Below are 1,153,433 nucleotides of genomic sequence, written 5' to 3'. Positions count from 1 at the left end.
TTCTGTGGGCAATGTGTCCTGACCTGCGAGTCTCCTCAGTTGATGTTGGGTTAGTATAGACCCTTGCTCGGTCTTGAGTGCTCATTGCCTGGGCCTTTTGGGGTGGCCCAGGGATCTGCCTGGTAACAGGCTCTCCAGGTGACCCCGGTGCATGCACGGTTGAGAAGCGCTGCTCTGTTGCCTGCTCTGTGAGTCTGGAGTGGACACAGCCCCCTGGACCCATGGCCTCTAAGGACTCAGCCCCTGTGTGGGGAGCAAATTCATTACCTAGTGAAGGATTTCACTTTCATTTCTCTTTCGTCAGATGATGTCACACGGACATACATTCTCCTGAAATTGAAGAACGATCCAAATAAACAAAAACCCTGCTTAGATATTTTATTGTGTAAATCTGATTTATCTCTAAAGAAAAAATTATAGCCAAACTGCATTGCTGGAACTCTGCCTGCCTAAGCCGTCCATTATCCTATGGACAAGGAACAGACTTTTCTCTCTTCCTAGCAACGTCTTGGAGAAAAAAAGGGAAGAAATGCTTAGAGAGGCTCTATAGCAACCTAGTGGGGGAATCCCAGTTAGATTGAGCATAGAAACAAATTCATGAATGACCAAATAAATGAGGAATGAATAGGTGCTTGAAAAAGCAACCGCATTATGGTTTTCCCTTTGGGGGCCAGTGAGATACATGTTTCAATTATTGGGTTGCTCCTCAAAGTTAAGGTTTCTCAACCTTGGAAAACGTGGCATTTGGGACCCATATTATTTGTGCTGGGGGCTGTCCTGTGCATGGTAGGATGTTTACCAGCATCCCTGGCCTCTACCCACTGGATGCCAGTAACAACGTCCATTCCCCGTCCTTAGAACCAAAAATGGTTCCAGACATTGCCCAAGGTCCCCTGGGGGGTGCAAAATGGCCCCAGGTTGAGAACCGCTACTGTAAATGGATCTAAACCTCCTGTTGATATTTCTTAAATGCTTCTTAAATTTAATAGGAATGTTGCTTGTTCTCAGTGAGCCTGGCACATTGACGGTGACAGGGAAAGCCTTCAGTAATCTGAATTTAATGGGCGCTGCATACAACAGCTGAGGGCTGACCTCTGTGAGCCCATTAGAAAAGTGTTGCTTGCATTTTAAAGAGCAAGCAAAGGCAGGACTCTGGAATCGGGGAGGGCTTTTCCTGTTCACTGGCCTGCAAACATTCTACGTTTACAGGCCTTCCTGGGAGACCTGGGAAGGCCGGCAAAGCAGCATTGAGGGTTGGGCGGTCTTAATCCATCGGTTTTGCCTGTTGGTTTAAAGGGATACACTAAGTTTAACTGTAGCTAGACCTTTGTTAAGACCACAAACTCAGCCAAGTACGTCTGACATTTGTGGAAGATGACAAAGCCTGTGCTCTCCGTCATTCCAGCTTTCTTTTTAGGGCCTTGTTTTGGTGTTCTTTGTAAGACAGGGGTTGTGAAATCAGTCCGGTGACTTAAGTAGAGGCCGAGGGCTCACCGTCGGTTGCATGATCTGAAAATAAGGCCAGGGTGGTATTCCTGCTACATTGGTGGCCCTTCATTGAGACTCGGCTCTCATTGCTCTGCGTAAATGAAGGACGGTGTCTGACGTGTGAGCCCTTCACCTGGAAAAGGGCAACAAAAACTGCAGCAGGTGTTAGATACATTCTGCAGAATGTGAGCCTTTGTCTTGACTTGCAGAAGGACTGGACACACTGCTGAGTGGCAGGGAGTCACCCAGGTCAGGACAGCCACATGCTCACATTCGTTAAAGAGCCTACTGTGTGCGAGGAGTGTGCATCTGCTTCTCCCTCTGCTCTTCCGAACAATCCTGGAATGTAGCCCTCTCCACTTGGCGGGAAATGACACTCAAACACAGCTCGCCTGGCTGGTAGTGAGGAGAGTTAGCATTCAAACCCAAGTTGCTTATTGTGAAACTCTGAGATTTTCACAGCACTCTGCTCCCAGAAATGGGAAAATAGTAGTCTGATTCCCTGGCATCAAGAGTGTTGTTTTTCTTTCTTGAGCTTTTTTCTTTTCTAATGAGGTAGAATACGCATAAATTAAAAACTTACCATTTTAATCATTACAAAGTGAACAGTTCAGTGGCATTTAGTACATTCATGGGATTATGCAATCATCACCTCTAATTCCAGAGCATTTTCATCACTTAAAAATGAAACCCTGTCCCCATTAGGCCTTCACTCTGCATCACCTCCCACCCCAGGCCCTGGCAAGTACTAATCTACTTTCTATCTCAATAGATTTACCTGTTGTGGATATTTCATATAAATGGACTCATACAGTATGTGCATTTTTTGTTACTGGCTTCTTTCACTTACCACAATGCTTTCGAGGTTCAGTCATGTCGTAGTGTGTATCAGTACTTCATTCCTTTTTATGGCCAACTAACATTCTTTTGTGTGAATGGACTACATTTTGTTTATCTGTTCATCTCTTTGTAAATCTTTTGGTTGTTTCCATCTGTTGTGAATAATTCTGCAGTGAACATTTGTGTACAAGTATCTGCTGGAGTCACTGTTTCTTTAAAAATTTTTATTGGGGTATAGTTGATTTACAATGTTGTGTTTGTTTCAGGTGTACAGCAAAGTGTATCAGTTATACATATACATATATCCACTCTTTTTTAGATTCTTTTCCCATATAGGTCATTACAGAGTATTAAGTAGAGTTCCCTGTGCTATACAGTAGGTCCTTATTAGTTATTTATTTTATATATAGTAGTGTGTGTATGTCAATCCCAATCTCCCAATTTATCCCTCCCCCCCTTTTCCCTCAGTAACCGTAAATTTGTTTTCTACATCTGTGACTCTATTTCTGTTTTGTAAATAAGTTCATTTGTACCATTTTTTAAAGATTCCACATATAAGTGATATCATATGATATTTGTCTTTCTCTGTCTGACTTATTTCACTAAGTATAATTTCTAGGTCCATCCATGTTGCTGCAAATAGTATTATTTCATTCCTTTTTTTATGGCTGAGTAATATTGCATTGTATATATGTACCACATCTTCTTTATCCTTTCCTCTGTTGATGGACATTTAGGTTGCTTCCATGTCTGGCTATTGTAAACAGTGCTGCAATGAACATTGTGGTGCATGTGTCCTTTCAGATTATGGTTTTCTCTGGATATATGCCCACGAGTGGGATTGCTGGATCATTTGGTAGTTCTATTTTTAATTTTTAAGGAATCTCCATTCTGTTCTCTATAGTAATTGTACCAGTTTACATTCCCACAAACAGTGTAGGAGGACTCCCTTTTCTCCACATCCTCTCCAGCATTTATTGTTTGTAGACATTTTGATTATGGCCATTCTGACCGGTGTGAGGTGAAACCTCATAGTAGTTTTGATTTGCATTTCTCTGATAACTAATGATGTTGAGCATCTTTTCAGGTGCTTTTTGGCCATCTGTATGTCTTCTTTGGAAAAATGTCTGTTTAGATCTTCTGCCCATTTTTTGATTGGGTTGTTTGTTTTTTTTACATAGAGCTACATGAGCAGTTTGTATATTTTGGAGATTAATCCCTTGTCGGTCGCTTCATTTGCACATATTTTCTCCCATTCTGTAGGTTGTCTTTTCGATTTGTTTATACTTTCCTTTGCTGTGCAGAAGCTTTTAAGTTTAATTAGGTCCCATTTGTTTATTTTTGTTTTCATTTTCATTAGTCTAGAGGGTGGATCAAAAAAGATATTGCTTCGATTAATGTAAAAGAGTGTTTTGCCTATGTTTTCCTCTAGGAGTTTTATGTCATCCGGCCTTACATTTAGGTCTTTGATCCATTTCGAGTTTATTTTTGTGTATGGTGTTAGAGAGTGTTCTAATTTCATTCTTTTACACGTAGCTGTCCAGTTTTCCCAGCACCACTGTCTTTTCTCCATTATATATTCTTGCCTTCTTTGTTATAGATTAGTTGACCATACGTGCATGAGTTCATTTCTGGGCTTTCTATCCTGTTCCATTGATCTATATTTCTGTTTTTGTGCCAGTGCCATATTGTTTTGATTACTGTAGCCTTGTAATATAGTCTGAAGTCAGGGAGTCTCATTCTTCCAGCTCTGTTTTTCTTTCTCAGGATTGCTTTTGCTATTTGGGGTCTTTTTTGTTTCCATATAAAATTTAGAATTTTTTTGTTCTAGTTCTATGAAAAATGCTATTGGTAATTTGATAGGGATTGCACTGAATCTGTAGATTGCCTTGGGTAGTATAGTCATTTTGATAATATTGATTCTTCTAATCCAAGAACATGGTATATCCTTCCATCTGTTTGTGTCATCTCTGATTTCTTTCATCAACATCTTATAGTTTTCAGAGTAGAGGTCTTTTGTCTCCTTAGGTAGGTTTATTCCTAGGTATTTTGTTCTTTTTGATGTGGTGGTAAATGGGATTGTTTTCTTGATTTCTCTTTCCGATCTTTTGTTGTTAGTGTATAGAAATGCAAGAGATTTCTGTGTATTAATTTTGTATCCTGCAACTTTACCACATTCACTGATGAGCTCTAGTAGTTTTCTGGTAGTATCTTTAGGATTTTCTATATATAGTATCATGTCATCTGTAAACAGTGAGAGTTTTACTTCTTCTTTTCCAATTTAGATTCCTTTTATTTCTTTTTCTTCTCTGATTGCTGTGGCTAGCATTTCCTAAACTATGTTGAATATACGTGGTGACAGTGGACATCCGTGCCTTGTTTATGGAATCACTGTTTTCAGCATTTTTGGGTGTACACCTAGGAGCAGAGTTGCTGGGTCACATGATAACTCTTTGTGGCCTGTGCTTCACTCTTTTTTTTTTTTTTTTTTAAAGAAATTCACGTTCTTTTATTTATTTATTTATTTATTTATGACTGTGTTGAGTCTTCGTTTCTGTGCGAGAGCTTTCTCTAGTTGCGGCAAGTGGGGACCACTCTTCATCACGGTGCGCGGGCCTCTCACCATCGCGGCCTCTCTTGTTGCGGAGCACAGGCTCCAGACGCGCAGGCTCAGTAATTGTGGCTCACGGGCCCAGTTGCTCCGTGGCATGTGGGATCTTCCCAGACCAGGGCTCGAACCCGTGTCCCCTGCATTGGCAGGCAGATTCTCAACCACTGCGCCACCAGGGAAGCCCTGTGCTTCACTCTTAAATGTCCTTTCTTCCTATTGCCAAGTGCTTTGGGTTTTCGCTTACTATTCACGCAGCAGCCACTCAACAGACATTTATAAAGCTCCTACCATTTCCCACTGAGCATTTGTACAGCGAATCAAGAAGTTCCATCTGCTGCCCTCCGGCTGCTTACAGTTGAATCAGGGCAACATGAAGCTACCAGGTATTTACAGCACAGGTTGCTAAGTACCACAGTTGGGGTGCCTTGGGAACACAGAGGAAAGGGACCTAGCAGTTATGATAAGTAACCTTTATTAAACGCCTACTGTGAGCTAGGCTCTGAGTGAGGGAAAGATGGAATCATGGAATGAATCCTCCAACCACCACATGAAAGGCTGCAGCAGACACTCAGCCCCCTCCTGTATCCCTTCCACCTACTTGTCTGACAGCCAGCTGCCACCATCTGCATCTCTATGCTCTTTTTCTCTCTCTCTCTGTTTGTGTTTTTTTTTTTTTTTTTTGAACCAGATAGACCGAAGGCCATTCTGGACATCCTCTAGGTAGGAGGCAATGGGGAATTAACACCTAGAGGAACAGTCATCAACCAGTGATTTTCAGGGATTTGCGTTAAATACCTCAGTCTCTCATTCCTGGGGGCAGGTTGGGGGGTTGGGAAGAGGGTGGTAGGGCGAGGGGGAAATTGGGGTAGTTCTGAAGGAGCTGTTGCACCATTTACCAGAGCTTCCCTGAGGGATTAAGTGTCAGGAGCCCAGGTGGTGGGTGGCTTAATGGTACAGCTTGTGCTTGCTTTTCCCTTCCTGTATCTCTTCCCCACCCCCATGGATGTCCTCTGGACCTCCCAAATAACTCTTGCATGTGAATCCTTGTTTTAGGGTCTGCTTCTGAGAAACTCCAAACTAGACAGGTCTATGCCCTTATTACCCTCTTTCAGGATACGAGTTTGGGAAACTTGCCTAAGGCCAAAAGCTAGTAAGTGGCAGCATGGGTCCCAATCAAGGCAGCCTGCTTCCTGTCCCATCTCCTAACAGCCAGGCTGCCATGATGCCGAGACGTCACTCTGATTGCTGCCGTAACAAACTACCACGAACTTAGTGGCCTAAAACCACGGAAACGTCTTATCTTACAGTTCTGGAGTCACAAGTCCAGAACTGGTCTCACTGGGTGTGAAGGTTAATTTTCTGTGTCAACTTCACTGGCCACGGGGTGTCCGGATGTTACTTCTGGGTGTGCCTGGGAGGGCGTTTCCTAATGAGATTAGCCTTTGAACTGGTGAACTCAGTCACGCAGATGGCTTTCCCCAGGGTGGGTGGATATCATGAATAGGTTGAGGGCCTGAATGGAACAAAAAGTGTGGGAGGGAGGGGTTCATCCCTTTTTTTTCCTGCCTCACTGTGTGAGCTGGGATGTCTCATCTCACCTTTGCCTGCCCTCAGACTGGGATTTACACCATCGGCTCCCCTGGTTCTCAGGCCTTTGGACTCAGAGCAAGTTGTAGCACTGGCTCTCCTGGGTCTCCAGTTTGCAGGTTGCAGATCGTGGGGTTTCTCAGCCTCCAGAATCATGTCAGCCAGTCCGTCATTGTAAATCTCCCACCGGTCCTGTTTCTCTGAGGACCCTCACTACTACACTAAGCTAAAATCGAGGTGTCATTGGGGCTGTTTCTTCTGGATCATTCTCTACTGGAGAATCTGTTTCCTTGCCTTTTCCAGCTTCGAGAGGCCGCTCGTATTCCTTGGCTTGTGGCCCCTTCCTCCATCCTCAAAGCCAGCAGTGGCTGGCTGAATCTTTCTCATGCTACATCTCTCTGATACTCCTTTTCTGGAGTCAGATCTCCCTTCTGCCGCCCTCCTATAAGGACACTTGCGGTGACATTGGGCCCACCTAGGTGATCCCTGCTCCTCTCCCCATCTCTGGGTTCTTAACTCGGTCACATCTGCAGAGTTCCTTTTGCTGTGTCACATAACATATTCACAGGATCTGGAGATCATGATATGCATCTTTTGGGGGTCCCTTATTCAGCCAACCACAGTAACGTCCTCTGAGCCCTGAACAGAATACAGATCCCTACCTTGGAGTAAAAAAACCAAACCAAAGCTCCAGGTGCTTCTGTCTTGGCCAGCTCTAGCTCTGCATTCCACCTGAGGTAGTGTTCTCTGAGAGCTTTCTTCATTTCCTAAACGAGCCACTGCTCTTGGTCCCCACCCTCTGTAACCCCAGAAAGATGGTGTCTGTAACCCTGATTGTCACGAAGCTGCTCCTGGTCATTTGTATGCATGGAGTTTGGTGACACTGAATCACAGCCCGCTTCTCTTCAGGCAGAATGTACGTTGAATGGTGTACATATCAAGTATGAATTGAAAAGAGCTATTTTATGTTATACAATACAGGAAAATAGATTCTTTGTCTTGGAGCACAAAACAGTGGCTCTTGGTTACAGGTATTGAGGCACTTTGCTAAACATTGCATCTCCTATTTTGTGGTACTAAATTTGATAAATGTATTTCCAAAGGGATTTATTTATATGTTAATTCATCAAGGCATAAAATGGAAAGGGAAAGAGTCCAGCGTATACCCAGGAATTCCAGATTTGCATTTACTTTGTAACAGCCCCCCTTGAAAGCTATTTAAAAAGTAAAATAGGAGATTTTTTTTTAAATGGCACTGCATCGCAAAGAAGATGAGATAAGAAATGGATGACAAGCAATGGGGGAAAGGAGCTTTTTGTGTCTGTGGTTAGTTGAAGTAAATGGAGTGTTCAAAATAAAAAGCAAAAACAGCAAGCAAGGGAAGTGTCAAATCTTTGCTTTGATTCTCTCAGAAAAACTTCAAACGGACGAAAATTCGACAGGGAATGTCTTTCACATGTGTAAAATACAGGTCTCCCAAGACAATCCTTGGAAAGAATTTAGTTACCAGACACCTGTGGAGAGCTGCAACTAGCGTATTAATGAAGCAGTAAAAGGGGAAGCCAGACCTTGCACGTGAAGAAGGAAATGTGGATGAGGAAGAATGCCTGGTTATTGTCAGACCGTGAAAAATTAATCACAATCACGAGGGTGTTTGGGTTGCCAGTCCTTCACTTTTTTCTGCAATTACTGGAAAACTCAGAACACGCTGAATCATGGGCTCATAGATGGAGTTCTGTGTTCTCAGCAGAAGGATTGGAATCTGTTAGAGACTGTTGGGATTTGCCGTTACATCTTCTTAGCTACTCTCTGGGGCACCTGTGGAAGAAAGATAACAAACTTGGTTGATGAATAGCTGACATTTTCATTTCAGCTGGGGGAAAAAACCCACCATGCCAGGCCCTGCTCTAGTTTTGCATTACTCAGGCATTCTCTGTCAATATCTGACTCTCTCCGAAGGATAGTTAGAACCTTTTGTTCACCTCATGTCCATTGTGGTGTCGCCTCCTTTCAGATACGTCAGGCTCCTCTGTGGCTTTGCCTTCCGTCCTGGGCCCGGGCTGGCCTGTGAGGTTTTCTGTCTGCGTTTCCTACACCCATCCATGCTGCGCTTTTCCTCACTCCTCGAAACCCTCCTGCTCCCTCCCACCTCCACCATTTTCTCTTTTGTACTCACACAAGCGTGCAGTGTCTTTATTTCACTTTGCTGTAGCCAGGTTCACATCTACCCGCCAGCCCCAGCGCTCAGTGGAAAAGTCTCAGTGAGTTTGGGAAAGTGTGGGTATCTAACCGCGTTGCCCAGACAGGCGCGTGGCAGTGTCACTCAGATGCGTGCTGTGATGATCCACTACGTCCGGGTGCCAGTCATGACAGAGACCGCTCAGGGGCGCCTCCTTCATGCAGGCACAGAGCCCCTGGCCTCCGAGGAATTCCAGTCTTGGTGGTGGAGACGGGCAAACAACCCGGCAGTTGAGTAACGTGCATAACGTAATGCTGGGAGGCAGCGAGGGCTACGGGGAAAAGGAGCTCTGGTGAGTGCAGATTTAATCCTGTGACCCGGGAAGGCCTCACTGACAGGGTGACTTTTGAGCAAAGACTTGAAAAATTGACTTCATGTGTGGCATCCTGGCATCACAGGACCACTTGAAAAAGAAAATCTGAGCATGGGTGTCACCAGACCACACAGGACGCCATGATTTGAATTCTCAACCCGTAAAAGCAGAGACCTTCATTTCTTAATACTCGTGCCAACCCTTTTCCACAGCAGAGCCCACAGCGGGTGCCAGAGGGTGCGTGTCTCTGAGTGTGTCCACCGCCCCTCCCCACGGGCCCCAGCTCTCCACGGGGCACTGCATTCTAACTGCCGTCTCCCTGGATGCCAGCATCTGTCCTGGCTCTGGAGGTGCTCACAGACGCTTACTCAGGACTTTGTTTTCAATGTCCTTGTCATTTTTGAGTCCCTGGGGGATGTCTTTACTGCTTTTGTTTCCCGAGTAAAACTAAACATTGAAAAGAATGTGGGTTATATTTTATGTGGCATTTTTACACGCTCTGTCGTGACAACATCTCAAGTTTAGTTTCCATATTGTCAGAGACAGAAGTTAAGACTTACCTGTGTTGTTGGAAAAAATCGTGGGCTGCACTGCATGACCTTCGAGGCTGTCTTGACACAACATTGTGAGCCAGGAGCCTAGACTGTCTCCCCGAGGAGATTCAGTCTCCTGAAAGTATGCCCCTGTACTAGGAGATGCTCTTAATAATTTCATCTAGTGTGGCCGATTTTCCCTAAATGAATTGGTGAAATTAGCTTGTGCTCAAAACTTGCCTTAGAAAATGTGTATTTTTGGATAATGGCCTTTTCATTGCATTTGCTTGCCTGGGTAAGCCAGGCTGTCTGAAAACAGCCGAGTCTAATGATGATATGGTCAAGGTTGCGATCACACTAAGAAAAAGGAAAGCTTTTTCATTTCAGGCGAATATTTGTTGAAAAGTTATTCAATGTTTGCAGATCTCTGCTGAGGGAAAAATACCACTTAAACCCTAAAACCCCAATCATCTAATCACAATATAAAGCTTTTAAAGAATGCTCTGCTCTTTGGAATAGACCACTGGGATTAAAATGACCTTAAGGCATAAACTCATTTTAGCAGGAGTGCGCCTTTTATCATTCCTCTGACATGTGGGTGGAGGTCACCGGCAGCTCAGCCAGACTCTCAAATTAACTTTACTTCTAAATCTCATGACAATATGACAGAAGAAGGGGCCCTCTTTACTTTTCTGAATGTTGTTTAAATTGATCATTGTGGGCTAAATTCTTAACACCAGACAATGTCTCTTTTGAGGAGTTTCTTGCTCCTGGAAGTCAGCCACTTGCTGCCAAGAACTCCAACACTTTTTTGGCTTCATGGGAGAAGGAATGCCATTTGCTGCAGAGTTTTTTGTAACTGCCGGGAATTGAAGAATAAATGTAAGGGCCGAGAAGAGGGGGCCTAGTAAACCTCAGCTTCGGTGATTCATGTTCAATTTTAATTTAAACCAAAGCAGAGTTTCCATCACCGGGTATTTCTCAGCGTTTTGCAGAGAAACGTTACTAAGCACACATGAAGCATGTCCTGTTTTCAGAATAACTGAGGCATTGTACGCCTCCGTTCTCTCTTTGTTCTTATTTCACGTGGAAAGACACGGATCCTCAGAGCACCGCCTCTCGTCACCAGCGTGTTTGGGTTCAGAAGCAAGAATGGGACAGTTACATGAGCACATAATGCCCTGTCCCTCTTGGCCAAATGTGAGTCTGAGCACACATGAATTTGCAGTTATTCTCCTGAACCCCAGTGCCCTCCAACTCTCCCCTCCCCCTCGGGCTTTCTGATACATATTTTACAATAGAGCAATTGAACATCTAGAACAAAGCCTCACAGTCGTTTTTTTAAATTTATTTATTTTATTTTTGGCTGCGTTGGGTCTTCGTTGCTGCGCATGGGCTTTCTCTAGTTGTGGCAAGCGGGGGCTACTCTACGTTGCGGTGCGCGGGCTTCTCATTGTGGTGGCTTCTCTTTGTTTCAGAGCACAGGCTCTAGACGTGCGGGCTTCAGTAGTTGTGGCGCACGGGCTCAGTAGTTGTGGCTTGTGTGCTCTAGAGTGCAGGCTCAGTAGTTGTGGCGCGTGGGCTTAGTTGCTCCGCGGCATGTGGGATCCTCCCGGACCAGGGCTCAAACCCGTGTCCCCTGCATTGGCAGGTGGATTCTTAACCACTGCGCCACTAGGGAAACCCCCTCACAGTTGTTTATAATTGTTTTTCATCCCTAAATTGCTAGTATTTAGGCCTGCCACACATAGCGTTCTCCAGTACGTTAGTTCTCACGGAATTTTAATTCAACCGAGAAGATAGCTTGCTAGCTACATAGCCATGCAGAGCTTCGAATGCGGAGTTGGTCAGCCAGGATGTGGAGTGGGAATCCAGGCCAGAGCGTGGATTCTCGCGGCAGAACCGTCTGTGCTGCAGTCACAGCTCTTTCCTTTACTGGCGTGGAGCTTTCTGTGCCTTGATTTCTTTGTCTTTAAAGTGTAGATAATCAAAGTACCCGCTTTATAAGTTTGTTCTGGGGAGCAAATGAATCAACGTCTATGAACTCCCTAGAACAGCCCCTGGCATAAGGCAAGCAATGTATATGTGTTTATTAAATTAAGTGACTCCAGAGGCAGGCTGCATCTCCTTCACTCCAAAAGTTTTGGTTGAGGCGGCTCAGATTGCCTGTGTGTGAGTGTGTGTGTGTGTGTGTGTGTGTGTGTGTGTGTGTGTTATACCCTATGTACATCAACCTTTGTTATTATATCTTAGAGAAAAGCAAAAATGAATTGTTTTTCTGATTTCTGAGATTAAATACAAAATTTACTACTACTGAAAAGATAAACTCTCTTGGTGACGTTAGTAATAGTTATTATTACACTAAATGTTATAGATTACTTATGTTCCAGACACTGTTCAGTGAAATTGGCACATAGTAATGTATCTAATTATCAAGCAGATCTTGTGAAGTGGGTTATATTGATTCTGTTTATTGATGGGGAGGCTGTAATGAGCCATTATGAACTCTTCTTATAAGTATAGAAATATACAAACCAACTGTCTGTAGCTTGTCACTTATTAATTGGGAATTAGTGATATGAAGGGATTCACTGAAGATATCTCCTGCATTTATAAACAGTTGTTTTTCTGTTTTGTTTTTTTTTACCGGTAGATATCATGTGAGGAATCACCAAACTTTGCAAATGATTTCTGTAAATTTAAAGCTCTGTAGAATTATGTTGTCCGACTGTGAATAAATATGCCTTTTACACTTTTCCTTCGTTGTTTACAGTTGTGGTGTATCGTATTGCACTGCACTGTATTTTCTTCTGCCACTTCACTTGGAAGACTGTGCCATGGAAAATCCCACTTTAGGGTGGTCGTATTGAAGTCCTGGAAGGTGATGGAGGCTCTTAGTTCATCATCATTTTTTTTGTCCAGGCTTGGATGAGACTGGGCTGGGTGGAGGTGTGAGGGATTTTTAATTTTTTGAAAATGAGTTGAAATGGCCTCGGATTCTTTGCAACTCCTTTATCAAGAGGTAGGGTGTCTTTTGCCACCCCTTCAAGTCTGAGGTAGTTTCCTTTTGACTAGCAGAATGAGACATTGTGAACCTTCCAGCCAAGACCTCCAGACATTCTGCAGCTTCCACTCTTACACTCTTAGAATCCTGAGACCACCCTTTCTGAGGAGTCTCGGCATGAGAAACCACGTGGAGAGGGAGGCCAGCCATCCCCACCATCCCAGCATCTCCACGAAAGCTTCAGACGGTTGAGTAAGGCCCTCAGGACATTCAGCTCATAACTGCTGCTGCTGCATGAATGAGCTTGGGCAAGACCAGCAGAAGTACCCAGTCACCCCCACAGTCAAGTACTATATCATTGTTGCTTTAGGACACCGAGATTGGGGACGTTTGTTATGCAGCCGCAGCTGACTGACCCAGTGGTCTTGGGATGTACCCACTTCTGAGGCACAGCTCCTCTAATCTTCTCTGAAAAGGCTCTGCCCTGCCAGAGGTCAGCTCTGCTTGCGAGGCCCTAGCAGCCCTGACGTTCGTAAGAGTTTCTAAGACATTGCTCAGAGCTCCAAGAGATTGAAAGGTCACTGCTTCTGAGTTATTTTTGGCCAGATATATATGCTGAAAGGAATGGGATCTCGAAAAAATGAATCTCAGTAGAATTTCATTCTTTCCATTTAAAAGAAAGCCATGAGTCATTGAAGAGCAAGTTCTGTATTTCTTTTCCTTTGTAAAAATCTTGTGATACCCTAAAATCACATTTTCAATCATCTGTTAGAATGACCAGTTATTACATCTTTCCTGTTCTTGCCTTTGTAACTTTTCCACGAAGAAAGAAAAAACAGGAAATTAGAGGGCTTTTTTCCTGGCTTACTATGTTGGGGCAATTTAGTAAAAAAATTATAAGTATATGAGTATTACTGAACTTACACATTAGAGCCAACCAATTACATTTACATTACCAAATACAACCAATTACATAAGGGTATGAATGAAGGGAATACAAAGTAAAATCAACATGACCTGCCCCCTCAAGATTACTGGTTGAGGACACTTCCCTTCACTTTTGAAGAAAATGCTGAAGCAGAAGAAGAGGATTTTAAAAATTCAAATGCTTTAAACAATGGGAAATAGTTATTCTATGCAGGCTTTGCCTGGGGGCATGAAAACCAAGCAGCTGTTTTAACTTAAGAATATTTCAATGATATTTGAAAGAAGGCAGGTAGAAACATTCAAATATATTCAAATTATCCAGTTCAGATATTTTTCAATCAACCAACCACCAAATAGAATTTCATTCACCTGTTAGTTGAGCTTTGATTAGTGGGCATATTTGGTTACCTGTGCTCTTCTGGAAGGATCTAGGGTGTTTAGCTATTTAGGGGTATTAGAAATACTCTCCTGGGTATTTGTGTGGTGTAAGACAGAATTGCATCTCTTAGAAATGCACTGTCAATTGCATGTTAATGTTTAACACAAATATTGGTGGTTCAAATATTGATGGTACTTTCTTTGCTCCCCTGTAACTATGCAATCCATATTTTGCAAACCAAAAGTTGACTTTTCGGAACGTAAGAATCAGGAGTTATTTATAAGATTTCCAGTGTTATAAAAATTAAAATGCATTTCGCTGTACATTTCATAAGCTGCTTTTATGGAAAGGAATAGAATTCTGTTTGTATACAATATATGCATTGAGAAAAACTTGGCACAAGGCACATAAAACTGTTACCAGGGAGTGTTATAAAATTAGGTGGGGAGAGAGGAGAATGTTGGCTTCTTCTTCTTTTTTTTTTCTTGGTATTATTATCTTTTTTTCCATGAGCATACTTTTGCAGTTTGGGAAAAAAAATCTAATAACCATATTTTTAAAGTTATGTGAATTTGAGACCCAGAAAATAATAGTAAGAAGTAAGACTCAAACTTCGAGTCACTCTTCATATTATGAAGAGAAGCTGGGGGCTCAGTTTTATGTTTCATTCTGATTATAATATTCACCAGACAGTCTACTTTTCTGCTGGTTTCCTGCCCAGAAATAGATGGGGCTATACAGCTTCTCATCTCTGTGGCTCTCTCCTAGCTTATCTTTCTTAAGCCCCATTGCCACATTGATTCCCTAGAGTTGTAAATTTTCAAAGTGGTAATTACACATATTTTCCAAAATTAGGAATCAAAGCAAGACCTGCATTTTTTAAGAAAAAAAATCGAAGAATATTTACTTAAGTAGATACCCTCTAGGTGAATTTACAGTTTGACATCAGGTGAATTAACATTCACTAAATTACATAAATAAGGTTTAGTGTTTTAATCAAATAAAATGTTACCATAGTGCTAACTTGTCCTGTATTTAATATCACATGAACCAGTATTGGCTGAAATATCATCAGTAATAAATGGTGAAATCAGCTGTGATTGCATGGGTAAGAAGAGACGACAATCCAACGTTCAGTGAATGTTCCCTATATTACTGGTACTTGCGTACATGGTGAGAGGAACTAAGACCTTCCTCTTCTTTTATCAGAAGAGATAACTTGGAATCAAGAGTATTGTCAAAATTATATTCCTGGGACAAATATGCCTTCTTGGATAAGAGAACAAGCCACGCTTTGGATAGCAAATTAATAAATGGGCGAGGGAGGTGAGCATGCTGTCGGTATTAATCAGGGAGGAGCTGACCCAGGAGATTGTTGGAGGAGAAGGCCCCACATTCTCCTCTGCCCACATTTGGTGCCACAGCGGAGCCTTGCAAAGCCTGCAGAGAAACCTTGGAGGCACCCACTAAAGCCAAGCTTGAGACACAAAATTGACCCAAAGCTGAGAGTGCCTTTTCATGGAAGAGAGCTAGCAGTTCTCTAGGAGGGCTGAAGGCTTAATCATGCTCAAAAGAGAAAGACTGGGAGGACTGAGGTTATAGAAAGAAGGTGGGAGAGAGAGAGAGTCTCCAAACGGGTCACTCTCAAAATTCGAAAGCTTTGCTTTCCAACCTTGGGTAATACATTGGAATCTGCTTATGCAGGTAGAGTCACAAGCCCCACTCATGTTGCTTGGTGATGCTTACCTAATGCTTTAGTAAAGACTGCCTAAATCTCCATTGTAATTCAGCTTAGGATAACTGAGGCAGATTCCAGAATAAAAATTTATTACATTGCTTGAAGAACCTTTTCTAAGTATATGCTGCTATGGGTTCCACTTACGTAATACAGTGTTCATAGCGTTATCTGGAGTTGTGGGATCTCAGTGGTCCTGCTTCTTCACCTCTTCCCTTTTTCCTGTGGAATACAAACTTCATATGATGACGCTTTGAAAGGTCTAACCTCACACCTCTGACTTCCTTCATACCAAGAGCTCTTACTTCCTTTCTGATTCCCATTGCCTTGGCCATACACTTTATTCAGACATAAATTGGGATTGCTTAAGGCCGCAAGTAACAAAAACAGGGCAACTAGCAACAGCTTAAACACAAAAAGCTTTCATTTCCTCACAAAGCAGTAAGTCTAGAGGTAGGATGTTTAAAGCTGCGGCAGTGGCTCAAAGATGCCATCAGGGACCCATGGTCCTTTTATGCTTTTGCTGTGCCGTTCTGTGCCTGTGGATCTCAGTCTCACGGTCAGAACACGGACCCTGTTCCTACAATATCACGTTTACATTCAAGCAGAGGAGCAGGAAGCCAAGATCCTGTCAAGTTTCATCTTTTGATTCACACGTGGATTCCTGACTCAGGGACTTTTCCCTGTATCTCATTATCCAGAACTGTGTTGCATCCCACCTTCTTCCCTACCTTCTTCAGCTACAAGGGAGGTTATGACAATGCGTACTGTTAGTTCAAAGTATTGCTGGTCTATGTAAATATGGGATTCTGTCAGTAAGAAAAAAAAAAAGGCTAATAGATATTGGGAAAATAATAAGTAGTGCATGCCAGAGCTCCAAACAGCAATAAAGAGATGGTTCCCATTGCAAAAAGGAGTTGCAGAGGTGAACCCCAGTTCACCTGGCTCCAAGCAGCCAACACCAATATCTTGGAAATGTTCTCTGGCCACAAATTCTTATCCTCTCATCTCTCTCCGCCCCCTTCTCCAGCTTTTCTTCTCTTCATTAAAATGTTGATGTTTCCCAGTCTTCCGCCTTGAGCCCTCTCCTCGTATTACTGTCATATGTTCCTCTTGGAAGCTATTGTACAAATTGCACCCGATTAAATACAAAGTCGGGACCAAGGGATGCAGATCAGAACTAAGGAGGTCTGTGAGTTTCTGTCAGTGGGGAGAGGTTCAGTTCATGAGCTGAGAAGCAGCTTTGAATAAAATGACCAGTACTGGAATTGCAAAGAAATGCCAAAATGCAATCACGGACATGCAAACGTTTCTCCTGGAAGGGAGAGGTAGTAAGTGGGATTTGGGGACCATAAGAAGGAGAGAAGGAGGAGGACATTTTCCAGACTGGGTTCACACCTTGCCTGGGGCTTCTTGAATTGCCCTTCTTCCAGGGGATGTGTTAAAAGAGCTGCTGGACCTTTATCAAATTCCATGTGATGATAGTGTTCAAGCCTATTTTCCACCTCTAGTCCTCTTCTGAGTCCTTTCCTAATTGCCTCTGGTCATATATATCCACCTGGATGTCCCATGTCCCACTCAAGATCAGTGTGCCCCGAAGGTGATATGACCTGTCCCCATCAAGTTCCTTCCCACGTGCATCTCCTCCAGCATTTTATAACTCAGTGAGTTATGACAGTCTCCAGTCGCCTAATTGAGGAGCTTGAGTCTTTGGGCTCCTCCTTCCTGAATTCACGCCTCCATTTGGTCCTCAAGCGCCCTCAATTCAGTCTTTAAATCTCTCAGATCTTCCTGCCTCGTACTCTGCACTGCTCTTGCCTAGACTCTCCTCGTTATCATTTCGTTCCCCAGGTGGTCTCCGTACTGTCAGCATCTCCTCATTCTGTCATCCTCCACACTGAGCTGTGGGTCGTAAAACACAGGTCCCGGCAAACCACGCCACGAGTATAAACTTTTGGTGAGTCTTTACGTCCTTGTCCCACCCTTGGCTTTCCAGCTCCTGCCCTGTATCCTCCTCCGTGTGTTGTGTGCTATACCTGCCTACCTGCGCTGGACTCATCGTGGTGCCCAGGGCACATCCTCAGCTCCCGTACCTCGTGCTTTGATGAGTCTGCCCTTTCAGCCGGGAATATCCAGCCCCGTTTTTTTTTTTTGAGATTGGAGTTTGTTTATTTATTTATTTATTTATTTATTTTTGGCTGTGTTGGGTCTTCGTTTCTGTGCGAGGGCTTTCTCTAGTTGCGGCAAGTGGGGGACCACTCTTCATCGCGGTGCACGGGCCTCTCACTGTCGCGGCCTCTCTTGTTGCGGAGCACAGGCTCCAGACGCGCAGGCTCAGTAGTTGTGGCTCACGGACCTAGTTGCTCCGCGGCATGTGGGATCTTCCCAGACCAGGGCTCGAACCCGCGTCCCCTGCATTGGCAGGCAGATTCTCAACCACTGCGCCACCAGGGAAGCCCCATCCCCATTTTTTTTAAAACCCAGAAGACTATATGCCCAACTCAAATGTCACTTTGCCTTTAACTTTCTGATATCTTCCTCAGCCTCTGGTGAAACCAAAACTTGTTTTCTTATTCTTCTATGAGTAGCATTTATCATATTTCATTTTAATTGGTTGCTCATGTATTTGTCTCTCCATTAGGCTGTGAGTGCTCAGACAGCAGGGATGCTCTTTTATTCTTTTATCTGCAGCAGTTAGCACAGTGCCTTGTGATATTCAATAACTGTGTTGAATTGAATTATAGATCATCTTCTTGAGGTTAATGGAGAGTTAACTTGATAAAATGTCATTCATCTAAGGAGACTGCATGCCCTATATTTATAATGTGCATTAAAAGCTAATGTTTTCACTTAAAAAAATCTTGAACAAACCTTTAGATAAAAATAGTCTGATAGTGCTTTCTCTACAATAATACTTGTAACTCGCCCAGCCTCTGTAGGTTTTGCCACAGTAAATATCACTAATATAAATAAATGTTAACTAGCTCCAGCTCCAGGGAATCCCACTTGTAGACTTCAGCTGGGAGAATAATGTACGGAATTCTCAAGGAGCAGTCTTTTCAAACCACCTCTCCCACCATCTTCCTTGAATCTTTGCTGCAATTGTGCGTAAAACTGGCACAAATGGCGTTTGACTTATTGGATGTGACTTGTGAACATTTTTTATTTCGATTGCTTGTGAACACCTGTTCACCATCTTTTTCTTTAGGAATCCTTATAATTTCTTTACTAAAAATGCTATTCTCTGCAAGTAGATTCTGTGTGTTCTCTGAAAAATTTATGTAGGTTATCTAATAGTGTTATAACTTAAGTGGGTCCAAATGAAGCTTAAACACCTTTACTTACAGCATTCATTGAATTAGATTCTTGGACACAGAGGCCCAGGCTCTAGAATCCAACTGGCCTTGATTAAACAATGTTAATCCAAATTAGGATTGTCAGAAAGCCTTAGGACATGTCTTCTTTTGCTAGGTGGTTAGAGAGTCCACAGTCAGTAACCTCCGGTGTAGTTCGACTTCCTTTAGAAATTGGATGCCGAGTTTCTCCTTGATTTTTCTAACTCTTATTTAATAGGGTCATCTCTCAGATGTATAAGAGCTTTTAATAACAAAGATAAGGGGATTGTTTGATTTCTCTGTGATAGATTTAATGTACAACTAAATAAAATTATACATAATTCAAACAGGCAGCATAAATAACAAAGTTATATTGAAAATTACAATCCTACTTACATATTTTGGTCGTGGGTGATTTTATTTCTGCATTCTCAATGAGCAACATAAATTCTAAATTGCACTATTTTCTACACACATGCCATTACTTTATTTACTTATGTGTTTATTTATTTGGTTGCATTGGGTCTTAGTTGTGGCAGGTGGGCTCCTTAGTTGTGGCTCGAGGTCTCCTTAGCTGTGACATGTGAACTCTTAGTTGCAGCATGTATGTGGGATCTAGTTCCCTGACCAGGGATTGAACCCGGGGCCCCTGCATTGGGAGCATGGAGTCTTATCCACTGTGCCACCAGGGAAGTCCCTGCCATTAGTTTTTAATCGATATGAGCCATCCAAATTATTATTGCTACAGTGACTCACTAAAGTCCTAATAATTGTAAATGTCAGTGTTATTTTTTTGTTTATGAAGTTTTCTTGCATTGAAAATATATGTCTTGGGCTTCCCTGGTGGCACAGTGGTTAAGAATCCACCTGCCAATGCAGGGGACACGGGTTCGAGCCCTGGTCTGGGAAGATCCCACATCCCGCGGAGCAACTAAGCCCGTGCACCACAACTACTGAGCCTGCGCTCTAGAGCCCGTGAGCCACAACTGCTGAGCCTGCGCACCTGGAGCCCGTGCTCCGCAACAAGAGAAACCACTGCAATAAGAAGCCCACGCACCACAACAAAGACCCAACGCAGCCAAAAAAAAAACCAAAGAAAAAAAAAATATATATATGTCTTGGTCCTTCTATAAAAGTAGGCTTTTTGTAAAATCAACCACTACAATGTGTAAAGAACACATTTAAAGAAAAACAGTACCCAATATGGATTCCATTGAGATGGAAAACTGCATTAACACCCAGAGAACAGGTTCTGCTGAAGCCAGCAGCCTGTGGAGCGGTGAAGGGCACAGTTCCCCAAGGAGATGGTGGAGGGAAGGCAGGTGAGCTTTGGAAAGGGGATGGTCCTTCACATAAGCCAAATCAAAATAAAAACCCCTCTGTCCACTTATCATTAAGGTGAACGAAATCAGAAGGGTGGGCTTCTCCTTGGTTTTAGGGCCAGCTCCAGGGGGAAGTTACAAAGGGGAAGCTTGTCTTGGCTGCCTGCCCATTCTTTCTCTCTACAACTCCATGCCTATCTGAATCCTGCTGGTTTCTGATCAGCACCTACCTTGAGCTCCTTCCCAGAAGCACTGACCTTTTAAAGGGGAACTTTAAATTTTTTATTTTTTAATGAAGAATAAAAGGAGGGCTTCCCTGGTGGCGCAGTGGTTGAGAATCTGCCTGCTAATGCAGGGGACACGGGTTCGAGCCCTGGTCTGGGAAGATCCCACATGCCACGGAGCAGCTGGGCCCGTGAGCCACAATTGCTGAGCCTGCGCGTCTGGAGCCTGTGCCCCGCGACGGGAGGGGCCGCGATAGAGAAAGGCCCGCGCACCGCGATGAAGAGCGGTCCCCGCACCGCGATGAAGAGTGGCCCCCGCTTGCCGCAACTGGAGAAAGCCCTCGCACGAACCGAAGACCCAACACAGCCAAAAAAATAAATAAATAAATAAATAAATAAATAAATAAATAAGAAAATCCTTAAAAAAAAAAAAAAAAAAAAGGAAATGACTCTACAATGGTGGAAAGACAAGGGGCGATTTTCACCTCCGTAGTCATCTCCTCAAATCTGCTCTCCAAGATCATCATAAAGCTTATGTGGCTCAAATATTTGATATTCCTATACACTTTAGTCTCCAGGAAGATCTAAATGGTGGGGGGAGCTTGACATTTTCACAGTCACCTAGACCGTTAGTGAAATTTTCAGCCACATGATTTCTCATTCTCCTGACAGAACATCAGTTATTTGATTTCAAGGAATTACAAAATGGGTTTGTCTTATTTGTGTGTTTTTTCTGGGGAAAGCAAGCTTTCCTGGTTGCTTAGATCCTCAGTGTGTCACATCGAAGGGCCTTGCCTTGTCCTTTGATTATATATTTTTGAATTTTCTTTCATTTGTACTGACAGTATCATACTTTACTCAAGCCCTGAGCCTGAAAAATAGTGATGGTTAAGAAATATCTCCACGCTCTGTGTTCTGGAAAATCACTGACTGTAAGGAACCAATCCCTGTGTTACTCACATAGGATTCACAGGTGTCCCCCTTGTTCACCTAGGACTCACCGATGGCCCCCACCCCATGCTTCCCCTGTTTACCTAGGACAAGGCCAGACACAGTCCTTCCAAATTCCCATTCTTTGCCTCTGAAATGATTAGCCAAACTGCTTGTCCCCACTGATCAGTTGGGACAAAATACACATTGGTATGGTCTGAATGTTGGTGTCCCCCTCCCCAAGTTAATGTATAGCAATCCTGACCCCTAAAGGTGATGATATTAGGAGGTGGGGGCCTTTGGGAAGTGATGAGGTCATGAAGGTAGAGGCTTCTTGAATGGGATTAGTGCTCTTATAAAAGAGACCCCAGAGAGCTGCCTCACCCCTTCCACCCTGTGAGGATGCCAGCTGTGAACCAGGAAGAGGGCTCTTACCTGACCATGCTGACACCTTGATCTCAGACTTCCAGCCTCCAGAACTGTGAGAGCTAAATTTCCATTGTTTATGAGCTACCCAAGTCTCTGGTATTTTTTCCCAGCTTTACTGAGATGTAACTGACATGTAACATTGTAAGTTACATTGTAAGTTTAAGACTAAGACACTTGTGAACCAAACTTGGGTTCAGCTTCTCTCCTTCCTCCAGGTCCCACCCTCAGCCTGAGCCTGCAGGCAGCCCCTCCTGAGGACAGGCTGACCTCCAGGTAAACCATTCTCTGATCTACTGTCCAGTCAGGCCACCCTTTCATCCACTTCACCACACCTGCTTCTTTCCAGCCCGGCTCACTCCTTCTTGTAATAGAAACCCCCTTGCTCCCTAACCTTTGAGGCACGGCAGTCCTCAAGGGCAGAGTGTTTTCCTTCCTGCACTAGGCACTCTCCCCGAAGGCAACAGTCCCTCTCCTCCCTCCCTTGCAATAATCCTTTCTAAGAAAGTCTCTCCTTCCTAAGTCCAGATTTGTTTATTTGACAGTATCCTTTAAAAACGACAACACCTGAATCACTATTTGTGGCTTCTTGAATTCATGCCTCACTGTACAGAGGAAAATGGTACCCGACAGGAAGGAGAGATGATGAAAATCTTCATGATGAAGATGTGATGTGCTCTCACCAGCAGAAAGTTTCCATTCAAATTAGTTCTGAAAGCCTAGGGAAATAGCTGAGAAGAACTATATAAAAATAAGCAGATGAAGCATAGAAAACTGTAAGTGGAATAATGTACCCCTCTTGTTTCTGTATGATTTAAGAGTTTGAAAAAGACCCTCTTAAAACAGTAACGTGAATCATGTATGCTCAGATTTCATTGCGGTCAAATCTTCCAGTAAGTGAATCTTATGGGCACTGTGACTTGGGACTCTCCAGCCTCCTAAACGATGATGTAGAACTCTCTCTATGGGACTCATGAATGCTGTGTTAGGCTTGAATGGAAAGGGGGAAAAGTTCTCATTGACCATACTAAATCCCGTGAACTTTGCCTTTGGGGGTAGGTTTGATTTATTGAGCTTATTATTTTCTTAAGCCAAAAGAGTTTTCCTGAATATCCAACCCCTGTCATTACCCCTGTCAGTGGTAATTATGTCCAGATTAAGCCCTTTGGCATAGAAAATTTCCCCTTTGTTACCTGGGTTTTGCTATGCAAATGGGTTGTAAATGAATGGATGCAGCTGATAATGAAAAATCTCAGGAATCCCCAAGTATCTGGGAAAGTGACCTATTTTTTTTTAATTGAAGTACAGCTGATGTACAACATTATATAAGTTACAGGTGTACAGTAGAGTGAGTCACAATTTTTAAAGGTTATACTTCATTTATAGTTATTATAAAATATTCATTATATTCCCCATGCTGTATAATTTATCCTTGTAGCTTATTTTATACCTAATAGTTTGTACCTCTTAATCCCCTACACCTATATTGCCCCTTCCCCCTCCCATCTCCCCACTGGCAACCACTAGGTTGTTCTCTGAATCTGTGATTCTGCTTCTTTTTTGTTCATTAGTTTGCTGTGATTTTTAGATTCCACATATGAGTCATATCATACAGTATTTGTCTTTTTTTGTCTGACTTATTTCACTTAGCATAATACCCTCCAAGTCCATCCATGTTGCTGCAAATGGCATTATTTCGTTATTTTTTATGGCCAAGTAGTATTCCATTGTGTTTATATACCACACCTTTTTTATCCATTCCTCTGTTGATGGACACTTAGGGTGCTTCTGTATCTTGACTATTGTAAATAATGCTGGTATGAACATTGGGGTGCATGTATCTTTTCGAATTAATGTTTTGTTTTGTTTTGTTTTTGATATATACCCAGGAGCGGAATTGCTGAGTCATAGGGTAGTTCTATTTTTAGTTTTTTGAGAAACCTTCATACTGTTTTCCACAGTGGCTGCACCAATTTACATTCCCAGCAACAGTGTACGAGGGTTCAAAAGGGACCTGTTTTTAAGGAAAGACAGTGTGCAGAGTGAAATACATACGTGTATGTGTGCATTATACTGTGTATATACACACACATGCACACTTACACCGTTCCATGACAAACTCCCACCCCAGCTGCACTGGCTATTCACCATCCTGGCTGCGAAGGCTCCATCAAAAATCCTTCTGATTTGTGAAAGCCTTAGATAGGTTACAGGAGTTTTATCTGGTGATGGACTGGACTGCCTGCTGACCTCCCTCCCTCCCTCCCTGCCCTGTGCTCCTGTCCTCCCTCCCTCCCTCCCTGCCCTGTGCTCCTGTCCTCCCTCCCTGCCCTGTGCTCCTGTCCTCCTGTCCTCCCTCCCTGCCCTGTGCTCCTGTCCTCCCTCCCTCCCTCCCTCCCCTGTGCTCCTGTCCTCCCTCCCTCCCTCCCTCCCCTGTGCTCCTGTCCTCCCTCCCTCCCTCCCTCCCCTGTGCTCCTGTCCTCCCTCCCTCCCTCCCTGCCCTGTGCTCCTGTCCTCCCTCCCTCCCTCCCTCCCCTGTGCCCCTGTCCTCCCTCCCTCCCTCCCTCCCCTGTGCCCCTGTCCTCCCTCCCTCCCTCCCTCCCCTGTGCTCCTGTCCTCCTTCCCTCTCTCCCTCCCTGCCCTGTGCTCCCTCCCTCCCTCCCCTGTGTCCCTGTCCTGTGCTCCTGTCCTCCTTCCCTCCCTCCTTTCCTCTTTCCCTCCAGAACACCCAGTCATTCAGTCTGTATGGGCTTGTTGTCACTTTCGTGGGGGGTTATATACCTGTTGTTGATGATGCCCCATTTGTACCTCAAACTCTGATCTCTTCGGAGCCCTAAACTAATTCATTCCAGTGTACTGACTTTGCCTCTCTGGTCAGACTGTTAACAGGCATCCCAGACTTCAGACCTCCAGAATGAGCTCTTGGTTTCTCCTCGAGTCCCGCTCCACGCCCTGTCTGGCCCATCTCACTCCCTGACGCCTACGTGCTTCCTGTTGCTCAGGCCCCGGACTTTGAATCATCCTGGACTCCTCTTTCCCTCTCATTCCTGACATCCATCCCACCAACAAATTCCGTGAGCTCTTCCCTCAAAATGTGTCCCAAACCATCCCCCTTGTCATCACCTCCACTTCTCCCACCCTCCTTTAAGTCACTGCCCACATCTAAGTAGTCCTCTTGCTGTCGGACTTGTCTCTGTAGAATGGCCAGAGTATCTTTTTTTTTTAAATAACAAAAACCCTTTTTATTTTAGAATAAAAAAGTTTAGAAAAATTGCAGATACCACAGAGAGTTCCCATATATCCTTTGCCCAACTTTCCCTAATGTTAACATCTTTCATGACAGTACTTTTGTCAAAACTAAGAAATTAACATGGATACAATACCGTTAGCAATTTTAGAGACTGTATTTGGACGTCCCAGGTTTTTCCACGAATGAACTTCCTGTGTCCCAGGATCCTATCCAGGATCCCGTATTGCATTTAGTCATCATGTCTCCTACTCTCCTCTGAGCTGTGACCATTTCGTGTTCTTTCCTTGTCTTTCATGACAGTTTCAAGGAGAGCTGGTCAGGTATTCCGTGGAAAGACCCTCCATTTGGATTTGTCTGTTGTTTTCTCACAGTTAGGTTGGGTTTTGGGACTTGGGCAGGAACATCACAGAGGCGAAGGGCCCTCCGCACCGTAACAAGGATATGTGGTATTCACTCAGCATTCTGTGATGCTGACCTTGACCGGCTTGGCTCAGGGGCTGTCTGTGGAGTCCTCCCCTGTCAAGTTCTCCTTTTTCTCTTTGTATATGGGGTGATTCTTTCAGAGCATAAGTTAGTTCACGTCCACCCTTTCCTCAACATGTTCTAACAGCTTCCCTGTCGTTCCTACGCTGACCTGCAAGGCTTTCCACGGTGGCCCCTGCTTCCGCTCTGATTGCCCCTCCCATGATTCCCCCACCCTCCCCTCCCACCTCTCAGCTGCAGTGGCTCCTTGCTGGTCCTGCAGCAGGCTCTGTCTTGGAGCCTCTGTCTGGGCGCTCTTCCTGCTACCCCTGTATCTCCAGGACCCACTGCCTTATTCCCCTTCAGTTCCCTGCACTGCGTCCTCCATCTGTATAAAACCTCTCACCCACTCGGTACTCTCTATCTCCCTTTCTCTCAGCCATTGTGTTTTCTCCACCAACATCCATGCTTTTTGAGAGCAGCATATCAGATTCCGCTGCCTGCACAGTTTACAGCCTTTACTGCTGGTCCGGCCACATAGGAGGCACTCAAACGTTTACAGTGAAATGAATGAATAAGTGATGGAAAGTGGATGGCTAGAAATCTCTGTATTTAGTTTTCCATGCTTGTTGGGAAAATGTGGCATTTTCTGCTCTGGTGGTGTTCAAAAGAGAAATGTTCCAATTGCAAACTATGAAACCAAAAGGGAGCTCCCTTTTAACCAGACGTTCAAGTCTTCATGCCAAAGTTTAGAATTATAGTAAGCTACATATGATATTTACCTGGTTTTAAATATCATAATATTGAATCAGTTAGTTAAAAAATTGAGAATTTCCTAAGACACTAAATAAGGCAGTTCTTTAATCAGGTATTTCTGTGCACAAACACCTCAGAGAATTAACCTTGTATGAGGTTAAGGAATTTGGGGCACATTTGTAAGTGGCACTTGTAGTCCTCAAACGGTTAACTTGTTTCACTCAGGTAAACCCTCAGTATCCCAAGGAGTAGTGTCCTTGTTCTGGGATTAAGCAATGATGTGTCTCTGTCAGTGTTCATTACCCGATAGAACAATGGGAATTCTCACTGCGGAGCATCTATTTAAACAAAAGAAAACTGGTAGGGGCACTTTTAAGTAGTATATTTTCGTATGCTCATCTAAATTCCTGGGGTTTTCCCCTCCAATCCTTTGGCTCTCTGGTCAGCGAGGTTCACGGCCACCTCTCCTCAGGATGAATTTCGGCGATCTGGAGATACTTGCTTTTATTTTTGCTATAAAGAACCAGTTTGTTTATCGTCTCTCTTTTTATTTATGAACAAATATTTGGAGGAGGACGATGGTACACCAAGCAAATACTATATCGTACGGTGTTGATGGGCTGAAAGAATATTCTGAAGACAGGAAGCAAGAGAAAGGCAGAAGCTACATATAAAATGCTTTATGACTTACTTTCCCCATCATTTGTGTTGAGTTGGTTCATATAATGATTGCAGATCATCCCCCAAATGAGATCAGTACAGGCACTCTGCAAAATTTCAAATAAAGAATTCCAGAACTAACAGTGAATATTTTTATTTATTATCCTAGTGAAGGTAAATAGAAACCTTGTTATTGGAAATGTCACTCCTGCTAATGATATGTTTGGAAAACATAAATAATAACTATAGACACTCCTTATTTCCCCTTGTTACTGCACATTTCAATTTTATTTTACCAATTTTGAAACTCAGTATTACCATATTTACAATTTCAGGGTCATTTGGGGAAACGGAAGAGAGAAATTTTCTTACCATCTGTGATAATAAGAGCTTACTCAGGTTCAGCAATGCCATTACATAATATTCTTTAAACAACAGTGAGCAAATTCCTTACTAACTAATCCAGGTCTGTTTTTGCATTTTTTTCCCCTAGCGTTTTTCTCTTTTTCAGAAACTGCAACCCACATTTCTGTTCAAGAGATTTCTATGTTTTTTCTTATGAATAATATAGAACCACTGTTGTTAATAAGATTTCAGATAAAACAGTAAGAAATGCATTCTCAGGTTACTAGACAATTCATTATTTTTTAAAAAGGCAAACATGAGATTACTTGGGTAGAGCTTGAGGTCACAATTCTTTAGGAAAAACAAGAAATTTTTAATAATATGTGAACACTGTTCATTGTGAAGAGTGGTATTGTCCCTTCGGCAATGCAGATGATGTCGCATTTATTTTTTAGCAACCAGAGCTCCCCACTAGTAAGCAGCAGTGACCGCTCCAGTTTCCCCCAAATCCTTCCGCTGCTGAGTTGAATTATGATTGCCGACAGGACCTTGAATGGTCCAGAATCTCATTTATGAAATGGTATCTGAAGGGTACCCAGCAAAAAGATTTAATGCAATTTTTACATTTTGTCATTTTGCTTTAGAGCATTTTAAAAGAAACACAGTGTTACAGATATGGTTCTGTAGCCATCATTCCTCCCCTCCCTCCCTCCCAGAGTCGGTCAGTGCCATTTAAATTATCTTTCTTAGGTTTTTACAGCATGTGGATTGCTCTGAATTTCTAAAAATTCATACAAATGGTCTATTTTATCAAAGACTTTCCAACTTGTTTGTTTTTTTTTCATGCAACATAGTGTTTCCAAGTTTACCCATGTTTACACAAGTAGCTCTGGTTTCTTTGTTTTAATTGTCATGAGCTATTTCACTTTATGAAAGCATCATAATGTGTCAGTTTCCCTATTGCTAGATCTTAGATTGTTTTGCTTGATGTGTTGTTTGCTGTAATAAGCAATGACAGTAAACATCTATGTCCCTCCCTCCTTGTGGGCGCCTGGGAGAACTGCTCTAGGGCACGTGACTAGAAGAAGAAGAATTGCTGGTTCTGGATTATACCCATCTTGGACTTTATTCGATTTTGCAGAATTGCCTCTAAAGGGGTCGTACCAATGCTCCTTTCCACCCAGCAAGCGTTCGGGTTCCCATTTCCTCATATTCTTGCTTGTATCACACTTGTCATGTCTTTGCCAGTCTGATATGTGTGAAATCACACCTCGTTCATTTATTTATTTACCTATTTAGTAAGCTTGCTTCTTTATCTTGGAAGTTCCAGATCTGGGCAGTTCCAGGCATCTTTCTATTCTGAGTTTTTGTTATAGCTTATGTAAGTGATATGCTCAAATAGAGAAAATGAGGTGTGGTTGGGTATTTCTCTTCTTGGTATGATTGAATCTTCCCTTCTCGGATTGCACGTACAAGGCAGGATTCAGGGAGGCAGCACGTGCTATAAATGATGGCGACAAGCCTTCCCCAGTAGACTGATAACTCCACGTGATAGAGACTTCCCCTTGCCAGGGACATGGAAGCTGTCCTGGATGAATGGATGTATGGTGGGCGTGAGGGTCCTGGAGGAACACCATGGTATTGCTATTGGCAGTGGCATCCAAAGGCCATTATGTAATTCCCTTACTTTTGTCGGTAGCCTCAGAGAGTACACCGCAACTCCCTACTCCGGCTGCTGTTCGTGGAAGGGGTCCTCTCTTCTCCTGTTAAACACTGTCAGTTTACATGGTTGCTGGCCCAGGGGCTCTGCTACTTCTTCGACTTCATCTCCTGTCTCCTCTAAGCCCCAAATTGTACCCCAGCCATGCTGGTCTTCTTCTTACATCTTCATGATGCCAGGCCATTATTACCACAGGGCCTTTGCACCTGCTACTCCTGCTACTGTCTCTGGAAGACTTCGCTTCCTAGGTCTTAACATGACTGACTCTTTTTAAACCATTCATTTTTCTCAGTTCAAGTGTCACCTCCTTGGAGAATCTGTCCATGACCATTTGTCTATCTATTGATATTTATCCCCTTCTTTATCACACTCCCTGGTTTTATTTTCTTCAGAGTACCTATCACTATATGAAATCACCCTTTTCACGTGTTTTTTGTTTGTTTGTTTTGTCTGTCTGCCCTATTAGAATTTAAATTCCAAGTGAGCAATGCACTAGTCTGCATGGCAAGATCCCCATGCCTGAAGCATTGTTGGTTCTCATTCCATATTTATGAAGGGAATGAATGGTGTCTATTTTAGGGGAGAATATAAAATTCTTCCCACTTTATCCAATACACATTCGAGAATCCACCCTGCGCTAGCCTCTGAGCAAGATTTTGAAGATATGAAGATACACAAGACACCTTTCATGCCTTCAAGAAACTCACAGTCTGGAAATGTAACATGCTTAGGGACATTAAATAAAACAACAGTCATTGTCTCAGCTTTAGGGTAAAGCTACTACGGGCTCAGTCCTCAAGGGGAGAAGAGTGATTTACCAAAAGATGATTCCTGCTATCTTGGTTTGCAACTTAGTTTGGACATCCAAAATTAGATAGAAAAAAAAAAAAAATGGAAGGAAAACAAACTCAAGTGGGAAATAAAAACCCTAGAGGATAAAATATAGTGAAATGGCTACTCAAAGAATGAGGTAGAAGAAATAACAAACATTGGTGAGGATGTGGAAAAAGGGGAACCCTTGTGCACTGTTGGTGGGAATGTAAATTGGTGCAGCCACTATGGAAAATGGTATGGAGGTTCCTCAAAGAATTAAAAATAGAGCTACCATATGATCCAGCAATCCCACTCCCAGGTATATATCCAAAGAAATTGAAATCAGCATCTTGAAGAGACATCTGTACCCCCATGTTCGTTGCAGCATTACTCACAATAACTAAGCTATGGAAACAACCTAAGTGTCTGCCATGGGTGAAAGGATAAGGAAGGGGTGTGTGTGTGTGTGTGTGTGTGTGTGTGTAAATGTTCAGCCGTGAGAAAGAAGGAAATCCTGCCATTTGCAACAACTTGCATTACGCTAAGTAAAATAAGCCAGAGAAAGACAAGCACTGTATGATCTCACTTATATGTGGAATCTAAAAAGACAAACACAGAAAAAACAGAGTAGAGTGGTGGCTGCCAGGGGCTGGGGGTGGGAGAAATGGGGAGATGTTCGTCAAAGGATACAGACTTGCAGTTAGAAGATTAACAAGTTTGGGGACCTAACTAATGTACAGCATGGTGATTGTAAGCTAATAGTACTGTACCATATACTTGAATGTTGCTAAGAGAATAATAGATCCTGAGTGTTCCCAGAACAAAAAAGAAATGCTAACTATATGAAGGGCTGGAGATGGTAGCTAATACTATGGCAGTAATCACCTTGCAATTTGTAAATGTATCAAATCAACACATTGTACATTGTAAACTTACATGGTGTTGTGTGTCAATTATATCTCAGTAACAATAAATACATGCTGAGATTATAGCCAGTGGGGTGACAGAGAGCAAGGCTCTGCTACTACCATTTATTTTCTTCATGTGTACATTTATTCACTCAACAAAGACCGAATGGCTGAGAATGATAAAAAATGAGGCGCAAGATTGGCTGTAATTAGGGGCTCTGGGGCAGGGTCGGGCAGGGTGAGAGGGGAGGTCACCACTGGAGTCTGCCCCTCTCCTCCCAGCCCTGGAAGTCCCTCCCCACATGGTGATACAGTCTGCCTTTAGTTTCCCCGTAAGAATAGGAAAAGGCATCAGTGAGTGTCCAGTGAGATCAAGAACAAGAAGCAGCTTACAGACGACCACAGGGTCATCAAGATGACAACAGAAGGTCACAGTTGCCGAGCAAGACCCCAGATTCACAGCCAGGGAAAGCCCACATTCCTTCAAGTTAGACATCTGTCCAACCGGCTGCTGGAAAAATAGGAAGCGGTGCCTACAAACATAGGCTGTGTTTTTGGACAAAACCTGGAAATTACGTCTCATTCTTAAAGTTTGTTTTTGTGGGGGGAGATGGGTTGGAGGTGGAGCAGGTGTTTTTATATGAGTGCCAAGTGGACCTGGGTGATGGTGTAATTTAAGGTCATTAGTAATCAAGCTTATTGGAAAATAACGAAATAAGATGCCATTTGGGACATTAATAATTATTACACGTCATTAGCAGCATTGGCTGAACAAAGGAGACTCGTGGTGCCTTCCGTGCTGATAGAGAAAGGTATTTACTTCCCTAAAACCAAGGGCTGCACTAACATTGCTGCCCTGTGCAGACACAAGACGTAATCGCTGGCTTGAAAAGAAACCCTGCAGCTTGGCCATTGGTGGGAAGTCTACACTGACTTGAACATCATTCAGTAAATGCAAAACAGATTCAAGCTCCAGGGCTGCTGAAGGAGCCGCCTGGTCTCTCAATCACAGAGCCGCCTCTGCACCTTAAGACATCCTCTTTCAATCCTTCCAACTGACATCTGGCTGGAAGTGTGCCTCTGAGCCTCTCGCAGGCCCCAGAAAAACGCCTCATTGTGCAGGGACGTGACCCGAAAGGAGAAACGAAGTTGGTGGAGCTGTTGAAGATAAGTACTCATCTAAGAAGCACAGAACCCAAATGATTGACTTTTAACTAAGGCATGTGACCGATGAGCACTTGAGGTGAAAGCTTTGCACCCTTTGCTCCTGGAGCTGTCACCATTCAGCAGCAACACAATCGCATGCTGATCGGCCAGGTCCTCGGGTCCGGTTCTTACTACAAAGCATTGTGTGCAGAAGCTCCTCAGCCCAAATTCGGGGAAGGCTGCTCCCTCCTGCAATGCTCGGACAGCCCCTACTACACAAACTGATCTGGCCTGAGTGCCCGTGGCGCCGAGGTTTCCAGCCTGCTCTGTCTGAGCAGGCAGATGCCAGCAACGCACTCTCCAACAGTCGGCTTACCACCGTGCGCCACCGTCAGTATGCGGGCAACACCTAAGACCACTTAGCTGCCTGAACTTGTACTAAGTAAACATGACCACTATTTCACACGTTGACACTGCAGTATAAAACTGGCACTGCGTTGCGTGCTGCCGTGCAAAGAACTCACTTCAACAACACCTGCCTCCTGCTCTTTGGGAGTCAGCCGCCGGAGCGTGTTTGCAGCCACTGTGGGTATAGGCAAGTTAATAAGCGCACGGTCCCAGAGTCGAGATACGCTTTATTTATCTTCACCAGCAAGACCTAGGGTGCCTGTCCTTTCAGCCAGATCATGTGTAAACCTTACGTTATCAGGGTTCTCCTCTTGATTTTGTCCAGTGCATTTATTTCTCCAGCATGGACCTGTAACTTTCTGTGCTGATTTCCTCCCAGTAAATGTTGAATGAGGGTCAGGAACTTTGCAACAGGTAGGGAATAAAAGAGGGTGTGAGATGGACGGAGCACCTACTCTTCTGGGGAAAAGGTGATTCTCATTCAGGGTTGGGATGAGGGTCTGCAGACTTCAAGAGCCTTTTTATTAAGGAGGCATAAAGAGATGGTATTTAGACAGAAACCAGGGTTATATCTGAGTGATAACCGTGCCACAAGTAAACGTAGCCCACAGTAGAAGAGCTCTGTAGGAAAGGTGACGCATGTGGCTGACGGGGTCTCCCATCCCAGAATGTCTGGAGGCCCAGCGGTTAGGACGTAAGAAGGGGGCTGCCCACCCAGCAGGGAGCAGGGCAGCGCCACCCCACTTCTGGGCAGCAGAAGCCAAGGCAGCCCAGAGGGAGACTGGGTTCTCAGTATCGGGTTCCTTAGCAACCTGGAGGTTCCTGAAGTAAAGAACCTGGCAAATCAGCAGTGCTTCATCATTGATGAATTTAATTTAATTTTTAATTGAAGTATAGCTCAATTAAAAATTAAATTAAACCTCAGTCCAGATAACATCCTGAACATTATATAGTTTGTTGTGCAGCAGTAGCAAACAAATACAGACGTGAGGCTAATGGAATCCGGCACAGGGAGATGTGGTGGAACGGGGGAAGGGAAGAGAAGTGGGTTTGTGTTATCTCTCATCCGAGGTATTCCACACCCATTCTGCTGTGGTTGACTAGGTAGGCTGGGAAACTCCCAGCCCCACTTCCCTTTCAGGGCGATCCATGCATTGTCACCACAGAACCGAGGGTGGGCCCTTCCTAGACGGGTGTGACACGGCTCTCAGCTCGCTCCTGGCGTCACCAGGGCACACGTTTCTCCTGATATTCAGGGACACACTTCATTCATTAAAGTCACTGGGTCCTGGAGAATGAGGACATCCTAGTGAATCAGAACAAGACTTGGTTTTGGGTATATTGGAGTGGAGGTCTGGCTGCTTCCTTCAGTGTGATCTTGGGCAAATTCATCACAGTGAGCCTCAGTGCACTCGTTCATAAACTGGGGCTGCTAATGGATATTGTATGTGTTTGCTCAGAGAATATACTGAGTGATGAAGGTAAAACCCGTTGTCCTGGGCCAGACACATAGGAGGCCCTGAGTAAAGGGAGGTTCTGAAACCCCCCAAAATCCAGTAGTTGATGGGTTAGTTTGCCATAATAAAGCACCACGGACTGGGTAGTTTAAACAGAAATGTATTTCTCACAGTTCTGGAGGCTGGAAATCTGAGATCAAGATGTTGGCAAGGTTGGTTCCTCCTGAGGCCTCTCTCCTTGGCATGTAGATGGCCATCTCCTCCCTGTGTCCTCACAGGGTCGTCCATCGTGTCTGTGTCCTAATCTCTTCTTAAAAGAGCGCCAGTCTTATTTGATTACGGTCTGCTCTACTGACCCCATTTTAACTTAATTACCTCTTTAAAGCCCTGAGGTCCTGGGAGTTAGGACTTCAACTTATGAATTTGAGAGGGACACAATTCAGCTCATAAAAATATATGTAAATGCTTTCTTTATAAAAAAAAGAATATGGGATGGTCAATAAGACAATGATGATAAAAGACCTTCAAAAAGTTTAGGGAACTAAATTAATATAGATGATGATATTTATATAGATCTGAACTGAACATTTTTTCCCCCATGATACTTTCTTCACTCTTCCCTTTGAAGCCTTGAAGCACATTCACAGACCACAAGACACAAAAATTAATTTGCTAATTTTAAAGCCAGGCTAACAATTTCTACTCTTAATTTTTGGTATCTTTGCTATAAATGGATGCAGAGTGGCCCCATGTACCCATCTGTCAATCATAACAGAGTTAAAAACGTGGGACACATCCCCTGTTATCCGAAAGCATGCGATAGAGATAGATTTGCAGTGACGTGGAAGAAGCAGTCTAGCGCTCCACTTTGCAATCCTATCAGTCCTTGGCATGATTCTTACACAATGACCTAGCAGTTGGTCTGACATAAAAGCTACGCTTTGGGGCTTCCCTGGAGGCGCAGTGGATAAGAATCCGCCTGTCAATGCAGGGGACACGGGTTTGAGCCCTGGTCCGGGGAGATCCCACATGCCGCGGAGCAGGTAAGCCCGTGTGCCACAACTACTGAGCCTGTGCTCTAGAGCCCACGAGCCACAACTACTGAGCCTGTGCTCTAGAGCCCACGAGCCACGACTACTGAGCCTGTGCTCTAGAGCCCATCAGCCACAACTACTGAAGCCCGTGCGCCTAGAGCCAATGCTCTGCAACATGAGAAGCCACCGCAATGAGAAGCCCGCGCACTGCAATGAAGAGTAGCCCCTGCTCGCCACAACTAGAGAAAGCCTGCACACAGCAACAAAGACCCAACGCAGCCAAAAATAAATAAATAAATAAATTAAAGTTAAAAAACATTTTTTTTTAAGTTAAAAAAAAAACTGCGTTATGGAAGGATGCCTTCTCACGTTGAAAACCTGATAGATATGTGGCCTTTACGTTCAACCTTATTGTGTATTGTGGGGCAGTCACAGATGAAAAAGGGCCCAACGTGGTTTTTGTTTGTTTGCTTTTTAAAGCCTTTCCTCGGTGTTGGAAAGAAGGAGAGGAAACCCCCCCCCCCCCCGTGTTGTTCGTGGCTAGGAGAAGGCACGGCGCTCCCCTCTAACCTTGCTAAACTGTTGCCAGTCGGTGCCTCACTTGCTGGCAGTGGGAGCTGAAATGTCCACGATTACGCACTTCCATGGGGACCCTTCCCTTCACGGCTGCCGGAGCGTCCCTCACACCCACGCCCAGGGCTGAGGCTGGTGCTGGTGTGCTCCGCTGTGCCCTGTGGGCCGGGCGCGAGCTGGGCGGCAGGGTCCCCCCCACAGGGTCTCCCCCAGCAGGGTCTCCCGTAGCCCGGCTGGATTCCAGTTGGGGTGCGCACCTGCTTGCGCTCCTTTCCACAGGCAGGACCTCGCGGGATACACACGGAGCCTCAGCCGGAATGGGTTTTGTTCCAGCAAGACTCAGGAGCGGAGGCTCGCGCCTGGGCCCCTTCTGCTCTGCAAGGCCATCCTTACCACGTCTGACCCCACCTGCAATGCTCTGCCAGGTCTCCTCTCCATCTGGAAAGTGTGCAGGATCATTTCATTGTCTCTTATTTATTTTTCACAAGGGGATTCCTTCCTTTGGTTGAGCATCTGCCACTTATGTTCGCCACGATAGTCACTTTGTACGCGGTGGTTTGAGGATGGCGTGGGTTATATGCACATTTCTGGAGACGTCAATAGCTTTTCGTCATCCTTTCCCCAGTTGTTGCCGTTGACGTCTCACATTTGAGCAACATTTGGGCGTGTGTCCTAGTGAAAGCTGCTTCTTCGCTTGTTTACCTTTTGATCTGACCAGTATTGGTTAGATGTAAGTGTCCAGACGTACGCAGGTCTGGGCGGTTTCTAAGGCAGAATTAAGTAATGCGAAGTCCCTGCCTTCTGGGAGAGGCCACCTGAACAAGACTGAAACAGTTAACAGTTGGGGAACGAGCCAGGTGAAGGGCGTGTGAACCACATCACACCCCAGGGCCCAGCTCACCTCTCTGAAGAACGGGTGACTCTTCTCACTTTCCAGATGAGCAAACGGAGGCTCAGAGTTAATAAAGCAATCTCCCTGTCACGCCCAGAGGGACAGCAGAGCAGGCACACAAACCCAGGTTCACCTGACCCTGCGTTGCATGTACTTTCTATTAAAACTGCCCCAGGGAGGAGAGAACTTGTAGAAAATAACACGCTTGCTCTTTAGTTATTTAGACCCGTGGGCCACCATCTTGCTTTTCTACCCACAGGCTCTCTTTCTTTCTCATCACCACCCACATACTAACTCACCACTCCTTCCAGACATTGCCAAATGTTCCCAGGGCAGAAAAATCACCCCCTTCCCCACCTGAGGAGCCCTGGCTTGTGGGTATCGTGGGTAACTAGAAAAATGGAGTAAATACTGCTCCTTGCGGTTTTTCTTCCAAGTCTGGTCTGCAGATCACTTGTGGTAGGCAGAATAATGCCCAGTCTCTCCCCACAAAAGATGTCCACACCCTAATCCCGGGAACCTGTGGATATATTGCTTTACAGGGCGCGAGGGACTTTGCAGATGCGGTTAAGCTTAGGGACCTTGAGATGAAGACACAATCCTGGATTATCTAGGGTGGGTCCGACGTCATCACAAGGATCCGTACAGGAGGAGGAAAGCAGAAGAGAGATCTGGCGACAGAAAAGGAGTGTAAGAGGGTTGCTGGGTGAGAGAGACAACCTTTCCTAGCTGAGGCAGGATATGTATATGTCTCCTGTATCTATGGAAGCAAGGTCAGAGAGCTGCAGCGTTGCCTGCTCTGGAGACGGAGGGAGAGAACCATCAGCTAGGGCATACCAGAGCCTCTAAAATCTAGTTGAAAAGCAAAGAAACACATTCTCGCCTAGGGTCTCCAGAAGGAACACTGCCCTGCCCACACCTTGAATTTAGCTCCGTGAGGCTCTTGTCAGACTTCTGACCTCCGGAACCATGGAAGAATGAATTCATGTTTTAAACCATCCCGTTTGTGGTAATTGGTGATAGCACTGGCACTAAACCAACACACCAGCTGCATCAGAATTACAAATGCAGATTCCTAGTGCTCAGAACCTTCTGGAGGTGGAGCTTGGGCATCTGCATTTTCAACCAGCACATAGCAGGTGACTTTTGACATCTTAAAACCTCAGAACCGTTGAGTAAGTGTGTCTAAAAATCATCCTCCACTTCTTAAGGAGAAAAGATTTCTAAAAAAACTTTCTAAAAATGGTCAGCAAGTTTCCCCTAAAATTAAAAATAAAGGATAAATTTTTCATACGATGTTTGAACCAGAATTGGGTTTGGTGCAGTGGATTTGGCTGTTTTTCAAAAAGAGCTGCCATTTGTTTTTGTCTTGGAGGTCATCTGATTACAGGCTGGGTCCAGGGCAGTGTGTCCGATGGGACTTCCAGATTGGAAACTCTTGGTGTTAGTTAAACCCTGCTTCTGAACACATTCAGACGAGTGCGTCTGCCTCCCCAGGGCCCCTGCCGTCATGGAGATATGAACACCAGAGTGGACTTCAGGGTAGATGTTTGCGGGAGAAGCGCCGAGTTTCCTGGAATTGATCTGTCAGTCTTGACGGAGGGTCAGACAGGCTGTGCGCTCCCAGCGTTATCGTCTCTTTTCAAGACACACCTCCGCACCGACGTGGTTACTAGACAGGGGTGTGCAGGTGACATTTTGTTCTGACCCCTGCTTCGAGTAGGAATCACCGCCTGGGAGGTTCTGCACCTGTCTTGCCAGATGATACATGACTTCCTTCTTATTTGTGAGGCAGAATCACAGTCATCCCTGATATTTTATTAGATTTAATGAGGGAGAAAGGCCTTATCGAGAAGCTCCGGATTGGGGCAGGGTGGAGGTTATTTCAGTGCAGGTGTGGGCTAAAAGATCGCAGGAATGATGGAGTTCAGGCTCTCTCCCATCTTGTCTCTGTGTGTAGGTGTGGCAGGGCTTTCATTTTCAAAATAAGGATTTTTTTTCCATACATTTATATCCCTAAAAATAGTAGTATAAAACTGACTCCTTCACCAGAAATGCAGCTTAACAAGATGTTTCTGAAACTACTTTAGTTTCAAAGGAATGATGATGTGTCTGTGGTCACATTGCTGCATTGACAACAGTTGTGTATCAGCCGGGCGCCAGGCATTGGATCATTACCCTCCCTAAGTGCCACGGATTTTGTTTTAAAGCTCTGTGAATGGTTTCACTGGAAGTTCTTGCAGGTTTACTATCTATTTATTAAAATTACATAATAATGGATATGTTGGTCAAGGGTTTTAACCTTTTATTTTTTGTTGTTGAGTAAAAGCACAAAACTCACATGGAGAGCCTCAAAAACTCAATACAGGATTACCATATGACCCAGCAATGCTAAGTTCTTATCCCACAGAGTTGAAAACTGGGACTCAGATATTGTATATTAATGATGTTCATAACAGCATCATTCACAATAGCCAAAACGTGGATTTAACCCAAATGTCCATCAGTAGACAAATGGATAAGATGGGATACATACATAGAATGGAATATAGTCAGTCTCAGAAGTTCTGACACGTGCTGTAATGCGGACGAACCTCGAGGACATTACGTTCAGTGAATAAGCCAGACACATGAGGGCAACTGCCGTATGACTCCACTTCTGCGAAGTACTTTGCGTTGTCAAATTCACGGAGGCAGAAAGTAGAAGGGTGGTTACCAGGGGCTGGGGGAGGAGGGTTGCGGAGTTAGTGTTTAATGGGCACAGAGTTTCAGTTTGGAAAGATGAAAAAGTTCTAGAGGTGGATGGGGGGGATGGTTGCAAAATAGTGTGAATGAATATTGCCGCTGAACTGTACGCTTAAAAATGGTTAACGTGGCATATTTTACATGTATCTTAGCACAGTAAACAACACCAGAACCCTGAAAGGGAAGAAGACCGTCCATGCTTATCATGAAAGGGCTGCACTTCATCATAGGACCCTTATCTGTAAAATGGACCTAGTTACACTGTCTCCGTGGAGAAATGACAGGTGTGACCCAAATGTTGCCGTCTTGGCACGTGCTAAAGCTGCATGGCCTTGCTGCTGCAGCACCAAAGCACAGAAGGCAGAAGCCTCAGGGTCTGACTGAGGGTGTGGACCAGATCTTAGGCGCTCCCCCAGTCATTGTGGGGACTCTCCATTGTGCTGTAAATGTCAGACTCGCAGAGCATAGGTAGGGCAGCAAAGAGTAGAAAGTGCAGCTGGGCACAGACGGAACCCACACAGATAGTCACGTGAAGTGGGTCCAGCCCGTCCTCCTTTCCAGGGCAGCCGTGTGCGCATCCTGAGGTGGGCTGCCTCGGAGCTGCGAGGAGCCCCGCCCCCATGCTGCTCTCCGGCTGCGCCGACCGTACCCACTCACGTCCGCACCAGCACAGCCCCGAGCCCCAGCCCACCGGCCGACCTGGCACCTCCCACGGATTGGGCCTTGGGCCGGAGGCATTTCCTTTTCCTCTGCGTTCCAACGCTCGCTCTTCCTCGTCTGACTCTTCCGTCTCCTCGCTAATGAGCGTGCGAGATCCCAGTTTACCACGGCTCTCTTCTCTCCTGATACCGCCTACGTTTGATGAAACAATCCTGATTATTCCTATACCCTCTTGAGTGTCAAGATCCAAATTTTACGTTTCATCTGTATGTGTCTTTCAAAGCTCCTTATCGTTGAACTGAATTGACCTCATTGAACCTCTTTTTTAAAAACGGCTGTGTTCAGGACATCTGTCTCCCCACCTTGGGCTCCTTAATCAGAAGTACCAGAATTTTAAAAAAGCACCCATTGTAGGGGGTTATGGTGGTGGTGGACTTACCATGGAAGGAGGAAGTTTGTTAGGCCCTGAATGCACAGCCTGGTATCTCTTTGAACTTTTCCATATCCTTTCACTAACGTAGGCAAACACCTTTCTGCTTTGCATCTTACCAAACCAATGGCTTCTTAGGGCCATTTATCATTGGCTATTTTTCCTGAGTACCTCTGGGTTTTATTCCTGAAATTATTCCCTTCTGGGTTACATTTTATCATGTGGCTCACTTTCAGAGCCCTATTAGATGACTCTGCGTTTTATGTTCCTTCATATTTTTTACTAACTTAATAAATTAGCATCAGCAAGTTTTACTATCCCTCGAATTACCTTTTCCCTAAGGTCGTTTTAGTAAATTCATTGTGCACCATGAGTTTCGGTAACATGCCCCTGTAGGGAGTCATTGCTGCAGAAACTCTGTGTGCTTTCTTGTCATTTCTAGAGTTGAGTTCTTCCAACTGTTTACCATGAAGGCCTCCATTTTTCCCAGGCTGGCGACCCAGTTTGTGAATCATCTAATTTTCTTCCTTCTATCAGCCTTTCAAAAATTGTTTTCGTGTTTACACTCGTCTATAAAGGAAAGGGCGAAATGAAGGGGAACAAATGAAAACAGTATCTGGGCTGGGACACGGGTGAGGAGAGCAAGGCACTTATCTAAAGCACAAAATTTATCCCCCCGCCCCCAAAAAACCCTTAATCATCACGATACGTAACACTATAAGGCAGTATTTTCAGACATCAAGTTGGTAAACTATGGCCCATGGGTTGGCCACCTGTGTTTTTGTAAATAACATTTTATCACAGAAAGGATTAGGGGATTCTAGTTTACAATTTGGGAGCTTTTGTGTTCATTTAAATTTTTTAAATATTGCATTACAGTATCAATTTTCTTGATGACTTGAGTGCTTGGAGCTGCCTTACATTTTGTACTGGAGGCCAGTTACTTTCCTCACGTAGTCCTAACCTTGCAATAAATGTTGCCCGTCAGAAACCAGAAGAAAATAATGGTCAGTGATGTTAAAAAGGAAAAATAGACAGAGAGCAGCTTTTGAAGGGTTTGTGAAATTTACTTTGACCGGTTATTCACAGAGCTAAACTTGGTGTGAGGGGGTATGGGCCAACTAGGAGGAGTACGGGGTTTATTTTTGGTGATGAAGTGCTTTCCAATTGATTGTGCTGATGGCTGCACAACTCTGTGAATGTGCTAAAAACCACTGAATTATACTCTTTCAGTGAGTGACATTTATGGATATGTGAATTACGTCTTAATAAAGCTGTCACAAACAGCAAAACAGGAAAAGATAAAACAAATACGTGCAAATAAAATCATGTTGACATTCTTGCAAAGGCTGCTCGATGCACTTTGAATAAATTCTACTTGTGTTTAAAACATTAAATAAACAAACTCACCACTCTGCCACCCCTCCGCTCACCTGATTTACCTGGTCAGCCCAGGTTGGCCGAACCCTGAGATGGTTTGCGGCTCTAGGCTGCTTTGGGACTTGCAGGAGAAGTGGAGGCGTGGCTGGAAGCCTCTCGCCAGCCTCTTCCCAAGGGCTGTCATACCAGTGACTGGCGATGGAACCTCCCCAAAGCACATTTGGCCTGGAAGGGGCCTTGATGGTGCATTGGGTCCGTTTGCAGACGATAAGACCACAGGTCTAGGAGGCCCAGAGTCATGCAGCTGAGTCAGGCAACCTGCTGGTCAAGCTAAAATGGAGTTACGTAGTGTTGCACTTCACTTGGTCACATCTACCAAGACAGTAAGGCTGGGGAAAAGGATCTGAGGGGATCAAACACTTGTGAAGTCACACTCAGTGACAGGACTATTTTAGTACTTTCCTTTTGTTATCCCAGCTTCATCCTAGGTTAAATCTATAGTAATCCTCTCACACTCGTAAAGAAAGTCTATCTGAGCTGAACTGATTTGAATGGATGATTAACAACATTTACAGTGTATTTTAAGATTCTGAAAGATAATTTTTTTGTGTGGTGAAAAATGTGGAAATATTTTCTTTTTTATTATTTTTAGCATGGATGATTATCATACTAGGACTCTAGAAATAGCAGGGTTTTCAGGGGGGCTTCAGAAAATCTTTGGACGTTAACAGTTTCTTAAGAAATTTTAAGAAAAAAAATCAGTGATGATTTATTTTGATTGCATATTCACTTCCTTGATTTTAGGATAATACAGAATTACTCCTTTTCCTTTAAAGTCAGTATTCTTTTTGAGGGGTTTACTTGCCTTGAATTTTTGAGTCACTTGAGTAATATGCTGAGTTTGAATCAATATCCTTTCTAAAGTTGATGATGATGGTAATGATGATGTTGTAGGTATTTGTCGAGTATTTTCTGTGTGCAGACCAGGGTTTCTCAACCTTGACGTCAGTGAAGTCATTTGGGCCTGGATAATTCTCTGTTGGAGGGGCCGTCCTGTGCATTGTAGGATGTTTAGCAGCGTCCGTGGTCTCTACCCATCAGCTGCCGATAGGACCTCCCTCAGTTGTGACGACTGAAAATATCTCTAGGCGGTGCCAAGGTCCTTGAAGATGGGCTTGCCCTGGTTGAGAGCCCCTGGTGTGGGCTCTGTCCTAAATGCTTTAGCACCAACATCTCATTAACTTAGGTGAACCATGTGAAGAAAGAACCATGGTCATCCCCATTTTTAAAAGTAGGTGACAGTGTTAGAGCCTGAAGGGCTTGCTCAAGAAGGTCGCTCAGCCAGTACGTGTGGGAGCTTCACTGGCTGGATGTTACTTCCCAGTATGGAAAAATAATAAGTGCAATGATTAGAAAACCTCTGTAGTGCATAAAGGATTGGCAGTTTTGTATAAAGTAAAATATACCCTTACTATACAACACAGCAATACCAGTCCTTGGTATCTACCCTAGAGAAGCGAAAACTTACATTTCCATAAAATTCTCTAGCCGAATGTTCATAGAAGCTTTATTTGTGTTAGTCAAAAGCTAGAAACAACCCAAATATCCTTTAACAGGTAAATGGATTAAAAAAAAAAAAGCTATTTGGATATGATTGTTTACTACTCAGCGATAAAATGAAACAAACTATTGATATGTGAAACAATTTAGATGAATTTTAAAGATATAATCCTGCATGAGGGAGAAAGCCAGTTTCAAAGAATTACATGCTGTATGATTCCATTTATTTGACATTCTCAGAAAGACAAACTATAGTGATGGAGAACAGATCAGTGGTTGCCAGGGGTTAGGGATTGGGGGTGACTATGAAGGGACATCAGGACAGAGTTGTCTGTCTTGGGTAGCTACTAAAAATTACAGCCAAACTTAACACTTTGTTTGAGTGACTTTTTCTTAGGCCGTGCACATGCATTTTAGTTTATTTTTTTCACTTCTAGAGCTGTCTCTATTTTGGATTTATGATGTTCTATTACAGGGGTCAGCAAATAACCACAAATGGGCCACATTTGGCCCACCATCTGTTTTTTTGTTTTTGTTTTTTTAATAAATTTATTTATTTATTTATGGCCGCGTCGTGTCTTCGTTGCTGTGCGTGGGCTTTCTTTTAGTTTCAGCGAGCGGGGGCCACTCTTTGTTGTGGCGCGCGGGCTTCTCATCGTGGTGGCCTCTCTTGTTGCGGAGCACGGGCTCTAGGTGCATGGGCTTCAGTAGTTGTGGCTCGCGGGCTGTAGAGTGCAGGCTCAGTAGTTGTGGCGCACGGGCTTAGTTGCTCCGCGGCATGTGGGATCTTCCTGGACCAGGGCTCGAACCCGTGTCCCCTGCATTGGCAGGCAGATTCTTAACCGCTGCACCACCAGGGAAGCCCCCATATGTTTTTTTAACTAAAATCTTATTAGAATATGGCCTCACCCATTTACTGACATATCATCTATGGTTTCTTTTATGTTACAATAGCAGAGGAAAATATTTACTATTAAGCCCTTAAGAGAAGAAGTTTGCTGACCCACTGTCTATAGTATTACCTAAACTGAAAAATTGGCCTTTGTATGGTTTCAATGTAATAAAAATTTATACACTTGAATTATCTAACTAAAGGGATACTTTAAAATAATAGTATGATTTTACACTAAGTTCCATACCTTGTACGCTCTGCCCCCGCAAATCATCCGAGTGTCCCCTCTTTCCTTTTCTTCAAGTGCGTAATTTTCTTTCACGTGGGCTTTACCTTCTTGTTACCACGCATTTTATTTGCAACAACATAACTTGCAACTATCACTACAGAGAGGTGAGCGAAAGCATAACTCAGTGTAATCTAAATATGATCTCCAACATATTTTACCTCTCTTCTAGCTATCCACAAATTGGCAAGAGAATCTTGCGTGTGAAAAGGAACTACTTTTATTTTATCATTCTCCTGTCCTCTGGTTACTGTTTGGGACAGCTTTTCATTATTTGGTGACTGGATCAAAAGCTTGGTAGTAGGAGGAAGAAAAACAGAGTAAGCCAGTGACATGTGTGGTTTATAAACCAGATCATCTCCCTTCAGTACACGAAACTAGAGGTCCTTGGAATTTGAAATATCTTTCTTAATATTCTTCTGAAAGGCCAGTGAGAGCAGCGTTATTTACTTGCATTTAGTCTTGGTATCTCTTTTTTATTTGTCTCCATGGTTTCCAGAGTTATAATATTGCCAGTGTTTATGATGTATTAGCTTGCTTACAAATACCAATTCTTTCTCTATAACCTTTTTTCGTCAGTGTAGTTTAGAAAATTAACAGAGGTCAGCCCTGCCTTGTTTTGATGGCCTTAATGTACTGATAGAGTATGACCGTGCTGTTTCCCAGAGCCAATTATGAATCACTTTCAAGCCAACTTGAAGCATCTAAATGGAAGCATTTTTCACTTCTGTTATTTCACACGGTATTGGAGCACTGTGTTTCCTGTGGTCCTTTCCCACGTCCATTCATCTCCTCTTTGTTTGAAAATAAAAGGCAAAAGTTATCAATTCCCTTAGACGTAAAGCATGTCTTACATGCTTAGACGCTTCCCTTAGACGTAAAGCATGTCATACATAGAGTGTAGACTTTAAGAATTAGATACACTGCCACTTTATAACCACAGGCATATTAGCAACTAGGAAAATATCACACACTGGACATCCACCTCCACGTCCACGAGACTTGGCAACAAGTTCTTTGAATGGATTGTCCCAGTTAATACAGCTCTTTGGGTTCAAGAGCTACATTTCAGAGAAGAGATGATTGGCTCAGAGGAGAGCCGTGACTTGTGCAGGGTTGACTGCCCTTTGTCTTTTCACTCTTCCCCCCTCTAGCTGGACCTTAGGGAGGTCAACTCCCATGGTAGGAAACTTGCTGCTAAGTGGCCCTTCGTGACGAAGCAGAAGGAACAAGTATGAGGGGTGTGAGTTTTAGCACCTGTGGTCTTTTCCAGTGGCCTTTCTGATATAAGGTGGTTTCCACCAAAAATACTTGAAAAGTGGGCCTCCAGTGACCTTCTGAGTGAGGACCAAGGTTGTTATTATTATTCAACAAAGGTTTATTGACACTATGTGAACCCTATATTGTCTTTGGCACTGAGAGGGGTTCAAAAAGGCATAGTCTTGTCATATAGAAACTTTGTCCAATTTGGGAGGCAAAATTAATCCCTCTGGATCTGTTAAACAAGAGAGTCTCTCTCTAGTTTGCACACTTAAGAACTAGCATCTATTCCTCTCCATGCCCTGTGTCTGGAGCTCGGAATACAATGGTGAGCTCGTCTCCATGGGGCTTATATTCTAGCAGAAGGGTAGTCAGTAAACAATTAGACATATAGACAAGAAACCTCAGACTGATAAATGTGTTGAAGGGAATAAACGCTGTGACAGAATCGCTAGTGGGGACTGTGCAGTTTAGATGGGATGTCTCAGAAAGGAGGTCTTTCTGAATGTGTCATTTAAGATGGAATCTTGAGGGAGCTTGTCTTCCAGATGATCACCATCAATTTTCCTGTCCCTGTGTATGCATGGCATCTCCCCGTTAAGAGAAGGTGTCTCTACCCCTGTCCCCTTGAATGTGGGCTGGCCTGTGGCCCTTTGATCAGTAGAATACAGCAGAAGGGACATTTAAGGACTTCTGAGACTTGGTTAAAAGACTCTCTGCAGCTCCTACCTGGAGCTCTGGTTTTCCTTCCTCTGTAAGGCACTCGTGTAGGAAATTTGACTGTTCTGAGGCTAACATGTTATAAAGAAGCCCCAGGTAGCCACAAGGAGAGAGAGAGAGAGAGAGATGCTGGTCAGCCCCAGGTATTTCAGCCATCTCAGTCCAGGCACTAGGCACGCAAGTAAAGGAGCCATTGCAGCCCTAATAGATACTACATGGAGAAGAACCAAGAGCCCGTACCTGTGACCCCAGCTGAAGCCCCAGATATCACAGAACAGAGACAGGATGTGTCCTCTGACCTCTGCTTGAATTCCTGACACATAGAGTCATGCAAAAAATACAGTAGTTGCTGTTTTAAGCTACTAAGTTTTGGAAGGTTTCTTACACGGCAGTAGCAAACCGGAAGAAATCTGCATGTGAGACAGCGCCAGCCACTGAATGTGTAGTGATACCTTGTACTAGACTTTAGATATAGACTATGCATGTGACTGTTGCCTTTGAAAAGCTCATGTCCTAATGGTGGAAATAGATGGCAAATACACAATTACAATAGGGAATAGAGAATAGTACATGGTATGATAGGTAATTACCAAGGAGAGGCACCTAATTTAGCTAAAAGAAAGGGATGCCCTATCTGTGAGCAAGAACTGATCCAGAAGAGAACAATGGTGATGACAGAGAGAACTGAAAAATGTAAAAACGTATGTCGTCAGTCCATGGTACAAATGGGAATTCGCAAAACAGAAATACAAATATTTGTGATGTGTGTTAGTCCGAGTGTCCTGAGAAGTAGACATCAAGGCAGCATTAAACTCCCAAGGGTCTTATTAGGGAAGATACCTGTGTGAAAGGAAGTTAGGAAGGAGCTGGAGAAGGCTGGAAGAGGGCTCTGACCACAGTAAAGTCTGACCTGAAATGAAGGAGAGAGAAGCTTGGGTAGAAGAATCCTGGACAGCCATGAGCTCTCAGGAAGGTTCAGCTGAGCCAGGGGAGTCCTGGAGCCAACACAGGCGTCTCATGTCTCCCAGAAATGGATCTGGGTTAGAGTTTCCATCATGCTTAATCGGTGGCGGGGAGCAGCCCGTGGGACCTCGCTGCGAACGCAGTGATAGATTCTAGAGCTGAAGCTCTCTGTCAGTCAGTTACACCCAGGCAGTGGGCGGTCGGCAGGGTGCGCGAAGTACCTCTGGCTTCTCCAGGAGGCGGCTGGTGTGGGGAAGGGGCGGTGTGAAGTACTGCCCACAAGATTTCAGCTTTAGAAAGATCAGCTTGCAACTGTGGGGAAGGTAGATTGGAAGGAGTAAAGTCTGGAGGTCATGGAAATCAACAGAGTGGTTATTTGCAATAATTTGATGAAGGTATGAAAAGAATCTTCTTTGTATGTGGCTGAAGTGAGTGATTCAACAGACATGTCCAAGGCAAACTTAGGTGACTTGTGATCAGCTTAATGAGAGCAGGGGATGAAGAGAAAGGGTGAACAATGGTGGTCCTTTGTAGCTAATGACAAATAAGGGACTGTGGAGTCTAGCAGGGACGCCTGTAGGGGCAGGGGCTGGAGACGTGATTGTTGGGTTTTATGGAGACGCTAAGGAAAGGGGCTTCAGGTGGAGACACCCAGAAGGTTGTTGACATATAGTTTGGGGTTCAGAGGTGATGGAGGTCAAGATCTGGAGGCAGGGACAAACGGGAGCAGAGGAGATGAGCCAGGGACAGTACTTCTGGGCGACAGGCCCCTGCAAGACTCTGCATAGAGTTGTAATTTGGATTTGAATCGGAAGAAAGCAACAGAGTACAAGTTGAGCCAAGAGAGGTTTTCCAGACAAGGGCTAATAAAGTCCATGAGAAAGCTGGAGAGGCGAGACGGATGATGACTGTACAGAACCCCCTGCATTTAGCAGCCAGGGGGTTAGGGGTCCCCGACAGGAGCATCTGCTGTTACTCGAGCAGCGGTCATGTGCAAAAGCAAATTTTGGATAAACAGCAACTTGCCTTAAAATAAGGTGCTTTCAGGACACGGAAGCAACCTAAGTGTCCATCGACAGATGAATGGATAAAGAAGGTGTGGCACATATATACACTGGAATATTACTCAGCCATAAAAAGAAACGAAATGGAGTTATTTGTAGTGAGGTGGATGGATGTAGAGTCTGTCATACAGAGTGAAGTAGTCAAAAAGAGAAAAACAAATACCGTATGCTAACACATATATATGGAATCTAAAAAAAAAAAATGGTTCTGAAGAACCTAGGGGCAGGACAGGAATAAAGACGCAGACATAGAGAATGGACTTGAGGACACGGGGAGGGGGAAGGGTAAGCTGGGACGAAGTGAGAGAGTGGCATGGACATATATACACTACCCAATGTCAAATAGATAGCTAGTGGGAAGCAGCCGCATAGCACAGGGAGGTCAGCTCGGTGCTTTGTGACCACCTAGAGGGGTGGGATAGGGAGGGTGGGAGGGAGACGCATGAGGGAGGAGATATGGGAACATATGTATATGTATAACTGATTCACTTTGTTATACAGCAGAAACTAACACAGCATTGTAAAGCAATTATACTCCAATAAAGATGTTAAAAAAAAATAAGGTGCTTTATTTCTAGTGTTAGTTTTTCCAAGATCTTTTCATTTATTATGTCTTTTAATTTTTCTCTCTACAACATCCCTGTCACTGGTATTATTATTTCCCTTTGATAAATGAGCAAAGGAAGATGCGGAGTAGCTGCACGGTGGTCAGAGAGAGGTTTACTAGGGAACCAAGCTGCAAAGCCTCAAGCTTGATTCCCTTGCCTTGGGAGGAGGGTCATTGCGAAACAGGTCTCCCCGTTTACGCTCTGAGAGCCTGCCCTGCTCAGGATGCCTGCGGTCCTTCCCCATCATTGGAGCTAGAAACGGGTTTTAAATCTGCCCTGAGGCTGTGCTTCTCTGTACCATTTAATTACCTTAAGGTGACTCCGTTATGCACCTTACGTAGATGGGCTAGCTTCTGCCATGCGTGCAGCGGAGATCATTTTGTAGAATTCTTTCTCTTTGCCCGAATTGTCCAAAAGTGAAAGGAGTCACTGAACTTTGAGAAGCTTCCATCTCTCATTACAGCTATTAAATCAAAGCCTCCCGTGAATGGAGAAACACAGTGGAAAATTTAAAAATATGCCATTTGCATCTGCTCAACAGGAAAAACCCACAGTAGCTTAGATAATCTGCTCCTTCTTTGTGCAAACACATTGGATAATGGTGCATTTCGCTGGCCATTTGCACATACTGTTACCCAGTTTGTGTCTGCTCCTGCCTTTTCTCCGGTGCATCAACATGTGTCTGTCTGTCTTTGATGCACCTGTATTATAAACACATCCACTGGGCTCTTTGAGAAATTTAGCCCAAGGTAGAGTTTGGGTTGTTTTATTCATTTTTCCCCCCATGCCTAAAACATGCAGTTATTTTACGTCCTAATTATCTTCATGACCATATGGACAGTTAAGGTGGAGTGGATTCTCGGCCTAGTTATAGTGGGTCTGGAAATCCAGTTTGGATGGAAAGAAGAACAAATTTAGTAACTGAAGTCAAATACACTCCTGGAGGTCTCACATTCAAACAAAAGGCTGAAGAATATCCAAATTTTGCAGAGGTGACCAACCCAGGACAGCGACCACAGCCTATAGACAGGTGGTGTCATAGCCAGCGCCCGACGTTAGCTCACTCTCAGGAGGACACGTGTGCAGTGGCTGGTGAGAAGAGACGCGCAACAACCTGAAGGCAGTAACCTTCTGAGAATGCTCCTGTCACCTGCAGAGCTGGGCCTGGGAAGAAGTGTGACAGCAGTCACTTATCTTTGTTTTGGACCCTTCCATCTTCATTTCTGACCTATTTCTTTTTCATCGTTCTTCCCTTGTAAGAGCCAATCCTTGCTTGGTCTTCCCTATTTCTTTTTGTCCCAGGAAAACCATCTGATAAACAGCATGTGCAGATAACAGTACATTATCTTTCCCATGGCAATTGGCATTTGGAGACTCTGATGCTCAGTGAAAAATAACTTATTTCTCTCCGTGGAATTTCTGGTTTGTAGTGATGAAGAATGACCTCAGATTCTGCCCTTGAAGGTAAATAGATCATACTCCCCAGAGGCACTCTTGCTTTGGCAGGGCAAGTCAGTAATCAGAATGCAATGCTTTGTGATTGAATGCCTATTTCAACCGAAGCAAGAAATGAGTTTAGAATCACAAGGAAGTATCATTCCCTGCTTTTAAGGAGAACTGGAGGAATAAGGTTTCAATACAGATAGATACATATCAAGGAGAAGGTGATAAATGTCGTTGGGAGGAATTGTAAAGAATCCTGGGGGTTGGCATATCAGAGAAGCCTACATGGAGGAGGCAGCATTAGAGATGGGTGAGGGGGTGGGTAAACTCTTAACACGTAGAAATTGTGTCCTCCACACACAGGGAGAAGCACAGACCTCTGCACAAGGACCCAAAGTGCAAATTCTGGAGTAGAGACAGCAACAGGCATTTAAGGGGAGATTAAGGGGGTGGGGGGAGAAGCAGGGCTAGGGAGACCACAACTTTACAGCATTCAGTGGAGAGAGGACATTCACACATCACTGGGTTTGCAAGGTAACAGCCTGTAACTACGGCCAGAAACTCAGCTGCAAATGGCTAAATCCTCTACCAAAGCTATAATATGTTTATGTTAAGGGATTTTAAAAGGTTAATATTGTTTACGTGGGCACAGGGAATAGCACATTGACTATGAATTAAATAACGTTGGTAGTATTGGAAGAGAAAAACACTTGAAAACGTTCAATACTTACTGCTGTAAAACCCACTCATTTGGAATTTTTAATGCCATCCCTGGCTGGTCTGGAATTTACCTCTCCCCTGCTGATGGAGATGTATGTAATGAGCGAGTTAATTGTGTTAGCAGAGCTTCTCAAGCATCTTAAACCAGGGCGGGGTAGCTAATATTTGCAGACAAACATTAAGTAGGTGCTAGGGGATTTTGTCTATTCATGAGCATAGGTGCTGTTTGGCAGTGGTATCTCATGGTTTTTGCTATTATTTTAGTTGAGGGTGACTAGATAGCCACAAAAGCAAGAGTAAATAGATGGAGATCTAAATTCCCTGACTGTATGGTATTCAGATGAGCACAGAGAAGGCTGATTGCTTACCCTTCAGGCAAGAAAGTCACATGTTCGGCGGGCTTCAGGGAAAAGCCGAACAAGTCAGGCGTGTTTCCAGATGCCTCACAGAAACAAGGCTGCAGCGGCCTGCCGCTCTGGGGCCGCTGCTGACACCCGTGCCCCCGGGTGCGTTTGTGCCGATCGTTCACTTTCTGCGCTCAGGGAAGAGAGGCCAAACCAAGTCACAGCCTTTCACCTCATCCCCACTTGTCCTGTCATGGTCCCCAAGGTGAGGGGGCCTCCTGTGTTTGCCCAGTGGCCTCGCCAGAACCGGCTTCTCCCTGTCACCATTCAGGTCCTGCCATGAACCTGGGGCACCAGCCCAGATGCTCCCATGTTCAAAAGGTGCCCTCTTCCTGCCAGCAGAACCCCCTCACTTTGGCTAGGGGCTCCAAAGAAAAGGACTTTTTGATGTTATCTCTATGCTGTTGTGGACTCTTTGATGTGTGTGCAAACTAGCCAACGGCTCTGATACCAGGGATCCTTGGAAAGGTTGCCGTTTGTCAAGGCAGATGGGGAAAGAGAGAAGTTCTCTATACCCTCCTCCCAGGGCCCTGGGTCCTACTTGCCTTAGGTTGGCTTAATTAAGTTATACTCGGTAAAACAGAGATCTGCAATTTCCACTTAGAGGAAGCCAATGAGAATTGCACTGAGAAAATGCAAATCAGTGTTGCATTAAAGCTTTTACTATTTTCTTATCTTATTCGCCAACGCCTTATCTCCCTTCCCTGCTGATACCATCATTGTTTCAACTAGTCTTTGCCCCTTTAGATGGAAACCTCATAATAAAATATTTGAAAGCAACTTCCTTCTGTGGCTTAGGGCTCGGAATGCTTATATGAACGTTAACACAAATCTGTACTCCTGTGGGTTATTTGATAAGTCATCGCAAATTTAGTACTGAAAAATATCTATTACAATTTATTTTGAGAATCTATTGTTTTCCTTGAGATATTCGGATGTCTATGTGATGATGCCTTTATTTCCCTCTTACCCACCCTTTTGAAAAAGCAAAGAACCTCAACACATTTGAGTCTGAGGGAGAAAAGAAATTTTTGCCTGGAATTGAGTCTCCGTTTCTCCCTGTTTTATGCCACGCGTCTTTTCAGGTGCTGGTTATGTAAGGACTGTTCTGCATTATATCATCCTCCCTAATGCCTTTTTAAATGACAGTTTGCGTTTTGAAGAGTTTTCCAAAGGTTAATTGGTGAAGACCTGAGGGGGTGGGGCAGCTTTCTCCTAGAACTCATCTCATTTATTGTGTAATGGCCTCGCCTAATGTGTTTGAGGTAAGAGCGATGATTTTGCCTCCTTGAGGTTCCATTTCCTACAGAGGCTCTCTGGGCCCTTCCTGCCCATGAGGAGGCGGATGCTGTAATCAGTTCAAACCTTTCTGCGATCACATCAGACCCCTCCCTCCCGCTCTGAGCCCTGTGCTGACTTTCTGAGTGGAGAATGTGTGAAAAAAGTTTTCACAGAGTGCTTATATTTTAAATGTGCTTTTCTGTAATCATGTGTTCAGAGTTCCACTGAGATGAAATGGCCTTTTTCTTAAGTGCTGGTAAAATTTCTAATTTGTTCCAGAGCCACGTAATATTCAAAAAGGCTAAGACCTTTTTTTAAGCTGGAAGTCTTCTTGGATTTGCGTCACCCTCTGTAGGAAAGTATAGGGGAAAAATCATAAACAGTCAACCTCCGTAGGCTGGTGTAGAACAGCATGGAAGGCTGAGGGGAGCTAATCCCACCTAGGAGATTGCTGATGGGTGTGCAGAGAAAGACAACAGCATGGCCATGCACCAAAAAAAGACAGTGTCTCAGTGAATCAAATGTTTGTTGTCAAACGTACAGTCTCATGGGAATAGCTTTGTGCTTAGACCATAAATGCTCAGGAATAGCAAGGCTATTCGGAATGAAGAGAAGCCAGTCGGCTCCAAGAAATACTAATTGGGGGCTAATTATGTGCAAGTCTCGGGTCTAGGCACAGCCAACTCAACTATTCCGAAGGCAGAAGAGGTTTCAGCCCTTAAAAGATTTACATGTTATTATGAGTGATACTGATAATAAGCAAGCTATAACAATACCCTCTGGAATGTGCCAGTGGGGTAAGCCCTGGGTGTCTTAGGATCAAGTGGAAGAGAAATTAAGCCAGTTATTGGTAGTTGTGATTAGGAGGAGGAGTGAGGTCTAAGCAAGGCAAAAGCAAAGAAATGTTTAATCTGTGATCTGAAAGAGGAACAAGAGGCAGGCAGGTAGAGGGGTGTTCTATAAGAACACCGTCTCCCTGTAGCTTACCACATCATCTTTTTATTTATTTTTATTTTTTATTAAAATTTTTTTTTGGCTGCATTAGGTCTTCATTGCTACGCGTGGGCTTTCTCTAGTTGCAGTGAGCGGGGGCTACTCTTTGTTGTGGTGCACGGGCTTCTCATTGCAGTGGCTTCTCTTGTTGGGGAGCACGGGCTCTAGGCGCATGGGCTTCAGTAGTTGTGGCACGTGGGCTCAGTAGTTGTGGCTTGCGGGCTTAGATGCTCTGCGGCATGTGGGATCTTCCCGGACCAGGGCTTGAACCCGTGTCCCCTGCATTCGCAGGCGGATTCTTAACCACTGTGCCACCAGGGACGCCCAATCTTTTTAAAATGTAATTATGTCATTTATTTTTTCTCAATATATTTTTTTTCCTTTTTAATTGAAGTATGGTTGGTTTACAATGTTATTTTAGTTTCAGGTGTATAGCAAGGTGACTCTTTTTTTTTTTAAATAAATTTATTTATTTTTAATTTTTGGCTGCATTGGGTCTTTGTTGCTGAGCACAGGCTTTCTCTAGTTGAGGCGAGCGGGGGCTACTCTTTGTTGTGGTGCACAGGCTTCTCATTGCGGTGGTTCTCTTGTTGTAGAGCACAGGCTCTAGGCGCGCGGGCTTCAGTAGTTGTGGCTCGCGGGCTCAGTAGCTGTGGCACGTGGGCTCAGTAGTTGTGGCTCGCGGGCTCAGTAGCTGTGGCACGTGGGCTCAGTAGTTGTGGCACATGGGCTTAGTTGCTCTGTGGCACATGGGATCTTCCCGGACCAGGGCTTGAACCCGTGTCCCTTGCATTGGCAGGCGGACTCCCAACCACTGTGCCACCAGGGAAGCCCAAGGTGACTCATTTATACATACATATATCTGTTCTTTTTCATATTCTTTTCCATTTGCATTATTACAAGATATTGAATATAGCTCCCTGTGCTATACAGTAGGTCCTTGTTGTTTATCTGTTTTGTATTTAGTAGTGTGTATCTTTTAATCCCAAACTCCTAATTTATCCCTCCCCGCTTCCCCTTCAGTAACCATAAGTTTGTTTTCTCTGTCTCTAAGTCTATTTCTGTCACATTGTCTTTTAACCTCAACCTATGTGGCAAGTTGTTTTTGTAGAAACCATGACTTCACGATGCCCATTGATGCTGTCAGTCAATTACAAAACTTCTTTCATACCAAAAAAAAAAAAAAAGATCAGAATGTTCTTCTTCTGGGTCTTATAGATGAATTTCCTTTTCTCCAAAATATATTTTTCAAAATATATTTTCATGGAAGTTATCACTCTTTTCCATTCTTCATTATCACAGAAAGAAGGCAGACATATCCATATTTGGTATTCATCAGCAGATGTGGCTTGTGAATTTCCTGTCACAGTATTCATGGATCCAGGTTCACTTTGACATGTTAGGAGCTTAGGTGAGATTCTCCTCCCTACTCCAGTGAAGAGACTGACCACTGCCTGAGGCTATGACTTTTAGCCAACTGTGGGTTTAGAGGGGCTGAAGGACACAGATATAGCCTCAAGACCAATGATTGGACCAAGTCATCCAGTCATTCAGGGACAAGATCTGTTCTAGCTGAATTTCTCTTTCACAAAGCAGAGACTCTGAAATGCCATCATTGTATCTCGTCTGGTTAGGGTTTGGGGTGTGTATATTAGTCATTACACTCCAGAGAAACTTAACCAACAGTTAAAGTTGTGTGTGTGTGTATAGAGAGAGAGAGAGAGAAAGAGACAGAGACACAGATAGAGAGAAAGAGGGAGAGAGAGAGATTTATTATAAGGAATTGGCTCCCATGATTACACAGGCTGGCAAGTCCCTAATCCCCAGGTAGTCCAGCAGGTGGAGATCCAGAGAAGAGCTGATGCTGGCTTTAAGTCTGAAGGTTGTCTGCTGGCAGAATTCCTCCTTGCTCAAGGGGGGCCAGTCCTTCTGTTCTGTGCAGGCCTTCAACTGATTGGATGAGGCCCACACACATTATGGAGGGCAGTCTGCTTTTTTCAAAGTCCACCAATGAAAACGTTAATCTCATCCAAAAACATCCTCACTAAAACGTACAGAGAAGTGTTTGACTAAATGTCTGGGTACCATGGTCCAGTCAAGTTGATGCATAAAATTAACCATCATAGGGGGATTGAGAGTTCAACCAGCCATGAAATCATTGCACACAAGGCATAAACCTGGAGGGAACGGGGAGAAAGGGAAACAGGGAAGGAGAAAGGAATAGAAAGGAGAAAATACAGAAGTCAACACTGTAAATGAGCCACAATCCAAAATTCCAAAACCTGTGTAGAAACCCATTATAAGAATTGATTACAATCAATAAAGTCAACATATAAAAAAATTAATTAACTTGAAAAGAATATTCTAGAACAGTCTGAGTTTAAAATTTATTTAAGATGCTTAAGTGAGTAAACAACATCCTTTCTAAAAGGACAGGAAAGTTATCAAGATAGGCAGAAATAAATATAAAAAGTTAGAAAATCACAGAAAAATTGAGCAATTATCAGTATTAAAAAAAAACCCCAAATCCTGTTTTGGAGATAAACTCTTACTACACATACTCAAAGAGAAATTGGTAATTAGATGTTGTTACAACATTAGAACAAATAGGATAGCAGGAAAAATATATTTTAAAAGAAATATAAAAATATAAAAGAGTAGCTGTGAGATTTTTTTTAGTGACCTTTTAAAAAAATATATTCATTTATTTATTTGGTTGCACCATGTCTTAATTGCGGCAGGCGGGCTCCTTAGTTGCAGCTCGCTGGCTTCTTAGTTGTACTATGTGAACTCTTAGTTGCAGCATGCATGTGGGATCTAGTTTCCTGACCAGGGATTGAACCCGGGCCCCCTGCACTGGGAGTGTGGAATCTTATCCACTGCACCACCAGGGAAGTCCTGTAGCTGTGAGATTTGAGGACCAGATTGAGATGCTTTAATATTATTTTATTAGGAGTTTCTTAAGCGACAAATGGCTGGAGAATGGATAGAGTTAGATGAAGTAATATTCAAAATTATTCAGAATTAAAATCTTCACATGAAAAATGCCCTCTATGAACTGAAAAGGTGAATAAACATAAGTCTGTTCCATGACATATAATAGTTAGTTGTAAGCCATTGAGAATGAAGAGAGATTCTTAAGGTACCACAGTAAAACCTACAAGGGAATGACAATTCAGCTAACAGTGGACTTATCTTGTGCAGTTATCCAGGTTAGAAGGAAAGCACTTGCCATCTTCACATTCAAGAGTAAGCATCAGGGGACCTCCCTGGTGGCACAGTGGTTAAGAATCTACCTGCTAATGCAGGGGACACGGGTTCGAGCCCTGGTCCAGGAAGATCCCACATGCTGCAGAGCAACTAAGCCCGTGCACCACAACTACTGAGCCTGTGCTCTAGAGCCCGTGAGCCACAACTACTGAGCCCGCATTGCCACATCTACTGAAGCCCGCGTGCCTAGAGCCCATGCTCCACAACAAGAGAAGCCACCGCAATGAGAGGCCCGCGCACCGCAGCGAAGAGTAGTAGCCCCCGCTGGCCGCAACTAGGGAAAGCCCACACACAGCAACGAAGACCCAATGCAGCCAAAAAAAAAAGAGTAAGCATCAAAGACAGGCATTTTTTCACAGGCAAACTTTATATGCAGAGACTCTAGAGCTACCATTTTAAGAACTATTCAAGGATGTTCTTCAATAAGAAGATAAGTGAGAAGGTAAGAGAGAAGAGTTGGGGTTCATGAAACAGTGTGTACAGAAATGGATGGAATAATACCAACTAATTTAATTAAATGCTAAATGTAAAAATAGCATTGTGCATTGAAAATAAAAGCTCTGGCAACAGTAGCAAGATAGTAATGAAGTGTTTTGATGAAGCATTCAATTACTGAGTAACTTAAGATTTTATTAGACAAATTAGTGTATAGTATATGTAATGAAAATAACCACTATAAATATAAAATAAGATAAATAACCGAAATTGAGAAGAAATAAAAGGAAATGAAGTTAAAGTAAAAAAATAAGTGGAAGGAGAGAGAAAAGAAAAGAAAGGAAAAGGATGGCAATATAGAAAATACAATATAAAATGGTGGGAATAAGTCCCAGTATATCAGTAATTATCATCAGTATAAATGGATATACCTACTAAAAATCCAGCTATATAAAGATGACACAGCTAAACAAAATCAAGGAGAATACTAATAAAAAGAAAATTTAGAAATACTAATATCCCACATTATAGAATTTAATATATAGATTGTTTCAGTAAAATAAGATGGTATATAATAAACGCAAAAGGGCAAATCTACCAGAAAGATATAACAATATGAAATTGTATGCACCTTGAGCTCCAGAAAGAAAAGTGACAGAATTACTAAGAGAAATGAACACATTCATCTGCAGTTTAAGATTCTAACATGCTTTTGTCAGAAACTGATAGATCAAGATAACAGAATATTAGAAAGTAGATAGAAGGTTTAAGTAATGACATTAAGAAGTCTGGTATAATATAAATGCAAAAACTTGTACCCCAAATATAGAGAATGACCACAAGGCAATACATTGGAAATTAGTAATAAAAAACTAGTTAGTAAAACCCCATGCATTTAGGAATTTAAAAATGTAGTCCTGAATAACTCGTAGGTTGCAGGAGAAGTAACAATGGCAATTAAAAAATGCTTAGAACCATAACAACACTAATGATATTGTAAATCAATCGTATGCTACCAGTATCTTGGAAAAAAACAAAAAAATCAATACCTTTCCGTACGCGTTCACCCCATTTCCCTAATAAATCAAGACCATATCCATTTACAAAACTTTGCTATAAAGCTTTGTTGGAAGCATTTTAAATTAATGGCAGCTATTTGATATTATTGATTCTAATCAAGGTTCTCATTACCAACAAATGTATAAATCACTGCTTGTCCAAGCTTAACACAAAGGGAATATTTTTGCACATAATTTTAGAATAAGTCATGAATGAAAGTGTAAGATCATTTGGAAGCTATCGTAAGCAGCTCCAGTGTCAGGGAAGTGTTCATGCCAGCCCACAGCAAAAGAGAGTACTTGATAATAAGATTCATCATATCAGAGACGCAGGGAAGGCTCCAAGACAGCCTTACTGAGGTAGGGAGAACATTCCAACCACCACTAGAGGCGAAGCAGTGGAGAGCATGGTGGCCACTTCCATATGCGTTTGTATATTTGTTGCCTGTGACAGCGTTCAGCAAGCAAGCACTTTCTGTAAAGGGCCAGACAGTAAACGTTTTAGGGTTTGTGGGTCAGGTGGCCTGAACCCTGACACCTGCAGTGTGAAAGCAGCCATAGACAGTTTACCAGCAAGTGGATGTACTTGTGTTCCAATGAAACTTTATTTACAAAAACAATGGTGGGCCAGATTTGGCTTGAGAGTAGTGGTTGGCTGGCCCCTGAAACAGAGGACCAGAATGGAAAACTTGAATTGGGAGACAGTTGTTTTATCTTGGTTAGTGTTTGTGTTATCTGGAGAATGCACAAGTTTTGCATTCTTTCTTTACTTGTTTTTGTCCTAAAATATACTTTGTAGAACTATATTACATTTATTCAAATAAAATCTTAACAGCTATCCAGGTTACTCTTGCATTTACTCTGAGATTATCTATGTGCCACTGTCATCAGCTTTGGGTTTCTTTTCTCCTCAGCAGTGCTTATGATACAGTGGAAGTTGTAAAAATATTTGTATCCACAGTTATTATTTCTAGAACTTGATAAATAATTGGCTATACTTTACCAGTTGTTCTTAACTGGCAGTTTATGGAAAATTATTATATACTAAACCACCAAAATAAATGATTGGTGGATAGATGGATAGATAGATAAATAGATATTTAGGTGGAAAAAAATAAAGTAAGTTTTCCCTTAGCCATTTGAATATATACACACCTAATTTCAAGAAAGAATATTTAAGCTTACTTTTAATTTTTTTCTGAAATGCATATTTGAATTGTATATTACCCATATATGTGAAAAACTGCTTCCTCATGAAAAAGTGTTATAATGTCTGAGTTTTAAGTTTGATTATAAGCCACACAAGTAATTTCTAACAGTAAAATAGAGAGTAGGCCATGAAACCCATCTTTGAATTTCCATAAGCTTTTTCTTCCTTTACACTGCCATCCTGCTAGCTTGATATCCTAAGCAGTTTCCTTTCCCTGAATCAATGGCTAAATAATGGCAGTGTGATAACAGGAATATATCACTGTGATAAACACCTAGTTTTTATAGATCATCTATATTGTCCTTGTGTGTGTAAAGGAAAATTCATTTATTTAAATGTCATGAAAGACTGCTTTGATTAATGTTACTAGTGGCTAGGAATGAGATTCTGTTCCCTGAGATAAAAGAAGGACGTGTGATGTTAAACAGTATTCAGTAGAAACTGAAAAGGGGGAAGAACATTTAGTTTTTCTTCTCATTTAGATATTTATGTTATGGTAACTGTCACAGTCAAGAGAAAAATAATTTTGCATCTGAAGAAGGGGAAAATAACAACTCATAAATATATCCCACATCATTAAAACATATTTATAAGAATCTATTATATCATCTGTTAATGAAGAATGTAATTTATAGAAATATTTCAATCTCTTAGTTTTCACAAGGCACCTACAGTTAATAATTTTTTAAGTAGCGAGTTTCTTATGAAACGTCAAGAACAACCATAGACAGCTATGGAAGCAGAAGGGAAGGCTGGAAGAGAGGGTATAACACCCCATAAAAAAACCCACAGAGCTACCTGGGGTGACTGAAGGCTGTTGGAAGTGGAATTGCATCTCTCTTGGGAGTGACAGGTGGGAGGTTGCTTCATTAAGCTAGAACCAGGGTGCCCAAGGGGCAGTGAGAGAATTGGCAGAAAGAATTAATTTCTGCTCTTACCTCTCTCCCTGATATTGCTTTGTGTGTGTGTGTGTGTGTGTGTGTGTGTGTGTGTGTGTGTGTGTGTGTGTGTAGTCCATTTCAATAACCAGGCCACTGATACTCCTGGGGTGGGCGATCATACCAGGGCAGCACAGCATCCCCACTGTGGTGAAGAATTGATGAAAGGGGTCTCCCTGGGTCTGACCTACCCTCCTTGGGCATCTTCTCTTCAGCCCATGCCCCTTCTAAACCCCCAGCAGTGGTGAACCCCTCAACCACCAGAGACAAGATTTAGACAAGAGTCTTAGAGAAGACCCTGGGCAGAGGATTGTCTGATATTGTTGAGGGAAAAGAAGTGGCCACAGTGCTTCTGAGCTGCCAGGGGCTTTCTGCCTTAGGACGCAGCCACTCGCCAGCACACAGAGCAGCTGGGATTCCTAGCTCAGAGTTTATCAGCCTCGGCAATAGTGACATTTGGGGTCAGATTTGTGTTTGTTGTGAGGCTTGGGGGGCATCCTGTGCATTACTGAGCAGCATCCCTGGCCTCTACTCTCCTTTCACCCAGTTGTAACAACCGGAAGTAGCTCCAGACATTGCCACGTGTCTCCTGGGAGGCGACAGCGCCTCCAGGTGAGAGCTCTGACTTGGACTAGCACACACTCCTAGACTGAAATGACTAGAGGCTCAAAGAGTACAACCTGTAAAGAGGAAGCAAGTGGAAAAACATACCCACTGAAGCAGAATTACAGAGAGAGATGGCCCCAGAATGTAAACATAATGACTGTACTCAGTGAGATAATGAAAGAGGGTAGCAATATAAAGCACATAAGGAAAAGTCACACAAATGAACCAAGTAGAAATATGTAGTATGGAAAACACTATAGTTAAAGAATACAGGCATTGGACTGAGTAGCAGGATGAATGCAGCTGAAGAGCACATGGGTGAGCTGCAAGATAAGTTTCAAGACTCTCTCATGAAACATTAGAGAAGGCTAAAGAGAAGGGAATTACAATAGAAATGCCAGGAGCATGGTGAATACAAATACAGTCAGCAAGAAACAGAGGAGACCCAGAAAGTGTGAGTAAAAAATGGAGAGGAAGCATTGTTTGAAAAAAATAATGAGAATCCTCCATTATTAAAAAAATAAAAAGATGAGAGATCTTTGATGGAAATGGCTGCGACAGTTCCTAACATGATAAACAAGAAAAACCACACATGTAGGCGTATTAAGAGGGAAAAACTTCAAGTGGCAAAGCAAAGGGTATTCAAGAAGTTCCAAGGAGAAAACAGTAGACTTCCCAAGAACACGACTCAAACTGACAACGCAATTCTCAACATCAGCCCTAACTCTAAGAAGTCAGTCATGACTGAATGTTTGTGTCCCTGCAAGTTTCATATGTTGAAGCCCTAACCCTCTGTGTGATGGTATTTGGGAGGTAATCAGGTCACAAGAGTGGAGCCCTCATGATGGGATTAGTGCCCTTATAGGCAGAGACGTCAGAGAGCTTGCTCTCTCAATCTCTGACTGTACTCACGGAGGAAAGGCCATGGGAGGACACAGCGGGAAGGCAGCCATCTACAAGCTAGGAAGAGAGCTCTCACCAGGAACTGAATTGCCTGGTACCTTGATCTGGGACTTCTGCCCTCCAGAACCGCAAGGACATAAATTTCTGTTGTTTAAGCCACCTCGTCTATGGTATTTTGTTACGGCACCTTGAGCAGACTAATACAGTCAGAGTAATATTTTAGAATAACTTCGAATGTAAAAACTCTATATCTAATCAAACTGTCAGTTAAATGTGAGAGTGTGATAATATTTTCAGGCGTGCTAGTTTTCAAAAGATTTTCTAGACAAAAATCCAGTTTGAAAATAGTCTGAGAGGAGTTGCTCAACTCTAGGAAAAGGCTGTAAGAAATATAGGTGAAGGGAGGTAACACCTGTTAGGTACATTTATTGTTGTCTAATAAGACCAGGATAAGAAAAGAAAAAGGCAAACAAGATCTTAACCCAGAACTAAAATTCTAGACAGTTGCAAATAGTGAGAGACAGTGGGGAGATTAAAGGGATATGAGAACTTGCTTAAACATGTATCCTATTGGGGAAAGATCTACATACTAATAAGTTTAAGAAATCAGTAGTGAATATGGATCTTAAGAAAGAGTGATCATGAGCAGAAGAAAAATAGAAAGTGTTACATTTACATCAGCCGGGGGAGAAAAAAAAATTCATCTATCAAGAGAAAGCAGAAAAGGACAATAGAAACAAAGATAAAATATAGCAAGTGGAGATGTGACATAAGATGGTAGAAACAAATCAATATAAAGATTTAGAAATCCTATACTCATCAATTAAAAGTTGGAGGCTACAAAATAAGATTCAGTCATTTGTTGCCCAGAAGAGTCATGCTTAAAAGATAGAGAAAACATGAAAATAAGGGATGTCCATTATAAACCAATGAATGATGGGGTAACAAAATAGGACAAAACAGATTTTAAGACATACCATAAAGGACAAAGAGGTTTACTAGATTGTATAAGAAACAATACTATAAGAATTCCAAATCATTGTGAACATATATTATGGAGAAATAGATCTACCAACAATTGTAGTTTGTGATTCGTCTAAGAAATAGTTTGATGAAGCGGCCAAAAAATACCATTATAAAGATCTGAGTGATATAACTAAGAAGCTTGAAATATTATAGTTAGTTAAAACTCTACAACCAGAAAACAGTATATATTATTTTTGCAAACTCACAGAGCATATACCCAAATAGTGCAATCCTTAAACTTACCATTTCTTTTATTCTTCCTTTGCTATGGAACAGGTAGGTCATTTGCAGATGAAACAATTATCTACGTACAAAAAGCAATAGAATAAATAGACAGACCATTATAATTAGAATGAGTTCAACAAGGTTGCTGGAAACGAGATAAACTTAGAAAAATTGAAAGCAATTCTCTACACCAGCAGCTTGAGTATATAATCAAACATAAGATACCATTCACAATAGCAATAAAAACAATCAAGTATCTTTATGCGCAATGGCTATGGAGAAAAATGTGAAGTTCTCCTAAAGGAAATAGAAGAAATCTGAATATGTGAGGAGACATTTCTTTCTTGTGATGATACAATTTGAGTATTATGAAGGTGTCAATTCTCCTAATTAATCTGTAAATTCAATATTGCTGTTGGATTTCTCTAGAAACATGATGAACCTAATCTAAAATTTTTATTGAAGAACTTGATTTTTTTGTCATTTCCATGGAAATGACAAAAGTCTGATAAAAAATACTAAAGGGGGAAGACTTGCCCTAACAGACATTAAGGCATACACAAAAGCTATTGTAATCAGAACAGCACAGTTTTGATTATGGGCAAAAACATAGACAACTGGGGTACCATAGAAAGACCCATATGAGAACAATATAAAAATATGCAGTGTTTAATCACCTTCAGTATCAAAAGATCCAAATTTGTACTCTGAGTATTTACCCCAACAAATTCTCACAACAGGTCTTCTGGGAGCCACGTACGAGAAGGTTCATCCTGGTGTTGTGGGTACTGGCCAGGAACCGCAGACGTCCCTGGGGCTGTGTAGAATGCAGAGGGTGCACACGGAGGAGCACGGTCCTACAGTCAGAAGCCAAGCACTGTGTGTGTACACTGCGTCACACACAGATCCAAACAGTACAGTGCTGAGTGAAAACAAGTACGAAACAGAACGTAATCTATTACACAAAACAACTGTGCTCATCGTACAACAGCACATACCAAAAAATACATCCTGTAGACGTGTATCTGTAGCTGAAAACAGTGATGCGCGTTTTACACACACAGGTTTGACAGATGTCCATTAGGAAGGCTATTTCTGTGGGGACAGGAGAGCAGTGTGGACCAAGGAGAACAGGCATATGTACACGGGGGGTAAACACACGTGTGCATTTATGCCTAACACCCTCAACCATGAGGGAGTTCCCTTCTGCAGGCAAATAATGATCATGTGCCGTGGTCTGCAAGAAGACAAAAAGGTAGTGATCTCGGTCGTCCAGCATTCAGTTCATTTAAAAATCTTGTGACAAAAACTGGGTTCAGACTGCACGGGGAAAACATCTCCGTATGTTTGACATAGCTGGAAGGCCCTGGCAAACGTAACCTTCCGTCAGTGTATCCTAGGGGAGGTTTCTGCAGAAGAGCATCCTTAGTGTTATATAATCAGAGGAGATGGCTGGGAAGAGTTTGTTTATCTCCCCAAAGAATTGCAATTCCAGAGGAGCAGAAAAGATTGCCAATTTCATTACTATTCACTCTCTGTGCCCCTCCTCGGCAGAGAAGACGACTTGCAAAGGTCTCCTTGGGCTGGTAAACTCATCCTGCATGTGGACCAAGAGCGTCGCCTACCTTTCTTTCCTGGAAAATGCATTTACAGTTTGAACAGCTGGCTCAACGGTGCAAAGAAAGCACCTCCTGGCTTAGCTTAGACAGGGGGTGGCTGAAGCAGAGAACTCCAGGAAAAAGCAATTCTCTCCACACTGTATGAACAAAAGCTGGAGAGGTGAAAAAACGCCAAGGTTTGGAGGAAGTCCAGGCTTTCTCTGGCTTCTTGAAACTCCTTCACAATCCTAGGGGAAAACCGTGTATTAATAACACGAGGGCTTGCCAGTGTCCTAAGGTTAAACTCATATTTTCAAGGGACATTAATTATAGGATCAAACACATAAGCATTAAACTTAGCCATGAAAATTACTTTTCCCTTCCCAGTTGCACAGAAAGGTCGACTCTGGCCACAGAAATCAAAGGCAGTGAAATGTGAGCACATTTTATAAGGAAACTTTGGAGATGCCCTGAAGGGAGTACTCAACTGAGAGAATAAAGACCAACTGTCTTTGGAAATAGAATTATCCCCCTCATTTCATTTCAGAAATGAGGTCTGAAAATTATAAATAAAGCCAGCGCTGCGTATGCTGGCTACTGTACTCAGTCTCCCTTTTGTTGCTGTATCTCTTGAGCCCTGCTTGGGCTTATTGACGGCCTGGCATCCTGGTGTGTGGGCCCTCAGCATACCCTGGATGGTGTCTGGATACCCCGTTCCCCAGGACCAACCAAGACCCTCTTCTCAAGGCTTCAGTGGGATCCTCAGGGCCGCAAAGCAGAAGGGGCTTTGGTTTTATCTGAAAGGAACACTGGAGTTCTGAACATTATTTCATGTAACGAAAATACCCTGCTGTTAAAACATTAGCAATCATAGATTATCAGATTACTTTTTCAGAGTATGGAATATCTGGCGTGGTTAACGGAGGATGTTGGTTTAAACCGCTTGCCCTCCATCCAGTGTGAGCTCATTCGCATCCTTGAATAAGTCATTTAGCAGCTCTGAGGCTCAATGTCCTCATCTTAAAATACCAGCAGTGACATCCACCACTTCTCAAAGATGTAAGACCCTTGGAGGTGGTGTCTCAGGTGGTTAGCAATGGGAGCGGTCCCTCCAGGGTGCAGGACCAAAGCAATGTCTCTAGAAGGGAAGGTTATGAGCAGCCTGGAATGCCACGGGCAGGAGTTTCAGAGAACTAAATGCAATGATGAAACAGACTAAACGTCTGCCTTCTGTCTGTTATCACCATGCGCTAGCAGTTCTGTACAAGGTCAATGATAAACTATTCCACCTCTCGGGGTGGGTACCACCCACTCCAAGCCCCCACCCTCACAATCACTGCTGGGAAGTTTAATGCTCTCTACACACCTAAGAGGATTCCTTGTTATTAGGCGCTTGTGGAGAAAGGGTTTAACCCAATGGAGTGGCGAATAAGTATATCTTGTAGGAGTTTTCTGATCACTCCACATTCTTGCTGCCCACTCATATGTTATTTGAGGTCAGCTCACTTCAGTTCTCTGAGGTGATGACCACATAGCAAAATCAACAGTCATCCTTCAGGTCCTCTCATTCTTTGCCTGCAAGAAATATTCTATCCTCAACAATATGATATAATTGCTTACGTAACCATTAACATTAATTAAAGCCGAATCATTGCCTTGGAACATGGATTTGCATGTTGATTTTTCCTTATAGAAGCTTGCCATCAATCTTTATTTTAGCTCTTGGCTATTTTGTTTGTGTCCTTGGAGATGAAATGAAATATTTCCAGTTGGGGGAGAGACAACAATACCCCTTAAGTTTATTTGTAATTTGAAAAATAATTTTAATTAACATAGGGAGAAGTTAGCCAGTGAAAGAAAAATCTATAAATTCAAAGAAGTATTTATTTGTAGCAGGAGATAGACTGCTGTCAATTTTTGTTTTGGATTTATTTAAGTGGTCTCTTTTGGTGAGAGGATAGGGAGTTCTGATTTATAAAAACCTTATATATAAGCACTGATATCCATAACAAATGGACAATTTGACCTTTTTAGAGGTCAAATTTGCACATGAACATTCCCACCTATTGATATTCAGTGTTTGAGTTTTCAGTAGACATATTTTGTGTTAAACTTACATTAAGAACCTTCAAAATCATTTGTCTTGCTACACACATTCTACATTGGGTTTTATCTACATGTGAGCAGAATAAAACACAGTGGAAAAATCCTAACAGACTCTCCTTTTGTTCCATTTCCAATGAGAACAATTATTCCGTAGACTCACAGTTAGAACTGCTCTGACATTATCAGCTGCTCAGCTGGGAGAGCTCACCCTGCAAGGGCAAGCTGCTTTGATAACAGGAAGAAGGCATCTCGTAAGTTTAGAAAGAGAAACAGACACGTGTCCCCCCGTTCCTTAATGGGGGATAATTTGGACGAGGAAAACGCTGAGTGCTAAGTGCTGTGTGTGGTGGAGGGCACCTTGGAAGGAAAGATTAAGTAGTTATGTCTCATTAGCGTTAAGTCAAGTAGTAGGAGGTAGAATTTGGGGCTTCTAAATGATCACTGTAACTCGTGCTGAAGTCATTTAGGTTCCAAGAACAGTGGTTAGCAATGGGAGCGGTCCCTCCGGGGTGCAAGACCAAACTAATGTCTGTAGAAGAGAAGGAAGAACGGTAGTGTGGATTTGCATCCTGCCCTGTGCTGTTGCATGGGGCTTCCATTCTGGAGTTACCTTTGCGCCCAGTGATGTTTACATTGTTTGGGAGGGAGGGGGCGATTTAAAACACTGCCTTCAAGTAACCCGGATGTGCGTGGTCCTGTTTGGACAGACTGTCTGGAACGGTGATGAGAGCCATATGGGTGGGCTGTGAGCAGAGACCCTTCAACCGTTTCCGTTTTCAAGGTTGTGGTACTCAAGAGTCTCTTTAGCAGTGAGCAGAGAAGGAAAACAGGCATTCTTGCAGAGTTCATGATTTACTTGAAGATTTGCCTGAGTTTTCTGTTTAGGATTCGGACTGTTTTGACCAAGAGTATTTGTCATGTGGAGTTAAAACCCACTTAGTTGGAAGCAGTGGGTGCTTTTCTCAGTGAGAGCAGGTCCTGAGGTCTGTGGGTGTCTCGTTTAACTAGAGACTCACCTCATGAAGTGTTGATGGCTCCTTCACGGGGGCAGTCAGAAGGCAGAAAAGGCCTTTTCGGGCAGGGTATTTCCCTTGAGTCGGGGGTGGGATGTGTGTGCCTGAGTTTGCCAGCCTTGGCAATTTAAGGTGGTGTGAGCGGGGTCCACCAGCTGGCGGAAGGTGTTTCTCAGAGGTGGGCACTGTTCAGGAACCCTTCCGGTGGCACTAAACACTTCTGGGGAAAGGAAGGTGGCATGGACACAGAATTGAAGGCTCTGATGTCTTTAGAAGAGCTTGTTCATCTATTGAAAATCTGCCCAGACTAAGAGTTGGAGGACGGCATTGGCGTGTTTTTTTTTTTTTTTAATTTTATTTATTTATTTATTTATTTATTTATGGCTGTGTTGGGTCTTCGTTTCTGTGCGAGGGCTTTCTCTAGTTGCGGCAAGCGGGGGCCACTCTTCATCGCGGTGCGCGGGCCTCTCACTGTCGTGGCCTCTCTTGTTGCGGAGCACAGGCTCCAGACGCGCAGGCTCAGTAATTGTGGCTCACGGGCCTAGTCGCTTAGCGGCATGTGGGATCCTCCCAGACCAGGGCTCAAACCCGTGTCCCCTGCATTGGCAGGCAGATTCTCAACCACTGCCCCACCGGGGAAGCCCTGGCGTGTTTTTATATCCACCTGTCTTTCCCCAGCAATGTCCTGTAGCCACTTGTCGTCCTGTTTCCAAGTCCATCTACTCCCCAGAGCATCTCTGTGACTGTGCTGCTCGGCACAGTGATTACCCAGCAGGTGGCTTTCCTAGAAGATGCCTCCTTGCTCAGCCTTGAGGAGAGGGCTGTGGCGTAAATACCCCTCCTGAGAGCTTTCATGCCTTCTGACTTGGATGAGTGACACTAAAGAGACCAGCACAGCTGGGGGGAATCAACACCAGAAACAAAACAAAATGATTCTAACGATATCTCCTAGCTCCCTTCATGCCTCTGATTTAAACATTTTTATTTTCTGGTTTTCCAACTTCATTTTTATTAATCGTGTTTTATTGAACACACACACATGTACATACTTAAATAAATAAAATAAAATTCCAAAGTAATCTATAGCCACCATCCCCAGAAATTGCTAGCAGCCTTATGAGCGCTTTCTGAAATTATAAATGTATGACCAGGCAGAAACGAATGTATATGCACGCCGCTCATGCAAACAGGGCATGTTACACACACCCTGCCGTGAGCAGCCTCCGTTTGTGAATATTCTGGTTGTGTAATGAGGCAGGATGACGCGTGTCCCCTTAGAAATAACCTGAGACGGAGGGCGACGAGGTCCACTCCCCTTTCCTGCCGTCCATCTCACAGAACTAGCCAACTGTGTCTTCAGCCATGCCTATTAATAGTTGCCAATCTGGACTTGTGAAAATAAAGTTCTCTTCTTAAGGGGCATTTCTTGAATCAGAAGTAGACTATCATTTTATGATTGTAAGTCGTTGTTTCTTTTACGTGATCTGGCTGTTTGTATCCTTTGCTCATTTCTTTTAATTGAGTTGTTGACTTTTTAAAATGGATTTGAAATCTTTATAGATTAAGGGAATTAGTCTCTTTTCTTTTGTGTGTGTTACATATATTTTGTCTGTTTCCTCATTAAGCAGGATAACTGACTTTGAGATACACACAGTCACTTTTGACATCTTAGAGATGGGCACATATATTTCTTCCTTAAAGAGAGTCTTCATGGTGAATGGATGTTGAATTTCCTCCAATGCCTTTTCAAATTCCTATAAAAAATGGCCTTTTGTAAAAAATGGTTAATGATTCAGTAGCTCTCCTTAAGCGACTGCTTTCTTGGGGATGATGCTTTAGTCAATGAAATTGCTTCTGATTTCTGCTATATTTTGCTTGTGGTTTTTGCTTGCGTTAATAAGTATGATTGCTTTTTTCTTTATTTTACACACATGCCAAATTGGTTAGAATTTTGTATCAGTATTAATTCTGGGGACTTCCCTGGTGGTCCAGTGGTTAAGAATCCACCTTCCAGTGCAGGGAACGTGGGGTCGATCCCTGGTCGAGGAACTAAGATCCCACATGCCGTGGGGCAGCTAAGCCCGTATGCCGCAACTACTGAGCCTGTGCGCCACAACTAGAGAGAAGCCCTCGATCCACAACAAAGAGCCCGCGTGCCGCAACTAAGACCTGACACAGCCAAAAATAAAATAGATAAATAAATATTTTTTTAAAATATCAATTCAGATGTTACAAAGTTAAGAAAATTTTTATCTTGCTATACTGTCTCAATTTAATTAGTTTAATAGTCATATTTAAACAGTAGAGTTTCATAGAATAAACTCACAACTTACCTTTAAATTTATTCCTCAATTTACTAGGTTTGTTCTTTCCCTTCCCCTGGATGAAATGTCTGGCAAGACCAAAAGCTTTTCTGTTTATTCTTGGGTAGTACTAGTAGCAATACAGTATTTATATTAATTATTAGTGTGTGGATAATACCATTAGTAATAGTAATTATTAATTAGTAAGTTAATACTTAGTTTTAAGTAATTAATTAAATAGTATTAATGTTAATATTAAAACTACTACTGTACTCAAATCCCTGTGTATTTCCATTTCAGCAATCCTGTGGCTTCTTTGTATTCTGTGCTCCTCTCCTCTCTTGCACTGTTACAACCTTTCTACTCTATATTTTTCCATTAATGTCAAGGGTTACATAATCATTCTGCCTTCCCACTACAGAAACAAGAAAACATCTTTTCTATTTTTAATTCTTCCCCTCACCACAAGTCACTTCATATGCTTCACTATCATTATTTGGAATTTTATTTTATGCTTCCTCTATTTTAAGAATACTTTAATAACATTTAGTATACTTCTCAATGGTATTATTATTAATCATTTAATTTTAATTGTAAATTTTCCCAGTTTAATTGTGCACTTCTATTTCTTCTCCCTCTATTATCAGGTCCATATTCTTTGCATTACAGGTTTTTGCTTGATTTTCTTTTCTCTGGAGAAGACACATGGTTGGATTGAGTCCTTGGATAATCATAGGATTTTTTTTTTTCTTCTCTTTCATTCCCACCATAAAAAGATAGATTACCCAAGTGGAGAAAGATTTTAGAGTTAGGATGAGACCTTAAAAATAAACCAAAAACATAACTATAAAGACTGACCCTCACAAATCAAATAAACTTCTCTTAGCAACAAAAAGATACTCCCATCAACCTGGCTTGAGGAGCACTTAAAAGCAAAAACAATCCTTGCTGACAAGACCACACATTTTCAGACAGGAAGAATTGTTTCAACTTTATGATATGTTTTAGATGTCATTAAATCTTAAATTTTAGCAAATCATGATAGGGATGATGCAGCTAAACCTTAAACTGGTTCTTCACTCAAATATAAGAATGTAACCTTATGACATAATCTTTTCTTTGGATTTCAGCATTTAAAAATTTTTGAGTGGCTTGCCAACTTTAAAAAATGAGAATATTTCACATTTTAAAAAATCCAGATTTTTCAGCTTTTCTTGAAAAACTGGAAAAGCCGGTACTACTGGTGTTGCATATGCACTGAGTATCATCTTGCTGGCGCTAAGTAAACACCCACTGCGATGATCTTTGAATTTCTGCCCAGGTGTTTCTTTATATTCTGCACAGCCAGTAAGCATTGGAGCCCATGATGCCTGATTCTGCGTGATAGAGATGGCTGCGCCTCATGCGGCTGAGAGGGGAAACGCAAAGTGGAGTGCAGACATCACTCCTTCGTGACTTCTGCTTTGAAAGGCCCTACTGCCCCCCACCCCGCCCCATTTTTCTCTTTCTTGTTTTCCTTTGTATTGTAAACACATAGCTATTTTAACACTTCTCCAAATGCACGCTGATTTTTTTTTATTACCAACACCGCAGTTAATGAACATTTCTTTCTCCCAGTTGTTCAGATAAAAACCACGGAGTGAGTCAATCTTGAGTGGCCTCGTTGACGTTTAAGCAGACTCGAAGGAGCCTGCCGAGGGTACCTGCAGGGTGTCGGAAGGAGGGGATAGTTGGGCTGCGCCCTCGGGCAGGGCTTGTGTTGGAGAAATGACAGGGCCTCCAGTATATGTAGCTGGTCTTGAGTGACAAATAACCTCAAAGCCAAGGAGGTTTGTTGACTGAGTCACACTGTGATGCTATTTTCCTCTAATCATATTTGTTGCATTTCTTTCCATTATTATTTCTCTAATACCCCTTAGGGGCCACTTTTCATTGCATTCTAGGACTTCTCTCCAGTAAAAGTCTTCTTCTATGGTGGAAAAAAATAATGTCCTGTCCTGAAGGCATTCATCTCAACATGGTTTTTTTTGTTTTTGTTTTTATTTTCCCCAGTATGAAATTTTTGATGTTCAATCAGGTCTGGGTGGTGCACAATGGTTGTTCATATTCAGGATACCTTTTTTACCTTTCCCAGTGTGGATTATTCATATCTTAGATGGTGTGATTAACAAATGGAGGCTTTTCCACATACAGTATATTGACAAGACATTTTCCCCTTTATTTGGATCTGGAAAAAGCAGGAGCTCCTGTCCCTCAGAGGTGTGTGATCTTGGGGAAGATTCCTAATTTTTCTATGCCACAGGTTCCCTCATTTGCATTGCAGATAATAGTAGTTGCAACTCAGCATTGTTTGGGGGATTACATGAGCTCTAACATACATGAAAATGGTTAGAACAGTAGCTGGCACATAACAAACTGTACGTAAGTGTTTATTGTTGTAATAGTAATGATAATAATAGTTTAATAATAATAAAATAGTAATTAAATATCAATAAAAATTACAACACGTTCCAGTGGAAGCTACTTCCAGATTTGTTAAGACTCCTGGAATATTTTTCCTAGGGAAGATGTATTTCTGAGGTGTTATGCTGCTTGATCTTTCCCACATTTTTTCAAAATTGCCCCTATGTTGACAGCCTTCTCTGAAATGGAACTTCACAGTACCAAGGATTTGTGTCTTTTCTTTGTCATCCTCTGGAATGTGGCTTTTTATTTATTTTTTAATAAATAAATAAATATATTTATTTAGTTATGGCTGCGTTGGGTGTTTGTTGCTGTGCATGGGCTTTCTCTAGTTGTGGCGAGCAGGGGCTACTCTTCATTGTGGTGTGCAGGCTTCTCATTGTGGTGGCTTCTCTTGTTGTGGAGCACGGGCACTAGGTACGTGGGCTTCAGTAGTTGTGGCGCACGGGCTTAGTTGCTCCACGACATGTGAGATCTTCCTGGCCCAGGGCTCGAACCCATGTCCCCTGCATTGGCAGGCAGATTCTCAACCACTGCGCCACCAGGGAAACCCTGGAATGTGTCTTTAGGAATGTCTGTCCCGGAGACAATTCTTAGATCTTAGGCCTCATCTAAGTGTGGGCCAGGTCTGTCTTCACTGTTTAGAGCTTCTCCCTTTGCCCAGCAAAGCTTGCATTCAGGTTGGACTAATGAGTCTACATGAATCTCTCAATCTCTTCGAGCAGGTTCAGCCACTGCATGTTTCCTGGAAGAAGTCTGCCCTTGGGGCAAGACTCTGAAGAACCTCACAGAGCTTTCTTTCTCTTCCTTTGTCTTGGGAGAGGGCTGGGTCCTGGTAACATAGAGGCCCTTGATAAAGCAATGACCGTCTGTTCGACCACAGCAAATGTATGGCTCAGGTGCGCCTTGCCCCCGTGTCCCGTAACCAGAAGCAGAACCCCACTGTGGTGCTGGACCCCAGGCCAACCGGCTCACTTACTGATCACACAGTTACAAAGGCAAAATGAAAGGAACAGAGTCTACGATAAAAGAAGAGAACATGGTACACTTTCCCAATCTTTGCTGTCATCCCCTGACTGTGTTTTTAGTGCAACCTATCTATAATCTCGTGTGATTTTTATTTCTGCAGTGATTTTATATTTCTCATTCATTTCTTTCCCAGCCTCCGAGTGCCCATTTTTCATCTCCATTTCTGTTCTGGCCTTTCTTATAGTCCTTGCTCCTCTTCCATGCTCCTTTCCTCAGAGAATCCATATGTAATTGCATTTAATTGACTCCATTTAGTGTGTTAATTCATTTTTTATTTTCTTGCCGTAGATTTGTGTGGGTTCCATGTGGATGACTGTCTTATCCAAAAAAGGAGGGAATTTCCTTATTTTATGCTGGTTCTCTGGGGAAATGTTACGAGGAAAGGGGAAGGGAGAGCCAGGGTGGGGCAGCTGGGCTTTCGAGTTGATTCCTCAGAACATTCCTCTCCAACACTCTCCCTGAAGCTTGGCTTCTCGTTTGCAACCCCCAAGTCACAGGCAATGTACTGTCTGTTTGTCTTCAGCCCATCCGGGGCTGTCGAGCTGCTTGCACTCTTTCTCCTCCACCCTCCCTCACAGCAGCCTGCTTCCCGCACGTGCGGGATGCTTGCATATGTTCTCACTCATCTCTGTGTCCCTTGCGACTCTGTGGTGTACGACATCTCTTTATAAACGATCTAAAAAGCGTATTCAAATTACTAAAAGGTGAAATAGAGAGGTCAAAACAATGAGAGGTAGATACACATTCAAGCAGCCACCTGAACTGAGGTGTTAAACAGTCTCATTCTCTTCCCTCAAGCTTTGCCACGTGGTTCGATTCAGCTAACTATTCCTTGGTACTCACACAAAAGGAAAGAACAAGACTCTTTCCTTGGTAGGGACACAACTAGCCCTGGTAGGTATAGTGGACAACATAAAAAATCACTTCTTTCATTGACCTTTCACTTCAGGTCCCAAGTTGACCTGGTTTCAAGTTTGGCTGTTCCTCCCTAGGGTAAGTATGGCTGCCAGCATGTGACTGAAAATTCTAAAACCTCTCGGTAGCAGGGCCTTGGGTGGCAGGCATATTGTTGAGGGTGAAAATGGAGAAAACAGGAGAAAATTGAGGACATATTTGCAGGTAGAAGCAGCAGAACCTTTAAGAAATGTGGCTTTCCTGTTACCAAACTCAGGTTCAGCTGCTCATTGCTCAGAAATCCAGTACTGAGAGATGAGTGTTGGGCAAAAGCCAAGATAGCTTTACTGAGGAAGCCAACAGTCCTGGGGAGAGGATGGACTCCTGTCTTAAAGAGCCAAGTCCCCAGGTTTTGCTCGGAGATTTATAGGGAAAAGAGGAAGGGGCTTCGTGCTGGGGAGAGAGCAGCCATCTATTTTCAGAGGTGATTGTGTTGGTCATGCAATTCCAAGCAGCCATCAAGTCTTTCTTGCCGCTAGAACACCAAGTCATAAATCTCTCACAAGCAAGTCCTAAGAAGCAAGAAACAAGGAACAAAAGCAAAGAGCAGAGGGTCCCCAGCTACAGTCTCACTGCCTCAGTCACATTCCCTAGAACTGTACAGACTTTGGGAGTTAGAAGCACTCTGATTGTGGGAAGTGCTCATGTTTGGCATGACTCTGGTATAACAGGAAAGACATATTAGAAATGATTTCTCCCCTTATAGTTAAAGGGTAAGAGGGATGCCTGAATGGGAAAAGTGGTCCCCAAATTCAGAATCACCACTGAAGTCATTAGTTAAGGCTTCCCCATGTGTCACAATGCTGGGGGTTACTAATACACAGTAAGCTTGACTTACTGGGATCTCCTGTTTCCCCACAGTGCTAGAAAAAGCAGTGAGATGCAGTGAGATACAAGGTAGTCGCAGAGAGATGGGGAAATGTCAGTGGTCTGGAAAATCCACAAATTTGTAAATAGTCTATGGATAATTGTACAGTGCCTTGATCTGTGATATGCTTTGGAAGCAATAAAGCAGTATGAAGATGCAGATTATTATTAGCGGCTGTATAGTTAATAACATTTTACTGTTTAAAGTAGGTGGTTCTGAAATGCATCCTTGCTTATATAGAGAGTTGACCCATGTCAAAATGACTTGCAGGAACGTGTAATTGTAGCTCTCAATCAATTACACTTATACTGACAACCCAAGATATTTATAGCCAGCAGACAGCTGGTTGGAATATTCTGGAGCCCCTCTACACAGGCTCTCTCTCCTTTTCCTGTCATCTGAACTCATAGCTCTGGCCCCACCTTTCACCTGGCTTGTTCCTAGGGTCTTTTAGTTTAAGCCTCACCTGTAAAGTTACTCTTTTTCCAGAAATAGAGCAGGGAAGAAAAAGGAGAGGAGGGTGAAGCAATTTTGAGGCCAAGGTGAAATGACTTAACACAAAGCATTGCTTCTTTATCTGTCCAACAATGTGCTCAACAGCAAACGAAAGTAAATCTCCAGGGGCTTCCCTGGCGGCCCAGTGGTTAAGAATCTGACTGCCAATGCAGGGGACATGGGTTCGAGCCCGGGTCTGGGATGATCCCACATGCCACGGAGCAACTAAGCCCGTGCACCAGAACTACTGAGCCTGTGCTCTAGAGCCCGCGAGCCACAACTACTGAGCCTGTGTGCCACAACTACTGAAGCCCGTACGCCTAAAGCCCGTGCTCCGCAGCAAGAGAAGCCACTGGAATGAGAAGCCTGCACACCACAGCAAAGAGTAGCCCCCGCTCGCCGCAACTAGAGAAAGCCCGTGCGCAGCAACGAAGACCCAACGCAGCCAAAAATAAATTAATTAATTAATTAATTTAAAAAACAACAGTAAATCTCCAAGTTTGGGGGGTAGGGATGTGGGTTGCTGTACCCATTGATGAAAACACTCTGATATATTCAATCACATGTTCAAAGTGTTGGTATTCTTCAGGTTTTCTTCTGATTTAAAAAATTCATGCATACCTCTTCTATGTCATAGTATTTTTACTGGAAAATAATATTTTATCTTACTGTTCATCAGGAAATTTCTTGCCTGTCTCTCGGTTACTGGTTGAAATACGATTACACTGAGTTTATAGATATTGGGAAACTGGGCTAAAATGAAGAGGGTGCCGCTCATGTCAGGTGTAACGTAAGGACAATTTTCTTGTCTGTCTTGGTGTCACAGTATCTCTAGAAAGGAATGTCATATAAATATGATATACAAATGCTAATACTGGTTTACTGCTTTACCACTCCTCAGGGTAATCTCTAAGGAAAGAGGTGCAAATTTCCTGAAATGCCTGGAGGACACTTTGTAATATTTTTAGGTCACATTGGAGAAGTTTTTGATCAGTGTATTTGCTGAGAAATCAAGTCACTTATGCCATACACTGAAAGGACCAACTGGCTAGTCCCTTGTACTTAGAGATATGCTCTTTAAAATCTTTTCCAGCAGAGAGAGTGATGGGTTTTTTTAAACCAACAGAATAATTTAAAAAATACTAAGTCTCAAAAGGTGCAGAATGAATGTTGAAAAACGCATGTCAAGTTATCTTATTTGTTACTGCAAGTGGTTGAAATTGGAGGGTAGTATGGGGAGGTCATTAATTTCTTCTGTAAAAATGTCTGATTGGTTCCATAATCCCAGGATTAATGGTCTTCATTCAAATTTCAAACTTTGTTATTTCAGTTTCCAGATCTTTCCATCTCTGCTTGTCTTAAATTCCCCAGATCTGAAGGTCATGTCATCATATTATTTCACCAACTTCCAATCATCTCTGCTATCATTCCACAAGTCCTGGGTCATCCATGCCAATTTCTGGATGGCTTTAGCTCCTGGTTCACTGTCATTTTCTTTAACATAATTTTGTTTTAATTCTTGGTCATTTAAAAAATATATATACACATATATATATGACTTTCCCATAACTTTTCTTTCTTTAATGACTGTGGCCTCTACCCTAACTTAGCCACTCACGCCATTATTTCTTAATACCAGTAACTGTACACTTTCATAATCACAATTTCATGAGTCAAGCTGTCCTACCACCACCTTCCATTTTGCCAGCATATGCCTTGTAGTCATAAATTCCAGCCAGTGTTTCTGTGGCTTCACTGGGAATTCCAACCCATTAGTCCGACCATCTTTGACTGTCCTTCAACTCCCTGAGTCTTCTCTGCCCTCCGTAACCATCTTCAAATCCATGTCAATCATTACCTCTGCATATATCCTACACTCCTTTCTACTTGCTTGGCCAAATGACAATGCTGATGAAATGAAAACCTCTACCTACGCCACATCAACATGCAGCTGAACATGGATGGAGAAAAACTGCTTTCTGGTCTCCTTCTACATCCATGACTCAAAGAATTGCCCTTGATGCTGTCAAAACATCATGTTGTAATTCCCTACGCTAGTTTATGGTTTTACTTCCTACATGGCTATTTCCCACCTTCTATCTCTTGCTTTCTAAACTCTGACATTTCTTTCTCCCATGTTCATGCATAGCTTATGGGCTTGCTTCTGACTTCACTAAGGAAGTTAAAACTATCAGAAAATGAATCCCACAGACTCCCACTAGCACACCTACCCACACACCAGCATCTGCACTGCTCCCACCCGCTGCCAGAACCTTCCCTCTAATTAGGGTGAATGATCCATGATCACATCTTATGCCAACTCCTTCATTCATTCACTAGATCCTACACTCCACTGACTCAAGGACGTTGTCCCAGCATTTGCTTCCCCTGCCTCTCTCTTATAAATTATCCTTTCTTTCTCCCTGCTGGATCAGACCCATAAGAAACCTTGCTGTTATTTCTCCTAACTAAAACCAAAGTCCTTCTCTTGCCTTGCTCAACTGCTGGCAACTCATTTCAACTTTTAATTTTTTGTTTCTAATATAGAGAAATATTGTTATATACAAATATAGTTTGTATATTAATATTGTCTCCTGCAACCTTGCTAAACTCATGTTTTATTTCTACTAGCTTTTTAATAGATTATTTAGGATTTTCCACACATATTGTTATGTCATCCGTGATTAGAGAAAATTTTCTTTCTTTCTTTAAAAATATGTGTGCTTTTAATTTTTATTTAGTTGCTGTAGTATACTGGCTAAGACTTCAAGTACAGTGTTTAATAGGAGTGTTAAGAGAACATGTCCTTGTCTTGCTCCCTATTTTGGGGAGAAAGAATTCAGTCTTTCACTAATTTAGTAGTTCAGTAGATGTCCTTTATAAGTTTAGGAAGCTTCCTATTATTCCTAGTTTTCTGAGACGTATTATAAATAGATGATAAATTTTGTCAAATGCTTTTTCTGCATCTATTGAAATGATTATATGGCTGTTTTTTTTTTAGTAGGTTGATATGGCAATTTTTGTATGTTAAACTAGCATTGTATAATTGGTATTCTTTCTTTCAAAACTATTTTATAGAATTCACCAGTGAAGCCATTTGAGTCTGGAACTTTTTGTCAGAAGGTTTTTTTTTTTAACTAAGAATTCAATTTCTTAATTAGATATAGGACTACTTTGGTTTTCTATTTCTCCTTAAATAATCTTTGACTATTTGGACAAAGAACTTGTCCATTTCATTGAAGTGGCTGAATTTATGGCTATAAAATGTTAATATTTTTTAAAAAGTATCTTTTAAACATCTCTAGGCTCTCTAATGTTTTTTTCCTCTCTTTACTTTGTGATATTGATAATTTGTATTTTTTTCTCTCTCCTGTCTCTCTCTGTCTCTCTCTTTCATGATATTTCTGGTTAGGAATTTATCAATCAGTTTTTCATTTTCAAAGAGAAAGTTTCTGATTTTATTGATTTTCTGTTTTCTGTTTTATTGATTTCTGCTATTTATTTTCTTTCCTTTTTCCTGTTAACTTGAGTTTATTTTTGTTTCTTTTCTTAGTTTCCTATGGTGGAAGCTTAGATCAGAGAGCAGCAAACTACAGCCCATGGGCCAAATATGGCCCAGTGCTTGCTTCTGTAAATAAAGTTTTATTGCAATCCAGTCATGGTCATTCCTTTTAAGTATTGTCTATAGTTGCTTTTGTGATACAATAGCAAAGTTGAGTTGTTGCAGCAGAGACCATATGACCCACAAAGCCTAAAATATTTACTTTCTGGCCTTTTAGAGAAAAAGTTTGCCAACCTCTGGCTTAAATCATTGATTAGTGACTATTTTTTTTTTTTATACATATGTGTTTAAGGCCATAAAGCCCCTCTAAGCACTACTGTATGTGCTTCCTATGAGTTTGTCAATATGGTGTGTTTTCAGTGAGTTGTTTAATTTCCAGATATTTGCTGTGTTTATGTTGATTTCTGAGTTAATTCCATTTTGGACAAAGAACACACTCAGCAATATTGTGATGTTTCTAAACCCCGTGGCACTTGTTTTGTGGCCCATCATACGATGTGTCTTGGTTGACATTTTCTTCCAGTGGGTCCTCTGTCTCCATCATGGCACGTTCACTTAGATCTCTGCCCTGTGCTGCTTCTTTCCACTTCTACTTTTTTGGCCTGGGCCTTGTGGATCTTCCCTGGGCCTCTGCGAACTGAGAATCCGCCGAGTGTTTGGGAAGATAGAGGGCCCACTCTCTGTGTTTGCCTTGCTTCTAGGGACACTATTCATTTCCAGCTGCTCTTCAGGACTTGGGCTCTGGACGCTGACCCTTCTGGCTTTCTGGGCTTTGCCCAAGTTGTGCATGTTTAGAGAATGTTCTTGTTTAAGAAGATCATTAATTTGGCATATTTTCACTCCCTGTTGCTCTGATGTTTCACCAGGTCTCTCTGCACCTCTGTGGTTAAGCAGTCTGTCTGCTAGTGATTTAGGCAGGGTATGTTCTGAATTTGGATTTTAATCCGTCGAAGGCTCTCATGCTCCAGGATTTCCCATTTGATTTCCAGCTGCCCTCCCAGCCTTTACCCAACAAGGCCATGTGGATGGGGCAAGAAGCCACAACCTAGCAGTTCTTACTCTTATAGCTGCAGGTGTTTGAGGTTAAACTCCCCTCCAGTCTGTCTCTTTTTAGAAGCTTTCAAGTGTATTTGTAAAAAAATTTAGCCAAGTGCATGGGATCACTTCACTCCACTGATATTACTAAAAGCCTATTACTGAATGAATGATTTTTAAGTAAACTTTTTATTGAATTAAAACACACAGACAAGTACACATATGATTATACAGCTGACTGAAATTTTCCTGGAATTAACACCTGTCTGTAACCACTACTCATATAAAAAGTAGAAAATTATCGGCACTTTAGAAGCCCCCGTGGGAACCTTTCCAATGACTAACCCCTTCTCCCCAAAGGTAACCATTCTGCTGACTTCAAATGCTATCGTTTACCTTTTTTTTTTTTTTTTGCATTTTCTATAAATGGAATGATATAATAGGAGCCTTTTGGTCTCTGACTTCTTTTGTTCAGAGTTAGGTTTGTGGAATATGTGCTGTTCTGTGTAGATAGATGCACTTTATATATTTTCATTGCTTGATAGCATTACCTTGTGTGAATATAACCTAAGTTACTTTTTCTCCATCCTGCTGTTGACAGGCAGTAGTTGGGTTGACCGTCTGTGGACGAGTTGTCTCCAGTTTGAGGCTGTTACAAGGATCGGTACTGTGACCATTCTTTTATATGATGCCTCCTGGCGTTCATAGTCACATCGTGCTGCATGTGATCCTAGGAGTGGAGTGGCTGGGTCGTGGGACGTGTACATGTCCAGCTGTGATGGACATTGTGAGACAGTTTTCCAAAGTGGTTGTGCTCTCTCCTCCTTCCAGCAACGTAGGAAGGTTCCGTATGATCCATTTTCAATTGTATTGGCTCGGGGACGGTTTCATGTCGCTGCTGCTCAGGGTTTTCTTAGTGAGATGGTACCCTCATTTCCATCTCCCCAACCAAACCCACATTTAACAGCATTTAAGTACAGCCAGCCATCTGGATGGACAGCTACTGCCTAGGACCCCCTGTGACCTACTTTTCTTTAAGACAGGAGACTTATTTCTGGGAACCCCAGACATAAGTCCATGACTCTCAGAATCTCTCTAGATGACAGACTGTTACGAATTTCCCTTATTATCTTATGTTTTATTTCAATTTGGGGATTCAAGCTTTCTATTTTAATCCTTGTAGAGAACAAAAACTTAACTTTGTTTGCTTCCAAATAGTGTATGGACCAGGGTACTAATCATAAAACCCAGAAGTTTTGATACTTGTTTCATATAGATTTCTCCATGAGGTTTTTTTCCTTTTTACTCAACTATTTTCATTATCACAGTTGTAGCCGGACTCTGAAATAATTTATGGCAACAAGTAATTCTTTATGTGGTGCACAGATGTGTACCACTCACATCTGCTAGTAGGCAGAATTCTAGGGTGGTCCCAAGATTTCTGCCCTTTGGTGTATGTACACACCTTGTACGATTCCACACCTTGAGGGTGAGGAGGGCTCATGAATGTGATGGGAGACCCCTTCTGTGATTAGGTTACCGGTCGCTGACCTTGAGTCAATTGAAGGGTGATTGATTTTACCACATGGGCCTGACCTAATCAGGTGAGCCCTTAGAAGGAACTGAGCTTTTCCTGAAGTCAGAGATATTGGGAGTGTGAGAAGGATTCTGGAGGGGCCTCCTAGCTAAGACCTGTGAGCAGCCTTGAGGAGCTGACAGCCAGGAAGAAAATCAGGACCTCGGTCACACAGACACAAGGAAATGGATTCTTCCAACAGCCAGTAAGCTTGAAAGAGGGGCCCCAGCTTTTGGATAAAGATACAGCTGCTGACACCTTAATTTCAGCCTGTGAAACCGAGTGCAGAGAAAATCACCACCCTTCCCCTTAATGCCTGATGCGAATCTATGAACTAGTGAAAGGGAGTTGTTTTAAGTTGCTAAGACTATGGGAACTTGTAACACAGCAAGAGAACACTAATGGGCCTCTCACAAAAATACTGAGTCACAGGGTAAAAAACCGTTTTATGCAAAAATGAGGTAGAATTCTGTTGACACTTCCCCCAAATCACATGTTTTATCTAGAAAGTCACTGAAATAATTTGATTCTACTGTGGGGCTGCTCTTGGCTCTCAGGGATCTAAACTCAGAGCTGACTCCCCAGTAAGGGAGGCTACCGCGTTCTCTCACTCACGTGTGACGGACACTGCACTTCTTCTTGCTCAAGAGTCTTTCTGAGAACACAGATGCAGACTTGCCTTCCCAAAACTTTGGGTGAGTTTGGTGCTTCAGGCAGACCCTTGCCTATTCCGTGGCTGCTGCCACCCTTTGGTGGAGCGCACTTCCCCGGGCAGGTCATGACTGGACTCCAGTAGTTCGGCCGTGAAGGAGGAATGCTGGCCTCATGGCGTCACGGGTCAGCTGGGTCTGAAGCCAGTTCCAAGAATGAGGAGGAGGAGCACAAGTGGAGTGACGGCGGAGGGCCTCGAGGGAGCACGGCGACGGAAAATAGGCACCTGCGTATGTAAACCCTGGTAGGCTTTTTAAAAGTGCAGCTGGCTCTTTCTCTGTCACAGTCCGGGACCATGCTTATGCCAAAAAAAAAGGCAGAATTAGAGTCGTGGTTATGGCGCACAGATACAAGGCAAAGTGCAAACAGATCCTCTGTGTTGGGGATTTGAAATCATGTACGTTTTTGTTTAGTTACTGTTGAAACTTAGCTCTGGGACTTTTCGCCTCTGTGAAACATGAATGTGGTAGGAGATCAAAGTAAACACGCAAGTGGAAATAAGGTCTGTTTCTACCACTGGTGAGGAACTCTGAGCCCAAGGGGGCTGCATTTAAAAAAAAAAATTGTCCAGCAGTAAATTTTTTTTATTGAATTAGTTGACGTTTTTTTTTCAGCTAAAAAAGTAGCATTTTAAGCGTGCTAGCCACGACTTGCTGCAGCTGAGTATGTTTCCGTCCAGACCGGCCACCTGATTTCTCTGCCCTGCCTCTCGTCTCGGTGACACCACAGCTGAGCATCAGGGACTTCTATCATTGGGTTGATGCTGTTTCTTTCTCCCACACATGTGGCCGGGTCTCTTGACATACAGGAGTGTGACTTGTGCTGTAGGCGTTCGGGCAGGGGCGGGGCAGGTCAGCCAGCCCTCATCTGCAGGCACAAGGGGCAAACTGAGGCCCGTCCTCCACCCCCTCTGTGAGTTCTTTGTTTCCTCTCTGATTCCGTACCCTTTTCCTTCCTTGCATGTTCCCATTTGTCCTTAAGAATAGGTATCAGAGCACTTAAGACCTCCCGATGATGCCCGTTTTTCACGGATTCTGTATTTGTGAATTCGCCGACTTGCTAAAATGTGTTTTTAACCCTAAATCCACACTTGCAGCACTTTCACTGCGGGTTGTTCAGTGATGTGGGCAGAGCAGAGGTCAGCGCGAGTTGCCTGATGCGTATGTTCCCAGCCGAGGTGGAACAGGGCGACGCTCTGCCTTCTTGCTTCGGCTCTCACGCTGGAAACTAGGGTCCTTTTTGCTGTCTATTTAGTGCCACAGGTTTTTTGTTTTGTTTTTGTTTTTGGTAATGTTGCCATTTCACATGGCCCCCAAGCCCAGTGCTGAAGTGCTGTCTCATGTTCCCACATAGGTGCAAGAATACCACCATGTGCCGCAGGGAGAAAATACAAGTGTGAGTCAAGCTTCCTTCAGGTGCGAGCTACAGCGCTGTTGACCCTGAGTTCAGGATTAATGAAGGTTTCCTCCTTAGGAGCGTGGTTAGTATTTGCTAATTCAGCGTTTGCCGCAGCTTTACGGAGCACAGCTCTGGTGAGTTCAGAGATGAGCTGCATCGTGGTGGTTGCCTAGCCTCTCCGTCAGTGGCAGGGTCGGTCCCCACCTGCTCAGACCAAGTGCTCTCGTGTCAGTCTTGGCTTCTCTGTCTGTCTCTTTCACACTCCACGTCGAGTTGTGATACAGTTCTGTAGGCTCTACCATTAAAATATATTACGCCTGAATGTAACTGCTTCTCACCATCTCCGCTGCACCCACCTGTCGCCGTGGCCTGGATGACTGCAGAAGCCTCATACCTGACCTGCTTGCTTCTGCCCCTCATCCACAGCTGCCAGAATCCTGCTCCTAAAACATCAAATGGCTCCTCTACTCAAAGTACAAACAGAAATCCAGAAGAACGTATGCCGTCTGACGTCATCCTTGACTGCTATTTCCTGCTTCTCTCTGTCTGTCTCTGTTTCTCTGTCTCCCTCTGCTGCAGCCACTGGCCTCCTTGCTACTCCCCAAACACACCCCCAGCAAGGTTGTGGTGAACAGTTGAACAAACACCATTTTCCCCAGCTGGGCTCAGTGAAAGAGCTCAGGGAAGTGTGTGCCCCCCTTGAGGGGAGGGGGCTCTGTCTTCCCCACTCCTTCCTGCCCACCACCCATTCGCGTGCCTTCCGTGGTGCGTGGTGAAGCAGAATGAATACTTGTTTCCACTTGCTTTTGCGTGGCATTTCCAGGAGGAAGGAAGACATGGTTTGAAGGCAGAGAAATAGTCAACTTCATTTCCGATGGCTGGGAGGAGTCTGCAGTGTTTTAGGTGAGGGATCTAAAGTTTCTCGCTCACCTACATTTGTCCACCTTTATGGAGCCCTTATGACGTGATGGGCTCTAAGTGCGGGGCATGGTGTGGGTTCCTTTGTTTAATCCTAATCGCAGCCTTTTGGGAATGAACTGTACTATCCTCATTTCACATGCTCGGATGAGGCTTAGAGCCTGCCCACCTTCTGGGACCCAAGGGTATCCCTTGCATTCTTGGAGTTTGTAGCCATGCTGTGCTCTGGTGAAAGTGCTTTCTTATCCTGGGATGTTTTTTGGTAGGAATAAAGGACAAATTATAAAATAGTAGGATAAAGACATGGTAGTACACATTATTATTTCTGATTGTTAATCCACATGTCATCTATTTAATATATGTCCTAAGAAGCTTTATTCTTCTAAGTTACAGTACTTGGATTAATTCAATATGATCCTTGTTGTCATTTCTATAAACATTAGGCAACAGTCGCATGGTTGAGAAAAGAATGCCACATTATCCCTTTCTTCTTATGAGAAGCTCACATTTCACATACAGCACATTTTCTAGGAACATAAATGACATTTATTCCCTCTTTTGAACATTTATTTCAGAGGCAAATAGGAACTTTAAATTAATAAAAGAACATCATTGAAAGCCGGAGGAAACAATTATTTTCTTGGGGTGATTCATTAGCAGAACAGGAACACCTTCTCAAAAACATTCTTAAACTTTTTGTCTAATTATTTTGCCCATATTTTAGGCAGATATGTCATGCTGTTCTGAAGAAAAGAGGTGCGTGCATAAAAAAGGAACGTCCTGAGCCTTCGTTTGCTCCCTGTAGCTCTACTAATCCCTACTTCTTTGGACCGTATCGTCAGGACTTGTTTCAAACAAGGACCTTGTCAGCAGTGAATCTGCACTTCTCAGTGGTCAACAAACCAAACATTTTCCCGTGAAGGCTTATCTTCAAATAGAGATCCTAATTTTCTTGTATTTGGCACCCCACGTAGATGGGTATGAAACCGCGCTGTCCTGTACGCTCGCGCAGTTCCCATGCATTTTGTTGCGTAATAAACCATCCCCCAAACTTAGTGACTTCACACAACAGCATTTTGCTGTTCTCATGATTCTGCACGTCGGCTGGGCTGGGAGAGCTGGTCCCGCTGCGCGTGATGCTGGCTGGGGCTGCACGTCTCTCGCCACCCGACTGAGCTGCGACGTCCACGGTGGCTCCCGCGTGTGGCCTCCAGTTGCCGCTGTTGGCCGGGGCCGCAGCTTGGGCGGTCGTCGGAGGGCCCCGGGTCTCCTCCACAAGCCCTTTGCATGCGTCTTGGGCTTCTCGTAGCATGGTGGCTGGAATACAAGGAGCAGGGAGATCTTAGGCCTGGGCTTGGAATTCCCAGAGCATCGCTTGTTCATTATTATTAATTTATAGACGTAATGTTTAGAACAGTTTTAGGCTCGCAGCAAAATTGACTGGAAAGTACAGAGAACAAAGACCCCTGTGCCCCGTACACACACAGCCGCCTCCACCAGCTACACGTCCCACCAAAGTGGTGCATTTGTTACAATCCAGGAACCTACCTGGTCACGTCGTTATTGCCCAAAGTCCATAGTTTCCACTAGGGTTCACTCTTGGTGTGGTCATTCTGTAGATTCTGACAAAGAGCACCACGCGTTTTTTTGCCAAAGCTGGTTCAGAGACCAGCCCACAATCAAGGCAAGGGAAATAAGGTCCATCTGTTGATGTACGGAGCAGATGTACATCCAGGAAGAGGAGATATTTGGGGGCTATCTTTGGAGCCTCTTTCCCACAGCGACTGAAACAGACAGACCTTGTGCCTTATGGCTTGCGTAGCTCAGGTCAGCATTTCTCACACCTAAGTGTATGTACAGAACGCCTGAGGACCTTCCTGAACTACAGATCCGTTTAGCGGGTCTGGGAGGGCCTGCTAAGATAGGGCTGGAGAGTCTGCGTGTGTGCCAGGCTCCCAGTGGTGCTATGCTGTTAGCCAGTGAAGCGTGCGGCCAGAGTGACGGACTCTGGAAGGTTCGCAGCCTTCCTGGGTGCCACGTGCCTCATTCTCTCCTGACTTACCAGCTTTGTTCTCCTGCTTTCTCTACTTTTTTTAAAATTTATTTACTTTATTTTTTTGGCTGCGTTGGGTCTTAGCTGTGGCACGTGGGGTCTTCGTTGAGGCGCGTGGGATCTTTCCTTGCGGCGTGGGCTTCTCTCTAGTTGTGGTGCTCAGGCTTCTCTCCAGTTGTGGCGTGCAGGTTTTTTCTCTCTCCAGTTGTGGCACACGGGCTCCAGGTCGCATGGGCTGTGTAGTTTGCGGCATGCAGGCTCTCTCGTTGAGGTGCACGAGCTCAGTAGTTATGGCGTGTGGGTTTAGTTGCCCCCAGCATATGGGATCTTGGTTCCGCAACCAGGGAGCGAACCCGCGTCCCCTGCATTGGAAGGCGGATTCTTTACCACTGGACCTTTACCACTGGGAAGTCCCTGTTTTCTCTACTTTTGACGCTGGTAGGCAATGTAGATGTGGAAGAGCCTTAAATCCAACTTCAGGGTCACCCTCCCACACAACATTTTGCTGACCACCCAATTCTCTATTCATTGTCCTAATTCATTTTAACCCACTTGGGGCTTGCAGTGCCCACTTGGCATGTATTATAAAACCCTGACATTTTCATTTTATTTTTCCCATGTTTATGTTTCTGGCTAACCGATAAGTCTTTTGGTTGATAGGGATGGTGACACACTTACTTAGATTATGGCCCAACAAGATTCAGCCCAGCAACCGCAATGATAATTATACCCACCACATCAGGGATGCTTAGGATGTTCTAGACCTTGATAAGTTGTTGTGTTTTTATTTTTATTTTTGCACAACAAGGCTTTGTGGTATTGTGATTATTGAGCAACTTCCTGCAGTGATTATTGCAACCCTTGTGATTATTGTTTCCAAATCACAGAGGAGGAAGCTGAGAAGTTAGCCCGGGGTGGTAAGACCAGCTGCACTGGAAGCCAGGTGTGTCTGACTCATTGACCTGTGCCCTCAGCCACTGTGCTTTTTGGCTTCTGGACATTTCTGGAGCAGATCTATTGAATCATCCATTGTCTTTTGATCCTTTTCAGGAATGGTGTATTGGGTAAGTTTCAGGGATAGTTAGGTCCTTATAGGGGCACTTAGGTACTTACAGAGTAATATCCAGCCCCTGGTGATAGCCCATCCTTCCGTTGCCATCCCTTCAGCCAGTGAGAGTGTTTTTACTTTAAAGGATCTCATACTTTTATGACCAGGTAATGAAAACTGAAGGGAAGTAGCGTGTCCTTCACTTCCCACATGTCAAAGTTTACATTGTGGAAATAATACTAGCTAAGCTAGAGTAGCTGCATCATCAGAAGGAATCCACATCTGTGTGTATTGCTTTTCAGATTCCCCATGACAGTTGTTTCCTGATAACGCATATTTGATCTGCTACCTCCTTCACCAATGTGTCAGTTTCTCAGTGCAGATCTTCCCCGGTTAGCCTCTCGTAAAACCGAAGAAAACTGTTAACAAGACAAGCAAACTCTGCTGAAGATACATTTCATATAAAATAAATACTGTTGCCTGTAAAAAAACAATTTTAATGGGGCTCTTTCTTGGAAGGAAAGAGAGTTATTTTCTAAGTAAGGAAAAAAAATAGCTCCAGTTGTCAGCTCGTGGTTTGATGGATTATTGCTTCTCTTGTTATCTGTTTGGTTGGTATCTGCACACGCTCATGGCTGTCCTTGCAGTGAAGAAAGGAAGAACCGCCAGCGTTATTAAAAGTGAAAATGGAAATCTAGTCCATTTAAATTTAGATGCTGTATCAGATTATTTTCTGTGCGTTCATTTTCACTCTTAGGACAAGAACTCTTATGTCCTGAAGAACAATTTCTGAAAGACTGCCATGATAGGCACTTACACTTGGAGTCATTGACTTTGATGTATTGTAGAAGATTTTTATATACAAACATGACTAATGATATTTAAAGCCTGTTTGTGGCTAGACTGCAGATCTTCCTCTCAGTGGTGCTGCCTGCGGGGTCATTGAGTGTCCCATCCCCACCCGCTGCCACATTTTGGATTTCTATGCCATTGCTAAAAGTCGTCCAAAATCGTACTTTATTTTAAAGACCGGCTTTATAAGGCTCACGTGAATGTATGGCAGAATCAATAGAACCCTAACCATCCGTAATGGGAGAGATTTCCTGCCTTAGAGAGTCAGGAACTGAAGCATAAGTTGCTTTTAGGGGCTCTTTGCAATAAACGATGTTCAACCCTTTAAGCAGAAGCAGAGAAAGGAGGTGCAGCTTGTCATGACAGCTGTGTTTACTTCTTCCATGGAGGGAGGGACTTGGGAGGCAGACAGTTCCCCACGAGGACTGCAGGAAGTTGCTCTGGCTTCCAGGGGACCTCAGAGACTTCTAGACCTTTCCACTGACCTGCACAAGAAAGCTTCAGGGGCCAGAGCTTTCCTTACATGAGGATAGAAGTTGTGGGGAGAAGAACTGGCTGAACAAGTAATTCCTTGAAGAACGTTAGCTTTCATCTGTCAGAGCAATCTTTAGAAAACTTTCTTATTCTCTGCTGTTTTGTTTGGACCAAACTGTTACTGGATTATCTTTAGAGCTGCCCCATAATTCTGCATTTTCTGGCTCCCTAAAATGAGTGTGTTTCCTTTTCTTTTAAAATCTCAAGTCTTTACACACACTGCCATGTCATTTTCTTTCTTATCTGTACTTCAGAGTAAGTCACAGTTATTTCACAAACAGATGAAAAAAAAAAAAATGTTCCCCAAACAGTATGATCTCTACCCAGACACCCCTTGTCTGGGCTTGTGTTTCAGAAAGGAAATAGGACGGTACATCACTGTGATCCGGCATCCTAGAGAAGAAGACATCCGAACCTTTTTTCTGTTATTACTCAGCATCTTCAGCATTTTATATGTCAGTGAGCCCTTCTTGCATTCTTATTAGTGTCAAATTGCAATGCTGCGTCTTTGCCCTCGTAACCTTCCCATCTGGTGGTTTAGGAGAAGTGCAGCTTGCTTGTGACAGCGCTGTAACCATCAGTGAATATGCTTGGTCACCTTTGAGGGAGGCTGATGGTCTGGTGTAAACTTGCCCCTAATTATAAAAGCACCGAGTCTGTGGGAGAGTGTTGCTACAGGCCGCTTAGGCATGTTGGAAAAAAACGTGTGTGTCATGTGACAGTAGACGGCTCATGCTCTCTGTCTGTTTAGTGGGAGTGTGGATGGGCTGGCATCTCCTTGTAGCAGGCAAAGAGTTAGAGCAGCGAATGGCAAACTATTTCTCTCAAGGGCTACATACTAAATATCCTAGGCTTTGTGGGTTATGTTGTCTCTGTCACATCTGCTCAGTCCTGCCATTTCTATTAAGATAATAGTGACTTTTTTTTGCTCTAAAAAGATATATTTTTATTATGAAAATAATAAAGCAAGGCAAAAAAGTATACATTAAAAAAAATCACTCCAATGCCCACCATCCAGAAATCATTGTGGTCAACACTTGATCACTGTTAACAGGCATCTCTTAAGAAACATTCAGATTGAAAGAGCCATAAACTGTTACTAAATGATAGATAGCTAGGGGAAAAGTACATTACAAATGGCGTCAAACTTATACATGTTATTTTTAAGAACAAATATTTTATTAAGTTTTACTTAAATTTAACCAAAAACAGTAAGTGGAAATAAAAGAGAAGGAATTGTTAAATGTTAAATGAATATTCCTTTTTCAAAAGGTACTTCATTTCTTAGAAGAGTTATACCCAACTCATAAACTATGATGAAGGAGCATAAAATGTAAAAAGTTGGTTTTGTAAAAAAGATGCTTTTTAAAAAAAAATTTATTTTAGGGCTTCCCTGGTGGCGCAGTGGTTGAGAATCTGCCTGCTTATGCAGGGGACATGGATTCGAGCCCTGGTCTGGGAAGATCCCACATGCTACAGAGCAACTAGGCCCGTGGGCCACAAATACTGAGCCTGTGCGTCTGGAGCCTGTGCTCCGCAACAAGAGAGGCCACGATAGTGAGAGGCCCGCGCACCACAATGAAGAGTGGCCCCCGCTTGCCACAACTAGAGGAAGCCCTCGCACAGAAACGAAGACCCAACACAGCCAAAAAATAAATAAATAAATAAATAATAATTAAAGGTGCTAATAATTTTAAAAAAATTTTTATTTTAAAAAATTTATTTTATTTTATTTTATTTTTGGCTGCGTTGGGTCTTTGTTGCGGTGTGCGGGCTTCTCATTGCAGTGGCTTCTCTTTTTTTTTTTTAGATTCCATATATATGTGTTAGCATACAGTATTTGTTTTTCTCTTTCTGACTTACTTCACTCTGTATGACAGTCTCTAGCTCCATCTACCTCACTACAAATAACTCAATTTCATTTCTTTTTATGGCTGAGTAATATTCCATTGTATATATGTGCCACATCTTCTTTTTTTTTTAATTTAATTTTATTTATTTTTTTATACAGCAGGTTCTTATTAGTCATCCATTTTATACACATCAGTTTATCCATGTCAATCCCAATCGCCCAATTCAGCACACCACCCCCCCCGCCCCCCACTTTCCCCCCTTGGTGTCCATACGTTTGTGCTCTACATCTGTGTCTCAATTTCTGCCCTGCCAACTGGTTCATCTCTACCATTTTCTAGGTTCCCCATATATCTGTTAATATATGATACTTGTTTTTCTCTTTCAGACTTACTTGACTCTGTATGACAGTCTCTAGTTGCATCCACGTCTCTACAAATGACCCAATTTCATTCCTTTTTATGGCTGAGTAATATTCCATTGTATATATGTACCACTTCTTCTTTATCCATTCGTCTGTCGATGGACATTTAGGTTGCTTCCATGACCTGGCTATTGTAAATAGTGCTGCAATGAACATTGGTGTGCATGAGTCTTTTTGAATTATGGTTTTCTCTGGGTATATGCCCAGAAGTGGGATTGCTGGGTCATATGGTAATTCTGTTTTTAGTTGTTTAAGGTACCTCCATACTGTTCTCCATACTGGCTGTATCAATTTAGATTCCCACCAACAGTGCAAGAGGGTTCCCTTTTCTCCACACCCTCTCCAGCATTTGTTGTTTGTAGATTTTCTGATGCTGCCCATTCTAACTGGTGTGAGGTGACCACTTAGTATGATATTTAGAAACATAAGCTGCTGATAATAAAATGCATCTAGAACATGGCTACAGAATATTTTATGTATATATTCTTTGAAAAAAATTCAGTCTTCAACTTTGGGGCAATAAAGTGGTTCATTTATTTCCCTAAAATAAGCAATGTTATGGCAGCTATTTTTCATAAACTTTGAATAGTTGTGTGAAGTGTTTCAACAGAAGATCCTAGAATCAGAATTTCTCTTTCATTAGTTATGCTTTTTAACAGTAACATGAGTTTATTTTTTAATATACAGAAGTACAGTGAAAAGAGGAAATGATTCCTAATCATTTACATTATGTGTAATGTGATCTATCCTGGAGAGTGTTCTGTGTTCACTGGACAAGAAAGTGTAATCTGCTGTTTTTGGATGGAATGTCCTATAAATATCAATTAAATCTATCTTGTCTATTGTGTCATTTAAAGCTTGTGTTTCCTTATTAATTTTCTGTTTGGATGATCTGTCCATTGGTGTAAGTGAGGTGTTAAAGTCCCCCACTATTATTGTGTTACTGTCGATTTCCTCTTTTACAGCTGTTAGCAGGTGCATTATGTATTGAGGTGCTCCTATGTTGGGTGCATATATATTTATAATTGTTATGTCTTCTTCTTGGGTTGATCCCTTGATCATTATGTAGTGTCCTTCCTTGTCTCTTGTAATATTCTTTATTTTAAAGTCTATTTTTTCTGATATGAGTATTGCTACTCCAGCTTTCTCTTGATTTCCATTTGCATGGAATATCTTTTTCCATCCCCTCACTTTCAGTCTGTATGTGTCCCTAGGTCTGAAGTGGGTCTCTTGTAGACAGCATATATATATGGGTCTTGTTTTTTATCCATTCAGCAAGCCTGTGTCTTTTGGTTGGAGCATTTAATACATTCACGTTTAAGGTGATTATCGATATGTATGTTCCTATGACCATTTTCGTAATTGTTTTGCGTTTGTTTTTGTAGGTCCTTTTCTTCTCTTGTGTTTCCCACTTAGAGAAGTTCCTTTAGCATTTGTTGTAGAGCTGGTTTGGTGGTGCTGAATTCTTTCAGCTTTTGCTTGTCTGTAAAGCTTTTGATTTCTCTGTTAAATCTAAATGAGATCCTTGCTGGGTAGAGTAATCTTGGTTGTAGGTTCTTCCCTTTCATCACTTTAAGTATATCATGCCACTCCCTTCTGGCTTGTAGAGTTTCTGCTGAGAAATCAGCTGTTAACCTTATGGGATTTCCCTTGTATGTTATTTGTCATTTTTCCCTTGTTGCTTTCAATAATTTTTCTTTGTCTTTAATTTTTGCCACTTTGATTACCATGTGTCTCGGCGTGTTTCTCCTTGGGTTTATCCTGTATGGGACTCTCTGCGCTTCCTGGACTTGGGTGGCTATTTCCTTTCCCGTGTTAGGGAATTGTTCGACTATAATCTCTTCAAGTATTTTCTCTGGTCCTTTCTCTCTCTCTTCTCCTTCTGGGACCCCTACAACGAGAACGTTGTTGCGTTTAATGTTGTCCCAGATGTCTCCTAGGCTGTCTGCATTTCTTTTCATTCTTTTTTCTTTATTCTGTTCTGCAGCAGTGAATTCCACCATTCTGTCTTCCAGGTCACTTATCTGTTCTTCTGCCTCAGTTATTCTGCTATTGATTCCTTCTAGTGTAGTTTTCATTTCAGTTATTGTATTGTTCATCTCTGTTTGTTTGTTCTTTAATTCTTCTAGGTCTTTGTGAAACATTTCTTGCATCTTCTCAGTCTTTGCCTCCATTCTTTTTCTGAGGTCCTGGATCATCTTCACTATCATTATTCTAAATTCTTTTTCTGGAAAGGTTGCCTGTCTCCACTTCATTTAGTTGTTTTTCTGGAGTTTTATCTTGTTCCTTCATGTGGTACATAGCCCTCTGCCTTTTCATCTTGTCTATCTTTCTGTGAATGTGGTTTTTGTTCCACAGGCTGCAGGACTGTAGTTCTTCTTGCTTCTGCTGTCTGCCCTCTGATGGATGAGTCTATCTAGTGGCTTCTCTTGTTGCGGAGCATGGGCTCTAGGCACGTGGGGTTCAGTAGTTGTGGCACGGGGGCTCAGTTGTTGTGGCTTGCAGGCTCTAGAGCGTAGGCTTAGTAGCTCAGTAGTTGTGGTGCACGGGCTTAGTTGCTCCGCAGCATGTGGGATCTTCCCGGACCAAGGCTCGAACCTGTGTCCCCTGCATTGGCAGGTGGATTCTTAGCCACTGTGCCACCAGGGAAGCCCAGAAAGATGCTGTTTTTTAACTACATGTTTTAACTTTAGCCATTATCTATTCTCTCTTTGTTATGAAAATGAGGCTTTTTATTAAAATACAATTTCCTCTTTGTATCTTTCCCAATGACCTTTGATTTTTTTTGTATTGTAATAATTTTTTTCTTTGTATGTAACCATAATTTTATTCCTGAATCTAAAATTATTTGATTCTTCACCTCAGTCTGCTGATCACTGTTTCTCCATTCCTGAGTTATTCTCATTGGTCTTTTCTTGCCTGGAAGTTGTCACCCACCCAGGAACGTTTTGAAGACAAGTCTGTGTGTGCTGCATTCTTTCAGCATTTCCATGCTGCAGAATGTCCATCTGTGGCATTTATAATTGAAAGGCAGCAGAGCCAGCCATGAACTTTGAGGAGGACACTTCCTTACCTTCAGCATTCTGTAGTCATTGCCTGGTGATCTTCTGGCATCCAGTGTTGCAATTGGGAAATCTGAGATCAAATTGAGGCTTTCCCCTTTTACGTACCTCTACCTTTTCCCACCTGCATTCCCACATGTTTCTTTGTTTTTGGCAGTGGTGAATTTCATGATGTCTTCCTGCTGATAATTCCTCAGCAAATTTCTTGGGATATGGTGTCCTCTTTATCACACGTTCAAGTGTTTATTGCAGAATGAAATGTCATTTATTATAACTCTGAATTGATTTGCGTGCATTTGCTCTCTCATCTTCTGCAGGAATATCAGGTATGCTATGCTGGACGCCTGTCGTGTGGTGCTCATCAAACCATCTTCATACTTCTTTTATATCACTGTTCTCTTCTGTTTGCTATATTTCATGGGCTCACCTCTAGACCTTGTGCTTCTGAATTTGCTCTCTGTTACAGGCACGTGATCCAGTTGTTCTTTTCACTTACGTTGTATTTTTTCTTCTTTCCCATTTTTTTCCTAGGCTCCATTGGCTAGGTTTTTAAAATTTTCCTTTTGTTGTTTTATAATTTGATAATAATCTCATATCTCTTGTGTATAATTTGTTTGAGACTCTGGAGAAATATTTGTCTGAAATCTGTGGTTTTTCTCTTTTTGGGGAGATAAGTTTGGTCATACATGCACTTGTGTTGTTGGTGATCTCTTTTCTCTCTTCCTCACTCCCTTCCTCTGTGTGCAGAAGACACAGGGCCCTCCTTTCACACTGTTGTACCTTGTTGAATGGGACCTGCTCGTCGCTCCAGACACTGGGACGAGGCCCCGAGGGCGAGGAGGAATGGAGGCTGTGCACGGCCTCCGCTTGGAATCCGTGGTCCTGAGCACGCTCTTGCCAAATTGGTCACTTCTGTGCCCTGGGACTATGTCTCCCTTTGCAAAATTCAGGCAGTTTGGTGAGTTCCCAGCAAAGCCCTCAGGAGCGTAGTTACTGGTACGGTCACCAGTGTCTTGTGGCCTCCTCTCCATTTCCCCTGAGCGTCATCTCTGACAGGCTTCCTCGCTGGACAGCTGCGTCGCAGACCATACGAAGTGCCTGTCACGATAGCAACTCCTCTTCCTCCTCATCTGGCTGCTAGGTTAGGTCTCCAGAACAGGGATTTGCGACCTCGCACTGTAGACATTTGGGGCTGATCGTTCTCTGTTGCGGTGGGGAGGTGTCCTGGGCGCTGTAGGAGGTTTAGCAGCACCCCTGCCTTCACCCCACTAACTAGGTGCCAGTAGCACGTCCCCAACTGGGACGACCCAAGAACGTCTTCACTTACTGCCCCGAGTCCGCTGGTGGGGAATTGCCCCCACTGAGAACCACTGATTAAAAGGAGCATTTTCTTCTCGCCCCACCCCCTGCCAAATTTGGGTCTCAGGTCTCTAATCAAAGACATTTTGGGGGGACCTTTCAGGATACTGGCAATTAACGTGGGGAAACATGTATCCTCTTAGGAGTCCAGTGTCACACTCTCTGCCCTGGTCCAGACTTCACAATCCTTGTCAAGTTTGTTCTATTTGTGGTAGTTTCATTGATGAAATATTTCAAATTATTGATTGTTTATATTTTGTTGTTTTTGGTGGGATTCTGAGGCAGGGAAGAGATGGAAAATGGTCTCACTGGATCTCTTTAGCCAGAAGTCTCTTGCTTTTCTTTCAAAACACAACCCTGAACTGCTTCTATTAGTTTTTCTTGTTCAAAGAGACAGAATGAGACATTCAGTTCCAAATTATCATTTTTGCCTACTACACAGTTTTTCACAGTGAATGAAGAGAGTAAATGGAAGTAAAATGCGTCTGATAAATTGTATTTTAAAACATTGATTATCTCAATAATGGAGTGATCCATTTTTGTTCTGGACAAGACAGAAATGCAGTGCTATAGAATTGAAACATAATTGGTCTATTGTGATAGTGTAAAATGTATTTTTTTAAAAAATTCATCAGCCTCTTTACTCAACCCTAATAACCCTTATTACCAAAGGGTTATTACAGAAGTATGAGGCGTCATCATAGTATTAAATTGATGCTAGACCTGAATCTAAGTGATAGTGTATGATATTCTGCAGATGGAAAAGCTGTCCTTTAATTTGAGGTGTTTTTTCTTTCCACTGAAAGCAACAGTTACTAAGCATCTATATGGTTTTAGATTCTATAAGGAATAGTCTTTTTTCACAGGGGGCTTAGCAGGGCTTCATCCTATAGATACATTGTAAAAAGATTACAGTTTTCAGTTCCACGGAACTGAAGATCAACTTCAAATATGGAAAACATATACCTCTACTTTGCCTTAATCTCGGACTATATTTTATAAAGCCCTTAATTTTAGAATCATGTTTGCTGTTATTTTATGCTCTTAGTATAGAAAGTCTACATTGTGTATTCAGTGGGTCCCCATGGCTTCCCATGATGGGTTATATGTGTTATTGTGTTGAGCATGCATACCTGCATCTCAGTTTGTTCGGAAGTTGTGGGAAAATACAATGGCTATCACCATTGCACTCCTTTGGCTTGGAGAGCAGAAATTGCAGAAAAGTTTGATGTCAGCTTAAGTACGTTTCTGTATTTGTGGACAGAGCTCTATTAAAAAGGTTCAGGGTGACCAATTTATGAATGGAGAAATGATTATTTTGCATTTTGGTAGATCTTGGATGTAGTGTTGGGCACTGAATAACTTTCCAAGGTAAATTCAATCTGGTATTTTCACTTCTATATGTTCACAGTTAAATCAGTACTTGTGTAGGCTTTATATCCATCATGACACAGAAATATGATGAGAGGATAAGCAAATGTGACTGGAGTTTGTTGTGTCAGTAATGTTTCTTATAATAAAATAAAAATATTGGGAATTCCCTGGTCGTCCAGTTAGTTGGACTCTGTGCTTTCACTGTAGGGGGCCCAGGTTCGATCCCTGGTGAGGGAACTAAGATCCCGCAAGCTGCGCAGCTTGGCCAAAAGAAAATAAAAACTTAAATAGGCCGCTTTTGAATAATGTCATAATTCTTATTTTGTAGGTAACTAGAGTTAAGTTTGGGTATCAAATAATAATACAAATCCAAGTTAATGGATTGTACCTAGAGACTTTTTATCATTTGTAATGTCCTCCTAATCATATACGAAAAGCCATTTAAAGAACAACTCAAATTCCATGTTGGCCTGAGTGCCTTCCTTGGTCAGTCTATGTGAAGGCACACTTTTGTCTATTATCTGAGTATACATTTTATATCTTTGCCTGATAAACTCTTAGAGACACACGCACACATAAGCATAAGTGTGTGAGTGTGTGTGTGTGCCTGTGAGTGTACCTCACATATTTTAAATACAGTGTCTGGTATGTAGTAGTTGAATAAATGTGAGATGAGTGAATAGAAGTATAAATAAAGAACCATCAAGTGGCATTTTGTCAACCTCAGGCATACTTAGCTGCCAGTCTTATTCCAATCCCTTTCACAGGCACTGAATTTTAAAAGGGCTGAGTCTACCATTAGATGCATTATACAACATATCCCAGAGTTTAAAACAATTACATAGTTGCTGAATGCTGAATTCAAGCAGAATTGTTGAGGAGAGGTACAGATTGATTGACCTCAGTTAGGAAAAACTGCCTGAAATAGGTCAATCATATAGAAGTTGAGCTGCAACACAGCGGTCCCAAACCTTTCTGGCACCAAGGACTGATTTCGTGGAAGACAGTTTTTCCATGGATGGGCGGGGAGGGAGATGGTTTCAGGATGATTCAAGCGCATTAAATTTATTGTTCACATTCTTTCTATTATTATTACATTGTAATATATAATGAAATAATTATACAACTCGCCATAATGCTGACAGGAGGTGGAGCTCAGGCGGTAATGCGAGCAGTGGGGAGCACGCTGTAAACACAGATGAAGCTTCACTCGCCCGCCGCTCACCTTTTGCTGCGCGGCCTGGTTCCTGACAGGCCTCCGACCGGTACCAGTCCGTGGCCCAGGGGCTGGGGATCCCTGCTGTAACAGGTACTGAAGTTTGGGCATCCATTCGAGAAGGTTTGAAATAAATATAAATGTTTTTAAAGTCCCCCCTATTTTAAGGCCAGTTACAACCTAACAATATATAGTTTCTAGACCTAGAAAATGATCCGCAATCTTCTGATTCTTATATATCATAGACAAACTCACTTCAAGTGACTTGTATGCGTGGCTCTGTCTTTGCATAAACCTATAAAAGACACCATTTTGAATGCACCAATAGGGCTTGAAGCCTGTAGCCCAGGACATGAATTCTGTGTGCGCTTTGGGTACGTGCACGCAAGAAGGTGCATGAGTGGCTGTGTGCAGAGGAACCTAAGAGAACGTTGCAGTGCCTAGTGCCTCAGTCACAGCTACGTGTGATCTGCTCAGTGGAGCCTCAGCTAAGGAAACTCCCTGTCTGGCGAGGGGGATTCATAGGAAGGGGGCTCTTAGAGTCAGTCCCCACAGAGACAGGTGGGGGGCACACACGCGTTTGCTGAGAAGCCTGGAGGCTCCCAGCACTCGTCAAAGAGAGGTCAGGAGACCAAGAGGTGGAGGAGAGAGAGGGATGGAGGACAGGCCACAGGGAGTGCAAGCAAGGGTACGCTGCCCACTCTGGTCCAGTGCACACTTGCTTGAGGGTTTGGTTCATTTAATGACGGGAAGAAAGGACTGTGGAACTTGGCAGTTGTTCTGTGGTTGAATGGGGATTCTACAGGCGGTGTTCACACTATTGGCCACATCTCAGCATTTAAGCCAGGTTCTGCACTCACTGTGGGTTTTTTGAAAGGCCCAGGTGGAGATGAATTGAGGCCCCAAGCCAACAGCCCCACCTAAAAATTTCCCAGTAAATAGCCAGCACCAGCTTGCCTGCCCAGGAGAGTATCTTCCATCCGCTTGTTGAGCTGCCCTAGCTGGTACTACTGGGAAGGGAGATGAGTCATTGCCACCTAACCCTGCCCAAATAAATGAGTGTTGCTGTTTTAAGCCACTTGATGTTTGGGGATGGTTGTTACGCAGCAATAAAATACTAGAACACTGCTCAACAGATATCTCTTGGGTGAGTGACGAGGGAAATTGACATTGTTAAAACTCTGGAATTAGGACAGTGAGATGACTTTGAATTATTTGAAGCATTTGAACAAACACTTAGAAAATGGAGAGACACTGGTAAAATGTTTTTTGAAGAAAGGAGAGGCAAAGACTGACAAGAAAAAGATGCACTGGTAACACAGTTAACAGGCCAGCAGTTTTGTGAGAGCTGTATAAAGAGCTTTGACTAACTGTAATTTGATGTTTCTAATTTCATCATTAAGTCTTTCCCTTTATCATGTTTACCCACTTTAGAGAGACAGGCTCATTAGAATGCAAGTTCATCTTGGTTAGGGGTATTTTGCTTTGCTGTTGGCAGCTGTACTCTGAGAATTTGAACAGTGCTGGGCACATAATAGGTACACAATAAATATTTGTTGCATGAATGAACAAATTACAATTGGCTGAAGTCCCACCTGAGGAAATGCATGCATTAGTCTAGGTTACTTGGATTTGTTTGGTACATGTGTTTTGAAAAGTCAAGCTACTGAGAGTAGGCAAACTTACGAGTCCCAGGATATAATCCAAGATGTTTCCCATTCACTTAAAATTTTTTTTACACTTTCCATGAGGAATGTTCTGTGCCCCAAATCCCACGTTTGTGAGAAAGTGGTTGGAAAATATATCTTGATTACTCAGAGACTTCAAGACATCTCCAGAAATACAATAGATACTTTTGGTTGACTTCCTTCATTCTTTGTTTCCCTTTGTAGTCACGGTGCTAATAAGCAGCAAAAAGGTAAATAGCAGGAGTGGCAGTTGCATAATTCAGTAGGGTAATCAGCTGGTGAGTTGTCAAGAGCAACAATATAAGTGCGAAAAGCAATAATAGCATTTGTTTTGGTTATGCAATAGGCATTGTATTTTCATCATCCAAAAGGCAGGAACAGCTGTTGGAGTTGCGGTAGAAGAAGACTGAGACCATGGAAGGAAGGACCCATCTCTGTCTATAATACTTCCCTTTGAAGGTTTGGATTCAGCAGTGCCAGCATCCGGATTGTTCCTTTGCAAACAGTAACAATCTTGTGGTGTGACTCAGGGAACTGGCACATGGCATACAACCAAATCAGTCACATGCTAATTTTGAAAATGAAATGTTAGTTCGCATTTACTAAAACATACCTTTTCAACTTTAAGGCTTGGGAATAAGTCAATATTTGGCATGTCCTGAAACCAACAGGTCAGATTATGAGAACAGAAATGAACAAGACCCAAGATAGACATACAGATACTTACATGTAAACGTACAGTTATTTAAAGCACCCCATATACATAATGTAGTTCCTGAAATGTGGCCTCTGATCTCATTTCACATTGCTTGTGTTGGACTCAAAGATAAAGTGGATTTGTGGTTTATTTGATGTGAAACTTGTGGCTGTTTACATCCCGCACAAGGATGCTATTTGCTCTCCTATGTCCTGAAAATTTAAAATATAATATAAATATTACGTGGGGATTATGTTGTTTGTTCTCGGTTTTATTGAGAGAGAAGCCTTAAAATAAGACTTGGCAAATTTTTTCTGTAAAGGACCAGATAGTAAATATTTTCAGCCTTGTGGGTCACATATACTCTGTTGTATACACATATACTCTGCTCAGCAGTGCTGAGGTAGATCAAAGCCGCCATATGTAAATGTACTCTGGCTGTGTTACAATAAAACTTTGTTTGTAATAACAGGTGCAGGCTGGTCCTGAGTGACTTAACATATTGCCTTCAACTGATTCACACTATGGTGTGAAGAATTACAGAGGCAATCCTGAGGTCAGGCTTTGACAAGGAAGGGAGGGAAAGTACAACTGAGAAAGAGTGTGAGGGGCTTCCTGAAGTTGCAAAATAAATGCAGGAAGCAGTAGTAAAAGTGTGGACTCCCTAAGAGAGTGAGCCCAGTGACCTGAAATTATTTATACCATCAGTGAAAATCTGAGTATATTATAGCTGTCTGAGCGATATTCCAGTAACGTTGAAAGGATCCACTTGTTTGGTTTAGATTCTGTCTTAAATATTTGACAAATTAAATATTTTAAGAACCAGAAGAAATAGAAATAACTTGCAGTACTGATAATTTTTATGTACTTTGATTCTCGAAATATTTGGAGCCTATTTCATATTCCATGAGGAATTTTAATTTAAAAAACAAGGAGACTGTTTTCTTCAGTAGGTTTGAATGGGTCAAGAACCTCAACCCGGGGCACAGGAAATGGGTATTTGTTTAGTAACACACATGTGTGGAAGAATAGGGTAATGAATATTTTTGTGCATAATTCTTAGAACCATTTTCATCTGAATATTGTAATTGATAGCTGCTAATCTATAACGTGTTAAAGGAACCAAGGCAAATTTAATATGTGTATTCTCCTAAGACTGTAACAATATATCACAAGCTGTGTGGCTAAAACAGCGGAAGTTTGTTGTCTCATGGTTTTGGGGGCCGGAAGTTCAAGATCAAGGTGTCAGCAGTGTTGGTTTCTTCTGAGAGCCGTTGGGGATAGTCTGTTTCATGCCTCACTCCTAGTCTCTGGTAGCCTCAGCTGTACCTTGGCTTGTGGGTGGCATTCTCCCTATGTCTTTACTTCGTCTGCCTTCTCTGCCTGTCTGTCTGTGTGTTCAAATTTCCCCTTTTGTAAAGGTACCAGTCACATTGGATTAAGGCTCACCCTGATGACTGCATCATAACTCAGTCCGGTGAAAGCCCCTGTTTCCAAATGAGGGTACATTCACGTGAGGGTTAGGACTTCAACATCTTTTAGGGAGATATCATTCAACCCATAACAAACTCATATGGGGAAACTTCACTTCAGCTTTGAAACTATATTCATTATTGCAGAAATGGTTGTAAAAACAAGAGAAAATTTATGGTCAATTATGATTCTGGTGCTAAATCAGCTTCAGCATTCATCTTAGCAATTAAAATTGCAGTTCTGAAAAAGCTGAGATCTTTATGTTGAATACTTTCCATTTACGTTTTAAGTGTCCTTTTGCAAGTAAAAATTATATCCGACTTTCAGAGGAATGTGCGTATTTTAGAGCTAGCCCCTTTCTTCACTTAATTGTCTCTGCGTGGAAAACACCTTAAATATTTTTAGAGATTTTAAAAAATCAGCTCACTTTTTTGCTTCTTGGGACGGAGAATAAATGGTTAAAAATCTATAAAAAGCCATCAAAGCACCATGCTCTTATGCCCAAATCAGGTCACACTGGCTGTCCAATGATCTAAAATGCTGCCCAGGATATTTGAAGCTGGGGTTGTCCCTGAATGTGAAGAACGAGTGACATTTTGATCTCAAGTCTCCAACTTCCGTCTTTCAAGCCCAGGATCTGTGCAGCAGGGAAGTACACTCACCAACGATGGGAGACACTACGAAGTCACATGACAAAGGATGGGGCTGCTGAGGGGGTGAAACGTCAGGAACAGAAGTTAACCAACACAATGGTCATTGAATTGTATTCCTTGGTTAGCACATCATGGAATGATAGGGAGGAGGGACAGAGCTTTAGAAGAAGCATAAGAAGCTGGCTGTCTTGCTCTTTGGGGAAAGGCGGGCACATAGAAAGGCATTCCAACATGATGTCACGCCGTGGACCGCTCTATAGGTCTAGAAATGCAGTCGAACCTAGAGACTTAGCTGTACCGCAGACATCTCCACTGGCTTCTTGAGTGTTCATCCTAGTGAACTTTCAGTGACACGATGATATCCCAGAATATGGCCAACCAACTGGCATTGCAAATAAACTCATCAATACGAACCCCACAACTTTTTGATTTGGGCAGTCTCTGAAGATAAAATTACAGCAGGGTTCTAGGGGAGCAGGTGTATGGAAGAAATGTGGAGGACTGAAAGAAAAATGTAAGGATTCAGGGCCAAAATAAGTCTTTAGGAAAGCTGATGTAAGTAAGCTAACTACATGGAATTTCAGTTTACTTTAGTAAAGGTTTATGGATCACCAAGAATCTATCAATATGTGCTTAGTGGGTGGTTGTTAAGCTTCTTAATCAGGAAAGAGACATGTTTCATGTTGAAAAAACTATTTTCCCTTCAGACTGTAAGCTCCTTGGAGGGATTATGTGACTCAGCTTTATTGTACCTCCAGTAGTAGACAGAATTTGTGAAATATGAAGTTTGATCGGTACAAGAAGATGTGAATTAGAGTCACTGAGAACTGGACCCACACATTTATCTTCACAAGCCCCACCATATTAGTTTCCTGTTGCTACTGTGACAGTCTAATAGAAACTGCGTGACTTAAAATGACGGAAATATATTATCGTTCTAGAGCTCAGAGTCCAGAGTAGGTCACACTGGGTTAAAATCAAGTGTCTGAGAGGCTTTATTCGTTCCGGAGGTTCTAGGGGAGAATCTGTTTTCTTGCCTTCTCCAGGTTTTAGAGGCCACCCACATTCCTTGGTTTGTGGTCCATTCCTCCATCTGCAAAGCCAGTAGTATAACATCGTCAAATTTCTCTCTTTCTCCAACCTCTGCTTCCATCTTCACACCTCCTTCTCCCACTCTTATAAGGGTCCCGTCTTATAAGGAACCTTGTGATTATATAGGGTGCACCTGGATAATCCAGGATCATCTCCCAATTGCAGACCCTTAACTAAGTCACATCTTCAATGTCCGTTTTGCCATGTAAGGTAATATATTCACAGATTCCGGGGATTAGGAAGCAGACCTGTTTGGGGGGACCATTCTGCTTATCACACCCGCAAAGTGCTTCTGATGGTTTGGTCTCAATACCCTCTTGTGTCCCTTGCAAGCACTACAATTCTAGCATCATTAAACTGACAAGGCAAACCAGAGATAGGTATACGTCTTGGGGGTTTAGGGGAGTGCTACAGACATTTTTTGAGGAAGTTAAATTGATAACGCGGAAAATCTGAGAAACTTTCTAGATAGTCTTTGCTGGAGCAGCACGAACTTCCTAATATTGGAAAAATCCTTGTCTCTTCTTCTGCATGTTTCACTTGCTGTAGCTTCTCTGACATCTGAAGACTAAAGAGTTGGATTCAGATCTCCCCAACATCATAAACAAAGCTGTGACTGCCCTAGAACCCCTACAAGGCCTGAGAAGAAACAGAGTGACCGACGACTTCTAATTTGTTGTTCAACTTTCATCACATTCCTTAGTCTTTCTGGGCCTTATCTGCCTTACATGTAAGAATATGATGCTCTGATAAATGACTTTAAGTTTTCTTACAGTGGCAAGATTTTTGTATTATTAATCAGGGTCCTCCAGAGAAACAGAATCAATAGGATGTGTATACTTTCGGAAAGAGATTGATTATAAGGAGTTGGCTCATGTGATTGTGGAACCTCGCCGGTCCCAAGATTTGCAGGGTGTGTCAGCAAGCTGGAGGCTCAGGAAGGCTGATAGTTTAGTTCTAGTGTGTGTCCCAAAGCCTGAGACCCAGGAAGAGCCAGTGTTTCCGTTCAAGTCCGAAGGCGGGAGAAAAGTTGGTATCCCGATCTGAAGGCTGTCAGGCTACCAACATTCTTACCTGTGGGTAGTCAGCCTTTTTGTCCCAGTCAGGTCTTCAGCTGATTGGATGAGGCCCATCTGCATTATGGAGGACAATCTGCTTTCCTCAGTCTACCAGTATGTTAGCCTCATCCAAAAACTGCCTCACAGACCCACCCAGAATAATGTTTGACCAAATATCTGGGCACTCGATGGCCCAGTCAAGTTGACATAAAATTAACTATCAGCATTTTAAACTGAGGTTTCTGAATAGCCTTTGAACTCAATCCAGTTCAGTCTTCCAGCTGTGACCCATGCATAAATGTACATGCCTGGCCTCTCTAGGGATGGAGGTGGATCAGCTTTTGAGTTGTACAAGAATTTACTTGGAAAATACTGACATCACGTTCAGCACTGACCAGGGATGGTAGGAAAATTCCCACCATGGAAGGACAATTCTTAGGGCTTAAAATTAGAGGCTCCAATTCAATTTGACTATCTTACAATTTATTGCTTGAACGCCGAATACATAAAATTAGAACATTGCAGGCACTGGCAGGGTGATGCTTTTTCTGTTTATTTCATTTCCAGCCAGTGCCCAATTTGCCCTATCTACCTTTTCATGCAGCTGCTCGATCTCCCTTCATAAAAGTAAGCAGAGCCTTTCTTTGTGTTTGTCACAGCAGGGTGTCACTCATGATTTAGGCCGCTGCTCATGGGATCCCAGTTCCACTGCTGGCTGCTCATGCTCGCTCTGTGGACGTCACACAAGTATGTAAATAACTGATTAATGCAAGTCCACACGTCAGATACAGGAAGGAAAAGAGGGCTCGAAGGAAAAGAATGAAGCAGGAGGCGGGAGGAGAATAAAGAAAAGGATAAAAACACCAGACAAAGCAGCCACCAAATTGAAGAAGACTGGGAAAGAGAAGACATCTAACGTCTCAATAGGAGGGAGAAACAAAACGTAGGCAGGCAGGTAAAAGTGGAAAAGTACCAAAGAAAAATTAAAAAAAAAAAAAAAAAAGGAAGAGAAAGACAAGGCAAAATGAAATGAGTAAAAATAGAATGGTAATTTCTTTTCACAAGGTAGTCCAGAGAGTCTGGAAAAACAGCCCTGCTTTTCTCTCTGTAACCTGATAACCCCCTATATAATATTTCCACTCTCCTGACTCTCCTGCCTACATTTCAACATGATAAGGAGGCCTTCAGGGCAATGAAAGACTGAAACAAATGACGCGATCCCGCAGTCGCCCCAAAGTTAATACTTGTACAATTATTTCGAAACAAGGAGCAAAATAGCAGCCGGGGAGAAATACTGATGGGGGATTCCAGTTATCCCCTGCATTAATGTGTATGTGACGGAAGTGATGAGCTCACTGAGACAAAACAAGTTTTATGTGAGGCCTCTACTTCAGTGATGCGTTTTGTTGTGTGTGTCAAGCGTCTGTTGAGTGCCCGGGCGTGGAATGTGTGTGGGGTTGTGAAACAGAAAGCTCAGGTTTTGCCCTCAGGTAACATACAGCTTTTAGAGGAGAAAGCGTAGAGGTTTGGCAGGTGGTACTTTTTGATGAAAGGAGTGGGAAAGAAAGTTTGGCAATGACAGTGGTTTGCGTTACTTGTATTAATGCTGGAATTAAGGTGGTAGTGCCCAGAGGTCCCTGGCCAGTCCAAAACAGGACAGCTTTATCACTGACCCTTGAATGTGGATTGATTCCCTGCCAAGTTTTTTGGACAGGGTTGCTTGCTTTGCTGCCAATAGAAAGGACAGAGGCTTTTTAGGGACAACGCATTCATTCCTCATCCCGTTTCCCCAAGAGTAGCAAGAGACGCACTTGGAGTGATCTGGTGCCTTTAAGCCACTGTTTTCTGATTGATATCGCACACCATGGGGAACACCTAATTGGAATTCAAAGGATGTCTAAGGACTCATTAGATAGATCTTTGCACATTCCTGTTCTATTCCACAGGGACTGTGTTTTTCAGTCTTGTGTTTCTATACTGCTCATGCTGCCCTGAAGTAAGAACATTCTCCAGACAGTCAGAAAAAACCCTCTATTTTACTTAAAAAGCAATTTTTAAAAGTACTGTCCTCTGCAAAACATATCGAATGTTGTGGTTTTTTAAACTATATTTTGGTCTATTCTCTGACAGTTCTCATCACAGCTGGGTCTCCTTTGGTTACTTTAATTACTCAGTGAGTAAGTAAAGGTCATTTCATTTCAATCACATTTATTAATCACCCACATTTTCTCTTCATTAACATTTTTTCTATTTACATGAAGCTGGGCTCCTAAGTGATTCTGTCAGAGCGATTAAGATGTTAATGTCAGGTCTGGCTGCAGTAAAGTGAGTTCTCAACGAAGGCAGTGGAGGTTTATTTATTTCCCCTAAATTGTGTTTGTTTTCATTTGGTGAGTATTAATGATGGTGCCCAGGAACAACCCTAGGTCTAATGGAACACAAATTACCGGCTACCAGTGGGAAATTAATCTCTTTCCCCTTTGGAAGGGGTACTGCGGAGATGTGCTTCCTGGTTTCACCAAACAGGGTTTTTCTTGATGATTCTGTACGTTGTCAGTACCGGCTCATCTAAACAGCCTTGATCCTGTAAAAGGTATAAAGACTGTGTTTGTATCCATTAGGATCTGCCACCCCAACTTCACCACACTAAATGTGTTTCTTTAATATGTAGATATACCCAAAATGTATCAGTTAAAAGGAGTTGAAACAACATTTTGGGTCATCTACTTGCAGGCTAGTAACTATGCAGTTACTAGACACACACACAGACACACACACATGCAGTGGTAGGCGCACACACACACACACACACACACACACACACGCAGTGGTAGGCGGCTTCTAAAATGGCCTCTAGGATCCCCGTCTCTTGCTATTGTAAAAGAAAAATTGCACTGGACTTCTTTTTAAAGTGGCAAGAAAGATTTTATTCAAGACTATTGCAATAGGGGAGAGAAATTGAACTCAACTCTTCTGACACAAAAATTGAGAGAGATTTTAAGTCCTGGGGAAAACTAGTTGAAAAGTATTGGAAGATGTTGAGGGAGGTTGGTCAACGTGGTGAGGCCATCTGTGTTTGCTAATTGGTAGGAGAGGAGTTAGGCTCCTGCCCTCCTACAGAGACTGGGAAATAAGGGCCCTATCTTCCTTGATGATTACATTTCAAAAGGAGGGCTCCCAGGTGCTTGAGAAAGACTTCCCTGGGTGGTAAAACTGGCAAGAGGCTGGAAGAAGTTGCACACCTCAAAGGGCCAGAGAAAGAGTTTGCAATTCCAGTTTTCTTAAGTGAGTGCTCTGAGAAAAGGGAGGTCAGGGGCCCCGAGTCAGGAAGCAATCTCTCTAAAGTTTCGACAAGCTGAAGGGAGCGTTTTGGTCTTTTGGATCAGTATTTGCATCCTTGTGTAATCCCTTCCTCTTGAGTGTTGTCCAGATCTAGTAACTTGCTGCTAACAAGTAGAATAGACCAAAAGTGATGAACGTCACTTCAAGATTAGGCTGTAAACGACTGTGACTTCTGTCTTGCCTGCATGCTCTTTCTCTTGAGTGTGGCTCTTCTTGCTAGCTTGCTCTGAGGAACCTCATTGCCACATTGTGAGCTGCCCTGTGGAGAAGCCCATGTAGTAAGGAAATAAGGGCATCCTTGGTTCAACAGCCAGTGAGGAGCTACACGCTGCAGACAACCAGCCGAGTGCGGTTGGGAGCACGTCTACCCTCAGCTGAGCCTGAAGGTGATCACACCTCTTGCAAGCACTGCCGTTAGCACCTCACATAGAATCTGTGAGATACTAAATGTTTGTCACCTCCAGCCCTAAGTTTTGTGGTATTTGTTATGTAGCAGTAGATGATTAACACACACAGAACACACACACATGCACAGTATCTACCTGTCAAATCATAAATACTACATACATTAAATACTGTGTGTTTATGTATGTATGTTCATGTGTAAGAAAGGCACCTAGGGCCAACATTCTCTAGCGGAAGGTGTAAAATCATTCATGAGAGGTAGAGTTCATAGGACTCCCAGATGGATTGAATATGAAGAAAACGGCTAAATCGAGGAAGGCTTGTGAGCTGCTTGAGCAGTGGGGAGAATGGATAATAGTGATATTTATAGAAGTAGGGAAAAAGTAGGGTAAGTATGTATTTTGGGACTTTTAAGTGAATATGTTAAATAGGGAGTTGAATAATCAACGTAGACATCAGGACAACATTCCAGAGTTGGACGTAGAAGTTTGAGTATCATTTTACAGGTGATCTTTAAGCCATCTGAGGTAAACTTGTAGCAAGAGAATTTAGAAAGAGAAAAGAAGAGGCCTGATAATTGAATCCTGGACTAGCCAACACTTAAAAGGTTGATATAGAAAGAGAACAGTAAAAAATAAAACGGAAGAAATTGCAAAGAGTTGGTTATAATGCACCTGTTAATTTAGGGGGAAAGTGCTGTAGGTACACAAGGAGAAAATTGAGGAACATTCTCTAATGTTAAAACAAAGATAAAAACAACAAAAAACCCACAGTGAGTGCAGAACCTGGCTTAAATGCTGAGATGTGGCCAATAGTGTGGACACCGCCTGTAGAATCCCCATTCCACCACAGAACAACTGCCAAGTTCCACAGTCCGTTCTTCCCATCATTAAATGAACCAAACCCTCAAGCAAGTGTGCACTGGACCAGAGTGGGCACCATACCCTTGCTTGTACTCCCTGTAGCCCGTCCTCCATCCCTCTCTCCCCTCCACCTCTTGGTCTCCTGACCTCTCTTTGACGAGTGCTGGGAGCCTCCAGGCTTCTCAGCAAACGCGTGTGTGCCCCCCACCTGTCTCTGTGGGGACTGACTCTTAAGAGCCCCCTTCCTATGAATCCCCCTCGCCAGACAGGGAGTTTCCTTAGCTGAGGCTCCACTGAGCAGATCACACGTAGCTGTGACTGAGGCACTAGGCACTGCAACGTTCTCTTAGGTTCCTCTGCACACAGCCACTCATGCACCTTCTTGCGTGCACGTACCCAAAGCGCACACAGAATTCATGTCCTGGGCTACAGGCTTCAAGCCCTATTGGTGCATTCAATATGGTGTCTTTTATAGGTTTATGCAAAGACAGAGCCACGCATACAAGTCACTTGAAGTGAGTTTGACTATGATGTATAAGAATCACAAGATCGCGGATCATTTTCTAGGTCTAGAAACTGTATATTGTTAGGTTGTAACTGGCCTTAAAATAGGGGGAAATTTAAAAACATTTATATTTATTTCAAACCTTCTCGAATGGATGCCCAAACTTCAGTACCTGTTACAGTTCAACTTCTGTGTGATTTACCTGTTTCAGGTGGTTTTTCCTAACGAGGTCAGTTTGTTCCTCTTCTCAACTCTGCTTGAATTCAACACCTATGTAATTGTTTTAAACTCTGGGATACATCATGTAATGTGTCATTTTACCTGTCTGTGGGTTGACTCAGCCCTTTTAAAATTCAGTGCCTTTAAGAAGCATCTTGACTAAAACCCACAGCTAAACATGCTTGTGGCTGATAAAATGTCAAATGACAGTTCTTATTTATGCACTTTTATTCACTCACTTAAATAGACAGAATGCAATAGTGTTCTACTACACCAGAAGTAACCAAATTAGTAAACATAAAAGGAAAATGATCTCATTCATTGTAGCAACAAACTCTATAAATTGCCTAGGAATATACCAAACAAAAGAGCTGTGAACTCTGCCTAGAGAAAAATTACGAAATAATGCTAAACACTGTAGATAGACCCAGTAAGTGGAATAACATAAGTTGTTTGATGCGTAGACTTTATAATAATGATATTGATTCTCCAGAAAGAGGTGAATAAGTACAAAGAGCATTTAATAAAAATCCTAATAAGTTTGTTTTGTTTGGTTGGTATTCGGCAAACATGGTTAAGTTTATGAATAATAGCAATCTTCCCAGAATAACCAGAATAATACTGAAAATTCTGAAAAATAAGAACATAATGAGGGGTTCTTTCATAATTTGAAATCAAGATTTTTGCAAAGTGCTGTAATAAAATCATGGATGTCTGGGTCCAGAAACTGACCCATAAATATATGCCCTTTCATAGATTTGAATTCAATAAACAGTGCAGAGACAATTGGCCTTCTATCTAGGAAAAATTTTAAAAATTGGATCGCTATCTCACAGCATAGATGGAGACAGATTAAAACCTAAAGATGAAAAACAGAGCTTTGAAACTCTTTGAAAGAAAATGGTTAATATCTTTATAATTTTAGGGTAAGAAGCAACATTTTAAAGCCATATTCAAAAACCAAAACTCATAAACAAAAGATTGCTAAATATGTTTTTATCAAAATCTAAAATGTTTTCATGACATATCACCATAAATTTGAAACTTAAAGGCACACAGGAAAACAGATGATGGTATCTGCTATCTACATAGCTATTCATCTATCTGTGTATCTATCCATCCATTCGTCCATCCATCTATCTATCTCTACCGTGTATCTATATCAGACCAAGGGATTATTGTTTAGGATATAGTAATCCAACAAGTCAATTGGAAAAAAGATCAGAGGAAAAATAAAGACCTTGCAGGGAAAATTCACCGAAGTATGTAAATCAGCAATAACAACAATCAAGTGGAATAGCAATAACAACTTGAAAAGATGCTCAAGATCAGTGGTCTTGGGGAAAGTGCAAATTGAAATAAAAATAAGAGACATTTTCAAATCCATCAGAGTGGCAAAATCTCTGAATCTGACAACAGTGTATTAGCAAGGCCGGTACGTGGGAGCAGTTTGCAAACACCTAGGGAAGTGGCGCCAGTGCCCGCTCCGCGTCCCAGCAATTCCACTCCTAGGATGCACCCTAGAGAAGTTGACGGGTGCGGAAGGACACGGCCACGGGAGGGGGTATCTGAGAAGGTGATGGCATTTCAAAGCCGACTAGAGCCATCATCTTTGCCCTCGTGGTATCTGGCTTATGCAACCACTACAGGAGTCATCATCTTCTGCAGTTATTTGCCGAAACGCGTAACAAGAGGGTCAGCTTGGAGGTTGGGTCAAGGCTCACAGAGGACAGACGTCAGACACAAAAGTGAGGTGAGAAATCAAACAGCACAAGAGATCCATTCAAAGATTTTGACATTCTTCTTCAATATCAAGGATATGTAGAAAAGGGTTAGGAGTTAGACATTTTTTAAAAGCTCAGAGTCTTTGTCTTATAGTATTTAAAAGGGAACCTGTGAGGTAACAGGGCTTCCTGACTCTCAGCATGATTTTTTCCATGCTATGAGGCTTTCTCTACTGCACTCCAGCCTTTCACTTTCCACGCCTCGGCTGCTGTACAAACTCATGCCATAAAAACATGTTGCAGTGGTTGGCGGTTGGCCAAATAATAATCTTCCAATATTTGTCTACACGGAGAGAAGGCATGTATGCAGAAAGGATGTTTAAAAGTTAATTGCACAGCAGTCTGTTTTGCTCAACCACTGAATCTTCAGTAAAGTACCGGCTGCTGGCCTGGAGGTTTACGGTACTTATGGAATGATGTTCTCAATGATCTTCTCTCCAAAGTTGTTTTCTAGCTACGACCACGCCCATACATGTCATTGATACAAGTGTGTAAATCAAAAGTCAGCCTTCTGACGACGAAGCACAGCTGATCTCGGCTGAGAGGATGGTGTGAACTCCTTACACCTACATCATGGTGATTGTGTACGTGGACACGCACATCCCGCCTTTCCTGGCACGGTGCAGATTTATGCCTGCAGTCCCGGCGTAATTAATAATAACTTTCGCTTTTCCTATTAAAAGGCTCCAGGTCTGGATGATAAAATTATACAGTCATCTTTTAGAAATTAACAATGGCAACACTAGCTAACATTTATTGGCTACTTTCTCTTTGCCAAGTCCATTGCTGAGCAATTAACTCATTTAATCTTTTTTAATCCTATTAAATGGAACTTTACAGAAGGAGAAAATGAGACTTAAGCATGTAAAGTAACTTGTTGAAAGCCACAGATCCAATGTACATGCATAAGGAAAACAAATTTGTGACATATATCAGAGAATCAGTGCTTCACATATTTTCCAGTAACTGTCATCTCTGTTTTGATAGTACTCTTTAGAAAAGTTGGTATTGTTTTAGGATTCCTTTTACTATTCTCATAAATGCAGTTTTGGAGGGTCTGAATGAGAAAAATTTTTAAATATGCTTGAAATCCACCGCAGTCTTGGATCCCTGATGAGACAAAATAGAGCCCACAGCTGGAGCCAAGATCTCCGGTCTTGAATGACAGAGACATCTTGGAAGCCTCTGCCGGATGTGGTCCCACAGCACCGGGTTCAGGGACGTGTGTGGACCCAGGTGTGCTTGCCTGGGGAATCTGAGGGTAATAAGTGAGCGCTCTGTGCAAGCCAGAGGGCTGTGCTCTCCCGTGCTGTGCCCTGCGGTCATGTCGTGTGCTATCCAACCCCGTGATTAATGAAGTGCTGTTAGCTGGGGCGGGAAGCTATGTCATACACATCCAGACGGGCCAATATACAGGACTCCTTCAGTCTCGTGTATATGCAGGGAGCCCAGAGGTCCTCCTTCACTCAGTACTATCATCCACAGCTGTGCCCTGGCCGGACCCCCTCCCCCATCCTCACTCTCCACGGGGATCTGGAGGTCCTGAAGCACATTACTTGTGCTCCGGGCTCCACTGTGCAGCCTGGCCGCACTGACATCTTTATTCTTCTAAGGAAGTAACCCTGGTTTTATGCAGTCAAATCGGTTTCTGTTAAGACTTTCCTTCACCTGAAGTTGTCTTTTATCACTGCAGTGCTTGAGCAGTAAGATTATGCCCAGGAGCAGATGCTGTCCATGTGTGACTCAGCTCCCTGGGACCTTAACCATTTCACTGCACCAGTAACTTCCAGGACCACAGAAGGCTGATCTGCCTTTGTGTGCCACGGGCCCCAAAGTGCCGGGGAGTTAACACTCCCTGGGAAGCATCTTCCGCAGGTGGCAGATGCACGTTGTTATATAGTACCCCAGCCTCCTCACTCCTGGGGTGAGATAATTCCAGAACTGGCATATTGCCCCATTCTCCACGGTTTGCTGATGGGAGTAAGCTCCAGTTGCTACCCATGATAGCTTGCTTACCGGCGCCCCTTTCATGGGCTGCCTTCCCTTCCCTAGCTCACCTCTCCTCTCCCCAGCCAGAGTACCGGTCCCTCCAAACAGACCGCTTGTGCTTGAGCCTTTACCTCAGGATCTGTTTCTCTGAGAACCCCGCTTAAACAGGTCCAGCTCTGAAATCCTCTCCAAGCGCTCTGTTTCTTCATTAGCCCTTATCTCAATTGTGACTGTGTGGTTATTTGTGTACTGCATACCTGTCTCCCTGACTACGTGACAGGTGTCCGTGTGTGTGTCTGGTTCACGTGATGCTTGGCAGATGTAAATGCACAATAGGTACTTACTTGAAAAACAAATGAATTTAGTGAAATCTGTATCTGTGGCTTAAACAGCAAACAGGTCCTGAGAAATCTAGTCAGAAACAGAAGACGGTAAACCAAGGTAGATTGCATTCTTGGCAGGGGGTGGGGACAGGACAAAATAAGGTCTTTAGAATGGAGGCTTGAGGATGAAAGAGCAAATAAAAACCACTTCCAGACCCCTGCTTCTGAGTAGCATTATTCCATCCTTTTTTGCCTATGTTTTAAAAAATATTTATTTATTTGGCTGTGCCAGGTCTTAGTTGTGGCACACGGGATCTTTTAGTTGTGGCATGTGGGCTCTTAGGTGTGGCATGCGGGGTCTAGTTCCCTGACCAGGGATTGAACCTGGGCCCCCTGCATTGGGAGCGCAGAGTTGGAAGTCCTATTTTCATAGGACTTTTTTTGCCTATTTTCATCTGAAGATTTTCCATTGAATCTAAGCGTAATGCACTAAAACTCAAAGTAAGCCCATAGTTAGAAATAGTACTGCAAGGGCTCACTCAGGTGGCCACGTTAAAAATCCTGGTGTCATTGATTTTAAGAGCCTTAGAAATCTTCCAGAAAGTTTTAGGAAAAATCCAGACTGGTACGCTGGTACCCTGTCTTATTAAATATACTTGGACTCTGCAAACAAAAGGATGGACCTTGTTCTGAAAAATTACTTTAATAGACATTTTATTTAATCTTTGAGATATTTTAGCTAGCTTCCCTGAACCATGGCTGTTTTCTTAGCTTTTATTATTGCTGCTATTATTGTTATTATTATTAAAAGTCCAATTTATTTTCTGTATGCTTTCCTGTCAAATGGAGGAACCATAATTTACTTAGCAATACCTTTATTTTCTATGTTTACACTGTTTCTAATTTTCTACTATTATAAATAATATTCTGAGAAAAATCTCTGTGTGCAAGATTTTTCTATATTTTTGGCTTATCTCCTTAAAGAAAAATCCTCAAAAAGATTTACTCCCTCTTAGTACTTCTTTAACTCCAGTTCTGCTCTTCCAAAGCCATGATCTTCTAGAGGAGTCCCATGACGCTTGGATAATACTTATGTATTTCTTCACCAAACAAGTGTCTGTTCTGTTTGTCCTGCTTTGTCAGCTGATCAAGCCCTTGGTCGTCTTCACCTGGAATTTATCCACAGATCCAAATCCATGCCCTCGTTCCATTTTGCATTTGATAAATCGACCCAGATTCCAACTCTTGTCTGCCTTTTGCACTGATTTCACCTCATGCACAGGGTTTTACGTGGAGCCCTCAGCCTTACCTGCTCTGGTTTTCTGCTTCTCTACTGCTGTTTCATCTGCGTAATTGACAGCTCTCAGCTCTACACCTTGACCCCAGGCTCAGATCCAGCACTAGCATCACTTCCTTCCATGGAGGACCCAAATCTGTGGTTATACACGTGTCCTCAAACGAAGGAAGGCTTATTTGCAGACCATTAAAGACAATGGTGTGGTGTGTGAATTTCAATTTTTTTTAATAGAATACCTACTTTTAAAAAAAAAAAAATTGTGTCCCATTTAATTTTGTTGGAATTAATTGGGGAAACATAGGACAATAAAGTAGGATATATGATATTTAGGGGTCCACACTGAATTTTATATTGTATACTAGAAATTTGAATTATCTGTATTTTCTAGAATTTAAAATTGATGCCAGTTTTAATATTTTTCTAACTCTATTTACTCTGACAGTAGAAGGTGTAAAATAAACACGTAGCCATGGATTATATTTTATAAAGAAATGTTAGTCTTAATTGTTTAAAATATATATACTCAGAAAATTAATAATTTGCTTTTGAAGTGAATGCAGAGTGAGTGTGACAGATCATTATGAAGTCATTTAATAAGCCAAGATAATTATAAATCTCTTTTCCCAGGTACTATATAAACAAAGGTATTGTATTATGATAGCTGGTTGTCATGGCTACCAGATTTTTAATATGCTCTTAAATAACTTAGTTTAAGTATTTTGGGCAAGTTTATACAAGAGACACTTTTCACACCTAGTGAACATCATGACTAATTAGAGCTGGTAGAACTAAGGCCACAAACTAATCTGAAGCATAGGTTGTGCTTTAAAGTAAATATTTATTTCATAGCTATGAAGACAAGACTGTGTTGCTGGTGAAGCACGTAGGTGCTGGGTAGACCGCGGTGCTCATCTTGTCCCTCCTCACCGCTTACTTTATGTGGGTCAGAGGAAGAGTATGACAGTGCCTAAAAAGTCCCCAGAGGTGCGTCTGTTCAGTGACAGCATTGAACTCATGAAAACATCTGGATGTTCAACTTCAATATGTTTGTCACTGTAAGTTGAAAGAACCCAGGAGTACCAGCCCAGATATTCTGTATCTTTATTTATGTCTCCATCTATGACTGTGTGCATCTACACATAAACCGACTTCTGTATCCACATCTATTTCTAAAACCATCTTTTCCTTTATCTGTGTCTGTGGCTATGATGATAACTTTTCAAGTATATGTAATCTACATCTGTCCCTATACCTAAATCTAAAGTTGCATCTACATCTGTAACTACAGCTGTATGGACGTCTACATTCCTCTCTCTGGATGTATACTCTCAGCCGCCCCTACACTGTGTACATCCACATAAGTGTGTACAGCTCCACCTCCATGTACGTCTGCATCTATACCTACGCCGGTACCCACATCTAAGTCTACATCTTCACATCCTCATCCGTGTCCTGGATGAACTTGCCCTGAAGCTGTGAGGCTGGTCTCCGGGAATCATAATGCCGTAAACCGGTGCATTTGTCATGTTTCATGCATCCAGGCTCCCCAAGTCCGTCTACCTCGCCTTTCTCCCTCCCCACTTCCTGGCCTGCTGCCAATTCCAGGGCCTTGTTTTCTGCCCTGGAATTCAGGATCTCTTTCCATTCTTCCACAGAGAGAGCAGGAAATCCTTCCTTTCCCCAGTCAATATCACAATATGGATGGTCCCAACTTATGGTGATGTGAAAGCAATACACATTCAGTAGAATTCGTACTTTGAATTTTGAAGCTTTCCTGGGCTAGCGATACGGGGTATGATACTCTCTCAAGATGCTGGCAATGGTAGTGAGCTGGAGCTCCCCGTCAGGCATGCGATTACAAGGGTAGACAACCTCTACGCTTACTACCATTCTGTACCCAGACAGCCATTCTGTTTTATTGTTTTGTTTTGTTTTGTTTTGTTTTTTAACATCTTTATTGGAGTATAATTGCTTTACAATGGTGTGTTAGTTTCTGCTTTATAACAGAGTAAATCAGTTATACATATACATATGTTCCCATATCTCTTCCCTCTTGCATCTCCCTCCCTCCCACCCTCCCTATCCCACCCCTCTAGGTGGTCACAAAGCACAGAGCTGATCTCCCTGTGCTATGCGGTTGCTTCCCACTAGCTATCTATTTTACGTTTGGTAGTGTATATATGTCCATGCCACTGTCTCACTTTGTCACAGCTTACCCTTCCCCCTCCCCGTATCCTCAAGTCCATTCTCTAGTAGGTCTGTGTCTTTATTCCCGTCTTGCCTCTAGGTTCTTCATGACCTTTTTTTTTTTTTTCCTTAGATTCCATATATATGTGTTAGCATACGGTATTTGTTTTTCTCTTTCTGACTTACTTCACTCTGTATGACAGGCTCTAACTCCATCCACCTCACTACAAATAATTCAATTTCGTTTCTTTTTATGGCTGAGTAATATTCCATTATATATCTGTTTTTCACCTTCAGTACAGTTGTCAATAAATTGCGTGAGGTATTCAACCCTTTATTATAATGCAGACCCTGTGTTAGACGATTTTGCCCAACTGTAGGCTAATAATGTAAGTATTACATTACGTAATGTAAGAATAATGTAAGTATTCTGAGCACATATAAGGTGGGCTGGGCTAAGCTGTGGAGGGACATACCCCATTGTAAGTTGAGGAAGATGTGTTATGTCTCTAGGCCCACATCTCTGCTCACAGGGGCGGAAGTTGCCTATGTTAACATGCAGAATTGCTTAACTCCTTGTTACTCTGAACTTTGCCTTTTGAGAATATGATGAAGCTTTCTCTTTACATATCAAGACGACCCAATGAGATATTGATATTCCCACATGAAAGCTCGATCTTCCTCCAATAATGAGATCTGCCTCTCCTGCTAGAATAAAGGAAGACTGCTAAGAGCTATATATCCATTTCCACTTCTCAAGCTCACAGGAATATTGGGGTCTGGCTTCAGAAATAAATATATCATATTTTTCATTGCCCCTAGGAAAACTTATAATCAAGGTGTTATTTAATTTCAGTGCACCGTCAGGATGCATCCTGGGTGCCGCCAGGCAGGCCTTTCAGAAAGGAACTGTGGAGCCAGGGTCAGCTGGAAAAGGTGAAGTACCAGCTGCAGCCCTGCCCGCAGCTTCCTCCGGCTGCATCCGTCCAGTTGATGAGCTGACTGACCGGCCCTGGCCTCGACCCGCTGCCCGTCCTCCACTCTGGTCCTTCTAGCTCCTCTGCCCACTCTGAACCCTCTCTTTCCGACCTCCACTGAACCATCTGACACAAATCTTCTGTCTTCTTTCTTGCCTCTGCTTTATGCTGGTCTCTCATCCCCGTGCGTGTGACCCCAGCTTGGGCTCTGATCCCAATTCTAACTGCTGCTCGAAACGTCTTCATCATCTTTTTTTCCCGGCATGAAATCCTCCAAGGAATCCTCTCTTCTAGAAGTAGGCTCAGACTCCCAACAGGACCAGTTCTTCTTCATTGTCCTCTTACCACCTGGCCCATCGTCTGTTATAAGGAATTGGTGCACTAAATTGCAGAGAACTCACCCGGCGCTCAAGTCAGCTAGCCTAGACCCATCTAACTTCCCAGGCTCACTCATCTCCTTTACACAGCTGACAACCTGCTGATGGGGTCTGCTGGCCATTTCCTGGCCACACGTTGTCCCTGGCCTTTGTCTGCTTCCATGTGTGTCCGTCCTTGGACCTGGAATTGTGTCTTTCCTTGGCATCTGCTAAGGTCCAGCTGCAGTGCCCAGATGCCGTGATGCTGTGTCTCCCTCCCCCATACTCAGTGCTTTTCACGCTTCTCCCTGGCTCGTTGTACTCCTTATACAGCGCTTCCTCTCACGCTGCCTTGTGCTTTTGGTCGTTCGCCTTGCATCTTGTCTCTCCAGTAGGCAAGCAGCACTAACTTCTCTTGAGAACTACCTGGAAAAGCAAATTCTCAGTCCCACCCCAAACCTGCTGAGTCCAAAACGCTGAGGGTGGGGCCTGGTAACCTGCATTTTAACACACCCTGCCCATGATTCTGATGCACGACTCTCGTTTTGAAAGTGCTGACTAGACTAGATAAAGACTTTATTTTTCTCCTGACAGGGCAGTAATGCACTGCAGGTGATAGTTCTATACCAGGAGCAATATTATTAAGTGACTCCTTTTTTCCTTTTTGTTCTGTTCCTCATTTTTGGGCACAGCCTTTCCCGTGGCTCTCTGACGTCATCCCTCTTCCTGGCAGTGATGACAGTGTGGGTGCAGGTTCATTCTCTTATAGAAGAAATGAAAGGAGAAGCATCAAGGCAAGATTTGGTTTCTGATACCAAACATTGGATTTTCCAACCAGAAAGTAGCCTGTGAGCCACACGATAGCGCCAAGTAAGAACTACTAAATTCCTTATTTATACCTTAGTATTTCCGCAGCTGTGCTGGATGGGCCTAACCATTGAGTTTTATGCAAGGGAGAAAGATCCAGGAATGAGAAAAAAAGGGAGGAGGGTCATGGGTCTTATAGAAAGGAGCAAAACGAGTGAGACTGAGAAAACGAGTTGTATTAGTTTCCTGTCACTGCTATAACAAATCACCACACTTGGTGGCTTAAAGTGACAGAGATTTATCACCTACAATCCGGGAGATCAGAAGTGGGTCTTATGGGGCTAAAATCAATGCTGTGTCCCTTCGGGAGGGTCTAGGGGAGGATCCATTTCCTTGCCTGTGCTGACTAATACAGCTGCCCGCATTCCTTGGCTCTTGGCTCTATTCTTCCATCTTTAAAGTCAACAGGGTGGCATCTTCAAAGTTCCTTTCTTCTTTTGATCTCTGCTTTCATTCTCACTTCTCCTTCTCTCACCCTGTCAGTGCTTCCTCCCTCTCGTAAGGATCCTTGTGGTTACATTGGGCCCATGCAGACAATCCAGGATAATCTTCCCGTCTCGAGATCCTTAACTTCATCACATCTGCAAAGCTCCTTTTGCCACGTGAACTAACACTGTCACAGATTTCAGGGATTAGGATGCAGACACCTTTGGGAGGAGGCATTGTGCAGTAGTATCCCCGCTGTACTCCTCTATGAGAAGCGCGGTGGAGATGTGGCCAGAGAGCACACACAGTCACGCAGTGGCGGTGGGGCCCCTGGTCACGTGCACTCCCTGAGCTGGAGGTATGAGTGGTGTGTCCTTGGATACAATGCTGACTTTACACATGGAGGACAATACCTATACTGTGGGCTTTCCACTCCCTCATGCGTGGCACAGGGGAGAACCGACTGTGGCACAATGCTGTCTGCATGTTGTTAATGCAATCCCCTCATTAGCTTTTTAGTTTTTCTAATTGAGAAGCCGGAAAACACACACAGAGCTTAGTGTCATTCAAAACTGTGATGAGATAGAGAATCCCGAAGATGCTACCAGAAAACTACTAGAGCTAATCAATGAATTTGGTAAAGTAGCAGGATATAAAATTAATGCACAGAAATCTCTTGCATTCTTATACACTAATGATGAAAAATCTGAAGGAGAAATTAAGGAAACACTCCCATTTACCATTGCAACAAAAAAAATAAAATACCTATGAATAAACCTACCTAAGGAGACAAAAGACCTGTATGCAGAAAACTACAAGACACTGATGGAAGAAATTAGAGATGATACAGACAGATGGAGAGATATACCATGTTCTTGGATTGGAAGAATCAACATTGTGAAAATGACTATACTACCCAAAGCAATCTACAGATTCAGTGCAATCCCTAGCAAACTACCAATGGCATTTTTCACAGACTAGAACAAAAAATTTCATAATTTGTATGGAAACGCAAAAGACCCCAAATAGCCAAAGCAATCTTAGAAAGAAAAACGGAGCTGGAGGAATCAGGCTCCCCGACTTCAGACTATACTACAAAGCTACAGTAATCAAGACAGTATGGTACTGGCCCAAAAACAGAAATATAAATCAATGGAACAGGATAGAAAGCCCAGAGATAAACCCACACACATATGGTCAACTAATCTATGACAAAGGAGGCAAGAATATACATTGGAGAAAAGACAGCCTCTTCAATAAGTGGTGCTGGGACAACTGGACAGCTACATGTAAAAGAATGAAATTAGAACACTCCCTAGCACCATAAACAAAAATAAACTCAAAATGGATTAAAGACCTAAATGAAAGGCCAGACACTATAAAACTCTTAGAGGAAAACATAGGCAGAACACTCTCTGACATAAATCACAGCAAGGTCCTTTTTGACCCACCTCCTAGAGAAATGGAAATAAAAACAAGAATAAACAAATGGGACCTAATGAAACTTAAAAGCTTTTGCACGGCAAAGGAAACCATAAATGAGACGAAAAGACAACCCTCAGAATGGGAGAAAATATTTGTAAACGAAGCAGCTGACAAAGGATTAATCTCCAAAATATACGAGCAGCTCATGCAGCTCAATATCAAAAAAACAAACAACCCAATCCAAAAATGGGTAGAAAGACCTAAATAGACATTTCTCGAAAGAAGATATACAGATTGCCAGCAAACACATGAAAGAATGCTCAACATCACTAATCATTAGAGAAATGCAAATCAAAACCACAATGAGGTATCACCTCACACCGGTCAGGATGGCCATCATCAAAAAATCTACAAACAGTAAATGCTGGAGAGGATGTGGAGAAAAGGGAACCCTCTTGCACTGTTGGTGGGAATGTAAATTGATACAGCCACTATGGAGAACAGTATGGAGGTTCCTTAAAAAACTAAAAATAGAACTACCATACGACCCAGCAATCCTACTGCTGGGCATATACCCCGAGAAAACCATAATTCAAAAAGAGTCATGTACCACAATGTTCATTGCAGCTCTATTTACAATAGCCAGGACATGGAAGCAACCTAAGTGTCCATCGACAGATGAATGGATAAAGAAGATGTGGCACATGTATACAATGGGATATTACTCAGCCATAAAAAGAAACGAAATTGAGTTATTTGTAGTGAGATGGATGGACCTAGAGACTGTCATACAGAGTGAAGTAAGTCAGAAAGACAAAAACAAATACCGTATGCTAACACGTATATATGGAATCTAAAAAAAAAATGGTCCTGAAGAACCTAGGGGCAGGACAGGAATAAAGACGCAGACATAGAGAATGGACTTGAGAACACGGGGAGGGGGGAAGGGTAAGCTGGGACAAAGTGAGAGAGTGGCATGGACATATATACACTACTAAATGTAAAATAGGTAGCTCGTGGGAAGCAGCCGCATAGCACAGGGAGATCAGCTCAGTGCTTTGTGACCACCTAGAGGGGTGGGATAGGGAGGGTGGGAGGGAGACGCAAGAGGGAGGAGATATGGGGATATATGTATATGTATAGCTGATTCACTTCGTTATACAGCAGAAACTAACACACCCCTGTAAAGCAATTATACTCCAATAAAGATGTTAAAAAAAACAAAAGCAAAAACTGTGATGAGAGGGGCTTCCCTGGTGGTGCAGTGGTTAAGAATCCGCCTGCCAACGCAGGGACACGGGTTAGAGCCCTGGTCCGGGAAGATCGCACATGCCGTGGAGCAACAAAGCCCGTGCACCATAACTACTGAGCCTGCGCTCTAGAGCCCGCGAGCGACAACTACTGAGCCCGTGAGCCAAAACTACTGAAGCCTGCAAGCCTAGAGCCCGTAGTCTGCAACAAGACAAGCTACCGCAATGAGAAGCCCACGCACCACATTGAAGAGTAGCCCCCGCTCACCGCAGCTAGAGGAAGCCCGCACGCAGCAACGAAGACCCAACTCAGCCAAAAATAAAAAATTAAAAATAAAATTAAAAATAAAAAAATAAAATAAAATAAATGTATTTTAAAAAAAACTGTGATGCAAATCCAAAATCAGATGCGTTATTTGCCAATCTCTCTCAATCGAAGCACCATCAATCTCAGTGAAAGCATTTCTTTCTAAGTGACAGGAGAGATCAGATTTATGAAGTAACAGATTTGTTGTTGTTGTCCTTATGGAGGTGTGACTCCTGGTGAGTCCCACACATACCTGCCTGGTGTTGTGTGATATCTCAGCCGACTCTGCAGCTCTTGAGGAACCCAGCAGTGGGTGGGAGTAGAAGAGTTCATCTCTGTTGCTTGTCACACCGGTGGGCAGCTGACTTTTAACTCGTCTGCTGTAAAAATGTGAAAATTGTAAAGTGGGAGCCTGGAAATAACTCTGGAAGAAATTGCTACTGAGAACCTTGGGAACATCTTTCAGAAAACACTAACCTCAAAGTTATCTTTTCCAGGCTAGAGTCGTTGGATTATATAAGCTCCTTTACACCATGGTGCCAACAGAGCACTTTCAGAAGAGATTATGTAACTGGGTTCACAGGGCAAAGTAGAATCTTTGAAAATGTATTATTCAGAAGTATAAGACTTTCTAAAATTCCTCAATCTGCTTTAATTAGCATGGCGGTGTTTGGGGGAGACACCAAATGCTGGTTGATACTGTATGAAATTTGTGTGTTTGGTGTAGAACTAGGAGCATTTGTGGGAAGAATGAGCAAATAGGTCTTCCAAGGGATATTGCAGTGACAGAAGTCATTTAGAGCAGTTTGGAGTGGCTAGCAAGAGCTGGTGGTGGGTATACTTTGTCCGCCCGTCACATACACCTTCATCCTTCTCCATTCTGTCTGTAATCTAAGAGGAAGACCCAATGGACTACAGCTGTGGGCATCTGCCAGCTGGCTTCATGCTGCTTCTGGGAGGAGGTTGGTGGGAAGCGGGAGGCCAGCCTGGGGATGCAACTACCATGGGGTTCTGGTGACCGTGCCTAGCCATTGTCACTGCAAGTCTGGAAGTAGTAGCTGCTCGGCAGTGGTCCTACCCGCCGTGCTTCAACATTCCTCTCCAACATCTTTGAAAATAATCAGTTTATCAAACTCTCCTCAGTTTCATTTTTTTCTGCTGACATTTGTATACATTATTATTATATTCTTAGGTTATATGCTGTATAAAATCTGTAGGAAACACTGTGTACTCTATTCGTTTCAACTAATTTCTTTAAAAATTTCATTTATTTATTTATTTATTTATTTATGGCTGTGTTGGGTCTTCGTTTCTGTGCGAGGGCTTTCTCTAGTTGCAGCAAGCGGGGGCCACTCTTCATCGCGGTGCGCGGGCCTCTCACCGTCGCGGCCTCTCGTTGCGGAGCACAGGCTCTAGACGCGCAGGCTCAGCAGTTGTGGCTCACGGGCCCAGTTGCTCCGCGGCATGTGGGATCTTCCCAGACCAGGGCTCGAACCCATGTCCCCTGCATTGGCAGGCAGATTCTCAACCACTGCGCCACCAGGGAAGCCCTGAACTAATTTTTTTAAACAAACTCCTCAGGTGAAAGAGCTTTCAGATGAGAAATGAAGGCAGTGTTAACCTAAACTGGTGTTCCTCCAGATCCTTACAATCAATGCTCAGGCAAGTGGCTCCCACGGATAAGGGTCCCTGAGCAGGACCCAGATCCTGATGGAGAAAGTCCTGGCAGGTACCCGAGACACGGTGAAGAAAGGTGGTGAAATGCCCTGTTTCCTGCGTCAGAGAGGGTTAGTTTCAAACCCGGCCTCCCTCACCTTGCGTGTGCAGAGTTGAGCAGGCTTGCCCCCAGAAGTCCTTGTCTGTAAAGTGGAGATAAGGATGCATCCCTCTCAGGGTATTTGGGAGGAGGAAGGGATGAGATTAGAGGTACGTGTCATCATCATCACCATCACCTCCTAACACAATGATAGAACAATTTGACCTGCACTTCACTGGAGAAAGATGATCTAATCTTATTTTAGATCTGCATCAAAACCATCGCTTTGTATCAGTGTCACTGATACAAACTGAATTGCACACTGTAGGATTGTCACCTTAGAGCCATGCATCTCATTAGTTCTTTACGTTTTTTTTTTTTTAAAGAAAAAGTTAACCCTCTTATGTAGAACATCCTTTTGGCCAGGATGGCACAATATTTACCTTAGCCTGGAAATTTCTTACACTGCACTCTTTAGAGATTGTTCAAATCATTCCATTTCTGGAGTCACTCTTGTTAAAATTTTGGGCATGGCCAAATAGTTCTGCTTCTGGAAAGCGTCCTGGAAAATATTTTTTTTCCGTCTGAGCGCCAGCTAGCAACTCAAACCTGTCATTCTGGTGGAATTTAAAAAACCTTGTAGGCTGAGTAACATTGCTTGTCTTGTGCTTGGTTCCTAAGTAGAAGAACTCAGGGTTCTGTGTGTGTGTGCAGAGGAATTCTCATATGGGGCAGTGGGTTTGTAATGATGTGAAAAAACAAATCTTCACGGGTCCATCGTTAGTAGATTGACCAACTCATCTTGGTTTTTAAAACCCCCTCAGTCCCGGGCAAACCAGGACAGTTGGTCACCCTACCTATTGAAAACATTCAACACATTTTCAACTTTAGGTCTATGATACAATAGACACAGGAAGCCAGAAAAGCAAAGGATGTAGAGTTGGGTCCTTCCTCTATTCCAGCTCCACTATCTTCAGGGGGAACATTTTTCTAAGCATCAAGGGAATGGTGTGTTTTGCAATGTTACAAAATAGAGCATATATGCAGTCATTAAGTTTCATGAGTAGGCTATTTGCATTTCCCAAATTCTCACTTTGTATCAGGTTGACAAGTATGCAAATGGGGAAAAGGCAGGAAGAAATGTAAGTTGCTGATGAGTCTTCTTAGCATTTCCCTAATGGTAAGTCATGTACAGGGTGCGTGCTGTCTCCTTGCCGAATGTCATGCGGTTGAGGAGAATGGTGCCCTGTCAGGCATCCTTCAGGATCCTTTATAGTTTCCATTTGTCTATGTAGAGTTTCCTTAGGCTATTTAATAATGAGCTGCACAGTGACATCTAGTGTAGGAAGCAGAGAGAAATTCCAGAGAACACACATAAGCTGCTCACCATTTAATGCAGAGTCTGGAAGAATATAACGAATGCTGCCGAGAACAGGGCTCCCTTTCCTGAACTCCAATTCTCTGCCTTTTCTAAACTAACACCAGTGAACAACCTCATGGATATGTGCTCACCTAGGATGTCTGAGTCATAGCAAGGGAACAAATTAACCTGTCTCTGTGGGTGCTGTCAAAACTAAACCTGTTACAGTGGTCCCACAGCATTCCAGGGGAGGATTGGTTCCAAGACCCCTGGTGAAACCAAAATCCCAGGATGCAAGTCCATAATATAAAATGGCTTAGTGTTTGCGTACAACCTGCACAATCCTCTCATATACTTTACATCATCTCTAGATTACTTCTCACACCCAATACAATGTAAATACTGTGTAAATACTTGTAGATACAATGTAAATACTGTGTAAATAGTTACCAGCACGTGGCAAGCTCAAGTTTTGATTTTTGGAAATTTCTGGAATTTTTTAAAAAATAGTTTTGATCTGTAGTTGGTTGAATCCGAGGATGCAGAATCTGCAGCTACAGAGCGCTGAGTGTACATAGCCCAGATATTTTCTATCGTGGGGTTCTCTTTTAAAGAACAACTGTCTAGGGAGGTTGTCATATTAACCCACACATATAGTGTGTCTCTGATCCCCATACAAAGCAGTGATTCACCACTGAGCTTTGGATAGGAGCAGCTTCGTGTTCGGATGGCGCTGTTTGGTGGGGTTGACCCACGTGAGGGGCACAGCATGAAAAGAAAGGAGCGCTTGTGTACTGCGATGCAGAGGGGAGTAGGGAGCAGAAAGTGGAAGAGAGTAGTCATCACGACAAATTGCCAGCCTCGTCATGGTGATCTAGGGCAAGCAGAGCCCAGGATCATCTAGTACCAGTCAGCAGTAAGGGTATTTTGATCAACATAACAAAGAGAAACCATTTAATAAGTACCTACTTGCATGCAGCATTGCAAATGCAACATAGTTTTCCAGAGTTTTTATGAGTTAATGGGCAACAATTTATTTTTACAGCTCTCCTGCCTGACCTCTGTACTCAGCCCACTAGCCTTTCTGCCAGAGCTCAATCACACCAGGTGTGTTCCCATCTCAGGGCCTTTGCACTTGCTGTTCCCTCGGAGCTTTGGAGCTCCAAAGCATGGAGCTTTGGTCCCTCTGGTTTCACATGCCTGGAATCAGGTCGCTATCCTGGTCTCAGCTCAGATCATCCTCCAGAAAAGCCTCTGTAATCAGCCTGTTGTCATTTCCATACCATATTATACTAGCAGCCCTACTGAGCACAAAATAAAAGGAACACGAATAAAACCTAAAAATCGGAAAGAAAGAAAAACTGCCAGTATTTGCAGATGATATGATTAATTACACAGAGAATACTAAAGAATGTAAGAAAGTATCAGGATGAATAAGACACTTCAGCAGGTTGCCAAAAATAAGATCAAGGTACAGAAATCCCATTTGTGTGCATCAGCAGCAAAGGTTGTCATTTAACACACAGACACACGACACAAGAATCATCAGAGAACGGTATGCAAGGATTTTCATGTACGTCAGTAATGCAGGTAGAGAGAAACATAGGGTATTTTTATTAAAATTTTGGCTTAGGGTCTTTTAGGCATCACTTGTACTGTGCCTTCAAATCTGGAAGCATGTAAGTGAGGACTTAGGGTTTGAGAATTTTTGGAAACTAGTTTCTGCTTTTCTGCAGTCCATCTAGAGCCAGGTCAGACAAATGTAGTTCTCAGCCTCCTCAGAGCCTTTTTCCTCGTCCTTTTCTCCCCGAGGTTCCTGCCCTTCGAGGCTCAGGGTTAGGCAGGAATCTCAGGATCGGTTTCCCCGCCACCTTGGCCTCATCTCCTGGGTGCTGAGGACGTGAGCGCCAGGCCAGCAGGAAGCCGCAGTGCCCCACATGCTGTCTGGGGCACCGTAAGGGCCTCCAGTGCCCCTGCAGCACCCAGGTCACGCAGTCCTGTCGTGTCTGGCCTCACTTTAGCATTAGTGCATCAGTTATTCCAAAGATATTGTGAACATGCTTACCCAGAAAGTATAGTTGTTCTACACCAAAAGTGCTTTCTGGAAATGCAAGTCCCTTTTTTATTGTAAGTTGTACAGATTCACTTTATTTCACTAATACCTGCTTAATAAATATTCGATGAACGAACACACGGAGAGAGCATGACTTCAATCTGAGTTAAGCTAGTCATTGATCAATGATGATGTGTAGATACTTACACGACATTCGCCATGTTATCCTTGTAACACTGTATCCTTAAAAACCTGTGCCACTCACGTTTTCACGAGAAATCTAGCCTCGGTTGGCCAGTGTAGTGAACAGATGCTTAAGACAGCACTGCTGACCCCTGCTCCTGGTGTTCACATTCTTGTGGAATTCCTTCCCCATGAGTGTGGGTGGGACCTGTAACTTGCGTCTAACCAATAGAATACGGCAAGGTTGAGGGGAAGTTAGTTCCATGATTGCGTTACGTGGCACTCGGACCTCTCTCTCAGAACCGAATTCTGCCCGTGACAGCTTAGAAGCAGATCCCTCCCCACGCCAGGCTCAGTTGAGTCCCCAGCCCAAGTTTCCTCCCTGCCTGCAGACTCACGAGAAAACAGTGAGGTAATAACTGCTGTTGTAAGCTGCCAAATATGTGGACCTCTTGTTACGTAGCAGTAGGAAACTAATACAGTGAGTGGATTGGTTATAGAGGCTGTTCAAACACAACCCTTTTCTGTAGGCGAGGACATTTTTCCAATAAGATATTTGGGTAATTGATATTAAACTACAGTATTTTTGGGGTGACACCTAATGCTGTTCTAACTGAAGTAGAATTCCTGACCATGGAAACAGCCTGGGAAACTCCCACCACAGCCGTCTTTCTTAGCCATCCACAGAATCACAGGTCCTGAAGAGCTCCCCTGAGTTCATGTGTCTGATCTTAGATTAATACCTAAACCATTCCTCTTTGTCACTCCCTTCATGGCTTATCAGTACTGTCTGATGATGAGTTTCAGTCCTTGCAAGGCTACAGAGGAATTAATGGAGGCCGTTAGGAAAGGTTAAGGGGAAAGGCAGGTTAATCTGGTTAAAACTAAAGCTGAACACGAAGCAGAAAATCACTCCACTCCATCTCTCTTTCCTTCTCCCCTCCCCCTTCCCTCCCCCCTCCTCTCCTCTCCTCTCCCCTCCTCTCCTCTCCTCTCCTCTCCTCTCCTCTCCTCTCCTCTCCTCTCTCTCTTACTTAAACATTTATTGAGGTCCCTCTATGTGACAGGTATTAAGCACTAAGTTAGAGTATGACCTATGTCTAATATGTCTTATTTAATGAAAGACACAGAGGTCTTATTTATTAACGTATGTTTGCAAAAACTCACTTCCAAATCAGGAGTGGGAACAGATACATAGTCAAATAATTGTTACAATCAGATAGATGCCAACAAAATCATGTGCAAATACTAGAGAGCCAGGATTTGGCTGAATGTGTTTGGCAGTTTTTCTTCCTTTCATACCAGGACTCACAGGAGAAGAGAGTAGAAAAGAAAGATTCACAAATACTTCAGTTAGGAAAATGTGATGTATGGTGTCATGGGCTGGATGGTGTCTCCCCAGAAGATTTGTTGAAGTCCTAACCCTCCGGACCTATGGTTAGACTATGAAGTCCTAACCCTCCGGACCTATGCATGTGACCTTATTTAGAAACAGGCTCTTTGCAGATAAAATCGTGTTCGGATGAGGTCATCAGGGTGGACCCTAATCCAATGACTAGTGTTAAGTGAAGAGGGAAATGTGGGCAAGGAGACACATGGGGAGGATCCGTGTAACAACGAGGCAGAGATTGGAGCGATGCAGCTGCAAGTCAGGGAAGGCCAAGGACTGCCAGCTACCTCCAGAAACTAGGAAGAGGCAAGGGAGGATTCTTCCTTAGACACTTCAGATGGACAAGGCCCTGCTGACAAGTACATTTTCTACTTCTGGCCTCCAGAACTGTCCCGCAATCAGTTTCTCTTGTTCTAAGCTGCCCAGTTTGTGGTATTTTGTTATGGCAGCCCTAGGAAACCAACACACATTGTGAAAGCACATGGATCTGGCCCAGGATGAGGGAACGATTGGAAATATGCTGTATGAATCAGCAAAAACTCGCAGCCTGTAGAATGCAGGTGTCTGCCCTTTTTTAATCCAAGGCAATAGAGATTCTAAAGTCCGTGGGTGCATTGCTGGTGTTCAGCTGGCAGTATTTGGTAAGTACGGTTGGAAGCAAGTATTCACACAGCCCTTATCTTGAACTTGGTAATTGTTGTAAGCCAGAGACAGTGTAGCTTCTTGGAGAGAGGCACAGGCAAAGATAGATGCAGCCAGCAAATGGAAGACTCCCAAAGGGTTAATACGAATTATTGGGATTCACCGTGCATCCTAATGTGTGTTTGAAACACACACACACATACACACACACACACCCTAAAGCAAAAAGTAGCTCTTCTTTTACTTGGAGGTCTTCATGGTTCTGGAAAGATTGCTTTACTGCAGAAGTACACTCGGCGCCCCCCGCGGTGGGCGCCGGTTGACTCTGTGCCCGCCAGCTCCCCGTGTTCCCTGCAGCCCTCATAGTGCTCCTATCGGGAGCGCCACGGCTTTTCTCCCAGCGAGTGGAGGCCCGTTACACACCACACGGCATCCCTGCCGTGCCCCCAGCTCCCTCGTTACCTGCTCGCCTTCCTTCCCCAAGCCCTCTCCATTTTACCCTGTGACGAGTTCTCAGGTCCAGTCCCTTCTTTCCTCCTCGGCGCTGGTCACTCCCCTGGACGGCTGGCAGAAGCATCAAAGCTGGATGCACCTTTTGCCCGTGGCCCGCCAGCCTGGGTCGCCAGAGCAGCCAGAGTTCACTTCCAACAGCGGGGTGGCTTCTGCCACACCTCCAGGTCCCCACTGTATCCTCAGCACTCTTATCTGTGACTGCCCCCCCTTGCCCCGCACTTGTCTGGGGATGGGGTCCAGAACCCCTGCCCCAACTCTCAGGCCCAGTCCTGCGCACACCGCCTGCCTCCGCGTCCCTCCCGCTCCTCCTCGCTTGTCACCCAGGTGCTCCCTCGCGCTAATAGGCAGCTGCTCTGCTCTCATTCTTTTTTTTTTTTTTTTTTATTAATTAATTTTATTTATTTATTTATGGCTGTGTTGGGTCTTAGTTTCTGTGCGAGGGCTTTCTCTAGTTGCGGCAAGCGGGGGCCACTCTTCATCGCGGTGCGCAGGCCTCTCACTCTCGCGGCCTCTCTTGTTGCGGAGCACAGGCTCCAGACGCGCAGGCTCAGTAATTATGGCTCACGGGCCCAGCTGCTCTGTGGCATGTGGGATCTTCCCAGACCAGGGCTCGAACCCGTGTCCCCTGCATCGGCAGGCAGATTCTCAACCACTGCGCCACCAGGGAAGCCCTGCTCTCATTCTTGAGACGTCACCCAAATATCACCCCTTCTTGGGCAATGCCACGCCCCTTGGTCATATGCCCTCAGCGTGCCGGCACGTTTCATAACTTGCAAATGGTTCTTTGTTTCTGAGGTTCCTTGATGATAATGTCTGTCATCTGCCTGTGATGTCGGCTCCCTGATTCAGAGTCTATATTTGTTTCAGTTCACTCTTGAGTCTGCAGCATTAAGGGTAGTGTTTTCTTGCATCAATATGTGAAAGAATGCAATAAAGACAATGTATTTTTAAAAAATATTTATTATTTATTTGTTTTGGCTGTGCCAGTTCTTAGTTGCGGCATGCGGACTCTTAGTTGTGGCATGCATGCGAGATCTAGTTCCCCGACCAGGGATCCAACCCGAGCCTCCTGTATTGGGAGCACGGAGCCTTACCCACTGGACCACCAGGGAAGTCCCAAGGCAGTGTATTTTTTTTTTAAATAAATTTATTTATTTATTTTTGTCTGTGTTGGGTCTTTGTTTCTGTGCAGGGGCTTTCTCTACTTGTGGCGAGCGGGGGCCACTCTTCATCGCGGTGTGCGGGCCTCTCACTGTCATGGCCTCTCTTGTTGCGGAGCACAGGCTCCAGATGCGCAGGCTCAGTAGTTGTGGCTCACGGGCCTAGTTGCTCCACGGCATGTGGGATCTTCCCAGACCAGGGCTCGAACCCGTGTCCCCTGCATTGGCAGGCAGATTCTCAACCACTGCACCACGAGGGAAGCCGAAGGCAGTGTATTTTGAAAAATAATTGTGTTCTCAATACATGAACTTGTTTATAGCAGGATGGGGTTCTTCATTTTTTTGTTGTTTAGTGTTCTGGTTCATTTCTTTCTCTCAGTGATCATTTGGATGAAATGATCTTTTCCCTTTTCTCTGAAATTAACCAATAAACAATGAGTGCTCAAATCTGAATCTTCAGGGTACAAGAGGGAAATAAAGACACTTGGAAATTCACTTTACAGTAAAACTCATGTATGTTCACAGCAGGGGCATGTCAAATAGAAAAAGCTTGAATTACCCTCAGATAAATATCTAAAGTGTAAAATCCATTAAAATAATTTAAAGTCATGAAAGCCTCTACCACTATGTGATCATGGCTCCCAGCTGCATGGAAAATTTTTGTCAATAAAAGCAAAACTGATTGCAATTATGTCTTACACTTTGTCATGCTATTTCATTATCTGTAGTGATTCAGTTTACTGATCATCATTAATATTTATTGAACCTCTGTGATGCTTCAAGCTGTATATTTGCTTAGATGATAATAAGCTACTTTGTGTGTAAATTTAATAACCCATCATGTACAGTGCATTAATGAGTAGAGTGGCGTGGAAGACCCGTCCACACAGCAAACAGTGTCTGGGGCTGTTCTGTCCAATGTGGTCGCCACTCAAGAGCTATTTAAATTTAAATATAAGTTAATTAGAATTAAATTAAAAATTCAGTCATTCATATGCATTAAGCATATTTCAAGTGCTCAATAACCACAGGCGGTTAGTGGCTACCATACTGGACAGCACAGACAATTTTCCATGATCACAGAAAAGTTCTGTTAGACAGTACTAGTCTAGGGAGCTTTGTTAACTGTACCCTCAATACACATGGGTAGTGTGCTTTGGGTTTTGTTTGTTTGTTTTAAGTTAAACTAGATTAGCTGAAGTGTAGTATGCAGAGAAGAGCAGTCATAGTTTCCCAGGGATCTTTTCTGTTTCAGACTCATCTAGATGAGTGATCAGCAGACCATGCACATCAAATCTAGCCTGATTGCTGTTTTTGAAAATAGGGTTTTATTAGAACACAGCCACCCTCATTCATTTATGTATTATGTACATCTGCTTTTGCAAAGAGTGGCAGAGTTGAGTGGTTGTGATAGAGACCATATGGCTTGCAAAGCCAAAAATACTTACTGTCTGTCCCTTTTCAGAAAATGTTTGCCAACCCCTGGTCTAAATACTCGTGTCCCACTCTAAACAGAATCTTGTTGGATTGGCGACCCACTAGAGAGTGAGCAGCAGTGAGGCACCATTAATAGAGACACGTTTTCTCCATTCGCAATAGAGACACTTATTCTAGAGGAGAAGTGCTTTGAGATGCTAGTTGTCTTCAAATACTTTAGAGGCATCTTTCATCTAGAGGAGAGAAGAAGACCACAGGGTAGAATTTATGATGAGGAAGAATTACAGTCAACATGTTGGGGTAAGTTTCTAACACATGCACTCTTTGATGGGTAATGGGACAGTCTCTTTCACAGATTAGTTAGAGCCTCCTTACTACGAACGTTGAAGTCAAGTGGAGTAAACATCCGATGGGCATTTGTAGAGCAGATTCCAGCCCAAGTGAAGCTGGATGATGTAATGTCCCAGGTGCACCTTTCTGCTTCACAAATCCACTGAAGACCCTTTTGAAAACCCCTTTCCAAGAAAAATACCCTCCGCCGATAGCCACAGCACCTTTCATGAAATGAGTTCATGAACCTCTAACTATGCATCTCTTAACTCTGAAAGAATTCTTCCATTCTCAAATTCTATGAAATAAAAATATTTTCACTTGTTCAAAATCTACGTCTAAAAAGAATTCAAGACAACTCATACTTATCAATCCACTGTTACATGGTACAAAATTTGGACACACACATAAGCAATGTGCAAATGCCTTAAAAACATCGTCTTCTAGGAATGTTACACCAAAGACTGACAACATATGTCAAAAACCATAATGCTGACAACATTATCTTCTCATTTTCATGGGTATTTTAGCATTATATTTAAGGTAAAAGTTTAAATTTCTGAAAAATGGAATATATGTGAAATAACCACATTCATACAAACATTATCTTGCGTTGTAGCCATTAATTTCTGTTTAGGGTCATTCGAATGACTGACTGTACACTCAACTTCAAATCCTTTATCTCTTCCTATCTACCTTCTCACCAAGGGTATTATGGTGGATAATATTCAGTTTTCCTTTCATTGAAAAAATACTTTGGTTTCCTGTGTGACTGAGATTTAAACCCAGAAATTTTAAGAAAGCCAAATCAAGTACTGAGAAAATTCACAAATGAAGAATATCTTAATATTGTTATGTGTATTTATTATATATCCAAATCATGTTATATTATCAGAAATCATAATAACACCATTATGCTCTGCAATTACATGCTTCAGTGGCAACTTATCATGTGTTTACTGTAATTACACCATTTGACTAATTACAGCAATTATGCCACTTAGTGGCTGAATTCTTAGCTCTGAATTCCATTGATTGGGTGGACTTTCTTCATCATTCTATGAGCTTTTGTGCCCTGAATTTGGTGAATGTAGACTTGAATTTTGTGGTGCTAGATTTCTCTCAACTTCCAGTGATGATTTTAAGGTTTGGGGATGAATCTGTTGCTTACATTTTTTATTACAGTATCAAAATGTCTAAAGGAGAACAGATTGTTCCTTTCTGGCCCCAGGCACTAACGCTGTGCTGGGCTGTTGGATGAAATCCTCATCTTCAGAGCAGGAACTCACGTCTGTGTCATTCCTGGGAGCCAAATGGTTGGGTTGGACTGACAGGCTGCTTAACTGAAATGAGAAGTCAGTTTCATCACTTGGTAAAAATAGTCAGTCAGTTTGATTCTTTTTCATTCCACTGATCACTTGTTAAGCTAAACGGATTAAATAGATTTTTTTTTTTCTTGAGCCTTGTATAGCCAGAATCTAAAGGAGGGCGGTCAATCATTAACACATGCTGCACATAGAGGTTCAACTACAAATTCCATCCACAGATATAATCTAATGTCTGTTTCACACAAGGCACTTTACCAGCTTCTGAGGAAGGAACAAAAGCATTTAAGACAGACTTCCCATATTCAAAGACTGCCTATCTATCACATACTCTCCTCATGACCACTAGGATAATTTAGACTTCCAATGAAAGTCACATTAAAGATGTTTTACATTCCATGGTCAAGTTCAGTGTTATGTCCCTGTTCACCTTTGGGAAGAAGGGAAGTCATCATCGGTGTTGAGTCCGATCTTCAGTCCCTTTCTTCAGTCACAGCGGTGGCAGGGCAGGTTGAGTAGACCTGGCCAGTATTTCGAACACCTGGCTTTGCAATTTCAAAGCTCTTAGACTTTGGAAAATTCACTAAATGTCCAAACCTCAATTTTCTCAGATCCTATAAGGAAATTAAAAGTAGCTACTCCATAGGACTTTTGTGAAGTTTAAGTGAGAATATGAAAGCTTTTTGTCAATGATGTGATATGTGAATATATGGAACTTTAGCCTCACATGTTTCAAGGGGAAAATTGACTTTATGAAGGAACCCACACTTCTCTGCCTGAGTCAGAGTTCTTAGAGATGATGCCATTGGTTGCAATGACATAAATATCTGCACCTCTTTAGAGCCTTTCTCATCAGATGCGTATATTGAAATAAGCAAAAGCTTTGGAATTGAAGGCTATGTGGGGTTGAGTCTTTTTTGCAAAATTAGAATAACAAGGATTCAGATGATCACATAGGACTACTTGGAACTTGAAAGTAGATCTTAGAAAAAGTATCAAATATTTACCAGTAATCAAAATTTTATAAACAACCTGAGAACATAACAGAATGTCACCCCATATCAACTTTAGTATCTGATATTTAGGTTGCAGTATCTATTTCCAAGTTGTGCTGAATCATTAATTACTTATGGAGTGACTGAATATTATGATGAAAGAGAGAAACAAGAGTGGAATAGAGCACACACATTTGTCTTCTCTTTAATTTGATGGTGGGGTATCAATAATAAATAATAATTGACATTGATGGGTATTCATAAAATATTATTTCAGCATATTCGGAACAAAACTTATAATGTATTTCATTTGATTACTCTGTATTACTAATTCAAGAGTGGTAAAAATTATGAAACTGTGTCCTTCATATTTATTTGTTTCTTTTGGCTACTCTTGCCCTCTTAAGAGCTCATTTTTATTGGCTTGACCTTTTACTCGGCTATTATAAGCATCCAAAAATCCTTCCAGGGTTTCTGGGGGCAATTCAAAGTGGCTTTATCTTTAGATTATGATCATTCTTTTCTGACACATTTATAAATGATAATTCCCAAATGACAGTAATGATTGAAATAGGCCAGGTAATTTTATAAACAACAGAATTGTGAATTAACAAAAAGCAAACAATGAAATGTTATTTCCTCTAATATTTCAAGCAGGACTTACTCCTCCTGCTTAAGAAGTCATTTAAACAGTGTTTGTGTGACAAAATAGGAGGATTACATTTTGCTTTGTAAACGAATAGCCCGGGTCAAAGGTCAGTGTGGGCAGCCATTTTACAGAATGTCTACACTGGAAGGCACCTTAGCATTCACCTGCTCACTGCCTCCAGCACCATTTGGTTTTCCCTTCTTTAGGTGAGTCAGCACCTACCTACACACTTCCTCTGAACACCTCATGCAGTTGTGCTCTGTGGGTTGCCTTCCATTTAAGGGCTCGTTTCATCAGTCCCTAAAAGTGGCTCCCAGAGCTGGACTATATTTTAGATGTGGCTTGTCAGGCACAGAATATTATTACCTTTTTTTCCACCAAACACGATATCCCCATTGGTACAGCCTGAAATTGCATCCGCTGCTTTTGCACGACATATTATTGGTTCTTAGGGTGATGTATACATTTGTTCCTTGTTTTGCACAAAAGTGACAAAATATTTGGACATGTGAATTGCTCTTCATTACTTAGGGAACACAATAAGGGTGAATTATTTTCATCACAAATTAGGATCATTTTTTTTTTTTCTTTCAGTGAAATGTCCATTGTTTGTTTCTTTGATTAGGGATATAGAATACCAGGTGTTAAATTTAGTCAGTCCAGGATTTGATTCCTGGTTTATCCATCTAACTATCCAGCTAACTATGGGTAATTTACACACTTCCCATAACACATTTCTCATTGGAAAAATAGAGATAAATTAGTTTGTGTCTTAAAGGGTTGTCATAAGGATGAAAGTGACGATAGATGTAAAGTGCTTACCACAGCATGGAGAGCATAATAATTACTTAATACAAGTTGTAATTGCTTCTTTTTCAATTATTCTGGTGGCTTCCTTGAGAAAAATCAGTTCCTTTACACTGAATCTTTGTTCCTATCTTCTGTGTTTTTTTGTTTACTTTTTATTTCTGTTCTTTTTCTCTTAGTTCTTGGAGTATCTCTTGTTTGTTTTGTACGTCCTTGATTTGGGTTTTTCTCTATGTCAGTTTTGATCTTCTGCTATCCAGTGTGGGTTTTAATTCTGCCTTTGTCATTCTGGCTCCCTTGAAAGCCATGTGACCTGTATCACTCAGCTTACTCTCTGTCCCTGCTGGTTTTTGCATGTCATTCTCTTAGGCTTTTCGTTTTCCCTTGTTCTCTCCTTGTGGACTTCCTGCCTCTTTTTCACAGAAACCATGTCTTCTTTAGAGGCAACATCTTAACTCCTTTTTTTCCAGTTCCAATAATAAATACTTTTACAGAAGTTCCCATATTTGAAGGTTTTCTCTTAATTTTCTCTTTTCTTATTCTTGAGAAGCAGTTCACGTCCAACTTTGGTAACTGTCAACCGTACCAAAGAATGGAGTTCCTGAGTTTTAAGTACCCTGTTATGCAAAGGTCTGCACCACGGGTGAGCAAATTTGTTTTATAAGTAACCAGAGAGTAAATATTGTAGACTTTGTGTGCCACGTGGTCAACTCGGCCCTTGTTGTGCAAAAGCAGCCACAGACAATAAGTCAACATATGGGCATGGTGTGTTCCAATAAAACTTTATTTACAAAAGCAGGAGGCAGACCAGATGGGCTTGTAGCTTGCTGACCCCTGGCCTAGCCTGTCAGCACCAGGAGGGCAGGGACCATTGGCTCACTTCTGTGTCCATAGCACCCAGCATGGTGCCCAGCTCAGTAAATATTAGTTGACCAGCTACCGTTATTTTATTATGAGCTGCTGAAGGAGAGGATCATGTTCTCCCCTAACCCAGTTTCCATCATCCAACATGCCTTCACTAAGTGGGGATCTGCTGAAACGTTTTAGGGTGTGGTCTGCCTTTCTGTTTGTGGTTCACTCTTGCTGGACTGTGCTGGTTACTTTTACGTGTCCACTTGACTAGTATTTGGTGACAAAATGTATGTTCAAGCCCTAGTCTAGATGTTGCTGTGGAGGTATCTTTTAGATGTGATGAACATTGACAGTCATTTGACTTTAAAGCAGATCGCCCTCCCTAATGTTGTGCGGGTCTCATCCAGTCTGGTGGAGGCCTTAATAGCAAAGACGGAGATTTCTCAAAGAAGAAGGAATTTTGCCTCCAGATTGTGCAGACGTTCTGCCTGAGTTTCCAGCCTTCAGACCCAAGACTAGAGACTGCAACATCGGTACTTACCTGAATCTCCAGTCTGCCAGCTTACCCTACACGTTTCCAACTTCCCAGCCCTCACGGTTGTATATATGCATATCTTATTGGTTCTGTGTCTCTGGAGAGCCCCAGGTAATACATGCATTGATGGAGTGCATGAGAAAGTCTGGTTCCTCGCAGGCCCTGCCAAAGGCCTGTTCTTCTCGCCCCCTTCAATCAGCGAGGCCCACGCTACTAGACGTGCATGCGTTGTTGTGACTCTCCTGGCCCTGTGGCCTGCCCAGAGCTGCAGTCTGCAGTAAGCGTGAGCACACAGTAGCGTGGTGTGGATGGGGCAAGGGAGAGGAAGGGGACCCCTGCTTCAGCGCCGCCCACATTGTGCCAGCGGGCAGCCCCTGTACTTCGTCTTTTCTTCCCGTCTCCTTGCCCTTTCCTCATGCTTCCATCGGAAGGGCCAGGCTTTCCTCTAGGTACTGCTCCCAAGCAGAAAGGACTCCTGGGGTCCTGGAGGAGCACCCCAGTCAGTTGGTGGGCTGCACAAGCCCTGTCTTTCAGTCCCTCCACCATGCTTGGTTGAGCTGGTCGGGTTGGCTGTGCCCAGTGGTCCGACTTGTCTTCAACTCAGGAGAGAGGGCTGCGGATGCCACACTTGGGCGTCAGTCCTGGGCCATCTCTCCAAACCAGCTTTGGCCACGGAAGCATGAACTCGAGGGAATATTGAACACTGGCTTGGCCACTAAAGACAGTGTATTTTTGACTCCTGTTTGGAAATCAGTTCCTTTAGAGAATCCGAAAGGGAAAGAACATCTTCTAATGTTCATGGAAGCCTTCTACTATGTTCTCACCTGGAATCTTGTAAATACCTGTGTGCTTTTCTGTAGCAGCCCTTACTTATCGCTGTCAGTGTAGCACATTCTAACCAGAATGCTGCCTTAGAGCAAGAGATTGCATTGGGGTCCTCTTATGTACCATGTGTCTATCATAGTGAGTGGCTTGGGTGGTAGCCGTATAAGTAGTTGCTGAATGAATGCATGGATGGTTGGATAGATGGATAGTTCTACAAGGATCTTTCTCTCTAGTAGCATAGTAATCAAGGACATTTGCATTATTTGTTTAAAATCTAATCAGGAATTAGTGTGATTTAGTGTGACGCTAAAAAACAGGTAGTTGAATATACCCGTCATTCCCTTTATGAAACCTGGGGTGTCTGCCTGAAGTCTGGAATTTCACCCACTCTCTATCATCCTCAAACTATTTGATGGTACTTCTGTGCTCTTGTCTTCATGTCTTCCCAGTAGCCACGATATTGTTTGTCCAGGCGTGGACATAATTGATTTTAAGCAATTGAGCATTCTCTTACGCTCACTCATAGTAGACTTTGGTTTCCTGTAAATCATGTTTTCCTGCGTATCCACTCTGGAGACTTTTCAGCTACACACTCAAGACATAATACAGAACTCTAAAGCTCTCTCTCTGCTTCATTCACCGCTCTTTCATCTGCCCCAAGCACTAGGTCTATACTTCCTTTGCTCCACGTTTCCTTCAAATCTAGCTTTCAAAACAATTTTGGTTTGAGAATTTTTGCCAAACCTGTTAAATGATTCCTAGGATTTACCACCTGGTGTATTATTTGGAGTGAGAAGCAAAGAAATGAACATTGTGACAATGTGTGATACAGTTAAGATTCGGGGCATGAGGCAAAAATACCCTTTGTGTCTTCACCATTCCTAGTGATGTAGAGTCCCCACTACAGTTTTGTCTGCTGGAGAGAAGCACTGCATTAGTTATGGAAACAGTCAAGGGAAAGAAAGACCTCCCTCTATCAAAGTTCTCCCAAAGGCAACTTGAATAGGCAGCATTACCCTTCCAACAAGCTTCTGACTGGTGTTATTTACTGGAAAATGTATATTAAGACAGGTTTATCCAGAAGGCAATTACTCTTTAAATCACTTGTAAGAACTTAATTTTGGGGGGAGATATCTAGAAATTTACATGTGAATGGGTTTGACTTCATTAGCATTTCATAGGCTTGCCTCTTCTCAGGCGTGTGGAGTGAGAGAATTTTCCAGCTGAAGTGGAAATTCCACTCTCTGTATTTGCAGTTTGAATGAGCAATCTCCTTTACTGCCTCCAAATTCCTCTCATTCTTTGGCGCTCACTCTCAAAAAGTCATAGTCTGTGGGGTTTGCTAATGAGGTGAAAAAAAGTGCCTTTGCTACGAGGAAATCTGTGCTTTTCTCTAGAGGGAAGTTGTAGAGGCCATTCTTTGTTGGGTTCTAATACCCCATGTGGGGTGTGGGATGTCTAATTGTTAAACCCCAGGCAGCTCACAGAGGCACGACTTGCTCTTGCTCTTCTTGGCTGACAAAAAACCTGGATGGTGGAAGTGGCATTTTCAGGGTATAGATGAATTGAATCATATCATAAATTATCGTATTTGGTCCCATGTTTCCAGAGCAAGGGAATAAACTTTTATTGAACACTTGTTGGTTGAAAGGCCATGTGCAAGGTACTTTTAGATAAACTGAATCGTGATCTTCACAAATCTCCTCATGTTGTATGACTACCATTATATCTGGTGCAGAGAGAGTAAACTACTTTCCATGCAAGGTGAAAACATTAAATGGTATATCGGGATGCAAACCAGCTCTTATGATTCCACGTCCTGCCTTTTTGACCAGGCCTCTAGAGATTTTCAAATCTGTTTGGGGCGATGGAACCTACCTTTCCCAAAGGACAGGTGATTCCGTGAGTCTGTCATCGTGCACAAGGTCCAGTGAGGGACAGAGACCACAAGGCCATGGGAAATGACAGGATGTGGAAGCCAGAGTGGACAGCAGTGGTCCAGAACATCCTTAGTGTATCTCCTCGCTACTTGGGCTGGTCTAGCATCCAAGTGAACATGGAGGTGTCCACTTACGTGGGGAGAGTGGAAGTGACATTTATTCTGCAGAAAAGTAACTCTTCCAACCTCTTGTTCTGCTCAGACCACACCTTCTTTTCATTCAGAAAGCATTTCTCCTGCTCTATAGCATACTCAAGGTTATAAACTATTAATAACGTAGTTTAATTTTACCTGTTTAGTGATAGCTGAGGAATGCTGTTTGCAAGGTGGTGGATTTATTTTCTCTTGCTGCATGACCAATGACCACAAACTTAGTGGCTTACAGCAACACACATTACTATTTCCCAGTGTCCATGAGTCATGAATCCAGGCAGAGTTGAGGTGTGTCCTCTGCTTTGGTCTTAACCAGGTAGAAATCAAAGTGTGGGCTGGGCTACATTCCATTCTCATGCGCAGGGGCCTCTGCTAAGTTTGGAGGGCTGTTGACAGAATTGGTTTCCTTGCGGCTGTTGCTTGAAGTCTCTGTTTCCTTGCTGGCCATCTGCCAGGGCCGCTTTCAGATTTAAGAAGCTGCCTGCAGTTCCTTGCCATGTGGTCCCTGTGGGCACTTCACAGCATGGCTTTTGCTTTCTTCTTTGATTAGGACCGTATCTGCTGCTGCTGCTTGTCACTTTTTTCAGGCCAGCACAGATGATCTCCCTTTAGATTAACTCAAAGTTCATTGATTAGGGACCTAATCATTGGGGGGCTGTCCTTCATATTCACTGGTTCTGCCCATCGTCATGGGGAGGGGATGACATAGGATGCATACACCAGGGGGTGGGAATCTTGGGGTCCATATTATACTTCTGCCCATCACAGATTGAAAACAAGAGGACAAAAGGATACAGGTCTCTGATGGGGTAGGCCAGAGCTTTCACCTTGCTCACTTAGAAGTGGCTGCCTGGAGAAAGATTATGAGACTGTACCAAGGCTTCATGGGACATAGTGTAGCCAGGACTGAAGGGAATTGTTTTCAGGTCCACCCTTGCCTTTTGTGGTTGATCACAGCTCATATCAATCCGCGGACTGTGGCTGTAGAGGTACCACAGAGTTATTGCAAGAAGCATATGAAGCTATATATGCATTGAAAATGTGTAGATTGAATAAATAATCATTTTCACACTAAATTGGCTTACTAACTTTTCACACGTATTAGGTAGTATATCAGTCTCCTATGGCTGCTATGACAAATTACCACCAACTTGGTGGCTTAGAACAACATAAATGTATTACCTTCCAGTCCTGGGGATCAGAAGTCCAAAATGGTCCTTACTGGGCTAAAACCAAGGTGTCAGCAGGGCTGGTTCCTTGGTTCTAGGGCAGAGCCTTTTCTAGGTTCTAGAGGCTACCTGCATTCCTTGGCTCCTGGCGTCTTCCTCTGTCATCAGAGTGCATCACTTCAAACTCTGTTTCTGCCATCACTTTCTTTGTTTATTTATTTATTTATTTATTTATTTAATTTTTGCTGCCCCAGGTCTTAGTTGCAGCATGTGGGATCTTAAGTTGTGGCATGTGAACTCTTAGTTGCAGCATGTGGGATCTAGTTCCCTGACCAGGGATCAAACCTGGGCCCCCTGCATTGGGAACGTGCAGTCTTAGCCACTAGACCACCAGGGAAGTCCCACTTTCTCTTTCTGATTTTGGTTCTCTTGCCTCCATTATTGGCTCGACTCAGATAACCCAGGAAAATCTCCCTCACTTAACGTCAACTGATTATGGACTTTAATTACATCTGCAAAATACTGTCATTGCAACATGTAGATTAGTGTTTGATTGGATAACTGGGAATTGTAGCCTACTCCGCTGGCATATAAAACTGACCATCATAGATTGGGGTGAATAAAATACAAATGTATTTGAAAGCATTACTGACTTATTAAAAAAAAGTGTACTTCGTCAGTCATGACTCGCATGTATTGTCACAGGGAAGAGGGTCTTTTGAAGCTATACAGTTGTCTTCGGCTGCGAAGGATAGGAGCACAGGTTGATGAGGGAGGACATCTCTTAGGAAGGAGAACCTCCTGGGACCCTGCAAGGGAGCCTCAAGGCCCTGGGTACTCAGACACCCACACCAAAAAGCAGGTCGAAGAGAGAAGGAAAAACACAGATGACAGGATGCTGGGACAAATTTCACCTAACTCATAATTCCCTGGAAGTTAGTCTCTGCTTCTGTAGCCTTAACCTACTTTGCACAGATTCTTTTTGTTTGCTTTGGTCTTGGCCCAAAATGAAACGCGAGGCGGTCATCAGAAATTTAGTGCCATTAGCATTCAGTGTCTTCAGAAATTTACTGCCTAAAAATCACAGGGAGAACCATGAGAACAATGATTTGATTTTTTTCTCCCCTTCATCAAGCAATTAAATGTGATGAATATGTTATACACAGTGGTGAATGTTGGAATTAATAAGCTGAAATGTCAATGCATGACTATTTGTATACTTGACATCTAACAATTACATCATTTATCATTAAAAAGATCTTGCAGTCTTAAATAGAGAGCATTTATAATTAATTTTCTTGGCCTGGAAAGTCCAATTCATTCCACAGTCAAAAAGAGTCAGTGTTAATTTCTTTTCTGTCAGCCGTGGGCCACAAGTTAATGTATTAAAATCAGAACATTTACAAAAGCAGACTAATTAAATTATCTCCTCTACTGTAGTAGACAAATGCACGGTTCTTATGCTGATAATCAGTCACCACAATAAACTCCAACGAATTCTCCTTGAAAGTGAAATTCTTCCCAGTGGCAATTTTAAACTGTCAAATGGCTTGAGAAATTCAGTTTGCTAGAGTAATAAAGACTATTGACTTTTGCATATCATTATTGTTAATATACTTTAAATGAGGCTGATAGGGAACTCATTAAAACAGTATTTTTCAACAGATGAGCTTGAGTTATCAGCAGATGAATGAAGCAAAAATGAAATTATCTTAATTCTATAGAATGAGCACAGCTTTTAAAATGTTTGTGCTGATGGACTTTCTATAATAAATATAATTCAGCAAATAAGATATATCTTTTTTAAATTATTTATTTATTTATTTATTTTGGCTGCATTGGGTCTTTGTTGCTGTGCACGGGCTTTCTCTAGTTGCCGTGAGCGAGGGCTACTCTTCACTGTGGTGCGCAGGCGTCTTATCGCAGTGGCTTCTCTTGTTGCGGAGCACGGGCTCTAGGCGCACGGACTTCAGTAGTTGTGGCAAGTGGGCTCAGTAGTTGTGGCGCACAGGCTTAGTTGCTCCATGGCATGTGGGATCTTCCCGGACCAGGGATAGAACCCCTGTCCCCTGCATTAGCAGGTGGATTCTTAACCACTGTGCCACCAGGGAAGTCCCAAATAAGATATATATTTTTAAAGAGAAATGCAGGGCATCTCATGACAACTTTGCACTTGAGGGCAAGATCTGGATCACCAGGAGCGATAGAAGAAATGTGAGGATATCAGTTATGAATGTTCAGAAATATGGCAGAAGAAAATAAGTTGTCCAGAATAGTTGTTCAGAAAACATAAGCAAGAAAAAAATGACACAGGTGGTGTCTATGTGTTCTAAAAGTGTAAGAAAATCTTTGTGTGTTCTAAAAGTGTTAGGAAAAAAGTGAGTGTGTACACAGGCTGATTTTATGCATGACATGACAATAATGAGAATGACATAATGGCACAAATCTGTTTCGGGGTCCCCAGAAGAAAAGAGAAAAGAATGATGTTCTTTGATGTCTCTAGGTTAAGATTCAAAGACTATTATCTCATCTACTGTCTGGTAGAAAAGGAATTTTCCAGAGAATTTTGTGACTATACTAAAAACATTTCCTTAATAAGAATCACAGAGGCTCATCCAGGGAAGATGGCCTTCTTGATATGGCTAGTACTTCCCAAATTGCCTGGCATATGATAGGTGTTTGATATATATCGGTGACATAATTGTAATTTCTTCCATGATTCATTATTGATCAATGTCATATGGTAGGCCAGCCAAGTTTTCATATGATATCCTTCTTACTTTGCAACAGGTCTGTGAAATCGGCATTGTCATTAAAGTGTTACAGACGGGGTGGGTGACATTCAGAAATGTTCATGAGGGTCAAATAAGCTGGTACTTGGCAAAGCAAGGATTTGAGTCCATCCACTTTTCTTCAGTTCCAGACTTGACACCTCCCAGCTGTCAGCTATGCGTTATGCATGCAACAATGAGCAAGGCACAGCTTCCTACGTTCAAGGAGTTATTTAGCACAGAACGACTGGGAGGTAGCTTACTTTCTCTAGTCGATGAAGAATCTGTATATATCTGTAAGGAATAAGGAGGAGGAAAAGGAGGGGAAGGAGAAGGGGAAATTGAAGAAGGAGAGTTTGAATTAGAAGCAGAATCAGAATTAGAATTAGTAGTAGAAGAAGGGGGGGTGGGCATTAACTGATGGCAAGAGAGACCCGCCTACAACTTAGAATCAATATCTTACTTTTGGTGAAGATAAAGGGCCTAAAAGAAACTCATGAAGGAAGGTGTGCAATCTTTAGTACCTTTAAGATCTTTAATAAGACCTAAGGACTTTAATTCTCGTTGAGGATTTCCTGTATGCCAAAGACTTTACTTAAGTGTCAAATTTAATCCTCCTAATCCTGTAAGGCAACTCTCCTGATTTACATTTTACACAAGAAAAATAATTTGCACTCAGAAGAGGTGAGTTCACCCATTTAACAATGGACAGAGCCAAGGTTTGAACCCAGTGAAGATGCAGGCAGTGGAACTCCAAAGGAAGGGTTTTGGGGCCAGTTGGGATGAGTCTAGAGTTGGAGCTCCAGCTGTGGCCGTGGGTCTCTATGCACTCCCCGGGGTCGCGTCCTGAAGTGGGCGGAGGGTATGTCCAGAAGAGGTATAAGCCCTGGCATTGGTACTGGATGGGACCCCTTCATCGTCCCATTTCCAGTTTTGCCAACGGTGCCCAGTACCTGTGGCTCTTCCTCAGAGGCTCTGAAAGGCCTAGGAATTCCCCCCCTTCCCACCCAGAGGTGTTCAGGTGTCTTCATCTTAAAGGTACAGGGGAGGGGTAAGAGCACCTATTGTAAAGATGCTGGTCCTTCAGAGCAAGGACAAATGAAGAGTCAGAAAAAGGGCCTCTAAAAAGACAGCTTGGAGCATTTGGAAAATACACCACTGGGTACTCTTCGGGGAAGGCCCGAGTAACCAGACCTATTATTACTATTATTATTTTTTTTATGAGACTAAATAATTTATTGACTACCAGGGGAAACATAACTATTCAGCTGGATATGTAATATATGGTAATTTTTATACTATTTCATATAACCTGTAATATATATATATATACAGGAAAGAAAGATGGATTCTACATTAGAAATCACAGGTGATGTTAATAAAATGAGCACCTGAAGAAAAAGAAAGATCTTATCAATTAGAGAAAAAGGTAACTGTATTCAACACAGAGACACTTTTAAGGAGGGGAGTTCGTCATGGAGATGAGACCTAAGGTTCCAGCGACTAGTTCTTCAAGCTAGACAATAAAGAGAGAGAGAGGAAGCAAAAATAGGATACAATTTTCACAGCAGAGATTGGATAGAAACTGGAGCAGCATTACTCTGGGCACTCTGAATCCCTTCCCAGATGTGCTTTATTTTGCCCTTTGGCTCTCGAACCCTCCCCTCCTTTAACTGTTCCTTTCGATAAATTCCAGGTCCACATTCTCAACTCTAACACTCACTCACATGCCCCAGTGAATGACTGAGGCTTCCCCCTCCCGGTGGGGATTTTCATCTTTATGTTAGGGGAACTGTCAGGGTCAGACACTTCCTCTTCTCCTCATCCGCAAGTGAACCTCCTATCGTCATGGACTTCAGAATTGCAAATTAGCTCACAGGACTTACTTCCTCTCAGCTCCAGCTATCTACTCTATTAACCATCCAGCTGGCATAACACCCCTACTCCTGGATTCTAGCCTAGGCCACAGGAAGGTAACATCGTCAAGTGACCCATAAGTTCAGGGTCCCCATTCATACAAAATTCCATCACCATTCTTCCCTTCTTTTCTTCTTGCTGTCTTCCGTAAAAAAACTGTTGAGCATCTCCTAGGTATTAGGCACAGTAATTTAGAGATAAAGTTGTCTTTATCCTTAAAAAGGTATTAGTCAAGGTTTTCCAGAGAAACACAACTAATAGGATACATAGAGATATATACGAGGAGATTTATTATTATGGGAATTGGCTCACACAATTATAGCATCGGAGATATGCCACATGCAAGCTTGAGAACCAGGAAAGCTGGCAGTACAGTTCTGTCCACATCCAAAGGCCCAAGAACCAGGGAAGTCGTGCTGTAGCTCCCAGTCCAAGGCCAGAGGCCTAAGAACTGGGGAGGGACGCTGGTGTAAGTCCCCAAATCTGTATCTAAGGCCCTGGAAGCAGGAGCTCCGATGTCCGGGAGCAGGAGAATATAGATGTCCCAGCTCGGGAACAGAGAGAGAGAACTCATCCTTCCTCCACCTTTTTGTTCTGTTTGGACGTTAACTGAGCTGGTTGATGCCTGCCCATTGGTGAGAGAAAGCTTCCTTGTTTCCATTCTTTTCCTTCCAATAGACATGTGTCACTGAATTTGAAGTGGGTTTCTTATAAGCACAGTATGGCTGGGTCACATTTTTTAATCTACTTTTTACTGATATATTTAGATCAATTACATTTAAGATAATTATTGATAGGTTAACATTTAAGGTTGCCATTTATTATTTGTTTTCTATTTGTTTCCTCCAGTCTCATTTCTCTGGTTCTCTTTTCTTACCTTCCTGCATAATTCTGAACATATTTTAGGATTCCATCTGGATTTATTCATAGTGCTTTTAAGTGCATCTCTTTGTATATTTTTGGTAGTGCTTGTTCTGAGTACTGCTGTATCTACTTATCTATATATCTATCAATCTACGAATTATACCGTCTAATATAATAGCGTTTTACCACTTTGAGTGAAGTGTGGAAACCTCACTCTTATTTAAGTCTCTTTGTCTTCCCCATTTAGAAATATTATTGTCTTGAGAATCAGAAGGCGCTACAATTTTTGTTCCAGTCATCAAATATGTTTTTTTTTTAACATCTTTATTGGAGTATACTTGCTTTACAATGGTGTCCTAGTTTCTGCTTTATAACAAAGTGAATCAGCTATACATAAACATATATCCCCATATCTCCTCCCTCTTGCGGCTCCCTCCCTCCCACCCTCCCTATCCCACCCCACTAGGTGGTCACAAAGCACCAAGCTGATCTCCCTGTGTTATGCGGCTGCTTCCCACTAGCTAGCTATTTTACATTTGGTAGTGTATATATGTCCATGCCACTCTCTCACTTCATCCCAGCTTACCCTTTCCCCTCCCTGTGTCCTCAAGTCCATTCTCTACGACCAGACCTATTATTGGTGAGGGCAAACATTTTCCAGAACTCTGTCATTTATACTGCTCCACACTCTGTTAAACGACCCACATTCGGTTATTTAATATAAATGAGGTGACTTAGGATTGGGCTGCTTTCTGAAACCGACAGAAAAGGCTATTCCTCTTTGTTTTTTCTTATTTATGGGGGAAAAAAACATATATGGAAGCACCATCTGAACTCACATTATTCACAGGAGCCCTTTAGAATGTGTTCTTGAAACCATATTGCATAATCTAAAACCTGACTCACTTCAAGCTTTGCTTGCAGTAGAAGATAAAGCCCTTCCTTCATTTTCCTCACATTTTCCACCATGCAACTTATGCAGATTCTTGTAAAGCACACACGCTAAACAATTACACACACACACACACGCACGCACCTTGTAAGCCAGAATCCATTCAATGACTAGCTCAAAAATCTTTATTGATTGTGTGTCATCAGATGTGACTTTGGAGGAAGAAATTTAATAACTCAACCAGTATTGCTTAATCGTCTCAGAAAATGCAATTGTTTATTTATCTTCAGAAGAGTTTTCTTGCTTCAGAAGTTGCAATAATTGTTTACCTTATGCTTATTTTGACCTAGTATATGTTTGGCATATGTCAGTAGAGGGTATAGAATTCAGCCAAGTTTCTATATTTCTTAGAAAATCAAACTAAAATAAAACTTTACCAGCTTATAGTAACAGTTGATATTTCAAACTCAAGTTGAAGAGGATCTGGCTTTGAGAAAGAAGTGGTTCCTGGCAACTCTTGCTAAAATGAGTAGATAAATTATATACTTCATTTTATGCCAGAACCATAACCAGTGCATTTATACCAAAAAAACCAAAAAAGCTATTGTGCCAGTCTCAGATAATTATACACTTTAATTTTGAGAACTACTTCTTACCACAAAAAGGTCATTACTTTCAATAGACTTGGAGTTTTTTAGAATGTGTTACCTCTGTTTGAGGTCACACATATTATTTCTGTGTGTAAGGAAATTATTATGGAGTGAGCTGAGCAGTCATAAACCAAGCTGGGCCCTGAACGTTTAACAGCCTTGCACACAGAGGGAAGGAGACCAGTATTCATCGCCTTCTTAATTACATCTGCATTTCAAAGGGGAGACATTTATGGAGACCAGCATGTGAATGCATGTTGAAACATGCCTTAAGGGGAACAAGAGAGCTGATGTTTTTCTTTCCTTTTTTTTTTTCTTTCCTTTTTTTTTTTACGGCTGTGCCACGTGGCATGCAGGATCTTAGTTCCCCTACCAGGGATGGAACCCGCGCCCCCTGCAGTGGAAGTGCGGAGTCAACCTCTGGACTGCCAGGGAAGTCCCTGATGTTTTTCTTTAAAGTTTGATACTTCCTAAATAGCACCAACAAATAAATACTGTATTTCCTCAACTCAAAGATAAGGAAATATTTTATCTTCTTTCCCCATCTACATTTTTTGTTTCAGAAACCAAGACACATCTTAGCTTCAGTTCAATGTAGCAGGTTTCTTCTCCCTGAAAATCTTCAGTATTAGACTTTTGCTATGATATACAACTGATGGTGTCTTAGAATTAAAGGAGTACAAGGAATTTGTAAGCACCGTTGAGAATTCGGTATTAGTGGCCTACTGCTGCCATAAAAATTTATCACAAACTTAGTAGACGACACACATTTATTGTCTCACAGTCCTGTAGGTGAGAAGTTTGACATGGGCTCACTAAAATCAAAGTCTTGGCTGGGCTGAACTCTTTTTTTTTTTTTAATTAATTTTTATTGGAGTATAGTTGACTTACAATGTTGTGTTAGTGGCAGGGCTGAACTCTTAACTGAAGGGTCTGGGGGCTGTCCGCTTTCAAGCTGTTGGCAGAACTGAGTTCCATGCTGAGGTCCGAGGTCCCCATTCCCTGTTGGCTGTCAGGTTCTCAGCTCCTAGAGGCCCCTCTCTTTCCCTGCCTCACCGTCCCTTCCGTCTCACAGGCTAGTAATGGCAGGTTGTGTCCTTTTCATGCCTCATCTCTCTGACTTTGTTCTGCTGCTGCAGCTCTCTGAGCCCAGCAGGGAGAGGTTCTCTGCTTTGAAGGGCACCTATGATTCGTTGGAGCCCACCCGGATGATCCAGGGTACCGTCCCCCGTCAATGTCCTTTACGCATCTATAAGATCCCTTTTGCCATGCAGCGTAACATATTCCTAGGTTCCCAGGATTAGAGGACATGGGATTCCTTGGAGGCCATCCTTCTGCCTGTGACAAAGCATAATGTGTCCTGCGTGAATGGAAGTCTTCTTAAAGCCCCAAGGCAGACTGAGGGGCCCTGCAGAACAGGGACAGGGCCAGTGTGAATGCAAGGAGATGTTGGAGAGAGGCTTTCAGTCCTACAGCAGAGAGCACTGCTGACCCTTGCTGAAGCACACCGGTGAACACAACTTGTGTGTATGTCTCTGTAGAGTTTTCTGTATACTGAAGGGATGCGTGCCAATGACGCGAAAGAGCCGAATTCGGGTTACCTTACCTCTGGTGTTTCTGGGGTGCCGTTGACGGGTTTGGCTCCTGTTCACAGCGGAAGTGTCTGGCAGCAAAGCCCCTGAGCACGTTACTTCCTAACGTTCACTTCGTGGAGCAGCAAGAAAATAATAATGTTCTCGGGAAGACTGGACCGTATTTCCAGACAACTGAGCATTCCTTTATTACCTTTTCATGAAAGAATTGGCCTAAAAATGTAGCTCCTCTTGGGGTCAGTGGTGTGTCATACAGTTCTAAAATCTAATACTCTCTGCCGTTAATTTTGGAAAGAGTGCCATTATTTCCATTTTGTAGATGATACCGCTCCTTTAATGAGCTGTCTCGTTTGTCCTTCAGTATTGGCGCTGCAGATGACCCTACATGGGGAGGCATAATGACTTTAAAGGCCATGCTATGACTCCGTAAGAACCTCAGAAAATGGAAGATACAACGCCTGTTCCATAAGGGCAGGAATTGACCCATAGGGAAACTCGGCTTGTAAATTTCCTCGTACCTAGCTACATGACTGTGCGCTAGAAACAGGAAAGCGCTTTTATAACCCCAAATTGCAAACCGCATACGTTGTCTTACACAGGGCAGATTAGTAATATGAGTGAGTCAGATATCACCTCCTTAAGTAGAAGATTTCATATCAATGATTACCACACTTATAGGAAACATATATGTTTAGATGTGTTTAAACCCACTATTTCACCATTTAAGCTCAGTAATATTGAATACTGAGTCTCCATTTCTGCAAATGGCTATTTCAGAAGACAAGCTGTAATTTCCAGCTGAAGTAAGATTGGATAAGTGGCCAAAAGTAAGAATATTCTGCCTTCCAACAATTTCCCAATCTTGAGAGGCAGTAAAAGGGGATTTTATGGGACCAAAAATGATAGTATTTACATAATGCAGCTTAAAAAGTGCAACAATAGGCCTTTTTTCCCATGTGAAGAAATTTTAAGCAGAGACAATTATATTTCCGTAGATAACGTGACTTTTGACTCAGTAGCAGAATTGCATACCTAACAGGGGTGCAATGATAAAAATACCCAGCATCTGCTTTGGGGAAATATGACTCCTGAATTCTTCAGATGAAAGATAATCAATTCTGGCACCCATTTTATTGCATCTGAATATGTGATGCGTATCTCTCTGCATTTAAACTATCTCATGTCTGTGTGTTCTTTCTCTCTGCGGACGGTTTGAAATGCACTTTCCTTTCAACACTTTTCAAGCCCTGACTTCTCAGGGTGGTTGTTTCCTCTAATTTGCTCCCTGCCCCCTTCCCCAGGCAGGACCATCCTTTCCTTAGAGGAAACCGGGTTCAAGCCCTGGATCCTGCTGCCCTTTACTCTTCTTGGTTCGCGATTGGTGCTGACTGATGTCCCACAGATGTGGGTAATGAGACCTCTGTCAAGTGTGATTATTCTGAATGGGCTACGACACTGTGGCTTTGCCGTGTGCCCCCCCAATATTCTCCCCAAAAGACCTTTTTTTTTTTTTTTTTTTTTTTTACAAAACAAAACATTTTTATTTGGTCCATCAGAGCCTGAGTCTGGAAACACCCATGCAGAATCATCGTACAGGGATGGTACTGACAATTGATGAAATAGCCTCTGTGCCAGAAGAGCTGCCGTATGTACAGGGTAAAAATAATCACAGCTCAGAGTAAAAGGAGGACTATAAAGGAGGCCCAAAGGGGAGTCTAGTGCTTCTGGGTGCTTCTCCAGGTGTAAACCCACCCCCCCGCAAGCCCCATGGGAAGCGAGGGCCCACAGACTGGGCCACCCGCGGCCTGGGGGCTGCAGGGCAGCGAGGCCAGGCGGCCCGGGAAGCCGGGCTCAGTCATCCTCAGGCAGATGCAGAACTCAGGGCTGACCTGCCCCCACCCAGACTGTGGACCACAGGGAAGTCCATAGTTTAGTGCAAAACCTGGGCACGTCAGCCCGAGTTCGTCATGTGCACGAACCTCAGTGACGCGCTTGCACAGAAGGCTGGGGACCTGGGGTGGTGGAGCTAAGTGAGCACAGGGTTGGCGCTTACTGAGGCGGAGGGCGGGGGTGGAGGACGCTTACCGAGGTGGAGGGCGGGGAGAAGTGGTGCTCAGGAGGTGGGTGATAGGGTGGATGGTGGTGCTTGTTCCTGAGCTGTAACATCCTGGAGGGAGGAGCAAATCAGGAAGTAGATGGGAAACGCAATTGGGCTTCAAGGGTCTGTGGCATACTCACATGCAGCTTCCTAATATGTAGTTGGCTTTATGAGTCTGAAATGTAGCAGACAGGTCACATGAAAAGGCTGTTAACGTTGAGAGGGCAGCTGGGGAGACTGGCATAAACTGGGGGTTAGCATACTTTTTCTATAAAAGGCCAGAGAGTAAATATTTTAAGTTTTGTGCACCATAGGGTCTCTGTTGCAGCTCTTCAGCTCTGCTGCAGCAGCTCAAAAGCAGCCATAGGCCATATGCCAAACAGTGGGTGTGGCTGTGTTCCAATAAAACTTTATTTACAGAAATGAGTGGTGGGCCTGAGTTGGTCCTTTGGCTGCAGTTTACCAACTTCTGCTATAAATTGTGAATTGAAGACATGGAACAGGTCTCTGAGGAATATAAGTACTTACAACAGAGCTTCTGAAAGTATAAAAGTATAAAAGAATCTCCTGGGAGCTATTTCAAAGGCAGAGATTTCTCAGCCCCACACAAGTTTCACTTGCAGTAGAAATCCAACCTTGGATTTAAGGGTTGGACAGTGAAATGAGCATAATGAAAAAGGGGAGAGGGCAGCTTCCTGGAGCCTGGTGGAAGGGGCCGTGTACAGCACCCCTAAGAAATCAAGAGTAATTAGGACCACACTTCATCCATTGACCATAGCAACAAAAAGTTTGGGTTTAGTGGTGGGTGCAGAAGCCTGCCTATGGTGGGTGGAGAGGCATAGGGAAATGAAAACAGAAAATAGTGGCTCTAGACAGCTTTTTAATGAAGGGGAAAGTGAAGGTGGTTTTTAATTGGAAGAAGAGTTTCCAGGGAAATGTTTGTTTTAAGGTCGGAGAGACGTCATCACATTTAAAGGCTGATGGCAAGAATCCAGTGGAGAGAGGAGGTGAGGAACTCAGGAGAGAGAGGGCAGCTGACGATCAGAGCCAGGGTGCTGAAGATGCAGCTGTTGGGCGACCAGGGTTTCATGGGAATAAGCATATTTATAAAGAGAATAAAAGCGAAGTGTCAGTTGCAGGTAAATTTAGAGGCAAGAAGATAAAGTGATTGCAACTGACGGCCTCTTGGGTTTTCCTAAGCCAGGCCTTAGGTCATCTGCTGAAGGTGAGCAGGGAGGTCCCGCAGCTGGTAGGCTGGAGGAGATGAAGATCCGCTGCAGAAGGTGGGAGAGAGAAGCAGGTAGGAAAGAGGAAGAGTTGTGGGTGCGCTCTGCATCGGATTCAAGTCCAGGTCCTCCAACAAGCCTTCGTTATCCCCTCCTGGGTGGTTTTCACTTCCGTTCATTCAGTCTAAGGATACCCATGGTGTGCGCATTGCGTGCCGGGCTAGAGTGGAAGATGCAGCATCAGTGGAATGTCGTCCTTGCTCTCAGGGAGACATAGAAAATATTTGCAAACAAATCAATGGACAAAGGATTAATCTCCAAAATATATAAACAACTCATGTGCTCGATATTAAAAAGACAAAGAACCCAATCCAAAAATGTGCAGAAGACCTAAATAGACATTTCTCCAAAGAAGACATACAGATGGCCAAGAAGCACATGAAAAGCTGCTCAACATCACTAATTATTACAGAAATGCTAATCAAAACTGCAATGAGGTATCACCTCACACCAGTTAGAATGGGCATCACCAGAAGATCTACAAACAACAAATGCTGGAGAGTGTGTGGAGAAAAGGAACCCTCTTGCACTGTTGGTGGGAATGTAAATTGATACAGCCACTATGGAGAACAGTATGGAGGTTCCTTAAAAAACTAAAAATAGAATTACCATATGATCCAGCCATCCCACTACTGGGCATATACCCAGAGAAAACCACAATTCAAAAAGACACATGCACCCTAATGTTCATTGCAGCACTATTTCCAATAGCCAGGTCATGGAAGCAACCTAAATGCCCATCGACAGACGAATGGATACAGAAGATGTGGTACATGTATACAATGGAATATTACTCAGCCATAAAAAGGAACGAAATTGGGTCATTTGCTGAGACGTGGATGGACCTAGAGACTGTCATACAGAGTGAAGTAAGTCAGAAAGAGAAAAACAAATATTGTATATTAATGCATATATGTGGAACCTAGAAAATGGTAGAGATGAACCCATTTTCAGGGCAGAAGTTGAGACACAGGTGTGGAGAACAAACGTATGGACACCAAGTGGGGAAAGCTGCGGGGGGGAGGGTGGGGATGGTGGTGTGATGAATTGGGCGATTGCGATTGACATGGATACACTGACGTGTATAAAATTGATGACTAATAAGAAAAAAAAAATGAATGCCACTTCAGTGGAAAAAAAAAAAAAAAGACTTATGAAGGATGTTCATAAGTTAACTCCTAATAGCCTCAAAATGGAAAAGACCCAAATGTCCTTCAACAAGAGAACTTATAAAGACCTGGTATATTCACACAATGGAGAGCCACTCAGGCATAAGCACAAACCTCAGAGAAACTCAACAATGGGGCTGAATCTCAAAGTCATTTTGTGGAGTGCAGGAATCTGGACACAAAAGTTACGTAGTGTATGATCCCGTGTACATGGGGGTTGGAGAGAAGGCAGCAGTAACTAGTGGGTGATAGATGTCAGAACAAGGGCCAACCCTGGGTGGAGAGGATGGGGCAGTAACTGGGAGGGGCAGGAGGGAACTTTCTGATGGATCAAAGTGTTCTTTGTTTTGACCTGGGCGGGGGTTTATGGTCATTTACAAATGTAAAACTGATGGAGCCCTAGGCAATTAAGGTTTGTGTTTTACTGCATGAAAATTATTCCTCAATATATAAAATGCAGTGGGGAAAAAATGAAGGTTTGTCATGTAGATTCCACCTCCCCACAGGCAAGGATCAGTGCTAGACTAGTTTCTTTGGCCAGCTGAGCTCGTTAGAGAGAAACCTCAGCCATAGTCGTCTTCTTTCTGAAGCCTCCCTATTCTCCCTCTTGGGGAAAACTTAGGACGGTGATGTCAGAACCACCCCATTTGGTTTTCTTAGCCCTCTTGAGACACCACCCTTTCTAAAGCCTCGGAATGTTATCTGGAAAGTAGTAAGTATGTGGCTGTCCTGTGCCAAGTGATTTAAGTACATAAGCTCGAAGGATCAGAATGTCCCTGAACACTGGCGTGAGTGGTTCTATTTTCTCCATGAGCATTTTCTAAGGAAATATTTGCCCTGGATCACCCGGCTAAAGGGCAGTAGTGCCAGGATCTAGCGCATGAGGCTTTATCCCCAGTACCAGCGAGAGAGAGCATCCATTTCAACTCAAATAAAGACGTACATACCCCATATAACCGTTTGCTGGAATGATACATCCATGGTGTGAGGTAGGAAGGCAGGCGTGTGGAAACACTGCCAGAAAAGTAATTTACTTTATCCTGGTGTCTAGAGCAGGCATGCTCCAGACTGAGAATTTTCCTTTGTCCAGTTTTGGTCGTCAACTGTTTACATACAAACTGGTCAAATTAAAGGAAACCTCTAGAATCAGATGCATCAACCCTTCAACACTTGTTCTTCCCGTGTGGGTAAGTGTCCACTTTGATTATGACCAGTTGTAGCAACAGTCATTCTTTTTTTTTTTTTTAACTGTGGTAAAATAAAATAGGCCATTTTAGCCATTTTTAAGTGTACAATTCAAAGACGTTCATTATATTCACACAGTTGTGCAACCCATCACCACTGCTTCTAAAACTTTTCCACCGCCCCACACAGAAACTCTGACCCATTAAGCAATAACTGCCCACACCCGCTGTTCCGAGCCCCTGCTAACCTCTAATCTACTTTCTATCTCTATGAAGAGCAGCGCTCTTTCTTGACGTGATTTATGGGAGGTACTAATTTCTTGCAAGTAAAGGTTTACTTTATTTAATGCCCTTGGTTGAGGATGCTAAAATTAGGGTCTTGTTGTTCCCCTCTCTGTCGCCATAGACATTTGGACAAATAACTGAATCACTACGTCATAAAGCACTAACATTTCCAGGAGAGAAAATAACATCTTTTCTCATCTTAAAGGACTGTATTTATTTCGCCAGTAGAGAATGACTGGTAAAATGACTCTGTCAATTAATGTGTGTGTGTGTGTGTGTGTGTGTGTGTATTACAGGTATACATGGTAGAATGAATCATCTCTGATTTAGACATCTATCAGATTCTTCCATGTATAAAAATACATTAGAAGAACGATTTCTTTGCCAAATTCTAACATAATTATGGACAGTAAGTCACCCAGCAAGTCATGTGTCGTACACTATAAATAAGCAGTGTCCTCCATCCCGGAGCAAGTGTGCAGCCAGAAGGCCTCCTTGGCCTCACCTCACACAGCAAAAGAGCCAGGCATCAGCCTGTTATCTTCAGCGACTCCTGTCTTCACAAACAGTGGGGCATCTCGCAGAGAAGCGGAGATAAGATTTTTTTTTTTTTTTTCTAATGCTCACTTCTTAGAAGTCTGTAATCCATTCCCAGTATTTAAAGGTGGAACAATCTGACTGTTTTTACCTGAGACAGAGTTCTGAGGTCAGATTGAAAGCTAAGGGCAGTAATCTCATGACAAAGGAGGGAGCCTCATTGAAACAAATCTCTCTCTCTGCTTTCAAGATCTCATTCTTTAGACAATTTGCATTGTGTATTAATGATGCCGTTTTGGATTTTCTGTGCTCTTCTCATATCTGACTACGTGTTTTTATTGCAGATTCACAAAGGTGAGATTTGGCTGTGCTGTCTTGCCCCAGGGAGCAAGGAGATTAATATAACAAGGCAGTAATGTAGGGTTGATTTCTCTGTGTTCTCAGAGATCCTCTGTGTGATTTCTTTTTCACATTGTTATCACTGTCAGTTTCATCTTTTTATCAACAGACTCTTATCACAACCATTCTTTTGTGTAGAGTAGACAGCTGTCAACATTTTCCTATCTGTTAGTTTGAATAGGAAAAGGTCTAATATTCCAAAACTCTTTTCACCCTCTTGTACCCTTGGCTGATTTAAAACTTTTTATTATTGCGATCGAATGTGACTAGGTATTGCGTCAAATCTCAATTATGACTTTAAGTATCATTCTTCTTCCCCTAACCTCTGTCCTTCTTCCCAGTAGTGCCTCAGGGGGTTGCCTCAAATGCGGAACTGAATTTGCTGGGTTTAGTAGTTAATCAAAGCGATTGAATGTGAATTAAATTCAGGCCTCTAGAGACGAGAGTTTATTCACCCTTTGCCAAAGAATATTCACCCTTTGCCAAAGAATAGCCTCTTCTTTTAAGGACCAAAAAGCCTACTAAGTATTTCTTGGCCTTCTGATTGTGTGTGCAGGGTTACTCTTTGTGGAAATGAGTAAGATGTGAGTATAGGGATATATCAATATAATCCCCAAAGGGGAAACTTTACATTACAGAAGTGAGTTACGATGGACAGTATGTACACATTTTACAGGCCTTCAAAATGATTATCTTGTAGAGTCTGTACTCTTTATGCTTTCAGAGTATGGATTGGTTTTTAGAAAAGCCTTGAAAACTTCATGAAGGCATCTGTACCCTAAAGCTTGGTGTATAGGGGAGAAGAGAGAATTTGTTTCTTTGGGCATTTGGTGCTGCCTGCTACTCTTGTCCCAAAATGAAACATTATCTGGAGGACCATCAGTGAGGCAAGGATGTCTCTTGCTAGCAGTACCAGCTGGAATCAACCCGGTTTGGGAAGAATAGCATCACGTGTAATGAAAATGATACTTGTTCATTTCATAAAGGAAGGCTAAACTTGGGTCATCAGAATATTGTCCAATAGGGCTTGTGAAGCAATGGAAATATGACCCTTTCGTGAAGAAAAGAGTTTTCCAAGGCCCCTGTCCTTGACAACATCAGACAGATGGGAGTGACAGAAAGGAGCCTGAGTGGATGGAATTCTTGTGCTCTTCCTGTGGAATAGTACTGGGGTTAAAGCAGGATGGGAGCCAGGTGCTGGGAGCTGGCTGGAGCACGCCAGCCTCCGAGAGACCAGCCGAGAGCAGAGCCTAGTGTCAGCTGCACACGGTGGGCAGGTGCTATCAGAAGCTCGAGTGGATGGGTCTCAGGAGAAGAACAAGGTGAGTCACACTTCACACAACCGGAACCTGTCTGCAGTGCCATCATTGTCCAAGACGGGGCGTCCCAGGGTGCCCAGCTGTCATCTGCGTGCACCCAAGGGAAGTCGGGTAGATGGTGGCGATCTTCTCACCTCTGACCTTAGGGAGATAAAAAGAAAAGATGGGACTTGGTGCTGCTGATCGCTTTTCCTTTTTCACTTATCACACCGACTTAAGCAACCTCTCCTCCTCCGTGTTTTAATGCCTGGTATAAAATGTGCCCAAGCAATTTTAACCATGCTTATGTTTCAGATGAAGACTGAGTTGAACTAGGCTGTCTGTAATCATTCAAATTAGTCTGCATGCCATTGGGCAAAAAGGATATAAATGTTAGTTAAATGATTTAGTAAACATTTATGGACCACTAAATCACTGGACCAGAAGCTCTTTAAAAGCAAGGACTGTGTCTTGTTCACAGTGTATCCCTGGTACCCCCTGCATCAGGGCACAAGATTGCATAGGTTCATCAGGGGATGGTTCGTTGAGTGAATAACATGTTCTTGTTATGTATCTGACACAAAAACAAATAAATGAATGCTATTCTCAAGGAACTCCCGGTGTGGAGGGATAACCGACTTCCTACTAGTATCATATCTGTACTATAAAAGATTATGGTTTATAAATGACAAACAACAGAAATAGGGAGGAGGAAGGCATTAATTCTGCCTTTGGACAGGGGATCAAGGCGGTCCGTGATGCCCAGTTAGGAATGCGTTTGAAAGGTGAAGAGAGGTCCATCAACGAGAGGAGGGAGGAAGGAGGTGGCTTTCCAGGAAGAGCAAGGGTGTGGACGCCTGAGTGTGCGTGGCTTGCCCAGGGATCCATCAGGTGTCTGACATAGCTCAAGCCTAAGATTTGCAAAGGGGTGTGGCTCAATATGGAAGAAAATTGCAGGATATGATCAGATTTAAATTTTCCTATGGCTTCATCCTTTTTATTCAGTAGGAAGCCCTTATATCACATGATGGGAGAGCCTGGATTTAGTGAGCCCATTAGAGACTGTAGATGTCATTCAAACAAGACAGGACTAGTGTCTGTAGTAGAGTGTGGGGACTCTTTGGGGGACAAAGACGTTGTGTGGATAAACATGTTGGAGATAGAAAGGACCACAACCAGGGACTTCCCTGGTGGCGCAGTGGTTAAGAATCTGCCAGCCAATGTAGGGGACATGGGTTCGAGCCCTGGTCCGGGAAGATCCCACATGCAGCTAAGCCCATGCGCCACAGCTACTGAGTCTGAGCTCTAGAGCCCACGAGCCACAACTCCTGAGCCCGCACACCACAACTACTGAAGTCCGTGCTCCACAACAAGAGAAGCCACCGCAATGAGAAGCCCGTGCACCGCAACAAAGAGTAGCCCCTGCTCGCTGCAACTAGAGAAAACCTGCACATAGCAACGAAGACCCAACACAGCCAAAAATAAATAAATAAATAATAATTAAAAGAAAGAAAAAAAAAAAAAGAAAGAAAGAAAGGGCCACACCATGTAACCTGTGATTGATGGTGTGGGGCAGAGGAAGGGGTGCAAGCTGACAGAAGTTTCTCTCTTACTCCAGAATATTTTTGCCTTTCGTTTACCTGTGTATCTATACCACCCCCAGAAACCCAGGTTAATTATGGCGAGAAGAACAGGGCTTTGGGGTCACCAATAGCCAATGTTTGTATTCCTGCTTTGAGTGTTTTGAGAAAATACTATTTACAGTTTTGCCAAAATCTTAGCCCAATGCAATATTGTCCCATGAATGAATGGGAGGTTTTTTAATGTGCTGGAGAAGGGATCTTGCATAAAACAGAGCAAAAAAGAGTTCACATTTTTATTGCAGAATTAATTATAGAAGCCCTAGATAATTACTGACAGTCAAGGCACCTTTTCCTCTAGAAGATGGATACATTGTTGCTGTATCACACGACATGTAATTTATTTAATTCTAAAAAGAAACAAGATCTCAGTTGTCCTAAAGATTATAAGATTAGGTGTGGTTCTTGCTAGGAAGCCTAGAAGATGTGCGATAGGGTGCAATTTGGGGTACCCATGCAGCAGAAGAAAATATAACAAATAAAAAGTTCCAAAGTTTTCAGTAACATGAAGGCCATACTAAGACACAAGAAAACTATAAGAAAATAAAAAATAAAACATTTAATTTAGTAAAATCTAGAAAATGGTAGACTTATGAGAAGATCATAAAGGTGTTTCTCACAGGGTTAGGGATGGCTGATGTGTCAGCCATCTGAGGAAGCACATCAGATTTCTTGAAAAGGGAGATATAGGTACGCACATATCTGTGTGTGTGTGTGGTAGATATTTTTGTATATGTAATTAGTAAGTGCATATGCTAGCATTGTAATTTCTTTGATTTGGTTTTTGGAATTTTAAATAACATTAAAGAATAGAATGTCATCTTTTTATTTATTCACACAGGACATGTTTCCTTATATTTCTTTTTCCTTTAAAAAATGTATAAAATGGTGACTCTAGTTAATAACCCTGTATTATATCATTGAAGTTTCCTAAGAGAGTAGAACTCAGTTATTCTCACAAAAAAAGAAAGGAAGGAAGGAAGGAAAGGATAGGTGATGGATGTGTTTAATTTCATGGGGGAAATTCTTTCACAATGTGTGTGTGTGTGTATAAAATCATACTGTACACCTTTATTATCTTAGAATTTTGTCAGGGGGAAATTGGTATAAACTTCTATGGTTTAATTAGCACTGAAAATTAACACACAGTTTTGTTCTTTTGTCACATTAATGATCAGTTTTGTTCTTAAAGTCTTTATGGGTTACCAGGGTGTGAACACCAGGGACTGTTTTCTATGTAGCGGAATATTTGACTGCATGGTATTAAGAATTTAGAAACTGACTTTAAAATTCTAATAGCCTATCTAATTTAACTATGGAAAAGCATCATTATTATTAGTTATCTTATTCCAATGAAAAACATATATGCCAAAATATTTTTGGAGAAATTAAATTGCAATATCAGTTTTATCTTGAGCAATTACAATTAATGTGCTAAGTGCAGTGAAACGTGGTTTTTAGAACTTCTTAACTTATATGCTTAAGGAGATGTGGGATACTTTATAGGACACTTTTTCAGAAGAAATACTGAATTTCAAAAAGTTTGAAAATGTCATACAAATTGAGGGGGAAATCATACAACTTGATAGCCACATAAATTGACTTAAAAATACCACTTTATAAGGTGCAAATTTAATTTTTAGAAAACCAAAAGCAAAGTTATTACCTAATAAAAACATGAGAGAAATTTTACCTCACCCTTCTGAAGCATTGTCTGTAAAGCAAGTCTCTTAGTCTGGGCTGAACAAGGGTCTTCAGGGGGGTTTTGACCCCTTTCAATTACATACAAATTTTGTGTGCATGTTTTAGAACAAGGTCCATGCCTAGATGGAAGTTAAAGACTTTCTTCAGTATGTGTTTTCCTTCTGGCTGTGCCTCCCCATCACCTAGTACTGTGTTCAGAATACACTAGAATTCAGTGGTGCTGTTGTTGAATTACGGATGAATGTGTAAAACAGGAAATTATAGAAAGAGTGCAAACTTACAGCTGATGGAAGAGAATCAACTTATTAATTGAGGAAGGGATTTAGCAACAGGGAAGGTCATTAGGGGCCGGAGAATTTACAGGGAACCAGATAAAAAAGTAAAAGCAACAGGGTATTTTTGATACTGCACATATTGTAAGGTTACAGCTTGGTGAATTTTCACTGCTGTGAACACATGCAACCACCACTCAGATAAGCGAGCACAATATTCCCAGCCACATAGACCCTTTCTCACGCTCACTCCTGGTCACTAAGCATCTCCCTCTCCACAGCTAACCATACAATTGACTTGACATTGTAAATAACTTCTGTCTGTTTTGAACTTTACCTACATCATACGTCATACTGTATGTTCTCTTTGTGCCTGTCTTCCTTCATTCAGTGCTAAGTGTGTGGGATTCTTCCATGTACCTCCATGGAGCAATAGTCCCTTGATTCTTATTACTGTCTTGCAGTCTATTGTTGTAATTTTACCACTGTTCATTTATCCATTCTGCTGTTGGTACACGTTTCCCTTTTTTCCTCTATTACAAATGGCACTGCTCTGAGTATTTATTTATTTATTTATTATTTGTACATTCACAACAGTGTGCAACCATTCCCTCTATCAAGGTCTGTACAAGTTTCATCACCTGCAGATGCTCTAAGTGTCCTTCCTTGTGTGCGTTTTTGGTGGATGTATACATGCATTTCTGTTGTGTATGTACATATGAGTGTAATTTCTGGGTCACAGCTATATATTTGGGTTGGCCAAAAAGTTCGTTCGGGGGTTTCCATAAGATGCTATGGAAAACCCCGAACGAACTTTTTGGCCAACCCAATATGTATTTAAAAATAACGATCACGAGGGAGGAGATATGGGGATATATGGATATGTATAACTGATTCACTTTGTTATAAATCAGAAACTAACACACCATTGTAAAGCAATTATACTCCAATAAAGATGTTAAAAAATTTTTTTTAAATAAATAAAGATAATGATCACGAAACTGCCATGTAGCTTAGACATTGATATTTTACAGGATAACACTCTTTGGGTTTTAAAATACTATGGTTCATTGCAGACAGTTTGGACAGTTCAAAAGGTCATGAAGTAAAGAATAAAAATCATGCATAATGCTCACATCCAGAGACAGCCACTCTTAGTGAGTCAAGGTGTCCTGGCTAACCTTTTATGTGTGCATTTCACTGACTACTTTTAAACCATTTATTTTTACTCAATTGTGAATTTTATTTTATAGCTAGTCCTTTAGAAAATATTTTTAGTGGTTGAATAGTTATTCTATGCTACGTGTCTATCATGGTTTATTTTCCAATTTTTGGACTCATAGGTCATTTCTAACTTTCACTGTTTTAAAATACCAATGTTGTGGGTCATTGTGCATCCGTCTTTGTGGGTATATATCTCTATTTTCTTAGAATTACTTCCTAGAGGTGGAATTTCTGGGAATAAGGTATTATCAGTCTTAAGGTTTGGTATGTATTTCCACCCTGACCGTACAAGGGTATGCCAGTTTGTGTCTCATCTTAGCAGTGTGTGGAATGTATGAATCACCGTTTCTCCACATCTCAGCTATGCTGGTGGTCTAATGAAAATTCTTTGGCAATTTGATTAGCATAGGTCATACTGGAAATTATGTGTGTCCTAAAATACAACAGCCAGATTGTTTACACAGAAATGCATCAGTTTCTTGTAGTAGAGATGAAAATGGAAGTTTAAAAAATATTAGAATGGTTCAAAAGAAATACGCTGATCTATAGGCAGTGTAAATGTTTATCAGACTAGTGATATGTAGAATGTTCTAGAACTGTCTCCTGTGCCTCCATTCTCATATAAAACATTTACCAGCATTTTATTGTCGATACAAATATTCATGCTGTGCCTGCTGGGTATTATTTTAAAAACAGCACACCATCCTTGCCCTGTGTACAATGCAGTAGGGAAATCTTACTTTAAGTCCATCAAAGAGTTAAACAACGTTACAGGAAATAAGAGTTCAGGACAACAGTAGAAGCATTTTCATGAGGCATTTGATGATAATAATCACAGGCGTTTCAAAGATAGGTGGCAGTTACAGCAAAGAAGGTGAATTGGACAGATTTTCAGGGAAGGAGGGACTGAAGGTCCCTGGATTGTTCCAAGTGGGGGAGGCCTTCTAGGAGTTCTGAAAAGTGTGAACAAAATCCCCAAAGAGGAAAACTCAAGACATTTTTTTCAGCTTTACTGGGGTATAATTGACAAAATTCTAAGATAATAAAGGTGTACAGTATGATTTTATACACACACACACACACACACACACACACACACATTGTGAAAGAATTTGCCCCATGAAATTAAACACATCCATCACCTATCCTCCCTCCTTTCCTTCCTTCCTTCCTTTCTTTTTTTGTGAGAACAATTGAGTTCTACTCTCTTAGGAAACTTCAATGATATAATACAGGGTTATTAACTAGAGTCACCATTTTATACATTGGATCCTCAGATCTTATTCATCTTATAACTGAAAGTTTGGACATTTTGACCAACATTTCCCTGTGTCCCCAGCCCCAACCTTCTGTTTCTATGAGTTTGATTTTTTTTTTTAAGATTCCACATATAAGTGAGATGATGCCATATTTGTCTTCTCTGTCTGGCTTATTTCACGTAGCGTAACTCTAGATTCATCCACGTTGGCTCAAATGGTAGGATTTCCTTCTTTTTTATGGCTAAATAATTCAAAACATTTTGGAAGAGTGCAGTTAAATCTTTGGACGCAAGGATTGACTTCTTTGAAAATCTGGATTCCGGAGTTGAAGAGTGGGTTAGGAAAAGAGAGTCCATTGGCGCTGAGCGGCCAGAGACGGTGGTCTCAGTGCAGACTGGCTCATGGTCTTCTCCTGCGGGCCAGATCTTAGGTGATTGTGAGAAGTGGGATTTAAAGGAACAGAGAGACAGGACGCAGAGGGAAGGACACTTGTGAAGCCTAGTGTGGCCAGGTGATTGCTAGGCTAGATGCAGTGGACTGAGAATTGGTCACCTGAGAAGTTAATGTGCACAGATCAGGAGGAATGAGAACAACATGTAGACAGGAGCATGCAGGCACCTTTTACTGATTTAGCGATTTTGCCTTGTGCTTGCCGTCGTCATCTTATGATTGCCCCTGAAGTGGGCGAAGGTTTCCTGGTGAAGACAACAGAAGGGAGGTACTGTGCCGTATATTTATAGGTTTTTGCAAAATTGCCGGTGCACACCTGTTTAGGAAATTATGGTAGAGCAGCAAATACATTTGCATGTGTACAGCTGCTAAGGAAGTTATGAAAATGAATCAAAGTACAGGCTCCAGAGAATTCAAAATGCTACTTCTTTCCCTATTCTACTCTCCCCCAAAAGCTTTATTGATCATCTTTAGGACTCCAACTGTTTATTCTGAAATTTAATAAATGGAAGGAAAATATCACACATATATTCTGTCTTTTCTGAATGGATTTTACTTCAAGGTAACCAGATAGTCTATGATGGAAAGCCATTCTTTGTAGAGAATCACATTAATAAACAAAGGGGGGATAATAGAATTAGAACATCACGCTTTGCTACCCCTAATGATGTCATACATCAAGGCAGTGATCATCGGTGGCTGCTAAAATCTTTAGGTGAAAGGTTGATGGGAGCTTTCAAATGGTTCCATCAGGGTGACCCCTCCAGAACTCCATGTCAGTCTTATCCGTATTAGCAGTGCCTCCTGCTGGGATGCAATAAGCTCCACCAAGCTCCTCCTCCAATAAGCCTTCCCCCACCCCCACAAAAAAAATCAACCCTCAATCTAATCAAGTCTCCAGAGCTAAACAGCACTTTGTATAGAAATACATGTGATAAAGGAGCATGTAAAAAACCACCACAAGAACACAACGTGTAACATTCTAGATTGTGGGAAATCTTATAGGAATATTGACTCAGGTTCTGAACGATATAAGTGACATAGGAGAAGAATGCTGGGGAGCTGAAAGAAGTTTAGGTGACGTATCAGTCATAAGAATCCTGACGCAAACAGGTTAACTGCTGAAACTATCTTTCTGCAAAAAGTCAAAAAATAAATGATGATGGCTGGTATTAAATGATACTTAGGAATACTTTCATTTTGTTTGATGTGGTATTGTGGTTAAGTTTTTAAAACCCCGGATTAGAGATATCTGGTGAAGAAGTTATAGGTAAATGATGATATTTTGACTCAGAGGGTAGTCAACCATTCTGGTTTACCTAGGACCGGTTGGATTCCTGAGATACGGGACTTTCAGTGCTATGGGATGGTCCAGGGCAAATACGGACAGTGGGTCTTTCCATCTGAGGTTTGCTTTAAAAAGCTCCATTAAAGGAAAAATAGAGAGAGAGCGCTTTTGAAAAATGTTGATGGTGAAATTGAGCAATGGATACCTAGAGGTTTATGACTCCATTCTGTCTATTTGGGACTAGGTTTGAGAATTTCTGTTGTAATAAAAAATAAGATAGTAAAGATAATAATAAAATGATCTCTACTTTTAATAGTGTTTCTGAATGATAAGGGTATCTTTTCTCCATTTTATCATCATCTGGGGAATCAAGGAGTCAAAATAAGACGGAATCTCAGGGAATTTGTGGATATGGTGAAGGCCACTCAAAGTGTGTGTTATAGGGAGAACTTTTGGCAAAGATGCAAAGCTGGGGAGATTTCCTTCTATTTGGACCATATGTATTTCCACTGGACACGCCACGCCAATGATTTACTTACCGGCTAGATAATGGCAAACTCAGGAAATAATTTATTTACAAAGAACATTATTTATATATCAGAGACTGGGTGTGAGGTCTTGTTGGAAATACAGGGCCAATATACTCATATAGCATCTTTCTCCAAGTAGTGCTATCAACAGCAAGTTAATTCTGTGGTGCTGAATGTGAGGTCGACAGGAAACAGATATTTCTGAGAAATTGAATTGAATCTTTTGAGTTCAAATGGCAGTTTAATGGCATAAGGAAAAACTCGTGAAGGAAACAGAGACCCCTGTCACGTAATCTAATATTTGACAAGTTTTGCACAAACGTTTTGACAACTTTCAGGTCAATGTTTAACAGTGTTCCGATTATTCAACCTGAAAGAGGCAGCCAAATGCCAGGTTACCTGTATAATGTTAAAGAGATAAAATAAAACGGTGTCAGGAGATTACAGTCAGCCCCAAATATTTTCGCTTTTTAGTTGGGTACAAGTTGACGCTTATTTCTAAAAACCCTTTCGGCTTACGTCAATAAAGAGAATGTGAGAAAAAGCAAAGGCGGCTGAAAACAGCAGGGTCGGGCGGAGCAAGCCTGGAGGAGACCCACCGCCCGCCCCGGCCTCCGAGCTTCCGTGGGCACCGCGTGGGATGCCGTCCACACGCGAGTGCACACGTGCTCGTGCCGAGCCCTGCGCCCGGCCAGCGTGCTCGTGCGCGGAAATGCCCGACTGCACGAGTGGAAGCGACTGGCCGGGCCCCTGGTCTCTGCAGACCAAGCTTCCTGGAACCGGGTCATTCTACCTCGCAGGATGGCTGTGTGTGGTCACGTGCGTGTCACAGATGCGCATATGTCCATCCCCGAACCTAGACGTGAACTAGGACACCACATCCGTGTCCGGGGCAGGAAACCCCAAAACCTGACCGGCAGAACAAGGCGGCCGGGGAGAGAAGTGACTAGTTTTTTATTTGAAGCTGGCGTCAGCACCCTGTGGGAGGAAGTACTGGGATTCCAGTACTGGAAACAGCCAGCTTTGCTTTGTTTTACTGACTACAGATCCTTGAAAGTCTGATGACTGGGATAAAATACGACCTTTTGTCTGTGATGGCGTTCAGGTGAGAGCAGCTGGGATTTGGCTCCTGGGAGCTCTGCAGTAATAGAAAATATCATTTGTTTCAAAGGCTCGGGAAGCAGGCTGTGCCTTCTGGAAAGGCCGGTTTGGGGGTTCACATGTACACAGCGCCATCACCAGGGCAATCTGGGACATGCAGGATCCCCAGAGCTAGTGCCTGCAGTCGGGAAGAACCCTGCAGGGAGGAAACACCTAACCTGTTATTACCATCACCATCATCGTCATCATCATCATCATCATCATCATCATCATCATCGTCATCACCATCATCGTCATCATCATCATCGTCGTCGTCATCATCATCATCATCATCATCACCATCATCATCATCATCATCATCATCATCATCATCATCATCATTAGCAGCAGAAGCATCAGCCTCATCCGTAGGACCAGGAGAGATCCGTGTCTGCAGGCTCCATGCCAGAACTGCAAATAAATTGGGAGCTCCCAGTCTAAGGAGTTGCGCTCGAGAGAGCTGAGAGCATGCTCTGAGCAGAGTCAGGGGATGCAGGCTTGGAGTCAAAGTAGGAGGGAGAAGCCCAGAGGAGGCGACGGGTGGAAGCGGGCGATGGATGGGGCGCTTCCTCCGCGACGGCTGGGCTGGGCTGGGCTGGGCTGGGCTGGGCTTTGCCCCCGAGTTCCAGAGCAAGCCTCACATGCGAATGATAAGCCCCAACTCCCAGCAGTCTTCTCCACAACTTGTCTGCTCAGCTGGCCTTTGTGTTTCCTCTAAGGAGGAGAAAAAAATGTCCAAGGGCAGCGTGGAGGGTTAGCCAGTATTGTGGGAATTGCCAAAAGACAGAGGTTTGCTGAAATCGCAGAGATTCACCCTTTACTTGCCCTGTGACCTAAGTCACAACACTTGCTCTGTGTTTGTGTTGTCGAATGAGCACATTGGGATAAAATTTGCAAGTTTCGCAGAGTAAATGAGATACAAAAAGCACCAACATAAACGTGCTGAAGTAGTCTCTTTTAAATAGTTAATAATAATGTATAAAATCTAGTCTTGACGGGGAGAGATCCTGGGTGCAAATTGGCCCAAAAAAGGGTGTAATTGGCTTGATATTGCATTTGCTGGGGCAGCAAAGTGTAGAAAGGAGAGGCTCAGAAGCTAGAAGTCCCTGATTTCCCTTGGGGTCGGCCTTTTTATTGAAGAATTCATACGCTACATGCCCATTTTAAAGAGGATCCTAATAACAAGCAATAACTAATCAATGATTATTATTATTGTTTTAATGAGCACCTGCTATGTGATGTGTGGTCCATTCAGCAATTTCCCACTGACTCTCTCTTTCACTCTTGAGAACCAGGTGGGTGAAATTGTACCTCTTTTTAGAGAGAAAGGAATTGAATGAGGCACCAAGAGATTTTTTTCTTATTGCTGTAAAGTTCATTCAACTTGGAAGGAGCAGGCCATGAGGTCTCTGCCTGGCTTTATAGATAGAAACTTTTTCAGGTGAATTCTGACATCAAAAGAATGTATACAGTATTTTTTGCAATCAGTTATGGAATATGAAAAAAATATTGTGACCCTTTCTTAAGTGTGTGTCTAATTTTCGTGTAATATATAAATGACTACAAATAGTCGCCTATGTATTAGTCATCTATGTAATTATATTAGACTTGGGTAAAGTTACATGGTTTGTTACTTAAAGAAAAAAAAAACTTTAAATTAAGCCATAATTTGCTGATATCATATGCTAGTTTGGCAATTTCATTTTCTACTTTTTTCTTTATTTTTCCTTTTTACTCTCTGTCAGTATTAATATAGGTAACCTACCTATATGGTGTTGCCTTCATAAATTAACAAAAAAGATTGGTAATTGTGAAATACTTTTTAAGTGAACTCTGGGGAAAAATGTGTCACATATCTAAAGTATAAAGAGAATTCCCTGACTTAAACATCTGTACTTAATGGCAATACTGATTTTAAAGTCTCCCCACCTCACTTTTGTCACCGTAGAAACACCGACTCTTTTTCTACTTGAGTATGCATGGGAATTAAAGGATGAAATTACTGCCATCTTGTGTTGCATTTGTTAAATGTTATTCAACTGCCTTGGAGAAAAATTGAAATAAATCTTCACATTTCCAGCCCCTGGGTTTCACTAAGTAGGGAAAGCTCTTCTTCATCACAGGATGAGGATTATAAATATATTTTAAGTTCACTTAATGAATATTTAAATTTAAAATCCAACAAAGCACCTGCGTGATCATTTCTCTTCATACAGAAGAATCACTCTTTAAGTCGAACAATGCAGAATTTTTTTTTTTTGCCTTGATCTCATTACATCAAAATATTACTTAGTTATCTCAATAACTTTATTTAAGTGATAAAGTTACTTGTATTATTTAAAAGCTGTTAGGGTGAACGACTAGGACAGGCATACCTCATTTTATTGCACTTTATATCGCTTTATTGCACTGCAAGTTACTTTGAATTTTACAAATTGAAAATTTGGGTCAACCCTGTGTTGTCAGTTGATGGTTAGCACTTTTTAGCAATAAAGCACTTTAAGGTATGTACATTGTTTTTCTGGGTTTTTTGGTTTGTTTTTTTAAACATAATGCTATTGTACACTTGATAGACTACAATATAGTGTAAACATAACTTTCTTTAAATAGATCTTTATTGGAGTATAATTGCTTCACAATACTGTGTTAGTTTCTCTTGTACACCAAAGTGAATCAGCCATATGCATACATATGTCCCCAAATCCCTTCCCTCTTGAGCCTCCCTCCCACCCTCCCTATCCCACCCCTCTAGGTGGTCACAAAGCTCCGAGCTGATCTCCCTGTGCTATGCGGCTGCTTCCCACTAGCTATCTGTTTTGCATTCGGTAGTGTATATATGTAGATGCCACTTTCACTTTGCCCCGGCTTCCCCCTCCCACCTGTGTCCTCAAGTCCATTCTCTATGTCTACATCTTTATTCCTGCCCTGCAACTACATTCATCAGTACCTTTTTTTTTTTTTTTTTTTTTTTTTTTAGATTCCATATATATGTGTTAGCATATGGTATTTGATTTTCTCTTTCTGACTTACTTCACTCTGTATGACAGACTCTAGGTCCATCCATCTCACTACAAATAACTCAATTTTGTTTCTTTTTATGGGTGACTAATATTCCATTGTATATATGTGCCACATCTTTTTTATCCATTCATCTGTTGATGGGCACTTAGGTTGCTTCCATGTCCCGGCTATTGTAAATAGTGCTGCAGTGAACATTGTGGTACATGACTCTTTTTGAGTTATGGTGTTCTCAGGGTATATGACCAGGAGTGGGATTGCTGGGTCATATGGTAGTTCTATTTTTAGATTTTTAAGGAACCTCCATACTGTTTTCCATAGTGGTTGTATCAATTTACATTCCCACCAACAGTGCAGGAGGATTCCCTTTTCACCACACCCTTTCCAGCATTTATGGTTTCTAGATTTTTTGATAATGGCCATTCTGACTGGTGTGAGGTGATACCTCATTGTAGTTTTGATTTGCATTTCTCTAATAATTAGTGATGTTGAGCATCTTTTCATGTGCCTCTTGGCCATCTGTATGTCTTCCTTGGTGAAATGTCTATTTAGATCTTCTGCCCATTTTTTAATTGGATTGTTTGTTTTTTGGTATTGAGCTCCATGAGCTGCTTGTATATTTTGGAGATTAATCCTTTGTCTGTTGTTTCATTTGCAAATATTTTCTCCCATTCTGAGGGTTGTGTTTTTGTCTTGTTTATGGTTTCCTTTGCTGTGCAAAAGCTTTTAAGTTTAATTAAGTCCCATTTGTGTATTTTTGTTTTTATTTCCGTTACTCTAGGTGGTGGATCAAAAAAGATCTTGCTGTGGTTTACGTCAAACAGCGTTTTTCCTATGTTTTCCTCTAAGAGTTTTACAGTGTCCGGTCTTACATTTAGGTCTCTAATCCATTTTGAGTTTATTTTTGTGTATGGTGTTAGGGAGTGTTCTAATTTCATTCTTTTACATGTAGTTGTCCAGTTTTCCCAGCACCACTTACTGAAGTGGCTCTCTTTTCTCCATTGTATGTTCTTGCCTCCTTTATCGTAAATTAGGTGACCATATGTGCATGCGTTTATCTCTGTACCATTGATCTATATTTCTGTTTTTGTGCCAGTACCTTACTGTCTTGATTACTGTAGCTTTGTGGTATAGTTTGAAGTTGGGGAGCCTGATTCCTCCAACTCCATTTTTCTTTCTCAAGATTGCTTTGGCTATTTGGGGTCTTTTGTGTGTCCATATGAATTGTAAAATTTTTTGTTCTAATTCTGTGAAGAATGCCATTGATATTTTGATAGGGATTGCATTGAATCTGTAGATTGCTTTGGGTAGTATAGTCATTTTCAGAATATTGATTCTTCCAGTCTAAGAACATGGTATATCTCTCCATCTGTTTATGTCATCTCTGATTTCTTTCATCAGTGTTTTATAGTTTTCTGAGTACAGGTCTTTTGCCTCCTTAGGTAGGTTTATTCCTAGGTATTTTCTTCTTTTGGTTGCAATGGTAAATGGGAGTGTTTCCTTAACTTCTCTTTCTGATTTTTCGTTGTTAGTATATAGGAATGCAAGAGATTTCTGTGCATTAATTTTGTATCCTGCAACCTTAACAAATTCATTGATTAGCTCTAGTACTTTTCTGGTGGCATCTTTAGGATTTTCTATTTATAGTATTATGTCATCTGCAAACAGTGACAATTTTACTGCTTCTTTTCCAATTTGTATTCCTTTTATTTCTTTTTCTTCTCTGATTGCTGTGGCTAGGACTTCCAAAATTATGTTGAATAAGAGTGGCAAGAGTGGACATCCTTGTCTTGTTCCTGATCTTAGAGGAAATGCTTTCAGCTTTTCACCATTGAGAATGATGTTTGCTGTGGGTTTGTCATATATGGCCTTTATTATGTTGAAGTAGGTTCCCTCTATGCCCATTTTCTGGAGAGTTTTTATCATAAATGGGTGTTGAATTTTGTCAAAAGTTTTTTCTGCATCTATTGAGATGATCATATGGTTTTTATCCCTTAATGTGTTAATGTGGTGTATCACATTGATTAAGTTGCAAATATGAAGAATCCTTGCATCCCTGGGATAAGTCCCATTTGATCATGGTGTATGATCCTTTTTAATGTGTTGTTGGATTCTGTTTGCTAGTATTTTGTTCAGGATTTTTGCATCTATTTTCATCAGTGATATTGGTTTATAATTTTCTTTTTTTGTGACATCTTTGTCTGGTTTTGGTATCAGGGTGATGGTGGCTTTGTAGAATGAATTAGGGAGTGTTTCTCCCTCTGCAATTTTTTGGAAGAGTTTGAGAAGGATGGTGTTAGCTCTTCTCTAAATGTTTGATAGAATTCACCTGTGAAGCCATCTGGTCCTGGACTTCTGCTTGTTGGAAGATTTTTAATTACGGTTTCAATTTCATTACTTGTGATAGGTCTGTTTATATTTCCTGATACTTCCTGGTTCAGTTGGAAAATTGTATCTTTCCAAGAATTTGTCCATTTCTTCATGGTTGTCCATTTTATTGGCATATAGTTGTTTGTAGTAGTCTCTTATAACCTTTGTATTTCTGCAATGTCAGTTGTCATTTCTCCTTTTTCATTTCTAATTTTATTGATTTGTGTCCTCTCCTTTTTTTTCTTGATGAGTCTGGCTAAGGGTTTATCAATTTTGTTTATCTTCTCAAAGAACCAGCTTTTAGTTTTATTGATCTTTGCTATTGTTTTCTTTGTTTCTATTTCATTTATTTCTGCTCTGATTTTTATGATTTCTTTCCTTCTTCTGACTTTGGGTTTTCTTTGTTCTTCTTTCTCTAGTTGTTTTAAGTGTAGGGTTAGATTGTTTATTTGAGATTTTTATTGTTTCTTGAGGTGAGATTGAATTGCTATAAGCTTCTCTTTAGAATTGCTTTTGCTGCATCCCATAGATTTTGGGTCATCATGTTTTTGTTGTCATTTGTTTCTATGTATTTTTTTTATTTCTTCTTTGATTTCTTCAGTGATCTCTTGGTTATTTAGTAGTACACTGTTTAGCCTCCATGTATTTGTGTTTTTTATAGTTTTTTTCCTGTAATTGATTTCCAATCTCATAGCGTTGGGGTCAGAAAAGATGCTTGATACGATTTCAGTTTTCTTAAATTTTCTGAGGCTTGATTTGTGACCCAAAATGTGATCTATCCTGGAGAATGTTCCATATACACTTGAGAAGAAAGTGTATTCTGCCACTTTCGGGTGGAATGTTTTATAAATATCAATTAAATCTATCTGGTCTATTGTGTCATTTAAAGCTTGTGTTTCCTTATTTATTTTCTGTTTGGATGGTCTGTCCATTGGTGTAAGTGGCATGTTAAAAGTCCCCTACTATTATTGTGTTACTGTCGATTTCTCCTTTCATGGTTGTTAGCATTTGCTTTATGTATTGAGGTGCTCCTATGTTGGGTGCATAAACATTGATAATTGTTATATCTTCTTCTTGGTGTGATCCATTGATCATTATGTAGTGTCCTTTGTCTCTTGTAATAGTCTTTATTTTAAAGTCTATTTTATCAGATACAAGTATTGCTACTCCAGCTTTCTTTTAATTTCCATTTGCATGGAATATCTTTTTCCATCCCTTCACCTTCGGTCTGTATGTGTCCCTAGGTCTGAAGTGGGTCTCTTGTAGACAGCATATATAGGGATCTTGTTTTTGTTTCCGTTCAGCCAGTCTGTGTCTTTTGGTTAGGGCATTTAATCCATTTACATTCAAGGTTATTATCGATATGCTTGTTTCTGTTACCATTTTCTTAATTGTTTTGGGTTTGTTTTTGTGAGTCTTTTTCTTCTCTTGTGTTTCCTGCCTAGAGAAGTTTCTTTAGCATTTGTTGTAAAGCTGGTTTGGTGGTGCTGAATTCTCTTAGCTTTTGCTTGTCTGAAAAGCTTTTGATTTCTCCATTGAATCTGAATGAGATCCTTGCCGGTTAGAGTAATCTTGGTTGTAGGTTTTTCTCTTTCATCACTTTAAGTATATCCTGCCACTCCCTTCTGGCCTGCAGAGTTTCTGCTGAAAAATCAGCCGATAACCTTATGGGGATTCCTTTGTATGTTATTTTTTGTTTTCCCCTTGCTGCTTTTAATATTTTTTCTTTGAATTTAATTTTTTTTTTTTTTTAAAGGATTTTCTTATTTATTTATTTATTTATTTATTTATTTATTTATTTATTTATTTTTGGCTGTGTTGGGTCTTCGGTTCGTGCGAGGGCTTTCTCCAGTTGCGGCAAGCGGGGGCCACTCTTCATCGCGGTGCGGGGACCGCCCTTCATCGCGGTGCGCGGGCCTTTCTCTATCGCGGCCCCTCCCGTCGCGGGGCACAGGCTCCAGACGCGCAGGCTCAGCAATTGTGGCTCACGGGCCCAGCTGCTCCGTGGCATGTGGGATCTTCCCAGACCAGGGCTCGAACCCGTGTCCCCTGCATTAGCAGGCAGATTCTCAACCACTGCGCCACCAGGGAAGCCCTGAATTTAATTTTTGATAGTTTGACTAATATGTGTCTTGGTGTGTTTTTCCTAGGGTTTATTCTGTATGTGACTCTCTGTGCTTCCTGGACTTGGGTGACTATTTCCCATGTTAGGGAAGTTTTTTACTGTAATCTCTTCAAATATTTTCTCAGACCCTTTCTTTTTCTCTTCTTCTTCTGGGACCCCTATAATTTGAATGTTGGTGCGTTTAGTGTTGTCCCAGAGGTCTCTGAGATTGTCTTCATTTCTTTTCATTCTTTTTTCTTTATTCTGCCCCTTGGCAGTTATTTTCACCATTTTGTCTTCCAGCTCATTTATTCGTTCTTCGGCCTCAGTTATTCTGTTATTGATTCTTTCTAGTGTATTTTTCATTTCAGTTATTGTGTTTTTCATCTGTGTTTGTTTGTTCTTTAGTTCTTCTAGATCTCTGTTAAACATTTCTTGTATTTTCTCAGTCCGTGCCTCCATTCTATTTCTGAGATTGTGGATCATCTTTACTCTCATTACTCTGAATTCTTTTTCAGGTAGATTGCATATTTCCTCTTCATTTATTTGGTCTTGTAGGTTTTTACCTCGTTCCTTCATCTGTGACATAGTTTTTTGCTGTCTCATTTTTTTTTTTATGAGTGGGATTGTGTTCCTGTCTTATTGGTTGTTTGACCTGAGGCTTCCAACATTGGAGTTTGTTGGCTGTTGGGTAGAGCTGGGTCTTGATGCTGAGATGAAGACCTCCGTGAGACCTCACTCTGATGAATATTCCCTGGGGTCTGAGGTTCTCTGTTAGTCCAGTGGTTCCGACATGGAGGTCCCACTGCAGGAGCTTCAGCCCGACCCCCGGCTCATGAACCAAGATCCCACAAGCCGCTGGGGTGGCAAAAAAGAAGAGAGAGAGCAATAACAAAGTAAAAAATAAAATTAGACTAGGAAACTAACAGATATGTTAGAAAGAATATAAAAATAAAAATATAGATGAATCAACAACCGGAAGGTACATCAGTACCACAATAGTAAAACAAAGAGTAGGAGGGAAAAGAGAAAAAAAAGGAGGGGGGGGAAGGCCTTGGCTGTGGAGGGCGGGGCCTAAGCAAGGGCGAGGTTTGGGTGGTGGGCGGGGCCAATGCTCAGGACCCACAGGGCTGGAAAAGGCCCTGGGAGACTGTTGGGGGTGGGGCTTAGGCTCAAGGAACAGAAGGGGTCCAGGCGTGCCCCCCCACCCCTGGTCGCAGAGGGCAGGGACCTCACCTGGGAGCCCAGCAGGCTTCCTGGGCTCCAGTGGGTGGGGCAAACGCCCTCTGCTCCTCTCTTCCCAGAGGGCCCCTCCCACCTGCCTCTCCTGTTCTCCCCTCGGCCTCCTTCCTATGCCCCCAGGACCAGTGTTGCCAGGGGGATGGGGGGACATGGACGGCAGGGGACCGGCCTGGGAACTCAGCAGGCTCCCCAGCCCAAGTGGGCAGGGCGATCACCCTCCGCTCCTCTCCTGCCCCTCCTGGAGGGCCCCTCCCACCTGCCTCTCCTGTTCTCCCCTCGGCCTCCTTCCTGTGCCCCCAGGACCAGTGTTGCCAGGGGGATGGGGGGACATGGAGGGCAGGGGACCAGCCTGGGAACTCAGCAGGCTCCCCAGCCCAAGTGGGCAGGGCAATCACCCTCCGCTTCTCTTCTGCCCCTCCTGGAGGGCCCCTCCCGCCTGCCTTTCCTGATCTCCCCAGCTTCAGGGGCGCCGATCCTATCTGACCTCCACTTCTCCTCCCCCCTCAGTACCCCCCTATGTCATACTGGTTCACTTGGGGGTTCCTCCTGTCTCCTTGGGCATCAGGTTCCCCCACCGGCGGCCAGCAGGTGCCCTAGTTGTGGGGAGACGCTAACTCGGCATCTTTCCACACCACCGTCTTGACTCTGCCCCGTAAACATAACTTTTACAATACACTGGGAAACCAAAAAATTAGTTTGAGTTGCTTTATTGCAATATTAGCTTTATTGTGATGGTCTGGAACCAAACCTGCAATATCTCCAAGATATGCCTGTATATTTGGATTTGAAAATTTGCTGTTCAAAATGCTTTTGGGCTACAAGAGTAGAAAAGGCATGAGGACTTTGACTGGGAAGGGGTTTATCCCTGCTCATCTGTCTGGAGTCCCCTGTGCTTTTTGTGAATTGGATTGGCCATGTGTACAGCCATGGTCTTCAAACATTCTCACTTAAATACTCTCTAAAAGGATCTTGCCACCCTGCACAACTTCTAGCACACTTTGGTTACATCCAAAATTATACATCATCGTTTTAACTAGATAGAAAAAAAAAATTTCCAGCGTACTGTCAATATAGACAGCTTAACACAGAACTGTAAGATCACTCTTTTAAACATGTTCAATGTAATCTAATCACTACAGCAATTTGATACCTATTATACAAGTAATTAAAAACCCTGAAAAAGCACTTTTTTAACAGGATGAAATTTTACATCATTTGTTTTCTTCCTTAAATTTTAGTTTCCATTCTGATTTCTGCAGAGGATTTTATCTTAAAGTAATATTATATGATGCTCGAAATCTTTTACTGATAACTTGTTTTACTTACTGCTATGGTCCGAATGTTTGTGCCCCAGCCCACCACAGTTCATGTGTTGAAATGTTAACTTCCAATATGATGGTATTTAGAGATGGAACTTTGGGGGGGGTCATGTGGGTGGAACCCTTATAGATGAGACCCCAGAAAGCACCCTCCCTGCCCCCCCCCATGTGAGGGCTCAGCTATGAACCAGGAAGAGGGCCCTTGCCTGACCATTGTGGTGCTTTGATCTTCGACTTCCAGCCTCCAGAACTGTGAGAAATAAATTTCTGTTCTTTATAAGCCACCCAGTTTCTGGTATTTTGTTATAGAAGCCTGAACAGACTAAGACACTTACCTGAAACAATACTATAAATTATTTTAAATGTTACTTTAAAAAAATGTCTTGTAACCATAAGACTGAAGAGTTTAAAATTTTTTTCTCGTTTGTGTTGTCATTACATTTATTATTATTACATAGTTAATGAAAGCAACATAAACAGACATTGTTTAATTAAAGCATAAACATTCATAATTATTAAATAAAATTTCTTTAAGTGAATCTTTTAATGAGATAAGTAGAGGTTTTTTCCCCATTTTAAATTTATCTATAAATCCGTATATAAGCATTTCTCAACTTGGACACTGTTAACATTTGGGACTGGATACTTCCTTGGAGGCTAAGGAACCGTCCTGTGCATTGTGGGATTTTCAGCAGCATGTCTGGCCTCTTCCACTAGATGTCAGTGGTATCTACTCGGTTGTGTCATCCAAAAATGCCTACAGACACTGCCAAATCTCCCCTGGGGAGCAAACTTCCCCTCGCCTCCAAAATGTCCCTGCTGGCTATTACATCAGGTCATCCTTCAGTTTTGTGAAAACAAACACTTGGAAATAATGATCTTCCAAAGGATTTATTACCCATCACTAAGTTAATTTTTCTCAAATTATCATAATTAAACCAAAAATAGTTATGAGGACTTGTAAAATGATTATGAATTTTATATTTTTTCCCTTAGAGGTACTCTTTTTTTTTTTTTTTTTTTTTTTTAACAGATTATTTTAAAGGATTTTCTTTTTTATTTATTTATTTGTTTATTATTTTTGTCTGTATTGGGTCTTCGGTTCGTGCGAGGGCTTTCTCCAGTTGCGGCAAGCAGGGGCCACTCTTCATCGCGGTGCGGGGACCGCTCTTCATCGCGGTGCGCGGGCCTTTCTCTATCGCGGCCCCTCCCGTTGCGGGGCACAGGCTCCAGACGCGCAGGCTCAGCAATTGTGGCTCACGGGCCCAGTTGCTCCGTGGCATGTGGGATCTTCCCAGACCAGGGCTCGAACCCGTGTCCCCTGCATTAGCAGGCAGATTCTCAACCACTGCGCCACCAGGGAAGCCCTAGAGGTACTCTTTTAACCCAATGAACAGAGTTGAGAACAATCTAAATATTGTTGAATTACAATAAACCTTTCCCAACACTACATTTTTTGATAAAAGTGTGCCCTACATGTGCTTTTGTTAAAACCTTGGATCTATATATAAGCCTTTCTCAGTAAATGAGAAATTTCTACCATGAAACTAATAAGCAAATCAGCCTCTTTTTCGAAGTAATCAACCATATCAGACTTCTTTCCGTCAAAACATTCAGACAGAATAGTTCAAGTGAAATGAATGAGTTAATTTATGTTTCAAAGAACATCATAAGACCTACTGGGGAATAAATTACAGTAGACATTTGTAAGACTAATTATCAAAAGCAGGAGAGAGCTAATGAATTTATCCATTTTTATTGTAGGTTATATAAACAAGAATAAATCTATATCCTGTTACTCATTATTTAATTTGCAGTAAATGTAATGTGATATGTTGTATAAAATTGCAAGTTTTTATTAAGCAAGAGTTGTGATAAATGACATGATATTCTTTTGGTAAATATGTGTGCTGTTGATAGGCTTTTGGGAATAATTAAGAATCATCTATAAAAATTCAGATGTAACTATTAATTCTGTGAGACATCATGATCTTACTTTTCCTCTGTTTAATGAAAAAGAAAAGATAAACTAAAAATTAATTATCCCAGGAGCCTGTATGTTTTATGTCTCATTAATGAGAAATAAAATGTTAAACATTTTATATGATGAAATGAGGTGGGATTGACTATAATTTAAGTAAATACAGCATTGCTTTTTTTGGTAAAGTAGGTTTCCATTGTTATTGGATAACACACCAAATCCCAAAGAAAGCACATCAGATTTTTTTATTCTGAAGGTTTAAATCTAAAGTAATGTGAAGATTGGGTAGATCCTGACTCCCGTCAGTTGCATTTAATAAAATCAAGGTTACTAGCCTGTATCGACTCAGCTGCTTGAAGATGTTTTTCTTTCCAACTCATGACACACCACTTGCACTGGACTGTGTGTTGAGACTCTGAAAAGGATTGTTTGCATTGAGCTACATGGGAAAAATAACTTTTCTTATTCAACATTTTAAAATAATGTTCTTTATGCTTTGTTAGCAGCAAAGGATGTCTCTTGAAAGACAGCCTAAGATAATGGGATAGGTGAGATTGAGGTTGGTTAAGGAAAGCTGACATCAGTGTCACACTGCCCAGACTCTGCAGCATATCTCAGGCCTGGCCTCTCTCCTCAAACGGAAACAGAGTGTGTGAACAGAGCTTGGATTGTAATTCTACTCGCTTTCCTACTCAATGAGCATCTTAATTCACTTCCCAATTTCCAAAATGTGTTAAAATCTCCTCCCGCATTCTGTCTGTCATTATGAATTAATACATTGATTGACATACCATTATTGTGAGCTTTGAAAAGGAGAGAGAGAATATATGTTGTTAATCCACCATGGGTATGTAGACCTCTTAATTTTTCCAAAACTCCAAATTTAGACCTTATTTAACAATCTAGTTGATTTCATTAACAAGATAACTAACTCCTCCCCTTAACTATAATGGAGAGTTTGAGTTTTTGTAATATCACCAAACCAAATCCCTTGTTATTGTATTAGAGCAGATCGACAGCATTTAATAATTCTTGCAATTGCTGTTTCTTCCTCTGAGTAAAAAGCTTATCACTGGTGTAAGGAGCTCCTAACAAACTCTTTGTTTGCCCTAGGTCAGGGGATGGCAAACTAGAGGCAGTGGTTCAAAGCCACCCAGCCCCCTGTTTTTGTAAATAAAGTTTTATTGGGACACAGTTGCACACCTTCCTTTCTATACTGTCTGTAGCTGCATCTGAGCTACAGTGATGGAGTTGTGTAGTTGGGATAGAGACTGTAGATTTCTACATAGGGCATGTTATCCCGCTTGCTGGTGTTGGCTTGGTCTGTGCCAAGCTGTGTTAATTCTTTGTAGGAGATTTCAGATGCTGCAGTTACGGCTTTGGAGGATCTTTCTGACTCTAATATATGTACCATGCTTTATTCTCGCCATGCACATTAACATATGTCTGGCACATGTGAGCAAGTCTTTCATTTTGCAGCTGATCAAAGGTTTGCTTTGATCAAGGGATTTTCTATCCAAGTCTTCCTTGTTACAACCAATATGATTATTGACTTGTATCCTACTTGTATTTTCTTATTTATGTTATTTATATTTTTCATGAATGGAAAAAATATTAATTCACTCTCCTCTAATGCCCTTTTATGGACGTGCACAATTTGCATTTATGGCTAGCTTTACCAGATTTAGCAAATAAAAATAAAAGATGCCTAAAGCTGAATTTCATATAAAATTAATCAGATCATTTTTTAGGAGAAGTATGTGCCAAGAAAATGTAATTCAAACTTAATACGGCATCTTGGGTTATATCTAGTAACTCTATTTATGATTTAAATTTATAGTATGTGTGTTTTCTAGGGTGGTAGAGCTCTAGGGAATTACCCCAACGATGGCAAACAGACTTGAAATAAAGAACTGAAAACTCCACTTTTACAAATGCATGCCATTGTGGTGCTTGATGCCAGCCATTGAAGAAACAGATTTATGCAGACAGTAGTTGATTCCTTGTTGGAAAGGAATTATGCTGTAACGAAGATTGATTAAATATTATACACACTTAGGAAAAACAAGGGAAAAACCCATGTTCCACAGGTCGGAAATTAACACAGAGTCCGGCACTTCATAAATATGTGTCAAATCGTCTCTGGATGGTAGGTACAAATGGAAGCAAAAACGAGAGATTTGGGAGTGTGCCGAAATTGCCAGAAAGTAAAAACAACTTGCTGGGTCGCAGCTACAATGATTTCATGCACGCTTCTGCCAGCACAACTCCGTTCCGTATCTCACCAATGTTTTTTTAATCTCCTTCCTAAATCTGTGTTCTACACTGTTTTCTTATCAGCTCACTCTCCAAGAAATACTAAGGGAAAACACCCTCAGATTTTACCATGAAAGTATTTTAGAAAAGAGAGACAGTAAAGGAATGAGTGAACGCATGTGGCGTCGGCACATGCTGCTTGTTGCTCGTGAAGGGTGTGTTGGGGACTTCACGTCAAGGAGGAATCCTGCTCTGAGAAGAGCATCTAGATGCTGTCCTTACCGGAACCTGATATACTGAGACTGTAGGTTTCAAATGGATGTTAGTGAGCGCTGGTTTTGAATATATTTAACTTTTCATTCATTAATGGCAGCATCTGTAACGTCCCACTCGTAAACATAATCTTACATTCTATAAATCCGACTCTGAAATATTTTGCATGGGGCTCTTCTTAGCAACTTGACGTGACGTTTACATCTAAGTCTATTCCTTTGGTAAACATCTAGTTAACCTTGCAAGTACAAAGAAAATAAGAGTGTCCTTGACCTCCCCAGCCTTAGATGGTACCTGGTTTTGAACTTGCATTCCTTGAGAGCAAACTTCGGTTTTTAGGTAGTGGATATGACGTTGTGACAGAGGCCCTGATGGTGTTTACATGCCTCAGAGGAGCAATAGCTGACCATCACTCATTCTCCCTCCTTCCACACTCTCAGTCTCCCAGCTACCTGCTCTTCCGGCTTGTGGGGTATATTTGTCTTTCCTAAGTAGCATGAGACCCTCGCTTTTATACTGATCTTATTACCGTCACAAATGATAGGTTCTGGCTTTACTAAATGACCCTTTGAGTCAAAATAAATGATTATGGATATTTATAATTGCAGTTATACATGGAATCAGCTCAGTAATGGAGGACGGTGTGGGTTTCATTGATGCTCTGTTTTATTTATATCAGAATAATTTTATGCGCACAATAATATATCATATAGGATGCTCCAGAGGGTGATTTTAGGGAACTTTGGCTAAAAGCTCTCCCTAGGGTTTGCATACAGTTTTAATAATATTCAACTAAACACATAATCAGATGTTTCTCATATATTTTCAAAAGCCCCATATGGTGAGAAATGCCTGCCAGATTTCTCTGTTTTGATAAACAGAATGACATTTATTTAAATAGTTCTGAAAAATATCTTCTTTCTCTACTTTATACTCAGGAGAGTTAATGCAGCCCTTGTTTCAGGCAATACCATGCCACGTTGCCGGGACCTGTCCTACTGATGATTCTGATTTTCTCCCTCACATGTCATTCTGGAGAGACCCCAAGGACACTAGCCTTCAAAGATTTAAGGGTTTTAAACCAAGGATGGATGATGGCGAGTGTCTGACCTCAGTGAACGGGTTGGCACTGAGTTTTTAAAAAGTGATTTGTTGTTTGTTGCCTGTGAAACTCGGTATTCTCTAAAGAATTGTTGTTACTTTTACCGCATGACATTCAATATATTTACCATAAATTCCAATAATAGAAATGCAAGCAGAATGGCTGAAGCAAAGCAGATAGGAAAAGGAGTAAATACTTTGGACATTGTTATGTTACGTTGACATATTTCCTACTCTGCTTTGGACATTGTTATGTTACGTTGACATATTTTCTACTCTGGCTCTATGGGTCACTGAACCCCATTATTTAGATAGCAAGGAAATCTAATTGAACTGAAAGTCCCCTTCCTTGAAAAATGCACTGTTTTGTTTTGTTTGGCTTTTTCCCTGTCAACCTTCCCCATCTCTGAGGTTTGCTTTGACAGCTCGGAAGTTTGGGTTATATACAATAATACACACAAAGTAAGGAAATAATTAGGTTGTATGGTATATTTTCATCCAGAAAACCACAGCTTTAAAATATTCCCATTGTTTTCCCCTGTCCTTTGCTGCTTGCTGGCGGTTAACACGGCCTTGTGGGCAAGGGGATGGAGGCATGTGTGCTGTGCAGCGCTCTGCTTCTCCTGTCGTCCCGCCAAGGGAATCAGCGTGCGCTGGATTAAGTACAAGTGTGCGAGAGTCACATCCCAGTGCTATCAGTGAACTAGAAAAAGGGCCTTTGATTCCAAACACAACACTGAATAATTGGGAGAATTGTGTGTTGTAGCTGATTGTTGAGGGAAGTCTCCACATCATTTACTCTCTAAGAAATGTGGGCAAGACATACCATGGTATCAGAATATCCAGGATCTGGAAAATGTGGATTCATCCTGCAGAAGCCAAGGACAGTCTAGACAGTGAGCTCCGGCTGGCGCCCCACAAAACGTATTTCCATGGGAGTTTCCGAGCTGTTCAGAGGGTGTTCTCCATTCTTTTTGGCTTCACATTTGTGAAACTGGGTTCTCACAGCTTAGTCTCAGGATTCGACGTCCATGTTTTCTTTGTATTTATCTGTATCATTTCAATTTCTTTGAACGATAAAGTTTAAACAATGCTCCAATGAGTCCTTGTGAGAAGCTTCGTAATAATGATAATACTTATTTTATCTTACACCAATACTTATTTAGGCTTACACCCATCCATACTTTGCCACCTTTTTATAACTCTTAAAGATTATGGGTGAAGCTTTTCTTTTTCAATACTCAAAATGTCTCTTCAAAAATGTCATAGTGTGTTTTGATAGAAAGAGCCTACATTAGGTAGTCCTGGTAATTACTAAAATGAATGCTTAACTCACTGAGATGACTTCCACATTCATACAATGAAGCAAGTTTTGAAAATAGACCAAAAGGTATTTTCAGATAAATTCGGGCAAGTCCATCTGCTACTGGAGATTGAAAATTTCTATTTTAAAACTGCTGAATAAAATGCTATTTTTATTTGCGATTAGAGAGAGAAAAAAATGTTGATATTGCTTGCATTAGAGGAACTTTGGAGCCTAGAAATTTTTAATAGAAAAACTTGGTCTCTGACCCAACAACTTCACTGCTGAAGAATCAGAAACAGACATATATCTGGGATCAGGTGGGGTGAGCATTCTGCTTTTTTGCAGTGAACTGACAGAAAGGGCTTTCAGGGGATGTCTTAATCAGCCCTGTACCTGTCTGACAGGTGCATCACCATTGCTTGCAATCCCATCATTTGTTTCAGTTTCCCAACTGCTGGAAAACTGGAATACTGTTGGGGAGAAATGAATAATTCAGCTTAAATTTAAAGTAGCAATGTTGATTGTCTACATCTTGTAGAATTAGAAAAGTAATTTTGAGTAATTTCATAAGAAGAGAAGACCAAATCTGTAGAAAAGGGAGCCTTTATTGTAAAAACACAACTCTTAGAAACAAATGAAAAATAACAATGTGAAGTAAAAATTAAAGAAAAAGGTAGGAAATAATTCAGGTAATCTCTACATATTTTTTAATAATAGAACATCTGACTACCTTGCTGAATTCAAAATATCTGAATATGTTGCACAGAAAAATGTCCTGCAAGTCTTATGAAAATGAGTAGCCGAGTAGAACTTCCTGCTCACGGTCATTTCTGACTTTTCTTTGTAATAAATTTTTGTTTTATAACATGAATAGGAAACCCATTATTCATGTTGTCAAAGGCAATCAATTTTTTAAAAGTCTTCCCAATGCTGATGGGATATTGCATGGGGTTTTACTATTCTCTATCAAAAACTGGTTCTACTTTATGTCTGAAAACACTGCAACAGAGCTCCCACAGATACAAATGTGAAAGATGTATAATCAGGTAACACTCCTTGTATATTCCAATAAATCTTGGCAACAAAATATTTACGAGGAGAATTGCATTTTAAAACAAGCAAGCGCAAAGGAGAAATACATAAGAATACATGAATATTTTATTACCTCTTCAAATAGCCTTACTTGAAAAGACCATCACTCCATGGCATATGGACCCAGTTGATCCTGAAATAACCTTGAGTTGGGTGTGTCCCTTGACCATCAGCAAGCCAACTGTAAGGCAACGAGAAGGAAGACCCAGGTCACCTTGGGGTTCCTATGGGCAACTTAAATGGGAAGGATGAGCAGGGAACTAGCTGACCTTTTTTGTTTGTTTGTTTGTTTGTTTGTTTGTTTTAATTTATTATTTATTTCTATTATTTATTTTTCGCTTTGTTGGGTCTTCATGTCTGTGTGAGGGCTTTCTCTAGATGCGGCAAGCGGGGGCCACTCTTCATCGCGATGCGCGGGCCTCTCACCATCGCGGCCTCTCTTGTTGTGGAGCGCAGGCTCCAGACGCGCAGGCTCAGCAGTTGTGGCTCACGGGCCTAGTTGCTCCGCGGCACGTGGGATCTTCCCAGACCAGGGCTCGAACCCGTGTCCCCTGCATGGGCAGGCAGATTCTCAACCACTGCGCCACCAGGGAAGCCCCTAGCTGACGTTTATTGAAGAAGAAATGGCAAAGGTCTTCCACTTGGTACCTTTCAGTCATCATTGCTTGGAAACAAAGACAGATCGTGTACTTGTATGTAGGAAAATAAATCTAGTGTGTACTTCGTAAGAGAGCCAGGCAATTAACAAGTGGCGATGCCAGTCCCTAGAATCTGTATAGTCTTTGTGTTGGGCAGCATTTCGATAGAAGCCCAGTAAGTAACCCAGATCAGACAGAGGCAGGCAGATGGCTGGATGTCTCTATTCTATGCAAACCCATCACTCCTCAGCGAAACCCCTAGAAAACCCTCCGCACTGCCTTCCAGCGTATCGGAGTCTTTGCATCATTGCAGTACGTCGCCCTCCTGTTACTACTGATGCATGTTGCTAGTATTAAGGTCTGAAGATGATTTTGACTTTCTTTTCTTAATTTAAAATAGTAAGCATGTTCTGTAAATTAGTGGCCTCTTTTGCATGTGAACTTCTCTTGTACTAGCCCTTGAAGAGTAAGAACTTGAGAAGAATGACATTTCAGTCTCTTTGCAGCTAAAAGGATTTTAATCATATTCCTCGACATTTTCTTGGCTTGTACGTGGACTGTGTTCCAGAATGCAATGCACACAAGGACATTTATGTGTCATAGCATCTTTGACAAGTGAAATTACCCCATTAGACTATAAATAAAAACAGCTGTGCAATCTCAGACAAGTTACATAAACTGAAGATGTGTCAAATTTAAAAATGAAACAGCTATTATGGAATTAAACTCCTCCAGCTTTTAAATATCATTACAGACAACTTAATAATGCATTTCAGACTAACTGTGGCTTTTCAAAAATAAAATCAGAGGCTTCCAACTTTAATCTAGAAAATTGTTTTTGTTGGAGATCCTTCCCTATTGTTGTTATGAAACAAAAAACAAAATGAAAAATATAGATAAAAATTATCTATGAGTAAGGTTGTTAAATTGCATATTTGATTAGAGCTTTTTAAAAATAAATTTATTTATTTATTTATTTTTGGCTGCATTGGGTCTTCATTGCTGCGCGTGGGCTTTCTCTAGTTGCAGCAAGCGGGGGCTACTCTTCGTTGCAGTGCACGGGCTTCTCATTGCAGTGGCTTCTCTTGTTGTGGAGCACGGGCTCTAGGTGCGCAGGCTTCACTAGTTGTGGCGCACAGGCTCAGTAGTTGTGGCTCACGGGCTCTAGAGCACAGGCTCAGTAGTTGTGGTGTGCGGGCTTAGTTGCTCCGCGGCATGTGGGATCTTCCCGGACCAGGGCTTGAACCCGTGTCCCCTGCATAGGCAGGCGGATTCTTAACCACTGCGCCACCAGGGAAGCCCCGATTAGAGCTATTTTAAAGTAAAATCGGAAATCCAATGAGGCTGAGAATACATCTACTGAAAAAGCCAAGTTGAAAATGTTAAACAGCCTTTCATCATTTAAATAGAAGCCATTTATTATGTAGAGCTCTCTACTAGATGCTGTAAATATTTTATAAACGATGCATACCAGCCTAATCTACTGAGAGTTTAGCAATGCTCTCTTAAAAATCTGGGTGAATTGAGTCTCATTCAAATACAAAATAGAAGTAGAAATAAGTCACCAGAACGGTTTGAAAAACTGTATGTGGTGGAGGAAAGAGAAATCCGTTAACCTAGTACAGGAATCCTGCAAAATAATATATGGCCCCCTAAGAAAGACCAGAAGACTGCAGTCCGTGACCTCATCACTTCGTGGTACTTCAAGGTTAAATTAGTCAGTCCAGGCCCCTCTGTTTCACAGGAACTCCAGGTACTTTATTATCTTGCCCAAAGTTGCACAGCTAGTTAGAAGCAGACTCAAAACTGGTCTATTTGTTCTACACCTGATTGATTTTACTGTAATAGCAGAATATTTACATTTTAATATGAAGGTTTCCAAGGATTTGTATTGACCTACCTAAAAATGTTATAGTTGGATTCCTGAAGATGTCCCAAGTTGCCTTTTGAGGGTCATGTTCTTTGATTCTCTTTCTAGTTGCATTTTCTTTAACCAGTCGACCCCGTACACTGAGTAGTCCCAGGTATGATGGAAACAGTAAGCAGGACTGGTGGTTTTGGATGTTTCTGATGGGAGAGAAGTTACAGAAACTCTGGAGCATATGCAGAGAAAGGAGTTCTCATTTTGCCCCGAAGATTGCAACTCCTGATGCAACCCATATAAACATCAGAGCATTGCTTTGAGAGATTTTTCTGAGGCAGTGGGTGATGAGGCTGTTTGAAGCATGTTGTTCTCTGTTACTGACGCTGAAGATCATAAAAGTCGATCTCAGTCTCCTGTGCATTTCCTACACGACCAGTCCCCATGCAAATATCCCCCTGACCCTGTCTCGTTGAGCCCCATGTGTATCTTTGCTTGAATGTCCCTCAGCTCTGAGAAAATTGACCGGACCAAGTGTGGGCAAAATTCATGATTCACCTAGACAAGATGACAATGGTTGGGTTATGATAATAAATGATCCCTGCATTGCAATTGTATGTAGATTTCTATGCACAAAGGTAAAATTAAATCCAGCCACAATGTTAGGTACATACTTTGAGCCAAAAAATATAAAGTAAGCAAAGATTTTCCTTTTATTTTCATATAAAGGCTAAACAGTTGGGGTAATTATACTGATGGCATAAAATGCACATATCTAAGCCCTCAGATATTTGAGCTAGGGAATATACATAAGCAAGATTTAAGAAGTACTGTTGCATTGCTTCTCTTTGTAATTGTCTTGTCAAACACTCTAGGAATGCTTATAAGTTTCATCTTTATTATCCGGATTGATTTTAACCAAAGCCTTCAGGTAGATCAAATAGATGTAATTATTTATTCCTTTTTTTAATTTCAAATTTGCTGAGGGCTGTGGCAGCCACGGAAGACATACAGAGATGAAAGTCTTGTTTCTGTTTAGTGAAGTCTATTGAAACCAGGGATATGATATTTGATGTCTCTTAAACCATAAAAAGGTGACAAATACTCCATTTGAGCACTCTTTTGATGTCCTAAAAGCTAATGTGATCAGCCTCTCCTGTTAACTAGACAGACCATCTGGTTCTGGACAGAAGTCTCAGCAGGTGTAACCCGTTGGCACAGGCCAGACAGGTTAAGAGGGGTGATCGCTAACAGGGCTCCAGGATCAGCGATTCTAACCTTATACAAAGTTCAGGAGACTAGATCTAGTGAAGAATGTCTTCTTGAAAATGAAAACCTGCTGGGAAAGGCAACACAGCCCACTCTTAAGGGGAGAAGAAAGTAGTAGAACTACTTTAGCAACTACCAAGATGGAATCATCGTATAGCTTATTAGTAAGATGTTCACTCTTCTGGGCTTGGATTCATAGAAATGACATACTGATTAAACTACGGTGTTTAGTTTAGCACTAGGAGGAGGTTTTGTTGAAGAGAATGCATCAAGGATACGTAGCATCCTTTCTTTGTCTATTTCTCTCTCACCTCCGGGCCTTCCAGGAGCCAACATGATGGGAGAGGGGTGTCACGCTGAACCTGTAGTGAGCTGGAAGTATGGCCTTACCCATCTCTGTCATTATTTCAGGTCTAGTTAATTTCACTCGTGTAGCTCTTGCCTCTTCCTCAAAGTTGTGAAAATTGTGTTAACTGGGATTATGTTCCTTTGCAGCATCAGCCCTCACATCCCAATGGGTTGGTAATAGATGTTTGGAAAACCTCCTTTTGGCAGCTGAGGGAATTTTGCCCTATAAACGGTACCTCGGTCACTTGCTATCTAACCTCAACTCATTCTCTCTGCCCGTCTCCCAGTCAATCCTTTCCCTCTGCAGGGGCAATCAACAGTGTTTGGGAATCATGGTGTCCTCGGAGAATCCGGTGAAAGCTGTGGACTTTTGCCACAGAAAATATCCAGTCCACCCGAGACTTTGTCCTCAGGGTGTTCCTGACCTGTGACTGCCAATCAAGGATCCCGTGGAACACCCACCTGCTTGCCGCCCAGCCCTGTACATTTTGGCGTGGTCTGAGGCACACGAGGTGCTCCTCCATGGCCCACCATATCCTTGAGTTCTTTGGTCAAGCGAAGGTGGCTGCTGCTGGATGCCACGATCTCCTCTCATGGGTTTATGCTTCACATTATCATATTAATCTGAAATCGAACAGGAAAAAAATTCTGTTAATTTTTTTCACTAGGCATTTCTGTCTTTAAAAATTTTTTTTTACTGAGGAAACATGGATATATAACGTTATGTTTCATGTGTACAACATTATATTTCTACTTCTGTGTACCCTACAACATACTTACCACCCAAATTTAGTTTCCGTCCATCACCATACACTTGACCCCCTTTACCCATTTAACTCTCCCCCCACTCCTCCCCTTCTGGTAAACACCACGCTGTTCTTTGTATCTACATACTTGTTTCCGTCTGATGTGGTTTGTTCATTTATTCTGTTTGTTTGTTTATTAGTATTTTATATTCCACATGTGAGTACAATTGTATGGTATTTGTCTTTCTCTGTCTGACTTATTTCATTTAGCATAGTACCATCTAGGTCCATCCTTGTTGCTGTAAATGGCAAGATTTCATCTCTCTTTATGGCTGAGGAGTATTCCATTGTGTGTGTGTGTGTACATACCACATCTTCCTCATCCAGTCATCCATGGATGGGCATTTAGGTTGTTTCTGTATCTCACCTGTTGTGGATAATGTCATATGAATGTAGGGATGCATATGTCTTTCGGGTTAGTGCTTTCATATTGTTTGCATAAATACCCGGAAGTGGGATAGCTGGGTCATATGGTAGTTCTATTCTTAATTATTGGTCACTCAGCATTTCTTAAAGTGATAGGTCTGAAACCTGTTTTGAATGATGTTTACTAATAGCTGGATGCAGTGGCATTAAGTGGCCAAGACCTCCTAGGCTGAGGGAAGAAACTCCCAGAACGTTTGGGTGAGGAGCTCAGCAAACCCTCTCCCCGTAAAGCCTTGATAAAACTGGAAGAGACTGTCAAAAGTAACATTTCAGGTCTCTAAAATCCAACCAAAGGACATACAAGATCCCGCAAAGCATTTCCCCAAGAGTTCTCCCGCCAAAAAGTCGAGATCTCACATTGTCTTCCTGTTCTGCCCATTTTGCCAAGCCCAACCCTAGATTGAGACGACCATCTGCTCTTTCTGATCCAGCATCAGACAACCATGCCCTGCTGGGAAAAAAAGAAGTAACCAACCAGAGCACCCCAGTGGGTGCCGACGGGGCACTGCTGTGGATTCCAGTGCCACCTAGGCCCTTGGTACCACTTAGAGATGCTTCCACTTTCCCCTCACAGCTTCCTCCAACATCTTATCCAAGATGGTTATGCTGCATTTCTACGGCTCATGTGAGCACCCTTTCCTATTCTTGCTTTCCTGGATTCTCAGGTAACAAGTTTCCCTTTTATTCTAGAGGGGAAAAAAAGAAAAGATCAAGTCAGAGCTACGTGAAAGTGCCTGCTTATTTAGCCTCTTCTCTTTCTTGCCTGTCAAGGTCATCTCCTGCCCGAGCGCAGAGCCCTCTCCTCAGGATCCCCTCTGAGTTCTGTCTCTCCCAGGTTCTCCAGCTTCAGCGTTTCTATTTGCCCCTTTGCTTCAACTTGTGGAAACCTATAAAAATGTACAATTATCTCTTTCCTAGGGAAAAAGTGTTCCCATCACCTCACACCTGTCTCTACCTCTCTCATTATCCCTTCCTTTCATAGCCATATTTTTAGTGTGTGGTCAAACACACACAACATAAAATAACCATTTTAACCATTTGAAAATGGCATTCAACCTTTTTTTTTTTTTTAAGTGGAAGGTTCTCCTTTTAATTATTCTTTTTGGCATGATTTATTTCTGCTTTTTTATTTGTTTAAATTTTATGTTTATCGGGTTATTTTAGACATTTCAGTATTAAAATCTAAGCTTTTTTAAAAAAATTTTTATTGGAGTATAATTGATTTACAATGTTGTATTAATTTCAGGTTGTGTACAGCAAAGTGAATCAGTTATACATATACATATTATCCATTCTTTTTCAGAGTCTTTTCCCATATAGGCCATTACAGAGTATTGAGTAGAGTTCCCTGTGCTTTACAGTTATCTATTTTATATATAGTATTGTGTATATGTCAATCTCAATCTTCAACTGTTTTAAAGTGTAGGATTCTATGGCATTTAGTACATGCACAGTGTTTAGCAACCATCGCCGCTGTCAAGTTCCAGAACATTCTCAACACTCCAAAAGGAAGGAAGGTAGCCCTGTAATCATTAGTAGTCACTCTATCTCCCCGCCAACCCCTAGCAACCACCAATCTGCTTTCTGTCTCTATGGATTTTCTGATTCTGGGTGTTTTGTATAAATCCACAGCCACAGTTCTTGCAAAGATGATAAAAGCTACCAGCATCCACGAGTTCACTTTCCATGATCTTCTCATCCCGCTCTAACCTAAGCTTGCTCTTTTCCTGTGCTCTGCGCCCCGAACCTGCTCTCTCTAGGATCTCCGATGACAGTCTCGTTAGCCATTCAGTGGGTTGTCTTGTCTTTTTCCTTCTTCATACCTCTGAAACACCGGAAATGGATCACTGGCTTATTTGGGGCTTTTGCTGCAATCCATGTTTCTTTTTGCCAGCCAGGAATAAAAGATACCAACATCACTGTGGGAGCCACTCAGGACATCACATCCAGTGGTGGAGAATTGAAAACTATTGCAGCTCTGATGCCAGGTACCGAGACTGACTTCTCACCCCTGTGCTTATCCCATTGGACATTAGAAAACACCATCTTGGGTTCATTTGCGTTTTAGATTTTTCGTATACATTTTGATTTCATGTGTTAGGCCAAAGTGGTTTTTTTTTACATGCTACCATTGTCTCCTGAGTTTATATTTTCTACGTATGTGAATGGGTTTTGAGGGTTTACTGCATATGCATGTGTTGAATTGGCTGTCTATAGACTTTCAGGCTTTACCAAGAATGGTGAGGTCTCGTGAAGCCTGAGGAGAAAAACTAACCCTAAAGACGTAGGTCCTATTTTATCATGTACCTTTTTAAAAAAATTTTTTAACATCTTTACTGGAGTATAATTGCTTTACAATGTAGTGTTAGTTTCTGCTTTATAACAAAGTGAATCAGCTATACGTATACATATGCCCCCAAATCCCCTCCCTCTTGCGTCTCCCTCCCACGCTCCCTATCCCACCCCTCTAGGTGGTCACAAAGCACCGAGCTGGTCTCCCTGTGCTATGCGCTGCTTCCCACTAGCTATCTATTTTACATTTGGTAGTGTATATATGTCCATGCCACTCTCTCACTTCATCCCAGCTTACCCTTCCCCCTCCCCGTGTCCTCAAGTCCATTCTCTACATCTGCGTCTTTATTCCTGTCCTGCCCCTAGGTTCTTCAGAACCATTTTTTTTTTTTTTAGATTCCATACATATGTGTTAGCTTACGGTATTTGTTTTTCTCTTTCTGACTTACTTCACTCTGTATGACAGACTCTAGGTCCATCCACCTCACTACAAATAACTCAATTTCATTTCTTTTTATGGCTGAGTAATATCCCATTGTATATATGTGCCACATCTTCCTGATCCATTCAACTGTCGATGGACACTTAGGTTGCTTCCATGTCCTGGCTATTGTAAATAGAGCTGCAATGAAAATTGTGGTATTTGACTCTTTTTGAATTATGGTTTTCTCAGGGTATATGCCCAGTAGTGGGATTGCTAGGTCATATGGTAATTCTATTTTTAGTTTTTTAAGGAACCTCCATACTGTTCTCCATAGTGGCTGTATCAATTTACATTCTCACCAACAGTGCAAGAGGGTTCCCTTTTCTCCACACCCTCTCCAGCATTTATTGTTTGCAGATTTTTTGATGATGGCCATTCTGACCGGTGTGGGGTGATACCTCATTGCGGTTTTGAGTTGCATTTCCCTAATGATTAGTGATGTTGAGCATCCTATCATGTGTTTGCTGGCAATCAGTATATCTTCTTTGGAGAAATGTCTATTTAGATCTTCTGCCCATTTTTGGATTGGGTTGTTTGTTTTTTTGATATTGAGCTGCATGAGCTGCCTGTATATTTTGGAGATTAATCCTTTGTCAGTTGCTTCGTTTGCAAATATTTCTCCCATTCTGAGGGTTGTCTTTTCGTCTTGTTTATGGTTTACTTTGCTGTGCAAAAGCTTTGAAGTTTCATTAGGTCCCATTTGTTTATTTTTGTTTTTATTTCCATTTTTCTAGGAGGTGGGTCAAAAAGGATCTTGCCGTGATTTATTTCAGACAGTGTTCTGCCTATGTTTTCCTCTAAGACTTTGATAGTGTCTGGCCTTACATTTAGGTCTTTAATCCATTTTGAGTTTATTTTTGTGTATGGTGTTAGGGAGTGTTCTAATTTCATTCTTTTACATGTATCTGTCCAGTTTTCCCAGCACCACTTATTGAAGAGGCTGTCTTTTCTCCATTGTATATTCTTGCCTCCTTTATCAAAGATAAGGTGACCATATGTGCGTGGGTTTATCTCTGGGCTTTCTATCCTGTTCCATTGATCTATATTTCTGTTTTTGTGCCAGTACCATACTGTCTTGATTACTGTAGCTTTGTAGTATAGTCTGAAGTCAGGGAGCCTGATTCCTCCAGCTCCATTTTTCTTTCTGAAGATTGCTTTGACTATTCGGGGTCTTTTGTGTTTCCATACAAACTGTGAAATTTTTTGTTCTAGTTCTGTGAAAAATGCCATTGGTAGTTTGATAGGGATTGCATTGAATCTGTAGATTGCTTTGGGTAGTAGAGTCATTTTCACAATATTGATTCTTCCAATCCAAGAACATGGTATATCTCTCCATCTGTATCATCTTTAATTTCTTTCATCAGTGTCTTTCAGTTTTCTGCATACAGATCTTTTGTCTCTTTGGGTAGGTTTATTCCTCGGTATTTTATTCTTTTTGTTGCAGTGGTAAATGGAGTGTTTCCTTAATTTCTCTTTTAGATTTTTCATCATTAGTGTATAGGAATGCAAGAGATTTCTGTGCATTAATTTTGTATCCTGTTACTTTACCAAATTCATTGATTAGCTCTAGTAGTTTTCTGGTAGCATCTTTATGATTCTCTACGTATAGTATCATGTCATCTGCAAACAGTGACAGTTTTACTTCTTCTTTTCCGATTTGGATTCCTTTTATTTCTTTTTCTTCTCTGATTGCCGTGGCTAAAACTTCCAAAACTAAGATGAATAATAGTGGTGAGAGTGAGCAACCTTGTCTTGTTCCTGATCCTAGTGGAAATGGTTTCACTTTTTCACCATTGAGAACGATGTTGGCCGTGGGTTTGTCATATATGGCCTTTATTATGTTGAGGTAAGTTTCCTCTATGCCTACTTTCTGGAGGGTTTTTATCATAAATGGACGTTGAATTTTGTCCAAAGCTTTTTCTGCATCTATTGAGATTATCATATGGTTTTTCTCCTTCAATTTGTTAATATGGATATCATGTATCTTTTTAAAAATACAATTTAAAATATATTCTCTCTTCATTTAGAAAGCGTTTGTGGGGCCACTGCCTATGTACAGAGGAGGGAAAATATTTAAAACTGATTTTAAATGAAAAAATTCAATATGATAGTAATATGGAAAAATGGGGGTGGGGTGGGGAATGGATTCATTTTTGTTCTTAAAATTTTTTTTTCTATAATAAGAGAGATTGTCACTGCTGGTCTGAAGGCTAATGTCAGAAGTAATTAAGAGGCTTCCAGGGACGCTTTGGTCTTGCAAGAAGTTGACATTTACAGTTTTGGTGAAGGTCATCTTTTCCCTTCGGCCAGAAGACAACATAACATTAATTTTCCTGTATGATTAAATCAAACAAAGGGACAAGTAATCCCTATTGCTTAAAAATTATCCCCCAGTTTGGAAGAGTAATGGAGAAAACAAGAGAACATTATTTTTTAATGTCAGTGTATAATAAGGTGGTGATTTTTGTTCTCACAAGTCATTCTCTCAACACACTGAGCTTTGGTTTCCTAGTATCAAGGTAATCAGCTTATGCTAAAGTCAATAGACTAGGTTAAAAACATTTCTTAATTTTAACATGCTGGCTGCTGAAGTTGCCACTTCCTTTATGATTGGGGTTTTTGGAAGTACTCCTTATATGTGACATGAAATTCAGATTTTTAAAAAAAACTGTCTATGCTGTAAGGGACAAGTATTTTGATTGTTCAAGGGTTTTGGACCACACTGTAGTTTTAAAACTTCTTTCTTGTCATCAGATAGACTAGATGTCTTTTTTCTCACCTATTTAAACCGTATTTTAAGCTTCTGATTAATTCAGAATTAAGTAGTGATTGTCCATCACTTCTAAAGATGCAACTTCCTCCGTCCTTCATAAATGAAAGGGGTTGAGTTTTTGTTTGCTTGTTTGGTGTGTGTGTGTGTGTGTGTGTGAGAGAGGGAGAGAGAGTGCATTATTTATTTGTGACAACATGTGTGAAATGTCTTCTACCAGGGAAGCTCATTAAAGAATCATCACCCAGGGTTTTAATTGGGGCTGGTCACGTAGGCACCCTCGGCCTAGCTCGCACCAAAATTCCGGATTGTCAGGGGAGCAGGTGTTTATTATAAACCACATTGTTTGTGCAAACAATTTAGCGCAGTGAGCCATTCTTATCAGGAATGGCAACCACATTTCTGAGCTCCACGTTCCCAGCTGCCAGCCAAGGGCTGACCTTGCAAGTGGGATTTTCTCGGAGAGCCCTGTCAGGTCTGCTGTGTGAGACTCTTCTGCACCACCATCATGTCCCTCATGCCTGGCCCTGCTTACCCAGACCTCCAGGTCCATCCCCCATCCTGCGTCTCATTGACTCTTATGCTTCATCTGCGGGAACTGCTTGCCTTCCCTGTGGTCCTCCCTCTTCCCCGCCTCTTACTCCTTCTTCTGCTTGGGATGTAGTGGTGATGACGTACTCCTTGGTAAGCTAACCTAAAATACAGTGCAGTCACTGTAGACACACAAACATGGGCTGATGTAACAAAAGGCCTATGTTTTTGAACATTAATGTTTGGTCCATTGATGTTTTTGAACATGAATGTTTTGCATTTTATTTTGAAACAGGTATGTTTTTATACAGATTTTACTATTACTTCATTTTATAGATGATGCCATTAAGATTTCATTCTGAAGCTTGTCTTAAAATCTGTTTCATTTTCTTCTGATCGTGCTCTTAAAAGGATGAATTGAAATGTAGTTATATAATAACCAATTATTGCTAACCAATATTAAAGTTATATTTTTCTTCTGATTAATTAAGGAGATTTGCACTTCCTGAATGGCCACACTCTTTAGTTTTTTCCCACTTATAACGTGAAAATCAAACATTAGGTTATTTTTGCCACAGGAAGTCCTGTCTCTATGGAATATTCATCATTTCTCCTCAGTGCTGAATTTCAAAGTGTAGCAGAGTAACAGGTGTTGGTGATGATGTGAGGAGTTTAGGCTCCTCAAATACTGCTGGTAGGAATGTGAAATGGAGCGGCCACTTTGCAAAACACTGGCAGTTTCTCAGAAAGTTAAACATAGAATTTCCACGTGACTCAGAAATTTCACTGCTAGATAGATACCCAAGAGAACTGAAAGCATATGTTCCCCAAGAAACTTGAATATGAATGTTTGTAGCAGCATATTCATGCAAGACAAAATGTGGAAACAACCCAAATGCCCATCAACTGATGAGTAGAAAAACAGGATATGGTCTACTACAATGGAATAGTATTCAGCCATAAAAAGGAATGGAATACCGATTCACGCTGCAACATGAATGACCCTAGAAAACAAGAAGCTAAGTGAAAGAAGCAGCCATGAAATGCCACCTATTGTATCACTCAATTTATATTAAATATCCAGAATTGGCAAAAGAGACAGAAAGTAGATTTGTGGTTGCCAGGGGTTGAGAGGAGGGGGAAATAGGGAGTAACTGCTAACTGGTATGGGCTTCCTTTTTGGAGTCATGATGATATTCTGGAATTCAAGAGAAGTGATGGCTGCACAACCTGTGAATATAGTAAAATCCCTGAATTGTGCACTTTAGAATGGTGGATTTTATGGTATGTAAGTTACATCTCAATTTAAAAAATGAAAAAAATCATGAATTTCCATTTGAAGATAAAGAAAAAAATACTTTAAGTTTCTCTGAAAGAATTTTACAACAGAGGATCTAACGGAAATTTAAAGAGAAATGAGAACTGAGAACCAAGGTCAATCCTACTTAATTCAACGACAATTTTTTGAAGAATCATTTAATTCAGCAATCGGTGTTTACTTTGTCAGAGAGTCCCCAGTCACACCTAATAATGCATAATGATGTACAGCTAGTGATCCTGTTAAAGTAAATAGCTTTCTTCATGTCAGCCTTTGCTCTGCTTCCAATGTTTTGAAGTATTGCAGATTTTTTCACAGATGCATGAATAGTGTGAGGGAAAGACATATTGAGGGCCTTTGGAAAACCTCGTTTCTCCTACCACTCCATCATCAGTAAAAGTAAAAAATGTGTCTGATGATGTATACATAAAGCTCACGTCTTTCTCTCTCATTACAACTCCACTGAAGCGCTGTTAGGTTTTTCACCCTTGCTAGCTTTGGTAGCTTGTATTTGCGCTAAGAACAATTGGTCAAGAAGAGGAATTAGTTTAAGCAAGTCCACAGTTAATATTGCATTTCCAGTTTCCGGCTTTTCAAGTCTGATGATTTTGTTGGACCATGAGGTAGTTTCTCAGTTTTTTTGGCTACTTGGAGGAATGTAATCATACTTTCACAATTTTTCAATGTTGGTGCTTTTTTTTTTTTACTTGCAACTTATGCTTAAGATAATTTTATCTTTGTGCTGTGCTATGTGATAAGCTAAAATTGCAACAAACTACTTCACTGATAACAGGGGGTCAGTTGGAATACCTTCACTCTGTGAACAGAGGACTAGTGGAATAGATTAAATGTCCAAAAATGATGACAGTTTTTAAAAGATCCTTTTTTTTTTTGGTTTCTGTTTTGATTAAGATGTTATAAAATTAGTCATGCTCCTTTACAGGAAAGTAAGAATAAATATTTATTCACTTACTTAAGGACTATTACAAAGTAGGTACCATCTGTCAGACTCAGGGCCAAGGAGGATGAGTGAGCATACGAAGCAGCTCTCCAATCTGCCGGTGCACCAGAAGGGGCCTCCAGTGGGCAGCGGGTGTGTCCCACATCCCCGAAGCAGGTGACCATGGACTGGCCCTTACTTTCTTTCTACAGCTCAAAGGTCCAGCAGCTTCCCTTGAACCTAGAATGAACCCAGAAGTGAAGCCATGCACAGGTGCCAGGAGTAAAAATTGCCAAGACCTAGCAATTGTATATGGTCCATCTTTGTTACTTGTAATCCCATAAAATTATAAATCAATGACAAAATACCAGAAAATGTGAACTACTTGGGAATTGGAAATACTTCAAGAGAAGTCTGAATCAGAGCATCAATCAACATTTTAGGGAGAGGATTGGACCACAGTTCTGCCTCCCGTGAAACCTTTTGCCAATAAAAGACAACGTAAAAAATGATACTAAAATGACAAGAAATTCTAGAAGAGAAAAATCGGAGTTATGACATACAGTACAGTCTAGGGGGCCATTGCACATAGCTTTGGATTGCTTCATGTAAATAGCAAGAACAGAACTTTCATTTCCTGCTCTGTGTTGTTTACGAAGTTACTTGCATCCTTCTTAGGGGAGAGAAAGAGAGAACAGAAAACCATTCACCCACCATTGGTGGTGGAGGAAGGGGCGGTAACCTAACTAATTGGAATGTTCCACAGGGTCAGCCTTTCATGGCCAGGCGCTAAGCGTTTAAGGCTTATTATCTCAATTGATCCTTTTAATAGCCTGTAAATTAGGTATTATTAGTATCTCTGTTTTACAGACGTGAAAACAGGATAGAGAGCTAAGTGTCGATATTTTGCCTGGGAATGAATTGTGAGTATTTGGTAAAGATGGATGTAATTGATGTTTAATCATCATAACTGGTCTATTCTCTGTCTACACCACACTTTCTTTCATCTCCTGATTCATTGAAGACTTGGGTCAAAAATCACTTTGCACTTCACCTTTTCTAGAATGCATCATCTGTTGGTTCTGAAACAGAATTGTGACTGTCCTTATTCTGTTCTCTGTAGTGGTTCCACAGCTCTCAAACCACATATTATGGCGGTTATTTACTTAACTGGTACCCGGAAGTTTTATTGCCTTCGTAGTTTTATTCCTGGAACCTGGCGTACTCCCGGGCGTATAGAGGTGCTCAGTAAACGTTTGCTGAATGAATGATTGATCATTGAAGGAGTAAACTGGATAATGTTGAACAAACGTTAATTCTCCATTCTCTGTGTTTACATACATATTAGAATTAACTTCACCTAGTTAAAACTTTGTCTTGAAATTTATTCAAACTTCCCATTTTCTGTGAATTAACCAGAAATCCTCTGTCTTTAGATTTTCACTAGTTAACGAGTTAAATCTCTTTTGAATTACATCATTTGAAACTATCAAGTGGGACAAAATCTGACACTTCAGATAGTTCACGTCTCTTTAAGGAGCAAAGGTCGCCCAGCTGTCTGCTCCCCTGTCTCAGTACTCAGCCAACACTTGCCCTGATGTCTGTTAATGCACATTAAATCACATCTCCTTACCTGGCCTCCAAGTGTGCCTTATTCAACAGGTCACTTGGTTATTATTATCTTCTACCCAGGAACAAGATAAAATATGTGCCAGAGAAAGATGTCTTATAGAGATTCTTGAAATGGGCTAGTTATACATAAACGAATAAATTACCAGACCGAACGCTCCTACCTTTTCGAAAGAGAAGATTTGTTCTAGGGGTTGAGAGTGAAGAAAATCGATCCCTGTTGAACTGATAAATGTCCCTTCTAGATAGTTTATGTTGCCATTAAAGCATAAAGTTGCCATTTTTCTTTATCTGTCAGCTACTTAACTTCCTGCATGAGCTATTCAGGCTTTCTAAATCATACCTGTTGGTCTCTTGCCAAATGCTTGGCTGTTGGGTGCATATGGAATAAATTATACAATGAAAAACATCTCGATCTTTCCAGCTATTTGATCAAATGCACCTGTAAATCTTGAAATGCCTATAAAGAAATGTCTAACAAGCACCTTGGACACAAGATACAAAAATCTCACAGAGGACAATAGTAACTAAATTTCGGAAGGTTCACTGGACTTAGGAGATTTTGATAGTTAGGAAAAATCCCCAAACCAAGTCTTGAAATTCTAATAGATGGTAACCACTATTTATACACATTTACATTACTCTTCGTGTTTGGGAAACTGATGGGGAAATGGATAGTGGTATTTCCTTTTTAGGGTAGGAGGGGGTATTCCCTAATAATGGAAGGGGAGAAATACCCAGGAAAAAGGAGCACTTTTTCAAGGCACCTCTTTTGCCAACCATGGGAAAGGCTCCCATTTCTGAGCGGCGCTGTCCTGTGTTACTTGTTCTCCTGTCGTGGATACTTGTCAAGGCTGCCTGTTTTGTGAGAGCTGTATCCTCAGGCCCAGCATACTAGAAGAGTATTAAATATCATTGAATAAATGTGTGTCACTGCTAGTTCCTACCTTTGCACCTCTGCCAAGGTCATCCTTTCCTGCACCTGTCTCTCATCAATACCCCAGCACGGATTATCTGCATCCTTCAAGGGGAAGACTTTCTTTTTCTGGGGGACATTTTCTGAGCCTCCCTTGCAGCCTACCTGGGGGAAACTTCTCCATCTTTTTTTCTTTGTTCTACAATTTGCATGTTGGAAACCTTTACTAATGCCCTTGTTACACTGCGTTGCTGTGTTTCACAGTATTTGTTCCTTCCATTACATGTGTTGTTTGCATTCCCAGGGTCTAGCACATAGTTTTGTTCAATAAATAGCGAACGAACGAGTGAGGTGATGAGGGAGTGAATAAAGATAAGATGTCCCTTATTGCCTTTTCTCATTGAAATACGTCCTTGTTCTGTGGCCTCTTCCAAAGAAGTGCAAGTTCACTGAGCATAGGGTTGCCAGATTTAGCAAAACTAAACAAAGTCTTACCATGCGATCCAGCAGTTGTACTCCTTGGTATTTACCTAAATGAATTGCTAAGTTCTATTCGCTTGAAAACCTGCATGCAAATGTTTAAGCAGCTTTATTCATAATAGCCAGAACTTGGAAGCAAGCAAGATGTCCTTCAGTGGGTCAATGGATAAGCAAACTGTGGTCCATCCAGACAATGGAACATTATTCAGCAATGACAAGAAATGAGCTATGATGCCATGAAAAAACATGGAAGAACCTAAAATGTATATGGATACGTGAAAGAAGGCAAACTGAGAAAGTTATATACTACGTGATTCCAACTCTGTGACATTCTCGAAAAGACAAAACTACGGAGACAGTAAAAAGATCAGTGGTTGCCAGGGGTTAAGTGTGGGGAGGAATGAACAAGCGCAGCACGGTGGAGTTTTAGGGCAGTGAGACTACTTTATACGGTGCTGTAATGGTGGATACATGTCACTGTACGTTTGTCCAAACCCATAGAACACAGCACCCAGAGTGGACCCTCGTGTAGACTATGGACTTTGGGAGATGACAATGATGTGTCGGGCTTGCTTCGCTGATGGTAACAAGTGTGCCGTCTGGTGTGGGATGCTGATAAAGAGGGAGCTGGGCATGTGTTGGGGCGGGATCTATGCGTATGGAAACTCTCTACTTTTCCCTCAACTGTTAACTGAAAACAATTCTAAAAGGAAAAGTCTACCTCCAGAATGCAGGGAACCCAATTAAATGTGAATTTCGGATAACAAGACCTTTGTAGTGTAAGTATGTCCCATGCAGTGTGTGTGCATGGGCGCACGTGTATGTGTGCACCTGTGTGTGTGCACGTGTGCATGTGTGTGCGTGTGCATGCAAAGACCTTCGCATACTGCTAAGTGTTATTGTTTGTTTTAGTTGAGACATAGTTTACATACCATAACATCACCACTGTGAAGCATACAGTTTGGTGGTTTTTCGCGCATCTGCAAAGGGGTACGACCATCACCACTGTCTAATTCCAGAGTATTTTCAACACCGTGGAAAGAAATCCCACAGCCACTAGCAACTCATCCTCCTTCACGCCTCCTCCCGGCCATTGGCAGCCACTAGTCTTCTTCTGTCTCTGTGGATTGGGGACTGGTTGCTATTTAAGGCTCCCTTGAACTTGGGGATTCTGTTTCTGTGTCCCAGCTCACAGACACAAGCAGGCCTTTCGTGAGGGCAAGGAAGGCTCAGCAACTGGAGGTACTGTTACACTCACATTCTGAATACAAAGAGCTGACGAGGCACCGGTCCTTATTTATTTAGTTTTTAACATCTTTATTGGAGTATAATTGCTTTACAGTGGTGTGTTAGTTTCTGCTGTATAACAAAGTAAATCAGCTATACATATACATATAGCCCATATCCCCTCCCTCTTGCGTCTCCCTCCCACCCTCCCTATGAGGCACTGTCTTTAAATCTCACATTGATCTCATGGCACTCTCCGTCTGAATAACCCCTAAGTGTTTACTGCGCATAAACATGCACTGGTGAGTCTGTGACTTAAAGGAAAATCCTAAAGTCAAAAAGTGAAAACTACATTTTACTCATAGCCTCATTTGGTTCTACAGGAAATCTTAGTTTCTATTCTTTTCTGACTATTATGCAGTTACGGATTGGATAAAAGTATGCATTCCCTTCCTCTCTCCCTTCCTTCCTTTCTTTCTTTCCTTCTCTCTCTTTCTATCTTCCTTTCGGAACTTGTGTTCTGAAAAGAGGAACCAGGAAATTCAGACCGCGCTTGACATAGCGTGACTGGAGAAGATGTCCCTGGTCACAGTCGTGATAAAGACGGGGGTGGGTCCTCCTTGTTCTGTGAGGACATCGGGTGGCACACATACTTGTGCTTCTTGTCTTTGCTTTGGCAGAGCGTGCAAAGCCCGGCTACAGTCAATCACTGAAGCGCCCGAGACATTCGGGATCAGATATGTTTTACGATAGGAGCATATTTAGGCTGTGGTGGAGAAATCTGCTTTTTATTCCAAATATATCACATATGGGTTGTACTTAGCCAGAGGACAGTCATGTTATAATTAAAAATGAATCTGAGTTCTTATAGAATTCAAAACTAACAAGAGCCATGATTAAAAACACATGACAGTGACTGCTGAAAAAGCTAACACTTGTATTTATTTACTGTAAAGCTATCGTAAGAAAAGGGCTTATGTGGCAAAAGTAAAATACTCTGCAGCTAGATCCAAATACTTTCCCTAATGCTGTTCCTGCTCCTGGGTCTGTTCAGAGGGCTTTATGCATATTTGGAGTCGAGGAGAAGTTTCTATTCAGTACATGTGTAAGTCATGCACTCTATGACGAAATACAGCGTATTCTTGGCCTCTAAATTTCATGAACTCACTTTTTTTTCTTAAGGAACTATCTTTGAATTTGATATAATTGAGGACAGTTAGTAGAGTCACCTCATACACTTGGAGCGATATGAGGATCTCATGGCATCAACTGTTTTACCACATAAATGCCTAGTGAATGGTGCATACAAGTTCTGGGGCTGCACAAGGAGAATCCTGACCTGCAGACCTATGGGAAAAGTTGGCAAACCATCGAAAAACAGCACAAGGTACATGTGGCTATGTCACTGAGAGGGCATCCTACACAGTTGTGGCAAGCCACGACAGCCTGTGCTACGGAGCATGGGGACCCCAGCATGGGGCACCGGAGTCCATTAACAGAGGGTGCAAGCCAAGATGAAACCACCACGTGGTCCTGCCATCGCTAAGCACAGCCTGCAGCGTCTACTGTCTGCTGGTCGGGCTGGCCACTCCTCCATGGACGTGGCCAGTGGGGACACAAGGAGCCCAGACGGATGCAGGCAGGGAGCAGGGTCAGCATGGCATTGGCTCCCCAGGACTCTGGTGTCGCACGACAGCACAGAACTCAAGCACACAGAGGGCAGAGGCCTTGAGCTGTGGGTGGCTGAAACTAGGGACATGGAGCAGTGAGCCTCGGTGGGGGGAAGGGCTGGGAACGTGCCTCGTAGCAGCTGCTCCCCAGGCTTCTCTCCATCAGCTCCCAAAGGAATTGCAGGATCTTCCACCAAGACGTGGGTCGGAGTGTGGTCAGCCTTTGCATGGGCGGCCTGTGCAGCACACACGAGGTGCCAGGACACCACCGCGGAGGCGTTTCCTACAGAGAATTGCTCAGTGTCGGCGGGGGGCATCTGTGCCTCCACGGTCCTCAGCCCGGTCCCCTCGAATCTGTCAGAAGCCTGCAGTAGTAACTCCCCAAGGAATGTCTGCAGCCACGCTTGGCTACGGGGGTGTTTAAGATTGCGTGGGGCTATGTGCTGGCGAAACGGGGACCAGAACTCAGTGAATCTTCCTTATCTTTCTTGGCTACTCATTCAGGCCTGGCGATAACACCCTGGACGACAGGATAAAATAATTCCTCTGTCTTCTGTCCTCCCCCCACCCCCATCTCCTGTTCTGCGTCCTGCATCTATTTCAGGGTTTGTCCATGACACGTCAGTGCCCTGAAACGTGCGTGCAAGCCCATGGGGATGACCTCCCCCATACAGGTCTGAGTTTTCTCTCCGTCCTGAGTATCAGTCAATCACTGTGGCCTGTTCCAAGATGTCCAGAGACTGAGGAGAAGGCAATGACCACAGCTGTGTTTACTGGGGGTTTGGCCTGCCAGGTGCCCCGAGATCCACCAGAAAGCCTTCCTCTCGTGATTCCCATGCATCAGTACAAACGTTTGCCCTCAGCAATTTCATGCCGCAGACTCGAGGGATTTTTCTTCATTCAGACGCTCATGGGGTGTCAGAATTCTTGTGCTATCTTATACTGTAATGTGGAAAGCGCAGCGGATGATGAGGGCACGGAGATAAATTTAATGCGTCTCCTCATGTAATTAAGGCCTCATGACGAATGACTTTGCCGCATATGCCTGTGATTCTGCTGTACATCGGATTATAGCTCTCGTCTACAGTGGTGATTTATGGTGCATCTCTCCTGTGATGGTGGAGGAAACGTTACACCCGAGCTTATCTGCTAAACCTGCTGAGAGGCTAAGTCACTTGGTTTTAGTCCATGGTGAGTCATGAGTGTCTCACTGGCCACTGCCTTGCTTCACTTCCTCCTACCTGACTTCCAAGAAGGCGTTAAACACAAGGAAGGTAAATGTGTATTTCAAGGTCTACCAGGAAATCGGACACTACTCTGAGTATTTAAAACAGAAGGCACTGAATTCAGGAAGGTGATGGCAGGGGATGGAAGAACTAAACAGCCAACGTGGGATGGGAAGGCAAAGCAGAGCACAGCCTCCAAAAACAGTAAGCCCCCTCGGGATGGAATGCAGGACGGAAGCAATGATTTCCAAACCCAGGGCCAGCACCGCCTGCTGGAAACTGGAGGCCCTGGAATCTGTTAAAAGACACAGCAGCCCAGATGCACTGCCCATTGGGCAATCCCAGCTGGAAGCCTGCTCCCTGGAGAGCCTGGGGACCAGCCTGGGGTGACCAGCCCCAGTACCAGGAAGGAATGACAGTGCAATACACAGAATGTTTGTGCCCCCTCCCCCTGCCAAATTCTGCTGTTGAAATGCTGTTGCCCAACGTGATGGTATTAGGAGGTGGAGCCTTTGGGAGTGATGAGGTCATAGGGCGGAGCCCTCGTGAATGGATTAGCTCCCTCGTAAAAGAGACCCCAGAGAGCTCCCGCACCCCTCCACCACGTGAAGTTATATTGAGAACGCAGCTATCCATGACCTGAGACGTGGGCCCTCACCAGACACTGAATCTGCCTGCACTTGATATTGGACTTCTAGTCTCCAGACTGTGAGAAACAAATGCTTGTTGTTTACGCCTCCCAGGCGAGGGTATGTTTATATAGCAGCCCACACAGACAGGTACAAGAAATGGAGCAAATTGACAAAGACTTGGGCCTTCTTGAAGCTTATCTTTTAGGGAGACATGATAAACAATAAGCATTTTATATCATTCATAATTACACTGCACATTATTATTATAATTTCCATAATGATAATTTTACGCTGCATTATTTAGACTTTAAAAGGGTGGTGAGTGTCACAGGGGAAAACAAGTGCAGCAGAGGAAGGGGGTCAAGAGGACTGGGGTGGAGGCAGTGCCCAGCCTGAGACGTGAAGGGCAGGGTGTGCTGAACTGACAAGCTTGCCTCTGAGCAAAGACTGGACAGAGGCAAGTGTCGCTTATGTGAAATTCTTTCCCCTGGTGTATTTCAGGCAGAGGACACTGCAAGGACAAAGACCTCAAAAGAAAGCAGGCCAGAAATGTTCCAGAATCACAAAGAAAGAAAGAACGAAAGAGAGAGAGAGAGGGAGGGAGGGAGGAAGGAAGGAAGGAAAGAAGGAAGGGAGGAAGGGGGGAGAGAGGGAGGGAGGAAGGAAAGGGCAGTTTCAGAAGAGGTCAGAAAGGGAAGGGGGCAGCAGATCACACACCACGGGGAGAGGTATGGGCAGCTGTAAAGTAGAATCATCCCTTCAGTTTGGTCCAAAGGATGTAAATTATGTCAGCATAACAATAGGATCTGTGTATTATCAAGTAATATTTTATCTGTAAACCTGGACAACTCACCCAATATTCGATAAATATTGAGTTCTTGTTGTGTGTCAAGAGTGGCAATTTTGATAGAAAAAAAAAACTGCTTTCATGGAGATTCTATTCTAATTAAAGAGCAAACAATAAAATAAATAAATGTACAAATACAGAATACAATTTCAGGCAGAGGTAAGTGTTAGGAAGAAAAATGAAGCAGCGTCCAGTGAGTGATTGGGGGTTGAGAGTATATACGTGACTAGAGATGGAGAAATCAGAACTTGACAAAAACATATTTTTCTTGCCTTATTACAAGCCATTTTACAAATTTTTTTGGTTAAAGTGATGATAGGGAAATAAAAATCAACTTATGTACCATGTTTTATGTATTGAGAATTTTGAGGAAATCTGTCATTTCTTGTTTAATGATATTCAAAATGCAATTCTCATAAAGACTAGCGGTATTTCTGCTGGAATTTGTGGAATTATTTTCCTTGCGGCAAAGAATGCGGTGGTGACACTTGCACAGGTGCTGGAGGATGAAGGGCTGATTGGGTGTAAAAATGTCTTTGGCTCTGGGAAACATTTGCTCATCTTCTGAGGAAGGGACAAGCTTGAAGTACAGCAAGATATGCATTGGGGCTGGAGCGGACAGAACAAGGAGAGGACGCAAGAGGGAGCCCGGGCAAACCAGGAAGGGCTGGAGGACAGGAAAAGAGATTGGGTTTAATCTACAAGTGATGGGGAACCATGGGGGGTGGGGAGGAGGAGAGCTACTTCATCTACTTTGTGCTTTGAGGGCTCAGTCTGCTGACATTGGTCAGTAGTGGGAAGGGCAGGTGTGAAGGCGAAGACCCCCTCGACAGCTATTGAAGTAGTGAACTCAATATTACCCTCGACAGCTATCGAAGTAGTGAACAGAAAAGAGCAGTGTCAGAGGAGGTGCTAACAGAGGTCAGATGTGAAATAGGTGTGTCAGGGCTGTGTAACACGATATCGTTGGCAAGACTCGGGCAAGAGTGCACAGGCAGGAGGCAAGCCACGTGGTCCCATCACATTGAGAATGCCATTTGCCCAGCACTTGGCCTCTGCTTTATACTAGGGGTGGGCAGACTTCTTCCTTAAAGGTCAGGTAGTCCATCTTCTAAGCTTGGTGCATCATAAGGTTTCTGTTACAACTACTCACCTCGGTCCGTGTAGTGTGAAAGCAGCCATAGATAGTATGCAAATGAGTGGAAGTGGCTCATTTTTTGTTCCAATAAAACTTTATTTATAGAAACAGAAGGCAAGCAGGATTTGGCTCCTGGGCTCTAATTAGCTGGCCTTGTTTTAGAGTCTTGGGCCACCCGTAAAATTTCCTGACCTCTGCTCCGTGTAAGAGATTGTGGCCACGTACTCTGGCCGTCCGTGTGTCCAGGGACCCATGCTTCTGGACATTTTGAGCCGTTCAGTACCCACCACCACCACCCCCAACCTCTGACCTGTAGGTCCACTTAATCTCTGGACTACAATGAGTCTTTTGAGCAGTTCACTGAAATAATATCATTCTTCTTGGTGTTTACTTTTTACTTACAAATCTTTCACTTCTGTGTAAGATTTTAATGCTAGCCTTTAACTTCAGGTTATTACAGATGAAGCCATGGGTGCATTTATTCTGCCTCCCAATTACTTTCTTCCTTCTATTAAATCCTTTTCTGCATTTTTGGTGTCTGGAAGGATGGTCTATTACAAAACGTGTGGAATTTGGAGTACCTGGACCTGGGTTTGGATAACAGTTCCACACTTACTCACTGGGATTGGGCAATTGCTTAACTTCTGGGAACCTTCATTTCCTCATCTGAATACTCAAATAATATTTCCTTTGCAGCCTAGTTAATATTAAACGATAACCCTAAAATACCAAAGTACCAGACATTGAAACAACTTAGGATTTCTTTCTTATTTTTTTAATTAATTTTTATTGGAGTATAGTTGATTTACAATGTGGTGTTAGTTTCTGCACAGCAAAGTGAATCAGTTATACAGCAAAGTGAATCAGTTATACACATACATATATCCACCCTCTTTAAGATTATATTCCCATATCGGTCATTACAGAGTACTGAGTAGAGTTCCCTATGCTATACAGTAGGTCCTTATCAGTTATCTATTTTATATATAGTAGTGTGTATATGTCAATCCCAGTCTCCCAGTTTATCCCTCCCCCCCTTCTCACTTGGTAACCATAAGTTTGTTTTCTACATCTGTGATTCTATTTCTGTTTTGTAAATAGGTTCATTTGTACCATTTTTTTAGATGCCACATATTAGCAGTATCATATGATATTTGTCTTTGTCTGACTAACTTCACTCAGTATGACAATCTCTAGGTCCATCCATGTCACTGCAAATGGCATTATTTCATTCTTTTTTATGGCTGGGTAACATTCCATTGTATATATGTACCACATCTTCTTTATCCATTCCTCCATCGATGGACATTTAGGTTGCTTCCATGTCCTGGTTATTGTAAATAGTGCTGCAATGAACATTGTAGTACATGTATTTTTTCGAATTATGCTTTTCTCCGGATATATGCCCAGGAGTGGGATTGCTGGGTCATATGGTAGCTCTATTTTTAGTTTTTTAAGGAATCTCCATACCGTTCTCCATAGTGGCTGTACCAGTTTACATTCCCACCAACAGTGCAGGAGGGTTCCCTTTTCTCCACACCCTCTCTAGCATTTATTGTTTGTAGATTTTTTGATGATAGCCATTCTGACCAGTGTGAGGTGGTACCTAATTGTAGTTTTGATTTGCATTTCTCTAATAATTAGGGATATTGAGCATCTTTTCACGTGCTTTTTGGCCATCTGTATGCTTTGGAGAAATGCCTATTTAGATCTTCTGCCTATTTTTTGATTGGGTCGTGTTTTGGATATTGAGCTGCATGAACTGTTTGTATATTTTGGAGATTAATCCCTTGTTGGTTGCTTTGTTTGCAGATATTTTCTCCCATTCTGTTGGTTGTATTTTCATTTTATTTATGGTTTCCTTTGCTGTACAAAAGCTTTTAAGTTTCATTAGGTCCCATTTGTTTATTTTTGTTTTTATTTTCATTACTCTAGGAGGTGGGTCAAAAAAGATCTTGACACGATTTATGTCAGAGAGTGTCCTGCCTATGCTTTCCTCTAGGAGTTTAATAGTATCCAGTCTTAGGTCTTTAATCCATTTTGAGTTTACTTTTGTGTATGATGTTAGAGAATGTTCTAATTTCATTCTTTTACATGTAGCTGTCCAGTTTTCCAAGCATCACTTATTAAAGAGACTGTCTTTTCTCCATTGTATATTCTTGCCCCCTTTGTCATAGATTAGGTGACCATAGGTGTGTGGGTTTATCTCTGGACTTTCTATCCTGTACCATTGAGCTATATTTCTGTTTTTGTGCCAGTACCATACTGTTTTGCTGACTGTAGCTTTGTAGTATAGTCTGAGCCTGATTCCTCCACCTCTGATTTTCTTTCTCAAGATTGCTTTGGCTATTTGGGGTTTTTTGTGTTTCCATACAAATTATTTGTTCTAATTCTGTGAAAAATGCCATTGGTAATTTGATAGGGATTGCATTGAATCTGTAGATTACTTTGGGTAGGTTTTCTTTCTTAACACATATCAAGTCAAATAGAAGGTGCTGAACCCACTAGAAAATGCTAAGATTTGTGAAACCTCCAATTAATAGTTTACTGTTTTCTAATATTTTCATAAAGTTCCAGTGACCTCTTAATTTGACTGTTTATGAACATTATGCAAATAAAGCACATAAACTTTTAAGTATATATTTAGAAGAGATATTCAACTAATTGGTTATTCTTAGGGAATACAAGATGTAGAGCAGGAAAACCACATTTTCTAAATTTTTGTTAAAATGTCCTACCAATATACAGTGACAGAAATAGTGAATAGCTCTATAAGGGCAGAGATTTTTAATATAGCGAGATAGGTAACAGTCACAAAACGCAGAATGTTTTAAGCCATTTACCAGTGCTTCATAAATAGATATAAATACAGATCTCAGAGTTTGCATCTGTAAGCATCGACATTATAATAGCATCATAAAGAGTGCCACACATTTTCTTTTATTCATTCCTAGTACATCAACTTAATGTTCATGCTAGGCTTGGAAACCCAGCTAATAATCATCTACCAGCACCTTTATGTCCCAAGTTTCATTACATTATTTTGAACCAACAATTTCTTTTTCACTTAAATCTCACAGTTACTAGACTAGTCATTTAGCCTGAAAAATAAAAATCAATACAGTCAGTCAGTGTAATTGCAAAGTCTGGGAGGATGGTTCCATAATTGCTTTTAAACTATCTTCTAGAAATCTTGTGAGATTGGAAATAAATGATGGCCACACACATTTAGAATATAGAGAGAAAATGCAGCCAAGTTGTAACCAGGGTGGCAGTTGTAGTCATACTGACTACAAGTAGGGTTGAGGTGTGTTCGAGCACCATATTAGAAATCACGGCATCGGGTTAAGGTTTTTGAAGAGAATTACCCTCTTAATTCATTTTTATGGCTTTATTTTACAGAGATATTCATTCCATTTTTCATCCTATAAAGGATTTTAACATCATATGACAAATGTGGGTTCCTTTCTTATATTCTCTTCTGTCTTCATGGAAGGTACCAGGGTGTAGACAAATTCAGCTGGCCCAGAGAAGAAAGCAGGCAAGTAGTGCATGGCTTAAATGAGAATGACACTGAGTGTGTCCTGTGACGTCCCATGCTTGTGTGCACGGAATAAAGATTAGTGCATTTAAGCCTCACAACCAAGCTATGAGCAGGACACTGCCCCCTAGTTCACAGATTCAAGAACATCTATTTTTACACATGTTAACCTCTCTGAAATTGAGGTGGGGCTCCCAGCACAGTCACAGCGTCTCACGGTCACCGGTGGCCAGATGGCAGGTGGGAGACAGTCATCTTCACCTGAACTTTGTCATGGCCATCGTTCACTTCTGCTGGGATTTGTGAACTGTTGGTGCTACACACGCTGGTTCTCCATGCCCAGCAGATGACACTAACAGTGCGAGAAATCTCCAGCTCTCCCCTTTGAGGAGCGGCTCTCAGCGTGCTGCTGGGCTCCTGTCAGCGCTCAACACGGGATCCGCAGAGGTTTTGTGAGTCTCCCACCTGATAGCTGCGTTTCAGGGCGGGTCACCTCTGACTCAGTGACTAAGGACGTGGGAAGGGCCCAGCAAGCCGCCTCGCTTGCCCCGTGTGAACGGGGCATTCAGGGAGGCACCGCGGCTTCCCACCGTGGCTGCGACCCCTTGGCGGGAACCTCTCGCTCCCACTCTCATCACCTGAGGCAAAGCCCTTGGTTCCCAGAGTTTCCCCTAAGTGCCGGGCTCCGGTTCACCAGTGGCTTGGCTGAGATGAAACCCAGCAGTGTCCACCGGGCTGCAGTGGCTGTCCGCCCTCAGCACCAGCGAGGCAGGTCCAGAGGTGGACGGCACGCGAGGCCATTCTCACAGCGCTGAGCAACTCTCGACTGGGTGAACCCTGTTTTATTTTACTGGTCCTCCGGGGGTTGCCGTTTAGACCACTCCAGACCTGACAGCTGTGATTAAACCCCATGGTCACCAGCGCAGGTGACCCCAACCAGGGCCCCTTCTCTGCTGAGACTGATTGCAGTAAAGCTGCACCACCCAGATGGTCCTCAGTGCTACCTGGTGATGGGTGACCTTGGCCCTGCAGCTCCCCATCCGGGCTCTTCAAGGTGCCCTCCCCTGCTTGCTGTCAGAGCATTCATTGCTTTTGAACTTACTCAACACAGTGTCAGTAATGCTTGTCAGACACCTCAAGACCAAGTGCAATTTGCTGGCTGGTTACAAAATGATCCCAGCAGACCAGTAACAGCCTTCACTTGCCTTCAGGTAGCTGGGTAGGCAAGTTCAACATTTAAAAAAACCCTCATTCTTAGCATTCTTTGGAACTAGAAAAGTTGAATGGTTGAATACTTGTTGAAAAGAGAAGCTCATGCGATAAGGAAATGCAAACTGTGGGACTGAATATCATTGTTTAGAGTGGTGTAAACATCTCCACCTATGAATGAGTAACCTCCAGAGGGTGGAGACTTTATTTTGTCTATTATTGCGACACAGTGTCTGGAACAGTGCTTGAAACATAGTGAGAGGCTCAGAGAGTCACTGAATGAATGGATATTATTTAACTTGTTGCTGGACAAGTAAAATATAAAACTAATCATGTTAAAATCATGAGGCGGAGGGAGGAGAGCAAATGAGAAACAGAAACTGATTTAACTGTACCCCTCTCCTGCCAGGCGGAGGAAAGGAGAAGGAGAGCCCGTGAATGCGTGCTCTTGTGTCCCGGGGCTGCTTCTGGTCTCTGATTCAGGGCAAGAGGCCAGCCAAGTGCAGCCTGTGGGGATGGAGCTGTGGAGCCCGTAGCTGGAAGTGAGGCTGTGGAAGGGGGAGCTCGTTACAACCTTCCAGTAGTTAGGGAGAGGGAGAGAGAGAGAGGGAGAGGCTTTTATCTTCCCAAGAAGTTCCACTGAGGCAATTTGAAGAGGGAGTGGAGTGAAGGCGGGGTAGGGGTGGGGATCCAGAAGCGAAACCATACAAGAAACGGAAAGCTTTTATATGGTTCACTTCTAATTCAAAACATCCAGAACTTCATTTTGAAATATTGTGTCTCCTTTTTTTTCTTTTGCATGGTTATATATTGTTGTTTTCATTGAAGGACACATTTGTTTATTTGTTTCGTTTTTCCTAGAAGTACTGCTTGGATATCCTTGATGTAGGAATTAGTCACATTGGTGGTTCTCAACCTAGGAAAGGGAGCAAGATTGTCCCCCAGAGGCACGTGGCAGCGTCTGGAGACCCCTTCGGTTGTCACACTGGGGAGAGGGTGCTACCGGCATCCAGTGGGTGGAGGCCGGAGATGCCACTCACCATCCTACAGTGCCCAGGACAGACCTCGCAGCAGAGAAGGCTCCTGTTCAAAGTGTTAATAGTGCTGATGTTGAGAAATCATGAGTTTCCTACCATCTCCATCAAATTCTCATAGTTTTTCTCAAATCTCTCATTTGAATTCAGGGACAAAAATTCTTCTTGATTCTCAACTCTGGTGGCATGAAAATCACCTAAATGCCTTAAAAATTACTGATACCTAAGCCACCCCAGACCATTAAATGGAGATGTCTTGAGTGGGGGCCTTGAGTTGGGCATCTACATTTTTAAATTATTCATGGTCACAAGCATTGAGCAGCACTGATTTAAATGATGTAACACAGGAAATTAAAACCACCAGAGTTGATTTACCTTATCTGCGTTTAAAATATCTACAAATAAAATGATACAGCTCTCCAGCTTAAATGAGAATATAATAGCTACCGTTACTCCGTGGCTTCCTATGTGCTTGCTTATATTTTGTAAAAGGATTTTCTTTCCCTTAGATATGGAAAAATGTGCATTAAAAATGTTTCCAGTCTTGTAAAGATAGATCTGGAATAGGATAAAAATATTTACTTCTTTGTCTTGACATGTTGGTAGCAACGCTTAACTTCTAAGTCCATTTTTTTTTTAGTGAACATTTCAGTGACTTATTGGAGATGCAAAATAATAGTAATAATAATAAAAGTTATAGAGTATTTTATGCTATTAGTGTGCTAGGCTGCAAGTCCAAATATAAGACCATTATAATTTCTCTATAAATAAAAACTGGAAAATACAATACCTATGGATTGATAACTTTAAAATAACTTTTAGAATAATTGTGGTTTGCATTTAAACATTTTAGTTTTGGGTTGGATTATTAGTTTACTTACTTTCCTTTTAACTAAGTTTATGCTAGTGTGCAAGTGTTGTGTTTTTGTTTTTCTTTCTCTTCAATGCCCAAGACTTTTCCAGAGTTACTTATGAGGTTAGAAATAGAAGCAGACTTTCATGTATTTCCAAAGAAACAGAACCAATAGAAGATAGGTAGGTAGGTAGATAAACAGATAGACAAACAGATGATAGATAAATAGATTAGATACATGGATAACAGATAACTAGATGATACTGTAGATAGATAGATATGCTAGATAGATAGAGATAGCTAGCTAGGCAGATAGATAGATAGATAGATAGATAGATAGATAGAAGAGATAGAGATTTATTATAGGAATTGGCTCATGTGGTTATGGAGTCCAAGGAGTCCGACCATCTGTCATCTGCTATCTGGAAAACCAGGAAGGTCAGTGGTGCAATTAGGTCTCAGTACCAAGACCTGAGCATTCTGGGGCAAATGGCGTAGGTTCTGGTCTGAATCTGAAAGCCCAAGAACCAGGAATGTGGATGTGTGTGAGCAGAAGCAGGGGAAGAGCAGAGAGAGAGAAAACGCCCTTCCCCTGCCCTTCTGTTCTGATCAGGCCCTCAGTGGACTGCATGGTGGCCACCTGCATTGGTGAGGGCCATCTTTATTCAGTCTACTGATTCATGCGCTCATGTCTTCCAAAGACACCCTCTCAGACACACCCGGAAATAACATTTTGCCAGCCATCTGGGCATCGCTTAGCCTAGTCAAATGGACACGTGAAATTAACCATCACAGTTCCTTTATCACATTAATAAATGGTTTCCCACGAGCATGAAAAAGATCATGTTTGAAGAGAGTCTTTCCTAAAACTCACTCAAGTAATCAAAAAGATAGATAAGTCTAACAAACATGGAGACAACAGTTCAGTAATATCATAGTAACAGAAAACCCTCAAATGGCTGATAGAAAGATTTAGTTTAGGTTAGGTTATATCTGATATAGATATAATCAGGAACATATCTTTTCCTAATATTACATTACTTGAGACCTTCCCCAGATTACAGGTCTGGGTTTTCCAGACATCACCAATCCATGAGTCTAGGGGAGGCTTTATTATAGTAGGAACTATTCTCCTGGCTTGGGACGGTCTTTAATCCTTGTAGCTCTGCCCTTTGACATGTATCCATACTTGCTCCCTATGTGACCTCATTCAGCCCGTGGTTTTGAATATCATCTGTGTGATGATGAGCCTTAAAATTTTCTGTTAGGAGAGTGAAGAGCTGAGAAACAAGGCGTCCCCTGTCAGTGGGCAGGCAGGAGGTGCACAGGAGACCATGCCATGGGCGGTGGTTGTTTAAACCCCGCAGTTCTCATAGTCTCCCAGTGAGTCAGTTCCCTGTCTTGTACTTTTTACCTTCTCATTTTTCTCACAGTCACATATTGTCTTCCTAGGGACACGAAACAGTTCTACAAAGTCCGGAGCTATTGCATTCTCAAGGTCAACATTCTTCAGTCATTCGAATGCTACCTTTTTGTTCCTTATTATTCCCAAGAATAACTTTCGACTACTAAGACTTATTCTTCTCTGGCTTTGTACTCAGGAAAAAAAAGAATTGCTTTTTGACTCTTCTTTCAACAAGAATACATTTAATATTGCTCTAGAAGACCTGGGCCCTGAATTGCTGCTTAAATAAACATGTAGTATCTGGTACTGTTAATTTTACTTCACTATATATATATATATATATATATATATATATATATATATATATATATTTAAATTTATTTATTTATTTATTTATCTATTTATTTATGGCTGGATTGGATTTTTGTTGCTGTGCGCGCAAGCAGGAGCTACTCTTTGTTGCGGTGCGCGGGCTTCTCACTGCGGTGGCTTCTCTTGTTGTGGAGCACGGGCTCTAGGCGCGCAGGCTTCAGTAGTTGTGGCGTGTGGACTTCAGTAGTTGTGGCTCGCGGGCTCTAGAGCACAGGCTCAGTAGTTGTGGCACATGGGCTTAGTTGCTCTGCGGCATGTGGGATCTTCCCAGACCAGGGCTCAAACCCGTGTCCTCTGCATTGGCAGGCAGATTCTTAACCACTGTGCCACCAGGGAAGTCCCCCATTATATTTTTAAATTAAATTTCAGGAACATGGAGTTGGATGAATTATAATTCCTGGTCCAGACATTTTCACCATTTTCCAGCTATGGCCCCTTTTACGTATTCAACTAACTATTTAATTAGTTATTGTTAAGAGTGTAATGGACACCAGAAAATCCCATTACCAACAACAAAAGCCAGGTCTTTTACAATCAACCAACCCTCTTACTTTCTTCACCATAACCCTGCAATCTAGGTCAACTATCCCTGTTTCTTTCTTTTTAATGTAGATTTATTGCATTTGTCTGCTTACTAATTAATTTGATTCTACTTATCTTTAACTTTATGAAAAGGATATCCTGCCATACTAATCTCTTGGCAGTGTTTTTCACTGCCAAGTTGTTTTTAGTTTTTAAGGTTGATCTTTAACATGTACATCTCCGTAATTAATTTGTTTTGATAGCTGTATATGACTTCATTATGTGTATGCATCTGCTCTTCCAGTGATAGACATTTTGTTGGTTTCAAGGTCTTGCTCATTTGAGCTGTGCTATTATAAAAACTTGCTTGTCTGTGGTTTTTGCAATACACATGCAATAGCTTCTCTTGGGTTGCCCAGGGGTGTAATTGAGGGATCGTCAGCTGTGTGAGTGGTTGGCTGTTTACAGGTGATGTCTGGCCCTTTCCCCGAGTCATTGCATCAGTTTACAGCCCCACCAGCAATGAGTAAAAGCTTCTTGGAGCCACCTGCTCTCTGAGAGGTAGCGTGGTCGGACTTTCAGTTGCAGCCGAGAGAAAGGGTGTAGAATCACATGTGCTCTGGTCTTATTTTAGATATTTGTTTTCCTGATCATCAGTGATGCCAAACACGCCTTCATCTGTCTTTTAGAAATATGTGTTTCCTCATCTGCCCGTGCTTGTTCATAACTGTTGCTTATTTTTCTTTTAGTCTGTTTATGCTGTTTTTATTGATTTGTAGGAATTCACTCCCTGGTCTTCATTCGAATATTTTGTCAGTGGTGAAAATATTTTTCTTCCACTTTGTAATGAGTCTCTTTTCTTTCTTTAAGATGTTTTTGATGAACACTATGTCTTAATTTTTAATATAACTGAATATATCTTTTTTTAAAAAAAGTGAATGCATTGTGTGTTTTATTTAAGAAATGCTTCTCTACTCTCTAGTTCTGGATTTATCTTTGATCTAACCTCTGATTTGTTCTCTCATGTCAGATGATGGTTTGAGGACTTCCTCACTTCCCTGGGCCTAATTCAGGTTTTGCTGGAGGGTAAAGCTGAAGCTTTGAGCTGGAAGCTCTCTCACCTGGGACTGAGCTTCCGGCCCCAGTTCCACATCTCTGACTCTGGGGGCAAATGTTGGTGCTGCATCCCAGCCCTTGGCCGCCCCCTGCAGGCAGCTGTAACCAGGGTTGCTGCATTAAATCAGCCAAATTGCATGCTGGGAAGCAGAGAGAAGGGTGTGGCCTGATGAATTTCCATTTGTTTCAGGTCTCCATAATTTCAGATAATTCTTATGCGGTTCCTGAATCCCCACCTCATACTTTCAGAACCTCACATAGTTACAGGAATAAACTATTTCTGCGTCAAACGTGCTGAATTCAGAAACATCATGCTCCGTGAAAAAAAAGCCAGAGACAACACTTCATACTGTCGTTTATATGACGTTCTGGAAAAGAGAAAAACGGAAGGACAGAAATCAGATCACTGGTTGCCAGAGACTGGGAGCGAGGGCAGGAAATGGGTACAGTAGGGCATAAGAGAACTATTCGTGGTGCTGGGAATATTCTATATCACAGTCGTATTGGTGGTCACACAACTGCATACTTTGTTAAGGCAAATTACGTCTTAACAATCAAATTGCTCATTTAAAATTTACAAATTGTATTTTATGTAAGTTAATTCTGTTTTAGTAGATTCCCCTCCATAAAGCTGACGAAAAAGTAAAGAGTTAAATGAGGAAAGAATGTATAATTTAACTCCCCAACGATCAAATTTTATGCAGCAGGCAACTAAAGAGGTGTGTTTAAGATCAGGTAGAGTGTTTGACCAGGTGTAGAAAAACGGCTCTGGTGTTCACATCTGCTGTGCGAGTTCTTTTTGGATAACATCCGAGGTTTGACCGCTTGTCTTGGACACTCTGGAGAGGCAGATGGTTGTTGTACCTGGGTATTTGCTTTTCTCTTTAGCCTGTCATCATTTATATATTGTCAAATAAGCTGTTTTGAGAAATCCTTTCAGAAAGTGGACTTCGTTTTCATGTTCGGAAGCTAATGTTCATTTCAGAAGTCGTTTGAAAATCATCTTTACCTTTCCATCAGTGGGAACTGACTCTTCCAAACTAAAGATGTATTGCTCTAACACGGTGGTTCTCAGCTGGGGGTCACTGAGGGGACACACGGTGCTATCGGGAGACAGTTTTGTTAGATGATCGTGTGGGGGTGGCGTGTGGATACCACTGACATCTAGTGGGTGGAAGCCAGATCGGCTCCCCGTGGTAGAGGACGCTCCCCACGGCAAATTATCCCCAGATGTCAATAGCGCTGAGGTTGGAAACCCTGCTATAAAATTTGTACTAAAGGAGTGGTTAAAAACAAAAACAAAACGTATGTTATAAATCCCTTCGTTCATACTGTGAATGCTATATGTACCTTGCCTAGTTTGGGCACTTATTATTAACTGAAGGTCTGTACCTAATCTTTTCGCAGTATTACCTCAGAATAATCCTGGGAGGTAGTTTCTGTTACGACCTCTGTTTTGCAATGGGAAGATTCGGGAACGCAGGGAAGGGAAGGAATTTGCCTAGGGAGCACATCCCTCCTTGCTCCTGTTGAGATTTTAACACCAGGTTGATTCCGAACTGATATTTTTCACCCCTTCTAGTCTTCAAGCTACATCATTTCTCACACTCCCTTAGCATCTGAAGAGGCAAGTATGAAGTCATAACTTTATAATTTTTACAGTTACAGCTATAATTTCAGTTATTTGGCAAGGAGGGAAAAATCTCTATCTAGGGTAAAAAGTCTTTGGTATTAAATTAACATTGATTAACATTGAACATGTGCACCTAATTCTCTGAAAACAGGAAGGGGCTTAGATCACTTTCATTTCTTTCATTGTTCGTAATGCCAGGAAGCAGTAATTCACTCAGTGAGATCCTGCTAATGTGACAGAGTCAGCCAGATCTTAGTGATCCCAGACTCCACTTAACTCCTCTTACTATGTCTCAGTGACCCAGGTGCACGTCTGCCGGTACGGTTGCTCTCAACTGAACACTTTTCCTAGCACAGTCCTCACATATGAAGAACAGTATGAATATCAATATGTCGAACATAAATTTCTCCAGGATGACTGCGGTCTGTAATCATCCAAAAGGGTAGCTACTAATTATTTACAGGAGAAGAAAAAGAAACGGATTGAAAGTTCTTCTTGAGCTGAGAAGTTGTTGCACTGTCACCAAGGACTTTCTCTACATGATGCAACATCCAGAAGGACCGTAAGAAGAATGTTCCCACTAGGAATCCCACTTAAACACTAGGGGAACCCCATTTACCATCTTTGATATCCAATTCTTGTCCATCTGTGTCCCAGAGAAGCACAGATTGCTAAGAAAACAGAGCACACAGAGCAAAGTAGGCTTGGCATTCCTTGTCTGGAACTCAAAGTCAACCTGTTGTGTGAGAGGGCGTGTGAGCCTGTGAAGAGGGGTGGGCAGGAGGGCGTCCAGAAGCAACTGTATGGAGAGAGGAGGGAGGGGAATGACCTTTGATTTCTGATTCCTGGAAGCACCCAAAGGCAATCAGAGGGCAGAGTGTCCCCCAGCTGGTTCCTGTTAGCCACTATAGAAAACCCTGGAAGTAAACCCAAATGTTTTTGTTTTTTGTTTTGTTTTGGTGCTGGGGGACACTTTTTTTTTTAGCCCCTGCAGATTCAGAAGAGAAAAAGATTAATTCCGACCTTAGTTACATTCATCAGTCTATTATTCCCTTGGTCCCAGGGTATCACAATGCTTCCCTTAAATTCTTAAATGTGTTTATCTTAATCTCTTGACTGTTGGTTCATCTTGTGTAAAGTGGCCAGTGAGCGATGAAAGGCAGTTTCTGGGTCTTCTTTCTGTTTGCTAACACTGAAGATAAAGGCTGTCAACTTTATTTGCTTTAGTTTCCCCTGGTGTTGAATTTTATTCACCTAAGTCTCATATTTTAGGAAATCTTAACAAGCAAGCAATGCGTGAGCTGCAAAGGTGTTTGGAACGGGAGCTACTTCAAATATAATTCACGCGCAGGCTGCCTTTGTCGTTTAGTTTTGTAGTGAAGAGTTTGAGAAGTGCTTGAAAGCTGGGAAAAAATTCATTTGAAGACAGCTGTGCTCATTTCCCTAGTTTAGTTCAGTGTGACTGTAGTTAAGGAGGAAAGCTTTCCTGTGTTGAAGTCCACAGTGGAATTAGTCTAGTTGCTATTAATTGAGAACGTTGCATGATTATCCCAGTCAGATTTATGCCTTAAAGTTGACGTACTCAAATTAGGTTATCAGAGGATTCTGTCGACTGCCGTCACGTTTTATTTAGATGGCCAGCATGTGGCGCTGTTTCCTGCTAAAAGTTGCCTTTTTCATTTTCAGAAACTCCTCCGAACCTATGGTATTTACATGGCTCAGTGGAAATTTCCATGGGCTGAACAACATCAAAGAAGAACAACCCCACTTAAGTCTTTCAACAGAATAGAGCTTCAGTTTTCTGAGGAGCACCTGTGTAGGTTTCTTTTCATGTTTAGGAATGAAAATCAGAATAAAAGCATGATTATTTGAGCTTCCTTTTAAAAAGCCAAAAAAGTCTCATTTTACAAAATTTTAAATATGAATTTTACTGCACAATTTATTATTCATTTCCCGTGAATAGCAGGCCCTTCAGAAGTGAGAAATGAGGTTTTCAGTTAAAGTTATCTCATTTAAGATGTGGGATAAAATTATATAATTTACATTTCTTTCAACTCGCTTATGCTTCTCAAAATGTATGTTTGGGGGCAAACTGGTAATATTTTGGTCATGTCAAGAAGCTGAAATACACAAGTTACTTTTTATATTTTAGTGTCCCGCATTTGGCTGTTACATAGTATTTCTTTTACGGCTATTTATATGTTTTTCAGTATCTACAGCTTATATATAAAATCAAATGTGAGAACCCTGACTCTTTCTGGTTGCTCATGGTAGTGTTGCTAACATTAAAATTTGTGTAAAATCAGTTAATTGCCTGGTCTTTGGGACAAGTGTTCAATTCTACTGACATTGAGCATTCTTTGAAATCATCGGGTTCCAGTGTTCCTTGCATGGGCAGCAGCTGTTATGCTCAATAAGACGCTAAAATCAACAAAAGCCCTCAAATAAGCTAGTTAAAATTTCCTGGGGCTGCGAGGGTAAAAGTATTTACAGCTGGATATCACCATCACCATACAATTGATCCCTGAAACATAAAAATGCACACACTCCTATACATTTTTTAATAAGTATTTAAATTTTAGTAATTATTGCAGGGACAGAATAAAACTTTAGTGATGACTTAATCTAGAACAGGCTCTTAGCATGACTGCAGAACAGGTACCAAACAAATTTAACACTACTTGATGGATTGATGGTGACTTTGGGGGAGGGAAGGGAAAAAGGGCAAGGAGACAAATTCTTGAAGCGTAGTAGTAGCTTGAAATTGTGATATTTGACAATTCTTTGTATATTTTGCAGAAAAAAAGTTTAAAATTTTCATTAAAATATTCTTCAGCACACAAAAGTAATAGCAAACACATTTCTGATACTTCTTAGTAATATCTTAGTAAGCATCGAGGTAATTAAAAATAATACCTTTAAACCTGTGTATACTGCAACTGAATTTTTATAATCTTGCTGAAGAGGAACATGTCTTGTAAACTAAAATTATCTCCAAATAGGATATTTACATTGCAAGACGAAAAAAGCAAGCAGATAATTGCAAATGGATATGCACGTCCTTTTCCAAAAAGCTGAGTGTATATTCAGTGACCCAGTGCAAAATGCTATAATTTTCATTTGTAAATGATTAAATTGGCCATCAGGGAACAGATTGGTACAGCGCCATAGAGGTTCACCCCATTCTTACCTGAAATCATATTACAAAGGATGCAAATCTGATATTTAGACATGCAGTTCTTAACTGCATCCGAGCTCCCCATTTCACTTTTTTTTTTTTTTTCTTTTTTTTAAGAGCTCTCTCTATGTTCCCTGGATCATGCAGTTCAAAGCTGAGCAGACGAGAGTTAAGTCTGGAGGAGGGGGAAAGCCCAGTTGAAGAAGAGATCTGGAAGAGTCTGGCTACCAAATTCTGACAACTCCACATGCAGATGAAGAGGTGAGTATGGGCCAAGGCTCTAGCATGGCTCACTTCTTGGTTTTTCTCAAGATGTTAATTTTTAATTTTTTAAATTTAATTTTAATTTCTCTGATGTTAACTGCAGTTTCTGAGAGAAGATGCATGTTACTGCATCATCCAGTGAAAGCAATTAAAAGGAAACTGGGCACCATGTGTGAGTTCCCTGCCCTCACTTCACTGTCCCCTATAAACCAGTGACCATGGACCACACTAGGTTTAAAACTCATAAATGCCATCGAATTAAAGTACTGGTCTTCTCCAGCTTTAGAGCAAGCTCTCAATTTGCTTTTCCAAGAGGGGAATGCCAGAGAAAGATTGTGCTTGCTTCCTTCACAGTTTATCCTTATCGAATGCAGCTGAAAAGCCTTTAAAAAGACAAGCCGCTGGCCCCCAAAAATGATTCTAAGAGTGTCTTGGCTAAATGTTTTGGAAAAAATATATCAATATGATTATTAAGAAGTAGATAGGTATGTCCAATCTATATCAACACACATACCTAAAAAAGGTACTTTAAACAAAATGAAGTCATAGATGCTACTGAAATCAAAGCTTCCACTCCATTTTAAATGGGGCACATGTTTTCTAAATCAGTTCTCTCTCAAACCTGTCCGTGGCTCACTTGCTATAGGATCAGGAGGCTTTGTTTCGAAGCTGAGATTCCAGGGCTGCCTTACCTCAGATATGCTTACGTAGAATCTCTGAACGTGGAGTCTTGGAGTACACCTTTAACAAACCTCTCAGGGGCCTCTTATTCTCTGCTTAAGGAAAAAAAAAAAAAAGTATAAAAAAGGAGAAGAAACTGATAACCTAAATCAATTGCAAGGAAGAGCATAGCTAACTTTTTGGAAACTGGGAATGGGGGCCTTGTTTTGTGTTTCTTCTGTAACCTGACTGAGATGGACCACACATTCTGGTCCATCTGTGTTCATATACATAGAGATAAGAGTCAATTAAGGCCCTTTTCTACTCTCTTTAATAGATGGGTGTTTTGTCTATTTAAGTCCCACTGAAGTCAATATGAGGTTCATTTCCTCTCCAAATTCAGACCATGAGGTCCAACTTGGCTTTGAGGAAAGACATACTAAGCGTGTTCTTACTAAGGCACCTGGACGAGTCCCACCCATCCATTTACCTGTCATTCCTCCCATACCTACTTCTGGTTCCCCTCTCATGTGGTTGGTCTCCAGGAACGTAGGGTATGGCTTACCCAGTCATGTCAAAAGTTAGGGAGTTTCTGTGCCAATTCAAAGGGTCAGCTGTGTAATTGATTGCGCATATGTGAGCAGAATAAAATAGTAGATTTTGACTGTTATTCCGACTTTACCAAAATGCTTTCCTTTTCAAAGTTGCTTTAAACTGCAATTAAAATAAATAACGTGAAAAAAGCCAGCATAATCACAGAAGATGTCTGTGATAATTCTAAAAGAAGAAAGCAATATAACCGCAAGTATTATTTTAACATGTGCATAATAAAGCAGCCCTATATGTTTAATCCTAAGCTTTCTGTGCAACTCACTAGATGTTCTTTTGTGGTTTATCATAAAATGCATTTATTCATGGAAATGAATATGTTATGTAACCCATATAAGCAGAACACACGTCGCTTTTGAAAAAAATACAGTGATCCCTTTGAACATTTAAAAGCTGTTTTAAAAGCTCAGCACGCTTGTCCTTGTGATTTCACTTTCTAGAATATAAATTTCATGATATAACATGCAGAGTTATAAATCAAAGATACCATAAGAAAATACAGGCATGCATAATACCCTTGCCTTCATCAAGACCAGGTATTTGCTTAACTTTAAAACTCAGACACTGTGGGAAGGATCCACTGCAGCTTTTGGAAACGTTTTTAGTGATTCCTGAATGAAAGTGATAACATTCAGAAGACAATCCCTGTATTTAGATGTCTCTCCTCCGTTAGTTGACCTAAGGCTCAATGCACCTTCCTGCTTGCGGTCACCAGGGTTAGCTTCTTTGCTCTTAGTCAATACTGAGTATGTTTAACATTCTTTAAAAAGATTTCCATCCACAGTTCTGAGCATCTTTTAAACAAACATGAGTTCATGTGAGCTCATGTCTAAATTTTTTATGTTTCCGGCTCACGTGTAGCATTGTCATGCTAAAAGCTACAGGTGCCGCCGGCTATGTAATTCGTGGGACCTAGGGCGAAATGAAAATTCGGAGGACGGTGTTGAAAATTAACATCAAGGTTGTGACAGAAGAACATTAAACAAGGTATGGATCCTTCTAAGGTCACACACCCATCAGGCCAGCTCTGCCTACAGAACCTTTTGAACAAAACAACTCTGGTTTTTAAAACTCACTGGGAAACACGCTAAGCAATTAATTGTATTGGCCTTGCTGATTTAAACTATATGAAGAAATATACATGTAAGATGATGTAAAAGAAACGTGGGTATAATAGGATAACTGCAGATGGTTCTCGTTACCATTGAACAGGAACATCTCAAAATCTCAGAGTGGAAAATCTGCAGAATTTTAGGGGGACAGGATTGGAGGTTGGAAAAAGCCATGGGCTCTATGGGAAGAAGACTCCAGCTTTGCGCGGTATCTTTGAGCAGGTTGCGTGCATCTAGACGCTCCAGCTACGCTTAGTGGTGTATTTAGGGAGATACTGCGTTTTGGAATGTGCGAGTGCAGTTCTGTATGAGAATGTGGCAGTGTCAGTTCATGGGAGTATCGGTCAGTTGTCCCGCATCCGAGTGAGTGTGCATGAGTCTTTCGGACTCTGTTGCGTTCCATAAATATCCCCAAGTTTGGAGCACAGCCTTCCTCATGTCCCAGCCCTCAGTAGGCTCTCCTACCGGCAGGGGGCTGGAGCACAGTCACTTCCCAGTGGAGCTCAGGGCAGGACAGAGCTTTGTTAGGGGTGGTGTAGCATAGATGCTGCAGCGTCTCTTCCTCTGGTGGGGCCCTAGCTGGGGATGGAGAACGCGTGTGGTGAAAGAGCATTGGAAGAGAGTACAAGAGGGGACAGGGCAGTAATTTTGCTGCTAAAAAGGCCAAATCAAAAGACTTGGGGCAAAGACAAGGAGAAGAGTGTAGGAAAGGTTTGTCTTGAATAAGTCACTCAGGCTGGGCGGGTAGTGCTTACTAGAACAACACACACCTGAGGAAACTAGGGGTGTGGGTCTATGTAACAAATGTTCCTGGCTGCCCACTCACATCGGTTTCCACGGGATAATGGGAAGGAGGGAAGGAAAGGATTGGAGGAAGGTCTGAATGGAGGGAGGAAGAAGAGGGGGAAGAAGGAAGGAAGAGAGGAAGGGAATGAAGGAAAGAAAGAAGGAACGAGTGAGGGAGGAGGAGGGACGTGTCAGTCAAACGTCCCTGCCTGGCCGCTGTCTCGCCTTGTTACACCCATCACAGTTCTGTCACTTAGCTCTTTTCCGCTCCTCGGGAAAAGGGAAATTCAGGTAAGCGAAAGCGTGAGCGGAGCTGAGTTCAGGGTAGGAACCGGGGAGAAAGCCCACAACGTAGGGGCGCTCCGTCCTTCCTTAGCCTGTTCCCATGCCCTTGTGGGTCCCGAGGCCCTGCTGCCCGAGGCAGCGCCTCACATCCAGGCCCGGGCTTGCTCGCACCTGACGTTCACCTGGATGGCGAGGGGGAGGTGGGGCAGGAAGGAGCGCAAGCGGACCGTGGGGGAACCTGCGCGGGAGCGGACCACCTGGAGAGGGGCGCACGGCGGCGCTCGGCCGGCATCCCCCTGCGGTGGAGCTCCCGGCTCGCTGCCCCTCAGACCTGCCCACGGCCCTCCGCCCGCCCCCCGTCACTCACTTCCCTTCCAGCCAATGGCGCGGCCGCCTGTCACCCTCACCCCACCCCTGGAGGCAGAGCGGGGAGGGCCTTGGCAGGGAGGGCGCGGGGCCGGAGTTGAATGATTGAACTTTCCAGCGGAGTTGCGGCGGCTGCGAGGTTCCCGGCAGTGCGGCCCCGGCGCGGAGCTGGGAGCCTCGGCCAGCGCCCGGCGCCCGCGCCCCCGACCCGCAGCCATGGTGCCCGGGGCGCCCCTGACCCTCTGCCTCTGGCTGGCGGCCTCCGGGGGATGCCTGGCCGCCGGCTCCGGCGCGACGGCCGCCCGGCGGCTGGACGAGTCGCTGTCGGCCGGGAGCGTCCAGCGCGCCCGCTGCGCCTCCAGGTGCCTCAGCCTGCAGATCACGCGCATCTCCGCCTTCTTCCAGCACTTCCAGGTACGAACCGCTGCCCGCCCGGGTCCTCCCCGGCGCTGCGGGCCGCGGCGGGTGCGCACGGGGCGCGCGCCTCCCAGCCTCACCGCCCAAACTTCTCGCCCAGCTCAGCCGGCAGATCCGGCTTTCCCTCCGCCCGGATTTTACAATCTGGGTGCGCGAACCCTCTTTTCCAGCCCCCTTCCTGCTCCCGAAAGGGAAAAGAAGCCTGCGGCGTCTTTACCTGACTCCCTTCTTCCGAGGGGGAAACGAAAGGCGGTTTCTTTGGGAAGGGAGAGCAGTTTTGTGGCTTCCAAGGGTGGGAGTGTGGGTTTGTTAGTTGCCCGGGACTTCGGCGCGGGACTGCGGGCTGGTGGCGAGTCCCGCAAACTCCGGGGCGCTCCGGGCCCTCGGCGCGGCGGGCACAGCGAGCGAGGCCGGGAGGCGCGCACCGCTGCGCCCGGGGACCCGCGCGACGAGCCCCGGCCCCGCAGGTGCCCGCGGGCGGACACTTTTGTCTCTTTCGAGCTTTGCTTTCGCACTCGGCGGGCCGAGAGCTCGCGGCCCACCCTTCGAGCCCCGGGCGGGGCACTTGGGCCAAGTCGTGCGTTCCAGCGCGTTTGTGTTGGGGCTCGGGGAGGCGGTGGTGATGGTAGCTGTGCGCGCCCCGATTCGGAGCTCCAGAGCTTCTAGGTCTCGCCAACGAATGGCGTGGAGAGTAAGGGAAGGGATGCAGGGGATTCGGGACTTGGAGGCGCCGTGTTTGGATGCTCTGAGCGGACTCCCGGGGGCCAGTATCGCCCCCAGCCCTCATAGGTTCTGTCGGCTTGAGGGTAGGAGAGCTTGTGGGAGTGTGGGTGTTGGGTGTGTAGAAGGTTCAGAGAACGGCATGCTTGGTGCTGTGGATGGCCGGGATCCTGGGGCGGGGGGGAAGGGAGGGCGCCACAGAGGGGAGGACCCCCGCGGGACTTGCTCAGGGACACTGGCTGAGGGTGGGCGCACGGGAACCGCTCCCGGCCCCGACCGAGGCGCGTCTCACAGCTGCCTTCCCCAGCTGACCCGAGTGCGCGCACTCTGAAACCATTCACGCAGATAACCGAATTCCTCTCGTTTGCCGTGGTTCTCGCCCTCGCCTCTTCGTCTCTCTCCTTAGTTGCTCACCTGTTCCAAAGTTCCGACTTCTCGCCGCAGGGAAAACTGCGGAGGCCAGAAGGAGACCGGGGCTCCTGGGTGGGGTTCTAAGCCGAGCTCTCTGCCCTTGAGAAATAAACTGGGCGTCTCTTCCACTCGGGCGGGATAAATGGGCCTTCCCAGAGGCCCCGGGGACTAACCTGCGACGGGAGGCCATCGTAATGACCGTGGAGTTGGGGACGAATCTCCGAAGTCTGAAGCCATGTTCATTCTGGCTTGAGAACTCATGAAACCTGGCGCCGAATGGCACAAGGAGAAGTAAAAGTTGGGATCTTCAGAGAGTGTACCAGCTGGCGAAGTTTGCGTGCGCCTGAGTGCGTGCTTCTCTATGTTCTCAAAGAAGCGACATCCGGTGGGTGTCAGAGAACTCGGCGCGCTCTGCTGTCCTCGTGGGTCTTCAGGGAGAGGGAAAAGGGAGTGTGGTCTCGTGCGCTGAAATTACGCCGACATCCTGGAGAGGGCCCCTCCCCAGCCACCTGGTTTCCAAACCGCCGGCCCTGCGCTCACTCACTCTCCTGAGGAGATGCCGCGCTACTGTGTAAACGACAACAGAAAACAAAACAAAACGGCAGCCTGTTCCCAGGGAGAAAGAGTATCTTTTCTTTTTCTTCTTCCCTTCCTTTCTTTCTTCTTTCTTTATTTTAATTGAATTGTCAGTTGCTGTAACTTATTTGTTTTACAGTTTCAGCGGCTAAAGAAGCAGTTTAGATCAAGCCAATTCCTGTGAAAGGCTTTTCTTGTGGTCTCTTGGCATGATTCCCCTTCGGAAGAAAAACTGCTGACAGAATACACATTGCCAGACAATCCTGATTACATTTTAATTAGCTGGGTGAAATAAGCTGCAAATTACCCAGTTAGGACTTAATAACTGCTGTTTTTGCAATCAATTGCAAAGCCATTCTTGGAGGTTTAACCCTAACCTGGTAATGCCTATCTGATTTATCTAAATTGCAGGGATTAAGCGTTCTTAAGATTTGAGAAGACAGAAGCACACACTGCTTATAAAGCGTCAAGCTTCCCTGCCCCTCCCCCTTCTTAAATAATTGGAAGGATGTGGAGGGATCAGCCTGCGGGCAGCTCATTACGCTGCACGTGGGATGTATTAGCGGGCCGGAGAGGCTGGGCTGGCGGAAGGGGTCGGAAGAGCCCCTTCTCTCAGGGTCACCCCACCCACTTGCGCAAATAAACCGTAGCAGAAGGCTGTTTCTGGAGCAGGTGCCGGTTCCCAGCTTCTCCTGCTCAGTTCCCGGCCTCCTTTGAAGGGGCTGCCAGGGCCAGTGACCTGGGCTAGCAGGCCTGCAGAGGAGGCTGGGGTCCAAACGTCTCCGCCCCAATTCCGCACGCTCTCCAGTGCCTCCCAGCCTTGCAGCTCGAGGCTGGAGGTGGATGGGGCGCACGCGTGCCTCCACATGTGTGGGGCTGGATCGGCTTCACCTGTCACTCATGTGGCTGTCAACCTTGCCTGACGGCACAGGGGACTCAATACTGATGCCTGGAAGTGGGGGTGGTGATGGGGATACCGGAGCATCTGTATCCTGAACGATCTGCCCACGGTCCCCGACCTGAAGGAGCTTAGGATTTCATACTGCAAGGGAGACGGATTCTGAACTGAATCATTGATTTCCCCACTGAGGGCTGCCTCTCATTGTGGAAAGCAGTAACGGCTGGCATCTCACAGGTTATCAGTACCCGGCTCCACGATGCCGTGCGCAGGGCATTTGGCACGTTGCCATTTCAGGTTCACACGTATCATGCGTGCACGTGGCTAAAAGCCTGGCAACGGAGGCAGTTGGGAAGGGCGTCCTTTCCTCAGTGAATGCAGCTGTGGGGTAAGGAGCAGGGAGGTGGGCTCTGGAGCCGGGCAGATGGGCTCTGCGTCAGGCTTTGCCACTTGGCAGATATGTAGCTTGGGGAAGATCACCTTCCTGAACTTCCAGCCTCTCGTGTGCCCCGTAGGACACCTGCCCAGCAAGGTGGAGATCATAAAACCTGTTGGGGATAATGAAAGCGATGGTAATAAAGGGGTCACTGTTCTGGGGGTCTTACAAGTCTGTCTCATTTCATCCCCACAACCGTCATACAAAGAAGGTACCGTTGGTGTCCTCCTAGAACTGATAAGGACCCGAGATGCTGAGACGCTAATAGACGGGGGACCTGGGTTCCCAGCAAGGACAGCTACAGGTTTGGGGTTTGTTCTTATCTCTAGGATTTTATTGATTAGTGGTTTAACTTACTTCAGAACTGGCTGCCTTTTTCTCAGGCCCCAGCGCCAAATGGAAACATGCCGTCCATTATTCAGAGAGCAAGAAGTGTTGTCGAAGGAACTAAAATATAAAACTTGTTCTTTCTTCTGTGACCCTTCTCTCTTGGAATTTGCTATCCAATGCTGTTCTCGGTAAAGCATAATTTAAACATGAAGTCATTTCGCATGGATTTCACTGTTCACCTTTCTCTTGTGCAGTGCCAGCGTTACACGCAAACATCAGAGCATTTCACTTATATGTGGAATCACCAGCAGTGCACAGTTTTGATTTCCTGGTCCATCCCTGGAGGGAAAAGTGGGGACCAGACTCAGGAAGGTGGGAAGGAGGAAGCGAGGACCCCCAAAGTGCCCTGTGTAGGGTGTGCCCAGTGGGTGCCCCACAAGGGGATCTTGCAGGACGTGTGTAGACCGTCGTGGGTACCAAGGGTCTGGCGAGCGCATACGCCTGCTCGGGCACGGCACTTGCCCAGTGCCCTGTTCTGCCAGCTGTGGGACCAACGCATTGCACTTTGTTCTAGCTGGGTCCTCAGGAACCTGAGCCAGGGGTCTCCCCCTCCTACTGCTCAACCCGTAGCAGATGGTCAGCCCCCAGGTGTACTTAGATCTGCTTGCCAGATGCAGTTAGCTACCTGAATTAGGGACGGGCAATAGGCTTGTTCCCGTGGAGTCTTGGACTCTGGCTGGCCATCCACCAAACACAGTCTGATGGTCCCAGCATGGGACGGGGACAGCTACCACTGAATTCCGGGACACATCACCGCACGCATGCGCCGCCCTGACCCTCCCTGTGGTCACTCTCAGGTCCCTGCAGAGGGTAGGGTGTGACCGTGATTTGGGGGTGAGGAGGGGGAGGCTGGGAGGGTTGGGGTTCCGGTGGGCCAGGGAGTGGGCAGCCGAGAATCTTGCCTGGGGAGGAGGGGGCGGTGAGAGGCAGCAGCGTGCCTGCCGGCGCCTCCAGAACATGCTCCTGTAGCCCACCAGACTGCACACACGAAGCGCACACTCCAAGGTAAGATCATTGAGGATCTCTGTGTGGTGGTCTCGGCACATTACCCCTCAGGTGCACGGCCCCTTCTGAGCGTGGGCCACGTGCACTGGTCATTTGTCCCTGAAGCTGGCCCTGGTTTGGTGTGTATGTATGTATGTATGTATGTATGTATGTATGTATGTATTTATTTCTGTGTTGGGTCTTCGTTTCTGTGCGAGGGCTTTCTCCAGTTGCGGCAAGCGGGGGCCACTCTTCATCACGGTGCGCGGGCCTCTCACCATTGCGGCCTCTCTTGTTGCGGAGCACAGGCTCCAGACGCGCAGGCTCAGTAATTGTGGCGCACGGGCCTAGTTGCTCCACGGCATGTGGGATCTTCCCAGACCAGGGCTCGAACCCGTGTCCCCTGCATTGGCAGGCAGATTCTCAACCACTGCGCCACCAGGGAAGCCCTGGTTTGGGTTTTTTAACCCTTGGAAGAGGTAGGTTAAGCCCACTTGTCCTGGTGGTTCTTCATATTCTGTCCATCGTGTTCAAGGGTACAATGCTCACTTGGGAATAACCTGCTGTGCCCTTGTTTTCTCAACCTCACTGGAAGATTAAAGAAGAGGGAAAACAGAGACAATGTGCCTGAAATAAGCTGTGTCTCTTTGTGGGTGACTCTCATTTAACTTGAGAGTGGCCTCCTCTTCTGCGCTCGCTGGGACCTTCAGGGCGGAGACCCAGCCTGTCTCGCTAGGTTCTGCTCGTCACGGCAGTGATGGAGCTGAGTCTCAGCCTTACCGATAGAGTCCTTGCACTAAATATTAGCAGACCTGCAACCTGCTCTTTCTCTGCCCGAGTTTTCTCAAAGGAGGATCAGTAGAATGGGGCTTGAGGAAAAAGAGTAGCCCGCGTGTGATAAAATAGGAAGAGTGCGTCTATTTCTTTGCCAGATTTTGGGACCTGAAAATTTTGGGAAAAGTGGGTGGAATCTTGTTGGAAGATAAGTAGCAGGTTGCTGGCAGCCTTGGTCCTAGGGCTCTAGAATTTTATTAGTGTTAAGAGATTCCAGCTTAATGGGACATTATTCACTCTCCAAGCTACTGCTGATAGACTCGTTTAGGTAGCTGATTAGAGATCAGAGGCTTTTTTCTAGCAGTAATTGGAAGCTGTTTGTTTTGGCAAAAGAGAGAACTAAGCTGGTGATTAGCTCATTCTGCTTAGAGGACTAGCCTCTCCTCTCAGAAAAAGTAAACAAACAATTAGCGCATCAGAAACCTTTAGCAGCCACAAATCTGCCCCAGGCTCGCAGATTTTTGGAGGAGCGATTTTGTGGTGAATACACTCAGCTGTGGTGTGTCCGTTTGGCCTGCCGTGAGATTGAAGTTATATGCTAGAAAGTCTCTGGGAAGAGAGTCCATCCTCAAGTTTGACCTTTATATTTCTTGGTCTGGGTCACTGGATCTCTGGCTGTGTTTCTAAGAATTTCTGAATTTGACCCAAACTAAACATTAGGTTATTCATGGCAAATTTTCATGTTTTTAATACAGCATTTCTCCTTGAACCGTGATTTACAAGTGTATCTTATTGTGACTATTACAGAACATTAAGAAAACACATTAGAAAATACCGACTTATTTATTTCTTTGTGCACTGTACTATTAGAGGGGAAATATATTTATATTTATATATCTATATATGTTTATATATCGAGTATAGTATATATTTTTATATATTTCAATATATTATATTAATAAAATACATACATGTATGTATGTTTGGAGACCTACATTTAAAAGTTAAAGTTAATGTTGTTGGTTTAAGCATTCCCACCTTAATAGCCTCCTAACTTATCATTTTTTTACATTTTTTTGAAATAGATTGATCAGATTTCACTGTATAACCTACCTGGGTATGTTTCGGCAAATGGGCATAAAACTTTCAGGCTAGGTAAAGAAACTTATCAAAGTGTCAGTGGGCACTGCTTGTATTCACTCAGAAATGGAGAAGTTCCTACGTGTGACTTGCTATTGCCTTCCGGAAATCTGATTCTTACACGATTTTGAGGGTTGGGCTTGAGACAATGATCAGTGAAGCGTATGTGTATTATTGAGAGACATTTTTTATATGAACAATAGTACTGGGGAAAATAGCAAACGCCCTGTTGGAATGCTTTGTCAGATTACCCCATAACTCATACTGTTGGTGCAGTGTCTGAGCTCCAAGTCCTTTCGAGTGCTGAAGCCAGCCACCTTTCAACATTTCCACTCACCCTGCACTCCATATTTTGGAAGTATGTTGTCTGTCAACATATGGCCTTTATTAAGTATGACCTAGTTTTTCCTCTTCACATTAATCAAAGATATCCATAACTCCTTCAAACTTCAGATCAGCGTGAGGTCGCCCACATTACCACAGTAGACTGATAAAACTGACATTCTTGACATTTTAGTTATTTTTGTACCATCTATCTTAGGAGAATGTGTAATTTGTTTTGGATTCTCTGAATATTGGAAATGGGTCATAGACACCTATTCCTTCTCAGGAGACGCTGTTGGTGACTTTCTGTCCCTCACCCCACCAGCTCCCTGGCTCCTGGATCGGCAGCTAATAGCTTACAGCTGCTCCCCCAGAGAGACTAACCTTTAGCCCCTGGGCACCATCTTGCCAGCAGGGCAGTGTACCCTCCTTCCCTGATGAGGGCAGATCATAGCCATTGGCTCGCTGCTGGGAGATACAGGAGGCCAGCCCTCTGCTGGGATCAACTCCGGTGCAATTTATGTTCCAAAGCATTGCCGGGGGCCAGGCTTATCAGGGCTCTAGCCGAGATCACATCCCTACTCAGCTCCTCCTGCATCCTTCCCTCCCCTTCCACTGAGAGCTTCCCCCCTGATACATCACATTCACAGAAAGACCCCTTTCAGCCTCAGCTTCCAGGAAACCCAACCTCAGACACCTACCTTCAGATACCTCATCTGATTCAGCCCTTTTGTTTAGCAGATTAGACAGCTTGATGCTTATAGGAATGATTCATTCAAGCACATACAGATAATAGATAGTAGAAGTAAAGTTATAACCCAGCCTTCACAACTCTCAGCTCAGACTTTCCCCACTATCCCCTTTGTTGGTTTTTTATTGTTTATTTTTTTAACTTAATTTTTATTTTACATTGACGTATAGTTGATATACAGTGTTGTGTAGTTTCAGGTGTACAGCCAAGTGAATCAGTTATACATATACATATATCCATTCTTTTTCAGATTCTTTTCCCATATAGGTTATTACAGAACATTGAGTAGAGTTCCCTGTGCTCTACAGCAGGTCCTTGGTGATGATCTGTTTTATATACTGTATAGTAGTGTGTACATGTTAATCCCAAACTCCTAATTTTTCCCTCCCCCTCCTTTCCCCTTTGGTAACCATAAGTTTGTTTTCTATGTCTGTGAGTCTGTTTCTGTTTTGTAATCCACCATTCCCTTTAAAAAAAAAAAGTGAGAGTTTATACAAATTAAAAAAAGAATCCTTCTAGATGAGGAAGCACGTAAGAGTCGGTATGTCTTCTGTTATTTGAATTTAGTTTATCTCTCCCAATGATTTCAGTAAAAAGTTTCAAATCTTGATCCTAAGACATAAGCACAGCGTGCTCCTTCATTGGCTCTGTGAAAAAATATGTATAGTTGGCGCTCTGTGTGTTCTGGTTCTGCCGGTCAGCAGTTGGGTGAATCCGCCAATGAGGAACCCGCGGATACAGAGGACCGGCTATACTCTTATTATAGTACGGACCGGCTGTCCGTATTACATAACGGACTTGAGCATCTGCGGATTTGGTATCCACAGGGGTCCTGGAACCAATCCCCCACAGATCTCAAGGGACGACTGTACTGTTAAAGCCAGCTTGAAATAGTTGTCTGGTAGGTGGACAGTAGGTGGGGTGAGGGGACATCATTGACCTCAGTACCCCTGGCAGGTCTAAGAGGATGGCAAAGAGGGCCAGTTAGTTCAGATATTAACCAACTTTGCATTTACTCAGCAAGTGACCAGGCTGCCACATCCCCCAGGACCTAGAGTCCCCTCCATATCTTTAAAAGATTATGCACATGGTTTCAAAATAGTGAGCGGAGGCGTTTTCCCTGATGGTGATGGAGAAGGTTGGATAAAAGTGGTTACCCCTGATAGCCGATGAGTAAGGAAAGATTTATGGAAGCAGTGTTTATGACTCATTTTAATGTAAATCTCAGACTGTAGATGCTGGGTCTGTTTCTCCCTTAAAAAACAAACAAACCCCACAAAAAACGCCGCTTTAATCACTTCCACTTATTTCAGCTAATATCGATGGATTGCTGCAATTTCAAAGATGAGGTGGTAAAGTCCCTACTCCTGAGGGCTTTATAGTCTGGTAGGGGCTAAGACTTGTAAACAGACCACTGCAGTCCACAAGGGAGGGCTCAGGGAGAGTTACTTGTGTGAGATCTCAGGCTTGTTGCTATAGGGGACGCGTCCTAGGGGAGAGGACGCTTGAGCTGAGCCTCAAAAGCTGGGCTCTTCCAACGCAGAACAGCCAACGTGAGTAAACGCAGAGTCTCGCAGGAGTTTGCTCTGTCTGCTGGGGGCTCTCAGTGGCTCCTCACGGACGGGATGCGGCGTCAGCCCGCCCAGCCAGCAGCCAGGCATTGGGAGCTTGTTGGTAAGAGCTGGTACAAAGCTCAAGTGCTTTGTTCTGCAGGACGGGTTGGGAGCAGGTCATCACACTTAGGGGTGTCTTCCTGCTTCGTGCTGATGTGGTTGGACATCAGGCGACACTACCAGCTGCTCTCATGCTGCTGAGTTGACCTCTGTGGAGAGCCTCGCCAGCACCCCTAAGAAAGAGCCCCAGATGAGCATAAAAAGAGAGAAGGGGGCTGCTTCTCCCGTCTCCCTGCCGTCATGCTTTGGCTTACGGAAGGACCCCAGTTCCGAGTGGTGGGGCTGGATCCTAAGTAAGAAACTCTCCTGAATCACTGAGCCACAGGTTAGAAGGTACTTAGCGTTCATCGCATTTTTTGCTGTCTTGGTGCTGAGAAAGTAGTTTCACATAAAATATCTATTTGACCTTCACAGCAACTCTTTGAGGTCAGGAGTGTTATTTTATTTTTACAGATAAGACAACTGAAGGTTGTGAGCTATTGGGAAGTGAGATAACCAAGTCTTCGTAGCAGAAACTCAAGCCCTAATTGTCATGTTCCTAAATATTTATACTAAATGATCTGCTTCTCAGCATGTTGACAGTGAGAGAAGACAGAGTGAAAATATCAGCTGTAATATCATCGACAGTCACGGAGTTTTGGGGGGAAACGGACCTCCATGTCTCACTCTCTCCTTGCCTCTTGGAGGTACCACTGCATCACGAAGTGGCACAATTGTGGACGATTGAAAGGTTGCTGGTGTGATAGAAAAAACCATTAAAAATATCAGTCCATCAACGACATCCGCTGTGCATCTGTCTACCCCAATCCTTCTTCCAACCAATACGGATCTGTCACACACAGTTGTTTTTCAGGTAGCTTAGATTCTGGGGACCCAGCATAAGTGACACATGCTTCCTGCCCACAAAAGAATTATTTTCTACTAGAGAGAGAGAGAGAGAGAGAGAGGCAGACATTTACGCAAATAGTTGCAAAGAGTTGTTGAAGTGAAGAAAGTGTTATAATCATGAATCATCTTTTAAATCTTTATAGAGGATTGTTTAACACATTATCATAATTTCTTAGATGAAGATTTTTTTCCCCTTATAAGTTGATTTTGTTTAGGTCCACCCAAAATCCCACTTGTCTAGCAAAATAGCAGAGTAGTATTGTGATCCTTGCAGGAATGTTTCACGAACAGCTGAACTCCTTGATGCCGTGGAGGATGGGTTTGTTGTCTGGGAATAACAGAGGTCTCAGGGCTTCACCCTTGACCTTCATTCTTGGCTGCCATTGCTGTTTTGTACAGTGGTGGGACACATTTGGAATATTTGCAAGTGGTGTTCATGGCTTGTAGGTATGTGACAGCTACTTCCAAGAACTCAGTGTGTCTTATAAGTTTGCTTGCTTTCCTTTGGTCTTGGTTTTGGGAGTGTGTGTGTGTGTGTGTGTGTGTGTGTGTGTGTGTGTTTACATTTTATCATTCTTTCCATCATCTCTGTAAGATATAAAAGTTGGACAATAAGGAATTCTGAGAAAAGAATTTAGAAAATTCTCAAGGCTGCGCATGAAAAGAAAATGGTGATGAATTGGGGTTCTTTAATCCCCCAGAGTGCAAAAATCTATCCTCAGGGGAATCTGAGAAACAATGGCTCATCAAGAGGGAAGAAAAGCTCTTAATTCACATGCTATTTATCCTTTTGTCTTAAATTATAACTTTCGTCATTTAATAAGCTTTTCGGTCTCCAAGTGATTAATATCCTGCCAACTTGAGAAAATAACATTCTGTTAGAGTGATCTCAAAATATATAATTTTGTATTTCATATTACCTTCTTACTTTGAAAGATAAGGCAGATATGCCGTCACCACTGAAAACAGTCGAGTAATGTCTGGTGACCGCCATCTTCATTTTAGGGAAGTGCGTGTTCTTACTGGCGTGCATAGGATCTCAAATAACCTTCAGCGAACAAGAATGCATGTTTCCCCTCAATTCAGTATCTAATTATCACGGATGACTTTTTAAATTTTATAGCTAATTTCTGGTTATATCCAAAGAAGTGACAATTTTACAAGTCTGTAAGTGAAAACACAAAACAGAGGGTCCTTTTAAAGAAACAAGAAACATTAATTTTGCACAGTAATCCGTCACGTTATGAAAATGTTGTTAATCATACTGGTGCCGGGGACAAGAAAAATGATGGGAATTCATCCACTTAAGCAACTTAGAGCTCTTTTCTCCATATTCTGTTTGCAGTTTACACCTTTTTCAACCCACTTTAATATTCTAATGCATTAATAATTCTTATGTGTGAAACGCATCACAATGTTTTTGTTCTTCCTCTCTCCCTCCAATGCAAATAATGGTCTTGTCTGAGGACAAAGCAGGTGGATCACATTCTTGGGAGATTACTGACAGCTTCTCTAAAAGAAAGACTGAAACAGTTGAGAAATTCTAAATGCAGACACATATAAAGCTTTCAGGTTAAAGGTGATTTTACCTATTACTTATTGTGTCTCTGTTGAGTTCATATAAACGGTTCATCTGATGTACGTTTATCAACTCTTGTTTAATTCTCTGATAACGCATAATTGAGAGAGACAGCACTTTCTAGACTTAAATAAATGCCTCTATTCCTGTCTTTAAATGCCTACACTACTGGAATGAATAGCAATCTTTTGAAATTTATACTGTTGGTTATACTTTGTGGACTGGAAACAAAATTGACAAAGGCTTGCAATAGCGAGAGAGATTTTGAAGAGGATGCACGTCTTGTAGTGATATGTCACCCCAGCCGCTGGACAGGTTTCCAAGTGCTGTTATAACAACCCAAATATGGCAGGAATCCTGGCATCTCAGGATCATTAGCTTGCTTTCCAACGGATGAGCAGACCCCTTCAGAATGCAAATACCAAGACCATTTCCAGTCATGAGGGAATCATCACCACCACCACCATCATCATCACCATTATCATCATTATCACCATCACCATCATCACCATCATCATCACCATCATCACCGTCATCACCGTCATCACCACCACCATCACCATCATCATCACCACCACCATCACCATCACCATTATCATCATCACCATCACCACCATCACCATCATCACCACCACCACCATCACCATCATCACCATCACCACCATCACCATCATCATTATCACCATCACCACCATCACCATCATCACCACCATCACCATCATCACCACCATCACCACCACCATCACCATCATCATCACCACCACCATCACCATCACCGTTATCATCACCATCACCACCATCACCATCATCACCACCATCACCATCACCATTATCATCATTATCACCATCACCACCATCACCATCATCACCACCATCACCATCATCACCATCATCACCATCATCACCACCATCACCACCACCATCATCACCGTTATCATCATTATCACCATCACCATCATCACCACCATCATCATCACCACCATCATCATCATCATCACCATCACCATTATCATCACCATCACCATTATCATCATCATCACCACCATCATCATCACCATCATCACCGTTATCATCATTATCACCATCACCACCATCACCATCATCACCACCATCATCATCACCACCATCATCATCACCACCATCATCATCACCATCACCATTATCATCATCATCACCACCATCATCATCACCATCATCACCATCATCACCACCATCACCACCATCACCACCACCATCATCACCGTTATCATCATTATCACCATCACCACCATCACCATCATCACCACCACCATCATCATCATCATCACCATCACCATTATCATCATCATCACCACCATCATCATCACCATCACCATCATCATCATTATCATCACCATCATCACCATCACCATCACCATCATCACCATTATCATCATTATCACCATCACCACCATCACCATCATCATCACCACATTTGGAAATATGACACTGTTCCCTGAGAAATCTCTGTACAAACAATTCTGTTGAGATACTCAGATTTCCATGCCTATCCATCATGACAGGCTACTTATTTTTGCCCCTGCTTACTGATGTCTATCCTTCCCTTGATGGCCATTCCCCCAAGAAGAGGGTTTTGCTCACCATAGAGGAGAAACCTCGTGTGAAACAAGGCTCAGAAGACCACCCAGGCATCTGGGGTGGCCCGTTCTTGCCCAGCAGTCCTGCCATATGGATGATTCAAATAGAGGTAAAGTTACGAGCTGCAACATAGCATAACTTGGAGCTTGCTTTCTGGAGTGGAAGTGTGTTAACGATAAGGACGCCAAGCTTATGCAGAAGTTACTGATTACTTTCAGGAACGATGAGCAGAAAATAGGAGACCGGCCGCTGTTAAAATGCTTTGGTAACCGCAGTTCTTTTACATTTCTTCTGTGGCAAGGAAGTGCAGAGAAATCACCCAAGATGCAGTCCACGGTTAAAGATAGTCATTGGTTGAAGGTGAGCACTTTCTTGGCTTCTCATTTTCTCGTCCACGTTTTGGGCTATTACAGCCGTTTAGAACTAGAACTTTGCCTTTAACACCTACAACGTGTACCCCAGCTCCTTTCTTCCTCTTGTAGACATAGGTCGGCCCTCGGTAGAGGTTTGGCAAATATCCCTGGTGCATCTTTGACTAGAGATGCGCTTTCTCTCCCTCTCTGTCACCCCCTCCTCTCTCCCGCTCCTTCCTTTATTTTGACACTTGGCTGTGTACCATTTTGAAAGCAGCACAGCCAAACCCATTTGCTGATCATTCCAGAAATGGCCTACATCTGGGAAGTTATTCTCCCATTGGGCCAGAATCTAAAAGAAAGTAGGGAACATCTTTTGTTGTTGTTGTTTCCACATTTTTGTTTCCGGAATTATGAGGTAATGTCCTCACAGCTGCAAAGAAATAAAAAAATACTTCTGGACAGGATCTATTCACTTGTTAAGTATCACCAGAGAAAAACATATTTAGAGGTGAGACTCCATGAGAACAGACATCCATCTGTATTTTGATGTTTCTATTATACAGGGGCCATGGACTTGTATAGTATTTTAAACCTATTTTTTATTGGGCAAGATTGGCATACTCTAGTCCCATTTATTACTCCACAATTTTGACAAAAAAAAAAAAAAAAAAGGAAGTTTCTTCTTTTTTGAACAGCCGTATGAGATTAGGGCCAAAATGTTTTTTTCCATATATATGTCTGTATGTGTATGATCCAAGAGTGTCTCGTTCATGGTTTCTCAACCTTGGCACTGCTGACCTTTGGGGCCAGATTATCCTTTGTTATGGGGTCTGTGCTGTGCATTGTTGGATGTTTAGCAGTATCCCTGGTCTTTACCCACTAGAGACCAGTAGCGTCCCTCCCACCCCCGGTCACGGCAAACAAATATCTCCAGACGTTACAGTATGTGCCATAGGACAAAATCACCCTTGTTGAAAACCACGGGTCTCCTTCTCTCTCTTTTTACTTTACATCTGTCTCGGTCGATGTGTCTCTAGTTCAATATCTGTATTCAGATATGTATATCCATATCTAAATGTATATGTGTGTGTATGACTCTTCTATTACATATTCAGTTACCCTCTTTGAAAGAATAAACTCAGATACATGAGTCAATAAATTGATTGCAGTAACAATGTTCTTCTTCACGTATAACATGGGAGTTTGGAAAGGTGCTCATTTATGTCTCCATTTGAGAATCTGGGAAAGAATAAGGCACTTATTTCGAAAAAAATGCTTGTCTTCCATTCTATAGCAAACGTTCTCCTGAATGAAAACGACAGTATCTCTGTCTTTAGCAGTGATGATTCTGAAGGTATGTCATGGCATTTGTGGATGTGATAGCCTATAAGAAAATCAGGGTTTTTCAGCCATGACCAGTCTAATGTGTAAAGTTGGTCGTATTGCATCTTTTCCCTTAAATACCTGTTATGTTTTTAAAATTTGGTGAGCTGGTCCGAAAGTCTGATTCCCTTGGAACTTCTTTGCAAGTGAACTGTCTCTTCCTTTTAAAAAACTTTTGTCTCTGAGCATTCTTGCAGACCGCTTATGTGCCGTTTACCTAAGTGCCTCGCCCATAAAGTGGTGGCGATGGTAACACAGCTTCACTGGATCGTGCTATGATGCCACACAGTTCACTCGGAGCAGAACCTCACGTGTGCTTAGCTCTACAGAAGTATTGGCTGTTGTTGTTTAGATGCGCGAGGCACAGAGTGAGTGCTGGTGCTGAAGATCTTGGGACAGAAAAATGAGTAGCGTGCACCCCTCGATCCTTCCCAGGCTGGTCTAAGAGCAGTAAAAGGGAATTTCAACAACCTGATTTTTTTTTTTTAAAGCATTTTTCTTCAGCTGCACCTACTTTGTAATAGCACATGTCAGTTTTCATTTTTTATTATTATTTATTTTATTTTTTTTGGCTGTGTTGGGTCTTCGTTTCTGTGCGAGGGCTTTCTCTAGTTGTGGCAAGTGGAGGCCACTCTTCATCGCGGTGCGCGGGCTTCTCACTATCGCGGCCTCTCGTTGCGGAGCACAGGCTCCAGACGCGCAGGCTCAGTAGTTGTGGCTCACGGGCCCAGTTGCTCCGTGGCATGTGGGATCTTCCCAGACCAAGGCTCGAACCCGTGTCCCCTGCATTGGCAGGCAGATTCTCAACCACTGCGCCACCAGGGAAGCCCCAACAACAACCTGATTTTAAAGTGGGCCAAAGACCTCAACTGACACCACACCAAAGACAATATATAGATGGCAAATAAGCATATGAAAAGATGCTTCACATCACATGTCATCAGGGAAATGCAAATTAAAGCAACAAGATAGCACCACACACCCATTAGAATGGCCATAATCCGGAACACCGACAGCACCAAATGGTGCCGAGGGTGTGCAGCAACAGGGACTCTCCTTCGTTGCTGCTGGGAGTGCAAAATGGGACACTCACTTTGGAAGGTAAGCAGTTTCTTACAGAACAAAACTACCCTTACTCCTTGGTGTTTCTTCAAATGAGATGAAAACTTACGTACACAATGAAACTTGCACTTAGATGTATAGAGCAGCTTTATCCATAATTGCCAAAATTTGGAAGCAACCAAGATGTCGTTCAGTAAGTGAATGGATAAATAAACTGAGGTACATCCGGATTATGGAATATTACTCAGCACTAAACAGAAATGAGCTATCAAGCCGTGAAAAGACATGGAGGAACCTAAGATGCATATCACTGTGTGAAAGAGGCCCATCTGAAAAGGCTGCACAGTGTATGATTCCAACTGTATGTCATTCTGGAAAAAGCAAAACTATGGAGACAGTAAAAAGATCAGTGGTTGCCAGGGGTTGGGGCTGGGGGCTGGGTAGGAATGAATAGGTGGAGCCCAGAGGATTTTTTTTGGGTTGGGGGGGGAACCAACATTGTTTTCTTGTCAACAGAACTTGCCTGGGGAAGTAGGGGGCCCACTCTGCCCCCAGAGGGGCTATGGACCTTGGTTGTCCGGGGCCCGTGGGAGAGATGGGTCCACCCAGTGAGAACAGCTCTGGCCACCACCGGCACCTGGGTGGTCAGAGGCAGGGTCTGGGGGGCCAGCAGGGGGCATGGGAGCCCCCCGGGGACCTGGGTCTTGGCTCCCCCTGGCTCATCTGCAGGAAGCCAGTGAGGGCGATCAGCTCAGGCCCACTGAGCCAGGCGGTGGAACAGCCAGAGGATGGAGTGGGGAGGACCCAGGGGGACATGCCTGGGGGTGGGACCAGCAGCTTCAGAGAGCCCATCACCTGCTGAGGGGCCTGAGACAGGTACAGGGGGGAACGCACTGCCCACAGGGCAGCAGAGGGTCAGAAAGGAAGACATCTTCACAGCACATCACTGGGAACCCTGCATCCCTGGGCGGCTGCTCTCCACTCTAATGTCCAGCTAGACTGGCCCTGAGGCCTCTGCCTGAGGCTGCTTCGTACAGAGGCCAGAATGAGGGATGGCACAAGGTATGATACTATAGTTATGGACATGTCGTTATACATTTGCCCAAGCCCGTGGAATATACAGCCAAGGGTGAACTCTAATGAAAAATACAGATTCTGGGTGATAATGATGTTTCAGTGTAGGTTCATCAGTTGTAACCAATGTGCCGCTGATTGGGATGTTGATAATGGGGGAGGCTGTGTGTATGGGGGCATAGGGTGTACGGGAATCTCTGTGCCGTTCTTTTAATTTTGCTGTGAACCTAAACTGCTCTAAAAAATAAAAACTTTTTTAAAATCAATGTTTTAAAATTTAATTTTTTAATTTAAAAAACCCTTTGAAGTTTCTCGGAAAGTGCTTAGTTCTAGGTAGTGAATGAAATTCAGATCTCTCATATGCTCTTGTCACTTAAAGATTTTCTGTTCCCGTATGATGCATGGGAATCGCTTAAGTAGATTTTTAAATTGAAATTTGAAATCCAGGATAGGTATTGTGTAAGTAGAAAAGGCCATTGAATTCTAGGTCATCTATTCTATGAGGAAAACATAGCTGACTTCCCAGATGCTGGGTGCTTATAATTCTGCAGATAACACATTTTTCTTGAAATTGACTTTTTTTTTTTTTTTGCAAAGCAAGGTCTTTTCTTGGGGTTATTGAGCTTTCTCTTGTATCCCATTTAATTCATCATGTTTTCTCAAGTGATCTCTCATTAAAACATGCTATTTTTTTGAAGTCCATATTAAAATAACCCAGAATCATGATGAATGGACTAGAATATCATATAAGTCAGGGTATAATGGACTTTGAGGTGCTCTGTATTAGTTTGATTAATTATTCTGTACTCTCTAATGAATAGCATAAATTAGCACAATGAAGAAGCATATATCACAAGAAAACCATGTGACAAAAATCTGACTTAGTAAAGTCAATTAGAATGGGAAAACCATGTATCTCTAGTAATTCTTTTTTTCCTGCTTAGGTTTTCTCCACTACAAATGAAAGTCAACTAAACTACATACTGAGCCTTCCAGCCTATATGTGTGTATCAAGGTGGTAGACTTTGCTTTAGTATTAAAATAAGTGCTTCTAGGATTTACTGAGTGTATTCCAAAACGGGTTACTAAACTCTTGTGTAGGAATGCAAGTAGTTTTCATTTATAGGGCACTGTATGTTTTTTCAAGTAACATTTTTTCAATGGTTGTAGTGATAATAGCAATAGAATCCAGTTCATGTATCCAGTTCATGTTATCTGGCAACACATTGTCTCTGGTTACTATTAATGCTTCTGAGTAATTAGCTCGATAATTTAAAATTAATCCTTAGCCTCTGCTGGTCAACACGCCAGAAACCAGGCCATAATGAGTCTCTCGGGAACTGCTTATTATGAACCACGGATCACCCCTGTCAAGTTTCACAGCTGCCAAGCATCTATTTTGAAAAATAATAGGGGACTTGAGAGTGCCTTTAAAGACTGCTGCGATTTTTCTCCTCACCGTCGTCCCAATCAATACATAGCATCTTCCTCGAGTTGTTTCTTTTATGAAGATACCCAGAGACTGAGGTGAGGCCGAGACACAGTGGAGGCCAGCGTGGCCTGGACCTGCTGGGGATCATTGCCCTGGGTGATTCATGCTTCCCGAGGTAGTGTCGGCCTTCAGGCTCAGAAGCAGAAACGGACTTGAGTTGGTGGAAGATTACGCGCGTGCGCACACACAAACACACACACACACACACACAGACATCCAAAGATGAATTTATTACTTGATAAAGAGGATTGTATGTCTCAGTACCCAGGATGCTATGAGATAGCTGAAGAGCTGGATGAAGTACTCAGGACTCCACGTGGCAACATGGAGAGAGAGAAGGAAGCAACACTTGGAGTGGGATTCCATGAAGTCCTGCGTAGCAAAGTACGACCAACAGTCCTTCTCCCTTTGCAGCTGGTTCTCCAGCTTCAGCAAGCCTCGGAATCATTGGGTAGCCTTGTTTAACACAGCTCGCTGCACCCCACCCTCAGAGCTTTTGATTCCGTGGGTCTCGGGTCAGACTGGAGATGTGCATATCTGACAAGCTTCCAGCTGAGGCTGACATTACTGGTCCCGGGACCCCACTTTGAGAACCACTGATGTAGGGTTATTTATGCTCTGGGGCTTCTCTCTAGGGTCCTCCTCTGCTTGGTAAGTTGTGCCACGTTCTAACATGGAAACTTTACGTTCTCTGCCCCCTGACCTCAACACTCCTCTTCTGACCAACCTTCCTCCTTCGTTCAAAGTTATGTAACATTTATTAAGATTTAGCTTATTAAGTAGGAGTTGGTGGTGGCTTCCTCAGCAGGAATGTCACTGAGGGCACAGTTTCAAAACAGTCACTTGTCTAGGGAGAGGGTTGGAGTCTCCGCTGGCCGTCATCTCTTTTGAAACATGGGTCACGGCTTCAATCTGTTGATGGGGGAAGAAGCCCGTCACTGATTCCTCTGACCATATGTGTTCAGGAAATCTAGGTGTAGGGGGAAGACGCCTTAACAGAGACCTCAGAGAGCAAAAGTCATTAGCGGTCAAGGTTTGTTATGAAATGAATTCAAGAACATGACGTTGGGGGTCTGGACACAGGGTAGAAAGAGCACCATAAGAATGGACTGGTTCCCCTTGGGGGAGGGCCGATGCTGGGCATGGCCACATCATCTCCCTGTGACTGTGTGGTTGCTTATTTAAGAGGGCTGTTTTCACCACAGACTGGACTGCTCGATCCTAAAGAGTCTACTTTATGGTTAACAAGTGTCTCCTTATGATGCAAGCATATGCCTTAAGTACTTTATGTAAAACACGAGGGACCCGTCATCGTTGGCGAGATGGAGAGAAGATGGGACGTACAGAGACGCTGTGCTCTGACAGATGCTGGGAGGTGACAGGGAGGTCAAAGTGAGCGAATAAACCCCGACAGTGATTTTTTGAAGCAAGTGGAAAAACTGCATGAAAATATTAAGGCAGATTCTCAGTTGGGGTGGAGGTTGGGGTTTGGTTGAAACAACATAGCATTTCTTCCATGGCTTTGATTTAGTTTTAGTCACTGTTATGGGGTGAACTGTGTCCCCCACCCCCCAAATCCATATGCTGATGTCCTAACCCCCAGGACCTCAGAAAATGAGCTTAGGTGGAAATAAAGAGTTGTTGGAGATAGAATTGGTTAAGATGAGGTCATACTTGAGTAGGATGAACCCCTAATTCGATATGACTGGTGTCCTTATAAAAAGGGCAAATTTGGACACAGACACGCATAGATGTGAGGACACAGGTAGAAAACTATGTGACGATTGGATTTGCAAGGAGAACGGGCAGCTAACGTTTAAAAGACCCGCACTCCTTGATGGCTTTTGGGGGCGGGGTTTAGAGGCATCATTTGGGGCGAGGGTTGCAGGGTACATGCCTTTCTTCTGATTGGTTGGTGGTGAGGTAACAGGAATCTTAATCATCAACCTCTGGTTCCAACCAGACTGGGTCTTGTGCTCCGTATGTAGTCACCATTCTCCACCCGGGTGGGAGCCTTAGTTTCTGAAGAACAACTCAAAGATATGTGTCAGATGGTTATGTATGTTCCTTGAGGAGCAACTAGGACTCTGTTTTTTGCTGAACTATTGTTTAAGCTATCACTACTTTTTTGCTTAACTGCTTTTCCTATGTTTCTGCATTCCCTCACTTCCCTAATTAGTAACTACTTCAGTCTGCTCTTTAGAACTTAGGGAAGGCCTAGAAGACTAAAGCCTTTTTCTGTAAACAAGAAACAGGGTACATGGAGGGGCTTGTGTACCAGGGAGGACCCTGCAGGGTCCTGCTCAGTTTCAGTCCCCCCTTTTCTTTGCTACTCCTCGGCCCTGATGGGAACAGGGACAGGACAAGCAAGGGAATAAAGTTTTGGATAGAGCGGTTAATTTTATACTTGGCAGGGGAACTCGGTTTTAGGGGGACTCAGTTGGACCATAAAGCAAGGAACGTCTAAAAGTTAAGAGGAGGGCATGGACCAGATCCTCCCCTAGGGCCTTCAGAGAGGGTTTGGCCCTGCTGACACTTTGATTTCAGACCTCTAGCCTCCAGAGCTGTGAGATAATATGTTTCTGTTGTTGAAACCATCTAGTTTGTGGTACTTTATTACAAAAGCACTAGGAAGCTTATTGTCACTGTGTTTCATTTTGAGTTTTAAATACTAATAGGAAGGGGCTTCCCTGGTGGCGCAGTGGTTGAGAATCTGCCTGCCAATGCAGGGGACACGGGTTTGAGCTCTGGTCTGGGAAGATCCCACATGCCACGGAGCAACTGGGCCCGTGAGCCACAACTACTGAGCCTGTGCGTCTGGAGCCTGTGCTCCGCAACAAGAGAGGTCACCATAGTGAGAGGCCCGCGCACCGCGATGAAGAGTGGCCCCCACTTGCCGCAACTAGAGAAAGCCCTCGCACAGAAACGAAGACCCAACACAGCCAAAAATAAATAAATAAATAAATAAATAAAAAATTAAAAAAAAATACTAATAGGAATAGTGTGATACTGTGATTTATAAGAATATATGTTTGGTTGTTCAGGTGACCAGAATATTTCTCATATTATGTATTTGGTCTTCACCCACTGGTTCCTGACTCCCAACTCTTAAAATCCTTGCAATTTCCTGTAATAAGAGTGATGAAGGTATCTTTTGTTATGTTAATGAGAATGGGGTGACTTTTGGAGAGCTCCTGGGTAATCTAAAGAAGGGGGTTGGTTGCCGCCCCCTTCAGACATCCTGGGAGGGGAGGTGGGCTGGAGGTTGGATCAATCACCAATGGCCCATGATTTCAACATACCTATGTAATAAGCCCTCTGTAAGAACTCAGAAGGATGGGATTCAGAGAGGTTTTGGGTCGGTGACCACGTGGAGGTGCTGGGAGAGTGTTGAGCTTGGAGAGAGCACAGAAGCTCCGTGCCCCTTCCCCATGCCTTGCCCTGTGCGTCATTTCCATTTGGCTGTTCCTGAGTTATATCCTTTTATAATCAACCAGTAATCTAGGAAGTAAAATGTTCCTCTGGATTCTGTGGGCCGCTCTAGCAAATTAATCAAACCCAAGGAGGGGTCATGGGAACCTCTATAGCCAGTTGGTCACAAGTATAGGTGATAAGTTGGACTTGCAACTGGTGTTTAAAGCCAAGGAGGGATTGTTGGAACCTCCAATCTGTAGTTTGTTGGTCAGAAGCTCAGGTGATAGCCTGGGCCTGCTGTTGGCATCTGAAGGCGGGGGGCAGTCTAGTGGGACTGAGCCCTCATCCCGTGGGATCTGGCGCTGTCTCAGGATAGATAGTGTCCTAATTGAATCACCCTGTTGATGTGCAAGAATTGCTTGGGGGGGAAACCACCCTCCCCCTCGCAACACACATGTTGGAATTGGGTCCAGGAACCCCAAAGAAATAGTATTTGTTGTTATTAGATTTTAAATGTTCCCCCAAATGGGGTTATGAGTTATGAATTTAATTTAGTGCAGCTCTGCATTAAAGTACTGGTCTGATCTATGCTTTGCATGGACCTTGTGCCTTTGCGAAGACTCCAGGCAACCAAATGATATAGAAGTTCATAAGACTGACCTTGTTCCTAAGCAGTTGAAAGTCATTTTCTTTATCATTAAATCAAAACTTATTGAGTGCTCTTAGAATTCTGACTTCTCCACAGTTAATCAATCACATGAGCCAGGCAGGACTCTAGAACTCTCTGTGAATTTCTAAGTTATTAAGAGTCGCTCCTTGTGTGAAAAGCACTCCTATCGATGGATTTGCATCTTGCCATAGACAGCAGCCTTGACTTTAGATGATCCCAGGGGTCTTCATAAACATCTCTGTGACAATCTTTATAAAAGCACTCTTCTTCGCATTTTAGAAAAGAAGAAATGAATTTTTCCGAAAGCTCACAGTTTATGACGGGGAAGTGGCCTGGGGTGCTAAGTAGGGTCTTCTGACTCCACATGAGGTGTGCTTTCTATTAAAATATTTTGATTTGAATCAACAATGTGTTATATATTTTTAGACTTCCTGGGCTCCACTGTCTGCATCTCTAAAGAGAGGGCATTGTCTTGAATCTCCCTTAACTGTCCCAATTCTCATGATCTAGAATTTTCCTCAGAACCTGGTGTTGCCAGTATTGCTGATGGCTTTCATGTGTTACTCAAATCCATGATAATGAGTGACCCAAGTGGCGAGACAGTCCTAGGCATGGTCATTCTGAGGTTTAGTGCCATCACTGGACACTTATATCCTCCCTCCCCACCCATTCTGCACTTTCACTTCTCCTCAGACACTGGTGGGCATTTCTCAAAAAGTTCCCCATTTCATGTTCACTTGCAAGATGCAGGTTGTCTGCATCATTATCTTGGTTCTGCCCTTGAGTTTCCTGGGGTTGAGGAACATCTCTGTGGTCTTCCCTCTTAGGACTCAGACTGGATGGACCCTGTGTTGTGTCTTTCTCACGTGGTTTTGGCCTTTCTTTGTAGGCGTTGTAAATGTTTTGGAGAGTTATTAGAGGCGTTAGTTAATTAGAGGATAAAATATTAGCAGGTAGAAGGTCTGAAAGTTAATAACTTCTTACCCCTTTGCTCTTTAATGGTTTTGAGAGGTTTAGGTAGGAATTCAGGGATGGAAAAGTCGATGAGACAGGGTAACATGTTACTGGGACACTCTAACCTCTTTCCTTTGGAAAGTTCCTTGTATTGTAAGACGATGGCATGTCATTAATGACTTACATGTGTCTTGTTTTCAGCAGGAAGATGGATTAAATGACCCTCAAAGGTCTTCTCTGATTTGTAATTATATGGTAGCATCTGAGTTAGAATTCTACAGTTTACAAACGTTTTGAGTGGGTATTTGCAATCATGTTTTGGGTCCCTTTCCTTGTCCTGGTTGTACTTAGACAACAGGCTTGGTCCTAGTCGAATAGATCTTATGCTTTCACAGAGAGGGATTGACAGAAATCCCCACTGATGGAAATGCTTTGCACAGAAGGTGACTTTTAGTAATGTTGAAGGAGGTCTCAGAGAGCTCTGGGATCCCACATGGCTCATGTGATGAACGGTGGAGAACCCTCAATAAGTTTTGATATAATAAATTGGTTTTCAATTGCTTATGAATAATAGCAGCTTTTGTATACTACCCTTCCCAGGTAGAAAAAGATTGAATCCCTCTGTAGCTCAGAGATCTTGTGAAGTCATTGTTTTAGTGGCTGGCTACATCCCTTTAGATTCCGCTAAAATTTCTCCTAATTTTCTGTTTTGTTCATGTATAAAACATCCCACAATAAAAACACAACAGCAACAAGAGCGACAACAATTAAGGAAAGAAAAAACCTAAGAAGACTCCTAAACATTACTAGTCATTTAACATTGCCTAAGTATACTTTAGTGAGTTGTAAATATGTACCTCATCACTGTCTATCCAGAGAATGATAGTAAAAGATGCAATTAAGAGTTGTGTAAACTAATGTTTTTAAATTACTGTTCCACATTGCTCTTGCATTTTTTTCTCCTTTGATAATGGTTTGAACTCTTCACAGGAACTTTGATATGTCCTTTAAACAATATTTCCAGTTTCTTTCAATTGTTTGGTACACAGCCTCACACGAAAGTTGCTTTCGAAAGTGCAGATTAACATAGCTGCCAATAACAAGTGGAATCGTATTGGAAAAACAATATGTTCTTTGGTGAATGTGCTCAAGAGACCACAATTCTCTTAGTTTCAGGAAAAATGTATTAACCTGCAGTGAAATTGTGATGGCTCCTAAACTAGCTTGGTTGATTGAGGAGGATCTTGTTGGGACTTGAAATGAAAAGACGTGTCCTTGGGCTAAAACGCTGACCCCCTCACCAGCCTTTTCGTAGGGACCCACTTTCCTCTTCTGCACTGGAGGGGCTACACTTCCGTGCTGCTCTTACACCTTCCCACCATGGGGTTCATTTCTTCAACACCCTCATCTTCTTCGAGAAATACGCCTCATATCTGCTTGCTTTTGTGGAGACTTAGCTTCTTCCAGAAGCCCCTCCATTGGAGAAAGCGCATTCCCTCCTGCATTCCCCATAGACTTGATGTCTATGGCAAGATGCATACTTTTCTCGGGTTGTGTTATTCATGCAGCATATTCTGAGATTTTGAGATCTGAGCTCAGAACGTTCCTGGGTGGTGTTCTTAGGATCAGCCCTGGAGGGGAAGTGGACGGAGCCTGGAGCGGGAGGAGGAGTTGGGCTGAGGGCAGGAGCAACTGCAGCCACCGTGGGTCCCATCGCACGCTCTGGAGCTTAGGGTGCCTTGAAAGTTACCCTGAATGGGACAAGGTTGGTCCTTTGTTCCCCAGCATCAACCAGGCATTGGATATGGGCGTCTCCCTGAAGAAACATGGCCTTGGGTCAGCTCTCTTCAACCAAGTACAACTTCTGGGCAGGGAGAGAGGGAGTTTAGCTGTGAGCTGTCAGCTCTCAACACTCTCAAGAGCCAGGAATGTGTTCATTTCAGTCACATGGTTGGGATGTGGGGACATCTGGGTGGTCCATGGCAGTATTACCCACAGACAATTACTCTTATTTTGTAGAACAGAATTCTCCTACAGTTCCAACCGTTGGCACCCCTTGGCCCTCTCACCCACCAGAGCTCTTCTGTCTTATGCTTTTTAAACTCCACTTTTCCACGCTGAGCACAAACACCTTCCATTTTAGTGCTTTTATTTCCTTTGCACAAGTGCTCTGTCTCTTTCACCACAAGACCTTCATTCCGTAATCCCTCAAAGTTCAGATAGTCTATTGGCCTAGTGTTTACCACATGTGCCACATTGTAAGGAACGTTTGGGGCATCTGTTAATCTACAGGTTACAGGGTCACGTCTAGGTCTACTGAGTCAGTCCCTGAGAACCTTTATGTTTAACACATTTCCCAGGTGATTCTTGAACCAGGGAAGTTTGAAAGTACTGTTACATTGACCCTTCTTGTAATTTCCTGCTGAGTCCTGTCTAGGACCTGTGATGCATCATTTTAATCTTTCTTTTTTTTTCCCCAGTAGTTTGATTTTCTTGCCCTTTGGCTACTCTCTAGCTATAAAATTCTAACTCTAAATCTGTCAGGCTCTAATAGCTGCCTACTTGGATGTCAGTTCAGTGCTGGGTACTGCCAGAGAAGATCACACACCTGTATGGAGTGGTGTGACTGTAAATCCATAGTCTCAGCCGCAGGTAAACATCTGAACTGTCCGTCCATCCTCTGAGTGTACCTCGGGTCAACTCCAACTCTCATCTTCCTTCAGCAACGGGTGCACTTTTCACTTCTCTCCTTAAATTCCCTCCCCCATTACACTCACTTCTTGTGGAAAATTTCCTCAGTTCTGGTCTCATTGGGAAAAATGAAGGGCACGGGAAGCTCCTGCCTCCCAACTTCCCGTCAGGACAGATTCTGTACTCACATTCCATGTAGACAGCATTGGAACTGACACTGGGTTTACCTTTGGTGTTTGTGGTATGGGCAGACCTGCCTACATCCGCAGATCATACCCTGCTCCTTATCAGCACAGGCCCACTTTCTAGAAAATATGTACCAGTTTAGTAAATCCCTCACTAATTATTTCCTGGCTGCAGATTAGGGAAAACGGGAATAGTCCCCAAAAGAGTAATTATGAAGATACGTCAGTATGGAGGAGAAGGGATTTGTGGAGAGCTGACATACATCTGTATACAAGATTTCACGGGATCTAAGAAGCCATGGGCAGAACATCCATTTTTACATAACCCTAAGATTTTTAAAAAGTGATCGTAAATAATGACAGATGGTTTAATGATGGTCATTTATGAAGCATCATTTGGTCTCACTAATATCTTGTTGCTTTGTTAACAGCTTTCATCTGGTCCAGGAGATGTGGTGATTTCTTCTGCCTTCATTTGCATTTTTGCATGAGATTGTGAATCCTTTTGTTATGTATTAGTAAGAATGTGTAGCACAGATTCATCTACCTGTGACATACTCCTTCCTTAAATCCTATAAAGTATTAGTTATTAGTTACAAGAAAATATGAAAATGTGCAAGTTCAGTCTTTCCACCAATGAATATTTGCCGCACCTCTTTAGTCTTTGCATTTCTGAGCACAGAATGATTTTTCCTTTCAATGTCAAATCTTAGTCTAATTATTTCAATCACCTTTTTTAAAATTAGTTTTTATTGGAGCATAGTTGATTTACAATGTTGTGTTAGTTTCTGCTGTACAGCAAAGTGAATCAGTTATACATATGCATATATCCACTCTTTTTTAGATTCTTTTCCCATATAGATCATTACAGAGTATTGAGTAGAGTTCCCTGTGCTATACGGTAGATTCTTAGTAGTTATCTATTTTACATATAGCTGTGTGTATATGTCAATCCTAATCTCCCAATTTATCCCTCTCCCCTTCTTTCCACCTTGGTAACCGTAAGTTTGTTTTCTACATCTGTGACTCTATTACTGTTTTGTAAATAAGTTCACTTGTACCATTATTTTAGATTCCATGTATAAGCGATATCATATGGTAATTTGTCTTTTTCTGTCTGACTTCACTCAGTATGACAATCTCTAGGTCCATCCATGTCACTGCAAATGGCATTATTTAGTTCTTTGTTATGGCTGAGTAATATTCCACTGTATACATGTACCACATCTTCTTTATCCATTTATCTGTCAGTGGACATTTAGGTTGCTTCCATGTCTTGGCTATTGTAAATAGTGCTGCAGTGAACATTGGGGTGCATGCACCTTTTCAAATTATGGTTTTCTCCAGATATATGCCCAGGAGTGGGATTGCTGGATCATATGGTAGCTCTATTTTTAGTTTTGTAAGGAACCTTCATACTCTTCTCCATAGTGGCTGCACCAATTTACATTCCCACCAACAGTGTAGAAGGGTTCCCTTTTCTCCACACCCTCTCCAGCATTTACTGTTTGTAGATTTTTTGATGACTGGTGTGAGGTGATACCTCACTGTAGTTTTGATTTGCATTTCTCTAATAATTTGTGACGATGAGCATGTTTTCACGTGCTTTTTAGCCATCTGTATTTCTTCTTTGGAGAAATGTCTATTTAGCTCTTCTGCCCATTTTTGGATAGGGTTGTTTGTTTTTTTGATATGAGCTGCATGAGCTGTTTATGTATTTTGGAGATTAGTCCCTTGTCAGTTGCTTCATTTGCAAATATTTTCTCCCATTCTGAGGGTTGTTTCTGGTTTCCTTTGCTGTGCAAAAACTTTTAAGTTTAATGAGGTCCCATTTGTTTATTTTTGTTTTTATTTTCATTACTCTAGGAGGTGGATCAAAAAAGATCTTGACGCAATTTATGTCAGAGAGTGTTGTACCTATGTTTTCCTCTAAGAGTTTTATAGTATCTGGTCTTACATGTAGGTCTTTAATCCATTTTGAGTTTATTTTTGTGTATGGTGTTAGAGAATGTTCTAATTTCATTCTTTTTCATGTAGCTGTCCAGTTTTCCCAGCACCACTTATAGAAAAGGCTGTCTTTTCTCCATTGTGTATTCTTTCCTCCTTTATCAAAAAGTGACCATATGTGCATGGGTTTATCTCTGGGCTTTCTATCCTGTTCCATTGATCTATATTTCTGTTCTTGTGCCAGTACCATACTGTCTTGATCACTGTAGCTTTGTAGTATAGTCTGAAGTGAGAGAGCCTGATTCCTCCAGCTCCGTTTTTCTTTCTCAAGATTGCTGTGGCTATTCAGGGCCTTTTGTGTTTCCATGCAAATTGTAAAATTTTTTGTTCTAATTCTGTGAAAAATGCCTTTGGTAATTCGGTAGGTATTGCATTGAATCTGTAGATTGCTTTGGGTAGTAGAGTCATTTTCACAATGTTGATTCTTCCAGTCCAAGAACATGGTATATCTCTTCATCTGTTTGTGTCAGCTTTGATTTGTTTCATCAGTATCTTATAGTTTTCTGAGTACAGGTCTTTTGCCTCCTTAGGTAGGTTTATTCCTAGGTATTTTATTCTTTTTGATGTGATGGTAAATGGGATTGTTTCCTTAATTTCTCTTTCTGATCTTTCGAATTATAGTTTAAGTAGTAATTAAACCCAACATGTGTAGAACCAACAAGGTACACAACTCAGTGTAAATGGTGATAGCATGCACAACTGTGACCACCAAGTTCACATGTGTGGAGTGTTGACCTCTATGTCATGACTGCCACCTGGCCAACAGTTATGGTGCACATTCCTCACAGTTGGGGTAAGAAGCACCCCGACTTCAGAAACAATCAGATTTTATGTCTTCATGGTGTGTTATCTCAGGACTTTTCCTAAGGTTGTTGAAAGGGTGCGTTCTAGGTCCAAACAAGTGGATCCTGGTTATTAATCATGTTTCCAGAACTCATTGCCTCCTCGTGTCCACCAAACTTTCTTTCTGTGCTTTGTCTCTAATTACTGTGGAGTGCCCGTGTAGCTGGGATACTTAGATTTTAGTGGGGACCCCATATCCAAAGTTGGACGGGCTGGCCCGGTGGTTGCCATGGAGGCCGAGCTGAAGCTACATAACTGAGCATAGCCTCCTAGTGTCAGAAAGTGCCACCTCTTCATTCAGACACCCACCAAAGGGACTGCTGAGAGGCAGCCCATTGCCAGCTGATGGCAGTCCTCATGCCAGTGGCTTTAGTGTGGCTGGGTTATAATAATCTTAAAGAGTGCAGAAGATTTGCCTTCGCCTCTTGATGGCAAAAGCAAAATGTGCTTTTATATTAAATTTTAGAGAGGTTTTAACATCTCATGTTTATGCCCAAGGACTTAATATGCCACTTACCTCAGACTTTTGGGACCTCTTCTATCTTTCTTGCCTGTTTCATCCACTTCCTCCCCTACGGCTCCTTCTCTTCTTCCCAGTCTTGTCTTTCTCACCATCACTGAGACCCACACAAATGATCAAAACTAAAGTCAGGGACCCTTCAAAGTAAGGGTTGGAAACAGAAGTGGGTGTGGCCGACTCAAGCCACCCACCTGGGAGATAACCCTTCCAGCACTTCGAAGCAGATGGTCATTCCTACATGATGAACCCTTGTACCTCTGCCCTGCCAGCCTGGGCACTTTATTCCATAGGCGTTTACTTTCTAGACAAGCAGCTATGGCGACTGGGGAGAGATTCCTGGAATTGGGAGAATCCACACAATTTACAAGCGAAGTAAAAACTTGAGAGTGATGTCTGAGCATGCCTGCCTTTATAAGCTGCATTCATCCACCCTGTTTCTTGTCCCTGCTATGAAGCAGAGGCTGGGAAGAGAATGAAGTTTATACCGATGTTTCTTTATTTTTTATGTTTCCCAGGAACAGTGCTGTAGTTGTTTAATTTATATAGAGCTACTCTATTGCTCATGCTTCCCTTACTTTGTAATACGAGTCATTTACTAAATTTTAGTTATTACATTTAATGCTCCCTCTAAGCCTACCTAAGATTGGATTTCTTTCAGCACAAGTCATTTATTCAGTCTTGAAATCTTCCAGGGCTTTATGTGATTTTGTGGAGAATGCACAATTTACCAGAATTTTCTCCTGAAAATATAAATTTTATTACCAAACATGGTTCAGTGAATACATGTCCAAAATCATATCTGTGGCAAGAATGAATTCAGAGCTAGCACATCCTCTTGGAGGAGATTACAGTTGGAAGACTACTGCCTGAGGTGTGCTAACAGAAGCTAGTATCTCTGATTCTATGGTGGGTCCCAGCATTCTGTCAGAGACAGTAAGTAGTAAAAGTTGCGTCCTCATTTAGTGCTCTCCCACAGACAGAATTTGTAAGCATATTCCTTATTAAAATTCTTAGGAAAGTGTTAATGAAAGTAATGTTTTCCCATATGGCATCATCGAGCCCTTGCTGTTCTATACATTTTTCTTTAGATGACTTTATTTACATCTATAAAAAGATAATTAGCATGATTATTTCTTAAATAATTTGTACTTGATTCTGAATACAAGTTTTTGTTCAGATTTTCATATTCTCAGGCTGAATCTCTTGGACATTTACTCTACAGGAAACAGAATAATGCAGCCATTTCTTAAAAGCTCCACCCAGAGAAGATGAAAAATTTGTTCAGCTCCATCTATTTATTTCCTTCTTTTCAGTTCCTCATGATCTAATGATTAAGTTTAAATTTATTTGTATGACTCCCTATTCCATTCATTTACTTACTCCGTCAATAGTCATTAAGATCATGAGGGAGCCAGTGGTGAGGGGGAGATATAGACACATTCTGTCTTTAAGGAGGTCATAGGCAGGGGTGGGGTGGGGAGTGGTGGTGATGATCACTAAGGACAAACAACACGAATATGTTTATACTTGGCAACTGTGTAGAGTGCCTCGGAAGAGAAGTACAGGGAGGCACAGAGCATATGCAACAGGGGAGCTGTTGTAGTCAGGCAGTGGGGGTCAGGGAAGGCTTCCTGAAAGAAGTGGCACTTGCACTGACCTGAAGGATGCATTCGACTTGGGGAGGGGACAAGTTCTGGGTGGGAGGACAGCACTTACAGAGGTTCTCATTCCTGGACAAGCTTGCCAGGTGTGAAGAAGTGAAGCAAAGAATGTGACCGGGCCCTGCATTCCAGTGGTGGGGGCCAGAGGAGAGGGCTGGGTGTCTGGAGCGGTATGTTTGTATGGTTAAATACTGTTTTCCTATAGAATTCAGTTCACTGTGAGAGATTTGTAGAATCCAGAGGGAAATTTTTCAGGGGGAGTGGTTAATGAAAAGGCTGTTTATTTACTGAGGACGATCCGTAACATTTGAAGGAACTCCTACTCTAAACAACAAATGTAAACACATAGCTTTTTTTCCCTTTTCAGTAGACTTTGTTTTAGAGCTGTTTTAGGTTCACAGCAAAATTGAGCAGAAAATACAAAGAGTTCCTATGTACCCTCTGACCCTGTACATGCACAGCCTCTCCTGCTATCACCCTCCCTCCCTAGTGGTGCATTTGCTACATGGATGAACCTTCATCGACACGTCGTCATCACCCCAAGTCCATAGTTTACATCAGGGTTCGCTCTCGTACATTGTATGGGTTTGGACAAATGTATGATGTATCCACCATTACAGTAGCATACAGAGTGGGTTCAGTGCCCTAAAAATCCTCTCATGCTCTGCCTATTCATTCCTCCCTCCCCTCAACCTCTGACAACCACTGATCCGTTTACTGTCTCCATAGTTTTGCCTTTTCTAGAATGTCATAGAGTTGGAATCATACAATATTGTAGCCTTTTCAGATTGATTTCTTTCACTTAGCAATATGCATTTAAGTTTCCTGAGAAGTATTTTGAATGAATGTATAGTTGTGATGATCACTGGCAAAGATTCATTTTAAAAAATATTTTGAGCCATGGAAATGCTTAGTCTCAAGTTGTCTCCTGAACTCCTCTTTTAGCTGCTATTGAATATATGAGAAACTTTGTGAGTATATCGACAATACAAAGGAATAGCCTTATAACAATAAATGAAATCAACTATTTTATTTCTTAATTCCAAAGTAATAGGAAAATATTCTGGATTAAAATGAACTGCTAAATTTTAATCTATGCCTTCATTTTAAAAACCTTACATTTAACATGAAAAGAAAATCATCGATTGAGCCACAGCTAGTTGCTTGTGGTCTCATAGGGTTGGTTTGTAAAGTGTAGGTCTATTGCGGGTTTTGTGGAGTGGTTTCAACTCAAATGTTCTGTCCTGCTGTTGGGCAGTCACTCAGTGTTGAGTTTCCGCAACTGCACACTGCTTAGTCCTTGTGGCTGTTGCACACCATCACCTGCTTGTGCTAAAAAACAAGTGGGATCTGTTCTGATTCTCTTTTTTCTTTGCTGATGGTTGTATCTAGATAACTAGTTTTCATCTCTCTCTATCCTTCCCTTGAGGGCTGTCTTTGAGTGAAGTGTTTACTTGAAGCTTTTGAAGAATTATTTTTCTTTAAGGAAAAAATCAAAAGTCTAGAAATGGAGGGACTTTGAAAATATCATTGAAATAGTGTCTGGGTGCAGTTGATTGAACTTATATAGACTCTTTGAAAGTTGGATTGACTGGCATTCATGTTTGATCTAGTTAAACCAATAAAATACAGGATATAATCTTTATATAATTACAAAAGTCCCGCTGTCTGATCCTACCTGGAGGTTACAATGATGATTCTAGAGGCAAATGTCTTTCATGCCTAATGTACTTTGTCTCTTTATTTTGCTGGCTTTTAGCCAGAGGGAGACATTTTTATTTTTGTTGTCAATTGCCTTTACTGGTGAAGGCTATTGTAATCCAACTAAAATCTTCCCCCCAGGCGGGATGTTGAAATGTACTGGATTCTTGTCTTTTTGCATTGCTTTCCTGCTCAAAGAGCATTCCAGGTAAGCAACGTAGGTGGATGGTGCAATGTACGTGCACACCTGGCCCAAACACAGTGGCTGGAGTTACTCAGGGGTTTATAGACATCCTTGATGCCATTAGGCAGGGTTCTTAGAAGTTCTGTGTAGAGATAAATTGTATTGTATGGCCGATGCTGATTGATAAAGGCAAAAGCATAGGGCAGCTGCAAAACCTTGACATGGGGGGGGATTGTTTTAAGAAAAATAGGAAACCCAAAACCCAAAAAAGAAATAGGGTGGAAATGTATGTGTGTGTGTGTGTGTGTGTGTGTGTGTGTGTGTGTAGAAAATTTCTGCATAGAGAAAACTCCATGAATAAATTCAAAAGGCAAATGATGCACTGGAAACATTTTACAACACCTATTACAGACAAATTATTATTAAGTCTAATTGGTACTAATAGCTGCTACAATTGCTAAGAAAAGTGTAAACCATCCAAAATAGAAATGGTAAAATGCATAGACAGTTCACCGTAAAGGAAATACAAATGGCCAATCAAAGGCAATTAAAGCAATTGCCCTCTCATCACATTGGCAAACATTGGAAAATTGCTACCACCCAGGGAAAAAAACCATGATAATTCCCCCCCCGTCCCACCTCCTATCCCCCAAGCCTCACTAATAAGATGGAACCGGTTAGCATAGGATGAGTGTTATACACAGGAGCTGGGAGACTGTAAGTCCAGGATTCCTCCTCCACTCCTCAGAACACAAATAATGGCAAACAAAGTAACATCAATAATCACAGTAGCCTTTCTTTTTTTTTTTTTTTTTTTTTTACATCTAACTCTGTGCCAAATATTTTGCTGAATACTTTGCATGGATTACCTTTTTAATCTTCCCAAGCAAACTATGACATACTATCTTCAGTAATGAAAAAAGAAATGATTATAATCACAATAATCTTCCATGCCTGCTCGCCCTGTTGCCCTGAATATTTCTTTCTAATGACAGCTTTTCATTTTATGATTAATGGGAAAGTTTGCTTAAAATGAAAATGCTTTGGTTGAGGAAACGCATTGATATTAATTCCCAATAAAAGGTAGACAACAGATGGGCTTTGTGGCTATTGGGGTATACGAGCCAGTAGGACAGGGAACGCTGTGTTTCAGCATGGGGGGAGCTGCAGCAGAGTTTGCATTTGCTGGGCGGCTGAAGACAGTCTTTGCTGGATTCTTTTATTGTTGAGGTTGGACCATTTTATCTACAAAGGGAACAAAAGAATTCTAACCGAGGTGTACCATGACCAGAGCGTCTCACAGATCTAATCCTCTATTTTCTTTTAAACCCAATGACATTTGCTAAATAAAATATTTTATTTCCAGTAAGTCAAAATCCACTGTAGTCTGCTTTCTTCCTATTCAGCCAGCCTCCTCTCCTATTGTCTGCTCCAGCCCATTCATCCGATCTGCTATTCCCTGAGCTTACAGCGTTCAGGACTGTCTGGACCAATTCTACGCTCCTTCCAAGATTATAAACCCGGAGATTCCTTCACAGCCCACTGTAAATCTCACCCTGTGTCTCACTCAGCTTTCCTCACTGGGGCACTCACAGTTGAGTTTAACCACTGGCTTCAGGATGTCCATATTTTAGTTGCCGTCTTTGACTCCCAGTTTCTTAAGTAGAAAATGGGTAAATGAAACTTGTGTCGTCGTATATGGGATGATTATGTGGGGCTGAATATGTCCAACACCAGAGCAAGTGCCTGCTATACAGATGTGGCCAGTCATGTAATCATGATAATATTTATCAATAATAATCAGGTCAGTGGCATATTACCCCACTGGTAATATTTTTGTCAGCCACTAATTGGGGGCAGGCAGCAGTTGCCACGCCTACTTTTGCAGACCCAGTCACCTTTGCATGGCCTTTGATGGAGGCCACCTCTGTGAGAACCAGGAGCTGGTCCAGTTGCTAGTGTGAAACTTTGAAGCGCAGAGCAAACAGGAAGGCCGGTCTGCTGGACCACGCTCTAGTTGAGGAGCTAAGGCTTAGATCAAAGAAAACAGATCCTACAGCAGGAGAGGGTGTGATACATCTCTCAAGAGCAGTGCAGCAAATGCAGCAGAGGCAGACCTCCAGAGGTCCTGCCCGTCTGTCCAGGAAGAGGAAGACCTGGAGGGGAAGGAGGTGGAAGCTGGTCCGAGGTCAAGGTTCCCAGAGCAAGGAGCAGGACCCTCTGACCTGACACGAGGAGGCAGAAGGTCCTCAGACCTGGTGAAGGAGGTTGTCAGGATCTGGCCCTGACCTAGTCTCTTAGATTGGCGTCCATTCACTTCAGCCCTGAGTCTCTTTAGAAGGAACCCTACTGGTTCCCATCTCTGGGCTGTGAGCACAGAGCACTCAAGTTGGGGCCGGGATGTTCTCTGACAGACGTGGTCCTTGGAAGTCCCAGCAGGACCCAACCCCGCATGGACCAAAGACCCTTCCGGGAAAAGACAATGAGGGCGGACGTTCTCCAAAGTGCCTGGACCCTGCTGTCAGCTTTCCTGTGATAATATACTCCTCAACGTTTGGCCCCTGCTTTTTGTTGCAGTTGTCACCCTGTTTATGACCAACAGCTCAGTCTGCCTAACCCCGCTGTGAACTTTGAGTTTGTCACCAGGCCAAGGGCTCCTTTTCTGAAACACCAATTTGCCCATAATGCCCTCTTTCTTGCACCCTTTTTACTAACACGTCATTTCCAGTAATTAAACCATGTCCACTGTTTGTCCAGCTTTGGCCTCTGCCCAATCTAATTATTTCTCTGATGTCAGCCCTGCCAAAGATCATACTTAACCTCAGCCCAGGCTGTTCATGTACTGCTCCAGCTTCAGCCCTTGTTTGTCGGACTGATGAACATTGATACGTAGAGAGAGATGAGGGCCCCCTGAGGATGTGTGGACCTTAATAAGGGGATGAGTAGGTTGATACCAGATTATCTAAAATTGCAGGTATGTTCAGCAATTTGGGGGAGTTAAGACTGTAAAGGAGAAAGTTAGGGCCGTATGGTGCAGAGATTTAATAGCTAAAGCCTTACTGTGGGACTGAGATGTATAGCCGAGTGATGTTCAGATAGGAGAGGAAGATTTCTAATCCTGAACAGTTGAGATCTACCCAGTGGTTTTGGGAATCCTGTATTATTAAGATATATTATTGTGAATGGAAGAGCAAATATCCATACAATGGAAGGTGACAATGAAAAAGAATGAAGTATTGACATATATGACAACATGGATGAAGCAAAAATACTATATCGTTTAACATAATGTAAAACATTATGAAATGAAAGAAGCCAGACACAGAAGACTACGTATTGTATGTAAGTGTCCAGAGTAGGTAAATTTATAGAGAAAGAAAGTACGTTCGTAGTGGCCAGGACCTGTGTGGAAGGACTGCTGTTGGGTACTGCTTTCTGTCAGGGGTGATGAGAAAGTTCAGAAATTAGTGGTGATGGTCACACAGCCTTTCTTCTGAAAACCACTGAGTTATATGATTAACTTTTGTGTTTGTGAATTATATATCAATAAACGTGTAATAAGAGTATTTTTCAAAAGATATATTATTGGTTCAATGTTCTTTTAACTGCAAGCAAAGGTGATACTATTCTATTCATACCGATGTTCTTAAAATTATAAGTGTAGGCCGTCATACATAGGAAATGGACTACTTCATCTCATACCCAACCTTGAACTTCAAAGAACAAGAGGCCACAGCATCTTAATTTTTGGGTGACTGTTTCTGTTATCTGTTACAACCACCTCAGCCTAGAACAATCTGATGTAAATATCACAGTCCAACCATCACCAAAATTTTAGTCATGTGGAATGACAAGTTTCAAGCAGAAATTCAAATACTAGGGATAATAAATCATAGTCCTACAAAACTATATTCAAAAAGATACACACACCCCTATCTTCATAGCAGCACTATTTACAATAGCCAAGACATGGAAGCAACCTAAGTGTTCATCGACAGATGAATGGATAAGGAGGATGTGGTACATATATACAATGGAATAGTACTCGGCCATAAAAAAGAAGGAAACAATGCCATTTGCAGCAACATGGATGGACCTAGAGATTATGATACTAAGTGAAGTTAGTCAAAGACAAATACCACAGGATATCACTTACATGTAGAATCTAAAATGTGACACAAATGAACTTATCTACAACACAGAAATAGACTCACAGGCATAGAGAACACACTTGTCATTTCCAAGGGGGAGAGGGGTTGGGGACGGGAAGGATTGGGAGTTTGGGGTTAAGAGATGCAAACTATTGTATATAGAGAATGGATAAACAACAAGGGTCTTACTGTAGAGCACAGGGAACTATATTCAATACCCTGTGATAAACCATAATGGAAGAGAATATGAAAAAGAATGTATATATTTATATAACTGAATCACTTTGCTGGACAGCAGAAATTAACACAACATTGTAAATCAACTATACTTCAATAAAATAAATTTTAATGAACAAATAAATCCTAGTCCTAGTATTTGGTACATGTTGAGTAACTGTCAAGCTGTGCGAAGCGGATTGTGTCTCACTTAGTTATCCCACTGACCTCATGCAGGAGATATTGTCCTTATGCTTTACAGACAGATACACTGAGGGACAGACATAGTAAGTCCCTTGTCCAGAGTCACACATCCCAGTGAAAGGGAAAGAGGAGGTTTTTCCCATGGGATTTGACTTCCAGGCTCAAACACTTATTACTGAATTGGTTAAAATTGAAAGCCCCCAGGATGCCAACTTGTAAATTTACCACAGCTACTTACTATGGAAGAACCGTCTAGCGGTCATTTTCCTGTAGGTCTGTATTCCGTTGCTCAGCACACCCGAGAGATGGCTCAGACACTTTTCCTTTTGAAACACCTTGAAATCTTCATTATTTTATATGTACTTGTTTCATAAAGTCAAGGGCAAAAAATGATTTCCTATTTTAGGAAGAGAGACGTATATCAGGGTGGCAAAATTGGTCTTTCATTAATGCAAGTATTTTAAAATTATATTAATAGACACAGGTGTATGTAGATTTCAAATGGAAAATTATTTAATGAGTCAATATTTCTTTTTCTTTTTGCAGAACAACGGTTCCCTGGTTTGGTGCCAGAATCACAAGCAATGTTCTAAGGTACGTTCCCTACAACTGTATCAGTATTTTAAAAAACGTTTCATTTTGTAACAACTGTAGAGTCACAGGACGTTGCCAAGCTAGTACAGAGAAATCACATGTACTCTTCACTCATTTCCCACCAGTGGTTACCCTTTACGTATATGTAGAACAATATCACAAGCAGAAAATTGCCTTGGTACAAGGTATGTATATAGTTCTATGAGATTTTATCACATGTATGGATTTAGTTAGTGTAGCCACCACTGCAATCAAGATACATGTGTCAGCATTTCTGTATACTCCCTTATTTCTCTCTTTATTCTCTAATTATTTCAATCAAAAGTATTTTTAAGGAGAAAACATCTTCTGATTGCACGAGAAGATTTAATGCATTCTACTTACACCTAAGTTGTTTTGTATGCGTTTATTGTGTTTATGTGTGGGAATTGCTCGTTCACTAATCTGATTCTTTAAGCAGTCTCTTTTCTATCTTTGAGTATTTCTTGTTGCACACACATGCTCCAAAGCTATCATTATACTCATTCATATGTTTCATAGCATAGATTTCTTACCTCAGTCTCCAAACATCACCATCTTTAAATATATTTATATGTGTGTATAGAGAGTATATATGTATGTATATGCTTTAGCTCCAGTCTCAAAGTTGGTTTTATATTCAGATTATATAAGTGAATAAAGTTTAAACTTGCTATAAATACTGCAGCACTTTGGGATTGTAATAGTGTTTGATGAGATTTCTTTCATGGTTACGAGTATTAGACCGAAAATTGAAGCATTCCTTTATTTTACAACCAAAATTTCGTCTGAGCAATACACAATAATATGAAACAGCATATTTATGAAGAACGTTATTAGTTTGAAAGGTCTTTCAAACAAATTATCTCAAAGTAAATGATTGTAGAATAATGTTCCTAAACCTAAAACTTCACTATAATGATACATTCTGACATTCATGCATGCGTTGTGTCATTTAATCTGCATGAACGTTATTAAAAACAGAACAGAATTATTCTGTGAATGTGAAATAATTTGGTGAAACTAAACTTTGCTTAGTTCTGACTCTCTGGATCCTGGGCAGAAATGAAATGTCTGGTTTATGATCCTTTTACTCTTTTTATATAATATCATACATATTTGTTCTGATAAGGTATTTTCTGGTTATCTATTATATTAATTGTTCTTCAATTGGTGTTTTGGGTAATTTGTTTATGTCATCATTGCAGGAGAGGATATATGTGTGTGTGTGTATATATGTATATATATATGAATGTATGGCTATGAGGCTGACTAAATTTCATAAGTAGTGCTTTTGTCCAGTTTTGTTAGTTGGGTATTACTTGAATGATAATTTGTTGTATCAATATTATTTCTCATAAGCACCTCTTTTCTCCTTATGCCATCAAGAAATTAATTTTTTTTTACACACTTGAAATTTGAATGGGACACGTTCATTTAAACCGCTTTTAAAATATCCTAATTAAAGAACATTGCAGCCCTAGGGAATACAGATTGTTAAACCATATTTTGTAATTGAATGATCAAGGCTGACACGAGGGACTGAACTTGACAAGAAAAGAAATCAATTCCTTTTGCCTGAAAGCAAAAATGAATCAATAAGTCATAGATAACTTCAACAGAAACTTTGGAATATAGTACAAAGCCAACATAAATTTAAGGGTTGTCTTTAGTCTGAATCCTTGGGGATGAATCTTACATGTTAATCAAAGTTCATCTCTTTTGGATATTATCACCATGGGATACATTTGCAGATAATTACAGTTTGCACTTCTTCTGAGATTCGTGAAGCATTGTGTAGGCTTTTCCTTTGCTAATTTTTAGGTTAATGAGGTGAAGGGTGAGCGGTGATAACTCCATTTTACACATGGGGAAATTCAGGCACATACATATTGGATAATGTCCTGGAATCACTCAGCAAATCAGTAGAGGTGAACTAAAGTTTGGAATGCCATCTCCTAGGCTGTGTTGTATAGAGACCAACAACTTGAAAAACCGTTTTGAGCAAATATTGGGACAGAAGAGTAAAAACACCTCACCAAATCAAGAAGTAATGCTGATGATATAATTTTTCTGAATATATGTTAAAAGATAAAGTTTACATAATATTTTATAGAAAGTACACACTTTCTAATTAGTTCTGGTTGTGTTTGCAAAGCCCATCACCTTCAGGATCCCTCCAGAAGGTGAGTTCTTCTTCCCATCTAACTGCCTGCCTTGTCCAATCTGCCATCATCTCTTGCCTGGACCAATCCAGGAGCATCCTCTTGGGTCTCCCAGCTTCTACTCTACCCACGTGGCTGCTGGAAAGACCCTTTAAACATACAAGCTGAATCTTGCTGCTGTCTGCCTCACACCTTTTCATATCTTCCTACCTCACTCAGTCTAAAACATCGGCCCTGTCTTGTCTGCCTGTGCTCTCTCTCCAACTTTCTCCTCTGCTTTACCCCCATCAAGCCTGCTTTTCCCTCCACCAGAAGGCTCCTTCCGCAGTCACCCAGCTCACCGCACCCCATTCATGTCTCAGCACAAATGCCGCCTTCTCAGCCTTGCCCTCCCAGGTCACCTCCCACCCATTTACACACTTCCTCGGCCGTGTTGTACCCACACGACATTATATAGTTGCTCCTTTGTCTCTGAGAGTCTGTCTCCTTCACCAGAGAGTAAGCTCCGAGGGGCATCGGCTGAGTTCTCTTTGTTCATTGGGGTATTTTCAAGCCTAGAATGGTGTTTGGCACAGCGTAGTTGCTCACCAAATATTTGTGAATGAATCCATGAATGAAGTCCATAGGGAACATTTCCTTCCTCCCCCAAAGTACATCATTACTCTATTACCTTCAGGAAAAAGGTTATAATCCATTTTGTGTCCATGTAACTTAGCATGATTATTTATTATTAATTAGGAAAATCTTCCTCCTATAATGAAGCCAGTACTGTGAAGTCAGGGGTCTTTAGCATCATTTAGCTCCTAGATGATGTAGAGCAGTGACTTACTGTCCTGCACGGTTTGAGGCCAGTGGTTCTCAAGCTGGAGCGATTCTGCTCCCAAGGGGACATTTGGCAATGGCGGGAGACATTTTTGGTTGTCACTACTGGCATCTAGTGGGTGGAGGTCAGGAATGCTGACAAACTACAATGCACAGGACGCCCTCACAGTGAAGAAGCTCCAAGCTCAGTAGCGCCGAGGGAGGTTGAAAAACCCTGGTCTGTGCATTTTGTGGGTTATAAAGGAATTGAAGAACCACTCCTATTCTCAGCAGTTTTACTTTCTTATATGAAGGAGAATAAACATATAATTTACCGAGCATGTGGTATGCGCCAAGCACCTTTTCAGGGGCTCATTATATGTTAGGAATTCTAATGCTCATCATATACCATTTCTTTTTTTTAATAAATTTATTTATTTATTTATTTATTTTTGGCTGCGTTGGGTCTTCGTTGCTGCGCGTGGGCTTTCTCTAGTTGCGGTGAGCGGGGGCTACTCTTCGTTGCGGTGCACGGGCTTCTCATTGAGGTGGCTTCTCTTGTTGCGGAGCACAGGCTCTAGGCACGCGGGCTTCAGTAGTTGTGGCACGTGGGCTCAGTAGCTGTGGCTCGTGGGCTCTAGAACGCAGGCTCAGTAGTTGTGGCACACGGGCTTAGTTGCTCCATGGCATGTGGGATCTTCTGGGACCAGGGCTCAAACCCATGTCCCCTGCATGGGCAGGCGGATTCTTAACCACTGCACCACCAGGGAAGTCCACATCATATACAATTTCTGTAAAAGGCCAGATAGTAAATATTTCCATCTTTGTAGCCCATAAAGTCTCTGTGGCAACTACTCATGTGGCCACTGCAGCATGAAATCAGTGATAGATAGTACCTAAACAAAGGACAGTGGCTGTGTTCCAATAAAGCTTTATGTTTGGACACTGGAATTTGAATTTCATGTAATGTTCATGTCATGAAATTTTATTACCTTTCCCAACCATTAAAAAATGTAAGAACCATTCTTTGCCCGCTGGCTGTACACAAACAAGTGCCAGGCTGGGTTTGCCCATTTGCCAGACTTTGCCATTGCATTCACATATGCAAAAGCAGTCAAAAACAAAACAGTAAAGTTGCATTTGTCTCTCAATACAAAGACATATCTTGATGTATTCAAACTAAAAAATGGACAGTTTCTAGCCTCCTGTGTGGAACGTTGCTGGTCAGCTTGCGAGGATTTGTTGAATGAATGAAGGAATGGTAAACAACAGTAAGAAGACATCAAATCACAATTAACTTTTGAAAATTCAGTGTTAAAACGCGATTATTAGAGCCAGTAAAAATTGGGGAGCACTTCAAGAAGGGCAGAAAGATGGCTGGATGTCCCCTCTCTTGCACCCTTGCAGGTTATCTGCATTGTTCATCGTCTTTGAGCTATTTTCTTACTCTGTAAATGTAGAAAGCTGATAATAATGCAGATGAATCTTGTCCATGGAAATGCAAATGGTTGTGTGCAGTGTATTGCGATTGATGCTTCCCCCATCAATAGACCATTTTGCATCTAGCTGTACATCCATTCTAGCATTTGTTTTTGTGTGTGAATATATTTGTATTTCTTGGATTTCTCCTTTGAACCACATGTAACATATTACTGGTTCTTGCAGTGTTTCACGAGTTAAATCTTTGACACTTGTTCATTTGATATTTGCATGCCAGTCATGCATTTACTTTATAAAATAAGCATCCTTTGACCTTACGCTGCTCAGTTACCTTTCTATACATTGCATCTAAGAATGGCATTCTTGTTGACACCCACCCCTGTCTGGAGAGCAGGCGTGCTCGTCCTTCTCCTTTTGGGTGTTATAACTCACTCACTTGACTCTTGTTTCCCATTTGGTTGTGAGGATTTGAGTTGAAAAGCAGTAATTTAGGGCTCAATCTTGGTGTGGTGGCATGTTGCTTTGATCTCAGTGGGAGTTCGGTTCTTATAAGGGCTCTAACTCCAGATTCTTAGTGATTTTCCAGGTTTATTCAGAGCCAAATTTAGAGGTGAGGAAGATTGGTTTTGCTTGTACGAACATCTGGACAGTTTCATTTGACATCTGTGAAATTTATTGGATAAAGGTCAAACCCCAGAAACATGACTGAATGTGACTGTTGAAGGTTTTTGTGTTGTGTTAGATGCTTTCTATGATTTATGTGGTAATGACTGTAAATCCATAGAGCCCCAGGAAAATACATCTTAAGGAGGAAAACGAAAACTCAGGCACCCATGGAAACGCACTATGTCCAAACACCCAAAGAACCAAAGTTGAACAGTTTATTTTTTGTAATATTCTAGTATACAACAGTTTGAAATTTCAGTTGTTTTATATCCTTTAAAACATTTAAAGCCTATTGTACTACTTACTGATATTCATACAGTTTTCCCTGACTTTGCATAATCAACTTCAAGGACAAAGTTGATGTGTATTGAGCATCTCTTGTCCAACATATTGATACCTTTTGGGAGGTACCAATTATTTCATAGGCAAAGCCACCATTGACATTGATTGTCAAGAGAAGTTGTAGGTTTGCCACTGGAGGAGTAGAAAACTTCTCCAATGTTATAATTAATTCCCTCTATTTTGGATACCAATGTTATTATTTCCATAAGTAATGATCATGATAGTATTTCTAAGTAAATGGGATGTGATAATCTAGGAAGAGAAGAGAAATATTCTGTTTCCTTAAACCAGTGGAATTAAAATGTGTATGGAATGCATATGAAAAGAAATTGTGAGGTGTGTGAAAGTTTGGCTGGTGTTCTTTTGAAATACCAGTCTGTACATGCAGTATTGTACCAGCATGATGAATAAAAATTGTCAAATGCACATTTGTTAGACTATCCTATAACATCATGCCAGTAAATGGCATAATTTTAAGTACCCCAAAGACCATGATGTGCTTTTGTGCTTACCAAGAGATGAAGTCTCTCCTCCAGGAGACCTGAACTCTTGGATTTCCTGGTCTCCATGCAGCTGAAAAATCACATCGTCAGCAACCTTGAGTTAGGGGTCCATGTGTAGCTACATTCTCAAGTACTCCATCCAGTGTCACTGGTCACTGTAGGGGAACATTCAAGTCGGTATCGTCTCTGAGGTGAAGGCAGAAATGGAGAAAAAAGAAAGAACAAAGTGAGAGAATGTGGAACAACAGATAAAAACAAAAAGAACTTACAAATGGGGGAGCTAAATGAACACCTAGTTTCAAAACTTCATTTCTGAAGTGGTAAGTGCTGAGGTTTGTGAGAACCAGCGAAGGCTCCCAGCAGGGTCCCTGCTAGGGCTCAGGCAGGTGGATCGGTGAGTTGATGATTTTAACAATGAGAGATTTGCCATCTGTCACCGCCTCCTGGAATGCAAGCTCACAGCTCTAATTGGAGCCTTCAGCACGGAAGGCAGCCTGAACTGGTGTCACTGATTTGCTTTCCCTCACACTGTCATTCTTATGGTAAGTGTTTTCTGCCCTCACGCTGGGAACTTTTATCAAACATATTAGTGTGCTTTGGGGCGATCATTAGCCATCAGTAGCTGGAACATTCCAGGGTTTTTTTAGCCTGGAAACTAGCCTGTGTGCTGCAATAACTTGCAAAACTTGGCCAGGCTCATAGCACAATCAATATTTAGGGAAAAGAACAGGTTCTTATTTGGATTTAAATCCAACATGTGACATGTTAATAGCCCAACGTGTTTCTGATTTTCCATATCGGTTTTTAACGGATGTGAAAGACTTCCACCTGCTGTAAACTTCGAAGACATGTGGAGGGGAAAAAAACACCTCTGTGTAAGTCTTTATCCTCACCCCTTCCTCAGCTCTTCCTATTAATTTCTCCTTCCATCTGATGAAAGAAGATGCAAACGAAATCTCTTATTTGGTTCATGACTGAGGAAGGGTTCCTGAAAGCTGGCTTTAGAGAGGGAATGCATTTTGAACATATGAAACACATCTACGTCAGGATGCATCACATGGTGATTATGGTCTGACAGACGTTTTGAAGTTGTAATGTATTCATCAGAAGGCACACAGAGGAGCCTGGATGAGCTCCGATTGCTTGAAGTTGTTGGGTTTGAGCTGGCAACTGGCAAAGAGCACCAGTGTCGATTGAAGGATGGGAATGGTTATGTTTTAGAAAGAAGACAGACTTGGACTTCAATAAGCTGGGGAGGGCAGAATCTGTGGGCACTGAATACGTCATTGTGCTGAGTTGCCCTGCCTTCTCCAAGGAGAAGTAGTCTCCACTGAGGTGAAAACTCTCACTTGAATTTAGGAGGGGTCAGCATTTGCTTTTCTATGTTCAGGATTGTGACCCCATCCTGTAGGTAATCCTTGACATGAGGGTCAAGTTGTTCTACCTAATCATACACAGGAATTCCTCTTAGAAGCCTAATATGTGTTGGTACATGGTCCGTCTTGGAAACATTATTGCTCTATGTTTGTAAAAGAGCAGTTGTTATAGGGAAATAAATCTAGGTATTAATTTCAACTCTGTTTTTACTAGCTGACACTCTCTTTACTAGGAGATGCTCTTGTGTCTAATTTGCCTAAAGAAGGAATATAGGCTAATTATTTGAAAAATTAATTTTCCTTTCTCAAGATTTCTCACTTTTTATCTATTTGATGTGGAAGAACTTCCTTCATCCTATACATAATCACATTCAATTACCTTAGTATATTTGTTTTCTAATATTCGGGGTCATAGGACTTTCTGTAAGATTCATTGCTCAAAGCATGATGTTCTTTGGGTGATGTTGTTACTGAACCAAACTTGGGTCTGATCGCCCGTGCAGTAAACCCAATCTACTGACCCTGGGTTGTGGTGAAGGAAAGTGTAGTGTTGATTGCAAGGCCAAGAAAGGAGTATGGGCAACTCGTGCTCAAAAGACCCAAACTCCCTAATGGCTTTCAGGGAAACGTGTTTAATGACTCGGTGAGGAGAAGGGTTGCAGGTGCATGATCAGCTTGTGGACATAATTTTGATTGGTTGGTGGTGAGGTAACCTGGTGGTATTTTGGGAGTCAACGTCATCAACCTTCTGGTTCCAGCTGGTCTGGGATCAACGTGCTTGTGGTCAACATGCTTGTGGTCAACATGAAGTTAACTTCTTCCACCTGGTGGGGGTTTCAGTATCTCCAAAACAGCCCAAGGACATGGCTCAGAATGTTATCTATAGCCCTTGAGAAGGAAACAAACGTCCTTGATTTTGTTTAATGGCTAAACTATTATTATTTTGTCTTGCTTGACTGTTTTACTTTGTTTCTGCATTTTTCACTTCTCAGATTAAATTTGTTCTTTGGAACTCAGGGAAAGCCTAGGAGGCTAAAGTTTTTCTACAAACAAGAGGAATGCAGAGGACATGGGGGGATGGTCTGTCCTGGGAAGGTCCCATAGGGTGCTGCTTGGTTATAATATGAAGTGTGTGTGTGTGTGTGTGTGTGTGTGTGTGTGTGTGTGTGTGTGTGTATGTATGTTTAATGGCTAAGCTGGGCATTTATTCTAAACTCTTTTTCAGCCTAAAATTACCGTAGCTGTGCATGGGATCTACCAGTGAGTTTGTACCTTTTGTTTTCTTCTGGCTTGGAAGAGAAAATTTTTCCTAAGGGGGATCTTTATCACGTACTCCCTATATCTTCTTTGATGTGTGTCTAGGCAGAGTTAGGATGACGTTTTTATTCAAATAGTCATCCTCATTAGGATCTGTAATTTTTGCTGTGGATGTCAGAGCTAACAGCAGTTCTGCTGGCTGTGAAATGACAGTGACGTAGCAACAAGCCGCTGCTCTCCTGGTACTTGCCAAGAGCTAGAATATCAAACCTTTTGTATCCTTGCAGTACCAAAAGGCACCAGAGAGAAACAATATTTATACATGCCTGATAGATATGTAGTTTCCAGATGCTGTACAATCCATGCCTTCATTACAGGACTAACTATGTTCTTTCACAATCTCAAAATTGTCCTTTAACAAATGACATTTACTGAATCCCATGTTGCTGCAATGCAGCACGTGTAATATTCTCAGAAACTATCTCACAAACCCAGTCACCGAGGCCGCTCTGAGGAACTTGCCAAGGACATCGGTCTGTTATTCCATGCCATCTTTAGGAGAAAACTTGGGAAAGCATTCATTGTGTTCACTTTATCAGTACTAATTATGCGTCCCTTAGAAACTGGTAGATATTTTAGCCTGTGAACACTGTGTTTTCCCCTTAGAACTGACTGTTAGAAAGCTGAATGATAAACAAAATCACCTACTTTAACAAGGTTACTGAAATTTATCCTGTGTATATGGGAACTAGCTTTATCCCTGACTCCAGTTTTTGTTTTCCTTTATCTTGTTTTTATCACACACACGTTAAGATTTGTTTTCTAGCTGTATCCTATGGATCTTTGTAAATTGTCTTGAATCCTTTTAGGAGTGAGAAAGGCAACAGATAAATCCATAAATCCCTAAAATTACAAATAACTAGAGAAATGCCCCGTTGTGTCTGCACTTGCCTGGTGCGTTGTTTAGTTTCCTGAACCATTTTATCCACAGTTTCATGGTTCACTGAGGTGAGATGACAAGACATCTATATTCCTAGCAGAGCTCTTTCAGCTGGTGCTGACGACTAGGGCTTCACTCCTTGGAAAGGAGCGAAGGTGGCCACTTGTCAGTTAGGTAATGGCTGTGACTGGGCAAAAGAAAGAAGAAAATGCAGTTTAAGTTGTGAAACCAGGGGGTGCGTATGGACGTGTTCTGAGGGGGAATGAGGTAAGTGGAACAAAGGTGAAAAGCTTTTGTTTGTGAGCGCCTTTTCGAGCCAAAGGGGTTTGGCCCTGTCTTCACAGATCTTAAGTCATAAATAGCAGAGGTCAAAGAATAGTCTTTAAAACCACACAATAAAGAAAGAACTTCTCTCAACTGGGTCTTTTCAGAGCAGAGCTACCAATGTGGGTGAGTTCATTTTCCATTCGCATGGGGGAGGCAATGACTTAAAATGTGCACTTTGTAAAGATGGCTCTCCTCCCTCCCTCCCTCCCTTTCCCTTTTCTTTCTCTTTACTTACTTTTTCTCTCTCTCTCCCTTCCTCCCTCCCTTCCTCCCTCCCTCCCTCCCTCCCTCCCTTCCTCCCTTCCTTTTTTTTTTCCTTCTTTTCTTCTTTCTCTCTATTATAGTATCTATTAGAGTAGCAAATGTTGATGTCTATGAAGAACCTTCCCAATCTGCCTTAGGTTATGGGAACTCCTCTTGAAAATTTTAGGCACGGAATAATAGATGTGGATGAACTGGGCATTTCACCTTCTTTAGCTACAGCAGAAATCCCACTCAAGCTACAGCGTGTGCATCTCCATGTGCTTTTCCTCACGTCAGTAGCTCAGTTCACATAGATGTTGATGTATTTTCGTGTTGGAAGACAGGTCGCGGTAAGGTGGAGCTGAAGGGGAGACGTGTGCTGGTGGTTAGAAAACTGGGATCACATTGGCATTGCCTTATTAAACACCGGGCGTTTTAAGTAATTACAAGGGACTGATTCTGCGTCAAATTCCACATAGGGAATGAGAACCGTGGAAGCTGCCTGGGCCAGGACGGGCCTTGCGCTCTGCAAGCAGAGGTCACTAGATGTTCGGCCGCCTGCAGATGTGGCCGGTTCAGCCTTTCGTGGACGTTTCCCACGTGCCTTGATGGCAGCTTTGTGGAGAGGGGCCGGGGAGCTGCCCGCTCTTCCTCCGGACGGGATGCGGCTCTTCTGGAGTCCGCCTGCTGATGACGGTGGGGCTCTGGAGGGCTGCGCGCCTCCCGGTTCTCACAGCTGCAAGGATGAACTTGGGCGGTTGCAGATGAATGAGCTGCCTTTCCCAAGAGAAGCTGCATAATGGCTTCGGGACTATTAAGCTGTGAAGATTCATGCTCTGGCGTTTGCGAGTGTGTGTTCAGCATCTTTTCCTTGGGGAGCGAGGGGGGCATGTGCGTTTTTGGCTTTTTACATCCAACTGTATGCACATTTTCCCTTTTTGTATGAGGAAATAATGCCTGCACTAAGGGTAAACCCTCCCCTCCTCCTAAATCCTTCCACAAAAAGATACTTATTAAGGCTGGCATTCTGAAGAACTAAATGCTTCTTTAACTTTGCTTTATCTGCTTCAATGAGCACAGTGTACCGAGTCCGGGGAATTCACATTATGGCCGCGAGCCGCCCTCCCTATTCTCTGGGGCTCTTTGGGCACAGAAATAATCCTTTCCTAGAAGCTTTTGAGAAAGGAGCTGAACTATGCGGGCTAATCAACTGTAAATCTTGGCCATCCCCAAAGTATTGCGTGAAGTTGCATCGAAAAGTGTTCCGATCACCAAGAAGCCTAATTTCAAGACCTGGGGCAAATTTCCAGCAAACATGTTGATCTGCTGTGTTTTAAAACGCTGGAATGCTGCTCCTTCTCTGCTCCATCCTCTCCTTTTGTTGTCTGCATCCTGTGTATGTTTATTTCGTTTCTTTGTCATTGGGAGACAAAAAGACAATGAGACTCCTTAGAACTTTTGTTTTCCAACTGGTAATGGAGAATATTATAAGGAGAAGTGAACTCTGATGGAACGTTGAATTACAAACACTCGGAGGCTTTTCTATGTGACTTCTAAATCATTTTCTGCTCAGTCAGGGGACAGTATTGGGGAGGAAAAAATAACCTAGGTTGGGAGAGTCACATCTCCAGGCCTCTGTGAGCCACTGTGCTGGAATCCTCCGTGTTATCACAGTAGCTGTCGTTCTGCTGAGAGGTTGTGTCTTGCTCAGGACGAAGGCAAAGCTAGGTTGCCTGCATTCTCCTTGGACCTCTAAGATGGTATCAACAATGCATTTATAGTAGCATAAATCAAGCCTTAAGACACTTAATGTATAGAGGTGAAGGCTGTCTTTCTGAATCACCAAAATCTAATGGAAATGGGACAGTCGCATTTGCTCTCTGATATTTGGAAGGCAGAATGAGAACTTCATTTTTGGCCAATGAAATGTCACTTCTTTACTTGCCTCATTCTTCCTGATATTCCTCCATCTATACGTGCACAAACCACTGCCATTATTTCTATCCTGAGATATGGATTCAGCTCCATACTGATCATTTCTGATTTATGGTCCTTTAAAAACCCTTTAAGTTGCTGAGTCCTCACTGAGACACATTTCTTCTGCCCTTTGCATGAGAGGTGGTGAGCGTCATGTGGAGAGTCTGGTCTTTGGGTTCCAGGGCTGAGGGTGTGACTTACAAGCTCTGTGACCTGGACCAAGTTGCCTATTTGCCTTCTCCAAACCTGTCCCTCACCCTGGATTCTCTATAGTAATTAAAAACATGGATATTCACTCAATCACTCAACCTAAAAACTCACAATGCTCCTTAGTGCCATCCTCTCCTTTACCTTTATATACCTATCCTTCTGCAAAGTTCTTCAGTTTCATGCCTCAAGCTAATTTGCCATCCTTTCTGCTATAACTCACACGTGTATCGTCCTTGAAATATACTAGTCTCATGGCCTCTATTTTCTCCCTCTTTCTACTATTTTATGGCTCCCAACTTCTTAGAGCAATGCTTCTCAAACATTAGCATGCTTAAGCGTCTCCTGGTGAGCTTGCTCAAGTACAGATTACTGGGTCCCAGCTCCAAAGATTCTGCTTCAGTAGGTCTGGGCTGGGGTTTGAGATCCCATGTTTCTAAGAGACTTCCAGTGGATTCTGGTGTTGCTGGTCCAGGGTAGGTTCAGGTTTCTCACCATTAAGTCTGATGATTGCTGTAGGTACTTTTGTAGATAGTCTTTATCAAGTTGAGAAAGTTTCCCTCTATTCCTGGTTTACTGAAAGTCTTTATCATGAGTGAGTGTCAGATTTTATTAAATGATTTTCCTGCATCTATTAATAAAATCATGTGATTTTTCTTTTTTAGCCTCTTATCATTATGGATTACATTAATTGAGTTTTGAATGTTGAACCAGCATTGCATTCAATGCTGGGATAAATCCCTGTTGGTCATATGTTGTGAATTCTTTTTATACATTTTTGGATTTGGTTTGCTAATATTTTCTTGAGGCTTTCTGCATCTATGTTCATGAGAGAGAATTTTCTACAGCTTTCTTTTTTTTTTTTTTTTTTTTTTAAAGATTTTATTTATTTATTTTTTTTATTGATTAATTGATTGATTGATTGATTGCTATGTTGGGTCTTCGTTTCTGTGCTAGGGCTTTCTCCAGTTGTGGCAAGCGGGGGCCACTCTTCATCACGGTGCGCGGGCCTCTCACTACCGCGGCCTCTCCCGTTGCGGAGCACAGGCTCCAGACGCGCATGCTCAGTAATTGTGGCTCACGGGCCCAGCCGCTCCGCGGCATGTGGGATCTTCCCAGACCAGGGCTCGAACCCGTGTCCCCTGCATTAGCAGGCAGATTCTCAACCACTGCGCCACCAGGGAAGCCCTACAGCTTTCTTGTAATGTCTTTGTCTGGTTTGGGTATTAGGGTAATGTTGGCCTCATAGAATGAGTGAGGAATTACTCCCTCTGCTGCTATCCTCTGAAAGAGACTGTAGAGAATTAGTATAATTCCTTCCTTAAATGTTTGGTAGAATTCACCAGTGATCCCGTGTGGGCCTGGTGCTTTCTATTTTTGAAGGTTATTAATTATTGATTCAATGTCTTAACATAGATATAAGCATATTCAGATCATTGCTTCTTGTGTGAGTTTTGGCATGTTGTGTCTTTTAAGGAATTAGTCGATTTCATCTAGGTTATTGAATTTCGGAGCATAGAGTTGTTCATAGTATTCCTTTATTATACTCCAAATTTCCATGTGATCTGTAGTGATGTCCCCTCTTTCATTTCTGATATTAGTAATTTGTGTCCTCTCTCTTTTTCTTTGTTAACCTGACTGGAGGCTTAATGATTTTATTGATCTTTTTAAAGAAACAGCTTTTGTTTTTTGTTGATTTTCTTTATTGATTTCCTGTTTTTAATTTCATTTATTTCTGTTCTAATTCTTTTTTCTTCTCCTCACTTTGGATTTAATTTGTTCTTTTTTTTCTAGTTTTGTAAATCGGAAACTTAGATTATTGATTTTAGATCTTTCTTTTCTAATATAACAGTCAATGCTATATGTTTTTCTTTAAGTACTGATTCCCCTACATGCCACAGGTTTTGAAAAGTTGTGTTTTTATTTTCATTTAGTTCAAAATAATTTTGAATTACTTTTGAGATTTCTTCTTTGACCCATGTGTTATTTAGAAGTGTATTGTTTAATCTCCGTATGTTTGGGGGTTTTCCAGTGATCTTTCTGTTATTAATTTCTAGTTTTCATTCCATTGTGATCTGGGAGCAGACATTGTATGATATCTCTTCTTTTAAATTTGTTATAGTGTATTTTATGGCCCAGAATGTGGCCTGTCTTCATGAGTATTCCATATGAGCTTGAGAAAAATGTGTATTCTGCTGTTGTTGGATGAAGTAGTCTATAGATGTCAATTATATACAGTTGACTGTTGGTACTGTTGAGTTCAACCATATCTTAACTGATTTTCTGCCTGCTGGATCTGTACATTGCTGAGAGAGGGGTGTTGAAGTCTCCAGCTATGATAGTGATTGCATCTATTTCTCCTTGTGGTTCTATTTGATTTTGTCTCATGGAGTTTGTTAAGACTCGTTATGTCTTCTTGGAGAATTGACCCCTTTATCATTATGTAATATTCTTTTTTTTATCCCTGATAATTTTCTTTACTTTGAAGTCTGCTCTGTCTGAAATTAATATAGCTACTCATGCTTTCTTATGATTAGTATTAGCATACTTTTAGTCTATATGTGTCTATATTTAAGGCACACTTCTTATAGACAACGTATAGTTGGGTCTGGTTTTTTGATTCATTCTGACAATGTCTTTTAATGGGTACATTTAGACTATTGACATTCAAAGTGATTATTGATTTAGTTGGGTTAATATCTATCATATTTGATACTATTTTGTTTGTTGCTGTTGTTCTTCCTACTTTTTGTGTTTTTTTAAAATTGAAGTCTAGATGATTTACAGTGATTCAGGTGTATAGAAAAGTCATTCAGTTTTATAGATAGAGATAGAGATATTCTTTTTCAGATTCTTTTCTGTTGTAGGTTATTATAAGATATTGAGTATAGCTCCCTGTGCTATACAGTAGATCCTTGTTGTTTACCTGTTTTACATATACTAGCATGTATCTGTTAATCCCAAACTCCTAATTTATCCCTCCCACCCCTTCCCCTTTGGTAACCATAAGTTTGTTTTCTATGTCTGTGAATTTATTTCTGTTTTGTAAATTTGTATTATTGTTTTAGATTCTACAGATAAGTGGTATCTTGATATTTGTATACTCTGACTTCACTTAGTATGATAATCTCTAGGTCCATCCACGTTGCTGCAAAGCATTATTTCATTATTCTTTTATGACTAATATTCCACTGTGTATATATACCACATCTTCTTTATCCATTTATCTGCCAGTGGACACTTAGATTGCTTCCATGTCCTGGCTATTGTGAATAGTGCTGAAATGAACATTGAGGTGCACGTATCTTTTCAAATTATGGTTTTCTCCAGGTATATGCCCAGGAGTGGGATTGCTGGGTCATATGGTATTTCTATTTTTAGTTTTTTGAGGAACTTCCATACTGTTCTCCATAGTGGCTGTATCAATTTACATTCCCACCAACAGTGTAGGAGGGTTCCTTTTTCCCCACACCATCTCCAGCATTTGTTCTTTCTAGATTTTTTGATGACAGCCATTCTGACCAGTGTGAGGTGGTACCTAATTGTAATTTTGATTTGCATTTCTCTAATAATTAGGGATGTTGAGCATCTTTTCATGTGCCTGTTGGCCATGTGTATGTCTTCTTTGGAGAAGTGTCTATTTAGGTCTTCTGCCCATTTTTTGATTGGGTTTTATTTTCTTTTTATTGAGCTGTATAAGCTGTTTGTATATTTTGGAAATTAAGCCCTTGTCTGTCACATTGTTTGCAAATATTTTCTTCCATTCTGTGGGTTGCCTTTTCATTTTGTTTATAGTTTCCTTTGCTGGGCAAAAGCTTTTAAGTTTCATTAGGTCTCATTTGTTTATTTTTGCTTTTGCTTCCATTACTCTAGGAGAAGGATCCAAAAAAATATTGCTGTGATTTATGTCAAAGAGTGTTCTGCCTATGTTTTCCTCTAGGAGTTTTATAATATCCAATCTTAGATTTAGGCCTTTAATCCATTTTGAGTTTATTTTTGTATATGGTGTTAGAGAGCATTCTAATTTCATTCTTTTACATGTAGCTGTCCAGTTTTCCCAGCACCACTTATCGAAGAGACTGTCTTTTCTCTGTTGTATGTTCTTGCCTCCTTTGCCATAGATTAATTGACCATAGATGTGTGAGTTTATTTCTGGGCTCTCTATCCTGTTCCATTGATCTATGTGTCTGTTTTTGTGCCAGTACCATACTGTTTTGATGACTGTAGCTTTGTAGTATATTCTGAAGTCAGGGAGTGTGATTCCTCCAGCTTGATTCTTCTTTCTCAAGATTATTTTGGCTCTTCAGGGTCTTTTGTGTTTCCACACAAATTTTCAAATATTTTGTTCTTGTTCTGTAAAATATGCCATTGGTAATTTGATAGGAATTGCACTGAATCTGTAGATTGCCTTGGGTAATATGGTCATTTAAATAATATTGGTTCTTCCAATCCAAGAACATGGTGTATCTTTCCATCTGTTTGTGTCAACTTCACTTTCTTTCATCAGTGTCTTATAGTTTTTGGAGTATAGGTCTTTTGCCTCCTTAGGTAGGGTTATTCCTAGGTATTTTATTCTTTTTGATGCAGTGGTAAGTGGGATTATTTCCTTAATTTCTCTTTCTGATAGTTCATTGTTAATGTTCAGAAATGCAACAGATTTCTGTATATTAATTTTGTATCCTGCAGCTTTACCAAATTCATTGATGAGCTCTAGTAGTTTTCTGATGACGTCTTTAGGATTTTCCATGTAAAGTATCATGTCGTCTGCAAACTGTGACAACTTTCTTTCTTTCTTTCCAATTTGGATTCCTTTTATTTCTTTTTCTTCTCTGATTGCTGTGACTAAGACTTTCAAATCTATGTTGAATAAAAGCGGTGAGAGTGGGCATCCTTGTCTTGTTCCTAATCTTAGAGGAATTCTTTCAGTTTTTCACTATTGAGTATGATGTTAACTGTGGGTTTGTCATATATGGCCTTTATTATGTTGAGGTGTGTTCCCTCTATGCCCACTTTCTGGAGAGTTTTTATCATAAATGAATGGGGAATTTTATCAAATGCTTTTTCTGCATCTGTTGAGATGATCATATGGTTTTTATTCTTCAGTTGGTTAATGTAGTGTATCAAATTGCTTAATTTGTGGATATTGAAAAATCCTTGCATCCCTGGGATAAATCCCACTTGATCAAGGTGTAAGATCCTTTTAATGTATTGTTGGATTCAATTTGCAAGTATTTTGATGAGGATTTTTACATCTATATTCATCAGTGATATTGGCCTGTTATTTTCTTTTTGTGGTATCTTTTTCTGGTTGTGGTATCACAGTGTTAGTGGCCTCCTAAAATGAGTTCAGAAGTGTTCCTTCCTCTGCAATTTTTTGGAATACTTTGAGAAGTATTGTTGTTACCTCTTTTCTAAATGTTTGGTAGAATTTGCCTGTGAAGCCATGTGGTCCTGGACTTTTTTTTTGTTGGGAGTTTTTAAATTGATGATTCAATTTCAGTACTGGTAATTGGTCTGTTCATATTTTCTATTTCTTCCTGGTTTAGTCTTGGGAGATTGTACCTTTCTAAGAATTTGTCCATTTCTTCTAGGTTGTCCATTTTATTGGCATATAGTTGCTCATACTAGTCTTATGATCCCTTGTATTTTTATGGTGTCAGTTGTAACTTCTTTTTCATTTCTGATTTTATTGATTTGGGCCCTCTCCCTTGTTTTCTTGATGAGTCTGGCTAAAGCATTTTATGATTCTAGTTTCTCTCCTTTTTTAGCGTATTAGTTATACGTTTTTTCCTACTTTATTTAGTAGTTGTGTTAGAGTTTACAGTATACATATACAACTAATCCAAGTCCACTTTAAAATAGTCCTATACCACTTCACTGGTTGTGTGAGTACTTTACAATAACAAACTAATCCTAATTCCTTTCTCTTGGCCCCTCTATCATTGCTGTCATTCATTTTACTTATATATAAGTATACAGAAATATATATTATCTACAATTATATAATATATAAATATATATTTATGTATAAATATATACATTATATATACATATATATTTTATATATGTTATATAATAGATAAATGTATACATTATAAAATAAAATATGCACATATAAATATATATTTATAATGCATAATGTATATGTAAGCACACACAACTGAATAACTTGATGCTATTATTATTTTGAATAAACAGTTATGAATTAAGAATAAGATTAAAAAATTTAAAATTTTATCTTCACTTATTCCTTCTTTAATATGCTTTCTTGCTTGCTTTATGTAGATCTGAGTGTCTGATGTTATTTTTTTCTCTAAAGAACTTAACATTTCATGCAAGGCAGGTGTACTGGCAAAAAATTTTCTCGGTTTTGGTTTGTCTCAGAGTCTTTATATCTCTTTCACTTTTAAAGGATAATTTTACAGGTTAAAGAATTCTAGTTGGTGGGTTTTTTTCATCTCAACATTTTAAATATTTCTGTCCACTCTCCTTGCTTGCATGGTTTCTGAGGCAAAGTTGGATGTAATCCTTTGTTCCTCTGTAGGTAAAGTATATTTTTCTCCTCTTTGGCTTTTTTCAGGCTTTCTTTTTTTATCTTTGATTTTCTGTAATTTGAAAGTGATATGCTGAGGTGTAGGTTTTTGGCATTATTCCACTTGTTTATTGAGCTTGTGGATCTGAAATTTTGTGTCTGATGATTTTTTTCCTGAGCCGTGCACTTATCTACTCGTAATTCCATCAAAGGCATTCTTCATTTTTGTTACAGTTTTTGATAGCTAGCAGTTCTTTCTGGTTCTTTCTTAGGATTTCCACCTCTCTGCTTACATTGCCCATGTGTCCTGGCATACTGTCTCCTTTATCCATTAGCGTCCTTAGCATATTAGTCATAGTTGTTTTAAATTTCTGGTCTGATATTTCTAACATTCCTGCCATGTCTGCTTCTGATGCTCGCTTTTTCTCTTCAAATTGTGTTTTTTGCCTTTTGATATGGCTTGTAATTATCTCTTGAAGGCTGGATGTGATCTACCAGGTAAAAGGAACGGCTGTTAAATAGGCCTTCAGTTGCGTGGTGGTGAGGTGTGTGGGGAGTGGAAGCATCCTCAGTCTTATCCTTAGATGTCAGTCTTTTAGTGAGCCTGTGCCTCTGGACTGTGAACTTCACAGGTGTTTCTGAAATTTTTTCTCCTCCCTCAGGTGGGACAGAATGGCTAAAGCCAGCTGGCATTGGGTATTCCTTGTCCCCAGGTCAGGTAGGCTCTGATAATACCCTGGCCAGTTAAGGTCTGCTGAACTAGTTTCCCTGAAGCTGGCCCTCTTGGGAAGAACAGAGTGTTCCAGCATATTTCAGAAGGGTTCCTTTTGGAGTCCCTCTGGAGTTTTAACCCTCAGACTTGTCACCTGGAGCCTCCAGCAGTTGGTCAGTTAGATTTGAGGTTCCCCACCCCAGCACTGGTTCCCACGGTGGTTTCCAGCTGTGGATCTCTGCTCTGGGAAGCCGTGACTGCCTGTATTCGCCTGTCTGGCTCTCCAGTCTTGGGCGCACTGGTTTGTTCTGTGTCCTCCCTTGCCTTACGGGTCCAAGAGCAGTTGCTGATTTTTCAGTCTGTTCAGCTTTTTATTTGTTGTTAAGATGGAGTGGCAACTTCCATGTTCCTTATTACATGTGGACCTGAAAACCAGATGTGCCCGTTCCATATGTTTTTGCTGTGAAATTCTCCTTTTCCTCCAATGGCCAAATTTACTTCCTTTCTTTTGTGCAGGCTTTCCTGACCTTTATATTTCCTCAGCCCCAGGACCGATGACTCAGCCCCTCCTGTGGCCGACACGATGCCGTGTTCGTGTTCATTGTCTTGGAGTTTTTTGCTGCTGTGTGTTTGCATGTGGAACCCAAGATTCTTGAGGCTTGGAGCCTCGTGACCCTCACTTTATTATAGTTAGTTTATCCTTCTTTACTCCCTTTATATTGGTCCAGCTTTAATTACCTTATGTCTGTGTGCCTGGTCCAGCTTGCGGAGGGATAAGTAGGACGAGGGGGTGGGGTGTGGGTTGGATATACATTTCGTCATCTGATCAGAATTCTTCAGTTTTCTGTTCTCAGAATCACTTTCTGATCAGTATAATTCTTTCACGTCCTACATGTACATTAGTGGTAATTTGACATTTTTATTACTTCTAGATTCCTTCCGAAATGTGTTGACAGCAACTTTGGCTTGGTCTTCAGTCCTGATGTTAATATCTTTTCGCTTGGTTAAGATTTACAGTCTGCAAAAGTCTTCACATAAATTAATACCATTTGCTTGTCAAAGCATCTTTCTGAAAAGAGAAGGGAAAATATTAACTTTCTTTCTTGTGCAAGATACGGTGTAGTGAATAGCCCTCTCAGTGTCTCGTGGCTAATAGGGTGTGAGGACAGTGGAATGTACCCCAGTGGCCTTGGTGACTTTGAAGGAGGGGTAGGAGAGCCTGCATGGCAGGAGCCTGACTGCATGTGAGTTGAGGAAAATGTGGAAATGGAGAGATTTATTTCATGTTATAGTGCCTCCTCCTTTTGGTAGTGTGGCCATGAGGAAAAGAGAATAAAAACGGAAATCAGGGTTTTGAGAGGCAGGACAGTCTCTCAAACAATAGATTTAGCTATATTTTCTTGAATATGCATAAGTTAATATTCCTCCTCACATTTTACTAGTTTGTATGGATACTGATTTTCACTGCCTGCTTTATAATTGCTGGTTTCCTAGACTAGTGTAGAGGGAAGACACTTTCCCCTACCCTCTTAGGTTCCCCAGCTTGGTCTGTTGGCTAGACTTGACAGGTATGCTAGTTTTGAGGCAGGGGGTAAAGAAAACTGGCAGAATCTTGGGATGGCTCCTAAAACTTCTGCTCCAATGTGGTATTTGGCATTTCTCACAGCCCACTGGCCAAGCAAGACACAGCACCCATGGACAGAGAAGTGTGTGTAGTCATGGGCCATCCACTTCTAGGTGGGGCAGAGAACATTTGGGATCAGCGTACAATCTGCCTTACTAGGAAAATGACTTAGAATGATGAATTATTGGTTTTAATCATTAAACATTTTTGCAGGTCTGCAAATAATGGCAGTAACTGGAGATAATTTACCCCACTCATACTAAAATATCACACCTAAGCCATTGTTTATTTAGCTGTGTTGGAAGCAGTGTTCTCTCGCCCTAACATGGGCATGAAACTCCTCTGAGACAGGACTGGTTCATGCAACTCACCTGGATGAAATGGTATGATTTCTTTAATGTGTGAAATTTCAGGCAGTATTTATTTAATATGCACTATATGCATAATACTCTGCTACAAATAATTTTTCTATCAGCTAAAATTTTGAATTATTTTACATGTGATTCTGCGTAACATCTTGATGTCTTAATCGTGCTTTATTATCCCGGGGGTGCAGACCTTTGGGTCTGGCTTTGGCTGTATCTTTTCTCTTCTCCCCACTTTGTTTCCCAGTCAAGGAACCTTATAGAGATGCAAACAGCTAAGATTCTCATTTTAGATGAAAAATCATGGATTTGCCCACATGTATTTATTTGACGTTTTTAACTGTTTTTGCTATTACAGACCACAGATTACTAGTGCCATGTCACACAACATAGTGCAGTGCACCAGTGTGTCAAGATCCCGTCTGGGGACCTACTTACGTAGACCAGATTCCTCAAACTTGAGTGTGCATCACTTGGAGATCTTGTTCACATGTAGATTCAGATTCAGCGGGTCCGGGTGGGGCACAAGGGTCTGCATTTCCAGCAAGCTCTCAGGTGAAGCTGGTGCTGCTGGTCGGTGGACCACATTTTGAAGAGCAAGGGTCTAACCAGTGAACTGGAAATACGGCAGCCCTTCGGGGGTGGCGCCGTGTCTACAGTAACATTGCTCATTCGTGGCAAAGGTTATGACATGTAGTTGAGTGAACTTTCCATTTTACTATGTGTAACTGGGTTTCCTTTTCCTTCCCTTCCCCTCCCCTCCCTTCCCTTCCCCTCCCCTCCCTTCCCTTCCCTTCCCTTCCCTTCCCTTCCCTTCCCTTCCCTTCCCTTCCCTTCCCTTCCCCTCCCCTCCCCTCCCCTCCCCTCCCCTCTCCTCTCTTCCCCTCCCCTCCCCTCCCTTCCCTTCCCTTTTCCTTCCTTCCTTCCTTCCTTCCTTCTTCCCTCCCTCCCTCCCTCCCTTCCTTTCTTCTCCTAATGGAAATGATTCTGTTTCCCAAGGCATTAATTTATTTTATTTCACCACAAACTAAAATTAACCCAGACAAGCTGAGTTCCAGGAACTTTTATTGTCATTATTTAAAAAAGGAGATACTTGCCTACAATACGAGTTGTTAAAGTGTTTTTCTTCTTGTTAGCAGTCTGCTTGGTCACCAAGCAGAAAAGCCTCTTCGATGTGGCTGCAAGACAAAGGGGTGATGTTACGCCACAGGACGTGGGCACCCGGCAGGAGAAGGGCCACTTTAAGCGTCGTGTCCGCGGCAAGGAGTGTCCGCTAACGTTCTCTCCTTAGCACGCATTCCGCAGTTCAGCCACAGTGGAGGTGCGTGCCACGGGGCACACGTGCAGGACTGTTGGTTTCCTGTGAGTGGAGTGTGCTGTGAGGGGCGGCCAAGAGGTTTCTCCGCCGTTCTCTCCCATCTCAACGCCAAGGGGCCCGTTGGTGCAAAGTGTGTGTGTGTGTGTGTGTGTGTGTGTGCCTGTGTGTGTGAGCCTGTGTGTGTGTGCCTCTGTGTGTGTGTGTGTGTGTGTGAGCCTGGGTGCGTGTGTGTGTGTGTGCGTGCATGTGGGGGTGTGTGTGTGCCTGTGTGTGTGTGTGTGAGCCTGTGTGTGTGTGCCTCTGTGTGTGAGCCTGTGTGTGTGTGCCTCTGTGTGTGTGTGTGAGCCTGGGTGCGTGTGTGTGTGTGTGTGTGTGTGGGTATGTGCATGTGGGGGTGTGTGTGTGTGTGTGTGTGAGCCTGTGTGTGTGTGCCTGTATGTGTGTGTGCCTGTGTGTGTGCGCATGCCTGCCTCATATCTAGGAGTGCTGCATAACCAGGCCGTTCATCTTTTTTTTATTGTGATAAGATACACATAAGATTAAAAAGTTACTATTGTAATCACTTTTTTTTTAAATTTTTTATTTATTTATTTATTTATTTATTTTTGGCTGTGTTGGGTCTTCGTTTCTGTGCGAGGGCTTTCTCTAGTTGTGGCGAGCGGGGGCCACTGTTCATCGCGGTGCGCGGGCCTCTCACCGTCGCGGCCTCTCTTGTTGCGGAGCACAGGCTCCAGACGCGCAGGCTCAGTAGTTGTGGCTCACGGGCCCAGTTGCTCCGCGGCACGTGGGATCTTCCCAGACGAGGGCTCGAACCCGTGTCCCCTGCATTGGCAGGCAGATTCTCAACCACTGTGCCACCAGGGAAACCCCTGTAATCACTTTTAAGTGGCATTAAGCACATTCACATTGTTGTGCAACCATCAGTACTATCCATCTCTAGAACTTTTCCATCATCCCAAACCTGAAATTTGTACTCACGAAACACTTGACTCCCCATTTCTCCCTCCCCAGCTCCTGGCACCCACCCTTCTACTTTCTGTCTCTGTGAACTTGGCCCTTCTAAGAGCCTCATGTAAGTGGAATCGTGCAGTGTTTGTCATTTCGTGTCTGGCTCCTTTCACTTACCATTATGCACTTCTTTTAAAGCCAAGTTGTTACTTACTTGACCATTATTGTTATTTTTTATGCTAAATTGTCAAAACAAAGGTTGGTGGGACAGGTCATCATTCTATCTCTAGGACTCTTGAGTTGAATAAGTACTCATCAATCAATGGTTTCGAACTATTTGTCCTTTGGAAGAGCTCTTGAAACTAACAGATGCTTGACCCTTTTTGTTTTACAATTAAAGAGAGTTGTTTATTTTGCTCTCTTTTGGTAGCTGTTCACTTAGGGGGCATTTCCTCTCCAGATTATATGAGCCGTGGCGTCCGGGTTGCTCCCACAGTAAGTGGTGTGTTCCCACCGTGGACCTCTTTCATCTACTGCGGTGTTTATGTGCCTGTCTCCTTAGATGGGTGTCCCTGGAGCGGAGAGACAGTGCTGACAGCCTCTGGGGCTCTGTGAGCTCCTTGCTGGGCAGGGCAGTCTTTATTCTTTTCTGTATCTTCTAGCACCGCGAGCACCAAAATACCCTCGGTAAAGGGAAGTTGAAAGTTAGAGCACGTGAAATGGGCGAAATGTACGGGTTGGCACGTTCTGAAAGATGCTCTTTTCAGTTTTTGCAAGAACCCCAGGAAGTGGCTATTATTTTTCTCATTTTACAGTTCAGAAAGCTGGGCTCTGCTTGGAATAACGAGTTGTCCAAGGTTCCCGAAATTGGCCAGTTGTGGGCTAAATGGCAGGACTGTTTGTCTCTACAGCCCATGTTCTTTCTTTGTACTTTAACTGACTGTTCCTGACATCACAAACGTTGAGTGGATTCCCCCTCCAAGTATTTGGGAGGAAATATAACATGTTAATGTGTTTCACCACACTGAATATTCTTTCTTTCCAGAAGTACCCTTATATTTCTTGGGATGTAGAACTGGGAAGTGAGACATTTCAGCCTCCGGCTCTTGCTGTTCAATTGCCTTTGACATTCCAGAGAGGCGGACTGCTTTATGCGCCACTCCCTTTGAACTTGGACTCATTCTGGGGCCCTTGGTTGTTTGTGGATTCTCTGACCTGACACAGTTATCTCATGTCCATGGGGGAGTGTCTTCCCTCCTCCTTCGTCACTAAACTTTCCACGCATCCTGTGAACCTGTGTAACCCCCTTGAAAGGCCCCGGCGTCGGCTCGGGGTCCAGTGACGGAAATGAGGTGACCGCAGCGGGCTGAGGGACAGCTTGCCGGGTCGGGTCACTCCTGCTGCCCCAGAGCAGTCGCACCTGGTCCCACGTGGTGGAGGTGTTCGCAGAGAGGGCACAGAGAGCCAGCAGGCACAGCTTGGGGTGGTCACGGCTGTTAACCCCCTCTTTGCTTCCGGCCCCTGCTACTGATGGATCTCTGTTCATCTCATTATTCCCTCCCTGGGTGGCAGGTATGGATAAAAAACAAAAACAAAAAACCTGTGGTGGTTTTTTTGAAAATCTCCTTTTCCTATCAATTTTGTACCTTCTTACACATTGCTGGGTTAGGATTGCCGTCACTGCTCTGAGTTGAAGACGGCAAATAAATAATTATTATGCAAATAAAGTGAAAGCTTACATTGTTTTAATCCTTAGCCCTTTCAGGAAAAATAATTCTGAACGTCCCATCATATTTGTTGACTGTCAGTCTAGCTTTTTTTTTTTTTTTTTTTAAAGGATTTTTTTTTTTTTTTTTTTTTTTTTTTTTTTTTTTAATTTTATAGCTACTTTATTTATTTATTTATTTATTTTTGGCTGTGTTGGGTCTTCGGTTCGTGCGAGGGCTTTCTCTAGTTGCGGCAAGTGGGGGCCACTCTTCATCGCGGTGCGCGGGCCTTTCACTATCGCGGCCCCTCCCGTTGCGGGGCACAGGCTCCAGACGCGTTGCGGGGCACAGGCTCCAGACGCGCAGGCTCAGTAGTTGTGGCTCACGGGCCCAGCTGCTCCGTGGCATGTGGGATCTTCCCAGACCAGGGCTCGAACCCGTGTCCCCTGCATTAGCAGGCAGATTCTCAACCACTGCGCCACCAGGGAAGCCCCTAGCTTTTTTTAAAAAATAAAATATATTTATTTTTGGCTGCGTTGGGTCTTTGTTGCTGCGCGCGGGCTTTCTCTAGCTGCGGCGAGCGGGGGCTACTCTTCGTTGTGGTGCGCGGTCTTCTTATTGCGGCGGCTTCTCTTGTTGCAGAGCATGGGCTCTGGGCGTGCGGGCTTCAGTAGTTGTGGCACATGGGCTCAGTAATTGTGGCTCGCAGGCTCAGTAATTGTGGCTTGCAGGCTCAGTAATTGCAGCGCACGGGTTTAGTTGCTCCGCGGCGGCACGTGGGATCTTCCCGGACCAGGGCTCGAACCCGTGTCCCCTGCATTGGCAGGCGGATTCTTAACCACTGCGCCACCAGGGAAGCCCAGTCTAGCTTTTTATACTAATCTCAGGAGTTTTAAGACAGTGCTGTCCAAAATAGTAGCTGCTTCGTGCGTTTGCTATGTAAATTAATTTAAATTGAATGCAATTAAAAATTCAGTTCCAGTAGCCCCATGGTTCTCAACCAGGGATACATTTGCTGCCCCCAGGGGACATTTGGCAGTGTCTGGGGACATCTTTGGTTGTCACAGCTAGCAGGAGGAGGTGCTGCTGGCGTCTAGTGGGTAGAGCCCAGGGATGCGGTTCTAAACATCCCACAGTGCCCAGGACAGATCCCACCACAAAGACGTATCTGACGCAAAATGTCAGCAGTGCTCAGGTAGAGGAACTCCCCGTGAGCCACACTGCAAGGGCCCGGTGTGCACTTACGGCCGCAGGCTGCAGTGTGCGGCAGCCCAGGTAGAGAACGTTTCCAGCCCTCGCTGCGCACAGTCCTCCTGGACAGCGGCATCTGAGGTGAGAGGGAAGGCGTGACTAAGACTGAGGTGAGGACGGGAGAGAGCAGGGAAGTAATATGCTTATACAGTAGCTTTCTCTGGACAAGGTAGTGCAGCTTCTGTGTTCCTTTTCCAGTCTCTGTCTTAAGTCGTGGAGATCACGAGCCTCACTGAAGTCACACTGTCAGTAATGTTAATGCTCGTCCTCGTCGTGTAGAAATCCGTGACTGACCATTACTGTACCATCAACTGTCTCACTTAATTTTTGCAGAACTCTAAAACAGATAAGCTTTCCATTTTACAGATTTATAAAAATGAGAGAGCGATTTGACTGTCTTCATACGTGAGTGAACTAACATATTTTAAACAGAAAACTGGTTTGCTCATGCCCATGTCACAGGGGTGGAGCCCAGATCTTCTGGTTTGGGAGCCGGTGCCCTTTCCACTTTGTCACCGATGTGTCCTCTGAGAAAGTTTTTAAAGACTGCACTAGTCAATGTATAATGTTTGGAAATAGGCCAGCTCTCAAAACCCCCAATCATTTTTGCATCTCAGTTTTCCATGGTCAGTCTTGGAAGGGAAAGAAAGGTAGAAAGAAAATGTCGTTCTCTTCCCCTCACTGAACATTTATGAGACAGTTATGGATCTTCCTAAATTTATAGACCATGTTTTCATAAATACATTTTTACTGGAACATGTCAATTTAAGAAGAGAAGACATACCCCCCCCCCACCTCCTAAGTTCAGTGGAACTTATGGACGAATGATGCAACATTTTACAAAAAGTATCCAGTCATTTTTCATATTTGGAAAGATAATTTTCCCCAGATTAGCTGATGCAAATAAAGATAACATATGCATGCGCCTTAGTTTTCTTAGTTTCTTTCCAAAGGAAAAACAGTTATAGTTACGCTATTTCAACAAAATGAGCGATTTTGGAGAGGAAATCAAAGTGTATGATATTAAACCATATATAAGGGAACCCAATTCTCAACTTTGGCTGGTTTGCCATTTGAGTTAAATGAAAAACAAATCAGTCAAAACAGCAAGAAATATAAACTGGGACACCCAAGGAGAAACTCCTCTTAACCATTTCTAAACAAAATTGTTGATGTAGATATGCTTAATTTTAGAGACCAAAGACATGGGCTTCTTATATTTAGATATCTTGATGATTGCATTCTCCCAAAGGTTAAGACCCATGGCTGTTTTCAGCTCCACGTTCAGATAGAGACCGCCGTGGTCATTAATTTCTCGAGAGTTTACCTGACATCTGGGTGGACTCTCCCTGAACACCACCAGAGAGGACAGGACTTCTGGTGGCATGGTTACCATGCCTTTCTTTGAGGAGGTCCTTTGAGATCCTGCTTCTCTGCTTTGAAGGTTGAAGCCAGCATATGATCAGTTTATGTATCTATGTGTTACCACATGCTTTGGCCCAGAAACGATACCTAGGAAAATATGGAATACATTATGTTACAAAATACTTGGGAGATTCTCTCTGTTAACTTTTGTGCCCGTTCAGGGGTGCCAACTTTTGAAAGGAAATTTGTGCTAGTTGAGGGTGCTGAATTCATAGCTTTTGGATCTTGAGAAGCTCCTTTCTTGTATAGGATGTATGGTAGTCCATGCGTGCAAGACTCAATTTCTAGACTTCCTTCCATGGCCCACATACGCCTTTCAGATTGTATTTGGTAAGAGTAACTCTACAATCAAATAGGGGCTGAGGAAGTGGGAACTTGCTATTATGATACCCGGAGCTGATTGCATGGAGACGGCAGAGACGGCCAAGTCGGGAGGTCAAATGCACAGATACCACAGTTTGCCTGAGAAAATCTGTTTGGGATTCCTCTATTGCTCCTGGGATCACCCACATTTTAGAGGCAATTCAGGGATTTCTGTGTGTGGATTATGAATTTCACATGGATGAGGCACATGCATTTTAAATATTTATTTATTTATTTATTTATGGCTGTGTTGGGTCTTCATTTCTGTGCAAGGGCTTTCTCTAATTGTGGCAAGTGGGGACCACTCTTCATCGCAGTGCGCGGGCCTCTCACTCTCGCGGCCTCTCTTGTTGCGGAGCACAGGCTCCAGACGCGCAGGCTCAGTAATTGTGGCTCACGGGCCCAGCTGCTCCGCGGCATGTGGGATCCTCCCAGACCAGGGCTCGAACCCGTGTCCCCTGCATTGGCAGGCAGACTCTCAACCACTGCGCCACCAGGGAAGCCCCACATGCATTTTATTAGGAACTCCTCAGGCCTCGAGTTTTGTGCTCATCATTTGAGTCATCTGTGTCTTTAAGACCTTAGAAAGTAGATACAGCAATCCCATCACTCAATTAGTAACATGTGTTACTTTCTTTGAGTCTTGTTGATTTTATAAGTCTGACTTAACAGGATCACAGAAATGTTAACACAAACAGCAAAACAGACAAAGTAGGCATTTTTTTCATTTCTGAAAAGAATAAACAAGAGTAGTATTTTTGAAACCTAAATTAGCCGAGACCTTGAGGAAATGCTTTCTGTGCTTTTGCAACAGATACGCACGTGGATTCTGCGCCTCCCTTTTCTATCACATAAAAGTGAAGGGGCTTTGTAGAGTCTTCCCATGTTAAAAAAAAAAAAAAAAAATCCAGACCATGAGTTTCTTGGCGGAAAGTCAAGAAATAAGCCAAAAGGTCCTTACATTTGGTTTATGCGGCCCTTCTCGGGAGCTTGTGAAGTGTCCTTTCCTGTCGGCATTTGGCGCGCGGTGACAGGCTGGTTGACACCTTGGGCAGAGAGAGACAGTAGGCACCCTTGCAGTGCAGAGCTTTGGGTGGTGGAGGTGGCCCCTTGCTGAGGCCGGCCGGCCTGCAACGTCAAGGTCATCACAGTCTACTCCACTTTCCCTTCGCCCCTGCTGGTTGCGTTCTCCAAGCATGTGCACCTTTGGCCCCTCAATCTCACTTAAATGTTGACTGCAGTCAACCTGGACAATGAATTAAGCATCGTCTCTGTGGTGATTTGGGGAGAGGACCCAACACGATCATTTCAAAAACCTGAGTTAACTTTACCTGACATTTCAAGGCAGAACAGAGTTCATTGTCCATTTCTTGACGCTCGCAGAATACAGACATGGAGGAGGACCGTCTGGAAGTAGGAGTTGGTGTGTGTGCCGTAGGGGAGGCCCTCAGACCCGCCTTTAAGGTGACATCACTGCCCGTGCCGTCCTGGATCCAGAGGGCTGATGTGTCTGCAGGCTGCTCTGACTCTCTGTACAAACCAGGGTTCTGTTTTTGACAGCATTTGGGAAAACTCCCCGGCTCTGTCAGACAGAGAGTTTCCTTTTCCGTGAAGATTGTAGTAATGGTGAACAGAAACGCGTACGACTGCCAAGTTCCATGGTTCCGCACGTTTCTGAAGCACCGTCATGTCCTATGAAATCTCTTGTCAGTTTCCGAAAAAGAACAAAAAAAAGTCATTCCTGGGGGCATCAATGAACAGAGAAAAGAGCCAAATTCAGTGTTACACGCCAGTTTTAAAAATACATTAGATCAGTGGTAGGTAGTCGTGCATGAAGCATTAAGTAGCGTTTACCGAATTAATGCCAAAAGGTGAACAGATGTTGGTGGCACAGTAACAATTTTTAAATATGGGTTTTACCTTAAAATCATGTTACATCACCTTCATATTTTTATGTTAAAGGACATCTAAAGTAACAAATGATTTCAGTGTAAAAAAAAATAGCTGTCTTATTCCGTAATGTGCATAATAAAGTTGAATACTGCATCGATACTCCATTTTAGGTAATATTTATTTAGTTATGTGCTGCCGAGATAAAGTTCTAACTTCTTTGTTGGTTCTATGATTTTAGTAGATTTTATTTATTTTTATGTCCCCGGGAAGAATTAAGAAAATGTCCTTTCACTCTTGTTTTTTGCTTCCTGGAAGAAGACTCATCCTGTTGAGGTCCGTCGTGCTCTCCTGCTCTGTGAGATCAGCCACCCTCTGGGCGATGAGTTTTCCTGTTACAATCAGGATATGACTGGTGCTCAAGCTGAAGACCCCAAGATGATGAATTAACAGATTGGTTGGTCTGTCATGGGCCGGTTAAGGGCGAGGGTGTCTGGCTCTGAATTCTCATCCAGGGGACAAGAGATCAACCCCTGTGCCCAGCGCTCCCAGCTGCTGAGCTGCAGCAAAGCTTGTTAGCCGTGAATAACTCACATGCTGGGAGCAAGGGCACCCCTGGCCCTGGCGGAGATTATAAACTGACTCCCCACCACTTGACGGGGAACACTGTGGCGTGGGTCATTCCCACTGCTTCAGGCCAAGCCTAAACAGACCGTTCCTGGGACCTGGGCTGATAGATTTGGGGTTTATACGCACAGGTTAGGGCCTGAGCGGCAGGTGGATTCCGTGTACACTGATGCCCTCGGGCAGTGCACACGCAGCTACCACCGAGAACCGGACGCTCTCCTGCTGTAAACGTAGGTTTCTAAACTCTCCTTGGCACGGCGGGGTGGGTCCAAGTTTTAATTCTCTTTAATGTCAGGGGAGCCGTGTGGTACAAACAGGACTGTGTGTGTGTGTGTGTGTTCCGTGATTTCTCTGGGGAAGTGATTTTTTTGATCCAGTCAAGAAAATTGATTTCTATCATTGGAGTTTTTGAACGGTCTTCTGTACACACATAGTATATATACATATAATATATGCCATCATAATAGAAAGCATGTATAAATGTTGCTTTATTTGAGAGAAGGTTGGTTTTTATAAGCATGCCCAGGCATTTCCTAAGTCAGAGGATCACTCGTGGCTACTGATGGGTCTGGGCATTTGGTCAGGTTACATCCTGGCTCAGCACAGACGCTTCACAACCATGTTCCTTTTTTCTCTTTTGAAACCAGCAGGAAATTACTATTCAGAAGAGTAATTTAGCACTGTATCCTCCACCGGAAAGGAAATGTAATTTGCACCTTTCTACAAATATCCTCTTATCTGATTTGTACATGCCTTGACCCACTTTTCTGGAAAAAAAAAATACTTGAATGTTAAATATTTAAATTAAGGCATTTCCCCTCATAGAGATGAAAACATCTTTCCCTAAAGTAAATTATTTGACCCTTTATAAATGCCTCAGATGAAAAATGGAAATATTAGTAAGAAGCTAGTATTTAACCTCTCTCTTCTGGAAATGAGGTTCTCTCCTACACAACAGGTACCTTGATATCATGTAATGAATGACAAATATTTAATATTATGAAAAGGGCTTTTCCCCTTCCTACGGCAAAATGAGGGGGAGGATGGTAAATATTTACTAAATGAATGAATGAATTCAGGTATCTAACATATTTCTCATGTTTACTTTAAAATAATTCATGTATTCATTCATCCATTCACTTAAAAAACACTCATTTTAGCACATCATGGTGTGCTAATTCATTCATTTATTCATTCATCCATTCATTTAAAAAACACTCATTTTAGCACATAATAGTGTGCTAAGCCTTTTCTCTGCAGGGTGCTCTGCATATAGGTACAGACTCTGCCTTTATGGAGTAAAATCGGTATTATTAGCAAAGAAGGAAGTGAGGAGGGCAGCCATTTCAAAAATGGATAGACGTTTTATCAAGTGTTTTGGAAAAAATAGGGTACTAAGATGAGAAAGGTAGGAGATGTAACATACTGAAAAAGTTCTCTTGACGACGAAATTTCTTGGAAATTTTGAAGAGCAGGCAGAGTCAATGGCATGTACCAAGGCACTGGGGCAGGAAAGAACTCACTATCTTTGGGGGAGTTTAAGAAACTGTTACATGGCCACAGGAGTCCTGGTGAAGAAGGCTGGGGCCTGCGCTCTACAGGGCTTTGGAGGATCAAGTGTATCCTGTCTGAAAGTTCAAAGATAGAAGCCAATGAGGAGTCATAACTTGGGGGGGGGTGTGTGATGTGATACAAGTTATATTTGGGGGAGGTTCATAAGGCAGAGACTGGGAACTGGGGACCTGTTCTGAAGCACATGAACTGATTCAGGCAGAAGAGAGAGACTGTGGTGAAGGCAGGGTGAAGAGGATGGATGTGGGGAACATCCACTCAGAATTGGCCAGGCCTGGATATGAGGTCTGAGGGAGAGGGATGCCTGGGTTTCTTGGGGAACTGGGGAGAAGCATGGGCCAGTTACTGAGATGGAAGAGTCTGGAGGAGGGGCTGGGCTCTTCCTCTTGGGGAGGGGAGGGCCGTGTTGAAACTTCCTTTAGAACATGGTACATTGAAGCCTGTGAGATAAGGAAAGGCAGCTCTTAGACAGAGGTCTCTGAGGTCTCTGGCTCAGGAGCAGTCAGGACAAGAGATGTAAAGTTGAGTTGTCAGTGGTTGTGTGACGTTTACAGCGTCCTAGGAGAACCCCTTGGGTAATTCCACTCTCTGTGCCCGTGGAGAGTGTTTGTCACTGCTTCCCTCCGTGGTAATTTAATAAGCACAGTATGTTGGTGAGGATGGGCGGGGACTCAACCTTGGCGGACAGTTAGGGTGGTTCATCGGATGGGCGGGACCAGAGGCTGGGTCAGCATGAAGTCCACTTCCCGCTCTTCACACCTGCTGTGTGGCCACACCCGTTACCTTCCTCTCCTTGCCTTTTTCTTCCCCAAAATGAGAATAATGAAAGTTAAGTTTTACCTTGCAGGTTCATGTAGTTTCAACCACATAGGGAAATCTGGGTTTATGTAAGTTTTCTGACACATCACGGGTGCTGTGCTGATAGATGCTTTATAAACGCACATGGAGAAGGGAGTGATAAGCCCGAATGCGGGTGGCCGGTGGACCACTGCTGAAGCGGTTTCATTTCACAGGCAGTAGTGTCATTCCACAATGTACAGACAGGATGAATATCCTACTTTTAATGGAAGTAATGACATAGTTGCAATACCTATTTTAGAGGGCATTTCTGAATCCACAAAAAAAGGCAGGTGTTTACTCTCTTCTTTTCTTTCATTGATTTCCTATTTGACATGCTACCTTCACGTCACGTGCATGTTGATGAAAGATACTTAATAATATATGCAAGCTAGCATTTTTACCATTTATAGATGCTGGTAAAATAATTCAAACAATAGTTTCTTGTGTTTTTTCTTAAATTTCTGTGTAGAGTTCTAAATTGTGTTTTCTTTGTCATCTACCATGTCAACTCAGTCCATCCACCTACTTGGAGTGGCATTAATTTCAACATAGTTTTGGTACTTGTGTGATAGATTTCTTACTAGAGATATCGTCTTTGATGGAATGTTTGCATGTTTGCCATATGTCTGAGAACATTAAGAGATCGTGGATTTTTTAATGAATAAACTTCTGTTGGGTTTTTTTTTTTTAGCACTTCCACCCAAAAATTGAGTGGAAAATACATTGAGTTCCCATATATTCCTTTCCCTCTGCATGGTTTTCCCTACCATTAGCATCTTGCTTTAGTTTGGTACCTTTGTTACAGTTGATGAGCCAATATTGATATATTATTATTAACTAAAGTCCATAGGTTATATTAGGGTTCACTTTTTTAAAAAATATTTATTTATTTATTTATTTATTTCGGCTGTGCCGGGTCTTAGTTGTGGCACGTGGGATCTTTAGTTGCGGCTCGCAGGCTCTTAGTTGCGGCATGTGGACTCTTAGTTGTGGCGTGTGGGATCTAGTTCCCTATGCAGGGATCAAACCCAGGCCCCCTGCATCGGGAGCCCAGAGTCTCACCCACTGGACCACCACGGAAGTTCCAGGGTTCACACAATGTAACCAAGAGTGGGGTACGGCTGCTCACCCCTCAAAAGCCAATAAAGAGGCAAGGTTGATGGAAAGGAAAGTTTGCTTTATTTTGGATGCTGGCAACGGGGGAGGAGGGTGGACTTCTGTCCAAAAGCTGACTCCCCCCACCCCCCCGACAATCAGGGGGCAAGAGCTTTTATAGGCGGAGGGGAGGGGACAGCACGGTCAGCTCTGACCGTCATCTTGAAATTGGTCATCGGTGGTCTGACCAGCGTCATCTTGACTGTTTTAGGTACCGTTAGCCTTCAGTTCCAGGGTCGGTTTGTTCCCATTTCCTTAGGTCAGTTCTCGGAATTGTGGCAGCTTATATGTCATGGTTACAGTCTGGTCATCATGGAGTTAACTTCTTCTACCTGCTAGGGGTTTCAGTATTTACAAGACAGCTCACAAGATATGGCTCAGAATATGATCTATAGCCCTTGAGGAGGAACTCAAGGTCCTTGACTTTGCTTAATGACTAAACTATTGTTATTTGGTTTCGTTTGACTGTTTTCCTTTGCTTCTGCATTTTCTTCTCTCATTAAACTTATTCTTTGGCTAAAGCTTTTTCACAGACAAAAGGCAGGCTGAGGACATGGTGGGGAAGGGACCATAGGGTCCTGCTCCGTTTCATTAATGGTGTGCATTCTGTGGGTTCTGACAAACATATAATGCCATGTATGCACAAGTACAGTATCATACAGAATAGTTTCACTGCCCTAAAAGTCCCCTGTGCCTCACCTGTTCATCCCTCCCTCCCTCCCTCCCTCCTCTCCTGGGACCACCGATCTTTAACTGTCTTCTTAAGAGGCTTTGGAGTTTTACCCTCACTTCGCTTTTTTGTTAGTTTTCGTTATGGCCACAAGGAAAGGATTTGCTGTTACACCTTTGATGCTGAGGCCCTCCTACCTCAACCCAAAGCTTTCGGACCATAGTTGTTGATTCCAGCCATTGGGTTATGGGTAGGACAGGGGAAGGTTATGGCTCCCACAAAGTTGACGTAGCTTTCCTGGGTCAGCGCTGTTTTGGAAACTGGCTCCATGCACTTTGGTTTATACTATAATACTGATCCTGCTGCTGTGGACATAGAGGTTTTCATAGCTGCTGTTGTAATTGAATGGACCTTATGCGCTCCAGGCAGTTGGAAGCACTTTGCAGGTATTAACTCCTGCGGAACCCATTGCAAGCCTATGAAGTAGCTTCTCTTCCTTCCCTGATTCTACACGTGGAGCATCTGGAGGAGACAGGATTTGAACTCGGGACACCTGGCTCTACAGTCCATGCTCTGAGCCTCCACCCCCTCCTGCTCCTGCACAGCTGCAGTCTTGCCCTCCTGACCCAAGCGGAATTTGGGGGAGAGCCTACTTGAAAGAGAGTGGTCCTTTCTGGTCTTTGGCAGCTAAATTCCTTAAATTGCTTCCCCCTCCCCCAAAAGAAACCCTCCACATCCCTGATGATGTGTGATATCAAATAAACTTCACAGTGGAGTTAAGTGGGCAAGGACAGTGACCCATGATCCCCTGGGTCCCCTGCCTGCTGTGTAAAAGCCGGGTCCCACGGTCATGTTCATTTTCTGGAACTCTGATCTTCTAGTTGAGAACTGAAGGGTTTTCATGAGATGCTCTCCTGGGTTTGACCTCTAAGATTAAGTTCTAAAACTTGCATGAAATTAGGGAAGAATTTCATTTGTGCAATATCAGGAAGGCTTGAATCTCTTATAAAACAAATGTAAACTCATTTTTCTCTTCATTGTAGACTTGAATTTTCTTAGATATGTCCTAGAATTTTGAGGAAAAGTGTCAGCAACTCTGAGCGTCTGACGGGGTAGGGCTGGGTGAAAGAATATGGACAGAGTTTATAATTCCCATACAGTTCTACACTATTCAGCCCAAGGCTGTGGGTGATGGCTGGGGCTTCTGTTCTTTTCACGAGTCTGATTGACCTGGAGCAGGATGTATTTTCTCCCAGGTGGTTCCGCCTGTGGGCACTTGTTGTGCTTGTTCGGGGTGGGTAGCAGGAGGGCGGATTGCTGGCGTGGGTGATGCCGTCAGCTCTTGGGTATCCCTGGCCCTCATCCCAGGGCTCATAAGGAGAGTCGAATTTTCCAGTTATCAAGAAGTCTGGAGGCTGGGAGGAAATATGGAATTAAAGGGCACTTATCACAAGCGATGTAAATCTCCATGTTTTGGAGAGATGCCACTGTTTCATTTAGTACAAAACCAGTTTGTCTGTTTTTACTTCTCAGCCACTGCAGAATGTAGAGCATTTCCTCTCAAGGTTCTCACCATGTCATAGACACCAGCCCATGCACTCCTGAATTCCTAAATTCTTAAATTCCTCTGTAACCAACTATAATGATGCGTCAACACGTTAAAAGTTAAAACTTGAAAACATCACAATTTTGCAAATTTTCTGACTCCATTTTGTGTGTGTGTGTGTGTATAAATTTTCCTTTAGCTCACAGTAGCAGCATTATTTAATTTCTTGTTACAACACCTATGATATAGGAAAAGATAACCTAATACTGGTTTGGGAATCCCTGAATTGTTAATAGTGAACACTGAACACTATTTCCTGTTTCCTTCGACTCCCTGTATAAACATGTTAATCTTTAAAATTTGTGAAGTGTGAACAAGGAGATTCTTCATACTGGTACATATGTGACAGAGATTACACAATAAGCTGGAAATATGAGACCCCTTCCCTTCCCTCTTCTTTTTCTTTTCTCTTTTCTTTTCTTTTGTTCCCTTTGTGAAGTGTTTATGAGTTAGACTGAAAAAATGTCAGTATTATTAATTTCAAAGAATATCATCAAAAGTTGTTCACTTTGCCAGAGTGAGCATGGTAAATACTGCCACAGTTACCTGCTAGAATATTTTGAAGGTCAAATTAAGTGACTGCTTTATTTCCCAATAGTCACTTATTTCTCAATAGTCACTTAACCAAGGGGAGAATTTTTAAAATGTTTACATCATCTGGATCCCCAACATTTCAGCACCTGAAACATCTACATCCTTATCGAGTAGTTTTAAGAAGGAAAAAATTTGATATTTTAGACTTCAACAATTGTCTTAATGAGTGCATAGTATAAAAATGCTGCTTCCATGTTGAAGGCAATATACACCCCTTCAAAAACACGTAGAGAATGCGAATGGGGAGAAAAAAATGTCGCCCATAGTTCCACTACTCAGATATGAGCATTTGCTGGCATTTGCTTCCTGTATTTTTTTCTAGGACTAGGAAGCCCTTTGGTACCAGTGGAACCTTTTCGCTGGTGGTTCTGGCGCGTGGGGCTGGGACTAGCTCACGTCTCAAGCACAGCTCTGTCTGGGACAGCTCTGGGGACCACCGGGTTCCTCTTTCCTTCTGCGTTTATTAATTTGCATCCTTTTTTTAAAATATTTATTTATTTATTTATTTATTTATTTATTTTTGGCTGTGTTGGGTCTTCGTTTCTGTGCGAGGGCTTTCTCTAGTTGCAGCAAGTGGAGGCCAATCTTCATCGTGGTGCGCGGGCCTCTCACTATCACGGCCTCTCTTGTTGTGGAGCACGGGCTCCAGACGCGCAGGCTCAGTAATTGCATCCTGTCTTAAGGAAGAGTTTACTTTCATATTTGTGTTTGTGTTATCAGTGTGGACTCATGAATTTTTATTTACCTTGTGAAAGAAAACCAGAGCCTGAGCCCTGCAGGAGGGCCGGCTGAAGCGTGGATGTGCTCTTTCTCATGCCCTGGGAGGAGCGCTTTTAACGGTGATGAATGCCAGTTGTGTGTGCGATGGGACGGTCCCACACCATCAGGACCGCTTGCTGCACCGGGAGCCCAGGAACGGTGTGGTCTTTATTATTCTTACTATGGCAGCAGGCACTCTTGTTTAGCATCAGCTTTTTGAATTGTGGTCAGAGCCAATCGTTTATAAAAATCAAACAAGCAATAGAATTCCAAAAAGTCTACCATTCTGGGCTGAATCGTGTCTTCCCTCTCCCGCTTTATATGTTGAAGCCCTAAGCCCCAGAACCTCAGAATGTGAGTATTTGGAGATGGAGCCTTTAAAGAGGGCACTGAGGTCATTAGGGTGAGTCCTAGTGCAGTGGGACTGGTGTCCTTATAGGAAGAGGTGATTAGGGCACAGACACGGAGAGGGACGACCACGTGAGGACACAGGGAGAAGACAGCCGTCTACATGCCGAGGAGAGAGGCCTCGGGAGAGTCCCACCCTGGTGACACCTTGATGTCAAACTTGCAGCCTCTAGAACTGTGAGACAGTGAGTTTCTGTGGTTAAGCCCGCGATCTATGGTACTGTATCCTGATAGCCCCAGCAACCTATACATCTACCTAGATCCTTACACTTTCTTACCTGGTTGATCGGTCTATTGCTGTAACCGTTAACATATTATTTAGAACTGCCTTTAGTAGGTACTGCTGTATTTCTCTTGTCTCCTCTGCCCGCTGTTCAGCTTCCTGGTCTGCCCTGGCATGCATCACTGTCTGGGCCCCTGAAGTTCTTTCTGTTTTGATAAATGTACAGTGAGGCCCTACTGTTTACAAGGCACTCCCCATCTCCTCTAGAGTGTACACGCATCCGAAGTGTGAAGCACAGTGTGTATGCAACAAGATTGTGACATGCTGTGGGTTAAGGTAGACACATCTCCTTGTTTTCCACGGTGTTCTGGTGCGTGCCTTTTACCTGCAAATCAAGAGCAGAAGAGGTGGACATCCAGGGCGTGTAAGCTGAGTGCCTGTGAAGATATTTTCCAAACTGCCCTTCTTCAAGGAGATTGTGTCCTGTCTGCAGTTCTTCCCCTAGAGTTTCTTGGGATCCTTTCTAAAATGACAGTGCTCCTGAGACCAAGTTTTAAATCATTTCATACCATTATTCCCAGAATAAATTCCTTCATTCATAATATCAACAGATATCCATTGAACAATTACTAAATATCTTAGTCTCTGGGGATAAATCGGACAAGTCAGATCTTATGGGGGGAAAACAGAGGATAAAGAGGAAATGGTAACAGAACTTGAGAGGTGCTGTGAATGGACGGCTAGGGCAAATAAGACAAGGCCCCCAGGCCCCGGGACAACACTGGAGCTGAGCTGACTCCGGAGGATGAGTCGGCCAACTGGGAGGGTGGGGGGTCGAGGGCGTGTCTGTGTTCCCGGGAGGCGAACGGCCACTACAAGAAAGCCGGATGGACCAGGCTCACTGGAGGAAGTAGAGCTGACCAGGCCAGATGCAGGTGGGGCCTCCTGTGTCCCCACTGTGGCGCTGTGATCCCCTCACACCCACGGCTGCTTCTGCACGTGTATGTCACTCTGCCTGGGAGCCTGGACGGGGTGGGGGGGGGGGGGGACCCTGCCCTCAGCCACCTGAGGGACGGCCGGGAGGGCTGGGAGTTGCCGCCCTGAGAGCAGCCCCCAAGCCCTGACGCCGGGAGGTGGTGGGCAATAAGTACCTGGGTTTCCCTGTCACTGGGGTGGGAGAGCGGTCCGCAGTGGTCCCCAGGGCCGCGGAGCCCCAGGTGCTCAGAGCAGAAGCTCTGTGTGACTGCATTCTGGCTCCTGCCCTCGCCTGCCTCACTCCCCGGCCCCCCCCCCCGCTCTGTCCTAGGAGCGCGCTGACTGGGACTTCTCCAGGCCGGGAGGTGACAGGCACAGTCCTCCTGACTGTCACGTGTGTTCTCCTCGTCTGACACCAGCTATAAGTTCAAAGGTTCCGCAGACCACCCTTAGGTGGGAAAGTTCACAGAAAAGATGCAGAGTTCGATGGTTCATGTTTATTACAGGGAGAGGAGGCAAATGTGAACCAGTCAAAGGAAGAGACGCACAGGGCAGAGTCTGGGAGGGTTCCAAACAGAGCTTTTCCCTCCCGGCATCCCCGTGTGACACCACCCACTGAACATCGCCAAGCCTGAAGCTCACCTGTGCTTTGGTGCCCAGAGTGTTTTCTCGGGGCTTCATCACGTGGGCATGGTTGCTTGACTCACTGCCCACGTACCTCCATCTCCAGGTGCCCCCGCCGACCTCCCCAGAGGTCGGGCGTGTACCATGCGGCCCGCCATGCGTCAGTCATCTCATCAGTTAAACTCTCCATGAATAAGAAGGGGACTCCCACCACTCAGGAAATGCCAGGGGTTTAGAGGGAGGTCACCTCCCAGGAGCGAGAGGACCAAGGCCGGACCTCTCTGAGGGAGGCCACCTTCCTTAGCACACAGCTCCCTCAGCATGAATCTGGGGGAACCTGAGGCCGGAGCCTTAGGTCTCAGATTCTGGGGAGCGAGGGGCCTGCTTCCCACTTCTGCTGACTCCACTGCTGTTGCTGGACTGAGCTGAGTGACGCCGCCTCGGATAAAACCACCTTCTCTCCTTCACCCTGGCTGGGGAGCTTCCTACAAGCGATAAACTTGCTTTGTACCCGCCAGAGCCCCGTTTTGCTGATGCTATTTAAGGTACTTTACGAGATAAAAGAAAACAATTTTGAAGTCTCAGATTCTTTCCAAAGGTCAGATATCTGCTGATTTGAATTTGATGTAGGTTTGAGGAGGACCCTCTGTGTTCCAGGGCCCTGCGGTATTGTGGGGAGGAGTGATAAACTATTGATAGAACAGGGCTTGGCACGTTTTCTTTAAAGGGCCAGATAACAAGGATTTGGGGCTTTGTGGGGCCGAGTGCCCTCTTCCAGCTACTCAACGCTGCCTGCCTGGAAGCAGCTGTGGACAGCGTATCAGTGAATGGGAGTGTGTGTGCCAATCAAACCTGGGTTTTGGACATTGACGTTTGATTTTCATGTAATTGTCACATACTATGAAACTCTTATTCTTCTTTTGTTTTTTATCAACCGTTTAAAAATTTAAAAATCATGGTTAGATTGTGGGCTGTACAGAAACAGGAGTCAGGCTGGTTTGGCCTTAGCTGGCCAAACCCTGGACGACACACACAGCCCCTGATTTAAGGAGCTTATCGACGCTTCTAGGGAGGTAAACGGAGAGGTAAGTCATGTCAGCACTGTGTAGGGAGCACTGCGGTCGTGGGACAGAGATCCCAGGGCAGGCCCTCGGCTAAGTTGTGCTGTTGGACATAAGTTAAAGGCTTTTTACGGTCAGTTCTTAAAAATCTGCTACAGTTCCTATATTGGGTGAATTAAGTGGATATACAAAGCAAGAATCAAGGAATGTAAAATCTTGTTTGCTGAACATGGACTTCTTAAAAAATAATTAATTAATTTTTCACTGCGTTGTGTCTTCACTGCTGAGCATGGCCTTTCTCGGGCTGCGGTGAGCAGGGGCCACTCTTTGTTGCGGTGCGCGGGCTTCTCATTGCGGTGGCTTCTCCTGTTGCGGAGCACGGGCTCTAGGCATGCCGGGTTCAGTATTCACGGCATGCGGCCTCAGTAGTTGTGGCTCGTGGGCTCAGTAGTTGTGGCTCGTGGGCTCTAGAGCGCAGGCTCAGTAGTTGTGGTGCACGGGCTTCAGTAGTTGTGGCTCGCGGGCTCAGTAGTTGTGGCTCACGGGCTCTAGAGCGCAGGCTCAGTAGTTGTGGTGTGTGGGCTTAGTTGCTCCATGGCATGTGGGATCTTCCCGGACCAGGGCTCAAACCCGTGTCCCCTGCATTGGCAGGCGGATTCTTAAGCACTGCGCCACCAGGGAAGCCCCAGACTTTTTTTTTTAAGGCCACAGCACGGTGAATTTTTAGCAGAAGATCAGAAATATATTTTGTTGCTCTTGGGCAGATGGAGTAGAGACAGACCTTCACCAAGACCACAGTTTATTGTTTCTTTTATGGTGTTATATTTCCTACTAGCAGAGCACAGGTTTCTTTTTTTTGGGGGGGAGGGGTTTTGTATTCAATTTTATTGAATGCTCTTTGTAAATATCCAAATGCTAATACTGACGTCCTGTACCGGTAGACTCTGCCCTCCTGATGCAGACCGATGGGGAGAAAACACCAGGTCCCGTTTCAAGGGGGCATGGCTGGCAAAAGAGGTGTCAGCTCTGGGGCTGGACGGCTTGGCCTTGAAAGTTAGAGCAGGGACAGTGTCTGAGGCTGACGCTGAAATGCAGGGCCATTAATTTCATCCCACTCAGGGCCAGTGCCAAGGGATTTAGCTGAGAAGTCCCCTGCAAGCTACAGCCGTGTCTATTTTCGTCACCACCGAATCCTCGGCGCCTGGCTCCGTGCTTGGTACTCACTGCCGTTCAGCTGGAAACCAAAGACGTTGCTTCACATGTGGAGCCGCGTGTTAGTCTGGTTTATTCTTCACTCGCACATTGAACGTTTATTGAGTGCCAAAGACCGTGAGGGACTCTAGTGATTCTAGAATGAAAGGGTGGACACGTGCCACGTCCTCATGGGGGACCTTCTGGGGCAGAAGAGAAACAAGAAACACAAGAAGCAAATCTAAATACTGTGCTTGGCAAGGAGAGCAAGGGAGAAAACTGAAGGCAGATTAGGGGAAGGTGGAGTTTGGGGAAGGTATGTTTATTGTGCAAAAGGTTCCTGCTAAAGGCCTTTCGTATCTGCACACCTGGAGGAAGTGAGAGAGGACGTAGGTGTTTGGGAGGGATTTTGAAGGTGGAGCCACCAAGACCTGCGATGGTGGATGGATTGCAGCTGGGAGATGAGAGAGCAAGATGTCCAGGACGACTCCAGGGATGGAGGGGCGACGTCACCTGCTGGGGCGGACACCGCGCATTCACCATCTGGGCGCTTCCTTTCCACCCGGGAGAGCAACCCAGCAAAGGGATGGTGGGTTCACGTAGACTTGTTCACGCACAGCTCTACAATGAGCTTTGTTTCTCCTCTGTGCCTCAAAATCAGCAAACCCCAAACACGTCCAGTGACGAGGTGAGCACGTGACAAAAGTGCGAAGGAAAGCAGCAAATCTGAGGGTGAGGGATGTGAATTAAGTGCAACGAAGACGAGCTTCATTCACTCGGACGGAGGGCTGGCTCTGCTCACACGGTCGGCCGGACCCTGTGGAACGGAGGGTCCTGACTTGGCTCTGGGGAGATGCTACCCTGCGGTGACACAGGCTGTGAGAAGGGGCTCTGGGGGGGCACCCCCAGCGTCGCTCCTAGGAGGATACTGGAGCATGTGTTCTGTTGCCAGAATGCGCTGTTGCTGAACTTCAGCAGAACCTTCTGTTTAGTATTTGCATCGGCAGTCATTGTTCCCGCAGCCCGCTTCCTTACTTTTGACTTCTGCATGTGTGAACCATGTGGATGGCCACGGTCTCCTTTCCCTGCCGGGTCATCGAAAGCTGAGACCAGTATTTGTGACCTCTGCTCAGTGAGTGTTAAGGCCTTTGGAGGCTGTAATTTGGTATCAGATTATTGATTCCACATCATGACCTCGTTTCCTCTCATTTCTTCTCGTTAACTTCCAATTTAAGTCATTTTTCTATTTTTGTGAATATGTGTATCACTTAAAATTATTCCTAAGAACAGAACCCAAGGCCTCAATGTACCCCCGGCTGTTGCTGGTGACCTCCGCATTCTCTGTGTCTGTCGTCTGAAGTGCGTGTCCCCTGGGGAAGTTTCCACCTGACCCAGGACCTCTGAGCCCTTTACTCACTAATTACGATGGGAGCTTTAGGACAGTAATGCAGTTGCAGCTAAACTACTGGTTTGACAGGAGTTTATTTCACATAGGTAAAAATGGCAGCAATCTGCCGAGTTTTGTACGTGCCGTTTTCCACTCTGAAGTGTTTTATTGTGTGACCTTGTGGAAGCCAGTGCAGAAGTCTCAACTGGGGAAACTTTCTTGATTTAATATCATTTTAAATGGTTTTAGGTGCACCCGCTTTTAGTATCCCGCAAATCAGAGGCCTGTCCCTCAGACACACTCCTGTTCTAAATCAGATAAAAATGATGACACTTGGTCGCCTATTAGATGAGAACATCGTTCTGAAAAAGGTTTTCTCCTTAATCCCTCCCAAGTAATCTTCTTTTCCCCCTCCAGTTCCGTGACTTTGCTAATCTCTGGCTAATTTTATTTAACATTTTCTCCCCGGTTCTTCAAGGCCTTAACGTATTCTGTGCTCCTTTTCATGCAAAGGGTAGTATTGGAGGGGTCTGGGAGGCGATTTGCATTGGCTTGAAGACAGAGGGCATGAGAAGGCCGCCTGCTTTTGAGCAGGCTACGTGTTTTGCGGTTTGAGAGGTGGCGGGCCACCTTGGAGCATCTCTGAGTCCCTCGGGTAGGCTGGGAGGGACCTGCGTGCTTGGCCGCCCCGTGCCAGCAGCCCCGGCGTTCCCAGGGTACGCGGCACAGGGCTCTGTGTCCCGGCCAGGCCATTTCTTCCCAATCATCTGTCCAGTCTGGAGACACTGTGTGCTTTCTTTCAGGTGTCAGTGTGGATCAAAGCCACCCAAAGGACATTTGCATGAGAATCTGTGGAATGATTAATTAGCAATGGTCATTAGTAATTTTCCTTTTAAGGCTTTGAAATGTCTTTCATTGATAAACTAGTTCTGTTAAGCCTTGACTCCTTTTCACATAGTTTTCACTCAGTCCTCCCTCTGTGACTACAAATTGGATTTCCCCCCCTGTCTACACCTCTCCTGTTACTTGGATTTGGCAGTGTGGTTAAAAGGATAGCCTCCTGAGGGTGACAGCCTTCATCATCAGCCTGCACCTCTTTTTCCGACTGTATTTTATAGGAGGGTATCTTCCATCCTCTCTTGTTGGCTGTCTCTTTTGTGGTAATTCCTACAGTTGTTCTATTTACCCCATCTTCTGGTTCTCTCTGAATTGTAACAGTGCTGTTCTCTTTTTACAAATAGAGCTGATTTGACACTCTGATTCTCACGTGCCTTTTCCTGATGGTCCCGGGACCCTTGGGGATGTTCTCATAAAGGGCAGATGGAAAGTGCATCATCAGACAGGGTCATAGGCATATTCTGAAGCAACAATTTCACACCCAGGAGAGACCCTGGAGAACTCTGGAAAACATTGCAGTCCCCACAAGGGGATGGTGGCAGGTCCCCCAGGCAGCTATCATGGGCAGCAGATCAAACTAATACCAGCCAACCCTTTGCCAAAAATGAAGCCTGTCACCACCACACAATGGAGGTGTGTGGAATGGAAGCTTACATAGTTAAGAAAAACGAATGAAGATGTGTTAATTTTGCAGATTTTATATGTGGACACATAGCAAAGACTTCTTCCAGGGCCTTGGAGGGGGCTCATATGGAGTGAGGAACCATGAGCTTTCAACTTGGGGAGCACGCTGTGAAATTCACTTCGGCACCTGGGCAGGGAGGGCTCAGCACCTGCTGCCCCCGGAAGGTGCACCTCAGGAGTAGCTGGTGCTCGTGGGAGCTCCACTTGGTGCTGCTGAAACGTGGGATGACAATTCCTGTTGGTGAGAAATTTTAAATTATAGGACTTGGTCCTGTGAAGATTGGGGGCACTGGAATTTGATTGCTGTCTTCATTCATGGAGTACCTCCGGCTCATGCAAAGTATCCCTGAGGACAGAGACAAAAATCTCATCCTCGGGCTTCCCTGGTGGCGCAGTGGTTGCGAGTCTGCTGCTAATGCAGGGGACACGGGTTCGAGCCCTGGCCTGGGAGGATCCCACGTGCCGCGGAGCGGCTGGGCCCGTGAGCCACAACTGCTGAGCCTGCGCGTTTGGAGCCTGTGCTCCACAACGAGAGAGGCCCGCGCATCGCGATGAAGAGTGGCCCCCGCTTGCCACAACTGGAGAAAGCCCTCGCACAGAAACGAAGACGCAACACAGCCAAAATCAATCAATCAATCAATCAAACATACGCATCTGATTCAAGATCCTCATAAAAAAAAAAAAAAAAAAAAAAATCTCATCCTCGTGAGCGTAAGAAAAGACAGTGATGGGGCTATGGCAGAAAATATAGTGAAGGATGTGGTGGTAGCTATTCTCCGTGGCTCAGGGAGATGCTGTGACCACCGGGTGAGTGAGTGCCGGGGGCCTGATGGGGGGCTGGCGGGGAGGTGAGGAGATGGGTCTTCACGGCCTGGTTTTGTCATGAGACGATGTTAGTCACATATGTCAACTCCCTGGGCCATAACGTTCTCAGCAGAAAAATGGCATCCTTTCGACTCTTCTGGATCATTCTTAGGATTTATGAAGTCTTATATTTTGTTTTCTCGATCTCATGTCTGGTCTCAACAATTCCATCCCTACATACCTCTTACCATCAGAGATGTTGGGATCGTTTTGATTTTGCATTTTATGAGGTGTCTTGGAGTTAAGGACGAGCCCCTTTGTAAATACCTGGGGTACTAAGGGAATTCAGGTGTCATTCCTGGGAGAGACGTAGGCTAGAGCAGTGTAGCGTTTTTCTAGGGGATTTTCACATCTTTAAACCTTTCTCTATTGGAACCACTTTAATGGACGATCTGGTGAGAAAGGAATTGCTGGCTTGGGACACTGCCATTCCTTGTTTGGTTCTTTATTTTAAAGAAAGGAGCTCTAAGGCAATGTTCAGTCATGGGTTCAATTTTTATTTATTAAACATCTAGAGTGCACCTGGTTCTGTGCAGAGTTCTTTAGAATACCATATGTCCGTATGTCTATAAGTATATATTAAAACTGGCTATTAATTTTTTAAAATTTAATTAAATGAGCATATGTGTTAACATTGGCTTTTTACTAACATATCTGGACATTAAATTAATAAGTAAATAAGCATATATGTTAAAACTGACAGTTTAGTAACTGGTTCTCTTAGAGATTCATAAGAGTATTTTAAATACAGTATTGGTGCTTAATATGAGTAACAAATGTCTATGGTTCTTTAATTTTATGAAGTGACAATATATACTGAAAATATAGAGGATATAAAGTTAACATGTGTTAAAGATTTGTTGTTCTTCAACTTGGATTAGGTATAACAAAATGAGAAAAAATTGGCCCACCTTTGAATTACTTTGCTTCTTTTAGACTCCAGAATTATGGCCAATAGTAACTTAGTTTGAATGCTGATTGGATGCTTTCTTTTAGCATTTACTTGACCTGATTAAATTTGTTTCCTTTGCAATAAAATTAGCTTCATATAATGATTCAGTTTTAATATATCGTATTGGTCCACTTTATAAGAAACATATAAATTATTTTACACTCTGAAGATTAATCCGAGAAGCATTATTTTAATTGGCTCATCTAACAGTTTATAACATCACTACAATTTAATGAACTTCACCAGGTTTCGAATGCTTAGTGGAAATGGGAAGTTTTGATGATGTTTGTTGCCCTCAAGTAGATGGCTGAGTGGACCAGAGCAGAGCGACTAAATGAGGTACAATCAAAATGCGTGCATTTAAGGTGCTTCTTTGGCTAAAGAGAGTATAATGAGGGAATTTCAATAATGTAACGATTCATTTTTTCTCTCTGTCCCTCATCTTCCTGGAAATCTTAGGTCTTTTCTCAAGGTTGAACATAGTAACTCTATTTGCTTACTGCTTACAGCTAAGAGGGAAGGTATCGCTAAAAGAGCCTCTAGCTAGAAACATTCTGTTCACTGAAAAGCTAACAGATTTGACTTCTTTACATAAATATTCCAAAGTACCACAGAAATATTATTCAAAACAATGTTGATCTGCGGAGATACTTTTAAACTCTAAAGTTATTTTCAAGTGTTAGTTATAATTGTTATTTATTTTCCTTGTTCTTTTCTTTCACCCTTTGAATTGTTACAGTGAATTACTTCTCTTCTAACCTACTGGTTTTAACAATCTGGATTATATTGTTGAGAGAGCCACGTTGTGGAGATGAGTATTCCTATTCAGAATCAGTAGGGCGTGCTCTGAATGCTTTTCCCCTTAGTGCTGATGGTTTTAAACTTATTTATTCATATGCTCTTACCACATCCCATTGGTTCTCTACTGGGGGCTCGGCAATATTTTGAGATATTTTGGGTTCTCGTACTTGGGGCTGGAGGTGCTGCCGGCCTTTAGTGGGTAGAGGTCAACGATGTTGCTAACATCCTACAGTGCACACGGCTCAGCCTCCCCCAGCAAGGATATAAGGTCCCAAATGTCCAGAGTGCTAAGGCTGAGAAGCCCTGCCTGTTTCCACAAGGTGAACAGTACATTACTTAGCAGATGCCTGCTCAGAAGGTAGAAGAGAGTTTGCTTTGCATTTGACAGATTGTGCCATTTGAGGGTCCAGCCCTCAACCTCGGCTTCATTAGTAGCCTCCAAATGCCGCATGACGTATTCTCTTAAAATATGATTCTATCTTCAAGACTTTTCCTTTTTGTGGGGGGGGGGGTGAGGAGGGATAGCCTTTACTAATACTTGCAATCTACAAAAGATATAAAGCTTTTTATCATAGGCAAGTACGGATGCAAGATGGGTGTTGTGTTTTACATTTATGTTCATGCTGAGACATATGATGTCATTTCATTGTAGCCATTCTTAAAGCACTTCAGTATCCTGGCAGCAGTTTCCAAAATCATTAGACCCACAGAATTCAAATTTCACATGCCTGAACACGTCTTCCTTGATGGTCCCGCATCTATTACTCTTGTTCTTGAACTCTGCAGCTTTTCCTTTGCTCTTTGTTCCTATTTTGAAAAGTAGAGTCTATGATACACATATTTCATGCTACTGCTCTTCTTCCCCAGGTAAAGACTCCCATGAGGCTAAATGCCTAGATACAGCTAAGGATATTCTTGCCTCTTTTGAAAAAGTAAATTACGGGGAATTTTAAAACAGTCTTTTTCCAGAATCAGAGGGAATCTGTATATCTGCATATAGCCACCCTCCCTCCCCAGATCTTTTTGTGTAAGAAGAAAAGACATACGAAACTACATCAGGTAGACCCAACTTTCAGGCAATGTTTGAGTTCATGTTTCTTTGCTGAGAAGAGAAAGATAGGATGAATTCCAAAATAAATTGAAAAAACAAAAGAACATAACGATAACACATTAAAGGTGAGTGGAGAAATGTAATAAGAGGAAGCAACAGTAGAATCACAAAGTACACTGATCTACGTCTACCGCTGCATTAGGTCGGCAGGGTTATTGAATGTAGAATCTGAGGGTCCACACAAGAAGTCTTCCTTCAGGGAGGCCAGCAGTTGGAAATCTTAGTCAGTTTGTGCTTTGCCAGCCTCTGCAGAGAGCCCTTTGGGTCACCCTTCTGGGTCCGGCGGGCATGGACGTTTCTTCTCCTGCTGGACAGCTGGACACCACGTTGACCTCCCTCCGTCGACGGAAGGTTGCACACAGCGCCAGGGTACCTCTGCCTCATTGCACTTCTCCCCCAAGGAGCCTTGAATTGCATGTTGAAGAACATGCATTTGAAATTGGGTGCTTTTATGGTAAAAGCATTTCACTTCAAAATTACATATGGGAAGCCCATCCACTACAGTGTTGAGGCCAAAAGGTACACCACATAAGCCATTCCTTTCAACCTAAATCTTCAAAAGAAGCAGAACAGAACAATAATATAACTTAGAATGGGAGGGCCCGATTCATGAGTGCAATGGAGGGATTTTAGCTTAAAATTGTAGTCACCAGTATCTCGGGATGGTACGTCATCTTGCTACATTGATTAGAAAAGAGTCCAATGATTACAAGTTGCAAACACACCTCCTATTTTTTTTATTATAAGGACCTTTCCTGGATAACATATGCAATGTCAGGAATCCATAAAGGACTGCCAGTTCTCGCACTGGTATGTCTAGAATTTACTCTTCAAGAGGTCATTTCATTTTCAAGAGGTCTTTTTTTCCCCCAGGTGACAGACAAATAGAAAAAAGTGTTTTGACTGCACTATAAAACTTAAGATAATGTCATTGTTTTCTAGCATCTTCTAGATTTATTGCTTGTGGGTGGTTAAATATGTTGTGTGGAAAATAATTATTCCAAAATTAACATGGAAGTAGAAACATTGAAAGTTCTTCAGAAAGAGTCCTGTTTTTATGTGGCCAGGTCTTCTTCCGGTCTCAGAGTGATCTGAAGTAATTGTTGTCATTTGGATCGTGGTCCTCAAGTTCAGCCTGCATAAGCATCACCTGGAGTCCCTGTGGACACATCTTCCTGGGTGCTCCTTCAGACTGAATCCCAATCTTGGTGAGGTGCTGGGGAGGGGACCAAGCTCACAACTCTGAGAAAGACTCATCTATGTGCTCAGCCCACTGAATGGGATGGATGCGTCTGACAGCATCAATCTATTCAAAATGGGACAAAGATCACTAAATTTTTAACCTACGTGACTTTCATTTTCAATTATTGTTCAATAAAATTATATAGTGGTGGATTTATAAACATAATTTAAAAAATAGTAACATTATTGCGATATAATTCACATGCTATACAATTTACCTATTTAAATAATTCATTGGTTTTTCGTGTACTCGCAGAGTTGTGTAATCATCAGCACCATTACAGGATATTTTCAACACCACCCTCAGAAAACACCATAGGCATTAGCAGTCACTCCCATTTCCCTCTCATTTTCCCAGTCCTAGAGAACCACTCATCTATTTTCTGTCCCTGTGTAGATTGGGTCCTTCTGGACATTTCATATAAATGGAATCATATGCATATTCATAGTTTTCTCTATCTGGCTTCTCTCACCAAGTATAATGTTTTTAAGGTTCGTTTATGCTGTAGCATGTATCACAACAGTGGTTCATTACTTTTCATTGCCAAATAATATTCCATTGTACATTTTCATTTTGTTTATTCTTTCATCAGTTAATGTACATTAGGGTTGTTTCCACTTTTTGACTATCATGAAGAGTGCTGTTATGAACATTTGTGTACAAATTTTGGGTGGCACGGATGGAATTATTAAACCTATTGGACATATTTTATCCTGAAATTTTTGCATTAACTTTATTCTACAGTTGTCTGTTATAATATTAAGATAAACTCTTTTTCATTGTTTGTCCCCATAGTAAGTTCCTGACATAATAACACTCACACCTGACATTAAAACAATAACAAAACAAAACAAAACCAGAGTGGATGCCTTTCTGGAACACTAAACACTAACCTTAGATCAGCCTGTGGGGAAATTTGCTTAGTACTGTTGAGAAAAGATGAGGAGATTGCGTGCACACCCCCACATTCCCTCAGGGTGACATTCCCTTGAGCACACGGGCATAACTGGGGTCTACATTTGGTATTTGAGGTGATATCTTGTGGGCTTTAAGATATCCATGATGATTTCCAGTAAAATAGCGTGTGTATTTGTGTGTGTATGCCTGTGTGTGTTATTTGCTTTTCAGTCTTCTGATTTTCAGGTCTTGTACTTTCTCTTTATAATATTCTAATGGGTCAAAGAAGGATGACAGTTGTTAATGAGATTGATTTTCCAGTGACAGTGTCTTTCCTTTAAGAAGATTGATGGGATAATTGCATCTACCTTAGTGACAGTGGGGAAAAAGGATCACAAGACATAATAGTTTAATGAGAAGGTGAATATAAGGATCACTATTTTATTTCACTGACCGCTGTCCTGAAGCCTCTTTTTTTCTCTTTCCACACATCTGATTATTGATTATTCTCTCGTTTAGCAGCGATGAATTAGATAGTTGGCAATGTGTTGCTTTTATTTCTTTGCTCTGTGTGTGTGTGTGTGTGTGTGTACCTGGTTATGTTTATGACTCTTCAGAGTCATAAAATATATTATTTTTTTATTGCTTCCTCCCCTGTAAAATTCCTTACTCTTTGGGCATTCCATATGTCTGACTAACCCACTTATTTCCAATAGTTTTCTCATACTTTAAAAATGTTTATTTTTCTTCATATAAGCTGAGCTATTGAAGTATAGTCTTAAAGAACATCGGAGAAGGAAGTACAGTCCTGTTACAGTGAGAAAGCATTGCTCTGTTGATTATAACGACATTAGAAAACTCTGTTTTTTAACTACTGACTTGGGTCATAGTCAGTGATGGGGCCATCTCTACCCATTGGTTTCTTTCCGGAGTAGAAATTGTAGCTATAACTTATAGAAATAATCGATATGAATCATGTCCCGTAAAGCTTTTCTCACAGAGACTGTCTTTAGATAGAATGAGCTCTTTATTAGCCTCGAATAGCAAATATCTCTTAACAGTCCAACAGGGTTCCTGAATTGAGAAGAATTCATTTCAAAGTCCTATGTACGATTTTATTGCAAGCAGAAGAAAAAATAGCCCAAGAAACAGATCTTCAATATTCCCAGTACTATTTTTTGCAGGTTCTTTTTGCTAATTAAAAAAGTGTGGGCAAAAGGCTGTGCTTTGCTTTTTTTTCTCTTTAGAGCAACACGGGAGAGCCGAGTCTGCAAGACAGAGAAAGCTCCATGTCTCACGGCTTAATCGCATTGATTTGGTAGGGCTCTCAGTGCGGTGGGCAGCCCATTTACATGTGCCTGATTTCTGTCGAGCGGCAGGCGGGGATTTGCCCCTGCGAAGACGAAACCCCCTTTCTGCAGCGGCTTCCCTCCCTCCCCTCCCTCCCCCCTCCTCCCATTAGGAGACCTCGCTGAAGACAAACAGATGCCTGCTGCCAAAACGCAGGACTTAACCTGACCCTCCACGGCTCACAAAGGAGGGCTTTCAGGTCCCCCGGGAAACAGCCCCTGCATTTTATCAGGCCGTGAAATTCGGAGTGAAAAGCCCTTGCCTCTGGCTGCCTAGCCATGCGGGGCAGTGGTGAGGGTGTCGGGAGGGAGGGGGGGGGGGGAGGATGGACAAAGTACCCCCGCACAAAGGCGGCCTGCCCCCCCTTCTTTGATTGCTAGGTGGTCTGTAAGACTCCTGAGGAGCCGTCCACCCGGCCCGAGAGCATTTTGTTGTCACTGGGTCACTCTCGGGGGGGCGGGGGAGGGCTGGAGAGGAAGACTGGAGTCTTCTCTGCACGGGAAGGCCCCTGGCTTCTCCTCATTAGCAAACAGCAAGGGCCGCTTCGTGTCCAAAAAATGAAAGCTAGAAGAAGGAGAAACTCCTCACTTCATGGGAAGGACTTACCTTATCGGACAAGCCTGGAGTCTCTCGAAGTGTTTAGCAGACTCTGTTTCCTGCAGGCGCTGGAATGCTCTTTGCAGTGAAGTCTGTGTACGAGTCAGTCACATTTCCTACCTAAAGTTAATAATGGGGTACACGTTTCTAATGTTTTGTATCAACACGGAGAGACGTCGCGAGCGTGTTAAAGAAACAGGAGAAAAGCATTCCTCAGAGTGTAAAAGTGCGTTCATTAGGTGCCGTCAGGAATAGAGCAGAGTGGCTGGCCATCCGTCTTGTGGCTACACTACCATCAGTTAGCAGTGTCTTGGCTGATTGCACGTCTACTTTATTCTGCAGATTCCAGGTGTTTTAGGTCCCTCTCAGGAAAAAGCAAGTGGACAACACACTGAATGAACTGGGTAGAAAATAATAGAACCTGTGGAAGAAATACCCTTTACTTTTCCTCTTGCGTGTCCTTGGCCAGTTATCCTGCCACATTTAGTGGTCCTCAGTTATATTGAGCTGCCAACTCAGATTTATGGGGTTTGTACACCTTATCTAAAATTTCCAAAATAATCTCATGTGTGGGTGAGACTATTTTTAAGCTCCCCTAAGCTGGAAGAAAGCCGTCTTAATATACCAGCTATGTCATAAGTACCACATGTGTCTGTTATAATATAGGAGTGTCCTAATATAGACTGTTTTCAAGTGCATGGACTCTTACTTAGGAATTTTACCATTTCATAAAGCAGCTCTCTCCATGCTGTATTTATTAGGTAATTGAAGAATTGGTTCTATAAACGGCGCTGGATATTTGGAGAAACGGAAGCTAGATCATTTGTCTCTGATAAAGGGAACATAAATTTCTTTAATAACAGAGTCATTTTCTTTCCTCTGTTCTACACTTTGACATCATGTCTGCTATGCTTTTGGAAACACATTCAGCAATTACTCTAAGGACTGCTAAGATCCCAGCTTCCATTTGCCCAACAGCTGAAGTTTACTCTGAGTAGCCTGTGTGTTATAAATCATGTATGTTTCCCATCTCACAACCCAGCAGAAACTATTGGGATGGATCTACATTGCTGAAATTTACAGCTTTATTTTCATGCTTCTGAAGGTCACATTTGACAAGAACATCCCACTTGCTTTTGCTACGCATTCTTCTCCTACTCATTATTCTTTTTACGGCCTAGACATCCCTTCATGCAGAGAGCTTTGTCCAGCTCTATGCTAGGGTTACATTGTCCCCATCTGTGCTTCTCTCCATCCTTCTTCCATGGTATTGATCCCACGTGTTGCACTGGCTTGATTAATTTTGCCCTCCATCACACTTAAGATTGAAGCAGGCAGACTGTCTGTCTTATGTGCCCACGAACTTCCCGTGTCTCTCAGGGTGTCGGACACACAGATGTGGCTCAACAAATACTTATGCAGGGGTAAGGAGGTAACAAAATGAAGGCAGAGTTTATAAACTAACATGGGTGACACAGTAGACAGTGGGAGAAGCCGTGGGTACATTCTTTGCATTTTTTTTTTTTTTTTTTTTAATGAGGATCTTGAATCAGATGCGTATGTATGTTTGATTGATTGATTGATTTTGGCTGTGTTGGGTCTTCGTTTCTGTGTGAGGGCTTTCTCCAGTTGTGGCAAGCGGGGGCCACTCTTCATCGCGATGCGCGGGCCTCTCTCGTTGCGGAGCACAGGCTCCAGACGCGCAGGCTCAGCAGTTGTGGCTCACGGGCCCAGCCGCTCCGCGGCATGTGGGATCTTCCCAGGCCAGGGCTCGAACCCGTGTCCCCTGCATTAGCAGGCAGATTCTCAACCACTGCGCCACCAGGGAAGCCCTTTTCTTTGCATTTTTGATGGCGTAGGGGTTAAATCTGAATGCACATCTGTCGTCCTAGTTGCTTGTGTCAGCCAGTGTCAATGAAGAAAACAAACCACTCTAGGTACATAAACTAGAAGGAATTTAACACAGGGAATTAAATGCTTCTAAAATGATTGGAAGTGTTGAAGGAACGGGCTCTGCACTAAACCTCCAGAGGTGACTCCAGAGCGATACAGAGCCAACCCCCTTGCTTGTTCTGAGGTCTCTCTAGAACAATGACCTCAGATCTAGGAATCTCCCCCAGGGAAGTCTCTTCAGACATCCAGGAAGCTGAGGAGTGAAGACAGAAGAGAACCTGCACGCATCCACAGTGGTTCTGAAAGAGTGAAGAGGGGACGAGCAAGAAAATACCTTCTGCTTCACTTTCGCCTTCAAAGGTTGCCCTGGAGCATTCGTTACCATGGCCAAATTGCATTCCGAATCTTAGTGATACGGTCATCTGGGAAATGTAGTTTTTATTTGCTTTCCCACTAGAAGGAGTATGTATAGTGGATATTGAATGTGCACCCTTGTACTTTCTTTTAACACTCTCCAGGGTGGTTGCCACTAGCCACATATGGCTCTGCAAATTTAAATGAATTAAAATTAAGTGTTTACTTTTTCATTTACACTGGCCACATTTCAGGCCCTCAGTTGCCTCCTATGGCTGATGGCTCCCATATTGGACCATGCATACATAGAGCATTCCCACTGGGTCTTATGTTGGGTAGCCCTGGTCAGGATGATGCAAATGCCTTCTCTTTCTGCCCTTTTTGGTCCAGCAGAGCCACTGATGAAGGAGCGGGTAAGGTGGTCGAGAGAGTCAGCATAGAGTTCATCAAACAGGGTTGAATTAGCTGAGTTGGGACATGCAGAACAGCAAGAGGACACTTCTTTGGTTGGGTCCTCCATTGTGTGTTTCAGGTCAAAAGAGGTACAAGGGGAAATTAGCAAAGAAACCCACATCTGCGTTGCCCACAGTGTAAAGAAGTCTATTCTAGACCTTGTGCAAAATCTGAATCATTAAACAAATCTTCATTCTGATCCCAACTTACTAAGTTTGCTCTTGCTGCTAGTTTTGATTGGGCTCACAAGTAGGTTTAATTGCTATTTTATTATAATGGAATTCCACTGGACACAAGAACCTCAAGATCACTCTTCAAAGGGAGAACAAAATTAAATATCCAAGTGAGATTGTGCAAGTTCCAAGTTTGGTTTAAAGGGCAAACAGGGTCTATAGAAATAGGGTCTCCCACCCATAACTAATGTATATCCTCCTCCCCAGTGTTTTCAGCTTCCGGAAAGTTACGAATATTACGACTCACTTGTTAATTTTGAGCAGACCTACCGCATAAGGCCCACTTGAATGGGTTTGTTCAGGGATGCCCTAATGTGCTAGAGGCCCTTTACTGTCAACAAAGCCAGGCTGATCTGATCTGGCTCGAGAGACAGGAAACATGAAAGTCCTTACGAGCTTCAGCCCCCCCCCCCCCACTCCCCATCCTTTCAGGAGCACGCCATGCCTTCCTGGAGCTTGACGTGTCAGACAGCCGAACCACACAGATACATATTAAGCTGTCAGTGTAACAAGCTGCTTCTATCTGAAAAGGATTAGCGTTGACACTCCTGATGATTTGTCTAACTGTAAGGACTTGCTTCATTCCTGGGTCCTCGCTGAGTAGCTGCTACAATCACTCACCTCTCAGACAAATGGATTCGACTTCTTGGAAATAATTAGCCACAGTGTACATCTGCCTAAGCCATTCTTATATATTGCTGATATAAATAATCTTATTAACCCAGAGCACGTATTATAAATAAGTTCAAAAGTACCTCCGTGAGGTTTAATATAGGGCCAAATTGAGAACTCAATTACTCCTGTGACGTAGGCAAGATTTTATAAGGCCGGTAGCTCAGGGCAGAAGGACAGCAGGCCACCCAGCTTGGGGATACGATTGACACGGTTCTCTGACACCACCAATTACATGATTTCTTAGGAATTGTCTATTGTTAAGAAAATGTGTAGAAGAAAATATATACGGAGATAAGGATCAACGCTAGACTTGCTTAAGCTTTTCAATGTAGCATGAAGGCAGGGAAGTCCTAATCTCCATTCAGTGTGTGGCATGTCGGGAGCAGTTCCTTAACTTGGGCCTCAGTGCTGTCAGAAGCATGCTGTGCAGATTACATTCTGGCTTTCACGAGGGAGCGGGGCCTGGCTGGTTAAACCCGCAGGACGCTCTGACCAGGGATTCCCCTGGAGCTGTGCAGCATCTGATCGAATGAAAGCACAAGACGGTTCTTAATTCAGTCTCTAAAATCTGACTCATGGTGGAGACAGGCCTCCCAAGTTATTTTGATTACCTGGGGGTCAATACTGGAGAAAGATGAGTCGTTGATTTGCTAGCCTGCAAAGGACACAGATGCCTGTAATCAAAGTATAACAAAAAATGGTGTGTGTGTGCGCATGTGTGTGTGCATGCATGCGTGAGAGAGAGAGAGAGAGGGAGATATCTGGCTTTGAAATGACATAGAGATAATATTCTCCAGCCATTGTTGATTTGCTGAGCGCCCTGATGAAATATACATTTTTAATTTTCCCGGAGAAAAGGCTGTCTTGTCGTGTACACATCATTTGGTTGGGCTGTCTGCTTCTGCGGTCCATATCCCACTGAGGGCCCATTCTCAAGTGTCTTTAGGGAAATGTTCAAGTTAGGATGAGGAAATGGAACACACCCTTCTGTTACATCCCTGCCTTGGCCAAACACCAGGATCGGTTTTTCCTCGTTGGACTTGTAATAGGGATGGGCTGATTCCGCTGATTTTAGAATTTAGGTATGAATTTAGGCAACATGTGCAAGTACTACTGGAAGCTGATAATTATGCAGGACGTCTCATTGAATGGTTTGCAACGGCAAAATAAGTAGGTTATACTCATTTCCTACTTGCATGGTGAGAAACGTTTTGCTTTGATGTTGTAAGAATGGTTCCTTTAGTACAAAGGAGGGAGGGACATTTTCAGAGGCAAATTGGACCACAGGGCTGAGTGAACTCATTTCCCGTGTTTATAATCAGAAACCGAGACAAGGGGTCGGGATGATTGGGGTCGCCACACACCCCCGCATGGGATCACCCTGGGACTCCAGCCTCAGCACCATCAGGGTTCCTGAGGCTGTCCTTAAACCACCTGTTTATAGAACCTGTTAGATACAACTTTGCAGAGCCTAGACGGTTTTTGTTAACCGTTCTGTGGGAAGACGTGCCCCTCGGTCACTATGAGGTTTCAGGTCTCAAGCCCTTGTCCCTAAGTCTCCATTTCTTCCCACAACTTGTTTATAACCGCTTTACTCATTTTAGAATCACCTTTTGCCCATAGGTCTATGTCCATAATAGATTTCAGTGATGCCCGCTGAAGAAAATTTGTGATTTTGAGTAATTTTAAGATTACTTGATGTGTTCATTTTTTAAAATTTGAAGTATAGTTGATTTACAGTGTCGTGTTAATTTCTGCTATACAGCAAAGTGACTCAGTTATACACATGTATACATTCTTTTTTATATTCTTTTCCATTATGGTTTATCTCAGGATATTGAATATAGTTCCCTGTGCTATACCGTAGGACCTTGTTGTTTTGATCTATTCGTTTTTATCTTCATTTAGAACACTTGAGAAAAGTTACGAGAACAGGACAGAGAACTTCCACATATCTTTCATCTAGATCAGGGTACAGCAAACATTCTGACAAAGACAAGTAAATATTTTTGCCTTTCTTGGCCACACAAACTGTTTCAACTATTCAACTCGGCTGTTGTAGCACAAAAGCAACCAGTGACAGTACATAAATGAATGGGTGTGTCTGTGTTCCAATAAATTTTATTTACAAAAACAGATAGTTGGTGGGTCAGATTTGGTCCCTGGTTTCTAGTTTCTGACCCCAATCTAGATTTACCAGTTAAGTTTTATTTGCTTTATCACATTCTCTCTCTCTAGATAGACAGATATAGGTGTATGTGTGCACTTACAATTGTTATTTTTTTCCCAGCCATTTACAAGTAAGTTGCAGACATCATGACTCTTTACGCCTAAATGTTTCAGCATGCATCTCTTGCATAACTGCCGTGGAATAATCGAACTCAGAGAATTTCACATTGATGTAATCTTAAGATCTCACATTTGGTCTGAATTTTAAATTTCACTAATTGTGTGAAGAGCGTCCTGTCTGGCATTGTTTTCTCTGATTCAGGATCTGACCCATCAGCATGGCTTTGCGTTTAATTGTCACATGTCTTTACTCTCCTTTCATCTGGAAGCAATCCTCAGCCCTTCTTTGCCTCTCATGATATTGGTATTTTTTTTTTGAAACTAATAATATGAAGTTTAATGTGGGTAAATTCAAAGTCCTGCAAATACTGACCACACAGATACAAAGATGAGAGACCAGTTCTTATAAAGGAATCGTCTTGTTGTGGCTTCTTCTTTGTCTTTGGATGTAGGGTCTTTTTTGGTAGGTTCCAGTGTTTTTGTTTGTTTGCTTTTGTTTTTGTTTTTCTGATTTTGGTGTTTTCCTAAGAAGGGGGGAGCTCACGTCCTTCTATGCCGTCGTCTTGCCAGCAAGTTCCTGATGTTGGTATTTTTTAAGACTAGATGCTTGTTGCTTTGTACAAGGCGCCTCATTCTGGATTTGTCTGATGCTTCCTCATGGTTCAATTCAGGTTCTGCCCTTTGGGCAGGACACTGCCTCAGTGATGGTGATGCTTTGTTTTTACCAGTGCATCGCATCAGGGGCGCACCAGGTGCGTTTCCCCGTTCCTGGAGATGTATCCTTTATCACTTAGTTAAGGTATTAGCTCCAGGTTTCTCCCCTGTAAAGTTGTCACTTTCTCTTCATTACTAATATTTTTTACCTTTATTTTTGAAAACTTTTTATTACAAAAATTTTTAATTGAACTATATTTGATGTACAATATCATATAAGTTACAGGTATGTATACAGGTATACATAGTATCTTTTTAATGTGAGAAGTAACCATGGGCTATTATCTGGAACTTCAGTACTCTGCCAAAATGCCATAGCAGATGATCAAGTGGAAAATCTGGATGCTAGGAAAGTCTGTTTGGTCTTTAATGAAACAGAATCCCCTGACGGATCTATTTCAAGAGGCTTCATGATAGGCATAACGGTATGAGAAGGAATGACAGTGACAGGATGGTTTTCTGATAATAACTACCTCGGTTCGTTTCTTTTTTCCATTTTAATTGTTTTTTTGTTTGTTTGTTTCTAAATACTTTCGCTGAAACTAAACGAGCTCTTGATGTTAGAATTCCCTTTATTGTGAACAGTAGTTGTGATCAAATGAGGCCCAGATTTCTTGATAAGCATTGTGGCAGGAGAGTAACTATCCTTTGAGTGTTTCAGAGAAAGTTGACTTGTGATGTGAGATGTCTGAGGTGTGACATCGCCGTGCTGGGCTGGCATGCTGAAGCTCTCGGGGTTAGGCTCTGCTGATTGTTCAGCTGTACTTCCGTGGGCTGACTGCCAAAAGATTTCATTATTTTGGCAAGACACGGTACACTTTTTGACACAACAGGATTGTAACAATTTCTATACCAATTTAGAGCTGGAAAGAGTCCATGAATACTTCTAAAGCCAGTATGGTGCACATATTTCAGGAAATATACTGGGGGAAAAACGCTTCCATCTAAAAAACAGATCTACAGTTTCCTAGAGAAACTTGCTGCCGTTAATTCAGAAAACAGAAAAGGTCTTTGGAAACTTCTGTTGCTGGCATTATTATATGCTATGAGTATATACCTGTATGAAATGAAAAGTGGATTTTTTTTTTGTGGAACCCCAAATTTATTCTTTACATCCAGGCAACCATTCAGACAAAAATTAAATATAAATCACTATTTAACTTTTTTTTATTCAACAGAAAATTTTTTTGTGTGAGAGCATACCATATGTCCTATAAAACGTACGGTGCTCTAGTCTCAGATTTTTCCTTCTGATTCCACCTTCCGGCCACATACGCAAGAACATGCCACCTCACCCGTCCATAGCTGTTGGAATTTGGGCAAAAAATTGGCACTTTTTTTTTTTTTTTATATTTATTTTTGGCCGTGTTGGGTCTTTGTTTCCGTGCAAGGGCTTTCTCTAGTTGCGGCAAGTGGGGACCACTCTTCATCGCGATGCGCGGGCCTCTCACTATCGCGGCCTTTCTTGTTGTGGAGCACAGGCTTCAGACGCGCAGGCTCAGTAGTTGTGGCTCACGGGCCTAGCTGCTCCGCAGCATGTGGGATCCTCCCAGACCAGGGCTCGAACCCGTGTCCCCTGCATTGGCAGGCAGATTCTCAACCACTGCGCCACCAGGGAAGCCCAAAATTGGCACTTTTAAAACAATTATTGGAACATGCTTGAGAGACTAGAATTGAAAGAAGGTTTATTTTCTTCTTTAATTAAAAGAAACAAAGGTAGATATCAGGGAAATATGAAAGAACTAAAATTAATTCTCCTTATTGGTCTTCTAGAAATGGAAGGGCATCTCATTCACTGAGTACCTACTACATACGGGCATTTAAAAATGTGGTCATTAAAGTTTTTATTCTGAAAGAATCCTCTTGGGCAAATGTTACTCTTTCATGTGTCAGAAACCTCAGACCTGGCTGGAATCGTCAGTTTCTGTGTCCCTCACCTGTGTTGTCTATCAGCTCAGGACCTCGCAAGCTCAGTCACCAGAATTGCCCCTAGAAGGGCACACACATCTCATCATCAGCACTTTCTCACCACCCTGGCAAACTATGGACAGAATGTGCTTCTCATGACCATTGTTGTGTGTCTCTGCCTCCAGATTCTTACATCCTCTAAGCTCAACTGTGAATTGATTGGTCTGTGTCCAATCACAAATGGAGCCCTGGACCTGAATCCTGCTACCCAGCCATTGTTCCTGTAAAGATGTTTTAGTTCCCAAATCTGGAAGATGTAGGGTTGGGTTAGATGCCATCAAAGATGCTTGCCTTTCTAAAATTCTGTGTTTCCATGTTGTAACCCCTGCAACATTCTCTGGGACCTGGATCTGTTGATTATTTCCCATTTCTCCTACATCTTCAGTCAGACCCCCTCCACCTGATCCTTTTTTTCTGCCTACCGATATGTTCCAGTCCCTTCTTTTTCAGTCTCCCCGGGCACAAATACAGAAGAGGGGGCAAGATAGATCACACAAAAACATTTTGCTGAACTGTGAGGTCGCCTCAGTGTTGCCATTCTAGCTCTCATATATCCCAGCTCCCCAAATTCTTGACATGCCAACTTCATATTTTCTCTACTTCCTTTTGACATGTATCTTGGACTTTTGCTTAAAAGTGAACATGCCTTGTTTACCTTTCTAGACTGTGAAGAACTTGAAGACAGGTGTGTGTGTGTGTGTGTGTGTGTGTGTGTGTGTGCAATTCATAAATTTAACAGATCCATCACTTAGCATGACGCCGTGGTGATGGAATTCAGCACATGTTTATGAAAGAAATGAATGCATGATGTAGAAAGAAAGAGAAAAGAAACCTGTAAATGCTCATCATTAGCTCTACCCTTTCTCCAGAACTGTGTATCCATAATTCCGGTAGCTTGGTGGACATCCTTCCCTGTATATCCACTTGACAGCTCAAACTCATCACGTTAAACGCTTAATTCCACCTCTTGCCCCATGTTTGTTTCGCTTGCACCCTCCGTCATACTGACACAGTCAGCTCCTCCGATTGAGGTTAGATAGTTGGGTGCCTTTCCCGTTCTCACTTCTCCCACATTGCCTTTCATAGGTTGATTTTTTCTTTTCCTTTCACCCAATGCCCTCTTCCATCCAAATGGCGTATTGGCACTAGAAGTGCTGGAGAGAAGGTTTGGAAGAAATTGTAAAAACTTTTGCTCTGGTTTCATTTGCTGCGTATTTTGCCTCTGTAATCCATCTCCTATTCTAACACTCAAGTCATTTTAAGCACAGATAGGGGCAAGCAACTCCTTTCTAGGACTGTCAGTGGCTCTCATTGAATTCCAAGGGCCATCTTCCTAGCCTTGTGTTTTATTGCATCTTCTTTTTTAGCTCTCACACTCCACATATTTACGACATTGTCCAGGCCCCAGATCTATTTACAATTGATCAGGTCCTCCTCATCCTTCTAAGCTAATTCATGAGCCCTCAGTTCTGTGAAATCCTCTCCATTTATCCCATATGGAACAAGCTAATTCATGAGCCCTCAGTTCTGTGAAATCCTCTCCATTTATCCCATATGGAACAACATACCACTTTGGTTTCTTATGAGACTTTATTCTTCTATCACGTATTGTATACTTTGTTGCTGTAGACTGATTTATTTGCATGCTTTTCTCCCATGGAGATGATAGACTACCTCAGGGCAGAACAAATTTTGACCAGATTTCCCCCACCTTGGTGAGTCGATGAGCACTTAGCAAATAGGAAATACGAATCCACATTCATTGACTTAGCAGAAGTTAATTTGAACAGGTTGAAAAGTATGGAATGCTGGCTGCTTTGTTTTAACGTGGGTTCTGTCTATTTAGCATAATGTAATTATGGGTTCTGTTTCCTTGAGGATTGGGCATGTGTGAAAATTTGAATTTTATAGGAAACTTTTTTGCCTCAGAATTTTTTGTGATTGCCATTTAGGTAATATAATTTCCTTTTCTGTACTTTTGCGTGAAAGTTTTGGGTTAAATATAAGGTATGGAACTTTGTGCTAAACTGTCCAGATGGTAGTTCACCAAAACAATATCAATAATTTTCCTCTTTGTCAGTACTTTGGCTCAGAAGAGTGGGATCTCTTTGTCTGTGGTATACATAAATACCTTGGAATTTGTAGCACCTAGGGCATTCTGGAACTGAATCCTCCCTGGGATCATAATAATTTAGTAATCTCATAGATTTGCAGACTGCTCTTCAGTTTCCAAATCCCTGTCACATATCTCATCTCTTTAAGCTCTTGTAGCATGTGGCGAAAATGGGGCAGTGCTTTATAATGGAAATAACATTCCTTGGAGTGTGCCAAAGCATGGCTCCAAATTCCAATTCCCACAGCCTCACCCACAGTCACTTGCTTTGTTTCCTCAACCTCTCTAAACTGCAATTTCCTCTCTCTAAAATGTGAGAATAATAGTACCTAATTTTACACACTTCCGTAGTTTTGTTGTTAAGAGGCTCCACTGAACAAATCATTTTAAACGTGCTCCATAAATCTGTAAAGATTCTCTCACATTCAGTAATAGTTTAACAAGTTAACATGGATGATTGTGTTCTCATATTTGAATTATCAAGCTGAGGCTAAATAGTTAATGTGATTTTCTCAGTTGTAGATTAGACACATGGCCAAGTTAGGGCTCAAACCAAGGCTTTCCATTCCATGGTGCACATGGCTTGTTTTTTATAATCTGTTCTCTTGTTTGCATGTTCAGTCCCATATGGCTTGTGAGGGATTATAAAAGGGTTAGCAGACATATTCCCTCCTCAAGAGGATCTGGAGGTAGTGTAACTTTAATACAAGTCATAGGCTCCACAAATCAGTCAAAAATGTGAGCATTCTTGGGGGGAACTCTAAATGCTACATGGTTGCAGAGAGGGCAAATCAGTGTGTGCTGTGTGGATAGCAATGGCCAAAAATAGATGGTTTGAAGCAGCTACTGATCTGAGTGGAGAAGGACAGAATAGCTTGTCTGTAAGGAAGACATATCATAACAGAGTGGAATTAGAAAGGATCTTGTTTGGGGGGAACAGAAAAGCAACCAGCTTCACTGGAAGCAATTCATAGGAGGTTGAAGGAGTTGGTTGGACAGGATTTGCTGGTTGACCAGATGTTTTGAATGTAAAACCATGTACTTTAGGTTAAATTCGATAATGATTGACTAATTGTATCAGTGACCTCACATCTTCAGAACCGTGTTTTAGAAGGATGAATGTGGCCAAAATGTATAGAATTGTTCCATGATTGCAGGTCATGGTCCTGAGTAGCATTTACTCCTCCATCCTGGCGAAGTTGTTTCTCAGGACCAGCTCTGTTACTGTGGTTCCTTGGCATGTTGTTCAAAAATTCTCAACCTTGGCACGGTTAACATCTGGAGTCAGGTAATTTTTTATCATGTGAGTGCTATCTGGGCCCTGGAGGATGTTTAAGCAGCATCCCTAGCGTCACCCCCAAGAAGCCAGTACCTCTCCCCTTAATCATAACAAAATGATTCCAGACATTGCCAAATGTCCCCTGGGAATACAAAATCACTCCCATTTCAGAACCACTTACTTAGAGCAATTTTAAAAATTTACCTACTATCTTTTTTTTTTTAGCCACGCCACGCGGCTTACAGGATCAAGCCTGGGCTCCCTGCAGTGGAGGCGTGCAGTCCTAACCACTGGACCACCAGGGGATTCCCTCTAGTATATTATGATATAAATTAATTACAATAAAAAAAGACCTGTACAGTGTTGTACAATATATTTAAAAGTTGGAAGGATTTAGATAAATTCTGCATCATTGGCTTCTCTGTAAAGTTTGAGTGTCAGGCAATTCTGGAAAACAACCAGAAGGCAGTAAAGAGCAGTTGTTTCCTGGGTATTGGCTGACCTCTCCAGTTTACCATTCTTTCTGTCACCCCAGTTATCCAAAATTTACCCCCTTCACTCTTCCTCATTATTTGCTTGGTCTCTGGAAGTACTTGGGTATCCCAGTCCTAAGTACTGGTTATAAAAACATTTCAATTTATCAATAAATTTATTCAGCAGGTGTTTATTGAGCTGCAACTAAATGATAAGAATATTGTAGTAAATGTAGTAAATGTCACAAAGTCTCATTGCTCACTATTCCATGAGTGGAATATTGTATGAACATGTTTTATATTACGGTACATTTTATTTTTTATTTATTTATTTTAAACACAACATATCTCTCACTTTCTTTTTTAAGTTCACTTAGAAATAGTTTGGGTTTTCAGCATATAGGTCTTGACATTTTTAAATCAGATTTATCCCTAATTTTTTTTTTTGAATTTATTTTATTTTTTGTATACAGCAGGTTCTTATTAGTTATCTATTTTATATGTATTAGTGTATACATGTCAATCCCAATCTCCCAATTCATCCCACCACCACCACCCACACCCCCCGCCGCTTTTCCCCCTTGGTGTCCATACGTTTGTTCTCTACATCTGTGTCTCTATTTCTGCCTTGCAAACCGGTTCATCTGTACCATTTTTCTAGATTCCACATAATCATTAATATATGATATTTGTTTTTCTCTTTCTGACTTACTTCACTCTGTATGACAGTCTCTAGGTCCATCCATGTCTCTACAAATGACCCAATTTCGTTCCTTTTTATGGCTGAGTAATATTCCATTGTGTATATGTACCACAACTTCTTTATCCATTCGTCTGTTGATGGGCATTTAGGTTGCTTCCATGACCTGGCTATTGTAAATAGTGCTGCAATGAACATTGGGGCGCATGTGTCTTTTTGAATTATGGTTTTCTCTGGGTATATGCCCAGGAGTGGGATTGCTGGATCATATGGTAATTCTATTTTTAGTTTTTTAAGGAACCTCCATACTGTTCTCCATAGTGGCTGTATCAATTTACATTCCCACCAACAGTGCAGGAGGGTTCCCTTTTCTCCACACCCCCTCCAGCATTTGTTGTTTGTAGATTTTCTGATGATGTCCATTCTAACTGGTGTGAGGTGATGCCTCATTGTAGTTTTGATTTGCATTTCTCTAATAATTAGTGATGTTGAGCAGCTTTTCATGTGCCTCTTGGCCATCTGTATGTCTTCTTTGAAGAAATGTCTATTTAGGTCTTCTGCCCATTTTTTGATTGGGTTGTTAGTTTTTTTAATATTGAGCTGCATGAGCTGTTTATGTATATTTTGGAGATTAATCCTTTTTCCATTGATTTGTTTGCAAATATTTTCTCCCATCCTGAGGGTTGTCTTTTCTTCTTGTTTATAGTTTCCTTTGCTGTGCAAAAGCTTTGAAGTTTCATTAGGTCCCACTGTTTATTTTGTTTTTATTTCCATTACTTTAGGGGGTGGGTCAAAAAAGATCTTGCTGTGATTTGTGTCAAAGAGTGTTAATTCTATGTTTTCCTCTAAGAGTTTTATAGTGTCCGGTCTTACATTTAGGTCTTTAATCCATTGTGAGTTTATTTTTGTGTATGGTGTTAGGAAGTGTTCTAATTTCATTCTTTTACATGTAGCTGTCCAGTTTTCCCAGCACTTCTTATTGAAGAGGCTGTCTTTTCTCCATTGCATATCCTTGCCTTCTTTATCATAGATTAGTTGACCATAGGTGCATGGGTTTATCTCTGGGCTTTCTATCCTGTTCCATTGATCTATATTTCTGTTTTTGTGCCAGTACCATACTGTCTTGATTACTGTAGCTTTGTAGTATATTCTGAAGTCAGGGAGTCTGATTCCTCCAGCTCCATTATTTTCCCTCAAGATTGTTTTGGCTATTCAGGGTCTTTAAGTCTCCATACAAATTTTAAGATTTTTTGTTCTAGTTCTGTAAAAAATGCCATTGGTAATTTTATAGGGATTGACCTGAATCTCTAGATTGCTTTGGGTAGTATAGTCATTTTCACAATATTGATTCTTCCAATCCAAAAACATGGTATATCTCCCCATCTGTTTGTGTCATCTTTGATTTCTTTCATCAGTGTCTTAAAGTTTTCTGAGTACAGGTCTTTTACCTCCTTAGGTAGGTTTATTCCTAGGTATTTTATTCTTTTTGTTGCAATGGTGAATGGGATTGTTTCCTTAATTTCTCTTTCTGATCTTCTGTTGTTAGTGTACAGGAATGCAAGAGATTACTGTGCATTAATTTTGTATCCTGAAACTTTACCAAATTCATTGATTAGCTCTAGTAGTTTTCTGGTGGCATTTTTAGGATTCTCTATGTATAGTGTCATGTCATCTGCAAACAGTGGCAGTTTTACTTCTTATTTTCTAATTTGTATTCCTTTTATTTCTTTTTCTTCTCTGATTGCCGTGGCTAGGCCTTCCAAAACTATGTTGAATAAGAGTGGTGAGAGTGGACATCCTTGTCTTGTTCTTGATCTTAGAGGAAATGCTTTCAGTTTTTCACCATTGAGAATGATGTTTGCTGTGGGTTTGTCATATATGGCCTTTATAATGTTGAGATAGGTTCCCTCTATGCCCACTTTCTGGAGAGGTTTTATCATAAATGGGTGTTGAATTTTGTCGAAAGCTTTTTCTGCATCTATTGAGATGATCATATGGTTTTTATTCTTCAATTTGTTAATATGCTGTATCACATTGGTTGATTTGCATATATTGAAGAATCCTTGCATCCCTGGGATAAATCCCACTTGATCATGGTGTATGATCCTTTTAATGTGTTGTTGGATTCTGTTTGCTAGTATTTTGTTGAGGATTTTTGCATCTATATTCATGAGTGATATTGGTCTGTAATTTTCTTTTTTTGTAGTGTCTTTGTCTGCTTTTGGTATCAGGGTGATGGTGGCCTCATAGAATGGGTTTGGGAGTGTTCCTTCCTCTGCAAATTTTTGGAAGATTTTGAGAAGGATGGGTGTTAGCTCTTCTCTAAATGTTTGATAGAATTCACCTGTGAAACCGTCTGGTCCTGGACTTTGTTGGAAGATTTTTAAGCACAGTTTCAATTTCATTCCTTGTGATTGGTATGTTCATATTTTCTGTTTCTTCCTGGTTCAGTCTTGGAAGGTATACCTTTCTAAGAATTTGTCCATTTCTTCCAGGTTGTCCATTTTATTGGCAGAGTTGCTTTTGTTAGTCTCTTGTGATGCTTTGTATTTCTGCAGTGTCCGTTGTAACTTCTCCTTTTGCATTTCTAATTTTATTTGAGTCCTCTCCCTCTTTTTTTGATGAGTCTGGCTAAAGGTTTATCAATTTTGTTTATCTTCTCAAAGAACCAGCTTTTAGTTTTATTGACCTTTGCTGTTGTTTTCTTTGTTTCTATTTCATTTACTTCTGCTCTGATCTTTATGATTCCTTTCCTTTTATTAACTCTGGGTTTTGTTTGTTCTTCTTCCTCTAGCTCTCTTAGGGGTAAAGTTAGATTGTTTATTTGAGATTTTTGTTGTTTCTTGAGGTAGGATTGTATTGCTATAAACTTCCCTTTTAGAATTGCTTTTGCTGCATCCCATAGGTTTTGGATCATTGTGTTTTCATTGTCATTTGTATCTAGGTATTTTTTGATTTCCTCTTTGATTTCTGCATTGATCTCTTGGTTATTTGGTAATGTATTGTTTAGCCTCCATGTGTTTGTGTTTTTTACATTTTTTTCCCATGTAATTTATTTCTAATCTCACAGCATTGTGGTCGGAAAAGATGCTTGATACAATTTCAGTTTTCTTAAATTTACCAAGGCTTGATTCATGACTCAAGATGTGATCTATCCTGGAGAGTGTTCCATGTTCACTTGACAAGAAAGTGTAATCTGCTGTTTTTGGATGGAATGTCCTATAAATATCAATTAAATCTATCTTGTCTATTGTGTCATTTAGAGCTTGTGTTTCCTTATTCGTTTTCTGTCTGGGTGATCTGTCCATTTAACAAGTGAGGTGTTAAAGTCCCCCACTATTATTGTGTTATTGTCAGTTTCCTCTTTTATAGCTCTTAGCATTTGCCTTATGTATTGAGGTGCTGCTATGTTGGGTGCATATATATTTATAATTGTTATATGTTCTTTGATTGATCCCTTGATCATTATGTAGTGTCCTTCCTTGTCTCTTGTAACATTCTTTATTTTAAAGTCTATTTTATCTGATATGAGTATTGCTACTCCAGGTTTCTTTTGATTTCCATTTGCATGGAATAGCTTTTTCCCTCCCCTCACTTTCAGTCTGTATGTGTCCCTAGGTCTGAAGTGGGTCTCTTGTAGACAGCATATATATAGGTCTTGTTTTTGTATCCATTCAGTGAGCCTGTGTCTTTTGGTTGGAGCATTTAAACCATTCACATTTAAGGTAATTATCAATGTGTATCTTCCTATTACCATTTTGTTAATTGTTTTGGGTTTGTTTTTGTAGGTCCCTTTCTTCTGTTGTTTTTCCTACTTAGAGGAGTTTCTTTAGCATTTGTTGTAGAGCTTGTTTGGTGGTGCTGAATTCTCTTAGCTTTTGCTTTTCTGTAGAGTTCTTGATGTCTCCATGGAATCTGAATGAGATCCTTGCCAGGTAGAGTAATCTTGGTTGTAGGTTCTTCCCTTTCATCACTTTAAATATATCGTGTCACTCTCTTCTGGCTTGTAGAGTTTCTGCTGAGAAATCAGCTGTTAACCTTATGGGAGTTCCCTTGTATGTTATTTGTTGTTTTTCCCTTGTTGCTTTTAATCATATTTCTTTGTCTTTAATTTTTGCCAATTTGATTACTGTGTGTCTCGGCGTGTTTCTCCTTGGGTTTATCCTGCCTGGGACTCTCTGCACTTCCTGGACTTGGGTGGCTATTTCATTTCCCATGTTAGGGAAGTTTTTGACTATAATCTCTTCACATATTTTCTCGGGTCCTTTCTCTCTCTCTTCTCCTTCTGGGACCTCTACAATGTTAATGTTGTCCCAAAGGTCTCTTAGGCTCTCTTCATTTCCTTCCATTCTTTTTTCTTTATTCTGTTCTGTGGCAGTGAATTCCACCATTCTGTCTTCCAGGTCACTTATCCGTTCTTCTGCCTCAGTTATTCTGCTATTCTTTCCTTCTAGTGTGTTTTTCATTTCAGTTATTGTATTGTTCATCTCTGTTTGTTTGTTCTTTAATTCTTCTAGGTGTTTGTTCTTTAATTCTTCCAGGTCTTTGTGAAACATTTCTTGCACCTTCTCAATCTTTGCATCCATTCTTTTTCCGAGGTCCTGGATCATCTTCACTATCATTATTCTGAATTCTTTTTCTGGAAGGTTGCCTATGTCCACTTCATTTAGTTGCTTTTCTGGGGTTTTATCTTGTTCCTTCATCTGGTACATAGCCCTCTGCCTTTTCATCTTGTCTATCTTTCTGTGAACGCAGTTTTTGTTCCACAGCCTGCAGGATTGTAGTTCTTCTTGCTTCTGCTGTCTGCCCTCTGTTGGATGAGGCTATCTAAGAGGCTTTTGCAAGTTTCCTGATGGGAGGGACTGGTGATGGGTAGAGCTGGCTGTTGCTCTGGTGGGCAGAGCTCAGTAAAACTTTAACCTGCTTGTCTGCTGATGGGTGGGGCTGGGTTCCCTCCCTGTTGGTTGTTTGGCCTGAGGCAACCCAACACTGGAGCCTACCTGGACTCTTTGGTGGGGCTAATGGAGGACTCTGGGAGGGCTCATGCCAAGGAGTACTTCCCAGAACTTCTGCTGCCAGTGTCCTTGTCCTCACGGTGAGACACAGCCGCCCCCCGCCTCTGCAGCAGACCCTCCAACACTAGCAGGTAGGTCTGGTTCAGTCTCCTATGGGGTCACTGCTCTTTCCCCTGGGTCCCGATGTGCACACTACTTTGTGTGTGCCCTCCAAGAGTGTCTTTGTTTCCCCCAGACCTTTCAAAGTCCTGCAGTCAAATCCCAGTAGCCTTCAAAGTCTGATTCTCTGGGAATTCCTCCTCCCATTTCCTGACCCCCAGGTTGGGAAGCCTGACATGTAGCTTAGAACTTCACTCTGGTGGTGGACTTCTGTGGTATAATTATTCTCCATTTTGGGGGTCACCCACCCAGCGGTTACGGGATTGGATTTTATTGTGATTGCGCCCCTCCTACTGTTTCACTGTGGCTTCTCCTTTGTCTTTGGATGTGGGGTATCTTTTTTGGTGAGTTCCAGTGTCTTCCTGTCGATGATTATTCAGCAGTTAGTTGTGATTCTGTTGCTCCCACAAGAGGGAGGGAGCACTCGTCCTTTTACTCCACCATCTTGAACCAATCTCTATTACTGTACATTTAAAAAATATAAATTTAATATACAATTATCATCTGAGCAAGTGATATTGTGAATGTATCTTTCTAGATTAAGTAAAAAAAAAAATTGATAGCTACATTCCAAATGATGATCAATGTGATTAGCTTGCTCAACCTTTTTTTTTTTTTAAGTTTCTCTGAAATGTAAAGTTTCTCTTCATTGGGCTTGAAGCAGTAGCCTAGGAGGAAATGATTTCAAACAGTTGATCAGCCTAAAACTTGAAAGCCTAAACCACTTGCTAAAATACTAACTTTGATTACTGTTTTTGTTTGTTTTTTTTTTTTTGTAGTTTGACACAGTATGTGATCATGGCCCTTAGAGTTGCAGTTGTTTGCTTGTAGTATTATTTCTCTTCTACTCCCTTCACACGTGGAAGAGAGTTTTGTGACTACCTTTCTTTGGCAGTACTTTTTTATTATTATTACTTGGAGAAATAGAAAGTGTTTTCTTCTTGTTCAAAGTGTTGAGAGAAAAGGCTGTCATTTTTTTCCTCTTCAGCTTTTGTTGAAATCATTTTACCTGGCCAGTAGCACCATAAATAAATAGAGCTTTGGAAAATTTATCCTGCAAAGATTTACTCAAATGTTTACATCTAGGCTGTTCTTGTCAGGTAGTTTTCAGAGAGGATTACTAAAAGAAAATGTTGGCTGTCATTAGTAGCATTTTGAGATGTATCTTTAGGTGCTACTGATTAGTGGTGACTGGAAATGAGGCAAGCATGCAATTAAAATAGAACTTTAAATGAATTGCGTATACCAATGCTAGACTTGACAGATGGAGATTCTGGGTTAACAAGAAGACAAGTGCATTACGTATTGCTGTTGTTAGCATTTCAGAAATATGCCCACTTTTGTAAATGATATCTAGTTTTTATAAGGCATTTATTCCACAAGTTGTCAGGAATATGGTTATTTGGAATCATGGACATCACAAAGGACTGACTTTTTTAATGCACTCATGCATGTCTCTAGTTGAGAAAATGCAACTGTACACATGTAATATCTTGTTTTCATAATTTACATTTTCAGTAATGACAGAAAGCAAGAATTACATAATTATTCTGAGACATTTTTAGCCACATTGCACTGAACAGTTTTTATATGGAATAAATGCTTGTTGGATGTTTCCCGAGTGAAATGACAGAGACTTAACTTGTCAGTAGCTGAGCCTCTGTCCGTGAAAAATCCCCAGGTCTTGTGGTGCGGTCCTGCTCCGTTGTAGACCACTTCTTCAAATGAAAAAAATTGCAAGGTATTTGAAAGAGTGCCAGTTATTCATTTCAAGTAGTCTTGAGAAGGAGTTAGGTCTAAGCATATTTATTAAATGACCAGTAAAGTTTTTTGGCTAGGAGCCAATGTCTTGCAACAAATTAGGATAGCTCTGTGGGTAAGGCATTGGATGTACCTTTAGGAAACAAAACTCACTCTTTAGGGAGCTCATGAAATATGTAAGGTAGACAAGTTTTAAACTATTTCATTGCTATTAGAAAAATGGTATTCTTTTAGAATTGTTATATTGGTGAAAAATTGTACATTTGTTTTAGAACATGCTTGGAAGAGGTGAACACTAATAGACTTGGGACACGCTTATATAGGTCTTGGAAAAGCATCATTGACAAGCTCAAGTTTTTTTAATTAAAATAACTAAAAATGAATTGTTCATATGCAACATTAAAGGATATCAAATCTAGAATATTCTCACAAGAAGTAGACTGATTCTTAAATGATACTTACATGAACCAAGAAAGAGCCATTACAGACTCTGTTTTCATCAAATTCTACAGCAGTTCTTTTCTTCCCCCAGCTTTATTGAGATATAAGTGACATATATAACATTGTGTAAGTTTAAAGTGTACAATGTGATGATTTGATACACATATATATTGGGAAATGTTTACCACAATAAGGCAGTTCTTTTTAAAGTTTAGTGTAAGCACCAAGATTTTCAGGGGAACTTGCTAAAAGAGATTCTTGGCTCCCAATCCCAGAGATCAGACTCTGTACATCTAGTGCATTTCCCATGAACTCCAAGGTGATGCTCATATTATTGGTCCTTTATCACACTTTGAGAGCAGTGCTGTGACAGACTGACAGTTGACACAGTCAGTAGTTTGTTTTCATATATGCATTTTTGATTGAAAAAAAAAGCAATGGATTTTTGCAAAGTAAATTTCACATAGAGTCTTCCAGTTCATCTTTAAACTGTATTTTAAAACAGGGAGGTTACTAGAAAGTAAAGTGAAAATATAGTACGGGTGTATGTTCTGAATTCTACATTATATATGTCTGAAATTTCACTGAGAATTTTGATATCAACTGGAAAATTTATCAATAATGAAAGTCAGATAGATAGAATAATCATGAGCTTATGGGAGCCAGGGTATGCCAATATTTAGATAACTGTCATTTAACTATATGAGGTGATTAATTTGTACTAATTAAAATTTGCATTAAAATATAATTTTGAGAATCAAATATCCATTCATATGAATGTAAGATTTTAATTTCAATCACGAGGTCTGGCTGTTATCTCTTATTTATTACAATATAGTATATAGATAGTATATATAGTACCATATTTCAAGTGTTGTAATTATACATTATATATAGTAGTATGTATATAAAACCTACATTTACATGTATATATACTTTGTTCATTCAATAATATATTGTTTATTATTACAATTGTTACTGAACAGTGGATCCTGGCTCTTACCTTTGATTTATTAAATCATATGTGTAAATTATACATATGTATTCAAACTTTATTCTGAAGCTCTTATGGCAGAGTCTCATATTCAGGTTTATTCAATCCATTTTAATAGAGTAATTAAACTGGACAAATGTCAATGCTGCTGGATTCACTGAGATAAACACATAAGTTAATAGTAATGGGTGTGATATATATAAACATATATACATACACACATATACATATATTTAATGCAATACTTCAGTCACTTACAGAAGAATATTCAAAAAATAGCCCTATGTTGTCCATTTAAAAGCAAGTTATTGTTAAAGCTGATGAGAAAAGACTCCATCTGTAACCACAACCTTTAGAAAATATTTTTTACTGAATAAAAGTAAATATCCACCCTGCTGTGCCTGACAGGGGATATAACTGCTTCTCCTCCGTGTCACCTCCAGACCGTGCGGCTCTCCTTTCTCGATTGTGTGGAAACGTATGTCTTTCTGTCCCTGCTCGGTCGTGACGCTCTTCCTCAGATTCCTGTGATACACACAGTTCAGATGAGCTGCTGATTCATTGGATTTCCCAAAGTCACTAGGGAAAGTAGGCCCTGAAAAGCGAGGAGTGCACACAGGTGGGCTCTTTCCTTTTGGGCTTTGTTTCCTTCCCGTGTTTACTGATTGGTTTTCACTGTTCATCTCTCCCAGTGCCTGGAGCCCTGCAAGGTGTCCTGGGACCTGCGGAAGCAGCAGTGCCAGAGCTTCTGTGAGGTAAGAGGCCCCGTACACAGCCAGGGACACTCGGGACACAGTTGCAGGCTGACCACGTGCCAGTGGGTCCTTGGCATGGAAGGGCATCATGTTCTTCTGTGGCTGGGGAAGTGCACTCTCCTTCAGGTGTGTGTGTGTGTGCATGTGTGTGTAAATTCACATTAAAAAAATTCTCGAGACTTCTTAAAACCTAGCCACCCACTGCTTCCGTTATTAGTTAATCAGACAGTAAAACTTTTTTTTTTTTAATCACCATTGAAGAAAGGTACAAGCTGTTGCCATCCTCCCACCTCACATTATGGCTCTCCTGTGGGTGATTCTCGGCATGCTGATTCTCATGCCTTTTGGAGGAAGCCACCATTTTATTAGTGGTGGGGTTTCTCCGAGATTTTCACCTGACTCTTCACCCTCTGGGCTGCCCATACTCTGGGCTGAGGCTTGCCCACGTCTTCCCGTATGGAGGGCACCTTACTTTCCCCGCGCTCTCAGGTAGAAGATAGGGCGTTGCTGTCCCAGGCAACCACGGTCTAGAGTCATCTGCTGTGCTGAAGCGGGGGAGGGCTGCTTTGCTGCCCGGTCTCTTCCAGGGCAAACCAGGGACCCAGGGACCTGCTGTGAAGGTTGACGGCTGACGGCACAGGGACCACTCAGAGGAAGAGCAGGCGGAAAGCCCACAGGGGCCGTGAGCACAAGAGTTGGAAAAGTCCACTGTGGGAACCAAAGAAACACCGTGGAGGGTGGTGGCGAGGGGACGCCGGAAGACATGCCCGTGCGGCATCAGAGGGAAACGGCGCCGCAGGGCTTCTTTGAGTGGAACTGGGGGCCGATAGGGCACTTCCGAGCTTCTCCGAACAGACACGGTGGTCTGGCCCTGCCCCCGTGCGGGAGCTGCCAAGGTGGTCCTGTTGCCTGCGTTTCACCTTGGAGGGCACACAGATTCCGTTCCGCAAACATGCCTGTGGACCTGGGGTCATAACAGTTCCATCAGTTTTTTGTTTGTTTGTTTGTTTTTAATTAATTTATTTATTTTTGGCCGCGCTGGGTCTTCACTGCTGTGCACGGGCTTTCTCTAGTTGCAGCGAGTGGGGGCTACTCTTCGTTGTGGTGCGTGGGCTTCTCATTGCGGTGGCTTCTCTTGTTGCAGAGCATGAGCTCTAGGCACGTGGGCTTCAGTAGTTGTGGCTCGTGGGCTCAGTAGTTGTGGCACACAGGCTTAGTTGCTCCGCAGCATGTGGGATCCTCCCAGACCAGGGCTCGAACCTGTGTCCCCTGCATTGGCAGGCGGATTCTTAACCACTTAGCCACCAAGGAAGCCCCAGCTCCATCAGTTTGAAGGTGCGTGAAATACATCCTCAGTCCTGATACCGTCTGACCTTCCCGATAAGCATGGAGATAAGCAGGGCACACTGTAAGTCCACAGAGCTGTGTGTGGAAGCGTGGAGGCCTGGGAAGCTGGAAATTATCAAGTCATAGGGCTCACGCACTGCAGGTGGCAAGACTGGCTCCCAACTCCATCTCTGACCCCTCTCCCCATGTCCATGTGCTGCTGTGGCTGGAGTCCCCTTGGACAGTTACAGGGCCTCACTGTGTTATAGGGTTATTTTAGAAAAGTGTTTAGTGTTGTTTTGGAAAACTAGAATGGAAGTGTTTCTCAACTGCTAGTGTAATCAATACGTGATCTTCCTAATCTCAGTTTTATTTTGCTCCAAAAGTTTCTACTCAGCATTTTGTGACTGGCTGGAATATGGGTGATTTGCAAACTCTTACATAATGACATCTGTTGCCAGAAGTACCTGGGGGCTGAGGATTTTACCATCAGTGAAGTCTTTGGAAGCATTTTGTAGTAGTGAACTTTAAAATGCTTCAAATAATACATAGGACTGGCAGATATTTGAAGTTACGTAGCCAATTGCTCTGCTACGGACACACACAGCTAAGCTAATGATTTAGTGTCAAATTAAGTAGAAGAACTCTCCTCTGTCTTTTTGCATCTTTTTCTGGATGTTGGAGATGATGCAGAGGAGTATAAATCATGGCTTCTGCCCTCCCTCAAGGGTGCTGACATATTATACTTCAGGTTTTCCAGAATATCTTCAGGCTTCTTTAGGGATCCAATCCAAACTTTTCCAGGAAACATGCTTACCTGGCATTCACATTAATGTTTCTTTAAATGACTTACCTCTTCCTGCATAAAAAATTACCCCCAAACTTAGTGGCTGAACACAACACACAGTTTCTTTGGGTCAGGAGTTTGGGCACAGCTTAACTGCATTCTCTGCCCAGGGTCTGTCAAGTCTGTAATCAAGGTGTTGGCTGGGCTGCATTCTCATCTGGGGGCTCGACTGTAGGAGAATCTGCTTCTAAGCTCATTGCAATTGCTGGCAGAACTCATTTTCTTGCAGTTGTAGGACTGCGGTCCTGTTTCCTTGATGACTCTTGGCTGGAGTGCACTCTTAGCTCCTAGAAGTTGCCTGTGGTCCCTCCCCATGTGGCCCCCTTCATTGGCAGGTCACAAAACAGCTATGTACTTCTTTAAGGCCAGAATCCTGATTTCCAGTCTGCTGAGACGGAATTTTGTATAACACAACATAATCTCAGGAGTGACAGTGCTTCACCTTGGCCATAATTCTATTGGTTAGAAGCAGACAGACACACACACACACACACACACACACACACACACACACACACACACACGGAGGTGATTACACCAGCGCAGGTCATGACTCGGTTGGGCTCATTCTAGGCTGTGGAGGGATTCAGGTCCCTTGAGACATAGACCAGAGAAGATTGATCAGAAATGGAAACAAACAAGCAATAAACAAAACTGATGAACCTATGCAAAGACAAGGGGAGTAAGGCCATCCCTGTGTCTCCTACCTTCTATAAAGTGCACTCCTACTTTATTTTGTATTCTATTCTGTACACAAACTGTACATATATAGGAACAAAAACATGCTGCTGTAGAATCTAGAGGAACAAGATGTGCCCAGCTGTTCGCTTGGTAAACACATTATCCCTTAATATCACTGACTCTGTGTTGATAGTTTTACATCTGATCCCTGAGAAGCGAGATACAATTGAAACCTTTCTCCCTGAAATTCCGGATGTGATAGTGGGCTTCTGTAATTGCCGTTCTCTCTGAAATAACTGTGAGGATTTCTGAACCACATCGGTTTATTAAAATGGGACTCGTGTGTACAAATTGTGATCTGCTGTGGCAGAAAGGTTAATTGAAACTTGAAAGGTGGGGAAAACAGAGGCCAGTTAATGTGAGGAACTTTGTGGAGAGACCTCAGCCCACTGGTCCAATAACTCAAAGCCTTAATGTTCAATTTTAGTTGCTTTGATTGTTCTTATCTCTCTCTCTGCGTTTTTTTGCTTCTGTTTCATTTTGCAGTAAATGTCTGAGTATTATGCTTAAACAGACTGAATCCTGAAAGGACTCGTCCCTGTTTCAGTATTTTTAAGGCTAGTCATTCATTGAGACAGACCCGTCCATCCCCCTGGTTATCACATTATGTATTAAGAATGCATACAAGTTCCATATTTCCAGGAACCTAAGCTTTCCCTTTGTAAGAGTTTGGACCCAGAAGGACTCCATGTTTTATTCTTCTCCAACAGAAACAACTAGACTATTAGATATATTTGGCCCAATGTGTATATTTGCAAGATGGTCTGAGCTTTATCTTCTAAGGCATGAGCTTGCAAACCACACCCCACAGAGCAAAACTGGTCTGCCTCTTGTTTTTGTAAGTAAAGTTTTATTGGAAATTGGCCAAACCAGTTTTTTTTTTTTAATATATCATGTATGGCTGCTTTTGTGTTACAACAGCAGAGTTGGGTAGTTGTGATATATCATATGGTCCACAAAGTGGAAACTTTACAGCAAGTCTGGCCCTTTACAGAAAGCGTGTTCCAACTCCTGCTCTAAGAAGGAGAACCACAGTCATAATGATATCACACAACCTACCTAACCATTCAGACTGTCACGATTTCTTAGTCTGTATTACCAGCACCAATTTCTAAACATAAAGTATTTTCTTGGTAATTTTAGTCATAAAGTTGTGCTATGTGGAAAAGATTTTCGGGGGCATGTTAATAATAACATACCTAGAATTCATTCATGGCCTCCTCATGTATTGATCTCTTTAACTTCTCATATGATTATCTATACAGTTCTACTTTTGCTACTTTTTCAGGCTGATGGCAGAGTTAACAATGTTATTTTTTTTAATGACATAGTTAAGTATATTAGAACAGGAATCTTTCAAGACTCCTTCTCTGAATCATAAGGGATGATTTCTCATGTGTCCTTTTATGAAACGTGTTATTTTCCACGATAGAGACATAAATAGATTGTGCTTCATTGCTTTAGTTTATTAACTAACCATTAGCCCCGTCCTCTTACTTTTATAAAATCTTAAGAAACATGATAAATTATTATAATTTTTTGTACTAGTCATAAAATGCATGTTTTCCCATGTTTAAACGTACTTTTCTTACAACTGATGGAATCTTGAATTATAAATGAACATGTCCTTTTTCCTTGTTAACGGTATATAAAATAGTCATGTGTGTTATAGCTGTTGTTGTCTTAGTTTCTTTCTTTTTTTAAAAGATAAATTTGTTTATTTATTTATTTTTGGCTGTGTTGGGTCTTCGTTGCTGTGCACGGGCTTTCTCTAGTTGCGGCGAGCGGGGGCTACTCTTTGTTGCAGTGCACGGACTTCTCATTGCGGTGGCTTCTCTTGTTATGGAACACAGGCTCTAGGCACGCGGGCTTCAGTAATTGTGGCTCACAGGCTCTAGAGCGCAGGCTCAGTAGTTGTGGCGCACGGGCTTGGTTGCTCCGCGGCATGTGGAATCTTCCTGGACCAGAGCTCGAACCTGTGTCCCCTGCATTGGCAGGCGGAGTCTTAACCACTGCACCACCAGGGAAGGCCCCTGTTGTCTTAGTTTTGATGACACGTGATACATCGTCATTTATGAATGGCCTTCTTGCTGATGAAACACCTCCCATCTTTAATTCTGATGTTTTTGACTTCATAATATCCCCACCCTAGTAGGATGTCAGCTGAGATGTCAACCTTGGCCGTATGAAATGTGCACTAGGGGTCATGGGAAGCTGAGACCTCACCTGCGTCAGGGGTCAGTCAGTGAGGGAAGCATCCATTGTTGATATTGAACTTGTCATTAGATCAGCGTGGATTCTCATCGATCCAGTCCTGGTCAGGATGAAATTAGGAATAAAAAAGAGGTTTTCACTCTGCCACAGATAGCATTATTGATTCATTTCTTTGTGTTTTTTTTTTTTTATTAAAGAACTTGATTTGATGAAACCAAGTTTCTTTGTCACTTGCATTGTAATTAGATCTTTAACCATACCTTTTAAATTAATTAATTAATTAATTAATTTATTCATTTTTGGCTGTGTTGGGTCTTCGTTTCTGTGCGAGGGCTTTCTCTAGTTGTGGCGAGTGGGGGCCACTCTTCATCGCGGTGCACGGGCCTCTCACTGTCGCGGCCTCTCTTGTTGCGGAGCACAGGCTCCAGACGCGCAGGCTCAGTAGTTGTGGCTCACGGGCCCAGTTGCTCTGCGGCATGTGGGATCTTCCCAGACCAGGGCTCGAACCCGTGTCCCCTGCATTGGCAGGCAGATTCTCAACCACTGTGCCACCAGGGAAGCCCTCTTTGTGCTTTTTGATTTTCAAGATATTTTCCCATATTATTTGATTTCATAGCAATTCTTAGAAGTGAGGTCTGAATTTTACTAGGCGAACTTTATGGACAGTGAAACCAGCACACAAGGAGAAAATGGTTGTATTGGCCCGAGATGACATGGTTCAGAGGCAGAGGAATAAGATCTAAAATGAGGGGTCATGCCTTCTAGTTACGTTTCTTTCCCACTGTCCTCCATCCCAGACACCTCTGTCTACCCCTGCCCCATGAATGAGCCTATCTCTTATGTAAAATTGTTGGTCCAGCCATTTGTGTGTGAATAGGCTTACTCTCAAATGAGAAGGAAGTTTTGATTATGCAGAATCATAGTTAATTAAAGGTACGTCAAGGAGTCAAAGGAAGAACAAGGCTCCTTACTACTTGAGGGTGTCTTTGGCCGTGGGATGTTCCAACGTGAGTGGAAAGACACCTCGAAAGTAAGGTGTTCAGATGGATCACACTCCTCTTCTTGCTGTCAAAACCTGTCCTCTGTCCGCTGCTCCACAACCCAGTGTTATGTCTTCCAATCTAGGGTATTAAGTAAGTGCATCGCTTCAGGAGCTCAGGCAGAGCCATCACCTGTCTGGGAATGTCTCTACAAGAGCTAAAGGTACTGCAAGAAGCTGATGAGAGCTAAACAGGAAAAGGATGTAATCTGCCCCAGATGTTTGCCTGCCGGGGGAAGGACCAGCACATAGAGTTTAACACAAGTGAGCAGTCTTTTGCTTTAGTGTACCAGAACAACAGCTGACCTGATTAGAATATCCTTGTGAAGGGACGAGTGGAGATGGATCTTGGTGCTGCTTTTTGAACGTAGTCATGTATTTTCTTTCTTGGGGGTTGGGGATATACCAGAGCGTAATAAAATAAAGCTGGCTTTGGGTGCCACACCATGGGAGTCATGATGCAATCACCTCTAGTCTTTTGAAAAGTCAATTAGTGAATCGTTCTGAGTCCAATAAATTAAGGTCCAATATTCAAGATGGACTCAATTTTTATTAAAAAGATTTGCTATGTTGGAATATTTTCCCTAAGAAAGTTATATTATAGTATGGCTCCTGAGTCCTCCCTTTAGGAGAGTTGTTCATATTTGGGGGGGCCACCAGGATGGCTCTTGAGGTGTATGACTGGTGGGTAAGAAGCACAGGTTCTTCTTACTTGTACAGTATGAGTGCTTGAGCAGAAGAGAGATGTTGGTGGGTTAGTCCAGGGTGGCAGTGGTGGAGGTGGGCAGAAGTGGGCAGCACATATTCTGAAGGTAGAGCTGACACAATCTGATGACAGGTTGCATGGGACGAATCAGGGAAATGAAGTGTTGATGATAATGGTGGGGTCTTTGTCATGAACAGCTGGAGGAGGGAGCTGGCATGACCTTGAGCAGATACCGACATGTGGGGTATGTGAGAGGCACAGGTTTTGGGGGGACGGGGGGAGAAAGGATGGCTAGAGGCTTGGTGTTGAGCATGCTGTGTCTGAGATGTAAATTAGACCTCCACTCGAGATGTGTCACGGGCACATAGATACATGAGTCTGGAGTTGAGAGATCAGGCTGGACATACAAATGTCATGGTTGATAGATGGTATTTAAAGTCATGAAGCTGGATGAAGTGGTAGAAGGACAAGAGCTTCATGGGTTATGCCCTGAATCGCACCAGTATAAGAAGGATGGAAGCCAAGGAAGAGCCAGCAGGTGGACTAAGGGGGGCTGTTAAGATGGGAGAAGGTCCACACGAGGGTGGAGTTCTAAAGGACACATGGCAACAGCTTTTCAAGAAGGAAGAGGTGATCAGCTGCATCTGCAAGACTGTGGAGGTCTGAAGATTGGTCGCTGGATACCGTGATGCACAGGTCACTGTCGACCTTAACAAGAGCAGAGTTAGCGGGTGGCTGCAGAGAAGGCCTGATTGATGTGTTCCGGAGGAGTGGTAGGGAGAGACGGAGAGAGGAGGGGGCATAAGAACATTTCAGAGAGCACGGATTGCTGTGGAAGGTTGTGGGTGAAGGGGTGAGCAGGGTAACCCCACATTGCATTATGTTTGGGGTGAAGAAATCATCCCATAGTCTAAGCGGATGGGAACTATCCTGAAGAGAGAGGGTGTTTGACGCTGGAGGAGAGGGGAGAACTGCAGAAGCACGTGACCTGAAGCGGCAGTGGCGTCCGCTGCACCACGTGAGGAAGGTTTGACGTGGGAGCAAAGGACCGTGCCTCCTTGTCACAGGACGAGGTAGCGAATGAGAGCACACGGGCCACCTTCCAGTGTATAGGCGGGTGTGAAAGGGGATTTGTGAAGTGTCCTTCTCAACGCTTCACTTTCCTCCATGAAGTGGGGTGAGTAGCTGAGAATGATGGGGCCTGGGGTGACCAGCACAGAGCACACTTCCCAGAAGCGTTAGCTTTCATCACTGTAATGAATAAACTTTACTTTTTACAAATGATGAACATTTACCTTTTATATTTTTATAGTAAAGAAAAGTGTTAGTGATATAGTCTGGATTGTGATCCTTGGTCAAGGGGCAGGTTTGGTCCAAGTTTTCTTTTCCACTTAGTGAGGGTGGGAGTAATGGAATCGAAATGTTTCAAGGAATGCTGAAGATTTTTATAATCGTTATGAGATCTCCTTTACCATCATCTTACAAAGGAAGCTATCCTTAGTAGATCAAGTTTCACAGTCCTGGAAAATGAGGATCTCAAGAATATTGAATGACGTTTTATGGTCGTTCAGTAAATTATTCACTGGGTGGAACGTGTTCTCCGTGGAACGCAGCCTTTTTTTTCTTTTCATTTTTTTAAACAGTGAGGCTCAATTTTCATTGAATTTTTATGTGTTGCTGGGGAGTATACCATGAGACTCTATTGAGGAGAACTGATGAGTTTTGAAAATTTATAAGAGGCTGAGACTGGAGGCTATTTGGAATGATTTAAAGACCTATCCTGTCTGAAAAGAGGGACTAGCCAGGTAGCTACACAAGGAGTTAGGGGAATATCATAGAAATTACAAAAGCATCTAATTTAAGTAAAAAATCAAAGATGCATGTAAAGCACTTAAACAGTGTCTGAACATAACAGACATTGGATAAATAGTAGCTCTTTTTATTATGAAGGCGGAGGGCCAGGTCTCCACTTTGGAATTCTATGACGGGCCAGTAGAAGACAGCCTTAAAAGGTCCCACTTGAATAGTAAATGTACAGGAGGAAATGTACACCAGATAGCACACAACTCTGTCCACAAGTTTAAGTTCCTTCCTAAGACCACCTGGGTGGGAAAGAGGAGAGACAAGTGGCTGGGTCGGGGGCTTTGATTTTGGGGAAATGGGTTTTGTGTTTTTACCTTGGGAAGACTTGTATACATTTATAAGCCGAGGGCAAATGACTCTCATCGCAAGTGTGAAGGGGGAGATTTGTTGGGGGAAAAGCCCAGATTTCTGGCGTCAGAAACTAGGCTTGAATCAAGTTTCAGTGCAGAGATGGAGAGACTCAGCTTCTGCAGATGCCAGCTGCAGCTTCCCAGGTCCAGAGCAGTGCTTTCCAGACTTGGTCCTTCACACACTTCACCTGGAGTCTTGCTAAAGTGCAGATTCTGTCTCAGCAGGTACGGGCTCTCGGCACGAGCGTCTCCGTTTCCCCAGCAGTGCTGATGCTGCTGGGTGAAGGGCTGGCAAGTGTGCGGATGCCCCTTTTTTGATGGTGGGGTTCCCTGTAAGCTCTCACTTTGAGGTGCCTGCTGATGGATGAAGTCTTGTGATTTCTTCTGTGGTACTCTATAGAGAGAAAGTGTGCAATGGCTGATAATGATTGAAAATCAACAGATGCAAATGGTTTTTAGAAGTGGAAGGGCTTCCCTGGTGGTGCAGTGCTTAGGAAGATCCCACATGCCGTGGAGCAACTAAGCCCGTGAGCCACAACTACTGAGCCCACGTGCCACGACTACTGAGTCCACATGCCACAACTACTGAGCCCACGTGCCACAACTACTGAGTCCACGTGCCTAGAGCCCGTGCTCTGCAACAAGAGAAGCCACTGCAATGAGACGCCCGCACACCGCAATGGAGACCCAACGCAGCCATACATACATAAATAAATCAATCAATCCCTCACACTTTTATCATTCAAAACGCAGAACTATAATTGTCGGTTTGTCTCTGTCCCCAAATGAAAGGTATTTCACTGGGTACAGAATTTCCAGTTAGCAATTTTTAAAAAATTAGTTGTTTAAAAATCTTTTCATTTTCTTTTGTCTTGTATATTTTCTGAAAAATCTCCAACATTCTTTTTTTTTCAACTGTTTATAAAGAATCTTTTTATTTCTCTGTTTGCTTTTAAGTGTTTCTTTCTATGTCTAGTTTTAATATGATTATGGTATACCTTGATGGGGTGGCCTTTGTGTGTCTTCTGTTTGGGGTCACTAAGTTTCTTCTAATTGGGGGCTTATAATTTTAATCACATTTTAAACATATGGGCCAATTTTTTTTCTGCCCCATCCTCTGTGTCCTGTCTTCTGGGGCCCTAATTATACATGACAGACTTTATATGGTCTCCTGGGTCAGTCAGTCTCTGATCATGTTTTTTGCTCATTTTTTCCCCCACTGTCTGCTTCATTTTGATACTTTTTATCATTGTGTCTTCAAGTTCCCATCAAGTGATCTTTTCTTCTACAGTGTCTGACACGTTTTAAATCCTCTCTGGCATGTTTTTGTTTCTTCATTTTTACTTCTGGAAGTTCCATGCAGGTCTTTCCGGCATCTTCTGTTCCTCTGCTCTCTGTGTCCATGTTTTCTTCTACATTCCTGGGCATATAGAGCATATTTATAATATCCTTTTATCGATAAATGTCCTTTTCTGCTAATTACATCACTTGTGTCGTTTCTGGCTCTGTTTCTTTAGATTCTCTATTTCCCTTTTGGTTGTGTGTCATAGTTTCCTGCTTCTTTGCATGCCTGCTGATTTTTTTTTTTTTTAAAGCAAGTACTTTTTTAAAAATTAATTAATTAATTTATTTTTGGCTGCATTGGGTCTTCGTTGCTGCGCACCGCCTTTCTCTAGTTGCGGCGAGCGGGGGCTACTCTTTGTTGCTGTGCGTGGGCTTCTCATTGCAGTGGCTTCTCTTGTTGCGGACCACGGGCTCTAGGCACGTGGGCTTTAGTAATTGTGGCACGCGGTTTCAGTAGTTGTGGCGCACGGGCTTAGCTGCTCCGTGGCATGTGGGATCTTCCCAGACCAGGGATCGAACCTGTGTCCCCTGCATTGGCAGGCGGATTCTTAACCACTGCGCCACCAGCGAAGCCCAGCATGCCTGATGCTTTTTGATTGAATGTCAGATTTTTGTGTTCTGAATTTTGCTGTATTTTGTAAAAAGCATTCGATTGTTCTGGCATGTAGTTACTTGCGATCAGTTTGCTTTTGTAGAGACTTGCTTTTAAACTTTCTTAGGGCAGATTCAGAGCAGCCTTTAGGGCTAATTTGTCCCCATTACTATAGTGATATTTTTCTGAGGACTCTATCCAATGCCCTGTGTATTACGTATCCTTTCTGCTGTGACGGTTAGAATGTGAGGTATTAGCGTCCTTAGAACTCCAGGAATTGCTTGCTCTAGTGCTTTCTGTTTGTCCCTTCCCCGGTCTCGTGTACTTTCACCTCATGCATGTTCAAGAAACAGACTTAATGGACATAGAGAACAGACTTGTGGTTGCCAAGGGTGAGGGGGTTGGGAGAGGGGTGGAGTGGGAGTTTGGGGTTAGCAGATGTAAGCTTTTACATGTAGAATGGATAAACAACAAGGTCCTACTGTAGAGCACAGGGAACTATATTCAGTATCCTGTGATAAACCATAATGGAAAAGAAGATAAAAAAAAAAAAGAATGTTAAAAGAAAGCAGTATTCAGCCCAAAACTTGAGGGGTCCCTCACAGCTCTCTGGGTTTCTCTTTGCCTAGTTCCATCCTTCCTGATTTTTTGCCCACAAGACCTACTCGTTTCAGGCTCCTCAAACTTTGCTCTCTTTCTCCTCGACTCAAAAGCTGCAGGACTACCTTTGGGTCACCCCTCCTTGCACTGTGGACTTGAACCTACCCCCAGCCATGCATTATCGGCCATCTCCAGGCTCACCTCATCTGTGTGCTCTCTCAGGGCATATAGCCCTGTGCTAGCTGTTGACCATTGTCTGCTGTTACCTATATTCTGTCCAGTTTTATGGTTGTTTCCAGAAGGTCAGTTCCCACATTCCTCAACAGGCATATGTAGAGGGGTTTTGCCAAATAAACCAAACGAATTGAAGCTCTCCAGACTGTGCTCTGACTACTCTGGTTTTGCACAATTGATTCTTTATGGCTGAAGAAACGCTGACATTCAAACGGTCCTCTTCATTCCTGCCTTTCTTAATTTAAGACAGCTGTCACATCTTCTGAGCGCCTTCTTTGACCTTCGTGTGAGCTAGTGTCTCTCCTGTGTTTATTAACTGATATGGTTATTTACATGTTCTCGCTCCTGAAAGGCAGGCTGAGTGGGAGCAGAAGCTGTGACTTCACTCTCTTTGTCCCTGTCGTATGACGCACTGCTGGACACTGTCGAGATGGTTTTTGAATATGTGCTACCAGCCGTTCTCACTGGATTTGTACATGTCTGTCACAGTGCTTATGACATCGTGATTTTGTTGTTTCAATGTCTGTCTCCTACAGAGGATTCTGGACTTCTCCAGAGAGTGATGGAAACTTATCTCCCTTTCACATTTGTGCTTTTCTGGCTAATTAATCAATATATTGCTCTAATCCAGAGTCTTTGAACTCCAACACTATTGACATTTTTGATTAAATACTTCTTTGCCGTGAGGCTGTCCTGTGCATCTTTAGCAGCATTCCTGGGCTCTACCCACTCACTGGATGCCAGGAGCACTCGCCTTCCGGTTGTAAGGACCAAAAAATGTCTCCAGGCCTTGCCTTATAATACTCTCTGTGGGGCAAAAGTCACTTCTGTTGAGAACCCTTTTGCTAACCTATGGTATTTGTAATTTCCCTTGCACATTATAATGAGGAAATAACATTCTATCCACATTAATTTCTAGTTCACTTTGCGATGGTACAATCAGTCTAAGAGTATGCTATCCATATAGTAGTGTATAAACAAAGGAAGAGAAATTTCAAGGAAGATTTCTGGGATCCTGCGATGTATAAGAAGAAATATATGCATTTGGTCTTCGACCCCCTTCTTGGCACAGAGGTCCTTGGGAATGTCCTAAGTGGTGAGAGCTCTCACAAGGTGTCTTTTGTTACTTTAATGAGGTGACCTTTGCAAAGCACCTGCTCACAGGGGCCTGGTTGCCAGTGGAACAACCCTGTAATTAGGGGTTGGAACTTTCCTCCCACCCTCTGGCTTAAGGGAAGGAGGGAAGAGCTGGAGATTGACTTCAGTCCTCAGCGGCTCCTGAGCTAATCAGTCATGCCCAAGTAATGAGGCCTCCATCAAACCCCCAGGGGACTGGCTTCAGAGAACTTCCTGGCTGGTGAACACGTGGAGATTTGGGAAAAGTATCTTGTGTCCTTTCCCCATACCGTGCCCTATGCACGGCTTCCATTTGGCTGTTCCCGCCTTACGTCCTTTTGCAAGAAACTGGTAATACAGTAGGTAAAATGTTTCTCTGATTTGTCTGAGGCGCTCTAGCAAACTAATTGAACCTGAGTGGGGTTTGTTGGAACCTCCAATCTGTAGCCCTTTGGTCAGAAGCACAGGCAACAACCTGAACTTGGAACTGGCCTGTGCAGAGGCAGTAGGGGATGTCGTCCTGTAAGACTGAGCCCGTGACTTGTGGGGTCTGATGCTGTCTCCAGGGAGATAGTGTCAGAATTGAATTGAGTTGTGTAAACACCCAGCGGGGGTCTGAGAATTGCTTGGTGTTTGTGCGGGGAATGCCTCCCTTCCCCCGATCACATTGGAATTGGGGGTACAGACCTTTTATAATTTATAAGACTGTGTAAGTGTATCTCTTTTCTGAAGTATGATTTTGCTTGTAACTTGGATGGGACAGTATTTGCAAAATTCTCTGAGATGGAAACATGTTAGAAACTTAAAACTACAAATCAGAGTAAATATGTACATTTAACAACGTGACAGTTTATTCCTCCTCAAAAGAAATTTTTCATATGAGGATTTTTGGCAATCTATAATTAACCTCTTGTGTTTCTCATTGTTTTTTTGTTTTTGTTTGTTTTTGTAGAATTTCTAGAATGATGTTTTAAAACTCTAATACTTCTTTTCGGGGCTAGCAGTAATTTCAGCATGATTATGTGGCAGAACCTGTGACAAGTGTTTAATATACTTCAAGTGCTTAGGGTAATAGTACTCAATAAGTATTATCGTTATTCCCCTTTTACATCTGAAGAAACCAAGACTTGCAGCACTAATGTTGTCACCACAGCCTGCAGCTCCTGCCTTACTGATGTATTTGCCGTGCCGTGAATGGAGTACCCTGTGTTTGCTTCTGCCCTCGTGTTTGTCATTCTTTCCTTCTAGGACAGTCCTCTGCCCTTCCACATCACGCTTACCCATTTAACTCATGCTAAGTGTTGACAGCTTATCTTAAAAGCTTTCTCCTTGTCTAATCCTCTTTTGACCTCACGTGTGTGTACCTGCATTACCTCCTGTGTCCACCTCTATTTTAATACAAATGAAACTGCGTAATGATGTCACCTGTTTGTTAGTAGAGACATAAACTGTAAGCATAGTGGGGCATAACTGTCGTGCTTTTCTTGTGTTCATCAGTGGATTCCTAGTACCTAGAATGCCAGTTTGGCTTCTGAGTCAGTATATAAAGGCTTCAGTGGGCTAATTATTCATAGACATGCCTGGTAGCTTCTAGGAACAAAATGCAAGACGAAGGGGAGAGAATGAAATGGTGGTTTATCAGGTGTCCTAACTGTCCCTGATTCTCTAGAAAATTTTGCATTTTTGGAATTATTTTTGTGCCTGGCGATCTTCCAAAGATCTTCGAGCACGATTCTGGAGAGATGCTCCCAGTGGAGACTCTGACGGTTGGTACCCTCGTACAGTGTGTCACATTTGCCTTCAAAATAAAGAGAAAAGCCAAGGAAGAGGAAGCTGAGATAAACATACGTAAAGATGACTCTAATTTAGCAAAAGGGGCGTGTACTCATAAGAAGGTGACTATCTTCAGATACATGTTTCTGATTTTCTCCTCATTTTACAGTATTCACGGCCAAGGTCTACAGTTTGCCTGGGAACCAAATTAACTGTAATCACATTTAATAAATTAGGATGTGTAACTGAGTTTCCAAGCAAATTATAATTTCATTTCCAAGCATAAATTAGAAACATTTGAATTGAGAATGCTTTTTCCTATTTCATGCATACTTAGCATTTAGATGCCTTCTTTGAAAGATAAAACTGGCAGTTTGGGTTGTTTTTTAAACAGTATAGTCTTTATTTTTTAGAGAAATTATATATGCCCATTGAAACATCTATATAACAAACTGCACAGGAGACTAAAACTTAACCTTTACTCCAAAGTCTACCATCTGGAAATAGCCATGGTCACCTGTGCAGAGGAGTTTTCATAGCAAACCTGTCCTTAGAAACTCCTGCTTAAAAGGTTGGCCCTTGGCTGGCTTCTGGAAACTTAGACTTGGGCGGGGGGAGGTTTTCCCACCAATCCCTAACTGAGAAGAGGGGCTCACTGATCTAAACTATTTTTTTTTCTTCCCTGTATTTTATTTATTTATTTATTTTTTAACATCCTTATTGGAGTATAACTGCTTTACAATGGTGTGTTAGTTTCTGCTGTATAACAAAGTGAATCAGCTATACGTATACATATATCCCCATATCTCCTCCCTCTTGCATCTCCCTCCCACCCTCCCTATCCCACCCCTCTAGGTGGACACAAAGCACCGAGCTGACCTCCCTGTGCTATGCGGCTGCTTCCCACTAGCTATCTATTTGACATTGGGTAGTGTATATATGTCCATGCCACTCTCTCACTTCGTCCCAGCTTACCCTTCCCCCTCCCCGTGTCCTCAAGTCCATTCTCTACGTCTGCGTCTTTATTCCTGTCCTGTTCCAGGTTCATGAGAACCGTTTTTTTTTTTTTTTAGATTCCATATATATGTGTTAGCATACGGTATTTGTTTTTCTCTTTCTGACTTACTTCACTCTGTATGACAGTCTCTAGGTCCATCCACCTCACTACAAATAACTCAATTTCGTTTCCTTTTATGGCTGAGTAATATCCCATTGTATACATGTGCCACATCTTCTTTATTCATTCATCTGTCGATGGCCACTTAGGTTGCTTCCATGTCCTGGCTATTGTAGATAGAGCTGCAATGAACATTTTGGTACATGACTCTTTTTGAATTATGGTTTTCTCAGGGTATATGCCCAGTAGTGGGATTGCTGGGTCATATGGTAATTCTATTTTTAGTTTTTTAAGGAACCTCCATACTGTTCTCCATAGTGGCTGTTACCAATTTACATTCCCACAAACAGTGCAAGAGGGTTCCCTTTTCTCCACACCCTCTCCAGCATTTCTTGTTTGTAGATTTTTTGATGATGGCCATTCTGACCAGTGTGAGATGATATCTCATTGTAGTTTTGATTTGCATTTCTCTAATGTTTAATGATGTTGAGCATCCTTTCATGTGTTTGTTGGCAATCTGTATATCTGCTTTGGAGAAATGTCTATTTAGATATTCTGCCCATTTTTGGATTGGGTTGTTTTGTTTTTTTTGATATTGAGCTGCATGAGCTGCCTGTATATTTTGGAGATTAATCCTTTGTCAGTTGCTTCATTTGCAAATATTTTCTCCCATTCTGAGGGTGGTTTTTTCATCTTGTTTATGGTTTCCTTTGTTGTGCAAAAGCTTTTAAGTTTCATTAGGTCCCATCTGTTTATTTTTGTTTTTATTTCCATTACTCTAGGAGGTGGGTCAAAAAGGATCTTGCTGTGATGTATGTCATAGAGTGTTCTGCCTATGTTTTCCTCTAAGAGTTGTATAGTGTCTTGCCTTACATTTAGGTCTTTAATCCATTTTGAGTTTATTTTTGTGTATGGTGTTAGGAAGTGTTCTAAATTCATTCTTTTACATGTAGCTGTCCAGTTTTCCCAGCACCACTTATTGAAGAGGCTGTCTTTTCTCCACTGTATATTCTTGCCTCCTTTATCAAAGATAAGGTGACCATAAGTGTGTGGGTTTATCTCTGGGCTTTCTGTCCTGTTCCATTGATCTATACTTCTGTTTTTGTGCCAGTACTATACTGTCTTGATTACTGTAGCTTTGTAGTATAGTCTGAAGTCAGGGAGCCTGATTCCTCCAGCTCTGTTTTTCTTTCTCAAGATTGCTTTGGCTATTCAAGGTCTTTTGTGTTTCCATACAAATTGTGAAATTTTTTGTTCTAGTTCTGTGAAAAATGCCATTGGTAGTTTGATAGGGATTGCATTGAATCTGTAGATTGCTTTGGGTAGTATAGTCATTTTCACAATGTTGATTCTCCTAATCCAAGAACATGATATATCTCTCCATCTATTTGTATCATGTTTAATTTCTTTCATCAGTGTCTTATAGTTTTCTGCATACAGATCTTTTGTCTCCTTAGGTAGGTTTATTCCTAGGTATTTTATTTTTTTTTTGGTAATGGTAAATGGGAGTGTTTCCTTAATTTCTCTTTCAGATTTTTCATCATTAGTATATAGGAATGCAAGAGATTTCTGTGCATTAATTTTATATCCTGCTACTTTACCAAATTCATTGATTGCTCTAATAGTTTTCTGGTTGCATCTTTAGGATTCTCTATGTATAGTATCATGTCATCTGCAAATGGTGAGAGTTTTACTTCTTTTCCGATTTGGATTCCTTTTATTTCTTTTCCTTCTCTGATTGCTGTGGCCAAAACTTCCAAAACTATGTTGAATAATAGTGGTGAGAGTGAGTAAACTTGTCTTGTTCCTGATCTTAGTGGAAATGGTTTCAGTTTTTCACCACTGAGAATGATGTTGGCTGTGGGTTTGTCATATATGGCCTTTATCACGTTGCGGTAAGTTCCCTCTGTGCCTGCTTTCTGGAGAGTTTTTGTCATAAATGGGTGTTGAATTTTGTCGAAAGCTTTTTCTGCACCTATTGAGATGATCATATGGTTTTTCTCCTTCAATTTGTTAATATGGTGTATCACGTTGGTTGATTTGCATATATTGAAGAATCCTTGCATTCCTGGGATAAAGCCCACTTGATTATGTGTATGATCCTTTTAATGTGTTGTTGGATTCTGTTTACTAGTATTTTGTTGAGGATTTTTGCCTCTGTGTTCATCAGTGATATTGGTCTGTATCAAGAAAAAAAGGGAGAAGACTCAGATCAGTAGAATTAGAAATGAAAAAGAAGAAGGAACAACTGACACTGCAGAAATACAAAGGATCATGAGAGATTACTACAAGCTAGTCTATGCCAATAAAATGGACAACCTGGAAGAAATGGACAAATTCTTAGAAAAGCACAACCGCCCAAGACTGAACCAGGAAGAAATAGAAAATATAAACAGGCGAATCACAAGCACTGAAATTGAAACTGTGATTAAAAATCTTCCAAGAAACAAAAGTCCAGGACCAGATGGCTTCACAGGCGAATTCTATCAAAAATTTAGAGAAGAGCTAACACCTATCCTTGTCGAACTCTTCCAAAATATAGCAGAGGGAGGAACACTCCCAAACTCATTCTACGAGGCCACCATCACCCTGATACCAAAACCAGACAAAGATGTCACACAAAAAGAAAACTACAGACCAATATCACTGTTCCTAAAGTATTGACACCTGTTTCCTTCTGGGAGTCTGGGTTTTGGTCCATGCTATGCAGGAGGTGCCTATGTGACCAGCCCCCCAGAAAAGCTCTCGGCTTGAAATCTCCCCTGGACTTCTCTGGTTGACAGCATTTCACACGTGTTGTTACAACTCGTGGCTGGAGGAATTTAATGCATCCTGTGTGACTCCACTGGGAAAGTTTGCACCTGGTTTCCTCTGGACTTCTCCCCATAGGCCTTTTCTCTTTGGCTAATTTTGCTCTGCATCCTTTTGCTGCAGTACATCATAGCCCTGAATACGGATGTCCTAAAATTAAGTTCAAGATTTCTTGCCCCATTCCTTCTAACCTACCGGTTTTTTAAGACATATTCTTTTAATTTTATTATATCAAATTATCTTTTTAAACTGTAATTCCTACTTTTTTCAATTTTAGTTTTATATTTATGTGGATGACAAAACGATTAGTAATTCTTTTATGCTAATTTCTTTATTTTTGGCTTTCTAAATTTGATCATGTCTCAGTGTCTTTTAAAAGATACCATTTTCTTTGAGATTATTCATGACTGGCTCTGCCTACTGTCATACCTGATGTCCAAATGGGTTTGCACAAACTTTTTTTCTCACACAATATATAAGTATACGCTTTATATTTTTTTCAGGGGGTGCTGTGCTAGCTCATCTCCTCTTTATTTCTGTGAACTTGTGGAACAGCTGAATTTTACCGTTGCATAGTTTTGCAAGAAAGGCTCATGAGTGTTATATTCTCTGAGTCTTTATGTCTTTGAGAATATTGCTGTCACATGTTTATTTGAATAACAACTTAGCTGATTTTATATATATATATATATATTCTTTAGTATTATATAGCCATTGCTGTATTGCCGTCACACATTAAATTTTATAGAGACACATTAACCTGGGAGAAACCTTATTTTCTCCATCATAATCAACTTGCCTTTTCTACCTGGATGCCTGAAAAATTACATTTTTATCCTAGAAGTTCAGTAGTGCAAGCTGTGTCTCAGTGTTGTTCATTCTTATCAGTATTCCTGGACTATAGCTGACCTTTTAATTTATATATATATATATATGATTTACATATATACAGGTATATAAGTGTGTGTGTTTGTGCACCGGTGCGCATTTTCCCCCTCTGCTCTAGTCCTGGATATTTCCGGAGTGCTAGAAGCCCCCAGGTGATCCTAGTAGGGAAGCAAGTTGAAAGCCACTGGCTTAGCCACCTTCTAATTTTACCCTGAGATACGGGGCAGCCCTTAGATAAACATTGGCGCACACTCTTACTTGTTTGTGATTTTGGATAAATTACAACCTCCCCGAGCTTCTGTCTGCTCATTTGTGAAATGGAAATAATCCTGGCTGTAGGGCCTGGGGAGGAGTACGTGGGGCGAGCTAGGGAAGCAGCTGGTAGAGGTGACGGGGTGGGAGACCCTCGGCAGCTGTTAGCGATGACCTACCACTGGTGAGGGTGGCGGGGATGGTGGTGATGATGGCGGAGAACTCATTTGAGGGGTCCACACTGAAGGTTGCACGCCTGTGTGTTGGCTGGAGCCAGGAGAGAGCCCCCAGGCCCTGGCTCTTTGCCAAGGCTGTGTATTGGGATTGGGCACATGTGCAGTTCTGGTGAATTGAACCAGACACCAAATGCAGAGTTTTCTCCATATCTGAGGCCTCATATTTATATGATTTCTAACATATTAGTATATGTTACTGAATATGATGTGTTTGTGTTCATCATTCCATGATTGCTGCGCAAATTATTGTGCAGTACCTTGCATTTTACACCAAACAAAATGAAGATAATAGTATCTTTTTTAAAAGCATCCAAGAACAGTTAGTTACTATTGTTAGTATTTCATTTTGTTTTTACCATTTGCCACAAGAAAGATGAGCTTAGTGTGTTGCCCAGGTGAGGCACTGAAAACACATTTTAGTTTTAGGCTAAGAGATGGGATGTAGGAGAGACTTATAAGAATTTATTAATATTGTGTAGAATGTTAATTAAAATATGGAGGAGTTTCCCCTTAATGCAGTGCACCCAAGGGCATTTTCCTTCACCTCTTTGCTTTTTTTGAGCCCGTCTTTGGATGCATAATGACATCCTTTAGGCACTGACTACTCTAGAAAAATACATGATCTTTGAAGACTATTCCGCTCTTATTTTTGTATATGGACAGGGCAGAAAAAAAACCAAAAAAAACCAAGTAGGGCTTCCCTGGTGGCGCAGTGGTTGGGAGTCTGCCTGCTAGTGCAGGGAACACGGGTTTGAGCCCTGGTCTGGGAGGATCCCACGTGCCGCGGAGCGGCTGGGCCCGTGAGCCACAGCTACTGAGCCTGCGCGTCTGGAGCCTGTGCTCCGCAGCGGGAGAGGCCGCGATGGTGAAGAGGCCCGCGCACCGCAATGAAGAGGGCCCCCGCTCGCCGCAGCTGGAGAGAGCCCTCGCACAGAAACGAAGACCCAACACAGCCATAAATAAATAAATAAATAAATAAATAAATAAATAAATAAATAAATAAATAAATAAGACCCGGTGCAACCAAATAAATAAATAAATATTTAAAAAAAACAAAGAAAATTAAAAAAAAAAAAAAACAAGTAAAAATTAATCGCATAGTAACTACGTTTTCTCCAAATTTTAAACTTGAGCCAGTGACCTGGCGAAATGGTTATTTATGTGAAATTATCCATATGAATAGTTTTATAAAGGAATTGTAGTTACATAGTTTTATAATTCATAATTTGCCTTAACAGACTGGATGCAGTTGTATAAACAAGAAATGCAGCTTTTAGTAGATGCATCTGTTGTTGTCACGTGTGTTTTCGTTTCTGTGAAGTTGAGAGGCATGACATTCCTTGTGATTTGGGTAACCCGCACCTTTGCTAAAATGTTCACATCCCTCCTGACAAGTCTATGAGTGATTAACTTGTAGTGGCACAAGAAATATGACACGCTTAAAGGTCAGAAGTTTCTTTTCCTGCACCCAAATGATCTTTTGCTCACAGGATTTCCAACTGGTGATCAGGGGACCAATTTACACATTTTCTTTATATCTAGAGTACTAATGTTCACACATCATTTTCTATCACCTATGAGCATTTTTGTCCTTATTCCATTCAATGGTAAATTCTCATTAAGCAATGATTAAAGACATGGGGAGAGACCTTGTGTACAGATACCATATGTTCTCTAATTTATATTCAGACCATTAATATTTTTCAACCTAATGCAAGAGGATTATCCAAGATAATTGATAGAGAACATCAAAATTTGCCTTCAGTAGAGCTGAACAATAGATCAGTTAAGTAGAACGCCTCTATAAGATTACTGTACCAAATCCACGTATTTGTAAGATGATCTTCATTTAAGTTCAAGGACTGAAGACTATTTCTTTCTTATAAATTCCAAGGGGCCCAGTTCCCTCCTTGCAGATTTCAGTGCTGGGCCTGGTGGGGGCATGTTGGAGACTTGTGGATGGTCACGCCGTAGGAGAAACCGAGCCAGGTAGCTCTCTGTCTTTGGCTCTTGTAACGTTATGATCAGAATAACAGAAGAATTTGGAAATGTTAAACAGGAAACATGTAGCAGTGGGAAAAGAAAAGATACATCCATGAGTCCAGTCCCGTTGAGTAGCTGTTGGGAGCTAACTTGGTACAGCACTGCCTAGTTCTCCATGTACACAATCTAATGTAATATTCATAATGTCATCTGGAACACTGCAAGCTCAGGGACCAGTCTAGAAAGCTCCAGTGCAGAGAGGAACTTTCTTTGATTCCCGATTTGTTTCCATGGACCTCAAAATACCCACCACCCCCCCAAAAATCACATTTTTGAATCCATAGCCAAAAGGAAAAGAATTGTCCAGAACAACCCTACATCAACTGGAAGATCCAAATTATTGTGCTAATTATGATCATTCTTCTTTTACACTCAGTGGGAACAAATGTTGCAGATCTGTCTCCTCCAGTGTTTTTAATTCTGGCCCGTTAGCTCGGTGAGTAAATCAGTAAGGGGAGGAGATAGCAGCTCCTGCTTTCCTGTCCCTCCCAGTTCAAGGGTGTGGCGGTTGGCATGAAGATGATTAGAGTCATATGAACAGACAGCCCTTACTTTGTTATCTGATTCCCAAGTTATACTCCGTTTTCATGTGTGAAGAAGTTTGCCATGAGTTGATTTGATTATACATAGTGCAAACTAAGTCCCTGTGATTGCTAACTTAGCAAGCAGTAAACACTTGCCAGATTTAATAAAATTATGTCTACTTGCAAATCTCAGCCGGTGTGGCAGGGGCCAATGATTTTAGTAACTTAAGTATTTTCTTTCAGTGCATGTAATGTATACATTTTGTTGAAAGAGGAAAGCTGGCCAAAACTCTATAGTTGTTCCAGATCCTTTCACATGCTTCTTTGATTCCTAACTTAGATTTGGACCTGAATTTAGAACTTCAAAAGCCAATGAAGTAAAACACATCTAGCAGCTAACAGAAAAATGAGCTGTGAAATTGAATAAGAGAGAAAAGCCTTAAGAACTGATGATGCTTTAAATGTTTATAAAATTGTTTTTTTTTTTTAAATTAACTAGCTACAGATTTGTGGTACGTCAGTATTGAAAGCATGACCTTTCTTCTGTTTTACCTGGAAAGTTCTTGAACTGAGACACTGTTTTAATCCAGTCAATTCATGTTATTTTCAAATTTTATATATCATTAATTAAAAAAACTTTTTTTAAACTTTGTTTTTTAAAAAAAATGAATTAATTAATTTTTTTGGGCTGTGTTGGGTCTTTGTTGCAGTGTGCAGGCTTCTCGTTGCCGTGGCTTCTCTTGGTGCAGGAGCACGGGCTCTAGGCGCATGGGCTTCAGTAGTTGTGGCACGTGGGCTTCAGTAGTTGTGGCTCGTGGGCTCTAGAGCGCAGGCTCAGTAGTGGCGCAGGGCTTAGGTGCTCCGTGGCATGTGGGATCTTCCCGGAGCAGGGCTCGAACCCGTGTCCCCTGCATTGGCAGGCGGATTCCTAACCACTGCACCACCAGGGAAGCCCTATATATGATTATTAACAATCAATTTTATTCTCACCTACAATTCTAATTCAAACCTTGAAATTATGCTTTTTCTAGCTACTGTTCCTAGTTTTCCACCTTTGGTAATTAAATTAAGAGTGTGAAATTTTTCCCTGGTATTTAACTGTCAGAGTATTGATGTCTCGATGTACATTAAATTTACAATATCAGAACTCAGAATGTAACAATAATAATCTGTGAATGCATGTATGTGTAATTGATGTGTATCTGTTGCATGTAAAATAAAGCTCTAAGTCATGGGGTCATAGTCCTTTAAAAAATTAGCATAAAAGATCACTTCTTTAGGGGGAAAGAAACCAAGTACATTTACCTTGTAAACAATTCAAGGGAGAATTTGATGGAGTAAGAATTTTGACCTGCCTTTCCGATGTCTTGGAAATCAGACTCCATGTGTCTTTAACGGGAGAATTTTTTTTCTATTCTCTCCCAGCCTCTGTTCCCCAAGAAGAACTATGAATGCCTGACCAGCTGTGAGTTCCTCAAGTACATCCTGTCGGTAAAGCAGGGGGATTGCCCAGCTCCCGAGAAAGCCAGCGGCTTTGCCGCCGCCTGTGTCGAAAGCTGTGAAGCGGACAATGAGTGCTCTGGGGTTAAGAAGTGTTGTTCCAATGGATGTGGACACACCTGCCAGGTGCCCAAGACTCTGTACAAAGGTAAGGAGCAGAGCGGAGTAGGTGAGGGGACCTCCAGGGCCACAGAGGGGTTTGTGTGCGTGTGAGGGAGGGTGTCAAAGATGTGACTTGGAAGGAAAGAGAGAACTGTAAGAAAATTTACCTTGTGCCACATACAAACATCTGAAAATACTTACTGGACCATAGAAATCAGCCCCAGTGAACTCATATTGGGGTGGAGTAAATCCTTCATGGGAATTCTTCTTATTTTTTTATTGAAGTATGGTTGATTTACAGTATTAGTTTCAGGTGTACAATATCGTGGCTCAGTATTTTTATAGATTATGCTCCATTTAAAGTTATTATAAAATAATGGCTATATCATATGAATTCTTTTAGAAGTTAACATGTAGGAAGGCCACCATCAATTCAGGGACTTTTTTTGTGTTTTTCTCCAACATGAGTAAATGAATGAAGCTCCACTGGCTACCTTGGAGTAACTGTATTCAAATCCTTGGAAAATAGGCTGGCGACGGGGCCTGGCTGAAAAAGGCATAATAGACGCATGAGTATTGTGGGTTTTCTGTTGGCATAATCCAAGAACAGAAGTGTGCTTGCAGGGAACTTTAAATATTTTGATTAGTATCTTAAGTTCCCAGATGGAGGAATTGCCCTCTTCCAAAAGACAGGGATGCAAGTTATCAAACAATTTAGCCGATGTAACAGTTTATGCTGTTACGTGCCTCTTTCTGTAAGTGTGACAGAGTTCTTGTGTGTTAAACCGATGCTCTTGTATTATGTACAGTTTGGCATGCCAAAAAGTATACTACGGGAGACATAACATTTCGTTACTTTTTTGGGTCTAATTTGAAGAGAAAAATAGAATCAATCACTAGGCATTATTCATTATAAGTAGAAAGAGAAATCTCTCTTGCTCTCTCTCACTTTCCCTCTCACGCATCAAGTGTATGTTGTTGCAATGCCGGTTCTGAATTATGGGCTCGTTGACTATTTTCGGAAGCCCATTCTTAGGCTTATAACAATTCAGGTCTCCCAGAAGTCACATACCTGCGCCCTCCTTCTCCAGCTGCCACTTGGAAATACTCTTATCTGAAATCTATGGAATCCATCCAGTTTTCTATTTTTTTCCCCTAAGATCCTTGGAAACCTGGCACAAATACTGTCTCAAATTCAAAATAATTGCTGCTTTCCCTTTCTTAACAGACTGACGTTTCCTTAATGGATTTAAAGTTTTATTGTTTCCATGCCTTTTATTATAAACTACGTAAAATCACTTCTGCCCAATCTAACACCATTTAATTTTTTAAAAGTCTACTATTATGAAACCTGCTCTGTTATTACAGATCATTTGCTATTTAAGTATCAGCATTTACCATAAAAATAGGATGCTTTTAGAATGATTGTTGAAAACCCATTTGTAAAACCTTTTTTGTTTTAAAAGTAAGGCAGTTAAAGGACTCAATATAAATTAAAATATGCTTTTCATGTGAAAGCAGTGAAGAGTCAGTATGAATTTCAAGTATGCCTGGTTCACCGAGAATAAGGGAAATATTCTATAAAGGGCCAGGATAAATGATTAATGATTGAAAGATACCTGCAATTTAAACTTAATACGATGGGCTTTTTTCAAGGGCTGAAGTCACCTTTCTACTACAAGTAAGTCTTGACCTGGGTGTTTGTGGACAGAGGCAATTCATGGAGGGCTAACCACAAATAGAATAAAAAGACTCTCTTGACCTGACAATGACTTTTGCATAATGAACACAAGGATAAAATAGTATTATTTTGAAAAAAAAAAAAATATATATATATACACACACACTACCTAGAGGTTTTTTTCCTTGCTCTCTGAATGAAGGCTTGCTTCCACGTCCTGGGAGCATCTGATAGTAATCAAAAGAGGGTTCTGGTGCTGATGGCCCCAGCCTCTCTGGGAAAGGGTCCTTCCTGACCCAGCGCTTGGCTTTGTGAGGAGAAAAACATGTATCCAGCCAGACGACATGCGTGCAAATCAACCTGACAATCTTTGGGGGCCCAGCTGTCACTGTCTTTCTCACCTTCATAAGTGCCCTCTTAGTGCCCCAAAACGACCGCTGGGAAATGAGCTTGCCTGCCTGTCTCTGCTCACGCTAGGTCTGTGCAGGCACTTTCCTTAGGAAGAGGGAGCTCCACCGCTGGTTGAGCTGGACCAGCCCCGCCGTCAGTTCACAAGTGCGGAGGTTGAGGTCGGAGGCCGCCTCTGAGGGGATCCCGTGGTTGGCAGCAGCAGTGCAGCTAATGCCTGTTCCCACCCGGGCCGGCTCTCCTGTCATTTTTATTTTGACTCTCTCCAGCTACTGTAATAGGACCCTAAACTTCAAGCCCTCTTTGGGCACCCCTGTATTATTATATTATAGCTCAAGTAAAAGACAGATCAAGATCGAATAGATTAAATCGAATACAATCCCTGATTTATCAGTATTTTTTAGGCTTATAAATAACATGGAGCTTCTTTTCTTTGAACTTAATTTCCAACTAATTTGTGGAGTTGTAATATTTAAATTAGATACAGAGTATATACCTCGTGAAGAACCAAATTCTATTGGGCAGACCTGTAAGTTCCTCACGTCCATTTCACTCATTTATTATCTACTGACTGAAGTGTCATCTCATAGGAGATCCCAAAGGGCATTTTCTCAATGTCTCCCCCATTTTGAGTTTGAAAGGGACTGATGTCACCTGGGTCTACGAGTACTGACACATTTCAGCTCAGTTAGTAATTGCTGACTGTGTGTTAGGAGTTATGAGGAGCGCCTGCCATTGCTTATGACCTGTACTGGGTGAGCACCGGCGTGCAAAATCGAAGGACACCGACCTCCACCCGGCCCAGCAGTTCCTCGTCCAGGTGGTCATACGCACGCACTCCCTGAAGTGGGCCAATCACTTCCTTAACTTTTGCCGTAAATTGCTGTGTACCATCCGCTGTCCTGTTTTTCCTTTTATCGCTTATTGAGTTAATGAACAATTTTTAAAACACATGGAAACACATATATCCTCTCTGTCTGGTCCACTTTTGTAGAAAGGAAGATGGGGCGTGGGCTGACTTCATACCTTCGAAGGCTTTATATGCTGGAAACTTGAGTTTTTCAAAACACTGTGTGTTTTGAAAAAATGATCAACAGAATGTCCCGCATTGCATTTGCGCATCTAATTTGGGTTATGCTGTGAGAACTGTCCTTGGCTGACGCCTGAGTTAACTTTACAGACTGGTGTTAGGGTTTGAAACAAAGGAAAACAAAAGAGAGCTTTTCCTTCACCCTTCAAGTAAAGACTATTAGAAGCAGCCCCCTGGAAGACTTGACCATGTTACCGTGGGTAAACCAGCCTCGAAGGTGCTAGTCTCTGACACGCACACCTTTGTGAGATTGTGGGAAATTCACAAGCTGGTCTTCTATGGGTGAAACACAAGCTCCGGTTCGTTGGGGCACTGGTTTTCCTTTGATCCTCCCCTATTTTAGGTCTGGTTTACAGCTTAGTTGGACTGTCCTCTGTCTAGAGGTGATGCTTTAGGATCTTACTGCCTCTCCTCACTCCCAACTGGGACACTTGGTTTGGGGAGGGAAAGAGAAAAGCTGAACTTGTTTTCCAAATGTAAAGACTCAGAGTAGTTTGTGGCCTTCAGTTAGGTAGGTGGCCGTGACACAGCACTCATTTTTCTTTACCAGGTGCTAACCAGGAATTAACCCTATATCAGTTTGTTTCTTCCCAAAAAGATCTGATGTGATGATGGAGTTGATTTACTATTTCCATGAATCTCTTAGTATTTGAAATATATAAACCTCAGGATTTTAGAGATGGGCCGCTTTTCACAAATTAACTTTTCACGTTTTGAATATAGTGACTGAGTGCCTTAATGTGATGTAAACACAAATTCCTTGAGTACAGTTGTCTTTATGAGAGATATTATCCCTGGAACACAATATCCTTTTTTTAAAAATTTATTTTATTTATTTATTTTTGGCTGCGCTGGGTCTTCATTGCTGCGCGTGGGCTTTCCCTAGTTGCGGCGAGCAGGGGCTACTCTTCGTTGCGGTGCACGGGCTTCTCATTGCGGTGGCTTCTCTTGTTGCGGAGCACGGGCTCCAGGGCGTGTGGGCTTCAGTAGTTGTGGCACGTGGGCTCAGTAGTTCTGGCTCAGGGGCTCTAGAGCACAGACTCAGGAGTTGTGGCATACGGGCTTAGTTGCTCCATGGCATGTGGGATCTTCCCGGACCAGGGCTCGAACCCATGTCCCCTGCGTTGGCAGGTGGATTCTTAACCACTGCGCCCCCAGGGAAGCAGCCCCAGAATATCTTTTTTTATTTTTATTTTTATTTTTATTTTATTTTATTTATTTTTGGCTGCATTGGGTCTTTGTTGCTGTGCGTGGGCTTTCTCTAGTTGCGGCAAGCGGGGGCTACTCTTCGTTGCAGTGCATGGGCTTCTCATTGTGGTGGCTTCTCGTTGCAGAGCACAGGCTCTAGGCATGCTGGCTTCAGTGGTTGTGGTGCTTGGGCTCCAGTAGTTGTGGCTCACAGGCTTAGCTGCTCCGCGGCATGTGGGATCTTCCCGGACCAGGGCTCGAACCCGTGTCCTCTGCATTGGCAGTCGGATTCTTAATCACTGTGCTACCAGGAAAGCCCAGAACACAATATCTTGCTGCATTTTCATACCTAGACTGGTGACAAGTATATTTATATGAATAGTCAGGTCTTATGGTTATTTGCAACTGCTGATGGTCTGTCTTTATTGAGTTTTCTATCATATAGTTTCAACATTTTTTGAAGCGTTGGGTTTCTGTTCCTTTGATTTCACCAAAATACTTGTTATGTTTTAAAGAAAAAAAAAAAGCACTGATATTGTCATATATTGTGGGATGTTATATGATAGCATTTTTGAAGTTTTTAACAGAATAGTTTAGATTTCAGATGACTAATACGTTCAAAAATACTAAAAAAGAAAGATCCTAGTCATTTACGTAATAAAAACCACACTGAGGACAGATCCATCCTCTGCATCTGGTTATGCAGCCGGGATGCTGGGTGAGCTCGCGAGGACTGTGAAAGGACTGACGTGAGGGCTGAGGGTCCAGGGCTGAGCCCCATCTGCACACAGTTACAGCCAAGGGCTGCAGTTACCCCCAATCAGGGGAGCCAGCTGACCCTAATGCAAGCCAGATGGACCGTCTCTTAAAATGCAAACTGCAAGGCCATTGCACATCATAATTAAAGAGATTCTTAAATGAAGGAATTTGAACTGACAGTGCCCTGGCGCGCATCATGTTGCAGGAAGGCTCTTGGTAGTTGAATGATCTTCAAGACTGAAGCCTCAGAGCATGAGGTGCGGAGGCAGCTCTGCTGCTGACGAGTTCAGGGTGCTGCAGTGACTTGAGGATTTACCGTAGCTGCGTTTATGCTAGAGGAGTACACATGGAGAGCCAAGACAGCGCTCTCAAAGGAAGTGCTCTGTGAGGTTCAGGAACTAACCAGCCATCTTCTCTTTAAATAGTAAGTAAAGGAATGCTTGAGCCATAGGACCTTGACAGAAAAGGAGCTGAGAGCTCCTTGAAAGGATACACACGCCAGAGAAGGTGGCACCGGACGCCTGCGATAAGTCTTCTCCTTCCCCTCTGTGACTCTCAAGCGGAGAGGGGTTTACCATTGTCACAAAGATGTGTGTAAATGTTCCGAGTCCTCTTACGTCCCCAGGTGTATTCTTGAGAGAAGAATAAGAAAGCGGGTTGGGCTGTTTCTTCAGTGAACAGTTCCGGGCCATTTGCTCTTGCAGAGCGCTCTCTACGAGGACATTGTGATGTGGGAATTGAGGAGACATGGTTCTTGACCTCTGGGGCTTTAGCTTTGTGGGGAAGACAGACATCATTAAGCACGCTGGCTGTGGAAAGAGGCAGTTAAGTGCACTTCGACAGTTACAGGTTAAATGCTGAAGAGCTGGCAGAAGAATGGAGCCTTTATTTCCAATTGGGAGCTTTAGGGAGAGTGGCTCCGAAGGGTGGCATTTGGACTGAGCCTGGAAGTATTCCAGGGTCTGTGGTCAGAAAATAGAAGGACAGAGATTTCAGAGTGAAGAAAACACCATGAACGGGCCATGGTAGCAGGGAGTGCCTGGCAGTGTGTTTGTGGGAAAGCTGGGTGTGAAGGCAGCGTGTGTGACAGGCGCGCAAAATGTACCACGAGATCAACTGAAAGATGACTGGGAGGCGGTGGTGAAGATGGATGCCTCGGGTGAGATGCAGAGATGTTTCCCTCCCTTCTGTAGCAAACGGATGCACTGGAACATTCTGAGAAGGGAAGGAGAGCCTCTCTCCTCCACCTGAGGAAAATAACCAGAAATACGGTGAAGAGGGAATTAGAGAAAAGAGATTGGCTTGCCCGGAGATGGGTTAAAGGCTATGGTGAGGGTCCAGACAGGAGAGGAAAGTGCCTAAAACAGGTGGTCACCATGGAGACAGGATGACTGAGGGGTTCCTGAAATTATGCTCTGCAGTAAAACAACAGGATGTTGGTAGGTGCAAGCACAAGACAGAAGGTTCTGAGAACCCTTCGATGTCCAGGAGCCTAGAGATGTCATGAAGACCTACATCTCAGGAGGAGGGGCGTATCCGGGGAGAGGCATTTGAGAGGGGACTTGTGCAGGTGGATGAGGTCCTGCAGCCCAGAGAGGGACTGGGGGTAGATGTGAGAATCACTCGCTCTGCAGAAATATTCTAGGCATGAAAGCGTAAGTGTAAGGTTATGCACCGAGAAGTTTCTGACATGAGCTTGCAGAAGACTCTTGCAGGGGCACAGCAGGAGCAAAGTCTAGGAGGGAAGTCCCACGCCAACCAGGAGCTTCAAGGACGTTAGAATCACAATGTCCAACAGACTTGCAGAGCTACGGAAACCACTTCTTTTCTCTACCTTTCTAAGTGGCTTTTCCTAACCCAAAATGTGGCAGAAAATTCAGAGAGAAACCGGAGATGGGTCATAGCTCCAGGCAATTTATTTAATCTTCCTCAGACTCAATTCCCTGGTGCTCGAAATGTAGCTACTTCACCCTTCACCCACTTGATGAGGTCACAGCAAGGATCACATGAGACAACTTTATGGTAAAGTGAAGGGCAACGTACAGATACAACCCGCCAGCAAATCAACATGGAGAATGCAATAGGGGCGGTGACTGTGGTTGTTTAGAAAATAGCTTTTTGGTATTTTTTAAATTTTATTTTATTTTTATTTTATTTACTTTTGGCTGCATTGGGTCTTCGTCGCTGCACGCGGGCTTTCTCTAGTTGTGGCGAGCGGGGGCTTACTCTTCGTTGCGGTGCGCGGGCTTCTCATTGCGGTGGCTTCTCTTGTTGCAGAGCACAGGCTCTAGGCGCACGGGCTTCAGTAGTTGTGGCACGTGGGCTCAGTAGTTGTGGCTCACGGGCTCTAGAGTGCAGGCTCAGTAGTTGTGGCGCACGGGCTTATTTGCTCCGCGGCATGTGGGATCTTCCCGGACCAGGGCTCGAACCCGTGTCCCCCGCATTGGCAGGTGGATTCTTAACCACTGTGCCACCTGGGAAGCCCTAGAAAATAGTTTTTAAGAGAGTCAGTGAGCTTTTGAGCAGATATACATATGCCATTTTATAATTATCCGACTCTGTCCTGCTCAGTGTTTAATGACTTTAAAATTTCCCAACACAAGGTTTGGCTTGGATTAAGATCAAAATGAAATGAGCTGAATTCAGCCACATCACTAACATGCACCAGAGCTTATATTTTGTATTTGCACATTTTCTAGTTTTCTCAGTTTAAACTTAAGAAATGGAAAAATAAATGCAGCATTCTGAATTAACCATTTCAAATGGTCAGTTGTCAGTGCTTTAGGCAAATGCTCATTCTCAGCAGAGAATGATTTTAATGCAACTGGTGTTCTTGGTTTGGATGGCATTGAACATCATGATGCCATAGACTACCTAATTCAGTTAGTTTCATATATCCTCTTAGTATTATAAATTTGTTTTAAAACTCCCTTTCCATAACGGCTGGTATTTTGAACCGTGGTTCTTAAATCTTTCAGTTACCAGGCAACTTGCATGCGCTGTAGGGGGAAAAAGAAATCAAAATGATGAACTACTTTCCAATGAGGCACCTGTGAGGGACTTCTGAAGCCAGGCACTCACTCATGCCAAAACCAAACATTATAAATTCATCTTTTTCCAATTTTAGACAGTAAGTCAATAGGGCAGAGGCCCAGCAATCAGTTGGGGAATCCACGAGACCCATGCTTTGGAAACCATTCTTGTAAGATTTGACCACATGAGAGGATTGGGCTTTATAATGTTTTCCTTAAAAGGAAAACTCGCTCAGATAGAGAGGAGAGGAAACTTGAGAACCGTGTTTTAAGGACCCTAGGATCTATCAGCAGAGACGGAGCGCGTTACGTGGGAAAAAGGACTCAAGACTCCTTACGACTGTCGCCTCGTGTGGGCTCCGGGTTAGCCTCCGGTGCTGCAGCTTGGTGACAGGATTTACTTGGAAGAACACACATAAAAGAGTCGCTCTAGAGGTTACCTTGTTCAGAATCAGGAATCAGCTTAGACCTTCTAAAAAACTGGGAAAGTGAAACTGAATTTAGTGTCAGGAGATTTCAAATGTGAACCCCTGATAGGGAGAAGCTGCTTTTAAGAAAGGAAATAGAGCATCCGTTGTCATGAGATGAGATTTGTCTCTTCCGTAGATTTTCTTCCTCAACTTTCACTGCACTCCGAGTCACACACAGGCTGTTTTAACGGGCGCGGTTCTGTTTCAGGTGTCCCCCTGAAGCCCAGGAAGGAGTTACGATTCACAGAACTGCAGTCCGGGCAGCTGGAGATTAAGTGGTCCTCAAAATTCAATATTTCAATTGAGCCTGTGATCTACGTGGTACAAAGAAGATGGAATTACGGAATCCATCCTAGTGAAGACGACGCCACGCATTGGCAGACGGTAGCCCAGGTTAGTGCTTCATAGGCTTTGTTTTCCCCTTGAGGTAGTGTCTCCTTCGCCTACAGAGAGAAACTTAGCTTGCTGTGCCTCGGTCAAAACAACCTGAGCGCCGACATCACGTAATCCAAGGTGGACGTGCCCTGCATGTTGGCGGAAGACGGGATGGGCTCTGTAGGTATAACCGGGTACCACGAGAAACTTGGCTTAATGGGCTCACAGCGCACGTGGAAGGGAGACGGTTTTCTAATGAGCGTTCACATTTATTCCGAGAACTACACTTCCTTGAGATAAACTTAAAACCGGCTAGAGTGAGGGAAGTGCAACACCCGTAGGACTAGTCAGCGTGCTATTTGATCATCTCAACGACTTCTCCTCTATTTCTCCTACATTTAAGCCTCTATTCCGCATGGGACTTTCGTGGCGGGAGGAAGAAGATTTGATGCCACAAAACTACTTAGTGGGAAGCGGCCAGCAGCTCATCAATCTCGCCTAAGTGCTTTCTTCTTCTCGGTCAGCTTACCAACTGGTAGGCCACCTGGATGGCAGCCCTCCTGGAGTTTATCTGCTCAGTGCTTTTCCTCCTCTGTCTTGTGGATGTGAAAAGCAAAATATTTTCTTTCTTTTTAAGAGCTGTTAAATGGACTACCAGCTGCAAGCAGACGCCACGGATGGAGAAAAGAATAAATTCTCAATATGCAACTGCTTCATGCTTTTCAGCAACTAAAATGCCTTCTCTACATGTAGGTCCATAGGGGAAAATTCTCTCCTGAAGTTGATCAGGTCATTTTTCTCTCCAAGGACAAGATTCCCATGATTTTTTTTCAGTAAATATAAAATACATTTCAGTATTCAGGTGTTTAGAAGAAGAATTTGGTCCCTTTCGCAACAGTAGTATCTCAGACAGGATAAACACTAAAATCATTTAAATACCACCCAAATCAACGAGAAATGTGATGTTAAGAGAAACAGCTTAAATTAGGGGGAAAAAAAAAACTGGTCAGATAAATTTAACAATTCTCTTCCATACCTATTTTGCTAAAAAATTGTGCTTTCACAAAACATAAAGATGTTCAGAATACAGCCTAAAGTTATATTTGGTTTACATGGCATTCTCCCTTAAACAGTGCTACAGTATCATTTGTAACTTTTCCAAATTATGCAATTTCCAAATATTTCCAAATTATAAATTTGAAGATTTATGAAAGTAACTGATGATAAGCCCTTCTCTTTCATATCCTCTTATTCGGAGAGAGGAAAGACCTTGCACTATCATTTCTGTTATTATTCCTGTTTTCAGTAGTTAATACCACATGTAACGCTTCCTTTCTCTGTCTGCTAAATGCTGTGGCTAGCATGCTGGCTTTAGTTCCTTAAATTGAAGGTTAAAACTAGACAAACAAGTCAATGAAAATGTTGCCTTAAATTCTGCCAAACGAGGTAGAAAGCCACGCTTGAGGTCATCTTCTTCCTTTGATCTCGGAAATGCTTAGCTTCTTTCGAATGTTAAAGTACACATGACGATCCTTTTCAAAAGTTATTATAAACTCAGGTTTAGGAGGGTTTCAATTCAGTTCTGTTTCCCAGTTTTATCCACTGAGCGCCAAGCTGAGCTCAGCACTTGGCATGGATGAGGGCATAGAACTCGGGCGTTTATCCCTTGGAGTCAAGGCCAAGGTTTCACGTCTACCCTAGGACATTGCTGGAAGCAGGCATATTGCCCTGAGTTTGATGAAGAGGAGGGCAGTGGGAAGATGCTCAAGTTGTTTGATATCTTGGGACGTAGCTGTAGGGACAGCAAGACCTGTGGAGCTGTCCCATTGTCCAGTTTTCTTCTCTGGACCTTTTATTGGACGAAATATACCTCACCCTTCAGGAACACGACTCTTTGCAGATCTTACATGATTTACTCAAATTAAACAAAAAAGTCTTGGGTTGCAATGTACTTCCAGAATTTAAGTGTGTGGGTTCACATACATACTTCCAAAGTTATATTTGGCACGCAAGTAGGAGGCATTTCCCTTCTATAAACTAAAGCTGATTTCATTTTCTCTATACTGTAATGATTACTTCATGTATTTATTCATTCATATGTATAATTTATTGATGAAATCTCTCCAATGCTGTATTTAGTCACCAGATTTTAAAACAGCCCAAGCATTTGTCACGAGATTTTGACTTTCAGGGAGCTTTAACTCTTTGAGGTGAAATACCTGTGAATGGAATCAAGCAGTTGGAACCTTCCCTAGGCATTCCTTGGTCCCCGACAGCCCTTCCCGTACCCGAGCAGGATGGGCTGCCCTCCTCCAGGAGGGGAGGGGAGGGCAAGGCTGTGTTGTATGGGCTGATGAGTGCACGTGTTTCTAAACCAGGCCTGATGGGCACGTCAGGATAAAGGGGTTCTCTGTGCTCTGTGACTTTCCCCTCAGACCACGGATGAGCGGGTCCAACTGACCGACGTACGGCCCAGCCGGTGGTACCAGTTCCGAGTGGCGGCCGTGAATGTGCACGGGACCCGAGGCTTCACCGCCCCCAGCAAACACTTCCGCTCCTCCAGAGGTCAGTGTCGCTTGCCTGCCCCGCTGTGCCCACCTCGCCACGGGGGCACATGCATCTCACCTCCCGGTTCTTGTGTGTGGTTGGCCAACAGGGGCTGTGCTGTGCTCAGCGAACGGGACCACATGGGTCTGAAGGTGACGGCGAATTTATGATTAGGACCGTCCCTGGGCTTTTACCTCTGGGGGACTGTTAGGACCGTCCCTGGGCTTTTACCTCTGGGGGACTGTTAGGACCGTCCCTGGGCTTTTACCTCTGGGGGACTGCAGGAGATAGTGTGATGGGGTTTTCTCAGCTCTGAAGTCATGGTTTGCCGTGATCCACTTCCGTTGGCTCTCTCAATATATTCTGAGTCAAGCACCATTCAATTAATTTTTGAACAGAAAGGTCTAGTTTCTGCCACATCAGACTATGCAGGTTTCTTGCAACAATTGCTATACTGAGTGTGAATTAATCTCTTTTGTTTCATAAGAGGCAGAATTTAAATCCCTCCCGAGTCACTTTATCATGGCTATCATTTTGTTCAGTTCCAACTTCAGTGCTATTTTAAAACCTCTGTGGGATCCGATGAATACTAACTATATTACATTTGTGGTTAGTTTAGTCTGTGATGGTGGGAGGGCATCATTTGACTGGATATTAATAATAGCTCCGTGTTTATTTCTCCAGTTGTGTTGAGATGGCTGTGTGTGTTCTGAATTAATGATACATCTGCTTGGCTAATAATCAGTGAGGGCCCGTTTCATGGACAGAGATTCGTCAGGTTATTCCCTCACTAATCAGCAGTTATCCTCTTAGGGAGCTCGTTTAAGTTTATTTTAAGCATACATTATGATATTAATGAATAATGTGACACTGGTAACATCAGTCATGTCTTTCAAAACGGGAAGGTTTGAACTGGCTGCTATAACTTGCAATTTCCATTCCATTTTGGGTAAAAAGTATGTTTCCGTTAGTCTGTCCGTTTCTCACTAGATAACATTGCCACACCTTTCTCTGCATAATCATAGGTCTCAAGTGGAAACCTTGCAACCAGATCAATTTAGTATTAGAATTCTATTACAGTGTATGTTGTAAATTTTTAAGTCTTTCTTTTAAAAAGTCCTTTTAAGAAAAGAAAGGTGCACCCCACACCCCCGCCAAGCCCGAGGCAAATACACCAAGCAGGTCCGAAAATGAAATAAAATACAGACATCAGACCGTCCGTGTCTGAGGACTGTCTCCACGTGGTCCGAGGACTGAGAGAGGCCGTGGGGATAAATCATTAGCAGTGGGTTCAGAGGCAAGGATCGGTACAGGGCTCGAGAAGTCTTCACCTTGACTCTGGCAGTTCAGGTGCGGTCCCATCTGCTCCCTTGCCGGCAGGATTGGGGTCTGGCGCTCTCAGATCGTGGCCGCATGTCCAGACAGGAGGCAGAGCAGCTCCCAGCCTCTGCAGACAGAGGTGGAATCCCTTTCAGAGACGGACGGGGTCTGGGCAGAGGTCCTGTGACAGTCCCCAGGGCCGGGCCGGTTGCTGCCAACCACCAAAGAGGCGTCCATTCTGGGGAAGGAGCAAGGCCGTGCTGTCCCAGCCCTTCCTACATGGCTGAGGACCGCATACGTCTACAATTAGAGCAGCATCCCTCAAATCGAAACGGGCTTTTGTTGAAGGAAAGTGCACCATTTTGGGGAAACCTTGCAGTCACCATTAAATTGTTCTGTTTCTTGGGTTTACAAATATGCCCAACATTCAGCATTCCAGACTTCAGTTCTTGCACTTCTGAAACCAAAAATATATGCCCAGAATTTATGGTAGATTCTACTGTTTTCACTGAAGATGCACCACAGAATGATGGGAATATAACAGACCCACTAAACAGTTGAAAGCATTTCCTCCAGGATATGGCTAAGGATACGTCACCATTTACAAGGTGGTACCCCGTCTTCCCTCACCTTAGTCAGTTCTCATCAAGCGTAGAAATGTGTCTTACTGGGAAAATAATTTTTAACAACCTTATTGAAATATAATTTACATACCATAAAATTCACTCCTCTTAAGTGTGCTAGCCAGTGATTTTTAGTACTTACCATAAAGTCGTGCAAGTATCCTTTATACTGTTTTAGAATCCTCCAGGGGCCTCCCTGCCTTGCTGGGAGAATTTTAAGGTAGAAATAAAGTGTTTGGGGTCTCGTTTTATCACTCACATTTCATTCCCTTTTTTATTAAACAAATGTTTGTTGAGCACCTGCTCTGTGTCAGACACTGTGCTAGGCACTGAGGTAACAAGTAAAAGAAAAGACAAAAATGTCTGCTCTTGTGGAAGACACACACACACACACACACACACACATGGATTCACTCTAACTGGGGACGAGAGGAAACAGTAAACAAGATCAATACATAAAATACTCTCATATACTAGGGTACAGAGTGATAACTGACAGTGCGAAAAATAAAGAATAGACCCAGGAGCTGTGGGGAAGGGGGTGTTTTTGTTTCTTACTATTCAGGGAGGGCGGCCACAGAAGAGATGCCGTGTAAAGGAGTGAAGGGCTGGCCTTGCACCCTCCGAAGGAAGAGCCTTCCGGTTCCAGGGGGTGGAGCAGAGAAGGGTGCAGACTGAGAGGAAGGAGGGGCCGGGCGTGCTGGGTCTCCAGGGTCATGGTACGGAGCGCCGGTGCAGTATTCCTGCTCCGAGATGATGGTAGCCCGGAGGGCGCCGCGCTGAGAGAAGAGAGCCAGACAGAGGAAGACGAGCGCTGTATGTTGTCGTCTATATGTGGATCCAAAAAGTACAGCAAACCAGTGACGCAACAGCCGTAACAAAAGGTGACAGTAACTTGGACAAAGGCAGAAGTGAGCTGGCCGGGGAGCACATGTGGAAAGGTGACTCAGATAGGCTTTGGGGATTTAGCCGTGGCCTGTAGGAAAGGACTCCAGGCTCTTTGGTCAGGAACTGCTGAGAGATTGGTGTTGCCAGTGACTAAAACAGAGATGACCGAGATAAGAGGGTGTTTCAGGGGAAGACTCTTTTCTTCCTTTGGGGGGATGCACATATTTCAAGAAGAGGAGTAATCCTTGCCCAGCCAGTATGACTGCCGTGTTTTAGGGCCTTTCCTGCTCACGGGCTTTTCTGAGGGGTGGACATACCCAGGTGAAGGACCCTGGACATGCTGGAAACATGAGTAATCAAAGGAGAAGCTGAAGACACAAAAATAACTTTGTTTCTACCTTAAAATTTTCCCGGCAGGGCAGAGAGGCTCTTAATGGGGTAGCGGAATCCTTCTAAGATGGATGGTGGCGATGGTCACACAACTTAGTAAACACTAGAGATCACTGCTTGCACACTTGAGTGAGCTGTATGGTATATAAATGATAGTTCAATAAGATTGTTACTTTTTTTCCCCAGCAAGCACTTTTGTATGTTTGTAAATGCAGTGGAGTAAGATGGGGAGGGACGAGGTGGACCATCCTGGCAATGCCTTCAGCCGTCAAGCAGGTCTGTTATCCCCTCGCCCCCAGCCCCATTCTGTCATGCACCTCCCCTGAGACCACCACAGGATCTGTGATGACCGCCGCACACACGTTTCTGGTTTGCAGAACACAAGGACCGAAGTCTGGAATGCTCCTCGCCTTGGGACGGATGGAAGGATGGATGTGCGGTGTGGTTTGTAAAAGGAAATAGCACCCCATTTTAACGGTCACTGCAGCGCTTCCAAAAACGGTGCATTTTCGTTTAATTAAAAGCCCACTTATGCCCGCCATGCTCCAGAACCAACTGACACTGTACCAGTTGTACGTCTTCTAGTGGTTTAAAATTACTTTAAGAAAGAAATAGTGCTTCCAAAATAATTGTCTGTGCAAAGGGTAGGCAGTTTTCTAGTGCATTTGAATTTGGATATGGGACCAGACTTGATCCTTTAAGGCTGGGTCAAGGGAAGGGGCAAGGATCTTTTCCATCTTCTCCGAACACCTCTGAAAATAAAAGCAAAATTAAATAGGACGAGAAAAAAACTTGGTAAAATGGGCATCATTTAGTTTAGGCCTGCTGCCTGGTATTCATCCTGATTCTTACAGAAAAGCCAAAATTCTTGTCTTTCTCTTCTGTAGGGTTACTTTTAAATACAAAATTACTTGTCTGTGGTTTGCCCGAATAGATTGGTTACTCAGTTAATTTCCCTTTATCTCTTATATCTCCCTATAACTTAATCCTAACCCCTTAGAATACCTATTTTCTATAAGAAAATTCTGAGTTGCTCATAGATTGGTAAGTCAGTTTCAGGCTTTTTCTTTTCCAGGTGAATACCGTTTCTGGATATTTTTATTGCTAACCCCTGCCAACCTCCCCTCCCCAAGGTTGAGGTGATTTCTGTATTTACTTATTTAAATGCTCTATACTGTCTTTCTCCCTGGTACTTGAGAAGGAAAATTGGCTACAACCTTAAAAACTAAAATTACAGATAATTTAACAGACTAATGTATAATGTCCCTTTCTACTTTTTGTCTCTTAATGGAGAAAATGGAAATGGAAACCCTTCCACATGGTGAATTGCCTTCCTAGGCTACTGCTGGGATGAAGCGCTCGCTTTTCTGGGCACCAAGCCCGCCAGACCCTAGGGTCTTGGAAACTTTTCCATCCCTTGGTGTGTGGAGTGAACCCTAGGAAGCGTCGGGAGACAGGTGTAGATACGTGTGGAATCACAAGGGCTTTTGCACGTGGGACTCCTGACGTGGGAGATGACCTGCCAGGGACACGATCCCCAGACGCCCATGCAAGTTAAGGCTCTGCGTGGGAGCGGTTTACAGAGGAAAGGATCCAGGACGCTGGGTGGGCAGGGGCGGGGTGAGAGGGGAAGGTGACCGGCAAGGGAAGGCGGAACACAGAGGCGCGTTCTCACGCTGGTTACCACTGTGGGCAGCCCTTCGCCCTCCGGGGAACTGGGGCGTCGCAGGCGGCCTGCTCCCGGGAGTCTGTGTCCTGCACGCGCACAGAGCCTGCTCTGGGTGCAGGCAGAGGCGCGGGCGTTTACGAGCTGAGCGGACATGCCCTGAAATAGCACAGGACGGGGGAACGGGTGGGACCCCCAGAGCGTCTGCTGTCTACCTCTTGGTTTACTCAGTATCTACAAGATCCCCGTTACAGACGTGTCTAATGTATTTTGAATTATGGTTTAAAATAAAGATATGAAGAGGCTGATGGATGGAATTCTGCGACATCATGAAAGGAGCCCCCGTGTTCCCGAATGTGGGACAGACGTAATAGTAAGTGGAGACAGACAGGCCTTTCCAGGCTCGCTTTCTTCCCTCCGCAATCCGTCATCACCCTTCCCAACATCAGATCCATTGCACACTGCCGTCCGCTTCTTTGACGAAGAAGCCCCTGACTGCTAACCCACAGAGCGCCCCAAAGCGGCAGGCATCAATTTAGAGTGGCGCTCTTGCCAGCAGAAAACATACTTTGCTATACACCGGTCTTTAACATTATCTCAATCATGTTGATATTTATGGACAGGGCAGAAAATGTGCATATACTGCGTGCTTGGTATTGGAAATATACGTTACTAGTACTACTTCCTGTTACAAGTGCCTGCTTACAAGTTGACTGAATTTGGGAAATAAAGTGCTACAGAGACTTCCATGTGTCGACATAAGCAGTGAAAGCAGGAAGACGGACAGTTTTGTGCATTATATTAAGCAAAATCCAGATTCTTTTTTTTGCGTGTTGCCGAAAGCAGGCAATCATTTGTTTGGATCTTTGAGATTAGTCAGTATCCATTTAACACTGAATTAATGTGATTTTAAGAGGTCTTATAAAGAAAAATTAAAAAATCCACCTTCCATTGTCATTGACCTAATACGTCTTCTAATGTATATAATACAATTACTATATTCACTTCCTTCCAAATTCAGAGTTTTCCATCCATCTTTTCCCCCTTATTTCCCCATGTGTACGGGATACATTAAAAAGGAGAAGCAAAGCAGACAACATTGTTTCCACAGCGCACAAGCATCACACGGGATGTTATTCCACGCGTACATTACAGAGTGCTAGGAAAGCGACAGCAGACTCCACTGTGGTCACAGAGCTCCCTGTCGCTCCACGGGGACCCGTGACTTTCTACGCAGCTGCTCTGTGCGCCGTTTCCACTGGGCAACACTGTGCTGAGCGTACGTCCTGAAACGACTTAACAGCTGGGAATTCGCCTGCCGTGCAGCTTCTGCAGCTTCCCTAAGTTGTTGTGTGTCTAGATACTGCAGGGGGGTTTCTTTCTTCCTTCCTTCCTTCCTTCCTTCCTTCCTTCCTTCCTCCCTCCCTCCCTCCCTCCCTCCCTCCCTCCCTTCCTCCCTCCCTCCCTCCCTCCTTTCTTTCCTTCCTTTCTTTCTTTCTTCTTTATTTCTTTCTTTCCTTTCTTTCTTTCTTTCTTTCCTTTCTTTTTTTCTTTTTCTTTTTTTTTTTTGTTAATGAGGGAAGTAAAATTATTCCAACTGCTGTGTCTGGAAAGAAAAAACTAAACATCAGAACTAACCTACTAATTAGCTGGAGAATGCGTGACTGGTTATATCATTGCTTTAAAAGTCTAACTGCCCTTGATCACCGCCCCACACTTAAGAGGCAGTCCTCTGATGCATTTCAAAGGGGAAGTCTGTTCCCTGGACATCCTTTGAGGAAATCAAATAAGTAATAAAATTAACATTCATGCTCTTAAAGCATATCTTGTTCCTCTCTCTGTGTCTATGTACATATATGTATACATATTCGTTCATGATTGTGTATTTATAAAGGTCTCTCTTTTTTTTTTACTGAAGTGGAGTTGATTTACAATATTGTGTTAGTTTCAGGGGTGCAGCAACGTGATTCAGTTACAAGTATATATATTTTCAGACTATTTTCTATTGTAGGTCATTACAAGATGATGAGTTTAGCTCTCTGTGCTGCACAGTAGGTCCTGCTGTTTATCTGTTTTATGTATAGTGGTGTGTATCTGCTAGTCCCAAACTCCTGATTTATCCCTCCCCGCCTTTCCCCTTTGGTGCCCGTAAGTTTGTTTTCTGTCTGTGAGTCTGTCTCTGTTTTGTCAATGGACTCATTTGTGCCACATTTTCAATGCCACGTGTAAGTGGTATCATATGATGCTTGCCTTCCCCTGTCTGACTTACTTCACTGAGTGTGACCGTCTAAAGGTCTCTCTCTTTACTGCCATTTGCACCCCGTTCTGCTGTTGCGCTAACAAGCGCGGCTGGGTCTCCGTGTTTAACCAACAGGATCGTCTGGACACGTGGAGGCGCCTGCCTCACAGTAAGTGATGGGCTTTCTCCTGGGATGGCAGGAAGGGCTCCTTTCCCATGAGAGTTCACATCAGTGTGATAATAGGCCTGCCTTTCTCCAGGGGTGACAAGTGATTTCATTTGGCACTTTACCCATCGAAGGGCGTAAAGCTGTTCCACCGTGCCTGTTACTTTGTCACAAAAGGTTCAGAGATGAAACCGTAAATCTGCTGAAACCCAAAGTTCCATCTTCCTTTGCCAAAAGCACTACATATGATCGTTAATAAAAGGAATTATTTTTCTCCAAGGCTGAAGTTGGATATTCCTGCTAAACATTGAATATATCTTGCCCTAGAAATCATGCAAACTGTAAAAGGAGCTCATACGGGCTTCCTATTAACATTTATCTTTGAAAGTGTACTTGCTTTCTGCTTTGTGAGTTGTGTTTCTGCAGATAATTCGGGAGGTTGCAAAGAGGGAGTGGATGAAGCAGAAAGAGAAGTGAGATGGGGGAGAAATGCTCTCATTTAAGCTTCAGAGGGAGGGGCCAGGGGAGCTCTGGTCTTGCGACGTGCCTCTGGACTTCTGCCCCTACACTCTTGAACTAGTGAATTAAATGCTCTGATCCTCAGTTTCCTCATCTGCAAAATGGGAACAAAATGCCAACATTAAAAAAACAAAGTACAACCATATGCATATAAAATTGGAAATAAGCTGTGCTTATGTCCAGTTCCAAGAGAGTAAATGGTGTCATTGCTTTGGAAAGACTCTAGCTCAGGGGTTGACAGTCCATGGCCTGTGGTGCATATTTGGCCTGCCGCCTGTTTCTGCAGATAGCGTTTCACTAGCACAGAGCCGTACTCATTTGTTTCCATATTATCTGCAGCTCCTTTCAAGCTACAGCAGCAGCGTGGATTAGTTGCAGCAGAGACTGTGTGGTCTGCAAAGCCTTGATAGTCACTGTCTGCCCCTTTACAGAAAAAGGCTTTCAATCCCTGTGCTAGACTATAATGGGCGCTTTCCCCAGCAAAGGGCTTCACATGTTGACTTTCTGTAGAGACAGGGGCCCATCGTTACGATGATGATGACGACGACACATAACAGATGTAGAGACGTGGCCTCAAACCCCTCTTTGTCCCCTCATTGTCATTCTCACGCCTGGCTCTGCCACCAGGGATGTGAATGACCTCGGGCAGGTCACTTTACCTATCCAACCCTTAAGATCCTTACCAGGTTTTTTTTTTTTAAAAAAAGGTCATGGGGCTTCCCTGGTGGCGCAGTGGTTGAGGGTCTGCCTGCCAATGCAGGGGGCACGGGTTCGAGCCCTGGTCTGGGAAGATCCCACATGCCGCAGAGCAACTGGGCCCGTGCGCCACGGTTGCTGAGCCTGCGCGTCTGGAGCCTGTGCTCCGCAACAAGAGAGGCCGCGATAATGAGAGGCCTGCGCACCGCGATGAAGAGTGGCCCCCACTTGCCACAACTAGAGAAAGCCCTCGCACAGAAACGAAGACCCAACACAGCCATAAATAAATAAATAAATAAAAAATTAAAAAAAAAAGGTCATATACATAAATTATAAAATCCCTTAGGGCTTTATCATAATGTGGAGTTGCTATATGCATATAATTTTTCCCACAAGCTTCCAAGTGCATTTCAATGTTTTAATAGAATTAAAACATTATGTAAACTGAAAGAAAAGATTTTGTATATTTCAACAAAGTGAATATACTTGATTTCACACCGTAGGGAACCATTTCACAAGGCAGTGAATGACAGCAATCTGGGAATTTGTTGGGACTGAATGAAATCCTTCAGATTAGACAAACAGGACAGACTCTCTCATCTGAAGTCTTCAGTGACTAGACAGATAAATCAGTAGCTCGTTTACAGAGGATAATTGGGGCGATAAACAGATGATGACCTCTGCTATTCCCCTTTGGCTTCAAAATTTTAAAAAGTGGTTATTTTGGGGGAGAAAGAGATTGGGGGTGTCTCATGTTGGTAATGGGAGTATGCCACCTTGGTATTGTGAGTACTCAAATGGGCCTTACTTTTAAGAAAATGTGAAGCAAATATTACTAATTCATTTATTTGAAAGCACTACTTTCTAATGCCATTGTCATAAATTATGTTGTTTCATATTTTATCATGTTTCATAAACTAGATGATGTTATTCTGAATTATGATCACATCTGAGGTATGAGAAATTTTTCCAGGGCAGTAAGAAATGATATAATGAATGAAGTAGATTAAGGAAATGATGCAATACCAAATACTAGTTGACTTCCTTAAATCTGGAATTTCTTTAGAAAAGGAGATGATTCTGAGCTTTTCCTGTGAACCTAGACTCTCTGGAAAATTCACATAACTACGTATTTTCAGCATATAGACATCCAGGTGCATCACTGAAAACATGAATGGCTGTAATTATCTTTACACATTGTAATTTTTCTCTTGCTTTGAAGTGATGATGAGCTTGCCAACCAGCTTTCTGTAAGAAAGGTCTGCAGCAACCTGCTGTAGGTTAAGGATTGAATCGTCCCGCAGAGGTTGATCTTAAGGGTTTTGGAGAATAGCAAAGGAGGAGAAAATCACGGTGAAATTCTGCTGGTGCTTGGAGGAAAGCACAAGTCACTGTTTTGAATAGGGTGACATCTGGTCGACCTGCAGTAGGTAAAGACTCTCGGGGCGGGGGCGGGGGTGGTAGGGAGGGAGGCGTTTAGGCTAAACTGGTGGAAAAGCTTCAGTAGCTCCTGGTTTTCATCTCCACGTAATCAGATGGGAACCAGCGTGGCCAGGGCAGCAGGATCAGGTGGGGACAGGAAAGGAGGTTTGGGAGGTTGTGTGTGGTAAGAATGCACAGGACTTTGGGGAGGGGGCTGGCACGCTGACTCTAAGTGAGACTGGAGGCCATCGAGAGCTTCCAGGCTGAGGAGCCTCAGCTTGTGTCAGAAAGAATCACCAGCTGCCGTGGTGAGAAAGGCTCGGAGGCCTTTGCAGTAATCGGGGGAAAAGACAAAGGCTTGGCACGCAGTGTTATTCGGCTGGAAACAGTAAGGTTCCAGACAGATTTTTGAAGGTATTGTTAGCTCACAGAATGAAAGCAGAAGAAGTATACGACCTCGAGGTTTGGGGTGGGAGCAGCAGGAAAGAGGCATTTGTGTTTCCTGAGACGGGGTGTGTGTGGTGGGGAGCAGGGGCTGGGGGGGAGGGGGACTTTGGTCTTGGGCACATTAGTTTCAAGCAGCCTCTGAGACCTCCAAGTGTAGCTGATGCAAAGACCCTTTAGTACTTGAATCCAAGTTCAGGGGCAAAGTCTGTGTTGAAGCCATACCTTTGAGAGTTATCTGCACAAAGACTTTTTAAAGCTGGGACTGGTGAGATCTCTAGAGATTGGGTATAGAGGCCAAGAGGCCCCCGAGTTCAGAGACTGGATGCTCCCCCGCTTAGCGACGGTGGGATGGGGGGGTCAGGAGGGGGAGGCTGAGGAGGGACCAGGGAGCAGAGGGACAGCCAGTGGGGAGTGGAGGCAAGCGGAGACCATGATGGAAGGGGAAAGCAGTGAGGTGTGTGGTGCCTCTGTGGGGATGACCAGGGTGGGGCTCCCGGGGGCTCTGCGGAAGCAGCAGAGCACGGAAGGCCGTGCTTCCTGAGCCCGTGACAACAGGACCCAGCAGTTCCCTCCTCGCGGGAGCCAAGGGCTGTTTACACCTTCGCTTGGCCGCCACCAGCTGCAGGACTGTTCAGCTTCTGACCTGCGGATCGTCTACTTCAGAGTAACGTGTGTGCTTTACATAAAAGTGTGTATTTTACATAAAACATATATATTCCACGTGAATACATCGATGGGCCACACCTGCACTCACTGAGTCAGCGTACCTCAGTATAAGTCTTGGGCGCTCCCAGAGGGTTCCTCATGGTGACTGTTTGAGAACCACCTTGGTCAAGCATGTCACGTAATGTGCTTTGGATGAGCCATTAGCCTAGGAAAGCAACTACAAAGCTTTCAAAAATTACACAGCCCACCACACCTCCAGAACTTATCTATCTTACAGAAAAGCACCGGATTTTTAAAAAATAACTCATGTTTCCATCATCCCCAAAACACAAACCATCCCAAGAGTAAAAACATGGGTATTTTCCCCAGACTTCTTCATTTATATGGAGTTAGATATAGCTTCTTTGCCCCTCTGATGCAGATGGTATTATAATTAGAATTATTGACAGCATTTTCCCAGGCAGGCATCTTAAAACAAAACCATCTGTAAATCATTTGTGGTGAGCGGCATCAATACTTGCTCAATTTGTGGCAAAAAATGAAGGAAAGACCCTCAGCTTTACACGTACTTAGTCATCTTCATATATATATTTCAAATGGAGGTTTGTAGAGAAATCATTCCAGAACCTAATCTCTCTCTTGACAGCTGAGACGGTTTTGGTTTATGTGACAAACTAGAAATGGTGAAATTATGAAAATGTTACCCGTCTGTCATCCACTTTGTAATGTGGATTAAAAAAAAAAAAAAGGTTTGTTTTTGCTGATGTTTTCATGTCACTCTTAACTTTTGATTCAAGGATCTAAAGCTCCAGGACCACTCGGATGAAAGCAGTTACTCGAATGAGCTGGTCCTAGATTTCTGTCTTTTCTTTTCAGAATTTTCAAAGGCATTTCAACTTTGCTGACCTATTTAATGCCAACCAACCTAAATGGAATTTGACCGTGTTTTACAGAACTTTATCAATTTCGGTACAATGAAAATTTGGCTGGGTTGTAGTGGTATGGAAATGCCTAGATTACAGATATGGCCCAAACACATTGATCTTACGGTTCTATAGGCTGTATTTCAATTTGAGGCTTAAGAAGGGGATCTTCCTTAGTGCTTGTCTTCAGCTATTCTCCGTATCAAGGGCAGTCTTCCTGCATCGACCCTGTAGTCATTACATGTACAGAGACGATGCTTTTGTGGTCACATCCTGGGCCCTTGTGTCTTTCTCCTGGGATTTCAGATCCATCGGCACCACCGGCCCCAGCCAACCTCCGGCTTGCAAACTCCACCATCCACGGTGACGGAAGCGTGGCTGTGACGATCGTTTGGGATCTCCCCGAGGAACCAGACATCCCAGTGCATCACTACAAAGTGTTCTGGAGCTGGACGGCCAGCGGCAAGTCGCTGGTGCCAACGAAGAAGAAGAGGAGGAAGACCACGGGTGGGGTGAGTGAGAAGTGGGGGAGGAGGCCCGTCTCCTCGCGGCGGTGTTTGGACTCGGGCACGTGGTCTGAGAGTGGCTTCGGCTGAGCCACAGAGAGGGACGGGTGAGGGGCAGGTTCCCACCCCTCCCCTGTGACCGAGGAAGTTCGGAAAACAGAGGAGCGTGCCAGCCCTTTAGCCGTGCACGTTTTAGGTGACAACAGGTGAATTTAGTCTGTTGACCTACTCATAGCCACATGGCTGGCAACGCTCCGGAGATCAGAGGAACAAAAATGTCTCCATCTACCTGCCTAGCCATTGAAAACGAGACATTTCAAAATGTCCTTGACATTTAGGTCTCTTTTTTTCTGAAGAGATCCTTGTAAACTGAAGAGTAAATGTTCATGGCTTTTCTGTTGTGTATTGTGAGGTGCTCCCATCTATAATCTAATCAGTGCGACAGCAAACAGTTTAGAAAATGCACGTTTGACGATATACTTTTCTTATTGATTAAAAGAACTTGGAATGGCTTATTTTCCACAGGCCGAGAAATAAAATCTTCACTGAACCGTTTTATGCAATGAGAGCTCTATAACACTGAACATTTTGCATCATATGGAACGCTTAATGCATAAAAATGAGTGTTCAGTGTCCTTTTAGTACACATTCCTTTATCTTGTTGTTATAAAACTTAACACCTTTCCCCCTAATTCATAAGGTCGAATTCCGTAAATAAATAAATGTTTGAAAGTGCTTTAGAAGGACAGCAAGACCTTTTTTTTTTTTTTTGCACTGAAGATTCCAATATCTGTGCCATTGAGAATTATAAAACATGTCTCCACAGGTCCGTATCACTGATATTTAGCTGTGATACTGTTTTGGCTTTATTTTCAAGAAACTTTCTGACAGTTCCAGCTTTTATTTTGTAGGACTTTGCAACAAGTGAGCATTGGTAATGTGTGCTTATCTCACAGAAAGTGCTGAAAGAGATAAAGCTGTGAAATCACAGGGATGGAAAGCAAAAAGTGATGTGATGAAATGCTGACAGCCCCCTGCCCCCGACATGCCCTTAATAACCAAACGGCATCAAGGATTAGTAGGGAAGTTTGCAATTTATTTCCAGTATATGTCAATTAGATAAATAAAAAATGAAGTGCGAATTTAATTATAATTGTTAACAGGCCCAGAGTAGCCTTAATCATAGGTCACTATCTTATGAGTGACGTGTTTTTTTTGGATCCACAAGAGGCAAGCTGTAGGTCATGTGACTCATTAAAGTTCTCAATATTAAAATTTGACCAGTTGAGAATTAGGATCAGAAATTGGAAACATATAGAAGAACATGAGAAATTGTGAAATTTTCTTCTTGGGGATCAATGTCTTTTCATTTCCTAAGAGTCCATCCTAATATCCATGATAACTGAGAGGAGTGGGGATTTTCAAGGAAATGCTCTTTCAAAAGTGAATTTTATTTTACTTGTTTACAAGGTAATAGTTTAGGAAGAGTGATATAGAACATAACAAGAAACCCTAACTAAAAAAAATTGGGCATTGGTAGTTCATAGACATACGGTAGGTAAAAGGAAGAAAGGGCACGAAAATGCACGGTTAATACCACAGTGGGTGAGGCTGAGAGGTGGCCCAGCCTCACCTGGGAACAGGGACCACGGTCCGGAACCTGCCTCTCAGCCTCCGCTTCTGGAAGTGCAGTCCTTCCCGCCGGCTGGAAGGTGGCCGAGTTCCGATGACTGATCCCTCAGAAGCCCGAATCGTGTAAGGGCGCCGTCTGTCAATTTACAGGGCGCGTTGTACTCACGGCTCTGAAATGCCCCTGGAAATCATGTTCTCCCCCTGAAAAGACATCTCACGTGACCCAAAGTGATGCGGAGAAGTCCGACAGGTCATTGTGGTATTTAAACGAGGGACCGGCTTATGTGACTCAGCACTTGACAATTTCAGATGACGGTACCTTCACGTAGCACGATGAGCGCATACAACTGGCCTACTCTCTGCGGGAAAGCACGTGCTACTCACTGCCTGCCTGATGTCTGGTGTCGCATTAGTGATGGACACGTTTTCCCTTCATAGATGTTAATACCACCAATTAGACCATTTAGGGCCATGTGATGTCACGTGTACTATATTTTGATGGATGTTTGAATTCTAAGACAACAACCTTATTTCTCTTAATTCCGAGTACTTGTAAGGGACTTTATTATTATACCTGCAAGCCATAAAAAAGTGCTTTAAGCATTTTGTCAGGTTGATTTTTCTTACAACTTTTGTGGAAATTTACTCATAGAAGATTTAGGATAAAATCAGAGAAATACAGGGAATGCCAATTCATAATCTTGCCAGGTGTGTGCTAACACGAGCCTTTACGGCTCTCTTCTCTCTGTAAGGTGGTATCTATCTAGTAAGGAGTGAGGGGACAGAATTATTCATTTTCTTGCTACTGGAAAGCATCCAATAATGGGATTAGGAATACAATTTCCCAAAAAACGCGTTTGTGCTTCTGTATGACATTTATTTTGATCCACGGTAAAAGTGGATTTTCAGATGCTGAAGATGTAGAACAATGTGTGATCTTAGACAGTCCGGGCAGACATCAGAGAGGGGCTGGTGTGCTTCAGGAGGGCACAGCCGCTGTGCAGGGAAGCGGAGAGGCGGTGAGGCTTGTAACAGCGTCTGTGTGTGTCCCCTCCACCTGCAGTCTCAGAATTCTGTGACCTTGGAGCCACTGCAGCCCAACTGCGTCTACACGGTGGAGCTGCAGGCTGTCACCTACTGGGGCCAGACGCGCCTCAAGAGCGCCAAGGCCTCCCTCCACTTCACGTCCACACACGCCGTCCACAACAGTAAGTGCTCCGAGTTCCTTCTTCTCACTTGCAGTCTTTACCTGGAGAACCTTCTTCTCACTTGCAGTCTTTACCTGGAGAACCTTCACACCAGTGTACATGGAAATATGTCCTTTGAACTAGGATGTGTACAAATTTTACCTTTGAGTTTTTCTTAGGATTTTTATCCGTTTTATGTGCAATATTTTGGCTTCGTAATGGAAATTTAAGAAGAAAGCGTGTCTCATTCGAACAACTGTTTATACTTACGTGATTTGGGGTCCTTATGCGTATGCGTACTTGTTTTTAAGGAGGACCCGTACAGTTAAACTGTTAGAAACTGTTGCTTCCCTCCTAAGAATGTGACATGCCCCTTTTTTTTTTTTTACTGGTTTTACACAGTGGTCACAATTACTGCCAAAGGCTACCTAATTCTCCACTGGGGGCAGTGACTAAATCATTCCCATTCCCATTTCCTTGTTGCCAGTGGTTCTAAACTAGTCTGTTTGCCGTGAACTGAGCAAAGCAAGAGGAGAGTCTTATGAGACACTCATCTCTGAGCTGGAAAATGCGTGACGTGGTGTTTCTGGCTTTGCTCAGAGGTGGGGACTGCTGAGAAGAGCTGCGGGGAAGCTCCTGGCCAGGGATCTGGGGACGGGCAGACAGAAGGCGAGCCCGGGAGAGGCCGCCAGGGGTCTCCGCGGGTGCTGCTTCCCCAGGCTTGCAGGGTCCCGTGGGATCTGCCTTTCATCCCGGCACGGGGCCTGGTCAGACACGGAAGGTGTGACAAGCTTGTTGAATTTAGGAAAGGCAAGGCTGGCTCTGCGTTGTTAGACGCAGGGATGGCCCATAATTATCTTCTACCACCTGGGAAACAATACGATCCAAACGAGCAGGTCCATCTGAAATGATGCTTTCGAAATAGTTCTAGAAACAGAGCTTCCTACCTATTTGAGAAATAGTCCTCTTGGAGATTAAATGGATTTGAAAAGTCTACTATTTATATGTATAAGTTTGCATACAATACAACTTTTACAGAAAAATTCTCATGGAAACATTTCTATGTGTTTAGTAACTTAACTGATTTTTTTATCAATATTTTTTATTGAAGCAGAGTTGATTTACAATGTTAATTTCTGCTGTACAGCAAAGTGACTCAGTTATACACACACACACACATATATTCTTTTCCATTATGGTTTATCCCAGCAGATTGAATATAGTTCCCTGTGCTCTACAGTAGGACCTTGTTGTTTATCCATTCTCTATATAATAGTTTGCATCTGCTAACCCCCGACTCCCACTCCATCCCTCCCCCACCCCCCAAACCCTTGGCAACCACAACTGTGTTCTCTATGTCCGTGATTCTGTTTCTGTTTCATAGATAGGTTCATCTGTGTCATATTTTAGATTCCACATGTAAGTGACATCATATGATATTTGTCTTTCTCTGTCTGACTGACTTCACTTAGTATGATAATCTCTAGGTCCATCCATGTTGCTGCAAATGGCATTATTTCATTCTTTTTGATGGCTGAGTAGCATTCCATTGTATATATGTACCGTATCTTCTTGATTCATTCATCTGTCGATGGGCATTTAGGTTGTTTCCATGTCTTGGCTGTGCTGTGACTGTGCTGCTATGAACACAGGGGTGCGTGTATCTTTTCTGTATCTTTAAAATTTTTATTTTATATTGGAGTTGAGTTGATTAACAATGTTGTGTTAGTTTCAGGTGTACAGCAAAGTGATTTAGTTATATATATACCTGTATCTCTTCTTTTTCAAATTCTTTTCCCATTTAGGTTATTACAGACTACTGAGCAGAGTTCCCTGCACTGTACAGTAGGTCCTTGTTGGTTAAAACCACCGTTACACAATTCAGTTTTAACAGCATTAATTTGTGTGCCTAATTTCAGCCTGACTGTTCTTAGGGAGGTCCAATCTTACAATTTGTAAACAGGACCAATATGCCTGTTATATGATTATGAATCAATGTCAAGAGTAATTTTAGAGTCAGATTTAGTAATATCTGTGATAACACTTATGGAGCACGTGGCATGTTAAAGGCAAGATACTATGCGTTAGAGACAGCTTTCAGCTGAGAGGAAGAATGAGGCCTAAGTCAATACTAGTGTTACAAGTGTCATGAAACAGGGCCAGAAAATCTTTATATGCACTGGACAATATACCACACTTTATATGCATTGGACAATATACCACACGTGTAGGGTCTCAATAGCTTAGTTGCTTGAAGTCATTTTTTCTTCAGCCTGGCTGCACATTATGGTCAACTAGAGAGTTGTTTGAAAAAATGCTAGTGGTAGGGCACTGTGCCCAGAGATTATAATTCAATGGTGGCAGGAGGTGGCAGGGTTGGGGGAAGATGCCTCTCAATTTCTTTTTTGAATTCTACTGAAGTATAGTTGGTTTACAATATTGTGTTTAACTTCTGGTGTACAGCAAAGTGACTCAGTTATACATATATATTCTTTTTCATGTTCTTTTCCATTATGGTTTATCACAGGATACTGAATATAGTTCCCTGTACTCTATGGTAGGACCTTGTTGTTTATCCATCCTATATATAATAGTTTGCATCTGCTAATCCCAAACTCCCAATCCACCCCTCCCCCACCTCTGCTCCCCCTTGGCAACCACAAGTCTGTTCTCTATGTCTGTGAGTCTGTTTTTGTTTCGTAGATAGGTTCATGTGAGTCATATTTTAGATTCTACGTATCGGTGATATCACTTGGTATTTATCTTTCTCTTTCTGACTAACTTCACTTAGTATGATAATCTCTAGGTCCATCCATGTTGCTGCAAGTAGTGTTATTTCATTCCTTTTTATGGCTGAGTAGTATTCCACTGTATATATGCACCACATCTTCTTTATCCATTCATCTGTTGATGGACATTTAGGTTGCTTCCATGTCTTGGCTATTGTGAACAGGGCTGCTATGAATATAGGGGTGCAGGTATCTTTTTGAATTACAGTTCTGTCTGGATATATGCCCAGGAGTGGGATTGCTGGATCATATGGCAACTCTATTTTTAGTTTTCCGAGGAACCTCCATACTGTTTTCCATAGTGGCTGCGACTTACATTTCACACCATTCATTGATTTCTTTAATGCAGTCTTCCATTCATTCATCAAACTGTGTCTAATGATGGGAATAATTACTACCTTATACCATTGTACACTGTATTATAGTATAAAGATATGTACACTGTAGGATATATATACTGTATAGACTGTACGTTATATAGTATATGTGTACCATGTATTTATATGTGTATGTGTGTTCATGTATATACACACATGTGTACATATACATGTGCAAACACACTCATACACACACATTACTGCAGCCCTAGACACATTTCGATCTCCGCCTTCAAAGCGCCTACTGTTGAATTTGGGAGATAAACATGTCAACATGATTACACAAAGACCAGTCCGTTGCACACAGAGCTGCAGGGAAGCTTGGCGCAGACAGACAGACGTGGCGGTGGGGACTCAGAGCGCAGCGCCCCTCCTGGGTCCTGAAGAATGGGTGCTCCGTGGGACACAGGGCACAGGGTGTCACCCCGCACAGGCGCAGAGTTGGAAGAGAGCATCGTTTGTGCAGAGAATCAGCTTGGGGGTGGGGAATGGAGGGGGGCAGTTCCCTCCCTGGGAGACCTCAGTGACTCCCGTGGGTGTCATGACCATCCACGTGCGAAGGCCACCTGGTGTCTCCCCCCTGATGCTCCCTGAAGGCAGAGGTGTGTGTTCAGCTGCCTGCTCAGCACCTCCACTGGGATGGCTCACAGGCACTTTGCATGTAACGTCCCCAAAACCAAGCTCTTCACTTCCCTCTCACACCTGTTCCTCTCCCAGGCTCTCCTGCCCCAGAAGTTCCCACCGTTCCCCCTTTTGCTCAAGCCATCCATAGAGGTCATTCGTCATGCTTTGCTCTTCTTTCTCTTCAGAAATCCAGTTCATTAGAAAGTCCTTTTGACTCTAATTTCAGATTCTGTGTGGGATCTGTCCAATTCTTGCCCTTGTTCAGCCCATTGTCACCTTTCTTATAAAATAATCTCCTAATTAATATTTGTTTCCACGCTTTCTTAAATATCCATTTTGTAGACAGCTGCCAAAATATTCTTTAGAAAATATTCACCATATCACAGATTACTCTCCTGAGTTCCACTCTCAAGACTGTCACCTACATCTTCTCTTTGCAAGTCTCCACGGATCTCATCCTTTATTGCTTTCCTATGTTTTCCTCCCCAAATGTCTTCTCAAACCAAAATCCTTTAAACTTCTGCTTCTCCTAAGACCCTTTTTTTTTTTTTTTTCTATTGGTGGTGGGGATTTCCTCTATTGTGCAAAATAAGTTTGCCTTTTAGTCTCCTGGCTTTTCCAGTAAACAACATTCCTTCCCCATTAGAGACTGGTATGGGATTGCAAACTCCCATAATTTAATATGTGTTTCTGCCCACAACCAAGAACAAGGAGAGAAAAACCCAGCTTCGGCTTGCCATTGCTGAAGTCATGTCATTGAGAACCTCTTCATGGTCCAGCCCACAGACACAGCTGTTACAGACTCTGGGTCTCCAGAGCACATCTAGGGCTTTCTCCTTCTTCCTGGGGCATCTTCCCACACACACACCTGGTAACATCCTCTTTAATTAGCTCCTTTCTCCCTTCCTCTCAAGTATGATTACAAACCCTTCTCTCTCACTTTGAGCCATATGGCATCACATAGTCTGAATTCTTCCCTCTCAGTGAGCCACTCAGATCCCCCCAGATACTAACACATCTGTCCTTCACCCCTGAGTGTCTTCCCCTGTCCTCTGGAACCTCCGGTGGAAGTGTCCTTCCTTTTGCACACGACAGATTCCAGTCTGTGGGGTCTAGACCCATCCCTTGGAAAGTACATCCGCTGAACTAAGATCTCATCTAGGTCAGAGAACAGGGACTGTCCGCCTGTGTGCCCACAGCAGCCGTCAGAGCCCACGTGCTCCAAAAGCCTAAGCATGGCCTGTAGCACTGCTTCAGCAACACCTGTGAAACCAAATCAGTCAGGTATTCCCGCTCTTACCTACGCACTCAGCCAACTCCTCTTCCCGCAAGACGCTGGTGCTGAGCATTAAGGTCACTTTCTAATCATCTTTTAACATGAGGTAACGTTTTACCTGACCAATAAAGAGATATGATAGTTAACCTACCAAAGGCCATGTTATGCTAGGATTAACTGTTGCCTGTCATGTGGATTCAGAAAAATAAAAAAAGAAGGGATAGTGCAAAGTACCTGTCATAATACATATTATTTGGGTGTCAGTGTAGCCGACAGAAGAGACTGGTTTTACAAAGGATGAGGCAGGATATAGCTGAATACATGTCAGGATGTTCTTTATAACCCAATGTTGATATATAATCTCATAAACACTAGTATATGACTTTAACAAGAACACTATATATTTCGTCATGAAGCAACTAGAAGTAAAGAATAATTACAACTTTATAGTATAAGCAAGGGAAATTATATTTTATAGGAATGAGTGTAGTAAATGTCAGCATATAAATTACTTTTTGAATTATATTTTTCCAGGTCTGCGGGCTGCTAGGTGTTTTAATGATATATATTTCGATGCAAGCAAAGCCTGAATGTTCATACAGTTTTATAAAAGGGTCCCTTGAAGGAGGAAAGACATAATACTATCTTTAATGGAAATGTAACTTGCTTTTTTGGAGGCAGGGGGAGTATTTCCAGGGTTGACGGATTCCAAATGTTTTTTATAGTTGCCCCATGCAACTGGAATATACTTGCAGCTCTCCAAAATAAAAATGGGGTGGAGAGAAAATACTCTGAGTCGCTCAATCTGAAAAGGTAATCAAAGTTTTGACATCTGGGGAAGTAGCATAGTCACTCAATGCTTTTAACTTTTAGGACTACTAAAGAGTATAAATAAATCAGACCTCACACCTCTTCAGAGTGTGAAGGAATGAATTTTATTCCATTTTTGTTTCCTGCTGAAAGTGGAGGACACACTCTGAGTCAGGAATGTCCTCCCAGGACTGAACTATCACGTCTGTCCCTACATGGGGGGTGGGGCATGTCCATGCGTGTCTGTGCTGGAAATATTCAATAAAGCAGCAAAGATTCAATCTTGAGAGATATATATATATATATATATATATAGTCACACGTTCTTACGTCTGTAATGAGAAATGAATGTCTCCATGGCATATAAAAGACAGCAGGAAGACAGAATTCACAGAGAGATTAAACACGGTTATCTAAACTGTCTTGGTAGTCTGCTGGCGACTTCTTCCCATCACAGGTTCTTAAAGGAATTAGAAGCATAAATGGGCTTGTGAACATCTTAAGCCTTTAATTCTTTAAAAAAACAAAAATGCTTTTGGGTGTAAGCAGCAGGATTCTGTAACCGCCTGGTGGTGTCAAGAAAGGGATGCGTTTGGGGGCGGAGCCTTGTGAGGGCTCCGCGTGCCAGGCCCTCGTCTGGGCTCCAGGCTCGCTGCGCTGGTGTCTGCAGGCTGCGAAGCAGCGCCTCCTGCCATCTGGTCTCGGCACATTCCTGGCCCCCAGAGCTCTTGGAATTTCCTAAGTGAGGGGGAGCGATAAAGGTGTCTTCTGGGATGTGAGAGAGGTGACTGGGGAGAACAGCTGAGGACGGGGGTGGTCACCAGAGGAACCAAGGGGGTGACTGGAAGCCTGGAAGTTTCAGTCTCCCCTTCCCACCTCCACTTGCGAGCTGAGGACGGAGGTTAGTCATCAGTGGCTAGTAATTTAATCAGCACACCTGTGTGATGACGCCTCTGTAAAAATCCAAAAAGACGGGCTTCAGAGAGCTTCCGGGGTGGTGAACGCAGGCTGGGGGAGTGACTCCCTTAGACCCTCAGACGTGGAAGCTCCGCCCCCTCTCCCCACACCCTGCCGTGTGCATCTCTTCCATCTGCCTCTTCCTGACTTATATCCTTCTTTTCTCGCTCATTTTTCATGTATCTAAATCAAATTTTATACTTAGGCATTAACTTTGAAGATAGATGTTCTTGTTTTCGTGAGCTAAGTATGAGCTTACATTACAAGCAATATTGATGTGAACATTTCTGTACAAGTTTTTCTACGTTATAGATCCTCATCCCTAGAACAGTCTTTTTTGTTACTGTTGTCTGTGGTTTTGTGTTTGTTTCTTTTTTTAAATCGAAGTATAGTTGATTTACAATGTTGTGTTAGTTTCAGGTATACAGCACAGTGATTCAGTTATACACATGCACATATTCTTGTTCAGATTATCTTCCATTATAGGTTATTACAAAATATTTAGTATAGTTCCCTCTGCTATACAGCAGGTCCTTGTTAGTTATCTCTTTTATATAGTGTGTATGTTTTAATCTCAAACTCCTAATTTATCCCTCCTCTCCCCCCCTTTCCCCTGTGGTAACCATAAGGTTATTTTCTATATCTGTGAGTCTGTTTCTGTTTCGTAGATAAGTTCATTTGTGTCATATTTTAGATTCCACATGTAAGTGATATCGTATGATATTTGTCTTTCTCTGTCTGACTTGCTTCACTTAGTATGATCATCTCTAGGTCCATCCATGTTGCTGCAAATGACATTATTTCATTCTTTTTTATGGCTGAGTAGTATTCCATTGTATATATGTACTGCATCTTCTTTATCCATTCCTCTGTCGATGGACACTTAGGTTTCTGAGTTATATCCTTTTATTATAAACGGGTAATCTAGCAAGTAAAATTTTTCTCTGAGTTCTGTCAATTGCTCTTGCAAATTATTTGAATCTGAGGAAGGGGTTTTTGGAACCCCCCATCTATAGCAGGTCATCAGAAGAACTGGTGACAGCCTGGACTCGTGACTGGCATCTGAAGGGCGGGGCAGTCTTGTAGCACTGAGCCCTTACCCTGTGGGATCTGATGCTGTCTGCAGGTAGAAACTGTCAGAATTGAGTTGAACTGTAGGGCACCCTGCTGGGGTCTGAGAATTAATGGTGTGGGGAACCCCTCATACACACATTGGATTTGGGTGCAGAATCCTTAACCTAATAAATGTCTGAGTTATCCAAACATTCATCTGAATTATTTAAACTAAAATATAAGTACCAACTAATGTAAGTATCCCATTCCTTTTAATCAGATCCATTGCATGGACGGTTTGACAGGCACACCCCTGTAAGGAGAAGTACACATTCGATGTACTTTTTCTTCTGGGTCCTCAGTTTTCCTTTCCTTCTCCTGATTCACCGCAGGCCAGCATTTCTCTGCATTCATCCTCATCTTTCCCTCTTCCTCCCACCTTCCCAAGAATGCAGACCTCACAGCTCTGTCGGAAAAGTTTTGATAACACATTTCTGACTGCTTTATAATCAGTACAGCTTAAGCTGTTATCTCTCAAAGGGCTACTTGGAATTCTGAAAGCAGAAAGGTCTTGTCTCCAAGGACGGAATTTCTAAATGTGCAACTTCTAAAATCAATGAACTGGTAAAGGAGAGACTTGAGGGCAGGAATTTTTGGTATACTTCCTACTAAGCTGTATACATTCTCATCTGGCTCTCTGAAGATGGAGGAACATAACATGCTGGTACTTCTGTGAAAAGCTACCTATACTGTTTTCATGAGATGGTATTTTAATATTACTTCATGTACTTCATAACTGCAAACAAATCTATCTATTGTGAGAAATACTACTTCCACCTATTACTGAAATCAGAGCATCTTTCCGGGCTGGTGAATGTATGTTGATTCCCAATTTAAGTTCGGGGGATTCCGTGTAATACATACAATCTACTTTTAGGTATGCATTCCAGCGTGTGATGAAGGGGGAGGTGTCATCAACTTGAGCGGGAAGGAACGTGTAGTCACGTTACATTTTACTTTAAAAATCAGGCACTAAATATGAATGAATAGCAGAGTGAAATTAAATACACTGGCATTACTATCAGGTTACAGATTTATTTTTAACAAGTAAATCAGAATGTTGTGCTTTGTTGTAGAAGAACAACTTGGGAAAACTAGAAAAAGTGTGATGCAAATACAGCCTCCGTTTCAAAGACGACGGCCCACTCGCCTCCTGGAAATCGGAGCTCCATTCTATCAAGACAACCAGCTGCAAGTGAAGGTGTACTGGAAAAAGACCGAAGGTGGGCAGATGCTTCTGTTTATTTGTTGTTGTTCTTGCTAAGTTTTAGTTTATACTGGAGTCGAGTTGATTAACCGTGTTCTCTTAGTTTCAGGTGTACAGCAAAGTGATTCAGTTTTACACATACACGCATGTATTCTTTTTCAAATTCTTTTCCCATTTAGGTTATTACAGAATATTGAGCAGAGTTCCCTGTGCTACACAGTAGGTCCTTATTAGTTATCGATTTTATATACAGTAGTGTGTATATGTCAATCCCAATCTCCCAATTTATCCCTCCCAGCCACCCTTCCCCTTTGTTAACCATAAGTTTGTTTTCTGTGAGTCTATTTTTGCTTTGTAAATAAGTTCATTTGTATCATTTTTTTAAGATTCCGCACATAAGTGACATCATATGATATTTGTCTTTCTATGTCTGACTTCAGTTAGTATGATCATCTCCAGGTCCATCTATGTTGCTGCAAATGGCATTATTTCATTCTTTTTTATCGCTGAGTAATATTCCATTGTATATATGTACCACATCTTCTATATCCATTCATCTGTTGATGGACATTTAGATTGCTTCCATGTCCTGGCTATTGTAAATAGAGCTGCAGTGAACATTGTGGTACATGACTCTTTTTGAATTATGGTTTTCTCGGGGTATATGCCCAGTAGTGGGATTGCTGGGTCGTATGGTAGTTCTATTTTTAGTTTTTTAAGGAACCTCCATACTGTTCTCCATAGTGGTTGTACCAATTTACATTCCCACCAACAGTGCAAGAGAGTTCCCTTTTCTCCACACCCTCTCCAGCATTTATTGTTTGTAGACTTTTTGATGATGGCCATTCTGACTGGTGTGAGGTGGTATCTCATTGTAGTTTTGATTTGCATTTCTCTGATAATTAGCAATGTTGAGCATCTTTTCATGTGCCTCTTGGCCATCTGTATGTCTTTGGAGAACTGTCTATTTAGGTTTTCTGCCCATTTTTTTCACTGGGTTGTTTGTTTTCTTGATATTGAGCTGTGTGAGCTGTCTGTATATTTTGGAGATTAATGCCTTGTCAGTCACATCGTTTGCAAATATTTTCTTCCATTCCATAGGTTGTCTTTTCATTTTGTTTATGGTTTCCTTTACTGTGCAAAAGCTTTTAAGTTTAATTAGGTCCCATTTGTTTATTTTTGTTTTCATTTTCATTAACCTAGGAGGTGGATCAAAATGATTTTGCTGGGATTTATGTCACAGGGTGTTCTGCCTGTGTTTTCCTCTAAGAGTTTTATATTTGTTGTCTGCACTGAAGAGCGCTGTGATGTAAGGGTGCTTGTGCAAACGTCACCGTCAAGCCACACTATTGATATTAAGGAAACAGTAGCTGAACAAAGCACATGCATGCTTTTTAAAAAATTATTATTAAATGCCTTGCTCTTCTGAAGTCTGAATGGGTTGCCTTTGATTCCCAGGAATCTGTATCACATACTGAAATCTGCTGCTTACATTTTATCATTTCAGGGATATTGACCTGTCTTCATGTCTTTCCTAGAAGGCTGATCTTGTGTCCCAAACACTTAAGACAGTCATCATTTTGCACTGTAAATTCTTGTTCTAAATTAAAAGACCTATAATGCAAATAATTTGGAAAATAGAATAAAAAAGCCGATTCTCTTCTCAATATCATTTCGTGGAAATAGTATTTTACTGGATTTTCTTTCAGAAGTCTCCTATACCTCTGTTTCTCACTCAGTTGTTTTATATGTATATGTGTGTGTTTGTAAAGCACAACACATTTGCATAAAATACTAATTTGCATTCTATATTGTTAGTATTTTTAATAACATTTTAAAATGGCTGCCTTGATGGATATTATGTCATAATGATTCCACTATAGTCAAACATTTAGCTGCCTTCAGAATTTCCATCTTATAATCAATACTGCAATGAACAGTCATCCTTAGAATAGATTCTTTTTTCTCTTTATCTTTGGGATAAATTCTTTTGTTTCTTTGTTTTCTGTACTCTTAGAATATTTATTTTGCATTATTGAAATAGTATTTTTAGAGTTACTTGACATACATTTTTATATTTATCACTTCTGTGCATTTTAAGACATAAACTCTATTTTAAGCAAAAAACAATAGATTGTTTCAAGAATTCAGTTTTTAAAATTCTTCTTATTTTTCTAAAGTGCTATTTTACTCAGGGTATTGGCTCAGGAGCCATTGGGGATATTGGTGTTGGAGCTCTTCTTGTTCCAGAATTTTCTTCCAAGCTGCTGAAATTCATTCTCTAGCTAAAATAACATTACCAATCATGTTAATGTTTTATTACTATCATGTGTTAATTTAAATTAAATTTTATTTATTGAATATGAATTAGTAAATTAAAATTAGGTTAATATATCCATATTATGACATTTAATGATAGTTTTAAGTTAATATTAAATTGTAAAATTTATTTGATCTATTGTACAGTCAAGCCCTCCACATCAATGGGTTCTGTATCTGCGAATTCAACCAACTGTGGATTGTGTACTATGTTTAAGATTGGCAGTTGGTTGAATCCAAGCATGCAGAACCCACAGATACGAAGGGCTAACTGTGGGACTCGAGCAGCCTCGGAATTTGGTATCCAGGGCGTGGATCCAATCCCCACTCTCCAGTGTGGACCAAAGGATGACTGTATTTATCAATTTCAAATTAGAATTGTATGTCAATATGACATATTAATATTAATAAAACATATTAATACTGAAAATGTACACATCTCATGTAAGGAAATGAAAATGTACACACACAGGAGGTGCAAACATCTTAAGCACAGAATAGTAACCACCATTTCTTGACTTCTAAAATTGAAGATTTGTTTTACGTTTATTTGAATGTATACAGATGGAATCATACAGTTTGCATTTGTCTTGCATAGTCGTCCCTGGTACAGCAGTTGATGGAGATTTGGTTTGTTCAGATCTCTTAAGCAGTTGATGGAGATTTGGTTTGTTCCAGGGATGGGCTATTCAGAATGGCCCTGCTGTGAACAGCCTATGAATCCATGTCTCTTGATGCACATGTGTACCTATTCCCCCACAGAGGTGGGATTCTTAGGTCATAGAGGATGTTGACCTTTAGAAGATACCGAGAATTTCCAAAGTGGCTGGACCAATGCACATTCCCACCAGGAGGGTAAGATGGTCCCCACTGCCCCCCATAAGGCATGTTCCGTCTTGCTCAGTTGAGCCTTTCCAGTACGTGTGACGTGATGGCTCAGTGCTGTTTGAATTTGCATTTTTCCGGTCATCCAGGCGTTGAACACCTTTTCATAAGTTTACTGGCAATGGAGCTCCTGTTTTTCAAGGCACTTTTCAACTGTTTAGACAGCCTGACCTGCCAGAGTCCTTTATATGTGGAGTATATGAGTCATCTGCTGGTTTCATCTCAGTATATTCTACTTTTATTTTTTTCACATTCTTAATAGTTCCTACTTTTAGAGATTATCAGTTCATCATTTTGTTTCCTTTAGGCTTACGGCTCTTTGTGTCCTGTTTAAGAAATCTTTGCTTATGCCAGGGTCACAAAGATACTCTCCTTATCTCCTAGGAGTTATACTGTTTCATCTTTCTCTAGCTTTTACCCAGATTTGATTATTGTTGTAAGGAGCTAGTATAGGGCATCAATGTCCTTTAATTTTTCTTTCCCTCTTTTTATCCCCCAAAACAAAGAACTTTTTATTGAAGTATTAGTTGATTTACAATGTTGTGTTAGTTTCAGGTGTACAGCAAACTGATTCAGTATTACATATATATGTCTATTCTTTTTCACATTCTTTTCCATTATAGGTTATTACAATATATTGAATATAGTTCCCTGTGCTATAAAGTAGGACCTTGTTGTTTATCTACTTTATATACAGTAATTTGTATCTGCTAATCCCAAACTCCTAATTTATCCCACCCCCACCCCCTTTGCCCTCTGGTAATCATAAGTTTCTTTTCTAAGTCTGTGAGTCTATTTCTTTTTGTAAGTAATTTTATTTTTATAATTTTTTTTACATTCACATATAAGTGACATCATGATATTTGTCTTTCTCTGTCTGACTTCACTTAGTATGATCATCTCTAGGTCCATTCATGTTGCTGCAAATGGCATTACTTCATTCTTTTCTATGGCTGAGTAATATTCCATTGTATATTTGTACCACATCTTCTTTATCCATTCATCTGTTGATGGACACTTAGGTTGCTTCCATGTCTTGGCTAGTGTAAATAGTGCTGCTACGAACACAGGGGTGCATGTATCTTTTTAAATTATAGTTTTGTCTGGATATATGCCCAGGAGTGGGACTGCTGGATCATATGGTAGTGCTATTTTTAGTTTTTTGAGGAAACTCCATACTGTTCTCTATAGTGGCTGCACCAGTTTACATTCCCACCAACAGTGTAGGAGGGTTCACTTTTCTCCACATCCTCTCCAGCATTTATTATTTGTAGACTTTTTAATGATCGCCATTCTGACTGGTGTGAGGTGGTACGTCATTGTAGTTTTGATTTGCATTTCTCTAATAATTAGTGATAATGAGCATCTTTTCATGTGCCTATTGACCATCTGTATGTCTTCTTTGGAGAAATGTCTATTTAGGTCTTCTGCCCATTTTTGGATTGGGTTGTTTTCTTGTTATTAAACTCTACGAGCTGTTTGTATATTTTGGAAATTAAACCCTTGTTGATTGCATCATTTGCAAATATTTTCTCCCAGTGCATAGGGTATCTTTTTATTTTGTTTATGGTTTCCTTTCTGTGCAAAAGCTTGTAATTTTGAATAGGTCCCATTTGTTTCTTTTTGCTTTTATTTCTATTGCTTTGGAAGACTGACGTACGAAAACGTTTGTACGATTTGTGTGAGAGAATATTTTGCCAATACTCTATCCTAGGAGTTTTATGGTGTCATGACTTATATTTTAGTCTTTAAGCCATTTTGAGTTTATTTTTGTGTATCGTGTTAGAGAATGTTCTAATTTCATTCTTTTACATGTAGCTGTTCAGTTTTCCCAGCACCACTTATTGAAGAGACTGTCTTTTCTCCAATGTATATTCTTGCCTCCTTTGTCATAGATTAATTGACCATAAGTGTGTGGGTTTATTTCTGGACTTTCTATCCTGTTCCATTGATCTATATTTCTGTTTTTCTGCCAGTACCATAGTATTTACTGTAGCTTTGTAGTATAGTCTGAAGTCAGGGAGCTGGGATTCCTCCAGCTCTGTTCTTCTTTCCCAAGATTGTTGTGGCTATTTTGAGGTCTTTTGTGTTTCACAGACATTTAAAAATTTTTTGGTCTAGTTCTTTGAAAAATGCCATTGGTAATTTGATAGGGATTGCATTGAATCTGTAGATTGCCTTGGGTAGTATGGTTATTATAACAGTATTGATTCTTCCAGTTCAACAGTATGGTATAACTGTCCATCTCTGTCAACTTCAGTTTCTTTCCTCAGCATCCTGTAGTTTTTGGAGTACAGGTCTTTTGCCTCTTTAGGTAGGTTTATTCCTAGGTATCTTATTCTTTTTTTTTTTTTCCCCCCTCTCCACAGAAATCTTTAGTAAAAGGCAAAAGATTTATATGATCTGAAGAGAAACCAGAGTATGAATGGTATTTTATTCTTTTTGATGCAATGGTAAATGGGATTGTTTCCTTAATTTCTCTTTCTGATAGTTTGTTGTAGTGTATAGAAATGCAACAGATTTCTGTATATTAAGTTTGTATTCTGCAACTTTACTGAATTCATTGATGAGCTCCAGTAGTATTCTGGTAGTATCTTAAGGGTTTTTTAATGTATGGTATCATGTCATATGAAAGCAGTGACAGTTTTACATCTTCCTTTCCAATCTGGATTCCCTTTCTTCTCTGATTGCTGTGGCTAGGACTTCCAAAACTATGTTGAATAAAAGTGGCAAGAGTGGGCAACCTTGTCTTGTTCCTGATCTTGGAGGAAATGCTTTCAGCTTTTCACCATTGAGTATGAGGTTAGCTGTGGTTTTGTCATATATGGCCTTCATTATGTTGACGTAGGTTCCCTCTATGCCCACTTTCAGGAGAGTTTTTATCATAAATTGATGTTGAATTTTATCAAAAGCTTTTTCTGCATCTATTGAGCTGATCATATGGTTTTTATTCTTCAGTCTGTTAATGTGGTGTATCACACTGATTGATTTAAGGATATTAAAGAATCCTTGCATCCCTGGGATAAATCCCACTTGATCATGGTGTATGATCCTTTTAATATACTGTTCAATTTGGTTCGCTGGTATTTTGTTGAGGATTTTTGCATCTATGTTCATCAAAGATACTGGCCTATAATTTTCTTTTTTTGTGGTATCTTTGGCTGGTTTTGGTATCAGGGTGATGATGCCCTCATAGAATGAATTTGGATGTGTTCCTTCCTCTGCAGTTTTTTGGAATGGTTTCAGAAGCACAGGTATTAACTCTTCTCTAAATGTTTGATAGAATTTGCCTGTGAAGCCATCTGGTCCTGGACTCTGGTTGTTGGGAGTTTTTTAATCACAGTTTCAATTTCAGTACTGGTAATTGGTCTGTTCATATTTCCTATTTCTTCCTGGTTCAGTCTTGGGAGATTGTACCTCTCTAAGAGTTTGTCCATTTCTTCTAGGTTGTCTATTTTATTGGCATATAGTTGCTTGTAGTAGTCTCTTACGATTCTTTCTATTTCTCTGGTGTTGGTTGTAACTTCTTTTTCATTTCTAATTTTATTGATTTGAGCCTTCTCCCTTTTTCTTCTTGATGAGTCTGGCTAAAGGTTTATCAACTTTATCTTTTCAAAGAACCAGCTTTTTAGTTTCTTTGATCTTTTCTATTATTTTTTTAGTCTCCATTTCATTTACTTATGCTCTGATCTTTACGATTTCTTTTCTCCTACTAACTTTGGGGTTTGTTTGTTCTTCTTTCTCTAGTTGCTTTAGGTGTAAGGTTAGGTTATTTTTAGATTTTTCTTGTTTTCTGAGGTAAGCTTGTATTGCTATAAACTTCCCTCATTGAACTGTTTTTGCTGTGTCCCATAGGTTTTGAATCATCATGTTCTTGTTTTCATTTGCCTCTAGGTATTTTTTTTATTTCCTCTTTGACTTCTTCAGTGATCCATTGGTTGTTTAGTGGCATACTGTTTAGTCTCCACATGTTTGTGTTTTTGTGCAGTTTTTTTCTTGTAGTTGATTTCTAGTCGTCTCATAGCCATGTGGTCAAAAAACACAATACCATTTTTCTTTTCCTCTTCGTCTCCAACTGATTTAGTGTCATTTACTTGAAAAGTAATTCTTTCCCCAAAGCCCTGTGATGCCATCTTTGCCCTAAATCAAACATATATGTGCAAGTTAATTTTTGAACTTTTTGTAGAGTCAACTGGTGTATTTTCCATCTTTGTGGAAATACCACGTTGTCTTAACTACTGTAAACTTATATTTTAAATAATAGTCCTCTAGTTTTTTACTTTTTCAAATTATCTTGACTATTCTTGGCCCTTTGTATTTTTATATAAATATCTGCATTAGTTTGTCAATTTCCACCAACACCTTCTGAGATCTTTACTGAGATTACAGTTAATCTCTGTGTCAATGACTGGAGAATTCACATCTTAAAAATCTACAAATATATCATTTTTTCAGGATTAAAAGTTTTCTCTCAGCTGTGTTTTATATCACATAGATGCTATAATACCTTCTAACATGATTATTTCAAGGTACTTGTGTTTATCTTGATCCTATTATAGATGGCATACTTTTCCTCCATTTCATTTTCTAATTTTTGTTGCTGGTATATATAAATATATTTTATTTTTTTATATTGATGATATTTTATATTTTTATATTGACTGTGAATCCAAATATATTGTTATATTACTTTGTCCATTAAAGCATTTCATCTGATGATTCTTTTCCATTTTCTATAAAAACAATCACATAGTCCATAAATAATGAGAATTATTTTGCTTCTTTCCCCTGTCTTAACACTGGCTGAGACTTTGAGTACAATATTGACTAAAAGTGATGATTGTAGACATAATGTTTATTTAAAAAATTTTTTTGGCTGTTTCATTTCTGTTTATTCAAAATAAGGATTAGTCAGAAGCACTTTTTTTCCTTGCTTTCTTCTTGGTTACTTGGTTGCTTATTTACTAGTAATTCACCAGAATATTTATATGGAAACAAGCTAACAGTATTATTTACAACTAAGAAAAGTCACTGCAAACAAGTGTCTGTAAGCAACTATTATAGGTAAAACACTGTACAGTTGTAAAGTAGTACTTGGACCAGAATAACATAGAGTTTAAGAATAAGTTCTTAAATAAGGGTGGGATCCCCTAGAGAGAAGAGGGACCAGGACCGGGCAGGACGGAACTCCAGTTTCAGGACAAAGGGGGGTGATGCAGCAGAGGACAGTGCAAGTGAGTGCTCAGAGGAACTGGAGAAAAACGGGGAGATTTGAGACAGAAGCCAAGGCGGGCAAGGGGTTTAAGAAGAGGGAGGGATGTCAGACACTGCTGAGACTGCATGTAAAGTGCTGGAAACGTGGGCCTGCAGTGATCACTATTTAAATCCAGTGATGGCAGTGGGACCACTTCAGTCAATACCTCTGCACCATAGGGTGAGGACTGGCTTAAAGGTAACATATGAAAGGGTTGTGGATGAAGATTCGTGCAGTCACTACGATTTATTTGTGACCCCTAGCCAGTACTGGGGGGCGCTTGTGTGGTCCTTCGTGGGGATGCTCGTGCAGGGAGTGGCGACGGGCTTGAGTCGCCCCACGTACACGTTCCCACCTGAAGCTGAGGGGACGCTGCCCTCTCGTTTCCGCTCTCATACTGGCAACACATCCTTTGCACGGTCTGTTTAGTGCCGTGGGTTTCTGGTCTGTTTTGTTGCATTTTCTTGCTCTTTGCTGGAGATTTGTTCTGGTTAAAGTGGCCCCAAGCATAGTGGTGGAGTGCTGCCTGGTGTTTCTCAGCCTTCTCAGTGAGAAGGCGACACGGTGCCTTCCGAGGAAGATGTGCGGCTGGCTTGTCCCCCTCCAGGTGTGAGTTCAGCGTGAAGGAATCAGTGATACGGTGCATCCAGAGAAGGAAGAGGAAAATTGCTGATTTATACATGAGGCTGCCTGTGAGGTGCTGGTCACATTGGTAGTGTGTGATGATGAAGTTCTGAAAAGGTGAAAAAGTGGCTAAATTTGTCGTTTTTGAGATGGTGATGGATTAAAAAAAAAGTACAGTGGAAGCGTTATTGTGATACTGAAAGCAAAAGAAATTTACCATCCTGCTACCCAGGATCATGAAAATATTTTCAACTAGAGTTTTTTAAGTAAAGAAATATTACAATTAATTATGACTTTATAAGAAATATATATTAAATAAGTTTTTTAAAAACACACATAAAATAAGATTATGTATTGATTGGCTGGCAAAAATGTGGTGACCAGAAGCTCACAGGAAACTAACACTGTATTTCTCCAAGAAACAGCCATCCAGAATTTGCTAATTCGGCATTCACGGTGATTTTCTAAACCCAACTTGTGTGAATAACGAGAACTGACTGTGTAGACCCACATGAGAAACGCATGCCAGTTCTTGATTAAGCTTGGAAGAGTGTGGACTGCTGTGTGTGTGTCTGAAAGAGTGCTGTGAAGGACAGCCTGTTCATTTTAATCATGTTTTAAAGAGTGGGTTTTATTCGGCTTTGGTGAAGGCAACAAATCCAGAGACAACGGCCACTGAGACGGTAGTTTGTTACTCACAGCCTCCAGGAGCAGGGAGCCTCCACACCACTCAGGCCACACGGGGAAGCACCAGGGTCGGTCAGGAAGCAGGAAACTGTGCTCAGGAGCCTTTACTCTGGGGAGCAGGAAAGGCAAGATGGTCTCAGGATTGGCTAGTTTGGATACTTTCGGTGGCTCTGGCGCAGGGGCTGTCCCCAGCTGCCTGGCACCTGGCCCTGGGGTGACGAGGGTGGTGGCCCAGAGTGTGAGGGCCCCACAGAGGAGGTGCTGGGGAGGGGGCTCTGGGTCGGCTGGTCTGCACAGGACACATAGGCCTGCGGGTGCGTTGTTTGCTATCTGGGCAGCGGCCACCCTGGGAGGGCAGTCCCGACAGGGTCGGCGAGGCTGCAAGATGTCAGAGCATCACAGATACAGAAAACAAAAAGGCGTGATTAAATAAGAGGCAAGCTGAATGCAAGGGCAATTGAGGGCAGGGGTCAAGGGTGTGGTTTTAGAAGCGCTGAGTTTGAAAAGCATCTACATGGGACAGGAAGTTGGGAACACCAGCTCCCCCAGGGAACAGCTCAGGTGAAGGTAGAAACGCAGAGCCGTCTTGGAAAGCCTTGGGCTTCGGTGAAATTCTTCACGGAGGTGGCAGATCCAGAGAGAGCGTGCGTGGACTCGGGCAGGGCGGGGTTGAGAGCTGAGGGGTCCGATGTGCTGCTGGGTGCGTCCTCTTATGAAAACACGATTATGCCGTCAGATAGGTGCGGGGTTCTTAGGAGACCTGGAGCCATGGGTATCAATTACACATCATAGAACTGGAGTGCAGCAAACTGGAACCCAGCCCTGGGTGCCCCAGACCAGGGGACGTCAGTCCTGCTCTGTGCCCGACTTTGGAACTTGCTACTCTGTCCAACACGGGAGCCACGAGCCCCGTGGAGCAGCTGAATTGTAAATTGATTTCAGTGATTTAAGAATTTGATTCCGCAGCTGCAGCAGCAGTGTGGTGACGAGGGGTCACCACACACAGAAGCTTTCGTCATGGCAGACAGTGGTGTTGGACGGTGCCCTGCCCACCCTATCCACACCGACCAGGCCCAGTGCCAGCCTCCTTCCAGGTTCCCCTCCGAGGTCAGCTCCTCCGTGAGCTGCGCCAGCGCCTGAGTGACAGGCGCAACCCTCGGCCAGGGCGCCGTCCCTCTCTCGCCCTCCGTGCCCAGCCCCCTTAGGCTTTAAGAGGCGTGAGAGCAGCTGCTCCTGGGAGGTTACTTCACTACGATGCCTAGAGCGGCACCACTTGTTGAAAGAAAGGATATGAATTCACTCAATGATTGACTTCAGACTTAATGTATAACGTACAATTCTTTTCTAAAAAAAAAAAAAAAAAGCCCTTGATGTCTGCCATGTAAAAAGTTAAAAACCTCTAGTCAGGGGGTTCCCCTTTTAGCTAAACACCGTTGGTGCCCGCTTGCTTGCTGTTTATTTTCTCAGATTGGAAGTTCTTCTTTTCTCGTTCCAAAGTGCTCGGAGCAAGTTCCCACCAGACGCACCCAATTTCATCCAAGAGTTTTCCCCTCGGAAAACCTCCATCAAACACTTGGCCTGAGCATTCGGGCGAGATGCTAATCACCCAGGGAAGCAAATGCCTTTCACACGCGGGGACACACTGGGGTGATTATTCAGCCCAGGATTGCCCGGACCTCCTTTCCCACACTCAGCGACCGGCTTCTCATCACGGTGTCTGTTTTTCCACTCGGTCGCCCAAAGTAAAGACACGTGCAGCAAACACGCTGCTCCAGCTGGAAGTGGAAATGTTTAAGGAGCCCGTGTGCTGGGCTGGCTTTGAGAGCAGGCCTTGTTTCCGTAGCGATCGCACACACCCACTGCAAGGGTGCGCTTACCGGGAGGCACCGGGAGGCTGTCCACCCAGTATCTTCTGATGAGGGGACCCTGTCACAGCAAGGCTCGAGACGGAGCACGTCTGAAGGGCCAGGTCTTCAAGTGGAGGGAGACGCTTTTGTTCCTGCCTGGGCTTCACAGCCTCTCCATCAGCTTGGTCAGAAAAATGTAGGATTCAGAGACTTGAGACGAGTCTCTCGTATAGCCTAGGAAATAAGAGAATGGCTGGCTGAGTGTTGCCCTTTGTTGGGGGATTTACTGACTGTGGACACCATGGCTAGGTTATTCTCCAGACCTCTGTGGAGTCATTTAGCTATGAGTTTTCTAATTTTTTTTTTTTCTATGTGGGTCTCGTATTTCAATTCACTTTTCCTTTGATGGTTTATTACTTTTTCCTCCGACGTCACTCTGGTCAGAGTTTTGGGAGCCCCACCTCCTCCGGCTGGTGTCCGCACTGCTGGATCACCTGCAGGCCGCCGCCGTCCTTCCCTCCCGGTCTGTCGTGCTTTAAGAACTTGCGTGCGCTGTGGCTTGTAGACGTTCTTTCTGCTGACTGGCTGGTGTTGACCTTTCAGAGCCCGGTGGCAGTCGGTATCACGTGCAGTGGCTTCCGGAAGTCTGTGCCCACAACGAGTCTGCCGGGGCGGAGGCATCCTCGGGCATGACCCAGGTGAGGAGGTGGCCGACGTGCCGGATTCTGAATGGCTTCTAGACTCACCTGATCGGGGGACAAAGCTGGACAGAGAGAGGGGCAGGCCGCGTGCCAGTGGGTAACGCGTCCTCACCGGGCTCCCTACGGGACCCACGACCAGGTGGGAGCGGGAGACCCAGGGTCACCTGTTCACTCATCCCTCGGCCCTTCACAACCTCACAGTCAGCACAGGGCGGGCCCTGAGATGCGGACATTCAGGACACAGCTCGCGGGGAGCTCCCACGACACAGGGGAAACGCTGCCAGCCTCTGGGTGTTTCATCTTAATTGCACGAAAGCTCTGAATTGTTTTCTGGATTTTGACTTGGCACCATGACCTAAAAGGTCTCATTTCCCCGGGGAATTTCTGTACGACACTATCATTCAGCATCTCCTTTGCTGCATCCCTAACTTCCACCAACTCGTCCAGGTAACGAAAGATACGGCCCGTCCTGTGACGTTCTGCCCTTAAGGGTCCCAGAGATGCTCCTGCTGCAGCTCTCGTACATGTGCACGAAGCCCTGACAACTACATCCTAGAATGGGCACGCACACCCAACAGCCAAAGGCGAGGAAACTTTGCACAAGCTCGTTAGGCCCGTCAGTGTCAGCTCTCCTGTTAGCGTAAAGTTATACCCTCAGCCTCTCACTCCGCCGCAGTTGAGTCTGGTTTTCGTAATCCAGTTTAATCGCAAAGTTCCGGCCGGCAGCAATCACAGCCCTCCCAGAAGGGGAGGAAATACACTGCTCAAGAATGTCTTCCTTTCCGTAAGGAAAAACTCACAGCTAAAGCACGCCTGTGTCTCAGAGAAGCCCGAGTTAGCTTTTTTGCATTAAAAACTTAGGTGTCTATTGACAGCTTTACCCGCCGCGCTGCCCCCCACCTCCCCCCGCTGCTGCCAGCTCACCCAGGCTGGTCACGAGGGCTGCAGGTCGGCTGCTTTGACGTGGAAGCACGGCCGTCCTGTCGGGCTCTGGAGCCTGTGTCCCACCCCGTGGGAGCCTCTCACAGCCTCTCACATAAATGAAAGCAGGGACCCTGTCTCCTTTGCGCTTTTTACGAAAGCCGTGTTGCACACGTCCCATATATAGGAAGACAGCCTTGCTGGAGGTATGATTTCCTCTCCTGCCAATTTCGTACCCTCGTGAGATTTACTGTTAGCGTATTCTCTCTCTCTCTAGGAAAATTACATGATTCTTCAAGATCTGTCATTTTCCTGCAAATATAAGGTGACCGTCCAACCCACACGGCCAAAGGGCCGCTTGAAAGCAGAAACCGTTTTCTTTACGACCCCGCCGTGCTCCGCTCTGAAGGGGAAAAGCCACAAGCACGTCAGCTGCCCCAGTGACGCAGGTACGTTTCATGTGAACTTCCAAGGTTGCGGCTGTGATGTTGGCAACCCTGTACACATTTCCAGACCGCATTTCACAAACCCAAAGTATCCCCCTTTCTAAATTGCAGCGTGACGGCCCCGTTGGGAGGTAACATACGTGTGAAGGCACGCGTTACTTCCTCATTGCAACAGCTTTGGCGAGACAGCCTTTGCTGGCGAATCAGCCCTTTAGAAATGAAGCCAAGGGTCTGTGTACTGCTTGTGCTTTGGCGCACTTTATGTAAATGATTTCACTTTTATCCCGGCCCTCTGCCATGGGCTTTACCCCGACACGCTTTCCGAACGCCCCGTCTTTACCTTCCCAAGCCTCCCCTACAACGGGGGCAGCTATTCTCAGATGCAGACCCCTGAGCGCCTTCTAGTAACTTCTGACAACTCTTGTAGTACCTTGAATATTCACCCGTCTCACTGCCGTCTCTCCTGTTCTCTAAGTGGCCAAGTCCCGCCAGATCACAAAATTCTTCCTCCGTCTCCCACCCCCAAAGCAGGACTCCCAACGTAGCCCGCAAGGGTCGGAAGCACTTGGCACGAAGGTGCAGGGCTGAGGCTGCCTCCGCACAGGTCGCCGGGGCGACCGCCTGACCCCGCGCTCCCGCCCCTGCCCCGGAGAGCGGGAACCCCACGGGACGTACCTGCCGTCGAGGGCCCCTGCGCGCTCTCCATCCCCTGACCCGGCCTTCCTCTTCCCGCTGCTCCAGGTCACGTTCATTCCAAAGTGCACGCCAAACCCGAGAACCTCTCGGCCTCCTTCGTGGTGCGGGACACGAACGTCACGGGGCGCTTCTCCTGGAAGACGAGCAAGGCCACCGTCCAGCGGCCTGTGACCGGCTTCCACGTGACGTGGGCCGAGGCCACGACCGAGAGCAGGCAGAACGGCCTTCCCAACAGCATCATCTTGCAGTCCCAGATCCTCCCGGCGGTGGGTGCCCCTCCCTCCCGGGCCCTCGGGCCGGTACCCGCGCCGCGGGGTGGTCACTCACTGTTGGCGCCCGCGTCCCATCACGCTGGGGCTAGTTGTTGCGTCGCGTGTGTACGTTTTCTTCTCCCGAGTGTATTACTTCGCAAGTACTGAAAGACACCACAAGTGCTGCTGTGAACAAACGGTCGTCTAGATGAACCGTGATTACTGGAGGCCCCTCTTCAACACACGTCTCCTGTCGACATGCGATGCACGTGGCTTAACCGTTTTCTTCTCCTTTGTGAAGCCCGTGTCCCTCTGGCCCGAGTGGACAGGCCCCGTTTGAAGGGTTAAATTTGGGGGAAAATAGCTAAGAGAACCTTGTTCTTTCTCTTTGTTTCCCCGCTTCAAATCTGGCCAGAGCCCATAATGAGTTGGCCTGTCTTCCAGGCCACTAATTCCTTGGCTTGGGAAAAAAACCCATGTATGGGCTTTTACCCGCTCTAAAAATGCTCTTAGAATACCCAACTCCTGCTCCAAAAAGAAAAAGAAAAAACAAACCAAAAAAACCCTTAAATCCCGGAAGGAAAAATTCCATGGAATTGGAAAGTAATTTTTCTATGTGTGTATATATTAGTTTTATTGAGTTTTGAGAAAAATGTGTTGGCATAAACACTGTTGGCTACGGGCACTGACAGATAGATACTGCATCTTAAGGAACACAGTGGGCTCGCTCACGGAAATGTGGATTATCAAGAATTCTTTAAACCATGGGAAAGTCTTAGGTTGAGGAATACAAAATGCGGTCCCAGGGGTGAGCGCAGAGACTGGCCCCGGCCCATCTTAACTCTGCAAGTGTCCCCAGCTGCCAAGAGCTGGGCTCTCAGTGCCGAGGCTGCCCGGCAGGGCAGGACTCTAGCAAACAAGGACAGACGTTCGACCGACCACACTGGGGTGTCAAAGCAACCGCACCCGTGTTTACATGGTGATCGCGGGCGTGCGGGCGGGAGGAAACGGGCAGAGAATGAGAGAGTCCATTGTGTGGCTCTGTGGTCAAGAGGTGCCTGACGGGGGCGTCCTCTCCTGTCCCCCCTCAGGATCGCTCGGTGCTCACGGTGCCAGGTCTGCGGCCGGCCACCCTCTACCGTCTGGAGGTGCAGGTGCTGACCGCGGGCGGGGAGGGACCCGCCACCATCAGGACCTTCCGGACCCCCGACCTCCCACCCTCGGCTGCACACAGTGAGTGCCGGGGGCCCCCGCGAGCCTTGGGGACACAGAGAAAGTCTTGGTGAAAAAACGAAAATCAACAGATCACTGCAGGTTCCTACGGATAGGGAATTCTCTCAACCTGAACTTCTTCCAGCCCTTTGTATGTGCTTTTCCTGGCGGCCACGCCTGCTGCCCGCAGCCCACCTTACACGCTTCCTGGCCCTGCTCCCTCTTCCCTCCCTTCCTTTCTGTTACTTCCTTTTCCATACTTCCATTTTTTTCCCCTGCATGATGCATGCTTTCTCCTTGTCTGTTAACCACAGATACACATGGGGGGGAAGAAAAATCTATCATCTCATATCAATCTGAATTTTTTTTTTTAAATTAAGATGTTCAAATATGACAAAATAGCAAATAGTACTTGGCTACAGGGCTTATTTTCTTAGTACATATATGTTGTTACTATAATCTATGTTACTATAATCTATATTACATGAATTTTCTTCATAATATGACCCAAATCAATCTACTTGACTTATTGCTACGTTAAAAATAATTGTCACCTATTGTTTCAAAACAATGAGCCTCTTGTTGGTTTTTAAATTACGCACTTTGCTTTTCCAGCTTAAACCTTTGACATGGCTTTTTAAGTTTATGTGTTGATAGGAAAACTGAGAAATCGTTCTAGTTTTACTTCTGTTTGTTTTTTAAAAAATGATGGATCAAATTTGCCCCAATAGCTTTCTGCACTTCAAATTTAAAGAAAAAAACCATCACCGTGGAAGAGCTTGATGGCCCCTTGCGTTTATAAGGGTTGGGTGAATGTGGTCCCGATGTTCCTCCACTGAAATTCTGTGTAATATAAGAGCATGTGTTAAGTTTTAAACTTTCTTGAGGAAATACAAAGGATTTTGGCTTGCTTATGTAATTGTAAGCCTAAAGGAAGGGGCTTGTCTTCTTTCTCTTGTGATTTTTAGCGTTAGGGAGGGAACCAAAGAGCGGGGGGGGGGAAGGCAGAGAGAAGAGAGGGAGACTGAATGTGCCTCTGCACTTTCAGAGTCAGGAGAGGAGGGAGCGCGTGCCCGGGGCCAAGGCTTTCACCACAGTAAACGCGCTCCTACTGTCTGTTCAGCCAGCCGGGTAAAGCATCACAACTGACCGATACGTCTGCTCTGTCTCCCTAGGACCCCACCTGAAACACCATCATTCACACCATTACAAGCCTCCTCCAGAAAGATACTGACCTGTTCCCGGAGACGTCTGAACCCCGAGCAAGCGTGTCAGCTCGCAGACCTTCGAGAACCGGCCGCGCCCGCTTACGGGGGCGCCGGGCCTTTCCCATAGGACCTCCCGCCCCATCTAACTTTACTGCACTAAACGCTTCTGTCTGTCTCGGACGCGCCTGGACACCAGGGACAAGTGGTGAGACGGTGGAGGTGGACACAGTTTCCTGTGAGAATGGAGAATACGAAGGCCAGGCCTGTTTCACTGCAAAATCTGTTGTTTCCATATATGGTTTAGCTATAATCTCAAGTGAATTACTGCAGATCTGAGACTTCCCTGAATTTAGAGCAGCAAATTCTCAAGAGAAACCGGCGTAACAAACACACAATTTATACACGTAATAAGCATACACATAGTAACTAAGCATCAAGTTACTCAATAAACATTTTAAAATTAAATTATTGGTTTGGTTTGCAAAATCGACTGAAGAGTATACAGTTTTTTTGGCCCTATTTATTCAAATACTTCTTAAGATGATTTTTATCACGTGATTTTTTAGCTGAAAACTTGTGACCTGCAATATGCCCATTAATTTAGACTTAAAATGTTCCCACTTCAAGCACCTAAGCTTCATTTTCTACAAAGGCAAAGAAGAGTTCAGCCTGTAAATGAGGATTTAGGGAAGACATCCACAGCAGAAAGGAGTCAGTGCCTTACGCTGCTATCCAGAGCCTGCCTTGGAGAAACTAAAAGTGTTTTCTGGGGATACTTTTTAATATTTCATCCTATACTGTAAGAGATTTTCCTGATACGCTATTTATGCTTTTCCTTAATGTGGGAAACGGCTGCTGATGTGCTTTCTTTTGCAGCTTTCATGTATCTAAAACTTGACAAAACCTCTTGCTTGAAATGAAAGAATCCCGACTATTGAATATTTTCAAATCTTTACTGAGAGTTGCCTTTTCTTAAAGAAAGCAAGCTCTTTACATGGTAGAATACTGTCCGTAATGTAGAAAAGGCGGAAGGGCTTTGGTTGGTGGAGTAGGACAGCTACTTGCCTTTGACTAACCTTCCTTCACTCTTCCAAAGGTATTATACCTTATTTGAAAAATTTCCCAGGTTCCACGCTAAGCCCTCAGAGCATGAACGCAAGTCAAACACGTTGTTAGTATACAGTATTGCAGGGTATGTCGCGGCAGCCTTAAACCAGAAATGTTTAGTTTAATATAGTTTTTTCCTCGAGGGAATACCCATATGTATGTTTTGAAACGGGCATGTATGTGTGTGTGTCTGCGTGCTTCTGTGTGTATACGTAATACACGTACGTGCACACATACACACACACACTCACAGACTCACACATACACACACATATACCTTGAGGACGGATCTGTGAACAAATTGTTCTCCCAGCTCAGCAATGGTGGATAAAGATACAGTTCTCCTAAAGAAAGATCATTAGGGTCATCTGGTTTCCCCGTCAGTATTGACACTATGAGAAAAGAGCAACTTAATCAAAATTGAACATTTTAAAGGATAGGCTTCCTTGTTTCATTACCTACCTACACAAGTAGAACGAGGAAAATTTCAGTACACTTTCCTTGGGTTTTCACGGTGGGACTTGGAACTGGTCGTTTTGCTACGTTTCCCGAAAGCCTGCGGGCGCCCTGACTGCTCCCGGTGGGGTGAAGAGGAGAGAGGGCGTGTTGGCCTTGTGAGGCTTCCCACTCTGTCTGAGAGCAGATGCCATGCAGAACGCAGACAGACCCTGTCGGTTACCAAATCGATGCCCGGCCTCAGGGAACACAGTCTGTAGGCGTGGATCCCTGAAAGAGGATATTGAAAACTGCTTCCTGTGCGTTAAAATTGTTTGAAAGTCGATAAGGCAGACAGTGTTCTGCAGCTTTGGACACGCGGCTCCGTGGGAAATCTCAGAACGGAAGTTCACGGCGCTTCTGGCTGGTTTTCTGCAGCTCCTAACGTGGCCTGGGATGGACGTTAGCACAAGGTGTCCTGAAATCACCTGGTTCCAAGAGTTACAAATTTTGAATGGAGAGAACAGGAACAGCCTTCATTTCAAACGCCCTTGAGCTTGAGCAAACACAGAGATCTTCTCTGAAACTATGTCTACTCTAGTGCTATTCCCAGCATCTGAGTTTCAAATTCTTAAAACTTCAAAAATGAAAACTTCACATCACTGGCTACAGGTTTATCTTTTACCTTAATTTGTCATGAAGAAATCCAAGTATTCATGCCAGCAAATTTTTGTACTGTTGTATAGTTTAAAATGCAGGAGTATATACATAGATACAAAATATTATTAAATTATTAAATAAGCTTAATTTTATAAAATTTAATTGTTTCTTTTGTCTGGGTAAGAGACATTGAGCAAATATATTTTCAGTTCAAATAAAGGTTCTGTAGCTTACACCTTCCTTAAAAAAAATCTGAAGCAGCTCTTACGAGCATTTCATTCTGCTATAATATTCAATAATTTACATTTTATTAGTAGTATTGGAAGAAAATGCTATTAATTAGGCAATGAGAGAAACCTGAGTTTCTTTTATGAATTTCAGTAATCTTCAATAATAGTCAAATGAACAAAAATAATTACTACTTTTTGAATTTTTAAAATTTGAGTGCCCTAATAAAGGGCTAAAAAGATCTGTTTCTTATTTTAAAACACAGTTTTAGTGGCTGACTCTCTGATACGTTTTATGGAAATTAGATGCATTTCTCTCACATGATAAAAAGTATATTAACTGATAGTATTTACTCTCTAAAAAACTGAGCTCGTCAAACATATGACATCATCAAAGACAGGTGGCTAATTCCACGTACATCGAGGCTACACGCGCTCTTTTTACTTAGAACATTCACTCCTCAGTGATGGATTTATCTGTGCTACCCCTTGTTCTAAGTGGCCTCTATGGAGCAGTTTTTATAAACGAATGTGTGCCCTTCACGTCATCTGGTGTTTTAATATGACCTATTGATGACAGGTAACTTTCTGAAATGTTTATTAAACAGAATTCAAAGTTGAAAAATAGATCTATGTCCTAGAAAGCTGGAAGAACCTACACCCGATCTATAGAGCAGGGTTTCTGCACCGCAGCACTGTTGAGGTTTGGGGCTGCACGTTTCCCTGTCCGAGGGCCCCGCCCCGGGCGCTGCAGGACGTCCAGCAGCATCGCAGGTCTCCACCCAGCAGCTGCCACGAGCACCGCCCCCGGGGGGCGAGGACAACCACAAGCTCTCCAGTCATGGCCCATGCCCTCTGGGGGGGTAAGGTCACCCCCAGTTGAGAATCACTGCTTTGTAATGTTTACTGAACAGATGAGAATTTGCCCTGTATGAGGAACCAACTAATTCGCAGGGGTAGGAACGGCTGGGAAGTGATTACACTGGACTTCAAAGCCCTTGACTGTATCTTTTATCGCCACTGAAAGTCCGATCAAAAGGCTGAAATTTGGACTTGTGTCTGTATCACGTGAGTACGAATATTAATTTTGCCCTACGAATCAGTCAGTGTCATTTGTGATAACGGCTTATTTACTTAACGCCCTTTCTTACACCATGTGCTGTGGAGTTCCTCAAGTTTACTCATTCCTACGATCGCAAATATCTCAATGTTGTTACGCAAACTTTGACGTCGTGACCAGAACACAGAGGCTAAATATCTGCTGCATGTACTTTGATTCATTTAAAACATAAATGCATAAAGATGGCGACTCTTTATCTACGGTTTTGCATGGCCAGACTGAGCTTCTTACCTCTACTGAACATTTTAGCAAGTTATACACCATTCACAGGGTGATTAACAGGTCTGTATGTGAAGCTGTTATGACTTTTTCTTGACTTAATTATAGTGTGCAGATAACATAATGGCTACCTTCTCATCCAAATGGCCTGTAGAAATCATGTCCCTTAGAGAGGTCATTGAAAGTCAATATTTATTTATGTATGTAATAAAAAATGTTTGATTTCTGTGTGTGTCTATTATGTTATTTAGGGAGAAGTAATCTTGTAAAAAAAAATTTGTAAAAAACAAAAAAGCACTGTAAATAGGCTGATACTCCGTGACTCATTATTTTCATGTTAGAGTCTGTACATACTGATTCCGTAATAAAGGATCTTTAAACCCACGCAGTGGACTAGACTCGTTTCCTGAAAACACACACGCATGCACACACACGCACACACATGCACATTTTCTTTCCATTTAAAAAGAAAAATTAACAGTTTCCTACGGCCCCAGAGAGATGCAAAAAGCCTCACTCCCCTGTCAGTACGAAGGGAATTTGAGGTCTGGTAAGTGCAACAAGGCAGCACGTCAGCCTGAAGAAGGTATCCTGGACTTGGACAGTCGGCGCTTCAGCGTTCTTTCGTCGCGTTTACAGCCCTGACTCCTGATGGTTTTGGTGGCATTTTCTATCAATAGTCTACAAGTTTAAATCGCTCCCCGCCCCCAGGATGTATCCATAAAAGGCCAGGTATGTGCAGCGCTAATAAGCTTTCACCCACACCCCGGTGTTTTCAACACCAAAGGCCAGTGAGGGCTGCGGTCTCCGCTCCCCGTGCAGCGTCTGGAGAGGTCCCGGCGGCCGCCACGCTGGCAGGCACTGTGCCCACAGCATCTCCACGGGGGACTTAGAAGAGTGCTCTTCCATAAAGCACGAGGAGGAAGGTGTTAACGTACGGAAGCCGGGATTATTTTTCTCCCCATAAAATCACCTATTTATTTATTTGACACTCACTCAGCAGAAACGTCCTTAGTCTCCGCCGTTGCCTGGTCCCGCTCCACAGCTGGGACACTGACCAAGCCTGACAGGTGCCAGGTTTTCAGGGGTCTCCCTCTAGGAGAAAGAGACGGGCAATAAGGACATCGCCCGTGTGAAAAGCCAGGGGGTGAAAAGGCCGCGCAGTGCCGCGTTGGGGTGCTGAGGATGGAGGTTCAGGCAGGACGCATTGCGGGCTCACCGTTCAGCTAAGCCCCGACGGATGGGAAGAAGCGGTGGCCGTGGCCGGGGACCCACGCTGAGACGGGGGCACAGCCCTGGGGCGCGAGCCTCTCGGCTGTGCGTCTGGGGTTACTGCCGAGGGGCGTCCGAGCCACTTGTCCTTCCTTTGGTCTTTCCTAGTCGCTACTTCAAAATGATGGGATTTGCCTGACAAAAATCACGTAATCGTTTGTTTTGTTTCTTTGTAATCAGAAGCCGTTACAGGGACAGAGTCTGAAAATTACTGGCCGCTGACCAGAACGAACAAACAATGGTGATAGATTCTTTGTAAACAGTATTAGCGACACCTAAGAATCTGGACGCAAACGGTGCCCTGTTGCTTGACTGCAGTTTTGTGAACTTTCTAGACCAGGAAAGTCCATGGAGGCAGAAGACAGATGGGTGGTTGCCTGGGGCTGGGGGGAGGGGATGGGAAGTGACTACTTCATGGGGGACGGGGTTTGCTTTTGGAGTCGGTGAGACTGTTTTGGACCTGGACAGAGGGGATGGCTGCGCACTTTGAACGTGAGCTAAAGGCCACTGAATTACACACTTAAACTGGCCCGGTTGATGTCATGCGAGTCTTAACTTCAATAGAAACAAATACTGGCAATACCACCTCATTGCCAAACACAAACGCACGCATATATCGTATTCAGTTTCAGTAGTAAGTGAAACTTATTTGCAGGGTAACTTATCCCTCTGATTTTCAAGTGAAAAGTAAGCAGAAGTGACGCCGCAGACGGCACGTTCCTGGCCTTGATCTTGACCAGGGAGAGGCTGGGTTCAGTCCCACTCCTCCCAGGCATCCTGTCGGAGGTGGCGCCCCTCCTGCCGCTGAGCCCCAGGGCCAGCTGGCTGAGCCACCGAGGCTTCAGCACCGAGGTCCCACCGGCCCCGGCCCCCCAGCCTCCTCCCACCTGTGACGCTGCCCTTGTCTGAGCCGGGGTCTGAGGCGTCACCGCCCCACAGCTGCGGGCCCGTTGCCCCTCCGACTGGTGTCCACCCTCCCTGCTTCCAGCCACCCCTGCCACGGGCGGAGGGACTGTGGGCTCCTGGCCCAGAGCCCGGGCTTGCGACTTACAAGAGAAACTCCACTTCCACACATTCTTGACCCCCTGAGCTAGACTATGGGGCCCACAGGGGTGGAGGGCTGGTGGAGGGCCGTGGCAGAGACTCGAAACCAATGAACGTTTTCAGTAGTTTCCTTTGCGGAGAGGCTTTCACGCAGGTGTGTCTTGGGAACATGACTTTGTTATAAATTGGAGAACATGTTTACGGACAACAGCCGCTTACGGAAAATGTCATGCTCGGCGAGCTGGCTGTGGGTGACAGGGAGAATTTTTAAAAGAGTAGGAACTGGGCCCCCTCTTGTGCTGTGACACATGTTGTGTGACGGTCACGTTCCACCCCCCCCCACTACAGTTTGCAGCCAGATCGGGGGCCGACAGGTCCCGGGAGACCCAGGCCCCAGGCGACAGCACCAACAATTCAACTCCTGCAGCCGCTGCGCCCCTGCCCCAGCGCCAGCCAACTCCACACTGCAGCCAAGCACTAGGTCTGCAACGAACACAACGGACAAGGGGGCACAACCTTGGCCTGCCTCTGGGCAGGACCGCGGATGCCTGCACAGGCAGTGGGTAGGGTGCTGTGACCACGCGGGCCTCAGTGCTCCCCCCCTCACCTCCCTGCGGACAGAGCACACACTTAAGGGCAATAGAGCCTTATCAAACCTGACCTTCAAGGCTTCTACTCCAACGCCTAGGGAGCAGACCCTGCCCCCCGACAGGGCTGTGACAGCCGTGGAGCAAAGGGGAGGCCCCGCCTAACATCCAGTGCAGGCTCTGGTCACAATGCCCATCGCACCCCCTATCAAGGGGATAACGGCCAGCACAGCAAAGAAAGATGTGACTGGCATCCATACCAAAAAAGCCCTCACACCAAAAATACTGGACTCACAGTTGACATGGAAACACTCCCGCATACAAATACCCCTTCAGACCACAGGAGATAACTGTTTCTCCTAAATTCACAGAGACAAAGAAAGTAAAATGAAAAAGCAGACAAACTACACCCAATTAAAACAACAAGAGAAGCCCCCTGAAAGAACAAATAATGAAACGGACCTCACCAGTCTACTTGACCCTGAATTCAAAAAGGAGGTAATAAAAATGCTAAAGGAATTAAGAAAGATTATTGATAGAAATGCAGAGTACTGTAACAAGGGAGTAGAAAGTATAAAGAGGAACCAGTCAAAATTAGACAACTCAATTGCCGAGATAACAACCGATCTAGAAGCAATGAATAGAAGACTAAGTAATGCAGAAGAATGAATAAGTGATCTGGAAGACAGAATAAGGGAAATCACCCAATCAGAACAGCAGACAGAAGACAAATGAACAAAATGAAAGCAACATAACGAGATCTATTGGATAATATAAAGCATGCCAACCTACACATAATAGGGATCTCAGAAGGAGAGGAAGAGAAAAGGGGATTGAAAATGTGTGCCAAGAAATTATGGCTGAAAACATCCCAAACCTAAAGAAGGAAACAGATATCGAGGTACAGGAAGCACAGAGTGTTCCAAACAAGATGAACCAAACAGACCCACACCAAGACATACCATAATTAAAATGGCAAAACTTAATGAGAGGATTCTAAAAGCAGCAAGATAAAAATAGTCAATTACAAGTGAACCCCGACAAGGCTACCAGCTGCTTTCTCTGCAGAAACGTTGCAGGCCAGAATACAGTGGCAAGATACATTCAAAGTCCTGAAAGGGAAAACCCTGCAACCTAGGATACTCCACCCAGCAAGATTATCATTTAGAATAGATGGAGGGAAAGAATTTCTCAGTGAAGCAAAAACTGAAAGAATACAGCAATACTAAACCTATCCTAAAAGAAAAATGTAAAGGCCCTCTCTACCTAGAAAAGAAGCAAGAATCTATAGGAAAGGGAAAATCACAATAGGAAAAGCACATACGTAAAAGGACTGAAGATCACCTAGGTAAGCCAGTACACAGATTAAAAAAGAATCAAAACAATTCTGTAAAAGTGATTATAACTACAATTAACAGCAAAAGGATAAACAATATTAAGGTGTAAAATAGGACATTAAAATCACAAAATGTAGGGGAGGGAAGTAAAAAAATGTAGATCTTTTAGAATGTGTTTGAACTTATATTACTATCAGTCAAAAGCAAGTAGGTATAGTTATGGGTTAACATACCCAGGGTAACCACAAGTCAAAAACATACAAGAGATTCACAAAAGCCAAAAAGAAAGAAACTCAAGCATATTATAAAAGAAAACCATCACATCACAAAAGGAAAAACAAAAAAGAAGAAATGAACAGAGAAGAACTACAAAACGAACTGCGAAACAAAGTTTAAAATGGCAATAAGGACACACCTATCAATAATTACTCTAAATATCAATGGACAAAATGACACAATCAAAGGACACAGAGTGGAAGACTGGATAATAAAACAAGAACCTACAATATGCTGCCTACAAGAGACACACTTTAGGGTCAAAGACATATACAGACTGAAAGTGAGGGGATGGAATACCTATCAGAACGGCTATCATCAAAAAGAACACAAATAACAAATGTTGGTGAGGATGTGGAGAAAAGGGAACCCTTGTACACTGTTGGTGGGAATGTAAATTGGTGCAGCCACTGTGGAAAACAATATGGAGGTTTCTCAAAAACCTAAAAATAGAACTACCATATGACCCAGCAATTCCACTCCTGTGTATATATCTGAAAAAAACAAAAACATGAATCCAAAAAGATACATGCACCCCAATGTTCATAGCAGCATTATTTACAACTGCCAATATATGGAAGCAACCTAAGTGTCCATCAACAGAGGAATGGATAAAGAAGATGTGTATACACACACACACACACACACACACACACACACATACACACACACAAACACACACACACACAGGAATACTACTCAGCCATAAAAAATGAAAATATGCTATCTGCAGCAACATGGATGACTTGGAGGGCATTATGCTAAATGAAATAAGTCCGACAGAGAAAGACAAACACTATATGGTAACACTTATGTGTGGAATCTAAAAAATAAGACAAACCAGTGAATATAACAAAAAAGAAGCAGACTCACAGATATAGAGAACAAAGTCCTGGTTACCAGTGGGGGTGTGGAGGGACAATATAGGGGTTGGAGACTGGGAGATACAAATTATTGGGTGTAAGACAAGGATGTATTGTACAACATGGAGAATATAGCCAATATTTTGTAATAACAGAAAATGGAGTGTAATCTTTAAAAATTATATAAAATTTTTAATTGAAAAGTAAAATATTTACAAATAAAAATCATAAGTTAAAAAAGATATTTTCCTGCAACCTGAAAAAAATGGGTCAAAGATCAAATTTAAGAGGAAATCAGAAAATACCTTGAGACAAATGACAATGAAAATACAACTTTACAAAAATCTAGGGGATGCAGCAAAAGCAGTTTTAAGAGGGAAGTTCTCAGCAGTACCTGCCTTCCTCAAGAAACAAGAAAAATCTCAAACAACCTAACGTACCACTTCAAAGAATTAGAAAAAGAACAAACAAAACCCAAAGTCAGAAGAAGGAAGGAAATAATAAAAATCAGACAGGAAATAAACAAAACAGAGATCACAAAAACAAAAAGATCAATAAAACCAAGAGCTGGTTTTTTTAAAAGATAAACAAAACTGACAAAACTATAGCCAGGCTCATGAAGAATAAAGGAGAGAGGACCCAAATAAACAAAATAAGAAATGAAAGAGGAGAAATAACAACTGGTACTGCAGAAATACAAAAAATCATAAGAGAAAACTATAGTTTTCCATAGTTAGTTACATGCCAATAGTTACATGCCAACAAACTGGACAGCCTAGAAGAAATGGGCAACTTTCTGGAAACACACAGCCTGCCAAAACTGAGTCAAGAAGAAATAAGTAACTGTAATAGACTGATCGCTAGAAGTGAAATAGAATCTTTAAAACAAAAACAAAAAACAAACAAACAAACAAAAAAACCTCCGAGCAAACAAAAGTGCAGGACTGGACATCTTCACTGGGTAATTATACCAAACATACAAAGAAAAACTTATACTTATTGTTCTCAAACTATTCCAAAAGATTGAAGAGGAGGGAATATACCCAAATTCTTTCTATGAAGCCACCATCACCCTGATACTAAAACCAGACAAAGACACTACAAGAAAGTAAAAGTACAGGCCAATATCTTTGATAAATACAGATGCAAAAATCCTTAACAAAATATTAGCAAACCAAATCCAACAATACATCAAAAGAACCATACACCATAATCAAGTTGGATTCATTCCAGGTTCACAAGAATGGTTCAACATACACATATCAATCAACGTGATACACCACATTAACAAAAGAAAAGACAAAAACCACATGATCATTTCAACAGAAAAAACATTTGATAAAATTCAATGTCCGTTCATGATAAAAAAAGACTCTCACCAAAGTGGGTATAGAGGGAACATATCTTAACATAATAAAAGCTATTTATGATAAACCCACAGCCAACATAATTCTCAACAATGAAAAGCTGAAAAGCGTCCCACTAAATTCAGGAACAAGACAAGGATGCCCACTCTTGCCACTTCTACTGAACATAGTATTGGAAATCCTAGTCACAGCAGTCAGACAAGAAAAAGAAATAAAAGGTATCCAAATTGGAAAGAAAGAGGTAAAATGGTCACTATTAGCAGTTGATATGATAATCTATATAGAGAACCCCAAAGACTCCATACAAAAACTATAAGAACTAATAAATGAAGTCAGCAAGGTAGTAAGAGAGAAAATCAACATACAGAAATCTGTTGTATATCTTTACACTAACAATGAAATATCAAAAAAAAAAAGCAACAAGCCAATCCTGTCTAAAATTTCATTAAAAAAAAATACCTAGGAATAAAGTTAATCAAAGAGGTGAAAGACCTATATGCTGAAAACTATAAAACACTGATAAAGGAAAATGAAGATGATTCAAAGAAATGGAAAGATATCCCATGCTCTTGGATTGGAAGAATTAATATTGTCAAAATGGCCATACTACTTGAAGGAATCTATAGATGTAATGTGATCCCTATTAAAATACCCATATTTTTTCACAGAACTAGAACAAATAATCCTAAAATCTGTATGGAACCACCAAAGACCCAGAATTGCCAAAGCAATCCTGAGGAAAAAGAACAAAGCTGGAGGCATAACCCTTGCAGACTTCAGACTATCCTACAAAGCTACAATAATCAAAACAGTGTGGTACTAGCAAAAAAACAAAAACAAAAAAACCCCAGACATATAGATCAATGGAACAGAATAGAGAGCCCAGAAATTAACCCACACACCTATAGTAAATTAACCTATGACAAAGGAGGCAAGAATATATAATGGAGAAAAGACAATCTCTTGAGCAAGTGGTGTTGGGAAAGCTGGACAGCAGCATGTAAATCAATGAAGTTAGAATACTCCCTCACACCATACACAAAAATAAACTCAAAATGGCTTAAAAACCTAAATGTAAGACATGATACCATAAAACTCCTAGAAGAGAACATAGGCAAAACATTCTCAGACATAAATCATAGCAATATTTTCTTAGATCAGTCTCCCAAGGCAAAAGAAATAAAAGCAAAAATAAACAAATGGGACCTAATCAAACTTAAAAGCTTTTGCACAGCAAAGGAAACTATCAACAAAATGAAAAGACAACCTAATGAATGGGAGAAAATATTTGCAAACGACACGACTGACAAGGGATTAATATCCAAAATATACAAACAGCTTATACAACTCAATGACAAAAAAAAAACAAACAACCCAATCAAAAAATGGGCAGAAGACGTAAACAGACATTTCTCTAAGGAAGACATACAGATAATCAACAGGCACATGAAAAAGACGCTCAGCATTGTTAATTATTAGAGAAATGCAAATAAAAGCTACAATGAGGTATCGCCTCATACAGGTCAGAATGGCCATCATCAAAAGGTCTACAGTTAATAAACGCTGGAGAGGGTGTGGAGAAAAGGGAACCCTCCTACACTGTTGGTGGGAATGTAAATTGGTGCTGCCACTATGGAGAAAAGTATGGAGGTTCCTTAAAAAACTAAAAATAGAGCTACCATATGATCCAGCAATCCCACTCCTGGGCATTTATCTGGAAAAAATAAAATCTCTACTTCAAAAAGATACATGTACCCCAATGTTCATAGCACTATTTACAATAGCCAAGACATGGAAAAACCCAAGTGCCCATCAGATTTAAGAAAATGTGTCATACACACACGCGCGCGCACGGGCACACACACACACACAGAGGAATATTACTCAGCTGTAAACAAGAATGAAATATTGCCATTTACAGCAACGTGGATAGACCTAGAGATTATCATACTAAGTGAAGTCAGTCAGACAAAGACATATGTTATATCATATCATTTACATGTGAAATCCAAAAAGTAATACAAATGAATCTATATACAAAACAGAAACAGACTCACAGACATAGAAAATAAACTTATGGTTACTAAAGGGGCAAAGGGAACAGGGGGATAAATTAGGAGTATGGGATTAACAGTTACACACTACTATACATAAAATAGATAAGCAGCACAGATTTACTGTATAGCACAGGGAACTATATTTAATTTCCTGTAATAACTGCAATGAAAATTAATCTGAAAAAATATATATAAATATATAACTGAAGCATTTTGATGTACACCTGAAACTAACACAATATTGCAAATCAACTATACTTCAACAACAACAAAAAAGAAGTAAAGGGAAATTATTACCCTAGAATTTCATCCGGTTTCCCTCAATGGTTAACATCTTCCAAAACTGTACTGTAGTACAGTATCATAACCGGGAAACTGCCATCAACACCATCCATAGAACTTATTCAGCTGTCATTGGATTTACATGTGCACATGTGTGTTTGTATTTAGTTCTATGCGATTTTATTATATGTGTACGTGCCATTGTTTTTTAAGGAAAAGAACATCTAAAATACCATAACTTAAAGAAATTCATTTTAAGGAAGTATTGTATATTTTTGCAATTTCCCTCAGGTTGAATGCTATTTGCTTCATGGATGATTTTAACTTTAATGCTATCGAAATGATCAACTCAATATGCGTTTGATACTGTCTTGAATTTCAGGCAATGAATTGTTTTCCTAAAGCTGCATGCATACCAGTTCTGTCTATAAAGATCTGTCTTGTCCAATGAAACTAAATTTATGTATAAGTAAAATCCACAGATTTGAAAACTCATTTCATGGATTGAGAGGAATGTAGGTGCATATTTATGATCTAGAAGTGGGTTTTAGGGAGGAAAAAAACAGGAACGGTGAACTTCATTCCTGTTTAGCAAGTCAGACCTTGCCTAAAGTAGGAAATAGATCTGGGTTTCAGATGAACATAACACTTAAAGGTAAGTTCGGAACAAACACCTCCAGTTGTGAGCATGCGTCCCACCCCGGCTCAGATGCTTTCAAAACCAGTTGCCTATTAGATCCCAGGGGAGTTTTAACCAGTGTCCTCCGGCACCTTCAGGTCTGGAGTGAAGCGTGGACATCAGGGCTGTTTCAAAGGGTCCCTTGGTAATTCTAAGATGTGCCCATGGTGAGAACCAGTCCTCCTCACCCTGAGGAGGCGCTGAATAGTACATGTTATAAACATCCTGCTTGTGGAGCTGAAGAAGTAAAAGTCACACTAAAGCATCACATTCTGATTACACCGGAGTGAACCGAAGTTTTTCTCCCCTAGTTTATGCTTCAGTAAATGATACCTAAAGATGTAGCTGCAGATCTGAGGATGCACGCAGATATATACAGGTGTAGACGGATGTAGGTATTCCTATACACAGGCGTCTCCCGTTCAGTCTTTTGGGTGTAAGTGAGAATTTATTGTGGGACACATTGATAAAACACAGGGGAGTCAAATCTAGTTTTGGATATTCTAGTGTGTGTGTTAGTAGAAATTACATTTCTTTCCTGGCTGTTGTGGAAGACCTTTCACAGAGGCAGCTTAAGTGGTTTAAATGCAGTCTTGGGGAGCCAATTAGAATAGAGCAGTCAGCGTACTTACAGCCCCGGGTCGTGTGCGATCCAAACCTGACTCCGACTGACCTTTTCACCCCAGGTATCTCTCTCCTCATCTCAAACAACGGCCCATCACATGCAGTTGGGTTCATTACCAATAATGGAAACCATCCCTCATTCCTTTGTGGATTGGACACGCCTGGTATTGCACTGGGTTGATCGTCTGATTATAAGACACCCTTTGTATCTTACTAGAGAAACGGCTAATAGAATCAACCCCAGAGCTAACACTGAGAGGACAAACTGTAAAGCACTTGGCTGAGGGTGCTATTTGCATTAACTCATTCATTTCTACCATCCAGGAGGCAGACAGCATCTGCAGGCTCACAAGTATGAGACATAAATGGTTTAAGTCAATTGCTCAGATCAGGTAGCTGGTGAGTTCCAGAGCATGAAGATGAACCCAGGCCACAAATGTCAGGCCAGCACCCTAGCCGGTAACCACTGAACTCTGTCTGCCAGCCTGTCCTCCATCAGCTCCAGTTACAAAATTAACCACTGAACTCTGCCTGCTAGGCTGTCCTCCATCAGCTCCAGTTACAAAAGATACCGTGTAGCCTTTATAAGTAAGCACGGGATCTTATATATGTGTGTATAAGTAGATGCTTATGAAATACTACGTATATATGTTTATAAAATACTATGTATATATGTGTAACATATGTAGATATATATATATGAAATGTAAATGATACGAAATATATCTTTTTATGTATATATGTGACTTGCTAGGTAGGAGGGTTTTTGCTTGTTTGTTTATCCGGTTTTGATTTTGTTTTTGGAGTTACCCTCACGGATTCCCTGAGAACCTGGATGGTGGAATGTCCCTAGGGCTTCTGGACTGATTGTAACATGCAGCCAGACAGAGAACCACTGCCTTACGGGGTCGTCCAAACTCTCAGACAGAGCTGAAGGCTTTTGCGATGTGGCCACAGAATAATTTTCTTGCAGTATGGCTTGGGTTTGGCGACTGGAACGCAGACTAATAGATATGGGTAACCGTGAAGTTCTTTTACAAAATCTTTTCCTTTTTTCTCTCCTCCTTCCCTTACCCAGATAGCAGGGGAGAAATCATAACTGTTTTATTATTTTACACAGAAAATCGTCCTCACATGTTTGTTTCTGAGTAAATTTGGGAAACCAGGAGACATACTTTTAAGGACTTGGTTGACCATCTGAATAAAAGTGCTGCATTTATACAGTCATCAGTTTTGTTTGCAATGACTCACCCTGGGGTTGGCAAATACTTGCCAGTCAGATGGTAAATTTGGAAGTCTGCCTAGAGGGTGTAAGAAAAGAATTAAAAAGAAGCTCCTTTTTGCAGGTTTGATGTGACTGAATGTTCCGGGTGGTCTGGAATACAGAACAGGTGGTGAGGTCTGTACTCTATGCTCATGCCATGTTTCTGAGCTCTCGATATCTGCCCAGTCCTTAGACTGCAAGTTGAAGATGCATTTACAGGGGCAGGTGTTTCCCAGTACTTTTTTTTTTTTATTTTTATTGTATTTGTATATAAATAAGTGATTATTGGATGAACTCTATCAAAGGTTAAACACATATATCATGGGGTAATTATTTTCCTTAAAACACGTTTATTGACTAAGCAGTAGATGGAAGGCCCAGTATCCCTGTTTGTCTACGTGAGGATAATTACAATTTCTTCCAAAATAATTGCATGCAATGGTTTAAGATTTGACAGTGAAAGGATTTACTAGTCCTCTGTTCCCAGAGGTAGTCATGCAAGAGGGAAGAGTTGCTGAAAGACGCCCCAATATTTGCAGGAACAATGATGCAAAGCATTTCCGTACTTTCCTTATCATCAGATTCACTCACACTTCTTCCTCCAAAACATCAGGGTGTGACTCGGTTCCAGGCTGACGTGTTGTCACCCGCCTCCCCCAACCCCATCTATAGGACTGTCCCTTGGGATCTCCCAGAGGCTCCCAGAGGTGTTCCAGACCGAAGCCCAGGCCCAGTTCTGTTCACGGGGCAGGAAAGGCACAGTGTTACCTTCTGTGACCTAGATTTAAAAGTCATGCAGGGTCACTTTCACCCCTATTGTGTTCATAAAAAAATGTGTCACTAAAGCTAGCCAGTCTTCAAGGGAAGAATTTTGATTCTTCAAACTCCATCCCTTGAAAAATGATTATGTAATTCGTGGTATTCAAATCTATGACATTCTGATTAGAACAAGATAGATTTATATGCCTTGACATGGACAGTTCAACAAGATGTATTAATGGATGAGAAAGGCAAGTTGAAGAACAATGCATATAGTTTGAACTTATGTAAAAAGATTTTGCAGCCTGCAGCTGTGGTCCGAGCGCTGGCGTGAACGCTCCACACGGCGTGCACAAAACCCCCGGGCACCTTCACCCCTGTGCGTTTACAGGTGCCGGACTGTCGTTTGGCCACGTGCCAGCTTCCCGAAGAACCAATGAAGCCAAAACATCAGCATTTATCCAGTTGCTGACAAGCCAGCACCTGTAAAAAGCCAAAGACGACACCGGGGGATGCGGGTGGGAGTCACCCAGGGCGCAGCATCTCCATCCCGCCCGCGGGCTTGGCAGCGCAAGCTGGCCAAATGCAGCCCCGCTGTGTTACGTGAGATCAGCTTGAATCAACACGCATTTTACAGCAGAGAGCACGGCTGAGGGCCTGAAACCTGTCTCTTATGGAGACGGACGGCGAGCTCTGTGGAGTCTCCAAAAGTCTTCAAGAGATGAACCTTGGGCATGATTTTTTTTTTAACCGCCTTTGGGAGTCATTTTTGAGGGTTGCTTTTTGCTGTGGAGTTTTTGGTCCATCCTCATCACCCCCCCCACAGAGCATGTAGGGCTCGGCTGGAGCCTGTTTTCTTGATGTCTGTCCAGAATCAAAAGGCAAGGATGCTTTAGTCCCAGAAACAAAGGCTGGGCTTTGGGGGTGGGAGGGGGCCTTCCAGTCAATGCTGGCTTAAAGGGGGAGAGCTTATCCGCGTCCACAAGTGCACTTTGTCGACCCAGGGAGGCCTGTACGGCTGACCGCCCTGCTCAGTGATGAACTGCTGATGGTGGGTGGGAGGTGGGAAATGGAAGCGGGACATCTGATCAGGAAATCACTCGGAAGCTCCAGCCCACTGGGGAGCCAATGCAGACAACGGGCCTCGATGCTGCTGGCCACCAGGGAAGCTCTGAAAATGCAGCTTGGAGTCCAATCCAGTAACTCTCCAAGCCACGCTTTCTCGAGAAAGCCAGAGTCTATGCATCCCCATGAGTGTCTACGCTTTATCGCTGCATTTGAAACTGGTATGCCACTCCTTATTAACTTGCTTAAAAATTGGTGCTCTCAACCACTGCGTGATCTTCCAGACTTTTCTGTACAGTGGCACTGCAGAAGAAAACTTTGATTTGCTTCCCTCTTTCCCTCTGTTTTTTAACTGCAGCAGAACATTTGGTGCTTGACATGCCATAAACTCTATTCAAGTTCAGCCAAAGTCCTTGACTGGATCCAGAAAACCTGAGGATGTGAGGCCAGCCCTGGGGAACCTGTTTTCTTGCCTCTTCCATCTTCCAGGGGCCACCTTGCTCCTCGGCCTGAGGCCCCTTGCCCCACCCCCAAAGCCGGCACGGTAGGTGGAGTCCTTCTCACGCTGTATTCTTCTGCCTTCCTCTTCCACCTTTATGGATCCTTGTGGATCCATCCAAATGAGCCAGGATGCTTTCCCTGTTTTCAGCTGGTGAGCAACCTCAATTCCATGTGGAACTTTAACTCCCCCTTGCCCCATAAGGTAATATATCACAGACTCCAGGGATTAGAGTGTGGACCCTTGTGGGGCAGCATTAATCTACCTTCCACAGGACCTGGATATGTTCTCAGACTAAAACACTCAGGTGGGAGACACACACATCTACTAAGTACAAAAAGTTCCTGTTTCTTACTCCCTACCTTCTCAGCGACCCAGAGGTACACATTGCTAACATTTTCATGTGTATCCTTGCATCCCTTCCTCTGTGATTTTACAGAGCAAAATCTTTTTACATAAGTTCAAACTATATGCATTGTTCTTCAACTTGCCTTTCTCATCCATTAATACATCTTGTTGAACTGTCCATGTCAAGGCATATAAATCTATCTTGTTCTAATCAGAATGTCATAGATTTGAATACCACGAATTACATAATCATTTTTCAAGGGATGGAGTTTGAAGAATCAAAATTCTTCCCTTGAAGACTGGCTAGCTTTAGTGACACATTTTTTTATGAACACAATAGGGGTGAAAGTGACCCTGCATGACTTTTAAATCTAGGTCACAGAAGGTAACACTCTCTCTCTCTCTGTGTCTCTTGTCTTGCTCATGGGACCCAGCGGCCATACCATGAGGAAGCCCCAGCTTCATGGACAGGCCCATCTGCTGTGGTCTTGATGACCAGCCTGCCTCAACCACCAGACACATGAGTGAACAAGCCTCCAGAAAAATCCAGTCACTGCCCAAGTGGGGCAGGATGGATGTGAGTGAAATTCTTAAACAGCTAAGCCCTACTTATATAACAAGTGAATGCAACTCTCTTTAGATAGTTTCCCTGTCGGATATGGAGAAGCCTAGAGTCTGAAATAGGGCATTTTTATTTTTTTCTTAATTTTTAAAAATTTATTTATTTATTTTACTTCTTGATATTTTTTTAACATCTTTATTGGAGTATAATTGCTTTACAATGGTGTGTTACTTTCTGCTTTATAACAAAGTGAATCAGCTATACATATACATATATCCCCATATCCCCTCCCTCTTGCGTCTCCCTCCCACCCTCCCTATCCCACCCCTCTAGGTGGTCACAAAGCACTGAGCTGACCTCCCTGTGCTATGCGGCTGCTTCCCACTAGCTATCTATTTGACATTGGGTAGTGTATATATGTCCATGCCTCTCTCTCACTTCATCCCAGCTTAGCCTTTCCCCTCCCCGTGTCCTCAAGTCCATTCTCTATGTCTGCGTCTTTTGAAATAGGGCATTTTCAGAGGGAATTCTTTGGGGGATTTTGGAAAATCTTGGAGCAGGATGTTAAGAACTGTTTTGAGTCACCCACAGGAACTTCTTTCTTCTATTTTACCAAGTGCATTTTTCAGAGAACACAAGGAGGCCTCTTCTGAACCATTCTGTAGTAGCATCACAAATACGGACCGACAGAGTACAAGGTGCCTAAAACACAGGGTGGGAGGGGGAGGGGAGGGAAGGAGGGGCTTCACTCTCCCAGACTCCCTCTCCCCAAGCACAGCCACGGGCTCCAAACATTTTTTTGTTCACTAACACCTACTAGTAAATGTTTTTAAGCATTCATCTTCAATTTGTTCGTACTTATTACTTTGCAAATGATATGCATGCATTATTGTGTTCATATAATATTTACATTGTAAAACCAACAGAATTATAAAAAGGATGGTATTAACATAAAATTATAAGCAAAAATATTTTTCCATGTATTTTTATGTATAAGTAATGCATATTCACTTTTATTATCATAAAAATATATAATTTGAAAAGATACATTAGCTTTAATAATGTCCAGGATGGTTGACTTTTAATTATTTTGCTAATTATAATGGCTTAATAATATAATTAGCGATGATCTCCAGATATAATACATACTCTGGGGAAGTTCATGGCTATCAACAGTGTAAGTAAATTCACATCTTTTTTTAAAAAATAAATTTATTTATTTATTTATTTATGGCTGTGTTGGGTCTTCGTTGCTGCGCGTGGGCTTTCTCTAGTTGCGGCGAGCAGCGGCTACTCTTCATTGCGGTGCGCAGGCTTCTCATTGCAGTGGCTTCTCTTTGTTGCAGAGCACGGGCTCTAGGCGCAGGGGCTTCAGTAGTTGTGGCATGCGGGCTCAGTAGTTGTGGCTCGCGGGCTCTAGAGCGCAGCCTCAGTAGTTGTGGTGCCAGGGCTCAGTAGTTGTGGCTCATGGGCTCTAGAGCGCAGGCTCAGTAGTTGTGGCGCACGGGCTTAGTTGCTCCGCAGCATGTGGGATCTTCCTGGACCAGGGCTCGAACCCATGTCCCCTGCACTGGCAGGCAGATTCTTAACCACTGCACCACCAGGGAATCCCCCTGTAAATTCACATCTTAAATGACGCTCTTGATTACTTCAGATGTGGCAAGTTATTGCTTGTCTGATCTCATTCAATGTTCGTTGTGTTGACCTCATTATGGGGCTAGTGAAAAGCTTCTACTAGGATTAAACAGGAGAAGAGTCAACTGTGCCCTTACCTTGTTCTCTTGGACTTGAGATATGGGTAAGTATTTTCAATCCACAGTTCTTTTATAGGAAAATTTTAAACTACAAGTCCATTTTGTAGGGGCTAGATTAGTTAGACCTGGATGAAATACTCTACAAATCTACTTAACCGTACATAAGGCACATGACACTATAAGTTGGGGATTAAGTAAAAGCCCAGCTCTGGGCTCCTCCAAGCTGCACAAACTCCCAATTTGTCCTCAGGACATCTCGCATTCCCAGGACAGGACATATCCCATATGTCATGGAACCAAGTGAGGACTCAATATCAAGCTGACCGTTATGAATCAATACATCTTTATATATATAATATATACACTATACATTTATATATATGATATATATTATATATATATATATATTTTAAATTGAAGTATAGTTGATTTACAATACCACATTAGTTTCAGGTATACAGCACAGTAATTCAGATATATTTATGTTCTTTTTCAGATTCTTTTCCCTTATAGGTTATTACAAAATATCAAATAGAGTTCCCTGTGCTATACAGTAGGTCCTTGTTGCTTATCTATTTTATATATAGCAGTGTGTATATGCTAATCTTAACCTCCTAATTTATCCCTCTCCCCTCCCCCGCCCCCAAATTTTTCCCTTTGGTAGCTATAAGTTTGTTGTCTATATCTGTGAGTCTTTACATTTTGTAAATAAGTTCACTTATATCCTGATCTTGCAATCCTACTCCTGGGCAAACTATAGTTTTCCAGAGAAAACTATAATTTGAAAAGATACATGCACCCCAATGTTCACAGCAGCACTATTTACAATAGCCAAGACATGGAAGCAGCCTTTGTCAGGCTGACAGATGGATAAAGAAGATGTCACACACACACACACACTGACACACACACAATGGAATACTACTCAGCCATAAAAAAGAATGAAATAGGGCTTCCCTGGTGGCGCAGTGGTTGAGAATCCGCCTGCCAATGCAGGGGACGCGGGTTCGAGCCCTGGTCTGGGAAGATCCCACATGCCACAGAGCGGCTGGGCCAGTGAGCCACAATTACTGAGCCTGCGCGTCTGGAGCCTGTGCTCTGCAACAAGAGAGGCCGCGATAGTGAGAGGCCCGTGCACCGCGATGAAGAGCGGTCCCCGCACCGCGATGAAGAGTGGCCCCCACTTGCCGCAACTAGAGAAAGCCCTCGCACGAACCGAAGACCCAACACAGCCATAAATAAATAAATAAATAAATAAAGTAGCTATAAAAAAAATTAAAAAAAAAAAAAAAAAAGAATGAAATAATGCCATTTGCAGCAACATGGATGGACCTAGAAATGATCATACTCACTGAAGTAAGCCAGACAAAGACAGGTATCATTTGATATTGTTTATATGTGGAACCGAAAAATAAAATAAGAAATCAATACATCTTAATCACCCTCTTAATTATTTAACTAGAAATAAATATAAATTGAAGTTGTAGTACTTTCTTTCTACATCCAAACTAGTTGTCTTATAAACTTCACCCTATGTTGGGACCACCAGATTAGACAACAACCACTGAAGTACAGCCATAGTGGGACTGTCTGTGGAATTACCTCTGGGGGAATTAACAAAAAAAAAAGTTTTTTAGTATTTTTCAGTTTATTTTGTAGATGGGTCAGGCCTGTGGGGGGAAAGACACTTCTTGGGGTACCAAAAAAGGAAATGCCTTAAAGTGGCATTTCCATTTCCACAGATTATACCAACTCTGCTATAAGGACATGAGAGTTATCTAGGGCTGCCCATGTTCTGGTTACACAATCCTCCAGACATTTCTCCAAGGAAATTAGCATTTAAGAAATGTCTGTGCAATGAATGAATAAATGAACAAATGTCAAACACATCAATGACTCACAAGGAGATAAAAAGTTTTGCCTGAATTCTTACATAATCCTTACAGGGCATTCCAACCTTCAAGATGGAGGCCACCAGCACCTGCCCCAGGGAATGGAAGCTGGTTCGTGCTTATGTTGGTGCTAGTGGGCATTTATGTGTCTCCTCGATCCGACAGTCAAATACACTTAATGGTAGTAAAAAGCACTGTTATGTTCAGAAAGCTCTGTTTCCTCCTCCATCTTTTTTTAAAACTTCTATTCTGAACTACTATGGAGTCCTTGCTAAAGATAAATACTTCTTAGTGATGATTTATGGAGACCCAATAACGAATTAAGAATGGGAGCCAACACTGCCCTCTCCTCCTGGTGTTCCCACTCACTCCTCAGTGTGGAAGTGGTACCATGTCTGTCAAGCAACAGTTGGGGGAACTCTGATTCTCACTGTGGCCCAGGAACACCAGAGGAAGCGATGAAGGCCAAGAACAGAAGTCATGCTAATTCGGAGGGGGACACAGGATGTTTCTGAGCTAAAGATCAAGAGACACACACTACAAGGAAAACTAATGGAAGCTGATTTTGAACAACAAAGACTGACTTCCCTAAGTAGCAGACATAGAGTGTATGTTTTTAAAAAAAATAGATGTGGATTGTTTTGATCAACAATGGATAAAAAAGGAGGGAGGGGAAATAACTGGTTCTTGGAAAAATGTGCCCTATCTCCATCAGCAGCATGTTTATTCAAGTGTTATCTGTATATCCTAGTAAGTTATTTTGCATCCACTGTTTAGCATGAAAAGCAACAACAAGAAACAATGTTGATATCTGGGTTGATTGAAGGACTCAATGTTTTTCATTTAAACATTGTAAACCCAAGGACAGTTTTATAACTTCTTTGGACACGGTTGTTATATGTAGGACAACTTGTCTTAAGTGGGAATAAATTCTAGTTACCTTTTCCCTGAAAGTGCTTTACCATTTAACTATATTTGTTTTATTCTTTAGGCAATGATAGAGACGGATGCAAACTGTCCAAGGAAGCACAAAGACTGGAATCATGTGCCAAGTGAATTTATAGCCCTAAAAGGGCCCCTCCAACGACACTGCTCTTCCCCGGCTCTTGTGAAAGGAGAATGCTGACCACTGACTCTAGGCTCCCGCAAAATTCAGCTGAATTTCTCAAAACAGCATCCCTGCCGACGCCGGGAGACAGAACCCACATTCACTTCACCCCTCAAGTCTCAGGCGCTCCTGCATTAGGACAACGTCTACAGAGCTCTGCAGTTTGCCGGCGGCATCAGACGGTACAGTGATGGCCGGGGCGTGGCAACAACTCCTGCCGGGAGACGCACCCGGGAGGCTGTCATCTGAGACGGACTGGAAGAGCCCTGCCTTGGAAAGAAGTCTGCTATTTCAGTGGTTCCGTTTTAAGCAATCCTCTTCAATTCAACTGAACTTACTTGACCTCCATCACTGGGGGTATGCACCACCCAAAGATCCAGATCACCATCCCATCACTCTGTGGATACAGGCTCACCGACATCCTTGATCACTTTAGTAAACTTCATCTTGTCTCAAAATCCTTGGTGGACCAGTAATTCACATCCACCAAGTGAATGAAACTGGAAAGGTCAAAGGCAGACTCTAGCCACTCGCTGGCAGAGTGAGACATCTTCCTTGAGGGTCTTTCAAATCCTAATTTTGGCAGGCATAACTTTCAGGTCTGCTATGTCTTGAACACATTTATTTTTCACATTTAGAACATAAAACTAGTTAATGCATATGAGCTCTGAGGCAACACAGCCTTATAAAGTATCCTGATGTTGTTTAGCAAGTTGACATGAGTCTATGCGTGATGTCAGCAGAAACTGGCTGGTATGCCCCAAGCATTCTTGGGCTCTAAGAACATGTCTGTTATGCAGATCGTGTGGTTTCTATCCTAAATAACAACATAGCACCATAATTAATCAAATGAAGATTTGCCACATTTGTGTGTAAAGTTTAAACGTATATTGTAATGGTGGTCATTAAAAAAATTTTTTTTAAGAAACAGAATTATAAATGTCATTCTATGTGCAAAGTATATAGATTATATATCTGAAATCATTTGCACATCTTGTTTTTCATACAAAGGCATTTAAGCATTGTGCGTCATTGAGGAGTTTGAATTTACATTTGTATTCTTTTTCTTTTCAAACTGTGCTAATTATCTACTTTAAAGCATAGAAATAAAATCACAATATGCATATGGAATCTTATGGGGTAAATTTTAGAGAAAACAAATATACTGAGTTACCAAAAGATGTCTAAAATTTCTACCCTATTTTAGTAGCTGTCTGAGAAACAACGATGGGGAAGATTGAAGGTAGAATCCGTCAGCTTCCCTTCCTAAGCAACAATCTCTATTACCAAGGCAGCTGAACGTTAATAAAGCTTTGATTCATATTTCAGTAGGTGTCACTTGAAATCTATCAGAGAACTGCTATCTGCTCTGCAGCCTCTGTCGTATTTGCAGTCTTTTTGGCTTCATCTATGCACCCTTAAAACACTGCATTAAAAATTATATTTCCAGGGACTTCCCTGGTGGTCCAGTGGTAAAGAATCCGCCTTGCAATGCAGGGGACGCCGGTTTGATCCCTGGGCGGGGAACTAAGATCCCACATGCTGGGGAGAAACTAAGCCTGCGTGCCTCAGGGAGAGAGCTCGCATGCCGCAAATTACAGAGCCCCCGTGCCCTGGAGACTGCACCACAACTAGAGAGAAGCCCGTGCACTGCAAGGAAAGATGCCGCATGCCGCAACTAAGACCCGACGCAGTCAAAAAAAAAATTTTTTTTCAGCAAGCACTGCATGTGGTACTTAAAATGTCTGGCATAGAACCATGATCGTTTCATCGTTACAAATCTAATCTTCTTCATGTGAAACCATCAAGTACTGTGACATTCTCTGCAGCCACAGAAAGGTCAGTATACCTAGCTGGGCTTCCTAGGGTTACGTCACGTCTAGGGAATACTTCAGGCAGAAGGAATGATTGTTTGGCTATTTTTAAAAACAGTCGTTTGAAAAATTTTTTAAATCTATTCATTGCATATTAGTTCAAGTTAACGTTATTAAAATAACTGATCACAACTTCAAATGTTTGTGTGTGTATTCTTTATATATGTACAATAATGGGCTGGAAACATCTGGCTTTTCTAGTACACAAGATCCAGAATGATATTTTAAGAAAACCCTTTTGTGCACGGAAAAAAATGGAATAAATCAAGGATTCACACTGAAGTAGTTTCCCAGAAAAAGAGAATAGCATTCACCTCCTTGATTGCCAACAAACACATGAAAGAATGCTCCACATCATTAATCATTAGAGAAATGCAAATCAAAACTACATGAGCTATCATCTCACACCGGTCAGAATGGCCATCATCAAAAAATCTACAAACAATAAATGCTGGAGAGGGTGTGGAGAAAAGGGAACCCTCTGCACTGTTGGTGGGAATGTAAATTGATACAGCCACTGTGGAGAACAGTATGGAGGTTCCTTAAAAAACTAAAAATAGAACTACCATACGACCCAGCAATCCCACTACTGGGCATATACCCTGAGAAAACCATAATTCAAAAAGAGTCATGTACCACAATGTTCATTGCAGCTCTCTTTACAATAGCCAGGACATGGAAGCAACCTAAGTGGCCATCGACAGATGAATGGATAAAGAAGATGTGGCACATGTATACAATGGGATATTACTCAGCCATAAAAAGAAACGAAACTGAGTTATTTGTAGTGAGGTGGATGGACCTAGAGACTGTCATACAGAGTGAAGTAAGTCAGAAAGAGAAAAACAAATACCATATGCTAACACATATATATGGAATCTAAAAAAAAAAAAACAAAACCAAAATGGTCAGAAGAACCTAGGGGCAAGACGGGAATAAAGATGCAAACCTACTAGAGAATGGACTTGAGGATATGGGGAGGGGGAAGGGTAAGCTGGGACAAAGTGAGAGAGTGGCATGGACATATATACACTACCAAACGTAAAATAGATAGCTAGTGGGAAGCAGCCACATAGCACAGGGAGATCAGCTTGGTGCTTTGTGACCACCTAGAGGGGTGGGATAGGGAGGGTGGGAGGGAGGGAGATGCAAGAGGGAAGAGATATAGGGACATATGTATGTGTATAACTGATTCACTTTGTTATAAAGCAGAAACTGACACACCATTGTAAAGCAATTATACTCTAATAAAGATGTTAAAAAAAAATTCACTTCATTGAAACGTACCATAATGCTAACACTTGAGAGAAACTCTGTAGTTCAGGATGGAGAGGACAGAGCTGAAACTCCAAAGGGAAATACTTATTATCAAGTTTTACCAAAACACTATCTCATGTCCAATGCCAAATGATTAGGAGATGCATTATACCTTTCCTTAGAAATAATCATGTAGACAAAAATGTTGACTAAGAGCAATGATGGTATGCATCCTTGGTTTTTTTCTTGATTTTAATAAGAAATAGCTCATTGTTTCTTTCTTTCTTAGCATAATTGGTGGTAAGCAGCCTTCTTCATGATTAGGTTGCTTTCCTCTAGTCCTATCTCAGACTGTTCTTAGGAGTAGCTGCTGAATTTATCACATGCCTTGCATCATGAGCCACCATGAACAGGAACAGATGGTCTTCTCCTTTAGTTTGTTAGGACAAACGATCTTCAACCATCACTGCATCCTGGACTTAAAATATCAGTCATCTTCTTGAATACCTTAGACTCTACTGAGTAATAATCTATAATTTTGGCATCTGATCATAAACGATAATCATATATATTCTATAATTTTTCCAATTATTTTGCACCCTAGCAAGTTTTAGCATTAAAATTACGCTAATATCATGGAACTGGACAGTTTCCCAGTTCTCTTCTATAGCCTAGAAAAGTTTACATTACATAGAAATGATCTGTACCTTAAAGCTCAAATAGACTTCAGCTGTGATACCAGCTGGGCCTGATGTATATTATTTTTTGAAACTTGCATCTCTTTAAATTACGTTTTCAGCACCTTCCTTGATTATTTGTGGATTCAGTTTTCTGCCTCTTTGGGAAGAAAGTTTGGATATTTCTTCAGGAAATCAACCATTCTCTTCAGAATTCTCATATATATAGCAATAGAGGTGTAAAAAATATGCCCTTAGAATTCTTCCCATCTCTTTAATATGTGATTACATTGCTGTTTTTATTCATAATCTCATTCATTTTTTGCTTCATCTAATTTTCCCTAATCTTTCTGAAAAAAATATATTTAAGTTCAAAGAAATGGCATTCCGATGTATTTGACATGTTTATGATTGCTACTATTTATACTACTTTAGTACTTTACAGTTTTATCTTTATTCTTTTACTTTGTTTTTATTATGGATATTTTTTATCAAGTTGAGGAAGTTCACCTCTATTGCTAGTTTACTGAGAGTTTTTTATCATGTATATGTGTTGGATTTTGTTAAACGGTTTTTGTGCATCCATTGATATAACTATGTGGTTTTTCTTTTTTAGCCTGTTGATATCATGGATTCCATGAATTGATTTTTGAATGTTGCCCCAGCATTGGATTCAATGCAGGATAAATCCCACTTGGTCACGGTGTATAATTCTTCGTATACTTTTTTAGATTTGATTTGCTAACATTGTCTTAATGCTTTTGCATCTATGTTCGTGGGAGAGATCTCTGTCTACAGTTTTCTTGTAATGTCTTTGGTTCTCAGAGAATGAATGAGGAAGTACTCCCTCTCCTGCTATCCTCTGAAGGAGACTGTAGACAATTAGTATAATTCCTCCCTTCAATGTTTGGTAGAATTCACCAGTGAACCTGTGTGGGCCTGGTGCTTTCTGTTTTGGAAGATTATTAATTACTGATTCAATTTACATAAAAGAGATAGGCCTGTTCAGATTGTCTCTTTCTTCTTGTGTGAATTTTGGAAGATTGTGTCTCTCAAGGAATTGGTCCATTTCATCTAGGTTATCAAATGTGTGGGCATAGAGTCATTCATAGAATTCCTTTATTATCCTTTTAATTTCCATGGGCCCTATATGATGTCTCTCTTTCATTTCTGGTGTTATTAATTTGTATCCTCTCTCTCTTTGTCTTAGCCTGGCTAGATTGCTTTGACTGATATATTACAAAAAAAAAAAAAAACACCCCAGTTTGAGTTCACTGACTTTCTCTATTGATTTTTTATTTTCAGTTTCATTGATTTCTGCTCTGATTCTTATTATTTCTTTTCTTCAGCTTCCTTTGGATTTAATGTGTTCCTCTTTTTCTAGTTTCCTAAGGTAAAAAAGTTAGATTATTGAGTTTAGATCTTTCTTCTTTCCTAATGTTATACATTCAATGCTGTACTTTCCCCTCTAAGCACTGCTTTCATTGCATCCCACAGATTTTGCTAAGTTGCGTTTTCCTTTTCATTTAGTCCAAAATATTTTAAAACTTTTCTTGAGACTTCTTTGACCTATGTATTATTTAGCAGTGTGTTGTTTCATCTCCTTGTATTTGATTGTTTTCCTGTTATCTTTCTGTTACTGATTTCTAGTTTTAATTCTATTGTGGCCTGAGAGCAGACATTCTATGATTTCTACTCTCTTAAATTTGTAAAGCTGTGCTTATGGAACAGAATAGGGGCTATGTTGGCGAATGTTGCACATGAAGTTGAGAAGAACATGTACTCTGCTGCTGCATGAAGCAGCCTACAGATGTCAATTATACACACTTGATTCCTGGTATCTGAGTTCCCTCCCCCTTCCTCCTGCTGGAATCATGAGGCCATTTTTCTCCGATATTTACTATAAGAACCTAGTCGATCTCCTTGCAGTAAACTCACAGAAACCCCCCACTCCCGGACTTTTTAACTCTCAGACTGGTCCACGTGAGCCTCCAGCAATCCATCAATCTTGGGGGCAGTGGTCTGGTTGTGTCCTCCTCTCTGTCATGCATTTAAGAAGAGCTGTTGATTCTCCTCCTTTCTTGTGGAACCAGAAACCAGACGTCTTATTTTGCTTTTCCAATTATGTTTTCTAGTTTCTTATATTGAAGATGTAGTTCATTTATATTGCATCTTTTTCATTTTAATAATGAAAGCTTAGGTGGATATAAATGGGTCTGTCACAGGCTTTGCCAGATGGATTAACCTTTTCATTACTTGCTAGATAATTGACAGTTCTGCTAGGATTTTCCCTTTGATCTGGGTGTTGTTTCACACAACACCTCCCCCCATTTTTTTCCCCCAATTTACACATGAATCAATTTACAAATGACTAGGTTTGCGGGGGGTGTGTGTGTGTGTGTGTGTGTGCAATTTGTACTGCTGATATCTAGCTTTGTGTATGAAAGTGTTTTATAAAATCTGGACATTTTATATTTTATTAGGATTTTTTTTTTTTTTACCAAGTCATAATCAGAATGTGGATAAACATATGCAGACATACCTGTATGCACAGATATAAATGTATAGCTATAGATGCAATTATAGATGTAGATTCAGATGCCGACGCAGGTATCCTGCCCCTAGTTCCTTAGCCCTTATGATTTTCATGAACACCGCCCTGGTCCGCCTACCAGCCTTCCAGCACCTGTGCCGCCTTGGCAGGGCCGCTGGAACCTGCTCTGCAAAGCACACAGTGCTCCGGAAGTGCCCACGGCTTAAGGCCTCCTACGCTGGCCCCAGCCAATGGCTGATGGGAGTTGATGCCTAAGAGTTCAGCTCCCTCTTCCCTTGGGAGTGAGAACTCTGAGGTTTGTGTTCTGTACCGCCCCCCAGAGGCCCTCAAGGGAATTAAGCTCCAGTTGCCCACACTAGAAACTTGCTGGAAAAATCCACCTTTTCTTAGCTTCTTTCCTATCCTTACTTCCCTTTTCTCTCATTGATATTTCTTAAGACCACACCCTAAATAAATTTCTGACATTCAAAATCACTGTCTCAACATCTGTTCCTGACACACACACACATACCCCACACACTGGAAAATAAAGCACCGTTTTGTCTGCCAGTATACTAATAAGGACAGGTAATTCCATTACTTAATTTGACCAGAATAGAAAGATCTGGAATGATCTACTCACACTCTTTGGTGAGTAATGCGTACACTACAGAAGTTAACATTTGTATTCTAAGTCACATCACAACCTATTCTCTTGAATAAAGTCACATGACATCAAGCTCGGCACGCTATGAACAGAAGGACTTTCTCCGTCTGTTACGTAAGCAGCTGCGTGTGGCGTCCCTCTTGGTCTGATAACGCTTCGCAAAGCAATAGCTGACGGGGTTAGTTATCCCCACCTTCCACTGGGGCATTATTTCGACCTGGCTAGAAGCTGATGTTATCTCAGTTCAGTACCTTCTTCTAATAGAAATCCAAGTTGGGACAATCCAAATCAGTACTTGAGGCTTTGAGGGAAAAAAAATAGCATTCAGAGTTTGGCACACACCATGATGTGTAGTACAACTTAGCCTAGGTCAATGCACATTTGCTTGATTGAGGGAAAAAACCCCAACAACCCAACCAACCAAAAAAGAAAAAAAATCAAGTAAATATAATACATTCTGCTGAATTACACTTCAGTAATCATTTCAAACTAGATGCAGCTGAAGTTGGAAAAAGTCCATCAATGTTTCCTATCTCTGTAGCATCCAAACTGATACAAATTGACAAATTGAGGGATTCCTGGAATGTAAGCCTTTTAAAGTTCTTAATGAATGGTTTGGGGCTCACGCAGTAACACGCCAGAGGCGGTTTCACAGAGGACGGGCAAACTTCCCTCTATCTCCTCCGCATAATCTCCTCGTGCAGATCATAAGTCCTGTAATGCATGAATTGCTACCAGAGATTAAATGCTTAGAAAGGAAATGGATACAAATTGAGATGAAAGCCCCATTCTACTATCTGGTCTTTCTCAAGGGGTATTTAAAAGAATAACAAGAGCATTTCTACTTTAAATCATTGAAGCCTCTTTTAGGCTTATCCAGTCATCCGGTGTATATGAGGTTTTTCAGGAGTTCTTAATCACGATGATTGCAGAGGCCATGAGTTCACCTGCATGTCAAAGTGTACACTGTGACCAAGTTAGTCATCTGATTCACCTCATTCCATGAAAAACTAGTCAGAATTATTAATTAGCCTTCCTCTTTGGGGTCATGTGGATACGATGTTTAAATATTTAAAGTATTTTGCTATTCCACTGAACAGTTCCCTCCTCAGTTTGTGGTTATGTTGATGAAATAAACGCTTGGTCTTTAAACAGTCCAGATGATGTTACATTCTTTGTTACCTAAAGTTTCTCAGTGCACACACACTGGGTCTATGTGGATACAAGCAATTATTATAACTACTATTAAGTTATTTGTAACAAAAAACTCTCAATAAAGCCAGAGAACAATGTTTGATTTTTCTCTAGTGTAATGTAGTTTAACTCGAAGTTGCTGTTAGTGTTGTTTTTGTTTTTAATATATGCTCTTACTACAGCTGGGGAGACTAAAGCAATGGATAAATACATCGCAGGACCTCCAGAGGCTTATGGAGAACGGTGCTAAGTAATCACGAGTGGAAGACTGAATCACTGTTTCCATTCTTCCAGCTCTCCTGGTCCTAAAATTATACACCTTTCCACGGGAGTGTGAGCTCCAGCATCTGTCCCGTGATGCTGGGCTTGGAGAGAGGACTTACACGGGCCAATGGGAAGTGAGTGATACGACAGTGGTCCAGCTTGGGGTTGAAGCCTCAAGAAGCATTACATGTTGCCTGCGCTCCTGTGATCTGCCTTTGGGAGATCATGTCCCAAGTCGTCACTGATGAAAGGAATGGGGTGGCACATGGCACCTAAGTGGACACCAGCCCCAGCTTGAAGCAGATCAGCCCAGCTCACCTACACAACCATGAGCTTTCAAACGTTTGCTGCTCTTGGCTGGGTTTTTGGATATTTTTTTCTCTCAGCATGATTATGGGAATGGCTCCACAACAGATGACATAACCATGGTTTGGCCATGTTGTCACAACTTGCCTGAAAGCAATTTGGCTAAAATCGTTAACAGTTCAAACAAAATAATCATCTGGCCCAAGCCCTTGGTGCTTGCACACGACACATACCACTGTCAGGAATCCTCCACCACCCACAGCCCCCGACTGAGCGCACACACCTAGGTCGTTTCTCACACCTAAGTTCCTGACCTATATTTTGGAAATCTTGGGCAAAAGGAGAGAGCCACTGTGTTGGAGATACGGAACGTGTAATAGAGAGAAGAGAAAGCAAAAGTAGTGAAAACTATTAACTTCTGAGGCCAGGAAAGCAACAAAGAAATGGTTGGTCGAAATTGCCTTTAACTCTTAATTTTCTCCACAATTCTGGCTCTGTTTGGGCCGCTGTTCTTTAGTGAGACCGCTATGGGTGATCTCAGTGGAACACCTATTCAGCATGGTGGCCCCCTCTTGGAGATTCTGCAGGTTCCTTATTTTCATATGTATCCTCGCCGTTTGAGGTAAATGGTGGTATTTTCTGGCTTTAAAGCTGGCAAAACCTAATCAACATGCTTGTCAAGACGAGGCTGCTGTATTAAGTTCCTGATGGCTCTCCCTAAACTAATGCTAATACCAGAAAATATCTATACTGCAAGTTCAAAACTGTTGCTGTTATGTTTAGTGATGGTTTTCTGACATTTGAGCATCTGGTCAGTGCCAGGCGTTGTATTACGTGCTGGGACACAAAGATGCTGAATCACTTCTCCCAGGAATCTAGTTGGACATGTAGACATATACAAAGATAGTTTCAATGATGTGTATTAAATGCTAGTTTACACTGGATGTTAAGGAACTGTAGGGGAGGGACAGAGCAACAGCTTCATGGAATTTTAAATAACTGGTTGGCAACTCCTCTTTATGAATTAAAGAAAAAAAGAGTACTCAAGTTGTTTTAAAGTTTGTATGGAAACACATAAGACCCCAAAAAGCCAAAACAATCTTGAGAAAGAAGAACAGAGCTGGAGGAATCATGCTCCCTGACTTCAGACTACACTACAAAGCTACAGTAATCAAAAGTAGTCAAAACAGTATGGTACTGGCACAAAAACAGATACATAGATCAATAAAACAGGATAGAGAGCCCAGAAATAAACCCAAGCACTTATGGTCAATTAATCTACAACAAAGGAGGCAAGAATATACAATGGAGAAAAGACAGTCTCTTCAATAAGTGGTGCTTGGAAAACTGGGTAGCTACATGTAAAAGAATGAAATTAGAACATTCTCCAATACCATATACGAAAAACAAAACAAAACAAACAAAAAACCGTCAAAATGGATTAAAGACCCAAATGTAATACCAGATATTATAAAACTCTTAGAGGAAAACAGGCAGAATACTCTTTGACATAAATCACAGCAATATTTTTTTGGATCCTTCTCTTGAAGTAAAGGAAATAAAAGCAAAAATAAAAAAGGGACTTAATTAAACTTAAAAGCTTTTGCACAGCAAAGAAAACCAGCAACAAAATGAAAAGATACCCTAATGAATGGGAGAAAATATTTGCAAATGATATGATTGATAAGGGATTAATATCCAACATATATAAACAGCTCATACAACTCAACATCCAAAAAAAAAAAAAACCACAAACGACCTGATTAAACAATGTGCATAAGAACTGAACACACATTTTTCCAAAGAGGAAATGCAAATGGCCAACAGGCACATGAAAAGATGCTCAATGTCACTAATCATCAGGCAAATGCAAATCAAAACCACAATGAGATATCACCTCACACCTATCAGAATGACTATCATCAAAAAGACCACAAATAACAAATGCTGGAGAGGGTGTGGAGAAAAGGGAACCCTCCTACACTGTTGGTGGGAATGTAAAGTGGTGCAGCCACTATGGAAAACAGTATGGAGGTTCCTTAAAAAACTAAAAATAGAGCTACCATATGACCCAGCAATCCCACTCCTGGGCATATATCTGGAGAAAACCATAATTCGAAAAGATACACATACCCCAATATTCACTGAAGCACTATTTACAATAACCAGAACATAGACACAACCTAAATGTCCATCGACGGAGGAATGGATAAAGAAGATGTGGTACACATATACAATGGAATATTACTCAGCCATAAAAAAGAATGAAATAATGCCATTTGCAGCAACCTGGATGACTTGGAGGGCATTATTCTAGGTGAAACAAGTCTGACAGAGATAGACAAATACTGTATGATCTCATTGATATGTGGAATCTAAAAAATACAACAAACTAGTGAATATAACAAAAAAGAAGCAGACTCACAGATACAGAGAGAACTAGTGGTTACCAGTGGGGACAGGGAAAGTTGGAAGGGCAATACATGGGTAGGGGATTACAAGGTACAAACTATTATGTATAAAATAAGCTACAGGGATATATTGTACAACATGGGGAATATAGCCAATATTCTATAATGAATATAAATGGAGTATAATCTTTAAAAATTGTGAATCACTATATTGTACACCTGTAACATATAATATTGTACAGCAATGATATTTCAGTTTTAAAAAAGAAACATCCAAAAAAAAGAAGGGAGAAGTACAGAGAGGTTTGCTGAGAAGAGTAGACCAGAAGGCTGAAAAAATCTGGTCGGCTTGAGTCCAGTCTACATGGCTGTATTTCACATTTGTGTTTTTTTTTTTTTTTTTTTTAATTTTTTTTATAGCTACTTTATTTACTTATTTATTTATTTTTGGCTGTGTTGGGTCTTCGGTTCGTGCGAGGGCTTTCTCCAGCTGCGGCAAGCGGGGGCCACTCTTCATCGCGGTGCGGGGACCGCTCTTCATCGCGGTGCACGGGCCTCTCACTATCGCGGCCTCTCTTGTTGCGGAGCACAGGCTCCAGACGCGCAGGCTCAGTAATTGTGGCTCACCGGCCCAGCCGCTCCGCGGCATGTGGGATCTTCCCAGACCAGGGCTCGAACCCGTGTCCCCTGCATTGGCAGGCGGACTCTCAACCACTGCGCCACCAGGGAAGCCCCACATTTGTGTTTTAATTGTCATGAGTTCCTCACATATTAAAGATGCATATTCAAATAAATCCCAAAATGTATTCAAGTTAGACATAAATTAGTTTTTCATTATCTTAGTTTTAGGATAATCTATCCCACTAGAGTATTCTTTCCAAACATTGCAGAAATAAAAGTTAAGAAGATTCTAATTGAACTTGAAAAGCTTTCCCTTAGAAAGACATTAGTATTAATAGAATTTGAACTATTGAGTTAAAATATTAACATTTTCCACTTAAAGTGAAATTTAATAATGTATAGTAAAGTAATGTATACACTAGTGGTTCAGAAGTATAAACGATAAAAGATAATGAGGCTCTTGTATTTGTAACATGACTAAAAATCAGAATCTTCTAAAATGGATTTTATAAGCCTTGATTCTGTCATTCATTAGTGTGCAGTTTCCAGGCTGATCTTATTGAAAACCTCAGGGGAACATATTTTAAAACTTTCTAGTCTAATATGCTTTGTCACTCATGAAAAGTGACTTCTTCACAGACTTGTGGCTGCCAAAGAGGAGGAGTGAGGGGGAGGGTTGGTTTGGGAGTTTGGGGTTAGCAGATGCAAACTACTATATATAAAATGGATAAACAACAAGGTCCTTCTGTATAGCACAGCGAGCTACATTCAATATCCTGTGATAAACCATAATGGAAAAGAATATGAAAAAGAATGTATATATTGCATATGTATAACTGAATCACTTTGCTGTATAGCAGAAATTAACAGAACATTGCAAATCAACTACACTTCAATAAAATAAATGTAAAACAAAATAAAAAGTGACTTCACATAGTTGCAGATAAGGTCTGTAATGTGTTACATTGTTAAAAAAATAAAACTAGGTAGTTCATTTTTTCATATTATATTCTATACACACACACACACACACACACTTTTTCTCACATTTTTAAAAAGCTTTCAGAGCTGAAGGTCAAGAGGTAACTCCAGCTCTTTCACTGTTTGACAACTCAGTAGTGACAGGCAATAAAACATCATAGTGCTTACTTAATTTGCAAAATGTCCATGGCTCTGAAGAGTAAATATATATATATATATATATATATATATATATATATATATATATATATCTTATATATATTTTTACATTTATAGTAAATGTCTAAAAAGAAAGGTCTTGCAATGATTATGCTTGAATATTATTTAAAGGTATCGATATGATTCTGGTTAAAAGACAACTTTTAATGTTGCCAGTTGGGTGTCAGGTGGAATTACAACCTCAAAAAATTCACCTCACTCTTTCCTATACGGGGAATTGTAAGTGTTCTGCTCTAGACAGAATGTTCCAAGCCTTCCTTTTTGTGTTCATTGGTGTAGGCAGCCTTCTGAGATGACCCCCAATGATCCCTGCCCTCCTTACCTTCGTGCCCTGGGTAACCCCCTCCCATTGAATGTGGTGCCTTGCTTCTAAGGAACAGAATACTGCCATGTATTAGGATAATACTTCTGAGATTAAGTCACAAACGACTGTGACTTCTATTTTGAAGGAAGGACCTCTCCTGTTTGTTTTCATGAAGTGATTTGTGAGCTGCCTTTTGGAGAACCCCATATGCCAAGGAACTGAGAATTTCTATCCAGGAGCACATGAGGGGCTGAATCCAGCCATCCTTCCCATAAACACGGGAGTGAGCTTGAAAGAAGATGTGTCTAGGTTTGAGATGTCTCAGGTCCCAGGTGACTGCAACCTCATCAGGAACCCTAAGCCAGGGGACCCAGGTAAGCCACACAATTCCTGACCCACAGAAAGGGTGAGGCAATAAATTTTGCTCTTTTTATCCATTACATTTTGGGATAACTTGTTACAAGCTATAGATAACTAATGCATTCACTAACACCATCTCTGCAAGTGGTACTTTCCCACAGACTAGATCATTTATAAGTAAATACACAGAAAGCCCTGTGTCCTATCTCTTGGTATGTGGAAAAACCTAACTGGATATTTACTAGATATTGGTTGGAATTACCTTAATTATAGATCAAGCACAGGCCAGTTCCTAGGAATACTAAGATTAATACACATAATCCATGGTGGTTCTTGCAATGTCTCCAGTGGTGATTTTTGGCAGGACTGGTTTCAAGTCCAAAACTGACCACGGATTTGTGGTAAGATCTTGATCAGATAACCTGGTCTTTTTGAGCCTGCTGTCTCATTAACCAAATTGAAATGATAAAACTTATCATGAAGCATTGTTTGTAAGACTAAAATAATGTGTGGAGGATCTGACATTTAGAGGGATCTTAATCCACCACAAATATTATTTTTATGTTCCCAGTCACCAAAGAGCTCTTAATTTAATAAGGAAGGCAGAAATGATTATGGGAAAATATAGTATGTGTTTTAATAGAGGTAGATTCATTGTACAATGGGAATACAGGCTTAGAAGCAATCATTCCTCCCTCTAAATATTGAGAACATCTTTAGTTGGTTGACTCTGAAGAGAGTAAAATGAAAAATGTATAGGGCTATGATGGTCCCCCTCTTACTAAGACTTCATTAGCTAGCTTTGAAGATGAGACCAGACTTCTCAGATACTTATGAGTTTTCCTAAGTCAAGTTAGAAGGAAGAGAACATGCAGGTTTGATCTGTAATTAAACTACAAGCAATGCCAAGAGTTTTTTGAAATACACACACACACACACACACACACACACACACACACACCCCTTACCAAATAAACGGCTGCCCTTAATTCATTGTACAATGAACAGTCTTTGATAGTAAATGCTAGACCTATATAATTTTTTTTTTTTTTTTTTTTTTATAAATTTATTTATTTTATTTATTTATTTTTGGCTGTGTTGGGTCTTCGTTGCTGTGTGCGGGCTTTCTCTAGTTGCGGCGAGCGGGGGCTACTCTTCATTGCGGTGCGCAGGCTTCTCATTGCGGTGGCTTCTCTTATTGTGGAGCACGGGCTCTAGGCGCATGGGCTTCAGTAGTTGTGGCACTTGGGCTCAGTAGTTGTGGCTCACAGGCTCTAGAGCGCAGGCTCAGTAGTTGTGGCGCACGAGCTTAGTTGCTCTGCGGCATGTGGGATCTTCCCGGACCAGGGCTCGAACCCGTGTCCCCTGCATTGGCAGGCGGATTCTTAACCACTGCGCCACCAGGGAAGCCCGACCTATATAATTTTAAAAGCTTCATTAAGTGTTTCTTCACTGCAACTTTCAGCAAATGGGAATTTAGAACAGGCACAAATACCTCATAAAAATGTCTTATTGCAAACTGCTTTGTTTTAATGTTCAATTAGCATTCACTGAGCTGCATTTATCCACCTTCACCAGCCTGCTCCAGTTCCCCACCGTTTAGCTCCTTCCAAATTTGTACATATCTAGATATTTACATCGTCAGCTGAACACATTACAAGTATTTAGTGAGAAAGCTTATGTTTGTTTTTCTTTTTTTGTCTGGCTGCTGCACTGCACTGTCTTAAATAAACCCCACGTTGCTTCAAAGCGCTGAGGGGAATCAAACGCCAGGAGCTTTTTAGCAAGAGAACAGCTAAGCCTCAGGCGCTTTTTAAAAATAATTAATTTATTAATTTACCTATTTATTTATTTTTGGCTGCTCTGGGTCTTCGTTGCTGCACGTGGGTTTTCTCTAGTTGCGGCGAGCAGGGGCTACTCTTCATTGTGGTGCGCGGGCTTCTCACTGCGGTGGCTTCTCTTGTTGCAGAGCACGGGCTCTAGGCACATGGGCTTCAGTAGTTGTGGCACGTGGGCTCAGTAGTTGTGGCTCGCGGGCTCTAGAGCACAGGCTCAGTAGTTGTGGCGCACGGGCTTAGCTGCTCCACAGCATGTGGGATCTTCCTGGACCAGGACTCGAACCTGTGTCCCCTGCATTGGCAGGCGGGTTCTTAACCACTGTGCCACCACGGAGGTCCCTCTGGCTCTTTCTTGACTCTTCAGATGGAAAAGAGAGGTGGCAACCACCTCTCAGGAGTCAGGCAGAATTCTAAGGTCTCCCGGCCACTGAGTCTGTTTTCTCATCCCTCAGTCTAGTCTGAATGCAGCATGAGTAAGACAGCTGCATTCCAGCGTTCCCGTCTGTTACACGAATGGAAAATTCCATGCAAACGTAAGCTATCATTATTAGCGTTCTTGTTCTTGTTGCGTAGCACGGTCTGTTTACCTCTGTCAGAATTGCATGGAGTTGTGAGGGAGAGTTCCTCAGCATCAGGTTCTCCTCCATGTTGACAGGGGGACACTGAGACACGGCATCTGTTCCTTTTTTTGGGTAGAATTCCCATTTCTGCTGCTTCATCAAAGAGAATGAACACAACCTGGACAAACTATCCTCTAGAGCCTTTCCTATGAAGAACACCGGAATTTTTACAGTTTTTAAAATCATGATGAACATTTTAAATTAAAAACCAAAGTGACCAACTGTCAAAAGTATGCACTTCCTAACACAAACAGTTATCTTTAGGAAGACGGTATTCTTGGGACTATTACCATGGGGTTCTCTCGAGTGAGTGCTTTACAGAACACGAGTGACTCAATGTGCTGAAATAAGAAACTGTTTTCACAGGTAGAAACCAAAGCTTTTTTGCTTTCTTCCTTCAGCAACATCTACCTTTATTATGTAGTTTGCAGCAGCTTTGCACTTTTCTAAAGTTATCATTTTAGACTACAGGGCTATGGATATAGCTTACTGTACCTTCTGAAAAATTTTAAAAGGCTTTCTAACACCTATCACATCTGAAGCAAGCATTTATTTAATCAAAGAATAAGCCCCTGAGCGATCTTTTCTATTAGGTTGAATGTTTACTGTCATGGTTTATTATTTCTCCCCTAAAAATTTGCATTCACAGTATAGGATGGAGAAGCCCATGAAACCATAAATAAATATGTATGTGTTCTAAGATAGTGAGACTTTATGAAAAATGTTAGCATAGTATAATTGTTTCATGTTTTCAGCTAGATAAGCATCAGGTAGAGATTAAACATGTAAATAGAGCTTTTCCCTTGAAAATGTTGACATACTTTTCTTGTGTTCTGACACACTCAAGAGAATTTTTACATAAACAAAAGTGAAGTAAATTCTCACCTCTTCTGCAGTTTGGCATGCTAATTTTTTAAAGCTAAATAAAAAGCTGATATTTATTCCTTTAATTTCACCTCATTATATCTATTTTCAGTTTGTCCGATCAGGACACTTTCTAAGCCTTCTGGCAGTAATGAGATTATATAATGGACCATGATCCAGAAAGCATGTAACAGGGAAACAAAAGCCCTGACATGTTAGTTGACTACAAATTTGTTCTAAGCTAGCTATGCGATAAAATCTAAATGGTTTTAAACATCAGCACAGTAGAAGAATAATTTAATTTCAGTGTCAGGGATGCTAGCCTGGTTAGAGCTCATCTACTGTCTCCAAACCGTTGCCTCTATTCACAATATAGGGTGGGACGTGAACACCACACTGTCCCTGAGATCCTGGCAGACAGTAGTAATCAACAGCAACGCTCTTTTTGAAAGAGCCTGAACCACAGAAGTGCAGGTAGGCACAGTAATTCATCAGCACTGGTACCTTTTGGGATACAGACTGGACAGGCAACGCGGAGTAGAGCAAATCAAGAGCGAACTCAGGCCTTTGAAAATGAAGATGGGACCTGGGAATGTTTAGCCAAGAGTGACAAGATCCAAAGGAGCCTGGGTGCTTTTCAAACATTTAAAGGAGACGGACTGTGTGTGCTACGCCTCTTCAAATGGAAACGAAGAACAGGGAGAGAATTCCAGGGAGGATCTTAGCTCATAACTAGAAGGAAATGCCACTTAGTAAAATTAGCTAAACAAGCACTCCTAAAATGTAGTAGGTACCCTCAATCACCGTAACTACTCAAAAGCAGCGGAGGGGTCAGTGCTCAAGAGGAATCTGGTAACAGTAAACAAGACTGTCACTCCAATTCACAACCCAAGGCTAGATTATGACATTAAAACACTCTTAGGTTTTCATGAAAATAATTATTCTGTCACCGTCTATACCAGATTAGCTCTCATTAAATTCAAATATTTTAGCACAGCATAATTACTGACTTTGGTTGCAGGCATGATTTCTGTATTCATAGTAGACTATGGACACCTCTCCTGTTGAAAGCTCTTTGGGTAAAAACTTGAAATAGATCCTACGTATTCTTTGAATTTATCTGTACCATTTATGGGCGCCACCAACACTAGGAAGCATTAACTGGACGTAAAAGTATTTATCATCATGGAAGCCAATGAATTCTCTTAATACATTAGTAGGTGGAGACGGTCATTCTACATTTATTTTTACCTCCATTTTGACATTTAAGAAATTGTGATAATATTACGTAACGAGGTGCTCATAAAGTGCTGGGAACATCTCAAAAGTGCACAGACGCCGGTTTGAAAGGACTCACTTAAAAACAGCTGCATTTGTATTATCCACAAGTCCATACTGATGGTGAATAAAACCACAGAGGACAAAGGAGAGCCCTTCTTTAGCCACTAATAAATGCTGAAGAAATGCAGTTAGCAAATCACCATTTTGCAGTCATCACACTGGCATTAATGCCAGCTAGACGTCAAAGTGAGTTTGATCAACAAGATACACACGTAGTCTCAAAATATCTCACTGACTTCTTATCAATACCATAAACTTCTTATGAGTTGCCAAGGGAAAATCAGTAACTTTATGGGAGAGAACAGAGCAAAGTAAATGTGGCAAAGTTTTAACATGTCCTGAATCTGGGTAAATGCTTACTCTCAATTTTTCTATAATTAGACATTTTCTGTATGCTTGAAAATATGTCAAAATTAAAAGTGACTAAAATAAAAGAGAAATAGGGATAAAAGTGGAGATAAATGAAAAATAAATTTGATAATGCTACTTCCGTGAACATTTCCTGCAAAATTTGGAGTAACCAGAGAAGGAAGCATATACCACATTATATTACAACTCACCCTATATAAATAAGCACATTAAAAAATGTGTATGATTAAAGTCTGAATTTCGAAGAGCATGATAGTTTCCAGCTTTTACATCTGGCATCGGCCTTTGCAGAAATTCTGCACTTGCTCTGAGACGTTCAGGCGTCCCAGACGTTACACAGGCACAATGGGATAATCCCACACAGCTTGGAAACCTAAACATTATTAGGCATGTTTCTGGTTAAGGTAAGTTCCACTGCACTTCGTGTTACAAGGTGTTCTGCTGTATTCCTCTTAAATGTTTCCTATGAGTCCGTACGCTTCCTTTCCGCTTCCCTAGAATGTGACTTTTTCATATCAGCCTAATACGACAGTGCCAATTGACCAGAAAGCAAGATCTCTCTCCAGCGTCAATTCCTCACAAAATTTAGTCAGCATGACCTCAAAGACAGCTTACTGGTTTCCCAGAGATGTGCAATTATTTATATTTTAATTCAAACTTAGCTTCCAGAGGCAGAATCGAAGTTAAATTAAAAGTATACGATTTGCTCATACCATTTATGGAGTTCCATGTCATTACTGATTTTCAGAAGTGTATCCACATGACGTGTATGTGAGGAATTCAGGCCCGAAACCCTTGGTGCCAATTGTCTTTCTCCATGTGGGAACATGCATCTCTTAGTCCCCTTGTCCGCGAGGGGAAGGCACAGGGGCAGCACAAAGACTAGAGTCAGAAAATAGGTTTGAATGAAATAAATGATCGTTGAGTGTCTTATTTCTATTCTGAATGGGTTTTAAGAATATCGTAAGCAGTTCTATCCACTCAATGAAAATACTAGATACTGACCAATGGCCCTGATCCCTGAGATGTGGTCTCGAATGGTTTCTTCTCCCTGTGTCCTGGAAGCAGCATGGCGTCTTTTCTACACTGACGCCTGAGCCTTAGATGGTAAATGAGCAAAACGCATTGGGCCAAGGGGCTCCAGCTAAAGCACTATGGCCTTAGGCATCTCGGGCTTTTGAAATCTCAGCACTGGTGAGCCCCCCTGAGACTGAAAATAGCATCGTGGAAGGGCCCTCCGTGCCGGTGGCTCTCACAGAAGAGCAACCTCCAGGGAGACGTTGGGCGGGTAACTATTCACCACGTGGTCAAAATTCCTACGCTGTTGGAAATGGTTCTTCCTGCAACTAGCAAGTTACTGGTGGTCTCTGGTACCCAAATAACATCAGGCTAAAACTAAAAGCTTGTTCCTGGAAAATAAAACATGTCACTCACTGAAGTGTGGGCTATTCACATGAAGATGGCGTGAATGGTCGCTCCAACGCGAGACTCAACCCCACCGTCCCCTGCCCCATCCATTCTGAGCCCTCCAGCTGCCCATGTATCTACCCTACTTTCTAAACAAGTCATCTCCTCACCTGGCCCTACTTCCCAGATCCCTGCCCCAAATTCTTGCTCCTTTCTGTGAACTAGGGCCAAATGTTGAAAAGTAACAGGTCTTGGAATCATTTTTCTTAGTTGTGAATTTGATTTGGCTCCGGAGGCTGTACCTCATTCATGCGGTGTGCTCTCCAAATAAATCTGTTATCCCAGAAAGCTACGCCATTGAAATGAACATCAGAAGAACCTTTCACATAGATACTGAATTCCCACTGGAGATGGATTTAACAGGAACTGTTTCCCATGAAGTCCCATAGTGACACCGCTAACCTAATGTGTATTATGTTCTCTGAAAACTTGAGACACTATCTATGATGTTCTTTGCATCCTGGCTGTTTCCAAATTACCGTGAACTTTCTCATCTCAAATACGAATAATGTTAAGATGGAGAAATGGAGAACCGCATACTGAAGTCTTCACTGAGTCATATATATTTTGGAAGAAGAGTTGAGAGTGTTTTATTCTTAAGATAATAAACCACGAGGAGACATACATCAATGTGTAACACCAGAAACGTGAGTCCTCTAATGAGAAGTATACATCCCTTGACGTGTAAAGAACTGGAGAATTCCAAGTGGAGATATTGTATTCCTAAGCCTGCAAGTTTTATTTGTGGTTCCGTTTTGCCCATGATTCCGTAGGAAGCATCCCTAGGAGAGAGGAGTGGAGAATGGGAACTGCTAAGTGATTTTCCATACCTCCCCCAAACGCAATGGTAAGCACTTTAAATGCTCAAAGCCCCCAGCCTTCGCTGCCTGCCTACAACACGGAGTGTTTGGTGTCGTCTTACGTAAGTAACAGAAGTAATAAGATTTGTGTTCCTGTCTTTGGATTCAGGAGTCATAAATCTTGAGCGAGTTAAAAATGCATGTGTGGAGATTTCATGAGAGGCTGGCGTGCCCGTGGTCTCTCTGCTCCATCAGACATCTGTAGGCAATAGCTCACCAAGATATTCTAAGGGGTGTTACAAGTCACACGACACCCGTTTCCTTCACAATAACTCGTTGAGGCACCAGTGTTCCTCCCGGCCCCTCCGGCCTCATGTGAAACATTCTGCAAACTTGTCAGCATGAATTCAAGCAGGCATATAATTTTCCTTTCCATTTTAGCAAAATCCCTCTGTTTTCTATCACTTACAACTTTGGTTAAAAATAAGTCTTTGTGGAAAAAAATCATTAATTGCCAATGTTTATGCTGTTAATACAAATTACATCAGTTTACCTAGCTTGGGGATTTTAAGAACGTCTAGAAAACACTTTCGTTTTTAAAAATTGAAACTTTCCTTCAGCAGTAATTCAAAAAGACAGGAAAAAAAAAAGAGAGATTCATCCTAGATTTGGGAGATTATATCCAGATCAAGAAAATCTTAGTCAAAGAGAATGGAAAAGAAAAACAAAACAAACAGAAAACAAAATTTTGATTTGTCACACCAACACCTTCAAAGTGTTTCAGGGGACTCATTCAGGACTTCTGTAAAACTTTGCTGACACTTCGTCTCAGATAAATCCCGTCTCTTTTTGGCTTCAGATGAAGTTATAAAAATCTAAGTGTTTCCATTAAGTGCAGCTTCTTGATTCAACCTCTTCCGTGTAAGTGTACATGAAAAGGAAATGTGTCAGCTTCTTAATTATCTTCTAGATGATCACTGCCGAAAAGCATCTTGCTCAGATTTGTACTGTTATTTCCAAACCTATGAGTGTACCCTACTTGAATTTTTTGGAAATGGTATCAGGTACATGTTTTCTTCTTGGTGCTTTTTTATTTTCTGCAGATCCTCACCATTAAAATCAGCCTTCGGCCTGAAGCTTACTGCCACAGGAGAGGACGAGCACAAAGGCAGATCAGAGTTAAATTCGCGGCTTTGAAGCGCTAGGTAGAATTCTCTTTTACTTTGTAGCAGAAATATGGGTCTTGAAAGCAAAGCATTTCTTCCAAGGAATGGGTGCTTGAGAAAGTATTTTTTTAATTCCAAACTTTGCATTTGAATATCAAGAGATGAATACCAGAGAACTCAAAACACTTTAACCCTGGAGTGAGAGAAATGCACACAGAGCTAAGCACCTCCCCAAGCCAAGGGAGATGGGAATCCAACAGAAAGGAAAGGACGGCAGAAGCAGACCTGCAGTAACTGTGCTGGGGGTAGGGAAGTGTGTGCCTTTACCAGGAAGCAGAGGAGACATCAGCATGCATTTAGGCATCCTCACCTCACCTGAAACTCTGACAGGAAGCAGTCTCTTCCTGCACAAGGAAACACCTTATACGTAGGAGATGGTGGCAAGAAAGAGGGATGGAGACAAGTTTTGTGATTCTCTGGGGACCCCAGTGACACAGGGGGAGATTTAGAACAGGAGAGGTACCAGGGAGGTGGGGGGGATGGGTACCAGGGCCCAGATGAACTCACAATTCAGTGGGAACGAACAACAGGTAAGCCCCTGGAAACTGAGACTTCCCCAAGAGAAAGGAGAGGAGAAGACAGAAAATACACGGGCATAATCACTTCCAGGAAGCGACAGCCTTCTGACTGGCAAAGCAGAGGTTTGAGAGCTGAGCTGCAGACCGATACAGAGAAAAAAGGAACAATTTGTAGGCACTTGAATCTCCAATTTCTCTTTAACTTGCTATAAATGATACAAAGAACAAACCAATTAACCTCTCAAAACTTAGTATCATCACAGCAAAGCTAGAATTTGATGTAATTACACATCAAATAACACACAGAAAGCATTCAATTACTTGCAGTTAATCTTATAATTGCTATCATTATCGTTGTTAGAAAAAATAAGCCTCTGAGGTAGGTTATTCGCTATGATTACTGTGTCTGAATTTGACTACATGAGGGTAATCTGTGCTCATCATCTATCCCCATTAGCCTACAACTGTTATTACACTAAAAGCAAACAAATAACAAAACGTTCCACTCCCTCTCCAAGAATAAGGTTAATTTAGATAGACCACTTTGTAAGGGCAGCCGTAAAGATCATGACAGACCATGCGAAACCACTCCAAGTTGCCAATGATCCCTCAAATTAAGAAATCCCTTCCAGGGACTTCCCTGGTGGTCCAGTGGTAAAGAATCTACCTTCCAATGCAGGGGACACAGGTTTGATCCCTGGTCAGGGAACTAAGATCCCACATGCCACGGGGCAACTAAGCCCGCGGGCCACAACTACTGAGGTCACGCGCCTCAATGAGAGAGCCCGCGTGCTGCAAACTACAGAGCCCACACGCCCTGGAGCCTGCACGCCACAACGAGAGAGAGAAAACCCACACGCCACAACTAAAGAGAAGCCCGCACACCACAATGAAGATCCCGTGCACCGCAACTAAGACCCGACGCGGCCAATAAATAAATAAATAAATAATAAATAATAAATTACTCTTTTAACAAAAAAAAATTTAAAAAAAAAAGAAATCCCTTCAAGACAAACTGGTGTAAGGAAATGGGACTTGGGATGAGAGCCCGTGTAATTCTTGGATCTCATGACACTGATCTTATCTAAGTGTGTTGCAAATATGATTGAATATTCCAAGTCACCAGGACCAACGTCAGAGATGGTTTAAACAAGATGGATCAGACCTAGTGTTCTGGATCACTTGCTCCAAGTGTGGCCCATGGACCGGCATATCAACATCTCCTGGGAGATGGTGAGAAATGCAGAATCTCAGGCCCCAACCCAGTCCTGCTGAATCAGCATCTGTATTTTAACACAACCCCTGAAGCTTTACACACAACGAAGTTTGAGAACTGCTGGCCGAGACCCTTCTCCGTGTTAAAATTCTAGCACTTGCATTACACAGCACAGGGAACTCTGCTCGATATTATGTAACAACCTAAATGGGAAAAGAATTTGAAAAAGAATAGATACATGTATATGTACAACTGAATCACTTTGCTGTACAACTGAAACTATCACAACATTGTTAATCAACTATACTCCAATATAAAATAAAAAGTTAAAAAAAAGCAGGAGAAATAATTCTGAGTAGTGTCTTAATGAAGCTTATTTTTATGTAATATAACATGAATAGATTATATAGTAATATACAGTGGCATAGATGAACATATTTTGAGATAGAGAAATGAGTAAACTCTTGTGAAACGTTGTGTTAATATCGTATAAAAGTGAAATGTGTACTCCATAAGTGTTCTTTTTTGCTTGAAATTATGACACTGCTTTCAGAAATTGGTAAAATTACGGACACTGGTCTGAAAATAAAATATCTGTGCTCTTTTCTGTGGTGCCACTTTTTCACATATTTATGTACTGTAGATGTCCCTTTGTCTCCAAGCCTGGACACTAATGAGTTATAATCTTTCCTGCAAAACTACAGGCACAACTTCCAGCGTAGGATAATTAAAATAGTTTGCAAATAAATAATTCCAGCATCCAAGATTTTTAAAACTTATCTAATGAGAGTCACTGATTCTGTTATCGTCAACCTGATCTCCCTACTGGTGATTATTCTAACACATCACCTGCTAAGATGCTTGGAAAATAATGCTTAGAGAACCCACATCAATGACCATATTGTACGAGCACCATCGCATGCATGGTCTTGTTCTCTCACCAGGCTGGGAATGTGTCTTCTTTATCTTTATTTATCCATGCGTTAATCATTGCCTGGCACATAGAGGATGCTCACCAATGTTATTAAATTAATAATGAATGATTGCAGCAAACTGTATGTGCTTTTCTGTCTTTGTGATATTTTTAGTAACGGCCTGCAATCGGTCACTTCCTATCAGGTGCTTTAAGACAAAGTTTTCCATGTAAATTCAGCTTGCCAGCCTTTGCTTTCATTTTTATTATTTTTATGCATTGTTTCTTGAAATCAGTTCAGTACAGTAATGAATACTGCACTATCTTTCAGGAATTCTAAGGCCTGTGATATCTACTGGGTGAGAGGTGGGAGAGGAGAGAGGTACCGTGCTGTTGCCCACTTTGTACTGTCAAGGAGGCTGCCCAGAGCTGAAGATTTATTTGGACGTCCCTGCCCACCCCCGGGGCTGCAGTACTGGCTGCAGCCCAGACCATTTACAACCAGTTACTAACCAGCAGTTTCCTTGTAACCTGCCCTTTTAGTTCACTGCAAAGTCTATTTGGAACAAACCGTGTTCCATTCTGCATTCAAAGTAATACATTTCTGGGCAGTTTGGCGTTGTAAGTGGTATTGTAAGCAGTAATGGTATTTTCAAACTCACTTCTTCTTCCTGGAAGAAATACATAATTCCTGTTTTCTAAGGATTCTGTCATTGCTTCATCATCAACCAGCTTCTACTTTTTATGTTTTTCTTCCATCCCATGTCTTCTGGGGTTTAATTTTTTTTTTTAATAGTTTTTCACCCTTGATAATTCGGAAGCTTTTAACACGGCAAGGACAACAGCAGTAAAACCAAGACAATAATTTTCTGTTTAATCTGGAATTCATTTGTGAGAGTTCCAATAAATTTTACCTAAAATGTCAGTGTTCACTGTAAAACAGCAGCATTATTTACAATAGCCAAGATATGGAAGCAACCTAAATGTCCATCGACAGATGAACGGATAAAGAAGATGTGGTATATATTCACAAGGGACTACTACTCAGCCATAAAAAAAGAATGAAATTTTGCCATTTGTAGCAACACGGATGGACTTGGAAGGCATTATGCTAAGTGAAGTTAAGTCAGACAGAGAAAGACAAATACTATATAATATCACTTAAATGTGGAATCTAAAAAAATACAACAAACTAGTGAATATAACAAAGAAGAAGCAGACTCACAGATACAGAGAACAAACGAGTGGTGACCAGTGGGGAGAGTGCGGGAGGGGTAGTTTGGGGTGAGAGAGTGGGTGGTACAAACTATTGGGCGTAAGACAGGCTACAAGGATGTATTGTAGAACACGGGCAATAGAGCCAATACTTTGTAATCACTGTAAATGGAAAGTAATCTTTAAAAATTGCATAAAAATTTAAACATAAACCTAAACGGCAGCACCATTTTACTTTTTAAAAACTAAACCAAACCACCAGAACACGTGCATATCTCCTCATGGGCACAACAACACAGGTCAGTACCCCTCCTCCAATTCCCTGATGCTTAATGGACACAAAACAAAGCCTCTGATGGATACCTCTGATCACCCCTGTTAAACCTGATGCCCAGAAGTTAAAACTGCCACTAAAATGTGAAAGTCTTCGCTGCAACTTTGGCAATACAAGTAACACCTATTCTATGTAATGTTATTTTTAAGAGTGCGTACATAGGATGTGGGAAAAAAAAATCAGCTGATTCTAGTCTAATTAGTTGTTTGTCCAGTTAAATGAAGGAAAAGAATTCTTAGGCAATCCCTCCACTAACTGATGGGTATTCCTACAGAACTAGATAAATGAGTGAGTCAAACTCTTGACTAGTGGGTTCTGGAGAAATGTCCAGAAATAGCTGTGGTTTCCAGGGCCATCGAAACAGTGTGACCGAGACAGTGCTTACTGGCAGACCAACGCCAAGGGCACACAGAGCTAATTTAAGGAGGCAGTGACGTCTTTAGGGTCATCTACACTTGGGAAACCCTTTGGTTACTGTGATGAATTAGCCAGTTAAGTACCTAACCATTTCCCTTCTTCAAAGCTGGTCAAGTTCACTTTAGGTACATAGCGGCCATCAGTCCCCCAAAATACATCCAGAGTACAAACTCCCAGGAGAATAATGGAGAGCTCTCTCACTGATGTGAACTTGCGTAGGAGTTAGCGGGCCCGAGATTCCAATTTTGAGGGTTTATAAATTAATTTGGATCAATCTGTTAACTGCTCTGTCGTCTTTTTCTCTCCCTGTGAATTAAGACAGACACTCTTACCCCATGGAAGCTGTGCTAACCAGAAGACAATGAAATGGCATCCGGAAAGTGCTGAAAAGGAAAAAACAAAAACAAAAACAGCCAACCACCCGTCAGTCTATAATTCTACACCCAGTGAAAATTTCTCAGCTTTTGCAGCAGACCTGCATTTTAAGAAACAGTAAGCAAAATTCCTCAGGCACAACAGAAATGATACCAGACGGAAAATGGAATTTATGCAAAGAGTGACAGAATGTTAAACCTGTGGGCAAATATAATAGACTTTCACTTCCTTGCTTTAAAATTTCTTGAAAGGTAATTAACAGTTCAGAGTAAAATTTAATAATAAATTATGGGTTGAATATATATGTTGAAGGAAAATGTGTGCCAAAAATTGCACAAAAGACAGGGTGGGTAGTATACTGTTGTGAGCTTCTTACATAGTAAGGAAAGGGGTAAATTATTATTTGAAAGTGTTAAAGATGCATTATAAATGCTAGAGTAAGCACTACAATAATTTTATTAAAAAATTAAAAAGAAGTATATCTAAATAACCCAATGGCGGAGACAAATGAGATCCTACAAAATGAATTTTTATTTTGTACAAAAACTTTTACCTTTATTTCTCTTAAATACTACTTATAATTTTAATACAAATAATAAGAGGCCCAAACCAGATCAATGTCAAGGTCTTCCTAAGATTTCTATGCCGATTAAAGGCGTACACTGACTTCACTGAAGAGTTTAAAATGGATGAATTGTTGCTTTTTACTAAAAAAACCTAAAAATAGAACTACCATACGACTCAGCCATCCCACTCCTGGGCATATACCCAGAGAAAATCATAATTCAAAAAGAGTCATGTACCATTGCATTGTCCATTGCAGCTCTATTTACAACAGGCAGGACATGGAAGCAACCTAAGTGTCCATCGACAGATGAATGGATAAAGAAGATGTGATACATATACACAATGGAATATTACTCAGCCATAAAAAGAAACGAAACTGAGTTATTTATAGTGAGGTCGATGGACCTGGAGTCTGTCATACAGAGTGAAGTAAGAAAGAGAAAAACAAATACCGTATGCTAACACATATATATGGAATCTTAAAAAAAAAAAAATGGTTCTGAAGAACGTAGGGCAGGACAGGAATAAAGACACAGACGTAGAGAATGGACTTGAGGACACGGGCAGCGGGAAAGGTAAGTTGGCACAAAGTGAGAGAGTGGCATGGACATATATACACTACCAAATGTAAAATAGCTAGCTAGTGGGAAGCAGCCGCATAGCACAGGGAGATCAGCTTGGTGCTTGGTGACCACCTAGAAGGGTGGGATAGGGAGGGTGGGAGGGAGACACAAAAGGGAGGAGATATGGGGATATATGTATACGTATAGCTGATTCACTTTGTTATACAGCAGAAACTAACACATTATTGTAAAGCAATTATATTCCAAGAAAGATGTTAAAAAAAAAAATCAATAGCAAGAGTGTCTAAGAAATTCCAATATGTTTGGAAATTCAGCAACATGCTCCTAAGAACCCATGGGACAAAAAAAGAAATGACAACAGCAACTTAAAAACATTTAAAACTGAATGATAAAGAGAACTCAACACATCAAAATTTGTGGGATGCAGCTAAAGTATGCTTATAGGAAAATTTATAGATCTAAACACTCACCCAAGAAGAAAGGTTTATTCATTTGTATCAAAACTATTTTAACATACATGTGCTTTTTCAAATAAAAAAAAAATGAAGTAGAATATACCAAATGCATAAACTTTTATTCGCTAAACAATTTCAGTGTCTGAATTTTTGTGATAGTTTTTAATGTTGTGCTTCTTAATACAGAATGGGAAGTAGACTGCTCAGGTATCCAGGCATCTCTTGTTGAGTTGAAGATTATTCATTGCTTTGGCCTCACAAAGTTTTGGTTTCAACTATCATAAGTGAAAATATTTTCAATTAATATTCTAATTAATGGTAATATTAATTGGAATAAAAAGAAATTGCTTTTTTGAAATATGTGTAACTTCTAAAAATAAAACTTTAAATTTAAAAAAAAAAAAAGAAGAAAGGTTTAAAATCAACCAACTGACCTTCTACTTAAGCTAGAAAAAGGATAGCAAATTAAACCCAAATTAAGTTAAAATGAAGAAAAAATCAAAGATAACATTGGAACCATTGAAAGAGAAAATAAAGAAGAGCAAATACTAACCAAACTAAGACATGGCACATTGAAAAAGATCAATAGAATGCACAAACCTGATGCAACATGGGGGTGGCATGGGGAGCAGGGGAGACGTGCAGGAGGGAGAACGGGGAGGACAGAGGGAGCGACCGCCAGTATTAATAAGGGACATCACTGAACTTACTACATGACATTAAGGAGATGCTGTGAACAAATTCAGAACACCTAGATAAAATCGACATTAAAAAAATTTGCCAGAAAGAGACATAACAGAAACAAAATCAGAACAGTCCTGAAATTGAATTTGTAAAGAAATCCTCCCTCCAAACAAAATTTGATACCAAACAGATCTATTGATGAATTCCAAGAAACATGAAAGGAAGGAACAATATGAAACTTACAAACTCCTTCAGAAAATGGAGGAACAGAAGACACTAAACATATGATTTAATAAAGCCAGAATAAGCCCAATACCAAGACCAGATAAGAATAGTGTACGAAAAAATAAAACACCACAACAGTCCTTAGCAAAATCAAATCCAGCAATAATCAGGAGTAGAAGATAATATATTATGGCCAAGTGAGATCTTCCACAAATGCAAGGCTGGATTAGCCTTACAAAAACCAACCAACGTTGGGACTTCCCTGGTGGTCCAATGGTAAAGAATCCACCTTCCAATGCAGGGGACGCAGGTTCAATCCGTGGTCGGGGAACTAAGATCCCACATGCCTCGGGGCAACTAAGCACGCGCGCCGCAACTACTGAGCCTGCGCGCCTCAACAAGAGAGCCTGCACGCCGCAAACTACAGAGCCCACGCGCCCTGGAGCCTGTGCACCACAGCTAGAGAGAGAAAACCTGCACGCCACAACTAGAGAGAAGCCCGTGCCGCAATGAAAGATCCCACATGCCTCAACGAAGATCCCGCGTGCTGCAACTAAGACCTGACGCAGCCCAAAAATAATAAGGTAAATAAATATTTTTAAAAACCCACCAACGTAACCTGTTGTATTAATAATTTAAAAGAGAAAATAAGGTAATTTTAGTAGCTGGCTTTTGATAAGTTCAAGACCGAGATGTGATTATGGGAGTCTGATGGTGAAAGACCAAATACTTTCCACTAAAACTTTGCACTAAGACAAGAATCAAGAAAGAAAGAATACTCACTCTCATTTTTATTTGATATTATATTAGAGATCACAGTTAGTGTAGTAATACAATAAATTGTATTATTTAAGGTAAGAATATTAAGAAGGTAGAGGTAAGCTTCTATCACTGCAGAAACACGATTGTGTATATAGAAAATGCTGAAGTATATAAAACAGTTATTCACCCTAATTAGTGAATTTAGTGTGGGTACAGAATCAAAAGTCAATATACAAAGGTTAGTTCTATTTTTATACAATAGTAACAAATGGAATTTTAAGTACCAAAATGCCACCCATGATAACATCATAAAACATAGAATAATAGGGATAAATCCAAAAGGGGAGCCAAACCTCTACCTGAAAATAACAAAACATTGCTGAGAGGGAATTAAAGTGGATTTAGATAAATGAAAAGATAAATCATGCTCACAGATTAGAAGACTCAACATCGTTAAGATCTCAATTCTCTTTAGATTACCTATAGATGGAATACAGTTCTAATTATATTTCCAGCAAGCTTTGTTGACAAGCAATTCTCAAAATTTATAAAAAGTTGCAAAGGACCCAGAATAGCCAAAATAACTTTGAGAAACAAATCTGGAGGACCCACGTTACTTGCTTTCAATAGTTATTCTGAAGCCAGAGTAGTCAAGACTGAGACCAGGTCTGCACGGCGGTAGGGAAAGGACACATAAATGGATCAAGGGAATAAAAGTGGGTGTTTGGAAAGAGACACACACACACTGTACATATTGTGAAATGAAACCAGGCCAAAATATCAATAATTTTATGGAGGAAGGGAGAGATTTTTCAAAATACAATAATGGGGGCCAAGATGGAGTCAGCCAATCACAACCTCCTTCTTCCACTGAATACAGCTAAAGTCTCTGGACAAAATCCCCCAAACTACGACTTGAGCTAAGAAGTAAAACACAGGCACGTGAGGGACTAAAATAAAAGCTTGAATAAGTTCCCATAACAGGACTGCGTTTCCCATTTTTTCCTTCTTGGTTTCCTGGCTTAGACCAGAAGGCCGACGGGTCTGGAACCGAGCAGTGAGCACGGACAACGTAACTGCAGGACGGAGCCCGTGTGTCCAGCCGAAGACCCAGAGGAAGGGTCTCCCGTGTGCCGAGAGTGAGGAAGGAGCGGACACACGCTCCTCTGCGCTCTGGTGTTTCCCCCTCTCCTGCCTGACCCGCATCAGACAGCTGCACTGCTGTAGCAGCAGCTCCCGGGGCAGACAGCTCAGATCCCTCCCAAAGGGAGACCCAGCCCATCTCTTTTCTCCAGAGAAAGAAGGAAAAGAAACTCCTGCAGCCTGTGGAGTGTTGGGGAACCCCGGTTACCGCTTCCTCTCTTTTATCTCTCTGTGCTTCACCCCAAAGGCGGCCCCAAGTCACACAGAACCACACCTAACGGGCTGGGGGGCAGGGAGGCTAAAACTCTGATAAAAACCTGTCTTTGTTTCTGGCCAGAGGAATCAGGCACAGGGGTGTCTGGGAGACACAGAGCGTGCAGTATGCTTGGCAGACTTAACGAAAAGAAAATACAGGATTCCTAGTAAAGTTAAAATTTGAGATAAGCAATACGTCTTTGATACAGGTATGTTGCATGTTCTATACTAAAACATTATTCACTGTGTATCTGAACTGGGCATCCTGTATTCTCCCTGGTGACCCCATATGGGGCTAATTCCACAGAGAGGAGAGCTGGGAAAGGCATGCCCTGCTCTGTGTATGAGCCAACTGAAGTCTCGGTCTTATCTTACTCCTGAACTGTGCATGCACGGAGCAGACCCAACCAGAGCAAAGGCTCTGGGACCTTAACCAGGATATCAACCCCTTCTGGAATCCCAGACTACCCTCTAAGGGAAGCATGCGTCAGGCAGACTCAAAGTGCCCAGCACAGGCTCTGAAACTTGATGTGAGTTGGGACTGCCACCCACAGAAAGTAGGAGACAAGGCAGGGTTTGAACTGAACCAACTGTATGCCAATTAAAAATAATAATAAATTCCCCAAACTGGTTATGAAACGACTGGATATCTACATGGAAAAACAGTAAATCTGAAGGCATCGGACACCAAAACCTAAAATCTGATGTCATAGAAAACTTCTGGAATAAAACAAAAGCATGTTGTGTGATACTAGGTGGCCAAAGACTTCTCAGACAGGACACAGAATGCATTAATCATAAAGGAAAAGGTAATAAATTAGGCTTTTCAAAATTAAAAAAAACAAAAAACAAACTTCTATTCATCAAAAGATACCTTTAAGAAAAGGAGAAATGAAGACACCAAATAGAAAATCATCGCAATACATACATGTGGTCAATCCTTGCCTTACAATACTATATAAAAATATCCATTTATCTTAAGAAAAAGGAAAGGAATGAAGGGCTTGGTCAGACACTCCACAGAGAAAGACACCGACATGGCCAAGAGAAAGTCCTTACCATCCTTATTCACTAGAGAAGGGCAAGTTTAAACTCCAGAGAGAGACCACTCAACACTCCCCGGAATGACTGAAATGCCCCAATGCGGTTGAGACTGTGGAGTGACCAGAACCCTCACACTGTTGACGGAGTGTGTAGGGTGTGCTACTCGCAAAAACAGTTCGGCAGTTTCTCATAGTTAGACATACACCGTGATCCGGCAATTCCATTCCTGAGTGCTCACCCGAGAGAAATAAAAATGTATGTCCACACAAAGACTTGCTCACGCAAGCTTTATTCATCAGAGCCCAACGCTGGAGAGCATCTGAGGTCCATCCACAGGAGGAGAGACCAACAAACTGTCTATTTATGCAAGGAACGCCCTCAGCAGTACAAGGAATGAGCTATTTATACACACCCCACCATGCACGCGTCTCGAGAACGCTACCCTCAAGTGAAAGAAGCCGAACGCCAAAGAGAACACTCTGTAAAATTACATGTATAGGAGGGTTTTAGAACAGGCGAGGCTAATCCACAGTGAAAGAATTGAGAACGGTAGGCTCGGGGGGAGGGTTGGGTGGGGTGGGAAGAGACCAACTGGGCAGGTGCACGAGGGACTTTCTGGGGTGCTGGAATGTTCTGTGTCTCGATAGGGGTGTGTTTTGCACAGGTGTATGTGCTTTACACTATTCCTCAGACTAGCACTATGTAAATCATTTTTTAAAACCTCATAAAAACATTGAAAATTTGACACTGTTTCCTTTTATTTTGCACAAGGAAAGACACCACAAATGAGGTAAAAATCAAGACACAGACAAGAACACAGCTTATGCAACTTCAATTTACTGACATGGATTGTATCTGGATATGTATTTTTTAAAGCAACAAATTTATAATTTTTAAAATCCTCAAGACATTTAAAAGTGGGCAAATTATACGAAACGCAGTTTTTGAAGAGCAAACCCAAATGGACAATGTCCAGGAAAGGGCTTGACCTCACTGTGAGTCAAAGAATTACAAAAGCTCACGAAGGCACGCACGTCCATCCCAAACGAGTGGAATTACTGTGTGCTCAGGGGACCATCAGTGTTGATGTAATTCCTTTGGTGGGCAATCAGCAACACTGAGCCAAGTCAGTAACGCGCTGGATCCTACCACCTGGACCGCCTGGGAAACCCTCTTCCATGTGTATACGCTGGAGCACAAGCTCCCAACCCTATCTGCAAGCCAGGATCACTGCTCTACAATGTACTATATACCAAACATTCTCGGGCCTCATTCCTTGCCCATCAAATACAAGCGTTTCTCTGGAGGAAGAGTTTATCTCAGTCCCAGGTGCCTGTTAGACTCTCCCAAAGAGTTCTTCACAAAGAGCAAAACCTGGTCATCCTTCACCCACTGAATCTGATTATGTTGGTCAGGAGAGGTCTGGTCAAGGAACCTGGGTTACCCAGTATGTTCTCCTGGGGAACGCTTGAAAATCTTGACACCCAGATTGCAATCCAAAAATCTCGGATTTGGGTTCCATATACTGTACAAGCAAACTACGGCATCGTGTGCAATAGGGGAAAAAACTGCGAGCAACTTAGATGTTCGCTGATAGGATAATGCCTAAGTATATTATAGTATACATATAATAAAATCTATCCTGCACTGAAAATTAATGAATTTATACCCTCAACTAACAGCATGACTGAAACTCAAACACACAATTTTGTGAAAAAAGCAAGTACAAAAGAATATGGACACTAGGATGCCATTTCCATAACTTAAGCATATTGAACCGTACTATGTATTGTTTACAGATGCACATGTACAATAAAAGTATAATAGCTCACACGAGGATAATAAAAACCAAGTAAGGGTTAGTAGTTATGTGTGGGAAGGGAAGGAGACAAAGGGGATAGGAAGTAATGTGTGTGGTCAATGATTCTGCCTGTATAATACTTTAAAAATGTCTGCAGCAAACAAGGCAAAATACTGAAACTAAGTGCAAGCTGCAAAACTGTTCATTATAACATTCTTTATACTTTTCTGTGTGTTAAAAAATATTTTATTATCGGAAAGCATTTACAATAAACACTAATAAAAACGTAACCAACAAGAAAGCAGCAGAACCAACAAGAAAGCAGCAGAACTAACATACACACCCAGGTATAACACCAAAGTTGTATAACTCTTCCTTCCTAAAATTTCTTCCCTTTTCCACTTTTCCCACTTGTTATTAACACAATAAGCTTAACGAAGGTGAAAACACACACACTTTTAAACTCTACTGTGTTTACAATATGGTTTATTCATCCATAGAGAAAAATGCATATAATAGGATCTAATTTCACTGCAGAACGGAACACTTCAAGCTCAGGGTTGGAATCTGCTCAATTCGTGATTGCTTCCAGACCCTAACACCCAAGCATGATGAAGTGTGAACTTAGGATACCTTTTAGTATAATAAGTGCCACCATCCTGGCTATTTCCTAGGAAAAGTCTCTCAAAGCAGATTCTCAGCTTACTAATAGGTTTAGAAAGGATCAGTCTTTGCCATAAGAAGCAACTTTTCTCTTGGACTCAACACACTGTTTAAATAATTTACAAAAACCTTGCCTTGCTTTCTTTTCTCTGTTGGAAATGTCACTTTGTAGCTGTCAGACTCCTTCTTACATCAGAACCAAGAAATCCAGGGAGGTGGAGAAAGAAGAGGTCTGGCACTGAAAATGCTTCAAAACGGTTGCTACTTTTCAAAGCTGAAAGGATAGCAGTCACTTTATACTGGGAACATCATGCACATCTGCATCACCCATGTCCCTCTGGAGTCCAAGTTCGTCCACAGTCACCACAGTGGAATGACCGAGTTGAAGTGACCTGCCCAGGGCATGACGCGCCGTCAGTTTCTTTCTGCAGTGAGAGGGGTGCAGCCTCCAGGTCCACGCATTCTCTCCACGCACATCACAATTCCTACAGAGCGTGACTCAGGGGTTCAAATATTCCTGGGGCAGCAGGGAGTCCTCAGAGGGGAAAGAAACTTACATCTAAATGCATCCTATACGCTACACACATGAGACTAATTATTTTATTAAATTCCCAAATGGTACGACATGGCATCCTTACACTCATCCTACCCAAGAGGAACGTGAGGTTAGGGACGCAAATGTCATAACCCTTGAGCACAGCTTGTGTGTCATGAGCCCTAAGCTCACACAGCCTGTGCTCCTCCAGTTCGTGCTTCAGCCCCGGTGCTGCTTCTCCAGGGTTCGTGTCTCTACTCCCCCCAGCTGCTCCTTACACCCCGCAGTCCGTGCTTTCAACCTGCCAGCTGCTCCTTGCACGCCCCGTTTCACACCTGCCCACTTGATCCCGCTGCTTCTACCCTGGGAGCACGCTGGAAGCTCTCTTGACCCTCCTCAGTTTCCTCTCCTGTGTCCTATGCTTTTGTACCAATCCTGCATTGGTGGGAGCATTCCTGGATATACAGAAAAGTTGGGGAGGTTCTAGTAATAGAGAAGAGTTCTCCTGTATCCCTCAGCCAGTTTCCCTCATGTTATCTCACGTGACCACGGGACGCTCGTCACAACTAAGAACTTAGCTACTATTAGCTACACTCCAGACTGTATTTGGATTTCTTAGTTGCTCCACTAATGCCCTCTTCTCGTTCCAGGTTCCATTGCGTCATCGTGTCTCATCAGCCTCCTCCGACGTGTGGCAGATTTTTGTCTTTCCTCGTTTTTCATGACCTTGACAACGCTGAGGAGTACTGCTCAGGTACTTGTAGAATGCCCCTCCATCTGGGTTTGCCAGACGCTTCTGTGAGCATGACTGTGGGGTTAGGGGTTTTGGGGACGAGTACACAGAGGGGAAGCACCCTTCTCACCACGCCACACTGGGGGCATGATAAGGGTACGGTGCGAAGACCCTTGAAGCCGTCATGGACTAACAGGGAACGCCTGGTTCTCAAAGAGTCTGTGAAGCTTCTGGAAACTCTCCTTTTCATAATGCCTCTGCTCACAATGTCTTGTCGAGCATAGCATTCTCGGCTGCATCCGGATCACGGGATGTCACACGTTTCCAACAAGAACAGTGAGAACTGAGTTACCGGGCAAACAAATGAACAAACAGACCAGCAGGTGGGCGACGATTACTTTGGAAAATGCCGCCTTGCTCCGTTGGCTGTACGACGAGTGCTGCCACCCTGATTCTGTTCCTCCAGCATCTGTTATGAACAGCTGCACCCTTCGGCGAACAGTGCCACCTCCCGGGCATAAATACGTTTTCCTGGGCACTTGTGGCTGTGTGTGTGGCCGCACTCAGCCTGGGATCTGGGCCTGCAAAAATAGAATAATTCTTCCACTTTGAGAGGGAATTAGTCCTTGTGAAACTTTAGCTTGGTTGAAAGGACACACACAAGGCACACATTTCCTGTCTACAAAATTCATCCAACAGATACCATGGGGGTGGCGTTCTGAAGTGTATTAATGCTGGTGGATGGAGTTTGAGATTTTTACAAAGTAGAAATAGATACAAGTATCTCCTTCCTTTCTTTTTATCCACTCGAGTCTTCTCTCCCTCACAAACTAAACTTTAACTGCACATCAGTGGTTCTCAACCCTCCTGATTGCCCCCCAACTCCCCAGGGCCCTGGCCAGCGGGACGTCTGGCAGATGTTTCTGGAGACAGTTTCGATCGTCACAGGCGAGGAGCGGAGAGCGGTACTGGCGTCTGGTGGCTGGAGCCCAGGGGTGCCGCTGGCCATCCCACAGGGCACAGGGCAGCCCACGATGAAGAACCGTCCGGCCCCAGAGGTCAGCAGTGCCAAGGCTGAGGACGTGCGGGCTGGGTGTGCTGATTCTGCACCTTCTCGCGTCTCCATCACAGCGCTGCTGGAGCGCACCACCTCCCTCTCTTCTTCCCTCTCCTTAACGTCGCGGTTTGACCCCTGGCTCCCTCGGGTGCGACCTGCCTCGGCTGCACTGGGGCTTGTGACCCCGCAGAGACCTCACAATTCCGTGGACCCTGCTCCTCGGTCTCCCCGAGCCCCCGGCTGCCTTCACGCTCTCTGCTGGTCCAGCTCCGGTCCTCCCTGCCCGAGCACAGGGCTAGCAGGGCCCCAGCTGAGAGTGCCAACCTCAGCGACACAGCAACAGTACTTTGCGTTCTCGCACGAGACGCCCCCCTGAAATTACTCTTGAAGTCACTAGACTCGCTTCAGCTTGGGCGCCGTGCCCTTCCCGTAAGTCAGTATGTCCCAACCCGAGTGCCCCCTCCTCCCCCCCACTCTCCTGTCACACGACTTCACTTCTGTAAACGACACTGATTTCCCGGGCATCCAGGCTCAGACCTTCACTCCTCTACTGGTCCCGTGCTCAGTCACTCCCTATCACATCGGTCACCCTCGCCCAGATACAAAACTCACGACTTCCCTCTCGGAAGTGCCTTCCCCAGGCATCTCTTTCTTGCCACCTCACCGGAGAATATCACGTTTCTCGCTCACAACGTCTCTGGCTTTAGTTCATCAACCTCCTAACTAGGCTGTCGTTCCTAATCACCTCGTCTCCAGCGGTGGATAATTTTCCTTGCTGTCACTGGTTCACGTCCCAGCCTCCACATGTCCCTCCCTCATCTCGCTCCCTTCTGTGTCACCCACTGGTCCCGCCCATTTGAAAAAGAAAACAAGAACTTTTCACTTGGGAGCATTTTTAGATTCACAGAAAAGCTGCAAAGAGAGTACAAACAGTTACCGTTCACCAGTCATCCAGTTTCCCCTCCAGTTAAAGTTTTCCATCCTGAGAGCGTACACACTAAGGAACGCTAAGGAACCCACATCGGTGCACTGCGATTAACTAAACTAGATTTTCTTTGAGTTTTAGGAGTTTTCCCACTAAAGTTCCTTTTCTGTTCCAGGATCCAGTCCTGGACACACCATTGCCTTTGGTGATGTCGCTTTAGTCCACTCTGGAGGGGAACTTTCCTCAGACTTCCCTTGTTTTGGATGACCTTGACAGATGTGAGAAGCACGGGTCAGATATTTAGCAGAACCCATTCAATTTGGGTTTTACTGGATGATGTTGTTACGATGAGAGTGGGGTTATGGGTTTTGGAAGAGAAGACCAGAGAGGTGAGGTGCCCTTGTCATGACACCAAATCAGGGGCACATGCTGTGCAGACGGCATCTCTGGGTAAGAGAGTGTTTGCCCATCTTTCCACTACGGTTACCCTCTTCCCCTTTCCACGTGCTCTTTTGGAAGCAATTCATTAAGTCCAGCCACACTCAAAGGCTTAGTGATGAGAGCTATCCACTCTATGCTTGCAAACTTAATTCTAATTTTTTTTTTATCCCACCCAGGACACACTTATCGTTTCTCCAACTCAAATTCTCCATGAAGGCCTGAAAGCTACTTTGTACCTGGGGCATTCTTTGATTTCCCCTGTGATGGAATTCTCTTATCAAGCTCCCACATGACGGTTCATTTTATGTGTCACCTTCCTTGCCGGGCCAAGGGGTGCCTCAACTACACATTATCTGGGTGTGTCTGTGAGGGTGTTTCTGGATGAGATTAGCATTTGAAGGGGTGGATTCAGTAAGGCAGGTGGCTCTCCCGGTGTGGGTGGCATCACCTGACAGGTTGAGGGCCTGAAAAGAACAAAAGGCAGAGAAAGGAGGAATTCACCCCCCCCTTTTTTTTTTTTTTTTTTTTTTGGTCCCACTGCATGAATTGGGACGTCTTATCTCATCTTCTCCTGCCTGGGATTTACACCATCAGCGGCCCTGGTCCTCAGGCCCTTGGACTCAGACTGAATTATACTACTTGCTTTCCTGGGTCTCCAGTTCACAGAGGGAAGATGGTGGGATTTCTCAGCCTCCATAATCACATGAGCTAATCCCTCATGATAAGTCTCAAAACACACATATATATATGGCTTCTATTGGTTCTGTTGCTCTGGAGAATCCTGACTAATACAACATAGAAAGTACATCAGACCTGCACTCAGCACATTTTGAGGATGTTTCCTTTCCTGCATCCCACACACATCTCTGCTGTGTTTTGCTGCCTTCCATTTCACTTCAGAGTTTTGTATTTCTCTGATTATCCCCTGCCTCTGCTCCAGGATTTCTTGTTTTCCTGCAACAGAAGTCCTGTCTCATGCAAAACTGTGTCCATCAGAAACATTCAAAAGATACTTGCCAAGGGAAAAGAATGAGCCATTCAGTGACAGCGTGTGTTTATATCCTCGCTCACAAGATCATATTTCTTGCACCAAAGCAACACTAATGCGGGTTTAATTAAGACAATGTTGAAATATTTTTTATTGCAAAGCATGGAAGCATGCAAGGGCTCCCCAATGCAGCCCACTTTTAAACATGAGGCAGATGTACAATATATATTTTTTAAATATATATTTTGCTTTTTAAAAAATTAATTCCAGGAAAATGAAACCCTAGGTAAGCGGAACAGAACAGAGCAATTCGTAGACACCAATAGGGGTTTAGTGAACCCCAGGGGCAGAATGGCATGAACTCAGAGATACATCCTGCAGAACCAGGCTCAGCTTTGAACCTTCCAGAAAGGCTTTCCTTGGTACCCTAGTTGGAAACCAATCTCTCCTTCCTTTGAAATCTGAAAAAATCTTTCCTCACGCTCCTTTTCACCTCTTCTTTATTCACTTACGCTGTTACTTTGCATTGCATGTACGCAGAATGATTATTTTTGACTGTTGTTTCGATAAATGGCTCTCCTTGCGGTAAACCCCCCTCTCCATGTGCTTCCTTTCCCTGGGCACAAATGATACCCACAGAAGATGACTCTGTCAATAGATTCTGTGAGTTCTAACAGTCACATGTCTTCACTTTGCTTCCCGCAGCATGAGACGCTGATCTTGAATTTTTAGGAGGAAAGACCAGCAGCTGCTCCTCTTTTATGAAAAGAGACCTGAGAAGCTCACATGCGCCTTTTGTTTAAGCAAAGTGAGCCACTTTTTCAAAGTAAAACCCATACAGCAGGGGTCCCCAGCCTCCTGCCGCCTTGGGACTTGTTCAGTAGAAACCTACATGCCAGGAGACTCCCCTTCCCCAGCTTTCCATCAGTGCATTTATTCTAATAGCTCTGTTCATCTTTAAAGCTACCAAAAATATTTCCAATTCTGCTTCTCATAAGCAAACACAGAAAATATACCAACACTATTTTGATCACGTTCAAATTACGGGGTTTTTTTTTGAGATGTTTGTCACATTCTTTTTTTAAAAATTTGTATTGGGGTATAGTTGATTTACAATGTTGTGTTAGTTTCAGGTGTACAACAAAGTGACTCAGTTAGATGTATACATGGATCTATTCTTTTTTAGATTCTTTTCTCACATAGGCCATGACAGAGTACTGAGTAGAGCTCCCTGTGCTATACAGCATGCCCTTATTAGTTATCTATTTTACATATAGTAGTGTGTATCTGTCAATCCCAATCTGCTCAGCCATAGAAGAGAAGGAAATAACACCATTTGCAGCAACATGGATGGACCTAGAGACTGTCATACTGAGTGAAGTAAGTCAGACAGAGAAAGACAAATATCATATGATATTGCTTACATGTGGAATCTAAAAAAAAAAAGGGTACAAATGAACTTATCTACAAAACAGAAATAGAGTTACAGATGTAGAAAACAGACTTATGGTTACCAGGGGGTAACAGGGAGGGGGAGGGATACATTAGAAGATTGGGATTGAGAGAGACACACTACTATATATAAAACAAATTATACATAGTAAAACAAATTATGTTTTCTTCACAGCCTGAACTAGATACTGGGCTCTCTGGAGGTATCAGCCTAGTGTATTTTTACTCCAAACAAGATCATTCATGCTTAATGATTAAATAACTGACTTCGTTATTTAAAAGACCACACGTGTTAAATGCTGAGTCTATCTGGAGTGACTGTTCCACTTTTTACCTCACGCTTTTCCGGGCTTCATCTACTATGCATTGTTAACACGTATGTGTCGACTAAATAGTTCTGGAAAATGCAGACGTGTCTCAAATAAGACCGCAGCCCTTGCCTAAGCAACACTGTTAGCTTTGGGAGAACGATTCTGTCGTGCTCAGACCAGGCAACGAGGCCGTGTCTCGGGAGCTGTCCCTCAGCCTCCTGTCACGTGCAGGAGCCCTGCACTCGTCACGGCGCTCTCACGACTCTGAGCGGACCCAGAGTGACGGCACGTGTATGAAGGCCTCGCCACAACCCATCCATCAGCAGGAACGGCACAGGGCAGAGGGCTCTGATTTTAATTACTGTTGAAACTGTGCGTTTCTCACGTTCAGCTATCTACGAACAGCGAAGTGAAGAAATGAGACAAAAATTCAGGTCATTTAAAAATCCCTAATGTTTATCAGTTATTTGAGTACATAAGGGAAGCACCTGAAGACTAAAAAACAGGTCTTAATCTTTTAAATGGGCAGAGAGAAGGGGTAACTTCCAGGGTTAAAATACAATTAATTTCTTTGTGGTTAAGATGTTAATATTTAATTTAAATATCTTAAATACAATGAAACAAAGACAGGATAAAAGACAGAAGAAACACTGTATATAACCTGAATACGAATCACAGGACAGAAACATATTAATGAGTGAATGAAAATTTACACGCATAAAACGTTCTTGAGGTCACTGAAGTGATCAAAATCAAATACTGAATTTTCAGAAATGGATTCATTTCAGAGATACATATATTATTAGTAGTACATGACTAATTCTCTAAACCACTGAAGGATCTTTCAAATGTTTTTTACTTTAAAAGTAGAATCCAATATTTGAGAAACACACAGAGCCTAAATCTCTTCAGAAATGAGTAGCCCATTTTTCCTTTTGTCCTCTGAAAGCATTTTGCCCAGCACATTCATGTGCACATTTCACGTGCTTTCAGTAAAGAACCGAGGCAGAGAAGCAGACTTATTGAGCACTGGCCGGCGGGGCGGTGCTTCTTAGATGCTTCTTGACAACATGTTTCAGCTCCCCAACAGGTATCTACTTAAACAAAAGAGCGAACGTTTTTCCTATCTACGCCAAAATGAAATGATTTGAAAGCTAAGAAAGACATGAAGACATCAGCCTGTCAATCCTCCCGTATTGGACACGTTCTGGGAATTTTTCAACAGCGATATTTCTCCGCCACACTGAAAGGCAAAGGACGGGTGGCAAATCACCATTTTTCAAAGGGAAGAGGCTGTGTTTGTGTACGCTCTCCCACACGAGGAGACCTGAGAGGCAGCCGCGTTGAGGACAGCGAGAGATGCTGTTTCAATTCCCTAATGACTTGCTGTGTCCCTGAATTCCGCTCTTCATTAAGTCTCTAGGTTTACATGCTTATACTGGACCTAGAAAGCGCAGGGCTGATACAAGTGGATTGCCGCTGTGTGGCGAGCTGCACTCCCCTGCATGCTGCACAAACAGCGCTGCCGGACGCGAATGCTCACCGCGGACTAGTGAGTGACCGTAACGTTCCACAGCCAGCAATGAGTATGAATCTTGCTGAGGCATCGATTCAAAATTGGGGCAAATCTGGCCTGCAGCTTCCTGGTGATGCCGGCAAAACTCCAGGTTTCCTTCCTCAGGTTGGCATGGCCTTTGTTTGTTTGTTTTTTCTTTTGGTTCTCTACTCATCATTGTAAAAGCTGTTTTTCTTCTGGAGCATCTTTATTTAAGCTGTCTTTACTGTCAGGATTCTGACACAGAAACTGACAGTATCTTCGCCAAATTTGTGGGTTAAAGTATGCCTTCTCTAGTGGTGCTCGTGAATTTGGAAATTTGCAAAGATCTCAGAAAATATCCTTTGCAGAAACCAAGGCTCTTATTATAATAACACGTATTTGCATGGCTCTGTTCGTTTACAAAGCACTGCCACTTAAATGATCTTTCCAAACCATCATGAATAATATGCCTTGTTCTGTGTTTACAGGACTTTATTTCTCACCAAGTTGGATACAGTAAAATTTCCAGATTAACCATTAATTTGTGTGTGTGTGTGTACACATGCAAACCTGTAGTTCTTAAAAGAATGACATTTAAAGTAGGAAATTTGCATTTTTGAAATACAATTGAGGAATAACAATGACGTGATCATGTTAAATCTTGAAGAAGCAGCAGAGCCCACAAGTCAGTTGAGGAAGACGGCAATTAGTGAAAATCAGGAGTGATGCCGAAATGATTTCGGGTTAATTAAAACAGGGTTTGACCTAACCGCCCTAAGGACCTCCAGTTGCTGGTATGACCTGGGTCAGAAATTCCCCTTGGTAGCCTGGCTTGTCAATAAATAAGCCACAGTGCTGCTATCTGTATTTTCAAAACTAAAGCATGAGCCAGGCCTTCTGTGCTTTAAAATCAAAGCCACATTAACGAGTCCACAATCAAATGGAAGTCTATACTCACATCATCCATGGCAAATTGCATCACGGAGGTCCAATCAAATAAGCATTGAACAATACCTCAATTTCCACAGTGATGTCTTTCAGGCCATGTCTTTATACTTTAGAAGCTAATTTTTTTTAAACACAGAGAGGAACTAAAGAAACATCTATACAATCCATTAATAAATGAAATTAAATGATCTGTCCCCTGAAGAAGGGTTCAATACACATTTTCTGGGTGACTCTTTGGAACTAGTGTGCATGTTGACGAGTGCACAAGCATTTTTATTATTAATATGCATTAGCTACATATTAATAGAAACATTAAACGGTGTAATACAGTGCTTCAACTTTGAAGATGGGACAGTTTTGAGGTTTTTTCAATGTGCAGAACGTAAACCCCATACACAAAGCGAGGTAAGAAAAGTGAAATCCAGTTAAAAGAAAAAAAGAAGTAACTGGTTATTAATATTTTTTAAACTAAATTTCTCTATCTCGTACTCCTCCAAAAAAAGTCTGAGGATGCATTCGTGGCTTGATGCAAGGGGCAAATTGGTACAGTTGTCTCAGATGTGATGAGCAAGGGGACAGCCGCAGAACAAGATGGGGTTTGCTTTGATGGAGAACCAAACAGGACCACTGCTTGCGTGAAAAACTGGAATGTAGCTTATGTTTTCAGTTGCTTGTGGATAGAAAACATCATGTAATTGGTAGGTGCATGGTAGACATGAGTGTATGCAGGAATGACTATTCTGAATACAGTAAGTCCCCTGCATATGAACGAGTTCACTTACAAGAGTGCGTTCATAAGTCCAATTTGTTCATAAGTCCAACAAAGTTAGCCTAGGTATCCAACTAACACAATAGGCTATATACTACTGTACTGTAATAGGTTTCTAATACTCTTCACACATAATAATACATAAAAAAACACAAAAAATAAAGAAAACATTTTTAATCTCACAGTACAGTACCTTGACAAGTACAAGTCCAGTACAATAGCTGGCATACAGGGGCTGGCATTGAGTGAACAGGCAAGAAGAGTTACTGACTGAAGGAGAGAGAGGAGGTGGGAGATGGTAGAGCTGAAGGATCGTCAGCAAGAGGAGATGGAAGGGGACTTCCCTGGTGGCACAGGGGTTAAGAATCTGCCTGCCAATGCAGGGCACACAGATTCGAGCCCTGGTCCGGGAAGATCCCACATACTGCGGAGCAGCTAAGCCCGTGTGCCACAACTACTGAGCCCATGAGCCACAACTACTGAGCCCACGTGCCACAACTACTGAGCCCACGCGTCTAGAGCCCGTGCTCTGCAACGAGAAGCCACCGCAATGAGAAGCCCGCACACCACAACCAAGAGTAGCCCCCGCTCGCTGCAACTAGAGAAAGCCCACGTGCAGCAATGAAGACCCAACACGGCCAAGAATAAACAAAATTAAATCTTTAAAAAAAAAAAAAAAAAAAGGAGACGGAGGGTAAGCTGCAATTTCACTCACGCCTGTCGTTGATGGAATGCACATTCACATCTTTGAAAGTCCGAAACTTGAAGAAGGTTCATATGTAGGGGACTTACTGTAATATCACGAATTCATCGCTTATCAACACTGTCGACAACAGGGACGGCACTGACCCTTGGGGGGTCTCCAGGATGCCTCCCAGGCATCTGCCACCTGGGTTTAGCCCTGAGCATCTACTTCTGTCATCCCTCTTACCTAAGCCCCGGGCAGGACAAGGGCGAAGAGCCACCCTCCTCAGGTTACCCCGTAATCCCTGAGCCACCTCCCACGCTCCCACCTGGGTACCTCTGGGACACCAAGGCCACGGGCTGAGCAGCTGTTAACTATACCACCTATTTGTGATCTGCATGACCCCTGATGTTGAGACCTTTCACTTCCGGCAAATGGACTTTTAAGTGATCAGATTACGGCTACTCACTGGAGAAAAATCTTTATTTTTTATATGAGAAAATATGGTAAATCATAAGTAAAGATTAATAAAATCATGAAGAAAAATGCATTATTATTAAGAGTTACACTAAAGGCCTACACTGTCAAAGATTTCCAATATGTAATAATAAAAATAAACTATGTGTAACAGGTTTTTTGTGTATATTCTATATTCTTGTATTAAAGAGGATAAGTTTTTGACACGTATATTTTAAATCCTTCTTTCCACAAATTTTCATTTGACTCTTACTGTTTCTGATCTTTTGACATTTTTATTTTTATTCAGTGAATAGTGAAGATCAGGGGATGTAGAGTTTTCTGTGAAGTCCACACTGTGAAAATTTTAGGGTTTGTGGGCTGCATACAATCTATGTTGCACATTCTTCGTTGTTTTGTTTCATTTTTCTCTCTTTTCTCTTTTTCATCCTTTTGTCCCTTCTTGTTTTCTTTCTTTTCTTTTTTACCACCCTTTGAGCATATGAAAACCATTCTTAGATTAAGCCACACCAAATCCACCTCCAGGTTAGCACGGGTCCACCTGCTGTAGTTTTCTAGCCCCTGGTATACACTATCAGTTTAAAATAGTTATAGCTATTGTTTGAATCACTAAGCAGGTTTTAGAAAGATTAGCCCCCAATTTTTTAAAAACTATCTATGTTTCTGTTGTTAGTATTTCTTATATATATTTTTTGAATCTTTACTCCATCTGGATATTACGTTATGTATTATGAGGTAAGACATAACTTTGTTTTCAAAACAGCCAGCTGCCTCAATCCCATTTACTGGTCAATGTGACCTTTTTACACTGATGAAGATGCCACCTTTAACATATCTTAATTTCTTATCCATCTTTGGAAATACTTCTGGAAGTTACATGTGTACGTTTATCAGTTCCTGAACAATTAACCTACTGCTTTATGAGGGTCACTTTGCAACTCTTCTCAATACTTGTTAAGCCCCACTCGTTGCTGCTTTTCAAAAATATTTCAACTTTTGTCCCACACTTATTCTGTTTTGTTTTGTTTTTTTTAATGTTATCTCATCATTTCTGTGCTCCAGGGCCCCTACCTCCTTCTAAATCTTTTGATTAGAGTTGCAGGAATTATATATCATCCATTATACAGAATCACATAAAGAAATGATCATTTAAACGAGAAGAGAATCTATTCTTACCCATTTTCACGCCCCTCCTTAACAACTACTAAAATTTAGTAGTAAATTTAGTTTAAAATGTCTTCTCTTATAAACTAGGTTGAGCAACCACATAATATACAATGTACCTTTTGGGATTGCTCTACATTCACAAGTAGCCATATAATTAAATTTATTAAATCTTGGAAAATGTATCAATAATAATTCATCATTATTCATTAATAATAGTTTTTATGAGCTTTATTAAGTCCTAACATTTTTATATAAGCAGATTTTTGCTTAGCAGATTATTACTTAGGAAACAAATTATTAAATAAGATGACACCGGGGCTTCCCTGGTGGCACAGTGGTTGAGAGTCTGCCTGCCAATGCAGGGGACACGGGTTCGAGCCCTGGTCTGGGAGGATCCCACATGCCGTGGAGCAACTGGGCCCGTGAGCCACAACTACTGAGCCTGCGCGTCTGCAGCCTGTGCTCCGCAACAAGAGAGGCCGCGATAGTGAGAGGCCCGCGCACCGCGATGAAGAGTGGCCCCCGCTTGCCGCAACTAGAGAAAGCCCTCGCACAGAAACGAAGACCCAACACAGCCCAAAATAAATAAATAAAAATAAAGAATTATAAAAAAAAAAAAACACCCTGAGTGTAAAGGGAAATGAATTAAAGTTCAAAAAAAAAAAAAGATAACACCATTTTTAAAAAGCAGATGTTGATTTTTGAGATCATCGAAATGTCTTCAAAATATCAAAGAAATCAGGGCAAGACTGCAGCAGAGTCTGGACTAATAGCTTAGACTTGACACATTCTGCTTCTCACGTCAACATGCCTCATTCATTAGCCTTGTTTCCCCAGAAGCGCGTAACTTTTAGGTATCACAAAGCCATCGCTTTGACATTATGGAATTTAGTCGTGAATGATTAGGTCTGCTCATAATGCTTGAGATCTCAAGCGTCCTCTCAATCCTTCTTCAAGCAGAAAACCAGTAGAAGGGCAGTAAAATGTAGACAACAGTATTAATAAAATTAGTTAAGAGGAAAAAGGTAGTGAAATAGAAGAGTTTGCTCAAGATGTAGGATGTTACCGAAAGCATTCTTCCTTCTTTCAGAATACAGGTAATCATACACATGTATCCAAGGTGTCAAGTCTGGAGGACAGAGTAATCCTAGTAGCTAACTTGTCCGAGTTACAGTTTAAGTGTCTGATTTTATAAATGAATGGTTAGGAAGGCTGGTTATTCTCAAACAACAGTTACACAATGGCATATCACCACCATACGATTTTCCACTGTAGGCATGATCATTTATTTTTAGCATTAAAAAGATCCTTTAAAAAATGTCTATTTAGGATACAGTGAATATGTCCTTCTCCAAATGGACGTATTTAACAATTGAAAACTGAGTTGAGCAGTTGTAAAGACATTTTACAATTGTGTCTGCCATATTTCAGGGATCTCATAAGAGACAGGTCACTCTATATGATCAGAAGCTTTGGTTTCTTCATTTCTGAAATGACCTCATGGATAGGAGATTTCTAAAGGACTTCGGCATATAAACGTGCCCTAGCTGTGCAGATTAGTTGGGGTGGACCCAGCTATGTCCCCACAGATGGCTTGATTGCAGAATTCAGCTCCAACCATTTATTCTGTTAGCATAAATGAACTGCAAGAAAAATTTATTCTGTTTTGGCTCCGCAGATGGTTTAAACAGGTGCACTGTCTCATGGGTGGGCTTGGGTCTCTTGCTGTGGACTGCATGGGGCTCAGAGGTTACACCTCTGAGCAAGGTCCTGGAGGCCTGGCAAACCCTTGGCAGCCTTTCCAGGGAAAGGCCAGAAAAAAAAAAAAAAGGAATGAGTTCTCTGTGAAATTTATGGACTGCAAAAGATAACTGCACCTGCATCTGTTTTCTGTTATTGAAAACACGTGAAAGCTATTGCTACGAAAGGAAAATCCAACTCTCTAGTTTCTAAAGCAAACCATTGCAGGAACCCCCAAGGAAGTCTGGGATACATCAGACACGAACAATATCATCAGCCGACTGTGGAGACGCTGCCATGGGGACCAGCATCTGACAGACACTTCAGTGCATCCTGAGCTTTGACCACGAGCTTGCGTGAGAACAGAGAAGTTCAAGTTCAAGCGGGAGCTGTACTCCACACAGGTGACAGGGGCAAAAAGGATCCCAAATATTTCAGGCTTACCCATGAATCCATAAAGATCTCTCTTCACTTGATTTATTTTAGTCAAGGGTGGTTTTCCCAATTGGACGTTTGATGATGTTCAACAGAAGTGGCTTTAATGGCACAGTTGACGTTGCTATGCAGGACTTCGCTGGGATTTAAATTCAGTCGTGGCCATAGAGCATGGACGTGTGGACCTGGTGGGGGAAGGGAGGGTGGGACGAACTGGGAGATTCGGTTTGACATAAATACACTACCACGTGTAAAATAGATAGCTAGTGGGAACCCGCTATAAAGCACAGGAAGCTCACCTCGGTGCTCTGTGATGACCTAGATGGCTGGGATGGGGGTGGGGTGGGAGGGAGGTCCAAGAGGGAGGGGACATATGTATACGCAGAACTGATTCACTTCGTTGTACAGCAGAAACTAACACAGCATGGTAAAGCAATTATACTCCAATGACAAAAAATTTTTTAAAGCAAAAACAAACAAATAAATAAAATAAAATCAGTCGTGCATTGCAAATACTCAGCTGTACACATGCGTTTTCCTGCACGGCCCAGTGCAGCTGGCACCTGCCCATTGCAATCTCTACTTCTGATGAAGAGCAACTATGACGCAACTCATCCCATCCTTGACGAGCCCTTTATGAAACTGTTAAGCCATTTTCAACAACAGCTTTGAGAACTTCCTATGAGTTGGGCGCTTTGCCTGGCACTTGAAATTCAAGGATGCATAAAATATCATCCTTTCTTTCAAAATTCATGGTTCAGTAGATGAGCTGTTTCTATGCTTTTCTCTTACACTATTATTTTATTCATTTATTATATTTCTTACAGTGTTTCTAAGTTTTAATTTATTACTGTCCACATCCATTTCTCCACTATGATTTTCTCATTAGTTGATTACCCCACAAAGGACACACTGGTATCAACATACCCTTTGGCTTCTCCATATCTCTGTGAAGGAATGAACTGAGAGACTGGTGACTTTAGTTTCTCCTTAGATTGGCAACCGGGTTAATTCAGGCCCCTGGAAAGCCATTTAACCTCTCTGGGCCTCAGTTTCCTCATCTAAAACAAGGGACTTGAGCAAGACAATCTCTATGGCCTCTTCTACTTCTAACTTTCTAGGATTGCTTGACTCTAGGTGGGCTCCTAACAGGCCTTATTACCTCCATGCTTCAGCGTTACAAACTAGACAGTAGTATGATTAACGTGTACCCAACATTTCACTACTAATGATCATTTATGAGCACGTGTAAGAACAGCTCTATTTCTTGATATTAAAAACTTATTTTGGGACTTCCCTGGTGGCACAGTGGTTAAGAATCCCGGACATGGGTTCAAGCCCTGGTCTGGGAAAATCCCACATGCCGCGGAGCAACTAAACCCGTGTACCACAACTACAGAGCCTGCGCTCCAGAGCCCACGAGCCACAACTACTGAGCCCACGAGCCACAAATACTGAGCCCACGAGCCACAACTACTGAAGCCCGTGTGCCTAGAGCCCATGTTCCGCACCAAGAGAAGCCACCGCGATGAGAAGCCCACGCACCACAACGAAGACCCAACACAGCCAAAAATAAATAAATAAAATAAATTTATAAAAAAACAAAAAACACCTTATTTTTGTTGCTAACATTTCCTACTCTTCCCTCCTAATGGAATAGTCTCCATATAACTTATGACATTTTTCAGAATTCCAAAGCCACCTTTATAAGAGTTGTTTTAAAAATGTTCAAAGGAATATGACTTGATTCTTTTTTTTAAATAAAATTTCTAAAATAAATAAATAAATTTATTTATTTATTTATTTATGGCTGCGTTGGGTCTTTGTTGCTGCGCGTGGGCTTTCTCTAGTTGCGGTGAGCAGGGGCTACTCTTCGTTGAGGCACGTGGGCTTCTCACTGTGGTGGCTTCTCTTGTTGTGGAGCTCGGGCTCTAGGCGCATGGGCTTCAGTAGTTGCAGCACTAGGGCTCAGTAGTTGTGGCTTGCAGGCTCTAAAGTACAGGCTCAGTAGTTGTGACACATGGGCTTAGTTGCTCTGCGGCATGTGGGATCTTCCTGGACCAGAGACTGAACCCGTGTCCCCTGCATTGGCAGGCGGACTCTTAACCACTGTGCCACCAGGGAAGTCCCTGTCTTGACTCTTGAAGAAAATTTGAAGACATGATTCCCAAGACATTTTGGATTACTTGAGTATCATTGAAATAATTACATAACTTAAACTTACCCTGCTATACACTGCTTGAGTCCAATTAATTGTCATTTTCTTGTATGTACAATTTACTATTTTATGTTTTATTAGCTTTTCATTAATTACATTGGAGTATAGTAATATAGTCATGTCTGATTGTGATCAGTTTTCTTATTCTCAAGTAACAGTGTTTTGCAAAATGTCTAGCATGGAGCAGCAAATACATTAAGTTTATCTTCAAAGAGACAACTATGAAGAAGACATCTGGTTCTATTTGTTAACATAAATCTGTCATGCAAACTGAGAAGTAGGTGTGGTTAAAAAATACTGTATGATCTCACTTAAATGTGGAACCTAAAACAGTCTAACTCATCAAAGCAGAGAGTGGAGTGGTGGTTGCCAGAAGCTGGTGGAGGGGGAAACAGGAAGTGATGCTCAGAGGGTACAAAGTTTCATCTGTACAAGATGAGAAGATTCTGGAGATTTACTATACAGCATAGTACCTATAACTAACAATACTCTAATGTATACTTAAATTTGCCAAGAGCTACATCTTATGTTAAGTATTCTTATCACACACACACACACACACACACACACACAAATAATAATAAGGAGGGTGGGATGAAACTTTGGGAGGTGATGGGTATATCCAAGGCCTTCATGGCAGTGACAGTTTCACGGGTGTATGCTTATCCCCAAACTCACTGAGCTATATACATTAAATAAGCACAGCTTTTTACATGCCAATTATACCTCAATAAAGTGGCTTTAAAAATGTATAGGAGGGGCTTCCCTGGTGGTGCAGTGGTTAGGAATCCGCCTGCCAATGCAGGGGACACGGGTTCATGCCCTGGTCCGCGAAGATCCCACATTCCGCGGAGTGGCTGGGCCCGTGAGCCACAACTACTGAGCCTGCGCGTCTGGAGCCTGTGCTCCGCAACAAGAGAGGCCGCGATAGTGAGAGGCCCGCGCACCGCGATGAAGCGTGGCCCCCGCTTGCCGCAACTAGAGAAAGCCCTCGCACAGAAACGAAGACCCAACACAGCCATAAATAAATAAATAAATTTATATTAAGGAAAATAAAAAGAATACCGCTAGAGGCTTCTATGCCCTTAGTAATTAAAAAAAAAAAAATGTATAGGAAAGTGTTCAACTCACTATTGAAAGAAGCACACATTGTAAAAAAAAAAAAAGAAGTCCAGGCTTTCCATTAGTTAAGGTTAAAAGTGTTTTAGAAGTTAAGACTGTCTCTTATTTGAGTGTGTGCACTGGATATAAATTGTAATTTGGTAGGCTTTTTGGCATTATGTGTCAAGTACTTGAAATATGAATATGTCTTTATTTGAAAATTTCACATTTGGAAATTTATCCTAAGGATATTAAACTTAAAAGGCTATAATAATACCAAATTACCAAATAATTACCAGAAGAATACCAATATTAACAAACATCAACAAGCATCAAAGAAATTTGCCAACGTCTTTGTCAAAATAGGAATTATTAGCTAAAAAGAGAAAAATGTCCAGCAACAGAAAAATATGTAAGTAAAAACATAAGATGGTATATTATGCAGTTATTAAAATGTTTCACATGGGTATTATGATAACATAAAATGAAAAGATAAATTAATAGACTTTGATAAATACAGAATACATACAAAGCAACAAATTAGTAAATACAGAAGGCCATATACCAGATAATGATTGTCAACAGCTAGCCAACTATATTTTTTTTCAAAATTGCTTAGAAGTAATATAACATAACAACTTTAAATTCATTTCATTTAAAAACAGCAGTACCAAATCATGTGTATCTTTCCAACCTTCATTTTTAAGCATGGCCAGGAATTTGTTCTGAAATCTATTCTCAGATTTCATAATATACCCTAGCGGATACACTAGCACTAGGCCAACCTCTAGCTTTCTACTGCATTTATTTCTACCATTTACTTTTTAAAGGAGATATATGAATGGTGCTTAACAAGCCAGCATGAGAACATAAAGGCCACTCAGAAGATGCAGTTAAAACCATCTAACAAGGTTTTGGCAAGTTCCTTGAAAAGCAACCATATGCCAGGTGGAGCCAGTTCATTTCACCCAGTGGGTTGATCCATTACATAAATTTACAAAAGGTCTGGTTGTGAAATGGGATGAGCACAGGCAATGCCTGTGGCTTACTCCCTTTGGTCTTGGAAATGGAATTGTGGTTGTGAGCTTGGTGCTACCACATAAGTGAGACTCTAAATCTCTCATCTGTCTGCAGGGGTCTTACCAGACAGAGGAGGCCGCTCCAAGCCTACATTCTCCGACCACAGAGAGGGAAACGTGGTGGTCCACTCTCTACTGTGGCAAAGGAAGTGATAAGAACAAGAGCACTCTGCCACTGAGGATGGACACTCGCCTAATACGCTCAGTCTTACGCTAAAACAGATACATTCGTGAGTACTCTGGTTCTAGTTTTCAAAATCATGTGCCTATAATGTTTCTTCAAATTATTTTGAGGGGCAACAATCTCCAGTTTTATATAATTAAGCGAAAGCTTGAGTTATTTAATTAAATTAAAAATTTTTTTTCCTTTTTTGGCCACACTGTGTGGCATGTGGGATCTTAGGTCCCCAACTAGGGATTGAACCCGCACCCCTTGAACTGGAAGCACAGAGTCTTGACCACTGGACCACTAGGGAAGCCCCTTGTTTGAGTTATTTAAGTGAATGGTAACTTACACTCATAATCATATAGAGTGACATTCAGGTTACATCATGCAAACTGCAAAATCATTGGCAGATTATGTTGTGTAGTTTCCCCAATGATGCAGTGACAATGACCTAGCTTTATCATATTTTCACAGATGAGAGAAGATGAGCTGGAGAGTTACATACGAGGTTTCTACAATTTTGTGTTTTTCATAAAAACACTGAAAATATATTGCTTGTGTTTTTTTTAAATTAATCCACAAGTTCAATTAATAAGAATTAATTTTATGGGCAGAAGACTAAAATAGACATTTCTCCAAAGAAGACCTAACAATGGCCAACCAGTAGGTGATAAGATGTTCTACTGCTAATTATTAGAGAAATGCAAATCAAAACCACAATGACGCATCGCCTCAACATCGGTCAGAATGGCCATTCTTAAAAAGTCTACAAATAACAAATGATGAAGACGGTGTGAAGAAAATGGAACCCTCCTACACTGTTGGTGGGAGTGTAAATTGATGTAGCCACTACAGAAAACAGTGTGGAGGTTCCTTAAAAAGCTAAAAATAGAACTATCATATGATCCAGCAATCCCACTCCTGGGCATATAACTGGAGAAAATTCTAACTCAAAAAGATACATGCACCCCTATGTTCATAGCAGCACTATTTACAATAGCCGAGACATGCAAGCAACCTAAATTTCCACTGACAGATGAATGGATAAAGAAGATGTGAGATATATATAAATATATATATATGTGTGTGTGTGTGTGTGTGTGTATACACATACACACAATGGAATATTACTCAGCCATAAAAAAGGAATGAAATAATGCCATTTGCAGCAACATGGATGGACCTAGAGAATATCATACTTAATGAAGTAAGTCAGACTGAGAAAGACAAATATTATATATCACTTACACGTGGAATCTAAACAATAATGCAAATGAGCTAATTTACAAAACAGAAATAGACTCACAAACACAGAAAACAAACTCTTGGTTTACCAAAGGGGAAAGGGAAGGGGGAGGGATAAATGAGGCATATGGGATTAACGGATACATACTACAATACTATACATAAAACAGATAAGCAACAAGGAATTACTGTATAGCACAGGAAACTATATTCAATACTTTATAATGACCTATAATGGGAAAGAATCTGAAAAAAATATATGTATATAAATATATAACTGAATCACTTTGACGTACACTTGAAACTAATGCAATATTATAAATCAACTATACTTCAATAAAATATTTAAAATAGAAAAGAATTAATTTCAAAAATAAAAGAATTATGTAAAGAAAAGTTGGCCTTTGTACCTTTATCCCCCCACCCCAATTCCTCTGTCCCTCCAAAAATACACAACATGCCTAGCCTAGTACACATTATGTTTCTACACACAGGGTGCAGGTATGATTGCCCTGAATGTATATATTTTCTAGTTTTTAAATTTACTGTACCATGCTTAATTTACTGTACTATTTATTTTGAAATTTAAAACCATAATAAATAACTTTCTGTAAGCAACAGAGATATATCACTTTCTTAGCAATTCTTAGCAGCTCCTCATGCTGATGTATGATTTCTTTAACCAGCACTATAATGTTGGTCTCTTAGGAAGGTTACTATTAATACTTTTACAAAACAACACTGAAAAGAATATCTTGTCTATTTATCTGGTGTGACTGTGGTACAATTTTTGAAAAATTTTAATGGAACTCTTTATCCCAAGTATGCAAATTCAAAACTGGTATTCTCCCCTAATGCTCCTCCACTAATGCCTTGTCACTTTGCACTCCCGCTAATGGTGCATACAAATACCAACTTCCTATTTCCAATATTGCATATTACCTTTCTTTGCTGACTTTTTTCAAACTGATGGATTAAAATGTTATCCCTTCTGGGGGAGAGGTAAAATTGTCACTATATGCAGATGACATGATGCTATATACAGAAAACCCTAAGGACTCCATGCAAAAACTACTAGATCTAATAAATGAATCCAGGAAAGTAGCAGGATACAAGATTAACACTCAGAAATCGGTTGCATTCCTTCACACTAACAATGAAATACCAGAAAGGGAATGTAAAAAAACAATACCTTTTAAAATGGCACCAAAAAAAAATACCTAGGAATAAACCTGACCGAGGAGGTGAAAGAACTTATTTGCTGAGAACTATAAAACATTAATAAAGAAAATAAAAGAGGATTCAAAGAAATGGAAAGATATCCCATGCTCTTGGATTGGAAGAATTAATATCGTTAAAATGGCAATACCACCCAAAGCAATCTACAGATTTAATATGATCCCTATCAAATTACCCATGACATTTGTCGCAGAACTAGATCAAATAATACAAAAATTTATATGGAACCATAAAAGACCCAGAATTCCGAGAGCAATACTGAGGGGGGAAAAAAAAAAAGAAAAACCAACAAAGTCTGGCACAACTCTCCCAGATTTCAGACAATACTACAAAGCTACTGTAATCAAAACAGTTTGGTACTGGTATAAAAACAGGCATATGGATCAATGGAACAGAATAGAGAGCCCAGAAATAAACCCACACACCTATGGTCAATTAATCTTCGACAAAGGAGGCAAGAATATAAAATGGGAAAAAATCTCTTCAGCAAGTGGTGCTGGGAAAGTTGGATAGCCACATGTAAATCAGTGAAGTTAGAACACACTCTCACACCATGCACAAAAATAAACTCAAAATGGCTTAAAGACTTAAACATAAGACATGACACCATAAAACTCCTAGAAGAGAGCACAGGCAAAACATTCTCTGATACAAATCATACAAATGTTTTCTTAGGTCAGTCTCCCAAGGCAATAGAAATAAAAACAAAAATAAACAAATGGGACCTAATCAAACTTACAAGCTTTTGCACAGCAAAGGAAACCATAAAAAAAGAAACAAAACAAACAAACAGAAAAACAAAACAAAATGAAAAGACAACCTACAGAATGGGAGAAAATATTTGCAAATAATGTGACAGACAAGGGCTTAATCTCCAAAATATACAAACAGCTCATACAACTCAACAACAAAAAAATAACCCACTTGAAAAATGGGCAGAAGACTTTAATAGACATTTCTCCAAAGAAGATATACAGATGGCCAGTAGGCACATGAAAAGATGCTCAACATCACTAATTATCAGAGAAATGCAAATCAAAACTACAATGAGGTAGCACCTCACACCAGTCAGAATGGTCATGATTGAAAAGTCTACAAATAACATATGCTGGAGAGGGTGTGGAGAAAAGGGAACCCCCCTACACTGTTGGTGGGAATGTAAGTTGGTACAGCCATTATGGAAAACAGTATGGAGGTTCCTCAGAAAACTAAAAATAGAATAACCATATGATCCAGCAATCCCACTCCTGGGAATATACCTGGACAAATATGTAATTCAAAAAGATACATGCACTCCCATGTTTATAGCAGCACTGTTCACAATAGCCAAAAGATGGCAACAACCTAAATGTCCATCAACAGATGAATGGATAAAGAAGATGTGATACATATATACAATGGACTATTACTCAGCCATAAAAAGGAACAAAATAATACCATTTGCAGCAACATGGATGCAACCAGAGATTATCATACTAAGTGAAGTAAGTCAGAAGGAGAAAGACAAATACCGTATGATATCACTTATATGTGGAATCTACAATATGACACAAATGAACCTATCTACAAAACAGAAACAGACTCATGGCCATAGAGAACAGACTTGTAGTTGCCAAGGGGGAGGAGCTGGGGAGGGAGAGGGATGGAATGGGAGTTTCGGGTTGGTAGATGCAAACTATTACATTTAGAATGGATAAACAACAAGGTCTTAATGTAGAGCACAGGGAACTATACTCAATATCCTGTGATAAACCATAATGGAATATAAAAAAATGAATGTGTATATGTGTATAACTGAGTCACTTTGCTGTGCAGCAGAGATTGGCACACATTGTAAATCAACTATACTTCAATAAAAAAATGTTCATCTCTTTTTAATTCTAATGTGTTTTTTTTAAGTTTAAGCATTTCTTCAATAACCATTCTATATGCAATTCATAATTCTGAAAATGGTCTGTAATATCCCTTGGTTTTTTTTTCCCCACTGGGTTTGCCTTTTTCCTATGGATCTTAACATCTTCTGTATAATTGTGTGGGTCAGAATAGAATTCAGAATGTTATAGTGGTAATTATCTGCCTTCCATGTCCCTTTATGGTTATGAGATTGTAAGGGGTAGGGAAAGTGATGAATTTTAAAATATTTATACTCTACCTGAAATACAATAATTTGAATTCACAGAATAATTGGTGAAAATTTCAAAGACTCTTATCAAAATACAGTTCCGAAAATCTCATATGAAGACACACAGTTATCATGAGGACTGCCTAATGTCCTGTCTAACCAATGGATAATCATCCATTCATAACGCTAAACAAATTCAGTAATACACATTTGTAAACTAATGAAAAAGAAGAACCCAAACTGTTTTCAGATAATTTGTAGTCAGCCACCTTTTCCCACTCTCTAAACTAACAGTGGTGGTATTATAAGAAATAGGTATAATTGTTGAGGATAAATTTTAAGATACGGAAGAAATGAAATTCATACGTGAGTCTCAAATGCATGCTTACATTAGTGACAGCTAACCTCTGCATGACATAGTTTGCAAAATGCTTTAACACTTCTTCAACTTGCATGAATCTAAAAAAATCTGAGTTGCTGTCACCCTGTAATATTAATCAAGAGAAAATATTTTCTATGTCAAGAAAATTTTATTAATGTCATCTGGCATTTCTGGGGTCCCTCGCTTAGTTTACCAGCTATTGAGAAGCAACTTGTACATATATTTTTCATGGAAAAGCAAGAAAATATATTTTGCTGTGATGACAGAAGTCACTGCCCATAACTCTGTTATTTCCTGGGCATAGCATAGGTTCATAGTCCCAGACGCCCGTCTGAACACAGCATAGAGGCATGCAGCCATCCACGGTCATCTGAGACCTACAGCAGCACCCAACATAGCTTCAGGGTCTGCTTTTATTAATCCAAATTGAATTGACTGAAACAGGAAAACAAATCCAAAAGCCTTTCCATTTTCTCCAATTCATTTAAACTGAATAACAGAAAACTCCAAGCCAGCAAATTTGGAACAGTGATTTAATGCACCCAGATAGGCTCCATGCTTTGACATACATCTTCATGCAGGAAAATAATAAAACAAGTCAACCTGGAATTATGGGCGTTGATTTTTAATCATTTGGCTTGTTCTGAATGTGTTGCAGAATTTCCCTGAATAAACACTTTGGGTGGAATCAGTCATTTCTTCAAAAAGATTCCCCACCATTACCAGTCACAACCAGACTAAATGCTATTCGGTTACAAACCACAGAACCTACATCCGTATGCTACCTACCGCATGCCAACTGTTTCCCAACGCAGCATTACAACTCACGAGCAACGCTTTGCTGCTTCCCATGGTGCCTAGGACACTTGGAATGGGCTAGAACTGACCAGGGCCAAGTGGACAGTTTGACTTTGGCCCAGGTCACTTACTGATGTCTGTTTTCCATCTGTCCCAGAAAGGAGTTATTTCTGCCTTGCTGCAAACACGTGAAAATGCACGGTGAGAATTCTTTTGACGGTGCGGAATGGAAACTCCGTCAGTGTAGCACGTGCACACGCGCACACATACACACACTTACACAGAGGTATTTAAATGTACCAAGAAATTTCATGGGGATCCAGCAAAACCTGAAACCCAGTACTTAGGAAACTTAGGCACCTTATGAAATGTGCACTCGCCATCTGTCTCCATCATTCACACCTCAGCTTTTGGAGAGACCTGCTCTATTTCTTCCAGATTGGAAACTTGCACACAGTCTAAGTGGACCCAGCAAGACCCTACTTACTCAGTCTCACCATGGTCCAACCTTCAAGTCACATGCCAAGTCTTAGAGACTTGTTTTTCAGTATGACAGGAAAATTATGACAATTCTGAAAGACTTGCCCCAGAACATGCCATTATGGTTTTATGGCAAGAATATGAATACAAAACAACATTTATTCCGGGGAAAAAGATGTCAATCTCTTTATCCCATAAGGCACTTAACTGAGATGTAATGGGTGTAAAGAATTCCTCTTCTTTTTTAAAAAAAAAATATTTATTTATTTATTTGGCTGTGCCGGGTCTTAGTTGCAGCACGCGGGATCTTCTAGTTGCAGCAGGTGGGATCTAGTTCCCTGACCAGGGATCCAACCTGGGCCCCCTGCATTCGGAGTGTGGATCCTTAACCACTGGACGGTCAGGGAAGTCCCCATAACTCCTCTTCTTGATTTGAACAGGGAAGAAGGACTTGTTTGAGGGAGTGGGGGGCTGATTATTTTGTTGTCCAGGTACCCAGCACATTTACATTTCCGTATCAGGAGATATACAGTTGCAAGATGCTAGCAAATTGAGGTTGGTTCTCTCCCCGTGAAGGAGGCATCTCTTACATATCAAGTAGCGAGCTGGTTTCTTCCTTTTCTGTACGCAAGTTAACACACTTATTCTCAGTATTAGTCACCTATTTTGCTCACACAAACCTCGCCTCCCCAGTGACACTTCTGGAATAGATTATTTTCTTACGATTTAGTTACTTTGACTTGAACTGTGAATATTATGACTTATTTTCCTTGCTCTCAAAGTAACCAATTTGTATATAAAGATGTTTTTAGAAATTTAAACTAACCAATCCTCAAGAGTGCCTCATGGACTTGAGGATATGGGGAGGGGGGTGGGGTGAGATGTGACAGGGTAAGAGAGTGTCATGGACATATATACACTACCAAATGTAAAATAGATAGCTAGTGGGAAGCAGCCGCATAGCATAGGGAGATCAGCTCGGTGCTTTGTGACCACCTAGAGGGGTGGGATGGGGAGGGTGGGAGGGAGGGAGATGCAAGAGGGAGGGGATATGGGAACATATTGTATATGTATAACTGATTCACTTTGTTATAAAGCAGAAGCTAACACACCATGGTAAGGCAATTATACTTCAATAAAGATGTTTAAAAAAAAAAAAAAAAAAAGAGTGCCTCAAAATTCTACCCCCCAGAGAGAGGCACAGAATATACTGGAGGTGCATATCTGCACATATTGGATCTTCTTACACATTTACCTAACAATATACAGTATTATTTACATCTTTTCACAGCATCTTTCATGTTCTAGGATTACCCTTAAGTGCTAGATGCTATTCCACTGGATGAATGTAAGACAAGTTACTTAATAATTTTCTATTGTAAACAACTATGGGTTCACTTTTTGCTTTATAAAAATAAATACCTGAAAAATAAATAAATAAATAAATAAATACCTGGATTTGTGTATCTGTATGTTTAAATTTATTCATATTTTCTAGATCTTTGTGTACTTTCCCAAATATCTTCATAAACTAGCTCATGTGAAGTAAATCACATTATCAAGGAGTATATACACTTTAAAAATGAACATATAGTGAATGTATATAACCTAAGTTTGAGTATATTCATAAATTTATAATACCACCAAATTGTATAAAGGTTTCCATTTTCAGCCCTGCCCCCCTTTTTCTATTGGAGTAGAGTTGCTTTACAATGTTGTGTTAGTTTCTGCTCTACAGCAAAGTGAACAAGCTATACGTATACATATATCCCCTCCATTTTGGATTTCCTTCTTATTTAGATCACCACAAAGCACTGAGTAGAGTTCCTTGTGCTATACAGTAGGTTCTTATTATCTATTTTATACATAGCCCTTTAAAAAAAAAAAACCATATTACTACTTTGTTAAATCTTTGCCAAAATAATAGGAAAAAAAGTAAAATCTTGCAAAATTATTTTTTGGCAGGAGGGATAGCAGTGAGGTTTGATTATTTTATATGTTTATTGGCTATTTTTTCTCTTATTCTAGAAATTGCCTGTTCACGTCTTTATTCATTTTTGTTTTGTTGGTTGTGAAGGCTATTTTGAGGGGTCAGTAAGATATCAGTTTTTTGCTTATTGATGTATGACCATTTCTTTCCAGGTAACTGTGTCATTTGAATTTTTATGTAGTGCATTTTGCATACATAATAAATAAAATATCACGTTTTTCCTTTACACTTTCATTTCTAATTGTCATACCTGAGAATACCTTCCTTGACAGAACATTACGAAAGTCACCCATGGTTTTTTTTTTTCTTTTGGTTTTTCTGGTAGTGTTAAAGTTTTGTTTACTACATGTAATTTTTGAAAATCTATCTATAATGCATTTTGTTGTGTGGCGTGAGATAGGCATCCAGTTTTCATTAGAATAATCCATCTTTTCATGAGAGATTTGGAATGCCAGCTTTATGAACTACTGCTTCCATGTTACCATACCCTTGTTTTTGTTACTTGTCTATTCTAGCAAGTGTTTATTATTGCTTTTATTTTATAGTCCTCTATGTTCCAATGACCCATCATCTCTCTCTTCGGTATTTTTCTGGCTGTTCTTTCACTCCAGATGAATTTTAGAAGTCAACAAAGGGAATCTGGCTGGGGTTGTTTTGAATTTTTGTAAAGTAATTTAGGGCGTATGAACATTTCTACAGTGCTGAGCCGTCTCAGTGACAACTTATGCCTCCAGTTTCTGAAGCACTTTAATCTTCTTTAGCTTTATGGATTTCTTCATATTTCTCATTCATAGTACTTGTTAAGTAAGTTTACTCCTGGGAATGTAATTATTTTGCTTGCTACTATGAATGCAGTATTTCTAATGCATTTTTTTTGAGTGTTATTTGGATATAGAAAACCTTTTTATATAAGTACCTTTCCTAAGTGAATTCTTTTTTTTTTTTTTTCTAATCCTTTTCAAACTTTTCTTTAAGGTTTTTAGTGACTAGCACTTTTATGAGATGGTTTAAACATTTTGGTGATAACAGAACACTTCTCTTAATCTGATTGTGCTTGGAAAGGCTTCTATTCTTTTGCTGCCTCGCCTGAGGCTGAGATTAGTTTAGTTCTCTCTCAGATTAAGAAAGGAGTAAGCACTTTTGATTTAACTAAGGAATCTTATTAAAATGAATGTCTTTTTCAGATGTCTGTTTTTGTGCAGTAGGGAGACAATCTCATTGTTTTAACTTTGTCATCGTGACCATTCTCATCAATGTGTTTACTAATGTTATCATAGGCTGATCCTTGGATTTCTGGCATGTAACACTGTCATGATATGCTCTTTATTGTTAAGTACAGATAGGTTCATTCCTTCCTGTATTCGTTCATTCATTCAACCTGTATTTGACCATTTCAAACTAATAGATGTACTACAACGTAATGAACGGAACGGAACGGAATGCAGTTCCAGCGTGTGCAAGGATTACACAGAGCAATACGATGGGCTGGTGTGTGACCACCTTAGTCACGGAACCCAGGGCACCATCTCTCTGAAAAGGTGACAATTTCAGCAGATGAGTGATGAGGAAGATCCAACTTCGACCTAATATGAGCTCTTTGAGTGGGGAATGGGTTTGGCCTCTTCAATGTACAAAAGGAATGCCTGTTGGGCGGTGGATTGATGACTGGTATTGAATTTGCTGTAAAACTAACGAATCTTTGGAAGGCCCCTTCTCTTCTAAGGCCCTGCGCCTAAATTCAGATTTTTTAGTTTTATATTCTTTTTAAAAATAATCTAAGCTTTACATCTCACAACATCTTTATCTGTGTCTGCTAATGACAGAAGGATAATGATAAAAGATGTGGTCTGATCAACTTCTGGCCAAGATATGCTAAGAAATATAGACTTTCCTGTAGGGATAATGGAAGATTTATAAACAAGGGAGTAGCTTGACCTGATATACATAATCTACGTACATATATATGTTATATATTATACTATATATATATTAGACTTTGTTTTTAGAGGAGTTTTAGGTTCACAGCAAAATGGAGAGGAAGGCACAGAGAGTTTCCATACGTCCCCTGCCCCCCACATATGCAGCCTCCCCCATTGTCCACACCCCCCTCCAGAGGGTGCATCTGCTACAGCCGATGAACCTGTACTGACACATCATCATCACCGAAATCCGTAGTTTACATTAGGGTTCACCCATAGTGTTGTACAGTCTACAGGTTTGGACAAACACACAATGACATGTATCCACCGTTACAGCATCATACAGAATCATTTCACTGCCCTGAAATGCCTCTGTGCTCCACCAGTTCACCTCTCCCTCCTTCCCAATTTATAGTTTCAAAACATCATTCTGCTTCTTGGGCAGATAATGTACTAGACAAAGGGAACACTGGAAAAAAGGAAACGAGTTTCTATGAGGCACGATTTTGTTTGGCTCTTTGCATTAATATTTTAAAAATGAAACTAATCTAACTTTGGTCAGATTTGGCACTTGTAATATCTTCCAAAAGGCCTTTGCTCCAAAACAAATCTGCATCTATGTAAAATCTTTGGCATGACGGCATCCAAAAGAATATTTTAATCTCCTTTTTATTGTTTAGCTATCAGCAGACCAAAACAATGCAGACAATGGCTATGGCTCAAGTAACTTCTCAGGAGGTGGAAGAATCAAACTACAGATAGGCCATGGTCACCAAAGGAAGCAGACCATCTTCTACAGCCGTGTTCTTACGGCCGTGAAGGAGAGTTATGCTGGGGCCTCACACAGCCCTTCCTTCTCTAGATGTGGCTCTTTTGTGTGTTCTCATGACACCTATGTATGCTTCCAGTAGCACAATAACACGCTTATACACACACACACAGAGTCAACGCTCGTTATTCGTGGTAGTAGCGTTCCATACATCACCACAAATACTGAATTAGCAAATACTGAACCATTGCTCCTAGAGGAAATACAGGGTTACGTGCCTATAAGCCTCTGGTCACATTTTCATCCACTGCCCATATATAACTTTGTTTTATGTGTGTTTTACGTGTGTTTCTGTTTAAAGACACCTTATTGAATATATACTGCGGATACACTAATGCTGAATGCACGTCCATCAGCACTATTATAAGTCAACCCTGAATGAAGCTTTTCCAACACCTATTTTCTCCATAAGACACGTCACAAACTTCTTACGCTGAGGAACACTACCTCAGTACTTCAGCACCACACCCAAGGTCGTTTTAGGCAGCAAAATCATCAACCAAAAGGACAAAAATGCAAACAACGTTTTAGACCATGTAAAGGACACCTGTTTACAGTAGGAGAGTTGAAAAAGGCAGAGCACTGACCCCAGCTAGGGACGTGGGCGGCACTGAACTAAACATTTTTACCACTGTGTGCATCCATGAATAACTGCAAACATGCTGCAGGTATTGATTTGGGTTGCAAATAATTTATATGAGACAGCCTGCAAATACGGAATCTACAAAAAATGAGACTCAACTGTGTATCTCTTCTGCAACAGACTGTGAGCTTTTGAAGGGCGGGACACAGACACGACTCATCCTTGTTCCAATGAAAACAGCATCGTGTCTAACCCTGGCTAATCCATAGACTATTATTTTCAAACTTTAAAAAATTATAGCATTTTTTTTAACCTGAAACCCCAATAAAATAGGTAAACTTGATAAAAGTGGGCTTTCTCTGCTTGACTTTTGTCCTTCTCCTTGCCCTTTTGGGAGGGTAACATGAATTGAACAAGCCGTTATTACAAGCAGGCACCAACACTCTAGAAATCATGCTTTTCAGATTCTAGAATCTTAGCTCAGTGCAGTTTTTCCTTACCCAAAGCCGACTCACACCTCAAGTGCAATTCCAGTGAAAGACCATGATACTTCCTCTCCCAGAAAACGAGAGATGAAACACCACGTATGATGCCTAGCTACATGTCATTCCTGAGCTGTTTGCAGTGTGAAAATGTCTAATATACAACAGCTGGAACCCCCGGAATGAATACTTCACCACAAACTGTAAGTTGTCCAGTCGGGATTTCAAATGTCCCTTTTCCCATTGGGAATTAATTAATTAATTCCAGCCTCCTGGAAGTAATTAATCTCTGCTCTGTGTGGAGTCCTGTTTCGGAGATGTGAGCCCCCAAGATCAGTTAAGACGCATGATTCAAAGGGAACTGCACAAAAACCTGCCACTGACATAACCATCTATGTAGGAGGACTTCTGGAGCTCTTTCAACGCATTTTTGCCTTATAACTCAGGCCTGTGTGAAGTTTTAGGAGGACGGTGCTTAAACGCTTGAGGTTTGATCATGTAAAATGGAGCAAAATTAGACCTTAATCTATGTCAACACCAACACAATGAAGTTTTCAGCAGACTTCGCCCCTGGTTCTGGCAGAGGATCGGGGTGACATAGCCGATGGTTTACACGTCTGCCAGCCCTGCTTTTCTTTGCCTACGACGGCTGTGTTAGGAAGTGTTCCCACAGATCCGATGGCTCCAGAAGCTGTCTGTGGGCACATGGCCCCTTTCACAAGCCCAACATTCTGGAAGATATACCGACATAAAAACGAGACTCCAGGAGAGACAATGGCCAAACTGTTTCCTCGTCCCATTACCTGGAAACCCACATGAGGAAGCATCTAGAGTTTCCTGGAGTGAAATTCTAGGAATCAGTGTGTATTAGTGATATGTCCCCAAGATGACTGTTCAGAGTGAGGGAGGACCAAGCACACTGATGGGGGGAGGATGGGAGGGTTAGAAGATCCAGGCTGTGAGGAGAGGCAGTGCTATGCTCCAAACCATTACTGTCGGTTCCGATCAGAGCCTTCAGTGTGAGCAGGGAACCTGGCTGGCATCTGAGACCTGGGACTAGAGCCAGTTTGATGGGCCCCTGCAGACCCTCAGGCACCTGTAACGAGACCAGTTCCAAATCCCAGCTACGGTAGCACAGGGCTGTGAAAATGCCCCTGGGCACAATCAGGATCCAGGCATCAAGGTCAGGCCGACCTCCCTGCTTAGACTGAGCTGTAGAGTAGGTGAAGCTGCTCAGGTCAAAGGACGCATACGTCTACTGCGTGTGTGGTGCACTCTTTCCCCAGGCGTGCGTTATTTTCCTTTATTTCCCATCCAGGGGAAATAAACTGACTTTCTGGAAGAGCACCTAGATAGTTCCTATCCAGACTCAGAATAGACGCTGTTTGATCTAGAAGGATTCTAATACCCACACAATAACCCAAGACTGCTGTATTTTTGGCATTGCTGTAGTGCATTTGGACGAAGATACAGTCTTATTACGAATAAACACTGATGAGACGCTCGCCCACTCTGTATGCGTCATCATTTCAGCCTCAGCTGGCAATAAAATTTTCACGGAGCAAAAAATCATTACGTACACTGAAAATGTCAGTCCAGAAACAGGACAATTAGGATCTTTCGTACTCTTCATTCACTCTCTAGTCTTAAGCAATTCATGGTGGCAGAAGAGTGTGTAAGACATCTACCGTATCAATTTTTTTCTCTTTCAAATTCAACTAAGCTTACCATTTAACATGGCTAGAAGGAACAAAAGTAGAACTATAAACTTTGTTTTTAAGAATTTTAGTTTTTACAATTCAAGTTTGTTTTCATTTCTAAATGAGACCTAAAAATCCTTTCATTGAAGAACCGTAAATTGACCAACATTTAAATAAATGCCTAAGTCTCTAGCATTGTAGATTATTTTTAAAAATGCTCTATCTTGGGGCTTCCCTGGTGGCGCAGTGGTTGAGAATCTGCCTGCTAATGCAGGAGACACGGGTTCGAGCCCTGGTCTGGGAAGATCCCACATGCCACGGAGCGGCTGGGCCCGTGAGCCACAGCTGCTAAGCCTGCGCGTCTGGAGCCTGTGCCCCGCAGCGGGAGGGGCCGCGATGGTGAGAGGCCTGCGCACCGCGATGAAGAGCGGTCCCCGCACCGCGATGAGGAGTGGCCCCCACTTGCCGCAACTAGAGAAAGCCCTCGCACGAACCGAAGACCCAGCACAGCCAAAAATGAAAAATAAATAAATAAATAAAATAAATAAATTAAAAATGCTCTATCTTGAAAACAATAGGTTAACTGCAATGTTTTTTTATTTCTTGTTTTGTTTTGTATTTTGTCAATCTCAAAGGTTAGACCACGGCTAATTTTGCCAGAAAAGCATGTTGTGCTAATAAATCTCTAGATAAATCTGTCTTTGTTCTTGTCAGGAAGTAAAAAGAGCTATCACACATACTTAAGCATTCTAAAATGTGTTTCAGGAGGTCAAATTCATTCTGAGCTGTGATTTTTCTTCGATGATACAAATTTTCCTTTGCTATTTTAACAGGATAGCAGATAGTAATAGAAAATGGTATAGAGAGGGTTTTTTTTCAATTTTTAAAGGATTTGGTTAACTGACTTTGATTAAAATACTTCAATCAAGTGATAAACACAGATGAATTAAATCTACGCAGAAGAAAAGCCAATGAAAACTGCAAAGCTTAAGACAAAGAAATTAAAATCTAATAAAACATTTTAAACTGTTTCTCCTGTATTAAGTAGGTTGGAAGAGAAAACATGATGTGATGGGAAGAAACTCAGCTGGAAATGGAGCTGGAAAACCGAGACCTCAGTCCCCAGGGTAACATCATTGAGTTCGGCCACCTCACAGCTTCACTGCCTACATCTGTGTGATTAAGGAACTGGCTTAGATGACTTGGTCTTGACACAGAAATCTTCACTTACCTCCTTCTGACCTCAGTTCAAGTGTCACTCTCAGGAAAAATGACTCGCTGATTCCCAAGTCTACATGAGTTACTCCTTCATGTCAGGTAACAGATACGTAACTCACATTTTAAAAATCGTCTGCTTAACAGTTGTCTTTACCAAGAGAATACACATTCCATGAGGGAGGAAATAGGAAGTTTGTTTGGAATTCTGTTTTGTTCACTATTTCTTCCCCAGTGTTTAACCCAATCCTTGGCACATGGTGGTTAGTTAACAAATATTCATTGTAGGACTTCCCTGGTGGCACAGTGGTGAAGAATCCACCTGCCAATGCAGGGGATACGGGTTCAAGCCCTGGTCCCGGAAGATCCCACATGCCGCGGAACAAGTAAGCCCATGCGCCACAACTACTGAGCCTGCGCTCTACAGCCCACAAGCCACAACTACTGGGCCCTCGTTCCTAGAGCCCGTGCTCCGTAACAAGAGAAGCCACCACAATGAGAAGCCCGTGCAGCACACTGAAGAGTAGCCCCCGCTCGCCACAACTAGAGAAAACCCGTGTGCAGCAACGAAGACCCAACGCAGCGAAAAATAAATAAATAAAATACATTTTTTAAAAAATTCATTGTAAAAGGGATAAGTGAATTAATGAACACGAACTGTTTGATACAGCCCTTCCCTTTTCATGTTGAGGAAACAATTTATGCAACATTTTTCCAGATAATCAACCACATATTTTTTTAGTCCCTTTTTGGAGAGCTACCTATGTATCCATTATTTTGAGATACCAAGAACCCTCAGCATTTAGCTTCTTAAATTTAGACGTACATATACTTTTTTATAAGGAACATATTCCCACTGTGTTATTTGTAATTGGAAACGCCAAAAGGGAGGAGCAAGACTTTTTATCTCAGACTGTTGTGTTTTCTTTTTTTTTTTCCCAGCCTTGAAACACTATTGGACCGTACCTGGTGGGAAGGTGAACACAATTTACACCCTCTCTCTCATTTTCCCAGTTGGTAATATTAGTGTTTATATGGACAACCCATGCTGTCTACCTCACAGGCTATGTTTGCCAGAATGATAAAGATAATGATGGGGAACCTTTCTTTTTGAAAGCACCATATGTAACAGTTATTGACTGAATGTGTCTCCAGCCACCCTCCATTTGTATGTTGACACCCGAACCCCCATGTGATGCTGTTAGGTCCTTCGGGAGGTGATGAGGTCATGAGGGTGTCACGCTCATGGTGGGATTAGTGCCCGTAAAAGACACCTCAGAGAGCCTCCTCATACCTTCTACTATGAGAGGACACAGTAAGAAGACGGCCATCTATGAACCAGGAAGCGCGTACTCACCAGACACCGAATCTGCTGGCACCTTGATCCTGGACTTCCAGCTTCCAGAACTGTGAGAAAGAAACGTGTGTTGTTTATAAGCCACCCAGAGTGCGGTATTCTATTGTACAGCCTGAACAGACTAAGACAATAACATGGTGTTACCATTCAGAATACCGCAGCCCTTGCATATACTCTTTGGACTGATGCGAAATACAATGAATAACCTCCTAAAATGTAGAATGTTAGGGGGCTCAGGGACAAAATGAAAACATCAATAGAAGATCATTCATTTCTATCTTGGTCATTAGTCAAAGTTCATTCTCAGTTGTTCTCACTGACAACATTCTGTAACTTCAAGACGAAGTGACCATATTAAAAAACCAAATTGCTAGGCAACCAAATTACAACTACCTTCCTGAAGAATAATCTAAAATGTCAAATGGTAATTTAGCCCCAGCCGAACTGGAACGATCAGTTCTCAATGGCCGTTTCAGCCTTTCTAGGAACTGACATGATTCAAGTCGTTGAAGCTTTCATTTGCTTTTTGGGATATTCATCTTCGGAGGTCAGAATTTTAACCATCACTGTTAGAAAGCTTCTTTCTCTAGCTTTATACAAAGTCCTGACGTTGGTTTGGAACCCTGAGAACCTGCTTTCTAGTCATCTCTCTTCCTTTTGGTCCACGCTAACTCATATTGGAAGTGAGAGGATATGACAGACTAAACCACACTTGAGAAAACATTTCATCATCGCGTTCAGTGCAAGTGACGTGGCCTGGACTCTGAGAACTGAGCCTGTAGCGAGGAACCCAGGATGATAGAAGATTTGACCTTTGCCAATGCACTGATGTCAGCTACAAACTCTGGGCTTACTGATCTTTCAGCAATGTGGTGGAGATGGAAATGGAGCTGGCTTTCAATAATCACTGCTCTTCTGTTTTGCCTATTTTACTATAATATTATATATATATAGATGAGATCGTATATCATCATATATATAACATGTATGTGATTATATATGTTATAAATAAAATACATATGTAAATAAAATTATATAAATTATACACCTACACACGTGTGTGTATGTATATAAACTATATACAGGATTTTGTCTGTAATCCACGTTTACAGGCATCTTTTGGTGTCTAACATTATTCACGCAAGAATACAAACACTGTCCAAATCCTGTTTCCTGTATACTTGGTTTTTGACTGTAATATTTTGGAGCAGCAAACAAAACCGCGCTGAAATGAAATCATGGTGCGCACAGCCCCCTGGAATGCCCGGAAACTTCCTAGCAATTCCCTTGCCAGGGTCTAACAGAGAAATTGTTCCATGGGATAAATATGTTTGTTGTATGAGTAACTAAAAAACTACTTGGGACATTTGTTACAAGTCTACAAAATAATGTATTGTTTATTATGCGTATTTACTTCAGCCCATAGCTAATCTGACATGACTCATCTTGTAAGGAGGCAAACAGTCCAAGATATGAAAATGTTTATGAACCTGTGTTTAATTACATAGTAGTACTGCTTACATTTAAACACCTGGGAAAATAATATTTTTAAATGGAACAATGAAAATAATTTATCTTTAGGTCTCAGTTCTATAGCCGAGCCAAATGCTGGCCATATTGCATTTGCTAAGGTCAGATGTTGTTTTCAAATATTCTGTAAAAGGAGGAAAATTCAGCTTATTTCGTGAAACCACGGGGTTTAGAAGGAGAACCGTATGTTATCGGATAAGAACGAATGCTTTATACTCCAGTGCAGATAAGGTTTAGGATTTCTCACTGTTCACAAATAAACCATGCATCAACAAATGGGAGCAATATTAAAAATAATCTTATTCAATCCTTTTAATTGTAAGGATCTGAGACCCCTGGAAACTTAATGGAGTCATGACATATAAACCAAATCCCCAGCAAATGGGTGTAAAGGAAACACAGAGATGCTTTCCAATCACCTTAGACATGTACTATTATTACCAGGCTTTGAAGTGTTCCCAAGTTGCAAATTTGCAAAGCTCTCCAAGCTCTGTCCTTTGCCACACTTTGCTTCGTGCAGGAATCTGAGGAACTTAAGGCACGTTGCAAATACTAACTACCTGTGAGTAGGCAAAGCATGTAAGAGGGCATAACTCAAAGAAGATAAATATTAGCCCCACTTGACCGTGATGCCAACTAAGGTACGGAGGCCGCCTCAACTCACGCCAAGTGTGTGGAACTGGAAGACAGGCCACAGATGCCTTCACTAACTGGAACCATGCCCTTCCTGGTTCCCCCTGAACCTTGTGGAAGGAATTACGGCAAAGCTCTATCGGAGCACCGTGTCCAGAGTTACCATGCCCCTGACAAGTTCCTTAGAACTGACGTGTCAAATAACCATTTAGATTGTAGGTCGGGTCTAAGTCAAGCTGTGTGCCTATTACACATGCGTATCCAGAAATGAGGAACAGGGACCTAAATGTCCATCGACAGATGAATGGATAAAGAAGATGTGGCACACGTATACAATGGGATATTACTCAGCCATAAAGGAAACGAAATTCAGTTATTTGTAGTGAGGTGGATGGACCTAGAGACTGTCATACAGAGTGAAGTAAGCCAGAAAGAGAAAAACAAATACTGTATATTAACGCATGCATGTGGAATCTAGAAAAACGGTACAGATGAACCTATCTGCAGGGCAGGAACAGAGACGCAGTCATAGGGAATGGACATGTGGACGTGGGTGGGGTAAGGGGAGGGTGGGATGAACTGGGAGATTGGAACTGACATATATACACTACCACGTGATAAACAGATAGCTAGGGGGAACCTGCTATAAAGCACAGGGAGCTCAGCTCGGTGCTCTGTGGTGACCTAGATGGATGGAATGGGGGAAGGGGGGAGGGAGCTCCAAGAGGGAGGGGACATATGTATCCATATAGCTGATTCACTTCATTATACAGCAGAAACTAACACAACATTGTAAAGCAACTATACCCCAGTAAACAAAAAAGTAGAAAAAAAAGACAAAAAAAAAAAAAAAAGGAATGAGGAACAGGGACCTACCCGTCCACATGTTCACACATTGGTTGTGAAATGAATATAGATGCAGGTCTCAAGTTTTCTTAATTCCTTGAGTAAGGGGCCCATTGCAAGCAAACTACTTAACCTCAATGAAGAAAACAAAATGAATGTATATGCATGTGTCCTGGGGCAAGGTCTATCTTCAGCAGGCATTGTGGCCTGTGAAGAATAAAGCCTGACTCTTGTCCCTCAGGGGCTTGCATCTAAGTAGGAAGGATGGGCCTCATGTGACCAAAGAGGCTTAAGTAACAAGCTGGAAACGACACCAACAACAGACGGATGGGAGTCAATCTGTATGGGGCTTGGAGCAAGGGATTAGAGTGCGGAAACGTCACCTTTCTGCAGATTAAATTAGTCTGGGTGTGTGGAACGGACTGGCCCAGCTGACGTTCCTCTATCAAAGTAGCACCGGAAGGCAGTACGCTGTCAGGATGAGGCAAACGTCACCCCTGCAACAGTCTCCGTCCCCAGGACCGAATTCCATGACGTCAAAAAAGGGAAGGAGTCCTCCGCTCAAGGGGGCCAAATGATTCTCCTCTTACTTCTAATTTCGGCCGCTGTATGTGCATCTCTCAGGGTCAGCTGGGGATGGGAAATCCCTCTGTCCTGGGAGAAGTGCCTCCCACCACACAATGTGGGGGGCGGCAGCGGGGCTGCCCTTGCTTCTGGTCCCACCAGAATAATTTCATCAGAAGACCACAGTTTGCTCACCTCTTCCCTGATATCCATCCATTCACACAATGAGTATGTGCCGAAGATCTGAGCGAAAAGCTCATTTCCAACACTGGATTCTGTAACCACAATGCAGAACAGCAGAGATGGGCCCCCGCCTTTTGGGACTTCGGTGTGACATAAATAGGCCTTCCTGAGCGTAAAGAGACGGGTCGTTCAGTCTTAAATAACTGCACAAGGTCCAGGCCAGGCCCTTATGGTCCAGGATGCCCATCTCAGGTCTGCACCTTTGGAAATAGCTGCTCATGCTGGGACACACAGAGCTGGACCAAGACAATCAAAGCCTTGATAACCAAACATCTCCAATCACCACACATTTTATATTCACGCTGAGAAAAGCAAGATCCTCGTGAAAAAAAAAAAAATCCACCTTCCAGAGAGACACAGCTGAGATTCAACCAATTACAGCAAGTTCCTACACCAGACTGAACCCTATTTCCTGGCCCTGTCCACCTCCAGGACCGAGAGTCAGCCTGCAAATATTCACAGAACAGCTTTCGAGAAAAGGTGGAATTGTCAAGCGAGGACAGACTTGGAAATGCTTGTACGGCCTCAGGTGAGACGGGGAGCATCACGGGATAGGGGGCCTGGGATTGAAAGAGTGGCCTTACCACACGCTTATCCTGTGCGGTAAGGAATCCGTGGGCCTGGGTGTGGCATGGGGGCTGAGGACATGGAAGGAGCCTTGTGGCCTTGGAGGACGGAAAGGCTGCACCGGTGAACTGACCAGGCTGGTGAACAATCCATTCATGGGGAAGAGCAGTAGGGGAGAAAGGAGACAGCAGGTTTGACCAACCTGTGTGAGTCTTGACAATTAGACTACATTGATCTATTTCCCTCTTTCCCCAGCGTTCTGGAAAGGCTTGGGTCTCCCGTGGAGGTGTGTGTATTTCTCCTGGAGAAACTGGGGCGGCATGAAAGACAACTCTAAAGAGATCAAAGCACCACCGTGGGAGGGATGGGCCTGTGTGGTCTGCTACCTGGGGGAGGTTCTAGAAGCACCTGGAGGCCATGGCCTCCCATTCCTGCCACCAGCCTGCATCCCAGGCCATTCCTCTTTCCCCGACACGTCTCCTACTGACTTGTATTGAATCGGGTGCAAAAATCTGCTCCCACTTTCTAATCTTTTGAAAGGAATCCTGAGCCATGTCTTTCAGACCCAGGGCGAGGACATTCTGACAGCTGCTTTACTGGAAGGGCATTTTTGACCCTCGTGAAGCCTGGAGAGAAAAAGTGTCAGGTTGACAGTGATAGCCACATAATGCAGAAAAAAACAAACAAACATGGTGACAAACTGTGCATACACAATACGATATTCACTGATGATCTTTCTTCACTGTTTATCTGACATTGTGTATTATAAGAATTTCAGAGCTTTCTTTAATAAACCTTATATTCATCTTTCTGCCCAAGAAAACACTAGTTAAGACTCAACTGAACTATGGAGAATTCCAATACAGAGACTCTCCCTCTAAGCCTGACCACATTTAGTGCAGAGACTGGAGCTAAATGAATAAAGCAATAGCCCTTCTGTAGTTGGCTAGCGCCAAAGTGAGGTGGCAACTTATCTTCCCAAATGTATGTATGTGAACATTTGTAAACACACACACAATCGACATACTTATAAAGATTGATAATGAGACAATCTGGCTCTCTTTTGTGTGAATTAACATGTTTTAGGCTAAGTCTCCATTTACCCAGAGCTCCGCTTAGGACAGAATCAGCAAATGGATCTCTCTGCTACTCTATTTTCCAATATTTTTTTTACAGAAAACACCAGCAGCCTTGGTAGGGGAGGGAAACCAAGAATTTTGTTTTAAATTTTCTAGGAGAATATATGCAGGAAGTTTTACTAGGTTCTCTTAGCTATACCAGGTCCTGCATACAGAAAAGTCAGTTAAAAACTAACCAGTATCCTTTCCCTGGAGTCCTAGGGGTGAGATCCTGTCCTGGGCATCGCCAGGACACAGATTTGCAGAGCACCTCCAAGTACCAGAACTCAGGGTTGTCAAGCTGAGGACTGCTTTCCTAGGAGTACATTTAAAATTATATCAAGTCCATGCATGCTTGGGACCTGCTCGTGGGTGGGTACGTGAGGCAGAAGCTGAAATCGGAACCACATATCTGTTATAAAACAAAAACAGAGCTTTTGATTGCAAATTCTAAGGCAGAATCCTGGCTCATGAGAGTGTGAAACCATATTATTTGCAATCTTGGATGTAAAACTATGCGGTACAGTCTAGACCTGTTCTATTTACTTTCTTTTTTTTCTGCTGCAAAAGTTTTTTTTTTTTCCCCCTTTCTTCTCTTCCCCTTAAAAGAAACTAACTGGGCTGGCATGTTCATCAAAGCAATTTACTGAGAATGCATTCTGACAGGCTGCATTAAGAATGTTGACTTGTGAAACAAAGGGCTGTTTTATCATGCACATAAATTACATGCTTTAAAAAAACTGAAGGTTCAGAATTCTTTAATGATACTCTAGCCAGAGCAGAATGGAGTTCTGCCTATTTTTTTGTGTCAGTACTTCAAAAGGTTTGCTCAGGAACCCATGGCTTGCAAAACTTACACAGAAAAGACTGCATCGTGCATGATGGACTTCTCTTTGCACTGATTACAATTAAATTTAAGTCAACGTGTATTTATTAACTGTTGACCCCAAGCCAAAGACTACACTGAATACTGATACAAAGGTGGATTGGACAGTGTCAGAAGAGGTTTTGGGGAAAATATCTCCTCAGATGAGTAGTGCATGGGGAACAGTGAAAAATGTGTACTACATGATTTCAAAGAAGCACTTAATTATACTCGGTTGAGGGCTCATAAAGCATCTTATTTTAAACCAAATTGTGATCTACACGTTTCTTGAGGGAGGGATACAGAAGGGACAAATATGGATGGAGAGTCCGTAAGCATAAAGCAGCATGAACAAAGGTCACATCTCATCTAAGGTGTGTAAAGGTGGATGGTTTGATTTGGTGTCTGAAACACAAGAGGATGAAACAGAGATAAGGCTGGAAAAAAGGGAGTAATGGCACAACTGAAAATATTAGAACACTATGGAGATTTGATAAGAAAATGCTATGATTAGAGCTATGCTTGATAATGGCTAATCCAACAATAGTGTGTAGATGAACTGGTGAGAGATACAACAAAAGATTCATTGGGGGACTGTCATAAAAATTTACTGATTTACTTTGAAAAACAAGTGAGATGCAAGGAAGATGGACTGAGGATGCTGTCTGTATATCTTGATAAATGTACAGTGAAGGAAGCGTTTAAACATTATGTCAATTATTATTGGCTAGACCAAAGTTTAAGGTCAAATAGTTTTTCATGATTTAGGAAAACCTGAAAGTGATACAGACAACAATGAACTGGAAACTTAAATGCAAGGAAAGAAATAAACACACACATATAATTTACAGCATCATCAAATACACCAAATACCAAGACGTAAGTCTAATTATGTGAAATCTTTTACACGGGAAACAACACAAAATGCTGAGAGAATTTAAGGAAGACCTAAATAGAGAAACCTATCATGTTTCTAGATTGAAGCACTTGATATTTTTAAGGTACCCATTCTTCCCAGCTTGATTTATAGGTTCAATGCAATCCCTACCAATACTTCACTCAGGTTTTGTGACAACTGGGAGAAAATCAAAGGGCCTACATTAGCCCAGGTTAATCTTGAAGTAGACCAAATGTCAGTGGTGTAATTTACCAGATATCAAGACATACAAAAGAAGCTACAGAAACCAAGATAGTAGCACAAGAGACAAACAGTCTAGAATCTAGATGACTCACTGATACAGTCAACTTATTTATGAAAAAGTGTCATATCAATTCATTAGAGGAAAGGACTGTCAATTAAATAAGTCATTTTGGTTCAATTGGATATTAATATTTTTATTAATTTATTTTTATCTTACTAATTTTATCTTTTTATTTTAATAGTTTATTAATTAATAAAAAAGGAATCTTTATCACTACCTCAAATAAATTAATATGAAATAAATTACAGACCATCTGTAAAATGTAAATAGTACAACTTGTAGAAAAGAAACAGAAAAATATGTTTATGAACTTGAGGTATACAATAATTTCTAAACTGCACACAGAAATCACTAGGCACAAAAGAAAAAAAACTGATAAATTCTTTTTCATTAAAATTAAGAACTTTTGTTCATCAGCAGACATCAGTAAGAGAGTTAAATGATAACACTGGACCAGTATCCAGAATATAGAATATATAAAGAACGCCTATAAACTCATACAAAAAAGACAACTGAATGGAACATTTTCAAAAGACTTCAACAGACACTACACATGAGGATTTCTAAATGGTCAATAAGCACAGGAAAAGTTACTCAAGATCATTACTCACCAGGAAAATATAAATGAAAGCCAGAATGCATACCACTACCCAGCGACTAGAATGGATGAAACTGTAAAAAGATTGGCCACCTCAAGTATTTATACGGCTGTGAAGCTAATTAACTATACAGCTTGTGCGACTGTGAACAGGACAACGTCTTTGATTGAGGGTATATTTTCAAAGTAGAGCTGAGCAGCTTAGGAACTGAAAGCATTCTTCAGCTCACGTGAGTAGAACCACCTCTCCTCAGGGCAGTGAACAGTGATGCTGCCCTCTGGGCTTCAGACCATGGTGGAGACACCAACCCAGTGGGTGCTCATGGACCTCTAAGTGTCAGAAGGAGGATGGCTGCAGGCATCTCTCTGAGATTCGAGAACACGTAGGGGACACTGGGATGAACATATACATACTACCCTATATAAAATAGACAATCAGAGGGGGGACCTTCAAGGTGGCGGAGGAGTAAGACGTGGAGATCACCTTCCTCCCCACAAACACATCTACATGTGGAACAACTCCTACAGAACACCTACTGAACACTGGCAGAAGACCTCAGACTTCCCAAAAGGCAAGAAAATCCCCATGTACCTGGCCATGTGGCTGACAGGGTCTTGGTGCTCTGGCTGGGTGTCAGGCCTGAGCCTCTGAGGTGGGAGAGCCGAGTTCAGGACACTGGACCACCAGAGACCTCCCAGCCCCTCATAATATCAATCACCGAGAACTCTCCCAGAGAGCTCCGTCTCAACGCTAAGACCCAGCTCCACCCAACTGCCAGCAAGCTCCAGTGCTGGATGCCCCATGCCAAACAACTAACAAGACAGGAACACAACCCCACCCATCAGCAGAGAGGCTGCCTAAAATCATACTAAGTTCACAGACACCCCAAAACACACCACCGGACGCAGCCCTGCCCACAAGAAAGACAAGATCCAGCCCCACACAACAGAACACAGGCACCAGTCCCCTCTACCAGGAAGCCTACACAAGCCACTGAACCAACCTTACTCACTGGGGGCAGATACCAAGAACAATGGGAACTACGAACCTGCAGCCTGTGAAAAGGAGACCCCAAACGCAGTGAGTTAAGCAAAATGAAAAGACAGAGAAATATGCAGCAGATGAAAGAGCAAAGTAAAAACCCACCAGACCAAACAAATGAAGAGGAAATAGGCAGTCTACCTGAAAAAGAATTCAGAGTAATGATAGTAAAGATGAGCCAAAATCTTGGAAATAGAATGGAGAAAACACAACTAAAGTTTAACAAGGACCTACAAGAACTAAAGAGCAAACAAACAATGATGAACAACACAATAAAGGAAATTAAAAATTCTCTAGAAGGAATCAATAGCAGAATAACTGAGGCAGAAGAATGGACAAGTGACCTGGAAGATAAAATAGTGGAAATAACTACCACAGAGCAGAATAAAGAAAAAAAAATGAAAAGAATTGAGGACAGTCTCAGAGACCTCTGGGACAACATTAAACGCACCAACATTCAAATTACAGGGGTCCCAGAAGCAGATGAGAAAAAGAAAGGGTCTGAGAAAATATTTGAAGAGATTATAGTTGAAAACTTCCCTAACGTGGGAAAGGAAATAATCAAGTCTAGGAAGCACAGAGAGTCCCATACAGGATAAATCCAAGCAGAAACACGTGAAGACACATAGTAATCAAACTATCAAAAATTAAATACAAAGAAAAAATATTAAAAGCAGCAAGGGAAAAGCAACAAATAACATACAAGGGGGGCTTCCCTGGTGGCGCAGTGGTTGAGAATCTGCCTGCCAATGCAGGGGACACGGGTTCGAGCCCTGGTCTGGGAAGATCCCACATGCCACGGAGCAACTGGGCCCGTGAGCCACAATTGCTGAGCCTGTGTGTCTGGAGCCTGTGCTCCGCAACGAGAGGCCGCGATAGTGAGGGACCCGCACACGGCGATGAAGAGTGGTCCCCGCTTGCCACAACTAGAGAAAGCCCTCGCACAGAAATGAAGACCCAACACAGCCATAAATAAATAAAATAAAATAAATAATAATTAAAAAAAAATAAAAAAAAAAAAAAAAAAAAAAACATACAAGGGAATCCCCATAAGGTTAACAGCTGATCTTTCAGCAGAAACTCTGCAAGCCAGAAGGGAGTAGCAGGACATATTTAAAGTGATGAAAGGGAAAAACCTACAACCAAGATTACTCTACCCAGCAAGGATCTCATTCAGATTCGACAGAGAAATTAAAAACTTTACAGACAAGCAAAAGTTAAGAGAATTCAGCACCACAAAATCAGCTTTACAACAAATGCTAATGGAACTTCTCTAGGCAGGAAACGCAAGAGAAGGAAAAGACCTACAATAACAAACCCCAAACAATTAAGAAAATGGTATTAGGAACATACATATCAATAATTACCTTAAATGTAAATGGATTAAATGCTCCAACCAAAAGACATAGACTGGCTGAATGGATACAAAAACAAGACCTGTATATATGCTGTCTATAAGAGACCCATCTTAAGACCTAGGGATGCATACAGACTGAAAGTGAGGGGATGGAAAAGGATATTCCATGCAAATGGAAATCAAAAGAAAGCTGGAGTAGCAATTCTCATATCAGACAAAATAGACTTTAAAATAAAGACTATTACAAGAGACAAAGAAGGACACTACATAATGATCAAGGGATCAATCCAAGAAGAAGATATAACAACTGTAAATATTTATGCACCCAACATAGGAGCACCTCAATACATAAGGCAAATGCTAACAGCCATAAAAGGGGAAATCGACAGGAACACAATCATAGTAGGGGACTTTAACACCCCACTTTCACCAATGGACAGATCATCCAAAATGAAAATAAATAAGGAAACACAAGCTTTAAATGACACATTAAACAAGATAGACTTGATATTTATAGGACATTCCATCCAAAAGCAACAGAATACACTTTCTTCTCAAGTGCTCATGGAACATTCTCCAGGATAGAACATATCCTTGGTCACAAATCAAGACTTGGTAAATTTAAGAAAATTGAAATCATATCAAGTATCTTTTCTGACCACAACACTATGAGACTAGATATCAATTACAGGAAAAAAACTGTAAAAAATACAAACACATGGAGGCTAAACAATATGCTACTAAATAACCAAAAGGTCACTGAAGAAATCAAAGAGGAAATAAAAAAATACCTAGAAACAAATGACAATGAAAACACGATGACCCAAAACCTACAGGATGCAGCCAAAGCAGTTTTAAGAGGGAAGTTTATAGCAATACAATCCTACCTCAAGAAACAAGAAACATCTCAAATAAACAACCTAACTAACCTTACACCTAAAGCAATGAGAGAAAGAAGAACAAAAAAACCCCAAAGTTAGCAGAAGGAAAGAAATCATAAATATCAGATCAGAAATAAATGAAAAAGAAATGAAGGAAATAATAGCAAAGATCAATAAAACTAAAAGCTGATTCTTTGAGAAGATAAACAGAATTGATAAACCGTTAGCCAGATTCATCTAGAAAAAAGGGAGAAGACTCAAATCAACAGAATTAGAAATGAAAAAGGAGAAGTAACAACTGACACTGCAGAAATACAAAGGATCATGAGAGGTTACTACTAGCAACTGTATGCCAATAAAATGGACAACCTGGAAGAAATGGACAAATTCTTAGGAGAGCACAACCTTCCGAGACTGAACCAGGAAGAAATAGAAAATATAAACACAAAATGGATTAAAGACCTAAATGTAAGGTCTATCAAACTCTTAGAGGAAAACATAGGCAGAACACTCTCTGACATAAATCGCAGCAACATCTTTTCCGATCCATCTCCCAGAGTAATGGAAAGAAAAACAAAAATAAACAAATGGGACCTAATTAAACTCAAAAGCTTTTGCACAGCAAAGGAAACCATAAACAAGACAAAAAGACAACCCTCAGAATGGGAGGAAATATTTGCAAACAAAGCAACTGACAAAGGATTAATCTCCCAAACTTACAAGCAGCTCATGCAGCTCAATATCAAAAAAACAAACGACCCAATCCAAAAACGGGAAGAAGACCTAAACAGACATTTCTCCAAAGAAGATATACAGATTGCCAACAACACATGAAAGAATGCTCAACATCACTAATCATTAGAGAAATGCAAATCAAAACTACAATGAGGTATCACCTCCCTCACACCAGTCAGAATGGCCATCATCAAAAAATCTACAAACAACAAATGCTGGAGAGGGTGTGGAGAAAAGGGAACCCTCTTGCACTGTTGGTGGGAATGTAAATTGATACAGCCACTATGGAGAACAGTATGGAGGTTCCTTTAAAAACTAAAAATAGAACTACCATACAACCCAGCAATCCCACTACTGGGCATATACCCTGAGAAAACCATAATTCAAAAAGAGTCATGTAGGGCTTCCCTGGTGGCGCAGTGGTTGAGAATCTGCCTGCTAATGCAGGGGACACGGGTTCGAGCCCTGGTCTGGGAAGATCCCACATGCCGCGGAGCAACTAGGCCCGTGAGCCACAATTACTGAGCCTGCGCGTCTGGAGCCTGTGCTCCGCAACAAGAGTGGCCGCGATGGTGAGAGGCCCGTGCACCGCGATGAAGAGTGGCCCCCACTTGCCACAACTAGAGAAAGCCCTCGCACAGAAACAAAGACCTAACATAGCAATCAATCAATGAATGAATCAATAAATAAATCTTTAAAAAAAAAAAAAAAAAAAAAGAGTCATGTACCACAATGTTCATTGTAGCTCTATCTACAAGAGCCAGGACATGGAAGCAACCTAAGTGTCCATCGACAGATGAATGGATAAAGAAGATGTGGCACATGTATACAACGGAATATTACTCAGCCATAAAAAGAAATGAAATGGAGTTATTTGTAGTGAGGTGGATGGACCTAGAATCTGTCATACAAAGTGAAGTAAGTAAGAAAGAGAAAAACAGATACTGTATGCTAACACGCATATATGGAATCTAAAAAAAAAAAAGAAAGAAAGAAAAGAAAAATGGTTCTGAAGAACCTAGGGGCAGGACAGCAATAAAGACGCAGACGTAGAGAATGGACTTGAGGACGTGGGGAGGGGGAAGGGTAAACTGGGACGAAGTGAGAGAGTGGCATGGACATACATACATTACCAAATGTAAAATAGATAGCTAGTGGGAAGCAGCCGCATAGCACAGGGAGATCAGCTCGGTGCTTTGTGACCACCTAGAAGGGTGGGATAGGGAGGGTGGGAGGGATATGCAAGAGGGAGGAGATATGGGAATATATGTATATGTATAGCTGATTCACTTTGTTATACAGCAGAAACTAACACAACATTGTAAAGCAATTATTCTCCAATAAAGATGTTAAGAAAATATAGATAATCAACAAGGACCTACTGTACAGCACAGGGAACTCTACTCAGTATTCTGTAATATCCTATATGTGAAAAGAATCTGGAAAAGAATGGATAGATGTATATGTATAACTGAATCACTTTGCTGTACACCTGAAACTAACACAGCACTGTCGATCAACTATACTTTTATAGCTTAGAGATACACATTTATATCAACTATATAAAATAAAAATGAAAAAAATAAGAACACATAGGGGAAACCAAGCCTTTTACTCGAGGCCGCCATTCTATTTTCTCCCCATCATCTCTAGAGGTCTCCTTGATCTAACCAAACAAGTTATGAGGTCTCCCAATAACCTTCCCACCAGTCTCTTTTCCAGTGCATAGCCTGGATCTTGTAAGTGAATCGTTTCACTGTGGCTGGCAAATGCAGAAAGCATGGATTTTCACAGCCCAGTGTATGTCCGAGGGCGAAATTTATCCGTAATCTGCAAGACAGTACCTAAATTACTATGCCATAAATTGTTACTGCTGTGTAATGTTTAGAAACGATCTGAATGACACAATTGCATCGTTGGAAACTTGATAAATGTCAATCTAAGTGATTTTCCCCCAAAATAAGACAGATTGGAAATACACCAGATACTTTATAGACAGCTACATCTTCCTTGGATACACAATGTGCTTCACGAAGCCTCCTGGATGGTTTTGCTAGTGGGATTCACAGTTTCCTTTCTGTATAGCAGCAAGAGGGCCAGCTCATCTGAACATCACTGAAATTAGTGAGGCTTGCTTTGCCGCACTCCTCAAATTAGTGAGGATTGGCCTAAGCTGCTTCAAGCAAGGAGAGTAAGTGAGACCTTGGAGAAGAGACAAACGAATCCAGAATCAACGTGGCCACCACAAAAATGTGCAGCATAACCCAAGTTTCTTGTAAGATTTTTCTACAGAATTCTTTGGGGAAGAAAACCAGCTTTTTTATTACAGTTCCAAGATTTTCTCTGCTCTTACTGACATAGGCTATTTAGCAACCCTGACTGTATTCTAGAGACTTATGGAAACTCTGGGTTTTTTTTTTTTTTTTTTTTTTAAATTTTTATTTATTTATTTATTTATTTATGGCTGTGTTGGGTCTTCGTTTCTGTGCGAGGGCTTTCTCTAGTTGTGGCAAGCGGGGGCCACTCTTCATCGCGGTGCGCGGGCCTCTCACTATCGCGGGCTCTCTTGCTGCGGAGCACAGGCTCCAGACGCGCAGGCTCAGTAACTGTGGCTCACGGGCCTAGCCACTCCGCGGCATGTGGGATCTTCCCAGACCAGGGCTTGAACCCGCGTCCCCTGCATTGGCAGGCAGATTCTCAACCACTGCGCCACCAGGGAAGCCCGAAACTCTGGGTTTTATCGTGTTTGCAAAATGTTTCTTGCAGAGCAAATTGCCTGATGAGATGGCAGCCCCACTGAACTAATACACTGTTACTCTGATCACGCTGATTAAAAGCTGGGTGTTTTGACACACTTTGGAAAAGGCTAAGCTCTTGGAACCACAGACAGTAATAAAACAGCTCGGCCTCGTTCCATGTCACACGATATCATGATCCCTCCTCACCAAGATGACGAGGACATTTAAGGCTTTTTTCTCCTCTAAATCTGGATTTCGTAAGACCAATGTACATATATGTTTCAGAAAGCATCACTCATAGTAAAATGGTTGAGAAGACGGTTCACATATCCAACTTTTAATAAACTGCGCTCTGTGACCTTCACTCATAAGTTGAGAACTCTGACGGCCACCCTTCAAGACATGGGTTACTTCCTGAACCGTTTCCCAGCTCTTTCTAAAGCGGCTACTGGATGCGGAGTAGCGCTGGCCCTGGGGGTTATTCGCTCTCCTGATGTTGTTAGTGCCCATTTGGCACCAGATAGAGAGTAATGCACTTTCTGTTTTTCAAAAAAAAAACTTTAAAAAATTACCATAACAGGATAAAATTTACAAAACACTCTATTTGCTGGCTTTAAGAAAAGTAAGGAATAGAAGCATTTGAGTACCTAATTATCGGGTAAATCTTTAACCCAATAAATCTAAACTTTTATCAGTTATTTCTTAGTTTCATCCTGGTTTGCTTTTCTCCTTCTGGCTAACCATCAACTTCTGCCGTAGGAGGTCCCTGCCCAGAGCTGGCCTAGGAGTTCTCTGGAAGGGAAAGCCATGGCTTTACACTAAGTAGCGACTTTTTTCCCTTTCTTTGCAGAATAGTGGAACAAGAAAAACACTAGTGCTTTGGCATATACTATATTGTATACTTGAAATTCGCTGAGAGAGTAGATCTTAAATGTTCTCGCCACACACACGTACAAAGGTAACTACGTGAGGTGATAAATGTGTACATTAACTTGATTGTGGTATTCATTTCACAAAGTACCCATGTATCAAATCATCACACTATATACCTCAAATACATACAGTTTTTATTCGTCAACTATACCTTGACAAAGCTGGGGGGAAAGAGCAAGGCTGACGTTTCCATGAGAGAAGAAAAATTCTGCATGTGTAGAACAGCCCCAGACTGCCCTTTCCTGCTGGTCTGCCCTAGAGATTTTTATGTTTGTTTGTTTGTTTGGCAGCGCTGCGCGGCTTGTGGGATCTCAGTTCCCCGACCAAGGCTCGAACCCAGACCCTTGGCAGTGAGAGCATGGAGTCCTTACTAACCACTGGACCGCTAGGGGATTCCTAGCCCTGTAGATTTCAGACTTGCCCATTTCTCCATAGACAAATGATGACAGGTACATAGATACAGACAGACAGAAAAACGGATAGGTAGATATATGTCAACATCTATTTTTCTATCTATTTATCTATCTATCTATGATAGATAAATATTGACCCATAGATATCTATCTCCATCTGTCCATATCTATATCTCTCTATACATTGTGAATAATCCATAATTAATATCTACATTTTATTAATCTATATATACTTAATATAACTGATTGATACATAAGATAGATATTATAGGTATCTATCCATCTCTATCTATGTAGAGGTTATATATTATATATAATTATGTATCATATCTACATATCTACCTATCATCTGTCTATCCTAGGAGTTCTGTTTCTCTGCTTGAATCTTCATTTGTACAGACACGACGTTGCACAGGTGAGTAAGCAAAATTGAAGCTATAAATGTGCATTAAATGCCTGCAGGAAAATGATTTTACTACTGAGTCCTTGAAAACTCACCCTAAACAACCAGCAAGTGGTCTTAAGCAGGTGACTCATCGAACTTCCTCATTATACGCAGCTGCAGCTGGCAGGCATCCCGTGAGGTCAGATGTTGGCATCCCCTTTTAGCTTTGATGCACGGAAAGAGAACGTGACTGCCTTCTTGGGGTCGTGGAGAAAGGCTGGCACACATGTAGTAAAAGCAACCATTTAGTTCAGCATGAAGTCTCTAATCCTGAACTGTAAAATCAATCAGCCTTGGGGATGGTATTCTAGAGACCTCAGGACCAAGAGTGAAATACAAAGATAGGAAACTACTGATTTATAAAATACGAGAACTTCACTCTGTAGGTTTTGGGAGCTTAGAGAATCTTAGAGCCGTATACTCCAAAGCCATTATTTTAGAGCCAGCAGAGCTATCACAAGGTGAAGGGATTCTTCAAGTTGACTCAGCTTGCTAGTAATAGTGACACAGTAAAAATCTGGGTATTATCATGTCCACCCAATGCCATCTCTATTAAAGTTCACTGCTTCTAGTAACGCGCCTACTATTTGATACTCACGGCATCAGTATTTTGGACGTGGAGGTGGGGAATGCCTTCTTTCAAGCCAAATAATTTAGGATGGACTGTTATTTAACTATAGAAAGTAGAGTCAGCCTATTTTAATCTTCCTTAATCCAGCCCCTGGCATGGACAGAACTGGGCACTCTTAACACCAGGAGCATTGGCACCTTATAGACAATCTTAGCTGTGCAAACTAAGGGGGAGGGAGGGGACAGGAAATTATACAGCATTCGAACTGAGCCTGCACGGGGCAAGATGCTTCCCGACACTGAGATCGCCTCTTGGACCCTGCTCCAAACTTTCTGCCCCATCTACCTACAATTCCTGCCTCCCTCTTCCCCAAGGATGCGTTCCTTACTAACCTTCGTGCATCCTCTCACTTATTTCATCATATTCATAGGAAGGGTGCTTCTGTGGACATTCTTATATGAGTCTTTTGTGTACACATGCTCTCATTTCTCCTGGGTATATGTCTCTGGAGGTTGAATTGCAATGTCAACAGTCACCCAAAGGAAAAAGGGGTAAACAAAACGAGAGGCTCTCCTACAGCGGAGCACATGAACGAACGTGGCGACGACAAACGTGAATGGCAGATACAGGTGGTGCTACGGCAACTTCGAGTCTTTGAATCTCGAAAGCATCCTGTTAGAAAGAGACCCTGTTCTTATAGCCCACATGCGGGAAGAGAACAAGGTACAGAGTCAGGGCAGAGGGCAGACCCCAGCTCCCCAGCACGGCGGTGTCCTCTACAAAGGAACGCTCTTTAGGAAAAGGAGATCAAAGGTGCCAGACTCCAGGGCTGCCAGGCTGTGAAATATCACTGAACAGAAATTAGTCAGCTTGTCTACGGTGACTGTCTCCTTTTTTTCCCCCTCTGTTTTTCATGCTTTAAAATAAAGCTTGATTAGCATTTCGACCCAAGGGTTGGTTTTTCCAAAGAGGCAGCAAACCGCAACCTTGAGCTTGAGTTCTGATCAGTTCACAAGCCAGATTTCAGCATTCACAGTTGTAAAAGAAAGCGACCCAGGAGACTCAGGATTCCATTTTAGTGCTGGTGCTAATAGCCAGGACAACCGCTGGTGCTGTCTATTCAATCCGGGCGCCAACATTGTGTGTGTGTGTGTGTGTCCGCGTCAAGGGTGGGAAACCCTGGAGACATTCCTTTCAGCTGTCATAATCGTGGCCTTGTTATTTGATCTCTCTCCTCAGTGAGACATAGGATTTTCCAACCTTCCTTCAGCCCTCTGCTATTTCATCCTCGGACCCTAAAGATCACATCCACCTTCTCTGCCTGCCTACCCTCTGTGGACACTTACAAATGCTCTTCAGGACATGCATCTTCCTGCTGTCTTTCTGCCTTCCTCCACAGAGTGCCTTTAGTTGCATTTTTTTATGTCGAGGAACTGGCAGATCCACATGCAAGTGTAAGAAATAACGCAGAGTCCCAAGTCATCTTCATGCATTTCCCCAAGAGTAACATCTTGCAGGACTGCAGTCCTACGGCATCACCCGGAAACTGATATCCACCCACCTCCCCAGTCTACACGCACTCATTTGTGTGGTCGTGTACAGCTAATGCACTTTTATCACACGTGTAATCATTCCTCCATATAATTTTTACTTTGGTTCACACGTCACTTTGATTAGGTATCTCGAATTTTAACATGTCTGCATACATTTGACCAAACTCTCAGGGAGCCTAATTCCTGTCTGCACTCAGCCTGTAACCCTATGTGGATGGATGTAAACATTTCTGGACTCTGAAATTCCTTTCACTTAACCGATAGTCAGTGCTTTGTTGAGATGTGTTACCTGCGACGGTGTGGAGAGTCACTGGGATTTGGAGTCCTATGTCTCAGTAGTGGATCGTCACACCTAAATCTGTCAACCATCCTTCATTGTGACCCACATCGTCCTATTTTTAAATTATGCCCTGGTGCAATGTTGGACCCTGAGATCACAAAAATATAAATGTAAGTAAATCTGGGGACAAACTTTACAAGGTGGTAGAGGAGAGTCCTTGCTATTTGATTTCAAAGCCCCAAATTATACAGCCCCAAAGGCTGTATAACAAAAAAAAAAAAAAAAAAACAAACAGAACTTCAGGTGATTTCCAGAGCATGAGATGGATTCTGCTGACCAACATGAACATATATGTAGGATTTCATTTGCGTGCCCAGCAGGAAATTTCCTGAACTTGCCAGAAGGATAAGAATAACAGGATGCATGCCACCCCTCCCATGTGAAGGTCGTCTTAAGTTGTGACAAACTGCATGAGAAAGGTGGGGAAACATCTGCGGGGAGTAAGTGATGGCTTCGTCTCAAGGTGAGAGATGAAAGTTCTCCTACTGTTCTTCTCTGTAATCACTTCCTCTGCTCAGGCGAGGCGTGAGGCCAAATCCCAATCGGATCTGGGAGCCTGGAGAGAGAACCACATCCTACCAGGGGTGTGACACTGGGAGGAGGTGACACATAATGAGCCACGTTCACCACACGTCTCTGGTGGCTCCTCGTTCCAGACAGTCATGGGAACCACTTCCTGGTCAAACAGTTGGCAACGTCTTCCTGAGGAGCCAAGCGGGGAGGTGAGAGATTGTGGTCCCGCCCGACCCCGCACATCTGGATCTGTGTGATGTGCTGAGGTGCAGATAAAGCAGGTAGCTGCTTGTACCTGGGTGTGTGTGTGTCTGTCTGTCGGGCATGGCTGGAGATCAGCACAGGGTGGGAAGCGGCTTGACGAGATGCCCTGTAAGTAGGAAAGACTAAGGGCAAAGACTCCATTGAGAGGAAACTTTTCCACGGTTCTAAGATAACTGTCAAAGCAGGAACAGCAAGTCCACAAGCCAGGGTTATGCTTTCATGATTTAAACCAAACTGTGTGGGTCAAGCAGCCCGGATTCCTAGGAACAATTCCTCTAATGGGAAAAAAAAATGTTGACGGGCAGAATCAGTAATAATCTTTAGGCATATGACATACACTGGACACACATTTTCTCTTAATTTTATGTCCCCTTGACTCCTGAATCCACAGTATAAACAAATCATCCTGTTACATCAAGATTCCAGCCTTCCTCCCTGAGGTTCCTTAGAGAAATGACAGCTCAGATATCCCATATCTCGGTGTTCGGCAAGGGGAGAGATCATGCTGGATTTCCCTTTCTTCCAGCAGCCGGACTCGCATTTCTCAACCTTCTCTTCACACACACAAGAAGCAGAGAACTTCCTGCCAAAGAAAGGGCCTGGATTTGCACAGCCAGTTGCATCCTGAGCCAGGAGGGAGATGATCTTTGTTTTGAAGCTCTGGACACAAGACATAGCTCCCCCTTCCTCTGTGTCCGGTTTCCCCCTCTGCAAACAGGGATACACTTCCTACCTGCCTCGCAGGTAAATTAGCGACTATCGTGTCAGATAACAGGGTGGAAATGCTGAGATGCCATAGGAAGCTCCACGCAAGCTGAAAAGTACGGTTATTGTTTTCACTGGTGCGACCCTCGGAATGTGTACAAGGCGGTGTATGCAAACTCGGAAAGCTGTGGGCCGTAACTTGAGAATGCCAACGGCCGCCAGCATTTTTGTTCCTGTGCTCCGAGTGGCAGCCAGCAACGACGAACAGCTTCCCTTCTGCGTGGTGCTCCCGTGCTCAGTTGACGGCCTGGCGGAGCCAGCCCTTCCCTGTGTTATCAGGAGACTCGAGAATCTTGGACACATCTTTGGTGTCTGCTTGGCACGGAGGCCTGGAGCAGTGTCACCTCCTCATCCGGATCCTCTTTCAGTCTCGCAAACACAGTTAGCGGCTTCAATAGAGGCTGTGCCTGATTTTAAGGCTTTGCAGATCACGCTAGGCAGACGAGAATCAGTGGGCAGGGATGAAGTTAAATCAAGACACACATTTTTATGCAATGTAGGCTTGGCAGAGTGAGAATGAGAGATTTTTAAAACAAGAGACTAGTTCCTTTCTTTTCCCTCCCCAAATAATCCTTGCTTCAGATGCTACCTTTTTAGGTTATGTTTAAGGAACGAATTTCTGAATGGAAAGGTGCTCCTCTTAAGTATTTTCCGGGAGAGACTGGACCATGAATTTGTGATTTTGAGAAGAACACCTAGCGGGGGAGTGTTGCTACTCACTTTGGAACTTTTCTGGCAACACGCCCGCTGCCTACTTTCTTAGAGAGTGGGGCCTCTCTTGGGGCAAGAGAAAGAGCGTAGACAGAAGGCAGTTTTGCTATTAAGCCAGAAAATAAAAGGGCATTTTAAGGACAACTCCGGCTACTAGCTTCTTTAAAAGGTTTAAGGCAATAAAAGAGGTCTGTTTGCTGAGCTGAAAGTAAAACCCTCTTACACCTTCACAAATGTGGAGACTTTCCCTTTCTAGGAAGATGGCCCTGGAACATGGAAATACTCACTGGTACCAAGAAGAGTTTGAAAAAAAAAAAAAAAGAAGGAAAATGAAAACCATGGTCTGGACAGGTTACTTTCTGCAAATAAATTTTACTGTTGCAAGAGGACGATGCCATGACTAGGGGATGCATCGTTCTGCCCTGGAACCTTCTCCTTGGATGCCAATCTCAAGATGGATGAGGGTCTATTTGGGGTCTTCTGACTTCATCCAAGTCTTGGGCAACCTGAACTGACAGGTAAAACCGTCACACACTTCAGCTGACACCAAGACGGCTACCTGGCCCGTACAAGGCATGGGTGTCACAAAGCCATGGATACCTGGTCTGTACAGGCTAAAAAGATCTAATAATTTTAAATGCAATGGGATCTTTTTCAGTGTGGCCAGTAGCCTCAGTTTGGGATATTTTCCATAGCCGTAGTTTTGGATAATAGAAGTAATTTACCCCAACTAGCATCCTGAAGGGTGTCTTTGCTTGCACTTGTTCAGCACAGACTTTTAGGTGAAGATCTTTGTTCAGACCCTGGTCCAGGAGATTTTCTGCTGAATTTTCCTGTAAGGTGCTAGACAGGAAACAGTTTAGGCTCTGCAGTGCACGCGGTGTCACTTGCAACTGCTTGATGCTGCCACTGTAGCACGAGACGGCCACAAACAACACACAAACAAGTGAATGGGACTGGGTCCCAATAAAGCTTTACTTCATCAAACAAGTGGAGGGCCAGATTTGGCCCACAGACTGTAGTTGGTTGACTCCTGCTCTAGAAGCTGATGTTGTCCAGGTATTCAGACTCTGGTGTCCTGGGCATCGGGGCAATAGCTTAAAGCAGGGGTTGGCAAAGTGCAGCCAATGGACCAAATCTTCCCAGTTTACCCAGTGAAATGTTACAAACAAGCAGGATAAATGAACTACGGTGAATTATAGCAACATGTAGCAATATCTTAGAAACCTGATACTCAATGAAATAATCAAGTCACTAAACACTGCAGAGTGAATATCATTTTTTATAAAGCACAGAAGCAATTAAAACTGACCTGCTTTGGTGTTGCTATACATCAGCCTCACCGGTTGTAAAATTGAATAGAGATGGAATTATGCAGTGTGTGCTCTCTTTTTTTTTTTTTTTTTTTAATCTGGTTTCTTTCCCTCAACTTATTCATTTTGAGATTCATCCATACTGCTGCATGTAATGATGGTTTCTTCATTTTTATGCTGAGTAACCATCCAGATACCGCAATTTATCTTTTCTCCTGTTGACAGACATTGTTGTCACTTCCAGTTTGTGTCTACTATGACGAAAGCTGCTGACATTGGTGCATCCATCTTCGTATGGACGTATACGGTATCAGGTCTGGGGTAAACCCTATGAGGGACTTGCTGGGTTGGACCATGGGAGGCGTGTGTAACTCTGTAAGAAAATGCCCCGTTGTTTTGCAGCGTGACATTTCACGTCCCCAGCAGCCATGATGAGTGATACAGTTGCTCAACATCTTCACCGACACTTGCTATTGTCGGTCTTCTTAATGGCCATCATTTTGGCCAGTGTGTACTTACATCTCATTGTGGTTTTCATTTGCATTTTCCTGATGATAAATGATAGTGAAAATGATCAGTCCACAGTTCCCTGGATGTGAGGAGAAGAATGGTGGCAATGAAGTACAACGAGGGATGAAATAACATTTTGGGGTGACTGAAATAGCTCCATCTCATTATGGTACTTGTTACGTGAGTATACACCTGTTAAACTTGAAAACAGATGTATCTCGCTATACATGACCTGACCTCCACAGAACTAATACTGACAGATGAAATGGATTTGAAAAAGTCACAAAACAAAATCTACTTAGGGACAAATACACGTGTAATAAAATTCTATTTAAAAAGATAATAAAAAGCACAAAAATTAAATATAGTGGCCGTTACTGGGAAGAGAAAAGATGACGTGATAAAAGAGGAATACAGAGATCAACTTAGCTTCATAGGCATTTGGAGGGTCCATCGGCATTAACTTTATTCTTGTGACATAACTTATACATAGAACAGTACGCTGTTTGGATACATAAAGCACTGCATAAAACATTCTACTTATAAAAATAAGCTCTTCGTGTTTGGGTTAGAATATTATAAGTGGTCACATTCCAAGTACTTTTTTTTACCCCACATGTTTGTAATGTGGGATACACTGTGGTGGTCGATAATGTTAGGGTCTCGTCTGACAGGACGAGATTGTTCAGAAAACACGCTGAAAGATTCTGAGGATACAGTAAAACGTTTTCAGTGGGAGTCAATAAATAATTTTAAATTGAAGGGGGCCATATAATCTGATTTATGCTTTTACAGAGGACATTTAAACGCACATCAGTAAGTGAAGAAGCCAGTGTGAGAAGGTTACATGTTGTAATGATTCCAACCATATGACATTTTGGAAAAGACAAAACTAGGGAGGTGGTAAAAGAATCAGTGGTTGCCAGGGCTTATGGGGGAGGGAAGGATAAATAGGCACAGCACAGAGGATTTTTAGGGCAGTGAAAATACTCTGTGTGAGATTCTGACGTCATACGGAAGGATACATGCCGCTACACATTTGTCGGTTCCCACAGAATGTACAACACCACGTGTACACCCTAGGGTGAACTACGGACTCTGGGTGATCGTGATTGTGATGTGTCAATGTAAGTTCATTCTTGGTAAAAAAAAAAAAAAAAAAAAGTACTGTTTTTGCTGACTGATGCTGGTAACAGGAGAGGCCGTGCATATCCATGGGTGGGGTCGGGGAGGGGGGCGGTAGGTGGGACATCTCTGTACCTCCCTCTCAATTCTGTTGTAAAACTAAAACTCTCCTAAAAACAGTCTTTCGATAAAGATCAGCAGGGCCGCTGCACAGTGGCTGAGGGGAGTGGAAGCGGAGAAGTGGTTGGGGTGTGTACTGCAGGGCGCCCGGAGCGTGGCGGGTAAAGGTGAAGCTGCATAAGGGAGATATAGCTTTGAAAGGCATATTCTAGAGTTCTTACGGATGGAATTTGCTGGCGCTAGGTCACAATTTAAGAATACCTCTCATACGGTACACCTCAGCTAATACTTCACCCCTGTGAAGCTTCTGTGTAACACTGGGCTCTTGTTAGAACCTACTTGGCCAGCTTGCTGGGTCATTCTATGAATTCATAGTGGTCAGTTTTATCTTATGTTGCTATGAGATTTAGAGGCCAGGTTTGACAGCTAAAAGGCAGAAATAATAACCACATGCCAGCTGCGATTCTCTTTTGGACGTTAATCTTCTATGAGTCTTGGACCAGGGGCAGGCAACATGTGGCATTGTGGGCAATTCACACAGAGAGGGCTTCCCATGACATTCTCCACTGAAGGAATGTCAGTGATGAGAGAGTCCGATCACTCCAAAATAATTCATTCAGAACTTTCTCTACAGAGACCATCATACTTGGCTCAGCAGCAGAAGAATAATACTGACTTTGCATATCACAGAAGCCCATCTAACTATAAAAATATATCGTTTAAACTTTCATTGGTTAACAGAGAGCTTTTAAAATAAGGGTCGAATTATTCTTAGAAAAGAAAAATGAACAAGCCCACAGCCTGCTGTAATGCTTTCAGTTTTCCCCACATTCACTAACCCCACGGGTCACCTCCATCCGCAGGCTGTAGAAGCCTGCACTTTTTGGTCACCATGCAAGCTGTCATTTTCTGAGGTCAACCCTCCAGGCTTCTCTTCCAGATGTTCACGTGAGCCTTTCACTCAAGCGTTCTGTTCCCCCAACCATAGCCCATTCCCTCCAGCCTTGGCTTAGTGATCAATGTTTGAGGGATTTTAGGACGGAACTATTTTAGGAAGTTAGTACTTTTAATTCTGTCAGTGAGGACCTTCCTGTACTGTTTTGTTACAAGAGCATTTCAGTTTCACAACAAGGCGCTCAGCCTGGGGAATGAACATTCAGAAGACAAACGTCTATGCATAAGCCGAGGTCAAAGTTATAGCAGACTGGCCCTCAGTTACTGCCGTTAGTGAAGAAAAGGCAGGTGTGTAACTTGAAACGAATTCAACTTCCCGTCCTCCTAAGCACCTGCGTTCTACTGTCAGGGTAACTAGTCACAGAGTTACTGGGAATTTGAATGCACCCAATTCAATAATAAACTATCTAAATAAACAGGGAAGAACTTTTACTGACTGTAGTTTGGTGAAAACAATGGAAAAGCACAATCCCGTGTGGATTTCATCTCCACCAATTGCTAATGCTGAATGGAAGTATGGCAGGGAGAGTACAGTCCAACCACAGCCCATGATTACAAGCCAGCAAAGCCCCAAAGCCCACCGGGGAATGATAAAAGTGCAATTTTCCATACCCCTGCTCGCCTTTCACACATTGCTGGTTAACTGAAACACCACACAGTAAAGAAAACATTTCTCAAAATACAGGTATTCCAGGGAGCGTCAGGAGGGCCAGGAGAAGATTGAGGGTTTGTCTGTTCCTCGTATCACGTCCTCAACAGGCCAGGATGCCGGGAGCCTGATTTTGAACATCTGTTAAGAACTCTGCGCTTTCTCTCAGTAACTTGTGCTCCTTGTAGAAAGGATGGTCCCAATGCCATGCAATCAAATACTCTGACGGCAATCTGAAGTCATCTATTCAATTGTTTAGAAACTGAGGCATAATTTAACCTAGAGTGAACTGCACAAGTCTCAAGAGTGCAGTGTCATGATCCTTCCCTGCTGGTACACCTGTGCAAACAGGACCTAGGTGACGCTACAGAACAGTCTCTACACCTCAACAAACCTCCCTCTGCTGACACATTTAGTGCGCCCAACACAACCTCTATTCTCACTACTATCGTCATGGGTTAGTTTAGACTGATTCTGAATTTTGTACAAGTGTTTCCAAAGTATAGTAACCCAGGTATAGCTAGACACCTAGACATATTCCTATATGTAAACGTCTGTATTTACATTAAGCCACACGCAAGGTCTCCAACCCTAATCCACGACCAGTCTCCTGCCTGGCAGTCCGCAACCTTCCACATCGAAACTGAGAAGTCTGGCTCCTACCACCCACTATCCCTTTACTTAACATTCAGTCCCAACATATATACGTGTACCGCCCCATCACAACAGGCGACCCATAGCCGCAGACACGGAGGTAGAACTCTATCGACTAGTGCTCATGCAGCTTCTTCTGCCTTTACTCTCAGAGTCTCCGGTCTTTCCCAAGGTTACTTAGCTCAGCACTCTCCCCTCCATCCCCGTCACCCAGTTGTTTCATACACAGCGTCTGTAACACAGATTGTTTTGTCACAGTCTGCATTCTCTCCTGAATCTTCTAACTTACATGATCTTGAAAAGTACTGCGTATGTTAAAGTTTACTCTTTGTGCTGTAAAGTGCTAGGGGTTTTGTCAAACGCCTCGTGCCATGTATCCATCACGGATTATAGCACCATACAGGGCACTCTCACCACACGTAAAGGCCCTGTGCGTCACCTGATCAATCTATTAATACTTCCCCCAGCCCAACCCTACAGAGCACCGACACTTCACCACTCTAATTTCCCCTTGTCCAGAATGCCACACAAACAGAATGACACAGGATGGATCCTCTGAAGACTGGCTTGTGCACTTAGCAGTGTGCATTGAAGGTGACCCCATCTTTTGTGGTCTGATCGCTCACTCTGCTTTTCTCCGTTACTGAATCATATTCCAGGGCGTGGATGGTCACCACTACAGGTGGTTTACCGTCCACCTGCTGAAGGACATCTCGATCACTTCCAGGTGATTTCAGTGATTATGAGTAAAGCTGCTATAAACGTGTATGTGCAGGGTTTTTTTGGGTGGACAAAGTTTTCAAATCAGTTGGGTCAATATTCAGGAGCATGACGGCTGGATGGTATTGTTAGCCTATGTTTAGCTTTGTTAGAAACTGCCCAAGTGTGTTTCAAAGTGGATCATTTTGCATCCCTGCCCCTCAGCACTGCATGAAAGTTCCTGTTTCTCCACATCTTCTCCAGCAATTGGTGGTGGTGGTGTTTTTTTTGGGGGGGGGGATTTGTTGTTTTGTTTTGTTTTCACTATTCTAATGGGGCAGAAACAACTCATAGTTTTAAGTTTTAACTCCCTTTATAAAAGATGTTTAACATCCTTTTTAATGCTTATCTGGCACCTGTGTATCATTTCTGTTCAGTTTTTTTTTTTTCTTCCTAACTTTTAATTGAGTGGTTCTTGTTGACTTCTAGAGTTCTTTGTATATTTTGGACACAATTCCTTCATCAGATATGTGTTTTGCAAATGTTTCCTTCCAGCCTCTGTCTTATATTTTCATTCTTTTAACAGGGCAGTTTCTAATTTCAATGAACCCTTACTTATTAATTTTTTTCTTTCATGGGTCATGCTTTTTGTGGTATATCTAGAAAGTCACTGCCAATCCAGAGGTCACCTAGATTTTGTCCTACGTTAGTTTCTACACGTTTCACAGTTTTGCATTAAACATTTAGGCCTGATGCTCCATTTTGAGATGGTTTTGAAAGGCGTAACTTTTTTAAAGGTCTGAGGCTAAGTTCCCTTTTTTGTTGTTGGGTGATGTCTAATTGTTGCAGCACCAAAAAGATTACACATTCTCCTTTGAGTTGCCTTTGCTTATCAAAAGTCAATGGGGGCTTCCCTGGTGGCGCAGTGGTTGAGAATCCGCCTGCCAATGCAGGGGACACGGGTTCGAGCCCTGGTCTGGGAGGATCCCACATGCCGCGGAGCGACTAGGCCCGTGAGCCACAATTACTGAGCCTGCGCGTCTGGAGCCCGTGCTCCGCAACAAGAGAGGCCGCGACAGTGAGAGGCCCGCGCACCGCGATGAAGAGTGGCCCCCGCTCGCCACAACTAGAGAAAGCCCTCGCACAGAAACGAAGACCCAACACAGCCATAAATAAAATAAATAAATAAATAAATAAACCCAAAGTTAAAAAAAAGTCACTGGAGTCTGTGCGGTTCTGTTTCTGACTCTGTATTCGGTTCCTTTGGTCTCCCCATCCCTGGATTAAATCAAGGAGCACGGGCAGTGTCCAGCACAGACACACCCTCAGTAGACGTCAACCACTGTGTCCCCGTGTTCTCTCTGCTTCCTGCGTTCTGTGACTGCATCTGTATAATGGACCAAAGAAGTGTAACAACAGACTTATTAATATTGTTACTGTTAATAACAATATTAACATTAATAACCAGCAGCTTTACTCACTGCTACCTCCTGTATTCCTCTGCTCACTATGGGAATAACGAGACCCTGCAGGAGAATGACAGCGAGTGCACGTGATGAAATCCTCAGAGTATGTGCCCCAGCAGAAGCCAAAAGGAAGCTGCCTTTCAAAACTGATGGCAGAAGTTTTATTTCTTGCCTTTGCCCGAAGCTTTCCAGTATAACCTTCTTATCTCATTTTCGATACCGACTCCCTTTTCTCTAAAAGCGAGGCACGGAAGGCCACGTGCTGTATGTCCCATTTCTATGAAATGTCTAGAACAGACAAAGACATAGTAGGGTAGTGGTTGCCTGCTGGGGCGGCTGTGTGGGACACAGCACAAAGGTACAGGTTTCCTTTCTAGGGTAATAAAAATGTTGTGGAATTAGACAGTGGTGACGGTCACACAGCTTTATGAATAGACTAAAAAACATCGCACTGTAGATTTTAAAAGGGTAAAATATATGGTATGTACAGTATATCTCAATATTTTGATAAAGATCAACAAGATACTTACTCTATTTTAAAAAATCTTCTTAAATCGGCCTAAACGCCAAGGGTTAAAAAAAACACTAGTTGCCTGCTAAATGGGACTCAAATGTTTTCTTCTTTATTGTAAAAGCAATGCAGCATTCCAGAAAGAGAATGATAGAAGGAGAAAGACCGCACCGATATTTCTTTCACTTAATTTTTGCTAGGCTTTTCTTCTGTTTACTAGCTCTTTAATTACACGTTTCCCATTATATCTCAAGCTTATAGTTTTAATCTAGAAAAGTGAGAGTTCCAAAGTATAACTGATGATTCCAGAGAGGCTTCCTGACACTGCAGCTGCATAGCTCACCAGCATCTATAAGGTCGTGCTGTGAATCTCACCACCACTGCCGCATCGCGACGTTCCCGGTCATCGTTACTCCGGCGGGGCCCAAACGCTCTGTGCATTGTGTCACTCCCTGGTTCTGCCGCCGAGAGGACGAAGAGAAATCAAAGGCTAAGAGTGCGATACACCAGTACAAACTTCAAGTTCTGCGTGTGGTCTAGACTCATGCATTGTGCAGAATAGTTTGGGACTGACATGTACACACTACTATACTTAAAGCAGATAACTAACAGGGACCTATTGTAGAGCACAGGGAACTCTCTCAGTATACTGTAATAACCTAAATGGGAAAAGAATTTGAAAAAGAATAGAGACATATATATGTATAACTGAGTCACTACGCTGTACCCCTGAAAGTAACACAATATTGTTAATCAACTATGCTCCAATATAAATTAATAAAAAATAGAATGGTAGGTTCTGCAGGAAGCAATCTTTTTCATAAGGTCAAGTTAAACAAACTATTTCTCTTTATCAACTGACTTTTTATTTTCTAAGAGTGGTTTTGCCACAGAAACTGCACTAGCAAAGTGCTGGGTGGTGAATCCTGGTGAGAAGTGAAATCAAATGGCGTGTGGGTTCTATTCAGAACAGGTTTTCAACAGGAACACCAGTGCCTGGAAAATAGGTGTCATCTAACACTTTATAATGGGTGACATTAAAGGTTAAAATAATTCACCTTGTTGACAAAGTTTTGTGCCAAAAGTGTGCTTTGAAGATCACAATAAATGGCTTTTTAAACGATGCTGCAACCGTCATAATGCTTTGTCTATTACACATGATCCCACCGATCATACTTTGATGCAAGCACGTGCTAGACACAGCAGCACTCTCAAACACCTGCCTTTTCTACGTCCCCAAATGCAAGCCCTAGCCCTCTGTGACGAAGTGACCCAGCGTGTGGACTTGGACCACGTGAGAGAAGCCAGAGTGATTCCACAAGCTGGAGATGCCCCACAAGGCAGTCTCATGACTGTGCTGCAGCAGCTCTGTCCTGGGCGCCACACAGACGCCCCAAACACAAGACTTTAACACCTGCAACCAGATATGGTCTCATTTGCAATGTCCCGTTCATTTCACCAGATTGAAAGGGACCCTATCATACTTTGATCTGCTCTATCCTCAAGCCGAAGCTGAGGGCGCTCAACAGAGGAACAATCAGAGCCTTTCATGTATCTGTGAATAAGCCAGGCATCAAGAAGGCAGCAGAAAAGTACTTCCAATGATGTGAAAAAAGAGACTGATTTACGGGAGTAAATACATATTCAAAATGGACACTGCATGTCCAGGTAAAACAAAAACAAAACTCTTTAAAATATTTCTCCAGTGTGTCAGTTGGGAAACATCCACTGAAAGAAATGTCAGCATCTACCTTGTCAGACCCTTTCTGTGTTGCCAAGGAGTAATTTCTCCACCTGGAAACCAACAGATATTAAGGAGAGTAACATTACAAAGTTTGACTTGGCCAAAAATTGACGAATTAGGATCCTGTTGTCTAAAGAGCAATGGAATTTATTTCCAGATTATGGCAAAGGTGGGCTTCATTGTCAGCAGGGTAAGTTTTAAAATCTTCACTGGGACCTTTATGGGAAAAGGACGCCAGTACATATTAGCTAAATTACCTCATACACGTATTTTATACTGACGGGATATAAGCTACCTTGCTTGATGGTGGAAATAAAGTACCCGAGTATATAAAGCTGAGTAGCTTTCCCCTGCTGAGAGGGATATTATTAGTGTCGAAAATCTGGTATCATGTGGAGTCTGCAAGTCTTCTATCCTGAAAGATAATCAAATTCAGTAGGAGAGAGTTTCAATTATTCACCTAATAAGCAAATAGCGCAGGCACTTAAAATGTAGTAGCCCTGTAATACTGAGACTTGGTTCTGTGTTTAGTTCTTCCTGCCATCCCCCTATAATGTATGTAACCTTTTACTGTCTTAAGCAAATGAGATTTTGCTCTAATGTCATTTGGATGATGAGCAAAAGCTGTGAGAACGTATCAGGAATCTATCAAATTATGCACCCAACATTTTGGGTTTGGTTTATATTTTCTACCTGCTTGGAAAATTTGATGTTGGCCATAGGAAGAGTGAAAAACGGAGGTGACATTCATGACATTCATGAATTAGCATCAACAGAATGTTTGACCAAATGGGGAGAAAGACAGCAACGGCATACACTGGCCAAAGAGCTAAAAAAAAAAAACTAAGACACACGGGGGTAACACTGGTACGAAATGAACGGGATGCAGGCATTCACAGTCCTTCCTTGAAGCGGTCGGTGTGTGCATATTTCGGAGGAAACCAGGTCTGATGAACACCACGATGTCAAATATTACAGCCATGTCTACAGGACCACGAAAGCTTTTCCAGCGGCCACGTTGTAAACTGTGCCAAAAGCGAGCCTGACTTCAAAGGTACTAAGACCTATGCCATGTGTTTGAAGTTCAGAAAACAATGGCTATATTCATTTCTACAAAGTAGTCATTTAAGGGAAAAAGTTACTTTTTCATCCTGTTGCCATCCAGGAACTTCAAAATATTCAAATGCATGGCAAAATATATGATCCCGACTCTACAGAAGTGAATTAAGACTTTGATGCTAGGTTTATGCAAGTTCTAGCGAATGAAGTCTTTCTGTAGAAAGTTGTTTCAAACAAGGGAGTGATGACATTATTATGAGATATTTAGGCAATAGTTGTAGGCGGAAACCTATAGCTTTTCACTGGATTGTTTCTCCTGATGAAACATTATTTTGCTACGATGTGTCTTTTACATCTTTCCCAGCCTAATAAACAGAAAGGGTACAAAATGGCATAACTGTTGTGGGGGGGGGGGCAGTGTTGTCTAATATTTATAAAACAGAAGCAAAAGATATAGGTAGACTGAATTTTGTAAATAATATAAGAATAAGGTCGCCAAGCATACATACATATATATATATTATATATAAAGTATATATATTATGTATATATATATTATAATTATATATATACACACACACACACATATATATAATATATATATATAATTTTGGGGGGCCAAAAAGCTGATTTCCCTTTGCTTTGCTATCTACATACAGTCACCAATGTTTAAAATGTAAAGTAGGAACCTGATACACTGACAAATGACCTAGAAACCTGTGTCCCCAGTGCATGGAATCAAGCTCCCCTTTGATACAGAACATGGAAACATGAAAAGAGTCGTACTTCTTTTTGGTCGCACAGACCAACCATGTTCAATGAGGGAGAGGATGATACAAGAGTGTGAATACCTTGAAGACTGGCTAGTACAGTTTATAAATGTATTTTACAGACCATTCATCTTAACCTAAAAAGTCTCATTCATTTCAGAAGTGTCCAAATGTACTTTCTCCCTTGGGATGTAAAGAACTAAAATTTCTGGATAAAATAAGACATGGTTTTAAGGCTTGTGGGAAAAAATATGTTTTAGGCTCAACCGAGAGTTCAAATTATTTGTGAAATATGTTTGGTTCAGCCAACTCTGAGATGTAGTGTGCCAAATTCAAAATTCCTTTTACTTCAAACTCTAGAGAATTTTCAGGAAATCGAAATCGTATGGCTATTGTTCATTCCTTTGCTCGACTCATCAAATACTTTCCTTTATAAGCTACTTGATGTCCAAAAATTGTTCACATCTGATTTCTTACAGACAGAAGACCATGTGTGCCAGGAATCTATCAAATTATGCACCCAACATTTTGGGTTTGGTTTATATTTTCTACCTGCTTGGAAAATGTGATGTTGGCCCTACACTGTTTCTTTAGTAACTCTGCTTCTCTTCAAAAGCCTTTCTATATATCTAGATGTCTATTCTTGTTATCTACAACTTAAGTGAAAGACACAGGCAAAATAAAAACACAAGCAGAATACCCAAGTCAATCCAGTAAATATACAATGTAAATTCCAGTAAAAATACAATGTAAGGAATAAAAATACACAACACATTGAGTACCTTTTAGACCCACGGTGAGGCATCACTGTGGATGTCCCATCTCCTTGACTTAAGGACCTAGATGTTGGACCATGTTTCCATCACACATTTGCATCTATATAGAGGAATTTTTTACTTAAAACCAGGAAATCATAAAACCACCAAACCCTTTCCAGCCCTCTGTAATTTTGACTGCTTAAAATTATTTGATTCTTGCCCTAACTGACGAGCACAGGAATTCCATTACGAGGCCCTTACGATCCACAAAGGAGGAAATTAAATGCAAGAGGAACGTGTCCCAGTCTACAGAGCTGGAGCTCCAGAACAAGGATCCAGAGCGTCACATTCAAGCCGCCATCAACAAAGTTGTCCTTAGGAGAGGAACCTGGAACTAGACCTGCATTTAAACCATGAATACGCTGTTGTGGACTTGGGAACATGAATGAGCATCTTAGAATATTGTTTTCTACACGTATAATGATAGCAGAAGTGAACGCTTCTATAGCAGTTGCCACATGCCACGAACTGTTCCACTGAGCTTTCACTTCATGGGTTCAATTCTCACAGCAATCGCCCATGAAGGTGTACTGTCATTTTCCCCATTTTGCAAATGAGAACACTGAGGCACAGAGAGGTTAACAAATTTGTCTGAGGTTACACAGCAAATAAGATGTGAAGACATCTTCTCCCAAAGTTTGTGCTCATAACTGGTGCACCTAGGTCTCCTGCTTTAAATCCAGCATAGAGTTGTTGAGAGCTAAAACAGGTAAGGAATTTTGAGTTAAAGTAACCCTGTGGGGCTTCCCTGGTGGCGCAGTGGTGGAGAATCTGCCTCCCAGTGCAGGGGACACGGGTTCGAGCCCAGGTCTGGGAAGATCCCACATGCCGCGAAGCAACTAGGCCCGTGAGCCACAGCTACTGAGCCTGCGCGTCTGGAGCCTGTGCTCCGCAACGAGAGAGGCCGCGATAGTGAGAGGCCCGCGCACCGCCATGAAGAGTGGCCCCCACTTGCCGCAACTAGAGAAAGCCCTCGCACAGAAACGAAGACCCAACACAGCCAAAAATAAATAAATAAATAAATAATAAATAAATAACAAAAAGAGCTCCTCAAATTCTGATTTAAAAAAAAAAAAAGTAACCCTGTGGACATTTTCTTCCTTCCTTGAAAGTTAAGCAATCAAATGTGAATGTTTCGACATAATTATGTCTATACCTACACCTACATGTACACCTACACCTATATCTACATCTATTCTTCCAGTAAAATGACATCACATATACCAGAATCCTGTATAAATGTAAAAGAGGACGTCTAGAATCCTGTTACTTTAGATAACATAAATTCAGAATGGTTTGTGAAAGTGGAAGGAATCAAACTTCCAAAGCAAATAAAGAAACTCTTTCAATGAAAAAAAAAAATCAAAGATTAGACAGGTCACTGCATTTCAAGAAACAAAATTGAAAACAGCCTCTGCTTTTTGCCCTGTGAACATCCATCAGGAAGGTACCAGAGTCCCAGTTCCCTTCCTAGCATGAATTTGTTTCTTCTCCACCATAGTAAATAGAAACTAAATAGGCAATTTGTAATTAATTAATTGCATTTGCTTCTCAGGATATACAAGGACTCATTACCAAACTGCCAGATGCAAATTTAAAATAAAAGAACACTGTTCTTGTTTTGGGACCAAGAACCTATACACATCACACTGGGAAGACTTGACATTTTCAACAAAAAGTTTTTTTTTTCCCTAGAGTCAGAATTTGGTCACTCATTTTGCCCTTTTTCACTAGGCAGGGGATTTCAGTTTTACCCATTGCTCCATCCCCCATCTCTGGGCTCACCATTTTTTCTTATTGTGATACAGTGGGTATACACTATTACATTAGTTTCAGGTGTACTACATAGTGACCTGACGCTTGCATACAATATGAAATGATCACCACAAGTCTAGTAACCATCTGTCCCCATACAAAGTTTTTATAATATTTTTGACTATATTCCTTATGTTGTATATTACGTCCCCATGGCTTATATTTCATATCATTGGAGCTCTATGCTTCTTAATCCTGTTCACCTATTTCATCCACCCCCTCCATCCCCTCCCCTCTGGCAACCACTCATTTGTTCTCTGTACCTACGACTGTTCTCATTTTGTTTATTTGCTTTGGTTTTTGGATTCCACATATTATTGACATCACGTGGTACTTGTCTTTGTCTGATGTTTCACACTTAACATCATACCCTTAGAACCATCCATATTGTCGCAAAAAGCAGGGTTTCATAAAGTTGCAGTATACAAAATTAATATACAGAAACCTGTTGTTTTCCTATACACTGACAATGAACTATCAGAAAGAGAAATTAAGAAAACAGTCCCATTTACAATTGTATCAAAAAGAATAAAATACTTAGGAATAAATCTAACCAAGGAGGTAAAAGAATTGTACTCAGAAAACTATAAGACACAGATGGAAGAAGCTGAAGACGACACAAATGGAAAGATATATCATGCTCATGAATTGAAAGCATTAATACGGTTAAAATGAACTTACTCCCAATTCAACCCACCACCATCTGTACTATTTTTCTAGATTCCATATGCATGCATTAATATACGATATTTGTTTTTCTCTTTCTGACATACTTCACTCTGTAGGACAGTTTCTAGGTCCATCCACGTCTCTACAAATGACCCAATTTCATTCCTTTATGGCTGAGTAATATTCCATTGTATACATGTGCCACATCTTCTTTATCCATTCTTCTGTCGATGGGCATTTAGGTTGCTTCCATGACCTGGCTATTATAAATAGTGCTGCAGTGAACATTGGGGTGCATGTGTCTTTTTGAATAGTGGTTTTCTCAGGGTATATGCCCAGTAGTGGGATGGCTGGGTCATATGGTAATTCTATTTTTAGTTTTTTAAGGAACCTCCATACTTTTTTCCATAGTGGCTGTATCAACTTACATTCCCACCAACAGTGCAAGAGGGTTCCCTTTTCTCCACACCCTCTCCAGCATTTGTTGTTTGTAGATTTTCTGATGATGCCCATGCTAACCGGTGTGAGGTGATACCTCATTGTAGTTTTGATTTGCATTTCTCTAATAATTAGTGATGTTGAGCAGCTTTTCATGTGCCTCTTGGCCAACTGTATGTCTTCTTTGGAGAAATGTCTATTTAGGTCTTCTGCCCATTTTTTAATTGGGCTGTCCATTTTTTTAATATTGAGCTGCGCGAGCTGTTTATATATTTTGGAGATTAATCCTTTGTCAGTTGATTCGTTTGCAAATATTTTCTCTCATTCTGAGGGTTGTCTTTTCGTCTTATTTATAGTTTCCTTTGCTGTGCAAAAGCTTTTAAGTTTCATTAGGTCCCATTTGTTGATTTTTGTTTTTATTTCCATTACTCTAGGAGGTGGGTCAAAAAAGATCTTGCTGTGATTTATGTCAAAGAGTGTTCTTCCTATGTTTTTCTCTAAGAGTCTTATAGTGTCTGGTCTTACATTTAGGTCTTTTATCCATTTTGAGTTTATTTTTGTGTATGGTGTTAGGGAGTGTTCTAAGTTCATTCTTTTACATGTAGCTGTCCAGTTTTCCCAGCACCACTTATTGAAGAGACTGTCTTTTCTCCACTGTATATCCTTGCCCCCTTTGTCATAGATTAGTTGACCATAGGTGCATGGGTTTATCTCTGGGCTTTCTATCTTGTTCCATTGATCTATATTTCTGTTTTTGTGCCAGTACCGTATTGTCTTGAACACTATATCTTTGTAGTATAGTCTGAACTCAGGGAGTCTGATTCCTCCAGCTCCGTTTTTTTCCCTCAAGATTGCTTTGGCTATTCGGGGTCTTTTGGGTCTCATACCAATTTTAAGATATTTTGCTCTAGTACTGTAAAAAATGCCATTGGTAATTTGATAGGGATTGCATTGACTCTCTAGATTGCTTTGGGTAGTATAGTCATTTTCACAATATTGATTCTTCCAATCCAAAAACACGGTATATCTCTCCATCTGTGTGTCATCTTTGATTTCTTTCATCAGTGTCTTATAGTTTTCCGAGTACAGGTCTTTTGTCTCCTTAGGCAGGTTTATTCCCAGGTGTTTTATTCTTTTTGTTGCAATGGTGAATGAGATTGTTTCCTTAAATTCTCTTTCTGTTCTTTCATTGTTAGTGTATAGGAATGCAGGAGATTTCAATGCATTAATTTTGTATCCTACAACTTCACCAAATTCATTGATTAGCTCTAGTGGTTTTCTGGTGGCATCTTTAGGATTATCTATGTATAGTATCATGTCATCTGCAAGCAGTGACAGTTTTACTTCTTCTTTTCCAATTTGTATTCCTTTTATTTCTTTTTCTTCTCTGATTGCCATAGCTAGGACTTCCAAAACTCTGTTGAATAATAGTGGTGAGAGTGGACATCCTTGTCTTGTTCCTGATCTTAGAGGAAATGCTTTCAGTTTTTCACCACTGAGAATGACGTTTGCTGTGGGTTTGTCCTATATGGCCTTTATTATGTTGAGGTAGGTTCCCTCTATGCCCACTTTCTGGAGAGTTTTTATCACAAATCTGTGTTGAATTTTGTCAAAAGCTTTTTCTGCATCTATTGAGATGATCACAGGTTTTTATTCTTCAATTTGTTAATACGGTGTAGCACACTGATTGATTTGTGTATACTGAAGAATCCTTGCATCCCTGGGATAAATCCCACTTGATCATGGTGTCTGATCCTCTTAATGTGTTGTTGGATTCTGTTTGCTAGTATTTTGTTGAGGATTTATATGTCTATATTCATCAGTGATACTGATTTGTAATTTTCTTTTTTTGTAGTATCTTTTTCTGGTTTTGGTATCAGGGTGATGGTGGAGATTGGGATTGACATATATACACTAATATGTATAAAATAGATAACTAATAAGAACCTGCTGTATAAAAAATTAATTAATTTTAAAAAGTTTGGGATTAGAATATTAATTAATTAATTAAATGAAATGAACTTATTGCCCAAGGCAATCTACAGATTCAATGCAATCCCTATCAAAACACCAATGTTCTATTGCACAGAGCTAGGACAAATAATTCTAAAATTGTATGGAAACAAAAAAGACCCCTAATAGCCAAAACAATCTTGAGAAAAAACAAAGCTGGAGCTATCAGAGTCCTTGATTTCAAACTATACTACAAAGCTGCAGCCATGAACATAGTATGGTACGGGCAGAGAAACAGACACATAGATCAATGGAACAGAATAGACAGCCCAGAAATAAACTGACACTTATATAGTCAGTTAGTCTATGACAAAGGAGGCAACAACATACCACAGGGAAAAGACAGCCTTTTCAATAAATGGTGGTGGGGAAACTGGACAGTTACATGCAAAAGAATCAAACTGGACTACCTTCTCACACCATATACAAAAATAAACTCAAAATGTGTTAAAGACTTAAATGTAAGGTCTGAAACCATAAAACTACTAGAAGAAAACAGGCAGTAGGCAGTATTTTTTGGATACGTCTTCTCAGGCAAGGGAAACAGAAGAAAAAAATAAACAAACGGGACCACACCAAACTAAAAGGCTTTTGCACAGTGAAGGAAACCATCAACAAAACAAAAAGGCAGCCTACAGAATGGGAGAGAATATTTGCAAATGATATATCCAATAACGGATTAATATCCAAGAGATACAAAGAGCTCATACAATTTGACATCAAAAAAAAAAAATACAAAAACAAAACCTGATTTTAAAAAATGGGCAAGGGACCTGAATAGACATTTTTCCAATTAAGACACACAGATGGCAACAGACATCTGAAAAGATACTCAACATCACTAATCATCGTGGAAGTGCAAATAAAGCCACAATGAGACATCACCTCCCCCCTGTGAGAATGGCTGTTATCAAAGACAACAAATACGTGTTGGCGAGGGTGTGGAGAAAAGGGAACCCTTGTGCACTTCTGGTGGGAATGTAAGTTGCTGCAGCCGCATGGAAAACAGTATGGAGGTTCCTCAAAAAAATTAAAAGTAGAACTGCCATATGATCCAGCAATTTTCACTTCCGGGTATTTACCCAAAGGAAATGGAAACACTAATTCTAAAACATACATGCACTTCAATGTTCCCTGCAGCGTTATTTATAACAGCCAAGACATGGAAGCGACCTACACATCCACTGATGGAGGAGTGGACAAAGGTGTGGCTCACTCTTGAGCTGAGAACAGCATTGCTTCTCCAGGGAGCCCAAACTCCTTACAAAGGAGATGCTAAGAGAGGATGCAGTGCCTGGGCCCAGGGAACGCGTTGTACATTGAAATGCCCCACACACCACAAAACCGAGTGGTTTGACCGCCCATGATGTGGCAGAGATCAAAGTTTAGAACCCCTGGGAGTGACAGCCCTTAGCCAAGCCTGGACACGGATATGAGGAGTCTGCAGTATTAGAACGTCAGTGACAGCCTGATGACTCAAATAGCATTTGTATCTTCACTGGCATAGAACCACCATAGAATTTTTGGTTTTGAAAGAACATCTTTTAGGAGGGAAATTACATGAGAAGATATTTTGGAATCTCCTTCTGGTTCTTGTAGGAACTTCCTTTGTTTGACGTCTGAGCTTTACTTGCATTTCAGGTGATGACCTTGTACCCATTCACACAGTTGCATGTAAGTGCTATGGAGATCATATAGTATTTTATAAATTGTGAAGGACACTTTTATTTGAGAACAAATCGTTCTGATGTAACACTTCATACAAATAGTGCTAGAGGCTACAAGTAAACCCCGTTAAGGAAAAATACCAATGTATTTTCTCTGAAGCTTTTATGATCTGCATGTTTGTGGTTTAGTCATTAGGTAGTTAAAAAAAAAATCCTGAGCATTCCAGGAAATAATACCATGGAACGTATCTTATAAGGAATAATATTCTATGTCCCGAGGCTTTAAAATATAATCCTTTAATTTTTTCCTTGTGTATTTTTCATAACTTTATGATAGTTTTATTATTTTTTTCCCCTGACGAATGTTCTCTATTCTGAGAAAATTAAGTAAGGGCAATTTTGGTCTCTCTGTGAAGTCATCCTGATGGCCTTTAACCCTCATTGCACCAGAAATAACAGAAATGACATTTAATTGAATGTGACTACTTTAGGGCAAAACTCTATTTTAAGGATAAACAAAGAGATTAACTCATGATGTTCATATTAAGTTCCTGATCATGCTTTTTAATGTCTGGTATTCAGCCTCAGACCAAAAAAATTTTTGAAGTAGTAGCATTACGGGAAAAAAAAAAAAAAAAAAAAAAGAAGCATCAGCCTGTGTTGGAAGCAGCAGCATGGAGCTGAACACGGGAGAAAAGCTGTCATCAACCCCGTTAAGCCCCTCCCCTCCCCCAGAACCGAAAGATGCCCAAATGCTGCACTTGTTGCTCTTGTAAAGCCAGAGGCATCGTAGGCAGCTGGCAGCACAGGATGGGAGCCTGTCCTTGGGAACTGCTAGCTTCGTTCCCAGTGAGGTCTCTTCACAATGGAAGAAACGACAAGGCAGAGCCTCCGAAGCAGAAACACCAGCCTCCACACGTGACCGGGGTAGAAGCGGGGCGTTCTCCTAGGGGGCTTGCCCTAGCTGAACCAATCATGATAGAACACGATACTATCAGGGCATCACTTCCATCTGCAACTGACTTCAGGGAGGCCTCCAAAAATAACTGTGTGGGACCAGGGTCCCCTTCAGAGTGGATCGTGTGAAAAGAAGCATGTTTGTTTAGGGCCCTTCAAGAGGATCATTCCCAAAGTGGTGTTTCTAAGAAGTCCTAGGGAGAGAGTTTTAAAAAAATATTCCATCCTTATGCATGAACTAAAGCAAGGAGAGTTTAAACAGAAGATGCAGATTAAACAATATTGAGAATTACAGGAGTACAATAAAATTGTCTGCTATGTGAGGTCTTCCAAATACTCTACTGTGAATGATACATTGCAGACACTGAAAAATACTAATTGGTCCACTAATGCAAGTGGAAGAGAACTTTGGCAAAAAACATGGCATTCGGCCAAAATTTCAAACCCAAGAGCAGAGCTCTTCCACTGCCGTATAACAGCAGTGTCCCCCAGAGCGGCTGACAACGATACCACTTGCTTTGCTCATGAGTATAGGCTGACCGAGCTGACCCAGTTGGCTGGGCTTGGCTAGACAGCTCCCCTGCTGGCTGTCCTGCAGTCACAGTCCGACGTGGCCAGGGCAAGGGTCGTCTGCAGGGTCTCTCCACTCGTGTCTGGCTTCCGGTCTGGGAGGGCTCAGACAGCTGGTGGCTAGAACAGCCGGGGCTCCTCCGCCAGCTCACTCCCCCATCTAAACGGGAGGGCTGGCAAGAATTTGTGGGCATATTTTAAAACCTCCACGGTCTGCTCTTTGCTGATAAGTTTATTTAACATTCCTCTCACGTGCTATGTACAAGTCTACATAAACTTATCCCTTCTCAAAATGCTCCAATGGTCCTGTCTGTTAGGACACGGACATCCAGCTCAAGAACCGGGCTCCTGGCATCTAAATATGGGTCAGGTGCAGAGAAGGTTCCTTTTGATCTGAAGACCTGGGACATAGTGACAAACTAGCTACCCGCTACCCAGATCCGCACACCCCACACACGGGGGGGACAGTCAAAGGATGACCACCGCAGATAATCCCATTCAGTATGGAGGGGAACCAGACACACACAGCTGTCACTGGTTCGCAGCATTTCTGAAATCCAACTGGCCACCTGTTGCTGGCTCCTTGAGGTCTGGGGATGGTTTTACTATGGTTCAGGGCTCTGCCTTCTGGGCTTTTGTTTTCTCCTCTGTGTTAGTTTTTCTTTCTCCATAAAAAGCCCAAGTTCAAAATGGAATATTTTTCTCAGCCTGTACGGCCAGTGTCCAAAGGCCTTTCTTTTTTATTCTGAGCTGGTGGTGCTTCAACTGATACAAGTCCTTTAAAACTTCATATGATTTCTATGCATCTTATTGGAATTCACTCTTTTAAACAAAAGCCTCACCCCCAAATCTCATCAACGTAAGCACTTTTGTATCTTGGGTTCCCTGTGGAATTATTGGCAGTCAACTCCCTAAAGATTTTTAGCAGCTCTATTATTTAACAGACAAGATCGGTGGGCATGCCTTTAAGATCATCAGACGGATATGATAAAGTGTATGAGGAACCTCCATAAATCTTACTGAGATCGTCACAAAATGATTTACATTCCCCCTTGCATCCACTTTTGAACCGTGTTTTCCTGATAGCACCCTGGATTTTATCTTTACCTTAAGATATTTCTTAATTTGAGAATCATTTGCCATCTGGAAATCCTGAATATGAGAGTTTTTACTTCAGTTCAGCAATGCCTTGCTCTTTTTCTATTTAATGGTTCACTCCTTAACTTATTTCTCTCCGCTTTAATGTTACTAGAGGCAGGTAGAGGAAGGCAAGCGGCGCCTTTGACACGGTGACTGGCAATCTCTTTAGTTAGCTCATCCAGTTCAGTGGGGATACTTCTTATTTACCATGTTACCTCAGGTGACACTGCTGCTAAATTATCTGACCCCTTTCCTTGAGCGTCCAGTAGCATTTTTCTCAACTTCCTTTGAGCTTCTGACAACGGCTTCTTCAAGGATCATCAGGTTTCAACGTCTCCAAGGACCTTCTGACCTCTGCCACCGATCCTAAAGCCATAGTTTGGGTTTCGTTGTGACACTTACCCATGCTGAAACTTGTGACTTAAAACAACAGACAGTTATTTTGCTCACATATGTGCAGTTTGTGTCTGGCTCACTGTGGAAGGCTTGTCTCTGCTCAATGCAGCATCAGCTGGAGTGGCTGGACTGAAGTGCCCTTTCCACAATGATTTTCCTCATAGCCATGGCTGGAAAGATGGCATTGGCTGGCATCTGGTTGCTGGAAAAGCCTCGGTCCCTCTTCACACACAGGTCTCCATGTGACCTGTGCTTCCTCACAATAAGGCGGCTTGGTTCTGAGGTTGAGTGTCCAGAGAGAACCACGCTGGAGCTGTTTCACTTTTTATGTCTTAGACTCGGAGGTCATGCAGTGTCACTGCCACTGTCCTTTATCAGCCGAAGTAGACATGGGTGCCCCTTCTTGATGGGGAAGGGGGAAGGCTCTGGAAGAATACCTGGGACTGGAAATACTGCTGGGCATTTTTGGAAAGTACAATCTTCCATAGTAGCGATCGATATGCAATTTAACATTAACAAGAGCAGAAGTCTTGTGCTGTTCTTGCTGTTCTGCTTCCTCACAATGGAAGGATAACTTAAGAGTCCAGCTATACCCATTACAGTTGAATACTTAGCATCACACTTGTCCTTCTAAGCAATCCCCTGTACTGCAGAGTACAAAGCCTGAAAATTACTTTGTTCAGACTTTCTTACCACGAGGGTTCTGTTTAGATGCAGATAATGAAGGGCACTTCTGCAAAATTTGAAAGGTGGAAGGGAAAGAAGACATAGCTCCTGGCCCTCTCTGCAGCAGCTTCTGGTGCTGGCGGACAAGAGACAGGATTCTTTTTCCCATGGCTTTCAGGTGGCCTTCTGAGAATCGCTCCTTTGAACAGAGTGCTGCACAAGGCTTAGAACACCGATGGTGGCTTCTCTGTGACCTTTGTACTTTCACAAAGCTGCCTGCCTGACTTCAGTCCCCCAGGGCTCCCTGCATTGTATATGCCTCTCTAATCTCTGCATGAGAACCCCGTCTACCCTCAAACCTCCGCTGGCTTTGGTTCTCCTGACTGTGTGATTCGCGCCGGGCTTGGTGCAGGACTCTCCTCCACGTGGTGTCAGCTGGCATCTAGGGCAGCTCTTTCATGACTCATGGTGGCAAGCTGTGTGCTGGCTAAAGTCTGGGGGCTCGGCTGGGGGCAAACCTGGAGAGTGTGATTCTTTTCCACACAGGCCTCCTCACAAGCCCTGGGCTTCCTCACAACAGGGCAGATGGCTTCCCAATCCAAGTGTCCTAAAAGGTCATCCCAGCGACCCTGAAGGGTCATCCCAATACACATGGAAAATTATGGTGTGTGTATGCACATGAAATATATACATATATGTGTGTGTGTGTATATATATATATATAGCTGTATATATTACATCTACCTAGATACATATCTAGATGTGTATCAACATTGTGATATATATGTATATAGATTTTATATAGATCAAAATATATTTTGAGAAAAAAGTCTAATGGCAAAAAATGTTTCCTTTGAAAGACAATTATTTAACAAGCAGAAGATTCTACGAAATATGTGGTGTGGAAAATTATTCTGTGTCTCTAGGTACACAGTAAACCATGCTTTAAAATAATGAATGAAGAAAGTCTGCTATGCCCACTGGTTCCTTTTCCTTTACTGCCTCTGTACTGATGAGCTCGTATCTTTTCACTGAATACTCCTCTCTGAACAGCTGGGGAAAATTTTATCAAACTTTGTCTCTCAACGTGTGGGTTAACCTGTGTGCTCAGGATTTGCTAAAAAACAAACAAACACACAAACCAACCCAGAAACAAAATGCACTGCTGCGTTGCCTTTCCTGAAGAGGTGGGGAAAGAGGTGCCCACTCTCGATGTCAGGGGCCGCAGGGCCCAGCATGGTGGCCAATTCTGCAGCTCACCACAGCCGACTTGCACGGAGTTCTCCTGTGTCTACCCCATCATCCATGAATTGTTACGAGCAAGTTTGTATTAAATTGGACCCTGGGGCGATTTCATTGTTCTCCCACAGAAAGCACGGACAGCGGAAAGAATACTTCTTCTGGAGGAGTGAACCCAACATCTGTGGAGACCAACCCGGCAGACAGGAAAGACTTTGATCATCTCTGAGAGCTCCTATATGAACTAAATAAACAGCTGAGACGGTCTTAGTACGAAGCTTGATTTTTGGTGATTACTGCGAGTAAAATCTGGGGACCTGGACTTCTCTAACAGTCATAAACACAATAAGAGCAAATGATTGTTAAAAGCCTTCCCTCTCCACCCATGAACGTACACTATGACTTTATATATTGCATCTGGATTCAACTTCCAGACCATGACATCAGTGACAATATATCATCCCAATGTGCCAACAAAATACCGTCATGTGTTTGCTAAAGAGAAAATATGTCCACGGTGAAAAAGTACAGCTCAGGGTGCGGATTTGTAATTGTTATTTCAGTTGTAAGAAATATGTCAGCTGTCAGGAAACCAGGACTCACTGACTCTCCATTGGGTCACTGGATACAAAAGTTCAATAGTTATCTATCTGCTCCACACTGGAGACAAAGCCATGGGTAATTTCATGACCATCTTCTTTTCCTTTTTGCATGTGACCTCATATCTCTAGTATTCTTCTGTCTCTCGGGCACAAACGTCTGCATTTTAAGCCTGTCACTAAGCGGTACACAGAAGGGAATGACTCCACTGAGGTAGCATAATATCAGAGAGCAATGACCTGATTCCCAAGGTCTCTAGGAGATAAACTGGGCCAGAGTTCAACGTGCTAGAAAGTGTCAGTATTGCCTTGTTTCTCAAAGGCCCCTATAAATGCACACTTTATACAGCCGGCTCCTCCAGCCCGAAGCCCCAAATCCTAACTCCAGACCCTCCACGATCTCTGATTACCCGAGTCTCAACCCATCAAGCAGAGGTTGGATACTCTTGGGATGGGGCAAGAGCTGACGGTTAGCAAACAGGCAGGGTCAGTGTACTTGAGAGGTGCCCGAGTGGCAAAGATGTGGAGTTGGTGAAGCGGGCAGTCAGAGATCAGAAATCAGGACGATACCCTGAGAGAGCAACGTCCAGGAGGTCCTGGCGTGGTGACCAAAGTGCGGTCGCCCACCAGGGGCCTGGGCACGCCGTGCTGGGAAGGCTGGCTGGAGGCCCCCCACGCCCGGGACTCCTGACAACTGCATTCCCAGGCAGCTCCAGCATCTGCTGGGCCCTCACACACGCAGCACCCGGCTGCAGCCTCCTCACGTCTCTGCGAGGTCAGCAGAAGCAGAAGCACTTCCTTGAGAGTAGATGCAAACCGCCCACATTGACAACCCGTAGCTTCCTTTCTCCTGGCCTGTGCTCTCCACCTCCGTCTCAGCAGCACGATGTGGTCAGTGTGTGACATCAGGGAGACTGTCCTGACCCGTGCTCTTCCTCCTTTGCCTGGTACATAAAGGATGCTACAAACCGACTTATTAGAAGAAGGAATGGGGCCAGATAGTGAGCCATTTACACAAAGTAGCAAAGCTGAGTCTCGAATTTCTAACCATACCTTCTTTCTAGAAGTGAATGACTAGGACCTAGAGTCCATCTGCTTGACTCCAGAACGAGGAGAAGATGAAAAGGAATACAGGAGGGAACCTGAAGAGAGGGAGCAAGCCAGAGCCCTCGATTCGTGGAACTGTTGCTAACGGTGTAGGGTCTGGCTGCCGGTCCGTGCCGGGCGCACAGAAAACTGGACTCAGAGCCACCCTATCATGTACTTTGCTTTTCCTTGTTTATGTGTCTGCTCCACTCACCCCAGAGGCTATCTTAAAACTGGTCTTCTTTCTTTAAACTTTCCATCACTATGTCTGTCTCAGGCTCCGCTGATAAAAAGAATTACCACGCATGTACTGAGTTCTTACTGAATGCCAAGCACCATTCTAAGCACCCTGAACACACTTATGTGTTCAATCATTAGCCCAACCGTGGGCATTACTTGTGTCCCTCCCGTTTCCGCCTAAAGGCAGGTAGAGAGAGGTTAAGTCTCCCGGCCCAGGAGGAAGAGATCTGAAGGGGTGGAGGTGGGCGCTGGAGCTTCAGACCCTCCTGAGCCCCTCCTAGTGCAAGGCGTTCATGCTGTTAGTAACTTCTCTAACTTCCCTCCTGCCTCCACTTCTCACCCAAGGTTACTTGCTCCACCGCAGCTCAGGACACATCCCCCCAACCCCGCTTATGGACCCAGTGCCTCTTCCTGTATGTTTACTCTCTCCCTCTCTCTGGTGACACTCTATGAAGATGCACACAAAGTATTTTCCATTAAAAAAAAAAAAAGTCCCTCAACCCAGCCTTTTCTTAGATGCACCAAACAATGCCTCTCCCCGCCTGAGGTCAAGTTTCCCAAAAGATGTGTCGCCATGTTCCACGTCTCCTTCCTTGCATGACATTCGCCTCTGAACCCCCCGCCACACGGCTACGCCACCACTAGGCCGACACAACTCTTCCTACCGAGGTCCCCACTGACCCTCCAACCGTGCGACCCAGCGAACGCTCAGTCCCCTGACCAGAGATCGAGCCCTTGCCCCCTGCATTGGGAGCATGGAGCCTTAACCACTGGACCACCGGGGAAGTCCCCCAGTGGACTCTGTCTTGGTCGCTTTGTACTTGCTCCCTCTGGGACTTTGACCCTAATGTCTAGGTCTCTGCCCTTGGCTTCTATGACAACACAATGTCTTCATCTTCTGTGTCCCTGGCTGTTTCTCTTTCTTTCTTTCTTTTTAAACAGTCTCTCGCGTGGGCTCCTTTGCTACTCATTTCCCTTCGCTGTCAGAGCACAGCAGGACGTGCCGCCACACGTCCCTCCTGTATTCCTAGGCTGGGCACCGTGGCTTCTCAACCGCTGTCCAGGGACCCCTGGGGCTGGTCCTTGTCTCCCGCGGGGCTGCCCTGCGGCTGGCAGGGTGTTCAGCGGCACCCCGGCTCTCTACGCACCAGAGGCTGGGGGCGCCCCTTGCTCCGACTGGAAGACTTAAGATGTCCCCGGACATCACCGCATGGTCCCCGGCAGTAAAGCCACCCGTGGTTGAGCTGTACCGTTTCACACACCCTCCATCCCTCTCTCTAATGAGCGTGTGTGTTACACTCTGTAACTAGGCATTTTCACGTTGTATTCCCAACCCAGACCTTGCTGTTGAGCACCAGAGTCTTCCGTCCTACTTCCCAATTCCCTGTGGGTAACCCCGAAGCCCTGGGATGGAGGTTCAACCTTGCCCACGCTGAACCCGTCTCCTGCCCTGGCCTGTCTGAGCTCCTCTGCGAGTCCCCACCTCAGCAGGGGTCACCACCATCACCTCCTCTTTCTGAGCCAGGACCTCAGGGCCTCTCCTCCCCACACCTAAGCCAGCACCCCGCCCCTTGGTCTTCATTCTTCTTCATTAGTACACAGGCTCTTGGTCTTCGCCCACTGCCTCTGCCTCTCCTGGAGCTTCCATGGTCTCTCCTCCCCTGAGCACCCGGCTTCCTGACCTCCCACCTTTCTTTTTACACTTCCTTAGTGTAAACATCACCATGTTAAAGTTTAAGCCTGCCCATGCCTTGCAAACAACATCTCCGACGCCTTTCAACATTGTTACAATAAACTGTGAACTCCGGAGCATAGTGTATGAAGCACTCGACCACACAGCCCTGCTGGACTCGGGCCCCTAACAGTTTACATCGCCCACGCCTTTCCTAACATCTCATCATGCAGCCATTGATCTACTTACAAAACACCTGCATCTCTGCGTCCCTTCTGAGGCTCTGCGCTGAATGTCCTTCAGCCTGAGTGCCCTCCTCCTTATGCTCTCTCGCCACTCCTTCCTCCCACCTGGCAGCCTGCTGCCAATCTCAGCTCACCTAGGACACTTCCCAGGGAGAGGCTTCCATCTATCATATGCCATCCACACGCACGTCCGTTTACCTACCTAGTTCCCTCCCCTGGTTGTAAGACCCAAGACCACACGCCAGTCACTTGATGACTATTTCTTTTTTAGATTCTGTTATAAATATAGTCCAGAGAAGTGATCAATTAATAAATTTAATAAACACATGAATAAAAAATGCATGAATGATCCATCTGGGCAATAATGTATTTTAGCACCCAAGGACAATTTTATTGCACTCTGATCTATGCTGTTGCAATTGGGAATAGAAGTTTACTGCTATATTGTTACTAGTATCTCTGTTTCTCCTTATAAAGGACACAGAGTTAAAGGGAATGGGGGCGGGGTGGAGGCAAGGGACTAGCCTTTACTCAGTATCCATTCTATGCAAAGCTCTTTCTTCGCTATCTCTTTTAATGCTCATGCTGACCCTTGGAAGCAGTCAAGTAGGCAGCACTTTAGAGAGGGGGCATCTCAGGCTCACAGACAGTAACGAGCAGTTAGTGGCTTAGAAGCATATGTATTAATTAGCTCACAGTTTCCCTGGGTCAGGAGCTTGGGTGTAGGAAGCGTCACCTCATCATATTCACAGGTCCTGACCCAACTCAAGACAACAAGATTATACAGGGCATGTGCAGGAGGGGGTAGGAATCCACCTACTGAGTCAATAATCTAAAATGACAGGAGATTTCCTGTCAAAAGACCTAGGTTCAAATCCCAGATCCTTAGGTGGGTGAGTTCATCACCTGTGAGGAGTCTCAGTAATTTCTAGCAATTTGTGCTAATCTGTTACCCAGCAATAGATAACTAAGAAACTGCTGCATTTGTACAAAAACACCACAGTCTGCTAGCAGAACAGAGAAATTTTTTTTTTTTTTTTTTTGCCCTGGTTCCGAATATCCATGACACTTTGTAAGGGACTGTTAATCATCCCCATTAAAAAAGAAAAAGTCCTCAAATCTGGTCTGCCAGGAAACCTCGTTTTGCCAGCAACAATGTCCCTCTCTATAAAAATTATACAGCAATACTAGATCCAACTGCACTGCTATGCCCCTAAGTAGTTTCCCATCTCCCGGAAGGGCTTTACAAATGGCCAGTGCTCAACAGCAAAAGACCTGCCTGAAAACACAGCTGCACCACAGAGGGTCTGGTGAGGCGGCCCCGTGTACAAAGGAGCTCCACTCAGGTGGGCTCCGGGCACAGATTTACGGGGCCGAGCTGGCATGCCATCAGACACCAGTTACAGAGAAGCAGGCCGGGCATTGCTTGCTATGGTTAAGCTGAGGAGCAGGTAGGTCTGGGCTCACACAGGTCTCTTTCCTGGAAAGTAGAGGGGTCCAGTCCCAACTGGAGTGGTGCCTTGCCAACAAAAATCCAAAGCTTTCGAAGGTAAAAAACCAGCCTTCCTATAGTCTGGGGTTTCTCATCCTCAGCACTACAGATGGACGTTTGGGGCTGGATCATTCTTTGTTGCTGGGCCTCCCTGGGCACTATAGCACATTTAGCAGCAGCCCTGGCCTCTACGCACTAGATGCCAGTAGAACCACCCTCCTTGCAAGCAACATGTCTCAATACACAGACCCCAGGGAGGGGTGCTAGGTGACCCCCCCAATTGAGAACCTGTGCTTTACACAAATAGAGTCATTCTGTTCTGTGCCTAATTACAGTCAAATGGTGTAGCATGTATGGGATCAGATGAGTTAACAAAGGTAAGGATTTGAGATATGCTGCTGGGATTTCAAAAGACAAGAGTTTCCAACATCCACCACACCTCAAGGTGCCTTTTAAATTGTGTACATAACTTTGAAGAAACAGAGCAGGAAAATAAGCATGGCAATTACAGCTACATCATTTGTCTTCTTAATGGGGTTATGTTTTAAAGGGGCAACACAGTTGTGGGTTATGCAGGGACGAACCTACTTTAATTGAGAATGGGTAGACTACTAAAAACATATATTTCTCAGAAGCATCCTTCAGGGATTCTATTTGATTTTTAAGATAGATGAACTAATTGCTTTGAAGAATAGCATAGTGTGTTCTTTATAAAGAGGATTATTGTTTTGAGTCACATAATCACCTGCTGGCTGGGCAGCTTGAGCTCAGATTTCTCTATGCTCTGTTTCCCTAAGCAGGCTGCACCTTGATAAAGATGGATTGTCATGAGATTAACCTTGGTCCTTGGAACATCGGGATCTTATTTTATTACATTCAATGTCTACATCATCATGAAAATCTTTACATTTCCTTTGCTTGCTTGAGGAAAGTCCCTCATTCATTTGTCACTATTCCTGTGGACATCTCAATTTATTTTAGAAAAATGTGAAGTAGTTTCCTTTATCTTAAATTACATTCAAATGTTTTCAAAGCAGGAAACAAAAGCAACACTGAAACGAGTTTGTTTTTTTTTTTTAATTGAATGACTTATTTTAGGTAAAATTACCATCCTCTCTAACTTTCCATTTTTGAATGGAAAAAGTTTTCTGTTCCTTGATGGGCATGTTCTTAAAATGAATACATTTCTTTTAAATATTATTGCCACATCAATACATGTAAATCACATGTATGTTAAGGTGTATTAAAATATTTAATTGTGTTTTAAAGTCTTTATTCACAGGAGGTAGACTATGAATCCCAGAGGTATGGGTTTTATTTTAATAGAAATTTCCTCTTAACCCAAAGTAGAGTGATGTTATTTCTGGACTGAGGATTATATTTTAAAAGAGAGAGTGGGAAACATCTTTACGCAGCACAGTCAGAGCACTGGTGGGCAGGAAGTTGGGGGATGAATGGTTTTTCTAAAGTCATGAAATTAGTCACTTCTCTGGTGACTCAGTGGTTAAGAATCCGCCTGCCAATGCAGGGGACACGGGTTCGAGCCCTGGTCCGGGAAGATCCCACATGCCACGGAGCAGCTAAGCCCGTGCGCCACAACTACTGAGCCTGCACTCTAGAGCCCACGAGCCACAACTGCTGAGCCTGTGCACCACAACTACTGAGCCCGCGCGCCTAGAGCCCGTGCTCCACAACAAGAGAAGCCACCGCAAGGTGAAGCCCGCGCACCGCAATGAAGCGTAGCCCCCGCTCGCTGCAGCTACAGAAAGTCCGCACGCAGCAACGAAGACCCAACGCAGCCAAAAATTTTTAAAAATTTAAAAGAAAAGAAGACACACACACACAAAATAAAGTCACGCAATTAGAATGTGCCAGAATCTGCCCATGTTGAGAGACAGAGAGAGGGAGGGAGGGAGTTAGTTGAAGGCAGTCAGCATCCCTTTATTTCAAATACAGTAGCTTGTTCGCTGACCGATGACGGCTACCTAGATCCTAGAACGTGCAGAATAACCATGTGCCTTGCATTCATTACTTTAGACCCTTGTGTCTCTTAACCACGAACCTAATCAACTTGTCCGTTCAGCAACTGCTAGCCTCTGGCCCGCAGAGGGAAGAGGAAGGGTTGGGGTCCTCCCTGGGGACTTCCGCTACCACGTGATGTGGTGCAGCGAAGCCAGCTTGAGAGCACGGTGGCCGGGCACGCGCGCCTCTGCACGGGCGCAGCCGCAGAAGCTGGGACAGCCCGTTCCGGCAGCGCGGGGCGCCCCGCTTCCCGCTCTTAGGAACCCGGAGGAACACTGCGCTTCAAAGACGCGCCGCCACCCGGACGCCACGGGCCCCGGGGCAGGACGGCTCCAGGACGCACCGGTCACACACGCAGCTGGCTTCCTGCCCAAGCTGTGAACCTACCTCGGCCTGTGGGCTGGCCCTCTCCCCTCCACCCTCACCCCGCCCCAGGCGTCGGGCTTTGCAGAGCCACGCCGTTCATTCCAGAACGACACGCCGTTCATTCCAGAACGACACGCCGTTCATTCCAGAACGACGTCTATGGTTGACGGCTGTTTCTAAGATCGCTGATGCTATCTACCCAGTAAACTGATGCCATTACAAACAGCCATGCTTCGGGGCTAAGTAACCGGCCCCCGACTGGAGGCTCCTGCTCGAGGCCTTCCTGTTCAGCATCACCCCTGAACTGTGATTTCCCGATAAAGTCCTTCCAATGCTACATACCTTCTCCTGAGGCGTACAGTGGGGATTACTTGCACATCCACACGTGTTATCAACTGGACTGTCTTTTTTTTTTTTTTTTTTTACAGAAAAGGACAACGGAGGATTTCCACTTTCCTTAATAAAGACAGAGCCCTAAGATTCATGTGGGAATCCTCTATTTCTGCAAATGGGTGATTTAAATAGCCATCAGAAATTAAAATGTGTTAAACGCTTGGAACACACTATTCCACTTCTTTAAGTTTTACAGAATTTCTCATCCAAGTGCATTCTGTTCTGGTATTCCCATTGCTACGCTGGCTGTAACAGCTGAACATTGGAAATAACATAAATGCTGTGGTTAAATACATTTGGATGGAATCGTAAAACGGTGTGATTTTTCAGCTATTAGAGCAGGAGGAATAGCTAAATACAAAGACACAGAAAGAGCATGGCCAAAACATTTTGGGCGAGGGACTTCCCTGGTGGTCCAGTGGCTAAGGCTCCCAATGCAGGGGCCTGGGTTTGATCCCTGGTCAGGGAACTAGAGCCCACACGCATACCGCAACTAAAAAAGCCCACCTGCTGCAACTAAGACCTTGTGCAGCCAAATAAATAAATACTAAAGATATTTGATGCAAAAATACCAAAAAAAACCCCAAAATTATATCTATTAAAAAAACATTTTGAGTGAAAAGAATCTGAAAACAGTACACATTTTAGGGGACAGGAGGAAGACAGACAGAGAGGGAAGGGTCTTTACTGTTCAATTTCTACCTTTTGACTTTTTGAACTTTTTCACAATGTGTGTGCTACAACGTTTTCAGGTTTCTTTTTGTTCTACAATATATTACAGACATGGTTTTTCCTTCTGTGTTAACAATTTTAGGAGATTAAAAGAAAAGTTAACTGGAGACTTTTTCCTCCTGACAAGTAGCATTGTGTTAAGTGCAAGAATGAAAAGAATTTAAGGTAATATTTAAATATTTAATCCAAGACTAATGGTTGTAGTCAGGACAAAGAGGGGAGGGAGGGGGAGGGAGGGGGAGGGAGAGAGAGACAGACAGATGAGACATTGATTCATGAGAGTTGCGTCAAAATCATTCATGGAGGAATTGAGACCCTGAATCGGGCAGAATTCCAGGAAAAAAATTTAGTTAAGGTATGAAAACATCTAAAAAAGAAGTATATTTGTCCTACAGATCTTTGAGAAAAGGGACAAATAAGTGCTTTTCTTTTTTTTTTAATAAATTTTATTTATTTATTTATTTATTGGCTGCGTTGGGTCTTTGTTGCTGCATGCAGGCTTTCTCTAGTTGTGGCGAGCGGGAGCTACTCTTCGTTGCGGTGTGCAGGCTTCTCATTGCGGTGACTTCTCTTGTTGTGGAGCATGGGCTCTAGGTGCACAGGTTTCAGTAGTTGTGGCACACGGACTCAGTAGTTGTGGCTCGTGGGCCCTAGAGCACAGGCTCAGTAGTTGTGGCACGTGGGCTCAGTAGTTGTGGCTCGTGGGCTCTAGAGCACAGGCTCAGTAGTTGTGGCTCGCGGGCTCTAGAGCACAGGCTCAGTAGTTGTGGCTTTCAGGCTCTAGAGTGCAGGCTCAGTAGTTGTGGCTCACAGGCTCTAGAGCACAGGCTCAGTAGTTGTGGCACAAGGGCTCAGTAGTTGTAGCTCGTGGGCTCTAGAGCGCAGGCTCAGTAGTTGTGGCGCACGGGCTTAGCTGCTCCGCGGCATGTGGGAACTTCCTGGACCAGGGCCCAAACCCGCGTCCCCTGCATTGGCAGGCAGACTCTTAAACACTGTGCCACCAGGGAAGCCCCATAAGTGCTTTTCTAATAGGATTAAAGTGGATTGACAGGGTTTTATCCATAGTCCCTAATTCTCTGTCTGGGCCACACCTCTGAAGTTGCTGAAACAGCCGCCGGCACCTTTGAAGTAAGTCACCCACACGTACATACACCCCACCCCTCCCACACCAGCAGCAGTAGAATCGCTATTAAGCTACACCAGTGAGGAAGCCAGGGCACACGAGGGCAGGTTTCTCTCACACACACAGGCTGAAGTCCAGCATCACCAAGAGGACCACAGCCCAACTCTCGCAGACACTCTTTCAGACCCAAAGTTCTCACAACATGAATCCAGTTACAGCGGTTTAATCAAGGAGAGTTACAGTCGCTTAAATAAGCAGTGTCCACTAGAAAACAGAAGAAGAACAAAAGCCCAATTAGGTCACCAGGCAGTTTAAATTAAGATGATTCCCTAACAGGTTGTTCTGATGCGAACCTGTGAAAATGAGGAGGCCCGGAGAAGGATGCCTCCCGCTCAGCTGAACGTGCTGAGTTCACACCACAAACCCGTAGAAAGCAAATTAGGTAACGTTTCTATGCCCGCCTGCGGAGGACCTTCCTACCTCCAAAGTAAACGCTCTCACAAAAAAGGTTACCTATCGACGGATCATCCCTAACAGGTGGCAGATGTGTTTAACTCTCCCTTGGTTTGGCTAACACTCGAGGAGTTTTAAAGCTCTCTCGTAAATAAGGAACCTCAAATACCTCAATAGGCAATTGGGATTTGCCCTCCCATTTACTGAGGCAGATAAATCACCTTGAAAGGAACTGGGCTTGGTTAGCTCGTTATTTCTAACATGTTTGCTGAGAGAGATAAACCATGGCCATCAACACAGACATGTCATCCACTTCTGCACAAGACGGAAGGGTCACAGTTTGGAGAGTTCCCCACAGCTTGAGCCTTCAGTGGGCTACTGCTGTCAGAATATATGTTCCCTCCAGACTGATGCCCATGGTGGGACTGGGTGCACGTACTAGCTGTCAGGTGCATTGTTTTTCTGATGTTCCCAATCTCCTTTTGACCTTTTAAGTTTTTTCCTTGCACATTTCAGGAAATGCAGACAATGGAATTCATGCAGATGTACAGTTTAAACAGTAACAATAATATTTTTGATTTGATTGAATTTAGTTTTCAACATCAACAAATATTGGTATTGCAGTAACAAGAGTAAAAATGTTTCTCGACATTGATGATTCTCATGATGTGGTCCCCGGACGATCAGCATCACCGTCACCTGGGGACCTTTTGCAAATGGAAATTACTGTGCCGCACACAGACCTATGGAATCAGGAATTCTACGGTGCTCCTGGCTCTGTCCCGTCAACACACCCTCTGGGCGATTCTGACGTACAATTGAGTTTATCAGGATTCTCAACATTCTTTTAAAAAGAGCCCTTTGCTGTAATACAATATTTTCAGGGATACACAGTGTCATTTCTATATTTATATTTCAAAGTTGAAACATTTTCTGTTAAAAAATACCTATATTTTCTAATTATGGTTAATTGATTGACTTATTTAGAAGTAGCGATATGTTTGTGGTTAACTAATAATATCAATGTGTGAGAGTCTATACAACTTTCTCATCTTTGAAGGCTTATCTGAAGAACTCACAAAATGAGTAAACAACTAAAAAGATTGGCACTGCCTCAGGAGAAGAATGAGTTTTGCCAGTTAATGGGTACACATGGGCTTTATGCCATGCTAGATGCCGGGCATCGATTATTTCACTTAAGCCTCACAAAAGGCCTATGACATGGATACTCATACATCTGCATCTGACACAGAAGAACTGAGCGTCCAAGGGGTTGACTACCTCATCACCCCAGGACACATGGCCTGTGGATCCTGGTTTCATATCTTAGGCTGCAAAGCCCATGCCTCCCTCTCTGTGGCTGTCTCATTCACCAACAGAACTACACTCAGGTTCTTTTTGGTTAAAGGCGACAGGTTTTTTTGGCCTCCCGTTAACTGCTTGCAAAAAGACATCTTTATTGTCCATATTCTGATTTAAGAGGATGAAGATAAACCACTGCGGCCAGAATCACAAAGGAGCACCGTGGCGGTCCCCCAGGGTCACACTGTGGTGGGAAAAGGTCAGAGTGAGCCGGGGCACAGGCCCCGGGAGTGGATGATGGGAAGAGGGGCCTCCCTTCAGTGCAACGGGGATGATACTTCTATGCCCACCTCACTCACATTTCGCTGTTCCAAGCATGGCTCAGGCAGGAATGGGGCTCTGGCTGGAGGTGGCCTCTGTCCCAAGATGTCACTTCTCATAAATCATCTGCCAGCACCTGAGTCTCCAGTGTCTACCAATAAAAAGAGAGGAATTACGTTTATTGTGGATGTACGAAAAGCCACCCAGAAAATTATAATAGTTAATAAAGAGTCAAATGAACTCAAATAATGGAACTCAAGACATTTGTAGGCATGCTGAATTCCACATTTTATATTTACACAATTGTGTTGAAAAAGATCTTGATGCAATTTATGTCAGAGTGTTCTGCCTATGTTTTCCTCTAAGAGTTTTATAGTGTCTGGCCTTACATTTAGGTCTTTAATCCATTTTGAGTTTATTTTTGTGTATGGTGTTAGGGTGTGTTCTAATTTCATTCTTTTACATGTAGCTGTCCAGTTTTCCCAGCACAACTTACTGAAGGGGCTGTCTTTTCTCCACTGTATATTCTTGCCTCCTTTGTCATAGATTAGGTGACTATAGATGCGTGGGTTTATCTCTAGGCTTTCTACCCTGTTCCACTGATCTATATTTCTGTTTTTGTGCCAGTACCATACTGTCTTGATTACTGTAGCTCTGTACTATAGACTGAAGTGAGAGAGCCTGATTCCTCCAGCTACATTTTTCTTTCTCAAGACTGCTCTGGTTATTCAGGGTCTTTTGTGTTTCCATACAAATTGTAAAATTTTTTGACATAAATCGCAGCAAGATCTTTTTCAATCTGCCTCCTAAACTAATGAAAATAAAACCAAAAAAAAAAAAAAACAAATGGAACCTAATTAACTTAAAAGTTTTTGCACAGCAAAGGAAACCATAAACAAAATGAAAAGACGACCCACAGAATGGGAGAAAATATTTGCAAATGAAGCAACCAACAAGGGGTTAATCTCCAAAATATACAAACAGCTCATGCAGCTCAATATCAAAAAAACAGGGCTTCCCTGGTGGCACAGTGGTTGAGAATCTGCCTGCCAATGCAGGGGACACAGGTTCGAGCCCTGGTCTGGGAAGATCCCACATGCCGCGGCGCAGCTAGGCCCGTGAGCCACAATTACTGAGCCTGCGTGTCTGGAGCCTGTGCTCCGCAACAAGAGAGGCTGCGATAATGAGAGGCCCGTGCACCGCGATGAAGAGTGGCCCCCACTTGCCGCAACTAGAGAAAGCCCTCGCACAGGAACGAAGACCCAACACAGCCATAAATAAATATATAAATAAATAAAATTAAAAAAAAAAAAAAAACCCAATCCAAAAATGGACAGAAGATCTAAATAGACGTTTCTCCAAAGAAGACATACAGATGGTTAAAAAGCACAATACTGGTCAGAATGGCCATGATCAAAAACTCTACAAACAATAAATGCTGGAGAGGGTATGAAGAAAAGGGAACCCTCCTACACTGTTGGTGGGAATGTAAACTGGTACAGCCACTATGGAGAACAGTATGGAGGTTCCTTAAAAAACTAAAAACAGAGCTACCAAATGATCTAGCAATCCTACTCCTTGGCATATAACTGGAGAAAACCATAACTTGAAGAAAAGATACATGCACCACCAATATTCATTGCAGCACTATTTACAACAGCAAGACATGGAAGCAATCTGAATGTCCATCAACAGACGAATGGATAAAGAAGATGTGGTACATATATACAGTGGAATATTACTCGGCCATAAAAAAGAACAAAATCATGCGATTTGCAGCAACGTGGATGGACCTAGGGATTGTCATACTGAGTGAAGTAAGTCAGACAGAGAAAGACAAATATCATACGATATTGCTTGTATGTGGAATCTAAAAAAAGGGTACAAACGAACTTATCTACAAAAATAGAGTCACAGATGTAGAAAACAAACTCATGGTTACCAGGGTTGGGGTAGGGATAAATTGGGAGATTGGGATTGACATATACACACTACTATATATAAAATAGATAACTAATAAGGACCTACTGTATAGCACAGGGAACTCTACTCAATACTCTGTCATGGCCTATATGGGAAAAGAATCTAAAAAAGAGGGGATATTTGTATATATGTAACTGACTCACTTTGCTGTACACCTGAAACTAACACACCATTGTAAATCAACTATACCAACATAAATTAAAAAAAAACTATTGGATAGTTTGCATTTAAACTATATAGGATAATATAGCTTATGCTTCAACTCTGTGTGTGTGTGTGTGCAAGAGAGTGTGTGTATTTTGTGTAAGAGGAGATAGAGTGAAAACATACACCACTAGCAATAGGTAACTTTTCTGTGTCCATGTCTGCAATATGCTGAAATAAGCTGGATCTTCTGCTTTCAGCTTAATCTGGATTGATTTTGATTTTCTGGCTTTAACAGCCATTCCTCTGGCTCTGGAGGCGTCTCCTGGTGAAGTGGGTCTGGGCGATCCGTATCTCTCACCAGAACTGTTCTATCATTCTCGCCTCATTCAACCTCCCCCCTGCCCTCAAGCCAGAGTAAACCTGTTAAAATGTAAGTCAATCCTGTTCCACCTCTGCTCAAAACCCCCCACTGCCTTCTCAGCTAGTTCAGTGTGAATAAAAGGGCCGCAGCCCTGCGTGGTCTGGCGATCCACACATCTCTCCCCTGCAACCCTCCCTCCTGGCTCCCCTCCTTGATGTCTTAGGAATCTTTACATTTCTCAACCCCCGTGGTCCTACCTTCAGCTCTCTCTAACCAGCCTGCTGTTATTTATACAGCTCTCCTCACTATCAGATACATCTTACCTTTCTTTGTTTCCTCCTGCCCCTGTAATGAAATCTCTAGAACCCAGGCCTTGCTGGGGGGCATCGGGAACAGGGCCATGCCCATCAGAGGCTCCCAGTAAATACTTGTGTCATGGGTGACTACATGGTGGGGACACACACCAGCATCCAGGAAACCCCAGCAGAAACGCCACACGAATCCCACCACCGGGTGAAGCCCTGGGCCCCGAATGGTCACTCCACGAGGGTGGTCCATGGACTCCAGTGTATACATCACTGGAGGTGGTCCTCACGTGGAGCAGAGTAAACCCCCGGCTTACTCAGCCCTGGCAGGTCGCACACAGCGCCTCCTCACTGGCCTGGCCCAGTCTCAAGAGCAAACACACCGCCATTTTAACTTCTGTCCCTGTTTCTAGCCTTCTGTAATTGCCTCCCCTCCTCCCTCCTGGCCCTCAGACCTCTAGTATTCCAATCTCAAGGCGATATGAAGGGGAGGAAGGTGCCTTCCTGAGCTCTTCTACTGAACTTTCCGGAAAGTCTTTTCATCTCTCCTCCTCCATGCCTACGTACGTCCTGTACTCACTGACAAGAGGTGAGACATTGCATTTTCACCAGAAATCTACTGAGAAAGAAACAGATTTCCCATGTTTTCTTTGGCTTGGGTCACAGCAGAGTTTCAAGCAATTTTTTTTCTTTTTTTTTAAATTTTATTTTTGGCTGCGTTGGGTCTTTGTTGCTGCATACGGGCTTTCTCTAGTTGCGGCGAGTGGGGGCTACTCTTTGTTGCGGTGCATGGGCTTCTCATTGCGGTGGCTTCTCTTGTTGTGGAGCATGGGCTCTAGGCGCACAGGTTTCAGTAGTTGTAGCACTCAGGCTCAGTAGTTGTGGTGCACAGGCTTAGTTGCTCCGCGGCATGTGGGATCTTCTCGGACTGGGGCTAGAATCCCCCATTGTCCCCTGCATTGGCAGGTGGATTCTTTTTTTTTCTTTTAATACATTTATTTATTTATGGCTGAGTTGGGTTTTCGTTGCTGTGTGCAGGCATTCTCTAGTTGCGGTGAGCGGGGGCTACTCTTTGTTGTGGTGCACGGGCTTCTCATTGCGACGGCTTCTCATTGCAGAGCATGGGCTCTAGGTGCGCGGGCTCAGTAGTTGTGGCTCGTGGGCTCTACAGTGCAGGCTCAGTAGTTGTGGCACACAGGCTTAGCTGCTCCGTGGCATGTGGGATCTTCCCAGACCAGGGCTCAAACCCGTGTCCCCTGCATTGGCAGGCCGATTCTTAACCACTGCACCTCCAGGGAAGCCCCGCAATTTTCTTTAAATCATGTGAATTACACGATTTTGCAATTCTCCGAGGCTCTAAGGTTATCTAAAGAACTGTGTTCAGAGAGAACGTGTGCATGGCAAGAGCATCGACTGCGGGGCTGGGAACAAAGGATGAACAGGACATCTGAAGTGTTTATAATTACACACAGTTGTCTGATCAAAATTTAGTATCCTTAAGAGTGGACTGACTGTTAATGATTTTATTTCTGGTTTCAGAATAGAATGATGAACCAATCTGCAGTTCTCGCAGTACATTCTTCCCCTGGAACTATCTGCTTAGCTGGTTTAAGCGACTTCAGTACAAAAATGATTGAAGAAGCAAAACGTAAGGATGTCTGTGCGTCGCTGAATTACCCCGGGTGCTTCCTCTCGCGCCCTGACTCTCACGCACCAGCCCCATCTAGACGAGGAACCCCCTGACTAGACTGGCTTTCGAAGCCTTGCAGGTCAGCTCGCACTTTATCCCGATTCCATCAAAGCCTCTGCCTCACTCTGAAGAGCACCGCATCCATGCCAATCGCACTCAAGTTCCCAAAGGTCTCCTGTGACCACGGGACCGGCTGAGAGCCCCTCTCAGATCGTTCCATGAAAGCGGTCACAAGCATGAAAAGCAGAATCCCGTCAAACAAACAAGAATAGCTGTAGATCCACAACGTCGAAGGTAAATTGCATGGGAAAGTGGGTTGAAGGGCTACGTTAAACTATGCATTAAACAACATAGTTAAACCTGTGCGGAAGCCACGGCATACTGAACTTTCTGGACTTTGACTCGAGCGTGTAAAACAGAAGGGTCCTCCTCCCGTCTACTTCCTTCCACAACCGCTAACGGTCCCTGACGGTCCCTGAATCTTCACCACAGCTGCCCGGGCAAAACTGCACCGGGCTTCACGACGCCTGTCAGCCTCAGAGCTGGTCACCAAGTCTTTCCTAAACGAGAGGGCATTTAGGGCCTCATCAATAAATGAGGTACACGTGCTCTGTCTTTTCCAAAACGGGGTTTAATTTCAATTCTCTCTTAGAGAGGGAGCTTCCCGTTGCTAATGCAGCATCACCCAGAGTAAATAGCAGGTACCCCAGGAAACACAAGTGCTCAAGGCACGTCAGCTCCTCCAGCCGGGAACCTTCAGGAGCCAGCCTCCTTGCCCTACAGTGGATGACTCCTGCCACCCTCCTTCTTTGTGACGAAACTTGCCTGCACACCTTGGTTTGTGGTATTTCATTTTGTTGTCACCATGACACAGACTGTAGTTACTTATCTAACTAAGGACTAAAGAGAAGCATCTTTTTGGTTGGAAGTTATCTTAAGGCTTTGGATATAAGGTAAAGTTATAATACCTGAATCTATACCGTCTTTGGGGGGGTAATCTCTCCTATAAAACACATCTCCATTCCTTTATGTGCCTTGAAAGCTGTGGTTCTTTCTCAGCTAAGGGAGAGTCTGCTTCCTTCCGCAACCCAGGGACATCTGGTAAGACCCAGGGAAAGTTTTTGTTGTCATGACGAGGGAATGACGATGGTACTGGCATCCAGTGGGGAGAGGTCGAGGATGGTGCTAGGCGTTCTGCACTGAACAAGGCAGCCCTCACCACAACAGACGGATCCACCCCAAACGTCAGAAGTGCCCAAGTTCTGAATTCCTAACCAAAGCAAAGAAAGACAACATCACCTTCTGTTGGGACTTACCTGGGGGTCCAGTAGTTAAGAATCCACCTTCCAGTGCAGGGGATGCAGGTTCTATCCCTGGTCAGGGAACTAAGATCCCACATGCCGTGGGGCAGCTAAGCCCGTGCGCCATAACTACGGTGCACCTCAACTACGGAGCCCACGTGCTCTGGAGCCTGTGCCCCACAACTAGAGAAGCCTGCGCACCGCAACGAAGATCCCACATGCCACAACTAAGACCCAAGGCAGCCAAATAAATTTTTTTAAACAATGTTTTGTTGCACTATTTTACTAGCACTTTTTTTTTTTTTTTTAACATTTTGGGTATTTGAAATTATTTTATAGTTTCGTATTTTCAGCAGTCGGTTTCCCATCCAATTTGTTCCGGCCAGGACCCCAGTCCTGGCAGTGTTATGCATGCTTTGCTGATGGCTCTCACACAGTTGTCAGCAGCAGTGACTGGTAACACACACTGACACTGAAGGCGAGTCCAGTGCATGTGACTAAAGTTCTACTTCTAGAAAAACCAACATCTCCTGCTGCAACACTGGTGGAAACTTCACTTCCTTGTCTGAATGAATCAGTATCTCCTGCATGGTCTCAAGGATGAGTGGCAATGCAATCACAGATAAATGGGCCAATGAAAGTGCACTCTTTTTATTTTTAATCATTCTGTTTTCTGATAACTTTAATAAGTCCCTTGGTTTAGACCTGGGCCCGATAGTCCAACTTGGCACGCTATGTTCTTTTCAAAATGCGAAGGTAAGACAAGCTTCCTTTTACTTGTTGAATGAAGGAAGTAACACTTCCTCAGATTGCACATTTAGGGCGTTTCCTTGTCTTCTGTCATTTGAGTTGGGTCAAACTTCCCGAGGGAGTACGGGAAGACAGTCATGGTGTTGCTTGTTCATTAGACATACTCTGTGCCTTCTGAGCATTAGTAAACTTTACCATAGGCTTTTTCATGGTATGAAAACAGTTCCTGCTCACTGCTTGTATGAAACTGAACTTAGTAAAGAAAAGAAATATAGATATAGGAGAAATGAACTTATTTTTATGATGAAACTTTCAGCAGATAAATAAACCCGTTTTCCTGTTTTAAACCATGTTACCCTCTACCTACAAAAGTATGTAGGTCTGTATGTCTAATTAATTTAATTCATGGGATAAAAAGATAGATTTTGGTCAGATGTATAGACATACACAGTGACCAGAAATAAATAGATATACTTTGTATCCTCATCTTAACATGATGCCAACTGACATAGTTATAGATGAAATGATGCAATGCGTGAAAATTTCTTCCACGTAATGTTATGGGCATAGGATGAGGTGTGGATGGGGCAGGACTGACAGAGGATCAGTGGCTGAGGGGCTGAGGGACAGAAACAAGGTAGCCATAACACAATTCTGTCTATTTTTGTATGTGCTCAAAACTCCCATAGTGAATATATTCCTTAACCTGTCCTTTAAAGATATACTTTCCACAATCATCTTTTAAATGAGGGAGCTAGACACAGCACCTTGTGGGCTTTGAAGATCATGGGGACATTCTGGATACGGTGAAATAAAAGTCCCGGCATCCAATTCCAAAACCAGGTGTTGTCCAGTCCTGATAGGATAACACTGTCTGTCCTCATCCCTTTCTTAGCTCTTCCGTACAACACAGTCACTGTTTCCTTCCTACGTAGCGTTCAAGGGATGCCACTTGCCTCCTTTAAAACCCTCCTTTCTTCCCCTTGCTCACAGTAACAAGATTCACCTTGGTTCATGAGATAGTCATATGTTTATTCTCTTAGTTGATAGGCATTATTCGCCAACAATAGAGGTTTGTATTTTTCTTCTACTCCATCAGTCAGCAAACTACAGGTTACAGGACAAATCCTGGCCCACTGGTCGATTTTTGTAAATAAAATTTTATCGGCACACAGCCATGCTCATTTGTCTATGTAGTGTCTATGGCAGCTTTTGTGCTAAAAGGGCAGGTTGACTAGTTCTGACAGAGTATGCAAAGCGTAAAACATTACTATCAGGACTTCCCTGGTGGCACAGTGGTTGGGAATCCGCCTGCCAATGCAGGGGACACGGGTTCGAGCCCTGCTCCGGGAAGATCCCACATGCCGTGGAGCAACTAAGCCCGTGCACCACAACTACTGAGCCTGCGCTCTAGAGCCCGCGAGCCACAACTACTGAGCCCGTGCGCCACAACTACTGAGCCCGCGCGCCTAGAGCCCGTGCTCCACAACAAGAGAAGCCACCGCAACAAGAAGCCCGCGCACGGCAACGAAGAGTAGTCTCTGCTTGCCACAATTAGAGAAAGCCTGCGCACAGCAACAAAGACCCAACGCGGCCAAAAAATACATATATTAATAAATAAATAAAATAAATTTATAAAAAAAGCTTTAAAAAAATAAAACATTACCATCTGGCCATTAACAGAAAAAAAAATGTTCACCTCTTACTTATCGCATAATTTTTTAAGTCTAGGCGGAATTTTTAAAAATTTGACATATATTCATGGTATTTAATTTTTATTACACATTGAATGTGCATACTACTAAAGAAGTTCTATTATATTTTGATAAAATAACATAATTGCTAAGAAAATGGGAAATTTATACCTCAGAGGAAGGAAAATACCTTGATTTTTTTCTTTTGTACTTGAGGTCTTTTATTTCTGTTTATTCTACTTTTATATATTTTCAACGCCACTGAGCAACAGCTCATGATTTGGGCTTCACTTGATCAAAATATTTTCCTCTGAAAGAATTATTGTCACCGAAACAAATAAATGCCTAAACTCTCTGGAATTCTTTAGCGAGTTTCGCCTCTCTTTGACAGAAAGATGCCTCGATTGTGTGTAAATGCATAGGTTGGCTTTTCAGGCATTGCGAGCAGTTGGGGCTTCACAAGGAAAAAAGGAAAGGGTTCAAGAGAACTGATGATACTTTCTCGATGTGAAGGAGATTATTCCCCGGTCAGTTTCTCTTCCTGAACCTGGATTTATATTAGATTGCATTAACTTTGAGAACTGCTGTTGATTCTTGGAAAGTGTCTCTGTGTGTGTGTGTGTGTGTGTGTGTGCGCATCTGTGTGTGCGCTAGGTCTTTTTGTTTTCTGATAATTATCCGCTTGAAGAGAAGAAGACTGAGGGGGTAAATCCTCCAGTCACAGAGACAGAGCGACCTTGAAGGGACTTAACCATGGAATGTTTCAGCAGGGACAGGAGCTGTCCCATCCAGTACTACGGCCACTAGCCCCACGTGGCCACTTACATTCAAATTAAATAGAATGAAATACAACGAGAGGTTCAGTTCCTCTGCCCCACGAGCCACGTGTCAAGTGCTCAGTGGCCACGTGAGGCTAGTGGCTACTGTGTGGGACAGCACAGGGTCACAGAGCCCCGCCGCCACCACAGAAAGTCTGCTGGACAGCATGGTCCCGGACTGCTCTCGGGAATAGATGTGCCAACCCCCTTCGACTAACATCCGCACGACCGAATGAACTTGACTTTGGACTTTCTTCTCTTTGGCCGATGAACTGCCAGTCACCGCAGCCTGCATTTCTCTCGTTCTAACTGGGAAACTTGGCCCTGGTCTGATTCGTCCAGCTTGAGACACACAGCCTGAGAATGAGCTGACTTCCCCCTCTTTCCCAGACAATTTTTCAGGGTGAGAGGAGGACAGGGTAAGTTGAGAGGGGACACTGAGGGCAGAGTATCAGAAGTGGAAGAGGTGTAGATAGAACGACACAAAGTTTCTTTTTAAATTCAAGAACATACTGCATTTTGTAAGCTCCTGTAGGTTTTATCAAACGTCATATTTCAGAAGATCCATATGTACAGTGAGTGTGAGACACATTCACCCAAGCTGTTGGCCCTGTCTCACTTTTAAGGATTCATATCCCACTCCGTTCCTAGACATTGTAGGTTCAAATAGTTGAAAGTTCGGCAATTCTTTTTTTTTTATTGCCCCAGTACTTTGAAATTTGTAGATTTGCATATTTTTCATACAAACAATAAAGTTATTGCCATAATTTATGTAATTATTTTGCTTGACTTACTTTTTAAAAAAAAATATTTTTTTATGTAGAGGCTTTCTTTGCATTTAAATCTTGTTCTACATTTTTTATTATGTAATAGGGCCCGACTCCTGGATATAGAATCATGAAGCCACATATAAGAATACCGTTAGGGGCTTCCCTGGTGGCGCAGTGGTTGAGAATCTGCCTGCTAATGCAGGGGACACGGGCTCGAGCCCTGGTCTGGGAAGATCCCACATGCCGCGGAGCAACTGGGCCCGTGAGCCACAATTACTGAGCCTGCGCGTCTGGAGCCTGTGCTCCGCAGCAAGAGAGTCCGCGATAGTGAGAGGCCCGCGCACCGCGATGAAGAGTGGCCCCCGCTTGCCGCAGCTAGAGAAAGCCCTCGAACAGAAACGAAGACCCAACAGAGTCCAAAATAAATAAATTAATTAATTAAAAAAAAAAAAAAAAGAATACCTTTAAGGCATGTGACACATATTGTCCTGTATTTTTCAGACTCTGCCTTCCTCACAAAAGTCCTCTTTTGTTTCACTTTAGAGCTGTATATCTAAACCTCTTTCCTAAAATAATAATGTTGTTTGAATCAAAGGGCAAAACACGCAAAATATAAGCTTCTTTCAATTTATGCTATTATAAAGTTAATGATGCAATTTGGTAACCAGGATCTGGAAAAACAGGTAAGTGGGCAGAAGCATGATGCTTTTAGATGCTCTTCCCTGAGCTGAAATTGGCCCCTGAAATATGGTCCAGGTGCCCCAACCTGCATTACTTCAGCACCTTTCCAAAATATGAAAACATGCTGAGGTCATGCAGCTTGGATTCATCATTATTTAAAATATACACATACTGAACTAATCAATTATCAGTATATTCTAAATGTCTCCTTTTTGTGCATCATAAAATCAAAGTCCTACCTTCAAACAGTGGTGTACCCTCTGCCCAAACTCCTGCACTGTTTTATGTAAAAACTAATCACAGAACACCAAGATAATAATTTTTTGTATTGAACAAACATCAGCTATACCTACAAAGAGTTTCTAAATAAATCATGCAAATGTTTGTAACTAATCAGAATAAATAGCACTGTTTCCAAATTGGTGTAATATTTCCACTAAAATCCACATTTTATATTAACTTATTTTATATATATATATATATATACACACACACACATATACATAACCTATTTTATATATCTAAAAGGATCATCTTGAAGTGACATATTAAGTCGCAAATTTATTATATAAAAATCCATTATTTTTTGGAATCTGATAGTTCTCTCTAAATGGAGAGTCATGTTAACTTGTAAATGTACTTTACTAAGAATTATAATATTATAAACTATTTTAAATATTATTGGCATTTGTACATACTGAAGTCCAAACGGCCCAAAGAATTGACATGATATTTCAATAGCACAGAGCAAAGCGGCTATGAACCAGGAGATCTTAGTGCATCAAGTAGCTTCCAACACCACAAAACCGCACATGTATTTATATCTAGACTTGCCGTCTAATATTTAAAGTAGCTAGAAATCCAGAAAGATTTAAATGAACAGCTTCCACAGTGGGTTTTTTGTTTGTTTGTTTGTTTTAATCTATAGGTCACTATGGTCAAGCTATGTACCTGAGGACTCTCCAAGTGGAGGGGCTCGGAGGTGGCCTGTAATCTGAACATCTTAGGAAAATCTAACTTAATCAGGAAAGTTTCTAAGTTTTTCTCTTTGAGTTCAGCCTTTCTCTGATCCTAGCCTTGTTTAAAAGATTTAAAGCTCTTTAGACTGAAGAGGATGGCGGTTCCAGCCAAGAAAGAGTGGGTGGGAATTCAAAGCCTTAAGTTGCAACTAGAAGGCAAATGCTATTCTAACATAATTTGAACCTGATTGAACGGCCCAAATTTCAACCATCCTCGAGGAAAAACAGGAAATCTGAACCACAGTCAGAGAGAGATTCCCTGAATTCCAAGCGGAAACAGAGGGTTTCTCCACTCTTTGAAGTTGTACTGCGCCCAAACGTATGGCCTAGAAAATAATAATTAAATGTTGGTTTTGGGCCAACTGATGAGTTTTAAAGCTCCTATCATAAAAAAAAAGAAAAAAACTACTCTTATATAAAAAGACACAGAATCAACCTGTCTTCTGGCTCAAATTTTTCTTCAATTGTATTGAGGTCTATATTCTTTCTTGAAATAAAATTTTCTGTTGCCTTGGTTCCAAAAGAAAATATGAGTTTACTCTCATTTAGTCTGCTGCCACAGCATAAAGGAAAGGACATGTTACCATGATTGCACCCCCAAGAAATGGATCCCTTAACTTTTGGTAAAGAAATGAACCAAATAATAGATAAGGCCTATTTCTTCTTGAATAGTGGACACAATTCTGAATGTTTTACTCAACCTTCATTTCTGCCATTGCTATCTTGAATGTAGAGTATAAAGTATACTAGAACGGTTATAATCAAAAAAGATGAACCGTAACAAGTATTGATGGGGATGTAGAGAAATCAGACCCCTCATACATTGCTGGTGGGAAGGAAAAATTCTGCAGCCGATTTGGACAACGGCAGCTGCACGATTTTTCCTTCCCACCAGCAACAGTTCGACAGTTTCTTTAAAAGTTAAGTATAAATGTATCATGTGGCCCAGCAACTCAACTCCTAGGTATCTACCCAAGAGAAATGAAGACATATGTCCACACGGAGACTTAGACTCAGATGTTTACAGTAGCATCATTTCTAACAGCCAAACCAATAGAAACAACGCACATGCCCACCAGCTGACGAATGGAAAGACAAGACGTGGTCTCTCCACACAGCGGAGTACTGCAGCCGTCTGGGTCCAGCTGGTGAAGGAAGCCATGCAGCAGGTTGAACGGGGTAAAGAAGTGTGAACTATGATTAACAAGTAACCAGAAGACAAATGGAAACTGTATGTGGTGCACTCGGCCTCAGGGAGAGCATCCGAAAAAGGACAAGCCAGGAGAGGGTTTAGAATTGCAGGGCCTGTGGTCCCGCTGCCAGACAGCAGAGAGGCCTGCTGGTTCGGTCAGTCCACAGTTGCTCTGGAGTTGCTGGGCAGACTGCAGGCCCCCATGGGCAATGCGGGTGAAGGATCAGGTGAGGAGCAACCAGTGGGTAAGGGCCACCTGTGCCCTGGAGGACACAGAAGGTGTCCCCGGGGAGGGGGCCCCATGGGGAGCCTGCAGAGTATCACCTCCAGGGGCCCCTGGCTTTCTGCGTTGAGGGGGCTGGGGGAGGGTTATCGCCAGACCCAGGCGTCAGGGCTGCTCAGGGGTCATAGTGCCACAGCTGGGGCCGGCCCACCGGACGTTCCCACCGCACCTGTGATGTCCCCCACCCACCTGCACCTGAAACTGGAGGAACCTCTTCCCCTTGCGATGTCCCTCCAGCACCCTCTACTGAGAAAGCCGTACGTGGTGCTCAGGTTCCGTGGAGACAAGTTCAGGGCGTCACGGAACATATACTGAAGGGAGACTGGGGGCTGAGAGGCAAGAAATGGATGCCTGACAACAATTCTACTCAGCCAGAGGAAGGACTGCAGCGCTGGTTCTTCTTACAGCACAGATGAAATGCAGAAACGTTATGCTGCGTGAAAGAAGGTTGTCACAGAGAAACACCTACTGTAGGAGCCCATTTACATAAACTGTCCAGAATAGGCCAATGTACAGAAACAGAGAGCAGACGGGTGTTTGCCAGGGGCTGCAGGGGTGGAGAATGGGGAATGGGTGCTAGAAGGGGCAGGGTTTCTTCTGTGGGTGATGAAAATGTTCCAGAATTAGATGATGATGAAGGATGCACAGCTCTCCAAATACACTAAACAACACTGCAATGTACACTTTAAAGAGGTGAATTTTATCGTATATAAATATATCTCCGTAGTCCTATTAAAGAAACACTACTATAGAACTGGAAAAAAAAAGAACTTCCATGAGACCTAGCTTCATTTGGGTTAACTATGTTGTGTTGTTTTTAACTCAAAGAAGGGAGGGTTGGCAGCAACATGAAAATTTCTTTAATTAGTGTCTGGAATGCTTTGTGAGTTACTCCTGGATAATTAAAATGATTTTAAGAATCACCCTCTATATGCTTGCAATGTGGCTAAATTCCAATTGTTATCCAGCTCATTCTTTTTTTTTTTTTTTTTTGCTGTTACCTCTTTTTAATCGATATTTATATTACACAAATTTGTAGAGTCATCATATTAATTCACATTAAGTCATCTTCATTTGTGTGATTTTTTTCCCTATCAGCTCATAATACACACAAAAAACAGGAGAGCCCTAACCCTGTAACCTGCCTCCAGAGCGTTCACAGCGTAGGAGGGCTTGGCATGCGGAGAGGTGACGGGACGGGGACGTGTCTCGCCTCCATCTGCCCTTTACTACTTGGTTGCGAGTTTAGTCTCTGCCGTGTGTCCATCTGACAGACAGAAGCTAAGCTCTGTGTTTACTGGCAGCTGGGACAGTCACTTCTGGGAAGAGCGAGGTTCGCTGTAACTAAGAAAAACTGACCCATGGAAGTGACTTCACTTCAACAAATGCAACTCCAAGCAGACTCACACGCCCTGGTGTGTGTGGTCTAAATTCTCTAACAGTGTGGCCTGACACCCAGGGAAAGAGGACGGGACAGACCGTGAATCACACGTGCTCTATATGATCAGGTTCTTGTATTTAATTGCTGATATCAAACCTCTGTTTTGCCACACAGAATTGCTGCTGACTCCCATGACGGATTTCTTCATTTTTCAGAAGTAGCTCACGAGAGCTAGCCAAGCTGCCTATAGCCGTTTGGAGTAATTCTCTTTGGTCTTCTAATCACTGCAGAGACACAGACGGCTGGTTTTGTCAGTAAGGCGCAGATTATGAACAGAGGCGAGACCCCAAGCAGGTCCAAAAGCCATGCACTTATGAGGCATCAAGGAGAGGGGAGAACTAGACAGCGCTGTATGTATGAGGCCGTCTTCCCCGGGGTGTACACGGACGGGGCAAGGGCTGTCGAGTGACCAGGTCTGGGCTGGGTCAGAGCCCCACCACGTGCAGAGTTTAGCTACCTCTCCTGGGCCGTAGTAGGGCCACTTTCTTTCTACTCTGTCTGCTGCCTCTGGAGACAAAAGAAGACAGTATTCACTGAAGTCTGCCGGAAGAAGAAAAACAGTGAACACACTCGGATCTCCAACTCTTCGTCTGTCAGTTAAGGGAGAGCAGGAAGGTTCTTTTCCTTCTCTTAGGCAATTAGATGAGCGATACTGGAATATTAGCATGGAATCCTTGTTGAAGTGCCCAGACTTAGCCACAAAGTAATGAAAACTGAGATTTGAGAAGAACACATTTTAAAAAGCCTGCTCTTAGACAAAGATGATGGGAGAACACACCTGGCAACTCAGGAATCCTGGGCATGACCCTCTGATTTAAGGAGAAGGGAGAGAACTTGCCGACGCTACTAGGCTTTATAACAGCAGAGGGCTAGTCATTACAGATTAAGGAAATACCCAGAGTAGACTGAAAAGGAAGGAGAGGCGTAATTTAGCTGTTATTTTAGCACCAGAAAATTGGTACTTATGAACATGGGGAGCTTTCACTTCCCTTCTCCCAGGTCTGTCCAAATGGACTCAACACCATTCCCTCGGTACTTCCTGGACACCCAATAAACACTTCACGTGGCTGCTGTACTGGGTACTTTTGGATTGCTATCCTATCTACTCCAGACATATTTATTATTTAACTAGGGCCTTCCAAAAATCCAATTTCTTTACCCACTTGCATGACTCAGGGTGGAAATTTCATGCACTGAGAGGGCAGTGGAAAAGATACTCCGAAGCAGCTGGACTTCTTAAAAAGACTAATTTTAAATAGAATCAGAAAAATGCAAATATGTCATCTCACTTGACCATAGTAATAGCATCCGATTTAACATTTTCAGTCCAGACCATCTGGGCTTGATTCTCATCGTTTGAAATTCTATGGGAGCTATTTTGGTTGTGCTTGGGAAAGTTTTGTTTGAGTTACAAGTAGGATGAGAATCTAGTCCTATTGCTGAAATGGAACGATCTCTCTCATTTTTCCCCCTCACTCTCGGTTTGAGAAAAGTTGCTTTGGGAAGAATCTGGGGCATTAGAACATATTTAAGAGCTGAAGAACATTTCACATGCCACCAGCTATCAATGTAGAACTCAAACGAATGGCATCTTTTATCTAGGAAGGAGACAGCCTATTTCCTCCATATTGGAAGAAACCCACTTTTCCCATATTGCTGATGTTTCTATGCCATTCCTTATGGCATACATGTTTGGATAAGTTTACTCTGTTTCCTAAGAAAGTTCTGGAAAAGGACACACCCTGCACGGCGATAAGACAGAGTGAAGGACAACAGTCCTTCACCTTTCTTTGCCTCCCTCTCCCTCCCTTCCCCCTCAGGCTCAAATATTGTGGAAGCTGCAAAAATAGGTTGTGAGTCTCTGATTTTAGAAACATGTTTTCTCTTAAACCTTGTACAGATGCTGTTATAACACCAACATCAAGAGAAAAACACCACCCACAGACTTTCCACCCGAACACATCTCTTCTTTTAATTAAAAGAAAAGTCCCATCTTTTCCTAGTCCATATAGGTACATAATTTTTTAAACGGTTCAATTATAGTAATAACATGTAGTACAACGTGCTCCTTTTTTTAAGCAATTCTTTTTACTTGATTTGGCCTCTTGAAGAATTGGATTTTTATTCAAAAAATTTTAAAAGGTCCACCAAGTCCAGCAACATTCATTGACTATTCCCTAGAAAGATTCCTTAACTCAAACATCAGGAAATACAGAATTCTGTACTCTTTTAAATAAGGAAACAGTTTTAAGATTATAGAAAGCAATTCAATGCTAATACAAAAGTCCCGAGTAATGCTTTGGGGATTGAACATACGTTCCGTTTAAAAATTATTTCTTTGCCACATAGGACAGTGTACATTTTCGAGGACGTTTTCTATCCTTCTGAAAATTCAGGATGCTCACTTTTGTCTGTAGAAATCCAAGGTGGCCACTGGCACAACATTAGTGAATTACAAGTGGGTCACAGGTCTTCTAAGCTACAAATTATTGGGTCAACCCCAGGCAAGAGTTATGCAGGTGTTTCTAGCTGCTCATCTATGGCCTGTGGTGACCTTCAAGTTGCCTCTCCTTTCATTCATCAGTCCCCACCCCCATCATGGTGATTATTCAACCCTGTTCACACTCCATAGTTTAGGGTCCCGCTGAACAGCCAAAACTAAATGACTATCCCGTCACTGTTTCACATGTTTGAGTCCAGAGTCAAAGTTTTGTTGATCTTCATAACCCAAATCTAACACAAGGCCTAGAATATATCAGCACTTGTCAAATGTTTACTGAAGAAAAGTATGTCAAATTAATACTCAAGAGACATTATGAGTATCCTTGAAAATAATTTAATACTCTTCTATTTAGAACCAGGTCCCTCTCCTATAATTATCAATTACAAGAACGGGCCTCCTCCAAGCTTTTTAAACACCAAAAGAAGTGTAAAGTCTTTGTTTAAACCCTAAAGGCTCTTTTATCTGGAGATTTCTGTACCTTTTAAGAAAACAGAACTGGGTCAGCTTTAGGAGAATTATTTGCAATTTCAAAAGGGGGTAATGACATGGGAAGCTTGTTTTTTTCCCCCTTTCAAAGCCCTTCTGGTCATCTAGTTGGGTAAGTATTTGATTTCACTTTAATACTTATGCAAATGATTATAAGACTCACTAATCTTGGATGTATGATAAACATGAAACATTTATAAAGATAAGATCTTAAGTAAAAAGTGCTTATCCTAGAACCTTAACCAAAATCACCATACAAAGTTCACTTAAGGGACTTTTGCCCGTGGACCGCCTTTACCTACAAAGTTCACTTAAGGGACTTTTGCCCGTGGACCGCCTTTACCTACAAAGTTCACTTAAGGGACTTTTGCCCGTGGACCGCCTTTACCTACAAAGTTCACTTAAGGGACTTTTGCCCGTGGACCGCCTTTACCTACAAAGTTCACTTAAGGGACTTTTGCCCGTGGACCGCCTTTACCTACAAAGTTCACTTAAGGGACTTTTGCCCGTGGACCGCCTTTACCTACAAAGTTCACTTAAGGGACTTTTGCCCGTGGACCGCCTTTACCTACAAAGTTCACTTAAGGGACTTTTGCCCGTGGACCGCCTTTACCTACAAAGTTCACTTAAGGGACTTTTGCCCGTGGACCGCCTTTACCTACAAAGTTCACTTAAGGGACTTTTGCCCGTGGACCGCCTTTACCTACAAAGTTCACTTAAGGGACTTTTGCCCGTGGACCGCCTTTACCTACAAAGTTCACTTAAGGGACTTTTGCCCGTGGACCGCCTTTACCTACAAAGTTCACTTAAGGGACTTTTGCCCGTGGACCGCCTTTACCTACAAAGTTCACTTAAGGGACTTTTGCCCGTGGACCGCCTTTACCTACAAAGTTCACTTAAGGGACTTTTGCCCGTGGACCGCCTTTACCTACAAAGTTCACTTAAGGGACTTTTGCCCGTGGACCGCCTTTACCTACAAAGTTCACTTAAGGGACTTTTGCCCGTGGACCGCCTTTACCTACAAAGTTCACTTAAGGGACTTTTGCCCGTGGACCGCCTTTACCTACAAAGTTCACTTAAGGGACTTTTGCCCGTGGACCGCCTTTACCTACAAAGTTCACTTAAGGGACTTTTGCCCGTGGACCGCCTTTACCCAGCTCCGGAACTGGAAGAATCCATAATGTGGATCCACATAGATAACAGGTGTGGGAAAAGACAACCGTCAATTACCATAGACAATCAGCCTGAACTCTGCAGAGAGAGGGACTTACATTCTATTAGTCAAGGCTGAAATGTATGCAGTCATTAAAGGAATAAGCAAATACCTGTTGACCAATTTGGGTTCATTCAGGGACTTAGAATAGTTAGCTATGAAAATAGAATGAAAATAAGCGCATGTGCAAAGAAAGAGAACTTGTATTGAACAACCCAAATCACTACACAGGGAGCCAAAAGCTTTATATAGACTGATGGTTGCCCAGCCTGCAGCATATTAAGTCACTGCCAGGCCAGCCACTCGAGGTCAATCCAACCAGAATCTCTGGGGAACCAGTGTACTTTACAGCTCCTCACGCAGGCTTCAGAACGACTAAAAGGTTACCTCCTCTAATGGGGGTCCCCGCCCAGCAGCATCAGCGCCACCAGGGTCCCCAAAAGAAACGCAAGTTGTGAGCCTGGATCCAGAACAACAGAGGGGAGCCTCTGGGGGTGGGGTGGGGGGCAGGGATCTGTGTTTCACAAGCCCTGGATGCACACTTAAGATCGAGAACCACTGGTTCGGGCAACCTTATGACCATTTTGCAAATGAGGACGTTGAATTTAAGCGGTGATCCTGAACGTTTGGCAGACTGGTAAGGGGTGTAGGTGGGGCGCGAAGCCTGCTTTTATTTAACCAAAAACTTCGTGCTCTTTTGATGGCACCACAAGGTGAGCCAGGGAGAATTTAAGAACTTTTTAACAAACGATGTCTGCTGATAGGCATGGTATTATTATTTTAATAACTTGATTGATGATTTTTAGTCATTCTCCTGAAGACCCGTCATACATACAAACAACACAAAGTAGGTCATAAGAATAACTTACAGTGCTAAGTAGGCTATATTCTGGATCAGAACGCAGCCCCTCTGCTGTCGTAGGTTTGCTTCCTAATTACTTACGGTAACGCTCTATTTATCTCCATAATGCACGCGCTTACCATACATTCTTAGTTATGCCTCCAATAAAAATGGATTTACCATTCATTTTATGTCAATTTTGTAGGAAGCTCTTTATTCTAACTGCAACCAAAATGAGATGCAAATGATTATATTAAATTTGACAGCTGAGCCAGGCAGTATTTAAATGTCCATTTGAGACAGTATTTTGTTAACAGCATACTAAAGAAGATTACAATGGTCTTGGATCTTAAGAGTACATATTGGAGTAATTAAATTCCTTAGTCCAAAAGAACTACTATCTTCATTGATCCTTCCATGGCCTTCATTTGTGTTAGTTATTTGATTATTCATTTTATTAATACAAAGAACATCTTGTTATTTTATTTTTTTATAAAATAAAAAATATTTTTATTTTTTAGCCTTTATTATTTAGGCTAAAGTTAAGATACAGTGAGAGGGGACTTCCCTGGTGGCACAGTGGTTAAGACTCCGTGCTCCCAATGCAGGGGACCGGGGTTCGATCCCTGGTCGGGGAACTAGATCCCACATGTATGCCGCAACTAAGATCCTGCATGCCACAACTAAGCCCAGTGCAGCCTAAGTAAATAAATAAATTCATTTAAAATAAAAAAAGAAAGATGCAGTGAGAAAATAATAGGAGAAGGAAGGCAATAAACACCATTCACAGTGTTATGGTGTTTCTTAACAGAAAGAAAACAAAAGGGAAAACTAACAGAATTACCAGTGCTGAAACACAAAAAATGTGAACACATTGCATAAACTTCAAAAAGTGGCAAAAAAGGAAAGAGGAATGCTTCTAGTGAACTGAACTGGCAAAAGGCATCTTATTAAATATGCCTCCGTTTGTGTCTCAAAAGTATCCAAAATATAACTGAAGAAAACCTGCCTGAGCTTAAAAACAAAAAGTCTATACACAATTAGCAGATCCACTGAGTTCTTGGCAAAATGAATGAAAATACACATACATCCTCTATGAATATTTTTAAAACTGAAGTATAAAGAAAGACAGTACCTCAAATATCAAGGAAAATAAGTATACGACAGCATGAAATAAAGCTGACCTCTCCCTGTGAACTAGCAATGGTAAATATCAAAAGACAAATGATCAATGTATTCAGGACTTGGATGAAAGAACTTTCTACAACCAAGATATGTGTAAATGTAACAGGGACACATGAGCTCAGGGAAGACAAGGATTAGGTCTACTTCATTCACTAGGATGCGTTCACTTGTTTTCTTTAAAGACATATTCATTGAGCATCTGCTACAAGAGAAAAAAAAGAGACTTTTACTGGAAAGCAGGCAATAAGCAAACCAATACCCAATCAGTTTTTACTTCTAATTATGAACAATGTTGTCGAGAAATAAATCATGCCACGGGGGTTAGCGATGGCCACGTTAAGGAAGTGCGGTTTGTGTCTCGGGGAAGATTAAGAGCTTGGCAGGCAGACAGGATGGATGGAGTGCTTCTTCCAGACACCGAGGGTGGTGCTCATGCAGGAAGCAGGAAGCCTCACTGAACTGAAGAATTCAAGCATGATGAGGTATCATGTAAAAGGGAAGGATAATGCAAAGTGATCCGAGACAGCTACATCAGCTCCAGGTCCCCGAAAGCGTGGCGGGAGATGAGGGATGTTGAAATTCATCCCCAGAACCAAGGAACGTCATCGATGAGTTCTTAGTGGTGGAGTCACAAGATGAAGTCTTGGGTTTTAAAAAGACCTCTCTTGCAAGTGGAGAGTGTATTGAGGAGTGGAGAAAATGTGTGGAGAGACCAGTTAGGAGGCCCCTGATGTAGTCCGGGCGAGGCATGATGGCAGTCTTGACAAAGTGACGGCAGAGGAGAGTGACAGGAACGAAGAGATTTGATAAAAACCCACAGGATGCAGCAACTGAGTGCGCATTCAGAGAGGAGTCTGGGACGGCTCTCCCGAGGGGCTGTTTGGGGTGCCGTTCAGTGACACGTGCAACAAGAAGCACACTGGGAGGGGAAGAGCATGAGTTTCATTTCGGGAAATGCTGAGTTTGAGGCACCTCTGAGATTCACAAGCAGATGCAGCTGGATGTGGGGAATAGCGTTTGAGGAAGAATCTGGACCTGAGGTATTATTTGGGACTGAAAGGTGTCTGGCTGACGGTTTATGCCACAGGCAAGAAAGAGAGCCTGTGATCAAGCCTGCAGGGGGTCTATATTCAAAAGTCATAATAAGTCCTCAATAAATATTTCTTGAATGCTTGATTGGCTTTCTCAGAGGTGAAAATCCACTCTTGGTAAATTTAACACATTATTTTCTCACAAAGTTTTTGGGTGGGAATGGGATTTGGAGAGGTTTGAATGGAGGCCCCCAAAGATATCATGTCTTAATCCCTGGTACCTTCCAAATGTTACATTTTATGCCAAAGGCTTGGCAAATGTGATTAAGGGTTTTGAGGTGGGGAGATTATCCTGAATTATCCAGCTGGGCCCTAAGGGCAATCACAAACGTCCTTATAAGAGAGGCAGAGGATATCTGACACACATACAGAAGGAGAGACTGGTGCCCTGATGCCAGAGCCATGGAGTGACAGGGTTACAAGTCAAGGAACTCCAGCAGCCACAAGAACCTGGAAGAGGCAACACAGATTCTCCCCTAGAGCCTCCGGAGGGAGCACGGCCCTGCAGACACCTTGATTTCAGCTCAGAGATGCTCATTTTGAACTCCTGATCTTAGAACTGCGAGAGAACAAAATGTGTCTAGTTTTAAACCACCGTGTTTATGATAATTTGTTACAGTAGCCATCGGAAACTGATACAAGATTAGTACATGGATGTAAGAGGGACTTGAAACATACCCCTTCATTCTTGACTTTGCTAAACAAGAAAATATAAACTGAGGGCTGTGTGTAACCTCCATATGAGTGTCCATGGGCGTCACGAGTGAGGGAGAGACTCCGGTAGGTGAGGACGGCGGCCTCAGTGCTCTCGGCAGGAGAAGGGCAGCTTGCCATGGGCATCAGAGTCTACGCGGATGGTACCGTCCTTGGAGAGTACTGGGGCTCCTTGGGGAGGAACCAGTCCCAGAGGAAGAGCTGGCAGCATTTTCAACACGAGGAAGCCTCACCCCCACTCCCTGGAGTAGGACAATCAAAGCGGTGGAAGTGCTCGGAAAGCCAGCAGGACTCGTTTACCAAACACGCAGGAACACTTCCCTAAGGATTACCAGAACCACTGGGTACCGTGTGAGAGGAACGAGATTGCCAACAGAGAGGGAGGCCAAAGAACCAGAGAAAACGGATTTTATAACTGTGACTTCGTTCCTACGTTGACTTCCAGGTTGTTGTGTTCTTGTATCAGTTACCTCTTGCTGTGATGCTTCTGCATATCAAACAATCACGACCCCACCCACACATTACCCCCTCCCCCCCCCACCCCCCTCCCACCCCGGGCACACAATAATGAGTGTTTATACTCATGTGGCTGGTGTCAGTGCGGGGTCGGCCAGGTGGTCCTGCTGATGTTGCTGGGCTCATTCACAGCTAGGAATTGGCTGGTTGGCTGGCCTTCCTTGGGGCAACTGAGGTGCAAGAGAAAGAGGGGTCCAGGCCAAGCACGCAAGCACTTCCCAAGCTGCTGGCATCTGACAACATCCCATCAGGCAAAGCAAATCACATGGGTGAGACCAGAGTCCAGGGTGGGGAAGAACACCCAGACCACAACAGAACAGCACCACGCAGTTACAAGGGAAAGACGGGGTGGGGATCTGGGGACAGTGACGCCATCTAACACCCATGCCTTAAATACTAAATAACTGCACAGGATTGGATGATTATTCTCCCTCAACTTAATACACCGGCCCTGCATTTATAGCTACCTTTCTGTTTCACAAAAGGGCTATTTTTACGATTTTTGTTTATCTCAACTTTCCCTCTTTTTGAGACTAAATTTCCTGAGTTCCCCAAAGAAACAAGTATGCATTATTGGTGTCTCCCATTTTGCCATTAAAGTTTCATATGTCACCCAAGAAGCCACCCAACATCTCCCGAGCTAATTCATGCTCCATCTTTCACAGGCAGAGCCTCCCTGGAGAAAGTCAGAATCTTCAATGAGCTCAGAGCCACAGTTAACTGCCCTGAAGGTATTTCACCCCCCCACCCCCGTCCGCCCCCTTTTTTTTTCTCAGTGAAGTAACTCATCCGTGAATGCTCTCCTTTATAAGCTATTCCTGAAGGTTCTCCATATTGGTTAAAACAAGCCAGGCCCTGATTTCTCAAGGCTCACTGTTCATCCCCTCTCCCCCAACTTCTCTCCTTACACACCTACCATATTCAACTTTCTGCCTCCTAACAGAAGCAAGCGTTCAACATTTATTGATCATCTGATCTGGGCTGGATACTCATTTGAGTGCTGAGGTAGGTCCAGGTTCTGCCACCAGATAAAGTCCACGACACTGCGTTAGATTTAAAGGTCAGAGAAATAACAAATATCTGAAAAATATGAGCATGATTCAAATATGGCATAGGCTGTACTTCTACTAAAATTCAATCACATTATTGTTTCTCTGACCTTCAAATGTAGCTGAGTCTTGTACTTTTATTGGCTAAATCTGGCAATGCTAGATCTGGAACAAGAAGCAGACACAATCATCGCCTTTCCAGACTTCATCGTCTAGTAGACACGACAGGAACATAACAAGGTAATTACAAGATTTCTTTTTTTAAGTAAAAGAAAGTGGAAGGGAAAAAAGGAGGCACTGGGTATTTGGGGCTATTTAATGGGGACCGACCCACATCCAGTGTGTGTGTTTCAGAAAATGCTTCTTCGTATCTCTTAATACTCAGTTACTAAAATAGTTAGCATAGATTCATACTGTATTACACTCTAATTGCTTTCACAGTAACTAAGTGAGGGGTTCCTAGGACACAGGTATGTGATGAGGAAGCGGGGCTTTCTGCACACAAGTCGTGAGAATACGGAGCCTCGGGCAGTGTCACCAAAGTGCAGTGCTCGTGTCAGTACGTGCCCCTGCCCAGGGCTGCCGGCCGAGCCTGCGTCTCTGTGTGCCGAGGACTCCCTGGGGGTGTCTGCTGTAAGGTGGGCGACGCTAGTGCCTCTGCAAAGGGATCCAGAGCTGTCAGGCTACTTGTAAGAAGCAGTTCTCCCCGGCCTCGCCTGCACCAGCATGTCTACACACACACCCCCCACACACGCCTCCCCACACAGTTACTCTCATCCAAGCAGAACAGAAGGGAGAGCTGGACAGAGAACTCATGCAAGCTGATCCTGAAACGACTGAGATCACAGCACGTGGCTGCCGGCTGGGCGGGGAGCAGACAGGTGACGCCACAACGCAGACGCGGCTTCGCTGGGGTGGGGTGGGGTGTGGATGGGGTTCTAGATTTCTAAGCAGCGCCCAGGGGAGACGGGTGCTGCCGGCCTGAGGACCACACGCTGAGTAGCAAGGCCCTCATCAAGGGGTTTTGCCGAGAATTTTCCACAGTGCCCTTCTGCACCAATAAACACACGTAAATATCCACAGTAGATGGGAAAGCTGAAGTGACTCTTCACGGGAAGCAGCCTGAACCCTGGGTGAGAGAAAACATGTTATTAGGGTGCTGGGCGGTCTGGCCTGGCCCTCGACTCAGCTCACTGGCTTGTGGGATCCTCGGCCTCGCTTCCCGAAGGGCTGAGTCTGCGTGGGTGGCGGGGCGGCCCTCCATCGCGCACCAGGACCCGAGCCTGTGGCACAGAACGACGGGCCCAGCTCTGGTTGGCACTCATTCATTTAGGGCCCCTCCAGGCAGTGGTGGGCGGCGGGCACGGGCGGCGGGCAGCGCTCAGCAGATGTCAAGGTGAACAGAGGAGACCACAGCCAGCGACAAGATCAACGTGATGAGCCCTGACGGAAGGACGACTCGAATTCCGGGCCAGAGAAGGCTTCCCCGATCAGGAGACCTTGGCGATGGGGAGAGGAACGGCTCGGAAACCCGGAGCGGGTAGCATCTAAGAGACGACTCATTGCCCGCATAATGCAGCTGAGCTCCAGGTACGTCATGAGACCCTCCGACGGTCACGCCAGGACCGGCACCTGACCTCCCGGGTGACAATCCGCGTGACCGGCACCTGACCTCCAGGGTGACAATCCGGCGCCCCTCCTCTGGCCTCCGGAACCTGACGCCGAGCTGCGGCAGCGCTGTCGAGAGCCGCTGGCTGGAGTCTGACCCTCGTTCAGCTTCCCCAGGTGCTATTTTCCTCGCCGAGCCTCACGATGCAGCTCGGTTTCTCACTCGTGTTTATCCCCCCCCCCCACCATGACGCGGTATTCATCACAGACGTCTTTCCTGTGATGAAAGACTCTTGTATTGCCAGCACCTCTTTTCTCTCTGTGAAACTAAAGTGATTTCATACCTTGGAGTCCACCGACATCTTCCGTATTTCCCCAGGTTGGAGGCTTAGACGTCGAAGGTACAACAAACAAACTGCAGCCTGCATCGCCCGGGGGATGATTTTGGTTCGCAGAAAAATAAACCGTGATTTCACCGCCTTGCCTGAGCTTGCGGGAGCGAGCTACAGGGCGTGGATGTTTGCCGGGCAGGACGGGCCTCCCGGGGATGAACCGTGGGTGCGCGCCCACGCTTTCTGCGGCACTGGCGCAGCCCCCATGTCCCCCGCAGAAAGCTCGGGATCTCCCTGAGCTGCACCCACGCTGAGGGATGACAGAGATGACTGAAAGGCAGGAATAAGTCCGCCAACATGAAGATCGGTGCTGTGATTCGCCGCACGTCACAAAGTTTGTCTGCAGGGTTTGGCAGAGAGGCGGATCGTGTGTGGAGACACTGGTGATAACTCAGAATTACGGCTCTCAAAAATTTTAGTTGTTTTAAATGCCAAAGATAGTTTAAAAAAAAAAATTAAATTCACGAACGTAATCTCATGCTTTTAGAAGAGTATATCAGATTTGATGATCTGCCTAAGCCTCAAGTATTCTGGAGGATAGATTGCATGGTTTCGAGAAATTGGAACATAATCATATCCCACAGGTAACATATTCTTAATTCTGGGGGACCTTAATTTATGCTGGATTTAAACATTACATGATTTACTATTACAGAAAATGAGCATATCAGATCAGAATAACCATTATTCAAGCATAGAGAAATAAAAGAGGTTAAGAATGAACCTCCTGCCTTCCTGAGAATTTTGCATGCATAGTTTGTCTGTTTCAAGACAAACTACCTCTCTGTCAAACAAACACAGCTTAGCTTGTCAGGAATTTTGAATGAACAATTATTTCTGGGGCTAGTTTGATAAATCCCATGTAAATCACCAATTTCTGTGCCTGACATATAGAAGGTTTACAGAAAGTATTTCTTCTCTTCTCCTGGACTATATTGAGGCTGGAACCCATAGTGTACACTTTTATGGGTGGAAAGAAACTTGAAAATTAGTTCAACTTTCAGTTAAAAAAACAAAGACACAAGAGAAAAACCTTTTGTGCAGATGTGTTCGTTTTGCTCAAATACATTAAGAATATATCAATGTAGATATGGGAAAATTACAATATGGGGAGGAATGAATGGGTACGCACAAATACATAATTTAAGGAATTGAAGCTGGTTTGCTTCTGGCCCACCTGCCTTTAACTGAACAACTGGGCTTTCCTTTGCTGGAAATAAAATATGTAAAATGACTCTCGCTTTAGTGCCCATGCACGCACCCATATATATGCTGCAAGCCTACCTGGAATGCTCTCCCTCTAACTCTTAGCATAGCTCCTGCCTCCCTACCCTTCAACTACTGGCTTTCTCCCATTCTGTACCTGTGTATTTGCTGAAACAACTACCTTTTGACTCCCACTGAGCTGCGAGCACAAGGAGAGCAGACACGATGAGTCCCTGGCTTACCAAGGTCCACCCTGCCTGGCAAGTGGTGCGCACTGGAGACACATTAGCTGTATAAGGGGATGGCTTGCTTCCTTGTCTACCTCGGTCCTTGAATGTAAGCAACCTATCAGCTCAATCCTAGGCAGGGCACGTCCTGAGATACTCGCAGGAACCGAACGCCCGGGTTGGGTTGGGATCTGGCCGCACGTGCCATGGGGTGGAGGGGCCCAGCGAGGCAGGCATCCCTGCGCGGTCACGTACCGCGCGCAGCTGCGGTAGCACCAGAGCTCCCGGGGAACCGACCCTCGTCAGGCGCCTAAACGAGGGCTCTCCAGTGCAAGGGCTGTGTGTCCTCCCAGAGGTGGGGCGTGAAGAGGCAGCGGCGTGCTTTCACAGCAAAGAGCCGGGGGAAGGTCAGCACTTCCTTCCGATCAGCGAGCGACGCTGCGTACAGCTAACCCCCAGACCCGGGTCACGAGCTTACTCCAGGCATGGGTGTGGCCGCAGGGAGAGGGCAAGAGGATGAGCTTAGTTCAAGAAGATGTGGACCAGGGGAGAAAGTCAGTCAGTGGACAGAACCTCAACTCTCTTCGGGGTGGAACGGAAGTTTCTCAGGACCTTAAGGAGAAAGCCCTAAACCAGACAGCAAACAGGCAAATGTGGGAGTTGAAGGAACCAGGTGGGTGGAGGCAGTGCTGGGCCAGAAATCTCAGAAGTTAAATGGGAAGCAGGAGGAGGAGAAGGGGGGAGGGGGAGGAGGGGGGGGAGGGGGGGAGGAGGGGAGGGGGAGGGGGAGGGGAGGGGGAGGAGGAGGAGGGGAGGGGGAGGGGGAGGAGGAGGGGAGGAGGAGGAGGAGGAGGGGAGGGGGAGGAGGAGGGGAGGAGGAGGAGGAGGAGGGGAGGGGGAGGAGGAGGGGGAGGAGGAGGGGGAGGAAGGGGGGAGGGGGGCAGCAGCAGGGACTCCAGGTGATCGCCTGCAGGCAGCCCTTCATGTCCAACAAGGATCTGGCACCCAGACGCTGCATATTAGTGGCCCCGCCTGCTTCAGGGGTCCTGTGTGGTTTCTTGAAATGAAGAAGTCCCATCACTAAATCTATTCGGCATGCTGAGACATTAGTCACATTTCCAGCTCGGATATTTGTTTATATAGAGAGTTCCCGACACTTTTGCGCAATGTGTAAATAGGAGAAGAACAGCACAGCTTGGATATCATGCGTTACACTCATCATGTTGGCATGTTAGGGTGATACAGAGGGTCACGAGTGTGAACTGCATTTAGTTATTCATTTGTTCATTGATTTCCTGGACAAGCATTTATGTATCACATCCTATATTCATATAGAGAGTTCTATATGAATATAGGAGGTGATATATAAACACTTGTTGAATACACACACACACACACACACACACACACACACACACACTTCTCTGTACTACTCTTTATACTGTTAGATGCCGGAGGTTAACAGAGAAGACATAAACCCTGTCTTCAAAGCAGCAGACCAAGAATGATGGCATGAAGCGCTGCACGGATGGACAGAGGGCTGTGCAGAGAGGCGGGGCAGGGGAACCAGTCTGGGGAATCAGAGAGAGCCCTTGGCCCAGGTGGCCCTCAAGACGGCTTTGCAACTACAAAGGAGCCGGGCAGAGAAGTGAGGGCACAGCGTCCCAGGCAGGGGCGAGGGGCACGAGGGAGGGTCTGGAGGCATTCAACAACAGAAGGGGAGACCCTCAGGGGGTTTGGTTATACTGGTGGGAAAAAAATAAGGCTGGACCACATGGGCTGACGGGGAGTCAGACTCATCCTGAGGCAGGGGTTGATGTTTACAGAGGGGAAGAGAGTTTGGAAGAGAAAGCGAGGGGTTTCAGTGGAACGTGGGTCTCCTGATCTCGGGCTGGCAATACACGCGGTGTTCAGGGTATCAGGCTTCCCAGAGCTTTCTGCTCGTGATGTGTGCTCCTTCTGTATTACCTTTCAGTAAAATGTTTCTCAAGGAAAGAAAGCTACCACTTGGCCCTGGAAGCCTCTGGATCCCTGTGAAGGCCTGGGGAGGGGAAGCACAGAATCAGATCTGCATCGTACAAAACCCTTCCACTGGAAGATGGAGATGGATGGGCAAGCGGCCAGGAAAGCACGCATCTGTGTCTGAGCCACGAGGAGAATGGACAAAGGCTTGGATGGCTGCATGACGGTGGTGACAGGAAGGAGGGGAGAAGGCAGGGAGTGAGACCCTCTGCCGAGTGGCCCAGGCTGGAAAAGCTCGTGTACTATGGATTCGACCATCACCAGGAGGCACAATTCATGGGATAACCATCTCCCTCAGAGTGAGAGTGATGGCAGCCTTTTGCCTCAGCATGATTCCAATTTACACTTGTTGTTCCAGAGTAATTAATAAAATGTCCCAATGTGGATGGTTGTTAACAATGCATAGCTATGTGCACACACACGGGTACACATGTATTCCCACAAGTATCGCGAATACAAACTGCTCCAGCATCACTAGGCTTAGGGATCTACATGCTCACGTGCACCTTTTCTCTGAAGACCATCCAACTGCAAAGGTTAGGTTTGTAACATGCACTATATGTACTGATGTGTTTCCTTCTTGCAGGATTTCTGCTCCTCTCTCCACGAAACATGCAGGGAGTGGAGATAACCTTACTCCCCAGGCTCCGGGAGGGCTCAGTATAAAACACAGAGAGATGCAGGGAGGAAGCCAGGATGACAGCAGTGGCTTGGCCAAAATCTCAGACGTGCTTTTTGGCCACGTACGCATTCATTTCACAAGCACCAGCTGAGGTTCTAATATGTGGAGTAGATGCACAAAAGTGAAGAGGGAACAGCTGCTGCCCGTCGTTTGAGGTCAATGCTCATCTCTCCGAAGGGCATCCTTCTCCGATGTGCACCCTCCGCTCCGAGAGTAGGGGTCCTACAGTACGGAAGTGCCCCAGGGTCACGCGCTCAAGCAGGAAACGGGAGCAATGGAGTGGGTGCTTCCACGCGAGGGTCCCACGGAATTCTGCGGGGTCCACAGCACACAGGCGTGGCCGGCCTCGCCGCTGGCAGCTAGCAGGGGCCTCCGGGGTCTGCGCAGAAGGGGCAGACAGGACGGCATACAGCTGGGGAGGGGGCAGCGATGGAGGCGGAAGAGGAAGGAAAGCTGGAAACCCAAAGAGAGGGCAGCTTTGGGGAGCCTGTGGCCGCAGACAGCACACCTGAGAGGCACGCCGACGAGGCCAGCGGGCCGTGTGAGCGCGTCTTCCAGGCCCCAGGTGCGGCAGGGCAGCCTCCCAACACCGTATGTGCACACAGACATTTTCTCTAACAATAAGAGGCTGAAATCTGAGTAAAAAGAACACGCCAGTTGAGGGACTGAGGCGGCAGCACCTCCTTCAAGAACGGAGCAGCATCCGGAATGCGGCAGAGCCAATCAGCCTCCCGACCCTCAGGGGCGTCCCCTAATACGCACACAAACACAACCTCAAGCAGACAGACAGACGAAACCCAGTGCCTTCTACCAGTGAAAGGCACAGAGATCTGCCGGGTGATGTGAACACGTCCCGAAGCCACACTCGTCTCAGCCCGCCGGGAACGTGCTGGCCTGTGCTGGCCTGAATGCTGTACCCGCAAACTCACGTCCACCCAGAACCTCAGAAGGTGCTGGTGTCTGGAAACAGTGTCTTGGCAGGTGTAATCAGATCAACTAAGATGAGTTTATACTGAATTCGGGTGGACCCTAGCCCCAGTGACCGGTCTCCTTTATAAGAAGAGGGCTGAACACAGAGCCGCACGCAGGGAAGGAGGCCACGTGATGATGCAGGCAGAGACGGGCGTGATGTGACCACAGGACAAAGGGTGTCGGCATCGCAGGGAACATCGGAAGCAAGGAGAAAGGGGCAGGGGACACCTCTGCCCTAGAGCCTTCAGAGGGACCCTGGCCACACCGACACCCCAATTCTGGACTTGTGGCCTCCAGAACCGAGAGAGAACACAGTTCTGCTGTTCAGGCCACCGAGTCAGTGGTAGTGTCTTCCGGCAGCCCCGGGAAACGAATCCACCCTTCAGCGGGATAACTGTTTACACTGTTGTCTCCATAAGCAGACTCACCTTAAGTATCTCCCCGCCAGCAGCGGGGCGGAGGTGGACCGAGCAAACTAATGGGTGCTGAGCGCTTCCTATGCCCCCGGCTCTCGGCTGGGGGATGACAAACTCAACTGCAGGGGTCCCCAAAAACAACTCTGCACGGGTAGGTTTTACCCCGTTGCCCAGAGGAGAAGGCTGAGGTCATGGGCCTAAGTTCCTCTCTTGCCTCCACACAAGCCACCCTGCCAACTCAGTTTTCAAACATTCCAAACCATGCATCCTCGCCACCACGATATGTCCCGGTCATCGTGACACTGGGTATCGCCTAAAAAGTCCTGGATGTGGATTGATGTCACATTTGAAAAAAAATAGGCTTCGTCCCAGAATACAACCTGGACTCATATGGGCCCTCGCTGACCCTATCACTCTATCACCTTGAATTCAGGAAGCGATGGGCTCCCCAGCAGAGCTAATGGAATGGAATCCAACGGAAAGGCTTCTAAATGGGAGGCGCTCACCGTCCTGACAGCGCGTGGATGTGGCGTTTCATGAAGGAACCGCGCGCCACATACCACGTGAGCCAGCAGGACAAGGGACCACGAAGGATGGCAGACAAGTCCGGGCCCTACGCTTCTGACGTTAACTGTTCCTGTTACACACATAAGAATGGAAACCTCTCTGTCCTTGTGTTAGTTTCCCAGGGCGGCTGTAACTACCGCATACTGGGCAGCTTAGCCAACAGGGATTTTTTTTTTTTTTCTCTCATAGCCTGGAGGCCTGAAGTCTGAGATCAAGGAGTGGGCAGGGCCCCGCTCTCTCTGAAGGCCCCAGAGGAGGATCCCTCTTTGTCTCTTCTAGGCTCTCCTGGTTGCCCGCAATCCTTGATGTTCCCTGGCTCGTAGATGCGTCACTGCTGCCGCACGGTGTTCTCTGTGTGTCCCTGTGTCTTTGCCCATATTGACACTTCTGTTAAAGACACCAGTTGTTGGATGTGACTATCACCACTCTCACCCATTATGACCTCATCTTAAACTGATTCCATCAGTAAAGATCTTGTTTCCAAACGAGATCGCATTCACAGGTCCGGGTACCCGTGCATTTTCCGGTGATATTATTCAATCCAGTACAACGCAGTATTTCTTAAAGCACTAAATACAGGTTTACTTGCTTTATATTCGTCTTCTAATCAGCCTCCTACTTCCCACCAGTGTTGCAATAAAATCGCACTGTTTCCCATTTAAAATCTCATTTAGATTCTTTCAGGGGAGACAGTGACCCAGGGGGGACCTGTGTCTGCTCTCTCCTCACATTCTGAGTGCTAACTGCTCACTAAGGAAGCGCTGTGTATTCTCACGTCTCTTGTTCCCTGTTCCCTGTTCTCTGTCCTCTCCTTTGCTGGCTTAGTCAAAGCTGTGCTTCCCTCTGGTCCAGAGTATTTCCTCAACTTTCTATCTGCCAAGCCCACCTTTTTTTCATCACAAGAAAAAATTAAATCTATGGTAGTTTCTGTGTCATGTAACTGAAAATATTCCTCCTTGCACAGAAATGGGACTTTACTGTTAAACATTTCATATCCATGTAGAGTGGATCTAATGTACATTTCATGCATGGCCACATCTAGCATAAATTATAAATTCATGGAAAAGCGAAATAGACATGTTACAGTCAAATTATCTTTTGTTTGCATTTTTTATTTCACCTTGTTTATCCTCCTTATATCTAGAGAAAAGTTTGTTTGAAATTAGAAATTTTCTTAAGAGTCACATTTCCAAGGTAGTGACTTTTTTTGAAGTGATATACTCTGTGGGGAATAGAGGTTCATGGTTTAACCATTAAACAGTGTACATCACACACCAGCAAACTCTGAAACTGTACCCGACCAACCAAATACAACAGTCACCACTTTATGAGGTAGAAAGCATGAGCGAGATTTCTTATTATAAGAGAACTTTTTTCCCTCTACCAGAGAAATCAGTAATCAGAGTAAAGGTAAATATGTTAGTTAACATTTTAACCAATTTTTTTAGCCAAAAAATAAAATTAAATAACTGAACGAAAGAAAGAATGAATAAGTAAATAACACAGCAATCAGCCAAACCTGAAACTCTACACTGTGTAGGATGCTAAGAGGATACAGTGAGTGGACCAAGAAAATAACTGTCGATGAGATACAGAGCTCCATGTTTCATCCGTCCCAGACAGGCAAACACAAGCCAAAGATGCTGAGAAACACTGTTTCACAAAAGGTGAAATGATGTCTTAAAATTATAGGGATTCAGTACAAAGGATTCTGTTCCCTTCCTTGTGTTTTCATGACAGCCCTGTCTCCAAAGCTTCCTTCCCAAGATGACTCAAGCCCAATACACCTTTGGCTACACAAGTGGCAAAAGGAAATGGCAGGAGGAGATTTGAGGACCACTCAGGCAGGGACGCATCTCAGAGAAGAAGACGTGGTTTTTTCCTTTTGGATGAACAACAAGAATAGTGCAGTAGAAAAACGGAGGGAGGATTCCACCCATCTCCCACGTTCATCACAAGTTTATGTAGGAAAAAAAAAAAATTAACCAGATCCCAAAGAGGGAGAGAACTAAATTCTGTCGTTTTTATGGGTAAAGGTATTTAGACCACCTCTGTAAAAATACGCTGCTTGCTTTACAGGGAAAATACTATGAGGGATACTTTAAGCAAATAACTAAACTGCATACAAATAAAATGTTGTGAAACCATTTTAAAACGGAAAATCCCAAATCCTATAAGCAGAAACAGATGGATGGTCAGCGAACATTGCTCCCCAGGAGAGGGATCGTTAAGCATGCACTGCCGTGCACATGTTTTCACGTTTGGCCCACTTGCTGAATCCTGGAAGGCCCTCTACTCTTGCACATCGGTTAAGAGTTTGGCTGCTGGAGAGAGAGTCCCTCGTTTCAAATTCCAACTCAAGAGCCTTGGCTAGGTAATCCAAAGTATACTAGTTAAATCAGCTAAGCCTCGGCTTTCTTATCTGGAACTGGGAAATTAAGAATTGATACTCCCTGTAAGTTGGTGCAGTTGCTATGGAGAACAGTATGGAGAGTCGTCAAAACCCTAAAAGTAGAGTTGCCATATGATCCAGCAATCCCACTCCTGGGCACATACGTGGACAAAACTTTAATTCAAAAAGATCCATGCACCCCTGTGTTCACAGCAGCACTATTCACAATAGCCAGGTCACGGAAACAACCCAAGTGTCCCTCAACAGCAGAATGGCTGAAGAAGATACGGTGCATGTATACAGATGTTGGTATTTCCTGTCTGCAAAATCATGAGATTTTCGCTACCAGCCTTCAATGAACCCTGATTTAACTCAAGGACTCCTTTAAGCCAAACTGAAGTTTACTTGTTGGAACACTGGGCATCCATCAGCCAGGTTAAGAACATATGCCAGGATCTTTAAGTTTCATGCTCAATTATTACCACGCCACCTACTTTCCTGCTACTGAGAAGAAATGAATGAGATGCCGTTTGAAAACACAGGGGCAAACGGTCTATTGACTGAGTTCCTACTTGGGCCAGCCAGGGGCTGAAAACTCTACCCATATCACTGATGTCTCACCACAGTCCTACCAGAGAGGAATTATTCTCTTTTACAAAAGAGGAACACAGCACGTCTGAATGTTACAGCTGTGCCAGAAATCTTAAATTTGGATAGCTTTCTACATAACTTTAGTTAAAGGTAACCTTTCTACTGAAGTGTAACATAATACAGAAAACTGCAAGCATGAATTTCACAATGAATGATGATGTACATTCACAGATGAATTTCACAAAGTGGACACAGGCAAGTCAAAAACACTGGAAAATTACCAGCATCCCTCAAGCCACTCTCATGCCTGTTTGTTCAATTTCTATTCGTTTCTCTAGAACGTCGGACGTGCGTTTGATTTATTTAACCACATTATGCAGGGAGATTGTGCATACTATCTCTTCATTACCTGAGATCGTCTAAACTGTATTCCTGTAAGAGTGGTTCACGACACAGCTGCTGTGAATTATGCTCTATTGGTTACCTCATTTCCCCACAGAAAATCCTTCACAAAGGTACAATTTATCAATGTGCTTTTGACTTTTAATGAAATCTGTCTTAGTTTGGATTCTCCCAAAGGAGACATGGAGTCCAGGACTTAAGGGCAGGTAGTTTATTTGGAAAAGCATGCTAGGAAGCATTGCTGAGGAAGTGAGAACGTTGAACAAATAAAGGAGAGGAGCGAGAAAAGGTCCTCATCATGGGTATCTTGCAACTGAAGACTCAGAAGATTCAGAATTATTCCACCAAGGGTCGCTTCACCCCTGAGGGTTGCTTCAGGGACGTTAACCCCTCTCTGCTGGCTAGTCAAGGCTGCCCAGGGGGGATCCAGCTCCAGTGGGACCAGGGAGAAGGCCTCCCGCACAAGAGAAGAGTAACCCACGCCAGGGCACAGTGTGTCACCTTCCCAGAACCTGAGCCAACGATGAACTCCTGCAGCACCAAGACCTTCTGTCTCAAGGGCCACTGGAAGTCAGAATTACACTGTGTTTTGAAGAGCTATCACTGACAATCTTGTCTCTTCACAGTTTATATAAAAGTATGTGCCACAAACACCACTGAGACCCAGGACTACGCTGGTGTCTCCCGGGGTACAGTTGGCATCATCTCATGAGAAAACAAGCACCTTCAATTCCTCGTGTTTCTCTGCCTTGCCATCACTCATGGGAGCTCCAAGTGAACTTTTCAGCTGCCCTCCAGTAGCCTACCTTGCCCTTACATTCCTCTCATAATTACTGCTCATCTCCTGATTAATGTGGAGGCTTTATCCGAAATTTTTCAGATGTAGGACATTGCCATGTGTCTTAAATGTTGCCCCAAATACATTTCAAAAAGAGATCTGAATTAGAAATAATAAATCAAAGGGCAAAGGGAAAAGAAATAATTCATTATGTATTTTATGGCAGTCAAGAGAATTGAGTCAAAATAGAAGATACTTGTGTGGCGCCTAAACTTTGTTCAAGGCGTGATGCATGATGTTTATTTTAAACCCCACACGTCTTCATTGTGCAGACGAGGAACCCACGGCTCAAGGGATCTGACTGCCTGCCTGAACTCAGTCATTCGGTGACGGGGAGAGCTAAGACCTGAACGCAAGTCTGTCTGGATCCATCCACTTCATGCTATGACCCACAAATACAGAAGACAGTGATGGATATAATTCCTAATGTTGGAGAGATGCAATATATACGTGTAATAATACGTTACATATTGTTATTTCTGCTTTCCTTTAACTTTTGGAACTTTTCCCAAAATCACAGAGACAGTGGAGAATGAAAGATTCAATCTAGGGTCAACATTTCCTCTGCTCTTGAAATGTTTCTAGAGCTAATCTATAATTGTAAGATGGCATACTACCCGGTTTGCCATATTATGAAAAACTTTTGAAGTCAGTAGGCTTTCTGGACTTATTGGATGTAAACATTTAGAAGCAATTACAAAAGAATTAGGGTATCAATCATTTTAATCTGATACTATTTATTTTGAAAAGCAGATTCATGATGGTGGACTGAGTATAAATTTCAACTGAAGTTTGCTTGTGTTTGGGGGAATTTGGTTCTTCCATGGGGCTAGCACAGGGAGAAACAATCCCTAAGAAAGCTTCCCACTGACCTACACCATTTGTTTTGAATAAAACTCAAGCTGGAGAGCTTTCTTTCTCAAAAACGTAACTTTCCTAATTCCAATTATGTTACAGCCTGGGTTTAACAATGGGTATGAAGAGATTTATATCTCATAAATCAGTTTCATGGGAGCCACTAAGTTACAGTTTTTGGATGATAAACTTCCTCCATTTGGTCAAAATGGACATCACTATGTAAATAGTTGCCTCTCTGATGTGTCAGTGAGTTCCCAAAAGACTTTCCTGTCTCAGTTACTCAGGGTACTTGCACTGCCAAATCTTTATTTAACCTGGACTCAGAGGGTATACCTGGCCCAGTTCACAAAGTTTATATGAGAACACAGGCACAAAAATGAGTTCTAATACACAGAGTGGTTTCAAATATTGAATAACTAATAGAATAAGGGTACACGGTGATCACAGCGGAATAGGCTTGATCAAAATGACATCCATAGCAGACAACAGGTACACCCATCCTGCTGTACTCAGGTGGGATAACCCTGGGATTAAATACATCTAAGGAGGCTTCATCTCGGCCCAGATCTTAAGAAATTCAAAGAGGCAGCTGAGTTCAAATTAGTAACTCCGACTTCAGTAGAAAGTGTGGAATATAGATGTTTCCTGTTTCTAAATTGGATTGAGATGGGTCTACATGTGTTAATTTGCTTCAGGATATTATCTAAAAATAACAAGTGAGAGAAATTTGCACACCAGTAATAAAATTCAGTTTGCTTGAGAACTGAAGCACTGTTCCATGCTTCACATCCTCAATTATTCCTAAACAGCTGGCAAGGATTTAAAAATCATCAAAGGCATTTATTAATAACAAACTCCATGTCAAACACGGATGGATTAGCATAGCTTTATCTGTGTTTTCATTTTACCACCATTTTTGTGGTTGAGGGAGAATTGACACATGCTGAAAAGTTGTAGAGAGTTCAACAGTGGTACTCATGAATGGAAGAAAAAAGTTCACACACAGGTTCAAAACACAAAGTTGCTGACGGACAATACTGCTCTCTCACATCTAACTAGAGACACAGAAAAACAGATGACATTACTTTTCATACTAGCTATCATCAACATCTGATTTGCTGTATTCTATCGTGTGGCCAGATCTAGGCCATATTTGGAATTTGCAAACGACTGGAAATAAGTGTTCACTAAACAGGACTTGCGAAGTAAACTATAATAAGCCTCACAATGAAATACTATGCATCTGTACAAAACAGAAGCATCAGATCTTTATATATGGATACGGGTAGACAGTAGTGTTTGTTTACATTTGCATAAAGAAAGCAATAAAAGTAGTTATTCATAATGGTCGGGTTGGGCTGAATGGAGGAGAGAGGAGAGGGAGGGAGGGAGACCTTCTATAAATTTATTAGAAGAATTAAAAGGTTTATTTACTTTTGGCTGCATTGGGTGTTCGTTGCTATGTGTGGGTTTTCTCTAGTTGCGGCGAGCGGGGGCTACTCTTTGTTGTGGTGCGCAGGCTTCTCATTGCAGTGGCTTCTCTTGTGGAGCACGGGCTCCAGGTGCGCAGGCTTCAGTAGCTGTGGCACGTGGGCTCAGTAGTTGTGGCTCCTGGGCTCTAGAGCGCATGCTCAGTAGTTTTGGCGCACGGGCTTAGTTGTTCCGCGGCATGTGGGATCTTCCCAGACCCAGGCTCGAACTCGTGTCCCCTGCATTGGCAGGCGGATTCATAACCACTGCGCCACCAGGAAAGTCCCTATAAACTTTTTTATTCTTAAATAAGTTCACTGTCTTTCCTGTCCAGGGCTTTCCAGTCATGGTGTCCCTTAGATCTAGATATTGCTTCAGGGCTCTTAATGTCCAGGAAAACCTTCCTTGAATGTTCTGGCTAGATCTGTTTTCCCAATTGTAAGTCCAACTATAAAATGTTCGTAGAGTCCTGGACTTTTTCTTCTCCGCAGTTGTTGTTAGTGCCATAGTGTGTGTGTGTGCGTGCGTGTGTGTGCACACGTGCCCACATGTGTATGATCATTTATTTGATGCTTCTCCTCCAACACGAGGCTGTGAACAGGGTCTCGTTCTTGTAACCACTGAACCTTCACTGCCTGACACAGTGCTTGCCTTTGAGCAGTTTCCAATCCCTATTTCTCAAATGAATAAATGGCAGTATGTCGACATCAACAATCCAATACAGACACATTGTCAGTTATTGTCTATATGTGCTTTTTTGTTTACCTGTTTTATTTGAAAAATGCAGATTGCATTGAGTTTCATAGGAGAAATTCTTCAGAAACATTCATCATCTCGTCTTTTTGTGTAATAAATTTTATCAAAATACATCTGCATTGTATTTAGAAAATATCTGTTCTTATAAAGTTTTCAAATTTATTTCCATAGAACAGAGTAAAATAAGTCTTTCTGTAATTTGTTTAATCTCTGTTATTTCTTTAATTTTATTTCAAATTTTGGATTTGTGGTATCACCAACTTTTAAATTGTATCATCTACTGACTTCATTTTACTCATTTTCACCAAGAGTCAGTACTGGATTTATGTTTTATCATTTGTCTCCTTTCTAATGTTTAATTTCATTTTTGTACTTTTATTAGTTTTATAGTTTTTCATTTTTTAATTCAGACTTAATTTTTTTTAGAGTAGTTTAAGTCTCATAGCAAAATTGAGGTAATGCATTAGTTTTACTTTTAATTGCTTTTTCTAACAACTTCAGTTGAATGTTCTTCACATATTTTTTTTTCTATTCCGTAATTACTGAAAGTCATTCAGTTTCTTCTGAGCACGTTGTAGCTATCTACAAGTTTATTTTCTATAAATTCTGCATTTTGAGTTTTCAATTTCTCTTTCACTCAAGTTAAGACACAGACTGTAATTTATTTTACTTAAAATTTTCAGGGTGCTTCTTTTTTTTACTTTCTATTTTTGTTATTGATTTCTCATTTTATTGTTTGTAATGGAATATGGTGGTGGTGAATATTTCTACTCACTGTACTCTTTTTAAGTTGTGTGTGTGTGTATTTAAGTGTGAGAATCTTTTGTTTTTAATAGGCAGATAAATTATCTCGTTTACATTTTTTTTAATTGACATATAACATTACATTAGTTTCAGGTGCACAACATCATGATTTGATATTTGTATATATTGCAAAAAGGTTACCACCATAAGTCTACTTAATATCCATCACCACATAGTTACACATTTTTTTTTCTTGTGATGAGGACTCATACTTATTGCTGTGACAGATATATTTGCTATTTTTTCTATATTTCCTTTTATCTTTTAGTTTTTGCTCTTTAAAAATTTTTCACTATATATATATATATTTTTTTTTTTTAATAGAGTTTTGTTAATGGTAATAAAAAGGAAGGAGGTTCTGGGGTATTTTAGAAACAAAAAAAACTGGTACTATGCCCATGTACTAATCAAAAAGAGCTAGAAACTATTACTCATAAGACTAAAAAACTTTACAAACTATTTGAAGAGGAGGCTAATTTACATATTTATCTTTTGTTCCTGATATTCTATTTTTTTAAATGCAGCTTCAATAATGATGAAGCTCTTCTCTTATGTAAAGAAGAGAGAAATAGCCACATTGGCTTTTGATCTTGGTAATAATTCACAAAGATTTCAGAAAGAAATCATTTTTAGGAAATATCTCCAAGCTTTTTAAGAATAAGCTTCATGTTTAAGGGGGAAAACAGTTTTTAAGCTTTATTTTTTCTTTAAGTTGCTTATGGCTATGTCTAGATGAACATAATTGATTTTTCAAGGGAAGATTCTGACTTTCTACCCTGAGACCATTTGAAACGTGCTATGTGAGAAATTCTGTACAGAAATTCATTGACTTTGACAGAATTTCAAATTGTTTCTTCTATTATGATAGCTCATCAACTGCTTTTGCTTTATCAGAATTGAAGTATTTTACCATCAAATGGTTCTGCTTAAATTCCTCTTTTAGACTAAGATTCCCTAAACATAAAATTCATTTAGTGTAACACTGTGCTTTGCTGAACCTATTGTATTTCCCCCCCTGACGCTAGTAAAAGAAAAATAGAATAGAAATGAACCTCAAGGACCATACTTTTTCAATAGAGAATCATACTTAAATGTAAATGCTCATATATTTTTAGAATCTTTCATTTTCATTGAAAAACTTTTTCAGTGAATTTTATCTTTAATAGCTAAAGAAAATTTTAATATCTCAGACACTCTTCTGGTTTATTGGTTAAAAATATTTAACATGATCTTTGATGTTGGATATGTATTTTAAAATGCTTACTAAAAGAGGGCTTCCCTGGTGGCACAGTGGTTGAGAGTCCGCCTGCCAATGCAGGGGACACGGGTTCGAGCCCTGGTCTGGGAGGATCCCACATGCCGCGGAGCGACTAGGCCCGTGAGCCACAACTACTGAGCCTGCGCGTCTGGAGCCTGTGCTCCGCAACAAGAGAGGCCGCGATAGTGAGAGGCCCGCGCACCGTGATGAAGAGTGGCCCCCGCTCGCCACAACTAGAGAAAGCCCTCGCACAGAAACGAAGACCCAACACAGCCAAAAATAAAAAAATTAAAAAATAAATAAAAAATAAAAATAAAAGGAATTCCTTTAAAAAAAAAAAGTTTACTAAAAGAGAAATGGCACATTATGAAAATGAAGTCGAGCAGGACCCTGTGGGTCCTATTCAGCCTCCATGACCTTCCCCAAGTTCCAAAGGGCAGGTTAAAACAGTTGCCAATCAGGGAAGGGAAGCTGAAACCCCCAACAAATGGAAGATGAAGCGTTCTTCAGAGAAGATCAGGAGACCACCTGAGGCCAGATTAAAGGAGTGCAGGCCCTGCACACACCCTAATCTTCTCAGCAACCCCGCCCTTGAACCACTGCTATAAAACTCCTCGCCAAACTCCCCTGGGTTGGGACACACAGTTTCGAGGGCAGGGGCCCGCTGTGTCCCCCTTTGCCTGGCAAGGCAATAATGCTACTCTTTTCTACTTCACCCAAACTCTGTCTCCGAGATTCAATTCAGCACTGGTGCACAGAGGCTGAGCTTTCGGCGTCAGAAACAGCAAAGCATGAGGCGTCTGGCCCCAGTGCTAACAGTAATTCATGGCATATCCAGAGCACATTACTCGATTTCTCTGGAATCATCTTTCCTTACAAGTAAGAGTTTTAGGCAATGATTTCTCAAGTCTCTAATGGGCTGAAGGGGAAATATGACACCACCAAATACGCCTATTTGGCATGAGGATTATCTTGAGGCTGATCATTTTTAAGAAACAGCAGACACAGGAGAAGCTCTGAAAACCCGGGAAGAAGTTACCCTTTTGTAAGAGGCATTTGCATTTACAAGGGAAACCTCCATCTGTAAGGGTGTCTTCCTTTCTGTACCAGGAAGAAAAGGATGGCTCTAAATCTCAAGAGTCTTATCAAGCGAGAAGGCAAGGACTCCAGTTTGCACAACCACCTCACCCTTGTTTACTGTGTTCTTCCTGGTCCCCTCCCTTACCTGGCTCTCTTCACTGCAACACCTTCTTTTGTCTTTAGCTGGAGCTGGTACTTAAGACGGTGGCTTGGGCCATTTCAGGGAGTTACTCAGTTTGCCTGGGTATCTCCCCTGTATATGGGAGGTATACACGTTATTAAACTTCTGTTTGTTTTTCTCCTATTGTCTTTTATTACAGGGGGTTCTCAGCCAGAACCTGGAAGGGTAGAGGGAGAATTATTTCTCCTGACCCATGGGGTCTAAATTATAGAAGGAAAATAGGTTCCATTTCTGTAAAACACCAGAGTTTCAAATGGTTCTATGATGTAAATCAGTGTGGACTGGGGTCAAAGTGAGAGTGACTTCAGCTGATGAGGTTGCCCTTGAAGGGCGCTGAAATGAGATACATGGTCACCTCCACATCTCCCACATTTGGGGTAAGCTCTGATGTGGGGCTGCCCGCATCGTCAGGGGATGCGTGTCCACCGACGTGATGAAGACGGCTCTGCTCTATTGATAGGAGGCGGGGGTACTGACTCCAGACTTTATTATCAGCGATGAGAAGAGGAACTCTAGACAGGGAAACGGAGTGGAGGAAGCCCCCTGGAGATCTTGCACTGGTGCCTGGGAGTCTGCAGGATGCAAGCAATTTGCCTTTCTACCTCAAGGGGGCTAAGAGTTGTGTTATATTTAACTAAAGAGCATTGGAAAAACTTTAGTCTTGTAAGATTAAAACTGGTCATATTGGCTTAGCCTGAGCTAGAGCTTACCCCAACCTTTCGTATTGCTTTAACTTTTTGAAACACATTATGGAAATGATTGAAATTAGTAGATGTGATTGTTTCAGTATTATTTTAATAATTATATATATTATAGATAGAAAAATAAATCAAGTGACAGAAGATTTTTTTTTCCCCTTGAGACCCCAATTGGTCCTGTGTAAATTTGCTCACAATTCCAGATAAGAGCATCATGATATGTGAAGGATAACAAGCTCCAAATGGAGAGAGCTGTCTGGACCCTAATATCATAACTTATATTGGACCAGACTTCCAATATCAGTGGCTACAGAGACACTGGTCTCGGTGAACAGATGAATAACCCTGTCATCAGCCCCAGTAAACACACTGGCAAGAAGAGTTTATGGAGACTGCGTAAACCTGCTGATGGCAGTTCTTTCCGGCCCTAGGCTCACCGTCTGTAGGGGCACCGATGCCAGCACGGTGGTACAGTGCCCAGAGCGCAACAGCATTCTTGACTACCAGCCACACAGGAGGCGGGTCCTACACTAGCATCGCCTTCCTTGTTTTGGGGGGAAACAGACAATAGTAGCAAGTGGACAGAGACACTGTTTCACAGGCAGTCTCAAGTTTAAAAAGCCATTTTCCAGATATACAACGAGGTCCTACTGTAGAGCAGAGGAAACTGTATTCAACATCCTGTGACAAGCCATATGGAAAAGAACATGAAAAAAAATGTATATATATGTATGTATAGCTGAGTCACTTTGCTGTACAGAAGAAATTAACACATCGTAAATCAACTATACTTAAATTTTTTTAAAAAGCCATTGCCACACCTAAAAAAAAAAAGCCATTTTCCATTACTGCCATTTTACCATTTTTATAATGACAGTGGTGATTATCATCAAAATGTCCAGTTTAGTATGTAAGCATGTATCATTTCAAAGGCTTGAGTTTTAATCTTAAAAGACTGAAGTTTTCCCAATGCTCTTTACTTAAATATAACACAACTCTTAGCCCTCTTGAGGTAGAAAGGCAAATTGCTTGCATCCTGCAGACTCCCAGGCACCAGTGCAAGATCTCCAGGGGCTTCCTCCACTCTGTTTCCCTGTCTAGAGTTTCTCTTCTCATCACTGATAATAAAGCCTGGAGTCACTACTCCCCCCCTCCTATCAATAGATTTGAGGTTACGGTGAAAATTCATCACGTTATATGTGGCCAATGTGCAGTTATGGAAAAATGGGGGAAACGGACATAACAGTTAGAAAAAAAGTCATCTATTTTCTTCTTCTCCAAGTCACTGATGACAAGAGGTCAAGCAAGAAGTCAGTGGACATATTTCCAAGCCCAGAAATGGGAGAGAATTCAGAGCCCTCAGAAATTATTAAAATGTATTTGCTGGAATGATACTCCAGTGTATATACAATGACAAAGTTTTTTGAATGTGAATACAATGATTTGCTTCTCCAAGGTAATGGCCAAGATGTGGTTGTAGTGTGTGTGTGTGTGTGTGTGTGTGTGTGTGTGTGTGTGTGTGTGTGTGTGTGTGAGTGTGATGGGCTTACTGGTGTTGCAATTTGCCTGAGCCTCCCTGGAACCTAAGTTAGAAGCCAAAAAGCAGGATCAACTGTTAGATCAGAAAAAGAAGGTACATGAGTAGTAGGGATAAAAATTACTATACAAAATTTAAAGGAGTCCCGAATGAAAGCAGTTTTTCCTTCTCATCTTTGTTAAAAATAACAGTTTTTTCCCACCTACAGACTTTGATCATCCTTGGGATTTGGAACAAAGAATAAAAATATTGGGTTTCTTTAAGGTTTGTTTAGACACGCAATCAAAATGACATTTTCTCTCATGAAAAGTGTTTTTCTAACCAACACACACATTAATAATTTAAGATCACTTCTAACCAATGCTTCATTTAAAAATTAATTGAGAAGAAACAGGTCTCAAAAGAGAATTCTCTGTGAGCTGTAAATGCTGGTACCGGTAGACTGCACACGTCGGAGTTTGACAGCATCCCTTTGAAAGGCATGTTCTAACTGGGCTTTTTAACTTGCTGGAAGCAAACACATCTCTAAACTAAGTGTCTATAGCATTTACTGTATTGCACACATTGAAGAACTAGAAAAAGATAACATCATTAAAAACTGACTGAGGGAGTAAAACATATGTTACATTTCTAAGATAAAATGAAAGTATGGGAATTGCAACATTGAAACATCAGCTTATGAATTATGTTGGAAAATGTACATTTTGATAAATGTTTTAATTCCTTCAAGTGGTTACAGGTATAATGATTATAAATTGCACAAACAAAAGATTACTATTTCTTAGAGCCTCATGAATCTAGGGAAGGAAATCTTCAACTTGGTTCAACCTAGAGTAAAATTATTTGTTTACATACTGTTTTTGACAAACTGAAGAAATTAATGATCTTTAATCTAACACAACTGCTGTACCAGGAACCAGGATATGTCTTTAAAAAAAAAAAATCACTTAGTAAAGTAATCCTGCTCATGATAAAAAAACATCCCCTTTCCCTACACCTACCATTATGTATGTCATTCCAAGGAACAAATACTGTTGAAAAATCAGGATTTTAGTTAACCTATGATTCTGTCTCGCTAACTCTAAGCTTGTGTGTATAGCTATTTTTCTTGATGTATTATCTTGAGATAGAGACTATTAACTTTCAGCTTTTCTAGCTTTCTTATATTGATATTATACCCTCTCCTCTCCCATAATCCTCACGATTTAGTTAAATCAGTAATTTTAGTAACTCTTTAGTTACATAACTTTAAATTTTGGCCACTACCCAAATCCATATAGAGGGTGGCTTATGACCACCACTTCAGCAGATACGGATGTAAATTTCCCCTAACCTTCTCCCAAGCCCCCCCTAAAAAGTCTTATCACCTCTCCTTTGCTTGAATCCCACCACTACTGATATCGTCCATGTTTATTTCTGGAACTGTAATTGTATTTTCTGTGCCTAATAGGTAGGTTAATTCTAGGCACTGAAAAATCAGTAAACGTGATAAACATCAGCATTATAAATATTACTTCCGCACCAGACAATTTTTTTATCATATGGTATTTTTTTGTAGGATGTATCTTACATTCTTAGGTTCGTAACTATCTTCCTTTTCTTCTTAATTTCTGTGTATTTAAAAACTCTCCCATGTTTCCTGATCATATACAAAAGGATACAGGATATTTTTTTCCTTCCATAAACTACAGTTCTCGCTCCTGAGACCCCGGTCTTCTGCTCCAAACACAACTGCTTGTCACCGACATGAACGTGCATCACTCTTCTATGTTTAAGTTTCTTAGATTACAAAGCTTCTCTTCTCCTGATTTAGTCATTTTATTGAAACCCATACTTGGAAAGGATTAATGGAAGGTGGTATCTATCATTACATAACAACATAACAAATAACCCCCAAGTCTGAGCAGCTTAAACAACGATCATTTATCTCACACAGTGTCTGAAGGTCAAAATGTGGAGGTCGCCTAGCTGGGTGGTGTTTGCTCAGGGTCTCTAATGAAACTGCATTTAAGCCATTGGCCAGGGCTGCAGTCACCTGGAGGCTTGACTCTGCCGGAGGATCCGCGTCTAAGATGGCAAGCAACAGGAGACCTCGGTTCCTTGCTGGCTGCGGGCAGAAGGTGGTAGTTCCTCACCACAGGGGGACCCTCCCCAGGGCAGCCTCTTCCCGGGGCAGCTGGCCTCCCCCAAAGCAAGTGACCCAACAGACTCAAAAAGACCAAGATGAAATATGCAATGCTTCTGTATAACCGAGATTCAGAACTCACACACCATCACTTCTGCTTTGCTGGGTTAATTACGAAGCAAGTCACTAAGACCACCCCGGGGGAGGGGATCAAGCTCCACCTTCTGAAGGGAAGCATCAGTGAACTTGGGCACACAATTCTAGAGCCAACTTATGATTCTCAAACCGATCCCCCTAAAACTGAGCTCCTCTGCTGAGCTTATGATTAACCTCTCTATCCAAAACTGTATTCCCTGTCTTGACCAATAACTGCTCCCCTCAAGACCAAGGGGAGGAATATCAAAGAAAAGAGGAGACTGGGGCTTCCCTGGTGGCGCAGTGGTTGAGAATCTGACTGCCAATGCAGGGGACATGGGTTCGAGCCCTGGTCCGGGAGGATCCCACATGCCGCGGAGCAGCTAAGCCCGTGCGCCACAACTACTGAGCCGGCGCTCTAGAGCCCGCGAGCCACAACTAGAGAAAGCCTGTGCACAGCAACGAAGACCCAACACAGCCAAAAATAAATAAATAAAATAAATAAATTTATTTAAAAAAAAAAAAAAAAGAAAAGAAAAGAGGATACTGAAACCAAGCAGGGTCCTGAGGGGCCCTCCCGGGTACAAAAGCCTATCCATGTCCCCATTTCTTGTTTGCAGGAAAAAGGCTCCCACCTCTTAAACCTTCCCTGAGTTCCAAAGGGCAGATAACTAATTAGGGAAGGGAGGGAATGCAGAAACAAGGGAGGAGCCATCAAGAAACAACAGTGCAGCAGTAAAGCAGGGTCCTGGTTCCCCCTCAAAGGACATACATAACAATATATCTCTGAGTTCTTCTACAGGAAAAAAGGTCCCCACCCAGGCGGAGAATGGTAACTTCAGGCTGAGCACAAGCACGTGGACCCCAGACGCGCTGGAACCAGAAGGCTGATGACTTGAGATTCCCAGAACACCACCCAGTTACCTCCCCACCTGCCCATCAGAGGAAGGTTTCACACCCTGCAGCCCTCCCCCCAAATGTTGCCTATAAAGACTCTTCCCCCAAAACTATCAGGGAGCTCAGGTCTTGTGAGCCCAAGCCACCCATTCTCCTTGCTTGGCTCTTCAACAGACCTGTCTCTGCTCCCAACTCCCAAGCCACCCATTCTCCTTGCTTGGCTCTTCAACAGACCTGTCTCTGCTCCCAACTCCCAAGCCACCCATTCTCCTTGCTTGGCCCTGCAACAATCCTGTCTCTGCTCCCAAGTCCGACACGTGCGTTTGTTTGGCCTTACTGTGCATCAGGCACACGAACTTGGGTTCGACAGCAATTCATTATTCCGTCCTACTACTTCAGTGGGTACCACATTATAGTTTGGATATCATTTTCGTTCAGAACAGTGCAGGTATTGCGCCATCGTATTTTGCGAGGAAGTCTTGTGTATGAAAAGTTTGGCTTTGATTCTGTTGTAAGTTTTCTGAGTTGTTTTGCTTTGCTTTGTGTCCTGTCTGGATTTAAAATACACATGCCATTGATTCTGGTAGTGATGTGCTACGAACTCTTCATGAGCAATGAACTTGCAGATACTGAATGCCGCTTACGAGGGGAGAAACACAGGGTTAGGTTCCTGAGAGCCTCTGGTCACAACATTTCATCAACTGATCAATACACGTGTGATCTTGTTTATTCTGTGTTTCTTTGGAAAGACACCTTATTTACCACATATTGTTGATTCCTTAACACTGGACTCATAGCAGTGTAAGTCATGCCTGAACGAAGCCTATGGAGCGCACGCATTTTCTCCATAAGGCGCACCACGGGCTTCTTGTGCTCAGCGACATCGGATAGCACTACAGCACTGCACATGGGGCCACTGTAAACGGCAACATCACTGAAATAAACCACAAGGATGCCAAAACAGGGCACTAAGTAGACCACAAGTGCAGCCTCATGTTTACAGTGTGGGAGCTGAAACAAGAAGACACAGTGTGTCTTGCCTGACCAGCTGGGCAAGTGTGTGTCTGGTGATACAAATCTTTCATCACCGTGTGCATGTCCACCAATGCCTGTGAAAGAAGTGCGAGCACTGATTTTGGGGTTACATGTAAATTTTAGTGCAGACACAAAGTTTTGAATCAGATTAAAGGTATGTTTTCTTTCTTCCTGGTGCTCAGAAATTTCACGGTGAGGCATACAGTAGGTCTATTTTAATTCACCATGCTTAGCTTTCAGTGGGGTTTTAGGATGCAGGCATATCTTTTCTGTGCACCATTTCTTTGACCTTTCCACCTCTCTTGTTTGCTCTGATCATCCTTTTGGAAACATATACTAGTCACGAGTTAGAAAGGTAAACGGGAGTAGTGGCAGGAAGAAGAGAAAAATGTTTGTGAAAGATTCCAAGGAATGAGGAAATAGTTAAAACACTAATGAGAAGGGGATGGTAATGAGATTTCAATGGAAGGAATGGGTAATCATATTAACGATTAAAGAAAACTTTTATTGCTTCCATGTGACAGGCAAGGAACCAACCACGCTGTATGAAGGCATTAACTGAGTTCTCCTTTACAGCCCCAATCCACAGACGAGGAAAATCGGGCTGAGAGAAGGCGAGGAATTTTCCCAGTGCCCCACACCAGCCAGCGGCACGGCTGCACTGGAAGCCAGGTCTGTCTAACTCCACTGGACACGCACTAAACTCACGCCTTCTAGATTGCGTAGGGGAGCAAAGCTGGCCACCCCCAAAGCTCTGCCTCTTTGGCATGAGAATTATTTCTAGCCGAGAACAATCAAGGCCCAAAAGACTCAAAAAGAACGTCTGACCTTCCCCTAACTGCATGAGGAATGTAGACAGAGGAGCTGCCCCAGGAAGGGAGCTGTCACCCTAGATAACGATACCGTGAACTGGGTGTGTAGGTGGGGAGGAACCCAGCAAAGTCTGCCTGTTACAATCCCTCTCTGTGTCCCCCTGTCTCTGCAGGCCCAGCAAACACTTGCTTACAAACACTTGCTCCTCCGTCTCCATGGCAACTGCCTTCCTCCCCTTTGAGGTCCCAAACCACTACCCCAGCAGGCTCTTTTGTCTTAACTGAAGACGGTATTTAAGCGGAGGGGTTCTGCCATTTTGGCGAGTGACTGAGTTTTCCTGGGTCTCTCCCATGTATACATGGTATTAAATTTTGATTTTTCTCCTGTTGATCTGTCTCAGGTCAATTTAATTCTTACACCAGACAGAAGAGCCTGGAAGGACAGAGGAAAATGTCTTTGTTCCCGACAGAGGACACAGGTCCTTCACTCGCATTCCCCACACAGGTGCTGCACAAACACTCTGGTTTGATTCCCACCTCAGAGAGCTCCTGCAGGCGTGTACTGCGAATACCCTCAGAGTATTCCCTTGAGGGACTCAGCGTAACGTACTCAACAACTCACCCCTTATGGGACCCTTTTTTGTGTCTCACTTTTCCGTTCACCTACCAGGCTTTAGACAGCACGTCAGCACTACATTTGGGGGTCATTTTAAACAGCAAAATCACTCAAATAAGGCACAAAGTTCCATAACATGGCACTAACTAGACAGCACAAAGGACACTATTTACAGTGTGAAAGCTGGAACAAGAAGGCAGAGCATCACCTGCCCAACCTAAGCTGGGAAAGCAAGTGTCAGGGACTCAAATTTTTCACCACAAATTTGAGGTTACTTCTGCAGAAAGTTACTTGTACTGCAATCCTTGCTTTGGGCTCTGCTGGTGAGAAAACCCAAACTAGATCAGTGTTACTCTCAGGATTCCAAACTAGATAAATGGAGACAATAATTCGATGAGGGCTGGACTGAGCCTAGCTCGGCCATGGCTGTGTCCCTTCTGCCTGGTCCAAAACCTGGGCGGGTGTAGGTCTCAAGAACTACTATTTTTTATTCAAGTATACTTTACTTAAATATTACATTAGTTTCAGGAGTACAACATAGTGATTTGAGAGTTTTATAGATTATACTCCATATAAAGTTATAATAAAATATTGGCTCTATTCCCTGTGCTGTACATTACATCCTTGTAACTTATTTATTTTATACCTAGCAGTTTGGACCTTTTAATCCCCTTCACCCATCTTGCCCCTCCCCGTGTGATAACCACTAATTTGTTCTCTGTATCTGTGAGTCTGTTCCTGTTTTGTCATATTTGTTCCTTTGTTTTATTTTTTTAGATTCCACACATAAGTAAAAACACATAATATTTGTCTTTCTCTGTCTTACTTACTTCATTAAGCATAATACCCTCAAGAATTATTTTTCAATCAATCATTTGCAAAAAGTGCGAATGACTGATAGTCTGTTTCTTTGCCTATCCATACCTTTCTTCTGTGAATGTGAAACTACTTCAGCTCAAAATTTAACGTGAGAGGTCAAACAGGTCAGTACAGAAGCCCGCTGACCATCTGGTTGACTTTTTAAACACCGCAGAAACTGTGATTTGAACACCAAAGTACCTCTGACTGACAATACTGAGGCTCTGATGAGAGAGACAAGCATCGGTGGATTCTAAGGAGTCAGGGTCAAGAAGAGTGAAGTCACTTTTTTCATATCAGAGGCCAGAGTTTATGGAAAGATTGGTGATGGCATCACAAGTATATTTCCTACCAAAAGAAACAAGTGTGTGAGCAGACAACTGGAATAAAGTAATCTCGCCAGAGTCTACTGTACTTGGTCAGGACGCGTCCATGCTTTCCAAGCCCCAGGGGTTTCTGCCGTCCCAGTGTTTTCACTTCCTTCCCCCCGGCGACTCCTTCTCTGTGGGGATGTGCAGGCTTCTTCTGTCACCAGCCTTTAAAAGTGGATGTCCCCACTGCTCTTCCGTTCTCGCCATCCTACCCAATTCCTGGGTCAGCCCGCAGATGTGTCTAACTCCTTCCTATACATGACTGACTTCTAAGTTTATTTATGACTTTATTCTGACTTCTAGATCCATATTTCAATTTATCAACAAGGCATCTCTACCTGAACCCCCAACAGAGGTCTCACATTCAGTAAATCCTCCCCCTGGCTGATTCCTTCACTTCTGCCCGCTTCGCCACATGTGCCATCCTTCCTGTGTTCCCTGCTTGGGCCAAGCTGAGGAAAGGTCACAATACCTTAGTCTCGGGACAATCTCTGGCCTAAACCATGGACTTGCAAGCGCTTCTAGCGGCTGTCGTGTTCATGACGTAGTGCCCCCGTCCACAAGGGATACGCTGTAATAATCACAGTGGATGCCTGAAACCAGGGATAGTACCAAACCCTATAGGTACACACCTGTACATACACACCTATGATAAAGTTTAATTTATAAATAGGCACAGAGATTAACAACAATAACTAACAATAAAATAGAACAATTACAACAATATATTGCAATAAAAGTTATGTCAGTGAGGTCTCGCTCTCAGAATATCTTGCTGTACACATTGAATGCCTTCTGCAGCCTAGCTAAGCACTTACCATGCACAGTGGCCGTCACCTTTGCGGTCTGAGGGACAAGAGCCAAACGAGCACAAATTTCTTTTCCCTGCTTCACAATTTCACAGACAGAAGGTTACTTCTTGCTGTTGATCTTAGCAAGCTCAGCATATTTTTTTCTTTATTGAGAACATTCACCGTTTTGCTGAAAGGAAGCACTTCATGGATACTCTCTGGCATATGTGAATTGCCTGCATCGCTACTCTTGTGCTTTGGGGCCATTATAAAGTAAAATAAGGGTTACTTGAACACGAGCGCTGCCATGACACTCAACCTGATAACTGAGGCACCTACTAAGTCACTAACGGGGATTCACTGAAGACAGGGATGATTCCCAGCCGGGGAGAAGGAGCAGGATGGTGAGAGATTTCCCCACACTACTCAGCGCGGCATGCAATTTGAAACTCATGACTTCTTTATTTCTGGACTTTCCCAGTTAACATTTGCCGACCTTGGATGATGGCAGGTAACTGACACCTCGGCAAGAGAAACCAAGGATAAGAGGACCACGGTACACACCAAATCCTACCGGTCACCACCCTAGTGAACCAGACCTTCTGAACATGTGCCTCTGTGGGGATGTTCAGAGGCTGCACTGGACGAGCCTCTTCATTCCTCTGTCCCCACACGTGCACGGCACTTGTGGTCGTCTCTTTTCTGCTCCCCCAGGCTACCAAGGCCTTCCATCTCTTTCCCTAGTCCATCCTCTGTACTGTTAACGGAACAGCCACTCGAGTATGCGAATATGGCTGTGCTAGTCTCTGGCTGACAATTCCTCCTCAGAGGTTGCCTATGTCAGTAAGGACGAAGTCCACGTGGATTTTCATGGTGTAGCGTATCTTTCATGAACTGGCCCGCTGAAGTCCTTCTCCTGCTTGCTGTGTGTCTGCCCATGTGTTTCGTGCTGTTGGCATACTTAGTTATCTCAAAGTCTCCGGTCCTAGACCCATTCCCATGGACACTGCAGATATGTCTCCCGCCATCTTAAGACGCATTTCCCGGGCCAACTCTTTCTACTTAAGGCTTAGCTTAAAACTCTCTCTTACGGACAGAGAGACAAATACCATATGACATCACTTATATGTGGAATCTAATTTTTAAAAAAAGATACAAATGAACTTATTTACAAAACAGAAGCAGACTTACAGATATTGAAAACAAACTTACGATTACCAAAGGGGAAACGTGGGGTGCGGGTATAAATCAGGAGCTGGGATGAACACACAGGACTATATATAAGACAGATGACCGATGGGGACCTACTGTGTAGCACAGGGAACTCTGCCCAATATTCTGTGATAATCTATATGAGAAAAGAATCTAAAAAAGAAGGAATATACGTATATGTATAACTAAATCACTTTGCTGTACACCTGAAGCTCAGACAACATTGTAACTCAATTATGCTCCAATAAAATTAAAAAAACAAAAAACAAAAAACACAGCTGTATGTGAATTTCTCTGTGACTGTATATCCTCATATGTTTTCTCTTCACCTTAAATATACCTGCACTGAGTACTTATCATTTTGGTTTTATTTGTTTTCATAGGAATCATCCCACTAAAGACTACATTATCTGGGGACTTCCCTAGTGGTCCGGTGGTTAAGACACTGAGCTTCCACTGCAGGGGGTATGGCTTTGATCCCTGGTCGGGGAACTAAGATCCTGCATGCCGTGTGGCATGACCGAATAAATAAAAATAGATGCAAAAAAAAAAAAAATCCATAATGAACCAAAAAGTCAAAATTAAAAAAAAAAAAGACTACATTATCTGGAGAGAGGACCTTTCATCTTTCATCTTAGTTTTTGTTGAGTGTGCCAAGCAAGCACACACCTACTATTTTCTCAGAGGAAAATTAAAAAAAGGGGATGTTGACATTCTTCTCTCACCTTGAACTAATGTCTGACCTGAAATACCAAAAGAAGAGTCTGTCTTACTGGTAATGAAAGTATCTTTAGTCCCTCAAGTTACTTGTGTTGATTAAATCTAGCACTCTCCATCCACACTTCCTCTTCAACCTCAGATCAAAACACTCAGTGCAATAAACAAGTTGTTTGGAAGATTTAATGTGGCTTCTGCAGGCCCCCAGTGAGTTTCCAGACATTAAATTGGGCAACTCCTGTTTAATTTACATCTAGACTTAGTACAGGAGTCACTGTGGTAAAGCAATCATTTTTGAAGACCCAGGAGTTCAAACGGAGCTGGGTTTCCAAAACATCATTAATGATGAGACACGGCTACAGCACTTCCTGAGAGTTCCACACAAAAAGGACTTAGAGCAGTTCAAATAGACTCATCGCTTCTGAGCTTCTGTTAGGAAAGAAAAACACAGACAAGAGTTCTTGACTCCCTTTACCAACTCTTTTCTGGTGATGAGGTCACAGGCTCATGAAGATGCTCGACTCAACATCACAGAACAGAGAGCCTAGGAAGTCAGGGCTGGTTGAAAACGAGACGTCTGAGTGTCTACTTGACGAACGTACTTATCACCAAATTGGGATTCTGACAAAGTTCGCTTTTGCTTCATTTGTTTTCCCCCATACAGTGCAAGGAGAGGAGCCTCATTACACATAACAAATGCATCAACAAATGCAGTTGCAATGACTTTAATGTGTAAGGATCATAAAGCCTGGACACAGAACTTGGTTTCCAAGCCTGGAATTTCTGATGAGAAGTTCCTCTCAACACTTGCCAACATGTATTCATTTTTTGTAACTCTCAGTTTTATAAGGAAAATTGCTTCTCTGTGCCCTTTCCGGCCCAGACTAACAGCAAAGGAATCGTGATAGCATCAGCATGGAAGAAAGAGTACAGTTAATCATGTACAAAGCAACTATCCAGCCCTGAGAAGCACTGGGCTGTCTGGCTGGGGCGAGGAGTACATACGGTCGGCAATATTCCATATGACAATGATTTGGGTCACCAAAACAAGTCTATTTTAACTGTTTAAGTCTATCAACAGGGGAAGATTTTTGTCTCTTTACTTTTATTTTAATGACCTTTTTGGGAAAATGTGTTAACTAATACTTTAAAACACAGCCCCTTCTCCCCTTTTGAGTCTCTGGTGGGGAAAGATGGGTGAATTATATTCCACACTGGTCAGATCACGGGGTATCATCACCACTGGTCCAGGTAAAGATCCTCTGCTCTTTATCATGTGTTTCTTTTCATCACTATTCCTCACCCCAATGTTGGAAACTATGTAATATGTTTCACAGGAGTTATTTGCTCATCTGTTTTTATGAAGTGTGTAGCGTTTCATGTGGGTTTCATGCTTATGTAAATCATATTGATATAGATCCCATTATGTGTTCATATTTTCACCCCAAACTGTGCTTTTAACTTCTATCCAACTTTTTCCCTTCATTTGCTCACTGAAAGAGTGGTAGCTTCTTCCTGAAGTCACAACCACAAGGTTACCTTGAAGCTTCTGTATTCCCTTTTAGTTCTGCCATGAACTCTACAACCACAAGGAATTAGATTCCCCCAACAAACTGAAGGAGCTTAGAAGTGGATCCTTCCCTCGTCACGCTTCCAGATAACAACACACCCCACCGGATACCTTGACCATGTGAGACCCAAGCAGAGGACCCAGCCAAGTCACGCCCAGACTCTTGACCCACAGAAACTGGGACCATGTTTGAAGCTGTTCAGTGTGTGGTAATTTGTTACACAGCCACAGCTAACTGATACAATTTCCCATAGTGACTTCAGCCTCCTCAGAATCAACTCTCTGATCCAAAGACAACCTGGTGGAACAGAAGCACAGAAGCTCTTTGCTTCCCTTGGTCTTCACGGCTCCCTGATACACCAAGGTCTATGACCCAGGCACCTAATTCTCTTGACTATGATATCAAGTTTACAGCTCTGGGTTCACAAGGTTCAACTGTTTTGATTCAAATCAGTGACTTTGAGCAATTGACTGGCATTGTTTGTACAACAGTTATTAGAGCACCCATCCCATATTTATACAGAGAAGTTTAATGAGATCATTCGTGGACATCTTCAAAGCACCACTCAGCACTTAACAAGCACTCAACAAATAGTCACCGTTAGGGTCATTGCAGTCTAACTAAATTTAATGAACGGGAGTTTGTGTGCCACAGAGAACACTAGGTTCTCAACAGTGGATGTTAAAGCTAACTGAGTAAACTGAAAGAAATAACAATGTTGTTTGCTTGGGAGAGATGAATTGAAGGAAAATTACGGAATCCATCAAGACCTTCCACTTCTGGACACAAACAAGTGATTGGACTTTGTTCTCCCTCGACTTTTTGATTTCAAGTCTAAATCTGATTTGAATATTAGGTCTCCGCATGTTTAGTCTTAGGTGTCTAGAGCATCATGGACCAGAGGAACCTTCTCCTCCCACTGGAGGGGATGGAACATTTCACACTGAGCCTCGTCGGCCACTTGCTGTTATTCTGGAGGAGGTTTACCTTGTTGCAAACGCTTGAATCTCAAAATGCAAAACAGAGGAGCAGAAAAAGGGCCAATTCGAATGCCTCCCTGAATTATGTAAATTTACAAAACAGTGTTTCGTCACATCAAAAGGAGCTGCATACCTGGAACTTTTCACCGTGACAGCTGCAGACAAGGCTGGCCTCTTTTCTCTTTCTCCACTCCCAGAGCCATGAAGCATCTTTCATCTTTTCCTGCAGAATCTTTCGTCCAACAGTAGCCACTTCCTGTTCTGACCCCTGAGCATGACTCGTTCACCCTGTGTTTGCAATAAACACACACTTTCATGAGCCCTCCAGTTCTCTAATCTCTCCCAGGGTCATGTCAAAGAGAACCGCAATGAAGTCTGTTTAAGAGACAATTTGGAACACGATAATACATTTCTGACATAAGACTCACCTTGCCATGAAGGGTGGTGGTGGCACAAACTTATGAAAGTGGTTTCATACTTGGGGATTTACAAGGAACAGCAATGCGGGGGGAAAGAGCCACTCTCCACACAGCAGCATGATGCGAAGATGGAAAATGTGGACAGATCAGAGGGGGAAAAAAAGTGTATTCTGCTGGAGAAAAATTATAGTATCATGTAGGGGACGGATCATGATGGCTCTTAGGGCAAACATGGGCCCCCACCTAGTTTTGTAAATAAAGCTTTATTGGAACACAGGCACACCTAGCTGCTTCCATGTCACGTATCTCTGGATGCTTACTCGCTACCCCAGCAGAGCTGAGCAGCTGAAACAAGGACCGTACAGTTCATAAAGCCTAATGTATTTACCATCTGACCCTTCACAGGAAACTATACTGAGCCCTGCAGAGCAGGTAGAGCACAGGGATTTTGGAACCAGGGAAAGATTCAGATTCCAGCTAGTAATTGCATCTTGTATTTTTGGTATTGTTGACAGGACTCAAACAGGTAGAACTACATCTAGCCCACAGCATTAGAGGTGCTTACCAAATGGCAGTTATTTTCCCATCCCCCATGTAGACAATTCAACAAAAAGCAAATCACCGTGTTTCCATACCTCTCACAATGGGTATTATTTCAGAGAAAAGTAAACATAGCAAAAGACATCATGAGTCAGTGCGCTTCTGTGTGGATCAACTACATATTTTCTATATAATATTCACCAAAGTTCAGCTGAGAATTTCCCAACTAGGATTTAATTTAATAAATTACCTTCCATCAGGATGGTAGGTAATTTATTAAACATTACATTTTCTGATAATTTTTGGAGAAGAAAATTTATTGAAAATTGGATCCCAAATACAGGTAAGGATCTAATGGAAAATCAACGTGGATGGCCTACTATTTATACCTTTAGGTAAACGGGATCCTAAGAATATTATCATGGTCCTATGAGTTTTATCTTTGGTAATTCAATTCTAAGGTACAACTTAAATGGAATAAAGGTGACATTGTTCTTGGAACAAAGGAAAATGGCAAAGTAAAGATAACTAAAAAACTATAAATAGGTTGGAAAGGGAAAAAATACCAAATGTGGGTCAGGCTTTAGACTTGACTTTTTTTTTTTGCTACTCTGAGCAACAGAGGCCGGGGTGAGCTACCAGTTCTTCTAAAAGCGGCCCTGCGTAAGGTCATGCAACAGCGTCTGTTGTTTCCACCCACCTCTGCCCTCCAGGGCTTCTCTTGTACCCCTGTGTCTGAGCATCGACATCCAGGAGACGGCCCTGCCTTTGCCACACCTCCTGCCCGTTTCATAAAGCCACCTCCTGCTTCCTGGACCGAATCCAGCTGTTTTTCCCCAACTCACTCATCCTCGGCCCCCACCTCTTCTACTTGGGGATTCATGCTACTCCACGCTGTTTCTGGTCCCAACGATACACCTTAAATAATATTCATTTGCCTAACCTTGATCTTGGTGGCAAATGAAAGGGGCATTTCTCTAGCACCTTTCACCAAAGTGTCCAAGAACTCTGTGAAGCCTGGCCAGCACGGAGGGCGTAACGTCTATGCAAAATCTCCAGCTGGTGACAAGGCAGAGCTCTAGGGTTTCCTTTGCAACAGGGTGCCAGTCCAGGGCCACTGGCTGGGGAGTCCGGGAGTCAGTGTGAGGGACCGTGTCAGGCCTGGCAGTGGTCCTGCCCCAGCAGACAGCCAACAGCACCACGCGGGTGGGTGGGTGATGCCATCACTGGCCCACTGGAAGAACTCCGGTGGGACGAAATAAACATCATTGGATTAAACAGCCACTTGGATGATGGAACTGCCACAAAGAAGTAGCTCTGTGGGCAAGAGCAGACTTATTGATCGGAAACGTGTTCAAATCCTACCGCTCAACGTACCAGAATGTGTGTGAACCAGCACGTCCGGGATGAAGACATCAGTCTTGGCTTCCGTCTTGCATATGTAAAATTGCTCCAGGAATGAATAGCCTAGGTTGTTTGTATGCCAGGCTCTTCAACTGGGATCAAGACACAAAACATCGTTGCTGGGTGAGGAAGATGAGGTGCCCGGAATGTGAAATCTTCCAGAGAGTGGGGCAGGAGAACCCTGCTGGGGCCAGAATACCTGCAAAACAGGAAAAGGACAAAGACTTAGCAGCAGTTTACATCCATTGCCTTTAGGTCTCTGACCAAGATCCCTGGAAGAACTTTTTCCTTCAAATGGAAATTTACCTCTTTGAATAGTCCCTTGGAAGAGGACCCCTAATTAGCAGAGAGTCTGCTGATGGGGACCATTTGCAATAGGGAGGCAACGCCCTTTGCCATAAATATTGAAGAGATTAAAAAATTGAATAACAGTAAACACACACCCCCCCCTCCTTAAGAAAATAAAAACTTCACGGAAACCTCCCTCGGTAACCCGTTTATCCCATCGACAATGAAGCTTGGCAGGTTGCTAATTAGAACAATTCAATTCAACAATTCAACAATTCTAATTCAACGTGTACATTTAAGAACATGTTCAAGCTGCAGTGATTCAATTTCACAAAACACGCATTCCATCAGGTCTGTTTGAGCATGGCCTCCCCCATGCCATGATCTTAGAGAAACCGGATTGGATTTATGAGGACTCCGAGGAGAGTAGTCAGGGTTCGCCAGACGCCCCCCCTTCTGTTGTAATCACAGAGGACTCCTTGCTCTGTGGCGACCATACGCACAGTCCTGGGAGGGGTCCTCCAAGGGTGACGTGGGTGACAGCAGTTTGGCTGTTGTGTCTACATTGATTTTTTTTTTTCTTTTTCATAAGAAAAAGGAGACTCACTTTTTATTTGGAAGTAAAATGTCTTTTTCCCTAAAGAAGATGACTTTTCTTTTTTCCATCTGTAACAATTCATTTATATCTCCTCAAAATTAGAGTTTTTGGCAGGCTTTCTTTACTTGCAGAAATACAAAACACAGAGAGTCTGCTATGAAATAAATAACTGAGAAGAAGCCAGAGCACACACGCATCGTCTTATTCCCCAAGACCCTCTCCAATGAGATTCATAGGCTCCCTTGGTGGATATGGGTCTCCACTGGGAAAGGTCTACTCTTCTAGTCTCTGAAAACCATCCTGCTAATTCAAGGAGTGATTCGCCAGGTAGGTTTCAACTGGAATAAGCTTATGGAACATTTCAGATTGTGTCAATTGTGTTGCAACCAAGAGATCAAGAAACAGAAATGAGAGTGATTTCTCCGCCTTGACAAGTGGGATGGATTACGCAACGGATGTTAATTACTTACATAGTGTATAAGGATTCTGCAGCAGCCATGCCAGTTCTCTACGTGGTAAATCAGGACCAAAGAATGTTTTGTAGCATGGATAACTGGCTGTATTCACAGAAGAGAAAAAGATCTCTTATCTCAGAGAACCACCTGAGAGGAGCTGGTTTCTGAAGGACCTAGGGACCAGCTGGCTACAAAGGAAAGTGTGCAGACCAGAGTTGCAAGATCAGAGATGCCAAATCTTTCCACCTTCTGTATGCCCTGTAGAGGCAGGCTGGGCTACTTTAGGATGGAACCCTAACTTATTTTTGCATGACAAAGAGAGCACTTCTATTTTCATTCAAAAAAAAACTTACCCTATGTGTTAGACTGAACAATTTTAAAAAGAAGTTTACTTAGCTGGCGTATAGTTGGACACTTCTGTTTTGTAGAATTCTACATTCTAATGTAGAATTTATCGGCCCCATGGCTCAAAGGTTTCCAGGTAACAAAATGAAGGTTCTTAAAGAAGGAGGCAGAGGGAAGACTCAAACCCTATACCCTTCCCTCTGTGGGTCCCTTGGCCACAGGCTGGGGGAAGAAGAGACGTTTAGTATTGGACCCAAACTTGAAAGTGGGCGGGACCTTTCAATACCAGAAAAACGAGACTTCATCACAAAAAAGTGAGACTCGTTTCCATAATTAGAAATGTCTGGAAAGCAATAAGGTATGGTCAAGTTGTCTTTAAGGGTTAGGAAAAGGTCCTTAAGATGTAACGTGTGACGGCAGCGTTAGAGAAAGACAAAGTGTCTTCCTCTGCGTCAGTTCAGAACTGCACAACCCACGAGCTCCATTTTCATCCTAGGAGACCACAGGCACACTGCTTCTCTATCTCCATCAAACCAACTTCTCCAAGCAGCTGGCAGTCTCACTGCACCTTACCCTCTGCGTCATCAAGCATTACCCCATCCGCTACTCTATCCAGCAAAGAAACTTGTTTCCATTATCGCCCTCCAAAGAGATTTTTGAAATGTTTTTCTCCTAATCAACACCCCCTGATTGACTAGCCTTCCAATCCTACTCCTGGGCATGTATCCAGAGAAAAACATGATTCAAAAGGATACATGCACCCCGATGTTCGGAGCAGCACTGTTTACAATAGCCAAGACGTGGAAGCAACCTAAACGTCCGCTGACAGATGAATGGATAAAGATGTGGTACACGTATACGATGGAACATTTCTCAGCCATCAAAAAGAATGAAATCATGCCATTGGCAGCTACATGGATGGACCTAGAGATTATCATACTAAGTGAAGTAAGTCAGACACAAAAAGACCAAGATCATATGATATTGCTTATATGCGGAATCTTAAAAAAAAAAAAAAGATACAAATGAACTTATTTACAAAACAGAAACAGACTCACAGACTTACAGAATGAATTTATGGTGACCGGCGGGGCGAAGGGTGGGCGGAGGGATAGATTGGGAGTTTGGGATTGACATGTACACACTACTCCATTTAAAATAGATAACCAGGGCTTCCCTAGTGGCGCAGTGGTTGAGAATCCGCCTGCCAATGCAGGGGACACGGGTTCGAGCCCTGGTCTGGGAAGATCCCACATGCCGCGGAGCGGCTGGGCCCGTGAGCCACAATTGCTGAGCCTGCGCGTCTGGAGCCTGTGCTCCGCAACAAGAGAGGCCGCGATAGCGAGAGGCCCGCGCAACGCGATGAAGAGTGGCCCCTGCTTGCCACAACTGGAGAAAGCCCTCGCACAGAAACGAAGACCCAACACAGCCATAAATAAAATAAATTAAAAAAAAAAAAAAGAAAAAATAAATAAATAAATAAAATAGATAACCAACAAGGACGTATGGGGGAAAATACAAAGCAAAACAAAAAACACCCCGTGAAATTCTAATACTATGGATATCCCTGCATCTGTTTACATACTGTATTATGTCATGCTTTATACATAACGTAATAAGATTTCTTTCCACTCTCTGTCCCCAAGAACATTTTCTGAGGATGCCTGCCTTGGGCAACTCCCTGACTCCCTCAGGTGAAATAAAGAAGTGAGTCTGGAGTTGGGGGTTTTCCGTGTCGTATACGACGGAGGCACGGGGTTGCACGGAGTAGCTGCACGACCACCCAAAGGAGTGCCGGCGAGGCGCCATTTTGCCCATCAGCCACAAGGACCACCATCCACCCACCCCACGCTCTGCACGCACACAATGCAGGGGGCCTTCCCATTCAACCTCAGCAGCTCTGCTCTCATAGGTCTCCACTTTCGGGCTCTCTGCTTTATGCCAGTTTATAAAATTGCTTCAGGGTTTTTTAAAAAAAAGTGAGAAGTCCTTTTGCCCCAGGGTACCTGAATGGCCCGCGCACTTTCAGCTTCCGGCTCTGTTTAATCAGGTGACAATGCCTACGTGAATTTTACTAAAAAGGCAAGTATGTACTCATAAAGCCTCAAAAACGTTGGTGGGATCCCACCAGACAGGGAAAATGTATCCTTTGTGGGGACTGTTCTGTGTGCCCCTCAGATCACTCCCACTGGCCCTTTGCTGATAAGCCCCACTCCATTCACCCCGGAAGAGTCCTGCCACTGATGCATATTTATAGCTTTATATATATTTTGGAAAAAATTGAACCTATAATATAGCATGTAGCTTTTCTGGATTTCATTACATTTCAACTGCATTACATTCAATGCACTATAATGCATTACATTTCAGTGCTAATTGAAACTAAAATATGACAACTCTGTGACATTTGATTATGATCTATCTGGGCCTTATTTCATGGTGAGCAAAATTCCATGCAAGAGGTCAACACCGTAACAATTTCACTGCTCTTCCCATTTGTACAGCTTGCAGCAGGATGATCCAATCAACCACATCATTCAGTTGATTTGACACAAAAGCGATAGAACTGCAGACACAGATCCCCAGTGTAAGTCTACCTGAAATTCTTGCCCTGCTATGAAGAGCTGTTAAGCAGGAACAGACATATCTTGTTGTTAATGAATGAGACGTCACGGGAAAACAGAGAGGGGAGTGACTGACTCGGCTTAGAGGCTCCTGTGACAGGGTCAGGTGATTTTGAGCTGGGTTTTGTAGGGTCTCGCCAAGAAGAGAATGCAATAGGATTCCAGATACAGGAAATACCTTGATTAACACATCCCAGGAGGCTTCCCGTGTATGGTATTGCCATCTAGTTCTTGGATTTTTCAGGCAAAGTTGATATGAGACGTGGCAGGAAGGGGCGGGGGATGGGAGGAGGGCTAGTGGAGAAAAGAAACCACTCAGTAAGCTTTCCTCATCCTCAAGAATTTTACACAACGGCAACATGCCTGAGGTTTGCCCTGTAGGTGACGGCAAGTCCCTGACAGCTTTACGCAGGGGAAGAGGTTTGTTTTTTATTACTTTGGCAAGTCCAAAGTTGCACAAAATGTAGACAGTAAGTATAAAAGCCATGCAGTGTGAGTGTGTCAAGGTTGGGTCTGGCGATTCTTACATCCTAGACTCAATACTACGCAGAAGCCCACGCCACTGAACTGAGTCCTACCAAGATTTCTACTGAGGGTAATATGATTAAGTTCCACTTAAAATAAAGCCATTTGCAATCATTTAAATACAACTGACCCAATATTTGGTTTTAAGTATTTCTCTGAGCAGAGATACTTGCACATAGATATAGGTATAAATCAGTAGGTGAGGGCGAGGGAGAATACATATATATCTATGCGTATATTTGAAAAACGACAGATTTTATGCTATTTTAATTCACTGACAAAAGTCTTCGAAAGGTTTTGAACTCCAAATGAAACTACAGAATTTAAATCCCAAACAAGAACAGTGAAATAGTGAATTCAGGACAAAAACTTCAGGCAGAGCCCTAAAGAGATTTGAAAATTGCAGAATTTCTTTAAAAATTCAGCGACCTACAAATCTCAGACAACCGTGAAGGGTATTCTCTATTGAGTCTAGTACTAGATTGGATCTTGATGGATACAATTATACAATTAACTAAGGAGCTGTGAGTTTATTTTGTTTTGATGAGCAAGAGAGATTTTGCTCTAATTATAATCTGTGCCAGCTGGCCAATTCAGGTCTCTTCCCCTCTTTTGATTTTCACAAACCAAGTATGTGCGTTCTACACACCGTGCTGGTAACCAGTAAACGTTGCCTGTAATGCATACTGTTTGGCATGACATATGCGAGCATTTCCATACATCTAATTCCAGCATGAGTATTGTACTCTGGGTGGAAAAGTTCTTAGCATTTATGAGATCATTGCCAATCACCAGGTATATCTTCACAGATAACTTCGTGTTCAAATGTAAGCAAATCCATGTGCACATTTTCCAACTGGACGCATGATGGCAGGCTCATAGCGCATGGCTGAGAGAGAGTATGTACAAGCTCCATTACTCTGATGACTGATCAAATATCATCAATTTAATCATCTTTCAAATTACACTCTCCTTACAAAAGTAGAGATTTTTGTTTCTTTGCCATATATAGCAAGCTGAAAGCTGTGATTCTTCCAACATGGAAAATAAGCTTGAGTTTCTTAAAATCAAATTAATTTTTGTAGTGGCTCTTCCTTAAAAAAATTAAATATAGAAGAACAAAACCAAAGTTTATCGAGAGAGATGGATAACTTACTTCATAGAATGACGTTCTACTTTACAAGAAGATTCACAGCAGGATTCCTTGAAATATTGGACATACCTAGTGCCCACACATGTGGAAAGAGTTAAAAGTCATGATCTGGAAATCATCCGTTGCATTATATTATCAAGTAAATCACATAAACTCATTTATGTTTAAACTCTGCCAGCGTCTAGCATTTCTTCTTCTTAGTGTCTGCCCACATTGATTGAGAAAGAGAGTTACACAATGTTGCCCATAGCTGCTTATAACCTTCTGAGAGCCACTCGAGAGAATCTATTTCAAAGATACTCAGCGTAGGCTGAATAAATGGTTTGATGAAATAGCTCGGGGAGTGGAACCATTTCCAAATCTAAAGTCTTTTCCATCCATCTCTTTCCCAGGAGGTTTACTGGCCACTCTTTGGACATGACCTATGCTAAATGACCTCATGTACCGGAGCTGCCTGTCCAATCACTGTTAAACAGAAGTGACAAAGTTCTAGCAGATGATTAAGCCAGGAACATATGCTCATCCTATGGAACTGGATGCTATTCTCTGATGAGCTTAGAGACATAACATTGAATACAGGAAGATGCCAAGGATGATCTAACTGGACTTGGACTTAGCTGAGGGGCCATGTTTATACTAGAGGTAAAAGGGAGCTCATCATCTGATGAAAAATCAAATAAGTTATCTGATGTATACTGAAAACTGAAAAAACAAGCAGCAAGGAACGTCATAGCACTATTGTTATGAAAATAACATGGGGTTGTGTTTTTGATTAAGGAGATGTGGAAGAGTTTGTTCATAGCTCACTCAGGCCAGGGAGCAGATTTCCAGGTAAGGTGGGACACAGAGTGCACTTTAGATCATCCTGCTTGACTTGTGTCATTTCTTTAAACAACAGACACACGGAATATTTCTAATCAGACACATTTTAAGGAGGCTGCGTCATTTACTTTCTGATTCCTGAACTTACTTAAATTTTCCTGTTACAACTGCCATGTCACCTTTCTTCAAATACAGAGAAATTCGGGGTCTTAGCTCAGGCTGCTACAACACAATCTCACATACTGGGTGGTTCAGAAACAACAGAAATTTATTTCTCACGGTTCTGGAGGCTGGAAGTCAGATCAGAGTACGAGCATGGTCGGGTTCTGGTGGGGACCCTCCTCCTGGTTCACAGAAGAATTTGGGGTACACAAACATTCAGTCCATAACAGTTAGTCTTTAATAAACTTTAGTAACTAAAAGAAGAATCACTGATTAGAAATTATTTGTTTTCACTGATTCAGATTAAGTTGCCTTTAATACACAAACATTCCTTTAAAATGACTCTTTAGAAGTCATTGTAACTCTTCATGTTTGACAGTAGATGATTGACTAGATAAAATGATAGATTACTCAATAGATTAGATAGATAGACACACAGAGAGAGGGGGAGAGAAGAAGGAAGGAAGGAGAGAGGGATGGAGGGACAGAATGAAGGAAGGAAACAAGCACGGAAGGAAAGAAACAAGGAAGAAAGAAAGAAAGGAAGAGAGAAAGAAAGAAGAAAGAAATAGTCATCCTGGGTTCCTCCCAAAAGAAAGCTTCAAAAAACAACTTTTGTGCAGGTGGCTTATTTAGGTGGTGATCTCAGGAATCAGGGTAAAGAATGGAAAGCGTTGTGGATAAATGGGGCTAATCCTCCCCTATCTGCTTAGGTCTGTATAGATATGCTTTTGGGATTTCACCTTCGGGTGGAGCATTTACAGTTGACCCTAAACAACTCAGGGGTTAAGGGCACTGACCCTCTAAACAGTGGAGAATTTGCATACAACTTTACAGTCGGCCTTCTGTATCCATGGTTCCTCCATATCTTCGAGGTTCTGCATCCTGGATTCAACCAACCGGGCATCCTGTAATACCGTAGTATTTATTATTGAAAAATATCCACGGATGAGTGGACCCGTGCATTTCAAACCCATGTGGTTCAAGGATCAACTGTATCCAACAGCATTCAGGCCGTATGGACTGTGGGCTGTCCCAGGGGTATTAACCCCCTTCACTTCTGGATGAGGAAGCACGCTCAGAGCTCTCCCCTGCGGTCCTACAAAGCACAGGTCTGAGAAGGACCAAGGGAGTAGGCACAGGACGAGCAGCGTGGACTTTTGAAGGACAATGTCGTCAGGAAGAGTGAATCAGCCCGCAAGGAATGGCTCAGCACAGCAACCGCTGGGCTCCCAGGGAAGGAAGGCCAGTGGCTGTGTCGCTGTCATCCAGAGGAGGGGTCAGACACAGAAGATGCAGAATGTACAGTTGCTTGGTTTCTGAGAGGCATATTTCCTGTTGACAGTGGTGTTGGAGTCTAGTTTTAGTGACTAAAGTTCATTAAAGACTAAGTGTTATGGACTGAATGTTTGAGCCACAATCACGACTCAGAGGAGGTGACTCGCCACTCCACTTGGACAAAGCAAAGATCAGGGGCGCTTCCGAAAGATCTTCTGTGTCATCATTGCTAAGCCATGTCCATCAGCCGTAAGAAAAACAGAGGTGAAAACAAGTTTTCTTTTTTTTTCCTTAAATAAATTTATTTATTTATGGCTGCGTTGGGTCTTCGTTGCTGTGCACGGGCTTTCCCTAGTTGTGGTGAGCGGGGAATACTCTTGGTTGCGGTGCGCAGGCTTCTCATTGCAGTGGCTTCTCTTGTGGAGCACGGGCTCTAGGCACACGGGTTTCAGCAGTTGTGGCTCGTGGGCTTCAGTAGTTGTGGCACGTGGGCTCAGTAGTTGTGGCGCACGGGCTTAGTTGCTCCGCGGCATGTGGGATCTTCCCAGACCAGGGCTTGAACCCATGTCCCCTGCATTGGCAGGTGGATTCTTAACCACTGCGCCATCAGGGAAGCCCCCAAAGGTGAAAACATACTTTTTTAATCATTAAAATCGATAGAAATTTCTATAGCATAATTGGTCTGCATCCTAAATGTAGTGATCTCATCAAAGATAACTTATGCCATTTTCTGACATGGTCACATTTTTATCACATCATTTCTTTAAGACAGTGGAAAACAGCATAAAAATCACCAGTCTGTTTTTCAAATGCAGTATTCAAATAGGAATACAAATACATAGTGTTTATTTTAGATTCCACCAACACCCAAGAGGATCATATAACTTGTGTATGGCCAGAAAATAGAAAAATTATTAATATTCTTCCAAAGGTTGAAATTCATTATTAGGCATTTTTGGGTTCTTATTAAGGTTCTGTCTCCACAGGACGCCAGATATTACGGAATGAGTCAAGAGAGCATGAAAAATGTGCAGGAGGGGTAAAATTAATATGAAAGACAGTAATGGTATTATTTCATATGGATTTTTAAAAGACTAGCATGATATAAAAATTATCTTGTATATTTATACGCATTGTCATGAAATTTGAGCATCTTTTCTTCACTGAAATTCAAAAACAAAATTACAATGTTGCTGCTGGAAGCTGCTCCCTGTAAATCTTCAAGAATTTGAGGGATATCCATTTGTCCCGTAAGAGTTAAATAGTTCTGCCTTGTAGCAAAGACGTATAGAAAATGACTTTTTGAGGTCCCTTGCAGTGTTTTAAAATATTACTGAAAATTATTTCAGGAGCCCATAGAACCATTGCTTTTTCTATTTGTAATAAATAGGCTGTAAGAATAATGCTTTAATGATGGTTTCTGGATCATTCAACCCATCAACAGGGTCTTGGCATCTAGTTTGACCTTTCCTTGCCTGGGTTGGGTGGCCCTGTGGAGCACTGTCCAAGGGTCTCAGTGGATTGACTGAGTTTCCTGACTCAGCCTGAGACTCTCCGTGCAGGGACAGAAGGGTTTCCATGTTTAGGTAATAGGCCGAGGAGTTCTATACAACACAATCCACTGGCACACACTTACTTCCAACGCACAATCCGGTGGGGTTTTCTTTGTTTTTTAATGGTACCTGAGTCCCTTACAGTCAAGTGTCCTGAAGCATCAGTGTCTAAGACTTCATTATTTTTTAAAAAATCCTGAGATTTTTCTTAAATTATGTTGGCAGTATAAGAGTGTTGCAGGTACTGAAAATTACAAAGGAATAAGGTTTCAGAGGCATGACAGGAAGCGAAATAGTACAATATCATTATCATCACCAAATTTTACCACTACCTACCTGTCAATTCTTCATGTGTTAGAAAAATGTATAGTGATGGTCTTATTTGGGTTTTTTCCATGCACCCCAATGTTCACTGCAGCACTATTTACAATAGGCAAGACACAGAAGCAACATAAATGCCCATCAATGGATGGATAAAGAAGATGTGGTACATATATACAGAATGGAACATTACTCAGCCATAAAAAAGAATGAAATAATGCCATTTGCATCAACATGGATGGACCTAGAGATTATCATACTCAGTGAAGTAAATCAGACAGAGAAAGCAAATATCATATATCACTTACATGTGGAATCTTTAAAAAATGATACAGATGAACTTACTGACAAAACAGGAACAGACTCACAGACTTAGAGAACAAACTTACGGTTACCAAAGGGGAAAGGGGGGGCAGGGATAAATTAGGAGGTTGGGATTAGCAGATACACACCGCTATATATAAAATAAACAACAAGGACCCACTGGATAGCACAGAGAGCTATATTCAATATCTTGTGATAACCTATAATTGGAAAGAATCTGAAAAAGTATTATATACAAGTGAATCACTTTGATATAGACCTGAAACTAACAAACATTATAAACCAATTAGACTTCAGTAATAAAAAATAGTTTGAGGGCAAGCAGCTCATCCAGGAGGCGACTGTGAGAATCACGATGAAACAATGAGGCAAGGTCGGAAAGGAGGGGAAGTGACAGGACTAGTAACGGGTATGCTGATGAGCGGGAAACCGCCATGCACGACAAAGCTCAAGCCCCGGGGATCCTCTGCGAGACTCGAGGAACGGGTCTCAGAACGTCTTCCTCCTGGGACAAGGAATATTCATCCTCTATCTCCTACCCCTCTTTATCTGCGGTTACTGCGGATTAGGGTTCACCAGGGACCTTACTCCCCAGCACATGCAAAGGCCAGGAATGCTCTAGCAGCCAGAGACGGCCTTGGTCTGGGGAGATGCAGGTGCATGAGGTGAGAAGCTGTGGACGCGTGAAGAAATTGTTCACCAAGATACACACGGCCTGGGAGACAGCTGGAAAGGACTTCCGGGGTGGCCTGAGGCTGCACTAACCCACTCAGTCAATTGTGACACAGCACTTACTTCACGGCAGACCATGTGCCAGATGTGGGCACCACAGGAAACAAACAACTTCATTCTCTTCTTCTTCTCCTCTTGGCAATTTTCTAATGCTCCAAATAAAAACTTCAATCCCTTTAGCCAGGCTTTCCCCACCATCCAAATTTAGGGCTCTCTCTTTTCTGTACCCCACAGCATTTTGGTCACATTTCCATTTTAACACCTACTGTGCTACATAATTGAGTAGGAGCCTTGTCTCATTTATCCAACACTCAAAAATGTTTTTTGAACTAATGAATGAGACGGTCACTGTGTTCGTTTTCTATCACTGCTGTAACTAGTTACCAACCACAAAGGTAGTGGCATAAGACAAAGGAATGTTGTATACTTCTGGAGGTCAGAAGTCCCACACAGGTCTCCCGGGCTACACCTGTGTCAGCAGGTGTCAGCAAGGATGTGCTCATCCTGGACGCGGATCTGTGTCCTTGCTACTCCCTCCGCTTCTGGCTGATGCCCGCACTCCTTGGCTTGTGGACCATTCCTCTCTCTTCGAGCCATCAGTGCTGCCCGTCCCCGACCATCCTTGCACAGTCACATCCCTTGTCTGACTACAGCTCACTAGGTCCCAGAGACTGCAAGGAGAGATGTGCGAATCCAGTAACCCGCAGGTTTTTACTGCGTTCTACAGGGTCCGTGGTTGCATCCTCTGGGCAAAGTATTGCCAATGAAAGCACAGCATTGCTCTTCTCTTCTTGGTAGAAGGAGAGGCAACCCCAACCCCTGGTTTCCGAGTTTTCTCCCCACTCCTTTCACTCTCCTCTTCCTTTATGATACTTTGGCCAAAGAGGAATGTGCAACATGATTGTGTGCAGTTCATAATTCTGTCTATAACATTCATCAGGTGATTTCCTGCCTCCTACGCATCTGTGCTGGTCGAATGTGATGCTACTTCATGGGTTGAAGAGGCAAGCCCCGGGCACAGCAGGTCGGAGAGCATTGGCTCGCGACACTTTGTAATGAAGGGGCAACGCTCTCATGAGTTCAGGAGGGCCCCTCTTGCGGAAGAAAGGATCCCAGGAACGGCAGTAACCTTACCAAAGTACTCCAGCAAATGCTGGTTATCACACCATGTCCTTCTCCTCATCCCCACCAAGTAGTGTCGAAGGCAGTATTAATATAGCAGCATGCTGTTACCACTAGTATTAAAAGGAAAGTCGGACACACAGTTCAGCATTAACCGCGCGCACACACACACACACACACACACACACACACACACACGTATCATGAAGGTATGGGATTTAGTGTAATATTTTTCATTCTGTATTGAGTGATAATAGAGATACTGTGATATCAAAAAAAATTAATTGCAGCCTCAATATGAAATACCAAACCTGATTATTTTAAAATATTAGTATGCATTAGAATAAAAATGTTAGATATTAAATATTTTATAAATGGATTATAAATTGTGATGATAGGAAAATTAGCAACAGGTATCTCAGAATAAACGTTTAACCCCAAAGGGTAGCAACTAAAACCACTATCACATATTCAAAAATGCCTCCCATATGCATTCAAAATGACTTCATGCATATTATTTCCTATTTACACGTCATACCTCTTCAAGCTAGGTTCCCCTTGTATGGATGGGAAAACGGAGGCCCAGAGAAGTTAAGAAGCTTACTAACCATCACAAAATAACCAGGTCCTCCAGCTGTACTTAAAAAGGACCTGAAGAAGTTAATTATATTTTAGCCGAAGCTCTTGATGGCAAAGGACCATGAATAATTACAGGAATTATTTCCCTTTTTGTAATAGGCTTTGTTTTTTAGAGCCGATTTAGGTTCACTGCAGAATTGAGCAGCAAGTACAGAGAGCTCCCATATACAGCCTGCCCCCTACACACCTACAACCTCCACCTTTAGCAATATCTTCCACCCGAGTGGGACATTTCTTATCATCTGTAAACTTTCACTGACACGTCATCATCACCCAAATTCCAGAGTTTACATTAGGGCTCACTCTCGGTGTTGTACATTCTATGGGATTTGACAAATATATAATGGCATGTATCCACCATTAAGGTATCATGCAGAATAGAAGCATTGTATCAAAGAGTATCAATCCTCTTCACTCTGTTTATTCAGAATTATTTCCTTCTGAATGTTATATCCTATATTATATTTTTACTAATTTTTTAAAAAGTCTTTACTGAATTTATTACATTATTGCTTCTGTTTTATGTTTTGTGGGATCTTAGCTCCCCGACCAGGGATCGAACCCACACCCCCTGCATTGGAAAGCGAAGTCTTAACCACTGGACCACTAGGGAAGTCCCAATCCTATATTATTTTTTTAAAGCCTTGTTAGATCATGGTTCTCTCAACTGTTAAAATGAGGAATCAAATTATCCCTTTGTTTCCTGCAAAGATAGTATGAATGCATTTGCAAATGGAAAAATCTATCTCATCTACAGAATTTTGAAAAAAACTATGGATCAGGTTTCTTCAATATCACATAAGTTATTCAGTATTAGTTCTAGCTCTATGAAATTCAAAGAAACCACGTTGCACATTGGCAGTAATCCAGAGTTACAGGCCTAACTCATCCACTACAGTCCCAGAAGGAAGCTGAAGCCATCTCTACAAAGTGCCCAGTCAGTTCAATCTGATATATTAAATGACAGCAAATATTAAAGACACAGCATTCCCTCAAGGCTCAAATTATATATCAATCTCAGGATGGATTTGACTTAAAGAAGGAATTAGGTATATGAAAATAAACAATTTTACTTCAAGCATGGAGTTGATAACAGAGTTACATGGAGCTACGGCTAATTGGTTACGCGTAGTTGATTGAACTAAAATTCACTGGGTGAGCTGTATGTAAGGAAAATGGAAAACAGTAAAAGAGGAAAAATGGAGACTTTTCATAAAGTACAGTCCTTGCTCTTAGAAAACGAAGTCGACAAATAAATATGTTTTTCCCCAAAGTATGCCAAACTTTAAATAAACCCTGTTATTTAAAGTTAATGGCTGCAATAAAGAATACTTTGCATTCAGTGTATATACGGAGCATGATTTGAAAGTTGGGTGCTTCCAATTAAGATGACTAATGCCAGCTACTAAACTATTGAATAAAAGAACTACAAGTATGATACCAAAACGGGTCATGGAACTCTCACCCAAATGAAATTATAAAACCCTCTTTCTGTCCCATGGTTGTACAGTGTCTGAATTCCCTTCCACCGGTCGTGTCTTTGAGGCGAGGCAATTCTGTTTTGGGGAGGATGAGGTCGTTAGACCATTATTAGTCATCAAAAACCAGCGTAGTGCTCAATTGTTTATTCTCCTACTCAAAGAAAATTATCAAAGAAGCAGTTTTTAAGTTAAGCAGCACCTCATACTCATTTTTGTAATGTAATCAAAGATAGAAAAGTTCACTGTACACATTAGGTTTTGCTGAGTGGATGAATGAGTGAATGGATGTATGAATGAGTGAATGGACGGATGAATGAGTGAATGGACGCACGAATGATTATTATCTACTAGGACACAGAAGAGGCTTTTACAAAACTTCCCAGACTATTGGGAAGCAAAGAGAGGAGACTTCTCATGTGTAGCAAGAGCATCACATATAGAATTACATATCCAAGTACAAAGAAATAAGTCATTTCAGCAGGAGGTCGTGTGCCTCAGCTGAACTAGGTAGGCAATCAAGTCACACCGAGGTCAGCTGTGTGTATTCTATGCAAAGCTGCCCTTCTTGTACTGCCTGTCTACAATGAGCAACTACCAAGCACTAGTTCTGCCTTCATCCACTGAAGTGTTTTATTGGAGAAAGGTCACTTTTGAAAGAAGAGATAAATTACTCATTTGCTTCCCAAAGATAAGCCTTCAAAATATCTGCCACCTGAAGACCTTACTAGACACTTTTCCAAAGAAGACATACAGATGGCCAGTAGGCACATGAAAAGATGCTCAACATCACTAATTATTAGAGAAATGCAAATCAAAACCACAAGGAGGTACCACCTCACACCGGTCAGAATGGCCATCATGAAAAAGTCTACAAATAACAAATGCTGGAGAGGGTGTGGAGAAAATGGAACCCTCCTACACTGTTGGTGGGAATGTAAATTGGTGCAGCCACTATGGAAAACAGTATGGAGGTTCCTCAGAAAACTAAAAATAGAACTACCCCATGATCCAGCAATCCCATTCCTGGGAATATACCTGGACAAAACTATAATTCAAAAAGATATGCTATGTTCATAGCAGCACTACTTACAATAGCCAAAACATGAAAACTACCTAAACGTCCATTGACAGATGAATGGATAAAGAAGATGTGGTACATATACACAATGGAATACTACTCAGCTATAAAAAAGAACAAAATAATGCCATTTGCAGCAACACAGAGAAAGACAAATACCATATGACATCACTTATATGTGGAATTTAAAATATGACACAAATGAACCTGTCTACAAAACAGAAACAGACTCACAGACATAGAGAAGGGACTTGTGGTTGCCAAAGGGGAAGGGGAGAGGAAGAGGAAAGCACTGGGAATTTGGGGTTGGTAGATGCGAACTATTACATTTGGAACAGATAGGCAACAGGATCCTAATTATAGCACAAGGAGCTGTACTGAATATCCTCTGACAGACCACAGTGGAAAAGAATATGAGAAGGGAGTGTATATATGTGTACAACTGAGTCACTTTGCTGCACAGCAGAGACTGGCACAACATTAGTTCAATAAAAAAATTTTTTTAAAAATCTGCCTCCCACTTGTAGAAGAGAAAAATCATAATCGGCACAGAATTATCAAAAATGAAAGCCTTGAGTGTGTGTTTGTAACACATGAACTTTGCCAGCTGATTCTATAGATAGATGCTAAAGAGAAATCTGTCAAACAAAAAGGCCTACATATATTTTTAATCCCCAGCTTTTAAAGAACTAATATCCCACATGTCACGCAGCTTGGCCAAAAAATAAATAAAGTTTAAAAAATAAATTGTTGAAATTAACTAAGCAAAATATGCCATGTACAGAGGCTTTAAATCATTCACAAAATAAAGGTGCATTGCCCTGCATATTCCCTGAATCTCAATCAGAGGGCTAAGATTTTTTTTTTTCTCTTCTTAATAAATTATCATTTCATTGCCATGGCACATAAGGCTCTCATTTTATCTCCATTTGTAGAATGGACAGAATGCTCTATTGTGAGTACACACACACACACACGTTTTTTAATATTTTTTAGAGTAGCTTTAGGTTCATAGCAAACTTGAGCGGAAGGTGCAAAGATTTCCCATGTATACCATGTCCTGCCTCAGGCCTAGCCTCCTCAACTATCAGCATCCCCCAACAAATTATATTTGTTCTAACTGACGAACCTCCACTAACGCATCATCACCACCCAAAGTCCATGGATTACATTAGGGGTCACGCTCGGTGCTGTACATTCTGTGATTTTGGACGAACGCATAATGACATGCATCCATCTTCTAGCATCGTGCAGAGGGGCTGCACCGCTCCACCGACACATCCCTTCCTCCCCCACAACCCCTGGCAACCACTGATCTTTTTACTGTCTCCATGGTTTTGTCTTTTCTAGAATGCCATAGTAGGAATCATACGACATGTGGACTTCTCAGATGGGCTTTCTTCACCTAGTAACAAGCTTATTAAGATTCCTTCACATCTCTTCATGGCTTGAAGCTCTTTTTAGCACTGAATAATAATATTCCACTGTCTGGATGGACCACAGTTTATCTATCCCCTACTGAAGGACACCTCTGCTGCTTCCAAATTTTGGCAATTGTGAATAAAGCTGCTATAAGCATCCATGTGCAGGTTTCTGTGTGGGCATAAGCAGAGGCCTGAGCCATGAAATCAAGGGGTATCACTATTCTTTTTGAAGAGCTTTAGGGCACTTACCAAACTCATAAGCCCAATATCAACAACACACATAATACACACAGACACACACACATATACACACACGAAAAACAAACCACAAAAAGACATACACGATGCTTGGCCTTGCTATGTAAACTTGCATACTACACATTAGTTACGTATTTCCCACTGAAGTAACCAGATTATCGCTAAGTGTTTTTCTTTTCTTTGAAAAGCAAATGAAAGCACGTTAAATTAGTACGATTCCCCTTTTGTGGGGTATTTGAATTGTTACTATACTTTGAGGTAAAGTAGGTCATTGTGCAAAAATTAGATTGATGACTTGCTTTGAAATAGCTGGTATTTCTGAAGGTTGACTATGAACCACCTTAGAGTACATTATTACGCAAGTTGTCCGCAATAAAATTATGGAGTTTTGTGGCCGTGAGGTTACTTGATAACTCACCATGCTGTCATTTTAGAGCACGGTCATGTTAACTTTCAAAGTCAGAAACCACAGGTCAATTGTACTTTCCTTAGCACAGGAGATCAGAAGAAGCTCATTTTCTCTCATCTGAAGGACTTAAAAATATCTTCTCTTACAAATGGAAAACAGCAATAGGTAGGATAATTTAAAGGTGTGAACAAATGTTCTCACAGACATTGATCTAAAAATAAAACTTATTTTTGAATATTCATTACTTTTCCTTGACCTCTCAGAAAGAGTCGTAAAAATCTAATTTTTCACTTATTTTTCAAATGTATGTAAAACAAGGAGCGAGATATCTTTTAAGTATCTCTTATGTAATATCATTAGTAATAAGTAATTAGTAATAAGAGAGAAAACAGCATATCATGGCTTCGATTTAATGTTATGTCTCTGAAACTAACCATATATAACTTGAAATGGAATATAAAATAACCATGTCTCAAAAGCAGTGCAAGTTTAGAATTTAATGAAGAAAACTAATATAAAATTAGATTGACTACATCATTCCATATGGTGTCTTTTTAAGTAAAGTGAAACTTTTTTTTTTCTTTTTGTTGCTCATTTCCTCCCAGCTCTCTCTGTCATCAAAAATGAAACTTTCGATTTTACTATTTTGGGCATCATGTTAATAGTTTGCATGGTATTTGCTGGCATTAAAACTCTTCTTCAGAAGACAACACGATTAGGAAAAATAATATGAAAGTAAAGATTTCCAGGGCAAACAATTTATGAGAAAAAAACATTATTGTACTTCCATATTCATTTACTATGTCTAAACCTTCAATTCGATGATTATAGAATTACAGAAGTTTAACATGGAAGGCAACATTTTCCAACCCTTCACATCACAGAACCAATGAAATTTTTTAAAATTGATTTTTAAAATAAAGTGCAATTTTTCCAGAAAAAAATAAATAGGAGAAAAAAATAAATAATCCTAATTATCTGGAAAGAATTTTTACTGCAGATTATCTTATTCTCTAATTTTCTGGGATCCTTTCCCCCTCATTCTTTTGGGAATTTAAAAGTTGTTTTAAGCCATGCAATAGAAGGTCTTCTGATACACAGTAAATGATTATTTTTTGAGGCAACCTGGGGTAAGACAGTGAGGCGGCTATGTTTCCAATGCAGTGAGGAGATGGACTTCTGTGTCTTGGGTCTGAATCTGTGTCCTAGTGAGGAGGACTGATGGGTGAGAGTGACCATTAACCCAACACCCTGCACGGGAAATGGGAAAAGCAGATGCTCATACAGACAGAAACCTGACGACCCAGGGAAACCGAGCTTGCTGATGAGGACACTCAGGATGCGAAACTTCCTACACTCTTCTCCCAACCCCACAGCATTCCTGACTCTCTCTCTATCACTGGTTTTCCCCTTGGTACCGAGTGTTAGCCAAATCCCCTTACAGTAATGGGTGGAAAAACTCCAACTGCAGTGCTAAAAACCAGGAAGTAAATTCCAGCTCTATCACTTAGGAACTGAGTTACCTACCTGAAAGCAGCCCTCAATGTCTTTGAAAATTAAAGACATTATAACTTAAGAAAGTGTCAGAAATGGCTTTTGTAAAATGTTGGTTTAATCCCATGTTCAGAGAAGGGACAACCAGTACTCGGGGCAGATTTGGGTTTCTACTGCAAGTTGCTACTATCAGATGACAGGGTTGGTATCGTTTTCATTACAAAAACACGATTTGTTATTGTATCACTAACTAGATTGTTTCTCCCAGCACAGCAAAAGCCAAGCTAATTTTAGCATCAAGAAAGTACCAGTTCCTGGAAGTGGAATCTTAGGATCTTCGCAAGAGCTCCTTCCTACAATCTTGTATTCCCAGAAGGCTTAATCGTTTTCAACTTTTCCCTGTCATGTGAAAGCCTGTGGCACAATCATTGCCTTTGTTAACATCTGTGTCAAGTAAACATTGTATCAAATGCCAGGAGACCTCTGAATAACCAAAAAGTGTGTTCCAAAAGACGCTTTCCCACAAAACCAAAGGAGACTATCCGTAAAGGACATGTCTATTTCCTGATCATTTTAAAATCCAGCCACTTGAGGTTCCCGTAAAACTGCAAGTGTGATTTCTTTAAAATATTAAGATGTAAAAATTATTCCAGGTGAGTATTTTTAGATAACAAAGAATAAGTATTCCCTCTGGAATTATCCAGAATCCCTACAAAGAGTTTCCTGACTTTATCTTCACTGATTTTTCATTATTACTGAGTATAATTAATTTTTGAATAAATTTTTTCTGGTTATGCAAAGTATTATTATTGAAATTTATCTGGCATAGACTTTTAACTATCACAACTGTGAAAGTCTTAATCTTTTGAGACAAGCTTGGAACTTCAAAAGAGCTACAGCTAATTTGGCATTCAAAAAGAATGAAACTGTACTTCCCTGGTGGCGCACTTGTTAAGAATCCGCCTGCCAATGCAGGGGACACGGGTTCGAGCTCTGGTCTGGGAAGATCCCACATGCCTCGGAGCCACTAAGCCCATGCGCCACAACTACTGAGCCTGCGCTCTAGAGCCCGCGAGCCACAACTACTGAGACCGAGTGCCACAACTACTGAAGCCTGCGCGCCTAGGGCCAGTGCTCTGCAACAAGAGAAGCCACTGCAATGAGAAGCCCGTGCACCGCAACGAAGAGTAGCCCCCGCTCGCCGCAGCTAGAGAAAGCCCGCGCAGCAACGAAGACCCAACGCAGCCAAAAATAATAATAATAATAAATTTTAAAACCCAAAAAGAATGAAATAATGTCATTTGCAGCAACATGGGTGAACCTACAGATTATCATACTAAGCGAAGTAAGTCAGAAAGAGAAAGACAAATACCATATGATATCACTTACATGTGGACTCTAAAATACGATACAAATCAACATATCTATGAAAGAGCCTCACAGATATAGAGAACAGACTTGTGGTTGCCAAGGCGGGTGGGTAGGGGAGGGATGGATTGGGAGTTTGGGATTAGCAGATGCAAACTATCATATACAGGATGGATAAGCAACAAGGTCCCACTGTACAGCACAGGGAACTATATTCAATATTCTGTGACAAACCATAATGGAAAACAATATGAAAAAGAATATCCATATACATGTATAACTGAGTTGCTTTGCTGTACAGAAGAAATTAACACAACGTAAATCAACTATACTTCAATAAAATTAAAAAAAAGTTCACTTGGTATCGAGATGGATAGGTGAAATGATTTTTTTGGATGATATTAATTTGTGAATAGAAAAGGAGAAACTATGAAATATTTCAATCAGACTTTTTTGACAACTTACATTCTCAGGACTCATTTCCTCATTTGTAGAAAACAGAATAATATTTACTCCATCTGAGATATTCTATGTGAAAGTATTTCAACAGTGTCTGGGACACATTTTTCCAATGCATGTCACTTATCTTCCTTCACATGACTCATAAGCTGGTTCTGATACCAATTAAAAACAAACAGAAAAGGTTTCAGCATGGTTTAGGGCCATAATAACATTTCTGGAACACAGGTGTAGCCTCTCGAGGGACCACTTTGAAGGAAAATACTCATTTGCATGTCTAAGTTCTCACATCACTTTTTTCACAGTCATCACTCAGGTTGATGGCATTCCAGAAACCTTGTTTGTACACACTGGACTGACGAGCGTTTGGTATTCGTGGCATCCAAAGGGAAGGTTTTGAGAGGTCAAACCTTCCTGCTGCTTCTGATTCCTATTCCCCTGAAAAAGTTTAGGAATGGGGGGGTGGTTAAGGACCTACCAAAATTAGGAATGCATTTCCTTCCTGGAAGGAGCTTTCAATGTTTTGAAATGGATGTAAGTGGTGACCAAGACTGAGAGGACAGACAGTCCCGCATTTCCACATATGATTTACGTGCTAAGGAATTAGGACCTGGATCCTGACTGCTGGCCAATGCCTTCTGAAGGTGGGAGTCTGCTGCTGGCCAAATCCAGGATCCCACGAAGGAGTGCCAGCCTCAGAGCTGGCCTATGATCCCCGTGACCTCCACGGGAAGACTACTTCTAATTGGTCTACTCATTTAGAATTCTTCTAACTCTGAGAAGCACCGTTTCCTCTCTTCTCCAATAGAGCCATGACACAGCAAGCATGCACGCCCTGCCAGCAAGAAGATACCTCCCAGGGAACTTGACAACCCATCTTCTCTTTCCTTATGACTCTGCTTTGTAGAAAAGGACACACAAATCACTGGAGTACCTTGCTCAGGTAACTTCCTCTATGGCATGAAGAAAAGAAGAACAATATTATAAGGGTTTCCTGTGGCTTGCTCGTGAAAGGAGATTTGTAGCACAAAACTGCTGGGAACACGGACACTTACGGGGAATTTGTAAGTTGAAGTCACTAAGGACTCTTTGGATTTAAATGACCCTCACGTATGGTGTTCATAAGTGAGACGGTCCAACTGCTTTTTTTTTTTTTTTTTTTTTTTTTTTTTTTATTTTTTTTTTGGATGTGTTGGGTCTTAGTTTCTGTGCGAGGGCTTTCTCCAGTTGCGGCGAGCGGGGGCCACTCTTCATCGCGGTGCGCGGGCCTCTCACTGTCGCGGCCTCTCCCGTTGCGGAGCACAGGCTCCAGACGCGCAGGCTCAGCAATTGTGGCTCACGGGCCTAGCCGCTCCGCGGCATGTGGGATCTTCCCGGACCGGGGCACGAACCCGTGTCCCCTGCATTGGCAGGCGGATTTCTAACCACTGCGCCACCAGGGAAGCCCCCCAACTGCTTTTTTATGTGAGATGGTTCTATGATTTATGTGTGCAGCTTCCTGACATTTTAATTTTTTTTTCTAGAACAAGCTATATACAAAGATACACCACAGGGATTATCTTCTCATTGACATGGGCCCTGGTATTGTTTGGGAGAGAGTTACTTATTTAGCCTGTGTTTCTCTTATTATCCTAGATTTATTCAGGGATTTGACTGCTTCTTGAATCAAATATGATACTTAATATTTTGATTTTGTCAATATCTCTTCTTGGGTTTTACAGTGTTTTGAGCTTGGTTTTGCCTCATGTGACACTGATGTCATCATTCTTGCTTTTTTTGATGTTTGCCTTTTGGCTGATGAGACCTGGCCCAGGCCGTTCTATTTAACCTTCCTTCCTCAGTTAGTTTTAGATATGACCATTGCATAGAAGGAACACTGCTTAGTATGTTAACCTAATCTGACTGCCTTTGGCCTTTGATCAGCAAATCAATCAAATATCACTCTACTCATTTATTATGACAGCTGATATATTTGCTTTTATTCCTCTCATTTTATTTTATATTTAATAAATGGGTGCATTTTTATTGAGGCACAATTTACATACAGTAAAACGCACACATTGTGAGGGTGACGTTTGGTAACTTTTTAGACAGGCACCTGCTCAAGCAACTACCACTCAGATCAAGGTATAGAGAACAGTTCAATGATCACGAAACGGTGTCATGCCCCTTCCCAGCCAACAATCCCCTCTCCCAGGTAACCACTATTCTGAATCGCACTCCAGAATTTAGTTGTGCATGCTCTAGAACCTGATGTAAAAGTTTCTCATACGGTATGTCTTCATTTCGGTCTTTTCTCACGCAGCATAATATCTTCGGCATTCATCAGTGTTGTTACAGGTACGGTTTGTTTGTTCCTCTTTTTTCCTAAGTAGTATTCCATGGTATGATTATATGGAAGTTTATTCATTCTCCAGGTGACGGGTGTTTTGGTTGTTTTTATTTCTGCTTATTATGAATTAAGTGTCTCTATATCTTCTTATTAACTCTTTTTGTGAAGAAATGCATTCATTTACTTTGTGTATACAGCTAGGAGTGGAACTGCCAGATCACTCAGTGGGCATCTATGTAATTATATCAGAGACTGTCAATTAATTTTCCAAAGTATCATTTTATAATCCCACCAGCAAAGTATGAGAGTTCGAGTTACTCTGTATCCTTGCCAATACTTCATATTGTCATTTAAAAAAACTTTTTACGTGTTCTGCTGTGTATGTTCTGGTATCTCCTTGTGATTTTAATTTTAATAAGCACCAGCTGGTCATGATACATCCTTTTTAATATATCACTGAATTCAATATGCTGTTGTTTTATTAAGATGTTTATATATATATTCATGAGAGATATTGTTATAATTCATTTTTTCCCCCAACGTGCTTGTCAAATTTTGGTATCAAGTGTCAGTTGGTGTCATAAAGCTGAGAAGAAATCCTTCTTTCTCTATTTTCTGAGAGAATGTGTGTATGATTGTATCGTTAATTAACTTAGTTCACTAGTGATAAATCTGAACTGTTAAAGTGTGGGCTTGTTTTTTTTAAGGCTTTTAAAAAAATTAATTTTACAGATACAATAATATTGTTTCTTTTCTCCGTTCCCTGAAGTTTAATAACTTGTGTTTTCCTTCTAGAATTTTCTCCATACCATCTAAGATGTAAATGTTATTAGCATAACATATGCTAATAAATAACATTTCTTTAACACCTATAGAATCTCTAGTAATGTCTTCCACATATTTTTGGTATTTGTTTCACTTGTGAGTGTGTACTTGTTTATGCATGTGTATGAGTGTTGTGATTTCCAAATATATGGATGTTTTTTAATGTATCTTTATGTTATTGACTTCTACATGAATTGCATCTGTGAAATTGGTTCTGGGAAATTCACAGCTTTTCTCTTTAAATTTTGTTTGTTCTCCATTGTCTCCATTCTTTCCTTCTGGGCCCTCCACTTTTACGAATGTCACATTTTCTTTTTCAATACCCTGAATCTCTTAACTTGTGTTTTATCTTATCCATTGCCTTTTCTCTCTGAGATACATTCTAGGGGAATTTCCCTAAATAACTGTGATGGTTAATTTTATGTGTGTCAATTTACCAGCTAAGGGATGTCCAGAGAGCTGGTACAATATTATTTCTGGGTGTGAGGGTGTTTCTAGAAGAGATTAGCATTTGAATCGTAAGGATGATCCATCCTCACCTCCGGGGTGGGGAGAGGGCATCATCCAATTCCTTCAGGGCCCAAAAAGAACAAAAGGCAGAGGAAGGGCAAATTTGCACTCTGTTTGAGCTGAGACTTTGGTCTTCTCCTGCCCTCAGACATCAGGGCCCTGATGTTTGGATTGAGCTACACCACGGGCTTTCTGGGGTCTCCAGCTTGCAGACGGCAGATCCTAGGACCTCTCAGCCTCCATAACTGCATGAGCCCATCCCTCATAATAAATCTCTTTCTATCTATCTACGTATAGCCTACAGGTTCTGTTTCTCTGGAGAACCCCAGCTAATGCATTACCTTTTCCAGCGAACTAATTTTCAGTTGTCTTGTATTCATATTTAGCCTGTCAATTGAACTTTTTTTAATTTTAGCAATCATGGTTTACATTTCTAGTTCTTTTTTAAAATTTCCAAATGTTTTTCTTCATTCCTAATAACCTCTAGTTACATCCATATTTTTGTGAACTGATTCTTATTTCAACATCTTACAACCATCTGTCCTATATTCCGTATCTAAAGGTTCTAAAATCTATAACGAAATCTGCTCTTTGCTCTATTTCTTAACTCCCAGTATAGGGGTTTTCCTTCAGGTCCACCCAGTAATCTCCACTTGTGAGCTCATTGTTGATCTGAGTCATCATAAGCCCTGAAGGCCTAAGTTGAGATATGCTTCTGTTTCCACTGGTAGCCGGAGAGTAACTCACACCTGTAAGCTTTTGGTGCCCTCCGGAGGGACAGGGCTGAGGGTGGGGTCATGGGTTAGGCTTCCCCACCTCTTCTGTGTCCTAAGGTTTACTGTTTCCATTGCATACGCCCTTAGGAAAGCTTTATTTCTACCAGAGCTTCTTCATCAGTCCTCAGCGCCCTGACTCTGGACACAGCTCAGGTTTGTTTTCTCTTGGTAGGATGTAGTCCGTAAAAAATTCCACTGCCACTTGTGAGGCCAGGTATGTTTTTTCCCATTGTCCTGCTACCATTTAATTTTCAGTCTATAATGCAATATACATATATATTACATATTAATAATGTTAAATATATCATATTAAATAATATATTATGGGGCTTCCCTGGTGGTGCAGTGGTTGAGAATCCGCCTGCCAATGCAGGGGAGACAGGTTCGAGCCCTGGCCCAGGAAGATCCCACATGCCGCGGAGCAGCTAAGCCTGTGCGCCACAACTACTGAGCCTGCCCTCTAGAGCCCACGAGCCACAACTACTGAAGCCCACGCACCACAACAAAGAGCAGCCCCTGCTTGTCACAACTAGAGAAAGCCCGCACACAGCAATGAAGACCCAACACAGCCAAAAATAAAAATAAATAAATAAATTTATTTTTTTAAAAAACGCAAGGGCTTTTCAATATCTGCAAATCAATCAGTGTGATACACCACATTAACAAATTGAAGAATAAAAACCATGTGATCATCTCAACAGGTGCAGAAAAAGCTTTTGATAAAATTCAACATCCATTTATGATAAAAACTCTCCAGAAAGTGGGCATGGACGGAACCTAACTCAACATAATAAAGGCCATATATGACAAACCCACAGCTAACATCAAACTCAACAGTGAAAAGCTGAAAGCATTTCCTCCAAGATCAAGATCAAGAACAAGACAAGGATGTCCATTCTCACCACTTTTGTTCAACATAGTTTTGGAAGTCCTAGCCATGGTAATCAGAGAAGAAAAAGAAATAAAAGGGATCCACATCGGAAAAGAAGAACTAAAACCGTCACTGTTTGCAGATGACATGATAGTATACATAGAAAATCCTAAAGACACTACCAGAAAACTACTAGAGCTCATCAATGAATTTGGTAAAGTTGCAGGATACAAAATTAATACACAGAAATCTGTTGCATTTCTATACATGAACAATGAAAGATCAGAAAGTGAAATTAAGCAATCCCATTTACCATCACATCCATAAGAACAAAATACCTAGGAATAAACCTACCCAAGAGACAAAGACCTGTACTCTGAAAACTATAATATGCTGATGAAAGAAATCAAAGGTGACACAAACAGATGTAGAGATATACCATGCTCTTGGATTGGAAGAATCAATACTGTCAAAATGACTATACTACAGGCAATCTACAGATTCAGTGCAATCCCTATCAAGTTACCAATGGCATTTTTTCACAGAACTAGACCAAAAAATTTTTTAATTTGTATGGAAACACAAAAGACCTCGAATAGCCAAAGCAATCTTGAGAAAGAAAAACGGAGCTGGAGCAATCAGGCTCCCTGACTTCACACTATACTACAAAGCTACAGTAATCAAAACAGTATGGTATGGGCACAAAAACAGAAATATAGATCAATGGAACAGAAAAAAAAAGCCCAGAAATAAACCCACACACTTATGTTCAATTAATCTGTGACAAAAAAGGAAAGAATATACAATGGAGAAAATATACAGTCTCTTCAATAAGTGGTGCTGGGAAAACTGGACAGCTACATGGAAAAGAATGAAATTAGAACATTCTCTAACACCATACACAAAAATAAACTCAAAGTGGATTAAAGACCTAAATGTAAGACCAGATACTATTAAACTCCAAGAGGAAAACACAGGTAGGACACTCTTTGACTTGAATTGCGGCAATATCTTTTTGGATCCGTCTCCTAGAGTAATGAAAATAAAACCAAAAATAAACAAATGGGACCTAATGAAACTTAAAAGCTTTTGCACAGCAAAGGAAACCATAAACAAGACGAAGAGACAACCCTCAGAATGGGAGAAAATATTTGCAAACGATGCAACTGACAAGGGATTAATCTCCAAAATATACAAACTGCTCATGCAGCTCAATATCAAAAAAACAAACAACCCAATCAAAAAGTGGGCAGAAGATCTAAATAGACATTTCTCCAAAGAAGATATACAGATGGCCAAAAGGCACATGAAAAGATGCTCAACATCGCTAATTATTAGGAAATGCAAATCAAAACTACAATGAGGTATCACCTCACACCAGTCAGAATGCCCATCATCAAAAAGTCTAAAATAATAAATGCTGGAGAGGGTGTGGAGAAAACGGAACCCTCCTACACTGTTGGTGGGAATGTAAATTGGTGCAGCATCTATGGAGAACAGTATGAACATAGCTTAAAAACTAAAAATAGAGCTACCATATGATCCAGCAATCCCACTCCTGGGCATATATCTGGAGAAAGCCATACTTCGAAAAGACACATGCACCCCAGTGTTCATTGCAGCACTATTTACAATAGCCAACACATGGAAACAACCTAAATGTCCATCTAAAGAGGAATGGATACAGAAGATGTGGTATATAGATACAATGGAATATTAGTCATAAAAAAGAATGAAATAATGCCATTTGTAGCAACATGGATGGACCTAGAGATTATCATACTAAGTGAAGTAAGTCAGAGAAAAACAAATATCGTATAATATCACTTATATGTGGAATCTAAAAAGAATGATACAAATGAACTTATTTACACAACAGAAACAGACTCACAGACACAGAAAACAAACTTATGGTTACCAAAGCAGAACAGTGGGGGTGAGGGATAATTTAGGAATTTGGGAGTAATACATACACACTATTATATATAAAATAGGTAAACAACAAGGACCTACTGTACAGCATAGGGAACTCTACTCAATATTTTATAATAACCTATATGGGAAAATTATCTGAAAAAGAATATATGTGTGTGTGTGTATATACATATATGTATACATGTATACATATGCATATATATATATACATACACATATATATAACTGAATCACTTTGCTGTGCACCTGAAACTAACACAACTTTGTAAATCTACTTCAATAAAAAAAAAAGAATAAAAGTAAAATAAAATGTTTGAACTTGTGATTAATTTTTAATTCTAAAATTTATACTTCTTGAAATATTTATAAACATTCAAAGGTATTGGTGTGAACTTTATCCATTCTTTTAGGACAAACCTGGTTGATGGGTTGAATGAAGGGATTAAATAATGAAATTTTACATTTGGGTAAAAGTTAAAAGGAAAAGTTTTATATTTTCCTTTAGGTACTTTATGGAATGGACTGAATTTGCACTTAACTGGAGTGATTTATAAAGGATAGTTATTGATTTAAGCAGGGGTTTTAACTATCAAAGTCCAAGTGGATATGACAGCCCTTTGCTCTTTGTTACATCCATTTATAACATAACCTGAAAAGGTAAGTACTACGCATCACTTTGAAATGCTTCAAAATTTTAATCTTCTATAAATGGAACTTACACAAAAGTTATTATATAACCTTAGATAGCAGAATGCAACTATTTATGAACAATTTTTATTTTAGCACCTTCATTTTATCATCACACATATCTCTTAATTATTTTTGTTACCAGCAATATTGCATCAAAGCTAAAACTTTAGTGAAAATATATTTTCCAGGAAATATAAGGTTGTGGAATTTATCATTCAAGAAGACTTTTGGATAATTATAGAGAGAAAGTGATGACCCAGATTTGATTTCTATGTAAGAAAATCAAATCTCGGTTATCTATTTTCATATCATGCTCATTATCTTCATACCATTACCTTTTATTAAAACTCAAGTACTAGCTTTCAAATGAAAATGGTACACTGACAATACTGAACTAAGGGGAGCAATTCAATGGAATAGACAGCTTCTTAAATCTTTAAATTATCTGAATTCAATTTTTGGTATATGTTTTTAGGCAAAAATAAGACCTGTAAAAATTTCCCATGAAACAAAACAGTGATAAGTTGTGAAAATACAGTCCTTTTATTGATCATGACTTTCTTCTTAAAAATTTCAACCGCCGTTGTCCAAGGAGCAAACACTGAAATGTTCTGTCATTCAATTTCAGGTTGTGATATGACAACTATACAACCTACTGTATGGCTCCTGCTCACATGTTCTTTGTAGCTGGGCTAAAAGCTCATCCATCTACTTTCTTCATGATATTTTGAGATCATCGCTCTCACTTATAGAGAGACTTCATAAGATTTCCAGCATTCATATGCTTTTGCTCCTATCCTCATAAATTTGCTTGTGCATGTTGTCTAAACATTTTCAGGCCATGGTTTCAATACTGGTGTCTTTGTAGAGGCATACACACTAAGTAACTCACCAAGAAAGCATCTGGCAGTCTGGTCATCTTCACGTTTGTGAAAATATCCTAAGATTTTTTTATATGAGATTATGGATTTTCCAGGTTGAACGTCTACATCTTTCCTCCAACACATTTCCGACAACTGTTCTCTTATTTCCGGGAGTACAAGGGGATACATCAGCGAGAACCTCCCCAGCTCCGCCCCCGTATACAAAGGAACATTAAACTCTTTGTGGTTGTTCCAGTTAGAATCACACCATCAGCAAAGCTTCATAAAGTGTCTGATTTATTCCAGCTAACACACTCCTAACCTTCACCCCACATTACTCAGAAGAATACAGTCCAGACCTGCATCTCTGCCCGCCCATCACCTACTCCAACCTGACTTCAGGCTCCATTTCTGGGCCGATGAAGGGTCTTCCTGGGTTCATTGGTGTCTTCCCCTTCACAGAATTTAAGAAGTAGAATAAAATTTGTTGCACATTGTGTGCTGTTCACATTTACTAGGTAGCTCAACATTTTTTCAAAGTGCTATTAATATTTTATTCCCCCAACCATGGTATCTCATCATTTCACATCCTCTCTCATACTCATAAGACATTTAGATTTTGGCCAAGCAGATGAATGTAAAATTGTATCTCATCATAGTTTTAATTTGCATTTTATCCATTAATAGTGAGAATGGGCATCTCTTATTTATTAGCAATTTGTGTTTCTTCTATGAAATGCTTTCTCAATTATCTTCTTATTTTCGCTTTGTTTTGCTTGAATTTTCCTTATTGATTTCTAGAAGTTATTTATCCATTTTGAAGAATCATCTTTTGCAGACAATATGTGTTGCAAATATCTCCTCTCAGCTTGTGGCTTTTTTCTTTTGTGGTATCACTTTTTAAATTGGGCCATACATTATACATGATAAAATTCACTCATCTTAAGTACAGTGTTCAAAGAATTCTGACAAATACCTCCAACCAGATAACCACTTCTATGTAATGTGATGATTGGTAAGTTGAGGATAAGGCTACCGTCTTGCTCTCTGATGTCCACCGGTCCATCTATTCCTGTTCCCTTTTCCTCTTTATCTTCATTTTGTCTTAATTATTTTTATGATTCCCTCTACCTCTTTTTTTAGGATATTAGCTATAACTTTTTCATTTTAGTAGTTGCTGTAGGATTCACATTATGTAACATTAACTTATTATATCCTACCTTTAGGGACACGATACCACTAAACACTTAGTATAGGAACCTTAAAATAGGTTACTTCAATTTCCTATCCTGGAGTTTACGCTGCTGTTGCTATGCATTTTACTTTTACAGGGGTTAAAAACCTCACAATACATTCCTATTATCTTAGTTACAACAGTCAACTATATTTTAAATATATTTAAATAATGAAAAATATTATATATTAACGTGCACAATTACTATCCCCAGTGCTTTCATTCCTTTCTGTAGATGCATACATTTATCCTGATAATTGACATCTTGGGCCTAAACCCACACTATTGTTTGTAACGTCTTTCTGTCTTTTTCTCCTCTTTTTCTTGCCTCCTTGATCATCCATTGTGTTTTATTTATATTATTTTAGTGGCTTTTTTATGGGACTTACCTGCACGTTTATCTTAATAAAGCCTGGACCTAACGACTATCTTCATTTTCTTTGCGCCTGAACAGTTCTGATCTCATCCACTTTTATCTTTCAAGATAATTAAAATTTAATAAACTCAAGAGTACAGTACAGGGCTTCCCTGGTGGCGCAGTGGTTGAGAATCTGCCTGCCAATGCAGGGGACACGGGTTCAAGCCCTGGTCTGGGAAGATCCCACATGCCGCGGAGCAACTAGGCCCGTGAGCCACAATTGCTGAGCCTGCGCGTCTGGAGCCTGTGCTCCGCAACAAGAGAGGCCGCGACAGTGAGAGGCCCGCGCACCGTGATGAAGAGTGGCCCCCACTTGCCACAACTAGAGAAAGCCCACGCACAGAAACGAAGACCCAACACAGCCAAAAATAAATAAATAAATAAATAAAAATTAAAAAAAAAAAAAAAAAAAGAGTACAGTACAAAGAATACTGGCTATGAAATAAGACAGTCCTGATTTTTAATCCTAGTTTCATCTTTTCTTGGTTAGAAACTTTGGTAAATAACTTATCTTCTTTGAGACTTGGTCTTCTGATACATAAAACTGAGACATAATATTTAATTACATAATTGAAGGAACAGGATTAAAAGGCACATGGTAGGTTCTCATAAGTTCTAGTGACTTTCCCCTTCCTACAAAATTTAATGAGGCAGATTTTAATAAGGGAATCATATCCACCTGATTTGAAATACTCAAACACTGAAGCACATTTCTACCAACTCATGATACAATGTGAACCTAGCATCATGCTTACACAAAGAAGGAAATGTAAAAACAATGCCTCAATGAATTAAAGAATGAATGAATATACTAGACTTGAGCATGGAAGTGATAGAATAAACACCAGTAACCTACTATACTTCAAAACTAGAAACAGAATCATGGAAAGTAGTCTATTTTCATCTTGTTTGTTGAATTACCACATTGGACAAGTCCTTTATTTTGATGAGTGTCAGTTTCTTAATCTATACAAATGCAGATATTAGATTATAACATATTCAATGCGGATTTGCAAATTTTTAGGATTTTCTGATTTGACAATTTGGGAAAGTAAACTGTATGTCTCTTTGTTTGTGAATGAAACCATAAACATGTCTAACATTTCAATTAGTAACATAATCCCACAAAGATACTTCTAGAAATACAGTTACAATCAAGGGAATATTTTAGATGAATAAAATTACCCCATGTGTGTTTTTTTTTTAACTTCTTTGTTGGAGTATAATTGCTTTACATTGTTGTGCTAGTTTCTGCTCTATGCCAAAGTGAATCAGCTATACGTATACATGTATACCCATATTCCCTCCCTCGTGCGTCTCCCTCCCACCCTCCCTATCCCACCCCTCTAGGTGGTCACAAAGCACTGAGCTGATCTCCCTGTGCTATGCGGCTGCTTCCCACTAGCTATCTATTTTACATTTGGTAGTGTATATATGTCCATGCCACTCTCTCACTTCGTCCCAGCTTACCCTTCCCCCTCCCTGTGTCCTCAAGTCCATTCTCTACGTCTGTGTCTTTATTCCTGTCCTGCCCCTAGGTTCTTCAGAACCTTTTTTTTTAGATTCCATATATATGTGTTAGCATACGGTATTTCTTTTCTCTTTCTGACTTACTTCACTCTGTATGACAGACTCTAGGTCCATCCACCTCACTACAAATAACTGAACTTCGTTTCTTTTTATGGCTGAGTAGCATTCCGTTGTATATATGTGCCACATCTTCTTTATCCACTCATCTGTTGATAGACACTTAGGTTGCTTCCATGTCCTGGCTATTGTAAACAGTGCTGCAATGAACATTGTGGTACATGACTCTTTTTGAGTTATGGTTTTCTCAGGGTATCTGCCCAGTAGTGGGATTGCTGGGTCGTATGGTAGTTCTGTTTTTAGTTTTTTAAGAAACATCCATACTGTTCTCCATAGTGGCTGTATCAGTTTACATTCCCACCAACAGTGCAAGAGGGTACCCTTTTCTCCACACCCTCTCCAGCATTTACTGTTTATAGATTTTTTGATGATGGCCATTCTGACCGGTATGAGGTGATACCTCACTGTAGTTTTGATTTGCATTTCTCTAATAGTTAGTGATGTTGAGCATCCCTTCATGTGTCTGTTGGCAATCTGTATATCTTCTTTGGAGGAATGTCTATTTAGGTCTTCTGACCATTTTTGGATTGCATTGTTTGTTTTTTTGATATTGAGCTGCATGAGCTGCTGGTATATTTTGGAGAGTAATTCTTTGTCAGTTGCTTTGTTTGCAAATATTTCCTCCCATTCTGAGGGTTGTCTTTTCGTCTTGTTTATGGTTTCCTTTGCTGTGCAAAAGCTTTGAAGCTTCATTAAGTCCCATTTGTTTATTTTTGGTTTTACTTCCATTTCTCTAGGAGGTGGGTCAAAAAGGATCTTGCTTTGATTTATGTCATAGAGTGTTCTGCCTATGTTTTCCTCTAAGAGTTTTATAGTGTCTGGCCTTACATTTAGGTCTTTAATCCATTTTGAGTTTATTTTTGTGTATGGTGTTAGGGAGTGTTCTAAGTTCATTCTTTTCCATGTAGCTGTCCAGTTTTCCCAGCACCACTTATTGAAGAGGCTGTCTTTTCTCCATTGTATATTCTTTCCTCCTTTATCAAAGATAAGGTGACCATATGTGTGTGGGTTTATCTCTGGGCTTTCTATCCTGTTCCATTGATCTATGTTTCTGTTTTTGTTCCAGTACCACACTTTCTTGATTACAGTAGCTCTGTAGTATAGTCTGAAGTCAGGGAGCCTGATTCCTCCAGCTCTGTTTTTCTTTCTCAACATTGCTTTGGCTATTCGGGGTCTTTTGTGTTTCCATACAAATTGTGAAATTTTTGGTTCCAGTTCTGTGAAAAATGCCATTGGTAGTTTGACAGGGATTGCACTGAATCTGTAGATTGGATTGGGTAGTATAGTCATTTTCACAGTGTTGATTCTTCCAATCCAAGAAGATGGTATATCTCTCCATCTGTTTGTATTATCTTTAATTTCTTTCATCAGTGTCTTATAGTTCTCTGCATACAGGTCTTTTATGTCCTACGTTTCCCCATGTGTTTCAAAGACTTTTTTCAGTTGAAATAGGTAGCTTCTTGCTCAAAAGCAGTAAGGACCCTACTTACTGTCCTCTGATCGCTCAGAGAAAAGTGTTTCATTAATGTGTGTTAAAATTGTGCTTTTCATCCTGTAGCTGCTACACTTTGATGCATTTTTGCTATTCCTCTTCAGAATGCTGGTACATAAAGCCCTTTTATGACAGTGCACTAGGCTGTGCTGTTATTAATTGCTTTTTCCACATTAGGTTTAGATGGTGTAAGACATTATTGACTTTCTTTCTAATGAGTTGAATCTCATTACTGTCCTGACTCATGGTTATTCCTTTAAATTAGCGATAATGAATCAAAATGTGTTGCCATCAGTTGACTGAATCCCTAAGAATATAACACACTTTTTACATCAAAGTAAAATCACTTAATCTAGTGCTGCTTTTTCAAAAAAATGCAATACTGTTTGAACATCCCTTTATTGTAGAAACTAAATGTGTCAATTTCCTCTACTCCCGCTTGCTCTTGTCTTATCAAGAGGAATATATTAATAACGTGCTTGAAGTAATCTAATATTTACCAGCATTTCTTTGTTACTAAACTAAGTGAACATATGTTTGTTTTATGCTTTATTTCATGGCACAGTAATTAACAATTTTTATATCACTGAATAAATAAATGAATATGAAGTGCTAATCATCAGTGTTCAGTTCTGCATAGAAAACCAATTTTATTTTTATGCCTGAGACCAGTCTTTTTCACACAGGTCCCTAACTCATAAGAAATAGATTTTTCATATTTTGAATTCTGTGCTTTAATACTATGATTCTCATCCAGCACAACATCACTTGCTATCACCCCTTCCATCTTGAATGTTCCCGTATTGTTACCCCTTCCTTCACATCTGAGCAAAATTCACAGCCCTTCTCCACATCAATACAAAACCTCTATCTCTTTCCCTCCTCTCCTGTCCTTCAATCTCCTCTGGAATTTTGCCCCATTTACAACCCGACTTCCCTCCATCCACAGTTTCTACTCTTCCCTCGCTCACTTCCCTCCAAATTTGAAGATACGCTCAACTTTTCTGCATTCAAAGAAACCCACCTCAATTCCTTTTTCTTAAATTTGTACACTCACTCTTCTTCCCTTAGAGGAAAAAAAAGAATACTGTGAAATAATATTCTAGCATCAATAACGCCTCCTCTTTTCCCTCTCCACTACTTTTAAAGCCTCTTGCAATACAGATTCCTCCTCTACTGTAGAACTGAAGTTGTTTTTGGAGTTAGCTTCACCAGATAATTTTTTTTAACCATTTTTAACCTGATTGGTTTCGCAGCATTTAAAACCATAGACTGTACTTCCTGATTTCTGTTATTCTCTGCTTTCCCAGCTCCCTCCCTCTCTCTCTTTCTGTGCTCGCACTTTCTAAAGCTATCCAGCTGGATCCTCTGCCCCCACATGCCCCTCAGTGCTGACGTTTATTCAGGGTTTATAATCCATTCTCATCTTTTCACCCTGAACCCTTGGCAGTATCACCTACCAGCATGGCTACAACTACATCTCCAGCCCAGTAACTTCCTCTTTTAAGCCTCATATTTTCCTTCCAGATTTCTCTTTCCAATTGCCTCCTGGACATGTTCATATGTATGTGCCCCAGATGATCGAGATGCATTTTATTGGAGAGAGAACTCATATTCAAATGTCCAAACATACTACTCTTCCCAGTGCACACCTTGATTATGAACACCACTAAACAACCCCAGCCCCCAAAGAGATGAATGCTAACATCGCCGTGACTTCTCTCCTTTGACTTCTAACCAACCAGGTGTCAGTTTGTCTAGAGCTCTCGTCTTACTTCACATCCACGCTAACAGCACCCTCTCAGGTCTCTATCACTGTTCTCTTGAAATATTTCTTATTTACGTGTGTGTTCATTCACAAGTACCCGCTGAGAGCCGAGAAGGTGCCCCATATTAGTGCAGACTCTGGGTGAGGAAGCGCTTTAGCAGGTAAGAAAGAGGAGGTGGTAAAGGCACGGAAATAAACAATTATGAGCACCGGTACGAATGCCTGATGGGGATGCCTGGAGGGCGCTACTGTGCACGTGTGGATGTCTGTGTACCTACGAACTCTACCCAGGGGAGGTGAGATTTCAGTGGGGATTTGAACGTTAGCACAGACAAGTACACAGGGGAAACTGCAGGTCATTCAGAATGACCAGAACACCTGGCTCCGTGCAGTGTGAGCCAGGTGGAAACTTAGAGGTTGGCAGGGACAGAATTACGAAAGGTCTTTTCCGACTGTGCTGAAGAAGTTAGATTTTATCTCAATGTTAATGAGGCGCCACTGAAAGAATTGAAGTCAGGGTTTTATGCAATCGATTTCTTTGTGCTGCTCACCCCAGCAGTTGACTGGAGCATGGTTTGGTATGGAGGTAGTTTAAAGATACAGGAAGGTGTCATTTGGAGTTTGTTGCAATAATCAAAATTTAAAAGCAGCAGCTGTACGAATGAAGAGATGGCTTAGAGAATAAGGAGAATGAATCTTTTAGGACTTGCAATGTGAGTAAGCATCAATTCATTAAATGTAAGTGGTAAGACAGAAGGTGTAGGCAAGATTTGGGACTTGACCCATCACGTGGACGGTGGAGCTTTTAATTGAGGAGAAGAATGTGGAAGGAGGCACGGATATAAGGGAAATATAAATAATGAAATTGAATTTTGAGAATCTTTAACTTCAGGGATCCTTGGTAGAAACAGTCTAACAGTTTCTAAGTTATAAGGATGAGGAAGTTAGAGAGTTTCAGAGTGACAGAGTTAGAAATTTGTGGGTTTTCAGTCATTGGTGTGTATGTACTATTGGGAACGATGGAGATTTGGGAGAAAGTTTCCATTACTGAGAAAATGTGGAATATTTTTCAGAGCCTTAAGCGTAAAAATGTAGCTGAGAATGCCACTCTGCTTTGTAAGAAAGTACAACAGAACTTTGTAAGGAAGTACATCCTGAAAAGAAAATTGCGATGGAAGAGCCAAAGAGGAAGAAGGGAAAAAATGTCATGACAGAAAATGAGGGTGGGGTCACAGGAAGAGGTACCTGGGAAGAGTTAAACAAGATGGAACCTGGACATCCTTCCCCTTGGACCAGATTTGTCCACTTCCAGTATCTCCACTGGAATCATCTCAATCACTCTCTGACCCAAGTCAACGTAAACAATTCTACTGAGATCCTCTTCCTGAAGCACAGGGCTCTGCATTTCATCCCCTCACGCTAACCATGATATGGTTCTCATCAAGTTACCACGATGGACTGAAACTTGAACTCGACATCCAAAGCTTCTCACTACTTGGCCCCAACCAATTGGTGCCTCTTCCAAAAAGCAATCAAGAAAGTATCTCCCTAGTTTGAATCCCTCTCTCCCTTTCTTCAGCCTCTACATCACTGCCCGTGGGACTCTGTTAACAGCAAAAACAATTTATTATCCACTTCGTTCTGGGTGCACTCATTTGTGCCACTCCCTGTCCCACTGGAAATCTGAAAGGGTTACTTTAGTGCACTTCTGCCCTTAATTAGTGGGGGAATTATTGTCAATTTTATTAAGTCCTAACAGCAATTGTTTTAAACACTGATTTCCATCTAACATTTAGAATTACAGGTTTCAAGAGTCAAAGCACCTTAGAAATCCTTTAGCTCGAACAGCTCATTTTCCAGACAAAACCAAGGCCAAAAGTTATTTGCTCCAAGACGTGAAGCAATCAGTGCCAAAGCAGACATAAACACCAGCTCTTGTGGTACAAAATGGAAATGAAAATTATTTCAGCTCACATGATTAATATGACTTTGGCGCAATCCGTACTGAAAGACCTCGTATAAAATGTCAATAAGTTAGAGAGCTTATGAAAGTATCCTGACCAGAAATGTACTGAGAGTTGTTTGTTCTGCAAAATAAAATGAGTTATTTATACATATAAAGTTGATTATGATTAACTCTCACACTATACCTTACAGGTTAGGAAAGTTTATGTTTTAATTTTTATTAATTTTTAAAATATTACAGCTATGTAGTTACATGTATAAAGTTCCTGGTTTTGCCTGGCATCTTAAAAACGTTTCTTTATATCATTTTAGGTTTTCAACTGACAAAGGTCAACTAGGTCTGCCCAACAGTGATGAAAAACTTAGTCCAAAAACTGGAGAATTTGCCTTCAAAACCAGGTATTTCTACCAAAGTAGAAAAAAGGATACTGGGGCTTCCCTGGTGGTGCAGTGGTTGAGAATCTGCCTGCCAATGCAGGGCACACGGGTTCGAGCCCTGGTCTGGGAAGATCCCACATGCCACGGAGCAACTAGGCCCATGAGCCACAACTGCTGAGCCTGTGCGTCTGGAGCCTGTGCTCCGCAGCAAGAGAGGCCGAGATAGTGAGAGGCCCACACATCGCGATGAAGAGCGGCCCCCGCTCGCCGCAACTAGAGAAAACCCTTGCACAGAAACGAAGACCCCACACAGCCAAAAATAAATAAATTAATTTTTTTTAAAAAAAGGATACTGTTGTTGTATTAAACTACAATTTTAATTTAAAATATCACAGCCCCTCAGAAAACATCACTATAGCTTGAAAAATCGCATTCACTATACAAATCAATTTTCACTGCAAAGTAAAGGAGCTGTTACAGTGGAGGATTACTGGACTGAATGTCAATGTTATGACATAGTATAAGTGTGTTTCATGTTTGGTAATTGCAATCATTGTTGCTTTTGTTGTGGTCATCCATGTACAATGCTTGGTGTCAGTCTATCTATCTCTTGTAAAAATAAAATACAGTGTGTGTGTGTGGAAAAAAAAAAAAAAAAAAAAAAAAAAAAGAAAAATCGCATTCACTTACAGCTCACATTCTTGATGCCTGAAGTGACATTTCATGACTCCAATATATGACACGCTTCTCTGAGTCAGGCGTTTTATCTTGGATGCCCTTTAAAGCAGCATTCCTGAATGTTAAAACGATGTATGACTTCTTATTAAGTTTACCAGCCAATACCTCTATCAAAAGCAGCATTTCCCTTTCTTAAGAAGAAATACTTATTTTTAATTTATACCGTTAGAAATGGTATGTGCTTGAAGTTCTAAATCATGCGGTTTTATCATCTGAACTAGCCAGTTAGAAGTAATCTTGCGAGGAAGAAAACGTAGTATTTTAACGTACATTTAACTTCTTGGGCCTACTGTCACTTTAGATTCGGCAAAACAGCAAGTGAGTTCCTGTTCTTAATCCCTGCCCTCCACCACTGGCAGTCTTCTGTTGCACTAACATTGACGATCTCTAGACAGAAATTTCGTGCAAGTTGTCTGTAACCTATTAGTTCTGGAGCTTAGCATCTGTACTTCACTGCCTACTTATAACAGAGAAGAAGGTAATTATCGAGTTAACAGGAAAAATAAAATTTGACCCAAATTAAGAAAGCCACTGCTTTTTTTGAAAGAGACGCCCCGACTGGTATATAAATTGCATTGAGAGATAAGTTACACATGGAGGTGGAACGACAGTATCAGGCTGAACCTCCCGTCTGCTGCTGGTTAGGTGGGTCAGTTATGACACTGTGCAAACAAGGTCAAGTGCAGGTTAAAAGCCCAGGCGGGCATCTAACTTTGCTCTGATCCACAGCCATAAAAGGCACCTTCAATTTCAGCTGTTTCAGAATCCTCTTTTCAGGGACAACAATTCTTAAGTATAGAAACACAGCAAGTATTTACATATGTACTCATAACATACGTCATTGGAGAAGCATATACGTGAATTTATGGTATGAATTTAGGTAACCGGGAGAAAAATGGTAAATTATCCAATTACAAATGACACTCTCTCCCATATGAGCGCCATCTGAAGGGGACCCTTCCACAGGCTCTATGATGGGCTGCCGACAGGGCAGGCGTGTATTTAAAGTTCCATCTTTCCATAACCAGTTTCCTTCCTTTTCTTAAGAATGTGCCAACACGGCTCTCTGTTAGGTAAGTCATGCAGACCAGCCTTTCATTGTTAACAGAAAACACTCCCAACTATTTTCTTACCACTGGCTACCATCATACTTTCTGCAGCCAGATTTTCACCAAAACTAGGTTATCCATTTTCATATTCATGGAGAATTGCTGGAAGGTTATGCAAGCTGTACTTTAGGGGGTCACCCTTGGTTCCTGCCTTTAGAAATGGGATTCGACAGTACAGCTTCCGTTACAACAAGCATTTAGCTCAAGCTCGGGTTTATTATCCTAACTTTACTTTCTTTTACTCTGATTACATCTACTTTCCCTAGCCTGTTAATGTTTCTGTAAGTTATCACTAATTGTTTTACAGTGAGGTAACCCAAGTAAACCTAATTGAATGAGTTAAAGCCAATAAGAAAAGTAACTGCAGACACAGTGTCCTCTGGGAACTAGCAAGATTTGTTTATCTATCCTTCTCTTTCCTCCTTCTACACCTCTGAAATCAGAGGGAGAATGTGAATACTTGTTTTGTAAAATGCATTGCAATACCCTGGAAAGAACCTTTAGACTGTATTGAAATTGAGAGTGGAAAAACTAGGCAGAAAACAATGGCAATATTCTCATTTTCAGCTTCCTTGCCTCTTAGAGGATCTCAACACAACTCTGAATGCCGGGAAATAATTTATCCCATTGGTAGATGTACACATTTTGACAACAATATAATTTAGTCCAGTTCACATTACTGAATCCAGGAAAAACAAACAAACAAAAAAAATTGTCCCTAAAAGAACTCCTGATTGAGGAGGTTGACCTGACAGGAAGAAAGTAATTACTCCTTTTAATACTAGTTCCAAACACACTGGCTATTTGAGTTGGATGGTGAAGAAAACCTTCCAGGGGCTGCCCCATAGAAATTTCTACAGTGATGGACATGTTCTACAACTGTACTTTCCAAGAAGGAATCACATTTTGAAATGTGGCTAGTGCAACTGAGGAACTGATTTTTAAATTTTATTTTGTCTTAAATAATGCAAACGGAGTCCCTGGTGGCTACCATACTGGACAGCACAGCTGCAGACTTTGGAAGGATACACACTGGCCCGTCTCCATTCCGACATCTCACTGTCTAGGTTTGCTGTCCATCCCTGTTATCTCTTCTAATTATTTAGTAGTTAACTGCATTAATAAAATTCTCCAGTTCTATGCTCTTAATGCCTAAAGGCACTGTACCCACAAAACTAAACATTGTCAGGAATACCTAGTGTCCCAAAAGAAAACTTAGGACTGATACCCTAAAGGTTCTCTAAAGTAATTGATGTAATTTAAGCTCTAAATTATACCCTATCACATTTATCTCTTTAATTCACATAGATTTTTGAAAACAGGAGATATCTGAGGATTGTGCCTATCAGTTTACAGATATAAAATTATATAAATAAATAAAATAACTCCAATCCTACAAATCTCTATACCGGCTGCTTAATATGAAGCCATTGCCCTCAGGCTTGGTAGAATGTGCTAGTAAAGTTTACTACAAATTAAGGACATACTGGTTCTGATCATTTGACGTATTGTTTAACTGAGTAAGGAGCAACTGATGGTGATCCTAATGTGAGCGCTGGTGGCACTTCTGTTGTTCACACTCAGGATTTCCTTGTATCATTTCTAAATTATCCATCTATTCACGCTCCATGATCTAATATCTGATTGTCTTTTCAAGACAGATGGGAACAATGTGAGACACATAATCTTGTCTATTTCTCCTTTGAGAAATAAAAGCAGCATATTTATCCTAGTATGTATGACCAAGCAAATACTGCAAAGGATTTTTAATTTAATAGTTTTTTTCTCTTCCCAACAGATTTGGAAAGACAGACTCTCCCTTTTAAATTAGCAAAACAGCAACATGCACATGCATGCCCTTGAAAGTCAAATCCTTATATAAAAGTATTAAGATAAAGACAAACATGAACAATTCCAATGTCAAGTATATTCATCATATGGAAATGGTGGGCTAATTTAATATTAAATACTCATACAAACTCTGTTTCTGTAAAAAGTACACAAGTCAAAGACAGTTCTTATTCCTTCCTGGCTATTTCCTTTGTTACATTTGGCCTACTGGAGCTACTAGCAGAAAAATCAAGAAATATCTTTTTAGTGAAAGATTAATAGGCACACACACATTTTCAGCAGGGTGCTCTGTCAATTAAAAATAAACCTGAGACTCCCCTAAATGTCTGTGCAGTATGAAGCAGGATATTTCTGGGCCACCCTTTCAGTCTGTGGTTGTGCTAGGGTTTTGATGATTTTTCTCCCATTTCCACGGAGTCTCCAGTGAATTGGATTGAGTTTTATTTCTGGGTTCCCATGGTTAAAGCCTAATTTGATTGACAACTGTTTGCAGAGAGCCTGCCGAATGCCCAGGAATTTGGCATTAAGGACGGAGAAACAAGAGACAGCGTCTCTCCACAAGGAGACTCATAGATGCATGCAGTAAACACAGCGCGAGGCAACGTGTGACGGAGAGTATCTAAGACGATGGCGTTCTAGTGGAAGTACGGACGGAGCCCAAGGCACAGAGGAGGAACGGGGAAAATGTGCAGAAAGGCCTCCTCGTGACATGGCTGGGAGTGCTCCCCGTCTCCACCTGACTGCATCATTCCCTGGAGGCTCTCACCCCTGAGAAAAGGTTTCCTCTTGGAAGTCACCATTTATTTTTCAAAATTAAAAGAAAGTGCTATGAATGGAAAAATAAACACACAAAATTTAAGAAAATACAAAACAGGCAAAACACTAGCTTTAAAACGAGAGTAATAGAAATCAAGCTGAGAGTCACAAACGTTAGACTGGAAGTTGATACAAATTCATGAGAAGGAGAGAGTCCTCTCTAACAATGACAGACTCCGGGGGCTTCACATTTTTCTTGGGATTTCATTAGGTCTGACTTGACCACTGAGTACAGAAGTAGGTGGTGGGTGTCTGCTGAGTTACAGCAGCCCCGGTGCCCTGAGGCACTGGGTCACATCCTCCTCATCCTCCCAGCCCTTCCATGTAAAATATATTGCCTCCCTGTACAGTTCCACATTTATATGATTTTTTTTGTGCCTAAATCAGAGGTTATCCAAGACAGATCAAACCTTACTCATTGTTTCCTCCATCGTGCGCCTCCTGGACTCTTGGTGAGTTTCTCATGAGTCTCACAGAGTCCAAACGTCTTCCACTGGCAGAAAGATCACGTCTGGTCTGGCCACCCCTTCCGTCTCCATGCTTGTCAGTCGTGGAGCGCTCTCACCCCAGCCCCTTTCTACTGAGAAGGGCAATAACTCTTCCCTCTCACTCCACCTGCCAAACCCGTGTCAGCAGGCGGGCACCTGCTTACTCTCCTGTCCCCAGCTAAACCCTAAGGCTCCGGGCAGTCTTTCCCGCCCACCAGCAGGTGGGTCCCCCAGTTTTGTGTCTACATGATCCTGTGTACCTTTCTGTCATAGCATTTTTCACACTGTTCAATTAAACATAGAGCTGAATGGTAGTAAGAGTTGTACCTGTTTTGCCAAACTCACCGTAGGTTCCATAAAAATGGACACATTTCTTGCGCATGTTTTTCATTATTTCAAACCCTCAAGCAGCATGACTGTTACAGAGAAGGTGTTCAGGATATTTTTCTAACCGAATATTAATATGTATAATATCAGTTTATATAAATAAATGTTTATGAATAAAAGTTTATAATATCAATTGATGGCAACTCCAATCCTTCACACTGAGTGAATTTTCAGACTTAAATTTAAATGTCCCTCAGACGAGTGCAACTCCAACATACAGTTCTTGTAGAAAGGAACTAGTAACTCAAATGGAATGGGACCAGTACTCAACTTGATGTTTTTCTGCACCTGATAGGTAATATCAACAATAAGAAGTGAAAACATGCCTCCTCAAAGTGCCACACAGAACTTTAGAACCTTTACTAAATAGGTACATTATCAAGAATTTCAGGAAATATTTGTCTTAATTCATTTGTGATCAAGATTTAAGACTAAAATTATACCAGATTATTGGAATGTAAGTTGGTGCAGCCACTATGGGAAACAGTATGGAGGCTCCTCAAAAAACTAAAAAAAGAACTGCCATATGATTCAGTGATCCCACTCCTGGGCATATACCCAGACAAAACTATAATTCGAAGAGATCCACGCACCCCTATGTTCACAGCAGCACTATTCACAATAGCTAGTACATGGAAGCAACCTAAATGACCATCAACAGAAGAATGGATAAAGAAGATGTGATACATATATACAATGGAATATTACTCAGCCATAAAAAAGAATGAAATAATGTCATTTGCAGCAACATGGATGGACCTAGAGATGATCATACTAAGTGAAGTAAGTCAGACAAAGGAAGACAAATATCATATGATATCACATATATGCGGAATCTAAAATATGACACAAATGAACTTATCTACAAAACAGAAACAGACTCACAGACATAGAGAACAGACTTGTGGTTGCCAGGGGGAGGGGAGTGGGGTAGCGAAGGATTGGGAGTTTGGGATTAGCAGATGCAAACTACTATATATAGGATGGATAGACAACAAGGTCTTACTGTGTAGCACAGGGAACTATATTCAATATCCTGTGATAAACCACAATGGAAAGGAATATGAAAAAGAATATATATATTTATATATATAAATAAAATGAGTGACTTTGCTGTACAGCAGAAATTAACACATTGTAAACTGTAAATCAACTATACTTCAATAAAACTAAAAGATAAATAAAATTATACCAGATTACCACAAGGCAACCTCAGCTGTTCTATGTGACACAAAAGAAAATAATCGTAAAAATAACTTCACTGGGGCTTCCCTGGTGGTGCAGTGGTTAAGAATCCACCTGCCAATGCAGGGGACACGGGTTCGAGCCCTGGTCCAGGAAGATCCCCCATGCCGCAGAGCAACTAAGCCTGTGTGCCACAACTACTGAGCCTGCGCTCTAGAGCCCATGAGCCACAATTACTGAGCCCGCGTGCCACAACTAGTGAAGCCTGTGTACCTAGAGTCCGTGCTCTGCAACAAGAGAAGCCACCTCAATGAGAAGCCCGCGCAACGCAACAAAGAGTAGCCTCCGCTCACTGCAACTAGAGAAAGCCCACGCACAGCAACGAAGACCCAACACAGCCAAAAATTAAATAAATAAAATAAATTTTAAAAAAATAACTTAACTTTACAGAAATACAGATGAAACATTATATACACAAAATTGTTTTGGCATTTTCCTTTCAATCACTGATTGTTAAAATACACATTGAGATATATTAGCACTACTGAATACACATAGCAATCATGTGAGAAACTTGCCCACGGCATGCCCTAGACTAATAAAATACAAACCCCTGGCAGACGGGACACAGGCACCAGTATTTTAAAACTTCTCAGGTAAGTCCCATGTACAGCCAGGTTGAGAAGCGCTGGGCTGGATCAATACATCTCAAAATTTAATGTGCACACAGGTCACCTGGGCAAGTGGATAAAATGCTGATCCTAATTTCGGGGTGAAATCTGAGATTCTGTATCTTAACAAGCTCTAGGTGATGCATGGAATACACTCTGAGTCGCATGGGGCCAGATGACCCTAAATGGGGAGAGACATCCTCATTGTAGAATCTGCAGGGGTATTTAGAATTGAGTTTTCAATTATTTGGGGTCTTTATTCTTTATGACCAACCTCCTTTAACAAAGTGTTCCATTTGCTTCCACTGAAAAAGAGGACTACTGTAAAACCATAGCATGCAATGTAAGAGGGCATAATACAAACGTGGTGAGCCACGTGGTACGCCAGGCCCCGTGATCCTCCCTTTCTGCTGTTTATGCCCTTGTACAGTCCTCTCCCGGTCAGGTGTGGGCTTCACCAAGCGAGTCCACTCTAACTCGGTGAAGCATGTGGAAAAGGTGACGGGAGGTCACTCCTGTGACGACGCTACAGAACACTGTGACGTCCACCTCGCTAGTAGATGCTCTGCGTTCTGTTCCAGGACTGTAGGCTGACAAAGCAAGCTGCCATGCAGGAGAAGCTCACCTGGCAAGGAACTGCAGGCATCCTTTAGCCAACATCCAGCTAAGAACTGAAGCTCGCAGCCCAACAACCTGGGAGGGATCGAAGCCTGCCACCAACCAGGAAACTGGCTCCACTAACGAGGCAGATACCGAAGTGGCAGGGCGCACCACCCGTCACCTGGAAATGAACGTACTACGTCCTGTCTGTGTACCAGATGTGTATGCCCTTCAACACCATTAACGTGTTTGACTCTATTTTATTTCTCAAAACTGCTACAAGATGTAAAATTGCTTCTGTTCTTTTTCAACTGCTACTTTGGCATCTGAAATTACAGGGTGAAGAAAATTTTCTGTTTATTAAGACAGAAATTTTAAAACATTGATGCTGTAAATTATTAATTTAAATGCCTAATGTATACATGTCTTTTGAGTTTTAACTACCTGACCACCCCCCCAACTGCGATCCCTCTTTTATTTTCCCTTTATTCACAGTACTCTCCCAACTCCTAACTGTAGCTGGTTTGATACCCAACCTGTGATTATAAAGGACGCACACCCACTTAGTCACCAAGATGGTGGTAATTGAATGGAAGCTTCCATCTGGATTCATTACTTAATCTTTAGCCAGCAGGTGCTTTTCTCCATAAACTTTCCTTCCCACTCACAAGAAACTCAAACTGCATGGTGATATCAAAAAACTGTTGTATGCCCAGCTCTTCTCAGATAATCTGCTGCCATGTTTTCAGCTTTGCCTATGTTCGTGCTCCATCTGAGAAGTATTGGGATTTATCTCCCTTCTAAAAGGTAAGGAAATAAAATGGATTTAAAAAAAAAAAGAGTATAAACCATGCATTGCATATGTCAGAGTCCTCCAGGGGAGCTCTAAGCCCAGGTGCACATTCAGGAATGGATAGGAGAACCAACATATACTCAATTTATTCTCAGCTTAACTTTATAATCTGAGGTGTAAATTATATAACATTCAGGTTATGAAGTATCTTTCAAAGGTTGCATTTTAAACATTGTATATTTAGAGATACTGTTACCTCTTTTACAATGTAGGCCAATAATTCTGAGCACTTTGAACATCTTTTATGAGACTTCTGTCACATCCAATGGTTCACTCTTGAGTGATGCTTTGAAATTTTTAGGACCAAACTGAGAGATCACACACAAACATGTGTCAGTAATCTTTAACTGCTGAGAGTCAAAGTGATTTTGAAACCATGAATACTGTGTAATATTATTCACTGTAACCGAGTTATATATGAGGGAGAGGCTTCGTGCCCAAGAATTTCTTAGCTCATATGCTCTCCTATCTACACAGATGCCTGTTTGGTTGTGCCTGTCTTCTGTGTGCCTGAATCTCCCCGTTTACCTCTCAGGTGCTGTCGTCTTTTAAGGACACAGGCAAAACCCGGGCTCTGTCCAGTCTCCTCTGGTGCTGATTATGAGCATGACGGCCAAACTTTCTCACACCTCTTTGGTTTACAAATGCTGCTTGTTTTCCTTGCTATGAGGTCACATATGAGCTCCTCTCAGCCACAGTAAAAACGTTATGGGGGTCTCATCTCTACCAAGAAACGTTTCATGTCCTTTAAAGAAAAATATAATTGTCCCTGGCATTAGAGAATTCTGCATGGGAGTCTGCTGTTCTATGGAGTGTGAAAGAGATTTAATTTTTCTCTGGGGTAAAATCACTTCTCAAGCAATACTTGAGTGTTAACGTGCCATTCCATGCTAGCTGTTCCATCGGCTGGAATTTCCCCTCTTCGTTCTCACTTCCCTGTTCCTTCTACCAACCACAGGCATCTAATAAGCACAGATTCCAGGGCATTCCCAAGCTTCTGAGCCAGCTCTTACGTGGGCGTGAAAATACGCTTCTTGGGTTCGTAATTCATCTGTGCTTTGGTTCTGGAAAATGAGGCCAGCTACTAGCCAGCGGCTGCATTTGAGGTTTCAAAGTTTACTTTGAGAAAATGTAGGCAAATAAGCCTACACACATCTTTCTCTTTCCCACAAGGAGAAAGCTGACTGTGTTCCAAAGTGATTTTCCCTTGGGCTAAGAACAAAATGTGGAACACAGCATGGGGATTACTTCAACTTTAATGTCGGAATTTTGTTCCAAATCCACACTCATGACAGCTAAGAAATACTGTACAGTAAGTAGTATGTTTACAATATCTAACAAATGTCACTTTGATGCCATCATCTATGAATTACTCAGAGATTATAGAGAATGTATCTACAGTTAAATAATTTGCTTCTTTACTCATTCAATTAAATAGCTAATGCCTAAAACAAGATTTCAGACAAGTAGAAGCAATGTGATTTAAATTTGAAATGTGATATAATTCTGTTAATAGCACACTTTCATATTAAAGAGGGCAGACCACAGCACTACATCGTATTTTAAAAATACTTAACTCCATTGTATAGATCTGTGAAATTTGTTTTCCCATGAAGAAAAACTCATGCTTCTCAAAAGTATCTTTCATGTTAATATGACTTCTTTTAGTCTATCAGTCTTTACACATACGTAGTTTCCAGTAAACTAAGTTTAAAGGCATAAATGGTTCTGTAGTTATGTATGGGTCTATTGTTAATATCACAGCTGGAATTTTATAACACTTTGAACTGATCTGAAACAAGCTGGTTGGATAGTTGCATCATTGTTGAAATTATGATAGCCAGTTGTCAGGGAAGCTATAGCTTGCTATGATATTTCACATAGCAATATCTGAGCCCCAGAATGAATACGTTGAGAATAAACAGAGCCATGTTGATCAGAAGAAAAACTATAAGAGATCTGACATAAATGTGTGGCAAAGAAAAACCAAAGACTGTATGAGAGTTTTTAAACTCCAAGAAAATCTGAACATAAAATCTAAATGATAAAGATTTAAAAAATACACATGGCAGAGCATGTAAAGAGAGAGAGAGAGAGAACAAAAGTAAATTATAAAGAAGGAATATATGCTTTCTGATTTGCCTCAAGGTCAATGGGAAGGCCCCTTGGCTGTCCTGTCAGACAGCTGTCTTTACAGCAACTGACTCCAAAATCATACCATGACTTGCCACCACAATGTGGTATTATATTATTAAAGTAAAAAAAAAAAAATCTCAAGGAAGGAGCAAGTCCCATTAGAAATTCTACTTCCATTCAATATCAATTCCATGTTTGACTCTCCAATCCTTTTGCTTTTCTAAATATGGAGTCAAGTTGATACCCCATCCTAGAATTCACTTCCGCAATTTCTCTTAACGTGAGCAGCCAGCGATTAAAAGACAAAGATCATTCCATCCAGTGGAACGCAATGATTCCACAGCACAGTCAGCACAGACACAGACAGATGGAGGTAAACAGTCTATGGATTTTAATCAACCCCTAGGAGACAGAAGACTATTATAGCCACATGCACCAAAAAAAGTCAGAATTCTACACTTGCGATGGTTATAAACTTCAAATGACTGTTGTTGTTTTTTTTAATCTTGTAGCTGTAAAGCAAGCACTGTAATTCTCAGGTTGTAGATTGGGCCAGTTTTTAAATCTACATGTATAATTCTCTATTTTTATCACATTACTGCAACCCAATCCATACACCCATGGCTGGTACCCATGCTGGTCTGAAGTTTCTGTTGGCACGAGCTGAGTGGTGACAGATTTCTTCATTTTTGAATATCTTCCCAGCCCGACAAGCTCGATGCTGCACCAACTCACAGCATACGTGCTTATCCTACACTTTTCAGAGACGGCACCATCTTAAGGCACCACTTTCGCCTGAGTGCAGCTCTTTTACCTCCTCACCTATGCATTTGCTTTGCCTGTGTTTCTTGAATGAACATGGAAAAGGCAACCGACCACACAGACGGTGAGCAGGAGAAAGTGGCAGAGACATCAGGCTGCCCCCGAACTGGAGCAATTCCCTAACAGACACCAGGCAGGCCAAGCTCGAAGACACCACCACCCCAGGATACCCTGCCCTGACCCCCAGAACCGCGAACGCAGGACTTCACTCCCTGTACAAGGCAAAGGCGCTGTGGGAGATGCAAATAAGGGTACCAATCACTTGATTTCAAGTCAATTAAAATCCCTTTCTCTTTTTGATATTGAGCTGCATGAGCTGCTTGTATGCTTTGGAGATTAATCCTTTGTCAGGTGATTCGTTTGCAAATATTTTCTCCCATTCTGAGGGTTGTCTTTTGGTGTTGTTTGTGGTTACCTTTGCTGTGCAAAAGCTTTTACGTTTCATTAGGTCCCATTTGTTTATTTTTGTTTTTATTTCCATTTCTCTAGGAGGTGGGTCAAAAAGGATCTTGCTGTGATTTATGTCATAGAGTGTTCTGCCTATGTTTTCCTCTAAGAGTTTGATAGTGTCTGGCCTTACATTTAGGTCTTTAATCCATTTTGAGTTTATTTCTGTGTGTGGTGTTAGGGAGTGTTCTAATTTCATTCTTTTACATGTAGCTGTCCAGTCTTCCCAGCGCCACTTATTGAAGAGACTGTCTTTTCTCCACTGTATATTCTTGCCTCCTTTATCAAAGATAAGGTGACCATATGTGTGTGGGTTTATCTCTGGGCTTTCTATCCTGTTCCATTGATCTATATTTCTGTTTTTGTTCCAGTACCACACTTTCTTGATTACAGTAGCTCTGTAGTGTAGTCTGAAGTCAGGGAGCCTGATTCCTCCAGCTCTGTTTTTCTTTCTCAACATTGCTTTGGCTATTCGGGGTCTTTTGTGTTTCCATACAAATTGTGAAATTTTTTGTTTTAGTTCTGTGAAAAATGCCAGTGGTAGTTTGATAGGGATTGCACTGAATCTGTAGATTGCTTTGGGTAGTAGAGTCATTTTCACAATGTTGATTCTTCCAATCCAAGAACATGGTATATCTCTCCATCTATTTGTATCATCTTTAATTTCTTTCATCAGTTTATTATAACAACAAACAACCCAATCCAAAAATGGGCAGAAGACCTAAATAGACATTTCTCCAAAGAAGATATACAGGTTGCCAACAAACACATGAAAGAATGCTCAACATCATTAATCATTAGAGAAATGCAAATCAAAACTACAATGAGATATCATCTCACACCGGTCAGAATGGCCATCATCAAAAAATCTACAAACAATAAATGCTGGAGAGGGTGTGGAGAAAAGGGAACCCTCTTGCACTGTTGGTGGGAATGTAAATTGATACAGCCACTATGGAGAACAGTATGGAGGTTCCTTAAAAAACTAAAAATAGGACTACCATACGACCCAGCAATCCTACTACTGGGCATGTACCCTGAGAAAACCATAATTCAAAAAGAGTCATGTGCCACAGTGTTCACTGCAGCACTGTTTATAATAGCCAGGACATGGAAGAAACCTAAGTGTCCACAGACAGATGAATGGATAAAGAAGATGTGGCACATATATATACAATGGAATATTACTCAGCCATAAAAAGGAATGAAACTGAGTTATTTGTAGTGAGGTGGATGGACCTAGAGACTGTCATACAGAGTGAAGTAAGTCAGAAAGAGAAAAACAAATACCGTATGCTAACACATATATATGGAGTCTAAAAAAAAAAAAAGAAAGAGAATGGTCAGAAGAACCTAGTGGCAAGACGGGAATAAAGACACAGACCTACTAGAGAATGGACTTGAGGACACGGGGCGGGGGGAAGGGTAAGCTGGGACAAAGTGAGAGAGTGGCATGGACATATATACGCTACCAAACGTAAAATAGATAGCTAGTGGGAAGCAGCCGCATAGCAGAGGGGGATCAGCTCGGTGCTTTGTGACCACCTAGAGGGTTGGGATAGGGAGGGCGGGAGGGAGGGAGATGCAAGAGGGAAGAGATATGGGGACATATGTATATGTATAACTGATTCACTTTGTTATAAAGCAGAAACTAACACACCATTGTAAAGCAATTATACTCTAATAAAGATGTTAAAAAAATTTTTTTTAATAAATAAAATAAAATCCCCTTCTCTTAGTGGGTCTCTTAGTGGGTCTAATCCTGTCACCCAAGTCCTTCACAAGCAGAGCTTTTTCTCTGGCTGTTAGCAGAAAGGGAAGTCAGAGATATTCCAGGCATAAGAAGGAGGCAATGTATTGTTGCTGGCTTGGAAGACAGAGGGCCACATGCAGGGACAGGTGGGAGGTGTCTGGAAACAGAATGTGGCCGCTGCCCAAAGTCCAGTAATAAAGCAAAAACCTGCAGGCTACAACGGCAAGGGGCCGGGTTCTTCACCATGGGAATGGGCTTGGACACAGAGCCTTCTCCAGAGCCCGCAGCCAGAAGCCCACCCTGCAGGGCACCACGTGACTCTGGCCTCGTAAGACCCTAAGCAGAGAATCCAGCAATGTCTTGCTGCGTTTTTGATATACAGAACTGTGAGTTAATAAACAGATGTTAAGTTCCCACATCTGTGGTCAGCAGTAGAAAACTAATACCAATGTCTTCCATTACAACTTAGGATCCGCTAGGTATAAAATAAGCTACAAGGATGCAATGTGAAACACAAGGAATATAATCAATACTTAATAACTTTGTATGGAGTATAACTTATCGAAATATTACATTAGTTTGTTGTACCCTTGAAACTAACATGATACTGTAAAGTCAACTGTACTTCAATGAGAACAAAACAAAACAAAATAAACCTCCAAGAAACCTTAGGATCAGCTATTCTGAGATGAGCATGATCAATAAATGTCTATTTGGAGCTTAGTCCTCTCTCCTTTCTTACAGTGAACAAAGCACACTGCTTCTACCATCTACACATTTCTTAAATCCATCCCTTTCTTGATTCTCAGCCTGGCAACTTTCATCCGAATTTAAGAACCTCCTCTCCCTTCTCATCTCCAGCCTCTGCTCTGAGCTCCCTCTAATAATCCACTGCTAGACTCATCATCCAGAAACATAGCTGTGACCATGCTATGCTGTTAATTTAAAAAAAAAAAAAAAGGAATCATCATTACCTCCTTTATTAAGTAGGAAACCCTCCTGTTGGAACTCAAGCTCTCTAAGAACTGACTCCACTCTTCCTTTCTGGCATTATTTCCCTTCTAGTGACATCAAAGTGTTGCCTCCAGTCAAACCTATGTCTTTGCTGTGTTTGCAGCATGTTCTAACTTGTGCCTTTGCACAGGTGGGTCGCTGGTATACCTGCCAAGATGCTGCCCATTCTTTAAAGCTGAGCTCAGATATCACCTGCCATGTGAGGATCTCGTGCATGGCAGGAGTGTCTCTTCCACTGTGGGTTTCCATGGCCCAGGGATGTAGCCCTGGGCAGTCTATGCCTCATGATCTAGCACGTCTTGTAGCCTTGACAAGCTCACAGAAGGCAAAATCTATACTAGATTCATCACTGTATTCCTTCAAGCACTTGGTTCAATGCCCTACGTTATGAAGATTCCCCAAGAGGATGAATTTGTGCAAGCTGTAAAGAATATCTAAGGACGTGGGAGTCTCCTCAAAACACCCAGGCAGTACGCACTTCCTGTGAGCAGATGAAACGAAATATAAAAATATCTTATTTTTATACTGTGCATATTTCACAAATTATTTCTTTATTGTTATTTCACGTATTATGGCTACTTGTATTAGCAATTCCCAGGCTGATGTAATGAGTCCTAGGTCAAAATGCCCAGCTGATGTTTCCTCTGCTATTTTCTCAAACTTCCAACAATGAGCGGTTCATTGCCACAGGCATCCTTTGCTCTTTAATTTCCAGTCTAATTTAGGCAAACAGTAGGGGTCCGATGGAAAACGTATTTGATGAAAGTACGATAGATATAAAATCCAAAGTCTAAATAAGAGTCCTTACTTGGGAGGCACTTTCTTTGCTTTTATTTGAAAAGCGAAGGTACAGTCTATAGTTCTGCAGCCCTGAATTCATTAGGCAGGATCCAACCTTCCATTTCCATCATTTCAGAAAACAGTGAAAACAAAACTATTGATATTTAAAATAAAACTGTTGAAAAAGTAGGTGTGTGAGATGTGCTTTCATATTTAAAAATCAAACTATTTTTCTTAAAGTCCATACAAAAATATTTTTATGTTCTCTCCTTTCAGACATAAGGCTATATTTTTATTTGTGAAACTTAATTCCAATAAAATTGTGTCAAGTTTTAAGTGATTAATGTAAATGTCACATAAAATGGAACTATTTCATAGGAATGGGCTGTCATTTGTAATGAAATGTTTTTGTTTGTGAATCAAATTTCAAAAATGGCATATGTTATTTGTGTCTTAAATGTTTTCCCTGTATTAGAGGGGAAGAATACAGAATATTCATGTAGAAGGAATACTACAGACCATTTATCCAATCTCTTCATTTTACAAGAGAAGAAAGAGTCAGTGAAATGAGGGGTTATTGGGCAAATTATGTTCTCTGTGTCTTAGTTGTGAATCACCAAATTGCACTGCATATACATGAAATGTGTTGATGGAAACATAAGTTCCTGTAAATTAAATTACTTAAACATAAACTCTCAGTATCTTCTGGTTCAACACTGTGGATGGAGAGAAATCATAGGTCTTCCCTCACTCCCAGATGCCCATTTAAAAAGAAAAAAAAAACCCAGGAAGGAATCCATAATTGGAAAGAAAAATGGAAGAAGTTTAACACTGAACAACAGATTTCAATAGGTTTCTGGAAGGACTATTAATGTCAGAAAGTGAGCAGTGCACCAGAACATGTGTTTCATGCTCCAGTGTCAATCAGACTCAGAGAACAAGAAGAGGCTAGTGGGTAGGGAAAAGGAGCTGGGTGATACTGCTGCCTAGAAGGGAAAGTTCACAGTTTCTCCATCTGCCTTCCACGTGCCGGCACAAAAACAAACAAAAAAACCAAGGGACTCCTCTCTTTATAATTGGAAAGACTACCTGGAGAAAGTGAGTAACTAGGGTGAGTTTTGATATCCCAGAGAAAATGATATCCTTATTCTATCATTCAGGGGCTCTGTGACATTGAATGCAACCCTCAAAAGCTCAACCCAGCAAAACCTGATAGCTCACAAACCCTGCTCATCTATACTGAGTACCTGGAGAGCTCTCACTTTCACTGGAGAAAACTGATGAAAACAAAACATCATGAAACCACAGTGAAAGAAACTCACACCATCCACCCAGTATAATCAACCTTGTCTTCTGAAAACCAAAAGTCAATAGTCTAAAACAAGAAAAATGGTATATATGAACCTGTTTGCAAGGCCGAAATAGAGACACAGACATAAAGAACAAACGTATGGACACCAAGGGGGGAAAAGGGGGGTGGGACGAACTGGGAGATTGGGACTGACACATATACACTAATATGTATAAAATAGATAACTAATGAGAGCCTGATGTATAGCACAGGGAACTCCACTTCACTTTGCTGTACACTAGAAACTAATACAACATTGTAAAACAACTATACCTCAATGAAAAAATGTAAAAAGTTAAAAAAGGAAATGACTTGGGCACACTAAGGTCAAAAACAGGTATGACTTATGGAATTAGAAAATTTCATCAACCAACAAACTGACGATTGCCTAGCATATGGCATGGAATAATGTCTATAACAGGCTACCTAATAGACAAATGTCTATTACTAGGAAGCTGTCAAAAAAAAAAAAAAAAAAAGAAATCAGGCAAAAGATTATGTAAATTTAACATAAACACTGATCTCAAAGAAAATAGACATGATTTAGGGAAGAGAATGTAAAACACACCGACTTAACGCTCAGCAACATTCCATTGGTTGTGCATCCATTAGCAAAGATTAGATTTAAATGAAAAAGAAATAATGAAGATGCCAGAAAGAATACTTGAAAATTAAAAATATAAGGATGGAAATAATTCATTGGAATGATGGACGACAAAGTAAGGAAACTCCTAGAATGTAAAACTAAAAGATAAATGTATACTATTTGACATATAAGCAATTTACTTGCTCAATCAAGAGCTTGTATTGTACCGGTAGGATTTTTAGAAAGAAAACAAAAGGGAGTACATTATTTTAAAAGATATAAAATTTGAAACGGGGTTTTAGGTCAAAGGTAAGAGGAATGAAAGAGAAGTCATGTCCTTGTGAAATCTCAGAACCTCAAGAATTAAATCAACTCCCAAAGTGGTGGGACATATAGTCAGTGTAAATTATCTACAAAGTCATACGATGGCCTGATGAGTGCTTTGTTCTTGTTTTTACCTTTTAGAATCAACTCACAGAAAAAGCACAAAAGATCAAACTGTATTTCCAGGACAAAATCTAGGTGTCATAAACACTTGACAATGGATAAATATATATATTTAATAAAATATTTTATCTAATTTTATTACTTTACAATTATTATATGATTATTTTGGAATTATATAAAAATACATATATCCATTTCCAAGAGGCACAAGGTCAGATAAGAACTGGAGGAAAAGTAGGGGTGTTAGAATTCTCACCTTATTTAATGGAGAATCAACAGAAAGTATCAAATGGAAAAACACATTTTTCAAGTTCAAAAGTTAATCAGTAAAAACAATTAGACTTGTCAGATAGAAACTGATTAATAACTGCCTAGAGAATATTGTAGTAGACATAATAACTCCCTCCTCCAATCATGTCCATGCTCCAGAAACCTATGAATATGTTACCATATAGGGCAAAAGGGACTTGGCAGGTGGGATGAAACTTAGGATCTTGAGACAGAAAATTATCCTAGATTATCTGGGTGGGCCCAATGGAATCACAAGCGCCCTTGTGAGAGAGATGCAGGACAGCCAACGGTGGAAAAATGACGTGAGGAAAGAAGCAAAGATTAAGTGATGTGCTTGAAGACAGAGGAGGGGGCCACGAGGTTAGGAAGGCAAATGTCCTCTAGAAACTGGAAAAGGCAAAGGAATGGATTCTTCTCTGGAGCCTCTGGAAGGAATGAAGCCCCACCAACACCTGGATTTTAGTCCAGGGAGACCCATTTAAAACTTCTGACCTCCAGACCTGTAAGATAATACGTGTGTGTTGTTTTAAGCCACTAAGTGTGTATTTGTTTGTAATAGCAGCAAGAGGAAACCAATGCAAGTATGTGCATGAATTAATACATGGCTGAATAAATGAATGGATGAATAAATAAATTTACAGAGCTGGTTATACAGAGCGTCTCCAGAAACAGGGATTAGTACCACCTAGGTCCCAGGGTTGCTGTGACTGTTTTTTATATATCTATCATGTCTGGACACACCGTCAATGTTCAGTTGATAGCTTGCTTCTTGCTCTCTCCTTCTACATGTTTACTTACTTTATCCCCACTGCATACACTCATTTAAACTAGGGGAAGGCAACAGAGAGAAGATGCCCCTCTCGCTATTTGTTTTAAGATATCTCATTAAACTGTTTCTGACTTCTGAGTATGCATACATTCCTGCCTTGTTACGAAGGAGTAGGATGGTTTCTTAACATTACCCAAATTTCCCATCATCACAGCTGCAAACCACATACCAGCCACTTGAAAAGAAACAAGAACCAGCCAGTTGACACCCTTAGCTGAAAGTGACACCAATCCTTTTGTGAGTCTGTAACCAGACTCACTATTAATTTAACATGGGGGTGCCTGAAACATTTTTTTCAGACCACGACTGTGGGTCACTTCTCAGGGAAAATGCTCATTTAGAATGCACTATGTGCATTCTGATATTAAACTATCATGTGCAAAGATGTTTCTAAAATATGTCGGAAAATAATTGTATATTTCACACCAGGTCTTGCTAATCTAATAGAAGTGAAACAGAAAAAGACACAAGTATGGAACTGGTTCTATTTATAACTCCAGGCAGGAGTTTCAGCTCAGGTTGCATACTCAAATCAACTCCAGGAGATTTTGGAAATGACATTGATTCATAATCATATAACGGACATACTGGGCCTATTTACAAATTGTAAGATTGGACCTCCCTAAGAACAGTCAGGCTGAAATCAGGCACGCAAATTAATGCTATTAAAACTGAATTGTGTTACAATAGTTTTAAAATATTTCATTCTGGGCTTCCCTGGTGGCGCAGTGGTTGAGAATCTGCCTGCCAATGCAGGGGACACGGGTTCGAGCCCTGGTCTGGGAAGATCCCACATGCTGCGGAGCAACTAGGCCCGTGAGCCACAATTACTGAGCCTGCGCGTCTGGAGCCTGTGCTCCGCAACAAGAGAGGCCGCAATAGTGAGAGGCCCGCGCACCGCAATGAAGAGTGGCCCCCGCTTGCCGCAACTAGAGAAAGCCCACGCACAGAAACGAAGACCCAACACAGCCAAAAATAAATAAATAAATACATAAAGTGTAAAATTAAGAGGTAGAAACAAAATACTAAAAAAATAAATAAATAAAATATTTCATTCTGTTTAAAAATTCATGAAACTGTTTGAATCCCTTTTTTGAACTCACTTTCCAAATCAATAGGTCCTTATTTTGAATAGATACAATTGAAAAAGTATCATAAGTAAAGAAAGTAGATTTCAAAATATAGAACCTTGTAAAAAAAAATATAGTTCAATCTAATTTTTTCCCCCAATTTTAGTTCATATCTCTTCCAAAGATCTAATTATTTTCTGGATGTTGGAACATTTTTCTCCATGGTAAAATCACCTTAAATGCCGCATTGTGTGGGAGTTCCGGTGTGTGTTGCTTATTTAATTGGGTGATTTCCCCACCTTTCTCTCATCTTTCTCATCCTTGGCACAATTTCGGATTATCCATATTTTCAAACACCTGATTAGCTCTTGATCCTAGTCTTAGAGGCACAGTTTAATAAATTAAAGCGAGCACTCCACATCCCTGAGAAGATCAAAGGAGTCGCTTGTGCGTATCTACTTTCTCCCCTCCATCCTTCACACTGGAAAGGATTAGTAAAAAAAAAAAAAAAAAAAAAAGTTACTCTGTAGCACTTACCTAAACATTTTTAAGTGAGCGACAGATTGAATGGTAAGGTGTCCTGTTCGCATAATCTTATCTAAGGATCTCCAGAGTTGATTCTTCTAAAGTTTACCAGCCAATCTTAATGCCATTATTCTTAGATGTCTGAGATCTCGGTTATGCACTGTCCAAGGATAGACTGATGAGTGTTGAGAACATAAAGTTTAGCAACATTGTTCATAATATTCAAGTTATAAATATTCCTCTGCAATTTCTGTGGCATTTTCTTTCTCTGCACTTAGCTTCCCCTTTGCATTTAACTCTTTTAAGAGATTACAGTAACATGTATCCACCCAAAAGGGATTGTCAAAAAGGAAAAATGACCATTTTCATCAGCATCCTGAGGCAGAATATTTTGTTTTCTATTTGAAAGTTAAAATCATCAATACCTGTGTACTTTTACACATTTAGGTAGAAGGGGAAGATATGTAATATTCGTTTGATTGCTGACTCAATTTTCTGCTTTAACTTACTACAAAGTACTAAAGTCTCTGTATCTTTTTTTTTAAACAAAATGACTCCATGAAAAGGGCACATTGCATTAAATATATTAAAATACAAAATATTCTCTGTGGACCATGAAAAGGATTACAAGTTACGCTCAGCTATTTTAAGAGTAAAATCAGTAACTATTTATGTATTATACTGGGTATACACATGTCCAATTAAATGTATAAATATATTTTGCCTTCTATTCCCACAAAAAACATATCGAGTAACAACAACAATGTAAAATAATTACAATGCTTGTCATTCTATTTATAAGACACTGACGGAACTAGCAGTTAATGTGAAAGCCATTTTTCTACTACTCTAGGAAATACACGTAACTATGACCACACAATGTAATAAATGAGTCCTTTCGTTAAAACTTACACATATATAAAAGATCAGAGAGAACTATGTCTAAGTATTAACAGACTGCAAAGGTGGAGAGGGCATGGGTGGTTTTCCGTGGATGAGGAGACAGAGCACAGAGGATTCTTAGGGCAGTGAAACTACCCTGAATGATTCTATAATGATGGATACATGTTATTATACATTTGTCCAAGCCTACTGAATGTACGCCAAGAGTGAACCCTAATGTAAATGATGGACTCTGGGTGGTGATGATGTGTCCACGCGGGTTCATCTTTGATAACAAATGTACCATTCTGGCGAGTGATGTTGATAAGGGGAGAAGCTATGCACATGTCAAGGCAGGAAATCTATGGGACATCTCTGTACCTCCCTCAGTTTTGTTGTAAACCTAAAACTGCCATTAAAACATAAAGTCCTAAAAAAAAATCACCAGGCAGGACGGCTCTGAGCTCAAGCAGTGTAGAGTCACATGCGGTACATCAGCGTCACCCACTGCTCTCGTCATTGCTGAAACTGGCTCCTTCACAAAACTGAGCTATGGCTCTTGAAACGGCCATTACACGCAGTTGATCTCAGCATCTCAGAATGGGTACAGCATAATGTCTCCTCATCATTACAGGGGCTCCAACTTGTTCCAATGCGGGGTGAGGACCCCCACGTATCTCTTCAGATTCTCTGGGGTTTTAAATGCTCATGCTTATTTTTCCCCCTGCCCCGGATTCCAAATGTTTTGGATCCAATATTTTATGCTTACTTCATATGATTAGAGAAATGATATGTCACCTGGGGATTCTAATGGGCCATTTAAGCCTGATAAATAGTCATTAAAATATTATCTGGTGTCTTAGTCAATGAATAGGATGGACATTCTCTTTATGCATTACTTTTTTTTCCCTAACGTAATAACTACTTGATTAATTTGAGAAGGATAAAATCAGAAAAAATTAGAGAAATCAAAATCAGAGCAAAGTTAATATATAATTTTAGGTTCAATACATAAGCCAGATATTTTAAAAAAGGATGTGCTCAGACTTCTCTGGTGGTGCAGTGGTTAAGAATCTGCCTGCCAACGCAGGGGACACGGGTTCGAGCCCTGGTCCAGGAAGATCCCACATGCTGCGGAGCAACTAAGCCCGTGCGCCACAACTACTGAGCCTGTGCTCTAGAGCCCACGAGCCACAACTACTGAGCCAGAGTGCCACAACTACTGAAGTCCGTACGCCTAGGGCCCGTACTCCGCAACAAGAGAAGCCACCGCAATGAGAAGCCCGCGCACGGCAACGAAGAGTAGCCCCCGCTCGCCGCAACTAGAGAAAGCCCATGCATAGCAACAAAAGACCCAACGCAGCCAAAAATAAATAAATAAATAAATAAAAAAGATCCCACCTGCCACAGCAAAGACCCAATGCAGCCAAAAATAAATAAATTTTAAAAAAAAAACCTGTATGTCATAAAAAGGGATGTACTCCAGGTGCACAGTAGGAGAAGAAAATACCACAACGCTTTCAGAAAGGAATATCACAAGAACCATGAAGGAAATGTTAAACATCATTAATAAAGCACTTGCCCTATTTTGCCACTGGACAAAATATTTTATTTATAAAGTGTCCTAATAACATTCGTGTTTGATATATGTGTGTCTACAATCATTTTGCCAATAAGAAACTAAACTTTGAAGGGCTGTGTGAAATGCTGAAGTCACACTGCTACAAGGACGAGGTGGGATTCACTGTGAGGCCTTCCCTTACCTATATCCACTCTTGTGTCTTGTATCCAAATGTTTTACTCATGCCCTTGAAACATTAATCCCAGTAACCTCCCTCCTAAACCTTTATCAAAAAGAAACTGTTTTGGGGCTTCCCTGGTGGCGCAGTGGTTGAGAATCTGCCTGCCAATGCAGGGGACACGGGTTCGAGCCCTGGTCTGTGGAAGATCCCACATGCCACGGAGCGACTAAGCCCGTGAGCCACAATTGCTGAGCCTGCGCGTCTGGAGCCTGTGCTCTGCAACAAGAGAGGCCGCGATAGTGAGAGGCCCGCGCACCGCGATGAAGAGTGGCCCCCACTTGCCGCAACTAGAGAAAGCCCTCGCAGAGAAACGAAGACCCAACACAGCCATAAATAAATAAATAAATAAAAATTAAAAAAAAAAAAAAAAAAAGAAACTGTTTTAACAAATCAAAAGTTGGGTGCATCAAAATATTCATAACAGTAAAAACTGTGAAGTACCAACAGAAGGGAAGAGTAAATAAGGTTTGGTATATCGATCAAAAGACAAGAATTAACTTATGATTTATAATTCTGAAATGCATTCAGTATTGTAGAAAATGATGCTGATAAACTAGTAAATGAAAAAGCAGACTAAAACATTTTATGAAGACTATATTTCTAATATATGAAATACAACTCTCATGCAACATTTAAAAATCATTTAAAATGTGATTTTAGTGTGTGAGAATTCTATTTGGGGGGGGATCAAACCATTTTATTGAGGGGCTTTGGGCTTTTGACATTGAAAATATTAGTGTTAGTTGTATGTAATTTGAACTTAATGAAAATCTTCAAAGAATCCAATTTAGGTGTGATTAACAAAACACAGACCCATTAAGCCTGGAGTCTTATAATGAAAAGAAATAATAATACCATTAAGCTACCTTTTTGCCATTTAACAAACCCTAGAGAAAGTGTGAGGTGTCTTTTGCTATAAACAACCTTTGCATTTTGGAATCGTTGGCGTAACCTCTCTGAATATGCTTCATTACCTGAAAAAGGATGGGTCTGGAGGCGATCTCTTAATTTGCCTTTAGTGGTAATATTCCATGAATTTATAAATCCAAGGAAAAAAATATAAAACAAGAAGCAAATTCACCAGCATGGTACTATGTGTAATAATAAGAGAACAGTTTTAGAATAAGTGAGATAATCAAAAACATTGAACTTGGCCCATTTCAGCTAAGGATAAATTACATATCCCTGTATAGATGTGTAAGAAGGAAGACAATTTGTTTTTCTATTGATGGATACTTGGACAGTTTCCAGTATGGGGCTGGAAATCAAATATTCAAGTGGAAAATCTACTTCATGCGTGTACCTGTTCCTTGACTTAAGCCAAGCAAACGATGGCCAAAAAAGTGAGGCATGACATGGACCATGGAGATGTAGTCATGCAGGATGAATTTCTGTAAATCCTCTTTGCTATCTTGAAACTTTTATTTTTTGCCTGTAGTTATACATTCAAACCCTTGAAAAAGGAGTGGTCCACAGCCAGTGCCTCTGTGCTCAACATTAACTAAGTATGCAAATCAGTTCCAGGATGCTCAAACCAAGCAGTTACACACGAGATACACTGAACTAATCTACATGCAGTTTCATTCTCTCCTGAATACTTTTTTATATTCTTCCCATCTGTTACAAACACAACTTATATAAAAAGCGACATCTCACACAATTCTATGTATCTATGGATTGCGCTTGATCCTAAAGTTTCTTAGGAGTATGATTTTAGTGGTCACAAGTAACACGCCCTTTTGAATAATTACCTACAGTCTTCTCGGTCTTGGATAAGAGTTAAGTCCTTTCCTCTTACCTCACTAGTTTACAAAGTGCCCAGTCCAGATGGCATCCATGCCTCAGAGGCTAATGTTAGGAGGTTCTAAAAAATGGTCAAAAACAACACTAATATACTGACCGGACTTCTGGACCTACGTGAAAGAATGAACTTGACACATTTTTCCAAGGAAGCCAAGAAGAAAAGTGATTTCGGAATTTTGGGTTTGTGGAGTGGCCTAGACGTAAATTTCTTTTTAAGTGATTGAATTTCATCTTGTCTGAAAAACTAGAATAACAGGAAATAACTAACACCAAGAAATGAATTTCAAAGGCGATAACAGCACAGTACGATTTTTAAATGTCTCCAATTTTATTTGAAAACCAAATAGGTATTATATTTTCATAGCATCAAACTAGACAAATAGGTCTGTGACAGCAGATATCCTTAATTCTAAACTTTTCCCTCAATTTGCCTTCTTAGGAATACCGACTCTATTATATGCAGAATGTTCCAACAAAGACCATCACTTCTGAAGATATAAAATGACGACTACAGTCCATGTCTGTCTTCAGTTCAATTATTTGGCATATTATCTCCATGTTATCTATCTGCAGGGTGCCCTTATGAAAATTCGTATATTCACTCTTTTTTCAGCAAATATTCCTTGAGTCTCTGTCTCTGAGCTAAAAAAAAAGTGATTATTATGGTGGTGACAGAGACTCATGAAGCTGGGGTTTTTTTGTTGTTTGTTTTTAGTGAAAAATGACTGTAAAGATTTAATCTTCTTCCAGGTTTTCAGACAAGGACATGCTTGAGGCATATGTGTTTTAAGACTTCCAAATCTCTACATGACCATCCCTTAGAGCCTTTAACTGAATACCTTTATGTAAGAATTTAAGTCTACACCTCATTCTCTTTGTAACTGAAGGACATGGTGACTTTCTCTTTGATAGTACTCTGAGTTTTCTTATTTTCACCTTTAGAGTCTTATTTTCTTGGTGTGGTTTTCAACTGACTAGGCTACAAAGGATTTATTCTCCAAGTTACTGATCACTTTATTGCTTGAATCTGAGAGGCCTCTTGAACTCTTCCAAATATCAGAAAAATGTCACTACTGGTGTTGGATTAATACTAAACCTTCTTATAGCCATTATGAATTTCAAATAATTTAAATGAATTTACATGAAGCTCACGTAATATATTGTCTGACGTATTAGTGCCTGAACACTGGAAGGCAAGACACTCTTTCTCAAATGCCGATATTCACAATCTTAGCATCCGGTTTTATTTTTTTAGTCACTTACAATAATACCTTTGAAAACTTGGAAGGTCTTCATTCCTGGAACTGTTCATACACAGCTGGATGTACATGTAGCAGAAATGTAATAGCAAGTTTCCAAACAGTGGCAAATTTTAGTCTAGAAAATATTTAACTTCCCTTCAAATACTCACATATTCTAAGGTTCTGTGAGTCTAAGGATGAGTGTTTTTGCTTGACTTGCATTCTGAATCCTCCTTGGGGAATAAAAGGTCTCACCTTTATTTCCAGGGATCCAATAAATACAGAACTGAGATCTCAGGGATTGACCCAATATGCTGATGACCTGTCACTGAGACAGAACTATAATCTGGATAATTAATGTATATCTATACAAGCAATTTCATTTAAAGGGCGGATAATCTTCCACTTTATTTCTGTTTTTTAATGATGACCCTGCTTACACAGAAAATGTAGTTAATTTTGCTTTTACAAAATGCAAAGAAGCCAGAGGCAAGCAGATGAAGCTTAGCACCCCCTTTTGTTATTTTGTGCAATTTGTTCTTGAAATATTTCAGTGTTTCAATAACAAAGTTATTTCTTATGCAGTGAATTTTTGCCAGCCAGGCACAGGAAGACGAGAACAGGGCAGTAGTCAGCACTCTGACCTCAGAAGACACAAGAAAATCTATGGTTCCCATACCCCAGAATTTTCTTCCAAAACTAACTAAAAGGGATGTTCAAAACTAACAGACTTTGGGACTTCCCTGGTGGCGCAGTGGTTAAGAATCTGCCTGCCAATGCAGGGGACACGGGTTCGAGCCCTGTTCCAGGAAGACACCACATGCCGCGGAGCAACTGAGCCCGTGAGCCACAACTACTGAGCCTGCGAGCCACAACTACTGAGCCCACGTGCCACAACTACTGAAGCCCGCATGCCTAGAGCCCGTGCTCCACAACAAGAGAAGCCACTGCAATGAGAAGCCCGCGCACCACAATGAAGAGTAGCCTCTGCTCGATGCAACTAGAGAAAGCCCGTGTGCAGCAACGAAGATCCAACACAGCCAAACATACATACATACACACATACATAAAGAAAGAACTAACAGACTTTAAAAACCAAATTAAATATAAAAGTTGGTCACAGACTTGAGTCAGTTTCCTCACCTATTCCCATCTCTATTTTTAGGTTCCTCAAATGGAGGTGAAATATACATTTCACAGATGGATGACATATACTTAAAACAGTCATAACAAGTATTTAATAATAAGTGATTCTATAATATAGGTTTCCTCTTTACAAAATTCCACATGAATTTCTTTTTTTTTTTAAATTGAAGTATAGTTAATTTACAAGGTTGTATTAGTTTCTGGTGTACAGCAAAGTGATTCAGATATATATATATATTTTTTTTCTTTTTCAGATTCTTTTCCATTTTATGTTATTACAAGGTACTGAATATAGTTCCCTGTGCTATACAGTAGGACCCTGTTGTTTATCTATTTTATATATAGTAGTGTGTGTCTGTTAATCCCAACCTCCTGATTTATCCCTCCCCTCCTTTGCATACATTTGTTCTCTACATCCGTGAGTCTGTTTCTGTTATGTATATAGATTCACTTGTATATTTTAGATTCCACATATAAGTGATATCATATGGTATTTGTCTTTCTCTGACTTACTTCACTTAGTACGATAATCTCACATAATGTTTCTAAACAATTCTGGACACAAAGTTTACTCCTTCAGTCCACAAAGGTTGCTGAGCACCTAGTAGGTGTTAAGTAATGGGGATACAAAAAAAAAAAAAAGAAGAATGAGTGTGTCATACCTATAAACAGATCACTGCAATCAACAGAAAGATCTACTATCCACCCGCCTATCTCCGTGTCCACCTGTATATCCACCTACTCACCTCCCTCCCTCCCTACATATATATCAGGAGAGTCACAAAGGAACAGAGGGAAAGCACTTCTCTTTGCGGGGAGTCAGGTTAGGCTTCACCACGCTAGTGAGAAGTAAGCTTTCTCCACCCAGACGAGAAGAAATCATATTTCAGAGGGAACAGCATCTGCGAAGCTATTTAGGAACAGACATTGTGCTCGCGGCTAATCATATACAATTTGGTGGTGATTACAGCCAAGGTAAGTAGGGCCTTTTTACTGCTATATTACGATACCAACACTCTGTGTCTTATTGAAACAATAATTTTGTTCTCTCTCATGGTTCTGTGGGTTGACTGGGCTCAACTCGGCAGTTCTTCCTCAACATGATACTGGCTGAAGCTGCAGCTCTCTGAAGGGGCTCAGCTGGACGGGAACATTCAGGACGGTTTCGTCATCTTTCCGGCAGCTTGTCAGGGACGCCTGGAAGGCTGGTCTGCTGAAATGTATCAATACATAGTCTCGGGGCCTCTTCCGGAGCCTCTCCCGGCTGTCTCTCCAGCAGGGAAGTTGGATTTCTTACATGGTAGGCTCAGGGATTACAACATCACAGAAGTAAAATCTGCAACACCTTCCTGAGACCGAGGCATGCATTGGCACACCACCAAGTCGCCACTGCCATTGGTAAAGTAAGGTCACAGAGAGCCCAAATTCAGGGGGAGGGGACATTAGGGCTTGCATACAAGAAGTTGCAGTTCAGTGGGAGTTCTCTTTGGAACCAGCATCCAATATCTGGCTTCCAAATATTCACTTCTCTTCCAAGACCCCAAAGTCATGTCATTGCAGAGTCAAGGTCAGGCTTAGAAGAGCGTGTCTCCTAAGTAACCTTCAGGTGCAGACAGGTTTACTTGGGTGCGGCCCCTCTTGATCTGAAGGCATGTGAACTAAAGTGGTGAGTCATTTGCCTCTCAGATGTGAACATACAACCATGAGACAGGCAGACAGGCGGGAGAACTGCCACAGACACATTAGGATGAACGCTCAAGTTTCATACAGACTTTTCAACTACATGAAAATTCTTAGGAATGAATGAGTGGCCATGGCCCTTCTTAGCACTCATATTTTGGTTTTGATATACCACTGCCTATTTCAAGAAGGCAGAGTTTCTTAGAGAAATGACTGCTTCTCGTTCAGGATCAGGGGGTAAACACGATGAGACTAGAACACCTGGACAAATCAGAGAAATAAAGATACCAAAGACTAGCAGGGTTCTGTCAAAAAGACGCAGTGGCCAAGTTGAAGGAACTTGCACTGGCCGAAGCTTCAGTAAGGATAGATTTGTCAATGAGTGAAACCCAACAAATATATTTAGATCCGAGAATTTATAAATATATTTAAAAAATAAAACTAGTTGATCACACTGTGAATGTGAGAGGTGGCCAACTTATTACCTTGAAAATCTAAATGTATATCTGCTTTTTCCATGTAAGCAACAGAATGTTAGTGGAGAGTTATACTTTTACTACAGTTAAATAAATGAATAAATAAAGTCATCAGATTAGAACATCACCATTTTGCAGGCCTCAATGAATTCATGGATATAGGCATTGAATACCAAATGCTGATAAATGCAAAAAGATTAAAAGCCAGAAAACATGCATCTCCTGATGAAAGAATTTAACTCCAGCTATAGTCCTGCCAATGGACCACATCTGATTTTGATCGAGCCTCTGAATTCACCAGATGATCATCAGGAACTGCAGGGAACAGAACAACCTGTTTAACCACAGCTTAAATATACAGTAAGCAACACTCAGACTGTGGAAAACACTACAATTCAAACAACCCAGGTTCTTCAACAGATAAGCTGTAATAAGGAAAAAAAGGGGGACAGAATAAGCAAGACTGCAATTTAAAGACACACAGACCAACCCCTAAGCAGCCCACTCCCTAATACCCGCAGCGTTCCAACAAAGGGAAGGATTTATGAGCAGCATGTCATCTAGCCTGACATTCTCGTGCTGTCTGCAAAGCTTTGCTGGGTGCAGCTCCATGTGGCCTCTCCTGTCTTCCTCCTTTAAGGAAGGAGAGAGTTTAGTAAGACTAAACCTGTGAAATTATCCACAATTACCCTAAACTTTTAAGAGTGGCATTAAGATGGACAAAGAATTTGGCCCAGGAGGGAGTGGAGGAAGTTTTTCAAGAAGACAAGCTCCTTGGTGAAGATCATGTGCTATCGAAGACATGAAAAGGCCATGGTGAGATGAGAGAATGGGAAAGGAATACAACTTTAGTTCTTTCCTTTCCCTTGCTTTTCTGGCTATCAGGAGCTTAGGGGAAAGGAAAACTAAAGAGAAATCAAGTCATTCAAGATCTTCTCAGCGAGCTGGGCCACCCAGAGAGCCCCACATGAAGTTTACCTCCCCGTCCTTGGAGAAGGAAAGCTGGGACCAGATACCAACTCTCCCTCACCTTTTCACTTTCTGCGAGGGGTTGTGGAAACCTCAGGGGAAGCAGTGTGGCCAGAAGGAGAACCAAGCTGACTGTGTAATGAAAGGAAAGGCTCCAAGGGTTTCATTTGAATTCAGAGAACAATCAGGTACCTGAGAGTAGCACCTTCCAGGGGGGTGGGGGGGGGTGGCAGGGGGGGGGGAGAGAAGCCATCCCCTACAGCAAAGAGTAGAATTCTGCTGCGCAAAGAATGGCATGTCCCAGAAGAGCAGAGACCAACCCTCCTTGAATCCAAGGGCTCAGGAAAACAGTATTTAAAACCCATTCCATAGAAAAAACAAGGGGAAAGGTGTTGAGAAGCATTTGTTCATGTCCCATAAGTAAAAGTAAAATCTCTGGACACAGCTACCCATGACAAACATGATCAAAATGGAACAGTAAACCAAGAATCTCTGAGAATGTAGGAGGCTGTAAAAATGTCAAGGAAACTGTTCTAAGAGACTGGAAAAAACTGTGATCATGTTTTGCAGTCACAATCAATGCATTGGTAGAACTGTTGTCTCTGGTAACTTTGGAAGACAGAAAATGTACCTAAGAAATTGTTGCACTGGGACAGAGAGCTTTAGGCAAATTACTATAAGAGGCAGCTGGTCCTTACTAACTGTGTATGAGAAGGTACTACTATAAAAAGGAATAGATGCAGAAACATCAGGTTAACCTGGAGACAGAATTTAGAGAAAATAGAGATTCTGAGAACAGCAAAACTGGAAAATAAATGTGTGTCTTAACACCACCTTGTTTAGTGAGAAAATAATTCCCCAAAACAGTTAAAACCCTGGGGAAAAAAAATCCAGCAAACTACCAGAAAGCTGTAGCCTCAGGGTAAAGACCAAAGCAGGAGTGTAGCACTAAGACCCTGTATTAAGACTTCGGAAATCTAGTAGAACCTGTTGGCTGGGCAAAATAGCTACTAAGAATGTGAGGGCATTGTTCTAGCACAGCCTTGCATACCCAAAGTACTGACTAAGTCCAAGAGGAAAGTATATCTCAAAAAGAAGTGTTAATTCCATTCTAGCACCAGCATGGAATCCAATTCATAGGAGACCCTCCAAAATTTTGAGACAGTTGTATTGGCAAAAGTGTTTACCAGTCTGGAATAAAACAAAATGACTTAGTTCAAAATGTAAATGTGAGCCTCAGTATCCCCAGCTATGTATGGGCAGGAAGCAGAGAAACTGAGAAATTTGTCCAAAGGGCGTATTTTCCTGTTATTGAGCAGCTAAGGAACACACAGAAAAGAAAGAACATTCCAGATGGTGGAGCCCAAAGCAATGAAGAACAACAAACTAGGTAGCCACTTCTGGGAAGCTGACTTAATCTAGAAATATTTCCCACCCCTGGATAGGAGCTCTTCAATAATTCATAGCCATGTAAACAATGAGTTAGATTTGCATATGCTCATATGCACAGGTCTCCGATTTATGTATTTCAAGAAAAGGAAAAGAAGGAAGTTGTCACTTGTCATTTTCAATTTTTTAGTGCTCTATGAATTTTTAAACATGTGTCTACTTCTTAAAGTATCAGTGGTGTCATCTGGATGGTGATATTAGGAATCATTTTCTCTTTTCACTGTACTTCTGTATATTAAAAAATAAACTCATGTTACTGTTAAAAAGCATAACTAATGAAAGAGAAATTCTGATTCTAGGATTTTCTGTTGAAACACTTCACACAACTATTCAAAGTTTATGAAAAATAGCTGCCATACATTGCTCATTTTAGGGAAATAAATGAACCACTTTATTGCCCCAAAGTTGAAGACTGAATTTTTTTCAAAGAATATATACATAAAATATTCTTTAGCCATTAAAATGCTCTAGATGCATTTTATTATCAGCAGCTTATGTTTCTAAATATCATACTAAGTGGTCACCTCACACCAGTTAGAATGGGCATCATCAGAAAATCTACAAACAACAAATGCTGGAGAGGGTGTGGAGAAAAGGGAACCCTCTTGCACTGTTGGTGGGAATGTAAATTGATACAGCCACTATGGAAAACAGTATGGAGGTTCCTTAAAAAACTAAAAATAGATTTACCATATGATCCAGCAATCCCACTACTGGGCGTATACCCAGAGAAAACCATGATTCAAAAAGACACATGCACCCCAATGTTCATTGCAGCACTATTTACAATAACCAGGTCATGGAAGCAACCTAAATGCCCATCAACAGACGAATGGATAAAGAAGTTGTGGTACATATATACAATGGAATATTACTCAGCCATAAGAAGGAACGAAATTGAGTCATTTGTTGAGACGTGGATGGATCTAGAGACTGTCATACAGAGTGAAGTAAGTCAGAAAGAGAAAAACAAATATCGTATATTAACGCATGTATGTGGAACCTAGAAAAATGGTACAGATGAGCCGGTTTGCAGGGCAGAAGTTGAGACACAGATGTAGAGAATGGACATATGGACACCAAGGGGGGAAAACTGCGGTGGGGTGGGGATGGTGGTGTGCTGAGTTGGGCGATTGGGATTGACATGTATACACTGATGTGTATAAAACTGATGACTAATAAGAACCTGCAGTATAAAAAAACAAACAAAACAACTAATACTAAAGTTTCATTGGGTTATTTGTATGGAAATATGTTAATATAAATGTTTCAGACATTACATGAAATTTCTAAAAATCTTATATGTTCTGGTATAATGTTATAAGTCATAATTCTAGTTATTTAAAATGTATATCTCAGAAATAACTAAATTTCTTTGTCAATTGCATTATTATGAACTTTCATCAAATCTTTAACTGTGGTCATTTCTAAGTCTTTTGTCATTTACAGACAGTTCTGGGTGTACTCTGATGCTTTTGCAAATATGTTCCTATAAAAGGGTTTCATCTTCAAGGAATTCATGGAAAAGACTGACAAGTACAGGTTTCTGGTAACTGACTGTACTGCTGAACTGAATGAATAAGCATTTTCAGAACTCTAATGAAAAACTGATGAACTCATAAAAGTGCTAACAAAAGATCAAGATAAAAAAAAATTAATTACATGGGACTGAGTGAACTGATGAGGATGAGTATAATTTTTGTGACTTTCTGTTTGAATTAAAAAAAAAATCCCACAAGGACTCAGAGGCAAAGAATATAGAAATCAATTTTCACTGCAAAGTAAAGGAGCTGTTACAGTGGAGGATTACTGGACTGAATGTCGATATTATGACATAGTATGAGTGTGTTTCGTGTTTGGTAATTGCAGTCACTGTTACTTTTGTTGTGGTCATCCATTTACAATGCTCGGTGTCAGTCTATTTATCTCTTGTAAAAAATAAAATACAGTGTGTGTGTGTGAAAAAAATAAAAATAAAAAAAATAAGTGAAAAAAAAAAGATGATCTGTTAGCAGATATAGTTACAATCCAGTTTTTGAGTACATATATATGTTCAGTATTTGAATATATATATATTCCAATATTCTAGTATTTGGGAAAAAAAAAATATATATATATATATACACCTTTCCACTCAGGCAGTAGTATGAGTACACATACGCTTCTAACTTAAATACACATAAAAATAAATCAATTAGATAAAATGTCATAATATTAAAATATTCCACCAAGTTTAAAATATGTAATTAATTTTCAATCCTGAACTCTGCCCATTGTTAGAAGCCAATATGAATGTTAAGTATTAAATTGATTATAAAAAGAAATAACTCACACATTAAATCTTCAGATGAAAACCTAGCATCACTGTCAGTAATGTGATGATTTCCAAATGTATGAACCCAACTCTCACTCCCCATGTGAGCCCTAGAACTGCCTTTCTAATGCTTCTGAGGCACCTCTACCAGGATATCCCATAAACACTATGTGAAAAAAAATGTATTATTTTTTTCTCCCAAACCTATCATTTGCATTCTCTAGTATTTACCTATTTCCCAAGACTATTCTCTGATAATCACCATGGAGTGTTGTTATAATAGGCATTAATCAGTATTTATGGTGAGTAACATCTCTGGCCGGTACAATAAGAACAATAACAATATTTATCTCACGGGGTTGTGGAAGATATTTAAATGCAGTGCCGCTAATATGTCCAGAAGAAGTCCTGAGACAAAGTAAGCACTAAATGAACAGTAGATACCATTAAAATTATCATCATTATCATTCTCTTTATTCTTCATGTCATATTTACATACGTATGCTTCTTTTGTAACTGGCCACCTTATTTAACATGCTTGTGTTTTCTATTATCATTATCATATAATTCATTATCATTATCATAATGAATTCCTTTGGCTTTCCTATCTTTAAAAAATGTTAATTTTGATTTCCAAAATTTTAAACAATTGTATTGGCTAATACTTCCACACTGATGTTAATAATAAAAATGACATCAGGCACCCTTCTTTCTTATTGACTCTAGTGGAATGTTTCTTTCATCATCAAGACATAGTTAGGCATTTGGTTGAAGTTATTTTTATTACTTTCATGTCTATTTTACCTAGAACTTCTGTCTTAGTGAAATAGTGGTTGAATTTTAGTTCAATAGTGAACTTTTGAAATAGTGGTTGAATTTTTATCAAATTTTTTTGGCACTTATTGAAACACCAAAGTTATTTTTTTCATTTAACTTAATAATGTCATGAATTACATTAATACATTTCCTAATACTGAATCATTCTGGTATTCCTAAAATAGATGTTATTTCATCATGGGGTATTACTTCTTAATATACTGCTGGTTTAAATGTTCACTTAAAAAGTTTGTGGTAATATTTATATAATTGAGATGACACATTTCATGCATGTAACTTTTTTACTTTGTGATCACTGTCAGATTTTAATATCAGAGTTAATCTACCTTCATAATATTTAATACAACTACACCTTCTTTTTATATGGCCTTGGTCAGTTTTAGTACCTTAGGGATTACTTGTTCCTTTAAAGTTCAATAGCATAGAAATTTCACTTTCCCTATATTATGGGGGGAAATTACCTGTGGAATAACCTTTATCTGTCACTGTGTGAGCAGAGAGTGGAGGGAGGCTTTGACAACTGTTTTCAGTTGGGACCATGACTATCAGTCTGTTTAAACTTTCCTAACATTTCACCGAGAAAAAGATGCACCTCATAACTTATAAATATTCTATAGTTTTCCGTATATATTCCAATTTTACATTCTTACTTATCCTTTATATTTCTCTCTCCCTCCCTCTCCCTTTTCCTCACTTAGACTGGTGTACACAGGATTTCATCTACAGGTTCTGCAATGTGCACCATGCCTTAGGAAATTAGACTCTACTAGTAATTATCAAGTTTGTTTCTAGACTATAAGACCAGCTCTAGGACAGCAAATGTAAATCTACAACCTACTAATCCTTGGCTTATCATAAATTGCACAGAGAAATTCATTGGAACCAACATGAAACAATCACTAAAGTGAATATGGTCATCTCGTCCTGGAATAAGACAATGAGAAGGAAGCTCCCAAACCTAATGACAAGAATCAAGAAGACAAAAAATGAACAAACACTGGGCTCTTTGCAGAACCAAGGCTGCTGCAGTGGACATTGCTGGTTTGTTGTCTGCAGGGTGCTTTGCACCCTGACTCTGCTCTGGGAATTCCCCAGAACGTGGATCTGCGGTAGGTACCCAGCTGCAGCCCAGCCAAGAGAGAACGAGCCACTTGTATCCACTGTCAACCACCCACATCCCTAGTAGAGCCCTAGATCGTGAGGATGCCCAGCACTGGGACTAAGAGCTACAGGTTACGCCCTGGGTCCATTTGCTCCTCCTCTTTCCTCTGCACCCGAATAAATAAGTCTGGGCAAAGAGTCTGGATTTCTTAAAATACTTAGTTTGGTCAGCTCAGGGTGGACAGCTGAACAAGCCAGATTGGTATAAGCTGGTCCTACCGCTGGTGTAGTCAGGTCTTTCCACATCCTTGGAACCCGATCCAGGACTTACACTCCTGGTGAGGTGCACCCAGCATGGACCACGTGAAGCTGTACTGAGCCACATCTAATGCTCTCACCACAGGGGAACTTTATCATCTCCAAGCTCTCAGAATTAGGCCAAGGGACTTCCCTGGTGGCGCAGTGGTTAAGAATCCACATGCTAATGCAGGGGACACGGGTTCGAGGCCTGGTCCAGGAAGATCCCACCAGGATGTGGATCCCACTTAGACGCGGAGCAACTAAGCCCGTGCGTCACAACTACTGAGCCCGTGTGCCACAACTACTGAAGCCCCCACACCTAGAGCCTGTACTCTGCAACAAGAGAAGCCCCCACAAGGAGAAGCCCGTGCTCTGCCATGAAGAGTAGCCCCTGCTCGCTGCAACCAGAGAAAGCCTGCACACAGCAACGAAGACCCAACGCAGCCAAAAATAAAAATAAATAAATAAATTTATTAAAAAAAAAAAAAAAAGAATTAGGCCAAAATACTTGGCACTTAAACCGACTTTAGTTCCAGAACAGGTGGACAGCAGGTAACTCTACAGAGTCATATGAATCTATCCCATAATCTCCTACAAACACTCCCCTACTTCCTGTTCTGGCCTTATGTGTTCTGTTCTCCACGTCCAGCACCTTCTCTCTTAAGAGGACTGGGGGTCAACGGGAACAAGGATAGTATCGCCAGATTTTAGTTGTGTACATTGCACATTTGTTGAAAGAAACTGGCAGAGTATTCATTTATAAATTCTACCCTGTCTTCCTATTTTCTAAGTACTATTCTTGTTTTTAACTTTATTAATTTTTCCTTCCTCCTATTTTTAGGGCTATCTAGTCAAATTACTGTAAGGTGTATTTTTTTTTTAATTTTTATTTATTTATTTATTTATTTATGGCTGTGTTGGGTCTGCGTTTCTGTGTGAGGGCGTTCTCTAGTTGCGGCAAGCGGGGGCCACTCTTCATCGCGGTGCGCGGGCCTCTCACTATCGCGGCCTCTCTTGTTGCGGAGCACAGGCTCCAGACGCGCAGGCTCAGTAATTGTGGCTCACGGGCCTAGTTGCTCCGTGGCATGTGGGATCTTCCCAGACCAGGGCTCAAACCCGTGTCCCCTGCATTGGCAGGCAGATTCTCAACCACTGCGCCACCAGGGAAGCCCCTGTAAGGTGTATTTTATCGAATTAGAAACGAAAACAATTCTAAGGACACTCTGGACTGGAATTTTCTTCTTCTAAGGACACTTTGGACTGGACTGTCTGCCAGTGACGTCTGGAGCTAGCTCACACAGATTTATTAAATGTTCAGGAATTCAGGAAGCCTGCTGTTCAACGCCGTCATTATTAAAAATTAACTTACACAAACTTTCATTCAAAACTCTATTAAAACCATAGTAATAAATAAACAAATGCTGTAATTCTCTCATCATCTCCCTACTTGTTATCTCTGCTTTGGAGGTTATTGGCATCTATGGTGGAAACGCTACATACTGGCGGCTACTGTCCATCTCCTCCCATTTCTGTGTCCAGTGACCACGGTGGGAGCTTGAGATCGGCCATGGTGGGGGCATTTCCACCACAGAAACCGGCAAGTGCTACAAATCAGGACTTTATTGTTCTGTTGATTTCCTAGACTAAAGAAAATGCTGGAGAAAATAATAATAGTGCAGATTAACCATAAAAAGTGTTGAGTCTTCAGCCATTACACTGTGAGTAACAAACACAAAAAATGGAGGAAATATCTCCCAGTATTTGAAGTTTATTAACTACCGAACTCAGCAAACAAATTGCTCAGCTGGGGGATGCACAAGTGAAGCTCTGATGCATACCTTCCCTTTTATTTTTCTCTCACTCATTAATATAAATGAATACACAAACACCACTCATGTTCGAAATACACCCTCAAAAGCAACTGTTAAATAGTTACCAACCCACCACTAACCATGCCCAGCTCGTTTTGATTTGTACTCTGCCCCAGCAGCATTATTTTCTAAATAACTTGCAATTACATTTTAAATGTTCCCTTGTTTGAATGTCCTTAATCTCTAAATGCCCTCTGAAATAACTCACTACTTAAAGAGTGCTATTTTTAAAAGAACACACCCACTTAGGATTTTATTACACTTTTTTGTTATTAAGTTCTAATTTTATTGTTCCCTAGTCATAGAATGTGGTGTCTGCTACTGCCCCCTTTATTGATTGTGGGGTGTCCTTGTGGCCAAATATAAAGCCAAATTTGGAAATGTTTTGTGGGTCCTGGAGGGGAAGGCATGGTCTGCCTAGCTTGGCTCACGGGTATTAAATATACAGACACACATGCTAAATTCTGGTAATTATTCCATCTGGGTCTTCTACCAAGTTTCTAAACTTTGTTTACATGATCTCTGGCGGTCTCAGCCTCCCCTTCTCCCTGTATTTCTAATGGTTTTACCCATGATGATCAAGCACACTCATAGTTTATTTATGCTTGTTGACACTTTTCCTAAATGTTTGGATCAATTTGTTTTAGGTGTGTCTCTGGTAGACAATTTATCACTTGGTTTTAATCTGTAATGAGTGCCTTTCTGTATTAATAGAGACCTTATTTGCACTTACTGTCAACAGGCAGTTAAGATTCAATTGCGTCATTTTACATGGTGTGTTGTGTACAGTGAGATGTCTGTGCTTTCCTGTCCGATTTTGGTTTCGTTAGTAATATGGGGAGCATCAGTGAGTTTTTAGCAGTGTAAATTTAGGACATTTCTTTAGCTGTCTTAAGAGGACCACAGAAGTACACTATTTTCTCAACGGCAGTAAGATGGTCTAATCATCTCTACCCGGTTGACAGTTGACGGAAGGTTGTGTTTTCTCTCTCTCTACCTGACCTTCAGTTAGACTCTGAACCAGATACACAGTGTAGACAGGCCAAATCTCACTAGTCTCACTGCCTCACTGTGCTCCTTGTGGAGCGAGGGCCCTTCCCTGCCTCACCGTGGGGGCCGCTCCCCTGTAAGACCAGCCTTCCCATGGTGGTAGCATGAAAGTCAAGGGAATGTTGGCCATGTCAGTCTTTTTAGTGGAGCTGAGCTTTCCTTTCTCCACCAGAGCCCTCTGTTTTGGTACCATCCCCACAGGAGACAACTGTTGATGATTTTATGGATGCTAAAAAGTATCCCATCACCAATGTCATGCAAAAATAAAATGTCTTGTAAAGATTAAACCACCTGTGATACATTTCCGTGTTTTTACCTCTAGAAAAACCTGTTCCACTGGGAGCCTCGTGACTGCAATTCAATAACCTGTGTGGATTGTTATTACACATCCAGGCTGCAATCAAGGCTGCAGACCGAGTTTCAATGCACATGGCAATATATTTTCAATTTGCTGTTCATTACTTTTGTAAAACCTCTATTACAGCCAACACTGTTTCCTTAAAAACTTAGGACCTGGATCTAAAACTTAGTTAAATTCAATCAAAGTTATAAAAAGCTAGAAATAAATCACTGAAAACCTGAGAAGGAAAAACTAGTAAACAAGCCAACAATCCACTAATTACGTTCTCTCTTTATTCCAAATACGTATGTATTTCCTAATTTATGAGGTATAGACGTACAGGTATGCCTATGTGTATGTGTGATAAGTATACAATATGTATAATATGTAATATACATATATCACAATTTTATGTGAGATATATATATCACAACAATTGAATCACTATTCTTTTTGCTTTAGGGTTATTCCCTAATTTATTGCTGAGACCTTAGTAAGTGCAAAGCAGAAAATTAGTTTATAAGCTCCTGGGAATAGTAATCCAGAATCCATCCTCAAGTTACTCAGAGTAGAGTACCAGAAAACCAAACATACAAGGAAAAAGCTGCAAATATACCAATTATTGTATGATTCGTGAGGACAGGGCAGACTATGACACAGTATCTAAGAAGCGTCCCCATTTCAGTGACTCCACACAACAAAGATGTATCTCTTGCCCACTCATCCTCGGTGGTCCTGCTCATCTACCAGCTGTCATGTCTACAACTTGGCAGCCTCCCGGGTCCCCAGGCAGGGGACATGAGGCTGAGGCATTCTGTGGGATGCTGGTGCAGAGCAGGCCTGCCCAATCAAACAATGGTCAGAAGACCTAAATGGGCATCTCTCCAAAGAAGACATACAGGTGGCCAATTGGCACATGAAAAGATGCTCAACATCACTACGTATTGGAGAAATGCAAATCAAAACTACAATGAGGTACCACCTCACACCAGGGTCAGAATGGCCGTCGTTAAAAAGTTTACAAATAACAAATGCTGGAGAGGGTGTGGAGAAAAGGGAACCCTCCTGCACTGTTGGTGGGAATGTAAACTGGTGCAGCCACTATGGAGAACAGTATGGAGGGTCCTTACAAAACTAAACATAGAATTACCATATGATCCAGCAATCCCACTCCTGGGCATATATCCGGACAGAACCATAATTCAAAAAGATACGCGCAGCCCAATGTTCACAACAGCACTATTCACAACAGTAAAGACATGGAAACAATCTAAGTGTCCATCAACAGATGAACGCATAAAGAAGATGTGGTGCATATATACAATGGAACACTACTCAGCCATAGAAAAGAATGAAACAATGCCATTTGCAGCAACATGGATGCAACTAGAGATGATCATACTAAGTGAAGTAAATCAGAAAGAGAAAGACAAATACCATATGATATCGCTTATACGTGGAATCTAAAACACAACACATATGAACCTATCTACAAAGCAGAAACAGACTCACAGACCTAGAAAACAGACTTGTGGCTGCCAAGGGGGAGGGGGGGGGGTGGAGCGATGGATCAGGAGTTTGGGATTAGCAGATGCAAACTACATCCTATGTATATGATGGATAAACAAGGCCCTACTGTAGAGCACAGGGAACTATATTCAGTATCCTAGGATAACCCATAATGGAAAAGAATATGAAAAAGAATGTATATATATGCACAACTGAATCACTCTGCTGTACAGAAGAAACTAACACAACACTGTAAATCAACTATACTTCAATAAAAAAATTTTTTAATGAATTATGTGTTTTTCTAAACATGGCACTTATGTAACGGTTCGTACACATTTTTAAAGTCATATTTTATCCAAGTCCTTCAGGACATATTTCTTTAAATTAAAATCATAAATAATCCCATAATTTATATTTTCTTTCTAGTACACGCTATAATTTTTTGCCATTTTTGTCTAGGGATACTTAATGATTTTCATTATTATTAAAGAAAAAGATAAGTCCATTAACATTTGATGAAAGTGGATTTTTTTTAAAAACCATGTTACACACGACAAACGAATATATGATTTGAACCTGAAACTACTGTTGCAATCTCTTGGTGTTGGTCAATTTCAGGAAAGTTGATTAAAGAAAAATATTCAGATGGCAAAATTTACAGATTTAAAAACTAAAAAAAAAAAAAGAAAGAAAACAGAGATGGTAGAAAGATCGGTGGTTGCCAGGGGCTAGAGGGGAGGGAGGGATGAATAGGTGGAGTGCCGAGGAGTTTCAGGGCAGTGAACCTATTCTGTTTGATACTGTAATGGTGCACACAGGATATGGTGTATTTGGTCAAACCCATAGAACACTCAGCACAAAAAGTGAACCCTAATGTAAGCTAGGGACTTTAGCTAACAATAATGTGTCAATCGCGGTTCATCAATTTTAACAAAATGGATGAAACTAACCCAAGATGTTAATAATAGAGTGACCAGAGGGAGGAAGCAGAGTACGCAGGAACGCTGGACTTTCTGTTCAATTTTTCTGTAGACCTAAGAGTGCTCTGAGAAACAAAGTCTACTACTTTTTTAAAAATCCCATCTGTAGAGGTCAGAAAATGAAATGTTTAGGATGGTAGGAAATTTAAGTGATGCCTTAATCAGTAAGTTGCTGAGATGGTTTAAATGAATGGCACGGTATGTCATGATATGTAAAATATAATCCTGAATTTAACAGTCAGAAACTCCCCCCACCCCCCGAACCCTAGTTATCCAAAGTCTGAAGAGAAAAAGAACGTTGCATCTGGTCTGCATAAAAACCTACCTGAAGGGCTTATAAGATGATTTAGAAGGGCTCCCTGCCCTCCTTCGCTGCCTGAATTCTTCCCCAAGCTTAGATTCTTTTGTGTAAAGAGGGCATCGTCCTCATCATCACTCCTGATTTGCAAAGAGCACATGAATTGCAAATAACTTAGACTTAATAAATTTATTAGAGGGCTTTGTTCCATGGCAGGGGGGGAAATCAGCCCAGTGTGACCTCAGCGTGAGCAAGCAGCGGGGCACAATCCCCGATTTTCCTCTCATGGCAAATCCCTGCATCCGATCGGGAGCCTTCACAATAGTAGTATGGAGACGTGCTTGCTTCTCCCCATCCCAGGCCCTGAGAACATGTCCAAGCTGGCGGAGCTGTCTCTAGGGCTGGTGAGCCGGCCCTGAGCATCCTAATTGCACCCTCAGCTGCTGATGACCCCAAAAGGCTCCTTCAAGCCCATTAACTTTGAATGTGGTCCCCACCAACAAGGCCGCCCATTGTTAACCACAGCTGAATTCCGTGAAATGCTGGTTTTGAATGTTTTGAGTAAAAATTCTTCCCAAGCTGTGAAAAGTTGGCAAGAGCCTGATTAATGGGACTGGAGCTGAAACAATGCACCGTGCAGCTGAGTAATCGGGGAAGCTTGGAAAATTAAGAAGAGCTTGAAACACAGACATCAGCCAAGGCCAATGATGCCAACCAGACCAAGCAAAATAAGGCCATCATCTTGGGGAGAGAAACATGCAGATCGGCTGCAAAGTGCTCTGAGGTGATTCAAAGATACAACAGCCATGTCTTCAAATGAGAGCCAAAAACAAACAAACAAAAAACAAAATGAGGGTCACCATTCTCCAAATGTGAGGACTTACCTTGTATCATTGGTTTTACCACAATTAGGAACAGGGCTCCTGACCCCAGCTGAGTTAAGCCCACAGCTACTTGTGCATCTCTCTACAGCTCCTCAAGCAGCCGTACTTCCTGAGGGGATTGAGTTCACATCCCCTGGGCTTTTCACAGTTGACCCAGTCTGTTTTGTCCTCTATGCTGTATCCCTGTCTCAGACTCCTGGAATCCTTTCGAATGGTTTGTCTTCAAAGCTCTCCCAAACCTATTCTCAACCAAAGATGCCACCTTTTGCTTCAACTGGAAAACAGGAAGCCATCAGCCTGCAATTCATACGTGTACCCACTATTAGAATCTTATGTACGTTATCTGTAGCCAGACTCTATTCTGTATTCAAGAAACATTACTTGATTCAAGAATACAGGTACCAGGGCCAGATCACTCTCACAATTTCTCTCCATCAATAACCCTCTCTGAGTCAGTTATTTAGCCTTAACAGTAGTACCTGCCTTCTTCTAGGGTCATTTTGACAAATGAACTCTCTAACACATGTTAGATGTTCAGCACGGTGGTATCTGATGCTGGGCATTCCCTCACAAGCTCTCAGTAAAAGTCAACTCTAAAGAGCCCCATTGATATGAACCTTGTCATATGAGAAAGTCAGATAAACACCGTAATCATATTCTCATTTCCATTCTGCCTCCATTGTTTAATTTCCTATACCCTACGTATTAAACACCATGGAAGACCAGAGATGTCTCCTCAGCAATATTCTCTAATTTCTCCACCTGATACAACATGCTCCTAAAGTTACAACTACATTCCACACATAGAACAGTAGCTACTTACTGGGTATCTGCTATGTGGCATGAGTTATATACAAAAACAACGAGTCCAAGCAAAATGACTACATAAATGCAATGCAACTCATTCATCCAGTACATGTTTACTGAGCCCTCCATACACCAGCCTGGTGATACAGCAATGATCGAAAGAGATCAATTTATTCTCACTGAGGACAGATTTTAACGTGAAGGGACAAATAACAAACCAAAATGTCCATCAGGGAGTGATCATTTCCAGGAAGAACAGATCAGACAGGGGAGAGAGCTGTTGGGAGTGTGAAGGGACAATGACCTTGTGTCTTCATGGAGAAAAGACAAGGGGAGGAGCTGGGCGGGGTCAGGTGTAAGGGCGTACTCATTTTTTCCCTACACACTCGCATCATGCTTGACTTGATGAGTGCTGCATTATCACGCTTTGATTAAAAACTGTAATAAAACAGTGGGAAAGAGCAAATTAGATTTCTGCACTGTCACGAAATAAAGGATGAAATGCATTCAACTAATATTAGTTGGGAGGACTGCCCACTTATTGGGCTGCTGCAGACGTCACGTATTTTGGAGGTTCCCTGGCTCCACGGAGCAACGAACCTGTCTCCCACGCTTATGACGTCCCGTCCTGGAGTTGCTGTCCGGAGCGGATGTGGCCAAGGGTTAATGAAAAACATAACGGGAGTGTGCTCTTTCTCCTGGAGCCCACGATGCCCTCCCTCTCCCCCCGACCGCCCCCACCCCTTCTCCTCCCCTCCTCTGGGGACCATTAGGTACCAGGCTGCCACTGTCCAAATGGGAGATCATTGCTCTGGAACCAGAGTCCAAAAATGTCAGTCTTGCTTTAAAAAAAAAAAAAAAAAGGCAGTAATGCAGATGTATGACAAAAAGATTTGGAAAAATAAAAGCCAAGTGCTGAGTCAATTTTTCTCCTCCTCCTCTCCCTCCTTCATTCTTTTTCTTTTCTCTCATCGTAAAAGAGAGGATGGGGGACTTCCCTGGTGGCGTAGTGCTTAAAAATCCGCCTGCCAACACAGGGGACACGGGTTCGAGCCCTGGTCCAGGAAGATCCCACATGCCGCGGAGCAACTAAGCCCACGAGCCACAACTACTGAGACGGCGAGCCACAACTACTGAAGCCTGTGCGCCTAGAGCCCGTGCTCCGCAACGAGAGAAGCCACCACAATGAGAAGCCCGCGCACCGTAACTAAGAGTAGCCCCCACTCGCTGCAACTAGAGAAAGCCCACGCATAGCAATGAAGACCCAACGCCGCCAAAAATAAATAAATTAATTAATTTTTAAAAAAAGAAAAAAAAAGAGAGAGGATAGGAACTCCATGCATGTGAAGGCCACCCAGGGGCAAGCCAGTGACCAGAACTGATGCCTCATCCCCACGCAGTGACTACAAACAGCCTAGGTTTTCTGATGCCATTGTGGGCAAGAGGAAAAGAGAGCAGGCAAGATTTAATTGATCCAAAGTGAATGAGTTTACCTATAATTTTGCTGCAGCCTAACTGTCTGTCATCTGGCACAATGAGGACTCAAAATTTAGCTTATGTAGAGTTACAAAATAATACAAAAATATTTTTACATAACTATTTGATCTAAATACACACTCACTCTTTTAAGGCCTCGGTAATATCACTGCTAGTAATGGTGATAATAATAACACCAAGAGTAAGAAGAACAGAAAAACTAGAGAAATATTTGAATCCTAGTTTTGGTTAAAAAAAAAAAAAAAGCTATGAATGTGCTGAGGCAGCAAAGTGCTTACTTAATTCGCAAAGCATTTATAAGTTGCTAAACAGGGTCCCCCCGGAAGGGACAGACATTTGTAACAAACTGAGCGGGCACCTGCCCTCAGGTTGACTTCACGTGGCGTCCTCTTCCACAACATGCACTTCTGTTTACCTACAATGGAGCCCTGAAATGACAGCTAGTCAGAGTGGAGCGGGTAGCTGTAAAAGAGAGCATCTAGAAACGTTCTCCTCTCTCTCTCTCTCTCTCTCTCTCTCTCTCTCACGATTTATACTCATTCTTTAACCAAACCAATTACGTAGAAGACATAGGTAGCAAAGCAAGGTTATTTAGGGTCACGTACCATCAGAATCAAGGGTCTGACTTTACAAAGGGAAGGCAACCTGAGTTGACTTTTTCTCTTTCAGTTTCTTTTCCAGTCTGTCGTTTTCTCCTCCCCGCGTATAGAACCAAAAAGGCTTGCTCCAGTCTAGCACTCTTGCCCCTCCATCAGGGCTTGGCAAATAGCTCATGGACCAATTCAGCCCACTGCCTATTTTTGTGGATAAAGTTTTATGAGAACACATCCTTGCCCATTCCTTCACAGAGTGTCTGCGGCTGCTTTCACACGACAGCTGCAGAGCTGAATGATGGCAACAGAGACCGTACAGTGTTCACAAAACTGAATATATTTACTCTACGGCTTTTTACAGGAAACGTCTCCTCTACATTGCGGTATGCACCGACCCAAACTGAAGGACATTCTATGTAGTACCTGAGCAGTACCCCTCAAGACTGTTCCGCAAAACTCTGGCTCCCTAAGTAGTTCTGAGAAATGCCTGACGTGACTGAAGGAATCTGGATGAAGATCTTGTGAACTGAAGCAGAGGTTACTTTCGGTACGTACCTCCAGACCGGCACGAAGTCAGTGGTACAGACCCACGGCCAGCATGAAGTCAGTGGTATAAAACCCAAAGAGGGCCTCTTACAGCGAATCCATCCCACTAAGGAAGGCCATGAGAAAGGCCAGCCTCTCCACGTCAACCCACCACACCACCAGCATCCGAGTCAGGCTGCCCAGCACACCACTCGTTTCCACACGTGGCCAGTGTACACTGGAAACGTGGCACTTCCAAACTGGGACGCGACGGAAGTGCAAAATACACACTAACCTCAAAGGCCAAACAGGAAAAGAGGTGGCCTCTAAAGCATCTCATTTAACATTTTACAAGGCGTGTAGAACTGGCACTTGGGATGCACCGTGTTAGATAAAATATACCGTTAAACTAAGTGCACTAGTTTCTTTGTACCTTTTTAACGTGGCTACTAGAACTTTTACAGTTACAGAGGCACTTCAAATTTTGGCTGACATATAAATTCTACTAGACACAGGTGATTCAGAAGAACCAGGGAAAACTTTCATGTACTATTTCAAGTATCATTTCATGTCTCCATAGAAAACTTCCTAGTGTAATATAGGAAATTTATCAGGATACTAAGTATATATATACACACAGAGACATATTTATTTATATGCGCACACACACACACACACACACACACACACACTAGGATACATGGTATGTCAAAGATTGACCAGTTTAATGTGGAAAAAACCAAAAAGCAAAACCACTGTTTACTTAAAAGGAAGACAGCATTATTTAAACTTCAGTTTTCCTAGGAGTGTCCATCTTTACACCTTTCTGTTAAAAAAAAAATACATGTGTAATTAATAGCCAATATATGGAGACAATCTAAGTGCCCATTCAGGGATGAATGGATAAAGAAGATGTGGTGTGTGTGTGTGTGTGTGTATACACACACACACACACACACACACACACACACAATGGAATAGTACTCAGCCATAAAAAAGATGCGATTTTGGCATTTGTGACAACATGGTTGGACCTTTAGGTAGTTATGCTAAGAGAAATAGGTCAAATAGAGAAAGACAAATACCGTATGATTTCACTCACATGTGGAATATAAAAAAAAATGTATCAACAAACGAAACCAAACAAAAACATTTACGTACAGAGAACAGAGTAGTGGTTACAAGAAGGCAAGGGGAGGGGAGAAGGCGAAATGGATAGAGGGGATCAACTGTATGGTGACACCTGGAAACACAATTCTGGTGGTGAGCACACTGCAGTGTACAGTATACAGAGTAGAAATACAATGTTGTACACATGAAACTTATACAATGTTATAAACCAGTGAAGCAAATAAAGTAAAAACCTGTGTGATGAATTTTAAAAATTTTAAAAATACACATGCATTCTCCTTCTTGGGAGAACCTGGTCTTCATCTCGAAACGAACATACCCTGCCTGGCAGACCACTGGACTTGCCTAACCAATAACCGCAAAGGCGAGGTAAATAAACTCCAAGGCTTTCCGAAAAGCATAGCGTGGGTCCCCGAAGCTACGAGCTCCCACGAACTGGAGGTCTGACCCCAATAGGAACAGTGTCGGTTTCTGCAGGTAAGTATAGTGGGTTTCAGTGTGGTCTCTCAGACACCCCGTGACCCTGTGCAGAACTGCTGTGCTTCCAAGGTGACTCACCACCCCCAGGCATTCCCAGGAGAGTCTCAGCCGCTCACGCCCCCATGCCCACAATGAACTCGCCAGTCTACCAGAGATAAAGAGGCAACCAGGCCTCTGTTCACAAATACGTGGTCTCCACGGGAAAATGGTGGATGTACGACCACTATGAGACACTTTATAAAATTATTATTAATATTAGTTTTACCTAAGGGCAAACCTGAGCTTTCTACCACTTCAGCAAAACTCATGACCTAGAGCTTTCAACCTAACCCCTTTGTATTTAAGACGTATTAGTTGGGGCAGTTGGCCATTTTACAAATGTTAAAGAAGTTAGTTATTCTTGGCTTCAGTATTTATTTACTCCAGCAAATAATGGCAAAAACACTGCTGCAGTGAAACAATTGGGCTTTGCAGAAGTTAAGACTTGTCTGTCTTCTGTAAGTTTTTATAATACGTTCTCAGTTACATAATGGTTCACATTATCTGGTAAGTGCCAAGGTCACACTAAGTTCCTATTTTGGAAATACCTGTATAAATAGAGTGCTGTGAAATGATGTTTTTCCGCGGCAGGGGGAGATGGGGACTTGTGCGCAGACAGCAGCTGATGTGTGCTCTTACGGTGTCATTTTATCCAACGAGCTAGAGCGTTTGCTTCAACTGACTGACCTCAAGCTATGCCTCAGCATCTTGATCGCTGGGAGAGATGAATACCTGATAAAAGATGGTCACAAGATTAACCCTGAAGACAGCAAGCAACTCAGAGCCCAAGAAACCTACTTCTGGACATGGTACCAGCATCATTTAACCACACACTGCAGACAAAGGGCATATTTCATTGTTGGTAACACGTGTGCCTGCAACCAGTCCTATTTCCCCATGTTGCCATTTTAATCTGTAGCACAGACAGATACACTCCCCTCCCTACTGCAGAAGCCACGTCCCTAACCCAAAGTCTCCTTTTTACTTATGGGTCAAATGGTCAAACACCCAGTCCCAACATTTCTGAAGTCCCAACATTCTTCTGTTATTGGTCATTTGATTAAGCGACATCTTCGTCTGAAAATCTATTTCAAATATATTTTAAAGGAATTTTGCTTCTTAAGGACCCCCCTCACAGCTCCTGAGTTGTGTGGAAGCCGTGGAGAGAACATGGATTCAGGAAACTTCTATTCTTACACGGGAAGATTCCATGGAGCTACTTTCTGCAGTGTGCAAAGGTGAATTAAGATGCAGAAGAGTACATAAGACACCACTGTTCCAAGAGTAGAGAATGCCACTAAAAATACCACTGGAACCCTTGCTTTACACTTCCATCTACTTAGCGAACCAGGGCAGAAAACCCCCTTTGGTAAAATCCTAGTTCAATTATCACGGGAACCACTCACAGGAAGAAATGATACTGCTGTTCCTGCCTCCTAGTTCTGTAATACACAGCACTGTGAAATATGATTAATTCTGTACCATGCACTTGAAAGTTGCTGAGAAGAGTTGAAGTCCAATGTTCTCACCACAGAACAGAAATGGAATTATGTCACACGATGGAAGTGTTAGCTAACCTACAGTGGTATCAAATCCACACTTTCTACACCTTAAACTTACACAATGTTATACGCCAATTATATTGCAATACAGCTGGGAAAAATATCATTAAATTCTCCCCACCCCCGGACCTTGACTCCCTTATTCCCGTGCCTGCACTGGCTCTTTCAGTTCTCACCTCCTTTTTAGCACCTGTGAAGGCTCGATTACACCCCTCCAAGCGGTGCCTCCTTGCTCTGAAGTACACGGTACCTAGGACACCGCTGATCTGGCAATATTACAAGCAGCCCGTACAGTCACCTCTTTTCTAATGTGAATACTGTGTCTCAGTTCCCACTTGCATTCCCCTTAAGACCATAAAATGTGTTCTATCAGTATTTTATCATCCCTGCACAGAAATATGCAAAGAAAGATGCCCAATGCAACTCAACAGGAAAAATAACACGGAGTGCGTGTTAATTACTAAATGGAGTTTCAGAGGTTGGTGAGAAGGCTGTTCCCTGAAACTCCTTCAAAACACTTGTGGCTGACCACCTGGACTTGGCGTGCGAGGACCTCTCAGCAACCCGCACATCCTTGTCTCGTAGCTACATTCACCGCTCTAGATGACACTGGTCATGTCTCTCCAGTTATTTACTATATGTACCTGTTTTTCACATTCATGGCTCTTCTTAATCATGCCTACCGCACATATTGTACTGTAGATACGTGAAAGGTTCACCGCGATACTACGTGACTGATAGATCACAAACTGATGTTTGAAGGAGCAACAGTCAGCCTCAACCTCAGCTATCCCACTGCCTAGTCCTAAATTTCCAGCTTCAGGACACAGATGTTCGTCTCTCCTCCCAGGATATTAATCTCAGAAAAATACACAAGGAGTTTTCAGGGAACATGAGGTAAGCATTAAAACTTTATTCTCCAGATAACTAAACATAAACAAGAGAACATGCTTTGGGAAAGATATGAAAATACATCTAGTGACATTTTACCTTTAAGTTCAATTTTTTTCCCCCTAAGTAGCTGTAAGATTAAATCTAGAACAAATAACCCTTTAAGCACATGAGTAGACATTTTCACTTGATTCCAAGAGTTTGGAGTAAAGCAATTTTGGTCTCCAGTGATTAGAGCAGGGGCACTGAAATTCATCCCTGCTCTTTTTTTGTGTTTCTAGAAAATGATCTGTTCGTAACATGTGCTGATATAATCCTGTATCCAGGTAGAACAATTATGTTGTTATCCAGTGTAGTTTAAGAAAACATTTAGGTTGCTTTCATACACATGTTAGTAACTATGTGAGTTAAGAATGGTGAAGGTATTATGTTTCCTTATGAACTAAAAAGAATTCTCTAAGATTTCAGGCAAAGATAGGCATCAGGCTCCTTAAACAAGCAAAAATTCTTAACTCCATGTTACTGTGGTCACCAGGCCCTTGTGTGGTATAACAATTAACGCATTTTAATAAAGTAGAAATCCTCAAATGTTTCACAGTAAGAAATGACTCAAATTACTGAAAAAGTCCTACATGATGGCAACTCACACGCATTAAAAATTATCCTTTCCAAAATGTCCTTAAACAAGTATCTGATATTTTAAGTCCAAAGTTAGCGCATGTTTATCAGCTAAATTCCCAAAGATGGCAGCACTTTCTCTCTCTGTCCCTCTACTCCTTCTTCCTCAGTCCCATTTTTGTGCGTGCTGGTGACACACAGTTCATAGACACAACGATGCTGCGTCAAGGTCTCTGCATTCTAAGACGAGATTTAGCTAATTGTGTTGCAAAAGACATTATATTACCACAATTACATTTGGTGCAGAAAAAAGACAGTATTGTGACCAGGGGAAAAAAGGAATCAGGCAGATGTGTCCCTGAGGAAAATACTTCGAGCAGCATCTCTACCTGTCCAGCCTGGACTTGCCTGCTTTCTCTCCCCAGCCCTATTCTTCCTCCGTGTTCAACTCTTATCTCCCTGGACTCGAGGGGAGGTGAACACATCCCAGCCTCAGGCATGAGTCCGATTTAATTAGGACTCGGGTGGTGCCAAGGATCTCAACCGGGAAGGGCGACAAGCGGCCAGATGCTCCAGGGTACGCCAGGCGAGTGACAAAGTCTACAGCAAACGAGGGAGTGGGTCCACTGCCTTTGAAAGCGCTTGGCTTTGGCCCAGGACGCCAGGCAATCCATTCAGGATGATGAGACAGGAGGAGACTCCCTTGGGTATTCGGAGGAAAGCGTCTTTGCTCTTTCAGCAGGACCACGGGACGGAACAGCCCTTCTCCTCTCTGCCTGTGTGCACTAAGTCCTGCCCCTCTGCACGTTCTCCCTACCAGGCGGGCCGAGGAGGACTGTACTCTCAGAGTCTCATCAACAGAAGTCAACATTCAAAAACAGCTTCCAAAGAAAAACGGCCTTCTTCTGAGAACCATAACATGAGTGGAGTGGAACCTACCAAGTGATTGAAGGAGTGGTCCTTTCATTCTTAATATGCGTCTGGGGGAAGGAGTTGCTGTGCAACCAGCTGAAGCCCGAGAACTCACGTAGAACCCCTTCCACGGGCTTCTCAGGAGCTTAAACACATTTCCCAACTAGACACCCCACAGACCGGAGTTTCAGGTCCCATCTGTGCTACTAAGAAGCTTGAAATGGGATTAGAAATGCAGTGGGCTCTTCTTTGCTTTCTTTGAAGTGTTCCCTGTTACTGAGATATAAAATTCTGTATGGATAGATCAAGGTCATTTTGATAGGAATTCTCAGTTTTAAGGCATCTACGAGATCTTAATTTTTTTATCTTTTCACTTGGAAATGTAGTACACATTATAACTAGTTTTCCTATCAAATGCTAATCTTTTTTTAAAAATAAATTTATTTATTTATTTATTTTTATTTTTGGCTGTGTTGGGTCTTCGTTGCTGCAAGCGGGCTTTCTCTAGTTGCAGTGAGCAGGGGCTACTCTTTGTTGCGGTGAGCGGGCTTCTCACTGCCGTGGCTTTTCTCGTTGCAGAGCACGGGCTCCAGGTGCGCAGGCTCAGCAGCTGTGGCTCACGGGGTCTAGAGCGCAGGCTCAGTCGTTGTGGCACACGGGCTTCGTTGCTCCGCGGCATGTGGGATCTTCCCCGACCAGGGCTCAAACCCGTGTCCCCTGCATTGGCAGGCAGATCTTAACCACTGCACCACCAGGGAAGCCCTCAAATGCTAATCTAACCATAAATATCTCAGACTGCAATTAGACACTTCTGGATTCTCCTCCACAAACTGAGGGTTGGGTTTTTTGTGTTTTGCTTGTTTTGGTCACACCATCTTTGAATTGTCCTTGTTTGTTCTTCACTATTCTGGGTAACCCTGGTGAGAACAAGAATTTTTGCTTTCTTCCAACACAGCACTGAGGTCATTTCTTCTAATTTAGACACAGTTATTTTGTCCAACCTCTGTTCTCTGTAGACCCTGGGCTCCACGAAGACGCCTGCAGGCCGATGCTGAGTGGCAGAGGGGTCGGTGAACGCGTGTCTTCTCATCCATTAGCCACCGTGTTAACGTTTATAGGGGAGGAGGTCCCACCTCAGAGATTATTAATAGCCTGGCGGTCCATTTCCACAGGAACATGGGAAAGTCGTCACTTCACTGTCTGGAATCCCTTGGTTTGGTTCTTCTTTAACCTCCCCTACCCCAACCCGTCACTCTTGCTCCAGCCTGCGGTTTCTCAAGACCTTTCTCTGTGTGCGTGTGTGTGTGTCTCCTCACCTTGACTGTTCTGCCCAACACCTAAATCAATCACAACAGCACAAATCTCCGAGCGTGAAATGACTTTCTGGAGGTGCGTTTCTCTCAGCCACCAGAAGAAACCCACTCTCAAAAACGAGCTGCCACCAAGCAAAGCATTTTAGAAGGTGAGGGTATTTGATAAACATGACACAAAAACGTCCAATTAAAATTGGTCAAGTAACTGTAACAGACAGAAAAACAGAAACTGTGAATTGCCAAATTAGATTGGGCCTAGACTACTGGTCCATTAACATCCTCCAGGGTGCCCTTGATAACGTTCTAAACATCAAGCTTCACAATAAGGCAGAAATCTCCTGATAATGAACTTGACAGAGTACCAGAAATGGAAATAGGAGAAACATCTTAACCTCAAAGGATCAAAATCTACTTTATACTATTTAACATGCTTTATAAGCTTTCTTTTTCACTCTATAACCTAATATAGTTATGTTGATACAGAACCCAGTAGCTACATGGTTATTACATTTGTATTTAAGTGAATTAAAATTAAATGAAATTAAAAATTAAGCTTCTCAACCACCTTGGGCACATGTCAAGGGGTCAAAAGCCACATGTGGCTAGTGGCTACCATACTGGACAGCACAGATCTGGAACCTCTGGGTCATCACGGGAAATTCCACTGGACAGCGCTGTTACAAGGATATACTGTGTCTGAGGACCGCTGTCAGGGCTTGTGTCTCTGTTCCGTGGGGTGAGCCTAGATTATCTCCCATCACGTTAGCATCAGCCTTTGGAAGGAGCGTGCAAACCCCCAGTTCTCGAGCAGTGCCATGCAGCCCGCTTCTTCCGCTCTAAGCCACCAGCGGTCCCTCCTGCCCGCCAATAACCCCCCAACCTGGTGTCCCCAGTCCTCCCAGGTGTGACCCAGCCCCTGCCCCTCCGCCCTCACCCCACACCCACTAGCCCTCCGCCCTCACCCTGCGTTCCAGCTGGCGAGGCTGCTCAGTCCTCTCCTAGTTTTGAATTCTTGTCCCTACGAGACCCATAGAAACTTTGCTTCCTTAACCATCTGCCTCAGGTTTCTACTCCCAACAGAGTCCACTTACCTGTTTCTCTGCAGTCAGCTATAATTTTCCCCGGATGGGAACCCCCGAGTCGTTAAATGCTCTCATTTGAGAACATACATCTTATTCTCCCTCGCATTGCAGTGATGAACAGACACGCTTGTGGGTGAAATTACCTGAGGACTCTGGCATGTCCCCGGGTCCCATGCTTCAGCCTCTCTCTCTATGCCTGACATGCGTTAGGCAGTCCATCCAGGCTCTGAGAAGTAGATTTAAACACCAGGATAACACTTCAGAGACTTGTTTCGGTCTACACAGAGTTCGCATGAGCACTGAAAGCTACATGTCATTGATCAAAAATGGGTTAACTTTGCTCTCTTACAATTTCCATAGGACAATACGGCAGGAGGATAAAAAAGATACCTACTTTTATAATTTTATAATTGGGTATCTTTCTATACTGATATAATGGGGATGGGATGGCACGTAGAACTATCCACTTTTAAAAAAATCTCCCACGAAAATCCTGCTTGTTTGAATCAAGAATATTTAGGTGTAAGGGTGACAGAACCCCTTCCTTCTCTACGTCTCCACCTGTCTCTATATGTCATTCTCTCTCTCTCCACACACACACACACAGACAGACAGACACACACACACACACACACACACACACAGAGATATCTGGTTCTTTTCCTGTTGCTGTTGTTTGCACGTCTCTCTGGGGCTGATTGTCTCTCTCGCTCTCACTCAGGTGTCCCTGTCCTTGTTTTCTATTGCTCTTGCCCTCCCCTCAGCAAACCCTGCTATCTCCATCCATGTTTTCTGCTCAGGCTGCCTGCTGTGTTTGAGCCTCTCCCTGCATGTTCTTCCCTGACCCTCTCACATCTCTGAACGCTGTCCCACTCTCTTCCGTGAATGCAATGCAGCCTCATAGCAAGGCCCCTTGCAGCTCTGGCTGTCTTGGTTGTTCAGGCGTAACTACATCGCCCCTGGGATATGCATGTAGGCCGCACCCGGTTGAGAAGATGGAGGGAGCCCTTTTCCGCTCTGTTCCAGAGGTTAGATTTTAGCTGACATGGGGGGAGGCCAGAAGTACACCCAGATATGAACTCTGGAGCACCCAGAGCATTCCAGGGTAAAGTTCTGGGAAATCTGTGAAAGGCAACAGCTCAACTCCACGGGGCTGGAGCAGTGGCCCTGAGTACGGCTCTGCTGGAGAGCACCTCCCAACTTCGTGGTTACTGCAACTGTTCAGGTTTTCTAGGGTGCCGGGGGGACTGATCATTATTATACATATTTAAATAAAGTGTATTTAGCTCTAAAATATCTGATGATCAATTAAAGTGATACTTCCAAGCTTACAATTTTATAAGTTTTTATGCATAACGATAAATTACCCAGAGGACCCCACTGCTGATACATAAGCAAACACAAAGCCAATTTGATCTAGAGGTGATCTAAACAGCTCTGCAGCTCTCATCCTCAAAGTGGTGTGGGACAGAAGTCACACTGACTCAGTGCTGTGAGGTCCTGTGATAAAAAGCATCCTTCCTACGGTGCCACTGAGTTTTTATTTCAATTCAAGCTGAGACACTCCTGTAAAGGAACTCACGAATTAACGTGTCACTAGAATCATTTCTGGGCCGTACGCTGCCTCTGCCCTGCTGTAACAGACACAAACCCTTAGCACAGACACCACCATGCTCTGCTTTTCGAAATGTGACCATCACCCCTGGGGAGTCAGACCCTAAGAGGACACAGCAGTCAGGGGTCTTTACTTCCGATTCATCCGTAGTAATAAAACATAGGATACGAGTCTAGAGAAATGGGCTGGTTCGCTTATTTCTCAGGTGGAGGCCCCAGATGCATTTGCCAGGACCCAGTGGAACAACACAGCCTCTCTCCTCCATGACGGCCCCATCGTGTTGGCGTGGTCAGAGTGCCAAAAGGAGGAAATAATTGACATTTGTGCTTTCAAGAGCCTAGGCAGGGACGAAAGCTTTTAGCACATACACACGAGATTTTATTTTAAAATAATGTATTTTGAAACCGGATTTTATGTGACAGATCACTTAAGGCTAAATAAATTGGGGTGCGCGGGAGTTCACAGCCAGACCGCTTGATCAGTAAAGAGAGTGATTTCTCCATAGACGAGTGTCGGCCTAGACAGACACCCCACCCCCGCAGGTGAGGACGGCTGAGAGGTAACAGAGATGCGCGTGCCAGTCACACGGGCGATCAGTGGCTCATCTTTCAGTAACTGACCACCTGCTGCATTTCCATAGTGGTCCAAAGTCTGTTTTCATATGTGTTTTCCTCCATTAGACAATGATTTCAAGGTGGGATTCAGCGGAATGCCCTTGCTGAGCTCAAATAATTCAGAAGACCTTCCACTGATTCTAGGTGTCTGCCCTCGCCGCCAGGTTGTACAATATATAATGGTTTTGCATTTGTTATCATTTTGCCTCAATAGGTATTAGGAAAACAAACAAACAGAAAGATCTGCCCAATGTCGCACCAGAGCCAAGCCCTGCAAGCCCTCTCCCAGCATGACCCGTGCCTCTTCCACGGCCATCATGGTGAGGAACAGATACCATGTTCACATTTCAGCCTAGTTCAACCTGTGAGCCCCTAAGGATAAAGTCATCGATTACTCTAACGAACACTGAATTAGCTCACTGCCGGCATGCAAAAACTGAGCTCCACTGTGATGTCGTTTTCTTCCCAGTTCATCTGTAGGTAGGTCCTAATTAATCAGACTGCAGGTCACTCACTCACCATAACAAACCTGAGGTAAACCGAGAAGCAGTAAGAGAAAGGCCCTCTGTGGTGGCTGATGGCCTTTCATCCATCCACTCGTATGCCCAGAAGGGCCAGGGTACAAAGTGCATACAGCATGCAGAATCGCGCTAGGGCTTCGCAGCACTCTATTTTTTTTAACTGACGCCACACTCATTTTCATGTCTCTGTTTCTTCCTTGCGTCTCCCACAACTGCCCAGACTGGAACTGCATCTGTGGTCATCTACTTGTTCATTTTATTTTTCCATGACTGGTCCCTCTGCAAAAGAGCAAACTGAAGTCTCTCATCTTCAGACCTCCGTCTTCTACCTTGCGGATTGCTTCATTGACCACTCCCACTAAAAATACTGCTCAGTACCACCTGGTCCAAATTCACACAGGCTCCATCGCCCCTTGTTATTTTCTCTTGTTTGCATATCCACTTATGTCACAGTAAATGTTCCTCTTTCTAATAACTTCCCTGCCAATAAGCTAACCTGCCTTGGCTCTGCATTTTCTCATACGTAACAGACAAAACATTCTCACCCAAATCTCTCTGCTCCCTTTCACCCAGACAGGTGAGGACTACCAGGAAAACCACACCCAAATGGCAGATGCATAACAATGCACTGCTGATCAACAAAGCCCACTAGGGACTTTAAAATATCTAGAAAAACGAACACACTTTTTCACTTCAACTCCATACCCACTGTTCACAACTATTCTTTTAAAGGTTCACTGCTCTCCAACCCATTCCTGCCTCACTCCTTACACTCAGTAGAGGACACAATGCTTCCATCAGGGCAAAACCTCATCCATCCAACAGGAACTCACGTTCTCCCACTTCCAAGTCCACCAGCCACCCGAGCCTGCACTGTCCCTCCTCAGCCCTCCTGGGTCCTCCTGAGGGCAGCCCTCCTCTGGTCTCTGGACTCAGTTCTCTCCTTGTCAGCGACATTACTCTTTACTACACCTTTGCTCTTTAGTCTCTCCTTTTCTACCAGAAAATATTTACATATCTTTACTTTTCTCATCAAGAAAGAAAGGCAGGCAGGACAGCAGGCAGTGAGGGGGGTAGAGGGGAAGGAAGGAACGGGAGGAAGAAGGAGAAAAGGGAGAGGGGAGAGGGAGGGGAGAGGGAGGGGAGAGGGAGGGGAGGGGAGGGGAGGGGAGGGGAGGGGAGGGGAGGGGAGGGGAGGGGGAGGGGAGGGGAGGGGAGAACGAAAGGGGGAATTCCTCTGTATTCTGACTCCCTCCCCAGCTCCCCGCTTGCCGAGGCCAGCTGTGGCCCCCGCAGTGCCTGTTCTCACTCCCCCACGTGCAGCTCACTTCCCCACGCTGCCCTCACGTGTCTTCCGCCCCGTCACTGCAGAAACGGCTCTGCAGAGCTTCCCACCATCTCCGGCCTGCAAAACTCAGTGCGGCCTCCCCACTCTCTCCTTCCTCCAAACTCAAATGTTCTTCCTCCTTTTACTCAGTGGGCTTGGCTGCCCTCACCCATGCCTGCCAGCCAGCTGTCTCTTGGTGTCCAACGACAGAAGCCACGCTGTAGCTGAGGCGACAGGAGGGCACGTGTGTGGGGAGACACACAGGAGGGGGAGGGGCGGGGGCTGGCGCAGCAGACGCGGCACAGGACCCTCCCCCCCGGGGGCCAGGCGGGGCCGCCTCCCTGTGCCCTCACTCTCCCCACGGCACGAGCACGTGAGCGCCTGCCTCTCTCCAAACACAGGCTTTATTCTTTCCGATGAGTGGGTCTAGTTGCAAATGCGGCCACCCGGGCCCCCCTCCGCTGCAAGTTCCCAGGCCTCATACCTCCGAATCTATACAGCAGAACAAAAGTGAGCCTTCTCTCGGCTCCGGTTCGGAGCCTTCCAGAAAGAACATCCAGTTGTCCCCTTGGATCTCAATGGACCCCTGCATCGATCCACTCTTGTCAGAACAGTGGCATACAAAAAAACTACAAGGCAGCCTCACAGAGAATCTGGTTCCAGCCCATCTCCAGAAGAAATGTGCGCAGAGGAGTCATTTATTCTCGGCAAGGAAGGGGCACCGCGCGGCGTGCCGAGTAAGCACGCGCTACGCGGCTGCTACGTGAGGCTCGAAGTCTGGGAGTTTCTCAAGAGTCCTTCCTTGACTTGCTGTCTCCTCACTCTGTACTTCCCACCTAAGCAACACTGCTGACATCAGGATAACCATCCGTATTAGTCAGGGCTCTCCAGAGAAACAGAACCAATAGGAAACGCAAATATCTAGAAAGAGACGTACTCTAAGGAACTGGTTCATGCTATCAGGGAAGACGGCAAGTGCAAAATCCACGTGGTGGGCCATCAGGCTGGAGACCCAGGAAGGGCAGATACTATAGTTCAAGTCTCAAGGCCATGTGTTGGCAGAATTTTCTTCTGCTCGGGAGAGGTCAGTCCTGTTCTACTCAGGCCTCTAAATGATTGGATGAGGCCCACCCACATTAGGGAGAGCAATCTGCGTTACTCCATGTCCTCCAATTTAAACGTTAATCTCATTCAAAACACACTCACAGAAACATGGAGAATAATGTTTGACCACACATCCAGACACCACGGCCCAGCAAAGCTGACATACAAAATTAATCATTATTCCACTCCTAGCTCATGTTTCTCTTCAGAAATTCAGACCAGGTACCAAATGTCTATCACTACTTATCTCCACTGTTTCGAAGGCACCTCAAGTTCACCAACCCCAGACGGAATTCACCACCTTTTTCTTTAGGCTTGGGTCCTTCAAGCATTCACTTCCCATGCACCCAGTTAATCCAACCCCAAACCTGAGATGTGTTCCTGAGGACCCCCCCCTCGCCAACCTCCTCCCACCATCCAGTTACGAACGATGCCTGTCTTGTCAACTTCATCTGCAAACCTTCTCTCAACTGCATCTGATTTGCTCCAAACGCCGCCACCACCCTCATACGAGCTGTCCTCATCTCCAACCCATGTTACCGTGATGGCCTTCTCACTGCCCTCCCCGTTCCCTTCTGTCTCTCCTTCTTCAGGGATGGCTAAGACGCTCAGAGCTTCTTAAGCAGCCCTACAAGACACTCCCTCCTCCCTCCTCTCTCCAGAGTATCGCATGCTATGCCTCCACCTTGAGGTGGCCAGCCTCCTCCCAACCTATAAACACTCCCTGCAAGCAACAGTCTCTCAGTCCCTCAACCATCCAGGCGCTTTGCCCTCAAGGCATGCCCCCGAACTATGCTCACCACGCTTGTCCCAAGCTCTGCCCCCACCGGCCTGACGAACCAGCATCAATTCATCAGGGAGACCTTCTCTGCACCCCAAGACCAAAAACAGGGCTACCAACACAACATGTCCCATTTTAATGACATATCTTTGTGAGTATTTTAGTATCTGACTCTCCACTAGTTTGACAGTTCCCTGAAAGCTGGGGCTTTGGTGAAGTAGAACTTCAGCTTCATTCAAAGAGTAAGTGCCCTAAAAATGTCTGTTAAATGAGTGGTTTTAAATTTTTCTTGGTTTTTATCTCATTTCAAAAAATTTCCTATTGACAGTTGTAACCAAGAATAGCATCTCTCCATTTTCTCACTGATTTTTGATTCCTCCTCTGTCACCATCTCCACAAACAATATTGAGCATGGATATGAAAGAATTGGGCATTGGCTGTGTTTTTCCAATTTAACTAGAAAAATTCTTCTCATTCAAACAAAACCGACTTTCCATGAACCCACACATTTTGCTAACTCCTACTGTTGTACCTTTCTCAGTAATTTTTTTTTAAATAAATTTACTTATTTATTTTTGGCTGTATTGGGTCTTCGTTGCTGCGCACGGGTTTTCTCTAGTTGCGGCGAGCAGGGGCTACTCTTCATTGCGGTGCGCGGGCTTCTCATTGCGGTGGCTTCTCTTGTTGCAGAGGACAGGCTCTAGGTGTACAGGCTTCATTAGCTGTGGCACGTGGGCTCAGTAGTTGTGGCTCGCAGCTCTAGAACGCAGGCTCTGTAGTTGTGGCGCACGGGCTTAGTTGTTCCGTGGCATGTGGGATCTTCCTGGACCAGGGCTCGAACCCATGTCCCCTGCATTGGCAGGCAGATTCTTAACCACTGCGCCACCAGGGAAGCCCTCTCAGTAATTTTAAGGGAGAATCATGACACCACTGTCAACCCCCTTGTGTGAAAAGCAAAGATCTCTACATGACTCACAAAAAGCAATTTATTAAACTGTCCACAACAATTAGAACATGCAAATACTGTCATTTAAAGATTCAGTCCAAGATTTAGTGCTATGCACTTAAACAGAACTTGGACATTTTCTAGTCTTAGTTTTAAACAGAAACAAGAAAAATAAAATAAAATAGCCCCACGAGCCCCTTTTCATCTTTCCAACAACTTCCCAGCAATTTCCCTACACATATCCCATCATGGGACTTAGATACTGAATTCTAAACTAGTCAACCCCTTCATCCGATTCACCTTAGCAATTCTGGCAATAAGTAGTTTTCAAAGTGAGAAAATACAAGAAAATTTTCCATGATGTCCTTGGAGCATCTGGCCAAGTCTTCTCACCTGGCACATTCTATGTTTACAGGGCTTTTTTTTTTTTTTTTTTTTTTTTAATTATTTTTGTCTGCATTGGGTCTTCGTTGCTGCGTGCAGGCTTTCTCTGGTTGCGGCGAGAGGGGGCTACTCTTTGTTGTGGTGTGAGGGCTTCTCATTGTGGTGGCTTCTCTTGTTGTGGAGCACGGGCTCTAAGCACGCAGGCTCAGTAGTTGTGGCACGTGGGCTCAGTAGTTGTGGCTCGTGGGCTCAGCAGTTGTGGCTCACGGGCTTAGTGGCTCCGCAGCATGTGGGATCTTCCCAGACCAGGGCTGGAACCCGTGTCCCCTGTACTGACAGGCAGACTGTCAACCACCACGCTACCAGGGAAGCCCCTGCAGTGCTTTTTAAACAAACTCAGCAGTATTTCTGTGACAGAAGAAGCACAACTGTTTTTAACTGTCACAACCACTCACCTCCATCAGACTTCGTAGGCTGGACCACATCCACGAGGAAGATATATGCGTCTCTGGTTCTCATTAATGGTACGCTTTCATAATACATCTGCCATCACACATGTATACACCAGGTCCCAATAACAGCAAGTAGATGCTCAAATACAATCCTTACGTCTAAAAATCTGTACTTCTTTGTACTACGGAAATTCTGTAGAGCAAAGAGTTCTTTAAAAACGTACCCTAGCACATGCATAAATGCACTGCACAAAGTCTTCAGGTTGAGTCTGATACAATAAAACCTAAGTATAATCAACACAACTATGTAATTCCTGGACATTTAAATATTTAGAGGTTAAAAATATATATTTGGAGATTTAATCCTCATCAGCCAGTTTTAGGTAGAAAATAATACTGACAATGTGTTTTAAACAAAGCATAGTAATCTGAAAAAGGATTGTGGCATAGTTTAATGAAACTTGCCATTTACGCTGCTAACCCCTGCACCAGAAATACAGGAACCCCTCAAATATCAGTGAAGGGTTAATGATTACAGGGGAAAACCATGACACCCAGTGGCCAAAGACTTTCGATGCTGCATCAATTTCTCTGTCCCCTCTTCATCAGTCACCCATCCATCCGTCTAGCTACTCATCTAGATAGCCGTTTATGTGTAGAATGAAATTCACAATATTGAAATAGGCAAGGCATTCATGAACAATTTTGTATTTTCACATGCATGCATAAAAATTATATTTGAAAAATCGTGGATACTAATGTATAGTTTATGCACGTATATATGGTATCTGCATCAACAAAACTGTGAGTGTATCTCTTAAGTACATACACCCATTTGCAAAGAACCCCTTCATCTTCATTCATTAGAATTCATTCTGTCCTGGCCCACTTCTTTTTCTTTTGAAAAAACCCTCAGAGAAAAATGAAATGAATTATTTCACTTACTGAACTAATAACAGAAGTGGACCTTGTTTATATACTGAATAGAGCATCACATGATAAAAAGGGGGCCTTTAGGATGGGTAAATTTATTCAGACATTTGTTGCTTCTCTTTCCTTGGCCATTTTCATTTATCACAATTTTTCCTCCTTCATGTCATTACTTATGTAAACCTAAGAAGTTATATTAGCAGTTTTTAAGGAAAAGTTCCAGATTCCGACCCTGTCACTACTGATTTGTAACTTTGACCATGCTCCTCAAGCCCCTGAAATTTTAGTGTCTTTATTTGAAATAAGGGATATTTTTTATGCATCATGCAAAGACTATACTCCCTCTGCTTCACATTACATCCCTGTGACTTACTTATTTTATAACTGGTATTGTGCACCTCTTACTCCCCTTCACCTATTTTGCCCATCCTCCCACACCCTCCCTTCTGGCAACTATTAGATTGTTCTCTGTGTCTGTGAGTCTATTTCTGTTTTGTTGTATTTGTCCATTTGTTCTGTCTTTCACATTCCACATGTAAGTGAAAAAACTATAATGAGTTTTTCTCTGACTAATGTTATTATGGCTGAGTAGTATTCCATTGTGTGTGTTTGTATGTATGTGTGTATATATATACATGTGCCACATCTTCTTTATCCATTCCTCTGTCGATGGACACTTAGGTTGCTTCCATGTCTTCACTATTATAAACAGAGCTGCTGTGAACATTGGGGTGCATGTATCTTCTTAAATTAGTGTTTTCATTTTCTGGGGATAAATACCCAGGAGTGGAATTCTACATCATATAGTAGTTCTACTTTTAATGTTTTTGAGGAACTTCCATTTCTGTTTTCCACAGTGGCTGCACCAATTTACATTCGCACCAACACTGCACGAGGGTTCCCTTTTCTCCACATGCTTGCCAACACTTGTTATTTGTTGTCTTTTTGATGACGGCCATTCTGACCAGTGTGAGGTGATACCTCATTGGGGTTTTGATTTGCATTTCCCCGATCATTATAGTGATGTTCAACACCTTTTCATGTGCCTATTGGCATCTGCGTGTCTTATTTGGAAAAACGTCTACTCATACCTTCTGCCCATTTTTTAATCATTTTGTTTGTTCTTTTTGACATTGAGTTGCATGAGTTCTTTATACATACACCCACAGAGGTCACTATGGGTTATATATTAAACCTTCTATCAGGCATAACATTTGCAAATATCTTTTATTCAGTAGGTTGCATTTTTGTTTCGTTGGTTTACTTCACTGTGCAAAAGCCTTTTAGTTTGACCTAGTCCCATTTGTTTATTTTTGCTTTTGTTTCCCTCACCCAAGGAGACAGATCCGCAAAAATATTGCTAAGACTGATGTCAAAGAGCAGATTGTCTGTGTTTTCTTTTAGGAGTTTTATGGTTTCAAGTCTTACACTTAAGTCTTTAAACCATTTTGAGTTAATTATTGTGTATGGTATGAGATAGTGGTACAGTTTCTTTTTTTTTTTTTTTTGCATGTAACTGCCCAGTTTTCCCAACATCATTTATTAAAGAGGCTATCTTTTCCGCATTGTATGTTCTTGTCTCCTTCATCAAAAATTGACCATTTTGTGTGGTTTGTGTCTCCAGTTCCAGAATACTCTAATTAGCTTTCAATCACCTATACTTTACACCCTGACTAACCCACCTGAGCCATCAGTGTCTGTCACACGGATGGTTAGAGAATAACAGAGGTCTCCATGGGTTATATCATTTCTAAACCAATTTTTAAAGGCAAAAAACCTGGCCAGTGAGAAATAAAAAGCACATATTAAAAATAAAAATAATGTAGCCAAATTCAGAAAAACAAATGAAGAACATGGTTGAAAATGATCCAAAAAAAAACAATTTTCAAATTTTGGACACAGAAGGAATAGAGTTGATTATTTTTCTTTTGGTTTTAGTGCCTGTGGAAACTTCATCATAAACTAGCAGGCTTTTATAGTAATTTTGTTAAAAAAAAAAAAAAGATACAATATAAAATAGACTACCCAAGAGAAAAATACATACATAGTGTAAATTAATATAAACATGTTTTCACATATGAACATAGGGCAATTATCATTTTGGAGCAGTTACATGGAGCTGTTTCGTTAAAGCTCCATGGCCTGAAAAAAAAATTGTCCTAACTTCAGATAATGCTTCATTGATGGATTCATTCATTAATCCATTCATTCACTCAGTATCTCAGCAAATATTTATAATGGTTTTCTTCTCAGTAAAAGACTATGCTAGCACTATAAGATATCCAAATCTATTTGATAATAATCCTGGGCTCTGCAAACTTAGAGAAGAGTAAGAAATAATTTTACCAATAAAGTATATAACTGCACTTAAAATATTTCCTACCAACTTTAACTTTAAGAAATAGCAGGGACTAGGGACTTCCCTGATGGTCCAGTGGGTAAGACTCCACGCTCCCAATGCAGGGGGCCCAGGTTCGATCCCTGGTCGGGGAACTAGATCCCGCGTGCCGCAACCAAGAGTCCACATGCCCCTACTAAGAGTCCGCATGCCACAACTAAGAAGTGCACATGCTGCAACGAAGATCCCACATGCTGTAACTAAGACCTGGCACAGCCAAAACAGATAGATAGATAGATAGATATCCAGATAGATAGATAAATAAATAAATCTTTTTAAAAAATAGAAATGGAATGGACTAGAAAATAGTTTGTATTTACCATATAATGCACATGTAAAGATACATTATTATGTATACAAATACACATATTATTAAAATGCACACATGGTATATTATCAAATCATGCTTATGGATTTAGAAAAAAGGAATTATACATATTGAGAACTTTCCTTACACTAAAAAGTTTCAGGAAACCGTGAATGTGAGCTCTCTACATTAGTGTTTCTATGTTTGGCAAAATTGGTATTACAACCCAAAAGGCAGGATACAAGTTGCAGGATACAAAATTCATACACAGAAATCTGTTGCATTTCTATACACTAACAGTGAAAGATCAGGAAGAGAAATAAAAGAAACAATCGCATTTACCGTCACATCAAAAAGAATAAAATAACTAGGAATAAACCTACCTAAGGAGGCAAAAGACCTGTACCCTGAAAACTATAAGATGCTGATGAAAGAAATCAAAGATGACACCAACAGAGGGAAAGATATACCATGTTCTTGGATTGGAATGATCAATTTTTTCAAAATGATTACACTACCCAAAGCAATCTACGGATTCAATGCAATCCCTATCAAGTTACCAATGCCATTTTTCACAAAACTATAACAACAAATTTTTAGATTTGTATGGAAACACAAAAGACCCCAAATAGCCAAAGCAATCTTGAGAAAGAAAAATGGAGCTGTAGGAATTCAGGCTCCCTGACTTCAGACTATATTACAAAGCTATAGTCATCAAAACAGTATGGTACTGGCACAAAAACAGAAATATAGATCAATGGAACAGGATAGAAAGCCCAGAGATAAACCCACGCACCTATGGTCCACTAATCTTTGACAAAGGAGGCAAGAATATACAATGGAGAAAAAACAGTCTCGTCAATAAATGGTGCTGGGAAAAGTGGACAGCCACATGTAAAAACAATGAAATTAGAACATTCTCTAATACCATACACAAAAATAAACTCAAAATGGATTAAAGACCTAAATGTAAGACTCTTAGAAGAAAACATAGGCAGGACACTCTGACATAAACCACAGCAAGATCTTTTTCAAGCCATCTCCTAGAATAAGGGAAATAAAAACAAAAATAAACAAATGGGACCTAATTACACTCCAAAGCTTTTGCACAGCAAAGAAAACCATAAACAAGACACAAAGACAACCCAAAGAATGGGAGAATATATTTGCAAACGATTCAACTGACAAGGGATTAATCTCCAAAATTTGTAAACAGCTCATGTGTGGCTCAATATCAAAAAAAAAAAAAAACCCAATAAACAATGGGCAGAAGATCTAAAGAGACATTTCTCCAAAGAAGATATACAAATGGCCAAGAGGCCCATGAAGAGATCCTCAACAGCACTAATTATTAGAGAAATGCAAATCAGAACTACAATGAGATATCATCTCACACCAGTCAGAATGGCCCTCATCAAAAAGTCTACAAAAAGTCTACAAACAATAAATGCTGGAGAGGGTGTGGAGAAAAGGGAACTCTCCTACACTGTTGGTGGGAAGGTAACTTGGTGCAGCTACTATGGAGAACACTATGGAGGTTCCTTAAAAACCTAAAAATAGAGCCACCATATGATCCAGCAATCCCACTCCTGGGCATACATCCAGAAAGAACCATGATTTGAAAAGATACATGCACCCCAATGTTCATTGCAGCACTTTTTACAATAGCCAAGACATGGAAGCAACCTAAATGTCCATCAACAGAGGAACGGATAAAGATGTGCTACATATACACAATGGAATATTACTCAGCTATTAAGAAGAATGAAATAATGCCATTTGCAGCAACATGGATGCAACTAGAGATTATCATACTAAGTGAAGTAAGAAAGAGAAAGAGAAATATCATATATCACTTATATGTGTAATCTAAAAAAATGATACAAATGAATTATTTACAAAACAGAAACAGACTCACAGACGTAGAGAAAGAACTTATGGTTACTGGGGGGAAGGGGGGAAGGGACAGATAGATTGGGAGTGTGAAACTGACATGTACACACTGCTATATTTAAAATAGATAACCAACAAGGAACTACTGTATAGCACAGGGAACTCTGCTCAGTATTTTGTAATAACCCAAATGGGAAAAGAACTTGAAAAAGAATAGATACACGTATATGTATAACTGAATCACTTTGCTGTACACCTGAAACTAACACAATTCCAATATAAAATACTGGATGTATACTCCAACATAAAATTTAAAAAATTAAAAACAAAAAATAAACAAACAAGAAAACAAGAGGGGCTTCCCTGGTGGCGCAGTGGTTGAGAGTCTGCCTGCCAATGCAGGGGACACGGGTTCGAGCCCTGGTCTGGGAAGATCCCACATGCCGCGGAGCAACTAGACCCCTGAGCCACAACTACTGAGCCTGCGCGTCTGGAGCCTGTGCTCCGCAACAAGAGAGGCCGCGATAGTGAGAGGCCCGCGCACCGCGATGAAGAGTGGCCCCCGCTTGCCGCAACTAGAGAAAGCCCTCGCAGAGAAATGAAGACCCAACACAGCCATAAATAAAATAAATTAATTAATTAAAAAAAAAAAAAAAAAGAAAACAAGAAAAACCGAAAAACAAAAACTAAAAAGACCTAAGGTAAGATTTTGCTCCTTATGTATTAATAATGAATTCAAATACAATATTAATGTTTTAAATAAATATATATCTTCCCTTAATTATCATAAGCATCTCCTTTTCTGTTTACACACAAAAAACTTACAAATTCAAATAATAAAAAGATCATGTTTTCAATTCGCACTCAGTAATAGACATATTTTGGATAAAGAGAATCTTTTAAAAAAACATATCATATGTGTGGAAATTCCCTGGCGGCCCAGTTGTTAGGACTCCGCTCTTCCATTGCTGAAGGTGTGGGTTCGATCCCTGGTCGGGGAACTAAGATCCAGCAAGCCGTGCGGTGCGGACAAAAAATATAAAATTTAAAATTAAAAAAATAAAAAATCATATGTGGATAAACGTCTTCAGTTCAACTCACAGAAAACAAGCCAAATTGATCTAAAATGAGTCACAGAGGTTTAGAATAGGGGTCAGCAAGTGTGATAGCCTGCTGACCAAACCCAGCTACCATTTTTATAAAGGTTTTGCTGGAACACAGACACGTCTGTTAATCTGTGTACTGTCTATGGCCACTTTTAGGCTAAAACACCAGAGTTGAGTAGTTGAGATGGAGACCATATGCCTGCAAAGCCAGTAACGTTTTATTATCTGGCCCTGTTCAGAAAAGGCTTGTTGGCCTGTGGTCTAGAGCTGTGGATCTCAAACTTGAACTCGCATCAGAATCCCTGGAGGTTTGTTAATGTACAGACAGCTGCTCCCACCCTGCAGCAGAGGTTCTGATCCAGCAGGTGGGGGGTGGGTGCTGAATATCTGCATTTCTAACCAGCTCCCAAGCAATGCTGATGCTGCTGGTCTGAAGACCACACTTTGAGAACCCCTAGTGAAGACCAAACATTATTCGCCACAGCTGTACCAGTTTCCTCTGCTTAAACGATGATACTGTTAAATGGCTAAATATATGCTGCTGAAGTAGCAACTTCCATTGCACCTTTAATCCAAGCATCATCCATCCCAAAGTATTCTTATCAGTAGCTCTGAAGTGTAGGTAATCATTACCCATCTCCCTCACTGGACTGATCAGGGCTTATGTCATCACAGGGGCTGAACGACTTGTCCTGGAATAGACCCAAAGTCAAGAGTACTAGGCGACTAAAAGCCCAGATTTCTTCAGCAATTACTGGGCTCTCCAGGTCACATGGTGTTTTTATAGGAATTCTAGACTCGCATAATGGAAAAAGAACCAGAGGTCAACTTGACAGTTGCCTTGCCTCTAAGGCCCAGGCAGACGTAGAAGTTCCCAGCTACCCAGGGTCCTCAGTGCCATTCTCCAACCACAGAGAAACAAAAGAGAGCAACTTGCCATGCACATTCAAAGTTGGAGCTCTCAGCAAAATATAGGCGCCATTTGCTCACAGTTTCAAGAGAATTCAACAAGGGTAAAACGACCTTGAAAAATAAACTAACTCTCTGGCAGTCAAGTGGTGATTCTGTTTTCTGTGATTACATTCCATTGTTTGGAAAAGAATTTTCAATGCCAGTGTTATCAAGACTATCTATCATATTAGTAGTAAGGAGTTAAGTTTTTAAAGACATGATCTGGAATCAATTATATCGTATAATAGCTTTGCAATCTGGGACAACATAGGAGGTCTTTTCATGAACGTCACATCCAGTCAAAATACATGCTCGATTTGAATACCAGAGCCACCCAGATTAGTTACATTACGAACCTTCAAAACTCTTGACATACATAGCCCTTAAAAGAGAATCACGTTTGGTTAGTCATTTTAAAAAGATGAAAAGGAAAACAATAGTAGTTCTGAGGTCAAGTTCACAGTTAGCTAAAAGAAACAGTTGAGAACACACTGAAAGATTAAAACTGCCATGTGACGTGTGAAGGTTGAAGCCAGCCCTTGATGAAGGGTTCAGATTTTATCTCCTTCTGCATATGCAGAATAGCACCACTAAAGTTCCAAGACAAAGAACCACAATTCGATGACAATCGTTTTTCTTTGGCAACTACGTCTGTCCCTATAAAACATGCCCTTTTCCTGATGGCTGGCATCTTCCACAACGGAAAACTCAGCACGGATGAGAAAGAACATGAAAACACCCCCCACCACCACGAATTACGATGCTGTTCAAAGGCGTAATCAAGCATCCAACAGATAATGAGCACACTGACCTTCCAATGCAATACACCAACCTTCAGAAATCCACGACTGTTCACACCACTCATCAGCCGAAGTAAATCTAATACCATGCACAAAGCCATACATATCCTTCTTAAGAGGAATACGTACATTTATATTTCACTTTGATGGCAATCTGGAACCAAACCAGTTCAGAAAAAGTAATGTACTTTGATATGGTGTCATATTAAGTAAATTTCACTTCTAACACTGTTAAAAATCTGTGACACTGTACTGATTACCGTTCCAGATTCCCAGTGGTATAATATCTCCTCTCTAGTTACCAGCCGCTGACCTCTCACCCTCCCTCGTCTCCCCTGGTTCATCAGTCGTGGTCCTCTCTGTGACGCCCAGAGCCTTGTTCCTCTTTCCATCTCCTGCTTCTTATTAACACTTTCCTTTACAGACCAACAAACCATTATGGCTCTGTTGTTTAGATGTCCCCAAACACTGCCTGCTCCAAATACCCCCTGTCCTTCCATCAATTTGCCATCATTTGGGATGCCTTCATCTCAGACATCTTTCATCAAGTACTCGTCTCTCTGGCCACGCGCACTTCTATTCCTCTAGCTCATGTCCTCCTGCAAACATCTTCCACCTCCAGCCCCTTCACCTCTTTGTCTTCTCCCATACATCGTCCAGAGCTGTCTCCTGTTCCTTCAGGTACCCAGCCAATGCCTTCAACTCCTGTGGCCCAGTGTCTTACACACATCCTCTATCAACAGTCTAATACTAAGTTGATCTATGCCCCAAATATTGGCTTGTGTGCTCTGTATTTGTTATTTACTTATCTCCACCCTCGGAGATATGTACCATCTTCACTGTAGAGATGAGAAACCTGAGAAACAAAGCACCTGCCTAGAATTACATCAAAGATTGGAATCGGGCAGCCTGGCCAGAGCCCTGACTTGGTCACTAGGGCTCCCATTTCTCTGCCTCAGTGAAAAGTACCAACACGTCTCTTCTGGTGAATGTGTGAGTGGGGTGCAGGGGCCCTGCTACCCATGTTTCCCCAGAAGTGGCCATGATCAATGTATCTAACGAAACCAACAAGCAGGGAGAAAGATACAAAACATGGAGAATTAAGCATGGAGAGGGTAAACCCTAGTGGTACTCTGTCTTTGGTTCTAGTTTCTTGGACACTTAATACATGCTTATACCTCTTGCATTTTTCTGAGTCTTTGGATAGATGATGCTTTTTCTTAATGGCTAAACCTTACATCCGATGACTGTATCCCTCATTCTCAGCCAAATAATGTACTTTTCTACAAAGAGAAAACAGAAGTTCTGAGATTGGAACTTCTTAGTGTGAGACTGACTCTTTTATCTGTGAGAGGGGCAATCTTTCCTTCCTTATCTCCTCCTGCAAAGATTCCTGTTGTCTACCTGTATTCTGGATACCACTGGCTACTGACTTCTCGGGATAGTCACCAGAACTATTATCTATTCTCCTTCCAGAATTTTGTCCTCTCCTGCCAATGCTTCCTTTCCACCCACATTTAAACATACTCATTTTCGGACTTCCCCAGTGGCGCAGTGGTTAAGAACCTGCCTGCCAATGCAGGGGACACGGGTTCGAGCCCTGGTCCGGGAAGATTCCACATGCCGCGGAGCAACTAAGCCTGTGCGCCACAGCTACTGAGCCTGTGCTCTAGAGCCCACAGCCACAACTACTGAGCCCATGTGCCGCAACTACTGAAGCTTGCACGAGTAAAGCCTGTGCTCCACAACAAGAGAAGCCACTGCAATGAGAAGCCCGTGCACCGCAACAAAGAGTAGCCCCCGTTTGCTGCAACTAGAGAAAGCCCACACGCAGCAACAAAGACCCAACGCAGCCAAAAATAAATAAATAAATAAATAAATAATTTTTAAAATAAATAAATATACTCATTTTGCAAATAAGCAAAACAAAACCTCTCCTCAACTTCCATCTGCTTCCCAAGCTTGTCCTCTTTACACAGCCAGGGGTCCCTACATTTGCATGCTTTGTTTTCTCATCTCTCATTAAACTTCACCTTTAAATGGAAAGAAATCACCCTAAGCAAGAGAGAGAAAATGCTAAATCACATTTTTAAAAAATTTAGTAAACCTTTTGTTATAGCATAGTTTTAGATTTACAGGAAAGTTGCAAGAATGTTGGAGAGTTCCCCTATTTTAACATCTTACATTCATCCGGTACTTTGTTACAACTAATGAACTGATACTGACACACTACTATTAACTGATGTTTATACTTTATTTGGATTTCCTTAGTTTTCCCCTAACATCCATTTACTGCACCAGGATCCAAATCAGGACATCACATAAACTTTTAGTGTCCATAGCTTCTTGGTCTCATTTAGGCTTTGACAGTTTCAGACTTTCCCTGTTTTTGATGACCTTGACAGATTCATAGAATGTCTTTCAATTTTGCTTTTTCCAGTGTTTTTCTCGTGATTAGGTTGGGGTTACAGGCATCTGGGAGGAAGATCACAGAGGTAAAGTGCCCTTCTCATTACATCATATCAAGGTCACATGCTATCAACATGACATATCCCAGTTGACATTGACCTTGATCCCTGGGCTGATCAAGTGTTTCAGGTTTCTCCACTGTAAAATTACTCATCTTCTTTTACCTCTGAGGAACAATTTTTAACAATAAAAGTTTCAAATACTTAACTTTAGAGTATCTAAATCACTAGTGAATGTGGTTACACCTACATGTCTGTGTGAGTTATCCTTTGCGGAAGTGCACCTTGATTTTGTACCGGGATGGAGAGGCACAGAGAGAGCGAGACACACAGCGAAGCCCAAGCACTCCAAAGAACAGGGCCTTCAAGGGACCAAGAGAATACAAGCATCTGGGGTTGAACAAATATCCTAGGCTGAATGTGGAATCATGAACTTAAGTGGACCGACAGGGTTATATATTCTCATTATTTGGAAAGTAAAGTTACTGTAACACAAAGACTCTAAATACAGAAGTTCAAATGGACTACACGTTTGCTTCTCTCTCATGCAACAGCCCAGAGATGGCTGGATGGCTACCTTTGCCATCCTCAACCCATGACTCAGCACCTGTGAGTTAAGGTCAGCTGCTCCGTTTGTCAACACTGTTCAGCCAACAGGAAGGAAAGAAGAATGGAAGGTATCTGTCCTTCTTTCTCAAGAATCGGAGGCAGAAATTGTTCATGTGTTACCGTTATGTTCCACTGGCCTGAACTTAGTCATGTGACCGCATACCAAGCTACAAACCAGTGGGGCAATGCAGGATCTAACTGGATGCCCGCCTGCTTGCTAAAGCTTGGTTATTAGGTTTATAGGAATAAAGTATCTAGAAGAGAATGGATACTGGGAGAATAAATACTGGCCAAGACGAGCAGATCTTTAACGGAATACCTGGTGGCAGGTTGTTTGTTTTTTCTTCCAATAAAAACACAACATCTGGACCAAAGCTGCAAATCGAATCAGCATCTTGTTGAGTTTACGAATCTACACCATTCTCCAAGTCCCACCCACACATCTCAAACAAGCGAGTCAAATGGGGCTGTGATAGAAAACAATACACCTGACACTTCCCAGTGTTGATGGTGGCCCTAGTCTCTGCTACTCTCCTCAGGGATGCAATATTAACTTTGGTTCAGTCTTTCAGTAGGGAAGGCAATTCTGTGAGCTTCTATTCTTCCTTCCACACAAGTCTTCACTCCGTGGATTATGGAGACCCAGGTGCCTGCTGTCTCTGCCCCGACTGTGCACTCTTGGGAAAATGAGCCCATTGCTCCTCCCCGCCCCCCAAAGATCCTATTTTTACCTGACTCTCAGAATCCCACTCTGACTGCGGGAATCATCTGTACTCTGGGACCCAGCAGTTGGAATCAGCTCACAGGCAGCGTTAAGTCCAACCTAAGACACAATACATTGTCCTTTTGCCGTTTTCAGACACCCAAGGAAAGGGCCACCAGCCCCTGGAGGAAGGCCAGAGGAGGATTTGTAGTTCACACCCGAGCATTGTCTCAGGTACCTGGTCTAGGCGGCACGGCTTGCCCTTCATACCAAAGTCTTGAGGTTGACTGAGAGACTAAGACTACTTCTGTGCTTAACCTGGCTTCTGGTAACTAGTCCTAATGTGCTTCACGTGCACAGGTCAAGTAGGACAGTAGCAAAATTCTTAAACTTTCCGTCACAAAGAAAATGAAAAGAGGATGAGGTGGAGGGTAAGTAATGAGTGGACCTGACATGGGGCCTGGCAACAACTAGAAACGTGGAAAATTCACACATCTTGTCCTTACACCCTTCTGATCTAACAGTGTGGACCTTCTGATCTAACAGTGTCAGATCTCTGTAACACGCCCAGCAAAAGCTACCCTGTGCTATCACGCTGAAGTGACTGAATTCAAGAATCCACCATAGCGAGCAGTGATAAGACATAGTTATGCTGAGTCTGCTGCGTTAAACATGAATATATAATACCTCTCCACAAGCAAGAAAACACACCAGCAATAATTCTGCATTCTCTGAGCATTTTGGAGTGGTTTTTATAGGTATTAGAGTTAAACTACATACATTCAAGCAGTGCTTCATCACTTACCCATCTAAATGACAAATAGGGGAAAACATATAGGAAAACATATCCATAATTTTCTGAGTTACAGACAAAATGCAGTTAATGGTAACCATTTCAATATCCAAAATTAACTTCTTAATTTCAAAACTAAAATTACAACTGAAATAAATTTTGTAGTATAAATTAAAACAGTCTGACATTCCAAAGGGGTCTGAAATGAACATATGTATCTTGATAATTTACTGAATTTACTGAAACAATGTTTTGGATGTCTTGAAAACGTTTCACCTTATTTTTAGCCTAATTAGTAATCAACAACTTGATTTACTCGCTTATTGGTGAAAAGAAATGGGGAGGGCTTTGTTCTGTTATATAGGAAACATTATTTTTAGTAAACAAACATCAAAATATGTTTCCTCTGTGAAGGTAGGGCAAAATCTTCAAATGCGATCTGTGCCTTTCCCTATGTAAGTGACACACTGACAGATTCAATTTAGTTTTAAGATCCGCTCTGGCACTGACAGGATGTTAAGCATTCTGTTGCTATAGATCTGCACCGTTTTAATTTTTTAATTTTTTTCTTCCTAATAATGAAGTTCCAACAAAACAGCTAGCCAAGTAAATGCCATGTGAGCGTTCGAGGTTGATGGATTACACTCGGTAATTCTGGTTAATGAGGCACTAAAATGATGAGCAGAGAGACCAAGGAACTGGTGACAGCTTGGCAGTACTGATGACTTCTCCAGGGACAGACACTAGGAGAAGCACTCAGGAATAAGTAGTCTGCACACTCTGTAAACAACAAGGGCATTAACATATCAGGTCAACAGGCGGATTTCAAGAGTGGAGAGGAAAACTTACCTTAGGGTGTCCCTGAAGCGTCTGCATTCACCTGTACCTCTCATCACGATGGAAATCAAAGCCTTGTCTTTCTTCAGGTGACTAGAGTTGGTTTTCACTCTCCTGAAACCAGAGGTTTCCTGATCAGTACAGCTAACTCACCAAGTGGAATTACCCCCTTTGTTGTGCATTGGTTTGATATGATTTCCAGCCCACTTGCTCATGACAACAACAAAGTTGTGATTCTAAGTAAAGTTGTTCTGATGTATACGAGAAATTGTTGTCAGGACGTCATCATGCATGCATGTGGTTAACAACAAAAACATGGGAAGCAGCAGCAGCTAGGGCAGGGCCCTTCAGACTACACACACCCAGAATCTGTGAGGACCGTCCCAGGGTGTTTGGTCCGGGCAAGGCGACTGCGGACCTGAATGGCCCTCTGAAGACCCCGGGGGCATCAACTCCAGCCTGGGCAAGGCGACTCTTGGCCGGCAGTGCTGGAAACCATGAAGCAGCCCCAGGAAGGAGATAATCTCATCCACAACACCTGTACCTTCACTCCCTGGCAAGGCGCTCCAGCAACAAGGATTTTCACTTTGGACCCATCGCCAGCACTGACACATGGCTCTCAGTTGGCCAAGCAACTCTTCAGAGAACCAACGCAGAGAAAGGTACACCTCAACTAAACTTGGACTCTATTCCTTTCATCCTCCCCTTGCCTGGAACAATAGCATGATTAAGCTATTATTGGCTTGGAGTATGTTACTTCTTTAGTGGCTTATTAAGAGACATTATCCTGTACTCTACTGGCTTGTGAAATTACGGGTAATTTCCGCAGTGAACCTGTGTTAAATAAATTACTGGCAAAGACAATCACAGTCTCTGAGCATAATTTGCTGCCCTGACAAAACACCCTTCTAAAGAGCATGGTTTCCTTTTATGATTAAATGTTTGCTATCCATAAAAACTGACCTTGGGGAGACCTAAGAAATCTTTTTCTTCCTCCACTGGGGCAAGGAGAACAGAAATGATGGGAAGGTTTTGTATGAATTTCACAATGGTTAAGACCAGGAAACTGACAATGTTGATATCTGCTGATACGAAATTCAGTAATGGTTTTAATGATAACTCAAGGTTTTTACCTCTTTCAGAAATAAACATGAAAGTAACAAGTCAACACATATAATTCTCCTGTTTAAACCTTAATTAGGAAAAATGCCCTAGGATATTATTTTAGAAACATGAAGAACCGTAGGCTTCCTTCAGCTTCTTAGCTTGCCTTACTTTGACATCAAATTGCATGTAATTGTCCCTGCATGTGTCTGCATGGACTCATATAAAGACAGTTGAATTTAGTAATTGCAAGATATTACCTTTTTAATTGAATTTATCAGTAAGTTTGAATCTATAGCCCCTGGATAGCACTGGGAGTAGGAGAAAAAATTCACTGATTTTGTTATTTCCTCAGGCAGCAAGGGGTCAATGGTGTCTGGCCTCTTTCAGCAGTATTGATACATTAGAGTCTGCACTTTTAATTGTTCCATTTTTAACAGGGCTGTAAACCAACGCAAAGTTTTCTTTGTAAAGTTTTGCGAAGTTATATATATCTGTCAAACTACATTCACTCAGTTTCTATTTAGAATTTGGCTTAATGGAATAATTTTCCTGCACCTGCTTTGATGTAACACTGCTGAGAAACCCTGCATTAGAAGAGGGGGTAGAATCTCATGGAGAGAAAATGCCCAGAGAGGCTGCCTACCCTTGCTGGTGATCTTTCCTATCAGGGGTCCTCCGTCCCAGGAGAGGAATGAGGAGTTGGCAGAGATGACCGAAGGGTATCTGCACTGGGCCATCCCTTGAGAGGCCGGCATAGAGCCCTATCCGACTCCTGCCATACTCTTCTGAGTGTCCTAACGCCCCTGACCAGGTAAAGTCTGCTCCCTGGGGCAGCACACGTTCTTTCTGCACCTCTGGTTCCCAGCACAGACCTACGCACGAGGCAGACGCTTCATGAACATTTCCTGAAGCAATGGAAAGTGTTTCCATTCCTAACACCAATGACTAGGACAAATACTTGGACTTTTTTTTTTTTTCTTCTGTTAAACACAGAGTGAGTAGTATCTACAGCCATTCCCACTTTTCTATTTGTTGAACATGATAGCACCAATTAACCCCTTACTCCTTTATTTATAAATTCCTTATGGAATACCGATAGATCAGTAAAACGAGGGCCCCTATGAATTTCATTGCCCTCTACTCATAATTTCCTATTGCCTATTTTTATTTGAGTAAGAGCTCAAATACATTACAAACTTAGAAGGAGCATCACCACGGTACATATTTTACTTGCGTGATTTATGAGGGCCCACAGGGTAGTGACAATTACTATCGCCGTTTGACATTTGTCATCCAGTGCAGAGACGTTCAGATACAGAGCCCCGAGGCGGAGGCCCGCAGTTCCCACCCAGGCAGTCGGCCTGCGGTCCCCCTCCCCTTCCCCAGCCCTCTATGTCTCCCCTCCAAGCTCGTGCGTGCAAGACTGCAGTGCGCTGTATGAGGTGGTTATTTCATCCCCGTCTCACAGTCAGGACTGAAATCCCGTGTGGTTAAGCAAGCTGGCTCAGACCCCCCCGCAGGAAATGGCAGGGTCGGGACTCAGGCTGTTTGACTTGTCAGGCTTCCAGCGCCCTCGCTGCAACAGTGCGCTTTCTGTGTGCCCAGACGTCAACCAGCCACCAGCACGGCCACCTACGACTGTGGTTTGAAACGCATGAGACCCCTTTTCCCAGTTCCTTGTGGGGAGAGGGCACTGGCATGGACAAGACTGTCAAGCCAAATGAGGCTGGTTACTCCAACTGTTATTACTCTCTGATAACCTGGCCACGTTCTCCAAAGACACCTCAAAAAAAACCTTAAAAAGTAGACCCTATTACGTCCTCATCTGTTGCTCGAATGTTTTCACCTGGAGCAGGGGCAACATTGACTTGCAGAATTGAGTTGCATCTTGTCTAAAACGTATTTTCAGTCTCCTCCCCAATCGGGTTTTCAGGAAGGACAGAGGAACATCTTTGAAAAGTACTAGGGTTAGCTATTTGCAAACAGCAGATGCATCTGAAGAAATGGGAGTGTTTTCTTTTAACATCTGAGATGCTAATACCTCAGAGACCTCTCCTAAGCATTTGGTTTCACCATGTGATTTGCTTTGCCAGGCATATTCTATTTGAAGTTTCTACTCATCAGCGAAGCACTGTAGACTTCAAAGGCACTTCAGCATCGGTTGACTTGAGTCAGAAATCTTTTGCATTCACACAGCATGAGTCATGGCACCTGAAAGAGTTTGTTGGAGTATTTCTCAATCCCTTTCACTCAAGGGAGACTGAGTGCAACAACTCTCCTTAGGAAGCCCTTCACAATTCTTGCTGAATGTTTTTAAATGGCTTTTGAATAGATCTCATTTGGTTTTCTATTAGGAATCCCCTCCTTAATTTGAAGACATCATTTTTTTCTTAACCTATTTATAGTTGAACCAAACTTAGAACAACAACAAAACATTACACTAAGGTATATTTCAAGCCCATCTGACTGAAATAAAAGTCAAAGAAATTCTTTTGTATTTTAGAAACAATTATAATGACTGAAATCTAATGGAATTTGGGATTCAGTCTTACTGTTCTAAAATCAATAGGAAATTTTATGAATTTATATTTTGACTGATATTCAGGAATGCCAAACTTCCTACGAGATTCTAAGTGATCATGAATAAAAATGTGATTGTAGCTTGGTAGCCTGTAACAGGCCAGGATTCATTAAATTTTCCATTCTGTGGGCTGTCCTGTTTAATCAGTAACTCCTGGCCCAGCCTCATCTCTCTGCCAGGCTTAATAGGTTGAAGTGGATTGAAATGGATTAGGAATAAAGTACCTTTCTGCTTGGAAAAAGCTAGAACTTTGATTGCACTTTAAACTCATATTAAAATTAATTTTAAAAAATACCAAACACGGACACCACAATCCCCTTTTTGCAACTTCCAGTCAACCATAAAACCACACAATTAAGGTATATATGTTTTTTAAATGCAAAGCAAATTTCATTTTTTAAAACAAGTTACTACCACTGAAAGGTTACGTTCCCCTACCTCCACATGCCATCCCACTGGGCATTAGGGCTTCCACACATGAACTTGGGGAACACAATTCAGTCCATGGCAGCACCTTAGCCTCCGCAGTTTCCATTTAGAAAACAGGGTCTTGAGAAATGAGAGAAGGGTGCCGAGTGTACAGAATTCTCAGAGGCTCTGAACAAGAAACCTCAGCAGCCATGGTCCTTCCCCTTGGAAAGAAGCACTCTGGGGGGGGGGGGGGTGAGTGTGTGTGTGTGTGTACACAAAGCTGCCACTTTCAGGAGAGGATCCTACAGTGGAGAAGGGTTGTCCTCAAGAGCATGGCATGGGCACCCAGGCTTGGAAGACGGGGAAAGTGCAAAAGAAGAAAATAACCACCTGGGAGTGATAACACACTTTCTGATGTGAAGAATGGAGAAGAAAGCACCCAGTGCAGTTGACAGACAGTGAGAGGCCCACTCAGCGGGACATGTACAGCAGAAAGAAAGACACGGAAGAAAATAGTTATTCTGGAGAACAAGCGTGATAGAAGGAGAGGAGAAAGCAGGCATGAAAAGGCGCTGAGGGAAGGAGCACACAGAGCCAAGACACCAGAAGGACATCGTTCTGAGAGTGCAGGTAGGAAAACCTGACCAGAAAAGGAGGGACGGTGACAGAGAAGCAAGTTGGAGAGTGGGCCGTCACAGACTGGGTGTCAGGCTGCAGGGAAGGAAGGGCAGGGCGCTGGGTGGAAAAGTGGAATGAAAGGAAGAGTTAGTTGCAGAGAAAATAGGATGGAGTTTCTAGAAAGTTTAACATTCAAGAGAGTCAACACCAGGTTTAAATGCTTGGGAAATGATGATATCATCAATGATATTATCTGCACTTGGAGGTAGTGGGTTTCCTCAACTCCAAAGAAGCCAAAGATACTGGGTATTCTCTGCCCATCACCTCCTGGGCTTATTGAACGGCCAATGCCCATCTCAAAAACGTTTTCAGTTTCTAAAAACTGCACAAGCCATGCCAAGTTCGTAGCATCACCTGACCCTTTCTAACTCGCTCTCACCGCAAGGTCTGTCATTTCCTCCTTTCCTTGTCTTTCTCCTTGCCTGTCTCTTCCCTCTGCTTTAAGAGTAACTGCATGCTCCTTACGCGCAGACTCTCTCAAGAGCACCTTGGACTCTTCAGAGAAAAGGAGCTAAATTAAGCTAATGAATATAAACAAATGTACATCTCAGATTCTGAAATGAAGCAAAAGCGTCTTCCAGACTCACCCAGTTGAATCATTAAAGGTGACATTAAAGACTTTCTACATCTATCAAATGTATAACCATCATAATAGAGAGATTCTACTGAGACAGAAAATGAGGCTACCATTTTCCGATTTGAATAATAGCAAGCGAATCTGGAATAGTAATGGGTTTACAGTTCCTGCTGCATTCTCGCAAACATCACCTCGCCCGCCTGCTGGTTCACTGACAGATATTTTATGTTTCCCCCAAAGTCTCTGAAGGAATGTTTTTTGAATTGCTGTAAGCATGATCCTTGCTGTTTCCAGTGTCTCACCCTTCCAATAATTCAAAAGAGAAAAATGGTTTGAGTTTTCTTGATGTTTTCCCCAGCATACCCTACTTATGTCAAGTTCAGCCTTCCCATGTAAACACCAAGATTTGCCACAGTCTAGAAGTTCAGTGTCTGGAGAAGCACATTAGTCATGCAGGCCTTGCAGCAACACATGGTCTCCAGTTCTGACCCTGGAGATACTACGAACCGTATTAATGTAGCAATGCCACCAAACCAAGAGGGACTTAATACTAAAAGGACTCTGACCTACTTTATTTTAGAAATAACTGTGCCAGGAAGAATAACCTCTATGTCTCTGTTATTACATTTTTAAAAATTATTTCTTTAATTACTAGAACCTTAGTTAATAATCAGCTAAACATGTATGAGTTTGGGGGAGGAATAGGAAATCTGGGACACCTGACTATCTAGATTTTAATTCTTTTCATGTAAGGAGTTCTTACAGGGATAACATGGATGAGATACCATCTTTGGTCAAGATACCATTTATAACAATGTACACTATACCGTTTTTCCAATGATGCCTGAGGTATTCACGGATCTGATTTACTCTTAAAAGACAGAACACACCTCTAAGGGACAATCAGAGGACTGCTGGGTGGGCAGAATTCTGGAAGTGGAATCTGGAAGTCTGCCCTCAAATTGCTAAGACGCAGAAGACACTAACACACACAATTACGATTCTTCTTTAAGGCAGCGGGAAAGTGTTCATCACGCCCCCCCCTCACGTTCCTTGATCTTTATCACATTAAAAGGTGAAATATTTGTGCAACACACAAGCAAGCAAAAGACCGCAGATGGATTCAGCTGGGTTGATGGAAAACCTTTTCTATTTACAACTTTACATTAAGTTCTAATTTTCAGGAACCACACGAGATGAAATTTTTTTCTAAATCAATCCTAGTACTTTAACACAAGGTTTATTTGTGAAAAAGTAAGAAGTAACTAGGAAAAATAAATAGAAAGTGGCTCAAAGCAAATTTGCTCTGAGATGAGTTTGGAAGGACGTCCTACAGCAAGCATTTCACCTCGGACTTGCTCACTACGGCTGTACAAATGGAGACACGGAGAGACTTCTAGGTAGTAAGTTACACCTTTTTAAATGCTGCATATGTGTATCACCTGCATGACAGGCTCAGATACGTCCCTCCCACGCTGTTAGTAAGATGTATCTGCTCAAAACGCATGTCCATCAGCCCGTCAATCCCAAATGCCCCACGCCTTCCCACTTCATAAAGATTCAAGGCTGAGCCCTTTTCACTGCATCCAAGGCTGTTGCACGTCAGACCCGAGTCTTGTTCCAACTTTCCGCCTCACCCCCTGGATCGGCACACCTGCCCTCTTGCGTCTCCCCACCCTTCCTGCTCACCGAAACTGGAGCTCTAATCACAACGTCGTGTCTCCCTAAAGGACCCTTCAGTCCCACTGCCGACACCCAGCTCTCCTTCAAGGCTTGGCTCAAATACTGTCTCTCGTATCAAGCCCTCCTCCAATCCCTCGCCACAGTCAGAATTAGTGAGCTCTGCCTCTGCGTGCGACAGAAATAGGAATTGGCTTCCGCTGCAAGGTGCCGACTCTAACGCTCTTGCGTGTCCCCGGTGGACGTCTGAATCCACCAGCTGTGCCAGAAACCGGCGCTTCCTTGGTTATAGGTGTCACCCTCGTGGAGCCGGAACCCAGGAGAGCAGAGCGCTGGGCGTCCGGTGGGGGTGGGGGTGGGGGGCGGGGGGGGCTGGCAGAGGGCCCAGAAAGGGGCAGCAAGGCCGTGTGTCACAGCTGGCTCGCCTGGGCGGGAGGCTGTGGGCATCCCCTCGCGGTCAGCCTGCTGGAGAGGGCGGGGTGCCCGAGCCGAAAGGGTACGGGGGGTGGAGGGCCTGCGCGCGGGACAGCCGACACTGGAGCCGCACACAAGGCGACAGCAGTTTGTCAGTCGCATGCACTCACGTTTTGGGGGAGAAGGCCACCCCCCGGCGAGTGGGGTCCCTGGGGCTGCGAGGCGGAGCAGCGCGAACCTGCCGGGCCCGCGAGGCCCGCCTGGCCGACACGAGACGCGAGGCGGCGTCTCGCTCTCACGGGAGGACGGGATTGGCTCCGTTAAATAACCTCGCAGGCGCACGCGGGCGAAACCCGTGAGGCTGCGGGCCGACAGGTGCGGCTGGCCCGTCTGTGAGGAGCATCTGCCAGGTGAGCAGCCTTTCCTGCCGGGAGGGGGGCGCACCTGGGGAGGGCGGGCCAAACACAGAGCCAGACCTTCGGGGTCCCGGGACGCTTAAAGGTAAAGGCAGCACCTGCAATTCTAGACACTATACAACACAGAGGCTGGCAAATATGGTTTTTTTCCCTCTTATTCTAAGATTGTGTTCGAGTTCTAGGCAGGTGGCCCTGTCTGGAGCAACGCTGACGGACGGGAATTGATCAAAGTAATGGGGCACCTTGGAAAAGCCCCGTCACTACAATGCGTGCTGGCGTGCTACTTTGTTTTCTTCTTCAGCAGTGATGGTCCTCGGGAGAGGAATCCATTATCCTAACATGCCCAAATCACCATTGTTTTAACGAGCAGTTTTTTTGCGTTCTGTGAACTTGGAGGAAAACACACTGGAAAGAAAACTAAGGGCCTCTGGGCCCAGTCGAGGCTTGCAGGAGAGGAGGAAAGGCAAAACTAGTCCACAAATAACTGCTAATAAAAAGAGACGTCTTGGGAGTGAAATAAAGGGCAAGCAGAGTAGAAGTCATTAGGTGTACATGGAGCAGAACAGACACGGGTGGCTCCCAGCTGGATGGCATGCGTGACCTTGAGCTCCCCGCACGGGGCTGTCCCACTTAAGCCCGTTAAGTACTTCGGGCTCTTTACTGCCTGTAAGAAACAACAGGGCATTTCTTACACAGTGTTTCTTACGTAGTGTTTGGAGGTTGTGTGGGATGCACGCTGCACGTAACCTCACGAGATGGCTTCCCGAGTGCGTTAGTTTTCTACACTGAATAGCAACGCCCCACGATCTCAGCATGTTCGAGCAACACCCGCGTACGAGATGGCACAAGTCCAGGCCGGGGGGGCGCGGTGGGGGGGATCCCGGTCCTCTGCTCACGGTCTCCCCAGGCTGAAGTCAAGCTGGGACCGGGCTGCATTCGCATCTGAGGTCTGACCAGAAAACACTCCATTGTCAAGCTCATTCAGGTGATGGACAGAATTCAGTTGCTTGCAATTTTAGGGCTGAGGCCCCACTTCCTGGCTGAAATCACCTCTGCCCTATCTCTTCCCTTTCGCCACATCCTTGGTATAACCACAGGAGCGCCTTCATCACACTCACATTCAAGGGCTGGGATTGTACAGGGTGTGGACAGTGGCGGGCGGGCAGAATCGGGGGCGGGGGAGGGGCGAGGTTAAAATTCTGCCGACCACACCCTCCCCTTCTCACACTGAGCTCTGTTTGCAAAACAGTACACACACTCAAAATTCTTAGACCACTAGCAGACGCACAGAGATCGCTCAAATTGTGCCACCGCTAAAAATCAACATCAACACAACACTTCCTCCAAATACTCACCGCCTCTCATTTTTATGAAACACTGTACAGTGGAAGAATAAACAAACCTTTTTTTTCCCTCAGTACTTTCAAATTTTGAAAGCCCACCCCATCAATCGACAGCAGGCTCTAGCTCTGGTGTACCGTGGCAGGCACCCTGCAAGATGGTTCACAAGACACCCCGCAACTCCTGCCCTGAGAAGGGGCACGGTGACATGCAACCCTCCCCCTCTGTGTTTAGGGGCCTGGGCTGTACCTTAGAGAACATACTACACAACCAGAGGGGACAACAAAGCAAAACAAAACTAATGAACGTGTTCTTAATATCTGAGGATAAATATCTCATGCAGCACTAGGTGTCTGAATGAGTCAGTGAGCATAACTGACTGATTTTGCTTTGTTTTTTAATTTTAATCAATACTTTACTGGCATACATGAGATAATCACACGATTTTTCCCCTTTATAAAATTAATGTGGAAAATTACATTCAGCTGATCTTGTGCTCCTGGTTTAAACTCAGTTTGCTCATGTGTTAAGGTTTTATAAATTAACTTGCTAACATTTTCTTCAAAATTTTTATACTTATTAAAGTTGTTGGTAATATCCTCTTACTATATTTTCAATGTCTGTAAGGAACTATAATGATATCCTCTTTTTTCATTCCTAATACCGATTTTATTCTCTTTTTCCTTGTTTGACCTTGCCAGGATTTTTTTTTTTTTGAATTTCCGTTTTAATTTCTTTCTTTTTTAAATTGAAGTATAGTCGATTTTAGAACTGATTTTTTAAACTTTGCCCTGCGAAAGAACCCTGAGGTTTATAATGAAAGACGATTTCGCAAGGCCAACAGTCAGGGTATCAGCAGATGCCAGAGATAACAGATGTGGACACTTGTCCTTTGTAAACCTGCACATGAGGTGTTTCTCTTTTCTTTTTCTTCCTTCTCCTTTTTTTGTTTTCCTCCTCCTCTTCTTGTGTACAAGTTTTGTTAAAATTTGTAGAGAATTTCATTTGTGTGACCGTGTGATTAACTGTTTAAACCAAACACAGCTGAGAGCGAAAGGGAGCCCTAAAAATCATTAACACGGGCTCTGGATCCACAGAGGGCTAAATCAGGGCAGTCTCCAGCAAACTGGAAGCAGGGTGTCCTAGCCAGACCGCACACAGCTAGATCATTGCCTTGAAGCACGTCTTAGCTTTTGAGCCAACTGGTCCTACAGCAGCCTCCTGGCTGCACACACGTAATGTGAAATCTTCACTTTCTCTGAGTACTGAAAGATTGATGCTCTGAAAGGCGCTCCTGCATTCACTCATTTGTTCATCATTTGACAGATAATTACGGAAACCTGGGATTCCCGCAACTAAGGCCTCCCAGCAATGGTGTATTAAACACAGAGTGGGTTGAGGGTTAGGTGAGACCTGACTGACTCTAAGCTCAGCACGTCTACCCCTTTGCAAGTTAGGCGGCCTTTCATGTGGATAGTAATACCTATCTTGCAGGACTGTCAAGAAATGAGAAATTACACACATCAAGTCCTTAGCGACATTGCTGGCATATGACAGGAGCTTAATGAAAAGCAGATTGTGTTAGGCACTGGCACACTTCCTTGGTCCTCAAGAAGGCTACGGCAGCCCTGATGTTAACGAAGAGGTTGCATAAAGGAAGCAGCTCCAGCTCGCGGGCAAAGCCCCTCTCCCGAAAGAATCTGCCATCTCTCAAAGCAGATTAGAAAAGTCCACCTGAGGCAGCAGACAGATGGGCCCCAGGCTGAGCTACGGGAGTCTGTCCCCTGCGGACAAACAGTCCAAGATGAAGAGGGACGGAAGAGCCGAGCCCTGCCCGGGTTAACAGGTAAAAGACCACACAGCCCTCATTCTCGGGACCTCCCTGATGACACATGCGCAGAAAGCCTCCGCGGAGGTCAAAGGGGAGGGGGCGCCACCCCATGGTAGGTGACGTCAAGCTACCCACGGGCCTCTTGGCTGGAAGCCGTCCTGGCTGAGAGATGCGCACGCACACAGGGGAGGACCCTGAGCCGAGCCAAATGCGGACTCAGAGCCCGGCAACGCAAGACGACTGGCCAGAGGAAACCCGGCAGAAACGCCCCGTAAACGTGATGCAAACGACCGCGAGGGCGCGACTCTCTCTCTGAGTCCACCCGTGTGAGTCTATTCACAGGTACCCATTTTCCTGCTGACAAGCACTTTACTCGTCTCACTACTTTCCGTCTCTTCGTGGGAATTCATTTCTACGAAGCCGACAGGCCAGGGCCTTGTCGCTGGCCACTGTCGCTGACGGTCTAGTGGCTTGGATTCAGCGCTCCCACTGCCGCGGCCTGACTTCACTCTCTGGCCGGGAGCTGAAATCCTGGCTTCAAGCCGCCGCAGGCCGAGGCCACCCGAGATCACGCTCGTGAAAGCAGTCTAGGGCAGTCTATTGGGATAGCCACCTGGGATAAGGGGCTCAAAGGAAGAGCCCAGTACAGCCTTAGAACAGAGAGGTCACCTCGAGCTGGTGCGATGGAACCGTGAGTGCTTCGTGGAGGACGGAGCATTTGAGCAGAGCCAGGAAGAAGGGTTACAACAAGCAAATGTGATGAGGAGGGAACTGCAACAACAGATAAAAGTGATGGGGAGGAAACCGCAACCAAAGGAACAGCAGGCACCAGTACTCTGAAGTGGGGAACTGCACGTACTTGTAGAGAACAAGTCATCTTGCTTGGCGCCCTGAAGTGGGCGGAGAGGAATCCAGAACACTGGCCCTAGGCCAGGTGTGCACTATCGAACAGGTGACCTTCAATACTACAGTCTACCCATGAAATGGGAATAATAGTGTCTGCTCTGGGGACTTCCCCGGTGGTCCAGTGGTCAAGACTCCGCGCTTCCACTGCAGGGGGCGCAGGTTCCATCCCTGCTCGGGGAACTAAGATCCCACAAGCCACACGGTGCGGGCAAAAAGAAAAAAAAAAAAAATTCAGTATCTGCTCTGCTTTCCGGAGAAAATATCGACCAGAACATACAGGTAAAATCATCAAGCAAACTGCACAGTCCTATTACTTGCTTTTTAATCGCCCTCTCTGCCAGTTACGGTTTGATGTTGAATAAGGTGACATAAAACAAGCCTGTCAAAATCTCACACCACTTAAAAAATACTCTAGGGAACATCTTTCCTATCACTTTATTTATCCAGACCCTTCTGTGCCAAATATTCTGTATACGCATTTCCACATATCACGAGGCTTAGAGCTGTACTGTCCACACAAAATGATGCTCACGTGGGTCTGTCTGAAAGTCGCCTGTGAGAATATGACAGTCGTTGCCTTTTCAGGGCGAGCTTGACTTTTGCATTTCTATATGCACAAAACTCAAGCATGCTCTAAAAGACAATCAAGAGCTTTATTTAAATCTCAGGAAGAATTAAGATTTTTTAAAATTATCTTTATCATACATTTGCACAGGTGCTGAGTGACTCTACGAATTAAAGTTGAACTAGTGTTTTTGAACAAGAAGTCAAAGCCCCTAGTTTCATCTACATCATAAGCAGCAGAACTCCACAGCACGGTGGAAAAATACCCATCTGTAGTCAAGGTTTAATTTCATTTCGGCTTTCATAAATAAATTATGCCTGTCATTTCCATTAGACATGGTTCTTACTGTAAATCATTACAAAACATCTTTGAGAACCTTGGGGCATTTCCTATGTTCCACTTCAGATATAGATATAATTCACTGAGCTGTTAGAAGTTTCGATCAATGAAGCTTAGAAAATGTTTCAGTATTTGGAAACATAAAAATGCCAGAAAATTCTCAGGGAAACTATAGTCACTAAGGTGAGTGTATTCTTACTGTGTTCCTCCCTGGCTCAGGGAACTTCCTTAAAGAGAAAAAAATGATTTTTGGAATTCTTTAGGCCATAGTAAAGGGTCTTAAAACCACTTGTTTGCCTAAAGTTTCCCAAAGTAATTTGATTCTTTGTCCTGGGATGAGAATAAAGTTAGATTTCACTTACTGCATCTGCCAGGGTCTGATGGGAAGACATTAGCACTCTGTGGGTTCAAACAGAGAGAATTTACTGAAAACAAACTTTACAAAGGGGTAGGAGGCCCAGAAGAAGCTCAGAGGAGAGGGGAGATTGCTCAGAGATTAGTAACCACTGGAAGTTCCTCCCAGCCTCTGCCCAGCGCATAAAGGAGCCCATGACCTGGATGATTTGAGATAAAATCTACCCTGAAACCCACGTCCAGGGGGGGATTACAGAAAATGTAGTTTCCAAATCGACAAGGGAAAGGTGACCAGGGACCATCTGGAACACAGTGGGAAGTGACTTAAACTGCCTGTGTCTCAAATGGCAAAATGACAAGAGTGAAAACAGCAGCAGCACGAGTAGTAACATACCCTCCTTCCGTCTGAAGAAGGTCACGGTTCTAATATTCTCTGGGATGTCGTGTGCCCGACGATCCGAGATAAGGCACAACTTACACAGTGCAGAGAAAGAGGAAGACGGTCTGGAAGACCTGGCGAGGGAAGCCCTGAAGGGCAGCACAGAAATTTAGAAGTCACCCTGCCCTTGAGGGAAGAGCGTAGGGTGCAGGCTGGGTATAAGAAGGCGCGTGTGCACAAATGGGGCTGTGATGCCCACCTGGCAGCCTGTCAGGTACATCAGATGCAATCACACCTATAACACCATCGTCGTGGCCGGGTCCTATCCAGCTGCTCTCTGCGCTGGCCTTCATCTGCTGTCCCTAACATTTGCGGGGGGACGGGGGGGCATTCTATTTTTGTCTGTTTCCCAGAAGCCTTGGTATCACCCAGGAGAGGATGGCAATGGAATTCTAGAGGAGCACGGAGCAGGAGTGTGGTGGGAATCTGGGTTGGTCAGAAGGCAGATTCCCGCCTGGACACAGTGGGGTACACAGCGTGCTAGCAACCTGTACACCCTCCTTGCTAAAAACTTCTGAAAATCCTGGCAAGGGCAACGGGCAGAACGCAGTGCTAAACGAAAATTAAAATAGTACCACTCTTTGGTCTTACTATACCAATCAACAAACGATAATTTTATAGCAGTATTCAGTATCATGACCTTGTACTTTTTCAAAGAAATGGTGATGTTATTTATATGGTGCACAACCCATTTCAAGTTTCTGAATGTTTGGAAGGGGAGAACCCCTTCTTTAGGACTCTGAACTGCCAGTCACAAGAGGCTGCCTGACAGGATCTTTACAAGTGACTTAAACTGCCTGTGTCTCAAACAGCAAAATGTTTGGGAACCGGCTCTGAACGGATGGAAGCATTGCAGTGGAATGCCTCAAGAAAGAGAATGTTCAAGATATGAAGCAGAAACGCATTAACGAGAAACACTTGGGTCTTAGGCTCCAATTTTAGCCATGGATGCCAGGTGAAAACTATTGACCTGGACGTGTGGAATACAGATTCTTTACACTGATTGAACCAGGCAGTGTGAATGGATTTCTGGTTTTCGACATGTCTGATATCCTGACCAATTAGCATACAGGCCGCCTGACAAATGAAGAGGTCCAAGTCTAGGAAATCTGGTGGAATCTAAAACCAAACCAATCAGTGGAGACCTGTCTGCTTGAATCATTGCTGGGTGTGAGTTTGTATCCAAATGAAGGATGTATTTGAAACTATATGATTTTCATAATGCTTTTGGTTTTCTTTGTCAGACGTGGATTTTATTTTTCACCCTGAACTTAAAACAGATCAAATTCAAATCAAACCACATGAAGTGCATGCTACAAGCCTTAAATACACACACATACACACAATCTGGCTTCGGCTTCCATCAACATACACACACACACATTCACAAACGACAACAGGATGCATTAAAAAGTTATTTAAGGAAAGGGACAGCATGTATAAGTACTTGTATTCACCAAAAAATAAAGTTAATCAAATTTGGATGCAAAATAGACCTAAGATCAGTCATATATATATATATATATATATATATATATACATATATATATATATATATATATACACACACACACACACACACACACACACACACACACACACTTTTCTCCCCTGTGGTAATCTAAATGATTGTGGTAGCCAGCTAAATGATTCGTACTTTCCTGAAACTCTGCAAACGCATAAACTTGAGGCCAATCATAAAAATGAGGCTGCTGATTTATTCAGGAAAGATTTATTGATCATCCACTACTGGGGATTAAGAGGGCTTACTAAAGTACGACCAGTTTTTTCTTGGCTGAATTCGGAAACAACCGAGAGCGAGAACTCAGACAACTGGAATTAGAAATGTGCAGTCCGTGCCTGATGAAAGCTGCCGTGGAAGACCCGGGTAGGAAAGGCAGGGCCAGGGACCCTCGCAGTCAGCCTCCGTGGGCGGGGGTGGCCCTGTGCGCAAAGGGGCGGAGGGGGGTACGGGCGGGCCAGACGCCCGCCCTCGGGGGGAGGCTACCGCAGTCAGGACGGGAGCGGGGTGCGGGGAGAAGGCTAGGCAGACCCACCTTTTCCTCCCAGGCCCACCAAGCGTGCAGGCCGCACCTCTCCTCTGCGCGCCGAGGCTGGGCCAGCCCGCCCATCCGGTGGGATACGGGGCTACTATCAGGGCAGAGGCGACGTGGCCTCCGGGCAGAAGCTGGGCATGGAGACAACAGGTCTGGTGTCTGTGTCCCCGGGCTGTACAGGGCCCGGCACCCGAGCCGCTCAGCCCCCCTGGGAGCGGCGCCCAGGCAGCTTTTCGCTGGGCAGGAAGGAGTTGACCCGCGGGCGGTGCGTGGGCGGACGCTGTGTGAGACTCAGGAACGCACACGTGCGTGCACGAAACAGTGCCACTCCGTTGTCTTTCATACGCTGACCGATGCACCCACAAATCTTCTCAGCGTGTTCAAAATCTTGAGAGTGTGCTGCTTCTCTCAGGGTGCAGCATTTGAGAGCTGCACTTGTAAGACTTGCAAAGTAACAGAAGGGCCAAGCCAGTCACTACCCTCTTCCCTGCCAACATCCTCCCGGCCCTCTGATTCCTCTGAGCCCCGTGTTTCTAGAACCAAGGCTGCCATCAGGGGAGTCAGCCCCTGCAATCTTTGGTCCCAGTAGCTGCAGTCGCGGACTCTTGCTTGGGCCTGCAAACCTTCGCGCTCCCGAGGCCTGTCCCTTTATCCCAGGCTCTCACTGGTGCGGAGGCCGACTTCTGCGAGGCTAGTGAGTCTGAAACTCTGCCTCCACTCCAATAGCCAGGTGCATGAGGCACTCTGGGCACAGAAGCAAAGGGAGGGCCCAAAAAGTAACATCAGGATAACTGATATTTTAATACATTATTTTTTTTTAAATGTAAATTAATGCAAAAAAAGAAAATCCCACATGGAACAAAATATCAAAATATTCAATAAGGACAGATTGGACCTTGGACTTGAGTGGCTCACTGGGACCCTGGCGCTGGGCCCTGACAATGTGTCCAGTTCACAGGGCCATTTGTTACTGTGACAGAAGGAACACAGAAGGAACACACTTTTTCTGCAGTCAGTTGTGATCTCTACACAGCCTTACTCCCAGCTCCTCTCCCACATTTCCCTTTGTGTGGGACAGGGTTGGACTATTCAAGTGCACGCTGGGGCTCATATTTATGGATGGATGAGTTGGGGTAACGTTTAGTTTCAGTTTAGTGGAACATTTTTAAAGATCTCAGCATTTTTTTCTATGTTTAAGTTATTGCTAGTCAATTCTATTGGTTTCGTCTTCCTCTGTAACAAATTATCACAAATGCAGTGACTCAAAGCAACACAAAGTCATCATCTGAACAGATCTGGAGGTCAGAAATCCTAAGCGGGTCAGCAGGGCCGCACCCCTTCGGAGGCTCTAGGGGAGACTGCATCTCCTCGCTTTTTCCAGTTCTAGAGGCTCCTGGATTCCTGGGCTCCAAGCCCCGCATCATTCCAGCCTCTGCTCCCCTCCTCACATCTCCCGCTCTGACTCTGACCCTCCAGCTCCCTCTTACAAGGACCCTTATGATGACATTGGCTCCCCCTCTGAAGAGTCCAGGATCGTCTGCCCATCTCAAGGTTCTTAATTACATCTGCCAAGTCCCCTTGACCGTGTAGGGAAACACAGGCACATATTCTGGGCGTTCAGACAGGGACATCTTTGGGGACCACTCTTCTGCCTACTGCGACACCCTCGTGTGGGAAAGGCGCCCACCACCTGCTGTGCTGATGCTCTTGGTGACACGACAAAGGAGCTTGACCAGCAGGCTCCTTTCTGTATGAAAATGTTCTTTGCGTGCCAGCACTGCATGTGTATCTCGAATGTAGGAGACACAAGGTGGGAAACAGACAGAAGCCAGCCTGTGGAAATCTCTTCCATTCTTGTAGCACATACAAAAGGAATTTCCTACACATCTTCCTAAATTTCACACAGTCCCAGAAATTTAACTCATATCCCTTTGAGTTCTGACACCTAGGGCCATTTTATGAGCTTAAACAACATTCAAACCCAAAGCCAACTTAGTCCACGTGATGCTAAGAGACTCTTAATAACCTGAAGACATGAATCCCAGAGCTCCGCCCTCCACACTTCCCTCTGGTGGCTGAGGTTAAGAACGACTTTCAATCCCACAGAATTGTCCGCGGCCGTGTTTTCCTTCTGCCAACATCAGCGCGGTACTCATGGTTTTGGAAAAGCTGGAACTTCACATGCTCATGCTCGCCCACATGCACGGAGCTTAGGTGCGACTTAAAATCCTGGCATGATTCCATGAAGCTCTGGCTATGAAATGCCTTATTAAAAACAAAGGCAGATAATTGCCAGTTCCTGCCTCCATAGTATCTGAAAATCAACAATATGAAAATGAGAACATATTTTCCTAGGACGAGTCCTTTCCTGTTTTAGGATGCCTTAGAAGTCTTAGAAGTGCAGTAGCAATGAGGGTCTTCATGTGTCCAGGGCCTGTGTGAATGGAGCTCAAGCCACCTCTCCCTATACCCTAAGGCCCATAGTTTGCTCAGGCCCACACAGTGTCCTTCCTGGGGCTGGTTTTTGCATAAGGTAACCTATCACTATGTAAACATTTTCTGTTCTGTTGTCGGTAATGACCAAAACTGGCATGACTCACCAAAGGGAAAATTCAAACTCTAGCAAGGCCACCTGGTAATCCCAAGGCCAGAAGCTTTGAGCCCAACGCCTAGTTGAAGCTTCAGTAACTTCCTGTTGAAGTGGTTCCCAAATTCTAATCCAGGTCTCAAGGCTCCCAACCAAGGGCCAGAGTTTAGTATTTGGGCTTTCTCAGATCATTTCACTTTTTCTTCTGCAAGGTCGGCGGGCAGGTGGATGGCGGACTGCCACCTTTATCAGTGATAAGAGCTAGATTAGAAGATATGTATTTGATGTTTATCAGTAATGGGCTACGATGGACTCCCAGAGGATTTCATTTTCTCCCGGAAGGAAGGACAGTGCCCAGCGATCACAGCCTCACCCCCAGCCCTTATATCATATGTGGACCTGAGACCACACAGGCTCAGACCGGAACACGTGCTCTCGCCCACCGGCCAGGCCGCCTCCCAGAACAGAAGTGCGGAGGGGAGAAGCAGAGTTATTCACCCCTAAGCCTTGTCCCGGAGTCACAGGAGGTACATGATTTCTTTCCCCTACGGGAAGAGGGAGTGGAAGGGCAGAGAGACCACGAGTCCTGCGCTAGAAGATGTTCTTCTTGGTGGAAATGAAAAGAGACAGAGAGCACGGAAAGGAAACTACAGTCTCCCTTCAATACCTCCTTTGTGCCCGGAGTTATTCTAGGTAGCCAAAAATAAACTTTTTTTTTTTTTTTTTTTTTTTTTTTACTATTTACACATGTAAGTTATTAAAGTCCATCTCAAAATGTCTAGAATGGAAAATTCTCAAAATCAAAAATCATACTTAAAAATAAGCTTGTGCCTCTTGTTGTTATAAAACTGTGTCCAAAACAAACTAAATAACCTATAAATTGGTATCATAGAGTCACTGGGAACATACAAGAAAGAAGACTAGGCAAACTGGCTGGACAGCTGCCACAGTGACCTTTGAAATAAATATTATGGTCAATTCTTAAGAACTTTCCACATGGAAAAGGAAAAATAAATATCAGCCCAATAGTAGAATTAAAAAAGAAGGAAAGCAGTACCCTTTCCTACAGTATAAATAAATTATTGCCTTTGGAAAAACTCTGAAGGGATGCATTTTTCATTTAGAAAATATTTTCCTGTTTTTGGATAATGCCAGTTACCACAAAGTAATATGATGATGATAAATTCCTTTTATGACTCATCTTTAAAATTAATTTAAATTCATATTGGAAACCATTTGTCCACTATTACTTTCCATTTCAACAGCCAGAAGTGAAAAATCTTTTGTAGCATCTCAATAGGAAAGATTTAACAAATCTGAAACTCACACAGGGCGCTTCTTCCCACAGTCATTTATAGAGGAATTATCCACTTTCCCCAAAGTAATCCAAGAATCTCATTACAGTTCAGTGGGAACAGGGTATTTGTAAAAAGAAATTTTATAGATATGTTCCTCAACACCAAAAAACTGTGCCCACGCCTTTATACATCAACTAAACCATTCCTCAAAGCAAGACCATTACAGTCTGGCCATCATTTTAACAACTTTTACAATCTGGGTAGCACTGTTGCTGACCATTTGGAACTAGCTCTTATACCCTCCATTCCATTTCTGATTTACCGCTGGCTTCTGATTCTTTGCCCAAAAGTACTGGCTTCTTTCAACAAACTTTAAAGGCAGCCCTGGCAGGATATCTCAAATATAAACAGATCCAGCTACTTACTAAAAGGTCAACAGCATTTGATGGGATCGGCAAGATTTCCCCAACTTTTTTTCAACAACTAGTCCAGTCCCACATAATAATTTTCTTTAAAATGCTTAGATTCCATAGTGTCTACTGAGCATACAGCATGCGACTCTAAGACAAATTAGTAAAACTACCCCATATGGAAATTGGTACGGCAAGTACACCACTAGATAACAACAACAATAACAAAAAAATGGCATTGGCTTATTGCTTTGGTAGCAAGGAAACTCATATTTTAGAATAGAAAGCTGATGACCTTGAACAAACCTTGAAAATATTTGGTAAATATGTCACATATGGTAAATTAAAAGTTGGAGTATGTGATTCTTGCAGGACATGAATGGAAAAAGAAAGTTGTTATGCTTGCTGACCCTAATTGTTTTTACTAAGGCATTACAAAAAGGAAATTAACTTAGGCAATAACTGGCCAATTTGCAGGCAGAGACGTAAGGAAACAGTGGGGTGAGAAATTGGGGTCATTAAGAAAAAGAAACTGTTTGTTTCTGTCCTCCATCACAGGAGTTACGAATGTTGAGCAATGCCTTTCTCAAAGGCCACAATCATTTTAAGCAAAAAAAAAAAAAAAAAAAGAGAGATCAAGCCCTAAGACAATGATCTGATTCACAATGTTGTCTAATATATTCAATGATCTCATGGTAGGCAGAGTTAAGACGAGAGAGAAAGTCTTGGGTTAAACTAAGAAGTCAAATACGCGAGGCAGACTCAAGACCTTTTTCCAGAAAAGGACTCTGGGAATGACGACAGACTCATGAGCCTCCTGGGCAGTAAATAAATGGGAAACCTATGACATTTTTTGAGGAACTTATATTCTTAATTAAACTACAAGCCTTGCCTGCAAAGGAATACCTTCAAAAGCTCTCCTACAGATATCAAAAGGAGGAGTTTCTAAAGATGTACAGTAACCCAGGCAGGGCGTGGTGGCCAATGTCCATCGTATATGTAGCCAAGGAGAGTGGCAAGCAAGGATGGCCTCCCAGAGACCCGAGCAGCGAGGCCACCACCAGAAGCGCTGCTGTGCGGTAAGATCTCATGATCGCGAGCTATCTCTTCACTGTATCTGCTTCTCATTCTCCCCTTTTCTGATGACAGATCATCATGTGTACCGTGTTACTGCAAGGACATTTTATATGGAAGAGGGCAGGGAACTTGGCTTTTACTTTTTAAATCAGGAAGTGGGCGATGCGGAGTCTCGTATGGACCTGAAGAAGCAAACTACACCCCTCTCAGGAGCTGGATGCTCGCACTGCGTGCGACCTGGGGTTCTCCTCCCTGAGAATGGGTTCCTGTGGACGGAAAACAAGCAATGTGCATATGTTTCAGGGCATAAAAGATTGGACTTTGGCTGACTTCTGAATGTGTCCCTAACCAACCACCCCCCCCCCTTTTTTGCTATTGTTGTCCTATGGTTACGGCCACAGTATACTTTTTTTTTAATATTTATTTATTTATTTATTTATTTATTTTTGGCTGTGTTGGGTCTTCGTTTCTGTGCTAGGGCTTTCTCTAGTTGCGGCAAGTGGGGGCCACTCTTCATCACGGTGCGCGGGCCCCTCGCTATCGCGGCCCCTCTTGTTGCGGAGCACAGGCTCCAGACGCGCAGGCTCAGTAATTGTGGCTCACGGGCCCAGCTGCTCCACGGCATGTGGGATCTTCCCAGACCAGGGCTCGAACCCATGTCCCCTGCATTGGCAGGCAGGTTCTCAACCACTGCGCCACCCGGGAAGCCCCACAGTATACTTTATTCCTGCTCTCCAAGTACAGATGTGGTCTGTACCTAGTTCTCAGAAGTGGGAATCTGAACAGAACTGCTACGTAACAGTTCTGGGTCCTTATGGGTGCTTCTGCTGGCCTCTCTCCCTTTGCCTTCTTGCGGGCTAAAATTTGCGACCCCTAGAATAGCATTGGGAGTCACATGATGATGTAAGGGTCTCCTGCTCTCCTGGGGCCTTGGATGACCATCTGGAGCCAGATCTGCCTTCACGCTCTGGGTGGGAGAGAAATGCATGTCTGTCTTTTGCACTGGCTGTCCTGTGCTGTCTCTTAGTTATAGCTACTTAGCTTTTACCCTCCTATAGTAAGAGTCAGGAAGGATGCTAAACAGTCCAGACACTAGAAAGGTTGGTCTTTACAAAGATATCTTGTTAATTTCGACCTGGCTTCTATTGTCTCTGTTCATTATTACCGATGGAAGGAGCCCCAGATGGTTCCGTCCATTCCTGCCATCACTTCAGCAGTATGGCTGAGACAGGCCTTGCTGTAGTCTAAGGAGAAGAGCGTGCATCTGTGGCGGGGGAAGGAATCCACACGGATCCTTTCTGCTAGAGAATGTGAGCCATCATTGCTGTGTGGCCATCACTGTGATCATTTGTCACACAGGGTCAGTGGACACGTGTGTCCAGAACAGCCCAGAAAGGACACCCTCTGGAAGCATTCAGTGCTCTCTGTCAGCACTACACCCCTTGGCAGTACTCAGGCTGGGCATCGGGAGTCAACAGTCCGCCTGCAACCGACAGGGGTGCCAAGCCCAGCCAGGGCTGCCACAGCAGAGGTGCCCAGCAGCACTGCTCCGCACCTGTGGACGCTGACCTCCTGAGAGCCCACCCGGCTGGCAGTTAGGTTTCAGCAGCCATGCCTCTCAGGCTACGGTAATAAAACGGCAGGGGAGGCTGCCTCACCAACCGCCTCCCCACAGATCGCTGGGCAACTAAAGTGCCTCTCTGTCTGCCACAGGTGCAACCCTCTGTCTCTGGCGCTCACATCTTTCTGTGAGCGTCTGACAAGAGGCAGGGGGGGGAGAGCCAGGTGAAAGGGCTTCAGAGGCTACAGACATTCTCACACTTGCACATGGCACAGACGCTCTCCAAATGGACAGATAGGCTACGTGCAAAGAGCCAGTCACAGAAGGACAAACAGTGTATGACTGCACTCACATGAGGCCCCTAGAGTCGTCAAACACATGAGGCAGAAGAGAGGATGCTGGCCACCAGGGGCTGGAGGGAGGAGAGCACGGGAGCTGGTGCTTAACGGGGACAGACTTCCAGTTCTGCAAGGTGAAACAGCTCTGGACACGGACGCTGGTGATGGTTGCTCACAATGTGAATGTACTTAATGCCACCGAATGGACACTTCAACATGGTTAAAATGGCAAACCTTATGGTATGTACATGTTATGTTAATTTAAAAAAATTTAAGTGAAAAAAAAAGTGACCAAGATGTCTTCAGTGTCTGAAAGTACACATAAACTGTGATACAGCAGCACAGCTGAATATGAACCAGGGTTAAAAAGAAATGAACTGCATTAAAAAGCCACGAAAAGATGTAGAGGAATCTTAAATGCGTACGACTAAGTGAAAGATGCCAATCTGAGAAGGCTACGTACTGCATGATTCCAACTGTAACATTCTGGAAAAGGCAAGTCCATGGACACGGTAAAAAGACCAGTGGTTGCCAAGGGTTGGGGATGAGGGAGGGGTGTACGGGTGGAGCACAGATGATTTTCAGGGCAGTGAAAATACTTTGCATGACGCTACAATGATAGAAACATGTCATTATACATTTACTTAAACCCATAGAAGGTCCAACACCAGCAGTGAGCCCTAATGTAAACTATGGACTTTGGGTGGTGATGATGTGTCAGTACAGGTTCATCAGCTGTAACAAATGTACCCTCTGGAAGGGGGTGTGGACAATGGGGGAGGCTGTGCATATGTGGGAGCAGGGGTTGTATGGGAACTCGCTGTGCCTTCCCCTCCCTTTTGCTGTGAACCTAAAACTGTTCTAAAGAGTCTTAATAAAGAAAAATGGGGGCTTCCCTGGTGGCCTAGTGGTTGAGAATCTGCCTGCCAATGCAGGGGACACGGGTTCGAGCCCTGGTCCGGGAAGGTCCCACATGCCGCAGAGCAACTGGGCCCGTGAGCCACAACTACTGAGCCTGCGCGTCTGGAGCCTGTGCTCCGCAACAAGAGAGGCCGCGACGGTGAGAGGCCCGCGCACCGCGATGAAGAGTGGCCCCCACTTGCTGCAACTAGAGAAAGCCCTAGCACAGAAACGAAGACCCAACACAGCCATAAATAAATAAATAAATAAAAACAAATACTTAAAAGAAAAAAAAAGAAAAATAATAGCAGTGAAAACAGTCAAGTTCTCCTCCATCTCCAGCATTGACTAAAAGGATCATCTTCATGTTACGTAAATATATGCAAACATAAACTGATTACAAACTCCTTAATCTCTAGCATTACACAATAATGAAACCAAATGAAATTTACAAAGTAAAGCAAACAAAACCCATAAAATCCAAATTATTGTTCATTTAATGTGATCGAAGCTTCTGCGCTGCTGACACCGAATGGCTGCTTAGGACATACTTGTGGATCTGGCCGCCATGTGTGAGGCATGGCCAACTGCAGAGTGATGTACTTAACTGCAGTGCCCCCCAGACTCACCACCCAGGCATGCTTCTCTCTTCTCGGAAGGACAAAGTTCACTCAAACAACCTGCACTGAGGTCGTGTGGTATTCACTGGGAAAAACGCAGCATGTATGTACTTAGCCCATCTCTCTTCTCTCACTACTCGACAAAAGCAGGAGGTACCACTTGGCACCAAGGCAACTGTAAACACAGACAAAGGTACTGCACCGAGACCTCATACTGAGTCTTGTGTAAAGTTAGCCGTCTTGACAATGCAGGGGGTGGTTCATTAATTTTTAGACTAAATGAAATCTAAAATGAAGACAAAATGAAGACAACAAAAATAAGAAGAAACAATATGGCAGAAAATCAGCTAAATACCAGAAATTTGTCTGTAGGCCCCCAGATTAGATTCAATGACTTTTGGATCAATTTTGAACTGTTTTCATATTTCTTCCAAGAATATGTTCAAGTTGGTTCACAGGCAAAGAAGAGGAATAGTAGTTGACACAGAATGTAAATTTAGTTCTGTTATTTAATCACAGTGTGATTGTGAGGAAAAATATTTAATTTCTCTAGCATGTTTTCCTCTCTTCAAGGAAGGGTCAGATTGTGTCCATGATCCATTCTATCTTTAAAACTCTATTTTAAATACAATAGTTTTTTGGCTGGCACAGCTATATGCTAAGTATAATAAAGTTTTAGCTGCTATAAAATGATTTTTAAAAAACAGCCTTAGCCCTATACACTAAAACACTGTCACTGCCTAAAATCAAATCACTGTGAAATGGACATTGATATATATTGTGTAAAAATGTCTTTAGTCTTCTCACAGCCAACCATGAATATACTTTTTGTGCTTTCTTTAGCGGAGCTCAAAACAAAGTTATAGCACCCCCATTAGTGCAGTCCTAAACTGAATTCATCAGCTGTGCTTCTCATACATTTCCTGTGTGTGTTAAAGGTCCTATAAAAATGATGTAAATTGATATATACCAGGGATCTGCAACACATTCTCAGTAAATGGTGAGACAGTAAATAAGTTTGTCTTTTCAGGCCACATGGGCAGCTCTCCAACTCTGCCACTGCAGCAAAAAGCAATTATAGACAATATGTACATGAATGACCTTGGATGTGTGTCAATAAAACAGGCAGTGGACTGAATTTGGCCAGGGGCTGCCATTTGCTGACACCCGGTGTATAGGAGGGACCCACTAAGATAATGTGAACATAAGAAAATGAAGAATAATTTTCAAACTCCTGTAGTTGTTTAAATGTTGAAACAACGAAACTTCAAAGTTTAACATATCAGACTTTAAAAGGAAACTGTATACATTTCTTAAGTGTTTTAATGTATGGTATCGTGTATGAAAATCAACCTGATACAATGCAAATATATGTTTGTTTCTCTCATATGGATTATGAGAGAAATACACTTTGTGTGTTCAAAGCATCTAATGTAAGGTAACTTCCTTTCAAACTCTTCCTTGAAATCAAGTTGAAAAACAGACTCAAAGGATAATTTGATATCAGTGAACAGTTAACTTTTCAGAGTATTTTCTTTTCTTTAACAAGCAATCTTAGAGGATAAAGATATGACAGCTTTTTTGCAAGGAAAATTTAGTATTTTTTAGAATCTTAACAGTAAAAAGTTCTTCCTTCTCCTTAGAAAGAATATTATCTGCTTTAAGGTAGTAGGTTATTTCTTCTCAAAGGTTTTGCTCTAGTTGGAAGTCACACATCACCTTAATCCCACTGATAAAAACTTGGGGAGAGGGGCTTCCCTGGTGGCGCAGTGGTTGAGAATCTGCCTGCCAATGCAGGGGACACGGGTTCGAGCCCTGGTCTGGGAAGACCCCGCGTGCCGCGGAGCAACTGGACCCGTGAGCCACAGTTGCTGAGCCTGCGCGTCTGGAGCCTGTGCTCCTCAATAAGAGAGGCCGCGATGATGAGAGGCCCGCGCAGCGCGATGAAGAGTGGCCCCCACTTGCCACAACTGGAGAAAGCCCTCGCACAGAAACGAAGACCCAACACAGCCATAAATAAATAAACAAACAAATAAATAAACAAACCCAAAAAAAAGTTTAAAAAAAAAAAAAAACTTGGGGAGAGCAGCGAAAATGGCAGAGTAGAAAGACCCTGAGCTCACCTCCTCTCATGAGGACACCAAAATCACAACGATCTACAGAACAAACATCAATGAAAGAAAAAAAAAAAAACTTGGACTTTTTGTCAGTTTAGAACAGGCATCTATGAAGAGAAAGTCCTTATACAAAATGAAAAAAACAGCTTTAGCATCATGTATTAGAACACTGCTTACTGTCTTAAGTTATTGTAAAAAGGACATTGACATATAGCAGATGAAATATGCTATGCCATGTCAAATTAAAACCATTTAAAATCCCAGGCTAAGTCAGCATGACAGTTGTGAACTGAATTAAATTTTATTCATGGTTTAAAAGTGTTTTTCAGTCAATGTTTTTAATAAGTACAATTTCAATCTTATGGTCCATCTAGAATTGTTTAACCAAGGCACACTGAATAATAATATCTTAAAAGAAACTGATCCAAAAGGAAATAGTATATGCCAGTACCCCTAATTCAGAAAGAATGGTAGATAAAAATGTTCCTAACCGCTGACCTTGAGGGAAAATTAAATTTGGGTACAATAATAATACCGTTAGGCGGAAAGCCTTTGGAAATGCAAGGGAACCCCCCATGCCGAACACTGCCCACTATTTTCAATCTCCCTGTTGATATATACGTACGTGTCTACTCTCTTAGGGGTTCACAGAGATTCAGGCAGCCCGGAACAAGACGAGGAAGGAATTAAACATTTACATTTTAGGATCACTGAGAAATTTAAACCCATCTACTCAACTTATTAATATACATTCTTCCTTCAGAGTTTCAGGTTTGGATTTAAATAATCTATTTTTATGCAGAATCAACAATTGAAATACATATTTTTATTTCTGGTAAATGCTGGCCAGATAAGGAATGACGGGGAAAGCCCAAACTAACTCTGAAAAGAGAAACAGAAAATAGATGAAGTTATTAAACTGGGTCCTGTTTTGTAAGTCACATCCTGGCATCTCAGACATGACTGCAATTTTCAGAAAGCACAGGTACCTAGGATGAATTTGAGATTCACAGAGACACAAATGATTGTCAAAAATATGTGAGGCAAAAATTTAAGAATACCCAGAAGAAACAGATGGGGAATAGAAGGATTTCTGCAGAGTCAGTTCTTAAAGGACAAAGAAGTTTCACGCCCCCTGCCAAAATCATAGGATGGCATGCCTTAAAAAAAAAAAAAAAAATTCACATGCAAAGAAAAAGGGCATGTTTGATGTCTGTGAAAAATGAAACTTTTTGGACATTGGAATAAGTATGTTCTGGTACAACATAACTACAAATTATGCTTGACACAGCGGAGAAATGCTGAGTCTATCTCATTCTCTGTCTACTGTACAGTAGCCTTCCTCGCCCACTTGTGAACCTGTTCTGCGTGTTTTTATTAGTAGATCCTACACTCTACTGTAGACTATTTCAACTGCTATGTTTAAAGTGACTTTGGTCTATCTTTATACATTTCTCCTGGTTTGTCCGTTTTAGCTGACAGTTTCTTGATTTTATCAAAGGGAGTGTGCACAAATTAAGATTCCAAATAAAGCGACATAAGATCACTGATTTCAAAATAAATCATTACCGTAGAATGAGCTAGGGCTTTAGCGTCAGAAGATCCGGGTTAAAACGCCAAACTCTACCAGCAGCTAGGCACTTGGCAGCCCTGATGCAGTTAGATTCTTTCTCTCCCTGTCTCTCCCGTGTACATGTATCTGATCCAACTCCCTAGAAGATTTTTTATTTTGTAAAATGAGGCCGAGATCTGTGAAAGTTCTCAGCCAGGTGAGAAGTCCTGCACGATGCCGTCAAGAGAGTGTAACAGAGAGGTGCGCGAATGCAAGGCAGAAGACCAAGTCCTAGACCGACGCTGACATGTGCCCAGCTGGATGCCCCTGAGGAAGCCAGGTAGCCCCAACAGCGCTGTGGAAACGGTGCAGATTTGCAGAGACACGAGACCCCCTTCGAACCCCTAGTCACGGTGTGCTGTTGAACATATTTGTTACCTTTTCCCTCAACGTCCAAATTTGTAAAGAGCAGATGATACATTGGAGTCTCCGGGTTTCAGTGGGAATTAAACCACATGAGGTGGTAAAGCATGGACGCCCGTGCCCAGTGACCGGCATCTCCTCCGTGAGCGCGCGTCCCCTCTAAGGCCCAGAAGGTGGCGATGCACCTGCCACCTGTGCTGGCAGGGGACGCCCTCAGCAGGCCTTGCACCTGCCGACCTGGTGTTGCTCATGACTCCCCTCCTGCAGAGGGCTGCCCACCCTGCCCTGAACGCACAGACCGTACCCACCCCTCAAGGCCGAAGTCAAAGTCGTCTTCCCAGGAGAGCCCTCACTGTTCCCCAGCCTCAGCCAACTTCCCCTCTGGATTCCCAGAGCGATTCCCATGGCCTCCTGCCCTCTTTAACCCTGCCACGCTACCAAGCACTACGTGCTGCTCCCAAGGTTCTGAGATTCTTATTTAAGTACTGACTTGTGGGCTCTTCGTGTTTTAAACTACTCTATTTACCCCTACATCTTACAGTCCCTCACAGAGTCCTAAGTAGCACAGGGCTCAGCAAGTAATTTTTGACCTCCCTGCTTATGACTCTTCCATGTGTGCATTTAAACTTACCATCTTCAGTTTGCAGCAGGTTGACAAAAACAGAGGTAACTATAAAACATTGTAAAATTTATTTTTCCAGCTTTTATTTTCAAAATACATTTGCTTATGCCTGTCATTTCATCCTTCTACCCTCTCAGCAGTGAAAGACATTTCAGATATACTGAATTCCATTTTTTAAGGTGGGATCATCATTCATCAAGAGGTGCTGATCTGGGCTTCCCTGGTGGCGCAGTGGTTAAGAATCCACCTGCCAATGCAGGAGACACGGGTTCGAGCCCTGGTCCAGGAAGATCACACATGCTGCGGAGCAACTAAGCCCGCGCGCCACAACGACTGAGCCTGCGCTCTAGGGCCCGTGCGCCACAACTACTGAAGCCCACGCGCCTAGAGCCCGTGCTCCGCAACAAGAGAAGCCACCGCAATGAGAAGCCCGCGCACCGCAATGAAGAGTAGCCCCTGCTTGCCGCAACTAGAGAAAGCCCGCACAGCAACAAAGACCCAACGCAGCCAAAAATTAATAAAATAAATAAATTAAAAAACAAAAAAAAGAGGTGCTGATCTGACTTGATCAACATCTCACATAAGGGACACTGTTGCCTCTGTTATCAGTTTTCATTATGATTACTTCTCAATCCAAAAATCACATTAAAGATAATATTTCTCAATTAAAAAATCAAAATACACAGTTTAATAAAATAAATTTTAAAGCAAGACTCTAATTTATATATACCTTAGTATTTCTAGAGAAAAATTACCATTTAATTTGCATATTCAGATACCTGTTAACACGGACCTGTTTACTTGGAAGGTTTTGTTGTGCACATCTGCAGACCTAGCAGTTCATATTCACTGAACTCAAAAAGTAGGGGGCGGTTTGTTATAGTCATAGAGTTGCAGATGCAGCCAACCTGTGTGTGTGTGTGTGTGTGTGTGTGTGTGTGTGTGTGTGTGTGTGTGTGTATTTTCCACTGAGGATATTTAGACACTTGACAAAGTAGAGAGTTCTCTATACAATGTATTACTGAGTTTGACCACAGCAAATCCCCTGGCCAAGAACTCTTCTGAAGCATATTTTTCTGTCTTTCCAGGTCTTATGTCTAGTTCCCAGTTCAGTACAGGCAAAAAAAAGATGCTGATGTCAAAAAAGATGAAACTGACACTTGCAGAAATAATGAATAAGGCTTCTTGGCTGTGGATCATAGTACCAGCCCCATAGCTGTACTCACAGTAACTGCAAGATGACGATTGTTGTGGGGAAGCCCTACCTCAAGACGCTGCGTGATGCAAAGATGGGAGATGAAGTAAAATGTAAATCATTTGAAAATTCACCTGGTCTGACCATGTTGGAATACAGAGTTGGAATGACTAATGGCAATGCAATTTTAATGTTCTTAAAAGCAACAAGCTTTGGGCTTCCCCGGTGGTGCAGTGGTTGAGAATCTGCCTGCCAATGCAGGGGACATGGGTTCAAGCCCTGGTCTGGGAAGATCCCACATGCCACGGAGCAACTGGGCCCGTGAGCCACAACTACTGAGCCTACCCGTCTGGAGCCTGTGCTCCACAACAAGAGAGGCCGCAATAGTGAGAGGCGCACTCACCGCGATGAAGAGTGGCCCCCGCTTGCCACAACTAGAGAAAGCCCTCGCACAGAAACGAAGACCCAACACAACCAAAAATAATAAATTAATTAATTAATTTTAAAAAAAAGTAACAAGCTTTTTTCTGTGGTGGGGAGTGGTGCGTTAATTTAGCAAATGCAATAAAACCCCGTTTTGCATTTGAACATCTCTTGAAATCAGAGTACAGCAAAATCATTCTCAAAACTTACCCAGATTAATATTCTGATATATCACCATGCTAATAAGTACGACTCAACCAGGTTACAATATGGGATGTGGTCGGACTACAGCATTAAGTTGAAACAGTCCTTATTCACCAACAATATTTTAAATCACTCATTTGAGAAAGGAGGAAATATGGTTCTGTTCCTGGTAAGTCATTAGAATACTGTATCTGACCACTTTTCCACTGACAGATTAGCATATCTTCACTTCACTATGAGAACAAATTCAAAGAGCTTAGACAAAGAGATTGTGACACTATTTTTTTCAACAAGCCAGTACCTTTCTTATCTCCAAATGTGAGGGCCTGAGTGCAACACATTCGAAACACCCTGATTTAGACGGGATGGAAGAATTTAATATATTTTAGAGGAGAGTATCATACCCAAAGTGGTTTAAAATATGACCATTTTTTCACTTAAAGTGCAGGAACCATTTATTCAAAACAATGTTCATATACAGAACACATGGCTTACCCAATGGAGTTGGATGAAACAAACTCTTCTTATACCATTAAGCACAGCTACATATGGATTTAGCAGTTTTTCAGTGTGCTACCCCAGGAATTTTTCTAGGGTTTGTAACATAATTTATATGAGAAAATGTGTTCTGAGTTCTGAACAATCACTTACAAAGGGATTGCTGGAACTTTTCTAATGTAATAAACACATCACCATGACAATATACAATGTTGCTTAATATTTGGGGCAGTCTTTGTTTACCTTCAGTGATGATACAACTTGCATAACCATGTGGTGTTAAAGAGGAGGAGTCTGACGGTCTTCAATGAAACCCTTATGAAACTGGGAGGTTTGCCTAATGTGTTTGACTCTTAAGGAGTTATTTATGGGAAATAAGAAAAATGGTTAATAGGTGCTTCCACATATGTGACAGGAATATTGCAGAGCTGGAAAATGACAAAGATGTGCATTTGTCTTGCAGGGGCCACAAAAGACTTATTTAAGTGAAAATCTAGATCAAAATGGACTTTGGAACCCTGCTCTCCTCTGGGTATTGAAATAGAGATTATTGCTTTATATCTCAGGACCCTGCCAGGCATGGTTTGAGTATCAGGGATGGGACAGGTGACACCAGATTGGAAAACAGTTAGAAATTAAACCTGCCCAGTTGTTAAAGGTGAGCTGCTCAAAAGCCCAATCCAACAAAGGGAAGACACATCCACTGGCAAGAAGAGAGCCAGCCAGGGGTACAAGAAGAGCCAAGAGAAGTCATCCAGAAGGACGGTAGATCGGCCTCAGGTTAAACACGCAGGCTTTGGAATAGGTCAGTCTTGAGGGTACAATCAGACTCTGCCACTTCATGGGTATGCAACCTGCACCAGGTTTTTAAACTCCCGACTCTGAGTTTCTTCTTACGTAAAGTGGGAATAACACTTCAAATCTGATACAGTTGTGGTAGAGTTCAAGGGCATGAGGTGTGCTAAGGGTCTGGTGCACCACAGTGACTCATACTATTGCACCAAGCAATAGGACTTGATGGAGAGCCACTCAGGTCTCATGGGTCACGAGACCCACGCAAACCAGACGAGGAGATGTACCAGGACAGGGGGCAGGCAGGAGCACCGCACAGCTCCGTAAGCTGACAGCAGTGCCTCAGAGAATTCGGCTTGGAACCCACACCAGTACCGGCACCACCACCAAGGTGGCCTCCAAGATCGCTCCAGGAGAACAAATTCAAAACCAAAGGCATGCGAGCTACACAAATGCACCTTTCCGAGAAGTCCGCTGTGCCTTCCCTTCCAATCGCCCCCAAGCCCTTACCATGGAGACAGACACTGGGAAGACACTTCCTAGGTGGCTCATCCTCAAAGCAAGGTCTGGGAGATTTCCAGCTTCTGGAAGTTTAGGGTTCCAGAAAGGACAGTGAGGTCACAGAGCATGCATCTGGTGACCAGAACCAGAGAAGGCAGGCAGCATGTCACAAGAGAAGGGCAACTGGAATCTGGTTACTACATCGTTTGTGCAAAACCAAGGTTAGACTAGTAGATGGGGGCTTGATGCCAGGTACCACAGGGGTCCCACAGCTAGAAGGGGATTGAATTTAGAGGATTAACTGACCCAACCAAGGGACACGGAACGATGCAAAAGAGCAGAAAACTGGCTCCCCCAACAAGGTAGACACCCAAGTGTAAAGGGCACATTCCCTGTCAGTGTACCAAATGTGTATGCCCTTCAAGACCGTTAACACATTTGGCTCTACTTTATTTCTCAAAACTGTTGCGAGGTGTAAAATTGCTTCTGTTCTTTCTCAACGGTTGTGCTGGCATCTAAAATGACACGGTAAAGGTAAACCTCTGTTAACTGGGACAGAGAAGCTTCAAAAGCTTTGGTGTTCTAATGACTAACTTAAATATCTCATGTATAAACATTTGTTGTGTTTTAACTACCTGACCTCCCAACTGAGATTTATGTGTTTCCCTCTTTCATTTTCCCTTTATTCATAGTACTCTCCCAACTCCTAACTGTAGCTGGTTTGATATCTAACCCATGATTGTAAAGGACACACACCACTTGGCCAATAAAGATGGTGATAATTGGATGGAGGCGTCCATCTGGATTCATTACTTAATCCTTAGCCAACAGTTGCTTTCCTCCCAAAACTTTCTTTCCCACTCAAGAAATTAAAACCACATTGTGACATCAAAAAACAGGTGAAGGCTCAGCTCTTTTCAGATCATCTGCTGCCATAGTTTCAGGTTTGCCTGCATTCTTCTTGCTCCATTCTGAGGAATAGTGGGATTTAGCTCCCTTCTAAAAGGTGAGAATAAGCCACACCATGAGACTTCCAGAGACTTCATTCTCCTTGCCTTTTCCATAATGCTGGACGAGAGCTTCCCCATGTAAATCAAAGGAGCTGTAGCAATTAGGCACAACAGAATCTCCTCCACATACTGTTTTATCGAATGACTTCCCAAACGGTGCAGCATTCAGAGCTGTAACTACCACATCGCCCACGGTCAGCCCACAGTTACCTACACCGGCCCTTGCAGATCACCTATCTTCTTGCTCACAGTAACCAACATAGCAGCAGCAGGACTCAGTCCAGAGTTCTATGTTTTTACATTCGATCTATCCAGAAGCGCGGTGACCTCAGCAAGCAGCCGCAACGTGGGCAGTGCACTGCTTTGTTCTGTTAGTGGCTCAGGTTAATGCTGCTTCTCTCCATACACGGTCCACAGCGAAAGCGTTAATCCACTTCAGGGCAGTTCACAGAAAGCGTTAATCCACTTCAGGGCAGTTCACAAAAACCGGCGACGGCAAAGAAATGCAAAGCCAACTCTTCTGCAAATATTTATCTGCATACCTACACATGCCTGCATGTAGGGAATCCACATTGCTGCATATAGTGTCTCAGTTCCAGCTAGTTAACTACCTATAGATCGTTAACTAGCTATCTTTTCATCGGTCAGGACTCACCAGCATGAAAATGCTTCCACTTTTTAATTATTCACGTTCTGAGTGCCTAGTTTAGCCACCAGATTGGCTAATGGCTGAAGCTGCTGTACCAACTTAGTGCTGGCTTAGTAGTCAAAGGGAAGGAGCCACGAGAAGTCCAAGGGGCTGAATTTCTACCAGTGTAAATAAATAAACCGTGGATTAAGTCCTCCCCTCACAAGCTGCACTTGCGTACCCCCAGCCATCACCCAATCACCGCTCTCAACAGGAACTGGATCCCTGCCTGAATCGGTACTTGAAATCTACAAACCATGATGCAATTATATTTTGTTTGGCTCTCACAGAAAATAAATCCCAAACCCTTCCGGCCCATTTACTTGAATGGGTGACCTGCGTAAGATTTGCTCTATGTGGAGCAAAGCCGTTTGTTAGGCGTCCCTGGTTCACACGGACACACGACATGGGTCAACTGGTGATAATCCACCTACACGTTGTTAACACCAACGGATGCTCCCTCCAGCCGATGCTCTGTGTGGTTCCCAGGCTACTTATTGTCCATCACTTACACCAGACAGGACAACGCTGTGCGACTCCACCGCTGCAAGCAAACCGATTCTTCCGAAGGAACGTGTCGGTTTAGTGACTTGTACTGAGCAATGAAGCTCGGGGGCCTGGCAACCATTCTTCTCCATGCCTCCGTGCTGCAATTCCACACGGCTGGGCCCACCTCAACTTCCGTCAACTCGTTCACAATCCTCAAATACAGCCAGTACTCGCCCAAAGAGGAAAACTGTTAGGGTGAGGGCTCTTTCTGTGTAAGTTTAACTTTAATGTACTTCACAAGTGAAAAGGAAGCTGAGTCTATTTTGCTTATAAATCTAAAGAGGCAATAGAGAACACAAGTTGAGACGCACTTCAGTGTTTAAAGGGGAGCAAATTGGAACCGTGATATAGTAGTACTTCTACTAATTCTCCACATTTACCACTGGGGATAAAAAAAATACACTGCACTTTGAAAGTTCTACTAAACAATCATCTCTAAAGTCTGGGGAAGACACAGTTACCTAGGAATAAAAGAAACTATTTTGTTGCTGGTTAACAACTGAAAAATAATCCACTCAACACTGTATCAGGTTTCACTTTATAGTTACTCTGTATCAGGGTTTCTCAACATCAGCAGTACTGATACTCTGACCCAAATAATCCTCTGTCATGAGGAAGTACGCTGTGTGCACATTGTAGGCTGTTTAGCAGACCCCCTGGCCTCTGCTCACTTGATGCCATAATCACTACCCCACTCCGGTTATGACCATCAAGAATGTCTCCAGACACTGCCAAGTGTTGCTTGGAGGGCAAAATCAAGATGAGTTGAGAACCACTGGCTTACATGAATAAGTAAACAGGAATGTCAGCGTTGGAAGCCTATCAGTTAGACAGTTAATTAGTTAGCAATTCATGAGTTTGTTCGACATTTACTGAGCACATTTCACGTGCCAAGCGCTGTGCAAAGTACAGAGGACGAAACAGTGAACAAGACGTCTCTCCTGGAAAGGCATACCGTTGACAGGGAGGGGAATGACAGACCAAGGGTGGGAACCCGAGCTGCCTCTGCAGAAGGGCTGGGCTGGCACCTGAGCCGTGAGGCCCCTCAGGATGCGCACGGGGCCACCACGGGCTCTTCAACTGGAGATGCTGTAAGTGGCCTGAGCTGTAATCCAGGAAGTGTTGCCCGTCTCTGCTGGTACGGTGGGTTGGCAGAGAACAAGTCTGGGGCCCCAGAGGAGCTATCAGCCTGTAACTATACCCCGGGAAACGGAGAGAAGGGAAACAGGTGGGCAGAAAATGCCGTGAGACAATGAAGGATAATGGATGGGTGTGTGCTGGGGTGGGGCTCGCTGAGGGGAAGAAAGACTCCAGCAAGAATGGGTCTTCCTGTCCCGGTTCTGGCACGGCTGGATGGTGACCTGCGATAACCCTGGAGAAAATGGGGTCTGAACGGGGACTGCTGACGTGAAGCTGATGTCTTAGCGGTCAGCTTTCTCCAGACAAAACCCAAAAACAAAAACCCAAACAGTATTTTCAACATTTATAAAAGTAATGTTTGAACCACTCAGATGACTTTGATATTCTAACAAAAAATGTCTCCAAGAAGTTAAGTAATTTTTTGTAAATCAAATAAATTAAACTTACAAGCTTATGAAGTCTCTGGTTTGCAATCATTCCAACATTTTTTTATGAGCTTGGTGAAATACTTTTATACCTTTCATCTCAAATGTGTATTTTATATTGGAATTATAGAGCCAATATGTTCAGCTTTTTATTGGGCACTGTTCTCTTAAACACTGCCCTGATTTACTCCCCAAATTAGCACAAAATGGGTCTGAATCCTATGGGTTCCTCTAATGCCTCTATGTATTTGGTGTCCAGCTTTCCCAGGTAAGGACACCCTTTACCTGGGAAAGTGGGATTCTGCTAACTAGGGTAATTTACTTACCTTCCTAAGCGTCTTCCTAGGGTGTCTCCTCAGCAAGCAGGTGTGTAATGTGAGACCTGGGGCACAGATATATAGAGCTCATTTTCTCCAAGAGTTCTTCTCAGTCCCTCATCTAGCTGGAGACAGACTGCATGTTCTCCGCATTTTGTGGTCTCATAACCCGCAGCCCTTAACCAGGCTGCAGATTACCTAATCACCTACTCTGGTGTGAGATTACAACACCCCAATCCAGTTCCATCACCAGGATGCTCCAACTCATGTATTCAGTGTTTAATTTTATTCTCAGTTCTTTACAGACTCACTCTGTTGGAGGAACCAACATTCTTAGGACCATCTAAGTGGTCAATGATTGGATTTTGTGTCTCTCTCAAGGCTGTGTATTGATCTACTTCACAACACAAACGTGAGGCAAAAGGCAAGGCCTTCGAATAGTGAATTTCATTAGACACAGAATGCGTGTGAAAGTGCTGAGTAATTGAAAATGCTACTCTCTGGTGGCTTCTGTCCATAAGCTGCTGAAATAGAACTTTCAGTTAACGTATGCATGGATTATTTAACAATACACCCAGTTGCAACCGTAAGTATGAGGTTATTTAATTGTATTTTTAAATGCTGTATTTCAGAAAAAAAGGAAAAATTCTACCTTTTAAAAAATTCGTTTCCACAAATAAGCCACTTCCCAAACATCTCATTCTGAGCAAAAATCTGACCATACACTAGTACCTTTATGAATATCACATGATTCTCAGAGGTTTCTGTCTTAGGTAACGAAGACAGACTTGTTCCGCCAAGTGAGATCACAAAGAGAAAAGGAAGAATGTATAGAGGATGGGGGAGATAATGGATTCAGTTTGGGACATGTTGAGTTTCATAAGAATTACAGTAAATCCATAAATTATTCCTTACATCTCTAAAATATCCATTCCTTCCTTCCAGGCAAAGATAGTAAAATGAAGTCATGTGATAAATTACCCATATTCCAATGACATATGTCAAAAAAAGTGAAACTGACCACCTCCCAAATTGATGAAAATCTACACCACAAACTTTCAAAAAGTACTAGACAAGGAAAAAAACTAGTCCTTATAGAACAGAACAGGACTGACTTCTAATTATTTGCCTATTCCCATCCCTCTGAGAACATACTTGAGAGTCAGCAAGTTCTTGAGAATTCTTAATAACACTCCTGCATTTGGAAAGTTGCAAAGAAAACACTCTGGGGGGGGGGGGTGGGAAGGTGAAATGAAAGGAACAAGCAGGTGACTCTGACTTCTGTGCAGGAAGGGAAGACTCCAGGGCCACATCTTGATGGATACCAAGTGTCTTGTGAGAGAAAGAGAAAGAGAAAAGGGCATAAATCCATTCTGGAAGAAAATATAAGAGAAGTTTAAAACTTCCCCAAAAGTTTATATTAGCTCTTTGAAAAACCTTTTAAGAACATGACTTCCAATTGTTAAAAAAAGCTGAGAGGTAAGATGATAAAAGTACTGAATTGAGATAAAAAAGAAAGACTGCAGAACCAAGGGAACAAAGGCATCATGATTTACAGAATCAATGAATAAAGGAATCATCAGAAAACAAGATAGGGTTGACCATAAACTGGATTTAAAGGAAAGCTTTAAAGGAAAGCCATCAGAGAATCACAATGAATGAGCTGAAAAGGACAATATGATTGAAGTAAAATTTGAAAGAGAGGTGACGACCATTAAGAAGGATTAAGATGATCCAATGAAAAGATTAAGGACTGCCCCCAAATAAAGTAGGATTTTGAAATACATGAATTTATGGATACATACGTATTATAGTAAAAATATTTTAAAACCTTTACAAGAAGAACAAGTGTCACTTTTACAAACTGATTTCTTTGAGGAGGGAGGAGAAGAATGGGAGAATGTCAATGTATCTTTTTTTTTTCATAGCACATCAGCACATTGCAATATAACATCAGGTTGCAGTATTAAGTCTCTTGGTTGTTCATCACATGCGTGTATCTTTTTTAAAAATCTGAAGCAAATATGGTGAAAATGATTTTAAAAATATGTGAAATCAAGGTATTTACATTGTTTAATACATTAAAATGTGAAATGGATGATTATGAAAAAAATAATTTTCTCCTGAAATAATATAAAAGGAAACACGCGAATCAAAAGAACCCAAGTTTGGGGAGAGATTAGGTAAGACTTACGGTGCTGGGATACATTCCAAAGCTTTTGCTTTACGGATAAAAAGCCATTCAGGTGTTTAGACAGAAAAGCGAGACCCCTTCACTGGAGGAGGAGAAAGTCAGGTTAGGCTCAGACTTCAAAGTCAGAAGACAGCAGCGAGGTATCTATAGTTTCCAGCGGGGAAATGTGTCACCCAGTAATTTTATACTCCGAGGGTATTAAAAGAATGTAAGAGTAGCAGGCACCCTGAAGTGCCGGAGAACCCCACCCTCGCTCTCTACAGCCTCCATGTCAACCAAAACCTGCGGCTCGAGAGGGCAGGACACGCACCTTCCCTGGAACGACAGCACCCTGATGTGCAGAGCACAGGACAGCCGCGGGTAACACCCTCTCAGCTGAATTCTGGGACCACATTTAGAAAGAAAGGTCTCCATTTCCCACCGTGCTTCCCACCCAGCACGGTGTTTGACAGCTCAAGCCGCAGCGGCAACAACACAAACCCGAATAAAACGGCAACGAGCAGCACAACACCAAAGATACGGTCCCTCCACTCAGGCTGAACGACATGCGTTACCTCACGCTATCCTCAGGAGCCCCGGAGGGAAGCACCGTTTCACACACAGACACGCCAACTGGGGAGAGAAACTTCCTGTGTTGTTCAAGGTCACATAGAAAATCAGTGGCAAAACCTAACTCTGGACCTAGGTCTCAGTCTAAACCCATAACTACTGCAGTACTGAACATGAAAAACCACATGATGCTCTCAATTTCAGACTTCAGGAAATAAGGACAGAAAGAGTTTTCAACAGTTATTTTCAACACCTTGGAATTACATACCATACACAAGTATGGATGATCACACAGGAAACAAGTGTAAGGTGTTGGTAAAATTCCACAGCTGAGCTGAGTCTCTCAAAAGCTGACCCTTTCTTGTTACTTAATATCCCACGTGTTCTCATTTGTAACATTTCTCACTGTAGATAATGTACATTAGCTGCAGTTCACATTCAATTTACCAGAAATACATTTGAAAATAAGGTAATCTTATGTTATATGAGTCCTAAGAATGACTCAAAATGCACATGAGAAAATCTCCTCCCTTTTCACCTAATGGCCAAGATTTCGGGAGACACGTGGGGAAAAGGAAATTAAAGGCAATAGATATTTTTCTTGTTGTGTTGGAATACACTGAAATTATAATCTCAGAATTCATATTCATTCCTATTTCCTAATATTTCCCAGGGGCCTATTATGCAATCACGAGCACGCATGTGCATGTGTACACACACACACACACACACACACACACACACAGACACACACACACGAAGTACCTTCCTCCCCTCCCTCCAAATGAAGGCAACAAATCAGTTTCTCTGGTAAAATAAGATTAATCAATTCTGGGCTATAGAAAAATTTTTTGTTTCCCCAGTTTAGAAATTCTTAGAGATGTTAATGTACTAATGCAAATTTTGAACCTTCAAGAATGAATTACAATATGCTCTATTTCCCATACTTATATGACTTCCTCTCCAAAACGCATTATTTTGTGTTATATTTTCCTTCATACTGAGCAGCTGCTATGCTGTGATATTGAATCAACTTTGCTTTTATTGACCAAATAACGTCAGATGTGTGAAAACAGGCACCACTTCAAGGGCAGTCAGATTTAGCAAATAAAAATACAAGATATCACATTAAATTTCAGATTCAGATAAACAGCAGTTAATTGTTTAGAGTATGTGTATCCCATGCTCAAATGAAAAAACCGTTCATCTGAAATTCAGATTTACCTGGGTGTCCTGTGCTTCATCTGGCAGTCCTAAACACTACAGGAGAAGAAGAGGACAGAGCTGTGGCATTTACTGGGGATGATGGAAACCTAAAGCTCTTTGAGTTGGTGTTGGTAGACTCCCACAAATGGACGATATTCTAAAAACTGAAACTACCTATCCTCAGCCCCAAACTTTCATGCCACTCTGTCCCTCGGGTACATGTTACTTTAAAACATCATGTTGACAAGTTTTTTTCTTATTTACTCCCTCACTGAAATGTATCCTCACAGGATAAGGAATCAACCATCAAGGGAACTTACTGGCCAACAGTAAACTCTGTAGGTAAAAACTCTTTTTCACTGCAAAATCGCACCTCAGGGGGGCACGAAATAGCTGTAAAGGCCAAAGAAATTAGTCGTGGGATATTCTGAGATGTACATGATGGCGTTACACTTGAGTCATGATTAACATTTTCTCAGAGTTTTCTTTTTTTCACAGCGACTAACACATCATTATTCCCCTTAAGTAATGAAAAGCTGGGAACCTTGCCAAAAGTTACCTTAACAGATGCTATTTTATCATTTCAATGAATTCCATCATTTTTCACATCTTGGTAATTCTATTTTGGAGGCAGAATTCATGCTGAGTATGGTGGGCTGCTGCTACACAACTAGACCCCAGAAGTAAATTAACCAGATAACTGCAGCAAGCCTGGGGTCGCAGGGGGCCCCGGCCTGCCTCACCTGCGGCTTGGTTCTCGGGAATCCAGTTTCCTATTTTGGGCTGCATTTCAACGCACCTTTTCACTCTTGCTCCACACTGAATTACCTGTGGGGAACCAGGAAACTCTTGGTTTCCTTTTGAGAAGATTAACTCATTGCAAATATTCTGGAGTTTGGAGAAAAGAGAACTACAGGTTCTCTCTCATTAGGTACTCATGCTTGAATTAAACCACGACAACATTCCCACAGAACGCCAAGAGTACAGAAGGGCAGACTTATTGTTAAATGTTTGCTAAGGATGATAATAGTTAATATTTGTCTAATCTGACTTCAAATCACTTCAGACCTGAATCCAACTGGCCTGAATATATAATAATGCCTTTACTAATATTCATTTGTTTCTTTGACAGACCCACAAATTCACAGAAGGAAACTCTCGGCTTTCCAGAGGTCAGTGCTTATCAGGCCAAGTGGATCATCTGTCCTGATAGCAGGGGATTCACAGAACATGCAAACTTAGTGCCAAACCAGCCTAGACACTAAGAGTAACGCTACTGATACTAGTCGGTGAGGAGGTGGTAGCAATGGCTCAGGCAGATGTTCAGAGCTGCGAACCACGGCACTCGGGACTAGGCGGAAAGGAACATCTGTCCTCACACAAAACCCTCACACTTGTGAGACCTGGGGGGACAGTCACTTTTGATCCTGAGTGTCATTCATAACCAAGGACGGTCATTCCTGTTCTAAGGCACTGGGAGGTCATCTAGGTGAGGTCACCCTGGTAGAAGTTTGCTTTGCCACTGCTTTCAACATCAAATATCAACACCGTGGGGACAGACTCGCTGGCAGACAGCAAGGGATTCTTGTGCGTGGAGGGAACTGAAGCTCTTTAAGGAAAAAAAAAAAAAAAGAAACAAACGTCCAGCTGACAAGGTTGTATGGCCTCGAAAGCTGGCTGGGTGTTCACTCACTTTCTTTATTTGTTCTGGAAATTAGTAGGATGCTTTCATTAGCTGTCCTTTCAGTTTGGCTCAAGAGCCAATTTCAGAGAATCCTCCTCTGAGGAGACACTCCTAAGCGTGGGACATAAGAGAGACACATGACCTGAAAAACATCAAGACTCCTCCTTGCTTTCTCTACGATTACGATAAAAGTGGGATGTAGAGGTGTATTGACCTGCTGCTGAAAGCAAAGAGAAGAATTTCTTCTAGAACAGGCAGTTAAAGAGAAAAATCTACCATCATCTTTAAATTAGAAAATGTCAAATGTGAGAATGGGGCAGGGGTCATAAGAGCAGCAATTAACAAACACTTTATAAAACTGGAGAGGAAGGAAGAGGCATTCCTCTGCCTCGGCCCGCAAGACTGTGAACCTACTACATTTGCAAAGTGGAGCTGTTCGATCCTTGAGAAGCAGGAAGAAGTTATTCATGCTAATTAATGGGCCATCTCTGAAGTGTTTTTCACAATACCTTCCTGTACATCTAGAGGTTAAAATGTTTTCTCTCCTCTCCCCTCCTTCCCTTTCATTTGTTTTTTCTCTTCTAAGTCTGAAGTCCAAAAGTTTAGAGCCTGTTCTAAAAGACAGTTGGTTATTTTGCATTAGTATTAATTTGGCTGTGTTGAATAAATATGCAGCTGCGTTGAATAAATATTCAGCTGCAAATTGGATGCTTTACATGGTTTGAAATAAAATCCATACAAGTTATGGAAACGTTGAAAACTAAAATGAGCAAGGCTGTTTTGGCCTGAACATATTGTTTCCAAATTAGACTTTATGTGTAAAAATGTAAAATTTAGTATCTATAAAAACTGTATGAAAATACACTTCTATGAGTTATAGCTACATATATATGTATATATATATATATATATATATATATATATATATATATACACACACACACACACACACACACACATTATATATATAATGGGTCTATCTATTGTGACAGCTATAAATATAAAAACAGTATATAATCAACAGTAAATTATGTATCACTCATCCTTTCTAGGAATAAATATTTTATTTAAAAAATTATTTCAACGGGCCAATATTTGATTTATGTTTATTTTATTTCAAGTTTTTAGTTCTTCTCAGGTTTATAAATTTGGATCATAAAGACATTTATAGTTCTGGCAAACAATTTTATGGAGTTTATGTATATAAATACATGGATACCATTTTAAAATCCATAATCCCTGATTCTGGGATAAAAGTATGCCAGTAGTTTCAACCCAATGGTTTACTGTGAAAAAAAGTACTAAAGGAAATCAGCAAGTGAGACTGGTGGGAAATAACTGCAGCATAAAGAACAGCCTTTACTTCATAACCTGCAGAGCAGTCTGTATCCCATAACTTATGTTGAAGAATTCACACGATCACCCATTTCTCAATACTCATTCTTGAGATCATGAGGAAACCTAGAAACAGATCACCCCTTGGCAATCTTTTAAAATAATAATTTGGGATCTGGTGTCACCAATCATCCCCTTTTGACTCTAAATCAAACGTGGTAATTGTAGATAAGCTACAATTGACATTGCACATGTAAATGCAATATTTGCCTTTTCGTCACAACCCCCAACTCTCCTAACCCAGGAGGACGAACTGTGGGCAGAGACCTGTAGCTTGAGGTCTCCCTGGCAGTGACGGGGCCTGTGCCACGTGCAGAAGCCTGCTCGCGTTGTCAGTCATCAAGCAGTCGCTCTCCGCTTCCCATCACCCTTCTCTGCCCTGCCTAGTGAAGCCTGGAGCTGGGCCCTTCCAACACTCTTCCTGACGCACACGCACGATGTCAAGCTTGTCAGTGGACAGTGCAGGAGGGACCCTGCAGGGGGAAGGGGCTTCCTCCTCTCCAGGTTCTGACGACTCCCCTCCCCTGTTGCTCCCATGACCAGGTTTCCAGGGGTCTGCATGGGCCACCCAGCGGCGGCCACCCTGCAGCAACTCACTAGCTTCAACCTGCTAATTCGGACCAGTCCTTCCCGGACAAACCAAACCTTACCCACCGTGGGCTGCAACCACACCCTCTCCAATGAGTCTGAATCCCATCCACGGGGAGGAGCTCCTTCCCAAATTTATTCCCTCCCGCCTTCAACACTCTTCCTCGGGCCCTATCGTATTCTTTAGATAGATTCTCTTCTGCCTTTTCTTCATAGTTGACCTTCATTAGTTGTCAAAATAACTGTTTACTTTTCCCTCTGCCAATTACTGGTGTGGTATTTGTCTCCTGTCTGGAGTGTGATGGGTAACGTTCCCCAAATCCCTTTCATAGCATCAGGTAAAGGTTCACCCTACAAGAAGTAAGTATATTTAAAAAAAATCTTTTCCCAAGTGGAACTCAAAAAGTATGAGCACTCCCACAAACAGTTTCCCTAAAATAAACTAGTCCCTTCACAGAGTCTCCCAAACAAATCCAACAACATGGAGGCTTCTGGGGAGATGAAGAGGGTTACATTACACAGAAATTTCTTCTTTTGACCTCTTGATAGTGATATCTTCAGACTGACCTCAATGGCTGGAGTGACCTGCATCAAGACTGCCTCCCCTTAAACACAGCTTCTCAAAACTCCTTACCACTTATCCACATTTCGTGTCTCATATTCAGCTTGTATATCTTATTTCAGCAAAACTGAAGTTAGGTTTGGAAGTGACCCTGGGCAGTTCCTGAGGGAACCCCAGTTTTTGCCGCCATGAAAGCCTTCCTTCACTTTGATTTGGATGCGTATGTTTATTTTCCATTACTGTGCTACCCTTTTCCAACAACCGTATCCCTTATTTAAATCCTTGTGCTTTCCAAAGACACAAAGAGGTATTCTGCATCATTACGTCTCTAAGGTACTTCCATAACAGAGTTGTAAAACATGTATTCAGCATTTCATGCTATGCCGTTTTTTCCCCTGCGGAAAGGTTCCTATCTTTGAAAAATGGCACATTTTCCCCCAAATCATAAACTACGAGCTAGCATTATGGTCCACAAAGATAAATTAGGTCTCACCATGGGGCTGTCTCCTCTCCCTCCTTTCCACAAAACAAGCTTACGTTGAATGACGACTATTTCCCAGGGGCTGTGAGGGGCACAGCATTAGAACAGAGAGGTCTCCGTGCTGAGAGCCTAACCTGCCTCGTCAATAAACAAGTCCACAAACTAATCAACCACCTGAAGGAAGCAGGTCGAGATGGGCTTGAATGCCTCAGCAGGGCTGGAATGTGCAGAGTCTTGCAGAAGTGCCAAAGGAAGTCATCAAAGGCTTTACAGAGAGAGAGGCTTTTGTCCAGTTGTTTTTAAGGATTGCTTTGGCTGCCTGTGGAACATGAACTGTAGGCAAGCGGGAGAGAATCATGGGGCCATGTAGGAAGTTATCACTAGGTCCAGGGAAGAGATGATGGACATTTGAACCAGATGCAGTAGAGATGACGAAAATGGACCCGCTGGGATACACTCGAGAGACCAAGCACGGGGACTTGGGGGTTGAAGGAAAGGAATTAAAGGGTGACTCGGAGATGTTTGGCTTAAGAAACTGGGCGGATAGTGGTATCATTTATTAAGATCTGGAAAACTGAGTAGATACTTTTAGGCAAAATTAAATGATCAGTTTGGGATACATCTAAGCAGAAATGTCAAAATAAAACAAAAAAAACCCCAACCAGTTGGATACAGTTCTGTAGCTCGTAGGAGAACTCTACGCTAACAGGATACGTTTAGGTGCTATGAACCTGTAACTGGCATCTGACGTGAGGAGAATGGATGAGACCGCCTACGATAAGAGGGCAGAAACAAAGAGGAGGCCCTGGGAAGCAGAGAGGCCACGCATAAAGCTAGAAGGAAGCAGGTGTGGCAGCACAATCAATCCCTTTTACATTGTGAATGTCCTGCTCAGCTCCGTGGGGATTCCCCTCATCCTGTATCACTTCCTGGGCGTTTCTCTGCTGCAGGGGCTGCGTTTTAGATTGGCCCAGGCACGTTGAAATAACGCTGATGTCTGGGTCCCATCCCCAGCTACTTCTCGTAATTTGTCCACCCAGGTGGTTCTAATGTTCAACTCAGGTTGAGAACCATTGCTGGCAGCTGTGGACTTAGGCAATCCTGGTTAGTTAGATAAATGCAATTGCTATCTGGCTGAAGGTATATAAATAGCTTTGCTATTTTCCAATATATACGTGTCATTAAAGTGTCCCCTCATCTCTCCATCAAAATGTCAAAAAGTTTTATTAGGGGATGAATTTCGTTTAAGAATTCCATGTTCTGATCTAGAAAGGCAACCTTTTTTCACTCAGATTTAAAACTAGTGCTAATAGTGCTAATTTGAAATGGTGAGTATGGTCCTACATAGGTAGCTGGAGGATGCTACCAGAATCCAAGTGATGGACACTACTCCCAACTAGAGGACTTCAGAAGGGTTTCCTGAGGATAATGACGCCTGAGCTACCACAATGGCGCCTGAGCCTGAAGGACAGTGGGAACCGTGCAGATGAAGATGGGTGAGAAGGGAATCCCAGACAGAGGGAAAATGCAGAGAGACGTCAAAGAGCGTGGCCTGAGAGAACTGCGAACTAGTTTCAGCTGGAATGTGAGGGACATGGAGGATGGCAGGACAGGGAATGGATCACCGAACACCATGTCAGCCAGCCTGCACTTTATTCTTCAGGTGAGGGAACCCATACAAGGGTTTCGGAAGGGCAATGATAAGACCTATTTCTGTTTGGGACAGATTACAAATCATGAGTGGGACATGGGTTTAAGGCGGTCAAAAGTATATTCAGTGACACCAGTTAGTATAATTAATTGCCTCTTGCAGATGAGAAATGACAAGGGCTTGAACTAAAGCAGTGGCAGAAGGAACATGAGGCAGATGCAGATCTGGAATAAATGACTGGGTACGCAGGACAGAGAAAAAGAGGATAGCTGTATTCCCTAATGAGGCACAGAAGGGACAGGGTGCTTTCCAGTTAGAGAATTGGAGAATTCAGTTGGATACCTGTAACTCATCCAGGTAAATGTGTCCATCAGAAAGCTGACCTATGCACTCGTTTCCTAGGGCTGCTGCAAAAAACTATCACAAACTCAGTGTCTTAACACAACACAAATTTACTACCTTACAGTTCTGAAGGTTAAAAGTCCAAAATGGGCTTCACCAGGCCAAAATCAAGATGTCTGCAAGGATGCGTTTCCTTCTGGAGACACAGGGGAGAATGCACTCCTTAGCCTCTTCCAGCATCCAGAGGCTGCCCACATTCCTTGGCTCATGGCCCCTTCCTCCACATTCAAAGCCAGCCACGGCTGGTCAAGTGCTTCTCATATTGCATCACTGTCTGCCTCGTCCACCTTTAAGGATCCCTGTGATTACACTGGATCCACGTGGATAATCTATTTTGTGTCAGCAGACAGGCAGCCTTAATTCCATCTGCAACTTTAATTCCTCTTTGCCACGTAAAGCAACAAGTTCACAGATCCCAGGAGTTAGAATGGAGACATCTTTGGCGGGTAGGGTCACTATTCTGCCCTTCTACAGTCTGAAACACGGGGTAGCTGGGAGGATCGTAGTCTGAAACACGGGGTAGCTGGGAGGGGTTGGACATCAAACTTGACACTCCACAGCACAGAGCCCAGAACAAGAAGCTGAGATTTCCCGGCAGGATGAGGAGAAGGAGAAGTGTCTGGGGATGAATGTTCAGGGTGGAGAAGGAAGAGGTGGCCATGAAGCAAGTAAGAACAAGCAGCTGGAGGAGAAAACGGAACCAGCAGAGAGCAGCAGCAGGAACATGTGGGTGAGGGGAAAGGTGTGAGTAATGGTTCTGAGCTGGATAAAAATCTGTGCCTGGAAACTCTTGACATGTCGAAATAGCCCCAGAGGTAATGGCTTTAATTCTGAGCCACAGCAAAGACACATAAAACATTCCTATTTGTTTTATACATTCATTGCATAAAACAGAGCAAACATATATACATCACTTCACATTTCTCTTCATGTCTGAATCACAACGAAAATCCTGTACCCATAAATGGAGTGTCTGACTGAGGAGACCTATTCCAAGTAAGAATTTTCCATGGATTTGTTATGGCTGGATGCAGTGAAGTTGAAATTTAAAAAATCTTCTTTGTGGTTCCTTTTAGATTAATGCAGTCCAGTCCTGTGAAATGGCTGTATCTAACAATGAATAATCAACTCTTCTTAACTCTAACAAAAACTTTATCATGTAAGGAACATGTTAGTTGTAGTAGGGGTTAGCAAGTCTTTGGAGAGTAGTTTTTTCTTGTTGTTCTGTAAGTTTGTCCTTATCTCCTTTCATTAAGTCGTTAAAACACCCAGGTAATTTGGTAACACTCTTTTAAGATGCAGTACACACGTGCGCACGCACACACACACACACACACACACACAAAGCAGAGTTGAATCAAGGCTCATGGAATGAGAAGACAAAGATGAGGAAGACTCATGGGACTCAATTAGGTATCTAAGATGTGGTCAGGGAAACATACTTACTATGCTGAAAACCTCAAGGAAGAGTCAGGGCTTTTGTTAGAATTTTTAAACCATTTTTTTAGATAAGATAATACAAATATTAGATAAAAATATACAAATTATATATATATGAATATTATATATATTCATATATATAATATATAAGGCAAATTATATATATACACCTAGAAAGAGGGAGAGAGAGAAAGACAGAGAGAGAGGGAAAGTCTTCTGAAGCATGTGCTGTGATAGGCTGATGCCAAGCTAGCCTCCATGGTGCTGAAGACCCGTGTCCCCTCCCGGTCAGTGTGGGCAGGAGCTTGCTCCTAACCACAGAATATCAAGGACTGCAGAGTCCACTGATGACACTATATGAGACTCCCTCTCAGCAGACTGTCTGCTTAGAGTCCTACAGAGAACCCCGTACCAGCCTGGAAGCAGCAAACGGCCCCGCTGTGAACTGCAAACAGAGAAAGGCACGTGCCCGAGAACTGTGGGCAGCCTTGAGGGTGTGAAAGTGGCCTCCAGCCAAGAGCCAGTAAAAAGTCAGGGCCTCGTGCATTCAGCCCCAAGGACATGACTTCTGCCAACACCCTAAGTGCTCCTGGAAGTAGACTCTTCCCCATTCGGGCCTCCAGGTGAGAACACAGCCCAGACGACACCTCGGCTGCAGTTCCGTGACACTCTGAGCAGCACACCCAGCTAAGCCTCATCTGGGCTCCTGCATCACAGAGATGGTGGGATGGTAAATGTGTGTTGTTTTGAACCAGTACATTTGCGACAACTTGCTAGGCAGTACAGAAAACTCATAAGAGGCACTTTTATTTATTTATTTATTTTTGAAAATTTCTTGATGCTTTAATGGAACGGGCGTTTCTGAATTAGGTTTATTGGTAAGTACATCGTTTTGTATTCATAGCCACCATTCGCTGCGTAATCTGGTCTTTCATGCAACAGTGGCTACAGGGAAGGAGGGAACAATATAAGGAAAACTCTAAATATTCAGTAAAAGGTAGTAAGGAGAAAAATCAAGTCTGAGGCAGAGAGCAGGGGAGGAAGGCCAGTGGGGAAGGAAGAAAAGGGAGCATCTTCAACTAAGAGGCACTTTTACAATTAAATTCCATTACATTTTTGTTATGAAGAAAAAACCACATTTGCTAAAATAGTTATTTAAAATTAACTATGTTTTCCCTCTGATTTGTATGGAAATTTGATAAATACTTTTTTTCTAAATTGGAAGTCTAAGTTTGAAGATGGGAAATTGTGCAGAGTTTAACCAGTTGCCCTCATATCTAGCAAGGCAGTCTTGATAATTACATCTGTGGACCTAGAATCTCAGTGTAGCTGACCTATCCATGACCTTGAATTTTGGTAGTTTAATTTCTTAAACAGACAACAATTACTAATTATATATTATTGGATTACTGGACTTTTAGTTTTACTGATTAATGGGTTTCATAAAGATAGGTAAAATCTAAAGGTGTGTGTATATATGTATACATATATATAGAAAACTACGAGATTATTTTCATCCAACATCAACCTTTTTCTAGTTTTTATTCAATGATTTATTTACCATCGTATACAAACACACGAGGAAGACTTGGTAGGCATAAGATAAGAAGAAGGAAGGTACTTTATCTCTCAAAAGATCATAACTCATTGTAGACTCTTTTCATTTTAATTTATTTTTTAAAGTTTATTTATGTATTTATTTTTGGCTGCCTTGGGTCTTCGTTGCTGCGCAGGGGCTTTCTCTAGCTGTGGCGAGCTACTCTTCATTGCGGTGCTTGGGCTTCTCATTGCAGTGGCTTCTCTTGTTGCAGAGCACAGGCTCTAGGAGCATGGGCTTCAGTAGTTGTGGCACACAGGCTCAGTAGCTGTGGCTCGCAGACTTAGTTGCTCCGCGGCATGTGGGATCTTCCCAGACCAAGGATCTGGGAACCCGTGTCCCCTGCATTGGCAGGCGGATTCTTAACCACTGCGCCACCAGGGAAGTCCATTGCAGACTCTTTTCTTATGCAGATACTGAATTCATTCTTCATTAACCCTTCTTTTCTTGATTCTACACAGAACCTACCAAAACTGCTCTCTCTCTACAACTCGACTACACGCTGAAGAAGAGAAGAAGTAGTTTATCATCTCGGGTAGAATTTGAAGGGTCACATAACGTCCTCTAGTCAAATGGAGTGAGCTGTAATATCATCTGATCCCGAAATTGAATGTCTCAAACACAACTGCTCGTTGTTAACAGCTGGTGAATCAACAACAAAGCTCTGCTGTGCTTTCACAACTGTGCTAAGACCTGTGGGAGATTTAGATGTGCCTCTCCTTGGCTGTACCTGGTTCAGAGAAGGGCCAACATCCTGACCCATGAACTCACCTCTGTGATGTGGGTTAGGGGTTCCTAAAAGTGCCCCAGACCACAAATTTCTCATCACCACCCAGTCTCAGTGCCAACATTTTCACAGGTAACTTACTGAACTTATTTAGTAAGGAGCCAAACTAAAATGGAACTGACCTATTTGAGAGAAAATATATGAATTCATTATCAGATGCTGACTTTAGGATAAATTGATTTTCTAGGGTAGGTGCTCCCCAGTTAAACTGATCACTAGTTAAATCCAGGATAACATCAGATAGAGAGTATTTTATTATGGAGAATATGATCAGGGATACAACCTGTGTTTTTCTGGGACAAACCTCAGTTATGAATCAAAAGGAAACAGCACAAATATTTTATTGAGCTGCTATTATGTACAAGGTATTTTCTTAAGTAGTGGGTATGTTAAAATGATGACTAATATATGACACACTGACTTTGTTTTTATTTTTTTGCAGGGATAAATTGATTTTTATAGGGCAGGTATTCTGCAATTAAACTGATCACTAGTTAAAGCCATGATAATATCACACAGAGAGTATTTTATTTTGGATATCAGGGATACATTGTGTGTTTTTCTGGGACAAACCTCAGTCACGAATCTAAAGGAAACAGCATAAATATTTTATTGAGCCGCTACTATGTCCAAGGTATTCTTTTAAGTAGTGGGTAGGTGACAATGATGACTAATATATGACACACACACTTTATGTTTTTATTTTTATTTTTTTGCATGTATCAGTATCTTATTCTTTTTATTGCTGAGTAGCATTGATTATGGGAATATACTACAATTTGTTTATTCATTCTCCTGTTGGTAGATATTTGGGTTGTTTCCAGTTTGGGGCTGTCTTTTGGGGAGCGTACACATTTCCCTTGGATATATACCAAGGAGGAGAAATGCTAGGTCATAGGGTAGGCGTGTGTCTATTAGGAACTTCCAAACAGCTTCCCAAAGTGGTTGTCTAAACTTACACTGCCACCAGCAGTGCATGAGACTTCCAGTTGCTCCATATCCTCTCTGACACTTGGTAATGTCAGTCTTTTTAATTTTAAGAATTCTGATGGGTGTGTAGTGGTGTCTTTATTTATCTTTTGGTTGAAGTATAGTTGATTTACTGACACACACACTTCAGAGTGTGGCCATCACATGTGATGCATACAAACACGTAACGAGATAGGGTACCGTGAAGATTTTGATGATGCTATAAATCAGTTAAAAACAAAAGGTCAGGGTAGTCATGGGGTTTGAGCAGGTTTAAGGTGTTACACAGCTGGAAGAAAGTCACCAAAGTGGGAATGTGCTCGGTGTACTTGGAGGATGGGCAAGTTTCTGTGGGGCTGAGATTTCAGTGTTGGGGAGGGAGGATGTGAAATGAGGATAAAGGGTGGCCTAGGCCTGCCTAGGGAATCTGCATGTCAAGTTGAACGTTGGAATATTCTTTATAGGTGTGAGAGGCCATTAGAAGGCTTAGCTCTACGAAGGTAACTCTTGACATATTCGGGATGGATCAGAGTGGGAGAGACCAGAGGCAGAGACAGTTGTCGGAAAGTGAAAGAGAGGCTGTAAGTCTGAGCAGGGAGGCGGGGAACTAGGAGCAGATCCTACGAGTCCCTGAGAGATCAGATTGGCAGAATTTCACTACTGAAAGACATAAGGAACAAGGGAGAGGAGAGTGGAGATAGTTCTGAGGTTTTGAGAAGAGCCAGCGGCAAAGTAACCAATTCAAACTGGAAGAAGAAAGAGTCGTGTTGTGGGGAGACACTGACCAGCCAGCTGGCCACTTTAAGACTCACAGAGCTTAGGGAGCAGAGCGGAGAAGAGGCAGGTTTGAAACAGACACCAGCCGCCCAGATGCAAGCGGTCATGGGAGAGACACACCTTTTTAATTTACAGGAGAGCTAGCTTTGATCTGACCAAGCCCCGACTCTTAGAGTTTACCTTGTCCAACTTGACAGTTAGATAAAGGGGGTTGTACCGACATGGTATGTCATTGACTTCTTGTTTAAACATCATGTGTAAGGATTTTACTAGCTCATAACCAAATGTGCTCTTAGATGAAGTTAACAATGCTTCAAAACCACAGGGCAAGAGTGAGGCAGGACGTTGGCAAGAGAGGATCAGCATGACGTAGCCGTATAAATCACCTCGCAGTGGACCAGCAGGTATAAACGTCATCCAGTGTGACAACAAGTGAGGCTGACTTGGTTGAAATGCTAGCTTGGCGAATCTCCGTGTACTCTTTTACGATGCGGTGCTAAATTATTTTTGTTGGCTTCACCCACAGTTAAAACTCGCGTCATGGAATATCATTTGCACTTGTTTACCCAATATTTTCTCCTTCTTACACAATCAAAAATAAACCTTTCCCCTTAATGTTATGCTATTGCTTTAAATGTTTTATTTGTAATTTTTATTTATGCTTATTCCTTCAATGCTACATTGTAAAAAATCAATGTTTTTGCCTCTTCAAGTTTAACTATAAATTAATTGTTATGAACCAAAGACATTTCACCAGTCAGGAAAAACATAAGACAAATCGGCAGTCTGTTCTGTTCTCTGTATGTGTATTGGCCTTCTCTTAAGTAAATGCATTTGAAAAGATAAATGCATGTGTCCAGCACTATGACTGGCCAATGTGCAATTGATAAAGGGTTCTACTCTTCCCTTGCCTCCCAGGTCTCTCACTTCTAACTCTTGGAGGTGGTGTTACGTTTCACACAGTTCAAAGATTGTTCTGGTCCTAGCCAGGCTGCCACGTAGTTGCTGGAGCTTGAAAGAGCACTTACGTTCTCTGGCCTCAAAGTCTTCACGTACAGGTTAAAGTGCAACTCAGCTCCTTGCTCTCTGACTTGTTGCCCAACCAATCACATGCTTATTTCATGTTCACCTTGTTTCCTCTCCCTTTCTTTGTTCCTCTTCATGAAACAAAATTGACATTCTCTCCTGGAAGACTCTACCTTTAAGCCAAGTCTCTAATGACTTTTATGGAAAGGAATAAAGCCATCCATTCATTTAATTTACCATCATTAAATACCTATTAAGTAACAGGCCCAGTTTCAGAAACTGGGAATGCAACAATGGACAAAACAGAGAAAGCTCTACTCTCGTGGAGCTTACATTCTAACGTGGAGAGACGGAAAACAATGACGCAGTTACAATATAAATATATAGAATATATAACAGGGAGAGTGATAAGGAAAGCTAGCAGGAAAAATGTGCCAGGTTATGGGGATAAAGAGTGATAGGGTGGGTGGAATTGACGATAGAGCAGCCAGAGAGAAAAGTCTCTGACAGTGGCAGTGAAGGAGGGAGCAGTGCACGCACCTGGCGGGGAGAAGGTCTAGGTAGAGGAACCGGTGAGCAGAAACGCCCACCACTGCACAGCAGTGAGCTTGGCTCCACCTCTTTACAACAGGTAAGGAGGCTGAAATGACATCAGAGACACAGCTGGGCACAAGACCACGCAGCTGACGCTGGTATAGACTATGGATTTCTTTCTGGTAGAGAAGGAAAACAACACAGGGCTTTGTTATGACTTACACTGAAATGTGTGAGTACAATAACATATAGTTTAATATATAAGGATGATAATTTATACATTAACAGACTCACTGTGGCTGAGTAGGAAGACAAGGGTAGAAACGGGTAGACCAGTTAGACAGCCCTCACAGCCCTCAAGGTGAGTTATGATGCTTGTTTGGTAACTTGGTTTAGGGTGGTAGGGGCAGAAGCGGTGAGAAGTGGTTGCATTCTGCAGGGAGCTGGAAGACAGAGCCTGCGAAGGACGGCAAGGATTCAGATACCGAGTGCAAGAGCAGCAGGGAGCTGAGAAACGACGCAGCTACTGAGGAGGAGCAAGCAGACAGAAGCTGCCCTTTGCTACGAGGGGGAAGGCTGCGGGAGGGTCGATTCTTCTGTGGGTTCAGAAGCCGGGTGGGAGCGGGGTGATGGAAATCAGAAGTTCTCACACACGGACAGTTTCTCTGTGTAAAGAAACAAAAATATAACTACAAATCCAAATCTTGCTTTTACACGAGCATCGGGGTTATGGGCTTTGAGACGTCCTGGGCAGTCTGACTTAGCTTATACCCGGCGTGCCGGGGAGAAGAGGCAGTTCCTAAACTCCCCTCACTCCAGGTGGCGGAAGACTAGACACAGGAAAGAAACACTGCTCATGACTCCTTCAGCAAACGTGGATGGGGCGCCTGCCATGCGCCCGGCACTATCCCACGGCCTTGGGTTACAGCAGTGAACTAACGGACCGTATCCCTGGGTTCGGCGTTGAACTCGACGCCGCCTGACACGATTTGCCCTGTGCTTGGCGGCCCGCCCCTCCAGGGCTTCGGGGAGTAACGGGCCGCCCGGTGCCCCCTTCCCACACTGTGTCCTAAGGGGCTATGAGAACAAGCAGCGTCGGGCGCCATCAGGGGACCCCAGCGGGTCGCCCGTCTGCCTGCCCTCATCCTTGTACCGACCCTACCCCCCCTTTAGCCTGCCTCCCTGTCCCTCCCCACCCCCCTCCTAAAGCCCCTCACGGTGCTTTTGCACCAGGTTTCCACGCTCAGCAGCCCCTCTTCGTCCTCACATCTTCCCCGGAGATTCTCTTCACCTTCTTTCCTTGGCACAAACCTAGTTTTTGCAGGATGACACGGCTTCATGTGCAGCCCTCCTTTTTCTCCCAGAGCTTACAGAGGCGGCAAGGCTTGGAGGTGCCCTTCAGTTTGCTCTATCCTCTTTCAACCGAGCAATCTCTCCTCCTTTGTGCTCCCTGTCATGGCCACTTTTCTCCTTGCTGAGCCCCAATGCCCACTAGAGTCCTTTCCTAAAGCACAGCTGAACACTCTCGTGTATTCTGACTTGATCTCGCTCTCCTTGCCCCCCTTGCCTCCAAGCCCTCTGTACATCTGTCTTTCGCTTCATTTACCAGCTGGAGAAAACTGTGCTTTCATAGGGCCCCTGCGATTAGGTTAGTCGTGTCCTGATATTCCCCTCTCTTAAGGTCAAGTGATGAGGAACCTGAATTCCATCTGCGAGGTTCCTTTTGGCATGTACATAATGTGACAGAATAATGACAGTAACACCTGGGGCAGAAGGCACAGGTGCCGTCTAGAAGTCAGCCTGCCATGCCTCCCAATAAAAACTTCCAAGCTGATGTTTTTCTCTTACCAGTGGGAGTGCGACTTAACGGGTCTAACCCTGAAATGGAAAAACTAGCATATGTATATAGGAAGAGATTGCTGACTGATTGAACTCACTTCCAGAGTGTATTTTCATCTAAACATGGCTGACAAAGATTGCTAGGAGCTGACAATACTTCCAGACGATGCAACAAAGTCAGGCCACAAAGACCAAGAGGAAGTAGCCAGATAAAATGAATAAGGGGGCAGGGAATGAGAGCAGGAAAAGACTGTGCATCTGTAAAGATTTTATTTTTTTTAAACAATAATGAGGAGAGAGCAAGTGCCAAACACTTGAGATCTATGTTTTCGACTGATCTCAACTCATTGCTCTAAGGAGCAAGGTCAGACGTTTAAAGGGATCTTTACATGATGTTGAGTTGGATGAATCATACCATTTGTCATGGTAACATGGATGAGGAGGCCCACAATGAGTGGTGCTATGCTCAAAATAATACTCTTTTTTTCACATATATTTTACATACACTCAAATATTTAAAAACAGTGGGGGAAATTAAACACTAGGTGGCTGTTTCTTCTATGCTTTTAAAACAACAGTTATGGAACTATTTTTAAAAAGAAAAATAAGAGGCAGTGTGGTATATAGAATATTCTAGAAAAAAATAATTTCTAGTCCCTGTTTTTTCTTTAACTGTCAACATGACCTTGGACAAGCATTATACTCTCCCTAAAGCATTATCTTCCACATTTAAAATAACAAATGTGACTTATCAACATCTTCGATCACTTTCCCCTTAAAGTGATAGTCAGAGTGTACCCCTGGCGTCATGAAATACTGCAGACACGTTCACTAGTTTTCACTATTGTGAAGCACCCTCCAAAGCTCCAGGGATTCTTTTCCGCCCAAAGCTCCAGGTATCGCCCAACCTCATTTGATGGATGTAAACAAACTGCCTGATTCGATCACCCCTTGGCATCACCCACTCACTCTCCTGATTGAAGAAGATTCATTGCTCTTGTCTGACCACAATCAGTTCCTCAGCCTTTCACCCAAATGGACCCACACCAACAGCTGACTGAACTATTTTATGGCCTTGATTTCTGTCCCAGGACTGCTGTTTTATATGACCACCATTTCATTGATCAGGCACTCGGCAGGATCCCACAGTGTTTTCTTACCTTAAACCTTTACACACCCAATCTACCTTGCTCTATAATTGAAGCCAAATCTAGGAGAAAGATTCTAATTTTTATGACTTTCTGTTAAAAGGGGTGAATACTAACAATTTTCTAGATTTCACTGATTCTTTCTGGGGAATTCAAATGTATTTCAATCACCTGTTGTTTTATTAAGTAGAAAATGCATCAAAACCCTCCATTCTACTAGTCATTGTCTTCCTAGGCCTAACTCAACAAGAAAAAAAAAAAAAAATTCCAGGCACAGGATACTGTGAATACAGAACAAGTTCTTAGCATGTGCACAGCACACAAGAATAAAAATATAGCCTTACTGGGGTACAGAGGATCTTTAGCATATTTTCCATGTAAGCAGAACTTTGTTTTCATTATTTTATTTTTTTTGGATTAGTGTTGGTAGAGGGATAATGGCAGAAAATACTTGGCTTGTGGTTAAAAACTTCACATGATAAAATTCCATATTAAAATGTTTTTCTCTTTTCTGCACCAGTACTTAGGTGGCTGATACTTTTTCTTTTGTGTTCCTGGAATGCACATTTTAGACCCTTTGTGTGAGTTTGTGTGTATCTAAAACTACATATATACAGCCATAAATATCTGAAGTGCATACATGAACTACACACATCTGATTGTATATGTACATATAAATACACACAATATATATAGATCAGAATATATATTGTAAATATACAGCCTTCTAAACTAAATCACAAAGTAATGTGATAAACTCAACCCACCATGACGGGTATCAGAAGAAAATAAACATATTTAGCAGTTATGAGTTCTTGGTAAGGCTAGTGAGCCTTTCATCTAGAAATATTCACTGAGCATCCATTAAATACCTACTTCCTAAAGTGAGGCAGCTATAGGTGAAGGGATAGAAAAATAAAAGTTCTTTCTGCTTCGAATTGTCTCTCTACGAAATTATTATACTCTAAAAACAGTTGCTGAAAACAATTACAGAAAAGCGCTGGGTACGCGTCTACAAAATTTTGTTAAAGCTAGGCCACTTGTTACATGAGGAAGAAAATCCCTCTTTGAGTAAGCCCCTTTCGTCTTGTTGCTTTGGGGCTTTACCCGTTCTGGCGTATTCAAAGCAGCCTTCCGTGAAAATCTCCTTCAACATTCACCACGGGCTGCTTCCTCTCCATCTGGCTCCCTTCTCTTACCTTCTCCATCAATGTGCTCTGACAGACCGGATTCACCTTGTCCTTGTCCTTTTTCCTTACTGCTTGAAGCAAGTCTATCATCAGTGCCTACCAAGTCTGCCTCTATAATATCTCGATAGTTCATGGTTTCGCTCTCAGATACGCTGTGCCACTTTTTTGCCTCTATTATTTGTAGCACTGTCTTTGCCTGTCTCTGCCCCTACAATACTGTACCTACAGCAGTATGGCTGAGTACTCCATCATGAAACACTGCTCCCTTCTGGCTTCTTTCACTGTTACTTTTCTCTTTTGTTGCTACTGCTATTGTTTAACAGCTTTATTGAAGTATAATATAGATAACAAAAAACCGCATGTATTTAATGCACACAATCGATGAGTTTGCATATGTGGAAACTTACGTATGCATAGACTCAGGAAACCATCACCAGTCACTAAAACTCTCTGCTCTCAAGGAGATTACGATTTCCTCTGAAAAATAAGTCATGCTCACTTGAGCACCAACAACACGTTAGAACTGGAAGAATTCCAGAAAGACCCAGCAGTGTCTGCGTGCACATCAGCAGTCTTGGCCCCCGTGGGAGACCGGCTCAGGCCCCCAGGGTGGAGTGACAGCTCATTTCTACCTCCCTGAGCTGCATGCATGGACAAGGGGAGGAGAGCACCTATTTTCAGCGCTGGAGTCAGAGGACCCCAAAGCCTCAGCAATTAGCCAGTCGACCGAGCTCCTGCAACAGTTCCTTTGACCAATGGCTTCTCTGCGAATGCCGTCTCCTCATGGTGACTGGCCTCTGCATTTCCATCTGGGGTGGGTTCTCTATCCCGGTCAGCCTCCAACCTAGTTTAAGACAGTTGTGTCTAGGGTTACCACGGGCTGGGTGGCTCAAGCCTGGGCCTTTTTCTGAGCAGAAGGGTTTATGCTCAGGCCTTGCTCTGGAACAAAGGGCAAAACCTAAGACAGTCCTGGACAAGCAGGGTTCTGCGGCCACCTCCTCTCTCACCCTGTTCTGATCTACCCAAAACCTCTGTTTGTCACGAACAGAAAACCATCAAAGAAGGTTCTGTCTAATGTAGTTGTGTGGAACATACTGTCTTGATAAAGAGGCTACGGCAATAAGCTAAGGCTGGCGTCGTTCAGAAAGGTGTCTCTTGGAGGGAACGAGCTGTGGAAGAAAATGCGGAGTGAGCAATGCACTCCATTCCTCTAGTTCACGCACGGGACTGCTTTTGTCTCATGAATCTTTTTACTCAAGGCACACACATCTGCACCGCATCTGCTGTCTGTGAATCCTGACGAGCTGTGTCCCTCACAAAACAGGCCCCAAGGCTCACACTTGCTGTCCAAACTCACACACTCAGCTGACTACATTCTGGAGTCCTGCGTTCTGGAGGTGAACACTGAAATGTTTGTTGAAGAAACGATGTGAGTACAGACTTGGCTCCAAAAATATCCAGACTGGAGGGAGGGGAGGTATAGCTGAAACAAGGGCGACCGTGAATGCATGTTTCGAAGCTGAGTGATGGGAAGTTTATTATACTATTATACTATTTTCTTAAGTTTTGTATTTGTCTAAAATCTAAAAAAATTTAAAACATGCTTTTGACCAGCGCTTTATATCTCTTACACCCAAATTCAATCATGTCTTCATGTCTTGAGTCAGCCGATTTGAACTTGGCTTATTGGTGATTTCCATTTCCACTTTCCAGCTCTTTATAAAACATTAATATGTTGTTTAGTCATTTCACATTTGCACAATGATTACCTATCATGGGTTCGTTACTGTCCTAGCATTGTGTCTAGAATAACCAATACAACATGACTCCTGCCCACAAACAGCTAATAGTTGCACAGGTGCTCACAGGCATGCAGGTATGCGTGCAGGTGTGCATACAGGTAGGCAGGTGTGACCAAGTGTCAAGTGTGCTTGGCCTGTAGTCCACAACAGGAGTCGTGGTGCTTTGTAACTGGGGTGGCGTGGGGTGTGAGAACTCAGCAGACAGCAGGTGACCTCTGAGTAAGGAGATATCTGGTGACACCATTCTAGGCAGATGGAGGTTCAGGACCAAGAATCGAGAGATGTCATCTACAACTGGAAACAACTATAAATGACCACAACGTTGTTTATTTTGTACACTATATATTGACAGTCATCATTCTACCTATAAAAAGAGGATGAAGAAAACTGAAGAATTATCCTAGGCGCAAGGCCATCATCGTATGACAATTTACAATATCTCAAAACAAAGTTAATTTTAAAGATCTATTTTTCTCCTTAAATTTTTCACTTTACTAATTTTGTTAAAGTCCAGCTCCTCCTTTCTTAATATTCAAGGCTTACTGCTCTGCATAACTTGGAGAAAGAGATATTTTGAATTGAAATAACACTGCCTAGTTCTCCGTGAAAATCCCAAGTGAATATTAATTATGAACAGTGACGGAAAGTTTTATTCCCAGATGCTCCATTATTTTCTGACTGCACCCAAATCATGGTACGCCACAATGTACAAAGTACATTAAACAGACGCACATGCCCTGCTACAGCTGCTTGGGTATCAGCATTCTGTTATCTCCATGGACAACTGCCATGTCTTCTCATGATAATGGTAATAATCAACATAACAATTATGTCACTATTCACAATAACACTATTGTATTGTTTCTTGAATACTTAACCCCCTGAAACCAATTTATGTAAGTTATCTGACTTTAGTATCAACACATTATGATCAGAGGAATTATTTAGTCCATTTTACAGAAAAGAAAAATGGGACTCCCTAGAGTTTCTATAAGTTGCCCCAAGGTGCTCATCCAGTAAGCGACACAGGTGATGAATCTACAGCTCTGGGGCTGAGCTATTGCTTCTTCCCCATTGTGTACCCACATGTCTATGTCAGGGACACGGCAGATACACAATGATCTTTAAGCAGTAGATAACGCGCATTCCAAGATAACAAAATTCTAATTAGTAAGGTGCTTTTCTCGTCCCATGTGGGTAAGAGCTTAAGAACAGTGATTGCAAATCCATGGAAAACAAATTAAAAGGTTCAACATTATATGCGCAAATGAGATTATTTACGAATTCATGTTCTATGAGAATTGTGCAAATTTCCAACGGTGAAATATATTTATCTTGTATCTTGACTTAGGAAAAAAATTATTTCACAAGCACCTAGGTCATTTTGTAAATTGAGTGTGCGGTTCATGGAGCGTGAATTCCCTAAATTAGTGCTTCCCTGACTTGCCTGATGATAGGAAACACTTTGGGAAACTTGTAAAAAGTACGTATTCTTGGGTATTAAACCGGGAACACCAAAGCAAAGCGTCTACGGGAATGAGTTCCCAGCTTAGTGTGTCAGTTGACTAATCCACATCGATTCAGGATAAGCAGAGAAAGGAATACACAAAACGAAAGATAAAAACACAAAAGCATTTTCAGGTTAGTCTATGGTCCCTCAGTTATCTTTCACCAAAAATACTAAAAGAAGGTAGAAACAGACAACTGCCCATCCATGTGCTGCATCTGCAATTTAGCAAATTTCCAAAGACCAAACATATTAATTTTGTAACTTGACTTTACTGCTTAATAGGAGAAAAAAAAACCTCCCCAGGCATAAAGATAATTTTTTAAAATTTCCATGCAGATCCTGGCTTGAAGTATGCAAGCAAAAGGATAACTATGTGATACCTTTCTAAGCTTGAGGATGATAAAAAGTTTCCACTGCCCAAGACTTATCTTTAAGAAAACTTGCCTTTGTACAGAAAAGCAAAGCCATCTTCTTTACTCTACAAACACAATGCCATTCGATTAGAGGAAAACTGTCAGGGTAGAAGAGGATGAATGTGTCCCAGACTAACATTATCAACATTTTCAAGTATTCTGGATACTAGGTTATACTCGAAATCAGCCTCTAAAAAGAGCGCAAGCTTTTCCTTTAGTCTCCACCTCTGCTCCCTCCCATCAACCACGTACAGTTTACAGATTTCACAGTTTGAAGGTTCAAAGGCAACTTTATGAAGTGTCTCTACCTCACAGAGACAGATCCAAAAAATTACATTAAAAAAATTACAAACTGTATGATTTCCCCCTACCAAGAGTGATAGTCATTAGAATCAAACAGTAGGATATAACCCCCAAAGATACCAGACATTAAAATTGTCAATGCAGAATATAAAATAAATATGTATTAAATAGCTAAACAAAAATAGAAGAAATTAACAACATGAGTAAGAAACAAGATACCATAAAAATGGCTAGGCAGGGCTTCCCTGGTGGCGCAGTGGTTAAGAATCCACCTGCCATGCAGGGGACACGGGTTCGAGCCCTGGTCTGGGAAGATTCCACATGCCGCGGAGCAACTAAGCCCGTGCGCCACAACTACTGAGCCTGGGCTCTAGAGCCTGCGAGCCACAACTACTGAAGCCCGCATGCTGCAACTACTGAAGCCCCTGTGCCTAGAGCCTGTGCTCTGCAACGAGAAGCCACCGCAATAAGAAGCCCGTACACCGCAACAAAGAGTAGCCCTTGCTCGCCGCAACTAGAGAAAGCCTGCGCACAGCAATGAAGACCCAATGCAGCCAAAAATAAATAAATAAAATAAAAATGGCCAGGCAGATTTTTGAGAGACTACCAAGTAAAATGTTTTAAATGAAAATAAAAAAAAGTTGAAATTAAAAAAAAAAATCAATGGAAGGATTATAGACTGATTAAGATAGCTAAAGAGAATACTAATGAATTATAATATAGATGTGTAGAAATAATGCAGACTGAACTACAGAAAAGTGAAGAAGTATAAAAATTAAACAGAAGTTTTAGATTTAACTGACCATATGACAAGATCCAAAATATAGGGGCTTCCCTGGTGGCACAGTGGTTGAGAATCTGCCTGCTAATGCAGGGGACACAGGTTCGAGCCCTGGTCTGGGAAGATCCCACATGCCACGGAGCAGCTGGGCCCGTGTGCCACAACTGCTGAGCCTGCGCGTCTGGAGCCTGTGCCCCGCAACGGGAGGGGCCGCGATAGTGAAAGGCCCGCGCACCGCGATGAAGAGCGGTCCCCGCACCGCGATGAAGAGTGGCCCCCACTTGCCGCAACTAGAGAAAGCCCTCGCACAAACTGAAGACCCAACACAGCCAAAAATAAAAATAAATAAATAAATAAATAAATAAAGTAGCTATTAAAAAAAAAAAAAGATCCAAAATATATTTAAATGGACTTTTTTTTTAATGCATAAGAGGCAATACTAAAAGAAAATGGTTGAGAACTTTGCAGGTTTGGTGAAACACACAAATCTTCAGAATCAAAGATCAACCAATCTCAAGCTGGAAAATTAAAAAGAAAGCCAAATTGTATGCTAGTGAAATTGATAATATCAAAGACAAGGAGACAGAAATTTTGAGCCTAAAATGCATGTAATAGAAAAAAAATAGTTAAAGATTCCTGTGCTAAGAACTCAAACAAAGCAGTTGAAGAAATAGAATAAACTTAAGGAAATTACTCAAAGAAAGTAAAAGGATGGTAATAATAAAGATAGCACCGGGGCTTCCCTGGTGGCACAGTGGTTAAGAATCCGCCTGCCAACGCAGGGGACATGGGTTCAAGCCCTGGTCCGGGAAGATGCCACATGCCGCGGAGCAACTAAGCCCGTGTGCCACAACTACTAAGCCTGTGCTCTAGAGCTATCAAGCCACACCTACTGAGCCCACACACCACAACTACTGAAGCCCACGCACCTAAAGCCCATGCTCCACAACAAGAGAAGCCACCGCAATGAGAAGCCCGCGCACCACAACAAAGAGTAGCCCTGCTCGTCGCAACTAGAGAAAACCTGCGCGCAGCAACGAAGACCCAACGCAGCCAAAAATAAAGATAAATTTATTTAAAAAAAGATAGCACCAACTGATAAATAAAGCAAAAAGACATGAAATAGAGTAGAACAGAGCGAAGTACTCAATTTTTTAACAGAAAGGTAAAATTAATAATCAACTGGAAAGTTGACCCAGAAAAAAAGGAAAAAAATAAATAAAGCACACATAATTGATGCTGGAAAGAAACTGGGAAGGTATCTACATTATACGCAAAATTTCAAAATTTAAATCATACACATTCTTTTAAAAACATTAAGACGAACTCAAAAAGAAATTTAAATCCTACATCATCTGATACACATTAAGTAAAAATGGTATAATTACATTTCTGCATGTGTGTATGCGTTATATTTCACAAAAAAAAATTTAGAAAAGGAGTATCACAGCAAGGTAGCAGGATACAAGATTAATATACAGAAATCAATTGATTTCTCTATGCTAACAATGAAATATCAGAAAGGGAATGTAAAACCATAATACCTTTTAGAATTGCACACACAAAAAAAAAAAACTTAGAAAAGGAATATCACAGTGTGACCACATCTCCCCAGATTTCTTCTTTCCTTCGTATGTGATGCAACCAAAGAACTCTTTCATGCACCCAACAGAGCAGCCAATAGCCATATGTAGCCCTGTAAATTAGTTTAAACTAAATAAAATTTAAAACTCAGTTCTTTCATCACGGCAAGCACATTTCAAGTACTCTCTAGGCACATGTGGCCAGTAGGAGACTTTTTTCTTTTTTAAGATGTTTTTGATGTGTACCCTTCTTTAAAGTCTTGATTGAATTTGTTACAATACTGCTTCTATTTTATGTTCTGGTTTTTTGACCATGAGGCATGTGGGGTATTAGCTCCCCGACCAGCGATCCAACGTGCACCCCCTGCGTTGGAAGGCGAAGTCTGAAGCACTGGACCGCCGGGGAAGTCCCGGGATATTTTGCTAAAGAGATGCTGGGTTAGCTTCTGCCAAGGAGAAATTCACAGATGAGACAGTGAAATGCAGCAGCGTAAGGGTCCTTCACACGGTCAGCAAAGTTTTCTGTAAATCTTAAATAAATATCGTAGGCTCTGTCGACCAAAGAATCTTTTTCACAACAACTCAGCTCTACCGGTATCTGACAAAAGCAGCCATAGACTTCTCCGCCCATGAGTGGCCATGGCTGCCTTCCAATAAAACTTTATTTACAAAACAGGCCGTGGGCCACATTCGTCCCAGAGGCTCAAGTTTGCCAACCCCCAGGATATAGGGAGGGGCACACAGTGAGAACAATGGTTTCACATTTCCTCGGAATGCTGTTCTGCTAATACGAGAAAGTGACTGCATTACAGGGGATTAATATTTATCCCCTCATGGTACTTGCTGAAGCACAACACATTCAACCAAAAAAAAAAAAAGACTCAGACCAGGACTCTTTTTTCCTCTCTCTCCCGTGAAAGCAGTCCTGCACTCTACATGCGAGTACGGCCAGTTGAGACGCTTATCATCTCCTTCCCTCACGTTATGCTTCACAGACTCCCTTACAGAACGCACAGGGGTCTCATGGGTCAGACTGGCTTGTACTGCAAGCTACCTGGGGAGTGTCATGTCCCTTTAACACCAGTGTTTTTCAAACCTAAGAGGCATTCCTAAGGGGCGAGCAGCTGTGATGAAGCGCTAGACTGAGGAGCCCCGCTGGAAGTGCGGCAGCAGCTTGTTAAGCAGAAGCCCTTGACCTCTGCCTCCCACGCCTCGTAACAAGCCTCCTGTCATCTCCGGCCCCTCGTTCTACGTTCGCTCCTTACTCCAATGAGGAATAAAAGCTCTGCTCCCTCTTGACTGTCACAAAGACGCCGTTTGGAAGGCCTTAACTCAGAGTTCAGGGCATACAGATTAAAAAAAAGCCTCCCGCAACCTCCCCCAACCAGAGATTAATTTAGCAGCAACCTTGGCCCCCTAGAGACAGAAACACTTAAGGCTATCTGCTCTATCGGACGCCTTTACCAACAGCAGGGGTTGCAGGCACGCAAGGGAAAACACTGCTCACTGCTCAACAAATGTGAAACACAACACCAACGCAAGACAAACAAAGCCTGTGTTTATTGAGAAACCATTTGGTGAACCACAGTGATTTCCTTCATGTGTAGGGCTGGGGTTCAGGCATGGGTTTCCCTGTAAAAACACTGTGACACCGTCTTTGACATAACTCCTATGCCTGTCTCCACTCAGCTTTGTCTTCCCAGTTGCTCGTTAACAAAGACCATCTATGTAGAGAAAATCCAAGGACAGCAATGACAAAATCTGGACTGCTTTCTGGATGCATAAATTTAGGAGATGTACACTGTAATTCTTCACTAATTGGGGGTAATATTTAGTAACCTCTGTTATGAGCTTTGCACAAAGTTGATACTCATTCAATAATTGCTGAATCCACAAATAACTCTCCAGCTGACATTACTATCTGACTGTACCTCTGTTAACACATACTGTGTCTCAACCACATACTGCATCTTCAGAAATGCCTTAGATAGACAGATAGATACACACACACATACATAATACATATATTCATAGACAGATAGATGATAAATACATAAATACTAGAGACATGATAGATAGAGGCATACATAATACATGACAGATAGATGATAGATTGATTGATAATAGGAATAAAGTAAATGAGCATTTATTCAACAGTGCTAAGTCTCAAAGTCTCTCTATATAACCTATTTTTCAGTTATCCAGATAAAGAAATTGAAGCTCACAGAAGTTAAAATGGGATCAGATCACACGGATAAAAAGGAAATGAGTCGTATCCCAACCTTTGACTTCGCTTGACTCACATACCTGTTTTCTTCTTCTGCTTCCTTTAAGAGTGGGGTTACAATTACTGATTCTTACAGGATGTATACTTAGATGAGATAGCTTAGGACTACGTATTGCTTCTACATAGAAACTGCCACCATGATGCATATGAGTGTGTATCATATACATGTGTTCTTTTGTTTTTGCAAAGACTTCCTTCATTTCACATAAAGTTGACGTCAGATGCTCTCCAAATTCAAGATTAATCAGGAACAGAAAGGATCTTTACATGATCTAGCACAGGAAGAACCATCTTCCAAAACTTTAACAGATCTACTTAGAGTATGTATAGGTTTATCTTGAATTTATATCTTCAGGACAGGCTCAAAAGAAGTCCTATGTGCAGACGTGTGAAGACGTTGTGGAGAAAAGGGATACCAAGTGTGCAGTTGGGAGTCCTGGGTAACGGGGACTTGCCCCACTTTACTCCTGATGCATTTGAATTGGGTGGTTCCCAGGCTGGGAGGAGCGTCCCGGCACCGTGGAAACGTCCATGTGTAGGCGCCCATCCGGGTCTGGCTCTGCCACTTCAACTTGCCACTACGCCTCTAAGCCTGGCTCCACCGGCATGCAGCGGAGGGCACTTTTTCTGATGTTTTCTCAATCAATCACCTTTTTCTGCCAAGACAGGAATGTTCTTGGCCACTCTCCCAGTCTTTTCAAGGAGCCAGCAGCACTTCTGTGTCTGCAGAGGGTCCACAAGTCCAGTCAGAATAGATACAATACACTCGCTTCTGAATTTGTCTACAGGCGTCACTCTGATCAGCCAGCTTTAGCTGCTGCTTTAGAAGGTAACCTCATTTGTCCTTGCAATCAGCCTTGCATTTGGAAAGATGTCTGTGTTGTGAGCATTTGCCGTCAGCTCTAAATTTCATGTCAGTCCCTATCACAAGAGAAAGCCACTGCTTGGCTGAAGGGCAACTCTCCTAAGACTTTCTAAGCTTTATTAGTTATTGGTACTATTTTTCCCCCGGTCCCACAGAAATTGATATTCTTCGTGAAGGTGCAGAGGCCAACCTTCAGAGTCAAATGCCTGGGTCACATTAACTGACGTTTCCAACAAGCAACCTGTCCAGCATTACTGGAGATCTGAGAAGCTACAAAGGGAACTAACCACATGGCACTTACATTGTTTAAGAAATCAATCTATTTTTTTCTCTCCATGGTAAAAATATGATGTTCCAAAGCATACGGACATATACATTTTCTGACAAGATCTTTGCCTCCATTCTTGAGTGCGTTTTGATGTGAAAGGCCCTAATATCCAGTAAGAATGCAAAATATGCATTGTCAGAGCACGGCAAATCTACTCCCTAAGTTTTTTCTTCAAAAATAACAAAGTTGTGTCTTGCTGCTGCTTATAAAACCCACCTTATGGTTACCAGGGGGGAGGGAGGGGGAAGGGATAGTTAGGGAGTTTGGGATTGACATGTCCACACTGCTATATTTAAAATGGATAACCAACAAGGACCTACTGTAGAGCACAGGGAACTCAGATCGATATTATGCAACAACCTATTTGGGAAAAGAATTTGAAAAAGAATAGATACATGTATATGTATAACTTAATCACTTTGCTGTACACCTGAAACTATCACAACATTCTTGATCAACTATACCCCACTATAAAATAAAAAGAAAAAATGAAAAAAAACCAAACAAACCCCCACTTCCCCCCAGCAGGAGAGGCATGTGGCAAGAAGACTTGGAGTTAGGAAGAGGACAGACTTGCAATGGGACAGTAGCCCTGCAACGTAGTTTTTGGAATGATGGGAAACTATTTTTGAGGGGACATTCAAACTCTGCATTGTTTCCTCTAACCTAAAAGAAAAGGTGCGCTATAAATCCCGCACCTTCTTAATCTCTACCTCTTCATGCACCTTCCAACAGGGCACAGAGAGAAGAAACTACTCCCTCGTAGCAGCCTGCAGGTGGGGCACATAATTTTGCACACGTGCGTAGCAGGCCTCCAGTTCTGCTAGCGTGATTGTGTACAACATGCTGATAGGAATCTAACAGAACTACAGCAGTGCAGCGAGCCGAGACCCTGAGCTTTAGGACCTGAACAGCAGTGGAGACTGATCCTTCTCAGAAATGACTGTATCGGCCTGATAACAAAGGTACAAATATCCTGATCGGGATGGGACAGGGGCCAAAACAGATCCCAGAAAAGAGTTTGGCGACACGGAGGACTGGACAGATAACAGGCGATGGTGACGTCCTTTCTCCCTCACCTCTTCCTTCCATGGATCTTTACCAAAGGCCTGCTCTGTGCTGGGCAGCAGAGCCCCCATAGAGCTTAGAGCAGCACAGCCCCCATAGAGCTTAGCCTATGGGGGTCCCAAGCAGAAGAGTCCCCACCCCAAACCTTGCTGAGACCTCCGTCAAGTTCCTGAATAAATATAAATTCTCAAATGTGGACCCAAGAATCACACTGTGCCTTTGCTGTACATAAGCTGTGTGCAGACAGGCACACGTATGCTCAGGAGAAAACCGTGTCCATTTTGCTGTGCTCATCTGATACCTATTCTACAGTCCTAAGTACCAGAACAACTTCCAGGATCACTAAGGAGACGTTCCACGCCAGGAGGACACCGCTGACAGCTGCTGCTGAGACGAGGGGCAGCGAGGTGACTTACAGAAAGTGCCTACCGGGCTTCACTTCTCTTTGCAGGAGCAGCTGTGAAGTCAGCCTCTCGTGACCCAAAAAGCGGAGATCTTTCTCCCCAGTCTGTCAGTGGGCTCTCCATGTAACTCTCCTTTTCCTGGATTCACTTGCCTCGCTCCTGGACAACTGCCTTTTATAAGTTTATACTCTCAGATAACACAGTCTTCTGGCACAGAAGAGACACTGAATAAATATGAATTGTGGGTGAACTAAATACCTACTAGATATAGGGATATAATGTGAATTCTTGAGATAGTAACCAAGTCAAAACACTTTCAAGGGCCAACGGCGCCAATTATACCAGCTTATAAAGCCTGTTGGAAAGGGGCTGTGATTTAGATTCTCCAGCACACTGCGTCCAGGCCCTGGTGCACTGGTGGTAAGAGGTAGCCAGGAATGGCATTCTAAGCTGTTTCCATGTATTAACTCATTAAATGCAGAGCCAGGCTGCAGACCTGGCATTTTAAGCTGTTTCCATGTATTAACTCATTGAATGCAGAGCCAGGCTGCAGACCTTCTGGTCAACATTTCTGATCAACCTCATCAATAGCATTCCCTTCTGTCTATAAAGCTCAGTGAAGACAGCATTCATCACATGGTAGCTTTATTTTCACAGCCTCGTATACTTTTAGCACTAGAGGTGATGTCGTGCATCATGTTCTCAAGCTTTTATTATTTTATAGATGAAAAGACTGCAGACCCCAGAAGGTAAATGAAATCCTATGTTTCATAACCCTTTAGTGGTGAAGTAAAAACTAAAGCAAGGTGCCTGATTCTTTTTCAGCTAAATGTTGGATGCTCTTCAGATTTTATTTGTTTGCATTTCAGTTAAACTCATATTTTTCAGAGTTTTTTAGCCTAGACCTGTGTAAGTCTTATGTTCTGACCTTGGCTTGAAGCAAGTTGACAGTAAAGTTTATGTCTTACGGACCTGGGAAATAAATACGCTATTTGCAAAGTCAACATGAAGGTTGCCTCAGTAACAAAGATAAGCCAAAGATGTGATTTGGCCTCACTTACATAAAACAAGAGAGCATTCAGTCATTTTTTTCCATTTAACTAGTGTTGTTGAAGGATGATACACATACTTAAGAGCTAAACTTGTTTGAAAGCATGAGCTTAGCTACCTGTGGGTACATCTACCTTCTTTCTTCATACAGTTCCTGAAAATGATGAAATGCTTGCTTTGTTCTCTATGTGGAGGAACACTTCACAGAAGTACACCCTACTTGACAGGATTATGCTCCAGAACACCCCTAAATCCTGCCCATTCCTGACCTGACTCCTCAGCATTCGACAGAATCTATGAAGAACTGCACCACCCATAAGCAAAACTGACTGAACTGCAACACTCCCACATGCCATTGGGGAAAAAAGTAGGGCCCTTGCAGGCTTGGAGTGAGTTCTGCCTACTTTCACTACACATTCACACCCTGTATACACACCTAAATGCTGCCCTTCTTACAGCTCATGCACGTATACCCCTGAAGAAAGCTAAATTCGCACACAGGGAATACCATGATAGGTCCTGGGAGGAAGGTCCTTTTGTTTTAAGGCAAAAACAGATTTCTGCAAAAAATGATAATTTCTTGTCTTTAAGGGAAAATTTCATCTCCACATTTAAACAAAATTATGCACTAAGAATAGTACATTGAATAGGGCTGGCACTAGGTTCACATTTGCGTGTATCACCCCCCTGGCAGGCTGTTAGAAGACGTGGAGAAACTATTTCTCCAGAGCCCACTCCGCTTCTCTGTACAGGCCTTTTCCTCCGTCTTCATGTATGCTCAGATCACCCCCACTTTAAGGGGAAAGCAGAACACTAAAGATCAACACCTTACTGCTTCTTCAAGGTATGCTGCGATTTTTCTGCATTTCTGCTCTGTGCTGATAGCCTCTCTCCACACCCTCCTGAAATGCCTGTGATACGACTTCTATCTCCTAACTACGGACACAGATCTCCTGGTGTTAGGAAATGCCTCCAGTTGTCTGTTATTGCCCATCTCTGGACCTCTGGCCCACCCCGAACTCTGCTGGCAGCCTCTCCTGCACTGTGGCACTCTCCTGGCCCCATCGTGTCACATCACTGCTGGCCCCGTATCAGGTCACCCCCTCAACTGTCTTTCCTTTTCAGCAGGCTGTGCCTTAATGCTGAGCTTATCCAAGGTTCTGTTGTGGTATTCTCTCTAGTTCTCTATATTCTCCCCTTTAGAAAATAAATCCACCTTCTTCTTCCATTGCAACCTCCATGATACTAAATCCCATCTAATCATTTGCAGATCCCATCTCTCACCCATGTTCTGCTCTTATATTCTTGGTGCCTATAGCCTGCTTGATTATTTGTCAACTTGAGCATACTGACCATCTTTATCAAATCAATCTTGATCGACCTTCCCCAAATGTTTCCCTCTTCTCCTCCAAAATATGTTTCTTCTTTCCAACTTTCTTGCTAGTCCCACCACAATTCTGCTAGGTTGCTAGAAAACTTAGAATGCATAGTTATCTTTGATGGTTCTATTTCCTGTTACTTCTGTTGGCACAAGTTTGCTGCATACCTATTAATCTAAGGTGACAGGCAAGATCCTTTGAAATATTCTTTTGATTTATTCCTTCCTCTATTTATCTCAACAGTCAATCCTTTTTTCCTTGGTCTACATGCAATCCTTTTTTCCTGCTCTGAATTGAGACTTCTCAATTCAGAGCAGGAAAATTCCCAGAGTCTAAGTTCCCAAGTCATTGGTCTGCAAAGCAGTCCTGGGCTACCTACATCTTGAGTTCTTGTTATATGGAAAAAATTAAATAAAGCCCCACTTCATTACATCACTATGGGCTAATTTTGCTTTTACAGCTGGTATACCACATATTCTGGTTCTGCAACGTTGCCAACTTCATACATTTTAAATATTGCATTCCCAACTATATTAAAGAACTTATCAAGTAAAAAGAAACTAAGTATAATCTTCCTGGACTCAAATGGCTAGTTTCTTTAAGCTCAGTTTCATCCATTAACTGTAGAACTTGCTTTTCAAATTGCATGAGTTCCCTGACATCCAAGAGTTCAGAAGCTAATGAACGACTTCTGTAAATAGTGAGAGTCATTAAATTAGGCATCCCCCCTCGCCTGACTTTAGAAATCACAAACTTTTGCCAAATGATGTGGAAAATTGTCTGAGTTAACCTCATGTATCAAACAGTGAGGCTTAAATATTCTAGGTATTTTTGGCAATCCAGTTCGGCTTCTCCACCTCAACCCACCTTGCGTTATATTCTTTTACTGCAGGACATGGTTCTGTGCCCTCTATGACTCCATCTTTGGACAAAGAACCATGCTCACTGGGTATCAGATTAGAGCAGGTGTCGTATTAGGTGCGGGGTCCAATCTAGGTGTTGGTGGATGGCTCTGCTGTTCTTTCGAGGGGCAGGGACCGAACCCCTTTGCTCTCCTCAAGGCAGCTCCCCAAGGAGAATGTCACCACAACTGGGGTAAAGACAGAGATTTTCTGGAAGGCCCCGTGGGCAAGGCAGGACAGAACAGGAGGGTCTCAGGCTCTCTGCTCTTATCATGTCCATCGGCTTCCTCTCAGCAGGCAAGGAGCGCTGAGCGTCACAGAGGAGGGATGAAAGACATCCCTGTAGGGCCTCGGACCCCTGAAATGTAACCCCTTTGTCACCCTTCGGAGGACAGCTCTTTGAGGGTGAGGGTCACCAGTCATCTTCAAATGGAACCTTTCATCTGTCCCGCGGAATCCGCCCTGTTCACCGATCGCTCTGTGATAAGGGCCATCACGAAAAGAGCGCTGTTCACGCAGGACCTCCTGAGGAAGCCGAGCTCAGCCACACGCCCGTCACCAGGAGTCTCTGCCAGCGGGTACCTACCGGGCAGCGGCGCTGCCCTCCACGGGGGCGGCGGCCCGTGTCAGCCGTAGTCTGTGGCTTCCAGCCATCCCGGCAACTTCTCAGGCCCGACGGCAGAAAGCAGAAGACGAGACAATGAGATTACGCATCGAGAGCACGGCATTCGCGTACTGGACTCTCAGTGAAGACAAACTCAGATGCACGTATACACACACACCCCACCCCCGTGAGGGACACTCTGCCCTCTGACTCCAAATACCCTCAGCCTGCTCTGAAATGACAGAATTATCATAAACCACAGAGCCGATGCAATTTAAATAACTTCAATTGCATCATATATATTTATCTTTTTCAAATAATGTTAAACTTCATTAAAGCTGTCCAGGATAATAATGCAAAAAAAAAAAAAAAATGAAGAAAGAGATCTGTGTTCCAATCATCGGGTTCTATTTGCAGAAAGAGGGGTGGGAAGGTAAAACACAAGTTGTTACTTACAACTATAGATGTAAAAAACAATAAAAATGTAGAGTTCCTAATTAACCCTGGATTAATTAACTAGGTAGTAACCAATTAGCTATTATTCATTATCCTTCCAAATAATTTAGAATTAGCCATAATTCCCCAGAGCTCCAGTGGGTTTTTACAAATCTTATGGTGTACAGATGTGCTGTGCATTGCAGGATAAGTTCCAAATATAAGCAGAGAAATTCCTTTTTTCCTCTCCTGGAGAGTTCCCACATGGGGACATCTGCGCCATAGTTTGCTTTGTCCTTAAAACGTAAGGCCCAGAAACTGATCATCAGAGGTCTTTTCCTGCTTCCACAATGTGTCCTGGCTGGTCTTTGGTAGAGTCTAAACCTGTCTGAGACTCAGATTTTCACCTTTCACAAGGGACTTCTAGGGTGCTTATGGGGCTAGGGTCGAAAAGCCATTTTCATAGTAGATATTCAAATACTAAATTGCAAATGTCCTCCACTACACACCCTGTATAGACTTCAGGTCATTTTTTTCAAATTGAGTATATTTACAAAATTTATAAATAAATTGGGGCCTATATTTTTAAGCAGGAGATTAAATGCTATGTTCTCTCAGGCTGCACTAGCTACATTAGTCCACCTGATTTAAGTCAAATTCGGTACCCAATGACTATACTGTTCTTCTCCAAGTATTTCCTGATAACTGCCATACTTTGGGTAATCAGTTTCCCTGTCAAATGGACATCCTTTGTCAATGATAACGACAGCTGTGCCTTGTTACTGACGGAAGACAGGAAGGCATGAAAGTTTGATACAAGGCATCCTAGTCTAGCGCTTGGAGTGTTGAGTTCTCTACAGAAAGCAAAATAAAATAAAACCCCAAACTTCAGAAGACAAAACGCCAGACGTCATAAGGACTTCCAAAGTTGAGAAGTCTTTCTCTTCAAGGATGTAACACAACGTAGAGAAGAAGGAAGAGCAAGAAGGAGACAGGAACCTTATTTACGTCCCATCTTCCTCGTTACCTGCCTTCGTGTTCGTTCATTTATGAAATACAGAAACTGCAAAACATCTTGAGAACTAGTTTCTCTAGAGTCACTTTTCTACGGTCAGCTTGATTCAATAAGCATCATCTCCAAAACTTCATGTGAATCTTGAAAAACGTGGTGTGATTTCCCACAATGGCCAGAGTTTCATCAATTTAGTCTTAACCTTCCAAATGATTCTTTAAGATATCTTCCATTTCCCCCAATCCATCACTTTCCCTTAAATATAAAATTTTCACTTTTGTAAAACTTTCTTTTATAACTGGCTACGTGTGTGCCTCTAATGCATTTTACTTTTTTAGTATGGAAAAGAAACTTAACGTGTTAGAAACCCAGATGCCTCGTTAGCACAGTAGGTAGCATGTCAGCCTCAAAAAGTATTAAAAATCCCATTACTTCTTTCAAAAGTGATTTCGATAAAATAGTATTTAACCTGGGCAATTCCAGGAGGAGCTAAGGGTTCTCGGAACAGGTACTACAAGGTCTTTTCAGGGTCTCCAGTTCTAAGACATAATCCTCAATCTCAATGTATTTAAATATTGATCTGAAGAACTGACCTATTCACTACTGTATAAAGCCACTGAGATTTGATGAAGAAAAGAAAATGGAAGTAACAGTGTAGATACAAACCTTAATTCACGAACTTGGGTATGCACGTAATTGAATCACCATTATTTTACTTAATTTACCTTAGTATTTATTTGTTCCTGTAATTCATGGAGCTGATGAAACAGTTTAGCTTTAGTTTCTCTTTGTGTTTAGGGGGTCATGGGGGTGGATTCAGCCTACTTCCCCAAGGTTCTGTTAAGTTTCTGGAGCGTGTGTTCTGGGCTCACATAGTAACAAAGGAGAGGATGTCAGGTGGCTGTGAGAGAGACAGTTCATCAGTCAGGGGTCAACCCAATAAGCAGACCAGTAGAATGCCAACATCTATAGTTAGCTCTAGATCCATGGGAAATATACATACACATATGTGTGCATGTATATATAAAATTAATATGGAGATGGATGAGATATACCTATGTATGGTATCTATATCAATACTATATTGACAGATAATATGTATCATATAGATATATCTATAGATATGTAGTATGTAGATTGATAAATATACATAAGATATAAAAAGATATAGATATTACATATATTCCATATACATATATATAGGGCATATCCATCATCTATGTATCACATATATTCTCCATATTTTATATCTACATCATATATACACACACCACACACATATACATCTCCCTATCCAGTATATCCTATAGATACAGGTAAACTGATTATAGGTATAAGCTACACTTCTCTCCATCCAGTCGCAGGCATTGTAGAGTTACACACGGTTAGAGGGATTTGTTCCAGAGCTTTGCTGACACCACTGCAGAGCTGGGCGAGCTGCTGCCATGAGGCTGCTGTCTCTGCGTCCGACGCGCCCAGCTGGAGCTGGAAGCCCGCAGGGCAGCAGTCGGGAAGGGAACAGGAGCCCCGGGTGGGAGGGACGGGACGCAGGCTGAGCCCACGAGCGCCAGTGGGACCACACAAGGGTGGACCGACGCTGGTCACGATTGCTGCCTTGACCCTGGCGATGGGGGCTTCCTGCAGAACGCGGGGCCCCTCCTCAGGGAGCTGACAGCCACCCACGCCTGACCTGTGACTTGGAGAAGCTGCGGGAGGAGCCGGAGAAAGTGGAGGACGTGCAGACCCAGCCGCCGCTTCACACCAACACGGTGAGTCACAAGATCAGAGACAATGGGGGTGACCCGCAAAATGGCAGCTGCTTCCCTCCCACCCTCCTGACCCCTCCCCCCGCCCCAAGGATGATCTCCTTTGTGGTGACTCACACAGGAAAGGGATTTCTGGGAAACAGAATTCAGCCTAGCCATGCTGACATACTGCAGAGCCAACACAGAGGAGGATACGGCACAGGCTTCCAATACCTTTGCCCCAGATTTTAGTAACAGAAGAATCTCCAAATGCCCATAAAGTTTCCCGTAAAAGAGACTGCATTTCCTAGCCTCCCATGCAAGTACATGTGGCCGTGTGGTTAAGTTGTGGCCAATGAACAGAAGCGAAGGATTACTTCCGGATAGTAGCTTTTGAGGATTAGCAGGGATGGCATCCTTCCTCTTTCTCTTCTCTCCTGCTTTCTAGAATGTGTATCTGAGGGTTAGAGACCCGGCAGCCATCCTAGTGCACGAGGCATGGTAGAGTGGAGAGCACGAAGAAACCTGGGTCTTTGATGATTTGTGAGGCCACTGTATCAGCCCTGTATGGCCTCCTATATGTGAGTTAAGAGGAACTTTTATTGTTCCAAGCTACTACTAAATAACGTGTAATGCTAAATGGACACAGAAGCCTTGGGAATCAGACATGGGTGCACCTAGGAGGTTTCTTGGAAAACTCTAGCCCTATTCGCATGACTCCTGATGTTCTTAGCTTGAAGAACAGAGGAGCCCTATGCCTTTTCTGTGCTGGGCACAGGAATCTTTTGCGGGAGTCCCTAAGGTCCTATGCTGCCTGCTGTCTCCCTTGGGATCTGTTGAGGAAGCAGGGCTCCTATCTTAAGGATTTCCTGAAAAGGGGTGTGGTAAGGTTGCCAGGTAAATTACAGGACTCCCAGTTAAATGTGAATTTCAGATAAACAGTGAAAAAAAAAATTGACACGTCACAGGGGCTTGCAGCTTCCATCAGCTGCAAAAACACAGCAGTTGCTGGAATGAAAGAGAAGAAGGAAGAAGGAAAACTATAAAATGAGAGCTGTAACTCAACAAACAAAGCATGTGAGGGCTACTGAATGTAAAGGCAAACATTCTGACGCAGCCCCGTCTATTCTGAGGAGCGCCCTGTGTACCACAGGCTTAAACAGAACTAAAGGTTCATGATGGTAATGCTGAATCTCTCCGGCCACATACATTAAATCTCCAGGTTCCACTCGAGGGTAAAATATTTTATAAGTATTTTTCTTTTGCAAAAATGGATAATATGCTTTAAAGACACACGTGTTTTAAAAGGCTTCTGTTTTTTTTTTTAATTTAATAGCTACTCTATTTATTTATTTATTTATTTATTTATGGCTGTGTTGGGGCTTCGTTTCTGTGCGAGGGCTTTCTCTAGTTGCGGCAAGCGGGGGCCACTCTTCATCGCGGTGCGCGGGCCTCTCACTATCGCAGCCTCTCCCGTTGCGGGGCACAGGCTCCAGACGCGCAGGCTCAGCAGTTGTGGCTCACGGGCTCAGTTGCTCCGCAGCATGTGGGATCTTCCCAGACCAGGGCTCGAACCCGTGTCCCCTGCATTAGCAGGCAGATTCTTAACCACTGCGCCACCAGGGAAGCCCAAGGCTTCTGTTTTTGATAAAACTCACACCTATGGGAAAGCCTCAAAGACACTTGCTTTTTTTTTTTTTTTTTTTTGCTTTATTTTCAATAAAGAGTCTTCTAATAACCTAAAGTATTAATATGCTTTCCCAGGTGCCTAATTTAATTACAAGAAAAAGAAAAATATGGTTTTACCTGTATTTACATGTCTCCATTTTGTACAGCGCACAGATATTTTCTGACGTCATTTTAAAAACCTGAAGCATTCTGATCTGGAGAAAAAATCAGGCCATCTACCTCAGTGAAATGAAACTAAGATGCTGTTGAGGCGTGGTCCAGGAAGAGGAGGGCCGCTCAAGCGAGTTTTGAATCACACTGTGTTCATCGTGAGTCCGTGTGTGATGAACCGTCCTCCTCCTGTTCGTTTGCTTTCCCCGGGAACAGAATCTGTTTAATGTCTTTAGAGGCTTCCATGTCCCCACATATTTCAACAGCAACAGACCTGAATGGCCCACTCCTCGCCATTTGATGGCGAAGTCACAGACAATATCAACCTTTTGTTTCCACTTCAGCAGCCTCTGGCACACTGGTCCTTATATGAACTTCTTCTTTTAGGAAATCAAATGCCAGTGATTTCATCGGGCTATCATGATTTCCCACCTACTGCATTCTTCACTGAATGAAACCTTCCCACAAACGTTTTTGTTGTTCTGGATGTTGATGGTGAAACCAAAGCACCAGAGAGTGTACAAGCATGCAGTGCACAGCTGCCGGGAATAAAAAGACGCACAGGCAGGAATGTGAATAACACCTTTGCCCTGAATTGTCACTGGCATCCAACGGATGCTTTAAGGTAGAGGGCCTCTTGACGCCGACTGCTATAACCTAATTAATACAATTCTTCATTACTCACCCAAAACCAGAGACAGATTTGAAAACAAAACAAAGAAGGAGAGAACACCCATAAGACACTTTTGATGACCTACCAAAGCTTGTGCCAAAACCAACAACAATCATATGCTGAAATCTCTACTTGAGACACTGTCTGGCAGAATCTCTCCTGCTACTGTTCATAAAAATGAAAAGCAACACTTTTCAACGTTCTTAAATCTCAGAAACGCCTTTTATTAGAGTGTGACTCTGCTGCCTTATTAGATAGGGCTGGTTTATATCACAGACACTTGGGGCCTTTGGTGCTAAAGTTAACAGTTTACTGAAACAAACTCTTCTAGTGTGTAGTGCAGACCTGTCCGTATGAAGAAGTTGCACTCTTTACCATTTTACACCAAATCCTTCAGTTCACCTCAGTATTATACAGTAAATTACCCGTGTGCTGATGACTGTCATAAATTCTCACGGTTTAAAAAAGTTATATTCTGAAATGATTGCTTTTGTTCAAGATATGTTTCTAAAGGATGGCAAAAGAGGGGCTTTATTTCTTCCAAAGCAGCTCTGTCCCTGGGTGCAGATATTTGGTGTATTATTTATCCAAGGGAATCCAAAGGAAAATATCTTTGAAAGTTTCCTCCAAATAATCGTATCTGAAAAACTATCTGAATCCATTCTGTTCATGAATTTGGAGAGCAAGCATTCAGGTTACAAGAATTTGGGTAGTGAAGCACAATGTATATATCCTGTTTAGCTCATATATGTTTGTCATACTTATTATAATGCCTCCCCCCCACAATTTTTCCATTAAACTTGGCATGTGTGGTGATAATGTATAAATCAGAGCAGATATCAGACTGTAAGTCTCATGTACAGTGTGAAGGAGAGAACATCACAGCACATTTGTTTTCCAACAAACTATTCAACTCTGACAATTTATACTGAGTCTACTCAGCATTGTTTCATTCCGTTTCATATCTATACATACAATATAATTTATATATAGTTATATAAAATATATACATAAACATATAAATATTTATGTTTATATAGGTCATATATACCTTATAAAGGAAAGATTTAACTTGTGTTATGTGGAAGTTCTAGTTAACACCCCAAAACAATTCTGAGTCATAAGGATTGAAATCAGAGTTCAGAGGGTAAATGAAAACACGAATGGAAAGGCAAAAGCAGCGGGGGGAGGAGGCCCGGTAGGAAGGGGTCTGAAGGAGGGGGTCTGCAGAGGTCTGTTAACCCTAAAGCGTACACGGTGGTGTCAGAGCTCGAGCTGGGCGTGGGAGACTCGCTGAGGTTCACAATCAGCTCAGTCCAGACAGTGCCCCTGACTCACTTACAGCTAAGAGTCACCCTTTCACCACCAGGCCGCTGACCTGCTGACTCTGGCCAGGTTTCAGAGAAGCCGCCGTCCCCCCCATACCCTCCCCTGGCCAGGGTCCCGCCCTCTTGCTGTCCCGCAGTCACTCAACCCCGCCCCCCCGGGCTCAATGTCCCACAGATTCTCACGCCCACTAACCCCAGGAGGTGTGAGAGAACACGCATCATGAAGAAGGGACGCTGACGCGGAAAGGGGGCAAAGAGCGGAGAGAAGCAGTCCCAGAAGGAGACAGAGAAGGAGGGAGGCAGGCTCCCAGGTCTGCGAGCAGGGCTGCACGTGCTCAGACTGTGGAGGACGAGAGAATGGACTCAAAGTGGAAAAGCAAAGCAACAAGGGAAGTGCTTCCCACGCAGGCTCCGGAAATCCCACCTCCATTTCCCCAGCACATCGAACTTTCCCGATGTTTAGAAAAGTACACGTGCATACACAAGATTCACACCCCAAGCCACAGAACTTCCCAGAAATTTCTTTGAGAACCTATTTACAACCCCTATTTACATTCAAGAAATGTCTTTGGGATTCATAGAAGAGACAAGTCCCAGATCTCAAAAGTAAACATATTTCAAAAGGGTATTACAGTGGTAAATGGGAGTGTTTCCTTAATTTCTGTTTCAGATTGTTCGTTGTTAGTGTATAAGAATGTAAGAGATTTCTGTGCACTAATTTTGTATCCTGCCACTTTACCAAATTCACTGATTAGCTCTAGTAGTTTTCTGGTGGCATCTTTAGGATTCTCTATGTATAGTATCATGTCATCTGCAAACAGTGACAGTTTTACTCAGCCATAAAAAGAAACGAAATTGAGTTATTTGTAGTGAGGTGGATGGACCTAGAGTCTGTCATACAGAGTGAAGTAACTCAGAAAGAGAAAAACAAATACTGTATGCTAACACATATATATGGAATCTAAAAAAAAAAAAAAAAGAAATGGTTCTGAAGAACCTAGGGGCAGGATGGGAATAAAGACGCAGACCTCGTAGAGAATGGACTTGAGGGCACGGGGAGGGGGAAGGGTAAGCTGGGACGAAGTGAGAGAGTGGCATGGATTTACATACACTACCAAATGTCAAACAGATAGCTAGTGGGAAGCAGCCACATAGCACAGGGAGATCAGCTCGGTGCTTTGTGTCCACCGAGAGGGGTGGGATAGGGAGGGTGGGACGGAGACGCAAGAGGGAGGAGATATGGGGATATATGTATATGTACAGCTGATTCACTTTGTTATAAAGCAGAAACTAACACACCATTGTAAAGCAATTATACTCCAATAAAGATGTTAAAAAAAACAAAACAAAACACCGCATGGCCCCATGCTAGCACCTGAGCTCCTTTGCCTGAGGACTCCCTCTCCCCGTCAGAGCCCACTTTACCTGCCTGGACCTGCTGACAGACTGACACACCCCACAGCAGCTCCGGTCAGTGACACACAGTTGAGCCTGTGTAAAAATGCTCCACCTTCCTTTGCCCTCAGGTGGGATGATTACGTGGTACGTTCCACTCTCCTGTGCAGAATCCCCAGGGGAGATTAAGCTCCAGTCACCTATGGGGTCACCTGAGCGATAGCAAACACCCTGCTGGCCACCCTCCGTCCCTTGTCTCAGCCCCCAGCCCCCCACCCCGACCCCGTTCCACTGGACCCCCTCCCAAGTAACTAATGCACGGGAATCTTCTCCGGGCTTTCTCTGGGGTAACAAAAACTCACACAAGAAGTCGCTTTACAGAAGGTAAGATACGCATTTGAAAAGAAGGGGATTTCCTTCCGAAGACAAAGGGATATGATCGCGCAGATCCTGGGAATGTAAGAATAAAGATTTCTTTGTTAACTAAGGTCTTCTGTAGAATATAAGACTTGACTTTCTGATGGTTATGGAGAGAATGATTTCCTACATGGAAGGGCCACAAGCCAAGGAATGCAGCACGTGGCCTCTAGAAGCTGGAAGACAAGAAAAGACTCACCTCTGGAGACCCCAGAAGGAACCAGCCCTGCTGACACATCGGTTTTCGTCTGTAAAACCCGTCTTGAACTCCCAACGTGAAGATCTGTGCGGTAACAAAGGTGTGTTGCTTTAACTACCAAGTCCGTCATCATTTGTGACGGCAGCAACAAACAGCACAGCCACCAAGCTGATGTCTCTGGGGACACTGGGCGCTAGGAATGAACTCATGTGACAGCTCACTCATCTGGGGAGGAGAGCTCTCCTGCCCACCTTCCCCGGATACCTTCCTCTTCCCTACCTGCCTTCATCTTCTGCTGCTGTGTAACCAACTACCACGAACTAGGCTGCTTCCGGCAACAGTCAGTTACTAGTTCACCGTCCTCTGCGCTGTGCTCTCTCATCCTGGCTACCGTGAACAATGTTGCAGTGAACATGGGGATGCAGTGATCTCTCCGAAATCCTGATTTTAATTCCCATCGCTCAGTACCCAGAAGTGGAGTTGCTGGATCGTATAGTAGTTCTGTTTTAGTTTTTGGAGGATCCTCTGTACCATTTTCCGTACAGAAGATGGTACAGAGGCTCCTCTTGTAAATTAGATGCACCAATTTACATTCCCGCCAACAGTGCACAAGGGTTCCCTTTTCTCCACATCCTTGCCAATCCACTCCCCCTCCTCCTCACAGCCTTGGCAGAGGTCTGATTTTTGGTTGCACTACCCAGAAGAATTAGGCTGAAATTATTTTGTTACTGTTTCTGGGTTTGTACATTTTAAGAGCGAATCTGTTTTCCAGACTAATCATTTTGTAGATATAGAAAAATGTCTTCCTGAGCATTTAATCCATGAACTCATGGCTATGAAAGACTGTTAATTTCTTTGATAGATATTTAACTGACTCCAAAAAAGGACGGCCGATTAACAGGCCAATGTTATAGCTGGTGTTGACTTGTGGAGAAATGGGACTTGGTGGCCATGGGTTCATTCCTCAACGTGAACTTTTCTGACAGCATCTTTGGTCACCTGGATGATGATATAGGTGTTCCAAAGGACGTGATTTGGAAAGAATAGTCAATGAGTTAGCAAAGAGAAACCAGATCTCAACCATCTGGAACAAGCTCTTAAGACCAACATAATTTTTGTATTTTTTTAAATGCGAGGGCACGAATATTATATCAACATTAACAGAAACTCAAAAATAACAATTAAAAAGGTAAAAAAACTCTACCCTCAACCTTGCAACCCCGTAATATCTTTTATATATTTTTGACTCAGTTTTCCTCAACATTATTTTACTCATAGATATTATTTTAACGTAACAGTGAAATATATAAAGCCTTGAATTTACGATTAAAAAAAAAATCCATAAACGTTAGATGTGGGAGAGTAGCATATAAAGTTACTTTAAAAAGTTACTTCACTATGAGTTCAATATAAATCAATACAGTAATTATTGTCTCAAAAGCTAATGCAATTCTGACTTCATTAATGAATCTAGGAACATGAGAAAAATAAATAAGCAAAAACTTCATTCCTCATGTTTAGAATACCCCGGGGGTGCTGTTCTCAGTTCTAAGCCATTTGACACGGGTATTAACAATTCAGACAGATGTTCTAAAGGGTGAAGCTCACAGCTGGGGCACGGGAAGCCCTCCAACGGAAAAGAGAGTTGGAAAAAATGGAGCAAAAACCTGGAGTAGAGACACAGTAACAATCCTCAAATAACAGAAATTGTTTCATTTAAAGCTGTTCAGTGTTGCTGGCAAGGATGGTCCAAGAAATAAGGCAGAGGCATTCCAGAGAGATCTTTTGTTTCAGAACAAGCAGGAACTTTCGATCTGTTCAAAGCTGGAAGTGATTGTCTCAGAAGGTAATGAGTTCCTGATTCTTTAATGAAGGCCTCTGTAGGGATTTTGGTGAGAGTATCTATGAATAGGGTACACAGCTGGATTGGAAAAATTAAGTCCCTTCCAAATATAACATTCTGTACTCCTATGAGATACAGATTTCCAGAAACTAAAAATTAAATTTTTGTGCTATTCTCCTTCCCTCTTCTGCCCTCCCTGCCACTGTAGTCTGTGCAAAATGAGTACCATGGCTTAATGGACCAGGAGAATCCATGACTCTCCTACTTATATAATTCTAGAATTTGTTGCTGTAGCTCTCTGAAAATGTGGACACTGGAGTATGTAACCCTACTTTTATAATGTAAACAGCTCTCTCTCTTCTAACGCACAGGAACAATGTTGAACATTTGGTCAAATGATGGAAAAGAGATGTATTAAAGGACAATGGAATTTTGTTTCAAATTTTGGCGAAATATAAGAGTATTTCTCAACTAAATGAAGGAGAAAGCATTTGGCTAATCCAATATTTTCTGATTTTTATTTAAGACTCACTTTTCTGTTCTACTTGGCTTTGCTGTAATCTATTGAAGCCAAGAACAATTAGAACACAAAGGGGGTTTTGAAAATATTTGAACTTAATTCACAAGGTTAAAGGTAAGTGGACGCTATAGACTTAGAAGCCAAGCTGTAAGAAGTAAAATACATACCATAAAATGATTCCCTTGAAATGTCCTACTGTAACAACGATCATAAAAATTCCAAATTTCATGAAGCCAAATACAACACTAAACACCTGACTAAAAGGCACCGCATGAAACACACCATAGTTTTTATTTTTGTAATGTTGAAGTAGGGTGTGTCAGCACTGAACAGTTAGAACATTCCAAAGTTAATTTACCTCAACATTATTTAAATAGACACTTCTCCAATCTAACGAATGTTTGTGTGTCCCCTTCAAGCACTAACTGAAGGTCTTCCCACTTGATAATGGCATAGGATAGCATGGAGACAACTGGGTGCTGCTCAAGATAGCTGGGTTGGCACCCAAGAACAGGACAGGGGAGATTACAATTTAGGGAAATGGCCAGTAGCAAAAGCGGTGCCTTATGCCCCCAGGACTCCACGATGACAATCCAAGACATTAAACCATTTACAGGGTGTGTCTCTAAGCCAGTATGTTTTTGGCAAACACACTGAATTGACACACCAAGTTCACCCACATCCTTCTGAGCAGTCATCTTTAACACTTATTTAAAAATGCTGGGCTTCCCTGGTGGCGCAGTGGTTGAGAATCTGCCTGCCAGTGCAGGGGACATGGGTTCGAGCCCTGGTCTGGGAAGATCCCACATGCCGCGGAGCAACTGGGCCCGTGCGCCACAACTACTGAGCCTGCGCGTCTGGAGCCTGTGCTCCGCAACAAGAGAGGCCGCGATAGTGAGAGGCCCGTGCACCGCGATGAAAAGTGGCCCCCACTTGCTGCAACTACAGAAAGCCCTCGCACAGAAACGAAGACCCAACACAGCTATAAATAAATAAATAAATAAATAAATAAATAAATTTATTAAAAAAAAAAAAAGCTTCCCCGCCCTTAGTCATTTTTGGATTCTCTCCTCTTTTATAGTATCCTTATATAGAAGGATGCAGCCAAAAATCATTCTGGGCACAGAAAGGCTGGCAGATGTGGTGAAATAATGACAGCTAATTCAATTTGCAATATTAAAAAACAAAAACAAAAACAAAAACATGAAATGTTTTCTTGAAATAACACTTGACAGCAATCACAAGAGTTTCCAAAAATCATGGTTTGAAAAATTTACACACTCACCCCAGGCACCTCTGCAAAAACCTATCAAAATTAGGAAACAGTGTTTCATAAATGCCAGTCTGAAAACTGTCACTACTGACAAAGAAATTTTTACAAACCCACAAAAGCTTGACTCTGAAAACCTAATTTTCTGACCTGTATTGACTCACTGAATGACTATACTAGGATTTCTTTGCTACTGTGTTTGGGAGATACAGGGAGTCCTGTAACTATACTGAAGGCTCGAAAAGGGACAGCAATATATTATAGGCATGGATTTTTAACCTTAAAAAGATCATTTTCCATGAACAGTCCAATCTGCTACATGCACGAAGCAGCAACACGACGGATTTCAGTCGTTCTCCTGGCGCCACGCCTCACTGCCGGCAGTGCAGGACCTCTGTCTCCTACGATTGCCGCGCAGCTCTCACGTCCTTCCCCGCAGCTCACCCGCCAGGCTGCCCTTCTCCCACAGGCCGCTCTGCCACCTCCACTTTACAAAACACCAGCACCTCTCCCCACTTGTCTCCGCAGAGGGCTCTCGCGGTCCCTTTCAACTGCTCAACACCTCCTGGCTGCGGTCAGAGCTCGGCCTGCCCTGGAACCGCCAGCCTGGGCCGCCGTGGGTCCCCACCAGTCAGCTGCGGGCTGTTGACACATCATTCCAACAGCTCCTAAGGGGCCTCCAGTCGCCTCTCGGGCGCTCTGCCCTGCAGCGAGAGTCCTTAGGGCGGGACATAAAAAAGGCTCATTTGATGCCTTTTCCAGTTAGCGCTCAGTCAGCTCCCCACTTAAGCAAGTGAGTGCATTAACCCCTGCGGCAGTCCTCGTGTTTTAACAAGAGGTAGTAAATGCTTCTGTGAGAAATTATATGGTGAGTCAAAAACTCTCCTGAGAAAAGCTTTATGATGTATAGAAACTCCTCTGAGGGACCACCTTTAGAATAACTGATCTAAAGAGTACGTCTTGGGGCTTCCCTGGTGGCGCAGTGGTTAAGAATCCGCCTACCAATGCAGGGGACACAGGTTCAATCCCTGGTCCGGGAAGATCCCACATGCCGTGGAGCAACTAAGCCCGTGAGCCACAGCTACTGAGCCCGCGTGCCACAACTACTGAAGCCCACGCACCTAGAGCCCATGCTCCACAACAAGAGAAGCCACCGCAATGAGAAGCCCACGCACCAGAATGAAGAATAGCCCCCGCTCGCCGCAACTAGAGAAAGCCCGTGCGCAGCAACAAAGACCCAACGCAGCCAAAAATAAATAAATTTTAAAAAGAGTATGTCTTACTTTTCTTTCTTTTTTCAAAACCTAACATAATCCCTGACACTCTGCTCTAATCAGTACATGCTCTCAACTGAAAATTTTAATTAATCAAAGAAAGAAAGAACGGATGGATGGATGGATAGATGGAAGACTCATTCAATCAATCAATCAATCAATCAATCAATCAATGAAAACCTGGCTTGCTGTAGTTCTGGCTTTGCCACTGGCCAGAAAACTCCCTTTTTATATCATTTCCCTCATTTGTTGCAGGGACTTAACATGAAAAACTGCGATTCTGCATTTTATTTACAAGTTACCTTTTAAACTCACTTAATTTTATTGAAAACATTTTTACCAAAAAAAAAAAAAAAAATTGCCTATCTTGAGTTTAACTAAATCAGTGAGGGGTCATCAGTATTGACTGTCTCCAAAGCTAGTGGTCAACTCAACCTCCTATAGTAAACATGTTTTAAACACTGAGGTAAACAAAAAAGTTTTCTGAAGCAAATGTTCTAACAAGTGTCTGTCAATAATAAACACATTCTAGACTCCAGGTTATAGGTCAATGATCTTTGGAGCTATGAAAAAAAGTTTTTCAATGCTATAGAGAGGTCACACTTTCAACTTTATGAAGATGAAATTCAGAATAAAAATAGATTTCTCTTTAATTTTTAATAGCACTTGTGTAACTATTCACTGACCTTCGCCGTGTCCATCTAAAAAATGTAAGTTACTATCTCAAAACAAAAGTGTGCACATATTCCCTTTTATCTTCAGGGATTTCTAATAATTGCTGCTTGAAGCCCATTGCTACTGCTTTGGTGACAAGTCTAAACCAAGGATGAATTTAAATTTGTTTTTAATTTTAAAATAAATTTTTTAAAAATAAAAAAGGGACCAACGTGGGGCTTATAATTGGTCTAGGCTCACTCGTAACCCTACCAATGAGTGGGGTTCTGACCAATAAGTTTCTTTACAGTGGGGCTCTTGTGTGGTCAAGTCCTGAATCTTCCACAGTGCCCAGCAGTGTCCTCTACATATATTAGAGGCTCAAAAGTTCTTGATGAATTAATACAGAAGTGACTCTTGTTCCTACCCTTGTTTTCAGATAGGACCATAATTCCATCACATCATCAGCTGCTGGACCAGCCCCACATTCACCAGCATTTGGCAAATACTCTATTTATATAGAGAGAAGACTGCAGTGGGAGGGATGCAAGTTACAATTCACATTCTCTGACTTCAGGGGTTTTTGAGATCAAAGACAAGTGCACTCTGTAAGAAAATGAACAACATCAGAAGGTGACAGATGAGAAACACGAAGAAGCTACGTAGACCATGAGTGTTGAGGGCCTAAAGCATGAGGAACCATCGGGACTTCCCTGGCGGTCCAGTGGTGAAGACTCTGCTTCCACTGCAGGGGCGCATGTTTGATCCCTGGTCAGGGAACTCGGGGATGTCTCCGGGTGGTTAGCTGATGACCACCTGCGAGTGGACAGAGCCTGGCTTCGTGACAGTGTGCAGCAGATCTGCCAGTATGAGCGGCTACAGTACTGGTCAGAACTCAGGACTGGGGTAAGGCAAGCCCTAAGCCCCTCGGGAATTAAGATGCTACTAGGACACAGAGACAGACACAAAATGACGACCTGGTGGCTAGCGGCAAGCACAGCCCACCTGCGGATCACAAGCGTGAACGCCAAGCAGACTGGTTTCAAGCCCCACTCTCCCACCACATCCCTCTCTACCTTTCCACCGCCTCCTGCCCTGCTCCACAGGCGTATTTACTTCGCTGGGAAGCAGGAAGCTTGGCTCCAGAAACCAGTATATCACAGGATGTGCCTTGATAACTTGAGAGTCCTTCTCACCCATAGGCTAACACAACACAATGCCGCTTCTAAATATTAAGCTCAATTTCCTTTGTGTGCTCCTCCAATCCTGCCCCCCCCCCACATGACAGCACTCTGTGCCTGGTGCCTTCTGCAATCCTCACTTATAAGGCTTGGTGACCTCACCCCAGCTCCATCAATGTGTTCAAGAATCAGAAGTCTCCATGTCCTGTTCAACCCAAGTATTCGAGCACCTCCTAGATTTATCTAAGCTCTTGGCTTGTGAATTCAACTACCAACTAGATTTATACAAAGAAATGCCCTGCCATGACCCCAAACGAGTATATCCCTAAACTAGAATTATTTTTTCCCATGTGACAGTCATCCTTCGCTCCTTTTTTCCAAGCCACGCAACAAACAATCTTGGACGTCTCCCTTCCCTTTCCTAAAACCTCCCTTTTACTCTCCTTAACATGCCCTGCATCATCCCTTTGTGCTGTCTGTTAGCTCCGGGTCTCAAAATCTCCCTCCTAGAGGGTAGCACCAGTGTCCTAAATATCGTCTCTCCCCTCACACACTAAGCTTATCCACGCCGCCAACAGAGGGGTTGTCCTAAACATGACCCCGACCATGGAGCTACCCAGCTGAGATAGCTCCCCAGGGTCAACGTGATAAGATACAAAGCAGGGCATGCACAGCCCTCTGCTGTCTGTCCCGACCAGTTCCACAGCCCCGTCTCTTGCCACGTACCCTTGCTCGCTGATGCATGTGACAAACTGCTGACTTCCATCTGCCCAAACTCACAACTGTGTCACGGGTCCATGCCGTTGTTCCTACTGCTACCTGCACCAAACTACCTTTTTCCTCGCTGCCTGAACTATCCTTTCCCAGTTCCAATATCACCTGTTAAGAAGCAGTTCAACCATCTCCACTGAGAAACTGTTCGTAAGCATCTTCTCAAGCATCACACAGAAGCGACCTCTCCATTCTTTGAAACCCCAGGAGGTCAGAGGGCACACCTAGCGCATCTATAAGTACTGAGAGCCTCATGCGGTGCCAAGCCCTTACTAGTCGTTTGAGAGAAGTTTGAAGGCATAATGTAAACAACATTTTGAATAATTGCAAGCCAAATGATGGGGCTTACATTTGCTCTTCCATAATCAAATCCTCCAGTAAGACCGAAGCGAAATATAAGGCCGAGTAAACACAACTACCCAAAATAGGCAAAAAGGTATTCCCAAGAAATTTGCAGTATTATCTGACATAATTCATATCTCAGGGCAGACCATTAACTGCATATTGTTACTCCTGGGAGCTTTAGATAAAGAACTATTTCTAATTTTACTAAGAATAACTGTTCCATAGCCATGTGATATATAGTTAAGTAAATACTTTAGTTATTATAAACAAGAACAACTTTTACAATTAAAAACTGTATTACCTTTCAATAACTTTACAGAAACCTTTTGAATTAAAGCTTCATTCTGCTCAGTTAAATGTAAAACCCTAGACACTCATGCAAGAAAATGGTCCACCATAATATCCATTCAAATTCCCTTCCCCAGATTGTTTTTCAAAAAATAATGAAACTGTGTCCAAAAGAAGTTAAGAGAATTTCCTGTGGTTACAGTCTTGCTAACAACAGAATTGAGATTTAAATCTGGTTTTTTTTTTTTTTTTTGGAAACCTAGTTTAATATTTTCTGCCTACTTCTCTATGTCACAAACAAAAACAACTATTATTAAAACAACAAGAAAAATGCAACGTTCTCTGCTTCAAACACAAACATTCATTCATTTGAAAAAATAGTTAATAAGTGTGCCCCATATATTTGGCAATATTCAGGGACAAAGGAGGTGAGATGCAGGGGAAGTGCATTGGAGTTGGCATTATAGAACATGATTCTAGCACTGATGAAGCCACCTCCTAGTTATTAATGTGTTAGGAAAACCTAAGCGTTAACTGACATCTTACTCTTTCATAGTCTATTACTGGAATCTCAAACATCTTCAAATATCAGCCAGGATCTTTGGTGAGAGCTGCTGAGTTGCTCAAAATTGGCAAAGTCAGATACAACTGACAAATATTTTACACTGATTACTGTTCTAAATGTCTAAAGGAAGGAACTGTAGATTTCTTTATATCTTCAAGACCAATTCATGGTATCTGTTTAAACAAGAATAGGAGACAAAGTTCCTGAATCTAAGAGTTTAGGTAAGGATCTCTGCTGCCTAGGGGTAAGTTACAAATTCTTAATTGGTGCACTGCTGGAAGCCAGAAAACAGGAAATTGCCGTTCTGTAAGAGTGTGCTATATAAATCAGCCCAAATCCATGGATTTTGACAACTGTGCTAAGATCTAAATGTGGATCTATTCCTAATCAGCTTTTCTTCCCTCAAATCCAGGTGTCTGGGTTTATTTTTTGAAGTCCCTGAGTTCCTATAGTTAGCAACGACCATATGATCATTTTGGAAAACAGCCCAGCCCAGTGTTCACGGGTAGAACACTGCCCAAAAGCATACAAGGTCTTCACAATTAAGTAGAAAACAATAAGGGATAGTGTCCTCTTAGAATAACAAAAGAAGCCCTAAAGTGCCTTTACAGTACGATTCCGCTCGACACAGAACGCACTGAGGTGGCTTGTAAAAGCAGCATGAAAACACGCCACACGGAGACTTCCGTTCTCTCCTAGCTTGGACGTAGCTAATCTTTTCTCCAGAGGACAGCTCTTCGTATTCCATGATGAAGTTCAACTGTCCACAAAGTGGAGAATACGGAAAGCTGAAACACCAACTTCCAGTTGTATTTTTTTTTTTAAGTGAAAGAAAATTGCCCTATGACACATATCAACTGCGTAATATTTATACATTCCAACATACCTAAATAAAATAAATACAGCTAGTGCCAATAGGAGAGCTGTTTCTACAACCTAAGTTGATAGCAATTAGGCTCAGGCCTCCATCTTAACGGTCAGCGACTCGAAGTAAGTTATGGAACTTTACCACACTTTCTCCAACTTGAATCCGGGGGCAAAGGGTGAATGTCAGAGAAGAGAAAATAAACAATGAGATAGAGAAGGTTGAAATAAGTCTGGAACAATTTGAATACAGAAAGCGTAGTAAGTAATCAATTAAGAAAATCAATTTTTGAAAGGCTTCAGAAAACACGGAAAGAACTGTAAATGTAAAATTATCTCAAGACAATACTATTTATACTGAACAGGGTTTCTGAAACTTGGAACTATTAACAGTTGGGGTACTTTTTTTGCTGGGAGGAACCGTTTAGCAGCATCACCGTGTCCTCAAGCTACTAGATGCTACAAGCGTGCCCCCTTGGTGCGGGGCAAAAAAAATACCTCCGGTTTAGAACCACTAATAGATAAATATTCCAGTGGTCGTTAAAATGTCTCTCAAGTCAAACAAAACATTAAGAAGTGAGTTACCCACTACACGTGTGTATATTTTCACGTTTCATTGAGCAGTCGACAAAAGTGAGCCTCGGTAGTACTTTAATGACTAGAAACCAGACTAAAGGCCTCCCGTGAGCCCCTCAGCCTTAAGTCTGGGGTGGAAAGGGAAGGATGACGTGAGGAAACTGAAGGAAGCATGCCCAGGACATGGTCTGAAGGAAAGAGGGGGGAGAGAGGAGAACTGAAATGAATCCTGTTGGGGCTGCAGAAACACACTTGGTACGGGAGAGAAGAGTGAGGTGTGTGCTCGTCATGCGCCAACACTCATTTGCTAAGTCACCAGCCCGGCAGCCGTCACCAAGCTCATGGTCAACGTAACAGTGGACAGAGCCCTAGGTCAGCCTGGGTAGGTGAGTGTGTGACTGCAGACAATGCTGGATTCCCCTTGGCAGTGATAGTGCTGCTGCTTAAGTGGTCTGAGGGCAAAAGGGCAGGAGAAATCAGGACACGGCAAGGTGAGAACTGGCGTGTGATTCCTTCTCGTCTTGGGACTTCCTTGAGATGCTGGAACTGTGGATCACGAGCTCATGAGACAGTTGCAAAGGTGACACCGTACTGCTCCAGCAGAACCCAGGTGGAAAGTGTATCATTTAAGCACCCACATTAAAACAAGAGAGGCTGACAGAATTTAAAGAGATTCACTGCATTAATCTTGCAGGGCATACCATTATACTATGTAGAGATGAGTACAGACTAAAAAGTAAGAGAAAAAAATCTGAGAAAGGCACTACCTAAAAAAAGAGTTAATGCGTGAAAGAATGGATGAATACATTGTTGGATTTAGTGGAAAATAAGCATTACATAAAAAAAGACAAAAAGAAATTATAATCCTCCAAATAAAATACGAATCTGATAGCTAGTGGGAAGCAGCCACATAGCACAGGGAGATCAGCTCGGTGCTTTGTGTCTACCTAGAGGATGGGATAGGGAGGGTGGGAGGGAGACGCAAGAGGGAGGGGATATGGGGATATAAGCATAGGTATAGCTGATTCACTCTGTTATACAGCAGAAACTAACACAACAATGTAAAGCAATTATACTCCAATAAAGATGTTAAAAAAAAATAGGAATCTGAGTCCATACTGAGATCCTTAAATATGGAAAGGAGAAACCTCTTCCATACAGTACAATGTTAACCAAGGAAAGTAGAAGAAATGATGGAATTAGAACATCATTCTTTGGCAATCATCATTCAAGAAATATCAATGCATGATAAAACTAGTGGTTGCAAATTTGATGAAGAACGGAGTGTATTCATACCCTCAAAGCACCTCTGCACAGAACACTTATTGGTTACAACAGAAAAACCTGTAAGTGTCCTCCTTAATCAAGTGGTCACCTTTAAAAATCACAAGTCATGGGACAAACCTAGCACTACAGGGGACTCAAGGAGAGTGCAGAATCACACTGATGTTGGTCCTGCTAAAGATACACAACCCAAATCTAATCATGAGCAAAGACAAGACAAACTCCAAGTGAGACTCAGCGGACAAAATACGTGACGTGTAACCTTCAAAAATATCAAAGTCACAAAAGGTAAAAAAAAAAGGCTGAGGGAACCTATATCAGGTTGAAAGAGACCACAGAAACAGAAAAACTAAATGCAATGCACGATTCTGTACTGAATCTTTTTGCTATAAAGATCACTATTAGGACAACTGGCAAAACTTGAGTAGGGTCTGTGGTTGTCACGTGCCAACATTAATTTCCTGATTTTGATGGTTGTATTGTGGTTTTGTAGGAGAATGTCCTACTGTGTAGGAAACACACACATAAGTATCATGTCAACAGTTGGCTTCAAATGGCTTAGGAAAAATTAAAATTCCTGGAATTTTTTTTGCAACTGTGCTTAAGTTTAAGATTATTTCAGGGACCTCCCTAGTGGCGCAGTGGTTAAGAATCCGCCTGCCAATGCAGGGGACACAGGTTCGAGCCCCGATCCAGGAGGCTCCCACATGCCATGAAGCAACTAAGCCCTTGTGCCACAACTACTGAGCCTGCACTCTAGAGCCCTCGAGCCACAACTACTGAAGCCCACGCGCCTAGAGCCCACGCTCCGCAACAAAGAGAAGCCACTGCAATGAGAAACCCGTGCACCACAACAAAGAGTAGCCCCTGCTCGCCACAGCTGGAGAAAGCCCGCAAACAGCAACAAAGAACAAAGACCCAACACAGCCAAAAATAAACAAACAAACAAATAAATAAATGAATATTTTTTTTTGAAAAGATTATTTCAGTCAGCTCTACCCACCACCAGTCCCTCTTGTCAGGAAACTTACACAAGCCTCTTAGATAGCCTCATCCACCAGAGGGCAGACAGCAGAAGCAAGAAGAACTACAATCCTGCAGCCTGTGGAACAAAAACCACATTCACAGAAAGATAGACAAGATGAAAAGGCAGAGGGCTATGTACCAGATGAAGGAACAAGATAAAACCCCAGAAAAACAACTGAATGAAATGGAGATAGGCAACCTTCCAGAAAAAGAATTCAGAATGATAGTGAAGATGATCCAGGACCTCGGAAAAACAATGGAGGCAAAGATCGAGAAGATGCAAGAAATGTTTCACAAAGACCTAGAAGAATTAAAGAACAGAGATGAACAATACAATAACTGAAATGAAAACTACACTAGAAGGAATCAATAGCAGAATAACTGAGGCAGAAGAACGGATAAGTGACCTGGAAGACAGAATGATGGAATTCACTGCTGCGGAACAGAATAAAGAAAAAACAATGAAAAGAAATGAAGACAGCCTAACAGACCTCTGGGACAACATTAAACACAACAACAGTCACATTATAGGGGTCCCAGAAAGAGAAGAGAGAGAGAATGGACCAGAGAAAATATTTGAAGAGATTATCGTCGAAAACTTCCCTAACATGGGAAGGGAAATAGCCACCCAAGTCCAGGAAGTGCAGCGAGTCCCATACAGGATAAACCCAAGGAGAAACACGCCGAGACACATAGTAATCAAATTGGCAAAAATTAAAAGAAAAACGACAAATAACATACAAGGGAACTCCCATAAGGTTAACAGCTGATTTCTCGGCAGAAACTCTACAAGCCAGAAGGGAGTGGCATGATATACTTAAAGTGATGAAAGGGAAGAACTTACAACCAAGATTACTCTACCCGGCAAGGATCTCATTCAGATTCGATGGAGAAATCAAAAGCTTTACAGACAAGCAAAAGCTAAGAGAATTCAGCACCACCAAACCAGCTCTACAACAAATGCTAAAGGAACTTCTCTAAGTGGGAGACACAACAGAAGAAAAGGATCTACAAAAACAAACCCAAAACAATTAAGAAAATGGTCATAGGAACATACATATCAATAATTACCTTAAATGTGAATGGATTAAATGCTCCAAGCAAAAGACACAGGCTTGCTAAATGGATACAAAAACAAGACCCATATATATGATGTCTACTAGAGACCCATTTCAGACCTAGGGACACATACAGACTGAAAGTGAGGGGATGGAAAAAGATATTCCATGCAAATGGGAATCAAAAGAAAGCTGGAGTAGCTATACTCATATCAGATAAAATAGACTTTAAAATAAAGAATGTTACAAGAGACAAGGAAGGACACTACATAATGATCAAGGGAGCAATCCAAGAAGAAGATATAACAATTATAAGTATATATGCGCCCAACATAGGAGCACCTCAATACATAAGGGAACTGGTAACAGCTATAAAAGAAGAAATTGACAGTAACACAATAATACTGGGGGACTTTAACACCTCAGTTACACCAATAGACAGATCATCCAAAATGAAAATAAATAAGGAAACAGAAGCTTTAAATGACCCAATAGACCAGATAGATTTAATTGATATTTATAGGACATTCCATCCCAAAACAGCAGATTACACTTTCTTCTCAAGTGCACACGGAACATTCTCCAGGATAGATCACATCCTGGGTCACAAATCAAGCCTCAGTAAATTTAAGAAAATTGAAATCATATCAAGCATCTTTTCTGACCACAACACTATGAGATTAGAAATGAATTACAGGGAAAAAAACGTAAAAAACACAAACACATGGAGGCTAAACAATACGTTACTCAACAACCAAGAGATCACTGAAGAAATCAAAGAGGAAATCAAAAAATACCTAGAGACAAATGACAATGAAAACACGACAATCCAAAACCTATGGGATGCAGCAAAAGCAGTTCTAAGCAGGAAGTTTATAGCTATACAAGCCTACCTCAAGAAACAAGAAAAATCTCAAGTAAACAATCTAACCTTACACCTAAAGGAACTAGAGAAAGAAGAACAAACAAAACCCAAAGTTACCAGAAGGAAAGAAATCATAAAGATCAGAGCAGAAATAAATGAAATAGAAACAAAGAAAACAATAGCAAAGATCAATAAAACTAAAAGCTGGTTCTTTGAGAAGATAAACAAAATTGATAAACCATTAGCCAGACTCATCAAGAAAAAGAGGGAGAGGACTCAAATCAATAAAATTAGAAATGAAAAAGGAGAAGTTACAACAGACACCGCAGAAATACAAAGCGTCCTAAGAGACGACTACAAGCAACTCTATGCCAATAAAATGGACAACCTGGAAGAAATGGACAAATTCTTAGAAAGGTATAACCTTTCCAGACTGAACCAGAAAGAAACAGAAAATATGAACAGACCAATCACAAGTAATGAAATTGAAACTGTGATTAAAAATCTTCCAACAAACAAAAGTCCAGGACCAGATGGCTTTACAGGTGAATTCTATCAAAAATTCAGAGAAGAGCTAACACCCATCCTTCTCAAACTCTTCCAAAAAATTGCAGAGGAAGGAACACTCCCAAACTCATTCAATGAGGCCACCAACACCCTGATACCAAAACCAGACAAAGATACAACAAAAAAAGAAAATTACAGACCAATATCACTGATGAATATAGATGCAAAAACCCTCAACAAAATACTGGCAAACAGAATCCAACAACACATTAAAAGGATCATACACCACGATCAAGTGGGATTTATCCCAGGGATGCAAGGATTCTTCAATATACGCAAATCAATCAATGTGATACACCCTATTAACAAATTGAAGAATAAAAACCATATGATCATCTCAATAGATGCAGAAAAAGCTTTTGACAAAATTCAACACCCATTTAGGATAAAAACTCTCCAGAAAGTGGGCATAGAGGGAACCTACCTCAACAGAATAAAGGCCGTATATGACAAACCCACAGCAAACATCATTCTCAACGGTGAAAAACTGAAAGCATTTCCTCTAAGATCAGGAACGAGACAAGGATGTCCACTCTCACCACTATTATTCAACATAGTTCTGGAAGTCCTAGCCACGGCAATCAGAGAAGAAAAAGAAATAAAAGGAATACAAATTGGAAAAGAAGAAGTAAAACTGTCAGTGTTTGCAGATGACATGATACTATACATAGAGAATCCTAAAGATGCCACCAGAAAACTACTAGAGCTAATCAATGAATTTGGTAAAGTTGCAGGATACAAAATTAATGCACAGAAATCTCTTGCATTCCTATACACTAATGATGAAAAATCTGAAAGAGAAATTATGGAAACACTCCCATTTACCATTGCAACAAAAAGAATAAAATACCGAGGAATAAACCTACCTAGGGAGACAAAAGACCTGTACGCAGAAAACTATAAGACACTGATGAAAGAAATTAAAGATGGTACCAACAGATGGAGAGATATACCATGTTCTTGGATTGGAAGAATCAATATTGTGAAAATGACTATACTACCCAAAGCAATCTACAGATTCAGTGCAATCCCTATCAAATTACCAATGGCATTTTTTACGGAACTAGAACAAAAAATCTCTAAAATTTGTATGGAGACACAAAAGACCCCAAATAGCCAAAGCAGTCTTGAGGAAAAAAGGTGGAGCTGGAGGAATCAGACTCCCTGACTTCACACTATATTACAAAGCTACAGTCATCAAGACAATATGGTACTGGCACAAAAACAAATATAGATCAATGGAACAAGATAGAAAGCCCAGAGATAAACCCACGCACCTATGGTCAACTAGTCTATGACAAAGGAGACAAGGATATACAATGGAGAAAGACAGTCTCTTCAATAAGTGGTGCTGGGAAAACTGGATAGCTACATGTAAAAGAATGAAATTAGAACACTCCCCAACACCATACACAAAAATAAACTCAAAATGGATTAGAGACCTAAATGTAAGACCGGACACTATAAAATTCTTAGAGGAAAACATAGGAAGAACACTCTTTGACATAAATCACAGCAAGATCTTTTTTGATCCACCTCCTAGAGTAATGGAAATAAAAACAAAAATAAACAAATGGGACCTAATGAAACTTCAAAGCTTTTGCACAGCAAAGGAAACCATAAACAAGACGAAAAGACAACCCTCAGAATGGGAGAAAATATTTGCAAGCGAATCAACGGACAAAGGATTAATCTCCAAAATATATAAACAGCTCATGCAGCTCAATATTAAAGAAACAAACAACCCAATCCAAAAATGGGCAGAAGACCTAAATAGACATTTCTCCAAAGAAGACATACAGATGGCCAAGAAGCACATGAAAAGCTGCTCAACATCACTAATTATTAGAGAAATGCAAATCAAAACTACAATGAGGTATCACCTCACACCAGTTAGAATGGGCATCATCAGAAAATCTACAAACAACAAATGCTGGAGAGGGTGTGGAGAAAAGGGAACCCTCTTGCACTTTTGGTGGGAAGGTAAATTGATACAGCCAGTATGGAGAACAGTATGGAGGTTCCTTAAAAAACTAAAAATAGAATTACCATATGATCCAGCAATCCCACTACTGGGCCTATACCCAGAGAAAACCGTAATTCAAAAAGACACATGCAGTGTTCATTGCAGCACTATTTACAATAGCCAGGTCATGGAAGCAACCTAAATGCCCATCGACAGACAAATGGATAAAGAAGTTGGGGTACTGGGCTTCCCTGGTGGCGCAGTGGTTGAGAATCTGCCTGCCAATGCAGGGGACACGGGTTCGAGCCCTGGTCTGGGAAGATCCCACATGCTGCGGAGCAACTAGGCCCGTGAGCCACAATTACTGAGCCTGCGCGTCTGGAGCCTGTGCTCCGCAACAAGAGAGACCGCGATAGTGAGAGGCCCGCGTACCGCGATGAAGAGTGGCCCCCACTTGCCGCAACTGGAGAAAGCCCTCGCACACAAACGAAGACCCAACACAGCCATAAATAAATAAAAAAATTAAAAAAAAAAGAAGTTGGGGTACATATATACAATGGAATATTACTCAGCCATAAAAAGGAATGAAATTGAGTCATTTGTTGAGATGTGGATGGACCTAGAGACTGTCATACAGAGTGAAGTAAGCCAGAAAGAGAAAAACAAATATCGTATATTAACGCATGTATGTGGAACCTAGAAAAATGGTACGAAGAACCTGTTTGCAGGGCAGAAGTTGAGACACAGTTGTAGAGAACAAACGTATGGACACCAAGGGGGGAAAACCACGGTGGGGTGGGGATGGTGGTGTGCTGAATTGGGTGATTGGGACTGACATGTATACACTGATGAGTATAAAATTGATGACTAATAAGAACCTGCAGTATAAACAAACAAACAAACAAAAAACAACTAATACTATACTTTCTTTGGGTTATTTGTATGGAAATATGTTAATATAAATGTTTCAGACATTACATGAAATTTCTAAAAATCTTATATGTTCTGGTATAATGTTATAAGTCATAATTCTAGTTATTACTTTAAAATGTATATCTCAGAAATAACTAAAAAAAAAGATTATTTCAAAATAAAAAACAAAGTATTATACTTGGATTAAATTTCTTTCAACCAATGGGAACTTTAAAGGACTTTAGAATAATTAGAAATATTTTGCTAACACGTTGGTGAGAATACATGTTCCTAGTCAGTGGAAATAACTTGGGAAATAAGTAAACTTTACTTCTGCATAATAAAAGTACTTAGTATTCAAAGACACTGGATTTGCTAAGGAGTTTGAAAGAAGAAATATTGCCTTACAGGAAAAATACCCTTGATTATTTTTTACTATAAATTTTTTTAATGCCAAGGATAGCTATATTGCTGGTACAATTATCTGCTTTAAAATATTTTTCAGAGCCCAACTGTTTTATCTGATTAAGCTGTTTTTAAATGGATGTGTGTATGTGTGTGTGTATGAAACACGTATTATTCACGTTCAAATAGCTTTACATTAATGATTGTTGTATACCTTGTTTTGACCACAAAATCCTGAGGCACATTAATTTTGAGTGCCTAGTCAGGTAGAGTTCAAACAGTCCAGACAGCTATCTGGAGCAACACCGGGAGGGATCTTTGAGCAATAAAAGTTATGTTAGAGAGATCGGTCTCTCCGTAGCTTGTAGACACTGTTCTAAGTTGCCAAGTGTCCCACACTAAGGGGCTAGTGACAAGCCTTGGTATGAGGAAGACATTAATTCAGCTCAGCGATTCTCCACTGGGGGTTATTCTGTCCCTGGGGACACCAGGCAACATCTGGAGACATTTTTGGTTGCCACAACTGGGGCACGGGCGCCACTATCTTCTAGTGGGTGGAAGCCAGGGACACTGCTCAGTGTCCTCCAGTGCCCAGGACGGCCCCCCACAGAGAACGATCCAGCTCCGACTGTCCATAGTGTGGAAGCTAAGAACCGCGGACCTAGGCTCTTGTCAAACTCACCCCCTTTGGCGGAAGGGGCTTAGCATTGTTCGGTCCCCCTGGTTTACCCACAAAGTGGGGAGATTCCCACTTTGTAGATGCAGAAGGAGATTCCAAGGAACTCAAAGGGGAACAGGGAATAATTTGAAGAAATACTGTAGAGGTGTCGTAAAAATATTATTTTTTATCATACTTTCAAAAACCATGTTTTTATGATTATTGCAAACTATTCTCTGGCATGCACAGGGTAATGGGCAACATGATCTCGTGGACTTTGAGTGCAGTGACGCCACGGCCTCGCAATATTCAGTCTACAATCAGAGTGATGCAGATCTCAAGGGAGGTTAAAAAAGTTTCTCACGTTTGAAAATACCATACATTTCATGAGCCAGAGGTCATGTGGTAGGGAGCTGGAGTTGCTCTAGAGGTAGAGGCAGAGAGAGAACTCTGAAAAGACGACACAGGAAAATGAGGGGGAGACAGTGGTGTGCACTTTCCAAAGAGCTGTGGAATGTGAACCTTGAGAACAAATCCTGCGCGCGAGAGCCTGTGCGGCCCTCCAGCCACAGAGCAGCTAAGCCTTCCCGGTAGGCAATACTCTCTTGCATCTTGTTATCCCCGCAAGACGGTTCCCTCTTGATGGGTTTTAAGAAAAACACACGTGTGGCAAATTCTGATTTAGGGGTAAAACAAGTGAATTCATCATATATTTGTAATAAGTAGAATTTTAAAAAATGTATTTACTTTCCCATTTTCAGGCAACCTCAGCTCTTTTTATTTGATCCAAAATGATGAATTACATTACCTCTACTTGATTTCTAAAAGTTGTATGAAATAATAGGTTTTTAACCCATAGCTACTTTTATTTTTTTTTAATTTTTAATTTTTTGGCCGCACTGCGCGACATGCGGGATCTTAGTTCCCTGACCAGGGATCAAATCCTCACCCCCCGCAATGGAAGCTCGGAGTCTTAACCACTGGACCACCAGGGAAGTCCCAACCCACAGCTACTTTTTAAATTCATTTATTTCTTATAATACTACCATTCTTGCATTAAATATCAGAACCTATATATCAAACTTCAAGGTCTGTAACTTGGAAGTATTGTTCCCCTGAAACACATTCATCTCAGACATTTCAATGGAATGAATATCGTGTTTCAGATCATGGAGAACCACAGGGGTTAAACCCAGTCAAGAACCCTAGGGGAAAACCCAAATTAGAATACAGACACTGCCTTGTAAACATTTCAAACCTGAAGACCCAACGCAGGTACAAACAAGGCAGGAAATTTGGGGCCAGAGATTCAAGACGTGGTTGAGAAAATTCCAGAGGAAAAGAAGTGGTGGAGAGGAGGAATCATCCAGGGTAACTGACCTTTTTTAATTTTTATTTATTTTTTTATTGGAGTATAGTTGCTTTACAGTGTTGTGTTAGTTTCTACTTTACAGGAAAGTGAATCGGCGATACGTATACATACATCCCCTCTTTTTTGGATTTCCTTCGCATTTAGGTCACCGCATAACTGACTTTCATGGACAGAAGCCTGCACATTTGAAGTTGATCTTTATGGGCGAGAAGCTGCAAGACCCATAGGAGAGGCGGGTGATGGCCAGAGGGGAAGCGGGCAGATCCAGTCCAGCCAGGACCATGACTCGCCATGTGTTGCCATGTTTGCTTAGTAACGAGTCCCCTCGGCATCCACATAGCGTTCATTCGATAGCTGTTTATTGAAGCCACCTGCCGGGGAGCTCCTGCACAAGCCATCAGTTGCCTTCTAGTCTCTGATACACCTTTTTCCTACCCTGCAAATACTAATGGCAGTTACTAGTCACCGAATGCTCACAAGCACTAGAGCCACTGCTCATGACCGTATGATGCAGACATTGCTACTTCCTAATCACACTCACAGAAACAAGGTTGAGAAACAAACGTGGCCCGAATCACAGAGCTATTAGAAAATGCAGCCAGGCCTGGAAAGGTGACTCCTGCGATTTCTCACTTCCCACTGAAATACCTTTGAGCAAAAGAAAGACAATCTCTCTCACTACCACCGAAAGCTATCTGACCACGCCTGTCCTCAGAAGACACAAGAAGAACCTCCACTCACGATAAACATAATGGAGGTAAGCAAGAAAAAACAGTAAGTAGCTACCTAAAGCCAAATCAAGCTACGTGGAGACCATGGATAATCTAGTAAGTGGGTACATCTAGAAAATATATTCCCTAAAGATCTATGCCCGTGCACTATTTTTTGAATGGAGGAGGAAAACTATCTTAATACAGATAACCATGTGCATACTCTTCTGTGTTTGAGGTAAGAAATGTATTTCACGCATGCAACATAATATCCTAACTTAGTTGGCAGAGAACCACTCATCCTTATTAAGGACAGAGTTTAGCCTCTGTGGATAGAATTACAAAGTCTGCTTCTAGTTTACCACACTGCCCCATGCATTATTAATTTGCAGAATTTCACATGATTGAAACAGATTATTTCAGTTGACTGTCAACTGCCTCAGAATTTGAGGGTCAGCCAGAAGTCTCTTTGTTTAACAGGAGGAGTGTTGTCTTGTTTAGTATCTCCACTTGAAGACACTGCATCTGCTTCAAGGGGGAAACCAATTACACTCCTCAGGTCACTTGAGAAGTTATATGTAAAAACAGGAATTAACTGACTACTTACATCCAATCTAATTTTTTTTGCTCAGGAGCTGGTATTTTGGAGAGTTAGCTGGCTGGTCTTCAGCTTAATTCAAATTCTGAGAATTCCTGCACACAAGTCATAAATCAAAGGACCTTGCTGACCCACTGTTTTATCCGTAGTTCAGAGTCAACTGCAATTATTCCACTAGGTAGAAATACTGTGAGGAAGCAGGCTGTGAGGGCCTGGTGTGTTGTTCCAATCCCCTCCCATTGCCTACTCTTTCTACAGCATCAGGGCTTGTGACACCCAAATACAAAGTGGAATTAGCAAGGCAAAGAAATGAGTTACTGAGAGAGAGGACCAACTTTAGGCACACTCTCAGGATAGAAAGCATATGGCAAGTATATAAAATGTCTCCAGAAAGAGGAAATACACAGAGAAGAGAAGGCTGGGGTGGGACTTTGGGATTTTCCTAAGTTGGAATTCAGAATGGTGTGGAGATCGTAAGGACTCATTTCCTGCAGAACAAAATGAGTGTGAGACCCACACCCACACCCAAGCCAACAAAACGTGTGTGTTTTAAAGGTGGCAGACCTCACTGCAATTTAAAAAATAAAAGTTCTTTTTAAAGTGCATCAAAAGAACAAAGTCAGACTGGCTCAAAACTCTCCCCCACCAAGTTAAGTACCAAAGACATTAGACCCAAGTTAATCAGCTCTTGAGGAAACAGCTCATGATCCGAGAATTTTCTGCCCATCTCACTTGTCATTCAGGGAACGGGAACAATGAAAGATCATTTTAGGACATGTGGGGGGCTGAGAGTATATTACCCGTGAGAAGTAAATTACACTAACCTCCCTCATATAAATAAACCTGAAGTCAAGAATATAACAGTTGACATGAAAATAGTTGTGGCAAAGTCAAAAAGCTTGTAACAGGAAAAACTCAACACACATGTTATTTATATGGTTGAAACACTTAATAAAAATGTACAAATAATGCTTGAAAATCAATGTAAAAGATCATTTAAAGAGACTCCAGATGCAAAATTCTACAAGAAGCAAATGATAACTAACAACTGGGAAGACTGAGGAAACACAAGAACACTGAAAAGTAAAATTTTATTAATCCTGGTGACAACTGAAGACAAGGGGATTAAAGTGTATTCTTTAAAATATAAGGGTAACCTTCAGTAGAAAGACCAAAAGAATCACATGCATTCTAGAATTCTAGGGAAAGAACAACAACAAAAGAGTGTATGTAGGGGAAAGGGAACATGAGCACACACACAAGAAACTATAATAATCATAATAATATATGCAAAAAGACAGAATTAAGATTGCACACATAAGCTTAGAGACGCCAAAGTTCACCTATTGAAAAGTCACAGACGATGTGAGAGAGTGGCATGGACATAGATACACTACCAAATGTAAAATCGATAGCTAGTGGGAAGCAGCCGCATAGCACAGGGAGATCAGCTCGGTGCTTTGTGACCACCTAGAGGGGTAGGATAGGGAGGGTGGGAGGGAGATGCAAGAGGGAGGAGATATGGGGATGTACGTATATGTATAGCTGATTCGCCTTGTTATACAGCAGAAACTAACACACCATTGTAAAGCAATTATACCCCAATAAATATGTTAAAAAATAAAAGATAAAAAAATAAAAGTCACAGATAAGAAAATATACAGATACATATTTTCCTATTTTACCTAACAGGCAAATAAAGGTAAAACTAATGATAACAATAAAATAATAATGATAGAATAAATTACCATGAAAAAAATCTCGAGAATGTGATGAACATATAAAATTATAAATTGTAACCAAAAAGTAACTGGGAAAAATAAATGTTTGTAAATACCCTTGAAATTTTTAACAACAACAACAACAAAAGCAACATACGATACACACCAGCATACGTTCAGGGTACTATCCAGATGCAACAGTTATAATAATGTTTTTATTTAAGCAAATTCATATGGATAGTTTCAATATCAATAGTACAAATAGCTAATCTTGTTATGGAGGATCCAAGTTTAAGCATTCCATTCAAGATAATAAGGAAGACTATATCATTCACTGATATCTTTTTGAACAATAAAATTTGAGCTCGTGGGCACAACAAATTCCTTTTGCGATGGTTGAGAAATTAAATATAGAAGGTTTTGAGAACTAGATGAAAATATGAGTGAATATTTATCTGATATTGCAATACACAATGATCTTTACAAACAGAAAACAAAATAAGTTAAAATTTTCACTACATATGAATTTAATTGTTTGCATTTTAACAAAAACATGGAAAAAGAAAATTTACTCATTAAACATCTAGGGAAAAAATGTGCAATCTCTGTGGTGGAAAAGATTTTGTATGGACTGAATGTTCGCGTCCCCCCCAAAATTCATATGTTGAAGTCCCAACATCCAATGTGATGTAGTAGGAGGCGGGGCCTTTGGGAGATGGCTGGATCATAAGAGAGGAGCCTCCATTGTGAGGTTGTGTCCCTCTAAGAAGACACATCAGTGCTCTCTCTCCCCCGTGTGATGCCATAAGGACAAGCTGGCCATCCGAAAGTCAGGAAGAGAGCTCCCACCAAGAACCTGACTATGCCAGAACCTTGATCTGGGACTTCCAGTCTCCAGAGCTGTGAGAAATAAATTTCTGTTGTCTAGACACCCCCAGCCTATGGTATTTTGTTATGGGAGCCCAAGCTGAGTAAGACAGATGTTAAAATACCTTTAATAAGCAAAGAATATCCAAAAGTCACTAGGAAAGTGTTGTAAAACCTTGTACACCAAAAAAGGTGCCAGTAGCTATTTAAAATAATTTAATCTCAATATTATTAACCAAAATAATGAGATATTTCTCATCTATCAAATTCAATAAGCATTAATAGAAATAAGGAATAACCAGTGAGTGACAGATCATGGAAATAAGCCCGTGCATATTCTATTGTTAGGACTTTAGTCAGACTTTCATTAGTATAATGTTCCTGAGTTGAAACTGGAAAAATATATTAAACACAACTCCATGCGGGGAGAGGGGAGAGGATGATTAATGACCAGAAACATCCTATTAAGAGAGAAAGAATTGTGCAGTAAATGGTATCAGGACAACTGGCTAGCAATCTGGGTAAAATAAAAGATTCAGAGTTTCACATCATATCAAACACTGACTTTAATCCTCAATGATTTAGTGAATTTAATTAAAAATATAAAATGCCAAGAAGAAGGCACAGATGAGTGTCTCATCTCCTCAAGGTGAAGAATTTTTAATCTTTTAAGTAGTGGAGGAAAAGAATCATTTTCTATTATAATGATACATAATAATCGTAAGTATATATAATTTTATATAAACTAAATCATAAGTTTTTTAGAAACTTATAAAGGTTATCCTAACCCTTCAAGAATTAGCCCATTTAGCAACGTTACCAGTCATATTTCTCACAAACTTGAATTCCATTCTTAAACCTTTGAACCAACTGTCTTCTCCTACATCAGTGTTTATGTATTTTCACTCAAACTAGGATGTGAATTCCTCCTAAGTAGGAACTGTCTTAGTCATCTTTGTCTACTCTATAGGACACAGCTTTGTAATTAATAGGTGACTTTTATTTAGATTTAGAAAAAACATTATATATTTATTTTTACTTTATGTTCGACATTTTGCTAACAGTGCATGTCAGAGTGACTCCATTCCCATGCTTCCCTGGAATCTGCTTGACCCCCTTTCCATAATTATATGGATTTTTTTTTAAAGCCTAGACCTCCGTGATTTTCTAGAGCTCCACTAATGATTACCGTTCCTCCCATGTCCTGCATCCTTTATATCAGTGGTTCTTTTCTCTGGACCATCCCCCCTCTGTGCCAGAAATATTTCATCGTACCTTTTTAACTCTCCTGAAATAAAATTCATAGGTACCATAGTCTACCTACATATATTATTATAAATATTATAGGAAACAATGCCCATTGCAATGCAAAGCAGAAACAAAGACACTATAATTGTTTATAATTCCGTTTTTAAATATATAAATACTTGGGCACGATGACAACCGAATGCAGAACCAGGCTGTTACAGGGTTGCTCCTATTTCTAAAGAACAACTTAGATATAGGAGACGTAAGACACTGTTCAAATGAATAATGATACTTTCGGAAAAAAACTAACATTTTGAAAACGGATAAGTATATTGGTGCCTAGTTGTAAATCTACCGAAAATACATAATATCACGAGCAGCCTGATACGTGAGTATCTACCCACAACTCAGAGAGCAAGGGGGATTTTCAAAAATGACGAGATTTTCTCAAGCAGTGAACTCTCAGTGGTATTCTCAACGAACCAAAGTAAAATATTTCTTCGAGTGACCTGCAGGTTGCATTCCTCCAGTACTCAATATATGTTAGAACCATACAGAGAATGTCTTGGGTTTCTATGTATAACAAAGTTAGCTTTGGGCCTTGGAGAATCGTATACAACTTTACCCTGTGGGGCATTCAAAAGCTGTGAGTGACCTGGGGCCCTTCTCTATTGAGTTACTTCATTGCCTGTGGAATCCCGCCAGGACTGTGGCAACTAAAGCACCTCTGAACACTATTTCAGAATGTTGCTATTTCTTCTGATCTTTCTTTTTGTTTATTGGTACCGTTTTGAAACACAACTTGCTCACATTCTCAGCCTCTTCCCCCTCTCGTTAAGTCCTTCATCTGCCCCTGTGTTTACCTTTGTATGGATTAACATTTGCAAATGGACTCTATTTTTAGTAACACACATAGATACATCTCCTCAGCAGGAAATATAGGTGATTTTTTAAACATCTTTATTGGAGTATAATTGCTTTACAATGTTGTATTAGTTTCTGCTGTATAACAAAGTGAATCAGCTATATGGATACATATATCCCCATATCCCCTCCCTCTTGCGTCTCCCTCCCACCCTCCCTCCCTCCCTATCCCACCCCTCTAGGTGGTCACAAAGCACCGAGCTGATCTCCCTGTGCTATGGGGCTGCTTCCCACTAGCTATCTATTTTACATTTGGTAGTGTATATATGTCCATGCCACTCTCTCACTTCGTCCCAGCTTACCCTTCCCCCTCCCCGTGCCCTCAAGTCCATTCTCTACGAGGTCTGCGTCTTTATTCCCATCCTGCCCCTAGGTTCTTCAGAACCATTTTTTTTTTTAGATTCTGTATATATGTTAGCATACGATATTTGTTTTTCTCTTTCTGACTTGCTTCACTCTGGATGACAGACTCTAGGTCCATCTACCTCACTACAAATAACTCAATTTTGTTTCTTTTTATGGCTGAGTAATATTTATAGGTGATATTTTTATTAGCTGAGTTAATATGAATTTAGTCAGAAGGGTTTTGGTAGAAAGAATTCAAGGAAATTTAGCGGATGAAAACTTAAAGAGATGTAAACTGATAAGCTCATCTATTTCATTTATTTAATGTGAAATGGTACTAAACGAAGATACATTTTTTAAATCTTAAGTGTCACAATACACAATTTAATACTTCTATATGCCAGAATATTCAGTCATCACATTAGAAAAGTTAAACTTAATTGGAAGCATTAGCTATTTGTGTTCTCCTTGCATAAAGCACTTAGTTCCTCCTATGAATGAACCTGTTCTCATTCATCCAACAAACAGGCTGCTGTTGCATGACTGGCCTGGGGTGACAGTTCTGCGGGGATGGAAATTCGGTAATAAACTCCGACGGTATCAGTGCAGTATTGGGTAGCTCGAAGCCTGGGTTTCAAATGCTCCTGGACAGCAGCGGCTGTGTATTCCTGCTGTGGCTGTGGATAACATTTCAGGACGGAAGGAACTCATCTGTCCCCACTGATACGGTGTTGACAAGACTTCTCAGCTTCTCCCAACCTATGAATGAGTCCTAATAGAAGGTTGGAATGAAGGCAAATTCCTCCAGCATTTAAACTTGATTAGGAATGCTTATCTGCACGATGACAGATGCCAGCCATTCTCTCACAGTCCAAACTGTCACCATACCGTGAGCTTTAGGGAGAGCAATTTCATCTTAGATTAGCTCATGGTGGTGAATATTTACTGAGCCCTATCCATGCACAAGGCACTGCACAAAGCGGAAATGCAGACGCGGACATAAAAGGATCACGCGTGTTGCTGTTCACGAGGAGCTCCTTGGTTATTAGCCATCAAAGTGCCTTCACTCCTCAGCATGAAAGAAACGAGAGCCCTTTCAGGCGTGAGCTGGTCATAGCGCTGCTAAAATGCAGGAGAGAGAGCAGAGGAATCACATCTGTGTATTTGGCACCACAGCCCAAAGGTGACTGGTACCTTCCCCCAGGCCATACGTGTAATGATGCATCCAAAAAAGCCAAGGCACTGACAGTGACTGTAAAATAAAAGCTTTGGGGTGCCACCAAGGAGACAGCTTCATCAAGAGATTAAAGAGGGACAGGAGGTAGAGAACATTCTCTCCTTCTAGAGTCACATGTTTTATTGTCCAGTGAGAAGGAACTCTATTACATCAGCTGAAAGTCTTAGAACATGTAGTTCAAGCACGTGGCTGTCCATACACCATCTGTAGCCCAGCAGTGTTGCCTTTAGCTAAACGGAGGGGCGGTGGTTATGTGATGAGGAACAATCAGCTGGAACCAATGTCAACACGCCACTGTGTGCCAGGGAGGAACGGGAGGGTCTCAGCACCACCTGATCTAAGCAGCCCATCGATGTTACTTTTCCCACAGTGAATAGAAGGTGATATGGGGTCACCTGCTCTCTCTCCTGCAGCTCCCATGTAGGCAGCCATGCCTCTGAGGTGGCCACAGGCCAAGAAGCAGCGATCTGAAATGGGGCGTCCAGCCCGACCACAGAGAAGAGAGACGAGCTTGGGGTCAGGGACATCTGGGAAAGGAGAGAGGGTTCCAAGAGGCACAGAGGACAGGAAAGCAGGGACAAGCAGGTGCCTCTCACAGAAGAAGGAGGTCACAAGCTCACTTCTTTGACAACAAAAATGACTGATTATATGTATGTCTCTCCAGGTCATGTGAGGGAAAATTCTAGAAGTGGAAGTGTTATTTATTAGCTTTCTGAATAAAGCTAATAAAACCTACAGGTATCAGATTTCCAACTTGAATAAGCCTGGGTGTTTTGGGGTTTTTTTGGTAGAGAAATTTTTTTTTTTTGGATCAGGATCATATTTACCAATACTGTTAAGCCACTGACATGAAATATCAGCTTTATTACATACTTTCTTTATGTGCATATCTGTTGTGAATACGTGTGTGTGTGTTGACAAATACAGACAAGCCTTAAAAAATTCTTAGGATTTTGTTAGGTACAAAGAATCTGGAGATTAATTTGGGGCCTACTAACATCTGTATAATACTGAGTCTTATACAGTCTTATATTCCCTACAGAAGGATAAAATATCTATTCTTCTTTCCATCCTCCATTAAACTTTCATCATTTTCTCTGGGTGTTTTTTTGTTTTTGTTTTTTTGGGTTTTTTTGGTCATACTCCAAAAATTGATGCTGAGATGCTATGGGTGGGAGATGATCTAGCATTTTTTTTTTTTTAGGTAATTGCATTAGAAATGTAAATTATTATGCAAATAAAGCTATTTTAATTTTCCCCCATATCTCTGCAATCTAGGTGAAATATTTCTCTCATGGTCTTTGTTGTGCTGAGTTTTGTCACTCTGTGTGCCTTGATTATACCGTAGGATAAATTATGTAGCAGCAGAAATAAAAATGCAACTATACATGGAAAACCCTCCCAGTCTTGGTCACTCAGAATTCAGCACTCCACTTGTGCGCCGGGGGCCGCCAATACACTTCTCTTCCACGTGGTTTTCACGGTTCCTCACCTCAGCTCACCACGTCTAGATTGGTATCATTTGCTGAATCGTCTTTTCTTTCCTTTACCCAAGACATCCCACGGAATCTCATTATTAAACTGATTTCGTTCTTGTCTTTAGGGCTGCCAACTACAAATTGGCTCTTGCCATCTGCCTCTACAAGGATGAGGTCACTGGCGACTGCAGTCGCTGACCTCTAACACCCCCTGAAAGGAGTTCAGGGCAGAGATCAGAAATGAGGCATTTGTGCTCTGGAAAAACTGGCAGAACAGGCCTGCAGAAAGTTAGAGCTTTTCAGGAGAAGATTTTATGAGCCCAATTTCTTGCATCTTCTCATATCTGGAAAAGCACTAAAATCATTAATGGAGACGTCTGCTCCTCGTGACGAGCAGCAACTTTCTCGTGACCGGCAGCCACGTTCCGCCAAAATGTACGCTTCGTTGCACGCATCCGCCTTCCCTAAAATCACATATACGCTGACCTCCGCTCTCCCTCCTCGGGGCCGTTCCTCAGAGCTACCTGACAGGCTGCATCCCAGGTGCAGCCCTCATTTTGCCCAAAATAAAACAACTCACAGCTCTTACGTCGTGCATTTTTTTCCAGTCAACAGACACATTCTCGTTTGTTCATAAATCTAGTTTAGCACACACTTATATTCACGCCCAACCAAAGCCTGCCTCATACTCTTATCTACCCACTTTCCACGATCGCCTCTGATACCTGAGGAAGGGAACGTGGACAAAAGGAAACTTAGAACAAAGTGAAATTCCTTGTTCCCGTGAAGCTCCTTCTCTTGCTAACTTCCATTAGTCTCATACCTGCCTGTAGTTTTTCTCCAGTTTTTATCTTCGGGGTTCGTATGTTCTCTTTTTTAAAATCCTTAACCCTCTGCAGCAAGAGTTGCCAAGAGTTGTCATCTTCATGTAGCAATCAGATTGGCTTCTTCTGACTTCCTCGGGTATTTCTTTGATTCCTGAACCATTTTAACACTCGCCTAACCCCCAAAGATTTCTTCTTGAGGGGAGTGAAGGAGCCACTAGGTGAGAACTAACTTGAAAAGCATTTCCCAAACATTTTTTTTTCCTCTGTTGAGCAAACAATTGAGTAATAGCAACCTTAAAAGCCAAGTAAAGGTTTCCAAAATAAATGCTTGCTTTGCCAGAAAATATGTGTAAAGGTATTTCAATAGCTGCAATAAAACAAATACTTGCATAATGGGCAAACAACACATCAGAAATATTTTTGCATTCCTTTCTGAGCACCTGTGGTTACTCAAGCTTCATTTCTGACCTGTCCAAGGACTCAGGAGATACTGGGGGAAAGTATTTTTCCTTCCTCCCTACCACATACAGTGAATTTAGTTAAAAAGTATTTCGTTTGCCAAGAGGATTTTTCTAGCTAATACACACCCATTTCAAATTGTGTGCAGTTCCTTGCAATTCAGTCCTCACGGTGGCAATGTGACAGAAAAGGATTGAAAAAAGTAGAAGTTGGCACCACTGAAAAGCAATTACAGCAGGTAATTTGATTTGACTGTGAAGTGCCTCGGGAAAAAAGATTCCCACCTAAATTCTCATCAGGAATGTGCGCTGTGCTCACCGGTTATCACCAGCACAGTGTCACTTTGCTGACTGCAGTTCCAGACAATTCATCCTTCTGTGTGACAAGAAATTCTATCACCGTCTAGTCAGGGATACGACAGTTTGCTTAATTGACATGAAAAAGGTTGATGCGGTGTCTAAACTCTCATGAAGTTTAACAAAAAATAAATGTCACCCCTACGGCACCTACTTTAATATGTATTACAGTGCAAAAATGTATCTCCAGAAATACTTAAAATTTAACCTTATCTGGCCTACTTTTCTCTTGAAGCTAACACTTACAATCCCATACACTTAATAATGCTGAAAATTCTACTCGAATAGAAATCTCAATTATAGTCTATAATTCCACTGATAGTTTCTAAATGGCAAGATTTAAAAATTATATAAAAATTCTACAGTTTGCTTCAGTGGTTCTCAAGCAGAGGCAAGCCTGTTTGTCCACCCTTCTGTTCCCCAGAAAGGTACGTCTGCAATATTTGGAGATATTTTTGGTTGTCAGGACTGGGAGGAACCTCTGGATCCAGTGGGCAGAGGCTAGCAAAGCTGCTCAACATCCTATAATGCACAGGACTGATCCACAACAGTTATCCAGCCAAAATGACCATGATGCTAAAGGTGACCATGACGCTAAAGGTGACCACGACGCTAAAGGCGACCATAATGCTAAAGGTGACCATGGCTTACTTTGAGCATTTACCTTTTCTTGATAAAACAAGTCTAAAACATGAGAAAATATATCCTTTAAATGAAATGTTACATATTCTGAGGGTTTGTACATAAATATAAATAAACTAGGTATGAGGTAAGAAATAGTCTTCTGGAAAGTAAAATTCTTTATACCCTTTTTTTCCAAACTATGATCTCCTATTTTCCTAAAGAAACACTTAGGAAGCTCTTACTCCAAGACATCTCAGTTCGATGAATTTTCCAGAAAAAAAATGATTCAAACGTTAAGTGAAATTAAATCAGAAATATTCAACTTCTGTTCAATTTCTTTTAAAGTACCACATGGACTTCAAAGTCAAAGGTGAAATCTACATGACAAATGAGTTAGCAGTCAACCTGCATTCTAGGTATTACGGGTACTTGTCAAATGGAGGAATAGATGTTTCTCATCTCTAAATCTTTGATAGAATGATTTTCTTACAGACTCTAACCTTGGTTGCTTATTGAACTAGCATCACGTAAAGAGCTAACCTTATATAAAATAAGAGTGTTAAAATTGGGGGCCACCTTAATCAAATCAGCAGCAGCAACCGGACTGATGAAAATAATGTGCCTTCTGACAGAGTGCAATGAAAAGAACAGTGCATCACTTCTGTGCTACCCCTGGCAAAGACGTGCAGCCCAGACATAACCATGAGGAAATACCAGATAAACCCAAATGGAGGGGCGTTCCAGGAAATGACTGGCTTGTAAATTATAACTCTGCCAAGATCAAGAAAGTCAAAGAAAGGTGAGGAACCAGATCAAAGGCGAGTAAAGGGAGGTGACGACTCTCGGCGGTGCGTAATTCTAACTGGCTCCTTGTGCTCTAAAGGACATTATTAGGACAACCGGTGAAGCTTGAATGGGGTCTGATCATTAGAAGCTAGTAATGTATCTGTGTGAGTTTCCTGATTCTGGTGCTTGTACTCTGTCTACATACTACAGACATGCACGCTACACTCTTCAGGGTCCAAGGCGTCAGATGGGTAACTTACCTCCAAATGTTTCCGGAAAAGAGAAAGTTCTTTGTACTCTACTTGCAACTTTTCTATAAGCTGGTGATTGTTTCAAAGTAATATATGTGTAATATTTCTCAAAAACATATATATATAATCTGAAAATATACATATATAAAAATTATTGTTTCAAAATTATGTCTATGTACCTTTAAGTTGTACCAACTCAACCCCAATGTAACCACACTGTTCAAGAAAAAAAATTTAAATTAGCCACACCACAAAATTTAGAAACCAATATGAAATGTGTTCACTTACGGTTACACCAGTAAGACTATCTCACTTACCACTGAATGAGGCAGGTACTTCATAATAGCCAATAGGTAGAAACAACCCAAATGCTCATCACATCAACTGATGAATGATAAACAAAATGTGATATATCCATACAAAGAATATTTTTCAGCCATAAAAAAGAATGGACTTGTGATACATGCTATAACGTGGATGAACCGTGAGAACACTATGCTAAGTGAAAGAAGCCAGGCACACATATGATTCCATTTGTAGGAAATGTACAGAATCGGGAGATCAATAGAAACAGAAAGTAGCTTAGTGGTTGCCTAGGGCTAGTTGGGGGCTGAAGGCACTGGGAATCATAGATGAAGGATACAGGACTTCTTTTTGAGGTGATAAAACTATTTCAAAATGGACCGTGGTAGGGTTTCCCTGGTGGCGCAGTGGTTAAGAATCCGCCTGCCATTGCAGGGGATACGGGTTCGATCCCTGGTCCGGGAGGATCCCACATGCCACCGAGCAGCTAAGCCCGTGTGCCACAACTACTGAGCCTGTGCTCTAGAGCCCACGGACCACAACTACTGAGCCCGCATGCCACAACTACTGAAGCCCGCATGCCTAGAGCCCATGCGCCGCAACGAGAAGCCACCGCAGTGAGAAGCCCGCACACTGCAACGAAGAGTAGCCTGTGCTCATCGCAACTAGAGAAAGCCCGCGCACAGCAACGAAGACCCAAAGCAGCCAAAGATAAATAAATAAATTTATAAAAAAAAAAATACACTATGCTAAAAAAAAAAAAAGGACCGTGGTAATGGCTGCACAGATTTGTGAATATATTAAGTAAACACTGAATTGTACACTTCAACTGGGTTAATTTTATAGTATGTGAAATACATCTCAATAAGGCTATTAAAAATAGGGTCAGGCTATATTTCTTTTCTCCTAAAAATTTTGTAAATTACACAATGTACTCTGTTTATCCACTTGTTCATTTATTCCGCAAATACCGTGCCACTGAATGCTGCTGAACTCAAACATGGGTAAGAACAGACACGGCGAAGTGGCTACCGAATAGTCCTTCCTCTGTCACTATCCACGTGTTTGTAAGTTACTCATGAACATGAATGGGCACGTGAACATGAATGAGCACACGTGAAGAGAACCACGTATACGGACAAGGCTCACAGTCTCGGGTATCCACAGTACCGTTTAAACCTTTGTTTACTGAAGAGGGACAGCTTAGTGCCTTCAGTTAAACAACTTGCACCTTTAAATTGTGGCTTGACAAAACTGCCACATTCCCAGGGTGTGAAATATTTGGAAATCTACTAAATACCACTACCACTGTGTTCTTGGTTTAAGCCACACGTACACAAAAACATACAGTTGTAGTGATTATGGTATCAGATGGACCCATTCTCCCAAATCGTGCTGTCCACGTCATTCTTTCTTTCACACTCCCCTTCTTTGTCTCTCCCCCCATTTTTCAGATACACCGATGAGGGTACCAGAAGCATATTTCTTTGGAATTTGATTTTGATTTCTTCTCTTATTTTAGGAATGTAGCCTCCAGAGAAATTTGTTTTAGCTTCCTCTTCCTCAAAGGCTACTATGACCAAGTGAGTGACTGTCATTTTTCTCTTAGAGTCTCAGATTTAAACCAAGGTTCTCTAAATCCAGTCTTCCAATCAGCAGAAACAGTGTCACCTGGAAGTGTGAGAGAAATGCCGATCACTGAGCTCCACCCCAGACCAACTGAATGGAAAGCTGGGGGCGGGGCCAGGCAACCCCTGTCTTCACAAGTCGTCCAGGTCATCTGATGAACTCTAAGGTTTGAGAAACAATGACCTGGATCATTACTTCTCAAAGTCAAGTGTGTGTAGATGTCACCTGGGAACTTGTTGAAAAGGCAGGCTCCATCCTGATTCAATAGGTTCTGCTAGGGCACAGAAATCTGAGTTTTTGGAAGAGCTCCAGTTGCTTCTAACTTAGGTCACTGGGGCATGGTGGGCAAGGTCAGGGTCACTCTCTCTGACGCATCAGCGTTTACGAGAAATCCCACCACATCACAGTGTGGCTTAAGGAATGGGATTCATTGGGAAATGGGGCAAGTTCCAAAGCCAAGGGCAGTGAGAAAAGAGAAGCCATTGCTTCCATCCACTCGTCATCCTTCAGAGAGATGTTTGGAGGCCAGCATGGCTGGACACACAGTTTTGGCACTTATAGTCCCTCCTGTCATGAGGAGCTGAGTGTGTGTGCAGCCCTCCCAGCCCCCAAACACACACTCACACACACACACACACACACACACACACACACACACGCACACACTGGGGAACGGAGCCCCTGGATCCCAAACTGCCCACCGTCCATGCAATCCAGAGAGACCAGTGAGGGCCGCATTGAAAGCTCAGCTCGTTGCACCACAAACGTCTATAGACCATGCTCGCAGAAGTGCCTTCCTAGACTACTGTACAAGCTCTGACCTTCTGGATTTCCTTAATATGTGGCTTTTTCCACCTCCCATCCTAGAGGAAAACAATTACTGAAGTGCCTTACTTGTGAGATTTCATTTCCTTTCCAACCCTGATCCCAGGCTCCCTCCTACGAAGGGAAAGATGTGAGGTCATGGATGTGTTGATTAACTCTACGGTGGAGCCCTTTCACAACCTACACGTACACCAAATCATCACCGTGTACCCTTTAAATATCTTACAATTTTATTTTTCAACCATACGTCAAAAATACTGAAAAAAAAGAAGAGGAAACCAAGTTAGAAGCACCGCTGAAAGATTTGGTCTCAACATGGCTCGGTAGATATCCTATATGTTAAATTCATAGAGTCCGTATCTTCAAATGAAATTGCAGAAGAGGGTTAGGAGAGCCAGTAAAATGCAAAGACAGCCTGGACACATGAAGCCTTGGGGTGATGTGTCCCGACTGAGGTTACCACTAGGAGGGCTTCCACAACACAGCCAGCAACCCAACACAGAGCCTCAGGTGCTCAGGATGGTGACGGGGGTGAGGACGGAGGGTTGACACAGATGTGAAAGGGCAACCCACCCCGTACCACAAAGCCACCAGGTGCCTGGTTCCCAGGCTGCTTTGTTGAGGGTGTACATGACACATCCTTGCACAGACAGAGTGTGTTCTCTACCGGGGCAGGGTTGAAAAGACAGGAGATAAAAGGAGGGCCTCCACCCAGTTCTCGGAACCTCAGGATTCTAACTGTTCATCCTCCCGCTGCGGTCGGGCAGGCGAAGTCATACTTGCATTGGAATCCCAGCACAGGAGACTGAAAACGACAAGCACTCTTTTTTACTTGAAGGGGGAATTCAAGTTGGTAACAATATTCTGACTCGGGTCTTTCCAAGGGGACAGACTGCAAGGTTTTGCGCGTAGGATTAAGTTCCTCAGTCCTGCGAGGTGCTACAGGGTGAACCACTTGCCAAAACGTTTACCCTTCCAGCTGACGGGAGAAAAGTCCTAATGCCTGTCAAAGGGGGACTGGTGCGATTCCCTCAGAACCACACAAGGATCAAGGCACCCTTCCCCACATCGTCCGCCGGAGACCAGCAATTTAGCTACATTTAGGACGAGTCAACATCACTTTTGCCTTATTAATAACTTTGTAATAATAATAATAATAAGTGAAGCCCAGAAAGCTAAAACATTATTTTACTATTTGGATACCGTTTTAAAAACACACACTAAAAGTAAGAATCTGATGTTCAATAGCAAAAGTTCAAACTACGTATATATTTTTAATAAAGGACCAAGATCAGTTGCTAGTATATTACCACAAACAAAACATGTTTGTTGCCACATTATGGAAAATGTTTTTTAAGCATTAAGTCAAGAAGCCTAGTATTAAACTTATAACCAGAGGGCAGGGCAAACCCAGTACCAGTGCCTAGACTGGTCTTTTGTATTGTAGGACAGTGCCCCCTGCAGGAACAACAAATATCCTTTACTTCAGAGTAAAGGTTTTCAGCCACCTAAATTTTCTGTGTTAGATTTGGTTACTTAGTAAAGTAACAGACAGGTGAGAAGTCTTGTTAGGATATTTCATACTGAAATCATACTATGTTTGTAGCACTAATTCAGATCACATACAATGTGCAAAAATAAATCTTTAGTTTCTTCCTAAGAAGAAAATATTAAACCGCATTATAAAAATTTCCACAAAGGGAAGCTGTTTGCCAAGCATACATAATAAACAGATACAAATCACCTTTAAAGCAATTAAAAAATACAAACTAAAGTTTACCACTACATGCCATGTCTCTTCACTGTGCAGTGGGGAAATGAATCCCACAGTCAGAGAACTAATTAAAATACATCATAGGGGACTTCCCTGGTGGTCCAGTGGTTAAGAATCCTCCTTCCAATGCAGGGGATGCGGGTTCGATCCCCGGTCGGGGAACTAAGATCCCACATGCCGCGCGGGGCAAGTAAGCCCATGCGCCACAACTACTGAGCCCGTGAGCTCTGAAGCCCACGCGCCACAACTAGAGAAGCCCGTGCGCCACAACGAAGAGCCCACGTGCCACAACGGAGATCCTGCATGCTGCAACCAAGACCTGACACAGCCAAATAAACAATTAATAAATAAATATTTTTTTAAAAAATAAAAATAAACTACATTATGGTATATTTCCACCTATTTGTTCTCGCTTTAAAATAACACTTTATCTAAAGTTATATGTTTACCAATGAACTATCCCTACGTTCTATTTATGATAGATAAAATAATCCCACAAATCCGGTCTATCCTGAGCAAGCAGAGTTAAATTCTGAAAGCGGTGGGGAATGAAGAAATTAACAGTGAAAAAATAGATATTAAATAAAAAATTAGATATTTTATTGTCAACTAAATTGACAATAACAAAGTACATAATCATCCAAAAGATTTCTCCTTAGGAATTAGGTTTAGAGAGTACGGGTGCTGTAGGCTGAGTTCTCTGGAAGCAGACACTGAGATGGATCCAGCAGGGGGGTACTGGCAACTGAAATTTTAAAAACGCGCACCCTGAGAGCTGTGAGTTTCAGTTTTATTCAGGGGCTGTACTGGGGACTACAGCCGGACAACAGCATCTCCTCTCGGGAGCTCTGAGGGGAAGCTCCGAAGAGGCAGTGGTATAAGCCAGAGTATGTGTGATTTTCTGAGGAATACACACAGTCAAGCACACATCTCAGGAGGTGGTTACTGCTGGTCACGAGGAACAGCTATCTCCGTCAATGATTCCCGTGCTTTTCTAGGTACGGGTTGATAATGCTTTTCCGGAGATCTAACTACCGAAGGGCTTGGTTTACCCCAAGCACAGAGCACCTCAGGCTGGTTTTCGTCCTGAACCCCTTTCAGGGTGCACTGTTGGCCAGCTACTGCAGTGGCTCCCGACTTAATGCTGGCAGAGCCCAAGCGTGAGCAACCGTCTTTGTTTTACGGCATTACTTATGGATCAACGCACGTGGAAAGGAGGAGGAGGCGCGGGCGGCGGCGGAGGAGAAAAGCTGAACAGCCACGCGGCCCTGACCAAGCTTTGGCCAAGCCCCGGGACCTCGGGAGCAGATACACCTGTGACCGTGGTCCTGCGTCGCCCTAGAGGAATGGGGCTTTCTAGCCCTTCCCCAAGCACTCTTTGCATGGGTGTCAGCCCGGGAAAGACAAGCGCTTGCGCAAAAGGATGTTCTGTGGCCGAAGCAGCTCCCTCCTGACCGCTCCCCGCCATCCACGCTGGGCTGCAAGACCTTCCTGGAAGGCGCACCTGGGCGGACTGCCGTGAGTGCCCCTCAGTCCACCTCTGCTATCCATCCCTGTTCGGGGACCACGTCTGCCGCTTCTAGATCCTGGATCCTCCTGCCAGAGGAAATTCAGCACAAAGCCAGGAGGACGAACCACAGCCCCACGGGCTGCATGTGACCTCAGACACGCCCACCCTCCGCGACCATCTCTGCTGGCCGGCTAGCTTCCCTCATCCCCGAGGAGTAGGAGCCCGGACACTATGCTCTTCTAAATGCAGCCTTGCTGCACTCCTTCAACTGGGGGGAAATAAGCCACTTTGGAGACACACCTCTTTCTCCCTCCCTCACCGAGGTAACAGCCACCCTATCTCATCTCATGACGAAGGTCTCCTCTTCTTGCCTGTTGGAAACAGAGAGCCTCCAGTGCCCAGGCAGCAGCTGTGGCTTATCCTTTCACTGGATTCTTCCTTGTCCCCTGGCAAATGTGCAGCGTCTTTGGGGACCAGCACCTGTAATCCTGCAAAGCTGAGCACTACAGGGGCAGGAAGCATAGAGTCCCCCGGTGGGTCAGCAGAAGTGACCGTTAAGTGGGGACCTTCCTGCTTTTACTCCTGGTTTCAGGACGTGTGTCACCTCATCGGAGACAGTACCACATCCGATCTTTAACTGTGTATACCACATACTGAAGGACAGCAGCCCATCTTTGCCGGCAGCCTCACTGCCTGTCATGAATTTATCTCGTCCTCTGACACCTTGCATTGTCCAGCTTCTATGTGATACGGGGTCAGGCTTCAGCTTCTTATTCCCGAGTTTGTCTCTTCTCAGATTCCTGCCCTGACGCTGTTTTCCATTTTTGCTCACAGAATCAGGGCCACGGCCGACAGCTGTGCAATTCTGCAGTGCCCAGCACCAGGGGGCGCACTTTATAAAGGATTGTCTATGTGAATAGCTGCTGCAGCACAATGCCATCTCTACTGAATAAAAAGAACATCTCAAAGTCCATCACAGCGGCTCAGAGATGCTTTTTTATATTGAGAGTGGGTGTTTGGAGACAAAGAAATGAACATCATCAGGGATTTTCATCAGGACAAATTGTTATCTAATATTCGACTACTGGAAACGCTATACAATTTATAAATCATTCATATATAACTAAAGAAACACCAACACATTTAATTACCATTATCTCCACTGCCATCATAAAAAAAAATCAATATGCCACTAGTGCGAAAAAAAAGTTTTTTTTTTCTTTTCCATTTTTTTCCTTTCCAAAAGGTCCATTCTGTGAGAGCATATCTTTTAAACAGAAAAGATGGGAAACTGCCTCTCTTTAACTTTTATAGTTTCCATTTCCTATGCTTTTTCTCTCGGATGGTTTGTATGGGTCATAAAACCTTTGAGAAATTTGAAATATCGGAGGTGCTTTCCCTGAGAAAATGTAATTATGGATATGCACATACAGTTTTCAGGTGTTTACGACCTCCCTAAAGACCATGCAGAGATTTGGGAAGATTCTCTGGGTTTTAGAATTTGGTAGCCAGGGTGAATGAAGTAGAACACTCACTGAGTTTGGGTTCAAAACCTTGGTGTTGATCCTGGTTCTGCCACTTACTAATGGCATGGCCTTGTGTAAGGCAACACTCTCAGGGACATTTTGTCACCTGTAGCATGAATATAATTATTTTATGTAATTATACTTTACACAGTGTTTATGGGCATCACATGAGAACACAAAGAGGAAAACCTCTGCACAAAGCTGGCTACTTACTTTTTTAAAAAAGTCAGATTAATAATAATGTTGTTTATGTAATACTTATCACTATGATTTTCTACAAATAGTTGCCTTTCTCTAATCTCTTCTATGCTTATTGACTGGACCCATCAATCCCCAAAACAGTTATACCTTTCTCATAAAATGAATGAAGCATTTGCCTTTAAGATATTTTTTCCCCCAATTAAATTTGGTTAAAAAACCTTAATAACATCCACATTGGATTTAGGCACCTGTGTGCCTAAAAATACAGAAAATTTGATTGTGCATATGCCTTGATGGGCTATTTCAGGGCTACGCACGTCTAAAGGTATGCAGTATGAACTGTAAAAGTGCCGGTGAAAAGCCAAGAAGATCTCCACAATTAAAGAGTTGTTAGGGGGCTTCCCTGGTGGCGCAGTGGTTGAGAATCTGCCTGCCAATGCAGGGGACACGGGTTCGAGCCCTGGTCTGGGAAGATCCCACATGCCGCGGAGCAACTAGGCCCGTGAGCCACAATTACTGAGCCTGCGTGTCTGGAGCCTGTGCTCCGCAACAAGAGAAGCCGCGATAGTGAGAGGCCCGCGCACCGCGATGAAGAGTGGCCCCCACTTGCCACAACTAGAGAGAGCCCTCGCGCAGAAACGAAGACCCAACACAGCCATAAATAAATAAATAAATAAATAATTCCCATTTAAAAAAAAAAAAAAGAGTCGTTGGTTGGAGAGAGATGCTGATATTTGATGAAGTTTCCTCTGGTATACACAGCTTAGCTATGTTAATTCAATGAACCAATTAATTAATGCATATTCTTTGGACATCCACTAGATTCAAGGTACCATCATAGATAAGCTATGAGGGTACACTGCAGTAGGAGACACAGAGCCGCCCTCAAATATTTTACAAGAAGCCTCTTTCCAGAGATGCCCTATGCACAGTCACTCACAATGAACACCGTGTGGGGTAGGGATCTGTGTGCTGTGCTGGGGAGGACTGGGGCAGTCAGAGCTCCCGCTACACACACACACACACACACACACACACACACACACACACACACACACACACACACACACGCTCTGGCAGGTCCACAGGGAGCCTCAGCTGGCAGTTGGGACAGAGGCTGGAGCTACAAGCAGAAAGGAAGACTAGTTGGAAGAAGCTGGATCATTCCTGGCACAGAGAACTAGAGAAAGGATGGAGAAAGAATGGCAGGAAGGTGGGACAAAGGGAGGCCTCTTGACGGAAATAAGATACCTTTGCATGCTTAGTCCATTGGACTGATGGAAAGGGGATTAACGAAATAGTATTTGCAGGAGTTTAGAGATCTTTGCAGTCTGAGAGAGAGAGAGAGAGAGAGAGAGCGAGAGAGAGACAGAAGAGAGAGAAGAGAGAGGTTTCACATTAACTCCAGGATCTGAGAGCCACTGGACTCAGGAGAAAGCACTTTAGTTACTGACTCTTCCGTGAACTTGTTTGCCAAAGCTTGCTCTGCTGAGAGAGCTAACCTGTACACAAGTCCCCAGAGCTGCATGTGGTTTGATCTGAGACATGACTTGAGAATCTAGGCTCAGCATCCCTGAAGTCTCACGCCCTGAAGTCACTCTTCTGAGGCACATATGAGATTTCTATCATAATAAGAAAAGTGACCTATGTTGCACAGAAGAGTTCCAAGTTCCAGATGTCTGCTCTCAGTTAGGTATCACTGTCAACCACTGCTTTCAGGGAGAGTCACAAGCGAAGGTCAGGGGCAGCAGGCCATCCTTTCGTGAAAATTCTCTGGGGCACCAGGACTTTGAGAGGGTGTGGTGGAGACAGTGCCTGTGTCACAGAAAATAGGAAGATGGGTTAGAGGGCTTGGGGTCTTTTAGTTTTCTAATAAGCAAAAAGGCTTGAAAATAATAGAAGAGGTTAAGAAGAACTCAGAAAGGAACATTTTGCCTATTAAATCTATGCCACAGCCAATTTCACATATTTAATTATCTCACTTCAGTATAACGTGAATGTATTTGTCACCTCCCCAATCGAGCATCTACATTCACTACACGTGACAGGATGTCTGCAAAAAGTCTTTGTATGTATCCAACTCTTCACCGAGTTTCTAATCAATGGTTCATACCTTGCTGTCCCCAAAGATTCAGGCAACTGTGGTTCATCCCTTCTTGGTTACAAACAGATGGTTTTCACTAGCTCAGAGCTTTGCTATCTCTAGAATGGTTTTTGAAAAGTACAAATCTGTTTCTTACAGGGAAGACACCCAGGAATGATTTCAATATCCATAACAAGTGTGTTGGTAAAAGGGGATGAAAAATTGAACACAAATTTCTTTTCCTTTGCTGTAAACATTGAGCAAGCCCAGAATATTTTCTATAAAAACAGACATTTTATTTAAGAGGCAGTATCATGAATCCCATTTTCTTACCCATAAAATATTGCTTCCAATCATGGTTTAGGGGAGGAAAATATTTGATAATTTGCATTCAACTTAGTCCTATGCCCTAAAGTTTAAACAAATCATCAGCATCTCGGACAAAGGCAAGATGACAGTAGTGAGATTTTTAAAATCTCCATAAATCCTTTTGCAAAAATAGAAAGAGCAACTGAAAACAGAAATGGATACTGTATTGATTTCCTACTGCTGTTGCATCAACTGGTCAACACATTTCATGGCTTAAAACAACCCAAGTTTATTATCCTATAATTCTGGGGATCCGAAGTCTGAAAAGATCTTATTGTCCTAAAATCAAAGTGCTGGCAGGGCTGTATTTCTTTCTGGAGGCTTTAGGGGAGGGTCATTTCCTTCACTTTCTTTAAAGTCTCATCATTTTGTTAGAATACATCTTTATGTTTATCACTTGGGGATTGGTTTTCCTAGCTATCGAGTGTACCTTTCCAATGTGGAGATTCAAACCATCCTTTATTTCAAGAAAATATCCTTGAATTATCCTTTATAGTATTGTTCCATTCTATCGCCACACGTTTTATCTCTTGAAGATTATCACGAAGGGTATGCAATGCCCTCAGCAATGGTTTCATCTGTTGAAGATGAAATACATGGCAACAGAAAGGAATTAATAGTAAAAATTATTAAAGTAGTAGGCTAAAAGAAAAATGAATTAATAAATGATAATAATAAGCCATGTACAAATAGCTAAATCAGGTTAAAATCCAAGCAGATGCTAATTATTGGAGATGACCTGGTGGCCCTCAGTTGTCAGGGACAAGGAAGCCCTGAGGGTCAGACGTCTCACGGTGGAGGCTCCACGAGAAGAGACCCTTGGAACTGACCTCTATCTCACCTGTGCGGATTTCATCTGCATCTTACGCATGTGAAAGTCATTATTCCAGGGCTACTCAACATGTTTTTCATTACTACTGACACAAGAACATAATCAAGGCAGGAGCTTCCTAACCTAAGAACACCCCAGCCAGGGCACCTTGTACATGTGGACACCCAGCTTGAGCTGAGCCAGAGAAAAGCAATGACACAGGTCAGAGCGGTTCTGCTGCATGTCCTGTTACAGATCCTTCTGTCTCCAGACGAGCCCACGGACTACGCCAGATGTTCAAGCCTCACAAGGCCTTCTACCTCACTCTCCCCAGGGCCAGGCCGGATGGCAGTGAGATGCTATCTCTCCATCTTTCTTTCTCATTCACTTGTCAAGTGTAAGCCTTTTGCATGTTGGTCCCCAAGTAACTGAGAGCAGGAAAGTGGCCAGGTGTGGCCCATCCTCTATGGCTCCCGCCCACCTAAGAAACGAGACGCTCTGTAGGTGTCCACGGCAAACACCTGGCAGGGCACTGGGGGCTACAAGTTTGGCAGAGGGAGGAAACTGCTAAGAATACTCTGTCCCTCAAATCTCTTTGTGTTCTCCCTGGACGCCGGCCCACACCACCTCCTGAAAGCTGCCCAGAGAGGCCCTGTCACACGGGAAAGCTCCGCTAAGCCAGAGTACGTTTTTGGTACACCTGGAGTTGACAGGCCTCTCTGTCTGAAAGGCCAGCGGGAGGCTCTCTCCCTCTCGGCACCAGCTTCCTCATTTCGGACGCTGCAAAGGCATCTGAGAATAAAGAGCACTCTCCCATGCCGGCCCACGTGTCTTCACTGCAGCTCTTTCTCCTACACACGTGCCTGGGGAGTGTGGGCTCTCAGTGCGGGTCACCCTGCTCCTCTGTCCCTCATTCTCATACCTAAAGGCGTGCTAGAGAGATTATTTTTCAATTTTGTTTCGTATTTATTTATTTATTTTGGCTGAACTGGGTCTTAGTTGCGGCACATGGGATCTTTCGTTGCGGCACGCGGGCTTCTTCAGTTGCGGCATGCGTACTCTTAGCTGCAGCATGCATGCAGGATCTAGCTCCCCGACCAGGGATGGAACCCAGGCCCCCTGCATTGGGAGTGTGGAGTCTTACCCACTGGGCCACCAGGGGAGTCCCTAGAGAGATGACTGTGAGTGCAGTGTCTGCCAATCTATTCTTCTAGTGACTGACAACAGAAATCTAATTGGAATCCAAATAAAACCTACCGGCGTTCTGCTCTCCCAACGTTTCATCATGGGAGTCGCTGCACACCCTTAATAATAACCCTGAGTATATTTGCAATCCAAGAAGTACTGCATTTGTCACAGTGCTGCATGACTTCTTTGTTAAAAGTGTAGCCATAGACGTTCTCAAGTGCGTACTCTGCGATTTGAGCAAACTGCCTTTACACAATCACACTGGGGTTTATTTGCGTGAATCCCTTTGCTCTCGGCGCCTCTCCCTACCCCGCAATGGTACGTGGGTTTCACTCCCCTCCCTTTCTCACCAAGAACCGCCGGCGGGCCCTATTCCGGGCTGCCCTGACCCACCGAGCCTTGCCTACCCTGCTGCTCTCACTCTCTCTGCCTGGCCTCTGGCACCAGCAGCGCCTCCTATGATCCCATTTCTCCACACCCCCCCCCCCCCCCTCAGAGGCTACCTCGTGACTTCTAGGCTAAGAGGGCCACACGAGCTCTCGGACACCCTTCCTGCCCCTGGCGCCAGTGTCCTGGGGAATAAGCTCTGTGGCCACGATGAAGCTGAGGCAGAAAGGAGTTTGTCTTCACGCTCTCAGCCAACTTATGGAGGGCTTCCTGGCTCCGAGTGGTCGAAGGATCACTGAGGGTTGATACGAAGGAAAGATGTTACGGAAGAAAGAAGCCCTGCTGGATCCTTTACGAGCGGACAAGGAACTTAGGAAATGTCAAGAACCAATGTGCCCTATCCTCTGGTTTTGGTCTCTGTAAACGGGGCAAGTTGAAATAGTGAGATTTTCCTTTGAGTAACAACATTGTTCACCCCAACTTTCAAAATGTTTCCAGAAGAGCTAAGCCTTATAGGCACGTGGGTATGGGGCCAACCAGCCCCTTTCCACCACTGAACAACCAGCTATCACCAGATTCCATGGGGCCAGAGCAAACGTCTATGCTGGTGATACTGGGTGAGTGAAAAGGGGCAATTTCCATGTTGCCTTGTTCCTTGGTCAATGTGCAAAACATACACTTTTACTGCATACTATAAAAATATGTATAAATGGTAGTTTGACTTCCAAAAACAGAATATTTAAATCAAACAAATGCAGTTGAATTATTTACTACTTCCATGTGTATTATGGTTTACATACATTTTTACAAACTGACCAGGAACACAACTTCTATTTATAATTTGTATCCAAAAGAACCACAAAATTACAAATTAATTTCTAAGTAGACTGTTGGGATACAGCTTCTTTGTAAGCTAGTTTTTATTAACTTTCTTTGATTTGCAGTATTTCTCCTATAAAGCAGGAGGAGAGGAGGGGGAGAAGAGGAGGCAGAGGAGGGGGAGGGGGAGGGGGAGGGGAGGGGGAGGAGGAGGAGGGGAAGAAGAAAAGGAAGAAGAAAAAGCAGCAGCAGAATTCCTCCAGCATTGTGCTGAATGGCTTGAGGAGATATTTAGATAACTTGGGCTATCTGTCTCCATAACAACACCAAGAACAGCATCCCAGTAATAATAAGGATGACTGACTAACGTGCTAATGTGCATGCATAGCAGTCTTCTGGGCAGAAAGATATCCTTGTGAGGGCTGTTAAAGCACTTGAGTCTACACCCCTCCGAATGCCGACAAAACCAACACACCGTGTTTAGAATAATGATGTTCAAAGGCCCTTTAAAGAGGAGGCGGATGAGAGGACTGAAATCTGACTGATCATCTGATTGATCTTATGGCCCGCGTGGTCAGACCTAAAGTAAATCCGCCCCCTGCTGGAATCCAACTGGATCAAGTTTCTGAAACTTCAAAGCTAAGGATGAAACCCTGGACTTCTAGGACTCACCGAAGTCAGTTGTACTCCATGAGGCCTTTGGGGACCAACCAGCTGGCCATCCCCCTAGTGACACCTGACATCCAAACATCATCCCCATGAGCCCAATTGAGCCCTGCTGTTCTGTGTGCTTGGACTGCTACGAGCTGTGTGCCTATCTTAATAAAGGTAAGTCAAGAACTAAAAGATACCCAGCAAGAGAAAGGATGCTGTAATAACATCTAGGTTAATTATCCAAATCTCCTGGGATCTACAAATCCCAAAATGCTTCTGTATTAGTTTGCTGCCATAACAAAGCACCACAGACTGGAGGGCTTAAACAACAGAAATGGATTTCACAGCTCTGGAGGCTGGAAGTCTGAGATCAAGGTCTCCGCAGGTTGGCTACTCCCAAGGCCTGTCTCCTTGGTGTGTAGATGGCCGTCTTCTCCCTGTGTCCTCACACGGTCGCCCCTCTGTGTTTGCCTGTATCCTAATCTCTTCTTATAAGGACATGGGTCAGAATGAATTAGGGCCCAACTTAATGACCTCATTTTACCTTAATTACCTCCTTAAAGCCCTATCTCCAAATGCAGTCACATTCTGAGGTCCTAAGTGTTAGGACTTCAATATATGAATTTTGGAGGTGACACAATTCAGCCTAGAACAGCTTCCCAGAAAAATATCTATATTTCAAGAAACTATAATCATTATATGTGATGGTATGGTCACTTTATTTTTCATTTGACATAATAAAAGAAATTAATAAAGCTAGCCTCCATATTATAATCAGAGTAGAGAATATTCCTAATGTACATTCACATACTTCACTGAATGGAATACTGAAATCCTTGCCAGATTTCCTCTTGTTCTTCAGTGCAATGCAGATTTGCATTGGGGTTTAAGAAAAATAATAAATTTCCCTTACACATTCTCCAAACTGCCAAAACTTCAACAATATGAAATTCCAAATATCATGTTTTTGGACAAATTAAATTTAGGTAAGAACTACCTTTCAGGATATTTTACTATGAAAATTCCATAAAGCTCTTCCTACAAACACTGTTCTTGACAAACCAATTTACTGCCTATGTTTTAAGTGTCAGCTCATTTCAAGAAAGAGAGAGAGAGACAGTGAAGGAGAGACAGAGACAGAGAGGGGGGAGAGAGAGGGAGAAAGGAGAAAGTGTCAGTTTATAAACCGTACATTGACAAAGAACACTAATATTTAAAGATTTAAGATTAAAGATTCTAAAAGTTAGAAAAAAGAGGAAGATAGGTATTAATTTTTCAAGCGTATAATAAATGCAAATTTTATCAGTATGTATTACCAAATATTCTTGCTAAAGAATGTATGAGCATTAATGACAAACGAAGATTAGACAAAAAGTCATAAAATCATTCCATAGTACGGGCTCAATGAAACACATGTGAGTTTGGGTCTTTAGTTCCTTTATAATATATCTTAGGTGCACATAATATACTATAACATCTTAATTCAACAAAGAATCATCAAGCACCTGTTACTTCCAAAGCAGTGGGGCTGCTTTGACTTTGAGTGATATAGGGGGTTAAGGAATGGACTATATGCCCAAATAGCTGCCAGTTGTGAGAGGAGATAAACAATGAATAGCCACACTGAGGGAGCTAGCCACACTGAGGGAGCTGAGGAGAAAATGCGTGAAACATGAAACTCCCGCTTCTTCTGCAAGTCAGCTCCTACAAGGGCTACTGTCTCTCCTTCTCTTCCTCCTGCCCCATGTGTCACCTACTCTCCACCCCACTGCCTCTGCTGTGAGGTCACCTTGCCCCTTGCCACACACCACCACACTGAGTCACTTCCTGTGTCCCCCGTAGAGTCCCTAGGGCCGCCTGGGTCCCCAGGTGGTCCCCTCCGTGCCAGTGCGGAGCAGAGACAGGCTCCCCAGTGGGAAGGGCAACCCATCTCCTCCCCAACAACGCCTGCCTTTCTACTCAGCCCAGCACCCCCTCCCCTCCTGTTCACGTGGGGCGACCTCTAAAGCTGCTGTGTTCCAGAACCTCCAACTGCAAGCAGGGCAAACACCCCCGTGCCTTTGGCTTCCCTTCCTATCAAACTTTGTGCTGCCCTTTCCCGCTGCGGGTAACTCCAAAGGAGGGTCAAGATGTGCTACTGCACCATTCAAGCAGCTGTTTCCTTTCTTGCCTCCTATGCCTACCTCAAGTTTTTATGGGGAGACAATCTTCATTGAAGTCAGGGGTCTCCAAACTAGCCCAAGGAGGACCAAATCCAGGCCCGGCCCTGCTTTTTTATGGCCCAAGAGATAAAGAATATTTTTTTAAAATCTTTTTTTAATGGTTGAAGAAAATCAAAAGCAGATTTGGTGACACACAAAAATTATTTAAATTCAAATTTCAGTCCTAAACTGGCACACAGACACACTCAAGGGTTTATGCATTAGTCTGTGGAAGCTTTTGCGCCAGAATACAGAGCGGAGTGGTTGCAAAGCCCAAAATATCTACTATCTGACACATTACAGAAAAACTTTGCTGATCCCTGCCTTAAGTCTGACCCTCTACTCTCTCTATTCTAGGACTTAAGTAAGACTTGACGTGCTGGCCGCCCAGCCTTGCTTTCGATATGTAAAGCTGGCTATAAATCCCCCTTCTCCCCAGAAAGCCTGCCTTTCAAGATCGGCTGCTTCACCTCAGGTTCTCAAAAAAAAAAAAAAAAAAAAAAAGCGGGCTCTGGGAGATGGGGGTGAACAATGACCTCATTATTTCTTCTTTCCACTCCTGCTTTAGAAGTCCTTATCGGCATTTTAGATAATGGATGATTCTGGTTCCTTGGAGGGGGTACGCTGTGCCCAAGGACAAGCAAGAGCACAAGAATATTTTTCAAAAACCATCGCCTTCGGTGCAAATACAAATTACACGAGGGAGGGTAGGGAGGGACAGGCACCATAAGGGAAGAAGGAGATGGGAATAACTGAGGGACTGAATGAGACCTTGAGGGCTGAGGAGGATGGTGGGGAGTGGAGACAGGAGGGAAGGGCACAGCCGAGAAAACAATACAAGCAAAAGCCTCAGAACCGGGGCGCTCAGGCTGTTCCTCCAGGAGCCTGGCAGTATTTGCAGACAAGGAGATACTGGAAAGGAGGGAAACACAGTGACCTCTTAAAAGGCAAACGATTACAGTCGCTTGTGTTCTGAGGCAGATGAACCAATGTTGCAACGACTCCAGATACGTATTGTCAATGTGCGAAAGGGGATGCAATACCCCTCGCAACCAAGATGCTCGGATTTAATTGCCTGCAGGCAGAACGTGGGAGAAACCAAGAAAACATGTTCACATGAATTACACCCTATCTCGTGAACACAAAGAAGGACATAAATGAAAAGGACAATGAATACGCAGCTCAGGGAAAGGGGAATCCGAGCATTTTTTACAGTCTCTTCCTGTCGCATTTTCCCCTCATGCTTCACAGTCTGCTCTTTCCAAGTTAGATGCTCTGTGACTCCTTGTGTCTATCAGTCTTGTTTATTTTGGCAGCCCCCTCTAATTCCTGCTTAGTAATATTAGGTATTCGATAAACATCACTGAAATGAACATTCCAAGATATGCAATTCCCAACAAGAAATCTCAAAGGAATGAAAAACGAGTCCATAAATGGTCATGACGGTCATGTGACCAAATAAAATAGGAAATCATAGTGAGTCTAGTTTATCCTGATTTATAGAGCAGATGTGTTCCTGAGCTATTGAGTGAAAATAAGTTATATAATGCCTTCACAGAATTCCTTTATAGAACTACATGCATACTCTTGTAGAATACATCTGAGCACCATGACAGAAAGATGGGATTTAAGTTCAAGAAAATATCAGATGGGGCTTCCCTGGTGGCGCAGTGGTTGAGAGTCTGCCTGCTAATGCAGGGGACGCGGGTTCGAGCCCTGGTCTGGGAGGATCCCACATGCCACGGAGCAGCTGGGCCCGTGAGCCACAATTGCTGAGCCTGCGCGTCTGGAGCCTGTGCCCCGCGACGGGAGGGGCCGCGATAGAGAAAGGCCCGCGCACCGCGATGAAGAGCGGTCCCCGCACCGCGATGAAGAGTGGCCCCCGCTTGCCGCAACTGGAGAGAGCCCTCGCACGAACCGAAGACCCAACACAGCCAAAAATAAAATAAATAAATAAATAAATAAATAAATAAATAAGAAAATCCTTTAAAAAAAAAAAAAAAAAAGAAAATATCAGATGTTTTTCTTATTAAATGATCAAATACAAGATGTTGACTTTTCTCATTGAACGTGTTTCACAGCCAGGTCCAGTCGTACGGGGGAACAGCACAGCGCAGACTCAAGGGCACTGGATCGAGAGTAAGAAATGGACTTAAATCACTTGATCTGTTTGGATTTCAGCTGATGGAGTTCAGGACACACTACTCCAAAATAGGGTACCTTGGTATAGGGAGTATTTCTAGCTGAAGGAATATGAGGAATGGACTCGCAGAAAACCCTCACTGGACGGTCAGCTCCCTATGGCCAGAAGAAAGGAGCATCTTTACCTGGGACGACAAAGGCACACACAGAGGAATCTGCAGGCACAGGGCTTGCAAAGGTACCCCCAGTTCACTACACGCAGCTCACCTCTCTTCTATCATCTCTTCCACCATTTTCCAGTCTTCAACAAACCGGGCATAAAAACACTCAGGTTTAACCGTTTCTTCGGGTTTTCATTTCCTTATGAAGGCTCCCATGTCAGGGAAACCTTACACTAAATAAATGTGTAGGCTTTTCTATCGTTAGTCTGTCTCTTGTTACGTGGATCCCAGTCGATAACTTAAAAGGAAAAGAGGAAAAAGATTAGTTTCCTCCCCTACGTGGTACTTCGTCTGCCGAATCTGAAGAGGATGTTTGAAGAGGATGTTTGAAGAGGACGACAGCTAAAATATCTTCTACTTTTAGAGCCCATGAAATTATTCCATCGGATTCTTAAATATTTAACCCAATTTGTTGAGTGGCCACTACGCAAAACATCATGCCAAGCATGTGACTGGATGCAAGAAGAAATGGTGGAAAGAAATGAAGAGCGGTCCCGCCCAGCCTCAGGAAGCGTCCATGCTCTTCGCCCTCGGGCAACAATCCATGGGACGAGGAACTGCTGTTCAGTTCTCTAAACAATGTCCCTAGATCTGGATTTAAGTGAATTATGCCTTTTAATTGCTTTCTTCAGCTTTTGCCTAGATGATTCCATCCCTTCTAGTTGTAACACCCCTAGTAATTTGTGTTTTAATGAAGAGAGTCACACAGAGCCATGAGATTTATTTGCAACGTTGTTTGTTTTTCTGTTTCTTTGTTTGTTTGTTCGGCTGCGTTGGGTCTTCGTTGCTGCGTGCAGGATTTCTCTAGTTGTGGCGAGCAGGGGCTACTCTTCGTTGCGGTGCGCGGGTTTCTCATTGCGGTGGCTTCTCTTGTTGCAGAGCACGGCCTCTAGGTGCGCAGGCTTCAGTAGTTGTGGCTCGCGGGCTCTAGAGCGCAGGCTCAGTAGTTGTGGCTCACGGGCTTAGCTGCTCCACGGCATGTGGGATCTTCCCGGACCAGGGCTTGAACTCATGTCCCCTTCAGTAGCAGGCAGATTCTTAACCACTGTACCATCAGGGAAGTCCCCTGCAACGTTTTTATTTCCATAAACATTATGTTTCCACCATCACATGGCCTGCATTGGTACGGCTCTGTAGTCATCTCCATCAAAGCCACCTCTAGCAAGTGCAGTATCTGTCTCCCGACTGGCCTCCTTCACTTCACTTGGGTCACAAAGCTTCTAACTCAGATACCATGTGAAGCTACACAGTGCTATTCTAACTGGCCTTATTGATTTGCAGGCACTATAATTTCACTCTGTGGAACACGTGCCTTCTTGGATTGGCCATGGCCTCTTTCTTGCTTGTCACTGAGCAAAATCTCAAAGTCACTTAGTTCTTAGACTAGCTTGGCAAGTAATTCCAGTCCCACTTTCCTCTGACTCTAACTTGTACAGGATTTAGCAATGTTCTCTAGCTGGCAGGTTAATTGATGATGGAGTTATTAAATTTATACTTTCAACCCCTCCAGGAAATTCATTACATCCCACTGAACTTTGCCTCTGCTCCTTTTAGCTTTTATGATACACCCAGGAAAGATAGTTCTAATTTATTATGCATTGCAATATCAAAAAATTTTGGATCTAGAAATATAGTATACTGGAAGTACAAAATCCTCAAATCTTCTTCTTAAAGATCTCCTTGTCTCATTTATCAAATTATCAATTGATAAAAGTTCAAGTGAATACAAGTACGACTAAAATTACATAAACGCATCACATAGGCACTCTCCTCACTATGCATTTATGTCATGCCTTGTATTCCACTTATTTATTTATCTATTTCTTCCTCAGTACTAACAGTAAGAGCCGTTTCTACACTCCAAATTGGATCTGGGAAAATCTCCAGTGGGAGGAGATGTAAAGCACTGGTGGAGTTGGTAGAGCTGAATTCTGAAACGTACCCACTGGTGGTGGTGGAGTTGTGGAGATGTTCAGTGCATCTTCTTGGTTTCCATATTTGCTCCTCGTGCACTTTGGATGCTCCTAAGATATTTCTTAAGTTATATTTGAAACAGGTTAGTTATCAGCTTTCAACATAGCGTCAGTGTAAGCAGCAAGTAACACTACAATCAGCAGTGCGTATTATGTTCTGATCATTAGAATGTTCTCATTATTCTGCATGCCTTAACCCTGGCCACCAAGAAATGTACCATCAGACATTCTGATCTTACCCTCCATCTACCTCATCCACCTTCACATGCACACACGTGCACCATTCTGGATTGATAACCTTTTCAGAAGCTTATATTAGTTAACCACCTCTAACAAGTTACTTATCCACTTGCAAAGTAAAGGGAGAGAAGTACAAGAGGAAGGGAAAGGCTTGTATTCTGCGTGTCTACTACCCACCTAACCTGTTAGGTATTTTACACACGTTTTCTGTCATTAGCTCACATTTATGGCTTAACAGTCAAGAGTTATGAAGAATAAAACACATAAATTCTGCATAATTAAATGTGATTCCTGAATGAAACATGCTTTATCTTCTGAAACTGGCAGCCCAGCTTTGTTCCAGGGATGGACTCCAGTTGTGATTTGCAGGATATATGCTTTCTGGCTGATCAAAAAGCTTGGAGATCAGCCGGGCGGCAAATCTGAAAACAAACCAAGAGTGGGTATTCGCCAGTGACTTCTTGGAAGGCAAACATCACAGCCCTGAGCTTAATTCGGACACCACAGGCTTAAGTAAAAGTTCTGCCAAAACTAGAGTCAAGCAGAGAATCACAGCGTTGGCAGGAAAACCCAAAGGAATCATTTCCAGGAAGAACAAATTCTAAGGTGGTCCAGGATGCCTGGCAATGCTTTTTACTGTTTTTGAGACAACGTCTTTATTTTTAATCTGATGGGTGTAAACTCCTGGCCAGGAGAATCTGTGTGATGTTAGAGCAATCCAGCCCTCTCACAGGATTTCTAATTCTCCCACCATGTCTCTGAGCACGTACCAGCAATACGACACGCTTTTCTTTCTCCCTCCCTTCCTTCCCTTCCCTTTCCTTTCCTTTCTTCCTTCCTTCCTTCCTTCCTTCCTTCCTTCCTTCCTTCCTCCCTCCCTTCCTCCCTCCTTCCCTTCCTTCCTTCCTTCTTCTTCTTTTTTGGCCGCACTGCAGCATGCGGGACTTCCCCTACCAGGGATCGAACCTGCACCCCCTGCAGTGGAAGTGCAGAGTCTTAACCACTGGACCGCCAGGGAAGTCCCACAACATGCTTTTCTTTTCCATCCTTTCTGAGAAGCCATTGAGAATACTGAATGGTTTAGGAGGAACATTCTCATCCAGATGATATTTCTACTTTATTTTCCCTTTAAGTTTTGTGGCTGAAGACACCAGGTCTACTCATTGGCTTATGGTTCCCCAGTAACCTACAGCGTTACTAGCACGGAGTGGATTCTCTCTGCATGTGCATCATTAATTAACCAAGGTTTGTGTTAGGACAAGCTATCATCAAGGAATCAAGACAGCATCTAGAAACGGGGATCCGATACAGAATGAAGGCACAGAGGCTGACCAGAGAGGAGAAGGAAGCAGCGATGCCATCATTCCTCTCTCCCCCTCACCTCAGTCCCTCGTAAGATACAGGCAGCGGCGGAGAGAATACAGGCCAGGTATGTGCAGATTATCCCTGTCATTTCTCCCTGGGTCTTCTAATAACCCACATTTTATCCAGGAAAAAAAAGACATATCATGTGGGACAATTTCAGCTCTAAGTCAGGAAGTCTTAACTCCAAAGTGCTTTTATAACGAGGGAAATTATTATTTCATAGAACAGGAAATGGAACTGTGGCAGTTCCAAGACTCCCTTCGCCCTTCGGGGCACAGGAGGAGCTACTGCACTTCTCCAGGCCTCACGAAGACTGGCTTACATCCAGGAGAAGACGGTGTACTGCTTTCTAGTAGTCTTCTGCTTTCCCAGAAGTAGTTCTCTGATCTCTTACTGAGTTCTGCTTCCAAGCACCCTCACATGTCATCAGGATGGTGGATGAACCTGAAACATGCCTGCCCTGGCAACATTCCCACCGGGGCGCTGAAGGCTTCCTCCCTTTATTACGACCGAGCGTGGCCTCAGTGGCCACGCCAGCCACTTCTGGGATCTGGCTCTTAAAGCTGTCTCAGTCCCTCCCTCCCCATCCTATCCCAACCCCACCCCTGCCTACAGTCCACCAGACAGTTATCTGTGTGTAGCAAACGTTGGCCCTGTTTTGAGGTTTCCTGTCCTGTCTCTGGTGTTCCTACCGCCCCAAATAAATCAGCTCATTCAAGTGAAATCGAGGTGGGTAGAGAGGACAAAGCTTTACCAAGCTTCACCAGAAAGTTCCATTGTATTCTCATTTTGAGCCTCATCAAAATTCCAGTTATATAATACTTTCTAGATATTCTGCACACTATAGACACTCATTCAATGTTGCTTACCTTGTGTCTTTCTAAAACAGAATCCTTCCCTAAATATCATTTTGTGAGTTTCAAAAGAGCTATTCAATGATTTTTTTTAGGAAATAGCTCAGAAAGTTGGGATAAGAAAAGCCAACTGAATGCTAAATTGACTGCAATGTCTTTTTATTATTCAAGGACAAATTTAATCATTTTTTAAAAGAGTTCTAATCTTCATTATCTATTAAACCTATGAAAGCCTTAAACATTATTGTCTTGCTATCAAATGGCATGTACAGGAGAAGAAATTACACTTAGTTTTACTACTCAAGGAATTAGAATTACTATTCAAGTAATAGAATTGCTATTACTATTCATATTAATTTCTTATGAATAAAGTTCTAAAAGAAAAATGTATATATATATTGCTATTTAAAGAAAGGACCATATACTTTTATGACATCTCTAAATTCACACTGAACTCTGCAGCTGGCTACATTCTTTTACACACACTAGCTCTCTGTGAGGCTCTTGCAGTAACACAATGGAAGCATTGCTATTAGCGGTACCTTTTTATGGATGATTTAGCTGAAAGTCCTGTGTGACAATGAACTGACTGAGGATGAAGAGTCTGAAGGTCAACCCAGAACCCAAGACTTCTAATTCAAAATCTCATGCCCTTCCACATAGTATTTTTAAATTAATTTTTAAAGAATTTCTCTTGTGCAAAATATGTGAAAGCAAATTATCTCTGTCATTGGAAATACTGTTTTGTAACTTTCAGGCTCATAAAAAGTCTATTTGGACGAACGATAAAGCATGATGGCTAGTTCACTTACATTCTAATGTTCAAAGTACAATGATGTAATGTAATCATTTTGCATTTGATTTTACTTCCAATCTACTTTACAACCAGTTACCAGTTTTTCCATCCTTGCTATCTGGGTCTTTAAAATCTAGGCTGATATCACCATGTTTGCATAACTAAAGATACACACATGAGGCAAGAGAGAGAAAGGTGAGATAGGGAGGTTGTCAGGATAGTATTGTGTGTCCCCTGAGGATAAAACATCCAGCTGACAGAGAACGGCTATTCTGCTATTTCAGGATCCACCACGTTTTCTGTGTTGCCCCAGTGGGACTGGTGGACATAGCATGTTCTCGCATGACCCGCGTGAGAAAGCGGATTGCAGATCCTATTTTGAAGTTCTGTCTCAAAAGAATGGCCAGGGCCTAAAGGCAAAGGAACGAAACGAAGGAGCTTGTTTTAAATTCCATTCTAGCATCACGCTTGAGGATCTGTCATAATGTCATGGAATCCATAACCAGAGACTTGAAAGTCCCTGCGCACCAACGCTGGAAACGACTGCGGCCCTTCCCCTGCGGCGTGCCCTCACTCACGCCATCTGTTACTCCTGAGTGCTGCTTCTGAAGCATCACGCACAGGGGATCTTCACGTTGCATTTAGGCACGCTGATCTGTTCCTCTTGACGCTTCCTGGCTGGCTCTTACAGTAGCTTTCAACCAGCCCATCCTTCTTGGACTAGAGTGTATTTGCAATGCCAAGTTCCACTGGTGAGCTGGAATACCCAGTTCGGACTTTTGGACACTGCATTAAGAATCTTGACCCCAAGAAAGACGGCAAAGAATCCACAGAAAGTCATGAAAATACAGACTTTGTTCATTTATCAGCGCATTATTCTGACACGTGCCCTGATCTTCTTTGGTCGTAAAAATTATGAAGAAATGAAGCAGTGGTACCTGCATGGACAGTAGGAATTCAGGCTCCAGGTTACCCTACGTGAGGCCATTTCCAAAATGAAGCTAGCTCCACAGCCTGGCCCAGTTTGTTCCCATCTCTCCGCCTTTGCCCTGAATGCCAGACGCTAAGATCCACGACTGCCTCGCAGCTAAACCCATGAATAGTGTCACTGAAAGGGACACAGAACCTCACTTCTCTCAATGTCTGTCCTTCGTCGGCCATCAAATGCCACGTTATGTGCATTCCACATCCTGAGAGCACGCAAATCTTTCTTTTCTTTTCATTTCCACCCAGATCATCCCATGAGCATTTTGAAAAGTGTTTTTCTCAGTGAATACACATTTTTCTTTCTTTTTTTTTTTTTGGATAACAAGAAAGTTTAGAAACTGCTGAGCCACGGGCCCACTTATAGCTAAGCCTTCCTGTTGACCTGTGCTTTAATTTCTGCTTTCCAACTCAGTCCCCTATTGGTAATAGGCTGTACACCCAAATTCCAAGCTGGATGGTTTGGACAATGACCCACAGGGACTGTTCCTGCTAAGCATTTCCCTCCGTCTCACAGATGGACTCAGTTTCTGCTTTCTCTTGCCTGAATCTTTATGGATTCCCCTAACCTTCAATGGCAACTACTGAAGCTATCAAAAGGCCCTTGTTCCCATGGCCCTACATCCTAGGTTTATACTCTGTCCTGTCCTAGAATCAGCTAGAAATGGGTGTGAGATGGGGACTCCTCTGGCCTTCTGCCCTTCAGCTCTTCCTCACCTCTACACAGATCCCACTGTCAGCTATATTAGTTATGTGGCAGCCTAGCTATGCATTTCTGTTACTCATGTATGTACGTATACACACACGTAGGTATGATGGATATGTATGTATGTGGGTGTGTACACGTGCAGACATATATAGCTATGTATATATTTGTGTAGGTGTGCATGTGTGTATGTATGTATATTTCCCACCTCCCTGCTGGGGAGCAAATAAATTTTAAAAGTTGTCTACTTTATTAAGTGCCCTTAGAGAAGGATTAGATAAGCAGATATGGTTTGAAATGAGAGAAAAAAATGTCATCAGTGAACTGGTAAACTCTAGAACCACTGCTCTTTCCAGTCAACTATCAATATTTCAAATGCCCCTATTTTTGCAATATCACTTTATTTTCCAAACAAACATCTACAAAGATCTGTTGATTTTATTTTCAAAACAAATGTTATGACAGACCTAAACACAAGAAACTGACTCACAAGGACACGTGTCCTATCAAACAGACATGAAAACCTTTTTAAGGAGAAAAATACAAATAAACGATGCTATTACATGATTGTTTTTTATGAGTTTTTAGAAACACTTAGGAAAAAAGTGGGAACCGGGCTTCCCTGGTGGCGCAGTGGTTGAGAATCTGCCTGCCAATGCAGGGGACACAGGTTCGAGCCCTGGTCTGGGAGGATCCCACATGCCACGGAACAACTACGCCCGTGAGCCACAACTACTGAGCCTGCACGTCTGGAGCCTGTGCTCCGCAACAAGAGAGGCCGTAACAGTGAGAGGCCCGCACACTGTGATGAAGAGTGGCCCCCGCTTGCCGCAACTAGAGAAAGCCCTCGCACAGAAACGAAGACCCAACACAGCCAAAAATAAATAAATAAATAATTTAAAATAAATAATTAAAAAAAAAAAAGTGGGAACCAATGTTGAGTTGTCAACCAACGTCACCAGTGTCAGACATTCCACAGAATTCCCATGTGGCTGTGCATGCGTGACGCAAGGAGCAGATTTGGGATCAAATAACCATGAGACGCATGTGAAAACGTGTTAGAGCACGCTTGTTGCAGAGAAATTAAACAAAGGGGGGGAAGGCCATTTGCAGGAAAAACAAAGGTGGAAACATATGGCAAAGCAGCGTTCTCATCAAAGGAGAGAACAGTAACTAAATTACAAAGCAGTGGCAAGGTGGAGGAACAGAAAAAAGGCCCCACAGAAACAGCATTTCCTTGGAAAGAATTCATTATCTTGAAGGAAATTAAATAGAGGTCTTTTACTTTTAGACCGAAGAATATTTCATATGGAAATGTCAGTTGCAACACAGATAGCAAAAAGGAAAGAAGGTGAATTAGTGTGCCCGCTGTCAGCAACACTTTTCCCTCTGCAGAATTTTTTATTTATATTAAGTACTAAGCTTGTCAACAGTAACAAGATAAGGAGCCAGAATAAATTACTTGGACCCAACAGTTCAGAACAGAGCCGAGGGCGCAGCTAGGTCATGTGTTGGTATGAATCCCACATAAAGATTTGGGGAAGACGTCCACCCATGAAGACTGAGTTTGATTTTTATTTTTTCCACCAGGGCCCCCACGCTACTCTCCAAATGCTGCTAAATGGTGAAATGTATCATAGGCATGCGTTAAATTCTCCTGCACAGGCTTTGGGTAGCACACTGGCTATGTTCCTCCCTGCAAACGGAAGCCAGCTCTGTCCACCTGAAGGGCTGAGAGGACCACGGGAAGCACTGAGCAGAAAGCAGCAGGAGCGCTTTCTGAGATGGGGAGGTGGCCCGTAAATGTGAGCTGCCTTCCCGTTTACCTTTCAGCTTTCTTCTGTAAAGGAAAATGTATTTGACTAAAATTCCTAAAGTCCCCTGCTGTAGGGAGCATCTTGGTGAACTACAGAGCAAAAACCTCAGGTCCAGGTGAGCACGGGTCACAAGAAGACATCACCTGGGCAAGACAAGCAGGAGGAGGAAGAGGAGGAGGAGGAGAAGCGGGGGAGGAGACAGAAAGACGAAGTAGAAGAGAAAGAAGAAATAATAATAATAATAATAATAATAGGCAGCTGAAGTATATATATTGGAAAATGCAGTGAAGTAAGTTTGAGTAACTAGATATTATTAAACCCTTATGTTTTTATACCACTTCATGTTTATAAATCATCTTGTAAAATTATGACATGAGATCAAAAATCATGATATATTTTACAGATGAGGGAACTGTACTTCGGAGGGACACGCCCAGGTCGTACACCAGATGGAAGGCAAAACTGAGATGTCCACTGCAGTCTCAGGAAAGCTCACCTAGCGTTTCCACAACGTCATGTCCCTCAGGAATTGGTGAGAGCAGAACTCTCCTTGGCCCTCTGAAATACCTGCTTCTTTAAGGAGCTCTATAACCCCATTCAAATGAAACTCCACCAACACATACCTAAAGAAAATTACCAGCTCCCGCATTACGGTTTGGGTGAAAGTCACTAATTCACTGACACATAAAAATGGGAAGGTGTTTCTAAAAATAAGTAATTCAGTTCTTGAGGCAAAAATTATTGATGTTGATGTTTGTACTTATTGTTCATGAAAGAAGGTCACTTCTTTTCCAGCACAAGGTAGCCCAAGGCTGGATAAGGAGTCAAGTCTTTCAAGTGTATCTGCAGTTGGAAGGACCTTTCAGGAACTGCTTCCTGGCCAGGACGGGCTAGGCAGCTCGCATGGTATTTGGACACAAAGAGGAACAAGATACAATCCAAACTCGGTTTGTAAATAAACAGTGATATACATAAATACGGTTATGTAAATGAGCAGTGATGAGCCAGTGGGTAAATGTAATAATAGTGGATCAAGAAGACAGGAAGGAGGGAGCATCTCTTTCTGCCTCGACCAGGAAGGACACAATTTGAGATGCCAACCCAAAGGAAGGGAGTCTTAGCTGGTCCAAAGAACCGGTGGGGAGATTCCAAACAATCAAGACAGAGGAGGGAGGACCTGCTCAGTGAAGTCAACAGTTTGTGCAAAGGCAGAAGCACAACAAAACTCACGATCCTTGAAAACTGAGCACGTAAGCTGATTAGGCACTTGACACATGGGTGGGCGCCAGTGAAGAAAGACCGTGATGCAGAATCATGGAGCGGGGCAAAAAGAGGGATCCTTCTTATACGTGCCCACCGATGGCTATCCTTGTATTACCGGTAGCTATTATTTACTACTACCTTTCAATTATTTTTATTTAAATTAAAATTTTTATTTATTTTTAAATTTCTATTTCTAATCTGTAATTTGAAGATCAGAGATCAACACTTAAAAAGAGGAAGGAAGAAGGAGGGATGGAAAGAGGAGGGGGAGAGAGAGAGAGAGAGAGAGAATGAGAATAACGGATCTTCTATTAACTCCAGATGCTGAATACACAGTTACTGGAGCTTATTGATGGACTAACACAGGGCATATCACCATCACTGAAAAAAAACTATACCAAGCGGCAAAAGACAGGTGTTTCAAGGTTCTTCTATCTTGCTGGGAATACAGGAGACCACACACAATAAGGTCTCATGGCCAAGCCAGTAAAATCATGCCACAGGGCAAAAGCATCCCCAAGAAACATCCCCAAGAACGCACAGGGCAAAGACGGGTGCCAAGGTAGACACCGATGGAAAAGTAGGACACGTGGAATTTGATGAAGGGCGAGGTCGGAGGCCAGGGTCTGTACACAAGGAAGATCGTATCAACAAAAGCTTTGAAGGCAAGTCGCCTATAAGATGTGCACCATCTATACCAGAAGTGATGAGATGCTGACTTGATCACTTTTTTTTTTTTTTAAAGGATTTTCTTATTTATTTATTTATTTATTTATTTATTTATTTTTGGCTGTGTTGGGTCTTCGGTTCGTGCGAGGGCTTTCTCCAGTTGCGGCAAGCGGGGGCCACTCTTCATCGCGGTGCGGGGACCGCTCTTCATCGCGGTGCGCGGGCCTTTCTCTATCGCGGCCCCTCCCGTCGCGGGGCACAGGCTCCAGACGCGCAGGCTCAGCAATTGTGGCTCACGGGCCCAGCTGCTCCGTGGCATGTGGGATCTTCCCAGACCAGGGCTCGAACCCGTGTCCCCTGCATTAGCAGGCAGATTCTCAACCACTGCGCCACCAGGGAAGCCCTTGATCACTTTTAAGAGCGTGGAGAAGATGCAGTAGAGGGACACTCTTAGGTGCCATGACATTTTGATGATGTGACATTAACAGCTAGTGTCAACCAGGGCTGGGGGAGCAAAGTGGCAGGAAATGTTCACATGCAGAACTTGAGCAAGTATTTATTACACCAGTAAGTACCAAGGTCTCAGCACTGGGGGTGGTCTTGGAGATACACAGATGAAGGAAACGTGATCTGGTCTATACAGAACTCAGAGTGTCACAGAGCCACACCAGAAAGAAAGCACAACTCGACGCATGAAGCCACAGAAGAGAGCTCAGAGCGATGAAGCTAGCTTAGCAGGCGACGGCACAGGAAGCATTACGTGTGATGGGTGAGGTTTGTAGCGGGCGCCTAGGGTGAGGAGGGAACAAAACAGGCAGAGGAGGGGGAAGCAGGCGGTACAACTGAGGGAACCACGTGTGCGAATAAGGCCTGAATGGAAGAGCACGGAGGGTGGAACAGGAGCAAACAGCTCTGAAACTGAGCGCACACACACAGAAGCATGGGACGCTGCTGCAAACAGGGCCGGGGTCTGAGACGGCTTAGACCCCACAAGACCTGGCAGAAAGCCAGTGACGGAAGCAAAGTGCTCAGGTCAGAGGCATCGTGGTGATTAAAAGTGCGGGATTTGGGATCATACAGCTCTTTGGTTCAGGCTGGTCCAATTCTCAGCCGTATAACCTTGGGAAAGTTACTGAACGCTGGTAAACTTTAGGTTCCTGATCTCAAAAGGGATAAAATAACTGCCCACCTCCTGTCCAGGTTGTTGGGCAGAACACATGACACTGTGATGTCTAGTGTTGAGTGCAATATCTAGCTCGTAGTGGGTACTTAGTAAACTGTTTCTAAAATTATTAAAACGCCACACATTTGCACAGAAAGATGGAAATACGGGTTCCTGTGGATCCTGGAGTAGAAATTCATGTTGAGGTGCCTGGCAGGGTGTAGCACCCAGGGAGACCCGTGCCAGGACACAGAAAGGCACTGACTCAGACGGTTTCAAAGCAACCCCAGGGAAAGGCAAGGCATGCAGCCTGGAAGATACAAGCAGGAAGCATGTTTCTGGATCTAGGACACACAGGTAGATTCATAAAATAACCCAAACACAGGCCTAGAGCCAGAATGTCTGCAAAGAAACTATGCAGTAAACCAAAGGAGAGAACACAGGGTATTTTAAATTTTACAACAACCAGAGGATTAAACTGCATTTAAAGATAATCAATTAAGTCTCCAACCTCTTAAAATCATCTGACATTCTACACCAAATTGTGACTACTCTACAGTAAGTTTTGTTTTTGTTTTTGTTGACTATTTTTTTGAGAGCACTTTTAGGTTCACAGTAAACCTGAGAGGAAGGTACAGCGATTTCATATGTACATTCGGGCCCTGCAGATGTATAGTCTCCTCCATTATCAACCAGAGAGGTGACTGATTTCAATCGATGAACCTACACTGACACGGCATTATCACCCAAATCCATAGTACGTTAGGGTTCACTCTTGGAGTTGTATATTCTGTGGGTTTGGACAAGTATCCATCATTATAGTATCATTAGGAGTATTTTCACTGCCCTAAATTTCCTCTGTGCTCTGTTTATTCATCCCTCCCGCTTCACCTCCCCAGCCCCAACCCTTGGCAACCAGTGACCGTTTTACTCTAGCCACAGTTTTTCCTTTTCCAGAATGTCCTCTAGGTGGAATCATACAGTGTGTAGCCTTTTCAGATGGGCTTCTTTCACTTAGTGACATGCATTTAAGGTTCTCCCATGTTTCTTCATAGTTTGATAGCTCATCTCTTTTTGGCACTGAATAACATTCCACTGCCTGGATACACCACAGTCTACGTATCCTTTCACCGACTGAAGGGCATCTTGGTTGCATCCGAGTTTTGGCAATTATGAGTACAGCTGCTACAAAGACCCATGTGCAGGTTTTTGTGTGGATGTCTACCTTGGGATAGACACAAGGAGCACACTTGCTGGACTGTACGATGAGAGTATGTTGTTGTGTAAGAAACCACCAAACTGTCTTCTGAACTGGCTGCACCATTTTGTATTCCCACCAGCAATGGAGGAGAGTTCCTGTTGCTCCACTTCCTCATCGACATTTGGTGCTGTCAGTGTTTTGGATTCCCACCATGTTAACGTTGTGTAGTGCTATCTCATTACTGTTTGAATTTGCATTTCCCTGATGACACATGCTTGTCTGCCATCTGTACTCCACGAGTTTCAACTGACAGAGATTCCTTGAAGTGTAATAGAAATACCTGGATAGATATGAAAGAGAAGCTGTGTGTACAGTCACAACATTTTGCTCTCCTTATGACTTTTGAGTTTAATGGGATTTGCAAGCAGGTGGACCTTCTGCCCAGAGAAGGACAGCAATAAACTCAGACACCAGGCCAGAGAGGGGCTGCAGCACCTGCACGGAGTGTGGGCAGCACCCTGATTTGCAGAGGCTATGACTGCTTCTGGACAGTTTGGACAAGGACAAACCAATAGCCCTAGTGAGTCACCAAATACTGCAACAACTTTTATTCGGCTCTATCTGAAATCCTGAACTTCGCAGAACACACAGGTCTATGAAACACAAAAGAATATTCACTATTATTGTGAGGAACAAGTTGCCCAGAAACAGTAAGCCACATCTCTACTAGAATCTTATTAAAAGGCCGAAGAAACAAATTCTTGGGTCTTGCAGTCACTGTAGACTCCCTGTCAAGCCACTTAAAAAATGGATTCTAACGAGTTCTCCACTGTAGAAAGGTATGCGCTTTTGCTATCGCCAGAGCAGCAGGCAGCTATGCTTCTTGAAATTGATTTAGTATACTTATTTCCTCATTATTTTGAAATCTGAAATTGATCATATCAGGGATAGGAGAGTGTAAATTTTATTGAAAAAAGTTTTATTCCTGGGAAGTGTAACTCCATTGCTTGTGCAAAAGCCAAAATGTGACTTTTTAGAAAAATCATCTCAGAAATGTCTATTTGGAAAATTAGAACTGGATGTCAGAGCCACCTACTCCTAAAATACATCTTTTTTTTTAGATTAAAAAATATGAACCACCAAAATATAAAAATAATGGAACCAACAATATTCAGATGAAATGTATTAGACAATTAAATATTCTTTCACTGCAGCTTATGCATAACATATTCTTTTTTAAATATTTATTTCATTTATTATTATTATTATTATTATTTGGGCTGCATCGGGTCTCAGTTGCGGCACGCAGGATCTTCGCTGCGGCATGCAGGATCTTTCATGTTGGTGCCCGGGCTCTTCGTTATGGCGCGTGGGCTTCTCTCTAGTTGTGGCGTGCAGGTTTTCCCTCTCTAGTTGTCGCGCGCAGACTCCACAGCGTGTGGGCTCAGTAGTTGTGATACGTGGGCTTAGCTGCCCTGCGGCATGCGGGACCTTAGTTCCCCGGCCAGGGATCGAACCCATGTCCCCTGCACTGGAAGGCGGATTCTTTACCACTGGACCACCAGGGAAGTCCCACGCATAACATATTCTTGTTAAAAAGTCACACTGCTTGTCCAAGGTTATCATATTTTAAAGTCTCTCCTGTTTTTCAAAAAACAGAAATATATAATCACCATTATGCAAGTCATATTAAAAATTCACTGCTCGTGGTAAATTGTGAAGTGGGTTATTTGAAAGATTTCCTTTCAAGGGGACAGTGGAGGACGGTAGATAATCAAGCCCCGCCCCTTCAAGCAGAAAGGCAGAGAAAAGACCTCTGAAGAAAGGCCAGGTGCGGTGGTCAACCCTGCCACCAAGCCCAGGGCTAACTTCAGGGAAATTTTCTGCTACCATCTGGTTTTGGGACAGCAACATAGTTCCAAATCCCTATTACTTTTCTTAAAATGTTGATGGCTTGGATGTCAGAGGGCTAGCTGTGTGTGGGGTTCCCAGGAGTCGGAAGTTGCCAGTTGGTTCTTACATCATATGCTGGTTTGAGATCCAAAGGAAGAGCTTCATTAATCTTGTAAACAGGTAGAAGCACAGAGCAAAATACCTCAATGATATATAGATGATAACAAGATTAAAGGCACTGATTTACCCTTGGAGAAAAATAACCAAAGTGGTCTGTAAACACTATGAATTGTAAAGGTGTAGAACCTGGCATGGTTATAAAACTTCCCTAGTCCCACGATAACTGCATAACTTTATCAACCTGTGCATTAACCTGGTACATCGACAACACTGCTTTTGATTAGTAAGCAAAGCTGGTGTCTTGGGGCCATCTGATGCTTGATGGATAGGCACAACTCAACTCAGCCAGCTGGTTTATGCTCCCTTGAATGCACACAGGAACATCAGTAGCTGCTTGGTATTATAAAAAGCAGCTCTCTGTTCAGGAGTCCAACTCCATATACAGCTTTTTTTTTTTTTTTTTTTTTGCCACGTAGGTGATGCAATGCTCAGAAACCGATACCTTTAGGTAAGAAAAACACACTGAAAGCCTAACAGACTCAGGAAGGCTCAGAGTTCTCTCCTTTTGGGGGTGACAACTGAGCTGTCGCAGATGCGCATTCTAAGCAGGTGACAAGGGACTTAGCAATTAACGTTCATTGTTATGAGTGCAGTGATTTTCACCCAGGTAATGAGCCAGAATTTTCTAGGACTTCTTAAAATCGTTTCATCAGGTCATCCTTGGTTGGTCCCATAATCCCACTATTCCAGAAAGTGTATCATGAAGCTCTGGACATTTCCGTGCTGTAAGACATCCCGCACTGATCGGATTAACTCAGAATGGACCCTGATGAGCACGACTGCCCCAGCATCTGTAGTAGAGAGACGTCAAAACATATGATTAACTTGAGCAAAACCAGATTGTGATAAGCTCTCCCTACCTCCCTCGTTCTTCCAAGCAGGTAGAGCAGGGAGTCGATTCTCTCCAAATACTGAATGAGTTTAAGCTCCTTATTCAGAGGAAATGTCTGGTTTCCACGATGTTTCATTCTGTATTTTCATTTCAGCATGAATATCGCAGCTTACCATGTGTCCTCTCCAAGTGAAACGGAGCAGGACCCTATGGTCCCTTCCCCACCATGTCCTCAGCCTGCCTTTTGTCTGTGGAAACACTTTAGCCAAAGAATAAGTTTAATCAGAGAAGTAAGAAAATGCAGAAGCAAAGGAAAACAGTCAAAGGAGACCAAATAATAATAATTTAGTCATTAGGCAAAGTCAAGGACCTTTTAGTCCCTCCTCAAGGGCTGTAGATCATATTCTGAGCCACGTCCTGTGAGCTGTCTTGTAGATACTGAAACCCCCGCCAGGTAGAAGAAGTTAACTCCATGATGACCAGACTGTAGCCATGACATATAAGCTGCCACAATTCCGAGAACTGGCCTCAAAGAAATGGAAACAAACCGACCCTGGAACTGGAGATTAACTGTACTTAAAACAGTCAAGAGGACGCTGGTCAGACCACCGATGACCAATTTCAAGATGACGGTCAGAGCTGACTGTGCTGTTTCTACGTGCAGTCCCTTCCCTCCGCCTATAAAAGCTCTTGCCCACTGATTTTGGTGGGGGGGGGGCAGAGTCAGCTTTCGGACAGAAGTCCACCCTCCTCCCCAGCTGCCAGCATCCAAAATAAAGCAAACTTTCCTTTCCATCAACCTGGCCTCTTTATTGGCTTCTGAGTGGTAAGCAGTAGGACCCCACTTTCGGTTACACAAGGACACAATTCTTGATTGATACTCAAGCTCCTTTTCGTTCTGTGGTCAGTTATTAATTCACTCCAGGTTCTCTGTATGTCCAATATGTGTTCATTTCTTTGCTAAGTGCTGGCGATGCAAAGACAAGCACGCCATGGTTTCTGCTCTCCAGTCTAGCACGAGAGAAAGACTTGCAAACAAGTGATTCCAGTACAATGTGCTATGAATCATGATAAAGGAATGTGTGTGGTGCACTCAGAATACAGAGTAGGGACAGCCAGCATGTCTTGGGAGAATCTGGAAAGAGAACTGGAAGCCACTAAATGTCTCTTTTAATTGACCCCCTTCCTCAGACAATGTCTGGGGAAATTTGCTAACCTTTCTTTTTCAAACTAGGTAATAATAACAGTATGAACTTCTTGGACTCTAAATCCTAACAATAGGAGTTATACTTTTCTTTTTTGAGTAACAGGGGCCCACTGTTTGCCAAGGAGCCATTTGGGACAGCCAAACACATTTCCAACATCAGGAGTGAGACCACTGCAATTTTGAAATTGTCAGTATATTTTGCAAAGGGTTTTTCTGAGACTTGTAAATGAAGGAATCTCTAATACATCAAAATCAGTCTCTGACTTTCACCTACAATATACGACAAACAAAAGTGAATACTCCAGTCTCCCGGACAACGCGTTGGATCTTCAGGATACCGTACAATCCCTGGATTCCTCAAGGAGGTAAAGCCATCAATGCTGGGTAATAAGAACATCTACCGTCCTTGGTTTCTCTCTGATGGATGTCAATGGAAACATTCCACTTTCCAAGAGCTGCACTTCTGATTGAGTCATCCCAGAACAATAATTCCAATGATGAGGAGACGTGCTTACTATTGTCACAGAAACATGCCCACATCCATGGATTCATATGTGTACTGAACACAGACTTCCAGCAAAGCCAGACTACTGGCTGAGAAGTACCTTAGTTATTCTGGGGCATGTATATCCTAGGTTATGCGGACCTTAATGCCAAAATCAGATTTGACATTGGCTGAGAAAGTCTCAACCAAGAAGACAGCGCCAAGGCCTGTCAGAGCAACTACAGGTCAGATCTCTTGGGCAATGTCAAATTTCCTTTTGGACAGAGGTCTCATAAATGTCGTCATCAGGCATGTCATATCCAGCAGGGTCCACGTTGCCCTGCATGCTGTTAAGAGAACTAGTACTGAGACAGCTGATAAAGCTGTTGATCTGTTTTATTTTTTTATAAATTTATTTATTTATTTATTTTTAAATTTTTGGCTGTGTTGGGTCTTCACTGCTGTGCGCAGGCTTTCTCTAGTTGCAGAGAGCAGGGACTACTCTTCGTTGCGGTGCACGTGCTTTCATTGCGGTGGCTTCTCTTGTTGCGGAGCACGGGCTCTAGGTGCACGGGCTTCAGTAGTTGTGGCTCGCGGGCTCTAGAGCACAGGCTCAGTAGTTGTGGCGCACGGGCTTAGCTGCTCCACGGCATGTGGGATCTTCCCGGACCAGGGCTCGAGCCCATGTCCCCTGCATTGGCAGGTGGATTCTTAACCACTGAACCACCATGGAAGTCTCTCTGTTTTCTCAATTTAATTTCCTAAGTAACAATTGCTAGCATTCACGAGAAGGTGCTTTCAGGAACCGAAACAGTGATGACATGTTCCCTGCATAAATGAATCAGATGAGATGATGAGACCTCGGTATTGCAAAACTTAGGTGGGTCATGTGGAAACACAGCATAGTTCTATTTTTTTTTAAATTTATTTATTTATTTTTGGCTGCGTTGGGTCTTCGTTACTGTGCGCAGGCTTTCTCTAGTTACGGCGAGCGGGGGCTACTCTTTGTTGCAGTGCGTGGGCTTCTCATTGCGGTGGCTTCTCTTGCTGCGGAGCATGGGCTAGGCACGCGGGCTTCAGTAGTTGTGGCACACGGGCTTCAGTAGTTGTGGCTCGCGGGCTCTAGAGCGCAGGCTCAGTAGTTGTGGCACACGGGCTTAGTTGCTCCGCGGCATGTGGGATCTTCCCAGAGCAGGGATCGAACCCGTGCCCCTGCATTGGCAGGCGGATTCTTAACCACTGCGCCACCAGGGAAGTCCGGATAGTTCTATTTTAAAGAGTTCTTATTATCATAGCAAAACTAAGAAATTCTCTCAGCTTAAGAATGTCAAGAAGCATCCTGCTTACTTACATGGTGTCCAACACAACTGCACAGCAATCCCTGAAAGCCCAAGGTGGGCACTATACTCAGTTCCCTTTAGAAGGAACACAGCCTCCCAAAGCCTCAGTTCCTTATCAGCAGGAGATGGTATAATTTATCATCCAAACCAGGACACATGAGAGGGAAAGGGGGGGTGGGCTTATCAGCTGGGTCAATGGGCAACAGGTGTCAGCTGCAACTGTCCTGGGTAAACAAAAAGTTACCCCAGTTGTCAGAAACAAGCTTGTTGGTTCCGTTCAGTCATTTTTGCCCCTGACTACACATTAGAATCATCTTCGGAGAAAACACACATACACAAGCATACACCTATACCTACATATGCATACACCTATACCTACATATGCATACACACGTTTACATGCACAAATACATATGCATATGCATACACATATACTGAGATATCTAAGCCCTACTCCAGACCAAGTAAACAAGATTTCTAAAAATGGAGTGAATCTTGGGCATCGACAATTTTTAAAAGCTCCCCCAAGTGATACAAATAAGCAGCTGGGCTGAGAACCACTGAACTGGACACTCTCCAAAGCTTTCCCAGATCTCAAATTCTGGGAGTATAATTCCTGAGAATGAAGTTCCCACCCTTGCTATGGTCAAACTTTTAGTCTCCTTTCTAGAACACAGAATATTTCATACCAGTAAGATAATAACCAACACGTATTTATGAAGAGTTTATACTTTACAAACCACTTTCTCAACATCATCTTTTTTTTTTCCCCTCACATTAACTCCATGAGAAAGTCAGGTTGGTTATTATTATTATTGACTTTCTACAGGTGAGGAAATTGAGGTTTCAAAGATCAAATACACAGGTACCGGGCATCTTATACAAGAAGCATAGGGAATAATCATGCCCACATCTTGATTAGAAACGGCAGCAGACAGGAGCAGGTGCCTGGGATTCCTGCCACATGGGTCTGAACTCCATTTCTATGATTTATTACCTTGATAAGCTGGGGCAAGGTATTTAACCTCTGCAAATATCATCTCTAAAATTAAAATAATACCAGTACTCTTGCTCCGTAGCGCTGTGGTAAGTACTGCATAAGATTTTACATGGCAGACCTTAGCCCCATGTGGAAGAAACAGTAACAACTGTATCGTTGTTGTTCTTGTTACTGTTACTCCTCTTCCTCTTCACCCTCCTTTTACTGCTATAATTACTACTATTACTACTACTACTGCTAGAACTAATAATAATCATCCTGGCTATAGGCAGAGTCAACGGCCCTGCAAAGAGACAACCTTAATCACAGTAAAACCCTTTGAGCTCATCTTTACCCTCTTCCCACATACTCTGCCCCCAAACCAAAAGGAAACATGAATATTCTTCAGATGAGACACTCTGTGAAATCAGACACCCCCAGCCAGGTAACAATGTTGAACTCTGGAAGTCTTTGGTATATACAGCAAACCATCAGACCCTAGACAGATGCTCAGCTGGATTTAGAAACCGGGGTGAGAGCAGCCTTGGAGATGTGCTACGCGAATGTGCCTTCAAGGAAGAACCTACTGGGTTGGCCAAAAAGTTCGTTTGGGGTCTTCTGTAACATCTTACAGAAGACGCCTAACGAACTTTTTGGCCAACCCAATATTTATCAGCCCCGTGGGGTCTGCTCCCATGTTTAGATGGAAGCCCCACACTTTGGGGGGAAGCCCCCAGCTTCCCCATTGGTGGAGTATGGTCATCAGTACGAGGGTCTGGCCATTTCTGCCCAGTGCCTTGCTACTCGAGGGCCATCTTTGCACTAGAGCTGCCCCTGGACCAGGAATGCAACCTGTGGTTCTTCGTCCTCCATCCCCCCTTTCACAGTATCCGATTACACTGTGACGTAGACTTTCTGGTGAAAAATAACACAAAGCACCCCCATACATGTCAAACAACCCTGTCAAGGATGGTGGGGTGGTACCCTACACAACTGAGAAACAATGAAAACAATACAAAATGTTTTGTTCCAAAATTGTATTATTTCATGACTTTCTAAAAGTTTATTTGGAAAGCTCTATGGAGTTATAAAATATGTCTGACTTGTCTCTCTTTCTAATGAAGTGCCTGCAACATGAGGCTTAAAAAAAAGTGATTATGGATCATGTTCTATTCATGTCATCTTTGTTTTGCAAATTAAATTTGTTATGCCACATTAGCTCAAAGATATGAATATTTTAATAATGCCAGATCTATAAATTGCAAGAAAAATGAATTAGAATTTTAAAATGCATTCAGTTCCAAGGAATTGGATTTCTTGAGGATATATTTTTCACCTAGAGAGAAAAGGTATTCTAAATTACTGTGTTTCCATTTTAACCATTTAATTTCATTCTCATTTTGGTAATTCATATTTTTCAACATAATGAAAACATTAAAAACAAGCAAAAGCTAAATGGTAAACTATTTTAAAATATTAGTTGGACCTAGTAATCTAAATATTCTTAATATTAATATTATTATGGTTAAGGATAATAATAATAAAATAGTTACAATGTGACAAAAGGTATTCTATACTCTTTGCATGTATTAATCCATTTGGCTTCAGAAACATTTTACATTTTAAGTATAATCATTATCTTCTTGTACATATTGACAAACATTTTATAGGTTATTTGATCTGGTAAATTAAATATTTTTAATGTTAATATTGTTAGGGTTGAAGATAATAATTATGCAATAGTTAAACAGTTCTTACTATGTAGCAACCAAAATTCTAGGCTCCTTACATATATTAACTCATTTAGCCTCATACACATTCTATAATTTAGGTGTAATCATTATCCATGATGTATGAATTAAGGAACTGAAAAACAGAGAGGTTAAGTAACCTCCCCAAGGTCACACAGCTATTTGTGGTACACCCTGGATTTGAACCAAACAGTCTGCATGAACCAGGAAAACAAATGCCGACTTACCTTAAGCCACGTCAATTAAACTTTCAGTCTGTGAGTGTGTCTGTATGTAAATGCACATGCAAACTGAGTAATTTTAAATCAAACTGATTTGACTTCAACAAATGCATCTGAATTTTAAAATCCAAATGAGTATGGTCTTTGTACTCACCCTGAATATCCGAGGCATGTTCAGTGCGCTCTGGCAGCTGCCTCTCTTGTTCAAATGAGTCTCACCTCGCAGAAGAGCTCCTGCAAGTGATGAAATGAATCAGCAAGCTCCACAAGAAAAGCCAGCTCAGCACTCAGACCTGTCTGGTTCTAGGCCAGAACTAGAATTTTCCAGTTGTGCATCAATCATTTTGTCAGACCTCTTGCATAGTCAATTATCAGTAAATAGTCATTAAGTACCTACTGTATGCCATTCCCTCAGCTAAATCCGAGCTTTTAAAAGGTAAGTATGACTCTACTGAACTAGCAGTATTCACAGAAAAAGAATCCAATTTATATCAAATATTTATCATTTGCCCCTCTACGGGACAGTCAATAAAGTACCCTAAACTTTTGAAGACGATTCCAAAAAAAAGAGCTCCCTGCCTTTTCTGTGGCTATGATGCAGTCCTGATAATGCACTTTTTTCCAGTTTTACTGAGATAGAATTGGCATACAGCACTGTGTAAGTTTTAAGATGTAGAACATAATGATCTGATTTATATCATGAAATGATGACCACAATATGTGTAGTGAAGCTCTATCATCTCATAGAGATACATTAAAGAAAGAGAAAAAATACGTATTTTTTCCTTGTGATGAGAACTCAGGATCTATTCTCTTAAGAATTCCATATATAATGTGCAGCAGTGTTAATTATCTTTATCATGTTGTACATTACATGCCTATGACTTATTTATCTTAGGACTGCAAGTTTGTACCTTTCCACTGCCTTCATCTCATTCCCCCTCTTGCCACCCCCCATCTCATAATCACAAATCTGATTTTTTTTTTTTTTTGCAAGTTAAGTTTTATTTGGGGCGAAATGAGGACTGCACCGCAGGAGACAGTGTTTCAGATAGCTCTGAGAAACTGCTCCGAGGAGGCAAGGGGGGAGCCAGGTTATATAGGAGTTTTGCAACAAAAGGGCAGGTAGTCTGAACGTCATAAGATTATTGTTAATTAAAGGAAAACCAGGTATCTCAAGTTAAAGAATTTAGGGCTTTTCCATGTATGGGAAGATGCAAGAGTCTGGGCTCACTGAAATCCTTCCTTTGATATGTACCTCAGCTATCTGGGGCCAGTATCCTGTGTTTTCATATCCTGAGTTTCCTCAGGGCTCACTGTGGGGAGTGGCTGCAGTCTGATGGCTACTAGATGGCAGGTATTCTTCCCTTCCTGAGTTCCCTCAGGGCTCACCCGCTCACCTGGCTGCAATCAATGAAGACTGTGACATCCTTTGTTTACTGATATGGCAGGAAATATCCGATTTCTCAAATCATCCTCTTGGTCAGGAATTCGAACAATACTTGGGAGACATTTCATGACCAAATTTAGTCCCATGGTGCTGGGAGGCTCATCCCAGATCAGGAGAAAACTATTGTTGATATGCCACTCCAGGTGCTAATTTCCGGATTTGGCCCTGTTGATAATTAAAGATTCTCTGGATCCTCTGTCTAATTATGATCCAGGAGACATATTCCCTTGTTGCTTCTTCCCATACCTAAAATCACACTATTACAATTATTTTATGTTATAAATGTGAGAAGTTTTACTGAGGGCCTGGTTACACACTGGGTACTGTGAGAGACAACAATCTTATAAAACAGACAGGATATAAGCAATGCAGCTAGTAACACTGACAAAGCCATAGTGCAGCAGGGTGACACAAAGCGCAAACAATTTGGAAACAAAGAACAAATTAAAACACTGATTAGTGTAACTAGTTGTAATCCAGTTGCAATAAACCATCAAGTCCACAGGAGAGCCAGCTGGAGACGCCAAATTCTGGCAGGTCTGAACTCTTTTTCTATGAGTCTGTTTGTTTGTTCTTGAAGTATAATTGACCTTCAACACTATGCTAGTTCCTGTTACACAGTGCGGTGATTTGATACTTCTATACATTTCAAAATGATCACCATGATTAGTCTGGTTACCATCTGTCACCACACGAAGATATTATACAGTTATTGACTCTCTGATGAATGCACTTTTGAACTGTTTACCCGTACTCTGAAATTCCATTGGCAGGATACAGCTCAGGAGTCATGCTGTTTTTTAACATGTGACCTGACCCAGGGACGGGGTTAGGCAGGATTCCACATCACTTGTGCCACCTTAATTTAACGCTTACACTCCTGTCTTGCAATGATGGCTGGTGTCATCTTTCCTCCCTCATTAGACTGTAGCCTACCTGCCTCATTCATCATTATATCCACGGGTCTGTGAAAATGCCAACACACAGAGCACTCACAGGTGATACTGCTGAAAAAATACATTCATAGATTAAGGAGACAGTTAATAACCCCTTAACAAGACTGTGTGGAACAAAACACTTACTTCAAAGTATGAGTTCTGATGGGTGTGTTAAAAAATCTATCCTATTACTTTATAGACGGCCTTGCTCTTTGTGCATTTAATACTTCTAGCACTGACACCCATGGCATGTCGTAATTTATAAATTTATTAAGACGCAAGTTCAGACAGCATTGTTAAAGCTGTTGGGAAGACATCATTTAGGTGGTGAAAAAACCTAGCAAATCATCAAACATCGATACCTAATATAATCTTTCTTCTCTTTATGTCATTCACAAGTGGACACTATTATGCATTAAAATGATGTTCACAAGTCCAGGTTATTGATAAGATGTCTGGAAGCAAGATATGAAAACAGAAGTCTTACATACATTTAATATTAGGTCACTGACTGTATAATCAATTAAGTTATTGGCAGTTACTGTGTTAGATTATCTCATATTGATGGCTTTTTATATAATGCTTCATACTAAGTTTGAGATAGAAATCTCTAGAAAGTAAATTATACATTACATTTACCTATGTGTGTTGGGAATATACACCATACATATTAATTTTACATGGGTAGTCATTATTTTGTTTCTCTAAATTTGTATTTGTTTGTATTCTCTAAATTTTCTATGAAGAATATGTTTCTTTAGAAATAAGACAAATATTTTATTTCTTAAAGGACTAAATTCTTGGGCTTCCTTGGTGGCGCAGTGGTTGAGAATCTGCCTGCCAATGCAGGGGACACGGGTTCGAGCCCTGCTCTGGGAAGATCCCACATGCCGCGGAGCAACTAAGCCCGTGCGCCACAACTACTGAGCCTGCGCTCTAGAGCCCACGTGCCACAACTACTGAGCCCATGTGTCACAACTACTGAAGCCCACGCACCTAGAGCCTGTGCTCTGCAACAAGAGAAGCCACCGCAATGAGAAGCCCGTGCACTGCAACGGAGAGTAGCCCCCGCTCGCCGCAACTAGAGAAAGCCCGCACCCAGCAACGAAGACCCAACACAGCCAAAACTAAATAAATAAAATAAATAAATTAAAAAAATAAAATAAACTCTTATAGGAGTAGAAATAACTCACACTTCTTTTGTGAAATAATGATTCCCCTTGAGTGTGTGTATATCCATATACAAACATAGTTCAAAAGCATATTTTCATGACCTAGAAGTTATATTAGCAATAGCTCGAACTATGAGAGCTCTTTAATAGGAAATTATACCAGTTAATATAGAAATTATACTTATTTATAAAATTTAGTTTTCTTCACTAAAAAAAATGAGTTCATAAAGTGGACTCAATAAAGTAATGGCTATTTAGAACCTCAATGAACATTTTAGATACAAATAAACATAGAAACAGTCTAAACAAGTAACATACTCTATAGCCATTTGACTTTTATTCAGGACAGAACCTAATTCATCTACCTTTGAAATCAATCAGTACTCTATAAAGGTGAAGGAGGCAAGAGATGAGAGGGTCAAAAATGACCATATTAATCTCAGCTTTCTTTTTTTTTTTTAACATCTTTATTGGAGTATAATTGCTCTACAATGGTGTGTTAGTTTCTGCTTTATAACAAAGTGAATCAGTTATACATATACATATGTCCCTGCATCTCTTCCCTCTTGCATCTTCTTCTTTCGAATGTTTACATATCTGATTTTATATCGGGATTTCAGTCATGTCTCAAGGAAGGCACACAGAGCAGGCGTTCTCTCTGCAGGTGATGTGGGGAATGATAAAGCACAGGCAGCTGGGTCTGAAAGCTGACTGCCTTCTCTCTGCAGGTGATGTGGGCAATGATAAAGCACAGGCAGGGGAGAGCCCGCTGGTTTCTAACTGGACTAGGGCCATGTTAAAGTGAGATCTCCCTGGCTCTCCCAACCCTGGGAATTGGGGCTTCTCTCTGCCATTTACATCCTTCTGGGATCTGCGGTGTCCCACTCGCATCAGCTAGCAGGGGGCAGCCTGGAGAGTTATAGAAAACAATAAACACGGACCTTGTGAGGAAACCTGTTTTCACATATGGGTCAGTTCCATCTGGCATTACGTTTGTGGGATTTTGCACGTCATCTTGCAGGATGCAGGCCCACTCTTCTGAAAGTCACTCAGTAACTAAAGGCAAACATTTCTGAGAACCTGCTGTGCTCAACTGCTACCATCCCTTTAATCGAGTTCCTTGGACAAAATCAAGGATCAGAAGTTGTCTCAACACTTTGAGAGCAGCCAATGGATAACCGGGGGGAAGGGAAAGTATAAGATAGCGATAACAGTCTCTCAACAGTGTGCACTAAGACAACCCCCGTTTACTACTTTCCAGTAAAACAGTTAAGGGTACAGCTTTGCCCTCTGACGAACCTGGGTTTCTTTCCTTTGCTCCCTTCTATTTGGCCAGGTAATCTGGGAAAAGTGCCTTAGCGTGTGTGAGGCCACTTTCTCTACCTGCTTCAGAGCATTGACTGTGGAGGTGGAGATGAAGAACATAACACAATTAGCAAAAGCTCTGGCACACAGTATGGGCTCAGTAACTATTACCTGATTACTATTAATTATGATTATTCTTCATGCACAGGACATTTAATCCAGTGCAAAGGTGCAGCAGAAAGTGTCAGGAGTATCTGTCCAGCCCACGAGCCTCCAGGCCTTGGCACCCATCCCTCACCATTCCTCACTGCTTGGACCAGGGATGGATCCTGATACACATTTGGCCAATCATATATTCTCTCTACCGGACATGCAGCCTAGAGGGAAAGGGAGGCTATTCTTTGTGCCGTCTGGCTGAACTGAGGGGCTCCCACGTTTGGTCACGTGCACCTTGAGAAGCAGAGAGAGCAGATCTCCTGAGAGGAAGGGAAATAAAAGAGATGCTGCATTAGAATCCACAAGACCCTGGCAATCCACATTTGCAGCAACATGGATGGACCTAGAGATTGTCACACTGAGTGAAGTCAGTCAGACAGAGAAAGACAAATACCCTATGATATCGCTTATATGTGGAATCTAAAGAAACGGTACAAATGAACTTATTTACAAAACAGAACTTGAGTCACAGATGTAGAAAACAAACTTATGGTTACCAGTGGGAAAGGGGGGGGGGTAGGGATAAATTGGAAGATTGGGATTGACATATACACACTACTATATATAAAATAGATAACTGATAAGAACCTACTGTATAGTGCAGGGAACTCTACTCAATACTCTGTAATGACCTATATGGGAAAAGAATCTAAAAAAGAGTGTATATATGTATATGTATAACTGATTCACTTTGCTGTACACCTGAAACTAACACAACATTGTAAATCAACTATACTCCAATAAAAAAATTTTTTAATTAAAATGTTAAAAAAAAAAAAAAAGACCCTGGCAATCCAAAGCAGAAGCATGGTTTCTGCAAGCTTTCCCCTTTTTAGTGCCCATCCCCCCTAGACTTCCATCGGTCCTTGGGTTCTGTATTCTAACAAAAATTTTCTTTATCCACATATGATGATTTTTGTTTTTTTCTCTCAGCAACCAAGGGAGTCTTAACTAAGGCAACGAATCTCAAAAACAGAGAATTTTTTTAAAGAGCTCATTATTTTATAAGTAGAACCCAATAATCAAGACAGACTCATTTCAGGTGCAGCAGAAAATTTCTTTTCTCCCCTTTTCCTCCAAGATAATATCTGGGTATACAGGAGAGTATTTCTGAGCAGGGCTAGCTAGACGGGCCCCATGCTCAGAAGGCTCTCACACCTGGTTTACTGCTCTGCTGTCACCATCCTGAAATTCTTAATAATTTTACCGCTGAGCTTGCGTTTTACAAGTGAAGTCCGATGGGACAGTAAAGCGTCCACACGAATGAGCAGAGCGGATGCATGCGATGTGCATTTCTGCTTTCCCTTGCCACCGCTCTCTTGCATAGGGCCTGCGGTGCCCATGAACAGGCGCGGAATTCCAGCGGACCCGCAACGTGTGGGAGACACCCAGTCTCACGGCCAGCACAAGGTAAGCACGCCACACCCAGCACTGAGCCGGCAGGGGTGCTGCCAGCCTCAAGAGGGCACGTTATTCATCCCCACCAGAACTTCCTACAGATGCAGAAAGAAGGCACAAGGGTACTAAGAAACACAAACGACCAAGAGAGAACCTTATTACTCCCTTTCTCCCTGAGGTCACTTCCCTGTATTGGCCAATCTCTTAACCTGGAAGTGATGACATAGAAGAAAAGTGAAAGAGTAACTCTAGTTGTTTTCCTTGCAGTCCGTGCACATTGGTCAGGTGGAGAATGACCAATGTGGACTGGTCAACAGGCTGTGCAGAATCTTCTAGACCCCCTGATGACCAGGCTAAGGCTTATTTTAGCACTGGCTTTCTATGTGCCCACCTCCGTCGCCCAAACCTGCAACATGGCCCTGGTGTCATGGTGGCCAAATTGAGAACTTCTCAAGAACAGTGCTCCTCAGCCCTGGCTACACCTTAGATTCCCCTGGGAGCTGTGTCTTCCTAATGATAATACTGATGTCCGGGCTCCATCCTACACTCATCAAAAGGAGCAGAATTAAGACACTGTACTGGTGTACCACAGTTCCCAAGGCTATGTCTGCAGAAACAGGCGTGGCGTTCATTGTCTACAAACACCATCCCAACATACAAACATGAGAAGTGGGGGATTAGCACACTGATTTTCTACCTCAACACCCCTCCTTCCCTCACTCAGCTGGGCCAGGGGGTGGGATGGGTTTTCCCCCTTTGCTTAGGCAGGGACTTGCCCTAAATCGTAACCTGAGTCCCCTTCATCCATAGGTAGCCAATCCAAATCAACAGTCCTCGTGCCATCACAGCACCTGACGTGGAGGCCCTAGGCAAAGAGGCTGCACCAAAGCTTTGGGCATGAACAGTGCCGCCTCGTGTGAACAAACAGAGTAGGGAAGAGACCCCCAAGCCTAAGACGCGAGAACTCCCATGTTTAACGGTTTGCTGCAGGACGAGCCTCTAAAGATCCTGGGGTGACGGTGCAGCTGGACAGGATCACTGCTGCCTTCACTTATCAGTGTCTTTATGACAACGATCGCTGTGAACGCCCCGTGAGTGGACATCTGCTTTTGAACATCTGGCACCGGGGGGACAGTAGAGCAAAGCAGTCAAGGAATGAATCCTGGCTGAGCCAAAGATCAAGCGTGCGATCTCGAGAAAGTCACTCTGTCTCTTTGCGCCTCATTCAGCCATCGTCGCCATGTGAGCGCCACTGTCCGTCGCCCCACAGGGTTCTTAGGGACGCTGAATGTGCGTTGGCGCGGGCAAGGCCCCTGGAGGAGACAGACAGCAAAGACCACGCAAGTGCGCGTTCAACAAGCAGCAGCGAATGCAAATTTGGCGTTGCTCCACGCCTTTGAGCACAGAAATAGAAACCAAATAAAAAGCACGCCCAGAGAGCCTTTGCACTGCAGAAAGTATCACAGACACTTGCCACTCTAACATAGAAAGTACAGAAAAAAAAAAAAAAAGGCATAAGTCAAATGTCAAGAAAAACGTGTAACTAATAGAAATGCCTATGATTTCAACAATTATGCGTCAACATCTAATGAAAATACACCTCGGGTGGGTGGCCCATACAAGTGGGGTCACTGAAATGAAGTCTACATGGTTACGAGATCCTTCTCACTCAATATTAAGCAAAAATGTTATTTTAGTTTCTTTGCTAACTGAAGGAAAATAACCTTTACACTCGTCTGTGTTCACAGAATGCTGAAATGAAACTAACTTATATTTTAAATATTATCTTGTGGATGCTTCCATACCCTACAGAATACAAATTTTTTCTATAATACAACTGGGAAAATGGGGTCATGTTGGTGATGAGCTGATTTCCTAAAATTTGGAGTATATGAAAAAAGTAAACTAAAAATAAAATTTGGAGTATATGTGCATGAAAAAACAGGAAAATTAAATTTCAGAATTACAAAGACCTTTTGGAGACCCTTGACCTTACAATTTTACTTTTACAGCTGCTTTTTAAGTGCAATGTGGCCATGCAGCTACTCCAAGGACTCTGTTAAGGAAAGTTCACTTTCTGAAAATGGCCCTTCAAAAGCATGCTAAGAGTGCAGTCCTGCTCCCTCAAGGTGAGAGAGTGAATAATATATGGGAAAGAAAGTCTGGTGCTTAAAATGACAGCTTAAATAGGGCTCTCTGGCTTCCATGTGGGAATTTAGAAATACAAAACTAATGTTAGGCTGGAGGTAGACTTCCCCAAGCAAGGAATGCTGTTGAAATGACTTTGAACTTGCCATCTCTTTTATTCACAGAGAATGAATTTTGTGTGTTCATTATTTTAAATATCTCTGCCTACTGGGAAATAGCACAGTTCATCAGAACTTGGGATTTTTTTTTTCCCCCAGGAAAAACTGAATCAGTCCATACGATACAACAAATACGTCTCCATAATACCACCACATTCTAACAGTCACACTCTGCCGCTAGTTTTCTGAGAATGCAAGCCCTAACAGAAGATTCTGAAATTACAGCTGTCTTTTCCATGTCAGCCTGGGTCCTTTCAAAATTTCACTTTGACCTCCATTTCAGACTTCTAACCCATTTTACCCATTCGTTTTGTAGCTTTGTGAATAGGGAATGTATCTGTGTATAGTTTGCTATAACACATCACTTTTGCCTTAGAAATTCTGTGAAGATGTTGTAAAGAATGATTTTGAAAGTTTATGTTAGCGGTATATTTCTTATGGTTTTAAAATCAAATACGAAATACATTAGTGGACACTCACCAAATGGTAACCCAACTCTTTTCCCAAATGCTCAGAAGTAAGGGATGATGGGAGGACCTCTGAGATCACTTCCCGCTCTACAAAATGCTTTTGGTAGAAGGGCATTATTATTGTCACAGCTGTTAAAAACAAACATTTAGGGGCTTCCCTGGTGGTGCAGTGGTTGAGAATCCGCCTGCCAATGCAGGAGACACGGGTTCGAGCCCTGGTCTGGGAAGATCCCACATGCCACGGAGCAACTGGGCCCGTGAGCCACAATTGCTGAGCCTGCGTGTCTGGATCCTGTGCTCCGCAACGAGAGGCCCACGCACCGCGATGAAGAGTGGCCCCCGCTCGCCGCAACTAGAGAAACCCCTCACACAGAAACGAAGACCCAACACAGCCAAAAATAAATAAATAAATTTTAAAAAACAAAAAACCAAAAAACATTTATTTAGCATCTACTTCTCTGACCCTATGTGTGGGATAAGATCCTTGGTAGCACTCCAAGAACCACAGCTCCTTACATGGAAATTTATCACAGGGAAACATTTGCATCCATTTACACCGATTTGGTGAGCAACAGTCTTGTACCATCTCTAATATCCAAAATAGCTCATATAATTCAAAAGAGGCAAACAAAACTATTGATTAAGTCAACGGTGAACATTTATGCCAAGCAGCATGTACTGTTCATCTAAACATACCTAAAATTGCAACCAACTTTTCAATGCCCCAAACATCACAGTCGTGTTCTTATTTGTTTGGGGAAATACTCGCCAGATGAATACGTATCACGAAGTTTTATATATCAAAAAGACTAAATTTCCCTGTCTCATGTAGAGATTATAGCTGCATTTTTGCTTGTTTAACTCAACAAATATTTATCAGGTACTGCAGTGGATGTTGTTGGTTTAGGCTTGCCCAGATGACTCCATCTGGACCTGGCAATGCTTCCCCTCATTCTGTCCATCGTCTGCAGGACTCGCTCCCCCGTTCAGGGGCTCACATCACTGTATCACCATTTGCTGTTCACGCTGACTCTTCCAGGGACACGCATGTGACAAAAACAGAACCAGCAGGAGTCTTTTTCTAAGTTTGAGAGGTGGGTAGTGGAAGAACTTTTCCGCTGATACGCTGAGCGTCTGTGAGGCTGCCAGCAGCCTCCTGGGGATGTCCGGACTGCAGAGTGAAACTAAGATGAGAAAAACAGGAAATAGCACAAGGGTGGCCCTCCAGCACCCACTGCATGCTTGATCCAGCCATCTCTACAGTTAGTCCTACCTCTAAACCTCCCCATATTTGATATTTATCCATTTTGGCTGCGCTGGGTCTTAGCTGTGGCACTCGGGATCTTCGTTGCGGCATGTTTAGTTGCGGTATGTGCAGCATACGAACTCTTAGCTGCGGCATGCATGTGGGATCTAGTTCCCCGACCAGGGATCGAACCCAGTCCCCCTGCACTGGGAGCATGGAGTCTTACCCACTGGACCACGAGGGAAGTCCCTAAACCTCCCGATATTTGAACTAGCACATTCTTTTTGCTTAAGCCAGTTAGATATCTGAAACATATAAAGATTCCCAACTCTTATAAACATTTAGCTACCTTCTACATGCCGGCAAAAACCAAGAAGTAGGGACTTCCCTGGTGGCGCAGTGGTTAAGAATCCGCCTGCCAATGCAGGGGACAGGGGTTCGAGCCCTGGTCCGGGAAGATCCCACATGCCGCGGAGCAACTAAACACGTGCGCAATAACTACTGAGCCTGCTCTAGAGCCCACGAGCCACAACTACTGAAGCCCGCGCGCCTAGAGCCCGTGCTCCGCAACAAGAGAAGTAACCGCAATGAGAAGCCCGCGCACCGCAACGAAAAGTAGCCCCCCCTCGCCGCAACTAGAGAAAGCCCGTGTGCAGCAACGAAGACCCAACGCAGCCATAAACAAACAAATAAATAAATAAATAAAATCCAAGAAGTACATGACGGTCCCTGCTCCAAATCAACTCTGAACACAGAAGGCGGAGGCAACCGCATTTCTAAACAAAATGAAAGGTGAAAAATACTACCGCAATGCCTCAAGCATGGTAACAAAGAGAAGGGTGTGGTTAATATTGACAGAAGGTGTTTGAATTTAATCCAAAAGGACAAAGGAGACAAAAGAGTGTTTTAGGCCCAGAAGAATAAGTAGAACTTAATAGAGTAGAAAAATGTGAAAGTACATTCCAGTAAGAAAAAAGTGAACTAAAAATGGACAGTTTATCCACTAAGATTTTTTTTTTTAAATTTTCTAATGCCTACTCCAGTCCTTGTCATATATTAGACACTAAAGTTTATTTAAAGAGTGAACAAAGGCATGAATACATTGATTAAATACATGATTTATCTGGAGTTAGGACCCTGGTCAATGACATGACCCCCTTCTATAACACTGTTCCTAATGGAAATTATGTTCTCTTTACAATAACTTACTTTATGACACAGCTTCCAGGAAAAGGAGTAATCCGAGTGACTTACTGCTGTAATTGATAAATGCAGAAAGGGTAGCCTGAGTTAATTGCTTTTTTTTTTTTTTCTTTTCCAGATGCAAACAAGTTTCCTAAATGTTATAAATTTACACATCACATTTATTAAACACTTTTACCACTTTTTAGTAAAATTATAAATGCCTAAATGTGAAGACCAATTACAAATTCTGACCAAAGAAAGGACTGAAGGAATAACAAGTTTCTGAGACCCGTCAAGGACCAAAGAGCACAATCCTGGGCACATAATAAGAACTTACTAGCTCACTAATTCATTTCTGAACCACTGTAGGGGAGGAAGGTCCGTGAGCACCGTTGTAACAGTTATATGAGACAATGGGTACAAAGGACTGGCATGGAATGGGCCCTCAAAAGGCATAATTAATAATAAGCTTCCAGCAAGTAGGAGTAGATGCAAAAACAAAATACACCAGAATTCTTATTTTCTCCCTTTGAAATGAGGTGATTAGATAATTGGATGTTTTGGCAATTAGGCTGTTTCTTTTGACGACAGCATCAGTAATGATGAGATCCTGTACTCCAAATTAAAACAGAGTAGTATTTTGGTGAATTTGATGAAGCATACGGCACCGAAGCTGACATTGTGTTTATCACTCAGCGCTATCACCTGTTTGACACTGATATTATTTCCCCAATAATCCCCTCCACTGGAGGATAATTATCTGAAGGGTAACGAGAAGGACTATTCCCAACCATCTGTACAAACTGTGGACCACAAGCAGCCAGGTCAAGGGCAGAGCTGTTTAGCAACAAAGAAAACAGGGCAGAGAGAATACAGATTTTCTTTTATTGGGCTTTTAAAAAATATTTAGGACCCTGTCAGGCATTTGGTACTCCACTCCTACCATCACTTCACAACACCGACACCTGGCTACCAAAGATCTAAACCCCTTTTGTATAAAAGATATCTCTTAAGTATGAACATCTTGAAAGCTTCTCTGCTCTGTCTCACCCTTATGCAGAGTATCAACTACAAGCGGTGTAATTAATTCTAATACAAAAACAGAAACACTCAGAAAGTCTTTCTACCTTGATCTCTCAGTTCAGTGTATATTAATTATACTTGGAACCTTTCACATAGTAAATTAAAACAAAGCTTATACATAAAGGTTACATTTTTTAAATGTTCTTTCTAATAGAAATACCTTGATATTTAGTTTCTATGCCATGTTAAGATGACCTATAGTGTACATTTTCAGATGTCTCCAATCCCAAGTAAATTACACTTCTTAAGGACGCCTAGTTTTGAATTGTTTTCAAACGTCACCAGTCTGGTTACGTACATACATTTGCATATATATGTACATATATAACAGAAAACATATTACATATATAATTCATATACTTTTTGAAACAAATATTCTTCCATTTAGAAAAGAGTCACCCAAGGGACTTCCCTGGTGGTCCAGTGGTTAAGACTCCATGCTCCCAATGCAGGGGGCACAGGTTGGATCCCTGGTCTGGGAACTAAGATTCCGCATGCTGCACAGTGCGGCCAAAAAATAAAATGAAAAAATAAATAAATAAACATAATCACCAAAGTACCATCACAGCTCTATGTGAGAAAAGAGTCACCGAGTTTTACTTCAAGTAGTTGGTTCTTCTACCGTATTTCTAACAGAGAGAAGACAGGTGCAATGGAAAAGGCACTCACATTAGTGAGATCTGTTTAGCTTGCAAACTCGGTTCTAACTCACTTGAGAAAACGAAGAGCAAAGGGCGGGTGCGGTGTGGGAGTGAGCCAGGGATGATGGTCGCAGTTGCATCCCCAGGCTCAAGAAATGCCATCACACCTACTAGGCCAGCTCCTCTCCCTTTCTCAGCCCCGACTCCCTCTAAACCGCCTTTATTCTCGGGCTGCCCCTCCACACGGTGGCCTCCGCTGACGACCGACGCCTCCTTAGAGAAAACAACCACCTGTGGGAAGGCATGGGGCCTCCTCTGCGGGTTCACGGGGGATGCCCTACTCCACGACTGCAGAACTGCCTTGCTCAGAATTCTACGGTGGTCTCAAAACAAGGGAATGCTTCAACAAGGCACAGAGCGCGTGGTGACCCGAGGCATCACCTTGAGGCCCCTGTGGCAAAGGGCGCTGCTGTGTGTGTCAACGGTGTGGCCACAATCCCCTGAAATTAAAGGCTGTGCATCTAATCTTTAAAGTGCATCGAGTTCAGCGTGCAGGGCTCTGGGAGGGGGTGACAGGGGTGAGGAGTTCGTACACAGAGGGAGGGTACGGGTGTCGCGGGGAACGATGGCATGTGCCCCACAGAGCTGTTCACCTGTGCTAAGATGCCAAGGTTGGAAAATAAATGCCACCGCATGGACAGTAGACTGGAACATGAGATTACACTCAGACACTTTGCGATAAGGCTCAGTCCTTGCGGCAGAGGTGTGGCAAGAATCCCTTATCCCTCCCTGATCCCGTACCTTTCTCTCTTTAGGAGAATACATGATCAAATCTTGCGGGAGGAAGCTGGGGGTGTAGAAAGCCTTGGGCACTTCGTTTCTGTGCCAGTTGCTCTCGTAGTTACCTCCCAGAGCTAAGGGTTTGCTGCCTCCCAGCTCAGTGTGGACATGAACAGCACCTGTGTGTGGCTTTGTACAAGCACACGATCACGCCTCTGCAATTACACATCAACTGTCTCCCTACCCTCTAGGCTCTAGATGAGGAAGAACTGAATTCCTGTCAACTTCGTGTGCCCTGAACCAGCACTGTGTTTGTTAAACAATGGATGCTTAAATGTTCGATAAATGGTTAGCAAATAAACCAGTTCAAAACTAAATTATGGGGTTTCCCTGGTGGTGCAGTGGTTAAGAATCCGCCTGCCAATGCAGGGGACACGGGTTTGAGCCCTGGTCCGGGAAGATCCCACATGCCGCGGGGCAACTAAGCCTGTGCGCCACAACTACTGAGCCTGCGCTCTAGACCCCATGAGCCACAACTATGGAGCCCACGAGCCACAACTACCGAGCCCACGAGCCACAACTACCGAGCCCGCGAGCCACAACTACTGAAGCCCACACGCCTAGAGCCCATGCTCCACAAGAGAAGCCACCGCAATGAGAAGCCTGTGCAGCAACGAAGACCCAATGCAGCTAAAAACAAATAAATTTATTTTTTAAAAAAACAACTAAATTACTAAGGAAAATACAGAGGCAAAGCCAGGCAAAAGATTTTCTGAAAAATGTCCTGAAAAGGCAATTAAATTACTATACACTCACATCACAAGAGTAACTTACTTAAATCCAACAATCACAACAAATATTTATTAATCACACACTATGTGCCAAGTGCCATGCATGGCGCTGAGATTATAAAGACAAACGTGAATGAATCTGATATTCTTCCTTACCTTAGGAAACGGAACCTTTTAATTAGTTGCATGTGGGTATGACATGGGGTAGAAGGGAAAAAGGAGGAGAGAGTTAAAAAAAAAGTTTAAATTGTTAAGAATTACATAATGGAGCTTTGTGGACACTTTTCCTGTGACCCTTAAATTTGGCGGGATCTCACTCACCGGCAGGGGTGGTAATAACCGCTGATCTCATCTTTCCTTTAAGCAAAGGATCCCAAAGCCGCGGTGGGCATCCTGGTTGCCCCAGCGACAAATTTCTCACCTGTCTTCTGAATCAACCTGCTGCCAGTGTCCCAAAGCAGGAAATAGGTGGCCCTGCCACCACTGCAAATTCTGGCTCTGTGGACCTTGTCTCTCCTTACATTTTCGATGCCACCACACCCCTTTAAACCAGACCACCCCAGGAGTTAGACCGGCGCTTTGCAAACTTTAGGGTGCAGAGCAATGCCTGGGGATTCTGTCAAAATGCAGACTCTGCTTCAGGAGATCTGAGGCCTGGGATTCTTCCTTCCTAATAAGTTTCCTGGAGGACGCTCTCTTGGGAAGACCACACCCTACCAGAGAGTTAGAAGGCAATGGAAGGACGCAAGAATGAACAGCTTGTCCTTCTATATTTCCTGGATATGCACACATTTGCCCTTCCCGTCACGAAATTCGAACGGTAGTGAAGAATTCAGAGTAATGCAGTTGTGCTATGCATAGGCATTAGGGTGTCTGCAAGATCAGCTGTCTCAGAAGTCTACTTACAAGAATAAACACGAGATCTCTTCCTTAGTCGTGACATCCACGGTTCTTGCTTACAGAAAGTGTTGTGGGCCAGAGCCCAGGTCACTAGCACCCCAAATGAGGGGGAAAGAAAAAAGCCCAAGGTAAAGGCCATCTGGGGAGCTCCCACCCACTCCCTCTCCTGCTTAAGGTAGAGACACTTGTGTGTTTCGGATTCTCTTCTGTTCTTCAGTGAGAGTTAATCTGTCCTTAAACAAGGGGGCCTGGAGAACCTTCAACCGGAAACTCTGCAATTCCTTAAGGCTTGCTTGTTAGGATTAGATAGGGAAGACGTTGTTGAGGGAGAGAAGGAATTGTCAGTCCTTTGAATCCGGGCGGGAATGCGAGCCGAGCGGGCCGCCTTAGAAAGCTGCTTCTCAGATCTACCCAGAGCCAGTGGTGCTACCAGACGACAGAGGCCGGTCTGCTGAAGGCCTGCTAGGCAGCATGAACGTTACGATTTAGCACCAACTCGGATTTCACCATCCCATTTTGCAGAGGAGTCACCTGGGAAGCTCAGAGAGGTCGCATAACCCACCCAAGGCCACACAGCTTAAGGCGGGCCAAGGGTGTGAACGCTGCCCAAAGCCATAGTGCGGCCTTTCCAACAATGCTTAAGGAAACATCAGAGGGAGGCTTCCAACAGCTGCGGGGCATTCAATCCCAAGGTAGCCCCTAGGCCCCGCCCTTACAGGGACAGCTGGACCGCCCCGAGGCTGAGGGGGAGGGACTCCACTTCCGGACAACAGCCGCCAAGAAGGCCAAGCACTTCCGGTACACAGCAAACGAGGGTCGTTCGGGTCAGCCGACTTGCAGGTGAGGGCCGGCCCGCAGGTGGCGCATAGGGACGAAAATGCATCCCGAGGTATCCGAAGACAGTATGACTCGAGAAAGTCTTATCCCTTACCCGCGCTAGGGGACACCAAGGTCAAGCGGCCGAGCGCACGCCGCCATGTTGAGTCCAGCGGTTTAAGTGGAGCAGGCGGAGCCTCGCGGACGCCCGCGTCGGCGCGATGACGTCACAGACCCGCGCGGGTAGGCCGGCCTCAATCCCTTGTGCGGAAGCTTCCTGGGGAGGCGTGGTCCGGCCCTGATAGGCGGGGCCGGGTTGAGTGACGGCCCTGCCCCGCCTTCCGGTTAAGGGACAGGGGGTGCGGGGTGGGGGGGGGGGGGACGATGTTCTACACGGAAGTGCCTCAGGCCTGCATTGGTAGGGCGGAGCGCGGGGTGGGCGGGGGGCAGGTTCCGGACCCCCGGAGGTGGCTCCCGGGCGAGCGGGTCGGCGTAGGCATCCCTGGGGGTGTTGCAGCAGCGACCCTCGTCCCGCCACCCCCAGACCGCAGGATGGGGGGGACACCGGGCCTGCGCACGCTGGGCCGGCCCCCCTGGAGACCCATCCCCTTGTCCCCTCTCCAATCTGAAGAAATTAAACCCAAACCGGGGCTCGGCTGCAGCGACTGAGCCTCCTTTCGCACAGGGCCTGGCTCCGCGCATCAGAACGAGGGTTTTCGGTTCCTAAATTCCAGGCCGGGGCCAAGTGCCCAATCTGAAGGTCCCGGGACCCCCGAGAAACCCCTGAGGGCATCCAGGGGGAGCAGTTTTGGCGGCGAGGCGGGGGGGGGGCACTGTTTTATACACGTGGTGAAATCGTTCCCCCTGAAGTTTCGAGAAATATAGTTTCATTGTTAGATTTGTTGCAAGTATCAGGTGATGCAGATGTCATTTCTTTGAGCCTCCAGTTGCCCTCGCCAGTCATGACCTCAGTTTGTCTTGAGAAACTTGGCTATGAAATACACTGCATTGTTGAATAATTGAGGATTGCATTATTGAATAATTGAGAGCATCAGGTTAAAAAAACAAAACAAAACAACAGCAACAAAAAACGGATGCTCACGATCGAAACGGTGGGGAGCCAAGACATCTGTTTTAAATTCACTGATGCACTCGCAAAGAGCAAATGTGTCTTTCATTTGAAGTTTGCTAACGTCTCTAATGATTTTACCAGTAGCCCACACCCCCAAAAGTATCAAAAGGTCAAGAAAAAAGGACCAAATGCCTTGCCAATTGGAATTTAACCATTTGGTTTTTGCCAAGTAATTAAAAAGTAGGTTGCATAGTCTATGTACTGAACAAATATAGACTGTTGTAATTTTTTTTTTAATTAATATGATTGTAGTGGGTCAAGGTGAGAGAGGGAAAAGTTTCCGTGAAAGATTTGGGTGTTTAATTAGACTTTAATTGAAAAGATTATGCTTAGAACAGAGAATTCTGTATATAAAAGAAAGCCTTGGAATGATGACTAGCATAAGAGTACACAGCATGTGGAACAAACTATACCAATTTACGGGCATTTTTGGGTTTTGTGTCACCAATTTCACAGCTAGAATGAAGCACATCAACTTGTCGTTTGCAGCGTGTGGGTTTCTGGGCATTTACCACTTGGGGGCAGCATCCGCACTTTGCAAACACGGCAAAAAGCTCCTGAAGAATGTCAAGGCCTTTGCCGGGGCTTCTGCAGGATCCTTGGTTGCTTCTGTCCTGCTAACAGCGCCACAAAAAATAGAGGTAATTAAGTACTAACTAGGCTGTGTTTCTCATGCAGAAATTACGCCCAAACAACGAAGATGATTGTTAACTATATACTAAGTTAACTGCAGAGAAATAATCCTTTGCCTGGGAAACAGAAAAGGTTGACTTTAAAATTTAATCATTCGGGATCTCTGCTTTCCATTTGGAAAAGATTATTTTGAGTGACAACAAGACAAGGAAATAAAATGCCTTCTTTTACTCTTGAGTGTTTATTTAGTCTTAAGATTCCAGCTTTGTTTCTTTCAAGCAAAGGATATTTCTCCATTAACTGATCATGAGAAGAGAACGGAGCCTGTTCTCAAGGCCTTGAACGTGTGGCTGATAAGTCTTTGCTTGCTCCTATTTACAGACAGGCATATAAACTAAAATGTTGGCCTGTAATCTCTTTTTTTTTTTTAATTTTTATTTAGTTTTGGCTGCGTTGGGTCTTCGTTGCTGCACGCAGGTTTTCTCTAGTTGCAGCGAGCGGGGGCTACTCTTTGTTGCGGTGCACGGGCTTTTCATTGCTGTGACTTCTCTTGTTGCGGAGCACAGGCTCTAGGCACGCCGGCTTCAGTAGTTGCAGCACGTGGGCTCAGTAGTTGTGGCGCACGGGCTTAGTTGCTCCGCGGCATGTGGGATCTTCCCGGACCAGGGCTCGAACCCGTGTCCCTTGCATTGGCAGGCGGATTCTCAACCACTGCGCCACTGGGGAAGTCCCTGTAATCTCTTTTAAGAGGAATGATATTGGAATTTAATTTGTTTTTCATTCCCACCGTGAGAAGAAGCCCTGAATTCCAAGCAGTTTATCTAGAAGTAATAAAAATAAGCATTAAGTATTTCATTTAATGTAATCTATGTTTTTAAAGTCTGTTTTCTGCTTCTAGACAGCCATCATGCATTCTCTGTGAGAACTGACTTCTGCAGGTGGAGAATATTCTATTTGTTAATTACTTACATTCTCTAGCAGCTTGGAATAGTAATCAAATAATGATTAACACTTCCGTGCCCAAGGATGAATTTGTCACATTTAAATGTTGAAATCCACAACATTTTAAACATTAGAAATCTTGTTTTCAAATCTCTGACGAGCTGCTTATGGAAGAGAAACTGGACTTTAGACCAGTTATTCAGAAATCCACTGCTTTTTCTTTTTTATATACTAGAAAAGTGATGGAAAATTTTAGAGATTGTACAGGATGAGAACCTGAAGTCAGGGAAAGTATGCATGAAGTGTGCAAAATCCCCCCAAAGTGGCAGACTCATGTGCTTTGAATTGCAAGCTCATCCCTCCCAGCTCTTTATTTCCTTTCTGAAGCAGGGGGCTATTAAGGGGTTGTTTACACCTGTTCAGTGCAGTCTTTCCTTTAGGTGGGAGCAAATCCCGAGCTTTGGAGTTGGGTAGATATTGGTTTCGAATCCTCAGCAGATTTCGAAATATACTAAGTGTGATTTAGAATTAGACTGATTTGGACATACTGTGATCATATAGCCCCTTCATTGAAATTCTGTGATGTTCAGACATTGAATCCTTTACCTGAATTTGAGACTTTTGATATCAGTCCAATTACCTGTTCTTATTTACATTTTCGATAAACGGGAGATCCAGTCGTATTGTCTCATTGAGTTGGTCAGACCTTGGGGGTAACTCTTTATCGGGCGCTCAGGTTGGCAGGTGGGAAATGATTCTCTGGATTCGCCTAGGGCATCCTCGTTTCTCCTTTCTCAAAATCAGTTTTCAGCCATTTGCCTGCGGTTACTTTACTTCTTTTCTCTTGAGCATTTGAAATCTACCCCTGGAAGGATGGCTTTGAGCTTTCTTAGGAAACTGTCTTCTACCTACTCAAGTCCCCGTTAGCTCACTTCTCCCTGTTGGTATCTAAGTTCTTCGAGCTTCGTGGTGTTGTGACAGAGATGTGAGTAATGAATCCGGTTCCGAGCTGGTGCATGTATAATTAAGAGCACCACCTGACGCTGGTGTACTTTAGGTGGCAGGCAGGTTTAGACTTTGATATGTTACAAGCTCAGCGCAGCCAACCTTTCCTCAGCCCTCAGGATTTGCCAGGCATGGCGTTCGACACAGCGGGGAGCTAACTCAAAGATAAGTGCATTCCTTAGTAGGTTTCCAGTCTGGTCAGGGGCCGTGTGTGTGTAACCAAAAATAATACAAGAAGATAAGCTGGGTGTGCAGTGTGGCTTAGTAGAAAGAGCACACATTGGGGGGGCCACCCCCACTTCTCACCGAGAAGTCCACAGCGGCTTCTTGACAGGCAGGCCTGCGTCTGCTCCTGCCGCCTACAAGCCACCTACCTAAGCATTCACAGCGATTTCACCCAAACACACATCTGAACCTCTCATCCTGTGACCTCCCCCCCTCCCATCCCCGGGATCCCTGCTGACTCAGGATGGGGTGCAGATTTCTTTTTTTTTTTTTTTACTTTTTATTTTATATTGGAGTATAGTTAATTAACAATGTTGTGATAGTTTCAGGTGTACAGCAAAGTGATTCAGTTATACATATACATGTATCTATTCTTTTTTAAATGCTTTTCCCATTTAGGTTGTTACATAATATTGAACCGAGCTCCCTGTGCTATACAGTAGGTCCTTGTTGGTTATCCACTTTTTTTTTTTTTTTTTTTTTTTTTTGGCTGCATTGGGTCTTCGTTTCTGTGTGAGGGCTTTCTCCAGTTGCGGCGAGCGGGGGCCACTCTTCATCGCGGTGCGCGGGCCTCTCACTGTCGCGGCCTCTCTTGTTGCGGAGCACAGGCTCCAGATGCCCAGGCTCAGTAGTTGTGGCTCACGGGCCTAGTTGCTCCGCGGCATGTGGGATCTTCCCAGACCAGGGCTCGAACCCATGTCCCCTGCATTGGCAGGCAGATTCTCAACCACTGCGCCACCAGGGAAGCCCTGGTTATCCACTTTAAATATAGTAGTGTGTACATGTCAATCCCAAACTCCCAATTTATCGCTCCCCCCATCCTTCCCCCCGGTAACCATAATTTCATTCTCTAAGTCTGTGAGTCTGTTTCTGTTTTGTAAATAAGTTCATTTGTATCATTTCTTTTTAGATTCCTCATATAAGTGATATCCTATGATATTTGTCTTTCTCTGTCTGACTTACTTCACTCAGTATGACAATCTCTAGGTCTATCCATGTTGCTGCAAATGGCATTACTTCATTCTTTTTTATGGCTGAGTAATATCCCATTGTATACATGTGCCACATCTTCTTTATCCATTCATCTGTCGATGGACATTTAGGCTGTTCCCATGTCCTGGCTGTTGTAAATAGTGCTGCTATGAACATAGGGGTGCATGTATCTTTTCAAAGTATGGTTTTCTCTGGACATATGCCCAGGAGTGGGGTTGCAGGATCATATGGTAGCTCTATTTTTAGTGTTTTAAGGAACCTCCATGCTGTTCTCCACAGTGGCTGAGATTTACATTCCCACCAACCGTGCGGGAGGGTTCCCTTCTCTCCTGGGGCGCAGATTTCTTAGTAGGACTCCCAGGGCCACGTGGACCTCAGCCCTCTCGTGGCTCACTGAGGTTGCCTTTCTGGTCTCTGCCCCGTCTGGGCCGCTCGCACTCTTCTCACTGCTCTCTCTGCCTGTTGCCCTCTGCCGCCTCCATCTCCTGCCCAACTCCTGTCTGTGTCTTAGGTCTCAGCCTAGCAAAGTGAAGTTGGAGGTTGATGCCCACTGTATGAGCTCCCAGTTGCTGCTGCAACAGATGACAGTAAACATAGCAGCTCTGAACAACGCACGTTGATTTTCTAACAGTTCTGGAGGTCAGACGTCTTGACAAGGTCTCACTGTCTAAAATCAAAGTGTCGGCAGGGCCACGCTCCCTCTGGAGGCTCCGGAGGACAGTGTGTGCCCTGGCCTTTTCCAGGTGCTAGAGGCGTCCTGCATTCCCTGGCCCTGGCTCCTTCCTCGATCTGTAAAGTCATAAGCATAGCATCTTCACGTCTCGCCAACTCTGACCCTCCTGCCCGCCTCCCTCCCTTACAAGGACCCTTGTGATTATACTGGGCTCACTGAGATAATCCAGGAGCATCTCCTGATCTCGCAACCCTTAACTTAATCGCATCTGGAAAGTCCCTTTTGCTGCATAAGGGTACCGATTCTCAGGTTCCGGGGACTACCCTAACCTTTCGGGGAAGGAGGGGACATGAATCTGCCCCATACACGGATGCTCTCCTGGCACCCTGCCCTCTCCTCACCGAGGGACTCCTGAGTCTCAGGAAGGCAGGGGCTCTGTGTATCTCATGCTCAGCCGTTGAATCCCAGTTCCTAGCCCAACGCCTGGTGCCCAGTAGGATGTTGAATGGAGGAACTAGTAAATGAAAGACAGACCTGGGTTTAAATCCTGGCGCTGACACTCATTTTTGATGACGCAGTGGGAAAGACACTTAACCCTCCAAACGTCAGTTTTCTCACCCATCTAGTGCGGTGATTATACCCACCTTGCGTTGTTATATGAAGAGGAGGCAACAGAGGCCACACCAGCGGCTCCCGGCACTGGCTGCCTGTTAGCGCCGACCGGGGGGACTTTTATGGAAGACCAGTGCCCCAGCCTAATCTCCAAGGACTCTGATCCGGCAGAGTCATCGCAAGTCCTTCCTCGGTTGGTGGTGGTGGCGTGAATTGTGAGCACTGTTGGAGAGCTGCAGTCTGAACGTTCCCGAGGCCACAGGATTGGGGTGGGTGAGGAGGTTAATTATGCTGGAGAAGCCTGTAGAGAAATGTGCTCAGTTAACGTTAGAACGCCACCTTCAAGGATTTTCCACAGGTGGGCAACGCCACGTGAGGTGGTTTAAAAAGAAAAAAAAAAAAAAAAAAAGATTGCAATTGGCAGAACATACAGCTTGCCTGGGGACCAGGAATGGTGGGTGAGGACCGGGCCTCGTGGGGATCCGTGCCTGTGAAGCATCCGACATGGGGGATTGGCTTCATACGGTCCAGGTGCCTTGTGTGACAGGCACAGGGTTCTGGAACCAGAGTGATAAAGTTTTTGACAAAACATAGGCTCACCTATTACTTTTCTTTTTCAGGAATGTAACGAGTTTACCTACAGTTTTGCCGAAGAAATCCGAAGGCAGACTCTCGGGGCAGTGACACCGGGCTATGATTTCATGGCCCGACTGAGGTACATATAGAGTACATTTCCCCGCAGAGCCTGTGAAGACAGAGGATACTGTGGATACACTGTAGCAAGCTCAGTCAGCATTCTCTCCCCTGAAACGCTTACAAGGCGGTCAGTGATTAAAGGGGAATCATGCAGTGCGTGGCCAGGCCACTCAAGATGGCTGTTCTCTTGCTCTCTGTACATCCCCTGCTCGACCAGTCCTTGCTTCGTCTGCACCCTACTCACACAAACGTGCTTGCCTCCTGCCCCAGCTCGTGATTGTCCTAATCCTTGGGCCAGAGCGGCTCCACCTGGTAGTTTATTAAAGGGAGACATCTGCCCTCCACGATGGTGTTAACCTGACGGGCTGTGAGCTGCTAGTTGCTGTGGTAACAGATGAGCCCACCTGACATCAATTCCCCATATAAATGGTGGCCTCCTTCGCCCCCGGGTAGCGAAGATGGCTGTTTTGTCCTGTCTGCCGCCTGCCGACCATGATGGGGTGTCTCTCCAGGACTCTTTTGCTTTGGACTTATAAGATCCCCCATCCAGTAAGCCATAGGTGTCGCTGTCACTGTCTCCGGGCTCTTTCTCGGGTCTCCAGTCTGGGCAGCTACAAGGTTTGCAGGCCAGTGGGGCGCAGCCCGACACGCGGGTCCCTTTTTCTTCTTCAGGAGCGGAGTGGAGGCGATTCTCCCTCCCAACGCGCACGAGCTGGCTCACGACCGCCTGCACGTCTCCATCACCAACACCGAGACCAGAGAAAACTACTTAGTCTCCAGTTTTCCCTCCCGGGAGGACCTCATTAAGGTAACATGGCCGCATTCCTTGTTGGAGGAAATGAGCAAGTGCTGATATACGTACTTCCACAGACAGCGAGCGCGCCCGCGTTCTTTAGATCCAGCATTGCATACCACGCCTGATAGATGGTACATGCCCCATAAATCATGCGTCTGACGGATGCATCCTCCAGTATCCCTCCGAGGCCACCTCATGGCAGGCGGCTCCCAGAGGCCTCCAGAGTAGCTCAGTGTTTTTTCTCGTGACGTTCCGTGTGCTCACGTTTATCCTGGGATTAAACTTGAGTAGCAATGAACCATCCCTTACATTGATGTAGATAATACTTCTGCAGTTTGTGTAAGACTTTGTCTCAGTACTACAGTATGCAGTCCTTCCACAGTCCTGTAAGTCAGGCAGGACAGGTGAGATTACTGTCCTTTTGTCGCTTTTTTAACAGAAGAAGTGGGTGGAAAGATTTTGCGTGACACACCGCAGGGTGTACTGATTGCCAGTGGGAATCCGGGTCTCTTACCTTTTCACTCTAACGTTCCCTTTCCTTTCTTCCATTTTGCGTTGATGCCTTTCTATCCAAACACATGTGAAAGTTGGTTGGGAAATCATTGTCTCTGGGAAATAGTTCAGCTGATTTGCAAATAACAGTGCACTGCTAAGGTAATGCATTAAATATTTTAAATTGGAAAGGGTGCACTTCTCTTAGAAAAGCCAAGCTATTTTCTTCTTTTTCCTCTTGTGGGAATCGTAGCAAGCTTCAGGTGATACAAAGAACGCGTGTTTGGATACAGCAGCAGGCGATGGATTGAGAGAGCTACAAGTTCCACCTGAATTAGATGATAAATGCATTGATTTTTACTATCAAAACTCACTGTTTGAATTTTATGTTTGAATGATATGATTTGAAATACCTAATGAAATGTTGAGCTGACAAGTAAAATTACTTTGTGACTTAAGAGATTAGAATATTTTCACTCCCGTCTCTCACTTATACATTAATAGTCATTCCATCTTAGGAAAATATTTTTCTATAATATTATTATACTCTTGTGTAGACTTAAAAAATAGAAAGGGAGAAGCTGATAATCCATGCCTGAATTGTCACAAATTGTCAATGCCAACGCAGATACATCAGGCTTGCAGTGGTTAGAATACCTCTTCTTGTTGGTAAGAGAACAAGGTTGGGAGCAAAAGACTATCATCCTATCATGAAACAAGAGGGGAATTCTACCCACAGTTACTACCTTCTCCTTGAGTCTGGCCGTGGCTACTGTATCTACAGTGGCCGAGCCCCGGATGTTTCCTACATCCCGCCCTGATTTACTTACCACTGTTCCGCATACGTAGTTTACTGCTCTGTTTACTTAGTTTTTGTCTGTCTTCCTTCACGAGAGTGTAAGCTCGGGCTGGGGGGGTAGGAGGGTCCAGGGACTGCTGTTCTGTCCACTGCTGTATTCCCAGCGCCTGGCAGTGTCATCTCCGTCAACCTGTGCTCCGTGAGTGAATGGGAATGAATAAATCAATGAACTAAGATGGCATCTATTAAAAGAATGAAGAAGCTGGATCCTTCATGTTCAATGACCTGGACAAAACGTAATTCAGCTCGTTAGTGGCCCAGCTGGGACCACAGTCCGGGCCTCTAACATTCTGCTTGGTAGCCGTGCCCGCCTCCCCCAACGCGAGATAAAATCACCGTCTTAATTCCTTTCGTGTGGGAGTGTCGTGAGCTGAATAACGTCCCCCAAAGATGTCCACGCTGTAATCCCCAGGACCTGTGAATATGGCGTCTCACACGGCAAAAGGGATTGTGTAGATGGGGTGAAGGTGAGGGTCTTGATGGGGAGGTGATCCTGGGTTATCTGGGCCGACCCAAACTAATTTCATCACATGCGTCCTTAAAAATGGAGACGTTTGCTGGTTCTGAGATGCAGGAGTCTTTGTATGAGGAGGGCACTACGGGTGCTCCCCTCGACAGCCAGTGAGGCAGAGGGACCTCAGTCCTGCAGCCGATGGAACTGAATGCTGCCAGTATCTGAATGAGCAGGAAACCAAGTCTCCCCTTGAGCCCGCAGGAAGGAATGCAGCCCTGCCAACACCTGGATTTTTTTGCCCAGGTGGATCCGGCCCGTGCTGGATCCCGACCTCCAGACCCTAGGATCATACATTCATTTGTGTTGTTTTTAGCCTTTCGATTTGTGGTAACTTGTTATAGCAGCCATAGCAAACTACTGCAGTAAGCAAACAGGACTTTTTTGATTTGCTTTGTTTTGGATAATAAGTACTCAGAGAACTGGTGTAATTCCTTGAGTTCATTGAACAGAAGAGAACTAGTTGGCACAAATGTGTAATACCTTGTAAGGAGAATAATTGGATAATTAACATGTATCCTAGGTTATGCGAGAAGCATTCTAAATGTTTGGTAGAATGCGCTAACCTTTTGCAGACGCTCAAAGAAGGGAAGGGTGGATGGTTCCTTGACAGCAGAGGGTGGCTATAAAAATGTATGAAAAGGGGAGGGGCTTCCCCGGCGGCGCAGCGGTTGGGAGTCCGCCTGCCAGTGCGGGGGACGCGGGTTCGCGCCCTGGTCCGGGAGGATCCCACGTGCCGCGGAGCAGCTGGGCCCGTGAGCCACACCTACTGAGCCTGCGCGTCTGGAGCCTGTGCCCCGCAACAAGAGAGGCCGGAACAGTGAGAGGCCCGCGCACCGCGATGAAGAGTGGCCCCCGCTTGCCGCAACTAGAGAAAGCCCTCGCACAGAAACGAAGACCCAACACAGCCAAAAATAAATAAATAAATAAATAAAGTAGCTATAAAAAAAAAAAAAATGTATGAAATGTATGCCTGGAATTCTCCTGGGCATGCAGTTCAGAAAGTAAGGCTGGTGAAGACTGCAGGAGGGAGGGAGAAGGATATGGAGGGAAAATAACATATCTCCCCCTGCCCCCAACACACACACACGCTGGGCAGTGACATGCTGTGTTCTGATGAAGGAGGCCAGTGGGAGACCGCTGTCTGGGGTGGTGGTTCTGACCGCCTCATCCAGTGTCGGGGGAGAGAAGAAAGGCGCCGGCCACTCCCCCACCTCCTTAGCTAGAGGCCGGAGGGCGCTGAGTTCCAGAAGCCAAGAGGAGAAGCAGCCCACAGTTTGTAACTGGCGTCTCCGGGGAGCTCTGCCTGCCTGGCTCTGATCCCTCAGCCTTGGGTTTAATGTCTATGATCTGGGAAGTCTGTAGGTGACAGACGGAGATTAAGATTGAAGCCAGAGGTAGAACATGTCAAGGATCAATTGCTAGCCAGGACAGGAATGTGGGAGAGTACTAAATATTGGTGATTTTTAATCAATGCCTCGTTTATTCTCTTAATTACTAGAATTTTTTGTTTGTTTTTAATGCCAAGCTCTTCATTATCCACAAGCCGACTGCTGCCTTTTATTACACATAGGCTGTCTGTGTACCTGAAAATCCAACTAGAAGCCTGTACCTCAAAGTGTGTGTGTGGCTGTCCGTGTGTCTGTGTCTTGTTACACTGTCTTGGATTATCACTTTTTTTTTTTAACATCTTTATTGGAGTATAATTGCTTTACAGTGGTGTGTTTCTGCTTTATAACAAAGTGAATCAGTTATACATATACATATGTTCCCATATCTCTTCCCTCTTGCATCTCCCTCCCTCCCACCCTCCCTATCCCACCCCTCTAGGTGGACACAGAGCACCGAGCTGATCTCCCTGTGCTATGCGGCTGCTTCCCACTAGCTATCTATTTTACATTTGGTAGTGTATATATGTCCATGCTACTCTCTCACCCTGTCACATCTTACCCATCCCCCTCCCCATATCCTCAAGTCCATTCTCTAGTAGGTCTGTGTCTTTATTCCCGTCTTGCCACTAGGTTCTTCATGACCTGTTTTTTTTTTTTCCTTATATTCCATATATATGTGTTAGCATACGGTATTTGTTTTTCTCTTTCTGACTTACTTCACTCTGTATGACAGACTCTAACTCCATCCACCTCATTACAAATACCTCCATTTCATTTCTTTTTATGGCTGAGTAATATTCCATTGTATATATGTGCCTCATCTTCTTTATCCATTCATCTGATGACGGACACTTAGGTTGCTTCCATGTCCTGGCTATTGTAAATAGAGCTGCAGTGAACATTTCGGTGCATGATTCTTTTTGAATTATGGTTTTCTCAGAGTATATGCCCAGTAGTGGGATTGCTGGGTCGTATGGTAGTTCTAGTTTTAGTTTTTTAAGGAACCTCCATACTGTTCTCCATAGTGGCTGTATCAATTTACATTCCCACCCACAGTGCAAGAGTGTTCCCTTTTCTCCACACCCTCTCCAGCATTTATTTCTAGATTTTTTGATGATGGCCATTCTGACTGGTGTGAGATGATATCTCATTGTAGTTTTGATTTTTGCATTTCTCTAATGATTAATGATGTTGAGCATGTTTTCATGTGTTTGTGGGCAATCTGTATATCTTCTTTGGAGAAATGTCTATTTAGGTCTTCTGCCCATTTTTGGGTTGGGTTGTTTGTTTTTTTTGTTACGGAGCTGCATGAGCTGCTTGTAAATTGTGGAGATTAATCCTTTGTCAGTTGCTTCATTTGCAAATATTTTCTCCCATTCTGAGGGTTGTCTTTTGGTGTTGTTTGTGGTTACCTTTGCTGTGCAAAAGCTTTTACGTTTCATTAGGTCCCATTTGTTTATTTTTGTTTTTATTTCCATTTCTCTAGGAGCTGGGTCAAAAAGGATCTTGCTGTGATTTATGTCATAGAGTGTTCTGCCTATGTTTTCCTCTAAGAGTTTGATAGTGTCTGGCCTTACATTTAGGTCTTTAATCCATTTTGAGTTTATTTTTGTGTATGGCATTAGGGAGTGTTCTAATTTCATACTTTTACATGTAGCTGTCCAGTTTTCCCAGCACCACTTATTGAAGAGGCTCTTTTCTCCACTGTATATGCTTGCCTCCTTTATCAAAGATAAGGTGACCATATGTGTGTGGGTTTATCTCTGGACTTTCTATCCTGTTCCATTGATCTATGTTTCTGTTTTTGTGCCAGTACCAAACTGTCTTGATTACTGTAGATTTGTAATATAGTCTGAAGTCAGGGAACCTGATTCCTCCAGCTCCATTTTTCGTTCTCAAGATTGCTTTGGCTATTTGGGGTCTTCTGTGTTTCCATACAAATTGTGAAATTTTTTGTTCTAGTTCTGTGAAAAATGCCAGTGGTATTTTGATAGGGATTGCATTGAATCTGTAGATTGCTTTGGGTAGTAGAGTCATTTTCACAATGTTGATTCTTCCAATCCAAGAACATGGTATATCTCTCCATCTATTTGTATCATCTTTAATTTCTTTCATCAGTGTCTTATAGTTTTCTGCATACAGGTCTTTTGTCTCCTTAGGTAGGTTTATTCCTAGATGTTTTATTCTTTTTGTTGCAATGGTAAACGGGAGTGTTTTCTTAATTTCACTTTCAGATTTTTCATCATTAGCGTATAGGAATGCGAGAGATTTCTGTGCATTAATTTTGTATCCTGCTACTTTACCAAATTCATTGATTAGTTCTAGTAGTTTTCTGGTAGCATCTTTAGGATTCTCTATGTATAGTATCATGTCATCTGCAAACAATGACAGCTTTACTTCTTCTTTTCCGATTTGGATTCCTTTTACTTCTTTTTCTTCTCTGATTGCCGTGGCTAGGACTTCCAGAACTATGTTGAATAATAGTGGTGAGAGTGGACATCCTTGTCTCGTTCCTGATCTTAGAGGATATGCTTTCAGTTTTTCACCGTTGAGAATGATGTTTGCTGTGGGTTTGTCATATATGGCCTTTATTATGTTGAGGTAGGTTCCCTCTCTGCCCACTTTCTGGAGAGTTTTTATCCTAAATGGGTGTTGAATTTTGTCAAAAGCTTTTTCTGCATCTATTGAGATGATCATATGGTTGTTATTCTTCAATTTGTTAATAGGGTGTATCACATTGATTGATTTGCGTATATTGAAGAATCCTTGCATCCCTGGGATAAATCCCACTTGATCGTGGTGTATGATCCTTTTAATGTGTTGTTGGATTCTGTTTGCTAGTATTTTGTTGAGGATTTTTGCATCTATATTCATCAGTGATATTGGTCTGTAATTTTCTTTTTTTGTAGTGTCTTTGTCTGGTTTTGGTATCAGGGTGATGGTGGCCTCATAGAATGAGTTTGGGAGTGTTCCTTCCTCTGCAATTTTTTGGAAGAGTTTGAGAAGGATAGGTGTTAGCTCTTCTCTAAATGTTTGATAGAATTCACCTGTGAAGCCATCTGGTCCTGGACTTTTGTTTGTTGGAAGATTTTTAATCACAGTTTCAATTTCATTACTTGTGATTGGTCTGTTCATATTTTCTATTTCTTCCTGGTTCAGTCTCGGCAGGTTGTGCATTTCTAAGAATCTGTCCATTTCTTCCAGGTTGTCCATTTTATTGGCATAGAGTTGCTTGTAGTAATCTCTCATGATCGTTTGTATTTCTGCAGTGTCAGTTGTTACTTCTCCTTTTTCATTTCTAATTCCATTGATTTGAGTCTTCTCCTTTTTTCTCTTGATGAGTCTGGCTAATGGTTTATCAATTTTGTTTATCTTCTCAAAGAACCAGCTTTTAGTTTTATTGATCTTTGCTATTGTCTCCTTCATTTCTTTTTCATTTATTTCTGATCTGATCTTTATGATTTCTTTCCTTCTGCTAGCTTTGGGGTTTTTTTGTTCTTCTTTCTCTAATTGCTTTAGGTGCAAGGTTAGGTTGTTTATTTGAGATGTTTCCTGTTTCTTGAGGTAGGCTTGTATTGCTATAAACTTCCCTCTTAGAACTGCTTTTGCTGCATCCCATAGGTTTTGGGTCGTCGTGTCTCCATTGTCATTTTTTTCTAGGTATTTTTTGATTTCCCCTTTGATTTCTTCAGTGATCACGTCGTTATTAAGTAGTGTATTGTGTAGCCTCCATGTGTTTGTATTTTTTACAGATCTTTTCCTGTAATTGACATCTAGTCTCATAGCGTTGTGGTCGGAAAAGATACTTGATAACGATTTCAATTTTCTTAAATTTACCAAGGCTTGATTTGTGACCCAAGATATGATCTATCCTGGAGAATGTTCCATGAGCACTTGAGAAAAATGTGTATTCTGTTGTTTTTGGGTGGAATGTCCTATAAATATCAATTAAGTCCATCTTGTTTAATGTATCATTTAAAGATTGTATTTCCTTATTTATTTTCATTTTGGATGATCTGTTAAAGTCCCCTACTATGATTGTGTTACTGTCAATTTCCCCTTTTATGGCTGTTAGTATTTGCCTTATGTATTGAGGTGCTCCTATGTTGGGTGCATAAATATTTACAGTTTTTATACCTTCTTCTTGGATCGACCCCTTGATCATTATATAGTGTCCTTCTTTGTCTCTTGTAATAGTCTTTATTTTAAAGTCTATTTTGTCTGATATGAGAATTGCTACTCCAGCTTTCTTTTGATTTCCATTTGCATGGAATATCTTTTTCCATCCCCTCACTTTCAGTCTGTATGTGTCCCTAGGTCTGAAGTGGGTCTCTTGTAGACAACATATATACGGGTCTTGTTTTCATATCCATTCAACCAGTCTGTGTCTTTTGGTGGGAGCATTTAATCCATTACATTTAAGGTAATTACTGATATGTATGTTCCTATTCCCATTTTCTTAAATGTTTTGGGTTTGTTATTGTAAGTGTTTTCCTTCTCTTGTGTTTCTTGCCTAGAGAAATTCCTTTAGCATTTGTTGTGTTCCTGTCTTGCTAGTTGTTTGGCATAGGGTGTCCAGCACTGTAGCTTGCTGGTCGTTGAGTGAAGCTGGGTCTTGATGTTGAGATGGAGATCTCTGAGAGATTTTCGCCATTTGGTATGACGTGGAGCTGGGAGGTCTCTTGTGGACCAGTGTCCTGAAGTTGGCTCTCCCACCTCAGAGGCACAGCCCTGATGCCTGGCTGGAGCACCAAGAGCCTTTCATCCACACAGCTCGGAATAAAAGGGAGAAAAAATAGAAAGAAAGAAAGAGGATAAAATAAAATAAAGCTATTATAATAAAAACTAAGGAAAAAATTATTAAGAAAAAATTTATTAAGAAAAAAATTTTTTTAATTTTTTAAAATAAATTTATTAATTTTTTTATAAAAAAGAAGAAATTATTAAGAAAAAATTTATTAAGAAAAATTTAATTTTTAAAAATAAAAAATAAGAAAAAATTATTAAGAAAAAAAGATTTTTTAATTTTTTAAAATAAAAAATAAGGAAAAAATTATTAAGAAAAATTTATTAAGAAAAAAAATTTTTTAAGTAAAAAAAAAAAAAAAAAAGCGGACGGACCAAACCCTAGGACAAATGGTGAAAGCAAAGCTATGCAGACAAAATCTCACCCAGAAGCATACACATATCCACTCACAAAAAAAGGAAAAGGGAAAAAATTAATATATCCTGCTCCCAAAGTCCACCTCCTGAATTTGGGATGATTCGTTGTCTATTCAGGTATTCAACAGATGCAGGTACATCAAGTTGTTTGTGGAGCTTTAATCCACTGCTTCTGAGGCTGCTGGGAGAAATTTCCCTTTCTCTTCTTTGTTCGCACAGCTCCCGGGTTTCAGCTTTGGATTTGGCCCCGCCTCTGCGTGTAGGTCACCTGAGGACGTCTGTTCTTTGCTCAGACAGGACGGGGTTAAAGGAGCAGCTGCTTCGGGGGCTCTGGCTCACTCAGGCGGGGGAGGGAGTGGTACGGAGGAGGCGGGGCGAGCCTGCGGCGTGACGTTGCAGCAGCCTGAGGCGTGCCGTGTGTTCTCCCGGGAAAGTTGTCCCTGGATCACGGGAACCTGGCCATGGCGGGCTGCACAGGCTCCTGGGAGGGGCGGTGTGGAAAGTGACCTGTGCTCGCACACAGGCTTCTTGGTGGCGGCAGCAGCAGCCTTAGCGTCTCCTGCCCGTCTCTGGGGTCCGCGCTGATAGCCGCGGCTCGTGCCTGTCTCTGGAGCTCCTTTAAGCGGCGCTCTGAATCCCCTCACCTTGCACGCCATGAAGCAAAGAGGCAAGAAAAAGTCTCTTGCCTCTTCGGCAGCTGCAGACTTTTTCCTATCACTTGTTTTTTGTGCATCTCCCAGTGTTCCTATTTAGGTCTGTCATTCCCTGATGGTGACCTCTGAGGCTAATTATGTTTGAGCCTCAGTTTTCTCAACTGTGAAATGGAAATGAAAGCTAATCGGTGTTACCATGGCGAGTAAAGTGAAAAAATCATGTAAAAGTGTGCGTGAAATAGTCAAGTTCTATAAGCTTGTTAATTACAGTCGATATTTAGTAAATAATGAACAAATAAGATAATAAGCCACATACGTCACTGGTCAGCATCCCTGTGTGAGTCTGTCATGAAATTTTAAGGTCCCACCTTTCTTTTTGCAGACTGGGTAGGCTTCACCCTTTCTTAAACATTTTCTTCTTTTACCCCTTATCTTTGTTCATGAGCAGCATGCTCACCTACATCTCTAAAATCTCGGGAAATGGATTACGACCAAGTTTTGCTGCCTTTAGGCATCTGATTTTATACCTCTTCAACCATTGACCTGGTGTACATTCACCAATGTGCTTTTGTGTGATCATTCATACTTATATTAACTTCACTTTTGGTGGCATGAAAAATTATTCTTTCATCTGATAGCTGCAGTGATAGTTGATTATTTTCTGAGAACCTCTTTGGACCAATTATGTGGTCCAAAGACTCATTTTATTTGGGATTGGATTTCCATAGTATTTGGGATCTTATGTCCATGGTGATTTAATTCAGTGCTATGGTTTGAATGTTTGTGTCCCCCCCAGATTCCTGTGTTGAAATCCTAACCCCCAATATGATGGTACTTGGAGGCAGGGGTCTGTGGGAAGTGATTAGGTCATGAGGGTGGAGCCCTCATGAATGAGATTAGTGCCCTTGTAAAAGAGACCCCGGAGAGCTCCCTCACCTCTTCCACCATATGGGGACATAGAAGTGGGTTCTCAGTAGACACTGAATCTGCCAGCCCCTTGATCTTGGACTTCTGAGATTCCAGAACTGTGAGAAAATAAACTTGTGTCCTTTCTAAGCCACCCAGTCTGTGGTATTTTGTTGTAGAAGCCTGAGCAGACTGAGACAGGAACTTGGCACTGACAGGTGAGGATGCTGCTGTAACAAATACCTAAAAGTGTGGAAGTGGCTTTGGAGCTGAGTAACGGGCAGGGCCTCAATGAGTTGAGAGGTGCACGTTAGAAAAAGCCTGCGTTGCCGTCGGTGATTCTGGTGACGACTCGGAAAGAAAAAAAACAAACCGTAGAGAGAGCCTCCATCTTCTTAGAGAGACCTGGATAGTAAAGGCCATACTGATGAGGTCTCAGACGGAAGCGAGGGAATGTTATCAGACAATGGAGGAAAGGTCACCCGTGCTATACATTGACCAAGAATAGCAGGATTATGTTCATGTCCTCGTGTTCTGGGGATGGTAGAACTTGCAAGTGATGACACTGGATATTTGATGAGGTGATTTCTAAGCAAAGTGTTGAAGGAGCAGCCTGGTTTCTCTTGGCTACTTAGAGTAAAACGCAAGAAGAGAGAAATGACTTAAAGATGGAATTGTTCCTTAGAAGCAAAGCAGAACTTAAAGATTTGGAACATTCTCAGCCTATGCATACTGGAGAGAATAAGAGAGCCTGTTTAGGACACAACAGGAAGGGTGTTGCCATCTGGCCAGATAACCTTGTGATAAGGAGGTTCGATGAGTTGGCCGTCTAGACAGAAGCCAGGACCTATATGTAGTCGAAGACCATGGACAAAGGCGATTCAGAGATCATCAGGGCGGCTCCCTTCCACCAGAGACCCCCGAGTGCCAGGACCCCCGCCAGCACAGGGCACTCCAGAGACATCCCACTAGGGCAGTGCCCTACAGAGCCATGGGGGTGGGGCTAAGCCCCACATTGCCCCGTAACCCCATACTGTAGAGCACTGATTCTAGCCCTGGGGAGCGTCGGCCAGGAGGCCCAGGCACAGAGGCAAATACTTGTCATGGGTCCTTAGCAACTCCTTGATTTGTGGGCCCGTTTACATATTGTGCCCTGAATGTCCCAATGTGTACGTCTTGTACCTCAACTCACTCATTTCAAGCTCCAGATTTTATTCTGGGCTATCCTTCTTCAGAAGGAAACATGCAATCAGGAAATCCAAACATATTTCAATATTAGCCTCCCGCAACGCATACTTAGGGAAGTAAACCCTTTATTTAAAAGAAAGTCGTATGTCACCTCCACAACTCAGCAGGAATGACTTTGAAATTAACCGTGCCACGGAGGGATAGTGTTCTGGCACTTGTCTGAATTGGTACAAATCATCGAATTTGTGTTTAAAACTGATGCCCGGGCTTCCCGGGTGGCGCAGTGGTTGAGAGTCTGCCTGCCAATGCAGGGGACACGGGTTCGAGCCCTGGTCTGGGAGGATCCCACATGCCGCGGAGCAGCTGGGCCCGTAAGCCACAACTACTGAGCCTGCGCGTCTGGAGCCTGTGCTCCGCAACAAGAGAGGCCCGCGCACGGTGATGAGGAGTGGCCCCCACTTGCCGCAACTAGAGAAAGCCCTCGCACAGAAACGAAGACCCAACACAGCCAAAAATAATTAAAAAAAAAAAAAAAAAAAAAGTGTTTAAAACTGATGCCCCGTGTTTGTGCTCTGAGATGGTCTTTTGACATCCATGAATGCTCTTTGACACACATACACCCAGGAAGGCATTCCTGCAGAATGGTGTCCCTCTTGGGAAGAAGAACCCTGTCTCCATTGCCAGGATGTCCTGAATTTCCTTGCACACAGCAAGCATGCTCTTGCAGCAAGACCTTCTCACGTTTAGCCCCGTGAAGGTGAAATAAGGACTGAATTTAAGATTGGTCATTATCTTGAAGACTGGGTAAGATAAAGTTGAATCTGTCTTTGAATTTCAACTACACCAGCAGGTTCTGAATACACAGCCAGATTCTCATTAAACTCCACAGTCAACTTTAGGCATAAATGAAACTGGTTGAGAATTTATTCTCTAAGGAAGCCAGGCCACATAATTTTCTAAACACCCCTTTTCTATAAAATGTAAAATGAAAAGAGCTAGTCTGAACGTGTATTGAATACACACTTGGCAATGCTTTATACAGTTGCTACAGGAAGTCGCTGACTTTTGTTTTTATCCTTGTGTATTTGGTGAGAAGGAAACAGAAACCAAATCAATGGTTTAACATACATGTAATTCTTAAAGTGCTGGGCTAAGTGACAGGGCAGGAACACTAACTAGGTCCCTGCCTTCTGTGTTGGTGTCCTCAACCAAAACAGTCTGCAGACATGGCTAAATGTCCCCAGGGGGCTCAGACCGCGCCCTCCCCGCCCCCCCCACAACTTGAGAACCTCTGCCCTAGATGTATCGATATTTGTTGGTGAGAAAAATTTCACTGGAACACCAGTGAGGTAAGACAGTAAAAGAGCATGTTTAGGCATAATAGTACATATTTCATGAACTGTCTCCAGCCTTAGAAAATCCTGTTTGCTTGCAGTAAAATGGCAGTAAGCTGACATCGAAGAAGACAAGCCGCTTAGTTCCTAACTATCAAAAGCTAATTTTCCCACTAACCATAGTTTGATATACAAATCACTAGCCTGTATAAACTGTGACAGAACAAATACACTGATTTTGGGGGGAATGACGGGTATTTTCCAGTTCACTGCACTTTTCATATCAGTTCAGAGGATTCTTGCTGTTACTATCTGTATCAAAGTAATTGGATAGCATTTTTCATCTAAACAGCTCAAAAAGAGTTCTAAGCATTAACTTGTGAACTTCACATTATAACTTGACACACGGGAGGTAAAAACCCCACATAATTCTGTTTCTAAGGGTAGTGATTTTTTTTCTTTTTTCTTTTTTTTTTTTTTTTGCAGGCCACACGTCTGCTTGTTATAGTGAAGTAAGTCATTACAGTTATAGAGTGTGTTTGGCCATTTAAAGGCGTCTAAGTACTGTAATTTCCCAATATGTGTGCTATCCACAAATTGTTTCAGTTATCGCTGTGGTGCAGTGTTGCATGTTTGCCGAATAACTTCATTAAATAGCTGCATTGTGCTTGCAGAACGTACCTGGGGTCTGTAATTATTTTTTTAAAGGAGTAGCCAACCGATGATAGGGCCAGATTAGTTAGGGTGAAGGCAGTGACCGTAACTGTGAACAGCCTTGCTCTGGAAAATACTCAGCTGCCCAGGTCGGGGCTACCAGGGGGCTGACGAGGTTGGGCCTGAAGAGGCTTGGTTTCTATCCTGTCGGCCCCGCGGATGGATGTGATCTTCCGCACATCACCAGAGGAGACGCTCACTCCTGCTTGGCATCTCTGTGGAGAGGGCGTGGGTAACGTCACGGGGCCACTCTGTCACGCCCCACACCGAAAGCTGAGGTTTTGAAATGAATGCCTAAGTGGGGGGCTCGTTTGCATTGACCCTTCTTAGAAGGCTGAGAAATCCTGTGCAAGGGTGTCGTCATACCGTGGCTTCATGCTTTGCTCTCGACACGTTACAGTTCTGAACACCTGAATTTTCACTCCACACGGGGCCCAGAGGTTGTGTAGCTGATCCTGGCGCCCAGCATCAGCCCGGCACAGCAGAGATGTGCAGTAGCACCTGGCGTGATCCCTTCCTGTCTCCTGCGGGAGTCCCTTTGTTGTGCTTTGACACCATCGAGTTTGCTTCTACTCCAGTCCGAAGCCCCGCCATGCTTCTCGGGCCAGCTGTCAGGGGCCCGTGGCTGAGGCCGCGCTTGCACCCAGGACCGACGCCCTGGCGCTCACGTCCACAGCAGCATGGGAGGGTGCTGTCTCCCCACCACGGAGGGTCTTCATTCCTACTGTGGAGAAGGGGGCGTACCTGCAGGTATCAGGAGCATCAGGCTGTGAAGGAGATGCAGACCCTTTCCCCGTCTGCGGGATCTTCGGTCACGAGGAGCCATCGCATAAGAAAGTCTGTGCCAAGTCCCAGCGGTGTCGCAATGCAGTTGTGTCAGGTCGCCGCCCACAGAGGAGTGTCCTGTAGAAATCACGTTATGCTGGCGACTGGGTCTCTCATTTACTTGCACTTCAGAATAAATCAGCTATTTATTTTTATTTATTTATTTTTTTTATTTTTGGCTGTGTTGGGTCTTCGTTTCTGTGCGAGGGCTTTCTCTAGTTGTGGCAAGCGGGGGCCACTCTTCATCGCGGTGCAGCGGCCTCTCACTATCGCGGCCTCTCTTGTTGTGGAGCACAGGTTCCAGACGCGCAGGCTCAGTAGTTGTGGCTCATGGGCCCAGTTGCTCCGCAGCATGTGGGATCTTCCCAGACCAGGGCTTGAACCCGTGTCCCCTGCATTGGCAGGTGGATTCTCAACCACCGCACCACCAGGGAAGCCCAAATCAGCTATTTTTTAAAAATTTTATTGGAGTATAGTTGCTTTACAATGTTGTGATAGTTTCAGGTGTACAGCAAAGTGAGTCAGCTATGCATATATATATATATCCCCTCTTTTTTGGATTTCCTTCCCATTTAGGTCACCACAGAGCATTGAGTAGAGTTCCCTGAGCTATACAGTAGGTTCTCATTAGTTATCTATTTTATACATAGTATCAATAGTGTATATATGTCAATCCCAATCTCCCAATTCATCCCATCCCCCCCTTTCCCCCCTTGGTATCCATAGGTTTGTTCTCTATGTCTGTGTCTCGTGTTTCTGTTTTGCAGATAAGATCACCTATACCATTTTTCTAGATACCACATATATGTGTTAATATACATTATTTGTTTTTCTCCTTCTGACTTACTTCACTCTGTATGACAGTCTCTAGGTCCATCCACGTCTCTACAAATGACCCAATTTCATTCCTGTTTTATGGCTGAGTAATATTCCATTGTACATATGTACCACATCTTCTTTATTCATTCCTCCATTGATGGACATTTAGGTTGCTTCTATGTCCTAGCTCTTGTAAATAGTGCTGCAATGAACACTGGGGTGCATGTCTCTTTTTGAATTATGGTTTTCTCTGGGTATATGCCCAGTAGTGGGATTGCTGGGTTTTGAGAGCGGACCTCAAAAATCATACTTATAGCATTCTTTCTTTGGGGTAAATGCCCTCTGATTTCTAAAGAATTCTAAGTGGATGATGTACAAATCATTTTGGGGACCATAATCCAGTTCTGAATAATATCTACTTGGAAAAAAAAATCTCGTGGACTCTTTGACAACAAACAGCCATGGAGTCTTCAATTATCAATTGAAGGATTGGACCTTAAGTATTCCATATCTAATACTGTATCTTTCCAAATAGAACACTAGCGATTTGAAAACTGCATTGCAGAATAAAACTTGTACATGTCAGAAAAGCTCCCAGAGCTCAGCTTCTTCTGTAGGAAGAAATGGTAATATTTTAAATGGCAATCTTTATCGACTTTTTAAATGGAAGATAAAGTATAATTGGTGCCCCTCCCTGCCAGTGTCTCATTACATATCCAGGCCATGTAACTAGCCCATGAAATGTGCTACATTCTGGTGACATAAATGAAAACATCCCCTGAGCTGTAATAACCAGAGGGGTTTGTTTCTCTGGAAGATAGAGTGAAACTTTCAAATAATTCTTACAGTGTAGGATAGAACATCGTAAATAACTTACTTGCAACCTATACACACCCAGGAATTCAGACTTACCTGGACTTTAATTTTGTAATGACTTGGCTGTCTACAATTAAAGTGCCAGTATTACTCGGGGGAAGTGGATGGAGTTGGAGAACAATGAATTGTGCATATCTCTTTAAGGTCTTTTCCGATATCAATAAATGTTATCTTCTATTTAAGTGTGTCCCACTGTGCGCTTGAAATACATGGAACTTATTTCATTTTTATAGTAAATTTTTGTACGTGTAAACAATTTTAATTTCATAGTAGGTGACATGAACTATATCGTAGGAATGTTAATGCGTCCTTTCACAAGCTGTTTCTTTATCCGTCTAGGTCCTGTTAGCCAGCAGCTTCGTGCCCGTTTACGCAGGACTAAAGCCCGTGGAATACAAAGGGCAGGTAAGATGCTTACGACTGACAAATGATCAGTAAATCCCGTGTTCATACGCTTCCTTTGAAAGATCCAATTGTATTATTATTCTGGTAGCTCCAACTCCATTTGTATGCCTTGTTTCCCCATAGTTTTGTTTCTGTTTAGCAGAAAAAACAAAAAAAATCAAGTGCAGGTGCTGTGGTGCCCTATCGCCTGCACAGCACACCTACACACACACCGGTTACCAGACACAGTATCTATTCAGCACACACCAGAGTTAAAAGTTGTGTGATCAAACACAGTAGCTATGTAATACATAAACCGGAGATATGCATCTCAGAACCAGATACAGTATCTATTTAACCCACACCAGAGACACGTACTTTGTCATCAAATACCCTGTCTCTTTAACACCTACTCGAGGTCAGGCACATATCCATGGATGATTAATGCCATTTGTTTTATATATACCTGCTATGTACGTACTCATGCATAAATGTGTACAGGAAAAGTGCTTAATAGCTGTCCTTCATTCTTTCACTTTGAAGGCCTAGCAAAGGGCCTGTGCTCAGTGAATGCATGATCTCAACCAAGGAATTGACTTCTGCAAATCTCTTAGCTAATGTGATTGGGGATCCGTCCATGTTCTGACCTTGTCAGGCCTTGTGATTTTCTTTCTCTGAGTTTTCCTGGTCATTCCCGCCTTTTTCTGTGCTTCTCATAGGATTCTTGGCCCCAAGCAGTCTGCCCTGGGATGGTTGTCTTAAACGGGCAGATGAGGGGGGATGAGGCTGAGTAACTGCATGAGGCCATGTAGATGGAGAGCCTAAGAGTGGGCCATCAGGTCCAACTTGGACTCTGTTTATTACCTATGTGCATACAGTATGTTATTTGCAGCGATGGGCTTACATGCTGTAGGCTAAAACCCTCTTTGTGACCAAGTAGAAACGTAATATACATTGAATTTTTAAAAGCAGCATAAAATAAACATAAGCTCATGGAAACCCAGGTGTTTTTTTGTTGTTGTTGTTTTGGGTTTTATTTTCCTATTTTGGATACTGCCTCTCAGAGCTAGCAGATACTCAGTTACCAAGGAGTATGATCTTTGCTGTCATTTGAAAATTTGAGAGGTATCCCCCTTTACATAATGATTTTAAAGTAAGTTGGGCTTCCCTGGTGGCGCAGTGGTTGAGAGTCTGCCTGCCAATGCAGGGGACACAGGTTCGAGCCCTGGTCCGGGAAGATCCCACATGCCGCGGAGCAACTGGGCCCGTGAGCCACAACTACTGAGCCTGCGCGTCTGGAGCCTGTGCTCCGCAACAAGAGAGGCCGCGACAGTGAGAGGCCCACGCACCGCGATGAAGAGTGGTCCCCGCTTGCCACAACTAGAGAAAGCCCTCGCACAGAACCGAAGACCCAACAGAGCCAAATAAATAAATAAATAAATAAAATAAATTAAAGTAAGTTAAGTAGCATTTTCTCTTAGAGCCGTAAAAAATCAACATTTATTTTTACATATAAATTTCAAATACAGATGCTATCAAAATCAACTTTACATTATGGTTATGAACTTTAGTTTTATGATCTGAAATGTAATGATTTTACTTCACGCTATTGCTTGATAATATATAATCATGACAGAAATGGCTAAATGGTAGAAAAAAATATGCAAAATGCTCAGGTGTTTCATGAGATTGTATACGATCATGAAAAGGGGATTCAGAATCCAAGAATCAACAGAATTGCTGTTGTGATGGATAAATTAAGAGGTGGTGACTGAGAACGTGGGATGTAGGTATAGTAAGGAAGTGATGGAAAGGAGGTGGGGGGGGAAGGAGGGATGGAATCAAGGCTAGAACAGAGCTGAGTCCCAGAAGCCTAGTATATTCTAAGACTATGCTGAACATTTCCCGTGTTTAAATAGTAATAACTGTATTATGAAGGAGGTGCGGGTGGTAATGGCTCCTAGTTTCTTCCAACATATAGTGTCCTCTCTTCCTTAGTAACAGAAACCCAATTTTTTTCTGGGCCTGTTACTGTGTAGCTAAAAGGCCACATTCTCCAGCTTCCCTTGCAGCTAGGTGTGGCCATCCCCTTATGTGCTGGCAGTGAGAGGTAGGCCGAATTACTGTGGGACTTACAGGAAGGGAGGTTGTGTACCTTTCTTTCTTTCCTGCTGCCTGGAACTTAGATGTGATGACCAGAGCTCTGGCAGCTGTTGTGGATCATGAGGTCACAGATCACACCCTAGATAGAAACATGTAATGAGATGGAAAGACCTGGGCCCTGAGTGACTTGAGGAGGGGGACCTTACTAGTCCACCTTCTGTATTTCTTTTACCAGGAAAAGTAAAACTTCCTGTTTTTATTGCTTTCTATTGGATGCATTAGAGTTCACTCCCATGTGCTGTGGGGATTATTACCTCTGTATTTTACAGATGAGGAAATTGAGTTGTAGAAACATTCATTCACTTCACTGAGGTCACCAAGCTTAGTAAGGGGGCAGCTTTCCCAGGATGATCTCTAATGTTTGCATCTATGCTGTGCCTCTTGCTTTACTTTGCCTTGGTCATTCCTTTAAAAAAACATCTCTCTTATTTTATTCCTGTCCCGCCCCATCCCCACTGTTCCAGGTGTATGACCGGAAGCCTAGGAATAGTTAAAGGGTGAGACGTTCTCAGTTGAATTTCCTGCTGTGTGATTGAATACTTAGACAGGAACATGAAAGGGCAGCCTCCATTGAACAGGGAATGCAGCACCTGGAGGTGTGAGAAAAAAGGGACCTTGGGAGGCGGGACACGGCCTTGCTGATGACTGACATCTGTGCACAGTTGGCATGTCATAATTACTCGTTGAATAGAACCTAACGTCTCCAGAAGGCGTTCGGTTTACCTTGGGTGTTTAAGGAAGCCCAGGAAGAGGGGCCCCCGTGCACACAGTGATGGGCAGTGTGGTCCTCGGAGACCTTGCTTCGTGTCTACAGCTACACAGTGGCGACTTGCCAGTGCCCTTGTGTGCTTGCTATGGACTCTGTCAGCCCCCTCCCCTCCCTCAGCCGAATACGCTTTCTAGACCAGGTGAGTCTGTAGAATCGCTCCATTTTCAGGGAAGTGCGAACTTTGCTTTAAATGCAGTGTTTTGCTGTGGGTGTGAGCTTTTCCTAGTTCCATAAAACTTTGTGTCACGCTTTCTCCTGTTCTGGGTTTTGATGGTTTTGTGGAGGTCAGGTTTTGATTTGCTGGTTGGCCTCGGTGGTTTTTTTGAAGCGATGGAGGTTGCAGCAGCAGGGGGGCAGAGAGAGCTCAGCAGCACTTGGGTTTGAGGCCGAGCCACAGGTGTCCTGAGCTGCTTCTGCATGCAGCTCCTGTTCAACCCGCTGACCACTCATCCCCACGTCCGGTGTCACTTAGCTATGGAACGTACTGGGTTTTACTAATACTTATTTGTGGGCCTGATATTTTTATTGAAAAAAATCTTTTATTAATCACGTAGAAGTTTCATACTTTCATAAGACTTAAAATTGACTTAAGCCACAGTAAATAACAGCATGATTCCTTCCTAAACTGTCTACCAGTTGTTTGAAGTGGTACAACATCTTGGAAAACGGCTTGCTTTTCCTAATTTTTTATTTTTTGAATTTTTAAAATTAATTAATTAATTAATTTCTAAATTTTATTTATTTATTTTTGGCTGCGTTGGGTCTTCGTTGCTGTGTGCGGGCTTTCTCTAGTTGTGGTGAGCGGGGGCTACTCTTCATTACGGTGCACGGGCTTCTCATTGCAGTGGCTTCTCTTGTTGCAGAGCACAGGCTCTAGGCACGTGGGCTTCAGTAGTTGTGGTGTGCTGGCTCAGTAGTTGTGCCGCACGGGCTTTGTTGCTCCGCGGCATGTGGGATCTTCCTGGACCAGGGATCCAACCCGTGTCCCCTGCATTGGCAGGCGGATTCTTAACCCCTGCTCCGCCATGGAAGTCCCTGGTTTTCCTAATTTTTTAAAACGTTTTTGTAGCTTTCTCTGGCTTTATCTTAGGAGACTGTTTTTAGCACCCTACTTATACTAGATATTCATTAACAATTGAATAAACGAATAAATGGAAATAAATTGAAGTTCAATCTTATCATTTTTACCAGTGGATTTTCCTTCAGTGTACATGGCCTCTTTCCAGTGATTGAATAAGCTGTGGGAATGTGCCTACTTTCAGACCACGTTTTCACAGGTTCTGGTCATCAGTGTGGAACAAGAATAAGGATTTTCAAGAGGAGCTCTTAACTGATCAGTTTTTGGTTTTGTTTTTTAATATTTATTTATTTATTTATTTAGGCTTTGCCGGGTCTTAGTTGCAGCACGCGGGATCTTTTTAGTTGCAGCATGCGAACTCTTAGTTGCGGCCTGTGGGATCTAGTTCCCTGACCAGGGATCAAACCCGGGCACCCTGCATTGGGAGCTCGGAGTCTTACCCACTGGACCACCAGGGAGATCCCTGATCAGTTTTTTGTTTGTTTGTTTTTTTGTTTCATTTTAAGACATAGCATTAGTGTTGGCAAGTGACTATTTCATTGTTATTTTGATATTTTAATCTATGGAGCTGATACATGCAGATCACAAGAAGAGCTATAGGTTTGTTTTTTGCTCTGAGTTAGATTTCAAGTAATATTTTAACAGTGTATTGTATAGAGACTATTTGTCATTGTATTCTAGTCATTGAGCCTTTTGCATGGGTTATGAATTATTAATCTTTTCATTATTGGCATATCTGTGGGGAAGAGAACTGTAGAATACTCTGTTACTATGTATTTATATACAATTATTACTACAGTCCTTTGGCTTCTATTTCTTCATGATTTAGACCTGTCACGAGGATACGTAGCTCAATCACTGTCATAGCAAACGGTAGTGGCTAGCTGGACGACCAGCTAGGTTTGGCTTGATGGAACTCTGGTTATCAATTTACAGCTATGCTGAAATAGAAGCTCTTATTTTTCATCGGCTTTTTAAATTCTGCAAGTCTATTTGATTTTTGAAAAAATAGGTTAGTTTTCCAGGGAACATCTTCTATTATTAATAAATAGCACTTGTAGAATTTCAGCTGCTAGAGTTTCCTGAAATTTGGGTATATAGAATCACCATTTTTGAGCAACCTTCAGAAATCCAAAAATTAAGTCAGAAATTTACCAAAAATCATTATTTAGTATAAGTCAGTACTGCAGGTTTTCTCAACCAGTTTTTAATTTTTAAAATTTTATTTATTTTAACCTGTCACCCTTTCATTAAAAAATCTCCTATGTCTCTTGTCCCCTCCTGTGTTTCTTCATGCCAAATGGTAGATTCTGACCTGTGTCCTGGGGGGGTGGGTATCTATTTTACATAAACATGCTCCCTCTCCCTTCTCCCCCTCCCCCTTTCTCCCTCTCCCCCCACCCTCTCCCCCTCACCCCTCCCTCCTTCCTCCCTCTCACCCTCACCCCCCCACTTTCTCCCTCTCCCCCTCCCCTTCCTCCCTCCCTCTCCCTTCTTCCCCTTCCTCCCTCTCCCCTCCCCCTTCCTCCCTCTCACCCCTCCGTGCTTCCACCCTCTCACCCCTCCCCCTTCCTCCCTCTCCCCTCTCCCCCCTCCTCCCTTTCCCTCCTCTCCCCACTCTGTTTTGAGTCATGCCCAAGAACCTTCTGTAGGCGTGACTGTTTGTTCTCTGTATCATGACGGCAAACAAGGTATGTCTGTAACTAAAATTTTTTTTTTCAAACCTCCTTCACTTCCCCTGGTCCGCCTCCCCCCAGCCCTGCAGAAACAGTTCTGGTGTTCCCCGCCTCCACTGTATCTTACAGTGTGTGAGGAAGAACAGTGAGTGTGGAGTGAATGGACCAGCTCCACCCCTTTTGCCAGCGTGCTTTCCATCGGGGCTGGCAAATATTTTCTTTTCGTTTTTTTTTTTATTGAAGTAAAGTTGATTTACAGTCTTGTGCCAATCTTTTCTCTACAGCAAAGTGACTCAGTTATACACAGAGACATTCTTTTTTCATATTCTTTTCCATTCTGTTTTATCCCAGGAGGTTGGATATAGTTCCCTGTACTGTACAGTAGGACCTTGTTGTTCATCCATCCTATACATAATAGTTTGCATCTGCTAACCCCGAACTCCCAGCCCATCCCTCTCCCTCCCCCGCTCCCCCTTGGCAACCACAAGTCTGTACTCTGTGTCTGGGGGTCTGTTTCTGTTTCGTAGATAAGTTCATTTGTGTCAGATTTTAGATTCCACATATAAATGGTATCATATGGTACTTATCTTTCTTTTTCTGACTTACTTCACGCAAATATTTTCTGGAAGTATCAGATACTAACCACTCTCTGCATTGTGGGACATACTGTCTGTATCAGCACAACTCCTCAACTTTGCTGTTTTGTGGGAAAGCTCTGTGAAGTGGGAAATGTCATGGCTGGGTGCCAATAAAACTTCATTTCCCGAAGCAGGTGGTTGCCCAACCCCTGACCTAGAACAAGTAACCCTGCCAGCATCAATTTCCTTTTCTGTAAAATGAGGAAACTGAACATACTACTAGCATGACCCTCCTACCCAATAGGGTCATAGGAAAGATCAAATTAAATGATACATGAGAGGCTGTTTAATAAACCATTAGGCCCTGTGCCATGGTATTTATAATAATTATAGATATAAATGTCTCATTCAGTCTTCCAAAAAAAGTACTTTAAAAATTTATTTTATTGAAGTATAGTTGATTTACAATGTTGTGTTTAATTTCTTCTGCACAGCAAAGTGACTCAGTTATACACATATATACATTCTTTTTCATATTGTTTTCCATTATTCTTTATCACAGGATACTGAATAGAGTTCCCTGTGCTCTGCAGTAGGACCTTGTTGTTTATCCATTCTATATACACTAGTTTGCATCTGCTAATCCCCAAACTCCCAATTCCTCCTCCCCCACCCCCCTTCCCCCTGGCAACCACAAGTCTGTTCTCTATGTCTGTGAGTCTGTTTATGTTTTGTAGATAAGTTCATTTGTGTCACATTTTAGGTTCCACATGTAAGTGATATCATATGGTATTTGTCTTTCTGACAAAAATATTTTTTGTTGACTTCGTTTTTGAGCAAAATGCACTTAAAGCAAATTCAGCCCTGCATCGCGGTTCCATCGTGAGCATATCGCAGTGTGGAATGCACATCCAGGCGCACATTGGGTGTTGCGGAAGGACTTGCTAGATGAACAAATAAGCCCTTTCAGCTGAAGTGACCACCTCAGGTTTTAAAGTTTCCTCTTTAATTATATAACAAGAGTTGCTGGACTTCGTGAGCCTCGCATGTACCCGTAACATGTCATGTGTAAGGCAGAGGTTGACATGTACTGACAGATGAATACCCTGCCGGGCTTGGGTGTGACAGGTGCCGTTACCCTTTAGAATAACTGCATTAGCTGCGGTTTCCAGTGCTGTCACCCTCAGAGGACAGTCACACTAGACCCCCTACCCCACCACGGGGCATGAGATTTTCTTCTCTACTGAGAAGTTGTGTCTTCACAGCTCTCTGGGCTTAGGCAGTGGACCTTACCATGGAGCACGTTTAGAATATGGTCAGAGATGGGAATAAAGGGTATTAGGACAAGTGACAGCAACTGTGGGGACAGAAGCAAGTTTGAGTTTTGAAACACATTTTGCCTGGGAATTTGTTGTTTTTTTTTTTTTTTTAACATATTGGGCCTTCCCTTTCCTTTGAGGATGATGGTGCTAGATACTGAAACTAACCAACACAGGGCAAAGCCACCCTGGGAAGACCCATGAGGAAACGTTTGGAATCCTAGGACTCATGGCAGTAGTTCCCAGCTTATGGAGTGCCGTCCACGAGGTGGGAGTTGGGGACTGACCTGGAGGAATACGTTGCAGACAGTCAGAGAATCATGGCCAGGAGTATATAAAGTGCAGAATTTTAAACCGTCTGTAGCACACGCAGTATATTTGCACGGAGGAATGTTGGCTGCTGTTGGCTTCGTTTCCAGAAGTTTTGCTAGAATCTGAATGCCCGAGTGTGTGTGTGTGGTTGTTGGGAGTGATACAGCTCAGGAGAGCATGAACCAGGAGTAAGATGCACTGCATTTAGAACATCTGAGCTGGTGGGGTTACGGTGACAGAGGAGTCAGTAACGCTGAAAATTGAATCAAGTCTTTTGATAAGCTGTATGTTTTCCCTAGTCATTTATCCAATCAGAATAAGCTAACAAGAGCGAACGAAACTTGGAAAAAAAGATTTTCAGTTCCCTGAAACCTCAGTCATTAGCCCTATGGTAGATTAGAACACTTTGTAATTTAATGAGCCAGACTGCCCTTCTTTTCCTTAAGTTGAATAAATCAGGTGAGCTCTCAGTTAAGTTATATGACCCTTGGTACATATTTTTAATTTCCCTTGATGAAACCTATATGAATTTTTACATCATTGGTGAGATATTCTACTGAGGATAAGAAAGGTAATTTTGGAAGGTGTCTTTTTGTTCTCTCTCTGGGTATTATCCTATTCCAGAAATTGGTATCTACACCCAGAGCAATCAGGGAAGAAAAAAAAAGCTCCGGGACAATAAGGCACAGAACCAGATATCTGGGGGCCTTCTCACTACAAACCTCCCTTTTTTAGACTGTGTTTGTATAGTCGTGTGCGTGTGTATATATGTATGCATATTTCCACATACACATATTATACACAAACATATGTGTGCTCTATAATAAACATAATTATATGTGTTTTGTTCCTTTAAAAATAATGACAATAAGCGAATTATCTAGGTCAGGTTCATTTTAATCTAATCTATTTATGTTTTCTCCTCCACCAAAATGCAGTTCCCTCAACAGAAATTTTCAACACATTTTCACCTCTTATTTACTTACTTTTATTCCCTCTGGGGGGAGTTGGTGGCTAGCTGAGGCCTTTGTAAACAATGCGGTACTGATCATTTAGTAACCAGCTCTAGAAATCAAAACAAGAAAGACATTTAAAAAAAAGACATGTTAGAAAAGAGGAATGAACAGTTTTAACTGAGTTAAGGATGCTTTATTTTATTTTATTTATTTATTATTTTTTTAAAAGAGCAGGTGATATACAAGCTGGCTTTTTATTTTTATTTTTATTTATTTAAACACTATTTTATTTATTTATGGCTGTGTTGGGTCTTCGTTTCTGTGCGAGGGCTTTCTCTAGTTGTGGCAAGTGGGGGCCACTCTTCATCGCGGTGCGCGGGGCCTCTCATTATCGCGGCCTCTCCAGACGCGCAGGCTCAGTAGTTGTGGCTCACGGGCCTAGTTGCTCCACGGCATGTGGGATCCTCCCAGACCAGGGCTCGAACCCGTGTCCCCTGCATTGGCAGGCAGACTCTCAACCACTGCGCCACCAGGGAAGCCCCTATTTTATTTTTTTATTTTTTAAATTTTTGGCTGTGTTGGATCTTTGTTGCTGGGTGTGGGCTTTCTCTAGTTCTGGGGAGCAGGGGCTACTCTTCGTTGTGGTGCGCGGGCTTCTCATTGTGGTGGCTACTCTTCGTTGTGGTGTGCGGGCTCAGTAGTTGTGGCTCGCAGGCTTCAGTAGTTGCAGCACGTGGGCTTCAGTAGTTGTGGCACGTGGGCTCAGTAGTTGCAGCACGTGAGCTCAGTAGTTGTGGCGCATGGGCTTAGTTGCTCCGCGGCATGTGGGATCTTCCTGGACTAGGGATCAAACCCATGTCCCCTGCATTGGCAGGTGGATTCTTAACCACTGCGCCACCAGGGAAGTCCCAGGATGCTTTATTCTAACTGGTTTCTTGCTCCTCGCCCCACCTTCTTGCTTTCTCCACAAAAGATTTTTTTGTGCGGCATTCTCCACAATTTCCAGTGCCCCCCCCCCCTTTTTTTTTTCACATCACCTTCCGGGATTTTTCCAATTCAGATACAGCTGGGAGCATTTGAACTTCAGTGTTGCATGTTTGCTTATTTATTTATTGTTAGAGCTGATTCTGTTAACATGTGGGCTCAAGGACAGATGGAGACTCTTTTGCCTTGAAACAGTGTAAGGAGTATTATCTTTGTGTTTCTTCAATCCTTTCCCAGTGTCCAATTCTGCACAAGCCTCTAGAAGCTTCTCTGACCTGCTCTGTCCATGCCTTTCCTTCGGGCTTGGGTCTGAAAGCACAGAATCTCTTCTGAGTAATGTTCCTGTTTAACACAGCACGCCTCCTCCCCAATTCTTCAAGGCTTGAAGACCTTACATACTCAGGAACTGCTTTGGAAATGGAAGGGTTTCTGGCGGTTCTATTCATTTTTAAGTTTGCTACAGAAAATGCTGATTTCCAGTTCTTAGGATAAAAGTAGAACCTCCTGGGACTTCCCTGGCGGTCCAGTGGTTAAGACTCCACGCTTCCACTGCAGGGGGGCACAGGTTCCATCCCTAGTCGGGGAACTAAGATCCCACAAGCCACGCAGCACAACGTCCTGTTTTGGGGACGGTTTGCTCAGTGTCAGAGTAAACTTGGCTTTGCATTCTGATTAGATAATGAATCCCAGCCTAATTACACATGGCTTCCTATGCAAGCACCGTCATCAGTAAAAATTTAGGTACTTCTTATGTGAAATGATCTACTTAAAACTTTTAAACAATTGGAGAGACTTCCTGATTCCGTTCAGGGTTCTTATTATATGGGTTAATGATATGCATACAAAGATTTGCTTTGCTTCCAAAACAAATCTAATCTGACGGGTCCTCATAAATCGTAAGTTAAGGGCGTTCCCAAGGCATGCATTGTTAGAGGGAAAGAGTCCTGTTGGGGAAATGCACGCTCATTTTCTTCACATGGGAGGGATGTTGTCGACAGGTGCTGATGAGGGGTGTGCTTTCCACAGAAGTGGGTAGACGGAGGCTTTACCAACAGCCTGCCCCTCCTGCCCGTAGGCCGGACAGTGACCATCTCACCGTTCAGCGGGCGAATGGACATCTCCCCGCAGGGCAAAGGGCAGCTGGATTTCTATGTGACCATCACCAAGCAGGACATACTGGTGAGTAATGATGTTCACTGATAAGTGAAGACTCCTCATCTCCGAAAACTTTCCACATGCTTCCAAAACTTTGGCGACTCAGTTTTATGTACAAATTGCATCAATATTTTAAATAATCTACATGTGTCATGCATATGGACATGACTGTTACTATCAACAGTCTATTTGTGAAACATTTTCCGTTTCTTCACTTATTTTTCAGGTCAGTATACTGGGCAGGATTTCAGTGCACTTTTAAATTAGATCATTGAGTTGTTTTAAAAGATGGCAGGAATTAAGTAGGTGAAAACATCAGAGAAAAACTTAGGACCTAACAGAATAACTTAGATAAAAATGTGGATTCCCTTAATCTAGTCGAATAGTCCTCTCAACAGGAGGTGGTATTATACGCAGGAGACACGGGCAGCGTCTGGAGCCAGTTTTGGCCATCACGTCTGGGATGTGTGCTAGAATATAGTGGGTGGGGCCCAGGGGTGCCGCTCAGCACCCTACAGTGCCCAGGACAGAGCCCACCACAGAGAGGCATCTGGCCCAAAACGTCGGTGGTGCCCAGGCTGAAAAACCCTCATGCGGTGTATGGGTGGGGCTGAATTTTTAAATTTGATTTTCTTCCTCCTGATTTTTTTTTAAATTGCTAATAGTATCTATGATAAGAAAGCTCAGGTTACAGAGATGATGTCCCTTTACCTGTACTGTAATATCCTCCAGCTCCCATTTGTCTTTCTGTCCTAGCTGTCCATGGCAAACTTGGTGAGGCTTCACCAAGCCCTTTTCCCACCAAGCAAGACGATAATGGAATCACTATATCATCGTGGCTTTGATGACGCCATCAAGTTTTTACTTAAAGAAAGTTGGTTTGAATACAACGCTTAAAACTTTACAGTGCAAAACACTTTCCAGACCATTCTTGATGGAGGTTTCTAATTAAATCCTTTTTTAAAAGCCTATCATAACTCTCTATCTGTTTTGTTATTAGTTTTTGTAATATTTGTAATTTTTAATATTTAAATCATTACTTGGTGCAAGGAAATGAGGCATTTTGGTTGAATTTGGCAACGTCATTAAGAAGGTTACACTCAGGTGATAAGGAATCGTTTTAAGAGCACCATCACATCCTTTGAAAGCCCGTTGGAAATGTAAGGGGTTCTCTGGGGGAAACCATGGAATGTTGAAAATGAGGGTCGTGATGTACACATTCTCTGCACAGATAATGTGGCAGCACCCTTTAGACGTGAAGCACGGGTGTTTCCAGGAGATACCAGTGTCCTGTAGTTCCAGAACGGAAGGAAGCATGTTCTCAGGCTGCACCCCACTCCCTCTCAGGTGGGCCAGGAAGGATGTGAGAAATAGTCAGCATCATGAAAGGCCTTTAACAAGGGGTGGAGCAATGAAGGCTTGCTTTCCCTAGGTGTGTACAGTTGTTCCTGGTGTGGAGGTAGAAAGGTGAATAGCAGAGAGTAACCAGAAGCCCAGAGTTTGCAATTAGGTACGTCTTCCTTAGTCCTTGTCCTCCGTAAACCGGCTCGCCAGTTAATGTGATTGTCAGGCTCTTCTGACACCTCCCTGTTGTTAATATTCTCTGTCCTCATCTCCCCAGCTCTTTCTCCGTCCTGGTTTCTCTGTCTTTCTCTCCCTATTCCTTCAAGGCCATATTTCACCAAGTGTTCAGCCATTACTCTGTGTACCAGACATAGGTCCTCTAAGAACTTAAATGGATAAAATACTACTAGACACGAAGAGCCAAGTCAACCAAGTAGCCTAGCAAATAACAATTCAATCCAGAATCATCATTCCTTCATTATTTTAAAATCATGCTATACTGACCCCAGGTCTTCCATTTTTTGAGTAGTTGTCCCGTCACTTGAGGACTCGTGTGTAGGTTTACACTGACTCACGAACACCCGTCTTAAATCTTAAATCGTTTTTATGGCGCTTTCCCAAGCATGAACTCTTAATTACTATGAAGCAGTGAGACACAAACCAGTTTAATTGCACGTCTTTAATTGTTTTGCATTTCTCTTTTACCGTTTGAAACCATTCTTTAAGTCAATTTTATGGTTCTTAGAAGCCCAAAATACAGAACTTTTAGCACAGAAACACCAACTACTGCTTGTTTTCTTACGAGTCATGCCAGGACTCGGAGAGTAGTGATGTTTCTTGGGGGTCTGTGTTTTTCCTACTCTAGCAAACATGTAGTTAAATCTTAATATGTTGTTCTCGTAAGTGACTTGAAGTGGATGGATTCTCCGTTCTTCCTTCTGTTTATTCACTAGATTTTCCCCTTACCTGTTATTTTATGTGAATAATCTATTTGTATGCTATTTCAATAAATTACTTATCGATTCCTCCCCCTGAGCAAAAACAAACCTTCATATGTTAGACTTCTAAAAACTATATCGTACCTTCTACATATGTCTTTGACCATGTGAGTGGATGGTACTTGCCTTGAAAAACCCTGCAAGATGGTCGAAAGATGGGTGTGCAGGGCAGCAACTTTCTCGCACCTGGGAGACGTGGCATCGTGATACAGCACCTCACCTGTAGCATCAGTGCCTTCCAGGTGTGCTCTGCCAGCTCCTAACCTGAGGCCCGTCACAGCCCATGCTGCGTGGAGGTTACAGTGTGTCCTCCTGCAGCTATAGCAACAGAAACGGGCACTAAAGACAGGGTGCCCATGTCATTGGGACCAGCCCTTCAAAGCGCTGCAGCACTGGTATATGCAACGTCTGAAGAGACTTTCTGACCCAGATCCGGATAGGTTTGCTCGGTAATTACAGTGACTGGCAGCTTGAATAAGTGCCCATTTCCCTGTCGGGGTAATTTCCTAATATCTTCGAATCTGTCATTTAAAATTTCACTAGTCTTTTCTTCTTTTCAGTAACACTCTTTACTTCGTAACTATGGTAACCCACTGCTTCCACTGACAATTAGAGAAAATAGATTTGGTTTTGAAGTTAAATAATGTGCGAAAGGACCAAGCAGTATATTTAAAAAACAAAAAACAAAAAAACCCCACAAAACTCTCTTACATTCTGGTTTCCCAATGTGGGGCATTGTGTGTGCCTACGAGAAGCTTGCAAAGAAAGAGCCGTGAGGCTCTGAGCATTGAATTATGATTCTAAACAGACATGGGCAGTTAATATGGACACATTTCATTTATGCTGCTTTTTTTCCTGATGACTAAAACACATACATATAATTACATACATTTATATATATATATATATATATATATATAAGTCATAGAAATGTTTCTGGATCTAGGGCATTACTTTTATAGTTGAGGAACCAATCATTAGGGAAATTCAGGGTTTTGAGGTTTTTCTGGCCTGAGTTATGTCTACACTATAGCAAAATAAAACTGAAATTTGAAGTAATTATCCACATAACTTGAAGCAGGAGGAAAAGCAATTACTGAAGATGAGGAAAAGTGGATAAACTTCAGTAATAATAAAAATTGCTATAAGAGTAACAGTATTATTATTTCATTATAACTTTATATTATAGTACTGTTAAAAGTAGTTATTATCATTGTTCGCAGATTGGCAGTTTAGGTGGGCTGAATTCACGTAATTGCTCAGCTCTGCACTCAATTTTGCCCCTACTGACACAACTCAAAGCTTTGCTGACTAAATGCTAACATGTATAGTTATGTATCCTCACATATGTCCCCTCAGGATAATTCTCCTGCTCTCTCTTTTTTTTATTTTTAATATCCCTTTCTCTTGATGGACTTCAAGAGGGGCAGGAATAGGATTCAACCTTTTCCTTGTTATATATAGAAAGCATCTCTGAATATGCAGTCTTGCACAACTCATAATAGCGTATCCAACTTGATCTTGAAGTAAGGTAAAGGTAGTTTGTTGGAGGCACAGACGAGGGAAGGGATGCATTTCGCTGCCACTTCTGATGGCTCCTTGCACGGGATGCACAGCAGCAATGGTAGTAGACGGAGGATGTCGTCATCCCTAGCGAGGCATCTTCGTCCATTCAGGCTGCTGTAACAGAAAACCACAGACATTGCTCCCTGTCCTAAAGACTAGGAAGTCCAGGATCAAGGCACTGGCCGATTCAGTGTCTTCACGTGGTGGAAGGGGTGAGTAAGTTTTCCAGGTCCTCTCTTAAGGACGCTAATCCCATTCATAAGGGCTCCACCCTTATGATCTAACCATCTCCCAAAGGCCCCACTTCCTGTTACCATCACCTTAGGGGTTAGGCTTTCAACCTATGGTTTTTTTGTTGGGGGGACACAGACATGCCATCTGTAGCTCAAAGGGAGATAGATTTGCTGCTGTACCATGAGGGGAGGGGAGGAATGTCCATGAAACCCAGGTAATTCCCTTGGGTATCCCCTCTACTACCATCACTAGTGGACTAGTTAGTGGAAAACTACGGTGACTGTCTTTGGCAGAAGCAAGAGTACAGATCGGTCAGGACTGAACATTTGGGTCACTGCGCTGGAGGACGGGCTCTGATCACCAGAGGTGTGGGTGGAAGCAGAGAGAGTGCGTGATGGAGAATGAGTGAGCGGAGTGAGACTTAGCTGAGGAGCAGTGACACAGCCACAGGCAGGTATCCTGCAGCACAGGGCAGGAGCAGTGCTCTGGGACAGCCAACCTGATGCAAGACAGTCAAGCCTTGGCACTGTTCAGAACCCCGGGCCTCCATCACTGCTGATTGTGGGAGCCGCCTGGTCATGTCCTTTGAGTGCACTCTCTGTGTAACTGTACTTATTTGGCTGCAACCACCTGGCTTGTGGGAACTCGGTTCCCTGACCAGGGATCGATCCAGTGAAAGTGAAAGGGCGGAATCCTCATCACTGGACCGCCAGGGAATTCCCTCTCTGACTTTAAGATAGCCAGAGCCACTGTCTGCTACTTGCTTACCCAAGTATAGTTGATACAGTTAAAATACATCAATTCCTCCTCAACAGCTAGGGAAAAAGTAGATGAAGCCTTGCAACTTATCTTTCTCTTAATGTCTTGTGTTTAAAAATTCCTGTGAAGGGAAGCACTGTTTTACGGTAGGATATCTGTCTTCCTAAACCATTAAAAGGTTGTTAAACACAAAAGGATTTCAATTAGGTTGTCAGTTACAGAGACAGAGACTCACCATTTGTCTCCAAATGAGGGGTTTGGTGCTTCATTGGAATTTACATGCAGTATGAGGAGAACCATCATTTGAATATGATAGTTTTAACACACTAAAGCTGAAGGAGATTGTATGGGCTGCTCTACTGTCATTCCTCATGTTTCACTATCAAGTGCGTTGTTAGATTAGCAGCTTTGCAAATCCCGGCCTAGCACGCTGAGAACTGAATACATGATTGAATTTGAACAGGTTTTCTGGTTTTACAATCTGAAAACGTGTTTCCAAACATGGTAAGGTTGTTTGATTGCCCGTTATAACCACCTATATATTGTGATGCTTGGTACACCATTCTCTTCAGAGATTTCCAACCTCTCTCTCTTTTTTTTTTAAATGAGTTTTTTTTAAATTAATTAAGTAATTTAGGCTGCGTTGGGTCTCTGTCGCTGCATGGGGCTTTCTCTAGTTGCAGCGAGCGGGGGCTAGTCTTCGTTGCGGTGTGCAGGCTTCTCATTGCGGTGGCTTCTCTTGTTGCAGAGCATGGGCTCTAGGCGCACGGGCTTCAGTAGTTGTGGCACGTGGGCTCAGTAGTTGTGGCTCGTGGGCTCTAGAGCGCAGGCTCAGTAGTTGTGGAGCACGGGCTTAGTTGCTCTGCAGTATGTAGGATCTTTCCGGACCAGGGCTCGAACCCATGTCCCCTGCATTGGCAGGCGGATTCTTAACCACTGCACCACCAGGGAAGTCTGTAAATTTCCAACCTTTCTTGAATGTGACCTACTTTATATGGTGATCCAATACCTATATGCATATATTTTACATACACATATGTATACATAAATTAAAAAATTAAAAATAATTTCAGAAGACAATACTCTCATTATATGTAATTCTTTTTGATATTTTTATCACATTTTCTTAAAAAATATTGTCATGACATTTAAATGATTTCACAGCTGCTAATGAGTCAGGAGCTAGAGTCTGAAAACACTGTTCTAACCAAATTTTAGAACATCAGAGTCACTGAAGTTCTCAATTTGTGTTTAAAATGCCTTTATTTAAAAAAAAAAATCACCCTTCAAATATGGCATGGTAGAATAAATAATCAGTACTATGTTTGAAATATTCATTTCTCCTCTCAGCCCAAGTTCTTAAATATATTTTATCTAACTTTATGGCTGTAGAACATTGCACGGAAATAATTTCTACTCCAAAACCACAGCAGTTTTCTATTAATATATTAATTTACTACCTGCTGTAAGAGGGCTATAAATAAAAATTCCTTAGTTTATTTCATCTATAAATATCTACTGAAATGGTGATAGTAATCCCATAATGGAAGTCTTTACTCAATTAATAATATAACTCAAAAAGTAATTTTTTCAGCCACATTGTGGGTTTTCAAATAGTGACTTTAGCTTTAAATATGTAAATAGTTGATGTCTTATATAGGTCATGGTCTGCTTTGAACAGTGATTATATAATCAGTTGGCTAGATTCTGTCTTGAACGATTTAGTATTACAAGCTCATACAATTTTTGTATGAAAGAGTACAGTTGATTTCATTGTCATTTGTTATTTTATACACCAACAATATAATTTGTTATGTTTTACAATGCCTGTACTCTCCTTGTCAGTAAAATATAATCAACTTGCTATTAAAAATGAATGCACATGGAGTTAGAACCAACTCCATATGCAATATGGTAAAATACTTTGCTTACATATCTTTCTGTAATTCAGGTGATCTATCCCATTTGCTCAGAGGCAGTAATTCCTTCACTGACATCCGTATTATTTTTACAGCGTCACTTAAGTATTGGTACGGCACCAATGTAGTTTTAATGTACATTTCAAAATACCAGTGATCTGCAAGATGTTTACATGCATTAGAAGGACCGGATAGAAGATGTTTCATCTGTAGCTTTCGGGTCTATGCCATCAGCGTTGATTGAGAATTTAGCGGGTGTCAGCATCTGTGCTAGACGGTTGAGATGTGAAAGTGAACAAACGGAACAGGTCCCTGACTTCATGCAATATCTGTTCAAAGGGTAAGACAGTAGAAGATAGTAACAAGTAGCTGTGCAAATAAACAAGGTTTAAGAAAGGCAGATGGTATTAAATCACAAAAACAAATAGAATAGTGTGCTGTAGAATAACAGGAGTGGCCTCAGATAAAGTGTCACCAGTTCTTCCACTGGCATCTTCCTAGGAGTTCAGAACAGGGCTCCATTTCCTCAAGGTGTTTCCTTGCCATCTGCTGGGAAGTTACTGTATTTTTGTCATCGTACTGCCGATCTTCCATGTTTTCGTTGTACGTAACACCTGCCCAACCACACGCAGATGCCATTGTGTAGACGTTGTTAGAGATGCCGCCTTGCAGTGGTTTGGTTGTGTCTGTGGGTGGGGTGGTACTGTTGGTGATGGATCTTCTTTGGATGCTGTTCCTCTTGGGTTAGCTTGATAGGGTTTGGGCACAGATAGTGCGAAATCAATAATAATGATAATGCATTTTCTTTTTCACGTTGTTGTGTGTGGGTGGTCAGAAATGTTCTGAATGCTGTACCAGAGAGCTAGACATCCATGTCCATACATCTTTCCTTTTACAGCATGACCCCACCCTTTTTTTTTTTTTTTTGCTTTATCAGAATGAACTTTCCTTTTGAAAACAGTCTATTTACTTGTACAGTATTTTTCCATACTGGAAAAAGAAAAATACAGACAGCCTTAAAAGGGACAACCTCATATTTCATACCTTAATTTAACTGTTGGCAGTTAGCACATTTGCTTCGACATTTAAAAAACACACAAAAATATTACATTTTAAATCGAAAGCTCCTCTTCTTTTATTCCCCCTCTCTCCCGTTTCCCAAAGGTAACAATTGTACTGAAATTGGCCTGTAATAAACATGTATGCATATGCATACACAAACACACATACAGATATAAGAAAAGTATAAAGTATTTCTGTGTGCCTTTTAACATTTATATAATCTCATCATTCAGTGCGTATCCTTTTTTTTTTAACATCTTTATTGGAGTATAATTGCTTTACAATGGTGTGTTAGTTTCTGCGTTATAACAAAGTGAATTAGTTATACATATACATACGTTCCCATATCTCTTCCCTCTTGCGTCTCCCTCCCTCCCACCGTCCCTATCCCACCCCTCTAGGTAGTCACAAAGCACTGATCTGATCTCCCTGTGCTATGCGGTTGCTTCCCACTAGCTATCTGTTTTACGTTTGGTAGTGTATATATGTCCATGCCACTCTCTCACTTTGTCCCAGCTTACCCTTCCCCCTCCCCATATCCTCAAGTCCATTCTCTAGTAGGTCTGTGTCTTTATTCCCATCTTGCCCCTAAGTTCTTCATGACCTTTTTTTTTTTCTTAGATTCCATATATATGTGTTAGCATACAGTATTTGTTTTTTGCTTTCTGACTTACTTCACTCGGTATGACAGACTCTAGGTCCATCCACCTCACTACAAATAGCTCAGTTTCATTTCTTTTTATGGCTGAGTAATATTCCATTGTACATATGTGCCACATCTTCTTTATCCATTCATCTGTCGATGGACACTTAGGTTGCTTCCATGTCCTGGCTATTGTAAACAGTGCTGCAATGAACATTGTGGTACATGACTCTTTTTGAATTATGGTTTTCTCAGGGTATATGCCCAGTAGTGGGATTGCTGGGTCGTATGGTAGTTCTATTTTTAGTTTTTTAAGGAACCTCCATACTGTTCTCCACAGTGGCTGTATCAATTTATATTCCCACCAACACTGTAAGAGGGCTCCCTTTTCTCCACAGTGGCTGTATCAATTTACATTCCCACCAACACTGTAAGAGGGCTCCCTTTTCTCCACACCCTCTCCAGCATTTATTGTTTCTAGATTTTTTGATGATGGCCATTCTGAGCGGTGTGAGATGATATCTCATTGTAGTTTTGATTTGCATTTCTCTAATGATTAATGATGTTGAGCATCCTTTCATGTGTTTGTTGGCAATCTGTATATCTTCTTTGGAGAAATGTCTATTTAGGTCTTCTGCCCACTTTTGGATTGGGTTTTTTTTTTATTTTTTGGTTATTGAGCTGCATGAGCTGCTTGTAAATCTTGGAGATTAATCCTTTGTCAGTTGCTTCATTTGCAAATATTTTCTCCCATTCTGAGGGTTGTCTTTTCGTCTTGTTTATGGTTTCCTTTGCTGTGCAAAAGCTTTTAAGTTTCATTAGGTCCCATTTGTTTATTTTTGTTTTTATTTCCATTTCTCTAGGAGCTGGGTCAGAAAGGATCTTGCTGTGATTTATGTCATAGATTGTTCTGCCTATGTTTTCCTCTAAGAGTTTGATAGTGTCTGGCCTTACATTTAGGTCTTTAATCCATTTTGAGTTTATTTTTGTATATGGTCTTAGGGAGTGTTCTAATTTCATACTTTTACATGTATCTGTCCAGTTTTCCCAGCACCACTTATTGAAGAGGCTGTCTTTTCTCCACTGTATATGCTTGCCTCCTTTATCAAAGATAAGGTGACCATATGTGCGTGGGTTTATCTCTGGGCTTTCTATCCTGTTCCATTGATCTATGTTTCTGTTTTTGTGCCAGTACCAAACTGTCTTGATTACTGTAGCTTTGTAGTATAGTCTGAAGTCAGGGAGCCTGATTCCTCCAGCTCCATTTTTCGTTCTCAAGATTGCTTTGGCTATTCGGGGTCTTTTGTGTTTCCATACAAATTGTGAAATTTTTTGTTCTAGTTCTGTGAAAAATGCCAGTGGTAGTTTGATAGGGATTGCATTGAATCTGTCGATTGCTTTGGGTAGTGTAGTCATTTTCACAATGTTGATTCTTCCAATCCAAGAACATGGTATATCTCTCCATCTATTTGTATCATCTTTAATTTCTTTCATCAGTGTCTTATAATTTTCTGCATACGGGTCTTTTGTCTCCTTAGGTAGGTTTATTCTTAGATATTTTATTCTTTTTGTTGCAATGGTAAACGGGAGTGTTTTCTTAATTTCACTTTCAGATTTTTCATCATTAGTTTATAGGAATGCAAGAGATTTCTGTGCATTAATTTTGTATACTGCTACTTTACCAAATTCATTGATTAGCTCTAGTAGTTTTCTGGTACCATCTTTAGGATTCTCTATGTATAGTATCATGTCATCTGCAAACAGTGACAGCTTTACTTCTTCTTTTCCGATTTGGATTCCTTTTATTTCTTTTTCTTCTTTGATTGCTGTGGCTAACACTTCCAAAACTATGTTGAATAATAGTGGTGAGAGTGGGCAACCTTGTCTTGTTCCTGATCTTAGTGGAAATGGTTTCAGTTTTTCACCATTGAGGACAATGTTGGCTGTGGGTTTGTCATATATGGCCTTTATTATGTTGAGGAAAGTTCCCTCTATGCCTACTTTTTGCAGGGCTTTTATCATAAATGGGTGTTGAATTTTGTCGAAAGCTTTCTCTGCATCTATTGAGATGATCATATGGTTTTTCTCCTTCAATTTGTTAATATGGTGTATCACGTTGATTGATTGGTGCCCACTTTTTAATCCTTCTCTGTGGTATCTAAACAAATGGATTCTGATAAACAATTTGTACATTCCTCTAACCTTGTGGTATATTTTACACATGTGTACAGGGTTATCCGTCACAGATGAAACAAACAATCCAATAAGGGCATAGAATGGTGGCAGAAATCATTTTAGATCTGTTCTGCACACTCTGTCCAGGGCATGAAGAGGCCAGAGAGCTGGAACAACTGGCCAAGCCGCCCAAGATCCTGTGGGTCCCAATCTTAAATCCTATGCTTATGCTCCAGTGACTATTTCCATGGGGCTGTTTCCAGGCACGTGTGTGTGGTCATATATCAAATCCATTGAGAATGTGACTTACTTGGCATGTGCCACCGTGGTGCCTTATTTAAAGAAGTACAATCCAAATGCAAAAACAGCCTAGAAGGAATTCCATTCTTTGTTTGTATCTCTCCAACAATATTAAAAAGAATCCAATTAATGGTCTTTAGGAACACTTTTTTTTTTTTTTTAATTTTTTTTATTTATTTATTTATGGCTGTGTTAGGTCTTCGTTTCTGTGTGAGGGCTTTCTCTAGTTGCGGCAAGTGGGGGCCACTCTTCATCACGGTGCGCGGGCCTCTCACTATCGCGGCCTCTTGTTGCAGAGCACAGGCTCCAGATGCGCAGGCTCAGTAATTGTGGCTCACGGGCCCAGTTGCTTCACGGCATGTGGGATCTTCCCAGACCAGGGCTCGAACCCGTGTCCCCTGCATTGGCAGGCAGATTCTCAACCACTGCGCCACCCGGGAAGCCCCTTTAGGAACACTTTTATTTCCTTAACGCTGCCTCATCGCATATTCTGGACCCTGTCTTTCACCAACCTTCTCCCCAAACCATCCCTTCTCTCTCTCATCCCAATCGAATTCTGCCATCTTTTCTCAGCTCACAAATCTCAAATAAGAGATGGACACATTTTTATTGGAATAACACCGGGTCATTTTTGGCTTAGTTTTACTTGTGTTAGGTCCCCATACTTCAGGATAGAGCTGAAAATCTGTGTTGTGGGAAACTGTCTGAGGCAAGATGAAGAGAGATGAGCAAAATAAAGCAAACGAATAGTTTTCTAAACGATCAGCCTAGTGGGTGTCCACAAATGGACCAACACACTAGTAGGGGAAGTCTTGGATTTCAGCGTCTTTAGTCCTGATACTATTAGCAGTTTGTCAAATGCAGGGGCACAGGGCATGATCAAGAGTTTACACATGATCTGAGACTTAGAGGGATTCCAGGTGTCTTAGTGAATTGAGTCAAGATTTAAATAGCTTCCTACCGGCTGGAATCACTATCGGGTCATAAGGTCCACTAGGAAAAAGGTGAAAGACATATTTAAAACAAGTCATGATGGCCTGAAGCCAAGCAAGGAAACTTTGCAGTCCAATGAGAAATGCTTCTGACCACAGGGACCGACAGCGATGCTGGACTGAGGTGGTCCCAGGAAGCAAGTCTGGAAGGGATAAAGCTTGAACAAACAGAAGCAGTGCCAAATCAAGTTCACCTCAGGAAAGAAGGGTTATGCCTTTCTTTAGAGGCAAAGCCAAGGCTCCTGCGGGCTAGGTGCTTGCAAATATCACCGACCAAAGTACATTTTAGCTCAATGTCAGTTGGAGTTAGGATCAGAAACAGGAACTCTGTTATGCTGTGCAAACAGTTTTTATTTCTAGCTCTCTATGGAGAATGTCATGTTTACCCTTAGTCGTCTGATGAAAGCTCTCTTGGAACATTCCCGGTCTCATCTGCCACCAACTTGTTGGGATCCAAAAGATATCAAGAGACAGGAACAATGAATCTATTCTTCCAAGATGAATGTCGGTGGTGAGAAGGCCACAGGCTTCCGTCAGGTGACCCAAAGAGAAATTTAAAAGAAAATAGATTGCGGATCTGTAGCACAGGATAAGGAACAAAAAGATCAAGTATCTTATTATTTAATAAGCTGAAGACATAAGGTGACTACAAAGACAGGATCTCGGGCTTCATCCTAGAAAACAGTGTCCAGAATGAAACAGGTGGCGACCAGGTTGCACTCTGTGCAGGTTGGAACACACCTATAGGGCTGGAGTCCATCATGAGGACCTGGACACAGTCGAACACACTGGAGAAACATTGGTTCCATTTCCATGGTATGGTGGAGTGAGCTACCTATGGTAATATTGATGAGTCTGAGAAGCTTGACCTTGGAGAAGAAACAGCCTGCGGGTGATGTAATGCTACATCTGAAGACCCACCATACGGAAGAGAACTGTACAGCATGATGAGGTGGACAAGACCTTCTCCTCTAGGCTTCCAGGTAACAGAGCAGCTTCTTAGAGGGAAGAGGGATGGGTCAGGGGTCCCCAAGACCGTGCTGGGTTCACAGATGCAGTAGAAGACCTCACAGGTCTCGGGACTTGTTATGCTCATGGTTACGGTTTGTCACAGTGAAAAGACACAAAGCAAAGTCAGCAGAGGGAAGAGGTGCACAGGGCCAAGTTCAGGGGAAACCAGGCGCGAGTCTCCACCTCGTGCCAGGGGAGCAGCCCAGGACACACTGAATTCCTCCAGCCGTGATTTGTAATGACATGAGCAGTGCTGTCTACCAGGAAAGCTCACTCAAGTCTTGAAACCCTGTGTTTTTATCAAGGGTCAGTCACATAGGCTCATGTTGCCTGTGTGTCTGAACATGGTTTCTAAAGCTCCAGACCCCCAGAGGGAGAGCAGGTATTCACTGTAAATCACATGAGTTACACTACCCAGGCAACCTTGGAAGTATGGTTCAAGATCCCAAGGGTAAAAAGCACTCTTATCGGTGGAACATTCCAAGAGCTTAATTCATAGGAGCCAAACAAAGATCAGTTACCAAAATGGGCATTTCTCGGGCATGTGCAGCCCAGGCCTGCTGGGTTAACTCTTTCCTGTGCAAAGGGTCAGGCTGGTGAGTCCACCGCAGGCTCTCATGTATAAACCCTGCCCCCCCTTGACTGCAGCCTGGTTTTGCCTGGCTCGTTGTGGGAGAATCAGGGGAATTGGAGCAAGATTCATTTGGAGTTAAAATCCTTCTCTATCCCTTATAAACTCTATTAATTTAAGCAAATGACTCACCTTAATTTGGGCAAATTGCTCAACGTAAGATACCTTGGTGAACCACAAAAGGAATTGCTGGCATGGTTTGCACAATGTACCCAGCAAACCAATGGGATAAAGTAGATGCTATGTGAATACTGTACTAGTTTCCTTCTGCCCTGGATCTGAGAAAGCGGGACTCCTGGTGAGTCATGATAGGCCCTGTTCCTCTATTTCTCCAGCGCTTTTCAAACTTCAGAGTGCACACAAATCAACCGGGGGTGTTGACAACATGCAGATTAGGACTCAGTGGTTTTGGAGATGGGCCTGAAATTCTGAATTTTTAACCAGCTTAATGATGGGGTGATGTTGGTGCTTCTGGACCATGGACCACGGGTTGAGGCAAGAGATGCTACAACACCCTCCATCTTTCTGGCTGTGGCAGTACTGTGTCATGGAGAAAAACAGATCATATATTCATTGTAGGCTCTTTGTTTTTCCACCCTCAAACATCCTCTTCCTTCTCAGCCACCTCACCTCAATCTGGTAGGACCTACGATGGTATGGAACAGTAGTTTTCAAGTATTACTCTTCAAGGAATTACCTGGTTTTCCAGTTAAAAGTGTCAATTACGGATCCCCACTCCACTGTGGGTCAGGTGTGACAAGAAGCCCAGGAAATGGATTTTTTGCTGTGTCATTTTTTTTAAAAGGGGAGAACCCGGGGTCATCAGATTTAGGTACCAGAGACGCCAGGATTTCTATATAGAAGGAGCTTAGGTGCATCCAGAGGGTAGAATTTCAGGACACGGAGGCTGTTTAGAAGCAGTGTTTGTATAGCAGGCGCCCGGTTTTGGGTGGCTGAGATTGTGTATTTGTTGGGATGACACTGTGGGACTTGATGGAGGTTTTGGGGTCTCTAGAACCCTTCGAAGCCACTCCTCAGTGCAGCCTCTGGAGGGAAACAATCCTGAACCACACTGTAGAAGGAGCAACGGGGACTTCCCTGGCTGTCCAGTGGGTAAGACTCCGTGCTTCCACTGCAGTGGGCATGGGTTCGATCCCTGGTGGAGGAACTAAGATCCCACATGCCGTGCGGCATGGCCAAAAAAAGAAAACAAATCATGGGCAAAGCAAAATTTAAAAAAAAAATAGAAAGAAGGAGCAAGGGCCCCTGGTCAACTGCGTTACGTTTGAAAGCCTGGGTTGGGTTGTCTCATCAGTTGCAAGGGGAAGGCCAGTGCTCGCCCTAAGTAGGATTTGATCATCTCAGAGCTCAAGGGAGACGCCCAGGGAATTCTGTCTGTCCTTTTGATTAGCTCTCATATACCTGAATTGAGTAGGGAGTTTCTCAGTACTCAGCTTCTCTTTATCTTCTTCAAAAATGACCCAGAGGGGGTTGAAGCATGAACTTGAGGAAAGGATGAAAGCCCGGCCTCCTGCTCACATTGGACCTTCTTCTAGCAGCTCGTCCAGGGTAGCCATCACAGCGATGGCAAGGATACTGTTCTAGAGCCACGCAAACCCCGATGGAAGACGCCAGTCTAGATTTCTCGTTACAGGGCCCCCCGACTTGTCACACACTCACAGGAGCACGTGGGCACTGCCTCCTGAAATGGAAGGGACCTTGAGTCCCAATCCCAGCCCTTCCTTTGCTTGTATGGTCGAGGAGACTGAGATAGGAGAGGTTTGACAGTGGCTTCGGTGACAGTGTTAGGACTGCAAACCCTGCCCCGTAGCTCCCAAATGATCATTTTGGTCCCTGCCCCATCTGCTTCCCTCCAGATAGGAGCAGATTAGCTTCTTCCAAAACAGTTTGCCCTGTGGGAAACTGACTCGGGGGTCAATAACACATATTCGTATTGACTTAAGGAATAGTCAGGCTGCTGAAAGGGTCGATGCTAGTTTTCTTCCCTTGACATATTTAGTCATAATTTAGGCTATGGGGAAAATAGGATGCCTTCTGGAATGGATGTTAGGTGTAAAGTGTTGTACATCAGCAAGAACAGTGCAACAAAGCCAGGACAACAAAATGTTAGATGGTGACATTAAAATCATGCTACACACACCTTAGGTGGGTAAATAATGCAAGCTGTGACCATGATGACATACCTGTAGGCTGCTTTTGCTTTTTATTGTGGTTTTTGTTTATGGTTGATTTATGGTGGTGATTTTTTTTAATGTTATTGAAGTATAGTTGATTTACAATGTTGTGTTAATTTCTGCTGTACAGCAAAGTGATTCAGTTTTATATATATATATTCTTTTTCATGTTCTTTTCCATTATGGCTTATCACAGGATATTGAATATAGTTCCCCGTGCTATACAGTAAGACCTTGTTGTTTATCCATTCTATGTATAATAGTTTGCCTCTGCTAACTCCAAACTCCCAACCCTTCCCCCCCTCCCCCCTCCCCCTTGGCAACCACCAGTCTGTTCTCTGTGTCTGTGAGTCTGTTTCTGTTTTGTAGATATGTTCCATTTGTGTCATATTTTAGATTCCAGATGTAAGTGATATCGTATGGTATTTGTCTTTCTCTCTCTGACTTACTTTGCTTACTATGATAATCTACAGGTTCATCCATGTTGCTGCAAATGGCATTATTTTGTTCTTTTTTATGGCTGAGTAGTATTCCATTGTATATATGTACCACATCTTCTTTATTCATCTGCCCAGGTACATTTAGGTTGTTTCCATGTCTTGGCTATTGTAAATAGAGCTGCTGTGAACATTGGGGTGCATGTATCTTTTTGAATTATAGTTTTTTCCAGATATATGCCCAGGAGTGGGATTGCTGAATCATATGGAAACTGTATTTTTAGTTTTTCGAGGAACCTCCATACTGTTTTGCATAGTGACTACATATGGTGGTGATGTTTTAATTGTCTTGAAAAAATGATACCAAAACTCCTCTATCCAAATGAATATTTCCTTTCGAAGTAGTCAACTTGTAAGGCCAAATACTTATTCCAGTGATGTTAACACTACTTAAAATGTTCTTTTAAATGCCTGTTTCACAGCCAAAGGCATTATCTTTAAATATTCTTATTAACAGTAGAGTTTTCCATGGACCCTAGGGTGATGTTTGGGATCACACACACACACACACACACACACACACACACACACACACACACAGGCAGAGGACGTCCATGTTCGATGATCTGTCCATTACCCAGGGCACTCTCCTCTGTATCTGATACAAAGAAGAGGGAAAGGAGAGGCTTCGGACCCAAAGCCAAGTCAGAGCGGCAGACGGAGGCTCCCTGGGTTTTCTTCGACTCAGTGAAGCCACTGCGTCCCAGCCCTGGTTCTCCGTGACCCGCCCACTGCAGGAAGCCGTGAGGGTGAGGCAGGGAGGCAGAGCAATAGCGGGACATTGACAGCAAGCCCAGAGGAGAGCATTTTGAAGCATCTGCTCTTTCCTCTGTTTGAGAAACCCAACCCGTTGGTGCTGCAGAGCTTGTTCTTTCCCAAGGACTGAGATGCTGCATCGTTTCCCAGGGAGCCACGGTCATCAGCCCCATTCAGAGCCTCTGGATCGAGGCCAAGGTTAAAGAGAGCCTCCTGTGAAGGTCTTCATGCAGGATAGAAAGACAGGAAAAACCTGAGCCAGGGTTGAGAGCCATCAGCCTGCTGTCGTTCTTTGCGTTCACCAGGGACTTATTCCTAAGGGCGTCGCTCATTAAGGAAGATGGCTGACAAAGTGGAAATCCAAAGGACATATTGAGTCCGTGGAATGAAGTATAGATTCCTGAAGTGGGGACAAATGTGATATATATGTGCGTGTGTGTGTGTGTATATATATACTGATAGATAATATATAACTCATTAATTTTGTAGGTGCATTTCATATAGTTTAAAAAAATGTACGTGTACTTCATGTCATGCAAAAATACAAATGCCAGGGCAAAACATTAAGAAGAAAATTCCTATTTTATGCGGATAGAAGGCCACAGGGTGTGAGATGGAGGTGCTGTAGGAAGATACAGCTTCAGTTGTCTGCACGACATCACTGCTGTCTGTTGGCCGGCGTGCCCCGGGGTTTATTTTATATGGCCTGTCACTCTCTAAGACAGTGCACTTGGCTTCCTCGACCTAAGATGCTCTTTGAGTTCCTTTCCCAGGGAGCGAGAGTGGAAAGTCAAGGTTGCTTGAGGTGTGCTCTCCTGACTTCACAAAGCACCCCTGTCCACCGCATTCTCTTGGTCAAAGCACAGCACAATTTTAACCCCAATTCAAATGTGTGGAAACAGACCCCCTGCCTTTATGGGAGGAGCGGCAACTGGGAGGCATGATGCAGGGGACCTCGTTGTGACTGGCAGCATTTCTTCCTGAACTCTTCCCTGCCTGACCTGCACTTCCGTCCTGATTTCTGAGGCTCGTGCCTTAAACCCTCACATGGTTCCTTTGCATCACGCAGTTTCCATCTCCTGGGAGATGAAATCTGCCAGAAGGACAATATAAAGGAAGATCTACAGAAAGCATTTCATCTTGACTATACAATTTTTTAAATAAAACCTTGACAGGTTTTGGCAGCCTGCAGTTAAATTTACTTATTTCGTTTCTCATTTACTTTAACTTACTTGGTTAAGGTATCTCAGTAAGTAATGCATGCACATGGTACAAAAGTCAACGGTATGAAAGGGCAAACAGTGTAAAGGAAAGACTCCTTGCTGTACTGTTTCCCTCTGCCACCCAGTTCCACCCCCAGAATAAACCGTGTAGCTGAATTTGTGCAAAATTTCCATTTACCTAATTTTATCCTATTCGAATCAAATACTCCCGACTAAGTGAGGAGAAACCCATAGAGACAGGGTCGGGGGTGATATTTATTTGAAGTCAGCAACTGACTGTAGCACTTTGTGCTGCTTGGAAGATTAGAAGCCTAGGTGGTGTGGGGATGTGGAGATGAATATAGATAAAAATCCAGGGCGCCTCACTACATCGTCCTCAGCTGCAAAGTGCCCCGCGAGGCGACAGTGTGGAGGATGACAAATTATCAGTCTGGTCTCCCAAAGCATTTGCAAACGCAGTTTTTTAAAGGACCTATAAAATATTAGTAAGGTCCACACGTTTATTTAGCCGATGCATAATACTCATGCATCATGTCACCTCTAGTACTACATTGACACTTGTCTGGGACGCTGCAAAGGGACTGTTTTGACACAAGAAGATTCAGGAAATAGACTTGAGCTTGTTAGAAGGCAGGAAAAATTACTGAAACGTATATAGGATTTGTGATTCATTTCAGAAGCATACTCGGGGCAGAAGCTAGGCTGCAGCAGGTTAAGGGGTCATAGACAAGAGAGAGAACATCATAGACAAGTCTGTTAGTAAAGCTGGCTGTGAAGCAGAAAGGAGGAGCTGGATCCCATCCTGTGATCACAAGAGTGAATGTTTTTTTATAGGAAAGACTTCCCATCAGCCTTCCCTGTTGCTATGAGCCAGCTTGCTGTTGGAATAGAGCACGTTTTCTGGAGAATCAGAGATACCCCACCCCATCTTCAGTAGACAGCCCGCCTCCTGCAACTGTAGAGACACCTCAGGCCCCATGATCTGGGTCAGGGATGACTAACAGAGTTGGCTGTATACACCTTGTCCTGTCTAATTTACACAATGCCATCTCATCACCACGGCAATCCAGGCAGGTGCTGAGTAGCTGTTCGGCAGGTCCAACAAGATGAGGAAACTGAGGTCTAGAGAGGATAGCTGATTTTCTCCAGGTGGCAAGGCTAAGATCAGACCCCAAGCACTGTGATTACAGAAGCCACCAAGCTATACCACCACCCCTATCTGAGATTCACACACAAGAACGTCAGGACCTAGGTAAAAGCATGCAAAGGTGTTTGATCATACAAACCGATCTTGTTTTTTGTTTTAAAGTTTTTTTTTTTTCTTTTTCTTTTTTTGGCCGCGTTGGGTCATAGTCGCGGCATGTGGGATCTTCACTGAGGCATGCGGGATCTTTTTTGTTGCGGCGCTCAGGCTTCTCTCTAGTTGCTGCACTCGGGCTCAGTAGTTGTGGCGTGTAGGCTTAGTTGCCCCACGGCATGTGGGATCTTAGTTCCCCGACCAGGAATCGAACCCACATCCCCTGCATTTCAAGGCAGATTCTTTACCACTGGACCACTGGGGAAGTCCCTCAATCTTGTCTTTAAAATTTTTTTAATTGAACTATAGTTGATTTACATTGTGTGTTAGTTTCAGGTGTACAGCAGAGTTATTCATATATATATATAACATATATATTACATATATAATCTTTTACAGATTCTTTTCCATTATAGGTTATTACAGGATACTGAATACAGTTCCCTGTGCTATACAGTAGGTCTTTGTTGTTTCTCTGTTTTATATATAGTAGTGTGTATATCTGCTAATTCCAAACTCCTAATTTATCCCCGCCCCCCCCCCCCATTTCCCCTGTGGTAACTGTAAGTTTGTTCTGTCTGTGAGTCTGTTTCTGTTTTGTAAATAAGTCCATTTGTATCATTTTTTAGATTCCACATATAAGTGATACCATATGGTATTTGTCTTTCACTGTCTGACTTACTTTACTGAGTATGATCATCTCTAGGTCCATCCATGTTTCTGCAGATGGCATTATTTCATTCTTTTTTTATGGCTGAATAGTATTCTATTGTATATATGTACCACATCTTCTTTATCCATTCCTCTCTAGATGGACATTTAGGTTGCTTCCATGTCTTGGCTATTGTGAATAGTTCATTAAGTGAGGCCATCTTTTTTTTTTTTTTAACATCTTTATTGGAGTATAATCACTTTACAACGGTGTGTTAGTTTCTGCTGTATAACAAAGTTATACATATACATATATCCCCATATCTCCTCCCTCTTGTGTCTCCCTCCCACCCCTCTAGGTGGACACAAAGCACCGAGCTGATCTCCCTGTGCTATGCGGCTGCTTCCCTCTAGCTATCTATTTTACATTTGGTAGTGTATATATGTCCATGCCACTCTCTCACTTCATCCCAGCTTACCCTTCCCCCTCCCCGTGTCCTCAAGTCCATTCTCTATCTCTGCGTCTTTATTCTTGTCCTGCCCCTAGGTTCATCAGAACCTTTTTTTTTAAGATTCCATATATATGTGTTAGCATACGGTATTTGTTTTTCTCTTTCTGACTTACTTCACTCTGTATGACAGACTCTAGGTCCATCCACCTCACTACAAATAACTCAATTTCGTTTCTTTTTATGGCTGAGTAGTATTCCATTGTATATATGTACCACATCTTCTTTATCCATTCATCTGTCGATGGCCACTTAGGTTGCTTCCATGTCCTGGCTATTGTAAACAGTGCTGCAATGAACATTGTGGTACATGACTCTTTTTGAATTATGGTTTTCTCAGGGTATATGCCCAGTAGTGGGATTGCTGGGTCGTATGGTAGTTCTAGTTTTAGTTTTTTAAGGAACCTCCATACTGTTCTCCACAGTGACTGTATCAATTTACGTTCCCTCCAACAGTGCAAGAGGGTTCCCTTTTCTCCACACCCTCTCCAGCATTTATTGTTTGTAGATTTTTTGATGATGGCCATTCTGACCAGTGTGAGGTGGTATCTCATTGTAGTTTTGATTTGCATTTCTCTAATGATTAATGATGTTGTGCATTCTTTCATGTGTTTGTTGGCAATCTGTATATCTTCTTTGGAGAAATGTCTATTTAGGTCTTCTGCCCTTTTTTGGATTGGGTTGTTTCCTTTTTAACTCATTTTTCTCACTTGACCTTTTATCGTCAAGATGGATCCCTGCTATAACTGTACATCGGGCTCAATCCTTTCAGCTATTGTATCAACATATCACAATTTCTTTATCCATGTTTCTGTCGATGGACATTTCAGTCATTTCAAGTTTCCGAGCCTCACAAATAACGTTGGTACGACCCTCCTCAGACATGTTTCCTTGTACAATGTGTGTAAAACTCAAGGGTACCTATGCACAGGTGGGGCTGCTGAGTCGTCACAGGTTACACATAGCTTGAACTTGAGTAGATACTGCCAACTCCTCTCTAAGGCAGACGCACCTCTTTCACACACATAGCACTGAGCAAGAAGTCCTACCACTCCTTATTTTTATCGATACTCGGTTTCCTCAGACTTAACTAATTTTTTCTAATCCTATTTTTGCTTCAACTTACATTTCCCCGGTTACTAGACAGGTGGACATTTTTAAACAATAGCAACTTTAAAGAATCATAAATATTGGCTATTGAGTAGCAAGTTATCCCCAATTACCTGTGAGTCAGTTCTCCCACCTGCTATCCCACCAACTGCCAAGCACTTTCCCTTATACTTCCTATAAACAAGGACATTCTCCTACACATGCACAATATAATAAAATCAGGGAATTAATATTGATGTGTGTCCTCAGAGTTGATTCATGTTTCACCAGTTGTCCCAAGAATGTCTTTTATGACAAAAGAACTCAGTTAAGAATCATAGGTTCCACTTAGTCCTCACATCTCTTCAGTTTCCTTCAGTCTAGACCATGTTATAGTCTTCTTCTTTTTTTTTTTTTTTTGACTTCATGGACCTGGGAGTTTGGAAAATTATATGAGTCTGTTATTATATTAGTTTCCTAGGGCTGCTGTAACAAGTACCACCATCTGGGTAGCTTAGAACAGCACAAAATTATTCTTTCACAGTTCAGTAGACCAGAAGTCCAAAAATCAAGGTGTTGGCGAGGTTGGTTCCTTCTGGAGCCTTTGAAGAAAAAGCTGCTCCAGGGCCTCTCCCCTAACTTCTTGTCGTTGCTGGCAATCCTGGGCATTTCTTGGCTTGTGGCAGTATCACTTTAATATCTACCTGTGTCTTCACAGGAGCTTCTTCCCTGTGTGTCTCTCTCCTCTTATATTCCCATAAGGACATCAGTCACTGGACTTAGGACTCTCCCTAAATTTAGGATGCTCTCATCTTGATATTCTTAATGAATTATATCTGCAAAGACCTAGTTCCAAATAACGTCACATTCTGAGATGCTGGGTGGACGTGAATATCGGAGGGATATACTATTCAACCCACTACACTTATTTTATAGGACTTCCCTCCTTTGGAGTTTATCTGCTGTGTTCTCATGATTGGCAGGAAAATCACAGGTGATTTCCTTCTCATAGAGGTAGGTGATGCTACCTTTTCATTGCACCTTACCAGATGAGAAGTGGCTTAACCTTGGTTAAAAGTGATATCTGCCAAGCTTCTTCCCAATGAACTTATTACTCTATTCCCTTTTACATTAACTACCTTGTGGGGAAGTATTTTAAAATCACATAAATACCATGTTCTTTACTAAGATTTCCATTTGTTTAGATGTGTATGGACTTGTGGTTTCCTCTTCTATTTAATGGATTATAATCTATGATCATCATGCATTTTTATGCTCAAATTTTCCTCAGTTTGGTCAATGGGAGCCTATTTTGGCTGATTCCTCTGTCCTTTTCTTCGTTTTCATTGAAATATAGTTTACAATGTTGGGCCAATCTCTGCTGTACAGCAAAGTGACTCAGTTATACATACATATATATATATATATATATATATATATATATATATATATATATATATATATAGTTTTTTATATTCTTTTCCATTATGGTTTATCACAGGATATTGAGTATAGTTCCCTGTGCTCTACAGTAACACCTTGTTGTTTATCCATTCTAAATGTAGTAGTTTGCATCTACCAACCCCAAACTCCCAGTCCATCCCTCTCCCTTCCCCCATCCTCCTTGGCAACCACAAGTCTGTTGTCTATGGCTATGAGTCTGTTTCTATTTCATAGATAAGTTCATTTGTGCCAATATTTTGGATTCCACATATGAGTGATATCATGCGGTATTTGTCTTTCTCTGTCTTACTTAGTATGATCATTTCTTGGTTATCCAAGTTGCTGCAAATGGCATTATTTCATTTTTTAATGGCTGCGTAGTATTCCACTGTGTTGGGTTGGCCAAAAAGTTTGTTTGGGTTTTTCCGTAAAATGTTATGGAAAAACCCAAATGAACTTTTTGGCCAACCCAATACATATGTACCACATCTTCTTTATACATTCATCTGTCGATGGACATTTAGGTTGTTTCTATGTTTCGGCTATTTGACAGACCCTCATCACTCTTTGAGCAATTCCTTGCTTTCTGGAACAATACTCTCCAGGCTTATCTTGTCCCTTCTCTGCCCCAGCTCTGGAATCAGCTATTTCTCCAAAGGTTGTAATTCCTTATAGTAGAAGATGGTATTTATATTTATGGTACATATAAACAAAACTTATCAGCCAAATAACAGTCTTATTGGTGTGATGCAGCTCCCAGGTCCTCTCAGTGAATAGTGATAGGGAATTTGGACGTATATGTACGCATGCATGGACATACCAACATTTACATCTAAGTATATTTATTTCTATGACTCTGTATCTGTGTATGTATCTATCTAATATATGTAAGCTCTCCTTCTTTGCCAACTTGGTTGTGATGCCTTGCCTGTCCATCATTCAACAATTGGATTTTGATAGTTCAGCAATAAAATTCTAAATTAAGTCACTATGCAAATTGCCAAAAAGAAAAAAAAATTTTTGGTCTGATGCATTAATTTGATAACTTGCAATATGCATGCTAGATTAATAAAATAGTGACAATTAAGAATAAAAAGAGGTTTCAATAAAAAATCATTCAAAAACATTATTCACAGGCAAATGGCAAGCCTATGCCTAGTAATAAAGTGTGAAAGACATTCCATTAAATCAGGAATAAGACAAGTATGCCTGGCATCTCTGCTACTGTGCCTCTGGTTTTGGAAGCTCTAGCAAATACAGAAGCAAAGATAAATAAATAAAGGCTAAGGAAATGTGGAAGAAAATAGCAAAACCAGTATCATTTGTAAGTTGTGTCCAGCATTATGCACATGAGGTAACACACCACAGATGCTCAATAGTTCAGTAATCAGTGAATGAGTCTGCGCTTAGAAATCCAAGATAATCACTGAAAAAGTATTACAAAAAGTTAAAGAATTCATTAAAAATGCTATAATAATATACAAAAATTAATAGTACTTTTATACCAGCAGAATTTAAAAAGTGGAACAGTGAATTCACTGTAGCAAAAAAGATGCATAACCTCTTAAAAACGTGCAAGACATATGAAAACTCTACATATTTGCCTACTTATGTGATAATGACATAAAATCTTCTGAGACAGGAAGATTACACCCTGTGTGGTGTATAGTCTTATTAAGCTACACATTTTACAGACTTTGGTCACATGATCAATATTTTTATTTTCAAAATGTGACAAATAGATGGTAACATTCATCTGGCAGAAATGCTCAGTGACAGCCAAGAAAGGATGTGATTTTTTTTCTTTTTCTTTATATTTTATTTTTTATTAATGTATAGTTGCTTTACAATGTTGTGTTTGTTTCAGGTGTACCGCAAAGTGATTCAGTTATACATATATATGTATGCATCCATTTTTTCAGTTTCTTTTGTGTTATAGGTTATTACGAAATATTGAATATAGTTCCCTATGATAAACAGTAGGTCCTTGTTGTTTATCTATTTTATATATAGTAGTGTGTATCTGTTAATCCCAACCTCCTGATTTATCCCTCCCTCCCTCTTCCCCTTTGGTAACCATAAGTTTGTTTTCTATGTCTGTGGGTCTATTTCTGTTTTGTATGGAAGTTCATTTGTATCATTTTTTTTTTTTTTAGATTCCACATATAAGTGATAATCATGTGATACTTGTCTATGTCTGGCTTACTTCACTTAGTATAATAATCTCTAAGTCCATCCATATTGCTGCAAATGGCATTATTTTATTCTTTTTTATGGTTGTGTAAGATTCCATTGTACATATATTACCACATCTTCTTTATCCATTCATCTTTCGATGGACATTTAGGTTGTTTCCATGTCTTGGCTATTGTAAATAGTGCTGCAATGAACATTGGGGTGCATGTATCTTTTTGAATTATGATTTTCTCCGGATATATGCCCAGGAATAATATTGCAGGGTCATATGGTAGCTCTACTTTTAGTTTTTTAAGGAAACTTCGTAACTGTTCTCCATAGTGGCTGTACCACTTTTTACATTCCCACCACCAGCGTAGGAGGGTTCCTTTTTCTCTACACCCTCTCCAGCATTTGTTATTTGTAGACTTTTTGATAATGGCCATTCTGACTGGTGTGAGGCGATACCTCATTGTAGTTTTCATTTGCATTTTTCTAATAAATAGCGATGTTGAACATCTTTTCATGTGCCTACTGGCCACCTGTATGTCTTTTTTGGAGAAACGTCTATTTAGGTCTTCTGTCAATTTTTTGATTGGGTTGTTTCTTTTTCTGATATTGAGTTATATGCGCTGTTTGTATATTTTGGAAATTAATCCCTTGTTGGTTGCATCATTTGCAAATATTTTTTCCCATTCTGTAGGTGGTTTTTGTGTTTTGTTTATGGTTTGCTGTGCAAAAGCTTTTAAGTTTAATTAGGTCCCTTTTGTTTATTTTTACTCTAGGAGATGGACCCAAAAAGATATTGCTGCAATTTATGTCAAAGAGTGTTCTGCCTATTTTTTCCTCTAGGGGTTTTATAGTATATGGTCTTACATTTATGTCTTTAATTCATTTTAAGTTTACTTTTTGTGTATGGTATTAGAGAATGTTCTGATTTCATTCTTTTACACGTAGCTGTCCAGCACCATGTATTGAAGAGACTGTCTTTTCTCCACCGTATATTTTTGCCTCCTCTGTTGTAGATTAATTGACCATAGGTATGTGGGTTTATTTCTGGGCTTTCTATCCTGTTCCATTGATCTATATGTCAGTTTTTGTGCCAGTACCATACTGCTTTGATGACTGTAGCTTTGTAGTATAGTCTGAAGTCAGGGAGCCTGATTCCGCCAGCTCTGTTCTTCTTTCTCAAGATGCTTTGGCTCTTTGGGGTCTTTTGTGTTTCCACACAAATTTTTAAATTTTTTGTTCTAGTTCTGTGGAAAATGCCATTGGTAATTTGATAGGCATTGCATTGAATCTGTAGATTGCCTTGGGTAGTATATTTATTTTGACAATTTGAATTTTCCAATCCAAGAACATGGTATATCTTTCCATCTGTGTCATCTTCGGTTTCTTTCATCAGTGTCACATAGTTTTCAGAGTACAGGTCTTTTGCCTCCTCAGGTAAGATTATTCCTAGGTATTTTCTTTCTGATGCAGTGGTAAATAGGAATGTTTCCTTAATTTCTCTTTCTGATTTTTCGTTATTAGTGTATAGCGATGCAACAGATTTTTGTGTATGAATTTTGCATCCTTCAACTTTACCAAATTCACTGATGAGCTCTAGTAGTTTTCTGGTAGTGTCTTTAGGATTCTCCTTGTATAGTATCGTGTCATCTGCAAACAGTGACAGTTTTACTTCTTTTCCAAATTGGATTCCTTTTATTTCTTTTTCTTCTCTGATTGCCATGGCTAGGACTTCTAAAATTATGTTGAATGAAAGTGGCAAGAGTGGACAACCTTGTCTTGTTCCTGATCTTAGAGGAAATGCTTTCAGCTTTTTACTGTTGAGTATGATGTTAGCTGTGGGTTTGTCATATATGGCTTTTATTATGTTGAGGTAGTTTCCCTCTATGCCAACTTTCTGGAGAATTTTTATCATAAATGCATGTTGAATTTTATCAAAAGCTTTTTCTGCTTCTATTGAGAGGATCATATGGCTTTTATTTTTCAATTTGTTAATGTGGTGTATCACACTGATTTGCAAATATTGAAAAATCCTTGCACCCCTGGGATAAATCTCACTTGATCATGGTGTAAAATCCTTTTAATGTACTGTTGGATTCAGTTTGCTAGTATTTTGTTGAGGATTTTTGCCTCTGTGTTCATAAGTGATGTTGGCCTGTAATTTTCTTCTTTGTGATATCTTTATCTGGTTTTGCTATCAGGGTGATGGTGGCCTCATAGAATGAGTTTGGAAGTATTCCTCCCTCTGCAGTTTTTGGGAAGAGTTTGAGAAGGATGGGTGTTAACTCTTCTATAAATGTTTGATAGAATTCTCCTGTGAAACCATCTGGTCCTGGACTTTTGTTTGCTGGGAGTATTTAAATCACAGATTCAATTTCAGTACTTGCAATTGGTCTGTTCATATTTTTTATTTCTTCCTGGTTTTTCTTGGAAGATTGTACCTTTCTCAGAATTTGTCCATTGCTTCTAGGTTGTCCATTTTATTGGCATACAGTTGCTTGTAGTAGTTTCTTATGGTCCTTTGTATTTCTGTGGTGTCGGTTGTAACCTCTCCTTTTTCACTCCTAATTTTATTGATTTGGGCCCTCTCCCTTTTCTTCCTGATGAGTCTGGCTAAAGGTTTATCAATTTTGTTTATCTTTTCAAAGAACCAGCCTTTACTTTCATTGATTTTTTTTCTATTGTTTTCTTAGTCTCTATTTCATTTATTTTTGCTCTGATCTTATGATTTCTTTCCTTCTACTAACTTTGGGTTTTGTTTGTTCTTCTTTCTCTAGTTGCTTTAGGTGTAGGGTTAGGTTGTTTGAGATTTTGCTTGTTTCCTGAGGTAACCTTGTATTGCTGTAAACTTCCCTCTTAGAACTGCTTTTGCTCTCAAGTTTTGATCAAAGAGGACAAAAGAAGAAAGGAAGAAAAAAGGCCTACAAAAACAAATCTAGGAAATTTCCTGGCAGTCAAGTGGTTAGGACTTGACACTTTCACTGCCATGGGCCGTGATTTGATTTCCTGGTCAGGGAACTAAGATCCCAAAAGCTGAGTGGCACAGCCAAAACAAAAACAAACAAAGAAAAAAACAAATCCAAACAATTAGCAAAAAAGGATAAGTAATTTATTAGTGTCTTTTGTCTGTTTTTCTAAGGAAGCATTAGAGATGTTTCTTATTTAAGGGATGCCAAATAAGGAGACAATTTTTAGGACAATTAATTATCAAAACTTTTTGTTGCACATGAGGGAACCCCGGTTCAAATGACCTTCAGCCAAAGAGGGTTAAAAGAAAGAAGGAGGAATCACTGGAACATTTGGCACACAGACCAGGCTCTATCTGGAACACACAACTGCCCAGATGAAGTCACCAGGTATTCACTATCTTTAGTACTGGTTCTCCCCAGAAGGTGAGTAAAGTGGCTGCTCTCTGAGCAAAACTTGTATTTTACCATATTAGTGGCCACAGGGCATAAGGAGAATATTGTTTTTAATAGACTTAATAGAAAATTCCAAGAGGCAATTCTGATTGGGCGTGCGTGATTGGGTCACATGCCATCTCTGATGTCCTGTGGGCTTGGGGCTGGATATTCTGACACTTCAGCCTTTGAGGCCATGTTCACCTTTTTGGCATGAGGATCAAACACTATGGAAAGAGGTAAATACTGAAATATTTTTATTACTGGCTTTTTATAAAGAATAAAATTGATGTTTGCTCAGTAATGCTATTAAAAGCATCTCTTCCTCCAGGGAAGCCAGAGTTGTACATTTTCATCATATGAGTAGTCAACTGTGTTGACTCCAACAGAGAAGGCCATTTAAACTACAGATGGGAAGGCCACCACATGTGACATCATAGAGACAGACTAGCAGTGAGAGCCTGTTTTGTTGGAGGGATGGGCTCTGGAAAATAACAGCAATGAGCTGAAGAGCGAAAAGAGATGAAAATATGAAAACAAAGTTCTAGTCTTCATTTTGAAATGACAGCTTGTGGAAAAAAACCCAATACGTCTTTGAGTGATGATGCTTTAGGCTCCTGCATTTCAAATTGCGGTCCTGGGGCGTTGCTTAGCAACTTGTTAGAAATGTAGAATCTCAAGGTTCATCCCCAACCTCACAAACAGAGTCTGCATTTTAACTACATTCCCAAGAGATTCATTGAGTCTTGAGAAATGCTTCTTAGATGGTGCATTCCACAGTGATGGGAATAAGAATTTGTTCTGGGAGGGTCGTATATGGCAGGTGATCCAGTGTTGCTATATTTTATAGACCGATTTTTCCAATGTGTTTGTTATTAAAGAGATGGAGAGAGGAGAGTAAACTTGAAAGTTAGATGTGTGGATAGATATTATTTTTGGTTGGGGTCAGTAGGGAAATTGGGAAAGAAGTGTCTGGCATCTTTGTCAGCACATGAGGAAGATCCTGTGGATGGAGGAAAGGAAGAGAACACCAAGAGTGTCCATTTATTGAGCAAGTTTCTGGTGAAAGTTGGAACAGGCTGAGTCGAAGGCACGGGTGCAAGACTGAGAAGGAGCTCCTTTAGAGAATCAGGATCTCAGGCAGGGAGATGTGGACTAAAACAAACAGATTGGTTGGGTAGGAAAGAGAGTGAACAGGGTGTTGGCTTTCATTTCAGAACAAAAGACAAAGCATCGAAGTGTAGAACAGCTATGTAAAAAAAAAAAAAAAAAAAAAAGTGAGTCTGCCAGACTAGCCGAGATCATTTATTTTGACTATTCGTGAAACCAATAAATTGCTTTGTACCACAGTTAAAGAGCCAACACGTGCAAACAGGATAAGGACTCTGATGGTGGGAAAGTGGAGATAGGAGAGTGGAAAGCCATGGTGTGAAGGATCCTAGGATGCTAAGAAAGCACTCGGGTGCCAGAGCTGCCCTGGATATGGTTGGATGGAATAATGGATTGGGAGAAACGAGGTGTGGGGCTGGGAGAGAAACATGGAAGTACCACAACTGCAGGATGTATTCTTTCTGATGTGAAAAGTCCATAAAACATACTGTACATGGAACTGTAGTGTTGGTGAGCCAGTTTCTAAACTCATTAGAGAAAACTGCTTTACCTTTGACATTAACAGAAAATGAATATCCAAATTCCATTACCATTTGAGGAAAAAGTCTATTAATAGGTGATAGGATGTTTCTGCAGTAAATTATTTTAATGATTAGTAATGACAGTATTCCTCTTTCTACCACCAATGGTAGAATCACTTTAGCAGTTTACTTAATAGTTTAAAGTTTAAGACTTTACAAAATAGTTTATGTGTTATATTTTTATTGTACCCAAATTTTGCAAAAATCAGTGTTCTGATTTTAAACTGAATTTAAATCTTAAACTGATTTTCCTGATTTTAAATTCTGTTTGTTTGTTTGTTTGTTTGTTTGTTTATGGCTGTGTTGGGTCTTTGTTGCTGTGCGTGGGCTTTCTCTAGTTGCCGTGAGCGGGGGCTACTCTTTGTCGCGGTGCACGGGCTTCTCATTGCAGTGGCTTCTCTTGTTGCGGAGCACGGGCTCTAGGCGTGCTGGCTTCAGTAGTTGTGGCACATGGGCTCAGTAGTTGTGGCTCATGGGCTCTAGAGCGCAGGCTCAGTAGTTGTGGCTCACAGGCTTAGTTGTTATTGCCGCATGTGGGATCTTCCCGGACCAGGGCTCGAACGTGTGTCCCCTGCATTGGCAGGCGGGTTCTTAACCACTGTGCCACCAGGGAAGCCCTTAAATTAGTTTTAATGTTTCAAAATGTTTCCTAGTGAATTCACTCTTCTGCTACTCCACTGTGATAACAGTTTTGTTCCCTTCCTCATCTGCTTAGATATCATGCTTCCCCCAGTCCTTCTCAGAATCAGCCTGTATCCTCACCTTCCACACCATGGAGGAAATAAAATGCATCTGATGGGAACTCCATCCCCTTCTCATAGTCAATCTATTAAATCTTCCTGTACTCACTCCTATTTTCCTTTCCTTCCCTCTTACTAAAATGGAGAGAATGTCTCTCCCCGCCTCATAAACCAAAATTTGTGCATTTAGTTTGTAGCCCCACACCTCTTACCCTTTCAGGGAGCTCTTTCTATCATTCACCTACTCTCTCCTGCATCATCAGTCTCTCCCCTTCTCTTTCATACTTTCCATCACCACCAGGCTTCAGTATCTCTCACACGACAAGTGAAAAAAAGTTCTCCAGGGCCCCACTCCCCTTTGAGGCACCACCATTTCTCTCTACTCCCATTCAGAGCCAGACTTGTCCCACCTCCACTGCTTACTTTCCATAAACCCTCTTCTATCCTAGTCTGGCGTGTGCACCGTCCCTCCATCAAAACTCCTCCTGCCAAGAGGAAAGGTGTAAGGAGACAAACCCAGGGGCGTTTTCATTGCTGCTCTTGCTTGATGTCCTGGCAGTATTCCACATGCTCTCCCCAAACATGCGTGCTCTCCCATGGTTTTCCTCCTGTGTCACTAGATGATGTTCTTAGCGTCCTGTGTTAGCTTTTTTTCCCTTCAACACAACCTCTTAACGTTGGGGCATCTCAGATCATCTTGCGAGCCCTTAGCCTTTCCCACCCACTCTTAGTAGGTCAGTGGATCTACAGATGCGATCAGTTGACGACACCCAAGCTCTAGCTCTGGTCCAGACTTGCCATTATATGACCCCTAGCCTCATTTATCCAACTGCCTATTGAATATGCCTCAACGTGGCAGTCTCTGACACAGCTTAAGCTTACCTTTATCCCCACCATGGCTCTGAAACCTTCAGTTATGTTTTTCTTTTTCAAGTCGCACCCACCTCCCATCCAGATGTAGGTTTAAGCATATATAGTCTTCAATTTTACTTATTGTCCTTTGACTTTTCGTTTTTTCATGTTATTCTTTCAAATGCTGAATTATACCACCTATTTTCCTTTCAACGGTGAACATCTCTGTTACAAATTAATTCTATTAATAACCAACAAATACTTTCATGGAGTAATCTTGCTTGCATCCTGTTACCTAATTTAAATATTTTTAGATCACATATTTTCAATTAGTGATGGTATCTTCTGCATTTACAGGATCTTACCATATTCCAGAGGACATTGTTTCCTTAGTTTTATCTGTCCTTTACCAACATGTATTTCCAGAGTTTAGTTTTAATCTTATCCATTTCTACTAGCTATAAACAATGTGAGATATTGATGCATCCGTCCTTTTTAATTTTGATAGACCACTGTTTTTGATACCTAATTTACCTGTATAGCATTCTTCTAAATATCCATATTTTATTTATATAATCAATAAAGCAAAAGCTTATTAATTAAACAAATTAGATTTCTATTGGCATTTAAACATCGATTGCACAGCTAATGAATTTTTCTCTATTTAATTCAAACCACAGTCTGCCGTATCTGATTTTCTTAAATGCTTTAAGCGCTGTATGAGGCAGACACAATACACACATAATATTAAACTTGTGAAAACTGGATTGGTTCACCTAGGCTAATCAGGTCAAAAGTGCTAATAAATTTAAGGGTGTTTCTTTACTTTTATATTCTTATTCCCTCTTACTCATTTTTAGGGTTGCCTTTCTTGTTTTCATCAATTTTACCAACTGTACACGTGTCCAGTGTTTCAATAATCCTACACACCCTAAAGATGAGGAGCATTCTAGCTGCCCATAGTCGAAAGATTTATCAACCAGTTTATTCCTGGTCTAGGTCATGAGGATTGTTTGCATCTTCCAAGGTGATTCTACCTGAGTTGATTACTCAGCAAGAGAGGTCCTGCTTTTGTAGGTCACTACTGTCCTTTATATAAGGAACTGTCCAAATCACTGCTCCCAGTAGTTGGTCCGTTTTATTTTCTGGTGACCCCAGCTTTTATTCCAAGCTGTCACTTGATCTGGACATCTCAGCTTTTTAGTGCAATTCAGTAAAACCTTAATTTAGTACCACTTCACCTTCATTATACAGACTGGAGTGAGCCTTCTTTGCCATTGCTTGTTCTGAGGGGGACCTAGTCAAGCCCAGTTATGTCGGAAAGTTTAGGTCACTGCTGCTCTTCGAAATTACTGTTCGTGCCCATCTACAGTTTAGTCCTGGGTATTGACTTCTGTGATTATTGATCATTATTGTGATGAGATTATCATTCTCGGTGTTTGGTCCCTTAGACTAGTACATGCTTATGGTTATCCCTGACGCATACGTACGGAACACATGTCCTGCACTGTTTAAGCTGAAGTACTGCCAGTTCTGTCCCCAGGAGTCTGTCCAAATTCTTGGACGGTGGTAAAAAATAAATTATGAAGTTGCTTTTGATTGCTATCTGCCTAGCTCGAGAAATAGTATCTGAACACCCTCACAGACTATCACCAGCTGCGACTTTAGAACCAGATTGGTCCCTTGGAAATAGAAACAGGTGTTTTACATACCATAAATATAGTTAGACAGATGGAATGTTTAGGATAGAGAAGAATACTCCTTACCTACTTATTTTAGTTCCCATTATCTTTCTTGTTCTTCCTGAATAGTCTACGACCATCAGTAGAAGGTTGTTTTTGGGAGAACAGTCATGAAAAAGGGAAACAAATTTTTATTTATGGCTTATGAAAATGTAGAAAATCGATGAATACAGAATTATACAAAGCAGAATCGATGGCTATAGAATAATGCAAGGTACTGAATTACTACACATAGGTATTGACACCTGTAGTACCCTTAGTTTTGTACTGGCTAATGTCTTTTGACTGTGGTGATGTTTTTATAAACGATGTACCTTCATACTCTTGATGAATACTATTTAAAGTTCTGTTCACGTTCTGTACATTTGCCATATCTTTTTACCTCTTATAACACCAGATAATCTGCAACAATACTCACAAAAGTATTGTAGTCCTAAAATTTTGCAGAGGAAAATGTCACTTATTTTTACATCCCCCTTCTACATGCAAAGCATTTCCAAACTGTTATCACGTGGGCTGAAGTATTTCCCCCCTCGGGGTTATTTTGAAGCTAGAGAAGCTTCCGAGCCTGACAACATGCGACGTGTTAGTTTCAGGTGAGTTTACTTCCTTCACACAAAAGTCAGAAGACTTAGTAAAAGAAAAAATAATATACAGGAAAAACTTTGAGGCTCTCAAGCTACAAGTTTTGCAGTGGATAGCTGCCTTCTACAAAATGGATTCTGAGGGTTTTTAGAATCTTCACATCTGACAGAAAACCTTACTTGAAAATATGCCTGGTGTTTTCATTCAGAATGGTATAGGCACATTGGAAAAAAAGTGTATGTACATTAAAAAACAAAAAGTCTTCAAATCATCCCCAATATCCATATATTAGGAATATTCATTATTATCTGTTAGGCATATGATTGTTTCTTTGAGTGTAGAAATATGGACACAAAAGTACATCTTTTTTTTTAAGCACAAAAATAGATTTGGTTCATACTTTCTATAGAATGTATATTCTCCTGCAACTTTAATTTTTTTCCCCGTTCAGTACCATTTCAAAGAAATCTTTTTTTAAGAAGTTTTTTTTACTGAAGTATACTTAATTTACAATGTGTTAATTTTTGCTGTAGAGCCTAGTGATTCAGTTATATACATATACATTCTTTTTCATATTCTTTTCCATTATGGTTTATTAAAGGATACTGAATATAGTTCCCTGTTCTATACAGTAGGATCTTGTTGTTGTTTGTCCATTCTATATATACTGGCTTGCATCTGCTAATCCCACACTCCCAGTCCTTCCCTACCCCTGCCCCCCTTGACAACCACAAGTCTGTTCTCTGTGTCTGTGAGTCTGTTTCTGTGTTGTAGATAAGTTCATTTGTGTCATATTTTGGATTCCACATATAAGTGACATCATATGGTATTTGTTTCTTTCTGACTTACTTTGCTTACTATGATAATCCATAGGTCCATCCATGTTGATGCAAATGGCATTAATTCATTCTTTTTTATGGCTGAGTAATATTCCATTGCATATATAGATATCTTCTTTATCCATTCATCTGTTGATGGACATTTAGGTTGCTTCCATATCCTGGCTATTGTGAACAGGGCTGCTATGAACATAGGGGTGCATTTATCTTTTTAAATTAGAGTTTTGTCTGGATATATGCCCAGGAGTGAGATTGCTGGATTATATGGTAGTTCTATTTTAAGTTTTTTTGAGGAACCTCCATACTGTTCTCCATAGTGGCTGCACCAGTTTACATTCCCACCAACAGTGCAGGAGGGTTCCCTTTTCTCCACACCCTCTCCAGCATTTGTTACCTGTAGACTTTTTGATAATGGCTGTTGTGACCGGTGTGAGGTGATAACCTCGTCGTAGTTTGTTCTGATTTGCATTTCTCCAATAATTAGCGATGTTCAGCATCTTTTCATGTGCCTCTTGGCCATCTGTATGTCTTCTCTGGAGAAATGTCTATTTAGGTCTTCTGCCCATTTTTTGATTGGCTTGTTTTTGTTGTTTGTTGTTGAAGAAATAATTCTTTTGAATTAAGTTGTTAGTTTTAAGTTGCTCTTGTCTGAGTACCCGAACACTGACACGATCATCTCCTATTCGTGGTCCCTTAAGAGTCTCTTCGGTCTTCATGCATCTATCACTGCATGATGCCAATACTTCCATAGGAGAAACCACTACGGGAAGAAGTGCTGGCTCGAAGGGAATACACAATTGAAACTCTGAAAAGTTCTAGGCAAATTCCCCTTCAAAGAAGGTGGTAGGAAGACACACTCTCTAAACAGCTTCCGAGAACATTTTTCTCCCCACCTTTACTAACAACGGATAGTATCAATCTTTTCAAATTTTGGTGATCACGTAGACCAAAGTAAATGGAACGTGCACCTTGTTTTAATAGAGAGAACATATTAATCTTCTATTGGGTTTGTTTTATCATGTTAAGGATCCATTTTGTCCATATTCGGAAACTCACGCGGTAAGCCATGTGTTCTTTTGGAATTCCTTAGTAATGTGTTTCCTTGCTTCTTGGTCCTGGTGGGGGAGGCGGGGCATTACTCCTTTATTCCATTATTCCTGTTATTCCTTTTCCTATTTCCATAGAGAACAAAACCTCTGCTCCGTGGTTTAAAAGGGATGCCTGCCGGGGACAGACTCGCACTACCTCTTCCTTACTCCTTCTTTCACATCTGTCTCAGAGAACTTTTCTCCAAGGTGATCCCCACATAGAGGGCGTCTGGCGTGGCCCTGGGTTCAGACTCTCATTCGTTCCTTTTCTCTCTCAGAAGCTTACCCTGCCTTCAGAGAGAGGCTAACTCACTCCCTCCCAGCTCCTCCTGCCAAATCCACACACAGGAGGCCCACCTCCTTCTGGTTCTCTTCTTTGCGTGAAAGATGTCACAAAGACCATGATTTTTCATGTGTCCAGCTTTGGCAGCTATGTTTGGAACTTGCTCTGCTGGCTCTGGTTTTTCCAAAGGCGGTTTCTAAAGTTGGAATGGGGTTGGGGTGCTTGGGAGGTGAGAAGATTCTTCAAGGCTAATTCATCCTCGAATACATAAGACATCCTACAATTTGGAGACACAGACTTTATGCCGTCATCACGTGAGTTCTTTTGTGTGAGCTTTAGCATATGTCTCCTGTTCTCTTAATTACTAACACCCCCTGGTCCTCAAAATATTTGAGCCAAATATTGTGCTCGTACATGATTAATCTGATTTGTGAAATTCTACCGTATTGGATTTCTTTGTACCCAAAGGGTATCCAACTGGAGGACAGTTTCTACATTGATTCAGACTGTGTATATATAACCAAAAATCATAAGCATGATGTGATATTTGAATTAATATTTCTAATTTTAGATATATTTCTAAAATGAGATCATAAAGAATACTTTTTTACATGACAAAGGGAATTTGCCAGTTTCCCAAAAGGTGCCTAAAATCTGAAGACGACCTTTTGATAAGAATGTTAAATTTCTGTGTAAACAGACATTTCTCCTGGAGCTGGCTCATCTCACAGCCAGTGTGCTATGCATTCTACAGAACACTAAAACATCTCTCTCTATCCTTCAGAAGGAAAGTGAGGTATGTATGCCATATTTTTACAAATAGGCTCTGTCAACATGTGTTTAAGTACTAATCAATCAACATTATACACATAATCAGCCTAACAATTTGATATTTGTTTAGGGTTCCTGCAAAATTAACTACTCACAGAAAATTATGAACAGAATTGGAAAGCAGTGCCATGCCCAAGAAGATAATAAATCCAGGTTCTCTGCTAATTTAAATCTTATTCCCAGTGTAGGTAGGATCTGAAGAGGAAGAAATGCAAACGAGATGTTCATAGAACATTCCAGTATTCATTCATTCACTATACATTGACTCCATGCCGAGGTCGCAGGGCATCCCCAAGTACAGCATATAAGCCTGTGGAACACTTTTTGGATGCAAAATTTAAGACCATATGGAAAAACAGTTTGAGGAACCAAGGTAACAAGTAAATCACTGACCTCTCAGATGGTTACAATCTTTCATTAAAATAAAACAAGCCAGCTTACTGCCTGCAGGGCATGTTAATGGTATTAACATAGAAATAAGGGGAATTCTGTCACTGATTGCCATTTTCCATCTCTTGCTCATGAGATCTGTTCTTCCTTGGGCTTCAAGTTAATGCTTAGAAGTTGCATCCTTTATGGTAAAGGAGGGACGTAATTTTCCTGTCTTTTCCTTGAGCCAGGTGTTCTTGGCCTTTCTGAGTTCAAGACTTGCAGTTATTACGCTTTGTCTGCTGGTTGCTACTACTGTCCCAGAAGAAATCTGTGACTGCTTAAAATGGACAAACAACCAAGTGCAAACTGCTTTTAACCGACTCAGCCTGCAATTCCAATTTGTCTATAGCCTTAGCTCTGCCCATGCTAATTTTGTGCTGACACACACATGCTCGGTTCCCCTTATTTGTGGTTTTTTTTTTTGGCCACTTGGCTTGTGGAATTTTAGTTCCCCGACCAGGGATTGAACCTGCACCCTCGGCAATGAAAGCACGGAGTCCTAAGCACTGGACTGCCAGGGAATTCCCTCGGTCCCCCTTATTTGGATCTGAGCGTTCTCCCTCCTAACAGACACAGGAAGACAGTTATAAGACCTGGATTTGCTTTCTCTCAGCCTCTCCTTTCCCAAGGTCTATTCTAAAAGTCCACTTCTATTTAGGCTTCTTTTTTTTTTTCCCTTATACCCCTCCTCAGGATTTTTAAGCACCTGGTTTGCTTGGCTGTTAATGGGGTTAATGCCTAATTAACCCTGGTAAGAGTGACACTCACCTGCACTGACATTTTCCTTATTGTTAAAAAGGCATACATAGATTAACTCATATGTGGTAGAATAGTTTTCAAAAAAAAAGGGTAGCTTCAAATTAAGGATGGGTCACTCCATGTGTAATATGCACTGTGCCACGTATAGTAGGGTGAGAAGGGGTACCCAAATGGTGGTACACAGCTCCAGTATTCAAGGAGGTGATAGCTATATTACAAAGAACTCTGGAATACCAGTTGGCATGTAGAAGATAACAAGTTTTGAGAAAAGAAAGCAGCGAGAACTTTCGTGCGTGCATGCGTGTGTGTGTGTGTGTGTGTGTGTGTGTGTGTGTGGTGTGTGTAGGAATGTTTTGTGGGCTAGCCTGGCTGGTGAAGACGTACGGGAGAAGAAGACGCAAGAGGACCTCTCTGGGCAGAAGGAACAGGTTGTACAAAGATATCTGGAAGCAGAGCCCAGGCTAATGTGTAATTCGTTTATCTGAAGCGTCTTCTAAATGCTGGATGGTGAACCGCGGGAGATAAGACTAGGGCATGTCCTGGAAATAAACTTGTGCTGGCCTGGCCGGCCTGAGGACCGTGTGAGGACCCCCTGAACAGTGGAAAGACACTGATGATTCCTGAGTGTGGAAGGAGGAAGGCATCACAGTGACATTTCAGGAAGGTAAGTCTGAAATCACCGAGTGGGAACGAAACAAGACTTAAGGAACCAGTTGCAGAGATGATTATAATTCCGTGAGAGGATGTGAGGGTCTGAATTAAAGTAATGGTGGAGAACAGATATCACTGAATGTCCTTCTAAAGGCTTCTTAGGAGCATCCAAGAGCTGCAGTGACCCTACGGATCCACCCACAGAGGGATGCATAAAGAAGATGTGGTGTATATGCACAATGGGATACTACCCAGCCATGAAAAAGAATGAAATAACGCCATTTGCAGGAACATGCATGGACCTTGAGATTATCACACTAACTGAAGTAAGCCAGGCAGAGAAAGACAGGTATCTCATGATATCACTTACATGTGGAATCTAAGAAAAATGACACAAATGAACTTATTTACAAAACAGAAACAGACTCACAGACATAGAAAACAAACTTATGGTTACCAAAGGGGAAGAGGTGGGGAGGGGTAAATTAGCAGTTTGGGATTAACAAATACACACTATTATATATAAAATAGTCAACAAGGACCTACTGTATAGCACAGGGAACTCCACTCAATACTCTGTAATGACCTATATGGGAAAAAATTCTAAAAAAGAATTGATACATGTATATATATAACTAACTCACTTTGCTGTACACCTGAAATTAACAAAACATTGTAAATCAACTATACTCCAATATAAAATAAAACTTTTTTCTAAAAACTAAAAAAAAAAAAAAAAAAAAAATGACCCTATGGCATTGCCGGACTAGTCATTTTGGGGAAGAGCCAAAACCCAGAGAAATCAGGTGAGTGTTGGAGATTTCAAGCTGCTTTGGCTCAAGAGACGATGGGCTATGACCCCTCATTTGGGTTTGGGTTTCAGTGGCGCCTTCACCCTACCCTTGGGGCCTGGAGTCTCTAAGTTCGAGCCTAAGGTAGATGCAAATCAGAACTGAACCGGCCAAATCCCACTCCAACCTCAGCACCGCACAGAAGGCTGCTCTGGGCCAGAGCAGAGGAAAAGAGGAAGGACAGGATAAACAACGACGACCATGCGTCCTTGGGAAACTGGGGTCTGGGTGGGGTAGATTTGCTTTTGTACAAATGCAAAGTGGGTACTGTTGGCATCCGGCAGAAAACAACCCAGTTGGGAGCTCGGGGAGAAAGGTTAGATTTGAGGACTCTATTTAGGCTGTGTTGCCATGGATAGAACTGTGGGAGGGGTGAGATTTCTGAAGGAGTGGGGGGGACGCACTCACCAGGAGAGGACCAGACCCAAAGATGCGACAGGAGGGGCAGAGATGAAGGATAAGGAGACAGACAGGGCGTGTCACGTTCTCCCAGAACCAGGTTCACGTGCAAGGGGTGTGTAATTCAAGTGCAGTGCCCTCGGGAGGAACCAAGAGCGGACAGAGGGAGACCAGGAGGGCAAGGAGTCCGGTAGCTCTGTTAACTGCCGGTGGAGCTGTAGGGAGAAGCCCGCCGCTGCTGGGGCACAGGCAGAGAGCCAGGGTTCAAGGATCCGGGGAGTTCAACGATGTCAGCTTTACCATAAGAGAGGCAGCAGGAAAGTCGCTCAGGCTCATGTGGTCCCAACGAGGAGGGAACAGAGAGGCAGCTGAATCCTCGGAGGCCAGGCGGAGACCAAGAAGTCCGGGAGGAGTGGAGATTCACAAGTGACCCCAGAGAGCCGTTTCAGGAGAGCCATGGGAGAAGGAAGAGGGTTTTAAAGGAGGAGAAATGAAAGGGTAAGAATTGAATAGATACAGCAGGAGGAAACTCCCACTTGGGTTGTTCAGCCATGAAATACGGCGGCAGGAAGTTCTGTCTTGAGGGGATATTTTGGGAAGCGTTGTTCTCCCCGAAGTGCAGCTGAATACATGTATAGTCAAAGAAGACATAATAACTTACATTTGTAGAAAGCTACCGTCACACTGCGACTGGAAATGATTCTTATTAAATGGCATTCCGTAAGAGCTCATCACGTCTTGTCCGCTCCAGGAGCTGGAGTTCTGGTACCATGCAGATGAAGCATGCTTCTGCTCTGGGGAATTCTGTCTGAAAAATTCCGGGGAGGGTTCTTTACACACAGAACGTTGTGGAATCCATAAAACAATGACAGGAAGTGACTTTGCACATACTTTGGATTTGCAACTGGGTAATCTGTACTTTTAACTTCAGCATAAAATCCATGAACGATCTAAGATTTTTATGTTTACAAAGTATATTCTGTTCTCCCATTATATTCTTTTCTCCCTCCATCCCTTTCTCTTTCCATTCTCCCTCGTTCCAGAACAACGGGACCAAGTTACCCTTGGGCCCCCAAAGGCAACAGACAGTGCGTGTGTCTCTGAGCCCACAATGAGCTGGAAGGGAGACGGCCCAGCCTTCAGGGGCTGCAACGTGCCTACTGGCTGCTGCAGCCCAAGACGTTCCTCACTTCATGGCTCTACTACAGCTGGATGAAATCTTCAGAGAAAATAAGCACGCACCCCCCAAACTAGGCACCCGAGAGTCTTAGAACACACCTAGGTGAGAGCCCCTCACGGCCCTCTGAGGCAGCCGGACTCTGAGCCCCCGTGTCTGCATGCAGGTTGGAGCCCTGGCACCCAGGAAGGCTGAGTTCCTGCCCCACCCCTGCTCTCCAGCAATGGGGAGCTTCTCTGCTGCTGGGAGCCCCCAGCAATAGCTGCCTGCTGTTTCCAAACCTGCCAGCCCTTATTCCACAGTCTCACGGATAAACACGTTACAGTTCAGATACTGTTGGGAATTCTGCTCCTGGCCTCTGAGCTTTGCAACGATTAGCTTCCGACTGAGGTTAGCACTCCCGTCCCTACACCCTCGGTGACTGGATTTAATAACCGTCGCGCCCTCATTTTGCTCCCACCCTCAACCCTCTGGCTTTCCTGGGTAGCGTGTCCCGCAGCTGCCCTCATTCCTCCATTTCCTCTTGAAGGCTGTGAGCTCCTTCACCACAGATGTCTTCCCGTGTGTTAGAACACGTCATTTCAATCCCCAGAACATCCCACTGAAAAGTAAGCAGAGCCAAACGACAGTTTAAATGTGGGCATTGCTTTTTCCCTTTCAATCGATCGACAGTATGCCTCGATTCTGTAGTTTCCCCCAGATTATAAATTGCAAAGCAATCACCACGTCTGTTATGTTTCTCACTTATTTCTCTTGCATACAATGGTCATTAGATGAGTTTCTAACCCAATTAGGAGACAGGACACTGGGTAAAAGTGAAAGATTTCTATTATTTGTAAAATTAATCCATAAAATTCCATCTGATACAAAGCTGAATAACTCGCATAGATTTAAACATATTGTTAATGAAATCACGTGTTTTATCCACCCAGATAAAGCACGAGCAGATTTATTTTGATTTTGTTTCTATCCATTTATTCACAAAGTATTTACTAAAGCTGATAAGCTCTGAGTATGCTAAGCAAGTTGGACAAGCTTCCTGTTCTCAGGGAATTTACATTTTCTGGGAAGTGAGAGTAGGAAGCTTTCGGATGATGAGAAATGTGAGAAAAGGAAAACAAGTCTCCCTAAGAGCAGAATCAAAAGAAACAATGTCATCTCTCCAACACGGGGGTTCGTTCTCACCTGGGGCAGGGTTGCCCACGATGGGCCAGTCAACAACGTCTGGGCGTTTTGGGTGTATCGTCTGGAGGGGGGCTGCTACGGCATCTAGCGGGTGGAGGTCGGGGTGCTGCTCACCATCTTGCAATGCACAGGGAGGCCCTCCACAGAGAAGTGTCCAGACACAAATGTTGGCAGTGCTGAAATTAAGAAACCCTGCTCTCACGCTAGAGTTGTAATGCACGTATAATTTCCTTTTATGCTTATTTGCTCTCACTGATAGACACATAAAAGACCTTGTCACTGCTTCGGAATTCCAGTAGTGTTTTTAAGATTAAAAATTGCAATTTTTTTTTTTGCTCAAAAGAAAAGGAGTATACCTTTAAGATTTTTTTTTCCCCTTACCGTATATAATAGTCCAGTGTCCTTTCATGAAGTGCATTCTGGAGCAAGAGATGTGACTTTCAAACTCTCACAGTAACGACCACCACCATCATTTACCTGAAGCTAGACAAACGCCAAGACTCTAGTTTTTAGAAATGCTCTTGTCAATCTGAATTTGTGACTTCTGAAAGCGGGAGAAACTCTGGGAAGGTTCCAGGCTCTCTACTACGTTGGAATCTTTAATCCAGCATAACTGGACCCTCCTATCAGTTGCAGGCGCATTTGTGTAGTCAGATGAGCAAATTATCAGAGCAGGTGCATCAAGAGAAACGTTGCTTTCTTGAAGGTACTGCCAAACGTACATTCTGGAGTCCTGACTCCCTGCAAAATAGAATTGAATACACTAAATCTCCAGGATATAGACTGCCATTGACTTGTATTCATTTGTATTAGATTGCCAGTGAAGTCGTGAAACTTCCCGAGCACCCCAGAGAGTGTTCCTGTCATTCAGGGGGTCTCCTTTAAGGCTCCCGCCACTATATTTACTTCCCTCACTCCTTCCCTTTCCCCCCCAACACCGCCTGCACCCAGCTCCACGTTTACGTTGTCTTTGTCCTCCTGAGCTGCCTTCTCTCTTTTGATTTTTCTTTTTTTCTTTTTTCTTTTTAACGGACAAGAGGCTGTAGCTAGTGCTGTGTCTCAAAATATCAACTCATACAGTGCTGTACATTCATAATGGTTGTACATTTCCCTCTATCCTTTTTATATCTTTAATTACATTTAAGCGTTTCAGGAATCCATTATGTATCATAATCAAACATCATCTTCCCTTGTGCACGTATTCCTGTTTTAAATCTAGATTTCTAAAATGACTGTGCTATTTTTATCTGTTTAACTCCATTCTCTCTAGTTTTCCTAGAGGAAGAGGGAGCTTTAAGTGGTTGGTCTGTGAATCCCTGCAAACCGTACAATGAAGTGAGTTGCCCAGTTAATCATATTTATTCTCTGACAGAAAATAAGAGAGAAGACAGACACAAAAGCCCGGACTTTACAGAAAGACAAACCCAAATTCCAATCCTCTCTTAGCTTGTAAATCACTTAATCTCCTGAACCAAAATGTGTTCATCTGTCAAATGAATATAGGACTTATTTTGAAGTTGTTATGAGGATGACAAACATGGGGAAGGGTGGCGGCCCAACAAACTTATTTCCTTTCTTGTAAAAATAATAAATGCAGGCTCCCCTTCAAAGGGGGCACCAACCAGGGCAGACATGGCTTCCTTTTCCTTTCATCCTAAAATACCTATCCGTGCCTTTGTCGATTTTTCCATCAAAAATGCCATCTGGACATTTGGGGACCAAAATGCCAATCAACTTTTTCTCTATTGCAGAAATTAATTACCTACACAGACCTCACTCTTGAAGTCACCTTGACATAAGGAGGATGGGAGAAGAATTGAACCCCAAAATAGGTTTAAAATTCCTTTAAGTTTAAGATTTGTAACAAAAGAGGTTTTTGTGAGCTTTCAAAACTCTGAAGCCTTTGTTTTTAAAAGATATATGCAAAGACAAAAGGTAGGAGGACTTGTCACAGGGAGAAAGCATCCTTACATACGTATAAAAGAAGGAGCTATGTTCAAACTTTACTTCAGGAGGAAGATAGATCTGCCCGTAAAATAGTTCCACTCACTCGGTGTAAGTTTCATCTTTTTCTTACGTGCAAAGTTTCTTACCAAAGTCAGAGAAACTAAAAGTACACTCCCCCCATAAAAAAATTCTTAAATTTCACAAGAGGAGTTTCCATGTTACCTGTGAATCTCCTTCTTTGACATCTAGGTGGGTATGAGCAATACATACTGAGGAAAATGTCTCTGCATAACCTCCTTGACGTTTGCTTTCCTTCTGGAGCCCTGGGTCGTTGTACCAAACTGCATTATAACCAACACCAGATGCTACAACAGAGGCAAAACCAGGACTCGCATTTGCTCAAGAGAGCACTGTTTCAAAGCTCAGCATCACTGCAACCAATAATATCTTTTCCTATAATGTGAAGGAGCAAATCAATAGAGTTGTGGTCAGTTGTCAAAATTTCAGATCTAAATAATGATATTTCATAATATAGCCACGATAGCATGCTAACAGGAAATAAACGTGGGGCTTTATAATATTTTAAAATTATATAAATAGTTTTGACAGGAACTAACATTTTAAAACAAGAAGACTGGAGATACACAGACAAACGCACAGAGAAGGGGGTGCTTTACTAAACCCCACATAAAATGAAATCATTGATAAATGAGAAAATTCAATGATGCCTAAAGGAAGTCATTATCTAGGAGACTTTCTGCTAACTCGAGAAGTGTGCTTCATTTCATTACTACTACAAACTAAAAGAAAATCATAACACAGAAAGCAAAATAATTAAGCTCTTACCCTTGTATTTCAATCTAACTGTAGCACGGATGTGAGCAAGCGGTGACAACAATTAGCAGAGCAGAGAAAGTTTCCAGTGAAACTCTCAAACCTTGAGCTTGCAAAACTGGAATCATGTCACCTTTTAAAAAATGGACCGTCTGAACTCAGCACGGAGGGTGTAAAAGAAGTTCCAATAGAGCTGTTTTGTACAAATGGTGACCCCTCCCTCCAGGAGCCATTTCTTGACTTAACCATTACTCTGTGGCTGTGAGGACAGAAGTTGATCAACTCTTGACATCCAGAAGGTCTCCTGGCTTTTAGGCAGATATTTAAATTGTAAGCAAGTGAACCTACTAAGTGCAAATGGATAAACAAGAGAAACGATAGACACTTACAGAGGCTCTCACAGTTCTGGAGTTCAGTGTCTGTCTGGGGCTTCTCAGGGCTGACAATTCATAGGCCAGCAAAGCTGAGGTCCTTTCTGGAGGCCGTATACAAGGACACGTTTCTTGCCTTTTCCAGCTTATACAGGTGGATCACATGTTTTGGTTTGGGGCTTCTTCCGTCTTCAGCATGCCAGCAAAGACCCCATGAATCTCTGGTGTCACCTCTAACACTGACTCCGCCGCCCACTTCCACATGGAGAGACTTTTACGATGCCGTTGGCCCACCTGCATAATCCACTCTTCCCCCTATTTAAGGTCTGCTCATTAACAGCCTTCCTGCCATCTGCAACTTTAATTCCCCTCTGCTGTCCAAGGGAACATATTCACAGGTTCTGGGAATTGGGACGTGGACTTCTTTGTCGGAAAGGCCATCATTTTTGCCTACAGTAGCAACCATCTAATTCCTTAGATTTCACATATTTGAAACTGAAATGTATAGAGTTTATGTGGTTGATGTTTAAGGAATAAAATGTTTATTTTACTCCTAAAACCACATGATATTGACGGTTTTAAAACTATGCTCTTGTCACCTGCACATGTATATATCATTTTGATCTATATTTCCAATATGATAGTGGTTGTTAAATGAATTCTGTGTGCCTTTTGCACATTGTACACTTGAAAACATTGCATGCATTTATTTTTAAACCTCTAAGAGTGCAAACACTAACATTTACCAATTTGCCAAGTGAAATAATACATAAATGCAACAAAACGAACCATGTCATGCTATGACAATCTCTAAGGTGGAATTATATCAGATAGTAAAATGGAAACTATGATCTCATCAGACACTTGAAAGCAGTGTGAATAAAAAGTATCAATATCTTAACCAAAAAATGTATACATCAGTGTTTTTACTTATTCGTTCTTTTTTTAAAAAAATGTGAGCTCAGGTTATTCATGAGTATTTTTCTCTCTTTTAATAATCTGAGATTGATTTTAAGTAATTCTATCTAGTTTTATCTTTTTTGAAATTCATAAAAAATGAATGTTCCAAGTCTTTACCCAATTCATCTGTACAAAAAGAAGGTTTAAAAAGCCAGGACTCTTATATGGATGAAAGCTTGATTTGCTCAAACATTTGATACTAAAATATCTCAAGGACAAAACTCGAAACCACTCATCAATTAAGACAAAATGTCAATGGAGGTATTATAGTCATGAATATTTATGAGGTGAATGACGAAGCGTCCAAATATATTTGAAATGTACTTAACAAAATGTATTTTGAAATGCAAAGATACAGTTTGCATTTCCCAGTGTTTGACAGAACAAGTCAACATAAATAAATGAAAATGTAGAGAATATGTATACTGTGATCAATAATGTCTGTTAATAGGTACAAATTAAACTGTGAGTCCTAGAAGCAGAGAATGCTATTTCTGGTTTTGCAAGTGTATGCACATTGAGTCACCAAAAGGATCTTTATGTTAGGTGATAAGGAACATTAATTTTTTTTAAAAAGGAATAATTCTGAAAATATTCTTTGACCTGAACACACACTCACACACAATTTGATAACAATATGGTAATAACAATACTACCGTCACCACAACAGCAGCAGCAGACCCTGGGATATTAGACAGCCTCTTTTCAGCCACAATAGAGGAATTTAAATACCCTTAGAGGTATAACCGATCAAAATTTGTCCCCTCTACCTACGTCCTATCATATTAGCTTCAGGCATTTTCTTCAAAACACTTACCTGAAATACCTTTTTAAAATAGACTCCATAGTTTTTAAAAATATCTCCATAGTTTTGCCTTTTTCAGAATGTCACAGAGTTGGAATCACACAGCATGTAACCTATTCAGATTGGTTTCTTTCACTTAGTGATATGCATTTAAGGTTCCTCCATGTCTTTTCTTGGCTTGATAGTTCCCTTCTTTTTATTGCTGAATAATATTCCACTGTCTGAATGGACCACAGTTTACTTCCCCCGTTCAACTACTGAAGGACATCTTAGTTGCTTCCAAGTTTTGGCAATTGTGAATAAAGCTGCTGCAAGCATCCATTTGCAGTTTTTTTGTATGGACATAAGTTTCCAGCTCCTTTGGGTAAATACTGAGGAGCACAGTTGCTGGTTCATATGGTAAGAGTAGTTCTATAAGAAACAATCCAAATGTCTTCCAAAGTGTCTGTACTGCTTTTCATCCCCACTAGCAATGAATGACAGTTCCTGTTGCTCTATATCCTCACCAGCATTTGCTGTTATCGTGGTTTTGGATTTTCCCCATTCTAAGAGTTGTGCAGTGGCATCTCATTGTTTTAATTTGCAATTCCCTAATGACATATGATCTGCCATGTGTATATACTCTTTGGTGAGATGTCTGTTCAGATATTTTGCCCATTTTTAAATCAGGCTGTTTGTTTTCTTATTGTTGAGTTTTAAAAGTTCTTTGTATATTTTTGACAACTGTCCTTTACCAAATATCTTTTGCAAATATTTTCTTCCAGCTTGTGGCTTATCTTCTCATTCTCTTGACAGAGTCTTTTGAAGAGCAGAAGTTTTTAATTTTAATGAAGTCCAGCTTATCAATTATTTCTTTCATGGACTGGTGTTGTCTTTAAAATGCTATCACCAAATTCCAAGTCATTTAGATTTTCCCCTGGTTTTGCATTTGCATTTAGGTTTATGACACATTTGAGCTGATTTTTTAAAGGGTGTAAGGTCTGTGTCTAGATTCATTTTTTTACATGTGGATGTCCAATTAGTTGTTCCAGCACCATCTTTTTGCTGAAAGACTATCTTTGTCCCATTGTGGTTGGTTCCTTTACTCCTTTTTCAAAGATCAGTTGACTATATTTGTGAAGGTCTATTTCTCAGCTCTCTGTTCTGTTTCATACATTTGTCTGTTCTTTTGCCAATACCACACTGTCTTGATCATGAAGTATCTTTTAATTCAGTTGCTTACGTATATATTGGCTATTTCCCCAGTCTTTGTTTTCTTCAAGACTGCATCAAGGGACTTCCCTGGTGGTCCAGTGGTTAAGACTCCACGCTCCCAATGCAGGGGGCCTGGGTTCGATCCCTAGTGAGAGAACTAGATCCCACATGCTGCAACTAAAAGATCCCACGTGCTGCAACTAAAGATCCTGCACGAGGCAACAAAAATCCCGCATGCCGCAACTAAGACCTGGCACAGCCAAATACATAAATAAAAAATATTAAAAAAAAAAGAAAGCATCGATAAATAAATATTTTTAAATGAATAATTTGGAGGTTGGGTTAAAGAGGAAAGCAAAATATCAATTGCATTCATTCACTCATCTCCTTTAGAAGCATGATGTGACTGGAACACGATGGGCAAGCAGGACAGTGGGAATTGGTGATGTCTTTGATCAGAAACGGCTACATATTGATGCACATGGGATTTGGTCAAAGGTGAAGTTAGGGGCAAGTTCATACTCATAAGCAAACATACAGAAAATCAAAAATATATTCACTATTCTTTCAGCTTAATTAGTTACAAAAAAGAAACATGAACAAAACAGAAAAAGCACAGTGAACTAAATATAGATAAACGTGGGAACTAATGAGTTCCGGGAAATGTAAACCTAAAAAAGAAAAAATAATTTGCAAATTAACAGAAACATGACATTGGAAGATGTAACATTTTCTGCTCGTGACAGATTAAAAGGCAAAAATAAACAAGGAAAATGTGAATAATTAATAAAATTTAATTAATTACTGTATATGAAACTGTGTGGCTCTAAATCTATTTATTAAATAACCAATTTTTCACAGTTTAATTCATCTAATGCCGAATTATTGAAAACCAGTTAGTTCTTCTAAGGCAATTTACCGCCTTTGAATATATTCAATTCACCAAATTTTCCAAAATCATTTTTAAAGAAAATTCATCTTAAATATATTAAATGAATTTGAATCAAATTTTCCTATTTCTTCTCAACCAGGTAGTTTATGTGCACCAGAAAATAGTAAAAACATGATTTTAGTGACTATTTTCTTAAAACTAGTAGTAATGTAGATGCACAGAAGAAAAATCATTACTTTAGGGCCTAATTCTTTCAAAGAATCTGGGTTGGAGAGAGCTACATGGACTCACTTTTCATGGGTATATTCTTACTCAATATTCCTGAAGAATAGATGTTTAAACTCCCGGCGTTCAAATGAGCTCATATTGAAACGACAGGATTTCTTTCACCTATGAAATTGTGGTATTATAATGTCAAGTATTGTTATCATATCAACTATTGAATTTTCAGAAGGGTTATCAATTTAAAACCCTTTCAGGCCTTTTATTGACCAATTGGACTTCTAGAAAATGCAAAGATGGTCAGATAAATACTTAAAGTGCCTACTGAGGCATTTAGAAATAATTTGTTCATAATAATAAGGATCGAAGCAAGCTAAGGTATAACAGGCGATGCTTGTAAAACAACCATTGACACCGATGCCTATTTCCTAAGGTAGAAACTGCTCAACAACACGATCTCCACATCATCCCTGTGGGGTAGGTGTGACTATCTCTGTCTTCCACAGAAAATACTTGGGGAGGGGGGAGCCTTTCAGAGTGGATAAGAAATGTGCTTCTTGTTACAAAGCACAGGGACAGGCTGAGAATTTGAATTCCAGGCTCCCTAACCCCATCACTTTCTCCACTATTGAACTGAGAAGAAGCAAACAGAGCAGGTGATTAAAACAGTACATATATACTCTGAGGTTAATTTAAATACATGTAGGTGGATGGCGTCTGCACATAAACACACAGGAAAACATCTTTGCAGAGAGCTATCAAATGTCACACAGGTACTCTCTAATAACTGCTTGTCCCTCCTTGTTCCTACATGTACAGTCTAATTTTACTAAATAAAAAAGGAATAAGGTATCCATACAAATAATATTAGCAAGTATGCTACACCTCTATTTAAGTAAAATAAAACTGTAAGCTTCTTGAAACCACAGCCCTGCTTTGACATTTCACAGAGAATGGCTCTGGTATATTAACCAGACCACACTGTTGACTAAGTAGATAACAACATAGTTAAATTTGCTCCAAATCTAAGTCACAAATGAATGTGTCTAAAAGTTTAAAACACAGAATTGAATACTTAAGACTTAAGTAAGTGGTCAGTTTTGTGTTAGGAAAAAAATATATCTATAAATAAATGATTTGAACTGAAAAAAATTTTGTCTAATTTGTCTACTAGACAGATGTTATAAATAATTTTTTAAATTTCATAAAATAGAAGAAGAAAACTGAATGATTATAAATAAGCCCAGGAAATTATTCTTTGAATCAATCAGTAAAATAGACAAAACTCGGGCCTTCCCTGGTGGTCCAGTGGTAAAGAATCCGCCTTCCAACGCAGGGGACGTGGGTTTGATCCCTGTTCGGGGAACTAAGATCCCACATACCGCGGGGGGCAACTAAGCCCGTGCACCACAACTACTGAGCTCACGCGCCTCAGTGAGAGAGCCTGCGTGCTGCAAACTACAGAACTCACATGCCCTGGTGCCCATGCGCCACAACGAGAGAGCCCATGCGCCCTAAACCCGCGCGCCACAACTAGAGAGAGAAAACCCGCATGCCACAACTAAAGAGCTGCCCACGTGCTGCAGGGAACAGCCCACGCTCCGCAATGAAAGGTCCCGCGTGCTTCAATGAAGATCCCCGCGTGCCACAACTAACACATGGTGCAGCCAAAAATAAAATTCAATCAATAAATAAATAAATAATGTTAAAAAAAAATACTTTTTAAAAAAATAGACAACTTTGCAAAATTTGATGAAAAGGCGTGAAAAAAAGCAGAAAAAGAAATCAATACAATTAGGCATGAGGAACTGAATATGGCAGGTACAGAGAAGAGATGAAAGATTTATAAGGCACTACCACGTACAAATCCCTACAGATAAACTGTAAAATTTTAGAGAAGGGACAATATCCTTGAAAAATATAAATGGCCAAAATTAAATCAAGAATTTTAGAAGAAGCTGGAAATCTGTATAAAGCAATAACAGTAAAAAAAGAAAAAAAAAAAAGGAAATAAAGTCACAAACAAAAAAAGAAAAGAAATGATAGTCAAGGCTCTGGGGTCACATAGATTTACTGATGAGTTTTTGAGTTTATTCAGCTCAAACAATAAAATCAATCCCATGCATACATGTACACACACACACACACACACACACACACACACACACACACACAGGATGGGGAATCCATTATGTTATCAGATGTTTGCTTAACTCTGATGGGAAAATCTGATGACTATAGTGAAAAGAAGCATAGTTCAAAGCAGTACATTCAACTCTTAAAAACTTCCTTTTACATCTTTTTTCAGAAAACTAAAATGTAGAACAGCTACAAATGGAGTGCAAATCTGAGAACTTAGAAATCACCTAGACATCTTGATAAAGTGCAGATTCTGGTTTGTTCAGTGCAGGAGAGGCTGGTGATACACGCATAACCCCCGGGTCACACTGATGCTGCTGGCGTGCAGACCACACTCTGACTGGCAGGGATCTAGAGGATCCCACCTTCTCCTCTCTCCTCCAGGGATCTAGAGGATCCCACCTTCTCCTCTCTCCTCCAGGGATCTAGAGGATCCCACCTTCTCCTCTCTCCTCCAGGGATCTAGAGGATCCCACCTTCTCCTCTCTCCTCCAGGCTCCAGTAGTCCAATCCCTTCTCCCCATCCTTGGTCTCAGTTCATGACCTTCCTACGTCGGGGGGAAAATCCGCGCCATCAGTAGAGAGACTCCTCAAGCTCTGCCTTCCAGGCTACCCACTTACCATCCTTCAAGCCCACAGCACCCACCGTCCCCTCTCATGACCTCAGACCACCCATGCTCCCAGGACTGAAAACACACCAGAATGGACTTCTATATCACCCCCACGATTCTCCCTCTCTTTCTGTGGTTATCCATGTGCATGCTGAACTAGAGCCCTCCAATTCAGAAGTGGGCTATGACTCTCCTAGCATAACCCTGCACCCCGCTAAAAGGGAAAACACAAATCTCTTTCTATGCCCACCTTCTCTTTCAGGAACTGCCCCAAAGCTCTCTCCTTGACATTAAGGCATCTTGGAGGAAAAATGATTTATTTTGTCACCTTCCGATTAATTCTCTTTTTCATGTTTCTCTTAAACCAGGATTGCTTCACACCTCTCCAGCGACACTGGAGTTTCTGAGGTCACCAGTGACCTCCGTGCTGCTGTAGGCAATGCCAAACTCAGTCCTCCGTGGACTGGACCCACCAGCATCATTTGATACAAGCATCACTTTCCCTACCTTGGAAAGCTTTCCTCAAGTGCCTACCTTGGCCACTTGCTCTCTGCTCTTTTCCTCCCTCCCTCACTGGGTGTTTCTCCCCAGGCTCCTTCGTCTCTTTTCCTTACCTTCACAACCTTGAAACGTTGCGGTGGTCCAGTCTTAGTCTATGAATATTTATTCTTTCCTATCTACATGTACTCCCTCCAGGATCTCAGCTAGCCTGATGGCTTGAAACCTTACCTGTCTGCCGATAATACGTCTATCTTCAGGTTGTATCTCTCCCCTGAAAGCTAGATTCATGCATTCAACTCTCTATTAGTAGTTTTACATGGATGCCTAACACTCATCTCCATCTTTTTTTTCCAGCTTTATCGAGACATAATTGCCGTATAACATACTGTAAGTTTAAGTTGTACAGGGTGATGATTTGATACACACACATAGAGTGAAATGATGACCACAGTAGGGTTAGTTAATGCCTCCATCACCTCACATAATTACCATTTCCTTTTTATGGTGCGAACACTTAAGATGTACCCTCTTAACGGCTTCCAAGGACATAATACGGAATTGGTAACGACAGTCACCACACTGTACGCAGACCTCAGAACTTCTACTCATCTTCGTAACCAGGCAGTCTGTACCCTTTGACCGTCATGTCTCCATTTCCCCAATGCCCCAAAGCCCGAGCAACCACCATTCTATTCTCTGTTTCTGTGAGTTCCGCCTTTTAAGATTCCACATAACAGCATTTCTTTCTCTGTCTGACTTCTTTCACGTAGCAGAATGCCCTCAAGTTTCATCCATGTTGTCACAAATGGCTTATTCAGCCATGAGGAAGAAGAAACGACTCATCCTAATCTCAACATGTCAAAAGCTAATGTCGGGAATTCCCTGGTGGCACAGTGGTTAAGAATCCGCCTGCCAATGCAGGGGACACGGGTTCGAGCCCTGGTCTGGGAAGATCCCACATGCCACAGAGCAACTAAGTCCGTGCGCCACAACTACTGAGCCTGCGATCTAGAGCCTGCACGCCACGGCTGCTGAAGCCCACGTGCCACAACTACTGAAGCCCACGTGCCTAGAGCCTGTGCTCCGCAACAAGAGAAGCCACCGCGATGAGAAGCCCACGCACCTCAACGAAGAGTAGCCCCTGCTCGCCACAACTAGAGAAAAGCCCGTACGCAGCAGTGAAGACCCAACGCAGCCAAAAATAAATAAGTTAATTAATTTTAAAAAAAAAGCTAATGTCCTCATCACTTCACCCACGCCATAATCCCGCCCCCCCCCCACCAACACACACATACACGGAAAAAGGAAAAAGAAAAGGTCTTTGCTTCCCTTGCACTCTTCTCCACCTTTGTTTCTGTCAACTCTGCTCAGACCAAGACTCAGGAACTATCTGTGAGCTCTTTCTTTTCTTCATAGCCACCCATGCATTGCTTTCTGAAGCCCTATAGCATCCATCTTCCAAGGACACAAAGCATCTGCTTCCTTCCCCACCCTCTCTAGAGCATCACCATTGCCCTCCTGGGGGACAGCAGTCACAGGCTAATTGGATTCCTCCTTCCAAACTTTCCCTCCTACAGATGACCACCAACACAGCAGGCAGAGACCTACAGAACAGATGATGCCAGCCTGTGGCTCAAACTTCCCGTGGTTCACCATGTTCCTGCCAGTAAACATCAGTGTCTTACAAAGTGCTGCTAGGCCCTACGTGACCCCCTTCCGTGACTTCTCGCCACTCTTCTCCTCTTGCTCATTCCACCCATGGCAAGGGGCCACATAAGCCCTGAGCTGACCCTTGGACACTCCAGTCACCCTTCCAAGGCATGGACGATGCCTGCTTCTCAGAATGCTCTTCCCTGGAAAGCCACATGGCTGCTTCTTCACCACCTTCTAGGCTGTCTGAAATGTGACCTTCTCCATGGTCCAGTAAAATAGGCAGTGACACTTTCCACCAAGTATTTCTCAGTATTCTGAATTTACAGTAAGAAAACTGAAAGTGGTGTTAGCAGTATCAAGTACATCTTTTCTTAATGGAGACACATTTTGTTAGATATTTAGACAAAATGTGTTGGAGTAGTGCTTCTCAAACTTAAATGTGCATATGAAACACATGGGGATCTTGTTAAGCTGGAAATTCAGATTCAGCAGCTCTGGAGAGAGGACCGAGGATCTGCCTTTCTAACAGGCTCCCAGGGGATATCCAGAACACAACTGGGCTACGATTTGAGCCGAGGGTCCTGAGAGGGTTTTTTTTTTAACCTTTAGAAATGTGAAGACATACCGAAATGTGAAAAGGAAAAAAAGAAATTATTTTGTTTTTAATTTATCACTATCAACATGTTGGTATATTTGAGTTTTCTTCATCTATAGAGGCTGCATTTCTCTTCACTACATTAATTCATTTTAAAAAATTAATGAGCACATACTATGCAACACACAATCAGTGTATTGGGTGCTGAGTATGTAAAAATAACTGGAGACTCAGCCCCCCTGGTCAGTGCATTTGCAATGATGTGCATGAAAGACAGGATGGGTAGGGGGAGAACAATTCAGTTTCCATTGCTAAGATGGGACAAGCACAGAACTCCACGTAAACATGCACAGTTTTATCACCACTCAACACGCCCTACCACACATTAAAAAGCCAGACAAGTTTAACAGCAGCTCACAATCAACTCAAAGAACTTTGCACATAATTCCCCTGTAACATTCAGAAACGATTTCTGTAACTGATATTCCATCTGTATAATGCATAATTATACGGCGAGGACAGAGAAAGTGTAAAACACCAATGATATCTCAAGAAAAGTATTTCAGGAAGTTCAGGCTGAGTGAACACGTACATCTTGTGGTATTTTGTTTGATTTCCATTATAGAAACAATTTTATTCTGTGGATAGACACAATTACCTCAAGTATGACAACTATCTCATTAAAATGGCATCATATTTTAGCATAAAATGGCATGTTTTGAGAATTGATAAAGGAGCTAATTCATTTCTGTCTTTGTAAAAACAGTCTCTGAACAATGGTTTGTGTCACTGTGGAGTTTTTTTTTTTTAATGTTTTGTTTCCAGACACTGCAGACAGTAGTGCCCGGGCAGATATTACATGTACAAGAAGAATCACGACCCCTCTCTCCTTACACTATATGGAGGCTAGGCATTTGTCCACTAACCTCCTTGCCATATATTCACTCACTCTTTATTCATTGACTGCACTTCTGTTAAGAGTCTGGTACTGTGCTGCGCTGACCTTGGGAACAGAAAGATGATGTAGGCTCCTTCTCTACCTTTGAGGTTCTCAGTTCAGAAAGGAAAACATGTAAATGGTTAAGTATTACTTCCTCAGGGGAAGGGAGAGAGAATGGAACTACATAGTATTCTGGGCAGAGAAGGCAGGAAGGGATTGACTGGTCTTGAAGGGTTAAAAACTTACCAAATGCATTGTAAATTTTTCATTCTCTTGGGGTGAGTCAAGGAACTTAATGAAGGTGCACGGTGTGACAAAGCTTGGGGACAGTTTCAACACGGCCAAGGTGGAGACAAGGGAGAGGATGGAACAAAGGTAATCTGAAAAAAGAGTGAGGCCAATAGAAATAAAAACAAAAATAAACAAATGGGACCTAATCAAACTTACAAGGTTTTGCACAGCAAAGAAAACCATAAAACAAACAAACAAACAAACAAAAAACCCAAAAAGACAACCTACGGAATGGGAGAAAATATTTGCAAATGATGCGACCAATAAGAGCTTAATCTCCAAAATATACAAACAGCACATGCAACTCAACAAAAAAAACCCCAAACAACCCAATCAAAAAACGTGCAGAAGACCTTAATAGACATTTCTCCAAAGAAGACATATAGATGGTCAACAGGCACATGAAAAGATGCTCAATGTTGCTAATTATTAGAGAAATGCAAATCAAAACTACAGTGAGGTATCACCTCACACCAGTCACAATGGCCATCATCAAAAAGCCCTACAAATAACAAATGCTGGAGAGGGTGTGGAGAAAAGGGAACCCTCCTACACTGTTGGTGGGAATGTACATTGGTGCAGCCACTATGGTACATATATACGATGGAACATTACTCAACCATAAAAAAGAATGAAATAATGCCATCTGCAGCAACATGGACCTAGAGATGATCATACTAAGTGAAGTAAGTCAGAAAGAGAAAGACAAATATCATATGATATCACTTATATGTGGAATCTAAAATATGACACAAATGACCTTATCTACAAAACAGAAACAGACTCACAGACGTAGAGAACAGATTGTTGGTTGCCAAGGGGGAGGGTGGGGAGGGGAGGGATGGAGTGGGAGTTTGGGGTTGGTAGATGCAGACTATTACAGTTAGAATGGATAAACAACAAGGTCCTACTGTAGAGCACAGGGAACTGTATCCAATCTCCTGGGATAAACCATAATGGGAAAGAATTTTTAAAAAAAGAATGTCTCTGTGTATAACTGAGTCACTTTGCTGTACAGCAGAGACTGCCACAGCATTGTAAATCAACCAGACTTCAATTAAAAAAAAAAAAGCGAGGCCAGAGTTTGACAGACTTTGTTCCCCAGTAGAGAACTTTAGAACAAGGGGACACAGCTTTGCTGAATGGCACCAAAATTTAGAAGGGACGAAATTTTAAAAGGTTATGCAAATTAAACTGTTTCATTTACATAGGACAATGCATGTACTCCTTTGGCAGTACGGAAAAAAAAGTTGAGATTGGTTCATACTTCACAGAAGAGTTAGTAAGATAAAAACACCATTACGTGATGCCCCAAAGTGATTATACCCTCCTGTGAGTCATTTCATAAATTGAGGATGGTTTGGGTGCTTGTGGTAGAAAAGCCAGTCAGGAGTTGGAAATTGAGGGTGTTTCTGGAAAGTGGGAATGTCTCAATCTTTTTATTTTATAAAACTGTTTAGTGTAAACGTGTACTACATTTATGCATATATTTAATAAAACTGTCCTGCTTTCACTATGATGAAAACGATTCTGTTTTAAAGTCCACCATGAGAAAACAAAAGCTGTCAGGTGATATTTTAGTGTGTCACTGTCCAGATGCACTGGCTAGCTCAGGACAACCAAATAGCCTAAGTTTTAACAAGACAAATACACGAAAAACAAACAAAAAGGAGATAAAAACAGAACTCAGAGGAAAGGGAAATTTACTCTTAAAGAAACCTATCTCTACTATTTTTTCTTTTATCTTCTAAAGTTGGATGCTTTGTGCTTTAATGTTGAGTCTTTCTTCTTTAAAAAAAAAATATGACAGAGCTAAGTGAACATTATGGTACGAAATATTAAAATGACATATTTGTGTTTATGGACAAAGGTGAGGAATATCTACTAAAATAAAATCAGCATGAAGATAAGATGCACTGGATTATCAAATGAGATGCACTCTGAAATCTTACCTAGTATCAAACTTCACTAATAATGCCACACGGGCAAAGCAGGTTTCGGATCATTAACACTTGTAGAATCCTTTTTTGTTTCAATTGACACTCTCTGATCCAGGTTTAACATACAAGGTCTCTAAGCGAGGCTTGTGAAATTGTGGAAGCATATCCTCTATACAGAAGGGAGCCACTACTTTCATCAACCACCTCTTTTATACTCAGGTATTTCTGTCACTTATGTAACATCATCTGGGGGGCCATGTCCCTAAACTCATAAACAATACCAGGTAGACCAGTTACATTCTGCTAAAAGTGGAAGGATATAGACTCTACCATAAGGAACTACCGTTTCAGTGTTTGCCAAGAGGTCTGACATTGACAAGCTCACAGGGAGTACTGCCCTGGTCACCTTTCATTCTTTTCCTCAGTGTCCCCAGTAAAAAAAGACAACGGATTCCCAGACTGCCGCTAACCCTTTCTTTTCCATGTGTGTTAAGATTATGGCATTTTTTTCCTGCACTATTTAAATTTTATTTTTTTTTTAATTTGCAAACATTAAAAAATACAGAATGAGGGACTTCGCTGGTGGTCCAGTGGTGAAGACTCCATGCTCCCAATGCAGGGGGCCTGGGTTTGATCCCTGGTCAGGGAACTGGATCCCGCGAGCCACAACTAAAGATCCTGCATGCCGCAACTAAGACCCGGCACAGCCAAATAAATAAACAAATAAATAAATATTTTTAAAAAAAATACAGAATGAGCCAAGATATGTGTTCAGATAACTTTAGGAAGTTGAATGAGCTAATATGCGTATTTTAAGACAAGACAAGAAAGCAACAGTAGAAGTTTCCTGTGGACTTCTTAGTAGGGAATGGGCACTTGTCTAACACAAAAAGTGGCAGGTAGTTCTGTACATATCCTATTTGTTCATATCTCTACTGCCGGAAGGTCTAGAAATGTCTATATGGCCTTCAAATTTCTTCATGTAAGCATTGGTGATGAAATAATTTCTGATTCTGGGTAAGGCTTTTCACTTTAATAGTTGTTGCAATTTCTTTTCAGTTGTTACTTAGAGAATTTATTCGCCAAACAGTCCACACATGTTTCAGGTTATTATTCCTACAGAGCGTTCTTGTTTGGCTACACCAGAAGAAACCCACTACAAAAGTTTCATGCATTGGGAAATAGTATTCTCGCAAACGGTTCCTCTTCCTGCAATCAAACTGGATATGGGGCCAATGAATCACCAGACTTCTGACCTAGGAAAAGTTGTATAAATCAATGGTACTCTGTAAATAATATATGAGACTGGATACTCAATAAGTTTTACATTGAGGTCTGGGAGGAGGGGGCCCTGGGTCAGGCAGAGTAGAGATTAATGAGGTTGTTTATATTTCCTGCTCTGTGGGTAAATAACTCAATATTTGCCAAGGAAGTCACTGATGGAAACAGTAGACCTTGCATTTACGTGTTAGGTATTTTGAGACCATAGTCAATAGAAATTAATTAAGTGCTACAATATCTATGATTAAATATGTCTTTAGGGAAAACTAGAAAAGTCACTAAAAAGGAAATGGAAGAAAAAGGAAGCAAATTCTAAGCAGCAGTAGCATAAATAATGATGAACTAAGTTGTAAATAGTAGCTGAAACAACAATGCACTAAGTTGTACACACAGCTCATTCAAGGCATGTCAAGAACAGCCCTGTCTTCCATATATTTTTCACATTCTTGTGTCATTCAATCAGTATTTGTTGGGGCGTGTTCCCATAAGGAACGATACCCAAGTCCTCAAGTAGGAGAGTGAGTTTGTCAAAGGAAGGCCCAAGGCTGGTGGGACAGAGGTCTTGGAAGGGGAAGGGGGCAGTTAACCAGAGAGAGTGGTGGAGGAGTGGGGAAAGGATGGTAGTGTGGCGAAGCCAGTCCTGTCTGGGATGCCAAGAGCATGGGAGAAACAGACACATTTTTAAAAAGCTATTGCAGGATTGTGTGACGAATGTCTGAATCTAAGTCCATGTGCATTCACCCAGAGGGCCCAAAGTCAATTACAGGTACAAGCCAAGTTTTCTGAAGAGCATCACATCTGTGATGAAGCAGGGATTTGAAAAGGACTAGATGAAGTGCATCACAGAAAAATAAAAGAGGTTCCATCTTGGGGAAGCTGATGTTGAATTAAGACTTGAAATAGGAGTTGGCATGAGACATGTAAAGATGCAGAGAGAATAGGGAGGAGTGAGTGAAGATGAGACAAAAGATGTCCAGACAGAGGAAAGAACATGCTCAAAGGTCTCGCCCTGTAGGGTAAAGACTGGCTTTAAATGAATACGACCTTAGGCTCTCCATGAACTAGACCCTGCTGGGCCGTCAGCATCATCGAGCATAATCTCTCATCACCCACCCACCTGCGCAGTCTAAGCTTCAGCCATACCGCCCTTCCTCACTCTACTATAGATCCAAGAGTAGGAACTTAGCAGCTGCTTGGTTATGGGCCACGAGGGAGGGGATTCAGTGGAATCCCCACATGGCCCTGGAAGGCCGTCAATCGCTACAGCTATTTTGAAGGGCAATTTGCCTTCCACTCTGCTAAGTGCTTTACAGATATTTTTTGAAGTCTTATTGTCTCTGTCCCACAGAGGATGGAATGGTAGCCTAGAGAGGTAAAGGGATGGACTTAAAGCCCCATGTCAGAGCTTGCTCCTGAACCCACATCTGCCTGGCTCCAAGCTCTTCTTCTTACCATTGCAGCTCCCTCCCACCAAAGCCGAGATACAAATACGAGTCACACAGTGTTAGGGTGCTTGAGTTTTGCTTATATAAAAATGGAACTTTCTTATAATGCAAGAACTAGGCACCTGAATGCACATCTATTTTAGAAACAGCTATTGTATACCAAAATTGTATAAAATATCATTGTTGGTATTCCTCTAAGAAATGACAACGTTATGGGGAAATGAATATTGCCATGGCATTCTGATTCCTTTAAAATAATGCTTTGTATTATTAAAATGTGTTCTGTAGACTGAATGTTTGTGTCCCAACCCCCTGCCAGCTCCAGATGTTGACATCCTAACCCGCCATGTGTTGGGATTAGGAGGTGGGAGCTTTTGGAGGTGATGAGATCATGAGGGTGGAGCCCTCAAGAATGGGATCAGTGCCCTTAGAAAAGAGACCCCAGAGAGAAGACACAGTGAGTGAGAAGATTATGAACTGGGAAGTGGGTTCTCACCAGACACTGGATCTGCTGACACTGTAATCTTGGACCTCCAGGCTTCCAGACATCTGAGAAATAAATGTCTGTTGCTTATAAGCCACCCAGGCAAATGGTATTCTTTCGTAACAGCCCAAATGAACTAAGACAAGGGGTTTGGGTTTTTCATGGATTAGGATACAAACCACCTGTGAAGAAGTTTAGACCAACACTGGGCTTATGTTCCAAATGGATTTAGTTTCTATCCACTTCTAAATCCACAATGGAAAAGAAAGGCACAAATTCCAGACAATGAAGCTAAACTGGTTAGTTACCCCAGTATTCAGCCTGTGAAAAATGTATTTTTACTTTTGTAAGATTTGTTTCTTAATCTTTATAAATTAATGTACCCCAATTTAAAGATGCACAAGAAACAGTACAAACAAAAGAGGACACTGATAAAAAAAAGGCAGTTGGAAAACACAGGAAGAGAATGAATTTAGCTAAAAGTGGGCTGTTGATGTAGTTAGAATCTGGTTAAACAGCGAAAGTGAAATGTCAAACTAAAAATAATTAGCAAACCTACACATTAACTGAGACAGTGAGTTAACCACACAACGCATTGCATACAACTCAGATTAAGTATGCTGTGCTGGTAGGCTGGGAAGAAGTACCAAAATATAACAAAGTAATAAATTTATAATACTAGCTCCAAATCATAGAAGGTTACCTCTAAGGATTTTAATTTTGGAGGAAAAGTGAAGGAGAAAGGCACATTATTAGATTCAGTGATTATTTCATACCACAATCTTTGAAATTCTGTCTGAAACACAGGATATTACTATTCAAAATTGTTTTCAAAATATTCATTTCTCTTACTGAGTAAATGTATTTGTCTACTTTAAGAAATTGGACAATTATTTATTTACCTAGGGAGTCAAATGAAGGCAATATTGGATTCACATACAATAAAAAAAACAATAAAACAATTACAGAATATCATCTTCATGTTTAGTTATCTTTAAACCTTCCAGATGGTGCAATCACTATGAGTGCTGCAGTAATATCATAACTGCATGTGATAAAAATAGAAATGCACATGAACTATCATCCTAACATTCTAACCTTCTGGTAAATCTACCTTAAAGATGTTCACCTTCAGCCTAATGATGTATTTATGTGGGTTTGAAATTCCTATGAGCATTAATGGAAGCTTTGATCATTTAATGAATCCAAGAACAGGATGTTAGGATGAGCTATTCGATGATATATTTAATTTATTCCTAAAATATATAATAATACTTACTGTGTCTATTCCAACTGGAGTAATTGGTTGCAATTAAAATAATGAGATATTCTAAATGATTCATGCAATACAAATGCAGAGTGATATGTAATTTGTAATTTCTTTATCATTTTTATGCTGATACATTTCCTCTTAATTCTAATAAGCTTTTGAGCTAATAGGAATATATTTTGTCATATGGATTATATTCTGGAGGACTTATTTCTCAACATTGCTAATGTGAAAACCATTTGACTGAACCTAAAATATAATGTAAACATGTAATTGGGAAAATAAACTTTGGAAAACTGTTGGGAACTATGTACAACTGAAGACATGCTTGTTCTGTGACCCAGCATTCCCACTCCTGGGTAAATATGCAATGCGTTTTTATGTGAGTTCACCAAAAGACACATGCAGGAATGCTTAGAGGGCCGTTCTGTAGTATTTTTAAGCTACAGACTTTTGAGAATAAAGTTAAGGCCTTGGTTGGGCACTTCATTGCCTAATTATTACTTGTGATTTAAAACAAGTTAGTTCAAACTACTAGGTAGAAAAAAAAATACAAGGATGTAGTGTACTACAAGGATGTAGTGTACAACACAGGGAATGTAAACAATATTTTATAATAACTTTAAATGGCGTATAATCTATAAAAATACTGAATCACTATACATCTGAAACTTATGTAACATTGTAAATCAACTATGCTCCAATAAAAAAGTTAGTTCATATCCTTGATAATATGACACTTAATACTAGCCAGATAATATTTATTGAATTCTGTATATACAAATAAATGTATTGATTGCCATTGTGAATACTGCTCTAATTAACTGCTGTGTATGAACTCCTTTAATCCTGAGAGCAGCTTTATGAAATATCATTGTGCCTTTTTTAAAGACCAAGAAAATGAGGTGTAAAAAGATTCTTTGTTCAACGTCAAATAAATAGAAAGTGGTAAGTGCTATGAAGAAAATAAATCAGGAAAACGTTCTGGAGACTGACTGGTAGATTTCCTTCATATTGTACGGTTAGGGCTGGCTTTTTTAGAGTGGATATATAAACTGAAACCTGAAAGTTAAGGACTCAGGCACGTGGACACACTGGGGAAGATGATTCCAGACAGAGGGAGCCCTCAGGGACGGGGTCCATAGGCAGGAACTAGCATAGCATGTCTGAGGAACCTGTAGAGCTGAAACCTCGTGCTGGAGGGATGACCTTGAAGAGGTGAGGAAAGGCAGGTCATGGAAGGCCTTTCATGCTAGTCTAGGAGTTTCGCTTCCATCAAAGTGTGATTGAAGTCCTGCAGGGTTTGGAGCAAGAGTGATAATTTATCACGCAAACTGTGGAATTTCTGGCAAACTGATACTGGATTGTGTAAGAGTGGTGACTGGGAGACCCCTAGGAAGCTCTGGTAACAACAAAGATGAAATGATGGCGGCCTGGAGAAAGCTGTCACTAGTAGAAATGAAGAAAACTGGACAGATCTGGAATACAGTTTAAAAGTAGGGTTGACAAGTCTTATTAATGGAGTCTATGAATGGATGTGGGAAGAGAGAAAGGAAGGAATCACATGTGTGAATCCAGGTTCCCATGCTGGTGACTGACCTGGAGACACTGGGGAAAAGAGAGTTGGAGTATTTCTGGGTTATGGAAGCAGTAGCTTTATTTTGGATGCGTTCCTGTTGAGTTGCCCTGTAGGCATCCAAGGGTAGAGATCAATTAGGTAGTTGGATTCAGGATTTTAGGGACGAGGTCAGAGGTAAGAATTTGGGAGTCATCATGATGTAAATGCTATGTAACATTGCCTCTGGAGACAGCACCGCCAGAGGGAAAATGGGGGCCAAAGTTGGAGCCCTGGGCAAGTCCACCGTGAGAACTCAGAGGAAGAGGAGGTGGCAAAGAACCTGACAACAATTGTGTACGTGTGTGCTACCACCAGAGATGAGAAAATGTGTTTACAACAGAAATGGTTTGATGAAAAAGAAGAAGAAAACTGAAGAATAACAGCTAAAGAATTTAAAACGCTTTAAAAAATTCTCCAGATTTAACTTAATAGCAGTCAAAATTATAACATTAAAATATATACACATCTCTATTTTGCATACCTGTTTACGTGTATGTGTGTGTGTCAAATAAAGGAATCTCCGCTATTTGAAAAACTTCTGAAAAAAATCTTTTTCACGTAGCATGAGGAGTTTAATTTGCCTGATAGTTGGTCCAAAGAGAGATCTAAGTTCTGAAATATGTGTCTCTATTTTCTTGAGCTGACAGAAAGAAGTCAAGGGCAAGGTCTTTCTTCCAACGTCACTACCATCATCTCTACACCTTCCAAGTTCATCTTTCATTGCTTCAGATCCAGAGTGCCTACCTGACAAATGATGGTACCCTATTACCTGATCCCTGCCATGTCATTAATTTAGGTTTCCCAGGTGACCATCTCAAATGAATGCCAGATGGCAACTCAGCCTGACGTCAGACGTCACAGAGAGGCCGAAACGACAACTGCCTGGCGATTATGCATCTGCTGAAGTTTAGTCAAGATCATCTAGGGCTTCCCTGGTGGCGCAGTGGTTGAGAATCTGCCTGCCAATGCAGGCGACACGGGTTCGAGCCCTGGTCTGGGAAGATCCCACATGCCGCGGAGCAACTAGGCCCGTGAGCCACAACTACTGAGCCTGCGCGTCTGGAGCCTGTGCTCCGCAACAAGAGAGGCCGCGATAGTGAGAGGCCCGCGCACCGCGATGAAGAGTGGCCCCCGCTCGCCGCAACTAGAGAAAGCCCTCGCACAGAAACGAAGACCCAACACAGCCAAAAATAAATAAATAAATAAATAAATACGCTTTCATTAAAAAAAAAAAGAAAAGATCATCTAAGTTCCCTCCTAAAACAACACCTTGGAATAAGAAAACTGTACAGATTAGCACTAGTTGTATAAGAGCAGAGTTCTTTGGGTGTGCATTCAAGCCACAGATTTAACGACTGGTATCTTCCTGATGCATGTCCAAAGCACACGTTGCTATTCTCCCTGATGAGCAGGGCAAGGGGCACTTCTGGGGGAGACAGAGCAGGACATCAAGTCAACTGTGTGCAGGATAGTCAGGTTTATAGCAGTGTTCACTGGCTTCTGACTCTACCAAATGTCCTGTCTACATTGACGGTGGCTGGTATCATTCCAGGGCTAAGTTCTGTTGTGGCCTTTCTGTACCTCCCGGCTAAATAACGGGAGCTTGCTGGGGAGACAGGGGTCATGCTGGGCCCTGGGACGTGTTAAAAGGAAGCCTTAGTCCCTAATCTTGACTCTTAGATGAGCATGCAGTGTCCTGCCCTCCATTACTGAGAGCAAGGGCAGAATCTCACGTCTGATCCCCAGTGTCACATCAGTCAGAAAACACTGACTCTCCCATACTTGGGGCAGTACTTCTTTTTCCTCAGCAGGTTTTGATTCCTATGTCATGCTTTTCAGAAACTTTGCAGTTTCGGCATTGTCATACATGGTTGATTTTACAAAATCACAAGTCAGATCATATTTAACTGTATTTTAGAAATCCTGAAAGGCAAAGAAGAAAGTAAAAGTAACCTATGATGTCTTTACCAGAGATACTTATTAATATCTCTCAAGATTCTGAATGTTTTTCCTTCCCTCCTCCTGCCCATCTTCCTCCCTCTTCCATCTCTCTCTGTTTCTGTCTCTGTCAGATGTGAACGGGGATGTACATGAGGGAGTGTATACAGGGGTCTCAAAGACATAGGTCTTCTAGATATATGCATACATATCTTCCAAAATTTAAATTAATTCTATAGAGATAGCATTATAGCCTGTATTTTTCGATTAATATTCTATTTTTGAACCTTTACCCATGAACTTAAATGCACTGAAAACATGATTCTTACCAGCTGCATAATATCTATTTTATGCAGGTACCATGGGTACTTGGACCCTTTGCTTTTCATTTTCCAACATATAACAACCCGGTGTTGAAGATCCTTCTATGGGGTGACTTTGACCCTGTCTGCTCTTTAGCCAGAGTCCCAGACGTCTGGCTGTAGAAGAAGTTCTTGGCTTTATGACATGGAAGAGGATATCCAGAAGGCCACAATATATTAATAGTATCATTGCCATCACGGCCAAGATTAAATAATGAGTATGACTGATTGGTGCCCAAATGAGGTACACTAGGTAGCTCAAGTCCAAATACGTGTCATCAACACATATGCATGATCACTTATAAAGCAGTATTCACTCTGAGAAAAAAAAAACCTTTAAGAATTCTCATCACCTCAACCCAGTAGAGATGGTGTCAATCAGGACCAGACTTGTCTATGATTAAGAGGAAGATTTGGTGCATGGGAAAATGGCAAGGCTTGTTTAGAAGTTGGGGGGCAACTGACAGGGCTTAATTTCCAACAACAAAAAAACAAACAACCCAATAGAAAAATGGGCAGAAGACCTAAATAGACATTTCTCCAAAGAAGACATACAGATGGCCAGTAGGCACATGAAAAGATGCTCAACATTCCTAATTATTAGAGAAATGCAAATCAAAACTACAATGAGGTATCACCTCACACTGGTCAGAACAGGCATCATCAAAAAGTCTGCAAATAATAAATGCTGGAGAGGGTGTGAAGAAAGGGGAACCCCCCTACACTGTTGGTGGGAATGTAAATTGGTGCAGACACTATGGAAAACTGTATGGAAGTTCCTCAACAAACTAAAAATAGAACTACCATATGATCCAGCAGTCCCACTCCTGGACATATATCCAGACAAAACTATAATCAAAAAGATACATGTACCCCTATGTTCACAGCACTATTGACAGTAGCCAAGACAAGGAAACAACCTAAACGTCCATCGACAGATGAATGGATAAAGAAGATGTGGTACATGTATACAATGGAATACTACTCAACCACAAAAAGGAACGCAATAATGCCATTTGCAGCAACATGCATAGACCTAGAGATGCCCATACTAAAGGAGGTAAGTCAGACAGAGAAAGACAAACATCATATGATATCACTTATATGTGGAATCTAAAAAATGACACAAATGAACTTATCTACAAAACAGAAATAGACTCACAGACATAGAGAACAGACTTGTGGCTGCCAAAGAACTGAATCACTTTGCTGTACAGCACAAATTAATACACCATTGTAAATCAACTATACTTCAAGAAAAAAAAAAAAGGCGGGGGGGATGAGAAATGCAGATTGTGTGACCTGGCAGGTCTGTTGGCTGCAATCTATTTCTGAGTTAATCTGTGAATAGTTTAGGAACATCTGTCCCGTCCAGTTCATTAAGTGAGGCTTTTTTTTTTTTAAACATCTTTATTGGAGAAAAATTGCTTTACATTGTTGTGTTAGTTTCTACTGTATAACAAAGTGAATCAGCTATATGTATACATATATCCCCATATCTCCTCCCTCTTGCGTCTCCCTCCCAACCTCCCTATCTCACCCCTCTAGGTGGTCACAAAGCACCGAGCTGATCTCCCTGTACCATGCGGCTGCTTCGCACTAGCTATCTATTTTACATTTGGTAGTGTATATATGTCAATGCTACTCTCTCACTTTGTCCCAGCGTACCGTACCCCCTCCCCGTTTCCTTAAGCCCATTCTCTACACCTGCGTCTTTATTCCTGTTCTGCCCCTAGGCTCTTCAGAACCCTTTTTTTTTTTTTTTAGATTCCATATATATGTATTACCATATGGTATTTTTTTTCTGACTTACTGCACTCTGTATGACAGATTCTAACTCCATCCACCTCACTACAAATAACTCAATTTCATTTCTTTTTATGGCTGAGTACTATTCCATTATATATATGTGTCACATCTTCTTTATCCATTTATCTGTCGAGGGACACTTAGGTTGCTTCCATGTCCTGGCTATTGTAAATAGTGCTGCAATGAACATTGTGGTACATGACTCTTTTTGAATTATGGTTTTCTCAGGGTATATGTCCAGTAGTGGGATTGCTGGGTCATATGGTAGCTCTATCTTTAGTTTTTCAAGGAACCTTCATACTGGTCTCCATAGTGGCTATACCAATTTACATTCCCATCAACAGTGTAGGAGGGTTTTCTTTTCTCCATACCCTCTCTCCAGCATTTATTGTTTGTAGACCTTTTGATGATGGCCATTCTGACCGGTGTGAGGTGATACCTCATTGTAGTTTTGATTTGCATTTCTCTAATGATTAGTGATGTTGAGCATCCTTTCATGTGTTTGTTGGCAATCTGTGTATCTTCTTTGGAGAAATGCCTATTTAGGTCTTTGGCCCATTTTTGGATTAGGTTGTTTGTTTTTTTTGATATTGAGCTGCATGAGCTGCTTGTATATTTTGGAGATTATTCCTTTGTCAGTTGCTTCATTTGCAAATATTTTCTCCCATTCTGAGGGCTGTCTTTTCATCTTGTTTATGGTTTCCTTTGTGGTGCAAATGCTTTTAAGTTTCATTAGGTCCCATCTGTTTATTTTTCTTTTTATTTCCATTTCTCCAGGAGGTGGGTCAAAAAAGATCTTGCTGTGCGATTTATGTAATAGAGTGTTCTGCCTATGTTTTCCTCTAAGATTTTTATAGTGTCTGGCCTTACATTTAGGTCTTTAATCCATTTGGAGTTTATTTTTGTGTATGGTGTTAGGGAGTGTTCTAATTTCATTCTTTTACATGTTGCTGTCCAGTTTTCCCAACACCACTTGTTGAAGAGGCTGTCTTTTCTCCATTGTATATTCTTGCCTCCATTATCAAAAATAAGGTGACCATTTGTGCATGGGTTTATCTCTGGGCATTCTATCCGGTTCCATTGATCTATATTTCTGGTTTTGTGCCAGTACCATACTGTCTTGATTACCGTAGCTTTGTAGTATAGTCTGAAGTCAGGGAGCCTGATTCCTCCAGCTCCATTTTTCTTTCTAAAGATTGCTTTGGCTATTCAGGGTCTTCTGTGTTTCCATACAAATTGAGAAATTTTTTGTTCTAGTTCTGTGAAAAATGCCATTGGTAGTTTGAAAGGGATTGCATTGAATCTGTAGATTGTTTTGTGTAGTATAGTCATTTTCAGAATGTTGATTCTTCCAATCCAAGAACATGGTATATGTCTCCATCAGTTTGTATCATATGTAATTTCTTTCATCAGTGTCTTATAGTTTTCTGCATACAGGTCTTTTGTCTCCTTAGGTAGGTTTATTCCTAGGTATTTTATTCTTTTTGTTGCAATGGAGTGTTTCCTTAATTTCTCTTTCAGATTTTTCATCATTAGTGTATACGAAGGCAAGAGATCTCTATGCATTAATTTTGTATCCTGCTACTTTACCAAATTCATTGATCAGCTCTAGTAGTTTTCTGGTAGCATCTTTAGGATTCTCTATGTATAGTATGTCATCTGCAAACAGTGACAGTTTTACTTCTTCTTTTCCGATTTTGAATCCTTTTATTTCTTTTTCTTCTTTGATTGCTGTGGCTAAAACTACCAAAACCATGCTGAATAACAGTGGTGAAAGTGGGCAACCTTGTCTCATTCCTGATCTTAGTGGAAATGGTTTCAGTTTTTTACCATTGAGAATGATATTGGCTGTGGGTTTGTCATATATGGCCTTTATTATGTTGAGGTAAGTTCCCTCTATGCCTACTTTCTGGAAAGTTTTTATCATAAATGGGTGTTGAAATTTGTCGAAAGCTTTTTCTGCATCTATTGAGATGATCATATGGTTTTTATCCTTCAGTATGTTAATATGGTATATCACATTGATTGATTTGCATACATTGAAGAATCCTTGCATTCCTGGGAAAAAAACCCACTTGATCATGGTGTATGATCCTTTTAATGTGCTGTTGGGTTCTGTTTGCTAGTATTTTGTTGAGGATTTTTGCATCTATGTTCATCAGTGATATTGGCCTGTAGTTTTCTTTTTTTGTGGCATCTTTGTGTGGTTTTGGTATCAGGGTGATTGTGGCCTCGCAGAATGAGTTTGGGAGTGTTCCTCCCTCTGCTATAGTTTGGAAGAGTTTGAGAAGGATAGGTGTTAGCTCTTCTCTAAATGTTTGATATAATTCGCCTATGAAGCCACCTGGTCCTAGGCTTTTGTTTGTTGGAAGATTTTTAATTAGAGTTTCAATTTCAGTGCTTGTGATTGGTCTGTTTATATTTTCTATTTCTTCCTGGTTCAGTCTCGGAAGGTTGTGCTTTTCTAAGAATTTGTCCATTTCTTCCAGGTTGCCCATTTTATTGGCATATAGTTGTTTGTAGTAATCTCTCATGATCCTTTGTATTTCTGCAGTGTCAGTTGTCACTTCTCCTTTTTCATTTCTAATTCTGTTGATTTGAGTCTTCTCCCTTTTTTTCTTGATGAGACTGGCTAATGGTTTACCAATTTTGTTTATCTTCTCAAAGAACCAGCTTTTAGTTTTATTGATCTCTGCTATCGTTTCTTTCATTTCTTTTTCATTTATTTCTGATCTGATCTTTATGATTTCTTTCCTTCTGCTAACTTTGGGGGGCTTTTGTTCTTCTTTCTCTAACTGCTTTAGGTGTAAGGTTAGGTTGTTTATTTGAGATGTTTATTGTTTCTTGAGGTAGGATTGTATTGCTATAAACTTCCCTCTTAGAACTGCTTTTGCAGCATCCCATGGGTTTTGGGTCGTCGTGTTTTCATTGTCATTTGTTTCTAGGTATTTTTTGATTCCCTGTTTGATTTCTTCAGTGATCTCTTGGTTATTTAGTAGCGTATTGTTTAGCCTCCATGTGTTTGTATTTTTTACAGTGTTTCCTGTAATTGATATCTACTCTCATAGCGTTGTGGTTGGAAAAGATACTTGATATGATTTCAATTTTCTTAAATTTACCAAGGCTTGATTTGTGACCCAAGATATGATCTATCCTGGAGAATGTTCCATGAGCACTTGAGAAGAAAGTGTATTCCATTGTTTTTGGATGGAATGGCCTATAAATATCAAGTCCATCTTGTTTAATGTGTCATTTAAGGTTTGTGCTTCCTTATTTAGTTTCATTTTGGTTGATCTGTCCATTGGTGAAAGTGGGGTGTTAAAGTCCCCCACTATTATTGTGTTACTGTCGATTTCCCCTTTTATGGCTGTTAGCATTTGCCTTGTATATTGAGGTGCTCTTATGTTGGGTGCATAAATATTTACAATTGTTATATCTTCTTCTTGGATTTATCCCTTGATCATTATGTAGTGTCCTTCTCTGTCTCTTGTAATAGTCTTTATTTTAAAGCCTATTTTGTCTGATATGACAAATGCTATGCCAGCTTTCTTTTGATTTCCATTTGCATGGAATATCTTTTCCCATCCCCTCAGTTTCAGTCTGTTTGTGTCCCTAGGTCTGAAGTGGGTCTCCTGTAGACAGCATATATACGGGTTTGTTTTTGTATCCATTCAGCCAGTCTATGTCTTTTGGCTGGAGCATTTAATACATTTACATTTAAGGTAATTATCGATATGTATGTTCCTATTACCATTTTCTTAATTGTTTTGGGTTTGTTATTGTAGGTCTTTTCCTTCTCTTGTGTTTCCTGCCTAGAGAAGTTCCTTTAGCATTTGTTGTAAAGCTGGTTTGGTGGTGCTGAATTCTCTTAGCTTTTGCTTGTCTGTAAAGGTTTTAATTTCTCCATCAAATCTGAATCAGATCCTTGCTGGGTAGAGTAATCTTGGTTGTAGGTTTTTCCCTTTCATCACTTTAAATATGTTCTGCCACTCCCTTCTGGCTTGCAGAGTTTCTGCTGAAAGATCAACTGTTAACCTTATGGGGATATCCTTGTATGTTATTTGTTGCTTTTCCCTTGCTGCTTTCAATAATTTTTCTTTGTATTTAATTTTTGATAGTTTGATTAATACGTTGTCTTGGCGTGTTTGTCCTTGGATTTATCCTGTATGGGACTCTCTGCGCTTCCTGGACTTGATTATTTCCTTTCCCATGTTAGGGAAGTTTTCCACTATAATCTCTTCAAATATTTTCTCAGTCCCTTTCTTTTTCTCTTCTTCTTCTGGGACCCCTATAATTCGAATGTTGGTGCATTTAATGTTGTCCCAGAGGTCCCTGAGACTGTCCAAGTGAGCCCATCTTAATGATCAATCTCCCTCATCCCAAGTGGTTCTGAATATAACTTTTGCATGTATTTGTTTTTACTTTGTGTCATTTTCCTTCATAGGTGTAATATGTCATTGATCCATGTGATAGTGTATTATGTTGATGTCATCCCTTTTGGTGAATCATCTTAAGAAGGAAATAGGGTCCATGTGGGAGGCCCAAAGATGGGTTTGACAGGTCGGCTGCTGTATGTCTCAGAATTGTGTCCTCAATGTAACCGAGAAAAAGACTCTGGACACACCAAGAAACTTGAGACTCTCTGGGAGATGAGGCATAAACAGCCTCAATTAAAGGCAATCCTGTTCATTCATTTGATGTTTGTATCTGCTGACACTATTAAGAGTCAACTCCCAGGTGAAGACAAAGCACAAAATGAAAACATAAAGAATTAATCAGGATGCGATCCATCAGGAACCCCTGCGGAATTTGGTGCTCCTAGGAATGCAGATTCAGTTACCTAAGAAGCTTGGATTGTGAATTTAGGTCAACATTTGTTGAACAACAAGCCAAAGAGAGATTCATCAGTCTCATATTTTCTTTTGTTCATAGGAGAAGACATACACATTTATTTGCAGAAAACTTCCTTCCTCTGCACCCCCTGCCAACCCCCAAACTAAAATTCTAGGAATGTTTTATTATGTGGGCTTTTATGAGAGACAGATGATATGTACACTGATTCATTTGCAAAGTTACCAAAAACTCTACTGAAACAGGGATCTCTCTACTACACTCTCTAGAAAAGACAGGCAGAGAATATCAACCTGTCTCTCAGTTAACACATACTTGAAGATCCAGGAAGTGCATCGGTGATACCCCGAGAAACTCTGTTGACTCCAGAAAGAGTGCACATGTTTCTCCCAAGCATCCACAGTCACATGTGGGGCCCTTTGCCCTTTTTTTCTTCCTCAGTCTCCAGACGTTTCTGCCTCACCAGGAACAGCGTTTCACCTGCAACAACAGATTTTGATACTGCCGCTGTTTCAGAGCTTTCTCTATCTGGTATTTGGGGAAGCAGTTTGGCAGGGAGGGAGGAGAATGACAGAACAATTTTTGAGTGTCCTTCTCTGTTTTTTATCTCTTCGGAGAGGCTCTCCACGCAGAGTTGGCTGGGTGACTCATTCTTGGTAACTGCACGTGACTGCAAGAGAGTTTTCTTTCCTTCCTCTGAGGCTGCCCTTCCTTATTCAAATTGCTCTTCTCTATTGCTGCCAGAGGATTAATGATATTTGCCCGCAAACTTCCCTTCTCTCTGAAGGCAGACCATAATGAGGACATTCTCATCCTCATCTTCTGAACAAGTTCCTGGTTCCATCAGCACAGCAATACTTCCTCGTCCTTTTTAGATATGTTGAAAAAAATCCAAATGGAAACGGTTCATACCTCATGCTCCACGTCACCGGCGTGGCCACTGGAGCCCACAGAGCATTAACTTCAGGAACCATGATAGAAATGTCCTTATGCAAAGCTTTACAGAATCATCTTTCCTCCTTCTACACACTTCCCCAGTCTCATCTGATGGGTCTTCCCTTTACGTCTCTAACTGAAGACCCCCTTGAAGACGCCGGCCTGGGAAGCTCACTGTTGTACCCATGAATGTGCCTTCGTTTAAGGTTTAATTAACTTTTAGGACTCTGACTTAGGCAAAATGATAGAGGTGAAATTTTACAGCATCTCCATTGGCCTTTTGGACCTGTCTTCCTAGTGTTGCCCAATCATCTGCTTCTATGAAGCTCTCAGAAAGTTCCAGTGCCTCAGGGATCCCCCCTCCTGCTAATCTCTTAGGATTTTCTGGTGGTTTTGGGTCAAATTCAGTGATTGGCTAGATGCACTGCCAGGTAGCAAAACCAAACCAAAACAGGTTTAATATCATTTGCATTTTCACCAAGCCGATTCTTGCCTAAATTTAAAGTAGACACATTTCAAACAAGAAGAGAGAGAGAGAGATGGCTACGCAGGAAGCTGGGAGGGGGTTGCTAGCCCTCAAGTCACATGACAGTGATAGATGCTAAATCCTCTACGGCTTGTCTTGATGTTCTAAACACACGGTAGAAGGTTCTTGATCAGCTAGGTATTCAAGGGATCAAGGGGCACAAGACTTGACACCAGAGGCTGTGTGCAGTCCAGCATTTCTTTAAAGGGACTAGCCTGTTTTATACGTATTTTTTAATAACATCAAAGGAATATTATAAGCACGTTTTCCTCATTCTCCTCCCTCCTATACACGCCATGAACCACCCACCCGTCTACCCATGCAGCCAGGCACCCATCCCACCGCTCAGTATATGCACTCTCATTCACTTATCAAAAAAAATATTCATCCCGGACCTCTTACGCCAGATCCTGCACTACGTTTCAGAAGCAGACCCAGGCCCTGCCCTCCCAGCACTTGCCGTTCAGCGGGTGAGAACACTGCATTCAGAAGGCATAGTAAACTTGGAGGACGCACAGACTGGAGTAACTCCTCACCACCTCCGTTTACAGCCCCCCATGGCCCCCGCTGCACACAAAACAACGTTTTCAATACAGATCAATTGCACGTTCGTGCCGCATTGCTCTCCCTCGCTGAGAAATATCCCAGGTAAAGCTAAATCCGGGCAGGGGGAAGGAAGCTGAAATAACCAGCACCTTGTCCATCACAAGGAGAGTCTGTCAGCGTGATGGCCTCGCCAGGGAGCCGTCAAACACATGGATTCCCTGTCTTCACACGAAAGCACTAGACAAACTGCAGCACTTCCCACACACGCCCCAGTTCTGGAAGGGTCTAGACACCTATCCCAGTTTGTTGGCTGCCCCTGGGGGCATTTAGCAGTCAACCTGGGTTTCCCACAGCCACCCTGGACTTCACAGCAAACACATCAGGTGAAGGCTTTTATGCTTTAGTCCCTCAGCCCAGGCACCCACCCCCTTGCCTGCTTGAAAATCACTACCATCAGGAACCATTCTCAGTTCTGTCTTCACTTTACCTCCATAACTGACTTTAGAATTCCCAGTCTCCTTTCAATTTGAATTCTTGAACATCCAGAGTGGCTTCTTCATTTTAAATGCAATGAATCAGTAATAAAAGCCAATTTCATTAATTCGCTCACTGTATTCCTCCAGAGGGAAAGGCAGGTAAGAATACTCGTCATGTTAGGACGGGTATATTATGTGTCTCTACTCCAGGGTTATCATGCTTTTGCTTGGCTTATGATGAGCCACGGACTATACAAATAAATAGTTAATAGAAATTAATTCTTTCGTTTGTAAGATATCATTATACTAAGTTTTATTGTATTTTAAAAACTGTACAGTTAACCACAGGAGTATAAGACATTCTCCACTGGAAGCATGCTGTGTAATAAGGGAATTAAAGTTTAAAATCATGGAAAACTTTAAAATTCTGTGACTGCAGTGTACTATTTATTGATTTAAATGGCAAGCTTTTAAGTGAATTATGTATACAGTGTAAATGAATTTAATCCATTAGATTCCATACAAATACTGGTCAAAGCTTTATGGTGGAGCATACCCTTAAAAGCTTTTCATCATATCATACATATATATGATGTTTGAAGTTACACATGTCCTATATGTATGCATATACATACACACATGTTTACATACGTATGTACATATACACACATGGAGGCACTTGCATCATTAAATCATATACTGTATGTAGAACAGTACATTCAATAAATTTAAATATGGTTTTATTACAAGTTGGTAAATATTCAATATAGGTATACTAAGTATGCTAATTCTCAAAACGTATTCAAGTGAATAAATAAAAATATGACCAGGGCTTCCCTGGTGGCGCAGTGGTTGAGAATCCGCCTGCCAATGCAGGGGACACGGGTTCGAGCCCTGGTCTGGGAAGATCCCACGTGCCGCGGACCAACTAGGCCCGTGAGCCACAACTACTGAGCCTGCGCATCTGGAGCCTGTGCCCCGCAACGGGAGGGGCCGCGATAGTGAGAGGCCCGCGCACCGCGATGAAGAGCGGTCCCCGCACCGCGATGAAGAGTGGCCCCCACTTGCCGCAACTAGAGAAAGCCCTCGCACAGAAACGAAGACCCAACACAGTCAAAAAAATAAAATAAATAAATAAATAAAGTAGCTATAAAAAAAAAAAATTGGAGTCATCAAAATATTCTTAAAAAAAAAAAAAAAAAAAGACCAGATTCCTTACTCCAGGACACAGGACAAACGTTTTAATAATAAGCAAACAAGACACAAGTCAGCAGAGGGAGTCATAACAATGCTTCGTCTGTTACTGACAAGCACATCAGACAGCACAGTATTAAGTACCATGACTTATCTGGGGCTTGCGATCTTTAACGTGAATCTGTAACAGAGAAACCCTAGACTGCCAAAACAGAAACGTTTATTCACATGCATTTTTGTGTGTTGCTTATGTTTCCACGTGGAGGTTAAAAAATGTTTGCATTAAACACTATACTTGAAATGTGATTAGGCAAAAAGTTGTCTGCCAGTTTTATGGTCATCAATAATAAAATAGATAAACTCTTGAGGCAAGTATCTGTAACTCACGTTTAAGGCTGCTCCCACTGATAACCCACCATATAAGCTATGCATTTTTAGAACACAGCCATGATATGATATTAGAACACGTTATTAAACAGTACAAGGAAGGGTGGTAGATTATTTAAGGAAAGCCAAAGTAAAGTCTTTCTTGGTTTCTGCCTACGAGGGGCACATGAAATGCTCTTAATTAAAAAAAGAAGAAAAAGGAATTTAAAATAATTAAATAATGCCTTTATTTTTTTTTAATTGGAGTATAATTGCTTTACAATGCTGTGTTAGTTTCTGCTGTACAACAAAGTGAATCAGCTATACGTATACAGATATCCCCTCCCTCTTGGACCTCCCCCCCCCATCCCACCCATCTAGGTCATCACAGAGCACGGAGCTGAGCTCCCTGTGCTATACAGCAGGGTCCCACTAGCTATCTATTTTACACATGGTAGTGTATTTATGTCAAACCTAATTTCCCAATTTGTCCCACCCTCCTCTTCCCCATCCAATGTCCACAAGTCTGTTCTCTACGTCTGCGTTTCTATTCCTGCCCTGCAAATAGGTTCATCTGTACCATTTTCCTAGATTCCACATACATGCGTTAATATACGATATTTGTTTTTGTCTTTCTGACTTACTTCACTCTGTATGAGACTCTAGGTCCATCCACATCTCTACAAAAGACCCAATTTCATTTCTTTTTATGGCTGAGTAATATTGCATTATATATATATGTACCACATCTTCTTTATCCATTCATCTGTCAATGGACCTTTAGGTTGTTTCCACGTCCTGGATATTGTAAATAGTGCTGCAATGAAAACTGGGGTGCATGTGTCTTTTTGAATTATGGTTTTCTCAGGGTGAATGCCTAGTAGTGGGATTGCTGGGTCCTATGGTAGTTCTGTTTTTAGTTTTTTAAAGGAACCTCCATACTGTTCTCCACAGTGGCTGTATCAATTTACCTTCCCACCAACAGTGCAAGAGGGTCCCCTTTTCTCCACACCCTCTCCAGCATTTGTTGTTTGTAGATATTCTGATGATGCCCATTCTAACTGGTGTGAGGTGATACCTCATTGTAGTTTTGATTTGCATTTCTCTAATAATTAGTGATGTTGAGCATCTTTTCCTTTGCTTCTTGGTCATCTGTATGTCTTCTTTGGTGAAATGTCTATTTAGGTCTTCCGCCCATTTTTGGATTGGGTTGTGTGTTTTTTTGATATTGAGCTGCATGAGCTGTTTGTATATTTTGGATATTAAGCCTTTGTCCGTTGCTTCATTTGCAAATATTTTCTCTCATTCTGTGGGTTGTCTTTTCGTCTTGTTTATGGTTTCCTGTGCGGCGCAAAAGCTTTTAAGTTTAATTAGGTCTCATTTGCTTCTTTTTGTTTCTATTTTCATTACTCTAGGAGATGGGTCATAAAAGATGTTGCTGTGATTTATGTCAAAGAGTGTTTTTCCTATGCTTTCCTCTAAGAGTTTTATAGTGTCCGGTCTTACACAGAGTTGAAATTGTGACGGAAGGAAGATTTGGGTTTTCATTTCTATTCTGCTCAGCAAGTTATTTCTCCCTATAGACCGTAGAAAGCAATACTATTCCTAAACTGTTTTGGTGAGCAATTCATCCATTTACTTTAACTTGAGATGGTATTTTAAGAGGTCTTGGCACATAGTAGGAACGCAATCACTTCCAGTCCTTTTCTTTCACGGGAATGCAACATCAACATTTGACGTATGTATACGCCCCTCAAAGTCTCGCTTCATGACTTCAGTGGGGTTGGGAGAGCGGGAATGTGGTTTGCATTTACCATGCCTTCCATCCTCTCCTCCAGTGTACAAACTGAGACCCTAGGAAGTTAAGAGCCTTTTCCTGCATCAGCAGAGCTTAAGCTTGGTGACAACTTCTGGCCCCAACGTGTGGCATTCACATCTCAGAGTTCTCCTGGAAAGACAAGAACCTGGGAGTCTGGGAGTTCCTGTCTGAGGTGATGAGTTCCAATGCGTCTCATTTTCACAAAGACAGAATACGTGTGTTATATCCAGAAGCAAACATGTGCCCCTTGACCTTATGCCAGAAATTTGGAATGTCCACCCAGACAGTCCGTGATTCTCAAATTCTAAGGTGCCAAATAACCACTCCAGGTGCCTGTTAACGATAAGGTTGCCAGGAGGTAGGACTCAGGAACCTGCCCTTTAAGTAAGGTCCCCAGGTGATTCTGATGCACACGGCCTGAGGATGCTCTACTGGGAACCATTGGGTCAGGTAGTGGGTGATGCAGATGATCCCCCAACATCCAGAGGCACCGCCTAGTCTCACTGAAGGTTCCCACCACTTGGCCTCAACTAAGTCTCCATTCTCTAGTAAACAAAATGTCTGTTAAAATTAGACCTAAATATTGCTTAAAGACAAATTATACTTACCTTTTTAGAGGTAGACATTGTATAGAAATATACCATCCAGTAGAGAATGATACTTCCATTAATTTTTTTCTAGCCATAAACAGCATTATCCTGGGTTTGCTACTCTAACCAAAATTCTATAAAATTGTCCATGCTTCCCCTTACCCCCTCCCAACCTGAAGTATGTAACTCTGTTTATTTTCTTAATGGCATTTAACTCCATTTAAAGCAATAACCTTGTGAAGTATATATTTCCTTGATAAGTCTATGCCCCTCACCTCAGTAGAATGTACATCCTGTAGTATTCCTAGGTTCTAGAGCAGTCTAGAAGGGTTGAATGAGTACTTAAAATTTTGTGGAATGAGAGAAGGAAGGAGGGAGGGAAGGAAAGGTTTTATTCATTCGTAAAGTAAGAGGTTTCTCTTATCTAGATTTTCTCTAGTGACTGAGAGCATAAATCACCCAAATTTTGCAGTCTGACTTTGCTCCTATATCAGAACGTTCATTTCTGATGAGTTTATTACCTTTGCTACAGTTTTTAAAAATCTGAGGGCCTTTGTTATTAAATGCATCAATGATTCATTTTGAATCAGTATATTTGCATGCTGTGGGTAAGGGTTGAGGTTCCTGATATACATATCCCTTAATACTGAAGCATATCCCTTAAAAATACTATAAGGGAATTCCATGCCGGTCCAGTGGTTAGGACTCTGTGTGTCCACTAACAGGGGCACAGGTTCCATCCCTGGTTGGGGAACTAAGGTTCCTCATGCCGTGCACATTGCAGCCAAAAAATAAAAATAAATACTGTAAGAGTTTTAGAAAACTCTAACTTGAAAAGATACATGCACCCCAATGTTCCTAGTAGCACTATTTACAATAGCCAAGAGGTGGAAACAACCTACATGTCCATCAACAGATGAATGGATAAAGGAGATGTGGTACATATATAACAATACAATGGAATATTACTCAGCCATAAAAAAGAATGAAATAAGGCCATTTACAGCAACATGGATGGACCTAGAAAATATTATACTTAATGAAGTAAGTCAGACAGAGAAAGACAAGTGTCATATGATATCACTAAAAAAAAAAAAAATCTAAAAAAATAATACAAATGAATCTATATACAAAACAGGAACAGACATAGAAAACAAATTATGGTTACCAAAGGGGAAAGGGATAAATTAGGAGTATGGAATTAACAGATACAAGCTACCATAAATAAAATCGATAAGCAACCAGGATTTACTATATAGCACAGGGAACTATATTCAATATCATATATTAACTATAATGGAAAATAATCTGAAAAAATATAACTGAAACACTTTGCTGTATATATTGTGACACTAACACAATACTGTAAATCAACTATACTTCAACTAAAAAAATACTGTAAGAAATGAGTTTAATTTGCTCCTAAGTTTTCTGGACTGCACTGTCCTGTGCCGTGTGAATATACAATTACCACATAAATACATGTGTCTCTGTGATAAATAAACTCACATACATTAGCGCATTGTTTCAAGATGCAGCTCCAAAGCTGCCTTCTTCACAAATGCTGCCTTCTCCATAAACCCTCCTGTGACTGTCCTTCTCCACTGGAAGACTCTTTTCCTACTCTACTCTTAACATCACAGCCCTGGGATGTTGCTGGATTTCTTATGCCTGACATCCAGGTCATTGTCAAAGCTTGTCACGTGACCAAGCTCAACCACTGCTCACCCCACAATGTCTGCCTCTCAACTGGACCTCCTGAAATACCGCCCATTCTCATCATTCTTGCAATTATGTTCTGGAAAGTCATCGCGGATGCTGAATTAGTGAATACCAAACCATTGCTGCTAGCGAAGTACAGGGTTGGGTATCTGGGAGCCTCTGGTCACAACATTTTCACCAGCTGATCAATACATAATCTTGTGTTAAGTGTGTGTCTGTTTAAAGGCACCTTATTTAATAGATACCATTGAGTCATCCACAGGGAACTTGGGGCCATCAGCGCTACAACTCACACCTACAAGAAGCTTCTCTAACTCATGTATTTTCTCCCTAAGGCATTTCTTGGTCTTTCTACCCAACAGCAGACAGCACTGAAGCACTGGGCTTGGGGGTCATTTCCAATAGCAGCATCACCAACAAAAGACACATAAATGTGAAAAACGTGGCACTAAGTAGTCCACAGAAAGGACACTTGTTTAGAGCCTGAAAGCTGCAACTAGAAGGCACTGCTGCCCTGAGCACGTCTGTGAATGACCCCGAAAGTACCTGGAGCATTCATTTAATGGTTAAAAATAGACGATAGTGGCGCGGATGAACTTGCAAATAGGGGCCCTGCGAATAACGAGGGGGGACTGCGTCCTCCTAACTGGTGTCCCTCTTTCCATTCTGGCCCTGCCACCATGTGGCAGCCAGGCCATTAGCAAGCAATGTCCATGAATCATTTAGACTTTTCCAGGTAACACCACCCAGCGGCTTCCCGTTGTCATCACAAAATACAATTCAAGCACCTTTCCGGGGCCTGTGAGGACCCCAGAGATTTTCCTTCTGCAGAAGATTTTCCTTTCCCCGCTCCTCCCTTGCTCCTTACATCCTTTGTTTCTCCAAGTCTCCCTCTCACTCTTCCCTGCTGTGTTGGCCTTTCCCAGACCCCTTTCATCACAGGTCTCAGCTGCAAGGCCACTTTATCAAAGAATTCCCTGATACTTCAAGGTCGTGGTTCCCCTCAGCCCCTCCACCTTGCTGTGTCCTGCACTTTTCTTTATCAGAAGCAGTTTTATTGATTTGCTAGTGTGTTGTCTACACCTGTCAGAATATAAAATCCCCGATAGCAGGATCCTTGTGATCTCCCGCTGGATTTATACCGCAGAGGCCAGTGTCCCTGGCGCACAGCAGGTCCCAATATACAAGTGTTGAATGAATAACTTGCAAAGTACTCCTGGGTGCCACCTTATGGTACTAATTTATGTGTTTGTCCCCATTTTCCCTATAATAATGTAAGCTCCTGGCCAGTGGAAATGACTTAGGTCCTGGTTTCACGCAAAGATGTTTACACTAAATCTCCCTTCCCTACTGAGTCATCTGTGGTTAGCAGGACATGGGTGGCAACAAAGCCACGAGTTTGAATAGCTTTTGTACATTATAAGCTAAAAATAAACTTATTGAATAAGTGGCCTCAGTTCTGGTGCTCGTGTGTTTGTTATGTTTTACTTCCTAATAAGCAATCCCAGTAGGTACTGGCTGAAACCAGCAGCCATCATTTATTTTTTCTTCTGCACACATCTGCAGTTTGGGGCATGTCTCGGTGGTCAGAGCTTGTGGCTGTTCCTGCGGTGACAGCTGGCTCTGGCAGGAGAGCTGGGGGTTCAATCATCCGATCCCTCACACGTCTGGGGATGACGCTGGCGGTCCCCGGACCTCAGCCGGGCTGCTGGGCGGGCACTAGTGTGTGATTACTGGCTTCCCTGAAGCATGATGGCTGCCTTCCGAGGTGTGGATGCCTAGGAAGAAGCTGCACTACCTTGGGTACCGAGGCTTCAGGGACGGCATCCCTTCCGCCCTAGTCACATCACAGACCCACCCAGATCCGGGAGAGCGAACATTAACCAGACCTGTCGTCTCGAGAAGATCATCAAAGCAGTCTGCATCAATATATCACAAGATAGTTCATTTCCACCCAGACAAAAGGGTGTTAACTCAATGCTTTTCTTCTTTTGTTTCTGGTTTGTGTGTGTCTGGCTTACGGAGGTGGCAGGGAAGTTGAGACAAACAATAACAGAATCCGACCTCTCTTGGACCAAAGGGGCGTTTCAGAGCGAGTAAAGGTAAGACGCAGTGGACTGGAGAGTTTAATCTCAGAATGGAACAGAGCCCTAACAAATAGTACATTTGCCCCAGTCAGCTTTCTAGAAGAGAATACCAGAACACTGGTTATTGAAAGCACTTCCCACTGACTCTCTGGATACTCAAATCTGTCACCACGAGCCAGATTCTTACCAATTCCAGAAACTCCCTTTGCTCTTTCCATTGGCTCCCCAAGAGGAGGAGGATGTGTCCCCTTGCTCCCCTCTTAATAAGAGACCTCCATTTACCTTTAGCCAGCAGTTTTCTGTGGCGCTCAGAATGCTCACCTCTTGACGTGTATCTCTTGCTCTTTCTGTAGGGCAAAGAGCTTCAGGCATCCTTGCCAGGAACATGACTAAGTTACTCTGTCAGGAGCTCTACCAGAATTTGGAGATGCTGAGACTTTTGTCACAGTCTCTACCCTCAGCTGCTTCCACTGTTGCAGGGGAGAGAGACAACGAACTTCGGTTCTTATGGTCTGTCTCGAAGGGAAGGTACCATTTTGTAAAACTCCAGGGGAGTTTAAGTACTTGAATGATGTGAGTTCCTTCACAGGATCTGAGCATGTGCTCTGAGACCCCAAAGCCTTCTTGAATTAAAACAGCTCGATCCACACTGAACTTTCCAGCTGACACCATTCCCTCCTGAAGTGGAATCATTACAAGTCACGTGTGGACACAGAAATAGACACTTAGACCATGAATATAAATCTAATATAGAATAATCAAAATACAGTAAATATACATTGATATACATCTGTATATATAAAATGGCTAATCTGAAAGAATTGGTGGAATTGGGCCATATCAATTTTCATAACATTTTCTTCTTGGGCAAAAATGTACTACATCTGCAGGCAAACATTTCCATGAAAATTCAGGTGGATTGACATTTGGCTCCATGTGTGGCAGCTTTTTTTGTTGTTATGCTTTGATAAACCATCACCAAACTTCTCATTGAGCAGGCATCTTACTCACTAATTGAATATTTTAACTTTTTTCCTCTGTAGATATGGTGTGTCATTATATTTTCCATTTTGTGCCTTGCTTTTCATGCATTTAAAGTGCTGGAGCAGCTGTTTATTTGGAAAGCTTCCATTATGGCCATAATAATCTCCAACTAATTGCACATCAAATATTTATTTCTTGCACATTAAATTAATGAAGCAGTTTCAACAAGAGAAAAATTGGATCAGGTTGGCAAATGGTGCCTATAAATCCATGAAAAATTACCAGTTCTTTTTTTGGCAGGACTCCTTTGATACAGATTAACAATTTTTTAATGGAAAAAAATTCCCATTATCTAGATGTGACTTTTTAAATAGGCAAGCTTTCTTTATTAATGTGCTTTTCTCAATGTTTCCTTGATAGATCATATTATCACTTCCAGAAACGAAAAAAATAAGTCATACTATTGATTTTCAAATAAATTATTTGGTATCCTCTTTGCCTTGAATTTAACATGGTTTTTTTTTATATTCTACTTTTTTTTTTAAATTGAAGTACAGTTAATTTACAATGTTATGTTAATTTCAAGTGTACAACAAAGTGATTTCATTTTATATATATAAAACACACGTATATGTGTGTGTGTATATATATATTCTTTTCCATTATAGCTTATTATAAGATATTGAATATAGTTCCCTGTGCTACACAGTAGGTCCTTGCTGTTTACCTATTTTATGTATAGTAGTGTGTATATGTTAATCCCAAACCCCTAATTTATCTCTCTCCCTCCCCCCCCCAATTCATTCTACATTTGCTACTGTAAATGCTTTCAATGGGTTAACTTTATCCAGCTGTATTAAGACATGGCTGATACACAAAGAACAGCACATATTTAACATGTACAATTGATGAGTTTGGACATATGCAAATGACTGTAATACCATCCACACAATCACGGTAACAGCATACTCAACACCTCCCAGTTTCCTCGTGTCCATTTGTTGTTTGCGTGCTGAGAGCACCTGACATGAAATCTGCTCCCAACAATTTTTAGGCGCTCAACACCACACTGTTAACATAGGCACTATGTCATATATGGCAGCTCTCCAGAACTTATTCATCCTGTGTAACTGAAACGTTATTTCCCCAGCCTCGAGCATGGCAACCATTATTGTATTCTCTGCTTCTATGAGTATGACTATTTTAGATACTTCACATATGTGGAATGCAGTATTTGTCCTGTAAATGTGGCTTATTTCACTTCAACAGATATTTCTCCAGAGAAGACAAACAAATAGCCAGCAGGTGTATATGAAAAGATGTGCAGTATCAGTAATTATCACAGAAATGCAAATCAAAACTACAGTGACATATCACCTCACACCTGTTAGCATGGCTACTGATCCAAAAAAAATAAACAAAAACAAAAACAAAAAATAAAATGTTGACGAGGATGTTGAAAAACTGGAACTCTTGTACATGGTTGGGAATGTATAATGGTGAACACTATGGGAAACTTATCCTCAAAAAAATAATAGAAGTACCATATGACCCAGCATCCTACTTCAGGATATATCTAAAAGAATTTTGAAGAGATATCTGCATTCCCACATTCATTATATAATTATTCACAATAGCCAAGATATGGAAACAACCCAAGTTCTATCAACAGATGAATGGATAAAGAAAAAGTATATACATACAATGGAATATTATTCAGCCTTAAAAAGGAAGGAATCCTATCCTTAAAAGGAAGGAAACATGGATGGACCTGGAGAACATTACGCTAAATGTTGATTAAAAGTAGCAGCTGAATTATTAGAGAAATACAAATCAAAACTACAATGAGGTACCATGTCACACCGGTCAGAATGGCCATCATTAAAGAGTCTACAAATATCAAGTGGAAGGGGTGTGGAGAAAAGAGAGCCCTCCTACACTGTTGGTGGCAATGTAAATTGATGCAGCCACTATGGAAAACAGTACGGAGGTTCCTAAAAAAAAAAAGAAAACTAGTGTGCCTTATGATCTAGCAATCTCACTCCTGGGCATCTATCCAGACAAAACTATAATTTGAAAAAACATGTGCACCCCTATGTTCATAGCAGCACTATTTACAATAGCCAAGACATGGAAACAACCTAAGTGTCCATCAACAGATGAATGGATAAAGAAGATGAGATACATATATACAATGGAATATTACTCAGCCATAAAAAAGAATGAAAGAATGCCATTTGCAGCAACATGGATGGACCTAGACATTATCATACTAAGTGAAGTCAGAAAGACAAATACCATATGATATCACTTATAAATGGAATCTAAATTACGACACAAATGAACTTATCTATGAAACAGAAACAGACCCACAGACATAGAGAACAGATTTGTGGTTGCCAAGGGGGAGGGGGGTAGGAGAGGTATGGATTGGGAGTTTGGGGTTAGCAGATGCAAACTATTATATATAGGATGGATAAACAAGGCCCTACTGTAGAGCACAGGGAACTATATTCAATATCCTATGATAAACCATAACGGAAAAGAATATTTAAAAAAAGAATATATATATGTATAACTGAATCACTTTGCTGTACAGCAGAAATTAACACAACATTGTAAATCAACTATACTTCAGTAAAATTTATTTTTTAAAAGTAGCAGCTGGAATCCCACTCCTGGGCATATATCCAGAGAAAACCATAATTTGAAAAGATACATGCACACCAATGTTCAATGCAGCACTATTTACAATAGCCAAGACGTGGAAGCAACCTAAATATCCATCAACAGAGGAATGGATAAAGAAGATGTGGCACATGTATATAATGGAATATTATTCAGCCATAAAAAAGAACAAAATAATGCCATTTGCAGCAACATGGATGGACCTAGAGATGATCATACTAAGTGAAGTAAATCAGACAGAGAAAGACAAATATCATATGATATCACTTACATGTGGAATCTAATAAAAAAGGATACAAATGAACTTGTTTACAAAACTGAAACAGACTCACTAATCTTGAATTCAAACTTATGGTTATGAAAGGGGAAACATAGGGGGAAGTGATAAATTAGGAGACTGGGATTAACATACACACACTACTGTATATAAAATAGATAACTAATAAGGACCTACTGTATAGCACAGGGAACTCTACTCAGTTTTCTGTAATAACCTATATGGGAAAAGAATCTGAAAAACAATGGATAAATATCTATATATGGATTTGTATATACATTGATATACATAATAAATATATATATATAGGTATAAAAACTGTTTCACTTTACACGTGAAAGTTACACGACACTATAGGCCAACTATACGCCAATAAAATTTTTTTAAATATATAAAATTGTAGTAAATAAATAAATGTCATTTTCTTTTTTAAAAAAAGGTAGCAGCTGGTAACAACTTATTTTGAAAATCGGCACTTCCAACTTACGTTTATTTTTCTTTTTTTTTTTTTTTTTTTTTAAGGATTTTCTTATTTATTTATTTATTTATTTTATTTTTGGCTGTGTTGGGTCTTCGGTTCGTGCGAGGGCTTTCTCCAGTTGCGGCAAGCGGGGGCCACTCTTCATCGCGGTGCGGGGACCGCTCTTCATCGCGGTGCGCGGGCCTTTCTCTATCGCGGCCCCTCCCGTCGCGGGGCACAGGCTCCAGACGCGCAGGCTCAGCAATTGTGGCTCACGGGCCCAGCCGCTCCGCGGCATGTGGGATCTTCCCAGACCAGGGCTCGAACCCGTGTCCCCTGCACTAGCAGGCAGATTCTCAACCACTGCGCCACCAGGGAAGCCCACGTTTATTTTTCTTTTGATACATTTTCTAAAAGATGTCTGATACTGTTTTCTTTTGGACCCATTGCTGGTGTATAGAAAATGACTAGTGGTTTCGGAAAAGAGTTTCAGGAAAGAATTTCCCTGAACAGTAGGTCTGTCAACACTAAAGATAATGCCTACAGGTTTCTTCCATCAGAAAAAGTTACCTTACAATTTTACAATAAGATAATAATACACAGTTGCCACCAAACATTACTGAGTGTTTACAATGCTTACACAGCTCCAATAAAAGTGTCCCTGACAAAGGAGTTCTTATCTAGTTACTGACTGTTAAGTTTTATGAGTCATTAGGTGTCCCTTTTTGCATTATACTTCTGAGTAGGGTTTTTGGTATCAGTTACCTGTGAATGAAACATAGTTTGCATTTGTTTGCAGAAACGTCCTTTTAAAGCAACTTACGAAGTTCTCATCATGCGGTTTCCTTAAGACAGAAGCCAGTCCATATATTTATATGGTTTATTATGGGCGTATCTCGGATACATTTCAGGTTTGGTTCCAGACCAACACAATAAAGTGAATATGGAAATAAAGCAAGTCACAGATTTTTTTGGTTTCCTGGTGCATGTAAAAGTTATGTTTACACTATACTTTAGTCTATTAAGCGTGCAATAGCATTATGTCTAAAAACATCTCAATGTACATACCTTATTTTAAAAATACTTTATTGCCAAAAAATACTAACCATCAACTGGAAACGAAGCAACTGACAAGGGATTAATTTCCAAAATATACAAACAGCTCATGCAGGTCACTATAAACAAACAAGCAAACGACCCAATCAAAAAATGGGCAGAAGATCTAAATAGACATTTCTCCAAAGAAGACATACAGATGGTTAAAAAGCACATGAAAAGATGCTCAACATCACTAATTATTAGGGATATGCAAATCAAAACTACAATGAGGTATCACCTCACAACGGTCAGAATGGCCATCATCAAAAAGTCTACAAACAATAAATGCTGGAGAGGGTGCAGAGAAAAGGGAACCTTCCTACACTGTTGGTGGGAATGTAAACTGGTACAGCCACTATGGAGAACAGGATGGAGGTTCCTTAAAAAACTTAAAATAGAGCTACCATATACTCCAGCAACCCCACTCCTGGACATATATCTGGAAAAGACAAAAACTCTAATTCAAAAAGATACATTCACCCCAATGTTCATAACAGCATTATTTACAATAGCCAAGATATGGAAGCAACCTAAATGTCCATCGACAGATGAATGGATAAAGAAGATGTAGAACATATATACAATGGAATATTACTCAGCCCTTAAAAAAGAAAGAGGGGGCTTCCCTGGTGGCGCAGTGGTTGAGAATCTGCCTGCCAATGCAGGGGACACGGGTTCGAGCCCTGGTCTGGGACGATCCCACATGCCGCGGAGCAACTAGGCCCATGAGCCACAATTACTGAGCCTGCGCGTCTGGAGCCTGTGCTCCGCAACAAGAGAGGCCGCGATAATGAGAGGCCCGCGCACCGCGATGAAGAGTGGCCCCCACTTGCCACAACTAGAGAAAGCCCTCGCACAGAAACGAAGACCCAACACAGCCATAATTAAATAAATAAATAAAATAAATAAACCCAAAGTTTAAAAAAAAAAAAAGTAAGCTGAAATATTTAAAAAAAAAAAAAAAGAAAGAGGGACTTCCCTGGTGGTGCAGTGGTTAAGAATCTGACTGCCAATGCAGGGGACATGGGTTCGAGCCCTGGTCCAGGAAGATGCCACATGCCACGGAGCAGCTAAGGCCCTGCGCCACAACTATTGAGCCTGTGCTCTAGAGCCCGCGAGCCACAACTACTGAGCCAGCGTGCCACAACTACTGAAGCCCGCGTGCCTAGAGCCCCTGCTCTGCAACAAGAGAAATCACCGCAATGAGAAGCCCGTGCACCGCAACGAAGAGTAGCCCCCACTCGCCACAACTAGAGAAAGCCCATGCGCAGCAAGGAAGGCCCAATGCAGCCAAAAATAAAATAAATAAATTAATTAATTAAAAAAAGAGAAAAGAATGAAATAATGCCATTTGCAGCAACATGGATGGACCTAGAGATTGTTACACTGAGTGCAGTAAGTCAGACAAAGATGAATATCATATGGTATCGCTTGTATGTGAAATCTAAAAAAACAGTACAGATGAACTTATCTACAAAATAGAAATAGAGTCACAGATGTAGAAAACGAACTTATGGTTACCGGGGGTAAGGGGGTGGGGCGGAGGGATAAACTGGAAGATTGAGACTGATATACACACTACTATATATAAAATAGATAACTAATAAGGACCTACTGTATAGCACAGGGAACTCTACTCAATACTCTGTAATGGCCTGTATGGGAAAAGAATGTAAAAAAAGAATGGATATATGTATATGTATAACAGATTCACTTTGCTGTACACCTGAAACTAACACAACATTGTAAATCAACTATACTCCAATAAAAAATTTTTTAAAATGCTAACCATCATCTGAGCCTTCAGGGAGTTGTAAACTTTTTGCAATGGTAATATCAAAGATCAATGACCACAGATCACCATGACAGATATAATAATAATGAAAAATTTTGCAATATTGTGAGAATTACCAAAATGTGACACAGAGACACGAAGTGAGCAAATGGTGTTGGAAAGATGGTGCTAATAGACTTGCTAAATGCAGGGATGCAACAAACCTCCAATGTGTTAAGGAAAAAAAAAAAAAAAAGTTGCAGCCCAGGTCTCAAGACCTGAGAACCAGAGAGCTGGTGGTATAAGTGCCCATCTAAGGGCAGGAGAAGACCAATGGTCAGCTTATGAAATCAGGCAGAGAGAGCAAATTCTCCCTTCTTCCAGCTTGTTGTTCTGTTCACGCCTTCAACAGATTGGGTGATGCCCACTCATCCTGGAGAGGACCATCTGCTTTACTCAGGCCACCAATTCAAATGCTAATCTCATCTGGAAACACCCTCACAGACACACCCAGAAATAACGTTTAACCAAATATCTGGGCTCCCCATTGGCCCAGACAAGTTGGCACATAGAATTAACCATCACATGTACCTTTAGGACACACCACATGCTCTCTAGCAGGAACTCCAATTTCCCCCCAAATTGTTATCAGCATCTCTGGCTTCTGCTCACTAGATGCCAAAAGTCACCCTCCCACCCTCTCCTCACTGCCCAGTCCTAACAACCAAAAATGCCTGCAGACATTGCCAGGGGTCTGCTGTGAGGGCACAGTCACCCATGCAGAGCACCACTGGCCTCGCTCAACCCCATTCTCTGGGGACATCCCCCTTCGGACTCTCCAATATTTCCTACCGGTGAGTTCCTTTGAGTGAATTCAGCTCTTATCAACCAGTCCTTAATTATCAAAATGAGAACCACACCCATAATTGTGGATTACTCCATGTGAACAATGACAGGTTTAAACATCTTTCTGGTCCTCTCACACCACTTCAAGGTCTTTGCAGAGGAAATCAGATGTTATCGTCTAGATGAGCGGTCCCCAAATTTGTATGCATATTAGAATCATGGATGATTCTTACAAAATTCAAAGACCACATGACACCCCAGAAATAAAATCAGGATCTCTGAGGGTAGCACAGAGGCATCACTAATTTTTTTTAATTGATTTATTTTATTTTTGGCTGTGTTGGGTCTTCATTGCTGCACACAGGCTTTAAAGTTGCAGCAAGCAGGGGACTACTCTTTGTTGTGGTGCGCGGGCTTCTCATTGCAGTGGCTTCTCTTGTTGCGGAGCACGGGCTCTAGGTGCACGGGCTTCAGTAGTTGTGGCACGTGGGCTCAGTAGTTGTGGCTCGCGGGCTCTAGAGCGCAGGCTCAGTAGTTGTGGCGCCAGGGGCTTAGCTGCTCCGCGGCTTGTGGGATGTTCCCGGACCAGGGCTCGAACCCGTGTTCCCTGTACTGGCAGGTGGATTCTTAACCACTGCGCCACCAGGGAAGCCCCGCATCACTAATTTTTGATGTTCCCCAGGTAATTCCATTGCACAGCTATTTGGAAACCGTTGGTCTAGATTTTTGCTAAACTGAAGGACTCACGTATTGTCGTTGATCAGCCATCACATTCGTAGTTGTCATCCAGAATCTAGTTCTTACAAAACTTCCGTAGCATCTTGGGAACATAATGTCATCTACTTCTATTTTTAAAATCTATGTGTCTGGCCTATAATACGTAACGCCTGTGATCGTGAGGAAACTGAAAAGAGATGACCTGTATGAATTCCAAAATACAGCAAGTGCCACCTAGAAGGTGCATACCCAACAGTGACGACTACAGCACCTCTTCTTGCCCCCATTTAATGGGGAAAAGATCAAAAATCATGTTGAGTTCATTCTTTCAATCACAATCACATTTTCAACCATTGTCTAGAAAGCTGGACAAACAATTCAATCAGAGGCTCATCGCTAGAACACTTTTCTATTCATCATTTTAATCTATATCTTGGTGTACTGGAATCTATTTTTAAGTCATTGTTTTCAGAAAAGCTCCTTGTATGGTCTACACTGGGAACCACCGCATGCCTGGGAATATGCTTCACTTGCCTTCACCCTTGAGGAAATTCTTGGGTCAGGAATACTAACCCCTCCACATTCTGTAGACGTCGTTACTGGATCTTTTAGCACGTGGTGCTCCAGAGAAGCGTGGGACCAGCCCCGTCTTGCTGCCTTTCTACGTCACCTGCTTCGTCTGCCAGGGGAGTTAGAGATGCTACTTCATCTTTATTACAGCTACGATGGCATAGCATGTCTCAATTTGATTTCATTTTTATTAACTTTGCCTGAAACCCAAGGGAGGCCATTCAAGCTAGATTCATGTTGTTTTCTCACTTTAGTAAAGTTTTCTTTGGTTACAAACCTTGGCTATTATTTCTGCTCTGTTTGCTTTCAAATCATCTTCAAGAACACTAATTAGAAGCTGATTCTTTTCTTTCTCATTTATAATTTTAATCTCTCGCCATTTACATCTATTTTTCCTATTTTTCTGCACTCTGGGAAAGTGTCCCGTGTTTCTACGTGCCAGAAAGTTGATTATTTTTTCATGTCAGTTCCATTCTTTCATAATTTCAATGCAGATTCAAATTTGGTCATTGAGTTTTGTGTTTCTGTTTTTTGTTTTTAAGTCATGTCTGTGTTCAACTTATCCTGTTCTCTTCTTATATTCCATGAATGCCTTTGTATTTTCAGTACTGGAAGAATAAATCTAACTCTTCTCATTACAGAATAATCCCAATTGCTTAGAAAGCTGAAGACCTAGAATATTTTCCAAACGACCCTTTAGGAAGACATTCTCTTTTAAATGCATCTCCTTTTCAAAGTTACGGTCAGTCTAGGTAAACCTAGAGGTTTCTGCATGTCACATGTACATCTGTGAAAAGCAGTTCTTTGCTGTGAACCATGTGCACTGCTATAGATAACCCATGCAAAGTTAGGAAACATTTTGAAGGACGGTGTCTGTCTCCGCCTTGAAGTAGGTTTGTGTCTCGCACCAGATTAAGCCATGCTGTGAGGGAGGCAGGAGGCATTTGGTTGGGCTGGAGGTGGGGTCATGGACAGACAAAGCCCAAAGAAGCCTCCATAAGGCTCAGAACCTGCATCTTCCTTCTATTAACACAGGGTAAGCGTTCCAGCAGTAACTGCCGTTAGACCCACGCACCCGATGTAACCCTTCCGGCATTGACCTCCTTCTTCCAAGCAGCTTACAAGGCTTGAGGGAGGGGATGACCGAGACAGGGCTTGCACAGGACGAACAGTGGCTCCTGGCTAAAGGACTCTGCGTATCAGTGCAGGAGCCTGGACTGCAATTACCCACGTGGAGTTTAAAGAACACACAAGTCCTGCAGTGAAAGGGATGAGTCATGGGGGACAGAGACTAAAGGCAAGAATGCTACGTCTCAGCTAGGTCTCTGCAAGATCACTACTTCAGGGAAGCATGTTGTGATCGCTGGATACTCTACACCCATGATTCTGCTTAGTTATCTTACCAGTTTTATTCAGGGATGGGGGAGGCAGCAAGTGTTGGGAGCCCAGATCTGTGAAGACAGACGGACAGTGACCCTCCAGCAGTATTCCTGACACGTTGCTTGACCTGCCTTCACCTCCACACCCTCATCTGCAGATGCGGGTAGCATGGAGTTGTCACACAGATGGAAAGAATTAGTGCAGGTTGAGCATTTAACGTGGGGCCCGGCAGACAGAAAGGACTGAGTGTTTGTTAAATAAAACCATGTCCGTTGCATCAGAAATTTCAGCTTGGGGTGGTGACGGTTAAAAAACACGTGCGAGTTGGTAAACCAAGCGGTAGAAGAACCGTACTGTGTTCTGGATCTTGACTTGGGGGATGGGAACGGACCAAGAAAAAGATTTGTTTCCAGAGAAAAGAAACAGCCAGTTTAGAGAAGAGCCATCTGAAGCCTGGCTAGTGTTCCCTCCAGAAAATAGTTTCTCCCCTGCTGTCTCTCTCTTTCCCCCTTGGCTCCGAAACTCCCCGAAAAGCTTGACTTTTGCTTTAATCATTGGGGACAAAAGAAGAGTGAATTGTGCGTTGACTAAATAGGGTCCACATTCCACAGCCCTTACCAGACCTCACAAGGTGCTTTATGTTTGTAAACCATGAGGTTTCCTGAGAACGATAAGCCAGACCACTTCTTCCCCACCTGCAGCAGGAAAAAAAGCTGAATCTCGCTTTCTTTAAGAAGATCAGCGTGCCTGTGCTCGTCATGCTTAAGGTGGCATATGGGGCTTCAGATGCTAACGAAGCCATCACAGTGTCACCCAGTCACTAGATGAGCAAGAATAACATCACCTTGTGAAGACAGGCTAGAATCCAGACCGTGAAAACTGGCACTTTCTTTTCAAGTCCCCCTGCCGTAGGGTGTTAGAAATGCTCAAGCCCACATCCTATTCCTCTTACAGTTGTCATAAGATTTTGGACCAAAATAAGCAGCTTACGCAAACGTAAAACACTATGAAGACACTTGGCCACAGAGACACAGCTCAGCTAAGCAAGGATCCACCACCATTTTTAATATCTATGCAGATGCAGGCCTCATGGTTGGTTTTGTTTGGTTTTTTTCCTCCAGAGATACAATTCCCTTGCTGGAAGATTTTCCGTGGAAAGAAAGCTTTTGGGATGAGAGACTGGTAATTGTGTACACCTGTGGACAATTCATGACTTGGAGGATTTGATGCTGGTGGTGGGGGAAGGTTTTGGAGTGGCGTCAAAAATAAAATATTTCTTCTCTTGGTTTAAAACAGTTATGTTTCCAAGCTCCTCCGGACAGTCAGGTCAGAGCCAAGTGTTACCCTTGTGCTTCTCTTGGGACTGCACTTATTCAGTTAAGGTCTTCTTATGTTTGTAAAGAGGATGTAGTAGCAAAATAATGAAAGAGCACTCACTGGTTTGGAGCCTCTTGGCTGGGGAATCAAACCTACTTCATCCTTTTTTAGTCTTTCTCTAAAACCTTTCTATAGTCTAGTTATTCTATTTATTACCTGAATGTGTGATGTTGTAATTTCTGTGAAAAAATAGGATAGTACTGATACATTTCTAAATATTTTATCTTAATATTCAGTTAAATGTTTAACCTGAGGCTATAATGCTCAGTTCAGGAGAAACCGTACAAGGAAAAATAAAAGAGGAAACAGCCTCTGGGTCTTGAGCTACTGCACAGAATGAGCCTTGACCTCAACTGCTGCTGCTTATCACAGGGCAGACGTTCCTGCACAGACACTTCACGGGCTGCAGCTGGGAAACAGATCTGCTCCTGTCACTGTAAGAGGAGGTCAAGTAAAGAAATTACTCCCAGACACAGCAGAATGGATGATAAGGCGGACTATCTATAGCAGTAAAAACCTTTTGAATCCAGTCTAAAACGGAGGGCTTTCCTATATTCCTCCCCATGTATCCCTTGCCCACATTGTCAGGGAGAGCTGCAAGCTAGATACTGCTGGAAAACAGACCCGAGAGATTTCCTTCCCAGGAAAGGAAGATTCCATCACTGTAGGAAATAGCGCTTTAAATCTGGTTGTGTAGACAGTTACTTCTGAAGGGGAAAATAGTTTGGAAGTTCTGATGCCATTTACATTTTTCCCACAACATCTTTTGTTTAATTGTCGAAAGTAGTCCTCAATAAAGGTAATAAATCAGAACACAGACGGATATTAATAAGATATGAATGGTGAGGGTGAAGTTCCAAAAGGATTGAAAGTAGAAATATTGGACAGGATTATTTTTTGTTTCAGGAAAGGGCAAGCTCAGTTTCACAGACTCATGAAGGCAACGTCCATTGTTTCGTGAGAACTGAACTCCCAGTACCTCCCTGCATCTGGACCTATAGCCCAGCATCCCTGGCCCTTGCTGCTTGGAGTTCCTGTTTGGTTTCTGTTCCAAGGAAACAATGTCCTCATTTGGGAGTTTGGCGATCACCCTTCAAGTTTTACTTTTTTCGTTTTATCTCTCAGTTCATGTTAGAAGCAAAGAAGGCAGCTCAATGTGTCAGTATAAACTTTCACCTAGAATGTTGGTACAATGGACTGAACTGTGTGCCCTCAAAATTCATAGTTTGAAGCCCTTACCCCTAGTGTGATGGTATTTGGAGGTGGGCCCAATGGGGCCTGATTAGGTTTACATGAGACCAAGAGGTTGGGGCCCTCATGATGGGATTCGTGTCCTTACAACTAGAGGAAGAGACACCAGCGCTTCCACTCCCCACCATGCTGAGCAAACGGCAAGAAGGCAGCCGTCTCCAAGCCAGGAAGAGAGCCCTCATCAGAACTCAACTGCCACACACTGAATGTTTTTCTCCCCCCACCAAATTCATAAGTTAAATCCTAATTTCCAAAGGGATTGCGTTTGGAGGGGTGACCTTTGGGAGATTAGGTCATGTGGGTGGAGCCCCCATGACTGGGATTAGGGTCCTTAAAAAGGAGACCCCAGAGAGCTCCCTCACCCCTTCTGCCATGTGAGCGCACGGCAAGAAGGCAGCCGTCTGCGAACCAGGAAGCAGCATCTCACAAGACACTGAATCTGGTAGCACCTTCATCTCAGACTTCCCATCGTCTAGAATCATGAGGAATATGTTTCTGTGGTTTACACGCCACCCGGTTTATGGTATTTTGTGGTAGCAGCTTTAAGGGACTAAAGCCCTGACCCTGCTGGCACCCTGATCTCAAACGTCCAGCCTCCAGAACTATGAGAAAACAAGTGTTTGTTGTCTAAGTCTACAGTATTTTGCTAAGACAAGAAGCAACAAGAGATGCGATCCATCTACCAAAAACGCCAGGGAACTGTATCTGAGTGAGCCAATGTAGGCTGGACCTGGGAACCCAGGATCAGTATGTGGATCGGTATGTTGGTGCACATAACAACAGGTACATTTAATTAAAATACTTTGGATGCTGGATATTTAGTTGAACACATTCCCTCAGTCAGATTTCTAATCCTTTTAACCTTCATATGCTACCGTTCTAATATCTTCAAGTTGAGGACCATACATGATAAGGATAACATTTTCTACTCTGTATTACCATGTTAGAAGCTTCTGGGACAAGACAGGCTATAGATAAAGCAATGACTTAGGTAGAAAATAGATGGACGGGTAGCCAAAAATATAGCACTCGTTCATTATTAACAAGCAATTGGTTCATTATCAACAAAAATATAGCATTGGTTCATTATTAACAAGCAATTCCATCTTACGAGAGAAATAAAAAGCCTTTGAAGGACAAAGCTAAACCTTTCCATTAATTACATCCCAAATATAGGAACTGTGTGAAAACAAATAAAGCCACTGGAAATCTAGAAGTAGAAAAACCAGCTACTTTCATGTCACTGAGACATCTTTTCTATACGAGACGATATTGCCTATTTAAATCTTAAGCTGTTTTTGCATTTGCTTCATCTGTGCAGGTACTATGTTTAAGGCAGACGTGTGATGGAGGAAATAACGCCTACACCAGTGGATTAATTTAGAGGATTCAACTGAAAAATAGCCTTACCTTCCTCTAAATTAAGAAATGTTTACTCTCAGTCTGCAGATGTCAGATGAGGAAAGAAATGACAGGGCTCTTGGTTTCAACAGAAATGTCTCTTTATCATGTTATAAATTGTGCCTTGCAAATTCAACTTCTATAAGCAAAAGTCTCCCTTCACGCGCGGGAAACAGACATTGTTAATATGCTTTTCTTTCCCAATTTTAGGGTTTCTACATACACTTACAGGAAGTTAAAAATAGCCAAATGTGACTCAGTTAACAACAAAAAAATGGAAAACACAGTAACTCAGTAAACCGATTAAGAAAAATCGAGCTATGAAAGTTCCTGTAAAGAATAAAAAACCTTTTTTTTTTTTTGCAGACGCATGCTAATCCTTTTGCGGTCTATTTATATCACACAGTGGCTCCAAATAAAACTTTTAGAAAAGCAGAAGTTTTAAGTAAACATTTTTCTTCTGCTTTGAGTATTCTATTTCACCAGATGGATGAAAATGGTTTCACAAACCTAACAGTTTCATTAAACCGCAAATGTTTAATTAAAGAACTGTGCATTTAAAAAAGTCAAATCACACACAAATGAACAACTTCAACATATGTGTCACCCGGGTCTATATACCTGAGGATGCAAACATTAATAAAGTCCATCTTTCACCTCCCTGGGGGGAGCAGAGGATGGAGGCGTGGTGTGAGGGTGAACGTTACAGCTTTTAAAATAGAAATCTCAGCCCAGAAAGGGGAGTGGTTGTTTACAGAATTGCTGGAAAGTAAGATAATGTGTGACTTTACCTCTGCCCTCAAGTAGCTTATATAAATCAGGACATGCAAACAACCAACTCTACTAGGCAGAATAAAAAGGCACAAGGAAGTTAAAACAAAACAAAACAAAACAAAACTGTGACAGTGCTAAAGAAGAAGATTCATTCCAACGAGGGTGGGGCATGAAAATGGGGCGAGCAGCGGTGGGCGATATGGGGGGAGTGGCCTTGGAACCAAGACACAAAAGAAGAAGAGGTAGTCAAGCGGCAAGAAAACGGTCTGAAATGACACTAAAAATTAAGTCGACGTGTGTATTGTGTGCTTTTAGTCTAATTTGTGAAACGAGCTAGCCTCTTTTCCAGCAATGAGTCCACTCATCTTAATTTGTTAAAGTTGATCCCGATGGAAGCATCATGATGGGAAAAGGAGAGAAAAGAGGGGCAGGTGGTTCTGTTGGGGGAGGGGAGGGATGTACCCCAGAGGCAGGGAGCTCAGGCGTGGCCTCTCAGATCCAGTACAGTTACAGCACCGCCGTTGGGCACCAGGACCCCAGACCCGGAGAAACCAGCCAGGAACAGGGCTGGGGCAAGACCCAGTGAATGAAGACGCGGTAGAGAGAGCCACCTCCTTACCGTGCCTGGAGCTTGTCCGGGCCCTCCTTTCTCACAAGCTCTCTGCTCCCAAACCTGGTCCCTGCCCTCCTTCTCCATCACGGGGTGGGCCCAGCAGGACATGGATGCTGGGGAGATGCCGAGAGCCCTCTGCAGTCACCACACTTGGTGGGAACGGCAGGACCTGCTCAGGGCATCAGACCAAGAGCAGCTGTTCTCATCAGATGGACGCTGAGCATACAGGACCTGCAGACACGCATCGCTGCAGATGTGATTTGATAAAAGCAGAACTCGGGCTCAAAACATCCTTTTGAAAATCTCTTTCAAAACCCCGAGCGCCAAGTGCATTTTCCCATATAGGACATCCTAAATAATACATAGCAAGCAGAGCCATGAGCACGGTACCCGACATGGGATTTCCGAAAGCCTTTCTTTAACCAGATATCTTCAGCTCACTGTTATCAAAAGAATAAAAAAAGAAACCAAAAGCTCTGCGTCTTTATTGCTTAAACTTCCCTGATATGCTTGGGCATTGTATAGATGGAAAAGAAAATGCTTGCAGGATGAAAGTTAAAGTAGCATTGACATATATACACTACCAAATGTGAAATGGATGGCCAGGGGGAAGCAGCCGCATAGCACAGGGAGATCAGCTCGGAGCTTTGTGTCCACCTAGAGGGGTGGAATAGGGAGGGTGGGAGGGAGACGCAAGAGGGAGGGGGTATGGGGATATATGTATATGTATAGCTGATTCACTTTGTTACAAAGCAGAAACTAACAAACCATTGTAAAGCAATTATACTCCAATTTAAAAAAAAATTAATGACTTTTAGAACTGAAGCAGAAAAATAGAAAAAGAAAAGATTTTGCATTTTCTCCCTCAGTCAACTGTATTTATAGTCCAAAGCTTTTCCTCTGCAAGTAGACAGGGTTTTAAAATAAATCTTACCCTATATTTTTTGAAATGTACTTGTGATTTTCATCGTATCGGTAAAGCGGATGGAAGGGACGTAATAGCAAACAAGATGCATGTTCACAATCGGGATCACACTTGTTAATTATGGAAGACTGGAAGAGAAATATCCATTTGCCGTAGAGAGATGGCATTGTAGACTAGCTATGAAGGCAAGTGAATAAACAGGTTTCGGGGAAACTTATTGACTGCTTGCTTCAGTTTGCAAATTAAAGAGAAATTGAATGCATTTTACTGAATGTACCCAGGCACACACAGAGAGGAAAGCATATTCTTTGTAGCTGGCACACATCGTGAGAGACAGGCAATTTCATGGGGGGACAAACTCTAACTTGGAATGGGTTGAACAATGACCACGCCTAGCACGAGGCTGATTCTTGATGGATGTGTTTTCTATCAAGTGTTCATTCAGAGTTTAAAAAATCAGGACTCTGTGTTTGCCATGATGAATGTTTCTTGATACCAACACATGATAGACACAATATCATTCACCCAAAAATGGAATTCCTCACCCTTCTCACCAACTTTTCCCACTTGAAGGTAAATCTCCACCGCCCTGCTTCTCCCCAAGCAGGCAGGACTGACAGAAAGCAAACGTGTAAAATGCAGAAGGACAAGTCTATTCCCTGATCTTTTTTTAAGTTTCTCTCTTATATTACCTCCCACACCAACCTTAAAAACCTCCGGTCTTCCTAAAACCCCAGTACGGTTGTGCGTTTTCCCTAATGGCTGCTTCCAGGCTCTGGGCATACCCTTTGCCCATTTCCCATCATTGTGTACCTTTACCTAAGTCTCACCTCCCAAGAGTCAATGCACAAGTCGCAGCTCTATAGCAAAGCTATCAGATAGCACGATTTCGTCTGAGGTCCTCACCCTTGGCTGCATGCTAGAATAACCTGGGCAGCTTTCAAAAATTCCAGTGTCTCTCCAGACCAAGTAAATCAGAATCTGGCAATAATGTTTTTAAAATTCCCCTGTTGATTTTCCTGTGCAGCCAAGAACTCTGGCCTAAGAGATGGCCACTGGATCATTCTATTAGCCATTCGGGGGTATTTCCAATCAAGGCATTAAAAGAAATAATGCCTTAACTCAGCAGTTAACCTTAGAAGAACATTCTCTTGAGATTTACTAACAGGTATTGAGAGAGTCAAGAAAAGCAGGGTTCTGCACTCCAACAAATTTGTGAATCGATGTACCTCACGTCACCCCCTCAGAGTTGGAACTGAGTAGGACAAATATTCTAGGAAGTCGTGCTTTTAAGAACATACAAATAAAACAAGTACAGAACCCTAAAACCCTTCTGTATGTATTTAATCCAGGACTCCCAAATTTTTTAATCACTGAACAATTGTTTATCAGAGGACCAGAATCAGCATCCTGTGAAAATCAGACTCTGTGATTCACCCACGGGGAAAAGGCTGTTTTAACACCACAGAATCACTCTCTAATCACGAGGCCTTTTCTCAGACACCGCTCACTCCTTTCATACAAACGCCTGCATCCCTCAGTCTGTAAGACCAGCTAAGAACACGAGGATGGGCTTTTCTTCACCCAGGAAAAGCCACTTCCCGATTCTCTAGCTGAGATTCACTTGACCTGATTTCCATGATGAAGCTTACACATCAAACTTCACAGCTGGAAGGACGATAAGACATTACCTAGGATGAAATGCCAAAATTCCTCCTAGGGGGGCCGTGGCAAACAAATGTCACTTGAACACAAGCACTGCAATACCACGACAGTGGCTACTAAGGAACTGACAGGCCAGACACGCTGGACGAAGGGAGGATTCATGTCCCCAGCGGGGCTGAGCAGGACAGCAGGAGATTTCTTCACGCTACTCAGAACAGTGGCATTTAAAACGTCTTAATTGTTTATTTCTGGAATTTTCCCTTTAATATTTTTAGATCGCGGTTGCCTGACGGTAACTGAAACCACAGAATAGGGGGGCACACTCCTGTAGAGATGGAAGAAACGCACGCAGACCTGAGACCTTCCCACACAGAAGCGGAAACCAACCTGGAGCATCGGCTCTCACATGTTGACAGACAAGGAGAAAGGAAAGGGGCGTGATGAGCTGCCCACTGAGAGGCGTGAGCGAGTTCCCTTGTGCATTTGCTTTGAGAGGACCTAGGGGCACAGGAGCTGAGACGTGTCCCTGGTATACACAGAACAACGAGGAAGCAAGGAGAATTGAATGCCAATTCTTTTTTTTTTTTTTAAGACAATTTTTTAAGAGCAAGTTTCCAACAAAATTGAGAGGAAGGTACAGAGATTTCCTATATACCCCCTACCCCTACGCATGCATATTCTCCCCCATTATCAACATCACTCACCAGAATGGTACTATTTTTTTTTTTTAAACCAAGGATGAACCTATATTCACACATCATAATAACCCAAAGTCCATAGTTTACATCCTGTGGATTTGGCCAAGTGTATAATGATATATACCTGTCATTATAGTATCATACGGAGTAGTTACACTGCCCTAAAAATTTCTCTGTTCTCTACTCATACCCCCTTCTTCATTCCTAGCAACCACTGATATTTTAATTTTCTCCATAGTTTTGCCCTTTCAGAATATCATAGACTTGGAATCATAGTACGTAGCCTTTTCAGATTGCCTTCTTTCACTTAGGTATATGCATTTAAGGTTCTTCCACAAATATGGATTCTCAGAAGTAATGGTTGATCCAGAGGAGGATGTGATGCAAATCAATTATGCTGGAATGAACTGGTGGAGACAGTTCATATCATTTTTATGGAGATGAGTTGGCAATATCATTTCTTATGGAGATGAGTTGGCGATTATTAAGAAGGAAAATGAGGTGGTCACAGCAAGAACAGAGTTTATTGATGTTAACATGTTTGTTTTACCTTGGAAAAATGTGCATAATGTATGTCTTCGAAAGTTTACATCAGCTTCTCATAATTTCCATGTATCCTTACTGGAGAGTTTCCCGAGTGTCAGAAAGTATGGTGTAGTTAGAAGAAAATCGGGTGTTAATCCAGTTTCCACAGCTGATGAAAAGCCACTTCCGTGAATACCAGATTAAGCTGCACTCTTTAATTAAGATATTCCCCTCGTATAATAATATCTCATTGTTGCTGACCTGACGAATGGAGAATTCACGAAGGCTTGGATGTCACCTGGCAAAACGTTATCTTGCAAAGCAAAGCTCTCCTTCATATGTTGTGCAAATCCTTAAAGTAGTAAACATGTATATACCTTCAAACGGTAATATAATTTAGATGACTCTTTCCACTCACATGAAGTAGTGTGCTTAATGGATTTCCTATTTCAACGTACAGTTTACACTTCTGACATTTTCAACATAGGGTCTACATTTTATTCACTGCATCTTATTCACTCACTTTAACTATGAAGCAATCATTTGTGCATATGATTGTAATGGGTAAAAGTTTTCGGTATACTTAATTCTTAAAGGTAGAGATGTTTCTTTTTTTTTTTTTTCTTAAAATGGAAAAGGTCTAATTTTAAGGGCTCATGAATCTCTATAAAATCAGAACCATTACCTGTGCTGTCTGTTGCTATGGCTACAGACATGTGATCTGTAGATCTGACATAATTCAGGTATCTCTGCAGAGCAATATCATTGCAAAGACATCAGAGAAAATTTAAGCCATGCAGGGAACCAAGAAACATAATTTACAAAAAAGATTTTAAAAGAAAAAGGGCACTCTAGGAAAAAATAAAATTTCTTTATTTTGTAATATATTTTCTACTTTTATTATTAACTATTCACGTATCTTTTTACGTATGTCGTTTCTCTTCTCAGGATCTATGTCTTCCATTTAATACTTAAAGTGCACACACTAACTAGAAGAGGAAAAAAGGTAGAGTTTCTTAGCTATGGAATATTGCATAAAATAACATAAGATGTTTGCAGAGATTAAAAGTTTATTGTTTTGCTTTCAAATCATAAGCTGCAAGAGCTATGTTTGTGTAAAGAGATTTTCTGGCACTAAACCTCTATTAAATTGTATTGAGTGACCTTTGATGAAATAATAGAGCCATATTGCTTTTGAAGACATTAACTTTCAGAGTTAATAGTTGGCTTTGTAATCCGATGTACAAATGAAATTTAGAATAAAACAATGATTAGGCAGCACTTTTGTAAATAAGGCAACTCTGTCAGTATTCATGCCTGGCTACATGGTTGAGAGATAGGTAGTAGATTGATAGAAATACAAAACATGTTCAGATATTAACTGCATAATTAATTAATTTCACTGGACATGATTTTCACCAGAATCCATTATAGCCAAAGCATGTGTTCATCTCCTGGGATCCCAGGAAATCAGGCTTCTTAATTGACACATTAAAGGGACTGGTAAATAGTCTTTGTAGGGATGTTATAGTGGACAACTCTGTTGAAATAATGAAAAGAACAGGATTGCCAGTGAAGCATTAGAGAAGAAAGCAAGGTAGAGAGGTAGATAGATAGAGAGATAGATGACAAAGGTCTATCTTATTCGTTTTGTTTCTCTGGAAAATCCTGACTGGTACAGTCAGTATGAAGAGGTGGACCAAAGTCTCTGAGAGCTTCCAGGTAAAACTTCTATTTCCAACATCAGGCTGCTTTCTTTCAAGTTGCCTAAGGCTTGATTACTTACATCCTGGACATATATCCTGACAAAACCGTAATTCGAAAACATACACGCACCCCAGTGTTCAGAGCAGCATTATTTACAATAGCCAAGACATGGAAGCAACCTAAGTGTCCATAAACAGAGGAATGGATAAAGAAGATGTGGGCACCTTCAAGATGGTGAAGGAGTGAGACGTGGAGATCACCTTCCTCCTCACAAATACATCAGAACTACATCTACTTGTGGAACAACTCCTACACAACACCTACTGAACGCTGGCAGAAGACCTCAGACTTCCCAAAAAGCAAGAACTACCCACGTACCTGGGTAGGGCAAAAGAAAAAACAAAGACAAAAGAATAGGGACAAGACCTGCACCTCTGGGAGGGAGCTGGGAAGGAGGAAAGGTTTCCACACGCTAGGAAGCCCCTTCATTGGTGCAGACAGGGGGTGGCAGGGGGGAAGCTTCGGAGCCACGGAGGAGAGTGCAGCCACAGAGGTGCGGAGGGCAAAGTGGAGAGATTCCCACACGGAGGCTCGGAGCCGAGCAGCGCTCACCAGCCTGAGCAGACCAGTCTGCTCACCCGCCAGGGCCGGTGGGGTCTGGGAGCTGAGGCTCGGGCTTCGGAGTTCAGATCCCAGGGAGAGGACTGGGGTTGGCTGTGTGAACACAGCCTGAAGGGGGCTTGTTTTTGTATCCATTCAGCCAGTCTATGTCTTTTGGTTGGAGCATTTAATCCATTACACTTAAGGTAGTTATCGATATGTATGTTCCTATTACCATTTTCTTAATTGTTTTGGGTTTGTTATTGTAAGTCTTTTCCTTCTCTTGTGTTTCCTCCCTACAGAAGTTCCTTTAGCATTTGTTGTAGAGCTGGTTTGGTGGTGCTGAATTCTCTTAGCTTTTGCTTATCTGTAAAGGTTTTAATTTCTCTGTCGAATCTGAATGAGATACTTGCTTGGTAGAGTAATCTTGTTTGTAGGTTTTTCCCTTTCATCACTTTAAATATGTCCTGCTACTCCCTTCTGGCTTGCAGAGTTTCTGCTGAAAGATCTGCTGTTAACCTTATAGGGATTCCCTTGTATGTTAATTGTTGCTTTTCCCTTGTTGCTTTTAATATTTTTTCTTTGTATTTAATTTTTTTGTTTTAAATCTCTGTCCCTTTTTTTTTAATATACACTTTTTAATATTTATTTATTTATTTATTTTATTTATGGCTGTGTTGGGTCTTCGTTTCTGTGCAAGGGCTCTCTCTAGTTGTGGCAAGCGGAGGCCACTCTTCATCGCGGTGCACGGGCCTCTCACTATCGCAGCCTCTCTTGTTGCGGAGCACAGGCTCCAGACATGCGGCTCAGCAATTGTGGCTCACGGGCCCAGCTGCTCCGCGGCATGTGGGATCTTCCCAGACCAGGGCTCGAACCCGTGTCCCCTGCATTGGCAGGCAGATTCTCAACCACTGCGCCCACCAGGGAAGCCCGAGATGTGCTCTCCCACCTTAGAGGCTCAGGCCTGACACCCAGTCAGAGCACCAAGACCCTGTCAGCCACATGGCTCAGAAGAAAAGGGAGAAAAAGAAAGAAAGAGAGAGAGAAAGAAAAAATAAATAAATAAAATAAAATAAAGTTATTAAAATAGAAACAAATTTTTAAAAATAAAAAAGTAATAAAAAAAAAAAGAGAGAGAGAAAGAAGGGAGCATAGCATTGGCAGGCAGATTCTCAACCACTGCGCCACCACTGGTTTCCACCCGCCTTGATGGACGTCACCATCGAAAGCCAAGCAGTTCAACGTTCGTTGTGATTAATATCAAAGGATGATGCAGGTGCCACGAGCATGCAAGGTTGCCCACTCTCACCACTATTATTCAACATAGTTTTGGAAGTGTTAGCCACAGCAATCGGAGAAGAAAAAGAAATAAAAGGAATCCAAATTGGAAAAGAAGAAGTAAAACTGCCACTGTTTGCAGATGACATGATACTATACATAGAGAATCCTAAAAATGCTACCAGAAAACTACTAGAGCTAATCAATGAATCTGGTAAAGTAGCAGGATACAAAATTAATGCACAGAAATCTCTTGCATTCCTATACACTAATGATGAAAAATCTGAAAGTGAAATTAAGGAAACACTCCCATTTACCATTGCAACAAAAATAATAAAATACCTAGGAATAAACCTACCTAAGGACAAAAAAAGACCAGTATGCAGAAATCTATAAGAGACTTATGAAAAAAACTTAAAGATAATACAAACAGATGGAGAGATATACCACATTCTTGGTTGGAAGAATCAACATTGTGAAAATGACTATACTACCCAAAGCAATTGACAGATTCAACGCAATCCCTATGAAACTACCAATGGCATTTTTCACAGAACTAGAACAAAAAAATTCACAACTTGTATGGAAACACAAAAGACCTCGAATAGTCAAAGCAATCTTGAGAAAGAAAAACGGAGCTGGAGGAATCAGGCTCCCAGACTTCAGACTCTACTACAAGGCTACAGTAATCAAGACACTATGGTACTGGCATAAAAACAGAAATATAGATCAATGGAACAGGATAGAAAGCCCAGAGATAAACCCATGCACATATGGTCACCTTATCTGTGATAAAGGAGGCAAAAGTATTCAATGGAGAAAAGACAGCCTCTTTAATAAGTGGTGCTGGGAAAACTGGACAGCTACATGTAAAAGAAGGAAATTAGAACACTCCCTTACACCATACACAAAAATAAACTCAAAGTGGATGAAAGACCTAAATGTAAGGCCAAACACTATAAAACTCTTAGAGGAAAACATAGGCAGAACACTCCATGACATAACTCACAGCAAGATCCTTTTTGACCCACCTCCCAGGGAAATGGAAATAAAACCAAAAATAAACAAATGGGACCTAATGAAACTTAAAATCTTTTGCACAGCAAAGGAAACCATAAACAAGACGAAAAGACAACCCTCAGAATGGGAGAAAATATTTGCAAATGAAACAAAGGATTAATTTCCAAAATATACAAGCAGCTCATGCAGCTCAACATCAAAAAAACAAACAACCCAATCCGAAAATGGGCAGAAGACCTAAATAGACATTTCTCTAAAGAAGATATACAGATTGCCAACAAACACATGAAAGGATGCTCAACATCACTAATCATTAGAGAAACAAAACTCAAAACTACAATGAGGTATCACCTCACACTGGTCAGAATGGCCATCATCAAAAAATCTACAAACAATAAATGCTGGAGAGGTTGTGGAGAAAAGGGAACACTCTTGCACTATTGGTGGGAATGTCAATTGATACAGCCATTATGGAGAACAGTATGGAGGTTCCTTAAAAAACTAAAAACAGAACTACCATATGACCCAGCAATCCTGCTACTGGGCACATACCCTGAGAAAACCATAATTCAAGAATAGGGCTTCCCTGGTGGCGCAGTGGCTGAGAGTCTGCCTGCCAATGCGGGGGACACGGGTTCGGGCCCTGGTCTGGGAGGATCCCACGTGCCGCGGAGCAGCTGGGCCCGTGAGCCACGGCTGCTGGGCCTGCGCGTCTGGAGCCTGTGCTCCGCAACGGGAGAGGCCGCGACAGTGAGAGGCCTGCGCACCGCGATGAAGAGTGGTCCCCACTTGCCGCAACTAGAGAAGGCCCTCGCACAGAAACGAAGACCCAACACAGCCATAAATAAATAAATAAATATTAAAAAAAAAAAAAAAAAGAATAGTCATGGGGCTTCCCTGGTGGCGCAGTGGTTGAGAATCTGCCTGCCGATGCAGGGGACACGGGTTCGAGCCCTGGTCTGGGAAGATCCCACATGCCGCGGAGCAACTATGCCCGTGAGCCACAACTACCGAGCCTGCGCGTCTGGAGCCTGTGCTCCGCAACAAGAAAAAGGCCGCAATAGTGAGAGGCCCGCGCACCGCGATGAAGAGTGGCCCCCACTTGCCGCAACTAGAGAAAGCCCTCACACAGAAACGAAGACCCAACACAGCAAAAATAAATTTAAAAAAAAGAATAGTCATGTACCACAACGTTCATTGCAGCACTATTTACAATAGCCAGGACATGGAAGCAACCTAAGTGTCCATCGGCAGATGAATGGATAAAGAAGATGTGGTACATATATCCAATGGAATATTACTCAGCCGTAAAAAGAAATGAAATTGAGTTATTTGTAGTGAGGTGGATGGACCTAGAGACTCTCATACAGAGTGAAGTAAGTCAGAAAGAGAAAAACAAATACCGTATGCTAACACATATATATGGAATCTTAAAAAAAAAGGTTCTGATGAACCTAGGGGCAGGACAAGAATAAAGACGCAGAGATAGAGAATGGACTTGAGGACACGGGGAGGGGGAAGGGTAAGCTGGGACGAAGTGAGAGAGTGGCATGGACATATATACACTACCAAATGTAAAATAGATAGCTAGAGGGAAGCAGCCGCATAGCACAGGGAGATCAGCTCGGTGCTTTGTGTCCACCTAGAGGGGTGGGAGGGAGACACAAGAGGGAGGAGATATGGGGATATATGTATATGTATAACTTTGTTATACAGCAGAAACTAACACACCGTTGTAAAGTGATTATACTCCAATAAAGATGTTAAAAAAAAAAAAGATGGCCTCACTTAATGAACTATTCACAATAGCCAAGACATGGAAGCAACCTAAATGTCCATCTAGAGAGGAATGGATAAAGAAGATGTGGTACATATATACAATAGAATACTATTCAGCCATAAAAAAAGAATGAAATAATGCCATCTGCAGAAACATGGATGGACCTAGAGATGATCATACTCAGTAAAGTAAGTCAGACAGTGAAAGACAAATACCATATGGTATCACTTATATGTGGAATCTAAAAAATGATACAAATGGACTTATTTACAAAACAGAAACAGACTCACAGACAGAACAAACTTACAGTTACCACAGGGGAAATGGGGGGGGGGGGGCGGGGATAAATTAGGAGTTTGGAATTAGCAGATATACACACTACTATATATAAAACAGAGAAACAACAAAGACCTACTGTATAGCACAGGGAACTGTATTCAGTATCCTGTAATAACCTATAATGGAAAAGAATCTGTAAAAGATTATATATGTAATATATATGTTATATATATATATGAATAACTCTGCTGTACACCTGAAACTAACACACAATGTAAATCAACTATAGTTCAATTAAAAAAATTTTAAAGACAAGATTGAGGGACTTCCCCAGTGGTCCAGTGGTAAAGAATCTGCCTTGAAATGCAGGGGATGTGGGTTCGATTCCTGGTCGGGGAACTAAGATCCCACATGCCGTGGGGCAACTAAGCCTACACGCCACAACTACTGAGCCCGAGTGCAGCAACTAGAGAGAAGCCTGAGCGCCGCAACAAAAAAGATCCCGCATGCCTCAGTGAAGATCCCACATGCCGCGACTATGACCCAACGCGGCCAAAAAAAGAAAAAGAAAAAAAAAACTTTAAAACAAAAAACAAGATCGGTTTGTATGATCAAACACCTTTGCATGCTTTTACCTAGGTCCTGACGTTCTTGTGTGTGAATCTCAGATAGGGGTGGTGGTATAGCTTGGTGGCTTCTGTAATCACAGTGCTTGGGGTCTGATCTTAGCCTTGCCACCTGGAGAAAATCAGCTATCCTCTCTAGACCTCAGTTTCCTCATCTTGTTGGACCTGCCGAACAGCTACTCAGCACCTGCCTGGATTGCCGTGGTGATGAGATGGCATTGTGTAAATTAGACAGGACAAGGTGTATACAGCCAACTCTGTTAGTCATCCCTGACCCAGATCATGGGGCCTGAGGTGTCTCTACAGTTGCAGGAGGCGGGCTGTCTACTGAAGATGGGGTGGGGTATCTCTGATTCTCCAGAAAACGTGCTCTATTCCAACAGCAAGCTGGCTCATAGCAACAGGGAAGGCTGATGGGAAGTCTTTCCTATAAAAAAACATTCACTCTTGTGATCACAGGATGGGATCCAGCTCCTCCTTTCTGCTTCACAGCCAGCTTTACTAACAGACTTGTCTATGATGTTCTCTCTCTTGTCTATGACCCCTTAACCTGCTGCAGCCTAGCTTCTGCCCCGAGTATGCTTCTGAAATGAATCACAAATCCTATATACGTTTCAGTAATTTTTCCTGCCTTCTAACAAGCTCAAGTCTATTTCCTGAATCTTCTTGTGTCAAAACAGTCCCTTTGCAGCGTCCCAGACAAGTGTCAATGTAGTACTAGAGGTGACATGATGCATGAGTATTATGCATCGGCTAAATAAACGTGTGGACCTTACTAATATTTTATAGGTCCTTTAAAAAACTGCGTTTGCAAATGCTTTGGGAGACCAGACTGATAATTTGTCATCCTCCACACTGTCGCCTCGCGGGGCACTTTGCAGCTGAGGACGATGTAGTGAGGCGCCCTGGATTTTTATCTATATTCATCTCCACATCCCCACACCACCTAGGCTTCTAATCTTCCAAGCAGCACAAAGTGCTACAGTCAGTTGCTGACTTCAAATAAATATCACCCCCGACCCTGTCTCTATGGGTTTCTCCTCACTTAGTCGGGAGTATTTGATTCGAATAGGATAAAATTAGGTAAATGGAAATTTTGCACAAATTCAGCTACACGGTTTATTCTGGGGGTGGAACTGGGTGGCAGAGGGAAACAGTACAGCAAGGAGTCTTTCCTTTACACTGTTTGCCCTTTCATACCGTTGACTTTTGTACCATGTGCATGCATTACTTACTGAGATACCTTAACCAAGTAAGTTAAAGTAAATGAGAAACGAAATAAGTAAATTTAACTGCAGGCTGCCAAAACCTGTCAAGGTTTTATTTAAAAAATTGTATAGTCAAGATGAAATGCTTTCTGTAGATCTTCCTTTATATTGTCCTTCTGGCAGATTTCATCTCCCAGGAGATGGAAACTGCGTGATGCAAAGGAACCATGTGAGGGTTTAAGGCACGAGCCTCAGAAATCAGGACGGAAGTGCAGGTCAGGCAGGGAAGAGTTCAGGAAGAAATGCTGCCAGTCACAACGAGGTCCCCTGCATCATGTCTCCCAGTTGCCGCTCCTCCCATAAAGGCAGGGGGTCTGTTTCCACACATTTGAATTGGGGTTAAAATTGTGCTGTGCTTTGACCAAGAGAATGCGGTGGACAGGGGTGCTTTGTGAAGTCAGGAGAGCACACCTCAAGCAACCTTGACTTTCCACTCTCGCTCCCTGGGAAAGGAACTCAAAGAGCATCTTAGGTCGAGGAAGCCAAGTGCACTGTCTTAGAGAGTGAGAGGCCATATAAAATAAACCCCGGGGCACGCCGGCCAACAGACAGCAGTGATGTCGTGCAGACAACTGAAGCTGTATCTTCCTACAGCACCTCCATCTCACACCCTGTGGCCTTCTATCCGCATAAAATAGGAATTTTCTTCTTAATGTTTTGCCCTGGCATTTGTATTTTTGCATGACATGAAGTACACGTACATTTTTTTAAACTATATGAAATGCACCTACAAAATTAATGAGTTATATATTATCTATCAGTATATATATACACACACACACACGCACATATATATCACATTTGTCCCCACTTCAGGAATCTATACTTCATTCCACGGACTCAATATGTCCTTTGGATTTCCACTTTGTCAGCCATCTTCCTTAATGAGCGACGCCCTTAGGAATAAGTCCCTGGTGAACGCAAAGAACGACAGCAGGCTGATGGCTCTCAACCCTGGCTCAGGTTTTTCCTGTCTTTCTATCCTGCATGAAGACCTTCACAGGAGGCTCTCTTTAACCTTGGCCTCGATCCAGAGGCTCTGAATGGGGCTGATGACCGTGGCTCCCTGGGAAACGATGCAGCATCTCAGTCCTTGGGAAAGAACAAGCTCTGCAGCACCAACGGGTTGGGTTTCTCAAACAGAGGAAAGAGCAGATGCTTCAAAATGCTCTCCTCTGGGCTTGCTGTCAATGTCCCGCTATTGCTCTGCCTCCCTGCCTCACCCTCACGGCTTCCTGCAGTGGGCGGGTCACGGAGAACCAGGGCTGGGACGCAGTGGCTTCACTGAGTCGAAGAAAACCCAGGGAGCCTCCGTCTGCCGCTCTGACTTGGCTTTGGGTCCGAAGCCTCTCCTTTCCCTCTTCTTTGTATCAGATACAGAGGAGAGTGCCCTGGGTAATGGACAGATCATCGAACATGGACGTCCTCTGCCTGTGTGTGTGTGTGTGTGTGTGTGTGTGTGTGTGTGTGATCCCAAACATCACCCTAGGGTCCATGGAAAACTCTACTGTTAATAAGAATATTTAAAGATAATGCCTTTGGCTGTGAAACAGGCATTTAAAAGAACATTTTAAGTAGTGTTAACATCACTGGAATAAGTATTTGGCCTTACAAGTTGACTACTTCGAAAGGAAATATTCATTTGGATAGAGGAGTTTTGGTATCATTTTTTCAAGACAATTAAAACATCACCACCATATGTAGTCACTATGCAAAACAGTATGGAGGTTCCTCGAAAAACTAAAAATACAGTTTCCATATGATTCAGCAATCCCACTCCTGGGCATATATCTGGAAAAAACTATAATTCAAAAAGATACATGCACCCCAATGTTCACAGCAGCTCTATTTACAATAGCCAAGACATGGAAACAACCTAAATGTACCTGGGCAGATGAATAAAGAAGATGTGGTACATATATACAATGGAATACTACTCAGCCATAAAAAAGAACAAAATAATGCCATTTGCAGCAACATGGATGAACCTGTAGATTATCATAGTAAGCAAAGTAAGTCAGAGAGAGAAAGACAAATACCATACGATATCACTTACATCTGGAATCTAAAATATGACACAAATGGAACATATTTACAAAACAGAAACAGACTCACAGACACAGAGAACAGACTGGTGGTTGCCAAGGGGGAGGGGGGAGGGGGGGAAGGGTTGGGAGTTTGGAGTTAGCAGAGGCAAACTATTATACATAGAATGGATAAACAACAAGGTCTTACTGTATAGCACCGGGAACTATATTCAATATCCTGTGATAAGCCATAATGGAAAAGAACATGAAAAAGAATATATATATATAAAACTGAATCACTTTGCTGTACAGCAGAAATTAACACAACATTGTAAATCAACTATACTTCAATAACATTAAAAAAAATCACCACCATAAATCAACCATAAACAAAAACCACAATAAAAAGCAAAAGCAGCCTACAGGTATGTCATCATGGTCACAGCTTGCATTATTTACCCACCTAAGGTGTGTGTAGCATGATTTTAATGTCACCATCTAACATTTTGGTCTCCTGGCTTTGTTGCACTGTTCTTGCTGATGTACAACACTTTACACCTAACATCCATTCCAGAAGGCATCCTATTTTCCCCATAGCCTAAATTATGACTAAATATGTCAAGGGAAGAAAACTAGCATCGACCCTTTCAGCAGCCTGACTATTCCTTAAGTCAATACGAATATGTGTTATTGACCCCCGAGTCAGTTTCCCACAGGGCAAACTGTTTTGGAAGAAGCTAATCTGCTCCTATCTGGAGGGAAGCAGATGGGGCAGGGACCAAAATGATCATTTGGGAGCTACGGGGCAGGGTTTGCAGTCCTAACACTGTCACCGAAGCCACTGTCAAACCTCTCCTATCTCAGTCTCCTCGACCATACAAGCAAAGGAAGGGCTGGGATTGGGACTCAAGGTCCCTTCCATTTCAGGAGGCAGTGCCCACGTGCTCCTGTGAGTGTGTGACAAGTCGGGGGGCCCTGTAACGAGAAATCTAGACTGGCGTCTTCCATCGGGGTTTGCGTGGCTCTAGAACAGTATCCTTGCCATCGCTGTGATGGCTACCCTGGACGAGCTGCTAGAAGAAGGTCCAATGTGAGCAGGAGGCCGGGCTTTCATCCTTTCCTCAAGTTCATGCTTCAACCCCCTCTGGGTCATTTTTGAAGAAGATAAAGAGAAGCTGAGTACTGAGAAACTCCCTACTCAATTCAGGTATATGAGAGCTAATCAAAAGGACAGACAGAATTCCCTGGGCGTCTCCCTTGAGCTCTGAGATGATCAAATCCTACTTAGGGCGAGCACTGGCCTTCCCCTTGCAACTGATGAGACAACCCAACCCAGGCTTTCAAACGTAACGCAGTTGACCAGGGGCCCTTGCTCCTTCTTTCTATTTTTTTTTTTAATTTTGCTTTGCCCATGATTTGTTTTCTTTTTTTGGCCATGCCGCACGGCATGTGGGATCTTAGTTCCTCCACCAGGGATCGAACCCATGCCCACTGCAGTGGAAGCACGGAGTCTTACCCACTGGACAGCCAGGGAAGTCCCCGTTGCTCCTTCTACAGTGTGGTTCAGGATTGTTTCCCTCCAGAGGCTGCACTGAGGAGTGGCTTCGAAGGGTTCTAGAGACCCCAAAACCTCCATCAAGTCCCACAGTGTCATCCCAACAAATACACAATCTCAGCCACCCAAAACCAGGCGCCTGCTATACAAACACTGCTTCTAAACAGCCCCCGTGTCCTGAAATTCTACCCTCTGGATGCACCTAAGCTCCTTCTATATAGAAATCCTGGCGTCTCTGGTACCTAAATCTGATGACCCCGGGTTCTCCCCTTTTAAAAAAAATGACACAGCAAAAAATCCATTTCCTGGGCTTCTTGTCACACCTGACCCACAGTGGAGTGGGGATCCGTAATTGACACTTTTAACTGGAAAACCAGGTAATTCCTTGAAGAGTAATACTTGAAAACTACTGTTCCATACCATCGTAGGTCCTACCAGATTGAGGTGAGGTGGCTGAGAAGGAAGAGGATGTTTGAGGGTGGAAAAACAAAGAGCCTACAATGAATATATGATCTGTTTTTCTCCATGACACAGTACTGCCACAGCCAGAAAGATGGAGGGTGTTGTAGCATCTCTTGACTCAACCCGTGGTCCATGGTCCAGAAGCACCAACATCACCCCATCATTAAGCTGGTTAAAAATTCAGAATTTCAGGCCCATCTCCAAAACCACTGAGTCCTAATCTGCATGTTGTCAACACCCCCGGTTGATTTGTGTGCACTCTGAAGTTTGAAAAGCGCTGGAGAAATAGAGGAACAGGGCCTATCATGACTCACCAGGAGTCCCGCTTTCTCAGATCCAGGGCAGAAGGAAACTAGTACAGTATTCACATAGCATCTACTTTATCCCATTGGTTTGCTGGGTACATTGTGCAAACCATGCCAGCAATTCCTTTTGTGGTTCACCAAGGTACCTTACGTTGAGCAATTTGCCCAAATTAAGGTGAGTCATTTGCTTAAATTAATAGAGTTTATAAGGGATAGAGAAGGATTTTAACTCCAAATGAATCTTGCTCCAATTCCCCTGATTCTCCCACAACGAGCCAGGCAAAACCAGGCTGCAGTCAAGGGGGGGCAGGGTTTATACATGAGAGCCTGCGGTGGACTCACCAGCCTGACCCTTTGCACAGGAAAGAGTTAACCCAGCAGGCCTGGGCTGCACATGCCCGAGAAATGCCCATTTTGGTAACTGATCTTTGTTTGGCTCCTATGAATTAAGCTCTTGGAATGTTCCACCGATAAGAGTGCTTTTTACCCTTGGGATCTTGAACCATACTTCCAAGGTTGCCTGGGTAGTGTAACTCATGTGATTTACAGTGAATACCTGCTCTCCCTCTGGGGGTCTGGAGCTTTAGAAACCATGTTCAGACACACAGGCAACATGAGCCTATGTGACTGACCCTTGATAAAAACACAGGGTTTCAAGACTTGAGTGAGCTTTCCTGGTAGACAGCACTGCTCATGTCATTACAAATCACGGCTGGAGGAATTCAGTGTGTCCTGGGCTGCTCCCCTGGCACGAGGTGGAGACTCGCGCCTGGTTTCCCCTGAACTTGGCCCTGTGCACCTCTTCCCTCTGCTGACTTTGCTTTGTGTCTTTTCACTGTGACAAACCGTAACCATGAGCATAACAAGTCCCGAGACCTGTGAGGTCTTCTACTGCATCTGTGAACCCAGCACGGTCTTGGGGACCCCTGACCCATCCCTCTTCCCTCTAAGAAGCTGCTCTGTTACCTGGAAGCCTAGAGGAGAAGGTCTTGTCCACCTCATCATGCTGTACAGTTCTCTTCCGTATGGTGGGTCTTCAGATGTAGCATTACATCACCCGCAGGCTGTTTCTTCTCCAAGGTCAAGCTTCTCAGACTCATCAATATTACCATAGGTAGCTCACTCCACCATACCATGGAAATGGAACCAATGTTTCTCCAGTGTGTTCGACTGTGTCCAGGTCCTCATGATGGACTCCAGCCCTATAGGTGTGTTCCAACCTGCACAGAGTGCAACCTGGTCGCCACCTGTTTCATTCTGGACACTGTTTTCTAGGATGAAGCCCGAGATCCTGTCTTTGTAGTCACCTTATGTCTTCAGCTTATTAAATAATAAGATACTTGATCTTTTTGTTCCTTATCCTGTGCTACAGATCCGCAATCTATTTTCTTTTAAATTTCTCTTTGGGTCACCTGACGGAAGCCTGTGGCCTTCTCACCACCGACATTCATCTTGGAAGAATAGATTCATTGTTCCTGTCTCTTGATATCTTTTGGATCCCAACAAGTTGGTGGCAGATGAGACCGGGAATGTTCCAAGAGAGCTTTCATCAGACGACTAAGGGTAAACATGACATTCTCCATAGAGAGCTAGAAATAAAAACTGTTTGCACAGCATAACAGAGTTCCTGTTTCTGATCCTAACTCCAACTGACATTGAGCTAAAATGTACTTTGGTCGGTGATATTTGCAAGCACCTAGCCCGCAGGAGCCTTGGCTTTGCCTCTAAAGAAAGGCATAACCCTTCTTTCCTGAGGTGAACTTGATTTGGCACTGCTTCTGTTTGTTCAAGCTTTATCCCTTCCAGACTTGCTTCCTGGGACCACCTCAGTCCAGCATCGCTGTCGGTCCCTGTGGTCAGAAGCATTTCTCATTGGACTGCAAAGTTTCCTTGCTTGGCTTCAGGCCATCATGACTTGTTTTAAATATGTCTTTCACCTTTTTCCTAGTGGACCTTATGACCCGATAGTGATTCCAGCCGGTAGGAAGCTATTTAAATCTTGACTCAATTCACTAAGACACCTGGAATCCCTCTAAGTCTCAGATCATGTGTAAACTCTTGATCATGCCCTGTGCCCCTGCATTTGACAAACTGCTAATAGTATCAGGACTAAAGACGCTGAAATCCAAGACTTCCCCTACTAGTGTGTTGGTCCATTTGTGGACACCCGCTAGGCTGATCGTTTAGAAAACTATTCGTTTGCTTTATTTAGCTCATCTCTCTTCATCTTGCCTCAGACAGTTTCCCACGACACAGATTTTCAGCTCTATCCTGAAGTATGGGGACCTAACACAAGTAAAACTAAGCCAAAAATGACCCGGTGTTATTCCAATAAAAATGTGTCCATCTCTTATTTGAGATTTGTGAGCTGAGAAAAGATGGCAGAATTCGATTGGGATGAGAGAGAGAAGGGATGGTTTGGGGAGAAGGTTGGTGAAAGACAGGGTCCAGAATATGCGATGAGGCAGCGTTAAGGAAATAAAAGTGTTCCTAAAGGGGCTTCCCGGGTGGCGCAGTGGTTGAGAATCTGCCTGCCAATGCAGGGGACACGGGTTCGAGCCCTGGTCTGGGAAGATCCCACATGCCGTGAAGCAACTGGGCCCGTGAGCCACAATTACTGAGCCTGCGCATCTGGAGCCTGTGCTCTGCAACAAGAGGCCGCGATAGTGAGAGGCCCGCGCACCGTGATGAAGAGTGGCCCCCACTTGCCGCAACTAGAGAAAGCCCTCACACAGAAACGAAGACCTAACACAGCCATAAATAAATAAATAAAAAAAATTAAAAAAAAAAAAAAAGTGTTCCTAAAGACCATTAATTGGATTCTTTTTAATATTGTTGGAGAGATACAAACAAAGAATGGAATTCCTTCTAGGCTGTTTTTGCATTTGGATTGTACTTCTTTAAATAAGGCACCACGGTGGCACATGCCAAGTAAGTCACATTCTCAATGGATTTGATATATGACCACACACACGTGCCTGGAAACAGCCCCATGGAAATAGTCACTGGAGCATAAGCATAGGATTTAAGATTGGGACCCACAGGATCTTGGGCGGCTTGGCCAGTTGTTCCAGCTCTCTGGCCTCTTCATGCCCTGGACAGAGTGTGCAGAACAGATCTAAAATGATTTCTGCCACCATTCTATGCCCTTATTGGATTGTTTGTTTCATCTGTGACGGATAACCCTGTACACATGTGTAAAATATACCACAAGGTTAGAGGAATGTACAAATTGTTTATCAGAATCCATTTGTTTAGATACCACAGAGAAGGATTAAAAAGTGGGCACCAATCAATCAACGTGATACACCATATTAACAAATTGAAGGAGAAAAACCATATGGTCATCTCAATAGATGCAGAGAAAGCTTTCGACAAAATTCAACACCCATTTATGATAAAAGCCCTGCAAAAAGTAGGCATAGAGGGAACTTTCCTCAACATAATAAAGGCCATATATGACAAACCCACAGCCAACATTGTCCTCAATGGTGAAAAACTGAAACCATTTCCACTAAGATCAGGAACAAGACAAGGTTGCCCACTCTCACCACTATTATTCAACATAGTTTTGGAAGTGTTAGCCACAGCAATCAAAGAAGAAAAAGAAATAAAAGGAATCCAAATCGGAAAAGAAGAAGTAAAGCTGTCACTGTTTGCAGATGACATGATACTATACATAGAGAATCCTAAAGATGGTACCAGAAAACTACTAGAGCTAATCAATGAATTTGGTAAAGTAGCAGTATACAAAATTAATGCACAGAAATCTCTTGCATTCCTATAAACTAATGATGAAAAATCTGAAAGTGAAATTAAGAAAACACTCCCGTTTACCATTGCAACAAAAAGAATAAAATATCTAAGAATAAACCTACCTAAGGAGACAAAAGACCCGTATGCAGAAAATTATAAGACACTGATGAAAGAAATTAAAGATGATACAAATAGATGGAGAGATATACCATGTTCTTGGATTGGAAGAATCAACATTGTGAAAATGACTACACTACCCAAAGCAATCGACAGATTCAATGCAATCCCTATCAAACTACCACTGGCATTTTTCACAGAACTAGAACAAAAAATTTCACAATTTGTATGGAAACACAAAAGACCCCGAATAGCCAAAGCAATCTTGAGAACGAAAAATGGAGCTGGAGGAATCAGGCTCCTTGACTTCAGACTATACTACAAAGCTACAGTAATCAAGACAGTTTGGTACTGGCACAAAAACAGAAACATAGATCAATGGAACAGGATAGAAAGCCCAGAGATAAACCCACGCACATATGGTCACCTTATCTTTGATAAAGGAGGCAAGCATATACAGTGGAGAAAAGACAGCCTCTTCAATAAGTGGTGCTGGGAAAACTGGACAGATACATGTAAAAGTATGAAATTAGAACACTCCCTAAGACCATATACAAAAATAAACTCAAAATGGATTAAAGACCTAAATGTAAGGCCAGACACTATCAAACTCTTAGAGGAAAACATAGGCAGAACAATCTATGACATAAATCACAGCAAGATCCTTTCTGACCCAGCTCCTAGAGAAATGGAAATAAAAACAAAAATAAACAAATGGGACCTAATGAAACTTAAAAGCTTTTGCACAGCAAAGGAAACCATAAACAAGACGAAAAGACAACCCTCAGAATGGGAGAAAATATTTGCAAATGAAGCAACTGACAAAGGATTAATCTCCAAGATTTACAAGCAGCTCATGCAGCTCAATAACCAAAAAATAAAAAAAAAACCCAATCCAAAAGTGGGCAGAAGACCTAAATAGACATTTCTCCAAAGAAGATATACAGATTGCCAACAAACACATGAAAGGATGCTCAACATCATTAATCATTAGAGAAATGCAAATCAAAACTACAATGAGATATCATCTCACACCGGTCAGAATGGCCATCATCAAAAAATCTAGAAACAATAAATGCTGGAGAGGGTGTGGAGAAAAGGGAGCCCTCTTACAGTGTTGGTGGGAATGTAAATTGATACAGCCACTGTGGAGAAAAGGGAGCCCTCTTACAGTGTTGGTGGGAATATAAATTGATACAGCCACTGTGGAGAACAGTATGGAGGATCCTTAAAAAACTAAAAATAGAACTACCATACGACCCAGCAATCCCACTACTGGGCATATACCCTGAGAAAACCATAATTCAAAAAGAGTCATGTACCACAATGTTCATTGCAGCACTGTTTACAATAGCCAGGGCATGGAAGCAACCTAAGTGGCCATCGACAGATGAATGGATAAAGAAGATGTGGCACATATATACAATGGAATATTACTCAGCCATAAAAAAGAAACAAAATTGAGTTGTTTGTAGTGAGGTGGACGGACCTAGAGTCTGTCATACCGAGTGAAGTAAGTCAGAAAGCAAAAAACAAATACCGTATGCTAACACATATATATGGAATCTAAGAAAAAAAAAAGGTCATGAAGAACTTAGGGGCAAGATGGGAATAAAGACACAGACCTACTGGAGAATGGACTTGAGGATATGGGGAGGGGGAGGGGTAAGATGTGACAAAGAGAGAGAGTGGCATGGACATATATACACTACCAAACGTAAAATAGATAGCTAGTGGGAAGCAGCCTCATAGCACAGGGAGATCAGCTCGGTGCTCTGTGACCAGCTAGAGGGGTGGGGTAGGGAGGGCAGGAGGGAGGGAGATGCAAGAGGGAAGAGATAGGGGAACATATGTATATGTATAACTGATTCACTTTGTTATAAAGCAGAAACTAACACACCATTGTAAAGCAATTATACTCCAATAAAGATGTTAAAAAAAAAAAAAGTGGGCACCAAAACATCAATAGATTGGATGCAGTGTGGTGGGAATTAACTGTCTGTTAGTTCATACTAATACAGATTATTTTCATACCTCTCCACCTGTTTGTTGCCCTCCAAATCTGCAGTGCTGCTGCAGGATCTATGTGCAACAGTACTGGACTCACATAAAGACAGCCAGGGGGAAAATCATGCTGCAATGCTCTCTCCCAGATACGGTTTTCATGGTGGAACTAAAGTGATTAACAAAGCTGTGTGTGCACATGTCCAGGATTTCTGCCACTATGTATGTGGGAACCAGGAGCGCATAAGAGGAACGAGGGGTTTCATTACCCATGGTTCATGGAAAACCAAAAGTGATCAAGAAAATGGTCAAGTAAATTGGAAGAAAGTGTTAGGTTATAGAAGTTGATTTAGGTGAAAACTGGGAGAACAGAGAGACGTGACCTGCAAAGGAATGACACGGCGTGGATTGGAGGTGTGTTAAATCAAGAAGGCAGCTGATTAAGGAAAACCTTACATCAGGTGGAATCTTTTTCTTTTTTCCCTAGGTGGAGCCTTGATAAAGGCCCTCCGCTGTAAAGGGCTGATCCTGGCATGTTCCTCTTCTTTTACAAATTAAGGGAGAGCCTCAGAGACTATTACTCAGCCTTAAAAAGGAAATTCTAAACCACAATGGAAAAGAATATGAAAAAGAATATAATCGAGTCACTTTGCCATACAGCAGAAATTAAACACAATCTTATAAATCAACTATACTTCAATATCTTTTTTTTTTTTTTTAAAAAGGAAGGAAATTCTGACATGTACTACCTTGGATGAAACTTGAGGACATTATGCTATGAGAAATAAGCTAGTCACCAATAGACAAATACTGATATTACTGCTGTGAATTTGGCTTCCTCACTTTTGTGTCAATGTTGTGACAATTTTGTGTCAATTTTGTGTCACGTTTGTGACACTTTTGTGTCACTTTGTGACAATCCACTCAGGAAACAGCAGATGATATAAAGTTTTTATGTTCATGGAATAAATTCTCTGGTGCATATACTTAATAAACCAAGTAATTCAGATTTTTAACAAATGTGTTGGAGGCTGAAATATCGGTTCACAGAGATAAATCTTCCTTCACGGTCTGTATTACCACCCTACCACATTATGCCATATGTGGATATATGTTATGTAAAATCAGGATGGACTTAGGGAATGAACTGAGTGGAGATTAAACAACTCCACAAGTACATACTACAAATGAGAGAACTCCTTCTTGTATTTTATAGTATTGAGAACTTCCACAAAAAAGAAACAAACATGAAACATTCTTGTTCAACCACATTGTCCTTGATTCATCCATTTTTTATGAATGTCATTTTGTCGAATTATTCAAACTGATGTTTCATACTGTTCTAAAAACTCCCCTGGAGAATACATTGAAAGACTGCCGATTATTATAAATGTGAATTCAGGTCTCCTGAAGCTCTGTTGAAACCTAGGTAACGGCCCCCCAGGTTTATAATGAACACCACCGAGAATCTAGATTAGTAAATTACAGTTAACAAGCTTTCACTGAAAATGAGCTCTGAAAGGATACTTGGCACCTAACTGGAAAAGTATTCGCCTCTCTAACAGGAGATATTCCATTATCTCTTCTTTGCCACCAGGGTATTCTTTGAAGACGGTTCCTAAGAAAATTACTTTACACCCTCTTCCTTCTCATTTCTGATCCATCACCATCCAGCCTCTCACAGTGGTATTACATATAGTGAGGAGCATTACATAACTTCCAGTGAGAGGTATTATGGATTTTACATTTCAGAAACTTTCTAAAGATAACACGATGTGTTAAAAGCATGCCGGGAAGTGATTTGAACACCTTACGCCCCCATTATTTGTAATATGCCATACACAAATTTTATTCTAGGCACGGCATCAAACTAGCTGTGGTTTTGCAGCAGGGGTGATCACAGACCCATTAGTGGATATTTAAGTTGGGAACTAGATTGTCTCCTCCATTTCTGAAAAAGACATCCATTCACATTTTATGGATATTAAATTATATTAAGTGGACAACAGTTTTATTAGCTTAGCTGCCGTAGACTGGTGGCTCTTATTTTTAAGTGCACATTTGCTATATGGATTATTTCCTATGACACGCTAATATCGGGAGACTGTGGAAGAGAGTATCTGTCTAAGAAGATCCACGGATGTACCTGTGTGAACAGCCTTCTCACAGACTGGGAGGCCCAGGTATTGGCAGTAGGATGGACAATGCAGGCAAAGATGTCAGACAACTTCCCTGAGTTCAAAAATCCACGGTGATAAATGCAGAGTTTCTAAAGTACCTGGGTTTCAACCACCAGGCCAGTTTCCAATCTACAGTGTTTCTACATGGGTATGACAGCAATTCAAAGGCCATAACTTAACCTTCACTCCAGCCTACACTGTGTCTTTAGAGTATATGTAGGTGGACTTCATTGTCCTGTGAAAACCACGGTAAGAAGACAGTTCACAAGAGCCAAGGACATGTTCCCTTTTTATCCCAATTAAAAAAAAGTCAGTTCAGTGGTCAGCTGGAGTGGGTGATGGGCAGAATGGGGGGGGGGGGAAGGAGCAGTGGAAATATTAAACAAGATAGTTGTGTTTGTCCCATTCTGGCTATTCCCATTAAATGGAATAATCCATTACCATATAATGCTAAGGCACACTTAGGATTGAATCAATCACCAGGTAAAAGAAAAAGGGAATGTTAGTTCGCTTGTAAATTACTCCATTCCTGGGACCTTCCTGGCCGTCCAGTGGTTAAGACTCCGCGATTCCACTGCAAGGGGCGCGGGTTCGATCCCTGGTCGGGGAACTAAAGATCCCACATGCCTTCCGGCGTGGCAAAAAAAAAAAAAAAAAAAATTATTCCATTCCCTATCTAATCCATGAGGAATTGGGAAACTGGTTAAATTTTATCAGGCTACCTTTTTTATTGGAAATCCCTATTTTACTATATTTTTATTGCAGAAATAGTACATGACATGTTACTGGAAGTAGCAAAGCGAGGGCTGTTTGCTGTGCTGTTTCTCATGTATGTGCTTCTCCACCAACGGCAGTTAGCCGGCTGCCAGCTAACCTGCGGTCTTGAAGAACGCTTTACACACCCATGTTCTTAAAGCATCCCACATTCCCCAAAGTTGTCTGAATTCTCGTATCATCTGGGGATTCAGATCTCTCTTGCTGTGCTGCTATAACGAGCTGGTGATCCCTGGTGCTCAGTTACTGATTGACCATCACCCCTCCCCCCAACCAAAGCACCTACTAAGGAAACCCAAGGCTCATCTTTCCAGATGTAAGAAACACGCAGCTTTGAACTGGGAAGAAATCTGGCTCCAGAAGCAAGAATGAAGGTCAGACACACAGCAGGTTTGAGTCAGGGTATCACATCTGAGTTCAGGATGCCCAAAATAGATGTGGGCAGAGATGGAGTAACTGCTGAACTCAAATGCACACAGGGAAGTCCCACAGGCTCACGAGGTGGGTCCCCACCAGGGCAGTGAGCCCAAGGGGCGTGCTACTCACACGTCACATGCCAGGAGTCACCCGGAGTCCTGAGGCAGCACGTCTGGGGCGAGGCCCAAGACTCTGAATTGCTAACGTGCTCCCAGGTTACTCTTATGCAGATGGTCTGCAGATCACATTTTCAGGAGCAGAAAGGACGAGGCACATACAGGAGGATCTAGCTCACCAGCTCTCGGTTTGGGCTTCAGATGGCAATAATCCTCTAGGGAGTGTTATCACAAGCCGATACCTGGGACACATCCCTAGGCAAATTAATTCAGAGGAGCTGCGAGCAGAGGTGAGGCAACAGAATTCCCCCCACCCCGCCCCAGCTTTATGGAGGTATCACTGACAAATAAAAATTGTATCTATTTAAGGTGTACAAAATAATGTTGTGGAATGTTTACCAAACTAACATATCTGTCACCTCACTTATTCTCCTAGCAAATTTTAAGTATACAAGACAGTGATGGTGGACTTCCCTGGCGGTCCAGTGGTTAAAACTCTGTGCTTCCATTGCAAGGGGCACAGGTTCAATCCCTGGTCAGGGAAGTTCCGCATGCTACATGGGGTGGCCAAAAAATAAAATAAAATAAAATAAAAAACAGTGACAGTAACTATAGTTACCATGCTGTCAATCAGATCTCCAGGACCTATTCATCCTGCCGGCATCAATATTTTTTGAAAGGTCGCTGAGTGACTCTAATATGCAATCTCTTATTTAGCCCGGGCTACATCAGCCCTCTCAACCTTTAACATGCACACATCACCTGAAGATCTCGTGCAGCTGCAGCTTGTGATGCAATAGGCCTGGGTCAGGCCCAAGATTCGGCATCTCCCTCAGGCTGAGGGGGTGGACGCAGAGATGCTGCTGGACCACACTTAGGGCCGCAAGTGTAGGAACCAGAAAGGTCTGTTGTTACCGCATCCTTAAGACCTCATTAATGTAGTCCTGACCGTCCTACTAACATAAATGCACAGAAAAGAGTTTTCTGTATCATTTCAAAGATGAAGAAATAGGATTAAATACAAAATTAAAAATCAGAAAAGATATGAGGAAATGCATTACTCATTGGCAAGCGCTATGGTTCAGAAAGCTGAATTGCAGCTGAACTAATAAGCCCTTCTCCTAACTGCCCATCATTGCCACGAAATCTCTCCCCCTTGTCTTCCAGAGAGGCCCAAGCACCATGAGAACACCTCTCTCCTCAGGGCACTCCTCTTCAAGAGGGAGAGAAAGAATTTTATTTTTTTCTAGCTGTGTGAGAGAATTTTTTCTTTGTCAGGCTTTAATAAATGTATATGTTCTCAAAAGGCCACCAAATATACCAGGGAATAGGTAAATCTCCAGGAAAATCCAATTTCAGGAATATGTGTCAGCTGCTAAGACAAGGGAGAGAGAAAAAGCAGGTCAAGCCTGTGGTCCGGTCAACATCCCCGTGGTTACCTTTGCTTTCTAAGAGCTTTGTGCAAAACTAGATGCTGCGGGGTCCACACGCATTTATACGGAACCCAAAGAGCAATTTTCTTCTTCTTCCTGTTGGTCCCTTTTCTCCTGTGTAAAGGAATTGTGTTCACGTATACTCCCATTTCAAAGTTCTCACACAAGCAATACTATTGCTTCCCTGTATGCACCCAAAGCAGCTACTGACTGAGCACACTTAAAGACTATTTCAAGCCAATAGTATGTTATTCTTTTATTTCATAACAAAACATGGGACAACTGCACAGACCTGGGGGCAAAGCGCCCGCTGCCACCTGCCTTTTATGACACGCACGCGTGGTGCACCTGCAGCTACGGCAACTTGGATGCGTGCTCCTCTCCCAGCCCCACTGAGCGTGCAAAGCTTGCCGGTACGAGAGGAGAAGACGACGCACGCACAATTCTGCATGAATTGTTGTTTCTGTGAGTGCTGGAAAGCGGGAATGTTGGTGAGGCGTGAGAAGGACAGATGGGGTTGGCCATTCTTTCACTTTAAAGTGATAAAAAGCTGGGAGAGAGATGGGAGGGAATATTGTCGTCATTTCATACAACATTCAACATTCTACAGATATTTTAAGGTGGAAGCAGGGGGAGATCTAGGTGGAGCCTAATGCTTTGAAAATTGGGGGGGACTCAGGAAGAAAAAAGTGTGATATTACGGAGCCCTGCGGGGGTACCCCTGCAGGGACCCGGAAGGCTGTCGTCATCAGCTCCATTGAAGAGTGAGAAAAAGGGGGGATAAAGAAGGACGCTATGTTTGGGTACAGGACAGCATGGCTATTAAGATCATAGGCTGTTAAGATCTGGAACCAGCAGAATTAGATTTCCAGCCTGGCGTGCTATGACTTCTGAGCTTGGTAAACCTTGGCAAGGAACTTAATTTTCCAAGCACAGTTTCTTCATAGGGCTCTTGGGGTGGGGGTGGGGGGTATTTGAAACGATGTGCAGTGATGTCCATGTCAGAATTGCTCAATAAATTAAATTTTGAAAAAATAGATTAACGATACGTTATTGGTAGACCATTACGTCAACTCCTTACTCTGAAAATTAGTGATTAAAGGGCTACATTTAAGAATCAGTTCTGCCTATCCAGAGCAGTCCTACTTCAGGACACTGGGTCGCCCTAGGTAAGGAAGCAAAACTCTTCTTTGCAAACAAGTGTGAGCTAGTAAATGCATAAGGAATGGTAGAGTTAAAAGAAAGAGCTACTTTGTAAATTCCTATTTAAAAAAAAAATATATATATATATATATATATTAAGCAAGGATCAATGGGTGGCAAAACCACTATGTAAAAGTGTAATGGGCAAAATAAAATGAACACAGTAATATGGAATTAACCCAAATTACTAAATAAATATCCATGAGTCCATGGAGATAAAAATGAAATATTTGATAAATAGGTGAGAAGAGACAAATCTCTCATGCAGAAGAACTCCAAACAATTAATGTTTTCTCCATTGTCAAGGTGGTGGAGAATAACTCCCTAAGTGTGACTTTCTTCCAAAGAGGACAGTTACGGATAGAAGTTCTTAAAAAAGTATCTTTACAGTGGAGACACCTGAACCACTAAGTCAAACAGGTGATCAGGGTCAACATCAACAGTGATAAGGTCACGTGTACCCCCTTGACGTGATGTGATAAAAATGGCGCTTTCCCCTTGTGGTCTGCCTCTCCAAAAACCCATAACCCCCGTCTCATCTCGAGCAAAACACCAGACAAATTCAAATCGACACACACTCTACAAAATGCAGGACAAGCACGCCTCCAAGCTGCCAAGGTCATCAAAAACAAGGAAAGTCTGAAAAACTGTCACAGCCCAAAGGAGCCTAAGAAGACATGACGACTGAATGTAATGTGGCATTTGGATGGGGTCCTGGAACAGAAAAAGGACATTAGGGGAAAACTAATGAAATCTGAATAATGCATGGAGTCTCCTTACAGAAATGTATCGATATTCCTTCACTAATTATGAGAAATGTATGCCACTAACGCAAGATGTTAATAATGTGTGAAATGGGACACAGCGTACATGGGAACTGTCTGTACTATCTTTACAATTTTTCTGTAAATTTAGAAGTATTTTAAAATTATAAAGCTCATTGAAAAAGAGATTACTGGGAACTGAATATTCAAATGGTGCCAAAATGCCACCCTACAGAATTGCTGGTTCCAAGGGAGTGAGGGGAATGTAACCCTAGGATGGGAAGATCAGGTTCTGAATTTGGTGTCAATCTTAGCTTGTCTATGGTGGACAAGCAAACCCATGGGCCACCTAATGTAGATCACCACACAACACTTAGGAAGAGTTCATGATTAAAGTGTTTACACTGAATCCAGAAAGCCTTTGGAACCACCTTCCAGGGGACAAGAAACATGGGAGGCAGAGGGCAAGTTAACACACCGCAAGAAAACAATCAGACAAATCCAAGACGTTCCAGCAAACGATTGATCTTTTTTTTCTGCCAAGTCAATATCATTTTTAAAAAATAGTGAGTTTGGGCTTCCCTGGTGGCACAGTGGTTAAGAATCTGCCTGCCAGTGCAGGGGACACGGGTTCGAGCCCTGGTCCGGGAAGATTCCATATGCTGCGGAGCCACTAAGCCCATGCGCCCTAGAGCCCACGAGCCACAACTACTGAGCCCACGTGCTGCAACTATTGAAGCCCACGCGCCTAGAGCCCGTGCTCCACAACAAGAGAAGTCACTGCAATGAGAAGCCCAGGCACTGAAACGAAGACCAGCCCTCGCTTGCCACAACTAGAGAAAGCTCGTGCGCAGCAACAAAGACCCAACACGGCCAAAAAAACAAAACAGTGAGTTTGAAGAGACTTATGTAAACCTAATGATACAATTTTGAATAGATCCTGGTTTGAATAGACCATGTATAAACACTCTGTTTGGAGGCACTGGGAAAATTTAAATATACCCTGTGTCCCAGAGGATATTCAGGATATTTCACAGTTAGACATGAAAATAGTACTGTGATTTTGGTCAAGACACCCTTACCTTGTTAAGAGATATTTTTGGAATGAAATGTCATGGTGTCTGTCATTTACTTCAAGAAAAAAAAAAATTTAAAAACTCAAACACAATACGTCTGGAAAGCTAGTGTTGCAGAAATCAAGGGGATGCCCACGTGACTGCATGAGGCAGCTTTTGCTCTGTAACAAAGCTCCCCAATATGGAGTAATGTAAGAGAATATAGCTTATTCTCTCTCGAAGGTCTGTGGGCCAGCTAGTGGTCAGCTGGTCTAGGCTGCACTTCCCTTGGCATGATCGCATACATTCCACACAATCTTTGGATGGGCCAGTTAGCTGCGATTCTTTCTTTTCATGTCACTAAACCAGACTCCCTTCATCATACAAGCACCTCACAAGCCCCTCCTTCATCCCACTGGCCAACACAAGTTGCACTGACCAAGCCCAAAGCCAATGGCATATGGAGATACACTGTGCCCATAGTGGAAAAAACTACAGTCATCTGTCAAGGAGCATGGAAACTGGGAGGGGTGGCGTTGTGAGCAGTAACCCATGGGGGGTTATTACTCAATAATGGGGCTTTATAATATCATGCTCTATTTTTTTCTGTATGTTTGGAAATTTTCATGAATCCAAACCCCTCTCTTCCCTGAGAAGATCTCCATGATGTTCTATTTGCGTCCACTGGTCTCTCTGATTCTTCTCTGATTCTGCTTTACTGGCTACATTGTGCTCTGTCAAGCCTCAGGCCAATGGGTCCTCCCCCGGAGCAACTCTCCACATGACTTCTCTGCATAGTCTAACTTCGTGTCCTTGCAGGAGCCCTGTGCAAATCTTGAGCCTAGTCCTCCCCAGGCTGCATTATATTTGGTTATTTCCTTGTTTGTTTCCCAACTAGACAGAGCTCCTTGAAGCCCAGAATTGGGTCTTTCCCGTCTGTGTGCGCACGGTGGCTGAAGCAGGGTACACGTTTAATGCAACTCTGTAGACGGAATGCACCTGTCAAATCGCTCCCTGATCTGCATGATGCAGAAGTACATTTCCTCTTTGTGAGGTTATAGCACCACCATCTTAACTGGATTGACGTGTGTCTTTTTGGCTTTCTTATTATAGAATTAACCACCTCTGGAAGTTCCTTTCTGTTCTATGCCTCTCGGATTCTAAGCATTAAAAAAATAATAATTTTAAGAGCAGACAAAAAGAAAAGGAATACTTCCTGAAATAGAAAATTGTTTTGTCTATCCAAAGAACGATCACATATTTAGTCCCTGTATATCAAGCCATGATCAGAGGAGTAAAAGGGCCCAAGAGAAGAATTTGTGGTAGTCAAACATGAAGAATTTAGAAATGACAAGGAATCAATAAACGTTGGTACTGTGGAGAAAGAAGAGACCTCGAGATGTGAATAATAATAACTCTGAGCATTCCCTCAACAAAATTGGACACAGACAGTGCAGTGCAAAAACCTGCGTGGATAAGCAAAAGGGAATGAAGATATCATTTTTGAGTGGAAGAAACTTAAAATTTCGATATCCCTTGCTTTTCTAGAATCTTTCACATCTATGACCCTTTTGTAGTTGGACAGCACCCGGCAGGATAGAGGTAAAGGGCTATCTCCGCTGAAATGATTACAACTCAACATAGCCCAAGGAAGCTAATGTGCATGACAAAAGTGTAAGAGCAAATCACCGGGAAGCCGGGTCCAGACTCCATTTCAATAGGGCAGAGTGGAAAGCCACGGGGCTTTGTCAATTTGCGGGATTGGTCTGAACCCAAGTATCAGCCCCATTGCATGGCGAAACGTTTGACCTTTAGCAAGTTACATCTCTGAGCCCAAATCCTTCATCTAGAACACAGATATTATAACACGTGGATTTTTATCGTAATGAACTGAAACAATGAAGATTTACAGCCATGTTCACCTTCAAGACAGTCATACAATTTCTGTGCAATACAGCACAGAAAGTGTTTGTGCAAAGGTCAGCAAACTATGGCCTGTGAGCCCAATCAATCATGCTGCCCACCTGTTTTAACAAAACGTGGGCGTACTTACAAATATTTTATTGGGACACCCATTGGTTTAGGTAATGTTTACAGAATTTTCCAGATGCAAAACAGCAGAGATGAACAGTTGCTTCAACACAGAGCCATTCTAAAATACTTTAAACTTTTGAGGCAAACAGAAATAGGTGACTTCCATCAGACGTCAGCAAACTACTTGCTGGCGATGGTTCCAAGTTCCAACACTCAAGTGTGCTACCTTCCTTTCAATGGTGTCATCGCTTTGCAAAGCTGAATGTTAGGCTCTTGCCGTGTGAAAAATCAAGATGTAACAGGAAATGAGGGTGCGCAAGTCTAATCTCATTCCAAGGCTGGCAAAGGGCCCTACAGGCACACACATCCCTTTAGTAAGTACTGGTAGTCACTTAAGAATGAAACGAAAATACACTTGCTTTCAGTTTCACATGTATATACATATATATATTAATGTTGACTAAAATGCTAGTGTATACATTATCCTTAAGTTGTTTGGACCCAAACGGTTAGATCTTTCTTTTGTCCTAGAGGCATCGAAGATAGAAATTGCCAAGACCCTAAGGACCCCGTGACCTGAGGAAGATTGGGGACCCCTGGCCCAGCCTGGACTGTCACAAGGTAGGCGAGCTACCCTTGAATATCCTGTCTTGCCCTCTGCATTCAACATAAATCTTGCTTGGCTTTCTAATGCTGAAGAAAACTGGCCTTGATGATCCCATAGACAAAGATTTTTAAAAAGTTGCCTTTGTGACACAGAAAACAGACTTGTGGTTGCCAAAGGGGACAGGGTTGGGGGAGGGATGGACTGGGAGGCTGGGGTTAGTAGATGTAGGTTATTATTTATGGAATGGATAAACAACGAGGTCCTACCGTATAGTACAGAGAACCATGTTCAATATCCTACGAGAAAGCAATTATATTCCAATAAAGATGAAAAAAAATATCCTATGATAAACCATAATGGAAAAGAATATTAAAAAAAGAATGTATATATATGGATAACTGAATCACTTTGCTGTACAGCAGAAATTAACACAACAATGTAAGTCAATTATACTTCAATTAAAAAAAAAAGTAAAATAAAATTTAGAAAAAAAAGGAAAAACAAAAGATGCCTTTCTGGAAAAACTACCTTGACCTTGACAAACTACTCCAATAAATACAATCCCTGCCCCTGTGAGCCTGAATGAGGATGACCCCATAAGGATTAAATGTCCCTCTATCACTAGCTTCAACCTCCAGAATTCGCTCTCCCAGGCTTTGCCAGGGGGCAGGCTGATGCGAAATCTGACCTAATTTGACTTCTCCTGCAAAAGCTGCGTCTCCGCATTGCCTTTGGTCTCTTCCCATCAGCTCCCAGCAGCCACTAGGAGAAGCCAGAGTTCGGGGACATTTTTCCCCTTTGAAGCGCCACAGCTGCTAGTTTGAAGCTTGGAGCAGTTGGGTCACGAAATAATATTTCAGTGGGTAAAATGCACGGTTAGCCTACACAGCCAATGTATTTGGGCCAACACACACTTACCTTCCTTTGTTCCAAACTAGTGGGTTTTTCACTAGTTCTCATCCCATGCTGATTATCATTTTCACCTCTTCATTTCTAATTTTCTACACTGTTATTATTAGGCTGGACTAGAGACTCTTTACAGACGATCCCTGACAAATATCCAGATTCTAATTATTGCCACTTTCCTCTGGCAAGAGAAAAAAGGTTCTTTTCAGCCAGAATGCATTTTGTGGTTCAGTGACTCTGGCCTATTTACAGTTCCCAACTCCCCTATTTGAGAGACGAGAATAATACTAATAATTTAACTGACAAAAATGTCCCACGCTGGTATGGATTTCTCTATTTTTATACTCCTAGGCGAAGGGATGCTTTATCTCGAGTCTAGATGGTACTAAAAATAGAACCTTACCCCAGGCTATATAGGTTTTGAAAAATAAATTACACGTACAAATTAGGCGGGAAAGCAGTGGTTCCAGCTTCTGAAGGTAACAGCGGACCCTTCGTTAAACAGGGAAGCAGGCGCGAGTTTGTAGCTGACTGACTTTCAAGTCTCTGGATTGTGATCAAAACACACAGTCCATTCACGCTGTCTATACTGTGACTCTGGCCCCATGATGGCTCTCAAGACAACATTCGGGAAGTTTGCCCAGCTCCATCTTGAGGGTAAACTGAGAGTTTCCCTGAATTCTGGATGCTGCTTCATCTCTGACCTTGGGAACCAAGTCTCAAAACCAGGCTTCTTATTCCTGAGCCAAGCTGAGCCCCTGGCGCCCTAGTTCTCTGAGGTGGTTCTTTTCTGGTCCTCTGAGTCTGTGACCATTTTTGGTAACCTTCCCTGGGTCCAGTCTCTTTTCTCCTTGGACATGGCCTTCCTCTCCCGAGGTTCCCACTCACATTCCCTGAGACGAGTGTAACTTTTCTGGGTTATGACCCAGTTGTTGAGACCCGGTACCAGTAGAGAAGCTTCTCAGCTGGCTCTCTCCGTTATCATGACCTGAACCTCAGTGCCCCGGACCTACCATCCCCCACTTGTTGGCTCACCATTTATATCTGGGCTGGACGTCTCTGACACTCGCTGTGCAGCTTTATGCATTTCACGTTGCCCTATCACCGTGGTCTAGGTTTCAGATGAACTTACGGAGAAACCCTGAAGACTCTACTATGGACTGGAAACTCTCCGTCCTTCTGCAGTTAACTGGCCCACCCAACTTGGACATAGGGCATGTCCCAGCCTCCGAGCCAATGTGTGGACACCACGCAGGCAGCTGGCCATTTCTTAACCCTGATGATGTTACCATAAAATTCAGTGATGTCTAAATTCTCACCTCTACCTTTAACCCAGTGGACTCTGTCTTACAGGGAAAGACCTTCCTGATCAATGTAAATGGACCGTCAGCAAAACAATAATACAATGTTGAAAATATGTCCCCATGTGCTAAGCCCATTGGAGGGTGACTTTTCTGCAATGTTTCATACTGTGAACCGAATCAATAATTCGTATAACTTTGTGAAATTCATCAAGGAGTTCCCAAGGCCGACCGGGGCTCACCTGATGAAGCTTAATTACCATCTTCTTTCAGATCAAAGGGGAAAGATGGGGTCATTATCACCCCGCCCTGACAAGGGGAACTCTAATTAAAATATCCAGTGTGTTTGAGCTTTCCCGTGCAGTTTACATTTAGACAGACACAGCTTGAGGCTTCTTTATAATAGCAGAAGTAATAGGTTTTAGTGAAAAAGATAAGCTTTCTCCATTCTCTTGTTCTTTTGGAATTGTGTTCTAACAAAAGAGGACTGTACACATTTGATGAAGTTAAACTGATAAATGTGTTGTGGTAATTGCCTCAGAATGAAGGTAGATAAGTAAAAAAAAAAAAAAAAAAAAAAGGAAGAATATCCCCCCAACTAAACGGGATGTTAAACATGGGCTCTTTGGTCTTGAATAAATCAGGTATTTGTCGGCAGCCAACAACAAAGCTTTAAAAAAAAAAAAAAAAAAAGGCACAGTTACTCTTTCTCCCACTCCAGGGACGGAGGGGAGGTGACCACACATTAAACGTTTATAAGACAGCATGTATGTATATGAGTGCTTGTGTTTTTATATAGGAGTTAAGTGTATAACTTAAAATATGGTAAAGAACCTATCGTCACCCAATAAATATTTGTGTAGGCACGTGATCCTCAAAAGGGGGGCGGTCTTCCCACCAGGAGACCTTTGGCAACATCTGGAGAGATTTTGATTGTCACAACTGAGGAGGAGGATGGTACTGGCGTCCAGCATCAAAAGACCAGGGATGTTGCTAAACATTCTACCGTGCACAGGCCGGCCCGCCTTCACCCCTACAAAAGAGAATTCCCTGCCCTCAAAGAGCCCTCGTGTGAAGTTGGAGGAATCCTGGTCTAAATAAACTTAGGTATTTTTTCTGATGCTAGGTATTCACTATGACCCAGGCACGACACTTAGCACCTTTATTTAAATTGCCTCGTGTAATGCTCACAGCTTTTCTATGAGGTTGGGCCCTTTTTTTTTTTTTTTTTTTTCAGATGAGAAAATGGATTATGAGAAATTCAGGCACTTATTTACCTTAGTTAGAAACAGAGAGCCACAATTCAAAGCAAGATCCCTCTGGTTTCTATGGCATCCTGTGTAACCTCTGCACAAGCTTTTCATTCCTTTTGCAGAAACTACCAAGTTTCAGATTAGCCAAGCAGCCGCGGGGTAGGGGCTATGATTCTCATCTCATAATTGAAGAAATGAAGTAAGAAGGTTAACTATTGTCTAGGGTCATGCCTAATAAATACTGGAGTCGGCATGCAAGACCACTCTCGCGACTTCAAATCTAGGATTCTTAAACAAAATATCATTTCACATCTAATGCAGTGTTTTCCCAAGCTGGTCATTACTGACATTTAGCTGATTGGGTAGTCCTTACCATAGAGCCTAAATGTGCACTGTGGGATGTCGGGTCGCCTCCCTGGCCTCTACCCACTAGATGCCAGTAGGACCCTTTTCCAGTTATGACAACCCCCAAATGTCTCCTTACATCGCCAAATGGCCCCTGGAGGGAAGACAGCCTCCACTGGAGAAGCACTGCTTTAACGTCTACTTGATAGTCTAAGACAAATGCTTGACATTCCTTAAAAAGACGTTCACAGCCTGCTCCCCTGAAGCGCTCTTTATGTCTGATTCCAGTGTCTAACTATGAACTTTGTTTTGATGCACCACTGGTAGTTCATCAAACACCTAAATTAATTCTGTTAAAACACAGTACATTCTACTGGCTGGGCATCCATTCCAGTAACCCTCATTAGTCCCAACTCTGGAGTTATGAAATCATTACGTTCGAATCATTTTCTCAATCTTCCATGGCTATAGACAAGGGACGGGACTCAGCATGTACGGAAACTTACCGTTTGGGACCAGTTCTGACATCAAGACATGCCCGAGGACGGATGACTGGGGGTGATGGTGCCTTTGTGGTTGAAGAGCCAGCCTACGCAATGCAGGAAGCTGCTGGCCAGGTCTCAGTTGAGTGGAAAGTGACAAAACAAAGCGGGCACTACCAATACCCAGGGGGATCCCCAGAATGGCTAGCCATGGGTGCCCCCAGAGCAAATACGTTTTCGGCATCAGATCCTCAAGATCTCCTAGTCAATGGTGTCTGAGACTTTGTTCTCCTTCTGTGTTGTCCATTCTTATTCCGAAGACGTCTAGTCTACGCTTCCAGGGTTTTCCTGCCACTTATCCTGAAAAGGCAACCTGTTGACCCAGATGAGGAACAACCCGGGGTGGGGACAGAGCGGTGAGGATCCCTTATCCTCAGTCTAATTTGCCAAGAAGAAATTTAGCTGGCACTACCCTGTGCCCAAATTGTACAACCTCAAATTTTAGATGCATCTTTCTCTCTACTGTGTCCTTCTATTTCAGAAAAATTTCCATGCATTTCAAAAAAGGAATGCCCATGTAAAAGAGAAAAGAATTACATCCATCATATTTCCTTAGCACAGTATTTCAAAAGGCAATTCGAGACAGGAGACTTATTTTTGTAACCTATTTCCCAGCTTTTTCTTGAATCCAAAATTTATAGGATAATCTAAAATTTTAGGATTTGAAAAATAGCTGCAGTAATCTCTTCATTTTCTATCAGCTTTCTTATTTTGAACTGCCTCAAAAATAAATATGTCTTATGGCCCTGAACTTCAAGTAGGTTTTAAAAGTCATTTAAGGATATACTTCAGTTATATTTGGGATCAAATCGTGATGAAGAGCCCACGCTGTCTATCCCCTCGGGACTGTGGCTACTTAATGAGAATAAAATCAATGTAAAGAATCGTGATCCAAAGTAAAAGTGCCCAATCATGGCTCTAAGATGGTCTGTTGGGAAATGGAGCATATCGATGGGTCTCAGGACAAGGTCAATGGGCAAGGTAAACATTGCTATATTCCGAGGAATAAGAAGGACAGTAGATATAAATTAATGAAAACACCCTGCTCATCAAACATGAAAAGATGGTATGTAACTCAGCAAGCCAACAACATTCATGCATTTTAAGTTGCTTTTCTGGGTAGTATGCCATGAATCGCTGTGTCTTATCTCCTCCATGGCCACTGAGGGTCGGCTTACTATGTTACGAAAGAGGAAGAATTCACAAAAACTGAACTTTGTGACCTCCAAGAAATCACTCACCAATCTACGATGCTGGCCCTAACCCAACTCCCTTGTGATCCAGGAACTTATCCCTCATTATCTTCTGGACAGTTACACTTGAATGTCGTGCTATTTTCGACATCTCAGTGTGTTGAACACTGACCTTCTTTCTTTTCCCCAAAACTGCCTCTGGGTATGACTTCTCCATTTTTCTAATGACATCATGAATTTCCACGGTCTGAAACTAAGAAAATAAAAGATCCTTCCTCTCCTCTCCTACCTCTGACATATAACTAAGTGCATTTTTGTTTCCATTCTCTTTTTCAGCCTTCCCTCTGTTAATCCTACCAGCACCAACCAGACCCAAGCCATTGATATCCGTCAATCACGCTACCATTAGAGGCTCCTAATTTCCTAACTTATTTCCCCCCTGCCCATCTTTTCCCCACTAGAGTTCCAAAAGAAAGTCTTCTCATTTTACTCTTTTCCTCCTTAACACTACCTCTGGATTCTCTGCCTTTAAAGTCACTGTAGCGTTTATCAGCAAGACAGTAAAGGACTGTAATCATCTGCCCTCAGCCTGTCTTTCTGGTCTCTCTTTTCACCCAACTCAAAAGTAACCACTTATTATACTATTATGATTTAAAATCACTCCCAGTTTTGACCAAAAAAAACAAAAAAAATCTCAATCTCCATAGATTCTCTCCTTAGAATGTTCCATGCCTCTGGATTGTTTGCTCATCGGGAGCAAAGAATGGGTCTAATACTTTTGTATCCACGTCCCCTAAGCACCTGTACGGTACCATGCAAACACAATAAAACCACACAGAGCTTCTGGTGAATAGTCACTTGGCTATCTGTGGGATGACTGCAATGACTACAGTATATCTGGTAAATGTTTTCTGAGGCATACCCCTTAACCAGTGAACTTCTGTATTTGGTTATTTTTAACTACAAAATATGGAATTCTCTCTCCTCTTTTCAAAATTACAGCTAGGAAAGTCCTAAAAGAGATGGTGTTTTAAAAAATATATAGGGTTACATTTACAAACTTAATTGTGGAATGATTATTCATTAGTAAGATGACATTATTTCGAGTCGCTAATTGCCACATCTTTAGGGCGCCTACTCAGGGGAAGGCATCTAATAAACCAGTGAACCAATGAGTAAGGAAGATGTTTTTATACGTTGTGACATTTTATACAAAGAAAATGAGCAGAGTGAAGAGTTGGAGAGTAAGTGGTGCGGCTACTTTAGAAAAGAAAAGAAAAATGAGATGGCACTCAGACACATCAGTCCTGATCTTGAGTGTCACTTTATATCAGAACGTATGTGAGGATGGGTGGGATTTATACTTTAGGTCAAAAAGGAAAAAGCGGTAAATAACCATAAAACTGGACAAAATATATGAAACAATTGCATTTAGATATTGCCCCATGGTTGAAGTAGGAATGGGATCTCTGAGAGACAGAAACAAGGCAGATCTTGTAAGCAAGCAGGACCCTCTGGGGCCTTCCCAGGACAGACCCCTCCCCCATATCCTCTGCTGTAGCTCTTCTCTCAAGTATCCAGATAATAGTGCCTGATGCACATTTCCCGAGTTGTTTTACAGACGGTAAAACCCCTGCCAAATGGATGAAATTAACTACCTGAGAACCATGAGCATGTAGCCCCCAGACCTATTGGAGCCTGAGGACTGATAATGTTAACCCCTGTTACCTCGCCATCAGCCAAGCAGAGAACCGTGCACGAGCTGATCACGTACCCTGGGAGGCCCCTCCCTCACCTGGCCTCTAACAATGCTTTCTTGAAACCCATCGGGGAGTTTGGGCCTTCTGAGCACCAGCTGCCTGGACTCCTTGCTTGGCACCTGCAATAAATGCCGCACTTCCCTTCACCACAACCCGGGGTCAGGAGACTGGCTTGACGGTGCAGGCAAGCGGACCCAAGTTTGGTTCGTGACTATCTGACAACGGCTGTAACTCTGTGCCCAGAGGAACATTCCAGGCTATAAGACCAGAGGGAGCCACTCGTGCTCGGTGAGGAAGACAAAGTTCAGAATTTCGGGGCCGATTTGCAGGAAGCACGGCGCGCCACAGCGAAAGAGCTTGAGAACTCCTCCCCGAGATGCAGCTCATGAAAAATACATCAGGTAAGAGTCCTGGATGAAACCTAGAGGTGTTAATACTACCAAACAGGAGAAGCAAGGAGACTGAGGAAGAGAAATGATGCAGGTGACCGAGATTCTAATCTGCCCTGCCATACTCTGCGTCACCCACTCCAGATAAAAGTCCTGGCTGGGAACAGCCGAGTGACTACTATCAGGTCGTGGGTCTGTGATTGATCAGGTCGGGAAAGCCAGAATATGACCCTGCTGCTTTGGTAGCAGAGCTCTGCCTCCCCTTAAGACTAATCATCTCCCCAAAGCCACAAAGGGCTTCAGGAGTCAAGTGGGCCAATCATTTCACATGTCTGTTACAATAACCTGCTCTGGTGAAAGAGCTGGGTACTTTCTTTTTGGTTTAAATCAAATGTTAATCCATCACCCAAACACGATTTCATTTATAATATTCATTTCTTCTTATTAAATTAAAAATGTTAAAATACTGTATGGATATTATATAAAAAGATACATCTAATATTTTCAAATAGGGTCCCTTTGCTTACTAACTGTGCAGATAGAGGAGTTTCTAATAACTCATAAAATTTTGTCCTGCAAAACGTCACGGGCTTTGTTGCTTGTTTTTAAATGAAGACCGTACGTTCAGTTACCTTACAGTATCTGAAAGCCATAAGTACCAGGGCAAATAAAAAGACAGTCTTTGTCATAGATTTATCGAAAGCTGCTATTCTGAATTCTCGAATCAAGTGCTTCAAATTCCAAATCATATCTCAAATAAGAAAAAAAATATTCTATATTAGTGTTTCTCAATTTTTTTTTTTTTTTGGTTACTATCCTGCCTAAGGAGTCTACTAGACTTCATTTTCCCTAATCTCACCTACCTTACTTGTAATTTCAATACCACAAGATACGCTATATATACATTTAACACTTATTTTATACATGTATGCACGACGTGTATGTCTGTGCTTTATAAACAGAAAGAACAAGATTCCTCCCTCCCCAAGAACCCCTGTTCTCTCCCTTGGATGCGAGATCTCTACCAAGATGTTTGCTCTAGATCAGCACTGTCCAACAGAACTTGCTGTGCTGAAGGAAATATTCTATAATAAATGGTAACCAGTAGCCTCATGTGGCTAGGCAACAGAATTGTATTTGTTTAAATTTTATTTTCATTAATTGAAATAGTCACATATGGTTAGTGGCTACCATATTGGATACCCTAGTTCTGGAGACTGCAGGAAGAAAGTGATTAAGTAAAAGCATATGGAGAAGAGCCTCCTGGTAAGTCCCAATGGGCAGCTATTGAGATTCTTGAAGAAGCATATACAGAAGGCGTGGTTCTCAGCCAGGGGCCATTTCACTCCACGCCACCCCAACCCAAGGGACATTTGGTAAGGCCTGAGGACAATTTGGTTTGTCACAGTGGGAACAGGTGCTAAGGTGTTAATAGCCTCCAGTGGGTAGAAGCCATGGATGCCAGTCAACACATCATAATGCATAAGACAGCCCCCTCCCCAGCCCAACAAAGAATTCTTCAGCCCCCCATGGGAAGAGCGTCAAGGCTGGCAAACCCTGCTGTAAAGACAGACTAGTTGAAACAGACGCTTGCAAATGTAAGCCTCTCCAAACCTCCAGCTGCCTCTTGGAAAGCAGCTGGGCTGAGAGGCTCACTTTCCTATCACGATTTCTGAAAAAAGAGAAAGAAACCTCTGTGCTCCACCAAGGTATATACTCAATCGGCCTCTTGGGATTTGGGGAGTTCTATCAAAGCAAGAATACAAATAGCACTTCAGATAGAATGTTTGCTTCCCCTTTCTTTTAGAATATGAACAACAGAGAATAAAATGACTGCCTGTTGCTGAAAATCTACGGACGCATGCCCATCAAACTGAGGTGCACCAATCATCCAACTAACGCTGGGAGCAATGCCACAGTGGTCTCTGGGGCATGGTTTAAGATAAAGAATATCATAAAAATGACTTTTATGCCAATTGGGAGAATTGGCTTAAAAGATGAGAATTACTGGTAAGAAGCCAGCCGGGGCTGTGAAAGTCAAAGCTACATTTTCTAGTTAGGTTTTGGGTGAGCCTAATAACTGTGTAGGGAAACAGGACAGGGCATGTTCACAAATACTTGTATTCCAGGCCCGGAGAAATCCCTGAGGACTAAGACAAAGAGGTCGAGGATGTCTTGGAGCACCAAGGCAAAAGCTGTCCATCACAATACAGAGGGATACTTATTTGCTGATGAAATTACAGATGACCATTTTACAACGATCCTGTAGTTCTGCCAGTATCCATCTCTATTTTGTTTTTGTGGTATGCGTTACGGTGAGAAGCTTTGCCACTGTGAGAAAACACATGGCATACAACATTTCAGGAGTAGCAACAGAAAGAAGAAATACTACAGACCAAAGAAAACAATCTTACAGAAGTTTGGGTCTCTGATAGACGAATCTTACGTAGATTGGATTGACAGTTTTATAGGGAGAAGGGGTGCTTTTTCATGTCACTGAGGAATCTTAGAAAAAAAGGATTGACATGGGGCCCACATTAGCATCAAATTCTTTCTCCTCACTGAAATTCAGTGCCCCGGGAACAAAAATAACTACAAATATGATGTAAATCGGAAACAAAGAGGGTTAAATGTTTCCAAAGGGAACATATTTTCATCTGTTCGCCTAGATCCCCTGATTACGTTCTCCTCTTCCCTGTCAAGGAGGATCATATCTATGATTACAGCACTCAAATGCAGTGTCAAACGTTTATTCAATTTCTTAATGTTGTAATTTAATCCCGTTTAGCTGTAAACTCAGCTGCTGATGCAAACCTCTTAAAGCAAAACATCGCTCTCCTAATTCATCCTAAAATTATGCTAAAATTTAAAATGGGGCCACTTTCTTCAAAACCAGGCCTCCAGACTTGAAGCGATTTCACACTTCTGAATGGTACTGGAGAGTGGGTCAGTATTGACCTATTGGCTCTGCAGTTCCTGTACCCCAAGGAACTCTCCAGGGAAAGGCGAACCCTGAGGAAGCCCATGGGAGGCAAAGTCCTTGAAGATCTTGAGGCAGATGAAAGAGACAGAGGGGGAAGTCTTTGGCTGAAGAGAACTGCTCATGCAATTTCCCGACTTTAAACTTTTTTTATTACAAGTATCCATCAAACTTTATGAGGAACAATAGGGGACTTTACAGAGTAGAAGATGAAAAAGGCCCCAGCTGTAATTCTTTCTTTTAAGTTTTTTGTTGAGCCTTACCAGGAATCGTATGCTATAATGGGTAAGATTACCAGCTACATGCACTAAACATTGCCAGATGTCCCCGTAAATCAGTATAGCTCTCTGAGAACCCGATTTGGAAACACGGCTCCAAATGGATAAAGTTCAGTGCTCCTATTTGTACATAGCCATCCAAAGCACATCCAAAACATAACAAGAACTGTTGGGGAAGGATGTTCATGTGGCCAAAATGGCCACCATACACCAATCATGGGAGATTAATTCGGTGGGATATTATTTAGACAAGGCAGCCACTTGAATATGTTGTGCCTGGCATTCTGGACGCTTGACCGCTGCCTATCCTATGCCTGCTCGGTTAGTAGTATCATGCCCGTGGCCCGTGGAGCACGTTGGAAAAGTATGGAGAGAATGTCCTGTATCATGGGTTATCCTGAGGTCTCCAGGGGAGACAGTGATGGATGCTGAGGGATTATTCTCTCTGCTTCCGGGCCAAAGCCAGGGACCCGTGAATTAGAAGAAAGATAAGACATCCTTGAAACTCAGGGCGAAGGCATCAGACTCTTTTCTCTTATACGATCCTTCCACACAGTCTCCATTCTGTCCTGGAGCCCAGAAGAACCACTCAGACCAGCTGTGAGGATGAACAGACCCTGGACTTTATGTCCGAAGACGCAGAGAAGACAGCTCTCAGCACACAAGCAGGGAAGGTTGACCAGTTTGCACCTCACTCAGAGCGAGACCATGAGAAAATGAAAGCCTTTACTGTACAGCACAGGGAAAATAGCCAATATTTTATAACTATAAATGGAATATAATCTGTAAAAATCTTGACTCAATAAGTTGTACACCTGAAACTAATATAATACTGTAAATCAACTCTACCTCGATTAAAAAAAGGAAGAAAATGGAAGGCTTCCTGGCCGTCCATGGCCACCTGAGTTACCAACAGGCTGCCAGGTACCGGGACCGAGAGATGGCCTCTTGTAAGCAGGCCAGAAGGATGTGTGATTCATTCAGGGGGACTGCGTCACCCACAGGAATAAGGCTGAGCCTCATATCCAGAGGCAATAGTTCCACTCAAGTGGAAATAATGGGAGATACAGGAGAACACTTTCACAAGAGTTATACGATTTTATAAGAAGTTATAAATAGGAAATGACATAGACTGCCTGAACCTAAAATAACGAGTTCCTAAATGAAGAAACAAACAAGTAGACTCAGGAAAAGTACTGCGGAGAACTGAATAACCATGCTAAAGAAATTCTCATAACAGGAGACAAGGAAATGAAAATCAGAAGTGAAAGGTAGGAGGTGTGGAAGACAGTGCCTGCAGCTAAGAGTCTACTGGGTCCCCTTCCAGACACAGAATATGCACATAAACATGTAGGAGCTATTACTGTACTGTGTAAATAAGTGAAATTGTGCTATGCAAGTCATTCTTCACCGTGCACTTTTACTACTGTGCTTAAGAGTCGGTTAACATGCCAGGATGAAAAGTTCTAGAAAACCAGTTTGTGAGTGTGGTAAGACCTTGACCTTGAGTCTTGACTAGCTGGGTTGAAATTCAACTCCTCCACTTCCTACCTGTGGGACTTGGGGTAAATTCCTTCACTTTTATATACCTCAGTTTTCTCTTTTGTAACATGAGCACAAATTATCACTGGCCTTAAAGGGTGAGTGTCAGGATTGCATGCCTTAAAGCATGTGTTTAAGAAGGTGGAAGAGTGTTACCCACGCGACAAATGTTACGGAATTGGTAACTGTTGCTAACTTTTTTTTTTAACAGCAGCACTGTATTTTATACGTCACTTAACAACCGCCCTATGGATGAACAGTTAGAATCTTTCTTTTGTGCCCTCATTGCAACAAGCTTCCTTGGGCATAATATCTTTGTTCGTTTATTCAAATGCCTGACAACATTTAATTTGCATACCTGGTGTCAAGTTCATTAACCTTGAAGAAATGTGAAATATTTAAAGCAAGTCTTAGACTTGAGGTACACAACGAGGTTAGCCGTCTGATTACATGTAATGATGACGATAAGGACATTGATAAATAATAACATGCATCAAGCTCTCCAGAGGCAGAAATCCATTTCAGATGGGACCACCATGAAAGGGAAGCTCTTTAGAAGACACTTACCATGCTTTAATTTTGTGCTTAAAATTAAAAGGAAATTCCCTTCTACCATAGCAATTTAAAACCTATTTGTATTTTGTAGAGCATTTAATTGTACATATTTGTGCCTATTAACTTATTTTCTAGATGAAAGTTTCTACGATGATATACATTCCATTTCCTCTCTCATGGTTTCTGTAGCACCAAAGACAGTGAGTTGCACACCAAAAAAGGCAAAATAGTCATAATTATTCAATATATTCATCATCATAGTGGGCTGGCAGGGTAACAGTGGCCAAAAGAGAATATGCTTTTTAATACAGAGGCAGTATATAATACAGCCAGTGGTCAGATAGATGGCCCCTACATGTGTTATGTGCCCGGCACAATGCTTTTAAAAACTGAATCAGATGCAAACATTTAAAACTGAAATAGTCAGAATGTGCTGTAGCTTCTCTTAGAAAATCATCTGAAGATCTGGCAATATCTGGACGTTTCTCGCATGGGGGTCAAAGGTTGAAGCTGACAGCAGCTCCCCTCTCAAAGGAGCCTTCACTCTCTGCTTCACCAAAACTCCCCTCGGGTCTGCAACCTCACGTCATACCTGCAGGCATCTGAGGTTCCACCTCCTGGGTTAAGATGTGTCTGCCATGTGACTAAGGGCTTCCTAGTCATTATTTCATTTAATTCACAACATCTTACAAATACAAGGCTTTTCTTAAATTTTTTCTTTTTGGCTGCACGGCATGAGGGATCTTAGTTCCCTGACCAGGGATTGAACCCGCACCCCCTGTATTGGGAGCGTGGAGTCTTAGCTACTGGATCACCAGGGAAGTCCCTATATGCCTTTTCAATAAGCATTTTTATATGTGCCACATCTTCTTTATCCACTCATCTGTCGATGGACACTTAGGTTGCTTCCATGTCCTGCCTGTTGTAAATAGTGCTGCAATGAACATTGTGGTAGGTACCTCTTTTTGAATTACGGTTTTCTCAGGGTATATGTCCAGTAGCAATGCAATATTACTCAGCCATAAAAAGAAACAAAATTGAGCTATTTGTAGTGAGGTGGATGGAACCAGAGTCTGTCATACAGAGTGAAGTAAGTGAGAAAGAGAAAAACAAATACCATATGCTAACACACATATGTGGAATCTAAAAAAAAAAAAAAAAGGTTCTGAAGAACCTCGAGGCAGGACAGGAATAAAGACACAGATGTAGAGAATGGACTTGAGGACACGGGGAGGGGGAAGGGTAAGCTGGGACGAAGTGAGAGAGTGGCATGGACATATATACACGACCAAATGTCAAATAGATAGCTAGTGGGAAGCAGCCGCATAGCACAGGGACGTCAGCTCGGTGCTTTGTGACCACCTAGAGGGGTGGGATAGGGAGGGTGGGAGGGAGACGCAAGAGGGAGGGGATATGGGGATATATGTATATGTATAGCTGATTCACTTTGTTATACAGCAGAAACTAACACACCATTGTAAAGCAATTATACTCCAATAAATATGTTAAAAAAAAAAAGCATTTTTATAATGAGAAGACTAAAGCTTAAGAGCATCTGATGAAACTCTCTCAAAGTCACCCAAAGTGGCCCCGCCGGGATTCACACTTACGTCTATTTGACCTCACGGCCGAGACTCTTAACCTCTATGCCGCTGTACCTCCTCACCCCCAAGTACCCACTAACCCCGAGTGGGTTCAGCCGCATTCATGCCTCTGTGTCCCTGCAGTTTCCTTCCCCAGACCTTCTCTGCCTGTGACTGTGCTTGCCCTGCAGCAGGACATCACTCTCTTAGTGGAGATGACTGTGGCTGTGTGTCCTCCTGTCCGTCATTCTTGCATCTCAGTGCTGGCCATCCTGCATCTCTCCAGTCCTATTTTCCTCTCCCCATCTTCATTCACCTGCTCGTTCCATCGCTATGTCCCCCCCATACTCTTCCTTTACCCTTCACTCTTTTGTCTTCCTATTCCATCCTTAGCTGTCTGAAATACAGAAATAATTTTTTTAGTATTTTTCCAGTTTTATTGAGAGATAATTGACATACATCACTGGGTACATTTAAGGTGTCCAGGATGATGGTTTGATTTCATGTGAAATTTACATGTGAAATGATCACCACAATAGGTTCAGTGGACATTCGTCATCTTTCTATGTTTTTAAATGATTTTTGGTTCATGTACCCCTTTTCTGTTTTCTTTACAGTGAACACATTCGGCCCAAATAGAAGTGGTTACACTGAATAGTTTTCTCTCTTCAACATCTGTTGCCCTTGATAGGATACACCCACGTCCACGTCATCCTCTGCTAACTTTAGCTTCTGTCTGAGCTATATCCTCATTAGCAAAAACTTATGAATTATGACCCTTGTATGATAAAGTCAAGTCATAAACGTTATTCCCTTCGAGGACAAAGATGCTACAATTAACTGTCCTTTGTGGAAAAAGTTCCCAACAGGCATCAGTTATTTGAAAAAAAGAGATGACCTTCCCCAATTAAATAAGGTGGAGACACCCGTATCCCTGTTAATCTAACAGCATCGCTTCATTGCACATCTCCACTGATGGGACCACCCACTCATCGCTGTGCATCTGACATCTGCAGGGTTCACTCCGAGACTTCAGAAGCTTTGCATCATTCCCCACCCAGGCGGTGACCCCCTCCCCAGCTCCAGGAGCTGGCCTTCTTTCTATATTTATTTCCGGCTTGCATTCAAAGCAATAATTATACCTTTGCATTATTTCTGGCTGATCTGATTACAACTTAATTACAACATATGCATGCGGGTGTCAGCTCATGGAGACCTTTTTTTATTTACGGTTGTTATTTCCTGTGGCCAAGGAAAAGCTCTATCTAAACCTCCCCAAACAAAACTCCTTGTTCAGGGAATATCAAATACCCCAGAGCAGATGCAAAAATGTTCTGGGATGCTAGAGGAATCCATCTAATTTTCTAGGTCTTTGCAATCGCCCTGAAGGTAAACCGATGTTGTTTTTTCCAAGGGGACTGGTGGATAGGACAAAGGTACTGAGGGATTTTTTTGCCTTAGTTTTCTCCTTGGGGAGAACAAACTAGTTTTGCTGAAGCTGCTGAAGGATTGCAAGAAATTACAGGGAGAGAGAAGCCTATTTCCCAGTTCAGCAACTTGGTCCATGACAGAATCTCACTCCCTCTTTGCAAAAGTCTGTGGGTAGACAGAGCACCCAGGGCAGCAACATCACTCCTTCTACTGGTCTTTCATCCAACATAAAACACTCAGCAAGTACTGTCGGGTCCCACTATGTGTCGTGCACCCTTCTGGCTCCATGGATACAACAAAACAGACAAGAGTCCACCACCACCCCCCCAAGGCTTTCAAGATGCAGAGAGACAGAACGTAAACCGGATGACTAAGTACAACTTATATCCGGTTAGACTGTGATAAGCACTACAAAGATAATAAAGCAAGATGAGAGACACAAGTATGAGGATGGGGATAAGAAGATCATTCCCCACCCCCTTCCTGATTATTCTTAACCAAACCTTTTCCTCTCCTCCCTCCATACAGATGTGTCTAGATGGATTGTATGTTTTGGTCATATTGGTATTTTTCTTCTTGTTACTAGAGTGATAGAGCACGGAATACATCTAGCAGAGGTCACTCCTTATTATAGGCACCTGACACCTGTTATACCTCCACTCTCAATATGTTCATGCTGCACACACTAGGTTACTTCTTGCTCTGATTCTGCGGTTTCAGGCAGAGTGCCCGGAATTCTCTCCTCTATAAAGGACAAGACCCACTGCATGGCTCTAGAAAGGGGTTCATTTACTTCTCTTTTTTTTTTTTTGAAGTACAAAAGTACACATTTACTTAAAGCCAGAAAAGAATCCACAAAGTTACACATTTTAAGAAGATGACAGAAACCATAAACCTCACAAAATTAAGAAAGAGAGATATATCTCATTAAGCAAAAACTACATGTATCACCACCTCAACTTTATTTTTTTTAACTTAGATCCTCTATACACACGTTTATTTGCTACTGAAAATTGAAATAGCACATCAAAAATTTTATAACAATTCAAACTTTTGAAAACCAGAGAATGTAGTTAATACATCCTATTCTAATTATGCTCTACCCAATGTTTTCTTTATATCCTTCCACACAAGTCAATTTGCTTCAAAGTCTTTTTTTTTTTTTTTTTTTTTTAGATTCTTTTCCCATATAGGCCATTACAGAGTACTGAGTAGAGTTCCCTGTGCTATACAACAGGTTTTTATTAGTTATCTGTTTTATATGTAGTAATGTGTATATATCAATCCCAATCTCCCAATTTATCCCTTCAGGGCTCATTCACTTTTACTTAAAGTTTTCATTCAATAAACACGTGCTGGGAATCCACAGCCCCATCCCAGTGAAGACAATGGCAAATCAGACCTGCACAATCCCCAATCCTTTCCTTCAGAGACTCATAGGAAATGGAAGACCAGCCTGCACACAAATAACTTAAATAGTCATCTACGCCATCTCTGATGTTTACACAACAAAAAGTGATGTGTAGAGTGTCACTTAATCCTTCCATGAGGACCTGGGCAGAATGTTGTTTTTGTCTGAGAGGTGTGTCACTGAAACATGTATTTGGGGTTCTTTTGACTTCAAGAAGCAGGCATCAATTTCTGCGACCTGAAGCCCTCCATGGGAATGTATTGGGTTTCTCCACAAATAACTGAAAGAGTTTAAGAAAACCACCCAGAAGCCCAGGAACAAGGAGCACCACTCCGGAGACCTCAGCTGAAGATGATTGGGCACTTGTTAGCGTGACCGCAAACACAGTGCAGCCTCCTAATGTCCAGCCTCGGAACATCAGTCCCAAAGTCCCGTCTGATGACCGTGATGACGGTCAACCCTGAGTTAGCTGTGCCCTCGGATCAATCAACTGCAGCCACTGGAGCCAGTGCCCCCGTAAGTTGGGCACGATTACTGCGAGGCTGTCTCCAGAGAAGGCACGGGAGGCCCTACAGTGAGAAGTTTACAGCCCATGCGCACCCTGCTTTTAGAGCATTACTGCATCTAGGGTAACACATATGAGGAAGAGTAAACATGGGAACGAGGAAAGGCAAAGAAGGTTGGGGACATTTACTCTGACGAGTGACTCAGTGATTTTCAAGTAAATGAAGGGTTATTATGGAGAGAATTCGGGCCAACTCTGCTTAGCCTTCACAGAGCAAGAATAAATGGATTTAAATGCCAACAAGGGAAGCTTAGATTAGAGATTAAAAAGAATGTCTTGGCAGTAAAAGTTATTAAGCATTAACCTAGGATTCTTGGTCATCAAAGGTAGTCAAAGAGATCCAATACTTCATCTTAAAAATCACTTAAGTCACCATTTCTTTTATATAAAATTGATGGTTATGAGAAGGGTTTGGGATATGGAAACAAAGACTTACCAGAAGAAACAAACAATTTTTACAATCATATTTGAGAGCCTGGGAATTAGGCAATCTCACAGTGTCCAAAGAACGATGAATAATTGATAAGATCAGTCTTAAGTCAGATTTTTTTTTTTTAAATGGATAGACCTGAAAGATAACAAAATTCACTAAAGTTGATCACTTTATGTTTTGGATTCTGTGTCATGGGGCTGCCCCTAGATAAGAATGTCACTTTAATGAAGTGGCCTGGGTTAGTTAAAATCACTTAGGGGAATTTCAAGTCAGATATGCCATATTCAGATATTGTGTGTTTATCAGAAGACCCTGAACATTGTTTTAGCTGGCTTCAAACACCAAAGGCAACAGACGGCGTCATCAGAGTTGTCATAAAGGTTTACTAGAAAGGCATTTTTATTTTCTTCCAACAAACTATACAAATTAAAGCATCCATGCATAGTTTAGAGAATGGGAAATTTCTGATGAAAAAGTGGAGGACAAATATAAATGAAATATTGTCATTACCAGTCACGTAATATGCAAATGTTTAAGCATACAAAATTTTTGGCGTATTGTCATCAAACTTCTTTCCCTAACAGCACTGGGTATCCACATTTAAATCACTATCACTCATAAGCCTTTATAGTCATCAGTTGTTAGTTTCACTTTATTTAGTAAAAGTTCTGTTTCAGATCTTGAAGGGGGCATATACAGTGTGTGATTCCTTACTGCATTTGTTTAGGAACAAGGTGGAATAAAACGTGGTGATAAGGAAGTATTGGAGCTGTCAAAATAAATCCATCAGTTTCCAAATTGCATTTATGATGTATAGATCTCTATGTGAAAAGACCTCCTTATGTATCACCTCTCAAATAAAACACAAAAGTGCGTGTTCACCATTTTTAGTGCTTCATTGCTTTTGCTATTGTTGGGCTGTGGTTAGGAAAATGGGGTAAATTCTTTTGCGTTATATCACTAGCACAAAGTGGTCCCAAGAAACTGTATGTGCAATGGAGTAATCAGGGATTAGCAAAAAGTTACCAACACACACACACACGCACACACACACACACGTATTCCTTCATGCAAGAACCATCTATCCATTGACTGACTCCAGTGTACTATGGACTTTGCAAGTTACAACTACAAGCAAAGAGGCAACTAAAATATAATGTAGGGCTTCCCTGGTGGCGCAGTGGTTAAGAATCCGCCTGCCGATGCAGGGGACATGGGTTCGAGCCCTGCCCCGAGAGGATCCTACATGCCACAGAGCAACTAAGCCCGTGCACCACAACTACTGAGCCTGCGCTCCAGAGCCTGCGAGCCACAACTACTGAGCCCATGCGCCACAACTACTGAAGCCCGCCTGCCTAGAGTGCATGCTCCGCAACAAGAGAAGACACCGCAATGAGAAGCCCGCACACCGCAACGAAGACTAACCCCTGCTTGCCACAACTAGAGAAAACCTGTGAGCAGCAATGAAGACCCAACGCAGCCCAAAATAAATAAATAAATAAATTTATTTAAAAAAAATAATGTAAATTTTTTTTTTTAATTAGGGAGAGTTCAGTATGATGTTAAATCTCAGACTTGTGGCACAGTGACCCAATTTGTGTTTGTCACTGGTTTCCTGATAGCCCTGACTGTGGCATAGAGTGTGTTCCCTCATTACCTCTACCCAGAAAATGGTTTTCCCCAATCCACTTCTGGGGTCATGTCATATTCAGAATAGTGTCCGCTACGCTCTGCATGAAACTGAGTCTGAAACGCAGATATTCCCTTATTCTTTCAGCACCCAAGTCGTTTGCCATTATTGTTGCAATTGAATCATTTTATATTTTTAAATCTCACTTTACCAAGAACTTTGGCTGAAGACCCAAGGGAAATCCCAAGCGCTGGCTTTCTACCCCTCACACTCCAGGGTCAGAGCAGTGAGCGGCCTCTTTCCCCAACTCACAGATGCCGGGAGCTGTTGTGAACATTTCCCTCAAGCCTGGCAACACCTCCATCCTCCGGAGAGGCAGAATCACAGAGGAATTTGAGTGCTTTCTGGATGAAGTAGATAAATAAGCACAGTCAACTTTTAGGGACTGTGGTCCAAAGTCATATCTCAGCAACCTGGATAGAAAAGTATTGATCTCCTTTGCTTGGTCCACAGAATCAGGACATGATACAATGAATATTGCAGCCAGAAGTCTGCAGACTACTCTTTCACCAACAGACACATGGAGCCTGATGTTACGTAACACACCTCCTGCTTGATGAAGGAAAGCAGTGGTGTGTGTGTGTGTGTGTGTGTGTGTGTGTGTGTGTGTGTGTGTGTGTGTGTGTGTGTGTGTGTGTGTGTGTAGCCATAGTGCAGAGGCTGGAATCAAAACTCATAAAATTCAGGGCCGAAGGGCAATAATCCTGCTTACCGTGTAGAATGACCAGTTTAATGGACAATAAGAAACTTGCCGGATGGCATCATTTGCACTTGGTGGATGTGTTCACTGGGTCAGAGAATGCAGAGGGTCCTACTCCCTGATCGTCGACACTATTTTAGTTTTGACTCCCCCAGAATCAGGAGGCAAGGCTAGGATGCACACTGTTTACTAGGGAAGACGACTTGGAGAGGTGAGACAGGGAAGATGGAAAAGCCAGGAAAGAAAGTGTTAACAAGTGGGTACCCCTGTGGAGAAAGGGGCTCAACCCATCCCCCTCCCCAGAGACTGCACAACATGCCTCAAAGCCACCCAACTGAGGCGTCAAACAACTGGGACATTTTACACGCATGGGCTGAGGGTCACGGGCAAAGCAACAGCCCAGGGCTTCTGCTTTAATCCTTCCTGTGGTCAGACAATGTCCACTGGGTGACCTCTGGGGATGGCGTGTACACAAGTTGAGTCACACCAGCATCGGATACACTCCACACTGATGTTCCAGAGTGCACCTGGAGCTCACATGCAGACCAGAGGGGGCCAGTCTTGCCAATCTTCCATCCCAGGAATCTGTCAAGACTTCGTCCAGAACTGTGAGGGGAGCTGACTGCCATGATCCAACGGCATCCTCCCCAACCTGGACATTCTCGGAGTCACGGCTGCTGCTTGTTGCTACAGGGTGTCAGCTAAGATTCCTTCTCCCAGCCTTGAGCATTTGGCTTAAGCTGGCTTGAGTTTCTTCTGTTACATCTTTCAAAAGGTAAAGTGCTTTCCAGGCCCATGGAGTTGCCTCTTTCCGCTGTGAGTCGAGGTCGGGTGGCTGAGTGGGCCCAGACCCCCGTGCTGGCTACCAGCTGACCCACGCACATCCTCTGGGCTGGCTTCGTCCACCTTAGATTGTAATGTTTAGCTGATTCTCAAGTCTGTCCAAAATCCATAATACTTGTAAGGCTCAAAGGGAAGAGATGTGAGTCCGAAGCTCTTTTTTTTTAGGGCTCTATCAATTCACAGCGTATCTATATACACAAATGGATGAAATGGAAGGCCCACCTAAGAGCAGTATTAAAATCTCCCAAGCCCTTGTGTCAAATTAAAAAAAAAAAAAAAAAAAAGCATTCTGTGACACTTCCCTTCTCCCTGAGTAGTTTTTCCTAGAAGAACAGCAATACATAGCAATTGTCTACTTTCTGTAGAACTACCCAAGTGACACCTTCCCACCACTAGAGCCAAAAACAATACCTCTCAGCAATGCCTGAGTGACAGCTGTCAGCTTTGGAATAAACCTATAAACGAAGCGCAGGCTCCACCAAATGTCCCATCCCATGTGCACAAGCCAACCAAACAAAACCCTTCACAGCCTCCAAACGTGTGCAGAAAAAGTCAACGGAGAGGACAGTTACCGTCTGCACACAGCTTTGCTGCCTGTGAAAAGAGCATCTTGTTTGTTCTGACTTAGGTGCCACACTGATCACGTTGCAGGCTCTGCAGACTACGGAATCGGTGGCTAAGTCATCCCTCAGGATAGACTCTCTGGGCAACACTTCTGATATTCATGATAAGGAGATGGCTATTTTCATAGAACCAGAAGTTCATTCCAATTGCTTGAGTGTGTCCTCACTGGAAATAACTGTCTTGGGCTACGTCTGCGGGCTCTGTCAAGAGACAGATTTCCAAGCATCCTTGAAAGACAGACCAAACTCTGTTGACAAGTCTGCTCTTTCTTATCACCTAGATTATCGCATGCAGCCTGCTTTGGGCCCTCTCATAATGAAACGTCCCCAAGTTCCAGAGAAGAATTTCCATTTCCAAAACACACATGGAACGCATGTAGTAAAACTCAACAGTAGCAATTTCAAAGTCTACAAGTTCATCAATATTTATGGAGTTGGATTACAGTCATTTACAGGTGATGCCATCATCATTTGAAGCTATTTTCTGTGAGTTAATTTTAAAGTTTAAATGCATGCGGTTGTCATGATGTTTTAGTATTTAATTGTCTGTTACCTGGGTCTAAATGCCAGACTTACAGTCACACTGAAAAATACATACTGAAATAATCAGCTGTCATTTAGTTCAGCTCCTACTCACACTTTAAGTGGTAAGTTAATTGAAAGTGTGTACAGCTAACATATTTCACAATTTGGATATTTATGCTGAAATATAACTTTGAAATGCATTTTCCTAAAGCAGTGTTGAACATATAATTTGGAGAGTTTCAAAAACCTTGGCATTTAAATCCAAGTGTTCACTGTGGCGTCTGTATATGGCAGATCTGGACTGCTAGAGATTTAAACCATTTGAGCATAGTGCTAAAACTGGATTCGCTAGCTTACCAAACACTTTTTAAAAAATGAAATACAAATAAATGAAGAGACTATTTCCCATGTTAATTATTTATGTGTGAGAGGACAAGAGAAATATTTGTTTCTGTAGGACCAGGCACAATGTCTAGCACACAATGGGTAATCAATACACATCCGTTCAATAGATGAGGCTCATGTGTAGTCTTTAGGCAATGAATTTGATGGTCAGAGGCAGTTATGTGAAATAGTTATACCAGCCTTTCCAATCAGGACTTAGAGTAACAATATCCATGACCTCAACTCTTCAGGGCAATCAAGGGCCCACCTGTATTATTCCATCATGTATAATGAGAATGAGAAGATACAGTTGACTTTCGTAATTGGGAAGTCTTCGGTGATATTTGAGAAGCATTTCACTACAGTGCTAGTAGAAGAAGGCAGATTTCGGGTGATGGCAGACTAAATGTTAGGCAGGGAACTTGATCATTTGGGGTCTGGTGGAACTCAGCAACTTAATCCCAAGACTGTTGAAAAATTTCCAGAAAAATATGCAAAAGCAATGTATTCGTGACAAAAGCTTATACTTTTTTTTTTCTAAAGGCAGAATGAACGTAGCATTAAGCAAACCTAATTGATTTCTTAGTTACTCTTATGAGAAAAGTCATCACCCTACTAAATCACCAAGCTGTCCCTTTGGTGTCCCCGAAGACCAGGTTGGCCGTTCATACTCAATACAAGGGTCTGCCGGTGTTATTTCGTTAGTGATCTAACTTTCCCAAACCTGTTCTTGAGTACTAGTATAAATAACCCTCATGCTCCACCGCATACAAACAACAACAATATCCTATCAACGTAAATACACGGGACAACGCAGACGTATCCCTCTGATTTGTCGAGATGACTGCAGAGCTTGAGGTGCTGGTACAGGATGGAGGAGCACCTCTTCCAGTTAGGTTCGTAACTGAGTGAGATCCAGAACGGGGTCTGCCCACCACGGCAGCTCACGTCCACCCCTGGTTTTTGTATAACCCACAAGCTAAGAAGGGGTTTTGAATTTTTAAGTCTTTGGGGGTGGGGGGAACTAAAAAAAGCAGAAAATATCACAGCATGTGAAAGTTATATGAAATCCCAATTTCAGTGTCTGTACCTCAAGTTTCATTGAATACAGCCATGCCTGTTCCTTTACATGCTGTCTGTGGTTAACTGTACCCTGAAGCAGCCAAGCTGAGTAGCTGCATCAGGGACCACAGGGCCCCCAAAGTCAAAATATTCACTATCTGACCCTTTACAGAAAATGTTTGCTGATGGCTGGTCTAGAACGCTTGACTGCTTGAAGGCTAGATTAAGTTTTAAAAAACTGTAAAGTGATCTCATTTTACTCTTTAATATTTTATAATACAAATATCTGAAGATGCTCAATAATAAATGATCTGGGTAAAGGAAATCCCAAAGCACTAAGAACTGACTAAGAAGGCAAAAGCCAAGAGATTAAAATAAGACAGGAGAAGACTTAGATTTAGAAAGTGAAGCTAAGGAATCTACAGTTACACACAAAAAAACTTGGTCCTGAGCTCCCTGCACACTCGCCAAAAAACGAGGAAAAGAGGAAACTCTGTCTCTCTCTCTCTTCCTTTCTCAGTCTCTCTCAAGTCTGAGAGTAATCTCTCATGTAGATTTCTATCAACACTTGTTAACCCACAGAACTAGAAAAAAGTCTGTGCTGATGAAACAGGTCTTTGATAGGAAATACACATATGAATAGTCCCAAAGTTCAGGACCATGGTCAAGGTAGACGGGGTGGTGCTAATTAAATTAAATCAGACTTCCTCAGGTTTCAAGCTCTTAGGACATAAACCTAAGATGTTTTCTGTCTTTTCTGTTGTTTTTCCTTAGGAAGTGTTTGGGGGAAATTACCACACGTGACTTTTTAGCCCCCAAACCTTAAATTACTCTGGAAAACTTTTGTACCATAATCTATAGGAATAGATTCCATCTATTATTTTCAGTTTAGGATTTCCAGGACACAGATTTATGAAACCCAAATATTTTATAAAGAAAGACCTTGGGCTTCCCTGGAGGCGCAGTGGTTGAGAATCTGCCTGCCAATGCAGGGGACACGGGTTCAAGCCCTGGTCTGGGAGGATCCCACATGCCGCGGAGCAACTGGGCCCATGAGCCACAACTACTGAGCCTGTGCGTCTGGAGCCTGTGCTCCGCAACAAGAGAGGCCGCGATAGTGAGAGGCCCGCGCACCGCGATGAAGAGTGGCCCCCAATTGCCGCAACTAGAGAAAGCCCTCACACAGAAATGAAGACCCAACACAGCCATAAATAAATTAATTAATTAAAAAAAAAAAAGAAAGGCCTTGAAAATGAGGAATGAAGAGAGGTAAACATCCATTCTCACTGAGAGCTGAGGTTTTCTGAACTTAGTTACAAAACAGAAACACACTCAGACTTAGAGAATGAATTTATGGTTACCAGGGGGGAAGGGTGGCGGGGGGATGGTGACAGATAGATCGGGAGTTTGGGATTGACGTGTCCACACTGCTATATTTAAAAGAGATAACCAGCAAGGACCTACTGTATAAATAAATAAATAAATAAATAAATAAATAAATAAAATTTAAAAAAAAATCCACATATGAGCGAGAATAAATAAATAAATAAACCCTACAAACCTTAATTAACCATTGATATTTTAAATTATTGCTTCAAGCTTTAATTCCTCAAGTACATTGTGTTCTGCATCTTATTATATTAGAGCGAGTTGTAAAGACTGTACTTGAACTTAATGTTAAGGCAACATTGGAACTAAAATAGAATCCAAGACATTAAAACCTTACAATAGTTTCTCAGAGAAAAATGATTATGATCAGAATATCAACATTATGTTTGCTCAGACTGCTTCGGCGTAACAGTATCCATAATTCGGTCTGTTAATCAGTAGAACAGTATTAAGATGTTTATTAAAATAAATGTAATGAAAGAGAGATCTAAAGGAAAATGCTGAGGACTGGGTACCACCACTGTTCTTTAGAAAATTTTGAATTCAGAACCTCAGGAAATCCATAGGACAACGTTTCAACTCAAAGCTTCTTTTCTTGAATACATTATTTTATTAGTATGAAACAAAGCCTTGAGTGGGCAAAGGGGAAAAGGGGGTTAATGGAATCTCTATTTCAGCTGCTTTTTGCACAAAATAAATGGACATTTCTCTGTCCCAAGGGAACGGTCATGTGCACCCTTACCAGGAAATATACCCTGCGCTGACATCTTTCAGGATGCAAAAGGCATGAGAGGCCTGGGTGTATTACCCCCACCGAAAGACCAAACTGCCGTTCCTCTTAACAAGATGACACGGATTGGCAAGGACATTAACTCAGTTCTTAGAAATACATAATTGACTGTTACGACAGAGGACTGCGGAATGTAATCACTCAAAATCTGTCTGGAGATCACAGCCCCACCCTGAAGACCAAAAGGCGCCCTTCACCTTAAACGCGATACATCGCTATGGAACAGAGGACACGCTGGGAAGTGGTACCTGCCCATCGACCTGAATTTGTGCGCGTTCCTTTTTCAAGGTCACCTTAGAGGCTCCTCACGCCGAGATGATTATGTCCATGGCAGAGCAGCCGCCAAGGCATCCCGCAGGATTGCGGCAGGACTGGAAATGCTGAAGAATAAACACGGACCAGCGGCCCCAAGCTAAACGAGAAAGCATCTAGCAGGCTCAACCAGAGGCTACGTCGGCTCCCCAGCCTTGAAGGTCAAGCTTATTTATCCCACGGCTCCACGCGGAGAAAGCTACCTGATTGAGTTCAAAGACACTGTACGGGTCTGTGCAGCGTCCAGTGGGTCCCTCTGGAACAATATCTCGGGGCACTCACTAACTTTATGGGACAGGTGCCTCTTGACAAAGCCAGGACATTTGTACCAACACTGCACGGACATTATATTTTAGCAAATTTATTTATTTATTTTTTAATTTTATTTATTTATTTATTTATTTATTTATTTATTTATTTATTTATGGCTGTGTTGGGTCTTCGTTTCTGTGCGAGGCCTTTCTCTAGTTGCGGCAAGTGGGGGCCACTCTTCATCGCGGTGTGCGGGCCTCTCATTATCGCGGCCTCTCTTGTTGTGGAGCACAGGTTCCAGATGCGCAGGCTCAGCAATTGTGGCTCACGGGCCTAGTTGCTCCGCGGCATGTGGGATCTTCCCAGACCAGGGCTCGAACCCGTGTCCCCTGCATTGGCAGGCAGATTCTCAACCACTGCGCCACCAGGGAAGCCCCAAATTTATTTTTAAAGACTTTTTTTTGAGATTTTGTGATTCTACCTAGTGATATTTATCAATGTCATTCAAGATATTACATAAATAAATTGTTAAGCATGGTATGATCTTAATACTAACAGCCAATCCAGTATTATGAACTGTAATGTGGAAGCATTCTGTCTCATAATTCAATATCAAATTATCAATAATACATCCTGATAAAGTATGAGGCATACCACACTTGAGAAGGATTCATTACCAATTTGCTTTTCTATCCATCTGACAGCATCTTCTTATTAACAGGCTAATTTTTACACTTCACAAGGACTGGAGTGAATTTACAATATTACACACCTGTCTTATTATTGGTAAGATGCTACAAACGTGATACTCTTAAGGAAAAAAGTCGAAGTCTCCTTAAAGCAAATTTATTAAACATTTAATTCAGCACTTATTCATGATACAGATACTTAGTGAAATAGGAAGAGAAATAAACATCTTTACCTAATAAACTACTACAAACCTACAGTTCATAGCCAGTGCAAGACAGGAACCATTTCTGTTCTATTTTGCACTGAAGACCATATCCTATGTAATACAAAATTAAATGCATATATAAATCAAAAGGATAAAGATGGGATAGAAAAATAGGTATCAAGGTTGATGGATGAAACAATTGCTCCGTGGAAAACCCAAAATATTCCACAGACCAATTAGCGAACAAATATAAGAATTTAGAAGTTGGCCTATCACGAGGTCAATATAAAAACTGTACTGCATTTGAATGAATTAGAAACAACTCAGAAAAAAAATTTTTTTGAATTATTGTTTCTTATAAAATATACGGTATCTAGTAATAAAGTTAAAAGAAACATGCACAAAATGTACAGTGAAGTACATTAAGAAAACATTAAATACATCCTACAGTCAATTAAAATTGTTGGTTCAAAAATGAACAAATTCAGGACTTCCCTGGCGGTCTAGTGGTTAAGACTCTGTGCTTCCAATGCAGGGGTCGGGGAACTAAGATCCCACATGCCACACAGCATGGCCAAAAAATAAAATAAAATAAAAATTTTTAAAGAATGAACAAATTCATCCAGAAACATACTGGTAGATGTATGGAAACTTAATCTAATACACAGGTAGCATTGCATATCCTCCACTAACAGATGGACTCATCAATTAATGTAATGGAATAACTGGTGATCAACAGAAAAAATAAAAACCCAGATCTTTAAGGGAAGCATAATTCATTACTGATAGATTAAGGAAGTGAAAGTAAAAGAGAAACCTGTAAGAAACTTTTATATGAAAATATACTGTAACCTTCTCCTGGATAGGACAGATATTTTCTTAAGACACAAAAAACATAAACTTTAAATAAAAGAATTTAAAAATTCAACCACATGAAAATTAAGAACTTCTGATCATTAAAGGCAGAATAAAGAAACTGAGGGAGAGGGGAAAGCCGCAAACCCAAAGAAGATGTTTGCAAACTCAATAATGTAGGTAAGTAACCAAAACATACAAAGAGCTCCTTAAATCAAAAAGAAAATGACGTACAATTCAGTATAAAAGTGGGCAAAACATTTAACAGAGTTTTCATAGGTAAGGAAACAAGACTATCTCATTAACGTATCAACAGGTGTCCAAAATAATCAAGAATACAGATTAAGACTGCAAACAGATTCTATTCATACCCACAAGATGGATAAAATTAAGAAGACTGAGAATTCTGGGTGGTAGGAAGGTGCGTTTCCATGGGAATTCTTATATGACACTGGGTCACTTTGGATGCAAACCGGCACAGCTACTTAGAAGAGCGATTTCTCTCTAACTTGTAAAGCTGAACAGCCAGAAACCAGTGACTCAGCAATCCCACTCCTAAGAGGAACAAGTCTTATGTCAATGTTTGCACAGGCACACCAGAAGACAAGAATAAGAATGTTTAAATCAGCATTGTTTACAGTAGCAAAAACATGGAAAACCCTCATGGCCATTTTCAATGGAAACCATCAATAAATCTATAATAGGAAAAGAAAAGCAGCTTTTTGTCTTGTTTTTGTTTTCTCGTTTTGTTTTGTTTTGAGCCAAACTGAGAACTATAGTACAGGAGCCAGCCTCTCGGTTAGCTCTGAGGAACTGCTCTGAAGAAGCATGGTGTTCAGCATATTTTTATGTCTCATCAGAACAAAGAACATCAAACATTCCGGGGGCACATTCCTGCAAGATTTCAAAAAGACGTATCAGCACGTACACAGCGAGTCAGTATGGCCTTGGCACCCGGGAAGGGAGTGTACCATCAAAGTAGGATCAGCGCTGGCCTCCCAGGAAGGGACGCATTTATCCCTGTCGTCAAAATGGACATTCTTGACTTCTGGACAACGTATTCTTTTCTTTAATGGTTAGAGCAGATGTACAATGCATGTTGGATAGGCCACAAGACAGGGTGTTCTAGTTAGCACAAAGTTCAAGTCTACACACCTAGTTCACAGTATAGTTATCTAGGGTGATGGCCCTCTTCCTGAACAGGTCCTCTGTCTACAATCTTTAGGCAGTTAGGGGAAGGTCAAAGTTTCTTCCTGAGTCTTTTGCCTTGACTGTTTTCAGCTCCAAATAATCCGCATGCCAAAGAGACATTGCGGGGTGGCACGTTTTGCTCCCCTTCAAAGACATCTAAATAAATGTGCTACAGACAGCAACTGCTGATCACAACAAAGAGAACTTTATTTTTAATGCCAGGATTGTCATAGTTTACTTTCCCACCAGCCCAGTTGCTAGAAATTAGCCTCTCTCATGGTGACCCCCAGCTATTTCTGTGAGGCTCCCAGGTGCCGGCTCAGGTGTACCAAGAACAGGCCTTCTGGTTTCCTAGTTACCATCTCCTTCTGCTGCATCTATGGGCACATGAATCAAAACCCTCAAAAATATGCTAGAGAGGAGGAGAGGTTTCTTTGGATACATTTTAGACTTAATATTCTGAAATGGAGTCCTGCAGAATCTTGTAGAACTGTCCTTCTTGGAACTCTTTAATAATGTGTTCACAGTTACCAATCTCCCTAAAAGAGCTCCACAAGTATAACCTGGCAAAATAAAGATGAAAGAAAAAATATTTTGCCAGATTAAACCTTCAGTATGGAGGCTCCTTAAAAAACTGAAAGTACAGCTACCATATGATCCAGCAATCCCATTCCCAGGCATATATCCAGAGAAAACCATAATTCGAAAAGATACATGCACCCCAATGTTCACTGCAGCACTATTTACAATAGCCAGAACATGGAAGGAACCTAAATGTCCATCAACAGAGGAATGGATAAAGAAGATGTGGTACATATATGCAATGGAGTATTACTCAGTCATAAAAAAAAGAATGAAATAATGCCATTTGCAGCAACATGGATGGACCTAGTGATTTTCATACTGAGTGACGTTAAGTCAGACAGAAAAAGATAAATATCATATGATATCACATATGCAGAATCAAAAAAAAAAGTGTACAGATGAACTTATCTACAAAACAGAGATAGAGTTACAGATGTAGAAAACAAACTTATGGTTACCATGGGGTAAAGGTGGGGAGGGATAAATTGGGAGATTGGAATTGACATATACACACTACTATATATAAAATAGATAACTAATAAGGACCTACTGTAGAGCACAGGGAACTCTATTCATTACTCTGTAATGACCTATATGGGAAAAGAATCTTCAAAAGAGTGGATATATGTATATGTATAACAGATTTACTTTGCTGTACACCTGAAACTAACAACATTGTCAATCAACTATAGTCTAACAAATTTTTTTTTAAATCCTTATTGTAAAAAAAAAAAAAAAAAAAATGAGGTGACAGTTACCCATCGCCTTAGAAGAGCTCCAAAAGTATAACCTGGCAAAATAAAGATGAAAGAAGTAAAATCTGAGGGTTTGGAACCGCCATTCTTTTTTGTAATGGTTTTAAGATCCTCAAATTCATGGTGCACGTTCACTGAACAAATATTTTCAGAGCACCCATCATTACCCACTAGGCAAAGCACCGTGGGAATAAGATGAACGTTACTGTGTCTCTCAATTGTTACAAAACTGTGGGAGGGAGGTTTAGGCACACACGGTGTGATTTAAGGCAGAAAACAGAGTACAAAAGCAGAGGTATTTGTCCAATGCTGAAGAAACTCAAGTGCAGAAGGGCATTTATACGTAACACACTGAAGTAGTACCCTATATGCTGGAGGAGACATGAACTGCCCATGACAACAGTTACAGCAAAACAGTTACATAATTAAAAGCTCCTGCAGCCATGCAAGATGGTGCAGGATGTTTGTGATCTACTATGAGGAAAAAAAACCCAAAAACAAAACAGGAATAGCATCATGCAATGGAGGGCATCAAATTGAGTGGCTCTTTGCAGAAAACCTTTATTTGTTATCATTTTTTGACAACATATAACTTTTTACGTTTATTATCTTTATAACACACTTTTTAATTTTAGAATAGTTTTAGATTTATAGAAACATTGCAAAGGTAGTACAGAAAGTTCCCATGCACCCCACATTCCATTTCCCCTGTTATTAACATCTCCACTGTGACAGTCATCACAATTAATAACCAATGTAGATACCTTATTCTTAACTAACATCCATGCTTTATTCAGGTTTCCCTTGCTTTTACCCTAATGCCCCATCCAAGACACCACGTGAGACTTAGTTGTCATGTCTCCTTAGCTGTGACCGTTTCTCCATCTCTTCTTGTTTTTCACATCTTGACAGTTTTGACAAGTACTGAGCAGGTGTTTTGGAGAATGTCTAGTAATCTGGGTTTGTCTGTTTTTCTCTCGAGATTAGACAAGGTTAGAGATTACAGGTTTGGGAGAGGAAGAACAGAGAGGTGGAGTGCCATTTTCATCACATCATATCAAAGGTACAGGATATCACTGTTGATGATGATGTTGGGGTCCAGGGCAGGTCACCCCAAACTATGCCTCCCTGGCATAACAAGTATTTTGAATTAAAGTTACTTATGAAATGGCGCATGCAGGAGGGACCGCTGACCCTCCTCTCTGTCTCCCTGAAGCAGAAAATACATCTCATGTGAAAGGTATCCTCCCTGCACCTGGAGGTAAAAGGACACCCTTATCCAGAGACAGGGAATTCGAGGCTGAGACGCCTGTAGAAACAAACCTCGTGACTTTTTTAACTGATCACCCCAAGCCCAAACTCTGTTTAGATTCTTCACCGGTTGAGCACCCAAAGCCTATATGTCTTTGTCCTATGAACTCTTCACACATTTATCCTTGTCTAAAAAGTATAAAAGCTGCCTGCTTTGGCCGCTTCTTAGGTCCCATGCCTACAAGACCTCCGTGTGCACAAATCAAAATGTGTTTCTTTTCCTCCTGTTCATTTGTCGTGTGTCAATTTTATTACTGTGTCAAGTTTATTACAATTTTGTATAACTAGTGACAAGAATGCGAGAGGGGAAAGGGGGAAGTTCCCCCCATTCCAGACAATGACCTCGATCACCTGGCTGAAGTCATGGTTGTCAGCTTTTTCCACCGTGATGTTATTCTTTTATCCCCCTTTCCACACTGACCTCCTTGGAAGGAAGGCACATTTAAGGAGTGGAGAGTTATTTTTGGAATGAGGGCATAGTAGCTACATAAATTACTTGGAATTTTTCTGTACAGGAGATTTGATTTTCCCCCATTTATTTCTTCAATCATTTATTGCAATAATTTGTATGTTAATTTAAATCAATAATTTGTTGTGTCAATACAGACTGACCACATATAATTTTGATGTTCAAAATTATAGTGAGCCCCTCTTTACTCCCTTCCCATCAAAAAATACCTGCCACATGCTTTTTGGACCTAATTCTTCAAAAGAATCCCCAAATATTACATAGCTAGATTGTTCTGCTGTGTGGTATCTATTGGGTTTTTAGAGTTACGTTCAGCTTGTATAAGTTCATGGGTGCATATGGTTGAAACAATCTCATTTTCCACATAAGGCCATGTTCCATTAAGAGCGAATGCCTTACTCATTCTTCCAAAATTTCCAAGTTTCCAATTTGCAAGTTCCTAACTTAGTGAAAATGCTCTCCAGGTGCCGCTGAGCAGTCTTGTAAATTGAGTTTGTGAACTTGACCCCGAGTTCCTCCAACGAATTAGGTTTTGATGAATGAACGATAATATTAAGGCATTTGCATGTCCTGTGCTCATCTAAAATTATTAAAACTAAAATTGCACTCGGCCTTTCTGACTCTCCCTCTAAATGGGATGTAGTTAAAATGGACTATTTACCCAGCGTGGATTTGAGAAAACAAAGGGCTTTTGTTTTAACGACGATGTGGAGGATGGCACGGAATCCCTTAGCAATCAAACCATTAGGGAAATGCAAAGCAGTTCCCAAAGCGTCACATGTTTAAGCTAGATACTTGGAGATGTCTTGCAAAAGATTATTGTTGAATCCAAGGTATGCATTTTTAAAGGTCACCTCAGGAAAGAAATCTGTGTGCAAGCTCCACTGATATATATATACATAAATGACTGTTTTCATAGTTCTGTAATCGTGATGTTTGAAACTAGCCAGATCTCTCCTAAGACCAATAGGAGCAAGACATTTCATTTTGGTAAAACTCTTCAGCAAAAATATGGTTTTAACAATGCAACCCTCAGTGTTCACTCGGATCCTCAGCACTGCAGTGTTTCTATCATAAAGACGGCATGGGACCCGCGATGTCTGCAGAGAGCTGACAGACAGAGCTAACGGGAGCCTCACAACTCACTTCTCAGCCCAGAAAGAATCATGCCTGTCGGCATCTTGAGGGTCACCCTTCTTCCCCTGAAACTGCAGAATATGACCGAACTTTGAACTCTCTTCAATTTGAACTCTCTTCAACCTCTCACAGAAACACGACCTGAATGCCAACGTTCCTTTGCGGGCTTTATTGAAAAAGTTACTTGTTGGTTCCTATTTTGCATATTTGCATAATCTCAGAGGCTGAGGTTAGGAACCTGCATCCCATTTTGCTCTTCTTCTCCACCTGAGAAGGTACTCATGCTATATTGAGACGTGCAAAGAACACGTCTTCTTTACTTGTTGAAAAGTAAACCAAATCGTTCTCACCTCGTGAAGACTGGGAGGTGATCATAAACTTTCAACCCATCAACTCAGAGTATGACGGTTTCTTCTGTTTCGTCTCCTGAATGTCTTGGTCTCCTGGTCTCCATCTGTCCTATCTCCACAGCCCAATGTTTCTCTGCAAGATGATGTCCATGTGTGTAGGCAAAGTCCCATGACCTCATGGAGCTGGGGAGACGGAGCCTTGGGTCCATCCATATGGATGCCCTGAATCCTCATTTTCTGCTGGGGAAGGGCCTGTGTGGTCTGGTTCCTGAACTCAGTGACATCTGTCCAGTCTATCCTTCAGGGAGGACGTGCCCAGGAGCCTTTGGTACCAGGTGTATGTCCCTGGTCCCCACAGGACCACGTATATGTCCCACGTCCCTGGACGTGCCCAGGAGCCCTTGGTACCAGGTATATGTCCCTGGTTCCCAAGTCTGTACATGGCCACCTTCCCTTCCTCTCTCCAGCCTCTGTTGACCCGCTGGTCTTCTCAGCTCCTCTGTACCTCCTCATTAAAGTGTACGTACAATTTCAGATCCCCTACCTGTCACACAAAGGCTCAGGTGGGCCACACGCCTCGCCCCCAACTTATCAAGACACAGGCTCAGACAGTATCTCCCCATCCTTCTCAAACCATGTGAGAACATCAGCCAATCCAAGAACTGACTTCCTCTGAGAGCCTGGTCATGTCCCCGGCAGAGACCTGAGAGACGGCTGCAACATCCCGGGACATTTTCATACCATCTCGGTGTTTATGTAGCTCCAACCTGAAGGAGGAGGGCAAGGGTCCTGTTTTCTGATCACTGCCTGTCTTCCCCCTCTCGCTCGGTGCCCACAAGGACAGTAGGGGCAGACTTCCTATTTCATTTCCTGTCTGTCTTTGACTTCGAATGCATCATATTCTCCTTCAAGATGGTACCAAGATGCCAACCCAGCCTTAAGGACTGCTATAGAATGAAATTTTGTGACTCCCCCAAATTCATATGTTGAAAACTTTTCCCCAACAGCGTGGTATATTGGGAGGTGTAACGTTCGGAAGGTGATTAGGTTATGAGGGTGGAGCCCTCGAATGGGTTGAGTACCCAAATAAAAGAGGCCCCAGAGAGCTCCCTTGCCCCTCCCACCATATAAGGATCCAGAGAGTAGACGGTCATCTATGAACTGGGAAACAGGCTCTCACCAGACACCACATCTGCCAGGGACTTGGTTTTCTAGCCTCCGGAACATTAAGACATGAATTTCTTTTGTTTATAAGCCACTAGGTCTATGGTATTCCATTGCAGCATCCCCAAAGGACCAAGACAAGAGCAGAAATCATCACGACACCCCTGAAGACACGTTATTTGGCCAGCGCTGCTACTGTCATTTACGATTCAACTCACCTGGGAACCGGGGATTATTGAAAACAAAAATAACGCCCTTGTGACTCACATTTTATTTAGCAAGAGTGCAAAGAGAGTCGCGGAATGGAAGAATACCCCTAGAGTTTCTCACCAATCTCATCTTCATTCTTTCTCCACTGTTTTTTTTTTTTTTTTTTTTTTACTTTTTAATAACTGAGCCGTGTCACAGCAATAGGTACCAACTGGGGCAGTGAAAAGATATTCCATGCTGCTCCTCACACCTGCAGCAGAAACCCTCCCAACGACAACCCTCAAATGGGCTTACAGCAGGCGAGTGGAGGTCAACATATTTGTTGCAGGACCAAGCTTAGAAAAATGTGCTCCATTTTCAGGCCCCTAGGGATCCTTCTATTCTGATCAGCTGCGATATCTCAATTCAGGGGCTGCTGCTGGGTGCGGATGTTTCATCTAGAAGCACAAAAGGATCGCTAACAGAATTACAGACCACTTAACAAGCCCGCCCAATATCAGTCTGATACAAAGAAAAAGGAAAGAGAAAAGCAGCCGGTAGAAAGTCAGAGATCCTTTACGCATCCGTCAAGCAGAGGGGGGCACAGAGAGGTTTGGGGCTCCCGGCGGATGAATGGTCTACTTGATAACATCCTGAACAAGCCCGCCACAAGTACTGCATCTTCCTTCTGGCGGTAACTCCTCTGAGCAGAGCCGTACTGCGGGACGTAAAAGAGGATGCCGCACCCAGGCATCTCACTCTCATTACAGCCGAGGCTCTTGATCCGCCAGCCCTTCGCAGAGGATGAATGAGTGCAGGGTCTCTGGCCAATTGTCTCCTTGCAACGTCAGTTAGGGTGACAAAAGGGGAAAGGGAAGCCCAGAAAGAAGCACACGTCTGAATCCATGTGCAGAGCCGGAGGTGGGGATGGAGATGGGAATGAACTGGGAGGTGGAGCGAGGCCAGCAGAGGATGGGAACAGGTGTGTTCTCTGGAGGAAAAGGTGCACAGGTTTCAGACTGCAGACTGACGAAGAGGGGAGGACACAGACCTTCCAGGTAGCAGCAGGGGAGGGCGCTTGGCCACTGTCTAGCTGCGTGACCAGGGGCAACTTAACCTCCCCTGGCCTCAGTCCCTTCATGGGAAAACTGAGAAAGTGTCATACCTAACTTTCAGCATTGCTTGCAGGATCAGAGACCAATTCTCATCACAAATGCAGTTCTGGACAATCCGCAACTTCTCCAGAGGGAAGCACTGTCATCTGGTATAAGTACGGGAGACGGGTATTCTCTTTTTCTGCTTTTTTTTAACCTACACTTCTCTTTTGTGCATTAACTAACAGCATGTGACCGTCCATGGTTTGGAATCCATTCCTGGTCTAATCAAGGAGTGGATGCATACAGGTAAATTAACTTAATACATTTTTAAAAACAACTTTGGAGTTGATCTCCAGCTCTGTCACTTACTAGCTTATAAATTATTTGAGTTCCCAGAGTCTCTGTTGCCTCAGCTCTATCTGGGGAGTGTTCCACAGGATTTTTGTGAAAATTCAGTGGTTGCACATGTAAAAACACCTGGTATGTCATGCATGTAAGTATGTATAAAGAGAGATATATGTGTGCATATATGCACGTAAATAGATGCACATATACACATACGCATATACACATATGCATATTCATAGACAAGAGTTTTATTCATATACCGATACATATGTGTATGTATATATATATGTATCTACGTATATAGATTCATATATATGCATTCAAATAGTAATTCCTTTCAATTTCTTATTTCAAATTTTTGGCAACCAGACTCTCCTGTGCTGTATGAGTCCCAGCAAGTAGCCTTCTGTTGTCTATCTTGTGAGCTTCTGGTTGGAGACGTTTTCCGTATTTCCCCCCTGGACACTGACCTGCAGGAGAAGCTGCCATCATCACACCAAGTCACCCAGCTGTCCAGCTGCCTCCATCCTAACGCTCTGCCCTGTCTTCCCACGCCGGGCCCCCAGGCGGATGTAACTTTCAGCCCTTGTGAGTGAGCAGTAAGACCTCACCCGCTGGCAGCACATCCGTCTACCTCCTGAACAACACATCCTCGGCCACGGCTGTACTCCAAGCTCGAGTCACACTGCACCCACGGTGACACCTGCCTGCGTGTCTCTGTGCTAACACGCCCGCTTTATTATCAACTCCCCGTGCTTCGGCACACCCACACATAGCCATCTCTATATCCTGTGGTTTTTTGTTTTTTCTGAGAACTATTACTTGATTCTGATTCTGATTTTGTGGGGAGGTTCAACAAGCTCCAGTGTAACGCCAATACTCCTGGCTTGTGGACCACTGATTCGCAAACTCAGCTGCAGTTGGAACCACCTGGAAAGCCTTAACACGTTAACTTAAAAATCAGCAAATTGAGGGACTTCCCTGGTGGCGCAGTGGTTGGGAATCCACCTGCCAGTGCAGGGGACATGGGTTCGAGCCCTGGTCCAGGAAGATCCCACATGCCATGGAGCAACTAAGCCCGTGCGCCACAACTACTGAGCCTGCGCTCTAAAGCCTGCACGCCACAACGACTGAAGCCCGCGCACCTAGAGCCCGTGCTCTGCAACAAGAGAAGCCACCGCAATGAGAAGCCCACGCACCGCAATGAAGAGTAGCCCCCGCTCGCCGCAACTAGAGAAAGCCTGCGCGCAGCAACGAAGACCCAATGCAGCCAAACATAAATAAATAAATAAATTCATTAATTAAAAAAAAAATCAGTGAATTGAGAATTACACTGAATCCCAACAAGGGAAATTCTGCTCCCTGGTGGACTACTGGCAATGTCTGGAGACGTTTTTGGTTGTCAGGAAGCAGGCAAGGAGGGTAGGTTACTGACACGGAAAAGGGAGAGCCCAGGGACGCTGCTCCGCATCTTGCGGTGCACGGCATAGCCCCACGGGAACGCGTTATCCAGCCCCAAATGGCAACGGTGCCCAGGGTGAGACACCCTTGGGGAGGCTCTTACTCCAAATTATGCCTAGGACATCTGCTATCTACTAGTACAGTATAAAATCACCCGTGCAGTACCTCATGGACGAATAATTGGTTAGTGCATGTTGAAACCTGTTCATGGCGCACGTGGTGCTGATTGATAATTGATTCTGCTTAACTGAGATGTGGAATAGCAAATAGACAGTTCTGAATTTAGTTCTACTATCAGATACAATGTGACAGGACAGCAGGAGTCCCCCCCAGATCTGGCAACCTTTGGAGGGCTGCTCCTTGAGACTGTCCTTTAGTGTAAACCATGAATTCTGCAAGGCAGATTTTTGAGAAAGAATCACTGCAGTGTGATGCTTTAACTATCAAACCCCTTAAGAAAGACTTCTCTGTGTTGTAACATGTTCTTCTTTGCATATCGCAGCGGAGCCAAGTGCTTTATAAATGGCGTGTTTCATGATCTACTTGAAAAGTAAACCATCCTACATCTGGCAGGGAGTAACCGAGGGTGGCTGGTATCATTGAATCATCAGAGAAGCTTAGCCCTCTGCCAAAAGCTGCAGCCGAGGCTACTTGGAGAAATACTAGGGCAGGGCTTTTTATGAATTTGATTCCATGCAGTAGCTTATCTTTTATTTTCTATATTTCCTTTGTAGCTCTGCAAAAATTCTTCACAGAAGGGAAAAAATAAACTCTGTTAGCATTCTTACTGAGGCACAGAAATCAGACATATGTATAAAACAAAGGAAGAGAAAAGCATATTTGTCAACCAGAACTATAGAAGCTAAAAGCAAAGGATTGTAAAATAGTAATTACCAGGAAGCTTCATTAATGTCATTTCTAAGAAGTTTACAAGAGTGCCTTCAATTCGGATTCAAACTGTTTACTCAAAGGTCTACATGAGTAAAAATCTGTGAATAAACCAATAACCATGAACTTTTGATATGTGTGTATGTATGTGTGTGTGTTAAGTATACCCCACATACCTTACAGGTCAGTCCTTTGAATGCAGAGTCAGGGGTAAAATTTTTGACACAAATATGCTTTTAAGATTAGGTAAAGAGTAGAGGGTACCATGAATAGTACGTCTGCTTTCTGACTATCATTCCCAATCCTTTAACTGAGCAACTAATAATCAGCACTGATTAGGAAATATTGAAAAGTGTTAGGATATTACAGAGACTCAGACTCCAACTGGGCATATTTAAATACTTTTAAAAACAATCTGTGCATAAAACAGATCCAAACTTGGATCTTCCTTTTCTTCTGCTTAAGAAATAAGTTGTATGCTGTATTTCATTTTTTCTTGCAAAAAAAAAAAAAAAAAAAAAGCAGAGGCTATCAGCTAACTTCTCCTGGTCTCTGATGGAGATTTGTGAACCACTAATACTTACTGAACAGGTACTGTGAATCACATTTCACATTTTCTGTGCATTTCATCTTCACATAAACACACTGAAGTAAGACGTAATTTGTAGATGAGAAAAGTGGGAAGTGAATTTCCTTGCAGGACACACAGCCAGGATTGGAAATCGGCTCTGAACCCAAAGCCCAGGGTCATGTAATATATCTTGCTACCTCTGTCGTTGGGGATATTCCCCGGTCTTTCCCAGGAGAGGGCTGCCTAACAATATTCTCATGTACAAAACGACTGGAAACCTGGAATAGCCTCCCCATCCTTTCAGCCAACGTAATGATCACAGAGACGGATTCGCCAAGAGGTATCAGACAGTATGGGTGGAGGAGGTCATTGGGACAAGAGGACGAGTGAAACCCCAGTCACCTCCGGACTACAACCCTGGTCCTCTTCCCCCACTTGGATGTGTGATTCTGCTCAGTGATCTGACTCCAAGACCCCTGGCGGTGAAGCTCTGGAATCTGAGTTTTTCTAAATGTCCCCAGCTTACTGCATGGCCTGCCAGGGGTGGGAATGATTTGCTGCTTTCACATCGTTTTCATAACGTGTCCACGCTGAGGTACGTCAGCAGCACCGAACAGGTATGTAAAGATTACGTCCAGAGCTGGAGTGACGTGCACACAGGGCCAGACACTGAATCACAGCCTCACAAGCTTGCTGATGGGGGAAGGGGCAAGAGTTCTGGAGGAAACAAGGAAGCCCTGCCCAAGTCCTGGTCCTCCCGTGGGCTGTCTCTGGGGTCCCGGCCAAGCCCCCTAAACGCTGGGCAGAGATTCCGCCTCCTCGCCACGCTATCGCATGACTTCTCAGCAGAATCATGTGCGAGAAAGCATTCTGCAAATGACCTGAGGAATGTGTCAGTCAGCTCCCTGCAGGGCACGCCGGCACCTCAGTGTGTGCTTTCCTGATGCTCACGGTGCACAAGCTACTCATGGGCGCACGTTTTGGTCCCCTGTGACTTTACAGGTTATTTTCTGTTCATAATTGCTAAATCATTATTAATTGTTTAGTTTAATAATTCACATTTATGTCACATTAATAAAGTGTGTGTGTGTGTGTGTGTGTGTGTGTGTGTGTGTTTATTCGGGGCACCCTGTATTTAGGTCGTTTTCAGCTTAAAAGAATTCTTTTAAATAAAATTGTTTTCGGCCCATATATGTTTCAAAGGGCTACCAAGCCCTTTATTTATCGGCAATTATCTGTGTAGGACTGAACAGCTGTCCTTTATGGAAACATCCGGCATCAGCCCTAAACGCTGAATTCTCACCCTCTGAACTGCAGTGAGGATGAGGGTCTTTCTTTAGGATCATCCGCTTAAAGATGAGCACAGGGTATTTCGGTAACTTCGGTGCCTGAGGGGGCATTAACATGTGAGCACAATCTCAGGCAGACAGCCAGGGGAGCTCTCACGAATGCACAGCTGCAAATACTGGTTTTCAAGTAGAGCAGCATTTCCAGGGGAAGCGGCAACGGTGAGAGGGTGGTGACAGAGCTACATGTGCCAGGGAAGGTCTCAGACACACGGGAGACTGAATCAGAGGATGCTGGACTTGCTGACGGAGGGGGGAAATGGCATGCCCCAGGGAGAAAAGGGAAGAGTGAGATCAAGGGGTAAGGACCCCAGAGCCCAAGTCTCCTCAGCCTTCTGGAGCTGCAAGGCTGAACCCTACATACAGCAGATGCGAACACAAATGTGACACTGAATGTATACGAGTGAAGTTGCCATAAGCCATTTGTTTGACGTGAATATAAGCATCACACTGAATGCAGCGGCCTTACATCACCACCTTGTGCGAATGTGCTAACAGAAGATGCTCCTAGTCTGTGCTCTGACAGAATCAGCATCTGATACCTCTGTGCCCATCCGTTACATCACATGCTCCAAAGAGTATGTGTGCACGATGGGTGTTTGCTGCCAGCTCGCCCACGTGTGTCATCTCGTTTGGCCGTTTCTTCCCATCAGCATGGGAAGAAATACCCAAGCGGCTCTCAGGATCCAGGAGCATTTCAGGCACATGTTTTTTGGTAACTGTGCACCTCACTTCCTCTCTCATTAATGACCTGAGTAGTAAGTCAACATAAGTCTTCCCCCCAAGGATTGATTCTTGTGTCTACGCTGAACGCAATAAAAACAACCTGGGTTGTTGTGATAAAAAAGGAAAGCATCTGGCTCTGTGACATGATTTATTTACTTTAATAAATATTTTTAAGGTGATGGGGAAATGTTGCTTTACTCTGAGCCATTTTAACCATCTTCGAGTTTCACTTAATAACTCCCTCTGGCCATCACTGGATGTATTAATAATCTGGCGGCCAGGCAGGGGCTGCCAGTTGAGGGCAGGGGGAGATAAGTGCCAGAAATTAAGTAGGTGTTTGTTCAAAACATGTCATCATGAGATTGAAGTTCAACGGAGGGCACAGCAAGGATACACGTTCCCTTACTGTGACAGAAATGAACACCTCATGCAATCGTCATGCAATAATGTCCCACAGTAAAATGTTATTACAACTAAACTCCCCTTCATGAGCAACCTGTTGCATTTTTCAGGAAAAAAATAGACAAAATAGCATTAAGATATTTTTTCCTTTATATCCCACGTGTGTATAATAAAAATATCAAAAGTTTGAAATATCATTGCTATCAAAGATGATAACGATAACAACGGGGGGAAAAATCTACATTCTAAAAATTCTCCTGAACTTTTATTAACACTTGGGGAAGGAAAAGTTTAAAAAAGGAGGGTTTCAATTGCTCAAATGCACAGTTATATATATATATATATTTTTTTACAGTTATATTTTTAATCTGAGTAAACTCATTTTTTCATACTGGGCATAAATATTATAAAGTGTAGACTGGCACCTATATGCCCTACATCACAGTACAAATTAGCTAAACGTAGTATATATGAGTTAGAGGATTTTTTTCCATTTTTTGCTTCTCTCTAGAATTCTTTCAGGTAAACAATTCTGCTTTAGAAGAATCTTTTGTTCTCAAAACAGAGTACAGGATGTTATAATTACGTAGAAGACAAAAGAGCGGCATATTTCACAGATCTACCCTGAGTGTCTTTGAGACTTTTCACAGTACAATGTCTTCAAAGGCTCTGGATGCCTTGCACTAAGATAATGCATACTTCACATTCCTTCACATACAAAGCTACCACGGAATAAAAACTTTTGTTCCATACCTGAAGATGAACTGCCTATGTTTAAAAAAAGACAAAACCAAAAAAACCCACTGACACTCTTTTTCTAAGGAACACACACACACACACACACACATATATATATATTTTATGTGAACTGCTATGAATACATATGGCTGGCAGTTTAGAAGGGTGGGCTGTGAACTTTTCACACCATCAGGTTAAGACATATAGTATATTAGGCAACCAGGTAGAACATGACGGGGAAGTTTCAGACTTTCATCTACAAGTCCAAAGAGTGAAATTAATCCGTAAACTTATTTCCATTACAATGAAACAAGGGCCTGATTTAACTTTAAGCTTGCTATCAAATGACAAAATCCATCATTGTTCCGCAATATTATATTTTAAAAATAAGTTCTACAAGCTCTCTTTGAATCTTTTAAAATGGTTGGATTTAAGTATCATGGTATTTTAGCACTCTGAGACTATCAAATCTTAACATAAATTGCTGGAAAGAGAGACAGAGAGAGCACAAGAATGATAAGAAAAGGAAAAATAAGTCCACTGAACTGAAATATGTGTAACAAATATTAGACCAAAGGAACTTTAAAATTTAGGGGTAGTTAGAATTATATATATATGTTAGCATACACACACACACATATATATGTATATATAATCATGTCATATAAACATACAAATATAATATATACATAAGTGTAATATACATATGATATATGTGTATATACTATGTAGAGCTTATATATGATGTATACATATATAATCATATACCCATGACACTATATATATTTATATAATACAATATAAACCTATGATATGTATTAGTGGTTCCACTGTGTACAGAGTATTATTTCACTAATTCAGCACTTTTAGGGACCATAAACTGAGAAAAGTAGTCTGAGTTCACCCATTTAATGAGTTTCTTTTTAACAAGATCCCAAATTTATGAAAACTAAGTTGGTCTCATTATGTAACTCATCACTACAGAGAGTATTGTTTCCACCTGGGAAAGGGGACGGCACAAAGATTAACAGACAAAAAAAAGCCTCTGTGGAATCTTCTCCTTAACACTGGGTCCCTCTCAGGAGTTTCCTTCATTTTTTTCAAATCTCACTGACTCCAGGAATATCTGGAAAAGGAAGTTCAGACGTAAGCTCTCATAACAGTAACTAGTGACTCAGGTGTGGGGTGGGCCTGATGAATAGCTATCTGGTTATTCACAGAGGAGTTCTTGGATTGGAATTTTCCCCTAAGTTTGCTAAAAGCAAGAGGGTTTCCCTTCTACACAGCCATATTAATAACAAAACCCAAGAGCTCCACACATTTATTGAGAAAAACAAATGTAAGCACCAGGGAGGAAAATTTTCATCATTTATCTCATCATTCCAATTAAAAAATTCTTATCACCTGCATTATTACATATTCATGACCTAACAAATATGGCTCTATAATAAAAGTGCCAAAATGGGGATCTTTCAATACAGAATAATAATTATTCTGTATTTGGGATCTTAAATTCTTATATGTGCAAGAACATCTAAAGTTTCACATCACAAACTATGTGATTAATAACAAAAAATTCCAGGCAAAATGAAATCCAGCAGAAATCACTTCTCCAAATTTAACTCATCCACACCTTACCTGTAATATCATATTTTTGTGAGACCCGTTATGGTTTTCACACCTCAATCTCCTTTTCTAGACCCAATCCTGTTTCAATTTAAAGATATTGATGAAAGAAACTGAAGAGGACACAAACAAATGGAAAGGTATACCATGCTCATGAATTGGAAGAATCAGTATTGTTAAAATGACCATTGTACCAAAGGCAATCTACAGATTCAGTGCAATCCCTATCAAAATGCCAATGGCACTTGTCATAGATGTAGAACAAATAATTCTAAAATTTATATGCAAACATAAAAGATCCCCAAATAGTCAAAACAATCTTGAGAAAGGAGAACATAGCTGGAGGCATCACATGCCCTGATTTCAAACTATGCTACAAAGCTACAGTAATGAAAACAATATGATACTGGCACAAAAACACATACACAGATTAATGGAACAGAACAGAGAGCCCAGAAATGAACCCAAACTTATACGATCAATTAGTCTATGATAAAGGAGGCAAGAATATATAATGGAGAAAAGACAATCTCTTCAATAAATAGTGTTGGGAAAACCGGACAGCTACACGTAAAAGAATCAAACTGGACAATGTTCTCACACTGTACACAAAAATAAACTCTCAAAATGGATTAAAGTCTTAAGTGTAAGACCTGAAACCACAAAACTTCCAGAAGAAGACACAGGCAGTAAGATCTTTGACCTCAGTCTCAGCAATATTTTTTTCTGTCTCCTCAGGCAAAGGAAATGAAAGCAAAAATAAACAAATGGGACTACATCAAACTAAAAAGATTTTTTTTTGCACAAGGAAGGAAACTATCAACAAAACAAAAAGACCGCCTACTAAACAGAAGAAGATATTTGCAAACGATATATCCAAGAAGGGGTTAATATCCAAAATATACCAAAAAAAACAAAAACAAAACCCATACAACTAAACCTCAAAAAAACAAACAATCCAATTTTAAAATGCACAGAGGATCTGAATAGACTTTTTTCCAAAGAAGACATACAGAAGGACAATAAGCATGTAAAAAGATGCTCAACATCACTAATCATCAGGGAAATGCAAATCAAAACCACAACGATATCACCTCACATCTGTCAGAATGGCTATCATCAAAAAGACCACAAATCACAAAAGTTGGAAGGATGTGGAGAAAAGGGAACCCTCCTACTCTGTTGGTGGGAATGTAAATTGGTGCAGCCACTATGGAAAACAGTATAGAGGTCCCTCAAGAAAATAGAAATAGAACTACCATACGATCCACCAATTACAATGCTGGGTATTTTTCTAAAGAAAACAAAACACTAATTTGAAAAGATATATGCACTCCTATGTTCACTGCAGTGTTATTTACAATAGTTGAGATATGAAAACAACCTAAGTGTCCATCAACAGATAAATGGATAAAGAAGATGTGATACATAAATATTAGTAATATTTCATTATGTATGTATATAAAACGGAATATTAGCCATAAAAAGAGGAAATTTTGCCACTTGTGACAACTTGGATGAAGCTACAGGGTATTACGCTAAATGAAATATGTCAGACAGAGAAAGACAAATATTGTATGATTTCACTTAAATGTGGAATCTAAAAAAAATCAAAACAAATGAACAAACATAAAACAGAAACAGGCATATAGATAAAGAGAACAAACAAATGGTTGCCAGGGTTGGGGAAGGGGGTGAGGGAAATAGGTGAGCGAGATCAAGAGGTACAAACTTCCACTTATAAAATAAACAAGTCACAGGGATGAAATGTATAGCATGGGAAATACAGTCCATTATAATGTAATATCTTTGTATGGTGACCCATGGTAACTAGACTTATTGCAGTGCATTTTGTAATGTATAGGAACATTGAATCACTATGTTGCACACCTGGAAATAACATAGTGTTGGGTCAATTATACTTCAATCGTAAAAAAAAAAAAAAAATGTAGACATTGAGAGGAAATGCACCAAAATGCTAATGGTGGTTATCTCTGGGGGGTGGGCATTATGGGTAATTGCTATTTCTACTTTATGCTTTTATGTATTTCCAGTTGTCTGCAGTGAACATGTTTTGCATGTAAAATTAGAAAGAAAACAATAACTGCCATTAAAAATGAAAGAAAAAGATACCAGTAAGATGAAATCAAATGTATTTGAAATTTCTACCTTACTATTATTTTAATGGAATTAATCAAGAGTGTCTTAAGTCAAATCCTTATTGAGTGCCTTTTTTTTTTTTCTGACTTGTTATTACAAGACCAAAGAACATGATTAAGAAACATACTCTTGGCAGTAGAAAATACTGCAGATAAAAAGGATCGTGAGATTTATTTACTTTATGGTGATGATTATGATCAATTTGTACAAAATGAATGCCTTTTGTGAATTTTTATTTAAGAAAGCATTTATGGTTCTTTTTTTTTTTTTTTGGCTGTGCCCTGCAGCCTGCAGGATCTTAGTTCCTTGACCAAGGATCAAACCTGTGCCCCCTGCAGTGAAAGCGTGGAGTCCTAACCACTGGACTGCCAGGGAATTCCCTATATATGGTTCTAAATAGTTGTAGATTTTGTGTTCCAAAGGAAAACAGAGAAAAGGGAACATTGCTTATTTTAGGGCTAAAGTTCCTAATAGGTAGGGTCATTCCTTCTCCAGTGGATTTCCATGTTGCTGTGACAACCTGCAGTCTTCCCAGGAAACAACTTGGGGAAAAGGTGACTGGAAATAGAAAAGAAACGTGTCTCTAACTTCTGTATACGTATTGGATAAATATACAAATGTGAGCTCTGAAACAATTATCTAAGGCTGCCCACATCACTTGGAGTATGTTTCACTCCATCTTTAGGATCTGGTCACCTTAAAAATGGAGAGCATTCTAGAATATTCCATACTAGTTGACTAACCACTGTAATTTCTTCTATTCCTAAACCTTAATGTTTTTTCTTAGCTGTCTTTGCAAGTCCAAATCCTGACTGTGTCCCTGTGTTACACACCAGGAGCCTGAAATTGCATGAGAAATAGTCACAGTAATGACGTTCAAATATTAAATTGATCTGTCAGGACTCAGTGACACCATGAAATTTGGACCCTCTCCCTCCCTGGGATATTGTAATGTCATAAAAGACTCCCAATTCCAACATATAATAGGTATACTGTCTTTTAAACAACTTTCATCCTTCTGCCATAGATACATGGGATAATAATTTCTGTTTAGCAGAGAGTTGAGTACGTAGTACTACATAAAATAAAGCACTCATTAAACTCCATTACAAACCCACTCATATCTGAATGATCTCTGCCTGCTGTTACAGACTGAGCAGGCCTGGTTTCTTACACAATTAGCACATCTCAAAACACACAAACCAGGGAGCCTAAAATGCCATTGACGACACGTCTAAAACAGAGGTGTAAATAACCTCTCATTTCAACAAGCTTTTGCCAAGGAACATACTTAATTAACTAAGAAGGATTTATGAAGATAGGAAATACATAATCCGACTTTCATGACTTTTCTTGAGACCAACATGATCTAAATAGTTTCTTCACATTTATTGAGTCTAACATTCTTTAGTCAGTTTGTCAGAGAAATCAATTAGCCACCAAAAAGCTAAGAGGAGGAAAAAAAAGAAAAAAACTGTGAGCTAAGAAGCAACACTGACATGTTATAATGAAAGACTGATTCTAATCTATTATTATTTTTCATTATTGAAAAATAAGAAAGTTTTACATGTCTGAGTTTTAAATGTCTGAATTCATTACTTGTCTAGCTATAATCATCAATATTATAAATACATTAATCAAAATGTTCTATATATTACAAACACTAAGTTGGTAGAATACCTATGTCAAAGAGGTAACCAATTAAAAAAAACTGAATTTTGTCCTCTATTAAAACCTTCGAATTAACAGTATGCTTATTTGGAACCACCTAATCTGATTGGCCAAATTTCTTTAGGTCTTCCCAAATCCCCAACACTATCAATCATCATGTGTTCTAAGAATCATTCTCTAACCAGTCACTCATTTTTGAGAAAAATTTATCCGAGAATCCATCTGCCAAAGGGCTTCTTATAGTTACTTAATATTATTATTGTTATCATTGTTATTATGCTTATTTGCAACTAGAAGGAGAGTTGGGAAGTTGCTAGTGGTTCTGAGTACTTAAACATGAGTAAGCACCGGTTATAAGGTTATTCTGTTTCGCATTTTTTGTGCCTGATGAGTATGAGAAAGCTTGGTGGACAGATTCATGCCCTTGCTCAGTGGACAGCAGTGCTGACCCTTTTCTTCAGGTGCTTGCCCCCAAGAATGCTGACTCATCCTGACACTTGCTCATGTTCATTTGTGCATTTTTCCCCACATAGATAAATCCATTTTCATGAAAGAAGTCCATAGGCTAGCTTACCCATACCCAATGGAGTCTACAGATTATTAGCTTATGCATATCCAGTGAAGTCTACGGACTAGCTTACCCATACCTAGTGGAGTTTATGAACTAGCTTACCCATACCCAGTTAACTCCATAGACTAGCTCACCCATGCCCAATGGAGTCTACAAACCAGCTTACTTATATCCAGTGAAGTCCATAGCCTAGCTTACCCATACCCAGTGGAGAATGCAGACTAGCTTACTCATATCCAGTGAAGTCCATAGCCTAGCTTATCCATACCCAAAAGAGAATATAAACTACCTTACTCATACCCAGTAAAGTCTATGGACTAGCTTACCCATAGCCAATTAAGTCCATAGACTAGCTTACCTATATCCAATGGAGGATATAGACTAGCTTACCCTCACCCAGTGGAGTCTGAACTAGCTTACCCATACCCAATTAAGTCCATAGACTAGCTTACCGATACCCAATGGAGTCTATGAACCAGCTTACTCATATCCTGTGAACTCCACAGATTAGCTTACCCATACCCAATGTAGTCTATCAACTAGCTTACTCATATCCTGTGAACTCCATAGACTAGCTTACCCATACCCAATGTAGTCTATGAACTGGCTTACTCATATCCTGTGAAGTCCATAGACTAGCTTACCCATACCCAATTAAGTCCATAGACTAACTTACCCATACCCAGTAAAGTCTACAGACTAGCTTACTCATACCCAATATAGTCTGTAGACTAGTTTACCCATACCCAAAATGTTGATCAAAAAGTCATTGCTCTCGGGCATCCAGTTACTTACGGATACTCTTTCTATGTGACAAGTAATTTGATTAAAAGCAGAAAGATTTCCATCATACTGTTAGATTAACACTACACACGTAGGTCGCCCTAAGACTCTGTTCTCCTAAGTCTTTTGTGTGTTTCCTAGAGTCCAGGACTAATCTATATAGAAGCACCTGGGGCCCTCTTGAGGGACCTCATTGACATCTTTGCCAGAGTCTCAGTGTAAGCTGGCAGCACACCTCCTGTGATCTACAGAAAGGTTCATGAGGACTAAACGTATTGTTCAATATTAGTGATTGGTTCACAGTGGCTCCTAATATAATTATATCCTGCTCTCCCTACATGGCTTCCAATGTCTTTTTACCTTTCTCTAACCATCATGCGATAATGGTTACATTGCTTTCATTATTTCCTTTTTATTTATTACTTGACAAATATTAATGAATTTCTTCTGTATCAGGAATATGCTTAGTACTGGTGATAATGAAGTGAATAAGTGATATATAATCTGTGTCTGCCAAGATTTGATTAATATCTGGGAAAACTGTGAATTAATAATAAAATAAGAGTAATAATTTCAAGAATAATGATAAGAGTACTTACTGAACGTTTCTTAAGTGGTAGACACCACGAGAAATACAATTATGAAAATTACTCCGATATTTTTGGAAAACCGAATATAAATTGTAACTATGTTAATCCATGCTCTTTCTGAAATAGCATTATATTTATTTATTATTATTTTTTTTTAGGAGTGATTTTTTTTTAATTTTTTTTATTTTTTTTATTTATGGCTGTGTTGGGTCTTCGTTTCTGTGCGAGGGCTTTCTCTATTTGCGGCAAGCGGGGGCCACTCTTCATCGCGGTGCGCGGGCCTCTCACTATCGGGGCCTCTCCCGTTGCGGAGCACAGGCTCCAGACGCGCAGGCTCAGCAATTGTGGCTCACGGGCTTAGTCGCTCCGCGGCATGTGGGATCTTCCCAGACCAGGGCTCGAACCCGTGTCCCCTGCATTGGCAGGCAGATTCTCAACCACTGCGCCACCAGGGAAGCCCAGCATTATATTTATTAATACAATTCCTATATTAAATATATTTTCATGTTTTTCTTACTTCTGCTTCCTGGTGACTTTCACCCATGAGATCTACATCTGGCCTCTGTAATCCAAAAGGGGGAGTTCATTCCCTCCACCGTGTGACTTTCAAATATTTCAACAGCAACATAGTGTCTTTTCTCTAAAGGAAGTAGACTCACAGATCTAGAGAACAAAGTAGTGGTTCCCAGTGGGAAGAGGGAAGGGGGGAGGGGCAAGATAGCAGCTCAATATCAGAAAAGCAAACAACCCAATCAAAAAATCGGCAGAAGACCTAAATAGACATTTCTCCAAAGAAGACATACAGATGGCCAGTAGGCACCTGAAAAGCTGCTCAACATCACTAATTATTAGAGAAATGCAAATCAAAACTACAATGAGGTATCACCTCACACTGGTTCGAATGGGCATCATCAAAAAAATCTACAAACAATAAATGCTGGAGAGGGTATGGAGAAAAGGGGACCCTCTTGCACTGTTGGTGAGAACATAAATTGATATAGCCACTATGGAGAACAGTATGGAGGTTCCTTAAAAAACTAAAAATAGAACTACCATACGACCCAGCAATCCCACTACTGGGCATATACCCTGAGAAAACCATAATTCAAAAAGACACATGCACCCCAATGTTCATTGCAGCACTATTTACAATAGACAGGTCACGGAAACAACCTAAATGTCCACTGACAGATGAATGGATGAAGAAGATGTGGTACATATACACAATGGAATATTACTCAGCCATAAAGGAATGAAATTGGGTCATTTGTAGAGAAGTGGGTGGATCTAGAGTCTGTCATACAGAGTGAAGTAAGTCAGAAAGAGAAAAACAAATATCGTATATTAACACATATATGTGGAATCTAGAAAAATGGTACAGATGAACCAGTTTGCAAGGCATAAACAGAGACACGGGTGTAGAGAACAAATGTACGGACACCAAGGGGGGAAAGCGGGGGGTGAGGGGTGGTGGTGGGATGAATTGAGAGATTGGGATTGACAGGTATACATGAATATGTATAAAATAGATAACGAATAAGAACCTGCTGTGTGGGGCTTCCCTGGTGGCGCAGTGGTTGAGAATCTGCCTGCCAATGCAGGGGACACGGGTTCGAGCCCTGGTCTGGGAAGATCCCACATGCCGTGGAGCAACTAGGCCCGTGAGCCACAACTACTGAGCCTGCGCGTCTGGAGCCTGTGCTCCGCAACAAGAGAGGCCACGACAGTGAGAGGCCCGCGCACCGCGATGAAGAGTGGCCCCCGCTTGCCGCAACTAGAGAAAGCCCTCGCACAGAAATGAAGACCCAACACAGCCAAAAATAAAAAAAATTAAAAAAAAAAAGAACCTGCTGTGTAGCATGGGGAACTCCACTTCACTGTACAGTAGAAACTAACACAACATTGTAAAACAACTATACCCCAATTAAAAATTTTTTTTGAAAAAAAAAGAGAAAAACAAATATCGTACATTAACTCATATGTGGAACTAGAAAAATGGTACAGATGAGCTTGTTTGCATGACAGGAATAGAGATGCAGATGTAGACAATGGACATGTGAACACAGCGGGGGAAGGGGAGGGTGGGATGAATAGGGACATTAGGTTTGGCATAAATACACTACCACATGTAAAACAGATAGCTAGTGGGAACCTGCTGTATAGCACAGGGAGCTCAGCTCGGTGCTCTGTGGTGACCTAGATGGGTGGGATGGTGGGTGGGAGGGAGGTCCAAAAGGAAGGGGATATGTGTACATATATAGCTGATTCACTTTGTTGTACAACAGAAACTAACAACCTTGTAAAGCAACTATACCCCAATAAAAAACAAATTTATTGACTGGACACAGATTAAGAAGTGCCAAAACCATGGTGTGTTGATAGAAAAGACACAGAAGGACTCAAGTAGATACTCAGTTAATATATGGTAAAAACAAGGTATTGGCTAGAAAAAAATAGGATTATGAGGGCTCTGGATATTCCCTTTTAAAGCTGGTGATTTGGAACCTCCCTTCAGTACTTTTAATACCCGTTTGTAAATCCGAGTTAAGGCAATGATTGGAAGAGGGATTCCTCTGCCATCTGGCAGATGACCAGTCAGGCCTCTTTGTTAAGACTTATGGCTCTGCCAGGCACTGATTCATTGTTCTGTTACATTCTGCTGTATCTGTGGAAATTAACCCTACAGAGAATGAGAAGATAAATTCATGTCTTCAGCACATGCACTGAAAAGTTCTCTTCAGTTGTTGCGTTGCCTCTGCAGGATGCAGGGGTGCGGATGACGAATAGGCATCTCTTGTCTTCATATGGCTTAAATCTTCGGTCACACAAGTGGTTCACTAGCAATTTCCCGTATGTTCTGGAAGGTTTGTTTGGTCCTCAGTGTTCTGGGCTGTGCACTCAGAGCCACAGAAGCACGTGTGCACATGCAGAGCTGGCTAATTGAGATGCTGGGTGGATGTCCATCAAGCTGGAGACCTAGGAGTATATGGCATGACCCAAGTTACATCACTCCAGGGCAAATACTGTTTTTATAAGGTCCCAGCGAGTCACTAGCTCAGGACATCTATTTCCATCCAATATCCACTGATTTAGTCTCAAATCCTAAAAGAGCAATTGCCCCGTTAGCTTTCCAACAGCCTTCCCAGCTCGGGCCAGTCTGTACTGCATTCCACCTCCTTTTGGATCCATAACCTATGAGGGATCTGGACAGAACTTTGAGGCAACCAGTATAGTCTCATGTGCCTAATTAGAACGGCTATCAGGGAATCGAATAAACTTCTACCACAATGATCCATGGATTATGCTGAAGGGAAGCATTCTGGGATCATTTTCAAACACCCTAAGGAAGAAAAGAGATTAGTTGGAGTGCCCATAAACTCAAAACGGAAGCAAATTTCAGAGTTGTGCTTTGTTTCCAACAGAGAGACCCGAGTAAGTACTTTTCTTTTTTAGTCAAGGTATTGTGTTAGTTCTATTTCATCAGCATATTTCCAACCCACTAATATAGGGTCGTTTAATACCATCTTGCTTATGTCAGACACCTGTGCACATTTTCCTCTCACCTTTTAGTAGAACAAAGATTCAAAAATGCCGAGGTCTATTACAGCAATTTTAAGGGCGCAAACGGTAACTCTGATATTTTACTGAAATGCATTTTTTGGAGTCTGATATTCATTGTTCAGCTTTCTCTGTCAGAGACAATGAAATAACACCTGTTTTGTTTTCAGGGGGGAAAAAAAAGTGTCCTGTTTCTGTGAAATAATTTCCAATTTAGTTTGTGGCTCTCCTTTAAATGTCAAGAAGAATAAAGATTGGGAGACAACACACCATAATGTTGATGCTCTGAAAAAAGACATTTCTAGGTTTTTTTTCTTCTTGTTTTCACTTGTCTACATTTTCTGCATTTCCCCTAATGGATAATTATTTTTATCATTGTGATTATTTAACATATACCAAAGTTGGTGATTCCACAGTTCCTAAAGTCTTCGTGGGATTCCAAAAATCATTAATGATTTGGGAGCATCAGTAACTTTGCCTGCAGGGTCTGTTCTAATTTGTATGATTAATAACCTACCTGAGCATTGCTCTGGATGATCTCTTTTCTCCAGATGTGTCCACATCTGGTTTCCAATGAGACACCTCAATCCTTGCCGTGCTTCTTCTAACCCCTTGGGCCTGGGTCCCTTAGGATGACATTTTTTAAAAAAAATCTGCCCCATTTTCAAAGAGAGGCAACTTTCTAGGTCACAAATATTGTGATTCATTACTTTTCTCCACAGCTCATCAGAATTCTACACTAATTTTGTTCCAAATAAACTGCTGCTCCTGAATTTTCAGGTTCATAGGAGCAGCGAGCCATCTTAATAATAATAACTACAATTTACTGAACAGTTAAATATCTGCCAGGTGCTCTGCTAGGCATTCTGGATATGCCGTTTGATTCAATTCTCGAAGCAACACTCTTATGGAAGCAATATTAATAGCCTCATTTTTTTTTTATGAGAAAGCTGATGTTCAGAGAATTTAAGAATCTTATCCACCTTCTCCAAACCAATTAATGATCATGCTAGGATTTGAACACAGGGCTCCTTTGCTGCAGAGCAAGGCAGGCCACACTGCCATGGGATTCGACAGCCGATGTCCATTTTATTGCTTTATCTTTCGGGCAAGAATGTAAGTTCCATAATTGCAGGTTCTCTATCGGCTTTGATTATGCAGCCAATTTCCTGGTGTTCTTAAGGATATTTGAAGATATCTGGAAGATTTTCCCCCTTTATTAGTTGATTTCCTCCATAGGACACCAGGATGCAGTAGTACCAGCATGCCTCAAAAGTGATAACCTCTAAACCCACTTTTCATCTCAGTGACACAGCTGTTAACCTCATAATGGTGTGAAATGATGGAACTCTGCCCCTCTTGTAGTAACATAGTTGTTATAATTATTAACATATTATGTTAATATATGAGGGACGGAGGATGTTATATTAACTCATAATAACTTACATTTATTAATTTAACCAAAAGATGGACTGACCGCATGCCCGCATACACAGCAAAAAATAAGATGCACATACTCTATTCTAGGGGGTGATTTCAGCGTATTGCCAATCAAACAAGGGCAAGCTGAAGAAAAGGTCAGTTATCTAGTACCACCATAAAGCCGCATAACAAACATCCCTTAGCTCAGCGGCTTAAAGTACAGTTACTTAGCTAATGAGGCAGAAGGGTGGACCTTTAGATTGTGTACAGTTGGGTTCTTTGGTGTCTACTGACTTCACTCACAGGGTCTGCCTAGGTCTGGCGGTCAGCTGAGAAATGTCACCGTAGATGTCTTATTGCCGACAAGCTCGCTCAGGCACGCTCTCAGGACGGGTGAGCCGTGGCAGCAAACCGAAAAGCACGAGCTCTTTCAAAACCTCTGCTTATATCACAAGTGTGGACACCCACTGGCTAAAGCATGTAAACAGGGGCAAACTTATTTCCAAGGGGTGCAGAAGTCTGCCCCACCCTTGTGCTAGAAGGAGTCACAAACTCCCATTGTGAAGGGTGTGTCTGCAGGAAAGGATGACGGGTCAGGGCGCTCATGCAATCTCTATACCTCGAGGAGCAGCTGAATATGGTGCAAAATAACTGTGAGAAAGAACAGCTACGCAGACCCTACAAAACGTTGTTTAGAGCAGATGCTTCTCACAGTTTAATTCAACAGGAGTGCGGGCAACCCTGGGCAGACCTCATACCTAATTCATCCTGGCAGTTGCCTTGGGACACTGTGATGCATAAAACTGGAACCACCAAAGCACGACGCAGTTACGCTTCTACGTTTGTAACGATCTACGGGTAACCCATGCACAACACTATCTAAGCCAAAACAGTTATCTTCTTGCTCTAAGTCACAGAAATGAGAAGTCGCAAGTGAATAACTGCACGCACTGTTGAACGGTTACCGTTTCATGAGATACATATTGATAAAAATCGGGTGTGTGGACAAAATTGGGATTGATTCTCTTTCTTGACAACCATGTAAGTAAAGATCTTTCTTTCAGTAATGAAACATCAACTCCATCACCCGCAGAACAATTCTATTAGAGGCATTAATTCGGGGACAAACTGGACAATGTTGAATTTAGTATACAACTTCTTACAAAAACACAACTGAAATTATGCATCTGTTGGAGAAAGTATTTTAAGTGGCATATTATCGCACATAACCTTTATACTTTCTAAGTGGTTCCTTTATCGAAATATGTCCTCAGAAATATTCACCCCTCTCACATTACACTACCTCCCTTTGATTATTAAGCATCTGTTTTTAGAATGAGACATATAAAAACATTTTTTTTGTATTTTCTTTAACATAGCTACTATATAAACTGCCCATGAGACAAATCCCTCTTAAAATCTGGTAACAGAAAGAGAAAATTTATCTGACAAACTTGTTTGCTTCCTTGATCAGACTTATAAAAAAAGATAATTTTGTGCCTTATCTTACTGCAAAAAGAACAGAGCAAATATTAGCACATAACTGCAGTTTCTACATCAACTGAGGTCTGAATTAACGCTGTTATCTTTGATCAGCCTTTGCCTACATTTATTTTGTAATGAACTCTTTGGGCATGTTTGGTGAGGGATACTGTCTCATTTCCGTAGAGATGCAGAATCATACATTCGAAATGTAATGACTCAAAACAGCCATTGTTTATTTTTCTCGTGATACTGTGGGGTGATCATTTGGGCAGGGCTCAGAGGAGATGGCTCAACTCTGTGGCTTGTGGGATCTCTAGATCATATTTCTGGGGCCTCGGCTGGGACAGGTAAAATAGCTCTGCCCCTTGTCCTTATGGTCTCGCTTCCTCCAGGAGGGTAGCCCGGGCTTGTTCACGTTACAACAGGGTCAAAGAAAGCAGAAGGGGAGGCTATGCAACTTCTAGAAGTCCAGGCTTGAATTTTTAACATCACTTTGTTGCATTCTATTGGTGGAAGCAAACCATGAGGCCACTCAATGGAAGGGGTAGGGAAAGAGCTTCCATCTCTTGGGAACTGCCAAAAATGTGTGACCATATCTTCAATCTACCACAGCTAGAGATAAAGTCTAAGTGATTCACCCCTACAGGCAATCACTGGTACAAACCCACACACTTTTCTTGTAATAAAATGTTAGATTTCTACTTAAGGAAATGAAAATCTAAACCCAGTCGGTGGCAGATCAAATATAAATAAAAGTAATTCATGTATATTTCAAGTGCATACAAGATTGATCAATTAAGGAAACAGAGATTTCAGAGTATAAATGAATTATAGAGTCAGTGAAACAGCATTTAATTGCATATATTGACACAGCTTATGACATCCTCTCAAAATACTTAAAAGAGTGAATTGAATTATAGCTTTCCTAGGATTTAAAACAAGTTGTGAGCTTGTTTTCCCTTATACTTTATCTTTCCATTAATGCTATACAGATGTTACAATAAATATGGGGTTGTGTGTGTGTGTGTCTGTTTCCAAGTCATCTACAAGATGTAGCATATTATCTAAGAAAACATTGAAAATATCAGACGAAGAACTACCTCAAAGTCACCTTTTTCTTCTTCTTCTTCTTCCCAGCAGCTACCTGCCTAGGGAAAAATAGTCAGGTCTAGAAATAGACAAAAATTTAAATTAACAAATTTGGTCACTGGAATTTAAAGAAAAGAGAAATATTTTATGGATTTGTTTCTTATTAAGTATGCATTTCCAGAATCTCTTAAATTTTTCACTGAATGATAAAACTAATGTCCGCTTCCACCATCTCAGTTTTTCACCATCATCTCAAAGATAAGTAAGAGAGCACACAGGCAACATTTTAAAGCAGAAATTTCCCCCCATCTCTCTTTCCCCTTGCTCCGATTCTACCCCCGAATGGATATAATTGTGGCTTTTCATCTGAAGTGATGCCCGTATCTTAGCACAAGAAGTGCAAAGACATCAGAGCTATCTTGACAGCGAGACCTTTTTGCAAAAAGGGAGCAAATGAAATGCACTCTCCAACGGCTTTGATGGGAGATGGAGTTCAGCCGGGAGTGTTGAGTTCAAGTACTTGGGTGCTTCGCTCAGACCCAAAAGGCGGAAGGGATTGTTCCACAAGGCTCACTATAGGGCCGCTGCCGCAGAGCGATCTCCGTAATCTCTGTATGATCCCCTGCCTCGCGTTGTGAGCGGGCACACCTAAGAACAGCTATCACGGAGCCCACCTCCTCTGTCCTTTTGCAGGTGATGCGTTATTTCACCAGGAACTCAGGGCTGCCATTACTGTCATAAAAGGAGCCCACCCATGCGACAGCTCAGAGTTAGAATTTGATCCCCGTGGAGGTTTCACGAGGAAATACAGGGCTTCCCTGAGGATCTACACATGGCATGCTCTTCCTTCCATGGGACTGAGATAGAAAACTACCCAGTGGATAACTCCTCATCGTGCTGGTATGAGACTTCCTTTGAGAAATACTCATGGCTAGCCAGCGTGCTAGGGACCAAGGGGCTGACACAGATATCAAGGTCTTATCCCAGCCGCATAGGGCACTAGCTATTCTAAGCGTCTAGTCTACTGTCAAAGGTCCGAGTTACCTTACCGATTGCCCTACTGCTGATGCTGAACCTGAGCAGGACCCTGTGAGGCCTCCTCAGAATAGGCCCCCACCCACCTCTGCCTGCCTTTGTCTGTAGAAAAACTTTAGTCAAAGGAGGGATAGATTGGGGGTTTGGGATTGACATGTACACACTGCTATCTTTAAGATGGATAAGCAACAAGGACCTACTGCATAGCACAGGGAACTCTGCTCAATATTACGTAAAAACCTAAATGGGAAAATAATATGAAAAAGAATAGACACATGTATATGTATTATATAACTGAATCATTTGGCTGTATACCTGGAACTATCACAACATTGCTAATCAACTATACTCCAATATGAAATAGTTAAAATAATTAATTAATTAAAAACATAATACATTTAATCAGAGAAGTGAGAAAATGCAGAAAGAAAGGAGGACAGCCAAGCAAGACAAAATAATAATACTTTAGCCACTAAACAAAATCAAGGACGTTTAGTTCTATCTCAAGGACTATATAGATCATATTCTGAGCCATGTCCTTTGAGCTGTTTTGCAGCTACTGCAAGCCCCACCAGGTGGAAGGTGGGAGAAGTTAACTGCATGCTGCCCACCAGCACACAGACCCCAGACCAGATGGAACCAGAAGGTTGGTGATGCCGACTCCCGATGACCTCACCACCAACCAATCAGAAGAGTGTCCGTAAGCTGACCACGCCCTGCTCCTTGGACACTGTAAGACTCCACACTACACCCTCCAGGGCGGGACACACCAGTCTTGTGGGCATTAGCCCACTGTGGCCCCCTCTGCCTAGCAAAGCAATAAAGCTGTTTCTTTCTACTTCACCCAAAACTCTGTCTCCAAGACTTCATCCAGCACCGGTGTGCAGAGGCCGAATTTCAGCAACCATAATCACATTGCATGACACGACCCAACAATAGAGGAGACGCTTCTGGCTCAGAAGAGGTGGTCCTCAGATGTCCGCATTGGGATCTGCTGGCAGGAGGAAGGCCCCCGCGTCATGAGTGGAAGACTACACATGGCGGGGCTCACAGAGTCTTGGATCTGGTGTGACCCTCATTCATGTGAGGGGTCACCCACCACAGAGCACCCACTCTGGGAAAAACCCTGGCTTGTCGAAATGCACAATACTATCTGCCACGTACAGTGATGGGGATTTCTCAGTCATGGATCTGGGCTGTACAGGCTTCCTTTCCTCAGATAATTCAGAGTAGCAATTTTTCCTATGTGGATCTCAAACCTTCGTGGATCCTGAAATTGAAGCGGATATCCTGAAGCAGAGAGCAGGCAGCTTTCTTAAAAATGAGGGGCCAGATTAAACCTGCAGACTGTACTTCGTGGCCGCCTGCTCTCAGTAAGGCCACAGGTGTGGAGAAAAGGAGGATGGGGAGGTGGGAGGGGCAGCCTCTATGCCCTTCAAAATGCCTTCAGGCTGATTCTTTCAAAGACGCCCTCACAGACACACTCAGAAATCATGTTTTAGCAGCTATCTGAGCATCTCTTAGCCTACTCAGGTTGACCTAAAGTTGACCATCACAGGGTTTCAACATGAAATCATTTTGTGTTTATACAAACTGGGAAGGTGAATTAGTCAGCTCGGGCTGCTGTAATAAAATACCACAGCCTGGGGGCTTACACAACAGAAATCTCTTTTCTCACAGTTCTGCAGGCCACAAGTCTAAGATCAGGGTTGGTTTGTCCTGAGGCCTCTCTCCTTGGCTTGCAGAGGGCTGTCTTCTGCCTCTGTCCTCACATGGTCTTACTCTGTGCGAGGTGCCCCTAGTGTCTCTTTGTGTGTCTCAATTTCCTCTTCTTATAAGGACATCGGTCAGATTGGAGTAGCGTCCACCCAGTAACCTCTTCGTACCTTAATCACCTCTCTAAAGGCTTCATCTCCAAATACAGTCACACTCTGAGGTCCTGTGCGTGACATTTTATATTAGGGACTTGTGCATCCATGGATTATGGTGTCCGAGGGGATTCTGAAGACGATCCCAATGTGGGTAGAGAGATGACTGTACTGGGCATCAGGGCTTCAACGTCTGGGTTTTGGGGGAAACTATTCAGCCCATCACAGAATTTTCCCCTATAACAACATCTCGGTATAATTCCGTATTTTGCAGGACTACCAGTGTTGGAACAATCTTATCTGTCTCCACCCAGAGCACCACCATGACAATCAAGGAGGACTTTCAGGTCCAATACTATTAATAGTTCCTCTGATGTCCAGACAGAAAGGCAGGAGAGAAGCACCCAGATGTACCTTCACTGGATGGCCATGGTGAAGTTGCATTCCCCTTGTCTTCTCCTTGATTGGCTGTGTAGAGTATTCTACTTCACCAGGATGCAGGTGGCACCAAAAAGCCCCAAGGGGTTCTCTCCAAAGCGGAACTGGACCATATTTTCTGTTTGATCACCAGCTGGTCGCATCATAGCTCATACTTCGAGGTTGCATGTTTTTCTCCCTCAATTCCATACGATGACCATAAAGATGGAGGGCCCCGCTGTTACCCAGTCTTGTTGAATCCCTGAACTTGGGCCTTCAGTACATGCAGAAACCATAATCTCACAGAAGGGCAGACAGGGGTTCAGACAGTTGAACAAAAATCCCCTATTACTTTTCACAGCAAGTTCAAAACCTAACAATAACTCAGCCGGTGCTTTTGTTGTTGTTGTTTTTTACTTACCTGGTTGTTGTAAAGTTTTTGTCTTTGGAGAACAAGTCAGAAATATGCATGTTTTCTTAATTAAATCTCATAGCTCAAATTTAAGTTTGTATTGTATATGTTATTTTTTTTTAATCCTAATTCATTTGTACCATTATCTGGAGTAGTTTCTTTTCATCTGCCGTCTGTAAAACAACCTTCCATGCAGCCATGTTTTCA

The 1,153,433-nt window shown here is 42.3% G+C and overlaps 2 protein-coding genes, 2 long non-coding RNA genes, 1 other non-coding gene and 2 pseudogenes across 25 annotated transcripts; 2 read left to right on the top strand and 5 right to left on the bottom strand.

Annotated features, from left to right (window-relative positions):
* Positions 1-231,446: 231,446 nt before the first annotated feature.
* Positions 231,447-423,804, top strand: ANOS1 (anosmin 1). The gene is made up of 14 exons (XM_057537945.1): positions 231,447-231,773; positions 270,252-270,299; positions 345,990-346,052; positions 370,094-370,316; positions 379,107-379,291; positions 381,709-381,838; positions 394,092-394,297; positions 396,987-397,131; positions 406,133-406,279; positions 418,483-418,577; positions 419,779-419,950; positions 420,689-420,909; positions 421,986-422,127; positions 423,282-423,804. Exons 1-14 carry the CDS (start codon positions 231,576-231,578, stop codon positions 423,338-423,340), a joined length of 2,034 nt encoding a protein of 677 aa, XP_057393928.1. The 5' UTR covers positions 231,447-231,575; the 3' UTR covers positions 423,341-423,804.
* Positions 248,384-263,258, bottom strand: LOC114236740 (histone deacetylase complex subunit SAP25-like; annotated as a pseudogene).
* On the bottom strand, positions 411,817-411,884 carry LOC114236741 (U5 spliceosomal RNA; annotated as a pseudogene).
* Positions 414,112-922,655, bottom strand: LOC103012576 (uncharacterized). Of its 3 annotated transcripts, XR_009006628.1 has the most exons (10): positions 921,814-922,655; positions 906,081-906,160; positions 749,400-749,501; positions 634,072-634,297; positions 631,869-632,023; positions 574,664-574,776; positions 517,191-517,240; positions 420,623-421,058; positions 416,045-416,141; positions 414,112-415,454 (listed from the first exon to the last, which is right to left on the bottom strand). It is a non-coding gene; the product is annotated as an uncharacterized LOC103012576 (long non-coding RNA). The 3 variants fall into 3 exon arrangements; XR_009006629.1 differs by lacking the exon at positions 517,191-517,240; XR_009006627.1 differs by lacking the exons at positions 414,112-415,454; positions 416,045-416,141; positions 420,623-421,058; ... (3 more) ...; positions 634,072-634,297; positions 749,400-749,501 and adding an exon at positions 897,386-899,903.
* On the bottom strand, positions 788,258-788,327 carry LOC114236744 (small nucleolar RNA SNORD82). The gene has a single exon (XR_003622608.1). It is a non-coding gene; the product is annotated as a small nucleolar RNA SNORD82 (small nucleolar RNA).
* Positions 922,656-922,746: 91 nt separating the features above from the next.
* PNPLA4 (patatin like phospholipase domain containing 4) lies at positions 922,747-1,046,908 on the top strand. 19 transcript variants are annotated; one of them, XM_007174244.3, is made up of 8 exons: positions 922,971-923,041; positions 924,212-924,396; positions 929,459-929,553; positions 930,207-930,342; positions 946,401-946,466; positions 957,279-957,459; positions 1,041,573-1,041,649; positions 1,046,843-1,046,908. In XM_007174244.3, exons 1-8 carry the CDS (start codon positions 923,008-923,010, stop codon positions 1,046,891-1,046,893), a joined length of 825 nt encoding a protein of 274 aa, XP_007174306.2. In that variant the 5' UTR covers positions 922,971-923,007; the 3' UTR covers positions 1,046,894-1,046,908. The 19 variants fall into 19 exon arrangements, with proteins under 19 accessions (XP_007174303.2, XP_007174308.2, XP_007174304.2 ...); XM_007174248.3 differs by lacking the exon at positions 1,046,843-1,046,908 and adding an exon at positions 1,041,988-1,042,381; XM_007174250.3 differs by lacking the exon at positions 1,046,843-1,046,908 and adding an exon at positions 1,041,988-1,042,355 and having other exon boundaries at positions 957,307-957,459.
* Positions 999,980-1,002,747, bottom strand: LOC130706371 (uncharacterized). Its single transcript, XR_009006630.1, has 3 exons — positions 1,002,589-1,002,747; positions 1,000,801-1,001,160; positions 999,980-1,000,595 (listed from the first exon to the last, which is right to left on the bottom strand). It is a non-coding gene; the product is annotated as an uncharacterized LOC130706371 (long non-coding RNA).
* Positions 1,046,909-1,153,433: the final 106,525 nt, after the last annotated feature.

Source organism: Balaenoptera acutorostrata, chromosome X, assembly GCF_949987535.1.
Source record: "Balaenoptera acutorostrata chromosome X, mBalAcu1.1, whole genome shotgun sequence".
Lineage (NCBI taxonomy): Eukaryota > Metazoa > Chordata > Mammalia > Artiodactyla > Balaenopteridae > Balaenoptera > Balaenoptera acutorostrata.
The sequence above is the reverse complement of the archived record's forward strand: the minus strand, read 5'-3'. Positions and strand labels throughout refer to the sequence as shown.

What these genes read in the sequence shown, in the direction of transcription:
- ANOS1 (XM_057537945.1), top strand. Translation starts at nt 231,576, where the DNA reads ATGGTGCCCGGGGCGCCCCTGACCCTCTGCCTCTGGCTGGCGGCCTCC. An exon ending in GCCCAAGACTCTGTACAAAG is followed by an intron (nt 370,317 to 379,106) that starts GTAAGGAGCAGA and finishes GTTCTGTTTCAG; the next exon opens with GTGTCCCCCTGAAGCCCAGG. An exon ending in CACACACGCCGTCCACAACA is followed by an intron (nt 397,132 to 406,132) that starts GTAAGTGCTCCG and finishes GCTTTGTTGTAG; the next exon opens with AAGAACAACTTGGGAAAACT.
- PNPLA4 (XM_007174240.2), top strand. Translation starts at nt 923,008, where the DNA reads ATGTTCTACACGGAAGTGCCTCAGGCCTGCATTG. An exon ending in CAGCGCCACAAAAAATAGAG is followed by an intron (nt 924,397 to 929,458) that starts GTAATTAAGTAC and finishes TTTCTTTTTCAG; the next exon opens with GAATGTAACGAGTTTACCTA. An exon ending in CCGTGGAATACAAAGGGCAG is followed by an intron (nt 946,467 to 957,278) that starts GTAAGATGCTTA and finishes TGTTGTCGACAG; the next exon opens with GTGCTGATGAGGGGTGTGCT.